Source organism: Microdochium trichocladiopsis (assembly GCF_020744255.1).
Source record: "Microdochium trichocladiopsis strain MPI-CAGE-CH-0230 chromosome Unknown B0I36scaffold_5, whole genome shotgun sequence".
Taxonomy (NCBI): Eukaryota; Fungi; Ascomycota; class Sordariomycetes; order Xylariales; family Microdochiaceae; genus Microdochium; species Microdochium trichocladiopsis.
Window position 1 is genome coordinate 2,123,220 of NW_025763548.1, and position 1,012,479 is coordinate 3,135,698.

Below are 1,012,479 nucleotides of genomic sequence, written 5' to 3' on the forward strand. Positions count from 1 at the left end.
CGTGAATTCCAGGAACATGTCGAAATTCCCTCACATACAATCTGTTGGCTTATCACTGATTATAGAGCTGCTGCTTCGGTGCGGCAAGCCCCAAAGTCTGAAAGCTGTCCCGGCCGAGACAGAGATGGAGCCAAGCTAAATGCTAGCCCGCACTAACTTGGCGCGCATGCAACTAGGCCTCAAAAGGGCTCGGTCCCGGGCTCGGTGTCGCGCACAGACGCTCCATTCACACGTGGTCGATGCCAGGGCACTCGTGCTCGATGTTCTAGCCCATCATCCGTGGATGGCCAGAATGCAGTAGTAGAGTTGGTACTGACGCCTCAGCACGAGAGCAACGGAGACGGCAAAGCGATTACTGGCATTCAAAAGTGGATGGACTTGTTGCTTGCACTCTGCGACAGCGCGATGATCCAGCCATCGTGTCACCACATCTTGAAAGTAGCCGAGAACAATGGGACTCGGCCCTTTTCTTAAGCCTCCGTGGCTGCCGTGGTGGCTGCCGTGGGTGTCTGGAGCGCCAGCTGTCCAGGTCCCAACATCCGTCGAGGGCAGGCCGTTTCGCCAACTCCCAGACCTGTGCTGCCACACGCCCGCGCGTCGACGCCTTTTCACGTCTGTGTGATCCCTTGGTACCGTGGAGGCTGTACCAAGAGTGAGAGCACCAACATGTCTCGGCCAAAGCACAATATGTGTCACACGAGCCATTCCGATCGTGCTCAGAGATTCCCGCACCATCATTCAGGAAGTTGTTTAAACGGCCCCAGTCGTGGCAGCAAAGGGCGGCGGCGTCTGCTGTCTTTGCCAGAATTCAACTTTTATCATGGTCTTGCTTGTCGGCTGCACGAAGCTCGATTAGGGGCATTCATGATTGACTTTGTTTGTGCCTGTAGTGGCCTTTGTTGCTGTAAAGTTCAGCTTCCTCGGCCATGCCCCATGGTTTAGGTTGATCTACGCCACTAGCCGCGTGGGTAGCGAAGCAGCCAAAAGGTTCATCTTCAAAAACTATTGCGCCACTAAGCATTGGAGCAATCACTCCGCGCTGGTGGGGTGCCACTACAACCCCCCGCGAGGGCTCGACAACATGTAGTCATCTCGAGGTTGCGAGTTGCGAGGGCAGGACGGGAGTCAGTGCGCGGCAGCGTGCGATGCATGTACGGCTCGCTGCCTTCTTTTTTCTATTCCGCCTTTTAAGGTTGCCGGTCACGCCAGGCGCTGTGCCCTAATTACTGACCAGGCACACTCGAGTTGTTCCGTGGCTGCTTGCTTTCCCCTCGGGAATCCTCCAATTTTCGCTATCCACTCCAGTGCCTACGTACCTGGCCCAGTCAGGCATTGTGATAATCAACCAGGCACCCTTTATCTTTCGCCGGATCGGGCAGCCGGATCGGATGGCATTTCCTTTCCCCAATCTCGGATCCCCCGGTCCGAGCACACAATCACACACACACACACACAGATGCACACAACATCAGCCTTTGGTGCCTCTTCTTGTCTCAAGCCAGGCTTCGTCCAATCCATCCACGTGTCGCCAGAGTCAGCATTGCCGCTCCGCGCCGCTCCAGATGTCGCCCTCAACCAGTCCTGCCGAGACCCATCAGCTGCTCCGCCCGCGCAACCTCCAGGTCTTGCCACCCACTATCGCATCGCATCGCACCGCATCGCGTCGTTCCACCCTGTCAGCATCACCCCAACAGGGCCGACCCTGGTCCATGTCGAGGCCCGCCGTACGGGGCAAGGTCACCTCAGTGCAGTCACGGGGGGTAGGACACCGATGAAATCAGAAGTGGGCTGGGTCCAGCTGCTCCTCAGGCGGCCTGCCAATCAGTCATGGCTGGCTGAGGGCAGCGTCACCACGGCTGCCATCGAGGCTGAGGGAGCGCTGCGCGCTGCCCGCACACCACCGGCGCGACGACAGACCCCGCCCCGCCCCAAGCCCCCAAGCCCGGCCTAGCCCAGCTCGCCCAGCTCCTCCAAAGCTGGGGTCCTGGTGGGTGGCGCCGTCGTCGTGTGCAGGGCCCAGCCTGCCCAGCTAGCCTGCCGCCGCGCCTAGTTATCGCGGCCTGTGACTGGCGGGACCATGGCGACCGTTGGCTGCCACCCCCATCCCCGGGCTCCAGCACCGCTCCTCGGCTGCCCTGCCTGCTCCAGCGAAGCTCCTCCTGCTCCTCATTACTTACCCTCGCTCGCCCTGCACCTCGCCCGCTCGGCCCTGTTGCTCCCATCTACATCCCATATCTATACCGCACTCACGCCTCACCACCACTGCTCAGCCCGGGGAATCCATAGGCCACGACTACTGCTTGCGCAAGGGCATACAATTGCAGGCTCGAAGCCGTTCGTCTCTTCTCGGATAGTCGCACCACACACACAACAACCACATGCTGTGGGCCGGTTCCTGCGCACGGCCTCGGATCTGCGCTGCAAGCAACTATTGAGCTTCAACGCCTAGCTCCCATCGCAAGCCACTCATATGCCCGCATGAAAGAGACGTAATACCTGCCACCCGCCGCAGTCCATGTCATCTTCTTCAACTTCTCACCGGTCCCCATACCCCGAGCTGATGAGTTCGCAACATAACGCAACAACACATTCCGCCTCCGAATACTTGAGGCCTAGCCTGGAGGTATAGACTTTACTCCCGCTCGTCCCCTCTACGGAGGTTGACGGGCGAGGCCGTCGTCCGCACAGTCATCATGTCATCGCTTTATTCCTCACCACCACGGCTGCATACTGCAGTCGAGGACAAGCCATCGCTGCTGGTGTGCTGGTGGATCACCTTGTTCTGTGCCACCATCATTCTGCTTCGAGTCTCAGGACGCTTTATACGGTCAGAGCGTCTCTTCCGAGAAGACAGAATCGCGGGCTTCGCTGTCATACCACTTCTCATGCGCATGGCATGCGTGCACGTCGTCCTTCTTTGGGGCACAAACAATGCAGACTTCACAGTACCTCTCACCGAGGAGGAACAACGCAGAAAGAGGATCGCCAGCGGTCTTGTCCTTGCAAGTCGCATCTTCTATGCATCAACGTAAGCAAATCCGTTGGATTTGCCGTCTGGGTGAACTGTTTCTTTCTGGATCCTGGCTAACTTCTCATAGCTTATGGATCCTCAAATACGCCATTCTCGAGTTCTTCAATCGTCTTACCAGCACGACCTGGACACACACTCACGAGGTGCTGCTCAGGGTGATTCGGTGCGCTCTCGTGGCCACCTTTGTAGCAGTGTGTATCGCCGACCTCGCGGAATGCCAGCCCTTCCAGAACTACTGGCAGGTCTTACCTGACCCTGGCGGCCAATGCCGCCAGGGTTATGCCCAGCTGCTCACCATGGCAGTCTGCAATATTCTCACCGATCTCTTCCTTGTGTTCTTCCCAGTCTCGATTATCTTGACAAGCCACATGACGGTCAAGAAGAAGGTGCAGCTTGTCATGCTATTTTCGCTCAGCCTTGCCGTTGTTGCGTCCACCTTATACCGTGTGCCCAGCGTCATACAAGCACATGGAAGTCAACAACTGCGCTCTTTACTCGCCTCTGTTGATCTCCTCTTCGCTACAACTGCGGCCAACGCCCTGGTTCTAGGCTCATTCGTTCGAGATCGCGGGGTGAAGAAAATCAAGTTCCGCCATGGCTCAACTGCCGCAGATTCGTTGGATCGCGCCTCGGATCGAAGACCGACCATACATCGACATTGGGGAAGTGATGAGGACCTAGTTAGGGATCTTGGACTTGGCGTCAAGCAAGAATTGCGTGATGACAATCACATCAAGAACGCCAAGTTGGATACTTCACCCCAGCCTTCGCAAAGCTCGGGTAACAACCTGACAGTCGACATGAGCAATTGGCGTTTCCCCCAACGACAGAGGAGCAATGCAGAACGCAGCGATGACTCTCTGCTTTCCCGAGACCCGTCAAAGCTATCTCGAAGCGACTCGTTCGCAAATACACGTCGAGTCTCATTCTTTGACGTCGGAGGCCTACTCGATACCGACTCTCCGGGACCGGACCGTGAGAGTCCTCGCGCCCAAACCGACTCGCTGCCGCACACTGCCCCGCCGCCAAGTCTACCTGCCAGCACGAATGGCTTCAGACGCGGTTCTCAAGCGATCTTGCAGGAGTTGGGCGGTATATTTTCAAACAATAATTCCACACAGACAAAGCCTAAGCCGGCCACCGAACTCCGCCCTGTATCGCAGCAGGCCGAAACGAACGGATTCACCCGTCATCAAAGCTCACCGAGTTCACCGCGTTCAGCGCCCACTCTACTTGATGTGGGTGGTCTGTTGAAGTAGGGCTCACATATTTGAGCTTGGCTGCGGTCTTGGTGCCGAGCGAGAACGAAAAAACCGTTCTATAACGACCTCCACGACTGATTACGACTTCATGACATTTCCTCATACGAACTTCACTCGTTTCACTTGGACAAGGCTAGGCCTCCGGGAATTCCTTTCCCAGGTACGGCCGTTGTACCATCCTTTACGGTTTGCTGCCTGTTGACCAGGCCACCAGCATTCACTTCGCATCATAATCTATCGTGACCACCAACCATAGAACCTCGCGATCTCATCGCATGCAAATCGCAATTGCAATCGCTTGGACATCCACTACGGCTACTACATTGTCACGACTAGCATTTGGTTGCATCAATTCCTACACGGAAACCGTATGCTAAGAAGCGTAGCCTCTCAACCTTTATGAACGACCCTGAGAGTTTACTGGTCACAGCGCATGCTGGCCACGTAGTACCTGTCTTTGCGTTTCAATCATCTCACGTAATCATTCTCACACCAACTGTATTCTGCAATATACCCCATCCCGCGTTGCTTGATATAGCGTTATAAATTCAGAGAATTAATATTCACCTTGGCACCTTCTCGGGCCGCTCATGCTATGTTCCCGACTGGGCAGTGTGACTGGTTTGTAACACAGGCATTGGTGCAGGTTCCCACACCCGCGCCTTGGAGGACTGATTGACCGAACGACTTAAAAGGACTGCTGAACAGACAAGGTCTTAGCCAGGCAGAGCCACTCTGATGTCAAGATGGTTCAGACATGTCCTCGAACTGAATCTACCCAAGCCACGGAGAGCAGTCACGCGGTTCACAGACGCGAGGAGTCCAAAGTGCAACAATGTGGAAGAGGTAGCAGTATAATGACTGTCGAATGATAAAACGCCTTCTCCTGAGCTTAATTTCTTTCCTATGGTATAACATTGGTGCAAACTTGCCTGTAAGGCTGTGTACATTGTCTATTGGGTGGCTTCCTGAAGCGCCTCTCTGAACTTCTCCTGTGATTGTAGCGCTCGCCCACCCTGCTCCTGGCGTGATATTCAACATTGCCGGCGCATAGCTCGGCTTGAAGCTGCCAAGGTCACATCTGGGGTTCGACGAAAGGTGTATATGTCGCGCGCCCCGGACGCAGAAGCTGACGCGGTATGATTTTTTGTCTTTATACACACAACCGGTAACTGGCGTAACGACCGGCCGTCTCACTCTTTCGGATAATCTTGACGACCTGGCCCCTCTTCATCCCGAGGTATTTCGCGACGGGGTCCTTTTGCAGTATCCGGGGCAGTTGTGTCTCCTTGAGGCGGTAGCGCTTGAGGAGGGCGAGCTTCTCCTCCTTGCTGAGAATGACGTGCCGGGGCACGAGCTCGTGGTGGGTGATGTTGATGATGAGGTCCTCCTCGAGGAACCACTCGATCGAGGTCCACTGGCTGAACTTTGCAATCTCCTTCTTGGCCGAGGACGAGACGGCAACGTGGGAGATGAGGATGCCCGTGCGGAAGTTGCCCTCGGCGCAGGCCTTGCCGAACTTGCGCATCTGCTCGGCTCCCAAGCTACTATCGTTGAGGAACTCTACCCAGATGGTGCCGGCTTCGGACTGGGGGTCCGGATTCGAGGGCGTCGCTGGCGGTGTGTACTTCTTGATCATCTCCTCGCTCGGGCGGGCCGAGAACTGCATCTTGTGTCTCCTGCAACACCATACCGCACGGTTCGTATCAGCGGTTTCGGGGAACCAGAGACATGCCCAGGAGCTTTAAAAACTCGGGACCTGGCCTGTGGGGGTCGTCGCCAAATCGGACAGTACTCACATGATGGTGCCGTCAGCATTGAGAAACTCCCTCTTGAACTCGTCCAGTGTGATTTTGACTTCTGATTCGGACAGCTCGTAGCCCTGTTCACCACAACGTTAGGTCCTTTGCGTCAGGATGGATGTGCGAGCGGCAGTCGCAAGTGGCCGCCAGGCTGGGTGTGTCTTGGTTGTGGGGGACGCGGCATACCCTGTCGTTGACCATCTCCTTGACTGTGCGCCATGATCGCCATGTCTTGACGATGACCTTCTCGTTGGCCTGGTGGCTAAGCTCGTCGTCGGCCATGGCGGCAAGTGGGTTTTTGGATTGCTCGGTCTCTCGTTGATTGCTCGGTCGCGGATGAAGCAGTGTTTGGCGTCGCGAAGGGGTGTCGATGGGGAGGAAGAAGACGAGCTGGGCCGTGTCGAGCAGCTGCCGCCTGGTTGGAGTCGAGGTGTGGTTGATGGGTGGACGTGGTGGTGATGGTGATTGATTGGCAGGGCCGGCTGTCGCAAAGAGGTGCAGCCTCGCGAAAAATTCATGGGCCGCCTACTGCGACCAAGGCGCTGCTGGACTGGCTTGCAGGCGCGCTTGCAGCAGCGCAGCAGGAGCTCCACTCCAGACGGACGGGCAGGACAGGACCTTGTACCTAGGCTCGACCTGGCTTATGTAAGAGCACCGGCCATCCATGCAAGGCCGTCCTGGCAGAGGCTGGTGCGGTGGACACACGACCCTGAAAGTTTGAAATTGTCCAGGCAAGTGTGGACAATTTCAAGATCGCCCTGACTGTCTGTCTTGCCAGCTCCGTCCGTGGGGTGCGCTGTGCATGCCAACGTGGTGTTCCGTTCGATGCTCCTTCTTCCTTCAAGGTCCGACCCGCGTGTAGTATCGATGGGCGAGCCATTGGCCCTCAATGTCTCCTGCCCGTGTATCTCGAGCACTTTGCGGGCTCTCCATGTGGCCACCTAAGCTCCCGTCCCGCAGCTGGGACTGAACATGCTCGTCGTGATGGCTCCATGAACACACACAACAACAACAGCACCAACAGCGGCAGCAGCAATGGCAACGGCATGTTGTCCAGGTGTAGGTAACCATAAAGATAGACTTGCCAGCCGTCATCTGGCCAGGTTTCTTCACCAACTGAAAGAGGTGGAACCGCGTGAATGCAATGCTGAAAGACTGCGAGTCCGTGGCTTGTTGGCCGAGTAAGTGTCTGCCCAGCCAAGGCTCGCCGGTTGTCGAGTCTTGATTCAGCCAGTCCAGACCACTGGCCCGTCCCCACACGCACACGGCTCCTTCCCTGTCTGTCCGCCGTGTTCTGGGCGGTGCAGTCCGCTCCATTGTGTGTGTGTGTGTGTGTGTGTGTGTGTGTGTGTGTGTGTGTGTGTGTTCTCTCGTCCAGGGCGGCCCTTTTTTGCCTGACCCCTGCCGCCTCGACCTCACCTGCTCCTCCCGTCCCCTTTCCCTCTCTATACACCTCCAAGATCCCTTCGCCGCCTCGCCTCTGCCCATTGCGCCCGCGTGCCACCATCAGCCATGGCCGAACCCTCCAACGCCCCCGCGCCCGCCGTGGCCGACGCCGAGAAGAAGAAGTTTGAGAAGCCCGAGCGGCCCAACGCCGACCTCTTCAATGAGCAGTTGGCCAAGAAGGAGAAGGAGTACCAGGACGCCTTTGCCCGCTACGTATGTCTGATCATATCCCCTCCCCTTGCGGCAGTTGCGCATGCCATCATTGCCCACAACTGTCCCCCTTTTCTGCTGTTGGGCTGCCGCCGACTGACCTCGTCCCCTCTGCTCTCCCCAGAACGCCGTCAAGGCCAAGGTCGACTCTGCCCTGCCCAACAAGAACAAGGATGTTCAGTCCCCGACGCAGAAGCGCCGTGCTGAGCTCATCGCCAAGGCCAACGAGATCCGCAACAAGCAAGGCGCCGGCAAGTCTGCGCGCAACTCCAAGATGGACCAGATCAAACGTCTCGACGACCAGCTCAAGTCCCGCATTGCCGAGCAGAAGGCGGCCCGCGGCAAGGTTGCCTTCAAGAGCACCGAGGACCTCGACCGCGAGATTGAGCGCCTCGACAAGCAGGTCAACAGCGGCCTCATGAAGCTCGTCGACGAGAAGAAAGCCCTGGCCGAAATCTCCAGCCTCCGCAAGCAGCGCAAGAACTTTGCCGGGTTCGACACCTCGGAGAAGGCCATTGCCGAGCTCAAGGCCAAGATCAAGGAGATCCGTGACAGCATGGACGACTCCGAGGCCCGCGCCCTGAGCGACGAGTACACAAAGATCCAGTCCGAGCTGGACGCCATCAAGGCTGAGCAGGACGAGGTCTTCAAGAACCTCAACTCCCTCCGCGACGAGCGCTCCAAGCTCCAGGCAGAGCAGCAGGAGAAGTTCCAGGCAGTCCGCAAGCTCAAGGACGAGTACTACAGCCAGAAGAAGGCCTTCGCCGAGTACGAGCGCAACGCCCGTGCCGCCATTGCCGAGCGCAGGAAAGCCGAGCGCGAGAAGTACGAGAAGGATAAGAAGAAGGAGCGTGCTCAGAAGTTCCTGGAGGAGGCGTCCGACCTTGCTTACCTCGAGGAGATCCGGAGAGCCAACAGCCTGCTGCACTTCTTTGACCCTTCCTCCGTCTCGACCGAGAAGGCTCCCCTGCTCGCCAACAGCGGCCTTACCGCCGAGGCCTCCCGCAAAGTTGATGACTCTGCCCTCAAGGGCACTCGCCTGGTCAAGAAGGAGGATCGCGAGGACGAATACTTTGCCCCCGTCAAGAAGGGCAAGAAGGGCAAGAAGCCCAACGCCTCGGCCGAGAAGAGCACCTTTAACTGCCCGCCTTCGGTCATTGATGACTGTGCCTTCATGAGCATCGACCCTCCCATGAGCGCCGCCGATGTCCCTGCCGTTGTCGAGAAGGTCAAGGCCAAGCTTGACCACTGGAAGTCTGACCAGCAGGCCCAGACCCAGCGCGTAAGTCCCCTCCCAGCAAAGTTGGCTCACCGAGAGCACACCACTGACCCATCTCCACGACGCAGAACATTGAGAAGGCAAAGAAGGAGCTCGAGAAACTCGAGGCCGAGGAGGCCGCCGCCGAGAGCAACGGCACCAAGACCGACATTGCCGATGACCTCAAGGAGACCTCGCTCGAGGACAAGGAGTAGGACTCCGCAGTCTCGAACAACGGCGTACCTCGGCGCAATTGAGAGAGGTTCATCATCTGCTGAATTCGCCCGACATCAGCAGACGGCACGTTGCAAGGCACATTTATCATATGTGGTAAGCGGCACAAGTCACCAGGGCACCAAGGCGGGTAAAAGAAAATGGGAGAATATAGGGATAAATAAAAGAATAGATGGCCACGCCTTCCATTTTTTGCTTGCGCGTTCTCTTCTACTTTACATCACTCAACTCTCCGTGTTTGCTTCATAGGGTCATTTGGAAAGGCTGCATGGCGGTTTTTATTGAACATGGGTAATATCTTTGAAGGTGTCCTTGATTCAACTCCATCTTTCCTGCCGACCGCGCTGAACCTTAGCTTTATTCAATGTTTCCATATGTAGATTGCGGTTCTTTGTTGTATATGTACAGACCATACCCGACGACATTGCTAGATCTCGCTTTAGATGGTGAGTACCTGATTCTCTTTTGAGATGACCGTGCGCGAACGGCATCACGCTTCGTTGTCCGGACGGGTTGAGACCGGTACGCCCGCTCGCCTTCTTAGTAAGACTCGTTCTCCATTCTCGTGGCACAGCTTTGAGTCAGTGGTCAAAGCCGGCCGAGATGATCTATGGAAGCCGGACGGCTAACTCATCTCCCATTTCAAAAGCTATGCCAAAGGGTCCGCGTGGTAATCGAGCGCTGCGCGATGCTGTCCTGATGGGTGTGTAAATGCGAGCAATATTGATGTATGCGATGAAATTGTATTTGATTCAGTCTGGTCATTAAGTTCGTGATTTCGTGGACGTGTGTGAAGAAGCTCAACGTCATGAGAAAAATTCGAGAGTCGTGTTATGTATGTACAACATCCCAGACGAGCAGTTTCGAGGTCATTAGTTTGTGATGGCAATCTCGACGAGGGAACTCAGTAGTGAGGATGGTAGTAGGCTGCTGGTGGCGGTGGGGGCGCGTGCCTTTCGCCCCTGAAGGCAGTCCGTGCTCGACGGTCTGGAGCAGCCATGTGCGGATGAGCCATCACGGGTCCTGGTGTCAACCTGTCTCGGCCGCGATCCCGCCGGCTGGCTGGGGGGGGAGGAGTTCTTCGTGCGAGCGCACCCGCTTGAGCACGGTCGTAAGGCACCTCAGCAAGGGCTTGCGTTGATCGTCGCTGTGCCTTACGGGAACCGTTGAGTGCACTGAGCGGTGGATCCTTGACGGATGGATCCGAGTCAGGCGGGAGGGACAAGGTGACAAGGCTATAGAAGTACTCGAGCACTTCGGGATATCGTTGCACGCTAGCTCTCCAGTCCTCGTCGATGCCACGCTTGAGAGTTGCCTGTGCACTGGCAATCTCGTTGGGATGCGGAGGTGCACGGTAGTGATAGTAGGCGTGTGAGGTGAGGTTGTCGAGGTGCTCAGCATGCGCTGCTTTCCGGCGTTCGGTCAAGAGCTTGAAATATTCGAGGATATAGTCTTGGGCATGCAGACGGACCCAATTCCTGTTTCTCGAATGTTAGCACAATGACTCCGGCTCTCCGTGTCTGAAGGGCGGGCACTCTGTTAACGCAACCGAGGCATGCTTACCTGACATCGTCATAGACAGACTGCATCATCTTGGTTTCTGCTTGCTCGACGGCCACCTCGAGGCTACGAGCTTCGCAATTGCAGGCCATAGAGGCAGGGGCGTGGCATACGGCACAATCCGGGTCCATCTTGATGATACACTTTCGTGGCTTCAGATCTATTGAACGCATCTTAGTCGAAGTCGCCGAGCTGTGGCAGGAAGGAGAGATTTGGAAAAGCTCGAGACAAGGAGCATGCGAGGATGAGGGCGTGCTTGAGCTGGAGGTGAAGCCTGCGATGACGAGATCTGGGGAAGACCCATCACGGAAGCCGGGGGTGGGAGACGGCAGGGTGTGGAGGAGGTCAAGTAGGGTCTGCCCAGGTGCTTGGGTGGTGCAGGAGGGGATAGTTGGGAACAGACGTACCTTTCTGTCGAGGCAAGCTAGGTGACGATGAGTATGTAGCTGCGAGGGGCCTGGCCTGCAAGAGGTGCGTGCGGCAGAGAGGGTGTGCCTGCTGGCTGCTTGTGAACGTCGACCAAGAGGACCAATGCTACTACTCAAGTTGCCAGGCGGAGGCGCGTCGCGTTGAGCTCAGGGCGCCGAGCTAATCAGGAGTGATCAAGAGGTCGCACTGGAGTAGTCGCCGCGTGGGGGTTGAAGCTGGATGGCACGACACGGAGGCCGAAGAACGAAACGTGAGGGCCTGCGTAGGGCGACGGCCTTCTCAGCAAGGCCTGGCGGGAGAGCGGAAGAAGGGCTCCTCCTCACTGCGGTTGGGACGGACGGACGTGACAGCCGTGGGTAAAGGCTAAGGAGATTGGACAGAGGACAATGCTGGCTGGCAGCAGGAGACGCTCTCGGGGTGCGGGGGCAAGCAAGGTGGGACGCAACGAGGAGAGGGAGGACGAGGGACTAAGGGGTACGGCGGCACGCGGCGTGGCAAGACCAGAGCCCTCGGGTTGAGGCTGCAGCAGCAGCAGAGGAGAGGAGGACGAGGACGGGCAGGCGATGGGGAGGCAGGTGGTGGAGGTCAGGAGCAGTAGCCCGGCCGCGGGCGTCCCAGCGGAGAAGACGGGGTGAGGTGGCCCGGCAGCGGAGACGGCGGTGGCTGCCACACGGCAGGAGCTCCACGGAGGCGGTCGCGCGGCAGGCCGACCGCACCTTCCCTGTTCAGGTCACGTCCAGACTCGAGGAGCCAAGCTAATAATTAGGTGCATAGGCACGGCAGTGCAACCAGCGACAAGGAACGACATCTGATGGACGCTCATCACCAGATGTCTTCTTCTCGTCACGGGCGAGCCACGCCAACATCGTCATGTCTCTCACTGTCACCTGCTATCGCGAAACAATGCCAGATAGCACACCCGCACCCACAGAGACACACAGGGGGCTTGCAGGTCCGTTGCTGACAGTGCCGCCTCCCAGAGCTAGTCGTCCGTGGGCAGGGAGCAGCCAGGCATGAAGCACGTCTGCCCATCGGCGCCCGAAGGCACGCGAGCAGACCAATGCTCGCCGCCCACCTCGACATCCACCACCTCGAAGTCCGCAACACCCGAGTTCAGCACTCCCGCGTCGGTTGTCACCTGTCTCATCGGGCCCCAGGCGGGGGTGGCCACACGACCCGATCTGTCCATGTCGTGGCTCGAATGAGCTGGCACTGCCCAACGCCAGAGCGCCAGCTCCATGCTGCCGCGGCCGGGGGTGCAACGAGCGTGTCGTGTCTGCTTCATGCACTCCAAATCCTGCATCGCAGACTGCCCAGTCCTTGTCGTGACCTGGTCGCACGCAAGTCTAATCTGTCCGAGGTCTGACGCCGCCTTGTCGATTCCTGGTGGCTTGTCGACACTCACCGCCTCCTGCCACCCACCCCCAACGCTGCCTGCCCACTTTCGGACCGAGCTGCAGGAGCCTCCCGACTCTGCGTGCACAAAGATTGTGCCAATTGCATCGGCGAGGGCATCCACAATGCCAATGTAGATGCTTGTGCAACTCCATGTTGACTTGTATTTAGCGCCATGCCATTTGCTATTGTGGCCGTGGATGCTACTTCGTCCCGGACTCCACCTTGGGCATGCCTATCGAAAGCTAGGTAGGTGGTGGGGCCCAGGGTTCATCTTATCGTTTCTTATCTGCCGTGAGAAAGTCTGGGGCTCGGATGTCTTGCTTGGCACGCAGCATGAGAAATCGCCCGACATTCTCGACTACTCCGACAGCATTGGTCTTTGCGCTCAAACGAGCCGACAATGTCTCCGCGATGTGCCCATAGTGCAGCACCCTTTCTGTCCTTTCTTTACCCCTTGCTTTTCCGCCCGCAGACAGCCCGAGCACTTTGTGTGTTCCCCAGGCGAGGCGCCACGTATTCGACCTCGTCATCGACTTTGCCCCTCAACTCGAGCACGGCAACCGAAACTTCGCCCACGAGCGGCACCGTCCCGATATCTCGGCTTAACCCAACGCCTGACGACTACGCAATAACTTCCTTTGCCGACAAAGCTACCATCACGATATACGCCGGTGGAGGTGGCCACGGCTGCATCTCATTCTTGCGAGAAGCTTTCCTTGCCGAGGGTCCGGCGAACGGCGGAGATGGCGGCCATGGCGGCAACGTGTACATCCAGGCTGTCCACACCGAGACATCCTTGAACAGAGCCTCGAAGCGGCGCATCGTTCGCGCTGGGCGTGGCAAGTCAGGCCAGGGCGGTAACCGCGGTGGTGCCAGAGGCGAAGATGTCATCATACAGGTCCCCGTGGGAACAGTGGTCCGCGAGCTTGAGCGGCGCGACCCTGTCGTCGAGGAGGCTGCGCAATATCGTGCCGCACGCGAAAAGGAAAGAGCATACCAGAAGGTGGTTCGCGAAGCTGAAGTTGCGGCTGCGGCTGCTGCGGAGAGCCGAGGTGACGAGACGTACACACTCCACGATCTGCCAGAAGCCCCCGAACACCCAAACCTGCACAAGTTTATGTTGTATCCAGGCATTTCGCATACAGAGCGCCGCGCCTTGAAGCTCCCACGGCTGCCCAGACGGGAGAGGCTCTACGCACAACCGGATCCTCCCATTCACCTCGACCTGTCAACCCCGTCACCAACTCCGATCCTCCTGGCAGCTGGTGGGGTTGGCGGGCTTGGAAATCCACACTTCGTCTCAAAGGATCGCCCGAGACCGCTGTTTGCGACTCGTGGCGAGGCAGCTGTGACCATGAGACTCGAGCTCGAACTGAAGCTGCTGGCTGATGTCGGCTTTGTGGGTCTCCCCAACGCTGGCAAGAGCACACTCCTGCGTGCATTGACGAACAGTCGGGCCCGAGTCGGCAATTGGGCATTCACGACACTTCAGCCAAACATCGGCACCGTGGTGCTGGATAACAATAAGGGCAGGCCCGTCCCAGTACCCAAGCCCAGATCCCCTTCACCTCACACCGTTATCAACGACGCCACCTACGGCTCATTAGTTGTCTCGCAGCCGGAGCAGATTGGCGCCGGCCCAGAGCCAAGAACTCGATTCACAATTGCGGATATTCCCGGCCTTATCGAAGGGGCGCACCTTGACCGTGGACTGGGCATAGCGTTCTTGCGACATGTCGAGCGTGCTGGCGTGCTCGCGTTTGTCATTGATCTGAGCGCTGGTGATGCTGTCAAGGCGCTGAAGGCGCTGTGGCTTGAGGTCGGCTCATATGCCCGAATGCGCAGTGAGGAAGAACTCGAGCGTGAGATGGAGGAACGTATCGACTGGGAGGGCGATGGCTTCAGCAGCAGCCAAGGAAGCAGGGCCCACCACAGCCATGGGGACGGTCGTATGATGGTTGCCGACTTCCCTGAAGCTCCTGAGGCCGAGTCTGGTCTGCATATTGCCATGAAGCCCTGGTATGTAATTGCTACCAAGGGCGACCTCCCAGGCACACAGGAGAACTTTGCACAGCTCAAGGAGTATTTGGCCAAAGTGACCGATGGGCAGGAACCACATCCCAGCGGCGTAGAGGATGCATGGACAGTCGACTGTGCTGCCATTCCGGTCAGTGCTATCCATGGCCACGGTGTAGACCGCATCGTTCATTGGACCGTTGGGCTACTGGACGGTTAAGAGGATGCATGGGCCGTCACTTTGGATAGAGCGATGTATTATGATGTATGTTAGTGTATGGATAAGGGTCTTCAAAGTAGACCTGTGATGGGCACAGAAAGGAGTTCGTTACTGAATAGAAACAAGATGAACATGACAAAAAGAGGAGAGGCTTCATGACAAGCTGACCTGGTCGTTGCGAGCTACACCCGTCCTTCATAGGCATGTTCTATGACAACAGTGACCATGAATCCGATAACAAGGGTTCGCTGCAGGTGGAAGCGTCCTGGACCATCCTCCATGTCTGAAGGCCGTTGCTTCGCTGGGCGGGATGAAATATAATGGCTCATTTATCCTTAGATACAGCCCCAAGATGCGCCACATATTATATCGTTGCCCACGGTGGACCCCCGATTACAACCATGTGGGGTTGGCCTGCAGATGGCGGCGGCAAGGAACGGACAAGCTCTCTGCGCCGCCCGGCAAGTGGGAAAAAAAGTTTCAGTGGCACGCAGCAGCTTTGCGACCACGTTCGACTGCGCAACCACAAAACCCGTCCCGTGGCTGACAGACTCAATTGACATTTCCAATATGGGTCGCGGCAACAAGAAATTCAGAGTACGTTCCCCCTTGACAGGAGGATGCCTGCCAATGGCACAGCAAAACCCACAGGACATTACAGAGCAGGTCGCTAACCTTTGGCTTTCAACGTACAGGGCGGAGGCCGTGGCAGGGGAGGTGGTGGTGGGCGAGGCCGTGGCGGCGGCGGCGGCGGCGGACGAGGTGGCGATCGCGACCGCGACGGCGGCGGCTACCGGTCGCACTCTGAAATCAAGAAGGAGAACGAGAGGCTGGAGCGCTTCTACAACAGCGCGCTGCCGCTCGAGGAGAGCGAGCGGGCCGAGTTCTGGGCGGCGCTGCGGCGCGAGCTGCCCAACTCGTTCCGGTTCTGCGGCTCAAAGGGCCACGCGCTGGCCGTCAAGCGCCTGCTCGAGACGCGCTACATCCCCGAGATTGTCAAGATTGAGCGCTACGACGGCGAGCCCGTCCAGGCGCCCCAGGCCGTGCCCTGGTTTCCCGACCTCCTCGCCTACTCGATGAACACGCCCAAGCACGTCATCCGCAAGTTCCCACCCTTTGCCGCCTTCCAGAAGTTCCTCGTCTCCGAGACCAGCGTCGGCAACATCTCCCGGCAGGAGATTGTCAGCATGATCCCGCCCTTGCTCATGGACCTCAAGCCCGGCATGACCTGCCTCGACCTGTGCGCCGCTCCCGGCAGCAAGGCTGCCCAGCTGCTCGAGATGATCCACGTCGGCGAGGAGACGCGGATGCGCAAGGTCATGGAGTCCTTTGGGGAGGTCAAGCCCGAGGCGACCTCTTCGAGCAACGACGACGTCGACCTGTCGATCGACTCTGGCGACGATGGCCGCGCCACCGGCCTGCTAATTGCCAACGACGCCGACTACAAGCGCAGCCACATGCTGGTGCACCAGCTCAAGCGCCTCTCATCCCCGAACCTGCTCGTCACGAACCACGACGCCACGCTCTACCCGTCCCTGCGGCTCCCGCGCGACCCGGCCCACCCGGAGAAGGGCAACTACCTCAAGTTTGACCGCATCCTCGCCGACGTGCCGTGCTCGGGCGACGGCACGCTGCGCAAGAATGTCGAGCTGTGGCGCAACTGGCAGCCGGGCAGCGCGCTGGGCCTGCACACCACGCAGGTCCGCATCCTCGTGCGCGCCCTGCAGATGCTCAAGCCCGGCGGCCGCGTCGTCTACTCGACGTGCAGCATGAACCCGATCGAGAACGAGGCCGTCGTCGTCTCGGCCATCGAGCGCTGCGGCGGGCCCGCAAAGGTCGAGATTGTCGACTGCAGGGACCGCCTCCCCGCCCTCAAGCGCGTCCCCGGCATGCACCAGTGGAAGATCATGGACAAGTCCGGCCGCGTGTGGAGCAGCTGGGAAGAGGTGCAGCAGTACGCGCTCACCCAGGCCGACGGCGTCATCCCCGGCAAGGTCACCGAGACCATGTTTGCGAGACCCGACTCGAGCGAGTGCTCGAGCCTGCCGCTCGACCGGTGCATGCGTGTCTACGCCCACCAGCAGGACACGGGCGGCTTCTTCATCACCGTGCTCGAGAAGAAGGGCGAGATCAAGGCCAAGCCGGAGGCGCCCCCGCGTGGAGCTCAGACCTCGGCTGCGACCACCACCGCCAACGGGTCGAGCGAGGCCGCCAAGCCAGAGGCGGAGGAGGGCGAGGATGCCCTTGCCGCCGACGAGGCCGAGGCCAAGATGGAAGTTGTCAAGGAGACCGAGGAGCTCAAGGCGGCCGTGGGCGAGCCGACGGACGTCCTTCCCGCGGTCGGCGAGAAGCGCCCACTGGACGAGGAGGAGGACGCGGACCAGGAGCAAGCCCCCGAGGCCAAGAAGCAGAGGACCGTAGAGCCCGAGGACGGCGGCGACGACGTGCCCGAGTCCGGCGCCACCACCACGGCGGTCGACACCCCCAACAACAACAACGGCGGCGACGACGACAACAGCGCGGCCGCCACTCCCGCCGCCGGTGCAACCCCCATCACCAACCCCAACCAGGCGCGCCGACGCGGCGCGGACGGCGCCTACGAGGAGCCCTTCAAGTACCTGCCGCTGGGCCACGAGATCATCAACAACATCGAAGCGTTCTACAAGATCTCGCCGCGGTTCCCGTCGGACCGGTACATGGTGCGCAACGCGACGGGCGAGCCGGCCAAGGCCATCTACTACACGTCGGCGCTGCTGCGGGACATCCTGGTGGAGAACGAAGGGCGCGGGGTCAAGTTTGTGCACGGCGGCGTCAAGATGTTTATGAAGCAGGACGCGCCGTCGGCCGAGGTGTGCCGGTGGCGCATCCAGTCCGAGGGCATGCCCATCATCTCCGGGTACGTCGGGGCCGAGCGGGTGGTGACGCTGACGAGCAAGGAGACGTTCCGGACGCTGCTCAAGGAGATGTTCCCCAAGTTCATCAACGAGGACTGGCGCAAGCTCGGCGAGATTGGCGAGCGCGCAAAGGAGATTGGCATGGGCTGCTGCATCCTCAAGGTCGAGCCCGACGGCAGCGACCCGGATTTCGCCGAGAAGATGGTGCTCCCGCTCTGGAAGAGCTTCCACTCGCTCAACCTCATGCTGCCCAAGGAGGACCGCTCCGCCATGCTCCTCCGCATCTTCAACGACACGAGCCCCGTCATCAACCAGAGCCTGAAGGACTCTGCTGCTTCTGCGGCGGCCAAGAAGGACGGCGCTGCACAGGCACCTGCTGAGGAGGCCGACAGTGGTGCTGCTGCTGCGGCCAAGTAAGAAGGGACCGAGACCAAGGATGAGGCTATGACCGATGCCCTCGAGGAAGACCAGGAGGTCGGCGGTGCGCCAGTGGTTGCAGCTGAGACTGACGGTGCTCAAGCGTAAGGCTAGGACGGCCTCGAAGTGGGAAAGAAACACGACCAATAGATATCACGAAATGTGGTTTTTGGGAGGGTCATTTATCTGGAGTTCAAATGGCATGATTGTATTTCATTCCGTCTGTGCGCTGTGCATCATTGTGAGCAAGTGAGCATGATCAAAGTAGAGTCAAGACATGTCCGCTGCAAGATTTGGCACCAGATCATGACGTCGTGAAGAATGGAGGCAATCATTCATTGATGTACAAGCTTTCCCGTCTCGAAGACATGTTGTCAATGTTTAGCACCCGATCTGATCAAACAAGGTGGATTCTCTCTGCCTTTTTTATGTAAAAACACCCACATCCCAACAAGCAGCACACACAAAGAAATCACATCTTGTAGTCAGCACCAGACTCGTGCTCCATGACCGCAAACGCCGGCCGGGCACTAAACCAGCCGGCCTTCTCAGACCCGACGGCCCGATACGTAAACTCGGCCTCCTCGTCGCCAATCTTGACAGTCTGCCCGCCACCGCCACCGTGGGACCCCCTGCCCGCCGCCGCGGCGTCGGCGAGGAGCTGGACCTGGCAGCACTTTTCGAGGCTGGTGAACCAGAAGACGCAGCTCTCAATGGTGGTGCCGCAGGTCAGCAGGCCGTGGTTGGCGAGGATCGCGGCCTTGCGGGGCCCCAGCGCGGCGGCAATGTTGCGCCCTTCGTCGGCGGCCAGGACGATGCCCCCAAACGAGTCGTAGTGCGCGACGTCGTTGTAGAAGGCGCAGCTGTCCTGCGTGATGATGTCGAGGTTCCGGCCCAGCGTGCTGAAGGCTCGGCCGTAGATGCTGTGCGAGTGGGCGACGCAGTTGATCTCGGGCCGCGCCGTGTGGACGGCCGCGTGGATCATGAAGGCTGTATCAAGATGTGGTAGGTCCTTGGTTAGTAAAAGGGGTGGTCGAGATAGAGTTCTTACTCGAGGTTTCGAAAGTTTCGTGGGTGGGTGCGTTTAGAGTTCTGCAGGCAGGAGAGGGTGTTTGAGTATAAGGTGCTTACCAGCCTGGTTCAAGAACCGCACTGAGCCGCCCTCGACGATGCGTCCGTTGTGGTCGACGCGGATCAGGTCAGACGCTCGCAGGAGCGGCCATGCTACGCCAAAGGGATTCACCCAGAAACTCGACGGGTCGACGGGGTCCTGTTGTTTCCAAAGGTCAGCATTGCTGACTCGAACGACTCTCAACTTAAGACTCGTTGCCCAGTGGCTTCGCAACTGGAGCCTGCGGAAATGCTTTCAGGCAAGACCTTGAAGGCAGAAACGCACCCGAACGGTGATATGTCCCGCAACACTAGACGAACAAACAATCTATCAGTCAGTAAGAGTTCTCTCGCCAGTGAGAGATTCTAGCACACGCAACCTGGACACAGCTACTAGCTCTTGAAAATCCGCCGGCTGGAAGATCGGAAGCTCACCCTTCGTCATATCCCTGCTTGGCAAAGATGCGGAAGGCCAGTGCGAGCCGTGCCTTGAGGTAGTCGCGCTCCTCGTAGGGGTCCTTGAACGTCGGGGGACCACGGGGCGGTGTCTGTATTACATCTCCCAAGTGGGTGAGGAGGGAGGACATCAGTCTCATAAAGTTCTGTTCTAGATGGCTTGCGGGATATGTGAAGTGGTTGCATGTGGAAGTTGCTGACGTACCGAGCCGGAGGAGGCGTCGGCGTCCAAGATGCCCGGCTTGTCTGCGGAGGGGGACATTTTTGGTTGCTTTGCGATTTCGTTGTGCCAAGGCAAAAAGTCTCAGGACTCCTTTCTGGGGGGTTCCGGTCTGATCGCGTCGAGGACTTGGTCAATATGCGCTTCTCAACAGCCCACGAGACCATGAGGCAAAAGCGAGGTTGACCCCTCGCAGAAGCCGCTTCTTTATGTACCCAAGCGGCAGTCTTCTCCGCATCTGCCTCCCAGATGCCCGCCGCTATTTCCTACCGTGAAATTCCCCGCCCGGGAGCGTTCGGTGGCGTCAGCTTGTGCCACTCTGGGGGTCCCAGGCCGGGCATATCTCCAATAAGCCCACAGGACTTATTCTCGTTCCCCCACACCACCAACACGGCACACGGCGAGCTAACGGACCATGCCGAGGTGAGGGGTAAGAATGGAATAAGGTGATCTGGTGCGACACACGCGTGGCCAGGTTCCGCTCAGGCCATCCATCATGTCCTGCTGCGCCTTTGGCTTGACATCGTCTTTGTCGCCTCCCCAATGGTCAGAAAGCGGCTCAGCACTTTTTCTTGTTGTTCCCGCCCACTGGGCTTTTGTGTCGGCTGAAGCTGGCCAAGCTCTTTGTACTGTACGCCTTCCAGCGTTGGGCGACCCCGCAAGACGACCCTTGAGAGGTTCCCCGTCTGGGGAAAAAATGGAGTAACCCTTAGAACTCATGGGTGTCCGCCACCACTTGGAGCGCTTCCATACGCCGCCCCAGGCCTGCTAAAGCAGACCCTGCTCCACGGAGCGGGTCCTTGGGCGCATATCGTCTGCTTCGACATGGCCGTACATTACAACCAGTTGGACTCGCCGGGTGTTAGGTCGAAATGTCCAATCGTAACCTTGCAATTATAATCACTCACACATTCAAAGTCAACACGCCCAAGAGCAGTCACGCACATCAAGAGCAGTCACGCAAATCAAGAGCAGACTTTTCGTTTGATTTTGCGTCTCTATACGTTGTCTAATGAAGGTCCGAGGTTGACGCGTACTGCAAAAACTTCACAGACCCTTACTGGCTTTTCTCGGCCGCCGGTGTTGTTGTACCTCGCGATTGAGACATGCTATACGGCGCCTTGAATCCCATCCATTGTCAGCATACATCATCGAAACATCATCCAGAAAGACAAGATCGTCACTTACAAGTACTTGCTTGGCGTTGCATATTCTCCACGCCAAGTTCCGCACATTCCCGTCCGCAGGAACCACCGCAGGCGCAAAGTCTATGCCAAACATCTGGCGGATGGCGTACACCAGCCGCTTGGCGTACTTGCCATCCCTCGCAACCAAGCTGCCAAACGACTCCTGAGGATCGTTGGGTGCAATGTCTGGGTCTCGGTCCAGGCAATTTTGAACAATAGGCAACAGCGCGGACTCGATCGATTTCTGGAACAGTCCGTCCGAGTGTACCTCGACCTCCTCATCGTAGAACCTCGAGATCTGGATCTCGAATGGCTGTGAGATGGCCATGACGTTGTGGTTGCCGTTGTGGTGGTATCTGAACTCAAATACACCTTGCGTCCACCACAGCTTGTCTCCAGAGAACACTATCTCGCCTTGAATAAGATCGACATCGGCGTGCTCTGATGTCGTGCAGGGTTGTTCCGAGATGAGAATACCGCGGTCGGCCGTGATGGACTCGTATTGATTCGGAGTGGTCGGCACCCAGCGTCCCAATGAGGAAACCTCGCTGACGTCACGCGAGCGGTTGTCGGTAACCATGTACAGTCCGATCCAGTCCTTCTTGCCATGATTCGCGGGAGCCGTCCACTTGACCTTGATGGGGGCCCCGTACTCCAAGATCATGGTGTTCGCCTCGTTCGGGAATCGACCAGAGGTGCCCTCTTTGCCGCTAGCACGCTCATTTAGGGCAGACAGACTAGAGGATTCTCCTTCGACCGTCACAGAGTAGTGCTTGGGGTTGAGTCCGGCGAGATCGGGTGACAGAGTCGTCAGTGTGAGCCGGGCCGGGTAGTTGTTGAAGAGCGCAGTCGTGTCTCTCACAATCGTAGAAACACCAGCCGCAAGCTTCGGCCGCGCGGCATCGAGGAATTCTTCGACGAAATGGGATGTTCCATCCACGACCTTGTTCACGCTCGAGGACCACTCCTTGACATACGGCGGCATTGACTTTTTGAAAAACTTGGTCAGACCAGCTTCCTCTCTCAGCTTGCGACCATAGATCTTCTGCATGTGTGGCTGTTCGACAAACTGCAGAAAGGCCAAAGTAAGGATGTGGCTTGTGAGAGCGAGAAGAAAGATGGAACGACTCCACGTGATAAGCGCAGAACCCCAAAGTCCCGCGGTGCCAATGATGCGCTCGGGGTTGTTGAGAAAGCGGTAGATAGACTGGTAAGTCAGTTTGTTGCCATGGTCGAAGAAGAAATCGCCAAAGAACCAGCCAAACTCTCCAAGCGACTCGTAGATGCTGATGGCAGTCCACATATGCAGTGCTGTCAGCCCGACACCGAGGACATGGCGGAGCAGCGCGAAGCCGTAGTTCCAGTCAGTCGGGACCGAGTACATCTTCCAGCACGCAGTGATAAAGGACGAGTAGCACAAGACTTGCGAGATGTGGTACATGGCCTTCCACTGTCTCCAGCCCTCGAGCGTGCTCTCACCAAACTTGACGAAGTGGCGAGTCCACATCTTGTCGCTAGACTGCCGATGCAGAATGAAGCCGAGTCCAACCGAGTACCATAAACGCCAGAAGAAGGCATGGGCGACGAACAGGAATTGCCAGACGGGGGTCTGAGGAGTCGCAATGACAAGCACTATCTGATAGGCGATGAGCAGGACCGTCGAGTAGTCGGTAGTTCTGAAGAAATCGAAATTCTTGAGGCCCAGCATCTTGTGGATTTGCGAAGGCGGATCGAGTTGCGTGGGAGGAGTGCTGTCCGCCTTGGAGCCATCCGCCAAAGGGAGCTGGCCTTGCGACTGCGATTCCCCACGTTGACGCGGAGCAGGGGGGTTGTAGGTCTTCTCAATATGCGGGTTCTCGACGAGCACGAGGAAGGCGAACTGCGCCGCATGGGCAATGATGGAGATGAAGAGCACCGAGTAACTGGCGGCCATCATGGAAATACCGTAGTACCCTGCGTATCCAATTGAGTACATCGGGTGAGGCGCCATCTCAAAGACGCCGTCGAAAGTCAGCTCCTGGTCGATCAGGTAGAAGAAGTCGCCCCAGTACCACGCGTAGTCCTTGACCACACGGTGGGCGTCAAGCTTGACCCAGAGGTTGAAGGCTACGAGCGAGAAGCCAAGCACCGTCCTGGCGACCGTGATCAGGATATTCTCCGCCGGGGGGACGTGTGCACACGCGATCGCGAACAGACAGTACGAGACGAAATCACACATGAGGATTAAGTCGACAAGTCTGCGGAAGACGAGCCAGGTGTTGTACTCGAGAGGAGCTTTCTCAAACTCATAGTCTTCGGGGATCTTAGCCTCGAGCTCCCGCTTGAGCAGGTCGTACAGCCAAGGCCGCGGGTTCTTGCCGGTGGAAGGGTGCTCAAAGAGCTGCCACTTCTGCGCCCAGGTCACCAGCCTCTTCTCGTTGGACTGCAGGCGCAGGAGGACGCCGATGCCGACATTGTACGCAGCACGCCAGGTCATGAAGATGAGGGCAAAGGCTGGCCTCTTGAGAGCGGACGGTAGCAGGTAGAGGGCGGCAACATGGGCAGCCAGAATGGCAAGCACGACTGCATCCGAGAGGTTCTTTGGCTGCCGAGGGTCCAGCAGCTGCGAGACCATGTCATGGGTAGTGGGCACGGTGAAGACTACAAGACTCGCACAAGCACCGGAAACAGGGAATCAGCATGACGATACATAATGTCGGGTCTCGATCCAGCACGTAGGCACCAAGCTCACTGCCTGCAATCACGAGGGGCTGGCGACTCACCTGTGCCGTCCGGCGTACGCCCAAACGTCTTGTGCGGTCGTTGATCCGGGCCATTGTCGGTGTTGTTGTCCTCTTCAGCCTCGAGACTGGCTGTATGCGAATCGACAACTGGCTGGCCAGGACCTGCAGGGGCTGCGTGTCTCTGCCGCAGCTCGCCTGCAGCGGCGGGAGAGGTGCTCATCTTGAGGGGTCAAGCGTTCCGGGCTCGGGCTGAAGTCGACGTGGCCTGCAGTAACGCGGCTCGGACTTGGCTGCTTCAGGTCCCGGAGGAGTAAGAGAGGGAGGTCTTGAGGTTCCAGTTGCCAGCGAGAAACCAGTAAGGCAGGTTGAAGAATTAGAAAAAAGATGCTCTGAAGCGCGGGTTTGAGAAAAGTCCAGAGAAGGCAGGTGTGCTTCCGCGTGGGTGCGAGGCCCGACAACTGCAGGAGGTGTGCCCCGGCACTTGGGGACAGCTCCCAGTCCCGCGCCGGAGCAGCACTCCAATCGTCGTCGAGGGTTTGCTGGCCGAACCGCTCCGGCGAGCCGGGTCGAGCAAATTGCAAGGCCACAAAGATCCGCCAAAAAGGTCACACGTCACTCGGCTGCTCGCCGGCTCAGGCCGGAGTGCGCACGCCCCCGAGCTTAGAGGCCTAATTACTGGGGGGCTGGAGCCAGCCCTGTAGCGCGGGTCCTCCTGCGCCGTTGTTAGCCTCTTTTTGCCTGCTGGCGGGCACGCGCTTAAGCCGCAACTCAAGCCCACGCACGTCGTTGCGATCCTGTCAATCCGGGGAGCCACGCCGCACTGCCCTTGAGAGCAGTCGATTGCGAGTACGATTCCAGCTGAGAGACTCGATATCGCCCAAGGACATGATGACGTGAGTTTAGGGGAGGGCCAGATCTTGACGCGGTCGGTCTGGAATCCGCAACGTGGGCACTTGCTGGACTTTGTTGGAGACGACTGGGGCAATGGCAGGGTCCGCGGCCACACTTGCTGCACATCGCCCCTCTCCCAAGTGAGGGGCATGCCCCTCCTCCTCCTCGTCCAGAGGGGACCCCCCACTGCGCCCCCATGCCCTGACAGCAACATGGCAACCTTGGAAGATGCAGGTGGGACAGGCACGGAATCCTCTTTCTTACTTACCTAAGTGCCTGGCCAGAGCTGTCCAGCATCGATTGCTCTGCGCTCCCAGTTTTTCGTCTTTTGATCCCCTGAATCGGCTCGTAGCTTTTGTGCCGACTGGTTCGGATCTTGATAAGGCCAGCCGACACTGTCCATATCTGCAACCACTTGATGGCTTGCCTTGCCCCTCCCCAACCTGTCGCGCCGCGGATAGCCCAGCAAGAATTTCGAGGCCGTTCTTCCAGCTTCCCTTCTCTCCGAGCCAATCCGTGGACGATGTCGCATGCAGTCCGACTAAGCCCCATAATTTTTGCAAATTGGCCCTGCCACAGCTGCCAAAGGACATCCATGGATCTCTCTGACATGTGACAGGGTTTCTGTCTCTGTTGCAAAGACCACACATTTCAGCCAGGTTGACGCTTATTCTTACACATTTTCGTGACCAATAGATGCAATAGAACCAGGAAAATTGCATTCACTTCCATCCACGAATTTGCGTTCGTTTCTCTCGTTCCAGGTCCTATCATCTTGACCTGCGCCAAAGAGACCACGCATGAGAGAGTATCACTCTGGCAGCTCATGGGCCAGGTCTCCGTTGCAAAGCGAGGTTGACGCACTTTCTCCTCAGAGCACCCCGCACATGAACCACCTTCCCATACAGATCGGGTTTGATAGCCTTACCATGAGGGTCTGAGCTATTGACAGGTAAAGATGCCAGCCCCGTTCAATCTCTCTAGCTAGACGGCGAGGTAAGGGATCATGAGGAGAACTTCCAGTAGCTGGTTGACACTTTGCTCCCTTGTTAAGCTCGAAAGGGGCGGAAAGTAGTCGGGCGTGTTGCTGCTAAATGGCTAATGGACCCTTGGAAATTCTCCGCGAGTCCCCGGGCTGTACTTCGTGGCCTTTCCATACGTTTCTCCCGCAAGGACCTCGCGGCAGCCATGTATTGGCGAAGAGGTTTAGCCTGAAAGAGTCAATTGAACAGGGGTCTTTAGCTCAGACCCATTGAGGATCAGAGATTGACTTGGCTGGTCTGCGCCGGGCAAGAGACAGCTCGGCGGTAGTTGCTCCCTTCCCTTGCTTTCATAGAGTCGTCTGCAGAGTTATCCGGGGTTCTCTATGCCCAGGTCCTCACATCAAGCCTCAAAGATCTGGCGAAAGAGCACTTTCTCGGTTTTCGCTCGCTTGCAACCCGAGACTGTTTCAGAATGCGAAACGTCTTGAACAGCACCAGGTTCTTCGCCGATTCTGCAGATGGCTGCCGTCCCAACCGCATTTTGCAATAAACCTTGGTTCGGCACAAAGCATATTTGACCCATGCCTTGATGCCGCTATGGCCAAAATCCGTGGCAACGTACTCAGAACTCGAAACATGATGGTTGACTTTCGTGAGCGGCGGCAACTCATCTATCATGCTATCGCGATCATCAGAAACTGAAGATACAGCCGCGTTGCAGCAAATGGCGGCGTTTGCCTTGAGCTGATGCTGGTTCATTGACAACTTATCGGCATCGTGCCATTGACCGACAATTGCATCCGATTCCCGCCTGGGGTTCTCGGGGAGGAAGTTGGTATGGTTCATGTCGTCTGTCACTTCCGCCAGCAATTCCTTCACTGATTCTCTTTCGGGCACCTCTCGTAAGAAGCTATTGTCGTACAGAAGCCAGATAAGATTGGCTGTGGAGGGCAGTGCACTGCCTTCTGAACTTCTCTCACGCCGACTATTTGCTCCATGCGAAGAGATCTTGGATCTCGTCTGCAGGTACAGGGCATCTACTTCGGTGCTCCTGGTCCCGCTGCGAGATGGTTGAAAGTCAATTGAACTCCCAGCCAGATCCAAGATGCTGGTTGTATGTGTGGTGGAAGTCTCCATTGCCGTTGCTGCAGCGGCAAGTTCGTCCATCAGTGTTGGTCGGCCCTGTGACACATCCATGGCGTGCTTCTCCGAGTACAGGGCATCGAGGTACGAGCCAACATCTGACGGAATGTTCGTGTAGGCTGTCTGGTTCGAGCCGATGCTCATAGTGTAAGTGGTTGGCTGAGGAGAGGAGCACTGTCCGGGGGCAGGCGAGGGGAGATTCTCAGAGCGATATGATGATGAAGAGCTACGAGCGCGCTCGTTATCTTCGTGATGGGCGTTCAGGATGTCAGACAGGCTTTCAAGCTCGTCTGTTGCCCGCTTTGGTGCCTGCAAGAGGCTTGTGCCACGCAGCTCGGTTGAGGGGCGGCAGTCGAAGAAGTCGAGCCCGTAATCCCCAGACACTGTGGACGTCGTGGTTGGGATGCTAGGTGACAATCGGTCTACTGCTTCAGGCTGCCGAGATACAGCTGGCTCTTGAGCCGTTGTTGACTGTGCGGGCCGTGGTTGTCGAGGTTCTTGTTCCTGGTCAAAGTGCTTCGTCAAGACAGCGTTGAGATTGCTCCGATGTCTCAGATGAGGGAAGTCTGTGGTGATGGAACCCAGAGTGGATGACAAGAGGTGGTCGGCCTGTGACAGGCCATGGCGAACCATGGGCCTGCCTGAAAATGACCATCTGTGCACCGTCATTCTGTTGATGGGTGTATGTTGAGCTACTTGACTGTGTCGTTGATTGGAAGGGCGTGAAAAGACTGAAGATGAAAGATGTTGTCACCCATAGAACTATTATTTCATGTATCTTGGCCGTGGCGTAGCTGATCTCATGTTTGGAGGGCCGGCCTGGTGTGATTGATGGGCAGGTGTGAGCAGCACGGCAACCAGGGCACGGTGCAGAACACGCGACTGTTGAGCTGGTCGGTTGAGGCGTGACTGAGGACGGGCAGCTGCAGCCTGCAAGAGATGAGTTCGCGGACGGAGGCAGCTACGACTGGTCATGTGCCGTGCCGTGCAAGCAATGACTCTGGCATTCCGTGTCCTCGCTGGCTGACGCATGAACTGCTACCTGAGTCTGCTTGTCTGGCGCTGGCAGCTTCTGTTCCATGCAGGTGCAAGTATTCCCAAGTTCAAGCACTCTCACAGCATCGTGTCTTGTATGCACCCGCCTCTGAAAGTGTCCCAGATATGATGCTGAGGATATCAAGCTCTATATTATCGACGTCGAGGCTGCTGCATCGATGGGTGAACCAGATGACGGGCTGCTCATCCCGCCCAGGGTACCTTTTTGCCATGACAATCACAGAGTGTCGATGAGCCGGCCTGGGAGTTGCAGTCGTGATGGCAGGCCGTGGACTCCCTCGGGCCGAAGCCTGCATCAGTTGACAATCATGAGATGAAGGACGATGCGACCGTGATCGGCCGGCAGCAGCCGAGTAGTGCAGCGGTGTAAATGCATGGCGCCTCCGGGTGTGGGCCGGTGCCTGGATTATGCATCTAAGCATTCAATCAAACCGTCGCTGGTTCCGTCTGTGTGACATCATGGAGTTGTCGCAAAAGGCCCGCAGGCGGCATTCCAAGGCTTTTCTTGCCCGGGCTCCACGACTGACACCTCGAGGCCGGCAGATGGGCGGCAAGCACATGTCAAGAAAAGCCCAGGCGTGGTCGGGGCCAATTGACTTTGCGCTGTTTGACGCGTGCTTTTCCGCCTCCTGACGACGACACTTTGCAAGCCCTGTGGTGAACGCTCACGGATGCCAGACGGCTGTCTGGATCTCATTGAGTCTGCCTGCCTCCCTCAGCCGGGTTCTCAAGCATCGACCAGCTCTACCAAAAGACCCCCACGCCAGAGGATGCGCTTGTGTTGGGCAAGCACACCACCCACGGCCTCTCAACCACCACCGCCACAATGAGCCTCATCCATCGGCTGCAGCTTGGCCGATCCAGAAACGTGTCGGCCGTGGCCTACCAGCCACGGCTCTTCTCCAGGACTCGCCTTGCGCCCATCTCAAGCCGAGTAGCACGACACCACCCACGTACTGTATCAGCGTCTGCTGCGCGGCCCCTTCGCGGCTTCTTCAACTCGGCTGGACGACAGGACACCGACGGCGCAAAGTCTGGTAAAGGCCCCTCCGCTGTTGCGCCCGCCCTCCTTGCTCTGTGCACTTTTCTCATCTATTCGCTCTACCCAGCCGACGAACTCCGCCAGGCCCGGCTGCTCCGCCAAGAACACAAGAAACGGCAGAATCAGCTGCAGAACGAGCAGCAGGAGAACGATCGCGAGGTCAGCGGCGGCAAGGAGCCCGCCTGGTCGTCCTTCACGCGCCGCTTCGAGAGCTTCTCAGATGTCACGGACATCGAGTGGAAGGTCCTCTCCGACCGCATCGTCGACCTGATCCTGCCAGAGTGGTCCAAGAACATCCCCATGCAGATCAGGAAGCTGCAGCGGGAACTCTCCTTGGCACCAGGGTCTCTGGCTGACATCATATGGCACGACGCCCACGACCCCTTTAGCAACCCAGAGATTCGCTATTCCGCCTCTGTGCGAGTATCGGATGAGCTTTGCGACGAGGAGAAGGAGTTTCTGGCTCGTCGGAAGCGGATCGCACGTGCGGCTCTAGCTCGGTACCTGGGCATTGATGAGATTGACATCCACCCGGATGACGTCCCTACGATCGCCATGTGTGGCTCTGGCGGGGGCCTGCGGGCTCTGGTGGCCGGTGCGGGCTCTCTTCTTGCAACGCAGCAGGACGGGTTGTTTGACTGCGTCACCTACACGTCAGGCGTGAGCGGGTCGTGCTGGCTGCAGACGCTGTACAACTCCTCCATTGCCCAGGGCCGCTTCGATCTCCTCCTTAATCATCTCAAAGCACGTCTTGGAGTACACATCGCGTATCCCCCAGTGGCATTCGAGTCCGTTATCACCTCGCCGACAAACCAGCTTCTCCTCTGCAGCCTGGTGGAAAAGCTGAGAGGTGACCAGAATGCCGACTTCGGCCTCGTGGACATATACGGTATCCTATTGGCGGGGAGACTGCTTGTACCCAAAGGCGAGCTAGGAATCAATGCCAAAGATTTCAAATTATCGAATCAACGCGACTACATCAAGTATGGCCAGAACCCCATGCCAATCTACACGGCGGTTCGCCATGAAATACCGAATGTCGGCACAGACGCGCCCGTCTCCGAGGCCGACAAAGAAAAGGCCAAGCAGGAAGCGTGGTTCCAGTGGTTTGAGATGACGCCATACGAGTTCTTCTGCGAGGAGTTCAATGCTGGCATCCCGACCTGGGCCATTGGCAGGCGTTTCGATGGCGGAGAGGACGTACCGTCAGACAGTGGCCTGCATATGCCCGAGGTCAGGGTGCCGTTTTTGATGGGGATTTGGGGAAGTGCCTTCTGCGCGACGTTGAGCCACTACTATCGGGAGGTTCGGCCTCTGGTGAAGAGCCTCACGGGCTTCGGGGCCATTGACGGCATGATCAGCACGCATAGCGAGGACCTCGAAAAGGTCCATCCGTTCGAGCCGGCGACCATCCCCAACTTTGTATACAACATGGACGAGAAGCTCCGGTTCACCACTCCAACGCAGATCCACGAGCAAGAGTACATCCAACTTATGGACGCTGGCATGTCCAACAACTTGCCAATCTATCCTCTTCTCAGACCGGGCCGGGATATCGACATTGTCATCGCCTTCGATGCTTCTGCGGACGTCAAGACCGACAACTGGCTTTCGGTTGCCGATGGTTACGCACGTCAGCGTGGCATAAAGGGGTGGCCAGTCGGCGTAGGGTGGCCTAAAGCCTCGGACTCTCCAAAAGAGGTTGAAGAGCAACTCGAAGCTGCTGAGGCACACTCTGCTGCCGAAGCAGACGCAAAACTGTCCCGTGCCCAAGGCGCCGATCTCGAGGACGACAAGTCGCAGAACACGGTCAATAACCCGACCGCCGAACCATCACCTGAAGCCGAGCAAGCCATCTCCCACCCGGAGGTCTCCGACCTAGGATACTGCACGATCTGGATCGGCGACGTCGAGGAGCGCTCATCTGAGCCCCCGCCGCCTTCCAAGGCTCTCGGTGCATCCTTTGCCAACGACGAAGAAGCATGGCAGACCGTCGTTCACCCCAAATCAGGCCTGGCCGTCGTGTACCTGCCGTTCTTGACGAACCCCAAGGTCGAGGGCGTCAACCCGACCAAGAGCGACTACATGAGCACATGGAACTTTGTATACACGCCCGAGCAGATCGACAAGGTCGTCGCCCTGGCGCAGGCCAACTACGACGAGGGCAAGGAGCAGATCCGGGGCTGCGTGCGCGCCATCTACGAGCGCAAGAAGAAGAACCGCGAGACCCAGGAACATGCTCTCCGCAGGGCCAGAGACCGCAGACTTACGCGCCTCGGTATTGTGGGCAAACTCGGCGAGGGCGATCACTTCAGCTGAAGGTGCAGGTGCAGATGACATGCCCGAAATGTGCGGCCATCATGGATGAGCACAATCGCGGGTCCTACTTCTTGTTCTTCTTCCAAACGCGTGGATTTTGGTGTTTGTGGAACGTATGATGTTTCTTGAGGTGTACATATGTTCGATTCATCTTGGTTTCCCGGTCCAGCGATACCCTGCAAATACGATTAAGTTTAGACCAACAATAACACGAATACATTTTCAGATGAGCCAAAATATAAGCAAGACGCAAGGACACCGTGTTGTCCACTCTGACCCTGAAATATTACACGAGGCTCAGCACGGGGTCCGGCGTGAAGTTGTGCTCGGTAACTGCACAAGTCTTCTCAGCCGCCGCAGTTGCCACTGAGGGTTTGTGAATTTTACGGTCTTTATTCTACAGACTCTGCTATGGTACAACAATATGGTATGTGTGAAGTAGAATGGACTCGTATGGGTATGCGAAGCGCCCCGGCAGCGCATTCACCTACTCCGCCAGTTCAGGTGGTCATCCAATCCCATCATTTGAAAGACGTCGTGTTGTCGCCGCATAGATCGATCGTACATGATGCGCCTCCGACGATCATCGTTTTAAAAGTGCCGCCTCTCCTGGTTCGCAATACCGATGACTGCTACGTGCTTCCTATCTCCTGCTTATGCCGCTCTCATTTTTCTCTATACACTATCTGACTGGCGAGTCCGTCACGCCAGACCAGATGAAACTTTCCGATGGAGTGGAAAATATAGGATACATATGTCGAAGTGAACAAAAATGCAAGGATAATGACCATGTGATAAATGTTATTGAATCGATGCACCCCAATCATGATATTATCTCGCCAATGTCGACATAGGCAGGTTTCCATGGCGCAGCGTCCTCGAGGAAGGTGTCACTGGGCACAGGCACGCGATCGCCGGGGCTGTAGAGATACCACGACTTGAGCGCGTTGATAGAGGCGGCAACCCTGGCGGAGTCGAGGCTCGGGCCGGTGCCCTCGCCAAGCTTATCACGGCCGCTGAAGATGCCGACGACGAAGACGGGTGTTCTGCTCATGCGACCAGTCTCGTTGAGTAGTCTGGCCACGGGTGCCTCAAAGTCCTCGCGTGCGCACAGCCGCGCCAGCTCGCGGGTCGGGAGCTTGAACTCGAAGAGATTGGACAGGTCGAGGCGCCTCGAGAGCACGTGCGCCTTGACAAAGTCGTGCGCGGCATCGCGGCCGTGGTGTAGGTAGATGGCGCCGATGACAGCACGGACCATGTTGGCGTGCGCGTTCTTTGCCGGGTCTTCGACGAGAACATCCTTTGTGTTCTTGGCACTGCTGACCTCGAGCCCTTGGTTCTCCACGGGAGTTTCTGGCTGCTCCTCCGCGACCACCTCGCCGAAAGCGTCATCGTACAGCACTCTGCTGCTCATCCCGCGGCGCCACTTGTACTTTTGGAGCTCCTTTGCCTCGGCGCGGACGTAACCCCACCGGTTCATGACGACCGTGGGCTTCTTGTCGGTGAATTGAAGCAGGCCCGGGTCGACCTCACCGCCGGGAGCATAGGCTTGCTCGACACCCCAGGCCCGGCCGATCTGGTGCAGCGCGGGCACGCCAGCGTAGCCCTTCATGGCGGCGAAGAGGATCGCCATCGGCAGCCGTGGGTAGTGCGCGATGAGCCACTCTGAAGTGTGGTACTGGAGTATCGTCGATCCGAGGAACGCAAGGTTGGCGTTGTTGAACTTGGGGTGGGCATCTGCCGACGGGTCTACGAGGCATCGCGCCAGTGTCTGGAGAGGTACTTTGGAGGAGAGGTAGAGCCGAGCATGCAGGGCGGCGAGCTTAGCTGAGCGCAGCGCTCTGTCGGGATGTGGCGAAGGTAAAGACTGAGGGAGGGCCGCTTCAGGTACGGAAGTGGTGCCTGTACTTTCGATCTGGATGGCCTCTGTGGACTGGCATCGTGCCTGGGCCTGGAGGAAAGTCCGCGAGGTGTGCTGCAAGGCTCTGGCCCTCAGCAGGGCGCACGGGACCGTGCTGGTCCTTATCCTCTTCATGGCGGCTGTTTCTTCGTGCTCGGAATTTGTGTGCAGCCGCAGTCAAGGGCAGACAAAGCTGGCTGCAAATTTATGTCGGCAGGCACGCCCGACAGGTGGCGACACCGGGGAGAGCACCGGTTATGTCGAAGAACTCTGGCTCAGGGCTTTCGTCGTGGGCCGTCGTCGTCGATGTGGCTGCCGTGGGCTGTCGTCGATGCGGCCGTGTTCGCGTGTCGTGCGGCCCAGGAAAAAAGTTCGAGCGGCCGCTGGATGAGCCAGCAATTGGAGGTGCGCAGGCAGGGCTCAGAGGCACTGGAGACTTGCGGAGTGCAAGGGTCATTTCCCTTGGTCTGGCGGCTGCCAGATTTGGCGTGCAACGCTGGCGCCTCACAGCGGGCCACCTGCCTGCCGGCTGCGCTCCAGGGAGCAGCGCGTGGGGCACGGCAGCCGAAGCCAATGGGGCAAGCTTCAATTCGCATCCAGCGACGACATCACTGCTCGGTCTCGCGATAGCTGCAACCACCCCAAGTCAATTGACACAACACCTCAGACCCCACGTCTCTCACAAGCATCGGTCAAAATGGTAAGGCGCCTCCCCAAGACTGTGATATATACTTGAGCCATCGCTAACCAGCTTACAGGGTGGCGGTCCTAGAGTCCCGTAAGTTCCTCGTGAAAGCTCCATCCATCTCCTCTGGCGACGACGACGACAACGACAACGACAACAGAAGACGAAGCGCTCCATCACACCGGCACGCATAATCCTGGCCGAAGACTCCTAGCATCCGCCACGCTACCCCACAAACCTCCAACCACGACTGTTGCTAATGCGATCGTCCTCCGTCTCAGATACCCCAAGCACGTCTGGTCCCCAGCCGGTGGTTGGTACGCGCAGCCCTCGAACTGGAAGGCCAACACTTTCGTCTTCATGGGCGTCATTGCCGGCATCAGCGCCCTCACCTGGAAGTTGTCTGCCGATAACGAGCACAGGCACAAGATGCCCGAGCCAGGCCGGTTCTACCCTAGCCGATAGTACGTGGTTTTCCCCAACTTCCCTCCCGACCCTGGCAGCCAATGCTCCAGCCAGCATTCAGCGATGATAGCCACCAAAATTTATCGTGACGTAGACTAACAGTAGTTGCAGCTGGACCAAGCAAATCAGGGAACACGAGGCCGCTCAGAGAGCCAGCGGCAACGATTCATAGATGGTGGTGGGTGATGGACGTGGACTAAACCAGAGAAACTGTACATATATACCCGCAGTCAGCGAAAGAAAAACAAAATTCTAGATGACCCAAGAAACACCTTACCGGTGCAGTCCAGATGCAGGCAGTGCCTGGTATGGATCACCATTGAGGAATGGCCATTCGTGATTTGATTACATCGTTGTTGAAAGGCCCCGGCCTTCTGAGCACCAGCCTACAATACCAATGAGACAGCCATTCTGGATGAAGCTGCAGATGACAGTGGTGCACAGGTTTTGTTCGGTGGAGCACACTGAATGTATCGATTCTGTTTACGAGCATATATAACAAGTGCTTGATCGATCTATCTTTCCGTACTCCAAGAAGACGTCGCCCCAATCAGTCAAACGCCAGGCTCGCACTTTCTCGAAGGCGTGGAAATGCTCTATCCACAACACGCCGCAATGTCCTCACTACATGTAAATAGACCAAACAACGACCAGACCCCGCCCAAGCAAACTGACTAGCCCTTCTTGAGGCCCAGGAAGTGCCGCTTCTTCTTCTCTTTCTCGAGCTTCTGCGGCTTGTCCACGGAGGACACAGATGCGCTGGGCTGGTGTCCTGCGCCGTTTGGTCGCGAGTTCAGGGTCATGTTGCCCATCTGCTGTGTTGGCGGCTGAGGAGGAGCGACCCCAGCCGGTCTCGTGGGAAGACCTCCGGGCACACCCGGCCGGCCTGGGCCACCTTGTCCGCCTGGTGGCTGCGAGCTCATGGGCGGGGCTGGTCGCTCAAACAGATGAGCTGGTGCTCTTGGAGGAGGTCGCTCAATAGGGAGATCTAGGCGGCGTTTGTCTACGCTCAGATCGCCAAGCTGGCGGACAAAGAGGGCCGGGGTGAGCATATGACTACTGGCCAAGACGACCTCGCGTCCCATACTCGCCCCTACTTCATAACAAGCCCGGGCTTCCGAAAAGGTGGCACCACCAGCCATGAACACAATGATCCTTTGCTTATTGTCCGCAGTACGCCGACCAGCGCCAGCCCAGCTCGGTTTCGCGGCTCGCAGCGATCCTTGCCCTATCAGGGCATCCTCATTCGGGTCGAGAGGTGGCTTGACGTATGGGAAGGTCGTTTGGTCTAACGTGCCCTTGCATAGGTTCAAAAGCATGGTCTTTGTCGCAGGATTGAAGCGAGACAGGTAGCTGTCCTCGTCGACAACTTGCTTGGGTTCGGGTGGAAACAGTGGTGGCAGCTCCCTTTTCGGGTCTTTGAGCCCTCGAGTCGTACGTCCTCCTAGCAACTCCAGATTCGAGATAACCTCGCCATCCGATTGAGGGAGGGCGGCATGAGCGAGAAGCCTCTTGATGTCTTCTGAGATGACGCCGTCGCGGTATAGCAGATACATAATGATAAGACGCAACCGGTCGGGAGGCCTTACTGCTTCATCATCGAGCAACCGAGCGACTTCATCCAGGACGTTCTTGGGTTTCCGACCGTCCTCGTCCGTGCCCGTTGCCATGTTCTGCTCGACTGGCGACATCTCATTAAGCTTGTGATTCTGAAAGATATTCATACTCTCCTGTGCCATGGTAAGATGTAGTGAGTACGTCTCCTTCATCTCTTGGAACTGGGGCAGTCCGGCCATCATGTCCTTGATAGCGTTCAGGCTTGTCGCATTGTTCGAGTCGCGAAAGTGGGGGTTCTGGTCGAGGAACTTCTGAAAGTCACCCATAAGTTTGTCGATCGTGTCTTTCATATGCCTGTGGCGGTTGTCCACCCAAACTTTATCCTTGTCGCTTAGTTCCAGGTCTTTTTCTTCCGCCTCTGGTGTGTTTTCATTGACTGTCATGTGGAAGGTGGTCTTGTCGCCATCCTTTATTGGGAGAAGATCGAATGCCATGGCTTGATAGGTAAATTCGTGGATCAGAGGCGCCATCAGATCCATAGACCGGTCGGTGACAAGCAGGACACCCTGTGGGCGTGAGCTTGGTGGCGGAAAGTCAGGATTCCACTGCGCGTATTCGTCCAGCTCTTCGGAGATGAACCGTGCGAGATGGGAGCAGAGTACGCTCGCCTCGTGAGTGGCGTTTCTGGGCCGATAGTACCGGACCTTGGGATACTCTCCAAGCGATACACATAATCCAGTGATCTACAGGATGTAATGAGCATTTTTCGTTGGGCCCAAGTAGCTTATCAACATACCTTTTGCGCCAAATCGGCCATGTGCTTCCGAATGAGAGCGTTGCAGGCAGGATGGTATAGAATAGGAAAGCTCCATGGGTCTCTGAAAGTAACAAGGTTGGACTCTCGCGGGAAGAAATCGACGGAGAGTGTTTCAAAGCCTGCAATGGCTTGTTTCGCGAATGGTGACGTGTCGATCTTGCGCCTAAGCTGGGGATCGAGGACTGTAGTCCATACGAGAAAGCATCGTCGGTATCTCCGACGATCTATGTCCGCAAGCAGGCAGTCCACGATATGTGATTGTGGCGACAACAGATAGATGGCGTCCATTGTAGGGTTCATCTCCCTCCGCTCTTCGATCTGCTCAATGTCTGTCTGGGAGTTAGCCGCTGTTCGGGCCCTGCGACCCTTGTCCAGTAGATTCCGTACTTGCGATGTTGTGATTCAAGATGTCATCCTCCTTGAGAACATTGTCCACAATGCGCTTGGACGTTTCGTCAAGAACCAGAACCTTCCACTGTATGTGATATGCTAAGGATCAGTCTTCCCTGCTCCATTCTGCGGTACACAACTTCGATCGGAGATACCCACGTCGCCAGATGTAATGCGCTTGATCGTACCGAGGAGCACTGCATGAAGCCGAAAGTGTGTCAGCGTGGTCACTTCAAGAAGCGGGCTCATGTGGGCGGCTTACAGTCGCGTTGCTCCTGGATAATTGAGATCCCCATCCTCGCGGTTTGAGTCGTCTCGCGACTCCAAGCTGCCTATTTCCGGCGCTGGTACAGAATTGCTTGGCCGGCCCGGGTTGCGCTTCTACGCCGATGCTCCTGTCATGTACGTTGCGCAGTCTATAGCTGGCTCAATGCCCCCGTTTGGGCTGCAGTAGACGTTCCTAGGCTAACGAATGTTGGAGCCAGCTTCCGCTGCGGAGGAGCAGTGGATGATGTAGTGGCAGGAGGATCGTGGGGTGTTGGAGCTGACTCCTTGGGAGCGAAGCGCCTTGCTGCGATCGGGAGACGTCGGCGGCCCGCTCTGAGTGGGAGAGAAGAACGCAGGACTAAGCAGGCTGCAGAGAGAAGTGTGGTGGTAAGGTAAAATAAGGTTGCGTCGCAAGCTTGGAATGCTGCCGAGCTTCAAGTTCCAACGGTGGAGTAGGATGGCATTCCCCTATGGCGGGGTTTCGAAACCTGGGCCGGCGTCAATGCACAACAGCTCGTGGTGGATCGCATGACAGTCCCTGTTCCAGAGCCGCCCAACGTGGTGCAACTTCGCTCAGCACCGCCTTTCGACCTTCGTGCTGTTGCCTGAATGGCAGTCATGGGCATTTACTTTGTGGCATTGGCAGGTTGGCGAAGTACACACCAAACATCTTATACTGCAAGCGGTCACTCTTTCATGAGGTGAAGTGGTGACTGTGACACTGTTTGGATGAGCTCAAAGTGCTAGCACAAAGTGACGCGCGCGGAAGCGGTCACTGGTACAGGGTCCCGAAGGTACGTCATGTGATTTCTATGAACACCTCTCAAGGCCTCACAATGGACAGAAGCTTTAGCTCCCCAGATACTTGTCGACTTCTGTGCTGCTGAAGAGCTGCTGTCGCAAGCGGTCGTTTCGTTTCCTGTCCTCGGCCGCTGCCTTGCGGACTTTTCCGGCGTCCAACTTGGACGGCTTCTGTTCCTTCTTGGGAAGATTCTTTGGCACCTTGACGCCGATGCCCAGGGTATCATCCTTGGGCAGAGCTTTGATGGGATACTGCAGGCCCTGCCCTTGCGCGCCGAGTCCCGTCCGGGCATCTGGGTCCCAGCCTTGTGTCTGCAGCACCTGCAAACCCATGCGCGACCGATTCAGGGCAGATGGTGGATGAGAGTGAGTTAGGCACACCTGGTGCGCTATCGATGCTTCATGCCGGCGAGATGCTGACTGGGCATCTTCATTGATCGGCAGGTTGCAGACCTCGCACACCGTCGGCGGTGGTGCTGTAGGCTCTGGACTTTCGTCTGGCGTCTCGCTCTTTGTGGCATGGTTTGGCAGGACTAGGCTGAGGTACATGTCTGCAATCGACCTGGCTGGCTTGGCTGGGACCGCATTCTCTGTGGTAACCAAGGGTCCTGTTGATGCTGGAACGAAGGCGATGTGTTTGCGTTTCAAGCCTGAGCCAAAGGGTCGCTTCTGCTGGAGTGGAACATCGTCCTCCGCTGATTCCTTGTGCTCATGGATATCGTCGGAAGGCATCTTGATGAGGCTTGACCGAGATGAACACGTTCGGTGACTTGTCAGGAGGTCCAGGCACCACCCGCGCCCGCGCTTGGCAGACTTCACTTGTGGTCTGTCATGCACAAAGCCAGCCCAGTCGCCATGAACTCCATCCAAGATCTGTTCACACCTACGGTACCATGGCAGGGGAAAATGGAAAATCTGGTGGTCGTTGCTTCATGAAGCAAGAGTGCCTGCGAACCGCATGCCTGGAGGCCTAGAAAGGGTCGGCCCACCCGCTACCAAGTGGATCCGCATGAGCTTTGTCAGCCCACATGGAGCCTGAAGCTCGTTGACACGCATGCACGATTTCCTGGAAAACTAAGTACCATCTCTCACCTTTCGTCTGCCTGTTATATCCTCTGCAGCTCTTCCGAGCTGGACTCGGGACATGGAGAGACATTAAAAATCCACTCGCTCTTTCTACACGCTCTCTTCTTCCAATAGTCGACAAATCCCCCAAGATGCTTCAGCTCGCTTATGGCATCCTCACGCAGGGCCCTCCAGCATGGGTTCCTGACGCCCTTCGAGACCCATGGCGCAACATGACCGTCATAGCTGTGATGGTTGTCTTGCTACTGCTTAAGCGATACTTCAATGGCTTTCTCAACCCTGCCGAACGCGACATGCATGGCCGTGTGGTTATGATCACAGGCGGCACGTCGGGCATAGGGGCTGCCGTAGCGAAGGACCTCGCCCGACGGGGCGCGCAGCTGGTGCTGCTCACACGACTCCCGCCTTCGAACCCGTTTTTGGCCGACTATATCGGCCAACTCCGCCAAGAGACGAGGAACACGATGATCTACGCCGAGCAGGTCGACCTGACATCCCTCCACAGCATTCGCCAATTCGCGACGAGATGGATCGACAACGCCCCGCCCCGACGCCTTGACATGCTGATCCTCTGTGCCGACACGTTGACACCACCCGGCCAAAAGCGAGTCAAGACGGAGGAGGGCATTGAAGAGACCTGGATGGTCAACTACCTGGCCAACTTCCACCTGCTCGGCATCCTGAGCCCTGCGCTCCGAGCCCAGCCTTTTGACCGCGACGTGCGCGTCATCATCCCGACCTGTTCTTCATACATCGGGGCGCCGCCATTGAGCGAGGAACTTGACAAGAAGAAGTGGAATCCGAGCAAGGCGTACGCGAGGAGCAAGCTGGCCATGCTGGTGTTTGGGCAGGCTTACCAGAAACATCTCGATGCGTACAAGAGACCTGACGGTCTGCCCATGACGTCGCGTGTCATCTTTGTCGACCCTGGCCTATGCCGGACGCCTGGTATGCGGAGATGGCTGTCCAGAGGCTCTATCTGGGGTCTTGTTTGCTACGTGGCGTTCTACGCGGTGCCGTGGTTCTTCCTCAAGAGCGCAGAGATGGGCGCTCAGTCTATCCTCTATGCTGTCCTGGATACAAGTCTGGTGCGGGGTCCTGGAGGTCAGCTCATCAAAGAGTGCCAGATGGTGGATTTCGCGAGGATGGACATCAAGGATGAGGCGATCGCGAAGAAGCTGTGGGAGGCGAGCGACAAGCTGATTGTCCAGACAGAAAAGGAACAGGCTGCTCTGAGAAACCTAGAAAAGAAGGCGGAAGAGGCCAGGGAAAAGGACAAGAAGGACGCCGCCCAGGCCGAAGAGATCGACGAGCTTGTGCAGACAATCAAGAAGGGCAAGGAGGCAGAGAAGAAGTCAACATCGAGGCGGAAGAACAAGAAATAGACCATGGCAGATGGAGCCCCGACATATCAATTGTAATCAATAGGACTGACCTCAGCAACAGACGGCGCAAATTTTACTGCGTGACCATATTCAGACTCGACTACAATTGTCAATGGTAGCTGCATGTCTTGCGAGTCTCCAAAATCAAGATGACGACACGCGCTGTGCCGCCCTTGGAGAAGCTCACAAGAGCTCCCCACAAGCGGGGCTCCGAACCACCCCCGGAAGACGGCGAGCCTCGGATCCAGCCAGTTCTCGAGGTGCTTGCCGCAATCATTCCACGCAGAACTAATACAGTACTTGACAACGAGCCAGCAAGTCAACTCATCACGTCCGTTCGCTCCAACCTAGGCGCAATTCCAATACCACATTGCCAACTCCCCGGACCCCCCGATACACTTCGTGGAGATAAAGCATACACTGGCAGGCTAGCGCGCACGAGTACACCGTTGTCTGTTCTGAACCTACTAGCAGCCAGGCACGTAAGCCTTGTGCAAAGGGCAGCTATATCGGTTCAGTGGTTTCGCCTGTTGTGTGTTTGACCGCCCCATGAAAGAGTCAGATGGCGACATCACGACCGCCACAGCAACAACAAGAAGCACAGCTCCAGCAGCTCCCCCATTCGGCGACCTCGGTACCATTCCCAGGAGCAGCAACAGCGGCAGCAGGTCTACATAGTAACAACATGCGCCTCTCAGTCCCGGGATCGTTACCACCACGGCCTCGCCTGGCTCCGCCACCACAGCCTACGTCCTTCGCAGCAATCCACCACCCTCAAGCACGTGACGTTTCCAGCCTACACCCAGTCTTCTTCACAGAGCGGCTGCAAAGAACGCCATTTCCTCAAGCGCAAAGCGGTGGTAGCGGTGGTGGCAGCGGCAGAGGCGGCGGAGGGTTTCCGGCAAGTCATCACCACAATCCTGTAGCGCACGGGTACATGTACCACGAGACTCGGCGGCGGGCGGAAGGGAGCAGCGTGCCAAGGTTATGAACACTGCGCAGGCTTTCGATATAGGGTAATGGCAAAGAGAGTATATGGCGTTCTGGCTCCGGGCAATTCAACTGTTTGTTTCTTGGCGTGTCCATTGGGTTATCTCTCTCGGTGGTCGTTGCAAGGTCTAAAATGTCTCGTATGCTGGTGTTTCGTTTCATGGAACATGTATTGAACACATGCGCGAGCGAGAATGCGATTTGCATTAGCGTTGTTAGGCACTGTCACATTGAATCGAGCAATTCCTGACTCGCACTTCTTCGGATAGAAGGGAAATAAACGAGGCAAGTGAGAGAATGGGTATAGATGTATATTGGAATCCTTCGAAATGAGATAACAAACGCCTGTGCTAAGGAAAAGACCCCTTCCGAATGTATGCTTATGGGGCAGCGACGTGGCCAAGGCATGTCGGGAGCTTTGTGGTGTGCTTTCAAGAACATCGCCACCAGGAACTCCTAGCAAGTGACCCTAGAAATGAAACCCCGAGTATCGTGAAAGAGCAAATCACACTCTGCGTGATACTTGTACAATAAAACCCCCCCGAAACATTAATCCCCAGTTCCTGTAACTTTTCAACAGCTCACGGTAGAGCCCCTCAGCTAGCAGCGTTCTTGACTGCAATGACAATAGAGACAATGATGAGGATGATGACGAGCGCCAGCAGAGCCATGAGCTTGACGTTCTTCCACCACATCTGGCGCTTGAGCCCCCTGCTACGGACACGAAACTCGCGAGCGCTGCCGCCCAGACGGTCCGTCTTGTCGACGAGGAGATCGATGCGCTCGCCGCGCTCGAGCAGGCCCTCAATGTTGCGCGTCATGATGCCTCGCACGTCGTCCATCTCGCGCTTGACGTTGGAGATGGCATCCTCGCGGCCGCCGCTTGTGGTACCAAAGTCGACCATCAGGCTCTTCAGCTCGCTGTTGAAGGACCCGGCGCCATAGTTAGGCATGTCGCTGAAGTCGGTGGTCTGCGGCGAGAACTCCTCAAAAAAGCGCTTGCGGATCTCGAACAGGAAGCCGAATGGCACGCGACGACCGAGCGCGGAGTCGGCAATCACGAGGAAGGTAAGGCCGCCGGCCGAGGCGTTTGACTGATGGGCCGAGGGGGCCTCGGAGATGTAGTGGATGTGGTGAGAGCCGTGGGTGTACGTCAACTTCTGGGGCGAGTCGTGGGCGATCTTTGGGAGGATGAGCGAGGCCAGGGAGGAGGTCTGGGACGAGGCGGACGTGGTACATTCGGAGAGGATCGTCGAGTTGTGCGCGATGCAGGAGCTGCGAATCAGTTCACGGTCAGCGATTGTCGAGCGGCCGGCCGGTATATCCAGAGAGGGCGGATGATGGCAATGAACCTACTAGAGGAGAGGGGTTTGAGATGAGGATGAGGCAGCCATCTTGCAGTCGTCTCGGTATGGATCGTGATAAACGGTGGCAGGCAAGAGTGCTTTGCACCCGGTAGTACAATGGCGCTCGAATTTGCACTGAACTGATAGGTGCTGGGAAGTGCGATGCAGGCGCAAGGTCGTGATGGCTCTTTGGCTCTGTGTCGATTTGGAGATTGGCGATGGGGAAGCAAGTTTGGCAGGGCAAGTTTGCGACGATGCTGGCTGAAGAACGGGTTCCACCTGGGCTGCTTGCTGGCTGTGCCTGGAGATCTCCACAGCGCTGGGAGCTGGGGGGGCGCGTTCATGATGACGATGGTGCGGACAGCCTGCCTCACTTGCATGCGCTGACCCCGGCCCGGTGGAGCTCTCAGTTCCCCCAAATTCGACGCCATGGGGCGGGACTTTGGTCCGTCTCGATGGTGGCGGGCCTCTGCTATTGGCTGCAGCAGCGTGGTCGCAGAAAAAGTTCAGGGCTCTGCCATCAACTCGTCAACGCCAAAAGAAAGCGTATCCATCACTTTTAGAGATTCCCGATAATCACCAGCCGAATCTTGGTTTGGGCACCACCCCTAAAGCTTGACATACACAACAACCTGCGACACCTCTGCTCAACTCGACCTGCCGGAGCCGACGAGCCCAGGACAAGCACGAGGCCAGCTTGGCGCATGGCCATGGCCGCAGCGTTACCGTAGAGCCTGCCCGCACCGCGCAACTATGCAGTCTTCTCTGTGCAGAGCTGCGTCGCCTTGGCTATACAAGCCAGCCCCAGCATCATGGCGATCTATTTCAACATCGAGGTTCCTCGCCCGGAATGTACCGGCCCCTCATATCTTCCTCTATTTATTCTTGAGGCTGACATTTTACTGATTTTTGCATTAACCCCCCTAGTCCTCTCCGAAGCTTCCTCGTGCCCATAGAGGCCATAATCCCCTTGCAAAGCTACTTGGATCTACTCCGCTGCCAGGGAAGAACCCGAGATTCAAAGCACCGTATGGCGTCAGCAATCAGAGCCCTCTGAGCCCTCCCCGTGACGCCAGTCACACCTACGATGCTTTCAAGAGGCTCGTGCTCACGCGAATCGACCTCGTCTTTGCCAGAGAGGGCTGGGCTCATAACAAGGCTCAGTGGAGGGCTTTCGGCCTGAACACACAGGAAGACTTTGACAAGGAGGCAAAACTGTTCCGCCTCGCGGTGGAAAAAGCTTGTGACCTTGCGACCTCGGAGAAGGCGATTGGGAAGAACAACAACCCCTTATTCTGGTCGCTACGGAAGGGCTTTGTCGACGGCGACGTGTCTGGGCTCACCGGAGAGATACAGTACAGCTTTCAGAACTTCTTGATGCGCACCAGGTTCCCAAAGAACATTGTCGCCACGCAACAGGCCATGGCGGACTTCCGCTTCCCCTACGAATGGTTCCCAGCCACGCGAGCGATGCAGCGGACGATACATCTTCACGTGGGACCGACAAACTCCGGCAAAACGTACAATGCTCTGAAAGCCTTGGAGAATGCCCGGTCAGGGATATACGCAGGACCGCTGCGACTTCTCGCTCACGAGGTGTATTCTCGTTTCATCGCGAAGGGCAAGAGCTGCGCTCTCGTCACGGGCGAGGAACAGCGCATCCCGACAGATTCGGACACGTACTTCCGAAGTTGCACAGTTGAGATGACACCTCTTAACAATCCAGTCGATGTTGCAGTCATCGACGAGATCCAGATGATTGGCGATTCGGAGCGCGGCTGGGCATGGACTCAGGCCGTGCTGGGTGTCCAGGCGCGGGAGGTACATCTGTGTGGAGAAGAGCGCTCGGTCGACTTGATCAAGTCGATATGCGCCACAACAGGTGATAAGCTCGTAATACATCAGTACAAGCGTCTCAGTCCCCTTAAGACGATGGATGAGAGCTTGAGGGGAAACTTCAACAGCCTGGAGAAAGGAGACTGTGTGGTCACTTTCTCGCGGGTGGGCATCCACGCCCTGAAGAAGACTATTGAGCAGAGGACGGGACGAAGGGTCGCCATCGTCTATGGTTCCCTTCCACCCGAGACAAGAGCTCAACAGGCTGCTCTTTTCAATGATCCTAACAACGACTATGATTTCCTGGTCGCTAGCGATGCGATAGGAATGGGACTAAATCTCGAGATCAAACGGGTGATTTTCGAGCAGACACACAAGCGGACTGCTACGACATACCGGCAGATGGAGATCTCAGAGCTCAAACAAATCGGCGGTCGTGCTGGTCGTTTTCGGACAGCTGCTCATGCGATCAAATCAGGTGCCTCCTCATCTGCGAAGGAGGGTGATATCAACGTCACCCCGCCAAAGCAGATAGGACTAGTCACGACTCTCGAGCCTGATGATCTCCCGATTGTACAGAGAGCTTTTTCCCAGGACGCCGAACAGCTGAAGACAGCAGGCATCCAGCCGCCCCCGGCAGTTCTGGAGCGGTTCTCCAGCTATTTCCCACAGAACACCCCGCTTACGTATATCCTTATGCGGCTGAGGGACATTGCCCAAGTTTCTCCTCGTTATCACATCTGCACCACCGGCGAGATGCTCAAAATAGCCAATTTGATCCAGGCGTTTCCTATGCCCATCTACGACAGATGCGTATTTCTCAATGCTCCAGTCTTCTTAAGGGAAGATGACGGAATCAAGATTCTGCAGGCTTATGCCAAGTGCGTCTCAGATATGAGTGGAGGCCATTTGCTGGACATTCCCGAAATTAATCTGGAGCTGCTGGATCAGCCAAAGGACGATGATCCATTCGTCCGTGCCCAACACTTACGCAAACTCGAGACGCTTCACAAGGCCATCACCCTGTACCTATGGCTCAGTTATCGGTACTCTGGAGTGTTCCATAGTCAGCATCTTGCGTTCCACGTCAAGCAGCTTGTTGAGACACAGATTGACGAGCATCTGGCCGAGGTCACCGAGTCGGACAGTGCACGCAAGAAGAGACTCAAGCAGATGCGCCGGATTGCCACGAATGTGCAGCGCAAGAAGCAGAAGCTCTTGGGCGACGACATTCCAGCTGAAGGAGAGCAGCACCACGAGGTTCCAGGGGACTGGAACGAACCCGGTCACGAAGAGCCCCTGTACGAAGATCAACGAGAGCTGGAGAGTGCTTCCTCTGCTAGTGAATCGACGAAGTAACTTCTGCCTCCCGAAGGACATGGACCGATGAATCATAACAATTCACTCGGCTTGCGCGGTCTTAGAACACCACGCGCTGTAGAATTATCTGTACACAATTTTTATGACTGATGTATATACGGCTAGGTAGATGAAATTAGAGCCCAAGACCGGCGCCATTCATTGAGAGGTCATATGGATAAAAGCGCACAATGCATTCGCCATTGTCGGCAGTAGCGATATGAATGCGACTTGCCTCAGCCAGGCTGGACCAGTGACACAATATCACTGGAGGGCGATCGCTCTTGCCTTGCTACGCCATACACTGGTGTAGCCTGGGGCTGCTTGTCAAAGGAAGTAGTGTCGTCGGCATGCGAGACGGGAGCCGGAGGTTAATGCAAACCAGTTTTCCTATATCCCGACATCTACAGATATCTCATCTCCACGCAGCCCTTCTTAACAATCATATTCGCATCGCCGCTGCGGCAGGGCCGCCGTAATCAATAACCCTCAGTATTTTTCGGCTCTCAAGGAAGCGCGACAGCAACGTAGTCGAACTATGGAGCTATACGAGGCCGAGGACAGTCCCACGGCAGACATGCCTCGCCTGCGTCCTTGCAAGTCGTTCCCAATGGACGAGTTCTCGAGCCGTGCCGGTTCTGATATGGAAGCTTTGGTCTGCGGCTCTCGGCATCTCCACTCGGCGAGCTGGATCGGCGGTGATGGGGCTATGAGCAAGCCGTCAACCACATCAGGATTCTCAAACACCGCAAAGACCACAAAGACGGCCTCCCCTACCAGCTCCGTCTCCATCACCCCGTCCTTAAGGAGACTGGCAAGCAATACTAGTGCTCGCCACAGCAGCGCCGGCGCGAGAAGCAGCTTGCTCAATCCTGAACATTCGCCACCTGTCCAGGAGAGAGAACTCATCGTCGACCCTCCTCGCCCAGCGAAGCAGGGCATGGAATGGGTCTGGTATCCGGCAGGATATTGGGCTGAACGCGAGATCATAGCGCAGCCAGCACGAGAACGAGGGACCAGACATCACCGATGGGGCAGGCATAGCAGCGACAAGACATTGCCGACAGACACGCACGATGACGCGCTGAAAACTCTGGCACTGCCTCTTGGAGCCCTTCGCTTGCGAGCTCTGGCGGGATCAAACAACACACTCATGCCGATGCCGAGTCCGTACATGAGTGAAGAAACACATGTCCAGAGCTTGCAGAACTCTGATTCGTCTAATTACACCACTTACAACCGCGACGGAGGACTCACTGGAGGGACTGGTGACAGCTTCCCATCAGACACAAGTTCCCGCTTCCCCTTTCCTCTTGCACCACTGCCAACGCCGCATTCCACGGACGACCAGTCGGAGCCTCTGACAAGCTCAGGAGCATTCCCCATGCCTGTAGTCGAAGAACATGCCTCTGCAGAGGGCCAGTCCACGCGCACGAAGATGGTCGTCTCACCAGACATCGTGGAGTCCCAGCCAACCTCGAACACTACATCGTCGAGCACAGTAAAGAAGCCTTGCTCGCCAGCAGCAGTTGGGAAAGTCAAGAATTCCTTCATAGCCCGCTTGCGCCCCTCAAGAAAGAATTCGGTAAGTTGCTTCTGGCTTGGTGAGATCGTTCCGTTGTTGTTGCTTGGTACAGTGTCGCTGGGACTTGGTGACCTAACAGGCGAGTCAGAGCGCCTCCGGACATTGTAGCGATTCGGCAAAGGACAGCAAGCCAAAGAAGAAATGCAGTCAACACGACCAGTCGTCGTCTCAAACTCCAAGTATAGGATTGGCTCGAATTGCCTCTATACTCCGAAGCGAATGGAAGGTGAACGGCAGGGTTGGATCGTTCAGTCTGAGAGATTTTGGCAAGAGCCCATGGCACCGCAAGACGTCGACTGGATCATCGGCGAGCGCACCTAGCTCAGTCAGAGAGGCTATGCGAGGCATCGTTCCCCTGAGCACTCCTGCTGAAGAGATCGGTCTGTGAATCCCGCTGGGAACTCTGATTCAGTGTTGGTGCTAATCAATCAATTAATATCAGACCGATTTGTGTGGAACTCATCCTATCCAGCTGGTGTAAGTCGACCGCGGGACGTGTGCCTGGTGCCAAACATTCGCCAGTGCCCGTACCTTGATCAACTATTGACATATTTCCATCGTGCGGCAGGAAGCCCAGCGAATTCGTACGCCGCCTCTGAGAGAAGATCCGAGCTAGCTACAGTTACCATTATACTCAGCGCATCACACAGAGCACAATCACTACTGCTGCAGAGAGGCACGTCTGGGGCGCAATTGCAAAAGTGGACAAGATTGACCTAAATGTACCCTAGGAAATGCAAGCCGAGAACGCCAGATCAAGTCAATGCTTCGAATGTTGTCAAACCTCTGCAGATTCGGCCTAATCCATTGTCCTTGTGGAGTTGGGTTTGGGCTGAACTCTTTCCCGTGATGATACAGCGGAATCCAATCTCCGCGGGAGTTTGTGGCGGAGCGTAATCCGGGATGCCATCGATACCAGCCACATCCGGGCCCCATCAGTTGCGATTGGCCGTGCAGGCGTTGGTTACTCCTGCGACTGGATCTTGTGGTCGCCCTTGACAGCCTCAGCATACGTTGGGGGCGCGCTCGCGCCGGCGGCAGGACCAGCAGACGAAGAGCCCGCGCCGTTGTTGCTATTGCTGGTGGCGCCGTAGTTCTGCGGGCGGCCGGCGGATTTGTTCTGGGGTTGGGACTGCGGACCATTTTCGGCAGCAGGACGTTGCTGGGAGCCGGGCTGGTGGCTCACAAAGACGTAGGTGACGCGGCCGGACTCATTGTGCTGAGGCACCTGCTCGTAGTCGTCGTAGGGGTCGGGGAACTTTGCGATGATATACCAGGCGTGGAGGAGGCCGGGCAGCCAACCGAGAGAGGAGAGGAGGATGTTGATGAGAGAGTCGGCGGAGCAGATGCCGCGCTTGATCCAGACTGTTATAAAGACGAGTTTGTTAGTATCGACTGTGCGACGCATGCGCTGATGGGAGCACGAGCGAGGGAGGCGATTGACGAACCGGGCAGCGGGGGAAAGAGGATGGCGAGGAAGCCGAGGAAGATGTCTGCGTTGCACATGGCGGGCGGCTGTTGCTGTTGCCGGTGTTTTGTCGGAAGGAGCACGATGTGGTGACTTGGGGCCTGTTGTCGCTGGTTGCGATGGGTGCTATGTCGTGCGTGATGGTAGTGGCAGCGTGGTATGTGGGAGGGAGGGGATGGTGAGGGAGGAAAAGAGTGACGACAGGGTCATGCGACGGGGCTTTGATTCATCCATGGGGGGGCGCTTCCCCAGGCAGCCAGAAATGGGGCCGGGTCAGATGGCCGTGGCGGCCTGCGTGGCTTAGCGCACTGCATTTCGCCGCCTCGCCAAACCCTTCCTCCAGAGTCCTTGCACCCACCCACCAGATGTGCAGTGGTGCGATGACCAGCGTCTATTGTCCCTTTCGTGATGGCTGTCGAATCGTCATGTTTGCATTTCTCATGGTGCTAAACGCGGCCCCATTGTCCCCAGGTACTGAGACAGGACTAGGTAGGAGTACGTACCCTCGTACCTCACTCGCTACCCCTGGACGTGCAGACAGACCCCTTGACGTCATCCTGCAAGCGGCTCCGGTCGCGGTGATCCAGGGCAGGGGCAGGCCGCTTTGTCCCGCCGGTCCGCTGCCCCTCCATGCGTGGGCAGGACAATTGGCCATCCGGCGCCCATCGATTTGGCATCCATATTTGATTTGACCAACAGCTCGTCTCATTTTTTCCGCGATTTTCAGGGTCCTGTCCACCACAATAGAATAGATCTCACGATTGGGCAGTTGCTTCCTCCACAAGGCCACACCACACACGATCCGGTTTCTCCTGTCGTCCCACCCTGATAACAACGACCACCACCACCACGAAAACAACCGCCTCGTCCACCAAGTACTTAGTCAAGATGGGCTCGCAACAACAGCCCGGCCCGTTGCCGGCCCTGCGCACGCAGCCAAAGGCAATCTTCTTCACCGACTTTGACGGCACCATCACGCTGCAGGACAGCAACGACTTCCTGACGGACAACCTGGGCTTCGGCCGGGAGAAGCGCATCCAGGGCAACAAGGACACGCTCAGCGGCGCGCGCACCTTCCGCGACACCTTCCAGGAGATGATGGACAGCGTCAACCTCCCCTTTGACCAGTGCATCAAGCTCCTCCTCGAGAACGTCCAGCTCGACCCCAAGTTTAAAGAGTTTTACACGTGGTGCCGCGCCAACAACGTCCCCGTCGTCGTGCTCTCGGGCGGCATGCAGCCCGTCATCAAGGCCCTCCTCGCTCACCTCGTCGGCGAGAAGGAGGTGCTCGAGATGCAGATTGTCAGCAACGACGTCCAGCCCAAGGGCGGCAAGGGCATCAATGAGGAGGGTGGCTGGGATATCAAGTACCACGACGACAGGTAGGTTGGAAGAGAAGAAAAAAGACCCCATGGGAAACTTCATACGCGCTGAACCGGCTCCGGCCCGTTGACGCAGAGGAGAAAAAGGGGCGGAACTCCACGCGGGGCAAGTAAGCTAACGGGAAAATGTAGTGTGTTTGGCCACGACAAGTCCCTCGAGATCCGGCCCTATGCGGCCCTCGCGGACAGGCCCATCATGTTCTACGCCGGCGACGGCGTGTCGGACCTCTCCGCGGCCAAGGAGACGGATCTCTTGTTCGCCAAGGCCGGAAGAGGTACAGTTGTCCCCCTTCCCCTCCACCCCCTTTTTTTTCCTTTTCTTTTTCTTCGCAGTCTTTGCTCTTTCCTCTCCTTGGCCTTTCAATGTCTGCAGGAAGTATCTTCCGGCTGCCGTAGCATATTTGTACTAACCGATGGGGATACTTTTGCGCCGGACCGACATAGACCTCGTCGACTACTGCGAAAAGGAAAACGTCCCATTCACCGTGTTCCACGACTTTGGCGACATTCACAAGGTCGTGGCGGAGGTGGTCGATGGCAAGATCTCGGTCCAGGAGGCCGCCAAGGGTCGCAATTGAAAAAGCGATCCCATATCGTTCCAGTTACGAGGCTTGGTCAAACACAGAGGATGTGGTATAGACATGGGTTTTGGAGACTTGGCTGCGGCCAGTCGTGCGTGCTTGGCACCAATGGATAAACTCGGATAACGTAATCCACAAGTGGGTGAATCACACAAGTGGATGAATCAGTTATCGGGTACTCGTACGACAATATATAAGTCAATTCAACCATAACGCCTCAAATCAATTCAAACTATTCGGAATCCTCTTCTTCAGAGGCAGATATAACTTTCTGACACGTACGAGCATTATGCCCGGGCTCGCCGCAGACGCCACATCGTCGCGCGCGCGTTTCGGGCCTCCTCGTACGACCACTCTTCTGACTCGTTTCCGCTATTAACTGCTGCGTCGCATCGATTTGAGCCTTCAAATCCTTTACCTGATCAATCGTGAGGGACCCTCCTTTCTACAGCTGCTTTCTTTTCGTACGACGACGGCGGCTGAGGCGGTCGTTTGCATCTCGAAGTTCAGCGAGCTCTTAGCGCATAAGGTCCTGCTCGTGTACCATCATCATAACTCCTTTTCTCAGCTGCCGTACGCTCTCAACAATGGACGACGGTAAGCTATTCTAGTGTCGTACGATGCGATTTTCAATATACTTCGTCTACGATTCGGTCTTAATTAGGTTGTTCGGCGTCTTTAAAACCCATGGGGGTGGTAGTCCAGCAGAGGAACCTAGCGGTGTCGGCGTATGAAACTTCACATCTAGCTGTAAAATCACATAATTCAGGTCGTACGGTACTAGGCCTGTCGCTCTAAAGCCTGCCTGGATGTTTGATTTAGTCATTGCAGCGTTGTACACCTTATAAAAGGCTGGGAGGAAGTCCTCCTTTGAAACGTGGGTTACGTACGCCCGCATTAGACCTTCGATTTCTTTACCGTACGCCCGTTTCAGAGGTCTAAAGCACCTAACATCGAGAGGCTGGAGCTTATGCGACGAGTGAGCAGGCATACAGAGCGTCACAATGTTCTATTCCTTACAGTAGAGCTCGAAATCGACCGAATAGTAGCTCTCGTAGCCGTCGAGGATAAGGAGGCGGTAGGTACCCTTCGTACGACTCTTCGTATGGAAATCGAAGTGTTTTACCCACTCTAGGCCTCTCTCGTTCGTCGTCCAACCGTTCTCTGAAAGCGCGATTACCTAGTCGGGCGGTAGGGGGCTATTTGCGGTCCAGGAGTCGAGGTGGACCTTCCCGGCGAAGATGATATACGGCGGGATTAAATAGCCGTACGACGCGATACCCTAGATTACTGTAACCCATTCCTGATTCCCTTGTTGTACAGCTCTTGGCTTCCCACGTCGATCGGAGGTTGTAACGACAGTTTCGGCGGAGATTTTACCTATCGCGAAGCCCGTTTCGTCGAAGTTATAGATGTCGTCATCGTGGATCCCGTATTTCGCGATTATGTTTTGTACGAGCTTAAACCACGCGCGATACGCGTCTGGATCTTCGCAGAGGACTCTCTGGTAGTCGATTCTTCGATTAAAACGCGTACGGAGCTCTGGTCGTCGTCGTACGAAGTTTGAGGCCCAGTTCGTTCCGACGCGTGGCGCGTCGCGCACGCGGAGGAGTCGATCCGCCATTTCTCGAACACCACCTAACCGCGGTGGAAACGATCGCGAATCTAGGTCGATTATATATCGTACGATACTGTCCTCTTCGTACGAGGTCAATTTCTGGCAAGGTGGTCGGATATCTTGTTGCGCAGGTCGGCCGTGTTGTCGTCGTTGGAGGGTTGAGAAGGATACATTATAGATCTGTGCAGCCTTTCGTACGCTCAATTCTGGGTTCGATTGAAGCGCATTTAGCGCGAGAACTAAATCGCTTTCATTTGATTGTCGTACTATAATTATCGGTGGAGAAAAGGGGGAAAGAAGACAGCCTGTACGAAAGTGGCGGGGGACTGATTCATCCACTTGTGTGATTCACCCACTTGTGGATTACGTTATATATTTAGAATTTGGGATAAATCATAGAGGATAAACACATGTGAATATGAATAGACATGGTTCGAGTCCTACCACGACTTTCAGCAGAAGTCAACACAAACTATTGCATGGCGAGAGCCGCATATCCTCCTTCGCACAGTTTCCAATTCATTCTCAAAAATCACTCCGTATGCCGCCCATGAGGAGAGCCTCGACGGTGGCGCCCGATTTCAGGGGTTCACTCCCCTGCGGCAGACACAACAACGCATTGGCACCTTTCAAGCTGCCCACCTTTGAACTGCGCTGCCCGCCTGTGCTCGTCGCCCGGATGACTCCGTCTTTGCTCACGGACACGATGGCGCGATGATACTCGACTCTCGACTTGTCCAAGGGGAAGTCGTGCGCAAGGACAACAGGCAGTCTGGTCAGGCCGGCGGGTTCGACACCCGACATCTGCTGCAGCGCGGGCAGGACGAACAGGTGGAACGAGACGATTGCAGATGCAGGGTTTCCGGGGAGCGAGAAGATGACCTTGTCCACGCGGGCTCCCGACTCTGTCTGCTTGACGGGCACCGTGGCAAAAGTCGTCGGCTTGCCAGGCTTCATGGCCACGCGGCCGAAGTGAATCGTCCCGCCGAGGGCGCGCTCGATCGTGGGCTTGAGCAGGTCCAGCTCGCCCATGGAGACGCCGCCCGTGGTGATGACGAGGTCGACGCGGCGCAGCGAGTCGCGCAGCGTCTCCTCGAGCGTCCCCGGCTTGTCACCGGCAATGCCGAGGTCCACGACGGCGTAGCCTGCCTCCTTGGCCGCCGAGATGAGCGTGATGCGGTTGGTGTCGCGGACCTCGCCGTATCGGAGGTCGCCGGGCCGGTCGTGGTCGACAATCTCGTCGCCGGTCGAGAGCACCCCGACCACGGGCTTGCGGTACGTCTTGACCTCGCTCACGCCTACTGCGGCCAGCAGGCCAATCTCGCCGCCCTGCGCGGAGGCCTGCTCGCCTTTGGACAGGATGACCGATTCGGCCTTTATGTCGCTCCCGACTTCTCGGATGTTCTCGCCTTCCTTGACGTTGTCGGCGAGGATCTCGACTTCTTTCTCTTCCTTGCCATCGTCTGTCATGGTCTTGAGTATCGTGTCTTCGACCATGATGACCGATGTGGCGCCGGGCGGAAGTGGCGCACCGGTGGTGATGCGGGCAATCTCTCCTTCGTTGAGCGGCTTGACTTCGCCTGGTGTGGCGTGAGACACCGACACGACGGGGAAGACGCCCTTCATGTTGCCGTCTCTGGGTACGACAACGGCATAGCCGTCAACGATGCTGGCTCGGAACGCAGGGACGTTCTCCCTTGCTGTGACGTCTTGGGCCAATACGTGGCCAGGGAGATTGCTGTCGACCTTCGAGGTGATGATCTCTGGTGCGGGTGTGTTCTCGCTGATTTTGGCAAGCGCATCGGCCACCGGTAGCATGGGGAATGGGGATTCCCGGTTCCTTCTGCTGGGACCTAGACTCGGATCGTTTGAAATCGGATTCGAGCCTGGCTTGGTGTGTCTGACGAGACCGCCATGGCCGTGTCCTCCATGGCCGTGGTTGTGCCCATGACCGTGAGCATGGTGATGGTGGTGAGCATGAGGCTGTGCTGACGATTGCTCAGTAGTTGAGCTCAGTCCGGCATCTGCCTCCAGTTTCTTTACTCCTCCTGCGTGGATCGCACGGGAATTCGCTCCGGCAGCTTGGACGCAGGCATGCGGCAATGTCTTGATGATGGCTTGTAGATTCTCTTTGGCACCTTTGGGCGACCCGGGGAGCGTGACTATAACAGATTGGTGCCGGACACCGGCGACTGGCCTTGACATCATGGCAACTGAGCCTGGTTAGAAATGGCTGGATTCGCTGGACAGGCGGAAACGAACTTACACGGTGTTACGCTCAAGGACGCAGCAAGCATTGCATGGACGAGGCCCGGTGCCTTTCTGTGAAGCAGAGCAGCAACAGCCTAAGACCTGGTCAGCTTGTGTTCGTGACTGGAAATATTCACCCCGTGATTGTCTACAGTCCACGCACACACCTCTGGAGTATTATCAGACACGGCGAACCCCGTCCCACCAGTTGTCAGGATGAGGTTGAACCTGTGAGCGGCAACATCAGCCCACAGCATGAGCTGACGCTGTATCTGCGTCACATTGTCGGCCACAATCTTGGTCTCGACAAGCTCCCACTTTCCGGAACCCTCATCGGCAAGCAATTGGCCCAGGGCCTCTCCCGAAGCATCGGTTGACGGGTCTTTGGCAGCAGTGTCCGAGACGACCAGCAAGGCGACGCGGAGTGGGCTCGACATTGTGCCTGTATTGGTCCGAGATCAGCAACAGAAGTCAGAAAGGGAAGGAGCCGTGGAGGGGCAGTTTCTGGGTCCCGTGAGTTCCGTCAATGCCAAGCAATCCCTTTCGGGCGATCAAGGGGGTCTGTAACTATCAACTTGTTCTATTCGAGCTTGGAGTATTGTGAGAGAGAGTACAGAAGGCGAGCTCGGAGAGCTAGAGAAGCTACCCCACGTCCCCGGCAGGTGCCGGGGGTGCCGAAGCCCCGCCAAAACCCGCTGCAGGCTGCTGATAAGATAAAAGCTTCAGTGGGCGCGCCGAAATCTTTCAGGGATCGCGCATGGACGGAACCATCGCACGCGGCTGTCCCCGCGAAGCTTCTTGCAACGCCCACGCGCTCGCCAGACCACATCAAGCAACATGGTGCGCATCAAGGAGCGGTACCTCCTGGTCAACATTCTCTACCCCACAGAGCTCGGCTCCAAGCGAGGAGTTCCGGACCTGGTCCTGCTCAACTCGCCCACCACCGACCAGCTTACCCCAGGAGCCCTCATTCGTGCTCTCCGCGCAGAGATAGCCATCAACTTTGGCGACTATGGCTCCGGTGCGATTGAGGGAGGCAGTCTTTCGAGTTCGTCATTCCTCATACCCACCCAATTCATGTCAAGAACTAACAGAATTGTCCCGACAGTCAAGTATCTGTCTCCTTCGACGTCGACTTTCATCCTCAAGATCAACCGACCGTACTATCGGCTAGTTTGGACCGCCCTCACTATGATGAATGCGGTGCCCGTGCGTGACGGCAAGCCGTGTGTTTTCCGCGTGACCCATGTCAGCGGTACAATCCGGCGTGCCGAGGAAGAGGCCATCCGCAGGGCTCGGGCGCTATGCATCGCCGTACAGGAAGGACACGATCGCAAACTGCAGGACCCCCTTGGCAACATTTTCGGCCAGGCTGGGCGACCTATGCGCCGTGCCAAGCAGGTTGTGAGCGCCGAAACTTCTGTTTACGACACCAGCGATGTCGACATGGGCGAAGCCAGCGAAGGCTGAACCGCCAGAAGCTCATGGTCTTGCTCTCCGAATAAGTTTGACACCACTGTCACCCACGGGCGGGGGCAAACCGTCATATTCATCGTCGTCCTCGTCCGGGATCAGGTCGGGAGTTGTCGCCCCAGTGCCGGCGTCCGCGTTGCCGGTCTGCTCGTCCCACTCACGCTGTTCGGCGGCGTCGTATGCCTCCTTCGAATCGACCCATCGTTCCTGGATGTCGGCCACCTCCATCATGGATCCTTCGTTGCGCATGGCAATCTGCCAGACAGTGTCGTTCGCACCTTCAGCCCCGCCAAAGATGTAGCCACCAGCTCGATCAATGACGCGAAGGAGATGCATCATGCTCTTCTTGTTCTCCACGGCGAGCACCTCATATCGAACGAGCGAGAAGTTCTCGACGAGGTCCGCTACGGCTTGGTTGAGCTTGGCGAACTTGTCGCTCCGCATTGCTGGCGATTCCTGCTCAAGGTGGTGTGTGAGATACGACAAATCCTGCACCTCGGTATAGAAGTCGAGGTTGAACGGCAAAGGATCGTAGGACGAAATCTTGTCGATCTTGGTGAGAACGTTGATATGCGGAAGGTCCATTTGCAGCATGGCCCGTAAGGTCAGGAGGAGGTTGGAGATGTATAAGGAGGGTTGCGTCAAACAGAAGCTGTCTGACAAATGGACAACGACAAGCTGTAGGAGCCAGGATTGTCAATTTCAAGTGGTAACGCGGGTGACCTAGTTTGGTTTATGGAGTGACACTTACTCTGTATCCGAGTTTCTGAAGCTTGAAGAAGATATTTCGTAACGCACCATGGTGTGTATATAACTCGACCTGACCTGGGCAGTCGAACAAGACGTAGGACTCTCCAAGCTCTTTGAGGCCCTGCTCGAGCCACTCCATGTTTTGCTCCAGCTCTTCAAAGGCATACAAAACGCCGCCGTTTGGTCCAAGCTGGTCTTCGGCCATGATATCCTCGAGAGTGACTAGGTCGCGGATGTCGAGGGCGCAAGGGTAGTTGGTCTTGTCATTGGCGGGATCAAGGTTGACGACAGAACACTCACGACCGATCGCGCCCATGAACTGGTGCACTGTTGAGGGACGAAGAAACGCGGTCAGTCTTTGCACGATGCGTCAAGAGCACATGAACCAGTGCGACGACTCACTTCCATCGCAGTAAGTGCTCTTGCCCGATCCCGGGCTACCTAGTATGAGCTGGGCGAAAGGCATGGCTGGGTCGGATCACCCGGATCTTGAAGTGGAGGGAAAGCTGCGAAGGGGAGGCTTCGAATCCGCCGGAACAAAGAGACTAGCTCGCTGGATTTGCGAAGCTCCAAGACGAAGGTCGGATGCGCTCTTTGGATTATCGCGAGTAGGTTTTCTTGAAGGTTCGATGCTCGTTGACGTTTGTTGCACATGTCGAGCCCTCGCATGCGACTGCGCCGGTGCCCCTCCAAAGAACCCCAGAGCTGCCCCCAAAAAGAGGCGGGCAACAGCGGCAGAACCTCTGGTGTTGCAGGGGTAGCTTGTTTATCGCGGCCTGCTTGTTGACTATCGGTCGGCCTAACGACAAGGCTTCATGCGAAGAAGCAACGCCGACCTGCGAACCATCCCTAGAACTCGAAGGAACAACGACCGTACTTTGGCAACCCACAACCCCTTCCCTCCGACTACTCCAGCCACGACGGTAGTCAGCTTGTAAGATTCAGCCCACGTTCGCCGGCATTCACAATGGCGCCGTGTAAGTCCATCAACCCTCACCCAGGCCCCAGCATTGCCGTTCCCGCGTACTCATTGCCTCGCCTTACTCCAGCTGCTCAGTTTGAGCTCGCGCAGCCTCCAAGCGACGCCGTATCCTCAGTCGCCTTTGCGCCAGGCTCATCATCACGCATCATCGCCTCGTCCTGGGACAAAAATGTCTACCTGTACTCGATCGATGGGGAGCGCTCGGAGGATGGTGTTCAGGGCTCGTTAATACGCACGTTTGAGCACCGCGCGCCCGTCATGGACGTATGCTTTGGTGCCACAGACTCCGAGGCTTTCAGCGCAGGCATGGACTGGCAGGTCAGCAGGATTGACCTGGAGTCGGGCGAGCTCACGAGCCTCAGCAAGCACGCGGCTCCGGTCCGTCAGGTCGTGTATAGTCGCGAGCACTGTACGTATACCCCAGCGAGCGGAATTGGGGGACATCGTGTTGTAGTAGAGGGAGTTAGGCTAACGTAGAGTGCAACAGCACTCCTCATCTCGGCGTCCTGGGACAGCACACTGCACATCCACAAGACTGCCGACCCGTCAAGTACACCTCTGACGATCCACCTGCCCGCAAAACCGCACGCGCTGGCCGCGAGCCCTTCCAAAGTTGTCGTCGCTATGACGGCGCGCTTGGTACACATCTACGACCTTGCCACACTATCTGCCGCTGTAGACACACCAGAGCAGAAGCCACCTTCACCATGGCAAACCCGCGAGTCGTCATTGAAGTTTCTCACGCGCGCCGTGGCTGCGATGCCCTCGGACGCCGGATACGCGACGTCCTCGATCGAGGGCCGTGTCAGTGTCGAGTGGTTCGATGACTCGGCCGAGTCGCAGGCCAGGAAGTATGCGTTCAAGTGCCACCGCCAGACCTCGCCCGAAGGCACAGACGTAGTGTACCCGGTCAACGCGCTCGCTTTCCACCCGACGTTCGGCACTTTTGCTAGTGGTGGCGGCGACACCACGGTCGCGCTGTGGGATGCTGAGGCCAAGCGCCGCATGAAGATCTATCCCAAATTCCCTGAGAGCGTGGCTGCTCTCGCCTTCTCGTCCGACGGACGGTACCTCGCAATTGCCACGTGTCCGGGCTTTGAGACGGGTATGGAGGACTACAGCGGGGAAGGTCGAACGAAGATTCTGGTGCGGGAGCTCAGTGAGACGGAAGCCCGACCGAAGGGTGCGAAATAGACAAAAGTTGAAATACAGGCCTATTCTAACAGCACTACGCATCGCGACAGACTCAAGCGCAAGCTCGACTTGGTCGACAAATCATAGTGGCCTGATGCTACATTCTTGCCCAGTGATCTATGCGACTGACCTGCAAGTGCCATTGTTTCTTTTTTTCACGAGTACCGACTTCCTGCCAAGCTTTTGCATCCGCGTCCGCGTCCGATTGTCAGTGGAGTAGTCCTTTTGCAGAATGTTGGAGGCACTTGACCGCACAATCCCAAAACAGCACGCTTGAAGCATATGCTGATTGTGGCAAGTCAGGTAGTGTACTGTCGCGACAGGCGTGGCACATGAGCCATTGCGCAATGTGTGCTCGACTTTTCTTCAAGCCCTAGCCTGTCGCTGTGCCACCGCTTCATTTTGTGCTGGAGGGGCGACCCGCAACTTACAGCGCGGCGTGCCTGGATCATCTTTAGAAAGTCCTGCCCAGCGGCAACCGTGTCTCCGAGGTCTTTGCACTCGCCTTCTTGGTTCACGTTAGTCGCCGTGTGATCCAGTGAGCCGAGCAACCCGAGCTCGCGGCCGTCTCTGTCGTGTCCCAAGATAGACGACGCATATGAGTCCGAAGTGAAAGGCTCTTCTGATGCGATAGACTCCTCCTCCATCGAGTTTGACTCCATCTCCGCCCTGTCACCTAGTATGGCTGATTCATCATCTTCACATTCATTACTTGACTCCCCGATGCTGGATGGTAGAAACTCTATCTCCATGGTCGACTCGCCATCACTAGCCGATTCTGAACTCGCATCGACTCGCCAGGCACAGATGCCAAATAGTGCTCGGGGAATCCTGGCATGTCCCTTTTCTGGAGGAGTGTGAAGCCGACGAAAGTTTTCGAAGTCCACAGCTCCGTGGAAGGCTGGTGGCGACACATATCTGAAGTCCAGTGGATCCATAACGTCTGAACAAGCTTCTCGGTGTCCGGATCGCGGTACAAAAAGTTCTGGAGCTAGTTCTTTTATTTCGCCGAGAGAGCTTTTCGTCTTAGTGACTCGAGGCAATCGTTGACTGAAGACAGCGCTATCGTCGGCGAAGTCGTGCTGTGTTGGCCAAAAGTCGATCGCTGGGCCTCGTCTTAGTTTCAGCTGATGCTGCGTCAACCGTTGGATCTTGGGTCGAAGCGGTGCTCTCTGTGTCCCGCTCCCAAATTCCTCTGACTGAGCCAGTTCAAGACGTCCGAAAGAGGGTGCTGGTCTCGTACATCGCCTTTTGTGTCGGCCGGTTGTGAAGAAAGTAAAGTCCGGCACTGCTTCAGTTGCTGCAAATCCATCACCCGGTGCCCAGTTTGAACTTTTAGGAACTGATGGTACCAAGTCTCGAAACTTGGCCTGAAACACCTTTTGGGACGAAAGAAACAGCTTGTGACCAAGGCCGGCGGTCTTTATGTTCCCGTTTGTGAAGGAAGCCTGAAGTGAGCTATGTCCAGGCTGTTGGTCTACCGGCGAGCGGCGATCCTCAGAACGGACACTCTGCCTCGCGTCGGCGGTCACCTCAAGAGCTTCGTCCGCGCAATTATCGACTGCCGTATCGCTCAGCGTGTACGATTGCAATTTTGTATTGTCCCTAGAATGAACCGAAGCCTCCTCGACATTGCTCATGTTCGTGACTAGTACAGCACTGAGAGAGTCGATGGTGGTCTGCCGAGTTTCCAGACTAATCATGCCCAAGGCGGTCTATCAGTGTTTGAAGTCGGGACATACACTGTACGCATATGTGGCTTGCACTGCACTTACACGGCGATGAGCTTGTTCGAGGTGGTGTTGTCCGACCCTGAACGTTTTCTCTTTTGCTCGGATTTGGTAGACGACTCGAGCGACTGCGGAACGCGGGTTTCGTGTTGTGCATGTGTCATGGCTTGACTCGGCAGTGTGGCTTTACCATCCGAAGGACTGCGGGCTTGCCGCTGCTGAGCCGTGAGACTGATTTGGGAGACGTTTCGTTCCATATTCATGCCAGCAGATGGTTGCAGGATTGCAGTCATCTTCGACCACGATGCCCAGACTGTATCTGCCAGTCTAATCTGCGCTCATAATCGAGCTTGTGGGCAGCGTCCTGAGCTCATGGGCTGACACGAAGTCGCGAACAGGCGGAGCGCCGAATAGCCCAGAGTCTGGCGACAAGGCTGATGACAGTCAGTCGTTCACGTCCAAATGGCCGTGTACCGAGAGTCCTGGATTGGGAGTTTCTGGCAGGCTTTCCAATTTTAGGCAGGTTGCATCTGGGATGTCCACGAAAATGTCGAATGCCTGGAAGGTGCTAAAGCATCCGTGTTGGGAAGGCGCACGCGGCATCGTGACTCCTTCCTGGTATCCTCAGGCAAACGCGACATGTTTTGGAAATGCATGCCCTTTAGGTGATTTTAATGCACAAACAACCACTACGAATTTGAATCCTTCCAATGCACCTTCCTCTATAACGCGCATCATACGGAGGTGGCAATACAAAGTCTAACTCCAGAGCAGCTCAGGCATAATTGATTTCAACCAGCTTACTTACAGCAGCGCAAAGACTGGCAAGACGTGGCACAAAGACCTTGGCACGACACAAGTACAGCGAAGAGATCTGATTGTGCCCAGGAGACGGCTATAGGAAGATGCAATCATGCTATCTAGACGACGACGAACATGTCCCAGAACGACATTCGTTCTTGGACGAGGCCCAAGTACGCCAGCGGATTAGTCAATCGCTGGAAGACCAAGCACGAAGAAATACAGGAGAAAAGAAACGCTTTGTTCAATGCTGACTAGCACTAGCATGCCGACGCTGCTCAACAAGACCACCGGAAATGCGGGGGATTGCAACGTGAAAATCACTCATTCCGAGGCAGCACGATGCACTTCATTACGAATAGACGGTCTCAATCTGCGGCGCAGAAGTCGCACACTGTCCGGTAGTGATGATGATAGTCGGCAAGGACAATCCCATCGCCACCAACGGACAATATGAGAGAGTGTCGAGCACCAGAGACTTGGGGGGCCCAGGCAGGACCCCTTCAACTGGCAATATTTCATTTTCTTCCTATGCGTATGTATGCAGGACTGGGAGTGCAGACGGTTGCGTCCTAATCTGCATGTCGCTCTTTGGAGGAAGCTCTGGCCTGGACGTCCACATTGGCGAGGAACAAACGCAATCCTGAACCCAGTCGTCTTCTCCAAAAGGTATGCCTTGCAGGAGGTCATGAGAAGTCCTCGAGTGGTGCGCCTGTGAAGCAGTGCAGTTTACAGAGGCGGGTTCTGCCGATCCGGTGCCGTGGAATGCAACGGCCAATATTACAGAACGAACTAGGAGGGGCGTGTGCAGCGTGGACTGCACTTGCAGCCGCAAGTATCACGTAACAATATCCGACGTGGCCTGTACGCCAGGCGGAATACACTTGCATACATGCAGGACCGGTTGGGTTGTAGAATATCCGCCAGGCGAGTCGCCCAGACACAACAAGTGCATGGCGAGGTTGCAAAACGCGAAACGCCGGGCTTTGGTACAGCATGACCTGCACGGCCGGGATTTGACGCAGACGACGACACCACTTGTCATTTGTGGGAAGCATTCCAGAGTGGGTGGCGGTGCTTTGTCTGCCTGTGACCCTCTTTACTCCAAAGTACATAGTACGGAGATCGAACCTCTGACGTTGCATGTTGTGGTAGTAACCAACATGCCCATCCCGTGCTGATCAGAGGCGATAGCAGCAACTTGATGCATACCATGTCGTCATGCCGAATCAAGCCTGGGGCGCACCAAGCCTTCGGGAACAGCCCAGCTGTTGCTCAACTTCGGAATTACTGCCGGAGTGTGGTGATTGTCCGTCCGGATAGCCTTGCCAACTCTGCTGGCAATCATCTCACTACGCCACTCGTCAATTTCGGGACATCGTCGTTGTATGTCCTCCTGTGCAGTCTCTCTTGACATGCCAGATACTCAACTTCTTGACGTTGGAAGCATGGTGGTCCAGCACACCTTGAACGAAAGGGCGCCCATGTTCTTGACACAAGCCGACCAGCTTAGTTCGCACCCTTGACTGCCAGTAAGGACGCTCGGGGCAGGTCGAGGGAACAGGGCCGGGGTGGCGGAAAGGCAAAATGCGCGTGGGTGGCATGGAACAAGGATACACACGGAGAAGCACACCACATTCGGATTTCCTGAAATGCCGGGGTGTTTCTTAGAACCGCTGTGATCGTCCGGCCAAGTTGCTCCATCCGGACTGCCACTCTTGACCAAGAGTCGGCATAAGTCCATTGCTTGATACAGGATGGAATTCCTTGATCGCGAAGGACACTCATGCCCTCATTGTGAAAAGCCAGTTAAGATCAATAAAGCGGCGTGAGGATTGCATAATGAGATTGATCTGACAAATTAAAGTCTTTACGCAAGGCACAGCCATCTGCAGTCAAATTGAAAATACCCGAGACCTGCTCGGCCACGAGCTCGGCACAACTTTAATATGCAGTCGAACTTTCCGCGATGTGGTGAGACGTCTGACAAGGAGGACTGGTGAGAAAAGCAAAGCAAAAACAACACCCCAGTCCCCTGCCTGGTCGCTCCATCCTCCAGGTTCCAGGGCCCGACTCCGCGCGCGTGGCCCTGCTCTCTTCTCTTCTCCCCCACTCACTACACCACAGCAGGACCACGGCCTGGGAGCAGAGCCCGAGACCCGCGCTCGCCGCGTTGGGAACTTCAACGGTGGCCTGGCCTGGACCCATATCGTACGATGGCGGGGGGGAGAGCTTTGGAAGTATTGATCCGATATGTTGAAAACAAATAGGCTCGCGCTCCTCGACGGTGTGGGCACATGCAACCTAGCCAAAAGTTCTTACGGCAGTGGTTTCTCGATGCGACTGTGATGTCATTCATGTTGGCGCTCTCGCTTCAAGTGGTACCGCAGCGGTCTTTGGTGTGTCCTGGGGGACAACACGCCCTTGGGCACCGATTCCAGAGCACGAGCACGATCTGCGTTCCTGATCAACAACCGACTCGGCTGGCGGGCACACCCTTGGACCCTGATTTTGGTTCGCCTCTGACAGGCCGTCAGACTCTGACGGAGCAGTAAAGGCGACCTGATTTAGGCTCACTTCACGACAACACGACTCATGTACGCGCACATCCACAAATCAAATAGCCAGAGGAATATGCGCCAGGTCATGGCCATGGAGGTGCCGGCCAGCACTGATGCCACATGTCTGTTTGTCCATGTACCAGCAGCCCAACATCCCCACCCCGCAACGGTCACGGCGGGAACACCCGTGATGCCGGACTGGCGGCTCGCTCAATGCGCTCGGTGCGAAGTTGGCGCGATCCACCTATCTAAGCAACAACAGGAGACCCCTCGGGCGATTGCTATATCAGCCGAGATTATTACCTCAACCCACCCCCTGTCCAGACCTCCCATGCCAGAGTGAGTGGGCAGGCGAGCTTGTTCCCGAGGGACCGGAAAGGAGGGTTGACTGTTGCTTAGCTGCTGTGGTTGGTGCTCAACCGTGTAGTATTACGGACTACGTGCCAACAGAACTTGCCTCCTCCATCCATTTGTCTATCGGCCAGACCAAACCGGCCAGGGTGGTCAGGGATTGATATCCTCGGGGCGTCCTGGAATGGATGATTCGCTCGGAGACCCACCGCCACCTGACAATAGTCCAGATTCCCAAATTCAGCCGACCCTTTCACCTTTGCAGTCCTGCGTAGAGGTTTCGCCTCTGATGATCAAGTATCCCCGAGGAACAGGTCTATTCGAAACTCGCGGCGTCGAACCTTAAGAGAAGCAAAGGCCATGACACCCCACAGGACACGCATACCCGTGCTGCCGGGACTGTTTCCGAACGTACGGTCCCACACCGGTGGAACGATGGCATACAATGCATATTTCAGCGAGCCCACTTCCCGAATTGAAAGGATCGACGCTGCAAGACGCTCGATACAGTTGCATTATGATGTGTCAGAAACTGCCAGGCGATGGGTGCCGGCCGTCATATTGTGGTAATCCCATTCGATTCGACCGCGGCGACGGACAAATGGATCGGGCGTGGGAAAAGGCACTGCACTGCAGCTCCCCAGTCGTCCGACCCAAACCGTCGTGTCAGCAATCTCGAAAGCAATGGTGGTGGGCGGTGGCCATGCAGCATGTCCGTCACGCTTTGACTCGTTCACACGGTGCATGATTTGCTCTCTCTCTGTGTTTGATCCCCACGATTACCGCCGGTGGGCGGGCATGCGTAACCACGCACCTCCCCTGCTAGCCGGCCCGTTGGGAGAACAGCTGCATGCATGTCGTGACCAGTCGGCTCGAGTTTCCACGGGCGAAATTCCACAACTCGTCCGTCAACCAACATTAGGCCACAGGTTGCAGGCTCGCTGTGTCGCCAAGCTCCGGGTCCATGTTTCTGCAACACTCGTGTAGTCCGTTCCAGGTTGCGTGCGCCATCGCTTGAAGCGACGGCGGAAAGATGGCGCCAGCTTGGTAAGAGATGTTCCACGGTCTGTACCAGGTGTCAAGCCATGCTGGCGCGCGACGGCGATGTGCCTTGACTGTCAATCGGCTGCATTGAGAGCTTCTGACAGGGTCAGCAGGCAAGCCGCGACAGACTTCAAGTCAGGCATCGTCGCAGCGGCGAATCCCTTAGATCATTCGTACCTGACCAAAAGGAAAATTCCGAGCAGCATGCGCACTCCCGCTGTGTCCATGACCATAGCGTGCTGCAACAGACACAGTACCGCCTGCCTCTTCCCGCTCCTCCGTCTTGGCAACGACAGGAATCATCTCTCGAGCCTGCAGTGCAACGTCTAGTCTCGCTTGCCTCCAAAGGAGAAGTCCTAACGACGGGGTCAAGAGACGTCAAAACGTCCAATGAGTGCCGAGCGCGTTGTTGGGTAGGCCGGTGGGCGGGTACTGCGTTGTTGCTGTTAACATTGCGACACGACATGCGCTAACGTCCGCATGAAACCACATTGCAGGCATTAGCGAGGAAAGCCGGCCGGCCGCGTAGCGAGGTTGATGATATTCCCATCGGACGCCTCGACCATGAAAGGGCATAGTTGAGCCCTTTGTTGGCCTCCTAGTGGACTTGCGCGAATTGCCCCTGATATCAGGTCCCGACTCATCAAAACCACCCGAGACCCCGGTCCTTGCACAGGCGCCGCCCCGTCCCGGGCGGCGACGCACCAGCCACCAAGAGACGCTCAGACCACACTTTGTGTGTGCGAAGAGAGCGGCGCCGAGAGGTTGGTGCAGGAAGTGGAAGTGGCAAGACGGAACGGGACAAGGTGAACACTTGACATGACATGTCCATGACCCCGGCCTCCGTTGACGTGTATGGGAGTTCCGCGTTGTCGGGTCGGCATCCTGCAGCGTCGACTGGTCATATTCCAACATGCTACGGTTTTGTGACAGGTGGCCGTCCGTCCGTGAAGCGAGACCATGTCGCGGGTCTCAACGAAGGCCCGGCAGCCGGCATACAGCGAACATACACCATGCTCGACATGACGCAGCACCGGTTGCGTGTTCCGCATGGGCCTTTGTCGTAGAACACCTTGACAGCGAAATGCTGGGCGAACACTCTTTCTCACTGCACCCCCGTTCTCAAAACACTCTGGCTTCCGGATGGAGGCGAAAAACTATGTTTGAGTTTTCACAATCTCTAAGAACCATAGCATCGGGATATTTGGGTCCTCCGTGCGAGGATGAGACACCGGGAAGGTTCCAGCTGCGTGCTGGATCAGGATGTCGCGGAACAAGCCGAAATCTGGACAGTCTTCATGCAGGAATTGAGGACGGAGGCTTGTCGGCGGTGCTTTCATTATGGCCTGATCAGACATCTAAAAGAAGCGTCACTATGTTTCGCCTGATGCATTATGTCAGCCATGAAGCACGGTGGGCTCCCAATAGGCGCACGGGTACCCGTGCGTATAATATTACACGGGTACCCGTGCAGATTCTGCTTACAGCTTAGCGTGTCTTAATTCCCGCCGACATCGCAATCCTGGATCCATATCCGGGGTGCACCCATATCAGCAGAAAAGGTCTGTCTTGACCTTCGCTAGTGACCTCAGGTGCTGTTTGACCTCCGATCACAGTATGTGCGTTGCCTTACACGTATAACGTATTTGACTTAACCTTTAACTATAATACACTCATCATCATCCCGGTGAAGAACTTGCTGCTCCTCACAGTCCTGTGCCGCCCTCCTCCACACATCACCCATACCTCTTCGATTAGCTAGACCGCTTGTCGACTCCTGGGCAACCTGAACATCGATTCGCTCCGTCTCAGACCGATCCCAGTCCAAATATGCCATCATTTCTTCCCTTGTCCAGGCCCGTTCACCCTCTCGCGTTAAGCAACGCCTCGTCATTTGCTTATGGTCTAAGCACCAATCGTACTGCGCTTTACTATACCGTAATGGTAAACCCATTGCCTGCCGGTACATCTGGTTGCTCGCATAGGTACCCGGGAGTAGGGACTTCTTCCAGATCTCTCGCGTAGCGACGTATCTTTGGTAAATCGCTTTTGGGTCACTGTATTTTAAAGGCTGCTCCGGAGCTTGCTGGTGTTCTTCGGCGTACTCTGAGACGGGTTCTTTAGCTCGTCGTAAGGGCTGGTCGTTTTCTGAGAGCCGAGCTTCGATCTCTTCTAAGATCTGTTCCGTAATCCCTTCTTGGGCCGACGAGTTATTAAGAAGTTCGGGAATTGGCGACTCATGTTGAGGTCTGCACGTCGATAATTCAATCGTAGCTTCAGGTATCGACGTGTCGGCCGGCGGCTCTGGTGTTATTCGTAGCTGTTGCGATGCCGCCTCTACTCGAAGTTGTAGCTCTGCGTACTTTAGGGGGCATAATCGAGACGTCCTTGAATGACCTAGACGGTGACATCTAGTACAGGTTAAAGGTCCCTTTCGCTTAGCCGCGACTTCAACAGCTTCAAAGCCGCTAGGCTCCCTTCGGTTACTTGATCGCGGTAAAGAAGTGTTGGTACTAGTCATATCAATACGTTGGCGAGGCTCTTGGAGAAAAGGTTTCGCGCCGCTCCGGATTAGGTGCCAATGCGAATGGAAGTCTCCTAGGCAAAGGGCTTTTCCTTCGGACAACAAAGCCTCAAGTTTGTGAACGCATGGTAGGCCTTGCGACCGAGAGAATATGCCTGTACAGCGTTGTAGCGGACTGCTCGTCTGGAGAAGCTTCCGCTGCTCTTCAACCTTTCGAAGAGCCTCGTGTGATACCCAACCCCGTACTACACCATAAAGTGGACCGGAAAGTTCGATCGGAGACCGAATCTGCTGTTTTGCCTGGTTGGACCTCAGCTCCCCAAGTTGGTTTATTAGCGCATGCTTAATAGCCCTCCAGGCCTCAAACAAATCAAGTGTCGACGTTTTCAGATGACTTTTAAGAAGCGCATGGACACCTTCGACGCGCGAAGTAACAACATTACCGAAATGAGGGTAGCTGTCAACCCAGGCCTTTACAAGCTTTTCCTTATACAGGTCAAGCCATGTCTCTTTAATGTAGGCCACGTCCCGTACATGCGTTGTAATATAGCGTTGTTCAAATGTCGACATACGGATATCGAATATTGCCTCGGTGGGAGAACGAATAATTTGGTGCCAGTGCTGGTAAAAGTCATGCCACTCTTTCAGTCTCGCAGATTTGTCGGCTTCGGAGTCCTGGAGTTGTAGCTGGATAGCGAATGAAGGCTGACAGTATCGAAGGACGGCTTTGTTCGCATGCCAAAGGCATAGCAATGAAGCAGCAGAAGGAAAGCATACTGCGATTGCGTTAATACAAGCAAGACATCGATCGGTAAGAATAACTGAAGGTAGGCGGGATTTGCTAATTTCGTAGAGTGACCGGAGGCGCTCTAGAGCCCAAACGAAATCTTCCTCGCTTTCTCCACTAAGAAATGCGAATGCGATACAGAAGGATCGTTGAGAAGCGTCTACTCCGATTATATCTAGGAGCGGCATTCCGTATTTGTTCGTTTTGTAGGTACAGTCGAGGATTAAAACATCCGGATAAGCTTGAAGATAGCTTAGCGACTCTGGATGGGCGAAAAGCACAGCCTTTACGCGGTTCTCCGAATCAAGTTGTAAACGGCTCCAGAAACCTTCATGGTCAAGCCGGTTAGCTAGGGCATTGATCGTGCTCTGCCCTTCGTACATCTCGCGCCTACTGTCCGCGATTCGGTTGTAGATATCTTGCTGCGTTGCAATCGAACTCGTGTTTTGGTGTATGTACGTTCGAATCTCCTTAGGTGCGACGCCAGCATTTGCGAGGCTAGATAGACGAGTGATCGTTTCCGTATCGAGTGCGCGATGCTTAGGATGGGCGGATGGGTGTAAACTTGGCTCGTGGTTGTGTTGGGCAAACTGCGGGTCGGGTCGGTGTCGTATTGTCCATGTGCCGCTGTCTCGTGACTCTTTTGCTAGTACAGAGAACGGACAGTTGGTACTTCGCGTAGATGTTTTTCGCTGGCGCGGTCTTCCAGAGGCGTAGTCGCGACATGATCGATCACATGCATATACGACTGAGAGCCTGCCTGTCTTTTCCTTTGTTGACCTTTTCGTAACAAAGGCGTAGCCTCTTGTGTACGCCCACTCGTTGATAGCTTTAAATAAGGTATCTCGGGACTCGTAGGTGCCTTCCGGAGGGAGACTGTCATCGGGAAATGAATGGTGGGTACTACTAGTAGCTGCCATCGGGAGACAAATCTGAGGCTAGTAATGGTAATAAAAGAAATACACGAAAGCACCTCAGCGCGCTTTGTAGCGCGTAAAGTATTGTATGCTGACAGCACCTGAGATCACCAGCGAAGGTCAAGACAGACCTTTTCTGCTGATATGGGTGCACCCCGGATATGGATCCAGGATTGCGATGTCGGCGGGAATTAAGACACGCTAAGCTGTAAGCAGAATCTGCACGGGTACCCGTGTAATATTATACGCACGGGTACCCGTGCGCCTATTGGGAGCCAGCACGGTGGGCAGGTCTCGCCAGCCCAGATGCTCGGCCCATCTCGTCGGGAAAAGTGGACCGTAGCAGCGCAGTGATCGGCACACCATCTACGGTTCGACTTGTCAGATACCCTTCTGCGTGCCGTTGTGCCACTTATACTCACGCGTGCTTGACGATTCATGTCAGACTTATGCAGGTGGAACAGAGACTGGTCATCTGCCAAGAGTGCGCGCCTGTGCGTGTGCTACGGCCGTGGCAGCTGCCGGGTTCCGAAGACAATGCTGTGCAACCAGGAAAGGCTTGAATGGGCAGTACCAGCCTTAGTTTCTACAGCGAGATTCAGGTTGCAACGCTTAGTCCATTTCTCCGGCGCTGCTGTCGTGTGTGCTGCATGATGAGCTGAGAAACATGCGGCATGGTCTCATGACGGCGGCACCACTGACAATGCTGTTCAATTTGCGTCCCGGTCTCATGTGCCATGGCTCATACTCTGATACCGACTTTGTGCTGAAAGAAGCAGCTCGTGATTGGTGGATAGGTCCTCGCGTGCACTGAGCGCGGAAGCCATGTACCTGCTTTACATACTGGGTAGATTATCAGGCCGGCAGGCAGGACGACAATATGACGCTGTGGACTTTTGTTCGGAGTGTTCCGATCCAAGTGGTGTGCTGGCGATGGGGATGGAGCCACTCCGCAGGTCAGGGTCCCAGCTATCGCTGTTCGTGGCCCTTGCTTGATGCGGCACAAAAATGACAGGACTTCGATCCCTCGAGGTCCGGGGCAAAAGCCGACCCGATCACACACGATCATAGGTGCGGTTTGATTGAGCAGCGAGGTGCAAGCTGTTTTGAGAAACCAGGTCGACAAGTGGCGTTTAGTTAGTAATTGGTTTGACGATGCGCTGGCTCGACCGTCTCGGCGTCTCCATGCACAGGAATGGTTCAGTCGTGACAACCATTACGGAACCTGGTTTTCCACACGGACAGCGCCATGGCCGGCTTTGGGAGACGGGACTTTGAACATGCCTTTGCCTTGAGAGCGGGTCCTATGTTGTGCGCACCTCCAATGGCGATGGGATGGCTCAGACATGCATAGGCGGCATGTTGCTACCACAATCTTGGGACAGGAGCAATGCTCCAATCGCTGTCAGCCAGGGCAGCGACTGCCGGAGAGGACCCAAACGGCGACACGCGGAGGGTCATTAGGTAGCATTATTGGCTTGCGTGGGCGGAACGTATGGACGTATGGACGCCAACCCTTCTCTCGCAACCTGTCTGACAGAGACAACTCCCACCTTGCGGGTGGGGAAGTTGTACCAGTAGACTGCGTCTTGTTGCCAAGACTCCTCCACGCTCCTGCATCGCCACCAATTATGTCGCACATACCGTAGAGGAGGGTGCTAGCTGTGCGACCATTGTGCATGACTTGTGGTGGTGCATGCTGATGCAGCATGGAAGCATGGCATGTACAAGGGGTGGCGCAACTGTGATTGGGACAGACCTCCGGCTTCTGAGTGTTCTGGAACGAAATGGCATGGGCATGCCACGCGACTCGACTTTGGACGACGATTGGTTTGGCTGGGCTGTCTGGCACAGAAGGGGCTGGTTTGTCGTCCGGCGGTATAACCATCTGCAGATGGAGCTCGTGTGCAGACTTACACCTCTCGAATGCGCCGGGCCAACATGCCATCCAACATCAGTCGGTTGCGAGCCTGCAGCGATTTGTGAAATCCAGATGGACCCAGATGCCTGGAACCAGCAGAACTGACAGGCGGGAAGAGCTTTGACCTCGCCCACATGGTCGGAATGCAGATGCCCAATCGCGACATTCGAAGCAACCTTAAGACAACAGGGGCGCTAAGTGAAGTAAGCCAGTAGGAATGAGCCGATTCTTAGCTTGGAACTTTTGTGCATCTCCTTCCCCCTAAGGCAGAGGCGCACACCACGCCACTGTCTGTGGCTCGATGGGGCTGTTAGCTTGTGGTTCAGGATCCAGATTGCTGGTTGGTTTAGTCTTGTCTCGGTCTCGTTTCCACAGCGCAGCACCTCGGTGGTCGCGGGTCGGCAGGTGAAAAGCTGTCACCTAGAAGCAAACAATATTCTCGCTTGCGCACAGCAGCGTCGCCAGGACCGAGATGGAGATGCCGATTCGTGCCTGAGCAGCCACCACCATCTTGGAAGCCAAGGACAGGAATGTGGAAAGCCAAACCGTACGAGCCCAGCCATGTGGATTGCGCTACGGTTGGTGGATAGATGGGTCGGTCTGCAGGCTGAAGAAGCGGAGAAGGTGTGCACACGCCCAAGCTGTCGGGCCCGAGAAGTTGGGTGCGTCGGTGTTTTCAGACTCGATTCTCCACGCCCCAGCTGGAGCAGTGTACTGTGAGTGACGATATTAGAGACTTGCGCCCTTCAATCTCCTGTCCAAAGTCCATGAGTGTTCGCGTGATTTGAACCACGACGAGCAGGGGAATGGCGGACCCCTTCACGGTCTCACTGGCCATCCACCAGCTCTTGCGGCGGCCATGGCGGTGGATCTTCATGATTTCTACAATTGGGCGACATAATCTGAGCTCCAAGCATGTCCCGGGGGCTTTGGTCCTGCTTTTGACCGGCGACTGGAGTGAGATCCCCTTCCCTCCCGCCCTTGGCGTGATGTAATCCACCGTGGGATGGCCAAAGTGCCGTTCAGCAAATTCCAGAGGGGTCGAGGTCAGACCAGCACTGGGGCGCATACTCCCAGCACCACTTGGATGGAACAGGGCCATTGTGAGGGACCATTGTGCAATGGCCGCTGCCAGGGATGTTGAGTATTATGTGCGTCAGGGCCGAAATGCAGCTGCGAGCCGAGGCGGTGGAAATGGAGCGTGGCCGAATGGAAGCAAGCCTCGTAGCACAGAGACCGAGCGTGCAGGACGTCGACTCCCAAATCCAGCAGTGAGCGGGCCGGGGCATTTGATGGCTCAGGTGCTATGCACTGATTAAGGGCAGCCGCATGCAGCACGAGCGCTGGACCAGCACAACGGTCAGAGTCGCACCGTGGCGCGAGTATCCAACTGGCACCCAGCCAGCCGGCACGTCCTGTGTCGCCCAGAGGCGGACAGCTGTGGAGGTGACATGTGGGCGGGCGATGGTGCTCGTGGCACCCGAATCTCTAGGCGGTTCGTGTGTAGCACTTCGCTCTCCTGCCTGCCTGGACAGCGCCCGGCGGTCGCGCCTTGGATAGACTTCGATGGCTGCCTCGAGGGCTCGATGCAGGCGGAGAAGCAACACGGTGGCGCAGAGAGCTGTGCCGCGGGCCGCTCTGTTGCCATTTTCGGGGCCCAGCTCGCTGACGAGTGGAGCGTGGTCGAGGCGGGCGGGAGCGTGGTCGAGGCGGGCGGGAGCGTGGTTGAGAGACGGGGCCCAGGTGGGTGGAGGCCGGCCAGGGCCCCAGGCGTGCAGCAAGGGTGCGAGGAACGAGAAGAGGGGGGGTGACACCTGCGAGGCCGACCAAGAGGCCTGAAGAAAGCCTGGCGAGTAAGTCGAGTACCGGTACCAAGGGCCGGGGACGAGGGACGATGGGGATGGATGGGACCCAGGGGCCTGGAGATGGCAGGGGGGGGGCGTGTGAGCAGGCGATGGTGGCCTGGTTGTGGAGGAAGATGCAAGCCGCCAGACGCCCCTTCCTCCCACTGCTCCGGCGCCTGCCGGGCGTGCGGTCTCGAGCCACACCCTCCTCACTCTCCACCACGCCTGGCTATCATGACCAATCCGTCTCGAGGTCGCTAAAACCGCCCTGTTCCCGCTCATTGTTGTGCTCAAGGGCTACCCTGGCTGCTCTCCTCCTCTTCTTCCACGGCATACAGTCTGAGAAAACTACACATCTCCACGCCGCAGGACATTCGACGACACCCAGAAGCAAACATCCTGCGCACCAAGCACTGATTGTCCTGTTCTGTGTCCTCCAGCTATGCCCAGCCAAGTGTAGTCGGAGCCAGTCACCCACCCTACAAGGATCACGGGAGAGCGCCTGTCCCGAGCTTCTGGCTATCAAATCGACTCGCAACTGAGCCAGATATACCCGCGGACTTTGGGCCACCCCAGCACCAGCTACTATCGACTATTAGTCAGTATGAGCACGCCAGCGTCAATGTCAGCACCGGCTCAGGGCCGTGACAGGAAAGGACTTGGGAAGTTGTTGAGCAGGGCCAAGACAGTCTTCAAAAGATCCGATGGCTCGAGACGTGCATCAAATGTGTTGGCAACAGACAGCCCTCAACCAACATCAACAACACCGGCGCCGAGGCCAGCACCAGTGCCTGAAAACAGCGAAACAGCCCAGCCGCATCAGTCTTTTGTGGTCCCAGCAACGTAAGTCCCAGGCCGTCCTGCTTCGCCTGCGAGTGCCCACGCAGTCGTTTTGGCAGTACCGTCCTTCTAACATGTAGACTTCAGTGAGGCGGAGCCAACGCAAAGAGCAATACCGGAAGGGGCAACCAGGGTGTCACGAGCACAGATCCAGGACGAAAGAGCACGCAGATTAGGTGCCAGATTCGGCATCGAGTTCGAGCCCCAGGAGTGGGCTAACACTGAAGGAGATGTGCTACGTATCGACAAGGCACCACGCATGCGCATTCATCGCCAGTGCCACAAGTGCCAGTCCGGTTTCGGCTCTGGCAACGAATGCCCAAGCTGCAAGCATATGCGATGCAAACAGTGTATACGCAACCCACCAAAGCGAACAGAGGCGGAGAAGGAGGCCGCCAGGGCCAGAAAGGAAGAGCTGATACGACAGCGCGTGGAGAACGCGCCAATCATTCCCAGCTACGACTATTCACATATCACAGCTGAGATCATCCTCAAAAGACCGAGCCGAGCGACTAGTGGTGATCTGGTATTCAGGCCACCCAGGGTGCGGGTTCGCCGAAATTGCCACGTTTGCAGCACCCTGATCACGTCGGATTCGAAACAGTTGAGAACATGTGATACGTGTGGCCACAAGCGCTGCGACGACTGCCCTCGTCACCCGTACGTCCCAACCCGTTCCCGGGAAAATTGTAAACATGATATTGACAACATCTGCAGAGATGCTCGGAAGAAGTATCCGTATGGGTACCCTCACGACGAGGCTGGCAACAAGTTTGCACCTACTCATCGCTGCCATGAGTGCCACGCCAAATTCCCCAGCGGTACGGAAGATGGAGCGCAATGTGCAAAGTGTGCTCACGCAAAGTGCCCAAGCTGCCCGCGAGTCAAGCCGAGAAAGGTTGATCCTCACCTCAACCCGGAGAAGATGAAGGAGCTGCAAGCCCGCATTGCGGGACTGAGCCTTGATGATTACTGATGCTCCGCTAAATCTCATGGCCTTTCTTCGAGGAGTTCGACCTTATATTTCAACACCCTTTGAACATTTGAGCCTGTTCAGGGTAGACCTTGAACCACATTCCTTTTGTGGACGAATGACCCACTGCCCATTCGAGCGCCATTGACATTTGCATTGTACCGTTGCATAGTTTTTCCCTGGTCTTGTGGCACGAGCTTTCCCCATTCGACATTTTGATACCCAGCATTGAGTCTATGGCACGGTTGAGGTGGCACCATACGGTCGCCTACAGGAATTCCCGGACGGGATCTCTGGCACGCCTAAGATAGTGCAGTCTTCTGGAGCAGCCTTCTGGCGGATGGCGCAGATACAGAGTTTGATAGACTCAAGTGAAGGCAATATTAAAAGTCGTTGGTACAGACGAAGCTTCTGACAGCCGCAGTATACTTTGGTGCTAGTGATTCTACCGTGACGCTAGAGTCATCTGCCGGACATGCTCAGATGTCGAGAAAGTACTTGCAATGACAATCACTATTTATCTGATTTTGGGCCAGCGTAACAAATCACTTCCGCTCGCCACACCATGATTCCAGACAGCAACTCGCGTCGATCCAGGGCCGTCGCACTTTGGCTGTCAAAAACATCGAGCCCGCATCTCCGCAAAGCGCAGAAGAACGTCGTCATTGATCGGACCAGGCAGCCCCAGTACCCCGGGGGTCCGTTGTCTTCGTTTTGTTGTGGACAGAGATGACACGACATATGTGAGGGACAGTGCGGCGCCACAAAGACTGATTTTCCATGTGCTCCCGCTCCAGAACGCCCTGTCGGTCGTCTTCGGGACGCGCGCTGCAGTCGTCATTGTCCATACTCGGCTGATCGCAAGGGGTGTTGCAGGGTCCACCTGCCCCATCTGTATGTGTGGTGTTCTTTTCCCGTCTCTCTCTCCAGCCGTGGCGCCAATACCAGTGTGATTGCTCCCAGGTGTTGGAAACGTCTTCCGTAACGGCTTAGATAGGGACAAGCGCCCGTTCGAGAGAGAGAGACTCTTCCTCTATTTGGCTCAACTACATGATACATACAACATGAACGTACAGAAGCATTCCACAACGAAGGATAAACGGCCGGGTAAACGGTGACGAGAGAAGTCTATCCACCCCAAGGCTGATATCAGATGGCTCCCCATCCTTTTCTCTTTGCCAACTCTTCTAGAACGCGTTTGGGTACATAGCATAAAATGGGTTCTTCGGTTCTGCCGTTTGGGATGGAAAAGCAAAAAAGCACGCCGCTAAGGCGGCGGGAAGGCGTTGCTTGTGGGACGACACCAGTGGAGGCTAGTTTGTGTGGGTTTATCGTCGTCGTCGTCGGGCCCGAGGGGAAGGGGTTTGGGTAAACTCACCACGAGGAGGCAAGGGGGGCGGCATTGGGGCAGCCGTCTGCAACGCCGAGGTCTATTTTCATGAATGCACTCGGATCCCAAGAAGGGGGTGGCGTGTGAAAGATTTCAAAGGTGGTTACAGTTTCTGTGTGATCAGGGGCGTGGGTGTCGATTGCACGCAAGATGATTCTAGTCCACTCCATTATCCTCCAGCATCAGGGACGCCTCGGTCACGGACGCCGGCAGCCGGAGGACGTTCAGTTGCAGGGAGAACCCACTCGCTTGGCATGCCGTAAGACCCTAGCCTTACCACTAGCGCGTGGTGAGCATACGGAGAGGGTGTCTTGATTGGGTCTGGACGGTCGGAGAAGTGAGAAAATGGCAGCAAAAGCGGCTCAGCGCAGTGAGGGCGTCTAAACCTCTTGCCGCTTAGGTCGAGCCTGACAAACCCTTTTGGGCAGGTGGGCTCTTGCAGAAATCGGCTTGGCTTTGCCAACGAGTGCAAGTGGCGGCTTCAACATGTGCCGTCTAGCGCTGTTGTGGTCTATGTACGTAACTAGCCCGCGGGTCTACTGTGTACAGGTGTCTAGCGTGCCCAAGCGTGCTTGTGTGTGTGTAACAACCACGTACTAATCGGGTTGTTAAGGTTCGCAGAGGCGAGGGCGTTTCGGCAACTGGTCTCATTCAGGACTACTTCATGTCCTGGGCTAAAGAGTGCCGTGTGTGCCCGGTCTTCATCAACTGGGCGGCGTCGGGGATTGCTCCGGACCCTGCATGTTCATTCACTGCTTGGATCATCTTACGTCGTCCCTGTTGAGCAGACAGGCATTCGAGTTCCAGCACGGGCCTCGCAAGGGCGGGGAATAAGGTTATCACCGCGTCGGCTGCAACACCGCCAGATCGTGGCATGTCGTAATGCACCCTTGCATAGACTCACTGCGTTACTATGGTACGTTGTGGTCGGGTAGCAATGGCGAGAGCAGGGGGGCACAACTCTAGAAGTGCCAATCGAACAATCGCAAGCCGGAGGAAAGTCCGGCTGCGCTGGGATGCAACCACGTCGTCCCATCAGTAATGCGGCACTAGGTAACGCGAGGGTTTCGGCCTGCGTGGCTGGTGGACTTTTCAGGGACTTCGCTGTCTGGTGACGTATTCACCTCTGAGACTCTGACCGGGACGGGCGTGTCTGCAAAGAAACAGACCGGTGTACCTTGGGAACCCATTGCTAGAATGGCAAGACTAAAGGTTTGACAGGCTGAGCGGCTCGAAACCTTATGACATGCAAACGATATCGGGGGAACCCGCAAGGGCGGACCTGCGTCACTGGTTTCTCTGGCTCAGACGAGTTTACTGAACCGCATGGCCTGGACTGGAATGACACAAGTGCTGACTCGAATGGTTCGACTCAAAGGGGGGGGGGGCTTGTGGACATCTGCTCCTTGCGGACCACATGCCGTTCCGGGCCGCAGTGAAAGGTGTGATGATACGTCAGTAGTTGGAAGAAGCTCTGTCATCACGCCCCTCTGGCGGACGGGACAAGCACGCGCGTGGTGCGGATGCACCCGTGCCGCATGAACCACGGCGCCCGTTACCCACATGCCTGTTTGTGTGTAGTTTGTACGACGTATGGGGAGCTTGGGGCAGCCGGTGAAGAAAGAGCGAGAAGCGGCATCGTCTCTGCGGGAAGTGCGGGTGAGCAGGATTGCGCGGACGCACCAGTCACTGCCCTTCTCGGTTACCTGTGGCCATCACCCTTGCTGTCCCGGGCCCGGCCCCGAGAAGTCTTGGCAACGGAAGAGAGGAGAGATCGCCCGTGGTTTCAAGCCCAAGCGAAGTTTGGCGGGTGCGGAGTACACTGAGAGCAACGACCCTCCGTGCCGGTTGGAAACCACGGCAGGGAGAGGGCCTTGGCAAAACTTTATCGACGCGCGGGCTACCATAGTAACTTGGGACTTTCGGTGCTGAACAGGCTGGTCTTGTAGTAGTTAGAGCAACTTGATGTTCACGAGCATCTGGCCATTCATAAAAGAGAAAACGCGAGACAACCGAGCTCCGGAAATCATCAGTCTTGCCATGGTCGTACTATATGCTCCAGTCGCTGCATGACTGCCAGCAACCGCATTCTCAAAAGCGTAGTTCCAAAGTCGTTAGCTTTCAGTTGTACATTCCAAAGCCTGGACTCGTCCCTGACCCGGCCCAGAAATTGGAACGTTACACAGGAGCCTGTGTCAGGCCAAGCGCACGTATGATCTTATTCCTTGGACTCCCGCCCTGACGTACAGAGCCACATGTGACAATCAAGCCCCGGGGATAGCCGCCAAATGGGAAGGGAAATGAGACACTCTCGGATGGTAACACCGCATGATTGGGATGACAGTGATGGGAAACCACTCCGAGTCCCAGGTCCTCGGGGCTCGAATGTTTCGCTTGTTGGTTGAGATTTTCGATTCGAGGTGCACTCCGAAGCAATTGCTTTTCAAATTGCAATGCAATGCGGCAAAGATTACGAGACATGCGATTGGGTGGGTTGAGAGAGATGGTGACCCAAGACACGGCACACGGAATGCACTAGAGTATGCAAGGGCGGCATGAGTGGGTGGTGGAGGCGGAATACTGTCGATCATAGCACATGGCAAGATGTCAACGCCTTGGCTGACGGCTAATTTCTGCGTTGGCAGGCCATGCCTCGATTTTATCCGGGGACCTGAGGAGTGCAAAGGCTTGATCTAGATTCTCCCATTTTCAGCCGCCTCACCCACGCTCCCTCACCTTTTACAGGTGTGTTCCTCGTCCGGATGAGCGGCACGCCGTCCCGTCCAATGCCATGCTTTCCTCCGAGTCGTGAAGTCGGCTGGCCGTAAATCACAGCCTCGCCGGCTAAGTTGACCAATCACAGGGGCTGTGACCTGTTATGGCAGGTGATGCGATTAGTCGGCCTCTCTTCGCCGTCTTAAGCTTATTCTCGTAGTGCGGTACGGCCAGAGGCAGCCAGGTCCTCTAGCGTGGCTGCAACCGGAATGTAGGCTCGCTGGGCCGTGTGACGGGAGAGTCAGTCAAAGTCTGCTTCACCTTTTACACGAGTTGTGTACCCTTCATGCACACGAGCGAATCGTAGGCCTGAGCACGAAGAGGCTCCTCGGTGTATGTCAAGCTGAACTGCTGACGAACGAGTGTAGTTGGAACTCGCTAGCTCATGAGCCTCTCCTGACTTCACCATTGCTACGGTGTCTTGGCCAAGAAGGAAGTTGGAGTTTCCGACATGCTGGATTCAAGTATCCGTCTGTCACAGACTACTGGTGCGTGATGGAAGATAGTTCTTTCGAAATGGGGCATTATGCGGATGAGGATGGGCAACCATCTGTTCGTAGGCAGCAGGAAGTATGCAGCAAATCCGCCGCCAGAGTGCAACCATTGACAAGCCTCGTGGACACCATGGATCACAGCAAATATTCAAAATGCGCTTACCTCACAATGTTCGAGACCCTCCTTGAAAACATGATGCTATCACCGCTTAACGGCGACGTGTCTAGACTAGACTCCAGCAAGCCCAAGTAACCAGCCATGCCGTGCTGTCAGAGACTGCTTGAAGACATCAGAAGCAAACGTCGTCAGAGGCAACCCTTCCATCGGATCCAGCCCTACCTCCAACTCTAAAAGGATTGTTTTTGCTGTCAAACATCGGGGATCACTTCCGACCGCACTCTTACGCACATCACCAAAAAGTCAGCGGCAACCGAGCGGCATATGCGGCACCACTAGCGGCCCCCGACACCTGCAGGAAGAGCTGAAAGAGGCTTGAGGCAGTTTCAGCTCCTCGCCAAACCCCACGTACTCGCGACAAGGCAGCCAGTCAGGCATGCGCCACCTCCGCATGCCAGGCAGGACGCACGCCTCCTTCCCGTCTGTGCGGGACGAGGCGCGATTGGTTGATATACGAGGGCCCGCGGTCGCATCACGAACTCTGCCTTTGCACGCCAAGCCTTTGACGTGAATCGGCAACGTCAACGTCCGACGGTGACGCGCCGATCTACTGGTTCCCAGCCGCCCTTCGGGTGGGTTAACAGGTGAGAGAAGTTGGCCGCAGGTGCATGTGGTTCATTCCCGACAAACGCGGGGCGCAGCAAGATTCGCGATAGCAGGTCTCCAGGCGGCCGGGCTGATGTCAAGTCACAGTCCTAAGATGTCGGCCAGCCAGTGAGATCACGGGCCAGAAGGCGATTATACCACATTCGGACAACAACAATGTTGGATTGCGAAATGATTACTACAAAGAGACTACACCGTTGTTCTGGAGTATGGCCCGGCTTGGCGATTAGGTGATATCGAGGCACTGCCATTCGCTCGAATGTTATTGCTCCGCAATGGCAATGATTAGGTCATTGCCCCATCAGGCGGCCACAAGTGAGGAGGTGTAAAGATCATTCCAAAGGTACGCTTCAAATTCATTGGCACATTCGGCAGAGCATCACTGATCGCCTTGTCCATCTTTGGGACCGGGGCAACAGATACAATGGCGGGCTCCGCACGGGGCGTGTAAGCAGGGTGGTAGCACTCAGGTGAAAGATAGCATCGCAATACGCAAACCCCCTGACGTCTTTAAACGTGAGTAACGATTCATGGCAAGTATGATTCGCTTTGTCTGTCGTTTGTAGCTCTACATGCTGCAAAAACACTTTGACAAATGGCACAGTGGCACATGATTCCCAGAGACACAGGATGGGAGGTTTCCTGCACGTGGCCCTGGACGCAATCCCCATACGACCATTTCATCTCGTAATTAGACTGGGGGTGCTTGCATTTCTTCCTACGAGAGAACAATGAGCAGATGAATCAGAATTTCCACGTGTCGAGCGTATCTGGCAGACTTTAGTTCGGATTTCAAGCAGAGACCACCCCGAAACGCAGCAGCATTGTCGACAGAAGAGGCTATTGGCAATTCTGCTTTTGCAGGACTGTGAGGGCTAAGGAAACTGCCACGACCGTTTCCAGAAACAGAAACTTTTCATCAACAAAGCTCGAGGTTTTGAGAACAATTGGCACATTGACAAGGTGACCATGGAGTAATATCAAGGTGGGTCCGTAGCGGCAGGGGGCGAGATGCGATTGGCTGTTACACGCTCCAACCCTTTGCTGCAGCCAACTTAGGGGTCTTTCCACTGATGGTCCACTGCAAGCTTGGCCAGCTCCTGCCGCCGCCACGCAATTAAACTCTCCACGTTACGGAGCGGCGGCAACTTCAGGACCACACATCAGCAACTTGCATCAACGAGCCGTGGACCAGCGCTCAGTCGACATCATGGCAGACCGCCCAAAGAGCCTGCCCGCAAGGGCGTACGGGCTGTTCACGCAGGTCGCCTGCAGCCAGACGCACCCGCTCGCAAAGCTCGTCCCCTTTGCGCTCCTGCTCCTCGATGCCGTCTTCTGTGCTGCTATCATCTGGAAGATTCCCTGTAAGTGGCGGATTGTGGCTACTCTCATAGACGGGGATCGAGCTGGGGCTGACTTGTGCGCAGATACCGAGATCGACTGGAAGGCATACATGGAGCAGGTCTCGCAGTTTGTCAATGGCGAGCGCGACTACACTGTCATCAAGGGCGGCACGGGCCCTCTTGTCTATCCTGGATTCCATGTCTACATCTACACAGGATTATACTGGCTCACTGACCAAGGGAGGAATATCCTTCTGGCCCAGCAGCTCTTCGCACTGCTGTACATGGCGACCCTGGCTCTGGTCATGTCGTGCTACTGGAAGGCCAAGGTTCGTCGCAAAGCAGTATCCGTGCTCTGTGTGCAAAGATCGAGTTGAACACTGACACCAGTGGACAGGTCCCACCATATGTCTTCCCTCTGCTGATCTTGTCAAAGCGGCTGCACAGTATCTTCATGCTGCGATGCTTCAACGACTGCTTTGCTGCGTTCTTTCTATGGCTCACAATCTACTTGTTCCAGCGCAAGTGGTGGACGGCTGGCGCCCTAAGCTATTCGCTCGGTCTCGGCGTCAAGATGACCCTCCTATTAGATCTGCCCGCCGTTGGCATCATCCTATTCCTGGCGAAGGGCTTGTCCGGCAGCCTGAAGCTGGCGGCTCTAATGGCTCAGATCCAATACATCATGGCGCAGACATTCTTGCGTAAGAACGCCAAGGGCTACCTCTCGCGGGCTTTTGAGCTTTCCCGGCAGTTTCTCTTCAAGTGGACGGTCAACTGGCGCTTTCTAGGCGAGGAGGTGTTTCTCAGCCGACGCTTTGCATTGACACTTCTAGCTGGACATGTCTCTTTCCTCATCCGGTTCATACTCAACAAGTGGCTCAAGCCTACCGGCAAGCCTGCCTACGCTGTCATCATCCCCCTTCTCCAGTTCAAATCTCCATTCACGGCCCAAGAAGAGTACCAGATAGCATCGCGCCTGACTCCCGCGTACGTGGCTACGACCATTCTCTCTGCCAACCTCATCGGCCTGCTCTTCGCGCGAACCCTGCACTACCAGTTCTATGCGTACATTGCCTGGGCGACGCCATTTCTTTTGTGGCGGGCAGGAGCACATCCAGTCCTGCAGTACGCTCTGTGGGCACTGCAGGAATGGGCCTGGAATGTCTACCCAAGCACGCCGGTAAGCTCTGGGGTAGTGGTCGCAGTACTTGCGACCACCGTGGGACTGGTGTATTTACACAATGAGGTTGCCGAGGCTGCTGTCCAGCCTCCCCAGAGCGTCGGCGTCCCGCCTGCTCAGAGGAAATGAGGTGATCCTCCTGGTCTTCAATCCTCGCTCTCCGAGTCTGACGGAGGCATGCGGCCAACAGTGGACTCCTCGTCGTCCGAGTCCTCAGCATACGCTGTGCTCTTGGCGAACTCCTTGGGCCTAAATTTGCCATCTTAGTCAGCCTCGCAAACTCGGCCCTCCCGGAAAACAGACTGCAACGCAAAGAACGCATACCAGTAGCTCTGCTTGCGCCATTCCTTCTCGTCGCGCACAATGTTGACAATGTCCCCCGTGACCTTGCCCTTGTGCTCCTCCGTCGGGGTGAGATCGACGAGGACGTAGCCGCCGCGCCGGATCCAGATGGTGTTGCGGAAGCGGTCCTGCAGCTGGACAGTCACGGTGCGCTTGTCCGGCAGCACGCAGCTGTACAGGCTATTGCCCTCGGCCTTGAGCACCCTGGCCACGCACTGCTGCGCGGTGAGCTCGTCCGGCGGGGTGGTCGACTCCTCGGCCGCAGCGCGCACGTCTCGCTTGGGTCGGCCCATGGTGCTCCTCTGGTAGTAGGCGAGAATAAAAAATAAAAAATAGTCAAGGGCACCAAGCTGTGCTGTCGTCGTGTTTAACGTGAGAGCAATGGCTGTCCCTGTAGTTAGTTTGAAATCTGCGAAGGTCGAAAAAATGCGGAATGGGCTCTGTACCTTTTTTTGGTGGGGCATGGGATGGGACAGCCGTCCGTTCCACCCAACGCACGCCTTCTTACGGTAAGGTACGCACGGGGAGCTTTGGGTAAGGGAACATTGAGTGACTCTCCACGATGTTCTGAATTCCAGCCAGACAATTCGCCAAAGTTGGCAATGTCTATATTCTGCCGGAGATACGTGTCCTTGTCAAGCCGCAGACGGTGCCCAAAAACTTCACACAGAGTAGTGTGCACTGACGCGCGACTCGTCCATGAACAAATTGCGAAATGGCTGCTGTCACGTCATGACATGCATTTTACAATTAATCCCCTGCGGATTCCCGGTAGGTTTTCTCACAGAAGCCCCAGTCCTTTAGGTGAATATTGCGTTGTGTTTCACTATGCTGGAGTCGCTACTTCGCCCGAGAACTTGTCGACAAGCCCACGCATGGCAAACATGTAACTAGAAGTGGAACAAGGCTCGTGTTAGCAACAAATGACCAACGGCCATCAGGAAGAAAACCTGAAGGCCAAAGGGAAAAGTTCGAAAGGCATATGTGAGAGTAGCACATTCCCCTTCCTCGAAGCATCCAAGAAGCATGATGTCCATGGGCCCGGCCATGTACGAGATAAGCCGCAGAGTAGGTATAGGTGAGAGTAGTTCGCTTGCTTGAGTCCTGAGCACCGTGAGGCACGGTTTACAAATCTTCGTCTCACACCCTCATTGCATTTCATGAAGGACACTCAAAAGGTAGAAGGGGAGATGAGATCGTGTGTAACTCACCTCGTCCTGTAGGATGGGTCATCCTTATATAGGATCGAATCCAGGATGTTCACGCGTCTGTAACCGTCAGCATCACGCTTGTTCCATGTCATCCATCATTTCTTCTACAAGACGTAGATTGAATGCAGGACCGTGCAAGAGGCGGCCTTACGTCGAGTACAGCAGGTTTCGGTCGTCATATTCTCCTGCCGGCTCAGATTGAGGAAAGTATCTATGGTAGCACAGCCTGTGCCCATTGCTGATCTGGTTCCATGGCTGTCGCCATACCGCTAGCTCGTCTGATCGAAGAGGGAGGTTGTTAGCGAGTCCGGTCTTGTGGAGTGGAGTCCGGAAAAGGATGAAAATTCAAGTGTCTGAACGTTACACTCATTATGCGCCCAGAAGCTCGCAGCGTCGAAGATCACGGCCTGGTCTGTACTCGAGTCCACCCCAGCGTTTCCGTGCCACAAGTCTCCATGTATGAGCACCGGGCTGATGTTCGCCTCGAGCGGTCGGAGGAGCCGTGGGACCACCCGGTTGAAAAATAAATCAATGATGATGTCCTGATCCAAGTCCTCAATCTCGCTTGGGCCACCACGGCCGCCACCACCGCCACCGCTAGCCATGTCGTCCTTCTGAAGAGTTATAGCGCCCCACGGACCTCGAGATTCGAGCTCCATGCTCAGCAAATGCCGCGTCGTGCGGGCGAAATATCCCTCCCAGGTGTTCGCCCACCCGTGGTGTATAGGCACATTCCCATGGTATGTCGGCAGATCAAAACCATATTTCTTGTCGGCAGGCGCAGAGATGCGTGTCTGGTTGCCTAAGCTGGCTTTGTGAAACTCTGCCACCGCCTTTGCAAGCCCGTCGATATCTTCCGGCAGCTCGTTCTTCATGGGCCGGAACTCGCAGAGGAGGAAGTGAACGTCCGGAATAGTTGTGTACGAGCCCCATGCGAGCGGCTTGGGCACGAGAAAAGGCTTGAGGTCATGAATCATGCTCATGCTGGTGTGCTCGCTGTGGACCATGTTCCGGCCTAGTTCGCCAGAGGTTGTCTGTACGAGGTTAGTCTTCTTTGTTCATCAAATGGCTGCTGCTGTTTGTCAAGACCCGAGCAGGCCAAAGAGGGTGTCCGGAGCGTCTCGTACCTTGAGAAAGTAGCTCACGTGCGATCCAGACGAAAGTCTGGTGTCTAGCCGTGCTGTGCGCGTCCAAAAGCTGAATCCGTGTGGCTTCAAGGATATTACTTGCACATCGTCGGGAAGTCCTGGTTAAATTGAGAGCATAGTGAGTTACTGAGCTGAGTGAGGCACGGTGCATAGATTTGGGCTCATCCAGGGGTTTCATTATACTTGCAATGACCGCCGGGTCAACGACCTCGATCGCCGCCATTGGAACGTCCGGCCCGACTTGGGTAACCGAATGCCCCTCCACCATGATGGGTATGATGACCGTTTGCCCTCCGCTTGCACTTCTGGCCTACTGAGGAAATCTTGTGATGTAGAAAGGAGGCGGGCCGGTATGTAAAGTCTTCGACGTGTCGTTGTGTAGGTGCAAGATGCTAGCCCGGCCTAAATCTGAGTGGATTTCAGAGGCTCCCCACAACTGCTAAACTTGGCGGCAAAGCGACAGGAATCTGGAACCCGACAACGCTCACTTTATCAACTTGCACTGAAGCGTACACGCTCTAAATCACACAATAGAATACAATAGGCCTCAATTCACAGCATATGAAGTCTTGGAAAACTCGCAATCTCATCATTTAGGTGTAACTTCAGCGTTTGAAGGTATTTGGTCATTTCTACGTCTCCGTGTTCTAGCTCCCCTGGGTTGAAGACTATCCTCCTTCAAGCATCTTTGCACATGCTAGAAGGCACATCTCAGATTCACACGTTGTCCCTTTATGGTCTAAGCAATTGAAAGAGACTTGAGACCCAGGAAGAAGGATTCATATCTAATGCCCTTACGGATGCCAAACCCTCCGGCTTCGCCTTCCTGTCTCTATGGTCTCCCCCAGCTTTGCACATTCCTCCTCTCAATCAGGTCCCACCATCCAGTTATTTGCGAGCAAGGTATAATTGCTGCCCATCCCACCGTGGGCTTTTGGTATTGCTATCGAGTCTTGCTCCCAGGCTTTCTCTTCTAATCCGTCCTCTTCCTGGCGCTAGGCAGGCCGAACCAAGTGACAGCCATCACGGCGAACAGCCCAATGGCAATAGGGTGCAGGACAAAAGTTCCAGCCGCCTGGGCCAACAGACCAGTGGTGAACGGCGCAAAAGCACCTCCAGAAGTGCCGAATGCACTAATGAGCCCAAGGCCGGCAACCTGCTCCTTGCGCGAAAAGTTGCGCGCAAAGACCGCCGCGGCGCAAGGGTACACGGGGCCCAGGAGCAGACCAACGATGGCGAGCGAGACGGACTCGGCAATAATGTTGGGAACAAGCCAAACGAGCAGCTGGAACACGGCGGCGCCACCAATGAGAAGATAGACAAAGAGCTTCTCGCCGATCCTGGCGCCCACGGGGGACAGCACGAAGCGCCCGATCGTGATGCCGGCCCAGAAACCGGACGTGACGTAACCGACGGAGGACGGGTCGCCGTTGCGCGTGGCGATCAGGAACGAAATAACCCAGCCCGAGATGGACACCTCGGCGCCTTGGTACGCAAAGAGGAAGAGGGCGCCGAGCATGGCCACACGAAGGCGGAACGCGCGGAACATGCCTACCAGGACCTCGCGGCCACTGGTCCGCGTGGCAGAAGAGCCGGCGCCCGCCGCCAGCTGTTCAGTGATACCGTTGCTTCCCAGCTGCTCTTGCTCGTAAGCCCAGAACGCCCAGCCGCCAAAAACGCAGTTGAAGACAGTAAATCCCAGCGGAAAGAGATAGTAGCGTCCCCAGGGCATGTTTGTCTGCGTGATGAGTGCGGTGGCAATGAGCGGAGCGGCTGTGCCGCCAACTCCGTAACTACCGTGCATGAGGCCCAGCATGGTCGTGCCGTTGCGCAGATTCGCACAGAAGACGTTGTTCATGGCCAAGGGAACAGCCGCTCCAAAGCTGATGAAGAAGAAGCCCACCACAACGGAGGGAAATGGAGCCATGGAGACAAGCGGGATGAAGCCCATGATGAGCAGCAACTGTGAGAGCATCAGAGCTCGAGCTCTGCCCAGAGTTTGTCGCAAAGTATCAATGAGGGGCGCGGCGACTATGAAACCCAAAGCTGTGCCGACGAAGATGAGCGAGACGACAGCATAGCCGATGTTGTAGTGTCTGCAACAAGATCCGTCAGTCACGAACGTCCGTCCTGCTCAAAGTGTCGCCGATTTCGCCTTGAGCAACTCACGTCTCCATGTAGGGAATCAAGGCTCCCGGCGCCGCGTCCGTGATACCTCCAACAAAATTGATCAAGCAGGCGGTCATGAGCCTATACTTGTTCATTGGCGGGCTTGACAAGCTCGGAAGAATGTCGAACGCATCAGCGGGAGCCGTGGGATTCTGTGGGCTCATTTCGACATCGGGATCAGCAATGCCATCGCTAGTGCCTGGGCGTGAAGATTCTCTGTGTGAACTTGAGCCAGTGACACTCTTCGCCGCACCTTGTGGCTCACGCAGACGAGAGAGCTCTATGCCATTATCGCCGTTGCGGGGAGCAGCTGGGTAAGATCTGGGTACGGCACGTTCTGGGAGAGCTGGCAGCTGCGGCTTTGTGTTGGGCTCGGCCTCAACCTGGACAAGAGAATGCAAGAGCGTGGTGGCCATGGTCACAAGATAAAACCGCTCGTTGTCTGTACTCGATTTCGAGACAAAACCCCAAAGCACCTCGAGAGATGATCTCTTTTCCCGTGCCAGGAAGAGGCGTCTTATAAGTGCACCTTGAAGCTCACGACAGGCAAGATGTCGTCCTAGCGATGGCGAACTGAGATCAGCTCGTAGGTGTCAGATCGGGGCGTTAGAGGGAATGACGACACCGCCAAGGGAGTTGAGATGCACGCCTGGAACGGTCCTGCGAGTGCTCGGCCGCGTCGCAGGGGTGATGTATGCGCGATGGTTTTCTGACAAATCAACGGTGGTTGGTTGTCTAGAAAGAAAGGCCTGAACGCCTCGGAGGGTTTCGTCCGTTGGAAAAATGTGAGTTGGTTGTTCTGTTGTAAGCAAGAGGGGGTTACCTGCACGAAGCCTGATTGGGTAGTTCCGACAGGCGGAGGTGTTAGTCGCGAAAGTCAATTAATTGGGCATAACATGCTCCGTCATGTGTGCGCGACATGAATGGAGAAGCTATTTGTCTGTGCCTGGGCATCCTTTGGGAGACACTGCCTACGCGTAAGTAGCGTACTAAAGGCAACCGTCGTTCATGTGCAAAACCCACCACATAACCATGTCTCGTCGTGCTCGTTGTGGTTTTGAACCGCAAGCAAAGCCGTCGTCACGGCCCACAAACGTCGCCATCGTCACTTGAACATATGAGTTCAACGTTCTAGTTTTCCCCATGGAGAAGTGATAGATTGTCAAAGTGTTTACACATTGGTATCTGTAGATGCTATAATCAAGTCGCAGACTACTTCTTGCTGTTGGCTTTGCGCCTGACGGACTCGACAAGTGAGGCGAGGTCATCGTTCTTCTCCCCGGTCGTCTTCTGCTTCTTCTTTTTCGATGAGCGGTCGTCGTCACGTACGACCTCGGCAGGAGCATCATGCTCGTCGTTCTTGCGCTTCTTCCGTCCCTCTTCCAACAATTGCTTCATGCCAGGAGTGGCCTTGAACTGTGGATGTGAAGGGTCAATGGCAAACTTGTGGTCCCCAAACACTGCGCCGAATCGATCGTCGGCCACATCCATCTTGAAGGCATCCTGCAGGCCGTCCTCGTTGGCTGCAGCCGCAGCAGCCTTCTTGCCCTTCTTGGACTTCTTGCCCTTGAGCTTCTCAGCCCGCGCGATCTCCTTGATGTTGAAGTGATCCAAGCGCTCATCATTGTCATCGCGGTCCTCGGCCATGATCCGTTCAAGCTTCTCGCGTTGGGCAGCATTCTCGGCATCCTGTGCGGCCTTGGCCTCCTTTTTCTTGAGGCGTTCCTCCTTCCTCTGAGATGTTTTCGTGGCTGGCTTTGTGGGCCCATCTGTGGTGAAGAATGGATCGTCAAAGCCAAGATCGTCTTGCGCGGCCTCTTCCTGGTGACCGCCCTCATCACTCTCAGCCTCAGCCTCCCCGCTCCGCTTCTGCACGGCCATTTCCTTCTTGCGGGCTTTTCTCTCCTTCTCCTTCCTCTTGTACTTCTCGATTGTTGTCTCCTCTGCCTCCGGGTCTGTCTTCTTCTTCTTGCTTGGCCCATCATCCATGAGACCTGGTGTGAATGTGATCTCCATGTCTCCGACGGGCGCGGACTTTGAGGACTTGCTGGAAGATTCAGCGCCGAGACCCAGTAGAGCTCGCATGCGCTGCGCTTTCAGCTCTTTTTTCGAGAGGCCAGATTGCCCATCTTCTCCACCCTCTGCATTGTCCAGAGGCTCGATTTCGTCCTCGCTGTCGCTGGCGAGATAAGCCTTCAAGTCGTTCTCTTCCAAGTCGGCTCGGCTACCCGTGAAGGCGCGCTTGATATCCTCCTTGCGCGCAGCTTCCTCTGGGTGCATATCCCACGTCAATTTTACCTTGGAGTGCTGGAGGGCGTCGGTGACGAATTCTGTCGGCCTATAGTCGGAAGGCATCTCCCTGCACTCATCTCGAGGCTCGTCGTCAAAATCGACATCATCTGGGACAAATCGCAGGTCGAGGAAGTTTGACGAAGTCTGGTATTCTGTGCCGTCCGTCGCCTGGTAGATCTTCTCGGCTGTAGCTGGATCGGAGCAGACCATGACCGCATAGTAGTATCGTAGCCTGTCCAGCTGGTATGAGCGAAGCGCATCGCTGTCGAAATCTTGGTCGTCCCCTTCCTCGATGATGTCATTCTTGATTTTCTCGTCTTCGTCCTCGTCGCTGTCGATTTCGGACTCCGATTCAGACTTGTCCTCGTCACTGTCCTGCTTCTTTCTGAAGATCTCCCTTGGGGGTCCCTCCAGCTCCTCTCTTTGCATACGCTCCTTTCCGAACTCGCTGGGGTAGACCGATACCCTCTCGATGCGGCCACCCTTGGGCGCAAAGCTCGAGAACAGGGCCATAAGATCCGATGCCTTGATGTGATCCCAGTCGAGATTGACAATGGCTATCCTCCTCGTCACGTCCCCTGTCTCGACATCTGCTTGAGCATCTCGCAGGCGATTGACGCTGGCTGATGTGTCGACTTCCTCTTCCTCCGCGGCCTCCTCCTCCTCTTCATCCGAGTCAGACTCAGACTCTGATGAGGAGAAACCGCCACCACGAGCTGGATCATAGGACTTGTTGGCCTTCTCTAGCTCGCGCTGCACAACATCGTCCTTTTCGACCTCCTGCTCAGACTCATCATCCTCATCCTCGTCCTTGTATAGTCGCTGTAGAGCCTTCTTCTTGTTGTCCGACTTCAGCTTGCGCCCATACTTGTCGACTTTGGCCGTGACTGTGAAGTCGTCGTCCTTCAGCATGCGCGAGAATCGCTTGTCCACGGTCGTCTTGCTGCGTAGCTTGGAAGGCAGCTTGTACCGAGGGTTGTTCTCAAAACTGGCGAAACGGTCATCCTTGCTGGGTGCCGACGCCTGGACGGCAGGCTTTGATTTGGCTGGCTTTGGCATTGTCGCTTGTAATTTCTGACAGCTTCGCAGACCCGAATCACTTGCGCAAGTGCTTCAACGAGAAGCCCGCGGCTTGCATTGGGAGCGCAAGAACCAGGAGTGGACCTCAGAAACTTTTTGCGGGTCTGACAATTTTCAGCCGGCAGTATTGCGGGCGGTGAAGGTGCCATTGGGTAAAGGGAAGGTGGTGTAAATGCTTAGCTCAGACAAAGCTAAGGTCCAGAAGTGTGTGGGCGGGTTGTCGAGCTGGCCCCACCTCATGGCCTGACTCTAAATCAAGGCAACGCTGATCTCATCGGCACATGCGTCAAGCTACCCCTCGCCCCTCACTCCTCCCCCCCCTTCACAACATGAGAAGCTGAGGCCCCACGCCGCATGCAACATACGTAACGCAAGTGGCTTATGCAGTTCGTGTGCTTCTGGCAGGGTGTGACATTCCTGACTCCTAATGAGCTGTCCTCTGCTGAAATGGCGGAGGGAATTGTGTGGTGTGATATGTTTGTGAAGTGTTGACTTGTCGACATCATCCACTAGCCGGGAGCGCTCAGGGGTTTCCCGCAGTTAGCCCTTGGGGGTCGGCCAGTCTGTTGTGTATGCTTCTGAACATGTGTGTGATGATCAGTAGCTGAGGTGGGCCGAGCTAGGGGCCTTGAAGCAGTTGTGAATCAAGGACAAGGCGTGGTCTACGTGAGGCAGAACATGACGACCTGATAAATAACGAGATATAGCTCGCGGTGCATTGACACGAACTCGAGCGTTCCTTGGTCACACACTGCATATCCAAGGCACATTCAAGATCGCCCCTCAGCATTGCATCTGCGGCTTGCCCTGTCTTTTCTCGTCCCCTCTGCTGGCATATTTAGCTGCAAGATCCCACATACCCAGCTTGGCCAGCATTAGCTTCCAAGAGGAGGCCGCCTGAGAAAAAACAGGGTCCTCAGCTCACTCGTGACTGCACGCTCCATCTTCTTCTTACAGACACACACAGCGTGAAGCTACACGTTCGTGAGAAGCCGAGCTGCACTGATTGTCGATACCACCGCCTGCTCTCAGAATGGACCGCTTCTTCAACAAGGCGAAAGATCGCCTCGAGCAGGGCCTCAAAGAGGTCCAGCAGCATGCCCAGTCTGCCCTCAACCTCGGTGACAAAGAGCACTCCCATACGCACGATGGAGCATGCGACCACCACCATGACAACTACAACTCGAGCAACCGTTTCCAGTCCTTTGCTCCCCAGACCTCTGGCGACGTGAAGTGGTACGTGGATGGTGCCTCGTACTTCTGGGCCGTGTCTATGGCACTTGAAAGTAAGCTATACTATTCAGCAGAACCACACGCGATGGGTTGTCTCCGACTGACACGTTCCTTATCCAGATGCAAAGGAGAGCATCTACATCTTGGATTGGTGGCTGAGCCCGGAGCTCTACTTGCGTCGCCCCCCTGCACACAATGAGCGCTACCGCCTTGACAAGATGCTCCACGCTGCCGCAGAACGCGGTGTAGACGTGCGGATCATCGTGTACAAGGAGGTCGCAGCCGCCCTGACCTGTAAGTTGGGCCCATTCTGGAGCAGAGCGTAAGAGCGAGCTGACACTGGGAATCGTAAAGGTGATTCTGCTGTAAGTAAAGTTTACTTGCGCGTCTAGGCACTTGCGAGGTGTTCACATCTGACCCTGAATCCTTCGGCAGCACACCAAACACGCCCTTGAGGGCCTACACCAGAACATCAAGGTGTTCAGACACCCTGATCACACGCCAAACTCTAAAGAGGTCATCTCTGGCTTCTCGGGTCTGTCTATCAAGACCTACAAGCCTGGTGATCTGGCCAAAGCCTCGACAGGCGCTCTTGCCTCTATCTATGGCCAATTTGGCGACACGGTCTTGTATTGGGCCCACCACGAGAAGCTTTGTGTGGTTGACCGTCGCGTGGCATTCATGGGTGGTCTTGATATGTGTAAGGCGATACATGGTTCAAGATGAAGAAGACTGATGGCTAACGTACCCCTAGGTTTCGGACGATGGGACACGATGTGTATGTAGACCTCGATGAGACCATACGGTGAAGGTCACCCAGAAAACTAACCTTCTGCACGATTAGCGCATCCGATCAGTGATGCCCATCCCGGTAATTTGGACAATATCATCTTCCCAGGGCAGGATTTCAACAACGCTCGTGCATTCGATTTCGAGGGTGTCAACGATTGGAATCACCCTAACAAGCGTATGGCAAAACCTCTACAATCTCAAAAAGCACTTTCTTCTAACCCCAACACAGTTGATCGCTCCAAGAATGGCAGAATGGGCTGGTCTGACATCACCGTCTCCATGGTTGGGCCCATCGTTACCAACCTGCTCGATCACTTTGTCGATCGGTGGTGCGTTCACCTTTGACACATTTCCAAAGCGTACATTCACTGAACCTCTTTCCAGGAACTTCATCCAGGATGAGAAATATTCGAAGAAAGATGCCGGCAAGTACAACAAGCTCAGCATTGAAGGTGGCGCCGTCGTCGAGGAGCATCACATTCCCCGCAACATGCACGAGATGCATGGGCGGTTCCGGAGATTCATGGGTGACGACGACGATGAAGGCGAGCAGGGACGACAGCACGATTCGCAGAGACGAACAGACGAGAGACACGAGAGTGCTGCTATCCAGCTTTGCAGAAGGTCCGTGCCTAATCACTCTATGGGCTCGCAAAGTGTACTAACAAGAGTAAAGCTGCTGTGAATGGTCCGCCGGACATCCTACCGAGCACAGCATTGCAAATGCATATATGGATGCTATCACGAATGCTAAGCATTTTGTCTACATTGAGAACCAGGTGAGACCGCTTATATATCAGCCGCAAAAACGTAATGAGCTAACAACAAGTACAGTTCTTCATCACTGCTACTTCTGACGCTCAGAAGCCAGTGACGAACAAGATCGGCCTTTGCATCGTCAACCGCATTGTCAAGGCCCACGAGGCTGGCGAAGACTTCCGCATTGTCGTAATCATGCCTGCTGTTCCGGCTTTCGCAGGTGACCTCAAGTCCGACGGTGCTCTCGGAACGCGTGCCATTTTGGAGTTCCAGTACCAGAGCATCAGCCGCGGCGGCCACAGCATCATCGAGGTCTTGCAGCAGCGCGGCGTCACAGACTGGCAGCGATACATTGGCTTCTACAACCTGCGGAACTATGACCGCCTCAACACCTCGTCCACGATGCAGCGAGCCGAGGAGCAGAGCGGCGTGTCCTACGACCAGGCTCGCCAAGGCTACGACCAGCAGCACAATGAAGGCCCGCCGCAGCGAACAGAGGCCTACAGCCGCTACCAGTACGCGGCTGCGAAGCAAGAGGATAGCACTTGGGACACCGTCTCCAGCTGCTACATGGAAGGCGGCATGGACATTCGTCAAGTCCCCTGGAATGGAAGCCCCGAAGCCGAGATGGACGCGTTCATCTCCGAGGAGCTGTACATTCACTCGAAGGTGCTTATTGCCGACGACAGACTGGTCATCTGCGGCTCTGCCAACCTTAACGACCGCTCGCAGCTCGGCAACCACGACTCTGAGATTGCCGTCGTCATTGAAGACCCCACTCCCGTTGAGAGCCGAAGTAAGTTGAATCTTGGAACCCTCACTACCAAGCTGGGGCTTGTCTTCCAGCTAGCCCTGAGCTTCCCCCGTGACTTCTTTCTAATGTCCTTCGTAGTGGCCGGACGCCCGTACACAGCCAGCAAGTTCGCCGCCTCGCTCCGCCGTCAGCTCTTCCGGAAGCACCTGGGCCTCGTGCCCGACCAGCGCTGGGACAAGCCAACGGCAGCCTGGACGCCCGTCGACGCCGACCCGCAGGACTACGACTGGGGCTCCAACAGCGACCGGCTGGTCGAGGACCCCCTGGGCCAGGACTTCCTGCGCCTCTGGTCCGACACGGCGCGCACAAACACCGAGGTTTTCAGCAAGGTGTTCCACCCGGTCCCCAACGACGCCGTGCGCAACTGGCAGCAGTACGACGAGTTCTTCAGCCGCCACTTTGTCATCCCCGGCAACGAGTACAAGAACGGCGAGGACAAGGACCCCAACCGCGTGCCGTACGGGCACGTCGTCAAGTCCGAGTTCCCCGGCGGCGTCGGCGAGGTCAAGGACTGGCTGTCGCGGGTGCGCGGGACCTTGATCGACTTCTCGCACGAGTTCCTGGTCGAGCTCGGCGACGACTTGGCCATGGAGGGTTTCGGGTTGAACTTTGCCACCAAGGAAATTTACACTTGAAGCAGTGGGAGGTTCTGTGTGGGGTGCTGGTGTTCCACCGCGTTCTAATGGGTACAGCCATTGTTTAGGCCAGCGGAGAGAGAGTTCTTGTGAGTAGCCTGGACAATGATTAGCGACGCTAGTTTTGGTCTTAATATGCCCTGAGGCAAATGCAATCTATTCTACTCTTCTTGCTCCTGCACAACGATCTGGACTATGTTGACCACTTTTGGTAAAGCGCAACGTTGCGTAAAATATGGATTGACTGGGACGAAGCCGCCGAATCTCGTAGTATGAGCTATTCAAGCAGACCGTTACCTCCAGTACGTGGTCGTGACCAGGTCGGTCAGATCAACGTGGTCCGCGTCTAAGTTTGATCATGGTCATACCGCTCACCACCCCCCTTCCTTTGCCGTAATCCTGCGCATTCTAACCTTCTACGTTCCCAGTCACCATGACGCCCCGGCCTGTGCTGCGGCAAAACCTCCCAGATGTAACTAATGCAAGACTTTTTGTGACTCCTGCTGCTACTGCCCTGCCTTACGGAGATAGTATTCGTGGGGCACCTAGTCCTCGATAATACCTGGTCCGAATGATAGGGGCAAGTTGGCGAAAGGTACTGCGCCGACAACAGTCTCTGACCTGTTCTTTCTCCTTCCAATATAAGGCCGCTTCGCCTCCACTGCAAAAACAGAGCCAGAGTGTGGTTAGTGCTTGCACAGGCAGGGCCGTGGCCGTTTGTGTTTTGATGCTCATAAGGAACTTACTTCGGTTATTCAGATAAGCCTGAACATCGACGACCTCGCCCTTGGAGACAGAGTCCTGCAGGCGGACAGGGTCAATAACCGTCATGAGCCTCTCTGTCTCGTAAAAGCGCCCTCGAATGTCCCGCTCCATCTTCATCACGTTGAGCCCGTTCGGCAACGGCACCCAGTCGTGGCGAACACCGGCGTGAGCGCGTACTCTATCACGGAACGCCTTTTCTCGGACCATGGCCGCCGGTATCTGTGCCGTATACTGCGGCGGCGGTTGGGCTGCAGGAACCTCCTCAAGGCGCAAAATATCACCATAGAAATAGAGCTGCTCAGTTCCGCTGGTGGAGTCCACAAATATAGCTTTTATGGACAGCACGGTAGGCAGTGGTCGAGGTGGTGGTTGCTCTTGAGGCCCGGGACGGATCCGCACTGCCTCGCCAGCGGTCAGCCTTTCGGAGCCGAGGAAGACGCCGCCATAGAATGAACGTGTAGGAGTAGGCTCTGGTACGCCCTGGCGGTTGAAGGTGGAGTACGACTCGTCGATGGCCATGACTGCTAGTTTCGAGGCTTCCATGCCGAGGAGGTCCCTCTTGTTCCGATCGTCCTGGGCAATCTGTCTCTGTTGGGTCTCCCAGTCGATTTGGTTGAATGGCTGGTTAGTGAGATGAACCAGACTGGGACTAACAGCCGGCACACTGAAGGCAAGAAATGGCCTCATTTCGTCTTCAGCCTTTGGCGCAGCTGGGATTTGCAAGGCAGAGTGCGCCAAAGGTTTTACGAGACAGCGTACTGGAAGCGTCGGAGTGGTTTGTAGGATGATTCCGAGGCGCCATGAAGGGCCATTCTTGAACCAGACAACTTCACCATCGCGGAAGAGAACATTCTCAGAGGGCGGCAGGATACGCTGCTGAGGCTGTTGCTGCTGTTGTTGCTGACTCTGCTGCTGCTGCTGCTGCTGCTGTGGCTGCTGGTTCTGTTGTTGCTGCTGCTGCGGCGGTGCTGAGCTCGCCTGGGGAGCAGGTGCTTGGGCTGGCTGCTGAATGATAGGTTGCGCAGAAGTCTGCGGCGTCGTTTGGGGACGAGCAGCGGGCTGCTGAGCTTGAGCTGGGACTGGTCCTCCTGCCGACACTGGCTTGGGGACTTGTGCTGCCGGAGCGGGTTGTGAAATTGTGCTGGGCTGGTTCGGGGCGGTAGACGTTGGTGTTGCCGTTACAGGCACAGCTGGAGCAGGAACAGGCGTGGCAGTATTTGAGCTTGGGGTGGCTGCCTTGGGTGTCGTGGTCTTGCTCGACTTCCTCTTGGGCCCATTTGCTCTGGCGTGCTCTGTGATCGACCTCTTGCAGAGTGTACACTGGCAATCTTTGATGTCTTCGCTGCTGGTCGTGAGCCAGAACAAATGTGGCACGAAGTCCCTTGCTGCTTTGTACGAGTCTCCGCTCGGGTGACCATAGAGATAATAATCCTTTTCTACGAAATTGTTAGCGCTGACGGGACAAATGAACAAAGGGCTCGACATACTACCAGCACGAGCCTCAAAGTAGATCTCGTAGTTGCCGGGGAACTCGACGAAGAAATCGGAACCTTATCGTGTGTAAGCTTCAGCAGTGCATTTGCAGTCAGCATTACGCAAGAGCGACATACCTGCCAGCCTGTCTTCTGGCTTGTACAAAAGATCTCTGAGAGCATTGCCGGCGAGGAACTCCCATCTCTCGTAGGCAGGATCCTCGAGTGGGACGGGAGCTCGGACACCAGTCGCGCTCTTGATGCTGCGCGGCTGGACCTTGCCGTCGCTACGGCTCACCTTCCACTGGTGAGCCTCGCGTTCCCTCATCTTGGCTCTGGTGGCGACAGACCCCAGCACGAGGCCTCCTGCGAGGCAGTGACTTGTCTGTGGGGTGACGGTGGTCAGTCTCGGGAGCGGAGTGAAGTCAGGCGTGCTGATCGTGAGTGCTCTGTCCGCCGCGTCACAACGACAAAGCAGGCCAGAGGGCCTCGGTGGCCTGTGCACTGCGTGGACGGGCAAACGTACCTTTCCAGCTGCAATTATTTCTCTTCAGCTGTGTGCGACGTCAGGATTGGGAATGGCCGTTGGCAACAATCAGCTGTCTCGGGCGTGGCAGTGGCGTCTTGTGTTGTTGGTGGTGGACAAGCTCGCTGGTTGGGAGCACGTTTGCGACCGCCCAACACAGCAGCCAAGGACCTTTTTGGTGATGCTTGGGATATGGTACTGAGATTCCAGAACTACTTGAGACGGCCGCCTTGATAATCGAGTATGCTGCCCGCTACAAGACCAATGCTTTATGCCAGCGCAACTGGCCCAAGATCCACACGTTCCTCCTGAATGCGCTGTTGACAATGGGCAGGAAGTCCTGTTCATCTGATGCACGAGACACGCTCAAACGCGATCTTGGGGCAGCAATGGGGAGAAGGCATTGGCCGTCCGGGTGGGTCCGCCGCCCTTCCTGGTGGGACTGGGCCACTCAGCGGCGAGCTTGGTCATCCAGCCAGCTCATCTCGAATCGAAAAGCGGTGATCCTCGAAAGGTACCATAACCTAAGCAGTCCAGAGCTGTCTGCTGTCTCTGCAGAGACCTAGTGCTTTTCTCGTACTTTTGTCGCCTTGAAAATGTGCATAATGTGACTGGTTCCACCCGCTTGTACTGGCCAGAAAATGTGGCTTGCGCCTCGGTGGGTGGACTGACTTGCTTGTTCCTGCTTGTAAATGGGCCGCCCCCGACCACTCACGGCCCCACTGTCGACCACGGCAAGACCCCTGAGCAGCCAGCCCGCCAAGCACCACTGGCGCAATCGCATCGCTACGTCGGATCCCTGGGGAGCTTCATCATCCTGTCCCGGTTCGTCGTTGTCCATGCCACAACACACGACTGGGCAGCACCCCTCATAGTCACAATGCTGTCTTTCATATTAATACAGAACAGGCAGTAAGTAGGCCCTTCACAGTCCTCCCGCCTAGGCGACTTCTCAAGACCACCCCAAGCCCTCCTCACATGTCCAACCATTCTGACCTCCCCTTTCTCTCTCCCACACAGAGGCAAGACCCGCCTTGCCAAATGGTACGCGCCGTACAGCGACGACGAAAAGATCAAGCTCAAGGGCGAGGTACGTCCCTGAATCCCCGAGCAGTGCTTGCGCCGAGTGAGGAAGCAACGAGTGCCTGCAAGCCGACGCCTACTCGGACCGTCCCGTGCCAAACCAGCTGGCCGGGCCTCTCGCGCATCGGAATCATGCACATCACAGGGAAGCTCTCTCTCTAACATCCTCGCTTTCCGCACTCTTCTCCCAAAAACAGGTCCACCGCCTCGTAGCCCCCCGCGACCAGAAGTACCAGTCCAACTTTGTCGAGTTCCGCAACAACAAGATCGTCTACCGGCGGTACGCGGGCCTCTTCTTCTGCGCCTGCGTCGACACCAACGACAACGAGCTCGCCTTCCTCGAGGCCATCCACTTCTTCGTCGAGGTCCTCGACGCCTTCTTTGGCAACGTCTGCGAGCTCGACCTCGTATTCAACTTCTACAAGGTCTACGCCATTCTCGACGAGGTCTTCCTCGCCGGAGAGATCGAAGAGACGAGTAAGCAGGTGGTGCTTACGCGGCTGGAGCACTTGGACAAATTAGAATAACGCGGGGAACTCGAAATATCGAGCAGACGGAGGCGATGGCGAGATACTCTGCACCCCGAGAAGCACTTCGATCGAAGTACTGTGGGCTTAAAGTAAAACATGAGGCGCGGCGTTCGGCGTTCAGAAAATCACAGCTTTCAACATTCACACTGTCAAACTCACACAACACACTGGCCTTTCCACGCTTGTTGTTATGCTGCTGCCATGTTTCGATCTGCCACATGCTCTGCACCACTCACGGGCATGATACACACCCTCAGGGGCATATCCTTGACACGAGAAGTAACACCAATGGATTGAAACGGTCTGCAACCTTGGAACAAAAGCAGTTGCTGTTTTGTTTTTCTTTTCTTGGCCATGCCATCGGCGACTGGACGGGTGGTTCGCCATAAAGATCCCTAAAGTGCTTTTCGTTCCTGCAAGACCCGCAATCAAGACCATTGGGCGGCGAACGAGGGCACGATATCAAGGAACAGTGCCGAGCGTCAACCAGAGGACGTGTGCGATCATGCTTCGGGCGAGATCTGCCAAGGCCATCTGTCTGGCCGTGCTTACGATGGACAGGAGTCCTGAGGGTCTGGTGCCTTGAGCCGAAGTGCTACTCGTTGCTCGGCGCTCTCCTTCAACAACGCAAGACCAAAAGCTTCCAGGAAGTGGTCTGCCTCTGCTTCGGCAGACTTGATCTCTTCTCGGCGGGAAGCGAGAATGCGATCAATCTTCACCTGCCAGTTTTCCCCCATTCTACAATTCTCCGCAGATTCGCCCCTGTCCGCCACTCGGATTTCATCCTTTGGCAGTACCTCCTGTTGATGGCTATCGTGACTGATGAAGGACTCAAAGCCGCTCCCACTCTCAAATAATGGTCGGCCAGTGAGTTTCTCAATCTTGTCCTTCCAGTTTCGTGGCTGTATGTCGCCTTTCTTTCGTGCAGTGTTGGCCTCAATTTCCGCTGTCCGTGCTAGACTTTCAGACGTTGTTGAGACAACGTCATTATAGCTCAGACGACCAATCTCCTGGCGCTTTGGGTAGAGATCATCATCGGGACTTCTATCGACAGCTCTCTTCCGTGTTTTGGAGTGGAAAGCGTGCTTGACTGTTTCACTCTGGTTCCGAGAAGGTGTCTGAGTTGCCGTTGCACTTTTGATCCCGTTAACCACTTCGGTCTTGCTAAGCTTGTCGTCTTTGTGTGAGGCGGAGGTTTGTGGCGATTCGTGGTCTTGCAATCTACGCGGAGAATTCTTGTGTTCCATGGGCGCTGGAGCACGAGGGACCTTTGCCGTCGTCTCACGTTGCCCTTCTCGTCTTTGTATGGTCAACGATGATGGACTTGTATTTCGCGGGCATAATGTAGCAAAATGCGCGCCGTGTTCACCACATATCTCGCAGCGATAGTCCCGATCTGGAGGGGCGTCGTAGGTTGAATCGAGATTGGTTGGACATAATTGTAGCCAGTGTCCTCGACATGGTCTTCAGTCAGCATTATGCTCGCTTCACAGAAGCCCCAAAAGACCACTCACCGGGACGGCCACAGCGTTTGCAAACGTATCCTTTCGGGGGGCTTCTCGATGGCTTAGATATCCAGCTGCTTCCGATCACCTTCGATGGCTTTGCTGGGCTTTCTGCTATGCACTCTTGTGTATAATTGCTGGGAGTCCTTCTTGACGCCTCTGTGCCATTGTCTCCTGTGATCTCTTTTGAGCCAGAATTCTGGCCGAGGTGGATGGTGGGATTGCTGTCTTTCACTTCATCTTGCTTAGGATTTGCGGAAAGGTGCGAATTACTTAGCCGATTTCGTGAGCCCAGTGGCATTGTATTTGCACCGGTCTTGCGATTACCCAGTGCTGGTTTTGACTGGAGATTTTCAAGTTTGTCCTGATCATGGGCGTCAAGTTCGCAGGCCTCACCCACCCCTGCCAACATCCTCGCCCGGCTTTCGTGCATGTCGGAAGACGAATGGGCCTACAAATGCTTGTAGGTCTTTCTCATAATTCCATTACTTCCGACGTGTTATCGCCACAATTTGTTGTGTGATTCTGGTGGCTCTCAATAGGCATTGGCGGCTCAGACTGCTCACCAAGGGCGAACAAAGCGCACCTGTGCTCGCTTGTGGCCGAGTGGATGAGTTCAATGTTGCGTGTCAACCCCGGCCCGATATGTCAGGCATTCTTCATACCTTTGTAAAGAGTGTTGGTCGTCGGCCGGATCGTGTGAGAGTGTTAGATGCTACGATCAACTCGGCGTGATGATTGCCTCGTTGCTGCCTGGCTGTGTGCGATTTAGGAAAGGGCGCTCTGAATCGCTATTGCCGCTGTGATGCTTTCGTGAAAGGGATCCTTGGGAGGGTGGAGCATGCATGCAGGTAGATTCTGCTCATGCAAAGGCATGCGCAAAAGCCAACGTCCACTGGGGTCGGAGTGGTCAACTCAGTCGTGCGTCAATAGTATACAGGCACCGCGTCGCCTTAGTTGTTTTCGTAGGGGGTGGACGGGAGGGTTTGTCATGGCAAAATGTCTGGGATACTTCCAGCTAAAAACTGCTTGGATGGGTATGAAACCACTTCATCACCCACTAGATGCACCAGAGGTAAATATGGCAGGCGTAATCCTTCATGGATTAAATGGCACTGTTTGTGACCACTCTCCATCCGCGCGATAGCCCTCAGTTATTTGATATTGGTTGTAACACCCTCGGCTAATGCCATACTGCGGAGGAACTGCGACCAATGCCCTGTTGGCGAAAAATGAATAAATGCTTTGATCCAGTAACATTGAAAGTCTGTGGCATGCTAAATTTCACAATCTGAAAATCTACCTCTTCAAGGCAGCAAAGCGCGCTGCCAGATCCTCGAGGTTGGGAAGCCCATCGTCGGGCTTCTTGCTCGCTGGCTTCTTGGCAAGGCCAGCATCTACCATCTTCTTGCTCGGTCTCAGCTCCGTCGAGTTCAGGGTGATTTTAGGCCGTGGATTCTCGGTCGAGGGGCTTGGAGGATTAATGTGCAGGGGACTGTTCTGCCCTATTGATTTTGGTGGTTTCGCGCGACCCAGACTTTCCCGTTCCTGGGCTTCTTTGCTATCAGCGGGTACCGAGGGCTCCAGGATCCTCTCTGCCTGGCCACCGCTTCCCTCATCGTCGTCGTCTTCGCCATCTTCGTACTCGGGTGCCGCTCCCAGCTGCCTGCGTCCCGGGGGCCAGTCCACCCCGTACGCTCTCGCAATCTCCTCCAAGTAACCTTGCACAAGTTCCTCCCTGGGAGGAGTCACACTGAGCTTCTTCACCACCTTCTCTGAAACGCCTCCGTCTTTGTTCTCCATTGCTGAGAGGACAAACTCCTTGCCAAACTTTTCTGCGAGGAGCACCCTGACTGTCTGTAGTTCCTTGATCTCTGTTTTCGGCGCGGCGTAGATGATGCTCTTGACAGCTTCTTCGAGGCCGGGGTCGCAGGTAGGCGCATCCAAGAGTCCTGCCCGCGCGAGCAGAAGCTCGCAATACAACTCGAGGATCTCATGCAGCTCATTCGTGATGTCGGCCCGGATGATGTTCTCGACTCGGATTCTCGCGGAGTCGATCTTGCCGACCTCCAGGAGCTGGGCCATTGCCCTTCTCTGCGTCTTACCCATAGCATCGTCCCTCTGTTGCACCATGCGAAGGCGCGCTATGGTGAGCTTGAGCTGCACCTTGAGCTTTGTCTGCAGGTTCGCGATTAGCGTGAGGACGTGGGCAGCTGGCGGCTTGACTTTGCGCGACGTACGATGATGGTTGCGGAGGGCGGCATGGCGAACAATTGAGTAGAAAGCTGGGCTGTCCTTGCCTCGTTCTTGCTGTGTGCGAACCTCGAGCAGGCAGTGGCTATCGCGTGCCTATTGTGCGGTTGGGAGCGAGGTCAGCAGACGATGGAGCTCCCATGCTGTGCGACGTTGGCGATCTCTGGGCGCGGGGCAGTGTCGTCACCTGTGTGGGGGGCCGGTTCGCATGCAGCGCCGGGGTCCTCAGTGGCTGCTGGCCAATGAGGAGGAGCAGGGGGCACCAAAACGCGCTAGAGCCCTGGATCCACATCGTGGGTTGGGGGAGGTGCTCTCCACAGCGCACTGGAGTAATAATGATCTGTGCTGCCAGTGTTTATGCCTCAAGAACGAGTTTGCCTCGTCTTTGTGCCATCACAATCATGTCGCCGGCAATCGAGCCTGCCTTGCCGAAGCTTACTGATGTCTGTTAGGCGCCAACCTTTGTGGACGAATCTTCCTCTCCAGCCTCCATGACCATTCAGCACACACACACCCCTTGAACCATAACCATTCTTGCAGCTGGACTGCAACGGCAGAGAAGGGCAAAACGAATCTCTGGATCCGATCTGTGGGGCTGCGATCATGTGAGGACGCGCCTCACAACTTCTGCGCTACAGCTCCTATATCATTATATCCAAGGACATCTGTATATCGTCAATTTCTGGTCGACCATATCAAGATGGCCTTTCAACGTCGCCGTCGTAGAGTATGGACGGCGGTTCCACGATGGATGGCCGGCATCAAGGCGAATCTCATGAGGAACAACCTGTGGCAGAGCATACTCAAGAACTCGTTGGCCACCACAATCACCCTCATTATCGGCATCATCCCAGCGATTGTGGCTGTTTATGGCCATCTCACATATCTGGGCGCCATGGTGTCGGTCTTCGCCCCGCCGGGACAGAGGTTTGGACAAATGGCTGAAGCTCTCATACTTGTCCTGGTGGGCGCCATGTCTGGGGTCGCTTGGGGCATGCTGGGCCTCTTCTTGTCGGAACTGGTGCTCGAAAGCAACATATCGGCCGCGTATGGCATACGAGCAGTCTTCTTCGCCCTCGCGGTGCTGGGACACGGGATCCTCCGGGCGTCCACTCCCCGACTTTTCCTGGCCGTCTTCTGGCTGCTACTAATGAGTCTTGTGATTCTTACCAGCAGCTCAATGGGCGTGTCCCTGGCGATCCTGACCGAGCTGGCTTATCCCATCCTCACTGCCACAGCAGTGATTGTCCTGGTCAACATACTTATCTACCCTTCTTTCTCAAATGGTCTTCTAGGGCATTCCACAATCAATATGCTGCACGAGACCCTGAAAAGCTTGGCCGACGCGAACGAGTGGTTTTTTTCGAGTCTCGTTGGCCTAGACAGCAAGGAGAAACAGGTACAGGTTGTCAGCGATCTGCGGACCAGGCTCGCATTATTATCCGAACGCAAGACAAAACTCAAGGCCCAGCTGGCAGCTTCTCAAAAGCAACAAGCTGAGTGTAACTTCGAACTCGCTTACACATTTCTACCGCCAAGGTCACTCAAACCAATCAACGGCGCGCTGATGACGCGCTTTGTCAAAGCCACGATTGCTTTAATCGGCGCGTGTGAAAGCAAGTACTCCATGATTGGAGAGCAGTATATGGAGAATGACGACAGAAGTGATGCGCCATCCGAAGCAATATCTGATGACGACTCCGACTCAGATGCAGACTCGGAGACATCGTCCTCCGATATCGATATCGATAGCGACAGCTCGGATGATGAGAAAAGTGTGAAACAAGGTGTCCGGAAGTCCAAGCATGTTCGGAAAATCGAGTTGGTCAGGCCAGTGCGAGAGGTCGAAGGCGGTGACATCACCCTGCTTGAGCACCTGATATTCCAGGTTCGGGCGCCGATTCTGGCTCTGCAGGCCGAGATGGAACAGGCCGTGCAAGTGGTAACATCAGTGCTGGCTTTCTGCTTTGATGTCTCAACGCTTCCACCAAGTCATGTCAAACCTTATGGGATCATTGCAGCGGAACTCGACGTGCGGACGGAAATATTTGTGCGTGCACTGGCACAATTCGACCAAGAGTCTGCTACAGCACTCAGTCAAGCAGCAACCACGGTGTACAAGAAAGAATACAAGGTCAGTAGTACTGCAACATCTTTTTGCTACCAAGTCAACGGTCATCAGTCCTTGAGAATGTGCGAAAGTTTAATTTCTATTCAATAGGGGGATGTCATGCCGAGAATGGAAACACATCTGGTTTCCTCGCTTCTGATCAATCAGCGGCAAGCCGGTTCTCAGCTGCTCAGTATCTTGCAACACGGCAGAGCCCTAGTTGATGCTAGAACCGCATGCCACAACCGTAGGCGGTTCTACTTACCAAGAATAAGTTGGAGAAAATGGCTACGAACGGGCGGCGAGAGAGATGTGAATGTCCTCCCTGAGAATGCCAGAAAGGAGGCCAGAGCTGGACATGGAGTCCTTGAAGACAGGCGGAATTCCGTCGGTGAAGATGGACACTCGCAATCCAGCAACGAAGACCTCTTGGATTCGCACGAGGACGAAGAGGCATGCAACATACGGCCAGTACCCACAGTCTCGACGGAAGTCGGCACGATTCCCAGGCGCAAAGGGCCACAGAAAGCCGATTCCAGCACCATCCCGTGGCTTCGCGGCATTGCCGCTGATGTCATCGAGTTTATTGCGGATTCCGATTCTTTGTCCTTTGCTCTCAAATTGAGCGTTGCAGCTTTTTCCGTCACTTGGCCGGCTTTCGTGCCGTCATTGAATGCCTGGTACTCATCTGTCCGAGGAAGCTGGGCCACGTTGCAGCTGATTCTGGTCTTCGAGGTTTCGGTAGGCACTTCATTCCAGGGCTTTTTTCTGCGCGCTGTTGGCACTATAGTTGGTTGTACCATTGGCTATCTGGCATACTGCATAGGCGGTGGCAACGAGGTAGTTGCGATTGTCGTGCTCGTCATCGGACTCGTCCCATCGTCGTATGTACAGGTTGCAACGCCGTATGTCAAGACTGGAGTCATCTCCATCACAAGTCTGGCTGTCATTTGCTTATGTGAGTCTAAGCAGCATGCCATTCATGCCGCTTAAGTAAAAGTTACACAGCTGACCGGTTTTGACAGCCATTATCGCCGGAGGCTTTTCAGACCCACCCTGGGAGATATACGTCAAAAGGATGGCATGTTTTCTGGTCGGCGGCACTGCTGCACTGTTCGTGGAGCTCTTTTTATTCCCAGCACGAGCTCGCGATCGTCTAGTGGAGTCTCTTGCGTCCTGCATCCAGCAAATATCGCAGATGGAGAACTCTATCGCCGTGGGAATCGACTCTCCCATTAATATCGACGTGCGAAACCATGCGCATAATACCAATTTCTCCGATGCAAAGGGCAAGGCTGATCAGGCGCTCGCGGCTGCCCGGACGTTTCTGCCGTTCTGTTTGACTGAGCCACGGCTCAAAGGCAGCTTTACGGGACAAACGATCATATATGGCGAGATGATCTATGTTCTGTCGCAGATCATAGACCGCATGGACAATATGCTCTCCCTACGTCAAGCGTTTGGCAGCGGCGTCCTGGAAGAGCTGAACAAAGACGTGGCCTCTTATCGGCGGAATGTGGCCGGGAGCATTAGTATCGCTCTATTCGCTGTACACGAGGCGCTCACCACCAGACTTCCACTTCCGCAATTCCTGCCTTCCAGCAGGAACGCGCAGCTTCGATACATTAGTCGTGTCAGAGAGCTCCTCCTACAGCGTTCTTCCGAAGGCCTGGAGAGCAAGAACCCCACTCGCCGCGGATCTTTGGTAATGCCAACGCAGGCTCTGAAGTCAGCTACCAAGCAGAACTTCATCTCCTGGAACGCTGCATCCGCCGGAATGATGGAAATCATCGAGTATGTGGAAGAACTCATTGATCTGGCAAAGCTGCTCGTGGGGGTCAACGCCTTCCGAAGCGGCATGCTAGAGCGCCCAAACTTTCACGATTACATTGCGAAGGGCGATGCAACAAAGGGCGTCAATATCAGTGGTGTGCCGTCCATGTCGGAGATATCTTTGCGAATGAGCAGGACGCATTCTGGTGGGCTTCACAAACGTCGAAGCTGGGCCAGCAAAGTGCGACCCGAACCAGAATCTCGCGGGAAGACTCGGTCGAGAGGGTTCTCGCTGGGTTCGTACGGTGGACATGGTGCGGCAGATGGGCCATATCCTGACGACGAGGAACTTGACCTGCCGATGAGTCTTCAGAGAGTCAAGACGAAGCGTATGGAAGGACTAGAGCGGCTGAGATCAGCTGGGACGCACGACCCCAAGGGCAAAGGCTTGAGGAGTACCAGAACGTGGGCAGCTTGACCGAAGCTCCAGACTTGTAGAGTCTGTAATCTGTCCAATTCGAGCATCAACATCTTGTCGCTCACCTTTCGCTATTCCAACGGTGAGCTGAACACCGGCATTGAAGCGGCCAACAATCTCACTCGTTGTGTCGTGGACGCCGTCAGTGCGGACAGATAGTCCTGGCGACGATGCTATCATAATTGTCTCGTACTGGGCGAGCTCCACGGCTAGGGCAAAAATATCTTCGCGACGCGTCTGGACCTAGAGAATAGCACACAAGAGCTCATGGTCCTGCGCGATGTCGTCATGTCATCACCATCCCTTACCAACAGTGGTTTCATCAGCAAAACTTAGCGGCATCTTTCAGGATGCCGGCAAGAGAGAGGCTTAGGTGTGTTTCTCCCTCTTTCCTGATGCTTGAACACTCTCACATATTATTGGGAGTAAGTATCACGACCACGATAATGACGGTGGCTACCATCAAGCTTGAACTCCGAAGAGAGCCTCAATCTGCACAACGGGAAGGGATCCGCCCGATTCTCCGTCTTCTCCGGAAACGATTCACGAGTCCACTGTCTTCGTTGCCTCTCAACTATCCTTCCGTCTCACGATCCACAGCTGGAGATGTCTAGGGGACGACCTCTGATGTACGTGGGCCACGGTCAGGCGGTCTTAGGCGCTCGGCCGAGTCACTGCACACAATTGTGAGCTAGTCAAGGACTTTTGACCATCGGCCCGCCTATGTGTGACGTTTTGTTGCTCAACACTGGTGGGAGAATACACGGCCGATCCCGCTCTCCCAAGAGCGGCCCAGACATCTATCCGTGCACCGGAAACCCAGCAACTCAATAGCGCCTCACTCAGCTCAGTAGTACAATACATCCGTTTGAAGCTCGGTGGTGCATCATGTGAGTCGAAACATCATCTATACACCGCAACTTCCAAAAAAAAAAAAAAAAAAGACCCTCCCGACTCCCCCCCACTCAGGCGCCTGGGACGAATATTCAAGCGAGTTCCCCCGGGAGGAGCGCCTCTCCAGCCGCTCTGCACACATATCATGCCCCGTGCTGGGGACGGCGGGGCAAACGGCTTCCCGGAAAGTCGCGGCATCGGGAAAGGTGGAGGCGAGGGCGAGGCGAGCTGTGGGGGAGCCCAAAAGACGCATGACGTCGGGGGAACCGACTCAGGGCCACGATTGACTGCACATTTCAAAAAAGGGTCTCGTATATGTGGCGATGTGATTCGGCGAGCCGGAAATAAAGTACGAAACAGACAAGGATGCAGTTCCTTCAAGCGACAGGCGAAAGTGCCGAGGCTAGATCAAAAGCACGCCCGGCACCCGGGTTAGTGGAATTTTTCTCCCCAAACGTGGTCGCATTCATGCAGGCTTTCGGGGTCCAAGCCAAACCCGGCACTTCGTTGCCTGACGCTCGCTGCCCCGCGGCAGCGCAAAGCTGCCACATACATGTAAACGAGATGGTGAGACAGGGAGGGAGGGAAGGAGGGAGGAGTATCGTACGTGACGTGCAGCAGCTCTCGTAGGCGGCTGAGTCTAAAGGTAACAAACGTATCCAGCCAGCCGGGTCTTGACTGTTTCCACACCCACCACAAACTATCATTCTGCGTGATTGGATTTAGTGCGCAAGCAATACCCGATGTCAGTGCTCCAATGGTAGATCTTTTACCATGTAACGTCCCTCCCCTTTCTCCGCTCAATGCGAACAAGAACTGGCCAAGGGGCGACGAAAAAAAAGACGTCACTCCGAAAGCGGCAGTCAATTATTCTCAGCCGCGACGGATCTGCACAGGGTATCTCGCAAACCGGCCAATGAGCACCCAAGGGCAATTCAATAAGGCAGGAAATAAGGTTTTCGCATATTTGCACCACCACCACCAACAACACAACCGGCAAGGTACAAACAAAAAATTGAATGAGTGATTGGTTCAGCGAAACATTCCGAATGTGCCTCGTTCGGAGAGAGGAAAACGGGGAAAGCCCCCCTGAAGTTGGGTGGGGATGGTGATGCATACATGCCAGTCAGTCAGGCACAAGTCATATTACCATCGGAAATGACCCATTGTCTGCGTTGGCATGGGAAGAACAGGCGGGAACATGCATCTCAGTATTAGGTAGTCCCTGTGGCTTTCTTCGGTGTGTCTTTTTGGGAGGGGGCCATCAGCTGCCGTGACACGAAGCCGAGCGAGCTGCGCGCGGCTAGCAAGGATGCGCACTACACTTCATGATTCAAGAGAGTGGCGCCACCACAATCGGGGACACTATACAAGACTGGTGCAAGTCCCACGTTTCAAGAGTGCGGAATAAGATGGGGTTTTTTTCATGTGGCTGGGGCAGCGCAAGATGTTTCTTTCCCGTGGATATACCGAGGAATGTCGGTGCCTGCCCCCTGAGTTTGAGAAAGTAAGATATTAGAAAAAGGGGGTTGGAGAGATTTAGAGTTCCGAGTATGGCTTTGCCAGTCTCACTAATCTACTGGAGCATTGCTACAGCTCTCCAAGGGCGGTGAACATTTACGAAAATGCAGCTCCAAGGAAGACAACCGCGGATCAGATTCCGCGATGGTGGCCCATCCTCACCTGTCTGTGGCGTCGCCCTGCTGATCGAACGTACGAGTCGTGTCCCACCCTTCGCCACTACCCTCGTACAATACATCTTACAGTGCAGCACGCTCCGCTCCTGCACGAGGGACTCAGACGTAACGACCGGGGTTTTTTTTTTTTTTTTCGTGAGGGGAGGGCTGACGGGTCTGATGAGCTGTTATTGCAGCTCACTGTTGCATGATCATGATCAAGGAGCCCCCTCCCCCCAAGGTGTTGATCAGTGGTCTAATACGTGCTTTGCAAAAAGAAAAATACGCATTGATCGGCAACCACGATATTGTTAATCACACAAGAAATGACTATTCGCTATTTATAAGGGAGACATTACAGGATGATGACAGGAAGCTGTCTTTGCAAGAACTCGGCTACGCAAGTCGACTCTTCCCGTGATGTTCGTGAGATGGGATTGAAGCTCCCAACTCCGCCCCTTCTGCAGACTAAGCAAAACTCCTGAACATGGATGGTCAAACCATATAGAGAGGCACTATGTGCGCTGCCATGTTTTTCGACAGCCCTGGCGCCAGAGATGGGTGTATCGGGGATAAGAAAGTTGCATGCGGCGAGCCAGGGGCAGATGAAGCAGCAGCAGAGTTTCGCGCGAGGGCCAATCCCCTGCGATTCCGCCAAGCCACGAGCAAAGGCCACTCTCATTCCCCATATTGGCTCTACAGTGTTCCCAGCAGCCTGGGAAGGGGAGGTTGGCAGCAGCTCAAAGCCTAGGCCTTGAATAAGGTTTCTCGGACTGGCAAGCTACCTAGCGCTCGCTTTGTCCCTCGGCGCTAGACACGTCCCAAGGGTCAGGTAATGTATGCAAATAGCGGAAGGAGACAAAGCAACCCTTAGTCCGTGGGTGCGGCTCACGATGAGCCTCTCTCTCTCTTGGACCACTCCCTCGCCGAGACCCTGAGCGTCGTGATGCGCGACAACCGTGACATTGGGGAACACTTTTGGAGCTACTACGTTGTAAGGTACCTGACCGCCACGCAGTGCAAGCGATGGCGCCGTGCCACCAACAGGCTAGCAGGTCTCGGTAGTTGTCACCGCGTTTCTTCGCCCATGTGAGAGAGAGAGGGGGGGGTTCGCCAGGACGCGCCTCGACCGTTCGCTACTGCGGCGCTTGCGGCATTGCGGGAGCCAGTCCCGTGGGCGAGAAGCCAGCACCCAAACACGCTCGGGACCGTGAGTAAGTGAGGGCTATTTCGGTGCTGCCATGGGGGTGGTTCGTCTGCGGTCGGGAGCCCAGTCCCGTCCTTGCATATGACGAGCGTCTCGCCCCCTCCCCGCATGGGCTTGTGCCGTATTCTGTTATTGTCTCGCACCTTGTCGCCCGCTAGGGACCGCGTTACGGGCTCCTGCCCCAGTCCCAAACTGGCATCGTGACAATCGGGTGGCGTGACAGCCAATGCACGCTGTCGGTCGAAGTCTATTGTAATCACAATCTCTACTGTGAGTCATGGTCCTGAAGATAGGTAACTAGATTTGTCAGCTCATCACAAAGACTCGCTGCTAGGTCTCCCTGATATCAAGCAACGGCAATGGCTGTGCTGCCCCATCCGGATTGACTCGGTGCAGCTGATTGAGACCATCAGACTCTTGTATCCGACATACTTGGAGAAAGGTTGGAACACGGACGGTCCATCAGCACGGGTTGCAACCACCCTAGTGTCGATCGTAAAACCTTAAACAAGGCAGTCTTCGGAAGGAGCAGGCCCTGCAGCCGTGGGTGCATGAGTGTGAGCGGGACGTGTGTCAAAAAATCTCTCCTCTGGTACTACATGCGTCAACCCCGACCGCTCGGGGAGCGGCAGTTGTCCAAGGACGGTTGGACGGCCGGCTCCGGCCCCGGTCATCCAACCACGGAGCCGCGGAGTTCCATTATGCTTTTGGGGTTGTGGGTGGTTTCATGGGATTGTTCCAGAACCCGGCTGTACCATCGGGAGCCCAGCCGGTTTTTTCACTATCGACTGCGGGCTAGGTCTGTAGATCCACGGGAGTGTCTGGTCGGTCGGGTGTCAAAAAGTTGGAGCAGATACGGTCGACAATCATTGTGGCAGTCGCCTGACGCTATTGATTATATGCAGGGTCGAAAGCCATGGCCAGCTTACCTCGTATAAGTCTGCGGCGATCCCGTTTTCCCGTGCCTGGAAGTCCGTGACAAGGACACACAGCAGTGTTGTAAAGTAGGCACACGCCACAATGGATGACTCTTCCGAGCTCCCGTGGGTGCCCGGCGTGATGACCGTGGACGATGACTCGGGCGGAGATGATTATGATGGTTGTTCAGCCCCCAGGGGGTCCTCCGTCGTCCCGTCGGCCACGGGCCTCGGCCCCGGTCTCGACCCGATGGTGTGCAACCACTAGGCCGGCCCGGCACGGAGCGCGCGCCCCGAAAAGCCCCCCCCTCCCCCGGGCGGCTGGGGGTCCTGCTCTTCTCCAACATCATGTACGTTGAAAGTATCCCTAGTCCCATCTGGACCTCCTGTCAGCCGTGCTTCTTTGCGCAAAGCTGTCGGTACCTAGCGTGCGGCTGTCGGCTCTACCCCCCCTTCCTCCGGTGCGGTGCGACGGACAGAAAGGCAACGACGCGGTTGCACATGTCAGTCAGTAGAGCTAAGGAGACTGCAAGACTGCCACGAAAGCTTGCTCTAATGTCAGGGGCACAGCCGCGGCTCATGGTCGCAGGCTCGTGATGAGCGTCATCAACCGGCAAAACCTTTCTTGTTTTTTTCAGGCACCATGAACTCCAGGAGACACGAGACTCATGCGGTGCTGGTTGTTTTGGAGAGATGTGGCGTGGCACTCGGACCTGATGCCTAGGCGTGCAAGTCCCCGTTGAAGTTTACGGAGCATGCTGGCACTTCTGATATTAAGGCGTGATTCATATTGGGTTTCATTGCAGAGCTATCCGTAAGTCGGGAAATGCTGCAATGATAGCCATGATAACCATTGTTAGATCTGGCAAAGTGGTAAAGCAACAGGTTGAGATTTGAAACCCTAAGCTGCTCAATTCACATGAAGTTGCCCATCTTCACAAAGCCCGCACAATCTTTCCCAATACTTTGATGGACAATTATTGTATGCCCTCATAGGGATGAGACCAAGCCGCCCCAGACATTCCTCGCTTACCTCGTGACACTGCTCAAATTGAAACCTTGTGTCGTCTCGGCAAACCATGTTCAACCTCCTTTTACGAGTCCAGAGCTGGCTGTTTCACTAGAGCTAGCCATCAGCCGTCCCGACAGAACCTTGCTTCGCCAACCAGCTACCTCCAGACAACTTGAGCCTCATCCAACAAATATATCCCCCCCCCCTGCCATGCCAAAAAAGCCACGCCGCACCCAAAGAGGCAATGTCTGGGATTCTCGCCAGTCACGGGCCCCCTCGGCAAATAGCTTGCGCCCAACAACTTCGGACTACCTGACGGTACCGCATGCCGAAAGGACGATCTTGCCCGACCAGGCGCATTGCATGCAGAGCCAGCCATGTGTCCACGGCGGTTGCCGGGGGTGGGAGATGGGCTTCCAGTCAGGTCTGGGGAAAGGGGCGAGGGGTGTTCATGCACCTCGTCGGACGAGATCATCCACAATCAAGGGCTTGAAGGGAAAGGAAGGGACGTGTGATATGCGACCACGTTGAACCAGAGAGGCGGTGTCGCTACACCATGGATGCTCGTGCAGCATTAGGCACTTGCGGCTGTGCGATAATATGTGCAGGTGCAGCACTGGCGGCGACGGGGAAACAGCATCATCATCAGCCTGCCTGCCTGGATCCTGCATTCCCCTGATTGAACGACGGACTACGTGCGAGTCCTGGTTTAATATACCTGTCCCAGAGACGAGATCGCGTCAGGCCGTGATATCAACAGAGCTGCACAATGAAAGCGCTCTGCTCCGCTCGCCCTCTCTTCCAGTCTCGGGGCGTCACGATTGCATTAACTACCTACATTTACCTGTCGTCAGAAGAATGATTCCATAATGTGTAGGCGAGGACAGGATGATGATCGTCAAAGATCGAGGCTATGCTGCCGCGCCAAGCGGCGATCAGTGGGCGTCGTCCAGCTCGGTAATGGGCGTCGTCGGTGGACTCCACTGTGACTATTTTCTTCATTTCTTCATTTCTTCTTCACTTTTGCTGTATGGCTGCCACGTGGGATGGGAGACCAGGACGGGCGGGGTAGCACACCCGCGAGACCTCACACCGACAAGCGAAGTGATCTGCACACTCTGAAAAGAGGAAAAGTCCTTCTGTTCCACTTATTTCCCGCGAGCAGGGGGTGTGCCAGGAGAAGGGGGAAGAAGAAATAGAAAGCATTCTCGGCTGAGCAACACTAGTCGGTGACAAGGACATGGGGATCTGGTATTATTCCCGTGCAATTCTCGGGCCTCTGGGATTGCCGCGTGGGGGGGAATCCTCCATGTTCTGGATGGGCGGAACCACATGGCCAGGCAGGGTTTATTTCACATCAAGCAGATGGAGGGACGATCCCGCATGCCCTTGTCGTGTTCAAGCGTTTGGGTGATACCATCCATGGCAAAGCCTTCCATGGCCTGACAGATGAGCGGTGTGCTGGGCCTGCAAAAGTCCATACCAGGACGATACCGCATTGACCACTGCACTGGTCTGTGTGAGCGTCGCAGCACCTCCCGGCACCCAGTGCAGGACCATCACGACTGTATCATCATCGTCATGAGGAGTGCAGGACATCGGCCGCCCACGAGATGACGATGCCAGGCCCACTGAGCAATCTCGGCCTGTCAGCTGGTGGAGGGGACCCTTGGGAGATCGCGCGCAGGCAGGACCCTCTCGCTAGTTTGCTCGCGACTCGCCAACTAAGCAACGGACAGGCTCAAGCCAGGCCGGATTAGGAGGCTGCAACCACAGGGGTCATTGTGCCATGACTCGTGAGTCCTTCTCCACATGGCGATCTACCTGACTTGAAGCACGGCGCCAACTTGCTGGTGATGATCCTTGGGCCCAGGTCATGGCAGCAGCATCTGACAGCCGAGAACAACTTCTGACGTGCCCATGGTACTTGGGACTTGGCACGCCCTACGGCTCAGTCTCGACAACATCCACAAGCATGGTAGCCATGGCTGTGCGGGATCCACGTTGTCCCTCTTGTAGCTGCGCCGACAAGCGACCAAAGATAAGGATTCGGTGCCGACAGCAAACATTGCCATCCCCAGCCACATCAGTCACGACGCTTCGTGCCGACTTCCAAGGTTCTTGTCCTGGCTCTGGTTTCATCGCATAGTGCTGGATGACCCCGCCCCACCCGTCCTTCTGGATCAGTAGCTATCGTACGAGTTCGGCTGGGACACGTGCAGTCTGGCAGTCGTTGGCACAGTGGGCAATGCCTGGCACAAAATAGACGAATGTGGACTGCGAACCGATGCCCACACCGATCGTGGGGGCCAAACTAAAAATCCTGCCAGACAGTGGTTAACAACAGACTTTAGCTGGCACCTCGGTGGAGAGAACGTGACTGGCTGGCGACTCAACCACACTCCCACCCGCAGTTTGAAACGTGGGCTTGCTGCATGTCAGATTTGGCCCAACTGATAAAGGGGCGCCACACAAACCAACCTCTCGGCGGACTACACCCCGATGAAGGGAGTACAAGCAGGACCCTTGATCGCACCCTTGCCCTTGCCTCTGGCCAGACCTTACTTTTGTGTAACCCTTGGCTTGCGGAGCAGACGGACGAGTTGCACGCGTGGTGACTGGTTTGCAAGGCAGCAGCGGTGAGAGCAGTTGACCAAAGGCGCACTGACGAATACCTTGACGGACCAATGGGTCGATAGCAAGCACGGCGCTATGATATCATTGGAGGGAGCAGGACTGTTGTGAGCCGGCTCTTCGAAATTGAGCACGAAGCCAGCCACTTACATATGGATATGTGGCTGCCGTGTCCATACGACGTGCAGATTACTCTGCTGGTTGGCATCGTCTAGTGTGTTCGGCCGTGGTTGAGCTCTGCCTTGTCTTGTACACGAATGCCTCGGGGCGTGCGTCCTTGCAGTCATTCGAAAACGGAGCTCGCAGGGCAAGCTGACCGTCTCTTTGTGCAGAGCTACGCTGGTCCTCTTGCGTGTGTGGCAAGATGATCGACCGCACTATCATCCTGCGCCATCCCGCCATCCTGGCGCGTTGGGCCGGCTGACAATCTCAGGCGGTCCTTAGATGGGATAGCCACCGCTACGATGCCATGGTGCAGGAAAGGGGGCGCTCCATGGTACCATGCACTCCCTTCCGCTGATGGACAGCCGAGATGTGGCCCGACTCTTGACAGGTGCACCACTGACACGAACAAGGGTGATTGGAGGGCCTCATCACGGATTGGAAGGAAACATGAGATGATGGATGATGTGCGCCGGGGCAGACCAACCAGCAGGTGCTTGGAGCCCGGGTTGGAGCCCGCCAGGAATGTGCCACGCATGCACGTGGAGCGGGGATGAGAGATCGCCATGTGCCCGAGAGGTCACAGTGGGATGCCATCGCAATACCGCGTTCAGAGAGGCTGAAGTGACCTCTGGTCGAGTGAATCAAACAGCTGTGGTGGTGGTCTTGGGTGGTTCTTCGCAACGAAAATGACGGCTCCGAGCTCCGCCCAGGCGTGGCTGAGGAGTTTGAGTGAGACAAAGCTCGTCATGATGGCCACCCCAACCAAGCTGGGCCATGAATCACAGGCTCAGCTCACCGTCCCCATTTTGGCTGCAGCTAAATTAGTCCTTCGATGTTTGGACCAAAGTGGCTGATCACCGTCATTTTGACTCGGGACGTCAGGCTTCTTTCCACGTGGCAGTCTCCACCAGAACTCCATCTAGGGTACGTGCCCCACGGGAGTCGTTGCACAAGTGCAGAGCATGACTGCCGATTCCCATCCTTACCGGTTGGCGAGGTCGGAGTCGGCCAGGCCAATCAAACATGAGAACCAATGTCCGGGTGGCGTGGTGCTGAGTGGCATTCGCTTCCTGGAGGTTTGTACCATGTTGGGCATGCTGATGCTAATGATGGCGCTGATGCAGCAAGCTTCATGACCCACTTTGGCCCAACCCCATTCTTGAACCCTCTCTCGTCGTGATATCTGGCATGGCATTATGATGGTCCGTGGTAGCAAAATCTCTGCCCTTGGGCTGGCCAACAAGGAAGCTGTCCAGGCGGGTCATCTGGATCGCAATCATTGACCCAAGCCGAAGGCCTGATTCTGCAGGCTCGGAACTTCCATTGGCATCCAACCCCGTTCTAGAATGCGTGGTGAGTAATGATCGTACGATGTTGTTCCACAGAGTGGAGTCATGCCTGTTGACTGCTACGGCGGGCGTCGTTTGGGGTGCGTCCGTGTGGCAACTAACAATTTCATGGTCTGACACTGTCCAAGCTCTGGTCAGGCATCGGGGTCCGGCGCTGGCTCGAATTCGGTGCCTTCTGAATATGCTTCTGAGAGGCCATTTGGGAAGCCCTCATTTAGGCTTAAAGAGCACAAGCCTCTAATAACTGGGGGGGGGGGTCGTCATGACCCATCCGACGGGACGGACACTGCGCCGTTCAGCGATAGCGACTTTTAGCATCAAAACTCCACGTGGCTAACGGATGGGCCCTGATACTGTAGCGTGGTGAATGACAAAGTTGATATTTCGGTGGTCCTCGCTTTTCTTATTCTTTGACGCAGAGCCTCCGTATGGTCACTTGATACGAAGCAAATCATCACGGAGCTTGCTCTGAAGGGTATCTCGACGGACTTGAGTCGTCAGCAGCTTCAAATCACCGCCCGGAGACGGCCACGGATTAGTTTGGCGCTTGTAGTAGTGTAGTTCGGCGTGGTCGTTTCCGCTCATTCGAATAGTCCGACACATTTACTGCGCTTGAACCCGTGCATGAGCTGTGAATGTGCATGATAGCCCTTCCGACCTCGCGATATCGATTTCGAATGGTCCAATATGGCCTCACCTTTGGTGCCGAACATCGACTTTGAAGCGTGGTGTTATGCACAGCCTGAGACGCCACATTGTTGCCGATGGAGATTTCAACAGCCTTGCAGCACCCTCCGAAATGGACGCAGCCACGCAAAGCACTGGACGGCCTTGAGACGATGGTCAGAGCACACTAATAATTATTCAGCCGAACATGATACAGTCCTAAAGTTCCTCATGGCCCTCCTGCACTGGGGTACCTGCCCATGCTCTGGGCTTCCAGAAGTTCTAGAAGAACTTAACCGGATCAGATCCCTGCAGATTGGGGAATGCGGCACGGCGGCTAGGCCTCGTTCCTACCGACCATGGATGCCTGTCGAGGCGAAACAGGGCTGCGACCCACGTGGTGTTGCAGGCTTGTCAGTCATCTGGGCTGAGGAGGCCGTGAAGGGCACGCACATCTGTTTCAATGTCGTAAGCAGGCGTATGAGATAGAGGATATGGACAACAACGCATGGCGGTGAAAACGCGAGCGACCGATGCGGCTGGGAGCTTGCCACCGTCATGCTGAGGCTGCGACATTGCCGTACCCGTCGTCTTGTAAACTTGGGCCCGAAGCACAACCTTGTCGATGGGCTGTCCAGCGAGCAAACATCTGCGGAGAAGGGGGTGAAGGTTCTGCGTACGAGAGTACGTCTGGCTCTCTCCTCTCTGGCTAGCAGCCTGTAAGGTGTCCATTGCGCAGCTGAGGTCGCGCAGGCAGTTACAGGAGCCTGGGCAGGTGCAGATGTGCCCAGTGGGTCCACGAATGGTTCGATCAAGGGACAATCACTGCAGACACCCTTGCTTCCTCCCACATTGCTGTGTCCCACCTTTTGCGAAGCCAGCAAGGGCTGTTTCCGCACTACAGAAGTACCTTCAACCCAGGCCTGGCTTGCCAGCATTTGCGGCAGGCGCGACGCAGCAGTACCGGTATGGGCACTGGTGCTCCAGCAGAGAGGATTGCTTCCTGGTCATCATGTTGTCGTCGTCAGGCCCGGCTTCGCCCCTCCATACGTATCTTGCAGCCGGCCCTTTGCACCAAGCGCCTTAGGCCTAAAGCTTGTTGTTATCCCGCAATACACAAAGGACTGACAAATCCGCAGGATATCCCTGTGACGGTAGGTGGCTGCGTGCACTTCACCGTTATTGCACGTGGCATGCCGAAGCCACGTTGCCGGCCGCAAGGTCCGTCTCCTCCACTAGGCCTGCTCTAGGGCGGGGGTCGCTGCTTTTCCGAGACACAACCAACGTGAAATCTGGCTCAACATGTACAACGCATGACACACGATATCAATGTTGTTGAGGCCCGTTGGCCACGCCTGCATCGGTCAACAACCACCGAGCTTACGCGCCTTCGATGAGCGAGAGCCTTCGACCAAGGTTGGCAACTAAAGCAAAGTGCTCTGAGCTTGCGCGGCGCTGCTATAAATATCGGCCGTCAAGCACGAGTATGTTGCGGGTGCAAATATAACCAACCCGTCTGAAACAACTCATCAACAAGCGTCATTATCACGCATGTGGCGTACCATATCATGGCTAAGGCGGGCTTGCATGTCCAACGTTGGTTATTTGGCTGGTCGGCGAGGGACCATCCATTTGGCATACGGAGCACGGCAGCACTCTCCAGAGCCTGGAGTACCGCCCCTCTCATGGAGGGTGCTACTCGAGTGGATCGGCGCGGTTCTTGAACCATGAAGAATATCGCGGTGTTGGTGACGGACGAATATTGTCCGACCACTGCAAAGGCAACACAGACGTCCGACCACCTGGCGACTGGTGAGGACGAAGGCCACGCGCGGACTAGGATTCTGAGCTGTCTCTCATCCAACGTGGTGCGGTGTGGTGCGGCACACGGAGGACCGGTAAGGATACGAGAATGCATGCCCGAGAAGATGCGTGTCACACTTGCCGGGCCAAGTGTGGGAAACGACGAGCAATTCATGCGTGCCTCTCCTCAGCTCCCGGGCGAGTCTGGGCCAGGGGGTCTCCGTTTTGGCGGCTTCACTCCACACATGTCTTTTTGATCGATCCTCGCACTGGGCATCCCCACAGCGGCAGTAGCATACCCAGTCCCCCAGATAGGCCAGGCGCACTTGAAGCTGGCGAACAGGCCAGCAACCAACGCGACAAAGTACAGTCGACGGAGGCGATTGCTCCAAGAGCAGCCTATCCATCACACATAATCACCACCCAGCGAAGGTCAGGACGGGCCGCGATGTGTCCAGGCAGGGCAAATAGTACATCCTCTGTGCCTCACAGGCCGGCCGAGCTGACTGTTGGTCCACGCACCGATCGGAGGACGGGAACTCCGGGCGGACCTCGTGGCGACCCCTGCCATGCCATGCCGTGCCACAAAGTGCCACGCCAGGCCCCAGTCCGGCCGCCCCAGTCATCACAGTCGGAGGGCGGAATTCTGCTGGGCAGTCGCAGGGGTTCAGGGGCAGTCGCAGGTGCTGCATTCCAGCACGACGAGGGCCAAGCGCCAAGTGCTGCAAATCTCTGCCCAGAAGGCAGAGAAGCCACCTTAAAATGTGACAGTGACCGTGGACGGTCGAGTATGGCTCGGGCGGGCTGGGCTGGGCGCTGCTCTCTACTGGCTGCAATCTCTCATAGTTAGCCTCGATTTAGGCCTGCGCTTGCGGGGGGAGGGATTGCCACGAGGCAGCAGAGAGCGAGCCGCCTCGTGGCAGGCCTGCCCCACCCACACCCCCATCCACACCCACAGAGGCACAACACGCACACCACCTGCCTGCACACACACATGGGAAGCCAGAGGCGGGCTCCTGAGGCGGCCAGCAATCGTAAGATCCGGGGGTAATATCAGTGGTGCTATCGGCCCAGGCCCGCAGGCTTGTCTGCACGCACGCTGACGATTCGTCATGCTCGGAGACGTCGCAGACGCGAGCGCAGGCCACAGAGCATTGGGCAGGCTCGAACCACACGTCGATCCCGACAAAGCCGTGCAGTCCAGGACCGGGCAACCTGGCACGGGAGTCACGATGTTTGGCACACCAAATCACCTCGGCCCTGTTGCGAAGAGCATCACCGAGCATGCGTGGTCATCTGGCCGCCGACATGCCGCTGCTCGTGGCGAACAGCTTGTCTTGAGGTGCGTAGTCATCCTGATAGCCCCAGCGGTGCCCAGCCCGGCTGCCGAGTCTCGCTCGTGGTTGTTGGATAAGCCCAAGCCTGTCAGAGACCCAGGCAGGCCTGTCGAGTCCCGCAGCCATCCCAAGACGTTACCTAGGTAGCAACGAGGAGCTCTCACGCATTCCAGGTTGCCACTGCCGGCCAGCAGTTCCAGCGTGCGCGTGCCGGAACCATCGCTCTCGTCTCCTGGACCCAGGCAGAGCCCGTGTGTCGGTCTGGTCAGTGCCTGAGTAATAATCACTTTGGTCCATTGCAGCCCGGCCGCACGCTCGCCCGTGCGCTACCTTGCCTAGCCTAGCACCGGCCAGCGAGCGAGCGACGGTGGGTGGCCCCCCTTTCGCTTAGGAGCGTACTATTATGGCCACTGCGCTGCCTCCGTGCTGGGCCTGTCTCCAGTGTGAGCGACGGCGAGCCGACACCCAGCCATCCTGGCCCGCCAGCCGACTGGGCGAGCGCGTGTGTGGCCAGAAAAAGTCGACGAGGAGGAGGGGTGGGAGGGCGAGGAGCGAACGAGACAGGACCGGACGCAGGGGTGGCCTGCCCACGTTGCGTTCCCCATTCCCGCGCACACGCCCGCCCACCCCTCCCGCCCGGCGCACGAGTCTGCAGAGCAACGCAGCCTGCGCACATGGCATCGACCACGCCGTTGTTTCCAATCTGGATCCATCCGTCCTCTTTTAAAAAGACAGACAGGCCCGGTCCCTACCCTTAGCTACTCCGCCGTCTCCGTCCGCCCTCCTGCCTTGCCCTCCCCTTGCCCACCAGCCAGACCAAGCACCGCCCGCGTTTGCCCTGGAGGAAAAAAAAGCCCGAGGGCCCCAGAGTCGAGAAGTGGATGCTGCGCTGCTCGCGCGCGAGTGCTATTACCGGTGCTGCTGTTGCGGGAACCCGGATCGTCGTGCGAAAAGTGAGGTCAGGACTGCCCGCATTAAAACTACGCTGGCCCGCCACACCCCCTCAGGGTACAACACCCTCTCCCACCCATCCTCGAATGGTCTGGTAGATGGCTGCCGTCTCACAACCACCATCACCACCACCATCTCCTCCTCCTTCCTCACAGGCACCACCGCTTCCTGTCCACCACAACAGCCACAACAACAGCATCGTCGACCCTCTCTGTGACGACAACAACCACGACGGCCACAGCGACAACCAAGACCCTACTACTCAAGTCGACGGCAGCTCCGAGACCCGTTCCCCCTCGCCGTCCTCGCCCGTGCCACAGCCTCGCAGCACATCGCTGCACCACCACCACCACTCTTCTGCCTCGCTCTCCAGCATTCGCCTTGTGCCTGCCCCGACGCAGCGTTCCCACCCTGACGCCGTGCCCACCAAAGGCAAGCCGTCCTCCACCTGGACCAATTCCCGGCGCCCGGCTTCCCAGAAACCCTCAGGCATCCGCGCCATTGCTGCCGCTGCCTTTGACAAGACCATTGCAAACATCTCTGAGCCAGGCCTGGGTAGACGATCGTCTTCAACGACCCTGCGGCGTCTGTCTCTAGTTCCAGAGCCCTCCGTCTCGCCCGCCAGCGAGCAGGACAAGGAGAGAAGCAGGAGCCGGAATTCCACTCGACTGCCAGGTCCCTATCCTCTGAGCAGACGGTCGAGTCTGGTGTCGCCCAAAGACCCCATCTCTACCCCGTATTTAGAGACTGATCCCAGCCGCCCACCTCCGATCATTATCTCGCCCGAAAACAAGATGCATCAAACATCTTCGCGTCTCCTCCGTATGACGGACGATGAGCGTCCGTTCACAAAGGTAATTACAGTTCATGGCGTGACCCAAAGACCTTCTTTCGACTAGGACCACAGTATTGGTGTCGTCGTTGTCCCGGATCCAGAGACTGTGGCTAACTATTTCCACTTCTCTACGTACAGGACTTCAAGGACCTCTACTCTACGCTCATCGTCAGCTTGCTTCCATTGTCCTCCCACAGAGTTCGCCTGACAAGAGTGGAACACACGTTCCTCTCCGAAGATGCCATTAACAACCTCGGCTCACTCAAATTCTCTCAATCAAACCGCATGCCTGATCCCAAAGATCCCTCACGCATCGTCACCACTACGACAACGACAACATTCTCAATGGCCAAGGATATGGCCCGCTCAATATGCCAAAGATTTCTTGACGCCAGGTTCATTGAGTCTGCGGATGGAAAGCTGCAGCAGACGTACACAATGAAGGGATCTGTATGGCAATTAACCTCAAAGGGCGTCGCCGTCCTGGATCGTTTCTGTTCTCGCAACGGTATTCAGCAAAGGCAAATTGGCGACCTGATTGCCACTGGAGTCAGCCAGCTGTGCATACTAGAGAGAGATCCTACTTCTGACAAGTTGGTCATGGACAGAGGCACCATGGAAGTCGTCTTTCGGAGAATGATTGGTGCCAACGGGCTCAATATCAAGTCCAGTACGAGTTCGGCTGATTCGGAATCCCTAAGTGATTACAGGGATGGATTGACTGGGGTCAAGATGGCCAGCGAGCGCAAGATTGCTGGCAAGACCTTCAAGGATACCTTTACGGGCAAGGCGTGCTCGGATTGGCTGATGGACTGCTGCACGACAGTGGACCGCCGGGAGACTCTGGAAATGGCCTCTCTATTTGTGGAGTACGATCTGATGGAGTCGGTGCAGCAGGATAGAGGTTATATGGCCACCTCACCGTCTGGCGCACTGTTCCAGCCCACCAAGAACGCGATCTACCAGATGACAACCAGAGGCCGTGAGGTCATTAATGGATCGGGCGGCCGGGGTCGCACATCGGAGAGCGATGGTATCCCCGCGACAACTACTCGTCCTGGCGTCGCCCGTGATTCCAACACGCAGCGCCTCGACAAAATTCTCAACGACGCTGCTCTTCGTCTGCTTTTCCGCGAGAACCTCCGTGAGACACATTGCGAAGAGAACCTGTCCTTCTACCTCGACGTTGATGAGTTCGTTCGCTCTTGCAAGGCTGCCATCCGTGTCGCTCAGAAGAACCCGAACGCGACTTCAATGGACGGCATCAAGGAGATCATGGCGCAGGCCTACGGCATCTACAATGCCTTCCTGGCTCCCGGCTCGCCATGCGAGCTCAATATTGACCATCAGCTTCGCAATAACCTTGCTACTCGTATGACCAAGGCCGTAGGCCAGGATGTGGCTATGATCGACACACTACATGAGGTTACCGCCTTGTTCGAAGACGCGCAAAACGCCGTCTTCAAGCTCATGGCTAGCGTAAGTTGCACCTCGACGAATTGATTCTTTCTGTTCCCTGCAAGAGATGACTAACACCCTCGCAGGACTCCGTCCCGAAGTTCTTGCGGAACGCTAAGTATGAGAGCACGCTGAAGAACTACGACTTTGACGCTGTCGTCCTCGGCAACGGCCGTGTACCAGAGCGGAGCCAGAGCAGATCGAACCGAAAGTGACCGTCATGTGTACCTGTTGAGTAACAGCATAGCTGCGACCACCAAAGCCCCTCCGCATATGGACATGGCGCTTGTGTATTCAGCACTTCAGATTTGGATTTCCGGCAGAACTCTATGTCCTCCAGCATCGCGTTCGTTGGACTGCTTAGTTGCATTGCGGCATCTTCTTTCCCCACCGCACCATTTTTGTTCAATACTCCGCTTGTCACGACGAACGGTTTTTTATGTATAAAGACGCTTTGCATTGGTCACTGCGGAGTCCCATTCACGGGTGGCTATTTGGGTCCTTGCACTTCCGCGAGGCTCATTTGCTTTTTCAGGGTGACGGCGTTTTAGGATACATCAGCATAGAAGAAGAGACCGAGATGGAGAACCTCCAGCATTCAAAAACATGATACAAAATAATTTCGAATCCCTGCCTTGCCAACGCCTGCATGTCAGCCGCCATGAATAACTGTTCAGCGTGACCACGGGGTACTGCAGACGTGCTGTGAGGAGCATGAATAATGTATATCCACTGGGCCCTGCGCTGCTGTTGCGGATCGCGGGAGTACCCCGATATTGAGTCGGAAGAGACTAGAGAGCTCTAAGCTGGGGCTGCAATTGCTGCTTCCAGCGCAAAGCGACATATTGGAGGACGCACTAGGTAAGACGATGTCGATCTTGCTGGCACTTCGGCTCTGGGGTTGCTTCGTAAGCGAAGTCAGAAGCAGTCGCGGACGAATAGAGTTTGGGAGTTCGCGCGCAAGCAGGCCATATTGTGTCATTTCCATATGATTTTGTGTGCACGAAGAAGGGGATCACCGCCTCGATTCGTGAAGCAGAGAAAGCACAAAAATCCCAGAAACACGAGGTCGATAGGTGGAACATCGGCCGACCCACCTGTTGATGATGTGCCGGCCGTCATGTACTTGCTGTTTCTGGCGGCGTTGTGTCTCGGAAGCTCAGGAGACCACGACGGAAATGGACGACAGCATTCCAGTCGAGCCACGCGCGGGAAAGCCGGCAAGCCGGGCAACGAGCGGCAGCAATGTCTCACAGCAAGGGCCCCGTTGGCGAGTTTGACTTCATCGCTTCCTACTTTGACTAATAAGCAAGAGCACGGCTTTGCGGTTATTGCGCGGGTGATTGGAGACTCGGTGTCTTGGATTATGGTTTTCCCCTGTGTCGGTAGCGTCAACCCTCCAATGATTGACTTTGGTGATAACTTTGTTTCGTTCTTTTAACTTGGAAGCCTCGTGTGCGGAATGGCCGAGAATATTCTTTATAAGATCTGAACCTCCTCCATGGTCGTCGAGTCTGGATATCCTGGTGTTCTTAAGTCCTCTCTCAGCACCTCACATCCTCGTCTCTCGCTTCATCTGCCACAAGTCAATCGCTTCGAGTGAACTGCTTCACGGAGAGATATCAGCTTTTCACCAGATATAACGCTGCCACAACCTTCAGCTCACATTCAACACGAGTATCAAGGCCATCACGAAAATGCAGACCAAGCTTGCTCTTGCTGCCGGCCTTGCGGCCATGGCGACGGGCGTCGCTGCTCAGTCGACGACCACCTCCACCAGCGTGACTGTCACGACAAGCACTTCCGTCACTGACACGACGAGCACTGGGACTGAGCCGACGAGCTCATCGACTGAAACGTCGAGTGACCTGCCCGGCTCTCTCAGCAGCAGCAGCAGCAGCAGCAGCAGCAGCAGCGAGTCGATCAGCGTGACTGTCGACACCAGCACCTCGACCTCTACCACCTTCAACACGACCACCTACCCGCCCACCAGCACGTCTAGCTGGTACTACAACAACACGCTGCCCACCGTCATCACCGACTACATCATCATTGTCTGCCCTTACCCAACCACCATTACTACCAATGGCCAGGAGTACACTGCCACCGAGGCCGGCCAGACCATCACTATTACTAACTGCCCGTGCGAGGCTACTTCGGTCAGTTCACCCCTCCCTCCTCCCCAGGGAATCGTGACACAGAACGAGAAAAATGACCACAAAGGCTAACCAAAACCTAACAGAACATCGTGACCCTGCCCACTCCCATCCCGGACACTAGCAACCCGCCCCCTCCTCCTCCCGCCACGGAGACCTCCCCGGCCATCCAGCCGACGGAGAACCCCGTCAATCCTCCTGTCAACACTCCTGTCAACCCTCCTGTCAACCCTCCTGTCAACCCGCCCGTCAATCCTCCTCCCACTAACACTGGCGGCGGCGGCGGCGGTGCGACCGTCACTGCCGGCGGCTCACCGACTGTCAGCGTGACCACCGTCCCCACCAACTCGATTGTTCCTGGCGCCGCGGCCACTCTTGAGCACGTCAGCTCGCTTGCCATCGCTGTGCTCAGCGGTGTGCTGTTCTTCGTCTTGTAAGGACGGGGAATGGCGAGCAAGCGAGCGAGAGAGAGAGAGAGAGAGAGAGAGAGGGAGGCCTAGGTCATGTCATTCTTGGGACCTGAAGCACAATCTCTTTTTGGCTCTTTCCCACCCTGCGTGACAACGCCCAGCGTCATCCAGGGCGGAGAGGGCAAAGGGACATGTGTGTGTGTGTGCGTATGGCTCGACTAATCCGGGAGGGGGGAGAGTATTGCGGGTTACGATTATTAGACGTGGGACGAAGGTTTTTCTCGTCATCGAAACCTCGTCTGGTATCTGGGATGTACGAGAACGATCTGGCTGGGATCCTAATATGTAATGGAGGCTGTATAGTGTTGTAGTAGAGCTCAAGGAGGTTGTCGAGGATGTTTAGAGATATATAGAACGGAGATACAGAAAAATACAAAAACATAAAACAACAAAGATGTCACTTGCTTCGCATTGCCAAATCCAGCTTCCAGCAGGTGATCCTCATCTGGCTATCTAGTCTCCCCAGTCTACGCCAGGCCGAGGAAATATGCGAGGCCCACGAGCATCACAGACAGAGCTGCTAGCAGAGCAGGGACAGCTGATGGACAAAAGCATGAGGGAGGGTACGAGCACCTGACAGCAGCGAGGTAGCACGTTTGTGTGGCACATGGGTCGTTGTTGGCACATGGCGAAATCCCCCGAGACACGGCAAACTCAGAACAAACGCAACAACTAGAGTTTCCCACACGCTCCCTCTTGCCTGAAACGGCATGGGCACTAGTCAAAAGGTACTGCCCGAACCGGCGACCGCCGAGACGATGGTGTGTCTTCGCGGTGGACACGTCACACTTGCGTGGGGGGTTAACTGCCAGTATGTGCTTGTGCTCGTCTAATATGGCATGTTTACGGGCAACTGGGAGATGGAGCATAGACTCGACCAGAGGTAGAGAGGAGAGGGTGATGAAAGGTTTTACAGCGATGGACACGCAGTGGCTAGTGAGTGGGTTGCTTGGACATGCTTGCTTGTTGAGTGTTTGTGACGAGCATACATGTATGCTGGCAGGACTGAACTACACGGAGCACAAGCAGGCCTGGATGACAGAGACTGTACAGAGGGCATCATGGGTACATCTTCCAGCATCAACATGGGAGACCTCTGTTGTCCTGGTCTTCTGGATCCTGGTTGACAGAACCCAACCTCAGCCATGACGACTTAGCCAGAGCGATGAACCAGAGCTAGAAGACCACGAACAACAGTCCCCCCCTCATGGAAACCTGACATGTTGGTGTACCGCATCCCAAAGTTCCCCACTCGCGGCCGAACCAACCAGATTCCCATCTCACGTTCCGCCGATAGAGGAACAAAGCAAGGCTGGGCACGAGCAGCTCACGTTGACAGGTGTCACGGTACTTCCCGTTCCGGCTCCCCACGGGCAAAGTTAGAAACGCCTCAGCACCCTTCAAGCTCGGCACGTTGTCAGGAAGCTTTAAGTTTTCTCGGGATTTGGTATGCCTTTAGCGATCATCCTGCGAAGCGACCGAATCCCGTATGTGGATTTACCACATGCACATACACATCGCGCCAATCCTGGGAGTCCTTTTTGCTTTGTGTGTTTTGCCATCTCCCTCACGCTGTGTGCGTGTGTGCGAGATTGACAAGCACTCGGGCATTCTCGGACGAGGGGATTGCTGGCATTTGCCGAGACGGACGCATTCGTGATGGGCCGGTAAGTTTCCGCTCCACACTTCATCTCGCCGCGGGAGCTCTCGTGAGTAAGGGAGCCTATATGAATAACGCGAGCTTGAAGATTGGTAGCTTTCCAAGACAACTTGTCTTGTGTCATAACGGTCTCCACCTGTCTTACAGGATATGCAGCATGGAGATACGCCATCATGCACGTAGGAGTCCGTCAAACGTGACTTTTCGTAGCAGTGCGCTGGTATAATATGCTACAGCTCACGGCACTGGCTGAAATAGTGGGTGTTCCTCGCAGCCGGTTCTCTTACGCTATCAACCATTTAGCTGTGATATCTCCATGAAAGCAGGCCTAGCACGAGGCGGCATGACCGCCAAGGACACCGAAACGAAACGGTGAAGAATATGGGTTCCAAAAGGGTAGTACCGTCCAGTCCATTCTTCATTCTTGTCAGCTGTAAATGCAACACTCCCTTGCCTGTGTGCACCACAAGCATCAACGAGACACAGCGCTGCTAGAATACAGCGACTAAGAGGTAGAACTTTACCTATCACAAAGGTCCTCCTTCCCACAATATCTTGACCGGGAAGACCCTTTACCATTCTGCCTACCGACACAAGGCAACCAAAGTCCCCTTTCTTTGGGATCAAACTCTGCTGCCAAGCAGGAACAGCTCTAGTTATAGTGGTCTTGCTGCTGAGGATGTTACAACGAACAGTCGGCAAAGAAGGCACTCCCGTTGCAATTAATGAAGTCTTGCTCTTCTACTATAGATTAACTGCCCTGATATCGACATAGGTTTATTGGGCACTTCCCTGAGCCCGCTCACAGGCGTCCAGGGCACTTCATTCACCTGGTAACTATGGGAAAGATAAGAGATATGTCCAATTTTTCCGCGATCCTGTCTAAGCACATCTTTGTTTGCGATTTAGAAACACCGCTCTTCCGCTGGACGCCTTAAGCCATAAAGACACACAGGCGGAACGGCCACTAGTCATTGTGTCTCGGGCGTTGGTGAATGCAGACATGTAGCCACGCGCGCCCGCCTATTTGTATTTTCACGGTCAGACCTCGATACGCTAAGGTTCTGACCTTGATTCGCTATCGGTCACGGAATAGTCGCTGCTCTATGATGTCTGCAAGACCTGCAGCATAGGAAATTGCATGCAGGAAAACAAATGTGATACAGATATACAGATACATCAAATGGCCGCTTCCAAAAGCGCTCTCCTTCGTTATGGCCCCAGAGCTGCTGGTCCCCGATCATATCGACGCCGGCGCCTGGTCTCGCCTCCAGCCCTTACTGCGCATGTTGCCCTCAATGGCCTTCCACACGTCCTCGACAATCTCGCGGTCTCGCCACCGGCTCGGGTCCGGTCCGGTGGTTGTGCCCTTCCACCTGTCGATGCCGATCGTCATCACCCGGTGACCCCACGACTTGACGTTCTCAGGCGGCTGCTCGCCGCGCCAGCCGAGGTATATGCCCGGGATATGGCGGAACAGCTCCTGCGGGTTGCTCCACTTGTAGCTCTTGAACTGCCAGCTCTGGCCCGTCGTGAAGATGGCAACCACGCGCGTCCAGTACTCGGGCTTGAACTGCTCGGGGCCCTCGACCAGGATGAAGCGCATCGGCCGGTTGGGATCAATGTCCTTCATCAGCCTGTTGATGTGCAGCATACTGGCGCCCGTGTAGCTCGCGGCTTCCGAGTCTGGCGGGATGTACTGTCCACCCTCGAGGAACGACTTGATATTTGACATGCGCAGCAGCGAGGAGGCGGATGGTGAGAGCAAGATGATGGGGTCGGGCCGCTTGGGCTTCGAGTGTGTCGCAAGGGTGGGATTCGAGGAAATGTTTGTGGTGGTTGGTTGCGACGGCTTCTTGGAGACGAGCGGCGCAGCGAGCTTGCGCACGTGGGAGAAGTCCTGTGGAGCGTGAGGTCAGATTTCCGTCACCAATAAATAGTAGGTACGAGCACCCGGTGCCACGACTCACTGTGGGTTTTATGCCCCTGAGAACACTGTTGCGGTCACCGAGCTTGCGCTCGCTGTTGTATATCACTGCCAGCCTCGGATCCAACGTCCCCTTGCCTGACCGCCCTACTGTCGCGCCAATGGCCGGCGCAGCAGCACCCTTGGAAGCAAGCGCCGCAGCGGCCGTCGACGCGGCGCCATCCCTATCTCCCGCTAATGGTTTGATGTACTCGGACTCCTCACTCGCGCCTTCCAGCCATGTGATGAGGTCGAGCCGCTCGACAAAGGCAAACTTGCGGACCTGCCCGCTTGTGAGCTCGTCGTTCAGTTGCGACGCAGACGCATTGTACTCGGGGATGGCGACTTCGCGCTTCAGCCAAGCAAAGTATATACTGCGCAGGTCGACGGGCTGGTCATTGGAGGTGAATCGCGTGGGTGTGTCTATGGGCAGCGATATCCTTGACGGTACTGAAAATGTCAAATGTGTGGCTTGCGCGAGGTTGACCTCGCTGTCGGACGCAGTTGGCACGACAGGGCTTCCTGCCGCGATGGCTTGCCGGAGCAGCAGGAGGGGATCCTGCTCTGTCGGAGCCATGTTCTAGGTGTGGAGGACGGGCGGACACGTCGGGACGCGGTCGAGGGCTTCTGTCGAGCGACGAATGGCTGATGAGATGCTGTCTTTGATAGTTTCTTGGAGCAATTGTGAAGTTTAAACAGTCGCGCCAGCCTTGCGCTTCGAGGCTGGGATTTGGGGGAGCTCCCCTGCATACCCCTGTCATTCGGTTTAGCTGCATGCCACAGCGGAGTATGCACCAAAGAGGGTCAAGGACTTCCTGCCCGGTTGGCACCACGGCCATTGTCCTGGCACTGCATGCAAGTTTCCACTGTTCTGCTTCAGGGAGGATAATAGTACTTCCTTCGTTTATCATATTTCTCTATTTCGCGTGCTTCCTGATTTCAGGTTTCGCGTGCCGTACATGTTTATAAACGCTCTCACATCCTGCCTACCCTCTATTGAGAGTGTTGCCACTTCCCTTGGGATTGTTTTCTACAAATTCGTCCCATTCCCGAGCCTTCATTGTTTCCGCGTCTGCCTTCTCGTAATTATCTTCGTCGGGCTCTGGCTGCATGCCGCTCGCTTCACCGCCACCCTCGATGATGTTGCCCCGCCTCCTCTCCTCGTCAAGATATTCGTCAATGGACATGGTAGGCAGATTATGGCCTGGCCGGAAGACACCTTTTGTCAACTCCTGCCTGTTCGCTGTGAGCGTAAAGGGCCTCAATGGCTTTCCCTCCTTGCTCAACAACGGGCCCTTGGCTCCAGCGTGAATGGGCTGCAGGGGGGTGTCCAATCTCGCAGAAAACATCTCGCTGTCAAATGAAGCCTTGCGTCGCCGCTCGTCATCCTCAATGGTCGAATCCTGCGGCATCAACGGTATCGGCGCCTGCGCGAGCACCTCCATCTCCCGGTTGATGCCCTCAAGTCCCTGGAACGTCTGGTGGATGTTCCAGGCAATATCGGCGAGGTATAGCTCCCGGACTGCCTCCTCGTCGCCGCCCCCGTCGTCCAGATAGCGTGGGTTTCTCCGCATGAACTCGAGCTTCTGCTTCATCTCCTTCTCCGCCTTGAAGTTGGCAATTTTGGCGTTCCTCCTTAGGGCGGGATCGGAGGATGTGATGGTGGAGAAGCTCTCTGGCTCGTCTACATACCGCTCAAAGAGCTTGCGGTCTGATTCCGAGAACAGCGAGTAGCTGTCCATGAGGTGCAAGAACTTGGAGTACGCCTCCTTTGCAACATCGAGTGCGGCTTTGCGCTCGGTAGGCGAGGCCGTGGAGACCTTTTGCAGCAGCTCGGCGATGCGATAGCTCACCAGTAGGTAGGGCAGATCTGATGTGTTGATGTCCTCGAGAGTCTCGTTGGGACTGAAGAGTGAAATGTCGCCGATGATCATGAGGCAGTCCTCATAGAACTTGAGAGCTTGGGAGAGGTCATCCTGGTAGCTGGCCGAGATTGTGTCGTAGCTGTTCTCCAGGCCCGAGCGCTTGGCCTCAGCCGCAGCGAAGACGGATTTCAGGGTCCTGGGCTCTTGCGACATGATGCAGAGCTTGGATGGGGGAGCCGGAGGGTGTGTGTCGCTGGCGGTTGAAGTTGTAATGTCGTGGCGCAAAGCTGGGAAAAGAGATCTTGAGTCAAAAGTCGCCTGCTCGCTCTACAGGATTCCGTCCAGACTTGAAGAGAGCGAGGTTGTGGCAAGAGGCGATTACGTCCTCGGTGGCAGCGTGATTGTCCTTTGTGCTGTTGCATGTGGCACCCTGCAGGTTTCCTTCTCGCCCCAACGAGGGGTGGCGCCTGCAGATGTCATCCAGAGACCCCACACCACACACCAGGCGACTGACTGACTGCACACTCACAGGCTGCCCATCTCGCCCATGCTCCAGGATTCTCTTCTGTGCCACAGTGCCGCACAATCATACTCTTATTTCAGGACCTCTAACAGATGCGATGGCAAACGAAGTACCCTGGACCGAGAATCAAGTCACAGGCCGTGAAGAGTATCAACAATTTCGGCACGGCCTAGGTTGAAGGACCAGCGGGATACTCCCATCTTCAAAGACATCGAGGGTGTACGATATGCTTCTGTATCAAACTTGGTTATAATGGAATATAATGCCTCCGCCGAGCTTATGTGTGAGATCATCAGGAGGCTGAATGTGTCCCGGACAAACAGCCTTGCTCCCTGGCAACCCTCAAAGACCAACAATTACCATGATACCGCAGTCAATCCCAGCCACTCTTGGATATACCTCTGTCACCCCAAGCTGGGAGGGATACTTAGTCAATGAGAAACTCTCTTTCGTGAGCCTCCATCAAAGCTCAAGACCAACCATTGTCCTCCCCGGTCGACGTGAACGTATGTATGTCCGCGTGATTAACCCCGTCCGCGTTTGCTCCTGCCACTCCAGCTGCCAGTCACCTTGAGCACATATCAACCACCTGATCATTCAGAAGAGTTTCGCTCCGATTGAACATTATCCCGGACAATTGATCACGGCACCCATCAAACGGACGGCGTACCATATGTCTTGCGCCGAGCCATACTACTCATCTGCCGGCCCAAGCTTCATTCAACCCACACGCAGACATCATAGCAACCTCGATCTTTGGCCTACGAACTTTTGCAGGACAGTCAGGCTGGCTCCATTCGGCTACCACACGCGAAGAGCCTCCTACCACGAGGACTACGTGTCAAGACCAAACCAACAGGTATTACCATACGCAAACTCAACAACGGAAATAAGCTGGCCTGTGGTTTCTGGAATGTGAGGATTCCTTGAATGCCTTGTGACTTTGGCCAGACTCCTCGCGCAACATGGAGCTATACGAGAAGCAATTTGAAGAGGTCCTGGACGACAGTGACGGTCACGAGCAGGAGGAAAATGCAGACAAACGCGAACAGCTAGTGGGTGAACAGAGGCTCCTCGAGGACACAGCGTTCACACAATGGCTTGAGATCAGGCAAAAGGACGCATTAAGGACGATGAAGTCTACCATCGTTCAGTGTCCTTTGGCTGTTGCGTCGGGGCCCGCCGACGCGAGTCGCATCATCAACAGCCCACGTGAATATCAGCTGGAGCTCTTCGAACAAGCGAAAAGGCAAAATACTATCGTGGTGCTCGACACTGGTACGGCGCCAGTTATGTCCATTCTAACGTGCTCAAAAGCTAACCGACGATCAGGTTCTGGCAAGACCCTTATAGCTGCTCTGCTCCTACGTCACACCATCGACCAGGAATATGAAGATAGAAAACAGGGACATCCGCACAGAATATCTGTGTTCTTGGTAGCTGCCACAACCTATACTGCTCCATTCTCCAAGCTTACATATGTCACAGGTCGACAAAATCGCTTTAGCCAAGCAACAACACCGTGTTCTCAAAGAAAATCTTGACTGCAATATCGCATGCTTCGCCGGTGACAACGACCCAAGAGATCACGATTTCTGGAAACAGCAGCTCGAGAATAACCTGGTCATTGTGTGTGTTGGGGCGGTGCTTCAAAACTGCCTTCACCGCGCGTACATAAGAATGGAGCAGATTAACCTGCTCATCTTTGATGAAGCACATCACGCAAAGCGGGAGCATCCATACGCACGGATCGTCACAGACTTTTTCGTGCCGCTCGCGAATACTGGCCATAGACTCCCGCGCATTTTCGGCATGACTGCATCGCCCGTCGACGCCAAAACAGACTTTGATCAAGCAGCGTCCGACTTGGAAACACTGCTTCATAGCAAAATTGCTACCGTCGGGGACCTATCCGTCTTCCAAAACTCCGTCCACAAAGCAGAAGAACACACGATTGAATACGGAATGTCATGTAATGCGTTCGAGACGGCACTTTCGCAGAGACTGAGGCCACTTCTTGGTAATCTTCCCGCCGTGGCAAAATTATTTGTCAACGCCCAGCTCTGTACCTCGGAGCTCGGACCGTGGTGTGCAGATCACATGTGGCGACTGGCCTTCGATGAAAGAGGAGAAGGCTTGAAAAGGCTACAGATGAAAGTCGAGTACGAGATCCATGACATTGCGGCCAGAGATGATGCCGTGGAGGCGGCGCAAGCAGCACAAGGCTTTGTGGATACGCACAGATTTGTTGACTTGGCCTCATCGCCGCTCCTGGTTTCCAACAAAGTCCATCAAGTCTTCCGCCTGCTGCAAGACGCTTTTCGCCCCAGTTTCGACAAATGCGTAATCTTCGTTGCCAAGCGATATATCGCGGTCCTGTTGGTAGAACTTCTAGAGAGCGAAGCAATGAGGATAACGGGCGTCAGTGCCGCAAAAATGGTAGGTCAAATGTTCAGGTTCGCCATCTGTAAGCGAGTCCTAACCATAAGTTCGCAGATCGGAACTGGCAAAGCCGGCTGGGGAGAACCGACGATGACCATTCGCGAGCAGATTCTAACTGTGCTGAGATTTCTTCGCGGCGATGTCAACGTTCTTGTTGCTACTTCTGTGGCCGAAGAAGGCCTAGACATACCTGACTGTAACATGGTTGTTCGCTTCGATCCATGCAGCACCATGATCCAATATGTCCAGTCACGAGGCCGAGCTCGACAAGCGCAATCCAGGCTTTACCATCTTGTCCAGGCTGGACACCATGGCCACCGTGCACTGCTGTCAGATATTCAGGAGCAAGAAGCCCAGATGCGTAAATTCTGCGCTACGCAGCCCGAGGATCGCAGAGTCGACGCAGTCTGTGTGGACGAGCTTTACCCCAAGCGCGCCGAGGAACGGAGATTTACGATCCCTTCCACTGGCGCAAAATTGACCTATCGAGTCAGCCTCGATATACTTGCTAGCTTTGTGCAATCACTGCCAAGAGGTGAGTCTACAAGAGTGCCCGCCCCTGAGTACACCGTGCGTTCAGCGGCCGGGTCCTTGTTTCTCGCAGAAGTACGGCTGCCCGACGTCGCCCCAATCACATACAAGGTTGGGAAAAGGGAAAGTTCAAAACAACTGGCGAGATGCGCGGCTGCTTTTGAAATGTGCAAAGAGCTCAGGGCTCAGAAGTGCCTAGATGAGTGGTTCCGATCAGTTTTCACCAAGAACCTCCCAGCCATGCGAAACAAGCGTCTGGCTTTGACCTCGACGAAAGTGTCAGAATATGAAATACAGATCAAGCCGAGCATCTGGTCGACGATCGGCTTTCCCGGCGACGAACTTCATGTCACCATAATCACGCTGGCAACGCCATCAGCACTTGGTAGAGCGTCACTCCCCCTAGCTTTCTTGTCTCGATCACCCATGCCGATGATAGGGGATATTCCGCTTTTCTTTGCTAACAAAGGGTCATCTCTTGTTCGATTTGTGCCAATGGAGTCGGCCATGAGAGTCACGAAGGAGCAAGTTGTCACATTCACAAACTTCACCCTACGAATCTTCCGAGATGTGTTCAGCAAGGAATACGCCGCCGAGCCCGGAAGTCTGCCATACTATCTCGCCCCCGTCCAACAAGGCCATTCTCATGACTTTGCCGGGTCGAGAGGCGACATGAGCTCGTTACTTGACTGGGACCAGCTCGATGTCGTTGGTTCGACGGACTACCTCAATACCACAGAGGTGGCTGGCTCAAAACTGAGCAATCGATATGTCATTGATCCACACGATGGCTCTCGCAAGTTCTATACCGTCGAATTCAAGCCCGACCTCAAGCCAGCAGATAACCAGCTTTCAAGCGCACCAAGATCGGCACGTGTGACAAAGGCTACAAAAGCTGCCGCCAATGACATTTGGAACTATAGTGTCAGCTTGTGGTCAAGCTCAAGAAGCAATATACAAAGAAATGAGCATCTTCAAGTGGTCGAGGCTGAGCTTATCACCATCCGTCAGAATCTTCTCGACAGCACGGAACAAGTAGAGCCAAATGGCACATGCTACCTGGTCTTTGAAACACTCAAGATCTCTGCAGTAAGTAGCGACACTCCAAGCAACGGGTACGCATCACTTGTCTAACATCAAACAGCTCAGACCGGATGTTGTGGCAATGGCTTACCTCCTGCCCGCCGTGATCTACCGTCTCGACTCTACGTTGATCGCTTTCGAGGCCTGTGCCAGCACGGGCCTTTCCGCCATTACCCCGTCTCTAGCCCTGACGGCCTTGACCAAGACCAGCGACAACACCGGGGAACACGATCAGGAACAGATTAACTTCCAACCAGGAATGGGCGAAAACTACGAGAGGCTCGAGTTTCTCGGAGACTCCTTCTTGAAGATGAGCACCACGATTGCGCTCTTCGCACATGCCCCACGAGACAGCGAGTTCTTCCAGCATGTGAACCGCATGGTTCTCATCAACAACGGAAATCTGTACCAGCAAGGACTAGAGTTTGGCCTTCCGGAAAAGATCAGGTCGCGAGCGTTCAATCGGAGACTATGGTATCCGGAAGGTCTCGTACTCCTCCACGGCAAGCAAAATGTCAGCAGACTCGGAAGCCGACTGGCCCAGAAGACGCGGCACACGTTGGCGGCCAAGACCATTGCGGATGTCTGCGAAGCTCTCATCGGTGCCGCATACCTGACAGCACAGCAACAGGGCAACATGGACCTCGCAGTATTGGCCGTTACCAAGTTTGTGAAAGACAAGGAGCAGAAGCATACCATGGAGAAATGGGCGGGCTTCTACCCAATGTACAAGGTTCCCGACTGGCAGACTGCGCAGCCTTCTGCAGCTCAACAACGTCTCGCGGAGGCGCTGAAGCAGGAACTAGGCCATGTTTTCAGGAGCCCAGCTCTGGCGCGTTGTGCCTTTACACATCCAAGCTACAGCAATGCGCTGGAAGGCCTGCCCCACTACGAGCAGCTCGAGTTCCTTGGAGACGCGCTCCTGGACATGGTTTGCGTGGACCATCTCTTCCGGCACTATCCTGCGGCTGATCCGCAGTGGCTGACGGAGCACAAGATGGCCATGGTTTCGAACCAGTTCCTGGCCTTTCTCTGCGTGTCGCTGGGCCTGCACCGACACATGCTCTCGATGGACATGAGCTTGGGCAGGGCTATCACGCAGTACGTCGAAGCCGTGGCGCTTGCTCGGGAGGATGCAGAGACCAGAGCCGAGGCGGCCGGGCTCGCGCGGCAGGACTGTGCAAGCGACTTCTGGATGCAGCTTCACAAGCCGCCCAAGGCACTGGGCGACGTCGTCGAGGCGTACCTCGGCGCCATCTTTGTCGACTCGGAGTTCGATTTCAGCAGGGTCCGGGAATTCTTCACGACACACATCCTGCCTTACTTCCTGGACATGCAAATCTACGATGCGTACGCGGGCAAGCAGCCCATCACGCTGATGCTGAACATCCTGCAGGAGCGCTTCCACTGCCAGCAGGCGCGGATCATGAGCCGCACTGTGCCCAAGGCGGATGCGGCCGCCAAGATCATGGAAGATGAGGGCGCCTGTGTCATCATGATCCACGGCGTGATTGTGCAGCATGGCGTGGCTGCGAGCGAGAGATATGCCAAGATCAAGGCGGCCAAGGAGCTCAACAAGGTCATTGAGGACATGGGCGTCGCCGAGTACAGGAAGAAGTACGGCTGTACCTGCAGGCCCGCTGCGTGAGACCTCAGGTCGTAAAATGCATAGGACGCATTGCGAGAGCAGAACATGGCTTGAGATGACGGTAAAGCCGAGGTAGTGGTTATCACTCTGGAGATTCTGGAAGACCAGACTGCAGACGGTGATCGCTCGGGTTCCTGAAAAGCTCGTAATGGTGTGGCCTGATGTACTCCTCCGCGGGATAAACATGGGAACTGTCTTCCTTCTTCGTGACAGGCTGGCGGCCCTGAAGACGAGGGAACTGAGAATGTAAGCCCCCTTGGAACATGCTTTCGGGGGCTTTCCGCCTAACCTTTAGGGTCAGATGTGACGGAGCAATCCGCATCGAAACCGGAAGGAATACGCAAGTACGCAAACACACAAATAAAAGACGAATCTTCCATACCCTGCCAACGTACTATCCTGATCATTTTGCAAGCTGGTAGTGACCAGGGCTCGTAGAACACATAACAGTCGATTTCACTTACATGGGCTGACCCGCAAATACTCGTTGCTCTTGATTGCGTTGTGTGTGTTTCGGACACTTTTAGCTGTCCGAAACCGTAACTCGAGATACCATTCCACACATTGTCTATGGAGAGTCGAAATTGAGTTTAATCAGATCTAGAACGCCTATTTCATCCTTCTGGTTAAGTTTGACTTGCTTTTATGATCTCTCTGAGCTCTTCAATTCGAGTTCATAAGTTAAACTTCCACGTGTGTCCGAACTCTGGACCCCTCCAGCTGGAGCGCCCGGAGCTTCTATCGATAGCTCGCGGGGCATCGGCCGAGCTGTTGCTCCCCTTGTCGGCATACAACACAACGAATGGCCGTTTGACAGACAGCTTGCCTGCTGCCTGTTTGTAGTATTACTCTGAGAATCACAAGACCCTACGCCTTTACTTGAGCAGTCACGAATCTAGCCGTTGCCACATCGAGAATTTCGTAAGTGTTGCCAGCTTGTCCGCAAAAGAACAACCTGAGCAGTTCGGGCAACAACAGGCTGACGAAACGGTCCCCCTCCTGAAAGCTACCTCGGAACGCCTGCGTGCTCTTGTAGTTAGCGTAAGCTTGCAACTCTCACCCACGCGCCACCCGCCGTGCTCTTTTAAAGGGTCCAGCAACTGCACTTAAGCACGGACACACCACACGAGCAACGGAGAGAAGGCCGCCTGGGAGCAGCAGCAGCAGCAGCAAGACAACACCAGCCAGCACCAAACACCAGCGAAAGCAAACCAGCCATGGCAACAAGCGACGCCCCCATCCCGCCTCCCACGAGCGGCGGCGCCGCCGCCGGCGACAGCCAGCAAAAAATAGCCTTCATCCCCCTCGAGGCCAACCCGGAGCTCATGACGTCCCTCCTGCACAAGCTCGGCCTCAGCCCGGCCCTGCAGATCCACGACGTCTACTCCATCACCGAGCCCGAGCTCCTCGCCTTCATCCCCCGCCCGGCCCTGGCCCTGCTCCTCGTCTTCCCCGTCAGCGCGGCCTACACGTCGCACCGCCTCGCCGAGGACGCCGGCGAGGCCGAGTACTCGGCCTCCGGCGACGCCGAGCCCGTCCTGTGGTTCCGCCAGACCATCCGCAACGCGTGCGGCCTCATGGGCCTGCTGCACGCCGTCAGCAACGGCCCGGCCAGGGGCTTCGTGCAGGACGGCACCCCGCTCGCCAGGCTGATTGCCGAGTCGGTGCCTCTCAAGCCCGAGCAGAGGAGCGCCCTGCTGGAGAGGACCCCCGAGCTGGCTTCTGCCCATGCAGAGGCCGCCTCGCAGGGCGCGACTGCGGCTCCCGACGCCCAGGACGATGTCGATCTGCACTACGTCTGCTTTGTCAAGACAGACGACGGCGATGGCAACGGCGGCACGCTTTGGGAGCTTGACGGCGCGCGCAAGGGTCCTATCAAGAGGGGCAAGCTTGGACCCAACGAGGACGTCCTCAGTGATAAGGCACTCTTGTGGGGTCCGCTCAAGTTCCTCGAGAGAGAGGGCGGTGACATGCGCTTCTCGTGTGTGGCGCTCGCAGGCTCGTTGGATTAGGCACGACCAAGTGGGAAGCGTTCAAGTGCAATCAAAGAAGTGCACCATTATGATATCCATGGTCACTTTTCAAAGCATCGGGCTTTACGCTATGCTGCAGACATGTTGCAGAGCATCAATGTAAAGAACTACAAGCATATCAATTTTGATTGTAAAGAGGTTGTGCATCTTAGGTGAGAGGCTTTCTTCGCCTGAGGGCACTAGCCGAACACACGCATCCTGGCGATGCTACCCAGCATTGTACCTATGGCCGGGGCTAAGATGGATGCTCTGATTCACGCTGGTCATCCTTACCAACTGTTCTGTGGCGTAATCTTGCAGCGCGGGCGAGTTGCCAGTGTCCCTAGGCAGCTCTCTGCACGAGCAGGCGACGATGGCGGCGAGAATGGCAAAGACTCGAGACCAGCGTACACTCGAACGTCCTCTTGAGCGCATGTACACGAAAGGCCCAGCTCTTCGGCATGGATCATGCGGATGAAACCCTCGTGCATCACAGGGTCAGATGCATTGGGTCGGCTTCGACAGGTACGGCATGGTGATGCTGACGGACGATAAGGACAAGATGGCACCGGAGTCCAGGAGGCCATATCACCACCTCCAAACAATCTCCGTGTGCCTCCGCTGGGGCTGACGTCTTCGTCGACTTGATCCCTGGGTCCATCCAGGGCATGTTCTTCTACATCCCGTGTAAGTGGATGTTCCTCATAAACCGGCACTGCCGCGGTGATCCCCGGCAGCATAACATCCTGCGCAGCATCGAGGCCCCCAACGTGGTTGTTCTTCCTCTCCTTTTCGCGGTGTTCACGAACTTTCCTTTCATGGCGTTCATGCTTCTTGTGTTCCCGCAGGATAGCCTTTTGGTGGCGGGCAGCTTCTTTCTGCTCTTTGCGTTTCAATTTCTTCTCGAGGCTTTCTTGACTCCTTCTTTGCTCCCGCTCTTTTCTCTCTCGCTTCTCCATTTCCTTGGTTTCCTTCTTTGCCTTTTCGCGTCCGGCATTGATGTGTGCTTGCGTCCTCGCATGCATTTGCTTAAGCTCGGCCTTCTGCCTCTTCTCCCTGTCCCGCTCTGCGGGAGTCTGCTTTCGGCGTGGTTGCTCACTCTCGAGGACATTAAAGTCTGGCTCTGGCTCCGGAAGCAGGACTGTGAGAGTGTCGGCAGGTTCCTCTGCTCCTCCTGGACTTGATGCACTTGTCTCGCCATCGTCGGCATGCCCATGATTGGGATGCAATACGTCGCGAGCAATGCTTATGGCGCGTCGGGCAGTATTCTGGACCACGCTCAGGCGTTTCTCTTCGGGACTCTGGTGATCTTCATTGCGGGCATCAGATTGGCCACGGACATGATCGGTTCCATCAGATTTGGAGCCGTGATGGAGTACATCTTGCGTGAATCTCAGGACGCCCTTGAATGATTTGCGCGTAGGGCTTTGTACCTCTGGCTCTTGGTTGACAGCGGCTTCATGGTCCTACCTGTCGCCAGCTGGGAGAGCAGAGGGTCCGCTCTGGTGTGAAGCGACGGTTTTACTACTCGACGAGTCCGGCTTTGGACACGAAGCAGCCTGGGAGGACTTCTCATCAAGGAGAGAGATTTCGCGAGCAGGATGAGCCGATATCTTGATGGCTGCGCCAGAAAGAGACTTGTCAACTCGCGTATAACAGAGAGTGCCTACACAGCTCGGTCGTGGGGCTAAGTCAACTTACGAACTGCTTTGTCAACATGCGGAGATGAGGTTGGCGAGATCTCTTCCGTTTGGGGCTTCCCGTTGCTCTGCTCGCCAGCAACAGAGGTCGGAAGCGCCTCTTGTACTGGCAGCCAGTGCGGCCCAATCTCGTCGATCTCACCCTCGGGCGGGTCAGGCAGCCACTCGCAATGCTCAGCGGGTTTCTGGTTCTCGAGGCACTCTTGGCCAAGGTCGTCCTCGACGGGTTCGGGGCTGTCAGGACGCCAGTCGCAGCTCTCTGGTGGGGGATGGGGCTGAGCCTTGTCAAGATGGGTTGGCTCGTTGGTGCTCGTCATGACGACTTTAGTCGATGGCGAGTTGTTTATATATTGAGCAGCAGGTCCAGCGGTGACGGCAGGCGTAGTATTGATTAATCGAAATGCCCGGCCAACGAAGCTTACCATGGAGTAGCCTCTAATAATGCAGGTGCTAGATAATGCTGTTGCAACGAAGTGACAAGGATGCACGGATCAATGGATAGGGTAGAGCGATGATGTGGATGATGTGGATGTTGTGTCGCCAGATGTAGAGCTCGTCCCAACATGGTCCCCAGGGTGATGCTGTCTGTTGAGGGAAAGAGCTTGATCATGACTGCCAGTTTCGTGTGTACAAGACTGACAACGCTTGCACCACCCGCGCACCTTCCCTGGCTCTTCATGACATCCTCAGCCTGAGATATTGGTGGCAGCTTGCACGTCCTCCGTGACATCTTCAGCAGGTCACCAGGGTCTGGTACTGACGATGATGCTTGCTATGGTGTGAAGGTAACCGAGTGTGTACCAGTCAATACACGTTCGAGGTGGGTGAAGCACCTCGTTTCATCATGCGAGCTGCAACCGTCCCAGGCCCCATAAGCACGACTTCGGGCCTCACTGAGCCGTGAGCGAGCTGGCTTCATCCCAAGCTCAATTATTTGTGAGCCTTTCCAAGTTGAATCCCCTCCGCTCTTATGGGCGGCCGCGAAGCACGTCCATATCCTACCACCAATTGCATCTCAGCTGCGAGACTGGCGATCAAGACTGTTTGCCAGAGCTATAATGAAGGAAGCGATGTTTCCTCTCGCCGGCTTGGCCCGCCTGATCAGATAGAGAAGTATTTACACGCAGTGATGTCCTGGCCATATTCATTTGTAAACCTGGCTGTGCCCACAAAGAGCTCACACGGCCCCAGCTCAGGCGGCATAGTTTACGCGGCGGATGATCCTTTCAATAAGTAAGGGGCTTTCCCGGTTAACCGCACGTTAATACACTCTTTTATTTATGGAGTCCTGCGCTTGCCGATGGTATCTCAGATCCCGCGAATGCAAGGGTTCGCTGTGTGACGTGCACGGGCAAAGCTCTCAGGCGCAAAAACAGGACACGCCGTGCGGACCAGTTCATCCGTGCAATGCACAAACTCGTCGAGGATCGCCCACAGCACGCAAGCACGCACGAGCTCTCATGCCTCTCGCGCGCGCGCACGACCACCGCTCGAGGCGGGCCGCGATCAGCCACCATCAGATCATCACAATAGCCCCAGCACCCTCACTCGTTCGTCTTGCAGAGGCACTAACCAGGGTTGCAACTCACTAGCTCAGCCACCATGATTGCTAGAATGCGCCAAGCGCCTTCTCGGTAACCCCACGTGTTTGGCCTTGAGCGCATCTGCCGCCACGGTCGCTTCAGTCATTATTACAATGGGTCCCCTCTCACAAGGCTAGTACGGCTCGCATGCATCCGAGAACTGCCAGCGACGAAGGGGGCAAGCTGGAATTCCCCGCAAGTTCCCAGGACTTTTCGATAGTTTGCCCGCCAGCCCCCGTCTGTCTCCCACGGCTCAGTGGTGTATTGTCCGAGCCCCTGGTCCCCGAGAGTCAGTGATCGAGAAGTGGCACCACGTAGCAGACTGGCTTGTGGGCTTCCGAGCGATAATGGATAATTAGCACATGAAATATGGGAGTTTGCGCTGGTGGAGTACGATCCTTTACGGTGCCATCCACTTTCTACAAAGTGTATGCGACAAGCAGTCCCTGTGCCAACCCAAGGCATCAGGCTACGGCATGTATACCTTGGGCCGGGAGCACATGTGGTCTATGAAATATTTAGCCGGAGCAAACGACACGACTCGTCGCTGGACGGAGATCAGGTGACCGGCAAACATTCAAGATCGTGTCAGGTGCCGGCGAAACTTATTGAAACACAGCCTATAGAACGTTAGGCGGGCAGGTATACCTTGACGATAACACGAGATATATGGGTATGATTGCGCGAGAGGACCGGGTGCACCCTTGCAGCGCATCATTCAGGCCAGCCATTATATACTACATACTGCGTGTTGCCCTGCTGTGCCGCTCATGTCGTGACATTGGATCCACACCAGGGATCCAGGTACTGGTGTTATGGGGAGCGCGCCGATAATGTGCCGCAATGCTCGAGGTTGCATTCATGGGATCGGCAAGTTGATGCACGACCGTGCAACTGGTGGAGCATGTCCGGGCACTTCGCCAAAAGAGCTCCAGCAGCCGGACTGAATGTCACCAGGCAGACAATTCACGCGACTCGACGCGATATACAATATGGGCGTATAGGTTCGTTGTCGGCGGGATTGACCCAATGCCGGAGATCCGGCTGCGCAGTGTAGTATACGTCGCTCATCATCTCTCAAGCGACCCCAAGCAGTGAATTAATTAGGGGGAATGCTCATCGGCAACTCTCGCTCCACTGCGGGAGAGGAAGCGGCATGATGCCAAGGACAATACATACATGATGATGATGATGCTGATTATACCGTGCGTTGCAGGTACAGCTATACGCGTGCGGTGGCTGAGAGACTGGTAGAACATCGATCGCACCAGAGCTGGGGGCGTTGTAGATTCCGAGAACGCAGCAAAACCAACGTTGGCAAAAAGTAGCGGCCCTAGTGGTCGCGGCTTGTGGTCATTGCTGGTAGTGCCCGAGCACGATGCGGCACGATTCCTGCAAGTATGGCCCCACGAGCACGGCAGACATGCAGTCACGCTGCGAAGCTCGCAGCAGCTAATTTAGCTGACATGCAATAAGCAAGTGATCAGCTCTGTCCTGAGTATATCTCCGGAGCGTTTGTGAAGGCGGAAATCAAACCTAAAACAAGGCGGGCTGAGCCGTAATTTATGAGAGCCGGCCACGTCAAGCCTGCCTAGATTAGCCAGAGACAGAGCCCAACCCTGGACGCCCGCGCTGGAAGAGGCCCTAGACGATAGCGAAGGTACTGCCAACATTCAATTGCTGGTCGTGAGGTGCATAATGATTAATGTGCCAGGTGTACGAGGACGCCAGCCACAACTGGCGCTGAAACCTTTGGGTCTGGACCGTTTGAGGCTTGCTGCCGCAGAACCGGGTGTGGGGCTGGCTACGATACTAAGGTACCCAACTTAGACAAGACCCGAGCAAGGGTCAGGGACAATTCCGGAAAGTCCATCGATCTGCGATTGGCGATGCTTCTGGATGCGATGTCTTTGCTTCCCACGGCGGGGAATCCATGATTCTGGTGAAGATGGGCGCCGAGGTGCATCTTGCTTTTCCGCGTCTCATGCTTGTTCCTTCTGCTGCGTCGCATAAAGTGCTTTAAGGTAGAGAGTGCATCAAGCCTGCAGGTGCCTTTGCTCCGCAGGGCCGCGCACTGAAAGATTCTCGAATGGGAGGGGGCAGAAATGACAGCCCATGCTATTCTTTTTTTGTCGTCGAGGAGAGTAGTTGCCTGCGCTTGGTCCGCATGCGTGGCGCAATCTGGTTCTGTCATGGCCACGATGTCGGATGCGCCGACATGAGAGTCCCACCTGATATGTACTTAGGTGCGGCTGCTGCTGCTGCTGCCGCGTGTGGCTCCTGCTTGCATACTTGTTGCTTGCTTTCCAGGAGGCAACCAAGAACAGAGCGCTGGACAAGCAGCTTGTGCGACGCCGGGCGAGGTTGGCCGCTTGCATTATTGGTATCGTATTGCTGCCGTGGCACCGGCGGCGGTCCCGACAAGTGGCCGCACGGCAGGCAGCACGACGAGGAGGAACCCAGAGTACGTACCCGTACATACCTTCTTTACGACGAGGCGCGGGGTTGAGGTCCCAGATGGACATGCTGATGAAATCTGATGAAATTGAGGGTGCACTTGGGCCCAGGCATCTGAAGATGGATCTGACGCGGTGAAATGGCAGCAGGACTGCGCTGCATATCATTGTGCCTGCAGGCGAAACAGGCGGGCCCCGCAGCCGATCGCGCAATTAACCACCAGAACCGCCTTAGCAGGCCCGAAGCGGGCATGGCGCCTGGCGCCCCTGGCTTGTCGTCGCGCAGGGGGCTCAGATTAGCATCCCCAGCACGCCTCCCAGAACCTTGGGGTGCGTATCTGTGTTTCGGCTGGTGCAGAAGTCTGGAGGAGAGCTTCGGGCCTGAGGCCGGCCACCAACACACCACCTCAAACTAGTCCGGCTGCTTGCATCGTAGTGGCGCTGGGCCCTGACAAACTGGATCCTGTACTGAGCCGTCTGTTCGTTGCCTCCAACGAGTCGGGCGGCCTTGGCCACGGCGCTGCTCAGGTGGAGGCGCTCGCTCTTCCATGTGGTGCCCACAGCAATGGGCATCCGTCCCAGTCCAGTCCTCTGTCATTCTCCTGCGGCAGGTTCTCTGGGCCTTCTGCCTCCTGCCATCTTCTGCCATCGGCGTGCAACCCGCACCTCTGCAGCTTCTCCCGCGCACATTCTCTTCTTGAGCCCTTCGTGCGAGCAGATCTCGACCTCCAGCAGCAGCAATTCGCCCATCTTGAGCCAGCGAGCGAGCGACTGCTGTCTTGGCGCCTCTCGGTCGCGACAGCTCGACTGGAATGCGGGCATGCGCCTAACAACATCCTGTTCCGTCAGGCCAAGCATTTAATCCTCCGGCCACACGCATCCCCTCGCCCACGTCGCATCACACACGCGTCCTCGCCCCTGTCGTGGTTTCTTGGCCTCTCATCGTCCTCGTCCTTCTAGGATTGTCATTTTGCCCATTCGTCGTCGGCACCTCCTCTTACGGAACTTTTCCCTTCGTCCCTGTCTTTTTCGGGAGTCGGACCCTGGCCCTGTATCTACGCCTGTGGGCACCCGGTCGCTCTTCTGACGACAGCGAGCTTGGGGCACTCCGCACCAAACGACCCCTGCGGCCGCCTTGAAAACAGGACCTGCTCGTGTCACCCTGTTCACAGTGGTGCCCATGCTCGATCCGACAACCCCAGTCTGCCCGCGATATAATAGTTTCCAGTGCCTCCCTCCCCTCTTGTCAGTCAACGGCGGCCGTGGCTCTTGTCGCACCCCGCCGCACGTTCTGGGCCTTGACTTGAGCCCATCTGGCTGTCAACGGCCTCAAACTCCGTACCGTTCTGCTCCCTCATACACCCTACATTACCTGGACGGCATGGCTCAGGGACTTTAACAACCAGACGATCCTCTGTCTGGATGCAAGAACACCGTATACCCTTGTTACATTCAGGCTATACGGTTCGTCGCTTCCTCACCAGACCGAAGAAGCCTGACAATACAATACCTCTTCTCGAGTCGGGGACAGACGCCTGGATACAAACATGGGGTTCCTCAACCATCTGCTGAGACGGCAGCGATCCGTTGCCGAACAGAGTCTCAATGAGGCCTCGTTCCTCAAGGCCCAGTCCTACGAGAGCACTACTGCTTCGAGTCCACCTATTCTTGGTATTTCTTCTAGCCCCCTTCCAGTCTGCACGTCGTCTCGATTGGTCATTGCTAATGTGTTGCAGGAACCTACCCTGTTCCCGGAAATGGATCGAATCCAATTCTTATTGCCGCAAACCAGCAGTCGTTGCAAGTACAGCTCCTCACGGGAGATGTCACGTCGCGCCGCTTGCCACTCTCTCGACTTCGCAGCAGTACTCTGAGCCGCCCTGGCACGGCTGGTTCTGCAACACAATCGGAGACACTTGCCCGTCCGCGTACCAGCTCTGGCCCGAGCCTCGCCGCCAGGCCAGATCTCCAATCTCTTATCCAGGCACAGAGAACCGATGGCCCCCCATACAAATTGTCTGCCAAGGACTCAAGCCTAGACTACCAACTGCCACCACCGAAGCCATGGGTCGACCGTGAGGCTTCAAAGCGCAACAGTCTTGCCGGCCGAACCACGACTATATCGTCTACGAGCTCGATACCGACATCGATAGGCAATCACAGGTCGACGTCATCTATGGGATCCAGGTCGAAGACCCATGTTGATCTTCTTGACGCCACAATCAGACCTCTCGACTTTTACGATCGCGTAGCAGCGACAGGTGCCAAGACCTACGGCGAGGATGTTGCGGATCGCAATTCAATGCTGTCCGTGACATCGCCGCCGCCCACAGCCCCCATTGACCAGCAGGATACACAAGGTCCACGAAAGCGCCTTTCCATGGGCCACAGCCTGCGGACTTCCTCCCTTCGCCCAATTTCACAAGTCGAGGACGAACTGCTCGAGATGACGCATGAGGCTTCCCGTGATGCTGAATTGATCGCAAAAAGGAAGGCAGATAAGGCTGCTCGCCGACAATCAATGCCAGTCCCGCCATCGAAGGAAAGCCCAGCGGAGATCGGCGAGACGTTGAAGACACCAAAAGACGAGCCGGCGGCATTCCCTGTGTCATTGAAGGAAAAAGCGGCCGCCATGGCGAGGAACGAGTTGGCAATAATCAGAGCCACAGCTGCCATGCAAAAGCCTGGCGGTATCATCCTCGGTGGCACTCAAGAAACTTCCTCGACGATCGCCGCTGCCCAACCCGCGACGAGCACCATGGAGCAAAGTCACAGTACCGAAATGATTGCAGCACAATATACATCCCCAGCAAGGACGCGGTCAGAAGCTCCCGTCAGCGCCAGCAGGTCAAATCATGATGTAAAAGGTGTTGGATCTCCTTCAAGGGCAAAGCAGACTGGACCACGCAGGGATAGCAAGCAACCACGATCACGTAATGTGAGCGGCGCATCCCTGACGATGAGCAGTATCAAGCAATTCGACCTCGACAACCCCATTCCGGACAGATCAAGCTCGCTACGCAATTGGTCGATGACGTCCGGTAGCATCACCGCCTACACGCACGACTATGATTCGAATCCGTTCCGCCCACAATCGAGTCACACAACAAAGACCTCGGTGGATCTGACGCCAATCTCACCTGCTTTCAAGATATCAAGCCCGAGCCAGACGTCATTTCATTCTCCCATTTCTCCGTCGTCATTTGATCATTGGCAGCCGAATGCAGAGCCCTCCACAAGACATCACACGCTGAAAAGATCACCACTCGGACCAGACACTAGATCCTCGAAACCTAAGCACGCTCCAGCCCAACCAACAACAGCTACGGAAAGCTTCCATATTGACGATTATGTCTCATCGGATGACTCTTTTGGGTCGCCGAAGAGGAATCGAGGCGATGAGGAAAGGGATCTTCTATTCTCAGACGACTCGTTTGGCCTGACGTTCCAACTTCCGGGCATCAGTTCACCCTTGCGCGAGGAGTTTTCAGAGCCATCACGGTCTATGACTAGCCAGACTCTGTCATTGAGCGCTTTCAATGACTTCTCTGGTTATGGCCCTGCACCTTCTTTTGGCCAGGTCTCATCGGTCGCACCTCGCGGGCACGGGCAATCTGATTCGAGACCTGCCGGAACCCGCGGCAAGCATTACAATTTCTCGATGCCAACATTCCACGATCACGATTGGGCCGAGGGCGAAGACTCTGGTGTAGACGCTGACAGTGAAGACGAATTCAATATGGACATCCCTATGAGGCGTGCCCCACCCCAGCATCAGCACCACCAATACAGCCTGGCCAGACTTCAGCACCAGGGTCATCGTGTCAGGATCGAGGACGACTACGATTATTATAAGTCGGGCACAAGCCGTTCTCGTCATGACAGGCACGCCCAGCCACAGATTCGCGATGGTCAGCGAACTCGTATACGAGACTACTGAACCTGCCTCTGCAGGAACTCTCTACCGATCTTGAAATTCTCCTAACATTTTTATAACTCTTTGGCGTTTCGGAGCCGTCGCCTTTCAGGCGATTTCAGATTTGGGAACTGTGCGGCAATACCCCTTTTGCTATTTTGGTTCATGTTGGCCTCACCCATGAATTCTCATATCTACGCGGGGAAATCCTGCGGCTTTCAGAATAATCTTGCACATTTTCCTTTTGTTCCTCTCTACATAGAAATTCTCCGGTTTCACGCACGCCGACACGTCGTTACGCTCTTCACGATGCTATCGCGGCTACGCGAGATTTTGGCTACTTGTATATATTAGACTAGACGGAAGAGGACGAGGTGTTGGGGCTTCAATATACCAGCCAGCTCAATGGCACTTTTTTTTCTCTCTCTCGTGTCATACCTAGTACCCGATCACTACATGTTGTGGACCAAGTGAATGCATTTAGAAACAAACTAGATCTCGGTGTTGGTGAAAACGACACTCACGTAGACACAGTCAACACATGCATGTTTCTCTTGATGCGCGCTCGGCAGTGCGAGATATACAATGCTGCCCTAATATGTCCCCCGCCATTCAAGCGACGAAAAAAGGCAGCCAACCTCTAAACTTCAAAGGCCAAAAGTTTCCACCCCGGCACGTACAGGCCGTTGCATGCTATGTTGAAAAGAGGGGGAAGTAGAATGATGAGACAGAAAGCATTGGTCTATAGAAAAAAGACGTCATCTGTGTGTGCGTGCGTGTGTGTGGATATGTATGTACAAATGCAGCTGCCAAAACGCTCCAGAGAATTAGAATGCGCCCCCCGCCCCTGGCGACAAAGCAATAAGGACCGAGATATCAAGTTACCTCTTTCGCTGATTTCCGCCTGAACTGCGGAAAGTCTCAATATGCCTGCCTGCCGTGGGCCATGCGAAAAACTCCCTCGCTGCTCCCAAATAAAAATAAAAAAAATGCAAAGGACTCGAGGTGCCTCTCCACCCAAAATGGGTACATCTTATGTCAGCGTCGCCTTCCTCTTTGCTTGCTCCACTCTCTCCTTTAGCGTTTGCCGCCTCGTGTCCTCGAGTTCCTCGCGCAGGTACTCGTTGAACTCGTCCGGGTTGTCGAGGTACAAGTGGTGGCCGGCCCGCGTGACAACGATGACCTTTGCGCCGCCGTTTTCTCGGGCCTTCTCCTCGGGCGTGGCGGTCTGGAGGGCGCGCTCGCGGGCTTCACGGACCTTTACTTCCGCGGCGAGGCCGCCGGCGACGTCCATCCAGTCGTTCTCGCCGTACATGAAGACTATCGGGAACCCGGTCTCCTTGGCGACGGTTGTGGGAGGTGTCTCGTCAGAAGGAGTTGTCGGAATGGGCTGTCGGCCGACGTCTTGGATTCTGTTGATCACCGGTCTGCGTGCATGAGCGCCTGGCGCCAAGAGATAAGGTAGCGCATACTCTCCGCTGCCGGGCTGGCGGAACAGCGAGTATGCGTAGTCGTGCAGGGTCTGTCGCTCTTCCTCTGGCAAGTGGTTGAAGCGTCGCGATGTCCAGCCGGAAACGAAGCGCGGTCCAAGTGGCCCCGTTAGGCGGACAATGCTAAAGGGTGAGACGTTGGCGTCCCAGAGCCAAGTGAGCCACCCTGGATATGGCCGCTTCTTTGGGGTGCTGGCCCCGGAAGAGCCGGGGCTGCTGAGCCGGCTGTTTGCGTTGCCCGTGCTCCGTGTTGTGGCCTCCTGGTCGACTGTGAACTCGTCCTGAAAGGTGGACTCTTGGGGTTCTGGCATGTCCGCGTTTGCGGCATATGGGTCTTCTGGTACTCCCACGGGAGAGGCGAGGATCAGCTTGTTAAGGTGACCAGGATATTTGAGCGCGTACGAGACGGCCAGGTAGCCGCCCATCGAGTGACCGAGTAGGGTGAACTTTTCAATCTTGCGGATCTTGCGCCACTCCTCGAGGGCGTCGACGAACCAGCTCTCGGCCTCGTCGATCTTGCCAGCCGGGTCTTTCGACTTGATATGAAACGTTGGCCGCGTCGAGTTACCCATTCCGAGCATGTCCAGCGCATATAGCTTCCAGCCCTCGTTTCTGGTGATGGGCTCAAAGTTCTTGTAGAAGAAGCCGAGGCCGGCGCCGTAGCCGTGGAGCATAACCAGGGTGTCGTCGACCTCCTCGCCATCGCGCTGTACGGAGAACTCGTTGAGCTCACGGTTCTTGCCCGAGAGCGGCACCATCATGGACCGCCAAGTGCGCGGGCCATAAGGGTCTGTCCGGGCTGAGGACTGGACGGCACCGGGATGGTCGGCAGAGGGCGTTGACTCGAGAGAGCCGATCGCCTCACGGAGGTACGGAATGTGGGCAATGACATTGCGCTCCGCGATTGGGGGGGTGACGCTGTGCCACTGTCGGATTTTGTTAGTACGTGGGAGACTCGGACGTGCCGCCGAGGGCGGCGAAAGCCAGACTCACCCATTGGAAAGCAGCTTCCTTGTAGCCGAGGGGGAAGAAGGCCTTCTTTGTTTGTGGGATGCGGCCAGTGGGCGGCGTGGGCAGGTGTTCTTGGGAGCCCGTAGCACCCTGGGAGTCGTTGGCTGGGGCCATTCTGCGGGGGCGTCGCCTGTAGTAGTAGCCCTGGTTCTGGGGCTGGTCGTGGATCGCAGTGGCCGACGTGGCGTTTGTGCGAACGAAGCTGCGGGTGGTGGTGGTAGTGGTGGTGGCGACGTGGGTGAGGCGACTGCGCGTGCGTGCGATGGCGGGGAGCAAGCGTTGGGGCGTTGGCATTGGCGTGCGGAGGTGGACGAAGCAGGAGGCGAGGGCTTGCTTATAAGCGACCCTCGAGCTGCTTCCTGGCTTCCTGGCTGACTATGGGTGGTCTCGTCGACGCTGGCTACGCGCACACGGAGGAGGGATGGGAGGCAAGGAGGGAAAAGAGAGGATTGGGTGGAGGGACAGCGAGGATGTCGGTTGAGGCCAGCGATGCGGGCTGACGACATGAAGAGGGCCGGCCAGGCACTAACACGGCCACGAGGATGGCCCGCCGCAGGCACACAGAGAGCCTCTGCCTGCTGTCCCGGGCCCGATCCTGCTAACTCCGTGCGCCCGGCGATTGTCATCCCGTGCGCCGGCCTGCGAATGCGACAGGCCATCCTCCCTCCACGGCGACTTTTCCACAGCCGTCATTGGCTGTGCAGCACCCGACTGCCTCCTTCTGACTCGCATTCCTCAACAAGCCATCCGTGCCCGCGAGGGTTGACCCAGACGGTGTCATTCATCTAATTATGGCTGGTGCCTGTTCCTTCCTGTGATCGATCTGGCGGCATCATTGTCCTCGACAGCGGGGGGCGTCTCGTCCTCAGTTCTGGGCTCTGCCCGCGGACAACAAGATAAAACTTTCGCTTGGCGGCCGCATGCCCATCGCGATCAATGCGGGCATTTGCAAAGTCACATGTGCCCTCTCATGAGCCGCACTTGACGGAGCCTAGACCGCCTGGGCCCCTGCCTCTGTGCCTTTTTGGTGCGGTGGGTTTCTGCTTCCACTGCTCTTCCCGTCAGTATTGCCCAGTACACACAATGGTGAGTGTCTCCTGGGACGAAAAATGCACCTGCACAGTGGCAAGAAGCCCATCTTCCGATCTCTATCCAGACTGGATCGTATTGCTTGTTCCGCATCCTCACAGCTGCAGTGTTGACGATCGTACTTCCCGTCTCCCGAGGTCCATGCAGGGGCAGGTGCTGGCGGCAGCCCCACAATATCGCCCGCCCGTCGAATGACGTTGAGTCCATGACTGGTCCACCGCAGCTTCTCCCCCGGACAGGGCGGACTACTCCAGTCCAAGGAATGCCCAACATTCTACTCTATGCCCTCGCTTCCGCCCTAATCTACTCCTGCTCACTTTGTCCTCGAACCACGGTAGCGCATCCCTCCGATCACCCTCGGCTTCGGCCAGCAATCTCTCCCAGACGTCCCGGATGCCCTTGTAGCACCGCCAATCGTGCTCTGCTGACGTGGGCGCTGCTCCCGTCGATTGGGCGGCGTCATCTCTACGACCGGCCTATCCACAACCATCGACCACCTAGGCCAGTGCACAGCGAGCATAATCACTTCGATCATGGCCGACTCCATAGACTCGATCGTCAAGGGCGCGCCGCAAACCGACGTCAAGCCGCCCCCGATGGAGCCCATTGGCGAGACGCAGCCCGGCGACCCTCTCCACCACACACCCAGCTCACCGTCCATGATCTACCTCAACATGCTCATCCTCGAAGCCTCCCTGCGCGCGCAGTTTCTCGAGCTCCGCACGCGGCGGAGAAAACACACCTTTTTCCTTGGCCTTCTCGCCATCTGGAATACCTTCTTTGGCTACTGCCTCTTTTTCGCACCACGAGAGGACGGCAGTGGAATGGGAGGCTCGGTCTACTGGATGGTTGATATGGCAGAGAACGTGTGCTTCATGGCTGGAGTGCTCACCGGCGTGCTCGTCTGGGCCACTGGCATCTGGGATCGAGGTATCCGCTGGCCACGAAGGTGGCTCGGCATCTCGAACCGAGGCCTGCGCGGCTTCAACTGCAAGCTCGTCGTGATCAAGCGCCCGCTCCTTGTTGAGCTCTTCTCCACGATGGCCTTCTTCTTCACATATGGCGCCTTGTCCAGTACGGCTGGGCAGTATCGATACATTGACCCTTCGATCCTGCGCGAGGTGGACCGCGAGCTGAATATCAACCGCCATGAGCACCCTACACTTCCTTACGTCATAATTGGAGATGAGGAGAAAGGTGGCCACGAGGAAGATCTGGCGCCAGGCGGTGACTACGTCAAGCTGTTGCTTTTGGCTAAGCCCTTCTCGCCTAACTTTCGAGAGAATTGGGAGCTCTACCGCACAGAGTATTGGGACAAGGAGAACGAGAGGAGGAATCTCCTTCGAGTAAAACTGGCAGCGCACGACAAGAAGATCATCAAGGAGCGCTACGGCTGGCGGTGGTGGCTGCCTTGGTACAGGAGCGCAGCACGCACACCGCTTGTCCACGAGGACGCTGAGAAATATAACCACGGCCAGCATATACCCCATGCCCACCACCACCGAGCTGCAAGCATCTCGAAAGAAGAGAAGCGAACCCGCAGCGGGAGCATGCGCCGGAATAGCTCATCGGCAGGATCCACGCGGAGTCGAACGCCCACAGCTGAAGTGTCAGAGGATGGTACGACTGTGAGCCGACGGGCTAGTGTCTCGTCAAATGCATCGGACAAGAAGCGCAAGAAGCATCTCTCCTCGGGGTCTCGATCCAAGCGGGAGTCGAGGTCCCTGACACCGGAAATATCGTCTCCACTTGCTCAAGCCAGTAAAACCAGTGACGACGTGGCGTGAGGCATTCCAGGAGCTTAAGATTTTAACAAACAGGCATGCGTGGTTCGAACAGCGATTGGGGGGAGGCAAGATCGAAGAATTCTTGTGATATAGCGAATCCAGCCATAGGAGACAATTTTTGGCTGCCTGTCTGCCTTTTCCGTCGTGTGAATATGATCCAGCAAGTTGCTCTCGTGTGACAGGGTGAAGCTCATGCTGCTGAGCTTGTGTCTGAACCCCTGCCTGTGACATGTTCCCAAATCAGGAGAAACTCCACACAGACGAACCAACCAACAAAGGAGAGGCTCCACTGTGCCAGGCACAACCACCACCTACAGGCTGCAGCTAAGCAGATCCGGCTCCCCCCATCGCTTGACGGGGCCACTGCAAGACAAAGCTTAAGGCAACGACACGGCTCTACCTCTGATGTCTGTGGCAACAAACTCTCCTCCGCAATCTGTGAACAGGCCAGGAAAGCGGCACCAACGACACATAGCTGCCCACCAATTCGCCCCTGCCAAAGGGCTGAAAGACTTACGACCTGTCCACACGTCCTGGAGGTTGCCTCGCCCAGGGTTGAGTCCTGGACACATCCCATAATCTTACTCATCCGTGCACGCGTGTCGATCAGCATCCGTCTGCACTCTACCTCCGGGCGCCTCATTACAAGCATCTCAAATCTGCCCATTACCATCTCACGTACTCGTGACACCCGGCGCAGAGCTAGTCTATCGGTAGCCGGGCAGCCCGGGGCCATCATGGGTCCAGCCGAGACCAGGCGCCCTCTGGCGACTCCAGCGGCACCCTTCTCGTCCAGACCACCCAGTCCACCTGGGATTAACATACCAGCTGTGCCTGTTAACAGAGCGTTGCAGCCCATCACGATAGTCCCCAGCTTCGAAAATGTCGATCCGGCCGCTCTGAGCGCATCAGACCTCCAGATCATCACTCAGAACGGCAAGGAGCAGATCGCGACAGACTCGGCACTTAAGTGGACGTGGCAGAGTCGCCGGCAAGCTCAGCCAGTTCTCGACTTCCTCTACCTTGGCCCATCCAGCGTCGTGAAAGACCGACAGTGGCTCAAGGACAATGGCTTCACTATGTTGCTTGCTGCTCGCACTTCCTGGATGGCCGAGGTGCAGCTGCTGAGTGTCCATCGCGTCGCCGAGGAACTGGGCATCCAGGCTGAGCACGTCGACGTCTCTGACAATCAAGAGCTTATCCGCGCGTTCCCCAGCGTCGTGCGCAAGATCAATGACCATATGCTCCGCATATACAGGGAGCAGGCAGTCTCGAACGACGGCCACGGCCAGCATGAGCAAATGCAGACTACTGGTGGAGAGGACAGCAGCATGGTGATCGACCAGCATAACTTCCAGCGCGGCAAGGTGCTCGTCTTCTGCGAGTCGGGCAATGATCGGTCTGCTGCCGTGGTGGTGGCGTATCTCATGGCCGTGTTTGGACTCGACATTTTCGCGGCCTGTCAATTTGTGCAGTACCGACGCTTCTCCGTCAGCCTCGACGACAACCTCAAGCAGCTTCTTAATACATATCAAGGCATCCTTGAAGCGCAACGTACAGTCAACACGTTCCATATGAACCCCGCCAATGTCTTGGCTGTAAGCAACAGCTTGAACAACGGCAGCAGCAACTTTGCGCATAAGCGAGGAATAGAGGACGCCATGCATGTGGACGGCGAAGACGAAAGTGTCGATGCTTCAGCTACGTACGATGGTATCCTCGATGCTGACAGATATCGAGATCGGCCACATTTTGTGCCTTTCGTCGATCACACAGGCGATGTTTGAAACCGGGAGGGTGATTATAGAGACTTCCAGGAGCATCTTCATCAGATGGAGCTGGTGTTCGGTTTGCACCAGTGGCTTCAGTGCATTGCATTCTTGCGTCTTTCCAGCCGGCGTTGGTGAGGAGGCTTCACATGTTTCTAGCATTGGCTCTCTGTCTCGGGCCTCTCGCATTACATCAGAGTTATAATACAAGCGATCGAGGTAATTGTTTACGTCGATCCAGTCTCATCTTATGTTCATTCCTCAGATATACCCGTGCTTGGACTCATGTTGGTGCTTATGGTCAAAGGCGCCTCACAGCCTTGGGGACTGGTGCGGTGGGCAGGTTTGCGGCTTTGTGGCTGATGACCACACTCGCGTGTGGCTCCTCTCGCGTGGTTGTGGCCATCCGACTATGGACACATGGAATATGCTCAGGCGCAGTTACAAGGCAATGACTTGACAAGCCTTGTCGGCGGGACATCACTCTTGTTCCTTGACCGCCGTACCCGCGGTGGCATTCGCTGGCTGGCTAGTGTGGCAGAAGTGATGCCTGGGGATCACCCTCGGGTGGGCAGAACCAGCCTCCTCTACGTCGCTCGACCCCGCGCTTCATCCCACTTGAAGGAGGGAATTCCACCATTGCAGGTCGGGCAGACGACTTTCGGACAGTCTAGTTTGGTCTCGTTGCTTTCTCGGTGCCGAAACTGTCGTGGCCAGGCCAGGCCAACCTCTCGATATCCCACCTCGTGCTGCCCCTCCTCCTCGACTGCCTGCAGCCAAGCACCACGCAACCACATCTACCAATTTCTTCGTCTCTGTCTTCAATACACCCTCTCTCTCTCCCTCTCGAGCAGTTGCCATTGTTCAACTTGAGATTGCGAAGAGGGGAACATTGCGAACATATACCTCTTTCCCCTTCATTCTTCTGAGACAAGCTACCACGGATAGCGAGGCGTCTCCTCCGCGACCCACCTCACGTACAACTTCACTACACCCTCACCTCGTACAATTGGCCCCTACCGCGCAGCGCGAGAAAGAGTCCTTCAAGGTCTCGTCTATACTCTCCGGGAACATCATCGCTTGGCTAGATGCAAGCTCACGCAAACGGTAAGCATCCCTGCCTCACCTACACAGTTGTCGACCAACGCATCCCGTTGGGGCTGAGTGAGAACTCTGTGTGCCTGGCAAGTCAGAGACAACGCTGACTTCTCTCTCTCAGTCCTGTACCAAACAAAAGCCGGTTCCCCTTTGGCTAGCTCAATCACAAATTTGGACAATTTCGTGCCCTCAAATTTCATACTATCACCGCCAATCTCAACTGATCATTTAAAACACCCAAACCCTTGATCATCTCAAGCAAAAGATATAGCCAGCCAAAAGCCAGCCTCCTATATTTTGAAAGAAATCTTGAACACTCTCAGGCCTTTCGACAACCCAGGCAAGAGCGCATATATAGCCGCAATGCAGGCTCATTGAACCTCCCAACCGAGATCCCAGAACAAACTCGTCCTCTAACATGGTGGACCTTGCCTTCTATTACGAGCTTGAGGCTATGACGGTGCACTCGCCCGAGCCAGACATGGACACCGACACGAGCAGCAACTACGATGAAGACATCTTCGAGCTGTTTCCCACACTCGACACAGACATACGTCCGATGTACAGCAAACCTGCTGTGCCCACTTGCATGGAGCTTGACACTCCCTCGAACACCAACGCTGACACGATCGCACGGCTCAAGATCGACCCTCTCGCATGCGAGACCATCAATGTCTACGAGGAGCCGGACTTTCTCGGTCCTTGGCCAGACACGCCCATTTTCACCCGCGAAGAGCCACAGGCATGCATTCATGGCCTCGCTTATGCACTTCAGGTCAAAACCGCCATTGCTCTATGGTGCCAGCTGCCAAAAGAGGCTCAACACTACCTCGTTAAAGTCGCTACGGACTACCAGCTGCATGAACACAAAGACACAGCTCTCTCTGCAGCAGAAACTCGCAAGGCCGTCTTCTGGAAGGCGATGGACGACCTCGCCCTTGACAGTGACATTGCACAATCACTCGCCACGCGGTACTCGGTCCATCGCCGTAGGGTCTTGGCCTCAGAATCAATCTACATTCCCAACAGAGACGAGTCTACACTCACTGACTCAACTGACAGTTTCCTCGCAAACATTGTTCGCGAGGCACGAGACTATCTCGTAAAAATCGACCGCAGCTTTCTTCTCCCTGTGATCACACAAAGCGCGTACCATATACAGCGCAACCTGCTTGAGACCTCTTACTTTGGGTTCCCCGAGGTCCAGGATAAGTGGCTGCCCAGCGGCGGCTCAAAGGCAGCCAACCAGGCATTCGCTGCTTTTCGTGTCCGGGCTGGTGGCAAGGGCAAGCCCAATGAGAGACTGCTCTTCCGCTACATTGATCTGCCACGTGGATCTTTCATGTATGGGATGACAGGCATCAAGCACTTGGAGGAGGCTGGAAGATATACCTTCATCTACCCGGAAGCTTATACCCGTCTGTTCGAGAAGAAAGACGGGGACGAGATCCTGCTATGCACAGCGGCCTCTTTGACAGCCACCGCAGAGGACACAGAGCCGGTCATCACGTTGACCGAGGAGGAGAAGCACAGCCAAACGGACGCGGTCGTCAACCCATCTGACACCATCACACAGGCATCGACTCTCGTCAACTCGGTTTTCCACAAATCATGGGCCGCAGGTGGCAAAGCACCTGTAGGACCGCAGCGGTACGAGACAAACTCGAGCCTTGAGCAAGTCGGCAAGATTTTTCATGGCTTCCCCGGCTTCATCCAATTCTACTTACCCAAGGGCTTCTACGTTACTGGCCCTTCGGGCCGGAGTGTCACATTCGACAGACCTTTTGGCAAAGCAGCCTCTTCTGACGCAGGTCCTGTCGCACACGGAGCAGGGGGTTGGTACACCATCATCACCCACGGCCTGCAGCGAGGTGCTTTCAACGCCCAGCATCAGCTCGACTTCCGCGAAGACTTCATTCTGAGAATGAAGTTGTCACAGCCGGCTGCCATCTTTCGTGATCTGCAGCTCATGCCACGTGTCACGGAGCCTGGTGTGCATGAGGTCATCGTTGGCGAGGGGCAAGATGTCGACATGAAGTGTGAGAATGGCCGGTACTATATGGCACGAGGCATGGAGCCACCCGCCATCACCGAGACGGCTCTATCCATAGAGATGCATGGAGCCGAGTACGATGTTCCAGCCAAAGCACCGGTCGAGGCTAAGCCCAGCCATCTCACAGAAGACCGTTTCCAGCAAATGGTTCGCGACATCTCGAGTGCGACCATCGAGGCACTCCGCAAGACAGACATGCCCGGCCTTGAGGCAACAGTCATTGAAACTGCTACGGCCACCACTGTCACAAGATCTGGGGCGACAGATGAAGCTCCATCAGACAAGCTGCCAATGGACGCTGCCGGATCCCTGACAAGCAGTCGCGCAAGCACACCAAAATCATCCATCACCAGGACGGTGTTTGTTCGCCAGGATGGCCGTTCCCTCAAACGCAAGATGATCCTCAGCGAGGCGCAGGAGACGCTCGCGCCGTACCGAGAGTGGCTAGTCTCAGAAGACCAGAGAGAGATCAGACAGGAAGAGCTCGACTTTAGGGCTCATCAAGAGCAGCAGCTCGCCATGGAAGAGGCGAGCCGAGCATCGAAGCCCAAACCCAAGCGTACGCAAGCACCGGCCTCCGACGACGAAGAATGGGTCGAGCCGAAGAAGACCGCTGCGGTCCGGCCAAAGAAGAAGGCCAAAGCCAATGCTCCCACCATCAAGAAGGAGAACACCAAGCCTGCCGTGACCCTGGCACAGAAGAAGAAGACAGAGGCTATCGCCCCCATCAACCGGGCCTCAAAGGCTGGCGCACAGCCGCAGAAGTGTAAGAAGTCACGCGCTGCTTGGGGAAATAAGCCGGTGCAGCAACAAAAGAAAGTGGCTGCTCCTCGATCTACACCAGCCGTCGTGAAAATCAAGTCGGAGAACAACCCGCCAAGCCGCAAGCGTCAACTGTCTGTCGACATTGAAGATGAGAAGCGAGACGCGAAACGCAGCAAGAAGCAGGTGCACATCCAGACCCAGAAAAAGCAGGTGCAAGCTCCCGTCAAACTCGAGATGGAGCAGCCCTTGCTGAACCGCAAGCGACAGCGTCCAAACGAAGCCAACGATGATGACGACGACGGCCGTAGCCGCAAGAAGCAGGCGACTCGCAAACCGTCTATTGCGAGTGAAGGCAGCAAGACCTCCTCTCAACAGAACAAAGTCAAGCAAAACAATCAGCGCAAGCAGAGTGGACAAACCTCCCCTAAGCACGTATCGCACAGCGACTCATCGGAAGATGACTACTCCAGCGGCCATGATTCTGATGCAAGTGTTGCCAGTCGTCGTGCGCAGGACGCAACAACTCAAGGCCAGATGCCTGTGGAAAACGTGCCGGGTATTGTGCCTGCCGGCATCGACCCGGTGACCGGCAAGCAGCTGTTCACGATGCACATTCCCTCGGAGGTTGCAGCTGCCATGGCGCGTCTGCCCTCCGGCGCTCGCATCCACGGACTGCCTCCAGCAGTTCTACCACAGACAAATACATCTCCGGCTCAGCATCCCATGCCGTTCATGCCAGCTCTCGCTCCACAGAATCCGACAGCTAGTTTCACGCCTCAGGCCTTGCAGCCTTGGCAGTACAACCTGATGCACACTTTCGTCATGAACAATCTGGCGGCCAGCATGGGCGCAAACCCAGCAATGGCTCAGGGCGTGGCGGCAAGCATCTTCCAGCACGCCGCGCCCCCGGGCTCGCAGTTGCCGACTCCTACAACACCAGCATTCCCTCCTGAGAGTGTGCCGATGCAATCTGGTTCGGACCAGCCTACTGGTCTCCAGACGCCGCCGCAGTCACAGGGATCGCGGGTGCCAGAGTACATCGAGATTATTGATGAACCTGCTTCGGATGACTGAAGAAGAGCGACAGAGATGAAGGGGAACCAGACTGGGTCCTTTGGAAAACCTCGAACAGGTCCTCACCACAACGCAAGGAGAGATTATCTTCAAGGAGAAACAAACTACGTCCCTGGAGAAAACAACGGGGTCGCGAGAAGACGTGCGAGGAATCAACAAGTCACCCGCCACATACACAGGATACCACGACGGCCCATGATGATGAGTTGACCAACGAATGGGGAGTGGTCCAGCAAGAAAGCCACTCAGTCAATGAGGAGATACTCAGCTTTCAACAGAGCCCGCCAGACCAGAGACAAGCTTAGCATTTTGACAACTGCATTGATAGACGGATGAATTAGGCCATGACAGGCCCCCAAGCATAGAAGTGCTTTGAAGAGAATGATCTCGCAGGAGGCTCTACCAGCAACGCTGAGCGCAATTTCGGCCTCCGGGATGAAGGGATAATGCGACCGTCATGAGAACATGAGATGGACGATTTATGATAGAAGAGCACGATTGTATAGACGGATGTAGTATTCAGGTCAGCGGAGACACTAGCCAGCGAGATCTCCCGCTCCTTATCTAGAGCAGGTCCACTCTTCGCGAAGAAAATAGTCAGTAGCCTCATCCAATTTCTAGATTCAACCTTCCGTTCTCCCAGTGATTCCGTCATCGCGCAATGGGCGTCGTGTAAGTCGTTGGTGCAGGGGTCGCCCAGAAAAGTGGGGCTGCCACAGCTTCCCCCACCACACACACGTAAGTGGAACCTGCGGAGAGCCCTCGCTGCAGGCGGCTACGTACGCAGCCCGGGCTGCTGCCAACCACCATCATCACCAACGCTCATCCACAGCCGACGGCCTATTGACTGCGACCTCGACGCACAACGACGCCGACCAAGCCTCCCAGGCAGCACACATTCTTCAGCACCAGTTCCCCCGCAGCTGAACCGATACGATACCCTAAGCCTTTGCACGATTGGGCGATCGCGCCTCGTCGATTAGCTTGCTTTATCAGGCGCAAGCTTGCGTGGCAGGACAAGCTTCCGGCCGACGAAACCGCCGACCGTCTTCTGCGAATTGTCCAATCCGGCACATCACTTGCTTCAAGCCACCCGCCTGACTCAGCACCCAGGCAGAGCTGAATTGCGCAGTGACGGTCGACAACATCCCGCAGTCGCTCGCTCCTTCACGGCAGCAATCGCAGAAAGGGGGGCCCGGCACCAGGCAGCCCTACGTAGAGCGACAACTTTTGCCAATCACATTCCGTACCATAGACGATACACACTCACGCACACTCGACCGCAACCATGGCACCACGCATCGAGCCCTCCGAGATTGAGACGTACTGGAACATCTTCAGCACGCGCACCAATGGCGGGACGCACCTCACGGGCGAGCAGGCCGCGCCCTTGCTCAAGAACAGCGGCCTGCGGGACGACCAGCTCGAGCGCATCTGGGACGTCGCGGACATTGACAATGACGGCAACCTCGACTTTGAGGAGTTTTGCGTGGGGATGCGGATCATTTTCGACATTGTGAATGGGGTGAGTTTCCCGGCCTCTGGCTTTTGGCCTTCGCGGTTGCCCAGCGCTTCTCGGTGATGCGTGTCAGAATACTGACTCGTGAGTTGTTCCTGGATGTGTAGGAGTATGCAGACGTTCCGACGACGTTACCAGATTGGCTCGTGCCCGAGTCCAAGTCGCACCTGGTGCAGGCGAACCGCGCCGTTACGGGCAAGCAGGTGCAATTCGAGAGAGTCGAGGACGATCTCGACGAGCCGGGGCTTAAGGACGGGTTCGACTGGTACATGAAGCCTGCGGACAAGTCCAAGTACGAGTCCATATACCAGGAGAACAGAGACATGCGCGGAGAGGTATCATGTACGTTAGGTCACAGGCGGAACTAGCCGCTACCCGGAGACTTGAGTCTCGTCTGCTAACGACTTTCCACAGTCACCTCACTCCAGGACCTCTACGAATCTCTCGATGTGCCAGACACGGACATCCGATCAGCATGGAACCTCATCAACCCGCAAGCCGCCTCGACGGTCAACAAGGACGCATGCCTAGCATTTCTGCACATCCTCAACAACCGGCACGATGGGTACCGTATCCCACGCACAGTGCCAGCCTCGTTGCGCTCCTCCTTTGAGCGCAACCAGATCGACTACCAGCTGGACAGCGAGCGCAACAAGTCGACCGCGGCCGCGCGGTGGGCCGCCAAGTCTGACGAGTCGACGTCTACGGGGCGCAAGGCCAAGTTTGGCGACCAGTACCTGACGCGCCTGGGCCGGAGCGGGTTCAAGGCGCAAGGCACAGACTTCAGCACGGCCAAGACGGACGACTGGGAAGAGGTCCGGCTGAAGCGCCAGCTGGCCGAGCTCGACGACAAGATGGCCCGGATCGAGGAGCAGGCCAACATCCGCGCGGGGCGAGGCGCCAACGGGTCGCGCGATAGCAAGCCGGCCCTCGTGAAGCGCGAGCTGGAGCAGCTCCTCGACTACAAGCGCAAGGAGGCGCGCGAGCTCGAGGAAGGGTCCGGCAAGGTCAAGGCCGGCGGCGACCTCAAGTCGGTCCGGGAGGACCTGACGACCGTGCAGGAGCAGATTGACGGGCTCGAGGCGCACCTAAGCTCGCGACTCAAGGTCCTTGATCAGCTCCGGCGCGAGATTGAGGATGAGAAGGCGAATCGGTAAGTTTGGTGCACGTCGTGAAGAAGTGGAAAGAGGTCTATTTGGGAGGAGGTTACGGTGCTACCCGGGTTTGTGATTGGGGGGTTCGTACGGAAGGAAAGAGGAAGGGAAGGAAAGTGTATATAATTTCTGTTGTTCTGGTGTTGGCCTAGGCCCCGGTGGTTGTGAATAGAAGAAGCATGGGACAACTCTGTGACGAGAATTTACTTGGGGATGCCGAAACCTCGATTTTTATCTCACTCTTGACCATGATACGGCTGCTCAATTCCAATTCTATAACAGCTAGCGAGCCTAGCACCCACAAGTGCACAAGAAACATTATCACCAGCCAGGAGGCATCAAAGGATTGCAAGAATGGACAAAAAAAAGAGGTTTCTATAAATGCCTACCAAGCAGGGTATCGTAACAACAACTAGAAGAAGTCTAAAAGAAAGTATTATATGCTGATTGCCGCACGTCCATCCACCACCGCCGTAGAGATGGCCTCGTTCTTGGGGGAGACCTCTCTCGATTAGACATTGTAGCTCCCCACGGCGCCCCTGTCTCATTCGCTCGCTGAAAGAAAAAAAAAACCCATTTTCTCATTCCGCAGATGCAGCATGCATCTAAAAGGAGCTGCCGTTGTGGTAGCCGGGCATCTTCTGGATACCAAGCGTCTTGCCCTTCATCTGGTAGACCATGAAGGAGAAGAGCTTGACCACGCCCATGCGGCCGACACCGCGGTTGCGGCCCACGGACGCGGCGGCAACGTCGAACGGCATGAGCGAGATGGCCGCGGGGGTCTTGCCCTTGAGGACGAGGTCGATGTTCTTGGCGAGGCCGGTGGCCTGCAAGTCGCCGTTGACAAAGGTGGCCTTGGGCTTGGCGACGACGTCGCCGGCGGCCCAGACGTCGGCGGCGCCGGTGACGCGGTAGGTCTCGTCGACCTCGACAAACTTCTTGGCGTTGAGCAGCTTGGCGGGGATGTACTCGGAATTAGGCACCACGCCCATGGCGGAGAGGAACAGGTCGGCAGTGAGCTTCTCGCCGTTCTCGAGGGCGATCTCGGTCTTGCCAGAGTCGGCGAGGGTGGTGGTGTTGGCGACGCGGGCGGACGTCTTGATGACCACGCCGAGCTTCTTGAGCTCGTTGGCGGCGCTGGAGGCCACCGAGTCGCCGCCGAAGATCTGGCTGTCGCCGCTCAGCAGGGTGACCTTCTTCTCCTTGCCGTACTCGAAGGCGATCTCGCCGGCCAGCTCGATGCCGGTGGCGCCGGCGCCGGCGACGACAATCTCCTTGGCCTCGGCGATGCGCTCCTGGACGTTCTTGATCGTGGCGGCGAGCTCCTCGTAGGTGCCGTTGGCCTTCCAGGGGACGTTGCTATCGACGTAGCGGCTGCCCGTGGCGAGCACGAGGTGGTCGTACGAGATGGACTGCTCGGCGTCGCCGACCTTGACGGAGACGGTCTTTGCGTCGGTGTCGAGGCCCTCAGCGGAGCCGACGATGAGCTGGAAGGACTCTGCGGGGTACTGCTCGAAGCCCTTTGCGATGGGGACGGCGTACTGCTCCTCCTTGAGCTGACCGGGGATCACGAGGCGGACCGAGGCCATGTTCCAGTAGAAGTGGGAGTTCTGGAGGGTCATTGTTTAGCATTGCGGTCTCTAGACTTGTCTCTGCGGCTTGATTGGCTGTGGTGTTTTCGAGGTGATGGGAGCGTACCTTTGAGACGAGGATGATCTTGAGGTCCTTGACAGTCTTTGCAGTGGTCTTGAGGAGGCTGTGGGCAACGCGGACGCCGACGTAGGCGCCTCCGAGGATGACAATGGTAGGCATTGTGGCGGGTGGTGGTGGTTGTGCCAGTTGTGTGTGTGTGGGTGTGTGTGTGTAAGTCGACTGGTGGTGGTTGGAGCAGAGCCCGAGTTTGTGACCGAGGTTTGATTGTTGGAACTGAGTGTTGTTGTGAGTGATGAGAGCGAGAAGTATCAGAGACACGGCCGAGGAGAAGCAGCAGGGCCGCCTCTTAATATATGGAGGAGATGGTTAGCCTTCGCGGAGAGTTGCGTGTCGTGGTGCACTCTTCGAAAGTGTCCATCATGGACTCATCCAGTGCCCGTGCCGGCGGGCCCCACCGGCATGTCTCGGTCCCGGGCCTGCCCCGAGCCCCACATGCTCCTGCTGCGGGCAGCACCCTTACTGCAACCAGGCAGGCAGGCAGGCAGGCAGGCCGGCACGACCACATGCAGACCCCGGATTCCCTCGATTTCCAAGCCAGCCCAGTCCGGTCTTTGCAGGCTTCCTCCATCTGTTGGCAAATGCAGCCATACCGGCCGGTGCATGCAATCCCACCGGCAATTGATTCATTCCAGCTTCTGGGCACAACCTAAAAGTCGCCGGGGCTCCAGGACCCCTGCTGCAGAGAGATTGGTCAACGGATGACCAACCAGTGGCGCCCAGCAATTTCTAAGCTACCGCGCGGGGATGACATAAGTCAACAACTCAATTCAGCAACGATGCAGGGGGGGGATGCCAGACGGCTCGCTGCAGCCAATCAGCGGCCGCCTTTTGCCCAAGACACCTGCTTGACTACACAGAGGAGACAAAAGGCGCTGCTGGGGAATCAATAGACTGCAAGCAGGAGCGACAACCAGAGAATGCTTAAGGACGGCGCGCCCTACTGTGCGCAGGTATCGTGTACAAGACAGACTGCTGTTCTTCCAAGCGCCATGGTGGGGCAAGAAGGCCGCTTCGCAGACACCCAGTATCACCTCAACCTGCCAGCTGCGCCGCACCAGACCCAATTTCCATACCCCAGTTACGAGGAGCACACTGCCGCGGGGAGATGGGAGAGATCCTCCTCCGCCCTCAATCACATATTCTGGTCCCTGGACGGGCCCCTCGAGACTGCCATCTCCGTACTCTCAATCCAGGATGACGTTGTTCTGAAGGAGCCCATATACGACCAGGAGAGTGGTGAATGGCACCCTATCGCTCAACTTCCTATCAGCGAGCCCAGGCTATCTTCCATCGCTGTGCAGGTGTTTGAGCTCGACGATTGGGAAGAGCAGTGGCTTGGATATCACGCGGAGCACGAGGACCTGCGCTTACCGGTAGCGCATGGTGACGATAACGACGACGACAACGCGCGAGCTGATAGTACGGAGCTGCTCGAGTGTTGTGGGACGGAGATACCCCGAGACAAGAGTGTCACGGTACAGGTGGCGGCCTTGAATGACGGCCCAGACGGTGGTTTTGCCACGATCCGCGACTATGTGACAGTCGTCCACCCATGGCTGATGGGATTGCGGGGAGAGCTCCTTGAAGTACTGGGCTTCATGATCGACAGTGATGAGCCACTTGCGGCGAGCACAGATCTCACCGTCAACTGCACCTCGCCCAAAAGCCTCTCAATCGCGGAAACCAGGGACATCTGGTTTAGGCAGAGCCAGCTGGGCAGAGGCAACAGGCAGCTCCCATGATTCGGATTCTCCGAGAGCTAGCCAATATTGACGCGAGTTGTTCTTGATATGTAGCAAGCGTTATCGCCGAACAGAGGCCCAGGCATGTTTAGCAGAATTGATCACGGGCTCCATTGCTAGGAGTGGAAATGTGTGTGGAATTGGTTGTTTGAGGACTCGTGTATCGAAGAGGTGACACCTGGTCTCGTTCCTGCAGCACCTGCATGCGGCGCGCCTCAAAAGTCTCCGAGGACGGCCCTCCTCCGGGCTCTCCTCTTCCCAGACGGCGGACCATTCTGAATCGGTGCACTTCGAGTCGGGGCTGTCTGCTGCGGGATGTGGCCGTGGCATATCAATTCAATCCTGCCTACCTACCTTGGCGAACCTTGGGAGCGCAGTCGGCGGTCGGCGCTTGCAACGAACCGACACCGTCAACGTCGACGGGCAATTCTGCGGGGCTGTGCCCATTCTCCGGCCGCAGTCCATAATCCGGGCTCGGGCGTACTGCTGGGAACAATCGGGCCCGAACCACGTGCCGGCGCTGCAGTGCTGCCAACCCTAACCTCCCTTGTGCCTGAAGCGCGACACGTGAAAAAGAAAAAGAAGGGGGCCCTTATCAGATGGCTGCCAGGCACAGCACAGCATGCGAGGCTACCTATATAGTGCAGCATCCCAGTCGCACCTTCTGGCGAGGCTGACTCTAGAGCTGAACACAGACTGCCTTCCTCTGTGGCCGATCGACACATTCATGCCATGTCTCACCCAAGACCGTTTTGCCAGGCCCCTGATCATCACCAACAACATCTTCACTCTCGATGGAGCCAGGACACATTCCCGTCGGGCCCCTGGTGGCTAGATGATTCGTTGCGCAAACCAGCAGCCAGACGTGGTGGACAGCGAGGCGGCGACTTCCTGTCGCAAGGCAAAGCGTCTCCTGCAGCTAGAATACAGCTGGCCATCGTTGAAATGTGCCAGGACTGCCAGTGACAAGTAATACAGGGGACTTGACGGTCTTGTTCTTAGCTGCTCCTGGCCCGGGTCAGCAAAGACTCCGAAGGAGACAGCGCGTAGCCCCCTCCTTAGTAAGCCTGGAACCGCCGCCATTCTGGGAGTCCTCCTGACCCTGAGCCTGGACCCAGCCCGGAGCTCCTGCTACAGAGAAGCTCAACATATGACGCCAGTAAGTAGGCCAACCCCGCCATCTGGGCCCCCTTGGTGTGCCACTTAAAATGTCCCAACAACAAATGCAGCACAAGCTAAGCTCTCGCCCAAGTGACGATGCGGGTCTCCCCCACGACTGCGGCTCTCGCGAGCGTCGTCGCTTGGTGGCACAGTCCCCCCGATCACCTGGGCGGCTGCTGTTGCAGTTGCTGCTGCTAATAATAAAGGAATCATGACACCGCCTGCCATGAGACAAGCCGTCGCTTAGTAACATGACATGACACCCAAGCAGACAGAAGCAGGGACGATTGACATATCCCAAGCTCCGGCACGGATCACCAAACCATCAGCCAAGCATGCCCACGACAACGCACAAAGCACATGCTACCGAATTCCCTGCTCTGTGTGCCCTGAGATTACCCCATATCGGGAAGGAAAGGAAACCCCTCTCCACCCATCCATCCGTCCCTGCCTCCTCCCAAGGGGTAGCGGAGTTGGGCCTGACCTCGGTGCATGTGGTCGGTCAGTTCAAGTCACCCACTCGGTGCTAGAGTAGAAAAGACTACGACCTGCCACTTGCCCCCCAGCCTATCCCCTCCCTCCTTGTCTTCTCGCAACAACAACAACAACAACAACAACAACAACAACAACAACAACAACAACATCCTCCCGCCTTTCCCTCCACCGCCACCTTTAGCATCCCATACCCTCCGCCACAATGTCTCTCAGCCCCGAGTTCCAGAAGGCCGTCGTCGACTCCAAGAAGTTGACCTCCAAGCCTGAGAGCTTCGACCTCCTCGAGCTCTACGGTGAGCCTCAAACCCCCCCCCCCCCCAAGCCGTGTCCTTGAACTGGGACGGCGCGCCATGAACAAGACTTGCGTCATGCAGACCTCTCGACTGACACCTTTTCGTCTTTTTCGCCTGCAGCTCTCTACAAGATCGCCAATGGCGAGGACTTCAGCGCCGCTCCCAAGCCCGGCATGTTCGACCTCAAGGTAAGCCAATGAAGCTCTAAGCTCTACAACGAACGACTGTCCCCCGCACTTCAGCGCCGTCTCGCGCGCGCAAGGAACGACACGCACGTCGCCCCCACCTTTGGCCGCGTTGCGAGATGCGCAGGGCAGCACCAGGAGCATGAGCACAGCTCTCTCATAATCACAAAAAAAAGAAGGAAAACGCCTCGTCCGCTAACGCTCATCGTTCCTCGCAATTTAGAACAAGGCCAAGTACTCCGCCTGGGAGAAGAAGGTCCAGAGCGGCATCTCCGCCGAGGATGCGCAGAAGGCGTACGTCGAGAAGGTCGAGGCCCTGAAGGCGTCGTGCGGCTTCGACGCCAGCAAGGAGCCCGAGGCTGTCGGCGCGTAAATGCTGCCCAGCCAGAATGTCTCTCCGTCACCACACAATTGTTACCACTGCGAAACGCGCCTACCACAACAAAGTTCACGCCTCGCTCGAGATCAACGAGTGGAAGACCCGAAGAATACGACGCAGCATTCCCATTGTCCATGTCGACGAGCCTTGGGATGCTGGTCACGTAAATGATACACAGAACATGAATACCCCGAATGCACAATACACTGCTTCATGACCAAACGCTGCGCGTTGCTATGATGTGAGACTCCAACCGCAAGAGTGACCAACAGCCTGCTCTTGTTACGCTCTCGAATCACCGGGGCCTTGTGCGGCTCGGGGTCCCGAGTACGACTTTGATGCCACTCTGTGCGCTTATAGGTTCCCCGAATCTGATCCCTCACCCATGTCATTTAGTCCAAGTAAGCCCTCTCCAGTCGGGCTCGGAATAGCTTGCAGTTGCTACCCACGGGAGTTCGGTTGCGGCGTACCGGCGCAAGGGAAGATTGTACGGTATGCGGAGCCCTACCAGCGTTGCACTGGGGATCTCACCAAGTGCTTCTTCGGAGGGGCTGTCAGCCTTGAATGTTCCCACCATCATGGTCTCGGGTTCTCCGGTCAGCAACTCGGGCCAGACCATGACGCCAATTTCCCACGACGCAATCTTGATGTCTCCAGCTGCATTGGCCGCCTCCCCCCAAGCTTGCTTGGATATGTTTGCCGAAGTGAGAAGCGCCCAGTCCATTGTGTTGCTGTTTTCGTGGTACCTGATATATGTCTTTACATGTGGAGCCGCTCGCTGTCGACCTGCCTCGTGGTGGTTGCCGGGCAAGACTGCAGTATGGTTCTGGTCAGTGAATCGTCCATTGCTTCAGGCGAGTCGTCCACCCAAAAGACTGACCTTGGCCCTTGTCGGCATCGTTGGCCCAGTGGCAGAGCATTGGTCGCATGTACTGCAGCTGTTTGGCCTGCTGGGCAGACTGAATCTTCATGTGGATCGAGCCTCCTGATGCGTACCCGTCGAGCGACCGCCTGATCTCATCAGGCGTCGGGAAGACGATACGGAATGCAGGCTTCTCTGAAGTCTTTGTCGGCGAGGTCAAGGAATGCAGCAGGGTCTTTTGCAGCCACGTATCGCTCGGCCCGAGAGTGGCCACGGATGAGATCTGCACAACGACTTCTGATTTGCGCCCGGCCTGGATGGGAACCGATCTCAACGTCTTCCTCGCTGCCGCCCAGCCCCAGCAGGTCTCCCCATCGTCGGGTTCGATCTCGTGTACTCCCGGCACACTGGCGATGAGCGCTCCGCGGACTGCCGCGAAGTCGTACTTGTTAAGCTCCTCCACAAGCGAGGTACATACACTACGTCTTGAGTTGTAAGCTCTGAGGTAACTGAGCAAATCATGTTTGAACCTCTCGCCACTTCCGACGACGAGGGATGACACGCCGCCCGTTGCCGAGGTCTGTCCTGACGGACGATTGACTAAGGGGAGGAGTGGCGACTGCCAGACTGCGTTCGTCATGTTGGTCCAGTCCTTGGCTATCATGTTTGCGGTGTGAATGATGACCTGGGCTGTGTCGTCGTGCCGAAAGAGTATCATCATCTTGGAATGGTGGGTGCCGAACATTGCTGGCATGTAAGCCGCGTGTAGCTTGACGTTGCCGTAACGTGATGCTTGAGCCTACATAAGGCGAGTTCAGTGTCATCCATGCCTTGAAAAGACGAGTCTTGCGTCACGGATATTGCTTGGTGCCACACGTACCTCCAGCGCGACCCTGTTCGCATCGTCCCGCTTCCAAAAGCCATGGACAACGTGCACCTTGACCAGACCCCGCGTGTCCTCATCGAAATGAGACATGGTAAAGTCGACATCATGGAGATAGTTGAACTGCCAGCACTCCGAGATGAGCGGGTCGCCAAGCAGGTCCGAGAGAGAGATTGTGTCCACGTTCATGTCCGGGCCCAGGTCGCGGATCTTGGTGAGCCGGAACGGCGATTGCAGTACCCGTCGAGCTCGCGTGGCTTCTCCTTCTATCTTTCTAGCTTTTGATGGTGGCGGACTGATTGGACGACGGAGAGATCTGGGCGTTCTACTGTCGCTGTGCAAAGCTGTGGTAGAGACGGCGTCCGCGTCCTCGGGCTCGTCGACGCGCTGCCGCTTGGTGCGGCGTTCTGCTGCCATGCTGGGGGGCTGCAGCGCGGCCGGGGTCTCAATTGTGCAATAGCAGTGACTATGGCATGAATCGAGGTGTGGCCTTGGGGTGATACAAGAACTTCGAGATTGATGCTAATCAGAAGTCAAAGGGCGATCACGGCCAGGGTTGCGGGTGTAGTGTGAGTCTGCGCCATTGCGCTCGTCGCCCTTGCAAGTGAATGGCTTGGCCGACTGGCTGGAGCACGTGAGGTCGGCTTGCCTGGAAAATCGCAGTGAGGGTTCCCAAGGGTTGTCTGAATACGAGCAACACCTTCCGCGGTCACATAGCGAGACGAGCAAGTAGTGGAGGTGCTGCTGCCTGCTCAGCACCAGGCCATCATCGCACCAGCAAGCAGGACTGGCTGGCCTTGTGGGCTGCGTTCACAATGACGAGGTATCCAGCACGCGCGCATTAGAGCAGATGAGTCAAGAACAAGTGTTCCCGTGGGGCACGAATTGCACATGTTGAGGTATCGCAGACCTCTGAAGCTCCATGCCTTGTGAGCATGCCCTCTTTCCATGTGTACAGAGAGCACCGGCATCCACATGCCACAGGGAGGATGTTGAGCAGCGACAGAAACGGCACAACATGGCATATTCCTTGTCACCAGCTTCCGGCATCCGAGATATTGACCAGAGCATGTCATCACCGCAGTGCAGGTGGCTCGTGGACCGTGGTGCACTCAACTTGGGACCATACACAGCACTGGCCGATGCTCGAGCAGATCGCATGAAACTTGGAAATGCCATGGCGATGCCCCCTACACCTGCACCAAGCTTTCTCAATCCCGTGCCTGTAATTGGAGCTCCCAGGAGTGCCATAGATAGAGGCGGGTCAGGGGCAAGCAGCTGGCCCATGTACATGGCCCCCCCAGTGTGGGTGGGCTGGCAGAACATCTGTTAGCTAGGGCTGGGCGGCACAAGACCAGGTACCAGGCATGCCTCGATCGACCTCGCCAAAGTACTTGGCGCGCTTCCCTCCAGCCCTGGAGACGTCGCCTCGCGCTGGGCGATTGGCCTGCTCCAGGCTGGTGGAGCCGGCTGCTGCACGCTTCACACGCAGTGCCAGAAATGCCCCCCCCCCCTAATTGCGACGGCCACACAGGGCGGCGTCTCCAGCTGCATCCTCACAGCCAGCCAGCCAGCCAGCCAAAGATTGCGTGTGCCCACGCCAGCGCCAGGGGTCGCTGATCTTGCTGGCCTTTACCTGTACACCTTGCGCTAAGCAGACTGACTGACTGACTGACCGACCGGTGCTGCAACCTATTACCACTCCCTCCCTCGACGTCAACGGCCTCCTTCTCCGCCTCACTGCCCACCACGCCGGCTGCTAGACAGCGACCTTCCACAAGTGCGACGTCCCTGGTCGGGCTTCCCGCTGAGCCTCATCTTCGAACCCTCGCTCCTGGCTCGCCATCTCCGCCGTTCTCACCAACGACACCACCACCAACACTACGCACGTCTGCCTCACACGCGCGCCGCTCCATCCTTTGGCACCCACGCCACGTCGCCGTTCCTTCGATTGTCCATCGGACCAGACCGCCGCCGGAACCACGTCTGCCTCGATGCATCGCGATTGGTGACACAGCATCTTGACTTCGCCACTGCCCAATATTGTCCCAGGAACCATCACCGCGGAATACCTCGAATCTTGCATCGTCGCACTCAGCCACAGCCACTTCAGCCCGCCCCATGTTATCGAGGACAACATCATAACCTCCGACCTCAAAGGCATCCCGTATCGTAGGGAGACTCTAGAATTCCTCGCCGTTTCCGACAGTATCCGCCTGCCGTGACAATGAGGCTCGCCTCGCTAGCCCTCGTACTGGGGGCCTCCGCCCTCGGAGCTGCGCAGGCCATTGGTGCCGAAAACACCGAGGACCCAGAGCACGAGAACACCTACTTCAACGACCAGAAGGTCCCTCCTCTACTGGAGCTCAACAGCGACAACTACGAGAAGGAGTTTGGCCTTTCCAAGAACCTCGTTGTCAAGTTCTACAGGTATGTGGGCCTTGACGCCTCGCGGCAGAACAGTGGTCCTGTGATACGAAACTCATAGGACCTGTATCTTGAGAAACGCTGGCTGACATCCTTACCCCTCTAGCCCGTGGTGTCCTCACTGCATAGATTTCGCCCCGACATATCAGACACTATACGAGTTCTACTACACACAATCAGTAGAAGACCCCAAGACGGGCAAGACCGTTCCGTTCGAAGAATATTACGACCTGCGCTTCGCCTACTTGAACTGCATCGCTTTTGCTGATACTTGCACCAAGCTCAGCATCAGCACCTACCCGCAGGTTGTTTTCTACACGGATGGAAAGGCCGTGGACGCCATCAAGGGCAACAAGAACATGACACTCGAGTCTGGACTGATTGAGAAGAACATCAAAGATCAGAAGCCGGCCACCCGCCCGACAGAGCTTGAGCTGCCTGAACCCGGAGACTTGGCCTCGCCTGCCCATATCGCCAAGAATGGCAAACCCAAGAAGTCGGGCACCTCCAGCAAGACCACAACAGGTGAAGAGACTGTTGTGTTAGAGAAGGAGGATGTAAAGGAAAAGGAGCCCGCCAAGGCCAAGGAAGCCACCCCGACAAAGCCCAAGGTCGACCCTTGGGCTGCCGCCAATGTCAAGCCCGCGAAGGCCACCTCGACGCCGAACCCTCAAGGCATCTCGGTTTCTCTTACGGCCGAAAGCTTCCAGCAACTCGTGACCATGACTCAGGAGCCTTGGTTCATCAAGTTCTACGCTCCATGGTGCCACCACTGCCAGGCCATGGCCTCTAATTGGCAACAGCTTGCCAAGGAGATGAAGGGTAAGCTCAACATTGGCGAGGTCAACTGCGACGCGGAGTCGAGACTCTGCAAAGACGTCCGCCTTCATGGCTACCCCACCATCCTCTTCTTCCGTGGGGGTGAGCGCGTCGAGTACAATGGGCTCCGTGGACTTGGCGACTTCCTCCAGTATGCCGACAAGGCTCTCGACATCTGCAGCGGCATTCAGGACGTTGACCAAGCGTCGTTCGAGGAGCTCGAGAAGACGGAGGACGTCATTTTTGTCTATTTCTACGATCATGCGACCACCAGCGAGGATTTCCTGGCCCTCGAGAGGCTCCCTCTTAGCCTCATCGGGCATGCCAAGCTTGTCAAGACGCGGGATGTTCATCTGTATGAGCGTTTCAAGATCACGACGTGGCCGAGACTTCTGGTGGCCAGGGAAGGCCGCCCTACCTACTACAACCCTCTGACACCCAACGAGATGCGGAACACCCGGCAGGTCCTGACATGGATGAAATCCGTCTGGCTACCAATCGTGCCTGAACTTACCGCCTCGAATGCTCGTGAGATTATGGACGGCAAGATCGTCGTTCTGGGCATTCTCAACCGCGAGGACGACGAGGCCTTCTTGAGCGCTAAGCGCGAGATGAAGAGCGCCGCCAACGAGTGGATGGACAAGCAAATCCAGCTGTTCCAGATGGAGAGACAGGATCTCCGTGACGCCAAGCAGCTCCGAATCGAGGAGGCTGAAGACCGCAACGATCAGCGCGCTCTGCGCAACGCCAAGAGCATCCGCATCGACATGAACAGGTCAGACCGTAAGGAGGTCGCCTTTGCATGGGTCGACGGTACTTTCTGGCAACGCTGGATCCGCACAACGTACGGCATTGATGCCAAGGACGGCGAGCGCGTTATCATCAACGACGAAGATGTAAGTGGCCAAGAACAATACTGTGTGAGGTGTGCAGCACCGTGACTAATGACTATATCAGAACCGTCGCTACTGGGACCAAACCATCACCGGCAACTACATCATCCCTTCTCGAACTTCTATCCTTGAGACCATCTCAAAGGTCACCGCCTCACCCCCCATGCTCAAGCCCAAGCTCACGATCTCAGCTTTTGAGAAGGTATTTTTCGACATTCGCATGGCTTTCACTGAGCACCCCATCATCTCCTATGGCGGTGTGGTTATTGCTGTGCTGTTTGGCCTGCGATACTTCCGTGGACGTCTGCGGGGTGGCCGTGGCAACTTCCGGATATCGGAGAACCTTCCCGTCAAGGAGATTCGCGAGGGTCTTCTCGGCAACACGGCGAACGGCAAGACGGACTGAACAAGTCCGCCTATTTTGAGAATGTGGACGACAAGAATCAGCATGATAGTACGTGGAACAGGGAGCCTAAATAATAACTTACTACAAAGTGGATATTGATGGAAAAGAAGGATAGAGTGGTGTCTGCAATGGGGAGATGTTCTGCATGCCTATGGCAAAAAGGGCCTAGGTCATGCGCTCGGAGAAGGTTTTCTGTATAAAGGAAAAACATCATCTTTTGTGTTTGCAAGAATTACACATATATTTGACCCTATCTGACTCGTGTATGAGTGATTGGTTAATGTGAGAGGGACTTTCCTTATTCTGAGTGCCGCCTAAAGAACTGGATATGATCGCCTTGCACTGATTCTTCTAACGGAAAGGAACGTCCTTGTTTCTCGCGCTCACTCCCGCCGACAGCGAGGGTGAGTGAGACGTGCTAGACTCGCGGCCCCCTTCTCGCCTATGCGGTGGTGCTGCCGGACATACTTATAGCTTCTGGGCCATCCGGGGCTTGTGGCCCGTCTAGTCTGTTTCGCTCTTGATTTGCTATGCTTTCATAACTCTGCGATCTGATGCGGTCCGAGCATCTTCCGGTCCAGGCTTAGTCCGACTGTCTTCCCTTTTGGGAACGTATACGAGAGCGAAGGGACGAGATGAAGCAAGACGGTGGATGGGCATATTCACGCAGGAGGGACGACAGGTGTGATGGACTGCACGGCTTGAAATGTGGCGTTTGACTCTGGCTCGTTTGCCTCCGGTGGTCTTTTTTTTTTTCTCTTCTTTTTTGCCCCTCGTCTATACACTGCATGTTGAGAGATAGTCTGGGTCACAGGAGGGCTGGGCTGGTGCATATTTCATTGATCTATTGTCTCCTTGAAGATTGCCTTGCCGGGGCACGTGAACTCCTTTGATGGAAAGATATATGCCAAGGGCTACTATCTGTTACACGGAACGCTTGACAAAACGGGGTGCGGGTGCGGCTTCTGGGAGATTAAAAGAAGCCACTGGCCACGTGGTTCGAGCAACAGGGCACACGTGGTCAACGGTTTTTTCTTTTTTGCGAAGTGTGCTCTTCGCCCTTCTCCGAGAGGATAAATGGTCCCGTCTTACGCAAGTCACCCCTCTGCTCGATGACGATCATGACCTTGCGCCCGTGTCGGAAAGGGTTAAGCTCAATTCGATCTCGAAGCGGGCCTGGGGGCCTGACTCGAGATGATCAAGATCTTCTTCCGAGCTGGGACATGGTCCCGTCCGGCGACTTGATACACCTTGGTATCATGTTGCGAACGCTGTTAGAGTACACGTACCTCATGAGTCGGGAGATCGCGCTGTCTTCTTGAGGAGGAACTTGACGGCCTGGTATCGTGCGCGAAACTCCTAAATCTACAGGACCAGCCTCGGCTTTAGAAACAACAACCAAGCAGCGCCGCTTACGCTCGCAACAGTCATCTCGGTGCATATCCTTCCCTTCTGCTGAATAAAGAGGATCTGTTCTGGCTAGGCCCTAGTTCTAGGAGTCCCGGCCAGTCAGACATTTCGGAAGCCGGAGGTAGGTTCTTGAACCGGATGTGATGGGTCCTTTCCATTCCGCTTGCCGTGCCACGCAGAGTCAGGCAAGCGTTATCAATTGATCGGTCTGAGTGGCTGACATATAGGACGTATATAAAGGTTCGATCGCCAACGGGGTTATGGTAGGGCACGCTTGCCACGTGCGTCTCGAAACGGTGGTCTAGTTTGGGGTAAGATTGCGCTTGAGTCCTTCGGGCATGTGGTCCCAGGAGACGCAACACGGGCTAAGTAATCTTTTGTTGGAAAAGACGTACTCGGATAGACTATTCCTGCCGTACTCTTGCAAAGGCGGAGGCGAGATGTCCTGTACCGCGTAGCGAAATATGTATCAGGGCGAGCATTCCTCAGCCTCGAGTCAGGCACGGCCGCCGTAGCCCTGAAGCCATCATGACCTCCACTTGGCGAGGCATTAGAGTTTCTCCCTTGATTCCCTCTATATTGCACTGCTCGACCGGACGAGGCGGTGCAATCTCGACTTCACAGCGGCATGGAACTCTCAGACAGTTGCGGCAGGCTCAGAGGTGGCGAAGCAAGTCTCCCTTCCAGGATTGTTGTAGGCCATGATCTAACTTTGGCGGCCAATCGTGATTGTGGCGATGTTTTGAAGGGACCTGAAGCCAACAGAGTTCACTTTCGATCGCGGAGGCTTGTGTCATCCTGAACACAGCCACGAGCCTTCAGTCCTCAGCCCTATGCCACGCGATGCTGTATTTTCCGACATCTCTCCATCATGTAGGAGCAGCTGAGCTCAGCCATAGTTCAGCTTCTCCGAATTCCGTGCTCATGTTGCGGGAACTGTGAGTACGAAGATTCAAGACCGCCAATGGATGCACAGTTAAGCTTCGGCCAGATGGACAGCGGAGCAAGGTGAGACATGTCAGTGGCGCCAGGTCTACCCACCCACTCACCCATCCTGACAAGGATACCAAGTGCCCTTTTGGTTCATACACTGGAACTTAACTGCGGCTGTTGGCTGGGACGATTGCCTTCCAAGTTAGACCCTTGATGCGGAAGCTACCTGAGCTCTGTGCCCCTCAGCTCTTTGCAGTCACCTCAATGACAGTTGCTACGGATGAGAAGGATGCTGGAGTGGGATTGAGAAGCCGCTCGAAACCCTTTGGCTGTGGCTGGCCTGCTACTTAATGGTTACTCAGTCACAATGCTACAAGCAGGCAAGGCAGAAAGCGTATAGCCGTCCGTTCTACGCTTGTCACCGCGTATCGATTTCCTTGAGTTTCATTCTGTGGTGAGTCCGACGGAGACACAGGTAGGAAGACAGCAGCGTCTACGCGCGAAGGCACTGACTGGGTTGTGAGCAGCTGAGATATGAACTTTGACCCAAGTCTAGAGATCACAGCTGAACCCTTCTTGATGTGGTGGTAGCCGAGACCCATCACAAGAAAGGAAGAAGAAAGCCAAGACACCGCATACGGCACTGCACATGCTAGTTAATGCAAGGCTAAGAGGCTGGAGGGCTGAAATCTCGTGCGAGAGCTGTGATAGGCTGTACGCATCGATGGTCAAGCAAGCGCAGAGGAGGGCGGCGCAAGACCTCGTCGATCAGCCTCCTAGCCAGCTGGACTCGCATCGGAGAAGACCGATAAACGCGTACAATGGGTCAAGCCTGTGAGTTCCTTGTGTTCTTGCTTGTGCATGATGCTGTCTGCGTGCCGACTCGGGGCTGAAAATACGTCAGGGCAGTGCTGCTTGGCTGGAATGTATGGCCGGCCACCCTAGGTTACGGGCCCCTTTCCACATAATGCATGCAGCCCAAGACCTTTCCGTGCTGGGCCCTGACGATCCCAATGATCGCCGCCCGTGTCAGCCACGCTCGAGCATGGCCACGACCGGCATACGAACTTCGAGTCCAGGGATGGGATTCTGCATGCACAATAATATCTTGCGGCTGTTGTGGAGGTCTGACCACGAGCAGAACGGCCGGACATCGCTCCCATGGCGGTGCCGACGATTGCCCCCCAACTTCGGACCTATTCATTTTTTCGCAGTCTGCATGGCAGCCGCGCCACAACCATCTCCACCACGAAGAATGGGGCCCCTGATCGTGGGTGCCTCAGCAGCTGGAACTCCTATTTCTGCTTCTGCTCGGGGGTAGCTGTAGAGTGGCACACGGCCTGTGCGACACTGGGTGGCCGCATTGTGCCTGCTCGTTGACGTGCTCCATGCTGCGGTACACTTCATTGTCCTGTCGGGAAGTCGTCGACACGTGCTGTGCCCAGAGACATGTCTTGATTTTCGTGCAAGTAGTTGCAGGCTAGCCGTGTCGATATTACGCGGGCGTATATGGAATGACGTTCGCACCCCACGTCAAGATCTGCTCAGGCGCACGGTTCCCGTCGCAGCGGAAGATGCGCTGGCCGGGCAGGGAGAGACCTGGGATAGGTTCCTCAGTCTCGTAAGTCTCTGCTAGGCTGGACCCTGACGTTATGTGATGGTGTGATCGGAAGCGCGACGCCAGGAGTGGTGTGGTGTGGTTTGGCTGCAGGAAAGAGACGGGCATGCGAACTCTGTTGCTGCTGTAGCGTGGCGCCTCTTCTGCCGGCAGGTGCATACACTGGGCATCGACGGGCGAAGAGCCGTTGTCACGTGGTGCCTGCCGCGCGACTTGCAGACAGACTTGTGCATTGTGACCCCAAGCCGAGCCAAGGCAGCCCTTTGTCACGAGGTGGTAGGGGCGACTGCACAGTACTATCTATCTATTGCAAATGACCACCGCCGTGGTCCGCCATTGGCACACTTGGCGTCAACGAGCAAACCCCCCAAAGCCACCTGCCTCGGTTTGAGAAGAACTGTCTGGTGGCGGTGAGCCACTGGGCCCGCGCTAGATCTAACCGTTCAAGCAGCCTCACCCGCCGCCCCAAGCCCGCTGCAACACTGACAGGCCGCCGGCCACCGACAGGCATGGAGAGCGAGCGATGCATTTGTGAACTTTCGACAGACCATGTTGGGGTACGCAGTGGAATGGTGACTTGGCACACTTAGGGGCCTTGGTAAGGGGAGGATCATCCACGCCTGTTCTCCCTCGGGGGTGTCGATATGTTGTTCACACCACCACACACAGTGTTCTGCAGCACAGGACATCTAACCGGTCCAGGAATACGAATTCGTCTACCGGGGATGGCAAGGCTCGTTGTGGTCAATCCTCGCACTGCTGCTTACATTTATGCCGCCACGGCCGCATGTTTCAGGAACAGGACGACAACAGGGACGGTGCGGGCGAGCCGTTTCTCGGCGTGCCATCATCCTTAGGCCACCGGCCTGTGAGCAGGCCCGTGCTTGTGGGCGACCTGTGGTGAATACGACCCTGGACTTCCGGGTCCTTGTTCGCCTGGGGATCGGGCGCAGGAGTGGGCAACGGCACGATCCACGGATCTCTCCTCCCTCCTCTCGCGACTCCACATGCTCGGCCCCTGCCAGTACGAACAGGGCTCACCGCTGCAGCAGAACCCGGAGGCCAAGGCCTCAGCACCCACATTGGCCTCGAGGCAGCAAGCTCAAGTCAAGAAATGTGGTTTCGGGCACAGCTCTCTGTGTAGCCAGAGACAGCCAACTGGTGACGGCCCAAACAAACGACCCGATACATGATCGACACGCCTAGCACCATGGCGTGTCGCACAGAACAATGACCACGGACGTTGCAAATATTGAGACCGTTCTTGCGGATGGCACTACTTTGATGAACCGTGGCAGGATGGCACAAGACTAGTGATGGACACACATGAGCTCGCCTGTTTACACTTGTCCGAGGAGCCGGGCATAGACCAGGGTCCAGGCGAACCCATACCATACTGTCTGCAGAGCACACACGATGGGAAGAGATGATGGCCTGACTGTTGGTTATTATGGACTGTCCCACAGGGACATGTCCGCAAATGGCCAGTATCTACACGCTCGCACACGCACCATATGGACAGCATCGCACGTCAGACTGTTGCGTCAGCAGCAACATAGGCTACGGTGCTCCACCCCCAGTGCGCAGGACAACCTAGATGTTTCTACGAGGACGGCCCGTTTGTGGTCGGGTTTAAGGACAGTACGTACTTTGTACAGTCTCCATCAGGGACAGGCCGGCCGGCCCACGTCAGTCAGTCAGTAGGATTTGCCAGGAGGCATCATGGCCACGACCACCCCCCTGCAGCGAGCATAACAAGCGTGGTTGCGTGCGCACCCCCTCCCCACAGGGCCCCACCCACAGCAACCTCGTCTTGCATGGCCCTTCTCTTCAGCCCCAGCAACAGCACAGGCGCGAGCATGGCCTAGCGCCCATCAATCAGACTGCGCAAGTCCTCATGTACCTGGCGAGGCCCTGGCCGATGCTGTTTTGTATATATCCATCCCAGGGAGCCCACCCCAGCGAGTAGAGACGCCTCTTCAACTTCTCTGGCACTCGACGACATCTCCTGGTCACGGCGGGCCATTCAGACGAAACAAGGACATCTCGCGGCAACCAACCCACTGAGCAGAGCACAGGCTTCAGAAGGCTCATCGTAAGCCTTGACAGCAGGGTTCCTGCACCAGGGGCTGCTTGCCACACTCATCAGGGTCAGACCACCCAGTGCCCGTAAATCCTCGCCAAGTTGCTGGATCCCACCCTGAGATCGACCCTCGGCTTGCATCATTCATAAACAAGGCCGCCTCTCTGCTCGTGTGATCTCATCGCACTTTTAGCACAAGAACAACACGAAGCAGCTACCGCCAGCTCAGCCCTCGCCAGGAATCTAGGCGCCCCAAGTTGCTGTCACTTTGAGTCAACACAGTCACCACTGCAAGCTGGGCATAATCAACAGAGCCCTGAGCAAGCAGAACATGAGCAAATGCCCTTTGCTCCTTCAGCACGGTCTCACTAGATTGGCGCCTTAAAATTCACCACTCCATTGCAATTATTGGGCATATCTCACCCTCCTACCCAATCCTCCCCTTTCTTCACTATGGGTCACAACAAGAGCTTCTCCGTCTCCCATGAAGACGACGACTTTGAATTCGACGAGGCCTACTTCAGGACATTTTATAAGCCCTTGTCCAACCTACCGACCCCGCCATTGTCATCCAGGAATTCATCAGCAGGCCCGCCAAGTCCCGTCTTCGCCCACGATGTAGCTCCTGAGGATATCAATGCCGAGTTCATTGGTGAGTGACACCGCACGAGCCTGTCCCAGGACCAAGCTAACCACTGATTTCTCAACAGGCCCTGCAGCTCACTTAGCGCGCATGCTGCCCCCTAGTGCGTCTTTCATTGAGCCTTCCGTGGCGGTCCTGCAAGGCATGCTAGCACGTGCTCGGGTATCCATGGACATCATTGCTCTTGCAGTATGCATTCTTGACTCGCTCAAGTCAAAGTTCTCCCGGCGATGGCGGGTCTCCTTCCCACTGTCTGCGCCCACAAACAAGCGACACACTCTGTCCGGACCCGTCCAGGCCCAGCACATTGACTCTGTTCTCCCAGAGGTTATCGCCCTCGGTGCCCTGATGATCGCTACCAAGTTCGTGGAAGACATGCAGGAGCCCACACGCTACTTTGCGTCCGTCTGGGGTCAGAATCAGTGGACGTGTGAGCAAATCAACTTCACCGAGCGCTGCATCATGGAGAGCTTGGACTACCGCATCATGCCTCTCTGGTCTGAGGACTACATCAAGCAAGCACGGCACGACATTGAGATGGCACGCAGAGAGTTCGTGGACGAGATCTCCATGGCTTCAAAGTCTCGCACCGAGCATAACCAAGGAAGCACCGCACCTGGACGACCCGGCTTGCTTCGAGAGAATAGCATCCGGCACGGGAAGTCGATGAGTGCTGGACATGCAGTCAGCGGAGCGGGCTTCAGCATCACGCCTGCCGAGACACCGAAGCTGGAGTCCCCGAGCACCTTCACAGCAACCGCGGTGCACACACCACACCATGAGATATCCTTGGCTGCGGCATGCAAGGTGGTTCAGTCACCAGGGCATGCTCCAGCTGGCGACTACTTTAGCGCCAGCCTGCCAGACAACGCCTAGGCTCGCATTGGGATCATGAGGTCCGGGGCCTGGCGCTTTGTTTTCAACTGCATTCATAAGCAAGCATCATCATCTTCGCCGTCATCAATCATCATCATTACCACCATCATCTTACTCGCATAACAACTGGGGCATTCATGGAAAGCATTGGAGTTCAGGAGGAAAAGCATTGCGGGGCCTGGAAACTATGCTGGCGTTTCGTTTTCATTTGGTTTGCCATTGGGTCAGGAGTTTTCAATGGTGCTTTGGCGCTCGAGCACAAATTTTGAGTGCCACTCAGCAGAGCTGGAATCCTGGCCATTCAAGAAATTATTGTAATAAGCATCATCTGTAATCATTGCGGCGACAGCAGCATCGTTCTAGGAGCTCGATACCCGAAATCATAATTGACAGACCAACCAATACGAATCCTCATGGTTTCCAGTGGTGTGCAATGTATGCGTGTCGATGCGGCTACCCAAACACGTACATAACCGAGTACGGTAGAGGAGAGTGTGCCCTTGCAGCACGCCGCAATGACTGTTCTCATGCGACTCAATTAATGTCACTCTGACCCCACAACTCAGTCCAGTGGGAGCTAGAGGGGCCTGCGTCATCCCGTTCTAGTGGGCTTTGCCCGCTTTGGCATGTGCACATGCGGGCATGATATGTGGGACAAGATTTTTTTGTTCCAAAAGTTGCGATAAAGCTTCGCGATAACCAGCCAGCTCTTGCTACCCGCATCGGATCATCACAGGGCACGGAATAACCATTCGGCCACCAGTACACAACCTGCAAACAATTAGCGGAGAAGAAGAGCAATTGCGTCGTCAGCCGACCAAACGAAAAAAGACACGATCTTAAAACAGACCAACAGCTCAAGCCATGGCGAAGAAGAGAGCGAGAGAGGCGGACGGCGCGACCGGCCCTTCTGAGAAGATGGCCGTCGATGGTGCCGAGAGCTCTGACGACGAGGTGAGCACAGCACAACCCATTTGCGAGGGCAGATCCGTCACGAACATACAGCCCTTCTTTCAAAGGCTCTATATAGCTAACACACCCCCTCGCGCGCGCCTTCTTCAGGACTTCGACATGGTCAACGTGGAATTCGAGTGGTTCAACTTTGACGCCGACATTGACTTCCACGGCACAAAGGCCCTGCTGCGCCAGCTGCTCGACGTCGACGCCTCGCTGCACGACATCTCTGGCCTCGCGGACCTCATCCTGTCCCAGCCGACAGTGGGGTCGACGGTCAAGGTCGACGGCAAGGAGACGGACCCGTACGCGATGCTCACGGCGCTGAACTTGCGCGAGCACGCGGGCAACAAGGGCAACAAGGCCGTCGTCGAGCTGGTGCGCTACCTCGCCGACAAGGCGGCCTCCTCCTCATCGACAGGGAAGGACAGCAGCAGCAACAACAACAACAACAACAACCTCGCGAGCGTGGTGCCGGAGTTATTACAAGCGCAAACCAGCAACAGCGGCGGCCAGGCGCCGACGGTCGGCCTGATCCTGGCGGAGCGGCTGATCAACATGCCCGCCGAGATCTCGCCACCCATGTACCGGATGGTGATTGACGAGATTGCCGACGCGGTCGAGGACAAGGAGCCTTACGAGTTCACGCACTACCTGGTCCTCTCCAAGACGTACCAGGAGGTCGAGTCCGCGCTGGGCGAGGACATGATCATCGAGGAGGAGGACGACGGGAGGGGGGCAGGTCGGCCACCGCGGGCGGGCGGAGGGGCAAGAAGAGGGGGAGGCAGGATCCGACGGCGGCGGCGGCGGCGGCGGACACGACGTGGTACTTCCACCCAGAGGACGAGGTGCTGCACCGGTACGCGGCCGCGCACGGGAGCTACTCGTTCACCAAGCACGACGAGAGCATCGCCGACAGCAAGCGCGCGTTCCAGGAGATGGGCATCAGGCCGCAGGGCCACATGATTCTGATTGAGGCGGGCAGGTTTGCAGAGGCCGTCAAGGCCATCAGTGATTACCTGGCTCCTCCGTCTTGAAGCTTTGTGGATAAGAGGCAAAACTTGATTCGAGAAAGCAACACTGAAATAGAGTAAAACATGATCAAAGCACATAAGCTGTTGCCGCTTGGTGAAGTGGTGTGCTCCTGGAGTCGATCACGCCTCTGAGCGCAAACCACTGCTTGTGGAAGTCCAGGCCGTCCAATGTGTCTTTTACTGCTTTGTTCTTATTGTTCTTTTTTTTGAGGGCTGTCTGCGACTACTAAGGATCACATGGTTCTGACAGACTTGACTCCACGCAAGGACGCGGGAATTTGCAATGCCTCCGCGCTGGTCCCCTTTATATCAGCCGCAGAGAAACGATAACCCAGTTAAGCATCCCAGAATTGTCTCACGACAACGAAAACCCCCCTTTTCAGTTTAGCCGCCGCATCAGGTAGTCCACCTCGACGACTTTTGTCAACGGGATGACAAAATCCCTGTACATGGACACGACGGCCTCGACATTGATCTTTCCGTTCTCCTCGGCGCTCCCGCTCGCCGCCGAGGGGTCGGTGCCGTACGTCCGGGCCTTGAGCGCCAGGCGGGCGAGGACCTGCTGCTCGACGGCGGCGTTGGTGATGGACTCGCCGATGCCGTCGCGGTCGCCGGCCCGGATGAGCCGCGTGTACAGCTCCGGGTCGCTCTGAAACTTGCTCTCGGCGACAAACTTGCCAAAGTGGATGCGGCGCGAGAGGGCCTGGAGGCAGGCAATGTCGCAGGTGGCGGAGCTGCCGTAGTTCTCCTCGCTCTCGCCGCGGTCCGGGCGGCCAAAGTCCGGGCACACGGCGGGCAGGAATTTCTCGGTGTAGAAGTGCTTGATCTGGTCGTTGACGTTGACGTCGTTGGCGTGCAGGATGCGCGGGTAGTTGAGGGGCTTGAGGATGGGCTGCTGCAGGGCGTCCGGGAAGAAGGGGTACTCGTCGGGGGCCTCGAAGCGGCGGATCAGCGACTGGAGCTTCTCCTGCTCGCGCAGGTACCAGTCCATAAAGGAGAGCTCGCTCGAGTCGACGCCGGCGAGCTTGACGGCGCCGGGCTTGTAGATGGTGGCGTTGAGCGGGAACTGCACGCGCTCGATGAGGTGGAAGGTGATGGTGTCCTCGAGCCGGATAAGCTGGAAGCGGATGTTGGCGAGGTCGAGCGCCTTGGAGGCGTCGCTGAGGTCGATGATGGTGTCCATGGTTTGTGGCGTGAGAGCAACGAGGGGGAGGGGCCGGTGAAGAGGGAGAAGAGGAGTATCGGCGAAGGGGAAGAATTGCAGCCCCGGACTTGTGGTTTAGTCGACAATGTCACTCGTAGCGAACACAGGCATGAGACACGACCTGTATTAGAGCCCTGTGCAGCACCGCCGTGCGTACGTGAGTGAGTGGGTGAGTGAGTAAGGATCTCGCAGTACTATGTCGACGTGGAGGCGGCAGGATCATGCACGGATGACCGTTGACGCGGCCGATGATCGGTGTCAGCTTTGCTCCGTGCCGCCGCAGGGTGTTGCTGGACCCGGCGCCGGAGCTCAGCAGCGTGCGAATGCTGTGGCACGCTGGACCGGCCCGGGACCGATCGTGTATCCTTCGAGTCAGGGCATGGTGGGAGGAGGACCACAGGTACGCAGGTAGGTCAAGGCCACGGCCGGTATGCTGCTGTCGCGGCTGTAAAAGGCCCTAGGCCGGACTGCATCCTGAACGTCGAGGTCCAATGCACCTGGCCGTGTCCAGCTGCCTTTTGGAATACAACTGCGTACATTATGATGAAGCCAGTAGAGTGCCTGGCCGCTGTCGGTCTGGGCCCCCGAGACAATCGGAACAATGCATGGTGCCTGCCTGCCTGCGTGAGCTACCCTGGAGTCGAGAGCCGCCGCCGACACCACCCAAGCCCGCATGACGTCCTCTCCACCACTGCCGCCGCCGCCCGCCAGCCCTGCGAGTCCTGGCAATTCGGAGGCTGGCGGCCACCAAGCGTGGGTCACCCTTGTTTTACCTTGCGGCAGTACTGCCGCCATTAGCTTCTCCAGCACACCACGCCCGCGCACAGCACAAACTACATCCCATCTCCAGCCTCGACATCCTGCTCGCCTTGCAACACCCCAATCAATCGTTCTCTGGAAACATAGCCGTCCTGTGGGTCGCGTGGCTCCCGAGGCTAGCCTTGCCGACCCTCTTCCCGCACAGCTCTCGACAGCTTCGGACAAAGGCGCAGAACGCCGCTCGTCCGTGCTGTCCAGCACCAGTCTGCAGCTCAACAAACACCACATCCTCGCTAGCTGTCGCGCATGGCCGATTCAGACGTGCATCATGCCTTTCATGACGAAGCCCCCATAGGCGAGGACTCGATCCTCTCGGTGAGTGTCCGTCTCGGGCCTCAAATTTCGTCAGACCACTGTACTAATATTGTGCGGCAGACCCGAGGTATCGAGGCCTTCACCCGGAAGGTGACGACGACTGCGAGCCACCTCGTTGGGCCAATCGCCGACCAAGGAGCCACGACCGGCTCCAGCTACCACACTGCCATGGCCGAGGTCCACAAGCAGCTCCGGAGGCCAGGCATCCAGCGCAGCGTCTTCTCCATGGCCAGGACGACACCAACCGACCTCGTACGCTCCAAGTTCTCGACCGCCGAGATCCAGACACGTGCACTGTCGTATCTGTCGGACGACCTGCTGCAGAACATCCCCGAGGACCAAAACTCGTACTCGTTATTCCAGGGCTTTCAGGCCAGCCATCCCGATTTCCATGAGGAGGGGAGGAAACACCGGAGGCGGGTATCGAGGGGCCGCAAGATGATTGACGACCGCCCTCACAGCCCTGGGAGTCCCCCGCAGCACCTGCAGAAGCTCAAGAAGGAGCGGTCGTCGCTGATGCACGAGCTCGAAATGCTGGGCGTCCGCAAGAACATGGCCTCTAGCGAGATTCGCGAGATCGACATCAAGATCGCCAACCTCAGTGGCATGCGGAGGATCATTCTGGAGAGGCTAGCAGGGCTTGAGCAGGAGGAGGCACTCATCGAACACGACAGTAAGTGCAGGATGGAGATGAGTTGCATAGGTACACAGCTGACAACATCATTGCAGTTGCGGACATGGATGGGCGGATAGATGACGCCGAGATACTCGTCCAGGAAGCCGAAGCTATCGCAGCGCAAACACCCACCCGGTCCGACGAGGACGACCTAGTCACTGACCAGGAAGCCGAGGAATTCATGTCGCAGTCTGTGTATGACAAGATCCCATCAGAACAAGGCACGCCTACCAAGACTACCAAGCGAGCCCGCTTACGGACGCGCAAGTCGATGCCCATTCTCCATGAGCACTTTGAGCCCGGCACGATGATTCGCGAAATCAAGGCGCACGTAGACGACGTTACGGCTATGGACTTTGACGTGCCGTTCGGCACCTTGGTTACTTCTGGCATGGATGACACACTCAAGGTCTGGGATCTGAATGCTGGGCTTTGCATTGGCACTCTCGAAGGTCACACTGCCTCTGTCCGCGCGCTCCAGGTCCAGGACAACTTCTTGGCGACGGGAGGCGCCGATGCCACCATTCGTCTCTGGGACTTGAGCAGAGCACACTATGACCCGCAGGGCAATCATTTCGGTGAAGGCGAGGGCGAGGACGAAGGCTTGGCGTTTGTCAATGTAAATGACCTACCAATCGAGCCGCCAGAGGGCAGCATGGCCGACTGCGCCTTGTACTCTCTGAATGGCCATGTCGACGAGATCACGGCACTGCATTTCCGAGGTGACGTTCTTGTCTCGGGTTCTGCTGACAAGACCTTGCGGCACTGGGACCTCGAGAAGGGACGCTGCGTGCAAACACTGGATGTCATGTGGGCAGCTGCACAGGCCTCGGCGACACTCGGCTCAGGCGAGACGACATGGAGGCAGCCCACGCGGCCGGCCTCGCGGTCGGCCGACTTTGTGGGCGCCCTGCAAGTGTTTGAGTCTGCGCTGGCTTGCGGCACGGCTGACGGCATGGTCCGGCTGTGGGATCTGCGGAGTGGCCAGGTTCATCGCAGCCTGGTTGGCCACACCGGCCCGGTGACGTGCCTGCAGTTTGACGATGTGCATCTCGTGACGGGCAGTCTGGATCGCAGCGTGCGGGTGAGTTTTGCCAATCCTTGTGTCTACTACCGGTTTCTCAAGTCCATTTTTGCTGACGATTTGTGTTTCTAGATTTGGGATCTGAGGACCGGCTCCATCTTTGACGCTTTCGCCTACGACAACCCGGTGACGAGCATGATGTTTGACGCACGGCGCATTGTGAGCGCGGCGGGCGAGGACGTTGTCAAGGTGTATGACAAGATGGAATCGCGGCAGTGGGACTGCGGCGCGGGCATCACGCAAGCCGAGGAGAACAGGACGCCAGCCATTGTGGAGCATGTGCGCATCCGGGACGGCTACCTGGTGGAGGGCCGCCGCGATGGCCTCGTTGGTGTCTGGGCTTGCTAGAACAGTGCCTTTGCGGGCTATAGACAAATTAACAAGCGCAGGCTGCCAGCGAAACCTGCTTGCAAGAGAGAGTTTCCAACGAGTTTCGGGCTTGAGACGTGCTAAAGCCGGTATTCCCGCTGGCCAAGACAGGACAGCGCATGTTGGGTACGTTGGGGTTGATAAGTGGGAAATGTGGAACGGCTTGATATGACATTGATATTTGATCCAGTTCGCAGCTCGGCAAGGAACGATGCGGAGAGTGTCAGCACTCTAATCCAGCCAACACCCGGGGCTCTTTGCGTGGCATCCTACCCTTTTCGGTACTTGCCGTCCACCACCACCACAACCACCACCACCACCACCACTAGCCAGGCACTTATGCTCTCGGCCATGCATGTAATCCCGTCGTTGGGTTGCTTTGATTGATGCGTCGGCGATAAGATCGGCGATTGTGGGGTTGTCATTCATTTATTAATGGCAAGCTTTGGACTCCAAAGCCTCTTCGAGAATCCACGGTACACGAGGGCGGCCCGTTATTCGTGCCGATTATGCTCAGGAGCCCCGTTCGTGCGGGGGATGCCTGTCTGCTTAGCGCCTTAACACCGAAACATTTCATGGCGGGAGGAAGCAAGCTTTCGTCACTGCGATCCGTGGTCCGTTTGGTGTGGTTTTCTGGCAATTCTGCTGTAGAGAGAGCATGGCATCACGACGCCATGGATGAAGGCCGTGTCGATTGGAAGCAGCTCAATTTGCCGGCTCTGGGCTGGATTCGGAGCGGCAAAGTGACTAGAAAGGACATGATGAGGGTAGTGTCTTGAGCGGTTGCTTGTTCACTTCCGAGGCTCCATGATATCATAACTGGCAGGTGCTGCGGGTGTTAGTGCGGAGTCGGCTCAACCACCGCCACCACCACCACACTACTACCACCACCAGCGGGAGCCAGCCGCAATGTACTTCAAGCCCGAAGGACCGGTCGGACCAGTTGTTGATATTGATGTCATGGTGAAGCATTGTCTGGCAAGGGGCTCGCTCGATCGATCCTGTGTGACGGTTGACCCAGCGGGTACCTCGTAAGGATATCCCGGAATGGTCCCGTCTTCACCGCAAGCTACGTCGATGGCCCCTAAACTCCGAGTACCTATGATGGAACGGCAACATCCACGGACTTAACTTTGTTTCCCGCCTCGGCAGCTGGCCCCTCCGTCCACGGCGTGCGTACTTGTGAAAGGTCGTTGTGCCTATAAGTACGACGCTGCTCCAGCAGGAGCTAGATTAGTCTGCCACACTGCCCGGCATACTCTTTGCAATTATCCCAAAAGGCTTCTCTAGACTCTGACGAGAAGATTCTCATCCATCGACACATTTCCAACCTTGCAAAGTCCCGTCTCTCTATCCACTAGCAACCATGGCGAAGCAGACCCTCGCAGACATCCTCCCCGCCGCGCCGGAGCCGGTCAGCCCCCTCGCCAACTACCGCATGCTTTCGCCCACCGCCTCGGTCCGCGTGAGCCCGCTGTGCCTCGGGGCTATGAACCTGGGCGACGCCTGGAAGGGGTACATGGGCGAGTGCGACAAGAAGACGGCCTTTGAGCTGCTCGACTACTTTGTGTCCCAGGGCGGCAACTTTATCGACACGGCCAACAACTACCAGGACGAGCAGTCGGAGCAGTGGATCGGCGAGTGGATGGCCGAGCGCGGGAACCGTGACCAGATTGTGCTCGCGACCAAATATACTACGAATTACCGCGCCGGCCGCGGCAGTAAGGAAGTGATCATCAATTACCAGGGCAACGGCAGCAAGAGTCTGCACATGAGCGTTCGGGACAGCTTGAAGAAGCTCAAGACCGATTACATTGATTTGGTACGTTAAAATTGCCCGTTTTGCAGCCGCCTCGCGGTTTGGGGAGTGTCTATCACCCACTAGTCCTCCACCACCGCTCCACGCACACTCAACCACCACAACACAACGCTAACTCGTAGAAAGATCTGGGTTCACTGGTGGGACTTCTCTACAGGCACGGAGGAGCTCATGCAAAGTCTCAATCATTTGGTCGCGTCCGGAAAGGTATTGTACCTGGGGGCCTCGGACACACCTGCTTGGGTGATCAGTAGAGCCAATGAGTACGCTCGACAGCAAGGACTGCGCCCCTTCTCGGTCTTCCAAGGGCGTTATTCAGCTGCGAGTAGAGACCTAGAGCGGGATGTAATCCCAATGTGCCGCGCCGAGGGCATGGGCATCTGCCCCTGGGGCGCGCTGGGTGGCGGCAAGTTCAAGTCCGAGGAGCAGTGGAAGGCGGCGGAAAAGGACGGCGGGCGCGGGGTCCAGGCCTCCGAGGCCGAGAAGAAGGTCAGCAAGGTCCTCGAGGACATTGCCAAGCGCAAGGGCACGCTCATCACCAGCGTCGCCCAGGCGTACGTCATGCACAAGACGCCGTACGTCGTGCCCATCGTGGGCGGGCGCAAAGTGGAGCACCTCAAGGGCAACATTGAGGCGCTCAACCTCACGCTGTCCAGGGAGGAGATTGACGAGATCGAGGCGGCGGTTCCGTTCGATATCGGCTTTCCTGGGTCCATGCTCTGGGCTGGGGGCAAGTTGCCCGAACATATGGGAGAAGTTAGCCTCCTCGCCATGGGTGGTCGTACATTGTACGAGCCGACATATGTGTCAATCCCAGCAGCCAGATCCGCGAGCAAGCAGTAAATACTGTGGCTTGTTGCGGGCATGGGCGGTCAATAAGGTCCAGAGGTCCAGAGGATTCAGGGATTTCAGAGTTGTAACCTCAATATGCATACATTTCTTCAAATTACCTCACAAAACATCATTATATGCATACAAGCACGTGCGAGTTTGTGATTGTTTTGTGTATTTTGTGGCCATGACAATATACTCGATTCCCCTCTTAAGCCGCACGTTAGCAAGCCCAGTTCTTGCCCTGGCCCACCAATGCTCTTCCATTTCACCATCCTCGCGACCAGATATCTATTAGACTGCGTTATGCTCGCCTTGGACAAAGCCTTATCTTGTGAAAATTCGGGTCAATGCGAGCAATGGCGCCACACCTCGTCTGCGTGTGCTTCCGTGCGACGATCTAACGCATCGATCAACGCCCATCCCGCCCTATTAGATTCGAAGCTCATGCTATTTCTTATGTGCGATCATGAAGCGTTTCATTCTAGAAGCGACACTCAATGCCAAACTATGCGCTCACGACAAGATTTTCCTGGCCAGTGAACTCCAAGTCCGGGCTATCTTCAGCTGCCTTAGACTTGTCACTATCACACAATGATGGAGCCAACGACATGCTCCACTTCCTCTCTCTCCCTTCAAGCTTGTTCAGTATGCTTTACAGTGTAGCACCCCTGAGGCTGACATTGAGAAGCCTTTCCAAGTGTACTCCGTCCCCCAAAGAGGTCAAGGCTGGCGGGCAAGCGACGCCTGTTGTGCACAGAGAATACCAATGCCAAGTCCAAAGTGTCTTGTTGGTGGTGTTGCCAGGATGACAGATTGCACTGATTGCTGCAGCAGTTGAGGTCTTGCCTGAGCCGTAACAGCCCGCAATGACAGCGAATCCATTGTCAACGTTTGCAAGACCCTCGATGGCTTGCTTCTGCGATGAGTCCAGAGAGGTGAAGCGTTTTGTGATGTGGTCGGGCAGCTCTCCGTTGATGCATTGTTGTAGCTGAGGGAAGTCATCAAACGTGGCCTTCGCGGACTGGTCGCCAGACTCCAGACCAGGCAGACTGTTGTGGATCGCGAAGGATCCTGCGCTGATGGGAGGCTGCCCAGGAGGGATGGCGCGGGGGTGTTGCAACCAGGCACCGGCTGTGATCTGCTTCACGGGCTTGACGGTGACCTGCTGCGTGACGATGCAAGTGCTCTCAGACTTCGCGAGCTGCTTTTGGATCCAGTCAAGATAGTTCATGCCTGGTTCAGGGACGGCGACGCCCAGCTTGACATCGCGCCGTGGCCGGGCAATGAAACAGATGAAGCGACCATCGATCACGGGGATGGGGCAGTCCATTCGCTCGGCCACGAGCGACAATTCCACCGCTTCGACCTCGGCAGAGTCGGGGTTGACTGGTGATGGCACCGCCGGCTAGGCCAGGCTCATAACCTGTATCCGCCATCTTGTGACTAGTTCCACGGCCGGCCTTGCACAAATCCGCCAGACAGCCAGAAGAATCCGATGTGAGGCGATTCCAGGCATCAAGCTTCATGCGAGAGGACTTCGACACAAAAATCCGAAGATGGAGGTGGCCCTCCGCTTTCCGGGCTCATAACTGTGAGGAAAGCGTGACGCGGCCTCTGGGGCGTTGGAGACTGGCTGGGTACAAGAGAAGTCTGTTGCGTGTCTTGGGTTCAGCCTCGAGAGTTTCCCAAGGTATGATAAGTCATGTGGCTTGTGATTTGCTTCTCGACTTACATGAGCCGTGTATGAGTCAATGCCTTGCCTGGAAATATGCACTGGATGGAGAAGAATTGGAATGGGGTGGATGAATCGCTTGTGTCGAGTGTCGTGGTCTCAGAAAGGCCTAGTGGCAAGTGCTTGGTGAGATCCCACAGGAGCAGCAGAGATGATTGAGGTTGTCCCACTTTGGTGGCCACAGCTGCTAAGAGCCACTTGAAAGTGTTGATTGGCGTAGTGAGTTGGAGAGGGAAAGAGTAAATCAAGAAAGAAACTTCAAGGCTTGAAGCTGAGTGACAGGGGAAGGTGTTTATGACGGTGGTGTTCGAGGTGCGGTGTGGGAGGGAGTGGTGCACTAAGAGATTGAGATGTCCACCCAAAATTTGTAGGGGGAAAACCATGCTTTTATAATGACGAGGAGGGCCTCCTGCTACTCCAGAATGTATGATTCACAATGAACTGGCACAATGGCATCTGCACGCATGCTTCAACCTGCTAGACAATGGACAATCGGCTTGCGGAGCAACGAATCCACGGAACGACTCTGCTCGGAAGCTCGCCTGGCTCTCGGTCGACGGTCTGTCAATGAACCGGCTGCTTCGTTTGTCCGGGAGCGAGCTGTCTTGCAGAGTCTATGACTTAATGTATTGACCCGTCATCATCCGGTTTTGACTCAGACATGGTGAAGTACAGAGCCGTGGTTCATGACGGCGATGCCTAGCCCCGATGTAAAATTGTTCCTTCTGACCATGATTTGATGGTCCAAGCATGGAGTCATTCATTTCAGCTGAGAGTGAATATAGTGATTGTCCACCTTTGGCATGGCTTTAAAATGTCAAACTTGATAACATAATAGTCTGCCGAGGTTGTCCATGCCCTCTTTGACGCCCGTCTTGGGTGATGGTACTATTTACGTCAGCCGACTCTGGACAATACTGCTGCCCAGCCTCGACACTATAAGGACACAATTGAGAGCCTCCGCAGGCGTCCAAGAACACGTTCTGTCGTGTGGACTGCTTTTCTACGGGGGCACATTCCTGGTGTCTATGTGACCTTTTCGCAGCGTTGTCGACCATGCAGCCGCCGAACAATTGTCACGCACCAATCCTTCAAGTGCTCACCCCTAGACAGACTTTATTTCACAAGAGTGGCCTGAGGCACCGACAACCTAGCAACCATTCCAACGTCCGCGCGTCAACTTGTCTTGCGACCTCGACTCGTTCACATCATCACATTCCACAACTTCAACCTCCATACCCGTGACGACAAGCAGCATCTTGGCCACGGTCTCGAGGCCTCATCGTCCTAGCCGACGTTTCACGTCGGCTATCATTAGAGACCAAGGCTCTGTCTGGTCGCCGCAGCCTTGATCTCCAGACCCCCCCCCCCCCCCCCAAGACCCCCGTGACTTTCGAGGTCATTGGTTGGCGCACCGTCGCCGGCACAGCGACAGTGGAACAGAGACGACCCTGGGAGCGTCTTGACCAAGACTGTCTGCGTGTTATTTCACGTTTTCGGAGTGTGCAGCATCTCCACCCTGGTTGACTTTGGCCCTTCAGATTCTGAGCTCGTAAGTCACAATATTCTCACCTTGACCTCACTCTCATTTCACATGGGAGCTTGTTCTGATGGACGTCTTTTTCAGATCAGTGGTCACATCCGCCAGAGCTCATCTTCTCAATTACCCTATACCTATCATCTCCATCTACCTCGTCATCTCCCTCTGCCTTCCCTCCACGACTCTATCACCTCCAACACGTTCAGCACTTGCACTTTTCAATCCACCAAGCCTGGCAAGCTCGCGGTTCTCAGCCTGCCCGCTTCCCTTCACCAACATTCGGCCACGATACTCAGACAAGGTAGTTCGATGCAATGCAGCTCTGCTCCCCCCGTTCCACAGGATCTACTGTCAGACGGCTGGCCAGAGGACAATGTAAGCTAAGTTGAGATGGTCTGAAGATGGCATGACCCACGCTACCCCCAGTCCAGTGAGCCCGCATATTTCTCTCATTATTTGCGGCTTTGACAATGATTCAGGATCTACGTCAATCATCCCATCGAGCATACCTATCGATATCTGAGCGAAGCCCGGCTTGAGCAGGTGAGCATCATTGGCCTGTCATATAGTGCAGCGCAGCCACGCTCATTGCTGACAGCACGCACCTTTAGAGATCGCCCCCCCCCCGCATCCCACGGTGCTGCGTCTCTCCGTTGGGCTCTAAAGTGCCCTGGACTGAATTTCGACCCAGAGTGACTGTGCTCTTTCAATATGATGGCGTTTCATACAGCAACATGAGACAACAGTCACGACCATGGGCCAATGTGGCGGATCAATCATGTAGATGCTCACCTTCCGCTCGGGCCAAGGACATGTCCGATTCCCCTTTTTGCATCTCCTCCATTTCGGTCTAGATCGCAAAATTGTCCTCTGAGACCATCTCTGCTCCTGGGCTACTCGACGGTCGCAGCTGATAAGTCGATCAACCATCATTACCGTCGTCCCGCCTCTCCAGAGATAAACAACAAGCACAAAGATTCCAATGACAAGGCAGATTTCCACTCGTCAGACAGCTGCATTTTTGTCGGCATCTCGGCAGATGATATCTGAGAAGCGCTGGATGGATCTCAGCTCCATTGAGTATCAAGCCCGCTTGTTCTCAGAAACTCCATCATGCCTTCGCATTACATGTCATGGACGAGAAGCAACTCGTCACGCTGGTGATGAGTGCTGACCAGCTACACGACCATTTTGAACAGCATTCTCTGAGTACGACATGCCTGTTCGCCCCAAAAGGTCAAAAATACGTGGTTTCTCGAGCTTCTATCCCTACTCACATCTCAATGACAGGACATCCTGCAACTGCCACTCGACTGGTCACGCGATACAACACTGTCCCAAAGCATTTCCCATGTCCTCTGCGGGACTGTCCATCGCATCGCGCACGGTCGATAAGTTCATTGCTAGCCGCCAGTGCTTCCACCACGGTCAGACGAGCGACACTCACCCCAAGGTGCCGTCGAACCATGGAACCTCTGTTGCAATGACCGCGGAATAGCTGGATATGCCACATGCGTCTGTATGAAGAACCCACCTGCTGCCAACCCAACAGGGCGAAGGTGTATGGCCTTGCACCTTACACCTTACACCCTGAGCAGGACAGCCTTTGGGGCTCCAACTGCCTCATAAGAGACGGGAACAAATGCTTATGTGCCGGGACACAGCTGAAATTATACATGGTTGCATTTCCAGCCACGACCAGCAACTTCGTCCGCCCGTGGTTCCGTGTCCAAGGAGAGGCAGGCTCAATGTTTAGTGCTGATGCCACGAGGCTTGGTTACACCAGTGCTCCCTCGAATTACCTGGAAGCCGGAATGGGTCAAGATGAATTAATGCAAGAGGATACAGTGTGCCTGATGGGCTTGTACGTGGAACGCAATAGAATTAATACTCTTGAGTCAACATTGTGGACTCGAGGTTGGGTTTCTGGTCTCATCTGAATTGAGCTGTTCTCCACAACTCTGCACTAATTTCATGCATCGACACAACTTCCAGGGAAAGTCTGTCAACATGATGATTTCGAGGTGTCTCAAGCTGGCTTTGTGCATGTTTATCAGATCCCAAATTGCAGCCATCGTTGGGCCAGTAGTACCACTAGCAACGGTCCGGCGGCCAATTTTGCGATGTAGACAACCTTGCCAGCTTGAGGTGACCAGTTCCCGGCTCAACCTTCGCCGTTACCTTTTTAGAGCAACTGTGCACCCGGCTTTCCTAACGAAATGTTTCCTTGACGACACTTTGCGGGAGTTGTTGTAACTTAAATCTTGTTTCTGGCTGTGATTTGTGTTTCAAATTGGACAGGCACGGCAGCTACGAGACTGAGTTCCCCATTGCCATCCTCTGTACCCCCTGTTACCCCTGCGTCTCTCCAATGCTCACTGATGAGCTCTTTATGAAGTATGGAAACTGCTAACCTGTCCAGCCCGCCTGGGCAGTTCCCAGTTGGGAACTCGATGTGGGATGTGGGGAGGCTTTCCCCACACCAAAATGGGACAGGCGACGTCACTGATTGGTCTGCCCTATCGGACGTTCAACTGGCGCTGGAGGAGGGGCAGCGTATCTTTAGAACTTCAAAAACTTTGAATAGCGGCGGATGGCCAACTCTTGAACAGCTCTCGTCCCAGTGGCTTACCGAAAGACCCAACTCACGTCGATTTCAACTCAGAAAGCTTCAAGATGCAGCTCAAGGATACTCAGCGTCTCGAGCTGCCAGCCGCGGGGGATTTTCATGTCCACCTCAGGCAGGGTGAAGTGGGTTACCAGACCAGAACAACCATCTCCCCAATCGCTTACACGCTTGGACTGACTGAGGCACGCAACAGGTGATGGAACTGGTCACACCTCACATCCGCAAGGGCGGCGTAGACACTGTGTTCGTCATGGTAAGACCTTCAGAGCACTCACTGTTGACAATCATCTCTTGGAGGATCGCAACTAATGACTCTCGTGTGCCCTGAAGCCTAACCTGCAACCGCCCATCACCACCGTTGCCCAGGCCGTCGAGTACCGGTCCAAGCTGCAGGCTATTGAGCCCAACGTCAACTATCTCATGTCTCTCTACGTAGGTGCCAGAGCCTGAGTTCTAGTCAACCACTACTGATACGGGGGGGGGCAGTTGCATTCTTCCATCACGCCCGAGGTCATCGCCGAGGCTGCCAAGGCCGGCATCGCAGGTGTTAAGCTCTATCCCCAAGGTAGGTCCGGTGATGCTCTCTCATCCTACCGTGAAAAGAGCTAAGCCGCTATCTTGAACTATAGGCGTCACTACGAACAGTGAGAGTGGAGTCGCTGGGGACTTCATTACTGCCTTCAACGAGACGTTTTCTGCGATGCAGGAACACGACATTGTTCTCAACCTGCACGGCGAGGTGCCCGGCGCGCCTCCAAGCAAGGACGTCACCCTCGAGGAGGCTTTCCTCCCCACGTTGAAGAAGCTGCATGAGACGTTCCCCAGGCTCAGAATCGTCCTCGAGCACTGCTCGACGGCTGCTGCCATCTCTGCAGTCAAGTCTTGTGGACCGGAAGTCGCTGGTGAGTTCAATCTTTTGTTTACTCATTGTCTCAACATGTCACCAACTGGATGTCCGGAACATGGGTCTTCAATCCCCCGCGACATTGGAAAGCCTACGCATTCTCTCGAGCAGCTTCGCTTGACGGCGAAGCAAGCTTCCCCACCCACCTGATCAGTGCCGACTAGCTGTCCAGTCGATTATATGCTAACCGGGGAATATCCGTCCCAGGCACCATCACTGCGCACCACCTCTACTTGACCGGCGATATCAGCGAGGTCGACCCTCATGCGTTCTGCAAGCCGATTCCCAAGACTCCTCAGGACCGGGACGCCCTGCTCAAGACTGTCGCCAGCGGTGACCCCAAGTTTTTCTTGTAAGTAGCCAAGGCCTTTTCTTTTCCTTTCCGTCTCGTATCTCCTATTTCCACATCCTATGACTACAAAAGCACAATCTTGCCTCACTACTTGTTTGGAAAAAACAGCCAACTGACAATACCACGCTCGACCAAAACAACAGCGGCAGCGACTCGGCCCCTCACCAACTATCCACCAAGTCCGCCACGCCTCCGCCCGCAGGAGTCTTCACACAGCCCGTGGCAGTCCAGCTCGTCCTGCTGGCTCTCGAAGAGGCCACAGAGAAAGGGATCGTCAGCGAGGCGGACATCACCCAGGACAGGCTAGAGGCGTTCCTGAGCCGGTCGGGCAGGAAGTTCTACAAGCTTCCCGAGCAGTCGCCGGCGGCGGCCGCGGCGGGGAGCAAGATCGTCCTCGAGAGGAAGCAGGGCGAGACGATCCCGCAGAGCATCAAGAGCGCGGACGGCAAGGCCGAGATTGGCATTTCAAAGGCCGGCGCGCAGGTCTTTGCCTTGAGCTGGGTCTGAGGGAGGAGGGGGGTCCGGCGGCGAGGGTTTTGAGGGAGGAGGAGTTTCTGTCCCAATGAGCGGAAGAAGCGAAGGCAGGGGATTTACAATAAAAAGTCCTGTTGGGTTTCTTTTTGGGGGCCTGGTTTTGAGTTGAGCCGCGTGGCACCAACTAGAATTTCTCCTTTGACTCAATGATCCGTATGGACGGAACTTGCAGTCACGGTTTTCAAACCGCAAACATTAAAACCAAAAGCACAACTTGTGTCAGCGTCAGTCACCGTATCTCGGCACAAAACCTCGTGGTGTATTGAAAATAATAATCTTGCCGAAAGAGTGACGTTTGGTTGAATGGAGAAATATCGTCTCGGGCACAAACGCGATCAAGGCGTTGCGACATGCATGCGCAACTGACATCACCAAAATCACGCGCCACAGGACATTTAAAATTCCACTCAATTAATTTTTGTCCCGCAGTCTTGCCGCCTGCCAATGCTCTCACGCACCGGGTGGTGATGAGGGTGATAGCTACTGGACCAATCTGTGCGAGCACGATGACGCTGCGTCAAGAGCTGCGTGTGTGGCATCCCATCCGGAAGCCTTCGGAGCACAGGCCTGATCGGCGCGCCGCTTGTGCGCTAGGTTTCCTCATAAAGGGCCGAGAGAAGCGCCACTCAGGGCATGCAGCTCGGCTTGGCCAACGGCAGCGACCTCGCAGACTCTGTAGGATTACCCCATTATACAATCAACTATTATGGGGGGGCTGACTGCCGGGACTGGGGTTGTGCGCAGATGAATGCGGTTGAGCGCCGGAGTGTCGGGCCGCCTTTGCGAAGGGCACCACGCACACAATTTCGGCGAACCAGGACACGTCTAGGACAACCCTGGCACACCCTTGCACCACGGCCGATGCAACCCCAGACCCCAAGAGCTATGCCTTGCAGTAGCGAGCCGCCAGTGGCCGATGGCGCTCCGTCGTTTGGTGTCGGAAATCGAACAATCGTTGATGCGCATCGCGGTGCACAGATATGCGCAAGGTCACAATGATGACGGCAGCATGCATCGTGCTCGCTTAGAGTCGTTGAGTGAGCCGCATCGACGAAATCCCGGCCACCGTGAGAGCCGAATGAATCGCAAAAGGCTGCGCATTCACAATATCAACCCCCGAGAAAGTTGCGGCGGCGGACCTCGGCCTCCTTGATGATCTCCGCAGCCAGACTGATGCTGGGCGCGAGCACAGACATCCTTTCGATGTCGATGAGGACCTCGTTGATCATCTGATCGATGGCTTCGCGCGAAGGCAGCAGGGTGAGTAGGATACTGCATAAAGATGGTGACATCGTTGCCGCCATCACGAGCAGAGTCTGCGCGACAATGGAGAGAGCTCCCTGCCAGAGGTATGGCATGTGGCCCGCGTGACTAGGAAACTCGTCGTTAGCTCGTTTTCACTTTATCTTCAGTGCCCCTCCAATAAGTAGCTCGGAAACCTACTGCGCGGAAATGTGCTCGAGCTGTCTCACACAGGCTTCGAGGCACTTGTGGCAGTTTTCGCGAACTGCAGGGTCGAGAACGGCATGCTCATTGTCCAGGACGGCGAGGATGTAAGGACGATATATTATGGTCCGGCATGCAAAGAATCGCAATCTGAGCACCGTCTGTGCGGGGTCCGGAAGAGGCGCCCGCGTAAAGGGAAACTGGAGTGCTGCAGGCAGGCTTTCGTACCACTGGGTGAGCTGAAAGTCCAGCTCCCCGACCACGGGCTCTAGGCTCGTCGTTGACGCCAAAGAGTCCTTCGAGTATATCAGCTGGCTGACACGGTTGAGGAGTCTGCGGAGGGCGATCTCGGCTAGAAAGTACCACAGCTCGTCCCGGCCGACGGCCTCGGCCTCGTCACCTTGGAAGCCGCCTGGTAGGCCAACGTTTTCCTCGAACTGGACCACGCCCGTATGCGGCAGGTCCAGCTCGGCGAGCAAGTCGCTCTCGAATAGCAGTGAGTTCCAGTAGATTCTTTCGATGAGCTCCTTCTGGTCCTCAGGCACGCGACCGGGGTTCATCAGAAGAAGCTGGAGCTTGCTGCTTGTCGTGCACAACAGGTTCCATGCCTCCAGAGGTCTCACCAGATAGAACAAGTATGCGGCCGCCAGTAGATGGCATTGTGCTGCAAGAACGGTATTGGCGGTCATCATGCCGGGCAGCAGAGACCAAGCAGCAGTGAAATACTGCAAACCTGGCGGATCCTCCTGTGGTACGACCCTGGAGATGCTGCCCCGCAGGCTTGCCTGGCCCAGGGCGAGGACGAGCAGGACGATGCAGCTCTCTGCTCCTTCTCGGAAACCAGTCGACAAGGCCATACGGTAGTGGCTTCTCCACGTGTACGGGTTGACGCACGCATACCAGATGTTGACGCGCTCAAAGTATGCTTCGATATATGCATTTGTGTTGGAAAGGTCGACGCATGGCGTCTTGGCCAGGTTGTTGAGTGGCTCACGTGCCATTTCGAGCTGCAGCATGATTTGGGGGTCATACGGACGCGCAACCAGATCGCGGATCAGCGGCCACTGCAGCAAGTGCAGGGCGGCGCTGGTGTGGACTTTGGGCATTGTCGAGATGTTTGTACCCGGGACAGTGTTTGCCCAGGTGCCAAAGCCGTTGATGGACATGTTGGAACCAAAGTTGCCCTGGGCACCTGGAATCATGATGTGCTCCCCGCTTAGAGCGGTGCCACTGCTGATGGGAGGCGAGTCCTGCGCAATATGCACCCCACTGCCATGGTTGTTGACCATGGACATCTGGAGCAGACTTTCGATGCGGCTCAGCCTCTCGAGGATGAGCTTGTCGCCTGCATCCAACTTGATTCCCGGCTCGCGATATATGCACTCGGCGCCAAGTTCCATGCACAGCTTGCACTTGGGCTTGGTGCCATCACACCTCGACTTCCGCGACCGGCATACCTCGCAAGCTATTGTTGCACGGCGCCTGGGGTAGTCTATTGTCGCATCCGTGTTCCGCCGCTTGAGGGGATTCGGGGCCTCGTCGCCAGAGGCCTTGTGAGATCCATTGGAGCCAGTTTCCGGATGCGGGTCTAGTTGCTGTGTCATGCCGAGGCCCTTGCTCGAGTTCCCAAGCAGCCCGTCCCTCCCAAAGCTCGTGGTGCGGACTTTGGCAGATGTAGGCGACTTCAGGCTAGACCCGTTGGCGAGCGGGTTGAGCTGCGGAGACTGGGAGTCGACGGAGAAGCTGTCCCTTGTGGGCAAGGGAAAGGCCCGGCCAGAGGTGCTGCCAGTTCCTATAGAGTGCGGTGAGTCGCCGGTCGACGAGGGCGACATCGTGCTGGGCCCAGTTGGGGCCTGAGTTCCCCAGAGTCGATTTGCGGCTGGCCGCGGGCTACTTGCGAAGGACCCAAAACTGACGCCTGCAGCGTGCGGATTTGCTGATTTGTCGCTGACGCTGTTGCTGATGCCCAGCAGGCTCATATGGCCGAACACAGAAAGACGGAAATACAGGACGCTCCACGCTCGAGGCAGCTGAGACACGCTGCGAGGGAAAGGGTTTCGGCAACAAGTGAGAGGAAAAAACCAGAGGCCGCTCGGAGATGAATGAGCTGTTGCAGGGACAGCCGCGGCGACCGGCACGCGATTTTTGACGTAAGTCGAGAACGACGGGAGCTCTGAAGGCTAAAGATTGGGGAAGCGACCCAAGGGGTTTATGATGGTCTCGCCCCGGAGCGAGCAAGCTGGCTCCGGCGCGGTGTCACGCACATGGAAGAACCCGCACCCAGCACTAATACGACTCCCCCCCTCCCCCATCCGTGCAGGTGTGCGGAACGGAACATGCTAGGTAAGCTGCAGCAAGCCCCCTAAAACCGGCGAAACCGCCGCCCCCCCTGATTTAAACCCTTGGCCGGAGAGCGGATGACACGACCAGGACCCCTGGCCGTGGAGATCCCTCGTTGCCGCTGAGATGCGAGAGACGCAGCCAATGGGCAACTGTCCACCGCGTCCAGCACGCTCGGCACCCGACTGGCTGCGAGTTGTCGAGCGTCCAGAGGTGGCTGCCTTTGCCCCGTCGCTCTTCTGCAGAGTGGTGATGCTACTGCTGATGCTTGGGGAGGAGGAAGTGGTGGTGTCGATATTGACCCAAGGCGGAGGTGGCGAGGAGGACGAGGGTACGCGGCAGGACCGTATGGCGCAGAGGGCATCGCATCCCCAACAATCAATATACGCGTCCACTGAGTGCTGTACAATTACAGTGTCGGCGGGGCGATGCCGATGGCAGACATGGATGTCCGAGGATGGCAACCTGGCCGCGAGGGGCATTGAGAGCGGTGCCTTTGATACCCAGAGTTGGTGTTTGGGACCCCACGGGGAGGGCTCCAGGAGGCTCAAGTCTGGTGGTGGCAGCGGTCGCAGGGCCCCGGCTGCTGCAGGTTGACCGGTATGGGCCTTTGCAGGGCCAGAGGGATTACTAAGGAGTGAGGAACTCGACCAGACGCGGGTGCCTTCCAGGTTCTCAGTCGAGCGCCCCCAGGGTCGCCGTTTCCTCTGCAGATCCTCAAGTCAGGTCACGTATCTGTCCCGTCAATTTTGCGGGGTGCTTAGCCGAAGCTCGCTCCAGCCAGCTCGCTCGCTTCCCTCCGCTCCGCTCCCACGCGCCGCCCCCGCCTCGTCCCGCGACAAGACAACGTCCATCAGCACGCAGTGTGTCCTGCCGCCGCCCTCGCCGTGCTGATGCGCATGAGCCGCAGCCCTCAATTTCTCGGTTCCCTTGGTGCCTGCAGCTTCCACCGCCGTTCCCGGTTTCGTCTGCCCGAGAATGCGCCCGAAATGCCACGCTCGACCTGGTATGACGAGGCAGCTGAGTTATATACTACCGAGCGCTGGACGCCACCCGATCTACGCCATCTCTGTTTAGTGTTTAGTCCACCACGGACAATCAACCACCACTTGGCAGCATTCGCCGTCGATCTGGTCACGACAGAGTCGTCTGCTAGGGCCAAGGCTCGCAATAGAGGTGTCAAGACGGCCCATCATATAGGTGTCGGGCAGTCATATGGCCTTCTGTAACCAGGAGCCTCTCCTCCAGAGTCGGCAACCGATCGCGAGCTGTTCCCCGCAGCAGCCCTCTCGATTGAGCAGGTGGCAGGGCTGTCAACTAGGCGGGGCCCCGTGCAAAGACAAGATGCGGAGAAGCTGCGGCGAGGGCACGCTACGGAGTCCAGCCTGTAGCCTCAACCAATGTCAAGCCATATCGTTTGACAATGTATGGAGCCCTTGCTTGTCTTGTGCCACATCCACCGTTGGCAGTCTGCTTTACGCGGCAGAGCTCGCTCGAGGCACATTGGGCTGAGAAGAAGGATCGAATGCGGCATGGACCGAGTCTCCCGCACTTTGTTCAGCTTCTGGGTCGATACTAACAGCTCCACCAACGCTGTGCTATTTTGTTCGTGGAGACAAACTGTCGATGGATTCGACCCCTGCGGTTCCCACTCTGTGGCCCTGGCAGAGGCGTCGCGAACCGGGCTACCCCTGCACTGGCGGATGCAGTTCTGGATTTTCCTCCATACAGCATGTGCGTGAATTGGGCCCGCGCAGAATTCACGTTCCCCAATCCTGGAGATGCAGCACAGGCAAGAGGCACACCTTAAAAGCGAGCTGCCGCAACAAAAACGCATGTGGTCAGTTGCCAGCACGCAACGACGACCTGGTGGCTCTATCGTGCTGGGTGGGTATCTGCACGTGTCGGTGCTGCGCCTGGGTTTTGGTGACCAGTTCCAGTCACTGGATGTCGTCAGCTTCCTTGTGTGCAAGTCCTGATGTGCAGGACCTGGGCAGACTGCACCAGTCATGTTGCTGCTTGGCCCTTACTCATGCCGCCAAACCCACATAGACAAGACGGACCGTGTCCACAGAGCCAAGCATGCAGCCTACACGACATTCGCCGCCGAACATACTATGTAACTGTTTGAGCCAACCGGTCGATGCTTTTTCGCGCCTCAACAGTCGATGTTCCTGAGTGCTTCTGGGCTCGACTTATCAGACTTTCATATTACGACGTCCCCATGATGGCAACTGGTAGTCCACGCCGTCAACAGTTTCTCACGGGAAAGCAATGGAGGTGGACAGGGCAACCGCTGTCCTTGCAAGGTCAAGACCCTGGCTAGGCTAACGAGCGCAGGCATCCCCCGATATTTACTCACAAATATCGTCCCGGGCCCCAGAAGTGTCTAGTCTCCCGCTTTTGGAACCTGGCACACCGTGTCCGTCACTCTCTCGGGCGCCCAGGCCATCTAGAAGTGAAATACGGGACCGCTAGAGTACCAGCCCACATCGAACGCCCTGTTAACCCGAGCCCGCCTAACCCGTCGGGGTTAATTCTGCGAGAACTGCGTGTTGCCACAACTGCCTGTGTGCAGCTACATGCTCTGCTTCATTGAGCAAAAGGCGAAGTGGGAGTTGGTCGTTGGGTGAAATTGATGGGCGTGCTCAAGGCCGGAGGCTTTCTAAAGACGAGTTCGTCCGATCCTGTTCGTGTCTCGCAACGCTCAGCCCACCACGCGGGTTTCCGGGGCACAATTCGGGACCACACATTTAACGCCAAGAACCCTCTGGCGGCACTGCCTCTGTCACGCATTGCGTTAGCGACTCTGCACCGCACAAGTACAGTATCATGATTTGGTTCGGCGCCACCCTTCTCCTATTTCGGGATACACCGCTGCTGCCAATGATGTCCGCTCGCATCCCCGCCCTGTGACAAGGGCAGGCTGTGTTGCGCGACATGTATGCCACTGCATGGGCATTTGCATCTGCACATGAACTTTTTGCTTTGCAAATGCAGCCAATCTCCATTTGCGGAGCCCCAGGCAGAACGCATTCGTCGGCCCAATTTGTCATGCCATGTGCCCCGGGGCGGAGCTCGCTGTCTTTGTTGCTGCGACGACACGGGAACCGATCGGGAAAGACGATGTGCTTTCTTGGCAGTTGCAAGACACCGAGCCACAGATTGTGAGTGCCTCAAGGGTGCAGAATGTTATTTCAAGATCCTTGCTGTGCAGTTTCAGCGAGATGTCGTCCGATCTTAGCATTGTTTTACTGTGACTCCACCAGAGCACCTGTTGCAACCGCCTTGCTTATGTGCCATCGACTATGGCCATCAACACGCACTACGGCCGGCATCGAGCCGTCCGTGCCGGCACCGATTGCATCAACCCCTGGCGGTCAAACATCTTTGACGCGGAAATCTGTGCGCTGATTTGTTCAATACATGACAGTGTCCAGAACATGCGAAGGGGTTGCCCTAACGGGTCTAGGTTCGGCGTGCCGCAGGTGACATTAAAGGGCGCCGCGGACGATGAGGTGACAATGCTTACCGTTCAGCACAACCCAGATGACCTGCGATCGCGTCTTATGGCTGGTCTTTAAGAGAATATCGGTGCTGGATTATTCTGGCTGTGCACAGTTCGCGCGACAAGTATCGCAACAGATGTGTTCCAAACGAGATGCTTCAACTCCTCGCCTGCGCTTCTGATCGATCTGGGTCCAGCCGATCGAGCGCCGGTGCACCACACGGCCATGTGAAGCAACTCTCATGGGCTTCCGTTGGCTCCCGTGAAGGGGAGGATCGACAAGCAGCATTCGATGCCGGCTCTGCCGAGACTAGGGGTGCTCTGGGCACGATTTAGGGCAATAACAATATCCCGAGACATCCATTTCATTACGAGCCGGTGCCAGTGCCAGTGCCAGCTGACCGTGAGGATCTCTACTCACTAGTCAGTTCGGATGGCCTGAAGAAAGCGCAGCCAGACGTGCCACAGATGTTCGGGACTGCGTTCCCGAAAGTCGAGATCTCGTCGAGCCAACGACCAGTGCCACTGTTAGATAACAGGGTCACTTTCAATCGGAATCGGCATTACCTCGATACAACCATGGCAACCCAGTTTCGTGTGGAAGAGTCCTGGTGCATCGATCTAGGTCTCCTCCAGCATTCTGCGCGCTCACCTGACCCTATCACGTTGACTTCTCGTGCCCGCCGCTATAGACTGCCCAGCATGCTCCCTCCTCGAAGAAGGGCCGAACGGGACGTTGGTCTACAATCAGACTTGCAAGACAAACCATCAGGAATGCAAGGTCATTGTGTGGTGCCACCGCCCGCGAGACTGGATTCTCCTTTGGACTCTGGCATCGGTAGACCGGTGCCTTCACCCTCCAGCTGGAGGATGCCGGACCAGATGCAGAGCCTGGTGGCGACATCATGGCAGCCTCGCGAGAATAGGCGGATGTAGCATTGTACGAGTTGGGCAGACTCCACGCAGCACTGATCATGGTCTCGTCCAACAAGGAATGGCTGGTGCGCGAACCTCCGACTTCGCCGGCACTCTTCCGCCAGCTCTTCACGCGCTTCAGCAGTGTATGCCAAGTCGCAGCATAGTTCAGATGGGTAAGCGACTAGGGAGCCATGGTAGCACCTACTAAACATGAGACGATCGAAATCACTCACTCCACAATAGCGATGTGTAATTCGTATCGCATTACTGATAGCCGGGCCCTGGCAGAGCGGGACGAGCCGTTCATGCTAGTCGCCGGCATTTCTGCCTGGCATGGAAGAATGAGGTGAGCCAGAGCAGATCAGCTTAGGGTCATCAAAACAAACTCTTCGAACACGAAAGCGCCAAGGTTTGACCATGCCGCTATGATGGGCCTATTCTCGCTGCCAGTGTTGACATTTGGGCACTAATCCACACACTTACCACAAACAACTGCGCTCGAAACCCACCCACCTTCTCGTTGAATGGCATCGAATTGGCATAGTATTGAGAGCGTATACAATAGAACTTCTCGTAGAAAGCTACGCCGAGCGTGAAGCTGAACTGCGGGTCTGTTCTTGCGCCAGCTGCGTCATGGCAATGAATGATTCCCTGACAGAGCCAGCCAGATTCAAGGTGCGCCGGGCGATATTGGGGGTGCTGATCTGGCTGGCGACAATCAAGCTGCCATGTCTAGCAAGGAATATATTAGCTCATACCGTTTAAGCAGCACCGTACCTGCTTCTCGCCACTGCCAAGCCGCAGTCATAATTCACATAGAGATTGAGAACGGTGAACACGGGCCGAAGGACTTGGACAGCCTGCCGAGCTATTTTCGTCACGCACACGAAGGAGAGCTCCCGAATGATATCATACCATGTTGGTTGGTTGCCGCGCCCTCGGAAACTACCGAACAGCTTTCTTGCTGATGTATTGTTCCTTGCATCAAAGCACGTCTGTGTCTGTAAGTGTGTGCTCCGCCCTGCATGCAATGACATCTCGCTAAAGGGAGGGGGGGACCACGAGAAAAAACGTGGCTGTTCAGCACTACACTTCATCGGGCAACTTTGTTTCCTCGGGACGGGTCAGCAGCCATGAGCTGCAACGGCTTCCCTCGTCGACGGCGAGTCAGAAGTGCTCCGAGCATGCAACCCCCCCCCCCCCCCAGAAGGAGGGTCCCTGAGTTTTCGGCCTTACAAAATTGCGGGCAGTGGGCTGAAGAGAGAAGTCAGGGCATACATTTCTCCAGGAGCTCATTTGGACTCGGGGGACCTGTCGAGGTGCCCCCTTTAAAGAGAGCCACGTCATGGACAAACAGGCATTGAATCTTTGTGATGATGCACTTTGTTGCCATCCGGCCAAGCCGTGGAACTTTTGGCACAAGGAGGCCACCAAAGGAACCACGACCTCCTAACGGTAACGAAGTCGTCGTGGGCCGCAGCTAAGAAATGCAGAATCCAAGGGCTGTGAGTTGCCCAGTTCCTTGCAGGCGCATGACTCCGGCAGCACATCCCTGCGAAGTCAGCTTTTCACGCAGCGGAAGCATCTCCTCCGTCGGCTCTGACACCTGTTCGGCTCCGAGAATACGATGCCGGCGTGTGGGGGGTGATTCCAAGGGCTGCCAGGGCAAGCCAAGCAAGAAAGTAAGCCAGCAAGCGGAAGGAGCATTTCCATGATCGTGCCTTGTACCTGAGCCCAGGCACGACAGGATCCCCCAGAAAAGGGATCACCCCTTACCTCATGCGTGGCCGCTCGGAAGCAGCGTGGCATGCACGACGTCCTGTATGTACCTCGGTATGTATGTAGCGAATAAATACCTAAAACGCGCCTTGCTCAGCTGAACAAGGACTTTTTTTTTTTGGGGGGGGGGCGAGGAGGCGCAATGACATGCTGGGTTCCGCAATCCTCCTCGAGATGGTTTCCGCGAACCACTTCTGAGGCGGCCGTTTAAGTCGCCAATCGCCCGATGCAGTCACATTTCCCTGCTCGCTTATCGTATGTTCATGTCCGGGAAAAAGCAGCAGGGGAAGAAGGGGTGGGAGGAGGGGTCTGGTCTCTTCCAATACCAGTCCCCAAGATCGTGGAGCTCCCCAGTACCCCGAATGCAATTGTGTTGGATATAGGCACGCCTTTGCTGATGAGTGCGGGCGTGAGGAATCCGTCGGCACCCCCCGTCAGGCGGGAAGAGAGCCTCCGTGTTGGACCGGTGCCGTAGGGGACTTGATCTTGCTACGAACACGTACGTCACCGCTACTCTTCTGGTGAGAACCCTGAAATGAGACGATATCGGCATGGCAAGAACGGTGGCCCGCTGTGGGAACGTGGCGAGAAACCCTACGAACTGCAAGCATACATCGCTATGCTAAGAGGAATGGGGGGGGGGGGGGGGTGGGGAAGTTTCGAGAAGATCTTGTGTGCGACCTTTGTAATGTATCGATCTGCCAGGAGGATTAAAAGAAAACTTCAGACGGATGTCATGGCTAGCATATATTGCAAGCAGGGTTATTGAGATCATCTGAACCCGCGATGTAGCAACCCGCCATGTCAAAGGTTTCAGCTTGTGCTTATTTTCTATGCCCTTAATGCAAGCTGCGACTGCAACCGGAAAGGCCGTCAACGACGAACAGAGGGCTTTGCACAACGTTCTGCGGAAATCAAGTCGATCATAGCCAACCGTGCCTTTGAGTTCCATACATCCAACCCTCGAGCTCTACTGAATGCGTAATGTCCTCAGTTCAGCCCATATCACCCAGGGCCATAAGCAAACCCATGTAGCTGCCTGATATTCGGGCCGACCGGTCCTGAGCTGCACAAGGTGGGTAAAGTAGGGCGTGTGTTGTCAAAAGGCTGACAAGCTCTAGCTGAGCCGAGGCATCCAACGTTTCTGGTGGCATTGCCTCCCGGGGAAAGGTGAGGTGGTGTTCATCACAACGGTCTGCGGAAGTGATCACAGCCGTGACGAGATACATGCCAGTGGAGTAATAACAAAGGTAGCATCCATCACTCAAACTGTGCTGCAAAGCGTGTCGTCCGTGGGGTGCGAGCGTGCCAGTTGGCGCATGGGACACGAACGGTCTAATACGAGTGGCTTGCTATTGGAACAGGCCTCCATGGTGGAGGGCCTGGACCGAGACGACCACCCTGGGGAAGATCTCGTCCGATGACCATGGTCGTGTGTGCCAATCTGCCAGTAAGTTGGGGTATTGAAGATGCTCTGTTACGAGTCACGAGGCTACCCCGCAAAACACCAAGGGGCGGACCAGGTGGAGTGTTTCTGTCTGGTTTGGCAACGCCCGGCTCCGGATTTCCCGTGTTGCGCTTTAATTGGAAATTCCTGCGCTTGCACGGTCGATCTTGTGAAAACTATGACGACTGCGGCGAAAGTTTGCAATAACCTAGCTGACCAGGCAATTCCCGGGTGCGGGCTCAAGACAACAGGAATTAAATGGTTGCGAGACTGGTGATTGAGCCGTATATGGCAGTGGGGTTATACAGTTCCGCCGCCTGTTGTGGCTGGCTGTACATAGGCATCTGTCCCGTTTGGAGGCAATCTTGCCATGATCGGGACATGACGAGATACCAAGTCCGAACTGCCGATGTTGTGCCGAAGAGAAATTACTGTAGATGTGTGGATTGGACGACGCTCAGATGTGGCGGGAGGCTCGTGAGCCAATCTTACATCAATATACCTGAATGGTGACTGCCTGACCTCACCGTGATATTTTTAATGCCCGAGAAGTCTGCTGAGCATGACGTTGACCGATGATTGGAATCGACCAATTTCTTGCCCGGGCTGTTGCGGCTCACTTCACTTGTTGTAAGGCAAACGATGACCCCGAGAAGTTCCAGCGCCGGTAATCGAAGACCCGTGCCGTGCAGAGTGCCCTTAGTCGATCTGCTCTCCATGTCTCCGAATTGCCACAAGACTGTCCACCAGATCCAGACAGGGCGAGCTGTCGGCGGTTCTGAAAACCGGATGACGAGGCAATTTTGCCTTCGACATAGATTGTGCTCAGCACGTTGCAGTGCCTTGGTCATCGTCTGGCGTGTCTAATCTCTAGACCACCGAGCCCTCTTCGCTGTCGTCTTCTTCTCCTTCCGAAGATACATCCCGGGCTTCGTCGCCACACACCACAATATACCAATCTATGCACTCCTCAGCCTGAACCTCGTCACGCAGCGAAGTCAGCCATGACCTGGACTCCTTCTCCGCCCTTGTGGATCCTAGTTGGAGGCCTTCTGCCATGAAGGCAGGCAGGGTCAGCTTTTCTGTTGCAGCAGCCAAGCCCGCGCCACCCTTGAGGCGAAGATCTGGACTCACCCATGGCCCTTGTGCTCTGTGCCTCCTCATAACGCTTCATCTCCGCTGGCACAGACACGGAGCGGTCCACTCGGACAGCATAGTCCGCCACGTAAGCCCATGGAGCGGCAAAAGTCTTGAGGTCGCTTGGGTCGTACTCCTCGAGCAAGATGATATCGGGTAGCGGTGGCGACGATCCTGGCGCTAGAGCTGGCGAGATGGTGTCGTCGACCCTCTCCTCGACCCTGTCGCCTTCTTGTTGCAGACTCGCTGGCAGGGTCGCTGCCTCGGCGCTGGCCGTGAGAGGCTGACGATCTGCCTCGGCGGCCAGCGTGTCAGCCTCTCCATGATCTAGACCGGCGGACAATCCCAGCATGTCGTGAAGGCTCTCGACGATCTGGACCTTGCTGCGGGGGGCAATGATCCAATGAAGGGCGGCATCCTCGAGGTCGTTGCGGGCAATGTGCCGCAGGATGCTCATGCGGTGCCAGCGGAAGCCGTGGCACAGATAGGTGGGCATGGTTGCCGTGCCGAACCCCGCGAGGCTGTAACGACACTGAAGAGCGTTGAAAGCTTGGTGATTTGTGGCCCGTGCTACAACTCACAGGGCTGCTAAGGATACCGACCAGGCGATGCCTCCTAGAAGAGGTCGAGAAAGATGGTGTAGATGGCAGGAATGCTGCTTATGCATCATTGCTTGCATCGCATGAGATGGATGACGGCGATAGGCTGCTGGGGCGTCTCGCCGCAGTCAGGCTGGCACTGTTGAAAACCAATCCGAGCTGCCGCATCAGCGCCAAGCTTCAAACACTCCAGCAAGGCGTGTTTTCCTCGCAGTGAAACATGGTCGTTTTAATGATGATTCGACGATGCCTCCCAATGTCGTTGTCGTGAACATCCAAAGATTGTCTCTCAGCTGGTGGTGAAGACGGCACGCAGCCAGCCTTGCCAGAAGCCGTGCCCCACAAAAGCCACCCAAGCCAGGCGGCGCCCCACCGCCAGCGCCGACTGCGAATTTGGTTCGACGTTCAGCCTCGTCGACTGCCCAGCTATGGTCCTGGAGCACAGAAGAGCAGAAGCGCAGTCGCGATAGCCAGAACCCGGGCCACAGATACCGCAGTCGTCCAGCACAATCTTACATACACGCAGAAAGCTTCCAGACGAGTCTGTTCAAAGTTACCGCGACGTGCGTGACGCGGCGTCCAGCACCCGGCAGACACACTTCACGCCACCAAAACCCGGCACGAGACAGACAGGTACGGAACAATGAGACTCACGGTCGAGCTCCTCCAGAACTCGCCGTCGTGGCTCAATGCGCTCAAGGAGCGCGAGCTAGACCTCCGAGGTACGTTGGAAAAGAACAGATGCTACACGCTCCTGATCTAGGATTCCTCCAGAAGTGCAGAGTTGATAGCAAGCCCTCTCCGGTGCCGGCGCCCGAATTTCACAGGACATCGCATTACCACCATTGAAAACTTGGGTGTCGCAGGCGTAAGTCCTTTTCCCCCTCTTTGTCGCGAGAGACGCTTTCTGGAGGCTGAGAATTGACAATGCCACGCGCCACAGCCCCAAGACGCCATAGATTTTGTCGACAATGACATCCAGGTGCTCGGCAACCTCCCACTGTCGCCGCGGATAAAGAGCCTGCTCCTCGCACGGAATCGCGTCACCACTATACAGCCCACGATAGCCAACTCGATCCCGAACCTTACAAACCTCCAGCTCGAGTCAAACAACCTCAGAGAACTGGCAGACCTTGACCCGTTAGGGTCATTGCCATTTCTGACACACCTGGTGTTGAAGGACAACCCGGTGACGAAGAAAGAGGTACGTGGCTGAGCGGAGTCCGCAGTTTCTGTACAAGATATGGCTGGCACAAGATGAATCATGCTGACCATGGCGTCGTTGCGCAGCATTACCGGTACTGGGTCCTCTGGCGGTGTCCCTCTGTGCGATTCCTTGACTACCAGAAGGTCAAGGACGCCGAGCGGCAGCAGGCGCGCGAGCTATTCGGCGAATCGGCAGACACGCCGACCGAGCTCGCTTCCAAGATCATGGGTGTCCGGTCAAAAGCGTTTGACAGCAGTTCCTCTGCCATGGCCAACGGCGGCTCATCTGGGTCGACAACCAGTCTGCCAACCCGCATGTCGCGCATCAAGCTCACCGACAAGGAGAAGAAGAGGCTACAGGATATGATCAAGAACGCCACAAGCCTGGATGAGATCACGAGGCTCGAGACGATGATTAGGGAGGGCAGAATACCCGCCGGCGTGCAGATTGCCGGGGATGAAATGGAGGAGTAGGCATCCGAACTCGGCTCGAGTTGTGGCCGCTCTCTTCAGGATCCATATCAACTGAATGATTTGAGAGTCTTGAGATCTAAAATCGCCATAACAAAGTGGAATGCCATGCTCCATGTCCTGATTGCGTCGGTGACTCGTACCCATGTAACATCAAATTCGTTCAAGTGATGAGCAAACCTGTTTATCCACTGACCGTAATCGGCTTCAACAATTCATGACCATTTCTACGAACAGCCCAGCAGGTTCTCTTACCCAACTTCCCTTCAAACTCGCAGCACAATGCATTCCCGATACGACCACGAAAGCAAAGACTAGCATGTCCAACCTCTCCGCTCAACCACTCATAGACACATCATCATCCCGCCCACGCATCGCCTCACTCCGCAGCTGATCGTCTGGCCCGTCCTGCTCGTCATGGCTTGGCGGCGGCCTCGCACCAGGAACACCTCCTGAGAGCAGCTCCGCGACATTGGGGCCGATATTGCTTGACCTCTTGCCCGCCTTGTGTTTCTTGTGGCTGCTGCCGTTACCGCTAGTTGGCGCCGATGTGGCCTGAGGCTCATCCTCTGCCCCTGCCCCAGATGGGCTGGCCACGGCGCTGGCACTGGCGCTTCCTTCGCCATTCAGCTTGGCCCGTGTGGCAGCAGCCTGGGACTTGATCTGCTTGTACGGGACCGTCTTGGGCACCATGTCTGAGAGGAACTCCAGGTTGTCCTTGTGTGAGACGGCATTGGCTGGTAGGTTCAAGTTAGTGTCGAAATTGCCCCGCGGATTAAAAGAATGCCACGGCGGCCCTTCGCGCTGGGTACTTACCAATGTCCTTGTACTGGATGTTCTTCCGCGGTTTGCGATCCAGCTTGGCCATATTCAGGCCTTCTTCGGCCAGGTATTGTACAAACATCTCCTACAAGTCCAAGATCAGTCGTATACTCTCGTAAACCAGAATGATCCAAATAAGCCCACAATGGGCTCTCAGGATTCGCTCAGCCAGAGAAAGCCGGCTTTAGCTTTGTTGCACGTATTACTTACAGTGGCAAGCGTGATGACGAAAGCGGCATTGTTCGAGCACATGTTGATGTCTTGGTCTTGGGCGATGATCTTCTTCACCCTTGACACTTTTGAAAGGTAGCAATAGGTCAGAATCGTCACTGCCATGGTTGCGTAACTAAACGACCACACTTACAGGGCAATTGTGCTTGGCCGGTGACCTCCTGACGAGGTGGGATAGCGGTAGTGTTGTACGGCATGGTGACACAGTGCTGAGCTTTAAGCTGTGGAACTCGTGAATAAAAAGAGTCGCTTGGTAGTTTACTCTTGTGAGTGATGCTTTGGGCAGTCCTTGTGCGGCAGACGGAGTTGAATCCAGCGAAGTTGGGATCTGCTGATGCCGAGGATGAAAGCCGTGGCGGAGGGGGTATGGCGTGTGTGCGACGAAAGTTGTGATCCCCTTCCGAGGCGCAGGCTGCTAGGACGAACTTTTGAATTCAGGCCAGGGTATCGTGGTGTGATGTGCGAAAGAGTGTCGGGGCCTTGAAGATGTGCTCGCAAAGGACGTCGATGGCTTCAAGGAGGCACTGGGGAGACGCGTGAAACCGTGGCTCACGCGCGGCAGTCCCGTACAGTGGCCTGCATCCACTGTACCGCCTAAAACGGCTGGAGGGTGGCACCCAAAGCAGGGCACATAGCGCCGAAAGCTTGGTGGCACCAGGCGTGCAGGGCTACCTCTCGAGTCGCATTGGATGCCGTCCCTGCTGTGGAGATCTTGGCGAACTGCCTCAGGACCCCGTCGACCAGGATCGTCCTCAATCGGCAGCTCTTCCCCAACCTAATCGTGGATAGAGTGGTTGGTCTTACGTACTTACTTGAAGCTCGATCTTCTGTCACATCTCGAACTGCCTCGACCCTGCGACAATCAGCCCTCGAAAGGCAGCTCCCGCCCACAAGACACGTCTCGGCACGTTGAGCTTCACGGACTTTGGGGGAGATCTATCGTCGCACCCTTTTCGCATCGCACAGGCTCGGGTGTGCCGCCCACCACCGGACATGACGAGGCGATGAATTCGAGAACGAGCTCCTACTCGCCGGCCTCACGACCGCAGCCTTTCCAGCGGCCCTCTGTCAGCTCCCGTCTCTCCTTTGCCGTCTCGACTGCAGAGCGGGGCGAGGGCGCTCCCCTTCCCGAGGAGCAGCGCATCGAGGAGGAGATTGCCGAGATCAAGAGATATGAGGTAAGGATGACTCGTCAGCAGTAGCTAGGACATTATCAAGGCGGCTGGTTGTTGGCGCTCCGGTACCATTCGGACATATTTGAGGTTCTGCGCTGACTTGAAACATCGCCTTGCAGGACTTTACGACAATAGGTGAATAACGTCCCCGAGTAACCCGGCGCACACGATCGCTCTTACTAAGACAACCTCACAGACTGGGTGCAGGATGCCGCGCAGGAACAACAACGTCGCAAGGCGCGGCGACAGAGGCTGGCTGGTCTGGCCTACTCCGGCCAGGTCACTTGGAGGCTGAAGCTATGGGAAGCATATGATGCCGCCCAGGGCTGGGTTGTCGTCACCTTGGTCGGTGCCGCGATCGGCCTTAATGCCGCGATTCTCAGCGTGATCACGGAATGGCTCTCGGACATCAAGACCGGGTACTGCTCGACTGGCTTCTATCTCAACGAGAAGTTCTGCTGCTGGGGAGAAGACAATGGGTGCGACGACTGGAAGCACTGGACAGGTTTCGGGCCGTTCAACTACTTCATCTACATCATTTTCGCGGTATGTGTACTCCTAATGGTTGTCGAAACGACGGCTGATGATCGCCGCTTCCAGACTCTCTTTGCCTTTACGGCCGCTACTCTGGTCAGATCGATAGCACCATATGCTGCCGGCTCTGGAATATCCGAGATCAAATGCATCATTGCTGGATTTGTCATGAAAGGCTTCCTCGGATTCTGGACCCTGCTCATCAAATCAGTCGCGCTGCCGTTGACGATAGCTTCCGGGCTGTCCGTTGGAAAAGAAGGCCCCAGTGTACACTATGCTGTATGTACAGGGCATGTCATTTCACGATTCTTCGAAAAATACCGGAGAAACGCGTCAAAGTCGAGAGAGATCCTCAGCGCAGCAGCAGCAACTGGTGTTGCCGTCGCATTCGGCAGTCCAATTGGAGGTGTGCTCTTCTCCCTTGAGGAGATGTGCAATTACTTTCCACTGAAGACTATGTGGCGCAGCTACTTCTGCGCCCTGGTTGGTACGGCCGTCCTGGCGGCCATGAATCCCTTCCGGACAGGGCAGCTTGTCATGTTCTCGGTCAAGTACGATAGGACATGGCACTTTTTCGAAGTTGTCTTCTACATCGTCATTGGCATCTTTGGCGGACTCTACGGCGCTTTCATGATCAAGTGGAACTTGCGTGTCCAGTCCTTCAGGAAGAAGTACTTGGGACAGTACGCCATCTTGGAAGCTACACTCCTCGCCTTTGGCACAGCCGTCATCTGTTACCACAACGCCTTCTTGCGCATTGATATGACCGAGAGTATGGAGATTTTGTTCTTGGAATGCGAGGGGGCAGAGGACTATCATGGACTTTGCGACGCAAACAAGCGCTGGTGGAATGTCCTGTCTTTGGTCATGGCAACAGTCATCAGGATGTTTCTCGTCATCATATCGTATGGCTGCAAGGTGCCAGCGGGCATTTTCGTGCCTTCTATGGCCATCGGCGCCTCGTTCGGACGAACAGTTGGCATCATTGTGCAAGCCATCTACGACGCCAACCCACAAAGCTCATTCTTTGCCGCCTGTCCACCCGACGGGCCATGCATCACGCCCGGCACCTATGCTTTCCTTGGAGCCGCCGCGGCACTCAGTGGTATCATGCACATCACTATTTCGGTCGTTGTCATCATGTTCGAGCTAACGGGCGCGCTCACGTACATTCTGCCTACCATGATCGTGGTTGGTGTTACAAAGGCTGTCTCTGAGCTGTTCGGCAGAGGCGGCATCGCGGACCGCATGATCTGGTTCAACGGTTTTCCTTTCTTGGACAACAAGGAGGAGCACAATTTTGGTGTGCCAGTCTCGACCGTCATGACCCCTGATCCGGTCGTGATTCCTGTCCATGGCATGTCCTTGCGAGCGCTGGAGGCGCTCTTGCAACGGCCCGAATACCAGGGCTTCCCCATCGTTGAGGACGAGGTCAGACGTGTCCTCGTTGGGTACATTGGACGGACGGAGTTGCGATATGCCATCGACCGTCTGAGACGTGAGCGATCAAACATCATCAGTCCTGACGCGAGATGCTTCTTCACCCCGCCGGCCGTGACGGTGAACATGACCGTCCCGCTCACACCGACAGTGACGGACATGGGCACCTCGGCCGCGACGATCGACCTTGGGCGATACGTCGACGCGACGCCCATTACCGTGCATCCGCGCCTCGCGCTGGAGACGGTGATGGAGGTGTTCCAGAAACTCGGGCCTCGCGTGGTCCTGATTGAGCACCACGGCAAGCTCATGGGTCTTGTCACTGTCAAGGATTGCCTGAAGTACCAGTTCAAGGTGGAAGCTGGCGAGCACCCCAAGGATGGGCACGAAGGGCACGAGCAGGCGTGGCAGCTACTCAATGCTGCTGCGGGGTGGTTCTCGGATAAGATCTCTGGCGCAACAGGCGGGCGGATCCGGCTGAACAGCTCGAGCATCGACGAGTTCACACCAATGAATGGTGGACAGATTCTCGATGGGGATGAGGACGTGGGCGATGACGGGGTTGAACTGGAGAGCCGGCGATGACATGTGAGGCACAGTGTAACAGGCCCGATTCGGATGAGATAGAAGCAAGCTCGAATGTTTCTGGTACTACTGCTAGCTGTCTGAACCCTTGGATGAACTCAGTGCGTAATTGCTCCAACAGACTGGCTGAGAGCATTGATAACCACCTGGAATGCGAGCTTTGGAATGAAAACGATGAAGAGCCCAAGTTTAGCCATCATGACTCGATATCATCTTGTCCTCAGCGGGCAGCCGCTGGCAATCAAGGCGCTATGCCGTGGACCAGGCCCGCCGCCAGCATGACTCCAGGGAGGGTCCGCCGCCTGTGGCCAATGGGTGTAGCGGATCTTGAGTTAGTGCGCTGCTGGGCCTTCTTCCCACCTCGCCACCCAGGGACGCTGACAGCTACTATGGTAGCAGGGCATTTAGCAAGGTCACGATGGCATCAGAGATGTCCGAATCATCGCTGTACGGAGAGGATTGAGATGATTCCCTTCGCGGCCCCAACATCTCTGATGGGGTGATGTCTCGGGCAAGCGTTGGGCGGCAAACCTAAACGTAAAACCCTCGACCCTCCAAGTCCAGAGACGCAGCACATGCAGGAGGGCCGGAAACTCTGGGCTAACGCAGGGACCTGTGCATTGTTCGTCAGCCCCCCATCACAGCAACGAGATCTCCCTGCAGATCCCACCACCACCGCTCCAGACCCTACCGCGCCTGTAGTCTAGAGCTTGGCGCTAAGTCTGTAAGGTTGTTCAACGTTGGGAGGGGCGGAGGCCGACCTGCAACAAACCTGCTCATCGAGCGCGCGGCCCAAGCCTGCCCAGCCTTGCCCAGAAACCCTGTTCACCCACGCTCAGAGAAGTCCTAGGGCGTTGTCACAGGCTGTGTTTCTCTGCACAGCCCGTCTGTCAGCAGCCAGTTCCAGGGCGGCTGGGCCCAGCAGTCTCCCCTCCTCAAGCTAGGCTGTGGTGCTGAAACCCGCACCTGCATCCTTCCACGCAAGCGGCCCGCCCGCCTCCGCCTCGCTCGTCAGCCAGGCCCTGTTTTCTCGCCGCTGGGCAGCCTGTCAGAGCACATTGATGCGTCAGCCTTGTGCTTGTGTCTAAAGAGCATCGGGGCCTCATACGCACACACACACACACGCACACACAATGTCGCCTTCCCCATCCTCCACTTCCTCTTCTGGTCCTGATAAAGCCCTGCCGTCTCCTGCCCCCATGCCGCCAAGAGACCTGGCAGCAGAAGATACACCTAGCACAACAGGTGCCAGCAGCAACCCAGGCGGTCTGCGGCAGCGCCCTGTTACGGCCAAAAACAAGCAGCACGGCGACGTTCGCACCAGCAGCACTCCCAAGTCGTCTTTGCGAGACTCGCAGGATCTAAAGCAGGCAGTCCCGAGCGGTGACACTGGCAGCGGCGAGGCGGCCATGTCGTTCACCAAGCGCAACCAGTGGGTCGTGTTTGCCGTGGCCAGCGGTGCCTGTGCTGCGTTCAATGGCGTGTTTGCCAAGTTGTGAGTTTCTTGTTGAACCCTCCTTCCATTATATTTCAATTCCAGGACCTAGATGAGCATGGTGGGATGCTGCGCTGCCCGATCATGATTGTCGACTTCTATGCACTCCGGCAATGGCCAATCGAGAAAGTCCTTCCCGGCACTGACACTGTGGCTTGATGTAGGACCACCAATGACTTGACAACCACCATTGCCAAGGGTATATCCCGCCTCTTTGGGATGCCCGAGGGCCATGTCTACATAGAGCTCGTCGTGCGCGTGGTAAGTATCATACACTACGGGGGACTACCACAAGGAATCGGCAGTCTTACATAAGCGTCTTACAGATATTCTTCAGTCTGAATCTAGTCTTCAACGGCGTGGTAAGTTCCAGTCCACCCCATTAGATTTGTCCTTGCATTTTTGGCACTGCCTAGATTCTACATTCTCAGATACCCCCCCAGCTAGATACTACACGAGGCACAAAGCTGACTCTCTGTATAGATGTGGACGCTCTTCACCCAGGCTCTAGCCAAGGGAAACTCAACAACGCAAGTCTCCATCATGAATACCTCCACAAACTTCATGATCACAGCGCTCCTGGGCTTCATCATCTTCTCAGAGTCCCTGCCCCCCTTGTGGTGGCTGGGCGCCGCGATGCTCGTGGCTGGCAACGTCATCATCGGGCGCAAGGACTCTTCTGGCAGTGCCGACGAAGCAGAGGAGGTAGATGGCGCTGGAGCCGAAGGAGGAGGCGTGCTTGGTGCTGGTGCTGGTCTTGCTGCTGCCGATGCACTTGGGGAGTATCGCGACGATGACACGGATGTTTACCGCGACGATCTGGAGACCGGGCGGCAGTCGGACGATGTAGACGAGGATGTGGCGCTTATCGGCGATCTTTGACGCTGTATTGCTGATATACATAGACATGATACCCATGGATCCAAGAAGCATGCCAGTCGGTTGCAATATTCACAAAGCAGGCACTTGTCATTGCATGAGGATACTTGAATGAACGAATGGATGGAGGTGTAGTGGGAATTCAGCAATGAAATGTTATTGAATCATTCATCGAGCCACTGTCTAGGCCGTCCGTTGTTCTGGTGGCAGACAACTGATGCTATTTAAAAGGAGATCTCCTGAATGTGAACGCCAATTACGCCTTTTCGTCTCCCTACGCGGAGAGACTCTTTGTATCATTCCCCAAGAACGCCGAATTGTGTTTGGTTATCGAAGTCTTCCAATCTGTGTTGCTCATTTACAACATGAAGCAGCAAATAACAGCTGGTGCTCTGGTAGCACGTGAGCAATTGGTAGCAGTGGCCAGCCACATATACAGTTGCCAGTGGTCTTGGCAGGTTACTGATCGCAATGGTAGGTTGCTCATCGAAAGCGCACCCGACACTAGTGTCCCGTATTTCGCGCTCGCGGATGGTATCGGTTCGTGGGGCACCTTGTCGAGCCCAATCGTGGCATCGCGCCAACACGAACAGCACGTCGGGTCTGCCCGTCGGGCTTGTATTCTGTCTATGCGTTCGCGCCCTGAGGCTTGGCCGTGCAAGACACAATCTTGACCTTGTCCGCCGACACGACCTGGCTGCCGTTCTCCATCTTGAACGTGACGTTCTTGAGCTGGAAGGTCCAGACCTCGTCGCAGAAGCGGTACGTGTCGAGGCTGCCCTTAAAGGTGAGGCGCGAGCGAACCTTCTCCTGCAGGACCTCGGTGATGGCGCGGTCAAAGTTGGCCAGGATCTTCATCGCAAGCTGCGGGTCGATGCGGTTCTCGGTAATCAGGTCATCGAGGGTGTCTGTCAGAGCGGTGCCTACACTATATGAAAGGGAAAAGGGATCGCGCGAGCTGTGGTTAGCCACCTTGTTCCTTTCTGAGTTGTGATTGTGCGCTTTGGGATCACGAGTCTGGAGGGCAGACAGCTGTATGTGTGCGAGTGTAGATGACGACGTGTATTATGGAGGAGTATCTATGTACCTGCTACGACGGTAGAGCTCGTAGAAATTCTGCGCGCCAGTCGCCATCTTGAAGGCTTTTTCTTGTCTTCGATGAGGTGGAAGCTGGGCGTGCGCGGGGCTCGTTGCGTGGTAGGGTGGGCGGGTGGAAAGTGGCGATGATGATTGAGGTTTGGCTGATTATATAGTGCCGATGGAAGGAGCTGGAGATGTGCTGGTTGAGGGATGACTCAGCACGCCCATCGCCGTGGCTGCGAGAGTGGATACCAAGTACTAGCCAGCCAATCAGGCAGCAATTCTCGCCGAGTGGCACCCTTTTAAGTCCAGCCACCAAAGTCACGTTATCTCGCGTCGATAGCACAGGCTGAGTCGCGTCGCGTATGGTGGGTATGAGATCATTGACTTTGCGGCTAGCTCAACTGAATGAGGCTTCGACTTGGTCAATTTGCTTCTTTCACCGGGCGGATGTGAGTGGACGGTGAATGCGGCAACTCTCGAGCCATGGCACGAACCTCGTCTTCAAGGGCTTCCTCTCGTCCAATATCAAATACTGCTTCCACTGCACCGTCGTCACCACCAGAAGCAGATACCCCAAAACCGTCCATAATGGCAGTGGGGTCTACCGTCACCGAGCAGCAGATGCTCACGGAGGAGAAGAAAGCAAAGGCAGAAAACACCCGAGTCGAGGCCAACCGTCTTGCACAAGCCCGAAAGCGCAAGCGGAAGCATAACCTCACACCGCACGAAAAGGCACAAAAGGCCAAAGAGCTCGATGAATTGCTCCGCAAAAGCAAGATCTTTAGTGACATCCTGACCCAAAAGACCAAGGCATTGGGACGTGTCGGCAGGGACTTTGACAACAAGGCTCTTGCAGACGCGGGTCTAGAGTTGAAACAGCAGCCCAAGATCATGAAGAACGGGACCATGCGAGACTACCAGCTTGAAGGGCTTACATGGATGTACGAGATCTGTTTGCAAGGGATGAGCGGAATCCTCGCAGATGAGATGGGCTTAGGTAAGAACTGGGATCAGATCACATAGACTCCTGGGCGGTGCTTAACACATCAATAGGCAAGACAATCCAAGTTATCTCCCTCATTGCGCTACTCCGGGAGCAGGAGCAATATTACGGTCCCCATCTTGTCATTGCCCCGTTGAGCACACTCTCAAATTGGCAAGACGAGTTCCACAAGTGGACCCCAGAGATCCCATTTGTCTTATATCATGGCACCCCCGATGAGCGGCAAGCTCTCTTCAAGAACAAAATCATGCGGAACTATCAAAAGGGACGCCCAAGTGAGAGATTCCCAGTCGTCTGCACAAGTTATGAGATGGTCTTGCGCGACCATGCCAATTTGATGAAAATCGACTGGGCCTTTATAGTTGTGGTGAGTCGACGATTTCCCTTGGAAGTCGGTGGAGCTTGAACACTAATGATTCCGCAGGATGAGGGCCACAGGATGAAGAACGCAGATGCAAAGCTCTTCAGGACGCTCCAGCAGTTCAAATCGGCAACCCGCCTGTTGATCACCGGCACTCCGCTCCAGAACAACCTCAAAGAGCTCTGGTCGCTACTCCACTTCCTCATGCCCGACACTTTCATGGACTGGGAAGCATTCGAGGTGTGGTTCGACTTTAGCGATTTGCAGGATGAACAAGGCACGGAGCAGTTCATCGAGGACAAGGAGAGCCAAGATCTAGTCTCGAAAATCCACAAGGTCTTGCAACCTTTGCTGTTGAGAAGGATAAAAGCCGACGTTGCACACTGGCTCCCGAAGAAGCGGGAGTATGTGCTCTTTGCGCCCATGACGAAGGAGCAGACCGACCTGTACAACGTCATCAACGACAAGAACACGGACACCAGAAGCTATCTAGAGAACAAGGTAGTCGAGCGACTCACAGAGACTGCCAACACGCCGCAAGGGTCACGAAAGTCCAGCCGGCAGTCATCACGAGCGCCCAGTATCGCGGCCAAAGAGAAGGCAGCTTCTACCCCCGAAAATGCCTTCGCGAGGATGATGAGCAAGAGCAGAGGCCCCGTGCCCAAAATCGAGCACGGGAAAATGCCGGCCACGCCGGCCCGAAGCTCGTCAAAGCGCAAAACCTCGCCCGGCAGCGAGGCCTCCGCCCCGAAAAGCACAAAATCGAGCCGGCAGTCTACACCAGCTACCAGCTCACGAGCTCGTGGACGGTCACGCAAGACAAGGGTCTCTTATGCAACGAAGGATGATTCGGACGACGATCAATTGGACGATGACGAATTTGAAGCAAAGCTTGCCAAGCAGTTAGAAGCAAATGATGACGATACTGATTCCATGGACGATAGAGACGATGAGGAGCTGGAGAGAGCGGCAACTCTCGACCTTGCGAGTAAGTCGACGGCAATGATCAGTCGTGATAAGACGCTTTGAACTAACTTTGGGGGGTTCGCAGAACAACAAATCGCAGACAAGAAGCTGGGCAACCCTCTGATGCAGCTGCGTCTCGTGTGCAACAGCCCGCACAACTTCTACAACCCGTGGACATATGACACGACGATCCCCGTGGACGAGAGCATTGTCAACTCGGCCGGCAAGATGCTCCTTCTGGACCGGCTCTTGCCCGAGCTGTTCGCGCGCGGCCACAAGGTCCTGATCTTCTCGCAGTTCAAGACACAGCTCGACATCCTGCACGACTACTGTTCCGAGCTGCGGCGCTGGAACGTGTGCCGCATCGACGGCAGCGTGGCCCAGGACGACCGGCGGCAGCAGATCAAGGACTTCAACGAGGACCCGGAGTTCAAGATATTCCTGCTGTCGACGAGAGCAGGTGGGCAGGGCATCAACCTTGCCAGTGCCGACACGGTCATTTTGTTCGACAGGTAAGCGAATCACCTTCATCATTTTCCTCACCATTTCCCTCCCGCATTCCCACGCCGTGCGGGGTGTCCAGAAAAGAAGTGAGAGAGCGAAAGCTAACTCCTCGTGAAAAATTACTCTCTACGCAGCGACTGGAACCCACAGCAAGACCTACAAGCCCAGGACCGGTGCCACCGCATCGGCCAGACCCGGCCCGTCATCATCTACCGCCTCGCCACAAAGGGCACCGTGGAGGAAGCGCTCCTCCTCAGCGCCGACGCGAAGCGCCGCCTCGAGAAGCTCGTCATCAAGAAGGGCGGCTTCCGTACCATGGGCCAGAAACTCAACGGCAACAACGATGACAATGGCGACGGCGAAGGCGGGCTTGACAAGGAGACGCTGAAGGCGCTGCTGCTGAAGGATGGGGAACTGTACAAGCACTCTGGCGGCGACCGCGTGCTGAGCGACGAGGACATTGAGGTGCTGTGTGACCGGAGCGATGATGCGTACGAGCGCGCGGCCAAGGGCGCGGGCAATGCCGCGGGATTCCAGGTCGTCGAGACTGCGGCGGACGGGATCAAGCAGATGAACGGGGAGTAGATAAAAACGGACAAGTGAAAGCGGGTTCGACCCTGGTCTTCTATAATTTGAAGATCAACACGAGAGCAGACTTTGTCTGGATATCAAGACACCAGCTGGGGAAGCCCACGTCTGGTTATCGACTCAGGGACATCATCAAGTCATGTTTGTAGAGAAAGTTGACGTAGCGAGAGCCCTTTTGCCAGCGTTTTACATTGACTCTTTTGGTTCAAATGCGACATCCTCACGAGCTCTATCTCTATGGAAACAAGTGTAACAAGCGGGTCTCGCAAAATACAACTTTCAGAGAGGGGATATCCCCGGCTGCGGCTGGCTGCACATTCCTCTCCTTCCAAGGCACGCTTGGTTTCGTCTCAGCTCTAGTTCCATGAAATCCGATGCCGCCCTTCATGTCTCCTCTCCACCGTGAAATGCCCCAAAAGCTAGCATCATTTTGGGAAGCTCGCTATTCCTTGTCCCCGACGTAAAACTTGTCCAGTTACCGCCGAGGGAGGACGTATGCTCCATGATGGCAGGCAACTTGGTGGAATGAAGGGATAGCTTCTCGTGTCCAGGTAGCCCGTGGACACGGATATATTGGCCAGCCTATTGAATGTCCAGAAAGGAGCGCGCGCTCCCCATGCATGACATGCTGTTGGACGAATAGTGGCCATTCTTGAGACGAAATTTACAAAGCTGGCCAGCCCATGCGATTGCGGTCAAAACGACGATACTTGTTGGGAAAGGGCCCCTTCGAGCCATGGCAAGCACTGGGAATCCTCTCGTGGTCTTCTTCTCTAGCTGGTGGCGCGTGCTTGAAGGAGCATTGGCGAGTGATTGTAAGGCATTTCAGGCTACGCCATATCAACGTCAAGAATTTGCTACCATCCGTTGACCAAGACGTACACGTCCATTAGCATGCCAGGAGAAGACGCGGACTGTCCTGCGCCGCGGCGTGGCTAGGCCGGGCCGTGCTTGCTTGCCCAATCGCTCTGTGCGACAATATGGAATCGAGTCCTACACGGCCAGAACCTCCTAAAAGGCAACACTGTCGGCACGTTGTCGACCTCGTACACCAATTGGCCGGTACTGGGCGCCCTGGCTTTGGAAAAGGGGCGGTGTCGCGGTCTGCCCGGGTCGGGATTGGATCTCTGCTTATCGAGAGCGTGCCCGGGAGCCCGTCCTTCTTCTGCACGAGGTAGAGCCGGCTCTCGAATGTACGGCCATTCGCCAGCCTCTAGCTCCTAACCCAGCGAAGCGGTTGTCCGTCCGGATATTTGGCGGTGCTGGACCTTCCAAGACGATTCGTGTCAGGCCGGGGCATCCCCACGGAACCGAGCATGCGAGTTCATGACGTCCTCCCTATCCCTCATCCAAAATCATTGGAAGTCCATCTCGTCCTCGCTGTCATCGCCACCGCCGTCCCGGGCCCGCTCCTCCTCCTCCTCGCGGCGGGTCGCCTCGGCACTGGCGCCGAGCTTCCTCACGCCCTCGACCACGCCGCCCACGAATCCGCGGGCCTCGCTGAGCTCCATGGCCCCGACGCCGCGCAGGGGCACCACGCCGTCGCCGGCCTGCAGCTGCGCCGTGGAGCCACGCATCTTGGCGGCGCGGACCTCCTGCAGGTCGCGCAGCAGGGTGCGCACCTCGGCCGCGCTGGGGATGTCGTCGGCCGCGTGGGCTAGCAAGGTCTCGCTGACCTCGAGCCAGTGGTAGGGGAGGTGGCCGTAGGGCGCGTCGGCGGTGCAGGACGGTAGGAACGGGGGTGAGAGGAGCAGGTCGCCGGGCTTGTGGTGGTGGTCGGTAGTAGTGTTGCCGCTCGTGCGGCCGAAGGGCCTTGCGCCTCCGCGGCCGTCGGAGCGCATTGGCGGTGGAGGTGGTGGGGAGAAGGCCGCGGGTTCGATTGTCGTTTCGTAGTTGACAATGTCTTGTAAAGACGCTGGATGTAGCCATGGCGGAGGCACGATGTTGGCTCGGCGCTGCTTCTTGAGAAGAAGGGCGAGCCAGAGAGGTATGTGTGCGCGGTGCGGGGGTCGGAGGGCCGGAGTCTCGCCCTGGAAAGATTGGTCTACGTGTCAGTCATTATGACTTGTGGCGAAATGCAAAGTGTTACCAGGACCTCGGACTGACACTGAGGAGATCTATGGGCTCGAGTCTTTGACGTGGCACCACGGTCACGAGCTCCATCTCGCAGACGAAGGCGACCTCGGCTGGCACGAGGCCTGGCGGCAGTGGCAAGGCCATCGCTTGCTTGCAAAAGATGGCAGATAATACTGTGGCCTGGGAACGTTTTGTTGGCCACGAGGAAGCACCGCGCAACACTCGCGAGCGTGGGAAGAGCACACGAAGCTCTTGTGGCAGGTGCTGTTGAAAAAAGTGCTGGAGTTGGGGACGCGACGTGGGGTAGTTGCTCCAGACGCTTCAAGGGACGCGCGACAAAGCACAGGGCGGCGTGGAGCAGTTGTCCGGGCGGGGCGTACGGCGGACGAAAGCTCCAACTGTTGCAAAACCCAAATGGAGGTGTGAAATTAATAGAATGACGCCGGTCACGATAGTGGATCTGTACCGTTTAGATAGGAATCTACTCGTTTCAAGCATTTGAGGGTTTTGGTGATGCACTTAAGCAGTCCCACCTGCACCTGCACCTGCACCTGCCTGCATAACACAAACAACAACGCGTAAGTACCACACCATTTCTTTTCGGCCACAATTCCTTCAAACCACGTTGCGCGCAGCTGCAATTAGGTGCATTCGACTCAGAATTGAATTCTGAACACAATGATACAAGAATCATCAATTTTGAACGACTTTTGAAGCTATCGCGACCTTGCACATTCCTGTCGCGAACAGCTCATTCCCACCTCACATCCGCCCCACCTGCCTCCCGAGCTCAACTTTTTCCTTTCCAAAATGTTCCGTTCATATCGTACTGATACAACTTGTTTCAAGCAGATCTCGTACGCAGAAGTTGTTTGTTAAACATCCAAGCCTATACCACTCGATTCCGTACAAATCAATTCGATTCGATTTAACATGGCTCGCGCAAAGAAGGCTCCCGTCCCCCCTGCCCGGTCGCCCACGCCTCCAGCTCCTGCCGGCCGAACCAACTCGGTTCGAACCGGTTCGGCTCGTATCGGATCCACTGGCTACTGGTTCACCGGTACCCCGGAGGGCGACCCTTTCAATGCAGATCAGCTCAATTCGATCGGAATCGGATCGTTTACTCTGGGTGGTCAGAAGCTGGATGAAGCCTACAAAACCAATCCGAACATGACCAAAAAGGAATTCGATCAGACTCGAATCGCCTTGGAAAAGATTCTTGCGAGCAACTCCAAGCTTGGAAAGAATCTTTTGGTCCAGAATTCAGTCCTTGCACGTCCCATTCAGCTTGTTCACGGCTTGAACCAGATCGATCCGACTCGATCCAATCAGCTCACTGCCGCTGCAGCATACGTCAGCTGTGCCCCGGAGAATTCTACCATCTGCCGCCAGTGCGCCAGTGCGAGTGCTTCCGGTCCGTTTCGAATGTGCATCAAGGTGGATTCGGACTTCAATGCAGCTTGTTTCAACTGCCAGTACTCTGGTTCTGCCAACCACTGCTCGTTCTGTAAGTAATCAACCTGATTCCATTCGTTCCAGCATCGACCATTTTACTTATATAAATTAGACTCTGGTACCAAGGGTAAAGGCAAGGCAGCGGCAACCGAGTCGGATCCAATCGAATCGATTCTGAACAGCCTTGAAGACTACAAGGCTGGCACTCTCGAGGCTCTGATCAATTCGATTCAGGAGGAATTGGATTCCCGCGCCGACGGTACTCCTGCCGGCAAGAAGCGTAAGCACTAATCCAGCTCGAATCGGCCCGAATCGATTCGATACGACACGTAACGTCTTAGAGCGGGCAATTTCGACAATTCAGCTGGTTTCGACTTGTTTCAAGGCATTTAGCATGGAGTAAAGGGTATATGCATTGATTCCCCGCGGTAATACCCAGGAACGACAGCTTGCGAATGGTTTCAGATCGATTTGATATGATCCAACTCGGTATTATATGATTAGTTATAGATCAATAGCAATATAGTGCGATTTAATTCAAAACAATTCGATTTGATAACGTAATCCACGGGTGAGCGGGTCACACGGGTGAACGGGTCACTTTACTGCAATTTAATTGAGGTTCACTTCCTTCTCCTTTTTCTCCACCTCCAATCATGGGACGACAATCAATTGAAAGTGATTTGGTTCTAGCGTTAAATGCGCTCCAATCCGACCCAAAATTAAGCGTACGAAAGGCTGCGCAGATCTATAATGTATCTCGTACGACACTCCAGCAACGATACCACGGCCGAGCTGCGAAACACGACACCCGACCACCCTGCCAGAAATTAACCTCATACGAAGAGGAGAGTATCGTACGATACGTACTCGACCTAGATTCGCGATCGTTTCCACCGCGATTAGGTGGTGTTCGAGAAATGGCGGATCGACTCCTCCGCGTACGCGACGCGCCACGCGTCGGAACGAACTGGGCCTCGAACTTCGTACGACGACGACCTGAGCTCCGTACGCGTTTTAATCGAAGAATCGATTACCAGAGGGTCCTTTGCGAAGATCCGGACGCGTATCACGCGTGGTTTACGCTCGTACGAAACATAATCGCGAAATACGGGATCCACGATGACGATATCTATAACTTCGACGAAACAGGCTTCGCGATGGGCAAAATCTCCGCCGAAACTGTCGTTACGACCTCCGATCGACGCGGGAGGCCAAGAGCCGTACAACAAGGGAATCAGGAATGGGTTACAGTAATCCAGGGCATCGCGTCGTACGGCTATTCAATCCCGCCATATATCATCTTCGCCGGGAAGGTCCACCTCGACTCCTGGACCGCGAATAGCCCCCTACCGTCCGACTGGGTAATCGCGCTTTCAGAAAACGGTTGGACGACGAACGAGAGAGGCCTAGAATGGGTAAAACACTTCGATTTCCATACAAAGAGTCGTACGAAGGGTACCTACCGCCTCCTCATCCTCGACGGCCACGAGAGCCACCATTCCGTCGATTTCGAGCTCTACTGTAAAGAACAGAATATTGTTACCCTCTGTATGCCTGCTCATTCGTCGCATAAGCTCCAGCCTCTCGATGTTGGGTGTTTTGGACCTCTGAAACGGGCGTACGGTAAAGAAATTGAAGGTCTAATGCGGGCGCACGTAGCCCACGTTTCAAAGGAGGACTTCCTCCCAGCCTTTTATAAGGCGTACGACGCTGCAATGACCAAATCAAACATCCAGGCAGGCTTCAGAGCGACAGGCCTAGTACCGTACGACCCGAATTATGTGATTTCACAGCTAGATGTGAAGTTTCATACGCCGACACCGCCAGGTTCCTCTGCTGGACTACCACCCCCATGGGTTTCAAAGACGCCGAACAACCCAATTGAGACCGAATCGCAGACGAAGTATATTGAAAATCGCATCGTACGACACCAGAATAGCTCACCGTCGTCCATTGTTGAGAGCGTACGGCAGCTAAGAAAAGGAGTCATAATGATGGTACACGAGCAGGACCTTATGCGCCAAGAGCTCGCCGAACTTCGAGATGCAAACGACCGCCTCAGCCGCCGTCGTCGTACGAAAAGAAAGCAGCTACAGAAAGGAGGGTCCCTCACGATTGATCAGGCAAAGGATTTGAAGGCTCAAATCGATGCGACGCAGCAGTTAATAGCGGAAACGAGTCAGAATAGTGGTCGTACGAGGAGGCCCGAAACGCGCGCGCGACGATGTGGCGTCTGCGGCGAGCCCGGTCATAATGCTCGTACGTGTCAGAAAGTTGTATCTGCCTCTGAAGAAGAGGATTCTGAATAGTTTGAATTGATTTAAGGCGTTGTGGTTAAATTGTCTTATATATTGTCGTACGAGTTACTGGAAGGTGACCCGTTCACCCGTGTGACCCGCTTACCCGTGGATTACGTTATGATATGTGGGGCTCGAAAAAGTTAGAAAATTCCCCCCTTAACCCCTAGCTGCGTGATTGATTTTGTCGTACAAGTATTCAACACGTCGTAATCAATCTGTTTCCTATTGAAATGGCTCGTCCTGAGCTACAACTAGAGGGTCAGAAAGACTTTATTATACAGCGCTACCAGTCCGGCGTACCTCTTCCGATAATTCAAGAAGTACTCCAGGCTACATATTCAATCCAGACCTCGGTATTTACACTTCGACGCCGCCTTAAGCAATGGGGAATCCATCCAAAACAGCAGAGAACGATCATAACCGACGCGCTTCGAATAGCTATTGAGAAATACATCTTTACTATTGGTCTTTCCGATGATGAGCTCCTACGTTAACTATAGGCGGATGGCTTTACCGTTATAGCGTACGGTGTAGTCAGAATTAGAAAGGAACTCGATATATATCGCCGCTTTACCCCCGAACAGATCCAAAGAAAGTAGGAACAGCTTCAATCGTTCCTGATATAGGAGCAAACAACGTCAAACTTGGTCCGGCGTATGGGAAGAGAAATGCTTTCAACGCATCTCCGATAGAACCGAATTAACCTTCCTCGCGATACTATCTCCTAGACCATTTCGCAATTCTACCCTGACGAAGTTGAAGGACGACGAAAGCGGCTCCATCGAAGGAGAGGCGGTTGGACAAGCCCTGGATCGAATTATATCTGGTCGATTGATGCTTATCTAAAGCTGCAGCCGTATGGATTTGAGATATATGTAGTAATTGATGCTTATTCTCGCTATATCCCATGGTTCTTCTGCGGAATCTCTGCGACTACGGGCCGGTCTGTTCTGGTCCAATACCTACGGATTATCCAGCAATGGGGCTTTATTCCTCGTCGATTCCGGTCGGATCGTGGCGGAGAAATAACCCTTATTGCTGGTGCTCACTTCCTCCTTTATTAAGCTGTTCAGCCGTACTACAGTCCTCAGATAAGCTAGGTCAATAGTGTCAAGCCCGAATCGAACTCATTCCCTGGATAAACAAACCTTCCACTTACAGCCCAAACAGAAGGGACACCAATTCAGTTCCGACATACCTGGATCTATGGGAAAAGCACGCAAAATGTTAAGATTGAGAGTTGGTGGGGCCGCCTCTGTGAAGGGCGGTCAATCTTCTGGCGGGAGTACTTTGGTTTCCTTGCTGTAGAGGGCCTTTTTGATGCAGAATCACTCGTAGATCGAGTTGCTTTACTCTATATCTACATGCCAATCATCAGGTCCGAGTTTGTTCAGTTTGTACAGACCTGGAATGCTCATCGGATATGAAAACAGCTAACCCGTACCTATGTTATTCCAGGAAGGCCGTGGAGTCTCTTTTTCCATCCGGAACAAACGGGTGCCCAGGACTTTCGGCTGCCACTTTGTGACGACCCGACCAACAGGTCGCAAGATCGGGCCAAGGACAAGGGCAGGTCATGCACGCGGGGCGGACACACCCCTGGTTACGTAAGCATCTCATTATGTCAGCAGGACACAGGATATGTTGGATCACAACATATCCACGCATATCCAGGATATGTTGGATCGCAACATATCCACGCATATCCAAAGGACCACGATGAAGGACAAAGGATATAATGCGAAGGATTCCCTAGATAGACAGTCATTACCTTTGTACTTCAGCGATCAATCTAAGTATCATTCTCACCCTTCACTTGACCTAGTCACTCAATTGATCCGAGTGTGATATCTCGCAAGAGACACGAACGACAACCCCCGAGAACACGACAAGCACGGAGTCAGTATTGCATGAGGTTGCTACCTGCCTTATACAGAACATAAACCCCACAGCGCCGATCAGACGGTTGACCCCGGAGATCGGATCGTGACACACTTGACCTAGATCTCCATCAAAAGCTTTCGATGCTAGCAGATCTGGATGGCTTTGACCCAGACTAGTATCTTCCTAGTACAACAATGGCGGTGTGCTAGGAAGTACTTGGTCGAATTGGCGGGCTTCCAAGCCAGATTCCACTAGAACTAGTGAACCAGCCCTTTATCCGTCAGTATCAGTACCTTTAGGAGGAGCTACAGGTTTGGATTAGAATAAACCGTTCTCCAGCGATTTCTCTCCTCCCCTAGCTAATAGGGAATCTCGACTACTTACAAGACTTAATGTAGCGCTACCATATTAGTCTACAAGATACTTGGATCGATATGGAACAGGCCGGTTTAGACTTGATTAAAGAAGAAGATATTGACTTTGAGAGTGAATAGAAACATCGCTAATTTCCCGACTGATCTGACTTAGAAATAGCCGTTGCGGACCTCTTCCTACCCTTCCCTACGCGGCTACGTAAGGTCAGGGGCGGACCAAGGTGTGCCCACTTCCCTTCAACTTGCTTAGCTTGAGGCTCTATATCCTGAAGGTGTTTGTCTTCCTCTTGTTCTGTGTCATATTTTGGTAGCATTTCGCTACTTTCAAGCTGTTGGCCTTCAGGCCGACTTGATTCCTGCTTGACCTCTACCTTTTCGTCCTCCTCTGCCTTGACTTGGGCTAAGTCCTCGCCTATCCAAGGGACTTTATCAAGTTTCAGAATGTCGTAGTCTGAAAGGGCCGGGAGGTCTGGAGAGAGAGAAGGGGCCGGTTGGACCGGATTAGTATTTAGTTTGGCCTTCTTTGTACTTCGTTGCTTCTTGACTCCTGGCTTCTGGTTCTGTGGTGATGGGATAATAGTTGAGTAGAGGAGATTCAAATAGAATATTGTCACGATCCGATCTCCGGGGTCAACCGTCTGATCGGCGCGGTGGGGTTTATGTTCTGAATAAGGCAGGTAGCAACCTCATGCAATACTGACTCCGTGCTTGTCGTGTCTCGGGGGTTGTCGTTCGTGTCTCTTGCGAGATATCACACTCGGGTTAATTGAGTGACTAGGTCAAGTGAAGGGTGAGAATGATACTTAGATTGATCGCTGAAGTACAAAGGTAACGACTGTTTACGAGGAGATCCTCCTGGTGCTATATATCCTTTGTCCTTCATCGTGGTTCCCTGGATCACCTGGTTTCCGTCGTGATCCTGGATCGTCTTGGATCCTTGGTGATCCCCGGTGATCCTGGATCGTCTTGGATCTGTGGTGATCCCAGCGATCCACTTCCGTCCGGCTGACATAATGGAATGCTTATGTAACCAGGGGTGTGCTGCCCCGCGTGCATGACCTGCCCTTGTCCCTGGCCCGATCTTGCGACCTGTTGGTCGGGTCGTCACAAATATGTCATCTCCCTTCCGGTCTGAGCCTGAATAGTCCCTGATCTGCGCAATAGAGATTGAGGCTGTCTCGTCAAGGCCTAGGTGTACTACTTTCAAGCAGTTTGAGGCTGGTAGTGGAGCGATAAATTTCCACTGCTTCTGCCGAAGGCCTTCGCTAATCTTATGCGTATCGAAGAGGAACTGAATCAGAGCGCTATGGTCCTCCCACTTCTCATTGATAATAAGTCGTTTCGGGCCAGAGATGCGGTGTTGGTGGAGGATTGTATATATCGGGCTGGGTTCGCCGTAAATAACCTCCTCGTAGTACTCTGTAAAGTACAGTTTGATTCCAATCGAGTAGGTTATTTGCGGTTTCTTCTCTTTTGTCTCTGTAATGCTTTGATCCCGATAGCTTTTAGCTAACTTCGATGAGAGCGCGAAGTTACTTAGGGTCGGTTGATGGAGACTGGTACTAGGGGCTGTCAGGCCTGTAGTGGGCTGCATATGAGTTGAATTGGGGCTTTTTGGGACCGTTCCGGACTGGAGAAATACTGAACGAGGCGGTGAGGCTGTCAAATCGATGCATTCCGGTAGAATAGTCGGTAGATTCGGGAGGGGAATATTACAATCAGGGCAGTACCTCCAGGTTGGGTTTACCAGCTTGATTGAGGTATGAGGCCGCCCGGTCTGGGGGCAGAATCGTGCGGTTGCCATTGCTGTAATGTTGAAAACGATTCGAAACGAATTGAAACCATTTGAATTCTGTGCGAATGAATTTATAAATGACCGGTCTTAGCTTGTGCACAAGCGAGCCATTACAAGGGGATATCTTCATAATTGAAAAACGGTGATTTGCGGCTAATCTGGTTTGTTAAAAGGTGTGAGGGGGTGGGCGTAATAGCAAAAAATGGGTTTTGCAACAGTTGGAGCTTTCGTCCGCCGTAGGGGCGGCTCCCGGCTTGGCAGCTCCGGGCCACGGCCTTCAGCCTCGCGCCGACTTGTTTGTTGCTCATACAACGATGTTGCAACTCTGCAGGGACAGTGTCACTCCTTCTTGTCTCTGAGCCGTCGTTGGGCATCTGCGAAGCACAGACCGTTCTTTGTCATGTTGCCAGTCAAAAAGGCACCACCAAAAGCCGTGTGCCGACAAGTGATTCACAGCACACAATACTTGATTTATCGTCACACATTTATCTAGCTGTTGCTGGCCCGTTGAATTATGAGCTCTCTCACCCAGGCGGCAAGGCCTGTCGGCATCGCCACTTCCAAGCAGCGTAATCACCCCTTGAACACGGTCCCATTCCGTGGCAACCCTGCCTCAAGATCATCCGGTACGTCCGACGGCTGGGGAGCATCTTTCGGAGACGACTGAGGGGGCATCTCGGCAGCTGGGCGGCTCATCTCCGCCGGGGCCGGCTTCTTGGGCGCGGTCGGCCTGCTCGGATCGAACCAGAACGAGGGATACCTCCGCTGGATGTTGTTGATGAGCAGCGCAATCGCGAGGACCAGGGTTGACGACAACAGCAGGATTGGCAAAAAGTACCAGCTGAGCTTGTTGGTAGTCCTGTCGAGAATGGGGAGCAGCGCCGTGGCGCCGGCCGGCGGGTGTGTGGTCCGGGTGAGCTGCATGGCAAGGATGGCAAAGGCGGTCGCAAAGGAGGCGGCGACCCACGTGTACTCGGGGTACGCACCGTCCTCGAGCGTCGACGAGCCGTAGAGGATCTTGCTGATGATGACGCCGATCAGGCCGGATACAAAGTGGCCGCCCACCAGTGCAGGGGGCTGTGCAAAGGGAGACTCGATCTTGTCAAAGCACAGCACCACCGATGCTCCCTGTTTGATACATGTCCCGTTAGTGCCGCCATTGTAGCGTGGCTAGTCGGGGTACGGGGGCAAGCAGGCTTACATAGGAGGTGACGAGAGCTGGGGACCCGCGGACGATGAAATACCAGGAGTGACCAAAGACGGCCTGCAGGACGGCGAGAGAGCAGAAGGAGCCGACAAAGGGCCAGACGTAGAGGGCATACGCCGGAGGCGGGCCGAGCGAGTGCATGCCTGCCCATCGTTTCAGCCATGCTGGCACGCCGGCAGAGGTCGTCCGGCTAGGTTTTTCGTCCATTGTCGTCGTCTGTCTAAGGGCGATGCCTGGCGATGAGCCGCTAGCGTAAGACTGACAGTAGTATTTGTTCAAAGCTTGCGAGGATCAAGCCCGGGCTTCAGGAGACCAGTCACGCGTCCCTGGAGAGTACCTGTTGGTGTTCGGGGGAAGAGTCGTCGTGAGAGCCAAGCCAGTGCCGTCTGATCTGAGCAAGGGGCCGCTCTGAGAGCCAGGGGGCCAGAAGAATATATGATCACAGCACAACAAGCCTTGACAAAGCCATCATCGTGTGGAGGATGCGTCAAGACGCGCCCGGGCCGAGGGAAGGGTGCTCAGTCATATGGCCATGAATGACGAGGCGCCTCCACTTGGGTCAACGCGGCAGTTTCTGTTACCTAATGCGGCCTTGCTCCGCGCCTGCCGTCTCCGCGCTTGGAAGCAAATGCCGGAAGGCCCACTCTCCATCCCGGCCCCAACTCTCCGAACCCCCGAGCCCTTGGCCTGCAAGTAAATACTTAGGTAGGTTCAGGTAAAGTCTTCGTTGCGAGTGCTGACAAGCTTAACAAATGTGCGAGTGTGAGGTGGCCGACACGTTGCGAGATTGAATCTTGGAGGGCTGCATGGCTACATGGCCGCGGCTACATGGCAAAACCCTCATGGCGAGGCGGGTCGTTGAACCGCCACAGCCCAGCCGCCTCTGCTGCCCTGCGGACAAAACCAACTTCGTCGCTCGAAATGGGCCGGTTGATCTCGGCGTACCTGACCTCCTCTTCGTGCTTGTTGTGCCCGCCGCTGCTCCTCTTCTTGGGCTTGCCGACGTGCGCGGCTGGGCGGTACTGGTCCATGATGTGGACAAACGTGTCGCGCGACAGCTCCTCGGCCAGGAAGCGCATGATGCGCGCGCCCTCGGCCTGCTTGCCCGGCATGACGAGGTGCCGCACCAGCACGCCGCGCTGGGCAATGCCGTCCCCCGTGAACGCCAGGTCGCCCACCTGCCGGTACATCTCGCGCAGGCTCTCCACCGCCGTCGCCGCGTAGTCGTCGGCCTGGAGCAGGCGCCGGCTGGTGGCCGGGTCCCAGACCTTGAAGTCGGGCAGGTAGATGTCGACGAGCCCGTCCATGAGCGCGAGGCTGGCGGCGCTGTCGTAGGCGGACGTGTTGTAGACAATGGGGATCCGCAGGCCGAGGTCGCGGGCGTGCAGGACGGACAGGGCGACCTGCGGCACGACGTGCTCTGGCGTGACGAGGTTGATGTTGTGCACCTGCCCAACGTCCTGGAGCTGCATGTACCACTGCGCCAGCTGCTCTGGCGTCAGGTCCTGCCCGTTGCGCGTGTGGGCAATGTCGTGGTTCTGGCAGAACTTGCACCGCAGGTTGCACCCGCTGAAGAAGACGGAGCCGCTGCCGTGGTGGCCCTGGATGCATGCCTCTGCAGTATATCGTCAGCGAGACAGAAGCTACGTTGTGTATCCATGCTTCTCCCCCCGTGAAGGGACTCACCCTCGCCAAAGTGCGGCGCAATGACATTGACCTTGACATTCTCCCCAATCAGGCACATGCCCGCCTTCTCGTACCGGTTCACGCCGCACTGCCGAGGGCACAGGTTGCAGTGGCTCAGGTGCGCATACGCCGCCGCCCGCTTCTTCGCCGCATCAACCGACGACAGCTGCTGGTACCGTGGGGTGTATTCGTCGAGCAGGAACGGCGGGGCGAGGTGCAACGACCGTGATGGTGTTGTTGCTGCTACTGCCGCTCCTCCAGACCGCGCGAGCCGCGAAGGCAGTATGCGCAGTCTACTTGCCAGCATCGGGACGTCTGGCCTGCATGTCGCTCGATCATGAACTTTGGATGGTGGTGAATAGCCCAACGGCACTGTGTGAAAGCTGCCACTCCTCAGGGCCGCGCGGGACGTATTAAGGTTCCTGCGATAAGGCAAGTTAATAAGCCACCGTCTGCTTTGGCGGTTGTGGTTGATGCGCGGACTGCTGGCACACTTGCACCCCCACGCACGCCTCCTCCCGGGCTCGTGCGGGGAAGCCGGCCGGCCCTCCCGGCGCGCCTCTGCTGCCGCCCCCGGAGCTGTGCTCCCAGTGCTCCCAGTCACGACGTCACCTCCCCAACTCAAAAGCTTGGTCTTGGCAAAGTTCCCTCAGGAGCGCCTCTTGCTGACTGGCATTATTACACCATACAGCAGAAGACGCTGAGCTCGCTCCTCATTTTTGGAGGAGCCGAGAGGACCGAGTCTACTTCCAGAATCCTCACATATTCACTTGGACACGAGGGCACATCACAATTCCACCATGGCACCTCAAATCCTTTGGATTGGACTGGGCAACATGGGCCGAGTGAGTAGCAATTGACGCCTCCAGTGGACACCAATAAACCTTGGCCATGTCACTAACAAGATGGACACGGCAGGGCATGTCCAAAAACCTCGTGGAGAAGGGCAACCTGGACAAGCCGCTGCTTCTGTACAACCGGACCAAGAAGCGGTCCGACGACCTCGCCGCGTCTCTACCCTCCGGCAAAACCGAAGTAGTCGAGCAGATCGGCCCAGCGGTGCAGAGGGCGGACATCATCTTCACCTGCCTCACCAACGACGCCGCAGTGCAGGCCGTGTACGCCGAGGCTCTCAAGCAGGAGGGCCAGGCCAAGGGCAAGATCTTTGTCGAGTGCTCCACGATTCACCCAGACACAACCGAGGCCGTCGCCAAGGACGTGCAGGCGCAGGGAGCCTCATTCGTCGCAAGCCCCGTCTTCGGCGCTCCCCCGATGGCCGACGCGGGCCAGCTCATCTTTGTCATTGCGGGCGCGGCAAAAGTGCTGAACCAGGTGCGTCCGTACATGAAGGGCGTCATGGGTAAGGCCGAGATCGCGTTCGAGGACGAGCCCTACGGCAAGCCCCTGCAGCTCAAGCTCATTGGCAACACATTCATCGTCAACATGGTCACGGCCCTGGCCGAGGGTCTCACCATGGCGGAGAAGACGGGCGTCGGCGTCGCGCCTCTCAAGCAGTTTGTCGACAACCTGTTTGGCGGTCCTTACAGCGCCTATTCGGAGAGGATGCTGCAGGGCATATACTGGAAGCGCGAGGAGCCACTGTTCGCGGCCACTGGAGCACGCAAGGACGTGCGGCATGCGACAAGCGTGGCAAAGGCTGCCGGGATGGAGCCACGGCTCGCCGCCGTTGCGGATGGTTATCTGAAGGATGTGGAGGATCACCAAGGTGGTGAGAAGGGAGACATTGCGGGCATCTATGGCGCCGCGAGGAAGAGGGCTGGGCTGAAGTTTGAGAACGATGCGTGAGGGAAATGCCCGAGTACTGGGGAGGGCAAACGCAACTGAGAATGCTGGCAGATTGATGACGTGTGTACCTTGGCACGAACTAGTCGAGCATATACAGACGCTCTTGTGAATGTTCTGGGCATGGTTTGATGATGGTGAGTTCGTGTATTTCTTGGCCTGAGCTACTAAGGGACTCGACACTTCCAGGAAGCTACGACGTGTGGGCCCACCCTGGCTGCTGGAGCTGTCGTCCACAAGCAAAATGCGACCAATCAACAGGCATGCTTGGTCACTGCTAGCTGCATCATCGTCCACCACGGACGAACGTCCCTAGCAGTCCAGGACCGTCAAAGACCCAGCGCCAGGCAGCTTCCATCTTCTGCTCTCACTTCGACATCGTCCGCCTCCCAAACGTCCGCGAACCATATATCCCCGGAACGCCGGCTGCTGCCACGACCTACCCGCCAAAACGGATTAGATCTGCGATCCCCTATCTCGAGACGACTCTCCACAGCCAGGCGCATCTCCTGGAACCTGTGCCATCCGTCAATCATGGCGAACGGGTAAGAGCGCGCATCGCACTCCTCGACGACAAAAGGACATGGACTAGCCGAGCCCAGCCGCCTCGACGATCAAACCACTGATATCTTCTTGCGAAATACAGATTCAGCATCTTCATCGGCGCTGCCATCGTGGCAGCCCTGTGCGCCGCCGCGTGGTTCCTCTCTCCCAAAGGCGAAAACCAGACGTACGTTATTACACCACTTCCCATTCCTCGGCATAGCGATTTGCACAGCCCTGGCTTCAGAAAGTCCTGCATTCCGTGCTCTCGATAGATTCCCACGTCGGCATGCCTGCGTCGGCCTACTGTAGCCATTTGTGCCTGCAAGCAAGTGCTCGCGACAAACACAAGCCCAGGCGCTCAATGAATGCCTTCCCTTTTGCAGTCCCTCTGCAGCCTCGACAGCAATTGAGCATGCAATGCCGGGCTGAATGCTGACCAAGTTTATACACCGGATAGGACGTGGCGCTCGTCCCTCATCATCGCCTTCATCAGCTGCTACCTCATGTGGGCCATCACCTTCCTCGCACAGCTCAACCCTCTCATCGTACCGAAACGGAGCGATTTGCGCGCGCAATTTGTGCACGAAGACTAGACCGGACATTGATGAGAAATGGGGGCTCCGTCAGTGAAGAGAAGGCATGAGGCATAGGCAGCAAGAGGTCGAAACCACCCTTACTTCGCGGGCAGGCTCCAAGCGCTCAGGAGCCGACAAATCCGTGCTGAGCTCAGATGATTGTCTAGATGAGGTCGATCATACTGGAGAATTGTGTGAAGAGGTCGGGTTCTGATTTAGTCTTGTACATATGGAAAGGGACGGTCGAGAGAGGGGAGCCTCGAGAACCAAACTAGAAGCGCAGATCCGAGGTTTGTGCTGGCGTGTGAGGCTTTGCAGCAGCAGACACCATCGTTTCCCTTGCGGCCATCGCACTCACCAGCAAAAGACGACGAAGTAGCACCAAGTGTTTTTGGTGACATCTTTAGCAGCATGTATATAATAATCCTCAAGCAATCGCGAAACGAAATCGAGCAGAAACATCACATCCATCCATTTCATCCTGCGGCGTACCAATATGGGATGGCGTTAATTTGTGTGCCCAGCTTTCACATTTGCTACACCATGATTCTACAAGGTTTTCACCCCCTTCACCCAACAGCGAGCCGACCACCCCATTCTCTAAAATGCCCAAACCAGTCGGCGACGGCTCGCCCGTCCATAAGCCCAGCGCCACCACCATTACCTCCGGTCATGCCGCCGATTGGTGCTATCACTCCTGCACCTCCTCCACCGCCACCGCCACCACCTCCAGCAGCTCCGGCGGCGACCATGGCGGCCACGGCATCGACGTGCTCCAGACCCGCGAGGGCCAGGATGCTCCTGCCCACGACCCACCTGGACAGGGCGCCCGCGGCGGCGAGCAGCACGGCGACGCCGTACCCGCAGTCGAGCAGGATCTTGAGGGCCTCGACGTTGTTGGCGACGACGGCCCACCCGAGGCTGCGGGCCGCGGCGGGGACGTCGTAGTCCCAGACGACCATGAGGATGGGGAAGAGCTTTGTGCTCGAGGACACGAGGAGCGCGGTGGAGACCGAGTTTGGGCGCGGGTAGCGCGGGAGCAGGCCGAGGAAGGACAGCGGGGAGAAGCGCGACGAGGTGAGGAAGCGGATGGAGAGGTGGAACGCCAGTGTCGAGAGGGAGCAGAGAATGACTGTTGCCGAGGGAAAGAGACAAGGGTGAATCTTTTGTTAGTATATGTAAATATACACAAACTTCTTTCGAAGTGCGCGGCAACTTTGCTGGGCGACATGGGAGAGTGTGAGACAGAGTAAACTTACGAAAGAACATGTACTGCAGAACAATCGGCTGCTTTGCGAGCTCCGGCGGCTCCAGCATCATCATCCCGCTGCTGCTGCCTCCTCCTGCATTTGCTCCTGCTCCCGGTACTCCGCCTGATCCTCCCCCCGATCCTCCCCCCTCGCCGCCACCTACAAACTGCGTGGTGAGCAACTTCTCGATCCGCGCCCAGGTCAGATAGACATCGAACAGCAGCAGCAGCACGCCCAGGCGGACGATGCTCTTGTCCCAGCGGTCACCCTCGGGCCGCATGAGGGTGTTGTGCAGCAGGTGGCGGTAGACCTGGGGCTTGATGAGGACGAGGTCGATGAAGAGCACCACGTAGTCGTGCTCGACGTACTTGTCGCAGAAGCGGCCGCAGTTCTTGCACACGGTGAGCCGGATGTTGTGGCCCGAGGAGGACGACGAGGCGGCCGACGGGTGCGAGGAGCCCCGGTACGCGGTCCAGAGCGTGCGCACGGGGGTCTGGCATTCTATGCAGATTGGCATGATGTTGTTGTGGTGGTGTCTGGTTCTGGTGTGTGCGGGTGTGTGTCTGTTATATCTGTTGCGCTTGGTGAGGTGTACTTGCTGGGGGTGACGAGAACCTCCGTCCTTCTGGCTTGGAGGCCGTAATCTGTCACGATCGCCTTCAACGCCCAGGATACGGCACAGCCGTGGTCCACCAGTAACGCCGCTGGCTGTATTCGAAAAAGACTCCTGATGAGAAACTGATTGGCGGCATAGAGCGGCAGACAAACGACTGTCTTGGTTGCGTCGCTCCCAGGTGGGCCTCTTGTGCCCACACCAGAGGCTCTACTCTAGCAGAGGCGAGAAAGTGCTCAAGAGTCGTGCCTCTCGAGGTGGTCGTCAAGATTGTCCAGGTAGCTCGGTGTGTCTCCCAAGAACAAAATCGGTATGTGCGGCTCTGCGGACCGCCCCGCGCTTCTGAGGCCGGCTCTCCACGACTCTGCGGTGCTGAGCAGGTCTGAACTCAAGTGATCACAGGTGCATTGCCCCTGCCCGTGGGTTATTTTTCTACTTCGCTACGCGGCCTCGCAGACGAGGCGCGGTGCTGCGTTTTGCAAGGGTCGTGATGTTGTTGTTGCTGCAGTTGGACAACGTTGATGGTTTACTTCTCTACTCCGTGGCCCCCATTCTTATCGACCGGGACGCAGGGGTCAACGCCAACTATAAAACCCGCCCAGCGCCCAGCCTAGCATGGGCCGGGCCCCCCTTGTCCACGTGGAACGAAGCCGCATCATTGGCCCCCACACAAACAAGCTCTCGAGGTCTGGAATAGACGAGTACACAAAAGCAGCTGAAGAACAATCACGTCGTTCCGGCGCCGAGTGCCTAATCTATACAGGATCATCGAGCTAGCCACTGCAGTACACTTGGCATCAGGGTCAAGCGTGTCTCGTTCAGGAATTCTCGCCCGGGGAAGACGTAAAAGCCGGGCAAGCTGGGAGCAGAAAGACAACATGTTATGAGACCACAATTGATAAATGTTCTGCAGGCTTCGCCAATAACGCCAGACTATATGTAGAAACTTTAGTATGCAAGTCCATCCCCTTTGCCTCTATTCCCCGCTCGCTGGCAACCACTCATCCCCTCGTCCGACTTCCCCAAGCCGTGCCTCGAAGCAAAAGTGCATTCAGTCAGCCTTCTTACCCTTCGAGCCACCAGCTGTCCGCCCCCGAACCGATGAGTTGCCGTCCGGGTTGCTGTTCAGTCCAGTTGTGCCATGGAGGCCCTGATCGAGCAAGCCTCGAGACCCAGCACCCCCCGTCCCACCAGACCGGCCGTCGTCACTATTGGTATCCGTCATCTCGATGAGGTCCAAGTCCTCCTGGGTCGTAGGTCGCCGATTGTACGATCCCATGCGCGGCGTCGCTGGCCGTTTCTGCCACGCCCCACGAAGCCATGTCTCGACAGATGCAGCAGCCTGCTCGAGCCCCATCCCGCCTTTTGACAGGCTTGGAGCATCCCGGCCATCTTCCCAGGGGCTCTCTACGATGCCAGTGCCCGACCCAGGCTGGCCAGACTTGGTGAAGCCAAAGTGCGCGCTCTCGGATCCCATGACTGACATGGACGGCAACGAGTCAATGTTGAACCCGGGGAGTCTTTTGTTGACCCAGCTGTTCAGCGAGTCACCTGCTGGTCCGGGGGCGTGCACACTCCTGCTCATTGAGCCCACACCGCCGGGCTTGCGCATCCATGCCGGCACCTTCTCCGTCTCGCCGAGGCTGCTTCCTCGGCCTCGCGTCGATGGGGACGAGCCGAGACTCCCTATCGTGGGTCGTGCTCCCATTGCACTTTGCCGCCTTGATGACGTCTGACTAGGGTTGTCCCCTTGCGTCTCGGACGCATTCGTCAACGCCCGTGACAGTTCTAGAGAGTGCCGAGGGGTCGAGAAAGTCGAGACCGTATTGACACTGCGCTTTCTCCTGGGAGGGAAGTACCCGGTGGCTCTCCTGGGCACCCGCACAATCTCTACAGGCGCCGGTACCGAATCGAGCCTCACCCACCGAACATGCGTCCAGGGGTCTATCGGCTTATCCTGGTCGTTCTGCTGAGCTTGGTCCGTCTCCCTTGCTCGTGAGCTGAAGAAGTCGTCGTGCACCACATCCTGTGCCCTCGGCGAGGTTCCGAGCCGCTCTGTCGGCTGCGGCGTGGCCGCGAGAAGATCGACTTGCTGCGAGTAGTATGAAGGAGCCTCGCAAGGTCGACCTTTCACCTCGCAGGCATCCACGGGAATAAGCAGGTGCTTCCGCACCTGGATGTTGCTCTGCGACCATAAACCATTCGTCTTTCTGAATGCATGCTCCTGGCACCGATAACGCAAGACAATGCCGGCATACGTGTCGGTGGGCTGCACATGGTGTAGATAGACAAGGTGGTCCTCCTCAATAGGTTCTGATACTTGTGTCTGTGGCGTCTCGTCTGAATTCCTCCTCTTGTACTGGCCCAGGACGTCCAGCCCGCCATTGACACCCTCGTGGCTCTGAAGCACGCTGGCCTTCTTGCGCGCCATCAGGCGCTCCTCGCGCTCCCGCAGCGAGCCAGAAGCAATGTCGTCTGGTGTCGGCCGCGCACTCGAGGGCGGCGCAGGCCCCCAGCTTCCCGACATGGCACCACTGACCCCACTCCCCATTCGTCCTATTCCCTTCCATATAGACTTGGACTTTGTCTTGCCGTTGCCGCGACTGCTGGGCCGGGATGGCTCGCTCGTATACCCGGTGTCACCGCCAGCCATCAGGGACGTCGCAAAGTCCTGCACCGAGGCCCAATTGGGGGCCCATGTGCCGTCGAGCAGGCCGCGGGAGAAGCCATTGGAGGGGCTTGCTCTCCCGCTCGAGTTCGTCTTGGAGTTGGCCAGTCGTGAGGCCAGAGGGCTGACTCCTCTGCTGGCTGCAGGGCTCTGCCCCGGGGTGCCCATGGCGGATGCTGATGCCGACCCAGAGGCCAGCAAGCCGCTCTGGCCGCGACGGTTGCGGGGCCTCATGCCGGTGTCACTATCGATGCCGGCGGGCATGAGGCCCGTGGAGGGCATCGGCGCCGGCCGTGAGGGGTCGGCCATGGCAGTTGGAGAGGTCCTCTAGCCAGGATGACAAGCGACAGGAGACCGGAGCGGCAGGAGCTGCTGTCGTTCACCTGGACATGAAAGCGGCGGGCGATAAGGGCGACAGCGTTCGGTAGTCGGTGAGCCCAGGCACCTTTCTGCAGTGGTCGAGTATCGAAGTGGACGGGACCCTCTGAATCGTCGGGCAGAAGCCAGCTCGTGCTTCGGTTCGCGGTGCGAAGGTCTGGGGCGAGGGCGTCATCCAGCTGTTGGCGTGGGTAAGAGGTATCTCAGGAGGGTGGTGGGTGGGCCGATAAGTCGCCAACTGGGAGTCGGTGATTGCTATTCTGCAGCTAGTTGGAGGCGGCTGTCCGCGGGCAGTCGTGTAGTAATGCTGAGGAAATGAATGTTTTGAGGTCGGCCACAAAACCGCAGGGGGAGCTGTCTGAATCTCAAGGCAAGCTCTAGAGGCTGCGGATGATGAGGCCAGGTCTGCGTGGTAGGAGTGGTGGTGCTGTCTTGGTGCAGCGGGCGACTTTGGAGGGTCCTCCTAGCCCGGACGAGCTGCCATGCTCTGGGCGGCCAAACAGGGGTTGCTGGACCTCCCTACAGGAATGCATCCTTGGACTTAGCCAACCGTTACGTCAAGCCCAGCACCCACAATCTTGGGGCCTCACGGACGGCTACGCGGCGCCGCGACGCATTTAACACCCCTGGAGCCAGCTGCTCCGCATGTCTGACACATGCTGCTAGGAGGCGGGGGCAAGCTAGCTCCGCAAGGAGGCTGAGCAGAGAGCCACGATATACCACCACAACTCCGTCAGATAATCCATCATGTTCCGGCATACAAAGTGCTTCTTTACTGATCCTTTGGCGCCAAAGAGCTCAACATGGGCTGCAGAAAGAAGTCTGTGCCGGCCACGATCAAATCGGTACCTGGGTAGGTATGTGCATCCTTTCTACCACTGGTTTATAATACAACGCACAACCCGAGCTAATGGGATCTTTTTATTTTGGTTTGGTTTGGCATGCACTGCCCTCAGTCTCGCTATGCTTCAATTGCAGATAATGAACAAGGTATTTTGATTTGGACTCCCTCAACCTCGACATACTGCACCCATCTGCCGGCTATGTGGAACGGAAAAATTGCACCAGTCTAAACAAACATTGAAAATCTCCGGCTAGGATAAACGCCTTTTGTGTCTTTAAAATGACCAGATACATGGGACCCAGGCAAGGTTCTTGACGTGGCCCAGCACTATCATCGAGAATCCCTGCCTCTTGCCATGCTCTCAACAACTTTGTGTCGACCAAGAGAGATCATTACATGGGTATATCCAAATTTGCTAGATTGATGTCGTTCCCATTGATGCCGAAGAATTGAAACCTGTTTCGAGTATCAGTACTAATCCCGTGCTGCAAGCATCAACTATTTTATACTCACCAATCTTCCACGTTCAGAGTGGAGGGTGCCGGCTGGCCACTCGCAGATCCGGTGCTCCAGCTGTCACTAGGACTCTGTCCGTCCGGATGGAAATCACCACTGCTGTTCTTCCAAGCGCTGGCGCCGTTACCATTCTGTCCATTTCCGTTTTGACCAGATGCCTGCTGCGTGTGGGAGAAGCCACCAAACCCTGGGTGAATCGAGAGGTTAGCTGCGGCCTGTGGTGTGGTCATCGACTTGCTGTGGCCGGCTCCTTGGAACTGTCCGAAGTGGTTCGGCCGTTCTTGTGGCGAAGACATACCAGGCTGTATCGATGGGACAAAGTTGGCATCCATACCGGAAGGTCCTCCTTGTGGCAGGGGAATGTGCGAGCTCTCTGGAAACAGCTGGTCCGGCTGGAAGTTCTCCCAGGTTGACTGCGATAAGTTTGGTGAGTTACGGGTAACCAGGTACAGGTCTGGCGGTGTGGCAGGAACCGAGAACGAAGGATTAAAGGGGGTCGCGGGCCTTGTATGAGGTCGACTGTTTGTGCCTCCCATGAAAGCATCTCCGGGCTTCGTGTGCGGAGATTGCAAAGGTGGTCCCATGTGTTGCGGCTCGCCCCTTGGAGTCTGCGGGCGTGATCTCTCGTACGACTCCTGATGTGTGGGAGTTGTGACACTAAAGTCAATGGCCATCTCGTCATATTTCCGCTTTGCTGCTTCCTGCCGCGTTTGGTGTGTGGCATCCGCTTGCGCAAAGCTCTGTTGATTCCGCTTGTGGTGCTTTCCCGCCGCTTTTTGAAGACGCTCCTCGAGGACCTTGTTTCCAAGGATGGACTCAAACAAGGTGTAGACCATCTTCCCGACCAGCCACACTCGAGATACTTCCCGCAGCGCATCCATGCATATCCGAATTCGTTCTTGCGTGACCTGCTGGATAGACGGAACAGGGGACCGCATCTGATAGACGTGCATGATCAATGCCGAGAACAAGCTGTAAACAATGAATGCTGGGCAGTATCGTAGCTGATCATGGGCACAGAGATGCTCAATCAGAGACGTGACCATTCCCGCAGCCTGGAATGCGATGTTCCGAGAAGGATAGGAAGCCTCATCAAAGCTCCGACTCGAAGAACCTCCACTGCTCGGGGGCATGTGTGCCCTGTGAAGCAGACAGAGTGTGGTGTAATAGTTTGCATGCAGCAAGGCACTCCAGAAATGGTGCCGTGGCATCTCCCAGTAGACGATCTTCGGACAGTTTTGCAGCCAGTCCGCAAGCGCCATGTCGCTATGGGTGAGATCAATAGCGTTCTGTCGCCGTCCTTTGGAAGCCACGGAATACTGCTGCGACAGCACCAAACCCATGATCTCGCAAAGCTTGACGTATTGTAAGAAGAATTGGACGTGGACCGGATCCGGGGCAAAGCCGCTGGCATGATCAGGCTCGTCTTCGATGAAGTCGTCTTCAGTAATCATTTCGACGTCAGAGTCGTCCAAGTTGATGTTGCATGGCCGCCCAAGTGCCACTGCAACCGAACGGTCACGTGTAAACAACGTCCACCACACTCGCTTCCATAGTCGCTTGTCCGCCTTGCTCAGTTGCGAGTTCTCAACACTCCGGTGCATTCCCGAGCCCTGCGCAACGATAGTAGCCACTCTCGTCCAGTAGAAGACGTTCTTTGTCACGTCCTCCGGACCCTCCCAGTACCAGCCCATCAGGAGCACAGATTGCACAATGGTGATACGGTCGTCCTCGTAGCTAGCATCGTACAGCGCTTTTGCCCTCTTGTAGAAGGTAAGAGCTGCGGGCGTGGTCGAACCAGTAGCGTCCATCAACTGAGGGTTTGTGCAGACTCTGGAGCCTGCTAGCAACACAGCTTGCAAGAGCAGCAGTGAGGGGGGGTTTTTGGGATCGCGATATTGTCGCATGAAGCGGCTTTTGTTGATGACGGGTACGATAGGATGGACCCATTTGAAGTATGCATCTATCAGCTCATCACAAAGCGCCCGTGGTGGTAGCAAAAACGCTCCCCGCTGATGCAGGATATCGATCTCGATGTTGTCAAGCTCTGTGAGCCGCGCTCTCGACCCACGGACATTTTCCGGCAATGGATAGTGAACGACGTCGGAAGTGCCCAAACGATCGTTGACCAACAAGGTCATGTTGGAAGATTCGCCCAAGAATGCCACCCGACCAGCCTCGGTGATGGGCGCCCGCGTGAACTTTGGCTTCATAACCAGGTTGACAAAAGTGTCATTGTCGACCTCTTCTTTACGAGCCTGAGCATCTGTCAGGGCTGTGGCAGGTGTGCCTTCTGCCGTGTGATATACAACTGGCCTGGCTTGAAAGGTATTGCTGGACCCGGCAGGTGGCGTTTGTTGGGCTGGCAGCGCTGGCTGTTGTATCTGCTGTGGCGGGAGCGCCTGTGCTTGTGCTTCGTCGGCCACATCTCCGCGTTCACTATTACGCGGTCTTCAGTGATTTCGCTCGGGACATCTGAGGAACAAGAAACCCAAAAGAATTTCATACCTATCGGAGTCCTTCTGTGCATTTGCCTGCGTCTTCTTGCGCTTGGGCTGTGGTATCTTGCATTCAATCTGAAATGCAACACAATTTGTGCATGGCACGCCAAGGCTGGCAGCATCGCAACGAACCTGTCATCATGAAGTAAGTAATTGCTCAGAGAAATAGCGCTTTGGGCATCAGAAAAAAGGAATTGACATCAACTCGGCGCTGATTTCAAGCACGGGAGGCAGGCCCAAGAGATTGAGATGAAGGCTGAGATAAAGGGCGTGCCTTACTTTTCGTGCATGACATGTCTAGCAGCAGTTGTATGTTAGTGAGCGATCCGTAGTGTTTCGACAAATGAGCATGAGTGATTCTCGGGGAAGAAGTGGACACCATGCTGATGCCTCGGCACGATTGTGCTGGTCGCAGCTAGCTGCCCCACGATAAAACACAAGACAAGCACCAGCTGGGCACGGGGGTTTGGCTTATCTAGGACAGCCGGGGATGCGAAGATGACTGTGTGCAGTATACATACCTCGCATGCCCTTGACGCTCGTTGACTTCACCTCGCAGTGTTTGTCAGTATAACTTGCTCGAAGTGCAGGAGACCAGCCAACCTGGAAAGCGGGGGGTTCGCACCGTCGAAAGCTCATGTGGTTTTGCGCCGCAAGGGCAGCTGCCGCTGCCGCATCGCTGGTCATTTGCTGTTGACCATTCCCGCCCGCGGACACACTGCCGTTGCTACCATTGGCGGTACCTCCCGTCGCCATGTTCGCGATGTGGCCGCCATTGCTGGCGCTGGTGGGCGTCGGGCCCTGCGAAGGGGACTTGGAGACCTGCTTCAGTGAAGGGGAGTCGCCTGGACTGGTTTCCATGTCCATGGTCGCGCCAAAGCCTCCGGCGCAATGACGATCGGATGGTTGCTGGTTGCGGGAGAGTCGGGGACAGAGGAGGGCGGCGGCTGGTGCGAATCGGTCGGCCTCGGCGCAAGCAGGACGCGCAGGCTCGGAAAGGCGCACAGCCTGATCGTCAGCGTCGATTTGGCTGCAGCCTTCGGCAGGGACGCTGGCCTTGCGCGTGCAGCAAGTATCGGATTGAAGGTCGGCGTCGTCGTCGTGGAAAGCCGAGAGTGTCGTCGGGAGGAGGCACGGCGCCTTGCAGGCTGGCAGCATGCGAAGGGGGTTGGATGCGGGGGTGTCTTTGACAGTTCTGCGGCAGCGTGCCTGGTGAGCACTGAGGAGCCTGGCGGACGGTTGTCGAGTCACCCCGAGAGGGTCGGCAGTGTGTGGCCAGGGGATTAGCGGTGGTGTTGTGGCCTGAACGCTCTCCGCCTCTGGCAGGGAGCAGCGCTACCGACCAAGGCACGGTACAGTGCCTTGCCCAAGCGTGTACCACCAAAAATTTAGACGAGATGGAACGCGCGGGATACCGTCAAACCCTCGCCGATCTCCACTCCATAGGTGCGCGTACTAGATCACTTGACGATAGTACGGGGTTGAGAACAGAGGCTGGCACGCTTAGTTTTTTCTTCCTATTCCCGTCGCCTCCGGCGTTGTTGTGTCTTTTTTTACTTTCCCTCACTGCAGCCTGTTTGTGCTGCCCGAGTACAGACCCGATGCAGCTCGTTTGGTGGAACGGGCCGGGGGCCACGCCCAGTAGTCTTGTGATTAGTCGTGGTCTTGCCCGTGTCGATCACACGACTGGGGGGATACTCGAGGCCTGCTTGCTGATTGAACGTCAAGCGTGAAGACTAGTAGCTCACATCAACAACTGGAAGCCGGGCTAGATCATGGCAAACACGGCGCTGTGGAAGTGGCTCGCGAAGCACAAGGTTGTAAATTGGCGGCGATGGCGGCCATATTATCCTGGGGCGCAAGCGGGCAGCCAATGCGCCATAGGAGCTCTGGAGGGCAACTGGTCAACTTCCCAAACCTCGTCGTCAGAGTCACTTTTGCGGGGGAAGGATGGGGTGAGCCCTGCAGCCACACTTGCCCAGGACGCAAACCTGGGGAACCCCCATGAAATGGACCGGGTCACTCATGGCTCACGGAGGCTGGAGGCAGGTCGCGGAGCTCGAGGACATGGTTGGCCTCTGCCGCGTGACATCGCCAGGGTGGCGTAGTCCGTCCCCGATGGAGTCGAGCGCGGCACGCAACCTGTTCCAACAACTGGGTCGTGTTGCAAAGGCGTCCCTCACGCTTGATCTTCCGAGGCCTCTTGCAATGTTCGCCCCGTACAAAGCGCCAGGAAGTCGCGTACTCGGCCGGACCAGCGGGAACAGACATCTCTAAAATTGGTCCTTGGGGCATGAAGCAGCTCGTCATGCGGACGTGGGATGCGTGATGGAGGGTATCGGCCGAGCTCGTGTGTGTGTCAGCCCAGCTTGCAAGCTTCGCGAGCATGTGAGAATGGATCTGTGGAGCAGGCGGCCGAACCCGTCAGGCAGTTCGCTTCGCAACCCCTGCGGCGAGAACTGAGGACATGAGCCAAGGAATGTTCGGGACGTTGCGAATGTGTCGGTTCCTCGTGGTGCAAGCCATGCCGCTCATGCAAAGTCGACGCAGCTACTATTGTTGTGCTCCCTCTAGAGAGGAATGTACCGCCAGGGTCTTGAGGGCAATGCAGCCCCTCGATATCGGCAGGCTTTATGGAGCCTTCAACGAATGCACAATGTTCAACTCAAAAGATGATGATATTGATGAACCCAAAAGCGGCCGACTTGTCGAACCATGTGTTTGAGTCCTCACTCTACAAGTGGTCCTGGTATGAGGAAAAGCATGGCAACTCCTCATGGCCACTTTGGCAGAGGAAATGGTTGTCTGTTCTCTGCATGGCATCTGCGCTTCGCCTGCAGCTTACCCAAGCTGAAAACATGCAACACCGAGCTTCAATATCATGGGACTCACATGAACGAGTCTCGGGAACAGGCGGGGATGAGCTTTGTCTCGTGTAAGAGGGCGTGGCCGCCGTCGCAGATGCGGGGCACCCGAGCAGCTTCTCCACAGCTTTCCCAGACTTGAGCTTGGCGAGTTGCCGAGGCACTTCTCCATTAGGAAACGCTGGTTCCCTCCATCGCCAGCGTTGGGCTTAATCTCCATGTTTGGACATCGCTCGCAGCAGCACGACGTGAAAGTTTAACAAAGTGCAATCTGCAGCTGAGTGTGACGTCGGCGCACCCCCATTCAACGCCACAATGCTTCCGCCAGAGCGGGAGAAGCCGGGTGGGTGCAGATCTGACGAGACACACATTCACAACCACTAGGTGCACGCGGTAACCGAGCTCGAAGAGTCTAGGCCGCCACAGGCAGCATGGCAGACTGTGCTGGAAAGTGCAACAAAGACCACGAGTCTAAGGCACATGAGAGAGGACGGTTGACATTATTTGCTAGCGGACGGGCGGGGCCAGTGCGCACATTCCACGACTACATGAATACACATGCGTTAAGGGGAGGTTTGGGCCGGTATCGAGCAAAGATCAGGCAACTCGGCCGAACAGGTGGTGTTGCCCGCCCGGTTGTGCATGCTGGTCTAGCGACTACGGCTAGCAGAAATTAGGCACGGTCAGATATGTTTAGTAAAGGGATTATTCTGGTTGGGAAAGTGCGTACAAGATGTCTATCTCCGCTCGCTGTACACACCAGGGTTGTTTGCTAGTAGAATACTCATCAACAGGATGAGGCGTACGCTGATGTTGAAACGTCGGAGGTTCAAGAATCAGGGAATATTGGTATTGCCTTTCCGAGAGGGCATTCTCTTTTGTTTTGCCTGACGCGCGCCGATTTGAAGGGAACAATTGTTCGGTCTTCGTGTTGCTTCTACGATTGTGGTAAAATCATCTCAGTCACACTTGCGTTCGGTAATAGCCTCTACGAGCATTGGATGATGTTTAACAAGACCAGCCGCTCGTACACAGACTTTCTTGAACTGAAATAATCTGTCCGAATTGCGCGCGATCATGCGATTCTTGGTATCAAAGTTCTGCGCTTACATTGTATTGCTCAACGCCTCAACAGATACAATGCGGTCCCATCCCAACCGATGGGTTGCAAGGCATATGTTCGCAACAAATACTGAGCAACTCCTATCTTGAGGTCTACTCGATCTATGAAACTCCGACGCGAGCTACGCGAACTCGCCAAATTTCCCGTCATCGAAACCCAATTGAGCCGCAGTCTTTTGTTTTGCATCCCTGACACTCTGGGCACTTGGTGGTGGCGGCAATAACCCTCCCGACTTCACGCCAGAGCCTGATGGTGGCGGTGGTAATGAGAACCCAGAAAGACCTAATCCTGGCGACCCTCCTGATGTCGAAGCCTCGGGTTTCTTCCTTGCGAATCTCCCCGGTAAATTCACTGTGATGGTCTCTCCTTCCTTTAGGCTGAGATCGCGCTTCTCTGCACCATCGGCTTTGGACATGCCAGGTTTCTGTGGCGGACCAGTCTCCAGGCCAAGACTCTTGCGTGCTTCTTGCAGCGACACGCTGAAATCGAAAGCCTCTGGTCTTTCCTCGAAGCCGATGCCCAGTGTGGCTTTCCTGCCCGCCTCGTCCTGCACACGGAGGGCAAAGAACCGTGAACTATCCGAGACAGACTCGACAATGGCTTGGGTGGTATAAGGGGCGGCGGCAAACAGCTGGCCCGTCTTGGCGTCCTCGAGGACAATGTCTGTCTTCATCTTCTCTTCCCCGCTGGGCAGAGTGACTGATGTCTCAATAATCCGAAGTCGCGAGGTAAAGATTTGTCGCTGCGGATCAGCTGTCCAGCCCGCGGCAACATGGCCTTTTCCGGGAACGATAGGTGGGATGTTATAGACGTGGACAGAGTTGGCAATGAAAAGCACTCTCTGAATAGCATCGGGGCCGAGTGAGCGGCCGGTGGCCGGGTCTAGAGTGTCCATCTCCAACGGGCGGCGTATGTAAATGGGCGGTCCTGAGGAGGAGAGTGTTCGATGAACACAGTCTGATGTGACAATTAAGTCAAGCCGGGTCTACACTTGAAAACACTCGACTTATAAACTGGTTGCCTAATGAAGCCGTCCACGATGTTTGGAGACGTAGCTTCAACACCAGCCAGGTGGATCTTTCAGGGTCTCGCACTTTGTCACTGGTCTGGCAGTCGGCATACGCATGCCCCCTCAGGGGTAATCCGTCAATCCGTCTGGCTGGTGTGTTAAAGTGGAGCTTCCGGGTAGGCTCAAACCTGCTGCGTGTGGTAGCGGCACGACGTCCAACGACAGCCGCCCCACATCTGCGCAACAGGCCTCAATTTTGCTTGGATCTCGAAGCTTGACCACACATTAGCCCATCCGCGCATCGGCCCAAGAGGAAGCCCGGCACAACGCTCTGTAGTGAGCTTGCTCAGCCAGGATGACGACTCCTGCCGTATCTCCTGGAGCTGCGCTCTTGAGAGCGTCGCGCATGTTCTCGCTCCCCGCCGCGATATCATCACCACCAGGCGACTGGTCAACTGCCACCAAGCATCACTCCGACACCGCCACGAAGCACTTCCCGACGCGCCTCTCTGTTACCACCACGCAAGCATCCCGAGTCAATGGAGACTGGGGTTTCAAGCGGTCGTTTCCCGCAAAGACAACTTCAAAGCAGACGATACCCTTGATCCGGATCAACAAGGTCGATGCGATCGAGGAGGTGACAGATTTCGACTCGGCGTCTGACCACTCTCTGACGCTGCTCAAGTTTCAAGAGATGAACATGGCCATCACAACTCCGCCGGCTAGAAAGTCGGATGTGTATGACAGCTACACCAAGCCGGTTTCGGTGTTCGAGGAGGATAGCGACATTACGGCATTTGAGCCTGGCCAGGAGACAGAGAGCGAGAACAAGCGATGGCGTTTCAATGGGCCATGGCTGGCCGGCATGGCCGACGGCGACTTTGAAAAGTACTTGAATAAGAATGTGCGCAACAGACGCGCCGACTTCCGGGCCTATCTGAAGCAGCACATGGCCAAGGAGCAGACCGCCGAGAAGCGGAGAACTGCTCTCGAGGCCGGCCAGGACGACAAGCAGGTGGCCGAGGTCGCCCCAGAAGCCATCACGGACGAGATCTACACTGAGAACCTTAGGAGACTGCGTGCCGACCGCATCGAGCTGTACAGACTTATCAGCCGGTTCCTTGACCTTGCGCCTGTCTCTATCGAGGCTGAAACTCAGAACATTGGCGCCATGGCGCACAATGTCAGCCGCGAGTTCCGCCAGACTGGGCCTTACAGTGTCCATGGTCCGCCCATCACACACCCATCTGCGGGTCTCTCGTACCTCCGGACTCGCAACTTCCAAGAAAACCACCCGTTATATGGACCTCAGCGCGAGCATGCTCCCGTCAAGAGCAGAGTCCTACACCCACGCCACCCCGCCAGTGGTGTCTTCAACGCTATGATTGGTACTGGCGGTTTTGTTGCCCAGACATCAAGCGGCGACACTGTGACCGGCAACAGGCGCTCAAGTGCAAGAGCTCTTGAGGAGTTTGACCTATCAACAAAGGGCGGAGCGAAGAAGTATTTTGGCATCCGGTCTGCCACTGTCGACTCGAATGGACGCATCAACGTCGCTGTCGATGACAGTTTCCCGCAGACCGTCATGGTGCACCAGGAAACGCTCGGCGAGGCTGAGGTGTGGAAACAGTCATCAAAGGCATCGAACTCGAGCCCGGGTACGCGCGGCTCGGGACGACCTGCAGGAACACCACACCGTGCATTTGCTAGTGGAAAGAGCTACGGCCTCAGCAGCGAACGCAAGCTTTAAAGGGTTCAGCTTGATCGAATGAGACCGTGTAAAACAAAACTTGTCATGTACAATATCATCAGAGGACCGCATGTGTATATATATCTACGGTGTTGTACGGTCCGATCAGAAGCTTCCATGAATCAAATATGGGTAACATCTATTCCCATAAACATTCGTATCCAATTGCGCATTCTCTGTGACTGTGTCGACACTGAACTCCGTCCTGTTGCCACTGCTATTCTCAACGGACCTCAGCCCTTTCACTAATGATTTCTCTCCTGCCCCCGAACAAGTCCAGTCACGGCATGTCATTATCGATAAGAGCGAGGAAAAGAGTCTAGGAGATTGCACGGACCAGCTCGATGTCTGGTCAGACAAGCCAATCAAGATGGACAGCGACTTGACCACGACCCACTTGGCGTCTGCGCACACACGAAATTGTATTTGCTTGAACAATTTCGCTGGGGGATCCTCTTGCACACCTGCAGCCCGTGGTAGCCCAACTCGACGATTTGCTCCAGCAGCCACGACAACGACGACCGCCTCAACCACCGAAGTTTAGGATCCCAGACAACAACCGCCAAAATGGGTAGAGTTCGCACGAAGACCGTCAAGAAGTCCGCCAAGGTCATCATTGAGCGGTACTACCCCAAGCTCACTCTCGACTTCGAGACCAACAAGCGTGTCTGCGATGAGATCGCCATCATCGCCTCCAAGCGCCTCCGCAACAAGGTCAGCACGCCTGCACTGGCCCAGCCACAGCGACGAGAGTCGCTCTTCTTGGCAAATATCCGTGACGTCGAATGCTAACTGCTATTGTTCTTCGCGACACAGATTGCCGGCTACACCACCCACTTGATGAAGCGCATCCAGCGTGGTCCCGTCCGTGGTATCTCCTTCAAGCTCCAGGAGGAGGAGAGAGAGCGCAAGGATCAATACGTCCCCGAGGTCTCTGCTCTCGACTTCACCCAGAACTCTGAGAGCGGTCAGCTCGACATCGACGTCGAGACCAAGGACCTCCTCAAGCACCTTGGCGTATGTCTATCCAATCCCCTCTGGGTGAAATTCATTCATAGACAGTTACTAACATTCAACTCTTCAACAGTTCGACAACGTCCCCGTCAACGTCATCCCCGTTACCCAGGCCCAGACCATTGAGCGCCCCCGCCGCTTCAACGACCGCCCCGCGCGCAACTAGACGAAGCGAAACGAGTAACGAAAGACAAAAAAGGGTGGGTTCGGAATTGGCTGGTTTATTTAAGGGCATCCGGCATTGCATGATGATATCTCTGGGCTTTTACGGCGTCTGAATCGGACGATTGTGAGTGCAACTTTTTTCAAAGGTCTTAGTCACTACCTCGACAAGACAGGCACAGCAGGAAAAGAAAAGAAACATTTCCCCCACCAAGGTGTCCCCGATTCTCTGGCCGCGTGCTTCGAGATGACGGTTGATTGCCAATATTGGTTCTCCCCTCTTGTGCATGGTCGTACCGAACTGTTGTTCGACATACTCACTGTCCTTTGACTACACCATTGATGATACCGGACTTGACTGTTCCTTTACTTGACCGTTAATCTCCCATCATACGAGCTTGCTTGCTGTTTGACTGTCGATCTACGATTTCTGTCGGAAGTCAACGCGAGAGACTTGGTGTGGACCTCACAAACCATCCTGCCAATGTGACCTTGATAGTCAAAGTAGCACCACAAGCCTTTGTTTGTACATTGCCAAAAGTCGCAATTAGGACATTGGTCGAGGTCTGTCAAAGATTTTCTGACTAAATCAAAGTCCCGTTTCTCAAACTAGGCTGCCTTCGGGTCGGTCGCTGATGCCTCTGTGACTTGCGTCCCAGCAGCATCGGTCTGTTCTGCCTTTGCCAGTATGTCTTTCACCTCGGCGGCTTCTTCAGCCGTCACAGGCTCTGGGACAGTCTCGCTCCGTGGGTCAAACTTGGGCTTATAGCCGTCCAGAATCATGTGCGCCTCATCATGACCGGCACCTTCTGCCAACGACGGCTCCTTGGCCTCCATCATGACCCTCTTCTCGCGGATAGTGACCTCGATATCCCGTCTGGCTGCCTTTGCCTCGTCTGTATCACCGCGCTCCAACGCAAGGTCTTGGGCCTGTTTCTTAGCCCTCTGATCCGCATCCAGCTTGACAGCAGCCAGTTCCCGCGCCACCTTGGCGGCTGGATCCTCCGCGGCTTCTCGCTGGGCCTTTTGTTGTGCTGTCTCTTCTTCCTCGAGCAGTTCGATCTGGATCGAAGGGATGCCCGCTCTTTCCCACGCGGCAGACTCATTGAGCTGCACTTTGACGTACATGGCTCTGCGGGCGCACTTTGTGCTGCACCACTTCTCAATCTCAGCCTTGGGCACAATGTTGAAGTCCTTCGTGCCGTATCCGACAATCTTCCAGTCACCAGCCTGTGAGACCTTGGTCTTTGGCTTTGGGCACAGCACATAGCCGCATTTCCCCAAGATGTTGCGCTCCTCGATCAGGTCATCGTAGTCGGTCGGCTGGAACAGCCGGACTTGGCTCGTGAATGTCGACGCGTCGGCCGGGTGTGGATCCGCAGCCGTATGTGGTGGCTGCCCTGGCTGCGAGGTATTCTTGTGGTACAGCGGTAGCTTGGAGAGGTCGATGATCGAGTCGGAGATGATGTCCTCGAGGTCGCGCCGCTGGTGGATCAGGGTTGCGTGGTGAATCGCTATACGACGGGCTTCTTCGGGAGATATGGCTGGCTTGGATGCATCCTGAGACGTAGACGTGCCCGAGGCCTTGACCGGTGCTGCCGTCGAGCCCGGCTTCTTAAGGATGCCCTTGGGCTTGGCTGGTGGTTGTGATGCCATGCTCTTTGCGGGGGGCGTTGGCGGGCGTTGCGCAGGAGGAAACGGCTAGCAAGGGCTTTGTTGTCTGCTCAGGTACGATAAATAGACATGCTGGTGAAATGGTACGCAAAGCTCTGAGCTTTGACGGCCGTTGAGTCACCCGATCCTGGTGGTGCTGGACTTTGTCGGCGGTCCGCTGCCAGCAGTTGGCCCAGCTGTGGAGGGGTGCAAGTTATCAATTATCGATTATCGCAGGGACCTGCTTTACCATAGCTTCGGGAAGCACCATGTGGTCTTTGAAGCCACACCAGCGCCCATGTGCGACGCCACAATCCATGTGGTCACTGCGATACTCTCGGCGACAAAACCGCATCGTCTGACCACGCAATCAAGTTGCAGCCAGGGGCGCTCCCTTTGAAGGCCTTGCGCTGATGACTTCTGTCTTCGGCTGGACTTACTATGGTAGTGTCAGGCAGCGCAGAGCCTAGCCGAGGCGGCGATCCTGGACTTGTATTGGCTGGGGCTTGTGGTGGCGGGCCGGGAAGGGACTTTGTCTCAGACAGCCAAGGGGGCCCGTGCGTCGCTGACGTCGTGCATTGGTCATGGCGGATGAAACGTCTGGAGGAGGCAGCTGCCAGCAGAGTCAAGCACCCTGAAACTGGAGAGAAGAGGCCCCTACCTGTTTGTTAATTAGCCTTCTAAGTTTTGTCGTGAACAGTGACCTCGCGCGCATGGGGAAGCTGCAGAGCGGGCACATGCATGTATCCATTAAGTAGGCCGTCGATTTGCTCGAAACCCGCTCGAGCGTGCCTCTTGCGCACACAACCAGTGTCTGATGCGACTGGACTGCTCCAGGACCAGCCCTGGAGAGCTGGATGGAATTAGTGGGTTCCAGGCAGGGCGGACGGCGGGCACGAGCAACATTGGAAGCCAGCCATTAGCCAGCAGCAGATGCCGTCAGATACCCACCTGCACCACCCAAGGCAGGCAGGCGCACTGAGCAGGCCCGCAGCATAACACCAGCTCTGTGCGGACATCCGCATCCTCATACCCCGGAAGCTCGTCGCGGCGTGCCAACCCCTCACCATTCCGATCCTGCCTGCCTAGCTCGACCATCTCTTGTGACCGCCAGGCAGCATCCAGTCCTCACCTCAGTCTCTTGACCACGCTGCTCACTCCCAATCTCGAGCATCGCCACGCCACGCCCGCCTGGCCCTCCTGCGCTTTGGATTGCTCTCGACCCCGTGGCTTCCCGCAGCTCGAATCCACTCGTCTGGAGCTGCGCGGGAGCTCATCCTCGCCACCGAGCTCTTCATGGCAGCCACTCCTTTCAAGGTCAAGGCTCTCTTCGAGTACGCGTCCACCCATGAAGACGATCTGCCCTTCGCCGTCGGCCAGATCATCACCGTAGTCGAGGTTGAGGACGCCGACTGGTACGTCGGAGAATATGTCGACGACAGTGGCACCAAACATGAAGGCATCTTTCCTCAGAACTTTGTCGAGAAATACGAGCCCGTTGCTCCTCCTCGGCCTACGAGAACTCGCAAGAAGGAGCCCGAAGCCGCCGCCCCAGAGGCTCTCGCATCTCCACCTCTGCCGCCATCCGATGCCCCCGCGCCACCTCTTCCTGCGAACGAGCCGACTGAGGCAAAGGCCGTTCCTGAGCCGGAGCCAGTGCCTTTAGAATCCCGCCCAGTACCGCCTCCGCCGCCTGCTGCGACTGTAGCCGAACCGGAAGAGCCTCGATCACCTCAGGCCAGCAAACCTCCAAGCTTGCCTATCACCGAACCGGATTCGAAAGCACAACAGGCGCCTGAGCCAGAGCCAGAGCTTCCTCCGACTACGAAGCAGCCCAAGCAAACAGCTGCCGTTGATCCCGTCCAACCACCAGCTAAAGCACCTGTTGCGGAACAACGCGCAGTGCCCCCGGTTGCTGCGAAGAGCAATGCCTTCAAGGACCGCATCGCGGCCTTCAACAAACCGGCTGCTGCTCCTGTTGCGCCATTCAAGCCAAGTGGACTAGGTGGCTCTGGCTTCATCAAAAAGCCTTTTGTAGCGCCGCCACCGAGCAGAAATGCCTACATCCCGCCTCCTCAACAAGCACCGGTCTCCAAGATATATCGGCGCGAGGAAGACCCGGAGATCAAAGAGCGCGAGGCAGAGGCGCTGGAAAATGCGGAGAAGGCTGGTTTGGTACCGGGAAGCTCACAGGAGGCAGATGATGAAGATCAACCCAAGCCAATGAGCCTCAAGGAGCGCATGGCCATGCTTCAGAAGCAACAAGCCGAGCAGGCGCAACGTCATGCAGATGCCGTCGCCAAGAAGGCCAAGCCCAAGCGCCCGTCCAAACCGCGGACTGATAGCGATGGCCCTGCGCAAACGCCTCCAGCGGTTGCCGAGGAGGACTCGGCTACGCCGCTGGAGCGAAGAGAGACCAACGACACAACCAGTCGAAAGTCTATCGATTCTACCAGGAGGTCTATCGACGAGTCCCCTCTGGCTCGCCAGCCCCTCCCAAACCGCCGAAAGTCCGTCCGCGGTGTGGAGAACGATGGCAACGAGGCCGACATGTCTGGAGCTGGGGATACAACCGAAGGACAGGAGGATCTTACTGAGCGAGATGACAGCGATGCGGCATCTCAGTCGCTCTCCCGTGTGCCAACAGTACCCGCGCCTCATGGCTCGTCTACGGTCCAAGACAAGCCTGGCCCCGATCTGGCTCGTGGAGAACCTGGAGAAAACCATCAGACTGGACGAGATTCTGTAGAGGAGCATAATGCAGAGGAGGAGGAGGAAGAAGAAGAGGTCGATCCTGAAGTCCGCCGCAAGGAGGAACTCCGTGCTCGAATGGCAAAGATGAGCGGCGGCATGGGAATGGGCATGATGGGCATGCACGGAATGCTGGGCATGGCACCACCACCGGCACCTCCTGCGAAGAAGAAGAAGGCGCCGGCGCCTGTCGAGCGTCGCTCCAGCGAGTATGCGGACGATGCGCCAACCTCGCCTCGTGGCGCGCCACCAGTGCCTACGATGATGGCTCTTCCCGGCATGGGCAAGCCGATCGCGGTGCCGGAGGCCACTGGAGATAGTGAGGACGAGGGAGTGGCGGAGACTACTCCAGTGCCAGCGGCTAGTCCTGAAGCAACAGCTTCCAGAGGTGAGTCGATTCTAGGCATCGTGCGGCATGATCTTGGGCTAAACATCGGCACAGAAGTTACTGGCGAACGTCCTCCTCCACCTCCAGTTCCGACCGGGTGTAAGTACTCATCCATACGTATTGCAAACAACAGTGCTGACTGCCAGATTTAGCGCGGCCGCCACCTCCTCCGGTGCCAATTGGAGTGAAATCACCCAGTGTCGGATCTGAGTCTGACGATGAGCTGTCAGAGAGCCAACAGAAGCCGAGTGTCGAAGATGCTCCCCCCAGCACCAGGGCACCTCCGCCACCAGTCCCGACAGCGGCGCCAGCTCTGCCGGCTTCGCCTCGCGAGGAGGACTTTGCTGGAGATGAGCTATCGCCAACGACACCTTCAGCGCCACCTCACCCAACAAGACGTCACAGCAAGCCACCCCCAGTACCTGGGGCTGCACCGCCCGTGCCTGGTCAGGCGAGGCCGCCGCCTCCCCCTCCCCCGGGACACGCCAGCCGCCTATCGCTCGGAGGCAGCGAAGCTGTCCCTGTTCCGATGCAGCCTGGCCACCTGGATAACGGGGAGGAAGAGGAAGGCACAGCCTATGAGGGTGACTACGACACCGACATTGCTTCGTCTGCGCCTCATAAGGATGCGCTGAAGGCCCACGCCCGTGAGGACAGCTCGGATGGACCTAACGCAGTACAATCACCGCCGTCAGCACCACCACCTATCCCAGGGACAGCTGCGCCTAGGGCTGTACCTCCTCCTGTACCCAGCCAGCCAGCCCCAACTTCGAGGCAATCTGTAGATGTGCCTCGTGCTGCTCCTCCACCACCACCCCCTGGGCGCGGCGCTTCTTATTCGCACACTGACGAAGACTATGACCCTTTCAACTACAACGCGATACAAAAGGTTCAGACTGGATTGTCTCAAACCAGCGTTTCGCCAAGGCTGGAGGGCGTGCCTCTGTTCTCTGAGCCTTCTCCCTTCCATCAGGCACCACCACCTCCTCCACCCACAACGCGGGCTCCGCCTGCAGCTCCGGCTCCTTCCGGGCCGCCACCTGCTCGGGGCTCAGCCCGCCAATCTCTCGATATTCCCAGACAGTCGATGGCCGGCAGAAGATCGGTAGATGTTCCCCGTGCTGCAGCCGAGACCGGATTCTTTGCCAATGACATCGACTTGGCGGAGCACACAAAATGGTGGCTGTCACCCAATGGCATTCCTCCTGTCTTTCAAGGGCGCAAAGATATTCTCGTCGAGACTCACGATTCGACATCCTCCGGGCAAGCTGGCGCTGTCTCGGTCAACAAAGTGGTGAAGGTTCTCTTCCAGGATTACTCGCAGACAATTATAACAGTGGACTTCGACCCGCAGGATACTGCTTCCGGCGAGCTGGATCAGCAACACGAAGCTCCACCGCGGACTCTGAGGCAAGACGAGCTCGAGCGTGCGTACGAGACATATGGCATGCAAATTGCACAGACTGTCAGCGGTAAGAAGGACAGTGTCGTGGGCGACGGCACCCCTCATGGGCTCATTCACGAGCTGCTCAAGGCCCACCCAGAGGCTCTCCACCCTGTCGGAACTCGTGCGTTTGGTGCATTGGTCTACTCCAACATTGGCAATGCGGCGACACAGACAAACGATGAGATCCGCGCTGGCGACATTATTTCCATTCGTAATGCGAGATTCCAAGGCAAGCACGGTCCAATGCATGCGAAGTACTCCATGGAGGTAGGCAAGCCGGATCACGTTGCTGTTGTGGCTGAGTGGGATGGTACGAAGAAAAAAGTCAAGGCGTGGGAGCAGGGCCGTGAGAACAAAAAGCTGAAGCAGGAGAGCTTCCGGCTGGACGACCTCCGCAGTGGAGAGGTCAAGGTCTGGCGGGTAATGCCGCGAAGCTGGGTTGGCTGGGACAACGCGCCGAACTAGGAGTCGCCATTGGCGATGGTGCGCACCTCATTCACCTCTGGTCGGGTCACATACGAGTATATAATGCCTATGCTGGTACGTGTCAGTACGGATGACGACAGCGAGCTTATCGCCTTACCCACATCTTCGACGACGCGATACTCCTAGTGGTGGCCGGCTTTGAAGTCGGTGATTGCGAATCTTGCTCAAGGCTGACCATGGAGTTGAGCTTCGTGGAACAATAATAGCAAGAGCTCCATGCAGCTCTGTGGTTAGACTACAGCTCGAAAATGTACAACTCTTCATTTACAAAGCATGGTTATATACCCATATATATAGCGATGCCTGTCTGTACTAGTGATTTTGACGCAGTTCTAATGGGTGCAGTCATTGTCTGTCCCAGAACACTGCATAGTTGTCTTATGTATGATATTTTAATCTATCGTTCAATCTGGCGATTGCTTTGCATTATAACCTACGAAATGTAACCGAGTATACTTCGTGCAGTTTCCAGGATAAGCTAATTCCCTTGCTGGATTGTTGGTTGTCTTGTCTAACTTTCGAGGAAATTCACTTGTCAATACTTGGTCCATCCACACAACTCATGTTTTGCCTGACGTGAGGAAACCGCAGCGCTTTGCACGGCGACGGGGCTGGACTGCCATGGGCTGCAGTGACGTGATGAAAATACGAAATATCCTGGCCTGCGTGTGCAGCCATTTCCGGGGCTCTGGGGCCGTATGGACGCAAGCGCAGTCACTTGATCATTATCGTGACTTTCCTACTGGCTATTACTACTCGTGGGTTTAGATCACCGCGACGACTTTTCGCTGGGGGAGACCTGCGCAACGCTGATCTCTCCAGAGATCCATGCAAAATGCCGTCCTCAGCGCGCTCTGCATGCAGCATGCATCATGAAACACCAGCGAGCGTGATACGCGTGTGACAATTGCCGATCTCACTGAGCTATAGCTTTGTGGTTGCCGGGACCGCACGCTGTACGCCGGTCTCTGGGAGTGGGTGATCCCGGAGCCCGGGAGCGTGGCCGTCGAGCTGGTTTGTCTGATCTGACCCTGCCGCCGCCCAGGCTGTGCCGAAAGCCCCCTTGGAGAGAAGCTGTGAAATCTGCTCACAAAAGTCACGCAGGCACAGTGGGAACATCGGTCATGGTACGTCAGTTCAGTAAGCCCGGGGAGGGCAAACCCAAGAAGTGTTGCATGAACCGAATCTGGAAGTCCGCTTTCGTGGGGGGACACATCCATGCACAGACATCTGGACGGACGCCTCGCTCGGAAGAGACAAGTGGAAAAGTGAAAGCACGTGTCTGGGAATGAGTGAGCACGAAGCCCTCCTTCTGCCGAGCGCGCAGACATGGCCGTACAGGATTGGGCAGCAGGCAGGCATATGGACGACGAGCCCCCCCTGGTCGTTGTGTTTGTGCTGGCGAATGGCGACGTGCCACACACATTGTGCTGGGGACTCATGGTCTGCATGCCGGCCAGACGGATGCGCAGGAACCAGAGACCGGACTGCGCTGGACACTTGTAGGCCCCATAGTTGGGCATTCTTTCTTCCCCAAGCCCGCTCGCCCCCGCGATGCGCGGTCGTTGTCTGGAGCGGCCATGGGTCGGTTGACTGGTCGGCTCGCCTTGTCCTACTGTAAATGGTTGGGCAGGACTCCTCGCGTGGGGCAGCCTGGGGAGTAAGTCTGGATAGGCTGCCGCTGTGTGAGCGAGTCACTGGACACTGAGCCGTGCTCGGCGCAAGGCGCAGTCATTGCATCGTGGGGCGAGAGATATCGTGAAATGGGTCGGCGTGCTGGGTGGTGAGATTGCAAGTGCAGTCGTCCGTCATTGTTTGCTCGCAGGCATGTCCTGGACGCCGATCATCGACGCCCCCGCTGCCCCGTCCCGTCTGGAGACTGAAGGTACCATTATGTATGTACGGGTTCGGTGCGACGTCGAGAGTGGGTGCAACCTGGGACAGAGGATAGCAACATACAAGCTTCAATGCCTGGTGAATGGCCAGCCAGCGTCCTGTTCTTTCCTCGGCGTCAGTCTGCAAATCTGCAAGAAGGAGTGAACCATGGCGTTGCTTATGGTGGCGTGCCTGCCTGCCCAGCCTACACCCTCCACCGTCCACCACAGATGCAACCTCTACTCGCACAACCTTTACCACCACGATGGTGACAGTGACGCGCAGCAGCCAGCCAGCCACTCAGAGTGTGGGCCACGTCGTCGACCGTGGCCCAGCTCGTGCCGCCTCTAGTGTCGTCACTTGCCCTGGCCTGCTGCCTCGCCTCAGGCTATGCGCTGTCGACATCAGATGCCCAACGGCCCACCCGCTGATCATGTTCACGCCCCAAGCCAAGAGTCAAGAAGACCCTGGCTGCTGGTCCTCCCGCGCTGCTGGTCCTTGTCCGGCTTCCAGATTCGGGCTGGCCCACCAATCTGACCACTTCCCAGGGTCTCGCAGCTTCCACTGCCCACTTACAGTAGACAGTAGACGGCCAGCGAGGTGCTGCTCCTCTCCCTAAACTCCCCGGCCTCGCCCTGGTGAAATCGTCCAACGATCTGCTGCTCCCCTTCTGCAGGTCTTGACTTCTGAAACCAGCGACAGTCCATTGCCATCCGCACTTGCACCAAGCGAGCCTGTGCAGGGCCATCCTGGCCTGGTGGGTTCCTGTCGAACGGCTAAGCATCCGATAAGTCCCTTCGACTAAGTTGCCTTTTAGGCATACATTGGGCTTTCTTTCTGTGCAGGTACTTGTGAGCTGCTACGGTATAGATTATACAGTCTCCTCGTCGGGAATGCTCGTCTGAGGCAGGCTTCTGCTGGACAACAGCCGTCATGTCAATCAGACAAGAGACATCCAGGCCATACCATATCACGACACAGCCGCCAACTCACCACATGGACTCCGAGGGTCCCCTTGCTACAGGTCCCCCAGCAGCAGAATCACATCGTCGCAAGCCTTCAGGAGCTTCCTTTCCACAGCCGCCCTCGTTGCAATTCAGCTCTCTGCCATCGCAGCGCTCCGATTCAGATTCCTCGGGGCTCCAACTCAGCTCTGGTCCGTCGAGTCCGTCACTCGCGCGAGTCCCTCCGCGTCACTCGACTTCCCAGAAAGAAGACCTTTCCCCATCCACATCATTATGTGCACGGTCTTCTGTCGAGACCTACTCATCGTTGGCTTCGGTACAAGATCTCGCGGATTCTGATTCTCAGGACGCGCTTGATTTTGAAGATGTAGACATACCCGAGCTCCCCCCATATCACCACGACATAGAAGAGTTCAATGTTCGCCCTTCGTCGCCAAATGAATTCGCTGCGCTGTTCCCCTCTCTGGACCGGTTCTCGATTCGGCATGACGACTTCACCTCTGATGGCAACATGAACCTCCGCGTTGAGACAAAAATCACAGGCCGTCACAACGAGACAATTCAGCTCTTCCATCTCCGCATGTACGACTTGAACAAGAGAGATTTCTCGCTGCGGCGGTATTGTCGCAGCTCGGGACGTGAAGTATGCAATTCTAAACGGAGATACCTCGACACAACAAACACAAGCCGGCCAACACTACAGCGATCAATGTCCAATGCTTTCTCAAGTCTTGCAGGCCGCCCTAGAGCTAGGCGACAGTCCACAGCCGCTTCCATTCGCTCAACCAAATCAACGAAGAGCCGACCTGGGACTGGCTACTCTACCTCGGGCAGTCTTGGGAGTGGATTTGTTGACGTCTTCGATGAAGATTTGAGTGTGGAGAAAAAGCCAAATGCTCGCATGCAGCCCACAAACACAATCAAGCTCGAATTTTCCAACTACGCCCGCGTCGATCTTGAGCGAGTTGGCTCCCGAACCTCTAGCAAATGGCAATACGAGTGGTGGGGTGTTAAATATGCCTGGAAACGAGTCGTAGACAAGCACACCAACGCTGTATCATTCCATCTGGTTCGAAACGGCAACAAGGCCGCGCCCATTGCACACATAGTTGCAGAGACTCGTGCTCCGAATCAAGTCATGGTGGATGAGTATGCTGGTGGCTGGGTCCCTCCTTGCCACATGTGGATCAGTGACCCAAGCATTGTCGATGCAGCAACTGATGTAGCAGAGTGAGTCCCAATCCACACAATCAGAAGGGTCAATATTGGTGTGCTGACCTTTATAGTGTCATTGTATCGACGGGTCTGCTCGCACTAGTCGATGATTGTATTAGAAATCGCTGGCAGAGCAAGAAGCCTAGTCACTTCGATCTGCCGCACGCTGGCAATACTCGCTCCTTTGTACAAAATCTCTTTAGTCGCCGTCCTTCAGAGACTCCCCCGAGTCCGTTGCGTTTCCAGCGCGCAACTGCGGCGCCGTAAATATTGCACAGCCGCCCCTTATCCGACAGAAGACGCCACAACAAGCGTCGACCCAGCTTTGTGATTTTTGGTATCGATGACTTTTCGTTTTTCCTTTTGCGCACATTGTTGTATTTCTTCAAGTCTCTGTGTGGATCTTTCTCGCTGTTCATTGTTGATCTTAGCCGCCTGTCCCTGCCGCAGTCCTTCATCATAGACCTCTCTAACGTAATCTCGCATGATACGGGATTGGTCCTTTTGGAAGTCAATGTTATGAGCTTGCCACAACTCTACATTTCAGGCCTAGCTCGCTCTTTACGCGGCGTAATTGTATGACATTAGCCCTAACCAATTAGACAAGCATTTTTTTCAATAATAAACTTGCTGTAAGAACTGCGCCGAACATTGCCCAAGATTTTGGCTATTGTGCCTGTTCAATCTGAATCGACAGCCAGGATTCAAAATTAGCTTGTCTCGTACAGGAGGGCAATTTTGCGATTAGAACCATCCTGGCTCAATGCCCAAATATATGAATACACTTGGAAGCACCATAAGGTTCACAATCACCATATAAATCAAGCGCTTAAAGGTAGGCAATGTCACAGGCCACATATTGCCAAGAGCCATGAGCTCTTCCTCGGCCCTCAAAATAGAATGGGCTTGCTAAGTTTTGTGTAACCATGCTTCTAAAGACTACTGATCTACTGTGTCTCTCTTGGCCCAGTCTAATCCCCTCGGGAAGAAGGATAACAAAAGGACAATGAAGAGTATTTTACAATCTCTTCAAAGGAAGGGCGGGGAGGTGTTTGTTCACAGACTGCCATCATTGCGGCGGTGAGATAGCTCACTCGCAACAGCCTAGCTGACGTGCTTGCCGCATTTTGCTTTCTCACTCACAGGTCCTCCTCGTCGTATGTCGCCGTTGAGGTCTTGAACCACACACCAAAGTCTAGCTTCATGAGCAGTCGGTCGATCCCGCCGATGCGCTTTGGTCGGTACTGCGTGTCGTCGTAGATCATCATGCCTTCGTCATTATTGTTGTCGTTATCAACCGCGGAAATACCACCACTACCACTCCCACCACCAGGCTGGCCGTGTGACCTCTCATGAGGGCCATCCAGAGTATCTTTCTCGTTATCATGGCTATCCTCACGGTCGCCCTCCATCTCGGCGAGGAACGACGAGTCCATGCTCAAGCTCCGCAGCGCAGCGATGGCCTCCTGCACGCCAGGCTTTATCTTGCGCTCCACGTCGCGCAGCGAGCTGCGCACGTCGCGCTCCTCGGCGGCGAGGTTGGAGAACGCGTCCACCACGCCCTCGTCCTCTTCGAGGTCCATGGACGCCCAGATGCCGTGGAGGCGGTGGATCAGAGCGACGAGGTGATCCAGGTGAACCAGCAGGTCGTAGAGCGGGGCTGTAAATGACGAGCGGGTGAGCAGGAGTCGTCGTGTCAGCATCTTGAGATACCGCCGGTGAGCGATCGCGAGGGATTGAGGGTCGTGATGTGTTGACTGGGGTGGCGCCACACTCTCTTTGGCTGTACCCGAGGCACTATCCAATGGTGGTGCCAGATCTCGACTCGTCTCTGTCACGTTGGCCGTGGTGCCGAGCGACATCCCGTGCCTACTGCCACGCAGCGTCTGTTGCGAGTCCTCGCCCGCCAGCCATTGGCGGAAGTCTTCCCAGAGACCCTCAACGACTTCGACTTGCAAATAAGCTTCCGTCTCGGCAAGGAAGAAGATGGCAGAGCTGCAGGTCGTCCATGGGCTACGCATAGTCGCGGAACGGGCAGCCCATCGGTTTCGGAGCGTCCTCGTATGAGCGGCGCCGCTCCTTGTGCAGCAGTGAGGCGCTCGAGGGGGTGCTGGATGTTGACGTCGGAGAGAGGTGATCTTCCACAGATCGGTGAGGCGTAGATGTGCTCGCCGCACAGACAGGAGATATGAGTTGATCATTGTATAGACCTGAAGGTCAGATTCGGAAAGAAATAGGTCGAGTGGTTCGGGGATGGCCATGGTGAGCACAGCCGGTACGGAGAAAAGCAGGTTGCTGAATGGCGTCTGCACGAGGGTATCACAAATGTGACTGCCGGCGTCCGAGCTACTCTTCTTCTTCGCAGACGCCTTGGACTTTGACATCGTAAGACGCAGAAGATCCCGGGCGAGCTCCAGGCCCTCGTCCTCTTCGGCGTGCTCTCCTTGCATGTTGCCGACAAAGGCCATTGTCCTGGCAAGCGTGGCGCTCACTTCACCCTCTTTCACAACAACGGTGTTAAGGCCGTCACGTTTCTCGTAGGCCAAGCCATCTGTCCGCTTCCATCTGCTCCGCACCTTCTCATCGGCTTGCTGAGTCAGGGCCATGGCAAACTCGCCGCGGCCGAGCAAAAAGAAGCCGCGGAGTAGATGCAGTAGCTCAAACACTTTCGACATTGGTAATAACTTCTGCAACGTTGTCCTCGACAATGTCATGCGGATTGAGGTCACTGCTCGAGCCAGCGTGACGCTCTTCAGTGGGAAAGACAAGCTAGTGAGCTGCTGGATTTCATGTGAGAGGTTGTCGAAACGCAGACCGCCCCAATCTGAAGCCCTCCTTGAGCGCAGGCGATCGATCGAGGCACCAACAAATAAGACTGATCTTGCCGTCTGCGGCGTGACGAATGCGGGCACCAGAGAGGCGTTGATGCTGTAGCCCTAAGCCGCTACTTGTCAATGCTGACAACCTCAGAGCGGTAGGAAAGGTCGCCCATGTGTGATGCTCTACTCACCTGCTCATCTTCGTCATTCCTGACCACGAAAAAGTCATGCTGCCCAGAAGACGGGACACGCCCGTAGAGAATCCATGCTGAGAGCTGTCGCAGCCACGCTGCTTCCGCAACCTGAACGAGACTCAGAGTAGTCTCCTCGATATCGGGGTATCCCGTCTGCAGCTCAGACCTCAGGTGGTCCAGGAGAGTGGCAGCATGGCACGTCTGCCCATCACGCTCCCGGATCATGAACCCAGTCAACTCCCATAACCACTGGAGCCTCCGTGTCCAACCAACAAACTCGCCGACAATCGCTGTCAGGGGCACAATATTATAGGCACCCACAAGCGCGGGATCCTGCCTGAGGATCTTGTCCTCCACATTGAGGATGTCACGCTGCAGGGCTGCGAGGTGTATGGTGCTGATGCCCGTCGACACGGCGCGACAGACGACCGACTTGTGCGCGGCACTGATCTGCGCGGTGCGACTCGCGAGCCGGTGGTGCAGACTGCTCAGGTGCTCAGCCGTCTGGAGGAGCTGCCGCTCCGGCGGCGTCAGTACGGCGGCGGCGAGGCTGCTGTCATTATCTGGACCGGCCTTGGCCTCAGCGCTGTTGCGGAGCAGGGGCGACTGGTGGCCCGACAGCGCGAGCAGGATTTCGTGGAGCATTTCTTGTGGCCGCAACTGTGTTCACAGTCAGTCTAGAACACGAGCGACACGCCGTCCGGGGCTTGTGAATAGCTCTGTCACAATGACATCTCCCCAATACCCAACATACCCATGCAGGACGGCTGATGGCTTCTTCGACTCAAAGGTGTCTGCTATGTCCTGGAACAGTAGTATGATGGACCCCAGGCACTCGTAGCGACACATGGACGCAGCGTGACAAAGGCGTCCCCAGGGTAGTCGAGATGGCAGATATGGAAGAGCCCCGGCGATCTCAAGCAAGGATACCGAGTTGCCCAACTGGTTGCAGGATGTTAGTCCAAGGGTGTGGGTCGCAGCGGGTTTGATTGTACTCTGATGGCAGGAGTGCGAGAGTCGAGAACATGAAATATGATGGATGTTGTTGGTGGTCCGACACACTCAATTTGTCGCCCGGTAGGGCCCGACTTCTCACTTCTCTCGACCGCGCATTGATCTACATTTGCCTCCTGCTAGTCTACGGTGATGGGACACGCTGGCTGCCACTGCCGCAATCTTGTTATGCGACACAAACGTGTTCCGCATGGGCACGGACGAGCACTCGCGTCTTCACGCGTCACGTGGGGTAGCTGGGCAGTAATTAGTGGTATGTGGGGCGCCCGTTGTAACTAGCGTGGCTCAGGCACTTCAAGAAGTAGGAGACCTTCCAGACTTCATCCTCATCACGGGTGACTGATCCGAAACGGCCGGTTCCGAGACGCTGTTTCTTGGGATCTCGTTCTGTTGCGGCACTTTCAGTGAAATTTCACTTGTCTATCGCTCGACGGACTAAAGCAATCTATATATCGTCACAGTATGTTCCATATCCTCCATACATACACCAACCGGATCCTTCCCGAAAAAGTGGTCAACCTCATCAATACGAGTTCTTCTCTCCGGTCAGGCTGGCCGTCTTGCTGTCTTCAAGCAAAAGCGGTGATTGGCCGCTTGATCCCGCGTTGGAGATTTGCCGAGTGATATCATCGCCAACGACAATCTCACCTCCACCCTTGACCTTCCCGACTACCATGCCCTTGCCCACAGCCTTGATGATCGCTCTTCTCGAGACGCCGGTGACGTCAATATAGACCAGACCGACATTCTTGACGCTGCCTCCGAGATGTTTAGACATTTCGCCGGCCTCGTCGCCCCACCTGTGCGTCACCATTGTCGTGGCATTCGTCGTTGCCGAGGTCATAAGGTTCCGCGCAGCCTGGTCGATGCCATCGGCGACCGTCGAGAATGCCATCATGCTCTTGTTCAGCAGGCTGGGCTTGAACGAGTCGAGTGGTTTGCCATCGGGCCCATACCCGCGGCGGGCATTTGGGTCTTTTCCTTTGCCGCGTCCAGACAGATGGGCGCCCAGATTCTGTGCCACTTTGGTGACCTGTCCCACAGTCTTGGCCGACACGCCAGCAACATCGCCCGAAAACTTGCCTATGCGACGCACTCGTTCATGTGTGGTAGGCTGAAAGGTCATGGCCGTCTCCAATGGCTTCGTGTTTCGAATGAAGGCATCCGAACCAGAGGCCATGGCTGTAGAGGCTATATTCGTGGTCGTCATAATCAGGCGGGAGACTGCCGTGGCCTTAGTGACCAAGGTCGACTTCTTGTACGCAGGGTGGAGTTCTTCTTCAAGTGTCTCCTGCGAGGCTGGCACGATAGCAAGCTTCTTGGCCTCCCCATCTGCCGGCATAGTGATCTCGACCGGTGCTTGAATGTGGCCTGGTCAGCGAGAGGGTCATATCACGCGAGCAAAGAGCTTCATACCTTTGGAGCCGGGCTCGACCTTTGCGTCCAGGATTTCGTAGCCCTCTCCCAGCTCTCCAATGACGCTTCCATCCTCCTCGTCAATGAGCACGATTCTGCCTCCCTGGTGGCTACTCCGGCTGCCCTGGACGTATGCCTCGCCGGGCTCGTACTGGCCGGGGTCGTATGCTGGCAGTTGGTCCTCGTAGGCCATCTTGGACTTGCTGGAGGACGATGTGGAAGGCTGTCCGAAACTGTCCTCGGCCGCCTCCTTTGCCTTTGCGGTCTTTGGCGGTGCGGCTCTCTCTAGGAACGCAGTGCATTGTGCCAGGATGGTTTCAAAGGTATCCACATCCTCTTGGAGGCCCTTGCGACTCCCCACCTGTGGGAACTCGAGCCGCGTGAAGGCACCACTGTCGCGCCCTAGGTCCCATCGCGGAATGAGATAGCTACAGGGGGGCTGGTGATAGATCTGTGTCGTGGCGGGCAGAGGCAGATCGAGCTCCGGAGGCAGGTGCAGGTGCAGGTAGAAGTCCTCCTCGGCGTCCCTCTGGCTGGCATCGAGAGAGGACGGGTCGGCGAAGGGCGAAGAGGTGGGCACCATCAATAGGGACAGCGTCTGAGGGCCTGCTGGCGTGAGAGATTCCTCCTTGCCATAGGCGAGATGATAGGCCGATACGCCGCGAATGGCGTAGAGCAGCTTGGGATCCTGCCCGTTTGCGATGATGCCTTGTCAGTCTCGCTTGCGCGGCAGGCTGCATGGGGTCCCGCGCGTGCGGCTGCGGGCGCTGACTTACATTGTGTCCGGCGGCCATGACTGCTTGGGTATCGGCCTCGTCGTTGTTCTCGCAAGCGGATGGACTATGCCAATGCGGAGGACGATGGAAGATCCTTGATGTCGGGTGGCTAGTAGGGGCCGACTTGCCAAAAGCCCCTCGTTTTGTCGTCTCGACGGGGACAGGTGCTTGGTGTTGGGTGGTGGTGAGGGGTATTGCCTCCGCCACGAACAACTGGGCCTGAGAATGTGTAGTGTGCGCGCAAGGAGGATCGGGATCCTCGGGCAAGGAATCGGTGGTTACGGCGTTTGCGTTTGCAGCAATCAATCCCTGGTGACAATGTTTGTTTTGGGGCCGGCAACTCCTTGAATAGACGTGACGCCCATTGTTCTTGTAAGCGCGCGGGATGGCATTGCAAGCGCTGTGAGAGGCCTCTCGAGCAACGTCACTCGACACCCAGCTCTGATCGCCACCAGGGCTCGGCGCTACCCACCTAGCAAGGCCAACCACAGTCATGCGAGTTGAAATCACCCGGCATAGCCCCTCTGGCTCCAGAAGTGACAGTCACGACGAAACACCCCACGAATATGCCTGGGCAGCAAGTCGTAAGTCTGCGAGCCGACCCGGCCAGGTATACCCGCAAGCAAGCCAACCTTCCCATCCTGTGCCGGTCCTTGAGTATTGGTGCTTCCGGTGTGGCAGGACCTTCGTGTTGGCTCCATACCATGGTTGGTTCAAGGTACCGGTACCCTGTTGGGTCGGGTGGACCATGAGCGCTAGCGGGCAGAGGAGCTGCAACTCTAAATGTTGGCCAAGCCGCTGATTATTGTGACTGTCGGCTGTCTTGCTCGGGCTCTGGCTCTGGTTAGCCGACCAATCGCATCCCCCCGAGGTTTGTTCCGTGTCCTGGTCGAGGCTTGTATGGCAAGCTACAGCGCCAAGTCTTCGTTGATGCCTCGTGCCAGCCCATGTTGAACCAAACGTAGGCATCAACACACACGGGATGCCGTAGTTGTGAAGCTGGCGACACGAAACAGGTGTCCCCCAGCAGGGCGCAGAACATCAGCTGTGGTCCTTGCGAGCATAATCTTGAGAGGTATCGTCCCCCAGTGATGATGTGAGCGATGGCTCTTTTCGGATTGCGGGCGACTAACCACTTGCTGCAGGTCTGGAACAGGCGGCATCAACAACCCCACTGCGGGATATTGAGCTCTGCAAGTGACATGCCTCTCTCTTCATGATGGCTGCGAGCAAGACGCTGCCGAGACATGCTGGGCCGCCATGACTCCCGCGTCCCAATGCTGCCTGCCAGGCATCCTCCCCATCATATTTCTGTCACAAATCGTGAGGCGGCACGGCGCGGAAGCATTGCCGGAAATCACATCATGGGCATTGTTGGTATTGTACCCCAGCGGCAATTCCCCCGCACTTACCACACCGGAAGCTGCGCTTGGGCTGGCCGACTTTTGCCCCGGCGTGCATTCAGTTTCTAACCAGTCTGTCGGCGCGTGGCGTGGAAGATGTGGATGAAAGGGAACTTTCGTTCTGGCTTTTCTTAAGATCAAATGGATTCAGATGGGCTGTTGCGGTAGGTATATACCCTTTAACTACGAAGCGACACCCATGCGACTCGAAATCAGCACATCCTCTCGAATTGGCTGGGCTGGAGTTCATGATGCTAGGGCCGTTCTCCTCCGCAACTCACATGCTGCATCAAGATCTCTGCTGCCTTGATCCACTCCATCACTGGACGACTGCGCTGCCAATGTCCAAATCTGTCTAGACGTGTGCCATGAAAAGTTGATGGGCAACAACGTTTGCACGTCCTTGTTTCCGTAAGGCTGGCTGGTCTTGAAGCGACGGGCTTGGCTGACACAAGGCAAGTAGCGAGACGCAAAAGCATCTTTGCCAACAGAGTACGCCCCGACACTCGAAATGAGTCTGTGAGATCCTGTCATGCACGTCGCTCTTGCCAGATCCGCGCCCCTTGCCAGATGCTGCAAGCCATGTTTGTTGGTTCCTTGGATGACGGACAGGGGCCTTGTGGCAGCCAATGTGGGCAGAGCCAACTAACAGCTCATCGATCGAGGCCAAATCCAGAATGAAATGCATGTTGGGGCGGTGGGCTTCAAGGAGAATAGGGACGATAATGACTGTATCATATAGAAGGTTGTCTTGCGGCACAACCAGAATTGACTCAGCCGGGCGTCTCGTTAGCCATCGGATTGGATACAATTCTACCATAGTACATGTGCAGACGACAACTGTGGATAGCTTAGTGGTGCCGTCGGGTGTCGGCTGTTGTGGATAAGAAAGTGCCTGTAACGTGGCTCTGGAATTTATGAAAGGTCCAGCGGATAGGGAGGGGCTCGGGATACCCGGGGGTCGGTCAGACGTGGTGTGCTCCGTGCTGCTGGGAGCTCACGAGAGAGAGCGCGAGAGACATCATTCCAAACAGCCAGTGTCAATGTGCTTGGGGAGACCCGGCCAGGCGACTGAATGGGGGATCGAATTCCCCGACTTGGATGTGCCGATCTTGTGATGCCTGGCAATCCCAGGACAGGCTAGTGCGACGGCGCCGGACTTTGCTCCGAGGATGCAGACACTAGGATGGAGGGTCGAGAGGGGTGTCTCGAGTCTCCAAGTCTCGTGCTCATGGACCACCACACAAAGTCCTGGGCTCCATCCTTGGGTGGGGACCCAGAACGGAAAACCGCACCAGAGGCAGGCCCTGTTGTCAAGACAAGGGTACACCGACCTGCCGCAGGGTAAGAAAAGACAAGTAGAACGGCCTGGTATTACGGAGGGTTCCGTATGGAGCACAGCTGTCGGGATCGGGCCGGGATGAGAAATCAGTCGATGCGGTGACCAAGGTTTGCAGGGGACCTTTTGGTAAGACGCCTGGGTGCTTGCAGGTTCAGGAGGTGTATCGTTTGCCAACAACAGGCCAAACAAAGGTGCCGTTGGCTGGCGTTTGTGAGCCCACAGTCACACTGGATGACCGCAAATGCGCTGTCAAGGCAGGACTCTTGTCCGGTTGCCTCGCTGTGCGGCATGATCGGCCAGAGGTGGCTGTGATGTCGTGAAACCGAACTTTGTACTGTCCTTCGGGAGCTGCGGTACGCGCGGACCGCCGCCGGAGCACTGGATCATATATTGCACACCTTCAAGTGGTACATCGGCGTGGTTCGCAATGGATTGGCGTGGTTCTGTTACCGGGAATTGTGCTTGGCAGAGAAAAACAGCCTGTTAGAGGTCCTGTTGGAGGTCCCTCAGCACCGGCAATTGCCGCATAACCTGTGCCTTTAGATGAGACCAATTCCTCTCACATGCTGGCGCATCCCTCGAGGTACTCGTTGTGATCTGCCCCAGGGAGGGAGGACGCCCCGGCCGAAGTGTACGCTACACAAAGTCCCGCAGAGTCAAGTTTGGCAGCTGGCTGAATCTTCAGCGATCCCCAGGCGCACTGGTCATGCTCTGGTCGGCAATGGGGAGGGGGTTGGGCTGTTGTGGTGCGCAGCTTGCTAAGTTAGAGTCTGGTACTTGAGTACCTGGGGTCACACCTGGCTGTGGTCTGACTCTTACAAGCCGGACAGCCACGCCCGATCCTTGCTGGACCCGGGCCGAGCTGAGGAACGGCAAGAGTGGGAGTAAGGGTGCCGGCACTGGGCAAGGCAAAGATGTTAATTAGTTACGACTTGCCTCCTGGGGCAATGATATGTTGGTTGGTCCCGTCGGCACGAGCACAGTCCAGCTCCGGTACGGCTGCAGGTCGCGAGGAGGCCTGTCTCGCCTGCCTGGACGAGTCAAAAGGAGGCAATGTTCGTAGACAGGATCAATGGATTGCCTGGTGCTGTCGCCGGCGCTCGTAGCCCTGGGAGAGCGGGTGAGCTGTCGAGGGCCATTCACAGAAGATTCAGGGCCGGGGTCCCCCTCGAGGCTGCTGGGGCAGGTGCCCGGGCCTTGCGCTTACGGTTGAGCACCGGGCCGGGGTGTGTCTCTAGCACGCACTGCATGCATACGCAAGGCAGGAGTTCGAGCCGCTCCCCTCCCGATCCTCGCAAAGCCAAATCGAACCCGCCACGGACTTGCTCCCGTGCCTGCTGGTGCGCGTGTCCATGCCCAGCCGGCGCTTCACAACCATTTCGTCTCGTCGCTGGTCCTTGCGGCTGCGGCCTGGCTCACCTCCATGTGCTGCGGGCCGCTTCCTCCTCGCAAAGTTGTCTTCTCAAACCGCCTGGCACCCCTGCCGCACCTGCCGCCTCTTTCGTTCTACTGCCCCCACCGAAACAGCATCTCCTCCGTCTTTCTCTTCCTCCTCTAAACTGCTTCCAAGTGTAACCTCATATCGTCACTCCAGAATTGGCTCAGCCGATCAGATCCATCCTGCTTGCCACCACGTCAGGCTCGAACCCGTCTCCACTGTGAAACCACTGGTCAGGATTTCCGCGGCAACATCCGCCTTCTCTGTCTCGCTTAGACGATCACTCGTTCGGAATAGCCCATAGCCTGCTTTAAACCTCGACAGCCGCCGGCCCCGTTTCACCACGCTCTTTCGACGCTACCCGCTTCGCTGATTACGTCCGCAATCCGGAGATACTAATCTCCAGGACCAGCTCGCCTTCCTGCTCAGCCCACCACACAAAGCCTGTGATCGCAGGCTCAACCGGCACGATTAGTACCCCAATCCGAATCCAGTCCATCCTTTCGCCTCAGGACGTCACAGACTCCAACGACCGGCCATCCTTGGCCCACTATCAGCTCGCGCAGAAGAGACATCTCGGTGACGGATCAACCCTTTCACATGCACCCCTAATCCCCCCCAGCCCGCCTGTGGCTTACGACAAGCTCCCGATAGGCGTGGCACATTCGCAAGCTTCCAATTACGGGGTGGGAGGCGGGGTGTATGGTCACGATGACCGAAGACCGGTTATCGTCGGTGCGTTCGATGGCAAGAAACCGACCAAGATGCGTCCGCCTATGCGCTCGAGCATAGCGTGCCTCCGATGTCGCAAATCCAAGATCAAGTGCGAGAACAACGGTGGCTCGAGTCCGTGTGATGGCTGCATCAAGACGGGAAAACAATGCATCTTTCAGCCGCCAGAAGGGAATCCTCCACCCCCGAAGCGGAACGAACCACCCGTCGTCGCGAAAACGGACCGTGAAGGAGGCTCTGACCGGAAGCGACTGAAGCGTATCGACGAGATCGCCAAGTCCGACGGCCAGAAAGGCACCACATACGCCGAGGAGGTGCTGTCTGCGCCGTTTCTCACCGAGGATGTGTGGGATCAGGTGCTCGATCTATACAAGCTGCATTTCGCACCAGAGCTGCCTTTCTTGCATTTGCCGACGATGAAGGAGAAGCTCGGTCGTAGATTCAGGTCACCTGGTCCCACCGATGTGTCTCCGGAATTCAACTTGGTACTCCTGGGTGTCCTTGCTTTGACAGCGCGGTTCCATGTAGACTTGGTCAAATACCTGGCACACATTACCAATAATCAGCCGGGAAATGTGCGGTCGCGGCCCATGCAAACACAAGTCGACCCTTCTACCGCCTCCGATTACTACGCCGAGATCCTGAGTATGGCCCTGGGCCCGATTCCCAAGACCGCCTCTGTTGAGCGGGTACAAGCTATGCTCATGCTTGGGCTTTATGAATGGGGACAGACGAGACCAAAACCAGGAGGCCTCGGCGCCTGGATGTCCATAGGTGGTGCCATTAGACTGGCTCAGTTCCTCAAGCTCGGTCTCGTGGATGAACCGACCGAGTCAGCAAACGCTCGTGCCGGCCAAGATCCTTCCCAAGAATCGCACTTGATCCTCGAACGTGAAGTTATGCGGCGCACCATGTTTGGATGTTTTGTGCTAGACCGCATGCTCGCGTGTGGAAAAGGCAGGGTCACCATGATTCAGCGTGAGGATCTCTGCATTCAGCTGCCCTGCTCGGAGGATAAGTTTGACCTTGCGATCGAGGTCAATACGGGGATGCTGCCCTCGCGTGGTTTCGAGCAGGACGAGCGTCGCGAGATCAACGACGACAGCGTGCTGAGCAGATTTATCCGTCTGGTCGACATTTGGGGTGATATCTCTCGGTATAGTTCAGATGGCGGTCGTCTGACGGAGAAGCACCCGCCCTGGGATTCGCGGACAACTTTTTACAAGCTCAACCAGCGGCTTCAGCAATTTGATGCATCTCTCCCCGGAACATTCAAATTCTCGGAATCCAACTACCGGAGACATGAGAACCATCAGGCCTCGAGTGCCTACATTCTTCTCCACGTCTTGCGGTGCATTTCTCTGATCATGTTGCATCGGGAGTACATTCCCTTCGTTCCCATACGATGTAAAGGGCCTGAAGGGCCACGCGACGAGCCGACATTTCCCAGGAAAGAGTATGAGTGGCCACAAGGCTTTTGGAACGAGAGCGCCGAGCACGTGTTCCGAGCCGCGAAGGATATTGTCGAGCTCATCGAGATATGCGAGCGCAAAAATCGCCTCCCCCAATCCACCCTTGTACTCTTTGGCATATGGACCGCCGCCTTCGTTGGGCTTTATGCGCATCATTTTCCTCAGATGGATGAGAAACAGCACATGAGGGGAGAGCAGATTCTGCGAAAGACGGATTCTTCCATCCCGATGGTTTACCAGCATGGACCTACTGCGGTTGCATACAATACCCTTGATAAGATGTCGACATGGCTGAAGATGGCGTCCACGTACGTCTCTATACTGCTCCAGATGGAAAAGTACTTTGTCGACATCAAACAAGAATTCTACAGGCACGAGGAGCAGAATCGGACAGATCTGACCGAGACAGCAAGAATAGCTACCAAGAGGGTGCGCGATGGTGGTTCGGGTGGCGGTCTGGAGGAGTATGAGCTGTTGCGGCCACAGCTCAAAGATTTCGGTGCTCTCAACCCAGCTGACTCTGACAGATCACGGGCAAGTACGACAGACCGCGCCTCGTCGATGGGGGCCGATAGCCAGGGCCCGATTTGCACACCAAAGTCTACCCCGTCCTTCACAGCCATCAACCATACGCATAGCCTTATTCTGCCCAACCCGGCAGAACCTGGGGGCGTGACGAACAGCGCGCCATCTGAGGCCCACCCAGAGGTGTGGAGATATTCGGATGGTTCTCAGGCACGCATATTACAGTCTCCAACGCATGGAGGAGAGATGCCTGGTAGCGGAACAGCAGGCCAGGTCGGACTCCACGTTAATGAGAGCATGTTCGCAGATGCCCTGACAACGGATCAGCTCCATGCGCACGAGAACCAACGCATGCACTGGGATGTCGACGCCTGGCTCTGTGGTGATCTCGGCGACCTACCGGGACATTTTTGGCCGCAGAACACCCCCAAATAAGCCGGACGTTTCGGTCGGGCCGAGATTGACCTATCTCAAGGATACCGTCATTGGGTTTGGGGGACAGCATTTACCAAGGATATCAGACCTTTCTCTCCTATTACAGGAAAGCCGCCTTCTACCAGGAAACGTGGCGCACGAGGAAGCAAGCGACGGCATGCGCGGTTATTGTTCTGGCTGAGTGATCTACTTTCTACATATTTACTTGTCATTTAGAAGGCACACACTTGCAGCGTACACGAAATGCGAAACGCGGATTGAACGACGGTTGAACATGTTCTTAGCCATGGAGAACTACCGCCAGAGGCGACAGGGAGGTCCTTCCCGGTGACTGCCGTGCCGCAGCCCCTGAACGTTGGATTTTCTTTGCCAAGCGCCATTGATTGATAATCTGGTTGGTGCCATGAGGAGCCTTTGAGACAAGCCTCGCGTCGCGATCGGGGCGTTTGCAGATGCCAGACGGTTGGGTGGAGATAGGACGAGCCTTTTGCCAGCCGGAGCAGGTAGCCGTGCAAGATTGTCTTGCTGCGCGATACACATCACAAATGAACGGACATACACATTACATTGCAACCCATTGGAATATCGCGATGCACGGTCGCGGGGGGTCATCGGACTATAGCGGCTGTCTGAACATCCGGCACTGGCAATGAGGTTTCGGGTTCCGGGACCGTGGTTTGAGAGCACGCACCCCTAACCCGTTAAGACGCCGGCCGACGGCGAGGACGAAAAGGGACTGGCAGAAACACCGGGGAGGGAGGGGGGTGTGTCGAGACGGAAAAATCGCCGGACTGCAACGGAGTGGTGCAGTCGAGGGCGTGAGCCGTGGAGAGCGAGCTGCCAAGGTGGAGCAGTAGACCTGGCTAGGCCCGCAGATCCCTGCCCACCCCGGGTTCACTTTCGCTGCGATGTTCATCCACATGCGACGCATGGGAACGTGCGCTGCTCAACGCAGCTCTGTCTCCAGAGGCGCAAAAGTTGGGCCTACCTGTGTGCCGAGGCGGGCTTACCGCATCGGGCGGGAGGACATGGCGACGCAGGCAGGCAGGCAGGCAGGCAGATGGTCTCTCGATCGAGGACGTTGGGTGTGCATGGAGATGGCGGCCGCACACGAAAGGGCGGGCAAAGGGGAGGGACGGGGTGTGGATCGGAGGTAAGTCTGCGATTGCTCTCTCACGCAGCCGCGGTGCACAAAATACTGTGGGACTCGATCGATCGCACACGTGTGTGTTTGCCCCAAGGTATTCTTGACAGTTTCTGAAGACATGGACGGCGCTTGGCAGATTGAGCAATATCTTCAGAGGGAGTTCGAACCGCCCCTTGCTAAGTCAGTCGGCATGGGCGCCAGCGCGACGGCTGATTCCAAAGCCCCAACCAACCAACCCAGCGAGGCTTGAGGCTAGCAAGGCGCGCTTGAAAGTGAGGCAGGGCATGCATGCACTACAAAGCCGGACCGGCGCGTAGGGCAGAGTATAATGCCCCCCGTCCGAGCTAGATGTCAGCCTACTTAAAGTACTTACCTTAAGGTACTCTCTGTTCCTCGAACCCTCGGAGCATATTGGGTACTTCCAAAGGGCAGCGTCGGTACCTCTTGCCACCAACATTGAGCCCCCCTTCACGTAACGTGGCAGATAATTGTCAGGTACGACACCCGATAAATCGTCGTGCTCTCAGTTTTTGCAGCAAGAAAATACATTGACGGACCACAACGACGGTGCGGCTCGGTTATTGCCAGGGGGCACAACTCTCTCTACCTGGGCAGTCATGCATGCATGCGAGCAGGCGGGCACCATGGAAATGTGCAGACCGAACAATATTACGGCACTCGGCACAAGAGAGAAATGCCCTTTTTTTTCCTTGGTCGGCACTGGCCCGTCTATCCCATGCCATGCCATGACTGCTGGTTGTGCTGCAACGCTTTCTGGGTGGGAAACCGCACACACCCCACGTGGTGCTTACTGCGGACGGTAGTTACTTGTACCGAATACCAGTACGTTATCCCGGATGCGCGCGCGCCCCAGTCTGCACTACGACTCCGGGGAGGACGCCAGTCCACTGGTCCGCCTCCCCGCCCCTGGACATTCGGGCCGGCCTGGTCGCTGGGTGCATGCGGGCGCTGTGTGTGTGTGTGCATGGTGCTGACTGACTGGTTGGCGTGGTCCGCACCCCCCTTCATGGCGAGACGGGAGAGCACGAAGGTGTATATGTGGGTGAGTTGTATGTGTACCCGCCGTCTCCGTAAGCGAGGTCATTAGGAATTAACTGAGGATTGATTGCAACACAAAAAGGACATACGCGGCATTAGAGCGCATAGATGAAGGTTCCCCCGAACAAGGACAAACAAAATGACAAGACACTGCTGGGGCAAAGAAAAGTCAAAAAAGGATTAGTTGGTTCCCAAAAACAATGTTTGATAATCAGAATTCCCTTTTCCCTGCTGCTCACGCCCCCAGAACCAGCCTCTTGGAGCTAAAGAGTCGTCGTGAACGGACGACGCAGGCCGCAAGCCAGCCAGCCAGCAAGCCAGGGAATGTCACCCGTCGACCGATCTCGTCCGAAAGTCTCGTGTCCGGACACATCCAGGTTGCTTGCTTACCTGCTTACCTGCCCTGCTTACCCGCCTGCCTGCCTGCGGCGCCCGTGAGACGGAGCGATGAGAAGCGAGCCGCCGTCAGCAAGCACCAAACAGAAGCAGCAGGTGCTGAGTCGGGGTAGTTTGTAAGGGGCAAGTGAGCGCGCAGGAGGAAAAGCGGTTGGTCGAATTTCGATGGCCAAAAGGGGTTGGTGCATCGTACGTTGGGCGCATTCGCAAGGTACCGACGCACGCAGTAGGCCGACCGACTGACCGACCTAATCGTCGAGGGGGGGGGGGTCACACTGGAGCCAATTCTTTTCAAGCTTGGATGACTCTAGAAGATTTGATCCGTCAAGATGCATGCACGGCGTGCAAGGGATGAGGGTGGAATTTCCCTTCACGTGCCCAAGACCCTGGCCTGTCAGCCATTTCTTCGGGACCGGAGGGTTGTAACCACGCAGAGAGACAACACACGCCTTGCTGCGTAAGTACATGGTTGATTCACGGCCGCAGGGCAGTGCGTAAGCAAGCCAACAAAGGAGCAGCATTGCCGGGCCATGGATCGGGCTTTCGATCCGAAACATGAGCAAGTACCTCGTAGGGGACGGGGGCTACGGAAGTCCGTGGGCCGGTCTTTGTGATGAGAAGAGCTGGAGGTAAGGCTCCTGGTGCAGCGCAGCAGCAGCAGCAGCAACAACTTTTGGGCCACTGAGACAAGGCCTGCCCTGCCTGGTGTTGGTCAGCCTGGAAGGAAGCTCGCCTCCGCCTCGCAGCAGCCGGGGGGGTCCCGTTCTTTTCCCTGCTCGGCGTGTCTGAGCCCGGCTAAGACACCAATCAGCGGGCGGCTGTGCGCGGGCGACAACCCGAGGCCCATTGCCGACCAAAAGGACCCCGGCCACCAACAGAAACACGTTTGGGCCGATGTCATGCATGCGGCAAGATCCAGCAGAGACTGCGGCGGCAATTGCTGATTGAGGGCCACCACACACTGAGCGAGGGCTTGGGCAGGGCAGGGCCGGGGCATGGCAGGACAAGGGCAGGGGCATGGGCATGGGCATGGGCAGCCTCGCCCGCCACAGGCGAGCACCCAGCCAGGCAGGCAGTCAGTCCTCAGTGCAAGTGGTTGCCCACAATAATGTTCGGAGTAATACTGTACTGAACAGGTGATGTGTGATGCATGCACGCCCACCTGTGAAGGGCAACTCGACCGCCGGGCCCCGGACCAACAGCAGAAGCCCAACGGCAGTAGCAGCAGCAGCAGTAGCAGCAGTAGCAGCAGTAGCAGCAGTAGCAGCAGTGCCAACAACAGCATTGCATCGCGGGCAGGTGGTGGTGTTGCGCGGCTCGACCGACCACATGCAGCAATTGATTGATTACGCTATGCGTCCTGCACATACCAGCAACTGACTGATTACGCTATCCGTTACGTCCTGCACCTGACTTGTACCTTCCGAGGGCCACGCGGGGGACGGCCACACTCGGCCCAGCGCGGACGGGGCACTCTGGCAAATGCCATGGCCGGGCGGTGCGGGGGAGGCTGCAAATGCCATGGGCATCCCACGACGCAGCATCGTATACGTGTGTAATGGATACACGTTTCTGCTGCCCGTCGCCCCACGCGCCGCTCACGCCTGACATCATTACTCTGGCCGCCCGCGCAGAGTTTGGGGCCCATCTCCAACCACGATGCCGCTGCCTCCGCAACCCCGCTGCGCTTGCAATGTCGACGATACTTGCCATGGACCCAGCCGCCGCCACTGCCGCCCACCAGGCGGGCCCGGCGTCATCAAGTCATCATCATGTCCCTCTGCTGCGTTCTGGACAGCACCGGAACGTGCCTGTGCCTGCCCATCCCACCGGCAGGCAACCCCCGCATCCCACATCGCCTTGCGACTCAGCTCCGCCCTTTGTCCTACATCTTGGTGGTGCCGTTCCTGCATCTCCGGCGTCAATTCTCCATGGCTCCTTCCCCTTAAAGGCCTAGATATCTCGCGTGTTCTGCATCTCTGGCTGCTTCCTACAAGCTCTGCCGCCTTGTGCTCTGTCCGCGTAACCCCGGTTCACTATACACAAGAAGCAATTGCCCTCCCAGATCGTGCCTGTGAATCCCCTTCGATATATCACCCCGGTCGTTGCATATCACACCATAACCTCCACCGGGCATCTCATCGTCCTTGTTGCTGCTGTTCATCCTAGAGAGCAACATGGCAGCAGCCTTTGCTATGCGACCGTCCGAGGGCCCCTTGCCCAATCCGGCAGGCTTGGCCACAAAGACTCCCACCAACAAGTCCGCCATCCCACGCTCCCTCCCGGATGCCATCGACATCATCGACATCCGCTCCGATGCTAGTACCTTCAACCTCAAGCAGGAGATCTTCGAGCTCTTCCGCCCCCAGGAAGGGCCCAGGCAGATGCCGACCCTGCTCCTATATGATGAGAAGGGTTTGCAGCTGTTTGAAAAGGTGCGGTCCATTTTGCCCCAGACAACTGATCATTTGCTCGACACGTATGCTGACACTCACGGCAGATCACTTACCTCGAGGAATACTATTTGACAAACTCGGAGATCCAGTTGCTCCGCCGCAACGCCTCCAACATTGCAAAGTCAATCCCGAATGGCTCCATGTTCATTGAACTCGGCAGCGGGTGAGTCTCGGCTCAATATATGACCTTCGCCCGGGATTGGATCTCAAATTCATTAATACGTCTGGGCAGAAACCTTCGCAAGATCCGCCTGCTCCTACAAGCACTTGACGATGCCGGCAAGGACGTCGACTACTATGCCCTCGACCTGTCTCGGGAGGAGCTCGAACGCACCCTGGCCCAGCTACCGACTTTCAAACATGTCAAGTGCCACGGCTTGCTGGGGACGTATGATGACGGTCGCGAATGGCTGAAGCAGTCTTCGATGGACTCCACGCCGAAATGCATTGCGAGCATGGGGTCCAGTCTTGGTAAATTTGAAGCTGAGCCTGTCAAAAAATGAGTTGGCATGCTGACTCGCAATGACCACAGGCAACTTCTCCCGTGACGGGGCAGCGTCCTTCTTGAGGGACTTTACCGAGATCCTTCGGCCTTCCGATACGTTACTGATAGGCCTGGACTCATGCGCGAACCCGTCCAAAGTTTAGTAGGTTATCAAGATAACCTCCTAGATCCGCTGCTGTGAAGACTTGCTTACGCCTATAGAAGTCACGCTTACAATGGTCAGTAACTCCCGTGACAAGGTCAATGAGGCCTATGCTGAAGTATTGAGACAATACAGACAAGGAAGGCCTAACACACCAGTAAGTTTATCGTCATGATCATCAAGCACGAGCATGGTTTCCCAGCACCAGACATGGCGGTCCTAACCATGGATTTTCTCCAGGTTCGTCCTGAACGGACTTGTGCATGCGAATGAGGTGCTGGGCCAAGAAGCTTTCAACCTGGAGGACTGGAAAGTCATTGGGGAATACATCTATGACATCGAGGGCGGCCGCCATCAAGCCTTCTACAGCCCAGTCCGTGACGTGACGGTGCTGGGTGAGCGCATCCGGGCGGGAGAACGCATCCAGGTGGAGCAGAGCCTCAAATTCTCTACCGAAAACCGCCGACAGCTCCTACAGGACGCCGGGCTGCTCGAGAAAGATCAGTGGATCACAGAAGATGGCGACTACGGTATGTGCAAAATCCAGGTTTATTGATGCTCGGTCAATCCTGCAAAGCTGACACTTGAGCATGGCGCTCTGCACAGGACTCCATCTCTTTGCCAGGGCCAACTCGGCGTTCGACGTCAAACCCGCAAAATATGCTGCCTCTACTGTCCCTACACTCAAGGAGTGGCAAGCTCTCTGGGAGAAGTGGGACACCGTCACTAGAGACATGCTGCCAGATGAGGAGCTTCTAGGACAGCCGATCAAGCTTCGGAATGCCTGCATCTTCTATCTCGGCCACATTCCCACCTTTCTCGACATCCAGCTCACCAAGACTACAAAGACGGCAGCCACTCATCCCAAGTATTTCTCGTCCATCTTCGAGCGTGGCATCGACCCTGATGTAGACAACCCTGAGCATTGCCATGCCCACTCGGAAATTCCAGACGAATGGCCCTGCGTAGAGGACATCCTGGAGTATCAGGGACGTGTCAGGTCTCGGTTGGAAGGTCTATATTCTCGTGGCGCCAACCAAATTCCTCGTGACGTGGCTAGAGCCATCTGGGTTGGCTTCGAACATGAGGTCATGCATCTGGAAACATTGCTATACATGATGCTGCAGAGCGACAAGACGGCGCCACCGACACGTGTGCCGCGTCCAGACTTTGGAGCCCTGGCCGTCGAGGCCAAGGCCGCACGAGTCGAGAACGCCTGGTTCGATATCCCAGCACAAGAGATTGACGTAGGCATGGACGATCCAGAGGATGATCTTGCGACAGACAGGCCGTTTGGCTGGTAGGTTGTCCTAGCACATTCCCCCCTGCGTGTGATCATGCTGACAAGCTGCTACTTTAGGGACAACGAGAAGCCATCTCGGCGGGTTCGAGTGCACAGCTTCCAGGCCCAAGGCCGGGCTATCACCAACGAGGAGGTATGTTCTGCAGTTTTGTGTGTTTGCGTCGCCCAAATTGCGTGGACTCTGACATCGTCTACAGTATGGCCGGTTCATGCTGGAGACGAGCACGACAAAACTCCCAGCATCCTGGGCAACCACCAACAGACTGTCCAATGGCACCACGAATGGCCACTCCAATGGCCACTCCAACGGTCACGTCAACGGTACTAGTGATGAAAACAAGTCCGAGCTGCCGGCATCGTTCCTGGCCAACAAGTCCGTGCGGACGGTCTACGGGCTCGTGCCGCTGAAGGAGGCCCTGGACTGGCCGGTCTTTGCCTCGTACGACGAGCTTGCGGCATGCGCGGTGTGGATGGGGGGCCGAATCCCTACCGCGGAGGAGGCGCAAAGCATCTACGCCTATGTGGACTACCTCAAGCGTGAGCGGGCAGAGAACAAGATTGGCAAGACGCTCCCGGCAGTGAACGCGTGAGTATACTGCTCTGCCACTCTCTGCATGACCTGATGTGGCGTCAAATCCCCCCCAAGAGGCCCCCCGGCTGACATGGCGTATTTCATTCATACCCAGGCATCTCAGCAACAATGGCGTCCAGGAGACCCCGCCGTCAGCGGCATCATCTAATGGCGAGGTAGCCGCCGACAAGTCGTCGTGCTTGTACGCGGACCTCGAAGGTGCCAATGTTGGGTTCCAGCACTGGCACCCGATGCCCGTGACGGGCGAAGGCGACGTCCGCCCAGCTGGGCGTGGCGAGATGGGTGGCGTCTGGGAGTGGACGAGCTCGCCGTTGCGCGAGCACGAGGGATTCGAGCCGATGGCGCTGTATCCGAATTACACTGGTATGGTTTTTCTGGGCACTTTCCCATGCATTCCACCAGAGACAGGATGATTAATCTGTTATCTTTTTTTTTTCGATATAGCCGACTTCTTCGATGAGAAGCACAATATAGTTTTTGGCGGGTCATGGGCGACTCATCCTCGCATTGCGGGGAGAAAGTCCTTGTAAGTCATCATTCATCTCCTCCCTCTTTGTCCATGCACATTGGACATTTGTAGCCAAGACAACATGAACAACAACACCCCTTTCCCCGTCTGTTTCTGAGGGAGCGAAATGAGCAGCCGCTGACCGGTTCACGTTTACCGCAGTGTCAACTGGTACCAGCGCAACTATCCTTACGCGTGGGTCGGTGCAAGACTGGTGCGAGATTTGTAGAAAAGGGGTTGCCGGGGGGAAGGGTAGCCATGAAACTCTTGTCCTACGCCAAGTGCAAATTACACGCCGGATCTCGCTTCTGTTCACGTTGCCATGGGCTTTCCTTTTTGTTGCTGAACCTCACGCGCGCACACACACACACTCATTCTGCGTCAGGCCAATTGGATAACTGGCGGAAACGATATATTGGCCATGTCTGCACGCGCGCTGGGCTTGTTGGCTGTGGATCTTTCATTAAAAGCCATATTTAAATATAAAACACCCTCGTTTGACCACCTTGCTACAGTACGGATGTTGGCCAAGTGCTGTGATTTGGGCCATGTCTTTTCGTGTATGCACATACTCACGCGTTACACGGGATATGCGTAGCTCTTATGAACTTTTGTCCATGGTTGATGACGTTTGATGGTATTTGTGAAAGCTTTTACCCGCGCTGGCTATGCAAAGATCCTTTGGGATCCGTCCGACCCGTCTGCCGCGCTCAGGGGGGAGGGGGGGGTATACTACGCTCCTCCACCGCCTCCTCTAAGGGTCATATGAGCTGAGGACTCTGGAGTGCCTTACTTTTCGTATCCCTCCTCAATTTTGCCGGGTTTCCGTCATCGGCCTGCGGATAGGCAGGCTATGGCCGCATTTTACTAGGCCGCCTACACCCAGAGAACTTGAGACACCTCGGAAGCCTTGAATTAGAATCCTGGTGCGCTTCAAGCACCGACAACCGGTATCATTCCGCGTGGCTTAATCCGCGGCTTTCAAGCCGTCGCAAGCCGCATTCCGTGTAGCCCTAACTTTCTTTTTTGGAATGGGGAGTCGCGGCTCCATCGTCTCCAAGGGTGCGGCTGCTCGTCTACTTTGCCGCGGTGTGGCGTCCCAGCTCTGTCTGCCTCCCCAAAAATGCCACTGTTGCTTTTATGACCGAGGGACTGACTCGCCATTTTCACATCAGGAAGTCGAGAATCTCCTTGCTGACTGCGGAGGGGGCGAGGACGCCGTGATCGGCAAAGAAGGAAGTGATCAATTCGGGCGGCTACATGGTCATTTATCAGACGAAATAACAGAGATCATGTTCCAGGAATATGGATGACGTACTGTGTAGTCTACGGGCTCGGCAGTAGGCTTGGTGTCCTGCTTGGCCCTCTCCTCCGTGTCCTCGTGAGCTTTGCTCGCATGAAAGTCCAGGAGGTTCTGCTCGAAGCCAATGTCGAATTGGTCCAGGGGGAACGTCTTGCCAAACTTGTGCTGCTCGCCCGCGACGAAGAAGTCCTTCTGCGCCGCCTTGGCCAGCAGGGCAATCTGATATGTGCCCAGGCGCGAGATGATGCCGCCGTTGCTGGTGACGGCCTCGGCGCCCACGACGACCATGCTGACCTTGGACATGGCGTAGGCGACCGCCGAGTCTGGTATCGTGGCCACCGGCACGCCCTTTGCGCGCAGCGCGGCCACCACGCGATTCGACTCTGTCGCCTCGGCCTCGTTGATGACGTGGATCACCTTGAATCGCCGCGGGGCGTCGCTGCCGGACTGTTCCGCCGCCCTGCCGAGCAGCGTGCCGACCACTCTGGACCCGCCGTGCGTGAGCACCACCGAGTCGTTTGCGATGAACCGCCGGCCCAGACTGGCAATCTTCTCTCGCGACTCCTTTGCCCTGGACGCAAACAGCCTCCCGTTTCGGAGGAGGTGTTGCCTGACCTCCTCAAAGTTCTCGTGGGGGCTGAGGGGTATGCTGTCGGGGCTCTTTGAGGAGGGGTCCTGCTTGAGGCTCATGACCAGGTACTGCTGGAAGAGGTCCGTGCCGTGGGACAAGGGGATCGGGTTGGCGACGCTGGCGAGCAGCTTTGCAGACTGGGTCTTGACGAGGTCCATAGTCTCGAAGACGGTCGAGCTGCGCGAGTGGCCAAGGGTCTCGATGAGGGCCTCGATGGCCGCAACGGGCATGGTGAGGTCGGGGTCGTCGGCGAGCAGTCGGTGGTAGACCTTGACGATACTGTGTGCGCGAGACATGCATGAGTAGTTGCTACTAAAGCCTGGAGATCTCAGGAATTCCACAGCACTCGAGAGAGAGACTGTCGTGCTTCAGGAATGGCGTCGCGGAGCTGTACTCACTCGAAAGCCTCGTCCGAGTCCGGCTTGGACCTGACGGCAAGGTCCGTTGTCGCCGAGGCGTCGAGGGTGGCGACGGCGGCGGCCATCGTGAAGCTGAGCTGTGCAGACAGACAATACACAAATATGGCTGGGTCTGATGCACAGGTTGGCTATCTCGGAGGGCCAAATGGTCACAAGGTTGTGTTGTGAGGGTGGTGTTTTGGTGCTTGTCGCAAGAGTGACTCAATCAAATGCTGGAGCGTCACCAAAAGTTTTGGCGGGGTTCTCGAATGACCTGACGACGGCGGTGGCCACTCTCGCGGGGTGCCACAGCTTGCAGAGGACTGGGTCTCGGAGAAGTACCTGCACGCCCAGCGAGGTGCTTTCCGAGCGTGCAGCGCACTAAAAGCTACTTGCTGGAGACTTGCTGCACGATATGGGCCAGGCCGCACAGGGGTCTTGCCAGTGTGTTAGCGTCTGCGGGAGGTTCAGAATTCGATATTGGGCTCTCCCCGTCTTACAAACAGATATTGCAGTCACGGGTGAATCTGGTGATCCGACAGACTTTCAGGACGATAACTTCAGCGTTGTAGAGTCTCGGGCAGTTCCTGATGCATCGCCAATAACGCCCCGGCAGTCATAGGAGCAAGTAATGCTCAGAAGAATGGCCAGCACTATCGCCTCCCAGTCCTCGGCGGCTCTCACCTTTGATCTCGTAGCTCGGTGTTCAGTAAGTCTGTGTGTTTCCGGACATACGAGAGAGATGGAGCATAGATCACCTCTCATGAGCATCCACTGACTGCTTCCAGACAACACGGGCACGGGCGTCGAATCTGACCCTTCCTCATGGCCCCGTCCAGCTCCCCATATTCATGCCCGTAGCCACCCAGGCCTCGCTGAAGGGTCTGACACCAGAGCAACTCGAAGAGACGGGCTGCCGGCTATGCCTCAACAACACGTACCACCTCGGCCTCAAGCCCGGCCAGGACGTTCTTGATGCCGTTGGCGGTGCTCACAAGCTGCAAGGATGGAGCCATAACATCCTCACCGACAGCGGAGGGTAGGTCTGGATGTTACTGCACTCAACAACACCATTCCCTCCGACAATTTGGTTCCAATGACTGACACACAAGTACAGCTTCCAAATGGTCTCCCTCCTCGAGCTCGCCAACATCACCGAGGAAGGCGTCCGCTTCCTCTCCCCACACGACAGGAGCCCCATGCTGCTGACGCCCGAGCACTCGATCGACCTGCAGAACAGCATCGGGAGCGACATCATCATGCAGCTCGACGACGTGCTCGTGACCACGTCCCCCGACGCCGTGCGCATGCGCGAGGCCATGCTGCGCAGCGTGCGGTGGCTAGACCGGTGCATCGCGGCGCACAAGAACCCGGGCAGGCAGAACCTCTTCTGCATCATCCAGGGCGGGCTCGACGACGAAATGCGCCGCGAGTGCTGCGCCGCCATGGTCGCGCGCGACACCCCGGGCATCGCAATCGGCGGCCTCAGCGGCGGCGAGGCAAAGTCCGACTTCTGCCGCGTCGTCGCCACGTGCACCGCCATGCTGCCCGAGCTCAAGCCCCGGTACGTCATGGGCATCGGGTACCCGGAGGATCTTGTGGTCAGCGTCGCCCTCGGCGCCGACATGTTCGACTGCGTGTGGCCGACGCGCACGGCGCGGTTCGGCAACGCCATCACCAGGCACGGCGTGCTCAACTTGAAGAACGCCATGTATGCGGATGACTTTGGGCCCATCGAGGATGGGTGTGGATGTATATGCTGCCGCCGCCGGTCAGACACCGCCTCCACTGACCCTTCGATATCAACGCCGACGACCCCATCACCAACAGACGCCACCGGCGGGATCAACGTCACCCGGGCATTTGTGCATCACAACACGGCCAAGGAGACCGCCGCCGCCCATCTGCTCACCATCCACAACGTGTGGCACCAGCTCAATCTTATGCGCGAAGTCCGCGCCGCCATCATCGAGGACAGGTACCCGGCCTATCTTCACCAGTGGTTCTCCGACTACTACGGCAGCAAGGAGAAATATCCAGGCTGGGCGGTAGGTGCGCTGCGTGGCGTTGGCGTAGACTTACTCGAGTCATAGAAGGGGAAAAAATACCTGCAGGCACGTTGTGTGAAACCACGAGCAGCTGTCGTCACGGAGAAAAGCTTGACACACGAAAACATGATGCTCACGCAAAGCCGTAAGCGAGCCAGTCTCTTACCAGGAAGATATTGTACTAGAATAGAGTCATGTCAAATGATGTCACTGCTAAGAGCCATACCGATACAACATGATATTGATGCACAATAGAGGACGCTAAGGTATGTCGAAGAAGAATAAAAGTATGTACATGGGGAATGGAATAGTTGGCCGAAGAGGACGTGTTGTTGGGGGGAAACGCGTAATCGAGGCGGCGGTTGCGCGAACCCAAAGAATTGCAGATCCAAGGAAAGGGGGTATATGTCGATAATGTATGTGGTTGACTTCCTGCCCACAGGGTTGTCCCTTCCAGCTCGTCTTGAGTGGGTAATGTTCTTCATAAAATGTCACTCTTGATGGACTCTTGTAATTTTACCATCCGAACAATGCCAATGAAACTGCGCCGGCACAGAGGACCCAAGACGCGGGTCTGCCGAGAGTGATGGCACCACTGGTTGTCGTGGGCAGAGCCAGCGACTCGGACACGGTAGGGCCGGTTCTCGCAGGTGCTGATGTCTCCAACATGGCTGCGACTGGCTGCTCGTTGACCGGTGCTGATGTAGTATGACCGGCTAATCCCAGGGTCGGGGTGGCAGCGGCAGCCATCACAGAAGGGGCCTCGGAGCCCAAAAAGTCGCCCAGGCTCGAGCAGAATCCAACCAGGTGCGAAGCGGCTAGACATGAGTGTTAGTGGTCATATATCAGAGCATGGCAAGGATTCGTGATGCCACATACCACTGCCGAGAGAACTCTGCCCTGCGCCTGATGCCCAGTTGGCACACTTGTTGGCAAAGTTGTCAAGGTGGCCTGGGATCCAGGTCGTTGTCTGTTTGGTGGAGGAGTAACTGTATACGGTCCCGGGTTAGCGATTGGACATTGGTATACATTGAGCTAGGGTGATTGATGGGACATGAGCTCACCAGTAGCATTCAGCTTGCGACTTTGCCGGCAGGGATCCGAAGCCTGGTGTCTCCTTCATGCACGATGCTCCGATGGCCTGCAGTGACAGACAAGCCGGTGCTACTGAGGCGGTGACGGCAGGTCCGACAGCAGCGATTGTTTCGGGAGCCTTTGACTTGTAGCTATAAGTCTTCGTGCACACCCCAGCCATGTTGCCCTCCGGGCCTCCCGGACCACAGAAGCTTGCCAGTCCGGCCCATTCTGCGATGCTGTTAGCCAAGCAGACCTAAAACACAAGCGCTGTCGGTCTCCTCTGACATCAGACCAGGTTTGACGTACGGTTTATGGCATCCGTGGACTGAGGGGCGAGGCCCTTGATGTAGGATGCACACTGAGCAGCCTTGCCGTCGAACACCTTCGGCCGGTATTTAGTCCCATCACAGCACAAGCACTGTCCAATCTGCTGGGCATCCGCCTTGTCGAAGTTGGGGATGATGTCGGCACAGCCTACAATGGCGTCGTTGACCTCGCCGCAGCTGTCGCCGAGTGTGGCTGGCGATGTTGTCTGGGCCGCCCGGCCGAAGTCAAGGACCTCGGTTGGCACAGGAAGCGGGCTAATTGGGAGGTGGCGAGCATGGTGAAGATGGGCGTGGTGGTGGTGACCAGCGCTGGCGAGCACGTGGCCAGCCAGGACCATCCAACTGCCGATCAAGTAAGCTGGTGCCATTGTTCAAGTCCCGAGCTGCAGCTTTGTTTCTCGAAATAGCTGATTCGTCCCCCGTGATCGCCTGCTCGCGTATTCGTGCCGTTAGGTGGGCTTGATAGGTCGTGGGGTGGCGCAACGGTGAGGCGCTGACAACTGCTTGTCAAGCTTTGAGGAGATGCGACGACACACAGGCAGGCCAACAACAAGATCTGGAATCTATCGAGTGCCACATTGTGACCGGGAACCCACGGGGCTTTTGTTGGGCGCCCGGCTGCGGCCAGCGACTGGATGCCCAGCTTGCAAATTTAAAATGAGGCCTTGTCGCGGAAGCTGTAGGCAGGCCCAGGGAAATTACCAAGGGCCTGGTGATTCGGCGAGCCCACTGGCAGGGCCAGGGGTTGTGTGTCCCATGCCGAGCTTGGATGGCGCCCAGGCGGGTGGGTCGAAAATAGTCACAGGGCTTTTTCGCAAAGTCCGGCCTGGACGCATGGTGCCTGAGTCCGGATCCATGCCGAGCCATGGGGGCTGGTGCTCAATTGAGGATCGTGACGCAGATCTCAGAGCTGGGAGCCCGGTTGGACCGGCCACATCCCCTGCGTGACCAGAGTAGTGAATATTGGATTTCTTAATGCCGGCGGCATCATGTACCCGGGCCGCGGTGTCACAGCTCGGAGCTCCTGAAAACTGCTTGTTCACGAGCTTCGCAGCTCAAATCGTGCTGGGAGTGAAGTGAAAGCCCGGCATTTGGGTCTGGTTGAGCGCTGTTCGCAGAACAACCGGGAATGACTGTTCGGATGCCGTGGATGGCAGGCAGACCCTTGCGTAAGCTTACCTTTGACGGCACCCGTGTGCAGGCTGCCGTTCATCATGTAAGCAAGAGGCGGCTGCCAGTCTGGGGCAGCATGTTTCCTCTTCTTGATGTAGGCGCGTCAGGCGCGGGACGCAAGTCACCAACAGACGCAGGCCGTGTTGGACCTGAGTGGCTCGTTCAGCCCGTCCAGACTCACAGAGGTGGGCTTCCTCGGGAGCTTCATGGAAAGAGACAATCTTGCGCTGCACCTCAAGAACTTAACGCCATGATGACTGCATCACCCAGCCGTGATTGCTTTTAAGGAAGCGACCGGGCGAAACGCATGGTCAGGGGTATCCCGTTGGCGGCATCAGAAAAGATGCTGTCACGAATGCTAGGGGTGAAGGAACATGACACTTCAACTACGAGAGCCTGGCGCGTCTTGCTTGAGAGCCAGCAGCGACGGGATTGTGAACAGTGCCGTGCATGCCAGCGTTCGTTAATTAAGGACACATGATGGCTTCCTGGGGAGACGCAGCGAGCTGCTTCGTCGCAACGCCCGAGTACGTACACTTGTACCGTAGACTGGCGACTGGTTTGCCAGGATACCCCACACTGAGCTGTGATGTGACAAAGATCAGAGCTAGTAACAGCCGGCAGCTTGCGCACCCCGCCTTACTGTTCCACTCCAGAATCGTCACCAGTGCCGTTCTGGCTGTCTTTTCCGTCTTCAAACAACACCTGCTTCACTGTCCTGGTGGTCCTTTCTCTGCCACAAGCAGCCGTCTGTGCACGAGCAACTTTACTTGTGCAGATCGGCGGCTTACTGGGCCTCCCGACAGCCTCGTGGGTTCCTTCGCCTAATCCACGCAGCCGCTATATCTACATCTTGCCCGCAACCTCACCTTCGAGACAGACTCTCTACCAGTCCTAAGCCTCAAATCTTTACCCGCAACTTACTGCCCCAACCCCATAACGACAATCACCGAGACCGATCCCCCACAGTCACTCCCATGCAGATCATTCGAGACCAAGCCTACCCGCGCAATCACGCCATGTCCAATAAACCAGCCACAAAGGCCATGGGCAATCTGACCCTCGCCACGCCTACCACAAACCCTCCGATGGCCACCGGCTCCAAGTCCAAGAAGAAGCCCGTCGCCGACTCGTGGGAGGATGAATCCTCTGACGAGGAGCCCATGTCAGCGTCGGCGCTCCAGTCGCCTGCCATTGTGTCCACGACGTCCGACAAGCAGGGCGTCAGTGCCCCGCCGCCCACTCCAAACTCGCCCGCAAACCCGCCCAACGCTCCATGGCACGGGCAAGCTCCCGGTCTATCCAATATGCTTCATCCTCTCGGTGGCGGGTACGCCGATTCTGCTGCGGCTGCCAGGCGGCCCGAGAAGACCGATGCCGTGGCGAGGCGCATGATCGCCAGTGCTTTGGGTGTCAAGGCTCCCAAGGCCACAGAGGAGCAGAGGGCATACGATCGGGCTGTGCGAGAAGCGGAGAAGAAGAAGAAAGAGGAAGAGCGTGAAGCAGAGCGTAAGCGTGCGGAGGAGACGGCTCGTGCCAAACAGGCAGTCTGGGAAGACTAGACAGCCTTGAGATCGATGGCGCGTCACCCGCCATCTCCTTACTCAAACACCACAAAGCACGACATATAACGCCAAGTACAACGAAACTCACAATCACGACCAAATGATGACAAAAATGTCGTCATATACGACGGCCTTTTCTTTATACATATATCACTTTTCATATGGGATCGCAGGTGTTCAGGGACGCTGCATTTTATGAGAACCAGGGGCATTGAGGATTGTGCTCAAGTTTATTCACACCATACTACCCCCAATCTGTTAACTTTTTATCATTCAATGACTGTCCAAAACTACTGGCTAGCCACTGGATCTAGCCTTTTCCAGGGCCTCGTGATGAGTTGCAAAGTGTAGGCCTGTTGTTGTATGTTAGCCCGAAAGCCTTGCTTGGTATAATGCGAGGTAGTCCTCAACCAGATGCCGCAATCATGAAGCACCCTTCACAGCATCAATATCACTCGCCAGATACGGCAGCCCTTGCCAAGTAAGAACGAGCTCCTCCACATGCTCTCCACCGGCCTCCTCACTGTCCCGATGCTGGACCGCCACACCCATGCCCTCGAGGCCTTCCTCCTCCGAACGGCGGTTCCAGAGCAGCTGCTCGACTCGCCCATCCTTGGAGCACGCTATGTACGCCATTGGCCACCGGCTACGCCCCAGTGCGTCCCTCACGCCCTTCGTAGCGGGTTTCTGGGCAACCAGAACTCCCACGACGCCGCCAGTGCTACTGCTGCTGCCGGTGGTCCGCCAGCCAGGAGGCGCGGCGATGAATGCACCCTCGAGCTCGCGGATGTGTTGGGGGCCGGCTTTTGCGGTATAGGCTTTGCACTGGAGAATGATGCGCAGTGTTGCCGTGTTCCTCTCATCGCGGCTGCTGCTGCTGCTGCTGCTATTCTCCTTGTCCGTCCTCATCCCAGCTGTAGAGGGGCCAAGGGATGGCACCGTCCACGTGCCGAGCAGGTCGATCCCGCCGTCCGACCGGCCGCCTATCCGGCGCAGATCGAAACCTAGGCGGCGCAGCGAGGCGGCGACCATGTACTCGTAGTGTGTCCCCACGTAGGTCGTGGATTTTGGGCTTAGACCTGTGCGGGTCGCGTAGGCGACGTACGATGCCAGGTCGCTATGTGCGGTGGTCGGGGCATTTGTGAAATGAGGTGAAGGTGTGGGTACCTGTGGTGGTGATTGTGTTTCTTGATACAGAGTCTCTTCCGGTGTTCGCGATTTTGTTGATGATACTCGAATAATCAAATTTGGCGAGAAAGATTTCAGTGGATTGAGAGTCGAGGCTGAGGGCCGCTGTGAGAGGGGAAGCCGTTTCGTGAGGCATCGCCAGGTTGCCATTGTTGAAGTGACCTCGGGAGGTTGTGGAGGATGTTCAGTCTCGAGAAATTATTCCTCTCTCCATGACGTGAGGCGTAAGTAGCTGCTCGTCCTTTTAGATGCCGGGATATTTCAAGCTCATGATGCAGAATGTTCAGAGCTGATCCTCCCACCCGCCTGCGACTGGCGGTCGCCAAGTCTGACAAAGTTACAAGACAATGTTCGTTGACAAGGAGATCGTGAGAATGGATGTCATTGCTTGGTGGGGACCCTGCGAGATGGTACGCGACCCCACAGTGCAACCCTGCATTGTGCCTGCGGCGCGCGTCACTGCTTCCAATAATCAACCCACCTGTCTCGCAGGAGCAGCTCCAACTTCGCAAGCTCCAGCTTGTACCTGAAGTCACGAAACTCTCAGCTGCAGTGCGCGCAACCAACCCAAGCTGCACAAGATGGGCGACCGCCTTACACAGCTCCAGGATGCTGTCGACCAGGTATGCCAGTACCTTTCGCCTCGTGACCCCCGCCAGTCATGCTGCCTCGTAGCGAGTACGGCAAGCTAACCAGGGTTTTGTCCGGGCGATGTGCAGTTTGCGACGCAGATGGTTGCTTCGATCCACTACCTGAACCGCCATCACGACCTCGAGCTTTTGGGTCCCAAGGACCAGATCAACCAGGCTACGAAGCAGAACGCAGAGGAGGATCAGAAAGAAAGTCGGTCTGCACCATCGCAGCTTATGGAAGCTACACGCACCCTACCCGCAACTCCCCCCAAGCTGCTCGGCGCAAGGTTTACTGACATATCGTGGAATCGCAGTTGACCCGCACCCCTCCGACAGCTTCAACGCCTCGCAGCTCGAGCTCGCCCGAGATCTCATAACAAAGGAACAGCAGATCGAGTACTTGATCTCGATCTTGCCGGGCTTGCTCAACAGCGAACAGGACCAGGACCGCACGATCAAGGAGCTCGAGGAGGAACTCAAGGTCGCCGAGGCGCAGCGCCAGGATGCCGTGAGGGAGAAGGAGGTCACAATGAAGAAGCTCGACGAGGTGATTCGGAGCATCCGAAGGCCGTGAGGGTCATCTATGACGAGAGTACAAGTATTGCTTTTGCAGCATGGCGTTATGGTGTTTTCTGATATATAGACACGGCCGATGGCCGAGGTTTTGTTCTTGCATCCTCAACCAGTTCAACTACGAAAAGATTGATCAAAGAAGGGTAAACCAAGGTCTTCTACTGTTCTTGATCCCTATCCTCTAGCCTTCTATGCTAAGGGTCCTCGACGGGGCAGTCTATCAAATCTATAGTGCATGCTGGGGACCATTTCATCAACATGATCTACAACCATTTCTTATGCTCCATCACCTGTGCTTAGGAAGATTTGAAGAATTGCGGGTATATCTGCCGCAGCTCTTCGAGGTGCTTGATCTGGAATTGTGATGCCTTCGAGGACGGTTGCGGCAGCCCTTCCTCCACAAGATGGGCCGCAGTCCAGCCGAATGCTTGTGCTCCTACACAGTTGCTGTGTGAATCGTCTGACAAGGGCGTCAGTTAGCACAGAGCTTGCCTCATGATGAATGCACAGCGCAAAACAGGTCGTACGCATGCAGAATACTTACCAACAAAGTAGCAATCTTCGGGTCGCTCGACGCCGGCCTCCTTCATGGCCTTGGTGAACATGTCCCTATGCGGCTTGCAGATGATGGGAAGCTGGGAATAGTCGCAGTAGGTCAGGCCTTCGAACAAGTCGTCAATCTCAAGGAGCTTGACGACCCTCTTGCCGTGGGTCACGTAGGCGTTTGTGAACAGCCAGAGGCGGACCTTGGATGTGTCAATGTCCTCGAGAAGCTTGCGAAGCTGCGGGTTGGGCTTTATAATATCCTCGAGGGGCAGCGCGTCGTCGACCTTGGCGTTGTAATCGAGGGGGTCTATCTGGTGGTGCCGTACCAGGCCCTCAATCGCAAGGCCGTAGTCCCGGTAGTACTCCTGGTGCAGCCGGATGGCCTCCTTCTCGTCTACGCCCAGATACTTTGCGAAGTACTGGTCGATCAGGTCGGCCATGAGATCATGGACCTTGCTACCTGGACATGAGAGGCTCAGCAATGGGGACCGGAGATGCCATATATGCAGAGGCACAATACTCACTTCTGGGATAGAGACAGTTGTCTATATCACTAAACGAGTGCGTTAGTGCATGGGACAGATGGCTGGAATGGTCCAGGAGACTCACAAAAAGAGCACCGGCTTGTGCGACTCTGCCCCGTTCGGGGCTGTAGTTTGTGAGCCCATAATTGATGTTCGAAAAGCGCACTTAGGACCAATGTCTCTGAGAGGTGTTTGCGTAAGCTTACTGCAGACAGCAGACAGCCTTGATGATGTTGCGAGGTTTTGCGACGGGTTGTTGTCTGGCGGTTGAAAAGTGGCAAATCGTAGGTGGGAATAGGGCGCGCCTGAGTCAATGGGGTCGATCAAGTCAATGACAGGTGCAGGTATGTGTGAACGTTGAGCTATTGACTACCAAAACCCCTAACGGCAAATCAAAGTCCAGTCACTCATTTATATAAATCCTCGCGTTACAAACGCTTACGCATGCATCTCTCCCCGAGTACAGCGCCGGAGCATCACCAACTGCGAGATCGCATCTGGCTTCAATGGAGCAGCTTCCTGCTGGCTGCTGGCCGGTTCGAAGTTGAGTCACCGGCCACGCATGCCGAGTAGCAATTACACTGCCACCACTGCACCTCCTCCATCACTGCGCCCCAGCCCTCGCAAGATAGCGCGCGCAAAGACAACGGTTTTTGAAGGTAGAAGGTCGCACGATCTTCATCGAGAATGCATGCTGATGCCTCTCTAGTTCCCGTAAAATACATATGCCACCGACGTGCAAAAATCTTGTCCAGGTCATCGTGAGGGTGGATGTACGCCGGGGCGGGCTGCCTTTGAAAAAAGGAGACCCACAATAGGACCACACAAAAAGTCCAGAGGGCTCCCTCGTGCTGCGACCGGTGTTGAGCGCCATTCCTGTCTCGAACAACACTGTTCTGACAACGAGCGGCCCATCCGCTGTGCACCACCTCCACGACTCCATGGCTCCTCCATGCGCGACCTGCGACCAGACTCATCTTCCTGACTCGTTCTTGTGATTTTCTTGTCACCAAAGAGCAAGGGCTTGAAGACAGACACGGCGCAGTGCAGGTCGCGCTCGTGGATGGCGTTGGCCTTGCCAAACCACTTCTTTACGCGTCCTTACCATGGCGCACGCAGCTGTAGCCTCGGAGCTTCAGACCTTGACGGCACATCAGCCAGAGTCGCTGCTTGCTGCTGCTTCTGCTACTGACGCTGACGCTGACTCTGACATGAAAGTATTTCTCGAGTATCAGAAGCTTGCTCAGTTCCGAGACACTATCCTCGCAGGCAAACACCCTAAGATCAAGCTCCCCGTCTCGACTGCTAAAGCCGTCGCGGCCCCCCAGACGTCCGTGTCAAATCCTCGTGCGCAACCACCGCGACACCCCGCCCAGACCGCAGACAAAACACGTCAAACATCAGGTGCTCGTCGTGCGAGCAAGGCGAAAGCCTCGATCCAAGATGGAGGTTATCCACCCGTCGCTGTAGCTGCAGCTTCGACGATTCCTCCGCCGCTCGCACCGGGCTTCGCCACCACGATCGCAGGAGATGCAAGGCCTGAAATCGATCCAATTTTCCTTGAGAAGTCTGAAGATCTTGTTCGCGCCGAGCTTCGGGTACAGCGACAAAGACTCGAGAAGTCTCTACGAGAGGAGCTGGAACAGCGCAAGGCCTCTGCAAAGGCTGCGGCACAAGAACCTGAGTCGCTTCTCGACTTCAACCTGTCAGATGTGCTGGTAAAGGCCTTGACGCTCGTCCAGGCCACCTCCGCACCTCTTGCGCCTGATGTCGATGTAGCTGGTGATGGTTCCGAGTCGAGTGATTCCTTTGACAACAACACATTCTACTCGAGCCAGCATGATACGCCGGAGCCGCATGAGACTTCGGCGCCTCAAGCTGGCGCAACTGCTGTCCTGGTAGAAGATGTTGCTGAGAGTCTTCTTCAGGACGACCCGTATTCACCCACACAAAACCTTGCGCTGCCATCAGCACCAACGAATGTGCTCAGGACTGCACCTGGTGCCTCGTTAAGTTTTCCACCTGGGCTCGGTACCGTGGTTGCTGCCTCGACAACAGAGAGCCGCAGTTTTCCCTCCTTCCAGAATGGCTACCCCCGTACAAGTGCTCCTGACAGGAATATCACCCACGAGGTACAGTATGTCAGTTCGGGAGGTAGCGGCGCCAATAGTAGGGTCGGCGATTCTGGCAACACCGAGTCGGATCAAGCTGCAGACGTGATACGTCCTCAGGGTGCTCGGCACTACATGTCCAGTGTCGATGCTATGCGACAGCCTTCACCCTTGGTTCGTGCTCATGACTTGTCCCCTTACGCTCCCCAACCTGCTCATGTATCACAACTTACCTTCGGAACGCAATCGTCTATCCTTGACCCCGATCCGCCTGCATTGCAGGGTGCACCTGCATCGGTCGCAGCGCTGAGGCATCATGAGAGTGCTGCCACAAGCCCAGAGAGCTCACCATACGGAGATAGAGGCTCGAAGAGAAAAGAGCGAGCGGAACGTCGCAAGGAAAGGAAAAAGCAGAAGGCTAGAAAGAGGCTAGGCTACGGCTCGCCAGAAGTCAAGCCTGAGCCACGGTCGCCGTCACCAATCTCAGCGCCGACCATGGCTCGGCCTGCAAAGCGGCAACGGTCGGACCGTGGGCAGCAGGACGTTGTCATCATAGAAGCGCCCACGACTGCTCGCCCAGCCTCGCGAGTGTTCTCTGCACAGCAGCTTGCCGAGCCGTTGCATGTTGATAGAGCGGCACCATACGCCTGGGAGCGCCTTGAAGATCCACTAACTCGCTCTGGACGCTCGTCGGCAATCCCTTCTGTTTATCGACCTGAACAACCTCAGCTCTTCGAAAGGCGCTACGACGAGCATGGCCCGCAATATATACGACGCATGTTTACGCCACCAGGGCAGCCATCTCAATACGGTGCTGGCGACGCACGACCCCTGCGATCTGCAACGTACTCGATAGCCCAGCCAGAGTATCGTGAAGTCCCAAGCCATTCACAAGCCGCCCGCGCAAGCGTGCGCCCGTACGCAGATCGAGCTAGATCCAGATCTCCTGTGCTCATAGAACGGCATTCCCCTATGATGGCGCCGCCAGGGCCACCTGCGCCGTCTGCTCGCATTGTTGTGGATCAATATGGGCGCGAGTATTTTGAGCCGCCGCCACGCCCGACCAGTGTGATTCGGCACTCGGCCGTACCCATCGCCAGGCCTAGGGAGCATGAGATCGTGTACGAGCGGGCTCCGGCGAGGGCCATTTCTCGTATCCCCGCAGATGCGACTTTCGAGGAAAACGGCATCATTTACAGGCGAGTTTCGCCTATACATGGCGCAAGACGTGTCGTCACCCAGCCAGAGTATAGCCGGCCGGAACAAGTCAAAAGCTACCGAGATCGGGACTACTCGACGCAACCCGGAGCCATATCCCGAGAGGAGTACGTCGAATACAGAACAGGACCGGAACGACGTGTTCAGCAGGAGGCGTTACCCGGGGAATATCTTGCGAGATCTGTCAGCGTCCGACCACAGGAAGGGTTGTCATATTATGGCAGCTCTAGAGTACAGAGCGTGCGCCCGGAGGCACCGCCGAGACACTACGCCGCCAGCGTGCACCCAGAAGCGCGAAGGGCGGAGCCTGTGCCCATTGCCTACCAGCCGCAGCAGCAGGCATCGATGGTGCAGGAGTACGACCCGCGTTCTGCTGGGCAAGACCTGCCGCCTCCGCCACCGCCGCAGCAGCAATACCCCCCTCGAGCGTACAGCGTGCGTCCTGTTGAGCAATATTTCTTTGAGCGCCAGCCTGTGGGTGAGACGCAGATGGCGTTCAATCAGCGGCCGCAAGCCCGTGCTGCTGCTGGCGAGGTCGTGTATATTGATGACGCTTCGCGGCCTATTTACCGGTCGAGATGATGAGCAGAGCTGGTATCGTCTGGCCAATAGACGGTGGGGTAATAAGGTGAGGCGAGAGCCGTGTATTAGCACTTTGTCGGCATGTTACAGGTTGCCGCATCTCTTTGTTGTGTTCTACTATAGAGTCATTTGTTTAAGCGGGCCTTGCAATTAATGTTGATTTCACAAGCGGCATTGTTCCATCCAAAGTCTGGACGACACGTAGCGGTCCAGAGGATTCTCAGAGTTGACACAATTTGGTCGTGCGTGGTAAGTTCCGTGATACAGTCCGGTGAACGACAAGTGCCATTTCTGTTGCCAGTTAGATCTACCTGCAAGACGGCCATTCAGCTCGGTCACAAAGAAGCACATTGCCACATTGACACTACTGGGACGTCTTGCAAGCATGTTGCTGTACGTTCCCAAAGGTTGCTTGCAAACATTGACGGGCGCACAACCTGGGCACATCAGGTGATCAGACGAGGGTCATCTTGCTTGCGCCGCTTGCGGGGTCCAGGCTGGGGAAGGATGCCGCTCACAGCCTTGGCACACTCCCGGCTGACGTGATACAGGACTGTAGTAAGGGGTGCTCGTGACGAGATGGAGATTGTCAAGGTGTTCTCACACTCTACAGCATGGAGAAGCAACTGGCCAGGCTCGTGAGCACTTGAGGGAGTCGTTGGTGCAGGAAGGTGTTGATGGCGGGGTCTCTTGGATGAGCCTTAAATCTGTGGACGTCCCGAGCTCGGTGGATCAACGATGCCTCTAGTTATATATGTACCTCCACTAAGTACGCACGTAGATAGACTTGGAGTGCAATGGCTCGTTCAATGTTTGGGGTTGAGGCCCTGGCATGTCAGGTTCAAAGTGTTTCCAACATTGCCTGAAGCATGCGAAACCAGCCTCTCGTGCCTTGAGGTCTGGTTTGTGACCCACACAACCTTGGAAGCCTCTAGACCTCTTGACCTCTAGCGGCAGGGCCTCCAGTCAAGTCAATTCGCGAAGCTCTGCCAATGGTTACGTGGAACCTGCATTGCCGGGTCCAAAACTTGTAGCCTGGCCTGGCTGGTCTGGTCCACAGACAGACAGGGAACCGCAATGACTGGGGCGATCTCAGAGACGGATTTGGAGAGGCAGCCGGATGGGCCAATCCAGGTGACTGCCGTACGCCTGACTTTGCAGTCCCTCAAAGGTCCAAGCGGCGGCAAGAAGAGCGGTATCAGTCAAAGATCCCCTTGCAGCACGGCGGCTGGTCGGATGGGCACCTTTTTGAGATGGCATGCACGATCTTGCCCTTTCAACTTGACTGGTCTCAATGCCATGCCATGGCTGCTGGCGTGGAATCAATCAAGACAGCCCTAGCTTCAGTGGGGCTTCTCACAGTAAATGCCTGACTGTGTTGCAGATCGTTTCGGGCAGAGCTGCTCTGCCACACGGTGCTCAGCATGCTGACTTGCTTCCAAGGTTGCCGGGAGGTGGTCATGATCAGCGTCGGGGTCTGCAGGGTCCCGAGACGCCCGAGTCTCGCTGGACGAGAGTTGGCGTTGTGTTTTTGAGCTCTCTTCGAGGACCACGAAGTCTTACCGAACCCCCAGAAGCCTTAGTCTCTGCTGATGGTGATGAAGAGGCAAACACGCCCCCTTGGTGTCAACAGTTGACAGTGCCAGCAGTCGTTGGACCCGACGGCGAGCTGAACCATACGATGGGGCAGGCACCGACAGCGCCAATGGGATGTGTGCGCGGGTAACCTGGAAGCAGTGAGGCGCATGGCACGGGCGGGTACGAAGCACGTGCGAGGCACTGTCACGGCACCTAAAGTAGCCCTGGGAGGGCCACCTGTGTCTCGTTTGTTGGCGAGCGGCACCTGTGCAGCCCTGTGGGAGGGCCGGGCATGGATGGCGCAACTACTGGGCAGACCGCACCTGGCTGCAGCTGGCTCTGCCATCCAGCCAGAGTCAGGTGCCGGGTGCCAGGCACGGTGTCCACAGGTGTGACTGTGGGCTGACGACAGTCGTGCGAGACTGAACTGAGTGCTGCAGATGGACCGTGTCATGGCTTGGTCGAGCCCGGGACAATAGCCGCTTGCCTGCCTCAGTGTCGAAAAAGGAGCTCTGCAAGACGCGGGCGTCGAGTAGACGGTGCTTCTGTCAACCGTTGCTGTTCTCGCACACCGTATGTGTGTCTACAAGGGACGTACTGGGACCTACCTAAGGCAGCTTGCTATTTGGACGTGCGTGTGTGCTGGGCGGTGGTGCATCGGTCGGGCCAGTCAGCGGCTCCCAGAGCACTGCACCACCAACAGCCCTCTCTCTCTCTTCTCCACACCTCTCTCCGTCTGGACCTGGTGATAATCCCTTCTCCCCATCTTGTACCGCGAGCGTCAGAGGAGGAGCACCACCATTTCCACGCGACAACGCCTTCCCTTCTCCCCTCACGACGCCTCCTCTTTCTCTTCGTTAGATACCCCCGAGCTGCTCTTCTTCGTCTCTTCCTTTTTCTTCCTTTTCGATACCCTCGATACCCCCCGATATGCAGAAGCTCGCGAATATGCGTCATTGGCCTGAGCGGATGAGCCCAAACTTTGGGGCCTCCTCCAGGACTCCAAACATGAACATGCCGGCCATAAACCCTCACCAGAAGACCGCCGCTCCGGGGGCCCCCCTCGGCGGGCCATCGCCGGCCGCCGACACGACCATCCACTACGCCTTCAACGTCCCCTTCGCCTCCGACCTTGCCGGCCCCAACACGGAGGAGATCCTCCACGCCACCGGCGACTCGGTCATGAAATGGACCCATCCTGGCGATGCTCCCGACGACGTCGCCGTCTTCGAGCTGCCTGTCCATACCCAGAACCTCAAGACGCTGCAGGACCTCTGTACGACGCTCGCCCACGGCCTCCTCGCCGTCGAGGCCCATGTTGTCACCACAGAACGCGAGGCCGCTGGTGTGCGGAGTCAGGTTGTCACAGTCTGTCTCTCGGGCTCGCCAGAGCTTGTCCACAAGAGCCGCGAGACCATTCTCTCAAGCACCCCATTTGCCCTGGTATGATTCACCGCCTCCCTGCCTGGTCATACAGGCCCCCCTCCCCCTCCCCCTCCGCCTTCAGCAGGGTGCCGCTTCTAACCTAAGCACCCACCTATAGCGTTGTACCACAGTCGATGTTGATTATGGCCTCATCGTTGACGGCAAGGCTGGACCCAGCCTCGTGAAACATGTGACGGACGCTCTCGACACATTCGCGGCGTATTGTGGCGTCGACATCTTCATTCTTGGGCCCAAGCTTACTCCGACGGTCGATGGCCTGAATGGCGATGTCGAGGTCATCCGGGACCAGAGATGGCGAGTCGCCATCTATGGCGACAATGAGTCGACAGATCATGCCAAGACCCAAGTGCTCATCTTCATTGATAAACTCGTGCGTACCAATTTGAGAAGGACATGGGCGTGATACTGTCGTTACTGCTCTTGCTAACATGGGCTCCCACCTAGCTTGGCCGTACTTATGACGTGATGAGGATTGACAGCACTTTGCATCCTATAGTGTGTGGGCGCTCTCGCAAGCATATCAAGGTCATCGAATCTGCCACCAATACCGCTATTTACTTCCCGCCCTTTGCTGCCATGTCTCAGTACTGCCCCCCCGAAGCTCACCGACGACCGCCGGATGAGATCTACATCACCGGAGAGAACCCGCAGGGCATCGAGTTGGCGAAGCGCAAGATCCATGACCTTGTCAACCGCACCAAGCTTTTTATGAAAGACGCCCTGGTTTCTCCTGCCAAGATTGACAGCATCATCCTTGGTCGCATGGACAAGGTCCGCAAGATCATGGACAGCAACGGCACCTACGTCATGTTCCCACCTCTTGCATCACAACGCAACATGATTCGCGTGCAAGGCATTGAGGGCTTGCAGATCGAGAGGACAATGAAGGAGATCATGACTCTGGTACGCCCGCAGTCTTTTGTTGTACCCAAGCGCGTTTGCAAACCGTGGAAAGCTAACAAATGTCTAGGCTGGGCAATTTTATTATGCTTCCTGGTGGTTTCAACCTGGGGGAAATGTCCAACCCCCGACTACTCAGGAAATCCGAACAATGTTTGGTGACATGTGCGCACAGTCTGGTGCAGACATCTCCTTCGACAAGATGACCTTTACCATGACTGGCTCGGACGATTCCGTGCAGCACGCTCTCCACGTGTTGTCGAGCACCAAGTTCGCCAGCAGCCCTTCGCAGCATATCAGGGTCAAGATCGAACTGGCCAACGAGCACAAGGAGTTTGTGTCCGGCAAGAAGAACGGCAAGATTAACAAGATCATGACTCAGAGTATGTAGCCTGGTCCATCTGACTGTCTTGAAACGGCCAAGTGACTAACCTGCCTCACAGGTAATGTTCAGATCATCTTTGACAGCTTCCGCGAGTACAATTTCGACATCGATGTTATTGCGCAGATGTATGGACCGATGAAGCGCGGTCTGGAACTTGTTGAGCAGGAGATGCCGGCATCTATCTCATTCCATGTCCCAGACCAGTATCACAAGCGAATTATCGGTATCGGCGGTCAGCATATTCAACGCATCATGAAGAAGCATTCAGTCTTCGTCAAGTTCTCCAACGCAATGGATCGTGGTAAGTCATTCTGCATCAAACAGATAACGTCGTCTCAGGGCTAACCTGTGCCAAAAGGAGGAATGGGACGCGAGGACGACGATGTCAAGGTCGACAATGTAATCTGCCGTACGCCAGCTCGCAATGCCCAGAATCTTGAGCTTGTGAAATCCGAGATTCTTGACATGGTTGATCGTGCTGTAAGTCATTGATCCTCGAGTCAGTCCCTATCTATTATCTTGCTAACGACGAGAAATTACAGCACTCTGAGTTCACCTCGCAGGTGGTCCAGGTGGACCGTCTGTACCACCGTCAGTTGGTAGCGCGCTTGCCAGAAATTGAAGAGCTCGAGAAGAAATGGAACTGCAAAATTGTCTTCCCGAGCACGGAACAAGCCAGCGACGAGGTCACAATCACCGGTCCCGAGTGGCAAGTACCCTTATGCGCGGATGAGTTTCTCGTGAGTCTTATTCATATTTGTCATGTTTCGATCATATCCGATCTGACCTTTTATCTTAGGGCATGGTTCCCGAGAGGCACGAGTTGGTTTTGACCAGAACGCCTTCCTTGGTCAAGTACGTCGAGTCTGCGGCCTTCGTCAATGGGCTTGTGACGAAACTCAAGACACAACACGAAGTCGCCTTGGAAGTTCACGAGAGCGCCGAGGAGAAGACCAGCGATGGGGGACGTACTGTAACTCTTCTCTGGAAGCTCACCCGGAACAACGCCGGAGGACTTCGCGATGCCATCGAGTTCCTTCTGCAAGAGTTTGCAGCCGCCGGAGTCGAGTGCCAAGTCGTCAAGGGCGAGCTCCCTCGCCCAAAGTCGGATTCCTTCGAGGACACTCTTCAATATTTCAACTCGAAGCTTCTGCAGCATGCGCCAGCTCCTGTCGGTACTGACTCCCCTACGCGCCCAGCCTTCGGGGACGAAGTTGCTCCCCAGCGGCCGGCGACTCTTTTCGAGAAGCTTCGCAAGCCGACGCAACTGCTTTCGTCTCTGGATCGCCGCAAGAACAGTTCGCACTCTGTCAACACTCTTTTCAAGGGATCTAGCAACGTGTCCAAGTCGTCTCTGATATCGATAGAGTCAACTCGAAGCTTCAATGCGGATCGCAACCCATGGAACGATAGTGGAGTCAACCTCCCCGACGAAGACAGCGGCAGTCCTTGGCCGAGCCGCCTGTTCAGCGTTGGCTTTGACAACAAGCTGACAGCCAGCAACATTCCCCATGGCGGTGATGTCACTCCCCGACACAATACCCGTGCCTCTGGCGACAGTGGGCGGCCCTCCACGTCTCACTCGACCAACTCTGGCTTCCCAGGGCCAGTCGGCTCATTCCGATAGACGTGTCTCTCTGGACAAGCTCAAGCGCATCATGACTGCCGGGATGATTCCTTGAAGCAGAAGCTGATCGAGCCCACCATCCTCCGTTCATGCTCTTTTTTGCCTATCTTGCATTCTTTGTTTTTGTCTGTTTTTTTGTTTCATGATTCCCCAAATGGTCTATGGGCCTAACAGCATACGATTGATTTGAGTGCGCACTGCATTATTAGAAACATGGAGAAAACTCCGTTCTACGCATGATACCACAACCGGCGGTTGGCAGACACGGCGATGCCAGCCAAGCGCTCGGAAAGTTCCAGAAGGATACCACGGCAAAAAAAGATACCACGGGAAGCGAGATCAGTTTATCAGCGCTCGAACGAGACACGCGTATCATTTTGCCAATGTTTTGTTGTTGCTCGAATGCGGCGTCGTCTTCGTTCTGTTCCAGAACTGCCCTGCAGCATGATATTTGGCTTTTACGGCTTTCGACATAAGACTCGCTGCACCTTATACGGGCACCTGAGGACTGCGGGCACAAGCAAACATTGTTAGGGAAGCGAAGAAATTGGAACGCGGAAGGGGAGCTGGAGAGAAGCGACGTGGCACGGCCACAAGTATTATTAGGGGAGGGGTTTGTTTACGGGAGGGCTGTACGATATGACATGGAGCCTGTCGGCGAGGAGCTGCAGATACCAAATGATACCCATCTTGCGTCGCCCCCCAGAAGGTTGCATGCGAGCCTGTGTTTGAACGTGATGCTACTCGCCTTCTTCCGTTCCGATCACTTATGTGACCTCGAGCGACGTTGTAGTGGACATGTGCGCATTGCTCCAGTGGAACCTGAAGGACGGCCAGTGTCAGAGATGGAGTTGCCATCCCACGGAGTGGGACTGGGACGAGGGGCCCCTAGCCTACGCTAAGTATATCGACTCCGGAAGCTCCGCCAGGTCCACCCCCGAGCCGTCAAGATGACGATGGCGCTGCCGGAAGCTTGTGTCTGGCTCGGGAAATTATGGCAGCCCACCCCATGTGCCATATATAAAGTATGTATGTGGATGACCTTGGTTGTTGGACTCGAGACTACCTACCTTAGGTCGTAGTCAAGTCGGGAAACGGCGGGGTGCAGGCATCCATGCTGGAGGGAGCCTTGGTTGCGTGCGGTGCCACTGTCGTCGTGTTGGTGTAACACGAGCAGCCAGTGCGGTGTTCCAGGGGCCCTCTGGCCGTCGTTGTGACACGGACCCCGCAACATGCACTGCAAGGCTCTGGGCTACAGGCTGGAAATGGTTGTGTGTGCCAGTTGCTTGGTGCCCAAGCCAAGCCAAGTTGTCAACAGCCTCGCTGCTTCGACCTGACCCCACCTTGACCTTTGCTCGGTGACGACGCAGCTGCAACGGTTGCGGCGTTGAAACGCCTGGCCAGGGACAGCACCTTGGCAACGACACAATGGAGCGCACCCGACCTCAGCCATCTCCAACTTGCCTTCTTGCTAGACGCTCTCTGCAACTCGGCGACCCCTCCAGCCTCTCCTCGAACCTCATCACGCGATCGACAAGGTGGTCTGCGGCAGAAAAGCAGACGAACCACTTAAAAATAATCATCGCTCGTGACACACGGAGCATACATACCACGCACGCCTGGGAAGCTACTGGAGCTTAAGCTCCTCGGTGCCCTTGCTCTTTCAGCAGATCGCCATCAATCTCCCACAACCACCACCGACACAGTCGTCTCTTTTTCTCACTCCAGGTCACATCTTTCCCAGCAGCTCTTGTCATCCTCCACCCCTTCACAGGCAGCCCCGTTATTGGTCACGCCTTGGACGACAACAGCACTGTCATCCAAGCTGGACCCAGTCATTTGCAAGGTCAGCCAGTGTGTCTCGACAGCCAGAGGATAAAGGACCTGCATCTCCACCCGACGTGACCGAGAGCACCAGGACATCTGGCAAAGGTCCAGCGGACCATGTCTTCGCCCCCAGGCCCTGAGGGCAACGAACAGGATCATGCTAGGGATGTGAAGCAAACAGAACCCGCGTCTGCTCTTGATGGAAGTGCCACCCGCTTCGATCCAGTGGGGTACATCCACCACCACGACGAGCAGCCAGCAGCAACCACCACCACTACCACCACCTCCTCCTCTTCTTCTGTCGCAAACACTACCACGTCTGGCGGTACTGCCGAATCTGACACTTCCACGGAGACAAATCGCGACGCCGAGGAGGACGATTCTGCCGCTGCCGACGACGCCGTGGACGACTCTGAAGATCTCGATGAGGAGTCGGCCAACGTCCGGAAGACCTCGAGCTTCTATCGTCGTCGCCAGAGCATGAGTGACACGCGGTTGCAGAAGGTGCTGGGGTTCCCCTTCCGCCCACTCGTCCGGCCCTTGACTGTCTCGGACATTGACAGCTGCGAGGCCCTGGAGAACTCGGCTTTCAGCAAGGAGCATGCTGCCACGAGGGAGAAGGTAAGGTTCTCGTTTTCAATATTTCTACAGGCCCAGGTGGTCATTGCAGGTGTTTCGTAGACGCACATCTCCTGACACCACACAAAAGAAGAAGAAGAAGTGCTAACACTAAAGATAGTTTGAATATCGATTGACAACGTGCCCCGAGCTTTGTATGGGCCTGTTCTGCACAGTGGTACCCAGCATTGCCGCGGAAAATGGCTTTGACATTGAAACTCTCAGGACCGCGAAGCCCGTAGAGACGGGAAGGCCCGACGGCAGCTTGAGCGTGCTCGTGGCACACATCGTCTCGACGAAATGCATCGGAGATCTCGTGACAGACGAGTCCATGGATTATCCCAAAGACTTCCGGACGAATAAGACCGGATCCGGGCCTACCGGCCACCAGCCGCAAGGACACACCGTCGCCCTGCATTCGCTCGCTGTGCATCCTAAGCTACACGGCTGCGGGCTAGGGAAGCTCATTGTCAAAGCGTACCTGCAGCAAATCAAGGGCGCGCTGTTGGCCGATCGTGTCTCGCTGATATGTCAAGACGTACGTTGTTGAAGTTTTGTCGAGTCTTCCCCCAATGTAACGTTCCTTCGTCGGGTACCATGGCTGACCAGGAGACATAGTACTTGGTGAGATATTATGAGAAGCATGGCTTCCAGAACATCGGAAAAAGCCCAACACAGTACGGTGGAGGGGGCTGGTATGATATGGTCAGTAGTAGGCTGGTCCGCTTTCAGTCTGGCATGTCCCGCTAACAACGATGAATTGTAGACCTTTATTTTTGGGAATGGCAAGGGGTTCGGCAATGGTGGCAGTAGATGAGATTCATGTTGTCAGGTACAGCTGGTTCTATCTAACCCTTCATGAGTCCCGTTTGAGAGGCCCATGACGGCGGGAGCACGGAAATCGCCTATTTTTTTTCCGGTCGTGCAGCACTTGAGATGAAGGACCTATCAGCGCGACGAGAGCGCTATGTTTACGCAAAATTAGACATGATGGATGAACGATGTTTTTCACGGAAGGGACACTACTCATAGACTTTGGAATGACTGCGAGCGCCTGAGAAAATAGACTTTTCGAATTTGTGTCGCGGCCGTGCTGTTTCTCATCTGCTTTCGTGGCACATACAGGCTAGCCACGTCCTGAGTAACGAGCTTCTATTCTTCCGTACATTTTGGCAGGCAATGCTTGAAACGCCCGCCCCTGAGGCACTTGCACGAACCTCGTTCTCCTCAGCCATCTGCAAACCATCCTACACGCAATTTTATAGGTGTAGGTCACTTCCTAGTCAGAAGCACCATAGGTAGCCCGGTACTCCTCGAGCCTGACGATATCCGTGTCCGCAATCTTGCCCTTCATCCCCGTGAGGATGTCCTCCAGGTTGACAATGGCCAGGATCGGGATGCCGTACTCCTTCTTGAGCTCGCCGATTGCGCTGCTCTTGCCGTCGGGCAGTGTCTCCTGGCGGTCCACCGCGACCACGATGCCCACGACCTTGCCGCCCGCGCTGGTGATCTTTTCAATGGCCTCGCGCTTGGCCGTGCCGCTCGACACGACGTCGTCAATCACGAGCACCCGCTTGCCCTGCAGTGGGGCGCCGACCATGACGCCGCCCTCGCCGTGGTCCTTGGCCTCCTTGCGGTCGAACGTGTAGCCGACCTCGGCGTACAGCTCCGGGTGCTGCTTGGCCAGGGCGTAGAAGACGGCCGCCGCGAGGGGAATGCCCTTGTACGCCGGGCCGAACAGGACGTCGAACTGGCCGTGGATCTCGGGGGACGAGGTTATCGTGGAGGCAAAGGCGTCGACAAAGGGGACGTGGAGCGCGCCTGTGAAGAAGGAGCCCGCGTTGAAAAAGTACGGCGACTGGCGGCCCGATTTGAGCGTGAAGGAGCCGAAGCGCAGGGCGCCGCCCGACAGGGCCGCTTCCAGGAGCGAAGTCTTGTAGGAGGCGAGGTTGGACATTGCGCCGGGGGTTTTTGCTGTTCTGTTTGTGAGGTGAGGGCTGGCTGTGTGTCGACTGCCAGGGCGGGAGAACGAGTGATCTGTATGATAATGGTGAGAAGTGACCTAGAAAACCAGGAGAAAAGTGAGGGAGCAGAAGACAATATTCCGCAGGCCTCTTCACATGCGACAAGCTCTATCAGTGGGGTCGAGGATAAGTTTGACATGCTAGATTATTAGAGAAAGTATGTACGTCACGGGGTAATACATCTACGACGGCTCTTCAACGACCCAGCTATTCCTTTTCGACTGTTTAAGCAGTAAAACAGATCGTCTCCTAGCTGCTCGGCATGGGCATCTTGGTATTGCAAAGGAAGGGAAAACATCTGGCATACATGGCGGGGCAACTTTTCGATGCTGGGGCCAGGCGCGGCGGAGGGGCGGGTCCCATTGGCTTATCGATAGGCCGTCACTTTTTCTTTGCCTGCCAGTCGCCGCTCTCCAGCGCGCCGATTCGCCAAGATTTCGCACAGAGTGGGGAGCGCCGGTGGGCAATACTGCTCGACCGCCTTTTTTTTTCTGGCTGCCGCTTTGCCTGCCCACCCTTCGCCCGCTGCAAACTTCAAGGGTCTGCCCGAATCGTGACCTGACCTGCCTGTTCGTCTCCTCTCTTGACGTGGACGCTCGAGGTTGTTTTTTGACTTTTGCATCCACCCTCAAACACAATCTCGGGTACTCGAGAGGCTGCAAATAATTACAACAATGGCGACAAAAGCGAAGACGGCGTGGAAGGACATTCCTCCGTAAGTTGTGCGACTTGCGAACTGCTTATGGGCAGATTCCTGCGACTCACAATATGGAAGTCACTGACATTTCTCTTCTTGCGCCTACAGGGTTCCTACCTCGCAGGAGTTCCTCGATATCGTCCTCAGCAGGACGCAGCGTCGTCTCCCGACCCAGATTCGTGCCGGTTTCAAGATCTCCCGTATCCGCGGCTTTTACACTCGCAAGGTCAAATTCACCCAAGAGACCTTCTCGGAAAAGTTTGGCCAGATCCTCGAGAGCTTCCCCCGTCTTCAGGATATCCACCCTTTCCACAAGGACCTCCTCAACACTCTCTACGATGCCGACCACTTCAGGATCGCCCTTGGCCACTTGTCGACAGCCAAGCACCTGATTGAGACCATCTCCCGCGACTATGTCCGCCTGCTCAAGTACGCGCAGAGTCTGTTCCAGTGCAAGCAGCTCAAGCGCGCCGCCCTTGGTCGCATGGCGACCCTCACAAAGCGTCTCAAGGAGCCGCTCGAGTACCTCGACCAGGTCCGCCAGCATTTGGGCCGTCTGCCCTCGATCGACCCCAACACCCGCACGCTCGTCATCTGCGGCTACCCCAACGTCGGCAAGTCGAGCTTCCTGCGCAGCGTCACCCGCGCCGATGTTGATGTCCAGCCTTATGCATTCACCACCAAGAGCTTGTTCGTCGGCCATTTCGACTACAAGTACCTACGCTTCCAGGCGATCGACACCCCTGGTATCCTGGATCACCCCCTTGAGGAGATGAACACGATTGAGATGCAGAGTATCACGGCCATTGCTCACTTGCGGTCCGCGATCCTGTACTTCATGGATCTGTCTGAGCAGTGCGGCTACTCCGTCGCAGCCCAGATTCAGCTCTTCCGCTCAATCAAGCCTCTGTTCCAGAACAAGCTCGTGTTCATTGTGATCAACAAGATTGATATCCTGCGGCCCGAGGAGCTGGACGAGAAGACGAGTCAGGACCTCCAGTCGCTGCTGTCTGGCGGCGACGTCGAGCTGCTTCAGCTCTCTTGCAACACCACCGAGGGTGTGCAGGAGGTCAAGAACGCCGCTTGCGAGCGCCTGCTCGCCGAGCGTGTGGCTCAGAAGCTCAAGGCCGGTACCTCCGGGAGCGGTGCTATCGGTGGCCGCTTGGCGGATGTCATGGCCCGTATCCACGTCGCGCAGCCCATGGGCGGTGCCGGACGCGAGACGTTCATCCCCGAGGGCATCAAAGAGCTCAAGAAGTACGACAAGAACGACCCTGAGCGCCGGAGGCTCGCCCGCGACATCGAGGGCGAGAATGGCGGTGCTGGTGTGTTCAACGTCGACCTCAAGGCCGACTACCTGCTCGAGAACGATGAGTGGAAGTACGACCGGATACCCGAGGTCTTTGACGGCAAGAACGTCTACGACTACGTCGACCCTGATATCGATGCCAAGCTGCAGGCTCTTGAGGAGGAGGAGGAGCGCCTCGAGGCCGAGGGCTTCTACGACTCTGACGAGGAGCTTGACGACGCCGAGGAGGCTGAGATCAAGATGAAGGCCGAGATCATCCGTGAGAAGCAGGCGCTGATCCGGAATGAGGCCAAGATGCGCAAGTCGCTCAAGAACAAGGCCATCATGCCCCGCAAGGCCATCAAGAAGCCGCTTTCAGAGCTCGAGGACGCGCTCGATGTTCTTGGTGTCGATACGCACGACCTGGGCCTGCGTGCTCGCGCCGTGGATGGCTCTACTCGTGGCCGCTCCATGTCCAGGAGCCGCCTGGGTACCGAAGACACCGCCATGATGGACGTCGACATGACGCCCAAGGAGCGCCTGCGGTCCAAGAGCCGGCCGCGGGACCGCAGCGTCATGCCCTCCAACAGGCGCGACGACGGTGTTCAGGACGAGGAGACCAAGGACAAGCTCGACCGCCAGGCCAAGCTCAGCCAGCGGAGAATGAACCGCATGGCCAGGCAAGGAGAGGCCGATCGCCACGTCGGCACCACCATGCCGAAGCACTTGGTAAGCCTCCTCAGCACCGCGTTTTCACTAATTTATGCAACACAAAGACACAGACTAACATGCTTCGTTCACAGTTTGCGGGCAAGAGAACCGTCGGCAAGACGGCGAGACGTTAAGAAACAGCATAATGATATCCTCATGGCAGCGCATCCTCTCGTCTTGTCCCTTCTTTACTTTTCTTTCTCGCTCGTCCTGTTATTGGCGGGCATGATCACGACCACGAGAGAGGGCGTTACCTGGGGGGGGACGAGGTTCCCTCACTCGCTCCTGATGATGTGTTTGTCCTTTGACTACCGGAGTTTCTGGCGTTCGAAAAGAAGACATGATTTTTGGGATTCCTCTTCTTCTTCTTGTGGTGGTTGGGGGAGTGCTTCAGACTAGCTCTAGATGATGGAGAAGACGCAAGGTTCTTTTTTGTCTTTCAAGATGTAGACACATCATCATCGCCATCGTGTTCCAAAATCAAAGCATTCCCTTTTCCCACTCTTCTCTCCGTCGCAGCCCTGTTGAGTCTCTGATTTGTGACTCCCGACCCTCCTTTTTGCCTCGTGAGGTGGCAAATCTGGCCCGGAGTAGGTTTCGTCAGCCATGGAACGATCTCGGCGCAAGCAGCAGCCGGAACAAAATTGTGACTTGTTGGAACCTCCACGGCCTCCTCGACGATCCAATACCGATGAATACATACATATTGACGCATCTAGTCGTGGCCATGAAACACACACACACACACACATTCACACACACACCACATGTAGATTTTTCTTCAAACGTCCTTGCCCCGCTGCGACTTCCTCTTTCCCGTTTTCTTCTTTTCTTTTTTTTCCTGAACGGCAAAATGGACGAGGAGGGCCCGAAAGAAAAGACCATGATCACCCAAGACAAAATCGGAGGGCCGCCAGAGTTGTGTGTAGGCGTGCGTACCGAGCTACCGAGACTGTAACCGAGACTGGATGAGCCGTACGGACGCCCCGATCTCGAGCCCAAAGTAGCCATGGTCACTTTATGTGATAGCATCGAGGTGTCAGGTTGGTTTGTCGTTACTGGTGTGTCGCGACAGCCGGCGGGACAGGACTTATAATGGTCGTCATGGAGATGAAGAGTGATGTTACTAGTTTTTGTTTCTTCTCTTTGAGACGTCGCTTGAGGGAGACATGACATAGAGACGGTCACCACTCGCACAATACAAAAAGAATACTCAGCGCCGCCAAGAGCTAGTAGTTTGACGGAGCATAATGTTGGATATCATTTCATCTAGAACGCTCATATCTAGACTATTTCGTCTTCGTCGTCAACTAAGCACGCTCGAGAATGTTGTCTCATACGTCGTGCCGCAGGGCTTGCTTTTCCCCAAATCCCTTCTCAGGTGTATCGTCATACCTAGACCCATCCCATGGTAAATGTGTGAATATTGGTTTGTTGAAACCGTACGCCATGCTTCCAACCTGTTTCCCATGGCCACATCTTTTTGTAAAAATCCGATGAGGGAACCATATAAAGTATCTATAACCGACAATATTTCGTAAAAACGCCGTTCGCAATGCTAGAAGAAGTTGATTCTCCCGCTAATAAATCCCTGAGATTCGCCTCAACGGAGTTTTATAATTTCATATCAAAAATGTGCAAAAGAGTCGCGAGCTCGCTTAGAAGGTGAGCTGCTTGGGCTGCTCCCAGGTGAACTCCTGGTTAGTACCGAAGTGACCGAACTTGGCAGTCTGGTTGTAGATGGGGCGGGTGAGGTTGAGCTGCTTGGCAATGGGGCCGGGTCTCATGTCGAAGTTCTGGCGGACAATCTCAACAAGCTCCTCGGTAGTCTTGCTGGAAGTGCCGTAGGAGTCGACGTGGACGGAGCAAGGCTCGGCGACACCGATGGCGTAAGAAAGCTGGACAAGGACACGGCGGCAGAGGCCGGCAGCGACCAGGGACTTGGCGACCCAGCGGGCAAGGTAGGCAGCAGAGCGGTCGACCTTGGAGAAGTCCTTGCCGGAGAAGGCACCACCACCGTGGGCACCCCAGCCACCGTAGGTGTCGACAATGATCTTGCGACCAGTGACACCGGCATCACCCTGGGGACCACCGATGATGAAGAGGCCAGAGGGTTGAAGCTGAATAATGCATGTCAGTCTCTGAGCATGTCTCAGGGGGGCTAGAAGAACGACGCCCCAGGAGCGGGGCGGTCAACGCAACTTACGTGGAGAATGACGTGCTCGTCGAGGTACTGCGAAGGGATGACCTTCTCGACGATCTTGGACTTGAGCTCCTTGCGGACGACCTCGGTCGAGACGGACTCGTCGTGCTGGGCAGAGATGACAACAGTGTGGACACGGAGGGGAACAACGGCACCGCCATCGTTCTTGTACTCCATGGTGACCTGAGTCTTGGTGTCGGGGCGCAGCCAGGGGAGGGTGCCGTCACGGCGGGCGTCGGACATGGCCTTGTTGAGCTTGTGGGCGAGAAGGTGAGACAGAGGGTGCAGCTCGGGGGTCTCGTCGGTGGCATAACCGAACATGAGACCCTGGTCACCGGCACCGAGGTTCTCAAGAGCCTCGTCCAGGTGGAGACCCTGAGCGATATCGGGGGACTGCTTCTCAATGGCAACAAGGACGTTGCAGGTGTTGTAGTCGAAGCCCTTGGCGGACGAGTCGTAGCCAATCTCCTTGATGGCGCCACGGATGACCTTCTGGTAGTCGAGGTTGGCCTTGGTGGTGATCTCACCAAAGACCATGATCATACCGGTCTTGGCAGCAGATTCGCAGGCAACCTTGGAGAGGGGGTCCTCGGCCAAGCAGGCGTCCAGGATGGCATCGGAGACCTGGTCGCAAATCTTATCGGGGTGACCCTCACCGACGGACTCGGACTGGAGACGGGGGCACAAGGCGTCAGCGGGTCGGCGTTCAACAGGAGGATATCCGAAAGTGCCAGACATGTGCTGGCCGCGCAGGCAGAACTCACGGTGAAGAGGAAAGCACCCTGGTTGCGGGGCTTGGTGTTGGTGGCAGCGTGGCCGTTGACGCCGTTGGAAGCAGTCATTGTGAATGTGGAAAAGAGGGGGGTATCGGTGAAGAAAGAGAAGAAAACAACAAGGCACGGGTCGTTGGCGACGGGATATACGACGGCGACGACAAAGAACTGTAACCACGAGGGGACAGTCCTGAGATAGTAATAGGGGGGAAAGGCTTCTGGGAGATCGGATGGAGAAGGAGGAGGGTGAGAGCGCGCGAGAGGACGGCGGCCAGAAGATTTCTTTTCAATGGCGTGGACAGGCGGGCCGGGCTGGTTTGCGCCCCTGGGAAGGTCGGCGGAGGGGCAGAAAAGTAGCCGGGCGGGAGCACGCCTTCACCCGGACCAGACTGGACATGGCGGGGGTACCTGCCCCTGGCTGCCATTGTCCGAGGGCCGCAGGTACCCTTGGGGCCGGCGCAGAGGTACCTGATAGCCTCGCCACGCCGGCCTGCCAGCCCAGGTATCTTTCATCTCGATCAGCGCGGTGGGGGTGGTTGGAGGGCTTGGAGTGCCAGCCCGCCCAGGCGCATGGGCAAAAGGCAAGGGGACCGCCGAAGAGAGAGCCCTTTGGAGGGAAGGGGAAGAAAAAAAAAAGAGCCGAAGCCCGCCAGGCAGGTACCTGCCTGAGGCCCACCAATGGGTGCGAGCCGCCCACCACAATGACTCCCCACCGCCTGCGAAGAACCCGCCGCTGATTGCTGGGGATCCACCAAAAAGAGGCAAGCGTCATTTATCAGAGATTGCGCCATTGCGCGCCCGACCGGCTTCTCATCGACATTGGCATCCCGTCCTCCATGTCACGGTCAGACAGCGTTGGCTGTGGTTGCTCTTGGGCCCTCCAACACAAAGTTGCGGACCAGTGTCTGGGGTGTCCCCGAAAGTTCCACACCAGGATTGGGCTATGTCGAGGCCAATTCGTGGCGACTAAAACCCTGCCAGCAGAGTTGCTGGCTGTTGTGATTGATACGACGACAGCAAGGAGAAGGTCAAGTCGGTTCCACCTCCATACACATCCGTATCGACGGCACTTGGCTCGGCAATCAGCAGCTTGTCACTGAGCAGCCCGCCATAGTTGTTCCGCGCAGCAACAGGCTGGCGTGGTTCTGGCGTGGGCAAATCTACCTTACTCAGTAGACTTAAGTTTGAACTTGCCAGGTGGTCTCGTTGACAGCCTTCGAGACTACGCACAGGTTGTCTAAGACAACGACAACCTTTTCATTGGGTCCCTCGCCTTGTAAGAGCGGATGGAGCCGGTGGCCCCTTTGATCAACACGCCAGCCCTTCCACCTCACTTCCAGCGTGTCTTGACAGAGTCTCGCAGTCGCCCTGCCCTGGCCCCGCCACGCCGGCCTCGAGCAGGAGTGACCAAGCTGGGAGAGACATTGTGCTGGCTCTCTGGTGGCTCGGCGTGGAATATACCCAGCCAGGCCCGTCTCCACGAAGACATGCACATGCATGCCAGCTTCTGGCTATGCCGCTCGATAGACCGCCCCATCACGTCGGCCCAATCCCGCAGGCCCCCCAAGCCAATCACTGCTTCCCACAGCGTGCACGGGGTCTACGTCTTGACAAGAGCAAGCATAGCTCGACAGCGGCTCCTGTTTCTAGCGTCTCCCGCTGGATACCAAGGTAGCCTTGTACCACGCTCGCACTCCACGATTCACGTTGCCAGAGGGAGAAGAATACCCTGCCTACCCGCCCAGGCGGGGCAGTCGAGCAGGACCCCTACAGCATCACTGCTCCTTCGGGCCCTTGTGCTCGTTTACAATGGTACCCCGCTCCGGAACGGCGTCGGCATCGTAGAGAACAGTGTCAAGCACGGCTGGTCGAGCAACACTGCTTATAATATAATCGCTGGTCTCACAATCGCCAACACTAGAGAGTCAAGATGTATGGAGAACCCTTCGTACGACGACTCGCCTTGCTCGGGCTGCTCCGATCATCGGCTGGTATGCGACAAGGAGCTGCGAAGGCGGTGAAGAAGTCTCAAGCTGGAACAACTTGGCGTCGTGGTCTGCAAGGTGCTGCTGTACTTTGCCTGTCCGTGCCGAGACGCCAAACTCTCGCCAGAGCAGAGCATATCCCTCCAGCTAACTTGATGGGGCTGTTCGACCTCGCAATCGTGAAATTGATGTTTGTCGACGTTTCGTCCATAAAAATCTGGTACTGTCGCCTTATGTAATAAAGTATGCGGCATGGCTTTCTGCAGGTTGCCCCACATCAAAGAAAATACGTCAGATCGATTTTCGACATGCTGAAGCTATCGGACTGCCCCTCCAATGCAAGAGCGGCTTGCCGAATATCAACCAGCCCGACGCAACCCTCGTCCAAAGTACAGAAGCAGGCCCCCATATCACGATTGTAATACCGGAGCAGTCAACAATAGACGATTCTATTTGAATGAGGTTCTCCTGAGGCTTGGAGACTCAGTCGGCGCGCAAACATTGAATCCACCTCAGCGCTGAGTGCCGAGCCAAAGAGCTGAAGGTGTCTGTCGCTTGAACTGAGACGTAAGATCACGTTTGCGGAGACTTTCGACTGCCCCAGTCACAAATCACCAGTAGAGCTCGGACGATCATCAACATGAGCAAGTTTGGCGTGATGGTGATGGGCCCGGCGGGTGCCGGCAAGGTGAGTTTCCCAGTGTGGAATCGATGGCAGGGAGCCAGACCTCAAACAAGGCCGCGGGCGTGTATGCAAAAGACAAGGCACAGCGCGGACGCAGCAAGCTGACCTCAAGATTGTGCTCCCCAGTCCACCTTCTGCGCGTCTCTCATCACACATCTCAACCTCAACCGCCGGTCATGTTTCTACGTCAACCTCGATCCGGCCGCCGAGACCTTTGAGCACCAACCAGACCTCGACATCAAGGACCTCATCTCGCTCGAGGACGTGATGGAGGAGATGGGCCTGGGCCCGAACGGCGGCCTCATCTACTGCTTCGAGTTCCTGCTGGAGAACCTCGACTTCCTCACCGACTCGCTCGACTCGCTCACCGAGGAGTACCTCATCATCTTCGACATGCCCGGCCAGATCGAGCTGTACACGCACGTGCCCATCCTCCCCGCGCTCGTGCGCTTCCTCACGCGCTCGGGCTCTCTCGACATCCGCCTCTGCGCGGCCTACCTCCTCGAGGCGACCTTTGTCGTGGACCGCGCCAAGTTCTTTGCGGGCACGCTCAGCGCCATGAGCGCCATGATCATGCTCGAGGTCCCGCACATCAACGTCCTCTCCAAGATGGACCTCGTCAAGGACCAGGTCCGCAAGAAGGACCTCAAGCGCTTCCTCACGCCCGACGCGGGCCTGCTGGACGACGACCCGGCCGAGGCCGCGCGGCTCAAGGCCGAAGGGCGCACGCTCGCCCAGGAGGACGCAGACAACCTGGCGGCGGGGTCGTCCGGTCAGGACCCGCTGGACTCGGACGCCGTGATGCGCGGCACGAGCTTCCGCCGGCTCAACCGTGCCGTTGCCGGCCTGATCGAGACCTTCTCCATGGTCAGCTACCTGAAGCTCGATGTGCAGGACGAGGACAGCGTCGGCTCGATCCTGAGCTACATTGACGACTGCATACAGTACCATGAGGCGCAGGAGCCGCGAGAGCTCAAGGACGAGGAGTTTGACGATGATGAAATGGACGGTTAGTCATTGTCGCCGCCGCCGTCGTTGTCGTCGCTGGGGGGGGGGGGGGGGGGCTTGGAATATGGACAGGAACCTGGGAGATTCCCAGACGGGGATTGGGAAAGAGATACAGAGCAACTGGAGGCGCGTGCCGCGCGGTGCTCTGGCTTACCTTGGGAAACGACGAGATAGATTTTGTTTTGCATAGCGTGAGGCGTATACTGGTCCAGTACTTAGCACATTATTCATGACATCTAAATGCCTGTCACGTGGGAATCTACCAAACTGACAAAGTAAGTATGGCAACAAAGAGTCCATTGCGAATGAACGTGGTAGCGGCGACTTGAAACTGATACTACAGAAAACTACGCAAGAAGGTGTATATACTAAAGCCTTGCCGCGTGGCACACAGGTCCAGTCGTCGTGTGCACGCAGCAAGGGTCATGTGGAGATGCAGAAACCTCAGGAGCTCGCCAAATAACAATAATCCAAAGGGGAATCCGTTTTGTGCCTCGTAATCATCCGAGCCCTGCAGAGAAGAAAAACAGAGAGAGAGGGAGAGAAGCTGCGCCAGCAGCAACCCCAACGGCTCGAACGCCCAGAACGCCTGCTTGATTCGTTTTCCTCATAACAGAAGCCCAAAAAAGTTCATACATCATCCAAGAAAGAGAGAGGGGTGAGAAGATAGGTGGCCGACCTGAAACTCTTCTTCTTTTCCAAATCGTGCCCGTGGTGTTCGTGCTGTGTTCCCGAGAATGCACCGTACCAGACGCATTGGAGTGGCGTATCGTCATTCTGCGTCGTCGTGTGCTGTCGAGAAAAAACTGGCTCGCTCCCAGTTTGTCGTGCAGTGGCAGATTTAGCTTTGCTTGTCGCACAACATGTGATCGAGGGGGGCTGCTCCAAGAAAACCAGAGTCGAGCGATTCCAGGCGTCTGCCGCCGCTTCATGCATTGGTTATGGTCGTCTACCGCGAGCTGCCATATCGGTATCCGCTGCCAGCTGACGCCCGGCCGCCAGCGCCAGCGCCGCCAGACCAGCCGGGGACGGTCTGGCCTCGTGTCTGCGCGTCGTACTTCTGATATTCAGACCACCAGATGTCTCTGACGACCGACGCGTAGCCGGCGAGTTTGCTGACTACCACGACAGCGTCGCGGGCTGTGGCTTCGGGCCCGCGCTGCCAGACGGCAGCAACGGCAGCGATGACGAGCGCCCAGCCGAGCATGCGGAAGAAGAGACGCGTGAAGTAGAGCATCGTGCGCTGAATGAAGAGGGCGATCTGGATTGCGGCGACGATGAGAAAGAGGAGCGCGCCGAAGAAGACAAAGTCCGGACTGGAGCTCAGAGTTGCGACCAGTCTGTCGATGATGGGCGTGACGATGGGGGCAAGGGCGGCAACAACGCCGGCCAGAGAGCTACGCGTGAGCTTCAGAAGCTGCTGGTAGATGATCTGTACGGGCGTCTGGTCGGACAAGACATGGTCCTGGAGGAATGAGATTGTGTTTTCGGGGAGGAAGCCTGCCGCCATTGTGAGTTTTTGGTTAACAAGAAGAGCCGGGTAGATGAGCAAGCAGCACGGGGAGGATGGGATGGTGGAGGGGAGAGGACAGTGTTGGATATGATATGCCAGGCACGGGCGCTGCTGTGTGCCATGACGGCCGGTTTTGCAGCGGGCTAGAGGTGTCCGCGTGCCTGATGGTGGTGGTGGAGGTGGTGCGGGTGGCGTGGCGTGGCGTGGCATGTGATATCTGGGTTGGAGACGGCGCAGTTGACGGTCTCGACGCACCTTGTAGGAGGCTCAGCATCCACTGGTTGTCTGAGTGCACGTTGGCCATTGTAAGGTTGAGGGAGCCTGGGTGGCCCGGGAGATGATGGTTGATGGCTATTCGCGGGACGTGGAAGAGCAGTTGTTATGATTATGGGTGGTGGTGGTGTGGTGGTGTTGTTGTTGTTGTCGACGTGGAAGTGGAAGTGGTGCCAGGATGGAGGAGGGTTGGTTCAAGCAGGTAGGAGGGCGATCGGCCGGAAGTGGGCAGGCAGGGCGGGTGCACAAGCTTGGGCGTGCCAAGCTTTGAGTGACGCTGGCTGGCTGGTCTTGCAAGTGCCTGGCAATGGCTGGAGCGGGATGATGCCTTTGCTCGCACGTGCTTTTGGAGTTGGGTAAGGTGTCGTCAAATGATTTGTTTTTTTAATGTTTGGCGTGCATGCGCATGCAGAAGACGGCGGCAGCTTGCAACTCTTGGTACTTGACGAGACGAGCAGATGTCGCCGCACAGGACATTTCAACTTTTGACTGCCACCGCGCAATTTCAGGGTTGTTTTCGTGGTGGACCGCGTCGTTTGGCGTCAAAGTCGCAACACACTCTCTCTTGACCACGACCCCGGTCGGGCATGCCTGCCTCTCTCGCTTCTCTCCCGGGACAGGACAGACAGCAAAGCCTGGTCTGGGCAAGGCTTAAAATTAATCACACTTTTTTTCATGTCTTCTGAACCCGGCGCGTGCAACCTTAACGTGTTCTTCGCCTCCTGGGCGACAAAACGACGATGCTCCATCGTCAAGGCCATAGGCATAGGACACTGCTCGTCTTTGACCCAAATCAATCAAGAAAAGGGGTTCCCCCGGGCTCTCAGAGCTAACGAACACTAGGGCTGTGCATTTTTCTCTCCGCTTCTTCTTCTGCTGCTGGCAGGGGTCCTGTGCAGGGTTTGCCCCACTGGCCTCTCGCTGAGTCTCACGATCCTGTCAAGCGGCGGCCGGAACATGTCCCCTCTGGCCCTGGTTTACCCGCCGCTTATGGCAGCCGGACGGGGTCGCTGGCGGCTCCGGCATGACACCGCTCTTTCGTGCATGAGCCCGTCCTCGCGTCGGGTTCTGCTGCAGACCCGTGGCATCAGCTGGCCTTTGGGCATCATGCTGGCTGCATAATGCCAACGTGTTCTGCATGTCCCCCAGTCTGCCGGTCGAGTTGTTTGGTGCTTGTGCCTTTCAGCAGGCCTCGAGAGTGCAAGATCTGGTGATGTCGCATCGAACAGCAAGCACGGTTTCTCTTCCACGTGCGTCGAAGCGCTCGGACTGCAGCGTATCTCGATCTGGGGCCCTGCGCTCCGATGGCGCGGCCGCCTAGCGCAGTCCATTTCACCAGAGACGCCGAGTTAGAAAACCACATGCTCGAGATAATAATAACCGGTGCAGACGCCCCTTTCCGTCTGGTCCTTGAGACATGCTCGTGAAGCTGACCAGGCGCCACGGTGAGAGCAGGAGCGGCCCTTGTGGCGCGCAGCCTGTGGCTGTGGCGCAAACACGGCTCGCGGCGCGCGGTGGCTCCTGCCCGGCCTCGGGCCACGGAACACGAAAAGTTCGAGTGGCCAGGCCGGGCCGGCCGGTCCTTGCTCCGGCAACCACCAACCTCCAGTCCCCGGCAGACACTCGGCCAGCCGCTCGCTCCCTCCTGCTGACGCGCTCTGCACGCGGTCCAATGACTTAAGCCCACACGGAAGCGCACGCCCTGCCCACACTCGTTTTGTTCCTGACCTAGTCCGACGGCCGACTGTTACACCCCGGCATCACCCGCACGCCAAGCTTGCATGATAGTCGCGCACTGAGTCCCTTCCGCGCTCGGCGGCCACGGAGCCTGCGAGAGGCTGCACGCTCGGCGGCTCGAGGGATTGCAGGTTGGCGGTACGGACAGCACCCATCGATCTTCACCTCTTGGTCATGAGCCTACTCCACGCAGGTCATGGCGGTCCCGGACCGCTCGTTGCCGACCCATGGTCTCATGGCACGGGCATCATGAGGGCTGTCCTCGCCCGCCTCAATTGGACTACCGCCGACCTCGACTTTACTCACGTCGGTTCTCTCATCGCCATCGTGGGCGCAGCTCCGGCCGGTTGGCGCATTCTGCGCAGAGCTTGGCACGAGGTGTACGGCTGGGTACGGCAGTTCTTTCTCGCATCAGTCACGATCCCTGGTGGCGATCCGGTCAACAAGAATCTTGTCAAGTGGCTTGTTGCCAACCGCCCTCGGCAGCATCGCACTTTCACAGGCCGTACAGAGATGGGTCGTGGAGATGTGACCGATCGCGCAGCCGCGCTCAAAAAGACGAGGCGCGCGGTGCAGTATGCGCCACACTGGGACTCGAGGTGGTTCTGGTACGAGGGCAGGCTTTTCGTTGCGACCAGAGACAACTTCAGCAGTTCCGCCATGTCAGACCCTGCCTACGACGGCGTTGGTGGCGAGGAGCTGACGGTCAGCTGTCTCGGGCGGTCGATTGAGCCTGTCCAGAACCTCATCGAGGTCGCGCGCGAGTTTGCGGATCGCCAGACCCAATACTTTGTCATCATCTATGGACGCGACCGGTACGGCATGACCTGGCAGCCCAAGTCGCGCAAACCTATCCGGTTGCTTGACACTGTGCACTTCGACGACCGCCTCAAGAAAGACCTGCTGGACGACATCAGGAAGTACCTAGACCCGCGGACGCAGCGGCGCTACGAGAGCCGAAGCATGCCGTACCGGAGGGGCTACTTGTTCTACGGGCCGCCTGGCACGGGCAAGTCCTCATTGTCCACGGCGTTGGCTGGCGAGTTTGGACTGGACCTATACGAGGTAAAAGTCCCAAGCATAGCATCGGACTCGGACCTTGAACAGATGTTTCACGAGATCCCACCACGGTGCATCGTTCTGCTCGAGGACATTGACGCTGTATGGGTTGACCGTAGCTCCCGTTCAAGATCTCCTGACCGCCGAAGCGAGCATAGTAGTGGTAGTGGGAGCAGGAGCGGCCATCACCGATCCAACTGTACACTATCCGGGTTGTTGAATGTCCTCGACGGTGTTGGATCTCAGGAGGGGCGTATTGTCATCATGACCACCAACAAGCCGGACTCCCTGGACCCGGCCCTGGTCAGGCCAGGTCGTGTCGATATGAAAGTTTTCCTAGGACATATCAGTCCTCAATCGGCAGAACAGATGTTTGTACGCATGTTCTCGCCTGATGAGTTGGTCAACGACGGTCCCGTGGTTGATATGGATCGGATTCGCGAGCTTGCGCAACAGTTTGCCCAGGCAATTCCTGACGACGTCTTTACGCCTTCACAGTTACAGGGCTACTTTCAGCTTCATCTGGACAGTGCTGACGACGCTACAGCTGGCATAGCTTCGTGGGTCGCGAAAGAGACATCACGCCAGGCGGATGGAGGTTTTGAGGTTGTAATAACAGGCTCGGAGCGGGCCATGTAACAACAACAGAAGTTGTATTAAAACAGTCGGTATAGAGATTCAGCACAGCGGTGCCCTTTTCATTACTCGGTCGATTCGTGGCATATCTTCGGGTTTTCAGGAAGTGGCGTTTCGGGACATATAGATTTATTTGGTTCATCTGTATTGAAATGTATATCTAGAGTTTCCAGTAGATGGTCTACTTCGCGAAACATCGTCGCTTCGGCGAGGTAAGCAATACTCTGTCCCATCTTGGACAATGTTAGAAAGTATCAGCTTGCAACAGATGCTCACTGAAGAGCCCGACAGAATGTGAGGTGTAGTGCTTTGGTGCTGACCAAGTTCGCCGGTGCTGGTACGGTGATGTGTGCCAGTAAGCGCTTGGCTTATTATACGAGGTGGAAGTTTTCGGGCAACTGAAAGATCAATTCCCTTTGTCACTTGTGATGGTTTTTGACAGGAGACATGATGAAGTGCCTTCGGGCATCTGGGCAATGACGCTTTTGGGGGGAACCCGGAACTTGACTTTGACTTGAGACTTTCGTTTGGATCCAACGGCGTTTGTCGGGTTTCATTGTTTGGGCCTTCACAGATGTGCAAGAGTGGTTTGCATTTGAGTGCCCTCTCTTTTAGACGAGGGGTTTCCATACTTGCCAAAGACATTTTTTCGTCATGCCTACATCCATAAGTTGCCCCGGCGTGCTGGCATTCATAACCTGCCGGTCGTTTCACCGCAATCCGGGCAAACTGTATGATAACTCGGAGTGGACAGATAGCATTAAGGCATCCGCGGCCGCCGATGGTCTTCAATGGCCTCCCGCGTGGTGATTCGGACTCGCGACTTAGATGAAATAGACCGTGTGTTGGTGGTTCACCGGGAGGCTCGGCCTATTCATTCGGACTGTCTACCGAGTTCATCATCTCGTTCATGATTCTCCCCGCAATGGTCGGTTGTTCCGTATGCTCGGTGGTGGCGGCGCGATTATAGTCTACCCAGTATTCTTGTATTCAAACATTTTCACTTGGCATATGGTTCATCTGAAGTAGCAGACACAATGTGTTTCCTATCAGCAGCTACATAGCTTCCGAGTTACTGTGATGCACACGCTAAGCCTGGCCGCTTCGCTCTCGAGTTTCTCGCGTACGACACTCCGCAACAATGACCGCTGTGCTTGTGCCTGTCGTCACTACCTCTTTTCATGATCCATGCCTGACCTCAAGTCTTGCTTGCCTTACTTCATACACGCCACGGACAAAGGGATGTCAGTCACAAACCACTGGTTTCCACACACACACACACACACACACACACACTGCAACGTCCCACACAGCTGCAAGAGGGTCAACTGACCCAGTACGCCTCGTACTACTAAGCCAAGGAGGAGGAGGAGAACAAGACACAACGACGCCACACCTACGCAAGTGGGGCAGGACGTGACCATACTCGAAGGCTTTTCCCCCACAGAGACATGCATGCAGGAGGATGCATGCATGCAAGGCAAAAATAATCGACGTCCTTTGCCGCTGGTCCCGCACGAAGAGAGAGGAGGGCGAGTGAATCAAGTTAGTTATCTCGAGCGGGTCGCCCACCTTTTCTGCCGAGACCTGGATCGAGCGGAGGGATGGAGACGATGGAGGTGGTGCTGTGTGGTGGAGGCCCATTTAGGTGAGAAAGAGAGAGAGAGACACACACACGCAAGGCGGCATATACGGCTCTTACTGGATCCCGCTCACTTGTTCAGAGCCACAGTTGCGACAGCGGCTACTGCAAGTCCGCCTCGGAGAGAAGGAGGAGGGAGCGGACGCCAGGGCGGACGAACTGCATGGGGCTGAAAAAGCAAGTCGAGAATGGGGCGCCAGTAAGCACAGGCTCCGACTGAGTGGGCTGCTGCTCCGATGTGCTCTCGGATCGTGTAGACCAGGAAAAAGCCTGGATGACGGAATGGGGGTTTTGCGGGAGGATATGCGGAGGTGAGTTTGTGATATCGAGCCGTCTTTTGTCTCATGAGGACCTGGCCCTTCCATTGATTTCTGATATGACCAGATTGTGACTACCGGCTCAGGCTTACAGCGTTACTAGACTGCCTGGCGACTTGCACCGATGATAGCCGCACCGAAACTCGCTTCTTGTGAGCGTTGATGACTGTCCTCCCGGGGCCAGTGCCCTCGTGATGCCAAAAACAGGGCGGTGCCCAGAGGCTCGTGCTTCCCATATGCACGACATCGAGAATCGCCATTGTCGATTGTTCCTGACGCTATTTGGCTCCTCCCTTGCTTTACCGCCTCTCTGGGGAGGGCGGACTTGCAGCGAACCACTTAGCGGCTGGATGCACACGCTTAGACACTTGCAGATGGATCGTTGGGGCGCACGGCGCCTGTGGGACCCTAAGTTTGCATCGTTGTCTTTGAAGTTCTGGAAAACCCCCCAGCCACCTCCATTATGCAAGGCACCACCAAGCTTCTCGCTCTTGGCGCCTCGAGAAAGGGAAGGCCAAAGCGTGATCGCGATTGACTTCACTTCAACGTGGACACCAAGAAGTGAGGGAATTTTTGCAAAAGTCCAACAATCGACTTCGTCAGCCCTCCTCCTGGCATCAACAGTTGTGTGCGCCGGCTCTGTCGGAGGTAGTCATCAACTGTGGGTCGGGATCTTCGGTGATGAGCTTCGAGGCGCCGGCCGGCGGCGCGTAGAGAAGCGCCTTGTGTCTCGTGTGGGCAGCACCCAACGCCGTACAGACTGAGGCGGATGGTTGTGAGGCTCCATGGGGACTCGTGCAAGTTGTCCTTCTCCCATGTTACCAGGCGATGCCAGAACTCCGGTCCCCAGCGCCCATATTGGAATTCCACCACAGGGGCATGCCCTGAAGATCGGGTCGTATGCCCATGTCAGAGCTGTCCCGTAAGGTCGGGACATCCCCCATGACAGCCAGCGCAAGGATGCGGTCCGCGTTGGTCTGTGTGTGCTGCCCGTCGGTCGGAACCCGGCTCGGCAGGCAGCGGGCTCTCGTCTCTTCAGACTCTTCTTTTGGCTGTCCTCCCTTTCATCCTGGGCCAAGGTGGGTGATCAGGGAGCGAGCCCACGGAAGCTCCGTGGTCCAACGGAGCCGTATATCCCTTTGGAGTCTCAATCTGAAGAGCAGGGCGCGTTGGCCGGCCTGGCCGATCTACGTAGTACCACAGACAGCTCAGATGGCACCAAAGCCGATAGCCCATGATGCAGGCCCATTGAGTCCATGGGGCAACAATGCATTGTCGAGCTTGCAGGGTTTGTCCCGAGTGGCCGGTCCCTGCGTGTTAGGCAAGTCAAGGGGACTGTTGTCACCGCTCCTTCTTCCCCAAACATCCCCTCCTGTACCTACAGTAGGAACGGAGTGCCGAGCACGACGACGACGCACGACACGACCCCTGTACCCTGAACGCGCCAGGCTGGCAGGCAGGCAGGCCAGGTCGGTTCGGCGCAGCGCCAAGGGAAACTCCCAAGTCTAGGTCCCCTAGAAAATCCCTCGTGCCGGCTGTCAACGCTCCTACAGGACTGACACGGGCACCTCGCCATACCTCTTTTAGTGCAGCGATGGGCCGCAACGGACGTGCCGTTCGCCAGACTTGGCCTAGACACCTCAATGAACCCGCCTCAACACAGCTTAGTTTCGTCCTCCGGGACTGTCAAGGCTCCAGAAAGATCGACGGCGGCAGCGGACCTGAAGCTAGCAACTCTAGCGGCCTTGCCTTGAAGGGGACAACAGGCTTCACCGCTCGGCTTTCCTCTGGCTCTTTGGTCCTCCTCACAGGTCGCGCAGCAAGCAAAGATTCCCACAGGGGGTTACCCTGGTCCCTGCTAGTAAGATTCTTCAAGGAAACCTGACAAGGGTCCAATAACTAATTGTCGACGATGGAGACTAACGGCAGAGCTAGCTGGCCCGCTAGGTTAGTTAGCCGACCAAGCCAGCCATCCCAGCTACGCTCTCACGACTTAGCGGCGGGTACCAAAAGCTGCACGTCAAGCAGCACAGGGGGGACGAAGGGGCCTCGCTCGCTCGGGCGCTATGCTACTGCGTATCTTTGCGCTCTCTCCATATTCGTGAAGATAGAGAGAGAGAGAGGTTCTCTCTCGACGAGGCCCACTCTCGAACCCACTACCGTTCTCCGCGAACCCTGCCGCCGCTGCCACTGCTGCCAATAACTTGGCCACGGGAGGGGCACTTGAGGTCCGGGATGTATGTACAACACAGGCACGTGCGCTGGCAGACCCTTTTTTTTCTAGTGTGTGGTCCACTTCACTCTTTGAAGTTTGGACAAAAGTCGGGGCGGAAGAAAACGCGGGAAATACCGCGGGCGCGATCGCCCGCCCGGCCAAGTACGGTGTTCCGTAATAGTCTCCAGGCCGCCGAGGAGGCGGCCCTGCGGTGATCCTTGAGGGAGAGGATAGATAGGGGTCTCGTTGCGTTTCCACATGCGCGCGGTTCGCAAGCAGCAGCAGGCAGCCGCCCAGCGTGGAGTGATGGGGAGAGGTGCTTTGTGGGTGCCACAAGAGTCCCCAGCTGGGCGGCGGCTCTCGATGGTACGGGAAGCCAGGAGTACGTAGATTGGTCATGTATGTGTGATCTGTAGCCCGCACTGCTGCTCCGTGAAGGTGTCATGGGGAGCTGGTGTAGAACCAAGCGTGCTTTCCCTGCGTCCGAGTGATCCTCTGCCTCCACAGGCCGGTTCTGCTTGCGGTCTTCCCTGTGCTCATGCAAGAGTCTATGTTTCGGCAGCTCCAGTCTGCCAGACATTTCAGTGGATTCTAGCTAACGTGTGGGGTGCGTCGGGAGATCTAGACGACGCGAGGCTTGTGACTCCTTTGTCTCAGACAATGCGCTGAGTTCGTGCGATGGCAGCGAAGATCCACGAGCGAGTCATACGATGATGTGATCGACTAGTCGCAGTGTATGTGGACAGGCATAAATCACACGCATTCACAAAGGGTGACGGCTGTCCGAGTATGCAAGATATCAGTCTTGAGTAATTGGTAGTATAACCTTGTATTATTCATGGAACTGCTTGGTCAGAAGAAGAAGTCTTGCTGCAAGCCCTTGAGAAAAAGGTGGCCATGGCATTGGCAGATACCATTGCCCATGTAGAAAGTATCGAAAATGAGTCGACAACTGGTGGTGTGGATATCTCAGAAACACATTGATGGGAATAACGCCTTTGGCTCGCTGGCCTCATCTAAAACAAACTCCGCAACACATGGCGGCCCTCCTCAAGACCCCGTGTGTTAGATGACAAACAGATAAACTCCTCTGAGAAATGCTTGCGACAAAATAAATCTCTAAGCGGGCAGGGTGGCCAGCATGCGATAAAAGTGCTCGAAACGAACACCAAATAACGAAGTTCAAGAAACTGAAGGGGGCGCCCAGCATCATCACCGCCATGTGGCGTGGATCTTGTTCCGCCGACTCCTCGTGTTCTTGAGGCCGACATCTCCGGCATTGACAAGCGTCTTCCAGCGCCGACCGAGACTACTCCGGTCCTTGCCAAGACTTCTGGCGCAGTCCTGCCAGTCCGATTTCGATAGCTTGAGCTTCTCGAGGATGAGCTCGACCAGAATACGGTCGTCTTCTAAAGTCCAACTCTCACCATCGGCCTCGACCTCAGCGTCCGCAGACTGTCCCGACACGATGTCGGTAAATCCTTGTAGAGCGTGCAGGTTGTGGAAGTCTGACCGCTCGAGACCGAGGGGTATTATCTCTGGCGCAAGACGAGCGCGCTTCGGAGTAGTGGGTTGAGCGGGACCAGCTTCCTCCTCCTGTTCGGACTCGGACTGTTCCAGCTCGAGCTCGCTGTCCACGTCGTCGCGACCCATGTCGTCATCGAGACCCCGGCGGCGCTTGTTGCGACCGCGAGGCGGCGCGCTGCGTTTTGTAATCTTCTTGCGTGGGGCGGCCTCGTTGTCTGATTTGCGCGCACGGAGTCTGAGCTTCATGGGCGTGGGTTCGGGAAGGGCAGCGTGGGCCAAAGGAGGTGTGGGCATCTGGCTGAACGTGCTGCTTGAAGGACTTGGCGACGGCGCGGTGAGCATCGATTGCAGGGCGCGACACGAGCTGAAGATGTTGCCAAAGGCATTGTGTGATGCGGCGGGAGGGCTGGCTGGGGGTGAGGCGAAGAGCGATGCCTGGAGGCGAGTGACTGGCGCCTGCGACGAGTCGCAGGAGAGGGCCGAGGGCATCAACATGGTTGCGGCTGTAGCTGAAAGATGCTGCGGGAAGTTGCGCTTGCTGGACTGTGGAGGTGTAGCTTGCGTTGACTTGGGCGGCTCGGGCGCAATGTGATGTGCGACCTGTTGCGACTGGAATGCGACAGGCGGGAAATCGCAAGGCGGCGGGCTGGGGACTGTCGCGGACGGTGCGTAGGCTGATACAGAGGATGCGCAGTGGCGACAATGGGCTGTCGGTATCGACGAGACTGCGAAAGAGACTGTCGAGTGCAAGCAGTATGCTTGTTGGTGATTGCGACAAAGAGGTATTGCGCAAAATGTTGGTGTTGGGATGGAGATGGGAAGGAAGTGCGGGCGAGGGGGCAACGGGCAGGCGTGGGTGCGCCTAATATCTGGGAGGGCGGCAGCAGCGCAACAGCGCACCTGGCTGGGGGATGCTGGTGGGCGCTGCGGATCCGTCAGTGGACACTGGAGGGCCCTGGCCGGAAGCAGAGGAAGCCCAGGAGCAAGAGCTGTCAGGACAGCCTGGAGGCGTTCGATGCCAGACGCCCGGGCGTGTGCCGGGCAATGCCTTGCCTGCTGACTCGCAATGCTGGCGGTGAGAGCAGCGAGCATTTGCAGGCGGCGGCAGGCAAGGCTTCCTCAAGGCTACGAGGGACACCCACGGACAGAGGCGTGTGCCCAGCAAGGCGACGGATGGATTCAGTGGGGCCCTCGACAACGAGCGTCCGGGCCCCACCCACACCTGCAACCACTTTGGCTTCCTGTCTTTGCACCCTCTGCATCAGGACACAAGAGTCAACGTCGCAGGCCCGACGCCCTCGTTCGTCTGCCGCACGCCACCAGGGCATGCCATGCGAGGGCGGGTGGCCGCTGCCCGAGTCGACGCAAGTCCATCTCGGTCGGCGAAAGGTGGGTGCAGGTGACGGACGGCACTGACGGACTGCCCATGAGCCACGAAGCCTCCAGACTGCCACTACGCGGCCACTTCACCCTCACCCGGCGTACACGCTACTTACCTAACTCATTCTCAAGCCGCTGCATGCTGTGACATCGTGCACACCATCTCGATGGATGGTGACTAGTGAGCCGCGGCGTTGCCCTTGACTCAATCTCCTTCTAGGCGTGCTTCCTGTTTCCATCGCCGATATTCGACGCACATCCATTGCATCACCACGCAGTCGCTAGACTCTGGCCCGCGCTGGTTCTGTCTGGCTATAAGACGGCATGCTCCGGCAAGCGAAACTCATCGCCGTGTCTGTCCTATCTTGTTTGGAACATTGGACAATCACCACCGTCGATTGCCTTGCAACTGCCCAAGTCTTCTGAGTTTGGCTCCAGTCCGTTGAAATGGCCATCGGGAGCCCTCCACTTACACCGAACCCGCCTCCTTGCGTACCTCTCCCTGCACATCTCCGAGTCCAAAGGTAGCGCCAGATGCAGCCGATAAAGCATGAGCTAGATGTCCTGGCGGTACACTAGAACCGTGACGCCGGTCCATGTCCCAACGTCATCCATCGATCGCATTGCTGGAGAGCAGAGTTGATGCAGGCCGAAGAGACGCAGCGGGAGCTCGCACACACACACACACCATCGAGCACACATCGCGGGACACGCCCACAGATCGGTCGATGCCATCCTGGCGGCACATCAACTCCTGCTGTGACTCCAACGGCATGACCTCATCCCAATATCGATCTCTCACTCGGACAAGCGTGCGCATTGTCAGCAGCATTGGGTTTGACCTTTGGCTGCAGAAAATCTTCCCATCCACCTGGTCCGATCCGCAAGCGTTGGCCTTGTTCCTGGTGGCCATGCCTCCGTCTCCATGCTCTGCACTGGACATGAAACTTGTCTTTCGTCATTACGACCAGGGCCGAGTGGTTACCCAGCAGCAGCCTCCCACACACCAGCTGCCCACTACATCATCGCAATTTAATTCAGCTGCGTGTTCGCAGCTCTTTCGTACCAGTTTCAACTGGCTATTGTACTCCAAGGCTTCCTCCGGCATTGATCAAGGCAGCCAGAGGGGACCAAGGATTGCTAGGTCGACAGACGCACTTGTCTGCAACAACCATGCCAAGTCCATGGCCCAGCCACGACAGCACAAATCTCGCTTGCCTACACGACCTTAATCAGCGAGGCGTGGCTCAGAGACTAGGGACGCACATGATTGTGGCCACGACAAGTCTCCAAATGAAATCGTTCATGCACAAGGCCGTTTCAGAATGGATGAGACTCAGCTCCTCACGAACGAAGTCGGCCATGTGCCTCAGCTAATCCTGCCGAAGAATGCGGGAACATCGTCGTGGGAGGCGGGTTGGGGATGCTCGTCGTCCCTGATCCCACTCAACGCGGTACGCGGTTGTCGCGTCAAAGCTAGACGCGTCAGGCACGCGACAACCCCGCATGCCCCTCAGGCGAATCATGCACTCAGCCGAAGCGGGTCAAATGCACGCGCTTTACCCGCTTTGGAATCGCTCCCGGATGGCGCGCGCGACCAGCCGTTTTGGTGGAGCACGGCGCGCTGTGACGGTGGAGCTTCCTCAGTGCCGCGGTCTGCCAATCACAAACGCTTCTGAGCTCCATCACCGTTCAGAGCTGGTTCTGAGTGGTCGGCTTTTCTCGTTGCCGTGGACAAGTCCACCTTTCTGTGTCGCTGGCTGGACACATGATGGATGAGCGAGCGGATGCGCTCACTCGCCCTTGCCATCGACCCTCACTTGGACAGACCGATAGTGCTCTGAGGTCTGATTGTGCCCACGGATCGAGGGCTGCAGTGGGGTGGTGCAACAGTCCCAAACATGCTGGTTTTGTGGGGATGAGATAATAGTCACCAGATGCGAGCGGTTTGGGCGCCTCCCCAGCGTATTTCACCACACAGCGCACTTACACGACCGTCAGCCCCGGGCAAAGACAACACTCACTCTCTGTGAAGAGGTGATTGCCTCGACCGCAACTCATAATGTGTCTCGTCCGAGCACGGCGAATCGCACCTGGATACCCCCAACATGTTGCACCATGGCGAGTCGTTTCACGTTCTATGTCACCTGTTCATGACTGGCTTGGGTCCCTGTCGCAATGGGTCCCGTCTGTCATGTGTGCTATAAGCCGGTTCGGTATAGGCAGGACGAGAGAGGAGGGACCATCGGCCCCAGACAAGAAAGCGGGAAACGAGACAATGACCCTGCATGTCTGATGTCGCTTCTTCCCCTCCCCCTCCTTCGCCCGTACGTCTCTCCTCTACGGTATCTCTGAGACCCGGTCTCTGCCACTTGGTTCGTCCGCCCATCAGTCTTCTTGTCTCCCTTTGCGCGTTGCTGGCAATGTTGTGCTCTCAAGGTACAAGGGGACGCACACACAATGGCCTATCGAGCATTGGTGACTTACACACAGACAGCCACCCCCGAACCCACGATTGATAGACCAGCTCAGTAAGACCCCTGCTCCGCACCTGACCCAAACGCCGCAATCTCCCCCAAAAGGCCGGCCTGCCTGTCTCCTGGACCCTGTGATCCACACAAGGTAGGCATGGGGATGGGGATGGATGGGTGGGTGCGGCGGGCCAGCGATCACGGGATCGGGTGTGTCCCAAGCTCCTCCGTTCTTTTCCTTTGTCCCTCTGTCCCTCGTCTTTGCTCTCTCTCTCTCTCTCTCTCTCTCTCTCTCTCTCTCTCTCTCTCTCTCTCGGGGCAATGATGTCTGTGTAGTATCAAGGCTAGTTGCTGATCATAAGGCGAGTGGGTACACTAGAGGAGGAAAGGGGTCTGAGCGGGCTCGCGATGGCTTCGGCGCGCAAGTAGCATTCGCTTAGCGTGCCATGTTGACTCGCTGGCGGGAGCAGAGTGAGTTCTTTGGGAAGTGACTGGCTGTCTGGCGACCCGATTCGTGAAAAAGATGTAGGCTGCCGCAAAGAGTCCAAGTTGTCGTTGGCACATGCATGCACGTGCATGACAACCGAACTCCATCCCGGGCTGATCTAAGGCAGTAGAGGCGTTAGGCGCATCTGCAAGACTGACTCGGGAACGACCAAGGCTAGCTCGAGCACAATGTGATTGTTCGCAATGGTGGACAAAGACAGCTCGTTCTTGGTGCACTCCCACGGGAGAACAATGTCTTTAGCAGACTAGTGCCAAATGTTCATTTCATCTTGCACCTCGTTGTTTGTTCTGAACCGTGCTAGGGGATGAGGAGGAGCTGAGAGGGAGATAGAGAGAGAGAGGCCTGGTTGCAACGTGCCAAGATCATCCACCCACTCCCCCCCCCCCCCCCAGCGCAAGCCTGTGTGCTGTGTGCATGACAAGATGCAACATGTCCCGATCCTGTGAGGATATCTCACTTCCTGGACGCATGCTTGCCTCCCAGCAACCCCGGCTGCTGCGGTAGTGGTGGCTGCCTCTGCGGCACGCTTACCAAGCCTTGTATAGACCTAGTTTGGTGTGGATGATACGCACTCCACGACTGCACCAAGCCTTCCTACGTGAGACGGGTGTTGCTGCTGGGATCAATGGGATGCTAGCGTGCCATCCTACTTGGGAAGGAGGGCCGTTACGGCCTGTGTGCGTGGCATGGCACAGGCTGATTGAGGAAGGGATGTCAGCATGCGGCAAGGTTCATGCAAGCAAGCCGCCTTGTCTGTCTTTTGCTGCACGTCATGCCGTGTTCCAAGGCCAATGCAAATGTCCTCTGGGATGGCCGGCTGCCAACTCGGCCGAGCAGAGGCACCTATATCCGTCAAGAGGCTGTTGCTCGTTGTGGAGCTTCCAGGTTGCCAAATGCGCACCTTTGTTGCTTGTTGCTTGCTGCTTGCTGCTCCCCTCTAGTCTAGAATTCCACTTTGTTGGCTTTTTCAACGATTCATGTTTGCGAGCTGTCAATGAGCTTGCGCTTGCCTGTCTCATTCCAAATAGTTGACAAGCACGGATATAAGCAAAAACAAAGCTAAAATCATAGAACATGTAGTGTTGACATATTTCCCAGTGTATCACAACAAGGGCAATGATTTCCTTCTCGTCCGAGCTAGAACAGAGTACGGTCCATAGGCGGACGAAGAATTACTGGCGCGCCAGGCCTAGATACAATATGCTGTCTCTGTAGATCATGTGCCATGCCTTTGCGGTCTGCTTCTTCTCCATCTGTAGGCTACCTATAAACTGGGGAAATGGCAGTGTTGCACAATGTCGTTGCTGCCAATTTTTCCATTCTCTCAATACGTGGGATTATGGGAGAATCAACCTGTCTATGTTGTGAACTTCACAGGGGTTCCAGTCACACAAAGATCACGTCTGTTCTATCAAAGGCCAGGATCTGTCTGACTGTCTCTAGTCTTCTTACTTTGCCACGCACTAACACAGTCTTCTGCCTTGATACTACGTGAAGGACAACCATTGATATCGTTTCATGTTTGTCCCAGAAACACACAGCGCATTCACAAAGTCACCATCCTCACACGTCCCAGCGTTGCCATCAGCAACAACGTTAGTCCGCCACGCAGAGCCACAGCCACTCGGCACATCCCCAGCCACCCTTCTTTCAACATGCCGTTGCCACGGCAATCCTTTATATACCCCGTTGAACCAAGTACTCAGCACCGGCGGGGATAGAGCAGCAGCTCTTGAACCGCCCGGACCAGCTGGCAGATGATTAGATGGTTCAACGGTTTGATCCGCCCTGCAGGTCAAGCTGATATCTCCCTGCCCCAGGCCGAGTGTCTCTTGAGATCTCGCCTCGCGCACAGATACAGCTTGAGGACAACCAATATGAGCCGGCTGTACCTTTTTGCGAGAACAGCCATTGGGGCTTGGAAGAAATACTGTTTCTTTGCTCAGGGACCATGGTTCAATTCGTGTTGCTTGAGGAAGGTTTTCTTTTTGCCTTTTTCTTTTTCCCTGAAGGTTGGTGTTTAGGCGCTCCTGCGGTGAATTCATTTGCCTTTCAGCCCATGCATGTTAGCTTGCCCCTTGGCGACATCTCAAACTTGAACCTGTGGTCGCCATCAAGCACGTCGCCGTCGTCTCAGACAATGAAAACAGTCCCTTATCATTTACACCTCTCGCGATTGTCAACTGCCGGACGGTCGTCGGCAGTGCCTGAGTGCCGCAAATGGCTTTCGGTTTAGTGTCGTTGCCACGGACACAGCCGTACGAACAAAGGCCCTCGCAAGGAGTAGTTGCCTAGCGACAGCCACACTGCGCAACTGACGTCAGAACTCATGCTGCAACTGCATCACGAGGACCACTGCTTGGTGTTTTGTTAGCAATTCCAATGACCTAGGCAGCATGTTCCACCACAACAGCCACCCCACGCCTAGATGCAGCATATAGCGCTCGAAAGCTCTGCAAGATGAAAGCCAGGCACCATTTGCGGCCTCGCGCCGTGGTTCATGGCGTTCCGCGAGGGCATCGAGGCAATATCGTTCTCTGGCACATCGATGAGGAAGGGGGCCACTTATGGCGAGCAGAGCTAGGCATCACGCCGTCACAGCGCAATGGATAAGTATAAACACTGCCGTAATCTTTTGCGCTCACTTGTCACTGCCATAGTTCCTACTTCGTGCACATCTCCAAGATATACTGGACGCGGAGCGAGCAAGCAATTGCTGGGCGGTTCGAGGCGTACCAACACAGTCAACTTGGAGAATAACATCCGCCCTGCCAGTTGGACTCAAAAAAGAAGAGACTATCTAGGCATGGCTGACAGTAGAAGGACGAGAGATGATCACGGCTCTGACAAAGGTCGTGATTATATCGCCTCCTCCACGCAGTCAAGCTTTGCGTCGACGACACTGACCCCCAGGGGAGACAATCAAGGTGTGTACATTAGACGATGCATGAAGATCCTCGTGGCCGTCCTTCGTCATCTCTTGAGACGAGATCACTTGCTTGCACCCGAGCGTGGTGTCTAAGTTTGATACATGCAGTTTGTCGCTGACCAGAACCTCTTACTGACATCTAGACACAACTCGTAGCAGTGCTACCATCCAGAACAACAACGAAGATAACACGGCATCCTTGAGTGATCACCGGCTGCTGCTCTCTAACTCTTCGACGCCAGGTCGGCCAGCGCCACGACCAGATGGTCGAACACCATTACCTACCCGTAGACCAACACGGCCTCTCGGTCGAACGACACCGGCCAGTAGTCGTCTTCGCGCTGCCTCGCCAGCACCACTGGCAACTGCACAGACACCACAACGTCACCCCCAACGGACAGCATTGCCTACCATAAAAACGACTCTGCCGGGCCCATCGTCATCATCACCATCCTCACCATCACAAGCAGAGGCATCAGCACCAGCAGAGCCACCCGCGCCGGCAGCAGCCACAACCCGACGGCCCACCCAGCACTTTGCATACACGAAGATCACAGAGCCCTCCACGACATGCGACAGCTGCCAGCGCACTCTGGCGCAGGTCGTCACCGCCACCCGCCGCGGCGACGGCGCGCACAGCACCCGCACCGCGCGGGTCATGCAGGAGTGCCTGGCGTGCGGCTGGACGACGTGCCGCGCGTGCTTCGACGCCGAGCGGACGGACCGCCGGCATCCGCTGCACCGGGTCTGGCTGGACTGGAAAGCGCCAAAGGGGACTTCGAGCGACGGGAGCAATGCGTCATCTTCGGCCTCCTCCTCGCCCGAGAGTGTGACGATCACAGCTCCGACGGCTACTGCCGAGGCAGAAGCACGGGGCCCTACAGCGGCCGTGGAACCGAGCCACCAACAAGGAAGTCGCGATCCATCCCAGGAGACCGCGAATCCAGCGGCAACTGCTACGACCCCAGGACACGATGCGAGCCTACAGCTGCAGACGTCTGCGGTGCCACCACGTGAGTATCATCCTTTGACTTGCATAGTATTGTGTATAGATGGCAAGATGGGTCACTGACGAGAGAATTGACAGCGCATGTCGCCAGCCTCGAGGTGAACACCGACCGAGTTACACAGGACCGCTTGGCCTCCGGGCAGAATAACCAGGTCCCTTTGCTGAGCACCTCAGACGTGAACGCGCAGGACTCAAGCTCCACGCAGCAAAGAACTGGCAAAAGACCGGCCACGACCAACGTGGAAGCGCCCCGGGTCAACAGATGGATCCCATATGATCCAGCTGAGCACATTGCCAAAAGGAAATCCTCGGGACGGGCCCCTGACTCTCGTCAAAGACCTGGCCAGCCATCTGCTCCCGGTCCTTCGCAGCAGGAACACAGTCTCCAGCAGCAGATCTCCTCGTTGCAGGTCCCGCCACAGCAAGATGGTGATACTGTTGCCAGCGTCCAGCCAGCGCATCAACAGCCGACTCAGCACCACAGGTTCAGGGGACGGCCCGTTCATGCACGCCAACCCAGGCCGCACACATTCACCCGAATCAACCGACCGCCCGACAGCAGACCAGAAAACCCACACGCAGCCTCGGCCGCGGCGTCGTCGAGCAGCGTGTTCAGCGGCCTGGGCGACGAATACACGAATCCATATGACCAGTTCCTGATAGACCTCGCCCGCGACCCCGCGAGTCTCGCTCGACCCAGCTCAGCTCTCCCGCTCGACCCCAGCTGCATGGGTCCCGCCCTGGACGAGGCGCTGCCATATGCGCGAGGCCTCGTTGACGAGCTCGCGGCAAGTCTCGAGGAAGAACCCGTGACTGACGAAGGGAAAGAGCAAGATTTGCGCCGCGCAAAGGAGGCTGTTAGGGCCCTCGATAGCTCATGGCGTATGCATCGGCGACTGGCGGACGAGCGCCGGTATTGCGGCCTACGGCCTGCGCTGGAGTTTTTCGAGGCGGCTTGGCTCCTGCAGAGGTTCAAGGAGGGACCGGTCATCCACTCGCTTTGTGACGTTTGGATTTCGGGTATGAAGAAGGTGTTTCATCAGCATTTCGAGAGCTAAGAATGCCGGCGATGGTTCTTGTGGCAGCCGCACGTTTACTCAGTCCTGGCAGGAGTCTTTGTCTGAGATTTACTGGGTCGGGTGAAGCTGACCTCATTGTCGACATCATGTAGTAATGCTTGGGATTTGGAAGCTATTTGGGCGGGGACGATTATTTGAAATGGCCCACGAGATGTTGGCTCTGCTGCGAATTTCATGGTGGTGAATGTTTAGACGAGTTGCTGTATTAATGGACTTCGAGTTTGTCGTTGCCCGACTCTTGCTGATGCTACGCCCCAACTCTCACTGGGGATCATTGATGTTTGGCCAGACGCATAGGGAAATAAAATTGAGAGCCTGCGCCATTATGTCCTAGTAGAAGCAGCGTATGACACCGAATGGGCTTTCACGAAGTCCACTTACACGATCCCCAGACAAGTTGCCTGGGAACCCTGCCAGTGGTGTTGTTTAGCGTGTGGGGGGGCTGCTATACTTGGCTTAGCACGCCGAGGAGGACGCCCCACAGGACCTGGAACTCAAAGGACTCACAACCTTGGAAGCTTGTGAGGTGTGACGCCCTGCCGAGATCCCGCTACGATCTGGTGGCTGGCGTGCATCTCGCCGCATCCTGTCCTCATGTGTGACTGCCTACCCCTGCCCACGGGCGGCAAGCTGTCCAGGAACGACTCGCGGCTCGCGACAATGGCAGACCTCACAATCCGCAACCTCACCATCACGGAGCTCGAGCTCAAGCTGGTTGAGCGGTTCGACGCCCAGCCCGTCGAGAGCGGCGGCGTGGCAAACATCACCAGCAAGCTTTCCGGGCTCTTCAACTCGACGTCGGCCCCGGTCTCTCGGCCAGCGGTGCCCCAAGGCGAGGGCCGCGACCGCCGCGACGTGTCAATCGTCGTCCCGCGCTTCGAGACCAGGCTGACAGATGTCCGCTCGCCGGACCCGGCCCGCGAGGTCGTCCGCCTGACCTTCGAGCACGAAGAAGGCCAGCGCTACCGGCTCGACATCCCCGGTGCCTCGGCGCGCAGCATCGAGCTCGAGCGCCTGGACGGCGCCCCCAAGGAGTACACGGCCGTCTACGTGCAGAACGGGTGCACGCTGGCCATCTTCAGCTCTGCCAACCTCGCGAGCTGGATGCGGGAGCTCAAGGACGATTTCCCCCTCTCGGCTCTGTCCATCCCTGGCACGCACAACAGCCCGACGTGCCATGTCGCCTTGCCGTCTGTGCGTTGCCAGGCGGCCGGCGTGCGGGAGCAGCTCGACAACGGCGTGCGCTTCTTCGACATCCGCGTCTCCGTAAGCGAGGACCATGACAACCTGTCCCTGGTGCACAGCGCGTTCCCCATCTCCCTGACTGGCACCAAGTACTTTCGGGAGCTGCTGGACGAGGTGTATGCTTTCCTGGATGCGAATCCGTCGGAGACGCTCGTCATGAGTGTGAAGCGTGAAGGCACGGGCAAGGGATCAGACCAGAGGCTATCCAGGATCCTGAAGGACAAATTCTACGAGGGTAACAAAGAGCGATGGTTTACACGTCCGTGGGTGCCCCGGCTCAGAGAAGCCCGTGGCAAGATAGTTCTATTACGCAGGCATGTCCTCGACGACAGTCTGAGAGGGGAGCACGATGGGAAAGGCTGGGGTTTAGACGGCAGCGCCTGGCCAGACAATTGCGAGGACGGGCGGGTTGGCAGTGGTATCGCCCGGGTTCAGGACTTTTATGAAGTTGGAGAGTCGACGAATATTGGCAAAAAGATTGAGCTGGCCCGGAAACACCTGGAGCGAGCAGGCGAGAAGGTCGGCTTCCCCGAGAGGGAGAAGGAGCCGGAGCCGTTCTTCATCAACTTTCTGAGCGCAAGCAACTTCTTCAACGCCAGCTGCTGGCCCGAGAAGGTCGCGGCCAAAGCCAATCCGGCCATCATCGAGTATCTGTGCGTACGTCATGGCGAGGACGGAAAGGGCCCTGACGGCCTGAAGGTAGGCGACGCTGCTACGGGCATCGTGGTCACGGACTGGGTTGGGCAGGACGGTGATTGGGACCTGATTCGGTGTATCGTAGGTTGGAACGCCCGCCTGCAGATGAAAGAATAGCGCGGTTCCAGCTGGAACCCGTCCGGCTAGTTGGGTATTGTCCAGCTCATATGAGTCTGGAAACGCACAAGAGCCTGGAAGACCATGAACAATGCCTGAGGTACTTAAGTAAACAATTGTCATGGAGGCAACCTTGGAAGTGCTGGAGTCCGTTTCGACTTGAGAAAGATGCCCACTGTGCCCACTGTGACTGGCGCACAGCATCCGACTCCTTACGCGACCAATGCCATCCAATGACGGCTCAAAGACGATGGCTCATGGAGTCTGTGAATGCGGGGGTGATGAATCGCTGCCATCGCATCCCGTCAGACAAGGGAGGAGCGACTGGTCCGCGAAAAGTGGATGCTGCACAAATGACGTCACCACACCGCGCGCTCGTCTGACAGTTGGGGGAGGTTTGTCCACATGGGGATAGCTTCAAACCGGGCACCTGCAGCTCTGCCTGCTGCGGCCAATAGACGAGCTTCACTGCCGTGGTCAGGTGTTGTTTCTCTTTGATGCCAAACCTGGTTGCCTGGGACCTGCTCCCTCTGGGGTCGAGCGTCACTGCCAATCCCTCTGCCGTCATCAGCGATCATTTCGTGGCCTGCCTACCTTAAGGTAACTACGCTGACGCTTCTTTACCCTCGCCTGTTCCTTTCTCCCTCCCACCTGCCAATACGACAAGCAATTTCTCTCCAGAGTACATCAAAGACATTCACCACAAAGCAGTCGAGATCCAGAACGTCGTCAAAATGCTGCACAGCTACCACCTCTCCGTCTTCCTCCAGCTCTTGCTGGCCATCTTCGCCTTTGCGGCCCCGGTCGCCGACGAGGTTTCGACCACGGCTGCTGACCCGTGGCAGTACGGCACTGGCGGCGGCATTGTCGGCTTCATCGTTCTGGTCCTCGATATTATTGTCTGGAGTATGTCACCATTCCTCCAGATTTCCCACTGCTCCCCTTCCTGCCGCTCTGTCCGCCATTGCCAGCCATGCTCCCTGTACGTGCAGGCGGAAAACACAACATGCTAACCATCTCTCGAAATTCTGCAGTCGAGGTCCTCAAGTCTAACCGCCCCGTCAGCCACAAGCTCCTCTGGTGTCTCCTCGTCTTCCTCTTCCCCATCGGTGGCATCATCATCTACTGGCTCTTCTCCAACCGCGCCGCCCACAACAGTGGCGGCTACGAGCCTCTATAAAAGCGTGCACACACACTGTGTGCTCGCCCCAGGATTTGCAAGACATTGGAACCTCGTGTGGTGATTCCCGCCACTCAAAGATGCCAGGCATTGTTTGGTCCTACGACATCCTACGTCCAAGTCCGAGTCCTCGGGCTGCTTCATGAAGTATCAATCGTGGCAAGGATTGTAGAGATGGAGTAGGAAGCGCAAGGTTGCGCATGAGTAGCATATTGGTGTTGTATATGTTCTGGGTGTGCATGACTGAATTTCCTTGATGGGAAATTGGTTGAGGAGACGAAGGATCTGTTTCTACGCACAACGACTTGAGCAAAATGATTGACAGCAGCTATCAAATCTTCAATGCGCATTAAATCTACCTGCCGTTTCCATCCTTGTACATGCAGTGCACGTTATGATCAACCACACGTGACATGCCTCAGAGTGGACTGGCTTGTTGAACATCACAAATGACAACAGTCCGCCCGAAGAGAATCGCGACCTATTTAAGCACATTGTACACAACAAGCATGACGTGTAGCCCCACGGAACACACAATTTCCGGGCTATGGTGAACAGTCTGACCGGTCCCCCCCGCTCCGATAATCTGACAACAGGTTCGCACCGACAGCCGCAAAACAGGCTCGAGATTCGAGACACCTTTTGCCGTTTGCGAGCAAACTATCGGCTTCACGAAACGGCACGGGCTCACTAGTGGACACAAGCTTGTAATCAAAATATCTCCGGGCGAGTACACGACCTGCATACATGTCGCGGTTCTCGTTGCGTCTCAATGATATCCAGTATCATCATATACGTGCTATATATTGATCTATATGTCACTGGAGACACGACAGGTAGTTCCTTTAGTCATCTCTGAGATGGTCGCTCTGATATCCGCCCCGTCTCTCATCTCCAGAGCCGGGCTGCAGCTGCGACGGCGTCCGCGAGTGGCCCCGATTCGGCGGGCTCGGGATGATGTCGCCGTCCAGTGTGATCATGCTGCTGTCAAGCTGCCGGTTCTCCTCGTGAGCCAGCAGGCCCACATCCTCGTCGTCCGAGTCGCTGTCGTCCTTGTCCTCCTCCTCGGACGAGGCGGCGGTCTGGTAGCCGCTACCCGAGGTCTTGCCGGTCGCCTCGGCCTGCGCCTCGTTGCGCATCCTCGACAGCTTGATCCAGTTGTAGCATGCGATTGCAAAGATTGTCACGACCAGGCCGCTGATGTTGATGGGCGTGAGCTTGTCGTCGAACACCACTGCGGCAACCAGGATGGTGACGACTTCCTTGAAGATGCCGGCGATAGACAAGGTGACGACACTGCTTCGCTTCAGCAGAGCGAACTCACTGGCCGTCATTAGAAACGCAATCGTGCCAGGGAATAGCAAAATCAATGGTGCCTTGATGGCTCCCCATTCTTGGCTGAGCCCCTGTGCAGCCTCGACGAAAGCGAAGAAGCCCTCGACCGGGAGGGCGATCACGAGTAAAGCCACGAACATGACCGGGGCGAGGAAGAAGATGCTCGAGAATGGATTCGAAGTGGCCGGGTTGCGTAGGAGGAGGATCTGTGTCAGAGCCCAGCGAAATCCGGAGAAAAAGGCCGCCGAGATGATGAGGACGAATCCTGTCAGGTCGAATTGTACTTCGCCAGCGACCATCATTATAACACCGCCAGTCATGGTCGCAATGATAGCCACCAGTTTCCACGTCGGAGATTCGAGCCTGAAAACGAAGGCGAAGATGAGGACAAACGCCAGCGAGGAGGACTTGCACATGGCTAAAGGTGTACTGTTAGTACTTGAATGCCGCCGAACCCAAAACGAAAGAACCCCATACTGAGTACAGCATGCTGGAATCACTTACTGTAAAAGGTCAGGGTGATAAACTTCAGAGACATGTTGCCCAATCCAATGTCCAGCCCAGTTGCTGCACCGCATGGTGCTATCCTCGTCAAGTAGAATGATTTGGTCATTGCCGGCCTATCGGGTTCGGCTTCGTGACGTGACCGGCCTAGGTCCGACTCACGGTGGCCGTTGTTTGGTCGTAGTGAAGGAAAGAAGTATAGGACTATCGCAGCTAGGGAAAATTGCACGAGCATGTGCATAGAAGTCGTAAAGAGCGGGAATGGGAAGTTGAGTCGACTCGAATCGAACATCCACTTGTTGTACTAGAAATGACGATACAGACTTGTCAGTTATGCCGAACCATCGAAATAAAACCGAGTTTGGCGCCAGAACACAGCCGACGGCCAAGGATTGGAGCCAACAACATACCAGAGATATTGACAGAGAGAAAATGTACCAGAGACCAATCAAGACCAGGTTGATGGCGAGCCTCCTTGCAACGTTGAGGTCGGCTAGGTGCTTCTGCTCGTCGGAAAGGTTTTCCCGGGCGACTCTCTGATCAAGTCGCGTGTTGCGCTGCTTCTTCGCCTTCTTCCTCCGTTTGTCTTTTTTCGTGAGCCCGGTCTCTTCGTCATCGTGGAGGTCCTCGTCCGAGAGTGAGCCATCGCTGTCTAGATTCGCCCGGTGATCTTGCCTCGCGAACTCTCCCGAATTGGCTTCTTCTGAAATCTTCGGAGCAGCTTCGCTTGGGCCGCCCATGATGCTACTGCCTCTTGGCCGCGTCGTCCGAGAAGCGATTGGAGGCGCATTGGAAGAACCGGTCAGGGTACTCCGGCGGCGGCGATGCCCGCCAGGCGTGATGGGATCCATCTCTATACTGTCGTCGGGACTGCGGAGGTGAGACGAAGTCGCGTAGGAAGGCGAGGACGAGCGCCCTATGCCGTAACCATTGGTAGCAGGGCGGTCAGCGCGGAAGCTGGTCGAGGCGGCCGAAGGAGAGGACGCGCTGGTGTCGACGAGGCTCGGAGATGTTGGAAGGAGAACGTTGCCGGAAGAATCGACGGCGGTGCGGGAAGGGCGGTTGGAGGGTAGAGCGAGGTGAGCTGACTGCTGTTGTTGCTCGTGGAGGTGGAGCTGGCGCTGAGGGGTAGAAGAAGAGGATGGCGATCTTGAGTTGGTGAGCAAAGACGACATGATCAGGAGTTCAGATCACGGGTGCCCTGTGGTCGACGACGGGTGTCGAGTATTGGCAATCGTGAGTCGGATAGGGCACACACACACGCATGCACATACAGCATGTAGGGGAGACTTGGAGCGGGTGACCTGCTGGCAGCTGGGGCAGCCATGCCCAACGTGGCCTGGTTGGTCCCTGAGCAGCAAGGGATTCTTGTCGCTGAGTGGCAGTGGAGTGGTCCAGCTAGCGGGTCTCTGGCTGGAACAATGCAAGCTGTGCGCCGGCAGGGGGGGACGCCTGGAGCTATCGACGCCTAGCGAGGATGATCTGTGGAGCTCAAATTGTCATGCCGGGGCGAGACTGTACGAGCCTGTTGCTACGATCGGGAGGGCTAGTCTAGAGGTTCTGGAAGGCTGGACCGTACCTCACCCATGACGGTCTCGTGGAATCCCAGAGGGACGGCGCAAGTCTTGCCCTGCTCTCTGGCGCGGCCTTGGAACCCCAGACCCGAGGAATTGCAGGGGCACGCTCAGCTGCGGGACGAAACCTAATCCCTTGATGCTGCGCGCGCCAGGGCCACACGCGACCACATACATCAGTTAGTGTGAGGTGGTGCACGTCAATGCACGGTAATGAGCCAGCGTGAGCCTGGCTCACGGGATGCTGGCTCCCTTTGGGCTTACCGGGTAGCGCTAAAAGAGGCCATCTTAAGTACGCAACTAGCTTGTGCTATCCATTGTGGGAGCTGCAAGGACTGGACTGGTCGTGCCTACTTCTGCACGCTGTCATCACCGCTCTTTCCCTGAATCATGCGTGCTGGACAGTCAGTACACGCGAGTTGACCCAATGCCATCCATCGCCTTCAGACTCTCCCAGCTGTGAGGAGGTGCCGCGCCTTGGTCGTCCGTCGCCAGTCCTTGTGGCAGGCAGCCCAGCGGCGGGACCCGAGACAGGCTTACTGCGTTGTCAAAAGCCAGAGCGACAGGGACATTCCTGGATCACTCGTCGCGGTGTGGCAAGGCAACAACAACCTTGTTTCTTGTGCGTCGAAGCTTGGCAGCAGCTTCTGTCTGGTCCACGCAAACGGCGACCACCTCGCAGCAAGTCATGTGCAGCCCTCGAAAATAACCCCCCCTGTCTTCCCCAGGTCCTGCGTCAACCTACTTGGCACTTGGCGGCGATCACTCTCTCTGCTGGGAGGGCGCCCGCTGCCGTCCAGACAGCCGTTCTGTGCATGCCACCGCACCTCACCGCAAAATCGATCCCTGTTGCAGGGCATCCCGCACGCTGAGCTGACCCACGAGCGCGGGTCCTCGGGCGTCGGATGCGCCGGGCCAGGAATATGGGGCCGCACGCATCCATCGCAGACCCCAATGTCATCACGTGTGCTCACGGCTTCGTCTCCGCACCTCTTTAGCTGCCCAGATTGGCCTCGATGGGCTCCGATCGATCGGCCAGCAAGGCCAACCTCCCAAACACGCACATCACTCTACATCGCCAAGCGGGCATGTCGCAGCCGCCAGGCGAATTGCACCAGTTTGGGAAAAGATGGTTTACTGCCATGAACGGACCAGAAAGTCGCGGTCGATAGGATCTGACAGGTATCACTTTCAAACAAAGCACTCGGCGACATCATGCCATGCACTTGATCAGCCAGAAAGGCCCAATGTCGAGGTCATTGATCATGCTTTCTCAACTGTGAGCCCGCTATCCAGCTGAACAGTTTACTGTACAACTCTTCCTCCATCTAAAACACAAGAAAAGAAGGAAAATCACCCCATGCAGTGGCCTCTCCTGCCTGTCCAGCACAAAAGCCAACCGCTACTCCATACATTGAAAGATGAGTGGGCAAGACCGTCTCAAACAGAAACAGCTTTACCCCTCTGAGGGAGGGAAGAAAAGAAAAAAGCACAGCACGGATCCTTTTCCTCGCGCCGATTTCAGATACTTAGTTACCCACGTTGAAGAAGCCGAAAAAGACCTTGAAGAAGCCAGAGGCAGTGATCTTGGCGACAACGGTCTGGACGATCTTGAGCGGGATGCCGAGAGCGCCAGTGATCATGGTGAGGAAGCCCATGTCGGCAGTGATGTTGCCAACAATGGCATTCAGGTCGAGGTTGCCCGACAGGAAGCCCTGGAGGAGCGCGGTGAACTTGCCAGTGAAGTTGACGTTGCCGAGCAGGCTGCCGATAGCGGAGACGATGGTGCCGCTGGAGAGGTAGCCGGAGATGATGGCGTTGAAGCTGCCCAGGCCGCTCAGGGCACCCGTGATCAGGGAGCCGATGCTGCCGGTGCCGATGAGACCGGTGATCTGGCCGGCAAAGTCAGCGCCGAGGAGGGCCTCGAGAGAAGCACCAAAGTTGGCGCCGGCGCTGAACAGGGCGGTGATCTTGGCCGTAAGCTCGGGGCTGAGGCCGAGGATGTTGCAGACGTGGGCGATGAACTCGCCGTCCTGGAGGATGTCGGTCAGGACAGCGGCAAAGTCACCCTTGGAGTTGAGAAGGGCGTCGAAGCGGGCAATGAAGACCTTGTCGGTGAAGAGAGCCTCGAGCTTGGCCGCGAGCGAGGCGTCGCCGGTCAGGCTGGCAGCCAAGTTCCACACGGCCTGGGACTGGGCGCTGCTGCTCAGGAAGCCGCCGAGGTTGAAGTTGCCACCAGCGAGCGCGCCGGCGACGGCGTTGAAGATGTCCTTGTCGCCCACGATGCCGGACAGGAAGCCGAGGTAGTCGGCGTTGCCGATGAGGTCGACGGCCTGGGCGCTCGCGTGGGTGCTGACGGTGGCGGTGGCGAGCTCGTTGATAAAGGTCTCGTTGGTGAAGAGCGCGCCAGCCTTGTTCAGAAACTGCTGGTCCTTGAGGAGGCCCTTGACCTTGACCGAGGCGTCGCTCTTGGAAATGGTCGCGAGCGTGTTCTGCGCGAGCGAGCCGTCCTGCAGGAGGCGGATGATCTGCGGGGACAGGGCACCGCCGCCCACGATGGTGTTGAGGGCATCCTCGACGGGGCTGTGTGGTAGGAATCGCTGTTAGTCTGGAGTTTGTGGCTTTGGTGATGTAAATGGGGCAGCAAGTTGCTTACTTGGTGGTGGTGGCGGGCTGGCTCTGGACGGGAGCGGCAGGAGTGGTGCTGGTTGAGCCACCAGTAAAGTCTGTCGAGTTTGTCGTTGCCCTGTCAGTCCAAGCTGATTCCGAAACACGAACTTTGCAATATACAGGGCGAGATGATGATGACTTACAGTTGCCGATGCTGTCGAAGAAGCCACGCTCGCGGAGAGCTGCGGAAACGAAAAAACCCAGTATTGTTAGCGTTCTGACCAGTCCTTATTATCTAGGCTTCCCCCTTTTGTGAAGCGTCGTGGCGTTGGGCGTGTTCGCTTTGACTTACCAGCAACGGGGCCGGTCACGGGCATGGCGGAGACGGAAGTGGCGCCGATGACGACGGCGACGGCGACGGAGTACTTCATCTTGCTGGGTTCGTGTTTGGTTGGTTGTTCAAGTGACTTGAAAAGATGCGGATCCTGTCCTTGCGAAAGAGTATGCGAGAGATAGAGAATGCGTCTATGTATATATGTGTATAGATATACACGTTATTCGAGGGAGCGTGAAGAATGAATGTTGGAAAGCACGGGCTGGCCGGCGTTTGAAAGTGGGTTGATGGAAGTGAGTGTGGAAAGGAAGGAAGAGAGGCCGACTGTTGTTGGGATGAGGAGGGAAGAGAGAAAGGAATTGGTGTTTTCCGAGGGTTGACGAGGGAAATATATACTAGTGCCTCTCTCACCATTTCGACACCCTCGAGGGTTGCTTGAAGAGTTGCCATGGCGGAGTAAGGCAAGCACGTCTGCGATCAGACGAGGGACGAGCAGGGGCAGCAGGGGTAGCTCTGTGGACGCTATGGACTCTGTGGATGCTGTGGACTCAGTTCTGGCACTTTGACGTCTAATCTGTCATGACTGTCTGGTCTATAGTGGGAGCAGCGGGTGTAAGTCGTCCCTGCGCTAGTGCCGCGCCTGGCAAATGACGCAGGAAGTGTCACTGTGTCCCGCGGTCTTGGGATGATGGTCCTTGCTTGTCCGAGCCCACGCGCATCGTCCCGCTGTGCAATAGGGCCAACTGGTGAACCGAGAGGCTTCCGCTCGTTCTATTCCAGTTCTGCCATTACGGGACAAGGGGGACAATTGGCCATCTGGGGAGCAGTGTGCACTGTGCCTGCCTTAGATACGTATCTGGTCTTGCCTCAGCTTCGTACCTGCAGAAGTGACAGACATGTTGTTTCTTGCGTTTGCAATATAATGTGGAGCCGTCCTGGCCACAACGACATTGAAGAACTCGAACCCGTGGAGAAGATGAAGGGGGGAAACGGCCATCCGAGGGACTCGGCTACATTGCACGCAAATAACCAGGACAGGGATGTGAGGCGGGAGAGATCGGCCGGCAGGCGTGTTTGACACTTTGACACTTTGACAGGCTCATCTCCCACGGGCTGGCCTTGCATGATGGGAAACATGGGTGGGCCTCCCGCACGTGCTGCCGGCGTTGCGGCGCCCGGCGGTTTCGGGGGGCGGAGGCCCGAGCGGAAGCAACGACCGGACAAGGCAAGGCAAGGCGGGGTGTCCGGGACCCGTGAATTGCTGCCACAAGAAGGGAGCAGAGGCCACGGTCGAGCATTATTATTATTATCATTTCAGATGCAGGCACGTCTCGCAATGGCGGTGCCGTCCTCCCATGCCGCCTCCAAAAGGCCTCACGTCACGTCTGTGCGCACTCGTGCTGTCGCCCAGCCGGCAACGGGATGATGCCCATCGACCAACGTCTGCGCGGCATGGCATCCAGATCTTCCCGCACGCTAGCAAAAAATGCCCCGATGCTGAAGCAGCGTACTGACAGTCCAAAACAAGACAAGACCTGTCTCCGTGGCCAAAGGTCATATATCTGCGACATCTTCTCCTGTGAGTGTGCTGGGGAGGCCTAGGCCGGCTCTTGTTGTTCATCCCTCTCCTCCTTCCGCTTGGTTCTATGTGATATCTGGGCCTCGGACAGGCTCTCGCCAGGATGACGGCTCCACAGTTCCGGATCGTCGCACCTCATCCCAGTGTGATGAAAACTCGAAAAGTCCCAAAGACCGAGTATTCTTGAGCTTGCCTTTGCCCATAGTTCAAGCTGTTCCCAGGGGTCCTCCAGCCGGTGCCTTCTGCGCGACTGCAGGCAGCTCGACGCTTGCACTGCTTTCAGCACGAGCTCTGGCCTCCGTGGGCTTGTCTCCCCACCGCCAGCAACACGTCCGAGCACATCCCCAGGTCATCAGCAACACCCTCATGCCTCTGTACGCCGCCTCGATTAGTCAATTCCTCAATATCAGACCCAGACTTTGGCACCCTCAACTTGTAGTAACTGCTCAGGTACAGGATATACAGCGAAAAGAGAAAAGAGAAGAGAGAGAGAGAGAGAGATCCCACAGTAAGCCCGTAAAAGTCACAAACACAAGGTAATCATCAGCCCTCCATTCATCAGGACGACCCCCATGTTCTTGTTGTAGTCGAGAAAGTAGTACAGTGCCACCACGACGATCGCGACGCACGCCACAATGATGTCGACACACATGAACGCGCAAGGGTGGATGCGCGGGACTGTGCCCGTGAAGTCGAGCAGCGGGATGATCTCCAGGCCGTCAATGGCTATGGCGACGCCCGACTGACGGTAACGGGACCTCAATGTCAGCAGTAGGCCAGTTCTAGGCAGATGATTATGTATTCCGTTGTTGTTGTTGTTGTTGTTGTCCCGGGGGGAGGGAGGGTTGGTAGTCACTTACCAAACCCACGGTCCACCACCACTGCTCTCGCGAGTCACCCCGTTTGCGCTTGGCATTGTTTACGACGGCGATGTTCGCAGCCGCCAGGGCGACACCGCACGCGCGCGACAAGACCAAGATGATTGCTCCTGTTTGTGGGACTCGTGAGCGGTTCTGTCGCGGAGTCTCTGGCCTCGCCCTCTGCGGCTGCGTCTGCGACTGCGACTGCGACTGCATTTCAAAGCGACAACTCGGTGGCGAGTTTTGGGTTGGGCAGTGTTGTGAGCGTTACATAACTTGGAGAGAGCCGTACAGAAGTGTATTTAGAGCAGAGTGATTGGTGTTGTTGTCCGGATGATGGCCAGCATGACACATGTACCAAATCCAGAAGCCAGGAAAACGTGTGAACACGTCAAGGTGCAGAGTCGTGTACCTACATAAGGTACCTTGTGAGAAACGCTTTCTGAGTGCCTGGCAAGGCGCAAGCACACTGCAGTGATGCAGCTACAATCACAGCATTTAATTGGTTCTATATACGATGCACACCTTGTCTGGTTTATCGAAGCTGAGGTCAAGATCCTGGGCTGGGGGGAAGAAGTGTTCGTTTTGGGGGACATCTCCCCGGCTCGGTTCCCAGATGACTGGAAAAGCAGGAGTGGGAGGCCTTGTTGGTTCGTACAAGGGCGCAAACATGTAGCTTTGGTGCGTATGGATTGGCTGAGCTGAAGTTCTCCCGCGCTTTGTTGATGAGCATTAGCGACGCCATTTTCAGTTCGGTAGCTCGTTTCGCGAAACTCTGCAAGAAAGTCCAGTCTTTAAAGTCAATTCTTGACCCCACGGCTACCAGAGAGTGACATGCTACAATGTCGTGGCCGGCAAGCGCCTATGGAGATGAAGAGACTTGGTTCGTACCCTTTAGACTTTTTCTCTCTTTCTTTCTTGGATTTTCAGTCTCAGATTTTTATTTTCTTTATCCAAAACAGATTATGTGCTCATTACGATAACGATATGTTGCTGGACGACAGCCTTCCCCTGGCTGGTTTTTGTTGAATCATGCGCCAAGTCGTCGGATTGTCTCAGACCGCAATTACACACTCCGAGCAGCTTCATCCCGGAGCCCAATACTCGGCCTGCGCACACATGAACGACTGCCGCTGGACTTGATGAAATGATCGCAAGATGTGTATGAAATGGAACGTCCGTGTAAGGTATTCACTCCCCATCAACTATGCTTGAGTTGCAGCTGGACCAAAACGACCTCCTCCCCCTAGCAAATCTACATCCCTTCCTTTTGCCTTGAAGACGAAATGATTTCTTTTCCTTTTCCTTTTTCTGCTTCTGCTAACCAAGGCCAAGATGCAGATCGGGGCGAAGGCCAACCGCTTGTGCCCGCCCACAACTCTTTCAGCGTCGCAGTAACTGATCGAGGAGCCGCCGTCCCGCCAGCCAGGCGCAGATAACATGTGACGACGACGACAACGATGAGACAGCACGCACCCAAAATCTACTCACTATATCACGAATGCGCCCATGAGATGATCACAACAAATACCACGTCCATGCTGGTTTGTCCCTGAAGCCCGGACCCAATCGATCCTCGCAAAAACACCCGACCGGCCTCCCGGAGGTTCATTTCAAACGACATGCCAACACAGAAGGGCTTATCTCCGCCAGCTGTGTGTGTGTTTGTGTGTATGATCCTCATTTCCAGCGAGGCGGGAAATGTCTGGGCAAGGCGAGGTGAGACAGCTGGCTCACCCGTCTCCCACACATACAAAGACACACACACACAAGCACACACACTTACGCGAAATCCCAATCGGTGCAGCCAATCTGACTCAACAGGGCCACCAAGGGAATGGGGGACATTCCCCCGAAGGAGGGACAGAGAGCCCCGACAAATACACACCTCTTCATATGATGAGTGTCTCACCGTGCTGCGGGTGCCGTGCAGTCGTATTTCCTGTTATCAGCCTTGATGAGCCGATTGCATGTGATTTCGGCCTCATTTCCGGGCACGCTGCCATTTTTCAAAGTCGGGCTCACGCCATTGTGCGCCAGTAGCGTGGCCGGCAGTGTTTACCCCCACGAGATCTGTCTCGGCTCATCTTTTGATGAAGAGGTCGACTGGGCAAACTCTAACGAAAGGGCTCTTCCTTCACTTCTGGACTACATCGTCCCCGTCTCTAGCAACTGATAGAAACCAAAAAGTAGCTACTTCCGTGAATTCAAGCCTGGTTTAATAATTAATAATACACCATACTCCACTACTCCATATTACTCCGTGGCATGTCAATCAGCCATCTCTCTATTCTTGCAATCCGGAACTGAAACAAGCCTTACGCGCTCACGACAAGAGCTGCATCTCCTCCTTTCTGTCCTGCGCAAACTCGTCCTTGTAGTGTTCCCACAGTTTCTCCAACTCCTTGACGTACAGCTCGTGTAGCCTGTCAACTTCGGCAGGGTCGATAGTCGTAGACTGTACAACCTTGATAGGCGCACCAACCACGACATTCAGCGGGTGGCGGTATGGCATCATGCCGACGTCGTAATTGAAAATGCCGCGTCCATGCATGAAGGGCAATGTGAACTTCCACACCCTCAAGATGAACATCTGCAGCCTGTGCAGCATGGGGTGCTCGCCCTTCTCGAGCTGATCGTAGAGGCTGTTCTCGCCGAAAGCCAGAACGGGAACCAGGTCGGCGCCCGTCCGTATGGCGATCTTGACAAAGCCCTTGCGCTCCTTCAGAATGAGGCGGAGGTTGCCGGGAACGGCCTCGAGAGACTCTCGCGCGCCGCCGACCACGATTGTCACACCGCGGCTCATGCCCTCGCCGTCCATACCGCCTTTCGTAAGGATATTGACAATAGATTCCCTCGACACAGAGCGCATGCCCATCGCGAGCAAGTAGTCGCGGTAGAACGGGACGCGGAAGTTGGACTCAAGTGTGAGCAAGGTGTTGGTGATGCCGGGGAATTTCTCACTGAAACCCAGGGCGTCTGTCGAGAAAGCAGCCCACGCCCCGTGCGAAATGATGCCATGGGGGTGGTAGCCGAAGATGTACTTGCGAGTAGGAGGAAGATCGTGGGTTTTGTGCAGCCTGGCGGGAAAGTAACCGGCAAAGAGGTGCCAGAGGTAGCTGCGACGGAAACGTTCGCTGCGATATTTCAGCGACCCGTCGGTCGCTGATTTGTCGTTGAGCACATGTAGAAGATACACAAGCAGCAGTGGCCAGACCAGGGGATTAGCACAGCAGGCGCAGAAGAACGATACGGTAATGACAATGCACAAGCTGTGGAGCAGCACGGCCAGAGTCTGTCCTCGGCGCTTGAACGGCACGTTCAATGGCACCCATCTAATACCTCCGTTCTTCTTGGGCTTAGGTGGTTGATGCACCATCTCCGCGCCCATGTCATCTAGTTCCGGATACGAGTCGTCGTCCTCTTCCATCTGGGTGTCTTTTCTGAGTGCAGAAGCGTAGCTGATCTTTGAAGCATTGCTGAGGCTGTTGATATGGTCATTTCTGTCCTTCTCGTCTTCCGATGCGTTTAATGCTGCCTTGTCGTCCTTCTTCTTTGATCCGTTAAGTTGCCCTGGAGCTGGGAATTCTTCATCGTCCAGGTTCAGCTTGCTTGAGGCTGACGACTTTGAATCTCGGACATGAATGAAAGATCCCTCATGGGAGCTGTTGCCTCCTTGCGTGTTGAGGGCGTCGGGTTGACGAGGATCCGAGGAGACAGTTTGGACCTTGACTGAATCATCCTTGACAGACTGCGGAGGGGAAGGCATCATATTTGGAGCAACGGCACCCATCGTGCCGTCGAGACGATATACAGACTGCCCACGCCTTGGAGCCTGCTGCGTTCTTGTCGGTGTTGCTGCGCTCGAATTGCGAGTGGGAATAGGTGAAGTGGGCGGTCTTGAGGTGTAATTACTGTCAGGATCTATGACCTGTATTGCCGACTGGCGTTAGTTGGTGGTATCTTAGCTCGCGAAACTCTGGATTCGCATACCCAAGTACGAGACGAGTCTGTCTTTGGCGACTCTCGAGCGCCACGTCGCCCGTTACTATCAAGTTGTGAGGTGGCAACGCTTGCGGTGAAGTCTGCGGAGCGTGTTGACGAGTGGCTAGACTGGCGGCTGGGAGAAGAAACTGAAGCGGGAAACTGGTCAGAATGCCTGCGCGTATCGGACTGAGAGCTGTTCTTCTGGCCACGGCGGTTGGACGGAAGTTTAGAGCGATGGAGACTCTCTGGTCTGACGATGCGCCGGCCATGGAGATTGGGGAGGTCGGCCATCATGATGGGCAGATGTTACGCCGGAGCGACGCCAGGAAGGACACGCAGGACAACGTCAGAGGGAGGATGGCCGGTGCAGAGTCAAGGAAGACGAGGTTGCCGAGTGCAATATTGCGACAGGAAGGGCAGTTAAAAGGACAACCATGGCCGCCAGGGCCTCATCTCGTCTGTTGTCTTGGGCGTGCAGGAAGGAATGGGACGAGAGGCAGGGCTGAGACACGACATACCGAGATAGAAGTATCGCGGCGGCTTGTTGGGGGTCACGGGAGATGTGGGCTCGGGGGACGCTTCGAGGGCAGGCTTTTCCATGCTCCGCCTGCTGGGCTTCCCTCTGGGTGCGCGTGGTGCGTGGATGCGCGGTGTGCGGCGGCGATGATGACGCTGTTCTGAGCTCGTAGCGCCAGTCCAGAAAGCTTGCAATGGCCAGCCGTCGGGACGGGAGGTAAGTGGGCGCCGGCGCGGGAAGGTGTGGGAGCGGTGCTGTGCAGCCCCTGGCGGTGTCGGGAGTCAGAAACAGGCTTGGCAGGCCACAATCGAGAGAAGAGTTGCAAAAGAAGAAGAATGAGAAGAAGTGGTGTGGATCAAAGAGGCACTGGTGAGCAGACCTCTGCGGCCATCAAAGGGTGCATGAGGCATGTATGAAGCTTCTTCCAACGTGACCGGGAAGAGCTGACGTCGCGAGGCACTTGCAAGGCAGCAGGGATCCTGCCGATCAGGTCCCGCTCCAGAATGTGGTGCTGGCTACAGAACCCCAACCCAACCCAACCCAACCCAACCCAGCCCGACCCAACTCTAACGAGGGCGACAATCCCGTAGTCACACGCTCTGCAGGCGTCGAGGTGTCCGGCGTCATTCTGTAGTCAAACACGCATGCACTCAGCCGCCACAGTTGCTGCCGGATAAGTTTCATCGAGGACACTGCGGTTGCGTGCGAGCCCATGGCCGTGCCAGAGGCCACGGTAACTGCTGGCCAGACTAGGCCGGATCCAAGAGGTCACGATGACGTCGGTCTGCTGCCCCGAAATTGTGGACGCTTGCACGGCTTGCATTAGAGACCCCACACAAACACACGGCATCCCCATGGCTTCAACACTAGACGGTCCGGCGTTTGGCACTCTGATGGAAACTGTCTTCGTAGCCTCACCCAGCCAAGTGTCGCTTGCCCAGCTCGATCTGTAGTCGCTGGGCATGTCGTGTTGATGTCGTCGGAGTCCGTGTCAGGGTCATGACCGGATACTTATCGTGTTTCGTGGAATGAAGCTTAAATGATATTTCAGAAGTATCAGGCCGTGCGCTTGAAAAAAATACCCCGTCTGTAGCAATGAACCCCATAGCGACAACAGAAAAAGCCTCACGGCGTGGTTATCACCGCCTACAGTCCCTCAACCCAAAAGCTTGAGCCCGCCCTTGGTCTTCTGACCGGGCTTCGTTACGCCGCCTCCGTGCGCTCCAAGATGTGCCTCGTACGCTCCATCATTACCTCCACGACCAGCACCACTCCCTCCGCCACCGCCTCCTCCTTGCCGGTGTTTGTTCTTGTTCTTGTTCCACTTTCCTCCGCCGTGCTTGTCCTTGACATTGACCGTTTTAATCTCTGTCGTCGCCTTGCTCACGCGAACAGGATGACTCTGGATATATTTCCCGTTCATCTCCTTAGCCGCCTGGAAGAACTCGTCTGGGTCACTGAATGACACGAATCCGTAACCCTTGGACTTGTTCGTCACCTTGTCTCGAATCACTCGCGCTTTCTGCAAGGACTTCCACCTTGAGAACGCCTTGTGTAGACTCTCGTCGGTTGTCTCTCCGGCAAGGTTACCAACAAAAAGCCGTAGGTGCGTGGGATCCCACTCGAGCAGCGTGTCGTCGGTCCATTTCGTACCGCCACCCGACCGCACCACAGTCTTCTTCTTGTCGGACCCGGTCGCATGAGGATCGGCAGTTGTGGGCTGTACGCCAGGATATGTGGCGCTGGGGTTGGCAGCGCCGCCAGGCCCAGCACGTGCCGGAGCAGGTGCGGTCGATGCCGTCGGGTCGGTGACATAGGCGCTCTGCCACTGCGCAATCTGCGCCGCTAGCTCGGGATCGTTATCATCGGTCCTTACCCCGGGGCCGCCTGCTGCAGTACTGGGGGGCGCAGGAGCCGGAAACGGATTGCGGATCTGTGGTGTGGCCGAGTATGTAGTATTGTCTGCTTGTTGTGCGCCGTAGTAGCTGTGTTGTGCTGCCGGGTACCCTGTAGAAGCAGGGTATTGGTAGCTAGTGGCGCTCATCTGACTTTGCCCTTGGGGCGTATACTGTTGATAGGTCGATCCATAACGACCAGGAGGCGCGCTCGCGTGGCTCGCAGTGCCAGTGTATGAAGGCGGCGCGCTGTAGGGCGAAGCGCTGATGCCTGGGCTTGGGGTGTGGGATGTTGTAGTCGTCGAGAAGGCCGGCTTGAAGCCCGAGACCTTTGACGGCGGAGGACGCGGCGGAAGCGAGCTGGGATTCGCACCTGGAGGCGGCGGATACGACATGATGAACTTGCTGTGCGTCGCGGGTGACTTGGCTTTCTTCTCTCAGCACGTACCTAGTGAGCCCGCTTGCGACAAGGAACGTTCGTGCGCTGAGTGATTCCAGTGGTCCTGACGGCGAGATAAGACGATGATATTGGCGTGAGGGCGAGACTTGCAAAGTTTCACTGGCCAGTACTGAGTCGCTGATCGAGTCGTTGATTGCTGGTTGAAGACCTTGACCATGAGGAGTGTCCAGAGTCGGGGCACACTATTGAAAGCCGGTGGTTCTTGCTGCGTTATCTTATCGCACTCTCGCTGGGCGGCTGGCTCCACGAGGTCGTTGCCCAAGTGCAACCCTGAAGGTGGCCAGCCCCCGCGGGACAATTACATAAGCTGCCTGGCCCGTCGTCTCTGGAAGCGTCCGCACCCTGGGCTCGAGAAGGTTCTTGTTCAAAGATATGCGGATATTCTGATTACGAATGGCACATGTCGGTGCTATTCCTTTAAGACGCCCATGGCGAATCTCTTTCTCATATATCGCAATTACCGAAAGCCTGATTGTTGTTCTTCTTAGGGATGTTCACAATATCCCGAACACTTCAATCGGGCCAAGCCGACTGGATGTATCATGAGGGACAACAACCACACAATCGGGTGTGGCTGTCCGCACAGTACCCAAAAAGTGGTGCCGCCTTACAATCACCGGCTGGGTTGCTGTCGGTCATATAAAACGCCATAGAAGCTGCTTTCGCTCGCCGTCCGCATGTAATTCCGTATGGGTCAGCCTGTTGTGACAATGATTGGCGAGGAATCAGCATACAATCCCATGCACGGGTGGTAGTCTGATATCTTGCTCATAATGTTCGGACCGCAGAGTCCGCTCGCAAAGTATTCGCCATCATTGTTCAAGTAGTCATAAGCAGTGCTCCCAATTTAAGGCTCTTGGTTGCCTGTGTAAGCAGCCGGAAGAGCCTCTATATAATCGGAACCACCATTAATATGGCAACATGCAGGTATTGTTAATCCCTCATGGTGATTTTGTCCAAGTTGTGCTGTACAACGAGTCCGATTGCCGGCCAGGCGATTGCTCGGAGCGCGCGGCCAATACGAACAGGTAAACATGGCGGCTATATCGTGAGGCTGCGTCGCTGTTACCAATTACCGCCCGTGGGGGTCACAGTTCATGACACACGTCCAAGGATAATCTGGTTGTGTGGATCGTCCTTTCTGTATGGCTGAGATGAGCAGTTGTGGGTCAACTCTGCACGGAGTGGTGGTCTCGCAATTATCGGCGACGGAGATGGTGCCATCAACCGGTATCGGTGCAATGCGACCCGTGTTGAACAGGCTATTTTGCCCAGCAGTTGATTCTGGAGACCAACCCATTTCAGCCCCAATCCTGGTGCACTTGCCGAGCCGAGTGGCCGCACATCGAGCCGCTCATGGATCATTAGCGTGCCTGACACCAGACAGCTTGTCGAACCCCGCCTTCGCAGACGGTGTGTTCACAGGCTCGTGCATTGCCATCTCGAATCGGGCCGTGTCTCGAAGACGAGCGTGAGCGGCCGAGCTTCAGGGTCCACCACGGATGCCCATGACGCAGATTCTGGATACCGCCCGTCGCGTTCTTGAAGTACCGCTTGGTCAGCCGAGTGCAGGGATGCCGTTGGGATTACGAAACGCGAGTGATGCACCACCAGCGTGTGGACCTCTGCTAGGGGCTCCTCGCGCCGCTCTTGAGCTGCCTGCTTGTGTCGGCTTAACCATGAGCCATGATCGTGTCAAATATAATGGAACTTTTGACTGCTTGGATTTGCGTGCCACACGGGAATCAGACTATCGTGGTTGAAGTTCGAGCGTTGGCACAGAGAGCTCTGGGTTCTGAATCAGCGTCTTGCTTTGGGGCATAGCATGGGGTCTGGTTGTGGGTATGCATGGTACGGATGAGGTCATTCGCAACAGCCTTCAGGTCGCGGGCGGGATGCTCGGATAACAGCTCAATACACACAAGGAGGCACGAATTGGCCGCCTGTGGATTGATGGTCGAGCCTATATCCTTGAATTGACTGGCTTTGGGAGTGATGGCATCCACGGATTGCCTAGCCGAAGGGGGACGCTGGCCTGCAGTTCCTCTTGTCAGCCTCAAGGGCACAGCTTTGCCGGTTGGAGCTTGCAGCCACCTGAGCCACGCTCGCCAATGAATGGCTGGCTGCTGGGTCGAGCTCAAGGTTTGATGCCTGGGCGGAGCTACAGGCCTCTAGTCCGTCCGGATGCGCCGTTGCTGCAGGCGAGGAGTGGGCGATCGGACACTTGACGATGGCCCAGTCCTGGCGGGCGGGCACACCCCGGCCCAGCCTGAGGCGGATGCTGTGGTTGCCGCTCCAGAAATTTCGGGGAGGGGCGTGGCAGGCGGGTGGGATTGCAAAGGTGACGGAAGGGCCCCATCAGACATACAAATGCGCATCCACGCGCATCCGGCCTTTCGTCCCCCTCGACATCCCAAACTCTCTCATCGCACCCTTCGTCCAGTATTGATTGCTGGATTCGTCGTCGACTGTGTCGCCTCAGCACTCCTCGCACCCTGACTAGACGTCCTGTGCTCGAATCCAAATACACCTGCCCATCATGTCTGGAGCTGTGTAAGTCCCTGCTGCTTCCCCTCCTCCAATACCCCTCAGCCAGCCATCGTCAGCCGTGCTGCCGCTCCCCGCTGTGATCAAGTCGTTCGCCATCACCTCACCCCCACCTGCGGATGCGGCTGCTTGGCGAGCCATTGCAAAAACCGCCCCAGGCTTCTCAAGCAATCCGAGGTCAAAGTCTCACTGAAACGCCTCAATGCACCTCCAGCGCTCGTCTCAAAAACATCACCAATTCCGTTCTCGGAGGAGGTCCAAGGCGAGCACCGAGCTGATCCCCGCGCCCTCCTCCTGCTGCACCTCCTCCCATATAACCGCTTTCGACCAATCCGCCACATAACCCAGTCTTACTTGCTGCGTTTGACCTTGAGAATCATGCTGACTTTCTCCAAAGTTCCGACCTTGGCCTCATCGGCCTGGCCGTCATGTAAGTCATCCCGTCCAAACTCCTCATTCGTTTCTTCCGTGACCATGCCTGTCTCCCCATACTAACGCGCTCACGTCACAGGGGCCAGAACCTGATTCTGAACATGGCTGACAACGGCTTCACCATCACTGCGTACAACCGAACTGTCTCCAAGGTCGACCACTTCCTCGAGAATGAGGCCAAGGGCAAGTCCATTGTGGGCGCTCACGACGACAAGGAGTTTGTTGCCAGCCTCAAGTCTCCTCGCCGTATCATGCTCCTCGTCCAGGCCGGCAAGGCTGTTGATGACTGGATCGAGAGACTTCTTCCTCTCCTTGAGAAGGGCGACATCATCATTGACGGTGGCAACTCTCACTTCCCCGACTCGAACCGCCGCACCCAGTACCTCCAGACCAAGGGCCTCCGCTTCGTCGGCTCTGGTGTCTCTGGTGGCGAGGAGGGTGCTCGCTATGGTCCCTCCATCATGCCCGGTGGTGACGAGTCTGCCTGGCCTCACATCAAGGACATCTTCCAGTCCATCTCGGCCAAGAGCGACAACGAGCCCTGCTGTGAGTGGGTTGGTGACGAAGGTGCTGGCCACTACGTCAAGATGGTGCACAACGGTATCGAGTACGGTGACATGCAGCTCATCTGCGAGGTATGTTCACGCGAGCTTTCCACCATGATCGTGACATGCAAACTAACTCTCAAATCCATTAGGCCTACGATATCATGAAGCGCGGTCTCGGCATGAGCGGCAAGGAGATTGGTGACGTTTTCGCCAAGTGGAACAAGGGTGTCTTGGACTCGTTCCTCATCGAGATTACTCGGGACATCATGTACTTCAACGACGACGACGGAACGCCGCTCGTCGAGAAGATCCTCGACCAGGCTGGTCAGAAGGGCACTGGCAAGTGGACTGCCATCAACGCTCTTGACCTCGGTATGCCCGTTACCCTGATCGCTGAGGCTGTCCTTGCCCGTTGCTTGTCTTCCATCAAGGCCGAGCGTTCCGAGGCTTCCACCAAGCTCGAGTTCGTCAGCCGCGTGACCAAGTTCGAAGGTGACCGCGAGCAGTTCCTCGAGGACCTTGAGCAGGCTCTCTACGCCTCCAAGATCATTTCTTACGCCCAGGGCTTCATGCTGATGCAGGAGGTATGTCCGATCTGTGCACCAAAACTTCGTGACTGGCATTGGGAAAGTGTTCGTGCTGATTACTGACAATATCACCTTGACAGGCTGCTCGCGAGTACAAGTGGAAGCTCAACAAGCCTTCTATTGCCCTCATGTGGAGAGGTGGCTGCATCATCCGCTCTGTCTTCCTCAAGGACATCACCGCGGCCTACCGCAAGAACCCCGATCTCAAGAACCTTCTGTTCGACGACTTCTTCAACAAGGCCATCCACAAGGCTCAGCCAGGCTGGAGAGAGGTCATTGCCAAGACCGCACAGCTTGGCATTCCCACCCCTGCCTTCTCGACCGCTCTGTCGTGGTTCGATGGCTACCGCACCAAGGACCTGCCTGCCAACCTGCTGCAGGCTCAGCGCGACTACTTCGGTGCCCACACTTTCCAGATCAAGCCCGAGTTCGCCAACGACAAGTTCAAGGAGGGCGCGTACACTCACGTCAACTGGACCGGACGTGGTGGTAACGTCTCTGCTTCGACATACCAGGCTTAGATTAATGAATTGTAATGAGGAACATATTGGGCTGGCTCTCATGCGTGCTCGCAGCTCTTTAGCTAGAGATTGAAACAGTCGGCGGCACAACCGAGCCGTGGTTATAGAACGGAAATGAAATGCAAACGCAATTATGATATCCAATCACTGTGTTCTCCGAAGATCAAGAAATAATGCTTGATAAATGGCATCTAAGCTCACTACGCATTGGATGCGGACAGTACTCGTGAGCGTTCGAAAGATCCACTGTTTTCGTCTCAGCGGCTTTGGGAGCGTGGACATGCACTAGACGTCAGTTTCATGGCTGATGACTAAGCACTGCCATGCACACCAGCCACGGACCTGGGTGATGTTTGTGGCGCAGTTTTTGAGGCGACCAAATGTCGTACCTGAGAGCTGAGCTTGACCCGCAACCCGCCTAGCCGAGCCAGAACGCCAGGTCGTGTCGCGAAGTTCGCGACCACTCAGCCTCATCCAAGATTTGGCTTCGTTCAACCCTGCATCCGCGACATCGATGCGCCAAGTCGCATACCACTACGCTACGGCTTTCGCGACTGTCAATCACTGCGATTGATGCATTAGAATCTGTCGATGTTACACGCGCGCCTTCGACCCTGACGCGACACTTCGAATTCCCTTCAAAGATGTCCCAAATGGCCGACCCTAGCTTCGGAGTGCACAGAGACCTGGTACGTCACGGCTCTATCGTCGCTGACCTCGCGGCGCATGATGAATGCAGTACTGATGACACCTAGTTGCCTCACATTCACCTGGTCTCGACCTATCGATATCCCGTTAAGGCGACCATCCAGCCAAATGAAGTCACTTCGCTGTTGATGCAGGCTCCCAAGATCGCACGCGACACGGCGCCGTTCTACTGGACTTATATCGACAAACCTGAGAATGGCTCAATCTTCCTCACATGGCAGCCCCTGCAGCAGATGAATGTTCAACTTGCCAGTGACGGCTATGTCTGGCCGCCGCAGGAGACGTACTATCAGCAGGAAGTGGGCAATGGTGTCGTAAGTGCACTCCCGAAGGGCTCGCCACTCATTGAGCTCGGCGAGGCTTGCATGATTGCACTGATATACTAACTTAGAATCCTAGATCCTGGAGATGTACCTGCAAAAGGCGGGCTTTGCCTATGGAGATCAGTACGCCATGCACTCGCGTCGACGATTCCGCCTAATCCCCCCCAACGTTCCAAACCCGAATGCGCCGCAAGTCGACCCAAGCCTGTGGATTGTCCACTATGGTCCAAACGAGCCCAACGACAGAATCCATGCGAGCCAACTGCCCAGAGATAATCGCACACAACAGATACACGAGACACGCAGCTACCTTTACCGATGCGGGCAGATTCAGCGCAAGGAGTTCATCCTCGGAGACCGCGCCAACTGGCCGCAGATTGGGTGGCCGAGGGAGGCACCGAGACAGCCGGTCTATGCTGGCAACAGAGGGGTACCGCAATCAATGGCTTATCCTAGTCAAGCACCTACGCCTAGCGGGCCGCCCTCAAAACGAGCCAGAACATCCCAAGCCGCACATGCCCAAGGCGCGCCGCCCATGGGCGCTCTATCGCATCAGGATAGTGCCTACGATGATGACGAAGATACGTCTAGAGGCGACATGTTCGACCACCTGACCCCTCGAGAGATCAGCCTGCACAGATATCGTCAAAACCATGAGTGGATGGAGGAAATACTCTCGTCACCCTACAGCCTTGGCCAGATAGGCTTTGCCGATATCGGCCTCGGGCTCAAGGGCGAGTTGTCCGGCCTGACTGAGGGCATTTTTGAATCCCAGGACTACAAGACATTGGTCCAGCCTTCCACGGCTGAAGCCAAAACCCGCCTGGATCCCGAGCAAGCTGCCGAATTCCGCAAGCGCGTCAATGACCGCATTGCGTCTACCAACTCCGAAATTGAGAAGATGAAGGCCGAGCATGCGCGGAAGCTGGCCCGTTTCAAGAACAACTCGATCTTGACGAAGTCAGAGAAAGAGCTCCGCAGCACTACCGACGGCACGAGCAGAGATGGCTTCAATCTTGAGGGGCGGCCTGACGAGCACGGTGAAGTGCCTGGCCGTTGGCAAAACAAAACGACGAAGACAGTCGACGCCATCATCGCCTCGGTCGAATCTCAGCTGGGTCGTCACGCGCAGGCTGTGAATGAGTTGAGGAGAATTCAGGCAGGCGGCTACCAAGAACCTGCACCTGAGCCAGTACCCGAGCCGGAACCAACTCCTGCTGTCCCTGCTGCAGAATCAATGACCGTAGGTGGTGGCACTTCCGGGAGCAACGCAATGTCGCGCCAGGCATCGCAAGCTGGTTCGAATCACAGCGGCATCATGATTGGCGATTCTGACATCGACATGGGCGGAACTGCTGCGGGTCTTCTGGACCAGATGTATACCGGCATGTCCTCTACTTCGACGCCAAACAACTTCCCGACCCCGCAAGCACACTTGTCTGCAGCGCAGTCTAACGCTGCGACACCAGTCAATGTTGCTTCGCCACAAGCCGCGCCTCAGCAAGCCGGCGCGACCGAGGCTGCCGATGTCAAGATGGGTGATTCTGAAGCACCGAAGGGCAACGATGTGACAGCTGGGACCGTCCCCGACCAAGGCTCCGGGTCTGGTGACTGGGTTGTGGTTCCAAAGGATGGGGCGACCCCAGGCAGTAATGGTACAGGTGCCGGCACAGGCAACAATGAGAACAACGCTGGTGACAGTGAGCCGCCCAAGCCGGCAGCGGCCAACCCGGCATTGTCGAGTCAGCAGGCTTCTGCCGTGGGCACGCCAGCTGGCGCATCCACGGGCGACTTTGTTGATTTTGGATCGCTTGGCGACCTCGACACAGCTGGAGATGCACTCGCGGGCTACACGCCTGGGGACATGACAGCCGACCTCGACCTTGGCACGGACATGGACATTTAAGAGCAGGACGTTCAGAGTGCGAAGCGGCTACTAGGATATGGGGACCTTGACTATTTGGTGGAGGCTTGGAAGCTTGTTTTGCAGGAGTGTTTGTGGGGTATATCAGGGCGTTATTTTTGGGGGAGAGGCAGAGGCCGAGCAAAGCAGAGTCAGCTGTACCGATTAGGTGTGGTTGTCGATCCCTTACTAGATTATTCAGATGCGGCGGGAGCAGGACGTGGTGTGAAACCCTTGGCTGTGTCGCAATACAGGCAGCGAATCTTGCTTTCGTGGTGTCTCTTTGTGCATGGTCGTTTGAAAGCGGCGGCTAAAAGTTGCGACACGTGGAAGGCAGGAATGATGTCTTCTGTGGAGGGCCGCCCATGATCAGGGAACCCATGCAAATGACTTGACGATGGAGGTCGGCTGGATAGTCAGATGGTCATGGCAGAAATCTTGACAACTCAGACTTTGTCGTCTGATGTGAAGTTGTGAACCACACCGGCCAAGCTGTGTTTCGATCTTGGAAGACTGCGCCTCTCGTCGTCTAATCTTTGTCTGTCTGCTCATTCTTCTCCCCGACAACCATGACGTTGAGCTCGTGCTGGTGGATGAGCCTTGATGAGACGACGACCAGGGGCCTGCGATGCCAAATGCTCGTGCATTGTGAAGGGGCTGTGACTTGAAACCGCCCCGAGAGGACTTTGAGTTGCAGAAGTGCAAGGCTCCGTGTCTCAGACCCTGGATGGAGAGCCGCAGCAGGGGGGGTTTTGGCCCCAACCCACCCCCGGCCTTCCATGGAATGAAGACCCCTGGCAATGGTTCGGGGGCTGTGGTTGGCTGGCTGGCTTGGGTACGTACCTCATGGTACTCGGCAGGGGGAAAGCGGAGAGCTCAGCGGCTTGGGCGGGGAAGGGGCGATTGACATTGAACCGTTGTGGTGGTGCTGGGTCTGGTGTTCTTGCAAGTGTTCTGCAAGTTGGGATGAGACCTTCCATACTCCATGCGAACAAGTCTGCCAAAACCCTAAGTCCCTTAAGGTATGCAGACAGAACTGTATCGACACTTACATGACTGTGATCTTTGAAGGAGGCACGGGGGATCAACAACAATACTCCCAAGTGAATCCCTCTTACAGTCCAAACTGCCAGCTGCCTTCTTGATATCTCTCCCTGTCCATCTCAAAAGCTGGAGATCACGCTCCTCTGCAGACTTGCAGCCAACACGACGGCCCTGTGTCCTTGGAAGCCTGGTGTCGAAACCCTGCCGGGGTGGTGCCAGCGATAGCTCCGCAGCTATACCACCACGGGCTAGGTCTGCATGGACAACCTCGTCACCCTGGTCCACACCTTATTTCAGCCATCCCGCAGCGGGCGCGCGTCTCCGCTTCAGATGTGCACGGAAGGGACCCTCTTCCGGCAGCGGCCAGGAGGCTCTGCGTCCAAGCCTGGCCCCAGAGCCATGCCGAGTGCCTCTAACCATCCGTCCTTGCCGGGTGGTGCAGGCACTGCTCTGACGATGCCCAGCCCTGCCCGACATGGACAGCGTCGGACGGAGGCCACACAGGGGTTGCGACCCCGTCGTCCGACCTGGGCTGGCGATTCGTTCGATCTCGAGTGCCGTCATGACAGACCCGGGGGTGTCAACCGCAACACTGTACTTGCAGCAGGTGGTCCACCACGGCCAAGCACCCTCGTTTCTGTTTCTCGGCATGGGCCCTGGTGCCTGCCCGGGACCAGCTGCTGTCGACCGCTTCCTCTAATATCTCCTCGTTCGTTTCCTCTCTTTTCGGTTTGTTTTCTCCCCTCCCCTTCCCTTCTCCAGACTACTGACCGCAGTTTCCATCCGTTCTTTGTTCGTTGTTCGGTCTTCTTTTTCTTCCATTCTTTGGTTCGTCTTCGACACTGCCTGCTGGCCAGCAACTTTTGGTACTGTTGATCAGTCAATCTTTATTCCGCTTCTCTTCCTCCGGCTCGACTTTTTTTTGTGTGTCTTTTCACGACTTTTAACGGCCTACTCCACCGAGCTCTGCGAGCCGACAATATCGCCAACAAGCTAGAATTGTAGATACCCCGTCTAACCACGGCCAAGCACGTGCCACATCTCGCTTTCGTCGAGTCACTTTGAACACTCAGCTGCACTCAATCAACAACATCAATCAACCACAATACCAATGAAGGTCTCTCAGTCATCCGTAGTGCTTGCACTACTCGGCACCATGTCCTTGGCAACCGCCGCTCCGGCCCGGCGGGCTCACGCACACTCGGCACGCAAGGCCAGAATGGGGATGGTGAGCCACGAGGTGGCTCGTGCCGAGCAGGCCTTTGGGAAGGGTGCCGAGGAGCTGGTGCCATCTGCTGAGGTCACGCCTGTCGTCACAACCTCTGAGCCGACCCTCACGGAGAAGCCAGACGAGCAGGCCCCCGAGAAGACGGAGAAGCCAGAGAAACCTGAGAAGCCTGAGAAGGGCGAAGCTCCGGAGAAGCCCGAGAAACCTGAGAAGGGTGAGGCGCCAGAGAAGCCCGGAAAGCCAGAAAGGCCTGCCGAGGACGAGCAGCAGCCCACCGAGACAACCACAGAGAAGGCCGAAAAGCCTACAGAGAAGCCCGAGAAGCCCGGCAAACCGGAGGAGGCCACCAAAACTGAGAAGGCTGAGAAGCCTACCGACAAACCTGAGAAGGCTAGCAAATCCGAAGAGGCTACCACGACTGAGAAGGCCGAGAAGCCTACCGCGAAACCTGAGAAGTCCAGCAAATCCGAAGAGACCACCACGACTGAGAAGCCCGAGAAGTCCAGCAAATCCGAAGAGACTACTACGGCTGAGAAGGCCGAGAAGTCTACCGAGAAGCCCGAGGTGACATCAACATCAGATATCATTGTTTCTTCGTCTGCAGAGCTTCCTGTGCACACGCCTCCTGCAGCTCTGCCACCGCTCGTCCTTCCACCACCGCCTCCTGGGTACGCCTTGCCCACTCTCTCGGTCTCTGAACCCGCTAGGCTGCCTATCGAGACTCCTGCGGTTCACACGCCTCCTTCAGTTCTCCCAGGCACGCTTCCTGTACCCCCGGCACACTTGCAGCCGAGCGAATCAGTTTCTCTCTCGGAGTCTGCCTCGGCGTCCGTGTCTCTGTCTGTGGTCTCCGAGAGTTCGGCCACGCTCGCTGTCACGGAGTCCTTGTCGAGCTCTGCCTCTTTCTCCTCTAGTTCCAGCTCTGCCTCGCTCTCTTCTACTTCCAGCTCCGCCTCACTCTCTGTGGGTGCTTCAGCCTCCACTTCTCACCTTGTCTTGACCTCTGTTGCGGAGCCCGCTCGCATGACGGCGTCGGCGTCAGCGTCTATTTCTACGGCCATTGAGCTTTCGTCCACTACAGTAGTGAGTAGTGCCCTGTCAGGAGAAGATTTCTTAAACCCTCTACTAACGCCTGAGCCTTACCAGTTGTCTGCCTCGCATGGAGTCATTGCCCCGCCGCCGGTGTTTCCTACTCTCTCTTACCCTGGAAAGGATCATGGCGCCATGCCTTCCGAGGTTGTCATGCCCCCTCAGGAGTCCATGATCTCGCCTCCAGGAGAGACAATGGTGTCGCCTCCTCAGGAGTCTATGGTTTCGCCTCCGGGAGAGACAATGGTCAGTCCTCCAGGGGAGACGATGGTCAGTCCTCCAGGGGAGACGATGGTCAGTCCTCCAGGGGAGACGATGGTCACCCCTCCGGGAGAGACTATGGTTGCTCCGCCTAGTGAAAGCCTCATCGTTGCGCCTAGCGAGTCCCTGATCGTGCCTCCAGCACAGACTTCTGGCCCATCTCTAAGTAGTAGCTCCAGTGTCTTCGTGCCATTCCCCACGACCTCTGGGCTGTTGACCCTGCCTTCCAATGGAGGTGTCGCATTCCCTACTGCGGTTCCTGCTGTTCTTCCCAGCGGTTCTGGTGGCATCGTACCTCCAGCTGCTGCCAGCTCGCCCATCATCATCATCCCTTCTGCTGGTGCTTCCGCCATCTCGGCGAGCCTCGCCAGCTGCCTTTGCGCAGGTGTTCTAGCATTGTGGTTGCTGTAAGCGCAAGTTGGCTATATGCAGTTGGGGTGCCTCTTTGTACGATCGTATTTTCAGGGAGTCGAGGCCTGCTACCCCCGGTGATTGGGTTGGCGGGATCGTCAAAGTATGATATCTGAAGGTGTCAAAAGGGTTTGGCGGTTTTCAGAGCTCGGTTGGTAGTAACAATAAAGTACTCGTGCCGGGATCTTTATTTTTTCCTCTGCGCGAAATCTCCAGAGTTATGCCCGAAAAGGCTGTTGATATGCCATCGCCCGTGTCTACCTGTCTAGTTTGAGCATTCCCACGTAGTATATTGCAAAGAGCCCAGCAGGAAAGCGTGTAAGATGATTGGCCAGAGGAGGTCCTCGTGCGCGCAAGTACCCACGAGTATCGTCGGGGAATGATTGTAACCGTTGGTACGGATGAGATGATCTGGCGCTTCTGTGAGTGACTGAGAGCACTCATTGACAGGTTGTGCCTCCTAGTAGATAATACATTTCAATTTCTACCGTGGCGATGACTGCATTCCTTAATGGTGGCGCGGCGATGACCAGAGCCCAATGCTGATAAGATAAGGGGTGAACATTTCCCCACGCCTACCTGCTAACTTTAACCTGGATAGCTCCAGCGGGCGATCTCGGCGCCCTTTCACACTGCGCAACCCCATTGAATACGATCCTAGTGTCCGCACTGGCGCAACCTCGACCGGCCCCAAGCTCACACGCCTGATGTGCCTGTCTTGATGAGGAGGTCATGCTCCCTCCTGTCGCGACCATGTCGCCGGCCCCATGACCTGCCCACAGCCCCTCCTGTACGAGCCTGCGCCGCAAGCCACACTTCGCCGCTCCTCCTCCTCGTCCTTCCAGATGCGAATCTCCCCGGGCAGGGCTGCCGGAGACTTGCACCTCGAACCTCCCGACGCTCCCTCACGACGACGCGCATACTAGCGAGCGCTGCTCCGACGGAAGAACCGGCCTCACCTCAGAAACAAGGTGGACAAGCAAGGGGAGACAGGAAGCATGGCGGGAAACATGGCAACCTCTTGACCCTGGCGATAGAATCGTCATGCGACGACACGTGCGTGGCGATTCTCGAGCGGGATGCCATCTCGACGACGGGGGACGCCGGCAGCAGCGGCGGAGCGACACTGCACTTCAACGACAAAGTCACCGCCGACAGCCGCGACTTCAAGGGCGTGTACCCGGACGTTGCGGTGCAGTCGCACGTCGCGAGCATGGCGCCGCTGCTGAAGAGGGCGCTGCGGGCGCTGCCTAGGTGCGGCGAGAGTGGTAGCTCCGTGGGCCGCAGCGACGAGGGCGGGCTGGGGGACAAGACGGTCTGGGTTGACGGGCGGGCGCGGCGGAAGCCCGACTTTGTGAGCGTGACGCGGGGGCCGGGCATGATGTCCAACTTGACCGTGGGGCTCATGACGGCCAAGAGCCTCGCCGTGGCGTGGGATGTCCCGTTGCTGGCGGTCAACCACATGGAGGCCCACGCCCTCACGCCACGGCTGGTGCATGCGCTCGAGAAGAAGAAGCAACAGCAGCAGGGGCAGCAGCAGCGACTCTCGCCCCAAGAACAGACGGCCGTGGCGACGGAGCCAGACTTCCCCTTCATCTCGGTGCTCGTGTCTGGCGGGCACAGCCTGCTCGTGCACTCGCGCGGGCTCAACGACCACGCCATCCTCGCCCAAGCCGACAACATTGCCATCGGCGACTTGCTCGACAAGTGCGCCCGGCTCATCCTGCCAGAGGAATACCTCGCTGCCGCCACGGACGTCATGTACGGCAGGCTGCTCGAGGAGTTTGCCTTCCCCCGTCCTCAACAAGAACAACAACACTCCTCCCTTTCCCCGCCAAAGGAATACGATTACGGCTACACGCCACCACAGACCCGCCCAGACGAGCAGCGCATCTACACCTCCCCGTGCCGCCGGGCCTGGTGGCTGACGCCGCCCATGCACGGCTCCGCCGCCATGCGCTACGACTTCTCCGGGCTCAACGGGCGCGTCAAGACCATTGTCACCGACGAGCACCCGGACCTCGGCCTCGACGAGAGGCGCGAGCTCGCGAGGCACACGATGCGCCTGGCCTTTGAGCACCTGGCCAGCAGGCTCGTCATGGCGCTCAAGCGGATCAGGAAGGATGAGGCGCTCGCCGCCGCGCAGCAGGACGGCGGCCACCACGCCTCGGGCAGCACCACCAGCACCACCAGCATAAACACCGTCGTCCTCTCCGGCGGCGTCGCCTCCAACGCCTACCTGCGCCACATCCTGCGCGCGATCCTCGACGTCCGGGGGTTTCCCCACGTGAAACTCATCTTCCCCCCCGTGGCCCTGTGCACCGACAACGCCGCCATGATCGCCTGGACGGGGATGGAGATGTACACCGCGGGCTGGCGGTCGGCGCTCGACGTCAAGCCCATCAAGAAGTGGCCGCTCGATCCGGCCGGCGCTGGCGGCGGGATCCTCGGCGCGCAAGGGTGGTACCGCGACGACTAGGCTTGTCTGCCCGCTTTCATGGCTCACAAGCGAGACGCCCAAAGATCAGAGGCCCTTAGTACATGTGGTGTGGTGTGGTGTCCGCGAGGCTCACGGGCATAGAAGAAGAAGCAGAAGAAGAAGATCTGGGGCCCCAGTGGTATATCCATCCGACAAACTACTTTTCCTTAGCGGCGGAAGCCCCTTCAGTATAGACACCTTTCCCCTCCTCTTGTACACATGCGTGCGCGTTGGCGAGAGGAAGGGGGGGGGGGGGAGGCGACAACTGGTGGGCTCCGTCCTAACCCTGTACTCTTGCAATCATCATCAATACATGTACGATATCACGAGCTCCGAGTATGCCAGGAGCATCATGTAGGAAAGAATCAGGCATTTTTCATGAGTTACGAAGAACAATAGAATCGGACAGCTTTTGCAATTGGATTACACACACACACACACACACACACACACACGGGGACGACGACGGCTTTCCCTCGCCGTGATGTACATGCCACGTAAAGTAGCCTCGACATGTCAGGGAGGGTTTCGTTGTCGAGATGCATTCCATACATACTGGTTCTGGATCTCTGGACGATAACACATCCGCAGAAGCGACACCGGACCGGCAACTGGGGCACTACATATCACAGGCACTAGAAACGGCCAGTCTCCAGCCACGAACTATCATGCTCATAGTCAGATGCTTAGACACTTCACGCAGCAGAACACTCGCACCCAGTCTTGGAATCGCTTTGTCATGATTCTTGTCTTGCTTTGGTTTTGTGACTGTGACTTCTATATCTCTAGTCCCATGCCCATGCCCGCTGAATCCCAGCTTACTCCAGCGCGCTCGTGACGTTGCTGAACTCGCCCTTCTCCAGCTTCGTCTCCCAGAACATCGGGTTCGTGTCCATGAATCCGTGCTTGGTCCAGCCGGCTTCCTTGACATGGTACAAGTTGACGAAACCACCCGAGTACGCGTCACGGTGGGCGGCAGCCAGGATACTGCGCTTGCCGAGCTCGAGCGCGTCCTCATCGCTCAAGTTGTAGTCATACTCGGCGTCGAGGACACCGTACGCAAAGGTCTGACCGGAGCCAACGCAGAACAGGTTGCCTGCGAGCCGCGTGCCGTCGCTGTCGATGTAGTACAGCGCGGGGCCTTCCTCCTTGGTGACGCCCGCACACATGGTGCCCATGGACAGGCCCATGCCCTTGTACTGATAGACGAGGTTTGCGAGGATCTTGGAGGCCGCGGCGACGCTGATGCGGCGCTTGTGGCGGAGCTCGTGCAACCGGCACTGCATGCCCAGCCAGCCGAGCCAGTACTGGCAATCGGCGGCACCACCAGCCATCGTGCCCAGCATCTTGTCGTTGATCTCGATGACCTTCTTGACCGTCTGCGAGGCGATCCAGTTGCCTGCCGTCGCACGCGAATCCGTCGCTACTATGATGCCACCCTTGAAACGGAAGGCGAGAGTTGTCGTGCCGTGGGCAATCTTGATAGGGCAGTCGGGGTTTGACCGGTCGTCGGTAGCGGCGCGGAGCCAGGCGGAGGGCTGTGTTGGAAAGTTAGCATCGAGGTTCTCAAACAGATTGCATGTCTCTCCAGGTCGTCGTCAGATCAAATCAGCGTCGCCCCCATCCGCACTGGCCACGGTGAAGCAGCAATGCTGGAGGGTCTTCTGGGATTCCAGCACCAAACACCGACAAACGACCTTGGGCCTGGGGGGTGGGCGTGGGGGACAGGTACTGACCTGGGCTACAGGCGGCATGGCGAACTTGAGAGACAAGGCAGGCGCCATGTCATCCTGGACATCATCGAAGCTGTCCTCGTGGTGTGTCTCGCGCTGGAGCGCCGCGGGGCGGCTGTATCGGGTGACGAGGGAGTCCATCGTGGGCGGGGAGGGTCGTTGCTTGCTTGCTGGCCAGCAGCGAAGGTCACGCTCGTTGAAGTGCTCTAACCAGTCTGGCCGACGACTTCAATATGTGCTCACAGGCTATGCTGAGATCTGCGGATGCTGGTTGTCGTGCTGAGCGGGCTGGCGAGGTGTGGTTTGGTTTGGTTGTGGATGTGGATGTGTGTGGTGGTTGTCCCAGGCTGGCGGCGGGATGACGACCTCTAGCCCGCCGTGTGGTTGCTGGTATCTCGCTGCAGCTATTAGCTTGGTGCTGCTGCTGCTGCTGCTGCTGCTGCTGCTGTGGAGCTCAAGGCAGCTGGTCCCACGCGTACTGCGAGGCAACTCATTGAAGCTTGTGGCAGGTGGGGCTCCCAGCTTGAGGTGAAGCTCCTGCCCCAGAGTTCATCGTTGGCCCTCTTCTGCCAGCTGCATCGGTCTGCCAAGCTGGCGCAGCTCAAGCTCGACAAGTGTGCAGCATGGCGAGCCTGATGAACCCAACATGCCCGTCCCCATCCTTCAATAGACGTGCGTGCCTGAATTCCACCATATACTGTATACTGAGGAGGCCGGTTCTCCAATCTGGCTTGAAATTGCTATCTCTCAGTCCATTTCGCTTCATTGTAATTAGCAAGTCAACTCACAGCTGCTCATGGCGTTCAGTGTTCCCAAGGTCTATTATAAAAGCTAAATCAAAAATCGTACTATGGAGTATGGCAAACAAAAAAAGAGATCGAGCTGTATGTATTGTGCACATGTCGGTTTGTCATCTATTTGTCTGCTAAGCTAGTCGCCCACGAGAATCCCTTCTACGCGGCGCCCAGCGCGATGAGGAGATGTCGTTTGTCTTCGAATGCTTAGAACCAAAGGAAAAAGAAATACACTTATCCTGGATGAGGAACTTTAGTAACCGCCACGATAGCCCCCATAGCCACCCTGGGCGTAACCTTGCTGATACCCGGGCTGGTTCCCCATCGGCGCCGCGTTACCAAGCAACCCGGCCTGGCTCTGATCCTGGCCGAAGGGAAGCGACGGGGTCAGGGCCCGGTGATACTGGTCGCCCGGGAGACTCAAGTTGTTGGCCTTTGTGGACGGCTGGTCATAAGCGTTACCCTGGTACGGTGCGGCCATCGGGTCGTAAAGGCCCTTCTTCTCGTCCATAACAGTGCTGGTGACGGCAAATGTGGTCGTCGACTCCTTGCCCGAGCCCATGAGAAGAGCGTTGTTGGCGTCGAGGGGAGTCAGATTCTCGGCCTCGCGCTCCAGCCTCTCCTTCTCTGTGCGGTGGACAACACGGTTAGCAAATGTATCCGAAAATGTGCCTGGTAGGGCTTGGAAAACTTACCCATCTGCTTTCTGCGCTTGCGGTGGGGGTTCTCCTTGCAGCAGATGATGATGGCGTTCCATACGAGCAGTATAGCCAAAACACCAGCAAGAGTCGACTGCATGACAATCAGGACGACACCGACCACAGTCTGTGTCGACTGCGAGATGCCAAACTGGTCGACGAAGACCAGGATGCAGACGACCGAGAGCACGCGCACGACCTGGATGGCAATGTTGATGATGTTGGAGGACTTGCGCTCAAAGGGTCTGTTCCAGAGCAGGACGCCGAGCATGAGAGCTTCCACGATGAGCAGGCCAATGGTCTGCGACATGCCGGAACCGTCCAGAGCGGCCATGACAAGGCCCTTGGACAGCATGTACAGGATGACAGGCACGAAGACCCACCAGTAGCTCTTCTTGTAGGCCTCGTAGAAGAGGCTGTACTTGACCCAGGTGTCCTTGTCCTCGTAGAGGCCCGCCGTGTCGCCCTCGCTCTCCTTGAGCTTCCGGGTAATCCACCAAATCTTGAAGGTGAAGAAGCCCAGAATGCCGGTGAACAGACCGAGCGTGACACCCGCCAGAGTCATGGCTGCCCACGAGTCGCCGTGGGTGAACTGGTACACAGAGTAGAGCACCCAGACGCCGTAGAGCAACATGATGAGCGAGGTGATGGATCGTGCAATCGAGCCCCAGTAGTGCTCACGGAAACCCTTCAGCGACTCGGGGAATTTGCCCCAGATTGACCACGCCTCGAGAACAACCTTGACAAGCAGCATGCTGAAGATGATGACGGCGATGATGATGGCGGTGATCAAGAGTACCGTCATAAAGCTGTTGTACGAAGGCACGGATAGTTGTTTGACGTATGCCTCAATACCAGAGACTGTGGACTCGATTCCTGTCGGCTGAGCCGCCGAGCCGCCATCGCCGTCGAGCGTGCCGTTGACCGACGTCTCGACCTGGCGAGTTGCGAGGGTGAGGAATTCGTGGACGGCCCTCTTGAAGGCGGGCGGCTGAGGTTTCCCAGTGGTGCCGTCGGGGAAGACCAGAGTGGTGTTTTGCAAGAGCTTGAAGCTGTCTCTGGTGAGATTACCCCCGGTCGATCCTCGGAAGTCGTCGATGGCAATCTGCATGCTTGACCACGGGATGATACCCATCGAAAAACCAAAGTTCTTGGTAAAACCACGGTATACTGGAGGGAGATTGACCGAGAGCATGCCATACGAAGCAAACGACTGGAATACGCCCATGACCTCTGAGAAGCCCGGGCTCGTGGTTCCTGTGCCTCCGGCCGCCGACGCACCAACACTGGCGATACCAGCACTGGCGGCCGAAACACCACTGAGCACGAGGGCAGCACCAGCGATGCCTGCAGCCACATACGACACTGAAGGCACGTTCATGGTCTTGCCGTTGGATACTTGAGACTGAACGCAACCGGCCTCGACGCCAGTATCCATGTTCTTGAGCGTGACGGAGGCGAAGGCCGCAATGTCGGGGATCTGGAAGGCGATGGCTGGGATCATAGACGCGGCCTCGGCGGGGAGCTCCTGCGTGCCGCGAGCCGAGAAGTTACCGGCGGGGACCGGGCAGAGCTGCTTGACGAACGTGGCCGGGTCGCAAGGCTCGAAGCTCTGAGTGTAGACCTCCTGGCCGTAAGCCGAGACCTTGAGGGTTGCCGTCACATTCTGGACCTTGTTGCTGCTGCCTGCAAGGTCAAAGGTGACGACTTTGGCGGCCGCATTGTACGAGATGTCGACCTTGTCCACGCTGATATCGGAGGTGGTGTTGCAGTTCTTGAAGCCGCTGGTCGTGAGGATGTCCTCGGCCGCCACTCGTGCAACGAGAACGGCCGACCACAGTGCGGCGCTTCGCAAGTTCCACCTCGCCATTTTTTCAATTGGTTTGCTAGCTGCTGTTTCTGAGGGAAACAAGTCGTGGTTCCACCCCTTTTTAATGGGTATTTTGGCTGGCGAGAGGCAGTTGTGTCGTGTCCCCAAAACTCCTCGTTCGGATTCCCAATGCAGGCTTGGCGAGTTCGTGTATATGGAGAAATCAAACGAAGGTCCCTAGCAGAATGGCAGTCGAGATGTCGTGTCCAAATCTGCTTTCATATGCTGTCAAGATGCCGAATGTGTCTACTACGAGATGTTGAGAAAGTCGTCGGTTCGAAGTTTCGAAGGAAGCGATGGTCGTGAAGGTTTCGAGAGAGAGAAAAAGACGATGTTGTTGAACGTCTGATCAAAGACGGCAGGATCAACCTGGCTGAGAAACGAAGAAACGGAAAGGAAACGACAAGGAGGATTGCCGTGAGGGCGTCGAAAGGCGACGATGCTGGCTGGCAATCACCAGAAAGAAGGTGGGTTGGAGATGACCGAGAAGAAAGGAAGCCGTGAGAGGCAGTCGGGGGGCGTCTACGAGGGAGTGGAGGAGTGCGAGGGCGTTCGGGTTGGGGTGCCGGCGGGATGGCGTTGCCGCCAGCATAAGATGAAACACGTCGTCGGGCGAGGATGACGGGGTTTAGCCCACGATGGTGAGAAGGAGCGGAGAGTGTGTAAGTGGAACAGGACAGACGCCACTTGGAGCGGAAGCGCTGGTTGTTTTTCCTCTGCTTCGCACCCTGGCCGGGACCAGAGAAGAAATGACGACCAAAGAAGCTCTGACCGGTGCAGAGCTGGGCGCAGAGGCCCGCTTGAGGCACGTAGGCATTGGGCATAATTAAGTCGAGCTCGTCGTCGACCGATGCCCCTGGCGGTTGTGGTTGGATGTGCACATCTCGAACACCTGGGCGGGCTGGCTGGGAGGGCCCGCCTCAGACACGCAGCCCTGCCCGGTGCTGGACAGGCTCCACCACTCAAGCTCCTGCCGCGCAGGCCCACTCCGCCTCACGGCCCTAAAGAGTGGGCACCAGGCATTCCAGTCGCGGGCTGGCGTGTCGCCAAACCGACGGCGCCAGGGGGGTCATCGCAGCACTCTCTCCAAACGGTCCGCTCGATTGGCTGGCGGGCCTCGCGACGCCTGCCCCTGGACCCACTCGTCCAAGACCAGGGCCCGGCCCCTTGGCCGCCAGGCGCCCGCGAAACGGCCCTCTGACGCTGGACCTTGTGCTCGGCGCCTCACCAAGCACCACCAGCCAGCCAGCTAGCGACTTCCATGTCGAGGCGGCTACGAGGATACATCCGTCCACCAAGTATTATGCAGAGCAGCTCTCGGGGAAGTGCTTATTTCACAATGGGTGTATCAACAATGACAAGACTCGGCCTCCTGCTTCAACACTTGCTTCTCTTTGTCGCAACTGGAGCTGATCACTTGCAAGGGGAACACAGCAAAGCAAGCAAGCATGCAAGCAAAGCCGCAAGGCTTGCATAAAGTCTGGTGCTCTGTCTGAAACCGCACCCCGCTCCACAGCCTCCAGTCACGGCTTTCGCGTCCTCGTCCATTTGCGTCCTTATCCCATCATCAAATTCGCCCGCTTGATCACCTGCACGCAAGCAACAGCAGTGGACCAGGCCCAAGCCTCGTTCTGCTGCTGCTGGTCGTCGTCGTCGTCGTCGTCGTCGTCGTGTCGTCAGAACCCCCCCAACAAAGATGATCACCACCAGCCCCTACCACGTTCGTAGCTACATCCCGCCGCTTATCCCCCCAGTGTGGGTTATTCCCAGAATTTCCCAAGGGCCGCGCGCTCTCTGAATGCTCCCCCATGCCGAATCTGAGGCTGTGCAGGAGCAGCAGCAGCAGCGTGGAGAAAGTGATGATCTTCAGTCTCATTCATGGCACCACCCCAGCCTGTCTCGACCATTTAACCAGGATTATCAAGGTGATCAAGGCACGCGCACTCTTTATGTGGGTGGGTGATCTCCTCCCTCACCCTGTCGTGTAGGGGGGATACGAAGGGAGGGAGGGAAGGAACGCTTAGACCAAGGCAGGCATCACCAAAACGCTCGCTGCTAATTAACCTTGGACCAGAAGGAATCTCATCCGCCCAGCCATCCCGTCTGTGTTCCTGCAGATGCGGAGCACGCACGTACATAATAGTAGTACATAGTAGTGTAGGTTCAACAAAATGCCAGCACGCACGTGATGTCATGCATGCAGATTTCATCCCATTGTCCAGGGTTCCGTCGTGCTCCAGAAGCAGATCCATCTCGCCTCGTCCTTAAAAAGTCCGCAAGCAGGTCAAACATGAACGATCCCTTCTCCATCCACGGGGAGGATCCAGCGTTCGCCTTGTTCAGCATTCCTACCTCCATACAAGCAGGGCACATAGAGTTTATATGTCAGTCAACACTCATGCCTTATAGTGGGGAGGAGGCGGGCCAAAGCAACCATGCACATCTGCTCTGCCAGCCGTGTATCTACTCGTCAGGTAGTTTGCGAGTAAGGTCAGCGCAGGGAGATGGGGGACGGGATTCCCGGAAATGGGTAGACAAAATCCCAGCGGTAGGCAGCCAACAGGACATGATCCGCGAACTCTCCCAGACTCTTGATGAAAGCGGACCTGGACGGCGATCGCTGCGCGCCTTTAGGCCCGTGAATGTCAGAGCTCCTTTCAACCCCATTCACGGTGGAACTGCGCAGATCCCGCATCCTCACTGATTTGTATGACGCTCCACGAACAGGTCGGCGTAGAAACAAAGAGCATATATTGTGAGTCCGTAAATCATCATTGTTGATGTGCTGGAGAAAAGCCCCCAGTGCAGTCTAAATGCTCCTCATCTGAAGGTCAAAACGTATAGTGTATCTAAAACCATTTCCGTAAATCCTAATCGAACGCTGCGCACCCACAAATTTCAAACCACGACATCCTTCCTTACTGGGGATAGAATTGCATAGGGCCCTGGTGAGGTGACCGGGAGTATGGCGAGGCCGACCCCTGGTGACTGTACTGTGGCACCGACGGGTGCATTGTCTGCACATTCGGATTGGCCATGAGCCCATCGTAGACCAAAGCTTGCCCTGGCGCATTTTGAATGCCCAGCGAATTGGTCTGAAAGTTTGGAAACGCCTCCATATCCGGGTTGGCCATGTTCACAAAGGAGCTTGTACCATCAAAATGCGCGCCATTAGTGACTGCCATTTGGTACGGTGCCTGTGCCTGTGCCATGTCGTGCGGGACCTGGTTCAGCATGAAGCCTGGTTGCTGACCCAATCCAGGATCCGCGTAGTAGGATGAATCCATCGGCTGCGCGTAGGTGGTTGATGGCATCATACCGATGCCGAATTCATGTTGTTGAGCATAAGTGAGATCACCCGGCGTTGTTGCCACGAATTGGCCAGACATGTCATAGCCTCTGGGCTCCTGTTTGACCTGAGGCTGTGCATTGTTCAGAGATCCAAAGTTGACCGGAGGCGGGTCTTGCACAGGGCTGATGAGCGTGTCTGCATCAAGGTCTTTCGCGGCCACCAACTTCAGGACAGGCAGGCTGATGTGCTCCATGTGTTTTGCAAGGTGGACAGTGAGCTTCTTCCATGTTGGAAAAGTCTTGTTGCAGAATCGACATGGCTCCTCCATAGGCTTTACACCGGTCTCGGTGTGGCACTGCTCGACTTTGGACCATGTTGGATCAGAGGCGCCGGCTCGTTTGACGTCTGCCTTGGTCTTGACTTTGGGCTCGGGGAACTTGTGCTCGCGAACAAGATGTTGCAGAAAGTTGTCTCGCCTATAGCAGATGTGGCGGCAATCCTCTACGTCGCACGTCCACCACTCGAGATGGCGATGGCCTTCGTTCTCGTGGCGCACCCAATCCGCCTTGCGCTTGAACAGCTTGGTGTCTCGGCACCGGTCCCAAGTACAGGTGAAAGGTGCAACATCTTCGTGCACATGCTTTGTCCAGTCTGATGGTTTGGTAAACTTCTTGCTGTTGAAACACAACTGACACTCGAACTCTGCAGGCAGAGAGCTTGTCGGTGGCATAGGAATACCGGTCGGAAAATTCTCGCTACTCAGCGCATCGAGAGGGCTGTCTCCATCGGATCGAGGATCAGGCCGTGCTTCTAGGATTTTGGCGGATCCTCCTTGCGCAATGCACATGCGCCCGCTCTGACATTTTCCCGTGCTGATAGTAGCAAGATGTTTGACCTTGAGCTGGCAAAGAGCTTTGTAGCGTATCATCATGGAATGTGCGACACGGTCCACAAGATATCGACTGTTGTCGTTTACCTGCCCGTCTGCGCTGAGCATGGCTGGGTTGAGACGCACAATATGCTGTTTGAACCCTTCCAAGGTGGGAATGATCTCGACCCGGGCGTCAAGTTGGAGCTGCGCGTCATCATCCTCATCCTCATCTGCATCATCTTCATCATCGTCAACTTCAGGCTTTGTACGGCTCTTGGCGAGCTGAGCGACAGGTGGACCGCCCTGCGCCTTGAGTAGGCCGACCAGCGCACTGGGCGCGTCGCCACGACTGTTCGTTGTGAGCTCAGTCTTACTACGCGGTCGGCGCAGAGTGTTTTTGATGGGTGGCACGCCGAGAGCGCTGAAGCCACCGAATGGACTTTTGGGCGAAGACATCGATGCGGCGCTGACAGATCCAGTGCGGGTGTGATGCTGCGAGCCGATAGAAGCTGCTCCAGCCGCCATGCCGAGAATGGCCGTGTCGAGACTGGGCACCGGCTTCCGGTTGAAACCCCAACTCGGCGAGCGACTCGGCGGTGCGAGGCTATCTTTGGACTCGCGGCGTTCTGGTTCGTAGTGCTGTTCTGTCTGGTCAGATGAGGTCTCTGTCGTGGTGGTTGGTCTGCGCTTTCGTTGATTGGTGCTGGACTTCCTGACGAGACTCGGAATTCTGGAAATGAGACTGGGTCGCCGAGCATGGCTGTCCTTGCCACTGATGGAGAGCTTCTTGAGGAAATTACCGCTGACCACGCCTTCCACGTCGATGACGCTTGGAAGACTGCGGCGACGAGTTCCCCAGGTCGCGGCTCTCGACACGATAGAGGCACTGTCAAACTGCTGCTGCTTCTGGAGCCTGATCATAGCTTCCTGTGCTGTCTCTGGAACAGTACGCTCGGTCTGGATCGGCTGCATTCGTAGGCCCGTTTCCCAGGGCATGGTCCCTCTCATGATTTGAATGTCCGTCTCGTTCACAGGACCACGCCCGGCAGCATTATAATACATTTGCCCTTCTATGTGGCGATTGACTGTCTGATCACCCAGGGGAATCTCACGTGGTGAGACGTTGTCGTCGCCGAGCTCCACCTTTTCTGCTGGTTTTTCGACGAAATGAGGGTCGATTGATGCGCTGCGGGATCTCGTGATCCATGCTTGCACACCTTGGTTCTTCTCCTCGACCTCGCGCTTTGCAGCCTGCTGGTTGATGCTTTGGCCCAACTCACCAGTGGCTCTTTGGCCGGGAGCTATGCCTTGTCGGCCGCCGGAAGAAGAAGAAGAGCCGTCACTGCCGTGGGCGTTTCTTGACACCCCAGACAGGCTTGATTCTGCTATGTGGCCGGCAAAGTCGCCGGCAGCACTGCGCGGAGCCCTTACTGTTAATGGACTTCCAAGAACAGCGACGGGAGGTTCGGCATCGTGTGCCCGCCCGGCAGACTCCCACTCCGAGACAGTCACCCGTGGGCTGATCATGGCCAATGAGGCGAAAGCGACGGGATTCTCGTCTCCGGACCAGCCTCCGTCGTTGGTATCTGGAGTAAGTTGTGGTGCCGTCTGGCTCGAGTCGACCGAATGCGCGGCCGACTGTGTAACAGCGTCGCGCCCCAAGATCGGGTTGGCTGTCGTCGAGTGGGATGATTTCGTGTCACCAAACACACCAGAGTTATAGGTAATGGGGGTCTTGTCTGGACTGATGGGATAGAGGGCGGCCTGATCTGGCGTGGCAGAGACGAGATCTGGGAAAGGCACCGTGTCGTCGATACCGTCGAGGTTCAGGAACTCTTCCCCGAGAAACGAAGGCGTGTTGCTAACTCCAGCGTCGGCAAAGCTGGCTCCGAAGAACTGGTCATCCGAGTGCTCGAGCATGAAGTCGCTAGAGGCGGCAATGCTGAGAGACGAGTCGGGCGTGTGAGAGAAAGCATCTGGAGACGTGGCACTGCTGAGTACATGAGCGGAAGAATGCGGCGACAGCAGGTGCGAGTCTGCAGGCGTGATCGGGTGTGCGAGCGTGTGGTGGTGGTTGGCGAGGCTATCGCCAGGCATCTGGGAGTGTGCGGGGCGGGGCTGCTTCCGATCGCCTTGGTCCGGGGAGCCCAGGAAGCCTGTGAATGAGGAAGACATGGCGGTGTGTGTTGGCCGTGGAGGCGGAGCGGTCCTGGAGGGTTAAGTATGAGCCGTCGCGCAGGATGCCTCTGACCGCGCCGCGCCTGGATGCAACAACTCTCAGTTGGATCGCATGGTCTCGTGCGGCTGGCAGTGGAGGGGTGGGGGGGACCAGTGTCCAGCAGCTGATGGTACAACAGCCGGCGCAAGTGATGAGAAAGGTACAGAGGAACGTGCTTTGAGCAGTGGCCTGCGAGATAGTTGCGCACGAGACGTTTCGCGTGATAGCAAGACCCGGGAAGCAAGATGTAAGTAGGACGCAGGAAGCTGCGAGTTACGCGAGTGGGAGAATGGCGTCAAAGGGTGGATGGGGAGTCGAAGTGGGTGGCAGGTGGAGCACGGAGGGCGGGCTGGGCTGAGCTGGAGCAGGCAGGTAGGTGAGGTGTGTGCCGGGGGGATCTGGGACCTGGCCTAACGGAGTCGGTCCAGCAGAGCCTGGCGTGACAGCGTCCCTTGGGGCCGGGCTGGTCACGACGGCGCTTAGAGCTTGACGAGGATGGGGGGCTCAGCCAGCTCGGCCGGCTGTCTGTCTGTCTGTCTGTCTGTCTGTCTGTCTGTCTGTCTGTTGTCGAGAGACAACCCTTGAGGGAGGGATTGGGGTCGCGTGGGAGCTAATTCCTGCGCAAAGGTGGAAATACTCGCTGCGCCGACTTTGCAAGGGCTGGCTAGGGCAGAAATGCCGTCATAGGCCGGGCACTGCTTTCTGCACCAGACTCTGTGCAATGAGGCCGTGCAGGTCGACGCCTGGGGTGGTGGTGTCGTCGGTCCGTATTCAGAGGACTGGACAGGGTTTTGTGGGGTCGGCTCAGCCCGCGCCTGGGAATGGAATAATAACCGGGCCTACCTAAGGTAGGTCTGGCGAGAAGCACGGCAACAGGACCTGGCTGGAGAGACTGCTGCTGTGACCACGGAGATGTTGCGTTGGCACTCGATGATGCGCTGCACAGAGGAGCAATAACTCATTGCGCCTGGCGACAGACTCCTGTGGGAATGAATGGCACTATGGTGCGCGCACCGCCGAGGGTCTGCCTGCCTGCCTGCGGGTCTCGGTCGCACGACGACTCGACCCTGGGCGAGGCTCGAGAAACAACGCCGGGCTTGGGAAGTTGCAGTCTGCCCGCCGCAAGGCGTTTCCAGCCTGCGGGTGGGTCCCCCAAGGCACTCTTGCTCAGCCGCCCCGCCGGCACTCGTCCACCGCCCCGCCGGCACTCGTCCACAGCTGCCCTGCCTCCACTGGCGGAATGCTTCCACTGGGATCCTCATCCATTCATCCCACCTGCCGATCGCTGGGTATGCCTCCCAAGGTTGCGACACCCACGTCATGGAAGCACCCAGCAGGCATACCGGCAGTGTCTGGACATGTCACTCTGGACGAGCCGTCAAGCAGTCGCAGATGTGCTTGGGAAGAGCTCCTTGGGAGGCCTGCGTAATTCTCCTCATACCAATCCGCCTTGTGGCCATCTTGTTCGTGTTTCTCCATCATTGGGTCCTGCATGAGCATCCTTCAACCAGGAGAGAGACCTTGCAACGCTTTCTTCCCTCCCCATGCGGGAAGCAATGCCACCAGGCCAAGCTTTCTTGGTGGCTTCTTGGTGCACGGCAGTGGTTCCGCTGAGCCACGATGCGCAGAGCTTGGACTTCCCGTAGGAGGGTCACCACAAAGGGCACGAACTTCCTCCTCAACCGCACATTTGACATGGCCAATGTCTCTTCGTCGAGACTCTCCACACACTCTCTCAAATGGTGGGACTAAGCACAACTAGGCCAGCCCACTCGTGGGACCTGAATTGTGACAAAGGTTGTTGCGAGCCGAGCAATGCACAGCCAGTCTTGGCTCGGGGATATCCTATTAGTAGTAGATCGTCCTGTTGTTTCAATGGAATACTCTTCTGGCCTTGCCGAACATCAACTTTGTTGCCCTGGTCGTTTGATCCCGCATCTCACCCGGTTAAGGTGCGGCCAGCCAGTGAAGACTTCTAAACTTAGCAGTGAGCGGGTGGGGCCTCCATCCCGGGGCCCCACTTTGGATGGCACTTGGGGCTCAACGTCACTCCACACGATCCCGATCATCGTGGACCACGACTTCATCATTCCCCAGTGTGTGGCGGCCAATTGAACGGTGACATCCTCGGCACGGCAACACTGCTGGTAGTAAACGCCGCATAGAAGCTCAATTCCTAGCCCCAATCTCTCCACTCTTCGGTTTGAGCCAGCAGTCAGACGCAGCGGGATGTTCCAGGTGAGTCTCGATGTTCCATGCCCTGGTCGTGATCCCACAGCCGAGCGACCAGGTGGTTCCTTTGTACGGAAATCAGACTCTACGAAAGCCATTGGGTCGCTCTCTACGTGGTATTGTGCACCAGTTCTGACCCGAGACCTCCCCGCCAGCCCGGCGCTGAGGACCGCTTCCACCTGCGGATGCACCGCGCGCGCTCCGTAGTCCTCACCTCACAAGAGTATGTCAACCCTTTTCCCCTTCGGGCTCTTGTAGAAACGCTGTTTCGAGTCATGGCATTTTCACTCATGCTAATAAAACCCCCGAAAAAACATAGACTCGTCGAGATCCGCGCCGCCCAGCGCACCTTTGAGGGCGCCTACATGCGCACGGCCCTCTCCCTGTTCTCCTTCTCCCTCATCATCCTCAAGATCTTCACGTCCGAGTTCTACGCCATCGGCGCGCTCTTTGCCGTCTACGGCGGCGCCGTGCTCGTCTGCGCCGTGTACCGGCGGTACCAGGGCAACCGGCAGTTCTTCACCGTCACGGGCCATGACGGCGAGGTCGCCAAGCGCTTCCGCACGAGCGGCAACACGGTGCTCATCCTCACCAGCCTCAGCGCCGCGGCGTACGTCACCCTGATCGTGCTGACGTGGCAGCTTTCCACGTGAATAGATGTGGATCTGAACACGGTGGCCGTGACGACCGGGCGTGTGGCCCTGCGTTGTTTTCCTTCTTGTGGTGTGTGGCGTGGCATGGAGAGATAGAAAAGAGGAAGAGGAAAAAGAAAAGCGAACGAGGATATGTTCCAATTTTGATTTCGGAAAGGGGGTTCGGCGTTCAAATTTTAGGAATTTATACGGATCATGCATGGGTTCGGCTTGTATAAGCCTATACGTTGGATTCTCAATCAACCCAGGTATGGTTCATGTTCATGTTCATGCAATCATGCGGATGCCATTGGTGTCCTTGCTTGGCTTATAAAGAGACGCCTTGTCTTTCGTGTATCGGTGTATGGACATCTCTGCGTTGAAAATCCCAATGTCTGATGCCGACTACGCGTGAAAACAATTGCCAATTGTGTTTGGGGCTGCACTGGGCAATAAAAGATGCGTCATCGACAAGGCGAGTGACTCACTACAGTGCATCCTCCATGAGGCCAAAGCGATTTGGAGCTTCACATATATCGTTTTTCGTGCCCTTGTGCTGCTCTATGCTGTGTATCTACTCTCTTGCCGCCGCCCAAAGAAAAATGAGGCCCTCCCGCGAAAATTACAACATATCCACCTCTGAACGATGGCGCTAATGCTCAAGGACTGTTGCCTCCGCCATCATCTGCTGTCGCAAAAATAAATATCCACCAAAAAAGACAGTAACGAAGAAAATGAAAAATTATCCCAATAACTCCATGCATCCTGGGCCTTTGCGAGACGCGGACCAGTCAGCACCACGCCTGCCTGCCGCACCAATCGGCACACCAGCTCGGCTTCTCCTTGCCGAATCAGACTCTCTTGGAACCCTCATAGTAGTGAGCTTCCCCCATAGCGTGGCTCACATGGTGTCCGTGTTCAAGATGCTGCTTCACTACCGCTGGCTGATGGTACGGACTGTTGTTATTGTTGTGGTTGACGAACCATGTCGGACCATACTCTGGTGCCGGCTTGCTGGCGTACGGATATGGCTGTTGCTCCAGCCAGGGGTAGGCCGGGCCGGTCATTCCTTGAGGCCTTGGTGCAGGTCCCATGCCCACTTGCGCGTGATGCGCTTCGACGGGCGATGCCATGGAGCTCGAGACTATGGAAGGAGCGTACATGTCTGGGCCCATGGAAGAGCGACGGTCGAAGGAACCTCGATGCGGGTCATGTCCACCAAGCATGACGTAGTGCGGCGCTGCGCTGTCTTCGCTCTCATATGACATAGTCCGCGCTGGGGAATGTAGTGAGGGGTCCCATTCATCTTCGACCCGGACGCTGCCAGCGCCTGACGTGACGGTTCCCATGGATTGTGGCCATTCGGTTGGGTGATGATGTGTTTGTGGTGAGAAGCCATGGAACCCAGTAAGGCTCGGAGCCTCTTCCGAGCTTGGCTTCCAAGGACCCATCTGGAAGCCTGAGCCGCTCCCATGCTTGGGACTAAGATTTTCTGAGCCTGGCCAGCTACCGTATCCTAGTGGATGTCTCGTCCCGCTCACGTCTTGTGGCCCTGCCAGTGGTGTGTCAGTCCAGTTCACTGATAGTTTCACAGGCCTCGCGCTCGACCGAATGCTTACCTGAGCGATCCGTCAAGATGGCACTTGACTCGTACTGCCCCATTGCTGGTGGTCCCATGTTTGGGCATGAGGCTACTGCGGGTGCGCCAGGGTAGGAGCCATAGCTGACAGGTGCCGGGAGTTCGTGTTTGACCGCTGGTGAGGACGATGTTGACCTGATCCTCGAGGATGCGATGATCCGGTTCTTTGGCTTCGACTGTTGCACACCATTGCTTCCGCAACCTGCCGGGTCTGGCTGTAGGTCAACAGGCTGGAACTCACACTCCCTCTTCAGTTTGATGCAGCTCTCGCATCGACCGTGAGTGCTTTTGCTGTCCACTTTGCAACGGATTTTCCTGCGGCGACAGTGTCCTAATGCAAATGGTCAGCCACTGAATCACATTCGACGTTTGCACCCCGAGAGCCCAGGTGAGGGGAGGCGATTTGAAGCTTACCGCAAGCCACGGATGATCTATGATAGCCAAGTTTGTTGCGAGCTTTGTTGTTCCGGGCAGTGTTGCGTTCCTCGTTGCTGACCTACCACTCAGCGTTAGTGATTCTGACGTGGGCTGAAGGTAACTCGGCCGTTGGCGCAGAGCCGGTGCAGGAGTCCTGCACCCAGCTAGGAGAGAGGCACTCACTGGCAAGGAGGTAGGATTGGTTGAGTAGGCTGTTATAGAGGTCGTGGGTCCTGGCTCTGCGTTCACCATCTGACGAGGTGGTCCAGCTGGATGGGACATCATGATGCCCTTCGACGGTACAAAGGCCCCGAATCCCCTGTCTGCTCCGAAGTTCCCCTTCACAGCTGGCGGCTTCGGAAAGGGGCTTGCGGCGATAGCCATGAGGGGGACTTGATGCACTTGGGCGATCTTGTTCCGCTGAAGCTTGAGACTGTGCTACCCACTCGATTGTGCCAAACGATCGAGTGAAGCGCTCAATGGCTTGTCGACCGGCTTCACGCAGACAAAAGCAGAACGAGTGCTCTCTTGGATTTTGCCAAGACGATGCGGAAAGCCCAGTGGATGCAGCAGGACTCCTTCGAGCGCAGATCGTTTCGCCTCACAGACGTTTGGCTTGGTGTGTCTTGTGTCGGCTTCGATACACAGCGGTTTCCGGTGTTCTCTTGCGAGTAATACCGATCAGTTGGCCTTGGTTCGCTGTCGCCCGACTTGTCCGTATCCCGTCTTCTGTGCAAAATGCTTGCTCTGCATGTGAGCGTCGTTGTTAGGTTTCCTGTGTCGTGATCAAGGATTGGGTCTAGTAAGAAGTGGATGCAGACGTGTCCTGGACCATGCAGAACAAGACAAGAACTAGGGTTTGCTCCAGGGTGTATGTCGCGATATGTCGATAATGACAGGGTCAGGTGAGGGCTGGAAGACATGAAAGCTGGGCAGGTCTCAGTTGGGCATGAAGTGCTTGTATACTTGTACATCTGATGGCTCCATGCACGAGCAGCGAGAGCAGATCACCTAAGTGATGTTCAGTGGCAGCCCACTTCAACATTGACCGGGGAGCAGCGACGTCCGGCACTTGGGTTTGATTGACACGAAGGGACAAGGGGCAAAGTTGACGCCGTGCCGCTGTCCAGTCGATCCTTAGCTCACTGCCCGGCTGGCACGGCGTCCCTTGTCGAAGGCAGGCAGAGCTGCCAGAACTTACCGCGTGTAATCATTTCCCTGTTCAAACTATAAGCCGGTACCCATGCTGACAGACCAGACCCGACCTGGCATGATGTCGTTTCCTTTTCTTTTCTTTTTACTGGACTAAGGAGGACGGTCATCTTGGGCTCAGGTTGGCCTCGTATGGAAAGCTGGGCCGATGACCTCAGCCATAGGCCCGTGGCTGAAGAGGCCCATTTCCAGACCATGGGGTGCTTCTATCGAAAGAGGGCGATGGCAGGCTGGTCCTGGGCGTGGTATGTGCTTCATCAAATGTGAGGTATCGATCCAATACCTGCATAGCTGCATGCAGGTGCATCACCAGCGCCCTCGTGATCCAGCCTGATTCGGCAGTACGAGGCATTGCTGGACCAGGTACGTCTGGTCTGGGCTTGCCTGGTTAGGTATGATCGTGTGTGGGTAGCTCGAGGTGAAGGACACCGACTACCTGACGGGGAAGGGGGACCAGGCGGCCGTGATAGTGTCGAACATGTAATGGAGACGATGGCCAACCCTGGGGCTGCCGCGATAAGAGCGTTGGCCCTGACGCGACAGGAGCTGTGAGACTGAAGCGGGCGAATCGTGAAGCGGGCTAAGGCGGATGGGTCCCGCGAAGCTGGGCGGTGACGACCTGGGACGTGCATGAAGGATTTGCTTTTTGAGAGGTTCCAGGCTGAAAGATCGACGTCTTGGGCATGGACCGTGGGCCACAGCCCGTGATGGGTGCTCGGTGGCAGGCAAGTCAGGTAGGTCGGTCGAGTGGGACATGGCTGCTGGCCGCTGGAACGAGCCAGTCTCGCCAATGTCCCTCGCCACGGCCCTCTGGCCAATCACCACCGACCTCGGCGCGGCCCTTACTCCGGCCCAACAGACAGCCCTCTAAGAGGCGTTCCTGGGCAGGCTGGGGCCCCCCACCAACAGAAACAACATCGACCTCACACGCACACTCAGCAATCCACCACCACGACCATCGTCACCAACGACACTTGCCTCTTGGGCCCGCTAAACATCACTAATCACCGCGCGCCGATGTCCGCGTCGCCGGCACGGCGAGCACCCCGAAGCTGCCAGTCACGTACGTAGCCCCCTAAACAGCAATGACTGCCTCCTGACGCGAGGATCATCGTCTTGTCATCAAGTCGATTTCCAAAGGGGCGCCGTCACTTGTCGTCCTCGTGGCGGCGTGGGTTGCTCGCCCGCCCGGGACCGAAGCATGAGATTGTGCAGGCAGTGGCGAGCAAACGGCCCTAAGGCATGTTTCACTTGCTCTCCCTCTCGACCAACGCGCGACTCCGACATCTACCTCTGTAGACGTGGCAGGTTTCTCATGCGAGGGCAGACGCCCTTGCGGCCGCGGCATTCCAGTTCGTTGAAGGATGCAATCCACGTCTTCCTAAGCCGGAGACAGCTTCAAAACAGTTCGCCTGCTTCGTGACGAAGCAGTACAAGAGCAATCCAGCGCCACTGCTCACATGCAGTCAGCTTGTCCGGAATGTCGGCAGCTCGACTGTCTTGCGTCACCACAGCGTTGTTCTGATCCTCCGAGCAACAAGACAGCGGTCAGAGACATACGCAAACAATTGCTTTGCCTCGAGAATCAGTAGGGGCGCTACGATGCCATTGGCTCTACCACACAGATTGATGACGGTGTCCTAGCATCCCTTACACAAGGACCCCAATTTGGAGACCGGTGACCCCTCAGAAAGTCTCCGAGATGGTCAAACTACAGCGTCTGCTTGAGAACAACCCTTGCCGTCACATTACACTGCCATTAATTTGTGCATTTTTGTTACATGAGCGAAGTTTGGTCATCATGGCCAGTTTCCTGGTCAGACCACCCAAAAGTGCGTACCCCACCGTACCAAATCAGGAGACCTTTTACCAGTCGATGCACCGAGCAGGGACATCTTAACATCTTACCATGCAGGTGGTATAGGGGCCTTGCTGAAAGGGTAGCATACTGCTTCGCGGACCCGGAACAGGCTCCGGAAGGCTCCCCCATAGGTGAAACTTGTGTGAGGCTGATGGGCCAACAAGCATGCCTGGAATGCACGGTCGGCATTGAAGCTACAACCCACGGTAGATGGCATTGTTTGCTCCGCACAACGGCGGCTGGAATTTGGACCTTGTTCGATTCTCAGGATTGCTGAGAAGGCTCGCAGGGTGCAGAAAGCAACAATCACGGAATAGCCAATGTTTCAGCTGAGGACCGCACAAAGCTTGGCTCACGTGATGCCGCCAAGTTCGCCGGACGCGCATGAAAAGCCACGCCACTTATGTGCCAAAGTGTGCGTCTGCAATGACCACTCACGACTGGAATGTTTAAAGAGTGGATCGCTGCAACCTCCAGGCAGACCAGAAGGGTCGGGCCGGACAACCTTTTCTGGGGTCGCAACACAATGCGACCGTGTGGAAGGCCCTGGTGAGGGGGGGGGCGGCTCTTCCACAGTCATTGTTTGGCCAGAAGACACAACCTTCACCCAAGGGCGTGCTCCGTAGTCCTGTTCGGGGTTGTGTTGCGCACTCCCTGGAGCCGGGGCAGCTGGCAACTGACAAGGCCCAAGAAAAAGCCACCCTGAAAATGACGAGTATCACTGGATGTTGTGGGATGTGGGCGACAAGGGCAGGGCATCAGGGACTTATTCCGCACATCCAGTCTCTTCTGGGGCGACCAGCCGTTGTGCACTGTTTCGACATGGGTGCAGGGTCGTCACCATGCAGAAACAAACCTTAAATAGGCGCCCCATTACCACAATCGGCCAACTCGACCCAACCTGGTTGCCCGAGCCGAGCCTGGCCTGCCTGGGTGGCCTCCCTCCACACGTGCGAGCAATGGAGTTTGTGCTGTCCTCTGGCTACCTCACCGCAATGCGAATTCCCATCAGGACGTCATGGTCAAGATTCATGATGCTTTACACGTCCGATCCGAGGCAAAGAGCAAGACTCGACCGTCCATCTTCACACAGGTGCGTGCCCCATGCAAGGAGCAATGTCGTCTATCCAATTTGAGCCTGGTTTCACGGCCCGGCAGCGATCCTGCAGCCCATCAGACACCAACAGCGAGCCAGTCAGCCCACCACCAAGTCGAGAATCTGCAGAAAACAGAGCCAAGATCGACGCAGGGTGTCCTCACCGAGTCATCCGAGCCTTTGGCGTACTTCCGGCACGCCGGTTGTGCCGCTCCCCTGCCTGCCCGGGTCAGCCCCATACTCTGTGAGATCCGGCAGGAGAGCTTCTCCACCCCCCAAAAAGGCCATTCTGCCGCGTCCGCTTATCTCAGGGTGCTCCTCCTTGGTAAACCACGCATTTTGCAAAGTGGCATGACAAAGCTTGGCTTTGGCTGTGCGCACAATGGTTGTTCGGACCAGGCATCTTGTGCGATATAGACTCCCGGAGCGGGTTCCCTGCTTGACAAGTCATTTGTGAACCAGGCAGTTGTTGGGTATTTCTTACCAAAATGAGCTCTATCCACCACATAAGCGATATTTCCTAGATGCCGGAAATTCAGCTCGAATTGGGGGAAGACTAATGCGAACACGACATACGAAGTTCTCCAAATTGTGTGCAAGTTGTCTCCAGCACCGACCATTCAACTTCAGCGTGCGGGACAAGGTTCAGAAATTGTCGACTTCAAGCTCAGCCACATCTACGAGGCGGCCGTATTCGGCCAAGCAGCCAGTAATTTCGTGACGCATGGTCGGCCTGGGCTTGTTCAAACTCGGCTAGATCACCCGCAAGGACGGCTTGTCTTCTGTGGGACACCTGCCGTGCTCAGCCTGTATGGTAGCCCACGTGAATGAACAACTCGGTCCCGACTTGCGGGACGCAAGACGTTGCGGGCGAGTTCGACTGTCCCGGTATCAGCCCTAAGCCAAGGACAAGGTCGTACCTCTTGGACTAACCCAGTCAATGATTGAGATTTTAATATCCCTGGTTCGTTTCGGCATTTCTCGTGGTATGGAAGCGAAGGCTGATGCCAACGAGCCAGATCTGGTCGACTGAGTTGGGAGTTACTTTGCGAGAAACATTTGGCTTAGCCCAGCACTTCCATATCATACTGGACGCGACACACGGACCCCTGGGACACTGTCGCCTTTGCAGCATGAATGCGAGCAAGGGACAAATCCACTAATGCAAGGCGGATAGAGCCGAATCATTCTCGCACACATGATCTGCCCTGGCATCTCAGTCCTCTAGTTTCGCAGAGGATGGGCTTGCGTCCTGTTCCCGGCCATCATGCACCTATGCGGCAATATCACATACACCCTGTGCGTGATCGACTTGGACGAGACCTTCCCGACGGGATGTGGCCAAGCGCCACCCACATGACCAGTTATACTAGGTCGCGTCTGGCTAGTGGCAGGCCCAAGTGCTACGAGTGAAGCCAATCATGTTCTTAACTGGGACGTGCGTGACATTGTTCATCACATACGAATGCCCCGGTGCTGTGCAGTCAGGCCATTAACTCTGTGGCAACAAGCAGCCTAACTTGATTCGGATCAGCTCATGGCACTAAGCGTGAAGCTTGGGACTGCTAATCATGGAGTGCAGCAGATGAGAGGCCAGGGCGCAGAAGACAAATATGGGATAGAGAAGAGCGCGGAGCCGGGCCCTTCCTCCATCATATCTCCACAACATTACCAGGCGGACCAGTCTAGCCGTGGCGAATCGTTTCTACGCGGGAATATAATACTGATCAAGATTGCTCCGGAGTGGCGCTCGGCCCGAGCTATGACACGGCACGTGAGTCGAGGAACAATCCCGACGAGGGTCAAGGCCTGAGCCGCACGACTCGACACGTTCGATCCATGGCGAGTGTCTGGCCCATCTCCATCGGCTTCTACCGTGTTGCGCCAACTCATTTCCAGCAGCCTGGATCGCCCGCCGCCAGTCCCATGTCTGTCGGCTAATTCGCCCAAGAAGGGGAAAAGGGACCCTGACGATCCTGATCTGCCGTGTTTTCTTCATCCCGCCGCTGGCGCCCACGTCGTGGCCACGCTTCACTTATCAAAAGCCGGCCAGGTCCCGACAGGAGATGTACCTTGTCTGGCCGAGGCCCTGTTCATCTGATTAGAGGGCAATGAGCACGGTTCAGGGCAGCATAGGCCCTCCATGGCCCCCTTCCAGTCAGCATCAGCCATCAGGTGAGCGCCGACGATTTGGTGTCACTGCTGCCCGGCAACGCGGACTGGCTTCTGGCACCCAATAGAATGCTCTACCTGCGCTTGCGCCTGGCTGGAAACTTGGCTCAAGGCTTACACACAACACGAGAGTGGCTTTTCCCTGGCGGTTCTTTCCGGTTCCGGACTTCGCACAATGCGTGATTCTTGAGGCAGCCCTGTCCGCCAACAACAAGGAAAAACGAAAAGCACGCCTCTGGAATGGGCGGGACGCAAAAACGAGTAATTTGTTGAAAAAGTGCAAACCGTCCAAACATATTTGCCTCATTTGTTGGTCCCCCCCTCCCCCCTTTCTCTCTCCTGACGCGCGGCGTGTTGTTGTTGGTGCTCGATAAATGACTTCGCCTCCATGGGATGAGATAAGTTTTTCCAGGGCTGCAGACTCGATATACGTCTCATGTCTCAATAGTTGGTTTCCAAAAGCTGTTGATGCGCCTGATGACTGGCCAGATATATGCATGCAGCCATCCATTGACCTCGTGTTGGAAGGACAATCACTCGGACTGCAACTCCATCCTTGCTCGTGGAACCAACACAGCGCCAGGCCCACCCAATTCAGAGTTTAAGTCTTCCGCGCCTAACAGCCCGGGGAACAGGGAGCGAGCCAAGCTAAAGATCTGCCCAATGCCACGGGAGGCACGGGGAAGCGCGGCACGGATTTGGAGCTAGACAGAATGGACTGGCGGTCGATCTAGCGCGCCCGGCACTTGCTCTCGCCCTGGAACAATCCTGCTGGCAGCGGCATCGCTGATGTCCGCCGCAGTGTTTTGGCCCTCACTGACAGGCGAGAGCCCCTATTCTGGCTCGTGGTGTAGTTTCAAGGAGAGCGAACCAGCCGCGCGGTTCCGCTGCGGGACATACATGGTACTGCCCGCCTGGGACACGCGGAGAAGTCTTGAGCTATGGTACACAGATGCAAGCAAGCCTGAGGAGACCAGGGGGGCTGTTGCCACCGTCACACGGGGTTGGCAATGCGGAGAGTGAGACACGTAAACTTTATTTATTTGCTCTCGCGCCTTCAGCTTCAGCCCAAAAAGTCCACCTGGGCTGTGGCAGGGGTGTGGCTCGTGGTTTTGTGTGGTGCGCGCACCCTCCGCGCACCCCCTTCTCGCATTCTCATCTCAAAAAGTCGCTTGCCGATTATGCACTCGGTATGACTGCAGGACGGGACTAGTTCCTTTGACCGTCAGGGACCAAATGGGCGAAAGGTGACATGCCGCCTATCGGACATTTTGGCACACAATGGTCTCACCTGGCGTGTTGCCCCCCGGGGTGGTTGCTTAGTCTCTCTTGTTCTGACTGGTATTTTGCGTGCTGCTGATCACACAGGATACGAGCAACGTGGGAAAAAGAAACAAAAGCCACGCCAAAATCGTCATTCTCAGGAGTCCAGGCCCCCGGAACGTAGTTATGGCGGCATATAAGTCCATAGTGACCCACTGTGTCAGGTTACTCGCAATCGCACGACATTCGATCCCGGCAGCCACTCGAGCTTTTGGTGGTTGTGTGTGCGCGACAGATGATTGTCCATCCCCCCCCTGCTCGGGCGCCCAAAGGAGGATGCAGATCTGGCAAAGACGCCGCACATTACAGGGGGGAGGGCTTCTAGCACGCTCGGCGTTCTAGATAACGCCTGTGCCGCTCAGGTGACTTGTGGTGTTTCCCCTTGTAACGGTGACAGGGTTGACGAATTGATCGAAACTGGCCTTCACTTTCTCTCTCTTCCAGGAGCAGATCCGGCATGAGGCCGACCAGCCTGATGCCACATGGCTCCCTTGCTGCGGACTCTTTGTTCCTCGTCAGAGTTTGGCAAGCCTGAGGCAAATAGAGTTCGTGGTTACCCTAAAGGAGACGGTGGGGAGGACTTCCCCATCACTCCCGCGTTCCCCAGTCGTGCGTGGGCAACAGCGCGGCGTTCCTGGATTGCGACCATTTGTCAGGTGGGACGTACGTACGCCCTACGCGCTCCAGGATTGTGCCGGAATGCACGGCCTCCGCGGTCAATCAATCGATGAGGCGTCCCAGAGCGACGGAATATGGTGCCACTCTCGGTAATCAGCCTCCCTCTGTGGTCGAGGTTATCATGCCATGAACAAAACTTGTCCTTTTGCTTCATGATATTGTGGCATGGATGACGAATTATCTGACGACCACCTGTGCGAGCTTGCGTTCTTTTAGACTATCGAGATTCTAGGAGGCTGGATGGGGCGAGATACAGTGCCAGGCTATTGAAGCTTGTTTTGAATTTCCTGCCTCGTCTGGATGCCGTTTGGCATCGGCAGTAATATGGTATTGTACGTGGGCGGTGCCATGTTTTTTACCCCATTTGTTTGGGGAATCGTGGGATTTGTGGTCTTGACTGGACTCGCGGCTGGCCTTTCGTGATTTTCTACGAATGTGGTCCGGATAAAGGTGATGAGGGCGTCGACGTCAGCTTGAGTCGACATGGCGCCTACGCTTGCCCGCACGACACTGGAGTGGCAGAAGAGAGGTTAGCAAAGCCCAAAATACTGCTGGGAGGGAATACATCATATGACGTAAGTCTTTTGACGGTGCTCTTATCGGAGAATCACGAACGCATCCTTCGACTTCGCCGTCCCTGCCTCGTGCTAGAGACTTACCCAGTAGGCATGTTGTGCAGAACACCTGTGCCTGGACCACCACATATATGACCTGCTTGCACTGCCCGATGAATCATCCAAGGCTCATAACCGAGGACAGAATATATCCCCCCAGGGTTGCAAACGCCTAAGTTGGTCAAAGTTAGCAAAAATATCGCTTTTGGTCGGCTCTTGGGAGGCAGAGCCAAACACTTTCTGGGAAGTTCACCCGGGGGACAACTCACCACCTGACCTGATGTATATACTGGCTTTATTTGCAATTTCCTCGACAGACTTATAAGTCACAAACTGCCCGTTATGATCAATGACGTTGAAAGCCACCGCTGGTCCGTATTTTGCAGGATCCTCGGGCCATGTCTGGTCTCGTCTCGAGTCACTATCAAAGTAGACTCGGCACACCGGCCGGCCATTCGGATGCCGCAGTAGTATCAGCCCGTGACGCAATCGCGTCGCCAGGTACTGGGTATGGTCCGAGATGACTTCCATCGAAGTGAAGAGCCGCATGTGGACGTCGATGGCCTCGCCGAGCGCGAGGATACTGTGGAAAGGGAGCGTGCCATCCTCGAGGCCTTCGTGCAGTCTGTCACTGGGGCCTTCTTGGCCCCTGGAGCGATGAAAGACGTCACCGATCACACCGACGGCCTTGACGGTGCCGCCTCCAAAGTATCTCCTGAGACCGAGGATGTGTCCGGACTGCCGGCGGACGACCAAGGCGCCCAGATCTGGAAAGCCAAATATCTTGTAGAGGGAGAGGCAGGTAAAGTCGGGGGCCGTATCTGGATCTGCAAACACCCGAGACATTGGGAGCGTCATGGCCAACGCCGCCGCGTCCAGGAGGGTGTACGTGTTCTGCAGCTCATCTGTCTGACGCAAGCACCCTGCCCACCGCAGTGGGAGCCGCTTGCCAGTCAGATTTGACTGGCCCGGGTATGCAAATAATCCCAGCGATCGATGATCCTGCCTGTTGACCATGGCAGCCTCTGGATAACTCAGCCAGGCCTCAACATCTGCGTCATTCTCGAAGCAGTGAAACTGGCCATATGCCAACTCACGGACCCCGACGAGGCTGGTATGGGAGTCTCGATGGTACCCATACCAGAATGCGTTCGACCGCGTCTTCTCGCCGAGATCTCGAAAGGCTTCAGCTACAAGCTTGATGCCTGCGGTGGCATTTGCTACGAAGACGAGGTCGAAATGCTCTGGATCAGCACCCAGGAAATTGAGCGTCCTTGCGCGAACATCCTCAATGACATTTCCCGAAAGCTTCGCCGGGGAATTCTCTGAGTGCGGGTTCCCATACAGGTCCGTCAGCATCTTCTGACTGAAACGTTCGATGGCTGACTTTGCATAAATCGTGGTTCCGCTGTGGTCAAGATAAACGCCTGCAGTCATGCACAAGCCAAGGTCAGCTCGAATCACTTAGGCTATAAGGACCCCTCGAAGAGCTATAACTGCCGGAAGCGGCACTGTTGCTTACCATTATTCATATGCGGATATTCAATTGGCCTGAGTCTCTCCACATCATCGTTGTAGGCTTTCGACATCGTAGCCAGTATGGCACTGCCGAGCCGTACCTTTGGAGGGCTTGAGTGACCGCCTTTGTTTTCCACACTGGCCACACAGGAATCATTGACCTAACAGTTGTTGTGATTGGTCAACTGCGAGGACTCGGTCAACTGCTGCTGAATGGTGGCTGTGATATATCAGAAGGAAGATGAGACGGGATCATGGATGAAGAACCTCTCAGCTGAGCACAATGCATTCAGGCAGGGATCGAGGAGTACCTGCACTATAGCATATTAATAATGGCCTGGAGCTGCACGCACTCCCGCGCCGACACGCCCGGCCCGCCTCCCTCGCTTAGTAGTGGGACCTACAGATTGTTCATCGGGGATTGGTCCCTGTCAGCCGGAACTCTCCGCCATAGTGGTTTAAGATGAATACAGAAGTTGGAGATTTGCTGCGGCGTCAGCACTAGAGTATGCCCTGGATCATGATCCCCGAGCTTGTACATACATGGGGCTTGGCACCTTGACATGTTGTCTAGCGGCCCAGCCTCAGTTGCGTATTCCAAATCGCCCGCCTCGGGGTCAGGTCACTTTCAAGACATCGAAAGCATCAGCTCTGAGCTATATCGCGCTTGGCTTGAGTAAACCTGGCAAGTGAGATAGGCTGGGCAAGCCCCGCTGAAAAGCCACAAGGGCAAGGGGCTGGCCTCTGGAGGTGGAGGTGGTCCCAGCCCCAGAAAGTCGAGATTCACACATCTTGACCGGTGCGGCAACATGACTACGTCACAAAAGATCCAAATGGTGTCTGGCCACTCATTTCATCCGGTCAGCCCGAGACCAGGCATTTTACGGTATACCACACTAAATGGGTAAAAATGTTTGGGGCTGAGGACATATCATCCCCCTTCCAGAGCCAAGAGTTGGAGTGTGATCAATGTCTTGGCCCCCAAACCTCCAGAGCTGCTTCCCCACCATGCCGCAGGCGAGAAAGGCTTGTAGCTGTCGGCGATGACGGTCTCGTACTTCCTGCAATACTACGTCGATACGCTGCCGACCAATGACATGTGGTTGTGCTGACACATAAGAGTATTTATTGATTCCCAGCATTGAGGTTGGTTTCCGGGACGGACGGAATACGTCCGCGATGCTGGTGACCCTCGGCATCGCCCAAGAGCTCAAGGCAGGCCTTACAAATACCCCAGTCTTATCCATGGCGGCGGCAACGAGAGCCTTTGCTGTTCCTCGCTTTGACCTCATTGCCGCCCAGAATTGACATCAGCTGCACCTCGCTCGCTAACGCTGGACGGCTTGTAGGTGGTGGAGATGATCGGGGTGGAGGCGTGGCTAAATTTAGTTGCCGCGCGCCGATCCTGCGCCCCCCTCAGGGTCTTTCCTCTTTCGTGGCACACTCCAGCCCAACTCCATAGCACTCCAGAAGGCAAGCGGGGAATTGGCTTTCACAGCCTCACGCGTGGGAAGCCAGGCAAAGGCTTGCTCGTGACCGGATGAGTGCCATCAGCTAAGCTTTCTGGGCTGTGAATGGCGCGACTAGTGGTAGTAGAGAAACGTCCACCGCATCCACGACCTGACTAGAGACGAAAGAGATGCACTTGCGTGAGAGAAGATGTAGACCGCAGTCGACCATCGTGGAATACGGCGCTTCTTGATGTCTCGGAGCCTCCGGGGTCTGTCTGGTCGTCACTCTGAACTCTGCTCCTCCGATCCCAGTCGCTCTCAGCGCGAAGCTATCACAGCCCACACATCTTACCCGGCTGTCACCAAGCGAAGAACTAGTGGGGGCTGGCCTGTTGGGCGTCGAGACAAGCTTTCACAAGGCGGATTCTATCAGCCAGGTCGTTGGACTAGAGCTAGCCGCGGCGCCGAGGCTTTCGATTGTTCACTGCGCCGTCTCCAGCCCAGTGCGCATTGTATGGTGTGGTGTAGTGTGTAGCCTCAATGGTCGGCTCGTCGTGCGGCTATCGGGCCAGCTGTTGTTGGCCGTGCTGAGTACCTAGACTATGAGCAAGGCGGAACGAAAATTAGTGCACATGTAGTGAGTGACCTTGAATGGCGCTTCGCTGGCTCGTGTGATTGACCTTTCTCACCCTCGCCTAATAGAGGCTTGAATTAGTCGAGAATTCACAGTCAACAGAGCTATGACCGGGGAAGGAGAGACGGGTCGCCTCGGACGCAACCTTCCTTTCATTTCGGAACGAAGCGTGGCAGTGCTACACGAGTTGACTAGGAGGCATAAAATTGCAGTCACTTCATGATGATGGTCAGTTCAACTCGTGCACATGTTGAAGTACTTTTCTTTTGTCACATTGTGCCATCGATTTCAAATGCTCAAAATGATTTCATTATGTATAATTAGTATTCCATTATGTTGTGCCCCTTTTATCCTATTTTCATCAAGACCTGGCGCCGTCGTACACCCTGATTACTGACAATTTGTAAATAGGCTGCTCACCAGCCCAGGCGGAGATGCTTGCCATGTGAGCTGGATTGACCCCTTAGATAAAGAGAGTCCAGGCAAGCACGGGGACAACAGCGACAACAGCACCAAGGGTAGCAACGAGGCTGTTTCCAGCAGCGATGGGGACCGTCGTGGGGGGCACAACCGTGGGCAGCGCAGAGCCTGTGGGGTAGACTGTCGTGTTGGGCTGAGACGGGGCGAGGTGGAAGTCGGCGCAGGTGATGCGCGTCTTGTTGGCAAAATGGAAGACGAAGCTACGATTACCGAGGAAGGAGCCACCAACATCCTCAGTGATGGACGAGTACGGGTCAACGTAGCTGGCCGTGAATGGATCCGAGGTAATCTTGCCGAACTTGCCAGACAGGTCACCAGTCTGGCAGAGTGCTGGCGTCGAGGGATCGCAAGGAGGCTCCTCGCCGCGCTTGAAGGGATCGACATGGGCCAGGGTGGCTGTGCAGTTGCCTCCGCTGGGAACGGGCGCGACGTGCAGGTGGTAAACTAGTGTAGGTCAGCGTTTGGTTGCCTGCGAAAACGACAAAACCCCAGGACCAGAGAATTCAAGGCAACGTACTGAACGGACCGCCCTCGGTAGGAAGGTTGGAGAACTGGACATCAAACTGAACGCCCACGCCACCGGGGCCAGCCTTGGCCGAGACGGAGCCTTTGACGTTGCCATTCAGGGAGCCAGCCTTGAAGAAAGGCTGCACAGGTAGAGTGGCGACGTAGTTAACACCTTCGGGGTTGCCACTGACAACGTCGGCGGGGATGTACTCCTGGGCGAAGGCACCGGCGGCGCCGACGAGGGCAAGGGCTGAGATCTGGGAGAAACGCATGTCGATGACGGGCGGTGGTGAGGTGACGATATCGTGGGTTGGTTCTCAGGACAGCAGATGCTGAAAGGGTTGGTGACGTCCGAGGAGCAAGCGAAGGTGATGACTTCTGTGGCCGAGCGGGAAGCTTAACGAGCGGGCAACGAGAAGTGTAGGAGAGAGGATGGAAGTCTATGGCAAACAACGGCAAGAAGAGAGTAGCAATAAGTATCTGGGTCGAGACACCCTGGGACGAAAGCAACGATCTGGAAGGCGCACCCGAGGAGGTTCATTCCCCCAGCTCGGTCCGCCAAGCACAGCGCAGCAGGGCAGGGCAGGACAGGGCAGGGCAGCAACAAGCCTCAGGCATGCATTGCGACAATGGGCAATTCGATTGACTGCCCCGGGGTCGTCTGGGCTGTGCGAAAACACCAACAACGGCAAGGCTAGAGAATGGTGAGGCGCCCAGTCTCTAGCCCGACTCCCCGCGCCAGCGCCGACCAACGACAGCCAGAGGAATGCCTGTTTGTTTCTTCCGCAACGGGGCAAGCCCAAGCCAAGCCACGGCAGCGCATGCCTGCATTCCCTGCACGACACTGACACCACGAGATGAAGGGGACCATCGTCGATGTCTCACAAAGCCGGATATCCTGCAGTCACCCAGAATGCTGCAAGCCAACAAACCCTATCCGGTCGGCGAGGTCCAGCTTTGCGGGTGGTGACGCTTTCATGATCCCTATATCTCCAACAGGCAACCAAACCATACTTGGCGCCTTGACGTAAGCTCTCCAGACCCGCACGGTTGTGCTGGGTGGCCAGGCAAGCTCGGCTCCGCGGTCCCAATCAATCTTCGGGACGCGCTGCTGCGGAAGGCATGGAACGCCAGTCCGTGCCCTCAAAGCGGTGATCACCAGGGATTGCCGCCATCAGCGACGCGCCCATCCCAGCTGGGATGCGGTCAGCCAAGGCTGGGCGTTTCGTTTCATATGACACATGGGTTCCTCCCTCCCAGTAGTCGTTTGCTGCTGAGCACGGAGACAGGGCCGTCGCTCCCACGAGACGAGAATAGCCGGGCACAAAGGAGCACGGAGGCTGCTTCCGGCCCCATCTGGCAGGCCAAGGCCTCGTTGACGTCGTTTGACAGCACCCCGCAGGAGCCAAAAGGGATTGGGCACGATCCTAGCGCTTCCGAACTGTGCCCTCTGTGCTGGTGCTGGCGTGGCTTGGCACCCTGTCCTGCGGATCCCACTCAAACAGGCACGGCTGCGTTACCGACTGCAGAGTCAAGAGGTCCGTGGCGACTCAGGACGAAACGAAACAAAACAAGATGGGGCAGGGGCGGACATGCACCAACCAGATTAGCCACGGTGCGCCACGGCGATCAGTCATGATGTTCACGGCCCCGGGACGCATTGCAGGGATACCTTCTAGTGTCTCTTGTTGGACCAGAGACTTCCACGACCTGACCTCACGGGCAGAAGCAAGCTAAGGTCTGCCCGGCAGGGATGAAAACCAATCAGAGTCTGGTGCCTGGCCACCTGTCTCCTTAGCACCCTGGAGACGGGTTCGAGCGATGCAATATGGCTTGTCCTGCATCGGAACGCGCGGTTTCTTGCTGACTTGGGCTGCAAAGTTGACCCTTCAGCAGCGTGATCGTGCATCACGACCCTCGAGTGGAAATCAATCATGGCTAAGCCATAACCATGCTGAAAAGAGGTCACGAGCATGGGCGTCGTACCAAGGTGTTTGACGGAACAAATGCCCCGACCTGCGAGTCCGACAGACTTTGAGACATTCTAGCATCGGGCTAATTCAAGCTTCTCGTTGAGTTTGCAGTCCGTGAGATTTCTCTCTGAAATCCGGACGGGGCGCACATGCAGGTGGCGCTGTATTTGCTTCGCAGACTCGCCTACCAAAGGAAACCCGAGCAATGCTCCACCAGTCCTTGCTCTTGTCTTGATCATCGCGGAAGACAACCTCGACGACCAGAGCCCACAGCCGAGGCGTTGAACTGCCCACGAGCTGTAATGCTCCATGTCGTCTTTTGTGAACGCGATCTGGGATCCCTCCTCTTCTAAGTGGAGAGCCCACCTCAATCTCCAATGATGATCTAGCCATTGCATCAGCATTGTGTTTCCTAGCACTCGCATTCCATCTGTGTTGTCTTTCATGACTATCTAGTCTCTCGAGCTGCAATCGGACTCTGCTTGCTACAGTCAAGTTGGGTGTAAGTCTTCGTCCCGGCTTTTGTCCAGTCTGTTGCTACTGCCCAGATGGCGTACTGCCCAACTTGGAAGTCCATGGTCCATAGAGCCTTTGTCGCAAACGTCTCTCTGTTGTCCTACTATACCAGATGTGTTTCTCATTGCAACCGCTCTGGAGTTTACATCGCAGCAGTTGTTGCGTGAGCCGAACTGAGTCGCGCGCCGCAATCTCGTTCTCCTAAGACAAGGAGGCGGCACACGCCGAGTTACGCTGGATGCCGTACATGACTTTTTGGAATATGCAAGAGCCCACTCAGCCCGTAGCATCGACCCGGGACGTTTTAGCACACCATTTCACGCAATGCTCCAGACCATTTCTGCGTCAGATATAAATTTTTCAACAGGTCAAACAGTTTGCCTTGCCGCCGCGGGTATCATCCTTTCCCCCTCTTTCTTGATCTCATGAACCCTGCCTCCCTCATGAAGCAGCGAACTCATCCTCCTTGACAATCGTTACTCCATGCTAGCCTCGCAGACTGAGTCTAAAGCAGCTCTCTACTGTCATATTGCATGGCTTGTTCTTGCCGCAATGTATATGGTGGTGTATATATGATGATATGATGGTGTAAATGGAAAATTTGTTCTGGCGGTGTAGCCAGAGTGCGTATGCCAGGGTGGGACATATGTACAAAGAAGTATATAACAAAGGTTGCGATCGGGGGCTGCTCATAGATTAAAGCGCAGCCCCATGCCTCGGGCCAAGCCGCGAGCAGAAAAGCGGATCGTATCTTGCGATGCTGATTCACTTGGCCCTCGTGGCCGGGGGGAATTAGAAGGGGAATATGCCCGATGAGGCTGTCTATGTATTTGAACGACGTCCTTGAGAAGAAAGGGGGGGGGGAGAAAGGGGGGGAGCAAACGTGCCGCCTCCTCGTCCATTTTCTGTTGCGCGTCGGGGCCTCGGAGCCGCTTCTCCCCGCAATCCAAGTTTGGGCTGGACGATGGGGAGGCCAGCACTCTCCCGGGTTTTCTCGTGGTGGCCAGCTTAGAACATCAACAAGCCGACAAACAGCGCCAGCGCGAGGCCGACACCCGAGGCGCCGTCCCGGACAGGCGAGAAGCCGCTCGACGGAGGGGCGTCCGTCGGAGTCGTGGACGGCGAGGTCTGTGAAGAAACGGAGTCGGTGGGCTTGCCGTTGGCATGAGACGTGGTTGACTGCTTGACCGAGGCAGAGCTGCCGGTTGATGTGGCCGCGCTGGAAGAGGTGCTGGTCACGGTCGAGGCAGGAGCCGACGAGGTCTGAGCAGCAGACGAGGTGGAAGAAGTGCTGGTGGACGTGCCTAGAGCGCGGTTATTCGTGTTAGTGCGACGCTTAAATACACAAGAACACAGGCAAATAGCCAGACAATTGGGGAGGCAATCTGCGCAGTGCAAGACCAGCCTGATCTATCTGATGAGGAACATGGTGGACTCACTTGTGGGGGTGGGGGTGGGTGTGAGGGAGGTCGAGGTGGTCGTTTCCTCGGGCTCGTCCGCGGGAAGAGGACGGCCGTTCCAGGCAGCCCCAGTATCGGCATTGCGGTACCAGTTCGTGTGGGCATCACCCAGGCAGTCACCCATGGTCGTGAGCTCGTACTTGTATTTGCGCGCCTGGTCGATCATGAACTGCACCAGGGTCTTGGCAGTCTCCTCATGGATATCATGGGCAAGGGAGATGAATGAGTTGAAGCCTGGGTTGCCAGATGCTAGGGCCCCGACAAAGTTCTGGCGGGCTTTGTTGTAATCGCCTTCCCAATCCTTGGTATCGAGGTTATAGTTGGACTAAGGAAAGTGTCAGCAACTTTGGCACGGGAGTATGGCAGGATTCAATATACGAACCACGTGGTAACCCAGGGCCACGATGTCAGCTTGGCAGCCGCCATTGCAGTGAGTATACGGGGGCCGGAAGTAGGTCGGGAAGACCCCGAGAATATCCGCAATTGCGATCTCGTTGTAGATGATCTCCTCCCTCCTCTGCTGGGTCGAGATAAGGTCGAAATCCGCATGCGTATAACTGTGGCTGCCAATGTGGTGGCCCTCATTGAACATCCTCTTGACAACATCTCTGTACACTTGCTTGTTCGTGATCAGGCCCTCGACATTGTTGGCGTTGAGGAAGAACGTCGCCTTTACATTGTTTTTGGCGAGGAGGTCGAGCACTGCTCCAGTGTAGCCCGCAGGTCCATCGTCAAAGGTCAGGGCGACTTTGCCAGGAATCGTGCAGCTCTGGATATTTGGGCCGTATGGTACACTGCCCAGCTTTGGACGGTTCAGCTTCGACGTGTCCTTGCCTGGCGGCGGCGCCCGTGGACTAATAGACGCATGATCACGGTGTTCGTGGTGGGATCCGTGGGCAGCCACCAGGGGACTGGCAATGAGGATGGCCTCGAGCAGAGTGGTGGGCAACATCTTGACAAGCCGAATGGGCAACACTTCCAGCCCGAGGGAACGTGAAGAACTAGGAAGATGTTCCCGAAAAGGCTTCGCAGCAACGACTTGGGATGCGGAAAATACATAAAGGAAAGGCGCCGCACGGGGGACACCGGATCGGCGTCCCCAAGGGGGGTCCTTCAGCCTCAACTCCTACTTTGGGAATACGGGCATCGTGGGTATTCCCCACGCGGCTAGGGCGTGCTCACGGGTCCAGGGTCATGCAGGACGAAATGAGCTCAGACAGACGAATACCCTGCAGTGGTTTGACATCGTGCTGGGCGACTCCGGCCAAGCGTCGGCGTGCAGGGTGTTCCTGGGCTTGTCAGGAACCGGGGCGGCTTGGCACCAATAAGCATAGCTGCCGATACGGCTCCTGGCACCCGTTTGAGCGAAAACCCATGCCGGAAAATGCAGCAAAACGTGACTGTCAGTGTGATCCGCGCCGGTCTAATCTCCCGCGACCCCCCGGCACTTCGTATAGCCTATGCTCGCCCTATTTCTTTTGCGCTGGTCGCGTCCACGAGATTTTCTTTTTTGTCGCGAATGCAAACAGAGTGGCACCTCTGTCGTCTCAATGGCCGGTCGGGAATACGAACAGCTTTGGTCAAGTCACTGCACGGCGTTGGCGATGGCCATCACTAATGGCAGGCCAGGCCGCGCGGATTTGTCTCTAGGTAAGCCACAACCTGGGGCTACCCAGGCGCTATCAGTCTGGCGCAGCCATCCTTCCAACCGCTGTACAATAGGGTATGTTGGTTCACCAACACGTGGGTCCAATACGGCCTCCGGTCCCGCCACTGGTGTGCGCTGATGACAAGATGGCGTGACGGCGTTCCAAACCCGTGAATCTTTGGTCGTCGCATTGCTCGTGAGCTGGCAGGAAGTTCGCCGACGTCCAGGTTAATGCGCCGTGTTATTCCTGGGGTCTAACGACTAGGCTGCAGCCCAGATCAGTAACTCGGTCATCTTCTCATACCATGCTGAGCAGTCTTGGCGGCCAGCCACATGTTGGTTCTGGGCTGTCCAAGGAAGCCGACAATCAAAGAACCGATTGTGGCCAGAATGATCGTCCAAAGGGGGATTGCGCGAGGGCGACGTTGTGTGCATGTCTTGTTGTTGTGCCACGTAATAGTTGACGCAAGGTGAATCTGGCTGTGCAAAAAGCAACTCGAAAATCCGAATCGTGTCTCGAATGGACGCCACCATGACACGCCGCCGAGAGAGCACCAATTGACCATATCGTTTCCCACCTGCCGGTCTTCGAAATTGCTCAAGATATTAGAACACAGGGGCATAGCCGATAATCGAGCGAGGCTTCAGGTTGGTCGTCATATCCTCGATTGCATACGCGCATTGGTGAAAGCCCACAGCAGTCGTATACACCCAGACCATAGTGATGGGCGGTTCAGGTGTCGGATCTACGCCAGCTTGAGATCCTCCTGGAGCTTCAACACGCGCATCGACTGTATGTGGAGTCTGGCAACCCCACAACAACTATTGGCACCGTTAAGACAGCACCACACTAGAACTAATAGCTTAGAGTAGTGAGCCACAAGTCATGATCCGAAGCGATCGTATCTGGTCACCAATTGCGGTGAAAGTCATCCAGACAGGCAAGAGAAGAGAAAAGTTATATGTCTTCTGAGATTGACGGAAACTTTGGTTGAGGTACCTTAGGAGCTGTTTGGCAATATCCCAGGATGATCACCCTTCATGTAGGAGTTGATGTACGCAAAGCCAAGTGCAGCGAGCTCGACATACACACAGAATCGTGGCTTCACGCCGCCCGGATAAAGTCAGGAAGCCGAAGTCGCTACAGGAGGGAACCTGGCGAAAGAGGCTTGCGCAATTCAGTGTCACGACTTAACTGCGGTCAGGAGGGTGCATTATTATGGAACGGACTCTTCCTACAACTTCGACTCCCACTGCGCCTGTGCGAAAGTCGCTGCTGACTTTGGCTGATCCTGGTGTTCTGCGATTGTTGAATATCTGGGCCACGGACCATGTTCTTTGTTTGATACCAGCTCGCTGGGATTCAACCCCTTGCGGCTCCACGATGACGCCTGTGACTGCGACAGCATTACGGTTGCCAATGGGCCAGTCACAACTCGAATGGCGACAAGATCGCATCTCATACCGAACTGCTGTCATAAACGTAGGCACATGGCTGATTTACATACATGGATGGATGGGCAAGGGTCTGAACCAAACCATCGGTCGCGTTTCTGGTGTCACGTTCGTGGACCACTGCTCCATATTGGTGTCTCGCTTGGCGCAGCATGCCGACGTAACGTGCCACAGCTGCGGTAGCATGTAATCGTCTTCTGCTCGTGAGACGCCAGAGCACGTGCCGATAAGGTTGCAGTTCTGACAGGCGTGGTTTGCGCAACGCACGAAATAGTGGCGATAATCGTGCTGCACACTGCACTTGCACTGCCTCAGCCATGAAAAGTGGGCTGCCTCCAGCATAACCTTGCACAAGACGAGTGTGCCTCGGGTAGTGGTGGCGGCTGCGTACCGCCTGGAGCGCAGCAGCAAGGGTTTTGGGAGGAGCAGACACGTGCAAGTCGGCGGGCGGGCCAGGAGCTGGGCCAGCTGCATGACCCTGAAAGGTGTCAGACCACAGACGTGTGATCTCCAGTCGTTTCGCAGTCGAGGAGCCACCAGTTTGTAGCAGGAGGTTTCAGAACTGGCTCTCGGCCTGACGAGACGTGAACAGGACAGGGCCACGCGCGCCGCAGTACCAACAACGACGAGGACTGCTGAGGTGAATGACGGCCTCATACAAGCGATTGGCAAAGGAGGGGGGAGGGGGCTGGACGCTACCCCGCCCTGATCAAGTTCCTTGCGAAGGAGGCTAGGGAGGTGCTGGTTGCGAACAGGAGAGGGAGTGGCTTGGGGGCGCAGCGACATGAAGCTGAACAACTCTGTTGGCGTGCATGGTGGTGGTGAACAAGTGTTTGCAGAAAGGCGCAGAATGGACGGGCTGATTGGTGGAATTGTGCAGGGCTCTTGGGCTGGGACTACCGCCGACGGGCTGGAGGCGGGGATGATGCCGTCAAGATGCCAACCCATTCAATGATTGATTGAATGATTGAATGATTCGCAGACCACACATCGTTTAGTCCGGGCCCCAGACGTGTCTGTGCTCGAGTTAAGAATTGAGGAAGGGAGGACAAGAAGCCACACAAAGCTTGGTGCACGTGAGGTGAGGCTGGGCGCGGCAGTGGGGACCAAAGTGGTGCGCAGCTGGGAGGGCGGAAGGCGCACAGACCGCAGGAGTTGCGAGGCCGCAGGGGCGGGCGGGGCCGCTGCCGTTTCGGGGCACCGTTTCTCAGGCTACGAGCGGACCATGCACTGCCCGCGGTTGCGCAAGTGGTCTGCAGAGGTCGAGGCTCGCCCGCTGGGGCACGAGCAGACCAGGCCAGGCGATGATGGCATCGCTCCTCCAGGGCACCCCAACCCACACAACCGGCCAGCAACCAACTTGCGTGGATCTGCTGCTCTCGCCAGGCCCTCCTGCAATTAAGGCCCCGAAGGCCGTCTCGTGTCACCTCCTGATTGTGGTTGCATTCCTGGGCACAACTCACCTTCTGTATTATCTCCTGCAGGCCTTCTGGTTGCTCCTCGTCTTGCACGTTCCGTCTTTCCAAGTCTTGAACAGCCCCGGGCCAGCCGCACGCATCCACCACACAACAGCAACCGCCAGGATACCGGCGCTTATTGCGTAACTTCGGGTCCCTCGTCGCCCTCAACAAACGCCTCCTCCCACCAACACCATCGCCGACCACCCTTCCAGCGTTTCGAATCGCAAAACGTCGCAGAATCCCCGTGGCAGCCTACCCCGTCCTGCCGACCACACATTATTCTCACTCGTACCCGGATCGACTTTCCCCAATCTCGGCCACACACCATACCCGATCCTAGTCTCTGGCGCCCACTCGAAGCCCTGGCAGTATCGAGGCCTTCGCCTGCTCCCGACTACACAACCCGCCCTGTTGCTTCGAAGCAGCGCATCATCCTAGCACCCCTCCGGTGGGACAATTGCATCCAAGGCGACCATCCTGTCGACCAGAACGACGCCAGCAGCATACTATCGTCGCACCCACTCAACAATTGAATTCTCGTCTGGTTGACTGTCCCTGATTGTTTCGGGCTTTAAACAATCAGTTATTCTATGCAACGTTAAAGAATTTCGGACGGCATAAAAAATTACAGAGTCGACCAAGTGCGAACCAGACGGCCACTCGAACACCCACTCTACGAACCCAGCGTGCAACATCTGATACGCATTCCGCCTCCGCCAGGCGACGACTTTGTCGTCCGCCTCTGTATAGACGGCCTTCGCAATGGATCCACGAGCGCTCGAAGTTGTCCTCGATGCCGCAAATACGCTGTATGCGAGGGCAAACGAAACCAGTCCGGTACCGGCAACAGAGATGAGCCGGCCAGCTTACTTCAAAGCTATCGGTATCGGTTTGGCCATCGCCTCTGGGTGCTTCATTGGTGTCTCGTTTGTCATGAAGAAGGTTGGTCTGCTCAAGGCGAACGAGAAATACAACGAGGTCGCTGGTGAGGGCTATGGCTACCTTAAGAATTTCCACTGGTGGGCGGGCATGACCCTCATGATCTTTGGCGAGGTCTGCAACTTTGGCGCCATGATTTTCACCGACGCCATCCTCGTCACCGCTCTCGGAGCGCTGTCCGTGGTTATCACCACGATCCTCTCAGCCATCTTTCTGAAGGAACGATTGAGTCTCATTGGCAAGGTTGCATGTTTCTTGTGCATATTGGGAGCCACCATCATTGTCCTCAACTCTCCGGCAGAGTCGGCTGTGGCCAATATCCAGGAAATGCAGAGCTTCGTGATAGCTCCAGCGTTTTTGGCTTATGCCGGCTGCATCATTCTTGGCATCGCCTTCGCAATCTTCTGGTTGGGTCCGCGATACGGAAACAAGAACATGTTTACCTACATCTCAATCTGCAGCTGGGCTGGCGCACTCAGTGTTGTTGCCACTCAGGGCCTTGGCGCTGCTATTGCTGCTCAGGCTGGCGGCACGCCACAGTTCAACCAATGGTTCCTCTACGTTCTTCTCGTCTTCATGATAGGAACACTGCTGGTCGAGATTGTATTTCTGAACGTAAGTCCACTCTAAACCCCCTCGAGACAAAGCAGTCTGCTGACACATTGCGCCGTATATAGAAAGCTCTGAATATCTACAATGCCGCTATGGTAACACCAACCTACTACGTCTACTTTACAAGCACAACCATCATCACCTCGGCAATCCTTTTCAAGGGGTTCAAGGGTACAGCAATGCAAATAGTCACAGTGGTAATGGGCTTCCTCACCATTTCCTCTGGTGTGGTACTGTTGCAGCTGTCCAAGTCTGCCAAGGATGTGCCCGACACGGCGGTCTTTGCTGGTGACCTTGACCAGATTCAGACGATTGCGGAGCAGGAACAACCAGAGACTGAGCCTAAGGCCGATGCCATTCGCGGTGCGGCCGCTATTGTCCGACGCTTCTCAACCACACGCCAGAAGATGGAAGAGGAAGAATTCAGACGGCTTCACGAAGAGAAGCAGATGGAACGCCTCGCCCCTGTCAGCGAAGATGGCCAGCCAGAATTTCACTGGGACGGGTTGCGGCGGCGGCGTACCACCATTGGCAGTCAACACAGTCGGCGAATCGCCACTCCTCGCTCCGTTGAAACTCCTGCGCATCCGCCTCTTGGCAGGACGCACTGGCCGACTGAGGAGGAGCTCGAGGAAGAGCGTGCTCGCCAGATGTCGCCAGCCCTGACGAGCATAGTTGGCACTATACGCAGTCGCGCCCGAAGTGTATTGTTGCCAGGCCATCCCGACTTTAACCACCAGGACGACAACTACCCACCACTACCACCTCTGCCCAATCAGCAGAGTCCTATGCACCCTGTCCAGTTGACAGACATAAGTTACGGTGGAGCCGCCGGTGTGGAGTCGGATGGTGGCCGGCGTATACAATTTGGTGACCCGCATCGCCCGACTACAGGCACCAGTTCCCTAGCACCACCGACACCACCGCCTCATGGGGGCAACTACACGGCCAGGCGGCAGTTCTCGTTCCAGAATGTGTTCCGTCGTCATCAAGCCGATGGCGCGCCCGATCAGCACGAGGAACCAGAAGTACATACGCTGCAGCCTGCGCGCCGGGCACTGCGCTCTCGTGGCTACTCTGATCGACAGATGCCACCGATTAAGGACGCGACTGAGGAAGAAAGACTTGGGCTCGTTAAGGGCGACTCCGCGTCCATGCCAGCACTGCCTCTCTATTCCGATGAGATGGAGCAGGCAGGCTATAGGTATGAGGACAACAAGCAGCCGTACGAAACTCACGGCCGACTGATTACGAGCCCCCCACGGCGACCGAGTGACGAATCAGAGTTGGAGACTATGGACTACGAGGAGAGTCGCAAGAGATGGAGGGAGCGCTCGGAGAGCCGTGGTCCTTCACCAGGAGCCTCGCCTCCACGTGGCGGGCCACCGAAGAGTTCTGGTGCTTCGCGGGGCAATGGCGGATCTTTCATCTGATCTACGCCAAACGGCCCAGATGTGTGGGGGCTTTGGCGAGCTTGGACAAAACTAATTGAACGATGTTATGAGACAAACTGTTGCCATCGAGGCGGGTTCCTTATGGGTGCAACAACGACATCGGTACGGGGATAGAACAAATGGAGGGTCAAGAGAGCGGGAGTGGAAAAAGGCTCGGGTTAATAAGCATTTGACTGTATGCAAGGCGTTCTGGACTCTGCCATGTGGGTTTCGCATTGAAGGCGCCGAGGTGTTTCCTTGCAAACGACCTGGGATCCTGTTGCGACGAGCGAGCCTGCGTTTCGGCCTGGCTTGATTGCAGAATACATGGTAGTAACTTATACATTTGGCAATAGCTTGTAATGAACATTTAGTACAAACTTTGCACACCGTCTCCCCTGCAGCTATCGGTGGATGATGTTGAATGATGTAATCTTGGGCCTGGCCTTTTAGCTCTAAGGTGTCTACAGAGCCGATCACCCATTGACCCGCACTTTCAAAACGTGGAGCAGCCGTCTTGCTGTCCAGCTCCCCTTACACACCGCAGCGTCCAATCATTTAAGCTCCCGTCCAACAAACTACACAACCGCGATTCCCGGGAACTAACCCTTTGAGAACCGCGACGGTGCCTGTCCGAGCCTGAGGTCCCAGCAAGTATGGCAAGGAAGCCAAACCTTCTCCTCTGCTTTGATGCATTCGGCACTTTGTTCCGCCCGAAGTACAGCGTGGCCCACCAGTACGGGGACGTAGCCAGGCAGTGCGGGCTCACCGGGTTCCGCGACGAAGATTTACAGGCCAGCCTGAAGGCCGCCATGAAGGCCGAGTCGAAGCAGAATCCAAACTTTGGCAGGGCGACGGGGCTCGGTGCCACAAAGTGGTGGACAAACGTACGTCATGTGGGCTCGAGATGATTGCACAAAATGCCCTCGTGCCGGTACCTACTTCACTCAGTTTTTCGAGTCCCCAAAGCTCACAGCCGTCGGCAGGTTATCCACAACACGTTCAAGCCGCTCCTCTCTGGCACCTCCGAGACGATCCCGGCAGACCTCGCGCCGAGATTGCTGCACCGCTTTGCCACGGTCGAGGCCTACACGCTGGAGTCGCCGGATCTGGTGTCCCAGCTGCGTTCGCTCAAGACCTCGGAATCCTCGTCCTCGGCTGTATGCGGCAAGGGGCCAGTGTTTGACCGGATCATCATTGGCGTCGTCACGAACTCGGACGATCGCGTGCCGGGGATACTGTCGTCGGCAGGCTTCTCCGTCAGCCCGCTGCGCTTCGGCACGGAGCTCAGCGACCCCGCGGCACTGGCGGCGGTGGGCGATGCGGGCCACGATATCGACTTCCACTGCATGTCATATGATGTCGGTGTCGAGAAGCCCGACCGCGCCATATTTGCGGCGGCAGAGTCAATGCTGAAGCGCGTGCTTGCTGCGCGTGAGGCGATGGGAGGCGATGGTGCGCCTCAACTTCACGAGGGGCCGTGGGAGAAGATCTACGTCGGGGATGAGTATGCGAAGGATGTCGAGGGGTCACTAAATGCAGGCTGGCGCCCGGTCCTGCTGGACCACGAGGGTCCCTCGAGCACGCCTGATGGCCGTCGCATTCTAATGCTTGAGGAGGCTGGCCATGACACCTTTTCTATTGCAAGCTTGTTTGAAAAGGCGCCGGTAATTGGCGTACGCAGCATTCAAGAGCTGGTCAAATGGCTTCGCAACGACGTCTGAATTGATTCTGCCTTCGTCGCGCTGCTACAATACAACGAAGAGTTCTGGCCACAATCTCAACGAGAACTCCGTAGCCAACACGCCCAGAAACCACCAGCGTGTTAACCGGCCGCCCCTTGAGCACCGAGGCACCCACCCGGGCGCGGCACTTCCAGCCTCACAATCGTCTTGATGATCATCATGCCGCCGGCGTCACTCATCGAGCCACCCCAGAGCCCTGTTTGCACACTCAATGATGTCAAGCACGGCATAGGTCTGGATCCCCGCGAAGCTGCTGCCAAGGACTGGGACACTGGGTATCGGACTGCTTGCGGTTGTTCATGGCACGTGGGTGATGTCTCCAGTGCCAACGGCTCAGCAACAAGCCTGCTTCATGGCTATCAAACTCAAATAACCCGCAAGATAGATTTTGGGATCCTTTCATTCACAGTGATATAATCCCATTTGTTTCCGAATGAGTACTCTATGCGGATGCCAGATACCACTGCAGCTGTCAACTCGTCCGGTTTTGCTTCCTCGAGATGTTGAGACAAGTCCCCTGCGACCACCATTATCGATCTACGACTTCTTAGGCATGCTTGAACGTCTTGATGACGTTCCCGGCAGGGTACCATTTTATAAACATCATGAGAGGGGCCAGTCAGTGTATAGGCGAAGACGGGCCGTTGTGCCAGCCCACCACGAGTTCCGCGTTGCCATACTGGTCCGCCATGTCAAAGCAGTCCAGGCCGGCGAGCTGCCACAGTCCGGAGATCTCGAGGTCACGAACCCCAGCCGTGGTTCAATCAGGACAGCACGTTGGCCAGTCCTTAGCATGGCCCTGGTCGATAAGGTTCAGCGGTACTAAACGGGAGGGGGTTGTCTCAGTGCCGAACCGACAGCCGGCAGTGTCGTACATCACTCCATGGCTGAATTTCGGGGAACCGGTGCATGTGCCCTCGCCCCAGGGTTACATGCGTCATCCCCGCCCAGCACGGCAGCCTCGGACCCCCGCACAGGGGAGCGTGGAGAAGTGGAGTTGTCGATGCTTTCCCCAGGATCTGCATGATCGGCCGGGGATTCGGGCAAACTTGGCCAATCAGGGACAAGTCTAGATCTCTTCTGTCCCTGGCAGTTTGCTGAAAGAGAGAATCCAGTCTCTCCTCCAGGCGTATTTCTCCGTATATGTTCTTGCGGAGAACTCGGGGCCTAGCTGTGCCGGCGGTCTTCCGGCGCTCATCAGACTAGTTGAGCCGTAGATGAGCACCACGCTGTTGCTTGCCACGAGAATCTTTGAGGACTTGTTCACAACACCCTCCACCGTCCATATGTACATGTCCGTGGTTGCTGTCATAAGATGGAGTACCCTGGCCCCTTTTTAAGCGTCGATTCACAGCAACCATTGCCTCGGCGCGGTTGCCACTCGAGTAGTGCCTCCAGGTCTTGGGCAAGGAGCGCCCGCACTCTTTACGTATGATGACCAAGCTTTCGTACAAGCTTCTTTCCCAGCGTTGCCTCTAAGGAAAAACAGGAACAAGAAAATTGCAATCTGCCACCAGTTTACCCCACAAACGGCCCGGTTGGGTTTCCAACCTCGTCATCCCGGGCGACTTAGGCAGGATTAGCTCCATAATGACTCCAACTTCTCCACGCCTTCCCCGCGCCACGGGCAACAAGGGCTCGCTGGAAATCGCACAATGATCGGCACTGGACCGGGGAAATCTTGAGTGTTCGGCAGATGCCGTGGGAGACTGACGATCTCCAGGCTGGGATGTTTGTATAAAGGATTGACTCTGGTATGTCGTTGGATCTAGTGTTCTTCATCACGGTTCTGCTCGATCGTCCTGAGCTCACCTCTTGACTTCCTTACCATTTTGCCACAAGCACACAAATGGCTTCTGGAATCATCTTGTTGTTCAGCGCCGCCGTTGCCAGGGCGCAACAGGTCTACATTCCTGGGACATGGCCAGCACTGCCCAGCCAATGTAGCAACTACTCAGAAACACCTTCCGAGCCAACTTACTCCTTCACACCGTTCTCCTACACCCAGACCGAAACAACACGGACTCCCATCAGTGCCACGCCGGGGCCCTCGACGACGTATGCGCCGCCTTACAGCTCCTTGAGCCACCTAGTGCCAAACCTGTCGACCACAACATGGGGCAATTGGGATCCCAATGCTACCGTCACAGCCAGTGACACCCAGGACCCATACGGGCAGGCGGCCTGGACCGCACTCTGGGAGCGCGCAGACATCGCAAACTTTACTTTCCGTGGGCTCTACAGCACCACGGTGGAACCGACCCCTGTGCCCACCAGCGAGCTGATCCTGCCGCCACCAGATTACTTTGGGCCTCAGGATTGCATTAAATTCCCCAAGGGTTTCGAGTTTGGCGTCGCTGGGTCGGCCTCGCAGATCGAGGGTGCAATTGCGGACCAGGGACGAACTCCCACCTTGATGGAGACGTTGGGGACGGTGAACAAGGACTATGTGACCAATGAGAACTACTACCTGTACAAGCAAGACATTGTGCGTATTGCCTCCATGGGAGTCAGGTACTATTCGTTCTCAATCCCCTGGACTCGCATCCTCCCGTTCGTGTTCGAGGGATCGCCCGTCAATCAAGAAGGACTTGATCATTACGACGACCTCATCAACTTTACCATTGAACGCGGCTTGATTCCAGTGGTGACGCTTATTCATTTCGACACACCGTTGCAGTTCTACGGCAATCTCTCGACTACGAGTGACCCGCCGCTTGTCGGCTACGTCAACGGGGCATATCAGAATGAGACGTTCGAAGACGCCTTTGTCAACTATGGCAAGATCGTCATGACACACTTCGCCGACCGCGTGCCCATCTGGTACACCTTCAATGAGCCGCTCCTGTACAGCTACAACGGCAAGAGCATCAACACGGTGATCAAGTCCCATGCGCGGCTGTACCACTTCTACCACGACGAGATCTGCGGGACAGGCCAAGTCGCGCTCAAGTTCAACGACAACTTTGGCGTCCCGCGCGATCCCAAGAACCAGTCCGACATTGACGCGGCGAACCACTTCAACGACTTCCAGCTCGCCACCTTTGGCAACCCCATCTTCCTGGGCAAGGACTACCCGGAGGCCTTCAAGATGACGATCCCGGACTACGTGCCGCTCTCGGCCGACGACCTCGCCTACATCAACGGCACCGCCGACTTCCTCGGGATCGACCCCTACACGGCGACCGTCGTGTCCCCGCCGGACTACGGCATCCCCGCGTGCGCGAGCAACAGCTCGGACCCGTTCTTCCCGTACTGCGTCAACCAGAGCACCCTGACGACGAATGGGTGGAACATTGGCTACCGCTCGCAGAGCTACGTCTACATCACCCCGACGTACCTGCGGACGTACCTCAACTACCTCTGGAACACGTTCCGGAAGCCCGTCGTCATCTCCGAGTTCGGCTTCCCCGTGTTCGCCGAGGCCGAGAAGGCGGAGCTGTCCGACCAGCTGTACGACACGCCGCGGAGCATCTACTACCTGAGCTTCCTGAGCGAGACGCTCAAGGCCATCTGGGAGGACGGCGTCCACGTGCGGGGCATCTACGCGTGGAGCTTTGCGGACAACTGGGAGTTTGGGGACTATGACGCGCATTTCGGGGTCCAGACGGTCAATCGGACGACGCAGGTGCGCAACTATAAGAAGAGCTTCTTTGACCTGGCGGATTTCATGGTGGCGAGGTTGCAGGATTGAGTGGCGTGGGGAGGAGGAGAAGAAAAAAGAAAAAAAAAAAGAAGAAAAAGGAATAGAAAAGAACGATACTCACAAGAGGATGGGAACGAAGCACGCAGATGGGATTTGTAAACATAGTTGACACCTCTCATAGTCCGTGCCCCTGAAGTCCGTTGATCGTGAGTTTCGAGGTTCCACAACCTCAATTCCGTGTATGGACTGCTCCTGTGACAGTCCACCATTTCTAAAGCAACTGAATTGGCATGCCGAAACACTCGTCACTCCTGGCCCCCAAGGTACATACCCACAAGCAAGTCACTCACACGAGCCAAACGAGCTTGCATCCGAACATCGGGGCCTCCCCTTAAAGAAGATAGTTAATTGACTGTGAGGCTTGTGCGCGAGCTGCACTTGTCGAATAACCCATGATCTAATTTTCACCAGGGATGACTCTAGTTGAAAGAGGAAAGAACAATGTCAGCCAGAGGTGCGAGATGGTTATGAGAGTCCAAAGACGAATTGTAACCTACCCTGCCATCCCAGCACCAGAATGTACCGCTATCCTCGACTCCCTTGGCCGCAATGACCTTCATCATGCCAGACACGCTCTCCGCAGGAGTAATCTGTCCCTGGACTTGCCAGCCAAGCTGCACGTTGGCCATATCGCTACGGGCATCTCGCATGTGCTTGAGTCATCTCCTGCCACAAATGCAGTCCGTGGGAAGGAAAAAGGTTGAGTGCACTCACGTCTGCACCTCTCCCGGATGGAGAGCCAGGACTGTTGCCATCTTCTTGCGACGATCCGTGGACCGCGCAAGCTCCGCAGCCATGTGCCGCAGCATCTGGTTCAGGGCGGCTTTGCTGGCGGCGTAGGCGGCGAAGCCGTCCTCATACGAGAGGAAATTCGTGGTCGAGCCCGAGTCGGAAGATATGAAGACGAGCTTTTGCGGTGGAAGCGGCGACAACTCGAGGAGTTTCTGGGCGCAAATTATGGGCCCAATGGTATTGGTGTGCAGATGCTGCGCAAAGGCTGAGAATGATCTGGATAGTGCGACCTCGAGAGTCAGTGTGAGAGAGACGGTGGATTGGAAGTTCTCTGGTGGTTTGAAAGTGTGCAGGCGTTCCCTTCGTTTTTGAGGCGAGCTTACACTTCTGTCGCTCTGTTGGGATACTGCAGAATGCCCGCGTTCAGGACGACGGTACTGATGACCATGCCGTTGTCTAGATGTTGTTGCATCGTGCCAGCGAATGTCTGGAGCGTAGCCAGTTAATAAAACAACGACTTGAATATTTCTCTCTAGTTCTCCTTGAATCGACATGTAATCGTTCTAATACTCCTCGCCACAAGAAGTGTCAGCTCAACGGGGCACTACTTACGCTGAGAGAGTCCTCGTTGGAAACATCACACTCCTCAACGACACATCGCTTCCTGGCGTCCAGCGAGTCCAGAAGCTCGTACAAGCGCGGGGCATTGGACGGATCCTGCACTGCAGCGACTACTCGCACATGCTGCTGCGTCTGATCCTTGTCCTTCTGGCTCGCTGGAGCCTGCGACGGCGTGGGCTGTTGCAGCAGCTTGTTGACGAATTCGAGGCCAATGCCACGTGCACGTGAGGCGCCAACTACTACCCACGTCTCGCCACCGTTCTTGTACAATGTCATTTGAGAGCTGGCTGCTCGTTGGCATCAGTAGTGATCAAGATGGGATTATGCTGCGAAAATGGCTTGAGTTTGTACATCGTCTACTTTGAATCTACTCTGAACTTTGCCCCTCATCTGCCAACCAAAAAGTCAAATACAGCAAGGCCAATCAGAAATGCCAGAGCTGCTGGTGCAGTCTAGAATCCCGCACCTCGCCCTCTTGCCCCTTCTGGGCGCACCATCATCCCTGATTCGTCCCAGTCCTTTTTAGAAGCCCCCGAAACTGGCGACTTGACCGGAGCAGATGGTGAATCCGTCCAGAAGAATGGTATGTCACTTTTGTTGTCGCCATTTCCAGGAAATTGTCGGAGTCTATGCGCCGAAAAGACAAGCTTGTCTCGTAGGCACATGCCGGACACGATGACGCCCAGATGCGAGTGCAGCACGCACAACCTCGAAAAGCCGATACCATAAGATCCGGCTTAAGTACGCGCATTCGTACGTAGCGTATCGAAGCGTATCTTAGTAGTGTCTGGTACACCTGCCCGTTTATCTATGCGTACATTGTACAGTAGTATGTCACCTCGCCCTTCGGAGGAGAGCCGACGGGCCGCATCGTTGCATGGCAACGCACGGGTCACATCGGATGCGGCGCCCTTTTGACTCTGGAGTGTCTTCGGTTGAAGGAGCGGAAGCCCCGAATGCCCTCCCCTTCTCGCACGCTCATTGCCACCTGCCTCTTCTGGCGCGTGCGCCATTTTTTTACAAAGGACGTAGTATGCGGATAATTAAAAAAAAAAAAAAAAAAAAAAACTGCGGGACCCCCTCCCCCTGCTGAGGATCCCTGAGGCACAGGCTCGACAGGAACCAAGCCAAGGCACGGGGAACAGGGACCAGGGACAGACACAAGGCCCCCCAGTTTCAACGAGTGTGTCATCCATGCAACGTGCTGCTCCAGCGTCGTCCGTCTCGGGCACCACGTGCCTTACTGTCCCCTCCTGCTTCGCCCGATGACTACACTATCCGCAGCCAATCATGTTGTTTGTGTTCATATCAAGACTTGCACAGAGTAACGTGAACCCACCGAGTAGCGTCACATACGCAGCCAGGTGCACCTGGCTACCGAGGCACCAGACCTGGCAAAGGCATTCAAGGCCCAGCCGACGGAACCAGCACTGACGATTATTTGCTGCGATATGAGTGACTAGAATCTTTTGTGCACATCCAGGTGCAGCGAGTGTCGGTGATGGAATCTGCAGCCTTTGCTTTCCCTGCCTAATCACAAGGCAACTGACCTGTCATTGAATTCGTCTCGCCATTACGTAGATTGCGCTATGCTTCTGTTATATCCCGAGCGAACATGAAAGGAAATTGAAAAAAGTACATGTAATCCAAAGCAAGCTTCGGGGAAGGTCGGCTCACTGCGCCATAACAAAGGAGTATCTTGGAAGCAAAATTATGCTTTTTTGCGGCCCCCAAACGGGGCCACAGGGTATCAACGCGCAAACTATCCCGCCTGTGGATCATCCTCCTCTAAAAGCTTTGACTGGTTGTTGTGTTTGTTTCGTGATCATGATCCCGTGATGAAATCAGAAGCAGCAAAAAAGGCGGTCGTTACTGGGAGATGCTCGTGTCTCCCGGATCGTCACACAAAACGCAAGCAACTGGACCCCCTCCCCCCCCTTATCCCCTGGGGCTCATATATCGATCCAGTTCTCTTTCCTGTCCTTGCCGGCGGCGCCGCGCTCTTGCACGTCCACGCGGACCTCGGTCTGCTTGGTGATCTTGGGGAGCTTCGACAGCTCGTAGTCCCTGACCGGGTCGACAATGTTGGTCTGGCTCTCGTTGGAGACCTCGGTCTTGACATCGACGCCCGTGCCGCTCCGTAGGTAGCGGTGGCCAGAGCGCGTGTGCGCCGACGAGTTGCCGGGCCGCGAGCTGTGCGAGACGCCTCCCGTGCCTGCCGTCTTGCGGGCGTAGCTGTCGAGCGTGGAGCGGAGGCCAAGCTTGAAGGCGACGGTCCTGATGACGGGCTGGAGCGCGGGGAAGCACGCGCACCACAGGCCAATGTGAGATTCCAGGTCGGTCCACACTCCGATGGTGGCCATCTTGAATGTCCTATAGGTGGTTCAATGAGCCACGGTTAGCCTTCAAACTTCAATGTGCTTCTTGAGGTAGACACTGCCTATCAGCGTTGTGTTTGGGTCCTAGACGTACGAGTCGGTTTTCCAGTCCATGGTCTTGATGTAGTACAGGCGGATGCAGCCAGTGATGACCACGAAGATACCGACGCTGAAGACTGCAATGACCTGGAACATCTTGCGCGACCACAGCATCTTGGTGTAGATGACCCAGATTGGCAGACCCATGAGAATGGCGTCAAAGATGATGCCAAGCACGGCGTGGGCCGTCATCATCTGGTCGAGCTGCACAGGGGTGACACACTGCGCGTCACTCGACATTGGGGGAAGCCAGCCCGCCGACACTGGGCTGCACTGGAACAGACGGAAGAAGAAGCATCCCAAGGTTGTTGCAAGGACCATGCCGATGGTGATCCAGATGAGAATCATGTAAATCTTGTCCTTGTTGAGTCTCGGCAAGAAGGCGAGGATGGCAAGTCGGTCCAAGCCAACACCCCAGAAGTAAAGGAGGTTGAGATTGTTCAGTCCCTGAGATGGGCCGATGTGTTAGTAGCGGACCAGTATTGTCTCTCTGCCAAGACGAGAGAGAGGACCAAGACGAGAGAGGAAGAGAGAGGTTCTTCGCTTACAATGAAGAACTCCATGAGGTCAGGTAATGGAATTAGCTCCATATGCGCGCCGGCGCCATGGTACGACAGGTGGATGTTGAAGGCAGACTGTGTGCAAACAACACACAGCGCAAGCACGGCGAGCAGATCATCCCACCCGGGCGTCTTGGCCATGAAAAACCGAGTGTAGAGGCGCGTAAAGACAAAAAGAGAGCTGAGGATGACCAGGGCGATGTTGAGTCGGGCCTGGTGGCCGCCAGCCCAGTCGTCCGTCTCCCAGAACTGCGTCCCGGGAGGATAGTTGGACACTAGAGGAGGGCCCGGTGGACCAGCCATTGCGACTGCTGTTTGCGTGAGATCGACACAGAGTTGACAGATTCGTGAGCGGAGATCGACACAGAGTTGACAGATTCGTGAGCGGAGATGGTCAAGGCGGCACAGGCTGCCTGCGGAGGATCGGGAATGCTCCTAGCAAGAACAGCCAGGCTCGGTCGCGGAACTGGCGATCACTATTCTGGGGAAGGGCGGGTTGGGTTCGTGTAAAGATATATGCAACACCCTCCTTGCCGGGGATGTTCTGCAGCAGGATCAGTTGCTCTCAACGGCCAAGACCAGCCCTTGCCAGGAACCAGGAACCCAGCACTGCAGCAAGCCTGTCCCGTGGCCTTAAGTTGGCGAGCGTGCCTCCCGGTGGTTTTCGGAAAGCCACCCGTGACAGAGTGCGACGCTGCCCAGCGTCGCAAGGCCTGTCTAAGAGTGCCATGGGAACGACCTTGAACACTTGGCCAGAACAAACCCTAAGTCACACCTCTGGGTGCCATCGGCCATTCAGGGGTTTCATTGCGCCAGACTAGTTGGGGAATTCAGCTAGAACCGCCAACCAGAGCATACCGGACCGGGAAGGCTTGCTCTGAGATCCCGGTCAACACGTTTTCCTCAGACCATGGAACGGTGGCTCTGCTTTATACCATGCCCGACCACCATGTCGGAACTGTATAACCGATCACTGAGGTGCATGAGGCCGTCATTTGAAGTCGTAGCGATGCTAACAGGGCCCATACGAAGTATACTAGTATCACGGTGGAAAGCATCGCCCGCACACCGAAGCAGACGATGCCGTGCGGTCACAGACAGGTACGAGGCAAGGGGGTTTTCCTGGAAACCACGCCAGCTGGGTGGCGGCCAACGGCGTGTCTCGGGGCTTCTTGGACCAAAGCCTTCTTTGGCGGGGTCTGCAGTGTATCCGTCGCTATGACCGCCTCGCATGCCGTGTTGGGTCTTCACATGCCTCGGTTGGTTTCCTTTACAGTAGTGCAACAGGTACCGTATCCTTCAAACAGGGATGAAGGATCCGTCATCAGTATTGCTGTCATGGTCTTCCGGCTGTCCTTGCCCTCACCGGTGGTCTCAGAAGTTGGAGATTTCTAAACCACAGTGCTCACCAGTCCTTTGCATCTGCGAGTATTTATGCTTCTCCGCATACAGCACATTCTTTCGTCCCAAGTGTAGGAGAAACGGTACCCATCGAGAGTCATGCACGGAGTACCTGACGACTATCGAGTCGAGTCCGCTCATACCTGGTCAAGCACGGTCCAAAAGTCTGCACGACATCGGAGAAGACTCAGCGATGAGGAGTCGTCACGACTGCCCATGCAACCTTTCGCACCTGGACATGGGAGGACAGGGACCGGAAGCTGCCCCGAGGCCTTCCCAGCAGAAGCAGGGGCAACCTGATGCTTCCGATAGGAGGCGCAGCGCCACGCATTGCCTTGACTACCACTCCAAAACGCGATTCAGGTATCTTTTCCACCCCGGGCATAGCCTCGACCGAGCAGCCCGCTGCGCCGCTGGGGGACTTACTGGTCCGGCCAGCCGGTAATGGCTTGTGGCGTTGGAACTTTCTCCAGCGCCCCCTCAAGGGGCCCGCTCATTGTCCGCTGTCAACCGTCCTCGCATCTCCACGCAGGAGGGGCGCCGACAAGCTTTCTAGGGTGCCCTCAGCCGCTGCGAAGTGCACATAGTGTGGCTGCATGAAACGTGGGCGTCTGCCACGACAAGTGATCGACCACCAAGGAGAGTTTTGACAGCTGTGCGTCGATCTGGCCAAACCTTGTGTCGATATGCACGTGGCAGAACATCTCGCACTAAACTCAACGTCGAAGCTTTGATCTCCCCGCGTAGCCTCTCTCAACCCTCTGTGTCCATCCAGCCCTTGCCCTTGAGAAAGCCTGGGGCGGCCCCATCTTGTGCCGTACGAGTGCTCCTGCTCATCTGCGGCTTGCATGACCCCGAGCAGGCCGTCCTGCAGCAAACCACAGGGGGCAGGGGTCTGGGCTGACGCTAGGTAGGGAGGAACCGGCGATACTACTGAGCCAATGATGTTGTCAGCCATCGGAGAAGGTGCCGGGGAGCGCCGGGACCCCGGAAAAGAACTCCTTAGCGTTGCTAGACAAAGCTGGTCCACCCACCTGACAAGCAGTGGAGGATGCCCAGCCAGGATCCCGTTGTCCCGCACAAGAGACTTCCCGTTGTGGAACCAGGCCGAGGTGGGAGGTTCTGTTGGACCCTGAGCTACATAGAGAGAGGCAGTACATCCTCGGCCCGAAAAGTTTTAGGCAATCGATCACCCGTCCAGGGCGTTCGCGTTAATGTCCTGACCTTTGAAGGGCCGGACTAGGCAAAAGAAAGCGTGCAATTGTTAGTTTGGGCTGGACCAACACAGCCCATACCTAGGTGGCTTGCGAAGTGCAAGATCCCTACCGCTTAACACGCCACTTCAGCCGCCCGGGTCCGACCATGCAGCACAAGCAGGGGTCGCGGATGCTCCCATGCCATTATTCTCTGCAAAGGACCTTCTTCCCTGATCGTCAGGGACCTTGAAGCAGATACGGGGCATCGCCCGAGCCCTCATCAGTGGATTTTTTGACAACCGGCACAGGCGTGCTTTAGCCGCCTCTGCCGAGTTACTACCTGACGCGGACGACGATACGAGCAAGGCAAGCCTCCCACGAAATTGGGCCTTGCTGATGCCTCGCCTGAACACGAACCCTGGCTCTTCCTCTCAAACCGCGGCACCATGGTCTCGGGATATGGCTTCACTTGGTTAGTGTCAACGGCCGATACAAAATATCGACATCCAACCAGGGCACAACGTGTTGGTCGGAGTACACCCCTGGTGGAGGGTACAGCTTGCGTGGCAGCATGGAGAACAGCGTGGTACGGCCTGCATAGTATCTGTTAATATCCACTGTTATCGATGCAGGTCAGAGATAGGGCAAGACTACGGCGTTCGCCGGCTTGTTCTCGAATATTCCTGCGAGTCCTTGATATCGCATGGCTCGTATGAGGGGCGCATAGTTCCGCCGATAATGTTCTGATAATATTGCGACAGCGCCCGCCACTTCGGGATACTACCGTTGTGGTTCTAGAAATCCTGGGCAGCGACCCGACACCACGGAAAGTGTGGATATTTCGCCTCACAGGCCGAGTGTTCCATCCGCTGCGGATATCTTTTTGTGTGAGCGTCATGACCACCTGACTCAGGCAGCCCCAGTGTCGATGTCGTATGAGCCGATCTCGCGAGACAGCAATCGCCTTGCAACAACGACCAGGAATACTCGTCTCGAACGTGGCTACGTCTACTATTATCGTGCACTGTCCATGTTGCCTCGGGGTGGGCTGGCAGGGATCCGCAGTCGGGACCGGGCTCCGGAGATGTTGCCTTCACGTGCGTGCTCCAGCCGCATGGGCGGAGCAGTACGGCTTACCTGGGCAGAGTCCAGACCGTGGCCGTTGGAGTCGTCTCTGGAAAGTCATGCGGAATTAGGGGTCTGAGATGAGCATTCCAGGGTGAAGCCACGAGCCCCGATCAGTTGGCTCGTTGCCGGGTCGGGCGACATCCGGCCATGCGTGATGGTCCATCACGGCTCCACGAACCGGCTGCTTTCATAAAAGGACTGCAGGCCTCCTTTGGGGAATTCCTGCTCGAGTTCCTGTTCCTACCGCCAGGGATCACCCACCTCTTTACATTCTTTTGGAACATATCCCACGCGGGCTAGCCAGGCAGACTTCGTCATCATGCAGATCCGCAACATCCTCTCCGCTGCTCTCCTGCTCGCCGCCCCGGGAGTCCTCTCGGCGCCGGCCCCTCTTGGTGATGCTCTCGACTCGCGTGCCACGGGTCCGTGCAACTCGCCCCTTGAGCGCAAGGAGTGGTAAGTCAAGCTGCCTCGCAAAGAAACCATATAGTCACGGATGCATGCTGACTCCGTCGCTCCAGGCGTGATTTGACGAAGGCCCAGCGTCTGGCGTACATCAACGCCGTCAAGTGCCTCCAGTCCAAGCCCGCCAAGACTGGCAGCACCTACCCCGGTGCCAAGAGCCGGTACGATGACTTCCAGGCTCTGCACATTGCCATGACTGAGCGCATCCACTTTGTCGTAAGCCGTCTGATGTCCTAGATTGCTGTCGACATGACGAAGCTCACAGGATATCACAGGGACAATTCCTGCCTTACCACAGACAGTTGCTCGCCCTCTACGAGACAGAGCTCCGCAACACCTGCGGCTACAACGGTGCCCAGCCCTACTGGGGTAAGCTTTCCCAGACTTGAAGCACGTTCTTCTTCTTACTATTGTCCTGTTACTGACGATCGTTGCGATAGACTGGACCAAGGACGTCAAGAACTTCACTGCGTCTCCTGTCTTTGACCCCGTCTATGGCTTTGGCGGCAACGGCGAGTGGCTCGAGGACATCACCGGCCTCCCGGTCACTTCTCTTGCCCCAGGCCCCCTGGCCCGTACTGGCGGCGGCTGTGTCACCAACGGCCCCTTTGCCAGCAGACAGATCCCCATGGGACCGGGCAAGAGCACCGACTACACCCCCCACTGCCTTCGCCGTGACTTTGTGCCCACACTCACTGCCAGCAAGCTGAGCACTCCTGAGGTTCAGTACGAGCGCTCTGCCTCTACCTATGCCGAGTACAGCCAGCGGGTTGAGCTCGTCAGCCTCAACCCGGACCTGTCCGGCATGACCACCCACGGCGCCGGCCACTTCGGCGTCGGCGGCATGGTCGGCGAGATGTCCGATATGTATTCCTCGCCAGGAGATCCCCTCTTCTGGCTGCATCATGCCCAACTCGATAACCTCTGGAATACCTGGCAAATGCAGAGTAAGTCTCCTGGATGAAATATCTTGAGTTGTGGCTGGCATAGATGCTAACTACCACCTCCGCAACCAGACTGGCCCGCCCGCAAATCGGACATTGGCGGCCCGGACACCATGTGGGGCGGACCCTTCAACGTTATCAACCCCTACGTCGGCACTATCCCCTACAAGAACATCACCCTCGACTTTGCCCTCGAGTACCCCCTGATGGCCCCCACCGTCAAGATTCGGGACGTCATGGATGTCTCAGCCCCCAACCTTTGCTACAAGTACGCGTAAGGGAGGGCTTAAAGGAGCAGGATGGCTTGGGACAGATGCCAGGTTCGGCGTGATAACAGCAGAAGACAGACTTATAGACATCTTGCAATTAATGGCGAAGAGAAGGTGATGTGCAGGCGTGTGCACTCTGTCGCTGCTAACATTGTGATTGTGTCAGGGGTAACCGTACCGTGAGCTCGGTGGATTCTGTTACTTGATCGTGCTTGTCAATTGTTGGATGCCAAGCCCGACCTTTGTACCACTCCAGACAACAACCCACACTTCCAGAGGTACCAGAAGTAACCCAGCACCTGCTGCTCTCTACAAACCTTTCTCTTCCCGAAGAAAAATCATTCATGTTTCTGCTCCACGGTCTGCAATATCCAGTCGTGCAGCTTCTCGGCAATGGCGTCGCTGTTCATCTCCATAAACTGCATGTGCGAGTTCCCGTGGATCCCAGCCTTTCCGAGCTCCAGAAACTCGATATTCTCCACGCCCGCCTGCTTGAGAAACATGACTGTGCAATGGTCGTACGCCGCGTGGTACGAAGCCTCGCCGGTATCCACCAGAATCGGCACCTTGGCGATGTTGACCAGCTTCTTCGCCGGTTCGGCCTGGATAATACAGTCCACCAGGTCGGCGGACGTGGTCTTGACGACCTGTGTCTCAAGGGGGCTCGTCAGGTTGGTCGGCGCGGGCGAGTAAGTCAGCGGGATGGAAGTCAGCCCCCAAGGCCTGGTGAAGCTGGTCGAGAAGATGACCTCGCGGAACGGCGGGCCCTTGGGCTCGATTTGAATCAGGCCCGCGATTTGGTCGGGTCGGGCATCTGCAAGACCCCAGCCGTAGAGCCCGCCTTGAGAGTGCGTCACAAGCACGATGCGCCGGCCGAGCTTGTCCAGGAGCGCGGTGCCGGCTTCCTTCACCGTGCGCTCTTGCTCTGTGCCGTCGACGATGAATTGCATGTTGCTCTGATAGAAGGCGTCGAAGACGGGATCGCCTTTCTTGCCAGTCTGGTACGCCGAACTTGTCAGACCAGTGCATTTGAAGAGCCAATCATCGCGTGTCGGGGACAAATGAACTTACCCCGGGCCACTGTGTGTGAAGCTTCGCCTGTGGCCATAAAGTGGAATCCCGAACCGCAGTGAAGCGTGATGATATCAATTCGTCAGTCCAAGTTGATTGTGGGAAACCACCAGCCGGGTTCCACGGCGACCGAGCGCGTGTAGGCTCATCGACCAGGTACACTTCATATCCATGATCGAGAAACCAGTCCGCCCAACCACTTCCGCCATCCGGTTTAGTGAGAAAGTTCTGTCGTCGGAACAGTCAGCGCAAACTTCAGCCGTCGAAAGTCATTGTTTCAAGCTCACCGTCCCGGACTGGGCTCCGCCGTGCATAAAAACAATGGGGTGCGGCTGTGAGACCTTGGCGGGAGTCAGATGCTCGACATACATCTGATTCTCGAAAAGATATCCGCCTGCGCCGGAAGGAACATATTGGCCGCCAACGTAGAAATAGTCTCTCGTGTGGAGGACTCCCCTAGCCAAAGCCGCCAAGCTGAAAAAGAACATCAAGGAAAGGTGACAAACCGCCATGACGAGTCCACAAAATGTGATGATGAAGAAAGGCAAAGCGTGGTTGTGTCGCAATCACCTAGGACAATATGAATGAGTGTGGGCTGCTCAGTAAGCTCCGCCTGTCGCGGGACTGACGTGCATCTGGCTATAACGTCCCGCGGGTGCTCATACGCTGGCGCACCCGTCAGCCACGGATCGTCAGTGGTTACCCCACACTGGTACCCCAGCATTCGCCAAGGTTTTCCAGCAATGAAGACGCTTTTCAATGCGTGGGAAGGGCAACGAATTTTAAACTGGGGTGAACCCGTCATTCGTCCTCTGCCAATGCGTTGTGTACCGAGCTTCATCGTGTGTCGCTCTTCCTCGATGACTGTTACCAGGCTTTCGCTCTCCCTCAACCAGGCACGCCATTTGCAACCCGTACTTGCTTTGGCATCCAATGCCGAAGGACTAATTTTGAGTTGCCGGTCTAGCAGATTGACGAGTGCTACGAAGTCGGGTATATTATAAGAGCACCACTCGGGCATCATACCCATCACGTGCCTACGCACAGGTCGCATAAATGTGATAAGATCAGATTTGTGCAGGACTGACAGCATGTCCCACCCCACCCTTCGTGCTGCTCTTTCTAGCAAATTCATCCGTGGGCGCAGACGACTGACACAATAATGCCAAAGGAACATTTCGCGGGAAAAGTGGCACCGTAGAGATGTAGAGGTTCAGAGGTTCAGAGGTTTAGAGGTTTAGAGGGGCAGAGGGGCAGAGGGGCAAAGGCTCAGAGGCTCAGAGGCTCAGGGATGTGGGCTCTTGCCGTTCCCCAGGTCTTATCGTAGAGAGCCTAAAGCTTGAAATGTGGCACGGCCATTGTGGACCCCTATTGTCCATTTTCGGTAATGTGAGATCTGCAGAGCTAGTCCAGCCAGGCGACTCAATTGAACCAATACCGACCGCCGGACAAAACGTGATAGTCATGCAGATCAACAGCCCTCCCACTCAAGACTCTGGCTGCCATGTTGCGTCATTCCTCTACAGAGGCTGGGCTGGTTACACAGCAAGGCCGGCGACCGGGTGGCGGAGTGAGAGATCAGCAAGCTGCCAGCCCTTTTAAAGTGGGAAGTCCGAGGAGCCAATGAGAGCTGATGGCAGCGCTGGCGTATTTCCTATTTGAGCGTGAACATGGCCAAGCCTTCTATCTTTCCTTTTGCGGGCTGTGGCCCTACTCGACCGCCCAGCTTGTCGATCTGCAACGGACATCACAGGGCTTTGCGTAATCGTGGATAGAGGAGAGGCTGTGCGTGCGTCACAACTCGGGACGACTGTAGTTTGTCTGAATATAAGAAGTGCGCTTGGCAGCAGCCATGAACCCTACCGTCGGCTCAAGCATCACAACGTAGACAAACAACACAACATGGCCACACATACCACAACTTCGACTACAACTGACAGAGGGCTGCTGAGCAGCGCTGCCAGCATCGGCTTGCAGCAGATCCAGCAACGTCTGTCACCGCGAGTGCAGGACAAGATGTCAAAGTACATGGGCACCTCTCCACCACCACCGCCGCCAGAGCAGCAGGGCTACCATCCTCAGCAGCCAGGCGGACCTTCGTACAGCAGCCAGCACCATGTACCTCCACCCCCGCAACAGCAATATAACCATCACCATCAAGGACACACTCCGTCACATGGCGCTGCGGCTTCATATTACGGTCACAGCCCCCAGCCACAGCAGTACCAAGCACCACCACCTCAGCAACCCCATCAGCAGCACCCCTCGTCCTCCTCCTCCCAGAACCACCACCATGGCCTCCACAACATCTTCAAGCCCAGCCACAACACGGGCCACGAGGCGGCCTACCAGCATCGCGACTTCGTCTTCGTCAAAGACGGCCTGACATACACCGTCAAGACAACCGACGGCAAGCACACCCTGCTATACATCGACTCGGAAAAGTCGCGGTGGTTCCAGAACAGCCCCAAGAGCATGACCATCTATCGCGGCGGTGGCGGAGGCGATAAGGGGGCCGACAAGATCGGCACGGTAAAGTACCACGACAGCACGTCGCTCAAGGCCGACCTGTCCCTGCACGGCCGGCCGCCGGTCAAGTGGTCGCGCAAGCTCGACTCGGGCACGGGCCTGGGCAAGCTCAAATGGGGCAAGGACCTGGTCGGCGGGCTCACCACCAGCTCGGGCATGGTGCTCAAGCTCGAGGACACGAGCCGGGACCGGACGCTCGCCAAGTTCGCGACCGGCGGCATGGTCGCGCGGCTCGGCCAGCTCGTGGGCGAGGGAGATGGAGGAAGCGGGAACGGGGTGTCGCTGGGATCCGGGGCCAAGAACTATTGGCACACCATGTCGGGCAAGAAGAACGCCGGCCGGATCGTGTTGGTGGCGAAAGAGAGCTTGAGCAGGGAGCAGGTCGAGGAGATTGTGGTCACGGGCATTGTCGAGCACGAGAGGAAGGTCAAGGAGAAGCAGATCTCGTCGGCCGGCGGCGGTGGAGGAGACGCCATAGGAGCCGTTGTCGGCGCCGTAGTCTCTTGAGAGGGCCGCGCCGACTCCCATTCTCTTTTAGTGATGTACGGAAAGAAACGCTTTGTGTGTGTATTTTGGTATCAAACGGCTGCAACTTTATAAAGCGCATCAAATGAACGCCTGGTGCTCGCTTGGTACAAGATATCTGAACGTCAGTGTCGGCAAGTGTAAATGGTAGCAAAGCCATGTGTGTCCACCACTTTGGATGGCTGCCCAGTACATGCCTTGAGACGACTGGCTAGTCGTCCTCCCAGCCTCCAACATCCCCGTCATCATCCAAGTCGACCTCGATCGTGGTGCCCAGTGCCTCCTTGCCCTGCCGAATCATTTCCTGCAGCCGGGCATTGAAATCGTTAATTCGAATGTCCGTCTGTCTCTCCTCCTGCTGCCGCTTCGCCGCGAGCTTACGCGCCTGCTTGTCCAGCCGCGGGCTGTTCTCGCTGACCTCGCTCATGGACTCGCGCTTCTTGGCCCGGCCAGGCGCAGCAGACATGGCCGACAGCGACACCGCGCTGCCTGACCTCCGATGGCCGTGAGACGAGTACGGATTCGGGCTAGGAATCCGGGGAAACTGCGCCTGCTGTGCGGATGCGCGATTCGGCGAAAGCAGCGGCGATTGGCTGCGCACAGGGATCCTGCTCGGCGGCTGGTCCAATACGGGTGATCGTGTTGATGCGAAACTTGCTGTCGACGCCGCTGCGGCACCGCCGCCAAGACTGGCTCTGCTAGACTGTCTTCGCGGGTGCGTTGGGGTCTGTATGCGACTGACTGGCCGGCTGATGCGGCGTCCGCCGATGGACGGGCGGTATGGCGACTGGACGGCAGGTGATGGCTTGGGCTGTGTCGAATGTCTTCTGTTGCTCTCGTCTTCGCTCACCATGACCCAGTTCCTGCGCAGCTCTTCTCCTGGAATCGTGCCGCTGATTTGGCGCCGCTTAGCCGCCGGTCGCGGTGTCGAGTCCGGCGTGTCGGCTCGGTAGAAAGGCTCGTGCATGTAGTTCGTGTCAGGAAAGGCGCCGGGCGTACTTCCCACGCTATATTTCGGCAGCGTCGGGACGTCGTGCTCATTGCACCAGACCTCGCCCTTGGGCGCCGATAACGTTGGTGTTGAAATCTGGAATCCCTGGCCACCACCGGCATGGAAGCCACGGAATGCACCACCCTTACAGAACTCCCAGACCTTGCCAACAACGCCGCCCAGCGCACTAAACGCGAAGCTTCCCCATCCATCTGAGCGCGTCGGAGGCGCTTCTGGCCGGGACTCGGCGGTTGTATACTGCGACAAGGGCGTTGCAAACACGTCATCCTCGTCATCTTCTGCCTCCTCCTGAGATCGCCTTGAGCCTCCGTCTCGCCGGTAGTCCGCATCCGAGTATATGCTGTCGTCCATGGACTGGGAGAGCCTCTTCTCCACTTCGGGTCCCGGTGTCGCAATCTCGCCGGCTAGGGTGTAGCGAGAATTTCCTCTGCTGATCTTTCGTCTCCCTATTTGTACCTGCGAGACAGCTGGAACTGGTCTAGCTCCCGTGTCAATCCCCAAGCCCCAATGACTAGACAGGTCTATGCTCGCATTTGCATTGCGTTTGCGCTTCGGGGTGGGGTTCGCAAAGTACGAGTCGGTGCCGGAGGCGACGGCGCTTTGGTCTTGATATGTCGAGTCGGCCATCGATGGAGATGTCGGCGGTCTGAACATGCCGGGATGTACGCCTGAAGCTGGCGCACGGCCACCGGCTGAGTCCATATAGGTGTTGTGCATCACAGCGTGTCCAGCCAAGGACATGTTTGCGTGCTGGATGCTACAGTGTGGTGACGATAGAGGTCGTCGACTGCAAGTGAACGGGATGCGGTCGTCGAAGCTAATCGCCAAGGCGGTGCGTCCGATGCTACCAGGACGCTCTCGGCTTTAAACTGCCCCGGGCTATACGTTGAAGCCGTACAGACAAGTGAATGTCTATCCGCAACCGCCTACAAAAGAGCGAGCCTGGATCCGAGGGGCAAGGCTTGATGTGTCGTACAACGGTGTCGCTGAGAGGTGAATCGCAGGTGAGGTCGTAATCAGCAGGTCGTAGCGTCCAGATCTGCCGACAGCTGGACGCTGTCGCAGGGTCTTATCACGGTCGGAAGCCGTGAATGGGCTGAGGTGGGGGTGGCCGCAACGGATGCGCGCGTGATGACAATGGCCTTGGAATTAAGGTGTGTATGCGTGCCCGGTGTGTCTCGAAGGTTGCGCACACTACCGGCTGGCGCAGGGTGAGACAAGGTCTCCAAGCTCCAACGGGTGCTGGCGCCGGTTGGTTCGCGGCAGCGGAGTGTCTGCCTGGCGCGGTGCCACCACCAAAGTAAGATGCAAGGTGGAAGTATGTGGGAGCCGATGCTTTGCGCCTTTGTGATAAGGGTCGGGAGGAGGTTGTCGCCTGACAGCCTTGCAGTCCAGAGGTGGCCCTCGAGCTGGTGGTCGTGATAAAGTCGTCGCCGTCAGGGGTTGCGATCAGGAAGAGAGAGATTAGAGAAACCCCCGGCGCAGCGGCCAAGGCAAACAAGGAGATGGCAATTAGTGACGTACTGGCCTAGCCTGATCGTCGTCGTCCCGCCAGGTAGAGTCTCTGCACGACAACATCCAGCATCAAACACACAACACTGGGCGCTGTAGCACCGACGAAAGACGGACTCGGGCACGTCCACACGTCGCTCCAGACATCAAATTTCCCGTGTCCAAAGCTGTTGGTCAGGGTCCAAGGATGCGGTCTTGTGATGGGTTGACCCCGGCTTGTTGCGACACAGTGGATGCTTCACTACCAGGGGCCGGTTGCCTGGTGGCAACAGCAGCGGGCTGCTGTGGGGAAGCACGCACTTCTGCCCACGCGTGCGTGCAGGCCCTGAATCAACAATGAATCATCAAAGTGGGGCACGCCAGCGCATGCTTTCTAGAAGGCGGCCCTTGGGAGATTTGCGTATCATGACGGTAGAGGTGATCTGGTTGTAATTATGCTTTGGTCTTTTTGATTAACACATCTAGCTAGTCATTAATTCGTAAAGCAATGCGGGTCCTTATCCGTGGCGCCTTGTGTCTATCCGCGCCCAGTGCAAACAGTCCTTTACACTTCAACGCGCCCATCTCTCCACGGCTTGCATGTCTGCCAAGCTTCCTTCCATGGCGATACTCTACTTGATGCCCCGTATGGAGGGTCAGCATTCCCGTCGCTCACACTTCTACTGCTCCCGGTTGTAGTACGCCTCCTGCTGTGTCAAGTGAACCTCCTTGACGCCGCCATCAAGGCCGTCCTGGCCTTGAACATGCTTCTTGCCCGCCCAAAAGTCGTCTCTCTCCTTGAGGATCTCCTGCGCCCACTCCCTGGTCTCTGGCAGGGCCATCTTTGTCGCGACGTACGCAAACTCGCCGAGATCGAGGCTCCGGTCCCCGCCCCGCTTCTCGTACTCGACCATCTGGCACAGCAGCTCCATCTTGTCGAGGTCGTGCACAAAGTGGCTGTCGATGGTCTTGGAGTCCTCGTACTCCTGCCAGATGGCGCGGATCTCGGCGCCCGCGAGCCCGCCGTGCAGCTTGCCCAGCAGGCCCGTGCAGATGTAGTCCATCGTCTCGGCCTCGCGGCGGTTCTTCTCGGGCTTCGGGACGCCGTCGACGGGCGTGATGTCGCCGACCAGCGCCTCCGCCATGTCGTGCACGAGGCACATCTTCATGCACTTGTTGAGGTCGAGCTTGGGCGCGAGCGCCGGCGGGCACAGGAACGTCATGAGAGACATGCGATACATGTGGTCGGCAATAGACTCGCCTCTGTGGTTGGTAGTGCTCTAGGTTAGCTGTTTTTTTTTTTTGTCTTTTCTTTTCCGGCCTCTTTGAACTTTCCAACGTCAAATACAAGGAAGGAGGGAGCCATGATTCGCACCTGTCGATACCAAACCGCCGCCAACCCTCACGTTTCGTCGTCTTGAGGCGCTCGAGAATGTGGATGAATGGGAGGGGCGAGGAAGAACCCTGTGCGGGTGCCGCGCCAGGTTCGAGAGCGTCGAGAACCTTCTCGACGGTCCAGTGACCCTCGACCTGAGGCATCGGCACAAGGCCGGGATCTATGTATGTGCACAACAGCACAGGTCAGCGTTGTGTCCCTCGAAAAAATGATCCTTGAAATGGGTGGGGGAATTTCCCAGAAGGCAGGTTGCAACCGCACCTCTTGAGCCGTTCTCTTGCGTCATGACTGCTGAGGAATGGAACGAAACACCGACGAGTCGCGCGAAGATGCAAATGAATAGGCTGCCTCGACCAAGTTTGCGACAAGTCTGAAAGGAGTGGCGGACGTCGCGAGAGCGAGCAGGATATGATGTATGGATGGTGGGGTATGTGTGTTTGCCGCTGTGGATGGAACAGGAACCAAAACAAAAGGCTTGACTAGCTCAATGCGCTAAGATGTGGCTAGTCGCGGCAAGTGACCGCGCGCACCCAAAGTTCCAAAAATATAAAGGCACGTGTAGGATGAAATGCAACTCTGGGCGCCAGTGAGCCAGACCAGCACGGCCATATATACGTCGAGCAGGAAAAGCGACCTCTGCCCATGACTCAAGCCTGATGCCCTCATACAAACACTGCCGATCCAGGTAGGCTGCATTCATGTCCGTGCCCGAGGCGCATGTTCGGTGACGACAACCAAGCACGTGCCTTCAGACTTGGAGGCTCAAACCTCGCGAACGGTCACGTTTGTGCAACGTCCGGAACGGAAGCATTAGAACAAGGCAATCAGGAACAATGTGGTCACCGCGAATACCATACTAATATGATGCAGCTGTCTCGCCCTACCTCATATTGTTACTGGGCGGGCGCCGGGCAGCTGTTTGCAAGGCAATCTGTTACAGCAGTCCCACGCCGGGCTTTCGTTTGGGGCAAGAAAAACAATTTTTGCATGCTGATATGCAGCTGACTACCCTCTTTCGCAATCCTTTACTAGGAAAGCAAAGGGCGGCACGAAAATAACTTGCAAACCCCCAAAGCCGGGACCGGTGCTAGTGTACGGGCAATACCGCCGTGAAGTCGTACACGCGCTAGGAATCCGCTACTTTGGCTCGGAATATCTCAGATACGCTTGGCCAGTATCCCCCGGGATTTTGCCCGCATTCCGAAGGCTCCGGCGCAGGGCCATGGACAGTGCACCACAGCACCGGCGGAGTCAAAAGCCACCGCACCGAGCAAGGGCGATTAGAGTTTGAGGCTTACCATGGGGACGGACCACGGCAAGGTTGTATACACTTCGTCGGCGGGTCACTCCTAGTGCCGTAAAAAAGTGCAACGTTGGGCAGTTATTTTAATGTCAGGGCTGACAGATGCACTTTGCACTTACAAGCCATGGACGACTTTGCAACTGGCTATCTCGACACGCGAGGGAAAGTGGAATCAACCTGACACAGCGGTGTGGACTCCAAGGTTATGTGTTGCTAATTGTGCAATCCCGAGCGTGAAACGGGGTCCAAGTCAGATATCCAGCGCTCCACGTTTTCGGCAAGCGGTGTTCCTGATCCTTTGCGAAGCATTGCCATGCTCGTGTCATCACCGGAAGCCGCCTAGGTCTCGTCCGATCGAGGTGCCCATATGCTTGTCCCTACTGTCTAGTTGTCCAAGCACGCGGTGGCCCCCAATTACTCTAGGTCAAAGAACTTCTTGAGTACACCAGATGCCTCGGCATAATTTTTCTTGAGATCCGCCAGAGCATCCTTGATGCCCTTTAGGCATACCTCCTCATCAGGCTGTGCATTCTCTCCTGTCGCGTCGAGCTTGTTGCCGAAGTTTTGGATTTTCTCACAATCGACCTTGACCTTGCTCAAACCCAGGGTGGCAGAGCTCCCCTTCAGGTAGTGCCCTAGCTCAGACAGCTTTGTGAGGTTCTTCACGCCTCTGACAAGACAGTAATCAATGTTAGTATATCAGACTTCTGGCACGGGGCGTTTCTGCGGTGCAAGCAGCAAGACGGCCAGAAGCGACTCAACGAAAGAGCGCCCCGAGCACCTCGGGGTGCGAGCCTCGGAGCTGTCAAAGGGGCTTGCAGCGCGCAGCTAACCCCGTGCACGAAGGACGTAAAACATACAGGGCGGTATCGAGCTCATCGAGCGTGGTTTCGGCCTGCGACAGGAAGTCGACAACAATGCCCTTGCTGAAGTCGCGCTCCTCTTCGTCGTCGTCCATCTCTAGGATCTGCTCAAACGTGTCCCGGTCGATGACCTCAGACGGCAAGTCGCGAACATCCATGGTTGCTTATGGTCGGAAGGAGGCCGAAAGATGGTTGCCAGGAAGCCTATCGCAGGGTGCCGGGAGAATGCGTGCCTGGGAGTGGCGCGGTCGCAGGTGAGTATGGTGGTGTACTACCCAGAGGTCGTCGTCGCTGGCTGTCGCAGTCGTCGCCGTCGCGAAAATGCGCAGCAGCTCCCAGGGCGGGGTAGGAAGCGGAAGGGGGGTTTATGTGGAAACGAGAGCTGCCTCGGACGCTCAGTGAGGGCTGCAGCAGGTGGGGTGCGACGGTACTTACCGCAGGATCTAGTGATGCACAACGACGTCGTTGCTCGCAGTATCTGACTGGGAGCAAAAGCCAGAAGCCACGGCGAGTTGAGGGAGCAAGGCGGGAGGAAGAGCGGCGTGTACGGGGCTGGAACGCGGAGAGGCTGGGGAGAAAAGCATAAGGTAAAGTATGTGCCCAAGGAGGTTACCCTCGAGGCCTGGGAGAGGAGCTTGAGAGATCGTCGGTTTCTGGCACTGGCCGAGCGCTACGCAGGCCGTTCGAGCTGTCCAAGGTTGCTCGGCTCAGCGCTAGGCAGCGCGAACAAGGACCCTGCAGCAGGTGCCAGAGATACGTGGAGCGGCGGTGGTGGCTGCATTCATGACGCAGCTGCGTCCCAACCCGTCGACCGCAGGCCGCGCCTTCCATGCCGTTCGCCTGGTCCGGCGCGACATACTGGAAGCTCCCATTTGCGGCACGGCGCCATGTGATGGACAGACAGCATTTCAACCTTCTCGCCCACCCATGGATTGCTGGGAGCTGGCGCCCGCGGATTGCTGGAAACTTCGAAGCTGGGATGCACGCCATCAGTCATCCAAACTGCTCCTGAAGTCTGTCTGTCGTCATTTCCAGCCTGACTCGGGCACCTACATACTGGACGGCTTCGGCCCGGGAGCGACCCCTCTGCCCCTGCTGCACGGCGCGGCCTGCGAGCAGTCTCGATCCAGATCTAAGTTATCTGCCGCTTCACACCCCTCTACCCGCACTGCACCGGCTTCTGCCAGGCCTCTGCGACGAAGCCGTCCATCTGCGCCGTGTGTGCAGCACCCGCTGCCACCCAGCCCTTGATGCCGCCCTGCAGGATGACGCTGCGCATCACTTCACCGCCCTGGCTGTCAATGTAGTCCTGGAACCACCCAGCCGCCCGCGTGCCCCGACCGCTGCTCGAGCCTGGTTTGATGGTGCCCGTCAGCAACTACATACTCGGTCTCGTCACAAACCCACGGGAGGGGAACATCATCTCGGACCCCAGGCCCGGGGGTGGGGGATTCTTACCGCAGTACCAAATGACCTGCTTCACACCCGCCGTCTCAAACAGCTTGTACAATGCGGGGATCGTGGGATAGAGCGACTGAGCAGGGAGGTTGATCGATGTCTTGATGGTTCCGCCCTGCAATGCACAACCGCGGCCTGTCCTCAGTAACAGTTACGGCACATAAAACTCGCAACACACAGCTCAGGCACAGATACGTATGGCTGTGCGCAAGACCTACCTCATAATCGTTGCGGCGCAAGTCGACCAAGACGTAGTCCTTGCCTGCGGTCGCAGTCCTAAGAAGCTCTAACATCTCCTCACGTGACACTGCTCCAGGCTCGGTCGTTCTAGGCGCAGGGAAGGCGGCGTGCCAAGGCTTAGTGTCGTTGGAAGCATTGGTCGTCATGGCTATTCGTGGATTTGAATTTGACGGATAGGAAGTGATTTTGTCTGGTGATTGTGAGTTCTGTTGTATTTCACACAAGACGGCCCTCTCCACACGCTCCTGGCCTGAACAACGATGCCAAGAGCGGCGAGGAAGAAAGTTGTCATGCCCCTCCTCTGATTGGTGCATCGAACTTTCGACGACCCAGCAGACCCACAGTGGCCATCTCAAGAAGGGACTTCGAGCAGTTGTTCAGACGGGGCTTTTTTCTGGTCCACCATATAACTGGTAGATCATACACTCGATCGTGTGTTGGTTTCATCACCTCCCGAGTTCGACATACAGCGTGTCTTTGTGGATTCCGAGGAAAGTCAGCGACCACGTCCGACCACGACTTACCACAAAGACCTGCGACATGACTGTTGAGGCCACTTACACGGCGCATGGCCACAAGTGGAACCATGGCAATGACATCGAAAAGCAAGCCGAGGGTGGTGAACTTCGAGCAAGGAATGGCTCTGTCGCCGTCGGTTCCCCCGAGGATGCGTCTCCCCGTGAGGCGTCAGCAGAGGAAACCAAGCAGAACAACGATAAATCCTCCGTCGTGAAAGCTCTCGGCTGGCTGGACAAACTCCTTGCTCTCTGGATCTTCCTCGCCATGGCCATTGGCATCATACTTGGAAACTTCGTGCCTGGAATATCAGAGGCTTTAGCAAAGGGACAATTCGTGGGCGTCTCAGTGCCAATCGGTCAGTCTTCCCCACCCTAGGAACTCATTATGCAATTTGACTCACACATTGCAATGCACACAGCTGTCGGACTGCTCGTCATGATGTATCCCATCTTGTGCAAGGTCCGCTATGAGACACTACCCGAAGTGTTCTCACATCGCGGCATCTGGAAGCAGATTGGGTTCAGTGTTTTCATGAACTGGGTTGTAGCCCCATTCCTGATGGTGCGTGATTACAGGCATCGACCGAGACAAAACACACGCAGTGGCAAGACGCAAAGTGCTGACTTTTTGGGTCATCAACACAGCTCGCCTTGGCCTGGATGTGCCTTCCAGATAAGCCCGAACTACGCGCGGGACTTATCCTTGTTGGTCTTGGTCGCTGTATTGCTATGGTACGGGGTGTCCGCACGAGCAGAGATGCTAATTCGAGGTTTGGTATGCTGGTGCTGACATACAACGTTTTTAGGTACTCATCTGGACCGATCTTGCAGCTGGTGATGGCGAATACTGCGCCATACTAGTCGCTGTCAACTCGATCCTGCAAATGGTCCTCTTCGCCCCATTGGCAGTCTTCTTCATCCGCGTCATCAGCAGGGATTCGGACACAATCGACATCCAATACGACACAGTGGCCACCAGTGTCGCCGTCTTTCTCGGCATCCCGCTCGCCGCCGCAATGATCTCCCGCTTCGCCCTACGCAAGCTGTTCGGCGGCAAGTGGTACGACGGTGTCTTTCTGCGTTTCGTTGCGCCCTGGTCGTTGATCGGCCTGCTATACACAATCCTTGTGCTCTTCGCGTACCAAGGCCGTCAGGTCGTTCACCAGATCGTCTCGGTGTGCCGCGTATCGGTCCCGCTGATCATCTACTTTGTCGTCATCTTCTTCCTGACGCTCTGGATAACATGGCGTCTCGGCTTCAACTACGCGCTCAGCACGACGCAGAGCTTCACTGCTGCGAGCAACAACTTTGAGCTTGCCATTGCAGTTGCAGTGGCCACCTTTGGACCACATAGCGACCAGGCGCTCGCGTCCACGGTCGGGCCTTTGATCGAAGTGCCCATCATGCTGGGGCTTGTGTATGCTGTCAAGTGGATTAGGCGGAGATGGTGGAAGGACTGATGTGTTGGCCCTGCTCATGGCAAATATCCTCGGTGTTGCCTCTGATACAGCGATCGTTAATTGTCGACATGTCGCTCTGATTATAGAACTGTAAATAAGATATTGGTAGCCTCCTGCAAAGACGGCCCCACGCGCTGATTGTAGTTCATCATCTGCCTCAACGCCTGGCTGGTCAAGTTGTCTCCACCATGAGCTGAAACAGTTGGGTGTTTTTGACCTTGCAGTCGCTCGAGTTCGGACATCCCAGCAGTCTTCGGGCGTCGTTGACGTTGCCGTGTCCTTGTAGACTCGCGATCATGTCGGCTGCCTCGTCGCAGGATGTCATTTCGACCATCTGCCGCGATGTTTGCGGTGGAGGCATCGCAGCAGAGTTTGAGTCCGGTTGTGACGCCGAGTCGGGTTGTGACGATGTCGTCGCCATGGTTCTTGTGTCCGTGCGATAGCAGTCAGGCGTGACTTTCCGGTCCGAGCTCCCATTCCTGCATACACAGCCGTCATCACATTCTTCTTCTTCTTCTTCTCCCTCCTCCTCTTCCGCCACTATTCGCATAATTTGATGATGGCCAGACGTCGCCGTCAATAAGCCACGCACGCCGTCCCCCTCTTCCTCTCCTCTGACAGCTTCTCTTCCAGGTAGGTCCAACCTCATCCCCGAGGCAGTCTTCTTCCACTCCTCATCCAGCCAGCCCTCCACCTCCCCCCTCGCCACGCCAAATCTCCTCTCCAGCAAGCCCATCAGCATCTCGTTCTTCCACGCCACGTACCGCGACGCAGCCTGCATCTCGACCGACGCCTGCACCGCCTGCCCCTCGCGCTCCCGCAGCCTGCGCTCTAGGTCCGCGACGTGCTCGCGCCGCCGCGCGCGCGAGCGCTGCTGGTTGAGCCGGGATTGTGCCGGGTCGGCAGGGACGCGGACCTGTGTGTCCCCCCTTCCTCGTTTAGTATGAGTCCTTTCGGGGATATGTGTTTTTTTTTGTGGTGCACGACGCTCGGAAAGAGGAAGAAGGGGGAGGGAGAGGGATGAAGTGATGGAACTGACCTTGCGCGGCATCCTCGTGTCCGCTTCCCACCACCAAACAACGACCAGGCCAGGGTTTCCCAGATTAGATGTATCGGGCGCAATGAGAAAGGGGGACACTTGCTCTCTCAAGCACTCAAAAAAAGAAATGCTATGTTAAAGGATTCTGTTTGCGATTTCGCGTCGCGAAACGCTGGTCCACCCCTCTTCCTTGGCACCTGTGCGTTCAAAGCCTGACAACTACGACGGCGGGCTTTCGTGTGGAGGCGGGTTGAGGGTCGCGAGGATATGGCGGCTTCGTCGGATATAGGTAATTAAGGCGCAGGCTGATTACATGAACGCAAACACTCTCCTTGCGGCTGAAGGACAGCAGCGCGAGGCGGCATCGGCTATGAGCGCGGAGGTGCGCTGCTGTTGTTGCAGTCTCGAGAAGCATATGTCTGAAGAAGGTAAAGTTGGGTGGCGGCGTAGGAGCAATGTCGTCAAACACTCACACACGCCTAGCGTGGGCGCGGTGGTGGAACCTCTTAAAGCCAAGGTGCCTAGCCTTTTTGCAATCACCCCACGAAAGCCTACTTCTACATGCATGCGCTTGCCGCTGAGCAAGCTATAACCACTGAGCGAAAAAAGAAATTTCAGGCCTGTGCTGGAATCAAGAAGGTTATATCTCATTGCAGTGGGGTTTCACAGAGTAATTGCGTCGTGCTTCCATTGGAACTCTAGATAGAATATGCCGTGCCTTTGATTTTGGTGTATTTGCATGCGGGTATCTTTGCCAAACTCCGAGTACATTCTTTGCAGGTCTCTTGAAACATTGTCCCGCCATATTGGGTGTTTCCTTCTCCCATCTAATGGCCCTTTGCCCTGATTCAGTAGTACCCTTGACCTCCGCCTCGCCCACCCATACCACCCCGCGGGCCACCACGAGGACGGTCATGCCGATTCCGCGGGGTCCAGCCAGGATCAAAATCCGGCCGCCCTCCGCGGCCCATACCTCCCCCGTTGAATGCCGAAGGAGGTCCGCCCCGGCCTCGCGGTCCTCTAGGGGCTGCTCTGGGGCCCCGTGGGCGATCTGGTATATCCTCGGGAATCGTCTCTTCCACCTCGACCTCATGTTCTTCCCAATGGTCCTCGGTGAACTGCTTGACGACGTCGCGCTCGCGGTATGCAGCATCAACATCGAAGACGAATCGGGTGGTGCCGTCCCTGGACCGCTTCACCTCTGCGGCGCGGTTGTTGTTATGGTTATTGTTGTTGCTGGCCGTGGAGGCGTCACCGCGCTCGTCCTCCTTTTCCGACCCCGTCGATGGCGATGGAGGGACGCCGGCCTGTGCGCACTCCTCGCACTGGTGTTGGTATCGCGGACTACTCCGTTCTTCGAGCTCCTTGTTCGCCGCGATCTTGATATCGATAAACGCTTCGAGGTCGAACATGAGCCCGACCCGCGTTGCTTTTGGATAGAGTGTGTACAGATCCAGCAAATCCAACAGGCATTCTAGAACCACGCTTCGATCGGTGTGCCACTTGATACTGGGGTCTTTGATGCGGAATTCGTCAATGTGAACGCCCGTCAGCAACGCCGTGAGCTCAACCACGGCCAAAGACATGGAGAATGTGGTGTGCTTGATGGGCACGTGCGTCTTGTACATGTCGAACGACATGGCGTATGCCACCGCGAAGAAGTCCTTAGCGGCCTGCTCGTCGCTGCCCAGGCGATATTTGACCAGCTTGGCAATGATCTTCTGGGGAAATCGGACACGAAAGTCGAAGCGCAGCGCCTCGAGGACTGCTCGTTCTAGATTGAGCATTGCTTTTGATGGGGCGTCAAAAGTCTGCAGATCGGCCCGTTAGTAGCTCGTCAGGTTCAGGCAGCTGGGCTCTCGACTCACCTTGTCGTCTTGTGTGAGCTGATTGTCAGGGTTCTGCAGGTTCCAGCGAGCGCATGCAATATCCCTGGACTTCTTGTGGGTGTCTTCCACTTTGCAAGCCGTGAAGAGGCAAGCCATTGCGACGTCAGTGTTGTTGAGCTCGTAGTTTGGATGCTTCAGCCGTAATTTGTGGTAGAAGGTGCATGCGGCATTGTACGTCTTTGCAGGGCTGGAAGACGGGGTTGACGTCAGTCTCAATCTAGGACAAAGGGGGAGCCAAGAAGCACTTTGAGAGCTCTTACAGCTGGAGCTTCTCTCTGATCGAGTCTATGAGCTGGATACCCTCGAGCCGGAACTTGGCCTCACGAGCTGGATCGGCACCACGTCGGTCGAGCTTCCTGCGTATCCGTTGCTCCAAGAGATATTGGTGGCTGACCTTGAGGCTGCCAGGATTCGGGCCGGACTGGTCGTTTGGCTTCGGCGAGGCGATCGGCGTGGCATCAGGAGCATCTCGCATGGCGACGTCTCCCGAGCTATTCCGGGCAATGTGTTCGGGGGCCATGGTTTGAGCACAAATGTCGGCTATGGAGGTCGGACACTGGTCGTGGCCGGGCGGATCGAGTGACTGGTGTTGACAGTGGTGGTTCCGTGCTGGACTCGGAGCTGGGAGCAGTAGGCAGCTCGATCTTGACGTGCGAGCTAGATCATGACTTCGGAGCCCGTGTGGTGTGTCACCCAACTGGGCTAGCAGGCGCTGTGCTAAATCGACGAGGTCCCCCAGATATGCGACACATGCACGAAATGTTCCGCGCCGACTGCGAAACCGCGATCATGGCGCGCCGCCCACAGAGGGTCTCTGTGGTATCGATAAGCCCGTCCGCGGCGCCCCAGAGGGCCTAGCCCCCCCGGCGCATCTTGCTACGCTAGCAGGCCAAGCCCCGGAACTCAAAAAGCTACTGGCCATAGCAGGTCATAGCGGACCAGTTGAAACAAGCTCTGTTCTTGCATTTTGTGAGCTGATTGATGGGAACAGTAGAAGCCTCGCGAAGTATTCGCGACCCGGACATGCTCCTCATGCCTGGACAATGGACTCGAGATCCTTGGGTCCTCGCCCTGAAGCCTGATGCTGGGAAAAGACACCAGAGCTCTAGAGGGATGCTGAAGCAGTAACCGGAGAGTGTGGGGGGACTGTGCATGGCCCCCAGCGCGCTTGCCCGCCCTAAACAGCCACCCAGACCCAGCAGTGACGTCTGACGCAGGCGCCGTTTCAAGGCGCACCCGTCGCAGGCATTCCCAACGCCAGTCACGAGGGCCAAAGCGCGCCTCAGCACATCCCTCTCCTGCCGATCTTCCACTTCAGGTTCAAGTCGAGCACATGCAACATCCCTCCTTCCCAGCAACAACTCTCCCACCCACATCTCCTATCAAGGACCTTGACCAACCTCACCTTCATTCACCAGCAGCATCAACAACAAACCATTCCTTGCTGGCCAAGAACGTCCCCCATTCACAATGCCTGCCGCCGCGAGGACACGGTTTTGCCTAACGGCGCTGGCCACGGTCGCCATCGTTCCCGCCCTCGCCCGGCCCTCAGTCGTCCAGCCTGCCACCACCCGCACACAACGAAGCAGCGACTCGGCGGCGTGGTCCGCCCGTGATTCAGACGGCGACGATACGCCACTGCCCGTGGTCATCTGGCATGGCCTGGGCGACAACTTTGCCGCCAAAGGGCTGCAGTCCGTCGGCGATCTCATCGAGGACATCAACCCAGGCACCCTCGTCTACTACATCCGCATGGACGAGTCGCCCTCCTCGGACCGCTCTGCCACCTTTTATGGCAACGTCACCGAGCAGATCGCAAAGGTCTGCGACGACCTCGCCTCCCACCCCATTCTCTCGACCGCCCCGGCCATTGATGCCGTCGGCTTCAGCCAGGGCGGCCAGTTCCTGCGCGGCTACGTCGAGCGCTGCAACTTCCCGCCCGTCCGCAGCCTCATCACCTACGGCAGCCAGCACAACGGCATCGTCGACTACCGCGCCTGCACCGCCACCGACTGGCTGTGCCGCGGCGCCATGGCCCTCCTTCACGGCCAGACCTGGTCCGACTGGGTCCAGTCCCGTCTCGTGCCGGCGCAGTACTTCCGCGACCCCGCGGACCTCGACTCGTACCTCGAGCACAGCAACTTCCTCGCGGACATCAACAACGAGCGCCTCCTCAAGAACAAGACGTACGCGCACAACCTCGCCAGGCTCGAGAACTTTGTCATGTACATGTTTGCCCAGGACACCACCGTGATCCCCAAGGAGACGGGCTGGTTCGAAGAGGTCCTGGGCGCCGACGTCGTCCCCCTCCGCTCCCGCGCCATCTACAAGGAGGACTGGATTGGCCTGCGCGCCCTCGACGACAAGGGCGGCCTGCGCTTCCGCAAGACGCCCGGCGACCACATGCAGCTCAGTGACAAGTCTCTGGCCGAGGCGTTTAAGACATTCTTTGGCCCCGAGGGCAAGAAGTTCCCGTCCGAGGAGCAAGCAGAGGTTGGGGAGCTGTGAAAGCATGGGGCCTGTTCCACTTTTCCTTTTGTTCTCTTATCGCTTGTTGAGGGTTCTTCTGCACGAGTCGCGCCCTGGTTCTTTTGGTTTTTTTGTTGCATATTTTTGGCGTTCAATAAGCATGACCTTTTAGGGAGGCAATCTGGGCTTTCCCCTTGTACTTCTGTAGTGAGCTGGAGTGTTGCGAGGATCTCTGCACATAGTGAAGCAACGAACGCCCTTACTGGCATGTAAATCATCCCGACTGAAGCGGACACCTGTCACTGTAACCATGACCATATAACACGCCCGATGTGCTCGCCAGTGCTCCAAAAGAAGACTCAAAATGCTGCTGCTGTATAGTGACACCGACCAATATAGACTATATTTTACGAATGAGCCCTACCAAAACATGCATGCAAGCAAGCCAGGGCGAAGAGCAAACACGCGAACGCCGTCCAACGCCATGAGTTTTATCTCGTTGTGGTCGTCTCTTTGAGATAAAATATGCAATCTTCCCCCATCGGTCTTCCCCAGTCTCCATTTTCCCCCTTACTTCGAAGCTTTCAAAGGTCTCACTTCTCCCTGCCTCTCGTCATTGCTCGAGCGAGACCCCTCAATTTGGTGATGGGCGGTACCGAGTAAAGACTTTTTAGACATCGACGGCCTTCTTGGCCGCCTTCTTCTGCTTCTTGAGCGCGGCCTTGCGCTCGGCAATCTCCTTGTCGAGCTTGTCGTCGCTGGCGGCCTTGCTGTCAGTAGCAGCAGCACCGCTGCCGCCGCTGATCTTGCCCTTGCCCTTGCCCTTGCCGCCAGTCTTGACCTCGGGGAGGAGCTTGCCCTCGACCTCGGACTTTTTCGACTTCTTCGCGGCGGCGGTGGTGGTAGTGGCCGACTGCTCGTCGTCCCCGTCCCCGGAAGCCTTGCGCTTCTTGCCAATGTTGGCCTTTTCACTGCTGCTGCTGCTCTTCCTCTTGCTGTCCTTGTCGGCGGCGGCGGCAGCCTCGAGGGCCTTGGCCTCCTCGGAGCCATCGGCGAGGATGTCCTTGTCGGCGTCGACCCACAGCTCCTCGGTGAGCCAGATGGGCAGGGCCGCGGTGGTCGGGCCCTTGACGTAGAGGCCGCGCACGTTGTTCCACTTGCCCGGGACGAACTTGCTGACCAGAGCGCCCGCGACCGCGTCGACGTTGGCGGCGACCTGCTCGGCCGTGAAGCTGCCCAGGCCCACGCGGACCGCCGTGTTGGTCGTGGGTGAGAGGTTGACCAGAGCGGACGACAGTGCCTTGGAGATCTCGGCCGCGAGCTGCGGGGCTGTGCAGGCGTTGCCCGGGTTCTCGTCCGACTTGGCCTGCTTGGGCGCACGCTTGCCGTTCTCGGACGGCCGGGTCGCGTGAATGGTCACGGGGATCGGGCGCTTCGCGGTCGACTTGTAAAAGGTCTTGCCGAGGGTGGCCGGGAGGCGGTTGATGATGCGCGAGTCGCCGAGGAAGACGTCGTGCTCGGCAAAGAGGGCGCGCTGGGCCTCGAACGTCTTGAACTTGGCCTTGAGCTTGTTGTAGTCGATGACACGGGTGATCTGCTTGCGCAGGTCCGCAGGGAAGGCGTCCGAGGCGACGAGGTTCTTGAAGGCGCGCTGGGGCTCCGCGGTGATGAGGCACACGGCCAGGTTCGGGTCGGTGTTGAGCGAGTGCGGCAGGGCAATCTTGCCGGGCTTGAGAGACCGCGTGTCCGAGATGTGCCGCTTCGTCGTCAGCGTCAGCCAGATGGGCTCCTCGCCAGCGGCGGCCTCGTCGTCGTCGTCAGCAAGCAGGTCCTTCTTGGGGGCGTTTTCAGCAGTCTCCTTGGCAGCCTTCTTCATGTGCGCCAGTAACGCCTTGGACGCCTTGAGGGTCTGTGAGAGAAAATCTCCATGTCAGCAAAACGTGTCTGCAAGGCAAGTGTACAAGACTGGAGGTACATGGGCAGCATTCATGGAGCGACGAACCTGATCGGGGTTGACCTTGGACACGGTCGTGTCTGACCGCAGAGCCATTTCTTTGGAGGGCGCCATGATGACTGGCAGTGTGGTGTCGTGCTGTGGTGTTGGAATTGGCACGGCTGGGGGAAGACTTGAGCTGTTCCTGAGAAGAAGAGGCCCGCGAGGTATCAGGTAGTCGGTCGCGCGCGCAGTCGACTTTTTTTGCCGGCGATTTGCTAGTACACTGGCCCAGCGTTGAATACAGCAGCGCAGCTCGGCCGCCAGGCCCGTGGGGCAGAAATTTTCTAGGGGACCTACTATGGTACAGCCAAAAAGTCGAGCTCCAGACAGCCGATAAGGACGATAAGCCAGTCTAGCAGCACCTCGCGTCCAGCCAATCAGAGCCAACAGCCTGCTAGCAGCTCTTCTCTTTCAGCAAAGTCGAGTTTGGGACCTCGAACAGCTCCCATTCCACTGCATTACGCCCGGTCGTGTCCTGTGCTATGGTCATGACGGCGGCGATGGCTCAAGAACTGGTGGGAAGATGCTGAAAGCTGCTTGTGACGATGTGCATGGAGGTGCGTCAGCCTGGATATATTCACGGAGCAGGGAAAGTCGAAGCTACAACGGCACCAATACTGATGACCACCCTCTTGGGTCGATATACGGAATGGCAGACACCAGCTCTGTCTGCGAGGGCATATTCCTGTGCCTGCCTGCCCGATGCCCGACTTGCGCATGTGTGGCAAGGAGTCGTGCGAGAACCACTGGTCTAACCGACCGTTGCACCCGTCCGTAAGTGCGCAGGGCTTCACAAGGCTGGACCCTGGACCGCCCTGTCCACCACCGACGAATGCCTTCATGCCCGTTGACTCGGCTGACTCGCAGACGCGGCATGCCTGCTTCAAAGTGCAGTCATCACTGCTCCGGACGAGAGCAACGGCACACTAGCACGCCTCCGTCTGCATGGGTCAGCTAGCAGAGGAGGGGGGTTTCTCGCAGTGACCTGGATGGTACTTGTTGTCAATGTCAACTCCTTCCCCGTACCCTTCCCCCACGGGCAACTGTCAAAGGCGAAACACACGGAGGCGGACACATTATCGATCTGCCACCGCTGGATGTGTGGCACGCTTCCCCCCGAGCCAATGATATTCCACTCATCCCGGCGTGGAGATGGCAGACGAGGGCGGCGAGGCAAAATTACAAGCACTAGAGCTCAAAAAGCGACAGGGTGGCGTGGCTGCATGTCTATCCCGCACCTTCTCCTCTCCTGTCGGCATTGTCCCCCGCGGAAGTGGAAACCGGCGATCTGCCAGATCGTCTACAGACCAGGTTGCGAAACTTGCTGAGCTTGCGAGCCCGAGGGGACATCTGGGTCGCCGCTTGAGCGAGGCGTGACGAGGCTAGGGGGCTAGCACTTTATTAGAGTGCAACAAAGCGGCATTGTGGGCATCTCGGAGCTGTCGCTCGCAAACGACTGCCTCAAGCAGGAGGAACGCTTGTCGAAAACAAGTTTACCATTGGCAACCTCGGCGCTTCGCCGTTGCCTCGCCAGGCCGCCCCCCACGATGGGTTGCCGTCAGGCGGGCCAAGCGCTGTGTATCCTTGCAGGATGGACCTTGGATGACCCGCCGCTGCGACATGACCCTGCAACGACGTTTGTCCCGCTCGAAGCCCGCTCGCCAGGGATCTGGTCAAGTGTTTGCTGCACCGGAGTATCCGGTTAGCCGTCATTGCAGCCTGGCAGCTCTGAACGGTGGATGCCTGCGACTTCTATGATTCTGGATGGAGGCTGAGAGAGCGAAAGATGGGCCAAACTTAGTGGGTGTCGGACTACCTCGGCTCTGTGTGCATGCTGTCTATATCCGCACTCTTCTGCTGCATCCGCATGAGCTGCCAGGTTGACTCCCTTGTCACGGTGCTTGTGCTTTGCCATAATCACCCAGCACTCAGCGCACTCATCTGCACCACCACTCATATCAAGGCTGTTCCAGGCAATGGGTTTGTGCTTCCCCGCAGTGGCGACACCCTGGCCTGGCCAGTCTGTTCTGCTTGTCCGGCCTGGCCCCCAAGGCTTGGCTGCTTGTCTGCCACACTTTGTTCCTGTGATCGCCTCCCTTGTCAGGTGACGTGGAACCAAGAACTTTGGGGCTGGGCGAGATGACTGTTGTTCCTCCCCTTCGGCCCTAGCTTGCAGCCCATCATCCTCCATCCTTCACACACCCTGACCAGGGTGGATAATGTGCCGAGCAGTGGATCAGGTGCGCCATCGTGCATCGCTGACTGAGGCCGTCGTGAATTCTCCCCAACTTGCCATCTGTGGATTTGCAAAGCCTGGCCGTGCCCATGCCCGGGATGGCCTCGTGGCTGGCGTATGGTACCTGCTCGGGTGCTGCTTGGTCTGGTATCGCCTTGGATGGCGCTTCAACTAATTATGTGTCCCGGTGTTGACGACATGGAGGTGGACGGCGGTGAGGAGCGGAATCCGAAGCAACGCCACAGGGGCTCAAGCGAGATTCCGAGGTGGTTGTGCATGTTTGGAGTCGACGTGCGCAGGACAAAGTTGACCAGGGCCACGCCATGGATCGGAAAGCCAAGAACCTCTCTTTCCTCCAGTGATTGCTCACATTTCCAATGTGGGTGGTGAGATGGCCGTAGTCGTCACGCCCATTGCGCCGCGTGTCGTCGATATTGATTCATGTAGGATGGAACGGCCTCCAATGGGGGCAGGTGGCTGCGGAGAAGAGCTGCCCGATTCAGCTCCATCTCCCTGCATGCATACGCCCTAGCGTACCTACATACTTGGTTGCTGGGCTGCAGACTATGCTATGCATGCAAGTATATCGTCGCCGTACATTGGCGGCCGCCCAGCACGTGTTGTCGACAGCGGGACTCCAAGACCGGGACGCGCACGATGCATCCGATGTGCGAAGTCACTGCTCCATGGTGCAGTGCCAGCAAGGGGGATCGGGCTTTGCTGAGTGCAGTGATTGGACACCCCCTAATGATCGCGGCTTTTTGAACAGTCCGTCTCCGGCAAGATTCTTCATGAAGCCTGTCGCGACCACCTCCCAGTCCGAGGCTTGAACTGGACAGACCCATCACTAACCGCCCCATGCTTGCCTATAAGGCCTCTCTTATATACCTTTGTGCCCATGTGCGTAGGAATGCCCAGCACTAAATTCCAGCAGAATTCAGGCACACCCGAGCTTGTGACGGAGCATGCATGCCGTGCTTGCAGGGCTGGCGAAGACGGGAGGTTTGACCTCGCGCCATCAGGTCAGCTCGCTCAGGTGGTCCCATGAAGCAGATGTGCCGTCTATTATTGGCATGCATAACATCGAAGATGTAGAACCGGGCAGCAGCATTGGAATGGCCAGACCGCTCGGATGTGTAGAGCAAAATACTTAGGCGCCTTATATCTAGGCCGCGGAATGGCCAGACAATACATGGATGATGAATCTTCTTGAGCGATCGAGTCACGTCGTCTTCCAAGACCAGCAAGACGACGACGTGACTCCAACAGAAGAGAGTCTGGCTTTGCTGCTCCTTGTGCAAACCCAAGCTAGCAACAATGTTGGGCGGACTATCACGTTGCATCCGCCTTCACTGTGGTGTCATCCAGGAGGACCTCAATGGCGGTGGATCCCTGTTTGATCCCGATCCGGCCATCTCCTCGCGGATAGGCACGCATAGCATTTTGTGGTTGGGATAGTGTCGTGTGAAGGCTTTCTGTCCCATGTTGTTCCTCTTGAAATAAGGTTTTGGGCTGAGGTGGGTGCTTGTGCTCGTTTGTCACTCTCCTTCAAGGCTGATTGGCCATACATGAGCCCGACTCGCAGCACGAAAGGGTTGAAAGGAACGTTGTCCCTGGATAATAGACCGTGTGCCGCGCTACAGAGATCGAGCCCCCTACCTGTCGGCTTCATGCCTCTGCTATCGGCGTGGCCATGTTAATGGTTTTTGTCCCAGGCACATTCGATAATACGAGATGCACCAGAACTAGAGCGAATCCAGCAGCCTACACAACCGTTTGCCGCGAGTTGCCAAGTATACCAATGGCCACTGATGGGTTGCACTGTGGTTGCTTGCCGTTCCTGACGGTCATTCAGGGGGTAAATATTGCACTGCCGAGCATCCTGGATTTTGCAATATCGATGATCTTTGAGGGTGACGACGCTAACACAAGGGTCTGTAGGCCACAACCCGGAGAGCGGTGCTCGAAGTCAGAACCACCGAAGATGCGGTATGTTTGTGTGCACATGCTCAGGTCCGGACCTGACAGACCGCCTCAAGGTCCATCTTTTTTAATCATCAAACGTGAAGACGCCGAGGGAAATGCTGTTTGAAGGCTGCGGTCGAATTAGGGAGGGCTCGCCAAGCATCCACATTCTGACCCTGGCCTAGCTCGGGTGCGGTGTACCTTAAGGTATGAGAGGTAGGAAAATCTTATGGACAGGGGAAAAGAGACCCAAATTGTGACGATAGATGTGACGCACAAGAGCGGGCATACGGGCTGGATGTCGCAATACAAGATGCACAGCACTCAGTCAGGCCAACTTGGTGTATCATATTCAAGGCTGCTCACAATGTAGAAGCACGACTTCTGGGCGGGGAAGGCGACTGCCACTTGAAACACACCTCAAAGCTGATACTGCCCACGTTCGGTAGTCCCCTGCAGAATCGAAACCAGAGTGTCGCGCACAGCCACTATCTCAGTCGAATAGAATTGAGCCTTGCGAGCATGTGGCAGAAGGGCAACCGAAGACACCAAAGGTGCCGTAATCATCATCCTACAGCGTACGTAGTAATGTGACGGCTGCTGCTGCTGACTTTCGCCGTCTTGAAACGGGATGCTTGACAAGCCCAACAAAGTGAAATGGCACACCCTTGCATGCGGTCCATTAAAAGACAAGGTACCTCTGTTGGGGCGCGGAATCGGCGCCACAAAGTGTGCAATCCTCCTGAGCATGTTATATTTCGGCGATCGTATTGACATGCTCGTCGGCTGCTGGTGCGCCCACGGCGGGTCTTCATGCAGCGATGCGCACACAAACTTCGCTCCGAGTGCCGTCTGTGTTGCAGGTCAAGTACCGTCGAGGTCGAACAACACGTCATGACGAGGAGAACAAGAACCTGAGTGCAGTGGAATCCTATCAGCTGCAAGCTGGCAGGGACCAGGTGCTTTGCAGTGTGACTGGGAACGTTTCGCACGTTATTATGCTGCAACAACTTCCGGAGCGGGAGTACGGAGCCGGGCATAGTTGTAACGATGTGCGAAGCACTTTGACCATGAATGTGGGCTTAGTCACCACGAGACAGGGCCACTCCTCCGAGGTCGAGGTCAACAGCGGCATCGACGAGGTTTGGTCAAGCCCGAGCCAAGCGATTTAGCCTCAACGGCGCTTCTAAATTTGCCAGGAAGCGAGGACGTGCGCAAAATCGGCTGACGTCAAACGGCTGATACAGTACAGAAAGATGAGCCGACGGTTCGAGGTCACGGCAGAGGACGGGCTTTCTAGCGTGCAGGTCGAAATCAAACCAGCCATGGAGGTACTGCGTCCAAAAAGGAGCTGGGGACGCACGCGCGCCATCTTCCTCAGCCATTGCTGCCAGCCCTGGCTGCCGACGGTGGCTACAGCGGAGCATTCGACCGGCGGCTACTCGGAGCCTGTCAAACATGAGGTGCCCACAGAAGCTGCGAACTGGTGCAGCCGACTATGGCACTAAGCCCCTGAGCAGCTTGACGGCAGAGGGTCTTGGTCGCGGGTTCAGATCTGAGATTGAAGACTGGCTTGAAGTGTTGCGGGTCCCGGGGCGATAGCGCTGCTTTCCACCCCACCAGCAAGATATTGATGGTTCCTGGGTGGCTGATGTGGCGAGTCATTTTGCGCTGTCGGCAAATATCTATCTTGTGCAACTGAAGGTTCGGGATAATACTGGCGTGATGGCCACAGTCGTCTCAATGTCTTGGTTGTCCGAACGGATCGAAAGTCGTGTCGACCAGTTCCTGCATCCTGCCCGGTGCATGGCTGGCGCCTTTCCTGCCTGACAGGATGGCGAGGATAGCAACCTCGCGGTGGCGTTCGGGTTTTGAGGAGCAGGGGTCATGCTGGCCCTTGCAGATGCCCCAGCTCTATCCCGACCCTTGTGGGCCAGGTGACCTGAGGGATACTTGCAATGACTGTCGAGCATGTGCTTTTGCCAACGTAGTATGGTGCCCATGGACATGCGGAGATTCCTGACGGTGGAGAGGGTCCAGCCACACCACTCCCGAGCTTGCAGCCAATGTCCTCCTAGTGCCGCCCCGGGGTCTGCCAGTGAGGGAACAAAGAGGTGCCTGTCTTAAAGAGTTGGGGATCCCCCAGCACGATTACTGTGCTGGACCGCATTCCAGCTGCCAGAGGCCGTAATCCTCTTCTTGCTTACGACCGCACACACCATCTCTGCTTGTTCAAGGTCGTTATGTTTGCTGGGCCTGACTTGAGCTGAGCTCAACAACGCGTGGTCCCTGGGCTGGAAACCTCATTCGTGTTCAGCTTTCTTTCTCCCGGCAAGCTGTGTCTTGTCTGGTGCCTGGAAGCACCATGGAGTCTCTGTAAGTGGGAGTCTGGTCGACGTGACCATCGCGAGCCGTCTTCGTCATGTCGTTGGCTAACCACTGGTGGTTTGCTGCTGCAGTGCAATCACGACGGACTGCATCACACTAGGAAGCGCCGTTGCCAAGGCGACATGGCTGCTCAACGCAGTTGTCAGGGAGGTACGAGAATCGCGCTCGGTGCTCGACAACTTGTCTCGCGAGCTTCACTCTCTCGAGGGTGTGCTGGATCTGCTGCAAGAGGACGCCGAGTCATTCCCACAGGAGCTTGCCGCCGATACGCCCGTGATACTTGAGCGGTGCCAGAGCGTCGTGGATGAACTAGATGCCCATCTGTCCCTGTTGAACCAGCCAGAGCTCTCGAGCCAGGAACGTCGGCGACGGTGGTTCGAGACGGGCAAAGACGAATCTATTGTCCTGCAGAAGAGGATAGCTGCACATCGGGCAGTTCTGGGCCTGGCGATAGACCTGGTGGGAGCGTAGGTCCTTCCCCGTTTGCCCAGCGGGGCTGCTGTGCTTTGCTGCTGCCACTGGAGACAATCTAGCTGACTCCTGACCAACTCCGCTGTGCAGCACCGCCATACGCGAGATCCGCCTCGAGGCTGAGGCCGGTCGGCCTACCACCATCCAGAGGCGTGCTAATGCCGCCGACGCCTTTAGCGACATTGCGCGCATCCTCAACGAAATGGAGGATGTCTACGCCCAGACCAAAGAGCTCGAGACTGACGGCGCCCCTTCTCCTCTCCACCACTACATCATGACCGTCAAGGCTCATGTCGAGGCCGTCCTGAGCAGCGCCGACCTCGCGGAAGCAGACGAAGGCGCGTTTGTTTCGGGTAAGGAGCTCTTTCCGGCATACATAGGAGACGGCCCGGACAGCGCCATCTCGATTAATGAAGAACCTCTTCGCAAGACGCTCCAGGAGGCTCTTGCGAACAAGTCCGCCGACGCAGAAGCTCGCAGCCATTCGGACGATGATCTTGGTCGCCGCAACGGACCCAAGTACGGAACATATCTGGACGTGGACGGCGATGGCGACGATGGCTCTTCAATGATTGAAAGCGTTTCCGTCAACGAAATCATAGAGACAATCACACCTCGTCCACGGGACGACATGGCGGGCTTTATTGAGGCACAGGGCAGCCTCAGTACTCCGTCCAGTAGGCCGCCAACACCACCACCGAAAGATGTGAAGCGTCTCGAAGCAGCGCGGAACAACATGGTGTCTCCATTCCTCGAACTCGACCGGCACCCGGAACCAGTCGTCAGCAACTACGGCGTGTTTACGGAGATCACGTCGAACACCCGCAAGCAGTCGTCCGGTACAGGTGGGAAGCTCGACAGGATTTTTGGCTCCCAGCGACGCAAACCAAAGCTGCGACTCAACCTGATGCCCGGCGATGACTTGCGTTACGTCCCCGGGAGCCAGCTGTCACCAAGGCCTGGCACACAATCAACGCAATCAGGCTCTTCCTCGGAGAACATGTCCGTGGAGTTCCGGCCATCAACGCCTGTTATCAAGGCCAGCCTGGTGCGGCGGTCCAGCAAGCGGCTCTCGGTGTCTCTCAAGAAGCTGCCATTGTGGTCCCCGACTGATCTTGAGGAGACAGCCGAGGGCACTGAATTTGCGACCGTCTTTGGGGTTTCACTGCAGAGGAGCATGGCTGTGGCCAAGGGCACGTCCAAGACACATCACGGGGACAATGGCGGCTCCTCGCGCCGTGACTTCCCGCTCTGCATGCAGAAGAGCTGCTTCTTCATCAAGCAAGAGGGCATAGGGGCTCCAAACCTCTTTGCGGACGCAGGGGATGGCCACCGGGTCCGCCGGCTCAAAGACGCCTTCGCACGGCCACCGACTTATGGTAACGATGTGAACTGGTCGCACTACACGGTCTATGACGCCGCAGATTTGATTCTTTTGTTTCTATCACAGCTTCCCAAGCCTCTCGTGTCAGAATCAATCGCCAAGCGATGGGTTGTACTGGCGAGACAGTCGACCTTGAGTGGTGCTCTCAGCAATCGGTTGGAACAATGCATCGACTTCTGGGAGGAGGCATTGAGCAGTCTGCGCGGACCACATCGAAGCTTGTTCAAGCTGCTGTTGAATTTATGGGCAGACATCGCAGATGCATCGGAGGTTAACGACATGACAGCCGAGCGCCTCGCGGCCGCCGTGATCAAGCCGTTGATGCACATCCACCCAGAAAAGTACGACACCGATTTTATCCTTGCGCTTGCATATCTTATTCGCAAGAGGGGTGAATACATTGAGATCATGAAGTCGGACAAGAAGACTAGCGAGATTGCGAGGATTACACGCATCAGCCGTATCCAAGGCTTTTAAGCCATTTACTCGCGGCTACAGGCTCGTCACTGCGCGACGAGTATCGCTTGTGGACGTCCCTCGTTGCGAGAGGGTCACCCACCCCTTATGTTAATCACCCATGCCGGACGGTTGCCATAACCCAATCTCAACCTCTGAGCTTTCTTATATACTGTGCTCTCTCTTGTGTAGTTGCTGGACAGACGATAAGGGAGAGAGGATAGTCACGCCCTTGCTTCCCCATATCGCACGAACAGGATTGTAATTATTGTGAGGCCACTGGGCTGAGGAACCGGATGGACCAGGAACGCAACGGCCGGAACTCGATTTGGACGAAACCTGCACACACAAAGATACCCATTTTCGTTTCCTGCTTGGAGCACTCTAACGTCTTTTCGCATCACATGTCACGATACTCTACTTTCAATTCAAATTTCCTTTCTCTACTGTGCGAGTTTGCCCGAAACCGATGCTGAATGGCTTTTCCGTGGGGAGATGATTGCACAATGCTGGCCGCTTGGTTGATGTCATGCAGCCAGTCGACATTGCAAATTTTGTACGTCACGACACGTGGGCGGCAAAAGCTGAGCCGGCCACGGGCCGCTATCGAGACATGTGTCTCACGGTTATTTCGACGCGAGACAACTGATCTCGATGCGAGACCTGGAAAGAGTCAGATAACAATCCGCGCATCACCCTTTCCCCCCCTGCCCCGTGCTTGGCATTTTCCACGATTGCAAAGAACAGATGGCGTCAAGGGAACTCGGAACATGAATACAAGGAAGAAAAAAAAAAAGGCGCCCAGCCACAGGGTCACGCGTCGTGTTGAAGGATGACATGACAGGATCGTCGGGCGTGCGGGTGGGCATGGGTGCAGGGGTTCAGGGGTTCCCGGCGCAGAAAAATGGTTTTCTGCAGTAGGAGGAGCGCGTCTGAAGCGGTGGAGCGTCACGTACTTTAAGTGACAACCTCGGAAGCCGTGCTTGGACTGCGGACCAGGCCAGGCCAGTGCATACTTAATAATGATATGCTTGGTTGGATAACTCTGTGGCCATTTCTGCGCGATTGCTTCATACCTGAGTTATACAACGTGCCGGAGGATAGCCCGATTGCTGGCAATCTTCGTGCTTTTGGTCCCGACATATAGTGTGGTACGCATTCATTGATGGAGACTGACGACGAAGCATGGTGATTCCATCTGGTATTTGTGCCGCCTGCACTGTCTGGAAAAGGTCCGGACAGCACCTTGCAGATGGCCCTATACGTGCAGCTCTGGATCCAGAGTTGTGCCACCACGGGGCCCGCCTCTGACTGACCACGTCGCCCATCTGCAGGCATGCAGTCGGTCAGTCAGACCCTCACAAGGACGGCGGAAACACTTGATTTTTCTTGACGCCCATCTGCTTGTGCTTGTGCTCCTGTAGCTCTGGCACCTCGAGGTGCATGTCATTTGTTCTTCCGCCTTCCAACGCCTGTACCCACCCACGGGCAAGCGAGAGAGGTTGGGGAGCGAGTTCGCGTCTGGGCGGTCTCCCAATGCTCGCAGACCGGCGGAGGCGGCGTGCGTTGGTGAGGGGCAGCGCTGGGCGGGCAGCAGTGCGTGCAGCGCATGCCGAATCGGGACGTGCCTGCCCTGCCAGAGAGCCCACTGACGCGCACCCGCGCGCCGCACTGGACCCGACTAAGACGCGGTGCACGCCCACGCCCACCACACGCCAAAACTCCACTTAGACGGCGCAGCGTGTAATGGCCTGGCCTCATACAACCTCGCCCGCCCTCCCTTCCCTTCCACCACCAGTCCTCAGTCCACGCTCCTGGGTTTCTTTTTCCTCTGCTCTTCTGGTCCGACGCAGACTCACTTGCACACCTCTCGAGCAGTCCATGGTAACACGCAAACAACTCTCTCACACAGCCTATATACTCACCCAACCTACCGGTACGCATCGCCCTGGACAATCCTCGCTCTCTGGCCCAGCCCGCGTCAAGAGCCGCCAGCCATGAGCTCGCCCGTTCTCAAAGCCATGGCCGGCCCTGAGGACGCAGACCAAGAGCCAACGCTCCCACCTCTGTCCCTCGCCACTCTGGTCCCTCCTCCCGTGGCCGGAGTCAAGCGGCCAGCGCCATCGCTTCTGCCCGCCTTCGAGCCTCTGTCTTCCTCGCCTGGACTCCCTCGTCCAGCCAAGAGGCATGCCCACGACTCGGCCTTTGGTCGTGGCACCGCTGCCCTCAAGTATCCTACGCCAATTCCGACTTCGAGCACCGGTATTCTCTCGTCCTCGCCCCCACGCGTCCAGCCGTCTTCGCAGGCCCGGCCCGCCCTCTCTCGCACTCTATCTTCGGTTTCGGAACGTGCACCTCTGTGCGCGGTACCTTCGATCGAGCTCAACGAGAACGGCGAGATGCTCCTCATGGGTCGCTCGAGCCATTCCTCTCACTACCAGATCTCGTCTAACAGACTCGTGTCGCGTGTACACGTCAAGGCGCGTTACGTGCCCAGATCCTCCTCACTGGAACCGGGCAAGATAGAGATCATCTGCAATGGCTGGAACGGCGTGAAGCTTCACTGCCAAGGAAGGACTTGGGAGCTCGCCAAGGGCGATACCTTTACATCCGAGACGGAGAATGCCGAGATCATGTTGGACGTCCAGGATTCCCGCGTGCGCCTCCACTGGCCTAAGGTGGACCGCATTGACTCGGCAGCTCACCTTTCAGATTCCTCGTGGGAAGATTCTCCTCAGTCTCGTCCTCGCCATAGGCCAACCGGCTCTGCATCAGATCTGCTCCAGTCCAGCCCGCTGCGAAGACAGACACGGGTGCAATCTCCGGAATCACCAACGCCAGGGGTCAAGTCCTCTCAGAACAGTTTTGGCTCCCTGTTCTCTCCTGCCAGCGGACAAGACGACCAAGTCCAGATCTACGAGGATGCCAGTGCCGATGAGGAGGAGCTGCCTGTTGCGTCGCACGATGTAGATGCATCATTCGCGCATACGGAGATTGGCAACAGCTTCTCTAGCGACCTGAGTGATCCGGAAGAGGCTGATCCTGATGAGGAGAACGATCCCATCGTGCACTCGTTCGGTCCTTTCGGTGCCAATCTCTCGAACCGCCTGGCTGCTTTCGCCACCGACTCTCCCAAGCAGCCGTCGCGTGCTCCATCTGGCAACTCTACGGCGAAACCCTCGGCGGAGCCCGAGGAGCAGCCCATCAACCCCAAGGTCGATGTCGCTGCCGTCACCAACCACGTAGTGAACCAGCTGGCCTACTCACGACTGTCCTCCAACCCGCTGTCCGGAATCCTCAACAACTTGCCCGTGGAGGAGAAGAAGGATCTCAGCAGGCGGGACTTGCGCAGAATCATTGAAACCACCAAGTGCATCGGCATAATTTCACGAACGGGCAAAGATGCGGCGGGCAAAGCCCTCGAAAGCGAGTACTACTATATCCCCGAGCACGACACAGACGATTCTCGCCGACTCGCCGTCACGGACGGCTTGCGGAAGCCGAGTTTGCGTGCCTGCAGAAAACAACACAAGGTAAGCTTGAGCTTGGTTGTCCTGCGGACCACACCGATTCTTTGCGCAATCTTGAGCCTAACAAACGTGATTTAGCAATATTACTGGAAGCGACCAAGAACTCCTTAGACGTGGCAGGTTGGCCAGACGATTTTGGCGCACAAACCACCTTTGCCAGCATTGGCCCCCCGCCCACATCGTCCTCAGATTTTGTCACAATACCCCGTCAGCTTGTGTTTATTGTCCATACTATATCCATGTTGCATGAATTCCTGGGCTGCCCAGTGGTCCAGCTCACCCCGTGCTTTTCGCATAGCTGAAGGAGTTGCATGGGCTTTTTGTTTGGTTTGACGTCGGGTGTCGAATGATTACCCGGCCTGCATTGGAGTTGTCATGGGTTTTGTTTTTGGGCTTGTAGACCACCATCTAGCATGAGGAAGAGGACAGGCGTGATTGTAAGACCGTGGAGAGAAGGGAAGATTAGAAGCAGGAACATCTTCGGTCAGCAATGACGAGATATGGGTGGTCAATTCAAAAAGTCGACGTTACATCTCATGCATCTCTGGATATGCACGACGCGCGTGTAAGTTGTGCAGCACCGCAACTATGGATAAAACAGGCCTTTGGGAGCGCACGGCCACTGGCAGGCTTGCCTGATTCGGCAAGTGGAAGTGGATCAAGATGGAGCTACCCCGCACGCCATCCCTGTCGAACAAGCTCCTCCTCCCTTGGAAACGTAGCAGGCAGCGCTACGCTGGCATTGGCCAACGTGACAAGAACAAAGTGCTAGGGCGACAATTCGTGTTGCTGATGGGATGAGAGGGGGTGGGGGGATTCACAAGCACTATGGCCCGTTCTCCATGTCTGTATGTACACCGGGGGAAGCACAAAGGGCCGTGTGTGTGCCACGGCTGTGGCAGCGCATTTGCGTATGAGCAGCTATTTGGGGGGGGCGGGAATGTGAGGGCGCCATTACGTCATCGCCACCAGCAGTTTGTTCGATGGCTGCCAATACACACATAAGTCCTTTGGGCTGGTATGTGCCGCCGAGCGCATTCCTATGCACACTTACCAAAGGAGCATGCATGGTGCTTTTCAAACCCCAGAAAACTGCCTGGCACGGGCAAGGGAAAAGTTGGCAATTGCTCTCAATTATGACAAGGCGGGTGGTTTCATTCGGCCTGCTTGAGAGGACAGGACTGCTGCCAATTTGACATTGGCATGGCTCCGGCTCTTCACACGAGCTCTTCTGCCTCCCCGTGACGGACGGGTTGGTTGAGTAGGGGGTGCGTGGATATGAGGTACAAAGAACCCCAGAAGTGGCTTTGCTGCACGATTGCGTCGAGTGGTTTGCAAACACGCAGTTTTTTAGACGTCAGAGACTGACCACCAACGTACGTTTTGTCCGGACGCTGGTTGCTACTGAAGTAGATGGGAGGAAGAGGGGGGGGGGCGATCAGCGAATACTATGGTAGCTACACTAAGTACGTACCTTTGGGGTTAGTGTGCTCATGTCCAATTGCAGTGTTGTAATGGCAAGCGGGCGATTTGAAGAGAAGGGTGATGTGATGTTTTGCGGTGGCGACGAGATAAAAAGCGTCTGTATCCTCCACTGATTGCATAGCACTGCATGCCGTGCTGCTATGAGCAGGGAGCGGGACCCTGATCGGCGTGGCGCTCTAGTTCTTTTTCTGTGTGTGCTGGGGACGGCCAGAGCAGGAAAGGGACGGCAGGCAAGGGCGAGTTAGTTGGGGAGAGCTCCTTCCGCCCCCCTTCCTTTGCCATTTGTCGTTGGGTGAGGGGGTCTCCAAATTCTGGATGGTTCTTTTTTTTTTTTTTTAAAAGGGTTTACTTCTCGTCACCCTGGCATCTTTTTTCTCGTTCCTTGCTACTTTTGAAATCAGAAACACGAGCACTCTGACATCATCTTCGGTTGGCGCAACCTCGCTTAAAATATACAACACCACGCGTCACAGAGGACATCTCGAAAGGCTACGTCAGATTCGCGATTATATTACGGGCATCATCAAGCACGAGGTACGTTTGCCGCTGCAATTGAGGGGGACGACACTGCCCAACTTGCACGCTGCAAGACCTGGTCTGTCGTGTTTCCGGTCCCTCCTCCTTCTGTTCAGTTGCTTTCGCAACACGTAAGCACGTTGCCCTTAGAGAGCCCAGCTAATTCCAGAATCCAAGCTGCCAACGTTTCAAAGACGCTGCAACCCATCCAAACACACCCCCACGATCCATTCCACAAACCAGCTGCCAGAACACATACCACCCCAAAGCCAGGAATCCTCTTGAGAAGAAGAGGAAGAAGTCGCAGGAAGAAGAAGAAGAAAGAGAGGAAAGGATAGGAAAAAGAAGAAGAGACAAACAAACACAATGTCGTCTTCCCGCACCCAGCAACCCACGAAGATCGACCTGTCTTCGCCCGACCTGCCCCGGGGCATCTTCCCACCAGCGGCGGGCACCTCATCGTCGTCAGCATCCCATGCAGCGCCCACGTCACCGCAGCTAGAAAAGTCGGCCGCCCGCGCAATGAGCTCGACGGACTCGTGGAAGCCCAGCCTCGGCGGGCGCAAGCAGAGCTACCGCAAGGAGGACTACAAGCACACGCTGCAGATGAGCGGTATGAGCAGCGGTGGTGGTGGTGGGGGTGGTAGCGGTGTCATTAACGGTGGCGGTAGCGCCGGCGGGGATAGGGGTTTTAGTGAGGAGGCGCACTGATTGCAGGGACCGTGGAACTAAAAAGGAAAGCACGGGAGTTTGATGTGAGATGCGGCGATGGATAATCCTGAATTGTCGGAGAGCACTGGTGGTTTTCGAATTTGTCCCGAAGGTGTGTCCTTTTCGTGTACCTCTTAGCAAAGAAGCGAAAAAAGGGAAGGTTCTTCGAGTCGGACCGGAAAGCAACACATTGACCATGAAGAGTCAAAAGTATGTATCGCACCATGGGAAAACAGTAACTTCTCGCTCCTTCACCATGATCCAGTGATGATCAGACGTTGGAGAAAAATGATGAACAATTCTCACGTCGCCTGGTGTTTGTAACCGCGATGCGACAGAGACTGGCACCAGGTTTAAAAAGTCTCGTGATCAACACCGGGACCGGACCTGGGCCACCAGTATAAGCGCGAGAATGACGGGTCAGCCGTCAGAGTTGAATTTTCCTGTATTGTCATGAAGATGCACTTGCTTCGGAGCTGTGGTAATACTGTACAGGAACAGCGATGATGAAGAGGAGTTATGTAGGAGTCGAATGCGCATACTTCACACTCGTCACCGTCCAGATGTAAACTTGATAACAAGAGGAAAAGAGGTACAACGCATAGAAGTCCCATTCATAATAAAATCATTGCGCCAGAGACGACGCTCTTTCCCCCAGCAAACGCCAAGCCGAATGAATGTCACAAAGCCCTCCCACATGCATGTGTCCCGGATAACCATGTCCTTGTCAAAAGTCCGTCCTTTCCATACGCGATCAGAACCGCCCCGACCGCGGATTCGGCCTCGCAAAGTATTCTGCCACCACGCCCGTAGCATACGTAAGGCCCAGAGCAGATGTCCCCGCGAAGAGTACCTTCTTGCCAAACCCCATCTTCTTCCTTGGTGCTGGTGGTGACTGCTTTCCTGCAGCTGTTGATCCGGCCAGGCCGGCACCGCTGGCATCGTCTTGTTCCGCTGTTTCGGCCTCGTCTGCCCTGGGTATATCATAGTTGACGAAGCCAGTTGGGGACGCGAAGGCTGCCGCATTGGGAAGAGCCATTGGCGTGCCCATGAGGTCAATTGGGTTCACGCGCCGCATCGTCGCACGGACCTTGCGAAAAACCAAAACGTCACCATCGCCTGACACTATCTCAAACCCTTCGGCCTGCAGAGGTGCAAAGTAGGGAAAGAATCTGCTCGGGTTCGTGAGGCGGAGCAGAATGTCCGCAGGGGCTGAAGACGACGACTGATCAGGGACGTCGGACGTCGTCTCGGCGATGCTGATGTTCTGCGTACCCGCATCGTAGGCAAGCACCTTGTAGATAGTCGGTTCCACAGGTTTCGGCGCGGCAGAGGTTGTGCCTGGATCAACATAGCCCTGCCCATCAACTTCGGGATCGCGGTGATATGGCTTTCCATCATCGGGAGCTCTGTGAACTGGCGGCTCGGCGACTTGTGCGGGCGCTTGGTCATCTTGGTGCCGCTGTGTGCCATATGTGCGCACAAAAGAAGGCCCCTTAGGCTGATCTCGGCATTCCTCCGCGTACGAAGTCTCCAGTCCTTGTGGCTCAGCCGAGTACGAGTCGAGATCGGCACCTAGCCTAGGCCGTCTTCGCGGCTGCACCTTGTTTGTTCTTCGCGTGCTGCGACGATTCAGTGCAGACTCAAGTCTTGGCTTGCTCGGTGGCATTTCTCGACCTGATGCATAGATCGGCATGGTCGAGGCTGCATTTAACCTTTCGGCAAATGCCCGTTCTTCGGCTTGGGCTGCTGCACTGTCGATTTCTGGGGCCATCGGGGCGGTCCATGACTGCGCAAACTGCTCGGGAAAGTCTCGGACATAGTTTCCGGTCATACTAGACATGTGGTATGGGCTGTTGAAGACATCATCTTCTTGGCTGGTCGAGGTGTGATCGGGAACCCTGGTATCAAGATCAGCGGTGCTGGGTGGCTTACGGTGGAGATGATTAGGATGCTTCACATCCTGCGGGGATACCGCTGACCGTTTGGGGGACTCGGCAGAGACTCCGTGGATGGTGGAGTCAAAAACACATACAGGTTCGGTTTGTCCAACATTGAGATCCCCCATTTTGTGGACAAGATCAATCCCATCCCCGGCTGCTACGACTTGATCCTCTTGCTTCGAGTCGTATTCATCGAGGCAGTCAGCAACGACATCCTTCTCAATGGCTGGCTCGCCCTCGAGGGCCTGGTCGCGGAAAGCCTTGTACTTGTCCAAATCTCCGTATTGCTGGAACGGCTCATCGAGTGAAACAGACATGTCTGGGAAATCATCAAAAACCTTGGGCTGATACTGTGCAAGATCGTCGGCAGGCGGGTCCTCCATGGCTTCAGCTTCTCGTTCAGTTTCCTTGTACATGTAGGGCTGATATTGGTCAAGATCATCATGCTGTGCTGTTTCAGAGCTGTCGACGACGCCCTCGTTGTGTTGGTACGGGCCATAATCTCCGAGATCTTCATAGGCAGGCTGAGTTGGTTCAGCTGACAGCGCCTCATTGTGCAAATATGGCTTGTATCCGTCCAGATCACCGTATGATGGGCTGTCTTTCGACTGGGCCCCTTCGTTATGAAGATATGGCTGGTATTGTCCAAGGTCTTCATAAGCTTGCGTGGTCTTGACTTCCCGACCTTCATCGTGTAGAAACGGCTTGTAGTCACCCAGATCTTCGTAAGCCGGCACCTCCTTTGTTTCTGTGCTCTCATTGCTGAACACTGGCTTGTACTTCTTCAGGTCATCGTAAGGTTGCTGCGATTCTTCGCCGTCATGTATTTCGTCGACGACGGCTTTGTATTTGTCGAGCTCGCCTTCTTGGAGCGGAAAGTCCTCTTCCTCCGCAGAGAGATGATTCAGCGAGTATTCCTCGCTTGCAGATGGTGTGAACGAGTATCTGTTCTCCGTGCTGTCAAACGTGAAGAGTGTGGGCCCAGAATCAGCAAAGTCTGCAGGCTCTGCAGAATCAATGGTCACATTGTTGTACTTGTTCAGTTCTTCTGTTGGAGGTGGTCCGTTCGAATGGTGGGGTTTGGCTTCGTCTGAGGTTGGGAAGAGTGATGGTTCAGTCCCAAAGTTTGTCGCGGCCGAGCTGACGGTTGGCTGGATGGGGGTCTCGAATGTCCCGTAGCTGGACTTTGGGACCCGACGATTGGTGATGGGGTCAATAATGTAGTCCTGCTCGATATTGCTCGGCTCGGTCCTCGTAGTATCGGTATACGTCCGTGTTTGAGCACTGCCGGTAGCCTTGTTTGCCTCTCGCTCAACATTTCGGCGTGATTGCGAGGCCGAGTACTGGTTGCCATGCCACGACTGTGCTGAAGCATATGCTCGACGGGCAGTGGGCTCGTCTTGACTGGCAAAATGCCAGCTCCACCTTGCCTTGTTTGGCCCAAAGCAGCCGTTAATGATTCGCTTAAAAGCCGATCTCGTGTCGAGATGATATCGCGTCTGGTCGAAAGACATATGACGAGCCATCGCATCGGTGTACTTCTGCCTCATGAGCTTCTCCTGGCGACGAAGCTCACGGCGAAGTGCTGGATTGACATGGGCAGTCCATATCCCAAAGCGGAAGCCGCGAGCTTGATGTTGGAGGCGCGCCGCAGCCAAAGGAACAGCTCTGGTGCTGAGCAAAGCATCCTGAGCATTGGGCCGAGGCCGCAAAGAGGACTGGCGGAGGATTGTGCTGCTCAACATGGCTCCGTCGTGGAAGTTGGTGATGAAGCTACTGGAACATGCTAAAATGCGGGGTACAGCACCCTGCGTTATATTGTCAGTGACCGAGGAGGAGGAGGAGGAGGAGTCGCAGTTTAGCTGCAGACACAGCTCATGATGGCATCGAGGAGAGATATGCCGCACGCAGAATTCATCGTGTCCGCAGGAGCACATACAAGAGAGTGGCGAAGCTACCCGAAGTACGCTGACAGCAGGGCGCGTGGGGGCTTTGGAGATGTTGAGGGTGGGCCAGCTGGTTGGACTGAATGTCTTGCCCTGCGTTGGAAAGGTCTCTCACTGAACGGCTACCCAGCTTGAGGATAAGCGGCCTGGGGAACGTGACCAAGAAGCGTATCAAGCAGATGGGAGAGCAGCCAGGACAAATCGACGTGAGCAAGGAGAGAAAGAGTTGGAAGAGCGACGCGATGATTAAGAGGCAAGGGCGAGGCAGGCAGAATAGCCGGGAGGCACTACGAGCTTGGCCTGAGGCACCTAGCTTGGCCCGTTTTGGGGACGGGCGGGCACGAGGCACGCGGCAACACCCACAAATCGACCGAGGAGATCGACGCGGGCCTGGTCGAAGTCAAGTCTAGGTCCGGTCCAGGCTGGCGCTTCGCGTCATCCGATGAGCTTGGAACACTGATGAACTTAGCAGACGCTGGTGAGAGTCAAGCCAGGTCATGATGCGTCGCACCACCCAGTGTCGCCGGTCATTGCAGATGGGGCTGCAAAGCAGAGGCAGCGCATGTCTCCACAATATTCCGCTGTACTTGTCCTCTGGAATACGTCGACAAAAACGATGTCATCTCGAGGCGCTCAGTCCTGGACCGCAGGCTGGGGGAGAGCGCCCGCTGGCCTGTGACTGGCTGCGGGTAGAGGCTGCTCGGGTGTTTGCGGGGTAGCACTTGCAGCCCTGGCGCAGCACAGGCCACTGCGGGGCCGTCTTGGGGCACACCCCGGCCACCTCGGGGTAAGCCCACCGAGAGCCCCCCACATGCATGCGCCTGTCTCCTCTCGGCCAAGAGCATCGTGTCATGGACGTACGAGCTTGTGTCTACATTGGCAGCCAAAGGCAGCATACTATCAGAATGAGCATCGTTTTCGAGCTGCTTCCGTCCAGGACATCCCAAGCTGCGCCTGAGAGTTGTGACTTGCCCTCGTGACCTTGAGCTCGTGGACGTGCCCGTGCCCGTGCCCGTCCCTGTGCCATTCCATCTCCCTTGTTTGCACGTCCCCTGCCTCCAATCGAGGTATCGCCGGCATACATAACCCCCCGAGTGGCCTAGAAGCCTAAAATCCAAAAGTGAAGTCTGGCCGTGCTGTGAAATAGTCGTCCCACCGTATTGTTCGCTGCTCCTGAGCCTCAAGTGCCCACTTGATCCGGACCTCCTCCGCAGCAGATATCGGCGCCATCGTCCCGCACGCCTGCCCGATAAGCTCCAGTCCATTCGACACCAGCTCCTGCCGTGCCAGCGTAGCCTCGGCCTCGGATTCAGCGACATGCCCGCTGATCTCCATGCCGCACGTGAATGCTGGAAAGAAAACCAGCTTGCCGACCTCACGGGCAGTCTCTGGGTCGCTGAATGCTGGAGTCAGCGTCTCGAGAAGCACCTCGTGCGTGGCCCGCCGCAGATCAAGTATCTCCTGCAACAGTTGAGCTGCCGTCGTAGACGTCCAGGGGCTCGTGTAAGCGCCATTGTCAATGAGAAAGTCCTTGGGCTCGTCGACATCCAGCAGTAATGTCCTCGTTGCGTAGAGCAGTACGGCAGAGTGCCACATGACTGCGACATCCAGCCAGATATCCGGTGCTGGCTGCCGTGGCGACGTCGAGGTCGTATCCGGCGAGCCTGTCTGGGAGGTTGACATGGCGTGGTCTTCTCCAGGGCTATTCTGAGCCGAGGACGAGTCCGACGAAGAAGACAGCGTCCTCGGCGGAGTGCTCTCATCTTCAAAGTCGACCGAATCTCCACTTCGCCTCCACCCTTTGAACTTCTTCATTCTCGCCGCCCACTTCGGGATGTTGAACGACCGCACCTTTTCCAACACCATGCGAGTGCCTCCTTGGCGTCTTGACCTCATCGATGGACGACAGACCGTGGTGCGCAGGTAATTGATGAGTATGATGGACTGGAACAGCTCTTCGGGGCAGGGAGCGCTGATCGCCAGGTTCGCCTGAAACATGTTTGGTGCTGCTTCCCAATAGTGCAGGGCCATGGATGCCGCTTCAGACATTTTCGGATGCCTGGTCGATGTCGTCGTTGCCGAAGAAACGTCAATGCTGTTTTGGTCTTGGTTAAACCAGTCCATTGTCTTGGTCTGCGCGGAGCAACCGACTTACACCACGTAGATTACAAGGAGAGGCCTGAAGTAGTGGTTCTCGGCGGCGATCTGCTTGAGACCTCCACGCATTTTGATGATGGTCCGAGCACCCTCGAGGTGTGCCCTCCAGTCGCCGAGAGCAGATTGTTGTATCTGCAAAGAAAATAGGTCACGTGTGAGTTCAAAGGATCCAAAAGCTTGCATTAATCAATGTGGTGCACTCACGGCGCATAACAAGAGGCACAAGACACACATGAGTGTCGAGTCAGTCGTCTGGGTTTCCCGCATGCTGAGCCTTTGATTCACCTCCCGGAGTGCCCTGATGCGGAAGAGGAAGATGTCTTGCTCCCTGCTGCGTGTTATAGCTGACCTCTGTGTCTCGTGTTGGTCGTTGGCCTCATCCTGCATGGCGCGGTGTAAGGTGGCCGCTGTGACTAGCATGTTGATGTAGATGCGAGGTATACTGTCTATGCGAGCCAGATCGACCCGATATGGATTGAAATGTGCCCCGATGGACAAGAGGGTGCTGCTGACCATCTCATTATCTGTGACGCATCGTGTAAGCCTCCTGCAAGCAGGTAGTCATTGCCCGTATTGCCCCAGCAGTCATTTCGAGGTATGAGAAACGATCCCACAAGAAGCCAGGAAAGAGTCACGGGGAAGGTTTTTACAGTAGTGGATGCCATCAAAGATGAGCTGTGCCTCATCATACAAGGGATGAGAGGGTTCTCGCGGAGGATGGAGTTGTCGTGCGTTTGCGGGTACATGAACCGAGCTGAGGTGCCTGTACGAGATGCCTCCCAGGGCGGAGCCATCAGCTCGGGACTTCCCACGACGGTTGACGGGAAGCGTATCTCGCCGCCACGGGCGGGCGCCGCTTGCCTGGTGGCCGTGTCGGGGCAGCGCGCCGTGCCAGCTCCGAGATCCTGGTGAATCCATACCGATGCCTGTCGCTCGGACCGGCCCACCATCTCGGGTTCGTCCCGCCCGCTCAGCAGCTGAACAATCGGCACATTGCGGCGCGCCGGTGCCTGACAGTGCAAGCGGATCAGAGTCCGGGCCCCCAAAACGATGGATGCGGCACTTCAAGGACGGGGCTGTGACCATCTCGAGTCGCGCTTGAACGGGGATTGCATGTCTCTGTGGGAAAGGCGGCCTTGAGGACTGGGAAACATAGTCCTAGCACGCAAGGCACCACTGGGCGACATAATCTGAAAGGGACCCATGGAAGCACAGGCGGGAGACCCTCTGAGCGTGGGCTCCCTGGTGGTGGTGCATCAGCCAGGCCCCGGGAGCCTGGGGGAGGACAGGACGGGCAGTGAGGGTCTCGTCCCCTCTGTAGGCCCGCGTTGCTTGTGGTGCCAAGTAGCCAGGAGCGAGGTGGTAACCCGAAGGCTTTGCTGCGTTTGTAACTGCGACAAGCCCTCCTCATCCGACGATATGTTCCGGCCAAGGCACAGCGGGAGCCTCATATACTTAAAAAGCGATGCGAAGTGTTTTGATGTGGGACGAGGGGAAGATCAGAGCTGAACCAAAGCTGCAGTTCGCACGCAATGCCACCGACGGGATTTGCAGCCTGCATTTCGTGGACAGACGCGCATCCATGCACCTGAGGCAAACAAGACGGACATTTTGTCACGCTGACTTGATCATGGCCATATGCTTGCCATCTTGTGCGTCATGCTGGGTGCGCAAGACCGGAGTTGACGCCCCAGCAAGAAGGCTTCAGGGTGTCCGGGAGAATCACGAACGACTGCAGTTCACGCAAGCAGAGTGCCAACACACGAGCACACGTCCTGAGATCTGGCACAGCCGCCCTCGTCGCACTGCGGATGGCGCGCACTGAAGACACCGATTCGGGTCGTTGCGAATTGTTCGGTCGGCGAAGCCAGGTCTGGAAAGCAGGCGACGGAGTATAATGCGGCGGCATGATATGATACGTGAACATGCACGACGTAGAAGAAACTTCCTTGACTATCGGGGTCTGCTCGGAAACTTACTTGTGCAACAGGACGGAGCAGATCTTGTAGAATGATTTCGTCGCGAAATGGGTCAATTCCCTTAACCGCCTGAAATGACGGGGTTGAAAGTGTGCCGCGAAAGAAAGCACTCGGCAGCCATCTGGCCAAACCTCAAGGCTTGTTGTTGAACAACGGCATGCACCACTGCGATCTAGCCCGCCAGCCATGCACATAACCACCACGAGTCCAATATCGGCAGATTACCAAAAGCCCTGCGATGTCCATAGCGCGTGGCTAGCTCTGCCTGCCCGCCGATGTCATCATGGCTACCGCATATGGTAGATTTGCGAACCATGACGCAAGAGAGTGAGCAGCCCAGGCTGTGGAGCTTGTGAGCTAGTGCTGTTGGCGTCTGAGACATCTGGCCGGCTTGAGACAAGGGCCAGCGAGAGCTCCTGTCAGCAAGGTGGGGTTCCTGGGCTAGAACATGTGCTCGCCGCCTCATGGGAAAACAAGAAAATTTGGCACTGCTGATGCGCGTCGAACGATTGTTGGTCACTGTGGTCCGTTGCGGGCTGCAGGAGAGCAAAAGCCAGAGGCGTCCCTATCTCCATCAAAGGGTCCTTTGGAGCACCTGGGCTGTTTCTTCCTCTTCACATGAGAATGTCATGTGTGTTCGTGTCGCGCCCATGTGATGTGAGGGGCAGCCTGGCAGGGCGTGCTGGCGGGGACGACCCTGGAGCCGCCAGCCCAGCAAAAGCTCGCGTGGTGCCTGCCTGCCTGCCTTGCAAGTGCTCGTGCGATGAATCGGGCATCTATCTATCTGTATGCCACAATGGTCAGCTGCCAGAGACAAAGCAACTCAGTCTTCTGATTGCAGTCTTGATGCGAGCTGGCAGAGCCAGGCCGAGGGCTCATCAGATCTTGGCGCTTCACAAGGTGGCCCGCTGGACCACCCGCGAAGTGGGCTGCGGCGTGTTAGCTCTGCGGGCTGCCAGGGATTGCCGGAGCTCGCAGGAGCTGCCCGTCACCAGCAAGCTCCAGCCACGTCATTGAGTTCGGCACAGAGGCCTCTGTGCCCTGGAGCTCCCTGGAGGAGGCAGCCTGCCTGCCTGCTTGCTCTGCGTGGTCAAGTGTGCGACGCACGCGAGCAGGGCCGCAAGCCACCTGCTCAAGCCGACCGCAACCTGCTCTGCTCCGCCCGTCCCGCACCCCTCCTGCCAGCCCAGACAAAAGCAACCAGTCCACCTCCCATTGCGTCGTTCCCCGTCCGTCTCAGCTCCGTTCACATCTTCTTCGCCAACCCTCCTCACCACTTCGTGTCGAAGACTCTGCCACGGCAAAAACTCCCATCTGCAACATATCCAAGCATCTCTACCTCTCGGTGTCTCCCCAACCCGACCTCACCCGACAAGATTATACGCGACGACAACACCATGGCGCCTCCCCCGTCACCGAATCTGCCTCTGCAGGAGCGCGTCCTCCAGCTCGTCAAGACCCTCCAGTGTATGTCGGCTTGCCCGCCCTTTTGCCTCATCTTGTGCCTCCAGCCTCCAGCTCAAAGCTAACTTGTCGTGCCGCAACAGTTGCCTGGTTCTCAGGGTACGTCTTCTACTTTCCAGCGCAACGTGTGACTTTTTGCGACAATCGAAGACCTGGGCACAAGACGGCCAGTCATGACCGCTTGCGGGGCAGAGCCTCTTCAAGACCAGCTCTGACATGCAATACTGAAGAAGTGGACTAACCTTGTGGATTCCCGTGTAGACATCTTGTGCTGCTGCTCTGCATTGCTCGATACTCGCTTTCGTATATCACCTTCAACTACTACAGCCGCATGGCCCGCTTCTCATACCGCCTGGCCTTCATTTCTGCCGCTCTCACATACGGCATAGTCGTGTACAAGACCTTCCGCGCCCGCCAGAAGGTCGGCGCCAAGTACCCCGGAAGTATCATGGGCTTGGCTTCGGACGAGAATGTCCAGTATCTTGGTATGACTCCCCAGCTTCTGCGCACACGGTGCGACAGCTTGTAGGAAACCGTCAAAGGCAAGGCTGACTTTGAGCGCATAGCCATGGCCCTTGTTTGGCTGTTTACTCCCCAATATCCGCTCGCCATGCTGCCTTACGGCATCTACTCGGTGTTCCACGTTGCGACCTACACACGCGCCAACGTCCTGCCTACGCTCCAGCCCGCTAAGACTCCTGCTGGTGCCAATGGCGCAAAGACGGAGAACGCCGCGGCGAATGTTATTGGCAACTTTGTGAAGACCTACTACGATTCGTCAATGACTATTGTTTCCGGTCTGGAGATCCTGCTCTGGATCCGCCTCCTGCTGGCTGCCATTTTCTTCCAGCGCCGCTCGTGGATTCTGCTCGGCCTCTACACTGCGTTCCTCCGCGCTCGTGTCGCTCAGAGCACGCACACTCAGAACTCGTTCAGCTTGCTCGAGACCCGCGTCGACTCGCTCGCTGCGAACCAGTCAACCCCTCCTGCGGCTCGTCAGGTTTGGGATGGTGTCAAGACCGGAGCCCGCCAGTTCCACGCGGCAACCGATTTGTCCAAGTACGCTGGTGGCGCCGCTGCCGCTCCCCCCAAGAAGACTTCTTGAACAGTCGATCGACAATCACACCTATGACAAGACGTCAATAAGTCGCGACCGGCGACTGTCACGGAGTATATGGTGATACAGCTGCGTGACAAAGTCGGTTGACCAAAAAGTTGAGATGGCTAGACCAGTACACGACGCGGAGAGTCACGAGCTGAGAGTTGAAAGAGGGGAGTGATTATTGGGATGGGTTGAAACAAGTGCTTGGAGCTCTATCATGATCAAATTCAGACTGGGTCTGGAGACGTGGATCGAGTACTGGGGGCGCTTCCACTGGGATGCTTTTCGGGGGTCAATTCCCCCCCGCGTGGATGGGAACGCAGTATGAGGACACACGATAGTTCAGAGAGACGATTCGATTATATCCTATGAAATTCAGCAGTTCATATACTGGTTTGGCCAACCTTGATTTGAATCATCTGCGCGAACGGTCTGTTCATTTTGCTCTTAATTTCAGAGGCCAGTCGCTTGACCAAGGGGCTTTCTAGCTTGAATAAGACCGCGCAGAGTTTTCTGTGAAGCTGACAATAATGGTGATTGGTGATAACTGCACTTAGTCGCTTAAAGGCGTGGTCGCTTCAGCGAATGATAGCTAATGTGTATCGCGGACAGGTAGGCAGGTTAGGCTGGGGTCCGCCCCACGTCCACGGGTGTCATGCTTGATGACGTACCCACGCTCAACGACGCCCTGCTGATCATCTGGAAAGCCAAACTTGCTTGCTCGTCCGTGATATCCACAACGTCCAGCACGCTCCCCTAACTTGCAGGCAGGATGCTTGCGTGCGCACTCGGTTCTACAACATACAGCAAATGCGTTACTTGACACATATCATCGGAGTCCTACCAATTGCAAGCGCCGCCGCTTCCCTTCACCCCCGAGTTCGGCAGTGCTAAGAAGTTCTTTGGTACTGTTGGCTCAGGCAGCCTTAACCGCGCCATGGCGTCTCTACTTCGTCAGATTGTCGCAGGCCCGCGGGCTAGGCATCCAGAAGCTGGACTGGATCTTTGTTATGTTACCGATAACATAATCGCCACGTGAGACTCTTCCTCCATGCCTACTACTCCCGTGCTGCCCTCTGCTTTTGTCATGCTCACGAGGTCATATCACATTACGCAAAGCTGACAACCTCTGTTGAATGACACCAGGTCGGGGCCCTCGCAAACTTACCCCCAGCGCGCCTACCGTAACCCGCTCGACCGGCTCGTCGCCTTTCTCGATTCAAAGCACGGCGAGAACTGGGCGATATGGGAGTTCCGGGGCGAAGGCACCGGCTACCCAGACGAGCTCGTGTACAACCGTATCCGCCACTACCCGTGGCCCGACCACCACCCGCCGCCGTTCCGCCTCGTGCCGCTCATCGTGGCCAGCATGCGCAACTGGCTTCATGGCAACGACCTGCACGACGAGCGGCGGCCCCATGACGACGCGGTCCACAACGGCGACGAGCATAAGCAGGAGCAGGAGAAGAGCCGGCTCGTGGGGCAGGTCATCAACACGCTCAAGAAGAAGCACAGCGACCGCGTCGTCGTCGTGCACTGCAAGGCCGGCAAGGGCCGCAGCGGCACCATGGCGTGCAGCTACCTCATCGCCGAGTGCGGCTGGTCGCCCGAGCAGGCCCTCGCGCGGTTCACGGAGCGCCGCATGAGGCCCAAGTTTGGCGCGGGCGTCAGCATCCCCAGCCAGCTGCGCTGGGTCGGGTACGTCGACCGGTGGTCGCACGCCGGGCAGAAGAAGTACGTCGACCGGGAGCTCGAGATTGTCGAGATCCACGTCTGGGGCCTGAGGAACGGCGTCAAGGTCGCTGTCGAGGGCTTCGTCGAGGACGGGCGCAAGATCAGGCCCTTCCACACTTACAAGAAGAGCGAGCGGCAAATCGTCGAAGGCGACCCGCCTGGCGGAGGCGGCGTCATGGAGATGATGTACGAGTACGCTGGGTACTCGGGCCCGTCCGCTGCCGAGCGTGAGGAAGTGGTTGAAGAGGCCAAGGCCGACAACACGGAACCAGGCGAGACGATAGCACCCAGGGCTGATTCGGGGACACCAACCTCTGGGGTTTCGAAGAAGGGCAGTATCAACAGGAAAACGGCGAAGCTGATCCGTCGCCTCTCGGAGCCTCTGGGCTCCTCGAGTGACAAGGAAGGTGTCAAGCCAGGCGATCAAGCAACCCCGACGACAGGCTCCGCAGACACGCCCTCGACGTCCACACCCGAGATCAGCGCGAGCGACGAGGCCGAGCCGGGCGGGAAGGCAGTCATCTTCAAATCTGACCGCCCCGTGCGTGTCCCAACCAGCGACGTCAACATCACTCTCGAGCGGCGCAGCCGTGCCCCGGCTTCCGTCGGCTTCACGATGGTGACTGCTGTCGCGCACGTGTGGTTCAACGCCTTTTTCGAGGGCAACGGCCCCGAGCAGGAGGGCGTTCCCGACACGGAAGGCGTGTTTGAGATCGAGTGGGACAAGATGGACGGGATCAAGGGCAGCTGGCAGAAAGGTGCGCGGGCGGCGGACAAGATCGCCGTGGTTTGGCGCAGCGTGGTGCCCAAGACAAGCGGCACGGGACCGTCTCTCTCGACTGGCGACGACGACGGATCTGTGGCGGCCGAGACCGCCGGGGAGGTCGTGGTCGAGAACCCAAAGATCGGCGAGCCCGTGCCGCAGATGCAGCCTGCGGACTGGAAGGGCGCCAACGACGAGGACACGAACCAGGAGCGCCAGCTCGGTCTGCGCGTCCAGAGCCCGGACAGCGCCTCAGTCAGCCAGGCCAGCAGCATCAAGGAGTCTGCCATTGGCGAGATGACCCGGGCTCAGGACGATATCGGGGACGACACAAAAGGTGTGAGGAGTGATGTCGCTGACTCTGATGGCGATGATGCCGGTCAGGCGGCGGAGAATGTTACTAGCATGGGTAACACGGAACGGCAGATGACCGATGAGCAAAAGCTCGAGGCATATGCGCAAAAGTTGCCAAGCCCAGACGGCCAGGGGCATGCGTAGAAGTGAGGTTTTGGGTGGAAGCATGTGTAGGTAGGCATCAGTGTTGGTGGAGAGAGGGATCGAAATACCCGACTAAAACAGAGCTTTTATTTTTGTCGCTGAATCCTTGCTCATTCTATGGTGCGGTGTGATTTCTGGCGTAGGAAGTTGTCAATATCTATCTTTGCCACATTAAAAGGTCAATGAGTTCCAACTTTAGCATTGTCGATTTACAGTGTAAGGAATGTGATCCCAGCATCAGTGAGCATGCAGCTCCCTGTAGTGTTACGGCTTGGTGGCGAAGGAGCATCACTTGGCACATCTCCGGTGACCATAAACTTGACTTGATTTCCGCTCCCAATTGCGGGCCCAGGCACTGGAGTACTCAATTACATCGGAACCCTTTACCAACATGGATGATCTCACTGGATCTACAAATTTGCGCCTGATACGTGCGCCTGATGCGTTGCGGCACCCCGTGTAATCAAGTGCTTTGCTGGGCACCGTCTCAATGTGCCTGGCTGAACGTCATGTTGTACTATGCATGACCCCGATCAACGCGCAAGTTTACATGTCGCGATTCAACCATCACCACGCGATTCAAGCTGCTTGCCCTGCTATGTATGCGGCACGCAGGGATGGTGGTGATAGTTTGCACAAAGGGAGAAGGTCCGTTACTTGCGTGCTCTCTGTGGCCAATGGAGACTATGATCAGCATTGTCTCGTTGCATGCTGGCCAAGGCTGCATGGTCATTTCGCCAGATTGGGTGGAGGGGGAACACAGCCATCAACCTGGCCTGTGTGTGTGTGCCTAAGTATGCAACCTGAATGGATCACCCATGCCTTCCGCATATTGTGAGTATCACGTTTCACAGCCAATAATGGCAGCGTGTATTCATTTGGACACTTCCTTCGAAACAAGTCAACGGAGGCTGGCTTATGACGGACACGGTCTGTCTCGTTCCTGTCAGTTGTGGAGTCTTGTCCATCAGTTCCACTTTGGTAGCGGAGAGCGTGTGCTCCAATTGAGCCAAGCTCAGAAGATGGGACGGCGTGTTTCAACTTGACTGGAAACGCTACGCTATCGGAGCAAAGACAATCGCGGCACTGCAAGTAAGCATATTTATTGGCGGAGGCGGGCTCCTCTGTGGCATCGGCAGAGCCTTCCCAAGACTTGTGGTGATCGGCAGTTGTGCCCCCCACCGGTCCTTGTAAAGCGGGCACCCTTGAGAGTACCTGTAGGAGGACCATGCGCTGATAGAAGCCAATCGAGCCTCGCTCCGTGAACGATCTTCAACCTGTACTGCCCTGTCGCGGTGACGTCGCGCCCGCGACCTTCCAGATGGGGCCCTGCAGGCAGGCATCCAGACATGCAGCCGCATCCGCTAGGAGGGCTCCCTTGCCGTGCAGAAGCAAAAGGCATGTGGTGATCGTCAGGGCGAGGAGTGGAGGCCAAGCCCAGCGGCTCATTGTCACAATCTATTTCACTGGAGACAGCGTGCGTAAGCTCGGCGAGGCACGAGTAATGTGATCCACTGCCGAGATGAGCAGATTTGGGTGATCCAATGGGTCGAGGTCGAGGAGTGAACCGTCACGTCTCTGATGTGCGCTCGTGTGTGTGTCCGTTGCCGACCATGTCTTCTCCCCAAAGTGTGCCCTTCCATCCTGGTGGATGCAACACACTGAAACACACAAATCTCAATTTGGATGTTGGGAAAGAGCCGTCCCTCGGCATGGATTAACGCATGAGCATAAGGCTGCAGCTACGCGGCAGCACCACTCCATCGAGCACGACGGACGGACGAGACGGCCCTGAGCCAGCAAGCGGCTATGATGACATTTGACATGCTGGGCACCTGGTGGTGAGCCTCTTGAACCTGGCTCAGCAAAGGAACAGGACCCCTGACGCCACTCCCGCGGCGCTATTTTGGCTGGCCGTTTGGGGGCGGGCGGGCTTATACTCGTCTGCCGGCACCCGCCGATCCTTTAAACACCCCTGCGTCGTCGTGCATCGTAAGGGCTCGCAGCATGCCAAGCGAGGCGGGTGACAGAATAATCCGGACGCTGATAACAGGTCTTTGGTGGTAGAGTGTTCGTTCAGTGTTCTTTTTGTCAACCGCCTGCCAAGCACGTCCGGTGCCATGGACTGTGTAGGGGCCTGGCTGGCCGATCATCCCACGTGTTCTAGGGTAGGAGAGCTTGTCGTTATATGACACGCCGGGGCTTCGTCATGGTCTGCTCCTGCCCGCCTGGGCAATGCCCTGGGTACATCACCGATCACTCGTCATCTGGTGCCTCCAGCCCCATTGTACGGGCAACCAGTGGCACCAGTGAGCAGAAACAAGTGATCTCCAGCTCGCTCCTGCCATCCTCCGAGGCGACTCTTGCCAATCTTGGTTATGAGCAGCATCCGCCTCCCGCCAACGTCTGCCTCATCCAGGCCTCGGTGGCGCCTGCCCCTGTCCTCCGAGCAGATTTTCTATTAAAAGACCGGCGTGCTCTTCCTCGCCTTCACAAGATACTTTCTTATATCTCGCTCTTCATCCCGCTCTCTTTGCATTCACGTTGCTTCCACCTGTACACACCCTCCTTTCTTGGAACGCATACGCGACACTTTTTTCCTGACGCTTCAAGTCTTCCTTTGTTTCTAGCTGCTGCTTGCTTGACAACTTGCACTTTGCCAACTCGCCAGTGTAACTTTTACTTGCTACCACAACAAGCACTTCTTCAATACGCCACGAAACGTCACGACTCAACACGACACCATGGCTCGCTTCTTCGCTCTTCTCATTGCTGCCGCCGGCCTCCTCATACAGAACGGCTCGGCCCTGCCGGCTCCCCTTGTGCCTTACCCGTTGCCAAACGGCACTGTCCCGCACCCTATGCCTACTGCCACTGGCGGCGTGGTGCTTCCCACCGATGGTATTCACTTCCCGGTCATCCCACCGCCTGGTGCCCCCAAAGAGCGGTCTCTGCGAACTCCCAACCTCAACTTCCCAAAGCCGTACTAGGGGGCTCGCGTTGGCAAGGCACGTGGCGTGGGTGGACCCTCGACGTGGATGAGATGGAACCTCACCTAGACTGGAGGGCGAATGGAAACTCATTCTCGAAACCACCTCCAGAACGCTTTTCTGAGCGCATCTCGGCCGCCGGTTGTCGAAGTCTTCGGATGCATAACTTCCCATTCGATCACAACCGCATGAACGAGATTCATGCTCCACTTATCAAATTCATCATCGTTCTCCTCAAGCCAGCTCGTTCGGCTGAGATTTCCGAGAGCAACCTCATTTAGAGTCCTCGAACTGGCGGCGTGCAGCCATTCTTTTCGAAGGCACGGAATTCACTTTTTACACATGATCACCTTGGAAGTTTGGCACTTCATGGTGTTCCCTTTCTCTCATTCTTCGTATCTACTCTTCTGTACCAGTTAACTTTGCGACGCTATGGACAAATATAGACATATCTACCATGATTTCATGCTTGGTCTGAAGAGTGACTGTAGCATTGGGGATGAGTAGGGAGAGTCCTGGACGTATATAAACTCGAGGTCATCAGGTGAAGAATATGCTCCTGGCCGGATCCCCCACGGGGTGATTTTGGGTGACCCCTGCGAAGCTGCCGTTCAAAGATCTTGTACCTTCCTGTCAGGTGGCCACGCGGGCTTATGGCGTGTTCCGGGGTAGGGATAAGGCGTGCCCACGAACTATTGACCAAATCCAGACTTTTTGTGGGGTGTTCACTAAGGAATCTGTCGTGCCAGGCCAGAGACCTGCTGGAAACGCCAGCGTAGAGACTTACAAGAGCAGAACCCAAGAGATCCATCGGAACCGCCACAGCAAACACCGCGATACGCGGCCAGACGTAGCCGGGAGTAATCATATGGCCGATAGCTGCCGTCGAGTTCTTGTGTTCCGGTGTCTCCAACTGCGACGCCTCGTCTGCCACGCGAGCTTAGCCGTGGCGCAGCTTGGCCAACAGCCTCCCCAGCACAGGTGGAGCGCCCCCAGCTTTCCCCCACGACATGACTGCCGGGATTCTTTGGGGCGCCGGATCCACTGACTCGGGTCTGCCCCGTGGCGGGGGCGTGATGAGCGTCTGGTTGGTCGTAGCCTCGGGTGTCGGCCGACACGATGCCGTTGCTCGGGGGAATAGCGCCCAAGTGCTTGCACGATTCCCCCGGCGGCAACTCCGACCGGCGCTGTCAGCGAGTCACGTCTGTAGGAGCCCTAGAGGGTTGGCACGGTTTGGCTATATATTGGGGGGTATCGTGACCCCAGCCCAGGCAGCTCTGCGGCATCTCATGACGCCTACCACAAAAAGCTGCTGATACGACTGTCAAAGCTCGGCTGTGGTCTTGATCCTTGAGACAAGGAACGAAGTACGCGACAGACCATCGACAAGATGGGTGGGTTCAAGGCGATCGAAGACCGACCGACGCCCCAGGAAGTGTACAACTGGAGGCTCTACTCGGAGTGCATGATTATTGCCACAGGGTCACTTTTGTAAGTCGCCATCCTTGTCTTCTGTCTTTTGGGAACTCTCATTAATGGCTACTGAACCAAAGGTTCGGCTATGATTCTGCCTTCATCGGCACAACCATCTCACGGCAGGCCTTCAAGGATGCCTTTGGCATAACGGCCTCCAACGCCAACGATGTCTCCAGCAACATCACATCTGCTTTCCAGGCCGGCGCCATGGTTGGCGCCTTGCTGTGCTTCATCGTGACCGCAAAGGTCGGTCGCAAGTGGGCGCTCCAGGCCAGTGTCGTGATCTTCATTATCGGGGCAGTCCTCATGACGGCAACGTCGGGCAGCCTCTCCATGATCTACGCAGGCCGCGCGCTAACGGGCATCGGCTGTGGTGCCATTACGGCCACTGTGCCCAGCTACATTGCCGAGTTGTCCATCTCGTCGATCCGCGGCATTCTCACAGGTCTCTTCGAAATCACCTACCAGTCTGGGTCCCTGGTCGGCTTCTGGATCAACTACGGCATCTCGCAGCACATTTCGGCCAACAGCTCGGCCAGCTGGCGCATCCCCATGGCGGTACAGCTCATCCCATCGGTCCCCCTCTTTATCGGGGTCTTCTTCCTCCACGAGAGCCCTCTGTGGCTCATGCGCAACGACCGCCGCCAGCAAGCCCACGCCGCCCTCGAGAGCCTGCGCCAGCTACCAGTCGACCACCCGTACGTGCAGGAAGACCTTGCGGCCATCGACAACCGCCTGGCCGCCGAGGCCTCCATCGCGTCGGCCTACGGGCCTCCGACGTCGAACTGGGCGCTGCTCCGCGGCGCGATGGACGAGTTCTCCAAGCCCGGCATGCGCAACCGCGTGGCCCTCGTGTTCTGCGCCTTCACGCTGCAGAACCTGTCGGGCGCCGCGGCCATCAACTACTACTCCCCGACGCTCTTTGGGTCCCTGGGCATCACCGACGTGGCGCTGTACACGGGCATCTACGGCCTCGTCAAGGCCGTCGCGTCCATCATCTACTACATCTTCTTTGTCGACATGCTCGGCCGGCGCAGGCCCACCATTGTCTCGTCCGTCGCGTGCTCCTTATGCCTGTGGTATGTCGGCGCATATGTCAAGATTGGACACCCGGCCGATGTCATCAAGGCCGGCGGGACGCTGGACGCGTCGACCGCGGCGGGCGGAAAGGCTGCTACGGCAATGATTATGATTTACTCGGTCTTGTATGTCTCCCCGTTCCCCCGTTCATCATTCATCTGTTATCTTCGCCCTGGTTCGCAAACGCGGTAGTACACGCTTTCTGTGAACAACAGAGAACCCCCTGAAAGAATCAGATGACTAACACGGAACTATGCAAACAAACAGCTGGTCCTTCGGTCTCAACGGCATCCCCTGGATCGTCTCGGCCGAGATCTTCCCCGGCGCGCTGCGCAACTTCTCGGGCACCTTTGCCGCGTTCACGCAGTGGCTGATCCAGTTCGTCATCACCAAGGCCATGCCCTACATCTTCACCTCGTTCGGGTACGGCACCTGGTTCTTCTTCGCGACCTGGATGCTCGTGGCCAGCGTGTGGAGCTTTTGCTTCCTGCCCGAGACGAAAGGCTTGACGATTGATCAGATGGATGTCATCTTGTGAGTTTTTTTTTGTTTTTTGTTTTTTCGCTGAGAACAATATCCCACGTCAGAGTCAAATCACCTTTCATGCCCCTTTTGGTTTTCTCTCCCCCCTCCCCCCTTTGGACCCAACACCAGATCCACCCGTTCCGGCTGTCTTCTCCTGAGAATTCGCTCCCTCGCTAACCATGACCACCTCTTTACCCTCGTCAGCGGCTACGGCGACTCCACGCAGCACCTCCCAGGCCGCCGGGCCTTCTCCATCCCGCGCACCAAGGTGACGACCCGCTTCACCCAGCAGGCGCGAGACACGGCGGAAGCGACCGCCGCCGCGGAGCAGCGCAAGATTGGTGGTGGTGGTGGTGGTGGTGGTGGTGGCACGGCAACGGCAGGACCACACGACGGGAAGCGAAGCGGCGAGCACGAGCAGGTTGAGCACGTCTGAAAGTGTAATCTCTCTCTGGGAGGGAAGAAAGAAACTTATTTGGGAAGGCGCTCAAGTCCCGGGGGGGGGGGGGGTTTGAGTTGTCAAATCAGGTTCTCGGAGCTTGGAGGTCTTTTTTTCTCCTTCACGGGACTAGACGAATGAATGTTCACTATTCAGGTTGGAGGTTTCTGTCGGCGAAAAAGCAGCACCAGGGTGCACTGCTGTTCTTTCTAGCCTGGCCCGGATTCCTCCTCTTATGCGTACTTGGTGAAATATGAGCTTGCAGTTCAGGGTGCGGTGTTATTGAATTCTTTTTTTTGGGCAGTGCTCGCGATGGATAGGGACTGTGGACATGCTTACTTCCACTCATGCTAGGCGGAACAGTTTCCGAAGATTTCGACGTGGCGATTTCCTCGTAACACAGCCCCGTGTTGCAGTTCTTGTCCACTAAGCTCGATACTAAACCTAAAGGATACCATCAGACCATCGGGCCACTACAACGCTTGCGTACCGTGAGAATTCGCCGCCTCTGATATCGTGCTGACAAACGGAGAACACTTTGACCGCCGAGAGCTGCGAACCAGAGGGTTTGACACGCATGCCGAGGTTGTGGCCGTGCGCAACAAATCAAGACGTCGAGACTTTCACGTGCACACAGGCCGACGAATACTACGGCAGCATGGCCGCCGAGGACTTCGCTTGTCGTCTCTTCTTCGGGTAAGCCTGCACCCGCCAGAGACACGGTTCGTACGAGCAAGCACATTTACGGCTGCTTCGACCTTGGCGCGGAGCGCACTAGCTCGGTGCCTGGTGCAACGTACTAAGTAGGATAGGTACCTAGGTACGTATGGAGTGTCGAGAAGCGCGACGCCACAGTGTTTCAGCGACTGCTTGTCCCAATTCCCTGGACGTACCAGTAATGAGCTTCAAATGGGGTACGCGACAGGTCTCACGAGACGTCGACCGTTTACTGGAAGTTGGACGACGATTCTCGCGATCTCAGTCCTTCCCGAAGCAACCGCGGCCTGGACCTTTCGGCAGCAACGTTTTCACACGATTGATAGGTGCCGCTCAAGTTCCACCATGACTTTGGCGGATCCCCACAACCATTTCGCTGCTGGCTGGAAGGTCATATCGGAAGGTGAAGCCGTGACCTAACGTTGGCTCGAGCGACTTCAGCTCTGCCCTGCAAGGTGACAAGGTCCTGGAGGGGGATGTCAGGATAAGGTTGGGACGGCTGAAGATCCTGCCAATGCCATGCTCGTCTCACTGCCCTCCGCCCGTACTAATCTCCCGACACTCGGTCCTTATGTGGCCCGAGGGACACTGGTTGACCTTTGGTCTTCACAGCAATTATATGCAAATTGCGAACACCGACGTCAAAGTCGACAGCCACGAGGATTTAAAGAGAGTGGTTGCTAACGAGCGATGGCTCCGGCAAATCTGATTTGGAGTGGGCATGGTTCCAGACGAAAAGGGAAAAGGACCTTTGTCGCGCAAGGCGATTGGCTTGTTCCCACAGTGCGGGTTGTAAGGACCCGTCGGGAAATGGCAAGCGTGGCTTCGCCCTGTTTGCAACGTGTTATTTCCGAGGCTGTACAGTGGTGTACATCTGCCGGACTCGTCCAGAGTCCTACGGGGAAGCTGTCAGATTGAGTGGGAAGCCGGGGAACATAATAGTTCCATGGGCCCTGGTCGAGAGGCGCGCCTGTAAGATTGAGAGCTGCCTTAGTCATGGTGCGAGAGCCCACAAGGGGGCATGGGACGGCTGGGCAGGGACTGCAACATTGTCAGGAGTCATGCAGGGCCGGTCAATTGATGTCGGAACATCCGAGCAATGCGGCGGCCAAGAAGGCGATAACGACTTAGCTAAGCGCCAAGGCGGACAGCGAATCGGAGCCGCGCAAGGCCGGCCGGAGACGACGGGCAAGTGGCATGACTAAATGACTGGCAGACTGACTGAATGACTGAGTGTACAGATCGGTAGGACTTTGGCGGAACCGGCCGGCATGGCATGGTACAGCATGGCCACGCAGGCAGGTGCACTGCTGGAGGGTCTGGATGTGCGAATCTCACTCAGCCATGGCCGTGGAATGGAATGGTAGGGCTGAGGCAGCTCTGCCGCCACGCGGTGCCAGCGAAGTACGAACGCAGTACAGTAGTGGTAGCGTGAGCAAGTGAGCGAGTGGTGTGATTGAAGCTCGAGTCGAGAGCTGCTTGCTGGTCTGTGCCGGGATGGCGGCAAAAGACGGAGAGGGGAGCGAGCGAGCGAGATTGGTGCGGTGGGGGCCGTGACTGGGGGATTTCTGCGGGCCAGCGACAGGGTGCGAAATAAATGCAACCCAGCTCGTGAGCTGAGACAGCTTACGGGCGCCGCTGTCATAGGATGGATGTAGTAGGCTTTCTGCGCATCGTAACGTGGACGGCCAGGCGCCCAGACCTTGAGAGCTTGGTTGACGCGGCCAAGGCACGGGCGCCAGGGCCGGCTGGGGCATTAAGCTTTGCAAGGCCGGATCCACGCCCATGCGTTGCTCCTTCCATGCTTGGCCAAGAGAAGGAACCACTGGGCTGGGCGCCTTGCAGGGCTGCTGGTGAAACGGCCGTGCCCTGAAGGGTTGGTTGACTTTAGGCTGGCGGACGGTCCGTCCAGGAACCACCACACTGCGAACAAGTCCATTGTCCACGCCCGCACCCCCCACAGCCGCCTGCCTGAAGTCCCCTCCTCTGCGCCTGCCGGATGGGCGGAGAGTCCTGGCCGACAACCCATGGGCAGGATTCAAAGGCACAGCGCGGGCATGCCCAGGAGGCGTCGAAGTGGGAGGGCGAGGGGCTGTGTGGTGGTGGTGGTGCAGTGTTGTATTGCCTGCCTGCTGGGTGCCTCAATCTGACCACTCGGCCGGGCCAGCTCTCCTGCCTCCTCCACACGACACGACACAACCCTGCCCGCCTGCGCCCACTGTATGCATCCCGCTGCGCCTTCGAGGTTACATGCCCGCTCGCTCCACCACCCGGGCTAGACCACGCCAGGTTACGCCAAGTGACCTAAAGACGCTCTTGGCCCACCCGATCCTGCGACTCTTTCTCCGCTGCCAGGCACTGCCTCTGCGATTCTCAACCCTTCCGAACCTCCACCACCACCACCAACACCACCACCACCAGTCGCCTTCTGCCTGTGTTTCCACTGCGGTCCCCCACGACGACCTCAACGGCCGGCAGAGGTGGACACGGCAGCCAGTGCTTGGTCGCGGACGGATCGCGGTACTGACAACCGCCCAGATCAGCCATCAGCAGAGGACTTCCGGCGCCTTGAACAACGGCAACCAAGTCCATCCGTCGCAAATGGCGCCCCGAGTACGTTGTCCCGCTGACATGGTCGACATTTTGCCCATGGTCAAACCCCTTCTAAAGAGAAGCCGCCAAGCTGACCGTCGTGTTCGATTCACCTCGCCACAGTATGACGAGGCTCCCGAGGCTGTTCCTCACAACTACCCCGAAGTCCACCACCCGCCAAGTGCCCCCGAGACAGTAACATACAGTGAGGCGCCAACATCGCCCGTCGGCTACTTCAAGCCTGAACACGGCACGCTATATTCGGGATATCCCTCAAGCCCGGCGTTCTCTCCAAATGTCGCGCCCTCCTCAACTTTCGGCTACAACCAGGCGTCGACCTACGGCCACAGCACGACACCTCCGCCGGACACCAAGCAGAGACGATACCCTTTCGGCTGCCAGCTGATTGTTTTCGTGCTATCCGTCATCATCGCCATTCTATCAGTCGCGGTGATTGGTCTTGCTGCCGGGACAGGCATTGCCTCAAGCAGGGCCAACCAGGCGGAATCAGCTCTTGCATCTGCCAGCGCCGCTCTGGCTCAGGCAACTGCGCCTCCCGACCCGCTGGACTTCAGCAAGATTGATAAAGGCTGTTCCCTGCACCCGGGGACCGTGACGGGGACTACATATACCTCAACGTGTAAGTTGTGTGTGTGGCGAATCGAGCCAAGATCTCCAGCATGTCTGCTTACATAACCCCCGCAGTTTTTGGCTTGGCCAACTTCAGGATCTCGTGCAACGCCAATGCACCCAATGCACCCCTGATAGGCCTCTTTGTCGGCAACTTTGACGATTGCATTGATGCATGTGCTTCATGGTCTATAACTGTGCCGAAGCTCTCCGGAAATTCAACGTCGAACTCGACGACAGTATGCGCAGGTGTCAGTTTTATTCCATACTGGACAAATCGGACAATTGCTACCAAGGGGACGGCACCAGGGAATTGCTATCTGAAGCCTGGACCGCAGGCTTCGGGTGATCTGGAATCTCCAAACATTGGTGGTCAGGCCGTACATGCTGCCCAGCTCATCCCGAAATGAGGTGCCATCGGGCCATGAGGATGCGCCTCTTCATCCACATTTACATTTGCTCCTACTCAGCAAGATGACGAAAATACCATGACGGAGTTAACAAGGCGTTGGAAGGTTTGGGCATAAAGGGAAAAGTCTGGGTTGCGCCTTCTAGGACACGTACGACCTGGACGTGCTCGTGGGTTCGCTTTCTTTCGGATTGACTGTAACATGGACGAGCAAGCACCGGGGCAGTTTTGTACATTTCAGCGTATACAAGTCTATCGCAGCTTATACATACCTCTTGACTTTGCTGAGCGGTCAAAATCAATGCGAAGAAACGCGCAGTGAGTTCCTGCCTGCGGCTCAGGCTTCATGTCTGCCGTGGATCCTACTGAATTCCACATGCCTTATGAAGCATATATGTCGCGCCGGCACCGGGAGCGTGCTGCCAACGCAAGAGGACGGCATTTCACTCTGATCTGTGTCTAACGACAGCTAACGTCAGCAACGTCCGCATGTATACCTAGGTATGTACAATACAAGGACGCCAGGACTAATGACATCACGAACAACCAGACGACCCAACTTCTAGCTCAACTCGTGGAAGGACGCATATTGACTTCAACTCTACTTTGAGTCCGAGTTTACTTTGAGACCTTTCTCATCATTTGATATGTCCGAGACCGACTAAAATCGGCTGCTAACGACTGACTACACTGAGCCCTCCCCCGACCTGCACGAGACAGAATCATAACGACATCTTATCCGATAGGTCCGCGCCATCATCAACCCCCACTACCTTTGTCCAACGGCCGCACCGCTCAAGCCCTCTTCTCGATATTGATCCAGATATCCTCAAAGTAGCTGACGCCGCCCTTGTATACGTACTTGCCCACCATGCCGTCGTCGGTCTTGGCGGCGCCGGGCGCGACGGAGGGCTTGAAGGTGCGGAAGAACTGGAGGGGCGCCTTGAAGAGCTCCATGTTGGCAATCTCGCGGCCGAGGCAGACGCGCGGGCCGTAGCCAAAGACCATGCTATACTTGTTGAAGAGCTTGGCCTTTTCCGGGTCCTCGAGCCAGCGCTCCGGGCGGAACTCCTCGGCGTCGTCGCCGTAGATGTTCCTGTCCCGGTGCACGAGCCAGGGGTTGCAGGTGAGCTCGCTGCCCTCGGGGACGAACTTGCCAAAGAGCTCGAGGCCGCCCTTGGGCGCGAGGCGCGGGAAGATGTTGGGGGCCGACGGGTTCAGGCGCATCGTCTCCTTGACGCAGGCGACGTAGTAAGGGCACGAGGCGACGACGTCCTCGTACTGCGGCAGCTCGCCGGGGGTCTTTGCGATCTTGCCCTCGGCCGAGGCCGTCGTGATCTCGGCCATCATCTTGTCGTAGACGTCCGGCCGCGACAGCACGTTGCGGATGAGCGCCTGGAAGGCCGTGCCCGTCGTGTCGGCGCCCGCCAGCAGGACCAGCAGGATCTCGGCCTTGATGTACTCGGTGTCGAGGGGCTTGCCGTCCTCGTCGCGCGCGTCGATGAAGGTCTGCAGCAGGTCCACGCGCCCGCCGGCCTTGCCCTCCTCAATGTCCCGGAAGCGCTGCTCGAGCAGCTTGTCGCGGAAGCGCATGAGGGCGCCGATGCCGTTCTGCTGCTCGGGCGTGGCCACGAGGTTCTTCTCCCCAAAGCTCGTGCCCTTGACCCAGTTGGTGAAGGGGTACAGGCGGGCCATGACGCCAAAGGGCACCAGGCCGTCGTGGAAGCCCTGGATCAGCCCGCCCACGTCGCTGCCCTGCTCGATGAAGCCAAACGGCGCGCCAAAGCCAATCTCCGAGATGATGTCGTACGCCATGTACACGGCCCAGGGCGCAAAGTCGAGCTCCCGGCCCGTCTGCGCAAACTGCTCGTCCATCTTGTCCAGCCACCGGTTGATGTTGGCGTCCACGAGCGGCTCCATCTTCTTGATGTTCGAGTAGCTGTAGGGCGCCGCCGCGATCTTGCGGAAGTGCGTGTGCACCTTGTGGTCCTGCATGTTGAACAGCGACTCGGTCTTGCCAAACGAGCCCGTGATGTAGTGCTTGGCCTTGTCCGCGTACCGGCTGTAGATGTCTGGCAGCTTGGTCGCGTCACTGACCAGCAGCATCGTGGGCGTGATGCGGATCACGGGGCCTGGTTTTGGTCACACATGGTGTTAGAATCCATATTATCAAGTGAAAATAAGAAAAGAGTTGGCGGAGAGAGAGGGAGGGAGAGGGGAAACCCATTCTTACCATGTTTCTTGTGCAGAGCCTGTACAGTCTCACACTCGTCCGCCTTGACATTGTGGTATGTCAGCCACAACCTCGTGACACTGCCCCAGAACGGCCCGGGGAACTGCGCCAGAGGGTGGAAGAAGCGGTAGTAGACAATCTGCGAGATGGCCTTGAAGGCGACGTAGGCGAAGCCTAGGCCAAACAGATTGGTGATCGACAAGAGCCCCATGGCTTCGGCTGCTTCCGAGGAATCAAGCAATGCAAGAAGCAAGTTCAAAGGATGATGAAATAACGGCCGTTAGCTCAAGTGGATTGCCGAGACAGCAGCGTATGCCTCGCTTGCTTGTCGCAAAACGCAGTGACAAGGGGCGATCCAGCAATCCCAGTCAAAAGAACCAAAGCAGCACACGGGATCGTGATGTCTTTGATGAGTGAAGGGGACACGCATGTAATACGACACTCTGCAGGAGAAGAAAAGAAAAACCAGAAATCAAGAGACGCAAATTATACAAAGGGCACGGGAGGAGACAACCTTTCTCCAACAAGCACTGCTACCCCACGAGCACTTTACCTCTCTCCAAGACCCCATCTCTGCCCTCCGCCCCCTCACCCATCGTCCCTGGCACACTCCTTCCCACCATCGCCACAGCATGCCACATGGTCCCCATACACACCCGAAAATAGTGGTGATCGTGCTCCGCTCCCCTGGTTCACTGCGTTGCCCCTGCTTGAGATCTGGCACAGATGGCTCGAGTCTGCGCTGGGCGTCGTCAACGTCGCAGAGCGCCTCCCCCCCCCTTGTTTCTTATCTGCCTGCACAGCGTGTGCTATGCGGTTCCTGGTTCCGAAAAAGATTCCAGGATCCCGAAGCAACAAAAGGCCAGGATCAGTGGTCGGGCATGTTTCTGCCGAATGGCGAGGGGGGCCATGAAAAGGACCTTCCTGCAAGGAGACAAAGAGAGCCCCAGAGCATGCGCCTCCACTTTGTAATCAGTAACGAGAGCCAGTGCCAGCTTTTGTAACCCAGAGCTTCAGATTCGTCCATCGGATCTTTTTTCCCTCGTCTGCCCGCCTCCAAAGCTGGAGAGAAAAAAAACGTGCTGTGTGGATAGTGGGTTTCGACAGACGGCCTTGCTGCGGGGGAACACCAGAGGCGATGCAGAAACAGCGTTTTGGCTAGTGCGTCTGCGGAGAACGATACCCTTGCGGTTGCACGACACACACACACAGAGAGAGCACATGATAATGAATGCGTGCTAATCCACTGAGCCCGAAGATTTGGCACCCACGGGCTCGGGATGGCTATCGACATCCTGAGCTATGCAGCCAGTTGCTACCACGTGCTGGTGTTGGCAGGTGCTCGGCAGATCTCGTCGCAGTGCCAGATGCAACAGTTGCAGAGGACGTGGCCTCCTCCAGCATATAATACTCGTTGATTCATCAACATGTCCCTGCTGGCTCCACTTCGAAAACACCCTGCCGAGCCCGGTCTATTCGTCCCGGCTGGGGTTGCTGTTGCACTTGCTTCTCAATGGATTCATGCATGCGAGGCGTGGAACAAGGATGCTGAAGATCGGCCTGGAACCAGGGTCGGGGAACTCATCCCACCCCTTGTACAGTATTTCCCGTGAGGGGCGGGCCTCGGGCAGTACTTGTAGAGATGAAAAGGCCCGGGTAAGTCGTGCCCCGTGCGTCATCGTGTTGGTTTGAGGTGCCTGTCGCGCGAAGAATTCGGCAACTTGTGGAACTCTCAGCTCGTTGATTGCGTGCGCCTTGACCTCGGACCGTTGTTGGTTGTTGGTTGTTGGCTCTTGGCAAGCAGCTAGCTGCCGCGGTTGGCGCGTGGGAAGTCAGCCGCGTGCCGCTTGAGCCTCACGCAAGAAAGGCCCCGGTAGACTGTGGTCAAAGCAAAGATAAAGCAGGGACAAGACCGTGCCCTAACACGCAGGACCACCTGATGGCCCTTGTGGATGCTATGGGACTTGAAGACCATCGAACGACGACGCCAAGGCATGCCATTGTCCCTACCTCGGTACCGTTCTTTGGCATATTACGGCACAGCACAAGCGAGCCTGTCAAGTTCTAAGCGCTGGGCTACACAGGAACACCCACTCACCCGACCACGCCGTGGAACCGTGTTACGCAACAACCAGACAGGCTCGCCAAAGGTCACATTGTGGCGGCATAACGTTCTGACAGGCCCGTCCTTTTCCCCGTTCTGGCCCCTGCCCGGTGGGACTGTTTTTTGTTCTATTGCGGTTAGGACCGTCACGTTCCTGGGCCCCAGCGCAAGGTAGATCCTGGCTCGCTTTTTGCGGCTCCATTCGTCTCGCTTTCACAAGCCTCTGTGCATGGTCTAATTCAAAGCTGTGAGCCGTGACGCGGCCCATCCTCGGGATCTTTTTGCATAGCAGATGTATCCGGATGACGAGGGAGAGGAGCGCGAGCGCTCCTACTGGAAAATGCCGGCACAACGGTTTCTGATTCGATGCTGTGGACATGTAGCGTAGCATTGGATGGTTCATCCCCATCTCTTTGGACCGTCGTTTACTGCTCTCATTCGCTGGCCATTCATGGCCTCGGTCCCAACTATCCAGCGGTATGGGCCTGAAGCTGACGGCGAATTCATTCCTTTTTCTCCCCTGCATGGACAAAACGTGCTCTAGCCGCAGTCGCCGGGGAATGATCAGGCACACGGTGTCGATCTTTATTCTGTGTGGGTAGCGAGTGAGAGAGTGGCTCGGCGGCGATTGCCGAGGACTTTTCCCTCAGTGGGATCGGTTGCGAGCCTTCAAATGCGAGCCATGGTGCCGATGTTGTGCTCTGGGCGTCTAGTGGTCTGGGACGGCTCGCACTTCCGCGCAGCAGGGAGGCCCGTGGACCAGATATAATCCCGAAAAGGGTAAAGGGGCGGCGACCTGCCGAGACAAAACCGTTTCATTGTGTCTTGCACAGCCGCCTGGGCTCTGTCTGGCATGTAGAGTTTTTCAGACACACACATTGTCCTTCTAGAAGGGACAGTCTCACGGAAGAACGGACACACTGTACTGGAAGCAGCAAAGGCAGGTTGTCTGCTTCTTGACTTGCACTGTCACACTTGGTTGCGCTGGGTGGCATTCAAGTCGATAGATGGGCAGCTCATGCCGCTCCGACCTCGTCGCACGTGATTCTGGGCTCTCAAGGCCACTAAAGATGCGTGATGAGGGACTTATTGGAGAAATAACAGGCATTCTGGCCTCCCATACGATGCAGAGATAGGAGTACTGTGGCGGCGGGAGCATGCACCTTCGGTTAGCAAAAAGGAATCGACCCGACAGGAGTGTCACTGCAAAAGCAAAACGTGTTGCTTCACACTTTTGTCCACGACTGACTCGGTGCACAATCACTCTTTCATTGTGCCATTCATTCGAGGCGGCAGTTCCCCACCCTCGCATCCACCAGCTGAAGGCACCCTTGGCTTGTCGCGATGAATAGCGTGCCTTGCGGGTACGCTTCGCCAGCTGAGCCGGCCTGTTGCTTTTTCCTCCGCACCATGGCCGACGGATAATGCCGCTGTGGGGGCGCCGCCGTTGCTTCTGCCTCCCGCGGTGGCTTGCCGGGGCAGGAGGGCACTACGTTGGTGGCGCCCGCGTAAGCTTTCCGTAGTCCCTCTTTGTGGCCCCCAAATAGCCTCCAGTCTAGCAACGGCCTCTAGCAACCATTGAGGCGTCCCTGCGGGTTTGGCCATCGGCCTCGTACTGCGTACTGGACGACCTGAAGGTAATGTGCAGTCTGCTCCACTGCCATCCGGCCTGACAGACCTCCAGTCCCGCCTGGCAAGGATGGACAGAGCGCAAGCGATCCTTTTACGAGAACTGTGGACCCGGTCTCGCATCCCCCCAGATGATCTCCGTGATGAGGACATCTCCCACTGGGTTGAGCACTCCCTGTAAGGAGAAAAAGAGCAATGAATTGCGCCATGTGAATAACACATGGATAGAACAGGCCGTGGGGCGGCGGCGGCGACCGACCGCCGCCTCGCGATTTGCGCAAAACCTGACGACGATCACTTTGCATTTCGGCAGCTCCTCTGACTCGCGCGAGCACGCTATTAGTATTACAGTATCTTTCCAGGGGTGCCTTGTTGTATCCCGCGGGGGTAGAGTTGCCGGTGTGCAGGGCATTGTGTCACCGATGCGGAAGCGGCCTGGCAGATCGCTCTGTGGGGACTTAAGACCTTGCACCCGGACAGTTACCTGGCTTTTCGTTTCGTGGCTGGCTTTGACGCCTGTGTTATTGGACAGGGGCTCGCTTGCTCAACTCACGTGTTGGTTGCTTCTGCGCCGAGAGTGATGTCAAAAACGTGTCAAGCGAGCATACCTAAACGTCGCGCACGTTGGAGCATGGTCTGACTCAAAACAACTGTTGCGCTAGAGAATGATACTGTATCTGGACTGGCTACGGATCTAGCCGCTCGCAATGCAACTGGACATGTTCCTTCTTTTCCTCTAACACTGGCCCTGTGGAGGTGCCGGGTCTCCTCCGCGCCAATGGTCGGCATATGACGAGTCATAACTATTGCCCCCATCTTCCATACTCTTCTTGCTCGGCAAGAAGCGAGGTCTTCGGATACAGACTGTGCCGCACCTCTGCCGGTTCGTTTGACCTCCGCATTGTAAGGGGAGGTGCAGGAATCGGAACCTTCTAGGGCCAGGGGCCAGGGGCTCGCTTTCCCTGCAATAATCCCGCCTGGCAGAAAGATCTTCATCTCCAGAGTCCTCATTCGAAACCCATGCCTCGGCGTGCTTCTGAAGGAGCGCTATGCTTGGCGACAAGACCTTTCGGGTAGGAGGCACTTCTGCTCATTTTCTTCAGATGGAACATTCGCTGCACGCTGCTTCAGCGTCCTGCTCGTGCTGGCAGCAGGGATTCTGCGACTGTACTTCGACATGTTGGCGACGACATAGCCACTGGGCAAGTTTCAGCGCAACGTGCGTGGACATGTGATGCTGGCCTATCTTGTCTGCTTTGTGGGACTGCCTCGCCCCAGACCACGACACCATGCTTTCTGCTGGTGATCTCTGTTGGCTCTGACTGGCCGTCCAACAGGCCATAATTAGATCAAAACGCCGCAGCGTCTTAGCTTCCTGGTCGAAGATCCCAAGTGGCTCTGCTCGAAGCCCTATGCACGCCCCAAGGCAATCCCCTCTCTACCCACCACCTTGCAGCTCAGCACGAGCCAGAAGTGATGGGGATACGGCATCGCAGTGTCGAAGTGTCCCATGCCTCGGCGATCATCGTGTGCAAAGCGTATGGAAGCAGAGAGCGGGCAGTGAGACAAGCACATCTACACTTAAATCAGTGCCCCTTTCCTGAGCTCCAAGACGGACCATGCAGAATCCATACCAGCATAACGGCGCGCATTCCGACTTGCATGACGATTAACCAAAATCATATTCGGGAACTGCATGGAATGTCCCAGACAAGCAATGATGCACTACACTACCGCTGTGATGCTACCACACCACACTAGGTAGCCCTACACACCTACTCAGGGATGCGACGGCGAGTGGTCTGAGGCCAGTCACACTTTCCGTTCTTACACTGTGATCAAAATCTGGAGCTGGGCCCTTTTGAAGTGTCAAAGCGAAGCGGCAAGAGTCCCTCTAGGGTACGCTCACCCCCAGAGGCAAATCAATGGTCACTCCAACCCTGGCAGGCAGCCCGCAAGGATCTATGCTGCGCTTCATCGAGGCTGCGGACAGACCATCACGGATGAACCCATGCAGGGATATTGTCTCCTTCAGGTTCGATTTGGCCCCCTTGGGCATACCTTAACGTGCCTCCGGCACTAGTTCCTGCATTCTGTGGCCCGACTCAGTAATTGGCCGGCTCATAACTCTTTCAACGCCTTTAGGGGTCTACGCAACGGCCGCTATACATAACGGTCCGCTCACCGGACTCTCCTTGGTTTGGTTCCCGCTTGGCCGCCAATCCTTCCTTTTCTCTTTTAGAACAAGCTCCCAGCTTAGAGTTCTGTGTTCCCTTCCATTCGTTGCCGTAGTTTACGCCCACGTCCATCGCACGCCAGGCTCGTTGCAGGCCATCATACACGACAAAGGGTCGACTAGCGAGCGAGCCGAAGCTACAACACCCAGTTCTTCCGGCTGATTTTCCGCTACAAAGTTGTTCTTTGCAGATACCGACAGGGACCATCACAATCGATGAAAGTTTCCGACACCTTGGCCGCGTCTTTGATCCAAGTATCCTCCGTCAACAGGCGCCATGGCCACTGAGTCACAGGGGCCGACCGTGACTGCGGTGGCTATTGCTTTTACCGTCATTACGGTGGTTGCAGTATCGCTCAGAGTCTGGGCTCGCATCTTCCTTGTCAAGTCTTTCGGCACAGACGATGGTGAGTTGCCTTGTCATACGTTCTCCATGGAAGATAGAGAGACTCGGAAACTGACCCGCGTTGTCTTACAACAGCTTTAATCTGCATAGCTGCTGTAAGTTTGCCATCTGCGCCTGCCTTCGCAGAAGTAAAGACAATGACAGAGTACTCATTCACATATCCAATAGACACTGGCGACTGCCTTCACGGTCGTGTCAATTCTTGGTGAGTTACCCATTCTCAAGACCGGTCAGCGTCACAAAACCCAGCACTGACGCCCTTTCCCCCTGATGCAGCGGTTGGCCGTGGCTTGGGCGACCACATTGAGGAGGTCATGGCCCGCGGGACGGCCAACTTTATGGCCTACATGCAACTCGTGTGGCTGTCGTCCATATTCTACAACGCGACTCTCGGCTTCATCAAGATCTCGGTGCTGGCGCTCTACATGCGTCTGGGCGACCGGATGCTGCGCAGGCTGGCCATGATCATGATCGGTGTCATCACTTGCCAGGCGGGCGGCAACGTCTTTGCGTGCATCTTCCAGTGCTCGCCGATAGCTGCTGCCTACGATCTATCGATCCCGGCGGAGAGCAAGCGCTGCATCAACATCAACGCGTTCTACCTGGCCAACGCGGCGGTCAACATCTTTACCGACTTGTTGACGTACACCCTGCCGATCAAGCTCATTATCAACCTGCAGGTCTCGAAGCAGCAGAAGATTGGCTTGTTTGTCATTCTGTGCCTGGGTCTTTTGTAAGTGATGGACAGCCCAGCCCCCTCTACGTGATTCTTGTGTACAGACACCCAACGGGCCCTTGAACAAGCATTGGGAAGCAGGACAAGACAAGCTGACTCCCCTCAACCTCCGCAGCGCCTGCATCTCCTCGATCATCCGAATCACTTTTATCCCGCAGATGCTCGTCAACCCGGACGCGACATGGGTCATCTCGGACGCCATGTACTGGTCGGTGATTGAGATCAACATTGGCATCCTGGCCGCGTCGATCCCGTCGTACAAGACGATTGCGAAGCGCTACGCGCCCAGACTCCTCGGCACGTCCTCGAACGGCGGCTCGCGGTCGCACAAAAAGTCGTCGGGCGGCAGCGGGCTGTACAAGCTGTCCGGCTTCCAGAAGATCAGCAACAACAAGAGCCAGACCCGCAGCGGCGGCGGCGGCACGGCGCGCAACACGCACCACGACTCGACCATCATGGACCTGCGGAACCTGGACACGGACAGTGCCGATGGGCAGCACCGCCGCGAGGGCTCGTCGGGTGGTGGTGGTGTTGATGGTGGTGGTCCGGGCAAGAGGATGAACCCGCACGTCAACACACGCATCGAGCCGACCTCGAAGCTTGATCTGGACAACAGCTCTGAGGAGGCGTTGTTTGCGCCAAAGGGAAAGATCAGTGTCAAGACGCAGATCACCACTCAGTACGAAGGTTGATGTTTGAAGGTTGCAAAGGTCGCAAAAGATCATGAAATTATTGGATGGTGTTGGTTTTCGTTTGGCGGCAAAAGGTTGGAAACTCATGCGTGTTGGTACTTGAAGATTTGTCGATAATCAGGAACGTCCTGGAACGAGATATCCAGCTGGCGACTAAGGTCCAGGACTGGACATGGTTGAGGGAGTATGGTCCGGGCCATCTCTCTCGTTGAGCGCGTATATAATGTTGAGGTGTTACATATCATATGGACAAGCAAGTCAGTCAATACTTGGATTCTCAAGACGATCGTGAACACGGAATTCAGGAGAAGTCCTCGACTTGGTATGCGGGCGTGTCGAACAGTGCTCGAATTGAATTCCATACGGATTCTGACTCTGACCATGACCGATTGTCACGCTCCGTGATTAAAATTTATGTGCAAAGACTTATCTTTACAGAGCCCGAAGCACTGATCACGACGGCCACAACCGCCGTTGACTCCGTAGTACGGGTGCCATATCGGAGGTTTGGATCCGGCTTTTCGTGAAGGAACACCGACTTTCAAGGTGTTATTTGGTCCGGGCGGTTTTCTCGGGATCCGTGGAACCTCAGCATTTATTGCGGGCACAGGATGGTGTTCTAGTATCTCTCACAGGGCAGGGTTAATGATTTGTTAGTACCTTCGGCTCCTTGACCCATCACCCACATATTTGTACACGTGGGAAAACCACCAGACTTGTTCATTTTGGCAATGCCACGGACTCGCAGAGATCAGAGCATTATTAACCACGCCACGACTATTTCCGACAAGGCATGGCGAGGGCCGTCACATCCGCTGTAGCTCCGCCGGAGGTTCATACCTCGCACGTTGGTCAAGTTTTCACTCCACCGAGCTTCGTGAAGGGCAGATCCTCCATCCGCCATACCTGCCAGATCAACAGCCCCCAATTCCACATTCGTCCAGAGCTACGAGCAATCGGCCGTGCAGCGAAGCACTTGGCCGCACTCATTCTCCACCGCTACCACCAAAACCGCACAGGCCGATGGCAGAGAGCGGCCACTGGCCAAACTCGATATCGTCACAACAACGAGTTGGGGATGGATTTGGCAGCAACGACAACAATCTCGGTTCCATGAAGGCAATGCTCTGCATGTTACAGGAGAACACAGCAACAACGAGGCCAGCAGTGATGCAGCGATTAGCAACAATGACAACCCAGCCCCTCGCTCTCTGCCGCCCCCTTAAGCGGCATTACAGTAGCGCACAGATATATCTAAAGAGAAAGAGCGCTAAGGCCGGCGCCTACGTAAACCGCGCGACTGATCAGCTCGGCTACGAGGCGTGGTAGCCGAGCTGCCTGGATAAGGAGTGCAACAAGTGTGCGAGGATCCTGAAGAGCTTTATCCTTAAGTCGTCGTTCTTTCACCTCTTTCTCACATCTGGGATATGAATAGATATTGATCCACGTATTATCAACAGACGGAGTATACGTAGAAGATACACCAGCCTCCTCATTACTACCATGAGAATCCATATAATTATCTCCCTTCCTATAATAAAAATACTACACTATCCTATTGCCGGACTCGCCATACTACCCCGGCCCGAAGCCTTGTATCGAGAAGACCACCTATAGGGCTATTATTGATAAGTCCCTGGTTAAGATTCATGAGTCGGTCCTCGCCTAGGCCAAGGATTCATATCGTTCCGCATAGGCGGCCCGTATAGTAGTAGCGCGAGAGTGTCCGGTATTATTATAGGCCGCCCACCCGACGGGGTTCTAGTCGCCGCCCTCGAGTACCCTATCTCATAGTCTCTTCGTTGACTTTACACTAGGCTTCAAATAACCGCGAATACGAACTTAATACGGACTAGGCTGTTAACGCCTTTACTAAGCGCGTTTATTTCTGTCTCAGATGTGACGTAGCTATAGTAGCGGCGCCTCTAAGCGCCGGGGATTAGCTGGACGCCGATATTAACTTTAAGAGCGGCGGCGCGGCTGTGGGGAAGCCCGTATAGTACCACGTTAAGTCCCGCGGTTTCTACGCGGGAGCGGGTATAGACGGGGCGATCATTATGAAGAGGCCTGACGCGAATAGTATATTCTACAGCGAGAGGAATATTAGACTATAGAAGATCCTTCAAGAGGATGTTATAGCGCACCCGCACGGCACGCTCGCGGAAGATAAGTCACGGATCAAGCCCGAGAGAGTCGCGCCGCTGATGATTGGTGTGAGGGACGCAGACGGGAGAGGAGGGCATAGACAGCAAGGATGGAACATCTGATCACGGCAAACAAGTAGAGCTCCAGGTAACATGTGGACCCGCAGACAAGATTGAGAATTTTCTTTTTCTTATATCAATGGCCTGGCAAGCGGAGTCTGTCCCTCCGATTTTCCGGAGATCAATTCCTCAATGACCCCTCAGCGTTGTTCCTCATACTCTCACGTCTTCGAAAAGCCTTCCAAGGAACTCAGCGACTGCAGATCGATTTCGTCCAACACTCCACGCCATTCGATGATGCTCTTTGAGCCGCCGGTGCGAGCTTGCTTCTCCATTCTCCTCTGCAGTGCCCCCGGGTCGAAGAAAAGCGGCGCATCCGCTTTGCCCATGATTGGGAACTTGTCGGCAGGAAGGCCACGCCACAAGCCATACTTTGCGTGAAGCTTGACAGTCATGCTGAAGCGATGGGCCGGGCGGACAATCAATAGAGGAATGACGAGGTGCTCTGGCACACCTTTGGGCGTGACGGGGTCTTCGTCGACGCACACGAGCAGGGCATTGCGGTGACGGCCTCCACGCCTCGTGGTCACTGACACGGCGCCGGTGGCCACTCTCGACCGCGTCCGGCTTGCCTCGAATCCGGCGGTGGCGATGCCTTCGTGGCCGGCCTGGAAGCTGCCAGTCGTCGTTGTTGAGATCTCGTTTGTAGTGGCAGATCCTTTCCAGACGCCGGGACCCGGAAAGTACTTTTCAATCGAGGCATGTCGGCGCAGACCTTGATCGCCGCTCTCGTCACCAGAATCGTCCGAATCATCATCATCATCATCGTCGTCGTCGTCGTCGTCAGAATCATCGCGCGCATCGTTTGATTTCGCCGTGGGAGCGCCCTCGAGAGCAATGGAGATCTGCATCGTCTGTATCCTGCTGAACCACCTTTCATTTCGTCTCGGGCTGGATATCTGGAACTGGAGTCGGATCAGGTAGGCATGGTCGCCTCTGTAGGTGCCTGCGTAGATTGGTCGAAGACACTCTCCCTGTGCCGTGCCGCTTGCGATGATCTCACGAGGTATAGATTCTTGGGACTTGGTGTTCTTCATGGGAGCTGACAGCTGGCCGTCTGCTTCATCTTCGGTAAGGAGCAACTTGAATCCAAAGTCGAGATCTGCGTCTTCCATGCCATCATCGTCGTCCGCGTCTTTGGGCTCCAGTTTTGGGGAAGCCTGAACATCAGACACCTCCAGCGCGGCGAATTCGACCCCTAGATCCTTTGTTGGCACATGTGTAACCTGCGGTAGGGTCTGCAATGCCGCCATTAGAGCGGTTTGTGTAACTGCACAAAATGGGAAGCACTTTTGGAGAAGATATGAATACTGCCCCCTTAATGCGGAGGCTCTGTAGTAGAATGATTGTGGTGTCCAAAGTCAAGAAACAATTGAGATGGACTGTCACGTAAGAAAAGGCGACCTGGCTGTTGTTTCCCCCGCACAGCAGCAAGCGTTGCATCCATAGCCCGAGCTGAGCTTTGTGGCTGCACTGATCATTGGCTGGGAAACATCGAGGCTGAACAGAACAAGCTATCGCCGACTGCTTACATGGGAGCAGTGAGGATCTGTGCAAATATCAGTGGGTGTCAAGGCCACATATATGTGCCCAGGTGCAGGGATGTCCAGTCCCGGCGCCTAATCCCGCACGATCAGTAGCAAGAGTGAGGCAGAACACATGTGAGTCAAGGCGTGCGGCTGAGTGTTTTGGCAGCGACTGAGCTGCATCCCAGCCCGCAGCTGAGGGAACTCGGAAGCCAATGCGACGTGCCAGGCTGGGATACCAAAGTGAGACACGAGCCTGATAAAAGTGCATCAATTATACAGCGGTCGATGAACTGTCAACGTGTGGTTTTAGCAACATCGCCAGTCCGTCAAAAGCCCCTGGCAACTCAACTTCATTCCGACGTGGCGATATAACGGAAGCAGTAAATTCACTGGCGACATGGCGTCCCCAGGTTACAGAGGGGTGTATACCTCCCTCTACGCTTCACTGAGCCCTCAAGCCATCCAGGATATCGAACAAGTTATCTGGTGTAGGCTGGTGGGTCAGTTTGACGTAGGCCGCAAGATTCTATTAAATGAACTCGACGCCTTTTCCGCCAGCCCCGTGGTCATCATAGAGCACGGAGACCTGGAGATCGAGGCCGGGAGATGGGGAGAAGCTTACCGCGTCCTTGACGCTGGACTGAAGACACTGGAAAAGCTCGAACAACAGTCTGAAACTGCGGCACGTCGACTGATAGCATTAACACGGGCCATGGTCGGGATTCGACATCGTGGCGATGCCGAGTCTGCTATCATAGAGATCGAGAGGACAATGCAATGGCTTGGGGACGTGCCTGTTGCGGCGTATTCCGATATTCAGGTAAGTCAAATCCAACCCTACCTTCGGCCACGACAGTGGCGACTCACAAGACCACCCAGGCCAGCTGTGTTCGCCGATACGTCATCCTTTACCTCTTCGCGAAGCTCAGTGCCAAGTACGAGAACGCAGAAGCCGAGCACATCCCACTGTACAATGCTCAAAATCAAGAGTCCCAACAAAGCACGCCTTGGGCTGGTCTGAGACAGCTTCAACAGTCATTATGCGATCGAGGAATGTTCAACGAGGCCAACGCCTTGTTTCGCCAGACGCTCAACCGCACACCACTTGAAAACCGCGAGATAGTCGTCGAGGAGTTTCTCGCGTCCATTGGAAACATGCCCGCTACGACCCTGAAGAGATACTTCGAAGCAGTCGTACGCCTACAGTGGGCAGGCACTTACTTCCTTCTACAGAAGCGAGACCGCGCGATAGAAGAGATGGAAAAGTCGGCGGCAGCCTTCAATGCCTTTTGCGACCAATTTGAGGTGGCGGACAGAGACGCTGCCCCTCACGTCCATGCCTGGGCGTATGAATTGCTGGCTGCCGTACAGGATCCTACCGAAAGGCTGGACCGCACCGAAGCTCTCGCTGCTGAACTGAAGCGCCTTGGCAGCGGCAAACTTGGCATGTGCCTTTCCGCTGCCGCTGATCTTTCTTGGGCTTTCTATAATTACACCAAGGACAAGGCGTATCGCGAGCGCTTCTTCGCATTCCAGGCCCAGTTGGAAGAGTACGACACAAACGTGTCCGAGGATCTGTGCGACCTCATCTTGCATCGAAACACCCTCATCTCGGCCACAGTTAGCACCATGGTCGACCGACAAAATTCGCTGGAATGGATTGATGGATTTCTCCAAAAGCACGTATACTTTACCGCACCCACAGAGCTGGCCTCACTCTACAGAAACAAAGCCTTGGTACTGCAAACTCTGCGTCGGACGGCCGAAGCCAAGAAAGCCGATGCGGTGGCTGACAGACTCGATTCTCCCGAACATGTCCAGGGAAGAAAATGGATGCACCTCGGTTATCTTGGGACAGCCGATCCGGCCAACACTGGTGCTGATCCTGACAGAGATGACTTCGAGGATGAGGATCTGGAAGGTCCCTTTTTTGCGCCATGGATCAAAACACTGGGGGATCCGAGTAGAACAGCGAAAGTTCTCTGCAGTCTATTGAGAGACTGGCTCCTTGAAGACATCACTAGCCAGAGAATCTCCGAAGAAGAATGGAAAATCATCGCCGGCGAAGCAGAAGTGGACATCCATCAACCGGATGGCGCTACTCATTCATCACCTTCGGCCAGATCCAGCGGCGAGAGTCTGCTTGATCAGCTGTCATCGGTAATCTTTGACACATCTTCACCTCGCCCATTACCTGCTCTTGAGCAAAGGTATGCAAGCCTGTGCAAGTGGCTGGCGAACCCTCCACTTGGTCAACGAAAGAGGCGGCTTCTCGCTCTGATGGAACTGCGCGATGCAAGGCAACAGACCTTCGCAAAAGGGCGGTTATGGGATCAGCAGATCGCCGAATTGACGGAACTTCTCAACCTATGCGAGACTCTCCCGCGACAAATCTCCATCATCTTCCCTCACAGCCGGGGATCTTACCTGGGTGCTCTCGCACTTGCTCAAATGGCGAAGCTTGAAAGTCAACTCGACCTTACTACCGCAGCGAGCTTCGAGGTGGTCTTACGAGAGGCAGAGGCTTCGAGCAGTCGCGCCCTGGACGAGTTCAGGAGGACGAACAACCTGGCACAGATCGCCGTGCAACAGCGCAATGCAGCACGCATCTGTCTCTGGCAGATACTGAAGCTTCACAGGCTTGGGCAAAAATCGGAACTGACAACGGAGTCGAGACAGGATGAAGCCAGCCGCTTAAGTGCAATCAACGAGCTGCGGGAAGTTGGGATGCAGAGGATCGAAGAAGCAAACCACATTTTCACACAGAGCGAGCTGCATGCGTCACGGAGCGATGGTCTCGAGGCGGTCAACAATCGGCACGCTCTGGTCACCTCTAACGCGAGTTTCCAGACCATCCAGGTGGCAATAGCTCTGCTTTTGGCCGAGCCGGGTGGCCCTAGCGAAAGAACCATTACTCAAGTCTGGACCTGGGTGCAGAAGTACAAAGCCCGCTCCCTTGCCCGCACCATTGGTGCACGCGCTTCAGATCCGCCGGGGCTTGTGAGCGAGATCATGGCTTTTCCTGGATCTAAAGCCCTTTATGAAGAGATGGGCCGGCTTCAAAATCAGATCGACATGGCCGAGCAGCATGAAAGATTCGAGCTGCGCCGAAAAATGGAGCATCATCGAGGTCTAATGAAACGAGACCCGCTGCTGCGTCGGGTGATCGATCTTCGTGAAGGCAATCCTTTTGATGGATCTGAGCTTGCGGTGATCAACAAGGAGACGGGTGAAGATGTCGTCTTGGTGGACTGGATGTATCACTACTCAACGTTTGCTGATGCACCCGGCCAGTTTCTGCTGTTCACAGCGAGATGTGGCTCAGCACCGGACATGGAATTCCGAACGACCATGGATGTCTTGAAGACCAAGGCAGAAGACATTGCAGCGTGGGAGAGAACCTTCTTGAACCCGGCGGAATGGAAGGACATCCCCGAGGAGAATCTCGCCAGTCTTAAGGCGCGGATAGACCTGGACCATCTCCTTGGAGAATTGGTTGCGCCACTGGCACAGCGCACACGCCCAAAAGACTTTCTGGTTCTCTGTCCATCAACAGCTCTTCACCGCATACCGATCCATGCACTATCAATCAGAGATAAAGACCCGCGAGAGGCTGACATGGTCGACGAGAAGACTCTCTCGCAACGGAATTCTCTGGTGTACATCCACAGCCACTCGCTGCTGCGATCTTGCTTCGCTGCTACCCAATTTGTGCACCATTTGCCAGTCAATCGGTCGGCACTGAAGCCTCTCTTTGTCTCTGGTATCCCAGTAACGGAGTTGCCAGACGCTGGGAAGCCAGAGTCTGGACGCTTTAGTGCTGGGAGGGGTCGCATTCGAGGGCTGGCAGAACAATTCAAGACGAAGCCAATGATCGACGATGATGGCTCCAAAGAGAGTTTGATGGAATCCATCCCACATTCTCGACTGCTGCATGTCCATACGCACTGTCAGTGGAAATCTTCCGACCCGCTGGACCACCACCTCGAACTCGCCCGCCCGCACGACTTGGTCAAGCCTGGAGAATCGCCAGTGGAACAGCTTGCTGCTCGGGAGGTGCTTGGCATCAGGCTCTCGACTGCCACGCATGTCAACATGATTGCCTGCCAGGGAGGGGTGACCGAGGTGAAGCCTGGAGATGAGGTCATGGGTCTTGTGCCAGCTTTTCTCCATTCCGGCGCGAGCTCTACCGTGTCCACGCTCTGGCGCATCAGTGACGTGCACGGGGCGGAGTTTTCTCGCTCATTCTTCAACTCCTTCATCAAACAGCTCAAAGCCAAGCCCTCCGCTAAGGTAGGTGACGACTCTACGACAGGGACAGCATCGACCTCGTTCGTCAATATGGCCAAGGCTATGCGCCACGCCATACGGGAGCTCGATCCGGACAATCAGCAACCACTTTACAAATGGGCAGGATTTGTTCTGCACGGTTTCTGGGAGTTTCCAGTATCGGATGAGGACAGAGCGTGGATTCAAAAGCTGAAAGCAGTCAAAGAGAGAAGAAACATTTGACGATAGTCAAAGAGTAAATCTCAAGGGCAAGGCGTGGAATACCGGATAACTTACGTGTTTTCTTTTTCTTTCCCTCAATTGTTTACCTGGCAAGAGTGTATGTTTCCCTGTGTATTTCCTGTAGTCTTGTCGATTTCGAGCCGTTTTCGAGCACAGCTGGTGCTTCCAACTTTAAATCCTAACCCATTCTCCGAAACAGCGTCGTCGGAGAATGTGCCCTCTGGCCAGGCACTACTTTGAGCGACTACGACCAGGCCACCATGGATCTCAGTAGCCCTGGACGGCCCATTCTCAGCCTCGTCTACACCGTCGTCGATCGCCTCTGGAGACGGAGACTGCCTCCACAGCTCCAACAGTTCAAGCCGACGAACGTGAGTTTTCGGCAACCACGACATATCCACTCCCCACGGTGTCTTTTTAGAGAACCATATCTTGGACTTACACGTAGTCATCCACAAACAAAAGACCGCCCGACCTCAAAGTGCGCTTCCCCACGACCCCAGAGTGACGATCCGCGAGGCGCCCACAGGCGTTGAGCTCGTCGCGTGCGCCTGCAGCACCAACGGCTGCAAGGAGCAGTACTGCCGTGACTGCGTCCTCGTCCCGCACGGCAGCTGGGCCACTGAAACCAAGTGCGTATCGGCGCACATTTACAATTCCAGAATGTGAAAGAATGTGCCAAGATGGGAGTCTTGGTGCCGAACTCTGAGCTGAAAGCGCGCCGCCAGGATGCCATGCAGGGTCCGATGGTCGGCGGGGCATGTGGCTCCACTCGTCGGAGCGTCTGATCCCCTAAGGACTAGTCTTGCGTGCGAGGCCAGCCCCGTGCGGCGCTTTCCTGGGCATGGAGAAGCGTGACTTGGCTGAATGAAGAATATAGGCCGCCCGGCACTTGGTAGCCAAGGACGGCACATAGTCATGCATGCCACGAGGTCCACGGATGTCCATGTCGTGTGTGCCGCCGACGGAGCCGAGCCGGGGCGGGGCGAGCGTGACTGGTCGGCCAAAGTGTGGAGAGGAAAAAGCGGAGGGCCCGGTGCGGCTGGCCCGACAGAGGAAAGAGCGCCTTGGCGCCTGAGGCCCCAGCGAATCATGGCGGCTCAGTTTCGACATGGCCCCACATTCGCCGGTGGGGACGCCCTTCGACATGTCGTTCCAAGGGCGCACGCTTTCCTGTGCAGGTGTGAGTCGTTGCTGACATGCAGTCTGGCTGGGCGTGGGGTGTGCAGCGGTCTGTCCCCAGCCCGCCCAGGTGACTGACTGCCTCGCGCTCTCAAGAGAGTGGCCCGGCTGCAGCATCGACGTAATCACAGCGTTTTGCCAGACATCTCTTGTCTTTCACGACACCGCTTGCAATCTACGCTCCCCAATGCAATGCGGACAGGTTGTCTTTGTCTTGTGCTGTGCTCTTGCGACACGGGACCCGAACCTGCCAACTCCTCTTTCTAATATCTAAACAAGACGGACACCTGGTCCTGATATGAGGCCGTCGTTTTAGTCTTCCTCTTCCTCTGGACGCTGACCACCGCCTCTTATACTTTGGCCTCGCCCATCACCAGCCCCTGGGCCTGCCTGTCATCTCACTCCGCCCTTCCATCTACAAGACAACGGGGCCGGACACCAATTGTCTTCCGGCACGCCCTTGCCCGACATGACCACCATTGACGAGCTCGACGAGCTCGCCTTTGTCAACTGGGACGCCGCCGCGCCCTCCACCGGCCACGCCCTTCCTCCTGCCTCATCTGCCGGTCTCCATCCTCCTACTGCCGCACACCACACTATGGCCACCATGATGGACGCTTCCGTCGTCGCGGCCGGTGCCCAGGACCCTAACCTCGACCTCGTCTTCAGCAATGTTGATGGCGACGACTTCTCCTTCTGGGCCCTAGAGCACTTTGACGCAACCCAGCTCCCGGGGACAGACCTCAACGACCCTTCATCCGCAGAGCTTGACATGGAGCCCGCCCTGAGCCAAATGTACTGGGTCCTCCCCGATTCCCCCTGTGGCCACTGTGCTGTCGGCAACTACCAGTGCAAGCTCATCAAGGAGGGTAAGTACAAGGGCTACTGCACGAGTTGCGTCGCCCTCCGTTGCGAATGCAGCTTCGGCCCTTCAGTCCACAACCTCGCGGCAGAAGCCGGCGAGACCTTCCCTGCCAACCCCTGGGTGATCATGGGCGATAGGCCCGCGACGTCCATCCTGCTCGAGGACGACCTCCTCAATGTCACACAGCCGGCGCCTGGCCTGGCCGCCGTTCAAGATGAGTCCGTGGAGAAATCACCTCCGCGGCCACAGGACATGCCCAAGATTGGAGCGAGGTTTTCTCGCGAGTCTGTCAAAATCCTCAAGAACTGGGTATCCACGCACAGCCGCCACCCTTACCCAACAGAGGAGGAGAAGGAGACATTGCAGAAGATGACGGGGTTGAACAAGACACAAATCACCAACTGGTTGGCGAATGCTCGAAGGCGTGGCAAGATCCACGTCACCCGCGCCGTATCCCCGCACATTGGCCGAGGCTATGCTCAAGCTGTTGATATCCCTCAGCGCCGCGATTCTGCAGGCCGCATTCAGGACATGAACCCCCTGCAGCGTTGGCAGAACTCGCCGCCAGAGAACGAACCCGCGTCGGTAACGGCTATCGCGCGCGCCGTGTCAGCGTCAGGGTCTCTCTCAGAGCGAGGAGCGTCTGGCTCGGGCCGGACAAGTCCTTGGATCTCCAATTACTCGGACGATGGCTCCAACAGGTCGCTCTGCAATCAGTCCTCCGTGTCCAGTTGGGGAACTTCTCACTCGAGTGGTGGTTCATTTGCTTCTGCGTTTTCGCATAAGTCTCACGGCTCTGGTGGATCTATCCCCTCCTTTGTGAGGTCAAGCCGTGGCCGCAGGCGGCGGAGAAGGGCGCAGCCCAAGGCTGCAGATGAGGGCTTCACTACGCAGGCGATCAAGACTTTCCAATGTACTTTCTGCACAGAGACGTTCCGCACAAAGCACGATTGGCAGCGCCATGAGAAATCCCTTCACCTGTCTCTTGAGCGGTGGGTGTGCTCGCCTGATGGGCCGACCTATCTCAACACGGACACAGGGCTAGTCAGCTGCGTCTTCTGCGGCGAGGCCAACCCAGACGAAGCCCATGTCGACTCACATAACTTCTCGAGCTGCACGGAGCGTACGCAAACTGAGCGTACATTTTACCGGAAGGACCATCTCCGCCAACATCTCAAGTTGGTACACAATGTCAAGTTCCTGGCCTCGCCTATGGAAAAGTGGCGAGTCAGCTCGCCTGAGATTAGGTCGCGGTGCGGTTTCTGCGGGATCGTGCTGGAAAGCTGGTCGGCCCGCACCGACCATTTGGCCGAGCACTTCAAGACTGGTTACACAATGGCCGACTGGAAGGGTGACTGGGGTTTTGACGCCGAGTTCCTGGACCTGGTCGAAAATGCGGTGCCCCCTTGTAAGGACCCAAATCGATCGAGCGCCCTTGAAGAAATTGAAAGCTGACCGCTTTCGACAGATCTCATTGACGAGGAACGGAAATCGCCATTCCCGTTCATGGCGAGCCGGGCTGGCCCTGAGTCACCGAGCAACGCGTATGAGCTGATCAAGACAGAGATGCAATACTGGATGGCCCACTTTGCCGAGGAGCAAGGCAGACCTGCGACTGATGCCGAGAAACGTCAAGAGGCCAGCCGGATCGTCATCGCGGCAGAAGTGGCCGCCAGGTGTCCCATGGACCAGACGGGATCATGGCTTCGTGATCTCATCATGAAATCTGGAGAGACCACGGACAGCCCTGTCTTTCTGCCTGCTCGAACTCAGAATGAAAACAGAATGGCGTCTCTGCGCATCAATGGCAAGGCGGATGTGTTTGATGGTTGTGAGCTGGAAAAGCAACTTCACGATTTCGTCCGTGCACGTATCCTACTGGGGCTTACGGCAATGGACTCTGAACTGCAGGCTGAGGCATGTCGGATCATTGGTAGCATTGAGGAGAAGTCAGGTCACCCATCGGATGACTTTGCCAACTTCTTGATTGGGTTGATCCATTCATCACAAAACTGGCTTTGCGACTTCAGACGACGAGCTCATTTGGCGCGCATCGAGGACCTGGTCGATTGTAACCAGCGATCCAAAGACCCCAGCACGATCGACTCAACAGTCCACAACTACACAAGACTAGATCGTGAGCTTGGAGAATACCTCCAAACCCAACGTGTGATTGGCATCGAGCCAGACAATGCAGATCTGCAGCGGCAGGCTCGCATTATCATCTACGATGTCGACGACGAATGGAACCAGACTGCGGCTGATGACGAATGCTGGCTAGCAGGGTTCCGTCAACGACATCCCCCCAACAGCATGTCCGCAACCGCATCTCCATCGTCAGGCTCACTTGGCAGCCAGGGGACATCAAAGAATTCTACGAATGATACATCTGTAGCCTTCCAGGATATCACTTGTTTGGGACAACCTCCATCTTCTCGTTCGGCGTTGGGCGCGGGACCCTATTTCCTGAACGACGCAAATTGCTATCGCAGGTTGATGCGGGGGCTAAAGCGATTTGTCACAACGACAATGTCGGAAAACAACCCCAATCGGCACACCCCGAGCGACGAAGAACTCCAGCACCAGGCAAGATGGATTGTGTATGACGAGTAAGTATTTACTTGCATTGGTTTGTGCTCCTGGCTTGAGAAAGTGTGCTGACTTGCTTGTGCAGTGACGATCCGTGGAATCAGACCGCGGCAGATAACGTCGAGTGGCTCCAGCGATTCAAGCGCGAGGTTGGCCTCCTGCCAGCAGACTCCGGGCCAGGTCTAACACCAATAACACCAGACTGGACTGTGCCCCGTGGTGGCACAGGCTTTGCTCCTCCGTATATATACCCCAACCCAGCTGCCGTGATTACAGCTGGTCCTGAGACTTCAAATGTGATCATGCGGGAGGAGGCCAAGCGCTTCCCAACAAATGCGGCAACCACCAGCCGCTACATCGAGACCTTCACCCAGCGATATGGTCCACCAGCAAAGATCTTCTGCAGCAGGGAGCTCGAATCTGGCCTTAGCGAGTTTGTCAGGCGTGAAGTCTCGCGCTCCGGCCACATGCCGAGCGATGCAGCATTGCGAAAGCGAGCATGCGACATCATGGGAATGCAAAGGACATCCTGCGACGACCCAGTTCTGCTTGCCAAGTTTAAGGAGACCATGCAGCAGTCTCCCTCCTCGGAAGGATCGGCGGCGGTGGTATCCGCGTTCCCGAAGCCAAGTGATGCTGAAGACATCTTTGACTTTGAGTCTGCTCTAGCACCACCGTTGGTGTCTGTCGGCGGTAACACGAACTTGATGGCTGATTTCACTGTTCCTCCGGCCATGGAGTCGACAATGGACGAATTCGCGTTCACAGAACAAGAGATGACGGATATTCTGGACGAGATCAGCCCGAGTGGCGGCATTATTGCATCGGCCACGGATGGATTTGCCATGCCTCAGCAGCAGCCGCCCAGGAACTTTGTTAGTTCAGCAATGTTTGGACAAGGTGCTGCGGATGGTTCTTTCAACAAACTATTCTAGAAAACTGAAAAGGCATATCGATGTTGTTATTAAGCGATTCACAAGACGGGGGGGCGTAAATCTGATTTACTGGCGTAGCATAACTTGTCTATATTGTCACTCTATCAATTGCATGTATATCTTGCAATATCTACCAATTTCGCTTCCCGTGCAAAGCCCGCCAGAGAAACAGGCCAAGAACCACTCCCATCGCAAGACGTGATATGAGAGCATGATGCTCATCCTTGTTAGACCAACAGGCTCGCTTTTGCTGAGCGTTGCACAGTTTACTTGTGATGTAGAGTCGTGAGTGGTCCCGCATCTATCTTCAACCCCTCATATTATTCTTTAAACACAAGACAAAAAAAAAGGAGAGAAAATGAGGTCGCTGTACGAGTGCACAACTCAGATAGATACTCTGAGAGGGTAGTGGTCGAGTCCGTTGATCAAGCCTGGCGCTGCGGGGGCCCCACAAATCCCTTGTCGGAGCCGGCGTTCCGCTTTCGGGCCAACGCCGCGCAATTACAGGCTCCCCGGTCTCACACACAGCCGGGGCAAGCCGAAGACTAGCGTACGTGTGCGCGTCTTGCGTGATTACCACCACGACTGACGAACCATCCCATCCCACGGTCGGTTGTGTCTGTCGTTTCCGCCATTGGCACCTTCGCTTCAGTGTGGTCTGTAAGCTCATCCACGAGATCGCGTGTCGAGGCGCACATACAGACTTCACACGGGGACAAAAGTGTGTGTTTGAACACACAGGCTGCACATTTCATACCAAGATGGCGCCGCAACGCCACGCCGGCGACGACGATGGAGGTGATGCCGCAGCTACACAGCCCCTCCTGGCCGGTGCGCAAGACACGGCCACAGGATACGAGGGTACTACCACCAACAGCACCGTCACCACCGCCAGCGGCGGCGGTGGTGGGAGCAGCACATTCACTCCTACCCTTGGCGCCCTCGACGCGTTCGCAATCGTCATCAGCATCGTCATCGGCAGCGGCATCTTCACCTCGCCCGGCGCCATTGACACCAACTCGCCCTCGCCCGGCTCCGCGCTGGTGGTCTGGCTCGTCGGCGGCATCCTGGCCTGGACCGGCGCGGCGACCATGGCCGAGCTCGGCACCGCCATCCCCGGCGAGGGCGGGGTCCAGCCGTACCTCCGGTACTGCTTCGGCGACGTCTTTGGCTTCCTGGCGGCGTGGACGTGGATCGTCGCCGTCATGCCGGCCACCCTGGCGATCCTGAGCATCGTCTTCGTCGAGAGCATATACACGGCGCGGGGTGTGACCGACGCCGCGGGCCACTGGACGCACAAGCTGCTGAGCGTCGCGGTCGTGGTGGTTGTCAGCGTGGCCAACTGCATCAGCACCAAGGCGAGCACGCGGCTGAACAAGTTCTTTGTGGGGACCAAGTTTGTGGCCATCGCGGCGGTGGTGCTGGCCGGGCTCGTGGTGGTGATCCTGCAGGTCGCGGGCAAAGGGCCGAGCGGTGATGGCGGCGGCAAAGATGGTGGACGTGACTGGTTCGAGCGGAACTGGTTTGCCACGAGGCCCGTGGTGAACCCGGACGGCAGCGTAAACGACTGGCAGGGTTTGGGGACGTGGGAGATGCTGGGCTTCTACTCGACAGCGCTATATGGCGCGCTTTGGGCGTACTCGGGATGGGACAAGGTGAGCATTTTGCATAGTGCTGAACATATTGTACTGATCAGGCAGAAGACACGGGACAAAGCTGACAGAAAGACTGCACCAGGCTGTCTACATCAGTGCCGAGCTGTCGGCCCCGGCCAAGCAGCTCCCGCTCGCCATCAACACGGCCATCCCGACCATCATTGCGTGCTTCCTTGCCGCCAATGCTGCATACTATGTTCTCCTGCCTTGGAACATCGTGTCTACCACAGACAGCGTAGCGGTGGTGAGTACTTGTCCTCCCTTGTTTCCACACGTTGGGCTATAGTTCAGACAGCATAGCCATCTAACACAAACCTGCAGACTGCCATTACCCGCCTACTTGGCCGCGGCTTCGGCATTGTCGCCGCCGTCGTCATCTGCCTCGTCGTCGCCGGCTCGCTGCTCGGCAACTCGTTTGTCGCGGGCCGCATGGCCGTCGCCGCTGCAAACACCGGCTGGTTCCCCCGCGTCTTCTCCGTCGTCGGACAAGTCGGCGTCCCTCGCAAGGCTGCCGACGACGACTCTTCCTCCCCGTCCTCTGCGGGGACAAAGGACAAGGAGCCTTCGGACGCGCCCATCAACGCCATCATCCTCTCCGCCCTGCTGTCCGCCCTGTACATCGTCCTCGGCAGCTTCCGTGCGCTCGTCACCTTCAACGGCCTCGGCGAGTACACCTTCTTCTTCCTCGCCGTGCTGGGCGCGGTCGTGCTGCGGTGGCGGGAGCCGGCGCTCGAGAGACCGTACAAACCCCTCGTCGTGGTCCCGGGTGTGTTTGTCGTTGTCAGCGGGTTCGTCGTGGTCCGTGGTGCCATCTTTGCACCTGCGCAGGCGGTCGTGCTGGTTGGGCTGTGGGTTGTCGGCTTGGTCTTCTACTGGGTGCGGAGGAGGTGGTTCTCCGCTGTCTGAGTTGCCGGCGCTGAGATCAACGCACGCTCAAATCACGGCAAGGCACACCTCACACATGTGGGCAAACGGACAGCACAGCATGCAATAGCCTGCGCTGCTCCGAAACAAAACAACCAATCCAGATATCAATATACAATTGTCAGCATCACTGCTCGAATCAATCAAACGCAGGTAGCTGTCAGTCTCAACTTGCAACAGGTCCACAGAATGTTAGCATGGTCGGCACTAATATAAAATGTAGTAAGAAGACCACGTCCCCGCCTAAAACGCTTTTCATTGTCTGCATCCTGCCCTGCTTCGCAAAGGCACTGCAGTTCCGTCGAATTTCATCACGAGTCTCCCGATACACCCCCTAACAGCCGCTGATTTTGACAGCTTGCTGCAGACACTTCTTCCCATCGCAGTCGGCATACAACTCTCATAGCCCATACCAATTCTGCCGGTCTGGCGCCTCGTAAGTGTGCTCCGGCATGCTGTAATATGCGTCTGCGAAGAAGCTTTCCTGGGACTCTTCGACCGCTTCCTCGTCATCATCATCATCATCATCCTCAACACCACCCATCTCGTCATCTGCGTCGTCGCCAGAGGCGGTGTGTGTTGCGTCAATGCTGCTCGGACCAGCAGCAGCACTACCACCAGCCCCATCTTGGCCTCGGTCGTGTCGCAGCTTCTGCAGCCACAGCGGCACCGGCCCTCTCCGTCCCGGGACCTCGACGATCTCGTCCGCCGACGCCGGCTGGGGTATCCCAAGCTTCGCCAGATACTGAAAGTGATAGTCGTCTGGCATGACCCAATTCCGCCTGCCCCTGCCGGTCCCATACTCGGGATGAAGCCTCCCAAACGTCCCCGGCTGCTTCCCCGAGGTGAGGTAGAACCCTTCCAGATCCGCGCTGGGCGTGTCCCTGCCTATCAGGCCGATGACTCGCCGGTTCTCGCTGGGCGAGCGGCCGCACTGGATCCCCAAGCTCGTGCAGCGGTCGCACGGCTGCTTCCGGTCGCACAGCAGCGCGGCCCGGTCCGCCGCCGCCAAGGTGCCGATGCGCATCGTCGCCGCCGCGAGCTGCGTCACCGCGGCGTGCCTGCACGCGTCGCAGGGCGTGAAGCCGATGTGGTTCCTGGCCTCGCGGTTTCGCGGCATCACGAAGCCCTGGTACACGCACACCAGGCCGTAGTTGACGCACTGGCGGCACCCGCGGCCGTTGGCCTCGTCCGTCTCGCACGACTTGGCGGACCGCTTGCCCTTGTACCCGGCGATGATCTTGTTCTCGCAGGTCCGGCACTTGGTCTTGCTCGCCGGGGTCGGCGGGCCGGAGGCTGATGGAGTCGCAGTGAGGTCTGGTGCTAGGAGGGTAGTGTGTGTTGACAAGGGGGGACGCAGTGTCGATGGTCTGACTTGCTGATGTGTAGCCCGAGGCTCGTTTTCGTCATCTTCGTCCTCGTCATCAGTCTCGGCCGTTGGCATTGCTGATGCCTGGGGGGCGGAATCCGTGTTCGCTGGCGGCCACGCCACGTAGATGACCAGCTCTGGTGTGTCTCTGGGGCCATCTTGGGTGACTTGCTCGTTATGAGCCTGGCTTGCTCGCCCATCATCTGTCGCCTCAGCGGCGTCTTGGGCCGGGTGTGGTTGTGGCTGTGGCTGTGGCTGTTGCGACGAGGACCCAGCCTGGCCATGACCTGAAGTGTCGTCGTTATCTTCATCGTCACCGCCGCGGCCACGACCATCACCGCCACCTCCACTGCCGCTACCTCCTCCTGGTCCATCATCACCGCCGCCGCCTGGCCCTTGGTCACTTCCCGGCCGCCAGGAGCCCGGCTCGTCTCTGGCGTTGAGATCGATAAGCTCGCGGCCCCAGACACAGTCTCGGCCCTGTTCTCGACACCGACGGCACTTGGCATCGTTCTCGAGCGTGAGGCACAAGTTCCTCCCATCCTTGCGCCGGTGCTCGTCGCCGTAGCCCTCGGCCACATCCTCGACCAGGCATGCCAGGCAGCGCGGGCTGTACCTGGGCATCCCCTTGAGCGTCGTCCTGCCGTCGTGCCTGCTGCTCTGGTTCCCCAAGACACCGCGGGCCGCCAGCTCGTCGTTCAGGATCCCCACGCGGCCTGCCTGCGGAGAGGTATTACGCACCCACGCCGAGCACCGCGATGCCGGATATCCGCCGGCCTGGAAGCACTGGTCGCAGCAGATGATCGGGCCGCCGCCGCCGTTTTGCCCACCACCACCACGGACCATCTCGAAGCCCTGCATGACCGGCACGGCAGAGTTGCGCATGATGATCGTCCTCGGCCCGTCATCCCTCCCGGTCCGACTCAGCTCCCTTCCTCCAACCCCGGCAGTTTCCCCCGCCGCTATCCCGGACGCCGTCCCCGGGCCAGGCCAGGTCACGCTGCCCAGCGACGTCCCGTCCGCGCCCACCGCCGCCGCCGCCCGCCTCGCCGCCGCGGTCGCATACAGCGCCGGCGACCGCGTGCACTGCAGGCCGTACACCGCGCACCGGTCACACGTTCTCCGCAGGTCCAAGCCGGGGCGGCACTCGCGCTTCCACACGACCAGCTGCCACTGCGTGCGCCGGTTCTCGCGGTGCAGGCCGCCGCTGAGCAGATACTCCCACAGCAGGTCCGGGTTGTAGCTGCGCATCTGCGGCAGGAAGAGCGTGTCCTGGGCCGGGATGGGGAAACCCGTGTCCTGCAGCTTGCCGTACGAGACCGAGGTGAAGGGCCGCGCGCCGGTCACCATGTGCGAGCCGCTGGATGTGTTGGCAGGAGTGTTGGCCGCGCCGCACAGCGTCGAGAATGGAGGGGGCTGTGGTGGCTCGTTTGGTGGTTGGAAGGACATTTTTTTGGTTGTTCCCACTCCCTTTTCTTCTTCCCTAGAGACTTTCTTCTTGTTTCTCGGACTGTGTTATTCGTCGTTCGGGCTGTTCTCGAATTGGTTGACTCGTTGTTGTTGTCGTCGCCCTCTCTCTGGTTGTATTGGTCGTTACTCTGGTTACGCGTCTCTGGCTTGCAAGCTTTGTGTGAATGCGTGTCTGTGTCTGCCTATGTGTCGGCGTATGTGTGTGTGTGTGTGTGTGTTCAAGTGTCTGTTTTCCGTCGTGTCGAGCTCTGGGACTTTTGTGGCGACGTTGCTGTTGTCGTAGTTACCGAGTTCAATGAAGTTCGGTGTCATGGCTGATATATGCAGGCGTCACACTTGCCTTCTTGCCCTTCTCGTTTCCCTGCTTCGGGATATCGTTGAAGTCACTTGCGGCTTCCTCTGCGGTGCAGTGTCCTTTGAAAGGCAAGCTTCTCCATGGCGATTCACTGTTCGAATGCAATGGGAATTTCAGAATGTTTTTCTTGACGACATGGGGTAAAGAAACCGAAACGAGCAAGCGTCTAGAAGCCATGGCGGCAGAAGTGTTCAATTTGTGAATCCACAAGTGACAACTCAAGAGGCCAACAAATCGAAAGATACCAAATTTTATTGATTATGGACAGGTACTAGCGTAAGATGGGAATGGAGTTTTCTCCCGCTGAAAATGAAGCTTGGATATGTCGTGCAGTGTTGGTCTTGTCTCATGCCGCAGCGGCGTTAAAACAAGCACTTCGTTTTTTCTTTTATGCTGGATGGATGTAGATGACAGTCCTTTATGGAAAAGAATGGGACAATGAGTTTTAAGCAAAAACCAGCACGTTTGTTAGAATTATCTGCCCTGAATGCCAACCCTGCCACCTACGGCCCTTACAACAATAATTCAAGTGAAATTGATTCAAAGCACCCGCCATAGACCTTACGAGGACAGAGCATGGCATACGGAATATAATTTCAGTGGGGGGGGGGGGGGGGTTAACCATTTCAACGCGCTCAATAGCCTTGCGGGCAGCAAAAGTGAAAAACTGTTGGCGTAGTCTAAACCTCCCTGTCTTGCTGGGCCTGAGCATCGTCCCCATGGCTTTGGTCAACCCAAATTGAGGTTTTCTTAAAAGCACGAACCGAGCACGAAATATGACAAGGGATCTCGAGAAAGTGGCGGAAGTGAATCTTGATATTTCAGATGCCAGCCTCCTCCCTTCCTGCCTTTCAATCCTCATCGACACCGTACTCACGAGGCAAAAAGCGCAAGTACTACCACACAGTACATGAGAAAGTAGCCATACAAAAGACGAAACAAAACTTTTGATCCCAGTCTTTGAACAACCCAAGCACGAGAACAATGGTCAAGTCCACGCAAAGAGGAAGAAGAAAGGCGAATTGTGTTTGTTTGCAAAAAAAAAAAAAAAAAAAAAAAAAAAAAAAAGAAACTTCATTCACCAAGGCGTCGCCAACATCCGGGATGAAGGCTCTGCCGCCCCATTCGGGAACGATTCGCCATGCTTTCAAGCTATATATTGTGCCCGAGAACTCTCTGGTCCGAAAAAGGACACACCCTGTCTCCCCGTGTGTCTGCTTTCGGCTGGCCTGCTTGTGATGACTGGTCGTTGAGAAAGGGCAGTCGCCATGTGGCAAACGCTAGTTAGACCTGTCGAGGATCGCCAATGCCTAGAGCAATGCCGCTACAAATTGTGCCCGGGTGGCACCTCGTTAGGCTGTTGAGCCCACCGCGGCGGTAACCGAATCTACAGCCGGCGTTGAGCGGCGATCGTGCATACAAGGACTCATGGCGCGCGGATGGCAACTGGAGTTTCACCATCATGTACATACCCATAACACACAGATTTAGTCGGTTTTACAGCAGGCACAGTCACGATCTCGGGAATGAAACAAAGCTAGAGAAACAGCCCTAAACGCCTCAACTTTGTATTTGGGAATCTGCGACTCAAGAAAGCCAACCACTGCCTGTCTGCCTGTAGAGAAGGGGGGATCAAGAAGATCTGGATGAGCTCCAAGTATAAACGGGGAGAGAAAGAACCGAAGACAGCAGGCGACATTACATATCGGTGATGGCTCAAACAGGAAACGAAGATGAAGAAAAAGGAAAAAATGAAGGGAGACAAGGCCAGTGTTGGCTGTTCGTGGTCCGGTTCCTGGTATTTTGTATAAGCGCGAGAATCGTGGCAGAGATCGTTTCTGCCAGCATGCGTGTCGACGTCTAGCCGTCGTATGTCGTCAGGACGGTCCATCGTCGCTTTGACAGCGTGTCGTCGAATCTATGCCGCCCATCGTGCAGGGCTCCTCGCTTCTGCGACTTTTCGAAGACCTCCGAGGCTGACGCTGGATACGGAAGTAGAATAAACACGCAGTTTGAACGCCTTCAACTCCCGGTCAACTATGCAGCCGCCCAATGCCATGATGACGTTGTCCCAGTCTCGTGTATCGTGGCATGATGCAGACATTCTTTGCGTGAGCCGAATCGACATGTAGGCGCCCGGTGGTCAAACAATCCGAAAGTCGACAGGCACGATGCGATGAGAGGGCTTATAGGATGACACACTTTGCGCAGCAGCCGGCTTCGGACTCGCCCTCGCTCATCTCCATCTTGCCGGCAGGGCCGCTGGCACCACCACTGCCACTGCCGCCCCCAGAGTAGCCCTGCATTTCGCGGTTGTATCGACGAATCTCTCTGACAATATCGTAGAAAGCCTTGTCGACGTTGATACGCGACTTTGCCGATGTCTCGATGAACTTGCAGCCAAAGTTTCTCGCCAGCGTCTCGCCCTCTGTTCGGGAAGGTGGCAGTCAGTAAACTGCGCAAGCGTCGTCAAGTTGGTATGAGTGCTTACCTTGTCTGGTGACCTCGCGCTCGCCCTCGAGATCACACTTGTTGCCGACGACAACCATGGGGAAGTAGTCCTTGTCCTTGACACGCAGGATCTGCTGCTGGAAGGTCGTGATTTCCTCGAAGCTCTGGCGCGAAGTGATGGAGTACACAAGCAAGAAACCCTCGCCAGTACGCATGTACTGCTCCCTCATGGCCGAGTACTCCTCCTGGCCAGCCGTGTCGAGCACGTCAAGAAGCGCAACCTCATCATCAATGACGCACTGCTTGCGGTATGAGTCTAGTGACATGGTCAGTTATGATCTTTTGAGTCACCAGCTGGCGCATGTCTCAGGCGGATCGGTCTGGGTGTGGTGAGGCGTGGCGCGACCCCCTGCACACATGGCGGCCGTAGCATATGGTTCTGGGCATTTGTATTGAGCCGTACCTTCAATTGTCGGGTCGTACTCGTCGACGAAGTGGCTTTGGATCAGCTGGATGGTCAGGCAAGATTTACCGACACCACCACCACCGACTACAACGAGCTTGTATTCGCGCAGAAACTGGAAAGGAGCACAGGAGAATCAGCTGTCGTGCCCGGAAAGACTGCGCGGCGACTGGCGACTGGCGCTGGCAGGGGCTGGTGCAAGAGCTACCTTTGAGGCCATTGTGAAGGATGGGCGCGATGCTGTCGCGAGCACGGCGTCGTGGAACAGAAGGGTATGGCGTGTGAGGGCGCGCAAACGAAGTCTGGCGACGGCGGCTCCTTGTGACGAGGAGACGGCTCGAGGCGATTCGGGGGCCCGGTGGTCGAGGAATTGGACCGTTCGACGGGAATGGAATCGAGAGCGGCGGGCGAGCTGACTGGTGAAGTGGATGCAGCAGGAGGGTTGGTTGAGTGGCGGATGATGGGACGAGGTGGGAGGAGGAGCAGGATCGAGGAACAGTAAGGGACGGCGGTGGAAATGGGAGATTTGGAGCGGCAGCTGCGAGGACGCTCGGCACCATGCAGGCTCAGGACGACTTGCTGCGTCCGGCGGAGAAGGGAGTGTGTGCAAGTGGCTCACTCCAAGGGGCAAGGGGGGTGGCGGGCGAGCCCAGCCCAGGTGGTGGTGGGTGTGCGCAGAGCAGGCCCGCCCTCATTGGCCAGCGTGGGGGGCCCCGCTTGCTGGGAGAACGGCGCACGGGCGAGCCACGGGTCGAAGCCGTGACAATCCCAACCCCATCCTGTCCTGTGCTCTCCTGTCTAATGTCCGTCTGTCTTCCCCTCTCCTGCTTGCAATAACCGTGGATTGACAGACAGACCGAGTGACTGACAGAATGACAGAGCGACTCCTCTCCCTTGGCCCAACTGAGCCGCGCTGTGGTGTGCTGCCCCCGCCCAATGCGATGTGGCAGCTCGCGGAGCAAAAGGGGCCTAGCCAGGGCTAGACAGCTCCCACTATCGTCAGGGAGGCTCTGCCCTGTAACAATCTTCTCAAACCAAACCATACCTTAGTCGCCGCCCTGGTGTCCCATGTCAACCCTCAAGCTGCTCTGTACTGCTTGTCGCCGTCCCTTTTTGCCTAAGGGTAGCTTGTCGGGAGCCCAGGAGCCCAGGAGGGAACCCCCCTTCCCCCCACGAAGGCCCTGCCGGGCTTGTTGGACGCTCGAGCTGATCGTCTTTCTGTCCGTACCATGGCCAGGCTGGCGCGCAATCGCTTGTGGGGGCTTCATGGAACTATTGGCGTCTTCTGTCCTAGCATCTCGAACTAAGCTTGATGAGCTCCTTGCGCATCCATGTTCCAGAACACCGGGGCAAGGGTTTTGTGGTCTCGAGTCAAGACTCTATGACGACCTCGACGTTGTAATACTCTATTGTACTTTCCTCCTTGGTACGCGCGCGGATACAGCAGAACCCTGCATACGTTCAGAGTGCCAAATGCCATTGGGGGCCGCATGTGGCTGGAAGTTATCATGTAGGGGGCACACCGGGCCACGGAGCAGCCACAAGCAGGCGCTACATTCGGCCCAACACACAATCACGTTGCCCAATGGAAATTGTATACCGGGCGTAACAACGAATGTGCAAAACAGTTTTACCGCCAAAGGTGGTTGAGGCGCGAGCCACTTCCCATGCAGGCGTTAATGAACAGCGCCTCCATAGACTCCGTCTGGAAATACCACGCCGCAGCTGTGAAGCACCCCGCGTGCTTGTGACTCCAGACCCGCGATGTCATCTTGCCACATGGATGCTACCCTCGGCGCCCTCTGCAGAAGACCCAGGCACCCTCTTTCTCCATGCGACCCAGAGCGTCCCTTTCTAGCAGGATGAAGCAGAACCGACGGGGATCGCGGCCGGTGTCTTGGGGGAAAAGCAGACCCCACCTCCCAAACCACGTCCAGGATGCTGCCTGCTAGCAGGGTCACCAGGATCCACACTCGTCAAGCTAAAGCGTGGTCTTGCTGGGGTCGAGCTTGGCCTTTTGGGGAAGGCTTGAAAAGGGGGCTGTCACGAATTGAGAAGTAGGCAGAAGAGGTCTTGATATTCAGCCTGAGCTTGCCGTGACTGCAACTCACCGGCGAGGAGCGTGACGGCCGAGGACCTATTGAGTCCAGCCAACGAGTCCGTCGGGTAGCCCAAGGACGGCAAGGAAGAAATAGGCAGGCCGCTTGATTGGAGACCGGTGAGCTTTCTTGTCCACGAGCGAACCGAGTGGGGAGAGGCGCACGCCCGGTGATAAGGCGCCTGGCTCCAGTCAGCCGTCGACGGACGTTCTGGGCGGGCTTCTTGATGCTTCGTAATCGCTTCTATTGATTCCGGGTGAGCAGGGATGGTGGGGACTAGGTGACGGCGCAATGCAGGCTACGCGTGGTGCCCGCTGCCAGCAACAACAGGAGGCACTTCAATGGGACGACCATGCAAGGAGCCAAGGAGCTGGGCGGAAGCTTTGGGTTGTATTGACCCTCGTGTGGGAAGGCAATCGAACTGGTGGCTGGACCAACCACGCTAGGCTCTATCAACTTGTGACAGCCGTCGGATTGGAGGTGCGAGCACGTGATCCTTGGGTTTGGAGCAAGGACAACCTGGAAGTGCAGTGCCAGGACGGCATGTGCCAGAAGGCGCGGCCACAATCCATCCTCATTCGTCTCTAGCCTCAAAGCACAGTTGCTGATTTAAGAAGCGCGTATCGTGCCTTTGATCTCAATGAACGACCGTGCTACCGACCTGACCCATCCCATCTCTGTCCTCCACTCGGCATCGAGTAGATCTCCGCTATTGCACGTCATCTGCTCAATGTCTCCAAGCCCCATTGTTCTTGCTCGCAGCGCAGCACTCTTGAGGCTCCAGGATACTGGGCTGCTGCGCATCCGATCTATTGCCGTTTATGTGACAGCATCCGCGACATCTGCCATGTGTCTGCTGCATATGCCGGCAACCAGCATGTCATGCCTCTAAAGGAAATCTTCCAGAAACATGGGGGCTGGTGTACGTGTAAGATGTGAGGTGCAACTCAAACGGGAAGCCCCGGGAGACAACGCCCCAGTATCAGAGCTCTGCTCCACTAACGCACTCGCCCTGGGTCAACCCCCTTCCCGGCTATTCCACAACGCTCCTCAAGAGGACTCTAATTACTGCTCGGTCAAGTGCAGTTCTGCTTGATCCTTGGGCTCGTGGCCCGGTAGTAAGGGCTTCGTAGGGTCCTTGCATAGGTCAAAAGTTCGCATGCTCTCCCACGTTCGGCAACCACGGGAATGCTACAACAGCCGTGTCCAATCCGTGACCACCGCCGAAATGAGCATCCACCTCCTCGGTCCAACACCAACAATGAGGGGGGGACAGTCGACGCCTCAAAGCGACCTTGCAATCAACGACTTCGTCACGGAGCACCGATGGACCTGCCGGGAAGACCACAATGGGCATGCTCATTTGGCAGTATGTCGGTCAGGTGCTGAGGACGCACCCTGCCACCCCGGCTCCGGGCGCAAGAGACCCTGCCCTATCAATCTCCCATCCCTGAAGCAGTTGCACCAGAAAGCAAAAGTTGTTGGTGCAGTACCACAACGCCGGGCATGCGCGCCGCCGAGGCCGTTGCCGATCCCGTCCACGGGACAGTCCTACCCCGGCACGAGCGGGCATTTCCATGTTCTGTAGGCCAAGGGCACCAACGAGTTCTGATCGACACTGCAGTCTACGACTGTGTGCGATTACCAGGGGTCGTGGGAGTCCCCTGACCCACGCCTTGCGCTCGTTCCGGCACCACCTGCCTGTGAGGAATGTCTCTGATGAAACGCGCGAGCTCAACAAGGACAGTCTTGAGGCCCGGTCATCAAGTCATGATGCCAATCGCCAATCACGCAAGGGTCAAGGCCCGACCTGGAGCCGATCTCTCGTGAGATACAACCCCTACATCCAGGCGCTCATGTGAGCAGTCACAAAATACCTGCGGGAAGTGTGTGATCCAAAACTCGTACGGCAATCTCACTCAGGTCGAGCGAGGAAGTTCCTCGCTACAGGCAGGATTAAGCGTGGCACGACGGTTCCCGGCCCCCGTAACAACCTCCGGACACGTGGGAGCCGCGTTGTCGTAACACAGGCAGCGCAAACACGAGCACACCCAGGCACGTGCAGTTGCCGCAACGCGTACTGGGGTGGCACGCCGGCGTTCACATGTGTGCAACATACTGCAAGGAGCGTTGGTTCCGAGCGTCGGGCCTGCTACAAGGGAGGTCTCCTGCGCCAACAACGAGCGACACGGAACGCAAACCCGCTCCGAGGCCAAATCTACAGGTTTGATCTGAAGGTTGGACACCTGCGTGGTCGAGCACAGTCGATGAGATGGACTGTCGCAAAATGTCGTCAATCGGCACACACAAAGTTCGCGTCCGAGACGAGAGGCGGTGGGTTACGTCTCAGACGGTTTGATCGGTCTGTCCATATATGCCTGATAGGTCCTTTCAGGACCACATATTGCTGCCATACTGGGTTCACTACACAGGATCACGATGCTTTGTCCAAAGCGGCAGGCTCGTCATCCTCCCCTTCAACCGCAATGCGCTTGCCCTTGACATTTTCAGTGACCTCATCCACGAGAGACTCGAGGTAATTCAAGTCTCTGCCCACCAGGGTGATCGTGTTGTTCTGCGAGCCCCAGCGAGGATAGCTGCCGACCTTGACACCCTTAGGCGCGACCCGGCTGGCTAGGTCTGTTAGGTAGCTTGCGACAGCACTCTCGCCGAGAGGTGTGGAGATGAGAATTCTGTTGATACCCTTGCCTTCAGGATCGACAAGGCGTTCGATGAGGAATGGCTTGAGACCGTCGAGCAGTGCCTCGACTGAATTGTGCAGAAAATGGTCAGCTCAGGTTGGGATTGTTCCAGTGGCCACGTTTTGCCAGGACGGTCACTGATGAGGAGGACTTACACAGCCTGGGTACTCCCGGAAGGATGTGGATGTTTCCATTGACCACCGCCACCGGAACCCAGAGGTTATCAGAGGGGAAGAGAGCCTGGGGGGCCAAATCCAGCGACTCATCGCTAGGGAGCTCGACCATACGCAGCCGTGCTGTCTTTGTGGGCGATTCGACGTCCCAGCTGAAGTTCGGGTCCGTTTTGGAGTGTTTGCTCAGCTTCTTCATGCGTTCATAGGCTTCCTGGTGCAGCTTGAGAGGGAGACCAAAGGCCTTGGCGATAGATTGATAAGTTATATCGTCGTGTCTGTTTGAATTGTGAGTGTGGCTCTTTGCCCGAGACCTTCATCCCACGAATTTGGAGGATGTTCGAACATGTTGGTCAACTTACGTGGGCCCGATACCGCCGCTCGTGACAACAAAGTCGTAGCGCTGGCTCATCCGCTTGACGGCTTCCATGATCTCGTCCTCGTCATCCTCAATGACCTCGACTCTTTTCAGGTTCTAAAGCGAGGAGAGTTCATCAGTCAAAGTTTCAGGGAGTCTCAGGGGTGCAGTGATCTGGATAATACGCACAATCCCCAATGAGAAGCACCACTTCGCCATGTAAGCCGAGTTGGTCTGAATAAATGAATGTCAGAAGCTACATCATTAAAAAGCCGGATCCTGGAACCGTCAACTTGCGAATCGCTTACATCGACTGTCTGAATATTTGTTAGCCTGACCATTGCAATAGGCAAAGACTCTTGGATTGCAGCTTCAAGTATGACATACCTTGCCCCCAAGTACCTCATCGCCAATAATCAGACACGCGGCGGTGGAAATGGTCCGCGCTTGGTTTGCCGCTGCCGTGCTGGCACCGCCAGAGTTGGAGGATGAAGAAGCCATGATTCTCGAGGCCACGCCGCTGATGCTGATGCTGCTGCTGCGGACTCCTCGTGCTGCCGATGCGGCAGAGCTATGGCCGAGGTTCGGAAGTGGGTGCGACAAGTGGCGGGCGAGCTGGGCAAGCCGAGAGATCATGGATATGACTGCTTCGGAATTGCTAGTGAACGTTCTCGAACGCGCAAAGGAAAGCAAAGGAAACGCACGGAGTAGACGGTACGCAACTGCCCAGCCAAGCGTCTGGGAGGTTTGCTGCAAAGGAGGCAACTGGACTGACTGCCGAGTCTGGGCGGAGGGCGGATGATGACGATGAGGACCACACCGGAGGCCGGGGCTGTCCAGCTCGTAGCCGGGGTTAACGTGGGTCCCCTGCCAGCAACGAACCTGAGTACAGAATACTTTGCCGATTGCGCAGCGTTGCGGTCCTGGCAAAGTCTCAGGTACACGTCGGCTGCGGCCCTCTCCCCCACCACCGAGTTCGCCCTCTCCGATCAGCTTGCTAAGCTTGGGCAGGCATGAGCTGATGCCCCTCATCAACAAAACACCAACAATCGCCCTGCCGGACACTGTTTTGCGCAAGACGGCGGTGCCTCACATCTGATAAAGCGCCGAGCCCCCGTAAAGGCAAATCTACAAGAATGGTACATCATCCTGGGGTCCTGTCCGAGCTCTTGCACCCTCCTCGCTCGCTCCGATGCAAGCTGACCTCGAGACAATCTACAAACAAACCACAGAGTTCCGAGGCGAGGCTGTACACCTTCTCGCAAGAGTCGAAAGACCAGCTGCGAAAGTTCCGCCTGACTACATCCCGAGCGAGCGGCCCACAGGCCGTCATCTGTACGTGAGCACACGATACCACACATGCTTTGCCAACCCTTCATCCAATCCACGAAACCATCCGAGCAACAAATAAGATGCCAAACGAAAGAACCGCACACACAGACTTTGGTCGGCACGACACCAGCCAATCGACCGAATATGCTTCTCTGCTTCGCACGGACATCCGCTAACCTGGCATGAGGGCGGTGACGGTTTGGTGGGAGTGGATAGACTTCATCGACAAGAAGACGTTCGAAATCAGGCAAGATGACGACAAGGTTGTCTACAAGAGCCTCGACGAGATCGCCGAAGACCTGCCCGACAACTCGCCGCGGTATATTCTGCTGAGCTACCCCTTGACACTTGTACGTGCTGTCTTTCTACATTTTCTTAAGCGTATATATAAATGGTCTCAGGCGCGCTCCTGTCCAAGGAGCTATTCGCTGCCAAGGTGCATTATCCGCGGAAGAAAAGCTAGGAACCTCCAAGCGGCTTCTTTACCGACCCCATCGTTGCTGTTGATACTGATGAGCTAAATCTCCGTCTCTAGCCTTCCGGTCGTCTATCCGTACCCTACGTCATGCTTTATTACCTCCCCAATACATGCAATGCCGAAGCACGCATGATGTACGCCGGCGCCAAGGAGCTCATGCGTAATACGAGCGAGGTTGGCAAGGTCATTGATATTGACAGCGCAGAGGACCTCGAGGAGATTCCGGCCAAGCTGGGAGCGGACCAGTCGTGAGATATATACTCCAGATGGAGGAAATGAACCCGTGAGTGTGTCATGTATCGAGGATTGACACTGGCCTAGGCGAGAATCGTAGGATTCTGCGATCGCAGGGTGACCTGAGGCAAGCCACGTCGAATAGACTGGCAACACGCCTGGGTAGCTGACGCGCTCCCAGCAACATAACGTGACACGATATAATGAGAGTGTCGTCTCTATAGTCATTATATATATGCCTCTGACTGTCGAAATGCTCAATGGAATGCGTGATGAGGCTCTTTCTGATATACGTAATGATGGTTTTCATTCTTCAGGGAGGACGCGCGAACTGTCCAGACCCATCTGCTCAGCCAGGCCCGTGACGACCTTCTTCAGAGCCTTGCAAGCCGGGCTCTCCGGGTAATGAGAGAAGAAGCTTTCGCCATAGTCACACGCCATGCCGATGCGCGGATCCAGCGGCACTTCACCGAGAAAGGGAATGCCCATCTCCTTGGCCAACGCTGAGCCGCCGCCCGTTGTCGCCTTGAAAATCTGGCTCTCGTGTGTGCAGCTGGGGCACACAAAGCCGCTCATGTTTTCGACCAGGCCGAGCACGCGGATGCCTGCCTTGCGGCAGAAGTCAATCTCCTTGCGTACGTCGAGCAGGCTGACCTCCTGTGGTGTGGTCACCATGACGGCGCCGTCGATGCCGGCCTCCTTGAGAAAGCTGTTGACGGACAGGTGCTCGTCGCTCGTGCCGGGCGGCGTGTCGACGAGCAGGAAGTCCAAGTCACCCCACTCCACATCCTTGAGGAACTGCTTGATGAGCCCGTTCTTCTTGGGCCCGCGCCAGATGACCGCGTCGTCGCGATTCGGCAGCATGAACTGAATGCTCATGACACCGAGGTTGTCGGCGACCCAGACCGGGGACCAGCCCGCGCCCGAGATGTGTATCGTCTCGTCTTCGACGCCCATCATCTTGGGGATTGAAGGACCGCAGATGTCTGTGTCCATGATGCCGACGGTCGACTCGTCGTTGGTGGCAAACGCGTGGGCCAGCAGGGTGGTGAACGTGCTCTTACCGACGCCACCTTTGCCGGAGAGCACGAGGATCTTGTGCTTGACACCCGCTAGGCGCTGGGCGATCAAGGGAACATCCGGATCAGGGCCCTTCGGGGCGGAGGCGCAGATGGCCTGGTTTGGGCAGCCGGCGCATGAGTCGGCCTTGCCGGCATCGTTGGACTCGGGACCTGGGCAGTGTTCTGGTTCGGGGGCGACGAGCTGGGGCTTCGCTTTGAGAGGGTTCGAGAGGACGTCCTGGAAGTTTTCGGGCTCTTCTAGTGAGGGCGCCATGGTGAGATACGGGCCGAGTACGGTTGACGGTCTGGAGTTGGACTTTGTAGCGGTTCGATGATGGCGAAGGAGGGGTTCTGCCCGATTACGGAGCCCGCGGGGCGTGAGAGTGAGCCTTGCACAATGCGTAGTTGTAGGCTGGGGTTGGCGACTTTTCGACAGTCTTTATAGGTGTGCCCGCTGGAGTCTGGGGTGGAAGAGGAAAACGGCTTGTCGGAAGCAGGCCAGATAAATCATCGTCAAGGCCCTTTGCACTTGGGATGCTTAGAAATCTGCCCACAGGCCGAGAGGGCGGCGGTTTCAGTGGGCCCTGCACATGCTGATTTGGCGGACTTGGACGGCGAAGAGCTCCGCTGTCGGAATACATGCACTTGTTTCAGAGCGTATTTTCCGCGGCCTGGGGAGCGTGCGGCGCTACATGTCATCTACTACCTCGAGGTACACTTTGTGTAGGATGATCTTCAGAGGGCGTATTTTATTAATGCGCACAAACGCCTCCTCCATTTGTCGTCGGTTCTTTACCAGCAGGGCATTTGGCAGTGGAGGAGGCTTTCCGGACCTGGGAAGGCCGGGGCCAGACGCGGGTCCCATCCAAATTGTTCTAGCAAGGCACCAGAGGCCGAGGTGCCCGCATCTGCCAGCTTTGAAGCTTTGCCCTGGATTCGCAAGGCCAATGTTGTCAGATGCTGGCGCTGCCGTGGTCTGCTCATGTGAAGCACACGCGTGTTTCTTCTCAACGCCAGCCACAACGTGATGCCTGTGCCATAGGTACTCGCCCGCTGCCCTGTCCTTTGTTTTGTTGTGCATTGTTTTGCCTGGCCAGGAAACCGTGGCTGGCACCAATCAGTGCCCGCGCCCCCCACCAGGGAGGCCGCTGCCAGGGCCATGCATGCCAGATTGACGTCGATCCAAAGGCGGCCGCGGCACTCACTCGCTGCGGCAGACCCTGAACGCCTTGTGGTTTCCGCGACGCGTGACCACGACATGGCGGCTTCACAACTCTGCACAACACGGCTGCGCACAACTTCCCGCAACTATCGAAAGGCGGGTCGGACGACTCTCACACGCATTGCGACGCACCGACAACATTTCAGGAGCAGCTGCTGAATGCCACTTCCTCAACTGGCTGCGACTTCTGCGCTAGCATCGGGCTACGCGCCGTGATATCTTGCTCGACTCCAGCAAGCATCTAGCCCTGACATCATGAGCTCTCCAGGGAAACCAGTGCCCGTCGATGTGCCCACGGCGGCTAGAAGCAATGCCCTGTCGCATAGCGACCACGACTTGCTTCAGTCCCTCGACAAGCTCTCGCTTTCGACATCACCATCGAACCTGTCCGTATCGCCTAGTGCGCCTTCACGCTCGCCTTCAGTAACCAGCCGTCGCCCATCATGGGCTCCTTTGAGCAAGACCACTTCCGCCGCGGGTAGCACAGGCAGCCCGCACTCTCGCTCAGCCACGCCGACTCTGCTCAAGAAGGCTTCCACCACATCTCTCAGATCCGCCAACGGCGCAACCCCTCAGCGTGCTCCGTCCCGCAAATCCAGCGCCACAAACTTGCGCTCGCCAAGTGTCGCCCCCAGGTCGCCACTCAACACACAGGCTCAGCTGGCTGTCGACTATGTACCCAAGCCTGCTGCGACGCCAGCCTCCGTCGCGCGAGATTACTTCAAGAAGGAACTCGAGCTCCTGCATGCCACGCAAAGGCCCCATTCTGCGGAGACCATCGTTGTCATACACGATGCCTGCTACGGCCACCGCTTCTCCCGCCCCAAGGCCAGCAAGGGCCACCTTTTCAGCATTGTAGAAAGGCCAGAGCGGCTGGCCGCCAGCGTCCTTGGCGTGGCCATGGCCTACGTGCGTCTCGGAGATCGACACAGCGATGGCAAATACCCAATCCACCCGGATCTCGACCCAGCGACATTAGACAGTGTTCCTTTTCACATACACAAGACCACTCGCTCCGTGTCTCTGACCGATGCTGTGGTTACCAATGTCCACGGAACGAAATGGATGGAAGAGCTCGACTTTATGTGCGAGACTGCAGACACGAAGCTTGCAGTCACAGGAAATGAGCTCAAGCGACCAGAAATGGATCGGGGCCCGGACGCAGAGCCTCCACAGAAGTTCCATGAGGGCGACCTATATCTCTGTGCGGAGTCGCGAGCTGCTTTTGAGGGTGCTCTCGGGGCTGTTTGTGATGCTGTTGATGCCATCTTCTCTCAATCCGGCCACAAGCGTGCCTTTGTGGCTGTACGCCCGCCTGGCCATCACTGCTCTGCCTCTTACCCATCGGGGTTTTGCTGGGTAAACAACGTGCATGTAGGCATCATGCACGGCATACTCAACCACGGCCTGACACATGCTGCGATCATCGATTTTGACCTGCATCACGGTGACGGCTCACAGGCAATCGCTTGGGAACACAATCAACGTGGCCTTACCAAAAACGCAGCAGCGTGGAAGAAGACGTCTATCGGCTATTTCAGTGTGCATGACATCAACTCGTTCCCCTGCGAATGGGGCGATGAAGAAAAGGTTCGAAATGCGAGCGTCTGCATAGACAACGCCCATGGCCAGAACGTGTGGAACGTCCACCTTCACGAGTGGAAAACCGAGGTCGAGTTTTGGAAACTTTACCAGTCGAGATACTCCATCCTCCTGGAGAAGACTCGCCAGTACTGCAAATCGCAGACGGAGAAGTACCGTGCGATGGGGCAGGAGCCACGGGGTGCGATTTTCTTATCTGCCGGCTTCGACGCAAGCGAGTACGAGACCGATGGCATGCAGCGTCACAAGGTGAATGTGCCAACGGAGTTCTATGCTCGTCTCACTCGAGACGTCGTTAAAATTGCGTCAGAAGAGGGTCTGAGTGTGGACGGCCGAGTAATGAGTGTGCTAGAAGGCGGATATAGCGATCGAGCCCTCTACTCCGGCGTTCTAAGCCATCTCGGAGGTCTTGCAGGTACAGATTCCATCAACCCCAAGGACGAGATCAAGCCAGAACTCAATCAGGAGTTGAGTAGCAGGATTGCGTCCTTGGGTCGGCGTCGGAGTACGATGACGGATGCGGAACTCAATGCTCTCAAGGTACCAGGATTCCCATACGATCCGAACTGGTGGTCCAGAACAGAACTAGACCGCTTCGACACATATGTCTCGCCCCCAGCACAGGAGCCCAAAAAACCGCGCACGACCATTGTGCCGACGTACTTCTCCCCTACCCATGCTTCCACGGCCAGGGAGACAGATCTCGCCAAAACCAAGCGAAGCATGTCCGGAACATCAGGCTTGAGCGGCACGCAGACAATCATGTACCGGGTGCCTACACCACCTCCTCCTGATGTTCCCTGGCCCGCTGCCGTACAGGAGCTGGGCAAGCTCCTTGTGCCCAGTGATCGTCAGACAACCAGTTTCACCTGGGAACAACTAAATGCCGAGACCAAGGCCCGGCGGGCTCGGCAAGCTGCGGCAATCGCGCTCGATGCTGCCAACAAACCGCCACCTCCACCCACGCCATCTCGGGCGTCGACGCGAATGTCTTTGCGTGAGAGACGGCCAGTGAAGGCAGCTGAGCCTCTAGAGGTCGAAGATCTCGGCAGAAACAGAAGGAAGACTGTCGGAGGTGCGACAATATCCTCAAAAGAAAAGGTAGGTGATCTAAACAAGGTTGAGTTGCCGTGGAATCGATAGAAAACTGACTTGTTGCAGACTTCTGGCCGCAATACTCCGACACCTACACAAGGCACACATGCAAGGAATCATAGTCGACGACTTAGTGCTTCGTCGACCATATTGACAGCCACGCACGAATCTTCAGAGCAAGCTCCCAACAACGAAACAACTTCAGCGACGCAAGGGACAGGTGAACCAGCAACAGTGGTGCAAACATCTGTCCCGCCAGCACTGACGGTCAAGAAGACAAGGGCCACGCCGAGGTCGTCCCCAGCTAAACCTCGTGCGCGCAAACCGAAAGACACAAGCGGCGCACCGTCCACAGCCACAAAACCTAAGGCACCCTTACTCATTCGCACCTCTTCAGAATCGTCAAAGACAAAGGTGCCTTCAATTGAGACTCCACCGTTGCCACCTATTCCTGCATCTGAGCGACCTGCGCGGACTCGCGCGTCGCTCGGCAGAGATGAGCTAGACAACATCACGAATGGTATGAAGAGAATCAAGATCAATGTTCTCACAAAAGAAAAGAAAGAAGAGCGAGCTCGAGCCGAGGCCGAAAGGAAGGCAGCACTAGGCCAGCAAGCGATGACGGAATCATTGAGCGCCTCAACTGAACTAGCTGGTTCACATGCAATGGACACTGTGGCAGGCAGTTCCAGCAGCGTTGCTCATGATGAAGCACCTGTGACGCCAGGTTTCGATGTGTCTGCCCATAATACCCTGGGTTCTTCTAACGGCACCCCACAAGCTCCTTTCACAGCACCACCGGCAGTGTCGAGCATCAAGATCGAGGACAACGTTGCGATCCCTCTGGATTACAACGCCAGCCCCACTGTCAAACACGAACTTTCCCCGGAGCCTGAACAGGTCGTACCAGAGTTTCGCCCCAGCTCGCCCTCCACGCCGGCTGCGCAACCGGCAGCCGAGCCCGACCTCTTTGTTCCGTATCAGCCAGAAGGCCCTCCTGGGATGAGCGTGCCGCTCACTGGCCCTGTCAAGATTCTCGAGCCAAACATGGGCACGCCAGCTCACTTCGAGCCCAAGACGTCCGACCGACCCGATCTGGCCTCGCCAAGCCCGGTCAAGTTCTCCAAGCCTGGGAAGCTTGGCGGACACCACTTCACGGCGACTTCAAAGCTCTCGTTTGCGCAGCCCAGGACAGGTGCTCCGCCAGGCACCTCGAACCAGTCTAGCCCAGTTACGGATCCCTCAAAGACGGGGCACTGATCTGGTTCACGGAACAAAAGTCTGAAGCAAGTAATTTCACGCGAAACCCTTTTGTCGTTTTGCCGACAATATATAACGTGCCAAGATCTAGCAAGGAGAAAACAACTGTCTGCACATACCCTGTCCTGAAATCGTTGCTTGTGCACTGATTAGATGGTTTGATACTTGCTGGCGCCTGCTAGTGCTTCTGCGCAACATGATACCCTCAATTACCCTCCCTTCTATCGTGGAGTCGTGGCGTTCTGCTGGAGAGTGCGAGCGAAGTCCTTCCGTCCGAGATGGATTTACAGGAAAAGGTCCCATTTCAGAAAGCAGTCATTCTGAACATGGGTGTTTTAATGCTTTTAACCGGAGGGGCCCATTTTAAGATTTGAGAAGGATTTTGGCAGTCAAGCACGACGTTGTTAATTAAATCTCACAATTTGACTTTCAATCACTGTCGCCCGTCTGCAAAACACTGTCTTGCCAGATTTTGTCTCTAGCCATCATCATTATTTTATGCTACAATGTTACTCTGAGGAACACTGGCAGGATATCAAGATACTCACAGACAAAGTGCTTGCCCCTCTCATAGCCGAGAACGCTCGCCAGCTTTGCCTGGAACCTCATCATCTTCAGGTAGTCAGGCGGCATACTTCTTGAAAGCACTGATCAGACTGCCAGTGCTGGAATCGTGCTTGCCCGCATCTGCACTATCGAGTTCGGACAGAATCTTCTTGGCGAGCACCTTGCCAAGCTCGACACCCCACTGGTCGAACGCGTTGATATCCCAGATGGCAGCCTCTGTGAAGGTGAGGTGCTCGTAGTAGACGATCAAGGCACCGAGCTCGGCAGGGCCAATGGTGCCGCCAACAAGGATACTTGTGGTAGGGCGGTTGCCAAGGAAGACCTTGTGGGGAACCAGCTCCTCGGGTGTACCCTCAGCGCGGACCTGGTCGGCAGTCTTTCCAATCATGAGAGCCTCAGCCTGGGCAAGGTAGTTGGACGCCAGCATCTTCTGGTGCAGGTTGTCGGAGATGGGGTTGTGCGACTTGGCAGCGAGGATGAAGTCAGTGGGGATGAGCTTCGTGCCTTGGTGGACAAGCTGGAAGAAAGAGTGCTGAGCATTGGTGCAGGGCTCGCCGAAGAGGATCGGGCCGGTCGTGTACTTGGCTGGTGAGCCATCCGATGTGATGGTCTTGCCGTTCGACTCCATGGAAAGTTGCTGGAGGTAAGCCGGGAAGCGGTGCAGGTATTGGTCGAAGCTGCGACATATATGTAAGCCAGACATCTCAAAATTAAGCACCAGAAGAGGGAAAGGCGGCTTACGGAGCAACAAGGTGAGTCTGGGCACCAAAGAAGTCGCTGTACCAGACACTGAGGAGACCAGCAAGGACGGGAATGTTGTCCTTGAGAGGAGTCTCACGGAAGTGCTTGTCCATGGCGTGAGCACCGCTCAGGAACTTGTGGAAGTTGTCGAAGCCAATGTAGAGGGCAACACTCAGGCCAATAGCACTCCAGACGGAGTAGCGGCCACCAACCCAGCTCTCAAAGCCGAACATGTTCTTGCTGTCGATACCGAACTTGGTGACCTCGGCCTCGTTGGTGGACAGAGCGACGAAGTGCTTGGCAATCTCGCCCTTGCCGCCAGTCTTCTCCAGGAACCACGTTTTGGCCGTGTTGGCGTTGGTGGTGGTCTCGGCGGTTGTGAAAGTCTTGGAGGCGACAAGGAAGAGGGTGGTCTCGGGGTCCGAGGCCTTGAGAGCCTCGCTGATGTGGGTGCCGTCGATGTTGGAGACGAAGTGCAGAGTCATGTCCTCGGCGCCGTAGTACTTGAGAGCCTCGGTAACCATGACAGGGCCGCTGCAGGAGAGGACATTGTCACAATTAGCGATGGCTCAGTCCACAAAAGGACCCGTTGAGAGGTCTCACTTACAGATCAGAACCACCAATGCCGATGTTGATGATGTTGGTCAGCTTCTTGCCCGTGAAGCCTTTCCACTCGCCAGAGCGGACCTGCTCGGAGAACTCCTTCATGTGGTTGAGGACATCGTTGACGCCGCCCTTGACGTTCATGACGTCCTGGCCGTCAACCTTCATCTCCCAGCCGCCGACGTTGCGGAGGGCGGGGTGGTAGACGGCACGCTGCTCGGTGAAGTTGATCTTCTCGCCATTGAACATGGCATCGCGCTTCTTCTCCAGGCCGGCCTCGGTGGCGAGCTTGACGAGCAGGTCGATGGTCTCCTCGGTGACGAGGTTCTTGCTGAAGTCAAAGAGGACGTCTGTGCCGTTGACGGAGAAGGTCTTGCTGAGCTTGCTGAAGCGGTCCGGGTCGGAAGCAAAGGCCTCCTTGAGGACAAAGGTCTTGCCGGTGCTCCGGTAGTGGTCGTCGAGCGACGCCCAGCTGGGGAGAGAGGTAGCTTGAACCATCTTGGGGGCTGTGGATTGTGTGTTGTGGTGCAAGCCGAGCTGTGGATTGGAGGAAGGGTGTCAGTGGGGGAAGATGGGAGTGGGAAGAAGGAGTAGCAAAAGGCTCAAAGCTTTGGTTGTCTCGACGTGTGTGGTAGGCTACCTAAGAGGAGGACCAGACGGGCTGGGGTGAAACGGCCAGAGGCACAGCTGGGTCGCGACTGCCCGCAATGGGAACGAGCGGCGCCATGCCATGGTGACGATGGTGGGGCACCGTCTTGAGATGCATGGCGACAGCAGCAGCCACCAATGAGTGCCACACCAGACATCCATGGATTGCTGCAGTTCCTCTCCATCTCCTCCACCGGCCGGTGCCCACAAGCTGCAGGTTGCTGACAGACAGACACGAGCTGTGGCCCGCCCCTCTGCCCCGGCGCCCTATGACATCAAATGCGCGCACCATGAGCTTCCATAATATGCTGGCGGGGTAACACGCCAGAGCTCCGATGTATGCATCCCGCCAGAGCTTCCGAGCTGCTTCACCAACAAACAACAAGATACACAAACAACGCAATGGCAGCTCTGAAGCCCTGTGGGACTGGGAACACACCACAGAGTATGAACGCTCGAGGAGCAAGCAGTCTTGGAGACGGTGCTCAAGCTCGACTCAACCCGTGGGGGCTGAGTGAGGGCTGGATTGGCTGCGATTGCGATAGCCGTCCGGATCCCACCACTGATGACGGCAATTTGCCCCGTCCGGCCCTGCCCTGCGCCCGGCACCGGCGGGAGCCAGTGGGTACCTCGCTGGACTGGACTGGACTCGACCTTCCCTGCACGAGCTGGAAAAGAACCGGCGGGGCCAAGCAGCCAATCCGGCCGCGTCCGTCTGCCGCACGTAGTGTAGCGCCAGGACGACTTGCCTACCGCGATGCAACCAGCAGCTGCGCCCAAAACTTTGTCCCCAGCCTCTTCGTGTTTGTCGCAACAGACTGTATTGTGTCTATCTACTGGACCCCTGTTGCTTCCCCTGCATCCATGTAATGCTGCCATTCTTGCGGGCAAGAAATTCACAAACCCAAGCTCGCAAAAAAGCGCGCCTCTTGTCTGCCTTCTCTCCAAGCACAAAGATAACGCCTGCCCAAAACGCCGTATGAAAATGCCACTGTTCTGCTTTCCCTCCATGCGCCGCGACCTGCAACGTTCCAAGGGCAGCCTGGTCTCAAGCATCACCGCACAGAGTGCTCTGTCCCGCCCCGTCGCTGCCGCCGATCACAGTCATTCACCACAAATGCTTAGCGCCGGTCCTGGATGCTGCCGACAAAGGAGGGGTCCTTGACACTGCCGCCAGCGTCTCCGAGACCCGCAATCGGTCGGTTGTAGCTGAATCCTGCAAACTGGTTCTGCATCGTCTGCGAGAGCACCGGGCCTTCTACAAACGAGTCCTGGGGTGCCTCGCCGGTGAAGCCAGGGTCGAAGTTGGCAGTATCAAGCGCATCAATCTTTGCACCACGCGTGTCAGCTCAAGTCTACCTCAAGCAACTTGCATACGAATTCTCAAAAAGTTGGACTTACCACACTGGGCTTGAACGTTGGCTCGTACTTGCGCTGGAGCAGCTTGCGCCAGTCAATGGCGTGGAAGAACGGATGGGCCTTGATCTCGGCGCTGCCATTCGCGCCTAAGCGCTCCTCCGGGTTGCGGTTGAGTAGCTTGGCTAGCAAGTCCTTGGCCGCTGGTGGCACAATGTCGGCGCTGGGGAAGTGGAGAGGCTCCGACAAGATCTTGCGGTACATCTCGTTGGTGTTCTCGTCATAAAACGGAGGTAGTCCAGTCAACATCTCGTACAGGAGGACACCGAGAGTCCACCAATCGACAGTCTTGTTGTATCCCTGGCCCATGAGCAGCTCAGGAGCCAGATACTCGGGGGTGCCACAGAAGGTGTTCGTCCTGTCCTCGTCCTTCATGTCGAGCTTGCAAAGACCAAAATCGCACAGGGCAATGTGGCCCTGATAGTCGAGCAGGATATTCTCTGGCTTGAGATCGCGGTAGATGACGTTGAAGCCGTGCAAGCACTCGAGGGCACAGAGAAGTTCGGCAGTGTAGAATCTGGCCCGGTTGACGTCGAAACGCTGTTCCTTCTGCAAATGGTGGAAGAGCTCGCCACCGTTGACAAATGCTAGGACGAAGTAGAGCTTCTCTGGCGACTGGAAGGTGAACTTGAGCGGTACAATAAAGGGGTTGTTGATCTGAGCAAGAACCGATCTTTCGGCCAATGTGTGCGCCACTTCAGACCGCGAGATAATGTGTGCCTTGCGAATTGTCTTCAAGGCATAGATACGGTTGGTGTCCTTCTTGCGCACCTGCATGACTTTGCCGAAACTGCCCTTGCCAACAACCTTGAGCAGCTCAAAATCCTCAATCTTGAGCTTGCCCGCCCTGTTCTCAACGTAGGCCACGCCGATCTTGAGCTTGCCGGTGCCGTATTGAACATCCAGAATGTCCTGTCCAGAGTGCCCAAGGGTCCGCTCACGGTTGGCAAAGTCGGCAGCCGCCTTCTCCCGGTCCTTCTTGCTGGCCTTGGGATCGTCCACGAAAGTCTGTCTCTCCTCGAAGCGGGGCTGGATCCGCACGGCGCCAATGAAGATGTCCTGGCTTCGTCCCGCACCAGGAGGGGCGTTGGGGTTGCGCATGTAGAGATGAACATTAAGATCTGTGACACGAGAAACATCAAACTTATACTGCGTGTTGTCGCCTGCCCACAACGGGTTCTCTGGCGTGCCGGAGACGGAGTTGACGAAGACCTGGACCTTGTCGAAATCCAGCAGCGCATAGGGGAGGTATTTGCTCGAGATTCGACCGTGGTTTGAAGGAATGCCGGAAAAGCCTCCAGCAGAGGTCTGAGGTCGGGCGGAGCCGTTGGCGAAAGAACCGGCAACCTGACGCGAGGAGGAGCCAGGCCTGACCGAGCCAGCGGCGTTGAGAGCGTTCCCTGTCGACATGGAACCGCCATGTTGCGAGCTGAAGGCATTCCGAGCTGACTCTGGCAAAGAGAACCCCTGACCTTCGTGAAGGGTGACTACGAGGATACCGGGCTTAGGAGGCTTAAGCACCGGCTCCTGCACGAGAGCCTCTGACGCGGCTACAAGCGGTTGAGGTTAGCAAGAAGATTCGAGGGGGCGGAAGCGCAAGCTGGCGCTGGTCGTAACAGCTTACCGATGGCATTGGGGTCACTGGGGTTCGGCGTCGTAGGGGTGGAAACCATCTTCTCGTCCTTGTCGGTAATGGTAGAGGTCGATGGAGTTCTGGAGAAGCCCGGGAGGGCCGCCCCCAGGTGGGTGTCTTTCAATTCTGATTCATGGTGTCAGTGTCATCTCTGATCCAGTCAAGGAGCTGCGATGCGATAAGAGCTGCTTGTTCCGCAATGCAGGTCGAGCAGACCCTTGGAGGCACGCTGACAACGTGGGCACAGAGCGGCAGGCGAGGTATGCAGGAGGTGATGCGCTGGTGAGGAACGTGGTATGGCCAGGAGGAGGCAGCTTACTCTTGGTGAGCTTCCACGACATTTTGGCTGCTGTAGAGTCGTACGAAGCGAGAGGATGAGGATATGGAAGCAGCCGAGAATGAGGTAGAAGGCTTAGGTGGGAAGCGGATTGCGATGATGGTCGTGTCGTGGAGGAACGGTCGGCTTGGAAGGGGGTGGATGTGGGGTCGGGGGTTCGAAGAGGGGGGCCGCCTTGGAAATGACACAGCGTTAATAAGCACTGCTTGCTACCACCATGTCGTAGCTGGACCTGGAACAGGATGGCCCAACACGAGCGAGCGAGTGAGCGTGCCACTGCGCTTAGACAACCTCCGACCCTCCTTGGTACACGGCTGGGCCAATTGCACACCACGGCGGCCGCGAATCTCTCAGCTCGGTAGGCGTGGCAGTGCACAAGACTGGCGTCCGCCTGCGTGGAGACGGCAATTTTCAGGGGCAAAGACGATCATGGCCACACTGCAACATCTCCGTGGCCAGCAGCAGGTCATGGACTATCGACGCGGGCCAAGCCATGTCGGCCAGGGACTGAGGCTGCTCATGATACTGCCTTTTGGACACTTCCATGCAGGACTCCAGGGCCACCATGGAAACCCCATGGCCGCTGCGAAGCTACATGCGAGCAACTTCGGACACTAAATCGCTAACCGCAGGGGCGGCGGGTTCGGGCGGGAGGGGCGAATTGGGAGGGGGGCGAAGGCGTGCCCGTCCGCTCGCGTCCTTTGGGCAAGGATGATCCTTTCTTTGTCTCAATACGTCAATCTTCTAGAAGTCGCTCGCCTGCACCACTTCGTCTCGTCGTGCTTGCAAGGCCTGCAGCCATGCGCAGGTGCTGGCAACTTGTCGAGTGAACCTTCAGCAGGAAGAGGCCCCTATCCACCACGCAAACGCCCGCTCCAGCCGGACAGCTTGTCCACAATGAGCTGGAGTGGATATCCTCGTAGTGGCCCGTCTCAACATCGTGGCCAACTGCCAGGGTCAGGGACTCCTATCGTCGCGGGATGCAACATGGATTATACCCGAGCCTGCGCCACGAGCTGTAATTCAACGGACATTTTGCACGGCATGGGCCATCTGACGGTCCCGGGCCATCGACCACGTCTCGCACTCTCATCGGGAGGCCTTGGCCCCTTTCGTGTCCGTTTCAGGCACCGTTGCTGCAACGCGACAAAGCCGTGCGTGCTCGGCCCTATCCTATTTTCAGTATATCGTGTGATACTATCCCATGCTGTAGTCGCAGTTGGCTCTTCTCGTCCCGTGCACGGTCAAGAGCATATTCCACATACGATAACCATTGCTGCTAACTTGAACAACGTGCATGGACGCTTGGCCCTTTGCTTTCCATGAGTTGGCATGGTCGCGTGCTCTCTGCTGGCCCCCCCTCTCCGAGGTCCATATTGTAACATGGTAGGCTGAGGTTGCTCTGTGTCATTGCCCTGAGGCTATCGGTAGAAACGGTGCGAACGTCGTGGTCACAAATCTAGAACTGAGATGGGGCTCACCACTCATCGCAGGACGCGTGCCTCCACGAGACCACGACTTGCGATTGACGTCTGCATGAATGTCGAAAGATAATGTCCCAGAGGATGGAGATGCCTTTTCGAGGCGCCCGCCACTTACTCAACAAGAGTGCGTCACACATTCATTGCTTCCTACGTACTATCTTCATAGAGGTATGCGCGCAGGAAAATTGATCCGTAGGTGAACGAACTGATAATGATGAGTCTCGCTTGACTCATTAGCTAAAGCTGCAATCAGACAGCCTCGGCAGCCACCTGAGCGGCACGAGAGGAGGAGACGTGACACTCATGGCAAGCGAGAACCTGCAAACGCCTCAGCACTGTGCAAACGGCAGCTGATGAAGGCACCTGTCCGTCGCTCAACAGCGTCAGGCACCGAGGGAACATCAATCCCTTTAGACAAGACAATGGCCGTTGCAAATACCCGAAGACGCGGCCCTCAGTAAAAACATTCTTCCGTGCAACGACATTCAGCCACCTCTAGCTATTCGGTATTTCGCCATAGACAGTCTTGCTTTAGGCCCAAGCTTGAGTTGTGATTCTTCACATCTATCATTCCTCCAATGCTCTTCACGTCCTGAATACTTTAGTACGCGGACAACCCACAGCTTCGCCATCGACTCTGGGGCGTGCTCACACTCCATCACATTGGCCGCCAATCGCATATCTTGTTACTCAGAGATTCGCAGCATACGCGTGCAGGCAGCATCACAAGAGTCTCGGAGTCTATTGCAAGGCAGCGCCAAGGTGACTCTCGCGGTCGACAGAATGACAGGACATCTCAGCATGCCCGCTCACGACAATCTCACGTCGACTTCACACCGCACAAACACAGCGGAGCAAGATCGTAACTCTGCTGCCAGCGACATCTGTGATACAACTGAGCCCGACCACGCCCCCAGCCAGCCGTCTAACCACAAGGATGCAGCCCAGGATGTAGACAGTCACTTTCTTGCTGGGAACAACGCAAATGACGAGGCAACATCTGACGTGGACAAGGACGCCCAGAAGCCCAAGAAGAAAAAGAAGAAGAGCAAGAGCAAGAGCAAGAAGAAGAAGAGAAACCCGGTCACAGGTTTCGAGGGTACGTACCTACGGATGAGCTCGCTGGACAGTGTTTCAAAGTCCTTGGGTGGAGGCAACTGAGCTGACATAGAGGCCAGAATTCTTCGCCGACGCCCCCCTGACTCCAGCTGAAGCTCTCCTTGAGGAGGAGCTGTACTCCAAGTACGTGTACACTCGAAATCGCCCGTGTTTCTTTATCTGATCGAAAAGCTGACAAGATGACAGGGATCGCCTTTTTATCGAGTAAGTGCGACCATAGCAGGACCTTTGACCCAGCCTCTCGTCACTTACTGACATAAATTTCCAACTCTGCACAGCCGCATCGAGGAATGGATCCAGCGCTACCGTGCGCGTCGCAAGATGGATCCAGAACAGACCTTCATGTTCAACAAGTACATGTTCCTGGGCGGCGTCGACAGCGAGCAGCGCCAGTTCACCGGCATCGCAGCGGACATTGATGCCCTGACGCAGCTCGGGGACAAGGACGCGATGCGTGCCGCCACGGCGCGCGACTTTGTCGGCAACGCAGGCTCGCGGTTCTACGAGCCCGGCAGCAAGGACTGGGTCGTAGACTTTGAGGCCATCGTCAAGGGGTTCCTGTAAGTCCATTTGCTGGTTATGAGTGTCGTTCCCTGGCACACATGCGCAAGGCTGTCCCAATCTATAAAGACGTTCTTACTGACAAATAGCGTGACGCGTACAAGCTCGCGCACAATCATAGACTCGTATCTCTATGATGACGTGGCCATCGAGAAGGCTGCGAACTTGGTCAAAAACTTCCTCAACTACGTCCTCACGCACGACGTCGGCCCGGAGTACAACAAGGACATCCTCGCTGCGAGACATATTTGCGACATTGCGCCCTCTGAGCTGCACGCCACGCACCTGCTGTCGAATAGACTGCCCGGGCCTTTCCACCGTGCTTGCGCGTTGGTGTTCTGCGAGAGCGAAAGTGCCAGAGTTGGCGAGGCGGACAACGAGCTCGCGGACCTGCTCGCGCTTGTCGAGACGGCTCTCGCGACGACGCCGGGCTTTGAGGAACTCTCCAAGCTTGCGTCACAGACTACGAGCACGGAGGACCTCGAGGTCAGCGAGGAGATTGAACAGGCCTATGTGATTACCAAAATTCAACGTGCTAAGCGCGAGGACAGAGACGACTTTACCACACGCATGCAAAGCCTCGGCTTTGCCACTACCATCTGCAGCAACGATAACGACAACACCAATATTGACGACGACATCCTTGCAGCCGGGGATCGCGCAAGGGTCGCAAGCCACCCCAGCGATGTTGGCAACGACGACGATGACGACGACGACGACGACGAGCACAGCCCGCTCGACAACCCTCTCCGTGGCGCCGGCCCAATGGGCATGCTCACCCTCCGCCCTACCGTGATCGACAGCGGATACGACAATGTTCCTCGAAGCCGCCACGACAGAGCCATCGGGGCGGTGCAACAACCATCCATCACAACCAGCGCGGGCGAAGGAAGCAGCGACGAAATTCAGGTGCCCCTCGAGGACAACCTCCTCTCGCTCTGCGAGATCGGCATGAAGCTCCAGCTCGTTACCTGCGAGGTCGCCCTTGCTGCGGCGGCACCACCGCCTCCCTTGAGCAACAGCAGCAGCATCCCGCCGCCGTCTCCCCAGGCGCACAGGATGATGATCCGCGTAATCAAGGCCTGCACCGACGTCCGGGTCTCGTTCGACACGTTCCTCCCGCAGATGCTCATGACGCGCTGGAAGGACCCCGTCGAGAATACGCGGCCGGCGCCGTCGGTGCGGGATCCAGACGCCGAGACGGCCGCTGCTGGTGCTGGTGCCGCTGATGATGAAATATGATCAGGGTGGTGGTCAGGGTGGTGGTGGTGGTGGGGATCGGGAGATCTAAAGGTGATGATCCTTGGCCAGGAAAGTTTTGGGTTCAAACTCGCATAGAGTTGGCATTGCAGATCTAAGCATGAGTCTAGCGAAGTCTTTGTCATGGAGTAAATGGCTCGCGAAGGCCGAAGGCCGTGGCACAATTGTGATGCGTGCAGAAAAATAGAGTACGTTGAGGGCTCAGCTTGCAGTTTTGCAGGCGGAACGATCCTGAGAACACATTAACTGGGCTGGTCACGGCATGGGCTCACAACAATACCTACCTAGTCTGCCGGAAAGCTGGAAAGCCGGAAAGCTGCAGCCCTTGAGATGCTTCTCACAATCAACACAATTCGTGGGAAGTGGCAGCGCAGAATTTGGATTGATTTGTGCATCTATCTTTTTTCCGTGCTGTCCCAGCTCGTTTTATTCAGTCTCCGCGTCCTTCTCAAGGACTAGATCCTGCTTGTCGAGCTTTCCTCATACATGCCGCTCCGGCCATGTAGAACAACTCCATCTTCCTCTCTAGTCTGTGGGGTATCGTTGAGATATGCATAAACACTGTTTGGCCCGGCTATTTTCCGCGGCTCGCCAACGCCGCGTTATAATTGGTGACCGTTTGCCTAATGATTCCCCTGGCGCCTTGCCGCAATCCGAATTTTTGTTGAAAAATCCAATGTTGCTCCCATGAGCATTTGTCGTAAGAGTTCGTTTTTGTGTAATACCCGTGTATGAAAAAGCCAGAAAGTTGAATCAGAAAGAGGAGAACGCCGAGGCTACATGCTTGTTGAAAAAGACATTTCTAGTACCACACCGCTTGTGTTGTGTTCAGGGGTGGATTAGTGTGTGTTGAAGTATATGGCAGATTGCCAGCATCTTTGGATGGCTGAAAAACCACTACGCAGTAGCAGCAACAGCTTCATTAGTATCATGAGTACCATTGGACAAGGATCCGTTAATGGTCGCTGTGGAGAGAGTAGGAGTCGGCGGAGCCTCGAGATCTTTGGCAGCCAGGCCATCGAAGAGCTCGAATATGGACGTCTGGTCGTGGAAGTCATTGTTCACTGCAGCACGTTAGTCATATGAATGTTAGACTCCTGAGACGCAAAATGCTTACCAATGTTGACCAGGTACCACTCATTCATGATGTCCTCGATCAGGATGCGGCTTGGGGTGTTGGCATCAAAGCAGTGAGCCCAGTCCATTCCGAGCTGGAAAGCCTCATCCTTCCAGGCAAGGAAGCTGATGCCCTCGACGATGGTCGGTTGCACGATTTCCTTGCCTGGGAAAACGCCCCAGGTCACGGCGTTTGGTCCCTCGGAAGGTGCATTCGTTACGAGACTTCCGTGCTGAGTGACGGCATAGTAAGACATGTCGGGGTTCGACTCAATTCTCTTGACGACATCCGGAAACATGTAGGGCGGCACAAGTAGCTCGAGGTAAGCCTTCTGGTAGACATATCCATTCGAAGGGCCCCATCCATGGACGGGGTGGTTGGAACGGACACCGCCGACGGCTGGCTGGGAGTTGATTGTCAAGAAGCCGCGCTGGTTGAGCTTGATCAAGCTATCCTTGATAGAGTCGGCCTCGCTAGTAAGTGGTGACTCACTCCAAGGGAGGGAGTCAATGTCTTTCTCGAGGTAGCGGACGAACAGCTGGGCGACATCCTTGATGCACTGCGGCTCTCCCCACTTCTTGCGGTTCGACTCGTTTGTGCCCGTCAGACCAATGCCGTACGCGTCCAGCTCGCCGAAAGCAGGCGACCTCGAATCACCCCAGCGGCCGTTGGGGAACTCATCCCAGTCCTGGGTTCTCGAGACATAGGACTTGTTGCGGTTACGCCAGAAGGCGGGCCGCACATCCTCTTCGCGACGGCCGAGACCCAAAGACTGCTTCCAGGGAAGCGCCTTCTTGGTGGGACGGGTGGAGGTGGGCATCCAGTCAAGCTCCTCCAGCACCATGCGTGTGGCCTGGGCAAGGTTCATGGTGTAGAAGTGCAGGTGGTGGATGCCCGCAGCCATGATCTTGCGACACAACTCCGCTACCAGAGTCTTGCCGACCTCACGCACGGCGACATCGTCGTTCTTGACAGGCTCCAGGGCCGCCATCCATTCCTCGGGGATCTTGCAGTTCATGTGCGTGGCACGGCGCAGGAAGCTAGCGTACGTAGCGATTGGCATGATGCCAGGCAGAATGGGCACTGTGATTCCACGCTCCCGCACCTTCTTGACCCAGCGAATGAAGTTGTCGGCATCGTAGAACATCTGCGTGACAATGAAAGTGCCGCCGAGATCGACCTTCTCCTTGAGATGGTCCAGGAGGGACTCCTCATCTTTGTTGTCGTCGCAGCCTTCCGGATATCCAGCTACACCGATGTCGAAATGGTTCCCGTACAGCTTCTTGATGTGGGCAACGAGGTCCTTGGCATACTGGAAGCCATCGTCGGTGGCTGTCCACTTCTCCGTTGCTCTCGGAGGATCGCCGCGGAGAGCCAGAATGTTTGTGCAGCCAGCCTTGTAGGCCTTGGCCAACGCATCGTTGACCTTCGCCTCGCCCATGTCAGTGCACGTCAAGTGCATGCAGGTCTCGAGACCGAAATAGGCCTGAGCCTGGGCGACCATATCGCATGTGAGCTCCGCAATGCGACCTCCAGCACCCCAGGTGACGTCGATAAACTTCGGGCCGAAATCGTACATGCGCTCCATGCGGTCGTAGAGGTTCTGCACACCTTGGGCGGTCTTGGGCGGAAAGTACTCGAAGGAGAAGGAAGGCTGACCGCTCCTCTCGGCATCTGCAACCATATCCCGGATATGCATGGTTACGGTTGTGTATGGATCGAGGTGAAAGAGACTGGGTGGACGAGATAGGAACCGCGAATCGTGATCCGTGCTGTGGACGTGGGCGAGGAAGTTCGACAGTACACTGTCGTCAGAAGAGTGTGAGTGGCGGTGGTCGGCACTGGCAAATGGGACGTTTCCAAGAGGCCAAGGCAGAACATAGCTCCTGGGGACGGAATTTGAAGCTTACCGGAATCCAACAATCTAAACACTCTGGCAGCAAAGCAGAGCGGTATATGGAAAGGGAGGGCCCCCAAAAAAGCCCAAGTATGGCGGAGGATGTCACCCAGCCGTCTGAATACCCGTCAGTGCAAACGCCAGCTCCCCCGACAATGGCAAAGGATACTGTGGAGGAATGAGGTGAGGACAGTAAAGTAGGGAAGCAGAAAGTGGGAGGGGGAAGGAAACGAGGGAAGCCGGCGGGAGAGAAGTGAGGACAACAAAAGACGGCCCTGGCCTAGGGAGAGCAAGAGCGTCGATCGGAAGCAGCCATGTACCGCTGGTGGGAAATTGTGGTAGCGGCGGTACCTGCGAGTCGGCCGGTGACCGGCGCACCGGCGGGCACCCAACGACGATGCGCGAGTAGTGCAGCCAGCGGCGGGCCATGTCTCAATTGGCCCAAGCCAGCCCTCTCACCCAAGACACCCCACGTCCCTCCTTGCTTGGGCGGTCTTTCGCTGGATTTCTACTCCAGCAGCACGTTCCTGTAGACGGCCAGGCTTCCCAGGTGAGCACTCTGGCATCGCACGGGGCCCGGGCCGGGTTCGGCAGGGTGCATGGGATGGACAGCACCCAACAGGCCGCCGTGACGTGTCTCACCTGGCTGGCTGTCTGTGCAGGGCTGCCCACCGCCTTTCAACACTGCATTTGCATCTTGCTCACACGCCAATGCACATCAGAGAGGCCGTCCAATAGCTCTTTGTCTTCTGGAACATGGCTGTCCCGGGCGGCCGTGGCGGTCACTGACACAGGTCCATGCCGTAACTGTCCTGGATTAGCCTTTTGCTAGGCCTGGGCAAATTTTGAGGTGGAGACTGGACGGCCTCTTTTGCCCCTCTGCTGCGGGCGCACCTTAGGCAGGCGGCAGCCTCCGGGCGGCAGAATCTATTGGCCTGCCCCGCAGTCTGCGCCCCGGGTGCCCCTGCAGCAGCACCCACCCTCGCGCCTGCCTGCTCACCGCCTGGCACCCAACCCCGGCCAGGCAGGGATCCCCAACTTTGCTCGCTCTTGACGTGCCAAGAAGGGGGCCGCTGACATAAACAACCTGTGTTGTTTCCATGGCACATTCTCACTCTCTCGCCATGGCATCGAGAGAGTCGCAGTGCTACACTTTGAGCAAAGAGGGTTCGAACGTGGCAAATGCGAATTTGAGTCAGTTGGGCACACCTGCTCTCAACCGGTAGGCTTGTTCGTTTGCAAAGCTTGCTCCCGGCCTCGTCGGCACGTTCACGTGTCTCAGGCTTGTGCAGAAACTGCATGCAAGTGTGGGAATCACTCCAGCACACACTCATAAGATACTCGTGGCCAGTGGCGTCGGCAAAGATGCCAAATGCCAGCAACCATCAGCTATGGACCTCTTCGACACGATTGGGCATTCTCAGATCCGGAGCCCCCCTCAATCTCCTCCAGTAGTTGCTCCGTTCCACAACCTGCCGGTCGAACACAAACCACCACTTCTCAAACACGACCTGCCCGACCTCCCAGGCCATCGGGTCATACACGTCCCCGCCCCAGACACGCAGGCCCTCGCTCGAGTCCTCCATGTCATAGGCCAGCTGTATCACCGCCATGGGGCCCTCGGCCACGGCAGCTGGCTTCATCGAGTCCGGCAGCGCCATGAGGAGTAGCAGCCGGTCCCGCACGCTCGGCCACGGCATCAGGTCCAGGATCGGGTGGTGCGGCACCGTCGCCTGCGACTTTGTAGGCTGCCACGAGAGCGGGAGCATGCTGATTGCCAGCGGCGTCATGGTGCCGTCGGCGAACGACGAGTTGGCATCGATGCGCCACATGCGGTCGCAGCACTGGATCCGCTCCCCAATGCGTGTGCAGGCCCGCAGCAGGATCAGCTCCGTGACCGGGAGCAAGTAGGAGTCTGGGAAGTCTTGTTCAAGTTCCTGGTGTGAAGTATCTGTGCTGCTCGAGCTGGAACCCCAGGATAGACTGCTCGCAAGGTCGCTCTGGTCCGCGAAAGGGCCCAGCTCGGGCAGGCCGATGAAACAATTTGGGTCGGTCAATGCACATGCTGCGAGGGCAGCCTCGTCTTCACTAGACAGCTGGGATGTGTCGAGTGTTGTAAGCGATTCGGGTGTTTCCGAGAGGCTCCCGCCAAGCTGTAGCAGCGTCGGATCCAGCGTAGGCTGCGCATTGCTTATTTGCAAGAAGTCAAGAGGCCAGCCCTTGGACGGTGACGATATGTGTGAGTCAGGTGCAGAGCAGCTTTGTAACGTCTCTTGCGTTGCACCTTCAATGCCGACAGCTGGTGATGCCGCCTCCACTGAGGTATCTTGGGAATTCCTTTGCGCAGGTTGTGTCTCTGGAAGTACCGTGTCGTTACCTGGATGACTTGGGGGGGAACTTTGAATGGGTTCACGCGCAGTCGTGTTTTTAGGCTTTGACTGCCGCTTGCGCTCTCCTGTACGACGCCGTCAGCAGCCATTTTCGCATGCGCACTCTTGGACAACCCACTGTATCGCCTCTGCGCGAGGACATTCAGGACGCGCTTCCGCTCGGCGGCATCGTCGTTGATGTCGGGGACGTCGAGCGGCGTAGGCGGCTTGTGAAGCCTCTGTCTGGTCCTCGCTCTGGTCTGCGATTCTGGCGAAATTGTGGTCCCATGTGCCACGGCCATGACTTTATTATTGTTGGCTGCTGAGCTTTGTGGGACACCGGCTTGCCGTGTGGACATCCTTGTCACTGATGTGCGGAAAGCGGATATCTCGTGGTTGATCTGAGATGCTATGCTGGGTGAGTCAGCAATTGCGATGCAACTTCAGCAGCTGTTCCCTGGTGGGGATGAAACATAACAGCTAAGCATGACGGCCAGTTCCAGAGGACAAGAAAGGCTTCTTAAATCTTCTTGGTTGTCGCTTGAAGAACGAGTACCTTGAGCTGAAATGAGCTCTGGAGGCCATAACGAGTGAGCATAACGCACAAGCATAACGGGCTGAACATCATTTTATGGGACGAAACAGGGTCGAAAAGGTGGGACTCGGTGCGGTCGGTGTCAGCCTTACACCGTCTGGATTTGCTAGATTAGACTGTGAGACCACATCCTTCTGGGATCAGCTGCCACCCTTTAATGGGCGGATTTTGAGTAACGGCACAGTGTCAAGTCTATTACACCAGACATGCGTCGGCGTCCACAGCCGCACTGATTTGAGGGGCCCTGCCGTCGATCACAGATCCTCGTCTCCACATCAATGGTTGATGGGAGTTTACCTATCTCGTGAAGTGCTTTGCTCAGAATGAGATTGAACCTGCATCTCGTGGGAGCATCAATGCTCTCATTTTTGGTGGGTTTCATATAGGAGCAAGGTCTATCGCTCGAGAGAACTGGTATGATGACAGGCGAATGAATATCGCCAGAGATCTGCAGACACATGTGAGATCGTTGTGATTCGACCGCGTAATGGCATGGCAAGCATTATATCCACAACACCTTGTTTCTTAGTCTTGTTCCGACAGCATTCTGAGCTCAAGGTCTTAATCCATTTCTGACTCTCTGGCGTGTGCGTACGAGCCATTCCTTCTAACTTCTGAAAGCGACAAGTCCCATGTCGTTTTCCCTTTCTGCACATTGCGGCCTCGTTTCATAAGGCTGTTTTTTCTCCTTCCCTAACATTTTGCAAAGCACCAATGCGTCCGCCCATCTACTTCGCGACATCATCCTCGTTGGTGATGTCGTGCGCAATGCCCGCCGCCGCACACGCACCCATGTACGTGGCCGTCGGGACGGCCTTCATCATCGTGGCGCAGTCCCCGACCGCCATGACTCCGGGCACGCTGGTCTGGGGGATGGGCATTGCCGGGTCGCCCGTGTCGATCCAGCCGCCAGACGTGAGCTTCAGGCCGAGATCCTTGACAAAGGGACCGTTGAGTTCGGCATTGGGCATGTGTGCCTTTCCGCAAGGAACATGAGACAGTTAGCAACACTTTGGCATCGCAGCGTGCATATATAGAATGGAAAGCAAAGCAGAAAGCCAGATGGTAGCAATAGAAGCACTAGGGGGAGAAGAAGCGACTGACCATGAAACCCTCCTTGTTGACCTTTCCACCCGCGAGCGTGACAAGCAGCCCAGCATCGCCCTCGACATTGGGGTCCTTGTCCACGCGGACAATCTTGTCGTTGATCACGTGGAACCTCGTCGTGTCGCGCAGCTCGGCGCGGAGCTGTTCGCCCACGGCCTCGTCGCCGTTCGTGTACACGTTGACCGTGCTCGCCAGTCTTGCGGCCATCCGGGCAACCCCTGCGCCGTGCGGGCCGGCCAGCATGCCCGTGGCCAGGACCGCGGAGGACGGGTGCCCTCGCTCTTCGAAGCCGTGGCAGAAGAGGCAGTGGTATCTGTTGCCAGTCGTACAGGTTCCAGTCAGTATTCAGCGTTGGTAGGTCGTATACTCTGCTAAGGACGTGCCAAGACCAAGTAGGTGATTTCAAAAAACAAGGGACAGGGAAAGCGAACAGAGGGTGACTTACATGGTCCGCCCCCACAACTTCGTGTACCCGGGAATCTCCTCCTCGGGCATGACGTCCCTAATCCCGCTCGCCACGACGAGACGCCTGCTCTGATACGTCACGCCATTGGCGTCGACGGCTTCGAACCGCATTTTCCCGTGCTGCTGCTGTTGCTCCTCTTCCTGCACGACTCCGCCGCGGCTTCCTGTGCTTGCATCCACTGCCAAGTCCACAGCACCATTTCTACCCTTGGCATCTTCGGCCTCCTCGTCCGCTTCAAGAATCACAGCTGATGGCGCCGGTGCCGATGCCAGCTGCCGCACACTCTGGATCCCGACATCGCGGAACTCCACAGTGTGATACCGCGCGAGGAGATCTGCGCGGGCCTTGGCGCGGAATTCCGCCGGGTCCATGTGGTCCCAGCCGGGCACGTTGTGCATGTGTTTCGTGAGCCTGTTGCGGAAGCCCGCGCCAGAGGGGCTCGTGTGGTCGCTGAAGACGATGGCCGTGTACAGCTGCCGGGCTAGGGCCTGGGCGGTGGACAGACCGCCGGGGCCTGCGCCGAAGATCAGGACATCGGCTTTGATGATCCCGGATGCTGCCGCCGCCGCCGCTGCTGTTGCCATGGCTGCCGCGGTAGTGGGTTGGCGTTGTTTGCTGGTACTGATGGTTGTGGTGATTCGGCCTTTAATTGTATTGTCGGCTGTAACTTTGGAGATGGGACAGAACCGGTCCAGGTATTTCACAGGAATCTCTGGACTAAAATTAGATCGCGTATTCTGATTTGAGCAAGTGAGAGATCTGTTGTCGTAGTGAAGTGCGAGAGTTGACGATATGCTAGCCATGGATACAACCAGAGGCAGCCGCATTGTTATATACTCACCGAAGCCTCGGCCACTTTCCTTGCAAGTCCAAGGCTTCCTATCGGAGCTGTATCCATGATCAGTGCAACAGCTCCAGTTAAAGGCTATCTGCCTCTAAAGTGAGCGCACACGGAGACATCTTCTTATCCATCTCGGTTCTTGAGCTCCTGTATTGCTCGGGTACTAATCCCAATGCATGTATTCAAACAGATGGCAAACATGGAAGGATGCAGAGCCTAGTTCCTTACAACCAGGATAGCTGGTCTCCGTGCGCTATCCACATCAAGACTATTCGCATTAATTGGCTGACATGAACCTGTGGGAAATCTGCTCGGAGACTTTCCGCTGCCATGAAGCCGGAGACTTTCGCTGTGGCTGTTTTAGGCAAGTGACCGAACAAAACTGTGAGCGTTATGAGCCAATCACAGTTACCTATTCTGACGTGTTTCCACAATAGCATTAGCAATGTCTCCGGATCTCATACCCGCATGGTCCTTGCGACCACTTCAATCATATCATACTACACACTCGAACTGAATGGATTTTATGAGTCACAATCGATACATAACCGTCACTTTTATTTTTGGGAGCACATCGCTGACGCCATATCTGGACGTCGAGGAACCTGATTATCAGGGATCATATTGAAAGAGTTTGAAGATCCATTCAATTTCGTTATTCATAAGTCATGATAAATTTGTTGCGGAGCACCGTGCTCCTTGCGAATCAGACGCAACCATATTGACTCTGTAGTCCATCATAGCGCCAAGCCGGAAAGGGCTTGGCGACTGACGCGATCTCTGAGGAGCCGGCTCTGATACAGGTTAATTGCAACGCGAGCAGTACCGTTGAGACGATTCAGATTCTAGTGGCCTCCGCCGCCAGCAGAATGAACGGCATGCTCGTACGCGACGATAGGGGTCGGGTAGTAGAACGCAGCCACGGCAATGGCGACGTAGACAATGACACAAAGGAAGCCCTCGAGGTAGTTGCTCTTCTGGTCGCGGAGAAAGTTGCCGACCGTGATGATAGCCAGAATGAGGAGGATAATGTCAAAGATCTCAAAGTCAAAGTCCATGGGAACGTTCAGGCCCCAGCCAGCGATAACCACAAGTGGGGCATTGAGCATGGCAGTCTGGATCGTCGAGCCGATGCAGTGCGCCAACGCGAAGTTGATCTGATTGTCCCAGGCTTCATCGATGGCAGTGAGATGCTCAGCAGCCTTTTCGACGAGGGGCACAAGGATGAGGCCCATGAAAGGATCTGATACTCCGCCCTGGAGAACGATCGCCGGGATTTCGTGAACAAGAGCGATGGCGATAATCGAGACGAGCGCCACAGATACAGCAAGTGCAAGGATACACTCGGTCAAGGTAAGCTTCTCCTTGGCCAGATCCTTGTGGCCGTCACGATCACGGTTCTCGTCATGCTCAAAGACAGCATCGTAAAGACCGTGGTGAGTTCGCATCTAGTACATCGCATTAATCAATGGATTGAATCAAACTTGATGTACCCAGAGGTACCCAGCTCAGGGGGAAAACAAACCTGGAACCAGACGAAGACAGCATAGGCAATAAGCAGAAGGATAGAGACGACACGTGAGATCTGCGTAGTTTTGGTGGTGATATCTTGGACCGAAATGTCCACAGAGTCGCCACTAGCTGCATTGAGCGACGTGTGGAAGATGGTGGGAATGGCAAGACCCAGACCGCTATAGCACGGGTGTTAGTGCATTTTCATATGGCCGAAGGATTAAGTACGTACGCAATGAGGAGCAAGCCGCTGCCGACCTCGCTGATTGCACCATCAAACGTGGCTTCCTCATGCCGCATACCCGCTGCGAAGAAGCACAAGCCCAGGCACAAGAGCATGGTAGCAAGAATAGAACCAAGGATGGCAGCCTTAATGACATAGTACTGCCCTTCCTTGAGCAGGACTATGAAGAGAACGATTTCGACAATTGAGGCAATTCTGGCAAGGCATTAAAATGTCAGTGGTTCGAAATATGACCCAAGTAGTGCATGTGTGGTACTCAGTCCGACGTACGTTGTCTCGACGAGGACACCAGCCATGTGAGGCATTTTGCGAGCAAGTTCCTGTCCGGCAAAACCGATGAGGTTGGCACATGGAATCATGGCGATGTAAGCCAGGCTGAAAATGAGGACGTGGCTGTCGGGCATGGTGTATTTGACGGCGATAGCGGCAGGGACGAAAGGCCAGAGAATGTTGACTGCTCTGGAGAGGTAGCTTGTCGATTTCCAGACGATCTTGATGAACTTGAACGGGTTGACACCGGTTCGGCCGCTCTCGCCAGCAGGCTTGACCTTGACGGGGCCCTTCTGCTTGCGATGTTGGCGATGGTGCCCGCCGTTGGAGACATCCTGACGCGTGCGGGGCAAAGTCGGGTCTTGAGAGCTGCCTCTGTGCTTCTCACGATCCCTTGCGAGGGGACCGTCGTGGGCGCTTGACCGGGCCATTGTAAGCGTTGCAGCGTGAGGTGGTATGCTGAGGAGGGAGTCAAAGTCTGGCTACAAGGTCCAGAGCAGCTGTCAGTCGTATCTAGACTCCACAACGAGACGAAAGATTGCAAAGTCGTGTTGGCGATGTACGGCTTGGAGGCCCAAAGCAAGCAGTCTGCTGCACGAGAAGGTCAGGAACGGAAGACTACGATGATGGAGATAGGAGGAACGGGAGGTTAATATGCATCGCACATGGCACACAGATGGCATGGGGGTGAGCGGTGCCTGAGGGTGCGACATGGCCCCAGCTGCGACGATTGTCCCTCCCTCCCTTGTCGTCGACGACGCACACGCCGCTCCCCGAGCAGGAATTCCTGCTCAGAGCCCAGCCAGGGGCGGACCACCACGTCAACAGGCCTCCCGCAGCTGGGAAACAAGCACCGACTAGCACGAAATAAGCTTACCTTAAGGTAGGATGGCCTGGGCGGGCCCTGCTTGTGCTGCAAGGGTGCGCGAGCACGGCCCACGCTACGTCACGCTGCAGGGCCCCCGACAGGGCCTGGTTCACGATCCCGCCTCCAATCCGCCCAGCCAGGCCAGCCAGGGCACCAGAGGCCAGCCCAATCTGGGCACTTGGCCTTGGTCAGTGACGTGCCTGAGAGAGTATGCTCATCGGTGTGCCTTGGGATATCTTTCATTCCCCGCTCACTGTGCACACAATGGGACGCGACCCTTGTTGCATCAATTTCGATCCAGGCTGAAACAGGCCCTGCCACGATCATCGGCCCACGGGGAGCCGGATCAGCTCACACCGCGGAATGTGGCTCAACTGGGCTATCTAAGCGTACTGTACAGGCGGGCGGACTTGCCTTGCTGGGCAGGTTCGCCATGCACTGTGCACGGCTCCCATTGTTCGTCATAAGCATTTCTTGGCCAAAAAGCTTCTTTGAATCACTTGGTCTCGGCCAGGGACTTTGTATGTAATTAGCCAGAGACACATTGCAGACTGGACTGTCCGTGCTGCCCAGCCGTTCTTCAGAGCCAAGACTCCTGCAAACCAGCAATCTCAAGCTGTGCGGTACAGACCCTGGAAATGGGTAAACACCAACAATGGTCTCAAACGGATGGCAGCGCCCGAATTATTCAACTCAGTCCCGCAGCTCGCGGCGGAGCTCGAGCCGACCCACGAAGGCATGAGGCATCACTTACATTATTTGATGCTCGGTCACATTTGGGCTGCATGATTTTGTAAGCGAAACGGCATTGGTGCGTACCTGACTACCTAGGTACATACAAGAAATGCTGCGCTGATTGCACTTCAGCGACTGATTTCCGTCGCTCGTCGGCGGAACAAACCATCGCTCTGTCTCGCTATGTCCCGGGCCTTCATTCGGCCTGGACCCTTACCGCATCTCCGAAGTATACCTTTTGAGGATTCTCGCACGTGGCGTTAGACTCTCATACGCCCCCAGTCCAGCCAGCAGATATGTCCCGGCAAAACTTGTCTTGCACTTCGCCTGTAGCACATTCCCGACAAGAAAGTATACGTACAACCCCGAAGCTGTCGTCTGCGCAGGCCTGGAATTTGGACTTCGCATCCAGGAACAGACCAGACTTGCTTATGTAAGTGAGCGAGAGCTGGGGACAACGGCCCCACCGCGGGGCGCAAGCTTTCGCCGATGACATCAAAACTGGTGCCGCCGGACTGACTCAACGCTACCGTCCGCAGAATATTATTGACCTTCTCGGTCCAGCCAAACGCATTTCGGAGATACCTGTTGTCCTCAGGCTCGCCTGCTATATATATCGTGGCTCCTGCCTTCGCTTAGGGCATGTCTAGGCGAACCCAGACCTCTGTACCACCGACAGGCATTTCAACAGCGCTGGTACACTGATTGCGACCCCCCGCAGTCCGCAACTTCCGCCTTTGGGACGAGTGCCAACACGCACTGTCACCCGAGCCAGTCCTGGTCGCGAAGAGCCGGGCCCGGAAAAGTACGACTGGCCGAACATCCGGGCTACAAACACCAAGATGTGGTCTAAGGGGTCGCGTGGAGGGGCAGGCAGGAACGGCCTTGCCAAGCCAGGCGCCGGCGGCTTCGGCGGCTTCGGCGGCTTCGGCGGCTTTTCGACCACGAATGCCAGCAATCTTTCATACCTGTCCGACTTCACCGACTACGCCTCAATATCCGATCCCAATGTCATCATCGCCTTCAAAAACATTCAAAAACGGGACACCGCCACGCGGCAACGTGGCGTGGAGGAGCTACTGTCCTATGCGCAAGCACACCCGCACTCCAAGGACGGTGGTGTCGAGGATGCCGTGCTCGAAGCATGGGCCCAGGTCTACCCCCGCGCCGCAATCGACAATTCAAGGAGGATACGAGAGGTGGCACACAACGTCCAGTTCGAGCTCATGAGCTCCGCGCGCAAGCGGGCCCAGAAGCAGATCCCCCGGGTAGTCGGAACTTGGCTTGCGGGGACATTCGACAAAGACAAGGGAGTCGCACGTGCGGCCTCCGATGGCCTCACCGCAGTGTTCACAAGCGAGGAGAAGATCTTACAGTTCTGGAAGAAATGCCAACCGCAGATTCTCGAGTATGCCACGAGCGCTTTGAGCGAGACGACCGACAGCTTGAGCGATGAGCGAACCACGAGCCCCGACGACGCAGAGACAAAATACCACAGAGTCATATCATATAGTCGCTCCCTCGTACTGGGGCTTCTTGAGCGATTGGATAGCTCGGAGACCGAGGCCTGCGACTCAATGTATCGCGAATTCTTCGAAAACGAGAGTGTTTGGGCCGGCGTGCTCACGAACGACGTTGCCGTACGGCGACAAACATGCCACCTCCTAAGCGTCTGCGTTGAAAACCGGTTCGATCAGATCAAGGCTGATGCTGAGCTGATCAGCAAGTGTTTTATTGCCGAAGGCCTCAAGAGCTCTCAGCTTGGCTCCGCCACCGAATACGTCACTGCCCTGGGCACACTGACCGGGAAGCTGCCGAGTGCCTGGACGACCGACTACAAGAGTAAGAAGTCCGTGGTGTCGCGGCTCAAAAGCTTTCTTGAGAAAGGTTCTCAACAGAGTGGCAGCTCGTTCTGGGCAGCCCTCAGCGGCCTTTTGGCATCGCTACCCGTTGGCGTACTGCCAACGACCATCGAGGGTGTGTCCGGGATCATCCAGGCGCTTCGACAGGGTTTGTCCAGCGAACTTCGTACGAATGCGATTGAGGCGTGGACGTGTTACATGAGTGTAGCCAAGCAATTCTTGAGCATGCTGGACACGGACGAGGCACGCGTTGAGTTCGTGCAGAAGCACATTTTCCCAGTGTTTGAGGCGTATCTCTATCCTAGCCCAGAGCTAGCTGCGTGGGCATCGGCATCTCTGCCGCTGATTCTCATCAAAGCATACACAACAACCACAACCTCATCCTCGAAAGCCCTTCTCGACGCCACGAAACAGGAATGGTCTCGCCTCCAAGAAACCTTCCTTCAACACCTCCGAAGTTCCTCCCCAGAGGCCTCTAAGGACCACAACAGCTCGCAGCAACAGATCGCAGGCGAGGGAGACCGATGGTTTACGCTTGTCGCCAATCTTTTGGTGGCCCACGAAAGAACACAAGGATCTACGCGGCCGATACCTGACCTTGTCAGCGATCTCTCCTTGGACCTGGTACAAGGGTCGCTCAAGGTCCTGCAGACACGGAACTGGAAGACATTCGGAGCTGCTGCAACCTTGAAGTCAGCTTTGAAATCAACCCCGCAGCTCTTTGGAGGATCTTCGCCCACCACAGACGAGATTCTCGACGTGTTGAAGCAGTCAACCACCACCGACGTCGGCGCATTACTGCACACACAATCCGCTCAGTACATGTTGTCCGCCCTGTGTCTCCTTGTTGACGTGAGCACAAGACAGAAGGATTTCAACGACATCTGGACAGCCACAGTTAGCTCGTTATTGGAAGCTGATGACAAAACAGCGGCGATCTCTGGGCTTGTCGAGCTGCTATCCACCAAGAAAGTTGCTCCGTTGGCGCAGTCCATGAGCGATCTACAGGAGTACCTGGTCCGTGAAAGCCTGAAATGCGCGCTTGAAAGAGAAGCCGCGGGTTGGCCGTTGCTGCAAGCTGTCATCGTCAATGGCACCATCAGTGATGCTGCCGCACAGAAGCTCGTGAAGGAGCTCGTCTCTCGCATCGCTAGTGCCTCTGGTTCAGCCAATACCGGGGTTGTGCAAGCACTCAATATCATTGCCACCAAAAACTCGGCGCTCTTATTGCAGGACGAGGAAACCCACATGGCCATGATGACTGCGCTTCTGAGTATTTCTGAGCGTGAAGGCGGCCATGCCGGTGCCTCTGAACTACACGAACGCCTCCAGGGTGGTAAAAGAAGTAATTCTCGAGTCGTCGGACTTGTTCAGAACAACATCAACGATATTGGGCCGGACTCACTCACCATTGCCACTCTGGTACAGCAAGCCCTGCTAGTCCGCGACTCGGCGGACGACATAGAAATCAGCGCTCTCCTTCCTGAGCTCTCGGTGTGGAGACAGGAGTTGTCCATCATTGCGCAGGCAACTCCAGATCTTTCATTGGCTTTGACCAGCAGCCTGGCTGGAGCCTACTTCTTACCGACGCTCGAATTCACGCCTCCTGGAGGCCAAATCCGCCGAGATCAAAATGGTTGCTCGATTCCCGGGCGCATGGCGATGTATATCACCAAGCTCTTCCCGACCTCCCTTGATCTTGAGAAACTCTCTACAGACGTGCAGGCTGATATCCTGATACTTCTCGGGATCACGGCGGAGCTAGCGGCTGACCAAGTTACTATGTCCAGCACGCACTCTGTGTGGGCGTCAACATCCGCTGAGTCAATACAAGAAGAGGTCAACGAAATGGTCTCTTCTGTGCGAAGGACTTTGGCTGCCGTTTCTGAGAAGAGTAACGGGTGGCAGGAGGATTCTGGGTCGATACAAGCGCAAGTGATGTCTCGCCTTGTTAGCAAGCTTATCGAACGCACACACACGCTTGACACATTGGCTCTCTACTCGGCGAAACTGCTCAACGAGATTTTTGCTTTCTTGACTGAAGCACAGGGTGTCCGGAACGACGCAGAACAATGGCTGACGGCTTCCGACCTCTTGAAGGCCTCCCCATCGAGTGCTCTCGGTAGCGCTGCGGTGCTCTCTGGAATGGGTCAGGCTCTCGCTAGTTCGAAGGTCGTCAACACTTTCTGCAACCGTCTCGTTTCAGAGCTTGCTGGTGCCAAAGTTGGTCAAGAGAAAACGATGATCACAATTGTTCTGTTCAACATCTGCGCGGAGGTATACCCGACGGGTGATCTCCCTGTGGCTAATAACAGACTTGTGTTCGCGGTGAGGCAGATCACGACTTGGCTAGAAAATCCAGAAGACCTGGATGTCCAGCTCTCGTCAGAGATATGCTGGAGTTTGCGGCACCTGTTGCCTTGCATCAAGGATGTCTACGGCTCCTATTGGGGAAAGGCCATTGAGTTCTGCTTGGACCTGTGGGCCAAAGATCCCTCACAGCCGCTGAATGGACGCCTCCCTGCCGTTCACGCTTCCTTGCGCCTGATGTCGACACTGGAGACTCTTGACGAGCCAAATGATGATCTGGTTGACGTTCTGGAGACGACCTCGGAGCGCCGTTCCGCCGCGACAGTAGCCCTCCTGCACGCTCCTCGGGACGAACACACACAGCCGTTGGACATTGTTGACGGGATGATCTCTCGTCGTGCGAACAAGATCCCTCTTGCTCACTTGAAGGACATTTCCGATTTTTACAGCCTGCTTGCGAGCGAGTCGCGGACGCTGCAAACGACAGCCTTCTCAATCTTACACCGAGCTTTACCCACTTCGCTCGAGAATCTGGCCGTAGACCTACTCCTAGAAAAGAAAGCAGCACGCCTACCTGATGAGTTGCTTTCTCTCTTGCTGGAGGCACCTACACTCGATGCCTACACAGACGAGATGCTTGCGCGATTCCCCACAAGTATCCGGTCGTACTTGTTGGCATGGCACGTCATCTTCGACATCTTCGAAGCTGTGCCACACAAGATGCGCGAAGACTATGCCGACCATTTAAAGCAGGCCAATTATGTCGGACCCTTGATGGGCTTCACCTTTGATGTCCTTGGGCATTCTGCAGCGCATGCACTGAATCTGGATAAGGCCGGCTTTACTCCGGAGCATATCCGCAGCTATGATGTTCAAGTTGCTGAATCCGAAGACGAGGAGAGGAACATGCAGTGGCTGCTTATCCATCTGTTCTTCTGCACCCTCAAATACCTGCCTGGACTCTTCAAGACGTGGTTCAAGGATTGCAAATCGAAGCAAACCACCATCGCAGTGGAGGCTTGGCTGGTCAAGTACTTCTCGCCTCTGGTTATTGCTGATGCTCTCGACGCTGTTGAGAAATGGGCCGCTGACCAGGAAGCACCGTCTAATGACGAGCACGAGCTGACAGTCAAGGTCAGCCGGACCACCAGGGACCTCTATGTAGGCTACCCGGTTGACGAGGTGGAAGCGTCCATGACCATCCGGCTTCCGAGCAACTTCCCCCTCGACAACGTGACAGCAAGCACGATCCACCGGGCCGCGGCGTCCGAGAGGAAGTGGAACTCTTGGCTGCTGACCACCCAAGGCATCATTGCCTTCTCCAACGGCAGCGTCATCGACGGCATCACCGCGTTCCGGCGCAACATTGTGTCCGCCATGGCCGGGTACACGGAATGTGCCATCTGCTACAGCTTCATCGGCAGCGACCAGGGCGTGCCCGACAGGAAGTGCCGCACGTGCAAGAACCCGTTTCACCGTACCTGCCTGTTCAAGTGGTTTGCCACATCCAATAACAACACGTGCCCGCTGTGCCGGACCGCGTTTGAGAGCATCGACATGGACAGGACTAAGCGTGGTGGCTCTTGGCGGTAGGGTAGTGTTGAGGCCGCGGATTTGATCATGCGATTGGGGGGGGGGGGGGGGCCTATATTGCTTGGGATAAACTTGGGTAGACAAAAGTGGGAGTAGATATTCGCCATAAGCGTAGAAATGGATTTGATGATCGTCCTCTATAGCATCTCGCTTCAATCACGAAGTTTACACTTTTCAAGTCTTCATCAATTGGCGTTGAGCCAGATAAAAAAAAACAGTGAAATTTCTTTACTATGTCTAGGGTATATGGTTTTCGCCGATTCCAATAAACACTTTTCCATGCTCCTCTTCCTCCTCAGGCAAAAAGGGTTTTCTCAGCCGAGCAAGCTCACCATTGGCTCCGGCCAGGAACCCCACAGCAGCGGTCTGTCTCCGAGCCGGGCGCTCACGGGCGCGAGGATCTTGAGCTTCTTGCGCTTCTCGTCGACGTCGGCGACGTACACGAAGCCCATGACGTTGGCGTCGCGGATGGTGTCGGGCGGGTCGTGCACCGACGCGTACATGACGGCGAGGGTGCAGTTCTGCATCATGAGCGAGGGTTCGACGCGCTGCACTGTGTCGTCGCTGGCGGGCGTCATCGTGGTGTGATGATGCTGCTGCCCACCGTTGTCGTTGTCGTCATTCAACGAGCCTGTATTGGTTGATTGGATCGGGTTAGCCTACATTGTACATAAGGGGGAAAATATGTGAACGAGTAATGATGCCCGCGGGTTACTTCGGCGCGCGGTTTTACGGCCGCTGATGCAGGAAATGTTCGTCTTACCTTCATTTATCCGCCACAGCGACAGCGCGGCAAAGTCGACCTGCTGCGTGAACGGGGACAGGGTGTTTCGCGCGTCGCCGAAAAAGTACTCGCGGATGGCGGCCTCGCGGACCTGCTGCATAAACGTGGCGTCCCGCTCGACGACGCCGCCCGACTTGTCGAGCCCGACGACGGTGACCTCCTCGTCCAGCGTCGTCCGGTGGCTGCCGAAGCGCTTCTGCAGGTCGCTCGTCATGCGCTCGGATCCGAGGACGACGATGATGTTGATCGAGAACTCGGCCACGATGTGGGCGAGGGCGTCGTACGCGGAGCCGTCCTTGGCGGCGCCCGGGTTGGCGATGCCGGTCGTGTCGATGAGCATGCCGGCCGCCCGGACCTCGGGGTCCTCGGTGAGCCGGGCGGTCGCGCTCACGGAGAGGCTGCTGCAGACGCGCTTGTACAGCTTGGCGTTGTCCTCGGGGTGCTCGAGGCCATAGTAGTACGAGAGTGGCAGCTTCACGGGGATCGGGCTGGGCCCGCTGGTCGGCGTGGACCCCCACTCGGTGGTGATGTCCATGAGCGTGGCGAAGACGGCGGCGCTGAGAGTTCCGGGCAGCGCGAGCATTCCCTCGCTGGGATCGGTGCTGACCACCAGCGGCTGCCGGTCCATGCGGGTGGCCCAGCCGGTGAGGGTGCGCACCAGGCTCGTCTTGCCGGAATTTGGCGGTCCGACGACGAGAACGCGAGGGCCCATGGCGTCGGTGTTGCCGCGGGCATGGCGAGAGGCGGCGGCGGAGCGGAGGCCCTCGAGCTTAAAGTGCAGGTTGACATGGCTGACGGAGGGCGTCTGGTCGGCGGCGGAGGGCTCTGCGGTGTAGGCGTCGAAGGAGCCCTTGGGGCAGGCGACCTCGAGGGAGCAACCGTGCCAGGTGTTGATCTTTGACTTTGTGGCGGTGAAGGAGTAGGCGTTGCCCGGGGCGAGCTCCGTGCCGTCCTTTTCAGCGGTGCCGGAGACGAGCTTGATGGTGAGCTCTGAGCCGTGGGGGACTTCGAAGCGGTACTCCCAGAAGGGCTGGAGATCTTGGATCTGGCTTGCGCCGGCAGCGGAGGCGGCAGCGGCGGCCTGTGAGGGGGCGTCCTGGGGGATAGAGGTGGTCACGATCAGTCAACTAGAACGGCCCAGCGGTGGCGGGAGTGACGAGCCCGCGATGGGCATGTTGGGCGACTTACCACTGGGGCAATCTGGCCGAGGCCAGGAATGCCGGGGATGGACATGATGGCGGTGTCGCAGGGTGCTCAGCTCATTGCTCCGCCGGTGTGACTGCCGCAGTGAGGCTGGCACGTGCGATTGAGCCGGGAGAGAGGACGTCGTGGTGACGCACAGAGTGAGTGGGTGGTGCAAGCTGTGAGTGATAGTCTGGAGGTGAAGCTCTGTCAAAGCTCCAGGGCCTGCTTGTGTGTGGGGGGAGCATATCCACGGTTTAAAAGCGGACCCCAGCTAGCTCCAGGATTTCAGTACTGGACCACCCACCTGGGCCGCGACAGCGTCCTGCTCGACTCACGATCGAGCCCATGCCTACCTAAGGTACGTAGCAGATGCAAGAATGCTTGATGTTATACAATGAGGTCCAGCGCGAAGCACGGCACGGCCTCGTTCGTCTTAGTCTCGACTCTCAGTGCTGTTGTCCTCGCATGGTCAGGGGTTCGACGACTTCAAACCATCATGCCGCTTGGCCCGCGACCCAGATGCCACATAAGAATGGTTTCTCCTTTGCCATCCGACCTGCAATGCCACCATGATTGAGCTTTCTTGTGTCCAGCAGACCTGAGGCGGCACTCAGCTCGACTCACAATATGGGAGCCGCACCTTCCATCCCCACGGACTCATCCCGCACCGTCCAGGTCATCGGCGCCGGCTTCTCCAGGACCGGCACCGTGTCCATGCAGATGGCCCTCGAGATCCTCCTCAAGGGTCCCGTCCTCCATGGTGGCACGCAGTTCATCACTCGTGAAGATGGTAAGTTTTTCTGCTCCTGGCAGTCCCAACCAGGCTCTTGGTCTCGGTCATTCTTCTCCCCCCCATGTAGTCAGGCTCTTGCTTTCATGAAAGTCCCACGGGGAAAACACATGTTTGTCTCGGATATTGTAAATACTACACGCACCCAATTTTGAAACCCCCAAGCGACATTAACTGACTTGATTGTTCCTTCTGTCCGCCTCGTAAAGCATACTGCAAGACTTGGCTCTCTGCCTACCACGCCGGGGAAGCCTGCGACCAGGACGCGGTCCTAAAGCACGTCCGGAACGGGACCCGCGAGTTCAGTCGGCACGACTGACCTCCCCACCATCGACTACATCCCCGAGCTGCTCGAGCTGTACCCGGACGCCAAGGTCGTCCTCGTCAAGCGCGACCCGGTGTCCTGGTGGCGCAGTGCCGACGAGCTCCGCGGCCAGATCGCCCTCTGGTGGCTCCGGCTCGTCATGTGGCCGGTGCCCGGTTGGCGGTGGCTGCCGTATCTCATGGACGAGTTTGCAGCGGGCATGAATGAGCTCAAGAGGCGGCCGCGGGGAGACGGGACCGGGCTGTTGACGGTGGAGGAGGCTGCGCTGGGGCCGCGTGAGTGGTTTCCCGTCTCTTTCCTCTCGATTCTCCTCCATTTTGCACTGAAGCCCCTTCCCTCTCTCGCCTTTGAATAAGGTTCTACTCTAAAGGCAGACTAGCTGACTTGAAACCCTTCACACAGACGCCCTGGAGAACTACTACCACCGCGTCCGCGCCTCCGTGCCAAAGGACCAGCTCCTCGAGATGGAGCTCGGCGACGGCTGGGAGCCGCTGTGCACATTCCTCGGCGCGCCCGTGCCCAACCAGCCCTTCCCGCGAGCCAATGACGCCGCGGCCTCGGCGGAGACGGCCAAGTCCGTCCTGGCGCTCGTCGCGCAGGTCTGGGTCGGGATACTTGGTGCACTGGGGGGGTTGGTGTATTTAGGGACACGAGTGTGGCATGGGCGGCACTTTTGAAGGAAACATGCCAGGGTTTTGGGGAAGGGTGAGCGTCATTTCCCATCATAACCCCAGCTACTCTAGACATGTTTCTATACAAGCTGCAGTGTAGAATTACGGACATGAAAAACTGAACAACCTCGTTAAGGACGATCTCGAGGCAGAGACAACCATACATACAAATATTGGTGAAAAGGGTAACCAGCAGTCCTCGCTCACCACGGCCCTACGGCTTCTGGAACCGGTCAAAGAACGCCATGATGATGGAGCTCGCGTCAATGTGCGTCGGCCACTGCCCGGCCGCGATCTGCGAAAAGTTGATCTCGGTCGACGCCCAGCAGTGTCCCATGCTGTCGATCTTGTAGTGCTCCATCATCACCACCTGATCGTCACCCCCTGCTCCTCCTCTCCCTCCTCCTCCTCCTCCTCCACCCCCCGACGCACCGCAAGACGACCATCGATGGTGATGCACATCCCCGCCGAACCCATCCTCCACGGTCTCTGCCCCGCAGCCGTTCCGCTCCGCCCAGTCGGCAAGCCAGTCCGTCAGCGGGGGCAACTCGCCTCCCGACCCGGTCCCGCCGGCGTAGGGGACGCTCGTGTCGGCGCCGCCGTGGAAGGAGAGGATCGGGAGCGGGGTGCGTGCTGGTTGACACTGTGCCACTGCCGGCGGCGGAGAAGAAGACGCACCACTACCGGAAGGGAGGTAATAGTACGCGCCCGAGTGGGGAGCGAACGCGGCAAAGTGCGCGGAGAGGCGAGGGGAGCAGGCTAGGATGTTTACGAAGCCGGCGCCGTTGGACATGCTGTATTTATGGGAATTGCACCGAAGAGGAGGGGCAGTGGTTAGTGGCGGGCGTTTGAAAAGGGATTTCGATCTCGTATTTTCTCCGATGATTGGGGAAACAGAAGCAGTAGGGGGGTGTGTGTGTGTGTGTGTGTGTGTGTGTGTGGAGATAGGTTGGTGGAAATGATGTTTTCCACACGGAGGTTGGAGGTTGGAGGGTGTAGAATGTATGGTGGTTGCGATGTGACAATGAGCTAGGCGGTGATACAGCCGTCAACATCAACGTGCAGCTTGCGTGCCTTGAATTTCGCGACTCTAAGTTTGGCAAAGTCTGCCGCCTTTAGAGCCTCTCAAGATGCAGATACTCTGCCTCACGTTGACATAGACACGGAAGTTTCATGGGCAGTCTTTCCGCTGCGGATTCTAGAACTCACCCAGTGGCATAGATCCGGCTGTCGTCGATGCAGTACTCGGCTCGCAGGGTATCGAGTAGGTCTGAGACGAACTGAAGGTCCTCATCGACAGAGACGGCCGAGTAGCTGGCGCCTGCCCATGAGCCCTGTTGGTGATATATCAGAATGTGCTGTAATTGATAATCTCTAGAAGGGGAAAGCAAAAAGATCCCTTGGCTGCTTGACTTACATCGACGCCGTCGGGGTATACCATGATCTTCTGTAATTTCATATTAATTCCGGGTCAGTATGGCAGCCACGACACCCAAAACAAAATAAAAGGGAGCAATACCCCGGCACTGAACCGATCCTCGCTCATCTTGGTATCCAGCTCGAACCACGTCCCGATGCTCTCGGATCCGTGGAACCCCAGCACCACCGGGTACGCGGCATCCTTGTCATAGCTGCCAGGTAGCTGGATCGAGTATTTCCGCTCGCGGCCGCTGCTGGTGAGGCTGTGGAAGTGCGTCAGGCCGTTGAAGTAGTGAGTCTTTCCGCAGCCGGCCGTAGTTCTTTTGACATTGTCTTGGTGGTGATTTCCGGGGGTGATGGTGGTGGTGGAGGGAGTTGTTGTGCCGACGGCCGCGCCAGCCACGATGGTGGGCTGCAGGAGGCTTGCAGCGAGCAGCCAGGATGAAAGTTGGGGGCCAAACATGACGGGCTAGTATGAATACCCAATGATAACGAAAGACGGGCGGAGCAGGACTTCAAGGTCCTCGTGCTGGCAGAGTGTTGCTAGTCTAGGACTCGAAATTATTCTGCGTACACAGCGTGCTTCGTGGATATTCTCTGGCAGAGAAGGAGAGGACGGCCCGCGAGGAGAAACCTGCCTCGCGCATGCCACTTCATTCACTATTCTACGCGCGCCCGGTGGCGATGGGTTGCATTGTGACATAACCCTGCAGTATTCAGAGGTGCTGCTGCAAGGCACTACCGCCAGTGGAAGAAAGGCCTGGGCAGGGGCTTCGGCACAGGGTGATCGCCGAGCAAAGCAAACATGTCCAATCACGACGTGTAAGCGAGCTCGATATTCATGCTCGCCTAGGACTTGTGCAACAACCCCTGTCCAACATCCCACGGTTTGCAGCGACCATGGACGATCTGCAGATACTCAAAAGACGGGAAGCAGTTAAGACGGCCAGCCAGCCATCGATCGGTGGTACCACGCGCCGCTGTCGCATTCGATTCCGATACCGTGGTACAGCACAAGACAAGACACATAGTGTTCGACCCCAATCTCGAATCTGCGCCACATCCGATCTCTAAAATCTGACATGCAGGGCTCGGACTCGGCCCCCCTTTGCTTTGTCGCCGGCGGCAGGGGGTAGTGCTATTGGACACAGTTACGACGTAGCGTGCTATTGTGGGTGCTATTTGAGGTGCCGGCGTCTGTGGTTGACCACTCAGCACGCCAGACGGCCAGCACTCTGGGACCCGTGCGGGCCGCTCGTGGCGTGCTAATGCTCTGACATGAGCCCCGGAGGCCCTCCAGACTTCCGGCGGAGCTAAAGCAGCGCCCGGAGAAACCATCTTGCCCCCTTAAGCCACAGATCTGGTAGTGCTGGGGTGGTATACAGTGGTGACCAGCCAATCTCCCCGGTTTCTGCGAAGCTCATCCCGGTCCAGTGGTTCCACCTGTCATTACCGGGGCAGGTTTGGGGCGCAATAGTAGTTGCTGGGCCCGTCGGCTGCTGGCATGGGTGGGCGACCCGGCCTTGTTGAACATGGCTCATGGAGACAGCCCAGATCGTTCTTTTTATCTGTCGTGCCCGGCATGATCTCCGGCTGCTGGTCGTGATCCGTCCCTGTCGTTCCCTCCCTTCTTCTTTCTTTTCATTTGTCCACCCTGAACTGTGGCCTGGGAACCGGCCGAGTAAACGGCCATCGTTAGAGGCACAGCGACAGGCCACGACTGGCATCGGAACTCGCGGCCATGTCCCAGAGTGAGTACTCCTTCGCTTACTACCTTGGGGCTGGGAAAAGCGGGCTATTAGCCAGGCACTGACACGCCTCTCCTCGCGAAATAGTTCCCGGCTCCCCACCGCCTCAGTATTCTGACAACGGGTCATCGCTGCCCGAGGTCGTGAACCCGGGCCACTACCCGTACGCCGATGCGCCTCAGGTTGTCAACTCGGGACCCCAGCACGCGCCAGAACTACACTACCAGTATGGCGGCCAGTATCAGCAGCCGCAGCAGCAGCAGCCGTACTATGACCAGTCACCCGAGGCTGTCTACAAGGCAGACGAGTACAAGGGCAGTGCGGCAGGTGGCACCGCGGCTCCTTATGAGGTGACTAGCAACGGCACGGCTGCCGGGGCAGGAGCAGGAGCAGGCGGTGCCGGTGCTGACGCATCGGCGAAGGGTGCCCCTTTCTGGCGGAGGAAGCGTGTGATGCTGGCTGCCGCTGGTGTGCTGGTGCTTGTCATTGTCGGTGCCGTTGTTGGCGGCGTCGTGGGAAGTCAGAAGGCAAAGTCGTCCTCTGGATCCACGTCGTCGTCTGCCAATGGCTCTGGCCCGCCGGCTGTCGCAACCCCCTCGGCGCCTTTGCCATCGAGCACCCCAAGCGCTACGGCGGTCTGGACTCCAGCCAGGCGGCCCGGGTCTGCAGCATCGACTAGCAGAGGTATGTCAAAGACTTGGCCTGTGGTAGGAATCTCAGAGTCATCCTAACACGGCTCGCTCTGCAGGCAACGGGGTCTTTACACAGGGCATCCAGCTCTTCTGGCAGAACGAAGGCTCCACGGACATCACTTACAGCGTCTACAACAACGGGGCAGACTACGGCCCGCTGAACAAGCTAGAGCTGTCGCGGCCGCCCAAGAACGTGACCTCGCTGGCGGCGACGTCGTGGTTCGTCGACAACAACAGCACAAAGGACGCCATTGTGCAGCTGTACTACCTGCTCGAGACCGACACCAGCGGCAGGCTCGACATCGCCATGGCCGACCTGGTGTGCACGCACAACCAGACGTGCACGGAAAAGGGCACCACGCTCATCACGGCCAACGCGACGGCCGAGGTCGACACGTTTTCCGACATAACCGCCGTGTGGCGCCGCGACCAGGAGAACTTCAAGTACAACAACCGCGTGTACTACCAGGCCAAGGGCTCGGGCAACATCATCGAGCTCAGCGGCGACTCGGCGACGACGACGGGCTGGGGGGAGAAGGACCTCGGGGTGCAGGCCCAGAACGGCTCCAGCCTGACGTCCGTCTTCGCGCCGGGCTACACCATGGAGCTGTACTACTTTGACGCCACGGGTAGCATGACCGAGCTCATCACCACGGACCACTGGGCGGACCCGGCCGCGATCGACGTCGAACCGCCCGCTGGGGCCCGCGGCGCGGGCGTGCTCGAGGCCTGCTGGGAGCCCTCGACCAACATCTTCCGCATCTACCACGTCACCGACAAGGGCGCCATCATGGAGTACGACAGGGACGGCGTCGGCTCGCAGTGGGAAGGGGGCATGTCCCCCAACGGCCAGACCGTGGACAGCACACTGACCGCATCGTCGTGGGACGCAGAGGTCAGGCTGTTTTATATCCAGCGGGACGAGATGCAGCGGGCCACGCGGGGCAAGACGTCGTGGAAGATTGACTTGCTCAAGGACATTTGATTCTTTGCGTGTTGCCTGGACCCCCCCTACGATGGAGCACTCTTGAGAAAGGCATATACATATGGCTTAAGCTTTAATACGAAGGGGAACTTACTCTGTGTGTGTGAAAGATGAAGAGCTCCAGTTTAATTCACACGGATACTTGTTACTCCAGCCCATTGAGATGACGTTGAGAAAGCCAAAAAAGGGACGACATCGACGGCACACGGGTCTGGTGTAAGTCTCCACATGCGAACAAAGGTTAGTGATCTAAGCACACTGATGCAGAACTATGTCAGCTCCTTTTTGCAATCAGTTTTATGTGTAAAAAACAGCCGGGTTTGATTTGTCGAGACAATGTAACATATCTTTCTCTGGGGCACGTAAGTGGTTCAGGCCAGCACTGGCTCGCCATGTTCACAAGCGTACTGCATGCATTGGCGGGTTAGCTTCCCGAATAACCGTGGAGTACAGGCAGCGGTTTGGTGGGTCTTTTTTCCTGGCAACGCTTTTCGAGCTGGTCCATCGCTTCATCACTAGGGCCTGGCAGCTTGCACTTCACAGCACAACTTGATCGCTGAGCAAAGAAACTAGACAAAGTGGTCTAAAGGGAAGAAAAGAAAGCCGGCGAAAAAAACGTAGAGGGAAGGAAAAGTAGAGAGAGAGAGAGAGAGACAGAGAGAGAGGAAAAGGCTAAAGTCATGGCCTCATCCACATCACCACCACAAGCAGGTATCCCGCCACAACAGCTGTCGCTGCCGCTGCCTGCTTTGACCTCCACGCCCCAGCGCCACCCGGACTGCTGCCTCAGCCTATCTACCACGCTGCTGCACATCATCGTCTCGCAGGTCAGGCAGGCTCTAGTGGCGTCGGCAGACCCGGCAGGGAGCTGTGGCACTACTCCCTCGCCAGATGGAGAGGGGCGGCGGGATCCAGATGATGTCGAGGCGGAAGCAGACGTGGAGCGAGAGGACGTGATTGCATCCATAGGATCTGGGTCCGGACTCCTCGAGGCGTGTCTGCAGCGATACATGGACGACATTGACGACATAGGCGACAGCGGTAGTGGGGACGATCCGGATAGCTGGGAGACCACCATCGTCAACACCGCCAAGAGGACGGCGCGTGGGAAATCGAGAGTAACCGTGCAAGGCGTCGAGGTACACCAGCTTTCCTCCTCTTCCTGGGCCTCTTCTTCTTCTTCTTCTTCACCCAGCCACGGGCGACAACAACACGGCCTGAACCGGTACCTCCCTGAGCAGAGCCGCTCGTACGTGAGGGGAACATGGGAGGTCTGGCTGGGCGTCGTGCTCAGCTCTGACGCTCTGGGTGCCGACGAAAGCCATAGCGGTGGCCGTGGCGATGGTTTCGGAAGCGTCGATGGAGATGGTGATGCCGACGACGACGACGACGACGACGACGACGACGACAACGGGGATGATGGTGTCAACAACGACGCATTGAGTGCGATTCCGCAACGCCGCGTCGTCGTCGTCGCCCTCATGTTTGTATACCCGCGCCTCCCGTCGCTGGTCCAAAAATACGTCGATACCGTTCTATCATCGAGAACTTCGCCGTCGTCGTCGTCGTCGTCGTCGTCGTCGTCGTCGGTCAAAGTCATCATATATCTCGGCCCGCGAGCTGACTGGCAAGACTTCCAGCCTTGCTTTGAGCGCCCGCCAGCAGCCAAGGAGGTCAGTAACAAAACGGTCGAGGTAAAAGTCCTGGAGGGGGAGGAGGCCGGATTGCTAGAGTACGAGATGATGGGCATTGTGTACATCCGGTAAATCAGAAGAAAACAGGGGGGCACACTTGGACAAGGGCAGCAGAGACCGAGGAGACTTGGTGTGCTGCCTCCATACTCTTTCTCGGCTCAACGCAAACAGCCGAGTAAATACTAAACACAACAGACGTGAAACCTTCCCCGAGCACGGTGAGGTCAAGACGTGTGCCGTGCATACAAAGAAAGTCATATCGGGCTCATTCTTGAGCAAAGTATATTCGCGAGTTTTATATCGCGGAGCATACCATTGTGCTTCACACTCTCGAGCAAGAGCCAGCATATCCTGGGGTATCTTTGTCCTGCCATGCGCGCTTATGATATCCAGTCATCTCCAGCATCATAGTCCATGTCGCCCTGATCGCGACCATGGCCCATCCCAAAGTCCCCATCCATTCCGTGGTCGCCGTCGCCATCGTCTTGGATCTCGCCGTCCTCAGAACCACCAGCCTCACTGCCCGCGTCGTCGCCGTCTGTCTTAGCAGCAGATCCCGCTGCTTGTTGCCTGCTAGCCGCCGCCGCAGCGGGCGTGAGGTTCTGACCCCACGCCAGCTCCAATTTCTCGTCTACGCCTGCCAGGGTGTTGTCCGAAGACGCGAGACCCGACATGAATTGCTCGGCCGTCTTGCGGTCCTTGAAGGTGATATGGGTGGCCTCGGGCTCCGCACGGATGCTCTCAAACTCGCCGACGCTCTGTTTGGATCTGTTAGTGTCATGGCAGATTGTAGACGGGTCCGTCAGATTCGAACTTACAAAGAGGTATTGCCGCAAGGATTCATCGTTGCTGGGCAGCGTGAAATCGGCACCAGAGACAATGACGACCTTGGGCCTCAGATCGAGCGAATACTGTGCATACGCCGCGTGCCGGGCCTCGATAGCGCCCGGTCCGCCGCCTCCACGACCGCCGCGCGGAGCGTAACCACCACGCCATGCACCTCGTCCACGGTAACCACCTCTTCCCCTGCCACCGCGACCACTCCAGGGTTGTGAATCTTCCTGGACAGCGTCCGGATCGATGCCCAACAAGTCGGCCTCGGCCTCCAGGGCAGCCAGCTGAGCCCGTAGCGCCTCCGTCTGCGCGCTGGACTTCCGCTCCGAGTGCGCCGACGGCGACGCAGAACGCAGCTTCGCGTCCAGCTCCCTCTTCTCGGCGAGATGTCGTTTCCGGCGGTCCTCGAGATCCTGTCTCTCCTTCTCGAGCTCCTTTCGTCTCTTCATCTTCTCCTCGTGGATTCTTTGTGCCTCTTCCTGCTTCTGGATGAACGCGTCCAAGTCAAAGTCGGCTTCCTCCGAGGCGTTGTTCTCGTCCTTGCCCGAGACAGTATCTGCCTCGTCCTTCTGCCAAAACACCTTGACAAATCTGTTGTCGAAAATAACCTTGGGCGAGCTCCAAGCCGCATTTGCCGCCTCCCAGGTCTCGAAATTGAGAACAGCCAGGCGCCTGTGTTCCTGTATCGTGATTTCCGAGATTGGTCCGAATTGCGAGAAGAAATCACGGACCTGCTCTTCAGAGAGGTTCTCCTTGGGGATGTTCTGCACGACAATCTTGGTTCGTGACCGATCGTGCACTGGACCATTGACGACGGCCACACTCGGCTTCCCTTTCTGTTTCTTAGACTTCTTGGAATCGTGCCCATTCGCTTGTGTTGTCCTGTCGTGTGGTTGTCCGTTCCGGAAGTTCATCCCCTGTGGTCCGAACATGGCCGCCATGGCCATTGCTGGGCTATTTGGGTCATAGTCGAGCGCCGCGTCGCCAGCCGGCGGCGGCGGCGGCATGAAAGACGGTAGAAACACCGACTCGTTCCCATGCTCCCACTTGCACTTGTGGCCTCGGGCACAGAAGCCCTTCTTGTCGTAGTCTCTGCAGCGCTTCTTCTTCTTCCGCGAGGACTTCTGCTGCCCAGGCGTCGCAAACGCCGTGGGGTCTGGTATGGGTATGCCCATTTGCTGCAGCATCTGGATATTCTGAAGGATCATGGCCGGGTCTATGGGAGGGAAAGCCTGAGTGTTTGTGCCGAAGCCGTTGCCGGGGCCGAAGTTCGGCATACTGCCGTAACCAGGCTGGCCATAAAGCCCGTTCGTTTGTCCGGAGCCGCCGTTGCCCAGTGCCCCGTTGTTTTGAAAGTCACTGCCAGTCTTCTGCAGCTTCTGGGCAGGCGCGCCACCACGGCCGGGCGCGTCGTGAAGGATGATGTCGACGTCGTCCTCGTCGCGGTCGCTGACTCTCCGCTTTCTTGAAGCCGTGCTGGACTTTTGTGCTTGGGACACGAATGGCGCCGCCGTAGGCGCAAGTCCAGCGGGAGGCGCTGGCGGCGCGCCGGGGAGGTATGACTTGTAGTTGATGGCCTGAAAGACATCGTTTGTGAACGCGGCCGAGTCGTCGCTGAGGAAGTCGGGGATTTCGGACTCGAAGAGCTTGCGGATGGTAGCCTGGTCGCTGTCGTGGCGCAGGAGGGCAAGGACATAATCGGCAAGGACGTCCGAGTCGGCGTCGGATCTGTGGATCAACAAGCGGGTGTCAGCTAGTCCTTGATTGTTTGGAAAGGAGGGAGACCAGAGCGACTCACGTGTTGGCAAGGCGCTTGACGATCCACGCCTTGAGGTGGCCTTCGTCCTCCTCGGCGAAGAGCATCGTGGCCGCCGGGATACGCGGAAAGGCGCAGCGCAGTTCGCGGAGGCGGGATGACGGAGTAGGAGTGTCGTCCTGACAAGAGATCAGAGTTTTGGCACAGTCACGAGGCTGGCGTGGGTGAGTGTTGGTTGTTTGATGCCAGGCGGCCTTGGATGCTGCTGTTCTTGGGTCGACAAAAATAACTGGAGCCGCCGTTCGGCCCCGGGCTGGCGTTGCGGCGCACGCGCCTGGGCTGGGTTGGCTGCAAGGGTCCACTTACTCGGCTGGCCTGGGGTGGAGCAGCAGCAGTGAGCTCATGTGGGTCCGGCCCTGGCAGACAGACAGGGCAAACGGACATCAACGGACAGTGGGGGGAGGGGCAGCGCCGAGGCAGGAGATGCGTGGCTGCATGTGGTGATCAGGTCCCAGTCAATCATGGATGCCCTGGTCGACCACAAGCTGGATCCGGCTATCAGGGTGCCATTGAGGCCGTCGTGACATTGGAGACGACCGCCCTGACACACACACACGCACGGGTGGCATCGATTGGCCGTCGCCTGTTGCTTGCTGCATGTGCTGTGCCCAGGCGAGCGAGGTCCGCGGGTTCCATCCATCGATAAGCCGCCGCCTGCTTATTCCGCGATCTATATAATATCATCAAGCTGAGCCCGGTCCGGCCACGGCCGCCACGGCCGCTACCGTATAATCCGACTGCGACTCTTGTCTCTCAAGCAAAGCACGAGACATCCTGCACCCAAGATGGCCTTCACCATGCACTCCCACTCCGGGCAGTTCTGCCCGGGCCACGCAAAGGACCAGCTCGAGGAGGTCATCCGGTATGCCATCTCCCGGGGGTACACCACCATGGGCCTGACCGAGCACATGCCCCGGACCGCCCACGCCGACCTCTACCCGGAGGAGCTCGACGACCCGGACGCCTCCCTCGCCGTCCTCTTCCCCCGCCACGCCGCGTACGTCGCCGAGGCCCAGCGCCTGCGCGACAAGTACGCAGACCAGATCCACCTCCTCGTCGGCTTCGAGGGCGAGTGGCTGCGCGACGAGTACGCCGCCCTCGTCCTCGACCTCGCCTCCCACGAGGCCGTCGACTACTTCATCGGCAGCCTCCACCACGTCAACGGCATCCCCATCGACTTTGACAAGGCCTTTTACCAGCGTGCTCTGGAGTCCGTGGTCGTCGAATATACACAGGACCGACAGCAACAGCAACCACCACAAGAACAACCACCCAAACCCACAGAGGAGCAAATGTACGAGCGCTACTACGACGAGCAGCTCGACATGCTCCGCGCCCAGAAGCCCCGCGTCGTGGGCCACTTCGACCTGATCCGGCTCATGAGCTCCCAGCCCGACCGCGAGATGCGCACCAGCGGCTGGGCGGGCGTGTGGCGGCGCATCCTGCGCAACCTCGACTTCGTCGCCAGCTACGGCGGCTGGCTCGAGTGCAACTCGGCCGCCCTCCGCAAGGGGCTCGCCGAGCCGTACCCGGCCCGCGACATTGCCGAGGAGTGGGTCAAGATGGGCGGCCGGTTCACCCTGTCCGACGACAGCCACGGCATCGCCCAGATCGGGACCAACTACGCCCGCACCATTGCGTACCTGGAGAGCCTGGGCGTGAGCAGCGTGTGGACTTTCCAGAGGGTCGGGGTGGCGAGTGGCGGGAAGAAGGCCGAGCTGTTGGATCGTGAGGTCCCGCTGGAGGATGTCAAGAAAGTTGTGAGCACCTGGTCCTGAAAGACGACTATGGCAGGAGAATCCAGGCTCCGTGAGTGGTGATGCAAAGGGGTGAGAGGCGTAGGTGTCGCACGCAGCAAGGCTAGCTCAGTGCCAATCAAGGCGGGTGTGGTAGGACGTGAGGTGAGACGAGAACAAGAATGACCGACGAATATCGTATTGCATATCATGGAACTAGAGGAGACACCGTTCTGAGACGATACCATTCCAGCCACTGGCAAGGATTGCCGTTCCATGGGCCAATGGCGGTGGTGTGACTTGCAACATCAAGACGAATGTCTTCGTGCGTACCAATTTTCAACTACCACCATGTACCTCATAGCCCGATTCATCTGAGCAGCGTGTCTGCGGAACTCTTCAACATTCTCAGATGTAGTATCGTCATAAGTATATTTCTCTGTGTCATTAATAGAGGGATATCATAAGCATCGTAAGCTCTATAAACCCAGCCGTCATCGCTCCAGGTACCACAAATGGTGGCCAGAGCATCCAGAAATTCAAGGTGGATTAAGGAAAAGCCCGTTACAAAGAAAAAGCGGCAACGACGATGTCGCACGGTGTGTCATTTGTTGAAGGGGGGTATCATGTCTGGAAGCCGCCGTCCAGATTAAGTGGTAATTCAAAACGCTTCATCCCCTGCCACCTCCGCTGAGCCACCTCGGAAGCAAACCAAACGCCCAGTGTCGCCATGCGCAGCAGGATGCTCACGGCGCACCGTCTCCTGACTCCACGGTCTCAAGCCAAGACTTGACCGCAAGCCGGAGCACACTTTCTCGCTCCCTTACGCTCCTGTACAACTCAGACGTGTCCTCTGTGTTATGGGCGTCTCGCTCGCGACGGTCTACAATGCTCTGCACCAGGCCGCTGAGCGCCGACAGCACGACCGTCTTGCACTCTGCCCGCGGCACTTCGCTGTAGCCAAGCTGGCTACTGGCATTGTTTTCGTTCTGGTCAAGGACTGATATCTCGCTGTCCCGCCGATCCCGCCTCTTGCTCGCAGAACGCGAGGACGTCGTGGAGCCTTGCTTGCTCGAGTCAAGGCCGTGGGCAATGACCTTTTCCACAGCGTCAATCAGATCTTCGTCCCAGGTAAAGAGCTCCTCCACCTCGAAGTGCTCCTTGATCGGCTTCTCGTATGGGGAGAGCGCAGGTGTCATGACCGACGCAGCCGCAGTAAGGAAGCCAGCACTGCCACTGCCACGGTCCATGATGACCTTGGGCTTCACCAAGCGGCGGAAGCGAATGCGTTTGATTGTGAAGTTTGTGGTGTCGGCCACAAGAGCACTGCTGACGTCAACCCATTGCTCGGCTGGCCACTCGACGGACAGTGTATTTGCATAGATTATAGGCGTCGGCTCGGACCGTAGCGATTCCTTTACTTTTTCGATGAGATCTGCCTGGGGTGGAATGGCCTGGAGCATAAAGTCCGGGTGAAACTCGCGCAGCCACCCAGCACAGTTTTGGGGAACGTCTCCATCAATAGCCACCCTAGAGAAGTGTTCGAAACTATCGAGCCCACTGCCAAGACCTGGGGTAGACAAGTAGCCACTGCTGGACGGCGAGCTGACGGCAGTCTCAAAGGAGGTTAGGTAGTCAGGGAACTGGATGTCGACATCGATGACACCATCATCGTGGTTGATTGAGGTCTTGACTGGAGACTCAAACGCCCCTGATGGATCAGGTATTCTTGGTCTCGGCTCCAGCGGTTCGTTGAATGGCCCAATGTCTGATTTCCGCGGAGAAGTTGGCGTTTGCAGGAGCTCATCATCGGGGATTCTGCTGCTCGTGTGGCGTAGAGGAGCACTAGTGTCGAGGCCCTGCACTTCCTTCACCATCTCGGCAAGTTTGTTCCCTTTGCTGGGGCTTCCGTGGGCAGTTGCCTCCAGAGCCTCTCCTATACTATTGACGTCGAAAGTCTGAGAGGTTGATGCAGTCGAGTCTCGCCGCCGGGTGCTCCATAGCCCACTAATCACACTTCCCCACCGCGAGCTTTGACTTCTTGAGCCATTGCTGCCGTGACTGGCACGGCTGCTGTCACCTCGTGTCAAAGTGCGCTTGAGATCATTGGCGGCAACACTACTGTTGCTCCCGGGCCGCTCGCTATGATGAGATTCGGTTTTCTGTAGCGTGGTGAAATGAGGAACCGCATCCTCTGGCATGACAGTGTTTGTCGTTGCTGCGCTACTCTTCCTGGTGGACTGCTCAGCAGTAATACCAGTGAGCTTACCAGCGCGTATCGATGCGGCATCAGAAGGTCGACGGCCGTGTCGTCCGTCCATGCTCAAGTGAGCAAGCTGTGCCGGTATACCTGTCACCGATCGGTTCGTTGTTTGCGACTGTATGCTGAAGCTCCGATGGTGAGATGCTCCTTTTATGCCGGGCCTCCGGTTGATCTTCCGCCGCAGTGATTCCTCTTTGAGAATTGGGATGATATAAGAAGCGGGAGGGGATTGGCCATAGTTCGCGAAGGACGCAGAAGTACCTGGCCGGTGAGCTCGCACGGTCGGCAGCTGTTGGTTTGCTGGCAGGAAAGCCGACAGGAGAAAAATAAGACGCCGGGCGGCCATCTTGTCGTCAGCCACAATGATGGTCCGAGACGAGAGCGATGTGTCCTCCTCTGTGCGGTTCTTCTGCTGTTGGTAGTGTCGTCGACGATACCAGGCTGGGCCTAGAGCCTGCAGCCAGTCGGTGTGAGTAGCGAGGAAGCCTGTCAACAGTTTGAAGAAAAAGAACCCGTGCTCTTTACCACCGGCCCATTTCGAGACCCATCGAGCCTCATCTCGCCAGGGTCCCCATCGATTCTGGCCCGTGACGACTCTCGTAGCACGCAGTCCGGACACGATGCGAACACGAGCATCGTCAACTTCGACGCCCACGTGGTGATCCTGCATCAAACAGTTTGGCTGCAGCGTGATCAGCTTTGCGTTGGTCTTGGGCGGCTTCATCTGGGACGCGTCTGAGCCTCGCCTGCCCGACAGTGAGCCGCTTCTCGCCAGGTGCGCGGCGGCAATGTTCGGTGGCAGAGGATCGGCGGTTGCAAGATCCGCCTGCTTGAGCATAGGAAACAACGCAGTCGCGACCGTGCTTTGCAAGTGGGTCAACGCTCGCATAATGACATCCCAATGCTGTGTGATGGAGTCCATTCGATCGTCCATCTCGAGGTTGTGAATATAGTCTGTCGACTCATTTCCAGACCCTATGCCAACCATAGTCCATCCAGAACGGCGTGCCGAACCGTAGGATGCCGAGAGTTGCTCGGCGTGGTCGCCGTATGAGCCTGGACCGCGGAAACTTGACCGCGGGGCCGAGTCGCGCATGCTGATCGGGTTGCTGGGTATTTGCAGCACTAGAGCGACTGCGTACATCGGCGTTCTCTTCTGTTTGGGTTGGAGTTTCTTCCTCTTCGCCTTGTTCTCATCCGGTGAATATGGGAAAGGGAATCCTCCCATATCTTCCGAGACACGACCCATCTGACCAGTAGGCGAATCCGCATCATCAAGAGGGAGATTGACCGGGAAGAGGCGCGTGATCAGGATTTTTCTCCGATCACTCACTTTTGCGGAGCCTGAGCCCGGGCTAAACGGTATCTTGGTGTCCGAAGTGAAGCTCTGTGCCAACCTGCTCGACCTCATGCTGGACCGGCCAAGCGATCCTCGCCCGTCGCCAAAGTACGTGCTGGCCACATCGGCTGCACGCTGCTCAGAAGGTACGATATGAACCTTGGTTGAAGTTCCTTTGTAGGACAAAACCTCGCTGTTCGCGAATATGCAGCTTGAGAAGCTGGCCAGCTCCTCACGATATTCGCGAGCTGACCTTTGTGCTGCGGTTTCGACGTAGCTCTGGGATCGAGACTGAATCGAGCCCCGACGATCGAACGCCCCTTGCCGTGGCTGAGGGCTTCCGGGCTGTATGACGAGAGGTCGTGACGACTGCCCCAGGCTGCCTTTGCGTTGTTGTTGCGGCACTGGACCGCGCCTCAAGTCCAGGCTTGGATTTCTGTGAGACGGCGTAGTAACCGGGGCCGCTTGCGACGACCGCTCTGTCGCCTCCGCGTGTTGGCAAGGGTGACTGTCGAAAAGTAATGATGGGTGGACAGAACCGAGGCTATCTTGCATAATAATGACCCTCACGTCCCTGGCATCCAAGTCGAGGTCGCCATCGTAGTCGAAAGCATTCGCGAGTGCGGCCAGAGGAACAGCCGACGCGGACGGGAGAGGAAACAACTGATCTGTTCGGCCGAAGAGAGTTTCCGCCTCTGGAAACAAGAGGCTGCGCGTATGCACGTCTTCCTGGACCGACTCGGGAGAAGGACTCGATGGTGTCTGTCCTGGGGCGCCCTGCATGGAATTTGGAGCTCCTGCTGTTAGATTGAAGAGCTTGCCCAACATTGTGCCGCCTGTCTAAAGTCGCGAGGGGCAGAGATTGGTGCTCCTCGAGACTGTTCGCTCAACGTGTTGTTGGGGTTCAACACGCGCCCACGGGGAGGACTCTAGCGCTAAACGAAGACATCATTGCAAGGCCGGTCCTATGGCATACAGACAGTTGCGGTGGTTGTTGAAGTCGAGAGGCGAAGTCCTCGGAACGCGTCTGGGCGAGGCTCTGTCAGCTGGATGGTGCGGGTGGAAGGGCCGGGTTGCACGGTTCGGAATATGCCGCTGCTGCAGATATCGGGTGCTGTGAGGACGGCCAATATGATCTCAATCGTTGCCGAGTCGCACCAAAAGGCAGCCTGCTAGCCAGATCGGGGATGTCGTCTTATGCTCGTGGAGATGACGTCGGCTGTGCGTCCGCGGACGGGCTCGAAATGTCGTCGAGGGGCAAAAGGCCGTTGTCGGTGTGCCGGGAAAATAATATGGCGACGGATTTGGATATGGCGGCTTTGTGGACGGCTCGATGTCTTGCCAGGTCAAAGTCTCAAGACTGCTCGTGCCGTCTCGTCCCTGATGACGCCCAGGAGCCAAGACATGAGACACGGACAGCGTCGGAGAGGAGAATGGGAAGGCAAGAGACCAGACAAGCAACAGCGGGGGGCCTGTCAAGTGAAGTCAACATCCACGGACAGCCCTGCCTGCCCAGCATCAGTGATGGGCTGGGGGAGGGGGGCAGCCATCGCGCGTGCAAGCCAGTGGTGGCGGCAACGGCAGGCGCGATGAAGCCCACGCGGAGGGGCCGGTGGCCGGCCTAGCCTGGACCCCCTGCTGCGACGGTTGGGAAAAAAGAAAGCTGGGCGAGGCGGGCGGGCGGGTTCCGTTGTCGGGCAGGCCTGGCAGACCAGAACTAGCGGTGAATGGAGGGGCAAAAGGCCGCAGCTGGGGCGCCGCCAGCACAGGGGCTTGTCCTGGAGGGTCCACTGTCACGAGTCACGCATTGACATTTCTCGAGGACACGCTCGCTGCTACATCAGAGCAAAGGCCGTTGTCTTAACGCACTTGCTGGACGTTTGGCAAACCTAAGCGTGCCTCCGGCAGTTGCTTCCTCAAGAGCCAGGCTCTCGACACGCTGAGTAGGTTCCCTGGCGGGCAGCATCAGTGCACACGGACGGATCCTGGCCATGACAAGATTGCGTGCTGACCATCATCGTCTAGGCGTCCAGGGTTCTTACTGATTGCTCGCGTTGACCGGTGCGCCGCCCATGGTCACACTGGTCGGCAGTGGGATCCGACACTGGACCCCCTGATTAGCGGATTCCACAAGGCGGGCTCGGCGATCCACGGCCTAGGCATCGTGACAGGCATCCATTGTGCCTCGAGCTGTTCGACTGGCTCCAGGCCACTGATGCGCGTGCTCGCATGCATGCAGCTGCAGCGTTGTCCATGCACGGTTGACGCGCGCCTTGCTCCAGCATACAAATCACATGATGCGCGACTGCCGTGCCAAGGGGGCGCCGATCATGACATTGTACGCAACATGCGCTCCATCTCGACCTCGAAGGCAGGCAGGCAGGCAGGCAAGCCCCATATGCAATCAGTGGCCCCTTCGCCAGGACCCAGATCTGTTGCCGTCTTTTCCACGAGTTAGCAATTCATTACCTGATGGGTATCCGCCAGTGCCTGCTTGAGCGGCCGTAATGGTCACAAGCCAGCCTTGAGGATCCGCCCAAGAGCCCTTGCCGACATTACTCCCGGCCAATGGCTTACCGACATAACTGATCTGGACCCTGATCTTCACGATAGCGTCGCCAGCAAGAGCTGTGCTCGCACTCTCGAAGCTAGTGCCCTGGCCATTTGGTGTCTAGTAGCGGCGTTACTCATCGCCTACAATAAGTGTTTCAGCGAGAGGCCGCCGCCCAGGCTGCGGAAGACCTCCCTAAGGTTCCGGGCGAGTGAATAGCAACATTGAGTTGGAGCGAGTACGAGCTGACTTCTGCTAGCTCAAGATGCCCATCCTCGAGTGACTGGGTTCTTAATTCGAGCTCGGACTATGCGTAGACCTCGCTGCCCAACTAGGTATCGCCAGTGTACATCGTTTTTTGGCTTTGGATCAATGCAGCCACGGCGTGACAAGTTTGACCGCCCAGGCAAGGTCGAGCTTCTCTCAGCCCAGACAATGCAAAAGGACGAAGGCGACCCCGACACAAGGTTCGTCACAATCAAGATTGCGGGCAGTGCGTCGATGTTTCGGATGCATTAGTTCTGATGCCAGCATGCACGGAGAAGCCAGGCTGATCTCTAGCTGGAGTTTTCATTCGCTCCATTGCAGGAAGGTGCCAAACTTTCTTTTCTGCATTCCATCGCACAAGACATTTCAGACTTATTACCCCGCAAACGCTTGTCGATGCGGTGTCGGCAGTGAGATGAGGTGGCACTATCCGACGCAAACGACCTGACGGGAAGTGCGTGCATTGTCTTGAACCTTGGCATGCTGTGGCTCGACACGCATCGCCAAGAACGCATGCTGACTTTTTTGGGGGGGTTTTTTTTGTTTCTTTGACTTGTGACGATGGTTTAAAATACAACTTTTGACTCTGCATGATGGTATTGGACAACGTTTCACGGCTGTGAGCCCACACAGCCCAGATGTGCTTAGTGAGCTCCTGAATTTTATTTGGTAATTTCCTGCTGAGTCATGCTCTTCATTTCCATAGGGCATGAGTGTGCATACCACATCTTGTTGTATTGGACCTAGTGGACTTCGAGCAGGTCTGCACACGTCATCGTCGCTCATCGCCGCCCTCGCCATGGCATAGCTCTAGTGTGGGATTGTTGCCCAAACCCTGGGAGTAGCGCCAAAGTATTTGCTTCACCACTACCCGCATTCTTCTCAAACACCAAAGTGCAGTGTATCCTACCAGATATTCGACACTGGGCGACAATACAGAAGACCAAGGCCCTTTAATGTGTTCGTATAATTGTCACATCACCGGAGCTTTTGTCGCGGCGGCTCTGCCTGGGACACCGCTAGTATGTTTTGGGACAACCGAAGCGGGATCGATGAGCGCGTCATGCATCGCGGCGGCTCGAGATCGCATGCGCTGCTGCCAATCAAAACAACACATAAGGCCCGATATTCTGTAATGACTGCGAAATGATGATGGCATTCCAGGGTCCAAGAGGGGGCAATACCACCTCAATGCAGCAACCGGGGACTTTTAATAGCAATCTACTGCCATAAAGAGAAATACATTACTCGATATTGAATACGCAACGACCGTCATATAGCATCTCATACGTGGCTGTTATGGAGAAGACGTTGTTAGTACCACTATGTCGTTTGGCTTGCAGAAACCCTCTGGCATCACATAGATATATCGCATTGTCAAGTTCAAGATATAATTCGAGCACACAACGTCTCTTTAGCAGTAATCCGTATCGGCACTTCAGCACCTCGATCTTGAAACAACTTGCCAACCCAATGGATACTATCAGGGTACGAGAGCCACGTCCTTGCTGCAAATGAAGACATTGCTGATACTAAGAAAACAGAACACGTTGGCCGAGAACTTTGGCAGCGCTGGACGTCTGGGAACCCACCAATTCTCCCTCGATGAGGTCCCAGACTTGAGCGGCAAAGTAGCCGTGGTCACTGGCGGCAGCGAAGGCATCGGTTATGGCTGCACGCATACACTTCTCAAGAACAACATTGACAAGCTATACATTTTGTCCCCGGATGCCGGAGTTGTAGACAGCGCCAAGGAGGCTCTTGCAAAAGAGCTCGGCCAAGATGCCGCGAACAAGACTCGCTGGCTGCGATGTGACCTGGCCGACTGGAACCAGGTCAGAAACGTCGCAGAGGAAATCAAGAAGGACACGGACAGGCTCGATATTCTCATCAACAACGCCGCCCGCGGAATCATGACCTACCAGCTCACCGACCTAGGCGTCGATCGGCACATGGCCGTGAACCATATGGGCCATGTTGTGCTTACGTCGTATTTGTTACCGCTGCTCAAGGAGACGGCCGAGAATGGGAACACGGTCCGAATCTCTTGCCAGGGCAGCAACGTCCATCAGTCTCCCGGGAGCGACACAAAATTTGCGAGCCTTGAGGAGCTGAACCGCGATCTCGGCCCCAACACGCTATACGGACGCAGCAAGCTTGCCAACATCCTCTACGCACGATACCTTGCGCGCAAGCTCACCCATGGAGGACACCCCAACATCCTGGCTAACGCGACACATCCAGGTATTGTGAGCACCCACATGAGCAAGGTCGATATCCTTGAGGCGTATCCCCTGGCGGGCTATGGCATGGCTGTCGGCCTTGAACCCTTCAAGAAGAACCAGTTCGAGGGCGCCACACCGACCATGTATGTCACGACTGTGACCAATGAGTCTGGCCAGTACATCTGCCCTCCTGCCATCCCGGAACCGGGGAGTGACATGTCGCGAGACGAGGCGCTGGCAGACCGGCTGATGGAGCTAACGCGGGTGACGATCGTGGAGAAGACGAGAGAGCACGGCAAGCCACTGGAGGACTTTGAGTTGTATTAGACTGTATTGCCATAGTTTTGCCATGAGTCGCTCCATGTATAACAATTACTTAGCCATCGAAATGTAGTGTAGTGGCGGAGGATGACTCCAATTAAATGCTGCCCAGGTGGTCGATGACTTCAATGAGCAGGGGCATGGAATGCGGCTTAAATGGCAGGCGGTGGAACGGAAGCTCCGCATTCTGCCAGGTCCAAGGCGCTCCCCCGGACGCGACTAATGAGCTTCCCGAGGTCTGTCCAGCAGTCTACATCCAAGTTCACAACTCGAAAATACAAGCAGCTGTGGCTCGATTGTCTTGCAGTACGCCTGGGAGATTGTGCTTGTGTCCACCTACATGATGCGCAACGCTCTGAATCTACCAACAGAAATGGGATGAACGGCGCAAGATGTCGCGACACGCCCATCCCAGTGCCTCAATCCCCCGCCGAGCGTCGCAGTGGGCGTCGCATCTACGGCAGACGAGCAGAGGCAGCACCGAACCTCCCGCTCCATTGTTTGAGGGCCCGCGGTCGCCCGACACAGTCTCGAGCCATTCGACGATACGAGAGTCGCAGCATCAGCAACAGCAGGCGCCATGGCGCTTCTCGAACAGGGTCTGCACCGTCACGATCAACGAGTCAATCAACCAGGATGACATCCTGCTCAACCTGGACCATTTTGGCGGTACCGTTAAGCCCGGCATGCTCATGTCCATCACGGCGTGTAAGTCGGACCAGGAGCGGCCCGGGGCCGGCATATTCGGAGCGTCGAGGTCAATCTCGTTCCAGCGGCTGCGCGAAGCCGAGATCAATGCGGCTCGTAACCAGAACCCGGAGGTTGATCCTGACCGCAAATACATATTCGTGGCCAAGGACATGTCGAAGCAGATGAAGGCATCGCAGCCAAGCGTCGAGGTGTACATTGCCAAGCATATCGGCGATGCGTTCAATATGCGGCGGGGCACCCAGGTCGTTCTCGCTCTCGTCGACGAAGATGCACCGGCTGTCGAGGCGTCCCACGTCGAGCTCACATTCAAGGATATGTATCTGTCCCGCGCCGATATGTGGAGACTCGCAGTCAACGACCTCGCCGAGCGGACAGTGTACAAGGGCCAGGTGATATACTTCATGGGAACCATCAAGGCGGTTGTGTCGACGGTCTTTGTCGACGGGCGCAAGGTCCACTCGGCATTCTTTGGCAAAGAAACTCGTCCAGTGTTCCGCAGCGAGTCCGCCCGCTATGTCCTCTTCATCCAGATGGCGCGTGAGATGTGGGACTTTGATGCGGATGGGTCAGGCGAGGTTCTCTTTTACAAGGTCGTCAACGGGTTTCTCCCTGCGCTGTTCAAGAAGTGGGCTATGATGCAGGTCAAGCATCTCGTCAGCATAGTCCTCTTCGCCCGCGTTGAGTACGACGTGGGCATCACGGCCGACCTGGCGAACACGAACATGCACGACTACTACACGGGATTCCAGACAACCGGCAACAAACGGCCCTACAAAGACTTCTATCGCGTCGTAGTCAGTGAGATGTCAAGTGGTGAATGGACAACGATCCTCCGCACGTTGAAGCGCGAACACAACAACTTCCGGCGTGACATTAGCATTCACCACGAGGACATTGCAAACCAGGCCATGGGAATCCCAGAGGATGTCAATGCAAAGGGGAGCGCGTCAAGCAGCAGGGTTCGGGCTGAATCATCCCTTGCGATGCATGGCAACTTCCTCGAAGCCATCAACTTGGCGTCTCTGGTTTACTCGCGAGACCACATCGACCGTGACTTGCTGCGGACGGGCATCTCGGTGGTTGTGATTAGTCCAGGCTCTGGAGTCTTTGAAGTTGAGCACGAGGCGCTTCGCCGGTCGACAGAAGCGTTGATTAGCAACGGCATTGGCATAGATCTCATATGTATCGGCAGTATACCTCTGCACTCTGTGCCTCTGTTCCGTTACCGTAACCCACACTTCAATGTAGGGCAACAGCGGTCAAGAGCCCGATCGCTGCGCAGCAGAGATAGCACGCCCAAACAGCCGACCCCGCTAGTCGGCAGCTACACGACTCTCTCTGGGTCTGTGTCCCCTACAAAAGCTGGAGAAAGCTCTAGCAGGCATGCTCTGGTAGCTGCCAGGCTGAACAATGAAGAATGGGCGTTCGCGATACCCCAATGGCTGCACGTCTCGTATTGGACAGGCAAGACAGAGGGCGCCCTTTCATATCAGGGTATCGCCTTGACCACCACGGGACACGACATTGCAGGCAACGACGAGGAGTTCGCTGTACGATGCAGGCTGTATGATCTCCAGATGCGCAGCGTGCTGGACACCAACGAGATTGAGACGCCGCAGCTGCACACAGACCCGGCTTTTCCGAATATCGCAGGCACGCTGGAAAGGGACAGAGACCGAGATCGCAAGTCGCTTGCCCCTGGAACGGTGGCAGGCAATGGGCACGCGACCACGAAAAACCACGAGACTTTGCTTGAGCACGTATATGGCTTTCATAAATTCAATGCCGAGAGAATGTCCAAGAGTGCGGAAGCTCCACTGTGGAAGAAGCTTCAGCAGTTTGACGAAAGCAGAGCACGACTGCCAGCCTCGCGGGCAACCTCGACAAAGCTCAAGGTGTATGCCGATCTGGAGGAGAGTACGCGGAAGCGGCTGAGCGAGGACGCCGGCTTGTTTGGCACATCTGTAAATGGCCGGAAAACAGACATTCCAACGGTCAACTTGTCCACCAGCGTAGCATCATCCACTACGTCCCGTATGGGATCACTGGAACGATCGACCTCTGAGACGCTATCAATGTTCAAACCCTCGGCACGGAGAGACTCCACAGCAACCATACAGTCGAAACACCTTGCTCCGCGAACTCCAAAGTTCATCAGACAGATCAGTCTTGGTCAGCGTGGCTTTGGCATCGCCGCGCCCAAGGCTGCGATTGCCGAGCTGAAGACCGAGACGGTGATTGCGACGCCGATTACTGATCGGATGATAAGATCGCCCTCCACGACAACGCTAACGTCCATGAAGACTGTCTCGAGAGCACAGTCACCAAAGAGGGTATCAGCTGCACCCGAGCTGACGTACGCCGGTTCCAGCCTAGCAGATCAGCTTGACGACATTGCGCCCAGCACGCCCAGCCGGCCAATTCTGATCAAGAGCTCCGTCTCGGCTATCGACCCTATACGCACCCTCAGAAGTACGGCTGAGCCAGCTCCTGCACGGATCGCGCGGCCGGATGACCGCGATGTCAGGTCTTCGAGCGTTCTACGAGCCGAGGATGACCAGAAGATGGTGTACTCCAAGCTCAGAGCCGGTGGTCTAACAGAGCTGCCTTCGACATTGTCCCCCACGACTGCCCTTGCACCTTGGCTTGTGGTTTTAAATCCCTCGAATCCCGAGGCAAACAAGGTCGACGACTCAGTCCTGTTCAGTCGCTGGCAACACGTCTTCCCACGGCCCAGCGAGATGAGCGTGATGAAGTGGAAGTCTTTGTCGTCGCCCGCCGCAGTGCCATTGACCACGGAGTATTTCCCTGCGAAGGAGCAATTCGATACCGAGTACCAGCGGCAGCCATACACGGTATCGCAGAATCTCGACGACGAATATGGTGATGAAACGAGATCACGTGAGGATCTTCTGAGGGAGCTCATCAATGCTCGTTTCGCGCTCGGTTTCCAGGTCGTTGTTGGTCCCTCCGTGGCCAAAGCCTTTGGACAGAAGACAGTGAAAGCAGCAGATCTCTTGTCGCGCGTGAAACCATTGGACGATGGGACTAGCATCTTCATGAGCATTGGAAACACAATACACCAGCTGTCTTGTGCCAATGGGACCGAGGTCGACGTGAACATCTATACGCGAAAGCCCACGACGTCGACCCAGAGCGGCGACACGTACCGCACGTACAAGCCGGCGATCAGGACACTTTATGATCCTTGCTATGTTGCCACTGAGCGCGACATCTGGGCCACGCAGCCCGATCGCAACTGGAACTTTATTGACTCGTTCTTGGCTGGGCACACGGAAGAGATGACGGACAACCTGCGATTTTGGAGGGCTAGATTTGTCCTGATTCCTGTGAATGGGCACTCTGCGGCGAAGGAGCACAGCGCGGGACACGGAGTCGATGACGAAGAAGAAACCCGCCTCGAAGGCATCAGGAAGCTGTCACAGCTCTGGCTAAAGCATCGCTACTTGCCGCCATCGGAACGGCAGTTCCAGAGTGGTGGAGATCCAAATCCGCTGGATATCGTCTACAACACCGAGGACGCCTCGACCGTGATCGCCGCTGAGCTCGAGTCTTTGCCCCTGGTCGAAGGTGCAGACCAGTCGATGCGCAAACCGCACTTGGTATCGACCAAGGACCGGTTCTCAAAGACGAACTTCAACCTGGCTCAACTGGCGGAGGCCATCCAGCAGCCGGTCGAATCCGGTGGCATTCGCATGCAGACTCGACGCTGGCATCTACAGCGTTATACCAACTGTTTCATCGGCTCGGAAATGACGACATGGCTGCTCACCAACTTTGAAGATTTGGAAAATCGCGAGGAAGCGATCGACTTTGGCAACTCGCTCATGTGTTCTGACGACGACAAGACCAGATCAAAAGACAAGGACAATGCCAAGGACAGCAAGAAAGACCGTGATAGTGGCATCTTTGTCCACGTCGACCGGAGACATAATTTCCGCGATGGTCAATACTTTTACCGCATCGTCGGCGACTACTCTAAACCAAGCGTACCCGGCTGGTTCAACTCGCGGAAGAAGGACCACTCCGTTCCTGCGACCCCGATCGCCGAGAACCTGCCGCAGCCCACGCCACGAATTGGGTTTGCAGACCCATCACGGCCGACGTCTGTTCATGAGACTAACTCTCCGAGATCCGATGCAACAACGCCCACTTTGCAGTCGGTAGGAGGAAGGAGACCCAGAGTCATGCTGAGCAAGATGATCAAGTACGATGTCGATCACCGCAGGCGGTCGTACCGCCCAGAGAGAGTCAACTTGCACTATGATCGTCTTCACAACCCAGACAACTGCTACCACATCCGACTGGACTGGGTGAATGTGACTGCCAAACTCATCGAAGACGCTCTCAAGGGTTGGGCAAGCTTAGCCAGCCAGCATGGACTTCGCCTCGTCGAGGTACCCATCTCAGAAGCTTGCAGGATCTCCGATGTCAATCCGTTCCGACGACCGATTCACGTCAGACTGGCGCTGCCGCCGCCGAGCCAGCGCCCAGTCACTTTCTATTATCCAAACATGACCACTCCTCAGCAGCAGCCCGGCAAGCACTACTACCAGCGAGCACTCCTGCGCAAGTTTGACTACGTGTTAGACTACGAGGCTGCATCCGCCTTCCCGAGTAACGTCAGTGTCTCGTATTCCTGGGGCGCACCCGACTTCAAATACGTTCAGTATATCCATCGCTCCGGGATGTTGCTCGCACAGGTTGGCGACAATGGGGACATCTACATTGCCGCGAACCGCCTGTATAGTAACAGGGCGACCTCGCAACAAACAAGCCAGGTCCGAGTCGGCGCTGATGTACAAGCTCAGCCACCGACCAATGATCGTGTGGCACAGCTTATGCACTCATCCGCGCACACCAACCTGCGCGCAGTCGAAGGCACGCCCATCTCATCACCAATGTTCCGCCCGGTCCTCTTCGCGTCTCCGCACAATCGCGCACAGCAGTATGCAGACATTACTACGACCCTGGGTGGCCCCGCGGCGAGCGCCAATGCAGGTCCGGGCTTTGGGCCAGGAGCTCACCCTGGAGCCAAGCCCCTGCCGACGTCTGGAATATACTCGGATCTGACGGCCGAGGCACGCATCAATGAGCTAGCGCGGTTCTGCGCAGACCCGAAGCTGCTCGAAGCGTTTTACAAGGAGACGCTCGAGCACGGCACCCAAGCCACGCCGGCCAGCGTGCCTGCCACGATCCCTGAGGAGGACGGCGGGGACAACAGCCTCGCGGACATCAACATCCCCGCTCTAGGCCTGCCTCCGGGAGTGCTCGATTATACTGGAGGCGGAGGCTCCGGCAGTGGTCTAGGAGGCGGCGGGAGCAGCACCTTTGGGTCCGCCGGGGGAGGCGGACTATTGGGTGGCGGCGAGTCGCTGCTGACGATGGGCACGGGCTCGAGGTCGGGCACACCAAACTCGACGACTGGTGGCGGTATTGGGCCACCTCCAGAGCCGCGATCGCTATTCCTGAGGAGGGCGAGCGTGCAGCACAATTAGATGTCGTCGGATGTCGCTGGGTCATTGTGTCCATACGCGTGTCTGCATATATATAATATATAGGGTTGGAGAGGTGGAGGCCAGGCAGATCTTGATCGCGATGTGTATATATACTCTGTCACCCTATATGTACTAATACCCGCTGATATTAATCTTTTGTGATGACAGAAATCTGATCATGGTGATTGCGAAGGTCTTGTATAGGATCAATGTGACATTGCAAAGTGCCGCAATTCCTGCCCGTGGTGCGGGTTAGTGACGGTATGCTTCTGGGTGGAATCGGTCCCTCCTACGGGTGATCGATACGGAGAATGCGTTCCATCGGGAAGGATGCGCTTCATCACGTCCTGGCTCCATAGGAGAGGGGGAAAACGCACAATCCCAACCTCTGTGTTGAGTTGGACACTAAAATACTTATCTCCGATACCTAGATCTCTACCGCTGTGGGAAGAAATCGGGCTCGGGATGAGCTCAATACGTGAGGACTGTGGAAAGCAGGTGCGAACGGAGATGGCTTGTTGAGTGAAGGGGGAGTACCATACATAGAGGCATCCAATGTACAGGCGAAAGTCTCTGTTGCCCAAGCTTGAATAGAGGTCACCCATATGCCTGTCTACCAAAACTTAACCAGTCGACCATCACATCTAAACCAAGACGCGGGCTTTACTACTAAGCCGATTGCGCGCGGAATAGCAGGCAAACACAACAACTCCTTACTGATCACCCAGGAAGGCAAAGGCAATCATCCAACCAGCTCTTGACATCAGGACAGCAGCCCAGCTACAAGCTTCGACACAGCATACCAGTCAGCACACCAGTCAGCACGCCGGGCCAATTGCCCACTTGCCGGAGTTGTGGTACCGGAAAAACAAATGAAGAGCAACGAACGGGAAACCCAGGGACAAGAATTATATACTGCCTCATCCCTGAGAACACAATGGGCTTGGTCAAGTTCATCCAGTGCTCAGCACGAGCGGCTTGGCGGGCAGCACAACAGCCCTGGGCTACTCCGGCTGCGGGTCCCATCAACGAACAAGAGCAGCTGGTTCACCGAATCAATTATCCTGAATCACACGACATTGTGGAGGAAGAAACGGAAGATGCAAGCCACGCCAGGGCAAACAACTGTGACGCCGCGGCCAGTGACAAGACCAATAGCAACAAGTTCCAGGGTGGCAGGCACAGTAATGGGCAGGGCAAAGAAGGCTTCTACAGAGTCAGCGGCAGCCACGTTCCCAGAATCAACAACAGCAAAGACTCTGCGACTGGCCGCAGCGGAGGTGATCACAACAGCAGCGAGGCCACAGCACGGCGGTTCTTTGAGTACTACGAGGCCAGCCAGCGAAAGTCGCGGGACACCAACAACACCAACAACGCTAGTAACACGAACAACTCCACAGGCACTTCGACAACACCGCCGCGGACGTCGCGCTTCATCGAGAACTTTGAGTATCTCGAGGCGGTCCCGCTCTTGGACCAGGACAACCATAGCAGCAACGGGCTTGGCTCTGCGGCTGCGTCTGCGGTGACTAGCCGTGAAGACGGACCAGCTACTGCCACCACCATTGCCGTTGGTGCCACCGCAACCGCCAAGAATTACACGATCAAGCAGCGCTTCCGGCGCTGGCTTTACCGCCAGGTGCAGGAGTGCGAGATGCGCGAGCGCGCGCGGCGGAGTCGTCCCCGGTTCGGCGGGAGATATCGGCCCGTGGTGGATATGCACTGCCGGCGGGCGCGGCAGGAACTCTTGGACCAAAGAAGGAAGAAGAGAACGAAGAAGGAGGAGGAGGAGGAAGAGGACGAGGGGGCCAAGAGTGAAGATGGAGAGAAGGAAGGATGCAGCGGCGGGGTTGAAGGGTTTGTGAGGAGGATGGGCGAGGCGATGTATCAGGTCACATATGGCCAGCTGGTGATGCGGAGACGTGCGGCGGGGATGGAGAAGCAGCTTGCAGGGCATGTCGAGTGGGCGAGGGCGCAGTGGACGACGAGGCAGGAGAGGCAGTGACCACAAGCATGTTGACAAATACGTGTGCCTAGTGTACCGGGCTTAGACTGGCAATGCCTGAGCTTGCGGAGGAATGTCATTGCCAAGCCTTGGTTGTGTGGTGCACAGTTGGCCCGGGTGCTGCTCAGCGGTGCTGACAGGCTGGGACGGCCGCTGCTGACGACATTCACTGTGGAAAATGCCAAGGCCAGCAAGAGGTCTGGAGAGGTGCTGTTGGGGATGTCATAGGCGGGGATAATAAGCTTACTTGGGATATGGGATGTTGGTTTGTTAGGTCGACACAATCAATTAAATTGTCAGCACTCGCACAGTTGCGCCAATGGCAAGAACCTTGGCAGTGTTGGTTGGTGGAGATGACGCAAGGGTGCGTGCCTTTGGGTGCATGCATGCCCCTAGAGTCTTGGACGTAGTGCTTGTCGACACTTGGCATGCTTGGCTGGGACGACGAGCGAAGCTTGGGTGCGCTTGGCAGTGGACGCCTCCGACGACATGCCATGGCACTGCATGGCATCACACTACATCGCACTGCTTTGTCCCCTCGGTGGTGCCACGAGGGACGACGACGTCATGCCCTGCCCAGCTGTCGTCTTGTCGCACACACGCGCGTAGAACAATGTGCCCATCTCTCAACCCCCCCCCCCCCCAGGCGGGCGGCCACACATGCCATTGGGCGTCACTAGCACGGCCAGGGGGAAATAAGCTTGCCTTGCTGGAGCAACACACTGCCATGAAACAAGCTTTGGTTGCCCGTCCAAGTGAGCCCGGAGCAGCAGCCCCTGCGCCGCCAGCACAGACAGGGAGGGCTCCAATTTGATCCAGTCCAATCCCCCAAGTGCACGTTGTTTGTCAGATCGCGGTGTGGTGCAACTACTGCTGCTGCTGCCTCCAGAAGAGTCCTGTGCGCGTCTCGCCCTCTCTCATTAGTCTCGTCTTCTGCTCCTGCCTCTCTCTCTGTCGACTCCTTTCCTCCCTCTTGCAGCTTCACCTTTCAACACCAGGCATCAACCCATTGCAGGCCCCGGCGCCACGGTTCGATTACTACTGGGCTGCCAGTCCGCCCTGCCTTCGCCTTTGCCGTCCCTGGGCTTGACCGAGCACGACTCAGCACCACCTGCTGCTGCGCAACCACCCACGGCAACTGCAGACTGAACACCACCTGCTCGCCTGCTGCTGACTCTGTCTTGCCCCTGTCCACGGAGACTTCCAACCAGACTTTGGGCCATTACTAGCACCGGCGACGACTACTCAACCCCCAAGAGGGTGGTCGAAGGAAATGGCGCCGTCAAACTGTACGTCGCACCTCTCTGCCTCTCCCGTCTTCCGCTCCCGCTTCCTGGTTGCCTCCCACGTCAAAAAAACTGCCGGCTAGCGCCTGCTCCGCCTGCTTGCCCACGCACGCACGCACGCATGCATCATCATCATCACCCGCCCTTGGTGCGGTGTTTCCTCTCCCCGCCCCCTTCCCTTCTGTGTGGCCAGCCCAATCTCGACTGCATTGCCGCCCCGGCCTTTTGCCATTCCACCCGTCTCCACTCGCGCCCTGCATCGTCATCCACTGCGCCCCAGTCTGTCCCTGCAGCCACCACCTAGGCTTCGCGTCCTGCTTTCCTGCGTCTCCATTCCTTTCTCATTTCAATCCATGCTTCGCCGTCTGCTGCGGCCGCATCTCGCTTCCACAACAACCCCTTCTCACGACCCAGCAGCCGCCAATGCCCTCCCTCGCAGGCATGCCCACCACCCGCGCCTAGACTGACACGATGAACTTCTCAGTCAACTTTGCAAAGATCAAGCGCCAGGCTCACAGCCTCGGCCGCCACGACTCAACCAACTCGTTCAGGTACAACCCCTTCCGCCATGTCGATTACGGCAATGCCCGCCGCGCAAACACCTTCCACGACGCCGAGACAGGCAGAGGTGGCTTCGCCGGCGACGGCACCGACGGCGGCGCTGTAGTGCACTCCCAGACGGCACCCGCCGACATGTCAAGGTCACCCACCAGCGGCCACAACCCGTTCCTCAACTCAGAGGCCAGCGGCGATGTCCCTGATTCGCAAGCCACCATGACGGACAGCCCCAGCATCGGCGGCGGCCGGGCGAGCGAAAAGGAATTTGAAGACTCGTCGCTCGTGCGGCGCAATGTCAAGGCCAAGCAGAATGGCACCGAGAACGGCAGTGGCAACGCCGAGCGCAATGTCAGTGCGGACGAGCCCGAAAAGCCCAAGAAGAAGCAGCACTCGGGCTTCCTCAAGAAGATCGAGCCCAAGGAACCCTTTACCGTGCGCAATCAACTCCAGCGGACATTCTTCAACTCGTGGATCAATGTCCTCCTCCTTGCGGCGCCGCCTGGAATTGCCATCAGCTACCTCGGGGTGGATGGTCGCATTGTCTTTGCTGTCAACTTCATCGCCATTGTCCCGCTTGCCGCCATGCTCAGTTTCGCCACCGAGGAGATTGCGCTGCGTACCGGCGAGACTGTTGGTGGCTTGATTAATGCCACATTCGGGTTCGTACCTTCTCCACAAATACATATGCGCAATTGAGATATACTAACACCACGTCAGAAACGCCGTTGAGCTGATTGTCGCCATCATTGCGCTGACGCACAATGAGATCCGAGTCGTGCAGACCTCGCTGATCGGCAGTATCCTGTCCAACCTGCTGCTCGTGCTGGGCATGTGCTTCTTGTTTGGCGGCATCAACCGCAGGGAGCAGTTCTTCAACACCACGGTCGCCCAGACCGCGGCCAGTTTACTCGCGCTCGCTGTCGGCAGTCTCATCATCCCCACCATTTTCTCCCTGACCCCAGGCATCCAGGAGCACAGCGCCAGCAGTGTGCCGCCCTTGTCGCATGGAGTCTCCGTCATCCTGCTGATTGTCTACATCTGCTACCTTTTCTTCCAGCTCAAGACGCATAGCAGCGTGTTCAACGAAGAGAGCCAAAAGGTGCCGAGCAAGCCGATCTTCAAGAAGAGAAGCCAGGACCTGTCCGTGGCGTCCGGTGTGGCCAGGGCCGGTGCAGGACAGGCTGGAGTCCGCGAGGAGGACGGCAGTCTCAGCACCATGATGATGAACCCCCACACCCACGAGTCGGAGGACGATGACGAGGAGGAAGAGCCGCAGCTGAGCACCGCCGTCGCCTTTGCCACACTCACCATCAGCACCGTCATCATTGCGTTCTGCGCCGAGGGCATGGTTGGAGGAATCGAGGCCATCACTGCCACCGGTGTTAGCGAGGAGTTTGTCGGTCTTATTCTTATTCCCATCGTCGGAAACGCTTGCGAACACGCCACGGCTGTCACGGTCGCCATCAAGGACAAGATGGACCTTGCGATTGGTGTCGCCATCGGCTCTTCCATGCAGGTTGCGCTCTTCCTGATTCCGCTGCTCGTCATCATCGGCTGGGGTCTCGGCAACCAGGACATGAACCTGTCCTTTGACGAGTTCCAGGTCGCCGTCCTCTTCATCGCCGTGCTGCTTGTCAACTATCTGATTGGCGACGGCAAGAGCCATTGGCTCGAAGGCATGCTTCTGATCTGCTTGTATTTCATCATCGCCGTCTGCTCTTGGTGTAAGTTGCCCAAACATCTCAAGTTCAAGAAGAACGTTCTCGCTAACATTACTCACAGGGTACCCTCCGGACTCGGACCCGTCCACTCCGGGCATCCAGGTCAGTGGATCGGCGAGGTCAGTCATGTACTAATACAAGAGTTGCGGTTACGCATGGGGCCGGAGATGGCCCGGGATGGCTTGCTACTTGTTGTGCAGGCGTGATTATCGATGGCGAACGAGCACACATACATATGAGCAGTTTTCATTCTGCTCCAGCGAGCCGTGAATGAGTTCTGCGACGTCTACCTATTTCTTTGTTTGTACAAAATTTCCTACTCCTGCAAGACCTTAAAAGAAGATTTGTACATATGACCTCTAATTTTCTTCACCATCGTAAATGTTCTTCTTCGCTGCCCCAGTGCACGGCTGCCTTGTATGTTTATGAAGTGAGCAAAGTACATGACATGCCGAGTCGACAGTGACATAGCATCGCCTTGCAGCAAGAAAATTATCAAGTTCTAAGGACAACACCAAGAGAGAGGGGGGGGAGAGAGAGAGAGAGAGAGAGGAGACAGCGGAAGGCGGAAGATTATATGTTCCCCATCTGACCATGCTTGTATTTCCTTATGCGGCCATGCATGGTGATCATCCTATTACCGTCCTGAATTCTTCGATGGATGGGACGCATATTTACTTTGGACCTGCCCCACTTTGTGATATTATCTTGAGCTTAATACTTGACAAGTCATGTCTATGAATTCCGCGAGCATCATGCGATTGTGTCTCTCAGTACCTGCGTTCCGTAACCCAGTTCGAGGCATGCTTTGCGAGACAGAGCACAGTGACGCCGTCACGTTGCGGTCAAATCTCAAAATATGGGGTTCATCTATAGTGCATAATATGGCCATTGACCATGTCATTGTGTTCAAATAAGATCTAGTCTCAACGACACCTTCAAAGTTACTACAAAGAGCGGGCAGCATTTCAGGGGTGTTTGGCGATGGGGACTGAGTCTGTCTCGTGGGACTTTAAGACTGGCCGTTGCCCGGGCGAGAAGGGATGTGAGTGGGAATGCCGATGTTGCTGGGCTTGTTGGTGATCTCCCGAGTACCGTCACTACCAATTTCCTCGGACGCGCCGCTCTGCTCCGATGCGCCAGTGCCAGTCATGGAGATATCGCCCCGACTGTCGTCCTGATCGGCCCCATCGCGGGGAAAGGCCGCCTCGGCCCAGTCGTCGACATTCGAGCCCGGCGCGTCACCAAAGTAGGTGGGCGTGACGCGTACGTCATCGACCATTCAGGCGTGGAGTTCTTCCTCGGACGGCTGCTGGGGCGGGAGGTCCGGAGTGTCCCGGGTCTTCTCGACGAGGTACTCTGCCTTATCGACGAAGCACTGGACGTCCGCGCGGAGTGACCGCTCCTTGGGCGGGCCCGTCTCGCTGTATTGGTCGCGGACTTGGGTGTACAGCTCGAGGGCGTTCCGGGCGTGGTATGCGCTGAACTCGGGCGACTCGGCGAGGATGAGGCGGGCGCCCGCGCGCGCCATTACCGGGGTCTCGGCTTGGTAGAGGAGCCAGTACGCAATGTTGAATGCCTGGTTTATGGGTCGTGAATACGTGAGTGTATGGTGAAAAGCAAGTGAAGAAACTGACCTTGTCCTTGTCACCGGCCTCGAAGGCAAAGAGAGCTTCCCGGTAGAAACGCCGCATGACCATGCGGACCTCTGGTCCTGGTCCGCGTGGATCTTCGCTGATCGTATGGGGAGCGTCACCAGGCGGCATGGTCAAGGCTGGAGGCAGGTCGGGATATTCTGTGGCATGGAAAGTGACCGAGACAGACGCGCAATGAAGGTTTCAAGATGCTGACCGGCTTGAAGTGTGGTGAGAGGAAGGGGAAGGTGCAAAGCCTGCAGGACTTGACAATGGAGGGAATGCCTCTGACGAGAAAAGAATTTGGGTGGTGAAAGGCAGCGACTGGGTGGTGTGAGTTATGATGCGCTGGCTGGACGAATAACCATGGTTCCTCGGGGTGAGGAGCACACAGAAAGCGAGGAAGGCACGGAAGGCTGCGTCAGAGACCACCTGTTCTGTGCCTGGTGCATGTGCACTGCGCCGGAGCCGGACAAGTGATGTCGACGACCAACTTTGCCCTTGTTTGTTCGTAGTAGGCTCATGCAATGGACAATCTTACCATACGTGCCACTTCTGCTACCCGTGGAGAAATGATGCTCCAAGACCAGATGTCGGAAGGTGTCTTACAAGTCGCACAGCCCTACATGGAAACCTTGGGCACAGCATTAATTCTGTCATGTGGAATGTTCAGCAACTATGAGCTCTGGCTCACAGGACATCTCCAATGTAAGAAAAGAACCTAACCCAGCTCAGTCGTGGACTAACTGCTGGCTTTTCGAGACCACAAACCCCATCTCCGGAGTGTCTTTGCGTCATGTACTCGACTCACCTCATTCCACCAGACAATATGTCTGACAACACCTGTATGTATCTGTCGTTGGTCAGGAAAACTGGATTTTAATGGTTCTGCTGACACGCCGCCAATGGTCTTTTTACTTCAGACTGCTGCTCTCCGCCACCATTACGGTGGCATTAAACCCCGGATGGAGGCTTGGATGAGGATATCGCTCTTTATGATTGTCTCGAATACTTACTGTCCGTTGAAGAGATCAATCGCCTTTTTCTAGTATTAGGGAACACTAACCTGGCTTTCTCTTCGTAGTGAGCTCCCGTCAGAAGCTGAGTTCTTGAGAGTCATAGCCTAATGCTGAAGCACGAGAACGATCGTGCCGAGTAGTTCCCTCTACCCCTGGTGCATTTCACCCCTAGAGCTTATCCTAGTACTTTGGGAATATCAATACAGTATTAAGTCCAGAAGGATCGCCGACGTCTGCCATCATGTGCCGTCTCTCGAGCGTTACCTTCAGCGGGCAGGTGCTTTTGGCGGCATTTTCAGGGAGACGAACCGAGTTATGCAACTCGACCCGAACCTCAGCGATTTGTGCGAGCTCAGCTCGGGCAAAGAGTCAAGCGCACCCTTGAATGAGCGATTGTTCTGGGTCACAATGTCGTTTCACCATTTGATTCCCTGTCTCCTACCTTACGATCCAGCACGGGCAACGTCCGCACTTGAGTCATCAAGATTCCTAAGGACTACCTCGACAATGATCTTTCCATTATGCCACACAGCATTAAAACGCGAAAATCTACTTGAGCATGACAAGCCTGCTGCAGCTGCCTAGTCCCCATCCAAGCGTCTGTAGGCGTCCAATTTGAAGAACCATCACATGTGTGCGATCACCCACGGCTGTCCGGGTGTGAGCCTTTTGTTTAAAAGAGAATACCATCATTTCCAAGTTCGGCTCGTGGATGTGTGACTACCTCCGGCGTCTCTTGCTCTGTCGTGCCTGATTCATTGGGCATCATTCCCTGCGCCGGAGCCGGACAAACGATGTCGACACGTATCTCTCTGCCTTTGGTTGTTTCGGAGACGACTATTTGGCTCGTACAAATGATGATCTGCTTCTGCTAGTTTCTTCCATATCTGCCACTGCTGCTACTACCCGTGGAGGAATTATCCTCCGGGATCCGCGCGGAAGTCTGTGTGAGACACGATTCATCACGCCCCAGGTATCTTCGCCCCTGCTGTTTATTTCTTTGATTGTAAATCGTTTGAATGATTCATCCTCCGTTTGTGTTCTTCAGGTTTCGAGGACAAAATGATTCAGCGATGCCAGGCATCCACGCCGAGATGTCAGGATGCTAGCTTCTATAAGAAGAGAGTCTCCTGCCTGCCAGGAGCCAAATGAGCGTCAATGATCATATTGCACCTTTCATCTCTTTCTTCAGGTTATGAGCCTGGTAGTCCCCGTCAAGCCCCCCAAGTCAGCTCAGCCATGGGCTGGTCAGCCACTGGGTGTCTGCGACCTCGAAGCTCGGCCATTCTGTACTTCCTAGTCAATCAACCGGCTTGGTGTCACCACACATCGTGGCAAAGATCGGCGTTTGCCGTGGTGCGTGTTTCTCTGCAATCACAGAATTTGGATCATCTTCCACCATGACACGCTGCTAATGGTGTTGATATTTCAGACTGCTGCTTCCCGCCACCAACAACATGGCATCAAACCCCAGAGTTAGAGAGGCCTGGACGACGCGATCATTCTCTATGATCGTCCCTGGCGCACCTGCTCACTGTCGAGGAGATCAGAAGTCTTCGTCTTGCCCTGGAGAACTTAACTTTGGCACTGTCTTCGCAGTTGGTCACGTCCAGAAGCCAAGTTCTCAAGGGTCGTGGCCTATTGCTGATGCACGACTTTTTCAACCATGGAGCTCCCGTCAATCATGCCGAAGAGTTCCCTCTTCTCCCGGTGCACTTTGCCCTGGAGCTCATCCTGGCACTTCAGGAAATTGCTCTGGGATCGTGGCCAGGAGAACCACCAGAGGCCAGCATAACACGTCGACTCTCAGGCGTCGCCTTTAGCAAGCTGGTTGCTCGTAAACCTGACAACTTCACGCGCCAAGAGGCGCACTACACCTTGCTCCAGAGCCGCATCTTCGCGAACGATGGCCAGTTTGGAATGTCTCTGAGCGTGGTCGATGGCATCTTCAAGGAGATGGACCAAGTCTTTGGCGAAAGAAAACGACTTGACGCAAACCTTGGTGACCTGCGCGAGCTGGGCCCGAGCAAAGGGCTAAGCTCACCTTTGGACGTGAGACCGTGTTTGGGTCGCAACGCTGTCACACCATCTCGAGCTCAGTCTGCTGCTGCACGAGCCCGGCACTGACGACATCCGCGCCAGAGTCATTAAGATCTCTGAGGGCTACCTCGAAGACCATCCTTTCGGTCGCATTGTACTCGATACAGCATATATCACATCAGTTATTCTCGAGCGCGACGAGCGTGTTTCCGTTGGCAAGAGAGCATATGGAAGGCGTGATATATGGGTGGCGAGGACTTTGAAGACATGTTTGGTATAAGCCTGGGAGTCAATGATGCATTGTTGGTCCACATGCTCTTCAGAATGTAGATAGCCGATCCTCCTCTTCACTGTCAGGTGTGGCTCAAAAACCGCAGCTGCTGCTTACGATGATGCTTGCCTGCGCGAACAGAAGTGCTCGCGCAGATAGCGCCGTGCTCAGCACGCTCATTTATATATAGAGAGATATCAGCGATCACCTTTGCGCTTCAGGACTGTGGGATGCACACCGTTCACCTCGCGCGTGTGTACCAATCGGAGGACGGAGATGTTATCAATAGCACGTGGGCTGTCCGTCCCAAGAGCTTCAATCGACTTTCTCCTATTAAATTTGCTTTACCATCAAACGGCAGCGTATGCAGTAAATGCATGAGAAGAACACAGTGAAAACAACCAGTAAATCAATGTTGACAACTCCGATGGACGGGCAAGACGTAGTTAATAGAGCCCCAAGTGACCTTGTGCCAGTATGGAAGTTTGTTGAGATGGGCCTCCAGCCGCACTCGTTAGAAACATCACGACCGACATTATTTGTCTCTTGGTTTCTCTGATGCAATCACACTCTGGCACAACTCCTATCTAGCGCTAACTCGGGGATAGTGGCTCCACAAGACAAGGCATGGGTGCAATCAGCAAAAAGAGTTTCATTATAGCCGATACATGGAGCATGGCGATGACTATATATGTAGGACAGCATATGAATGCTCGAGGTATCATAAAGAAGCAAACACTTCCCATGGCAGCAAATCCCTCACGACGAACAAATCCCGAGATGCCCCATAACCAAGAGAAGAAGGGCGTGCGTGCATTAATCGCTTACGAGGCCCGGGTAACCAGGGGCTGCTGCACGTTGTCCAGGTTTTCTTTTGCAGGAACCATAACCCCCCCTTACGGAAATAGAGAGTCTAGTTGATGGCCTTCTTCTCGTCGGTGTCGACGACGCCGCCGTTGCTCTCGGTGTCCGAGTCGCGCTTCATGTCGGTGAAGTCGGTGTTGAGTACAAACTCCTCGTCGTTGATGTGCTTGAAGGTGAACCAGAAGGCGATGGCCAGGACGAAGCCGATAATCGTGGGCGCGGCAAAGGCCCAGATGAGGTACGGGTCCTGGATGACGTACGAGGTGCCCAGACCGATGGCGGCAGAGACGGCGGTCATGAAGAGGTTGATCGAGGCGACGAGGCCCTTCATGTTCTTGGGCGAGCGCGAGTACGCAATGCCGTACGCCGTCACGTTGACAAAGACCTCGGACATGGCGGTGATGACGATGGGGATGGAGTAGAGCCGGTAGGGCACTGTCGAGAGGGGGTTCTCGCCCTCGGGCAGGATCTCGGCGCAGGTGGTCGCGTTGGTTCCACAGGGGGAAGTCTGGTACACGTAGTATTGAAGGACGGAGAAGGGGATAGAGCCGAAAGTGCCAAGCAGGAAGCCGAAGAACATGCGCGAGATAGGACCCCAGCGGATGCCGCGCTTCCGCAGGAAGGGATAGACCACTTGGTTCATCAGGACAGCCACTGTAACATGAACGTCAGTAAATCTGTCCAAGGATACACTGAGACAGGGGATTATCTGAGTTAGGTTTTACTTACTGAAAACAACAGTGACCGAGTTCAGGTTGTCAAGCAAATCGTTGGGCATGCCATCAGTTTGCATACCGGCACTGAGCGCGTTCGCAGCGGCACCGAGAGCACCATCATTAATGTTCCAGATTGGGAGGAACAAGAAAATACCGCAGGCCTGGAAAGTGCGGCGAACGTCGTTGACGAAATCGTCCTCGTATCCGAAAGTCTTGGTACTTCCGGCCGCGATCAACGCGCTGGGCTTCGCGTGGTCCCAGAAGCCCTTGCGGCCGATCCGCGTCCATCCTCCATTGGCCAAAGCGTCTCCAAGCACCTTGAAGACGTTGCCGAGGTCAGATCCGCCCGGGGGCTGCTTGACCAGGCGAGGGTTGAGGTAGTAGAGCAGAGGGGGCAGCAGAAGGTAGAGGATGGTTGGGATCAAATAGGCAGCCCAGTAGCCTACAAGCTTGGCCAAATAGGTCGTCGCTATACCAGTGCTGTTCCATTTAAACGATTAGACAAAGAATTCCATGCGTTTGTGCGTTGTTGTTGTGGTGGTGGTGGTGGTTTTGGGGGGGGGGGGGGGGGTTGAGTAGAACGGCCAAGACTACAACGTACCAGGCACCAACGTTAATCAGCAGGTAAAACCAGAGCATAACACTGTTGATAGACTCCTCGGGGTCGACAATAACTCGCTCTCCCGTCTTCTCCTCGGTGATAACGTGAGCAACCTTGTGGGGGCTCTGGTCAATGATGGTGGGCGAGATGTTGGGCTTGAACTGAGCAGCACCGATGCTCAGCATGTACAAGGAAAGAGCAAAAGGGCCAATGGCGTTGCCAGACTGCAGGACCGGAGGAATGGACGAGATGATCATAATGATGTGGGCTACACCACAGACGCCAACACCCCAGCAAATCATCTTGAAGCGTCCATACTTGGTATCTGCTAACCAACCAAAGTAGATGGGCAGAGCGTAGGCGAGGAACTTGAATGCTTCTGTCATGGCCGAGGCAGTGACGGAACCCTTGCCCAGGGCGCCGGCGGTGTACGGCGAGCCAGGGGCGGTCGCACCCGTGCCAGGACCATCGAGAGGGAGCGGCGCGCGGATGAAGTTCTTGTAGACCTGGTTGCAGCCATAGTACGAGGCTCTCTCGGCAAACTCGACAGCACACAGGTAGTAGCAGGTCGAAGGCATCTTGCCCGCGATGCGTCGGAGTGTAGACTTCTCCTCCTCGGTGGGCAGCACCAAGCCGTGGTACGTGGCATGGCCATCCTCGGTGGCGTTGGCGACAATCTCAGAGTTGAACTTCTGGTCAAGGGCCTCCTGGTCTACAGATGTCCGCACGGCACCAACCGGTGCCGCCAGCGTGGCGATCTGGGTAGCGTTCTCCGCTGCATAGTTGTATGTATTAGCGTTTCTGCTCGCTCAGTCTAGGTCCGGGCCACTCTTGAGAGACGCCACAAAGGAGGAAGTAGCCACATACCCATGATGAGTGCTGCAGAGGCGAGGTCAGGACTCGTATGCGTACTGAGGTGGTAGCAAACGAAAGTCTGGAGAACTGGCCAGAGGACAAGCTACGAGGGAACGCCGCTGGGGGGATCGCCTCAAATATGAAAATTCCGGACGACACTTGACGAGCTTGTGAGCACCGGCCTGCCAGACTGCAACACCGCCAAGCTCCTCTGGTGGCAACCGAGGGATGGGCTACAACTTTGCACACCCGATCCCACGTCCGTCCCATGCTAGGGGCCAATCACCACCATGTCGTGAGGTTGCGTGCCTATCATGCAAGGGTATCGCTCCGCACCTGTCCGTCCAGACCCATGCAGGGCCGGGGGGTTACTTGCATCGACCACGGAATGGGCAGTTCTTCTTCATCTTCGTCTTCTTCAGCTGGCCGCTGACATGGTCGCGGTGTAAGTGTTCCCTAGGTGTGGCTCGCAAGCCAGAATAAAAGGCTATTCCACCACACACCATCACGAATCAGATGCAAACCTCACCTTGAGTATCGTTCACATATCCGAGAGTCGAACATAGAGACCATCATCACCAGGGTCATGTCTATGACATCTCGTGGCAGAAGGTACAAAGGACTCACAAAGCAGGACCGGGGAGTTTCGCGTGCCGGATCTCTGGACGTCGAAATTGTCAGCGCCACAAGCGCGAGGGCGCTCTATGAGGCAGGTCGTTTACACGGTGGCGCTATTCCTTGCCCGCTGCCAAGGCCGCCCGCCGGCCGTGGATGCCCCAAGGGCGACCGAGGATCGAATTATGCAGAGCCCTCGTGTGTCCCTCTTGGCTCTGTGGAACGGTTCCAGAAATAATCTGGGGCAATCAGCAGGGGTCTGTGCATCTTGAAGCGCGTTTTTATGTACAACCACCACCAGTGTCTCTCTCTCATCGTTGACCGGCCGGCGCTAATCCTAGAAAGGACAGAAAGCCTGAAGTGGTGCGCCTCCAAAGGCCGAGTTGAACCCCCTGTCCGTGAGGGGAGGCTGCTCGAAAAGACCCGACGAGACCCTTTTCCCTTTGTTGACCATCGGACCGTTCCCCGGTATCAGTATCATGCTGACGCCGACACCAAGATGCTTAAAGTTGTGGGCCACTTCGACCCTGGGCCATCTCCGTGCTCTCCTGGTGCTATTAGCAGTGACAAAAAAAAAGTGTGACCCAGATCCAGAGGCGTCACGATGCCGTGGATTAAGAGGCCGGGCAACCTCGAAAAGCCTCCAGGTCGCATCTGACGGATGGCATTTTCTGGGGGCAGCGCTACCTATCCGCTGTGCGCAAAAATTGGCTTCCGCTGCCTAGAAAGCTTGGAGCGCTTGGGTCTTCTCGGCGCTGGGGTTGCCGTCTTGGTGTTCTTGGCTCTGATAGTCGGTGGCGGAAGCCAAGGGGGCCACCTCGCCAAGCATGTTGATACCACCCACCCCTGCGATGTCGCCAGATTGCATGATGGGCAACACCACCCAGTTCGAACCACCAAAACCACCCGCTGGCTCAATTTTCCCCAATCAGGAGAGGCAGGTTGTATCACCGGGGGGTTGTCAGGGGTAGCAGAGGAAGGTGTCTGCGAGAGAGGCGAGACACCTGCTCGACAGGCGTTTGTCACTCGCCACAGGCGGCAGACAAGAGCTCTAATGGGGGACAAGAGGACGGGGGCCTGTTGTTCTGGGAGGTATCGTGAAGAGGTTGGCAGTCTTGCCATAGGGTTGAGAGCAGAGGTTGGAGATAAGCATTGTGGGACCATTTCCAACCACCATGATATGATGGCACCCAGAGCTAGTGCGTGCTAGCCGGGCATGGACGAATTGGGTATGCCGCATCTCTCCTGGATCAATAGGCATCTGGGTTCCCCTTGCTGGTAGGCGCTGGGCCGGGTGCCACAAAACTCCTTAAGGGAAAACTTCCGGGAACAAGATGAACGGCGTGGTAGAATTAAGCCTTGTCCCTGCTGGACAACCTCTCCCTGAGAGGAAGCATACAATTTGACTACGACTGGTGTCTAGACCACGGAGCACAAGCGAGGTTCTCGCCGGACACTTTGGGTCACAGACCAAACATTGTGCGGCGCCGTCTGGGCGCCTGTCACAAGCTTTTCGGGTGTGGCTCTGATAGGCTATTTCTTTGCGGGTGCTTCAACGCCAAGCTCCCAACCCTCGACGTGGAGTGGAAGTCACCAGCAAGCCGCAATGAGTGGCGGACACGAAATCGGAGCCGGCGACCGAGCCTGTCGCGATTCCTTCCATTGCAGCCCAGGATCCACAAGAGATTAGAGCCAGAGACCGGCCAGGGCAGCTCAAGCAAGTACAAACGCCTCTGGCACAGCAGCAGCGACACGAGAAGTATCGCGGGCGAGACCTGGAAGTCCCGGGTCAAAGAGGGCTGGCGGCCAACCCCTGCTGGAAATGAGCTGAGGGAAACAAAGACACGAGATTGGCCACGCCGCTACGTTGCGTCGACGGCGATTGCCAGCATGATCATGAGATGCCACGGGGATGCATCGTGCTGATGCAGTTGCCCGGTTCAGTCAATGGCAAGACTGGTTTTCCGAGAGGCAGGGGTTGCTTATCTTGGCGACATGTCAGCGCGCGCGGGGGTCCAGGCGAGAGGGTCCGGGGCAACAGGCACTAAGCTCCATGGCCTTATCTTGGCGACGACCAAGAAGGGAGGCGACTCGGACGATCCCAGGTTGGGGTTGGGCATGGGGTGCAGCTCTAGGTCTAGGCTGGGTGAGCATCGAAGCGTGGTGGAAGCTTTCCAAGGAACCGGGGCCTGGCCACGGGCTTTGCCTCGAGATAGTTGGCCATGGTCCGAACCAATCCCCTCAACGGAAGGGCCGATAACTCTTGGGCCGCAACTGGCCGTGCCTGGTGGATGTCCTCGGAGCAGCAGGTAAGGAATCACTCTCGTCCGGGCTGGGCCGGGCTCACCGGCACCTGAAACTCTCAAGTCTGTCTCTACCGACAACTCGTCGCCCTGTTTTATTCGCCCGTTCGTACTTTGTCAGGTGTGTTGGATACTACCCGGCCTCACGTCAGCAGATCCGATTGGTGCTGCTCCATGGCAGACTGGGCCTCTCGTGGCAAAGTTGTCGTTGTTATCCAGCGCTTTCCTCAGGAGGTGACAATCTTTGCCAAGGAAGGAGATGGCTTGGCCCAGGAGACACGAGGATCGGGCGGCCGATGGTGATCTTGCCATCATGTCAGCGCCTACGTGAGCAGCCATGTTCGAGAACATTGACCAGAATGGAAAGGGGGGAGCCGGGGGGGGGGGCGGGTGTGCTATTCACCCTTTGGTCCTTGTGCAGCAACGCTTCTGGCCAGGAGCATTGTGTGATATGCTTGCTGTACCGAGCTTCCACGATATCCAACCTATGGCAGAGGCTTGGATGGGGAGGAGCTTCTCCCATCCAGCACATTCCACATCGACCCTTCGTTCTTGTATTTCAGTGGCACTTGCACACAGAAGTCGTCGAAACGACGACAGCTGGTCTCAGATCTCGCTCATTGCATGGCCTGCCACATTTTAAAAAAGCTCAGCAATGCTGAAAGATCGTAATGTTTCTTCGGGAACGGCAAATTCCGGGTTCTCATTGTTCCCACTTGAGATTGGCAAGTACTGTTGGAAATCTTCAGACAACCTTGCATCCTTGACATGACCCGAACACAACTGTAATAGACAATTTGTTTCTTTAAGGGTCTTGCTCAACGTTCTCTACTCAATAACCGAACCATATCATCCCTCAGAAACAGATGTTCGCCGGGAATCCGATCCCACTGGGTCCGTGGTAAAATGTGCTTTCTGAACCATGACCTGCGTAGCCAGCAGATCCAGCGTCCATCAATGGACCATACTTCTTGACCTTTACTATGCCTCGACATGCAAGCCTACCAGAGACAATTGCGTCTGCTCAACGAAAGTGGCTCTGTGCAGCCTCATCATACTCTCCGCCCGCTCACCCTCCGATGCAGCCACCTATGTCGTTACAACACGAGCCTTCGCATATTTCTGGGCGAGTTTCTTAGTAACCATATTTTCGGGTTAAGACCTAAGCATCCCAACCACATTGGTAGGATACATGTTCTCCTCAATGACTGTTGCGATATCGATCAATGGCCGGATCTCGGACACAAGAGCGATGGAAAACATCTGTGAACATGCACGTACTCGGTCTTCATCAAATCGTACCGGCTCAATCACATTCGCAGCCCAGAGCTCCTTTGGAGCGGCGATGGGTGTGATGTGTTATAGGTTGCTGCGTCTGCAATGTCGCTTGATCTCATACAGTGTGATAGAGATTGGGTTTGCTTTCCTACATTGGTCATCCTTACTTGGCGCATGAACAGCAATATTCCGAGGCGGCTGGGGTGCCGAGGCACAGACAGACAGAACCGCTCGCTCACCTCAACCAGCCAGCCAAATCTACACCACGAGCTCAATCCACGAACACCGCAGCGTGTTCACGACCATGTGAAAAAAAAAGAAAGCCTCACACGCGGAATCCATTCCACACAAAGACGGTGTCGGGCCTTGCTATCAAGACATGGTACCAGAGGAGACGAGACGAGCCAAAAAAGAGGTCACGCGAAACCACAACGCCAGAGCTTCTTCGCGCACGTGTAGTTGCCAGACAGCCACGACTGATCTCTTTCTCTCTCTCTCTCTCCTGTTCCGTTCCAAAAACCAACTCCGCCGAACGCCCCTGTCTGGAACTTACCGTGATGTTTCCCATGATATCAAGGAGGGAGAGAGTGGACGAGTCGCAGCTACCCCAGGCACGAAGGGGATATTCAGGACAACTTTGCTGTTACTACACACTTGTGACAAAAAAGCCGAGTACGTGTCCAGGTTGCAGTATCGCTAGGTCGCGGAAAGGGGTTCCAATATGCACCGTGGCAGATTGTGTAAGCAAACCCATAGGGAGCGCGGCATAAAGGTTCGCGTGGTGTTGCATTGTAGACACGAATTGTACCAAGCCTCACTGTATCAGCCAGGCACTTGGAACCACGGCTGGGCCCCGGCTCGTCTTCTTTCGGTAGGTTCAGTGCCTCATTTGTAAATGTTTTTCAACGTCTAACGATGGTATAGGGGGTATCTCGGGCCTCCCGCAAAACATGTTCCAGACACGCTCAAGGACCCTCCATGCTTGTAAAGCAATGACGCCCAGATGCCGCAGATCCGTGATTCCTGATGCAGAAAGCATAAGCCAGATATCTGGCCATGCGTTATCCTCCTCATGACTCTCTAATCACCCGTCTCTGACCAGACCGACAGTTCATTCGGCCAGCTTCTCAAAGATTTTCCTCAGACCCCTTACTCCGAATAGCACATTCTCGTCAGGGCCTTCGCCCGGAATGAACCGAGCATGGGCAAAGTCGATAAGCCGAACCGAGTAGATTCGGGGGAATGTGCTCAGATCTTCATCCTCGTCATCGTCATCGTAATCTTGGTCTGCTGCGGCAGTCTCGTCTTTGTCCATGCTGATGCCACTGTCGATCCTAATATTGGAGCACGCGGCCCGTTCGGATCTCCTTTCCGCCACGGTCCCAGCCTTTGCCTCGGCAATTGCTTCGCGCAGGGCCTGGCCATCACCTTCGAAGACAAACAATAGGCTGGCAGAGTACATGCGCGACTCTTCACGCTCGAGAACCTCCTGGATGCGCCGCAGGTCTTCAGCAAAGAGACCGGCAACAGTCTTTCCGAGGTCCTCGTCGATGCCAGCGTCCTTGTTGAAGATGAAGGACCCAATCTTTTCATGAATGTTGTCGTCGTTGACATCAAGCCGGCCCCAGTCCTTGTCGTAGATGCGATAGTCTGCGCGATCCAGCTCCTTCGGGTCAGATGAGCCCTTCCACGTCCGCATGCCGGCAACGCGGAAACCATGGTGTTTGTGTGTAGTCTCCTGCGCGATCTTGTCGAATCTGTCCTTTTTCGCCTGGGGGGCATCGTCAGCCCACAGGCGCAGGCCTAGCTTGGCGTCCATGATATTGGGATGTTTGTAGCCGAATGATGCATTCTCAAGCACAACCGCGCGATCCGTGTCGATCTTCCGCGTCTTTCCCTCCTTGGGTTTCCATTCCTCATTGTCCTCTGGCGCAGTCTTGGGCGCGTCCTCCGCCTTCGGCGCTGTTTGCGCCGGGAGATCTGTGGGAGGCGGATAGTAAGCTGCCCGGTTGTCGAGGTGCAGATGCGATTGTATCTCGTGCTTGATCGCCTGTGGTATGTCGGCATGCTCGACCAGTTCGGGGATCTGTGCGTGAATATGCGCTTCGCTCGTGTTCTCGTTGAGGATCAGGGTGCCGATATAGAGGGGCATAATCTCGGCAAAGTCTGGATGTTTCGCATGCGCCACCTCGTAGAAGTCGACCTCGGCCTTGGTGCATGGTTTGATAAACAGTTCACCGTCGGCGTCGCACATGGTTCCAGCACTACGTAGGATGACGGCCATGGTTAGCGCAAGATACGAGCCCGGCGGCTTCTAAGAGAGCGGCCCCTTTGGTGCGATGACTCACTGGCCCGCGACGGCAAAGTTGTACTCGACGAGATCATCCTGCTTGGGAAGCTCACGATCCTTTGCCGAAAGCGACCGCCCATTGGCGTCGCGCGTATTGGACATCATGTTGGCGGCTGTGGTTGTTGTGCGATCGAGAAGGAGCGGGAAGAGACCGCTTGGGCGGCTCGGATGTGGTGGAGGGGCTGATGGTGGGCTGAAGTGCCAATACCCGACCCTCGGATTGCGACAACAACGGCCGGGATGAGGGATGAGAAATGAGGGAGCACCGCCTGGCGTCGTTGGAAGGCAGCGATGATGCCCGGGCGATTCAGAGCCACCTGAGAAGCAGAAGTAGCGCAGCGGGCGCGGACCAAGAGGTCAAGAAGGCTGGTTGACGGTGCTTTGACCTTTTTCTTGCGGAGGAGCGAGGACGGCGGCAGCGGCAACGGCAGCGCGGGAGCAGGACGAAGGAGGGGGGCGGGCCCCTGACGCAAGAGGGGAGCGCAGCGCAGCGCAGCAAGGCGGCCGAGCTGGAGGCGGACCCTGGAAGCGCGACGTCAATCGGCAGGGCGGAGCAGGCAGTGGTGTCTGTGCCAGACGGTTGGCGTCAAGGCTTGCGCTGGTTGGCTTCAGGGGTACGTGCTGGAGCCGGGCTGGAATCAAGATCGGGAGCGGCGGCAGCGCTAAGAGGTGCCTGGTGGCGAAAGGCGATGGCAGCACGCAGGCGCAAACCTTGGAAGGGCCCTGGATCCTGGCGGGCGATTGGCCGGCCGGGGGTGGCTGTTCGCTACACGACGCCCACTGCGGACTTGGAAGTAAGCTGATGATGTCGGGAGCGGTGAGCTGGCAGGCAGAGGTCACATGAGGAGACAAACAGCGAGGTGAGTCTCTTTAAGGGCCATGAGCGGTCGAGGAGATGCGTCAGGGGGGAGTTGGATTGACCCAGGGAACGGCCGGTTTATATTAGGGACACTGAGTAAGTGGTGGTGGTGGTTGGGGGTCCCCCCCGAGGCGCAGCTCGTCATCGCCATTATGTCGTTTGTCGTTTGTCGTGGTGGTTGATTGTCAGGCCAGGCTGACCCTCAATAGTGAGGCATAGCATGGCATGCCATGCGCCGCAGTTGGTTGGGCTAGTCCTGCCCGTGGCGCCTGCCGCTGCTGATGCCCATGCGCAGGTGCTCATGCGGCAATACACGACGCTTGCCGCCTGTCAAAATGCCGTGTGCCGCCCATCCCATGCGTGTGCATGATTGAATGGGGGCCTGCAGCTTGCTGCGCCGCCTTCCACGCGCGCCGCCCACCTTAATACCAACCGTGGAAAGTCTTAACAGCCGCAGCTCCGGCCCTATTATTGCTGATTGCATCGACACAGCCTTGGGAGGCATTCTCGCAATCCTCGCAGTCCTGCTCCACTTCTCCCAACGGGCGACCCGGCTGCCTCCCAGATTCCTGGTTCGGCAACAACGGGGTTATCCAAGCGACGAGAGACACAGAACACGTTCACTCCCCGTGGTCCAAAACGAATGACGGCAGTCATCCCAGGGTAGAGTTCGACTCGATCGCTAGGACGGGACTTCAAGAGGGGGATAAAGATTGTCATGGCAGTATGACCTCTAATATGGAGAGAGGGGGGGCTTTTGGAGGGAGGCGCCATGCCGCTCCACAGTAACCTTCCATCATTCCTTCGAGAAACATCGAGACGTCCTCTGTCAATGCCTTGCATCGTGCATCTTTTCCAAGTCACAGCTCCTGCCCTCGCCTTCATCTCGTCTCGTCGCCTTTGTTGTTGTCCCAACCCTCCTCGGTCCTGCTGTCCTCAGACGAAATCGAAACGGACTGGCTCTCCAGATCAACACACTCGCTCATGACGCGGACCTCCTTGCCCACCATGATGGCCATTTCCCCCACATGACCACCCCGGACCTGCCCAACGTAGGGCTCGTCGCCCCCAGGCCTCTCGCCCAAGTCGCTCACCAGTATCCGCTCGTCGCTGGCCCAGGCAGCTGCAGACACGGTCGGCGCTTGTCGCGTGTCATTGCATCCTCTGGCCGGGCCACTGCCACCGCGATGGCTCGCACTGCGTGACGGCAGCGTGGAGAATCTGCCCACGGTCGACACCAGGCCATGATCCTGGATTGGCACATTGTTGTTGCGGATGCTCATCAGATAGCCCCTGCGTGCTGCGGCCCCAGCTCCTCCTCCTCCCACCACCCGGTCGTGGTGAACGGAACGGCCTCCAGAGTGACTGAACAACACACTCATGCCGGCTCTGCTGGCCAGCTTGCGCAGCATGGGCTGGATCACTGGCAGGTTCGAAACCACAATCGACACAAATATCTCCCGGCACCCCCATTGGCTTGCGTAGAGCGATCCCTCGGGCCCTGCCGTCAGGACCAGCACCGCACGCACCGTCGCAGCCGCAATGACGAAGACGGCACCGCCAAACAGAAGCATCAGTGTCAGCTTCCTGCGCAGCGAGATGTTCACATGCCACAAGAGCTGCACAACGTGTCAGCGTATGCACCGCGATGATCTCAAGGACCAGCAAGATGGGGTCACAAGGGCAGCTCACCGGCAAGGGAATCGAGAGCAAGTGCAAGTCTGTCAAGACGTTGAAGATGTAGACCATGAGCACGTTGAGTCTCGAGTTGGTCGGCTGGCAAAGGGGGCCAGGATCAGGCTTGATCTGCCAGTTGTGGCGGAAGGGCTGGCAACCAAGCAAGACGGCCAGGGTGACAACAACGTAGCTCACTCCAATGGCCACATAAGCAATCTTGACCTGCATGCCAAGGTTGCTAAGGCGTGTGCTGTGCGAGATGATCGTCAGTACGCACCAAGGCAAGAAGACACTTTCCGATATGAACTCTCTGGCATTCGCCCTGGTCGGTCGCAAAGACTTACAACAAGCGAGCATAGAAAGCAGTGATGCAAAGCTTGATCAGCCACAGCTCCAAGGCATACACAGACCATCCGACCACCTGGATCTTCGAGCCCATGATGCGAATGAATGCTTCCTCTGAGTTCAGGTCTAGGGTCTCGCGTTGCTCATCTGTCATGAAGCCATTGCTAAGCCCGTGGTACTTTTGGCCTACTGCATAGGCAAAGAAGGTAAGCACAGCGCATAGAACCTGAGACACCCGGACATTAGCTCGTTCCTCTTAGACTGCGAGTGAAGAACGCAAGGAGTGCAGGCGCTGCAAGTAGTTGGACCAGGGTCTCCCCACGGCTCGTACACTTACACCCGATACAGGCATGAGATGGTCATCGAGCTGATAGCCTCGGAAGCCGACTTGATGCCATCGGTATGCTGAACGAACAACGATGATGAAAATGGCAATGCCGAGGAGCACAAAAGACTCGACGCACGACATGGTTCGTCTCTTGGACGGGCGGCAGCGGCTGAATTCGGGCAGTTGTGACCGGTTGTCGGGAGGTTGACGCGGCTTGTTTTGGGACAGTCCACTCGGGGCCTCGCTTGCAAGCTGATCAGGCCGTGTCTCGGGACCGAAGAACGACAATCCTTTTTAAAGGATCCTGTGACGCTCTTGTAGACCGGGGCAATGCAGGAGGAACCGGGCTGTATCCCTTCTGCCAAGGAGCAAACTCATCTTGCGCACGGGCATGATGTCTTGCAGGGTGCGAGCACGATTCCAAGAAGACCAGCACGGTGGTCGCCCTCGTCTGCTCACATCATTCAAGCTGGAAGTACGCCAGAGTTCACTTGCTGGCTAAAGCGTCCTTTTCGTCGCAGCAGGAGCTGAACCATGCGACGGCAGCACGGGTGATGTTGAAGCGTCTGAGACTCCCTTGCTAGACTGATTTGGCAAGCGGAGTTGGAGTTGATGAATATTTGATGGTTGGCTAGAGCCTCCCAATGCCGCTTGCGAAGTTGGTTCCAGAAAGTCATGAGGCCTCGGGCGGAGGAGACGATATATCCCGTTTCGTCCACCCACCGGGCACAGAAAGTGAGCCTCTCACTGAGTGACTGGCCTGTGATTTGAGGTCCCTTGTTGCCCTTTTCAGAGTCCTGCACCGTTCGAGCCTCGCTATTTCCGTCTACTACAGCAACTTCTCGTATATCGCACCCTGGACTTCCATACCACTCCAACAACAATACGCAAAAGATACGTGGCGATCGCGAGTACAAGGCAGTCAGGCTTTGACCAAGGCGCGGTTGTCACGTCTTTATGTCTCACGTCGGACGCTCACGCACACATTGCTTCATCAAGGATTTGTGGTTGAGTTGTTTCGCCATTGTGTAGCATAAACATCACCGGCAGACAAGCAGCATGCGAGGGGCACAGGATGTCATCCAAGTGCCCCGTGCTCAGCATGTCGGCAACCTCGTCCCGCTGACAAAAATTCCAAGAAATGACATGAGCCGGGCTCGCCGGGGGGTATTTGCACAAGCAAGCAAGCAAGCAAGCAAGCAAGAAAGCACGAAAGCAAGCGACCTGAGAAATGCTGAGGATAGGGGAGGAAGCAAACGATTTCGAGCACACCGGACGCCACGCAGCTCTGAAACCGCAAGCAATTCATGTACAATAAGCCACACCAGATCGATCACATCGCCAGCTTTGACCTCTACAAAATATGCCCACAAGAGATCATGCCGTGGATGTAGAGAGACAAGGTTCCCTGCCCATAGCAAAGCTACGTGCAAGAACCCAAATGAGCGTTCATTCTCAAGTGCCAGAACCACCCAGAAACGCAAAGCCGTCGTTACAACTCCTCAAGACGGCAAAGTTTCTGACCACGTGCTCGAGGCAGAAGTGCGGGTCACATGGAGCAGTTACTCCGACCCTCGCCAACCACGCAGCCCTTTGCCCGTGCTCCGTCGTCACTCTCATGCGGGACCGTACTCGGTCCATGCTCTCGATCTCATACTATGGTTGTGGCTGCCACAGACTTGTCAATGACACTGTCGCAAGTAGGCATAAAGCTCTCGACCGGGTCACCTATGTTGTCCCAGTGAGCCTGGGGCACTGTGTCACGTCCGTGATACCACTAGCGATATTATTCCCCTTTGTCCGACGACGGTAGGGCATTGCGAGACGAATCTCACCCAAATAAAGCCGCCGGCACGTGCCTCGAGCATCTTTGTATCAGATGATACTCGCACTGAGTTTGGCCAATGCGGTCCAAGAGTCTGCATTTCTGTCCGACAATAAGGGAAAGCTGTACTTAAGAGGGACACTTTGGGCTGTGACGAACTCCTTTCGCTGTTTGTGCTCAACAGGACTCTGAATGAGTGAAGTAAGTACCTATGTATTGAAAATGTAGAGCTCGCAAAGTCAACCATTCTTGTCGAGGACCAGGCTGGCTGGCTGAACCATGGCTGCCGAAGGTACTGTCGCCCCCCTGAATATCATGCTTGGAATCTGATACATACCGAGGAAAGCCTCGGCATGTTTGCAGCCGAGCATGGGGCCATCCCGTCTCACGTTCGTGGCGGGTGATCGACAGTGTGCGCTATCAGATGTCCTGCTTGCTACTATTCAAGCACTTCGGCAACGATGAAGAACGAGTCACACAGTCAGAGTTCCACAAATCACGACTCAGCTTGTGAGATATGCAATCCTCGCTCGAGATTTTGCGCTTCAAAATGCCCTGAAAAAATAGACGATGCGACATGCAGACCCACGACAAGCCTCCACGACTCCCTGCTCTCCGTGTTTTGTTCTAATCGTCCAGCAATCCAGCAGCCAGCGCCTCGTAGTCCTCCAGGGTATCCGGCTGCTCGGTGACCTCGATGACCTTGGCGCCCTTTTTGCCCTTCTTGCTCGTACTGGACTTGCTGTTCCTGCCGCCGGCATCGGACTCGACGTCGCTGTCGTTCTGGAACCACTTCTTGACCTTCTTCTTCGGCCGCTCGTCCTCCTCGTCCTCCTCACCCCCGCTGTCTCTGCCCTTGCCAGCCGTAGGCAGTGACCGCAGCAGCGCAAGCGGGTCCTCATCCTCAAACTCATCGTCGCTCTGCAACCTGACCACGACATTACCTCCCTTGTCCTTCTTCCCGGCACCAGCGCCCGTCCACTCCACGCCCGCCGCCTCGGCCGCCTCCCTCGCCTTCCGCCGCTCCTTCTTCTCGCGCTTCTTGTCCCGCACAGTCTGCTTGTCGTCCACGTCCGCCTCCTTGACCCTGGCGGCCTCGCCCTCGACGAACCTCTGCCGCTGGGCCTCGGCGTCGCCCTCGGCCGCGAAGTCGGCCTCGTCGCGCAGGCGGTACGGGTGGTGCGCGACCCCGTCGTCGTCGAAGACGACCTTGTCTCCTTTGCCCTTGAAGCGCAGCATCTGCTTCTTGGACTTGAGCAGCTTCTCGCGCCGCTTCGAGTCGATGACGAGCGGCTGGTCGCCGCCGAGGCCCTGGATGATCTTGACGCCCGTGGGGAGCGCGGCCGCGGAAGCTGGTTGTTGTGATATGCCGTTCTGTTCGTCATCACTGTGGCCCTGATCCTGGTCTTCGTCGCCGCTGCTGTCGTGCTTCTTGTTGTTGTTATTTCTGTTGTTGTTGTTGTCGCCAGTGACATCGTCCAGGTCGTCACCACGTAGGACACGCTTGACAGACAGGAAATCCTGATCCGAGTCGTCGTCGCCGCCGTCGCCATCCTTGCCGAGCACCTTGTTGTAGTGGCTCGTGAACACGTCCTGGTTCGTCCGCTCAAACATGCGGTCGTACTTTGTCCGGACCTCAGCCTTCTTCTTCTTGCTCTTCTTGTCCTTCCTGTTGCCGTTCTCGTCAAAGTCCGACTCCGAGTCGCTGGACAGCTGCTGCTGCTGCCGCGACGCGTTCTTGAGCTTCTTGATGTCGTCCTCGGCGCCGGCGGCACCCTTGCGGAACTTGATCTGCGGCGCTCCGGGCAGGCCCAGGCTCGCCGCGTACGCGTCGAGGTCGAGCCTGGACAGGTCGAACACGGACTTGTCCTTCTGCAGGTGGACGGAGCGCGTGTAGCTGATGAAGGCTTTCTGCCCGAGGTACTTGAGGTCCGGGTTCTTGAAGCACATGTCCTGGATGGCGTTGGTGATGGTGACCTTTTTCTTCTCGCGCACGTTGACCCTCTGGATCGGCACTTTACGCTGCTCCAGCCGCTCCAGCATGCCCTTTTCCTCGCTCGGATCCAGGAACAGCACCGCCTTGCCGTCGCGCTCGTACCGCGCCGTGCGGCCCACGCGGTGGATGTACGTGTCCACGTCCTCCGGGCAGTCGACCTGCACGACCCAGTCGACGGCGGGGAAGTCGACGCCGCGCGCGACCACGTCGGTGGCGAACAGGCACGAGTACTTTGCGGCGGCGAAGCGCGAGGTGATTTCCAGCCGGGCGACCTGCTTCTGCCGCCCGTGGAGGTGCAGCAGGGGCACGCCGGGCTGGAGGTGGCGCAGGGACTCGTAGAAGAAGCGGACCTGTTTGCCCGACGAGAGGAAGACAATGATCTTGCTCTTGAGGTTGGCCTTGATGAAGCCAAACAGCGTGTCCATCTTGTCGTGCAGCGGCGTGACGAGGTAGTGCTGCGACAGGGTCGAGGGCGTCGCGGCGGCGGCGGCCTCGTGCACCGAGACGTACTCTGGGTCCTTTAGGCTGAGGCGCGCGAGGTCCGACACCTTCTTGCTCTGCGTCGCGCTGAAGAGCATCGTCTGCCGCGCCTTGGGCAGGTGCTCGACCAGCGCGTCCACGGCGTGCTGAAACCCCATGTCCATGATCCGGTCGGCCTCGTCGAGCACGAGCATCTGCAGGTTGTCCACGTCCATGCCCGCCGTCTGGTCCAGGTGCTGCAGCATCCGGCCCGGCGTGCACACCAGGATGTTCATCCGCCCCAGCCGGTCGGCCTCCTCGCGCAGGTTCTTGCCGCCGATGACCAAGCCCGCCGAGAAGGAGTGGTACCGCCCAATCTTGCGCAGCACCTCAAAGATCTGCACCGCCAGCTCGCGCGTCGGCGCAATCACCAGCGCCCCGAGCCCGTCGAGCTCCGTCCACTGCGCCCGGTACAGCTTCTCCAGCACCGGCACCAGGAACGCGAGCGTCTTGCCCGAGCCCGTCTTGGCTGCCCCCAGGATGTCCTTGCCCTTGAGGCCCAGCGGGATCGCCCGCGCCTGGACGTCGGTGAGCGTCTCAAAGTGCGACGCGGCGAGGCCCTTCGAGGTCGGTATCGACAGCGGGAGGTTGGAGAACTTGGTGTTTTCGGGGTTCTTGGGGTCCTGGAGGGGAAAAAGAGTCTCCTGGTCAGCTACTACTACTAAGTTTGACTTGGTGGGCACACCCATCGTCGCAAGCGGTGACCTGGGAGCTCTTGCTCCTCCTCCAACTTACCAGCTCGTCTACTGATGACTGAAGCTTGGCCAGGTCCTCCTGCTCTCTCTTGCGCTTGAGCGTTTTGGTCTCCTGCGGCTTGGCCTTTGGCTTGCCGCCCTGTTTCCTGGCCCCGGGGGCCTTTCCTGTGGGCGCGGCCATGGCGGGCCAATGGCTGTGTATGTGTGCGTGTCGTCGCTACTGTGCTGGGAGGGACCGTTGACCTTGAGAAACGAGTTGCGAGGGGCGCGACAGTGCACCTCAGCAGGCTGTTGTACAAGAGCTTTCGAGACTGAAGAGATGCGCCTCTCTTGAAGTGTTGACGATAAGGAAACTTGGGAGGAGTTATCGGCGGCGGAGGGTGCAATTTTTTAGTGGAGAACCTTGCATGGGCGCCGGCTTTGCTGGGTGGGGCCAGGTTGGCGCTAGCTGCGTGTAAGGGAAGTGCACGAACTGAGCTGACTACCTGAACATCTTGCATTACAGAGTCACAGCATGAGGTGAAAGAAACCTCTGGGATGGCGTACGAAACAATTTTGACATAGCTTATATGGGTCTTTGGGTCTCTGGCAGATTGGATTCACAGTTGACCTGAACATTGCTAACCATGGAATAAAAAGTATCCATCACCTCTCCGCACGCTGAAACGAACCGGGAACTTTGAATTCAGTTTCGCTGTAGTATTCGATTTTATTTCGACCGTTTAAATAACAAAAAGTGGTCATAACCTCATACACATATCCAAAACAGTTTGGCCCGGACTTCCACTCACAACCTCGCCTTCTCCTTCTCGGCATTGGCCTCCTCGACAATGAACTCTGCGCAACGCTCAGCAACACCCAGCACAGTAAGCATGGGGTTGATGGTGGGTATCGTGGGGAAGATACCGGCGTCGGCGATTCTGAGCCTCTTGACGCCGCGCACCTGCAGCTTCTCGTTGACGACGGCGAGCTCGTCGTTCTCGGTGTCGCCCATGCGGGTGGTGCCGGCCGGGTGGTAGACAGTGTGGGCGGCCTTGCGGGCATACTCGCTGAGCTCCTCGTCGCTCTGGATCTTGGGGCCGGGCGCGATCTCAGACTTGATCCAGTCCTTGAAAGGTGACTGCTCGGCTACCTTGCGGGCGGCCCGCATGCCGTAGACGAGCGTGGCCGCATCGTAGCCCTCCTCGTCGGTGAAGTAGCGGAAGTCGAGCGCCGGCTTGACTGACGGGTCGGCCGAGGTGAGGTACAGCCGGCCGCGGGACCGGGGGCGGGGGATGTTGGGCGTCATGCAGAACGCGTAGCCGTCCCGGATCTCGGGGTACCCGAGACGGGTGGTGTTGAGAGTAAAGGGGATCTGGTAGCAGTGCATCATGACGTCGGCAATGTCGCCGTCGGGGATGCCCTGAGGGTTCTGGTACTTGAGCTTGTGGTTCTTGGCGGCATTCGGGGCCTCGCGGCGCAGGAAGATGCCGGCATCCGAGTCCATGGTCGTCTGGTTGGGCGGGACGGGCTGGTTCAGCTCCCACATGATGATGCTTTCAGGGTGGTCCTGAAGGTTCTCACCAACACCGGGGATGTCCTTGACGACGTTGATGCCGAGCTGGGAGAGCTGCTCCTTGGGGCCGAGACCAGAGAGGAGCAGGAGGCGCGGGGTGTCAACGGCACCGGCGCAGATGATGGTCTCGGTCTTGGGGCGGAGGTCGAGCTTGGAGCCGTCCTGGAGGGTGACACTGACGCCCTCGACGTCGTCGTCCTTGACGTTGACCTTGGATACCCAAGCATTGGTGAGGACCGTCAGGTTGGGCCTCTTCTCGGTGCCACGGAAGATGGGGTGGATGTAGGCAACCGAGGCACTAGACCGTCTGCCGTCGTCGGGGTTGTAGCTGATGGAGAAGAAGCCGACACCCTGCTTGAGGGCACCCTGCTCGGTAATGTGGTGGTTGAAGTCGTGGAGGACGGGGATGTCCAGGGCAGTGCTGCAGGCCTTGACCCAGTCCTTGCAGAGCTTGTTGCGGTGACGGCCGTGGACGGGCTGGACAGTGTTGCGCAGCTTGTCCATGAGGCGCATAAAGGTCTCAAAGTCCCAGCCCTTGGCGCCGAGAGACTGCCAGATCTTGAAGTCGTACTCGAAGGGGCGGAAGGAGATGAGGGTGTTGTGAGAGGAGCAGCCGCCGAGGACCTTTGCGCGGGAGTGGCGGATATACGAGTTGCCCATGGGCTGCTCGGTGGTGCCATAGTCGTAATCGAGCTCGCCGCCAAGCAGGGCGAGCCACTCGCGCAGGTTGAGGACGCGGTCGTCCATGTAGTCGCTGGGGCCGGCCTCGACGAGGAGGATCTTCTTGTGGGGGAGGTACTCGGCCAGGCGGGAGGCGATAACGCAACCAGCGGTGCCGCCGCCGACGACGACATAGTCGTACTGGCCAGCAGCAGACTGGGGGAGCTGGGTCACAGACGCCATTGTGAGGAGTTGATGCCTACACTAAGTTGTAGTGTGTGGTGGAGTGGGAGGTAGACAGCAAGCACGACAAGAGAGAGAGTGAGAGAGAGAGAGAGAGGAGAGAGGTATGGCTCCGATAAGAGCTGTCGTGGTGCGCGGGGGAGGAGGAGGCGTCGTAGTAGTAGTAAGCGGAGAGGGACGCAACAGCTCAGCTGGCTCGCGATGAAGTTTAAAAAGATAAGACGCGGCCGGCAGTGGACAAGGTTGAAGCTGCGCTGCCCATGTGGCAGACGGATCGAGCGAGGGCGCGAGGGCGCTAGGCTGGGAGCGAGGCCCTGCGTGTCGTGTGTGTGTCGCCAACGGTGACCGATCCAGAAGTGTGCATTGCGATCTCCAACCGCACGGCATGGCGAGTCGGCGGGTGCAGCAGGTTCGACGGATCCCTGCAGCGCCAGAGCCTCCACTGCTCCACTGGCAAGGCCACCGCGGTGCCTGCCAGCGGGGCCCGCATCTCCATCTCCAGACCTCTTCACGACACAACCGACCCCCAGCGCCGTGCGGCTGACTCGTGCACCCTCAGCACATCGTGGACCATGACGCCATGGGGTACGTTGCGACGTCGGTCGGCCGATGACCGTACCATCAGAGAGACAACCCAGCAGGGGCAGAATCTGCAGTGTTGGCTGGCTGGCTGGCTCAGTGCCAGGCCGACAAGGACAAGGAGCGAGGCTTCACGAAGGATGGCATCCATCCTCCCCCGCCCGCGCCGCCGATTCGGCCCGGGCGTGGCAGGATCTGTCCAGAGTGCTTCCTCGTCTGCCCCAGATGGGCTGTGCTGTTGGGGCGGTCTGTGTCTGTCCCCAGCTATCCGCCATGCTTGCGTAAAAGATAGCTAAGATATGCGTATGGCTGCAGTAGCTGGCCTCCCCCGCAGGTCAAAGCACCCGATCGAGGGCCGCTGCTGCCGGATAACGGTGCGTCGATGCAGCGGGCAGCCCTGCCACGACCGATAACGCACAAACTCTCGCATGGACTTGTCAAACATGGGCCGCGTGCGTCCGAGGGCTGAGCTGACCAGAGCTGGCTGGCCGCGTGGTGTCCATGGCTCCCATGGCATGGCATGGCAGGCCGGTGTGGAGAGCAAAGCCAAAGATCCACCTGTTCACAAACTTTTTTCTCGTTGGTTGCTCCAAAGTTCTTGCTGCGACTGAGCAGGGGTCCACCTCCCAGGGCCCGCCCACAACGTCATTGGCACAGACAGCAAGGGTCGGCACCATCTGCCGTGGCGGCATCCATCGCAATCTGCTCGGCTCGAGACAAATGCACTCGCTGCACTGCACAACTCTAGATACACTACTCCGTATGTACATACGCTAATGCCTTGTGCTGGTCCACCTGATAGGCTTCCCTCCACCTCCAGGAACAGTCGACCTTGACTCCCACCACCTGCTGCCCACCAGCAACAACAATAACAACAACAGCAAAACACCTCCACGATGGCCATCAGGGAGACTGACCGTCACACCATCTATGCGGGCAAGCCCCAGCCCTCGTCAGATACCTCGGCCGGCCACATCGACTCCCTCGACCCGTCCACCGGCAAGCCCATCTGCAGGGTCTACTCGTCTCCAAAGTCCTCCATCGACGCCGCCATAAAGTCGGCCCAGGCGGCCTTCCCCTCATGGGCCGCCACCCCGCCCATTGAGCGCGCCCGGATCCTCCAGCGCGCCGTCGCCCTCCTGCGCGAGCGCAACGACGACCTCGCCGTCATCGAGACCCTCGACACCGGCAAGCCCTACTCCGAGACCTCGACGGTCGACATCGTCACCGGCGCCGACGTGGTCGAGTACTTTGCCGGGCTCGTCGCCAGCGGCGGGCTCAACGGCGAGTCCTTCCGCCTGCGGCCCACGGCCTCCGTCACCACCTCCAAGGAACCCCTCGGCGTCTGCGCGGGCATCGGCGCGTGGAACTACCCGATCCAGATCGCCCTGTGGAAGTCGGGCCCCTGCCTCGCCGCGGGCAACTGCATGATCTACAAGCCCAGCGAGTACACCCCGCTGCACGCAGAGTACCTCGCCGACATCTACCGGCGCGCAGGCGTGCCCGACGGCGTGTTCAGCGTCGTGTACGGCGCGGGCGAGGTCGGCGGGTATCTCACCTCGCATCCGGCGATCGCCAAGGTCAGCTTCACGGGCCAGGTCAGCACCGGCAAGAAGGTTGCGGGATCGGCGGCAGGCGGCATGAAGTACGTGACGATGGAGCTCGGCGGCAAGAGCCCGCTCGTGGTGCTCCCCGACGCCGAGGTGGACAAGGCCGTGGACGTTGCCATGATGGCCAACTTCTTCAGCACCGGGCAGGTGTGCACCAACGGCACGCGGGTGTTTGTCCCGCGCGCGATGAAGAAGGACTTTGAGCGCGTGCTGCTCGGCAAGATGCAGCACGTCCGCGCGGGGGACCTGTTCGACATGGCGACCAACTTTGGCCCCCTCAGCAGCCAGCCGCACCAGAGAAAAGTCCTCGAGTACATCCGCAAGGGCATCAACGAGGACAAGGCCACGCTGCTCGCGGGCGGCGCGGACGGCGCGCCCGAGGGTGTCCCATCCAAGCTCCGGGGCGGGTACTGGGTCCGGCCGACCGTCTTTACCGACTGCACGGACAGCATGGCGATTGTCAAGGAGGAGATCTTTGGGCCCGTCATGTCGATACTGTTCTACGACAGCGTCGACGAGGCCGTGACCCGCGCCAACGCGACGGAGCTGGGTCTCGCGGCGGGCGTGGTCGGGCGGGACATTGACGCGTGCCACCAGGTGGTGCAGGGGCTCGAGGCGGGCATCACCTGGGTCAACACGTGGGGCGAGTCGCCGGCCGAGATGGCCGTGGGCGGGTGGAAGTCGAGCGGCCTGGGAGTGGAGAACGGGCGTAAAGGCCTGGAGGCGTGGGTGCGGAACAAGAGCACGCTGGTCGAGATGGGCGGCGAGGTTGCGACAGTGTTTGCGAAGCTGTAGCACTTCTTCTTTTTTCGGTTCGAGGAGGATGCATTGCATTCCAGCTGTATGTGTATAAAAGTGCAGAAATGATATCACGAGCGGTCTTTATTGTTGTTTTTGTGGTCCTTTTCACTGGTTCCTTACTTAATCGCCCCCGCGTGGCAGTTGTGATATGCAAGCATACGACAATTCTTGACTTGTCTAGGATGACTAACTATCTTTTTCCATACTACTATTGCGCCAACCTGAGCCCCATGCTTAATCAATGACACGCTGCACTCTGCTGCTCCTCCTCCTCCTGCTCCCCAACATCACTGACATCCCGGCGGCGAGCAGTGGCAGCACCACCAAGGGGAGGCAGATCCGCGGCCCACCTGAGGAACCCGGCCCCGACGCCGGCGCTGCACGCGAGCATGACCTGGACGTTGTACGTCATGAAGAGCAGCATGGCGAGCATGCCGTACAGGTACTGCGCCGCGTAGAGCAGGGCGCGGGTGGGCTTTCTGGCGCGGGCGAAGGATGCCGCCGCGGCTCTCGTCGTCTGTGGTGATGGTGGTGGTGATGACGGAGCAGACGTGGCGTTGGTGGTGACTGTGCGCCGCTGGGTCGGGGCAGAGGAGTAGGAGGTCTTCTTCTTCTTCATCTCCAGCCCAGAAGAAGAGGACGACGATGATGTGGATGGCGTGGCTGTCGTACTTTCCTCCTCATCCTCCTCGGCAGCGAGGATCCGGAGGTACTCGGCTGCGACGCGGCGATCATAGGCCCTAGCCCAGTTCTTGAAGCCTTCGTAACCGGCGCAGAAGAGGAAGACGAAGAGCAGGCCGGCGGCCCAGAGGGCCCAGCTGTCGCCGGGGATGTGGAAGTGGTGGCTGAAGATGCACAGGTCCTTTGTGGAGTAGTTGAGGAGCATGTTCATGCTGCACTGGGGCCCTCCTCCTGCTGCTGCTGCTGCATGGCCGTGATGGTGGTGGTGTTGGTGGTGGTCATGGCCGTGGTGAGCAGCATGACCGGCAGCTGCGTGGTGATGATGGTGGTGGTCGTGGTGGCCGTGGTGGTGTGCCATCATGTCCTGGTGGCTGCCGCCTAGGGGCGGGTGGTGCTGGTAGTGGTCCATCAGGGGAGAATAGAGTGCTCCAAGGGCGCCCCAATTGGAGTCTTCAGCAGCTTATAATACTGGGCCTCGTGCTTCCAGCAACTGAGCTTTTGGAATCTAGAACGTAGAATCAGAGGTGACGAAGCTACGCATCTGACGTGCGATGTCGAGTGCAACCAGGCGGCCACCCTGGCCTGATGGGGTCGAGTCGAGCTCCAAGTCCAAGACTGGTGCAGGCATGGCTGGCCTGGCCAATCACAGCACCGTCGCAAGTTGTGCCCGTGCGACTCCATCTCTACTGAAGGCCGCCATTCAAGGGCCCAGTCTCGTAGGTGCACGAGGGCATGCTGGGGGACCATAGCGGCTCTGTGTGACTCGGCGCGGCCTCGATCAACATGTATCTCTGAACAAAGATCTGGCTTAAGACCTGAGTCTGTATTTGCTTGGCATGGCAGGCGGGAGGGGTTCCAAGGGCTGTCTTGCTTGCAAGTTCCGGTTGCGGAGGTGGAGCCGAGGAATGGCACAATTCACATTGACAGAGAGAGGATTGGCCGCGCGTCGATGGAAATCATGAGCCGCCTAGAGGCGGAGAGTTGACTGTTGCAAGATGCTGCATCTGAGGCGGTCATTGGTACAGTCGGTACCTCACCTGTCGACGTTTCTGTCTGTCTGTCTTGCGCCTGGTGATCGGCAGGTACGTACCGGGACCCTCTTTTGGAGTAAGCATCCGGGGCCTTCCGAGCGTCGCAACTCGACGCAAAACGGCGCCGGGCGAGCGCAGAGCCGGCGCTGGTATTAATACTGCCGATGGCAGCCGACGCGCGGGGACCCTTAATTTGCAGTCATCCATCCATCCATTCAGCCGACCCACGAGACCACATGCTCACGAGACTCGTCCTCAACCACCACAAACCACCCAGCATCTCGACCACGGCCATGATCTAGACATTGACTGTGATCCCCCACGGCCGCGACACCTGCGACACCTGCGACTGCCAAACGCAAACACCACCACCATGATACCCTCCTCGCCCCTGCACGCCGTTTTCCGGCGCCACCTCAACCTCCTGCGCCAGGCCCGCCTGCCAAAGACACCCAACGCACCAAAGCGACCACAGTCAACAAACTCACAACCCCCAAAACACGACACATCATCGTCGTCGTCACCACCGCCGCCGCCAAAGGCCCAAGACCCGATCCCCGTCCCAAACACCGTCCCTCCGCCGCCTACCTTCTGGCAGCGCCTCGGGCCCCTGACCCGCGCCGGCCAGGCCTACGCCCGCACCCAGCGCCGCCATCCCTACCTCACCCAGACTGCCGCGACTCTCGTCATCTACTGCGCGGGCGACGTCGCTGCCCAGTACATTGGCCGCGATGACGCTCCTGTCGCGACCGCATCGTCGTCGTCCTCCTCCACCACTCCCTCGACAACGACAACAACGACGACAAAAACAGCAACATCAATAGCAAACGAGCCGCTGCAACCACAACCGCCCTCCTTCTCCAGCCAATACGACCCCATCCGCACCCTCCGCTCCATGTCGATAGGCGGCCTCGCCGCCATCCCAGGGTGGCACTGGTTCCTCTTCCTCTCGTCAAACTTCAACTTCCCCCAGTCCCGGTTTCTCTCGATCCTCACCAAGGTGGCCATAAACCAGGCCCTCTTCACCCCTCTGTTCAACTCGTACTTCTTCGGCGCCCACTCGCTGCTCTCCGGGTCCACCGCCGAAGAAGCCCTCGAGCGCATCCGCCGTGCCGTCCCCGTCAGCATGGTCAACAGCCTCAAGCTCTGGCCCGCCGTCACCGCGTTCAGCTTCGCCTTCATCCCCATCGAGTTCCGCAGCCTGTTCGCAGGGGGCATCGCCATCGGATGGCAGGCGTACCTGAGCTTTTTGAATAAGGAGGCTGCCGAGGCGGCGCGCAGGGAGACTGCCGCTGCTGGTGCTGCCGCTGCGGTCAAGGCGTGCCAGACAGGAGAAGGAGGGCGAGCTGTCGAGGGCAGCAGTGGCAGCAGCAGCAGAATGGCTCCCGCGCCGGCCGCGTGCTGATCTGATACATTCATGTCGTTCTTTGCACATACTAAACAGTAGTTTCCTTTTCTCGTTTGTCGATTTCGCATATCATGCGAGATATACCCCGATTCCGGCGAAGAGCTCGTCCGGGACGGCAACACTGCCTCTCTTCTTCTCCCGTTTTGTTTCTATTCCCATCGTATCAGGAGTTCAGGATAGAACGGCGCAAGCACGCACGCGCGCAAGCAGTCATATGCGCCGGGGGTGGGATTTGCAGCTTTCGCTTCCGCGTTTTGGGGAGGATGCTACATATGGTGACAATGGCATCGGCAGGCTGCCTTACCTGGCAATGTCCCGACCGGTAGTATTTATTCGTTTCTGGGTCCATAAATGGACCTGCATTGGGCCTCCCACAGCACTGCATCGCACAGACGCATACATCACAGATAGACTGTTAACGCCCATGGCATATAGACAGCCCCTTTGTTCATAGCGGACATAAGACGATGCTCAAAGTACATATACACAGAAAGGAATTTCGTATATGCGCGCGATCCTCAGGATGCCCCGCACAAATGCCCTATGTCCTCTAGAAGCGTCCCTGTCGCTAGCTGTTCAGCATGGTTCAAAGACCCGATACTTCGCAGTCGGAGGCGTTTAAGCCAGGCACTGTGGGAGAAGATAGTGTTAGTGATTACTGCGTTCAAGCCCAGACGAGACTTGCCATGGTTTCTGGCATTGATTGCCCAAACTCACCTGCCAGTAGTAGTCGTTCTGCTTCTTGCAGGTGTATCCAGTCTTGCACTGGAAGCTGCCGCTGTAGTTGAGGCCACCGCACTGGTCGAACTGGTTGCGGGCGGCCGCCGGAGCAAGCGCCAGGATACGCTCGGCAGCGCGCTCAGAGGCAACGACAATGTACGCCGAAGGGTTCGTGGTGACGTGGCCGGGGAAGATGGAGGCGTCGACGACAAAAATGTTGTCGGTACCGTAGACCTGGGCGTTGACATCGACAACCGAGGTGCCCGTGCTGCTGCGGCCATCGTCGACACCGAGCTTGGCGCTGCCGATCCAGTGGTTGGAACCACGGTTGGACGAGACGACGTACTGGGCGACGTAATCCTCGGCGGACTGGCCAGGGGCTGGCGACACGAAGGTCAAGTTGGGCACCTTGTTGAGTGCAGCCTGCATGTTCTTGATGCCCTGAATGACGGCGGCAACATCGCCCTTGTCGGTGAGGTAGGGCAGGGTGGAAACAGTGACACTGAGGGACGGCGTCAAGGTCAGGCGACCCCGGGACTTGGCGCCACGGCCCAAGTACTGGCTGAGGGTCATGGTCTTGCCGTTCTCGGCGCCCAAGCTGCCCTCGACACGAGCAGTCCACTGGAGCTGTCTCTCAACGCCGTCGGGAGTGTTCTTGATCGACTCCCAAGCCATTGGGCCAATATTGGGTGCAGCCTGAGCAAGAATACCAGAGCGCTTGCTGAGGTAGGCAGTCTTGTCAGCTGCAATCGGCTCGTCAAAGGCCTCGTAGAAGTCGTAGAAGACGACGTTGGGGTGCGAGATGACCATGTCAGTATTGGTATGGTCCTCGAGGTTCTTGCCGACGGGAAGCGGGATCCACTGGTCCGTCGAGATCATGGTAGGGCCATCAGTCGAGTTCTTTACGACGCCAAGAACGTCCGAGGGGCCGATGCCGCTGCGGAACAGGATCTTGGACGTTCCAAACGCACCAGCGGACAGGATGACACGTCCAGTGACTGGAGTGAGGTTGATGGTGCCCACGTAGCCTCCGTTGCGGAAGGGCTCAACCTCGAGACCAGTGGCGTGACCACCCGTGCGCACTACGCGCTTCACGGCCGTGTTAAGCCACAAGTCAAAGTTGGAACGCTTGGACGCAGTGTCGAGGTAAGTGGTAAGAGGGCCACCGCGCTGACCGCCACTGAACATGAAGGGCGCGTGTGCAAAGGTACGGTTCTTGGAGCTGGGCGCATTGTTGGCCGTGACCTCAGTCCAGCCGCCAGCCTTGAGGCCAGTCGCAAGGGCATCAAAGCCCTGCTGGAGGTAACGCTTGCCGTCTACGGAAGGTGTGTCGGTGCCTGGGATGCGCGAGAAGACTCTGTTGGTAGCGCCAGTCATGTCGGAAGACTTCCAGCCACTTGGGAAGTTGTAGTCCCAGTCGATCGCATTGGGCTAAGAAGCACTACGTATTAGCAATGGTCTTGTCAATGTCGTGCCCCACGCCTTCCATGCACTTACCTTGAACCATAAACCTGCGTTGACGGCAGTGCCACCGCCAAGAACACAACCAGCCATCCGGTCGACATCAGAGCAGGCAATACCGGCAGAGTCAACCCAGATCTCGTTGCAAAGACCGGGGACATCGAAACGAGTCAGGCCCGTGCCCTCGAGCCACGGAGGAGTGTTCCAGTTTGGCTTGGCGTTGCCAGCCCAGCGACCAAGGGACGCAGGGCCCTTCTCAATGAGCAAGACCTTCTTGCCAGCCTCGCTCAGCTTGTCTGCGATGGGGATACCACCGGCACCGGCCCCGACTACGATGTAGTCGTACTGCTTGTTGGGTACGGGAGTACCAGTTGGGGCAGGGACCGATGTTGAGCTGCTTGTTGGCGTACTACCGCAGTTGCCAGTGACCGTCTTGGTGGCCAAGGCGGCCCACGACGTGTATGACGGGTTGGCAGCATTGCTGTCGAGACCGGCACCCCAGATGCTCTGTCCGTTGTCATGCTGGACGAAGCGAGCGCTGCTGGCACACGAAGCACCTGTCGGGGGCTGGAAGGCGGCGGCCCAGCCGAGGGTCAAGCCACCGTTGGATGTCGACGCACCGCCAGTGGTACCGTCCTGGTTCCATGAAAGACAGTTCTCGCAGCGGTAGATCAGTCTGAAGTGGGTGGCGTTGATAGCCGAGGAAATCTGGGTGAGCTTGGCGTTTCCGGTGTACAGCTCGGGCTCGACGTAACCCGTGGCCCAGCGGAACGAGGTCAGGACGTCGTTGCCAGACGGCCACGCAGTGAGGAGCAGATTGGTAGGCATGCCACCTCCGAGGGAGATACCGCAGTAACCCGTGAGCACAGTGCTGTTCTTGGGGCATTCCTGTGGACGTCTCTGGTTAGATTGAATTGCGCACAAATGGAGTGAGGCCAACGTACCAGGATACCAATGAACTCGTTGGCGTTGACAGTCAGGGCGTTGGCAGGGAGAGCCATACCAATCTTCATACCACCATACGCGCCACCGAAGCCGCCGACATTGCGATCAGGCACGCTCCAGGTGTTGAAGATGATACCGGTGGTAGGATCCTTGTAAGTGGCAGGTGCGGCGCCCTGTGCAGCGGTCTGCTGGACATCTGGGTTGCACAGTTAGAAGTAAGTCAGGCGTATGCTCGTTGACAAGTGCCACTTACTGAGCCCAACTGCCAGCAGCAGCGAGGCGAGGATTCCGAAGCGACCCATGGCTCAACGTGTCAAGGAGGAATCGATGATACGCGGTGAGGGACCAAAGATTGCTGGCGATGAACATGTTTCGTCGTGTTGGGGCTGCTTTATATGATCTCGGGCGACTGACCGTCCGATATTGCTTGTCCCCTAGTCCATCTCGACTAGACGAGCTTGGCGAAACCCCCTCATTGTCGTGATTGGAGGGAATTGTTTTGCGGTATGCTGGGCGGCTCGACGGGAGGGCAAGGCGACGATAGACTGTGGTAAGAAACATCCGGAACCCCTGTCGACGACTCGAAATTCGGTAGCATCCGGCCGGGGGCGAGCAAATTAGCCACAAGGCGAGGGAACGAGGCTCCAGGCTGGCCAAGGCCAGAAGGGTCGCAGCGGCCCTGGGAGTGGCAGGCCGCAGAGTGGCCGTGCATGGCGGAGATAGCTATTGTTGGTAGTGATCCAGGTACAAGGCACGATGCGACGCTGGGCCCTGGCTGCAGCATAATCGAAAAGAGGGCGAGAGTTTGCGGAACGGGGCCGGAGCCGAGCCGGACTGGGAAGCCACAGTTTCCTGTTTGGGCGCGGAGGACGGGATGCGCTCGCCGCGGGCCGTCAACGCGGCAGCCAAGCGGCGACTCGACAGTCCTTGAGCAGCATGGCCTGCATGCCTGGACAGGGGAGCGCGTGGGCGGGCTCCCTCTCTCTGCACGTCAACCCACGGGGTCGCGGTCGAAAGCGGCGTCTTTGCGCGCAGATATATTGCTGCGGCTTGCTAAGCAACATGGACAGAGGGTGGTATGCGTCTGTCCGAAGCGGACGATGAGGAGGGCCCCAGGTCGAGAACATTGATGGTGGTTTTCGTGGCGTGGCGGCAAGCATGATTGTTGTGACAATGGCCAAGGTGGAATGTGGAGTGCGGGGGAGGCGTCGGCAGGGATCTCGAGTCTCGGCTGCAGCCGCTGCTCATTTCGCTTCCGTTGCAGAATAACGAGGCGACTGCCATCGTCGTCAGATGTTGATGAGGCTGGTCTCGAGGCCAAGTGTTCTGAGGCGGCGATGAGGGGAGGGAGCAGACATGAATGCACACCTGAGGCAGCGACCACGGCGTTTGTACCTGTGGCGGTTTATCGTGGCTTGCACCTGCCTCGACTTGTTTTCGAGGCTCAACTCCAGCTCTGCTCTGCTCTGCTCTGGCCCAAGGCCTCGCCCCTGTCGCTGCCTGTCACCACCAGAGCCAGACTCCACAACGGCTGGGCTTGCTCCTACACTGCACTGCTTACCGGGCATTATGCAGCTCCAGGCCTCAGAATCCTCGCCAACCCCGAGTCAGCTATCTGTCAGCCAATCCTCGGAGTGGCGTCGCGCTCTCGTCCGCTCTCGGGAAAGCTACACCGTCTCCTTCGGGACTGCTCCCACCCTTTCGTGAGGAGAACATCGGTGCCACTCGAGTGTCAAGCCCCAGGTCGACTCCATTTGGACATCCCGTGCATCCGGATTCGTGTGGCTCACCAGGAGCACTGTGACCGGTCTTTCCACTGGTGACCGCTCACGTGGCAGGAATGGTGACTTTGCTCATGCTTGTCAGGTGCTGGGATCCTTTCCAGATAGGGAAGCTGATGGCTGGCATTGTGCGCTTTGCTCACAGTGTTTTCAGCCTCTGCGCGAGGCTCAGTGCTTGTATACGACGTTGGCGTATATGATCTGCAGATTTATCCAAAGGATAATTTGCCAATGAGATCCACGGACGGTTTTTGAGGTTACATTACAGATAGGTCATCAAACTCTTCCCGATCATAGGACTTCAGCTAGCACCCCTCCCCGAGAATGCCATGGACAGCTACTTGTGGCTTTACCACGTATGCGTACTCAACATCGCGGGCAGCGAAACGACTGCCACGCTCTTGACTGCGGCCTCGTACTTACTTGCCACGAATCCCGACAAGGGGGCGCCACTACATTATAAGGTCCGCTTAGCTTTCGCCGCGGAAGAGCACGTCACTATCGAGGCCGCCAGCAAACTCAAGTACCTCAATGCCGTCCTGAAGGGAAACACGCCGCGCCTACCCACCCGTGCCGAAACCCTCTTCCTGGGCTGGCGCCATGGCCGAGGGTAGATGGGTGCCTGGTTGTATAAGTTCCCCTCGTCCTCCCCTCTCATGCATACCTGCCCTTCCATCTGATGGTCAACAGACTATGTGATTCGTTGAGCTTTACGTCACAGGACAGAGTGACTTAGAGGCCACTATGCCAGACTTCCTATTCTGAGAAGCTGCGGCTCAGTACTTCCGGTTCGGACGATTCTCCAGCCCCATCCTGATCATGGACGAGGTCTCTATTGACATGTCGGTGCCAAGCCCATCTCGTGGAGGAGGGTTTCACTTTGGTGGTTTCGGCGACTTCGGCAGAAGTTCTGTTCAATGTAAGTTCTCCGAGGCTACTCTTCAGCCACTAAACTCGGAGGTCCCAGCCCTTGATGGCAACACTGTGCCTCCAATCCCTCGCTCCATATCGACAACCAACATATCATTATGGCCTTTTTCAGTATAAGCTCCCATGGCGGCTGCCTCTCTTCCTTAGTCTGCCTGACTATTGAGCAAATCTGAATTAGCCCAGGGCATGAAGGTGGTCTTCGATAGCCTTGCCTTCCACACACCCTCTTGCAAATTGGCTTTGTCTGATCCGCGCGGATCGCCTTGTCTCTTCTAAAGATGAGTCGGCGATCTCCCTACTACCCCGCCGGCAGTCGCATGCGTCGCGTCCATAAGCACAGTCCAGGCCATGCTCCGCCGTATAGCTGGACTACGCTAAGGATACATCGCGGTACTACTTGTCGGGGTACAGTCGGGAGACCACGATGCGTTCGGCTGGTCATGAAGTCCAAGGGGCCCTCATTACTGATGTTCAGGAGGGAGGATTCAATTCCATAGTGATATCTGCTGATAGGGGCATCTGTGAACTTGGGCGAGTGCGTAGTCTGGCGTGATTACTACCCCAGCGAACTGGAACTCTGTCGGCCTCACCGGTTACGCCGCTGGTGAATGGCATTATTATACTCATGGAGTTAAGTAGGCACCTTTTTCTTCTTTTTAACCGGCATTGAAGACAGGGTGAATCCTAAATACGCTGCAGAGCTGGCTGCTAGTGGAAGGAGATCCTGAACATTTTGACGCGGAGGCCATGAGCTAGAATATACTTGGGGAAAGTGCTGTATTTACGATCCTTTTCGTGCAGATGAGAGGAGACTCGGGAGGTATAGCCTTTGAGTTGAAAAGCGAAAGAGAATTGTTGGGCAAGATTGAAAAGTTTGGTTCTGTGCTTTTCGGCACTGTTGCAGGAAGTATATGCTTGAACACCTCTCGTGGACTGAAAGCTACTAAATTATAGCACTCGTTTGGCCAACTGATATGTGCATCAAATTCATGCCCACTGAAGGAACCGATTCGGTCCGCCTTCCGCCCGATCACCGTGTGAAGCTGTACCCCTAAGCTTAACCTCGCCCTCGCAAAAACTCTCTTCCGACATAAGCGTTACTGGTTATTGTCTGACTACCCTGGTGCAGTTGCCTCTGCACATATTTAATTATGTATGCCGAATCGCAAGATGTACCTCATTTTTGAATAAGCGGCGGGCAGCAATATAATAGTAAGCATGAGGAGGAGGGGGTATAGGTATTCGAGATCTCCAAGTAGGCATATTAAACCTGTAGAGAAGTGTATGAGGCAAGACGCGCGCTCGAGAGCATCTTTGTTAACTAGACATCTCATGAGCTGGGCACAGTCAGCAGCTTTAAGGAAATGAGGGTACGAAGCCCCTGATGGCCGCGAAGAAGAAGGTCCAAGGATGAGTGTCTGCTGTTGCCTATCCCCGAATTGTTTGACTGTGATATATGTCCGTCGGCGGTAGACAGAGATGGTATATGGAGATCAATACTGAGAATGCTCCAAAGCCTGTATTGAGAATCACCTTGATTTTCTGGGCTCGCTGTTGAACGCTGGAAGTGGGAGGAAGCTTCAAAATTCTATATTTGCGCATTTATGTCTACCAACTACGACCATGATAGCAAAATCAAAAGAAACACAAATTTGGGACACGCTCAGCCCCAAAACGGAAACATCAACATGGAACCAGTGGCAGTGACAGCCACGCCAATAGCCACAATGCTGGCACTCAGTCGGTTGGCAGCCGAGGGCGAGCCGGGCAAGCTACCCGAGGTTGGCAGGACGCCCGTGGCCGAGCCGCCGAGGTACCAAGAGCCCATGTCCGTGAGCTTGCCGTCGTTGTTGAGGAAGGCGGCGTTGGGGCCGATGTTGCTCACGCCTGAGCGGAAGGCGCCAAACATGGTGTACCGCTCTATGCTGTCCAGCGAGTCCAGGTACGAGATGGTTGAATTGTAGTAAGCCTGGGTTGTGGGCAGGTCCTGCCGCTCCAGGTTGAATTCTGTGATCCAGAACTTTTGCTTGGGAAAGCTACACACACCGCGTATTAGTACTCACCTGCCCTTCTCAAAACAGTGATAACCTGGGAATAAGGTCATGACACTTACGCAGCAGAGTACTCGCCAATATGCGACGCCATGCCCTCAAAGTTGCCATACCAGTGCAGCGGTATAAAGTCGTACGTGCAGTTCTTCGTCTCCCCGCCGCCAGTGCTGCTCGTGAGCACCTGTGAGCAGTTTCCAAGGAACTGTTGCAGCCAGGGAATACCGCCCCGACCGCCCGTGCAGGCCGGCAGGCCAACCTTGATGCCCATGGCCTGCAGCGGCACGATGTTGCGCACCCACGCCTCGGCGGCCTTAGACGGCTGCATGTTGCTGCCGCCGGTGTTGTAGGGCCCATCTGGCTCGTTGAAGGACAACACGTGGCTGATGTTGATGCCGCGCTGCATCAGCGAGTTGACCTGGTTGTAAAAGGCATTATCGCTGATGTACCCCCACAGCATGGGCACAAACTCGAAGCTTGATTGCGGCAACGAGCTGTACTGGGGCGACGGATTTGGCTGGTAGTTGTAATACCAGGTCAGATCCGTCCCCTTGGCCCAGATTTGGTCGTCTTGAGGCGTAGTGACATTGGGCGTGAAAACCAGCCCTCGCTTTGGTGATGACGCCGCTCCCTCAGCGACGGTGGCAATCGCCAACGTGGTGAACCAGGTGAGCTCAGTGACACGCATCTTGACCGCGGCGTATACTCCAGCTCCCCTCCGTTGTTGTTGTTTTTGTTGTTGTTAATGACTTGCTGTGAGCCCTTTGGCGTACTGCCTCGCTATCCAGTCACGACTGCGGTGATCAAGCAAGCGCTACTTGGGGATATCGAACGTGGGAGTTGCGGCACAGATTTACAGGTGGCGTTGATCCGGCAAACGCGGCGACGCTTCGTCCCGTCCGAATCTCAAATAAACGAGTGAATACGAGCAGCTAGCACTTGAACGTTGTACGGGCCGGAAACCGCAGGGGGGCAAAGCACCGGAGCGGTGGAAATGAGCGCCCAGAACCGCCGAGAGTTGTGGAAATACTGCCTAGACGTGCCTGGGCTTTTGGGATGCTGCCACGTCACTTTTTGGTCAGCGAAAAAGAGAGCTCTGGACGCTTAAACAAGCGATTAATGGACATGCATGCCCAGCCTGCACAACCTGATAGTGCTGGGAACGGTGTGGGCGCCAGAGGTCTGGAGCTGGCACCTTTTGTCCACTTTTTTCACGTGGCCGGACTGACAGCTTACGCAGGGCCATCACGCAAACAATGCAGGAGCTGAAGCAGAGTGACAAAAGGAGCAACCTGTTGGCTATCTAACGCAGACATGACACGACGGGGCTAGCTGAAAAGCCACTCCTTTCGCTTACTGCATAGCTCCTTGTCCAGGCCAACCGTAAGCTCCACCTCAGCAGTCTACAGGGACCCCGGCAATTTGCCCCCTGCCCCTGGGCAGCAGACTATTGACTGAGCCCGCAGGCGCCGAGCGCCACGAGCCACTGAGTCAGTGGCGTGCTCAGACAACTGAACCCCCACGCGCAAACACTTCCGACAGATCGGAACCAGGCACCCTGGGAAGCTCGCATCTCGGTTCTAGAGCTTGTGAATCTTCGGTGCACAGACTTTTCTTTTTTCAGCCCGCTTATCTGCAAAACACGTGGGGGGGGGGGCAACAGAGAACACAGTCGGGGCTGGTTCACCGTCAGACATGTCAGTCAGTCACCTAGCAAATAACCGTTGTGGGAAGACTAAGCAGACGGAAGTGATGAATTATTGCACCAAAATTACGATGAGTCTATGAGAACCCTTGTAGTATCGCCACTTCGCCTACACTCGTAACGAAAAAAAGAAAACCCAATAAAACCAGTTAGAGCAGGAAAGCATACAAGGCAAAACGTCTAGCAGAGGTTGTACATCTTGACACTCTTGACCGTCATGCCCCTCTCAGTGGGACCTCCCCATGTAGGCTGCCAGACCCCCTTGGCATTCCAGAACTGCGCCATCGAGTTGTTGGCCTTGTCCGTCCAGGGCTTGCCGCCGCGCCCGTCGGCAAAGTACCCATTGGTAGAGCCGACGCCAACGTTGAGAATCAGGTAGAAGCTCTGGTCAAAGGGCGCGTTGAAGTTCTTGGAGCCGGCCCAGGGGTTGAACGGCGAGCCGCCGCCGCCAATGTTCATCTTGTCAAAGCCGCCGCGCTGGTAGAGCGTTCCGGCCTTCTCGGAGAAGCCGACATACAGCGTCTGGCGCAGCACGTTGTCGACGTACGTGTAGATGTGGGTGTCGGTCCAGACCAGGCCATACAGGTGGAAGTCTTTGCTGTAGTCGGTGTGCCGGATCCAGTGGCTGTCGGTCGTCTTGGCGAACATGTCGAGGTCGGTGTTGGGGCCCCAGTGCAGCGTGCCGCCGACTGTGTTGCGTCCGTCCTTGTAGTAGGCCGGGTTGTTGCCGCGCGACTCCATGATGTCGATCTCGCCCGAGGCCGGCCAGGAGCCGTAGACGTCGTCTTGGGGCATCATCCAGATCGCGGGCCACAGCCAGTCGCCAGCAGGCAGCTTCGCCACGACCTCGACTTTGCCGTACTTCATTGTCCGCTTGCCCTTGGTATCCAGACGCGCAGACCTCACCGGATTGATGATGGCTCCGGTGGTCTTGTTGGACGTCACGGCACAATTGGTGACGTTCCAGTCGGTGCACGTCCCGTCCGCGGTCAAGTTCAGCGAGTACCCATCGATGATCTGGCCTGGCGTGATGCCGAGGTCGTCGACCGTCATCGTGGGCACGATGTGCAGGCCGTCATGGTCCGTGTATGAGTTGCGGCTGTCGTTGGTTGACCAGTCAAAGCTGCCCGTGCCGAAGCCGTCGATACGGACGACATGGTTCCAATCTGCAGGATTGATGCCGTTGGAAAAGTCTTCGTCCCACAGGAGGCAGAACTTCTCGTCGCCCACTGACTTCCATCCGTCGTAGCACAAGTAGGCGCTCACGGCAAGGCCGATGACGAGGAAGCCGTAGAAGAAGATCTTGTCAAACTTCTCTCGAGGGTCGCGCTTGGCGAGCCATGGCTGTTCATACTCGCCCACGAGCCTGCTGCTTTGGAATCGTCTCTTGGGTGGCGCAGGGGTGCCCTTTTCCCACGTCGTTGGTGGGCGAGACAGGCGGCTACCTGCTGCAGATCTGTTTTCTGGGGTGGGCGGTTGCGTAGCAAAGGGGTCTTCCCGTATGCGTGTGCTCAGCATGCTCATCGAATGCCCGGACGGTAACCGGCTGTGCGTGCTTTGTCGTTTCGACGGGGCTCCCATTGTAGAGACTTTTGCGTTGGGTCCAAGTAGCAGTTTGATCCTAGGGCAAGAACACAATCCTTGAGAAGCCTTGATGATTGAAATTATGTTGAAGAAACGGGCAGTTTGTCGCTGTCATCTGGGAAGTTGCTCAGCGGCGGCTGTGGCCAGTGATAGTGCTTCGGCATGGACTTTTACCGCGGACTCGATGACCCAGCACCAAGGCCTAGACCTGCACCCCCCAAAGATGTCAACCGCCGCACGGTGACATATGCCTCAGCTGCGAATGACAACGTGTCGAGCCGCCGCAAAGCTTGGCAAAGATAGCGTCTGCAGCTGAAGGCCCGATCTGGACAGGACCCCCGAGGGCCTGGCTAGCCGAACTCTGTCAGTGCGCGCGGCCGCAAGCTACCCCTGGGACGAGCTGACAGCTCTAGATGTGACAGCTCGTCTGTGCTGCTATCGGTACCCACTCAGGCAAGGCCAGTTCCTGACTAGTCCTTTTCTCGTATTTTTCAGTTTTTTCTCGCTCTGGATCTCTAAACACACCCCCTCCCCACCATGTGGCCCAGAGTGGCCATCTCTGCACCGTTGCGCTCCGCGAAACCTCCGCGCTCTGTGGCGCATTATCTCAGAAACGGGTGGATGCAAGTAATCTCGGTTGTACCTGCGTTGGCGTGGCCAAAAAGAAATTAGATGGCTTGCACCGGTTCTGGCGCGTACTGATTTCAGGAGTAGTATTGCGTAGCCAAAGAACGAAGGCAAACTTTACGATTTTGGTAATGACGACGAACCCAGTCGGGCACCCCTGTAGCAGATCTCTGTCGTGCCAGGAATGTCCGATCAGAATCCCTTGGCTCTTTTGCCACCCCCCAAAGACAGACCTATCGGCCAGGGGTCCCGGCCACCCTGTGATCCTGGCCTGGTTCACGATGCATCAGGTCAGCAGCATGGCGCCATTCGTTCAGGTCTACGGCGTCCAGAACCCAGCTGACATCTTGGCCATTCTGTGTGCTCGCAGACTTTGCCTTATCTTTTCACGCAACAGCCCTGGTTCCAGCCTGCTGCAGCTTCTCAATAGTTTCAGGGACCCCTGGTCTGGCGTTGAAGTGCTGGCCATTTCCAGAGATAGAGATAGAGCTAGCAGACCCATGTCAGACCCGCAAGCGCCGGCGGCCTGGACACGCCTGCTCTTAGCCCAAGTCCCTAAGTACCTCGAAGTTCCTCATGGTCCCACTCTTGAGTGAAGGCAGATGCAGCTAAGCTCAGCTTGTTCATTTCCTCGGCATTGACGGCCTGTGCACTAGATTCTAGGCTCCAGATCCTTGTTCTTTACCCTCACGATGGCCTAGACGCCCAGGGTTTCTCGGCTGCCAGGACCCCTGTTGTGATGGTATCTGTCCGACCTGCAACAAACTAGTTATCGCCGGGCGTGACTGTGGCTGGCTGCGGCGCCGAGTCTGCTGGAGTCTCGAGCTGCAAGAGCGACTATTACACCGGTGGAGGCAGTCGCTTCTTTCGGGCAACACGAAGGCTGTAACAGGCCTCCCTCGGCCAGCCCAGTCTCGCCCAGTCGTCGCCGATCTGTTTCCTCCCTTGTCCTAGTCCAGCCGTCCCCCATCACACTCGTTCCGACGGCTAATACCTCCGTGACTTCCGCTTCTGCCTGTGCCTTGGTCAAATCCGTGCAAGTCAACATTGTCGCTCGACATATCTTGGTAACATACAACGACACTGCCACGGTTGGCAGCAGTCAAGCACCACCCATTTCTTCCTCACTTCACTGGGAACAGAGGAGCAACGAGCTCGAGTGACAACGGGTTCGTCATGGCCGAAACAACCAAAGTCACCATGTTGCCAGCTCCGGCCCCTGTGGTCATCAAAGGCAGTGAGCCACGGAGAAGACTAGGTCCTAGCGATAGCATGACGCAAGTTGTAAGTTCCCCAGGCCCTTCTAGAGGTGAGAGGCAAGAGATACTGATTATGCTTCCTTAGCTGGCTCGCTATCTCCATCGCCGCATCATTGACGCCGGATGGATTCGAAACGACACAGACGCAAAGTCGGGCCCGTCGGTTCCTGGCATGGTCATCAAGAGTGAAGACGGGTCCGAATATGTGACGGAGCCGTCCAACACCTACCCGGAGCTCATGCAGTTTTGCCAACGGCTCAACATCACCGCAGCATTCACGATGAGCTGCGAGCTGACGGACCAAATATGTGACACCATCTCCGCGCACGAGGACGAGATAACACTCCCCAGTGGCATCACGGTCCCCATTGTGCAAAGCCTGAGGCACCTGGCGACCACTGATCGCTCGGTGCGCATGCGCGACTTGTTCTGCTTGGTAAAACAGGAGCGCTGCCTGGTCATCTGGAGTCAGACAGCCGACGGTCTGTTCGAGCACGCGGCCGACGTAGAAGAGGGCTGCATGACAACGGACGTTGCTCCAACTCCTACTCCGGGCGGACACCACGTCATGACGGGCGCAATGCACACCCGCGAGACCTCTGCCGACCTAGAGAAGTGGAAAGCCAACCAAGGCTTCCGCACACCCGAGATCGACGAGATGTCCGAGCTTGACGCCGAGGAGAAGGCCAACTTGGGCCCGAGGAAGCGGCCATTTGTGTTGACACACTCGGTGCTGGCGGGCATCGCCGTGTGCTTGCTCGTCATCACTCAGAGCTTGAATGTGCGCCAGATCATTATCGAGGTCAAGGCTTGTAAGTTTGGTTCTTCTTGCATCCCCTCCCAAGCTTCAACGTGCTAACCACCACAACACTCACAGTGGGCTCCGTGGCATACGACCGCATCGCCATGGCCGCGACCGTGCCCATCTTCGCCTTCTTCAGTATCTTCTTCTTCTCAACGCTCGTGACGGCAGCCTTCCAGCTGATCGGCCCAATGCAAGACATTAAAACAGGCTGCACGCGGTTCTACAGTAGCATCAAGCCTGACCACCGCAAGCATGGCAATATCGTATGGCCCCATATCACTATTCAGATGCCCGTGTACAAGGAAGGACTCAAAGGCGTTATCCAGCCGACCATCAACAGCTTGTTGCCCGCCATCGAGCACTACAACCGCCTCGGCGGCACTGCCAACATCTTCATCTGTGAGGACGGCATGCAGCTCGTGTCGGACAGCGTGCGCGAGATGCGCACGCAATTCTACCGGCAGCATGACATCGGGTGGGTCGCCCGTCCTGGCCACGGCAAAGACGGGTTCGTCCGTGGTGGACGCTTCAAGAAGGCGTCCAACATGAACTACTGCCTCGATTTTAGCTTGCGCGTCGAGGACCGCCTGCTCCAGATGATTGCCGACGAGCGCGAGGCGAGGGGCTTCACCAACCCCGCGCAGCAGCTCGAGATCGAGGAGGAGGAGCAACTTTACGAAGCCGCCTGTCGCGAGGTTATCGAGGGCGACCAGGGCAAGACGATGGCAGAGGGCAACGTCCGCATTGGCGAGATCATCCTGCTCATTGACTCTGATACGCGTGTTGTAAGTCTTCAGAACATCATAAACAATGTGGGATCGCTAATGGCTGACCTAAATTTGCTATAGCCCGTCGACTGTCTCTCGCTGGCTGCCATGGAAATGGAGGAAAGCCCCGAGGTTGCCATCATCCAGCACGCCTCAGGTGTCATGAACGTAACCAACAGTTGGTTCGAGAATGCCATCACCTACTTCACCAATCTCATCTACGCCGCCATTCGCTTCTCCGTTGGTAACGGCGATGTCGCCCCCTTCATCGGTCACAACGCCTTCCTCCGCTGGAAGGCAATCCAGAGCATCAAGTTCACGTCAGAGGACGGTCGCGAGCTCTTCTGGTCCGAGAACCACGTCTCGGAGGATTTCGACGTCGCGTTGCGGCTGCAGGCCAAGGGCTTTGTGTTGCGTCTTGCTACATATGGTAAGTGGCCGCGAATAGTTTTTTCCATCGAATCTCATTAACGGGCTTTTCATCACAGACAAGGGAGAATTCAAGGAAGGTGTCTCGCTCACCGTCATGGACGAGCTGCTGCGTTGGGAGAAGTACTCCTACGGCTGTTCCGAGCTTGTAAGACAACCCCCCAATCCCCCACATTTGCCCTCCCCTCGCTATACCAAACCTGATCTGACCCACCCACTTGCCCCTACAGCTGTTCAACCCTTTCTACCAATGGATCTACAAGGGCCCCTTCGCGTCCATGTTCTACCGCATGATCTTCTCGAACCTCAAGACCACCTCCAAGTTCACCATCATCGGCTACATGGGCACCTATTTCGCCATTGCCTGCTCCCTGCCCTTGTCACTCGCTAATTACTTCATCGTGGGCTGGCTGACGCCCGACCTGGATGCCATCTACACCGACTCGTGGAAGATCATGGTGGGCTGCATCGTCGTCTTCCAGGGCATCTCGCCTGTGTGCTTCGCCATCTATCGCCACAGGGTGGGTGACATGCCGTTCTGGAAGGCACTGTACGAGAACCTCAAGTGGTATTGGTTCTTCAGTAAGTATTCTTCGCTCCAACATTTGCCTTGTATGAATGCATGTGCTGATGCGCGCGCGTCCTAGTCATCTTCTTCTCCGGCATCTCATGGCACTTGTCCTACTCGCTGCTGGCCCATCTGCTTTGCCTGCCCATCGAGTGGTCGTCGACCGTCAAGGAGCTCGAGTCGACGGGCTTCTTCATTGGTCTGGACAACGTCACAAAGTACTACAAGTACTCTACTGCTTTCAGCCTGGCCATTATCGGCGCCATGATCTATCTCAGCCAATTCGCGCCTTCTGACTGGGTGAGTCACTTTGTCGAAGCTTTTGTGCTTACTATGCACCTGTCTCTTGACACAATACTGACAACTCTTGCAGGTCATCAACAGCTGGTTGTGCATCGTGCCTCTGGCCATGCAGGTCGCCGGGCACTTGCTGATGCCCATACTTTCTATCGTCTATTAATCACGGGTTCGAGGGCTGGAGATAAGTAATACCGGTGTGCAGTGGGGTCTTGGCGTATATAGAATAGAATGGCGCATTAGTATATGATTGTTCTGTCCTTAGTAACTATTTCACACAAAGAGTGGAGACCCCACGTTAATAGAAGCTTTTTTGATGTCTCAGCCGTGTTGCTTTTTTCTTTTCCGTGTGTCACTTGGGGGCCAGAAAATCCCGAGCTGATCCTCAGCGCAGATGTGCCGTGCCAGTGCGAAATGCAAGGCACGTGGCGACGTGTCTTGCAGCTGAGCTACTATACTCAAGTGCGGGGGAGCAACAACACGTGATGATGCACACACCCTTTACCGTGAGATGCGAATCAATGTGACACACAATGTATTCTTGATTACCGGTTTGTATATTAAATTGTACCCATATAACGGCAGTGCACGAAATGCCTAGGAATCTATCCGCACGTATTCTTTCCAACCGATTGAGACAGGAGACGTAAAAGAACAAGGAAAACAAAGCCAAAGAAGCCCCCCCCCTCGTGATGATCTAGCAAGTATTCCACATCTTGACAGACTTGACAGTCATGCCGCGGCTGTCGGCGTCGCCCCACGTGGGCTTCCACGCCGAGCTGGCATTCCAGAAGGCGCTGGCCGAGTTGTTCAGCTTGTCAACCCACGGCTTGCCGGCGTAGCCGTCGGGGAAGAAGCCGTTGGTGCCGCCCACGGCGACGTTCAGGATGAGGTAAAATGCCTGGTCGAAGGGGGCATTGGGGTTGGAGCTGGAACTCCAGGGGTTGTTGGGGGCGCCGTAGCCGTTGGGGTTGGCAATCTGGGCGTAGCGGCCGCGGCTGTACATGTCGCCGAGCTTGCTGCCAAAGGGCACGTACAGGGTCTGCTTGAGCACGTTGTCGTAGTAGGTGAAGATGAAGTCCTTGGTCCACTCGAGGCCAAAGGTGTGGTAGTCCTGCGTGAAGTCCTTGCGGCGCATGTACAGGCCGTTGGACGTCTCGACGAAGCGGTCCAGCTCGGCCGTTGGGCCCCAGTGCAGCACGCCCGAGACGGTGTCGCGGCCGCCGTTCCTGAAGACGTACTGGCTGTTGCCGCGCGCCTCCATGATGTCAATCTCCCCCGACGCGGGCCAGTCGCCGTACGCGTTGTCCTGGGGCATCATCCAGATAGCCGGCCACAGCCAGTCGCCAGCGGGCAGCTTGGCGGTCACCTCGACCTTGCCGTACCGCAGCATGTGCTTGCCCTTGGTGTTGAGTCGCGCGGAGCGAATCGGCGGGATCACCGAGTTGAGAGTGTAGTTGGACGCGATGGAACAGGCGGAGTTGCTGGTGCCCGTACACGTGCCGTCGCCGCCACCTGACGTCAAATTCAATGTGTAGCCGTGGATCAGCTGGTTGTTGCTGATGCCAATGTCCTCTGTCGTCAGCGTCGGCACAATGTGCAGGCCATTGGCGTCTGTGTACGCGTTGCGCGGGTCTGTCGTGGTCCAGTCGAAGGAGCCGGTGCCAAATCCATCGATCTGCACCTCGTAGTTCCAGCTGTCCTTGTTGATTCCGCCGCTGAAGTCATCTTCCCACGCCAAGCAGTACTAAGGGCGATCGCGTTAGTCCCAGAAAGCAGAGAATGCTGTGCCATCGAGATGTTGGGCTGCTTACATTTTGATTGCCAACAGAGTTCCACCGGTCCCAGCAGATGTACGCCCCGATGCCCGCTCCAATCAAGGACAAGCCGTAGAAGAAAACCTTGTCGAGCTTCTCACGGGGGTCCTTGTTCTTCAGCCATGGCTTCTCGTAGTCGCCCGTCAGTTTCGAGCTCCTGAACCTCTTTCGAGGCTTCTCGACCGGCTTCTCGCTGACGCCCTTGCGAGCTGCGAAGTCCTTCTCGAAGACTGAACTCGCATATGAGGAAGCGCCGCCGAATGAAGCGGGCCGAGATCCTTGCCAGGATCGGTGCGCCGAAGCGGGATCTCTTGAGAGGAAGGCATGCTTCTTCATTGACTGCATGGCTATGCCATCGGATGCCATGGTGTCCGCTTGGCGAGCCGAGTCTTGACTCGGCAGGGTTGCAGAAGGGGTTGGTTTGGATTTGCAACAAGTGAGTAAGATGGGGATTGTGGGTGTAAGGAGATACAAGTGTGGGCAAATGCGCTCAGAAGCAGTGTGATCTTTTCAGACTGGGGTTGTTCAAGAACAGAGCAGGGTGAAAGTCAAGGTCGGTATTGTGTGTTCTCACCTCGCGCAGGGCGGTCTAAAGACTGGCTTAGGATGCTCACGGCCGCGGGCTGCCCACCGATAACACGGGAAAAGGAGGGACCTTGTATTCTGCACCGCGTGCGATCTAGACTGTGGCCGTTCAGCTCATGGCTTTTCCGCCAGAGCGGCCTGCCCAGAGCCTGGATTGTCTTGAGCACTAACCCAGCGGCAGTGGACCCTCGATCCGACATTGCTCGTCGTCGCCATGCATGTGAAGCTGAATCGCGAGAGCGCCCCCCACTCTGACGCGAACAAAGGCTTGTTGGCGGCATGGACTAGCGGCGTGATAGAGACACGCCCTTTCCAGGCCCCCCTTGCCCCTGCGTCCCTAGCGTCAATCTGCAGATGCGTTGGCGTTGCCGCCAGCCACAACGGAGTGCTCCTAGCGCGCCCGGATCATGAGCTGGGCTCCGGGCCCTTGTCTCGGACCCTGATCTCGGCGACGGCGGAACCAGGGAGCTCTGTGCGTACGGAGGAGCGCTTTGTCGCTGGGAATCGCCAAGGGGCCGGCCTTTCTCAGCTCGAGGACTCGCCCACGTGGGATTTGCAGGGCATGTGCTGATCGCGGTACCCTGTGGTCACCCATCAGATCGACAGCCGTGACCAGGCCTACCCAGTTCTGGACCAGCAATCGTCCGGGTATCAGTGGATGATGTGACATGGCGCCAAACTTCTCACATCCCTGAGCGTGCCCCCATGGCCGCAGCTCAGCTCCTGCGGACGTATCTCCTTGACCCTTGCAACCCGGTGCTTAGCGCCAGCATTCACGATAACGGCAAACGACGCGAATGTTTGCCGCTACCGCTGAAGCTATGACAGCTGGCCGGGCTCGTAGCGTCGAGGCCTGGCGAGTGCGGACTGGCCTCCCGGCTCCGATGCCAGCCCATGTCCAGATTAGCCGAGAACATCTCCACCAGTCTCATTACCACCATCGAGCCACCACCAGCTGAATCCGAGCTAGTCCCTTGTCGTGCATGGCACTGGGTCTTGTACTCAGATGTACCACACCTAGTCGCCGGGACTATTGACGATGAGGCGCTTTTCTTTGGGCTTGACCGTCGACGATGTGTGGCGTCCTCGTCGGGCCCGATCGTATCAGAATTCCATGACTCTTGATCGTGAAAATGGCCCCATCGGAAGACAAGGGCCCAGACACCAGCCGGAGCAGATAGAGAGCAGCTGAACTTTCTAGCTGAGCTAGGATCCGCCGGGATGGCCGCCACACTGCCACAATGGGAATGCAATTGACCGAAAGAAAACTGATAACAGAGCAGTGCGTCTGAACCTTTCCTGTCTAGAACCTGGGCGACTGCCTGGACACACCGGCCTAGACAAGCGTGGCCCTGCAGCTATTGACCCACGACCAAGTGTCGAAGCGAGTCTGGACGGCCATCCCTCCCGGCCCTAGGATCATCTTCTTTTCCATCCGTTCGTTACCTTGCTTCCTCGAACATAGTTAATCTTTAGAGATTCGCTCGTGTCTGGTTGCTCAATCATCCTACACGAGCCTGTCACCACACTCCAGACACACTCCGTCACCACCCTCGGTCACCACCTCGGAACTCATTGTATCCCCTCGTGGTAGTCTTTGAGAGACTCCTTCACCAGCCTGCATAATTTCTCTGCTCGTGGCCGAGCCCCCTCCGCCACGATGGCCGACCACGGTGCTTCCCAGTCACCGGCGCCATCTCGACCAGCCACTGCCCTTGTCCGTGGTGACACAAGGAGTCACAGGATGCAGCAGTCGCAACACTCAAACCCATTCGACGACTCCAAGGCAACAACCGATGAGCGTCTAGGTCTTGTAAGTTGGCGACCCCCTGCCTTTGAACTACATGCGACCATGTCAGTCAGTGGACTAATCCGTTATCCAGGCCGCTCGAAAGTTGCACCAACAGGTGCTCGAGCGACTATGGCTGGACGAAGACTCAAAGACAGGGTCGGGCCCCGGAGTCTGTCTGCGTGATGCGCACGGCACCAGCTCCGCCACGGCCGTATGGCCAGCAAACACATACCCAGAACTTGCTGGAGCATGCGAGAAACTGAAGCTTACCGCGGCTTTCACCATGCGCTGCGAGGTCGCCCAGCATGTCCTTGAGAAGCTCAAGCCGGGCCAGACAGAAATGGCAATGGGTGGCCATGACACCATCCTGCCCGTTGTCGAGTCGCTGCACGAGCTCGCGACGACCGACACGTCAGTGGTAAAACGAGACTATGCCTGCCTCGTGCGCCAGGAAGGCGTGGTCCTGCTCTGGGCCCAGAGCATGGATGGCCTGATGCAGCATGCCAGCCAGATGGAGGACACCCTCATGGGCTCTCTCTGGGGCGTGGCTATGCCGACACGAAGGATGATGCGCGGCATGGACTCCATGTCACCGAGACGCAGCGTGGCGCCTTCGTTGGCACCTTCGGACTATGCGCCCAGCCGGGACTTGAACTCGTTCGCAGTGCCCACCGTCCCGTCGACGTACCACTACACCTCAGATAAGGCCTTCATGGGGACCAACACCCCCCAAGTCGACGTCAAGACGCTGGACACGGATGAGATGTCGGTGCTGGATGCTGAGGACCAGGAGGCCTTGGGGCCCATCAAGCGGCCGTTCATCCTGACGCACAGTCTCATGATTGGTCTGGCGTCGTGTCTGATCATCGCCGCGCAGTCGGTCGAGGTCGGCCAGATCCTCCTCGAGGTCCACGCTCTGGGCCGCGAGGGGCTGAACCGCCTGGCCATGCTGGCCACGGTGCCCATTTTCCTCTTCTTTGGTCTCTTCTTCTTCACCATCCTGGTCGTGTGCGTCTTCCAGCTCGTCGGCCCCATCCAGGACATCAAGACGGGCAAGAGCAAGTTTTACTCGGCCGTCAAGCCCGACCGCAAGAAGCACCCCAACATCGAGTGGCCGCACATCACGATCCAGATGCCCGTCTACAAGGAGGGTCTCAAGGGTGTCATCCAGCCCACGGTCCGCTCACTGCTCCCGGCCATCGCACACTACGAGCAGATGGGCGGCAGCGCCAACATCTTTGTGTGCGAGGACGGCATGCAGGTCGTCTCGCCCGAGATCGCCCAGCTGCGCAAGGACTTTTATGAGGCCAACGGTATTGGCTGGGTTGCCCGCCCGCCGCACAACAAGGACGGCTTTGTGCGAGCCGGTCGCTTCAAGAAGGCCTCCAACATGAACTACGCGCTCGACTTCACTCTCCGCCTCGAAGAGGAGCTGACGGCACGCATCACTGCCCGCCGTCACGAGCTGGGCTGGGCCGACGACGACTTTGAGCACCAGCTGGACCTCGACGAGGAGGACCGGCTGTACGACGACGCCATGGCCAAGATCCTCGCCGACGACCAGGGCAAGACTTGGGCCGAGGGCAACGTGCGCATGGGTGACATTATCCTCATCGTCGACTCGGACACTCAGGTGCCCGTCGACTGCCTGCACCTCGCCGCTCTCGAGATGGAAGAATCCCCCGAGGTGGCCATCATCCAGCACGCTTCGGGCGTCATGCAGGTGACGCACTCTTGGTTCGAGAACGCCATCACCTACTTCACGAACCTGGTGTACAAGGCCATCGCCTTCTCGGTCGGCAACGGCGACATGGCTGCCTTTGTTGGCCACAACGCCTTTCTGCGCTGGAAGGCCCTGCAGTCGATCCGCTTCAAGTCGGACGATGGCACCCGTGACCTGTTCTGGTCCGAGTCGCACGTGTCCGAGGATTTCGACGTCGCGCTGCGCCTGCAGACCAACGGCTTCATTGTGCGCTTGGCCACGTACCACAACGGCGACTTCAAGGAGGGTGTCTCGCTGACCATCTTCGACGAGCTGCTGCGTTGGGAAAAGTACGCCTACGGCTGCTCAGAGTTGCTGTTCAACCCGATCCACAAGTGGATTTACAAGGGCATCTTCACGCCCATGGTGTGGAAGATTCTCACCTCCAACATCAAGACGACGGCCAAGTTCACCATCTTCGGCTACATTGGCACCTACTACGCCATCGCCTCGGCCTTCCCGCTCAGTCTGCTCAACTACTTTGTCATCGGCTGGTATGCCACCGAGGTCGACCAGGTCTACGTCGACAGCTGGCGCCTCTTCCCCGCCCTCGTCGCCATGTTCCAGGTCATCTCGCCCATCTGCTACGCCATCTACCGGCATCGTGTCGGCGATGCCAACTTCTTCCGGGCCTACTGGGAGGGTCTGAAGTGGAATGCTTTCTTCAGTAAGTCTACTCCTCTTCAACTATCTACTTCTTCATTGCCCTGTTCGTTTCTTCCCAGCAGCTGGTTGCTAACGTGATGTGTGTTTCAAACAGTCGTCTTCTTTGGCGGTCTATCCTGGCATCTCAGCTACGCCCTGCTTGCGCATCTCTTCTCGCTGCCAATCGAGTGGGCGTCGACCGCAAAGGAGATCGAGGCTGGCGGCTTCTTCGTCAGCATCGAGAACGTGTGGAAGACCTACAAGTGGGTCATCATGTTCAACGTGCCGCTGTGCGTCGGCATGGTCTATCTCGGCCAGTTCGCTCCGTACGATTGGTAAGTTTGACAACTCTTTTTTGTTTGCTCATCCCTGCGCCCCGTTGATTATACCTTGCTAACAAGCCCGGATTTCCAGGACAATCAACACCTTTGTCGCCATTGTGCCCCTCTCGACACAGCTGGCGGGCCATCTCCTGCTCCCTCTGCTCAGCATCCTATAGACTTTTGATAATTGTTTCACGTTCCTTCCCAGACTGGCGTAGAATGGTGCAAAGACAAATCTGTTTTCGCAGAAAAGACATAGCGCGGGAAATAAGCCGCGCGTTTGATGACATCTCCTAATTACATAATCTTGTCCACACCTAGCTGTAATGTATAGACCTAGGATATATCTAATGGCTCTCGGTGTCAGAGCCCTACCTGCATTTATACCTGTGTTAGATGATAAATCCGAGAACTCGTCGCCAAGAAGCTAAAAAAACGGTTTGCGTGGGTGCAAGATCCTGACCCGTGGTGAGGGCTCACGACTTGACTGTGCTGTTTCGTGTGCTGAGCATCGTATGCGTTTGGTCCATAGGGTGGTGACATGAGGGCAATGATAGTGTTCTGGTTGTGCGAGTAGCGCCCGCGGAACTGCAGACATTGTACGATTTGCCTGTTGACTAGATGTGAAGAGGTGATTGAAGGAGCATACGACCTGAGGGTATAGAACTTTTCAAACCAAGTCGTCCTCCCTAGATGCGTGATCTGCAGAGACAAACCAGATTGGCAAAAGATGCCCAAGCTCATCCCAGGACCCATCACGTGCACATTGAAAGTCCTATACGTATCGGCATTTGCACTCTGCTTTTGGTTTTTTGGGTTTTTATTTTTCTTCAAGTTTGAGTAGGCGAGGAGAATTACTTGTAGTCAAATTGACAGGCGCCTGGTATGATAATTACATATTATGAACACATCAGATCCGTGCCGTTGTTAAGAAGAAGTAGGAGAAATATGTGCTGTCGAAACTCGCTCGCTCGCTCAGACTGAGTTGCTTATTCAAAGCACACCCCACCAGCACCTATCCCAACCCCCCATCATTGATCACAGCCCATATCATTGTGGCGGGCGCTTAGAGGGTGCGCTTAATGGCAGTGTACCAGCCGCTGGCGACGAAGTTGCCATCCTTGGAAGCCTTGAGGTAGCAGTACTTGGCCACGTCGTAGACGACGTCGACGCAGGTGGACTCGCCGGAGCAGAAGGCAATGCAGTCCTCGAGGGTGGCGGCGTAGCGCTTGGGGTTCACGGCAACGTCCCGGCCGTAGTACTGGCCGCGGCAGAAAATGTCGTAGGTGAAGCCGCCGCTGGTGAAGACGGCGCCGTTGGACGAGTTGTCGGCGCAGTTGAGCGGGCGGTTGACGGCGGCGCCCTTGACCACCGAGGTCCAGCCGCCGGCGCCGGTGATGGACATGGTGGTCTTCTGGAAGCAGTAACCGGCCTGCCAGGCGGCGGCTACGCACGTCGCCGAGGCCTCGCACTGCGCGGCGCAGTCCTCGATCGTCGCGGCGGCCTTGTAGCCATTGGCCACGTCTCCGCCGTACACGGTTTTGTCGCCTGGACGATGGTTAGCACAGGGCAGGGGCAGAGCGTGGAAGTTGGTTTGTGTGCATGCTTACACTGGAGCGTGTAGTAGTGGCCGCCGGAGATAAAGCTGGCACCATTGTTGGCCGGGCAGGCCAGGCCGCGAGGGACAAGAGGGGCGGGGACAGGGTTGGCGAAGGCGGCGGCGGCGAGGCCAAGGACGACAGCGGTGATTTGGACCATTGTGGCGGTGTTGAGTTGAAAGAGTGACGAGGGATTAGATTAAGAGTTGCGTGAGTGTCTTGGGAGTGAGGGGACTGAGGAGCGGAAGTGAGAGCAATGCAGAGCAGAAACAAGCGCAGTTATATATTGATGTGACACATGAGACCGTCGGGTATCGTGATCGCGCAGCTGAGGCTGTTTGACGATGCTTGGGCCCTTCATTCCCACCCAGCTAGCCACGAGCAACGCCAGACTCCACATGAGCTGGACGTGGAAATTGCCGGCGCTGCTGTTGCCGCGCTACCCCAAGATCTTCCGTCGGGGCCTGGCCAGTCCCGACTCCAAGGGTTCTTGGGTAGATCTGGATCGATCGTTCGAGATCTGCACGGATCCCCTAGAGTGATCGTCCCAGAGCCGCATTGTGGTGATCGACCAAGCACATGATCTTCACAGCTGTAGTTCTCGGATGGTGTAGACAACCAGCATCTCAATAGTACCAATCACCTACGTACGTCGGAGTGGCATAGCCGAGTGTGATGTCTATGCATCAGTATCATGTGCACAAGAACCGTAGACCCGGGCCACGACTATGGATCTTGAGAGAAGGGGCACCCAACTGACCCGGTTTTGCGGCCAGAGTGCCCCTGAACCGTATTGAAGAGAATGCCATAGTCAGGAACGTGGTTTACTGTGCAAATAGCCGAGGGCCTAGACCGCGCGTATTGGTCCCTGGCATGGGGAGATGAGGTGGCGTCATTAGTCTGCGCCCTGAATTACATCAGCTGCGCTGTCAGAGCCGAGTTGCTTGCATTGCGGGGTACGTCAAACCGGACTAGCAATATCGATAGCTTCACGATGTTAGCGCGAGGAGCGCGAGGTTTGCTTGTCCACGATTGGCCGCTTCCCGAATGTGACATCGGCCGCCTCTTCCCGCTTCTTCACTATGCGCCGTCAGTTCCCCTTAACCCACATAAAAAAGCATCTCATGATCTGATTTGGTCGGCGCCGAAAAGAGACAACGGGTGACCACGTGCGCCCCCAAGCCCGGGGCCAGATTCGCGCCCGCCTCGGAGATGACCGTGTGCAAATCTAGCCCTTCAGCTCGCCTTCAGTTGCCAGCAAGCACTCGGCACCCGAAGGGTCTTATGTCGGGTGCCTGCCGTGGATATGAAAGGACATGTTCCTCCCCGAAGTGTGGGCTCACAAGGACCAGTCGGACTTTTCTTTCCCGAGCCGGGCGACTTCTTCCTTGTACTCGCGATTAAGCTTGACTGTATGCACGATAACCGGTGATAAGCTCCGAGTCCGGTCTTCTCGGCAAACCTGGCATCGCCATTAGCCTGTCTGGATACTCGGCAAGGTGATGCTTTGCCTCGGGCCGAAAACATGGAAACCACTCGGCCATCGCAGATCTATGTCCGATTGATGACAGTGAAACATAGAAACATAAGCTTGTCGGCACCAGTAATGGGTCTCGCTATACTGCTGATCGACTGTCTGTTATAATAACCCTTCTAGTCGAACAGCGTGCTATTATGATCCCGCCTCCAGCTGCGTGGGCCGCTCCGGTGATCTTGTACAGATGCTTAAAGCACGAGAGACTATCCGTCACGATCATGCCAAGCGGCACATATTCTTGTGAATCGATGAGAAGCAGTGCTGCGTTGCCCATGGGGATTCGTCTCGGAGTTTGGGGGCTTGGGGTGATTTGTGGTTTTCCACGAAAGAAAAGGCCGATAATGATGAACGGCAAGAAGAACTCGACTTCGTCTCGTTGATTATGATGGTGACGATGATAGACTGTTTCTCATTGCAGAGGTGTGCGACAGAGCGAGGCATTATCTAAGTCAGAAAGGGTTGCGGTCACGGATGTGCGCTTCTCTGCCGGTTGCCTCTTCGTTCAATGTTCCAAAAACATGCTGTGAACATCGCCTATCAACACAGAGGCACCATAACCGATCAAGCCCCAGGAACAGGAATGAATAGCAACTGAGAGACCATGCCGGGGAATGGAGAAGCCGCAAAGGACAAAGTAGTATCTCTCTGGCAACCTTGACAAAATCACATCATAGACCCTGTTGGGGATGAGGTTATGCGAGATCCGTGCACTGCCACCGAAAAATAATCAAGGCAGTTCGAACAATCATAAGTGAATGATCATGCAACGCCTCTCGACAGAGAGACTGGGAGTGTTCCATGAATGATGTTGGACCTCGCAATATCACCTGAGGGCAACATGCATGGTTATTCATATAACGTTGTATACTTTGAAGACTCAGAACTATATGCCGCCCCCTGTTCTCCTGCCCACTCAAGTTTGTGGACAAGAGGCCGCGACGGAGATATCTGTGCAAGACATGTCGGTCGGAGCAGCCGCCCCAGGCAGGTGTAGGTAGAAGCGGCCATTTCGGCATATGGCGGCGACGAGCGGCTGGCCTCCGTTGACCCCTTCCACAGTGCATTGCAAGTTGTAAGCGGGAGCTGGGCCGAGGGCGCAGTTGACTGGGGATATCTGCTGCCCGGCGTAGCTGTAGCCTTGTTGAACAGACTTGAAGGCGGGCTCGAAATAGGCCGGGTGTGCGGACGAGTAGATGACGACCGGCTGGAAGTCGTTGGCGTAGAAGTTGGTAATCTGGCCACTGGCATCCACGGTGAAGCGGCTACTGCCTTGGAAGGCCATGAGGAAGAGGCCCTCGCCAATGCTATTGACGTAACCCAGGCCATACCGTCCACCCACGGATGGTGTGAAGAGGAGATTGAAGCCGCCGCCGGTGCATTGCGGGGGGGCGATGGCAGTGACGGTCGCGGTCGGGGTCACGACGATTGTCTGTAGCGAGGTGGCCGTGTTGGCAACGGTTGAAAAGGTGTTTGTGACGGTCGCGAGCTGCGTGATGCTGGTGGTGACCGTGATGGTGGTGAAGAAGGTCACTGAGCTGGTCTGCGTCAACACCTGCGTGTTGGTCTGGAAGTCCGGGCTTTGGGTAATGGTCTGCAGGGACGTGACTGTGACGGCCGAGGCCGTCTGGGTGACGGTCGTGGGCCGAACACCGATGCAGCTGCAGGCGCTAACATAAGCGGTATCGTCACAGACGCCATAGGCACTGCCACCGCGCTTGACTGGTGGCTGAGAAGAGTTTGGGGCACCAGGCGTGACGGTTATAGTGACGGTGGAGTCCGCGGTGGCCGTGACAGTTGCGACAACGGTCGAGGTGAGCGCCACGGTCTGGATGTCCGTCACGGTGCTGACAAAGTCGGAGGTAGCCAGCGAGGTGAGCGTTTCCAGATCGGTGTCCGATTGTACCTGGGTGAGCGTAATGTCGGACGTGATAGTACTTCGGGCGGTACTGGTCAAGGCAACAGTCGCGGTGGGCGTTACTGTGACTGTCTCGACAAGCCTGGACGAGCACGAGTCCTTGGCGCCGCGCGCAGCCAGGACAGCCCTGCCGCAGGCATCTCTGCCGCAGCAGGCGGCTGCCAAGACATCACCAAGCAGGCCAATCGCGACGATGGCGACGAGGCCCTGGGTCAAACGCATGTTGTAAACGAGTGTATGGTGGTAGTGCTTAACGAGTGTGGCGGTTTAAATCTGCAACGACTGATTGATGCTTCCACAGTCTTAGGCAAAGGGGCATGGCGCCATAAGAAGCACCTGCACACACATCGTGGAACCTACGGTCACGAATCTCTTGCCCTTTCTTAGCGCTTCAGTAACGGCTCCTGAACGAAAATGTTGCTTTTCCCTCAGCTTGAGATGGGGAGATTGCCTGCCTGGTGAAGACGTGAGCTAGCTGAGCTGACTAGCCGGCGATTGGCCAGCAACGTCAATAGCGGAATTGTGGCTTGGCCGGCGGAAGATGATCGGGTTTGTACCGAAAGCGAGACGCACCGGTTCGACTCGATTGCACGGCGACACCTCCATTGATCATCTCTGCTTCTAAAAGAACTCACTAGCAGCGTTACAGCTGCGGCTCAGATGGATTATAGCCATGTTTGCCGTGAATGTAAGCTGCTGCATAAGGTATAAAAGCCTGTACTGAAATGTATAGACCTGCCTGCCAAATCCCTGCACTACGTGGATTGTACTTGGCTGCAGTGCTGCTTGTGACGGGAGAAGCAAGAGGATTATTCACCGATAGGTTTAGGTGCTTTCCATTTCCCCCTTCTGCCTGACATCGCAAGTCCCCGTGCATCGTCTGTGCGGTCAATCCACTCACGCTCGCGTAGACGGGAAGTACCGCGGCTTTTTCGTTATTCCCGGAGACCTTATGCACTAGACGATCTAGCCGCCGGATCGTACGAGTTACTGAAAATGGCATGAACCCCATCCGAAAATAGCTCATGCACACGCAACCAAGTCGGTATGGGAACTATTGTCGATTATTGTCTCGTACGATATTATGCAGCTGTTTATGCCAGGCCATGCTCGCTTACTCGGTCAAATTGGCGGTTTGATGTCATAATGTTTGTGCAAGACGAGATGGCTCGACTATCTGACGACGCCTGGCGGGAGCGATGAAATTAGTCTACTGCTGTCCTGTTATTTGCGATTCAATGTCTTAGGTCGGTTGATGGTGAGTTTTAGTATTCTCGATATGGCCTTATTCTGGCGCATATGTCACTTGACTTTAACCAGTCGGCCCCGAAAATGCGATCAGCAATACTTGAGCTTTCTGTCGCAGCGGCTCGATTGAAGCTGAACTTTGTTGTCATCGATCCGTCATGTGCAATCTAAAAGTGAAAGGGAATCACAGACACCTCGACACGAGGAATTCGCCGTTTCGACCAAGCCAGAAACCTCAGCATTCATCGTCCAACCATCGACAAAACACCATTCTGGACTCGGTAGTTACCCTCCCACATGTAACGCGATCCTGTGCCACTGTTTCCGCTCTGTCCAGACCACGAACTGGCATACAGTATTAGCATATGAGAGACAAACCACGAAATTGCTTCTCGAACAGAAAACAACTTACTGCCAGACCAGGTATCCAGCCCCATTACTGGAGGCGCCTCCGGGGCCTACGAGGCCTGCAAAATCAGGAGACTGTAGGAGTGGCACTGCCGCCTTCGTGTATGGTCCCTTCACAGATGTGGCTGTGGCATAAGACACATCGTACCATTTTGTCGAGTAACAGTTGGAGCTGAAGAACAAGATGTACAGGCCGCCCTCGTAGACGATCTGAGGTGCTTCGATGAGGGGTCCGTCGTACTGGCTACGATCGAGGATCTGGGTGGGCTGACCAATTTTGGTGAAACCGTCTAGACCAACCTTACAGCCAGTGATTTTCACGTTAGTGGACAGATCTCTTGAGCGTGTTTTGCTGCTACAAGAATGCACAGCGGGCTGAAATTTCGCAGCATAAAACTCACCTGTTGCAGCATGATGGGTGTTGATTGAGGCTGCTGTCCATTGCTTGGCTCATTACCACAAGGGCCACCAGATGGTCCTACAGCGTTGCCGTCGATCTTGTATGTCACCCAGCGTGTGTTTGTCTTTGGGTCGTAAAACCCGGCCGCGTCAATGGAACCGCCTTGGGCCGGCCAGCATCCCAGAGGATCGGGAAGTCCTGTGAACGGGCCGCGCACAGACTTGGCCATGGCTACACCAACACATCGCCTGCCTTGCCCTTCAGGGTGGTCATTCCTGCTTGGAGCACTGTAGTACATGGCCCAGGAGTTGTCACCAATCCTCTGTACATCCGGGGCCCAAATGTTGCCGTTGGCCGCCCAGGCGCCAAGATTCGGAAATGCGTCGATGTCCAAAATGTCCCACTTCAATGTGGCATCGTTTCTTTTGGCCATCTGCACGCTGTATTTGCCGTTTGCGGTTGAGAATGAATAATAGCTGCAGTCGATGGGATCATAGACGAGAGACGGATCGGCAAAATTGTGCTCGAGCACCAACGCAGGTCGCTGTCGGTTCGGTACTGCACATTGTCCGGCCGCAAGCAGGACGTTGTTGGAAGTGTCTAAAATGTGGCATCCGTCCAGTCAGCGATGGCTCCAGCTTCATATTATGAACGATCGAGGAGCAAGCCAAGTGTTGAGCTGCATATTCCGGGCTGAAAAGACAAGTACATACCAGCGCCTCCATTGCTTGTTGGGGATCCGCTGACGCCCATCAATTGAGTCGCCACTGCGACCGCGGAAATTCCAGAACCGAAGAGCTTCATGATTTCGATGTTGGAAAAAGGTCTCAATTGTTGCGCTGAATAAGAACGACGAGTGCTGTGAGCTACCAGCCTCGGGATCTTGGCTTATAACGCGAAACTAGATTGCCAGCCCTGCCATTTGTATAACCATGGGACTCACTGCAGAGCCTACATTCATGAGTACATGAACAGTATGACATGGTTATGGGGAGGATGCGCATGAAATGCTACCAGATTCAGTAAGGTTGCTGACCGTAGGATTGCATCACCTAGGGTGCATGCAACCATGCTACGTTCCATGCAATCCTCCTGCACTAAAAATAAATTTGTGTGCTGCTTATACAATTGACGTCATCCCGGTCGTGATAGCCTCTACGTATCATGCGAGCGTCGCTTATGTTGATGAATGCGGTAAAAGACCACATGTTCCGCCGCGGAAGCCCCTGTATAAATGTGTCCTGCGCTGCGGAGATCTACTTCTGGCACAGTTACTGAATTCAAACCGCTGTGGGAAGCAAATTCCTGCAGGCGGGCATACATTGTGGAAACTCTATCAGGCATACCTCGCGTAATCTAGCACGTGAAAATCGTGTCCTCGCCTCCCCATGGTTCCCTTCCTGGCCAGGCCCAGCTCCGCGTCATCGTGACACTCCGAGATGCTACTCCTCATGGTTGCAGGTGGCGCCGCGAACTACGGTACCAGAATCATGCTTGCACGGATTTCGTTCCGTCCGCTCCTGCGCTCGCCCTTGAGCGGACCAAACACTAGGGCGTTGTCACGAGCGAGGTGCCCATAACAAGGATACCCTCCATCGCGCACGCCCCGCAGGCAATATCGGAGGACCCCTCTTCTTCAAGGCTCTTGAAGAAACAACGTATGATGTAGTCTTCGGGCTTTTCTAACCTTGTATGCACTTTGTAAGAGTTCAGCACCAGGCATTGATCCGCCAGGATTCAATGACAGCACGTTTCTCGCGTGCGACTCGAACATGAAACCTCATTGGTGAAGGCGAGTGTTTCAACGAGGGCGCAGCTGGTGGCCACGTTGTTTTAAACTCTAGCTCATGAACAGCTCTCAGCTCTCCCTCTTATTAGCAGGTGACGCGACCAACAGTCTTATGTCAGCTGTGGCTAATTCATTGCTACAGGAAGGAAATTCTTGCTTGAGCAGCACACTCGTAACCTGTGCTCGCGTGCGGGAGAGCCTGACGCCGGTCACTCAAGCATCGTCCGTGGACTCGCATAACGCGAAGTGTAGAGATTCAGAGGTTCAAAAATTGGAAGGCTACGCCTAGCTAGCTCTAGAGAAGGGCGTGTCATGGACGTAATAAAGTTCACTGGGGCGACTCAGTACCATATATGGCAAAGGTACTGCATCAAGAACATCGTCAAGGGTTGAGTGTGCCTTCAGCCCTCACCTCTACTGTATCATTGCCTAGTACCGCATGGCACGTCACGCGCTGCGCTCTTTGCAGCTACATGTTAGATGCTAATAACACATAAGAGATATTGAAGAGAGAGATCTGGCTTCTCAGTATCTCTTCAGCCTTTGGTCTGAATGTGAGAAATGGCACGGCTGGCTAGTCTAGCTACCAAAGGATAAGTTACAGATAGCAACTTGGTTCCTTACGTAGTAGAGAGTTTCCAAGTATGGGGGTTAGTGGATGCAGTACACAATATAGCTAAACTTTTCACAGTCCTATCTTAATCAGAATAGGTTCACGAGAGGACAAAGACAACGTCAAATATACAAAACACTAGCAGGGACAGGTAGCGTTCTACATCCACTCGGCAGCACCAGATGATGCATAGCATTTGAAGCGCTTACCACGCTCAGCCATTTCAAAGTACCGCCAAGCCCCGCGGGGACAGCATCACCTACGCGATTACAAATCAAGTAGTGTCCAAATAGAGTAGCAGAGATATCTATAGAATTCGCGCGTGTATGTCGGGATATGATAATAGCAAGTCGCCACATCGGGCGTCAGACCATCCCAAAAACGGCCTTGCATGCCGTGAGACTGCCGAGAAAAGACCCTTCGGAATATTGTTGCCCTCGAGTCAAGAGGCAGGGACACCCTGGACGGTGAGAACCTTATATTCTGTGAATATCCGGTCTTGCCGGCGCCGTTGAACTGCTCTGGGGGCACGCGAGTAATGGCCATTGCTTTCGCATAAGATGAGGGTGCTCGAGCCCGGAGATTTCATCACTGGTCGAGTCTGGGGTGTGTTGCCCATCATGGGGAAAGTTTGATTTGAGTCGGCGATCGCACACAATTATTGACCGTCTCCACTGAATAGAGTCTGTACCTGCTTCTTCATGTCTCGCATTTCAAGACACACATGGCGACAGATAGGCACAATGACTAGTGTAGAACTCTCCAGAACAACAGTCAAGACACGAAAGTTCCCGTACCTGCCAAGCCAATCTTCCAGGCACCGGAGCAAGCCCAAGCCCTTGAGGACCTGGCAACATTGAGTTTTCTCGAAACACTGGGCGGCGGCCATGCCGAGAATTCATGGCTTTCGGGCCTTGCATGACATCTCTCGGAACGAGTACAACACGCTATGCTGCGCTTTGATGTGCGTATTGCGGAAGCGATGCAGCTTGGACCACTCTAATCTCGTGCCATGACACTGCTAGAAGGCATTGATGGCGATGTTTGTGCTTCCGAGCCACTACTAGACGAGAATGCTAATCTGGGGTCACCGATGGTCGTATAACCGGGCTCGAGGACTTGTTCCACCATCCCAGCCGTCGCTGACGTCTCAAGTTGTAGCCACTGCCAAGGTCAAAGTGCATGGAGCATCGTGACCATTTCACCAGAGTCCTCCACGGGAAAAAATGATCGATGACGCTCCGTGGAGGGCGAAGTGGAGGTCGAAAAAAACGGAATTACTGACACCAACGCAAGCGAATGCGGTTGCTCCGGGCGCCCGAACCGCTAACGGACTGCCAAGGCCAGCTAACTTGGTGGTTCCAAGGATGTGCAAACTTAAGCGTGTCCAGGTCGAGACTGTCGAGGCCTAACCACCATGTTCGCCTAGAATGACCCATTCGAAGTGTCACAAAGTGGCCGACGAGTCAGGCAGACACCGGAGCAGTAATTAGTCACACAAGCCAAGCAGACAAGCAGGAGAGGCAAGTGTCGGATCGGGTCGCGAGCCTTGCCTTATCGTATAGAGTTTTGGTCTAGCCCCCCAAGGTGGGCAGATCCAGGGGAGGGGTCCCTGCCGCTCAACCCTTCTAGAACTCCACATCATATGCCTGACCCTTTTGCGGTTCTACCATGCCGAGGCCTGCCCAAAGAGGACATCACTAAGCGCCAATATCCACCTTCATCGGGTGACTGACTGAGCCTGCTTTGCGTCATGGGTGCAAAAATGCAGCGCGTGCTCTGCCAAGCTGTACGCAAGGAAGTTCAAATGCCATGTGTTTGGATACTGTTATGAAGCTCGTGACAGTATTGCAGCGCCGCCCAGACCCAGAAGGCCAGTCCGCCAATGTTGGCGCAGCCGGGTACGAGAGCCACACGGAACTCGGCATGAGAGCGCTCGCCGCGCCACCCCCGCTCTCGAGTCTGGACCCCTGGCCGACTCAGCACTTTAATTCTCCAGCGCTCGGGTTGCCCGCGCTCGGGTTGCCCGCGCGCGGGTGGGAGAGTCAGCCAAAAAAGACCGCACGATCGACGTGATCCACCCGGATGTTGGCGGTTGTTGCGTTGTCAATGCGGGCGGCGGCGAGGATGATCCGACGACCGTGATCATCTCGCACAGCTGGCCTGTCGAGATTGCGGTCTGCAAGAAAAAGCACTTGGTATCTTCGCACAATGCTTGGCGGTCTTAGTCCTGAGGAGACCACGCCGACTCTGGCAATGATGAGCAACCAAGCGGGTGCGCGATCGCATCGGATCCGCGATCGAAATGGGACCACCGAGGAACAGCCCGGTGGTTTATGTGCTTTCCTGATGGCGATTGTTCTGCACTACGATGCTACGGACAATGGGTTTGTACGTTGCAGTTCGTGCATCAGCATGCTACCATGTCTCGTTCACTCTGGACAGCTGACAATGCCAATGTTACACATTCAGAGGGGCATGGTGGTGCCTGCCTGCCTGCCGCAGCATGACTTAAGGGGCCTGTACGAGCATGGGGATGGGCGGACCTGGCGCGCGTTGGGGCAGGCAAACTTGACTTTCAACCCCAGCCCGTCCGTACCTTTGTCCGGAGGTTTCCATTAGCTCAGCACGTTGTTCTAACGTCATGGCACGCTCGCTCACCGTGCCGGGACCTCTCCGTACCATCCGTGCCGGCTTGTCGAGCCGCGATGCTGTCGCAAGGAACCCTGTGCAGGCGTTTCAGTGAGGTGCCGGGTTGAAGCTCGACAAGATTGACAAGAAGAAGCGGGACCTTTGCTCGTATGGACATATCCAGAGACAACACGCACAATGGCGTGAGGCGAGGGGGCAGCCGATGGAAAGGGGCAGCAGGGCCGGGACGACACGGGCCGGGGCTTGGGTGGGACCAGCTACTCAGGCATAAGGATGCCCTGGCAGCCCACGGGCCAGTCGTGGTCGTACAAACACGAGCTGGCACGAAAATCGAGGGAATCAACGCTGGCACGGTTCGAGCGTGTTCTGTATGACTGCAAAGCGAGTCACCCGAGCAAGACGGGCAGGACTGCAAGCAAGCACTCGGTGTCTCGCCCACTCATTTCGTGAGATGCGTCATAGGGCTGGCCGATGTCCCGAGATGTGCTGAAATGTAATCCTGGTTCCCGGCTGAGCCGCCAGCTTTGACTACAGACCAGGTATATTGGCACAGCTCTATGCAGCGTCACGTCTGCCGAGCCGACCTGCTGGAGAAGTAGGCTATGGCGAAAAACCAGTGCGCATCTGCAGAGCACACTCCCAAGCGGATGTGAGGGAAATGACGCATGGTGCAGTGTGCAAGGAGCACCGGCACGTTCGGGTATTACTGCACCAGCAATTGCACCGATGCGCTAAGAGAGCACCGCAAGAACAGTTTCAACGCCTGTCCTGGAAGACAAGATCGTGGCAGCCTTGCCCCATCGGCGGAATTGTCTCAACAGCGTCCCACGGGGCCGGAGAACCAAGAGTCCTGATGGTATGGTGCTGGCAGTGAGTGCAGCTTTCGCAACGCTAGGAACAGGCATGTCTCATGACAAGCTCAAGTAAAACAGGCACCAGATGCGTGGTGCCCGTTGGCCAAGGGCCCTGAGCTTCGGCTCCCAAACCCTTCTTGCAGCTTGGAAAGCAAATTAATACGACTCAGGACGTCTTGGCGATGCCGTACGGGCGGACTTTCAGTAACCAAAACGCACTCGCGCTCTGTCCAATAGGCCACCTAAACGATGTGTACGGGGCACAGTTGTATACGGCTCTTGGCGCGTCTGGGGCTTGCGGCTAGGGACCTTTCGGAGCATGGGCAAGGGCTCACCCCTGGGCCTGCGGCCCTTGTCAGTATTGGCATCGTGCCCCGCCTCCCTCTCAGCGCATAAAGACAAGTTGCATTGGTCAAGTTGGGATGGATTTTTGCTGGACTTGAATTGGGGCATCCGTTGTCCTGAGCTTTCCTCAGACGTCAATGAATGGACAGGGCTTCGCACAAAAAACAGCGTGGGTGCTGGATCCACAACCGTGCGCAAGCGTACTCCGGAGCAGACAGCTAGATACCCGCTGGCGAGTCTCGAAGCGACGTATTAACCGGGGCTGGATCAGGCGCTCAGCTGAAGGGGAAAAGAACTGGCACGTCGGCGCCTCATCCGCAGCTGCTTAAGTATGGCGGGTCCCTGACCGCTGGGCCCGGGTCACTTCCGAAGGAACAATAGAGATGGCAATAACTAAACGCCGGACCGGCTGTGGCGCGGCCATGTCGTCTCGTACATGGTCAGGGACCTATCAACAGCTCCTTTCCGCTCCCCCTCTCGTCATAACAACATGGACTGCTGATCCGTGGGCGGGGTGCTCTGAGTCGACCGTAGCTCTTGGCAAGCTCGTCTTGCCAGCTGAATCTGTATGCTCCAGGCAGGCTAGGGCAGTTAGCGTTGTGCCGATGAGGGCAAGGTTCAGTCATTTCCTAGCCTGGTTAGCCACTGCATCGACGGTGCCACTGCGTCCCATTGTTGTTGATAGGCTAGACCAAGATCCCCAGCCGCCTGTGCGTTCAAAAGTGCACGAAAACTGCAGGATGATGCCACACCCCGTCGGCTTCCCACAAAAGCCATGCATGGCTGGGCGAGGCTCCTCTCCGACCACCCACTTCTGGCCGGGGCTCCCAGTACCGGACGCTGCCTGCATGAGGCGACAAGGGTGGTTGGCTTTCGGGTTGGGAGAGTCGGCCGTCGGCTACGGCGGAGATGGGAGGACGAGAAGCAGTGTATATCAACAACGGCCGCCCGCTGCCAGAGGAGCGCCTCTATTGTGCTATTCCACCCAGCCGTGAAGCCTCAACATCAAAGGGAGAGTCAACTCTTGATCTTCACTCCTCGTGGCCAGTATCTACCTACCACAGTCAGTCGTTACACAACAACCAATATTCAAGATGCACTTCAGCACCAGCAACATCCTTTCCAGCCTCCTGCTCGTGAGCAGTGCCGTTGCCACTCCCGTCGCCATCCTCGAGGACCGGGACATTGAGGGCCGCGCAGTCCCCGTCGGCCAGGCCATCTTCAAGTGCACAGTCCCCGGCACCATTGCCCTCACTTTCGACGATGGCCCATACGCCTACACCCAGAAGTGCCTGAACCTTCTCAAGGACGCTGGCATGCGTGCCACCTTCTTCGTCAACGGTCAGAATGTCGTACGTACAACCCAATGGCCAACCAGTCGTGACTGTGGCATCAGTAACTGACCAATATAAACATCACCAGGACACCATCACCAACCGTGCTCCTGCCATCCAGCGCATCATGACCGAGGGCCACCAGCTCGGTTCGCACACGTACGTCCCCACTACTCTGCACGGCAGCATCTGAGCCATGCAAGTTGCTGAAATTGACTTTGCCCCAACAGATGGAGCCACCCCTACCTCACCCAGCTCAACGAGGCCCAGGTCCGCACCCAGATGCTCCAGCTTGAGAACACCCTGCTCCAGATGACTGGCAAGATCCCCACCTACATGCGCCCTCCTTACTTCGACTACAACCAGCAGACGCTCAACATCATGGGCTCTCTCGGCTACAAGGTCATCCACGCCAGCATCGACACCCTCGACTGGCAGTGGCACGAGCCGAACAACTTCCAGCAGGCCGTCGAGAAGTTCCGCACCGAGCTCAACGCCGGCGGCTCCATCTCGCTGACCCACGACATCCACTACGGCACCGTCAACTACATCCTGCCCGAGCTCATCAAGATCGTCAAGAACCGCGGCCTCCGCGCCGTCACGGTCGGCGAGTGCCTCGGCGACCCGGTCGCCAACTGGTACCGCGGCGCCCGCACCAGCACTCCTCCCCCGGCCCAGAACCCGCCTTCCAATGGCGGCGGCAACATCGGCCCCGGCGGTGCCTGCGGTGGCAACAACCGCTACAACTGCGCCTCGGGCCAGTGCTGCAGCCAGTACGGCTACTGCGGAACCACCACCGAGTACTGCGGTGCTGGCTGCCAGCCTCTCTTCGGCCGCTGCAACTAATAAGCATGCTGCACTCGGTCGGAGACGATCCCGTTTTCAAGGAGAATGGACAAAATGCATATAGTCGTGGCTAAAAACATACAACGGAGCATCGCATTGCGTTCAGCATGCCTTGCGTCGGGTTGAGAAGGACTCAGGACATATACCCCCTCTTGGATATACTCGCTAGACTTTCTTATCATCATAATACCATAATGCTAAGTGCACATACAACAACGATGCAGTACCCACGGCTTTTTTCCCCCGTCACGTAATGCACATTTCTCAGGCACGGGCACGTTGCATTGGTTCGTTCGGTCGGTCGGCGCGCACTCCACACCTGGTCTTACCGTGGCGTAGACAACCTCAAAGTCCGTGCATGCAACGCCTCGACGCAAGGGCGGCTCCTTCAGCCCTACGACGGGTCCCACTAAGATCTGAGATCTTGTCAAGTCGGCTGGCGCTCAAGTATGGCGTCAGAACCCCGAGAGTGGATGGCGAGGCAGGGGTGAGACCCCGAGATCTGAGCAAAGTTGCCAGGTATGGCAAGATTGCCTAGATTGATTCGTGAGGTCCCCGAGGCCCGCCTCCTGGATGTGCGGGGCCAGGGATGGACAGCTGTAACCCGACGACATTGTGTCAGTGCGTAAGCGCGATGCTGTGCCATACTGTTCTGTCCTTCAAGATGTTCTTATGCCATTGCAAGAATACTGTGGAAAGGCAAACCGTGATGTTGGCACGGCTTTGTGTATTGCCTGGTTTAGTGTTGTGAATGCTGGTGAACGCTCACTGATTTGTTCCTGGTCGAGAAACACCCGAAACATGGACTTCCTGCACAGCTACGGTCATGTGCTACATTGCGCCATCCTCTGAGCGGCTTTCGTTGTCTGCTCTAGATGCTAGCGCTTTCGGAGCTGATGCATCGAGGTGGCCTGGTGATTTGAGTCGATTTCCATCCTGGCTCGGGGAGCGTGCCGCGTGGTATCGAGCGCGTATTGGCCAAGCGGAAGGCACATGAGACTGGCGCAGAACGCCATGTTCGTTGGACAAACTGGGAAACGGACAAATGTTGACTTCTACCATCATGTCCATCACCTGATGTCCAAAGAAAGCCCATATCATGCAGCAATGACCTGCTCTTGGTTTTGCCCAGCATCGTGTTCCTGCCACCTCGACTTATCACGAGCGAATATAGCCATTTGTGACCTTGCAGCCTCGAGTACGACGGGGATGACTAGGATCAACAGGCACAGAATCAGAGGAAATCGGAGTTGGTGTGTCGCGTTCTGAATAGGTGCGTTGGCGACATAGCTAACCCAGGCCTGCACTCAAATGCAAGATGTTAGTACTGAACACATCCAAACTGTGGGTACAAAGGATTTCAGGCCGCGGACATTGAGCTCGTCATGGCAGAAAATCTTTGCCCGGTCCACAGACAGTCGGTACAGAGCGGATACTCACGGTAGCGCACGAGAGGACAACCTGCAATCCGAACCATTGCACCTCGTTTCCCTTTGGCATTAGCTCAGAGTAAAGTACCCGAAACGAGGAGTTGACAATGGCACCAGAAACGACCAAAATGAGGTTTTGAACGTAGAATTCCCAGCGATGCTTTTCGTGGAGAACCGGAGTTTGCCACGCGGTTAGTCAAATCTTTTTCATAGTCAATTATGGGGAGGGTATTAGAGACCAGACTCACCTTGAAGCCAAATCCTACTGACTCGGAAAGTCCGATGCAGCCCCAGATCGGGATTACGAGCGCCAGGGCATAGCCGACAATCAGCCATGCTTCCAGACGAAGGACCGGCCGCCACGACTGTACGCCGAAAAATAGCCACTGTGCTAGTAGAGACATCAAATTGCCCGCCAACGAGTACATCGAGTATTCCAGCGTATCTGGAAGGATCTCGACAAAGTACAGCTGCGAGGTCACCGACCTAAGGGCAAACGTGGTATCGACGTAGATTGTGTAGGAGAGAAGCAGAATCGCCATGTTCTTGCGGGCGAGCAAGTCCTTCAAGGGCACAACGAGCTCTAGCCATAATGCCTTGCCATGCTTTGGGGGCTTGGCCGCGACTTGTGGCAGCCCTAGGTACAACACGACCGATCCTGCGATGGTGACGAACCCGACGATTGTGGTCACAAGCAGACCGGCAGTCTGAGCAGCCGTAGTCGGCAAAGTCCGTGCGAGAATTATGACAACGACGAGAGAAAGGATGCCGCCGGCTGACACTGCGATATCCCCCATGATGGACATTTTGAAGCCGTGCCACCGTGCTGTTGACAGTGTCTTCCAGGGAGCAGGAGACGGCGCGGATATTGTGGGTTCAGGCAATATCTTGCCAAAACTCTGGTCATTCATCGCCCCCCCATTGCATGTAGTATCCCGATCAACTGGTGCGATTATTCGAGCGTTCTCCTCGGCGGTCCGCATACAGTGCGGTATGAATATGTTGAACCCCACGATTATGGTGTAGCTGAGGACGGCGAAGACGACGTAAAGCGCCAACAAGGCGTCGAAGTCGGAAGCGGTTGAAACCCGCAGCCAGTGGACTGGCGTGCATACTGCTCCGTATAAAATAGCCATGATGGACACCAGCAGGGCCTTATTCTCTGTCACAGCCGCGATAGGAGGCTCCACGTTAGCCAAGGATCTCCGCCGCCTCCTAGACACCGAATTACTTACTCCAGAAGTCGGCATATGCAGTCACAAGAACAGCACATGCGCCTCCAACCGCGAAGCCAATGGCATTCAGGTAGAGGAGGACAGAGTTGAGATCAACCAGTTGGCTGCCCAAAGGCACGAGACAGAAGTCGAGGCATGACCCACCGTTGCCATCGCTGCCAATGGTGAAGCCTGTCACCTGGACCTGATACACCACATATGTGCCAAACACGGCAAACGGGATGCCGACTAGGCCAAGTCCAAACGTATAGGCATAAAGCGCCGTGTTTTCTTCGCGGAAGCGGAATATTCTGAGTGGCATGGCGGATATAGTGAGAACGATGGTTGCCGGTTGATATAGTGAAGCAACCTGCCAGGTTTCAGCCAGCACGCATGGCTTTCTACAACGGCAACATGCTGCTGATTGGCTTCATACATGTATACTCTGATAAAATATTTGCCGTGTGCGTACTTTGAACTAATTTGGCTCCTTCATAGGTATAGACCGGTTTGAGCAGGTTTGAGGGGCTTTTCTGTCCAGGGGTCCGGGTGTTGTGAGAGAGATCCACCATACCATGCCACAGGATTCTGCATCGTGGCAAAGAGGAAAAGCAGTTATTTGCTCTTTATTGCGCAGCCACCTCTGATATTACTCAGCCAACGGGGAAAAAATGACCCTCGGTACTCTGCCCCGAGGTGGCACTACGCCGCCGCCTACATGCGGTGCGTTGCGATATAAAACTAAACACGAATGAGTGCACATGGCGCATGTCGCTGTTGGTATTTCCAAAGGCTTGAGGCTAGTGACTAACACGCTCTAAACACTATACACGAATCTGTCCCATAACTATGGCAGCCACGTAAAATGGGACAAATGCCATAAGAGACCGCTCGTACGTGTTCCGGTCTGCATTGCTCCCAGTCGCAGTCTGCGATGATGATGAGGCTCCTGTTTGAGATGCTGATGATACTTCGGTCTGAGATGAGTCTTCTGTCTCCGATGGTGTTGAGGCTTCTGTCTGCGATGGCGTCGCTGGTTGTGTAGCTCCCTCCGTGTTGGGTGCGGTGGATGACTGTGACGGTTCATGGCTCGTCGAAATTGCTGTTTGTTGCGATGTCATTCTGGATGAGGATGGGGTTGTTGTTTCCGATGTCGGGCCTGTCGTTGAATCGATTGGCGAGAGGGTGTGTTGTGTACTGGAAGATTCTGTCAGCGATTGTGTCTCTAGTGGCGATGCGCTCGACGTTGGTTGTGTAGAAGATGTTGCAGAAGACCCTGTTGATGCCTCTGGAGCTGAGACCGTTGCAGACCTTGATGTTGCCACGACCGTCACCGCTGGCCCTGCTTCTCCGCCGAGTGCCAGACCACGCATATAGTCATAAACGGTGCCATTCGCAGCTGGCACGCCAGCCGAAAGAGAACCAGGCGCCAAGAAATCACTGGTCGCATCATACGCCACTGTTCCGGGACACAGGGGGAAGAACACTGGCCACATGGCCGTGTACCCCAGCACGCTCTGTTGTGATATCCAGTATTCGACGAAAGCGGCGCGACGGGTTGCGTTCCACTCTCGCATGAACACGCACGGCTCTGACGAGAGCCCGTCCTGCGGATTGCAATGTATATGCCCCAGCAGAACCGTGCCCGTCCCTGTATCCGAGATATATGCCTTCGTAGCGCTCAACTTGGCCATGTCGATCCCGTATCCGAAGCCTGTCGAGTCGTCCGGGCCGTCGACGAACGCGACTACGTTGGCTCCAGTCGGCACAATCCAGCTCTCGCCCTCGGCTCCCCCGCCAATGTTACCGCCGACCGTCTGCCCCTTGTTTGCTGCGTATTCATTGATCGCCGCGATCAAGTCTGGTCGCTTCCGATGGGCAGCCGAGTAGTAGTCGAACCACCATCCGTTTGGGTGGAGAATATTGTCGATTTGCGTCATCTGTGCAACCAAGGCGTCCGCGTCAGGGTAGGCCTTTTGGCTCCCACTCTTGCCGGGATTCAGATTCAGCTCGACGTCGAACTTGGCATTAGGCGATTCGGCAAGAACGGCCGCGCGGATCGTGTTGAAGTCGCTAATCTGGAGCCGCGACATAGTCAGGACCGCGCACGACCAGAGCTCTGCGTCTTGCCCTTACGAACCATGTTGTCAGTCAGATCCATACCATACCGCAGCCGCAGAATCGAAGAGACATAGGTTGGCCTCATTCCTGCGATCGCGGCAGCCACTGCACTGATATCCACGCGATTGATGTTGCGCTCGTCGCCGTCCGAGATCGTGCCCTCCGCGTCCGTGCTAGCTGCTGCCAACGTATACTGCTGATACTGCCATACCCGGGTCATGAGCGGTCGCCGAAATATTTCGGTGAGGTCGGCAGTGGCTGTGCCGCTCGCTTTGCCCATGAGACTCAGCAATATTGTCGCAACAACGGTCACTCGCAGTGTCGTAATCATGGCCGGCCACCGAAAGCATAAGACACTGATACTTGAGAAGTGCCCTTTCTACCGGTATAGGGATCTGTGAAGCTCAGTACGCCTAGCAATCGGGAGAGATGTGTAACTCATCATCGTCACGCGGCCACAGCTGCGCAAGGTGAGGCGAGCTGGTAGACCAAACCGAGTCAGAGACAGTAGCAGTGCTGCATACGTCATGGCACGGGATAGTCGCTACCTCAATGCGGCTGCGGCCACAACGGCTCAGGCTTGCACGTCCAAAGTGCCGGATTCGCAACGTGTCTCACTCGAGCCGATAATCAGGCTTTCACTTAGCCGTGTGCGGCCCAATCCCACATATGAGCAGATTAAAGGTCCAAAATCTTGCTTTCGGTTTCATGCTCGGGCTAGGTTCGAGGGCAAGGCATGCCAACGTTCGTGCAGGTCGCGTTGTTTATATCGTTACGGTAGGCTAACACGGGAAGCAATTGTGTTCCTGCTGACGGTCCCTTATTCATGGCAGGCACTGCTGCAGGCTTGGATTTGAAAGTTGCAAAAGTAAGTGCTAGCAGCTGGAAACCACATACTCGGCCAAAGCCCGTCCGGTATAGACATCGCATTTTCGACAGGGCGACCCAGGCAGATGTGTCAGGAGAAGACTTGGCTCCAGACGTTGAACCACAGCACGTCATGTTGCTCTGAACGGGTGATGCACGTGGAGCACGTACCCCATCAGAGTAAAGGACGGCGTAATCAAACCGCATCTGGGCTGTCGAATTTCAGCGCCTGCTCGGAGCAAAACCTGCGGGATTTAGTATTACGCAGGTCCGGAGCTGCGCTCTCGCGTCGGCTGGGACCTGACCTGGCGCCAGGTCAAGATCTGCATCAGCCTCCCTGCCGCGTTTCCTTGTCGAGAATGCCAAGATAGCGGACAGGCCGCTTGATGGTCCAGGTGTCACGCCTCGCTCAAGAGCTAACCCAGTCTGGACAAAAACACGAGGAACTTTGCGGCGATTGCTTTTTATGAATCGCTCTTATCGGCCGCCCAGGCTCCAATGGCGGATCGTCATGCAGCACTGACAGCTTCACGTATCGTGTCGGTGAGTTCCTCCGAAGTTTGATGGTAGTGGCCACGGCTCTCCATGGCTAAGCGATTCGAATCACTGCAACAACACCCCATCTCATTCGATGGGTCCAGTCCCAGCCGAGAAGCAGAAGCCTAGCAAGGACGAACATGGACAGGAGTTGATCACCGCCAGCGCGGGCGCATTTATGGAGTGCCAAGCACTAGATTGGTGAAAGCATTTGCCGCATCCGTTGATGGTGAAAAATGAGGCTCGTGGCTGAATGTTGGCAAGTCGGCATTATCCACAGGGTCGAGCCCAAATATCCCCGCGTGGCGGCGACTCTCGCTTCAGATTTACAGTATGGTGCACACATTCTGCTGATTTGCTAGTCTTCGGAAGCCCGGAACGACCCCACGTACGCTGCGTAATCAGTGAGGAGGTTGCAGATCCGGAGACCAAGTGGAGAGCTTGGGCCTGCAATGCGCGAGTCGTGGACACGGGTTGACGCTTGCTGGCAAGCGATCCTAGCGGAGCCCATACCCAAGGTATGTTCCGGGAAATAGAGTTCAATGGCTTGGCCAGCCCGCAAGTGGTCCCCGATCTTCCACAGCGCTGGGTACTCAATTGTGCGTCCTTCAAGATTTTGAGCATTGTCACATCAGGTGAGGGGGAGAATGGTCGACACGCCCAGATTGCCTGTACTGTGAAACGAGGGAGCGTCCTCCCGCCGCCCTGCATTCCAGGCGCATCGTTGCCGGAAAAAAAAATTGATTGCATGGCGGCTGGCCAGCGCTTTGAGATTAGGTTCACCTTGGTGTAGTCCAGCCCAGCCCCCAAGGCCAGGCTCGCGTGTGCTAGCCAGGATCCCGGACCAGATGATGCGGACATGTGCTTACCTTCGTGGCCCCTACCCCACGTCCGGCGAAATCCGTCCGCTGTTGTGGAAGGTAATATATGGGGAGCACTGCTCGCCAGCCCATACATGCAGCTGCCGTAGCTGGTCCACTCTTGCTGACTTCTGACAGGACCCCGTGAAATGTCACCAGGCGAAACCGCAGTTTTGCGAGGCTCTTCCTCCACGGTGCTCGCTTGTCGAAACCGTGCCGTCGAGGCGTCTCGCTCCAGACAGCCAGGATGGTGTCTCCAGTGGCGGTGATTGTGAGTCTGTCTGCACACCATCCACGGGTAGTATTTGACGCGACTCCCGCTGACTACGCACTTCTCCCCAGGCGGCGGAATGGACCCTGGTCACACTGGCTTACGTCTTTCTTGGCCTGCGGTTGACCGTGAGGATCACACAGCGACAGACAAGCCTCATCTGGTCCGAAGTATGGCTTGTTCTGGGCGCGCTATGGCTGTTGGGACTGGTCATCTGCGACACACTCACGTTTGAGGCCGGCGCGATGTCAGATTTCAACACGGTCACCGTTCACATCCTGCAGGTTCGTCAATTGACTTGTCTCTGGCCAGGATGCATCCAAGCCTCTCTCCATCAAAACTGGGTACTTACGCTGCCTCGCTAGGTCCGGTTCGCGACCAACTACCTCTTTGACGCTGGGCTGTACTTTCCGAAGATGAGCATGCTCACGATCTACTTCCACATCATGCCGCGACATGAGAGGCTACTGCGCTGGGCACTGTACTGTGTGGCTGTCTTCACGGTCAGCTCCTTTGCCGTCACCATCTTCATGGACACGTTCCTGTGCGGGGCGGATCCATCGGTCAACTGGTCAACCGAGCCCGGCGCATGCTCATCATTCTCTTCAGAGCTGTTGTTCCGTCTGAACTGGTCGCTGTGCTTTAGCACAGAGGCAATGCGTGCGTTCCGCCAATCATTCCCCTTGATCACTCACTTGTCACGAAAGCTCGTCTGCTAACACATCATGAACAACAACAGTGTTCCTGCTTCCGATGCCGCTCCTCCGAACCCTTCGCACAGCCAAACGCAAAGAACTCGCAGGCCTCATATTCCTCTTCAGCCTTGGCATAATCACACTCGGCGTCAGCTCCGGCCGGTTCGCGACCATGATCACGCTCGGGAATGACATAAGCCTGTGTACGTCCCAGCCTCCAATCAAGAAGAAAACGCGAAGGACCCCTGCCGACCGCTTGCCATCAAGATGCTCGACAGTCAACCCCCCGCCCCCCTCTCTCCTGATATTGGGCTTCTCATGCTAACGTAATATCCTAACTCGTCCGATACAGACATATGGGCCACTGCCGAATTCTCCATCAGCCAGATCATCGTCTCCTCCATGGCGCTGCGACCACTCATGAAGCGCGTCTGGCGCAGCATGTCGTCGACCATCACCCCCAAGCCGCGCTCGAGGACCAGCGGCGGTCACGTACGGTTCCACAGCCACAGCAACAGCAACCCGAGTCGGGGGCAGCACGACAAGGACAGCCACAATGGTCACGGCAGATCAAGGGGCGGCAGCATCAGCCATGTATTTCGGAAACACGCGGCATCTCAGGCTCAGAGTGGCGGCGGGACGAGCGGAAGTGGTGGGTCGACGAGTGGCCGCGGCGGGAGCACCCTGGATACCTGGCAGCTCACGAACATCAGCGAGGTGGAACTCCAGCGGTACGATCATGTAGGGAGGGAGAATGTCAGTCACACGGCAATGTGCTGGAGCAATGCTGGAGAGGCTGTCGGCGAGCGGCCCTTGGACGATCTCGAGACTGGTGAGGTTGACCCACAAGGCCTTAGGCAACCCGGAGGAGCGGAACATAAGGATACCGGGTCGAGGATACAACAGCGGTCCAGCATCAGTATAGACCTTGTTTAGTATCACGACGGTTAATGTTCCACTGCCGGTCAGTCTGCCATGAGTGGCCGCATCTCGTGGCGTGACGAGTTCTCTGTAATGTTGCCTACGTGGGGCTTTGTGGTGCCATGACGGTAGACCTTCCGTTGTTGATGGAATGAGAGATGAGACAAAAAGGTGAGGAATCTCAACGATGTTGGTGTCAAGAAGACGGTAAAGCTGTCCCCTAGCCTCTGGGTGGCCAGTGACTTTCTAGTCATACCACTGACTGGCCTCATGAGCAACAGCAAACTGTACCAAGCACAGTTTCAAGTGAATCTGTGGATCTCTTTCACATAGCACCAATCGGAACGAGTCGGCTGCATGACACATCCCCTTAAAGCATGTGGCTGCCAGCCACAATCTGAGGTAAGCACCAGTGGAGGATATCGTGGACCACACAATTCCAAAAGTCCCAAGGGCCCTGAAGCCTGTTGATAGCTCAAAGACTGAGATGGCCGGTTCGATTCCAAATCGTAATGCAAAGAGCTGGTGCCAAGGCGTTGGGTGCAACGTCACGGTTGAATTCGCTTACAGGCTATTGGGTTGTTGATAAGGCAACGGAACAGCGTTCTCCCCCTAACAGCTCCTGGGCGACTGTTGAGCACGATATTCGCCGACCACCAAGCCCGCGAATAGTGTACAGATGTGGCTGGCACTGTTCCGTGACGGAGGGTCGAGGTAGACTTGTCAGGTCCCTCGATCACGGTCGAATCGTCAGTGTGTCGATGAAAGAATGCGTAGAATGCCTCCCACGGGTCCACGTGTCGTACTTTCGAGAGAGAGTGCGGGTGCGAGGGCGATCAATTTTGAAACAGGCATCCAGATGCAGTCAGCGTGGCATGGGTCCTTGCCACCAGGATGAATATCAAGTCACGACCCCGATCTGGGCTCAATCAGCGCCCGCCCTTCAGTGGCTCGGTCTGGGTGGAGCCGATGCTCGCGCTCGCAGGCGACGGGGGACTAGTCTAGTACTGCATGCTCACGCCCTAGGGCTGCGCCGTCGTCGGTCAGCGGGACTGTGCCGCTGTCAGCATGGAGAACCGAGTGCGACGCCCCCGCCTCCTGCCCTGTTTGTGGCAGGCTATTGGCCAGATTGTACGCCCGAATGCGAACCACTTCAGAGTCATAGGGCTGGTGGTGTCAAGCCTAGCCTGGTGCGAATGCGACCATTGTCTTGATGAAGGGCTCTGGGAGTGTCTACAAGTGCTGACGGTGCCTTATACGCCATGATGCCTATAACAATGTCATTCTCGTCCGTTGAACAGGGTGCCCAAGTCGTGACTCCATCAGCATACAAACGCCACGCCGGCAACGATAACAAACTGTCACAAATACTAGTCCGCAGCCCAAACATCGTCAGCCACGAACAGAACCAAACGATATAAGCAAGTAAAGGTCTGTTCCCACGCACACTCAAGAACAACAGCTTGAACATCATCAACGTATCGCCCCTCGTCCAAAGCCCCCCAGGTGCCAACTTCCACCACACCACACTACGTCCGCTAAAGCGACCTGACACACGGGAATCCCACACAAACATACCACGACCAGGAGACAACATGGTTTACCCAGTGATTGTTGTTGGCGGCGGCCCCGTTGGCCTCGTCGCCGCCCACGCCCTGTCCCGTGCTGGTGTTGACTTCCTCCTCCTCGAGGGCCGCCCCGATATCGTCTTCCACGCCGGCTCCGACCTTGTCCTTACCAATTCAGGCATGCGGGTCCTCAACCAGCTCGCCCTCCTCGAACCCCTCGACAAAGTGAGCACAGATCTCGACGTGATGCAGCGCGTTGATCACCAGGGCCGCAACATTGGCGATATCGACTTTCTCGCGTACCAGAAAGAATTGTAAGTCACCCAGTATTCTGCTCGTTTCGCCGTGTCCGAGCACGGCCAACTAACCATGAGTTTCTTCCTCCAGCTTCGGCTTGGCTCCCCGCGTCCTCAGCCGCCATGACATAAGCGCGGTCTTCTACGACAGTCTACCTGGATCTATAAAATCCCGCCTCCTACCCAACAAGCGCGTGGCCAGCCTTGCGAGTAACGCCAACGGCGATGGCGTCGTCGTCACCTGCCGGGATGGCAGCGTGTACGAGGCATCCCTCGTCATCGGGGCCGACGGCGCCCACAGCATCGTTCGCCAGCAGATGCGCGAGCTCGCCGTCCAGCACAACGCCACCCTCCCTGCCGACTCCATGCCTGCGCCCGTCAACGACGAGCAGCCCTTTCTGACAACCTTCCGCTGCCTGTGGCTGCGGTTCCCCTCCGTCTCGGCTATTCCAGTCGGCACGACGAGCGAGACCCACGGGCCCATCGCGACAACGCAGCTCTTTGCCGCCGAAGACACCACCGTCTTGGCTCTCTACGAGCGCCTCGACACCCCGACCCGTGACCGCATCCACTACACCCAGGCCGACCAGGACAGCGTGGCCGCCCGCTGGGGCAACCTCCTCGCGGCCAAGGGCAGCGACATGACCATCGCGCAGGCTTGGGCGGCACGCACCGAGAGCGGCCTCGTGAACCTCGAGGAAGGCGTCGTCGAGAACTGGAGCTTCGACGGGCGCGTCGTGCTCACGGGGGACGCTGCGCATAAGTTCACCCCGAGCACAGGGGCCGGGTGCAACAACGGCATCGTCGACATTGTCGCGCTCGTCAACGAGCTGTACCCCATCCTCCCCTCGTCTGCCTCGCCGGACCGCCCCATGCCCGGCAAGCACGAGGTCGCCTCCGCCCTGCAGCGATATCAGAGCAAGCGCCACGGCGCGGTTACCGCTGGGTGTGCCTACTCCGGGCAGGTCACCAAGAGCTCATCCTGGGCTGACTGGCAGAGCTGGCTCGTGGACCGTTACGTCTTACAGTTCAAGTTCGTGCAGCGGAGACTGGCGCTCATGGGCGCCACGAGGGATACTGCCAAGACGCCAGTCTTCAGCTTCATCGAGGGCGTGGACCGCAAGGGTGGCAGCGTCCCATGGATCAAGCAAATGAAGGCCCCGACTGTGGTGAAGGTTTGAACACGGCACATGGGTGCAGTTGGGTTGGCTCGAAACGATATATGGTTTTTAATGGTTTATGCGCTTCCAGCGGGTGTTACATTAGACAGTGTTTTCAATAGCGAGCTTGATCCTTTCCATGTAGACATATTGACACCAACATTACTATCTTTCGTACCATGACTGGTCATAGGGAGTTATTAAGATTGAGCTTCACTAGTCTTCGCAAAAAATTTGAATTATGCCTTTGAATATATCCACAGTCACGATATAGAACGGCGTGTGGCACCATCCAGATGTCCTACGGCCTGGATATGCCTGTTTCTTGCCTCTTCGCAAATTAAGGGCAAGTCATATATTTATTTTGATCATCAATGCGAATCTGTGAAAGGGGTAAACAGCTGGAAGGGGGAACTTCCACCACGAGAGCGAATCAAGACACTGCATCACTGCAGGGTGAATGAAACGGCTTCTTCGTGTGTGTGATTTGGGAGGTCGCGGTCAGACACGAGCGGCACAGAGGTCACAACACGGCTGCATGCTGAACGTGGGTGTGCAGTACCGACACGCAAGCTGAATACGTAACCTACCTATACAACCCCAAATCAACGTAAATCATTTCCAGTCGCAGCCGTCCGTAGCCCGAATTTGTCGCCTGCGGGCAACAGCCAAGCTTTCCCAGCAGGACCAGGATGATTTGTCCCCCTTGCAGGCTGAGACTGACGAGGTATTGGAAACGGATACGGCAATGGAGACAACGCCTGCGCAACGGGCAGTCCCGGCTCGGCAAGCAAGATCTAGAATGCCGCAAAGGGGCCGAAAGATGGCGACGAGCGCTGCTCGTGCTGTCTGTGGGCCGATGGCTTTGGCTACCGGGTCAACGGATGCATGTCGCTCATGGGTTGGTGCTGGTAGGGGTCTGGGTCTGCCCCCAGACCATCGGCGCCCCGCTGGGAGAAAATCAAAAATTGTCAAATTGGTCTTGTACTGACCTTGACAGATGAACGGCGAGACATCTGAGAGCCTTTGTCGAGGACGAGCGTCGAGTCCAGTGGCTTTCACATCGCTGCGAAGAGACATGTGTAGGTCAAACATTTGCCCAGCTCCTTCCACGTGCAGGATCAATCCCAAGCCACGCACTCCTGGTACGACGGACATATCAGGAGGGCATCGGACATCCCAGGACGGCAGCGGACATACCAAGAGGGCAACGGACATACCTGAAGTACATGACTGGAACAGACAAGCATTGAGCCGACCCAGGACCGCCCGAGGTTGGTTGGTCGACCAGGATGATTACGGTCCAACACGGCATTGCTGCCCCGATTACCGGAGCGCTTGCCAAGGCAGGCGTTGCATGCTTTCGAAAGCAGGAGGGAAGTTAGCCTACCACCGCAGGGCTGTGGTACATATGTGACGGACAGATGTAACCCCCACCACTTCTTCCCGATTCCGACGACCAACGGCGAAGCACTCTCGGCTACTTAGTTAGCAAGCGGGTTAAGCACAAGCATTCACTCCAAAGATGCGATTCCGGAACCGGAGCAAAGCTGAGCTGACGACGACAAAAGAGGGAGGGAGGGTCTTGAGCACGGGCTGGGACAGGGGTTCACACCAAGATTCACCGGTGCGTGACCCCACAAGGCCGCCGCGCGATGTGTCAATTGCGCGCAATCTGATCATCTGATAAAAATTTTTATCACAAGCGCCATGCCGGAAAGAGGACCGCCTCGCGGGTGTGGGGTGGGACGGGTGGGACAGCCGCCTTCGTGGACGGGGGGCCCCCTGAGCTTTGCTGGTGGTGACACGGCGGGAAAATGCAGTCGCATAACTGAAGGGGCTTGGATGCAATGTCAGGCATCTATGTAGCAACTTTGTGTCTCCCAGGTGAAGATTGCCCCATATCCAGGCTGGGACTCGGCTGCTGCCATCACTTCATTATGGCGTTCATCAACCCGGAACAGGGAGGGGTCCACGACTTCGCTGGCAAGTGGTCCGCATCGACGCCACAAGTGCTCGATAGCGCCAGCAAGGTGTCACAGCTGCGGCACGGAGCGATCCAGAGCAAGCAGCGATGACGGTTTCTGTGATTCTGGGGATCCTGTGCATGTGCTCCAGCTAGATGACTTCGCTCAGCACACGAAACACCCTGTTGTCCGGCCCGAGGCTCGATCCTGTAGTCCGCTCATGGTGGATTCACCAAGCAGTCGAAGATGGCTCGGCCGACACTCTTGAACAAGATATTGTGGCCGACCTCCATGGGTCCGCTGGGCCTTACGATGGAGCTTGCTCTAATGAGCAGCTGAAGCCACCAAGGGTGCAGATCCATGCAGCGGTGGGCAATAAGCGGGCGGGTGGGACGAGGTCGCCACAGCAAAGTTATCAGATCCGTCGCGATCATGCACGGGCTACCGCACTATGTGTGTGGCACATGCCATAATTAATCCCTCGACCGAGTCAGGCAGAGCGAGCCGATGGGACACGGCTGAATGGAGCGTGGCACACACGTGCGGTGACGGACGCGGCTGGCTGCGTTCCATTCACTCGTCAATGGAGAGGGGCCGCCAGGGGCCAGGGGTTGTCATGGAGCTAGGCCCAGGCTGGCTGGTCGTTCGCCTCCTTTGATCAAATCTTATCAATCTGATCAGCAGCAGCAGGACCGAATCGGCCCTGGTCCGCCGAGGCGCCCGCATAAATACCACCTCGTCCTGCAGACCCTGCCCACTCGTGGCGATCTCCCTTCTCCTCTCCTCTCCAGCCAAGCCTGCCTCTTGCCCGCAGCTGACTTCTCGTCCCCTTCCCGCTGCTCTGAGGTTGTTCCAAGCAGGATCATTCCTGAAGACCAACAACTTCAATCACAATGGCTGTCACCGATGCCACAAGCGACCCGCGCCCGGTCGACCAGGAGAAAGGTCCTCAGGGCGCCAACGAGATTCACACCGATACCCACGCCCACTCCATTTCGGACTCGGACGATGATGCTGGCACTCGCAAGCAGAAGGGTGTCGAGGCTGTCCAGGCCGTCACCCACGTCTGGACACGCAAGATGATGTGGCTGACCTTTGTCCTGTGAGTATTTTTTTGTTCATTTGTTTATCGCAGCGAGATCTGGCGACCGAGCACTGGGATCAGACCTCATGGCAGCACGCTAACTTGGCTATTATCCCCGCCACAGTCTGTGGTTCCTGTGCTTCGCTGCCAACCTCCTGAGCTCCATCGAGGGCGCACTATCTCCCTACATCACCTCGTACTTCGAAGAGCACGGACTTCTCGCTGCCATCAGCGTCACAAGCCGGATCGTCAGTGGTGTTTTCGCCCTGGCCGTCGGCAAATACATCAACCTTCGAGGCCGTATGGAAGGCTTTATCTTCGGCATCAGCCTTATTATTATGGGCATGATTATGAAGGCGGCCTGCCAGAACATCGAGACCTACGGTGCCGCCCAGGTCTTTTATTGGGTCGGCCATGTCAATACTCTGTACATTGTCGACGTCTTCGTTGCTGATATCACCACCCTGCGTAACCGTATGCTCATCTTCTCGCTCAATTCGTTCTCATCGCTCATCACAACCTTTGCTGGCCCGCCGATCGCCAGTGCCTTCTACAATGAGCTCAACTTCCGCTGGGCATTCATCGTTTTCGTCATCGTCCTTGTCGTCTTCGCTCTTCCCGTCATCGCTATCCTATGGTTGAACGAGCGCAAGGCCAAGAAAGCTGGTATCCTGCGCGCGAAATCTGGCCGCACCGTGGCCGAGAGCGCCAAGTACTATGCCATTAAGTTTGACAGTGAGTGGTTCAGTTCTTCACCCTTTTGCATTATTTTTGCTAACGCCAATGGTTTCTTTTCTCACAGTCCCTGGTATGCTGCTTCTTTGCGGTGGCTGGTCCATGATGCTCCTCCCTTTCAGTCTCGTCGACACCATTGCTGCTGGTGACTGGGCCAATTCCACCATTATCGGCCTCATCGTAGGCGGTGCCGCTACCTTGGCCGTATTTGGCGTGTGGGAGAGATTCGCGCCCGTCCAGTTCTTCCCCTTCAAGCTGATGCAGGACCGCACCGTTGTCGGCGCTCTTTGCGTCTACCTCATCATCTTCCTCAGCACTTTGTAAGTCCTCCCGCGAAGAGCACAGCGTTAATCCCCAAAACAGGACACAAGCTGACAGTAGGGTATCGCATAGCATCTGGGACGCATACTACAGCTCGTACCTTCAGGTTGTCCACGGCCTCGACATCATCACGGCCAACTACGTCCTCAACGCCTACTCGCTCACCTCGTACGTCATGAGTCCGCTGATTGCGCTCGTCGTGCGTTACACCGGCGAGGTCAAGTGGACCGGCATGGCTGGCGTCCCCATCTACATCCTCGGCACTGGCCTCCTTGTCTACTTCCGTACTCCAGATTCCTACGTCGGCTACCTCGCCATGTGCCAGATCCTCGTCGGCTTCTCAACCGGCGTCCTGGTGCTCACCTCGCAGCTCGCGCTCATGTACTCGATCAGCCAGGCCGATGTCGCCATCGGTCTTGCGCTGTATTCCTTGTTCGGCTCCATCGGCTCCTCCGCGGGCTTCGCCGTCGCCGGTGGCATGTGGACCAACATCCTCCCGTACAAGATTGCCGAGTTCCTCCCCGAGTCCGCCAAGGACCAGGCCGCAACGATCTATGGCAGCATCGAGGTTCAGCTGTCCGAGCCCATCGGCAGCCCGATTCGCGACGCAGTCATTGCCGCGTACGGCGATGTCATGCACAAGATGGTCATCGCCGGCGTCTGCCTCATTCCCCTACTTGTCGCGGCCGTCATCATCTGGCGCGGCAAGAACGTCAAGGAGGTCCAGGAGAAAGAGAGAGCTCAGCGCGGAAACATCTTTTAAAGGTGCTTCTTCTGATCCCATGACGCTGTCCTTTGGGACAGTGCTTTTGTGAGAAATCCTTGACTTGGGAGGGCGGTCGGGAATGGTCGTGGCATATATGTAGCTCACGATGCCTCCTGCGTCTCCTGGTACTTGAATCCACCCAGGTCAGGGTTGTTGTACGGGCCTGGCCAACGCGCACCCGACAAAGCGCAAACATAAAAAGTAATTAATGAGTCTTCGCGTCTTTGTTGAGGACAAACAATACAATGATACCCTCCTTGATATCGTCGGAGCTGCTGCCCGTTATGTGTGTGCTCTGCTGCTTCACTCAATTAGCGCCCCTCGTATGCGTCCAGGGCAATGTGCCCACTACTCGTTCTCATCAAGCCACGTTCGGCGAGCCGTCAGACTACCTAGACGTGCCCCAGGAGTCCTGTCACAGGTCAGCAGACACAGTCAAGCCGGAAGATTAGGCAGTGGTCTGCCCCTTGGCCGGCAAGCTCTGGGATCGGTGGATGCTAGGTAAATTCAATTGAGTGCTGAGAGGGGTGAGACAGGTGGGAGAGCTCTGTTAGCTCAGCATCACTGTAGCTAAAGCTATTGTGATCTTACTTTGCCTAAGTAATCAGGGCTAAGATAGTCCTGCCAGATAGCTGGCTGCATGCACGGCCACGATTGAGACTCAATTGAAAGTTTGCTCTTCAGCCTTCAAACGAGGCTGTGATGAGTGGACTAGCAATCGCCGCCACCTCCCCGACATACACGCATCAAGGGGAACCAAAGAAAAAAAACAAGAGCTAGCGTCGACCCGAGAAATGTGATCTGCTGACAGCGGCTTTAATGGCAGCTCGGTGCCGAAGGTAATGGCCAGCAGTCTGTGGATCGAGCGGGCAAGCGGATGACGATGATGGTGACGAGGCACAACACTGACTGATGCTCATGGGCGTGCACGGCACTTACCGATGCGCCAAGGAAGCGGCAGTAATTATTTAAGATCCAGTGGCTGTTGCGGGCTTTTCGGGCGTGCATTGCCCCTGTGTGCGTGCGCGCGGCTCCAAGCAGAAGACTACTTCGAATGGTAACGCCAGTCCTCGTCAGTCATCGCTTTCGTGTACATGTACAGCCACAATTGCACGCGCCAAGACAATATGTTCGTGTTGGAAATCGCGCAGCAAATGACCTTCAGCTCCCAGGGACCACCTGACAGGTGGGCTTCGTCCCAGAACATTTGTCTTCGCACACAAGCCCAGCGGACTTCCGTGGCTCAAGGGTCATCACAAGACGGCCAGGCTGCACGCGGGACCTGTCGCCCGGATCCCCAACTATCCGGGCCTCACTACTTGAGATGAAGGGCTTGGCGATTCCCCGCGCTCTGGGGCATTGTGGCTATGCCTGCGCTTAAAACCCCCCGACGATCTGCCAGCACGCGCCAATCGCACCTGCTTGTTGTCTTGATTGGGCGCCTTGGCTTCTCCACATTCCTAGCCGGGCAGCTCTCGAGCCGGCTCGTCGGACTGCTTGGCCCACGGCATCTGCGGTGTCTTGGCCCGCAGCGTCTTGACAGGGCCCGTGGATGAGGAAACAAGATGACAGCCGTTTGGCCTCATTTGGGTCCTGTCGGTCTTGGCTGCGTTGGCTGAGCTCCGATCCAGCTAAGCTCGAGTTGATCGCATCAGCCAAGGGAGACAGCCACGGTTGACCCAGGGTATGCCGGCACATCGCTCGGACTAGTTGGGCACCTTGTCTCACTCACCATCACAAATACACACTCGGCCAAGCTCTTGAAACATGCCCAACGCCGAAGCTAGATATGCGCCATATCGTGAGCCAAGGACTTTTGATATTACAACGCGCTCACGAGGATTCCTTGGCGCGCTGCGGCCACAGTCGGCGACGATGGATACTTTCCGACCTGATGATGGGTATAAGAAGATGCCCTGCACCGCAAACTCTACTACACTCGAAACATCTAGACAGCAGAGAGCTCCATCACTTCTCCAGTAATACTTCTCCCCACTCCACGCCTACCATAACACCTACATAAAACACTCTCACACATCCAAGATGCACATCTCCAGCACCCTCGTCACCGCCCTCCTGGCCATCGGCGCCTCTGCGGCGCCTGCCACGCGCGACCTGGGCATCGACAGCCTGCCCGCAAACTCGCACGAGTCGCGCACGCTGATCAACAAGATCCTCTACAAGAAGACCTGGAGCCCCTTCGACTTCACCTCGACCTCTGAGGTCGTCGCCACGCCCGAGCAGGTCGTCAACACCACCAACTTCTTCACCGGCGGCTTGCCCGGCGCCAAGGGCTACTACAAGTTCGGCCTCAACTCGGACGAGGACATCATCTGCTACAACATCACCCTCGTCGGCTTCCGCGGCGAGTACCAGTCCCCGGCCAGGACGGCGACGCACATCCACCAGAGCCCTCCCGGCCGCAGCGGGCCCCCGCGCATCGCGTTCCCCAACCCGGAGCCCGTGGGCGGCGAGGACAGCAACGTCCGCCGCAGCATCGGCTGCCTGAAGGGCCCCTTTGAGACTGGCGTCATGCCCGATGGCGTGGACACGGGCGCAGGCTTCACCATCAAGATGCTCGAGGACGACCCCAAGGCGTTCAACGCCGATGTGCACTCGTCCGAGGCGGTTCCCGGTGCCGTCCGCGGCCAGTTTGGCGACAAGAAGAAGTGCTGAGTATGAGCACTTCGACGGAGCTTTGTTATAATGGAATTCGTTCAGGGGATCATATCGCTGAGGAGGACAAGATTTCTACTCCTGGCTCCTCTTCCCTGTCAGCAAGATGGGAAGAGAGGTAATTGTAATGACTTAATTCTAGTAACTATTGGATCTCGAGTGCTTTCAAATTCCCCCGCGAACCTTTCAACAGGGCCAATGAGTGACATTTTCCGATGGTATTATGAGACCATTATTTGCGAGAGGTTCGATGTCGTAAGAGGCTCTCCGCCACTGGCGATCGACGTCCTTGGAAACATATATCCATGGCCGGGCAACATTATTATGGTGGATGTAGAACGAGTTGAAGCTCTTCACGCTTTGTTCTTGGAAGCAACAGGTCATGACTCCTTGTCTACCAAACCACATCCGCTTACGTGATCACACGTCCTGAGTGTAGCTGTCTATCGATCTGACGTCTAGTATGTGTATCGGAATTTCCTGTTCTGAATATCGGTCAAGTCTTCCGCATCTGCATCAGAATGCCCAGCTCCGCTCTCGGTTGTGGCTGTCTCTTGCGCACTCGAATCGCGCCTGCGATTCTCTGCGACGCACAACAAGTAGTAGAGGATACCGGCCACCGCCATGAGGGCAAACGCGAATATCATGGCGCCAATACCCAGCTGATAGCGTGGAGCTTGAGTCGACAGAAAGAGTTGGGGGCCGACAATGTTTCCGACAGCTGCGGACCAGGCATGGAAATGTCAGCATGTGCGTGACGGATGTGGTCCTGTGTCCTGGAAAAATAACTTACCGTAGACGATAGCCACCGAGACACCCATGAAGCTCTTCTTCGTGGCACCAGCAGTGTTGGACGACTGCAGGCTCAACATGAAGACCCACGGGACATTGTAGAAGCCCATGATGTACACACCCGCGAGGGACGCGTTCCTGCTCGCCACGGGGTCGAGCGAGTGCACCATGACCGCGCCGGCGAGGCCGACAACAGCCGAAGCGGCCCAGAATATGCATCGGAGGTTGGGGACAAAGTAGGAGATGCCGGTCAGTACCGCGCCGCTCACCATTGCCACGGCAGCCTGGGGAGTTGCCATGAGCGTCGTCTTGGTTGGAGTGAACCCGTAGCCGGAGATGATGAGCGGGTTGAAGTTGGTGATGCCTGCATTGGCAATGGCGTAGCCAAACACGCAGGCCCAGACACAGTAGCACTTTGGATCACGGAAAGCTTCCCAGATCTGCTTGAAATTAAATCTCTGTCCGGCGGCAGGGTCAGTATATTTTCAGGGCTGGACCTGATAAGGGGAATGAGGCGTGGAAAAGCTCGGGTTACGCTTACCTTGCGGACATCTGTACCGGTCTGATTGGAGGCCAGGCGGGCAATGGCCAGCTTTCTCTCCTCCTCGTTGAAGAACCACGCCTGGGACGGAGAATCTGGCAGTGCAACGAACAACACGAAACCAAAAAGCACAGTCACTGCTCCGTAAATCAAAAAGATGTACTGCATGCAATTTTGTCAGTCGCCGCGGTACGCGAGGGGTAGGCCATATGCCTGCAGGCAACTGGCAGACTCACCTTCCAGACGGAGAGGGAACCCTTGATGCCGCCAATGGCGTAAGACAAGATGCCACCAAATACACCAGCAAAGGTATTATACCAGAAGGCGGTGCGCAGCGGCTGCTCCTCGCGGCGGTACCACATGGCGTTGATGACGAGCATGCACGGCAGGAGCGCAGCTTCAAAGACACCCAAGAAGAAGCGGATCGTGGCCAGGCCGGCAAAGTTGTGGCACACGGCCATCAGGCACAACGCCACTCCCCAGAGCACAATGCAGACCCCGATGAACTTGCCAATGGGCACCTTGGTGATCAGCCACACGCTTGGTAGCTCCATTCCAAGGTAGCCGAAATAGAAGACCGAGCCGAGCCAGCTGTAGTCCTGGCCCTGGAGATGGTTGTCTTCCTTGAGGCCGAAGAGGGCGGCGTATCCGAGAGCGTTCTGTTGTAGAGCCGCCATGTCAGTGAAGACTTCACGAGAACTCTAAGGCCTGGGGGGCAGCAGAGAGGTCCGCTGATGAGAGTCTTGACTCACCTTGTCCAAGAAGGCCAGAGTCATGCAGACAATGGCGAGGGGCATGATGACGAGGTCCGTCTTGAGGAGGATGTGGCGGTTCTGGGCAGCGGTGAGCTCCACAGCGTCGTCTGGCGCAGCCATTTGGCTCGACGGTGTCCGCTCAAGGTCGTGCACCTTGGATTTGTCTGACATATTGGGCCTTGTCGCTGTTGTCGTAGTTACTTGAGTTGGGCCCCGAGGTTGACGTAGTGACCAGGCAGCTGGACTCCTGGCTCAGAAGACAATGCAGGCTACCATTTTGTGCGACCGGGGCTCCTTGCAAGTGAGGGCAACGCCTTGTTCTTATCTCTTGGACTCAGAAGAACAGTGGACAGGCTATTTGCCAGCTTCGGAGCCGATCATACCGACCGTATGCGTGTTGGGCGAGCTTATCTCGACGACTGCCACCAAGCGGGAACTCTGGGCCGGGGACAAAGAGTGGATTCGGCAAGGGACCTCGGGCGCCACCGAGCGTGACGTGCTTGCAATGAGTGTGGCGTGCTGGCAGTCCTCGGCACAGTCCATAGACACAATTGATACAGTATTGCCCTCACCATCACGCCCACCTGTGTGTCCCCGTGGTGGCTTCGATCGAGCTATTCTCTTACCCTCGGCACCGTCCGTCCACAAGGCAATTGACCCCCATGGCCACATCGAGCTTTGACAACCTACAGGTCGTGCCCTCGCTCTCGCGGGCGTGCAGCCGTTGCCATGCTCGCAAGGTCAAGGTAAGCGGTCCACCTGCTTTCCATTATGGCCTCGCGTGCAGCAGGCGACAATGCTGATCGTTCCTTGATGGTATCACCCAGTGCGACCTTAGGGTGCCCCGGTGCACGGCCTGCGAGAAACAGAATGACGAGTGCAACATCACCGAGTGCGTCGCCTACTCGCACAGCACAGTACAAACCCTCCTTGACGAGCTGCATCGGCTCCGGGGCCGCCTCGATGTGGCCGAAAGCCGGGGCCCGCGAGAACAATCCATGACCGAGCAGCAGGTTCGCTCAGAGGCAGAGGAGCTGGGTGTGCTTGCTGTCGGTGGCCCCAGGCGTCATGATATGCGTGCCTCTTATGGTAGGTTGTTAGACAGGCATGGGCCAGATAAGTTGAACGACTAACAGGCACTGGTGTAGTTGGAAGTGCAACGGGCACAACGTTTGCTCGCATCTTCTTCAAGCAGCTCGGCCTGTCCCCCTTACCACGCTCGGGTGACTTTGATGCGGCTTTCGAGCACAACGTCACTTGTCAATACGCATCTCTGCCGCCGGAGAAGATCGCCATCCATCTCATGCGCACCTTCATCGCACAAGTCCACACCTTCTGGCCAGTGCTGCAGCTGCCATCGTTAAGAAAAGTGTTCAAGGCTATTTACCATAGTCCCTCTAGATCCAGCACCCGTGACAAGTTCAAGGTCTTCATGGTGATGGCTCTGGCGTCAGCGTTGTGTGCTGACGACAAGGCGTACCAGTCAATGGCCGATCTCAACAGCTCTTCCGCATACTTTCAGACTGCCGTGAGACTGTTCTCAAGTATCGCGGATGGTCCACGCGATCTCGAGACACTGCAATGTCTGCTGCTGATTGGCCTCTGGATGCTTGAAGCCGGCTGGGACACTCATGTCGACGACATTTGGCATCACAGTCGCTACATCATGTCTGTAGCCATCGAGCTTGGCATACATCGCCGAGTTCCCGGATGGGACGTCAGCCAAGACGACTTGGAAACACGCAACCGGGTTTGGTGGTGTACCTATAACCTGGAGCGCTGCGTGGCCGTCATCAATGGCCGGGTGCTCTCAATCCGCGAACATGCCATTGACGCCCCCCAGCCAACTACAGTGGGAGATGACAGGCTAATGCCAGCCGAGGCGCACTTTGCGCCGGCCTATTCCAGAGTCGGATCCGAATTATTTCTCTTGGCCATCCGACTCAGGCGCATCGGTGGGCGCATCCTGGAGTCTGTCTACATTGCCAGGGGACCTGACGGGCGAGCGCCCCTGACGTCGTTCAAGCAAATCTGTGACGAGTTTGACAGCCTACGAAAGAGCCTGGACGGGTGGAAGCAGAGCTTCGACGCACTCGATATCAAGGAAACGCGCGAACACTCAGAGCTCAAGATTGAATATTGCCAGTTGCTGCTGATCATGCATCGGCCGTCGCCCACCTTTATGATCCCCTCTGCCGAGATGATCGGTGTCTGTTCCAAAGCCGTATCCAGTATAGTGCGCCACTGGCGGAAACTTCTATCCCAATATGGGGTTTCGGCAGTGTCCAGATGCTCTCGCCAGCTGCATTCCATGTTGATGGTCGGCCTCGCAGGCCTCTATTGCGACTGGTAAGTCTCAAGCGCGTCGGCCTCCATCATGACGCGTAAGAACGGCAGCGCTAACATCTGGCGTGTATCTTCAAACCTGGTAGGCAGTCGACAAAAGTGCTAAGCGCACGATCAAACTTACTGTATCGCCATGGGACTGATGTGGACATGTGCGTCGACCTCATAGAGCGGAGCCTTGCCCAGCTACGACCATTGGACAAGTCCTTCGTGAGGTGTCGAGATTTGCTGCAAGCGGCGAGATCCAGAGTCTATGGGGCAAACCTCAACACTGTGCTTAACGCGCATCCGGAGCCGCCAGAGCCAGACATGGGCCCAGACACTGGCCTTTCCAACCTCTCTGAGCCGCTTGGTTTCTATGCCGGCGGTCCGGATAGTAGCCTCAACCCTGGCCACGGCATGGAGTCTTATTTCAATCAGATCTCTGGCTATTTCGACAGCACACTCGTAGGGCTCGACGAGAATCTGACGATCTGGCATGACGCGTTCTTAGACGAGATACGAACAAATAGGCTTGCAGGAGACTGAATTCGAAATTCACTGCTTCCGTGCTCTCAGTCGCGGCTGAACAGAGAATGGTCTGATCGATGGCTTTTACTAGTGTTTGCACAGTGGCATGTTGATTCTGATGTTGCATGCTGTCGCATAGCTGCCAGCACATCAGTCATACGATCGAGACAGCACGCGTGCTCGCAGGATACGTGAGATTGTAGAACACGCAATGTAGGGACACGATAGCGTGATGGACAAGCCCCATAAGAACGAGCTACGCGTGGTGGCTTGACTCGCTACGCTCCACTGAGGGCCATTCGTCCCGAAAGTGGGGATATCTCCTTCGTTCGCCTCGGGGCCCCGAAGATAAGCTCGGTAGCGTCCGAGACGTGTGGTGCCAGTCTTCGCCAGCGGCATCAATGGGGTAGGCGGGCCGGCTACAGGCACTTCATACGACATCTGCGGGCTGATACACTCACTCTTTTGAATGTCCTTGATGTCGCCCATTTGCTACATTCTCATTTCATAATATTTATTTCCAGGGAGAACGACGTGCGCCCAGCCAGAAGTATTAGCCGCCATGACAGCACACGATATGTCTGCAAGCAAGAACGGTACGCCGCCTCCGGCGACCAGCCATACAGTCGTGTATAACCAGAAGAACTTGTCCATCCGGGTAAGTCTTGGCCTCATGTTCGACATGAAATGGACAGTCCAAGACTGACATTATTGCAGATTGGCATGCGGGATGGCGTCACGGGTGAATTCAAGCTCGTGCCAAGGGAGCAGGCAGTAGTGTCAGTGTTTGACTCCAATTTCTTGGTGGGCGACGGGATATGGGTAAGTATTCTTCCCGCTGTCATGTCGAGAACAGCTACAACGCAGGGAGAGTGACACATGGTACAACGTCGAAACCTAACGATCACCACCACAGGAGGGCATCCGCGCGGTCCGAGGCCGCGTGCAGTTCGCACGCGATCATATTAACCGCCTCTTCCAGTCGGCTAAGGCCATGTACATGGAGCTCGGCCTGACAAAGGGCCAGCTTCTCGGCCTGATTCACCAGACCCTCGATGCCAACGACATGGCCGACGAGCCGCACGTGCACATCCGGCTGGTGGTGTCCCGGGGCCTGAAGAGCACACCCTACCAGAACCCGCACGTCAACATTGGCCTGCCCCTGATTGTCATCATCCCCGAGATCAAGGCCGTCGACACCGCCGCGAAGGCCCGCGGGCTGAAGCTCGGGACGACCTGGGTGCGCCGCGGGCCGCCGGACGTCAAGGACGAGGCGTGGAACCACATCTCCAAGGCCACGGACGTGCAGGCGTGCATCAGCGCCAACATGATGGGCGTCGACGAGGCGCTGATGCTGGACCTGCGGGGCTTCGTCAAGACGTGCAACTCAGTCAACTTCTTCATCGTCCGCAACGGGTGCGAGGTCTGGGCGCCGACCAAGGACAACCAGATGCAAGGGATCACGCGGCAGAAGACCATTGACGTGTGCCGGGCCGCGGGGCTGACGGTGCGGGAGCTGGACTTTACCTTGACCGAGGTGTACGGCGCTGACGAGGCGTTCTGTACCGGAACGTTTCCCTCGCAGCTGCATGTCACGAATGTGGATGGACGGGTGATTGGCGATGGGAAGAGGGGGAGGGTTACGGAGTTTATCCAAAAGCTATATGCTGAAGAGGTGGAGAGAGATACAGGCAGGACCAGGGACGAGATTATAGCCGAGGTCGAGGCGCCGAGGGACATGAGCCGATTGGAGGCCCTCCTGGCCAAGGCTGGGACCTCGGATGAGACAAACTAGAGGATCATCTACGAAAAAGCGGCTGCTTACAATCGAAACTCCGTCAAAATCTTTCTATTGGAGTCCAAGGTTGGGCAGGGCTGCACACAGCAGGATCTGCATCGTGGAACCTCCTGGTGCTTGCATATTGCTTTCAGTGGAGTGACGTGAGATGCTCGGTTTTGCTTCATTGTGAATGGCCAGCTGTGGCGAGCGCAAAATATGACGTCTGCCGAAAGAGGCAGGAGAACTGGACAAACCTGGAGAGGACGATTGCGACCGAGAAACGGGTCTCTAAACAAGCATTCCAAGCTTTGCCATCCCGGTCGCCAAAATGCAGCTCCTCTCCCAGTGCTACCTGAAGCCTATGTACTATGCCTGGGCTTTTTAGTATAAAACTGTGGCATCTCAACCTATGTGAACCTTGGCTTTGGGGACACAATGGTAGGCAACTGAACGACGCTTTCAAGATGATTCGCGCAATAGTGGGCAGCACACTCGTGTCAATGGCGTTGGGCCAATTCCTCACACCACCGACGACACTGACACAAACCATGGGGGCCGCAGGGATCCCAGTCCGCTACAAGCAAGTACCAGCCGGAATCTGCGAGCTCGACCCTGACGTCAAGAGCTACTCCGGATACAGCGACGTAGGGGAGGATCAGCATATCTTCTGGTGGTTCTTCGAAGCTCGCAATCAGAATCCGAGTGACGCACCTCTCACCGTCTACATCAGTGGCGGGCCTGGGACCACGTCCATGGTTGGCCTGTTTGAAGAGGTCGGGCCGTGCACAATCAATCCCGAGGGCAACGTTGTCAACAATCCGAACTCTTGGTCTAATGCAAGCAACCTGCTCTTCGTCGACCAGCCAAACTTCACCGGCTTCTCCTATGGAACCCCTGTTCCGGCCTACTGGACCCCGACTGGCGACTTCACCATGCTCCCGGGGCCAGTCTGCCCAGACTATGCACCTCCAGGCTCATGCGGCACGTACTCTCTGCCAAACATCACTTCGACTGCCAACTCCACCGAGAACGCCGCTCCAGCATTCTGGAAGACGCTGCAGGGATTCATGGGCGCCTTCCCCCAGTACTCGCAGAACGGGTACCACTTTGCCTCGGAGAGCTACGGAGGCCACTACGGCCCCGTGTTTAACGCCTATATCGAGAAGCAGAACGACCTGGCGGCCCCCGGCACCCTGCACATCGATGTCAAATCCGTGCTCATCGGCAACGGGTGGTACGACCCGGTGATCCACTACCAGGCATACTACAACTTCACCGTGTGGCCGGGGAACACGTACGACTACGCGCCCTTCAACGCCTCGGTAGAGGCGCGGTTCTACAACGCCCTCTACGGCCCGGGCAACTGCCTGGACGGGCTAGCGGAGTGCAAGCGCACGGGGGACGACGCGGTGTGCAAGCATGCGGACGCGTTCTGCTACAACAACGTCGAGCGTATCCTCGGCGACGTCGCGGGGCGGGACGAGTACGACATGCGCGAGCTCGTGCCAGACCCGTTCCCGCACGGATACTGGCAGAGCTACATCAACACGCCCAAGGTGCAGGAGACGCTGGGCGTCTTTGTCAACTCTACCGGCAAGAGCCCCAGGCTCGTCCTCGAGGCGTTCACCAACACCGGAGACGACGGGCGGGACGTCGGCGCCATCGAGGCCCTGCGGTTCCTGGTGGGACGCAACATCACGGTCGCCCTGTACGCCGGCGATGCAGATTACAACTGCAACTGGCTCGGCGGGGAGGTCGTTGCTGACAAGGTGGGCGCGCCGGGGTTTGCGGGCGCGGGCTACGTCGATGTCGTTACCAGTGACGGTGTCATGCACGCGCAGACCAAGCAGGCGGGCAGCTTCAGCTTCACCAGGGTGTTTCTGGCTGGCCATGAGGTGCCTTTCTACCAGCCACTCACGGCGTTCGAAATGTTTGCACGGGTGATTGGCGCGAAGGATGTTGCCACGGGACGGGTGGATGTGGATCCTGCGTATAGAACCATCGGCCCGGCGAAGTCGACGTATCGCGAGGGGAATGCTACTGTGCAGTGGGAGGTCGTGCCGGAGAATGCTACGTATGACGTTGTCACGGGACAGCCGGGACCTGCATGGGGTTCCTTGAAGTTCCACCGAGGACGCAGTGTCTGAGCACGAGGGGTGTATTGCCGTCCATAAGACGATGCCTTTCGTGTGAGATATCTAAGTCTTGTAGCTGCGAAACACAGAATGATCATCATGACTGGTGACAGATTTATAGAAAGAGCCCTGGCCTCGACCTGATGCAACCATTCTGTCGTGGTATCTAGAATGCATGCTTTGTGCTTCCCTGGCAGTACTGTACTGAAAGAAGATGCAGGCAAGGGAAACAAACGAAGGTGATAAAGTAAAGGAAACTTCTGGCAGACAGAATCTTTCCTTCAGATATCATTGGTTATAGGGCCTCCTTTGGAGTGGTCTTCGATATGTATGCGCTTCTCCGTGTCTACTTGCCTCGATGCCAAGCATTCCCGCCATGGGAACATGGTCGGCTGCCCAAATCAGTCCTAGAAGAAAAGGAGATAGGGCTTCTTTGTATGAGCTCCTCGTTTCAGGCAGTCTCCCCAGCACACTTTTGGATATGGCTTCGAATCTGAAGAGCTGCCTCTGCTGGAGACAGTTGCGTGATGTCGAGGGTCAGACTCGAGCAGCCCTCGAAGCGAAATAACTCGTTGTTGGAGAGAATGTCCTTCAAGATAGCCTTGCTGGTCAGCTTGGTTGTTTTGCTCCCCACTCTCTCCGCGCTGGACACTCGCTTAAGGTTTTCGTGTTTGTCGCAGCTCAGGTACACCGGTATAAAGTCTCTGCCAGCGGTCTCTGCAGCAAGCTTATATTCAGTGGCAACTGCTCTGCCCAGATCATTGTCTGATTGACAATCTGTCTCGGCATGATGTTTAGTACTCGGACTCATGATCTGGGATTTCGGGAAATGACAAATGTTGTGTGCAATCACCCGTCGTCGCTAGCCCATACCTGTAAACACAATCGTGTGGTCTTTGGCATCATCCGCTGTGACATGGCGAGCGAATACAGCTTCGCGCTGGGCACGGCGTTCACGCTGGTAGTCGGGGTGGTCTCTGGAGAATTTGGCCTCTACTGGGTCGATCATCTTGTGGTTGTCGATCAGTATGATGTGCTCGTCGATTGCTTGCAGAGCTGTTGCGATCGTCAGCTTGCCCACGCCGGGAAACCCGTTGATCCAAACAAGCGGGGCACCCATCTCGCACGCATCGAGTTGCGAGCGGCTTGTTGTCGAGAGAGATAGCTCAGCGCCGGGAGCGATAGGCGCTGAAGGGCAATGGCATAAGAGCATAGCATTACCATCATCAGGGATGGTCGGGCTGTTGCACATCTGCAGCCGTAAGGAAGCAAGTGAGTGGGGAGGGCCCGAGACCGCATCGCAGCATGACTCAGGAAGCCAGGCAATTGAATCACAGTAGACAGTCAAGGTTTAGCTGGGCCTGGCCGAAGCCTACAACCGGCACCAAGACTGTGCTTCTTAATAGCAATGTGAATCAAACACGTCGCATCTGCTTCACGTGACATGAATGTCAGAGTACGATGTGCATAAAGTAATGAAAGCCATGTCTTTTACAGTTGTCACTGAAAGGCCTGCCGCTTCAGCCTCGCATCCCCGACTTGCATCGCCTCTCCACTCTGTCTCAGGCAACTTTCGCGGGTTGCTTGTGTATCGTGCAGGGTACAATTGCCAGGTTGCCGCACGTGCAGATGCCCAGACTTCAGCCGCACCAAGGCACACCGCAAGGCGTCTGCCGATGGCCATGCAAAACAAAGTACACGAGTGGCCTCCCAAAACGCGAGATCTTCCGAGATTCTTCAGAGCTCGTTATCTGTTCTGTTTATGATGAACATAGACGTGGGTGCAAGCCGTTCTGCGCTTCCAAAACTTGGCAGAGGATAATATCATACATGCTCAAATGCGATGCCCCGTGCGCCATGACCGCGTACCAATATCGCCCCCTCTCTGGTCCTACATCGATCCGCATCATCCTCCTCAAGCCCGCTCTTCTCGACAGCCAGCCGCTTGAGCTTGAGCTCTACGAAGCACCTCTGAGTGGTCCTGGCTCACTCGCGTACGAAGCGCTGTCATACACCTGGGGTGAAAGACATGGCAGCATCCCGATCCGCTGCGGGGGGTTACGCCAGACGATCCTGGTGACGCCCAACTGCGAAGCCGCACTCCGACATCTCCGGTACAAGCTCAGCGTCCGCCAGCTATGGGTCGACGCCATTTGCATAGACCAGACCAGCGTGGCAGAAAAGAATCAGCAGGTCCCCTTGATGGGCAAGATATACAGCCAGGCGACGCGAACGGTCATATGGCTAGGGGTGGGAGGTCCGGGCGACGCTGGCACGTTGTCCCGTGCAAAGACGGTCGCCAACTTTGCGCATTTCCGGACAATGCCGGGGTACTGTGCGCTCAGTGACACCGAGAAAGCCTGGGCGCAGAAGCTGTTGCGTATGTCAATCCCCTCCGCACAGTGGATGATCTCCATCTTGGCAATCCAATTGAGCTGTGACTTTGCTAACGCTTCTTGCGACATGGTGTTTGCTCCCCAGCGGTGAGTGAGATTGAGCGCATCGGACGCATCTGCCAGAGCAACTGGTTTCAGAGGATCTGGACCGTGCAAGAATATCTCCTCGCTGAGCATGCCATATTCATGGTTGGCCGAGCCGAGTGTCCAATCTCGCAGCTGTACACGTACTTCATCATTGGCGAAGCTCTGCAGGATTCCGACTCGCACGAGCGCCGGCTGTTCCGCATGCGCAGCCTCATGATGGAAGAGATGTACGAGGTGAGGGATCACGACGACAACAGCGATGTCGAACCGAGCGCACACGACCACCCGGGTGAGAGTAGACTCATCCGGGAGACCAGAAACCGGGGGAGCAAGGATAAGAAGAAGAAAGAGAGATACGGAAAGCACTGGTTCTCTCACACCATGCGCTTCAACGACATGCCCCCAGGGGGAGGATTGCACAACATGTTGTCTCGCGCGCTGCAGATGGCGTCTATGAGCGATGCCACCGACGCGCGGGACAAGGTGTATGGTATGCTGGCCTTCATCGACATGTTGTGCGATGACATGTACGTCCCGGATGTCGACTACGCCAAGTCTCTCGTCGAGGTCTACGAGGAGTTTGCAGTCTGCATGATCCGCAGCGGCGGCACGTTGTGGCCGTTGGAGCACATTTCTGGTTCTGCCATGTCTCAGGATGCCTGCGCTTGGCCTTCCTGGGTGCCTGATTTGCGCGAAGCTAGGCTGATTGCCAGTCCACGCACATGGTGTAGCGGACTGTCGCGAACACCTGCATTGGATGAGGACGAAAGTTGGGCGCAGGCCCACGAGCAAAATTGCCGAGGGATCCTCAGGGTCAGCGGCCGACGGATGACTAGAGTCTTGGAGACCTTTTGCCGAATGCCAGAAATCCCAATTTCCAAGAGCGGGGATGACGATGTCGAGTACGACAATGCGCGCCTCGAGTGCCTTTCAGAATGGTCAGCGCATGTCTTGAAGCTTGACATTGAGACCCAACGGGACCAATCGGTATACAGAGAACACAGTGAGACTTACTTGGGCGTCTTGGAGCGTTTAACTCCATTCCTGGCCTATCTCAGAGACCGTCACGAACCAGGCAGGAGCACGCCCGACACAAAAGACAGCTCGATAAAGGCACAACAACAGAGACAGCCCAGAGTCCGCGACCTACTACGGAAGATGATGGTTCCCAGTGAAACCGTATACCGTGGAAATCGTGGAAAATTGGATCAGAGGCGATTTGACGACCTGTACGATGGTTCGACCCTGTTTCTGACAGAATGTGGGCTGCTGGGGCTCTGCCGCGGCAATGTCCAAGCTGGAGATGAAATGTTCCAGCTTGCGGGTGGTGCCTACCCGTTCATTCTTCGCAGAGACAAGCGCAGCCGTCCGATGCAGTATCGACTGATAGGGGTTGCTTCAGTCGACCGCGGCGAGCGCGCAAGAAGAGAAGGATTTTGGTACGAGGACATATCAGAGCCGGCACTCGATGCCATCGTATTGGTCTGATTTTATGTCGGGAGGGGATTTGGCCGCACTAGACGCGGCAGTGCAATATGACTCAGTCTTGCTGTTGCGTATGAGTATAACGGTTCGAGATGATGTGAGCATCCAGCCTCTAGCTAGAGCATATACGACGACTTTGAATACGACACGAAGGACGGGTCACGTGCAGAGCACTGCTAGCTTGCGATCTAGTCATAGTATGTCGCGACAAAAATAAATGTTGAGCACAGCATCAAGGCGCTCCGCCACCCGGAAAATACTTGCCTAGCTCCGGCATTGACTTTCGTGCGCCGCCACCACTGTCAGCGGGCCGACTCGAATTGAGTTCAGGGCTGACGGCAATTCGTATTCCTCCGCTTGAACCATCGAACAATGTCCCAGAAAGTCTCGCTAGGCTTTTCATTTACCGGTCGCGGAAGTCTGAGGCAGGCAACACGACATGCAGTCGTGCGAAGTTGAGTTACGTAAAGCAATACACTGCGTGGTCCACCACGCCTCGTGGCTAGATTCACTGCCGATGGCGACGTAGAGGATGCTGGACAAGTAAACAATACCCTTAGTCCTCGAGCTGCAGCCACATATCTATCTGTTTCTGCGCAGATTCGATTTTTTTCGTGGTGGCAAGGGCCGGAGCAAGTCAAGTGAGCTTCTTTGAGCAGCAATTCACTGGGTCTGCTGCGTTGAGGCCTCCAGATTCTGTGGTCTCCATGAGGGGCATGATGAGCCGCCAAGCACCACCTATGTATAGAGCAGCGCGATCTATATAAACAGAGCCCTGTTGACCCAGTGCCTGTAAGCTTGTGACCATGCTCTTTTTCGAGGGTCCTAGGAAGGAATGCCTGGGGCACAGGTCCATCTCATCGTTCTGATTGATGCCTCTGGCCACCGTCTGACATGGCTGGCCAAAGCGTAATTAGATGCCTCGCACCAAAACAACCCCAAAATAACGAGCGACGGGTCTGCTCGTACAGGTGGTGCCTGACGACGAATGAAACGGCAATGCGCCAGAGTACGACCGTGTCTGCACCTCCACCTAATTATGGAGTGACGCGTCAATCAGAATTCGTCATGCAGGACACGCCGAGATACGTAAGCACCAGCAGGGAAATCCGCACAGACGCCTCATCCAATAAGAGATTAGGGGGCAGCCGCCTGCAGTGGTGCCATTGGCCGCGCCCCCGGGCAGGCAAGTCGGCTCGTGCCTTGCAGAAGCACTAATTTGACCTAGTCGCGCGAGCTGGCGCCATCTCCAGAAGCTTGTTAGCTCAGAGCCTGGGGAATGAATAGCGCACAGGCGGGCCAGCCTCCGCTGGCCCATGTGACGGATCATAGATCCCTGCCTAGCTTGAGCCTGAGGCTGTCGCGGTCCAGAACCAAGCCTCAACAACGGCCTCCAGCGGTCTGGCTTGAAAAGGCGCCCTTCCGCCGGTCGCGGGGTGCCCAGGCGATACTGTTTCTCACGAGCACAACAGCATGCACGGCTAATCGAAAGCTCATCGTGGGGCAGAGTCACCCACCAGCATGGCCACGACAACAACCATATCGACGGCTGCGCTGCCGTCCGAGACGCCAACTCAGCTACTGGGCCACGCACTCCCAATGGGCGGGATCAAGATCGTCCACGTCCAGAACCAAGCCATATCGACCTTGCTGCCGTATGGAGCCATCATCTTGGTCTCGATGCTGGCGGGCATCGTGCTCATCGCCATCGCCCTCGAACGCTGGGTGCTCCGCCGCATCTACCCACGCGTCTATGCCGAGCTCGAGCAGGACAAAGGCAAAGACCGCCAGAGAAGGTCCTTCGTATATCACCACATTGCTCTCGCACTCATGATACCGATATTTTTCGTCGGCCTGGAACCTGGAGCAGCTTTCCTGTTTGGAAGCTCTGACCTCTCCGACGTTGCCTTCAACAGCCGCCCCATGCGGCACGGCACCATCGGCGATGTCCTCTTTGTTCTCTTCCACCTGTACTCGGCCTACTTCCTCTTCGAGCTGGCCTTCCGCACCCGCTTCGCCAGCCCCATCAACGTGGCTCATCACCTCGGTCTCCTTCTCATCTCGCAGATCGCCCTCGTCCTCTCCCTCGACCTCAAGCGCCACCCAGAGGCCACGATCGAGTTCTACATGTGTCTGGTCTGGGGGGCTTTCGACATCGTCGCCGAGATCCCCATGCACGTGGTCATGATCATCTGGCGTATATATCGGGACACGAACCCGCGGATGCTCTCATGGCTGGGCTTCGGGCTCGCAGCGTGGGCCGTGGCCATGGCCTGCGCCGAGACGGGCATCACGATATACCTCCTGCAGAAGTCGTGGGACCGCTGGAGCACCGACTGGAGGATCGTCACGCCCATCATCTTTTCGTTGTGGATCTGCGCGCAGCTACACGGGGCGAGGATATTCTTCTCCATGGCGCTTTCCGAGAGGCGCAAGACGAAAGGTCGGGAGTCTTCCCTGGGGTCTTCGTGGCATCAAAGCAGTGCCGTTTGAGACTACACATGGTCCCGGATATAAAAATTAGAAGCGTTGTTTAATAATCAGTAGATATGACTTACGACTTATGACTCACTTTTGGCCCCAATCGTGGTTTCTCGCGATGGTACTTGACACTGATGTAAGAGCGAGATCATGCTTGGGACATATATGGGGCTAAGAGAGGTGGAGACACGGGCTGGCTTTATCTAAAGCAGGATGGACTCACCCAGAAATGGCGCGTCAAATCAAACACACCGCCCGTATCGTTTCCGCTTGTAGCTCAAAACACCCCCCAGTGAGAAGCAAGAAGCTTTTCTCTTGGTCGGCATTCCTCGTGTCCGAGGTGGTATCTTGGCCTTCCTCTTGGAGATGAGCCATGCTCCACTGATAAGCCATCAGGTAGCTGCATGACAGCTTCTTATTGCTCAGGCTGTAAAAGATAACTGGTCCAGAGGTCTAGAAGTACAAAGGCTCAGAAGGGCTGAGGCACATATGGGTGGGGCTGAGGTTCGAATAGGTGTATGGAGCGGAGGTGTGGTGGAACCCGAGTAGGAAGCCCGCAGGCTTCATTGTCCAGGTGCAGAAAGGAACGGACGGAATCACAGCGACAGAGTTGGCAAGAACTAACTTCTTTGATATTCCTTATCTTTACACCCGCTCGGTTGAACTTGTGATCACACCAGTTGTCGGATCACCAAATATATGGAAAGGCTCTCTTCTCAGCTGGTGTCCCAAAGATATTGCCATGTAATCTGTTCGACACATTATCAGGGCATGGTTTGGGCTACCAGTCGTTCTTGTGGGCATGTATCTGGCACCTTAGCGCTCGAGAAGCTCTTCTACGACGAAACTGGGCAGTCTTGGCCAAGAGAGTGCTGGAACTAGCTCCAAGGTCGATACGAGTCTGGCTGCAGAGGATCGCCACCTGTTGGCTAGGTCCGAAGCGATGATACCCCAGATTTCGACGGTTAGCGGGATAGGCTTCAGGCTTTACAGGCGGCAGGCCTGACCAGGGGGTGGATCGAAACTCGTCTAAAGATCCTTTTACTGGCTAGGGCGACTGTGTACTCTACTTCTAGGTTGTGATTTATGCGCAGTCTTCGAAGCCTGTGACGACAGCGCAAAGTCAGGTGGCGTGGCCGCCCTCAGGGGGCAAGGGGCTTGGCCTTGTACATTCATGCTCGATGGTCCGGTCACGAGATGCTCTACAGATGAGGCATTAATGCTCAGCCCGACTGGTAGTTGGTGCTTTTTCGATCCTTTGTACACAGACATGTGTCATCTCACCGCCAGGAAAGCGTGATGCTGATGTTGCTGCTAATGTACAAGCAGCCTGAAAGTTTGTTTGAGACGGCGTCAACGGGAGAGACACATCATGAGGCCATTCTGTATCGCCCATGGAGGGCCTGCCGTTGTTGTGCGAATCCACCTTGCCCAATGACTGAGGCCGGCCTCCACCGAGCGAACGTATGCGACATTCTCTATTCTCTATTCGCGCGCTATGTAGTAGTCACAAGCCTCCAGGAGGATCTTTTGTGGATCACGAGAACATCAAGATAAAACCTCTGCTGTGGCATTGAGCGGTATTGTAGTGATGGAATCCGTGTCGTTCCGCGGCGGGACGGGCTCAACTGCTCCTTGATGTGGCTCCCAGCGTTCTATGCTAGTTCTTCTCGACCTCATGAAGTTGAGAATGCCGAGAAATCCCGCATTAATTGGCCCGTATTTTGCTCGATCTCCAAGCCACGGCTTGCGGTATGGGCATGCCTTCCTCTATCACGGCGAGGGACGAAAGTTGTCAGTACATTGACCAGGGACAAGAGTATGTTCCGAGCTGCTGGTCACCAACCACGATATCGTTGCCAAGAAAGCACCCTAGTAAGTGCAATCATAATGGCGTAAACCTTGGAAATCGAGTTATGCGGGACGATTGCCCAATGACGCCTGGAACGAGGCGGCGATCGCTTTTCGTTGCTTTTCGGACAGGGCTCCATTCCCTAGCTGCAAAGTACGCGATTATGCGCCGGGGCAACCGCCATGGGTTTTAGCTCTTGTCTTATCACCAGGCAGCTGCACTTCACTGCTATGCCTGCAGCGACACGAACACAGACAAGTGCTGCAGATATTGGAAGACGTTGTTGCGAGCCCAACGCCACTGGCTATCGACTCCACCGCTTTGGAGCTAGCAAATGCAACGCATTGCACCACATTGAAAGCGTAGACTACCCCTGTCTGAGGTGGGCTCGTGCATAATTTACCAAGCCATTGGTCCCAAGGCGGCATGAGACGCAGTGACGGTGGCCCGTCGACGATCTGGCTGTCCCCGTGCTCGCTGATGGCGCCACTCCTGATATTAGGGGCTTCGCCGATGATCAGGACATGCTTCTCATACCAAAACTGCCAGATGCCATTAGGAGCTGATGGGCTCGGAACACTCAGCCAGCTGTATTCCACAAGACAAATGATTATGTCCAGAGCACCCAAACCTCATGGCTTCCAATCAGTTTCTGGCCTCTGACGATGCGAAAGTACCCTGGTGCAAGAAAGAAACCGTGGCGTAGTACCCAGTAAGCACCTGCCCAATCACCTTTGTCGAGAATATTGGAGCAACTTTAGCCAACCACCTGAACCACCCACCATCTACTTTGAGCACTACGGCAGGACACGGAATCTAAAATCTGGCATCTCAGCCCCGTTTACTCATGTACGTGCCTGATCTCCGCAAAGAGATGTGACCAGGCTTCGAAGCATTTTAGAGTTGAGGCTATCAGGTTGATCTCCGACAGAAGAATTCGATCCGATCTTCTAGAAGCATGCTCCAACAGGTTTGGGCTCCGATGGCTGCCGTTGCCAGCAGGATCTCTGATCGGACATTCCGAGTTGCATCTCGTGATACTTCTTTGTTCCATGGTTGGGCTGATATTGTTCTCCTGATTTGTATGCAAGACTCAGCGCTACGGGAGCAACGGCACCGACGTTTGAAATCAGTCATCGTGAAGGTGTGGTTGACTGGCAGCGCTCATGGGCATCCCGATATCGAGGAAGCAAGTACACTTTTCCACCCGGCATCTCCCGGATCGTCTCGCTATGTCCCCGATGGAAGCAGGCCAAAGACATTCTTTGCCAAACGCTGATTTGTCTGTGAGGAAGGGAGGACCCCCCCAGTGAGAGGCTGCCAGTCGGGCTGTAGGATTCCTTTCAGTGGGGTCAAACACTGCGGAGTGGTTGGCGCTTGTCCTGGAACTTGCCGTCAGCCTCGACAGAAGCTCGAAAATGGGTTCTCAGCTTGCCCTGCCGAGAAATCTGGTCATGGTACTTGTCCTCCGGTTAGTCAACCAGGCACAACTAAGTTGCAACCATGCAGGGGACAAATTAGCGCCCCCAGCTACGAGTCTTTGTCCCTGGCCCTGGTGCCCTCAACAACCCGCTTTTCCCCGCACCACCAACAGTGCCCGGCCTCCTGGTCTAGACTGCTCTGCAAGTGAGAGGGCGTTTGTGAGGTATTTTGTTCTCCGACCTCCACGCCAATCTCACGGATGGGACTTTGCGGGGTTGTGTGGGGGAGAGAGAGCGGAGGCGGGGAACTGGTCTTGTGATGTTGGACTGGCGCGAGTCACGCCAATGCATGCGGGACTTGGCGCTACGCAACAGTAACGACGCTATTCAAGGGTCCTGTTGTTGAGAGTTCGGCGCTTGATGCCAAAGAGGCATGGCTCCGGTCTTGGGGGCAGTGAGTCCAGCCTGTTTTGCCCTTTCTCCGAGACTAGCCAAGTATCTGCCTAGCTTCTGCCAAGTGTAGCACGACGGCGCCCAGCCCGGACGCCCCAGACATTGTCGTGAGCGTCTTTGGGCGGGAGCGGCTGATTCAGGATCATAAGGAACCGAGTTAATGTATGAGCCAAGGCCTGGGGGGCCAATTAGCTTATGGCTTGGAGATACGGCCAAGCCACGGTGGACCTCCAAGACTCGTGCTGGCGCGAGGCCTAGAAGCCTTGGAAGACTCGGCGGGCGCGTGTCGCGGTGAGCACACCGAGCGCATGTCTTGGCTGGCAACCTTGGGGAGCTTGCTATCGCACTGGCTTCTCGCCTAACGTGAACATACTTCTTCCATGCGTCCAGATGTCTTTGATTCCAAGGCACACGGCAAGTGGTTAGCGGAAGGTACCACCAATCATACCGAGTCACTCTCAGGGTGGCTGGCTTTGCTTGGCATAATGGAAGTGCCCCTAGCGTGCTTCCAGTGTGCAGAGAGACGCCATCGTGGACTCGGATACCAGCTTTTTGTCCGAGGACAGATAGCACGAGCCCACCATCAAGGTTGGCCAAGTCCTTGAACCCGCCTGGTTCTCGCCAAGTGCATGTCATGGGTGTGATCGTCATCATGTAGTAGCCCCTTGGCAAAGACTACTTTTGGGTAGAATGGCCAAGACGCAGACGGTGAGAAACCGGGTGCCCCGCGCTTCCCCACGAGAACAACATGGTCTGTTCCCCGAGTGCTCCAGACTGTCTATTCTTGGCATGGGGAAAGCAGTTCCCCAAGGCTTTTATGGGGAAGGTGATGATCCGGGGCGTGGCGCCGTGACACCTATATATGTCTTGTCCCTCCCGTCACCATGATCAACCCTCTGTTTCAAGCAAGCGCGGCTGTGTCCTTGCTCACCAACAGGCTGTGAATCCTTCGCCATCTCCATTCTTCAACACTTTTCTTGAGCCTGAAACCTCAGTGTCTCTTTCACCGTCGCACTCATCAATATGGCGGCTCAGAACACCCAAGGCGATATCGCCGTTGAGAAGCACCCAAACAGGGGCCCAATGTTTGACGATGATATCTCCTCCGAGAAGGCAGTTCCCCGCGTGGAGCATGTCGATCGATTCGGTGCTCGTAAGTGGCTCATGGGCTGATTGCGGTGATGACTGGATGCTGATACTCCACACCAGACGAGAAGACCGACCCGAAGGAAATCGCCCTTGTCAAGAAGCTCGACCGCTGGATCATGGTACGTCAAAATCTCTACACACTTGGGAAAACAAATCTGACATTGCTCCTCCCCTAGCCCATGCTCTGGTCGATGTACTGGCTCAACTACCTTGATCGAAACGCGATCGCACTCGCCCGTATCAACTCACTCGAGGAAGACCTGAACCTCACGGACACGCAATACCAGACCTGCGTGTCCATCCTCTTCGTCGGGTATGTCGTATAACACACGTGGCTGGCTCGAAGCTCGAAACCGAAGGTTCTGACAATCTCTGCAGTTACATTCTTGGCCAAATCCCCTCCAACATGTTCCTCACCAGAACTCGCCCTTCTCGGTACATGGTAAGCTTGTGTATCCTACCACGAAAGTGACCCATGGCTAACAGTCTGTAGGGAGTTTGCATGGCTCTCTGGGCTGTTGTCAGCGCTCTTACTGCTCTTTCGAAGGACTACGTTGGTCTTTTGCTCACCCGCTTCTTCCTCGGTCTCACTGAGGCGCCTTGTACGTACCCCCATTGCGGGACTCGCCCTTTCCGCGAAGTGGACGACTCTTGGCTGACCTCTCACAAGACTACCCCGGTGCTGTCTACATCCTCTCCATCTTCTACAACCGCAAGGAGGTCGCAACACGCATTGCCATTCTTTACACGGGCAATGTCCTAGCGACTGCTTTCGCTGGTCTCATTGCTGCTGGTGTGTTCCATGGCATGGACGGCAGTCTCGGTACGTCGTGGACCCCCCCCCTCCCCGGCCCCACTTTTCTTGTTTCGTCTTTTTCCTCGAAATGCTGACACCTTGTTTTCAGGTCTTGCTGGCTGGCAGTGGCTCTTCATCCTCCAGGGAGCTGTTACCTTTGTTATTGCCATTGCAGGTAAGTGCTCATTGCCTGTGCTGAGATCGCCCGAAAACGCCCAAAAAACCCCCGCTGACGCTACCTACTACCACAGGATACTTCCTCCTCCCGGATTTTCCACACAACACCAAGTGGCTGACCCAGGAAGAGCGCGACTTAGCTTCCAATCGCATGGAGTTAGACGCCACAGAAAATGCCGGACAGACGTCTGTTATGGAAGGACTGAAGCAGGCGGCCAAGGATCCCGTGGTTTGGCTCTTCTGCCTCATGGCCCACCTGCATCTGGCGGCCAACGGCTTCAAGAACTTCTTCCCCTCTGTTGTCAAGACTCTCGGCATGAATGAGACGATGACGCTGGTCATGACCTGCCCTCCGTACCTCATTGCCGGCGCCGTCACCATTGCGGTGTCCTGGAGCTCGGGCAAGTTCAACGAGCGCACTTGGCACATCACAATCTCCAAGATCATCGCCACGGTTGGCTTCGCTGCCTCGGCGGCAACCCTCAACTTTGCCGGCCGCTATGTCTCCATGGTCATCTTCACCATTGGAACTTACGGCGTCAACTCCCTCATCCTCGGCTGGTGCGGCAGCGTCTGCGGCCAGACCAAGGAGAAGAAGGCAGCCGCCATCAGCATGGTCACGACCATCATGAACATCAGCTTCATCTGGACCCCGTACCTCTGGACCAAGGCCTCCGAGCCGCGCTACGTGCCTGCCATGTCCGCCTCGTGCGCTTTCAGTCTCGGCACCGCTGCCGTGGCCTGGATCGTCAAGGTCATCATGAAGAAGCGCAACGCCAAGCTCCGAGCCAGCGAGGACGAGCAGCTCAACTTCTACGTCTACTAAAGGGCCGGTGATTGGACTACGAAATCCGAAAGGCAATCGACGATGGGAAGGAGATGAGAGACAACTTGAGAGAAGTGGCAAAGAACACAGAACATGTCGCCTAGATTCAGAATGATTTGTCGTACTTGGAATTGTTTTCCTTGTCCCTCTTCGGTTCACTCGCATTCTGTAGCTAGAGGAATAGAGTTCTTCGTCTTGTATACCTCGGGGTTGTCAGCACGTTACTTGCGGGTGAGTGTCATGGAGAGGCACAAGTAATGACTTGATTGTGTGATATTGTACAGAAAGAATTCGAAGGAAGCACTGTGTCGCCGCCAACCACGACCTTGTCTATCTGTACAGGAGGGGCATTATGAACTTGCTGGTCTCGGCTGCTGCGCAATGCAATTCTGCACTCAGTTGTGCTTGTGCACAGCGTGGTGAAGAAGCCCTTCACTCCATTAAGCTATATGGCCCCAGATCTCGAGCTCACGCTTAAGCCCCAGGGCACTTGGGAATGCCAGCCTTGTCAATCGCCCCCTAGCAGTCGCTGCCGTCGGCGCAGCCGCGGTGGCACGCGCGGAAGTCCATGCGCGCATTGTGCTCGCCGTCGCCATCGAGCACCGTGTTGACAGTCTCCCAGTCCTCGCGGCTGATCTCCCTCTCCGTCCCGCTGCAGGTGCCGGAGTTGCCAGAGAACAGCTTCTTGTATGTGACTTCTTTTCCAGTGATCTTGATGCTGCGCACAACGACTTGTAGGCCGCACTTGATGCCACCGGCAGGGCAGTTGGCCGTTGTAGTGATGCCCGTCGCATCGGACTCGGAGAAACTGTGTGGCGAAGCGGTGATGTTAAGTCATTTGGGTTTTCAGGGCCAATATTTGGGAGCAGGAAGTGAGCTTACGAGACGTCCCAGCTCAGGCCGGACACTGCGGACCAGATCTTCTTGAAGTCCATGCTGCCTCCAGAATTGCCCCCTATGGACCACGACATTGTCTTTGTGTCTTGGAGGAACAACCCCATTAGTTTGTGTCCATCAAGTGGTGCAGCCATGTCGCAGAGGACATCAGAAAAAAGTCACAGACTTACGGGTGGCCGAGTTGGCGATCGAGCAGGTGTTGATGTTATCCGAGATGTATCCATGACCAGATACAATCTCGGCCGGCTCGTCATACTCATCGCCGTGGTTGATGTCGACGTACTCCTTCCGAATGCAGCCTTCATCATTCTGAGGCGCGGGAAGCGCAAAACCAGAGGCAGACAGCATAGCCATGGCGGCAAGGAACTGAGTGAACTGCATCTTGATAGATGATGTCGCTTTAACAAGCTTTGTGTGAAGATTGGTTCTGAGTGAAGTAAATTTCAATGGATAAGTATGCAACCTGGTGATTGGGATGGCTTGATAATGATCGAACTGCTCTGGTGATTTCGAAATCACGTTCTTCGATGTTGAACGCCCGCTTCCTTTATACTTTTACGGCGGCTTTGTTAGTCTACTTCTATCAACAGCAGCCCCGGACATCTTTCGATGATACTTCGATGATCTCCACTTACATCGACCTCGGTGGAGACGTTGTTCTATTTCTAGGGCACATGTTGTTCTCCAGGTTTTGAAAAGAAGTTTTCGGTTAAAGATCAGCACGCGTCAGATCCATCCCGGTTGCCCCGGTTTGCCGCCTCACCTCAGCCTCGCTTGTGCGGATCGACGCACTTCATCCCCATCTGCAGCCGCGCATCACTTTTGCGAAAGGGAAGAAAGCTGAATACGGCAGACGCATAGAAATCCTCGGTCTGGTTCGAAAGTTGCAGGTTCGGAACTTCCCCCGGGATACGCGGGTGACGCATTCATGTCTCATACGGAGTTTGGAGCCTCTCATGCTTCCAAGTTGGATGTCCAACGCTTTCCGAGGGGGAAATCTTTTGTGAATCCATGTATTTGTTAGGGATACACTCGAAGCTTCCACTCAGCTCATCCGAATCCACTTGATTGTTGTGCATTGATCGCGTCTGCGGCACGCGCACCTTGTGAATCTCTGTGGGATTTGCCAAGACGACCAGGGCGATGTCGCAAGTCTGACAGAGTACGACCCAGTGGCGTAGCACACAGCACACAGCACCACAGTGCCCCTGACTCTACTACGTCATATGAGCCTTGTCTTTTTGCTCTGCGACAGGAGGCATCTCAAACAATGGACTTCAGTGGCGACGACCCAAGGCAAGCCATACGTCTGCCGAGCTGAGCCCTGCGTAAGGTGCTGGTGTCGTGATCCCGGAGCTGCAGCCAACCATGTCCATATCTTTTCTTAGCCTGCGACTGGAATATCCTTCCAAGACAAGTACCACTTCAGGGATAGGCTGTTTGTCTTGGCCGACAGACATGACTTTCAAGCTCTGCTGACATAACACTCAATCCCATGCCGGACTCCAAAAATAGTCATGAAGTTCGAATTTGATCGGCACTGCGACGTATGCCGAGACAAATTGATAGGTCAACCACGTTTGTGAGATCTCGCAATTGTAGACGCGACATGACTATGATGCTATCCGCGCAACTCATCAGGCCGCTCAAACGGATCTTGACACTCGGGCCCGTGCATGGAGTACCAAGAAGAGCTATCATAAGATTTAGGTTCACTGGTAGTCTTGTTTTGCCCTTCGCGAAGTCGTCAACATCGTGAGGCAATTGCACAAAAGACTGGATGGTTGTGGTGATTAACTTGCGAGGGCTAGGACGACCTATGTGCAACATCTGTGACCATTGAACGCTATTACCCCGTCCAACTTCCAGCTCAAGTGTCAATGCGGAAGCGACGGCATCATTAGAGGGCGTAAGCGGGCACCGCAGGCTCGGTGGTGACACGCTTCGGGTATAGTAGCCAGGAGGCGACTGCGATCGGTCCAATAGCTGTTTTCGCACAAGGAAGATATTAGAACCAGGTTCATCGCGCGAGGTTGGCAAGTGCTGAGAGCAAAATGACAGGCAGGAACCGGCCGACCACGTAGCGGACAGCGCGTCAGGGAGGGAGTTCTTACATGTAGTGCCGACCACGTCGGCCAGGGTCAAACCATCAGCAGCAAGTTTGGAACACTCGCCAGTCCAGTTTGGGATGCGTGAGATGTCGGCAGGTCCGTCATGCGTAAGGGCGTCCTTGATGAGGGCCTGCAGAGCCGCACCCCACAGCGGGCTGACGTGGTCGCTGAGCAGCGAGGCCGGACTGTCCAGTGGGCAGACTTTCTGCAGCTCGACGTTGACGACGCCCGCGGCGGGACGGCTGCTGTCCTGGAGGAGATAACCGGAGGCGCCGGTGCCGTGTTGTGGTTGAACGATCTCGTCGGTAGCCGTGTAGATCGTGGTTGTCGGGACGAAGGCGGCGGCGCTGCGCTGGCGGAAGGACTGGATAAAGTTTGATGTGTACGTCTGCTGAGAGAGCGACGGGGTACAGGAGAGTAGGCCGAGCGACGGGCACATCGCCTCGATGATGGCACTCCCATGATAGTCGGGGGAAACGGCAATGTAGTCGCTAACAAGGGCCCGGGTTGACGGCCAGTAGGTCAGTGCCCACTGGGTGTTGAGGTTGCCTTGGGAGAGGGCAACCACGGACACATTTCGTGAAGTGATACCCGAGATATAATTGATAGCGTAAGCGACGAACTCCTGCAAAGAGTCATTAGTACTCACGACATCCAGTTGAGGTCGCCGAGGATGGTATCGAGCTTCTCATGCGGAAACAACGAGGCAGCCCTGCTGAACAACTTACCGAGTTCCACGGGACCTCTTCCAAGAGCCAACCAGGCACATTCAGCCATACCGGATCCGCATACTCCTGCTGTGGCAGCAGCTTGCCGAGGTTGTTGTAGTAGGTGAAGCCACCCTTGGTGCCGGTCGCTGGGACAAGAATCACCGGAGGCTTCTTGCCGTAGGTAAAGGTCGAAGGGATATATATGGCACCTCGAAGCTTTTCCTCCGTGATCGAGTAGGGTACGTCGCCAGCGGCAGCGGGGTAGACCGGGCTAGCGGGCTCCCGGTTGATGTTGTTTTCGCTGTTGACACCCGCGGAATACTGGTTCATCACGGTGGCAAGGTTGCTCGGGCCAAGTCCGCTAAGAACCAGCTGCACCGTGCTCTCCAGCAGAGTTGCCGGCTTGACACCGCCGATTTTGGTGAGAATTGTAACGACATCTTGAATGGACGAGGGCTTCGAAAGGGGCTGAATGTCTCCCAGCTGGGCGAGCAGCGCGGAGCCGGTGACGCCCACGTCATTGAGCTGCTGCTCTATTTTGCCAATGGTGTTTTTGAGCTGGCCGGTCAGACCGCCGACAAGGCCGCCAGTCACGCCGCCAAGCAGGCCGCCGACGAGACCAGGAGCCGCAGCGGCGGTGCAGCCGAGAATAAGGGCTGGGACAATGGCGATGCGCATCTTTCTTCAAAGGAGTGTACTGCCCAAGGCGGGCTTGAGGTGGTCGAAGACGACTACAGCAAGCTTCTGGGGCTTTTCCAGTCATTTATGCCATGTCTGCTCCGTCCTTCAGCTCCACATTGCACGACTCATACCTCGCAGCCCGCACGGACGGGGACCGGGAGTGAGTTGACGTGCGCCAGAGGGATCGGCATCTCACAAATCCCCCATTCGCCAGGTGGACCTCGATTAATTTGCGCTAGTCTCCTTGATGGACAGGGCAATTTAGCGCTACAGAAAACCCGCGCGATTGTGGATCAAGTGAGCCGGCCATCTGTATCCGCTATCTGGCGGGAATCGCCACAGTTTAAGAGGCTAGGGACACCAAGTCAAATACTGTACAGATCCTTTCCCCACTAACACTGCTCATTCGGTACATTTTGGCTTGATTTGGCCGTGCAATGTCGCTGACGCTACGGATTTCAGTCATGATCATCCTGAAGGGAAGTGGGATTCACGACCGGGAGGGGATCTGTCTGCCATTACGTGCGAAGCATTATGATGGCACTGAAAGAGAAGCAACAGCTCTGACCTGGCTGGGTCATCAAATGATGGCCGATGCAGCTAGGATATCAACTCGATGCGCATTCTCTCTGAATGCCTTGAAATGTTGAACAATTGAGACCGCTCGATCGAGACGTAGACGCCACCATTCATACGTAGGAAGGGGTGGTTATATAGCTTGAGAATGGCATGTAGTAGTTGTTCTCAAGCAGGGGCAAGGCGGGAGAGTTTAGTAATCAGCCGAATAGTTTCCCCGCGGACCAAGCGTACAAAGCCTTTATATGTAGGGGCGACTTGCCGACGGCTCTGGTCTTCGGGGAAGTTGGGTAAAAACTGTCTGGATGAGGGTGGCACCGAGGTCTATACGAGCTTAGGGAATGTGTTTGCGTCCGGTGGACAGGGAGTGTGGCACAATAATTTGCATGGGGTATGCTTTAATATCACTACTGTGAGTCTTCTGAACCAGTATTATGGGTGTTGTGCAGGATGATACTCACACCGTCTTTTGCCGTCAACCGCAACACTAGTCATGGCCATTACGACTCTAAGTTTGGCTGGAACGTCCTCAAGTGAGTCGACGGATGGCTAGTGGTTGTTTGTATGAGATGAGCAATTCTCAGAGCCAGAAAGGTCTAAGCTTGGGTCGTTTCTAAAGGGATACTAGCAAATTAACGTTCATTTCAGCTAAGATTTTGGATTGCTCGTTGGTGTTGAACAGAGCAGAACTTCTCTTCGCTCTCTTCGCAGTTCTGCGGCCTCGAGCTGTCATGAGACTGCAACGTGGCGAGATCATGAGTGAGGCATTTCCGATTCGTGATTTCACGACCTGACCCATTCCATCTCCCACATCATGCTACCTTCCACGGCGCTGCTACCATGACGATTCTCCTATCACTCACCCCATCAACTCCGGGAACCTTGCCAACCACAACAGCCCTGAAATGTGTATACGCCTCATCCCAACTCCCTTCAACCCACATATACTGCTTGTCCACAGGTATCTCCCCTGTCACCGGGTCCCTAAACTCCTCCTCGACATCATGCACCGCCACCGCAGCAAGGTACGTCGCAAGCACATTCCAGTGCGCATCACCCCCGAGCATCCGGCCCCAGATATCCATGGCCCGCGCCCGGAAGCCGCGGTGCCGAGCCTGGTGTGCGATCTGCATCACCGCAGACATCACCCCGTCGTAGGCCACGCCTTGGTCGCGGAGGCTTGTAGCGGCAGCGGTGGCGCTGCTGCTGAGGCGCAATTGCTCGGATACCATGTCGACGACCGCCTCGCACTGGTCGAGCAACTCGCGTGTCGATGACTCATGGTGGTGGTTGTGACTGCTGTCATCGTCGGGGTCCCATGATTTGCCAGTAATGTCGAACGCCGTGCGGAGGGAGTAGCAGGTCGCGTGTATGGCGACGGCAGCCTTGCTGTAGGCGATGTACGCGTTACTGTAGGAAGTGGCAGTGGCGGCGGGACCGGGGGTCTTGCAGGCTGCTAGACGCGCGCGGACAGCGACCTGCCATGAGGCCACGAGGTCGAGTAGTGCGCGCTGTTCGTGACGGTGCGCTACTACAAAGGGGTAGACGTCGAAGGCTGCGTTCCCAGGAGTAGAAATCACGCCGTCTTGTTGTTGTTGTTGCTGCTGGGTGATAAGCATCCGTGCTTGGAGGCGGAAATACCAGACACACACAACAGCGAGGCACCTCTTCCACAGCAGTACAAAGCTCTCTGAGGTCTCTTCGGGACTTGGAGGTGTTGCACTGTTGGGGACAGGAAGGTTGAGCGCAAGAATGACCTCCCTTGCCTTGGGATATAGCGCGGAGCACGCTGCGTTGAGGATAGTCTTGAGAACCAGCTCCGTTCCCGCTTCCCAGACGCCCTCGTCGTCGATTGCGGCTGCTATCAGGGACATGCTGTCAACGTCGTCGTCGCTGGTGGTGGTTGGTGCGGGAACAACAATCCCACGCATGATCCTATTCCCGAGTAGCGATACACTCCGGGCGGCAATCTGGTCTGCTGCGTCGGTGTTGCCCTGGAGCAGCTCGAATTGGCTCAGCAGCACCGTCGCAATCAGAATCGAGCGGGGGGTGTGCTTCTTGTCCTGTGCCTCGGTAAGAAGTCGTCGGAACGCATTGATGGCCTTGGCGTAGTGCACCAGAGCCTGGTAGTAATGATTCAGCACCGTCCTGCCTGTACTCCCCTCTTTCGCGAGTAGGCCGACCTGTGACTTGTATAGCGGGACAGAAATGTTCCACTGCTGCGCCTGGACGCGGCCGAGGGCGCCCAGGGCGAGCATGGCGTTCCGCACGCACTCGTCGCGCAGGCTCTCGCGGAGGACGGTGCGGCACCAGAACTCGCTCTGCTGATAGTGCAGGTGTGGGACGACCAGGTAGCGGAAGCTATCAAAGTACTGCGCCTCCCAGGGCCGGATGGTTGTGCTGGGTGGGTGGGGAGACAGGTGGGAGGGTCGTGCTCTGTGATGGGCATGTGTCAACGCAGCAGGTTGCAGAATACGCGGTTGAGTCGCTTTGTTCGTCACAGGAGACGGCTTGGCGGGCCTCGTGTTGCGGGCTGTTCTCCTTGGCGCTGTCCCCTTGTTGAGGTGCGGTGTCGGTTGGTAATGGCATGTTGTTCCACGTTTCTGGCACCGGGCGCAGGAGGGCTTCTGCTCGTCGCATTTGAGATGTGAGGCCTTGCATCCTCGACAGCCTGTGCGACCAAAGGGCGTCTCTCAGCACCAAATTACGGACTGGGAGGGAGGACCTCGCTGTGGCTCAGTCGAGCACAGCTTGCATAATAGTCACTCACCAGTCTTGACTTTCGGCGTGCTTAGCCGCTTGCCGGCTGCGTGGCTATTGTGGAAGTCCTGCTCTTGCTGATGCTGCAGCCATAACTCAGACACTATCATTGTCGCCATGGGCCGTTGTGCTGTGTCCTTTGCCTGTGAAACCAGATTTCAGGGCGGGCAGAGGATACGCGAGCGCTGAGTCCGGTGATGGGAAAAGTTGAGCGGGGAGACGATCTTGCCATTCGTGCTGATGACTTCCCCTCGGCACCCTGGTCGAATATGCAAGATCGTAACTGATTGCACGAATCAGGGTGCGGATCGGGCGACTGGGGTAGAGGTACTTACTTCAGCCCCGTACATCAACGACGAGGTTTGGCGTAAGCGTTGGCGGTATTAGTCGTTATTGAAGCTGCACACATTTGATGGTGTTCAATGTGATTCGCGATGATGCAGACACGTTGCGCACAACACAGTTGCTCCCTGAATATAGCTATTCCATAAGTCGTCGATTCGTTTCATAGACTACTGCTCAACATGTTACTGGAACTGGCCGGCGACACCGCCATGCGGTCGATCTGTAAAATACCATTGGGTAAGGAGGGCGCCGTATTCGAAAATACTCTTACCTGGACTTGCATCCTTTGAGGCCTTTAAGCTTATGTTCTCACGTCCACACCGGAAAATAATGCTCATGCAAGGCGAGCTCAAATCACAAGTTTAAAGACACATACCCCCCGAATCGGGCCTTGTTTGAGCCAACGTGGATCCACGCACCGAACGAGTCTTCACCAATGTCACCTCACCGTCCCCCACTGGCATAACCACAATCCTCCTTTCAACCCGCCCATCCTCTTCGGCCTCTATCACCGCCTTGGACCTTAGATGCGCCCCCAGCCCATCCCAATGCGAGTGCTCCCTGCTCACACATCGGCTTCACAAGTGCATCGCCCGACGGCGAAGCGCGGGGTTGCGATTCTGCGGCGCGATCTGGCTCACGATTGGCAGGGCGGGCTCGTGCATCACGCTCTGGTCGCAAAGGACGAGCGGGGGCGGCGATACTCGCGACCCGCTAGGTTCTGCTGCCGCCGATGATGATGAAGCCGACGGCGATGCCGAGGAGACCATGCTGGTCGTAAGCCTCTTCCTGCCACTCGCTGCATTCGCGACAATGACCCGCCGAAGGATCCAAGACGGTACAGATCGAGTATTATGCCCCGTGTATCGCGATGGGCGATTCTGCTGTACATTTCGTGCTCTTCCGGGCCGGAGCATGTCCGCTGGCGCGCTTGAATAGTCGTCTGCCATTTCCCTTGGAAGTCTTGGATCTCCGCTGCTTCGCGCTGGTGGCTTGTTTGGAAGCGTGTGGTGTCGAAGTTGACGTGTGAGAGTGGGAGTGGGAGTTTGAGTGGGCGTGGTATTGCTCCTGTGCGCGCAGTATGCGTGTCTGCATGCGGTAGGACCACAGCGCGACGGTCGTCAGGCAGCGCGTCCATTGCGCTGCGAAGATTACTTGACTCGCGGTGATGGACGGGGGTGAAGGGCCGCGGAGCAAGGGGATGTCGAGATCGAGGAGGACTTGGCGAGACTTTGGGGTGTAGGGCGGAGTATGGTCTTCAGGACGAGATCTCACTCGGTCTGGCAGAGACCTTCGCCGTTGATGCTGGCTGCTGCTAGAAAGCGGGGGAATCGGGGATCAGTGTTGTCGTTGGCGCTGCTGGAGGTGCTTGTTGACGGTAGCGGTGATTCTTTTTGCAGCCCAGACCAGACTGCCGCCGAAGATCTCGTCGCACAGAACCGCCAGAAAAGGTGCGCCACTTCTTATATTGTCCTAGCCCAGTCCAGCACTCACGCGTCGTGTCCATCATATCGAGGGACCCCTCTGACAGGCCCAAGAGCTGTACGAGCCACATAGAGAATTTCTCGGATAGCCGCGGCCGTCTTGCTGTTCATGTCACGTCCGCTGTCTGGGATATCTCCTAATTCCCCAACTATACCCCCCAGCCGCGTGCTTACCGCATCCTGCCAGTTCGCGAGAAGGTCCACGAACCCACGGTGCTCCATAATATACCTGGCCCACATACTGCGAACGATAGCCCTCAGCTCTCGCCCCTGTCGGAAAAAGCTTAGCGGACACCGACATGGCGTGTGCCTGTAGCCATAGGCAGGAACCACAGCAGGTGGACAGGGATCCGTAGACACCGCCAGTCAGCTGGCTTGGCCCAGAGTCGTACTCATGCCTAGTTTGATGCAACTTATAATAAGCGACTGCTCGCCTTCGACTCAGCAGTCGAGCCACAGTCGCCTTACGAGGCGGTCCATGAAACAATCGAGCATCGCATATCGCTTGCGAAGATTCCAAGGTGCTTGAGTCACCCTCCTCTGAACGGTGTCAGATACGAAGCGGCACGTGCCTTCATTGAGCGGACCAGGTCGCCCATCCTTGCGTGCCAGATACAGGCACAGACATACTCATATCGTCGGAATGTTGAAGCTATGGTTGAGCACTGCCCAGGGTAACTTTGCCCTATTCCATGCCTTGGAGCCGGATGGTACAGAAAACTGGTATTGAGGAGTTCGCAATGCCAGGCTTCCTGGCATGCCCATCGAGTAGGGCTAGGCAGGGCAGGAGATCATCGAAACCCATACTATATTTGGAAGAGACGCCGGAAGCTCGCTCGACAACATCCGAAGGCAGTGACATACCGAAACGGCAGCTTAGCTTCAATTGGAAGGTGCGGGACGCTCGTAAGTTGTTGTGGGGATTATCTCTTGGCAAGTAAGCAGGTTGGCCGATGCCTGGGTCTACACGCGTATAACCTATCAATCCGGACGCAGGGACCAATCGAGGTGGCCAGGGATCGCGTTTGAGACGACGTTGCCTAAAGCCATTGTCCCTGTTGCCTCCACCGTGAGCATACGTACCTTCTACGCACAAACGTGTATTTATAGAGGAAGGCGGCTTTTCTCAACCCGCCCATCGTGCCTGGATGTCCCAGAATCACACGCGCCTGACTTCTTGTGCATTGCTTCCTGAACGGCCGATACCTCGGATTCAGTGACATCATGGCTTTCGACCCTTTTCGTTCCAAGAACCTAATCTACCGGGCGGTTGAAGACAATCCCGAGGATGAAGCCTTCCTCCACTCAATCCAGCTTGACACAGTGTCCTTGTCAGGCAACACCATCCATCTCTTGGTTCCCCAGGGCAAGGCCCATACCAAAAAGCTCTCGGACATCCTCAGGAACAACGCCTTGATCGCGGTCATGATTTGCCTACCTCCAGCCACTGACAGTGGCAATGAGTCCGGAGCTACGGCCACACCGATTGGAATCATTGCGCTTAGCAAATCGCATCCCAATGGAGTTCAAAGTACGTCTGGTTCGGCTGGATCAACCGATTCTATCGTACTTGCATACTAATGCTGTGAGACCAGACCGCAATGCGGGCATCGCCATTAGCATCTACAAGGATTTCCAGAACAAAGGGTACGGCTCGGAGGCAATCCGCTGGATTCTCGGATACGCATTCGTCATGGCGGGGATGCACAGCGTCAGCATTGAGACAGTCAGTTTCAACGAACGCGCCATCTACCTGTACAAAAAGTTGGGCTTTGTCCCGGAGGGCCGACGCCGACAGCAGGTCTGGTTCCGCGGGGCTTGGCACGACTTTGTGGAGTTGGGGATGCTCGAGAGCGAGTACCGGGAGATGCAGGAGAAGGAAGGCAAGTCGTGGGCGGAGGATACGACTCTATAGAAACTAAATGTTTAAAGTCGCATCAATGCTGGATTAAAGATTTTGTAAACAGGCGTAGATTTGGCTTCTTTTCGTTTGTCCCAAGCAACGCATCGCTACCGGAAACACCAACTCGCCAGGCGCCTTCGTTAGTGCACACGTATCTATAATCGTGTAATGAGAGATCCCTCAACCAATCAAGTAACAGCATCAGTGGTTTAGTGGTAAAATCCATCGTTGCCATCGATGGGCCCCGTGTTCGATTCACGGCTGATGCATTCACTTGGCTGCTCCGACTTGGAGCGGGCCTTTCCTTTTGGAGCTTTTGTTGAATACTGCTCCCTTTTTTTTCGGGTCTAATCTGGGTCCTGCCAAATTGGTGCGGAGTGTTGCGCCGTCAGGGCACCCCTGACCATGAACCCTTGGACATGCCCAGGTGGGCCAATGACTTCTACGGGTGCGGCGCACCGCTGCATGATTCAAGTATCGTTGTGCAGCATAGGTTCTGCCGCAATATGGTTCTCCACCTGGGCGGAGGTGATGGGACCACGAGACTATCCTAAGATCCGGTTCTATCTTTACACTTGAGGAGATGGGAACCAAACCACACTTTGATTGTTGGGGGATTTCGGACTATATCATTTGTTTCATGACTGCTTACTCGATCGCGACCCCTTCATCAACATTGCCAACCATACATATCCCTGTCATGAACAAATGTGCCGCAGAATGCCATGGAGACCTCGAGGGCATTGACACAGGCTAGTTCAACGTCGGGTAGAGCGAAAACCAGTTTACAGTTTCGGCATGGATAACGAGATTCAGAACTTCGATTCATGTATCTGAGGTCATCGACACAGGTATAACCTCCCGGCTTACAGATGATAGTTTCTGCTCAGAATCCAGCCCATCCGGCAACCTGCTGAACCTTGGGAACCATTTAGGTAAGATCGGGGTTTGCCGGAAAGTAGGTGCCTCTAGGGAGGGAGTCAATGGCCTCCCGGTCAATGGCATCGATACTCGCGTATCCGGACACGTTCATCAGGATGTCGAACTCGGCAAGAAGGCTCTTCATGACATGGCGGACGCCTTCCTCTCCAGCTGCGCCGAGTGCCCAGACCCAGAGGCGGCCAACGAAGACAAACTTGGCCCCGAGGGCGAGCGCCTTGAAGATGTCGGCTGCGCCGCGGACTCCCGAGTCGAACATGATGACTGTCTTGTCCCCCACTGCCTTGACTACCTTTTCGAGCGCGTCCAGGCTGCCAATGGCACCGTCCACCTGCCGTCCGGCATGGTTGGACACGATGATGCCGTCGACTCCCATTTCCACGGCCTTTCTCGCGTCGGCGACGTTCTGTATGCCCTTGATACAGAATGGTTTGCCTCCCGAGATGCGCTTCCACTGCTTGATCAGACCCGGGAGTTCGTCCCAGGTGCGGGCGTGGCCGTGCCATATGTTCTCGTCGATCCACTTGGCCCCGACCTCCTTGGGGTTCTTGGCCGGGTCCAGCCCTGCCTCTTTGACCCGCTGGAGGAACGCTGGATCGTTGAGGCCGAGATCGCCAGCCCCGTGTTCGTGGTAAAAGGCGTAGTTACCCATGGCCACATCATCGTGGCGCCAGCCCAGCTGCCATGTGTCTGTCGTCAGTATGCAGGCTGAGTAGCCAGCCTTGTGAGCCCGTTCCAGCATGGACGTGGCGACTTTGTCGTCCGGACTCCAGTACAGCTGGAAGTATCGAGGGCCGTTGCCGTTTGCCTTGGCTGTCTCCTCGATGCTATAGCTCCCAGCAGAGGAGAGACAGTACGGGATGTTGAGCTCGGCAGCCACCTTCGCGGGCGATAGCTCTCCCGTGGGATGGTAGATGCGATTGATGCCGATCGGAGCGAAACCGACAGGTGCTGACATGCGTTGGCCGAAGAGCGTGGTCACCGTGTCCCTGGAGTTGGTGTCCACCAGCGTTCTGGGAATGATCTGGTGGCGATAGAATGCCATCCTGTTCGCGTAGTGCGTCCATGACTGGCCAGCGTTGCAGGACGAGTAGAGCCAGCCGGCCTCGCTGAGCCTCTCCTCGGCAAGCTTCTTGAGCTTGTCAGGACTTGTGTTCAAGGGTGGGTGGCGGCCCTCGTTTGGCGCCCAGAACATCTCCCGTTGCAGCAGACCCCATTGGGGCGTTTCCCGAGCCTTGATGTTTGGATTATGTGCGTCACTCATGATGTGTGTAGTGCAAAAGCTTGGCAAAGGGAAGTTGGAACAGTGGAGTTGCAGGTCTTTGCATGGCATTATATGTGTTACCTCGCTTGTCATGACATCAGCTACTTCCAAAATTTGGAGATGATCCCAACGGGTTACTGATGACATGCCTATGACTGCAATTAGTGGCACCAACGTCATATGATGTGATTGGTCAGCTTATTCCTCCGGGACTGTACAGAAATAGGCTTTGCAGCCTTGGGTCCTGAATCTGTGTCTATTTCACTGCCAGGATCACTTTTAAAACGAAAAGATGCAAGAAAATTGGTTGGCTCAACGTGACTGTGGTTGCCTCGAGATGCAAGGCTGATGCAGGTGTCTCCTAGCAGCCGAGCCTGCCTTTCGGAATGGCCGAGACGGCCCATCATTGGCTCAGGATTTTCCACAGTTCCCATCGCCTAGTAGGGTCGAATCTCGTCTGCAGGTAAGGGTCAGCCGTTTGCCAATTTCTATCTGCCGTTCACAGTACCAACCGAATCGACGTGGAGATGGCATATAGTTTTGGACAAACCAGCAAAGATCGCGACCAATGCGACGAACACGATCCATCTTGGAGGACTTGGCCCTCTCTTTACGGTTCACACAGTAACGTTTTCACTGACGGTATGCGCAGGCAAGCGGACCGATGACTATGCAAGTGTTCAAATTTATGCTATCGTGACGCTACCAAATTCCACCTCCGCGACTGCTTCTCCCTGCATGACGCCTTGTACATAGGCCTCACCTAGGAGCACCCAGTGGTCGTCATGATGCTCTGCGATTTGCTGTAGCCGTTCCTGCACTTCAGCCAGCCTCATGTCCAGCTGTGGCCTGACTGCCCTCCATGTCTGGTAATAGTCGTCGGACGTATCCTCGTGTGATAATCTTTCCTTGATCCTAGCCTCTTCTCTCGCCAGATCATCCCTTTCCCGAGCGAATACGAATGGAACAGTGCTATTGGGCAACAGCAATACACTGTCGCCTTCATCAACCCAGCGTGGTCCCAGCATGATATACCCACGCTTGGTCAGACAGATCCTGCGCCAAGTAAGCATTTCGAAACAAGCTTGTTCAAAGGCATGACATTCGTCTGAGACAACCCGGCGGTATGCTTCCTCAGGGGCCAAGGTGAACAAGTAAGCCACGTCATTCCAACTGTCAAGTAAGTCGTTGGCGCTCATCTTTCCTCGCTCCAGCAAGGTACCAGGAACACTGCTGATTGACTTAATATCAAAAGGCCTCTTCTCCCGAAGTTCCATGAGCCTCTTATTACGGGACTCGCTTCGTTCAGCTCTGGCGCGCTCCACATCCTGTTCTCTGAGCACCAAAACACTTTCTTTCGGCCAGTTGAGGTCTGGAAAGGCGGATTTGAGTGCCTCGAGCTCGGCGGTGATTTCTCTCACTGCGTCCAAGCCTGCATCGATGGCATTGCGCTTTGCTCTCCATTTGTTAGCCATGGTGTTGTCTTCCAGCGTGGTCTGCAGGTAGTCAATATCGTGTCCACGCTTTTTGGCTTCTACTTCCAATCGCTGCTGGGCGTTCTGATCCTCGGCAATCTGGCGCTGCTTGCCGGCAATGACCTTTTGTACCTTGGACGTGATTGATTCGCAAAGCAGCGTTCCGGCTTGCGCCGGCGTTACTTGCTGCCCGGCGATTTGCCCAGCAACCATGGTGCACGCGACAAGTTCCAAGAAGGACAGGGAGGATGCGCTTCCTTCTGGCGAATGATGAGAGTTGTTGTCGTATTTGCCCTGCTCGACGGAGTCGCCGGATCGCCTTTCACTGCCCGAGAAGCGTGGTAGAAACCGCATAAGCTTCCTGAGCTCCGCGTATGCGGGAGGGATGTCTATTTCAAATTCGACCGAGGCGATTTCATCGAAAGTTGCAGCATCAACTTGGAGTATCTTGCAGTTTGCCGAGATCCGGGGGCCGGTAAAAACAGTTCTCAAGTTGGTATGGGATCTCGACATTGAGCTAGACGTGCAAGCTGCGAATGGGCTGTTCACAGTGGACGGGACCAAATCTGCCAACAGAGCAGACTGCAGCTTGTTAGTCAGATCAGCCAAACCGTGTCACTAGAATGCGCCACGAGAACGAGGCAAATAGTGATGAGGTAACAGGCTGTTTAATCTCACGGGGGGTATGCAGGAGATGACTGACCGTCCATGAACCCAGCGCGGGAACCCAGGAAGGTAGGCCAGAAAATGCTTCCGGCTCGTGGGGCTGCGGTTCGAAAGCCGCTCTGAACTGGTGCTTATCGCGAAGGCGCGATGCAACTCTAAGCAGATCTTCCAGAGTAGCATGTGTCAAGATGCAGGCAGCAGCATTGACGAATACCTCCACATCTTGAACCGAATAGTTTGGGACGAGTGCCGGCCAGAGCGCTCGAGTCATGGGGCCTTGGCTATCAAGAGATCCCTGGTGTGATATCTCAATGGGTAGATTGAGCGACGCTGAAGCATCCGTTGTCTCCTCGCCCCTGACAGGGAGGGTTGGTGCGATTTGTAACCGCTGATCAATGGACAAGCAGTCTTCTTGAACCAGAGACAGCCCGGCAAAGACGTAGTCCTTCCCAACGGACGCCAAACGCCCTTTACACGCTTGAAACCACTGAAGGAGAGTCCACTTGTTGCCTCTGGCAAACTCTTCACGGGCCTTAAGCGTTGTTGGAAGAAAACGCATGTGGCTACTAAGGATCCGCTCCAAGGGCTTCTGCCAGTCGGACCAGAGGGCAGCCTCGCCACGACCGCGGCCATCCAGATACCACTCACACGAGAACAATAAGGTCTCAAGGCCAATCTCGTGCTTGCCGTGTAAATACGTGATATTCCTGGCAAGGCAAAGCTCTTGGACGACCCACACGCGCTTCATCCAAGACCTGTTAGCCAGATGGAAGGCCGTTGAGGCAGCGCACAACAGCTTCCAGTCATCGGCTGCGCTTTCCCCGATGCTGACCCTGGACCTGTCCCATGGATACGGTGGCATTGGCTTGTCTGCTCGAGCCATCTCCTGAAGGGCCTTCAGTCCTCTTTCAGCCGCCCAGGAAATGAGCCCCAGCCAGACAACGACAAGTTGGGCAGACTGATAGATGCGACCCATGATTTGGATCTGAGCTGTCAGTTCCGTTAGATCGCTGTACATCTAGTTAACTAGGTCTCCAGGTAATGAAAATATTCGTCAGGGCTCAAAATCAAGCATGCAACCACACCTTTGATTCATACATATAGCATCAATCCAGAGCCACACGCCAGGCATGGTCCTGTGCAGCCGTTTAAGTGCCTCGAACAGGTTTTCAAACACCATCATCCTATGTCCGTTGCAAGTCACCTTGCGTGACGCCACGAGGTCTTCGTCGGGGTCCTTGGCTTCGAGATACAGCGGCTCATCTTTCAGTGTTTGCTTGGAAATTGACGCCAAAATCCTGGTGAAGGCGCCGAGTGTTGACCGCTGTTGACGCCACGTGTACGACAACGCTGTGAATTGTGGGTTGCGGTCCAGCTCTGCTATGTGCATGACGAACTGTACATTGTTGTCGTCATCCTCGTCGTCGTCGTCGTCGTCGTCGTCGTGTGCATCCCCGCTGACCGGCTTCCCCAACCGTGCAGCCTTTTCCATCTTCTTGGAAGGTGCAAGCTTGATGAGGCGGATGCTTGTAGGCGTAGGCAGTGGCTCGTACGGGAAGGGGTCGACAGCCTTCCATTCCTGTCAAGAAGGTGTCAAATGAGCTAGAGCGCACACCAGACAGAACAGATCTTGTTCGGGCTGCCTTGCATGATGTTCCGAGGGAGTGTAGGTTACTCGGTCCCCCGCAGCTGGAATTGACTTGCCTGGATCTCCCTCTCAACGTTTTGCACAATCTTCAACTGCTTGAAAGAGTCCGTTACGGAGTCTGCGGTTTTGAGCAGCGCGCTTCTGGCGCTCCTGAACCGTTCCATGGCTGTTCAAGGCCAAAAAGGTCCGGCTAATGACCAAACGGATCATAGGTTGGTGGTGTTGTCGCAAGGACGATTTCCGGCTTGCCTACCCCGCCCAGCCTGGGAGGTGAGATTGCCAGGCAGACACCTGAACCTAGTACTGGTAGCCAATGAGCGCAACGGCGCGGACTGCGGGGATGGTACAAAATCAGCTCATGTTATGAGTCAGCCAGGTGCTTGTCTAAATGTCTAGGCCGGAATGAAAATGGCTCGTGTGGCAATGCGTAAAAGGTCTTGCCTTGCGGCCTGCCAGATGTGGCCTGGGAGAGGTCGTGAACGCATGGTGTCTTCACGTTACTGCTTTCACTCTATTTTTGCCCAGCTTCTGGCACGTAGGCGCAGGATTGTGTAGTCTTGAAACATGGAAGGCGAGCACATCAACACATAAGCGGGTCCTGTGCCGCTTTCAGCATCCCATTTCCGGAGCAGGATATTTATTCAGAGTATCAAATGCTTAGCTATTCTCAGGAAGGCTCATGACCGGCTTGGCCATCCACACACATAATGCGCACACGCGCGCACACACTTTCTCACACCTCGGCCTCCTCCACGACAGCACCGATCTTCTCGTCCCTGACCACCGCCCTAGCCCCGACAGCGCGGGTGTAGTTGGCATGCGCCTGCTTCGCGAAGACGGAGACGTCCGGGCCAAACAGCAAATCCATGTCCTCGAGCTGGACGCCCTTGGTCTCGGGCACAAACAGCCAGGCAAACACGATGGCGACGACGGTGCACGCGCCAAAGAAGAGGAACGTGCCGTAGCTGATGCCCAGGATCATGTAGGGCAGGGAGTAGACGACCATGAACTGCGTGAGCCACTGGAAGCAGATGGTGACGGTCATGCCGAGCGTGCGGATGCGCGTGGGGAGCACCTCGGAGGTGAAGAGCCAGGGGATCCCGTTCCAGGAGCACCCGTAGAAGAAGGCGTAGATGTAGACCATGGCGACGGCCGTGTTGGCGCCCGCGTCCCGCGGAGGGGTCGACACGAACGAGTTGCTCACTTTGCTGTAGACGCCCAGGTAGAACATGGCCAGGCCCGCGAAGATGCCGCCAAAGATGAGCAGCGGGCGGCGGCCGAAGCGGTCGACCAGGATGGCGGCGTATACGATGGTCGCAAACATCTTGATGATGCCAAAGATTCCCGTGGCGAGCAGGCCTGTGGAAGTGCCCGTGTACCCGATGGATTGAAAGATGGACGGCGAGTAATAGTTGACAGCGTTGATGCCCGTCAGGTTCTGCAGGAGCACCATGGCGAATGCGATGACGAGCCGGTTGCGGATGCCCTTCTGCGTGAGCTCGCGTGCCATTTGCCCGTAGGTGCGCCGCCCGCCGTGGGCTGTGGCCTCGACCTCGTGAGTGATGGCCGTCTCAATGACGGACAGCTCGCGGAGGACATATGGGTGGTCTTCGGGCAGGTGGCGAATCCATGAAAGAGACTTGGCTGCCTCGGCCATGCGGCCCTTTGACGCATACCAGCGAGGGGACTCGGGCATGGGGGCCAGCGAGATGAGGAGGAGGCCCGCGGGCACAAACTGCACGGCAACGGGGATGTGCCATTGCTCGTCCGTGTCGCCTGGGATGTTCTGGTTGACGCCGTAGTTGACCCAGAAGCCAAAGACGAGGGCAACCTGCAACATGATCTCGAAGACGCCGACAAGCCGGCCGCGGATCAGCGCGGGGGAGCACTCGGAGACATAGATGGGAAGGATCATGGCCGAGGCGCCGACGCCCAGACCGGTGAGCGCGCGGCCCGCGTACAGGCAACCAAGATTGCCAGCCAACTGCAGTCCCGCGCCGACCATGAAGACCACAGCCGAGATGAGCATAGAGATCTTGCGGCCCCAGCGCTCGGCGAGAAAGAAACCAATGGCGCAGCCGAAGAAGGCGCCGCCTTGGAAGGTCGAGACACTGGAGAAGATCGACCACGTTAGTGCCCAATTGTGGTCTAAGGTCTTGGTGAAAGGGGAGAGATAGCTCACATATTGGAGGACAATGCCGCTCTGGCCTGCTTGCTGACGTTGGTAAGACCATAGGCGGCCTGGAAGGACGGCAGGCTCATGGTGCCACCAATAAAGGCCGAGTCATAACTGCAGGCAGATAGGTCGTTAGTCTCCAGCTTGTTAAAGGGCCGATACAGGTGAGAAGGGATGTTGGAGGTATACATATACGTACCCGTACATGGCAGATGCCCACGAGGCGGCAAAGGCCAGGAGATATGGTCGATGGCCATAGACCTCCTTAGGGGCCTCTTCGCCCGGGCGCTCCTTGAGCTCGAATGGGTTTCTCATGTCGTGTGCGGGATGGAGAGCAGGCGAGCCAATAGAGATGGGCAAGGAGAGCCAGGAAAAGGACAAGAAGTGCCTAAGTGATGCACCACGAGAAACAGTCGGTCCGGGATGGCCGCGGGAGGGTTTTATGCGGAACGGAGCCAGGGAGGAAGCAAGAGAAGTGGAGTTGCGGCTGCTCCTTCTTTTGATGGTTCCCGGTCGTCGGGTCAAGCTCCCGACAGGGGGGTGTCGTTCCCCATGGGCAAAAGGCGGAGAGAGGGCGGAGAGTGCGTGGAGCCTTCCAGGGACTCAAGTTAACCGCAGTCACACCTCTGCCACAGTAGACCGTCAGACTCGTGTGGCGCTGCCAAACACGGGACACATGAGTCGCTACGGCACCGACGCACGCTTCGGCCGTAGTTCCGACGTCCTATGGCGGCCCCGGATCCACCTCGTCCCCCCGCGTATACCCCGGGACTTTGATTGAGGCACACAGCAAGCGGCACGATGGACTCAAGGGCAAAAGCTGGAGTGCTTTGAAGCAGAGGCGCATAGGCCGGTCGGCTGAAACTTTGAACCCCCTGATCGAACATGGAACTCTTCTCAACCTTCGAAGTCTGCACGAGGTTGAATCCTATCTAGCAGGAGAAAGGATCCTCAGGTGAAGCCAGATGGAGACTTGGACAAAGCGAGAGTAAATGGATGGGGAAATGCGGGGAAGTGTGCTGGCCATCATGACCATGTGGCTTGTCCCGGATAAGCAATCTGCCACGGGGCAACCAAGACAGTACCCCGTCCCGACATGCAAAGCAGGGATGGGCCGAGGGACATTCAAGCTCAACCTGGCAAGCTGGCCAAGCTGGAGCTCAGCTGTTGCTGTTGCGGGGACCACCAGCTGATTCCGTGTCTGCGGCACAGCGGAATTAGCTGGCTTGGCAACCAAGTGTCCAGGGATTTCCTCCAGCTGTGCTCCTGGCGATGACTGGATGCTGCTAAACGTTCTCCCGTGCCGTATGGTAATGAAAGCGTAGATCAAGCTGAGCTCCTCGGTGGATATTGGGGACCATGCCACGGCGATTTGCCCGGTGGACATCAACCCAGGTATATGCATCCAAGTTGTGGCATTCGACTTTCGGCACGCCCAGTGCCGCCACTGTGGGGTCCCCGGTTCCATGCTCCTCATTCTCCGGTTTCGGGAGCCTACGGATCAGTCATGGCTCGCCGACACAAACCGTCACGCAGGACCCTTCTTCCAATCTCCGGCACTTTTTGAGATCTCGTCAGTCTTTCTAGTCACACAAGAAGCAAGACAAGAATCAACAATATGGCGCCGAATCTACCACCCATCCCGTCCTTCGACGACCTTCCCCTCGACAAGTCCGGCCCACCAGGTAATGCGTGGGGCCTCTACGGCCCGGACGACGAGCTCGGCCGGCTGAACCTTCTGACACCGGAGACCACGGCCGCGGCAGCCGCCGAGATCAGGGAGGGCCTGCGCATCCGGCTCGACTGGCCGCTCGACAAGCCCTCGTACCCGACGTTCGAGCGGCGGCGCTTCGAGCACCGCGTGCTGGAACAGGGCCCCCAGGTTATGAACGACGACGTCATCCACATCAACACCCAGAGCAGCACCCAGTGGGATGGCTTCCGGCATTTTGGTGCGTTAGCTGGGCCGTAACAGTGATGGGAGATGATGAGTTTTCTGATAAATCGGCTGCTGATTCTTTTTCTTTCTTTTCGGGGTGCAGCGTTTCAGAAGTCAGGCAAGTTCTTCATGAACCACACGCGGGCCGACTTTGCACAAGGGAGCACAAAGCTGGGCATTGACGGTAAGAAGACGTCAAGTCCCCTGTTTCTTGTTGAAGAAAACTTCGAGACTTTATGCCTCTGCTCCTGCTGACTGGAACCAATGCCATCCATTTCTTAAGCCTGGGCGCAAAAGAAAGGAGGCATAATCGGCCGCGGCGTCCTGATCGACTGGTTCTCCTGGGCCCAGCGCAACGACATCCACCTGGACCCCTTCCAGTCGGGCGCCGTCGAGATGTCCCACATACGCGCCATCATTGCCGAGCAGGACCTCTCCTTCAAGCAGGGCGACATACTCTTCATCCGCGTCGGGTTCACGGCCAAGTACAACTCCCTCACCCCGCAGGAGCAGCAAGGGTTCCCCGACAGGCAGCCCGGCGGCCTGCTGGGGCTCGAGGCGACCATGGACTCGCTGCGATGGGTCTGGGAGTCCGGGTTCGCGGCGGTGGCGTCGGACTCGCCCAGCTTCGAGCGCGGGCCCACCAACGGGCCGTATAATGATCCGGACGTGAGTTTTCATCAGTGGGGGCTTGCCGGGTGGGGACTGCCGTTGGGAGAGATGTTTGATCTGGAGGAGCTGGCCGAGGCGTGTCGCGAGAGGGGCAGATGGACGTTCTTTGTGTGTTCGCTGCCTATGAGGGTAAGTACTCTTTTCTCTTTTTCTTGTTCTCTTGGGCTATATTTCCGTGCCCACAAGTAGCCGTGATCTTGATACGTGATCCAGACCGTACCAAGCAGCTGGCCGTCGTGATTCAATGGCCTGCCAACTTATACGACATACTGATTCTTCATGATGATTTAGATCCCAGAAGGCGTCGCCTCGCCGGGGAACTGCGTGGCAATTCTATAGGGTCCCGATATTTCAAAGCTTGGTCAAGGCCGAAGGTCATTTCTAGCAACGGCATAACTCGATATGGGGCTTGTCATAAGATATTCCACCTGGCATATTTCCAAATCCCATTCATCGCAATCATCTGATCCACGTGCATTAACACACATCCACCACTTAAAGAACTGTCCCGGAAAGACAGGGAAAAGAGCCCAAGAATCTGCTTGAATAGATATCGAAAACATGTGATTTCAAGGCTTCAGTCCAGTCTTGTATTCATGTCATCTAGGGTTCCCTTTCCCCCCCTTTACGCTCTGCCTAACTCCATAAAGCTCTCCATTCGCGTCTCGCCATCCACAAAATTGCTACGGGCGAGGGCTAGTGAGTGGTGCTGGACGGGGAGGGGAGTGGCATGGCTGAAAATGTAAAGGCGCCTAAGCAGAGTAGGTGAACTCGACGCGCACGGGGTTGTGGTCAGACAGCCTGTTGCCGTCGGCCTGGAGGAAGATGTCGCCCTCGTAGTCAAAGGCCGTGGTGTCGAGCTTGACGGTGGTGCCGGAGCGGTACCTGTTGCTCGCGTGACGGACGATGAATCAACCTTCTTGGAGGGGAAGGAGGAGGAGGAGGAGCGGAGCAGTAAAAAGAAACCAAAGACTTACAGGATCTTGTCGACAATCTCGCACGCGTTGTTCGGGGCGGGGACGGGGCAGGGGTTAGCCGCGGCTCCCTCGGTCGGGTACACGCCGCCCTTAATGCGCTCTACCCACGAGTCCTTGAAGCCCGCGTCCCGGAGCTTGGTGATGCTCCGGCCCGAGTTGGTGTACCGGTCGTTTGTGTCTCCGGCGATGATGACGGCCCGGCCGGCCGAGTTGGCGTTGATGTAGACGAGGATCTGGTCGATGCCCGCGGAGCGGGCCGCAAAGTCGCCGCTGTTGCCGCTGTATGAAGGGCGGGGGGAGATGGAGAGTCAACACGCGAGTCTTTTTCTAAACCAAGGAATATGCCTGACGGGAGAGCTCGTGGGTTGCAGAGGAAAAAATAAGAAATGGAAGAGACCAGACGAGAACTCACCCAGCATCCGCGTGCAGATTGTATAAATCGACTTCGACGCCGCTGGCAATCTGCGTGCGCATCATGGTGAAGCCTTTAGGAGTCAGGCAGTCGGCCTCGTTGAGGTCGCACTTGTCCCACTTGACGCGGTTCAAGGTGGTGTAGGGGAAGTTGAGGAGCGAGTTGAGCCCGGAGCCCCAGGGGACGGTGCCCGTGGTCGGCGTGCGGTACGGGTGGTCGTCGGTCGCGTAGATGTAGGCGTGGTACGCAAAGTCCTCCTGCACGTGGATGATGTCGTAGTCGTACTCGGCAAAGAGGCGGCCGATCGAGTTGGCGTTGGTGCCCTTGTCGCCGGGGACGCCGTTGCCGGAGAGGAAGGCCGGAAGGCCGGCGACGTTGTACGTCAAGAAGCTGAACTTGCCAGTCGTCCGGGCCGAGATGGGGACCACCAGGCATGAGAGAAGGGCGAGCAGCTTGGCCGCCGAAGCGGGTGAGGTGGTGAACGAAGGCATCGTGAAGAGTGAATGTGAACACGATGTGGGCAGAAAGCGCTATATGAGAAGCTAGCAAAAGTCTCAGTCCAGGCTGTCGTATTGTCCGTTAGTGATGTCGGTGACCAAGCCAGAACAACACTGCACCAGGAAGGAAGGCGGCTGTCTCGCCATCTTGTAGTCAAGGCCGCCCAGTCTCCGGGCACGTACACTTGCACAGTTAATCATCGACCCGCTGGAAATGCACGTGGAGACGACAATGGTCCCTGGGCATGAAGACTGCTCGATCACCAGGGCAGGACAGATCCGGGGCTGGATCGACAAGTAGCCAGGGGCGGACCAGGGGACTTTGCGGTCCCTTTGCAGGCTAGAGTATAATGAAGCTGGGCATAATCTGCAAGCTGGGGCCGGCTGGTTGTCATCGTGCAGTCAACACGCCAACAAAAGTCCTGTAGAAAGCAGCGATCGGCCCATCCCATTTGGGCAGTCCCCTTGGCAACTTGCATTGACCACGCTTTCACATGAAAGCCCAGTGGGCGCGACCTTCTGGATTGGGGAGCTTGGGGTCGTAGTCGATTCCCTGGAGGAGTCGGCCAAGGAGCTCTGGGGCGCCATTGCCGAGAGCCACGGGCATGCTGAAGCTCCGATGATTGGGGCAGTGTGACCCCTGCTCAGGGCAAGTGGAGGCATCATCATGGGCCTGGGCAGATCATTGCCCTCCACGCTCATAGACTCAAAGGCGCCGTTGTGGGGGAGGGGCTTCACTTGATCTAGTTCAGGGAAACGCCGCTGTGGCCGGCATATACAAGGGCTGTTGGCATGGTCTCAGGCATTAACGCTTGTGGTTGGGGCACAAGTCGTGATGGCTGCAGGGGCGGCTGTCGTTGGACATTTCTTACGCGAGTGTTTGCAATCTGCTATCAGACAACTGGCTGCATCGCGAGCTAGGGGTTTCCCTTGGCACTTCAGGCACGTCCATCGTCGACAGGTAACTCTGGGTGGTACTACTTGTCGCATTGGAATGAAACAGTCTTCATCATTGCTCTGTTAGCCAAGCTTGGTGTCAAGGGTCAGTTCTGCAGGCGCCGCCTCCGCTGTTCCTCGAGCCTCCGCTTGCCCTCGTCGGAAAACTGGTCCACAATATTCCTCCAGTCCCGAGTCACTGCCAGGTCGAGCGCGGTGCGCAGCTTGCTGTCCTCTCGGCGCGGGTCCAGGCCCAGCTCCAGCAGCTTCGCAAAGATGTCTCCAACATCCTGTGACTGCCTGTAGTCCCCATAGTGGTTCTCGCACGGCTCTTGACCCGCGACAGCATGCAGCATCGTCAGTCCCTCATCCGTCACCGCCTCGAGGTCGGCGCTCGCGTGGAGAAAGACAGGCAACGCGTCGCAATGGGAGATGACCTCCGTCTTGGTGTCTCCAGCCTTCCAGGAGGCCGCCAGGAACACAAACAAGGGCGTCTCTCCACGCTTGTTGCGAGCATCGATGGATGCACCGAGAGACAACAGCCTCTCGAACAAAGCTCTCGCCGGCTCGGCTTGCGCCTTGGGTCCTACTAGGGCGCTGGCGAGAACATGCAGAACCCCGTCGCCGTTCCTGTCTGGCGCTAGGCGTGCTGCCCCCTTTTCAATCAGACGCATTGCCGCCCAGGTTTGTCGCGACCTCAGGCAGTGATACAACGGCGTACGGCCATCGTCGTCCTTGTGCTCCAGCGTCGAAACGCCGACTTTCTCAATCAGTCTTTCAAAGATTTCCTTATGCTTGTCTTCAAATGGTCGTGCCATGGTGCACATCCAGTGAAGGGGGGTCCGGCCTCGCTCGTCTGTGGCGCAGACTTGCGCACCGACATCAAGGAGCAGGTTGGCAGCTTCGATGTGGACCGTGATAGGTGGTTCCGTGGCCGCATAGCAAGTATGATGGCGTGGCTTGCGTGGCATACATGCCGACGTCAGCAGCGTGCGGCCCTCAGAGCCTTTGCGCTCAAGATCAAAGCTCGCCAGGACTTTCGAGAATGGCCTCAACAGTCCATCGTCCTCAACTATCCGGTGAAGTACAGTACTTCCGTCTCCATACGTCTTGGTCGCATCGCCTCCATGATCAAGTAAGGCCCCAACGGTGTCCGCCTTGCGCAAATCCCACTCTTCTCGAAGGGTGTATGAGTTCTCGGAGAGGATCTGAATTGCGGCATCATGCATTATGTACCTGGGCTCGTCAGGTCGCGCAACGGCCACATCTTCATCGGGTTCATGGTTCTCGCAGATCCAAGTATCGTTCGCTGCCGTCAAGGTATTTGCGTCAGCGCCGGCACGCAGCAAGGTCTGTACCAGCTCTGTGTCGAGGCTCGCACTCGCTTTGGCCAAAGCTCCAGGTGCCCGGCTCAAGTCCGCGCCATGCTCAAGCAACGCACGCGTGACACCAATGTGATTCGACATCGCGAGCGCGGCTTGACCGCTCCGAGGGTCTGCCGAGTTCACATCGGCGCCGTGCTTCAGTAGAAGGCGGACGGTCTCTTCCCTCCAGAAGCCGCAGGGGTGCTCGCCACTGATGGCAACGAGTAGCGGCGACAGCCCACCGCTGTTTGTCGCGTGGATGTCTGCCCCTCCACGGTCCAATAGATACTCGAGAGCCTCGACCTGCCAGAAATACTGACCACTGGCGAGAATGTGTAACGGCGTTGCTTTCTTGAGTTTGTAAGCAAACCCGCGAACATGGGAGTAGGCGTTCACGTCAAGCCCAACCTCATCAACAAGTATCTTGATGGCGGCCAAATTTGGCTTGGGCCGTTCACATGCCTCGCCCAGCAGGCTCGAAGGACCCCCGGAGTCATGGTCGTCGACATTGTCTGGGGTCTCTTTGGTGCCGTCTGTTGCATCCTCACCAACGCGAGTCGCTCTTGCTTTTTCTTTCTCCTCTTCTCTCATTTTCTGGCGGCGTGCACATGCCTGCTCATCAACGGTTCTCAACTCTTCTCGGAAGTGCTTGAGTAACTGTATCTGACCCTCGGCAATCATGTGGTGGTAGCTGGTGTCATCGCCAAAGCTACTGAGAGCGAGGAGGTCCCCACCGACACGTGCGAACTCCTTAACGACTGCTTGATGTCCTTCTCTTAAGTGCATGCGAACCTTGTGTGGTATCCCGGTGCTGTCGGTGATCTGCTGTAGTACTCGCACCGCGTCTTGGGTCTCCATGTCATCGTGGCGAACGCTACCCGCTTGCAATTGCCTGAGATGGGCCATTGCAGTAATGAAGTTGGCATATCCAGTCTCCCGCGCCACGTCCTCTGCTGTCCGACCAACCGTGCCATTGATATCTTCGCGTGCATCAAGATCGGCCCCAGCCTCAAATAGCGCCGCGATGATCTCAGGCGCCGCGTCATCAGAAGATTGGCAGCGTCCCGGCTGATGCGGCCGAAAGGCTTCGTATTCGTCCCCGCCAGGAAGACTTGCCTTCTCTCCAGCAGTTTTCATGGACACACGAAACTCGGCGCCCCATCGACTCTCTGCGACCACATGCAGCGGGGTTCGGCCCCGATTGTCGCGTGCCGAAGGATCAGCACCATGCCGAAGCAGTAAATAGACGCTATCAGAGCAACCGCTCTGGCACGCCAAGTGTAAAGGTGTCTGTCCACTGTTTGCATCATTGTCGCGAAGGTCGAGGAACTCATGCAGGCTGCCGCGCTCTGCAAGTGCGGCTAGCAACACCGCTATCGAGCCTGGCTGTCGTGTCGTGCAAGCCACATGCAAAGGAGACATACAATTCTTCGTGAGTAGGGTAGGGTCAGCTCCAGCCTTCAAGAGCTTTCCAACATTGTACTCGGAGACGGACGAGGCCAGGTGGAGTGCCGTTCGCCCACCAAGGTCCTGTGTGTTGATGTCGGGGCTGCCAAAAATTGTGTTTCTCAGCACAAGCTCGATCCAGGTATTGCCTCCCTCGTAGACGTGAGGATTGTCTCGGTCTCTCAAAGCAGCGAAGTGCAACGGTGTGCGCCCAGTGGCGGTCGCCTGGTCGGGGGGAAGACCGAGTCCGGCCAAGAGATTGATGATGTCGAAAGTCTGCTGTTGCACACTGCAGTTCTCCAGAACATAGTGGATCAGCGTCAAGCCTTCTCGGGACTTGATTCTAGGATCGACTCCCGCATCGAGTAGTGCACGCACCCATTCGAGTGAAAGTTGACGTTGAATCGCAACGTGGAGCAAGGTCTCGTGGTTGTTGTTGACGACCCTAGGGTCGGCTCCGAGACTCCGCAACACCTCAAAGACCTTGATCCTGTCCTGTGATCCATTAACGAGGTTGAATAGCACAGTCTGGCCATTGGCTCCTCTGGCGTTGAGGTCAAGTCCCTCTTGTATCAGGAACTCGAGAAGTGCTTTCTCGGGTCTCTCCATGTTGAGCACGAAAAGTGGTGTCTGGCCTTTTTTGTTAGCAGCTGCCAAGTCGGCCCCGGCGGAAAGCAACGTTCTGAGCAGCGAGGTGTTTGATTCTTTGAAATTGTCGAAGCATCGGAAGATGTTATGCAATATCGTATTGCCAGCTTCGTCTGCTATGTTTGTATCAGCACCGTGATCGATCAGTTTCTGAACAATGCCAGCGTCAAGGCCGCCCTGTGCTCCTCGGAGGATAAGGCTTAAAAGCGGTGTCCTGCCCTTGTTCGCCCTTGCGTTGACATCGGCACCGTGCTCAACCAAGAGGTCGACAATGGCGGGCCAGCGCGTGTTGACATAGAACAGGGGGGTTTCCCCATCGAGTGTCCTGGAGTTTGGATTTGCTCCCGCACGGAGCAACAGCCCGGCGATTGTGAGCTCCGTGCGGCCTTTGATACTGTAGTCGGACCACATGCCATCATGCCGTCTTTGTACTGCGTAGTGTAGGGCTGTCATGTTCTTTGGTGGATAGGAAAAGCGACCGTCGCCGTCGGTCGTGGCGTTAATGTCCACGCCATGATCCAGCAGCAGCTGGAAGCATTCTTCAGCATTCTCTACGTCACCTTCATCGAAGAGGTGAAGATTCCTGTCGTATCCTGCGAATGCATGCAAGGGAGTTGGTCCTCGAGGATACGCGTCATCCAGGGTGATAGGCCCGCTCTTCGAGTATGACGGCTGTCCGAAGCATCTCTTATTTGGGTCGGCGCCTAGTTTGAGTAGTACTCGCATTCTCTCGCCATCGTGATCGGCTGCAGCATTGAAAAGAAGGGTCGAGCCTTCAAGGAAGCAGTCCACTTGGGCATGCCCTGTTTCAAGGATGGCTTCGAGGCTCTCTACATCGCTGACCCAATGCAAACAAGTATTTGCGTCTATAGGCGAAATCAATGGAAGGAAGAGGCGAACGATTTCAAACTTCCCTCCTTTCATGGCGCACTGTAAAGCGGTCTGTCCCGTGTCATCTTGTTGGAAATGATACATGTTGTAGGGAGTGTACGTGGTCTTCCGTATCATGGGGCTCACGCCGTGGTCGAGCAGCAGCTTGGCCACTCCTGCATGCCCATTGCTAGCTGCGTGATGCAATGGCGATAGGCCGATACCATCAACGACGTAAGGATCAGCGCCCATGCGCAGCAGAGTGGCGGCCACCTCCGAGATCCCTTGCTTCGCCGCCCAGCACAGTGGCGTCAAGCCTGCACCATCGCGAGAGCCGGCCCATGATGGCTGCTTGGCGATGAGATGCAGGGCATATTCTGCCAGGCCTTCCTTGATGGCCAGGTGCAACGTGTTGAACGACCGGTACGTGGGCCCATGCCACCACTGGTTTTTGGAATATCCAAGGATGGCGAAAGCTGGAAGACCAGGTGCGAGCCGCGCGTCGAGAGCATCCAAAACTTCAGCTTCATACGGTCGGCCCTGGTGCAGGTGGTGTTTGAGATTGTCGATGGCATATTTCAACAAAGGGTGTTCGAGCTGCAAGGCTTGATAAGCCTTTGTGCGACGATGGTATCTGGCCTCCCTGTCTTCATAGCGCTCGTAGTCATCGTCGTCGGCATCCTGAAGTGTAGAATCTTCAGCCGCAGCGCCAATCGTGCACCCATGAAGATACTGCAAGGACAGAACCACTAGCATAGAGTGCCCAGTCTTTTCGTCAAGCACAGGGAATGCGCCCGGTGTTTGTTGCCGGTCTTTGTTGCGAAGGAACTCGGTAAATGAATGATGTATGACGCTTACACTTTCGTCTTCCAGGATCTCCAGCAGCCGGCCACAACTTGCACGGATCAGACGCTTGCCTTCCTTCAAATCGTCATCTCCACGCATGCGAGCAATCAGGGCTCCTAGCTCGATCAGCCGCAGAGGTCGCGATGCGTGAATGACACAGCTCAGAATCTTTGCCTGTTGTTCTCTGGCCACGGCACTTCTGCGGGCGTGTTCTGTGAGGAGCTGTTCGTACACCTCAATGAGGCTTCGTGGCGAAGTCTCTAGCCGCTCGGGCAGCTCGTCCTCTGTGATGAGGCCGTCTCGAAGACTCTGTGTGAGGTGTTCGGTCATGAGGCGTGCGTGGAGGAACAAGCCTTTGGCTCGCTCGCAGATGGTATCCCTGACGCGGTCTTCTGTCTCCGGGCTGAGGGACGGCTCGAGAGTGCTCATGCTTACTGTCACGTATCTGGCAACATCCGGATACAGCAGGGAGCTATCGAGCTTGTCGCGCAGGACAAAAGGACTCTTGAGAGCGTCTTCGATCTTTGGAATCGGGCGACTGGTGAGGAGCAGCAGGACCCCGGCTGCATCGCTGCCGACGAGGCTGGTGAGCTGTGCTACAAGGCCAAAATCCTCCTCATCCATCTCGTCCAAGGCATCTACCACGCAGAAGACCCTAGGCAATTGGCCTATGGAACGAGCGACCAGTTGCCAAAGCTCCTCGTGCTCAGTACCAGCGACGCCCCGTGTCGTGCTGAGACTCTCCATGGCATCGACCAGCGCTGGGCTGTAGGGCAACAACTGGGCAGCAAAGTCGCGGATCAGATACCTAGCGCTGTGGTTCTTTTCGACGATCTGGCGGAAGAAGAAGAAGAGGACGGGCGCGGCTGGCTCAGACTGTTGAAGGTGGCGGATGGTGCTGGCGGCAAGAACCGACTTGCCGCTGCCGGCGACACCTTTGAGATGGAGACAGGGGGTGGCGGTTGGCTGAGGCGACGACCACATGCGGAAGTGGTCTGACTGAAGCATCCAGGAGCCCGTGCCTGGCACGTGGGCGTGGAGATGCTTCATGTACTCATTGCCAGGCGAGAGGTAGTCGGTGGGCTGGAGCCATTGCCGGAGCGCCGTGATGCGCTCTGTGTGGGTGCGGCCGGTGCCCGAGGGGGCGGGGACAGCATCGCGCAAGACGATATCGAAGTCGGCAGCTGGCTCGGCGACCTCGCTGGCGCCGAGGTCCAGGAGAGCGTCTTGGTGCATGGTTTTGGACTGGCGTCGGTCGTGTGAGTCGGGCACAGGCCCGATTGCACAGCGTCTTGGGAACGTGGATGACCTCGATGCCGGCGGAGTGGCAATTGATGTGCGACGAGTACGTGCTACGGGCTAGGGCAGCGTCCTCTTCAGTAGGGTTCCCACACATCTATACACCAGTCCGTGCTGAGTGTGTGAGCATCACAGTCGTGGCCCACGGCACTGTTGACGAGCGGCCGTTTGTGATGGCTGCTGTCGCTGAGGGTGACTCATGCCGGTGATGGGCTCTCGTCTCTGTGCCCTGTGGCGTGGTGATGGATAGCGCTGTGCATACAAGGCATTGTAGGGTCCAGGGCCAGCGGGGCGCAGGCTGCCAGATGGGGCAAAGTGCTGCAAAGATGCACTTTCAGAGCCGGTGTCGTCGCCTGCATCGTCTCGTATTCCTTCGGGAGCTGATTTGTGGTAGAGTTGATGGAGATCTGGTTGTAGGCAGAGCAGCTTGGAGTCGAAATCCAAAGTTGGAGGGGAGGGGGTGTTGACAAACACGTGCCAGGCGTGGCAGAGGAACAGCATTTCAAGGAAGGAACAACCCGCACCACGCCAGTGTCCATCTCCAAGCCACGCGGTGCTGGGCTCGTCCACGACATCATCATTATCATCATCAGTGACCTCAGACTGACTTTGCATGAAATCAAGCTACGGGGTATCGACATTCCATCACCTAAGTCCTTTTTTTTTGGACACCGCCCAGAGCCAGCCCTCCTCACCTGTTAAAGGCCGCTGCCACCCTGCTCTGGCCCTGTGCCGTCAGCGCCGCATAGCCCACCGCGCCCACTGCGACCGCCAGCACGCTCGACGACAGCAGCTTCCCCCAAGAGCCTCCACTGCCTGCCCGCTCCTCGTCCTCGAGCGTGGCCCCGCGCTTCCAGCCCTTGCCGCCCTTGGTCGCGATCCAGCTCAGGTACTTGTCGTCGTACGGCGAGTACGTGAACCCCATGAGTCGGTCGATCCAGCTGGGCGGGTGTGCCACGGCGCGGCGGTGCACAAAAGCGTCGACCCCGTGGCGGCCGTGGTACGCGCCCGAGCCAGAGTCGCCGACGCCGCCAAACGGCGCAGACGGCATCCCCGCGTGGAACAGCACGTTGTTGATGGTCACGCCGCCCGACAGCGTCCGGTCCAGCACCGAGTCGATGACCTGCTGGTCCCGCCCAAAGATGTAGAGCGCCAGCGGCTCGGGCAGCCGGTTGATGGCCGCCACAGCCTCGTCGACCGACGCCCGGACCACGGGGCAGATGGGCCCAAAGAGCTCCTCGGACAGCAGGCTGTCGTCCATGGTCACGTTGTCGACAATGGTCGGGTGGAAGAAGAGGCTCTTGGGGTCGCTCACGCCCGTGTACGCCACCTTGCCCGACGTCTTGTCCAGCAGCCCCTGCAGCCGACCGTAGTTGCGGTCGTTGATGACGCGGCACATCATGTTGCTTCCCTTGCTCAGGTACTGCCCGTTCCAGTACTTCATGCGCTCCACCAGCTGGTCTGCAATCTCGGGCTCGGCAAACACGTGGTTGACGCTCACGCAGATCTGCCCGGCATTCTGGAACTTGGCATACGTGATGCGCTTGGCGGCCAGCTCAATGTCGGCGCTCTTGGTCACGATGCCGGGGCCCTGGCCGCCCAGCTCGAGGACCGTCGGCGTCAGGTGCTTGGCGGCGGCGGCGGCCACAAACTTGGCCACCGTGGTCGAGCCGGTGAAGAAGATGTGGTTGAAGCGCTTCTCGAGGATATATGCCGTCTCCTGGGCCCCGCCCGTGACGATGCGGACGGCCTGCGGGTCCATGTACTTGGGAACGAGCTCGGCGAGCAGGTTCTGTGAAGCGGCCGGCAGCTCGGACGGCTTGAGCATGACACAGCAGCCTGTGAAACCCACGAACGTCAGCTCCCAACCAATTTTTACCATCAGGTCCACTCAATCTCCCACGGGTCTTGATATCACGCAAACTCACCTGCCGTGATGGCGGCAATCATGGGCTGCAGCACCAAGGCGAAGGGGAAGTTCCAGGCGCCAATGATGAGCGCCACGCCGAGGGGATCCTTGCGGATCCTGCCTCCGGTAAAGTAGCGGGCGAGGAAGCCGGCGTCGAGAGCCTCGTCGGCGGTCCACTCGTCCATGTGCTGGAGGTGGGAGAGCACGTCGCCCTTGACGACCCCGATGTCGCCGAGCGTGGTCTCGAAGCGGTGGCGGTTGAGGTCCGTCTTCATGGCCTCGACGATGCGCTCCTCGTTGTCGGCAACGAGGAACCACAGCTGCTTGAGCTGCCACCGGCGCCAGGCGAGCGACTTTGTGCGGCCCGTGGCGAAAGTCGCAAAGAGGGTTTTGTGCGACTCGTCGACGGCCTCGCGGGAGGTGTATGCCGATGTCGTTATTGACGACATTGCTGTGGTCCTTGTTGTGTGAATCTATCGTGTCTATGTGAGGGGTTGTTGTTTAAGTGTGACAAAGTTACCGGCGGCAGACTTGGAGCCCGGATGTATTAGTGTCTTGTTCCAAAAGGACTTGCGACCAAAGTTCTTGTGAATCCGGACTTAAAAGATGTGTGCCTCTACAGATATGCAACGACGTTGGAGAATGACAACCAAGAGAGATGGACCCTGAAACGGCGCAGCCCTGATCTTTAAGAACAAAATAATAATAAAACAGCGGACATCAACCCGCCGAGATGGTCCGTCTAGCTCGGCGCCTCTTCTCTCCACCTTTTCGAAGATCAGGATGCACCAGCCAGCCAGCGCCGCCCATCACTTGGCGGCTGTGGGGGATCGGATATGCCGGGCCCCGGGGGTGACGCCAGCCAGTCAATCCACCCTTGCATGCGACACCTACATCCGATTGCGTCTATAGGTGTACGGGTATACGATCTGGGCCGGGACTTGACGTAGGCATGCCGCGACTGCTCCAGTGGGCCGAGCCGGCGCGATCGCTTCTGCTGAGCGGCGCCCCTGGGCACAGAGTCGGATCTTGTAGTCTCGTGAGATTTCACCCCCATGCACACACGACGCCAGCAGTGCCAGATTCTCTCGGTCCTTTTGCCTTTTGAGTCTAGGTGTGGTGCCCGAAAAGTGCACACGCAAAGAGTGCCATGAGGCTTCTCCTCGGTGGGGGACAACGGACAAGCACAACTCAGCAGACAGGGCAGCCCCAAGACAGGAGTCACCCTCTTTGGAAGTGACAGACACGGTCGAGGCATGCACTTGGCTGTCTTGGGAAGTATGTTGCGAGCCCACACCTAGAGACCCAAGAGAGAGACAGGGACCAGACAGCCCGCCCTGCAGTCCTTCTGTACCTTTACCAGTAGGGCGGCGGCGGCAGGTGGATGGATGGATCGCGCTAGTTGGTCGTTCGAAAGAGGTAAGTAGCGTAAGTGTACGTACTTCCAAGGTTGCCATGCATGCACCTCCGCAGAAGCTTCTCTCTCTGCCTTTCAAGCTCCCCCCCCAAAGACCCTGTATGTAGATTGAGTTTCGGGCCACTGTCCCGCCCGGCGAATGACACAAACAGTAGCTAATAGCTGTCGGTTCGTTTCTGCAACAGGTCCGGCGCAGGCCCCCTTTTGCGAAAACGAATGCGAGGGGGAACACGGCTGCACTGCACGGCATAGCGCGGGCACTTGCACCGGGGGGGACACGGCGAACGGCGGACAACTCAAATCGGACCACAGGCCGCAGTTCTTTCTTGCCCTCGTTCCCTTTATCTCTCATCACCGATGGATTTCTCCCTTTTGTTTTTCCTTCTGTCTTCTGGAGATTGACTCCTCGGCGCATCGACCGCCGCCGACTTACCCGCACGCACACATTCTCTGGTCCGGACTTTTGTCTGTCCATGGGTACCTGTTCTCCCTGTGCTTACACATTTCGTTGGAGCCAGGCAATCGGGGGAGGGGGAAGTTGGTATGTTAGAGGGAATCGCGAAGGCCAAGTCATTTCACCGGAATAGCAGACTTGAGATTACGTGTAAGTAAGCAAGTCAAGGCTCCAAGAGTTTCAAAAAGTTATCGCCAGACAGCTTCAGAAAAGCGTCAAAAGAGCAAGGAACAACACGCGCCCAACACAACCCGTCCAAAAGTTACCCGGGGCGAGATAAGAAATCGTCCTGAACCCATGGCGCACGCCCTCTTGCTTATAAGAACATTTAGCTGGACCACGTAGACATGAAAAGAGTCACTGTAACATCCCCATCACCCGCATCCTCCTCCTCTTGTTTCCTTTGTCTTTTCATGGACATCGCCCATTGTCTTCTTTTTTTTCCTCTTTCATGGCCATCGCTTCTCTTTTTCCGCATGCGTGTACTTTGAGTATTTCGGTGTGTGTGTACGTGTACGTGTTCATTTTCCCCTCCGAAAAGCCAGAAACCAAAGGAGAGAAGACACCAATGCCCGGCCAACCACAGAAAACTAAAACCCAAGCGTCTCTCTCCTCTTGCCTCTCTGTCTTTACCTCATCCCCTTCCGCTCTTCCCTCCTGATGTTTGCTGCCGACATGCACATAAATCCGGTATCAAGAGCTACTCTATTCGAAACCCACAGACTGTTTCCACAGTTGTAATCACGACTTTTTCGTTCCCCTGCCCCCTGCCGAACTAATCACAACCACCCCTTTGTGCAACCCCAAGAAACCCCAAGATTACTACCTAAGTAGGTTGAGGCCAAAGTATTTAAATGTATTTTGATTTTCATTAACCAGACACTGTGCCTTCTTCATCTTGGGCTTCCTATTCCTGCTTCTCGCTCGACGCTTTGCGCTTTCCTCTGGAGGGGAAATATAAAAACAAAAAAATGCTGTACAACAATAATTGCAAATAATCTCTATATCTGGCGCCCTTTCTGTGCCTCCAAAGTCCATCTATTTAGCCATGAGGACGGCAGCATTCTTCATTCGTCCCGCGCTTACCACCCATCCTCTGACCTACTGGTGCGGTGGCTGCCGCCGGCCCCCTTCTTGCCACCTCCTTCTCCCTTGAGATCGTCCACAAACCCCACAAACTCGCGGTTGACATCGCACACCCGCGCAAACTCGAGCAGCAGCCGCCAGGTATACAGCACCATGTCCTCCCGCCGCAGCGCCTTGGCGCTCCACTCGGTCCCCTGCTCCGCGAGGAACTGTGCCGCGCTGTCCCCGTTCTCGTCCCGCGTGAAGTAGTCGAGCACCCCGTACAGGTCCTGGAGCGTGTTGTCCAGCGGGACAAAGTGCAGCCACGGCACGAGGCGGTCGTCGTGCCACTCGGCGTACACGGTGGCCTTGAGCGGGAGCGACGTGGACGACACGAGGCCCCGGAACCGCGCCGAGAAGCTGTTGCCGTCGACGTCCGGGATGAACTTGATCTTGTACTGCTCGGCCATCGGGATCGACTTGACCACGCTGTACCAGGGGTCCAGGTACTCGCACTGGTCTTTGGGGAAGCACAGCAGCTCGACGAAGCCCGCGTCCGCAAACTCGGCCAGCCAGCTGCCGACCTCGCCCTCGCGGCGCTTGGGGAAGTCGTACTTCTGCATCGAGGGCATCTCAAACGTCGGGGCCCGGGTCATGGCGGCGCCGCCGCCGCCCCCTGCAGCCATAGCCTCGCCCTCGAGGCCCGACACCGTGGTTCCGTTGAGCATCTGCACGAGCCGGTGGCGCTGGAAGTGCGACCAGTTCTCTGCCTTGTGCCTACCGCCGGATCCGACGCCGCGCCACACGATGCCGTCCTTCTTGTCGGCCCAGGGAGGACCGTGCGCCTTGCCGCCAGAGTAGAATGGGTCGTCGGTGATGTACATGGCCCCGGGGATGATGATCTCGTTGTTATTCGGCAGCTTGGACCCACCGAAGAGGGGTATGAGCTCCTTGCTCGTGGCGATCGACAGCGGCTCGATGAACGTTCCGTGCATTTCCCGCAGGTGCGGCTGTGTGCACACGTCCATGGACGCGGTGAAGTTCTTGATATATCCGAAGTACTGGTACGGCGGCTTGTACTTTTCGGGGAATTTGGGGTAGTCGGTCAGGTTGGCGACCTGGGGCAGCTCGCGCGCGGGCGAGGTCGGGTCGCACGTTGCCCGCGTCATGTCCCAGTACTGGTTGTCGTGCAGCCACTGCGGGTCGTAGGGCTGCAGCTCGACGACCTGGGCGTCGACCTTGAACAGGCCCGTGTACTCGGTCATGACCTGGTCCACTGGCGGCATCGACCGCGTCTCGCCTTCCTTTTTCACAAATCCCGTAATCTCCTCCCAGGGCACGAGCAGCCGCGACTCATCCATCATGTTGATCGGCATGTCCACGTCGGGCAGGTACGGCGCGGCATCGGCGACGAGACCCGTCCACAGCTGCAGCCAGGGGACGAGCCCTTCGGTATTGCCGTGCCCTTCAGCATGGCCGTTGCGCACCTTGATGACGTGGTGCCAGGTGGCGGCGCGCTCGGCAGTGGTCTTTGGGTCGAGCGCCCAGAATGGCCGCAGGTCGGCATAGATGCGGTCGAAGAAGGACTCGACGATGAGGGCGTCGTGCTTTACGGCGTAGTCGTACCAGGCGTTGAAGCCCGGGGGCGGGTGGCGGCCGCGGCGCTCGCGGTACTGTGCGGCAGCGTCGGCGAGGTCCTTGGGCTGGCGGCCCAGGACGGCGGCATGGTGGTTGCGGGCCTCGGTGATGAGGGTCTCGATGGGGTGTGTCGCGTTCTTTGGGGAAAAGTAGTCAAAGTAGTGTGCCTTTGCGGAGCTGAGGAGGCCGGCGGCGGAGTGGGAGAGGGAGAAGAGGTAGAGGAGGACGACGAGGATGGCGGCGATGCCGCCGTAGCGGAGGAGGATGGCCGAGGAGCAGTAGCGGCTGCCGGGGAGGCTGGCGAGGCGGTGCGAGAGCAGCATGGCGTGGTGGTCGTGGTGGTAGCGTCTCGCGGAGCTGCAGGGCAAAAAGGCGAGGTCACCTCGAGGACGCTGTCTTCATGGCGGGTGGCAAGACGCTGGTGGAGGAGTCGCTGGTGTCGTCGTTGGCGTCGTAGACGTCGTCCGTCGTCCGTCGCAAGGATGGATTCGAGGACGTGGCGCAGAGAGCAGGCAATGAGGCCCTAGCAGCAACCAACAGTAGCGGATTGTAATCAGAGAAGCCTCGCCTGTCGCCTGCGGAATTCGGGTCGTGCGTCTCTCGTGTGCCGTGCCCGTGTCTCTTGTCTTCGTGTTGTCGTCGTCGTCGTCGTCGTGGCCGCCGTCTATGGTGTCCAATTCATGTGGGATTGGGGCAGAGAGGAACAAGAGAGCACCATTGTCATCAAATGTCTGGCTGTGGAGGCGTTGCCTTGGCGGGTCACTCCAGGGGTCGCAGCAGGAGGCAGGAGACACAGCGAGAGGCAGGCACCACCAGAACGCCTTGTGGGGCCAGGCCGCCGTCAAACAAACCTGAAGGGCCCACGGCCATGCACCAATGCACCAATGCACCAATGCACCAACCAACCAACCAACCAACCAACCAACCAACCAACCAACCAACACGAGCAAGCTTGCAAGACCGCTGGCCTGAGGCTGCCATTGGCCAGCCCATACGGCCAAAGACATGATGAACCTCCTCGGACCAGCTTCATGCTCGTGTTCACGGGGCCACAAGTACCAGGCAGCATTCCTCGCCCTGTGTCCGACCCGTGCTCGCGCTTCTCTTCACACACATATCACATTCAGAGAGAGAGAACAAGCTGGCCTTGCGCAACAAAGAGAATTATTGGAATTTGGTCATAAGTCATTCACCCATCATTATTCTAGTCCCTCCCTGGGCGCTACACAAAAGCAGCTCGCCCGGCCTCTCCGACTACCTAATGCATCGTGCAGCCCCAGACCTCCTCATCTGGCCATCTGGCTAAGACAACGCAGCTGACACGTGCAAGAGGCGTGTGTCCAACAAATATCAAGAAATTATAAATCAGAGTGGACAGGATCTGACAAGAGCAACACCCGGCGGCGATAGTTGCGGCCGTGTGCTCGAAAAGTTTATACAACGTAGAACCGATGGCGGTTCCGAGTCGAGATGGTCGGCTTCTGCGCCAAAAAGACTCATCAGGGTATCAGTGCTGGGCAACTCATCGGTCTGGTGGCCATCCTCGCCATGGGCTGCCGTCATCGACGTAGTAGCAGCAGCACCATCATGCGACCTTCACGTCTCTGTTCTCAAGACAGCGGCGTCAGCACCAGCACTACCCACTGCGCCGCGCCGCTTCCGTCGTGCAGTGGCGACCAGTGCGTCATGACCCGGTCAAGCTTGGCCGACTTGGCCAGCCGGCGCTCTAGCCGGTCCAGCGCCTCCGTCGTCGCCGCCGCCGCCATCCCCCGGCTGCTCTCCCGGTCCGACGTCACCGGCCGCCCGCCCACCGTGCTCCGCCGCCCGCTCGACACCTTGGGCTTGTCAACCAGGATCTCTGTGCTCGTCGACTTGCCAAACTGGATCCGCTCCCTGATTGTCGCCTTGAACGACTTGGTGATAGACGGCGACCCTGCGTGCTCCGTCAGCACGTCAAAAATGCCGCTCTGGGAGACGTCCGATCGTAGCCCCAGCAGGTCTACCGCCGCCTCCGAATAGAAGATAATGGGCAGCTTGAGGCTCTGCTTCTTCCGCCCGCTGCCGCTCGGCGTCGGCATCCGCGGCACTGCCAGGTTGCTCCGAAGCTGGCCCGCCGTCGCACAGCTTAGCACCATATAGTACGAGTACGCCGTCGGAAAGATGGAGATGCCGCCACTCGACTGGTATCGCGAGCTCGAGAACCGCCCGTTGCGCGGCTGCCGGTGCCCGTGGCTCGGGATGAACTCGTACGGGTCGTGGTTGCTCGTCAGCGGTGTCGACGCGGTGGAGTTCTTGCGGAAGGGCGACATGAACCGGGTCCGCGACTTGCGCTTATCCGCACCGCGGCCACGCAGCATCGACTCGGTCTCACCCTTGCAGCCGCTGCCCTTGTGGTGGCTGTTCTCCACGGCCGTCTGCTGGCTGCCGGGGCTCCCAAACGACACTCCAGAGTCGGCTGATGGGTTCTTGCCCCAGTTGAGCACGCGCAAGACGTCCTTGCGGGAATTGACTGACTCGGAGACGTTGATCTGAGCACCCAGCCAGTACCGTAGCCGACCGAGGTTGTCCCGAAGCGGCATCAGGAATAGAAGGTTCCAAAAGGGCTCGCCATCCTTGCGGTAGTTGAGCAGGAGCTCGACAGTTTCCTCCTCGCCCTCCAGCGCCGCCTGGATCTTTGCGACCACAAGCTGATCCGTCGCGGGGCCCTGGAGAAAGCCACAGCTCTTGGATACCATTTCACTGACGCCGTAGCCAGTCAGCCGTGCAAAGACCTCGGACGCAGCCACAATCGATTTTGTCGGATCTGTCGCATCCACAAGGCAGAAGCTCTCGCCCAGGCCAGGATATTCGAGCTTGACTGACGCGAGAGAGTGGCTGGAAGTGGCAAGGGCGTTGGCCGTACAGTATGCAAACTGCGACTTGACGAAGCCGGGAAAGATGTCCTTGGCGGTGCGCGTCTCGATATAGGTCCTGGCCTCGTGGAAGACGCCCTCCACGCTGGGCAGGACGGAGCGGGCAATCCGCTTGAGGTCGGTGTTGAGTGCGCGGTTGACCAGCGGCGGCAAGTTGATGGGCTTCGCCGCACCCATCGCTGTGAACGACGTCGATATTGCAGTCAGGACCGACGCAACCTCGTCCGTCGTCTGTGTGAAATCCTTGACCTGCAAACCAAAACAAAGAAGAGCCCTTGTCAGTCAGGGCAGATAAAATAACAGAGCCTACGATCGGCACCTACACGCATGAGGAACTCGATGTTCTCTTCGCATCCTTGATCCTCGCAGTAGTTGAGAAAGTGCTGACTCGTGCTCGAGTTCTCTAGCATCATGGAGAATATGTCCTTTGAAAGGATATCCACAAACGGTGGGAAGACATCGTAGGTATGTGTCGTGAATGCCACACTCCGTGGTGAAAGCTCCGGCAGCTCGTCATAGGTGCTTGGGAGTCGTTCGCTCAGAGTCGAGGTGCGCCCCGAGGGGTTGAACGACTTCGGCCTGGAAGACTTGCTCGCGCCGTAATCTACATACTGCTTGAAGGCAGCCTCGTTGGTGTGGTGGGCAAGACCCGAATTGCTCCGCAGACGGAGCGAGAGGCGGTCGACACTCGCTATGGAACCCCTCGTTGAAGGCTGTGGTGACGCGATCCGGGGTGTTGGTGGCAGCGCATTCAATGAGTTGACGTTGGTTGGCATGATGGGGAGATGAAAGCGTCCATCCATTCCACTCAGCGAGGCACAGCGCCCTTGATCCATTGTTGCGTACGATAGTGCCTTCCAAGCGTTTCGGTGTCAGGGGAGCATCTTGCGGGAGCACCAACCCCCAAGTAGAGTCTCAGTTTAGGTCGTCCAGCCACGGACCACGAAGCAAACACAACTTTCAGCGAACAACGAGGAAACAAACAAAGGTCGCCAAGTCGCCCCAGGATGCACCGGGAAAACCCAGCACCCTACTGCAGACGAGGAGCCAAGGGGCCTTTTGTTGTTCTAGCATCCCCGCGGTTGTTCGTGCTCTACAGCCACTGCCAGCAGAACCAGACTAGTGCCGCTAGCTCCTGACTCGTATATTGTCAAAAGCGCACGCCCGTGGACGCCGCCGCGCTACCGATCCAAGGTGCTATGGCCAGTGGATCTGATCTTGCATGCCTATGGAGCAGGCACACTCTGTCTTGCGCCCGATAACCTGGCGTTCTCGAGCGTCATTTCGCCTGTCGTGTTAGCTCGCCTGCCCAGTGGACCCCGGTGGAGGGTGCACTCCCGCGCGCTCAATGAGAAACGAGCTAAAGCACCAAGGGTCGCCCGTGTAAGATCATGATCGTAGAGCTCTGGTGTGGTATCGTATCTTTCAGGTCCGGCCTGGTGACCTGACCCCATTCAAAGGCCCCAGCAGCCAGGCTTGAGCATGACAGAGGGCTGAGGACCAGGGTGCCTGGGGAGGGGGCTCGAACAGGCGCCAATGATTGACGCTCTTGCAGACCATCTCTCGCCGCTCGCCGGACATGCTGCCGTGAGGCTGAGGTTTGCGCATGCAACCAACAAGCTGCAATAATGAAGCTTCTTTGTTGCAATGCCCAAGGTGGGTGGCTAGCTGGCTAGTCGTGCTTGTGGCAAAGCTAACGAAAAGCCGAACGCCTGTTTGGTGCGCATGATGCTAGGCGACAACGCGCGCTGGGAGAGCCAGTATTGCTTTTTTTTTTTAAGTATCTTTGCTAGCAATGTGGACCGCACAAGTGGGAGATCTCACGATGTCTCCCACCTGAGTTGGTAGTCCAAGCACATCCATGGTCGATCAGCGAGTCATCGTGGTCTGGGGAGTGGACCGGAACCCTGACGATCTACAGATCCCCGGGAGGGCGCTAGCGGTTCTGGCATGGCACTAGCGCCACCCAGAAGGCCAACACGTGTGGTAGTGTTGAGCCCCTGAGCATGCTCCGTGCGCGGGCTGGCTGCGGAGGTTGCCCTCAGTCGGGAAGAAGGCTTAAGCGGGCGTTACTCTTGCTGGCTAGCCCCGCCGACGGCGACATCCAGCAGTTCGCATGGAAGGCGCCAAAGCCCGGGCTAAATGATGGCAGTATGACTAGCATGGCGACATCCCGATGACACTCAGGGGTTCGGTAAGTTCAGAGTCGCGTTCTAGAATCCCTTCCGTTGGGCGGCGACTTTCTGCAGCGTGGAAAAAGGAAAACCGTGACGGTGCCAGTTCGATCCTCACAAGACATGCATGTTGGTGCATGCATCGACCATACCGATGCCTGACAGCCTTGTCAGGGCGGACTGACATAAAAATTATTGTTTGCCTGTCCTGTCTGTTGCTTTGGCCCGCTTTCTATCGTAGATCTCCTTCTCCTTATCCATCCGCCACTGGCAGGTCTCGGCGAACTCGCAATAGCCACATTTGTATGTTTCCTCAATGGGCACGCCTTCCGGCTCTCGCCGACCGTGCCACCACTGCATGTTCTTTGCGATGTAATTGTCAAGAGCTCCCGTGTCGGCCATAAAGGTTGTTGACCCAACGACCCGACCATCTTCCCGATGTCTATATTGGACACAGAGAAGGTCTGCAACGTTGCTCGCGCCCTGGGGGAATGTGAGGCTGATCTCTTCGAGCAACAGCGGGACGAGCTGGCTGAGGCAGCGGTACTTGATAAAGTCTGTCGCAATGGACAGGGGTGGTGCGAGAGCAGGGGTTGCATCAAGGCTGGGCCGGGCATCCTGACGATCCTCCGGAGCTTCAGACCCGTCACTATCTGAATCGGCATCGTCGAAGATGTCGTCGTGCAGGCTGCCTATTTGGGCCATGAACGTGTCTGAGAACCTGACCTCGGCCTCCAGGCCATAACGAGCCATGACGGCGGGCAGATCCAGCTTGCCGGCTGCCATCTCACAAAGCATACGGTGGTAGAGAAAGAGCTGTATTTTGGTGGGGCGCAACGCTGCTCCGGTGGGGAGCTTTGTTGACCCACGGGTTTTGGCGTCCAGAAGGTATACCTGCCGGTGATGAGAGCCGAGATATTTGGAGATTGGGGTTTGCTTTTTACCAGATCTGTCCACAGGTGCTGGGGAGCGTGCGTCGCCTGTTAGTGGCTCGACCTCATCCACAGGACAAGCGAAGCTGAGCTCGTCAATGGCACCGTTGACAAGCTGCCCGTCGATGGTGCCCCAGACCTCGAACTCTCTGGTCATGCCAGTGTCCCGGAGGGTGCGTAGCCCTTGAATAACATTCCACATGCGGAGTGCAAAGGCTTCCTCTTTCCGGGCTACTGAGACACGGACGGCCGTATGTACTTGGTCCTCGAGCTTCTGGTGGACAGCGGAGCCGCCGCGCATGGCCGCGGTGCGAGTTTTACGGCCACCTGGAAGCCGCGTGAGTACGTAGGCGTATTGGAGTTCACACCAGGCACCAGAGGAGAGGTCCGTCACCGTCAGAGGCTTTCTGGGGAAGGACCGGAAGCGCTCCAAGGGCGACCTTGCTGCTAATTGCTCTGGGTTTTCCGGTTGGGCATCTACTTCAGCCTGGGTTTGCCTCGAGGTAAACTCGCCGTGCAGGCCGGGTGGTGAGCGGCTCACTAGGCGCTGGAAGTCAGTCAGACACGCCGAGTGGGATCGTGGGTGACACTCCAGGAACGAGATGTATGCAGGGCAGTACTTACGATCCGGGAGCTGGACGAGCTCCGGCGGCGTGCGATGCCATGACCTGGTCGGGTACGGGCCGTGGGCTCTCTTGCGCAGGCTGTAAGAGCTCTTTGCAAGATATGCGTCTGGGAGAGCGGGAGACGGGTCCAGGGCAGCAGGCACAACCTCGAGTACTGGTGCATCGCTTGGGGAGGCGAGCACGGGGGCCGGGCTCTCTGTAGCGGCACGGACAGCGTGGAGGCTCTCGAGGAGGCTGTTGACGATGTCGGCCTCGCCGTCGGAGAAGTCGGACCCGTAGTCACTGTCGTTGCAGTTGGCTGGGACGTTTGAGGAGACCATGGCCGACTTGAGAAGGGAGGGATGTAGGCTCGGGGGCAGAGTGTGCGGATCATGCATTACTCATGATGGCAGAGAGAGGCAAGCTGGCCGTGGAGCGCGATGGGAAGCGGGGAGGTGGTGTGTGGTGGCCGCCAGACAGGCGCGTCGGCACGTGACCGCAGGCAGGCAGGCACTTGACAACAAGCAAAGACGGCATGAGGCAACCATGCACCACCACCTTGAAAGAAACGGGAGAGCAAGGCCTTGGCTGTGTGTTGTCTGCAGTCCGTCATGGATGATCGAGGACTGACCTCAGCTCAGCGATGTGGAGAGCGCTCTAGGGCTGTAACTGCCAGGGTGAGTTGCTGCCTGCAGGAGGAGCAGGCACGCCCCACGGTGGCTCTCTCCCACACTTGGGCGGCGCTTCAAGGTCAGCACGCGGTGTGCCGCTCCTCGTGTCCGGTCGAGTCAGGGGAAACCACACAAGCCTCGCTCGTGCGGCATACGCTCATCCAGTCGAGGGCTCATTCGTTCGTTCAAGGGCAAGGCAAACATGGCGGCTGGCGAACCCTGGGTCTTCAGCTCGTAACTGCTCAGCCTCCACGGCTGGCAGGTGGTGGGACAGAGGGCGCAACGTCTGTGCGAGCACGGCCGCCCTCTCTCTCGCATGCGGACAGCACAGAACAGTACAGATCGCAACTCGCTCATCATCGACAGGCAGCAGACAAAGGCGTCCCTCATATAAGGACAGCCTCTGGACTTGTTTCTTGCCAGCGTCAAGCATTCCAGACACCGGCACGGCACCCCGAATGTCGAGACACAAGACACGCTTCCAACATCCCCCACACGTCGGTGCCACAGCAATCATCTTCACCACACGTCAAAGCAACTTTGAGACGACCTCTTGACATTCTCAGCCATCATGCGAGGCTTCCTGCAAAGCAAAGAGAGGGTTGGACAGACCAGGCCTGTCGTCAGCAAAGCAGCCAGCGCCAGCCACGGCTCCAGACAGTCGGCTGCCAACACCACTGATGGCCACCACCACCAAGCATCATTCCACGACCTGCCGCCCGAGATCCACCTGGCCATCAGCAGGTACCTCATCTACCCGGATGCGCTCTCTCTCAAGCACACGTGCCGGTACCTGTATCTGCTGGTGGACACTGGGGTGCGGCTCAAGATTGACTGGCTGATCGAGCGGCGCAGCCTGCACCTCGAGTGTCCCAACGACCGGCGGTGCGACCTGGGCTCCGACCTCAAGTTCTGCCGGGGCTCGGTGCGCCTGCTGATGCAGCGGCGACGGGAGCACCTCGAGTGCGAGTCGCGGCCGGGGCTCGGCTGCCTGGTGTACGGCACGCCGGCGTGCACACACCGGCGGCGGCTCAGTGAGCGGTGGAAGCAATGGCTGCGGGCGACGCTGACGGTCGAGGTGTGGTGGATTGTGGTCGCCGTGGGCGTTGTGCTGGTGGCGTGGTGTCTGTCGCCCTTGATTCTCGCGACGTAGCGGCAGGCTCTGTACTTGAAGTATATTACCTTGGTACCTACCTAGGTGTCTGGCTGGCATGGAGCTGTGCCCCAGCACCACCTTGTTGATAGTAATGATGATGATACCCATGAGCCGAGTGCTTGTTGCGCCAGGCAGGCGACGCGGGAGAAGTGATGGGCTGGACGAGAGCGAGGGTCCTCCCGGGCGGGCCGGCGCACGGCTGCTGCTGCTGCTGCTGCTGCTGCTGCTGCTCCGGCTGCGGATGTGCTGGCCCGGCACTGCGACGACCCCTCCATTGATGCTGCAGACTGTCCCTGGCCCTGGCAGGCAGGCACGCAGGCACGCCGGCGCTGACGAGACACCTCTTCGACAACACTCGTTCACTTTCCACTCCTGAAGACGACGACGGCCTCCTCCTCGACTCTTGCTCCTCTCCGCCCTCGGCGCATTCCTCTGTCCAGATCCAGCAGCAGCAGCCACCCCTTCCTCCTCCTTCCTCCTTCCTGCCATCGCCTCGCCATGACCTCGCCAGACGACCCGGCCTCGGCCCCCGGCGGCGCCCCGCCCATTCTCAACGGCACAACCTCCTCCTCCTCCTCCTCCGTCGCCGCCGTCCCGCCATCGCACAGCCTCGAGGCCCTCTGCCACGCCCTCCACGCCAGGGTCGAGGCCCTCCTGGGCACACCCACCCAGGACCCCATCCTGCGCGACGTCCAGGCCCAGGTCCGCATCGCCAACGACGTCGTCGACGACGCTCTCCGCCGCTATCAGCCGAACGAGCTCTCCCTCTCCTATAACGGCGGCAAGGACTGCCTCGTCCTGCTCCTCCTCCTCCTCGCCCGCCTGCCCGCGCACTTCTCTTCACCCTCGGCTCCCAGCGCGTTCCCGACATCCCTACAAGCGCTCTACATCCGGCCCCCGCAGCCTTTCCCCGAGGTCGACGCCTTTGTCGCCTCGTCGACAAAAGACTACCACCTCGACCTCGCCACCAGCGACAAGCCCATGAAGCCCGCCCTCGCAGACTACCTCGCCGACAAGCCCAACATCAAGGCCGTCTTCGTCGGCACCCGCCGCACCGACCCCCACGGCGGCAAGCTCACCTTCTTCGACGAGACGGACCGCGACTGGCCGCGCTTCATGCGGATACACCCGGTCATTGACTGGCATTACCGCGAGATCTGGGGCGTAAGTTTCCCGAGCGAGCTCTCCCCCTTGTTCTCCCTTTTCACTTGACCTTCTGCGCGGCGCGGCCATCCTCACACTGCCCACCTCGTTGCAAACACAGAAAGGCGCTCTGCTAACATGTTGCCCAAACGGCGTGTAGTTCATCCGCGCCCTCCAGGTCCCCTACTGCCCACTCTACGACATGGGCTACACCTCGCTCGGCGGCACCGACGACACCCTGCCCAACCCGGCGCTCAAGGCGCACGAGGGCAAGCCCACAAACACCGGGTTCCGGCCGGCATATGAGCTCATGGACGACGATGAGGAGCGTCTGGGTAGGGAATGAGCCGTGATGGGCTTGCCCTGGACAGTGAAGAAGAAGAAGAAGAAGAAGAAGAAGAAGAAGAAGAGGGACGCGAGGAAGACGACGTCAAGAAGCGGGTTACTGGTTTTCAAAGAAGGCTCGGAAAGAGAGAAGGGGGGGAATAGAGGATGAAGCCAGGCGGGGGACGTGGATACGGATCCTTCGCGGGCCGTGCCTTGCATGGGAGTGGGAAGAAAACAGCTTGCGCAAGGTGTAGTTGTCGCCCAGCTGGCAGAAACGTTTCTTGGATGGTTCAAACGCCCGAATACACACAGCCAGGATGCTGCCAGAGGTCATTGCAAAGGCTTCACATGTCCGTCAAGAACGATGGGCCCATCCTGGACGGTGGCGGCGACGGCACGGGCGTCGACAAATATAGCAAGGGTGACTGCCCAACTACACGAGATGGCGCTTCGGACGGCTCGCGTACCTCCCTCCCGTCCCCGGCACCCCGGCGTGGATTACGAGATAGAGGAGGATTCCCACGGCACGATAAAGCGACAATTCAAATTCATGTGGGCTCATTTTGCAAAGGGGGCAGATTTCAGGGGCATCGTGGTGTTGGTCATCATCTTGGATGTATAGACTACATATCCATACATACATACTACACTTAGCAGGCGTACAAGGCGTACAACAATAAGATATTCTTCATCTTCAGTAGCGAAAAAACATTTACAAATGCGGAGGGGAAGGTTTTCTTTGAAAATACTCATCGAAGCTGAAGATGTGTGGGGCCTTCGCAATGAGTGGAGAGAGTGAAGGGATGCCATAGGCGTCCCAGGCTTCATACATATTTTCTTCTCCTTCTCTTTCTCCCCCGCTTCCTTTGGAAGGAGTTGTACGATTATATGGGATTATCCAGCCAATTCGCAAGCCAGATCTTGCATCGTTATTTATCAACCACGGGCGAGGGGGGGGTATTCTTTGCAGTAAACAACAAGGCAAGATGGGGATTTGACCAAAACACAATCTATTTATTTCTATGTTAAAAGGAAAATACAATACGAAAAAGAAAAAAACAGAATAAAGGATCCGGTGATGAGGAATGATGATTGTTTCATGCAGAATGTGCCATTCGTTTGTCTCGGTTTGAAGTTTTACAGGACAAAGAGAAATAAAGTAGAAAAACATTCCAGTCCTCGAAGACGGAGAGCTCGAAACCAGGCACGCTCGTCCACAAGGCGCCGGGCTTGGATCAAACTCACAGCAAATATGCTCGCCATCGCACAGGACTGAGCTCAACTCTACAGTCTCAGTCCAATTTAATGCTCGTGCACACAAGAAGCATGCAGCAAGCAAGCGCGTTGGTCACATCCATTCACGACAGCGGGGGTCCTGACAAGTAATGAAACGAAGACAAACGAAGACAAACGAAGACAAACGAAGAAAAAGGTAGTCATATCTTTTGTTTGGCTCATCTTGAAAGAAATAGTACACAACGCGCGCAGCCTAAAGCTTTGCTTCCACCAACGAACTACCCGCTCGCTCCCCTTGAAGCGGCTCACGAGAACCACCCTTTCTTCTTCTCCTCTGAGCCTCTGGCCTCTTTTCCTGTGTAGGAGTAGTGGGTGCTTTCCCGCATGTCCTCTTCGTGCCAACCCCGCCTGCCCTCCTGCTGTCCAGGTCTCTCGCCGTACAGCTTCAGCCGGTAGAAGCACGTGTGGTCGGCCCCGTAGTTGTCTAGCGCGCGCACGACGACGTGGTTGGTCACGGCGCCCATGCGGCTCAGCTCGTCCGAGATCTTGAACACCTGCACGCCGTGGTCGCTCAGGGCGCCGCCGCTGCCGCCGGCCTGCTGGTACGTGAAGTGCCCGATCTTCTGGAAGCCCTCGTTGAGGACCTTCTCCGCCGGCGTGCTGGGGAACTGGGTCCGCGAGAAAACCTCGACCTCGTGCCGCAGGTTCATCTCCTCGATGTAGGCCCACACCTCAATGGTGCGCGGTGTGGCACCTGGGTTGAGCGTGGCGCCGGGGAGGATGTGCTCTACGACGAGATGCTGGGGCACGATGTCGCGGCTGAGGAGGACGCTGATGGCGTTCTGTGCCGGCTTGCTGGAGTCGGCGCTCGGTTGGTGGTGTCGGCTCTCTGGCAACGGCGCGGCGCAGAAGCACTCGTTTTCGTCGGTCCAAGCCTTCAAGACGGCGCTCGCTGGCTGGGGCTTGTATCCGTCGCGATCCATGTACTTCTTGGACTTGAATGCACTGGACGGAGGCGTCCATGCTTTCGATGTCAGGCCGGGGTCGATGACGGCACCGCTACCTTGGCTGAAGAAGTTGACCTGGTTGTAGAGCTCGGAAGCGGCATGTCCACGGATTTGGCCATTGGCGATCGCATCGAGACCGCCCTGGTTGACCAGGCTCTCAATGGTGGCTGAAATCATGGACTGCACGTCCCACCTCGTCATACCGCCCGGCGGCGTCTGGCTTCCAATCTTGTCCAAGTCCTTCTGCAGTGCGGAGAGACGGCTGTTTACCGCCACAAGCTCGTGCTGGATCTCCTGTTTGTACGCCAACACTTCCTTCTCCAACAGCGTGATGAACTCGTCACGCTGCACTGCGGTGCCCTTGACCGTATCTGCAAGCAGGTCGCGCAAGGCTGCGTCGTTGCGTTCTTGCCAGCTTTCCCAGGACTTCGATAGCCTATTGTCCACCACTTTCTCAAGGTCTTCTGTTGTAACTCCAGAGCCTGCGGGATTCTTGATGGACCCCAACACCTCGTCTGCCTCAAATCGAGACTTGACTGCCCGCCATAAAGTGTCCGAGATCTCTGGCGAGCTTTGCTTGGCATTCTCCAAGGTGACGATAAGATCGTCCGCTTTGATCTTGTCCCTAAGAGCGTGCCAGAAGTCTTGCGTTATCTCCGGCTTGCCGGCCTTGTTGGTGGAAATGTAGATCTTTTCGGGAAGTCTCGACTTCAGACTTTCAACGGTCTTTCTGATGGAGGCATCGTCGCCAACCAGCTGCGCAATCTTCGAGTCATGCTGTCTGAGCCGGCTCCAGATGTGGCCCAAGTCTCCGTCAGAAAGAATCTGCTGCACAGGGGTCGGGAGGACCTCGGCGATGCTATGCTTGAAATTCGTCAATGTGCTCAGCTCGGCGTCCGCTGGGGCGATCGCCGCTTGCAAGAACATCAGAAGCAAAGATGAAGCCAGCCCGACCAAGAGGAACACGCCAAAAACAGACAGCAAGGACCCCAGCCTGCCAGACCATATCGAATATTGGCGGAGTACCCGATCTGAAAAGGTTGGGACGGATGGAGACATTGGAGTGGACCCCCGAGACCGGGGACGCTGCTCCTGTCTACTGGGCACCTCTCCCAAGGACACTGGTGAGCGTGGTATCGTTCCACTGCGTGCTTGGCTTCCCAAAGTGTCCTTTTCGGAGGGTGCCTGAATCGCAGTAGCCCCTTCATTTCGTGTCACATGACGTTCTTCTGATTGGCGGGGTGCAGGAGACTTCGCTGTCGGCCTCGCTATCCGCTCCGCCAACACTGGCAATGTCTTGCAAAGCCGGCGAGCCGCAGCGCGACTTCTTCCTGTTTGCGTGATGTAGGTGACTACCTCTTCCGTTTCTTCACGAGAGAGGTCGTCCAGTGGGTGGTGTATGTCTTCAGCGCGCGGGCTTGACTGGCCCCTGCGCCCCATGACAATCCTCATCACTTCCTTGAGCTCATCATCCGCCAACGCGCTCTCCGACTGCGATGGTTTACTGTCGGCGTTGTTCGTGTTGATCCCGTTCTGCTGTTGCTCGGGCGCTTCAGCAGCCGAGACAGGCCTGGATAGTTGTGGCAGCGGTGCGTTGTGGCGCAAAGATGCTGTGGTCTTTCTCAGGCTTGACCTCACGAAAGGCAGAGTCGAGCGCGAGAAGGCGCTGGGCAGCCAATTTCTAGGTGACAGGCCATTGCTCATCGGCCTATTTTCTGGAACCGAGGGCATCGCCTTCGTTGGCTCCTTGACCGGCGTGTGTAGGGTGGCATCCTCGAAGAGGCCGCTCTCGTGATTGAAGCTTCTTGAAGAGTCCAGGCGAGCGGGCGATTCTGGCGAGATCTGCATCTGACTGGCGGGTACTGGCGGTGGCAGCATCTGGCCCTGCGAAGGGAGAATTCCGTTCTGTGGCGGGCTGGGATTTTGGTCGTCTGGGCTTTCAGGCTCGTCAAGCATCAGAGGGTCACTAAGCTCCTGGCTGTCCTCGGCGGCGTCCGCAGCGTCATTCTGGACAACATCCTCGACAGGCTCGGTCTCACGCGCAGCCTCCTTCCTCGTCTCATCAATGGCGTCGTTCAGGTTCTGTTGCGCAATGTACTTGCCCGGCTTTCCGCGCAACTGCTCCTGGAAGCGCCGGTCTTCTTCGTCCTCGTCATCAAACCCGGCGCGGACGCCTGTCCCTCGTCGTTTGGACGCCGACTCCAGGCCGATGAAGGAGTTGTTGCCGTACGAGTTGTCAAACCTGGACTGCATGTCTGGAGTGTCTGCGCCTTTTGGCTCACGCAGGACGACATGCTGTACTGCATCTGGGGACCTAGCACGGCGTGTGGTGCCCCGTCTTGCCCGCAATGATGCGGACTGTCTTGGGGTGGCCGCAAAGTCATATGGGCTCTCGGGTGAGCCTTGGACTCCATTAGCTGCGGGCGTGGGCAGCCGCGCGCTGGTCGCCCGTGTTGTCCTTCGCGTTGACATTTTATAGTCTGGCAGGGATGCTGGTACAGAGCCCTTGTGAAGCGAGGTTGAAATCAAAAGTAATCAAATCTCTGTCGTCGTCGTGAAGATCATGTGAGGCACAAGTACAACGTCGACGGAGAGAGCTGAGCAAAACCGCGTGTAAAGGGCGATTTGGAGAGGGGCGGCGGCGTGATTTTGCAAGACGCGCTGTATGAAGGCCAACGGGGGCTCCAGCTTGCAGGTTGAAAATGCGATAATCCAATTTCTTTGTTGCTGTGTGTGGTGGCGTGAATGCGACTGAATGGGGCCTTCCAATCTGTCGCAAAGGCTGTGCTTTTCTTTTGTTTGCGCTTGCTGTACTGCTTGATGCGGCTTGCTGTAAAGTGACGGCTACATAGACCACTTTGCACCGCCTTTTGTGAATGGGCGTGCGTATTCGTGACCAAAGGAGAGCAAGCAGCTTCGGCGCGCAAGTGAAGTGAGCTGAGATTGCGCGCGCAAGACCAGGCGATGAGGCAGTGGAGCTCAATGAAATGGCGAGTCGCAAAGCAGCCAGCAACAATCAGACTCCCAAGCACCGGCGCAAGCGGGAAGGCAACAGCGAGACGAACAAAGAGAAAGACAAAAGTCGCGAAAGCAGCCCGGGCTCTGCGACAGGGGCAAGCTGTCGAGATCAAGGCGGCCAGCCGGGAGGGCCGTGGCGGAGAGAGCTCTGCGGATCGTGGGGATGGAGAGACTGCTTGCCTGTGCTGGCGCGCGCTGGCGCCTCGCAAAATGAGGGTCAAAGTTGCGTCGCGGGAGGCAGAGGTCGCGCGCATCACAGTGGGGCGCCAAAGAGTGAGTGCACATTTGATGTGGACCCCGTTGGGCGGATGGTTGGGCGGAAGGCGCGAACGGCTCTCCAGGGCCCACTTTGCGCTGTCCTCATTGAGACAACTCACTCACCAATCTGGCGGTGACAGGCCTTGCACTCCATACCCAGCCTCCTACATAGGCCAAGTACACGCACCTGAAGTACATTAGGTACCACGGTACAGCCCTGGAGACCTTCCCAAGGCCACTTCCCTCAAGGTCGAGGTACCTCTGGGCCATGCATCACATCATGGCCACCAAGCTGCATGTTTCTGGACATTGCTTCTCTCCCAAAAGGCATCATGGACTGCATCTCGAGGACGGCCGCCGGACGTCTGTCTGTGTCCCAAGTCATCATCTTGTTCTGTCGACCCGCTCAAATCGACCTTGAACCCGGACGTGCCTCGTGGAAGCCCTCGAAGCACTCACAGTGGCGCCGGTGACAGCATGCCGCACCGCGTGGCATCTGCGTCAGAGTTGCAGACATGGCCGCAGCGGAACAGTTTGCTCTGGCGGTGAAGAACCATGCCCCCGGTTCCATGCCTGAGATGGATGTGCGTGCTCCTGCAGCCGTGCTCTCCTTTCTCCATGTCGTCCCACAACCAGTGCTGCCGTTCGCAGATGGCGAGCTGCCGCATGGCATTTGAGACACCGCCAGGTGCTCGGCACGGCTGTCTTCTGGAACAATAAAAGCCGTCGACTTCGCTAGCCCGACGAGGCGACGGGCGGGTGGAAAACAAGACCATTCATCTTAGAGTTATGATTACGCCCTGGGTCGACCCACCGTGCCGGGTGGACCCCTTTTCCCTTTTCCCCCTGACCTGACGGCTCACTGCTTGCCTGCTTGCTCCAGAGGGGTAAATACGGCTGTAGGTGGCATGGCGCTCAAGCTGGAGGGGCTCGCGGTGGTGGCCGGTTCAGGGAGGGGCAGCCAGGCGCGCAGCCAACAGGCTCGCATTGTCCTGCACACGTTGCCGCCACGACGTCGCACTCCTCAGAGTCTGCCACTGCTGTGTGCTGCTGCCATGGCGATCACTCAAGGTGGTGCGGCAGGGTGGTGTGCTCCCCCCGTCTGCTAAACCTCCTCGGCGCCGTGTCCGTGTCCACCTCGCAGCCAGCTTCTCGCTTCTTGTTTCCCTCTTCCTCCCAACCTCTACCCCTCAACCTCAGATTTTGCACAAGCCTCACCCATTGCAATCGCCCATCATGCCTGTCGGAACCGTCCTCGTCACTGGGTATGCTTCGCCAGACCCCAGCACCGGCAACAATGCCTTGTTGTCCAGCAAGACCCCTCGCTAACACCCCTGAACCCCCTCCAGTGGCACGGGCTACATCGGCTCCTTCACCTCGCTCGCCCTGCTCGAGAATGGCTACGATGTCGTCATTGTCGATAGTCTCTACAACTCGTCCGAGGTCGCCCTCGACCGCATCGAGCTCCTCTGCGGCCGCCGCCCCAAGTTCCACAAGGCCGACCTGACGGACGAGATGGCTCTCGACAAGGTCTTTGACGAGAACCCGGCGATTGACAGCGTCATCCACTTCGCCGCGCTCAAGGCCGTCGGCGAGTCTGGCCAGATCCCTCTCGACTACTACCGCGTCAACGTCAGCGGCACTGTCAACCTTCTCAACTCGATGAAGAGGCACAACGTCCCCAACATTGTCTTCTCCTCCTCGGCCACCGTCTACGGCGACGCCACGCGCTTCGAGAACATGATCCCCATCCCCGAGCACTGCCCCAAGGGCCCCACCAACACCTACGGCCACACCAAGGCCTTTGTCGAGCAGATCATCGAGGACTTCATCAACTCGGAGCGCCAGAACGCCCAGAAGGCCGAGAAGCCGTACGAGCAGTGGAACGGCGCCAACCTGCGCTACTTCAACCCTTGCGGCGCCCACCCCAGCGGCATCATGGGCGAGGACCCCCAGGGAGTCCCTTACAACCTGCTCCCCCTCCTCGGCCAGGTCGCTACCGGCCAGCGCGAGAAGCTGCTGGTGTTTGGTGACGGTAAGAATCACTACAAGCTCCGAGTGCCTTTGGCGGACACGCGCGCCACTGAGGAATCAAACCCGCTGACTTGGCTTTGTGCGCAGACTACGCCTCCCGCGACGGCACCGCCATCCGTGACTACATCCACGTGCTGGACCTCGCCCGCGGACACTTGGTTGCCCTCAACTACCTGCGCGAGAAGAAGCCCGGCGTCACCGCGTGGAACCTGGGCTCCGGCCGCGGCAGCACCGTCTTTGAGATTGTCAAGGCCTTCAGCAAGGCTGTCGGTCGCGACCTGCCCTACGAGGTTGTGCCCCGGCGACAGGGCGACGTGCTCGACCTGACGGCCAACCCGACACGGGCCAACAACGAGCTCAACTGGAAGACGGAACTGAGCGTGGAGCAGGCCTGCAACGACCTGTGGCGGTGGGTGTCCAACAACCCTCAGGGCTACCGCCAGGAGCCCCCGGCGGAGCTCCTTGCTTCCATCAAGACCCCCTCGTCGTAAAGAAGAGATTTTGAGCTGGAAGCGGATGAGCAGTTGTCGTAGAGAGAGCCCACGTGGTGACCATAGATATGCATACAAAAATCCGAAAGCATAGATCCCCCAAGTATTTGACAAGCATTAGGATCTGGGTGATTGCCTTATCGGTCTCTGAGCAAGGCCTGCCTCAGTCTGCATCGGATATCCCTGCTTGACGTAGCATTGATTGAGAACACAAATGATAGTGTGTGCAGAAGGACTGGGGCCGACTATCGGGTCAACTGTCCTTGCACGCACGACTGAACTGGCAGGCTGGACACGGCATTTTCTGGAAGCCTTTGGGTTCATCCCGAAAGTTGCTGCAGCTCAGTCGTCGTCAGCTTGGTGGGCGGTGCATAAAGTACGTACACACGTACGTGCGTCGACGGCAGTGCCCAGGCACCATCGCACTGGTCGAAGACGGTCCTGCCAGGGGTGGATGGGATGGGATGGGATGGGATGGGATGGGATGGCTCCTTTAGACTCCGCACCCTATTAATTACTGGCCACTGGGATCTCTGGGGAACGGACGGCATGAGCGTTTGAATGTGGAGAGAGTGTGCTCTCAGTGGGGGTTCAGGCACATGAGCGTGATCCCCTGGGTGTGGCATGGGCTGGGCATGGGCATGGTCAGTGTTTATCAACGTTTGCACTTGATAGGAGCTGTTTTTAACTTGTTTCTACCGGTGAAGAAATGACGTGCCGCCGCTGCCGCCCGGGGCATTTTGCGCACGAGCAAGAAACAAAGACGCGGGAGAAAAAGGAAGGTCTTTTGCTTTTGCGGCGCGCCAGCACCCGCCCGCCCGCGCAAGCCACCCCATCGCGCCAACACTACACTACCCGTAGACTGTGTGTGTGTGCCGGACCAGGGGGGGTGTCATCCCGCTGCTGCGCGGAATTGGGCAGTGCAAATTAGCTCCTGTTACGAGCAGGCTTGCGAAGATCACTTGCATCCTGTGACGCCGAATCGGGCGGCTGCGCTGCGCACGCCGCCAGGCTGCCGCGTTCTTCGGCCTGGGGTCAGTTCCTGCCTTTAAAGTTTATGGCATGGCCCGGCGGGTGAGCCGTTGGAATTAATTAGCTAACTGACATGGCCCGACGGGTGGTCCAGGGAGAGCAGAGCAGAGCTAGGAATCCATATCGACTTTGATCTCTTTCGACTTCACATCATTAATCTAGAGAAGAAGAAGGAGCGACATTAAGCGTACGTACCCAGGTCGATCCTGAGATTACGAGACGCGCACCTGCCCCCGGATCCTACCACATCGACACCGTGACTCAGGAAGCCCTCTCTCCCTCTCGACAGACAACCGTTGGAAGCGTGGAAGCTCGCGCGTCGCCCAGACACGGCACGTTGGGATTACCGCAATCTTGTGAGCACAGTCCCCCGCCTCTCGTTTGTCGTATGTTGGTGTTGGTGTTGGCCCCAGGCTAGCTGCAGCATGCCGTCCGTCCATGCCTTTCGCTCTCGCTCTTCGCTGCGTGTCGTCGTCCATATTATCATCATGCCCCAGCCACTGACTGATTCTCTGCTAGCCGCATCTCCTAGCATTCTAATCATCAAGAAGCACCACCTCGCGGTACCCGCCCACCTCGCGACCCGGCTCAGAGTTGCATTCGTTTCAGAAACCCAACCAGCCACGCTGCGACGTCTGTCGGCGCTCAAAAAAATTATCCGCCAGGCGGCAGAGACTCACGTGCCCTTCTGCTTGCACTCGTCGTCGCGTCATTCATCACGGAGTACCCAGACTCCAAACGCCTTGACTGCGCACAGATCGCTGATCTGCAGCCCCGCGACCACCTCACGGAGCCGGCCAGAGTCATGCCGTCTCGCTAAGAGGGCTTCGCCGCCAGAGTCCTGCCTCCCGTGCTGCCATCCGGGCCTCCCCCAGCCGCCCGCCCGCGCCTGTCGCAGCATCCAGCGAAGCGTGCGCAGCGAGCCGGCATCCTGCATTCTGCTGCGCAACACGGCTGCTTAGCATGCAAAGCCTGCCTCGCCTTGGCTCTCTACCGCCGTAGCAGCAGCAGCAATGACGCTGGCCGTGCCCGGTCCGGCGCTCCGCCTGAGCCCCGTTCCGGCCAGCCCGGGCTTCGGCAGCCACAACAACAACAACAACGGCGGCGGCGGCCACAGCGTCGACGACCGCTATCGCCGTCTCCTCCAGCTGTCGCACCAATGGGGCATCGGCTTCACCAAGCCCCCGCCTTCGCCCCTGCCCAGGCCCGAGGGCGTGCCTTCGCACCGCACCCCGCAAGACGACACTTTGGCTGAGGAGCTGCTGAAGCGGCAGCGCATGGTCGAGTCGCATGCCGACCACCAGTCCAGGGGCAGCATCTCGCGCGCCTTCACCACCAAGAAGAAGGGCTGGGAGTACAAGGAGATCTACAATGCCCTCGTCGCCCACGTCGCCGATCGCGGCTCCCCAGGTGTCGCAGAGGCCCTCGTCGCCAAGCTGCAGATGGTCGGCGGCAACCTCAACCTCCAGCAGAACAAGAGCCGGTCCGGCCTGCTTAGCCGGAGGAAGAGCCTGGACTTGGCTGAGCGCAGCCAGATCCTACAGATGGCAGTCAAGAACTGCCAGCTCGAGCTTGTCGAGGTCCTTCTGCCCTACGCCGACACCCTGAGCTTGGACACGTCGCTCCCCATCGCCATACGAGCGCAGCATGAGCCCATCACGGCCTTGCTCGTGCGGTATGGCGCTGGCGCTGCGCAGACGGCCGACGGCCAAGACGCCTTCCGTCAGGCATGCGCCGTGGGTGGACAAGCTGGGATCATCGGGCACATCCTCTCTTCCGATGGCCGACCGCCGGTCTCTTGGGTGTCGCAATGCATGGTGGAAGCTGCCAGGGCTGGCTGTGCCGAGACGGTTGCGCAGCTTAGCCAATCGACAGCAGACGGTAGCCATGATGGCGCTGCGGCGCTAAAGACGGCGGTGGCCATGGGCCGAAGAGACATTGCGCTTGCCATTGCGCTGGGCAATCGGCCACCGATCCAGCCTGGGCTCAATGAAGCTTTCCAGCAGCTATTGGACCATCAGACAATCTCACCCAACGAGAAGATGGCCATGGTCGAGGTTCTCCTCTGCATAGGGGCCAACGGCGATCCCGTGGCATCATATCTGGCTTCGGCCTGTGAGAATGAGCTGTACGAGATGGTCGGTCTTCTGGTCGCTTATGGGGCGTCACTCGACTACGCGGATGCCAAAGCTGCCAAGAGGGCTGTTTCCAAGGGCAATCTGGACTTGCTTCAGGTGATGTTGGGAGGCAGCTCAAGGCTGGAGGCGGCGCAAGCATCAACATGCCTGGAGCTACTGCCAAAGAATGTCGGCCCGGAAGACAGGCTGTCCTTTCTCAAGCTGCTCTTGAAGGAGGGAGCAGTGGGACCACAGCTCGACGAGACCTTGGTGGAATGCGTCGAGGCAGATGATCTTGATTCCGTGCTGCTTCTTGTCGACCCAGACTCCCTCACTCCAGAAGGGATGCCTGCACGTGCTCACGGCATGCCTTCAGCAAACCACAAAGGGGGCTTGGGTTTGCAGATTGCCCTGTCAAAACCCAATGTTGACATCGCCAAGGCCATCTTGGACAACAATGCTCCATCACCTGACGTCCTTGCACACATCTTTCTGACAACACAACAACTTCCGCCGCCGGCACGACACGAGATCACCGAGCTGTTCCTCAAGGCTGGTCTCTCTGGACCTACTGTGCAATCCGCACTGGAGAGCGCGATCATGCAGACTCCACCACATCGCGATGACAAGCTTCTTGGTATCCTGCTCAGAGCCTGCGCAGGAGACGCCGCTGTCAATGATGGACGAGCTATCAATGCTGCAATCGCACAGCAGGACGTGGGCCTCCTTGAAAGCTTGCTGGGCGCAGGACCTCCGCCAGCCGTCATAGCATCTGCAGTCCTCAAGGCTGTGGCCACGGACAAGAGCGAAATACGGTACCAGATGGTAGACCTTCTGCTTCGTGCTGGCGCTGCGCACGGTGGGCCCGCGGTAGCATCGGCGGCGGCGTCCGTCATCCTAAAGCAACCCACCGACAAGGCATTGCTGAAGCTGCTACTACAGAGCGGCATGGACATCAACAACAACGAAGGGAGCGTGGTTCTCCATGCCGTGGAAAACCCAGACTTCGAGGTCTTCAAGATGGTGTTTGACCATACTCAACCTTCCCAGGCGACACTGGAGCATGCCGTGCGGCGGTTTCACAAGGTTCCTGCCTCAAGTCTCAAGAGCGAAAAGCTGGTTATCCTACTTCCACTTGTGCAAAATCGTGAAGTAATTGCGCAGCTGCTGATCAGTGACCTGCGGGCAGTGGTCAACATGCCAGCCAAGGAGAGGAATCTGGCTTCTGTCCAAACACTGTTGGCGAATGGCGCCGATGTCAATTACAAGCATGGCGAGGCCCTTCATGTGGCTGTCGCGGCCAAGAGCGAGCCGCTGTTTGATCTTCTGCTGTCAGTGAAGCCAGACGCGAAATCAATGGCGTTCACGATGCCCGTCGCGCTGCGCATTCGGGAGCCGACGGAACGGCTGGCGTTTGCAAAGAAGATTCTGGACCGGGGCATACCACCAAGCGAAGTCAACCGTGCCTTGGTGTTCGCGGTCAAGACGTATCGCGATGACATCCCCCTCATCGAAGCCATGCTGGCTGTGGCTGACACGCAAGACGGCACAGTCCTTCTCGAGGCCATCAAATCGGAGCAGGGCGATGTAGTGGAGCTGATCCTCGCACAGAAGAAATTCTCCCAGGACATCCTGAACATGGGCTTCTCCCAGGCAGTCACTGGTCGGAACAGGAGAACACGCAGTCTCTCTTGCAACAGTTTGCTGAAAGCCGGTGCTTCAGGGGAAGTCGTCTCCGACGCGTTGCTCGCCGCTGCGTCTGACGGCGACGTCGATCTGGGCACCATCCTGGTCCAGAACGGCGGCAGTGTCGAGCACAGAAATGGCCAGGCCATTATTGCGGCGTGCAAGTCCGGCTCGACTGATGTGCTACAGATGCTGCTAGCTGGCGACCAAGAGGTCCCCCAGGCTATCTTGCAGCAGTGTTTCCAGGCTGCGACGGAGATTGGCGATCTAAAAAAACGCGAGGAAATCTTCCAGGTGCTGTTGGAGCTGGGTGTCACTGGCGAAGTCGTTCACGCACAACTTATCTCCGCTGCGAGATATGGCGAGCTGGGCACCGACCTTCTCGTACTACTGCTCAAATATGGCGCGAGCCCGGACTACAACGATGGTGAGGCTGTCGAGAAGGCTGCCAGGACTGCCTCACTGGCTAATCTCAAGATCCTGTTGGGTCTTGCTGAGAACCCTGCCGTGACGCAGAAGAAGCCATCGTCGCACACGTTGGTGCGCGCTCTGGACGCTAGCTGGGACCTCAACCCAAAGACGAGACTCACGGTAGTGCAGTGGATTTTCGAGGCAGGGAAGCCTGTTCCAAGCGCCGTGCATGCTGCACTGGGCCGCGCTGTTAATGAGGAGGAGCCTGACGCGGACCTCATTCACGTCCTGGTCAACAACCGGGCGTCTCCCGTGGTCAATGATTGCAGGACCCTGATCGATGGAGCCAAGATCCTGCCGGTGCCCGCATTCGCATCTCTCATGGAGGCGAGGGTCTCTCCTGCTGATGCGTCGCTCGCGTTCGGCAGTGTTTTCGGGCCTGACAATGTCGCATCATGGCTGACCGAACGCGGTTATGGAGTTGCCAAACTTCTGCTTGAGCATGGCGCCAAGGGGCCCGAGGTCAATTCTGCTCTTGCTGGCTGTGTTGGCGCTCGGGAAAACGACACGGCAGATCTCGTGCTCAAATTCCTCGAGGTCCTGCTGCATGGTGGTGCGGATGTCAACTACAACGACGGCGAAACCCTCCGGATGGCTGCGCGAGCCGGCGACGCTGGCATACTGCGACGACTCTTGCAGGAGAAGCCAAATTCAGAAACCCTGACCTGGGCGTTCCCCAGCGTTTTCGATGCGGAGGTCAACGAGAATGAGGTGGGCAAGCTCATCACCCTATTTACCGAGTACAGCGATGGCAAGCATCAGCTTGATGTCATGTCGGTGCCGCCAGGATCCCAGCCGGTGCTGTACCGCGCCTTGTCGCAGTTTCCACGGTCAACCAAGATTCTTGGCGCTCTGCTTGACGCTGGTTACTACCACGAACAGATGATCAACTACCAGGTGCTGCCGCAAGTTGATGAGGAGGAGCCGGTGACGCTGCTGATGTGGGCCCTGCTTCAGCCGCAGAAGAAGATCAGCAGTGCAGTGATTCAGCTGCTGATTGAGCGCGGAGGTGAGTTCTTGTGACAAGTGACGAGTAACAAGTGACAAAAGAAGTGGGATGTGGCATTTATGCTTCTTGCTGACCATGAGAAACAGCCAATGTACAATTCGAGACCCGTGTCTCCCACATCACCCCACTGATGATCGCCATCCAAGAACGTCGGCAGGACATTGTCAAGTCACTACTCCTCGCAGGTGCTGAAGTCGACACTGCCGACTTCGTTGGCAATTCGCCTCTTTCCATGGCATCTGCAATCGGCGGGGATTTATCAATACAGATCATGTCGAACCTTTTGGCGGCAGGGGCGTCCAAGAACGACGGCTCGCTGCACAACGCGGCAAGAGACTTGAATCTGCAAGCGATCCAGGTCCTCATGGAGTACGAGCACGACCCGGACTTTCCAAGCCCGATACACGGTGGCAGAAGTGCCCTTGGGGAGCTATGTCGACACGCTGCCGACAACGGCCCCATCGCTGGAGCACGAGAGAAGGCAATGGAGAGGGCAATCGAGTTTCTGCTCAAGAATGATACAGACATCACCCTGCAGATTGAAGGCAAGACTGTGCTTCATCTGGCGCTCGAGTCTGCTGATCCTTTGACCACGACCAAAGTACTATTGCGAGCCGGCATGTGGAAGCATGTCAACAAGCCATTCAACCAGTACTCCGACGGGACCTTCATATACTCGCCGACCATGTACGTCCAGCGCGTCCTCCCGGACTCGGAGTTCAAGGCGCCACTCACCACGCTGCTCCGCAACAACCGCGGCACAGATGTCTACTACGCGGTCCAAGGCCCGCAGCCCGACGACGCTGTCGGCATGCCCACCCATATCCAAGTTGAAGAACAGGAACGTCGCGCTCGCGTGGAGCGCCACCGCAAGGAAGCCGAGGAGCACCTGCTCGCAGTGCAGCGGAGCAAGGAGCTGGCGGCTGTACAACAACAAATCTGGGCAGACCAGGCGGAGCTTGAAGACGCACGCAAGAAGCGCGCCCACCAGAGCGACATGTCTGCCATCATGGAGCGGGCGCGTGTGGAAGAGGACAACTTCAACGCCCTACTCCGGCAGCAGCGGATGAAGCAGAACGTCGAGATGAGCCACCAGCAGGCCCTGACGCGGGCGTCGATCCAGCGCGTCAAGGAGGTCGGCGAAGTCGAGGCGGGTCTCGAGACCAAGAACCAGGCGCGCATGCTCGCGTGGGAGCGCGACATGGGCAACGAGCGCGTGGGCAATGCCAGCCAGCTCAGCAGCATCCGCCTGCGCGAGCGCGAGGAGGTGGAGAAGTTCGACAAGGCCGCCGACAACCGCACCAAGGACCGGCTCAAGGAGCAGAAGAAGCTTGTCGACAGCCAGAACCAGCTCGCCGGCACGCTTGGGAGCAACGGCGTGCATGGCAGGAGGCAGATTGGATACGTCATGGGCGAGCTGGGTCCCGACTGAAAGTCCAGTTTGTGGCTTTGCGTCCCGGCTGCTTTGAGAGGACATGATGGTGTGTGTGTGTGTGTACGACCCATGGGAAAGGAGTTAAAGGATGCTGGATAAACGGCATCAGTGCGATTTTGCGGTATATTCTTTGTACGAAACTGTTGTATTTAAGACTTTGATGTAATTACTTTGACTACAATACCTACTATTGTGCGGCACAAGATCAAATCACAATGGTGCGACTCGGTGATTTGGGGACCGGTTGTTCCATGAAGCGTTCCGCTGAATGAGTGATAATCGAGGCCTTTGATCTTCGACACAAGCATCACAATGTGACATGGCGCAAGGCTTCCTCGGACCGGCACACGGATGCCATGGCGAGGCGGGGGAACGGCCCAATCGCACACCTACCTGCCTGCTCAACGCCGAGCGACGCGTAAAGACCTCGAGAGGCTCCGGAAGATGTAAGGCACACAGAGAAAGAGGGTCGTGTCTATGGCCACCCCTGCTCTGCGCTTCATGTCCAATTGACAGGCTGGCGGCAGCTGCTGAAAGATCAGGAGACGAACAGAGTTCACGGGAGAGGCGCCATTACCTTGCAGCAAGGGACGCCGTGTCCGCATCACCTGCGTATCGACCTCGCCCTTGATGAATTTGGAACATGACTCGAGGCATACTTAAGGCTGCGGAGCGCATTGAGATACGCCTGGCAAGGCTTTCTGATGCATCAGGCAGAGTATCCCACAGACAACAGCGACCAACACGCTCAGCCGCTCGGCCCGGTCTCATGCAGCCGTCATGCAGCCCCAAAGGCGCGCGCGTAGGCTAGCCCTTCGTCTTTGTTGGTTGATGCTTGCTCGAGTAGCAATGCCACAATCGCCGCGCGCCGCCGCTTAGGATCCCTTGATTCCCACCCTCTTTTCTCTCTCTTATTCTGGGGCCGGTGTTGTGCTGATGAATTGCCTCGTGCATACTTGACCAAGGCCTTGTCCAGTTTCTACTTGAATCCTATTTGCAAATCGGCTTTCTCGAAAGGCACCCGACGTCCCTCGCACGACGACTTTCCCGAGCTCCCAGATTCTCGGACGGCACGATGCGTCTCTTAAATGCAGAATCCATGACACTTGAAGAGTTCTTCGATGAACAATTGCCCGAGTATGCGATCCTGTCACATACTTGGGACAAGGGCGAGGTCACCTTTCAGGCCTTCCAACAGAAGGAGGGTCTCAGTAGCCATGCAGGCTATCACAAAATTACGGAGTCATGTCGACTAGCCCAAGCCCGCGGCTATAAGTATGTAAGTGGACGTGTAGGATGCTGTTGTGTTGGTTATTCGCTTACAATGGCATGGGTGCGAGCAGGTGTGGATTGACACATGCTGCATCGACAAGTCCAGCAGCGCGGAGCTCAGCGAGGCAATTAACTCGATGTTCCGATGGTACGAGAATGCGTGCGTCTGCTTTGTGTACCTAGCAGACGTGCCATCGTGGGAGAAGGACAACATCCATGCTGCAAACTCCGCGTTCCGACGGAGCAGGTGGCACTTTCGTGGTTGGACGCTCCAAGAACTACTCGCCCCCAAGATGCATGTCTTCTTTGGCTCAGACTGGGGGATTCTGTTCAACTTCAGTGCATACGGGTGGCGGGACGTTTTCAACTCCTTTACAGAGCATCAACCCCTCCTCAACCTCCACAAACTCCACACACTGATGGGCGAGATCACCGGCATCGACTTTAGCATTCCGTGGCGGAGCGCAAGCGTCGCAAAAAGGCTGAGCTGGGCTTCTTCGCGAACAACTACAAGAAAGGAGGATATTGCTTACTGCCTGCTGGGACTCTTTGACGTTCATCTGCCACTGCTTTACGGCGAAGGGGAAAATGCTTTCAAGCGGCTTCTTGTCAAGATTGTCGAGCAGGACAACGGCCACGACATACTTTCTGCTGGGTATGGAATCGCACTCAGAAATATGCCTCGAAAGGAGTCATTGCGGCATCACCTTCTCCCACAGTCTCCGCTTCTTTACGGAGCTTGTTCGAGTGTCTCAGGAAGATCGAGACCGGGCCAACACCGCACCGCGCATTTTGCCTTCACGAATGCTGGCCTGCTCATCGAATTACCGCTCGTCAAAATACTGGGAACAAACATCGAATTGGCCATCCTTGACTGCACAACGGATGGTGGATCTCGCCTAATCGCCTTGCCGCTGCGCCTGCACAAAATGCCGAACGAATTCGAACTGGTCCCCAGCCTCGGTCCAGTCGACATGCCCACGTGGATCACCGATGCATCCAAAGTGCACAAGATCTACATTCGGACGAGAGAAAAGACTTTCCCACCCCACACATCCAAGCTTTCCCGGACCTGGCTCGATCTTCGCCAGCTCGCAGAGCATGGTTGGACGGTGACTTCTGTTTACCCACCGTGGGAATTCATTCAACAGACGGCGGACGACGTGTTTGATATCAGATCGCGGAAGTCAGACAGCATAATTATACTCTCCGCGGGGACGGCAATGCCCAAGCTCGCACTACTCGTTGGGAAAAGCCTAAGGGGTCATAAGAGAGGCGTACCAGAGAGCTGCATGTTCACGCTCACGCGGTCGTGTAGCGCACTCCAGTTCCTCCTGGATTCCACTTGGAATGAATGTTTACAAGAAAATAAGGCCGAACCCGGTGGTGGACTTCTAGGCTTGCGCTTGACGACGAACTCCGGAGGAGAGGTGCCACATCGCAAGACCATCGTAACCTGGACGAAAGAGATCGAAATAGCGGCACCACAAGCTGCGAGTTCTCAAGGGTCTGTTAATTCCTTGTCAGTGATGTACCTGGGAAGCGCTCGTGACGGGGTTGTTCGAGTGACGCCCTTTGATGAGAATGGCACTCAAGTGTCATTTTGCGAGTTCTCAAAAGCACGAAAACCTGGGACAATAGCAGGTGACGAAGTTCCCCGGCGTTTTGGGAAACAACAGATCAGGGCAGGAAGGAGAGGGATGAAATCGCGGCGGCGGCAGGCCGGTAATTCGAACAGGAACCCGAGCCAAGGCACATCCGAGCCGGACGAGGACTCGAGGCGATTTGTATGCAGTATGGACGATCTTTGTGGATGCGGGAGGACACAAGAGTCGAACGATGAGGCGTTCGCAAATAGCCAGGAGAACCTTCTGATATACCCCGGATGCAGGCTTGCAGGAATCACTACGCAACATCTGTAATATACTGAATTCATGGCGGGACGACTTGCCTTAGTGGGAACGTTCTTCCCTAGGGCATGCCGTCAAACGGAAAAGTGACTTGTTAGTGGAAGTCGTCAGTAAACATCCTATCCGAGAAGCTCAAAACAACATTTTGGGCCAAAAAATGTGCAAAAAGAGCATTGATTATCCAAATAAAACCCAATACAAGCAGACTATGCCCAAGCCAGGACCGAATATTCATTTTCTTTGATCTTACATTCTCCTCATTCTCTAAATCGGCAATCACGCTAGACTTGACGCTGAATTCCAACCAAAAATGACGGCTAATTCGTCCTTGTGCAAAGAGAATGCCACGCACGAAAAAAGCCACATTGGGAGGCTTCTCACGCAATATCAAAACGCAGAACCGGCCTAAATTGCCTTTGGCAAGGAGACCTTGGAGAACGAGAAGCTGAGATCTAGCCAAGAAACACAAGACAGCAGTAAGACATGAGCCACTCAGACTTTATATCCGTAAAAGCTGCAACCAAGGGTGACATTCTCCTGTAAACTAGTCTAATATTAAGAAACGACAGAACATCACTGCGTAATCCCATGCCAGTCATATTGTTTTCTCGTAGTGACCCCTCCACAATTTCCATCACATGAATGTAAGTAGCACAATAAACCCCTTTCTTTTCCAATCAATCAAGGACCGCCATTTGAGAGCCACAGGAACTGCAGGCCTGAGACGTCATGACAATCCATATAGGGCCTTTTGGTGCTCTTGCCCAGTGCTTGAACATTGCTTCCTGCAGTATCATGCAGGTGACAGTGGCCAAACTTCGCATCAAACCACCACTAAGCAATAACTTTTGGATGTCCGTGACAAGAGGACCTCTATCCGCAAACCCCACAGTGATTGATGGTGGTGGTGTTGTTTGACAGATACGAAATCAGAGGCCGGCCGGGGTCTGGCAGAGGACAGCCTGGCCGAGAACGGGGAGGACACAGCAGCGGGCGCGCTGGCCAATCTTGGCGCAAGTCTCGCCAAACTGCTTGGCCGAGGTCAGAGCCTTGGGGGGAGTGTCGCAGTCGAGGTCGGCGACCCCGAGGACGTCGGTGGCGCAGCACTGGGCGGAATCGTAGAGGCCCGAGCACGGGTCGTAGCTGCCGCCGCTGGGCGAGGGAAGAGGAGTGTACTTGGGCGGGCGAGCGTCGGTGGGAGCCGCCAGGACGGAGCTGGCGGCGAGGAGGATGGAGGCGATGGCGAAAGAGGTCTTCATCTTGGAAGTTGATGTTGTGGAGAGCCGTGAAGCAGATTTGGGAGGAGGATGAGTGCTTGGGAAGGCGATGAGCTGTATGTTGCTGTTGTTGGTGATGGAGAGGAAATAAGACATGCAGAGAGGGCGAGGAAAATCGGAACATTTATACTTGAGAGGGCTCTTCTTTCAACGAAGCGGACAATGACGCCCCTTTTCGCAAACATCTGAGCTCGCGAAGAGCCTGAATAGTAATCGGCATGGCCGAGCGGCCCGTCCTCGGCCGCGGGAGATCGCGCCTGTCAATACAAAGGCTCGGCACTAACACAGTGTAGTTCAAGGCGGGCTTGCAGGCACGGCTCGTTGCGTTGCAGAATCCTGCTCTTCTCGTGAGGAGTAGATGCAGCTTCAGGGATTTACGACTTCTTCATCAGGCATCCATGCAGCCGAGCTGAAGAGATGGGGGCGTGCGCCGCAGCTCTTGGAGTACACAGTTAGTATTTTGATCACTTCAGTAGTTGTTCAATGCGACGGACTCTCGTGAGACCAGGATAGACACGCACCTCAGGATGGGAGATCATTGCTCAAAATTCAACGCAAGTCGGATCTGAGAAGTACGTTCCCATTCGCCTTGCGTCCCCCAGCAACGCGCGAGACACCACAGTCAAAGGATGTCGCATTGCGTCGTCGGTGTGTTTTCGCCCTCCTGCTAGACTGATACCGCAAAGCTGTGTCTCCTTGCTCGGCAGCGACTAACGCAGAGGACAGAAAAGGAAACATCCAAGCGGCTCAACCAATAGAGCGCTCCATGGACAATAAGGCGCCAGGGCAAGTCCACTACAGGAGGGCCGTGCATATGACAAACTTTAAAACTTGTTATTCCGCGAGGTCCGTTGAAGGACGTCAGCTTGAGACTTGCCTTTGCTTTTGCAAAACGCCCGGAGCCAGAGGCTTGGGAAGCAAAAGCAAAAAGATCCGGAAAGTCGGCCACCTTATGAGACCCACCACACATTCGCCAGCCACCAACCGCCCCATCCGCCGACCCTTGGTGGCGGCCCTCGTAATGGCAGTTGGCATAAACAGGAGTGGCGCTAGTGCCGTGATTGTACTTGCAGCTGGGCAGCTCCACCCCATTACGGGAGGACATCAAGAGCAAAGAGCAAGTCAGCCACGTCGCTGGACCTGGCACAAACGACATATCTTGCGAGAGTCTTGGCTTGAAAGAACCATTCGTGTAGTCAGCCTCCAGGGCAGTAAAGAAACCAGATTTTGGGCATGATCAGCGCTGCCAAGTGGCCCCAACGAGCCAAACTCCGGCCGTTATGTGACAAGTCAGGGCAAACCAACAAGAAGTTGGCTAGCGTGCCGTGACCCAAGCCACTCCCATTCCCCCCAGTGCCGTTTTTTGTCCGCTTGACTAGCTAGCGAAAGCTCGGATGTCCAGGCTTAATGCACAACCACACTAGTAGACAATAAATGCACAACTTGCAGCCCAATCAGAGGACGATGATCGCTCCAAGGTCTATTCACTTCCAGCTTGCTTATCTAGCTCCTGTCACGAGTGCGCCAGCACGTCGGAAAGAGCTTGCTGGGCGAAGGATTCTCGAACAAGCCAGTCCGCTGGCTCAGCTAAGAGACCAAGAAAGATTGAGTATTTGGGACTTTGGAATCAACCTGTCCACCAGGCAGCCAGCGGCTTGATTCGTCTCATGTCCAATCCAATATTATGCGCTGCCGTTTCTTCAGGCGCTTGTGGGCCTGCGTTGCCACTCGAAAAGCCGGCTTGGCAGCTTTTTCGCCCCAGTCGTCCATGTGGTTTAGTTGGAACGTAGGCGGCAACAGCTGATTCAAGCTCATGTAGGACCTCAGAATTTTGCCAGCACATGGCATACAGTAGGGACCACGCTGCCAATGCTATTGTGACACTGTAGGCAGCTAGCGGGAGGCCCCGCCGCCCTCTGCACGTCAAAACAGCATCATGTTGCAGGTGGCGCAGGGGCCGCTGACCTCTTGTACCACATCACCCCACAGCGGGGAGTTGGTCCGTCGCTCCCTTTGATGCAGGCTGAATGCAAAGAAGGGCCAAGATGCGCCGCTGGGGCACTGTCTCCATTGGGTAGGACTGCATTGTGTGACAGGTCACACCATTGAAAGAGAGGGCTGATGCAGATCTTGCCCCGGAATGACGCCCTGGCAGTCTGCTCCAACCGTCTTTGATCAGCGGCGGCAGGTGGTTCCACGACGTTGAGCTGAAGCCAGCGTGTGGCTGACTGGTGAAGAGACTCAAAAAGACCTGGCAGGTCCACTTGAGATACACCGCTCCAACACGAGTCTCTCTTGACTCCGACACGCTACCCAAGTTGAGATGAATTTTCACGATGCGCTTTTTAAGCCACTGCCCAACCGCCAGGAAAGCAGGCTACTCGTAGACTATTAAGTAATAGCCCCGTTTCAAGGATGTAACACAGTAGTGGAAATCTATAATCAATTCTGAGCAAAGTTTCTTCCGCTCGTTCACCGACCACCGCTGGCCCGAGGTCATGGGGTGGGTGGGGAGTCCAGAAGCTCCAAGCCGTTCGCCGACGTCTTTGGCTGTGACTTCTGGCGGACTGACGGAGGCTGCCTCTGACGTGGAAAGAACTTTGTAGAACCCTTCACCCTTGCCCAGATAGTATCGTACCTGTATATCCATCGTGTATCGTCGTGAATTCTTGGTTGTGGAGAAAGTGGACTTGCTCAGTTTGCGCTCGTGGGCGGCGTTTTCCAGCCAGTAATGACTCGCAGTGACGTAAGACATTCGACTGCATGAAATCCTCCTGCAAAGTGTGCTGTAGTTTTGTACTCATTCGTGGTTGGTCGAATTATCCCTCAGCACATCTTTGTCTCCAACAAGCTGTACCTTGCCCTCGGTGATGAGAAAGTCCCACCCTCAAATCCATGTCTCCACTCTCACCTAGACTTCGTCCCAGAGACTGGCCAGAAGCTTCCTGGTTCTGACCCTCAAAGTGTCAGCTTTACAGTCAAGTATAATACACCCGCTTGCGAGCGAGGATGGCTTTGTTGCTTACCCAGTCCACGGCTCTCTGGCGTGTTGCACGGCGTGGTTCTGCACGAGTAAGAAGCGACTTTTGTCAGTGTTTCCGATATACAAAGGGTCGTGAGGGTTAGGGTTCCGCGGCTGTTTCGTGTAGGCACATACGTCGAGAAGCAATACGTCTCCAGGGCGCCATGTGACGAGCGCCCGAGTTTCGCTAGAATGTTCACGCGGATTAACAAAGTTTGATTCCTGATGGATGTCCAGCCGGGTGTAACAGTACTCACTGGATCACTGCCACGGCATAATCGAGGTATTCGCGCGGGATGAGAGACCCGTCGCCATACTAACCACAAGGAAAAAACACACAATTAGCGCTCGAACACCCTAGATTCCCAACGCCAACAACGGGTTGCTTACAAAAGCGGGGGGCTGGTATTGGCCGTCGTTGTTGATGTGCGGTGGGAGGAGCGAGCCGGCGGAGACGGCATTGAGGAAGCGGGAGACGACGTTGTTGAAGAAAGCCGGGTGCCCGGTCTGCTCGTGCTGGCGTACAGCTGATACGTTTTGTCAGCTATCAAATTGTTCCAGTTCCGTGATTGACAGCTGGACTCTTTCTGGCCGCGAGGATATAGCGTAGCCTCACCAGGTAGAACTTGCCAGACCCGCAGATCGCCTAGCGGGTTCTTGTCCGACTGGTTCTCCCACGTCCAGCTTGCGGTCGGCAGCCTGCGGATCTCACGCTCGATCTTTTTGCGGGCGGTCTCGGTGTCGTCGTCGTCCAGGACTTGGGGGCCATATGCTTGCAAGACGGACGTCCCAGGGGAGTCGGTCTGGTTCCGTGGCGCGTTGGGGTAGAACAGGTGATATTTGACACCCTGTCTCATATCGTAACTCATCAGCAAGGGACGATATTGCATGAATTGGGGCTTCAAACGCATGAACGTATGATATGTCGCTTATTCTCTCTTCTTGCCTCACCTTGCGCTCGATCTCTTCGATAAATTCGGGATACCGCTCCTTCAGCCGGCGGTACAGAATGATGGAGTTGTTGATGGGTGTTTCGCCTCCTGCACTTGGCATAAGCCTGTGACTCACATTGTCGCGCACGGTTGAATGCAGGTGCGCGAGGGAATCTTACATACCGCTCTCAGCAGCCGACACACAATAAAAGAACACATAGGCGGGATAGTGAGGGCTCAGACCGAACTCGTTGTGCGGATAGACAGGTTGAGTATTGGGGCCCTCGTTTGCAGTCGCCACGTTTCTTGCCAACAAGGTACGCCGCACAGGGTTGCCAATGTCCTCATGTGGCAGCCAGCCGAAACTGTGGGCGAAGTCTGAAAAGTCGTCCGGCGACGTAAGCCCAAGGTTGTTGAAGTAAATGGCGCCGTGGGCGTCCAACAACTTCCGGATGGTGCCGTTGGCAGCGAGGCCTCGGATCGTATCAGTCAGCTCGGCAGTGGATGTCCCGTCCTTGGATAGCTCCAGTGCCAGCGGAAAGGACACCTCTGGCTGGTACGGTGCAGACAAGGATCGGGCTGGCTTGTAAGCCACAGGGTTTGCGACGAGCGAAGCCATGTTTCTCGGTACAGGTCACCACAGGAGGAGGTAGTGCTCTGCGATAACACGGACACGAGCTGTGGCACAGAGCGAAGGCGCGAATCTGTACATTTAAGCTAATGGATGTGCTTCCGACGGCCTTGATCGGCATCTCATGCTGCATAATGTCTCGCCCGTCGGAACGAACTGCTCCCAAGGCCGATGCAACCGGACCCACACCACCACATGTCGCCATATGTCGCCATCCAGGGCTCCTAAGACGCGCTGCGATGGTGTGTCAGCCGTTCCCTCGTCTTCGAGCTATACCTGTAGATTGTATCAGGCTCAGGGATAAACGAACTCCCTGAGGCACGTAGAGAAACGTTTTAGTTGGAGATGATTGATGTGGCTCAGGGAACACTCTTTAGGGCCCATGGCTGGGATATGAGTATCAGACGGATATTCCACCAAGATTCATCATGATATCCTCAATGTATTGCACTGCCACCTGCCTATCGTCGCCAGGATATCTGTCCTCATCCAGGCACGATAGGCACGCCAGGACAACTCGGGTGTATTTTGCCCCCATTCGTGCTGGCAGTCTTGTCTCAGCCTGCTCTACAAGATAGTCTTTTAGCTTGAAAGCCAGCAGGTCGAGGAACCCTTGCCGCTCGGTTGATGTGGCCTTACTACCATCCTGACGAGCCGCATTCTTCTGTTCGAGCCACGCATTGAAATGATGGAATGACTTGCCGGCCATTGGGTGCACGCTGCGTCCGCCACTCTCCGGTGACGAGTACTCCACGAACGGCTCCCACAGTCCGACTTCGAGCAGACACACACCCAGGCTGTAGATGTCGTGCTGCATCCTGTACTTTTCAGCGGGGTTGTAGCCCTGACGCAGCGGGTGGCGGTATACGTTGCAGTCCCAGGTTAAGTCGCCATGCATCATTGTAGCCCCGGTAGCTGCACGGAACGCGTCGAAGCCCGCGAGGAAAGCGTGGCTGCTCAGACCACCACTACTACTTGCGCCATCGGGAGGCTCGAAGCATAGAAAGGACTCGGGTCGTATGTTCTTGTGGACAAAGTCAAATGTGTGCACGTAGGCCACCGACTTTGCCATTTCCCGGGCAATGCGCACCTTGCGGCCCAGCGAGATGTTTGCGTCCGAGTTGAGCAGCATCTGCCGCAGTGACTGCAGCACTTCCATGCCCTCTGGAAACCGGAACAACAGGGTGAAGTTGCTGATCTGGCGGTAGTTGCTAGGCGATGGACTGCGGGAAATGCTTCTCGAGGTGTTCAGGGGGGCGAGATGGTTGGCGCCAGCCGGTTGAGGTGGCGAGGAGCTGTCCAGGCTAGGAACACCCTGTTGCTGTGTTTGAGAGGCTGCGATCACGCCCTTGCAGTTGAGGAGCCCGAATGCAACAGGGTCAGCTTGGGAGAGCCTGGCAGCAAGCACGCGAACATCACGAGCCAGAGCCTTGACATCGGGATAAGGGCTGCAGTCGATGCTGTCGACGACATACCACTTCGAGTCCCCGGTCCGGCGCGCAATTTTCAGAGCCGAGTAAGGTATGTCCACTGTCTCCATCGGAAACGACGAGAGAAAACTCGGCGGCTTTGCATCAGATGATAGCGTGGTCCGGAGCCCTGAAGCAAGTGCCAGAGGATTGTTTGCCGCGCTAGGCGCTCCTCCAGGGGCCCGCTCGATCATTCCCGCGCTGGCTCTGGCTCGTCTGAGTTCGTTGTCAATCGTCGGGCTCGCGATGGTCATGATGAGAAACCAGCTTGGGTCGAATCGGGACTGCCACTCTTCCATGTCCGCAATGATACCGTCCAGTGCTTCCTTCTTCCAAACATACGCAGCCTTTTTCGCACGCCCGCCAAACACCAGGAATCCCGGCTTCGCATCCTCTCCCCTTTGAATTACGGAATTGAGCTGCGCGGATGCCTCGCGCAAGCATGTCGCGAGTTGTCTCATAAGGTCCCCGAACAGCCTTCGCAGATCGTCCTCAATGATTGCGGAGACGCGCCTCATGAATTCGACCTGGCTCCTGGAGCGGAACCAGCAGCTCCTGACCTTGAGGAGGCGAGCCTGGACTTCAGACTCGGCATTTTTCCAACAATCGCAGATCTCAATGAGCTTTGCGCCCACTCTTTTGCACTCGTTAGGCCCGTCTTTGGAAGGGGGAGCTTGGGAATGTGTGTGTACTCACTCGTAGCAAGTCTGAACGAGGCCGAATATCGACAACGGGTCCATCGTGAGCAGGTACGCGTGGCATGAGCTGCAAGTGTGGATGGAAGTCATGTACAACAACAGCTGCGGTGTCCAGATCAATTTTCAGGACGTGGAGGCCTACCGCTGAGCATGGGAGCCCTGCTAGCCGACACGGATTGGGGGCGGCAGTGCCTCGACCACAATAGACCCCGAGCAAAGGGTGTGCGGGCTGGGGAGAAGATTGGCTGGCCTGATGCAGCTGAGCCTGCGATGAGATACCTGCCGTCGAGCACAGCCAGTGTAAGTTTGCACGGCCGCCTCTCTGGCATTACGCAAGTGTGTGGACTGGCCAATAAGTCGACTCGGCGCGCTGTGGTGTCGCCATTGCCGCCCTTCCTCGGCCTTGTGATAGCACCACGTCGCTTCAGCGTCCTGCAGGCTAGCATGCAGTCTCACAGTTTAACTGCACACACACTCGCGACAAGGCTAAGTTTATAACACTCGAGGCTTCTACAGCCCGCCGAGGCTTTGCTGATTTTCCCGGTTCTTCAGTCCACCTCCTGGGCATTTCCTTGGGAGGTGATAGTCCAGGCGTCAGACAATCATGCCCGCCGATCATTCACTCGCAAACGTTCTTGAGGCGTGGAAGCTCGAGACCGAGTTTCAGCCCAATGGTGAGCATCACCACAAATCCGACGGGGGCGTAGACTGCTGGCAGCTGGTGAAGCACCTAGGAGGAGGCGCGTTTGGTAGTGTTTACAAACAACGATGTCGATCTGGTGCAGCTGCCAACACCGTCCGTGCTGTCAAGCATGTGTCGAAGCGCCATTCCAAGTTCTCAGAGAGAGAACTCATGGCCCTGATCACCTTTTCTGACATGCGCGTCCCCGAGGTATGGAAAATTGAGACTCCCTCGCAATGAAGACTGCTAGACTTGTCGAAGCCACTAACCAGTGTGACAATAGTACGCAAAACACTTCGTGTCCTGCCTGGGCTGGTTCGAGGATACCGAGCACCTGTACATTGCCATGGAGTTTATGGAACATGGAGACCTTCAACGCTACGTCAACCACACGATTCTCTCCGAACCAGAGGCAGCCCAGATTGTATCCCAGGTAGCAACGGGTTTGCAGTGCATGCATCGAAAAGGCTTTGTTCATAGGGACCTAAAGCCACTTGTACGCTATCAGGCCCGACTGCTTCCTCCAAAACAGCTTTCGCTCACAGGTGTCTTGTAGAACATCCTCGTCTCCCACCCCGGTCCCGTGTGGCATGTCAAGATTGCCGACTTTGGGCTGTCGAAGAATCTGAACGGTACGGCACTTGACACGCACGGAATCGGTACCCACGGCTACGTTGCACCGGAGCAGCTCGATGACGGAGCGGACAGCTACACTCCGGCAGTCGATATCTTCGCACTCGGCTGCGTCGCTTATTGCCTCCGCACAGGCAGGCCTCCATTTCAGTCTCCATGCCCACTCATGGAATATGCCCGAGACCCAAGGTGTTTCCCCATCGAGCCACTGGATGATTCGAGTGCCAAGTGCGCCAGATTCATACAGAGTGCTATGGCCGCGAAACCAGATGACAGGCCGAGTATCGAAATGGTGCTCGGCCACCCGTGGCTTGGAGAGGGTTCATCCAACAATCAGAGGTTATTGTCCCAGTTATAGTCCATTCCACCACAAACTGCTAATTGACCATAGACCATCACTGTCCAGTCCCGAGCCGTCATGGGGGCTGTCAGGGGCTGGTAGCTCAAGTCAGTGGGAGAACACATTCCCTTCCGCTCAAGCGACCGCGGCCATGAACCCCGAGCCCAGTCCTGCTACATCGCCGGCATCATCCGATCCATGGAAAGCTTCATCGTCTTCAACACCTAATCACGAAGCCGAACTTAGATTGGGACCTCAGTATTTCCAGCCGGATTATGCTGCGCCGCCGCTGACGCCTCCGGGCAGCCAACGACCTACCACAGGCTCCTCATACCAGCAGTGGCCTGTGCCGCCTTGGGCAGATAAGAGCAGCATAGTGACACCTGCTGACACACCACCTGACGTGGGGAGTCACCAGCAGCTTGCCAAACCTCCTGTGCCTGGTAAAAAGCTTGAGAGCTTCCCGCCAAAGGGATGCACTGGGTATCAACTACCACTCGAAAACTCAAACTTGCATCGAAACGGATATACGAAGCAACCTGCCCAGGCCGTGGGCGCGGAAAAGCAACAATTGGAGCAGAATCTCCGAAGTGCACCACCAGTCATAAAGGAAGATCATGCTGCTCACATGGCCGCTGTCCTGGACGACTACCAATCAAAGCCCGGTTCGACAGGATCAAGAAGGCAAGCTAAAACAGAGAAAAGCCTGACGGCCCTGGCGGTGCCGCCACCACCTCCTCGCCAGCGCGCTCGTCCGGCTGGAGCACGACCATGCGAGCACTGGGCCCCGCGAAAGTGTCAGAACCTGTCTAAGCAATGCTGCGAGTGCATGGATAGACGCCCAATCACTCCCGACGGGCGATACGCCAAACACGTGGACGGTTTGGGTGACTTTGATAACGGGAAGCGCTGGAATTACTACTGTCCGAACTGTAAGCGATATGGGGACAAACAATGGACAACCCCGAAACTGAACGACGTTGGTGTGCTGGGTCGCATATATAATGCCCTCATGACTAAAAAATCTTGACAGCCCGCGTTGTTTGTTGTAAAGTCTAAGGGCTGTTGTGCTCGATCACCACATTAACTTGTTCCCAGATAACCACAGCAAGATTGGATACGACTTCCTAAGTGCTACGTGATGATTCCCAATTGTCACCAGGAGCCCCTGGGGAGAGAATCAGGAAGGTAACCGCTGCACCACTAAGCAAGAGACCAGGAGGCAGAACCCCACGCTATCCTAGTGCTCATCAAAGCACCTGGGTAATCCTTATTTAAGCTCAAAGTGCAAGTTTCTTGGACGATAACAAGTACCTCGAGAGTGCGACGCTTCTCCGCCACAAGTAAACAACCCTCGAACACAGACGACGATGTTTAACCCCAGGGATTTCTCCACTATTTCGTACCTGGAGCCTAATAGGCTGAGGAGGTAACCCTGTGTAATATGGATAAACGCTTAAGTCCAAAGGCGAGCGGCTCCGGACCCCTTTGGAGCTAATATCGTCATCGGACCCCTGCAGCACGAATTATGCCGTTATCGTCGTCGCCCTCCCCGGGGGCATTTTTAGGGGACTAACTGCCGACCTCGGGCCCACGAGTCGGACTAGGATGGCTGACTTTTCTTCGATCCGCGCGAGGAACTCCACCTGGGGCTGGGCATTTAATCACGACGGTTGCTGCCCCTGCTGGGTGACTAAATTTCTTCCCAACTTCATTACCAACAGTGACCATCTGACTGCATAATCACCCTCTGGTGATCTTTCCAAGCATGGCTCCAACGGTCGAAGTTGCACCCAGCCACGGGCCGGAGGACGGCGGTCAAGTCGCGCCGCCAAAGCCCAGGTCGCGATGGGCACGCGTGTATCGCAGCCCGTTGTTCAATGTTATCGTCGTTGGCCTCATCTCTTTTACCCAGCCGGGCATCTGGAACGCCTTGAATAGTGAGTTGGCATTTGACTTTGCCGCGTCTTTGAGAGGGGACGCTGACAGGTTTTAGACACCGGTGCTGGTGGACAGCAGGAGCCGTACCTCGTGAATGGCGCCAACTCGTTGACGTTTGGGTAAGAATGGAAGAGAGATACTTGGCTGTGGCATCTATGGATCTAGCTGACACGCCGAGTAGCATCATGGCATTTGGGTGCTCTATCTTCTCCGTTGTCGCAAACAAGATTGGTCTGGTGCCGGTCCTCATCATTGGTACCCTGGGATACGCTCCGTAAGCACGAGCTGGGCCCATGCCCACCCTAATTTTGCCCGGCAGATGCTGATTCCTCAAATTCCCTGAACAGATACTCGGCTTCGCTGTACGTCAACAACCGTTACGGGGTGGAGTGGTTCGTGCTCTTTGGTGGTGTGACGTGCGGGATTGCAGCCTCGGCCCTCTGGGCGTCTGAGGGCGCAATTGCGCTTGGGTACGGCGGCATCAAGGATCGGGGCAAGTACACCGGCATCTGGCTGGGACTGCGCGAGCTCGGACAGCTTATCGGATCCTCGATCCAGCTGTCGCTCAACACCACCAACGAGCAGCGCGGCAAAGTCGGCTACGAGACGTACCTGATTCTCATCGCCCTGCAGTGCCTGGGCCTGCCGCTGGCCCTGCTCGTCTCGCCGCCGCACAAGGTCATCCGCTCTGACGGCGTGCCTGTGCCGGACCCCACGAAGAAGAAGGCCATCTTGGGCGAGACCAAGAAAATGTGGAAGCTGCTCTGCTCCAAGCAGTTCTTCCTGCTTATCCCCGTTCTTGTCGGCTTCAACTGGAATGGCACGTACCTCGGCATCTACATGACCAAATACTTCTCAGTACGCGCCAGGACCCTAGGCGCCCTGACCTCTGGCATAGCCGCCACCATCGCCAACATCTTTTGGGGCTGGTTCCTTGACCAGAGGCGCTGGAGCCGGCCCACGCTCGCAAAGGGGACCTGGGCCTTCTTCTCCGTGTTCATGCTGGCCTTGCTGAGTTGGCAAGTCTCCAACGAGAAGCTGTACTCGGAGGCGGTCCCCAAGATCACCATTGACTGGAGCAGTCCCGAGTTCGGGCGGGCCTTTGCCGTCCAGATGCTGCTGCGCTTCATGAACGAGTCGCACTACATGTTCGTCTACTGGCTCGTGGGCGCCTTCTTCGACGACCTCGAGACCCTGACGCTCGCCATCGGCTTGCTGCGCTCCTTTGAGTCGATCGGCTCCTGCGTCTCATTCGGCATCGGCGCGGCCAAAGTGGCGCCCATGGTCAACCTCATCATCGCCTTTGTCACGTTCTCCATCACCATCCCCACCACCACCGCTGCTGTCTTCTTGGTCCCGGAGCATCCCGTCGACGCTACTGCAGTTGCTGCCGAGGCCGCCGCCGTGAACAAGGCTGGAGACGGCGACGTTGAGTCGACCGACGACACGGCTCTTGCTCAGCCGATCCAGCTCGCCAAGACCTTGAGCTTGGCCGACGGTACCAAGCAAGTCTAGCATGGCCGCGCCAGAACTAGTATCACGCGAAGCTTTTAGGGACTAATGAGGACCCACACATCTAGATAGTAATTAGATTAGTCAGTGTGGCCATGGCTTTAAAAGTAGCAGTGGCCATCCCTTTATTTCATGTCGTTATACGATCCCGCTATGAACTGCAAAGCGGCGATTTGTTGCCTTTGCCTTGGTTCTCTTTCCCACTCGCCCTTCCAGCACCCTCGGTAGATTCGTAGCCCTTTGCTTCCCGCGCCGGCTCCTACTCCTCCCGCGCCCGAAATTCTGCAACAGCGACGCGAGGATGCCCGGCGCCGCCTTGGCCTCCTCCTTGTCGATCCGTTGGCCGTCCGCAAGGGTGTACGTGCGAAATGCGTCAAAGTTGTCCCACACCTCGACAGCGCCACCAGTTCTCCGCACATTCAAGAGGTCAATTATGTTGACCAGCGTGGCTTTCAGCGCCCTCTTGCACTCCGGGACAGACTCTCCTCGGGGGATGCGGACCTCATCGCAGAGCAGCTGGTATCCTTCTAGTAGTTGCTGCGGAGTGAGTTCATCATCACCACCCCCTGCCGCTGGCAGCGCCAGGGAGAAGAAGCTGAACTTGAGCTCCTCGCGCATGGCGATCGTGCGCTCCTTTGTGTACTCCTGAGAGCCGGGGACCCATTGCTGCGACGACGCGAGGCGTGCGAACTCGTCGTCGAAGGGCGCGTGGTCGTCAGGGGTGAAGTTGTCGAACTTGGCGAAGTGAGATTGAGATGCTGGTGGTGGTGGTGGTAACTGAGATGACGGCGGCGGGGAGGCCATGGTGACAGTTCGCGCGTTCCAAGTACAGTCTTGAAGAAGGACGCGCTGTGAGTTTGAAGGCAGTCGCGATTTGTCCCCTGCAGTTGGGGCCAGGGGCAAAACCCCCCAAGTATTTGCTTACTTAATCTCCCAGCAGGGTTCGTCCGGGACTTGGTGTCTCTGAATGCGGGCAGTGGAGGGATTGCTTTTTCTGCCTTTTGCGATGGGTCCAGTCTAGGAAACTCTGTTCAACTAAGCAAAAGTGCTTTTCTGTGTAACGCATTGATTGTAGCTCTTTATGTGTTTCAATGGAATCCCATCCCCATTCACTCGGCTATCAAATTCCTCTCTCCGACCTGCTTGGCCGTACTCTCGACTTCCGTGGTTTAGCGTGAACTTGAATACCTCGCTGAGCCAGGAGAAATAAATCCTCGGGCTCTTAGTTGCAGGTATGGATGTTGAAGGAGTCGCACGGCACATTGATGCCCCGTCGCCCAGACTGAGCACCTCGAGCTCGGTCTGTGAACTTGAGACGAGCGCCGATTCCCAGTGCGCAGATTTCTCAGCCCGGGGTGCTGCCTTTACCGGGTGTATTGCAGACCTGGATTGCACGAGCCCAGTCCGTCTTCAGGGCTTGTGATATTGTGATCCGCCGTTTTGCTACAGGATCGAGCATACAGTAGATTATGTTCCGGCAGTCCTGCTGTAAATACTGTTAATACATTGCAAACGAAAAGAAACCACTCGCAAGAAATGGGTGAACTTACTAACTCCAACACCTCTATAGGCGGATATCCTGCTGCCTCCTGGCGGCATTTTATGTACATGGCATAATATTGATCGTCCATCCTGGCAGTTGGCCAGAGCCGCCTTCCCACCCGCATCACCAAGTACGTAACTCCACAAGCCCAGATGTCGGCAGCCGGACCATTAAACTGGTCTTGAACGTGCTGTTCAGGGGCTTTATAATACTCTGAGCCTCTAGCGCCAGATACGAGGCCGTTCCGGCCGGGACCAGCACTGCTCGCGCCACTACTACCTAGTACACTAGGCTGGTCATCTCGCCGACAATGCTGGCTACAGCCAAAATCAGCAATCTTGAGACGTCCATCATACGTAATGAGCAGGTTCTCGGGCTTGATATCACAATGTGCAACCCCAGCAGAGACGTGGAGATATTCGACCCCCAGCATGAGCTGTTTGAACAGGCAATCGGCCTCAGCCATGCACAGCATATCTGGCGCCCTCGACCGCATCAGCTGGTACAGGTCCCCGGCTTCGCAGTACTCCATGACGACGCCGAGATTCCCATCATTTTCATCAGAGTCTGCGCTGTTGATTTCAATGAGTTCCCAGGTGCAGACTATGTTTGGATGCCGTAGCTTTGTTGCCAATTCAAACTCGCGTATAACGTTCTGCCGGTATAACTCCAGAGACTTGCCAGGACGCCGGCGAAACTGCTTGACCGCAACCAGTTCGTGCTTCTCGAGATTGGCGTCCGCGCTGTCTTTCTCTAAGCCTAATCCGCGATCTTCATTCTTCGATGAGTCGAGACTCGGACTTGGTGTGACTTGTGGTAGGGTCTCCGTTGAGAGTAGAGGGGCGTCTTTCGTGTCCCGATCTCGGTGCCACGCAGCTCGTTTGACAACACTGACGGTACCAAAGGCCTCCCGTCCGATTTGACGGCGGGTGGCCCTGTCACATCCCTCGAGCGTGGCGATGCTGCTGGCCTCCACGGAATTGAAGAGGTTCTCTCCCGAGCCGAAGTGGTGATGCTCGGGCTGGAAGCTTCGAAACTTTTGATTGGCCCGGGTCAGCAGGCTTCTGAACTTGTCGAGCCGGTTGTCGACCTGGGCCGGAGATGTGTAGCGGCTCTTCTTGACTCCTAGATCTGTGGTGGCACTATAGCTGTGACGATGGCCGCCTTGTGATGTACTGTCTATCACAAACTGTGGCCCAATTGGTGGCGCTCCTGCGACTGACGTCCTGTGAACTCGAGTCATACGTGCAACAACGCCAAAGCCAGACAAGCAGTGGGGGGCATACTTTCTACTAGCAAGCTTTAGACGGTGTCAGACTTGTTCGTCGCGTTTGAGGGGAGCGTCAGCCGACGATCAAAGAGGATCTCGCTTTCCGCGAGACTCGAAGTCCGAGACAGTCTACCCATAATATCTGCCTGAACATGGCTCACGCACACCGCCTGGCGATGACTCCGGGCGGCAGCTAATGCGGAAAGCCAAGAAATTACCTGCTTCGGTAGTGAGCACATGCACGAGCGGCATAAAACAGCCGTCTTTAGATCAGCTTGGCCGCAAGAACAAGCAGTGAGTTTTCAAGAACCCCCAACCGCTCGGCATGCTCCGGCCTCATTAGCCGGCTTCCTCTGGTCTTATTGGTGGATTTGCTGTTGACGTCTATTCGCCGCGGGACATGGTCCCGGCTCTATAGGATCTGATTGGCTACGTCCGGGAACGAGGGAGCGACCACATCGACGACTTCCATGACTGTCGGCGGGGTGTCAGCACAATAGAGTGACGGGCCGCCCCACTAGTCTGCTTACAAGCGTGATTTCGTGTCCCCGAGGCTCCGTGCTTCAGGGATCGGATAGGTTGCCTCTCCCGGGGAGCTGAACTGCCTGGCCTGAGGAGGGTCAGGTATTGAGGGAGTGGGAATGTTTTGCACGGCTGACGAGCATGCCCTCCATGGGTTACGTCCCAATCGACGCACTACCAAGGCCGGACTTCCGTACTTACGGCAATCAGTCATTCAAGTATGATCGGCACCATTGCTGCTGGTAGCCCAACAGTCGAGCTATCTCCTGCTTCCCCAGGCACGTCAATGTTTGCCAAACAATACATCTCCGCCGATAATTAGCTTGAAGTAAACAATATGAGCTGTAGAGCGACAAAATGCTCATATCCACATTGATGCACCGACTCGCCAGTGGCGTTGCCAGGGAGGATACCTGCCGCTGCCTTGCAGACCTTCATTCCAGCTAGCCCCCGAAGCCCCCCACCCAGCAATTTGCAACTTCCTTTAAAAGCCAGGATCAGGATAGGCCAGGTGATGTCCGATGCGATGAGCTTATTGTTGCACGCGACTGGGCTTAAATATTCAAGAGAGCTGCAGCACTCGCGTCTGTTTTCTTGCCTGATTGTTGCTTGTTCTCCGATGGGGGGAAGGACTGGCCCTCTGCACCCAGCGGCACACTCCTCACGCGTTTCCTCAATCACTGCCATTCCCTCATTCTTTTGGAAGCTCCCCAAGTGTGCCGATATGATGTGGTTAGTTCAAGCAGTACAGAGGCGTGCCAGCTTCATTGTAGTCCACTGTATGCCATCTCTGGTCTCTAGTTCACGCCTGGAGCGTTTGCAGCTTCGCTTTGCCTGAAGAGCTCTAAGCTAACCAGCGTCTCTGCGAAACAGACGCTTGGATCATCGTCTGCAGCCTCATGGGCCTAGTTGTCCTTGCGCCAGAAGGTAACATGGCCGCTGTCGATGCCTACTTCTTTGGCGCAAGTGCCTCAACAGAGTCTGGCTTGAACACGTACGTCCCTCGTCCCCACTTCAGATTTTTCAAACTGTATCATGAATTCGCGCGGACATCATACGAAGATTTGCTGATCCAGCTTGCAAGTGTTGATGTCAAAGAACTGCGCACCTACGAACAGGTCTTCCTCTATGTCGTCCCTACTATCACCAACCTCGGCATCATCAATGTCATGGTTGTTATTGTGAGGATACTGTGGTTTAAGAGAAAGTTCCGCGCAGCTTGTAAGGGGGCACTCCTTTTCCTACACAACATCGTCCGGCCTGAGAATGAGACCATTAGGTCTTGCTCAGCAGCTCGTGTATCCTGATCAGCCCTTACGATGCGCTGACCATTATTACAATACAAGCTCTCACGCTGATCCGGGCCGAACCGAAGGGTGTCGTCTTCGCACTTCGACGCACGGGCGACGGCATTGAGGCCCAAAATCAAGCTGTGCCGGCTTCAGAGGCGCGTAACAACGCAACAGGCGAGATGGATGTGTCGATAATGCGCAGTAATCCGTCGCAGGATCTCACTGTGCAAGTCGAGTCTTTGGAAGTTGATGGGACTGCCAACGGGACAGGCTTTCAAAGACAAGCAGCCACATCGAATGATGCTCATCATGTGCTCTATAACTCGCCTCCTCATGAGCGCGATGATGGTGAGTCATGCCTTTCCCGTTGCCTTTTGGCAAATGACCACCCACCACGCATAAAATCGTCTCCTCAAGAGCAGACTGACGCGCACTCGCTATTTAGGACGATCATTCGTGGAAACAGACTTCCATGGTAACGGTCCTCTGACTGGACGTAAGTTTGATCTCGATATGTTGACCTATCCAGCTGTGCCTTGCCAGCAATGCGGATGCTAGACGACTGACGTCTCAAACTGTGCCTGTAGAGGACCTGGAGAACGAGTATGACAGCGAGGAGATCAAGCAAGTACGACAAATCTACAAAGGGGAACCTTCAGAGCCTACGTACCAATTGAGCAGTCACAGTCGGAATCATCGACTGTCCAAAGAAAAGTCAATCGAGAATGTTGCCGGTTCCATGTTTGTGCAAGGCTCTCGACCCAAGGAGGGCAGGCGATCCGATGCCTCGCAATTCCCAAGACCCAACGATCTGCCGGGGCTATCCAAGCAGGTCACCATTGGGCGCAGCTCCAAATTCTACGACTTGAGTGAAGAGGACGAGGAAAGGCTTGGTGGCATCGAGTATGTCGCACTCAAACTACTGCTGAAGGTTGTTATTGGTAGGTGATTGCCAGTGATGTTTAGGATAAACTAGAGCTCACCCTTCATTACAGGATATTATATTGGTTTGCATCTTATTGGTGTCATAGGTCTGGTGCCGTGGATCCATACCGCGCCGGATCAATACAGGGAGTTCTTGGTCGAATGTGGCCAAGACTGGACTTGGTGGTATGTGAATTCTCCTCGCCTCAATCAGCTCAACACTGCAGAGTCCGCAATTGTGTCTGACTTATCCTTGTAGGGCTATTTATTCAACCCAGACCATGGTCAACAACCTGGGTTTCACCTTGACTCCTGACTCAATGATCTCATTTCGGGATGCTACATGGCCTATGCTCCTCATGACGTTCTTGGCATTCGCTGGCAACACCTTGTACCCCGTGATGCTTCGCTTCTGCATCTGGGTAATGTACAAAACCACTTCATCGAAGTCGCCCACCAAGGCCACGCTCAAGTTCCTCCTTGACCATCCTCGTCGATGTTACACCCTTCTGTTTCCAAGTCGTCCTACATGGATCCTCTTCGGTATCATCGCTGCCCTCAACATTGTCGATGTGATTCTTATCATCGTTCTGGACCTTGACAACCCCACCATCACAGACCTCCCGATGGGCCCCCGGATTCTTGCGGCGCTTTTTCAGGCCGCGTCGTCCCGCCACACGGGCACATCTACCATGAACCTGGCCGAGATAAACCCTGCTGTGCAGTTCAGCCTCGTCGTCATAATGTACATTGCCATCTTGCCCATAGCCATCAGCATCCGTGCGTCGAACACGTACGAGGAACAGTCCCTGGGCATCTACGCCGTTGAGCACCAAGCTCTCGATGAGACCCGCACTTCGAGCTACTTCATGATGCACGTCCGCAACCAGCTCAGCTTCGACCTCTGGTACATCTTTCTCGGTACATTTTGTCTCTGCATCGCTGAGTCTGGGAGGATCGCTGATAATTCAGAACCGGTATGTACCACTCTTCCGCGGATCTCTCTTCTATCTAGACCGCCATCCTCTTCACCGATGCGGCCCTTCGATTGAGATCTAAATGCGGGCATTGATTCCCCCGTTTTCTTCTCTCTCTGTAACCTTCCTCTGTCTTGTCATTCGTAGCATGTTAAAATCCAGTGAAGCTAACAGAGATTCGCCCAATCAGGCTTTCTCCGTCTTCTCCATCTTCTTCGAAGTAGTGTCCGCATAGTAAGCCCATCCCGCCCTGGTCCTGTCCTGAGCGGTCCGGTCATGTCATCTGTTACATTGATTTCATTTACCATCAACTCTTCCCTATGAATAACACATCTGACGCCGCTTTAATCTAGTGGCAACGTCGGGCTCTCCCTCGGCCACCCCAGCGTTTCGACCTCTCTCTGCGGCCTCTTCGGTGTCTTCGGCAAGCTCGTCATCTGCGCAATGATGATTCGCGGAAGGCACCGCTGTCTGCCATATAGCATCGACCGGGCCATCATGCTGCCGGGTGAGGCGCCACTTGTGAACAGAGAGCGGACCGGGGATGGACAGATGTCGGTGCGTCGCTCCTCGCTCGGCTCGTCCAGGATGTCATCACGCAGGGTCCCTGCCGCTGCCGAGGCCTTCGCACACCCGCGTCCGGAAAAGGTTAAGGCGCCGTGAAGGCACATGATGTAATATTGTGATGTCGAGCGTCTGCTTCACACCTAGGGAGGAAAATGACCGGCGTGGAGTGTACGTGAGCATGGAGCTACAAATATTGTGTCATCTCCACTCTACACACCAGCATCTCTCGGTTCGTTGATCCTCTCGGCAGATGTTGAAGATGATGATCAGTTGATTGGCACCTCGGATGGAGGACGCGTTTTCTTTCGCGAGATGCAGCCGGGAGCCTCAATCTTGATCTCCAGCACCACCACGAGCTGACATCCGAGGAATAGCCGTTACTTTGGTCCGCGAGTTTGAGTTTAGAGTCGAACCGTATGCACTGCGTGATCTAGCGGGGAAATTGAGCTGACTCGTGTCGAAGCACCGTTCACCAACTACATGGCAATTGATGTAGAAAGAACTCATTTTGAGAAGCTCAATCAGGAACCATGGGTGTCGGAACAAGCAGAGAGGAATTCATTCTCGCATTTGTCGATAGGACTATGTACAAAGAAGGGGGTGAGAGCGGGCCCCGAACGCGAGCAACACACGATCCATCCTAGTGAAAGGCCCTTGCCAAGATGCAGTGCCGAGTATTGCTGAACGATCTCCTTCAACACTTTCAAAATGGCTTGTACTGCGTGATGACAACATCAAAGGCAGCAGACAACTCGGCGATGAGCGCCTCGCCAATCTCGGCAAAGACGTCTGGCAGCTTGGACACCACGGCGGCGCTGAGGTCGAGGGTCGCCGACTTCTGCGTGAGCAGGCCCAGGTAGATGACGGGGCGGAGGAGTAGCTTGTCGAACTTGGGGCGGAGGGCGGCAAGCTCGTCGAGGACGGGTAGGGTGTTTGAGATGAGGTTGGCGGTGGTCTCGGAGACCTGCAGGGCCTCGTCCTCGGTGAGGTTGGCCGACTTCTTGATCTTGAGCGTGTTGATCTCGAGGGTAATGACGAGCTCGGCCGACCCGGCCACGATGGGCAGCGTGCCGAGTAGGTCGCCCTTCCAGGCGTCGAGCTTGGCCTTGGTCTCGGTCACGCTCTCGGAGACGTCGTTCAGCGCGGCCTGGATCGAAGCCAGGTCGGCGACGACGGTGGAGGCCAGAGCCGCCAATGCGACGAGGGAGAATCTCATGGTGGCAATTTGGGGAATGAGGCCTGAAAACGATGACTACTAGTAGTCGTAATATTGTTGAGAAGGTTCGGCTGGAAAGTTGATGCAGCTGATCTTGTAAAATGCTCTCCGTTCTTGAACAGAGGAAGGGAACCACGTTATATAATAGCGCTGGCGGTGACTGTTATTGCGTGCTGCTGGTCAGGATGTTGCACCACACGGAAGAAACCTAGACGGTGAGGTCTGGCCCTTGCCAACTGCTCTGCCTGTAACCTGTCACCTGCCCTGCAGAGAGGAAATGCACTCGGAAACCCATGATACTTTCGGCCGTGTACCCCGCGTGAGCGTAGCATTTGTGGCGGCGCCGGCCTAGCCGACTGTTACATTAAGCTTGTCGAAGGTGCACAGATGCTGGCGGCAAGGCGGGCGACCCGACTTGCAGCAGCCTGAACAAAAGGACCGAGCCGAAGCTGGAAGGGCTCGAAAGAGCAAGGCAGCATTACATTGCAGGCTGCTGGCGTGATGTGATCAAGCAAAAGATCCGGGGTAGACCCTGGCTTGCGCGGGGGAAGCAGACCGGGGGACTCGAGCACAAGATTTCAACATGTGAAGGAGGATTCCAGTTTCCCTTGTCTTCCGCCCAATGGGAAGCAGTCGCTCCTAAGCTTATTTAGAAGTGCTTCTTCTAAGTCACAGCAGCCCCGCCCTTCTCGTGGGGATAGTCAGGGGTTCCTAAGCACCTGTCCTGTCCTGCTGCTCGACTTGCCGCGGCATGGCTGTAGACGCTGCTCAAAAAGCTTGTCGAATTGCGGGGTAGATCCTTGTCCACGGTTCGTGATGCTTGCAACTGTCAAGGGTCATGTTTATTATCCGCTCGTGCTATCGAGGCCGCTTTTGAGCTGCGGTGAAGCTGGTGTCCGCCTGTACGTAGAGCTCTGGTCTCTTCTGCCCAGCAGCAGGTCCGATGACCTGCATCAATACAACTTTACGTGCGTTGTTCTATGGCAGAATTCGGGCGATTTTTGACGTCAGTGATGTCACACCCAGGCCTCGTTGAAAGCGATCGCGGGCTAGGAATTTATTAATCTCACGGTCGAGCTGTCATTTGTGTATCTACGACAGCTTTTGCTGCTCAATGGCCTCCACATCTCGCCTTGCCTGCTGACGTTTCTCCCACCTGCTGTGCAGCCAGTATCCCGTGGTCAGGAACGCCCAGCACCCAATCACGAAGAAAAAGTTGACGATGTAGCCCTTCTTCCACTGCGGAGCCTCGACCTGCGGGAAGACTAGGAGGGGGTAGAACGAGTTGATCGCGAACCCGAGTGTCTGTGGCAAGAAAGCGTAAGCAAACGAGTCACGAACGCACGCATTGGTCATCACTATTGGGGGTGTGACGAAGCTGTAATACTCACAATCATGCTGCCGTTGAAGAACGCGCGGGCCTCCGCGGAGTCCTTGAGCCAGACATTGACCGTCGGCACCAAGATTGGGGTGACGCACGCCGTTGTGCCAAATAGATAGAAGCACACGAACTTGAGCGCATTCGGGATGAACCAGACCATCATGCAGATATTGGCGAACGCCACGATCGCAATGACGATCTGGAAAATGGCCCAGGTCGGGTAGATCATGCACAGCCCCGTGGCGAGGATCGTTGATACCACCGATACCGCCTGCGCGCCGGTGGGCAGTGTGTTGATTTGCTGCACAGAGTAGGTGCCGTGCTTGGCGGCCTCGTCCTTGAGCCACAGCGCCATCTGGCCGTGCGGGTATGCGCCTGAGAGGAACAGGATGTATGCCATGACGCCGACGTACCAGTGCCAGTGACAAAAGATGCGGCGTAGCAGGGCCTTGCCGATCTTCTTGGGCTCCTCGACGCCAGCTTCCCTCATCCGCAGGCGGCCGAGCTCGAGCTCTTTCTCGGACATCCACCAGATCTTCTTGCTGGACGGCATTCCGGGGAAGATGAAGAACCCCATGATAGAGAGCGGGAGCGAGATGCAGCCGTCGATGATGAAGAGCCAGCGCCAACCTGCCATGCCGTGGACGCCATTCAGGTTGGTGTAAGCGGCTGCCTGTAGGTAGCCTCCAAACATGACGCCGATGTTGTTGGACCTGGGGAGATTTGAGTCAGCACCTGCGCCACGGAGGTGACATGATTGGATCTGGCAATGCCGGAGGCAAAAGAAAAGTAGTCCCTTACACATACCACAAGCCGGCTCGCTTGAAGAGCTCTTCCGGCTTGTACCACGATGCAAGAATGAAAAGGCTACCGGACGCCACAGGTGTTTCGAGGACTCCGAGGAGAAACCTAGTGCCATAGATCTGAGGGGCGCTTTGGAGCTGCGACTGAGCAAACGTCAAGGTACTCCACAGCACCTCACAAGTCGGCAGAAACCATCTCGTATATTTGGGTCTCGAGAGAAAGAGCATGGCTGGTATCTGAGTGATCACGTATCCGATGTTGTAGAACATGGGAAACATGGAATATCTGCCCAAAAGCTGGTCAGCACGACGGTGCCGTCGTAGTGGATGGCCATGGAGGCGATGGTAGAACTAACTCATTGCCATAGAGACTGAGCTCCTCCTTCATACCAGAGACATAGGCCGAGTTCACATTGCTCTGGTCGAGCCACTTGAGGAAGAAGGCGATGCTGGTGAAAGTCAAGAGGTATGCGTCCAGCTTGCGCAGGAATCTGCGTTCGTCGTCGGGGTAGTGCGAAGGATACCAGTCAAAGATGTACATCCAGGCGACCCAGAGCGACCGCTTCGGTGCCTCTTTGAGGTCACGAGCCTGAGGAGTTTCGGCACCCAGGGCATCTGAGGCAGTAGCGACATCGGCGCCCGCAAGACGCTTGGCTGCCGCCTCCTGAGGCTCGCCAGTAGGCCCGGCCGTTATCGTGGTGGTTGTCGCCATGATTGAGATCAGTGCGCAAGGCCTGGCAAAGCGTCCTTGTCATGACTTGAAGCTGGGAACGAGGGGAGCCGGGAAGGACACGGGGTTATAAGCAATTAAAAGTTTGCTAGGGGTGCCTGAAGCAGTAGAATCTGCGCAATGGGCTGCCGATGCAGACCAGGGAGATCTTGCCCAGAACCATTGCCTCTTACCAAAGGCTGTGGAACCTGGGGTCCCGCGAACGACGAAACCTGGGGTAACTCTGGGGCAGCAGCCGGATGGACACTGTAGGCTGGGGGCTGTTGTGGGCGCTGATTGGCTCGCGAGGAGATGTTGGTGCGTCGGGCATCGGGCCAAGTCAACTCCGCACAAAGTGCACAAGGTGGAGGACCGTCATGCCCATCATCAAGGCTGACCCCGGATCAGCAGCGGCCGAGGATGACGCGGGGATGCCCACGGCCCCTGGCTTCTCCTCCAGCATCGGGCCTCGCAGCAATCACGCGGCCGCCACTTGGCCCGATGCCCTCTACACATCCATCCCCATCCCCATCCCAGAAAACGGCAAGGGCTAAGGGTATTATCGGGGCATGGAGCCCGACATGATCGACCACGGCTGTCCGGGCACGCCTCCAGCAGCGACAGACCTGCCGTCCTGCCAAGGCTGCCGGCGGAGGAAATTGCGATGCTCCCGCGAGCAGCCTGTATGCACCCATTGCAGCAGACTCGGTACGTAGGCACCGCACCTCCCTGCTTCTGCACGGAATGGCTTGTGCTCACTCACCTGGTCCTCAGCCGTACAGTGTGTGTACGATACGAAAAAGAACAAGCCCGGCATCAGGCTTGGCGCAGTCGAGAGCCTCAATCGCCGTGTCGGCAAGTGTTGCCCTTGATGTATCAATGCCCTTGATTTTACATGTCGGTCAGACTGACCGTTTCCAGAGGCCCTCGAACATGCCGTCATCCAATTATCCAAGGGTCAGTGCCGCGGCGGGCATGGTGAGCTGGTTGACCACCATGCGATCCAGCGCCGCAACTCCTACACAGCCAATGCGCCCAACTCGCCCGGATCCGATGATGCTGCGTCATGTGTCGTGACTGCCTCTTCCACTTCGGATCCATTGCCGTCAGCGCGTTTAACTCGCCCCAAGCGTCGTTCAATCTCGCACGGAAGCATTCTCGAAGCCAGCCCGGGAGGATCTGCCTGCTCGGAGCAGCCTCGAAAGCGCCAACGACTGGATAACTACGGAACCCTTGACATTGATATTCTTCAGTCTCTAGAAGCGCTCAGAGAGACTGTCCCCGCCCTACCCGCCTCGGAAGTCATGCGAGATGTCGCTACAGCATATTTCAACCTCATCCAGCCATGGATACCTATTTTGCATAAGACTGGATTCTGGAGGCAGCTGCATGACCCAGACAGACAAGCAGCCATGGTCCCCGTTCTGCATGCTATGGTCGTGGCTGCTCTGAGACTGGTCGATAACATTGATCGACGAATCCCAGCGCCTGAAAGAAATGCCATGATTGAAGCCTCCAGAAATGCAGTCATGCTCGAAGCCATGAACAACTTGAGCGTGGAGAACCTCCAGGCCCTGTCTATCATCGCCTTCACTGACGTGAGTGTCTCAATGCGAAGGAGCTCTATCGTCTCGGCTGCATAGAGACAGAGATGTAGACGCTGACGGGCACGCAGATTGGCAATGGGGACACTCACAAGGCATGGTCCGTTGTGGGCTCCCTGACACGAACCGCAGAGTATCTCCAGCTCAGCATCGAGCCGGATCAGCGCGAGCATGAACCGCTTCTTCGCCCATTGTCCCTGCTGGCGCCCTGCCGAAATTGGACAGAGGAAGAGGAAAGACGGCGCGTCTTCTGGACCATCTTTTGCTTGGACAGGTAGGCATTTTCCTTGCGCTGGTTATAACTGATCACAATGCTGACATGAGTATGCCAGATTTTGTTCTGTTTCAACAGGGTACGCATTACATCTCCGTCCATATCGCAGGCTCATCACTGATATACAGTAGATGGAACATCAGCTTGACATCGGCCGATGTGCAGCGAAGGCTACCGGCCGATGGTGGCCTCTGGCACAAAGAGGACGCAGTTGTCACGCCATACTTTGGGATATGGGATCGATCCGCCGCCAAGATCGGCAACTCCATCGCGTTCATGCCGAGCCACTATGCATCGCCAGATCAAACGACTGGAGACAGCGCACATTCCGCGGTTCCTCCCACTGCCAGCACACACGGCGCAATTGACATGTCGACTGTGGGAGCGTTCGCATACCGCGTCGAGGCGACCGAGTCACTAAGTCGGATCACAACTTACTTTCTGCAACAGAAGATCAGTTTCAAGGATCGACAAGAGCTAAGCGACTGGCTTATTCGCTTCAAGGAGCTCGATCTAAGGCTTGTGCAGTAAGTTGCTTCCAACGTTCTTGTGCCGGCTTATTCGCATCAAGCTGACGTTGTCTGGCGAAGCTGGAAAATGTTTCTTCCCCAGAAGTGGAGAGACTCCAACATATCACGACAACCAGCTTTGATCAATATGGACCCAAACCTCACCCTGGCACACATCACGCACAACACCTCGATGATCCTTCTGCACCAAGCTATCGCTTTTCCACACCCCACGTGGGTCAGTCTGGCCCAACTCCCCAGCCTATCTAGCGCAGACACTTGCCAAGAGGCTGCAACCGAGACGTGCACCATCATGGAGAAGTACTTGAGGTATACCCCGAAGAACAGTCTGGCCTCCAGCCAATTCTCCTTCTGCGTTTTCATTAGTGCTCGGGTGCTGTTGGGTAAGTGATGAAGTATTCACTACTGGATCACTTTCATTAGCCGCTGGCTGTAACAGACGCCGGAACTTTATGCTGACTGTTTTATACAACAGTACGCTGGCGGCACTACCAGACCACGCTTGCGCCAGAGTTCTGGAAGCTCCTTGATGGCCTTGATGAGCTCGCACAGCGCTGGGCGGGGGCAAGCGTCACCCACGTGAAGTGCATCTCGGGCACGTATGCGAGGCAGTTGAGACACCTGCATGCCATGTGCCAAGCAGATCCGAACTTCACGATCGACGTCCTCGGCTACACAAATATGCTGCAGCTGCCATCGTCGCAGCCCGGTATTGCAACAGGCAATGGGCTTGCCGGGAACGAAACAGGCCCCAGAGCCCGTGTACGAGCAAGCCCACGCAAGAACAATAGACGACCGAATGAGGACATCGTGGCGCGGGATAAAGGCATGCAGAGAACTCATGGCAACGCATCAACAATAATGACAGAGTCATTGACAACACGGCCGGATGATCAAACTGCAGGCTTGCTGCCGGGAGTACAACTAACACCCACCCAGCATGATGACTTGTCTGCAATCTCCCATATGCTCATGGAAGAGCAGTTCCTCTCCATGGATCGGGTCATTAGCTTCGACGATATGATGTTCACAGCACAAACTGTCGATGAGGCTTTTTTGCCTTGGGCTTCGACAGGTTTGGGTCACAGTTGGCCACAATGATGAGGGTTCCAGCATGGCTCGCAAGGTGCAGCCTCAGCATATATAGAGTTTTTCTTGCCTCATAATTACAACAGCCCCATCTTGAGCAGCCTATTGCCAAATTCAATGAGGTAGTAGTCGCCATACACGAGCCCGTGATCCCAGTATACCTTGTGATCCTTTGAGTTGCGATTCGCCGTGGCGTTCTTGAGGATCGCGTCGAATCGCCGCTCCGCATGCACGTCTTCTGCCGTGACCATGTTCCCACTACCACCACCATTACCAACTACAAGCCTCGCCTTCTCCGGTGCGAGCGACAGATCCAGAGTATCCCGGACGATCGTGATGCTGAGATGGCGAAACCTCGCGCTCTCCTCGACCCGACCCGCTCCAGCGAGCAGCTGAGAGAGCAGCAGCATCCCATTGGCGGCGATGACGCCCGCGGATGAATCGCGCAGCGGACCACGACCCGTGTCTTCCAGCGGCGCGTCAAAGTCCCACAGCGGCACATGGCGCCCGATCGTCTCTCCCGGCCGCCGCGGTTCGGGCAGTTCGACCTCTGCCGGGGACGACTCGAGACGGCGGGCAAAGCACTCGGCGAGCCCGACCGCGGTGTCGAGGAACTCGGGCATCTTGGTCCACTGGTAGGTCTGCGCGTATCCGAGGATCGCCCAGGCCTGGCCCCTGGCCCAGGTCGAGGTCGCGCTGTACCCCTGCCCGGTGCGCTTCTCTTTGATCTCGCCGGTCTTTGGGTCGAAGTTGACGACGTGGATGGTGCTGTACAGCTGCTGCTGCTGCCGCGGTGGCGGCGTCGTTGTGCTGCTCCCAGCGCCGCCGTCCTGGTCCGTCTCGGGACGGAGATGCGTCCTCTGCAGCGTCCGCGCGTGCGCCACCGCGGCATCCCAGAGCTCCCGATCCCCCGTGTGCGCGGACGCGTAGAACAGCAGGTCGAGGTTGCACATGGAGTCGATGATGACGAGGAAGTCGTCGGTCAGCGAGTCGATCAGGACGTTCTGCTGGTGCAGCACGTCCCACGACCGGATCGCCCCGACTGTCTCGTTGTTGCGCGTGAACAGGGCCCTGGCGGCCGTGACGATCGCCTCGAGGGCGCGCGCCTGGCCTACGACCTCCCAGAGCACGCGCATCGACGGCTGGATCATGAAGGACATGTCGTGCGTGTCGGTGCGCTTGGCGGTCTCGTAGAGCGGCTGCGACCACTTGTCCCCGAGGCGCCACAGCTGAGAGAGCAGAGCCTGCTTGGTTTTTGTTGTTGTTCCTGGTAGTGTGTGAGGGAACTTGACGAGGCGCTCTGCGAGGGAGTAGATGGAGCCCGGGAAGAAGCCGCATGTCCAGAAATCGGCCTCGCGGAGGATATATTTGCCGGCGTTTGGGCCGTTTTGTAGGACGTACTCGGGATAGGCAGTCGGAGGATCCTGGATTAATGATGAGATGATGTAGTTGCTTACTAGGGGTCCGATGTAAGATCAATGGATAATGCTCACATTGTTCTTGAGGTCGTTTAGGGCAGTCTTGAGAATTTTGGCGACAATGTTCTCCTCGAACAGCTCATCGAGCGCTATCCCTGACACTTTGGCAGACATTTGGTCTGCTGCAAGCTTGGGCTTATTCTGAGCCGGCATTGTTGTTTCTACCACTGCTGCGGGTGCCATCTTGTCGACAGGCTGCGTGCGGGTCTTCGTGCGTGGTGATCGCGTTCTCGGCGAGAGATGTTATGAGCTGTAGGAGACGGGATTAGAATTGCTTTTGTGGGTTTTCCGCCCACGTCCAGCAGACACACAAGTCTAGACGATCTTTCCTTCTGAAGAAAACATCAAGCTCGTCATGCACTACGTTGCCCGAAGTCACCTGCCACGCGTCGCTCGTGGGCAGGAAACTCACCCGATGCATGCTAGTGGGGTCTGTCTCTTCAGAAGTGACACTGCTGCATGTCGCGACTGCTCCTTTGAGAATGGACATTCGGGGCATCTGGGCACCGAGGCCGATGTCCTCCAATCACAGGGGCTCGGAGGAGGCAATCCCCCGCCGCCCGCTGCCCGCTTGCCGTGATCGGCATGGGGAAGTCGGAAGTCAACGTGCGGGGAATCGATTTCGGAGACTTCTCCACACGGGCTATACTGCCGCCAGATCGTTGCCTCTGAGTCTGCCAGTACCTACCCATAAAGGATTCTTGAGCTCGCTGCGAGAAGATCTTAGTCAAGGCAGACTCATCTTCACTGGCCACAGCGTTGATTCCAACAACAGACCGACCATGCCTCCCCTTCCAGGATTCTCAGACAACCCCCTCCGCACCCGCTCTGACGTGATCCGCGCGACCCTTGCCTTCTTGAAGCCCCTTCTGCCGTACTTCTCCCCAGGCAAGGCCCGGATCCGAATCCCGTCTGCCACGGGAGCGCATTTCGACGACACTGCCGCCCAGCTCGAGGGCTTTGCCCGGCCGCTCTGGGCCGTCGGCGCGCTACTCCTCGGGCTCGAATCCACCACTGCACACAATCCGGCCCTGGCAAGTGAGATAGTGCAAACGATACAGCCATGGATCCTCGGCTTTGTCGCAGGGGCTGATCCCACCACGTACCCGACCGAGTACTGGGGCACCATCGAAGGGATAGACCAGCGGATGGTCGAGGCGGAGATCCTCTCCTTCGCGCTCCTCGCAGCGCCACAACAAATTTACGACCCGCTGTCGGAGAAGCAGAAGGAGAATGTGCGCAACTGGCTGAGGCAGCTGCACGACCAGCCCATGCCGCTCAACAACTGGCGCTGGTTCCGCGTGTTTGCCAACCTCGCCCTATTCAAGGTCTGCGGGGACCCGCTGGAGGGTCCGGTAAAGGAGCACATCGAGGCTGACTTGCAAATCCTTGATGGGTTTTATCGCGAGGACGGGTGGTCTGGCGACGGCCCTTGGTCGACTGCTGCGGAACAAGAGGCGGAGTCGGAGGCGATGAGCGGAGGTCCTGCGACTGACGGCCAGCCATCAGTCAAGAAGAGGAGGGATCTGTTCATGGGTGGGAGGAGGCACGCCGATTACTACTCGGGCAGCTTTGCGATCCAGTTCAGCCAGCTCCTCTTTACGCGCTTCGCCGGAGACGTGTGGCCTGAGCGTGCCGAGATGTATCGCGCGCAGGCGAGAGACTTTGGAAGAGGATTTTGGCGGTATTTTGATGCCGATGGTGAGTCTGATGTTTATTCTCCACTGCGACGGTGCATTTCCCACGCGTCTGCGTAGGTCACACGTGCTGTTCATTCTTGATCGCTACCATATTGTGGGAGGTTTCCAGAGGCTGACGAACGTGTGATCAGGTGCGGCCATCCCATTCGGCAGGTCTCTCACATACCGCTTCGCCTGCGGGGGTTTCTATGCCGCTCTGGCGCTCGCCAAAGTTGCAGATATGCCCGGCTCGGCCATAAGCCCTGGTGAGAGCAAGGGCTTCCTGCTCCGACATCTCCGGTGGTGGGCGCGCAACTCGGAGAATATCTTTCATGTCGACGGCACTTTCAATATTGGGTGGCTATATCCGTAAGTTCTTCACCCCGGATTTTCCACTGACGCCCTGGATGGAAAGCTGACATACATGCGGCCTGGCATGCAGTAACTACTACATGGCGGAGGACTACAACTCCCCGCAGTCTCCATACTGGGCACTCAAGTCGCTCATCGCCATCGGACTCCCTGAAGACGACCCGTTCTGGACCACCGAAGAGCTACCATACCCACAACTCAGCTCACGATGCGCACCTGCACGGCCAGACCCGGGTAACCACAGCAGCGGCGTCAGTGGGATCGCGTATCTCCCGGGCCCGCAGCAGATCCTATGCAACCATCCGTCCTCGAACCATCATTTTATGCTTACCCCGGGCCAGTTCGTCCCGTGGCCAATGAAGGCAACCCAGGCGAAATACTGCAAGTTCGCGTACTCTTCGGCATTCACATTCTCTGTCCCCACAGGCCCGCTTATACAACAGATCGCGCCGGATAACTGTCTCGGGCTGAGCCGCGACTGTGGGGAGAGCTGGGCCGTCAAGTGGAAGTGTGAAGAGGTGTGCGCTTCCACGATACGGCTTCCCACTGAGCCCTTGGGCGCCGGTGGCCCCGACCCAGAGGACGTCCCCATCGCGACGGTAAAGTGGTACCCCTGGCCGGCTGACCGGTGCGTGTCCGTCACCACGACCCTCGTCCCGCCGACGGACCGCTGGCCAGACTGGCATGTACGGGTGCACAGGATCGTCGTGCATGAGGACCTGGAGACACTCCATACCGTCGAGGGCGGGTTCGCGATCAACGACCGCCGCAAGGCTGATGGCCGGCCACTGTCTGCGTTTGAAGGCGATGAGGCCTTGTCAAAAGCGCTTGGACATGATTTGAAGCCCGAGTTTGGCGCCCTGGAGGGTGTATTCACAGACAAAGAGCGAAAATCGGTGTTAGTGGCCTCGTCGGCGGGTATGAGCGGTCTTGTCTCGCATTCGGCAGTCGTCACAAGTGCCGCGTCGTCATTTTCGTCGGCGTTGGCGCAGCTTGATACCGAGGTCTACGCTCTGAAGCCTGATTCCAATACCAACCTCGCCTGCCAGAGGACCTTGATTCCGGCAGTGGACCACAGCGCTGGTGTACGGCTTCCGAAGGGGACGGAGTTGCTGTTCGTACAGTCTTTCTTCGCGGTTTCTGCTGGAGTATACGGCAGAATGGAGAGTGTAGGCGGTGATCAGGGGACACTTGCACCAGATAGAAAAGCAGTTGGGGCCAGGTGGATGGATGCCCCTGACCCGGATGCGATTCTCGGAGCGCTTGCGCGGTCCTAAGAGGCATAGCCTACAAAACGCATGAGTATCGGCTGATTCGCATCAAAACAGATCAATTAGAAAGCGAGCACCTTCAGCTATCAAGATCCAGATGATCAGGATTGAAAATCTTTAAAATTTAGGAAAGTGGCCAACGATAGATGCTATCTAAATCTAGCGAAACCACAACTCCATCATAACTCGTCATATCAAGCAAAGCCCAGGCTCTATTGGCCTGGCCAGACATGATAGATAATGCGATTGCTTCCGAGAATACATTCTTGCATGCCTCCCCCCGCCCCTGGTTCAAAATGCGATTGATTGCTTGCTTGCTTGCTTGCCTTTGCGATGCGGCCCGTTTCCGACGCTTCAGAACTTGATGTCAAAAAAACACTATGTCCTCCCATGATGCAAGTCTACTTGGCGATTTACGCAAGTGGACGCCTCTGATATCGAACCTCTCCGATCCTACGATGCTCGGCGCATGATCAGGCGACACCACACGGGTGACTGATTCACCGCAGTTTGATCATGCGCGTGGCCCGCACGCGCTGGCCCTGGTCGCCCATGTATCGAGGCGTGTACAAACTGTCAAGAAGCAAGTAACACGTCAGCAACAATCTCATGGCCAGGCTAACCCGAACTGGGCAATGCCAAAAATCTAGTGTGCCGTGTCTGTTTGAGGGGTGGCAGTCCGTGGGGCCTTGCGTGGGCGGCATGGCGACGATAGCAGACCCCCACGTGGGACTTGCAAGAACACGGAGGTAGTCGGGGAGTCAGGCGGGATAAAAGGTCGCTCGTGCCCCGTCGCTTAGGGGACCGCCGCTTTTCCCCTCCATTGCCCCCTTTGCTATCGTCGTCCCCAAAAGATTTCCCGCTGTGAAGCGCTGGACAATGAAAGATCACTCAGGGGTAGACGTAGGACCCAGGACCCCCGTGGACGCACAAAGATCACCGATTCGGAAAATTTCTTACCTCCAAGTCAGATTGCCCAATGCCAAGTTCCGGCAACCCTCGATGTACTTGAGCACCTGGCGGTCTATGCTGTCGCCCCAGTACGGCAGAGCCACGAGGTGGGTGTACCAGCGACGGTAGCAGTCGTGCAGCATCTGGCCGACGCGATCGGCAGCCTCCTGGGTGGTCATGCCCTGGTCCTTGAGCAGGAACATGATGTTGGCAGTCTCGCCCGAGTCAATATCCTTCTTGAAGGAGCATATGTCGTTTTGCCTGCAACGGGGTATTCCTGTTAGCCTGGGGAGAATTCTATGGAGCCAGAGAAGGTCGCAGCCAGACAACGTGTGTGATGAATGCACACGCAGGGGTGTGAATCCTTCTCAATGGCACTCTGCAGGGAGCGATGTGACTTACAGCGTGACAAGGTCTACCGTGACCCTGGCAATCCCACTCAACGATGGATGGTCCACAACGTCATGTGGCAGGTCGATGCCCTCTGCTAATCTGGAAGAAAGGAAATGGCAAGGACACGGTCAGCGAAGTGATCGACAGGAGCAAATTTGCATGATCAGGCTTCCTCAGGCACGCCAGCCTTCAAAAGAGGACCTGGCAGCATGGCTACCAGGCTGGCACAGACATCCATCCACGTGGGTCGCGCCCGGCCAGAATTCTCCGTTGTTGTGGGCAGCAGTCGCTCGACTGGGCGATGCCCCCCGGCTGACGGTTCCCTGCCAGCAGCACAGAGAATCGCCGCCGTATGGCTATGCCGTCGGCAAACACAGATCTTCCCCGGGAGTCGAGTTGGACTGTATTCTCGAGACCGGAAACAGCCGACCCGAGAGCCCTGGCCGGCTCGCCCTCACGAACATGGTACGTGCACAAGACGCAGGCCGCACACGCCACCAGCCCAGACCGGATTCCGTCAAGATTGACACGAACAGGCATGCTCCTTTGCAAAAGGATTGCTAGGCTGGTGGGCCCACTTATAGGCCTGGACATCGACCTCTCGAGAATGTGCAAGCAGCGTGTTTCCCCCGTCATTCCACGGGTCGCGACGAAGAGACGGAATCACTTACTCCATGAGGCCCAAGCAGGGATAAGCGCCAACGCATCCTGCGCGGTACTCCATGTACTCCTCGATCGTCGGCGGCTTGGCCGCCTTGCCCTCCCTCTCTCCTGCAGCAGTCCTGGCCTGGACACCGACCTGCTGCAGCACGCCGACGGCATACGCGGTGAGCTGCCTCTTCCACCGGTACTTGAGCTGTGGCGGGGCGAGCTTCGAGAAGCGCTGCCAACATGACTGCAAGGCGTGCCGCACGGGCTGCTGGACGGAGCACACTGGCGGGTGCAGGTCGTCGAGCACGGCGAGCGTCGCGATGACTTCCTCGGCGGCCTTGATGGGGTCTGAGGTGTAGGCTCCTTCGTCGAATGCTGTGAATCAATGCCGCACGGCAGGCGCTGTTAGTCGGAGCTACCTGAAAATTCCTTTGTCGGAGAGGGCAGCACGGGCGCTTCGCCGGCCCTGCTCCATTCACACAATGACGACAGACATGCGCTTTTTTGCATGGCGTTAAAGCAGGAATCGGACCCAGCTTCATGAGTCAAAGACCCAGAGACCCAAAGACCAAGGGGGGAAGCCACTTACGATCGTCAAACGCAAACACCCAACCGTTCCAGTCGTTCATGAGCTTGAGTACCTCCAAGTCCGCCCGCGGCGTGCAGATTGCGCTCATGTACGCGATGTCCAGCTTGGCCCATTTCCGGGCCTGTTTCTCGTCGAGCCCTAATGCCCTGTAGGGGGTGTTTCAAGAACGTGTTAATCCTTGTTTCCCGCCGTCATCTTTCATCAATGCGGAGAGAACCCTGGGCTTGTCTGGTCCCCGAACGACAAAGCCCAACGAACGCAGCAAGCACACTAGCTCGTCCCCTGGGTAAAGCTTACATTGCCTCAAGATGAGACAAAGCCCCCAAGCTAGAATATTCCTGCTCGCCGAGCAGTGCGATATTGCCAGGGATGGATGGATGAAGGAAGGAATCTGGCGCGCTGCGAATTCCGGGGCTGCTCACACGGGTCGGGGAACTCTCCCGGGACTCACCAGTGCAGGCAGGGGGGGACCCTTACAGACTAGTCGCCGCAACTAATGCGGGAGGCCTTGTTACAGCTCACAGACTGTTCTGGGAATGACGATTGGGCTAAGAAGAGTCAAGACTCACCTAGCGACCCAAGGATCCGACATGGCCTTGGACTCGTGGTAGTTGGGGTTGACGACCGGCTCGGCGGACATGATGGAGTAGAACAACGAGTCCGGGATCCGCAGCCATTCGGCGTCTGAAACTGCGTCATCGTCATCGCTGTGGCACCGGCAGTCATTGTTGTTGTCGTCGTCATGACAGCCAGGTTTGCTTTGCAGTCGGCAGCGGTCTCCATCCTCGGACGGCGGTAACGAGGACTCCGGGGTGGGCAGCTCGCCAGGCGGCGTGGTCTTGTGCGCGGGTGTCTTTGGCAGCAGCCCGTCCTGCAGGTGGGATTGCACCGCCACAATGGCTGGGTAGCAGTCCTTTGCCAGGACTGGGGGCTCCTTTACCAAATCCATCCTGCTTGACAGCTTCTGCCGTGCCGTGTCGATGAAACTCGCTGCTTCTATGGCCTGGGCACTTTTCGCCGGATCTGGCCAGTGGTTGCCGGGGGACCGCTTCCGAAGACTTGGCTGGCTGCCTTGCGTGGTATCTGCCTAGGCGATGGAAGGGTACACGGTACTCCCTGGCACACTAAGAACTGATGCTCTGCGGGAGAATAGCAGGTGGGGACGGGCGAGAAAGTAATAGTCAGTGCTGTAGGTCCGGGGAGAGAAGAGAGCGGCACGGATGGTCGTTATAGATGACCGCGGACAGCCCCCGGATCGTCCGACTTTAGTCACAAGCCACGACGACGGCCAACGAGGCCAAGCAACCTGCCGGATTGGCATCTGGAGAAAAAGTGGCAATGGTGGAATCTGCAGTAGTATTCTGTTGGTTGCTAAGCTCCTGGTTGCATGTTGGTGGTGCAGGCCCTGTCCCTGCTAAGCAATCTTCACCCACCTGCATCGCCTGCAACGGCGTCGTGCATGGGAGCTGTGGAGAGAGATATCGAGACTCCATCGACTGACTGACCAACTTTTTGTCAGAGTGCTGCGCAGGGTGGTGCCCCCCCCCCCGGTCCGAGTACGCAGTACGCAATACGCAATCAGGTTGAAACGGTACTAGGTCGACGCCAGAGGAGTCGGTCGAGAGTCTAAGCAACGTAGCGGGCCCGCTTTACGAGGCCAATCTGGAGTCGTTCTGCGGAGCAGCGCCTGGGGTCGGGGCGCGGGAGTTAGCTCGTGATAGTGAGGAAGTCCAGCTCCAAAGCACGCACTTATTCGACTGGGTGAGCGAAATTCGTTGTGCTTTGGGTGGGTTCGCAAGCTCCTCCTTACGTGGACATTTGATATCGTGTCTACGGGGCCGTGGACGGTGGGTGGGCTTTTCATCGGCCCAGTCTTCTCCCGCGATGGGTCCATCTCCGTACGCGAGTGTCAACCTCATTCAAGGCCCCTCTCCAGCGGCCCTGTTGTGGGCCGTGACGCCGAAAGTCAGGCTGTCAAACCAACATGTTGGTCCTTGATGCTTGATACGCTCCATCTTTGTCGTCTTCAAGGAACTTGTAACTGGGGCAAAGAAAGCATGAGAGGGTGGCCTGGCAGATAAAATCTGTCTCCATTGGTGGAAAACACAGCATCGTGAGCCCGCCGCAGCTTGAACAGGAAAATGAGACGAAAGGGCAGGTGTGGCCTTCCCCCGAGGATCTACCTCCACATGGCATCACGACGGCCGAAGATCAGACACGCGGCTTGCCGTCTTGTCGTGCTCGCCGTGGCAGGTTGTCCTGCAAAAGATCGAACCCTCTCGAACCTGAAAGTGCAGGGTAGAAGGCGCGGCTGAATAAGGGGCGTTGGAGGTGATGTTGGCCACGAGAGGCAAGATCCGTCAGCCTGGGCCGCAACCACACCAGGCGGCATGCAGTGAGACGGCAAAGGGTGCCAAGGACCCAAGAACCAGCACGACTGACAGGGGTCTCGAAGGGACCCGTCACACGACCGACCAGGGTCAAGATTGGCCCAAAATACTCGCCCGTCCCGCGCTGGCATGGCACGACACAAGGGTCGATCTTGGCCGAAAGGGGCTGATAACCACAGCTCGGAACGGCGTCAGGACCGGCATGCTACGCCAATCGCGATGGCGACGATGACCGAGTTGCGGTGGTTCCCCTTCGGGAATGCGTGGAGAATACACGAGTCAGGAACTTCCAGATCTCCAGGCTAGAACAGTGGACTGCGCGCCGCTGGCACACACACATACACGCGCACGAGATCGACGGCATTGCAGCCAGAGAAATGGACTGCCATGCTGCAGAATGTCCACGTCGCCCAGGCCACGAAATCACGACTCAGTGGCCAAGAACGGCTGTCTCATGCGCAGAGCTAGCTGGGGTTCTCCCAACGGCATGCTAACTCAGTTCGGCATAACTCGGCGGTGGTGGAGCGTCCCAAAGATTGCTTGCCAACAACCCCTGCACGCGTATGCCAGGGGTTAGAATTGTGCGGGAAGAAAAGGACTCGTCGTACTGATTGACGCTGCACCAGCCCAGCTCCAGCATCAGTCGGCGATGATGCGCTGCGTGAAAAGACACCAAGACTCCTCCCCTGTGTCAGCTCGGGCCTGTGGCTGACACGCCTGTTGCTAATGGCGTGGACTGTCTGCATACATACACATGTTGTCAGCGCGGCACGTGGTAAATGCCCAACACATTGTGCCCAGTACGCGTGGAATCCTGGCCGAAAGGACGGAAATGCCGACTGGATTCGAGCCAATGGCCCGATGCTGGCATCGGTAGGCAAGGCCCGATTCCAGGAGTCGTCTCATGGAAGGAATTCTTCTGAGCCCATTTGATGAGGAAAAGACCAGGATAGGCACCATGCACAGACCAGCAAGCATCAGGGGCTCGACAAGCCTCGCTTGAATAGTCTGCCGCTAGAGATGCTGGCGGCTGCGGAGCTCCAAGGGACGCCCCGGCCATGTCTTGGCTCTGGCTGCGGGACACTCTCCAACGGCGGGACTGGCAGGGGATCCCGGGCCGGATGGGGCATCGGGCTTGGCTGGTGGACTGCATTCGTGCGTGGTGTCTCTGAATTCTTTGGACGGAGTGGTGCTGTGCCTCTCAAGGCGGAGTGTTGAGCAAGCACTCTGACCACCAGCAGCGGTTCGGGACGCCCACGACTGTCCCGTCGTTTGAAAACCGCACGAATATGGAAAGCCCAAACTCTCCTACGAGCCTTAGAGCCCCTCTCTTGCAAGAGCTAAACTTTACTTTTCTGCCCTTTGCCTATTCCGCCCTGGCTTCTTGTACTGACGGGATCTAGCACATGGACGAAAACAGCTGTGCTCCGCAACTTTAACATTTGGATCCGCCCCTGAAAGTCCAGTGTCGTAACAGGTCCACAGCCCCAAGCCTCCTGCCGTAACTATACAACCAACAGCCACCGCAGTCAGCAGGGTCCTTTTCCTGCTACACACTCCTGCTCCCTCTGCTGCACCTTTGCTTCTTCGCACCTTCTGCACTCCTGCGGGCGGGCGGGGTTCCCAGGGCCTCTTGTCCTCAGCTTCCAGACAGACACAACCAACAGTTGTACGTACGCTCGGCACCGCCGTCTCGGCTGATCCGCAACTGGCCACTCCGTCTGCGGACCGTTGTAAGCAGCGCCGGAAAACAGACCCAGCCGGTCGCGCAAAACCCGCGCCGCGCTGACACCTCTCAATTCCACTCTCAACCACATCCAGCCAGACGCCCGCCCGGGCGCAGCACGGCGGCGAGCGTCGATAGGCCGGCCGTTCGTCCGTCCCACAGAGCCCTGGTCCGCGGAGAGGCGAGGCATGGCACAGAGTGTGCCGCCTAGGACCGACCAGCATCGGCTCGTGGAGGACCACCTGAACGGAGGAAAGCCCAACGGCCAAGAAACCAGCACCAGCATGCCGGCGCCCTCAGGCCCGCGGCCACGGCTGCACTACCGCAAGCTCGACTGGAGCAAGGCCGAGATGCGGTTCCTCGAGCTGCGGACGACTCCCCGTGGCTTGATCGAGGACCCCGTTGTGTGCCGGATGGTGCAGATCCCGCTCGACAACGACGTCGACTTCATCGCCATCTCGTCCCTGCTTGGGGACGGCGATGAGACGGAGAAGATCCAGATCAACAGCCAGACGGTGCCCATCCCCGCGCACATTGCGCAGGCCCTGCGGCACACCCGCGCCGTCTTTGCGCCACACACGCAGAGGAGCGGCAGCGCGGGCAGCGGCGGCAGCGGGAGCTCGCGGCCGCGGTGGCTGACGCAGCTGATGCGGCACTTTGGCAGCAAGAGCTCGCCTGGCGACGGCGAGCATGCCGAGCCGATACTGCGGATCTGGATCGACTGCCTCTGCATCAACCCCGAGGACCGGCGGGAGAGGGCACAGCAGCGAAGCATCATGGGCCGCGTGTACTGGAAGGCGCAGACGGTCGTGGGCTGGGTCGGGCTCAAGATCCCCCAGACCGACGCGGGCATTCGGCTCATTCGCGACTTTGACGACGCCATGCCCGCGTCCTTCCACGAGCCCGGCGACCGCGTCCTGCACCCGGAGCACTACTCGCCGCATCACGAATGGGCAAAGGCCGTCATCCACCACTTTGACGCCAGCGCCGTCGGAGCCATTGGCACCGCCGACTTCCTCAACCGCTCCTTCTTCAAGCGCCGCTGGATCATCGAGGAGATGGCCCTCGCTAAAGTGGCCACCTTCCTCATCGGCGACGCCATTGTCTCCTGGAACCAGCTGCTGCGGCTCAACCTCGCTATGGAGGAGTTCAAGGACTACCCATCCAACGTGTGCCCGGCGGAGACACGGCCCATGATCCACAACTTCCCGCTCGAGACGATCCACGCCCTGCTCGACGAGTTTGAGCGCCGCAAGGCCATGGAGAAGCTCGAAGGCCTCAACCGGTCCATGGCGCCCAGTTACGACAGCCGGGACACGGGGTCTACCTAAAAAGGCGGATAGTGGTGGTGGCAGCACGCATGAATAAAAAAAAAGTTTCAGAGCGGGGAGGGGCGTATTTTCTTCCATCATTCATTTTAAAAAAGCGAAACACGTTTTCAGACGTCCGACCGACCAGGTCCATGAGACTCATGCGCACGCAGATCAAAGGTCATGCTTTCCCATTCTCCTTTCTCCCTGTACAAAGATAGCACTCCTGTCCTGGTTCTTTATGGTCTGCACACACCCCCCCTCCTCACACCCCACTCTTTTTGGGGGGGGCTTTGTTCATTGATGACGCATCTGGCTTTATGTTCATTGAGTTTGGATAGACGTTTGGAGTGGCTCAGATACCCGAATAGAGGCCCTTATCGAAATACTTTCCGTCCTATACCTGAATGCGAAGAGTGCTCAACATCTGCTGTGCTGCTCAGTCACTCTACAACACCACGCTGCTCGTATGCTTCTAGACATGCGCCTCGTACCATCAAAACCACGTTTTTTTTGCCGTCCCAGCCGTCCGTGCGGCCGGGAACAGGTGGACCGCTCCACGCATGCAAGCCGCATGCAGCTCTGCCGCAAGGTTGCAGTATTATGCGCTGTCACCTGATCGCGCAGACGCGCGTTGATTTGGGGTTATGCCGGGCCGGCACTTGCCGCCCACACGAGAGAGAGAGAGAGAGACGGACTTAGGATATTGAAAAGTCCCTTATCCCAGAACATGGGGTTCTGTTCTGCAGCGACAAGGGCTGAGGATGCAGGGCGCCCGTCTTGGTGGTGCAGACATACGAGGTGCATGGGATTTCCATGCACCTGCCTGCCTGCACGGTAGCGCGCAAGGAAAGATACGAGCGTGTGCAGTCAACCAGCAGCACCGCCGGACGGGAACGGGGAGCCACACGAATTTCCATTGCGAAGTCGGAGCTGGATTGATCCGCTGGGGGGCGTCTGTGTGGATCGTGCTGCGGAGAACAGAGGGTTTGCTGGAGGACCGGGCAAGCGGCTCGCTTAAGACAACGATAGCTGACCGTTGAATAACTGACCGTTGGACAAGGATTCACGGTTCACGCCCGTCGTCCCAAGTCTGACGTCTGCGGCCTGCCCTCGCGTGTCAGGAGGCCCGGACCGTTCCCTGGTAGCACTGACTCTCCTGAAGCCTACTTTTGTGCCAGGATCGTATCAGCACTGCACCAGGAAAGCTTTTAGACCGAGGCAAGTTGGCTGACAGGCCAGCGCGTAAGGCGAGCAAGATAGCAAGATAGGCAGATCATCGCGCACAGAAATACTTGATAGACCATGCTCACGCCATGCTTAGCGGCCCACCCCGTCCAGGTGCGTTTTTTCTTGGTATCTATTGACTGGGCAGCCTACGATCCGCGCCACTAGACGGCAACATGATGCTCCCTGATTGGTAGTCCATGCCAGAGGAGCCGAACCTCTGCCGTCTCCCAATTGCTGTCTCTTACTTGTTCCGATGAATCTAGAAGCATTCGCGGGCCAAGACACGGGTAAAGTTGGCCCTGGGGAATAGTGAACGCAAAAGTGGCGAGTACCCCTGAAGGCACCCCCTGCACGGCCCTCTGCATGCAGTTAGCTATTCGTCATCTGTATTGTTCCCGTTCTTGCCAAGATCCCCGACACAGGCACGTGGCAACACTTTATTTGCATGCATATTCAGTCCAACATACTCAAGCTTGTCTTACAGACGGTGGCAATGCATGGGTGCATGCATATGTGCGACGCGTTCAACTCGTGCTCACCCCCCCCCCCTCCTTCCCCCACAGTTGGATCCCGCCGAGCATATGAGCCCGAGCTTCCGGGTTCGGCAGGCAATTCGGCCCTCGTGACCATCCCATACATATGAAAGTACAGAACACTGGCGGCCTCATGGAGTCTCAGTCTTGGAAGTGAAGATGGTTGATAATGTCGCTGATCAGGGCACTATATGAATTATTTCTTGGCCTGCAAATATCACTCTCAATACAACCACTCCCTGCGACCACGCACCATCCATATGGCGCGTTCACCGCCCATCTCGCAAAAGGGAAGCAGACGGAGAGTGCCGATCACATGCTGACTTTGACTACTCTTCGACGACGCCATTGGAGCGGACAAAGATCGAGGGTGTGAGGGGCCGGATGAAATAAAGTTCAGGCCCACCGGCGAACAGGGCCTGTCGTTTTCACGGAAACCCCTGGTCAACCAAGGTGAGCAGGATGAGGCCAATTGCCACGGCTCTATCACGGCCAGAAGTTTGGCCGGTACGATGTCCTCCTCCTGGCTGATAGTGCTTTCGTGGCGTTGGAGCATTCCTCGACTAGCCAACCACTGGCTTTGCAGGCGACGGCAAGCCATGCTGACCTGCGTATCTAGAACGAAGGCTGGGCGAATGAGGTGTGGCTGGGCGGGAGATATCAGCGCAATGCAGCAGATTGTGAGCCATAAGCTGCATCGTTGGAGCGGCAAGGCCGATATCGAGACTTGGTAGCCATTGGAGTTCAGGCTAGAATCATGCGCCCGCCTATGATTTTCGAGAAACTTCGCAGCGAAGCACGGACAACCACCATGCTGGGCCTTCTCGCCTCGCGGGCCAAAGCAAGGCTTTGCTTTTTCTCATGCAGACAGATCGACATACTGCTCGAGTCATTGCACCCGAGAAGAATCCGCCGCGGATGCCACCCTTTGGGAGAAGCCCCGATGCAACCCGATCTGTCTCAGCCGCGCGATCTTGCAACCATCCATCAAATGCGGAGACTGGACGGCATTTTCTTTCCCGGGAGGACCTAGCCCGACACGGAAACCTGCTGGTCGTTGCTATCGTCAAGGGGCCCCTTTTCGGCCGTTCCGTGGCTGTGGTGGAGTCCTTCGCGGCCCCAGAGCGCTCCGAATTCGTGCTCAACGATTCCAACTATCCCACCAAACTAGTCCTTCCTAGCTCAATCAAGTGCGTCTTTGCACTAGGTTAGTTCCTCGCGCCCAGGTGCGGGCCGTCCGAGGGCCGTCCCGTGCGCCACGTTAGGGCAAACTAGAGCAGCTGTGCCGTGCAGTGGAGCAGGTCACGGCTCTAGCGAATAATGGGAGATGGCATTTTCGGGTCACTATAACGAGGTTACTTGTGGTACTGAAAGAGCCGCCTTCACTGCGCTGTGCAGATATTCACTGACGTCTACCGCTTGAATTGCCCGGATCATGGATGGGAGAGGAAGATACTTCGAAAATTCAGAAATAAAATTGCCAATGGTTTAACTTGATGACTGAGCTGGAAAGACAGGAAAAACCACGCCCCATCCTTATTGCGTTTCAGGGGAATTTTTTAGCCGTACTCTGCTTGTGGCTTGGCTGAGGATTCTTTTTGAATGCATTTTGAATGTTTTGTGAACGAAAATATGTTAGAAATGACTCGATATGGCTTTCTGTGATTGCAAACAGCTTGAACCATGGAGTGATGCAGTTATTGATCACCCGCCCGCCTCGGAAGAGCTTACGGCTAATTGCACAGATGTGTTGTATGAAGCGCTCCATTGGTTACGCGTACGGACGTCAATGCAAGACGCCGCCACATTAGGCTTTGCGGTGCATTATGTATTATTGTCTTAGCTGCATATGCTCGTATCCGTGATAATATTGCGTCAGCAGGTGAGGCTGCTATGGGGTCAGCTCAGGCTTTCCCGACACAAGACAATTCTGCCTGAATATCCTAGGTGCCCGAAACCTATCTCAAAGTGTATAATGGCGGATGCACGAGCTTGTGGCCGCCTACTGCGGACTAGAGCTTCCCGCTAGAGCTTCCCGCTACCGCTCTCGATCCACGTCAGAGACTATGCAGCCCTCCAAGTAACCAGCCTATCTGGACACGCAGTACTCCGTGATTCTTTCAACAGGCTGAGAGCCGCGTGGATTTCCTGGTTGATGATGACGTTATATACTCGAAAGGTGTTGCGTCGGCTGCACTGATGGTGTTATACGTTCCAGCCGTCTTCACATCGGTCAGTCGTGAAGTCGGTCTCGAGTTTACGTCACAGCTTTGTCGGCCCTGCAAGTCATTCACGATGAACCCACCAAAGCCTCGAAATCCCCGCAAGAGAATATCCAGGCTCGACCGCTGGTGTCGGCATCATGATACGCTGTTCGAGCTCATTGACTGCTGTTACGGTCATGAGCAAGCCTGCTACTTATGCGGTACGCTCTGGGTCGGAGTCTGTTGCGACCTCGCGCATCGATGTCAACATACCGGGTCAAGGAAGAAGAGCGATAGTCAGCCCCATTTACCGGACTCCAATGGCGTTGTGACGATGGCCCATGCTGTGCACGACAAGAACATGAGAGGTATCGTGCTAAGCCTGCGGACAGCCGGCATCGCGAGACGAGAGTTTTTTGGCTTAGAGTTGACTATAGGTCAGTATCACGGCCATTGTAGGCGTGCCAGTTCGCTCCCTCTTGGTGAATTGTCTAAAGAAATAGCGGATCGCAGGGACATTTAATGGCCAACATCATCCGCTCTCCAAAAGCACGTCTTTGCCATAAACATTCTCACATATAAAGAGCTTGATTACGACGTGCGAGACGTCACACGCCTCAAGCAAGCGCGATGACAACGTTTTTACCGAGTATCCCGCGCAACTAATTCTTATCAGCCAATCTGAGGGCACCATTCGAATTGTAGATTCAGCCAGCGTCGCCAGAGATGGTGAGAACACCAGGCACACTAAGTCGGAGGTCCCCGAGATTCGGTTCCTGGCCCTGAGCTACCGGTGGTGGAGATCGCCCTGCCACGCGAGCAGCGACATCAAAATCAATGACCATCCAGCAATGTTGACGACAGCGGCAGAGTAAGCGCTAAGGACTGGACCCCCGATCTCGCATCTTCCAGGCAACCTGCAAGACGCCTGCACTGTCACTATGAGTCTTGGGTTTTTGCCTTTGTGAGTAGACAGACTTTGTACCTTGCAGAATTCTTCGGAGGATTGGAATCGAGAGGCTGGGCGAATGGACTCTGTTCATAAGCAGGCTGCCCTCACGATCTCGGCCAGCTGTGCCGAAGGTGATGATTTGGGATTCTTCCGGACCCGCGCAACTGGAATATACACTCGCAAGCTGACGATGGATATCGATGCTCTGGAAGGCTCTTTCTTCCACAAATCCATGTGGGCTTGGAATGAAGACGTAGCAGCAACGAGAACGCTCAGTTTCTGCATCGAAAGTTCAAGATCAACGTATGGGAACAACTTCCGAGACTTACTCGGTCACCTCAGGGACAGGGCTTGGACATTCCAGGAGTTACAGGGACCTGGGGTGACTTTGTGTCTGTGCAGGGCTTTACGTGACGTCGATTCAAATAACGATATTGAGCACTTGCACAGCTCAGTCCGATGTCACTCATACGGTCGGAAGCGTGTTGCAGGCATAGCGGCCAAGTCCAGCCAATTGATGTTGGAGAGACACGAACGATGGTCCAAGGGCGAGCCTCGGCACAGACCAGTGTCCACCCACGTGTTTGTGCACCGCTCAGCGGACAAATCACGGTCAACGGAGTGCACCGATGACGGCGGCACTTTGCCAGCCCTGGAGGTCTAGGCTGGGTCGCCCCACCCCTGGCTGTGATGAGCCACCTTTTAGCCATGGCGCTTGGAGGTGCCGGCAATGCTTGTTCGTCGGAGATCTGGCGCCTAGGCGGTTGATATGACGCAGAAGGCTATTGCGCCGACGAAGGATCGGAGCTGGAGCGGGCATCCTCCGCAGTGAGATAGGTATTACTTCCACATTCACTCGGTTGTTGTGCCCTAGCCACAGTCTCCACTGGGGAGAGCACTTTCGGGTCTAATATAAGGGTCTGACCTTCCCCTTACGTGTAGTAGTGCAAGGTTCTGTACCCCACTATTCGGACCCTGGATGCACAACCTGCAGTGGAGGAGCGGAAGGATTTGATGGGGATCTTCGTCAAGCGGCTCACTCCAAGGCAATTCTGCGATGGAGAGGGAGCGGCGCTTTTCTACTGCGATCCAATGTTTGTTTGGCGGAGCAGAGTTTCAAGTCTATGCTCTGGCACATGAGGCTTCATATTGCCTGCCGTGATCAGGCAGCGTGTATGGCTTGCCTACCTTGGTATGAAGCCCTCGCCTGATGGGGACACCTTTTCACCAGCTTCGCGGTCGCACTGCTGATGTGGCCAATGCACCTCCACCTTCCCGTCATTCGTGCTTGGCGTCCTGATATTTACAGGACCGGATCTGGTAATCATGTCCATTTGAGTAGATCGGTATTATCCAGCGTAGTACTGGCCGACGAGGGTGGTAAAAAGGATTTCATCCCCTGTCTACATCCACAGGGCTAGACTCTCTGATCCTGCTTCGATCATGCTCCCGGCTTCGGACAGAAATCTATAAAGGCAGACACAAGAACTGATTCCTGGCTGCGTTTCTTGCTGTCTCACTCTCGAGCATTTCATTCGTATAGTAGCGCGCCTTGCTGCCTGCGTCAATCGCCCTCCCCGTCACGATGCGTTCTTCCACAATACTAGCCCTGGCCGGTCTCATCGCCAGCTCCACTGCCATCGACATCCGTTTCTATAATGGAGAAGAGAACCAATACTGCGGAGGCAAGGTATCGGCCGGCTGCACCAACGTGAATCCAAACACGTGCTGCAGCCCCGGCGGCGCGTATGGCTGGACCATGACCTGCAACGCCATACCGACCGCTTGGCACATCGAATGCCGGGCCTACGAGGGCTCGAACTGCTGGGGCCCGCAGAGGAACGAGTACGCTTACGGTTGGACCGACGAGTGCGTCTCGCGGGATTGGAACAGCTTCCGCTCTGGCGGCTGGGGCTTCGTCGCCAAGAAGACGCGTGGCGAGGAGGCCGAGGCCGAGGCGGCCTATAACGCGGCCTATAACAGCACGCAGCAGGGGGAGGGCTGCCGCAAGCCAGACTTCCTCGAGTACACAGACGGGCCTTGATTCGAGCTGGACGGCCTGACTGAAGATCAACACGCTAAAGTGGTATGTCGTGCGAGTGGTGACGGGGTCTTTGACAAGATCGCTCCTCGGCAGCAACAGGATACTGAATTCGTTCATGGCTAATGTGCATTGTGTTCTAGTGAGTCAAGAGTGCAAAGGTTGAAACCCGACGGATGAAAGACAGCGCTCTGTCTGAGTTTCAATCGAAAGTCAACCGCGCCACTTCCTCTATTGACCATCTTCGATCGGGGACGGTGACAGTGGTGCCCCTTTTCAAAAGATTTAGTAGCTGACGCAAGCCTGTATCTCTAGCATGGGACTCTTCGATGCGAATGCCGACTCGACCGAGGTCGAAGAGCTGTTTGCCACTTTCGACCTCTAGGCAAGATTCAGCGGGACGTAGACCACATGGCTCACAGCGCTGACCTCGATTGGGCGCTCCAACTGCGTTGAAGCGTTGGCCGCAGAGAAAGTTGCGGGAGGCGATTCTGCAGACCCAGACGAACTCAGTCGAGGAGCAGGCATTCAGAGGCACGACTAAGGCGATTCAGGCAGATGGCGGATTGGAGCAGGTTCTGGAAAGATAAATATTGGGGAGGTTGTTGCCGCGCCTCCCCTGGCATCGGTATCCTCACTTGGTGTATCTATTCAAAGAACAATGTCCATCGAAGGCGCTTGCATTGACCACCAGCCATGACGCTCTCCTCCTGCCTGGATCGGAACATTGTATCGTGGACCAATAATATGCCCCTGTTCTCGATGTGTTGAGCTTGAAGCAGTGCCTCGCGTGGGGCACCATTGCCCGCGCCACTTCGAATCGCACCTGACGAGGTCCGGGTGGCGATAGGTCTCTCATCAACCAGTCCGCGCTCAGTACCATCTCGTGGCTCGGCTTGCCCCTCACCCCCCTTGATTGCGAGGAGATGAGCTGTGGTGGTTGTTACATGATATAATCTATAAGCAAGGATCACGGTCTCAGATAGGAAGCAGTATTTTATGACTTTAACTTCATCGCGATGTACTCTGTAGATAAACATGGCAACCCGACTATCAGTCGAAAAATCAGGCTACATGATCATTTGCAGAGGCGCTATGTTGGAGGGCTTGAACCATTTTGACTGCGCCTGCGACAACCTATATACCGTGTAGCCATCGTCAACCGCGTACCCTAGCCAAGCACATTGAGGAATCTCTCCTTACGCAGCAGTCAATGCGATGGTACCTTCAGCCAGCCCATCTCCCTTGACCGTGAGCTTGATTTCTCCAGTCTGGCCGGCAAGCGTCCGGACAATGGCCAATGCCTTGCCATTGAACGCCTTGCGCGTGAGCGAGGGAAATACAGTCTGATCGATCGGGCTGCCGTTGTCAGTCGCCACGATCTCGCCCGCGCCCTCGACCGCAAAAGTAAGCGTATTGGACGCCGTCGGCACCACATCGCCGCGCTCGTCCACCACGCTCACAGAGACATACGACAGGTCATAGCCGTCTGCCGCGATGGTGGTCCTGTCAGCCGAGACCTGCAGCGCCGCGGGGGCGCTCGCAGTGCGCACCGTCTCCTCGGCCCAGACGTTGCCGCCCTTGTACGCGACGACTCTGAGCTCGCCCGGCGCGTACGTCACATTGTTCCACCGCAGGCGCCACTCGCTCGCGGGCCGGGTCACGCGGCCGGCCGAGGCGCCGTTGACGAAGAGCTCGGCCTCGTCGGCGCTCGAGAGGACGTGCACGGGGGTCACCTTGCCGACGCGGTCCTCGCCGAAACTCCAGTGCGGCAGGATGTGCGCCGTCTTGACGTCCGGGTTCCAGCGCGCCTGGTACAGCCAGAAGCGGTCCTTCTTGAACCCGGCGAGGTCCACGATGCCAAAGTACGAGCTGCGCGCGAGCGCGTAGTCGTCGTACGGCGTCGGCTCGCCCAGGTAGTCGAACCCGGTCCACACGTACTCGCCCGCGGCGTAGGGCTGGTACCGGTCCTGCACGAAGAAGACCTTGTCCGGGCTCGAGCCCCAGCTGGGGCCGTACAGGCCGTAGTCGGAGACCGTCAGGGCGCTGAAGTTGGCGCCGCGCCCGTTGGCCACGATGGCCGACATGTTGGACACCACGGGGAAGATGTACTCGCCGCGCGTCGAGAGCGCCGACGAGGTCTCGGACGAGTAGATCATCTTGCCCGGGTACAGTGAGTGGAAGGTAGGGTAGGGCGAGGAGAACGAGTCGCCGCGCCCTTCGCCCTGGTAGTTGAGGCCCACGTTGTCGACGACTCCGGGCAGCGCGTCGCTGGGCCCGGCGCTGTTGAAGGCGCAGGTCGCCGGGCGCGTCGGGTCCTCGCTGCGCACAATGTCGACGAGGATCTTGCCAGTCGCCGCCCCGGCCGCTGTGCGCTGCTCGGGGATCTCGTTGCCGATGCTCCACTCGTAGACAGAAGGGTGGTTGCCGTCCCTGCGCAGTAGCGAGCGCAGGTCGGCCTCGTGCCAGTCGTCAAACACCAGGTGGTAGTCGTTGTCGACCTTGGCCTGCCGCCACATGTCGAAGGCCTCGTCCAGGACCAGGAAGCCTAGCTCGTCGGCTAGCTCTAGAAACTCTGGGGCGGGCGGGTTGTGTGTCGTGCGCAGGGCGTTGGAGCCCATCTCTTGCAGAGTCGTGAGGTGGCGGCGGGCGGCAGCTACGTGGAACGCGGCGCCGAGGGCGCCCTGGTCATGATGGTTGCAGGTGCCCTTCAGGTATACGCGGGCCCCGTTCACGAGCAGCCCCTGGTTTGCATCATACACGATGGAGCGGATGCCGAAGCGGGTGGTGTAAGTGTCGAGGACCTGGCCGTCGGAACCCGTGAGAGTGGTGGTGGCTTCATAGAGGTTGGGCGTCTGCTCCGGCGGCGGACCCCAGAGCTGAGGAGTGAGGATAGTCACCGAGGCATTCACAGTCTGCTTCTCGCCGGCTGCGACAGTGTCGGATGTGGATGGGAACGTGGCGACGACGTCCTGGCTGCCCACGGCGCGGACTTCGGTGACGGCGGTGACTTGCTGTTCGTCCTTGCCGGCGTTGACAATATCGATCGCGAGTTCGACAGTGGCGGCCTCGGCTGAGACGGCTGGTGTGCGCACGCGGGAGCCATAGTGGCCCACATGGACAGGGCTGGTCTTGACGAGCCAGACGTTTCGATACAGGCCTGCGCCGGGATACCAGCGCGAAAACTCGACAGGGTTGTCCAGGCGGATGGCGAGAATGTTGTCCTCGCCCACCTTGACGTATGGGGTCAGGTCAAGCCGGAACGAGGTATACCCGTACGGCCAGCCGCCCACCAGGACGCCGTTGAGCCAGACGGCCGAGTACGACATGGCGCCGTCGATGTCGAGATAGATGTTCTTGCCCTCGTCGGCAGCGTCGATGGCGATGGTGCGGCGGTACCACCCAATGCCATCGGAGGGCAGCCTGCCCATTCCTCCGCTGATGCCCGGCGCGCCGAAGGGGCCCTTGATGGCCCAGTCGTGCGGCACATTGACCGTCTCCCAGCTGGCGTCGTCAAAGGAGCCCTGCACATACGGGACGTCGGCCCCGGGCGGTGTGCCCTCGGGTCGCACGTACTTGGGCGCGTCGACCAGCATGTCATTGGCCGACGGCAGGATCCATGGCTTGAGAGTGCCGTTGTAGGACAGGCCGTCTGGGCTGGTGGTGAAGCGCTGGAACTTCCAGCCCGTGTTTATGCTGAGACGTTCGCGTGGCGATGAGTTGTCAGCGTTGGTCGTGGGATAAGCCAGGGTGTTGCCGGTCAGGGTGAGAAGCCCAAGCGCAGCGACCTTCATGAACCGCATGGCAGCCATCTTGTGGAAGACAGTGATCATGGCAGGAGGACCTGGTTGTCAAGACTCCAAAAGGTCTTGAGGAGGGAGGGTAGTGGCACGGGTTCCTGCGCATGAGCGCTGCATGGTGGTTTTGTTTGCGACGGGTCGCTTCCGCGGCCGTGTGCCGGCACCGTACGTCACTACATGTGCAAGCCATTCGTATAAGCGACAATGCGACTTTACCCAGCATTGCGCCGGCCTGCCTCGGTGGGAGCTGTCCCGAATCCTACGTCAGTATCGATCAGCGCTAGGTACAATGCAACGGTACAGCCATACTCCAACGCCTTTGCCTTGTTAGTGCGAGGCACCGTCCACAGGCCCCGGCCATGATCTGCACTGCTCCCCCTCCAATTCCTCAGGGCGGTTAAACACCCCAACTCGGCCTTACGTTAAATAATTGTGCCTGGATGCTTTTGATTCGCAGGGAAAGAAAAGAGCAGGGTGATCAACAGCGACCACGCCATGCCAAGGCCCTCCAGCACTCAACCACAAGGCTTCACAACACGAAGCGACGCATGACACGTGCTTGTCGCCATCCGAGGCTTGTGTTATCTATGTTGAAGACTGTCCAGGCTTGATTGCGCATGTCTTCGGGGCAGGGGCGGGGCAGGACCAGCATGGGTCCGATGCCGGAATCCTTGCCAATGTGGACACTCGTATGGACCAGCCAACCTCTGGCAGACCATCAAGGGTCTCTCACAAGGGTATGACATATACTCTAAGTCACGAGCGCAAAGCACCCGAGGGGGTTTTCCATTCAAGCCATGTTTGACCATCTTGAACGTGCGCCGCTGAATAGACAGGGCTCTCTATCGATTGGAGATGCTTCCTCAGCGACGGGGACTGACTGGCCAAAGCGGAGATCGAGGCACGAGTGGAAGTCGAAGAGCTCGAGTCTACTCGCGCAGCGAACAACCTAGCCGGAGTCAACATCTTTGGTAGGGGCGAGTCGATGGAACGGAGGGGTAGTCCGGACAAGCAAAACCGGCTTATCAAAGGAGGCGTCCTCGTCGAAGAAACTAGCCGCTGTATGCCCTGGTGGCGGAGCATGTGCCACACGGCAAGGAGGAATCATCAAGGGGCAATCTCAATTCGCACCGGCTTCACATTTTCGTTTGTTTCACACAATTACTTCTCTACCGACATTTCAGAGGGTTCCTTTGCCCAGCCAACTTGGCAGGAGGAAATTCCCCTTGGCACAAAAGAGTAGATATAAGGCTTCAGGACCTGACCCACTGCTGGCTCAGCTCGATGGAACAGCGATGCCACAGCCATAACGCCGTGAGTGGGTTGTTTCACGGCACAGACACAAGGTGAGTGACCAAAGGACATGGTTGGTATCCCAAGTTTAATTATCATGCCTATGTACAATTTCATACGCTGCTCACGGCGTCCATACAGCTGAGATTCTGCATTTGGTCAGACTGCTCCTATCGTCTGTATTCAGGGGATCCTGAGCACGACGCTGTCCTGGTCGACGCCGCTGCCCACCTCCGAGATGCCGCCCTGCGCGATGGCAATCTCGAAGCGCTCGTCGTCGGCGGCAAAGTAGACGGCCGTGTTGAATGTCCTGCTGAGACCGCAGCCCCGGAGGTAGATCGCCACGGTGCACCAGCCGCGCTGCTCGTCCAGCGGGTCCTGGTAGCGGTGGTAGTTGCGCAGGGGGATCTTGACGGTCACGCTCTCGCCCTCGCGCGCGCCCACGAAGCTGTACTCGAAGTAGCTGTCCTCGGGGATGGTGTCGCAGGGGCCCGGGAACGCGAGGTCCGAGCCGGGCTGCGTGCGGTCCGGGTTCCAGCGCAGGCCCGTCGCGGTGAGCCAGGCCGCCTCGTCGGCGGGGAAGAAGCTCTCGGAGCCGGCGCCCGAGTCGATCAGGCACTCGGTCATGTTGACGCCCGTGAGCTCGATCGAGTAGTTGTTGGGCAGGGCCACGCCGGGGACGCCGCCGCCGCCGAAGAAGGTCATGTTGGCCGCCGAGGTGTAGTACTGGTCCTGCGAGTACTCGAGGAACGAGCGCTGGATGCGGACGAGCGGTCCGGTGTACTTGGAGGTGTCGATGCCGCCGAGGAGGCCCGTGCCGATCCAGGGCTCGCCCGAGGTGATGTTGTCCGAGGGCGGCTTGTCAAACCACAGGCTCTGCACGGCGGCGGAGATGGCCCCCGAGTCGAGCAGGTTCTGGCGGAACGAAGGGCCTGTTACCGAGTTCTCGACATGCGGCGAGATGCCGAGGATGGACTGCGAGTATGTGGGCACGGGGCTGCAGGTGCCGTTGGCGTCGTAGATGCGCTGCTGCAGGTACTGCACAAGTGCAACCTTCACATTGGGCACTTCGAGCGTGGGCCCGACGGCATTCGAGAAGGTGAAGGTGTCATTGATGGTCTTGTCCGAGGTGTACATCTTGGTGAGGCCGCCGCCGTAGCCGTAGACGCCGTTCCAGGGAGCCTCATCCGTCTTGGTGGTGGAGAGGTCCGGGTTGTAGCTGATGGTGTCGGGCACCGAGGCATTGCATTTTCCCTGGCAGCCCAGGTACTGGCAGCCCCAGTTCATGGTCGAGTTGTCCTCAAACATGATGAAGTCGGGGCTGCCCAGGTCGTAGACGGCCTCGATTGTCGCGTATGGCAAGACAATGTCGGTGGCCACGCGCTTGCCCTGGGCGTACCGCAGCACTAGCGGTATCGCGACAGTGGGCACATCACTGGCGGCCTGGACGGCGGCCACAGCGGCCGCGAGGGCAAAGATGCTTCTGGTAGCCATGGCTGAGATCTGGCGCTGCTCGGGAGTTCGGAGAGGGCGAGAACTGCTGAAGCAAAAGCCAAGATCGTGACTGATGTGGTGCCGTGGCACGTAGAAGATATAGCTAGAAAATCGCCAATTATGCCATGACATACCCCCATGCAAGGTAGTTTGATTATCACTGTCAATGGAGGCCCTGGCTCTTCGTGTTGCCCTGGCCTTCACAACGGCACACGCAGGGCGGGTGGGCATGCCGGCTCGAGCGGGCAAAAAACGCCTGGGTCTAGCGTCCGTGCAGCGCGCGATCCCCCGTCCAAACTGCCTATTCTGGCCCTAGGGCGCATGAATGGGGTTATCCAGGTTGTCAACACGAGGGCCAGGGCGGCATGGGCCCATGGCGGCACAGGGCTTTCTCCAAATTGCGGAGCCGATCGATGCCGCGGGACACGATCGAACTCGAGTACCGAGATTCTTTGCAACATGAGGTTGAGCTAAATCAACCTGATGCCAGAGCCAGGCCAATAGGCGACGCATGTGGCTTGCCGCTATTGCGCAACTGCCGGATCCTTTGTGTGGGCAAGAAGGCATCCGTCCGTGCCTGCATACGGCAAGCCGCTTCCTTGCATCGCTAGAGAGTCATCCCCTGGCCCGTGGCCCCCACCGACAGGGCACCACTGACTTGTCTTGCATCGAGCTTGGAGGCACACTGGGCACGTGGACGCCTATCCACGGCTCGTAAAGCTACCAGGACGCCTAAAGATCAGGCGCTCAAACTCTATGGCGTTATTGATCATGTTTGAACCTCGTGTCCCCTACATCGCTCGGACGCAACGGGAACTTTGTGAGCTGAATTAATTTGTGCATACTGGAACGTTGTTTTTGCATGTCATAATGTTGGGCCGCAGAAGCACGCGAGACACAACGTCAAGAATACTGCCACTTTCGAGTCCCTCCTCCTTGTAGCCTGGTCATAACTATGTTTCGAGGAAGCGTCCAAGATGTTCAGCCACGGAGTCCGCAGAAATTTGTGGCAAAGGCGATACATGACCAAGCACGCACCAGCGACGCCATCCCCTCGAAAGGCATCCAGGGCTCAACCGTGCGCACAGGTCACTGGAAATGGAACCTAGTGCTGGCAGCATACGGCATACTCCGTGTCGTTGGCTCCGTCGCTCACCCGTCGTTGGCTCGTTTTACAGATCTGCCGGATCCGTAGGGTACACCTTGTGAAGAACACGTCAACGCAACCTGAATTCGTTCAGGTGGCTCAGCCAGCACATACGTGCATTTTTGCCGCGTAACACCAGATTACCCCCGTGATAAAAATGCCACTGAATCGTGCATCACGCATCTACCAAGTATTTTGGCCTTTGTGACATGAACTAGCAATGTCACAATTCGGTCGCGCGTAGGAGTAATGGGCTTAGTACTTAGGGCTCCTGCGAGGGAGGATGACGGGGCACCGGAGAGCACCTCTCACTATTTAGGATTGCTTTCCTGATACGTAGGCAACGCTAGTGTAAGTAGCTCGCGGCAACACTCCCTCAAGCGCTTTGCAAGCATTGTTTCCTGTGATTAGTGCCCTAGCTTTCACGTTCAAATCTCGAGCGGGTTAATCGATAGCCTCATCACCGGCCACAATGCGTGCTATATTCATTGCATTTCACGACGGACGCAAGCTCACAGCTGGAGGATTTCGATATCCGGATTTACCATTTACCCGAATTAAGACCAATAGCTACTTTGCTGAGGAGGACGCGACACTTTCCGATGAAAATAAAAAATAAAAATGAAAATAAAAGCGCTAGTAAGATGAAATGTTTGGGGGAACAAAGTCCAAAGGAACCAAATAATTCAACATTCCCATCACTGGAGAAGACCTTTGAGATAAAAAAGAGCTTCTGAGTTCTATGCAATACGTCGAGCGCACGGAGGGTGGTTGTTCAAGCTATCGGTAGTGCATGGTTTGGCTTGAAGGGGGTGCACAGAAAAGAGTGGTCATGGGGTACCTTTTCAAAATTAAATGTTGATGCCAGTCCGAGCTCAGCCACCCACGCGGCTTGAAGTTAGGTTAAAACTGCTCGCTATGTTCATATCGTCCTTCCAGAAGACGAGTCTTGTTTCCAATTCTCGAACGATTTAGTCCCACCCGGGTTCAATGTTGTCAAAAATAGGAAAAGTCCCCATATGCAGCACTGTCATATGCCAATCTCGACGCGTACGCTGATGAAGACGCGTGTGTTAAATTAAACAAGAGGACATTGCGAGGCACTCGATATCGAGGAAACAGTTTCGGACTATGTTAAATTGGAACGCAACAGAAAACATGGTTAAATTTATGTAACGGCGTTGTGACCTTAAAGAAACAATGCGCGCAGTGCAACGAACTGAGAATACAGCGTGCGGGTATGATAACAGGTTACCTCCAATGGGAAGGATGAGAATGATATCCAAGTGTGCTCCCTGGCGCCATATGTATGCCCAGGAACCCCTAATTCTTTGATTAATTGTTCCACTCCCCAAGCACTCCAAACCAGATGTAACCTTCATTGCTGAAAGCGGGCATGGCATCATACGTCAGATCTATTTATCCATTGGGTATGGAGTCAGCTACGCATGGGTGGCAACATGACAGCTCAAAGTCACGGTTCCACTCTGCCTCGGGACAGACTGGCATGTCAAGGGTCCACACTTGAGATATCTCAAGCGGTAAACCACTTCATGAAGCAAGGTCGGGAGCCCCTTTGAGTCGAGCTGGCGGCAGGATTGGGGTTCTCGGGGCTTTATCACCTCGAGGTATTGAACGTCCTGCGAGGGCCCTTGCCCGTGGAATCTCGCTTGGCTTTTGCGCTTCGCGTCTAGGACTTTATGCCTGGGCGGGTATGAGGGGACATCTTTCTCTCTGTTTGGGCAACCAATCTGTAATAGGCTCGTTTTGGCGTGCCTTACTCTACAGGGAACTGCCACGATTGGTCGAGGTTACGACAAGGGGTTGTGTCCCCTAGAGCTTAAAATTGCTGTGCGCAGGGGTGATCGCCAGCCGCACTTCGTCCGTATAAACATTCATCAGAAATGGTCATGAGCAAAAGAGCTTCAACAAGGACAAAAAGACGCGCTGGTAACTTCCTGCTAGTTCCTTTCTCTCAACATCCATCCCCGTGCTTCGCGAGAATGTCATCGCCGGACGACATATGTCCGCGGTCGTTTTGTTATTGGGCACGGGTGGCCAGAATTACGGGTGCCAAACTAGCCAGGCGCCCTAGGCATATCGTGCCATTTAATGTCCACGTTCGACCTGATGTAGGCCGGAATTGGCATCTTGGCATCTTTTAGGATTGAGGCGCGACCGCCCTGCTGCAGGAACGCGGTGGCCGCCGTACCCAGCACCAGGAATGCCCCCAGTCTTGTGGCAGCCCATCAGCAGCATCCCTGCCGGGAACGCAGCGCCGTCCCCTGCATCGACTGCCTGGGGCGCAGCACAGTCAGCATCCTTTTCATCGAAGGGACGGATCTCAAAGAAGCCCAGGGTGTAACCTTGCGGACGATCCATCGGTTTATTACCACGGATCTCCTCTGTCGGAGCCGAACGCGTCGGGGTTTTTCTAGAATTCTTTCTCGACTGTCGATCTGCTCTTTACTCTCTTTCTCGACAAACAACTCTTTCCCGACATGCTCAAGTAGCCAAGCAACCGGCGCCACAGGATCTCTCCAAACCAACTAGCGAGCGACCTCTTCCCGTTCTGCCTCGCCGCTACTCCAATCACGACAGCGTGCGCGACGACAGCAATTCTCGTCGACACGATGGTTTCTCTCAAAGGACTAGCCGGACTATCGGCCGTGTTGGCGTCGGCCGCCGCGCAGGTCGCCGGCTTTGACAACAAGTTTCTCTTTCCGGACTCGATTGGCGAGGTCTATTCCAACGGCTACGTGATGAATGTAAAGTGGCAGTCCAACTACACGAGCCCGACACTCACAATGTGGTGCCGCGCGCCAGGCAGCACTGAAATCCTGAGTACGTGTTCAGCCGGGTCTTCTCCTCGATTTCGAATCGGTGGCTTCCTTTCTGTCGCCAAGGTGGCAAAACACTTGAAAGCTGGCATGTTCTAATTCTTGTGTGTTTTGTGCACCTGCAGTGAAGTACCAGAGCAGCACCAACGTGCCATCCAACAACGGCACCAAGGCTGTTACGATCGACCTCGTCAATATTGACGGCTGCTGGTTCCAACTGAGCACCCAGAAGGAGGCAGGATTCAACAGCAACTCGTGGAAGCTGGCCAACAACGGAGCACCAATCTCGGCGTCGTCCACAGCCAGCACCACTGCACCACCCCCCGAGTCGAGCACGGCGAGCACAAGTAGGTTAAATCCTGTGCAAGCTTGGAATCCACAGTCTGGGAAGACCTGGTGGACGAAATGCAGTACTGAACCCACGCATGACTGACACATCCACAGGCACAACCCCAACTCCGCCACCAGCCGCCGATTCGTCTTCACCTTCAACACCCGGACCCGATGCGGCGGCTGCCAATGCGGATCTCTCCCCGGGTGCAAAAGGTGGTCTCGGCGCCGGTATTGCGATCGCTGCACTCCTTGCCATCGTGGGCGCAGCGCTGTTGGTGCTCGCGCGCCGCAAGATGCAGGCAGCCCAACAGCTCGCCGGGCAGTACCAGGATCACGAAGCATTCCAGCAGCAGCAGCAACAACAACAGCAGACGTACTACCCCCCGCAGGGATCAGCTGACGGGCGGGCGTCAATGTATGTCCAGTCGATTAGCACCCACACCACGGGCCAGGACGGGACTGCCAGCGAGACGAGGATGCTACCTGCGTCCCTGTACGGACACCCGGCGCTGCCGGTGTCGCCGGAGCAGCAGCAGCAGCAGCAGTATGGGTGGCCGGAGATGGCAATGGCGCCCCAACAGCCTCTGGTCGCGGAGCTGTCCCCTGGTCAGCTGTTTGAGATGCCAGGACAAGGCGCCACTGAAATGCCGGTACAAGGCACCAAGGAAACCCAATAGGGATAGACTTGGCGGTTTTCGGCGACTCTTGAGGTTTTTCCCGCTGCTGGCATGTTTTGTCTTGGGAGATAATGTTTTTTTCTTTTTCTTCTGGGGATCTGTTGATGAGTTCTTTTAGTGTTTCCTTGTTTCTGTCTCCTCTTCCAGGCGTGACACGCAATTACTCTTTCCTTGGCTGTGGATGATAAAAGCCGTCCAAACTGTTGCCATCTGCAAACTCGAAAGTTATGCAAGGCATCCATGCGCCCGCCCGTCCGAGGACATCTTCAGTGTCAGCACGGAGGTTCGGGGACTTTAAGCAAATGTAGGCAATGCATGGCTTTGGACGATCGAAGAGGACGCACGGGATGATGATGAATGTAGCTGACCACCACTCCTCACTGTGACGGCGCGATTCCAGATCCGGCAGCCGGGGTCATTGTGATTCGCCGCCATGCAGATCCGACCTGGGGCTCTGCCTCTCAGCCGCAAGACATTCAGTTGCTATAGAATGAGAGGGACCCTGGATGCTGACCTGAGCCGGGCCGAGCATAGTCGGGGCACCCCGCCTCGTTGGGTCCCCCCTAATGCGGAGAACTTGCCAGCCCTGCTGGTGTGAACCCGCCCCTCCTTCGCTCTAGCCAGTCCTGGAGCTAAGCTCCCCTCGCGAGCTTCCGAGTCCACTAAAAAGTCGACTTGCTTGGCGTTCTTTCGAGTCATCCCTCCCAACGTCCACTCTTCTCACCACGCACTGCGTCGAGACATTGGCCGCCATGGACGACTCGGAGCACTCGACACCATACTCGCCCCTCGAGGCACATGCCGCTGAGCTGTACTCGGGTCCCGAGGTGCCCGTGTCCGAGGCCGCAGACCTCGACGCCTGGCTGACAGCCTGGGGCAGGGACTCGGCGCAGGCAACGCCCGATGTCGGGTCTCTAGGTGTTTCGCCGTGGCAGGACAACAACAGCGGCAGCAACAACAACGCCATCAACAACAATGGTGTGCTGACAGCGACGACGACGACGATGACGAGCCTGGAGGCCAGCCCGAGCGGGGACCTGCTGGGTCTCTCGAGCCCCGACGATGGCATGTCTGGCCTGGCTGGCCACCAGTCCCTGACGCCCGCGGCCCGAGTGTCCGCCACAAACACGCCCGAGCCCGAGTCGCGGAGGTCCTCGAGGACCCGCGCAAACTTCAGCCCGGCGGCCATCAAGATCCTCAAGGATTGGTTCGTCGCGCACGAGGCGCACCCCTTTGCCAAGAACGACGATCTCGAGAGGCTCGAGGCTGCCACGGGCCTCAAGAAGAAGCAGATCCTCATGTGGCTCGCCAACACCAGGCGCAGGAACGTGTCGGCCCCGAACTCGGGCATGTCGACTCCCGTCAGCGAGCGAGGCATTGGCGGTCCTCCTCCTCGGGCAAGCATGGATATCCCCGCGCGGCGGCCGACGCCAATCCCTTGGGAGAGCATGCACCCGCTAGAGCGCTGGAAGAACTCACCCCCGGAGCACGAGGCCGCCAACGCCACCGCCATTGCCCAGGCCGTGTCCGCCTCCTCGGACGCATATCTCGGCGGCGACCACGAACTCGACGAGGCAGGGTATATGCGCCTGCGGAGGAGCCGGAGTGGCCGGAGTGGCCGGAGCGGCCGGAGCGGGCGCAAGTCGTCCTCGGTCAGCAGCTTCGAGACGTCCAACTCGAGCCGCGGGTCCTCGAGCTCCGCGCACTCGGGCGACTCACGCGACTCGCTGCGGCTGCGGGAGCGGATGCGCAACCTGGGGTCTAGGCGGCGCCGCATGGCCAACAAGCGGCGGCATGCTGGCGGAGGGGCGACGGCGGCGAGGACGACGACGACACTGGCGGCGCCACAGCACATCTACCAGTGCACGTTCTGCCCAGAGACGTACAAGACAAAGTACGACTGGCAGCGGCACGAGAAGTCGATGCATCTCTCGCTGGATCAGTGGGTGTGCTCACCGCAGGGGCCGACCGCAACGGACGCGGAAGGGCAACTCACGTGTGTATACTGCGGGTTGGCCGGGCCGGACGACCAGCACTTGGCCGGGCACAACCATCTTATGTGCGTGGACAAGGTGGTCCGCGAGCGCACGTTCTACCGGAAAGACCACTTGCATCAGCACCTGCGCCTCGTGCACAAGGCACAGTTCCTCCCCTCCATGGACAGCTGGAAGGCGACGACCGAGAAGCTGCACTCGCGCTGTGGCTTCTGCGACCAGACCTTGGACACGTGGACTGCCCGGCTGAACCACATTGCCGCGCACTTCAAGGCAGGCACCACCATGGCTTCGTGGAAGGGCAACTGGGGCTTCGAGCCAGCCGTGCTTGAGATGCTGGAGAATGCCATGCCGCCGTGTAAGTGGTTGGAAGCTTTCATTCTTCGCGGTCTGCAAGACCAATGTCAGCTAACATGGTGACAGACCTCATCCACTACGAGCGCAACACGCCTTTGCCGCTCAACGTGGCATTGATGGACGTCACAGACCCGGGTGTCGACCTCGCGCCAGCCAATTCGTACGAGCTCATCAAATCCGAGCTGCGACACTACGTCGAGAGCAACGCGCCGCATGAGACGATAGGAATGCGAGGCAAGTACTACTCGGACGATTTCCTCCACTACGAGAGCTGCTGCATCATCTTTGGCTCCGAGGCCAACACTGGTGACGGCAGTGACACCGCCACGCAGCACGGCAAGTCCTGGCTCAAAGACCTCTTGCTGCTCTCTTCCCCAGACATCACCCAGCAGGCCACATTGCAGCCCTTGAACTGGGTGTCCAAGGCACGACTAAGCCACCTCCGCATCCATGGCAAGAAGAGCATCTTCGAGGCTTGCCAGCTCGAAGCACGGCTGCTGCAGTACGTTGCGTCAAAAAGCGCCACAGGGTCTGCACCAACGGACGCCGAGCTACAGCAACAAGCCATTGCCATCGTCGATGCCATCGAGGCGACCTCGCTGAGGCCAGCGGAGCGCTTCGCGGTCTTCATCAAGACCCTCGTGCAGGGATCTGTCGCGTGGCTGGTGCCTTTCCGCGAGCGGTGCCTGCTCAACCCACCGTCTCTCCTTGCCCAGAACGACCAGGACTTGTTTGGTCTGGGTCAGTTTTCAGATAATATGCTCCAGGCGGACGGTATGGATGGTCATGTTGCGCCTGCAGATTCGCAAATCCAGCCCAAGTCTTGCTACCCTTGGACACAGCCCACGTCGTTCTACCCCTGGACGATGCTGGGGGCGAGTGTTGATCCTCTTTCCCGGACTGAATGGACTACCGCCGCTCTTGGGCTCATCAACGCCCCTCCCTTTGAGCCCTTGCCAATCACCCCGGGTACTGCCGATCTTCTAATCCCAGAGCAACTTCGACAAGAACAACCACAACAAACACAAACACAAGAACCGCCGCCATCCCGGTGGCTGCAGCAGCAGCACCAATCCCTCCTTGAAGATCCCCAACAAGCATCCTCGCCAGCGCTTCTGCTCCCAGACACCGGGCTTGGGCCCGGCCCTGGCCCGGTCGCTGGTGGCGCTACCTCCACGTCGGCCGCTGCTGCTGGCGACATGCCCCCCGGTCTCCCATCGGGCTTCCAAGTCCCCATCGGCTGGCAGGAGCTCGGGTTCCGCCACCTGACCAAGGAGCTGTACCGGTTCGTCGCGATGTGCATGTCGCCAAACAACCCGAACCGGCACGTGCCGACCGATGAGGAGCTGCAGTACCAGGCGCGGTGGATTGACTATGATGAGTAAGTCTTGCAAACTCTCTCCTTGCCACTTTTTGTCTGTCCCGCACCTATGTCATGCTTCCCTCTGTCAGGGATCTGGGTACTGGTTGTATACCAAGTATATGAAGCTAACCAGCCCGCCTGTGCGTCTGTCTGGCGAACAGCGACGATCCGTGGAACCAGACGCCCGCCGATAACCCGGAGTGGCTGCTCGAGTTCAAGAAACTCGTCGGAATTCCTTGCGAGGGATGATGGAAAAACACCACAGGTGCTGTGGAATAAAGATTATGAAAACCACGCTACTATGGTCCCCGACGTGACAACTCAATACAAAGGCCGTGCCTGCTCCGGTCAAGATGGGCTGAAGAATCGAGGGGCTGTACAAATCTGGGGCCAGGAGAGTAGTTGTCCATGAATTGGTGAAGCCACTATGCCTGGCGGTATCAGCTGTCCGCGCTTCCACCAGGTTGCAAACGCCAGCTTGACGAAAACCTGACTCATACCGCCGTGTTAGGAAACCTTCCTGCGAATATAATGTGATGTTGTCGATGTCTAGCCAATTCCAGGACTCTGTTCAGAGTCCTCGTCATTCGTGTGACCATGAGCTTCGAAAGTAGCTGCCCCTGTGTCTGTCACTTTTCTTCATCCCCAAAAAGCTCGTCTTCATCCATTCTAGGGCTACGGCAGTCGCCGGATACCCTAGCGCTCCTGGGCCCATGCAGTCGCTGGAGGCATCGCCTGCGCTATCCGCTCCCTCCACGCCTTAGCCGACTCAGGATCCGCCGCCGATGCCTCTTCCATCTCCGACGTGAGCCCCCATAGGGGTTTCCACACCAGAAAATCGTACATGATTGTCCGGCCCTGGTCATTGCCCTGTACCTGCTCCAGCTTCCCAAACCTCTGCTCCACCCAGCTGTCTTCCACGATCCCCTTGAACCAGACATGTGGTCAAAACACCATGGGGTTCATCCCGTAGCCGGGAGGTATGAAACAAGCAAACACGGGTAGAAGCTTCTCCCACCATATCTTGACCATGTTGTCGTCCAAGTTAGGCACCGAGAAGGCGGTCAAGGTCACGCGGGTTTCAACCTCGGTCGCCGCTGACCTGTTGAAATGTTTCAAAACAAGGAAGCGCGAGCACGCTGGCACGGCGGCTGATTGGGGGGGATCGGCCAATACTAGATTCTCTGGTGCGCGTTCGGAGTGTGCCAGGGCTCGCATCGCGTCCTCCTTGGTTTCGGGAAGGTTGGCCAAGAATTCTGCGCATGCTGGTGAGGCTTGGAATGCCGTTAAGGCCTCTACGGCGTCCCATTCTGCGTGATGTCGGGACCAAGGTCAGTTCAGGCTAATTTGGGACCAACTTTGCCCGAGTGCAGACAGCACTCATGGATGACGTAGGCAGCCTGCTCAGGGTTGTCAACCATTCTGCCCAGGTAGTATGGCATGCAACCTCTGACGCCACGCAGTGGGCCTCGATGGACAAAATCGTGGTCTATGGCCCATACTGGGAACTCCTGGTTGAGAGGCAGGTAGAAACGCGTCCAGCTTGTCAACGGGTTCGGATCTGGCTTTTTTGTTTTACGTGTCTTAGCCATATTGCGGGATTATCAAGCTGGGAATTGTATCTTTTGACGTTGAAGTTGAGGTAGAATAAGCAGGGGACGTTTTTGTTGATAGAAGAAGGAGGATGGAACCCGCCGGAGTGCTGCACAATACAAGACGCAATTTGTGCACAGTAACTTGTGAGTCACCGCGCTGACTAACCCAGCGTGATCTTTCACTTCAACTTTAGTATTCTGGCGGCCGGGAAGTCCAGAAACACTCGCTTCTATGCTCGTATGGATTGCTTTGCTCGTATGGGCTGCCAGGATAGAGTGCTGGCCTTAAGTTACCCCGCTCCACAAGGAACACAGCTCGCTTGAGGAGTGCCTACAATGACTTGCCTCAACCGATCTCAGCTGGGGCTAAAGACGGTGACCTTGTCTATAAATAGAAAGTAGACTCTTCAGACATACCGTAATGGACTCCCTGGAGGCGGAAGAACACCATCAAAGGAAGAAAAGAATCAATTCCTCCGTGTCACAGATGGCTACAATTTTTGTTTCCGTTTCTTATGTTTATTTTTCTTGTACCCCGCGATCAAAAAGACGGACGCAAAATCTTGAGCAAGCGGAAAGCTTCTTTTACTTGCAGACTTGTAGTAGTTTTTATGTGTAACCGACCTTGCTCGACGGACGAAGCGTAATGGTGCGCCTGACATCCGGTTATATCGATCACCAAGCTGAAACGGACTTAAGGGACAAGAGTCAAACCAATCAAGTTGTTCAAATGGTGTATTCTAACGCTTCTATTGCTGAACCAGATTCCAAAAACCCACGTCCCACTGCTCAGTCAAACACATCCCGGACAAAACGTTCTGTCTGATGCTTCTCGAACCACTCCAGGCTCTCCTCGAAGGACATTGGCTCCCCGCGCTTCTCGTTCTCGCTCTGCAGGATCCGCACAAAGGCCTGCTTGACCCCCTCCACAATCCGATTGGCGCCGCAGACGTAGATCCGACCCTCGGTGTTCCACAGATCGCCGACCAACGTCCGCTCGTGCCACAGCCGGTCCTGCACGTACCGGCAGCCCTCGGCCTGCTCGGGCGCGCGGCTGTACGCGCGGAACACGGAGACGACGCCAGCCGCCTCCCAGGCGTCGAACTCGTCGCGGTATAGGTCATCGACGGCCGGGTCGCGGCAGCCGTAGAAGAGCGCGGCAGGGGCGAGTTGGGCACCGCTCTCCTTCAGGACCGCGCGCTCCTGCATGAACGCGCGGAAGGGAGCCAGCCCCGTGCCCGCGGCAATGCAGATGATGGGCGTCTTCTGGGGCTCTAGGGGCAGCTGGAAACCCTTGGTCGCGCTGCGGACCGCGACCTGCACCTTGTCGCCCTCCTGTAGAGACGCGAGGTACGACGACGCTACGCCAACGTGCCGGCCCGTACCCGAGGTGGCGGGTCGGTCGATGACGCCGTATGACAGCGAGGCGAGACCGGGCTTGACCAGCGGCGAAGAGGAGATGGAGCTGTTTGTTTGAGTTAGTTCAAGGTCTCAGGCATGCATTGTCCCGGCAGGGCTAACTCACTATTGGCGCACGCGCATGGGCAGCAAGAGCGAGAGAAATACGTGGAAAGGTACCATGAGAGCGGGGAACGCCTCGAGGATGCCGAGGACAGAGAGCTGCTTGCCTCGCACCTCCTCTTCGAAGCCGTCGGCGGCCATGTGTTCCAGCTTGGCCTTCATCTCGGCGTCATCGGCCAGCTTGCTGAGTGTTGCCACGTCCTGGGTGTTCGCGGATTAATAGGGTGTACAGTGCATACGTGAAATGTTTCTAGCTCACCTTTCTCGTGGCCACCTGGCCCAATTCCACATAGGAGCTGAGTAGTTCAGATACCGGCAAGCTCGCGTTGGTCGGCAGCGTTGTTGTGCCGGCCGCCTCGATGGTCACGTGGGCGTCCCAAGCCATATGCAGGCGTCGCATGACGCGTGCCACCGTCGCCTTGGGATTGTGCGGCAGTACAGCCAGATAGTCGCCGGCAGTGTATGTCCAGCCGCTCGGTAGCTGGACTTCGAGGTGGCGCTTCTCCTCGCCGGCGGCGTCCCTCGGAGTCAGGCTCCGGGCGCTGGAAACGAGTGCCTCTTTGACGTCTGGGCGCAGGATCGATGTGCGCGGTGTGGAGAAGAAGACCTTGAGACGGTTGTTGGTCGTGTCGTCCTGGCTCACCTTGATGTTGAGCTTCTTCTGGATAGCGGGCCACAGCGTCTCATCCTGCCACGTCTCAAAGTCGGAAAACATGTCGCGAATCTTTGCATCTGTCTCGCCCATGGGCACAAGTCGTTCGCCTCCGAACTTGCTCAGGCCCTCATCCAGCAGCCGGGGAATGCGTTGGTACGTTTTTGTCCAGTCGCTATGCCCTGTTTTGTTATCAGCCACTTGATCCTCTGCCAAAAGACACACCTCATCCAGACTTACCGCATCCCCATACTGCATAGCTTACACCCTCAAGCTCTTTCGTGTTGCTCAAAGACTCAATCCACTGGACGAAGTGTCCGGCATTGTGGGTAGGCTGGCCCTCGTACGAAGAAGCCACGATGACGACAGGGACCTCCTTGGGGAGCGCTCCCTTGGCCACGTCCAAAGGCTCTATAGAGGCGACGAAGCCCCGGTCTGAGGCGTCTGTCCCCAGCCTCCGCGCCATGAACTCGCAGGTGCCCGAGTTGGACCCGTAGTATATCGCCAGCCTCTGACCGCCCTCCATCTCGCCATTCTCGGAAGCAGCAGCCGGCTTTGGTTGAGCAGATGCAGATTTGGACGGCTTCGCGTCGGCCCCGTTGCCACTGGCGCCAACCAGACGTGCCTCGAGCTGCAGAGGTGTCAGTCCGCCGCGGGCAATGGCTCTGATGTAGAACCCCTTAGGCCTGATGGTGAGCGATGTCTGCGTCTGGAGGGTATACGAAGGATTGTCCATGACGAAGCTGAAGCTCTGCAGCAGCGCCGCGTAGGCCAGCAGCATCTCCTGCCACGCAAAGGCGCGCCCGATGCAGGACCGCATGCCGGTGCCAAAGGGACTCCAGCTGTGCGGGTACTGCTCCTGGATCCGATCAAAGCCTCCGTCCAGCATCCTCTCGGGAACGAACTCGTCGGCATCTGGACCCCAGACTTCGGGATCCCGGTGAGACTTGGCCAGGAGGCACACAATTTGCTGGTCTTTCTTGATGAGATACTTTTCCCCGAGCACCTCGTCCTGCAGAGGCTCTCTTCCGAAGGCCCAGATTGGTGCGCTCAGCCTGAGGGTCTCTCGTATGCACTTGATTGAACTATCAGCATCATAATGCACAAGGAAAACGACGGATCGTGACTTGATCGTGGGAGGACTGTCGCTTACCGCATCCAAATACTTTAGCTTTGTCACATGGGCCAGAGAAATGGGCCCTGTGCCTACCACAGAGTCGATCTCTTCCTGGAGCTTGTGGTACTTGTCGGGGTGCTTCAGCAGGTTGTACATGGTGAATTGAAGCGTCGCGGCAGTGGTCTCATGCCCTGCGACCAGAAAGGTGATGAGATTGTCAATGACGCTCTCCTCCGTCATCTTACGGCCCGTCCTGGGATCGACGCCCTCGGTCATGGCCGTCAGGAGGTCCTTGCGGCCCTTGAATCCGTCCGGGTTCGCCTTGCGCTCTTCGATCACCTCCCGCGCCGTCCGCCGCAGGAGCTGGATGTTCTTGTGGTACTTCTTGCTCTCGGAAGTGTAGAAAACGGAGGGGAGGAAGCGCATGCCCTTTTTGGCGACCTCGTTGAGGACCTCGTACATGGCCGTGATGAATGGGTGCATCTCGGACTGGTAGTACGAGTTGAAGCGGAAGCCCATCGAGGTGAGCGCTACCGTGTCGAGAGTAAGCCTCGTAAAGTCCTCGCCGACGTCGATGCGCGCCGACGGGCCCTGGCGCGCCCACTTGAGCACCAGCTGGCTGACGATCTCGTGCATCTCGTCAAACATGCCGCGGATGGCCAGCGGGCCGAAGGCCGACACTAGGACCCGGTGCGCCACGCCCCAGTTCTCCTCCTCCTCTCCTTTGGACTGTTGCGTCCATGTCAGCCTGCTAAATCCGCGCATTTGAGTCTCTGTGACGTTGGAGTGTATAGACTTACCGTAAAGAGTCCGTCATGTACTGCAGTTCGTAGTTCCTGTGGAATGCTGTCAGCATACATGAGATGAGGCTGACCAAAGCTCCTTTGCTTACCTCGAGGTCGCCCTTGAGCGATTTCTGAAACCTCGAATCGTCGCAGGCTTCGTTGACAAGCTTCCAGTTGGACACGATGATCATGTCGAGTCCCGGAACCGCTAGCTTGTAGATGGGGCCATAGCGGGCGGCCAGCTGCGAGAAGGAGCGCGATGGGTCTTCCAAGTCTATGCTGGTAAGGTTGCCCACGACTGGGGCGGTCGAAGGTTGGGGTATGGGCAGCAGGCCCTGGGCCGACACCGCCGCCGCCGCCGCCTTCTCTTTCTTGCTGTGCTTTTGCTCCGGCTTCATTGTGATGTGCTGTGTGTGTGAGTCTGGCAGGGCCGGGCTCCGATGATGCTTCCTCAGCAGGGCGCGCATTGTGCTTTATCGACGTCGACGACGTCCAAGAGCTGCCGCAACGTCGTCAAGGGGCATCCGCGGATGAGGCTGTCGAGTCTGTCCGGTGTGGCAGTGCTCTCACCACGTTGCGTAATTCAAGGGGTGCCCATGGGGGGTTTGGCTCAGGGGCCCGCGGGTGCCGGTGGCAGGGCTGAGGAGTGGATATCAAGGTTGGCCGGGGGTCGGCCGTCACGGAGCCCGGGATGGCGGTCACGACGGCCAGGGTCCATTCCAACCGGCCGGCACACTTGTGTGATTGATTGCCTATGCCATTGGGTGTCACTACGCATTTCAATTGCCAAGCACCAATAGAGGCCTGCAAACTCTACTGCAGACAGCGGGGTGTATCAGCACTAACAGCTCATTGGCAATCAACGGTATTTCTGACAGCGTGGCCAGTCCCGGTGGGTCCGACCATCAGCATGATCATACGAGAAGAGTAACAACCACAAAGTCAAAAGCCACAAGACAACGGATGCGGTCGTCCCAACCTCTGATGATCTACAGGACACACAGATTGGGACAGCGTAGTGCATTGGGAGGGACGGATTCGGATGTCCCGAGAAAATACAACTCTCTTGAGACAGTGCTGTCTGGAAGTTGGCAGGGCCGACTTCTGTCTTGCCATGGACCTGCACAGCTTCAAAGCCGTGCTGATTCTTGGAGCGCACAGCAATTGGTGGCGGCAGTGTCAACTACGTGAACGCACGCAAAATCGGGACTCAATGAGATCACTTCAACGACGCTCGGAAGTGAACTTGGTACCATCTCCAAGCTTTTTTGTTCTGTCGGTAGGCCAAGAGACAACTGGCACGCCGTATCCTCGACCAGACGCTCTGCGTGCATCATTTGCCCCATGTCAGCGTCCCATCTTTCTCTGCTGACCTATCCCCATCGTGACATGAAAGTTCGATCCCAGTGCATCCCATAATGTCATCTCGGTGGCTACACTTGATCTGACTGCTCTGCGCGCACATTCAGCGCCATAACTTCAGCCCATAGTCTTTTCTCCTTTGCCAACATGTGCTGCACGTAAACTATCGTTGCAAGACACCAAACTCCCGCCCAGATAAATGGCACCATCCACCCACAACCGAATGCCAGGTCAATGTCGTCAAAGTGCCATATCATGAACGAGGTTCCTGCAGAACAACCCAAAGCACCGAGGGTCCAGAACACACTAAGACGTCGCAACATGATCCTAAAGATCGGGCTGGCCTTGTAGCGTCGCTCGAGGGATTCGCGGAATAAAGTCGTTCCGGAGCCGCTGACCGCACAGACGTCCTCTATAATAGGGTAGATTCCCACGGGCACTCGATCACCACGAGGGACTGACGAGATACGCACAAGCGTCCGCACAGAGAAGAGGTGTAGAACATCTGTGACCAGAAGCAGGGCCCCAAACACAGCCAGAACGGACGAGAGCGGCATAGCGAGCAGTCGGCGGTTCGGCTTCGTGAACGCGGTCCCTCTTTGAATGAGATGAGCTACACATGTTTGTGGGAAATGAAAGGCAGAGGGAGTAGACTTACACCACGAGCTCGGCGACAACTATGAGCAAGCACAAGCCAAACCACCAATGGAACCAATCAAAGTACCACCGACTCTTTGCGCCAATGACCTTGAGCATTGTGGAGGCTTAGCGGAGATCGCATTCCGGTGATCGAAACCTGGACATGTTTGTCTGATGACTCACCCGGCAATTGCTTCCCTTTTTCCACAGTTTCCACATCCCAATCGCGAACTCGATGATGCCTGTACCACCTATCGTTGCAGTGACAATGCTGAGAACCAAGTTCGCGCTCAGCGGATCTCTTTCTTCGCTCCCCGGTCCATTGTTGTACCACAGGAAGAGGTAGAGGCCCACGGGCACGAGGGCACAGTCGAAGAAGACGAAACACCAGAACACCGCTATGCGCAGCTTCTTGTCTCGCAGCGTGTAGTTGAGCGATGGAGGTGACAGATCTGGCTCTGGTCGTGCACCAGGGAATAGCTGCTCAGCACAAGCTTGTCCAGGGACTAGTTCCATCGTGAGGAAGCCGTAAGAATTTTCTGCCTTACCGGAGACAGTAATGTTTGGTTGTTCGAAGTTGTTCTTTGATGATTTGGTGTTGTGCTTCTCGTCTCGACTTGAGCTTTGATGCGAGGTTGAAATTTCCTGGAGCCGCTGAAGGCGGTTATCGAGTAACAATGTATGTGGTCGCGGCGACTCCTGTGACCCGGAAGTGCCGTTAGTGGATAGCTTTCACCCGCGCCCGGGCAATATTCTAAACCATATCCCCGTGTCACTTCACGGTAGGTCGTCATCAACAAAGCGCCATATGGGTGGGAGCCTGCTACAGATCTGCGTCCAGGCATTAGGCACCAAGCCAATTGTCTCAGCCCCGACTTACGAGTCATGGACCACGGCAGAGAAGTGCTGTTTAACAGACGCGCGTCGAGTTGAGCCGTGCATTAGCTCTGGCAATCTACCAGGCCATATCGTGGTATATTTTTTTGACAACGGAGACGGTTGAATCGTGGCTTGACTATGCGCTCAAGCGTTGCGCCTGGAGAGGTACTTTAGTCTGCACTAATAAAACCTTATAAGGTGAGCATGAAAGTGGCTGATGAGGTGAAACGTTAGCCCAACCAAACCAGATCGGCACGCTGCCCCACTGACCTGGTCATCTGTCAACGGGGTCGAGCTTCTCAAGTCTAAATAAACTTTGATAACTGACCAGGGTCACGAAGCAACGGCTTCTGCTCAGGCCCGCGGAACCCGCGGCCAGCGATGTGTACGCTGCGCCACCTAGATGATGCTGGCCCCTGTATCGACACTTGCAGGCTGAACTCACTCGGAAAGTAACGTATCAAGACCCCAGAAATGTGGCTGCTGCTAGACTTGCCAGTTCTGGCCCTTTTACGGGGATCCATGTCCTTGATCATGCGGGGCGTATGAGCACCGGCTCCGACACGGCCGCCCGACACGCGCCTCACGGTCTCATGGAGCTAGACCATCACTATGAGGGGGACGTAGTTATATCACGATGCTGCCGCGCCAAAGACGAGCGCATGGCTGGCACAGGAATTGTGAACCTCAAAGCTCCAACAGTCATTTTCCCTCCAATATGACGCCCGATTTGAAAGAGCAGGCTATGCCTGCCACAGCCTCCAGCGATGCGACACAACCGTCTGCCAACCTAGAATCTGAAGTCCGCGACCTGGCGCTGCGAGCGACAGCGACAGCGACTTGTACTTCACCAGAGGGCCAGTGGCACGAAGTCCTCTATCCCAAGGCTGGCAGCTTCCTCGATCCACTCTCGCCTATCTTCGACGGTCGTTTGTGGGTCAAGACATTCTTCGATCTTTACAACTCGAGCCTGCCAACACGGCCACGGAGCCTAGGTGTGGCTTTCCGCGACCTGACTGTGCTTGGCGACACATCAGGTGCCCAGTACCAGGCCAGTGCCGGGAACGTCTTTCTGTCTGCCATTGAGTCCGTCGCGAGAAGACTTGGTGGCGTTCAGCAAAGCAAGAAGATCACCATTCTGCAGGACTTTGAAGGCGTGCTTGATGCCGGCGAGCTCCTGCTCGTTCTTGGCCCGCCAGGCTCGGGCTGTTCGACCCTGCTCAAGACAATTGCTGGTGAGACGGCAGGATTGAGGGTGAGCCCTGAGACAAAGTGGAATTACCGAGGTAGGCGGTTCAACCTTGAAAGACGCTCAGCTGCCAGCCTACTGACTAAAAATGGCGTGCGAAAGGCATCGATGCCACCCGCATCCAGACTCGTTTTCGAGGCGACGTCCTCTACAATGGCGAGACGGACATCCACCTCCCGCATCTCACCGTCGGGGAGACACTCCGCTTTGCAGCATCGTCACGGCCAGTGCGGAACTTGCCCGAGGGGTACTCATCCAACCACGTCGCCAACATGCTCTGCGACGTCGTCATGTCCGTCTTCGGCATCTCACATACGGTCAACACGAGAGTCGGCGACGACTTTGTGCGCGGCGTCAGCGGCGGCGAGAGGAAGCGCGTCAGCATCGCCGAGTCGGCCCTGACAGGGGCACTGCTGCAGTGCTGGGACAACTCGACGCGCGGGCTGGACAGTGCCAACGCTGTCCGGTTCTGCCAGAGCCTGCGCGACCAGGCGGATATCTTGAGCATCTCGGGCGCAGTGGCCATTTACCAAGCCCCGCAGAGTGCCTACGAGGTTGGTATCCTCCAATGGTGATACTAGACATGCAACTAATATTCGATCCGGCAGTTATTTGACCGCGTCACTCTGTTATACAAGGGGAGGCAGATCTTCTTCGGAAAGGTTTCAGAGGCATCAAGCTATTTCGAGAACCTGGGGTTTGAACGTATAGTGTTTCCCAACCCCTTGAAGCCGTTAGGAAGCAAGCGAGCTGACATGACCGGTAGGCCCTGAAAGACAGACTACGCCAGACTTCCTCACATCCATGACCAGCCCGAGCGAGCGCGTCGTGCGGCCAGGATTTGAGGACAAGGTCCCCAAAACGCCCGATGAGTTCGCCAGCCGGTGGCTAAACAGCAAGGAGCGGCAAAGGCTGCTTGAAGAAATAGAGGAGTACCAAGAGAAGCATCCACGCGACCAAAGAATCCGCGAGTACAAAGAGTCACGCCGTGCCGATCAGCAGAAGCACGCGCGGTCGGGGTCGACTTACCTCATCTCCTTCGCCACGCAGGTGAAGCTGAACCTCTGGCGTGCTTACCGGCGGCTTGTGGCTGACCCGTTCTTCACTATTGCTTCCTTGGTGTACAACCTGGTCATGGCGCTCATGTTGGGGAGCATGTTTTTCAACATGAAGGCTGACTCGTCGACCTTCTACTATCGCGGCGGCATCATCTTCTTTTCCCTCCTCTTCAATGCATTTGCCAGCCAGTTGGAGGTGAGCGGGATTGCCGGCTTTCTCCAGGATATTGCTTAAGAGAATACTAACACAGAGTATCCACAGGTCCTCACGGTGTACGCAGAGCGGCCAATCATTGAGAAGCACAACAGATATGCCCTGTATCGGCAGTCGACGCAAGCTGTCGCGAGCTATTTGATCGATCTGCCCTACAAGACGGCCAACATGTTCATCTTCAATCTCACAGTCTACTTCATGACTGGCCTCCGGCGCGACGCCGGCAGCTTCTTCTTCTTCTGCCTGACGACATACCTCACAACCCTCGTCATGTCAAGCCTCTTTCGAACGCTGGCATACCTGACACGCACGCCTGCCCAGGCCATGGTGCCAAGTTCCCTATTGAGTCTCGGGCTTATGATCTACACGGGCTTCTGTATCCCCCCTTCCTACGTGCCGGACTGGTCGCACTGGATGATGTACATCAACCCGCTGTCTTACGCCTTTGAGGCGCTCATGGCCAACGAGTTCCACGACCGCGACTTTTCCTGCTCCAATATGGTGCCCCGAGGTCCTTCATATGAGGGATTGTCTCCCGAGTCGCAGATATGCTCGTCAGTTGGTGCCGAAGCCGGCCTCTCCACCGTCAATGGCGACCGCTACATTGCCGAGTCCTTTGGCTATCTTAACGAGAACAAGTGGAGGTGAGTTTGCAATCGAAATCTGCTGAAACGGATTCGAAAATACTTACACGGAACAGAAATATTGGCATCATGTGCGCCTTTCTTTGCGGCCTTTTCCTTGCCTATGTCGTTGCTGCTGAGACTGCTCGGCCGCCCCGTAGCAAGGGAGAAGTGCTGGTCTTCCGGCGCGGCAAGCACCCTTCAAAGCTGATGAGCCTGGCAAACGACGACGAGGAATCGCAGCACGAACTGACCCGAGTGGGAAAAGGTGCCAAGGCTTCTCTCCAGGAATCTTCAATTGAGTCAGGAGAGCCCCCCGTATTCCATTGGAACGATGTTTGCTACGATGTGGACATTAAGGGGGAAACACGCCGCATTCTGTCTCAAGTCGACGGCTGGGTCCAGCCTAGCAAGTCGACCGCACTCATGGTACGTCTGTTGTTGATGACGATCATGCCTATCGAGACGACGAAGAGGGACTAATGCGCACAACAGGGTTTCTCCGGGGCCGGCAAAACGACGTTACTGGACGTTCTCGCTGGCCGCGTGACTACGGGTGTCCTCCAGGGCGAGACCCTCATCAACGGCCGGCCCACGGACGCCTCTTTCCAGCACCGTGTCGGCTACGTGAAGCAGCAGGATGTGCACCTCGAGACCATGACGGTGCGCGAGGCTCTCGAGTTCAGCGCCCTGCTCCGTCAGCCTGGCAGTGTCTCGCGGGCCGACAAGCTTGCGCAAGTCGACCGCATCGTGGCGATGCTGGAAATGGAGAGCTTTGTCGACGCCATCATCGGCGAGCCGGGACAGGGCCTTAACATCGAGCAGCGCAAGCGGCTCACCATTGGCGTCGAGCTGGCGGCCCGGCCGGAGCTGCTCGTCTTCCTCGACGAGCCCACGTCCGGCCTCGACTCCCAGACCTCGTGGGCCATCTGCGACCTCATCGAGCGCCTCACCAGTAGCGGCCAGGCTGTGCTGTGCACGATACACCAGCCCTCGGCCATGCTGTTCCAGCGGTTCGATCGCTTGCTCCTATTGGCTCCAGGTGGCAAGACCGTGTACTTTGGAGGTAAGTCATGTTTTCTAGAGCCTTTGTCGTTCGCAGCGCATGAAGTCTGGATCCTCTTTCATGCTTGTCGGATAGCTAATCCTCGCGACACAGACCTGGGCGAGAACTGCCTCACACTAATTCGCTATCTTGAGCGCAATGGCGCCCCGCCGTGTCCTCCTGAGGCCAACCCGGCTGAATGGATGCTTGATGTCATCAAGCCCCCATTGGACGGTTCCGAGGGGGCCGACTGGCACCAGGTTTGGCGAGAATCTCCCGAGTACGAACTGGTCAAGACTGAGATGGCCCGCCTCCACAGCCTGTCCAGCCACAACCTTCCTGACACAGCTGCCTCTTCCGATGACCACGAGTTTGCAGCCTCCTTCGGCACGCAGTTCATGCAGGTGCTCAACCGCACGTTCAAGCACTTCTGGCGCTCGCCAACCTACATCTGGTCCAAACTTAGCCTCGTCGGCTTGTCGTGCCTGTATCTCGGCTTCAGCTTCAGCGCACGCCTGACTCTGCAGGGAATGCAGAACCAGCTCTATGCCATCTACCTCTTCTTCATCCTCTTCAGCTCTCTCAACGAGCAGATCATGCCCATGTTCGTCCCGCAACGCGCGCTATACGAGGTTCGCGAGCGGCCGTCCAAGATGTACCGGTGGACAACACTCTTGCTCTCCAACATATTTGTCGAGATGGTCTGGAGCGTAGGTGCCGCCGCCGTTGCCTTCTTTTGCTGGTATTACCCCGTCGGGTTCGCGGGCCTGGTTGGCTACACGGGAGACGACGACCTTTCCCTGCGCGGCTTCCTCGTCTTCCTCTTCATCGCAATGTTCCTCCTCTTCACCTGCACCTTCTCGCACATGGCCATCGCGTGGATCGAGAGCGCCGAGACGGCAGCCGTGCTCACCAGCCTGCTGTACATCTTCTGCCTGTCCTTCGCCGGCGTCGGTGTCGTCCCGGCGGACCTGCCGGACTTCTGGTTCTTCATGTACCGCGTGTCCCCCGTGACGTACATGATCAGCGGGGCCATGTCGTCCGCCATGGCCGGGTACGAGGTGTCCTGCTCGCCCAGCGAGATCCTGCACATGGCGGCGCCCGCCAACGCGACGTGCGGCGAGTTCCTGGCCGCGTTCCAGGCCACGGACGGCGGGACGGTGCTGGACCCGTTGGCCACTGGGGGGTAGACACTTGTGCGTTCTGTCCGCTGGCCACGACGAATGACTTTCTGGCGCGGTTCGGCATCTACTATGAGGACCGGTGGAGGAACTTCGGCTTGCTCTGGGTGTACATCCTGGCTAATATCGGCTTGGCGTTGGGACTGTACTGGTTGTTCCGCGTTCCCAAGGGGAAGGGTATGAAGCGTTCGGCATAATTGGGTGGCCGGCAAGTACAACTAGCGCGATCAGATGGCATTCCTATTCGCACCCAAGGCCTTTTGAAACCTTTCCATTTATTCTTATGTCCAATGCTAGCAACTTAATGTTGAAGTTACTTTAGTCGTCAGCAAATTCACACCAAAGGATAGACGGTGCTGATGCAGTCCCAGAGTTACCGCCACTATGTAAGGTCGAGGCGTGAACACGCGCCTACAAAGCGACTGAGCATTTGGGCACCTCCAGCCTGAGAGGACATTTCCCAGGACAGATTTCGGGCGCTCGGAAACGACTTCCGCTTCGGTATATGGCAGACAAGACTGGCGTTATGCCTCTTTGGCCCTGCTTGGCGACCGCGGCTGATCTGCCGGCATGCGTCCTTCCCCACGGGGAAATCACCCGCTTAGATTGTGCCTGCGTCGACTTCGCTCAGCCTATTCACGCCAAGGATTTACCCGCCTCGTGGCTTTTCTGCCGGCACTGCTACCTACAGCCGGGATTGGCCCGGGGGAAAGGGATGTGACCTTGGTCTTAATTCCGGGTATGACAAGCTAGTGATGGGGTGGTCATGAATATCGCATAGGTACAGCTGTCATAACGTACGTCATCTATTCTAGGACGCGAGGACGTCCCACCTAATGCTACCGCGGAGGCAAGGTCCCCTTTGGGGATGGTAAAACATGGCGAGTGCCACTCAAACCCCAGCCCGAATCGGGCCACGGGATGTCGTTTCAGCCAATCGCGGATGGGCAGTGGAGGGCCGGCTATCGGCTGTTGGAAATTTACCCGCTTTGTTTGTGAGGTGACCGCTGCTGCAGGGTTGTTTCCAATTTATGGCAATACCGGGGCAATTCGAAAAGGAAAGCTGCTGGTCAATCGGCTCTGTGGTGATGTATATATAGTCCAAAATGATCCTCCCAAGACATTCGTTCACAAGTGGTGCCAAGACAGCTCTCTCAATCACCAGCGATCGCATCCTTTCAAATCGCCTTGCCCAACCTCCATCCCCGTCCAAACTACCAATTCGCACAAGCACAACAATGAAGTCCGCCACAGCGCTCCTCGTCGCGGCCGCCGCAGCGTCCTCGGCGAATGCCTCGCCGCTCGAGGCGCGCCAGAGCTGTCCGGGCGTGCACGTCTTTGGCGCACGCGAAACCACCGCGCCGCCGGGCTACGGCACCTCCCAGAACCTGGTCAACATGGTGCTGCAGTCGTACCCGGGCGCTACCTCGACGGCCATCTCGTATCCTGCCTGCGGAGGACAGTCGTCGTGCGGAGGCGTCAGCTATGACAACTCTGTAAGTTCTACCTGGTCTTTGTGCTTCCTGTCTACCTGCCCTTCTCCTGGAATAATGCTGACATGGTATTGCGTGGAAAAAACCAGGCCAACCAGGGCACCGCAGCCGTGGTCCAGGCCGTGACCAACTTCAACCGGCAGTGCCCGAACACAAAGATTGTCCTGATCGGCTACTCGCAGGGTGGGCAGATCATGGACAACGCCTTCTGCGGTGGGTCCAGCGGAGGCACACTCTCCGGTTCTGCCCTGGCTGCCGTCAAGGCGGCCATCTTCCTCGGAGATCCACACAACAGGAATGGTCTCCCCTACAACGTCGGCACGTGCCGGGCGCAAGGCGTAAGTTTCATCTCACTCGCTCTTCCCAAATTATTCTTTCTTGCCTCTCCTCCTCCCCCGCCACGCAGGGTCTCTATTCTGCACACTCGCACATCTTCGACATTTTTCCAGCCCTTGGCGTGCATTCCCGGCCTCATTACAGTTCTCTCCATGATGCGTCCATGTTGAGCCCATGTGAACCCTTGATCTGGTGGTTGCTGACACTGTGTGTTTCACCAATAGTTCGCCGCTCGCCCGGCCGGCTTCCAGTGCAGCCCTGGCAACCCGTCGCTCATCCAATCATACTGCGATTCGACAGACCCCTATTGCTGCAATGGCAACGATGCGAACTCGCATCAGCAGTACGTGAACAAGTACGGAAGCCAGGCGTTGAACTTCATCAAGAGCAAGCTTGGTTGAGTTGCCACGGGCCAAGTGGGCGGCTAGAGTTCCGAGGCGGGGCCGGAACTCGCAAGGTGGGGCCGGGCGTTGCAAAGGTGGAGCCGAACAAGAATAACGCGTGTACGGGTGAGGAAGGAGGCCTTTGTAAATATCTTGGGGCAGTTTGACCTTCATTTCCAATGTGAATATTTCATGAGTATGGATCGTGTACTTCGACTCTCGGACTGTACATGAGAAACTCGCAGCCTCGAGTTGGCCCTCTGCGAACACGGCAGTAGGATGAGCGCCGACACGAAGTTTGACCACATATGCCCCGTCATATAAACGCTGGAAGCAGGCACATAGAAGGTCATTTGTAGTCTTTTGCTGCTCGCGTTCCTGTCAGCCTTGCGACGAAAGGTCTGCTGACCAAGTCAGAAAGCAGACCGCTCTTGTTCTTCATATAGCAATGTCACCGCCAGTTCTCACATCTCGTGGCATCTCTATATGAGACTCAAGTGTTTAGAAGCACTTCATTGGCGCAACGATGTCTCATACCACACTATTTCTTCCAACCCTATCAAACCGTTAAGCATGGCCAAGCTCTACCCAACCATCCTCCATTTTCTCTCAGCCCGACACACCTTTATAGCACCAGCCCGAGACTTGCGCCTACACTCTACCGCGAATGGCCCATTGATAAGTCGAACGATGTTGTGCTCTACAAGAAGCATGTTGCAGATACAGCCCGCCTCAACGTGCAGTGGCTCCCCACGCTCGCCTTGATAGATGAGTGCTGTATTCCGTAGCGGCGTACTTAGGGGAAGTCGTTGCGAACCGCCACGATGGTGTTGACCATAAGCTGGCTAGATGTGACCACTGTTCGAATTCGTACGAATACGGCGGCATGTCAGTTGCTGGGAGAACAAGGCACAGTGATCCCGATGGGGAGAACTGCCACAGAGTGATAGAAGAGCAAAGGAACATGTGGGCTTGGAAGGACGATAGGATCACAGTACAACGTACCTGACTGAGTGGCCGCGGTACCGGTGAGGACGCCCTGGACATAGCGGCCGCCAGTGCCGGGGTACTCCCTGTTACAGATTCTATGGTTAGCATGACTGTTTCTGAAGAGAAGGGTAAGGTTGATTATGTTGAAGGGAGGATAGATCAAGGCGAAGGAGTAAAAAAAGAAAACGAGGGAGCAAGGCCTACCAGACAGGGCCACCAGACTGGCCCGGCTGCGCATCAATGTTGCTCCACCACGGACCCTCACTACTGCAGGACTCCTGTGAATTAATACGGCCACCTCCAGAGCGGACGGGCCGCTCGCCGTTGTTACGATCTCCAGGATAGCCGACTTGTTGCCCAGCGGGTTAGTGATCCCACCCCAGCGTAATAGATGCGCTTAAGCTGCGGGAAAGATGCTTACACTGTTGCGTGGTGAGGGTCAGCGCAGTCTTCTTGAAGGGCGCGACACGGATCGGAGGAAAGAAAACATAATAGCTTACGTTATAGTAGATGTCTCGGTTCAGCATGTCGGAAGTCATGGGTCGTGCGCCAAAGTAACCGCGCTGGTCGCCAAGGCGGTCTTGGAGAATGTGGATGGCCCAGTCGGAGCCTGCCGTAATACACACACACACACAGCATCAGCAAGCCTGCGCTTTTGTTCTGCTCGAGCGAGAACTACTGGAACTCACCAAATTCGCAGGTGTTCGCGTTGCCTCCAGGGTAGTAGATGTATGTAGTCACCTGTGAGCCCGGGAAACGCGTCTCACCATTGTAGTAGAACGGCGCGAAGCGGACGCTCACGGCTTCCCCTTCCTTGGGCGTGCAGTGCCGGGCGGTAAGAACGTGGCGAGGACCTGCGTTCCAAGGTCAGTACTGTCCTGTCATGTACGCAAACGTCGAGACGCTACTGCAAGGTCTTGGCTCACCAATAAGAGTGCCCGAGCACCTGCAACCAAAGTATCAGTGGAAGATCTTAAGTGTCCGGCGTTGACATCCGATGTACTTACCGACCACCGTTGGACAAGAGTACCTTGCCGATGGCAGAGTAGGGGTAGTCCGAGTTGGTCCAGTCCTGGCGATCATCGACGCCGTAGATGGTGCGCTCGGCAAGCTCCACGTCGGTGTGGTTGCTCGCCTCGGCTGTCAAGGAGCCCATGGCGAGCATGGCAGCGGCATCGTAGTGCACCGTCTCGGCCTGCACATCACTCTCGGTAAAAGAGGAAGCCGCATCAGGGTCGAAGTACATGAGGTTGTGCACTTCAGTCTCGTGGGCATCACGAATGACGAGCCCCGAGACTGCTGTCGCAGTGGCGCCGAGGCCAGTTGCAACGGAGGAGAATCTGACCATCTTGTTGACTGCTGAGACCGTGTAAATTTGTGCCTGGGAGAAGAAAATGGATTGGTTCTAAGGCTGTGATCGAGCACACAGAGCAGACTTTCAGGCGGATATTGGGCAGTTGAACCATAAGGTCTTTATAGTTGGCAAAACCGACGATATTGACTAGGCTCTTTTCACCAGAAAAAGACGGAGCATCTTCCCAAGGTCCGGCCAGCGAAGGATCGCATACCGTCTTACACGCATGGCTGTCGGCATGGATTGTTTAGCATGGCTGGAGCGCATTGGGTACAACTACTCCTCTCTGTCTCCTCCACATTAATCCTTCGCCCCCAAACACACACGCTTGCAAACTCGAACCAATGAGGATGCTGATTTCATCTGGAGCCGCTCGCCATACGCTGTATTCATGCCAACTCCTGCCTGGCAGGCACTCCTGGCCTAGAACCAGCTCATTGACAGGGAAGGCTAGCCACATCAAGCAATAAAGCCAGAAAAGGCAGGTCGCAGCCATGCACGTGTGCTCGTTAAGCCTGGTGTTGCCTGGCGGTGGAGCTGGCCTGAACATTGTTTAAATGTCCCTGTTGTCTGGTTAGGGGCGCCAGATCGCGCGGTAGATGAACAGCGTGCTGCGAGACGCCAGGCAAACACGGATCTGCCCGCAAGTCTCCGGAGGCTTGGCGGTCAGCAGACTTTTGGGGTCCATCAGCAACAGTTTTACCATGCCAAACCCACTGCAGTCTGCCACACCTTTCTGCGTAGCTTTTCCAGCCCGGTTGCAAGGCAGCAGAATGATCGTGGCCAAAGTCGCGAGATTGCCCATCAAGGATGGTATGCGCACGCACGTCGAAAGCACGTTGTTGCTCACGCGAATGTCGCCCCGGACCATACCAGGGCGGGAAAGTTTGCCATATACACCCGGCTTAAGCTGATATGCTGCAAGTTCCATGCGGGTTTCACCGGAGTCAATATGTAAGATGGAGGATTGTCTGCCGTTGCTGCAACTGTCAGCTTGGCGCGGTGTTCAAAGCCTGGGATAGGCGGCCCTACCTGCCTGACTGAGATGTGCCGGGGCCTGCGGGTAATTATTGAACCCTGCATGCCAAGCCGGCATCCTTCTGGTAGTCGGGACTTCTCGTCCGTAGGCGATCGGTCGACCTGCTTCAAGTGGCAGTCTTGCTTCTTTCAGACCCATAAGCTTTGCGGATACGACGCAGGAACAGCACTACAGCCTATTGCCTCTTTTCCCCGTTGCCGTAGGGCTGACGGGCACCGCTGGAATGGCAGCTCTGCTCGGTCCCTGCGTTCGTGCGATGGGACCTTTGACGTTAAATTTAGATCGTGGGCTTGTAGGCGCTAAAACTCCTACCGGGCGTCTTCCACTGGCCGAAGCAGGGAAACAAAGGCCCAAACATCTGTGGCAGTCGCGCCTGGCCATGGCTGAGGGAAGCCCTGCACACAGGTCCCTGTCGTTCTCAAGTGCCTATGAGTGCGCCAGCATCTTACAGCTGACACGGAAAACAATCCTGTTCTGTTGTGAACAAGTTATACTACAGACTCACAAGTCTATTAAACCTGATCGGCGCCTAAGCACAGCCTTCTACAACTCAGAAGAGAATGGCGTTGTCGCTGCGAAGAGTCTCAGCGCAGCTGGTTTCACATTTCAATATCCTCTGATCTAGTCTGCACCATCCGATGAAGTTGCTGTGGCTGTGATTGCAGCCGATCGGTCGCCAACCTGCTTTGGGTGCGGGGTTGGCGAGGTAGCGCCTTCCTCCAGAAACTTTGGTAGCTGTCTACTTGTTTGCACAGTCTTCTCCCATCCACTCGTCACCCGCACAAGAAGACCTTCTTGGCATTCCGAAGCCATGGCACACATTCCGAAAGGACGGAGACTGTGCTTGGAAGACGAAAGCGGGAGATGTGCCATCGGGTAGCCTGCAAGGGTGTCAGGATAGGTGTGAGGGCTGTCTCAAGCGTAAATGAGGCACTCGGAGTCTGAGGCGACGACAGAACCAACATACCTGCAACACAATAGTAGTCGTCAAGCTCGCTGTCCGCTGGTCCAAGAATGACATCTACGTTGTGCTTTTGCAAGCATTCGTCAATGGCCTCTCACCCAAATTGGTTGATCTCGGCAATGGCATTCCGGCGGTCTTCGGCAGAGATGACAAATTTCGCCGCTCCCTCGGGACGCGCCATGTTTGGCGACTCTGCGAAAGTGTCAAAGCTCAATTCGGACCATGTGTCTCACCGGTCGGTCGAAAGTCGACTTACCAGGTGGAAACTCTTGGTCCGCATGGTCGGTCATGAACTGCATCAAGTCGTCAAGCGTCCTCACTGTGGAGCTTTGTGGACCCGCAAGGTAGCCTTCGACGTCAGTCTTGAACCCGGAATCTGCGAGACGGAGTGTTAACGCATTGCCCCGCAACTTTGCCATTTTCGGGTGTGACAAAGAAAACGCACTCATGACTCGAGCAATGTGGCTCATGCCGTCAACTTCCAAGCCATCCAAAGACGGAAGTTGAACTCTGCGGACCTCAGCAACGGCTATGGTCAATTTGCCATATGCTTCAAGGATGTCAGATTCCTAGAATGGAGTCAGCACACAGACGTGAACTTTTCGCGGTATCTGGCGGCCCAAGACCGAACCTGCTATTTGTCGAACTCGTCACTGGGCTTGGCCACCACGGTTGGTAAATGCCATTCTCTCGGGTCAAGGACACCAATCCGGAGTCCCTCGAGGGAGCCAGTGAGCTGGCTCTGGTATCCACCTGGAGGCACATGCGCAGATAGCTCGGGATTTACTAGGATGTCCATGAGGTAAGCGATGTCTGTGGCGCAATGAGCAATCGGGCCAGCAGAGTCGAATTCGCGACAGATGGGCACGATTCCGCTGGCGTCAATGAGTCCAAGGGTTGGCTTGATTGTATAGACGTCGTTGCGAGTGGCTGGCATCAGTAACGAGCCGTTGGTCTCGGTGCCGATGGAGAGGGGGGCTAGGCCAGCTGCAACTGCAACACATGACCCTGAAGATGAGCCGCCACAGCTCTGAAAGGCGTTGGTGAGTGATTGTATCCACAGGTTCGACTCGCGAGGCAGTATCCCAAGCACTTACACTGTGTCCACCAAATCCATCGTCCCACTGCTTGCCGCCAACGACGTACGGCGACTGAGTCAAGCCACCTACAGCCGACCACCCACATGGCATCCAAAAGCCACTGACGTGAGTGAGCAGTGAGTTGGATATGTGGATAGGGTCCGGGCTAGGGAGGAGGGTTAGTTATGCTGACCGGTAATTGCTGAGTTCTTGTGGAGTGAGGGAGTGGTGTCAGTACAGTCACAAGTCTCTGCTCGCAGCACTAGACTCACACTGAGGTTGGCTTTGCCAAGTATGATGAGGCCAGCTTCCTCGAGCTAGAAAAATGTGCGCAATGGGCGCCTTTCGTCAGCAGCCATTAGGACATGCTGCGGATTGTCGGAAAGCCCCTACTTGAGTAACGAGCGGGGCATTCTGCTTAACCACTGACCCGACAAGCGCAAATGTGCCAGCAGTGGTTTCCATTCCCAACGCATGACGCGTGGCGATGTTGTCCTGTTTGAATCATGCTCAGTGACCATACACGTCAGGTGACACCACTGGGATGAGATGGGTCGGTCACCTTGAGAAGGATCGGAATCCCGTGAAGCGGGCCTCGAACATGCCCATCTGCTCTCTCCTGGTCAAGATGGCGAGCGATGGACAATAGCGAGCTCGTGGGAGCAGTGGAGATGATTGCATTTAGGAATGGATTGTACTTGGCGATGCGTCCGAGGTACGCCGTGACTAGCTGCGTGCTTGACGCTTTGCCCTCGGCTAGAGCACGCTCAAGCTGATGCGCTGTGGCAGTAAGCAGGTCCGGTGGCGCCATGACGAGGAGGTTAGCGATGCTGTTGGAGTGAGAGGTCGTCGGTCAGCATGGGTGGGCGTGGGCATTGTCTCCCTTGGACGAATTCGATTGGTGAGGCCTGTTGAGGCAAAGGGTACTGTAGCCGTGCGCAAGGCACACATGTGCTCTATCGACGTGTCGCTACCCCAGGGGAATGGAAGGGGGGCCTCCAATGGCTTGCGGCTGAGTTTTGTCGAAACTGCAACTGGGCAGGCACAGCAGTGTCCTTGACCTCTCGTCCTCATTTTTGACTTTGAGCAAACCACAACGTCCAATGCACTGCTGATAACGAATTATCGCCATCTCGCACGCTCATCAGTTGCGCTTTGGAAGCGCCGTGCCATCCCCACCCATTTCCGTCTCTTACCTGTTCCAAATGTCCGCGTGCGCCACAAGGCTTACCAAACGCTAGCACGACGTTTTGTTTGCTTGAGCCCGGATCGACGACAACGCTAGCACCAGGCCAGAGATAGCCCGGACCTCAGCCCAATTACGACTCTTCTACGCGCCTTGAAACAATTCCTTCGCAACCCGTCGTCGTATCCAATGCCGTCGAGGGCCCAGCAGATTAGGCATTCGCGCTACAACCTTCGACGTGAACGACAACGAGCACCAATCAAGGACCATCCTGCTGTTCATAATGGCGCAGCTCAGGATTTGGCCTCCACCAATAATAAGCCCAGGCAAGCCCTGGAGACCTCTTGCTCCTCTGGTGGCAACGTGGTGCCCACAATCGAATACGCCGTGCACAATCTTGTCAACTTCGGAAGCGGCACAGAACTCTGGACCAATGCTGGATCGTTCCTTCCGAATCCGCTGATGTTCACAGCAGATTCGGTGAGCAGCATGTCGAAGCAGAGCGATTCCGCGTTGACATATTCTTCAGGTGGAAGTTCGGATCAGAGCGAGACAATGAATGAAAATGTGGATACATGTTCACTCCACGAACACCACGGATTCATCGAGCCATGGCTTGGTCTTGATCACTTCCAGGAATTGGGATTTGAGCCAATAAATTCATGGGGCGACCCGTTTACATTACCGTGGCCGCTGCCTGATACGACAAAAGCCACAGCCAAAGAAAATCAGGAGCTCTTGGGAGACGAGGACGTGCAGCAAGCCACCCCGGAACCTGCGTCGCCTCCTTGCGAATTGACGGTTTGCCCATTGTTCGTTCATTCAGGCCGGAGCAAGCCACAAACCGGAACGCCCAGCTGCGGCGGTCACGAGACTGGTGTCAGTATTCGAGCTGAGCCTCGACGGGCGTTGATAGGACCGATACAAGAGGATTGGGATCCGCCACAATCATGGGAGATTGCGTGCAGCCTTGATGGCGATGGCCGCACCTCCCCGGAACAAAGCACGAAAAGTTCGGTGGTCAGACATTCGCCCTCGGCCGCCCCTTCGCCATATCCAAAAACCCTGTCCATCGACTCTGAGGCCACGCGAACAACTTCAGACCACGACTGGTCGACCAGCGCCGAGGACAGTGCCGAAGAGGAGTTCTGGGCCATATATGACCCGGGGTGTCTGCAAGACTTCCCCGAGTATCCGCGACAAGCCGCAGCGATACTGCGGAGTGCACTCCATCGCTTTGCGCCATGGAGCTGCCAGAGCCATCAGAAAGAGCCAAGCAACAGCGAGACTGCAAATGGCTCACAGGCGGGATCCTCGAACAGTGTGCAGAACTCCGACGCCCCAAAGAGTCGCGGCTCCCAAAAAGGTGTACGCAGAAAGAGGTCCGCTGGCGAAAGCAGAGATTCCGGAGACGAAGACGACCACAACGAGGATAGAGGTTCGAAACGTGCCAAAGGAGAAAACCCTGGTGACGAGGGCCCTTGCTTCGCGTGCCCGTTCTACAAGTTCGACTTCGCCGCGCATCACAAATGCCTCAATCTCACCCTGCGCCGCGTCCGCGATGTCAAGCAGCACCTTGTGCGCCGCCACCAGCAGCCCCTGTTCTGCATCACCTGTGGCCAGACCTTCGAGACACAGCACCAGCAAGAGTCGCACCTCTTGCAACGTTCATGCACGAGGCCGGACACCTTCGTCCGCCCCCCTGGCATAACCAGAGACCATCGGGAAAAGTTTGCGTCGAGGGTCAGCAAGATGCTTTCTGGCACCGAACAGTGGTTCTCGGTCTGGGACATCATCTTCCCTGGAGCCTCGCGCCCACAGTCGCCATATGTCAGCGCCGCAGTGGAGGAAGTGGTAGACATGGTTCGGCGATTCTGGGAGGAGAACGGGCGCAGCATCATTGCGGACCAGCTCGCCACGGCAGACATGCCGTACAACTTTCCCGCCGAAGAACGGCTCCTGTCCACACTGTTTGTGGACTGCGGGAGAAGAGCAATGCACATGTTTACCAACCGACTTGCCACAAGGGCCCAAGTGCTGACAGGAAATGTCACCGACAGTGCGAGCCACGACCAGGCGTCAACAACGGGTGCAATCCGCTCACAGACATCATTGCCCGATTTGACCTCAGAACGGGGTTCCAACACCGTCGACCAGATCGAAGAGCCCCCAGAGCAGATATTCGGCTTTGACCAGCATCTGTCTCTACTGCAACACAACGAAGAGGCCGCACGCGATTGCGGTCTCTGGAGCGCCGAGGCGAGCAACTCGCTACCTGGTGCCGGATCTCAGTCGGACACTCTCTCGGCGTCAGTATTAGCCCCGGCATCGCACATGCCGTTTCCGTCCACGACCCGAGCCGCCGCCGCAAGGGCCGAGCCGGACTTTATCGATGTGGCCAGCCACGAGGACGCCCTACAACTCAACATTGCCGCTCTCGAGAGCAGCGCTGAATACGATATGGCCATGTCCGCGTTTGACACCCTGTTTGACGATACCGTGGAGCGGCAAAGCTCATACGGCAAGAATACTACCAGCCAGACAGCCCATGGTGCAGTCAATTTTTGAATAAAATTGGAGTGTGCAGGCTTCTTTACCGCTCAACAAAAGTACTTTGAATTATTCTTCAATATTGCACCCCTGGTGTCCACGAACTCACCTGGGAAGTTTTTCGCTCGAGAATCGAGCTCCTGGTGCGTGCAATCGTGTGCAATCAGTCCGAATGTTTAGCAGGGGGCCCTCCACAAGCTCCATGGCGATTGGGATAAAGTGGCCCACCACAACAAGGCAGGGATGTAAGGCGATGCGGTCGATGAGCATTTTTGTATTCCACAGTGCCTTATCTATTATCGATCCGCCATCATAGTATTACCTCTACCCCATTGTTTACAACCCAATAAACCGTGGCCTGACAACATCCCATGGGCGTCGTTCTCTCCACGCTGGCCGGCGCCGCCTCGGCCCTGCGCATGCTCCTCGAGCCCGTGCTCAGCTTTTCCAAAGCTCTCGAGCGCGCGGGGATATCGCCAGGCCTGCCGGTGCTCAAGCCCACGACGCCATACTGGACCAGAGACCCGCCGCATCCCGAGCTGGTGAAGCAGCAGTCCTCAAGCCTGCCGACCAACGTCGACGTCGCCATCATCGGGTCCGGCATCAGCGGCGCCGCGGTGGCACACTCGCTCCTCCTGCTGCCACACTCCGGCAGCGAGTCGGCTGCTGGACCCAGTATCGCCGTGCTCGAGGCCCGGGACATCTGCAGCGGCGCAACGGCCCGGAACGGGGGCCACATCAAGACGGCCCCCTGGGCAGCCTACACGCGCCTGGCCAAGCACGTCGGCAAAGAGCGCGCCGCGGTCCTGACGCGCTTCCAGCGCCGGCACCTCGATGTCCTGCTCGCGCTGTGTAGGGACACCGAGATCGGCGACGCGGCGGAAGCGCGAGAGGTCGAGACCGTGGACCTGTTCCTCGACGCGGAGTCGTTTGCGGCCGCGGCCAAGGATGTGGCGGAGACGGCGGCGGCACTGCCCGAGGAGAAGATGACGGTGTGGGAGCGAGAGGAGGCCCAGAAGGTGAGATCCCCTCGATGGCAAAAACTGTGCACCAATGTACCCCGTGCGGTATACAGACAAAGCACTGCACAAGGAGAATACTGATTACTGTGGCTATCCCAAAGAAATTCGGCACGGGCCCGAGCATCTACGGGGCCATCTCCTACCGGGCCGGCGCCCTCTGGCCATACCGCATGGTCACCTCCATCTGGCAGCGTCTGCTCGCCGCGCACCCGGACAGACTCTCGATCGAGACGCACACGCCCGTGGAGAGCATCTCCGTGAACGACGGCGTGGGCGGCGGACCTGCTCCCGAGACGCACCCTTATGCCCTGCACACCCCTCGCGGCACGGTCTACGCGCGCAACGTGGTCCACGCCACCAACGGCCACGCCTCGCACCTCGTGCCGGGCCTGCGCCGCAAGATCACGCCCGTCCGGGCACACATGTCTGCGCAGAAGCCCGGGCTTGCGTTTCCCGCGGACCACGGCGCGCACCGCTCGTGGAGCGTCGTGTATGGCGAAAACTTTGACTACGTCACGCAGAGACCGCCAGATGTCAGGGGCGGCGACGGCGGCGGCGACAACGACAGGGAAGAGGCAGGAGGAGGAGGCGGAGGAGGAGGAGTCCAGCAGGACCATCAGGGAGACTTGATGATTGGCGGCGGGTTCGACCGCTCGCTCAAGAAGGGCATCGACATGGTGGCCGTGGCGGACGACGGGGCGCCCCTGGACGCGGTCACGCTGGCACACATCGCGGGCGTCTTCCCCGCCGTGTTCTCGCCCAACTGGGGTATTGGCAGCGGGCTCAGACAGGCGTGGTCCGGGATCCTGGGCTTCACGGGAGACCTGCTGCCACTCGTCGGGAAGCTGGACACGGCAGTCACGGGCAGGACACCGGCAGGCGGGGTCGGGGATCCTTCCGGGCAGGGCGAGATGCTGTCACGTCAGGAGTGGATCGTGGCGGGTTGCGCCGGCGAAGGCATGGTGTGGTGCTGGCTCGCTGGCGTCGCACTGGGCATCATGATGAGCGGCCGTGAAGGGGAAGAACTTGCTGCCGCACCGGGACGGCCTGCTGGTCGTGTCTTGGATTGGTTGCCGCGTGAGCTGCACGTGTCCAAGGAGAGGCTGAAGAGTGCTGATTTGAGCAATTTGCCAGCACACATCTGAGGGCAGAACGGCAGTGGACATATTACTCTAGGCATTCGCGACTTGAAACCAGCATGCAGGATCGTCGTTTGAGTACTCTATAAGCCCTCCCATACTGTCACCCGCGTGGATTTGTTTCTCCCAGACAATTTTCTCTAATCGTACTTCCAAGCCTGTATGTGACATTGTTCTTCCGTGGGTACGAAATTGTTTGTGGCATAGTTGTCTTTCCAACCGTGCGGGCCATCCCTTGCTTCTTATGGCGATCAACTTTTACCTCGCTACTCAAAAGCCATTATCGTCCATCATCGCCATCATTTGTTGATTCCCATTGAACCAATCCGCCAGGTAGGCCGCTTGCTGTGCAAGACCTTCACCACCAACGCTCATGGTGTAGTAATCATCCGATTCCGCCATGGCATCGAGATCGAACATCATGCCCTCAGCAAAGGGGACATAGCTACCACTAAAGCCGGCACCTTCATGTTTATTCTCGTTGCTTGCCGTGGTGCCGTTACCAGGTGTCTGGTACGGCGACATCGTGGAATCAGGAATCTGGTTCCAGTTCTGTGGCGGCAGCATGCCCATCTGGCGTAGATATGAGTCCATCTGCACACTATCATCACCGCTATACGTGGTCTCGTGATTGATGGACGATGTCTTTACTGCTGAATCTAGATTCTGGCTGGTCCCAGCCATCCGATTCTGGCCAGTCTCGGTAGAGGGACAAGAGCGCTCACCCCGAGACTCGACATAGACCTTGGCTACGTGGAACAAGGACTGGAAGAGTTGGCGGAGATTCTTACAAGAGTCTGCCTTGAGTTCGTAGGGCTCGACCGATTCGTTAAACAGCCGAAGGCGCTCCAAGTCCGAAGTGTCCAATGTCTCGATGACGTGACAAAAGAGCACAATGTAGGGTGTGAAAGGCATGTACAAAAGGATGCTGTACCAAACTTTAGCCAGTGGGGCGCACGAGATGCCTCATGAGAGAGCCAGGTATCCAAGGACTCACGCTTTGAAGTACAAGTCTGCCGAGAAGAACCTGGACATCGTCGGCATGTACTCCATGTGCTTCTCAAAAGTCGCACGAGCGGCTGCCAGGCATTCTGGGGACAGACTTGTGGCAGATCCTGGAGCGACCGGGATGGCACGGAGGATCAGCGTCAGAAGAATGTAGTAAGTGAGCTCACTCGAGAACGCTTCAATCTGAATTTGCAAGCCATGAGCGTGACCCCACTTCTCCTTTACCACCATCTGGTCGCGCTTCACTTGCATATGAACAGCTTTGAGGTCATCTGCAAGCATGGCCGCTCGCTGCGCCCTGACATGCGCAGGCTGGCTTAGGGCAGTGTAGCTGTACAACGCCTCATATACCTTTCCCTGGACTCGAGAGAAGCGCATGCATCGAATGATGGCATTGCTGAAGCGGTTGAAGGTGTCCTCGTCAGGCTTGGGGATGGGAACGCTGATGTCGTAGTCGGGCATGACAGAAGAGCGCCCAAGCCGCAGTGACACGGCTTGCGTCATCATGAACATGGTCCAGAACATCCATGTCTTTTGCAGGCGGATTAGTGGTGTGTCGAGTTTGAGTGTTTGGTTCTTGTGGTAGCCTAACGTTTGGCACATGTTGAGGGCCTGCGATGCGAAAGTCCACAGGATGGCTGGCCGTGCCGTAAATAGAGCGCGCATGGCCTGGGGTGGCATTGATGGTCAATGCGATTTCGTTTTGGTGATCCATAGTTAACAGGGCTTACTTACACCAAAGGTGAGCGCCTTGATGTTTTCAAAGCTAGCTGGCATCTGCACCTTCAAATTCGAGAGCGCCCTCTCCATATTCCGGTCACAGACGTGCCGGTACTCGCGGAGTGTTTCACGTGTCTCAGGGTCATCCTCGCACATTAGCCGTTCGTTGTATACACTTCCGAGAGCCCCATTCGCGATGATGTAGTCGGCCTCTGAATATGGGCCCGGAAAGTAGACTCGGACGAGATGCTCCATGAATTGGTCGAAGGTGAGCACGTTGAAGCCAATGAACCACACCTGGTGCAATCGTGGATCTTCTAGACCTACTAGTCAGCATGGATGACCATGGCGAGACAGAATTTCACAAGGGGAAGATCCGTGAAGCGTACCTCGAGCCCGGCGCACGGACGTCATGGCGACATCAACTGGAATCAGATCGGCCGGGTCGTAGGTCCCTGCCGGCACATCTGCAATTGTGGGCTCAGTCGATGACCACGAGGAGTCGTGCACGGCGTTGTACTCCTTTTGCGCTCTCATGATGTCGCGCAAAGCCTTGAGGGCGCTGTCGAGGTCGGAGCCGCCTCGTTGGTCGTCTCGAGGCGTAGAGTTTCCAAAGGATGTCTCGATCATGCTACTAGCGGATGCCGTCTGTGCCACGAAGGAACTGTCGCCCTCCACTGGTGGTTGGTATGGAACACGGTTCGGAAGACCAGGCTCATTACTCTTGGAGCAACCGAGGCTGGCAACTATTGCGGGGGTACCATGATTGGTCGACACAGCCGATGAGCTTGAAGTTTGGCAATCTGGCGATGGCTGTTGCTGATAGACACGGTTGTGCTTGGGAGAGGTGGTAGTAAGCTGTCGAAGCAGGCCAATGGCCTCGTCGACCTTGTCCTCGATGTTGGTGATTTTCTGGTCGCTGTAACGGCTCTATTCAGCACTCACGAGCGCCAAAAAAAAAAAAAAAAAAAAAAAAACACGCAACGCAAAAGGAGAGGTCTGGCGTACTAGCCTGTAGAAACACGGACTCTCTGACGAGGAACAGAAGTGCGAGGCTTGAGAGTGGTCATGCACTCGGCGCCGGCTCGCTTGCAATTGCTGCAGGGCTTCTTGCGGTCGCAGCCAACCTTGCGGTTCCGGCACAAGTCACACTGCCGAAGGGCAACAAGGGTTTAGTTAGTTCAGCTCTGACTTCAAGGCAGTTGACGCCTGAAGAATCATGTAAGCCAGCAGGGAGAGCGGGATGGCGGGCAGACGGGACGTACCGCGAGGCGGGTGCCACCTGCTGGAGGATGGCCGGACGCCCGCGGGCTACTGGCATCCGAGTTGTCCGTATCCATGCCGTGTAGCCTTGAGGGAGCCTCTATGAGCTGGCTGCCTCGCCGTGCCTGTTGTTGTTGGTCGTGGACCCCCTGTCACTACTAGCTGGAGCGTTGGTGAAGGTGGAGAAGAGAGGGTGTGCCCCAAGGAAGAGTATCGGGTAGTGCTAGAGCCGACTCGACTGGCCAACACTGCAGGATCACGGGATGTCTCTGAGCAGGCTAATATGGAGCTGGATGAGGGCTGCGGAATGTCGAGACGGCAGGATCGAGACGTCACGACTACCAGCTCTGCCAGCATCGCGCGTCCGCGGGCGGCTTCCATCTCGGGCACCGCTGGGCCACTCGGGGCCGAGCTGAACTGAGCCACGCCTTCCTTGGCCGTGTGGAAGGGTACGTACCTCTCAGCCACGGCAAGCCACTCCAGCCACTGCACGCCACTACCGCCAGCCCAAGGAGACGGACCCGGCACACGCATTTCCAGGCTTGCTCTCTGTTCGCTTCTCACAAACTTGGACTGGCCTGGCCTGATGTTGTTCCTGCCTGTTACTTTTGGCTGTGCCTGGAGCTTGGGAACTCTAAAACGACGACATCCCCATCCACGGACCCCAACCACGTGCGACGACACTCGAATACTACGTCGAGCTGGGATGCACGAGCCAGTGTGCTGCCCCGTGAGCCTGCCCTGTGAGGCTGCAGGGAACAGCCGGAGCAATCTGGGCAGCCCTCAAGGGTTGTGCCAGGGATCATCCAGTCTGACAGCCAGATCCACCTCCAAGAGCCCTGCGATTCTGTCTGGAGATCCTAGCCCATGCAGCCTCGACCTCTGCCCTCGTAGATGCCATTCTGGAAGGATGGGTGGGGGGACAACAGGCCACGCTATCCTTCAATCAACCGCCTTTCGAAATGGAGACCGTCTCTAGCAGACACGCCAGGCCCGCCTCTCACGCTGCTTTTTTCGACGCCAGTCTCGCCAGTCTCGCCAGTGCCGAGGTCTCTCACGTGTGCTAGCCCTCGGCATCGCTCGATTTCGCACGGACGCGGTGACGCTCAGCGCAGTGACTAGTCGGCGCCCCCCCACACAAAAGCCAGGTGCCGCGTGCTATGCTGTCCCCATTCATTCCGCTAGTCGGCGGCGAAGTCCGGAGCATTGGATCCCTTTTAGTAACCTGAGATAAAGACCCTGTACGCCATAATAGCGATCGGCAGGCGGGTCTCCAGCTGTCACGGCCCACGGGGTAAATTGTTGGCTGACGGGCTGACGACTCAGTGCCGTGCCGCTGGGGTGGCCTGCTCGCCATCGGCGAAAAAACGCTCGGACACCACGCCATGGCCGAAAACCCAGACAAGATCGGCGTGTCACTAATCGCGACCAATCTCGATCAGGCATACGAATCGCCGCTAGAATGCGATGTCTGCCGTGTGCGGCGCTCCCTGTGGCCCAAGCGCGGCTCGCCTTCCGCCTCGGCACCTCCCATACATATATATCAACCAGCCTTTCGCGATGCCGCTGGTGCCAGCTGCGCTTTTGTGAGAGTTTGGCCAACGATTTCTGTCCTGTACTTCTTGGAAATCCATCGTCTACCATGAGGGTTATCATCGTGGCTCTCGCCAGTCTGGCCCTCTGGGTCAGCTCGACAACCGCTGCCGACACCATGACCCGTGTCTGCAACAACTGTACCAATGAGTCGACCGAGCCTTTCGTCGAGGCCCCTCCGCCATGGAACCTCGAGGCCGAGGTCGCCTATGTCATCCCCATGCTCGGCCTCTCCAACGACTTGCCCGTCAAGGCCTACTCGCCACTGGAACGCAACTCGACCTATGCCACCAGCGGCTCCTGCCTGGCCGGAATCGGTCTCATGATGATTATCCGGTACAAGGACAGCCCAGTCGGCCCCTACGACGAGTTCATCATCATCCCCGGCCTCTACTCGAACCCGGGCGACACCGGGCTCCGCAAGTTCCGCATCAGCAGAATCTACGTCTCGCACAAGTACACGACCTGGAACGGCCGCAGGAGTAAGTTGCCACTCGTCCTCGCAAGTATGTCTCTGGGGTTCATGCTGACACCGTGTCTCCAGACTGGAACATCCCCAAACACATTGCGCGCTTTGACTGGAGCTCGCATGCAGATGGCACTGAGTCGGTCAAGATCTACCCGCACGACACGACCTCGCTGCTCAACGAGGAGGCGGGCCCTTCGGAACTTCCGTTCTTCCAGGGCACATTCACGCTCCCGCCCATCGTCGGCCTCGTCAGGGTTCCCTTGAGTACCGCCATCACCACCTACCTCGATGGAATTGGCCTGGACGTGCTGAAGCTCTCGTCGCCTCCCCTGCCGCAGGGAAATGGCAAGTACGGCGAGCTGGTGGGAACTAGCCGCAACGCCAACACGCAGTTTGGAGTCTCGGGCGCGTGGGCGTCGGTGGGTTCCCTGGACGTGTACCAGGGCCCCCAGGGAGACCAGATTGGGAGCACCGGAAAGAATGCCGTGGGCGACGAGTATTACCCCAACTTCTGGCCCAACATGCCTAGGCACAACCTGGCGCTCCGGCTGCACGGCTCTACCGTCAGCTTTGGTGCGCCCGACGTGTACTAAGAATGGTGGCGCCGTGCTGCGAGTCGTCAGGTCTGGGCAAGGTAGCCACCAGGCCATACCGAAACAGCAGAAAGATAATAGTTTGCGACATTGATGAATGACTCGCGTAATTAATAATAATTGGAGACGGCTCGCACGTGGCGAATGCCAATAGTTGAGACTGTGCCAGTCAGCAACCTGCAGCAAGGGTCCACCGTACGCTAGCCATGTGAGACCCTGACTGTGGCGCACTGTGCTGACATAATCCAAGCCTTCTCTGGGGCCCGTTGCCCACCGCTTCCGCGCTACCAAGTAAACAACAACAGTGACGCTATCCTTGCCTTTAAGGTAGTTGCAGTGACACTTGACGATTTTCTTGTCCAACAAGCAGCGTTCCTGCTGCCACCCAACGCCTAAACCCAATTCAAAGATGTCGTCATGTCCCTTTTCGCTGCCAGCTCCAATCCCTCGCTCTCCCGCACGCGCTCGCTGCGCCTCCAAGGCAAACACCCTTTGACCGCTCCATTGAGCCAGCAGCAACCACCACCGCCAAGTCCTCTCAACAGTCATGCTCCAGCAGCCGGAACCGCTGGTACAGGCCAATCGGGCGGCCAGAGCAATGCCGCCGCGATCCCAAGCTCTACGTCGAACCTCGCCCTTTTCCTGACGAATCTGCGCCTACTCGACCTCGACCTCGAAGCGGACTGGCCAGACATCACGGCTGCAACCTTCTCCACGCGCGATGCCGCCGGAGGTCAGAAGAAACGCATCCAGGCCGTCGAGTGGACTCTGTACCAGCTCTTCGTGCTCTGGGACCCCAGCGAGACACACAATGTGCGTACACCGCTCATCCTCTCCGTTCAGGCCCTCCAACTAACTTTGTGTTCTTGTCAACTAGAAACTCCGCCCTTTCTTCCCGCCGCTCGACCAAGTCCAGTCTGTCAACCTCCGCGCCGCCCTGACCCGATCCCTCGAGCAGCTCAAGCGCAATGGCTCCCTCGGCCGCGACGCCATCATCCGCAAGACAATGCTCGACGAGTGCAAAGGGGAGCGGCTCGAAGAAGTACTCGCGGCATTCTCCTCGGCCGTGCTCAAGAAGCTCGTCGCCGAGCGCGGCCTCAACAGCGGGCCCGAGTACCACGCGCCGGTCGCCGAGAAGCTCGCGGTCGAGAACAGGGGGTACGCGGGCGAGCGGACGGAACTCAACGGTCTGCTCCTAGCACACAAGGCGGTGCTGGCCGGCGCGCTGGCACGCAAGAACGAGATGCGCGAGCGGTATCGCGACTTTGAGGAGCTGCTGGAGCTGAAGCAGCGCGGGCTCGTGCGGAGGCGCGAGCAGGTCAAGGTCTCGGCATTCAAGGACGACACTGTGCAGCTCGACGACGAGACTCGAGAACAGGCGCGGGACATTCTCAGGGCGAACTGGACTGGCAACGAGTCGTGGGTGGACGCCTTACTCTATGGCGGTGCTGATGTGCGCCCGAGTACTCTGCTCGATGCGCCCTTTGACCAAGTCTGGACAGGCGTGCAGGAAGGACGCTTGTCCGACCTTGAGGAGCAAGGCAGCGATCTGCTGGGGAACCTCGACTCGAGAGTGCACCTGCACAGAAGCAGGCTGGAGAAATGGGAGACATTCCACCACAAAATGTTCGGCGCACAAAAGGCGGCCCCTGTCACACCAAAGCGGAGGGATGACCGTCCTCGACGTATCATCGAGTTCCGCTCCCACAAGCACGTGCAACTCAACGGGGCCAAGCATAAACTTCGCGAGGCAGGCAACGAGATGCCTGCTGAGTACGAGCAAATCATGCTGGACATGGATCATGAGCTGGGCAATGTTGGGCAAGCAAAGATTCCGAACTTTGCAAAGATGTTTGGTTCCACAGCTGCCCGGCTGGGCGCCACTGCTCTAGCCCCAGAGCCAGTTGTGCCTGAGCAAGTTTCGGATCTTAGTGAGTGGGAAGACGAGCCTGAGAGGCCGGCTCCCAAACACAACGTGGCGAGCGAGCAGCACATGACACAACAGCCTACGCAAACAGATAAGCGAGAAATCTCGCCGCAACGGAGGCTGTCGGTCAGGTCCATTCCTGCTCGGCAAAACAGTTACCGACTTGGGAGGCCCAGGAAAGCGAGTGTACAGGAATATGAAGCTGAATTTTCCCCTCCCGAGCCAGAGGCGTTTGACGTCATTCATCAGGAAACGGACTTCGCTCAGGAGACGCCGACACCGCTTCAGCGGTATGCCCACCCTGATTCCTACGACCAAGTTCACAGTCCTGTGCGCGGAGATCTATATCGCCCTGAGCCCGAGCTTCCCGTGCCTCCTTCGCCCCCTCCTCCGGCCTCGCCTACTCAGGCAGCGGCCGACGAGATCCTTGCGTACATGTCCAACGCATCTCCCTCCCCGCTGAAGAAGTCTCGACATACACTGTCCCTCGCCGAGCGCACGCGCCTGTCTATGACCCGCACACAGCCCTTCGAAGCAGACAAGGTCGACAGCAGCCGTCTGTCGCCCACGAAAGCAGACTACCCCACGATCGTTGAAGAGTCCGCCGACCCCGTAGAAGATGATGTTGGGGCATACCAGAGCAACCCGCACGAGGATCTGATCGCGCGTACCCGGCGATCCATGGCAGGTTTCGAGGCCGCGCGGCAGAAGGCGCAGCTCGAGCGGAGGCGCTCGCAGCGCAGGAGCAAAGTGGCGCCACGCAGGGACGGCAGCTACTTCCCGCGCCTGGACGAAGAGGAAAACAACGGTGTGGGAGACACCTCGGTCGTGGACGAGCTCCTGCTGCAGGTGGACAGCGGTGCTCCGGATTACGAGGCCGTGTTTAGGAGCAGGCCCAAGATCAAGACGAGTCCTGCGGCAAGCCCGATGAGGCTGTGGGCTGAAGAGGAGTAATTTACACAGAGAAAGGTTCTGATAGATTGAGCGAACTATAATAATTTGGTCCTGGGTAGCGGGGCTCTCGATATTTCAAAATCCATAGAACGGCGGCTTCATCCATTTATGGAACCACGACCACACATGAACCATGCCATCCTCTCCGGGGCGTGACTTGTACTCGACGAGCAAGAAGCATGTGCTGACTGCTCTACGCTAGCGAGCCTGGGAATTTGTCCCGCTCGCCTGCCTGGCCCATGATAATGCGAGGCATGTATGGTTGAGTTGATACCCACTAGTGTTTCCCCCTCCAGAAGCTTGTGCCAATGCTGTGCCTTGTATGGTCGGCTTTTTTACGCTATCCCGACTTTGTGAGAAACTTTGCGAGATCCTCTGCCAGCAATTTGTGTACACGGCTCGTGCTATGGATCCAGATCTTATCAGCATGAGCATGTCAAGATGTCAAGAATAATAAACCAAACATCGTTGTCTCGTCCTTACCCGCAACGATGCTTTGGATGGTGGCGGGGAACAGACGCGCATTAGGAGGAGGAGGAGGAGTAAGAGGAGGAGGGACCTACATGTGCCCGGCGTCGAACCAGAAGTACCGCTCCACGGGCAGGCAGCCAAACTTCCACGGGTGGGCCACGACTTCCGGGTTCTTGGCGTCCGGGCAGGTCGTCAGGGTGTTCCAGAACCCGTGCTTGAGCGGGTTGTCCAGGATCGCGTTGAGCAGGGTATTTGCGTCGTACAGCAGCGTCGACACTGCGCGTCGGCTGCGTGTTGCCGGTCCTGGTGGCGGGCTGCTGCTGCTGCTGCTGCTGCTGCTGCTTCTGCTGGGTATGTTTGTATCGCCGTGCTGTGGGCCGTTGATGCGCTGCTGGAATGCAGTCATGTGCTTTTCCAGGCTCCGATTCCACAAGTCGACCATTGCCTTACTCGGATACGGATTCAAGGCTAGCACATTCCCCGGCGTCCGGTCGTACGGCGGTAGATTGATGAACAGGAAGTTGGTGAACCCGGCCTCCTTGTACAGTGGGGTGATACTCTGCTCGAACAACGCGGCGTTGATGGCATCGTATTTCTCAGCGAGATATGCGAGGTCCCCGCCCCTACTGAGCGTGGTGCTACCAGCAGCAGCAGTGGGAGTGGGAGTGGTATCCGCGGTTGGCAGCTTGATGTCGTTGATGTCGTTGATCCCGATCCACACTGCGACTAGAACATCTTTTTTGTCCTTGCGGAACCGCGGGCTCAGGACGGGGTGCGCGTACGACAGATATTGCCGCGTCTGGTTCACCATGGGCACCGTGTAGTCGTGATGCAAGGGGAGGAACTCCTCCGCATAGTTTGCCCCGGCAAAGGCAAAGTCCCACAGCTCCCGCGGCTGTCTGCCATTCTGGTTCGAGGAACGGTGGCCAGGGATCCTGCTGGTGCTGGTGCTGGCGCGGCATGAGGAAGGGGTGTATGTGCCCGGCTCGACGCCGCCGTTGGTCAGGAACTCGATCCAGTTGGGTCCGCCGGCTGATGTGCCCGAGTAGTTGGCGACAATCTTGTCATTTAGGAGCTTCTCGGGGTTAAAGGTGAAGTTTCCGGGCAGATAGTCGCCTATGAAGCTATAGTTTTGCCGGCCGGCAGTGCCTTGGATGTATGTGTACGAGTCGCCAAAGGCGATTCTGGGTCAAGAGGCTTGATTTTCAGCTGGTTGTTTTCATATTGTACTGTCTGGGCGGCTTACACGTGCTCTATCTCGTCCCAGCTGAATCTTGATGTCCCATCTGGAGGCAACTGTGCTGGTGCAGCGATGGCACAACTCACCTGCACGACAAGGACAAGCAAATATTTCGAGGACAACATCCCGATCAGTTGATTCTACGCGGCCGAGCTGCAAGAAGTGCAAAAGTGCAGGACAGCACAACATGCCGATTTGGCTAAATAAGCTTAACCCGAACCCTGAACGTGATTGGCCTCGGCTGACCTGAGTGCGCTGACCCTCGGCTTGCAGAAGTACTCCTGCTCTTTCTAAGCAATGGTTGGTGGAATGGTCAGTTATGATTGCGGGAATGTGGGCGAGGGTGGGTTAACGATCGGCAGTGGAACCCTCGGGATAAAGACGCAGCGAGAACCAGGCGTTTTTCTTCCCCGCACGATGGACTCTGGGGGTTACACTGGAGTCGCTTAGGGCCATCCCGATCAGTCGTGGCATTCGGTGGGGAAGCCAGGGATGTCGGTGCGGTGCCGCTTTGTGCTTTGCAGTGGCAATTACGTAGCAATGAGTTCACTAAGCATGTAGTGCCCGGAGTCCATAGGTCTGCCGCGAAGGGGAACATACTGCACAAGCTAGGATACATGTGTAGCATATAGAGGGATCCATCTTCCTTTGTCAGCCACATCAACGACCCCGGCCCGGACACTGGGAGTTTTGGTGGAAGTTGTCAAATAGGCACAATTCTGATCTCGTACCCTGACTCGACTCGATGGCCCGAGCCTTTTCTGGCGCGGACTTGTTGCTCTGGAACCAAGTGGCCACGCTGGCCCCGGCCTCGGCAAGACTGTGAGCAACAGCGTAACCGATGTCAGCTGCACAGGCCGAAATGATGGCATCCCTAGCCTTCAACGAGAAACGGTCGGACACCCTTTTTACTGGGACAAGGGTGCTTACGGACATGATTACAGAGATGCGGCGTCATGCTTGGATCGTTGTGCACACGAACGAGTTTGCTGCTACATACTGGTTTGGAAAGAGAATGGCTACGCGTGTTTTGCAAGTCGATCTGACAGGTTGTGTGATGGGCAGAAGAAGCAACACCTCCTCTACCTGCCTACAACGGCTTTTGAGGGGGACCAAGTCGTCGATTTCCTCGAGAAGGAGGGACCCTGCGCAGGCGGCCAAGGTTTGGCGACTTTGTGCCTGGGACTGGGCCATATCTCTTCTTGTGCGGCGGCTGCGGGGCGGCAAGGAACTGGTCGGGCAGGCCGAGGGGCGTTCTGCGCAGCCTGGAGACGGTGCCGGCAGAGGACGAGCACCCCATGGTGTTGACGCACTGGAACAGAGGAGAAGAGAAGAGGACTCGGGGTTAGTGCTGGTGGTTGCAGGATGGGGTAGAGAAGAATAGCGGGACAAGCAAAGACTTACGGCGCGGCCTCCGCAGCTAGTGAAGGGGTAGTTGTTGTTGGTGCAGGCCCAGCCGACGGGGCAATCGGCATTTGTGCTGCAGGAAGGGCCGCAACCATCGCTGTCACAGACATTTGTTCCACTGGTGGTGGTCGAGTCGCAATAGCAGTTGGCGGAGCAGCCTCCTTCACCTGCTATATTCGTGTCGGGGGTGGTGCATGTGGGATACCGATAAGGGGACGAGACGGTGGTGGTCGAAACGAGCGTGGTGGTGCTCGGCTCGGTGCTGGTCGTCTGGTCGATGGTGGTGACGGTCGTCTCGACCGTGGTAAGGACGGTCGAGACAACCGTCGACGTGGCCGTGGGCGTCGTGGTCCTGCCCGCGTGGGTTAGTGGTGCGTGAGCAGCCAGCAGTCTTGATACTCTACTCTGGTACTCACACGCTCGTTGTGACGGTCCTGAGAGCCGTCGCCGTTGCCCTCGCCGTCGCCACCGCCCTCGGCGTCGTGGAAACAACAACCGTCTTGGGCGTCTCAATGCAGGTGCAGACCCGCGCCACAACGGTGCTGGCATACGACAGGAGATCTTTGAGCACCCCTTTGTTCACCCCTTTGTTCACCCTCTGTTCCGCCGCGGCCGTGCGCCGGGCCAGTTTTCCCGTCAGCACGGTCGCCGTCTTGGTCAACTCCACTGTCGTGCCGATCGTCGTCGTCGTCACCGTCGTCGACGTGGTCGTGACGGTGCTTGTCGTCGGGACAGTGGTAGACTGCGTGGTGAGCACCGTGGCAGTGGCCGCGGTGGCGCTAAAATATCCTCATGCCGCATTGTCAGCATGCTACCCCGTCGTCAAGATCAAAAGGGGCCACCTTACGTCAAGGTTTGGGTGGCGACGGTCGCAGCAACGGTCTGTGTCACCGTCACCACCGAGGTCCACGTAGGCGCCGTTGAGCTGCTGGTCACGCCGGCACTGGGTGCTTCGAGGAGCAGTAGGCAAGCACTTCAGGAGAGTCGCAAAAGATGCCGGCAATGATGGCCTCGATGCCCTTGCATTGTGTGCTTGGGCATGATCTCGTGGCCGCCATGGCGCCGGAAACGAGGCAACAAGCAAAGAGGACGCGAGCTATGGTCTTCTTGTTCGTCTGGCGTGCCATTGCCTAGGGTGAAGCCGCACCTTGTTCTCGTCTTCAAAGCAGACCAGGCAATGAATGCAATGCCAAACACCAGCTCGGATGGGTATTGTCGATGCGACCTTTTTATCTTCGCTCCCCACGCCAACTCAACACACGCAGGCTTCGCCCAACTCGGCATCCTGCCATCCTCCATCTCCAGCCCTCTTCTCACTAACGAGGCTGACGAAATCAGGTTAGTCTCAGTAAGATTCAATAGACAGGGAATTAGCATATGTAACCTGGATTTGTGGCTGGCTGGACATCTCCTTAGCCTGCAGATCTCGCGAGGTGTGCCATGCAGACACTCAGGAGCGCCTCCCCGCGTGGCCACTGGTGCAACCCGTGGATCTTGGGTCCTTGAAGACTGTTGGTCTGGACCGTATACTACCAGTCGTCAACGAGGCGGTCTTGGAGTCCAGCTGACGGCTACAAAAGTTCTTGCGCCACAGATTCGCGAGCTCAGCTGCTAGCTTACAATATATACATATACACAACGCCCGTCACAGAAAATGGTGACACTATGATTGCGTGAGAGACATGTTTCTATGAACCAGGCAGTCAGCATTTCGGGAAAGGCAATGGCCAAGACGCCAGAGCTTCAACTGGGTCTGCTCGTGCCAGGCATGGGACGCGACAGAAGACGTCGCCCTGGCACCTCGACAGCAAGAGGATTGGAATGCACTACGGACGGGGCGGTCATCAGACTTACAAACAAAAGGTGGTGGCGGCTACGCTTTTCCCGACAACGACCGGACCTCGTGCGACGACACTCGCGAAATCCCGCTCGGAAACTAGGAAACCCCGCACGCGACTCCAGCAATATATGCATGCGGGCGGGCATTTGACCCCTGGTCCAAAGGCTTTGGTATCCTGTGGCTGAGGATTCGCGCAGAGGCCGAGGCCAGAACGGGCAGTTGGACACTTCCCAGGAACAAGGTTCAGCCCGGGTCCGATAAGGTTTTAAGATTTTCCGGTGCACCATAACAAGCAATTCAAGCTGTATACATAGTAGGCCTGCTCGTATGCAGTTTCTATTGGCTGCGTTGGGTGCCCTCCCTCGCTAGGCACGGTATAGACAAAGAGCAGTTGATACTCGCGCTTGCGAAGGTCACAGGGATGGTGGCTGATGGGTAGCCCTCAGGTATCAACCCTCGACCTACTCACGGGTAAATCTTGATTAGTTTTGCGTTGATCAGATACTTCTCCTGCGAGAAACAAGCAGTAATGCAGAATTGGTCTTTCTCTAGGCATCAAACATCAATCTCGTCCAACTTCCTCTGCCAGTATTCCACTTGTCCCAACTGCCCGTAGACCGATTCTTCATCACTCTCCTCGCCTGGTGGCGGATCACACCACATCACGCCAATTTCCTCTGCAGCAGCTCGAGGGTGCAGCTCCAAGTCCTCCTGGGCGAGCTTTTCCAGCTCATCGTTAAGCCGTTGAACCCAGACATCGAGCATTTCTCTCCAGCCAAAACTCACTTCTCGGCTGAGGTCGATCCAATCGCGCCGCCAATCGTAATCTTTGAGAAAAGTTTTGTTTGCATATTCATCGCGCACTTTAATGATACCAAGGTCTTCCTCATCGTCCGGGATGTTGAAGCTCTTGACCACGTCTTGGAAATGAGTGATGATGTTTTCGAATACAGCCAGAATCTTCGTTGGCTGGGATGGTACAAAATTTGAGTCGCCGTTTCTTCCATCGTCTTCCGTGTCATCTTCATGTCCACCGAAGCCACAAGTGTGACTGATTGGCAAAGCCTCCAGTGTAATGAGTCGTAGTGCTGTAATAAACTCCTCGAAGTGGAGGCGACGAGCAGTGGCGGTAAGCACTCTCTCAAGACGTCTTGCTATCCGTTTAGGAGACGAGCCCTTCGGAAGCAGGTCAAAGCTCCCAAGCAGGAGGTAAGAGAACGGGCTACGGCCCGCTGGTGCACACAGGCATACTGCATCATCGCGTATGGCTGAGGTTAGTAATGTTGTCGTTAATATCACTGCGTAAGGATGCTCGTAACAGCCATGGTCCTCGCCGAGCTGGTGCCCCATGACTTCGCAAGATGCATGCGCTATAGTCGTGCTGTTGGTTATGTGCAGATGACTCGGGATCAAAAACCTGCGAGGGGCATTGCACTTTAAAGACGTTGTGCGAGTCATGTCAACTCCTTTCAGCAAAAGCCATTGGATCATGCGCCATTTCGGATAGTCTCGGCCAGCGAGCACTTTCTCGATAGGCTGTAATCCATCGCCATCGATAGCGCGGATATCCTGGAAACCGACAGACCAGAACGCTTCTGCCAACATCGGGAAGAGTTCAGTGTTGTGGTAAAGTGTCTGCAAGTTATCGCTCGCGCGTAACAGCCTTGGTCGCTCCAGCGCCGGAACGTTGGCCTGTGTCGAATTACCATTACTTGACGTTGTACCCTCGCGGAACTGAAGATTCCGCTTTGAAGCACTGTTGCCGAGCTGCGTGAGTGGAAGGCGATCATTTGCTAGCCAGCCGGAGTCCTGACAGTGAAGCCTGACCTCTTGGGCATAGAGGCTGCAACACTGGCTGCAGGGGATTCTGAACGATGCTGAGGTCAAGTGAGGACGCAGAGGACAACCTGCTCTGAACAAGACAGATAGCGTGGCGGCCCACGGACAAGCTGCATTTGACTGACAATCCCAAGGCAACGATATTTCGTCGCTATCCCTACAGCTTTTACAATTACTGAGAGTGAACTCGGCAAGCGACTCAACAGATAGAAGGTTTCGCAGCACAAGACCGCTGTGCTGAGCGCTCCACTGTGGCGCGGACTCGATTGCCAGCACAAGAGCCTCGGCGCAGCGGCCCATGTCTGCGGCAAGATAAAAGAGGTTCGGATACCCGAACGGCGCCAGCTGTGTGACCGATTCGGGATCCTGGTGGATCAGACGGAGAATGGAATCTGGCTGATTCCGTATAATGGCCTCACTCAACGGATCGAGATCAAATACTGTCAGTCCATGCACCAGCCGCCTGTGTATCAAATGTGTAATGAAGGAGGATTCTCTTGTAGAACTCACTTCTGGATGCTGTCGGGTCTCCCCCGAGTGCAGTATACAGGCTCCAAGCACCAGTAAGTCTACTTGGACCTTCGACACTCCCTTCGAGCTCGCTGGGCATCAGGCGACGGATCTGGCACAGCGCTCGATCCGGGTCGCCAGCACCAAAAGCGTAGTCCGAAGGCGGGCTGCATTTTCCGTTAACCATGTCGCCATCCTTCTGCTTGTCATATTGGGGTAATTAGGCTATCTCACCTTCCTCTGTCGTTCAGTTGATTCAAGAGGGTGCCATGTTGACCGACCAGTTCTTCGCCCATTTCAACAAGGGTCGTGCTAATATCGGCAGTCTGGTGAGCCCAGTATGGACCACTGAGAGAGAGCTGTGGCCCAGTCAACGAAGTCGTTCTGCAGGGTACGTCTGGTTCTGACTTACCAAGTTTACATATCTATGCACCAAGCTATCTCCATGCTCGTTTATATCGTTTGGACTTCCCTTCTTGGAATGGAACGTCTTTCGCAGCTTCCATAGTGCTTGGTCAATAATGTGAGAGATTTGCTGTTGATAGAGAGCCGGAGATGAGGCATGGTCGGACAAGACAGTTCGGTGGAAAAGCAGTGTTTGCAGAAACTGCATAACCTGGAATGACGGTGCTATTCGGCTGTCGACGCGAGTGTTATAAGATAGGGAGGGGCTGATGCACATCCAAGCGGTACCATTGCGCCATTCTGACGAGACGTTCAGAGCAATGTCCACTACGGCCTTGAAGCCTTCCAATCGCGCAGACAGAACGCGACTCCTACTATTGGTTTGTGTCGCCGAGTTCTTCGAGTATTTGCACCAAGGGTGATGTTTACTTGTACTGATGGTCTTCGACGAGACAGTTGCCATTGCAAAACGAGAAGACCACATCTGAGTGTTTCTGTAGGATCGGCAGTTGCAACGATACAGGAACGATTGCGGTGTCAAGGGCATATTGCTGACTTCCGGGCCGGCTTGCGCGGCAAGCTTCTTCTTGAGATCGCCAATGTCGACCACGAATTCGTTGAGCTCGCTTGGTCCCGACAGCAGGCGAGCGAGCGCCAGGGTATTCGCTGGACTGGTATTGATATCGTCCAGAAATGCGGTCCGTCTCTCCAACCTCTGCATCAGATCTATCATTGCGGGTGGTACCGAGCAGTCCTCTGCAACGGTTTCCCGAAGGCTTTGGGTTCCGATCGTAAAGGACTCCCTTACTTCCGTGATTGTGCTTGTTGAGTGGAGGTGTGGCATTTGGACAAAATTGCTCTCCTTCTGCCGGAAGGATACCGTCGTCTCGTCGAAGCTTTCTGTCCTTTGAAATGAGGAGATGCCATGGACCCCGAGCTCTGTGGTCGCGACACCCTGGCTCCTGCCATACAGATGTGGTGCCAACTGTACAGACTGATTGAAAGCTACCGCACTAATGTTTGGGTCAGTGAATGGGCACACTCGAAAGCATGCAGAGGCTCAACCAAAGAAAAGATGAGGAAACTCACAGGCCTAGTCCTTGCATGCTGACAAGCAGTATAGTGTTTACGTGAGCCAGACGCTGTTCCATCTCTTGTCGCTTCGAAGCACGAAAGCCATATTTCAGGCTCCTGTATCCATCTCTGCACTTGTCGCGAAAGCCCGCGCTTTCAACTGCACAGCCGCGAGCGTGCTCAGTGACAAAGCCGAGAACAGCCCTCAAGTCGCCCTCACAAAGCAAGATGCTCTCTTGGACGGCCCGGCAGGCGGCGGTACGCGTATTCGCCGTCGTATTCTTCTCCGTCGAGTCGTCGAATTGATTCAAGATCTGGCTGATGATGTCGAGACTGTTTTTCAAGGTTCTCGCTTGGCGCTCGAGCGCCCCCAGGTCGTCTGACTGGCTTCGAATTGCATCTGCGTACGTGATGATGCCCTTGCAGACCTCGAGGCCAAGCGAGATGGCTCCGAGAGCTAATCCTGCCGCCTCGGCCATAACGGCTTGGTAGGCTCCGTGGGCGTCTGAAACTGATTGTGTATTGGAGTTTGTGACGGGATTCTGTAGATAACCGCTGGTGGGAAGGGGAGGAGCAATGATAGGAACCAACAAAGAGGGGCAGTCTGCCTGACCAGTTGGGTACGCTTTATGTAGTCTCACTGCCAACCAACTGCAGATCTTGGGCATCGTCCTGCACTGCGCCGCCCGCAGCAACACAGCCACATGAAGTGGTGGCATGTACTACCTGTCAACTGCTTGACACCGGCACTCATCACACTAGACACGGGATTACCCGCTTTTCACAGGGGTTCTGAGCACAAGCTTCGTTTCGTCGCTAATCAGTGTATACACAATCATCAAGATGCATCGCTTGCCGTCTACATGCAATGCACTGGCTAGAAGTACAAAATCGCTATGCCTGTGTCGAAAACAAAATCCCCTACTCGAGCCTCTTCACAGACCAGAGATCCTCCGCATTACCCCTGAAAACCCTCTCGACGAGCTCTTGATCCGCGCCGCACAAGTCCACGACACTCTGCATCCACGGCCGAATGTCCAGCCCGTCATACCTTGTGTGCGGCCAGTCAGTCGCGAACACGACCCTGCTCATCCCCGCAACCCGCAGCAGCTCGCTCGCAATAGGCCAGACGTCCCTCGATGCCGTGTCCGCATCGCGAGGGGAAGTGGCGGCATCTTCCATCTCCGCGCTGAACCGGTACGCCGCTGACATCTTGACATAGACGATGCCGGTCTCCAGGAGGCGCACGAGCGCATCGAACCCGGGTATCGTGTACGGATCCCGCGTGGCCTGGTACTCTGCCAGCTGGGACAAGTGCGGGTGGCCCATGTGGTCGATGCACAGCTTCACGCCTTGGTTGTCTTTGCCGTTTTTATACTCGGCCACTAGCGGCTCGAGGATGTGCACCATGTCTATCGCGACATAGACCTGCACAACCCATCCGAATGGCTTGACAATCTCAATGTACCGCCGTAGTAGCGAGCGGAAGTCGTCAGCCGAGACGTCCTTTTGCCCGTGGGACTGGAGGTTGATGCGCACGCCGCGCACGCCGAGTTCATGCCATTCTTTCAGCAACTCGCTGCTCATCTGGCCGGTCGACGTGGATGACAGCGAGGACGACGAGGAACATGCCGAGAGACCTTCCCTCGCGGCCCACAGAGCAGGGTCCTCGAACGCCACGACGCCTCTGGCCCTGTCCGGACCGAGACTCTGCAGTGCGTCGAGCAGGCAGCTGTTGTCGTAGCCGTAGATGGACGGCTGCACGAGGACAATGTTGTCCAGGCCAACGTCCGCCTCAAACGCGTTCGCGTGCTGCAGCCTGGTCGGTGCCGTCGGGGACGGCGTGTATACTGCCTGCGGAGATAATGGGAACCGTGGATCGAGGACATGCATGTGCGAGTCCCACGATCCGGGCGGGATCCTGGACCTGAAGTCCAAATTTCTGCGTTGCGTTGCAGAGGGAACGTGCTCCGCTATTGACGCATCACCAGTGCCTGCATAGTCTGAGATTTTCGTGGGGTCCTCGATGGTAGCGGTGGCTAGCCATGAGGAGGACCGGAGATGCCTGAATTTGGATGAATAGCGACCAAAGATTTGGTCGAGGGCGGCTCTGGTGTGGCTCAGGGATGAGTCGAGCATGTTGGCGCGTAGTGTGTGACAGGCTTTTGTGGATTGACAACGGGACCTGGAGGTGACAGTGGTGCTTGTCTCATAACTCGCCAAGTCTGTGTAACTCAAAGCTGCTGGTGATACTGGAGGTGGTGGGAGCACTGCTGCCTTTGTCTTTTCTGGTATGAGTGGATTGGGTACCCTTGAGTCTGGACGACTGGGAGGAAGGGAACTAGTTGAAGAAGTGGACAGTGAGTGTAATCGGAGAGCATTGCAACGCAGTTCCTGCATGTCTGGTCTCGGGCGGAGCATTATCAGAGGAGTGACCGGGCTTAGGCCGGTCTGCGGTAGTGGTCCCAGGCGGAAGAAAGCCGAGCGTGGGGGCACGGCGAGGGCGCCGGGACAATGCATGCTTGGCTTTTTCTCGCTTCCTGTCACTGGGCTCTTGCTGTTCGAGGAGGTTTGGAGGGGCCTATTGCCGGTATGGACCTGCCGAAGCTCGATGTTCGGCTGCGATGGCCGAGGAGACCGAGGAGCTCTCACGCGGAAGTTGGCCGGGCCACTTACTTCTCGGACCACCTGGCGCCGAAACCGGTGCTTTTGCTACCAAGAAATGCCTTTGTTTGGCAAAAGAGAAATGCCCAGAAAAGAAGAGGCACAGCGCTGAAGAAAATGTGACCTTGTGCGGAAGTTGACCGATGTAGAGCCCGATGGATGACGATGTGGATGGAGGGCGGACGACGGCCGCATGCGCTGGTAGGTCAATTGAGAGGTGGACGGAATCAGACAACTCCAAGCATGCCTCGGTCAAGTTCCGTGTGGTTGTCTTTGCTTTTCTGGTCCGTGTGTGGTTCTCCCTTCCCGACAGGGAACACTCCACAGACCGCACTGGCCCATTAAGCTTCGCTTGGCCTAGTGTCGAGTTTTTCGTGGCTGCAGGTGGAGAGCGACGGATCCCCTTTTCGCCTCTTTCGCGACTTTGCTCCCGCCCTCACATCGTGGGGAATCACAGCGCTCACTCGCCATTAGGTACCTCAGTCGACACAGCAAAGGCCCGGGGACTCTCTGGCCACGACTGCGGCACGTCGCACACATCCCCGACGACACCCACGACCCCCACAATCCCCAGACTGCATCGGGCGGGCGTTGCTCCCCCTGCCGGCCGACGACTGGCAACTGCTTCCGGACTTCACCCCCTTTGCGCCATTCCCCCAGGATCAGGCACGGCTTCCCCACACTCGTTCCTCCGCATCTTTGTCCTAGGCCGTTTCTATATCAGACGCGGCATCCCCGGCCGAGGGCAGGCGAGCTACAGTTGCTCTGCTAGGACAGACATCGCATTTGCACGCGGCTCCCCTCCAACGGCACCATGGCAGGCATCAACTGGTATTACTACTTCACCATCATCGTCATTGCTTGCGGGTCTATCCCAAAGGGTAAGCTCTCCTCCCTCACTAACAGCCAGAAGGCAATTGCATACCTCCCTACCCCCCTCCCTTTGAGATTCATCACCACCCATCACTTTTCAGCCTTCCTCTCTACTGTTCGTTCCCGGTCAATTCTATCTGACAACCCACCTTCCAGGCTACGATGAGGGTGGCTTCTCCTCCTCCACGGGCTTGTCCTCCTTCAAGCAGGACTTTGGCCTCCTGCCCGCGCTGTGGGCAAACGACCCCAGCGGCCTGGCCGACCGCAAAGCCAACATCTCGTCCTTTGGCGTGCTGGGGGCCGCCATCGGGGCCCTCATGATCCTCGCCGTGTGCGACAGGCTCGGCCGCCTGCGCTGCTGGCAGCTGTCGATGCTGGTGTGGATGACGGGCAATCTGATGCAGACCTTCTCGTCGGGCATCCTGGGCCTGATGCTCTTTGCCCGGATCTGGGGCGGCCTCGGCGCGGGGGCCCTGACGGTCGTCGGGCCGCTGTACCTGTCCGAGATTGCGCCGGCAAAGAGCCGCGGCATGGTCGTCAGCATATACATGGTCGTGCTGCTGTCGGTCCTGACGCTGGGCTTCTTCATCTCGTACGGCGCCGAGCGGGGCCTGCCCTCGTCCAGGATGCAGTACCGCCTCGTCATCGCCATCTCGCTCGTCCCCACGGGCCTCGCGCTGCTCGCGTCCTTCTTCATCGCCGACACCCCCCGCTGGCTGGCCTCCCGGGGCCGCTCGGACGAGGCCGTCGCCGTGCTGGCCAAGCTCCGGCACGGCAGCGCAGCGGGCAAGCACCGCGAGGAGATCGAGGCCGCTGTCACCGCTGAGCTTGAGGACCTGCAGCGCCAGATCGACGACAAGGCAAAGGCCCTCGAGGGCACCACCACGTGGATCATCATCAAGGAGATTGCCACCCTGCGGACATACCGGACGCGGTTCCTGTTGGGCTGTAAGTTACATTGACCCCCCCCCCCCCCCCCCTTCCTGCTGCCCTTAACCAGCAACCTGTCTACTACTACACACATATGTGCTCTTCATCGAAACTGGGGGCCCGATCACTAACAAATGGGGTTCAAACCAACAGTCATCATGCAACTAATCGCCCAGTGGACCGGCGGCAACGGAATCACCTACTACGTCCCGGACATCTTCACCCTGGCCGGCGTCACGGGCAACAACACGTCCCTCATCACCAGCGGCGCCTACGGCATCGTCAAGCTCGTCTTCACCATGGCTTTTACCTGGGGCCTGGTCGACGTCTTTGGCCGCCGCGTCTGCTTCACCGCCGGCCTGGCGTTGCAGTGCGTCACCCACATCTACATGGCCGTGTACATGGCCGTGTGGCGCGACGTGCAGAACAAGGCAGCCAGCGACGCGGCGATTGCTAGCGTGTTTGTCTACGCGGTGGGCTGGTCGATTGGGTTGTGGTGAGTAGTCCCTTTCTTTTCTTTTTCTTCTTCGTTTTTTTCTTTGTTTCACTGAGGCCTCTCTGGTAACGGCATCACCATCCTCATCATCATTCACTTGAATTCCTTTACTCACCCCACGCCCCCCGTGTGCGTTGCAAATCCGTCAAAATCTAACATGATATATGTAATCCCAGCACCGTCCAGTACCTCTACTCGACAGAGATCTACCCCACCCGCATCCGCAACGTCTGCTACGCCTTCAACATGGCCTGCCACTGGTTCTTCCAGTTCGCCGTCGTCCGCGTCACGCCAAACATGTTTGCCAGCCTCGACGTCTGGGGCGCCTACGTCTTCTGGGCGCTCGTGTGCGCAATCGGCCTGGTCGTCCTGTGGCTGTGGGCCCCCGAGACTAAGGGCGTGCCCATGGAGAGGATGGAGGAGCTCTTCGACTGCAAGTGGTACATGGGCTGGAAGGCAAAGGTCGATCTGTCGTCGTCGTCACCGTCGTCGTCGGGCGCTGATGGGCACCGCTCTGCGTCATTGTCTTCGTCTGGTGGCTCAAAGCCTGTCATGCACAACAACATCACGAGGGACTGCAGTGAGAAGGCGGGCGTGGTCCAGTCAAGTGTCTAGAAAGTAATTAGTCTCTGTATCATAATTACACTTGGATCCTCGCAGCCCTTTTCTATCCCAGCGTCTGCCCCGTGGAAACGCTATGGTACGCCCTTCTCGTTTTGATTCAAGATCCAAGCCGTTCCAGTGACGAACGTCCGGAACTATCAATACACATGGGCGTGAACGACCCTTATTCAAAGATCTGCTATGCCGGTTAATCGTGCTGCAAGCTTTATGGATATACGACAGGCCAGGGTTAAAAACTCGTGCTGCTCGTCGCTGCAAATCCGGTGATCAAGAGACGTGGAGAGCGAGTCCTGTTCGACCTCATCTATTCCCGCCTGCCACTTCGAGCTACTCCCGCCTCGCACACGTGGCTCGAAGAGCGAGGCTGGCCACAGCCATAACAGAAGACCTGGCCACAATTGCACCTGGAACAACTTTGTTAGTCCTTCCCGAAAGTCCGGAACGACGAAACATAAAGGCGTAGAAATCAGCTCGTCGCAGCCACCGTTCTTCTGAACGAGGTTGTTGCAGTTCGGGCACCGCTTCCAGCCTTTAGCTTCCGCCAATCGCATGATCGTATCGCTTGCTTCGCTGAGTTCTGCGAGCCGCCCAGAATCGCACTTGCCGAAATGAGACTTGTGCAAGCATGTCTTGCAGGTTTTGAGGCTGCACTTGGGGCATGTGCCGACCCGCGGCCCGCGGTTCTGCGGTGGTATGTATGCCGCGCATGCAGAGTTGTGGCAGTACAGCTTGGTTTGTGGATTCGTCATCTCCTCCAGCTTCTCGCGATACTGGATGAGCTCTTCGGGGGGAACGACCTTCAAGTCGTAAAATTTGTCAATGGAGATGACGAAGCAGCATCTGGCGGGCGTAAAGGGTAGACTTCGGGTCGCCGCCAAGACATTCTCCCTGATACAGCTGAAGCATTGAGAATGATAACAGGCCAACGGAAGCGTTTTGTCTCTGGGCACACGTTCCTCACAGACAATACAGACAACCTCATCTTTTCGTAGCTCTCGCGGGACTCCCTAAGTCCTGTCAAGGCCGGATAGAGGAGGAGCTGGTCTTGCTGGGGCCGCGGCAGGCCCAGAATTAACTCGGGCCGGGAGAGAAGTGTGAAAGGTGGCGGGACCTGGAAATCCAGGTGAAACTGGAGCTGGTTGGTGATATAGTCAGTGTCAAGCGGCATAGTCTATGCACGACGCAGCTTGGAAGTGCCTACCAGTGTTTCTCGCTGGCGCAACACTTGGCGGTTGTAGTGCTGTTGTAGCCAAGGTGCCCAGGCGACTGAGCTCAGTAGCTTCGAAGGGATGCCTGATGGTCCCGGGATGTGTGACGCTGCCAGGGACGACTTGGGAAGAGGGCCCGGATAGCAAGCCACGTGTAAGCTCCGAGACACGCGTGGTGTAGTCCGATGCCAGAGTCCTTGCTGGTCCGATCGGTGTTCGGAGGGCGCTGATCTCAACAGGCCATCCCTGATAGTCGGCTTCGAGTGCATTTTGTCTCCGCGGGTCGGTTCCCGTCAGTCGAGAAGGGGGTTGATTGTGAGGCTGGTCGGCCATCTCGAGGTTGTGTAGCACCGATTGTTTGCGGTATGGCTGGATGATTCAAGACTGATGATGCAGTTTGCGGCGGGCCCGTGATGGCAGTGGAAGGCAGAAATGACAAGGAGGCCGAAGCTGGAAGGACGGTGTGAGACAGATCAAGCAGAGGAAGGGCGATGCTGATGAAGGCAGTTGGTGGATGTGGTGTTGAGGAGGCAGAGTACCATCTTCTCCTTGATAGCATGTGTATCTGTTTGCCGGTGACTGGGGAAGGTGGAATGTTGATGCCTCGTTGAACTTGTCAAAGGGTGTTTGTGGACGCCACGCAGACACTTGGCAATGTGGGATCAGAGCATGGATGTTGTGAGGTTGCGGTAGGCCGGTGGAGGAAGAGAGCAGGCAGAACAATCGATTTCGCAGGCTGGGGGGGGGGGGGGGTGCTGAGGCAGGAGCGAAGATGAGGCAGTCAGTACATTGTCCTTTGTGAGCGTGCGTGGCTGCCACCAACTCTCGACACACAATGAGCGCAATCCATGGATGGAGAGCACCGACACTACACGCATCAAATCGTGCCAGCGCACTCTCTTCAGTTCCACCTCACATCCACTCCACGCCTCGTCCACGTCGGATTATCCCTAGACTGTACCCGTCCATTCAGTATCGGAACAACGATTCATTGCAACAAGGAGCCATCACGTGGGCTGGCCACATCACAGCTCGGGACGACAAATGTCACAAGCCGCTCATGCGTGAGCTACCGCGGTTTTCGCTGAGCACAGCAAGCTCCAAAGATCTGACTAGGAACCTCACGCCTTCTTCTAGGCACGCCACACCACGACAAGCCGGGGACGATGCAGCATCCACCATCCAAAAGATCCCGACAATCGATACCGTGCGCAGTTCATTTGTCACGATGCACAAACGCGAAGCATGGGGAACCCTGCCAGTCACAATAACGTCCGGAGTACCGCTCTTTCGCGCGATCGGCTCGGTAGTCCGAGGCAACGAACGGATCAATCAAGAGCGCCCAACACATGATCCGTCCACATGTGAACATGTGCAAACGGGGAGAACCGCGAGCTAGGAGCGCTAGGGCCTGCACCCCGAGGTCCCTGAACAACCCGAGACTGTACCGGACCAAGGGCACGTTGCGCGCCAGTCTGTCGTTGGCGGCGCTAGTCGCTGCCCTGACCCCACAAGGACACATTCCCATCGGCAACCAGCATGGGTCTTCTCATGCCGGTGTTGCGGTTACTGTCACCGCTTGTTTGCCGAGTTTGGCAGCGAGGGCGGGGAAATTGCGCTCTGCCTCAAGATCTGTCACGATTGGCGCGCGGCAGATGTTGGTTGTGGCATGCCCCAGAGTTGTGAGTGAGTTGGGGTGGCGGGCGGGAGCTCCGCGACGTGAGGGACAAACCTGACAGCAAAGTCCTCCTGTGCGCATCATGACGACAGGCCTAGCCTCGATCAACCTGCCGCAAGACATGCTGACATCCACGATTGGCTTGGTGCGGCTGCGTGTCATCCAGCCGCAGCGGACAAGGCCGGGTGACAGACTACTGCGTACGTAGGCGCCAGGGTAGCATGCAACCCACGCCGCCCGGATCTCCGTCGGAAGGCAGCTCTCATCTCAGTGTGGCATTCACCGCCTGGGAGAGCAGGATGTTGAGTCCCGAGCGGTTGGGACGCACGGCACTGAGGGGATGAGCTGATGGACGGTTGCATGGACTGATGGCTGTCTGGAATGGGGATCGGCACCAGAACTCTGCGTGGTGGGCCATTACGAGGGAGGGCGTGGTGCCCTGCAACATGAGGGACGGCATTGCAATGTGAACGTCTGGCAAAAATACCTGGTCCGGTCGTCGCCTGAGGGCCCCGTCACCAGGGCGGATTAGGCGCTGGAGCCGTGCAGGGCTGGCCTGACAGGTCCCAGGTGTGCCCCAGCAGGCGCCTGGGCATGGGGGTTTTTGTGACGTGGGACCACTCATCTCGTGGCTGCCAGTCGTGTGTCACTTTTCCGTCGAGGTTGCTGTGACCTGTCAGGGCTGCTCGAGTGCTTTTCCGGATGGCGGTGGACGAGGGTTGCAGTCCAACAGGATCTGACGGGCGGTGCTAAACGTCTGAATTGGCCAGCACACCGCCAGAGGATGAGGACTGGAGCATCACCAGTCGCCCGCCGCAGCACTGCCCCCGCGGCTCCTCTCATTTATTGGGCGTCGTCCGCGGCAGGGCGTCGCTCGCCATCCAGTCGCGCATCGCGGGTTGGGGGATGCCCATCGCTGATCGGGCCCTCCGCCGGCCCGCAAGCCCACGCTGCACCCACTCACGCACGCTGCTCACGCGCCCCGCCTAGCTGCTGCCAGCACAGCACACTGTACAGCACCCGACTGCACTTTTGTCACGCTTCGCCGCGATTTGCGATGGGGCCCAGCTGGGAAGCCACCAATCCACTGGAATATGCCGCAGCCAGCTCTCTCTCTCTTTCTCGACCGCCACTCTCACTCTCCAACCCGTCAAAACCAGGAACCGCGCCTCGTCTCCCTCGCTTGCCCTTGCGGCCCATTGTCCCGATTGTTCTCCCATTGTCCCGCCCGCCCGTGATCAGCTGGTCTTACATGCCATCCTGGGGACAATATTGCCTTATTGCTCTCCACCACCACCCCGGCAGGTCCACGCCCGTCCCTCTCGTCAGGATTGCCTGCTTTGGGCCTCCTCCGCCTCCGGACCTGATTCCGATGCCCACACAACACAACTTTGTTTTTTCTCCCGCCGCCTCTAATTAACCCGCACCCGCTCCCGCACCACCTGCGCTGTCCGTCATCCTCGAGCGTCCACGTCACGTCCCTCGGGTCCTCCCGTTTTTTTGTTGTAGTTGTTGTTGTCAGCACTCGCTCTTCCTCTTCTTTCCTTCCTCTGCACTGCGGTACAGCCAGGAAGGCACGACTTGGCCCAGCACTACACACAACTGCTTGCCTCTGCATTCTTGATCCTCGCCGCCTCCACCATCGGGCACCGGGGTCAGTTTCTGCCGGCCTGCAGCTCACGGCAAACAACGGCGTTCACCACAGCAGCCTCGCAGTCAGCATGCGGCCACTCTCGCACTGGCGAGACCATACTTGGAGGACGCGGTAACCACGACAGGTTGTTCTGTAAGGGAACACCTCAAACGACAGCAACCAACGACAACAACAAGCATAGCTACAGCTACGCAAAACACCTTTAGATCCTGCTGGGCGCTTGCTCGCCAGCGGCCTGGCTTTTCACATGGCTCCAGCCCAGAGCCCCAACCCGGGCTTCACCCTGGTCCATCATGTCCTGCAGCGGGCAGATGCAATCCTCGGCCAGGACCATAGCCTCGGCGACACCCTTCCGTACCACAGGCGCCAGAAGATCCTCATGACCATCTCCATCTCACTCGCCTCGGTCAGCGTCCTCGCCGCCTTTTCGGCCTTTTACTGGTTTGTGCGGATGCGGCGAAGCTTCCGTCAGGAGTGAGTACATGCTGACGCCACAACCCCGGCTGCCTCTGCGGCCTCGGTCTCTCATATGACACACACTAACAACACCCCCAGCCTCATCATGCTTTTGATCCAGAGCGACATGATGAAGGCCATGTGGCTGGTTCTGTGCCCTCTCGTCTACTTCAGCACAAGCTCTCTCGACAACGAGTATTACTTCTGCCAGGTCTCGGGTTTCCTGCTGACGGCGGCCATTGAAGCTTCGGACATCGCCGTCCTCATGATTGCCGTGCACCAGGCACTGTACGTCCTCAACTCGCACGAAGGCGGCCTCTATCCATATCGCAAGATCGCCTACATCATCTGGGCCGTCCTACCCATCGTCATTGCCGCCATCGTCCCAATCTCCGGCGGCCAGTTCACCGCTAACGGCCCCAACTGTTACTTGCCGGTGCATCCCGAGTGGTACCGCCAGGCCTTGAGCTGGGGCCCTCGCTACTTCATCTTCGGGCTCATCTCCGTCATCTACGCCTCTGTCTACCTATATGTCGGTCTCCGATTCCGTCGCTTCGGCAAGGTGCAGCGCAGCACAAGCACCATGAGCCCAATGTTTGTCGCGCAGCCTGCCAATTTGGCCCTACAAGTCCCGCCAACACCATCCATCATGGATCATGGTCTGCTAGACTCCGCACGGGACAGCTTGTCCAAGAGCATAGGAAAGATCATAGACGAGCGCCAGGACTCTGTCGTCTCCACGGCGAGCACGAAATACATGAGCGAACGACAGAATCCGGGACGGCGGCCTACACAACCTGGGCTAGATGCGATTGCCTGGAATCTGCACAGTTTCAAGCAGCACCATGACGACTCAAGCGAGGGAGGTCAGGCGCGCACCCAACCTGTTTCTCGCCATGGGCCTGAGGAGATCGAACCAGCAGCTCTGCCGACCCGGCCGGCGCGCACAGCACAGAGAAGCGCGACACAATCCCAGGCCGTTGCTCAGCACCGCGAGGCCGCCTTGGTAGCACTGACCCGATCGGTATCGGCCCCAGTAGACACCACCACGACACCGTCGTCTTTTCCCTGGCACAAGACGCCCACAGGCACAACACCGCTCGATGGCGGGGTGATTCACCTGTCTGCAGACGCGACGGATGAGGTGATGCGCCGGTCCCGAGAACGAACCCACCGCCAGCTGCGCCTGCTGGTCGTGTACCCGATCATCTACGTCATCAGTTGGATCGCCCCGTTCGTGTCGCACGTGGTTGGCTATGACGACTATGCCAGCGCGACAAGGAGCGGTCCTTTGGAGCTCCAGATTGCCAGCATCGCGAGTTTCTGCATCGGCGCCGCAGTGGACTGCTGCTTCTTCATGGGATGGGAGAAGCCGTGGCGGGAGTTGCAGGGTGGGTTCTGGGAAGGCCTGGCGTCGCGGCTTGGTTCGGCAGGTCGCTTTTTCGCACCGTCGGAGCGCTTCCAGCCTCACGTGCAGCGGGATGCCCGCATGGCACACTTCAGACGGGCACAGGAAAACATTGATCGGGGCTTACTGGCGGCAGCCATGTCCAAAGCGCCACCACGACGGCCACGAGAGTGGTGGGATGACGTGGATATGGACATCGACGGCGTCTCTAGAGGAGATGGGAGGCGGCCCGTGTCGTACCACCTTGGCGGGTCAGAGTCCCGGAGGGACCTACAACAATAACGAAGGCTTTGGCATAGAGCCGGCAGCACGTCGTCCTTTTTCTTTTTGTTATGGTTTATGGCATGGCATGGCATGGCATTTTGAGCGATTGCATGGGAGGCAGGGACTGCTGCATCATTTGGACACTCGGGGCGGCCTTTTTTGTGATGCATTGCTGTGGCGCGGCACACACATGATATTGTCAGAGCATTAGCGCGGCGTTTATGGCATGGTAGTCAATGGCGACTACATATAGCATGGTGGGTGGATAGGTATTTTTGCTCTTGACAGTTATCCAAAACTCAGATTTATGGGTGTATCTTGCTCGCAATGTGCGCAAAGCGTGGGCTCCCGTCCTCCTAGGGACCCAGCATCAGAGTGTACGCGCTTCGGGTGAACCAAGCCAAAGTCAAGCAGACGATATCTATGTTCTACTGCAGCGCAGGTCAACAACAACAACACTTTCGCTCATGCATGAACGCTCCAAACCCTCTATCCGTCGTCGTGCAGCCCAGGCATCGTGGCGGTGTGATAAGCAGTGCTCTTTCTCTCTCTCTCCTTGTCCTTCTCTCTCTTCACCAAGCTACTACGCCTCCACCTTCTCCTCGCCAGCCCCGATGAACCTCAGAAACGTCCTGGCAATCTCGACGCCATCGTGGTGGTCCCCGACCCTGCGCATCCCGTCGGCAAAGATGTCGTCGCCCAGGATGCCGCCGTACTTTCTCAGCTCGAGGATCTCGCGGACCATGTCGGCCGTGAACTCTGGGTGGCCCTGGACGGAAATCATCCGGTCGGGGATGTACATTGCCTGGATGGCGCATACGTCGGTGCTGGCCAAGGGTGTGCACCCGGGGGGGAGGGTGAGGACTGCGTCGCGGTGCATTTGGTGTATGCTCTGCCGGTTTTGAAGCATATGGTTAGCGACGTTTTCTTTTGGGCGATGTGCGGGGTGTCAATGCAAGGAAGAAGACCAATCGAAGAAGCTCACCAGTGTACTCCTGCCAAACACCTTCTTCCCTTCGTCGTTGAGCTCGAGCGGGACGACGCTCAGCTCCCAGCCGCGCGTGTTCCTGCCGACCTCTGCGCCCAGGGCGCGCGCGACAATCTGGTGCCCGAAGCACACGCCGACGACGCGGACGCGCCCTCCCTCGAGGACGCGCCGGGTGTACTGGACGAGGTGCTCGATCCAGGGGTCCGCGTCGAACGAGTTGTGCTTGGATCCCGTGATCAACACGGCGTCGATGTCCTCGGGGTCCGGGTAGGCCGAGGCGAAGTCGCCGTTGACGACGTCGTGGTGGGTGATGGCGAGCGGGGAGTCGGGGCTGTCGAGCGAGTCGAGGGAGAGGGCGCGGGAGAAGAGGTGCCGGAAGACGCCGCCGTAGGTCTTGTATTTTGCCTGGATGCCCGGGACGGGGGTGTCGGCTTCGAGGATGGCGAGGCGGACCTTGTGCGGGGCTGGGGGTGCTGAGCCCATCTTGTGTGTGTGTGTGTGTGTCTGTCTGTGATCTGGGACGTGGGATGCGAGGTTGTTGTTGGGCGTGTCACGGTGAAGTCGAGGAACTTGGGGAAAGGAGGGAAAACGAGGGACGAGTGACGTCGGAGGCCGGGACGTTATCAGGAGCAATCGAGCGAATGAGTGCCGACCGGAGACGGAGAGAGCGATACCGGCGAGGGGCAGCGCCGCGCTGGCTGCGGGGCGCCAGCAGTTTATCTCTGCCGATCCGGTCGCGTGGGAAATGTCAGGGTCCACGCCAGGCATACCTAGGTAGGTGGACACGGGCAGGTAGCGACTACCTACCTCAAGGTACGTGCACAAGAGCACTGGTGCGTCCCCCTCCCCTGTGGGATGTTTTGCATTAGTGTTTTGCATTAGCAGCACACAGCAGCGCAATAAGCCAAGTACAGTACGTACGCCATCACACCAACGACGCAAATCTGATGGCCATGGAACCAAGGCTAGCAGTGGTGCTCAGGGGCCCGCATCCCATCTCGTCACTCCCTCCACCCACTGGCGTTATCTAGTGCCATCCTGTGATTGGCCATGCCAGTTAGAGGCGGTGGTGATGATTCAGGGCCGCCGCCATGACTTTCTATTCCGCTCCTATTCCCATGGGGGCCCAAGTATCATCGCTTGCCCTACGCCATCTCACCATCCGCGGCTCTCACTACTGCTGACGCAACGAGGCACAACACAACGCTCTGGGCTTGACTCTGGTCACCTGCGCAACTCAGCTTCCCCTTACCAAAGCAATCACGGTCCCCTTCGCCATTGGCAGCCATCTCACCCACTGGAGCCACACGACAAGCGTCTTCCCCCTATCGTCTGCGTTCCGTCAGCCCTAAACACGCGTCCACCCAGGCTGGACCCAGCCGCCTGGTCAGCATTGCCAGATCTGGGTCTGACGCTGCGTCTGGCCCCCAGCCCGTCTGACATATCGGCCTGATTCCGCTATATCATCCCGCGAGGCCCCCCCTGTGCCAAGCAATCCGTCCTGCCGTCCGTCTATATCACGCCCACACGGGGGCAGGCAAGTCGACAAAATGCAGCGCCTTGACGCATCATCTATTGGCCAGCTCCCCACCGAGGTATGCCATGTCGCCCGGCCTATGGCATAGGCCATGTATTTCTTGACATGCACACACTTCTGACACGCCCGCAAAGATCCTCATCCACATCCTCGCCCACTTCCCCACGCGGCAGCTCCTGAGCCTGGCGACACTCAGCCGCCGCTTCTATGACCTGGTAGGGCGACTACACTACTCACGCCTCCTCGAAGCTTCCCGGCTCGACGACCACGTCATGGTGCTGGAGTGCTACCACCCGAGCGTCAAGATCTCCACCCCCACCCTGTACTGCGAGTATCTCGGCACCGATGGTATCCAAGAGGCCGGCAAGGGCGTCCATCTTGCCAGCCTGCACAGTTTGTACTCACGTTTTAGACCCAGCGGCTCCGCGGACACGGGCAGGGGGCCGCCCCCCATCGCCGGCAGGAACATCTACGGCGGCCCTTCAGACAGCACCGGCCTGGCCCACGACCTCTTTCTCGACTCTGGCGAGCTCTTCTCCCAGCTGTGCACCCAGGCCAGCATCATCAAGGTCGATCCCAGCCGGGGCCTGTTCCTCAGCATCTCGAGCATCACTGAGGGCGTCATCCGCGTGTGGCGGAAGTGGTTGCAGATCCAGTCGCGAGTATCAGACCTGGCGGCGTCGTCTCCGACACGGCAGGGTCTCGAGAAGGGGGGGTCCAAACCGTCACCCGTGGGGGAAAGCCCCGCCGGTAGCACAGGCCACTCCGTCATCTTGTGGACCGACGTCCTCACCGAGAATGTCGGCCTCAAGTTCCGCGTCGTCGAGAAGACGATCGAAAACCCGCCGTTGCTCGTCGGGCCCAACGACGAGCCGCCCGTCGCTTACACGTTACAATATGAAGGCAAGTCGGTGTGCCTTTTTCAATGTAGATCTGGCAAGTCGCTAACCCGTGTCTCTCTCTCTTTCTCTCCCACAGAGCTTCTGGTCAGGACCAATGCTTTGCTGCTGAGCCTGGAGAGATCTCTGGCCCAGCAGGTCACACACGCAGGTAAAGCCGTAGTCATCGCCTCCATGTGAGGGGTTTTGCTTTGCTTTTTCTTTTTGCAATTCCATGTCTGCACTGCCACCCACTTCTGCCATCTGCGCGAAAGCAATACTCCAACGAGTAATGTAGCTCCAGGACGGGCGGTGTTGTATCTATCTATGTTTATTCTCTTACGTGTTTCTGCGCACTTCTCCAGGTTGGACTAATTCGTTTCCTGTTTCTTTGTCATTTTCTGTTCGCGCAGTCAAGGCGGAGGATTTCCTGAAATGCAGTCGACAGAGGCAGCAGTTCCTTCTCAACACCTATCTCAACCCCAACACCACCACCACCGACATTGACGACACAACATCAAACCCGGGCTCGGAGACGGGCTTTGCGGATTCCGTATGGCACGCTTGCGACCAGGTCGTGGAGCGCATCGAGGGAGGGATGCTGCGGGGTGTCGTTGCGCTTGGCGCGGCGATCGACTCGTTGCTCTTGGGGGTGAAACGGTGATGAACAGGCGAGGGAGGTAAAAAAGTCCCTCGTGTCAATATGGGGATGGGGCGGTTGTATGAAAAAGAAGAGATCAGACATAATGCATACGTACATATATACATATATACAGGCAGAGGATCACGCTTTTCAAAAGCGTCAGCAGATGCACCATGGCATCGCACTCCAGACCGATTGACGGCTTGCATCGTCTAGACACTCACACCAATAAGAACCGGGGTCGTCTTGATGGATATTTAACACGTACGGATACGGCCCCATGAAAACACTATACTAGAGTGAAGCAACAAGATCAAGACACAGGTCACGTGTGTGCATGACTATCAAAACATCAGACATACCACACACACTTTGCCGGCTCTCCAATCACAAGCGCTTGCGCGCGCGCGTGCGGTGACTCGGCCGGGCGGGAAGATCGGTCCCCGATCTGGGCCTAGTCTTAGCCAGCGGGGAAGGGAGCTGAACACACACACACACACATACACACACACTCTGCGACGGGTGGTGACTCGACTTGTCTCACAAAAGCGACACCGAACACGAGAGGGCTGACGCGCGTACGTGCCTTTTCGCCACTGGCTCTCTGTGGGTTGTGTGAGCCGCCTGAGATGGCCTCTCCGTCGACAAGGGCGCACTGCGCAGGTATACTCTTTCTAGGATACTCACACTTTGCCTGCTCAACCTCTGTATCTCGAGGGGCCACTCGGCTTGCGAAGGGCAACTCCCTGCATACTCTCGTACGACCTTCCAAACTCTGCATACGCACTTGTAACGTCCACACAACGCGCAAGGCAGTCACCCCCCCCCCCCCCTTTGCAGCTCTGGTGCACCACAGAGTTGCACTTTCTGTGCATCCAAGTTTGTTCTTGTGGCTAGCTAGTCAGAACATGACGGCGGCGGCAGTAGCACCGTCGCCATCGCCGGAGTATACCGGCAGCGCCGCCACCGGCCCCATGAGGGGATCACGTATGACGCTCGACGACGACCACGACAACGATATCGAAGATGCGGGAGGGACGAGACCAGTGGTTCCGGTGCCGGCGCCGGTGCCAGCGACGGCAACTACGACTGGGCCTGCGGTCCCAACGGCCGCGCTGCCGAGTGTATATCCCGGTGTGAAACCAGCAACGACAACGGTACAGGAGAGGGTAATCGAGCTGCGCGATGCCGTGAAGGGGAGACTCGAGGCGATGGCGGGGAACGGCGCCGCCGAGGGAGGTGTTCTGGGTGGTGACAGGCGTGGTTACGTGAGAATGAGGATGGAGATCGCCGACGAAGAGACCGGGCTGTTGTCGCTCGGACGCTCACCTGCACTCAGCACCGAGGCTTGTGATCAAGACAGTGTTGGTGGTGGAGGAGGAGCTGGAGGGAGGCTGTCTCGGGACTCCGGTCGTGATCTGGAAGGAGAAGGAGACAGTGGCGTCGGTGGCGGCCATGTCCACGGCCACGACGATGCACCAGCGGCCGAGCGCAAGATCCTCGCCAGGGACCTTGCCGTCTTGCGCGAGCACCTGGAAGCGTGCCGCGTTGCTAGCGAACGGGCCGGGCCTACGGTCCGGCGGCGGTGTCTGATCTTGTAAGTAAGCGCTCCGTTCCCCTCCGTCCACTTCCCCAGCCTTCTGAGCTGTCATCGTGTGTACCTGTGTTATGCGGGGAAAGGAAGCATATGCACATGTTCCCCCGCCCGACACACGCGGGGCCGGATGTTCCCCAATCAAGCTGCGGAGTGCTTCAAATCTGGCGCAAGCCAGACTTGGCTCGCGCATTGCATAGCTCACTCTAAATCATACCCATCAGCGAGCATCAGCTGACATCTGATCCTTTTCCTTTTTGACTCGACCTCAGCGGACTCATAGGCTTCCTCGGCATGGTCGTCTTTACTTCGCCGACAGGAGGGCTCGGATGGTTGTTCATCCCGTACGCACTATCGCTCATGGTCGCCATGGGATCCTGCGACTTCTATCTCAAGACCAAGGCGCGTGCGTGGGGCATTCGGCGGGACATTGAGATTGTGGAGGACGCGCTGGGCAAAGTTGCACATGGGACGGTCGGTCAGATCGATGCGAGACACTTTGGTGGTGCTGGGGAGGGTGTTTGGGCGGAGAGTAGTACCCGGGCGGCCTTGTTCGATGCGTGCGTATGCTGCCGGAGGGGGTGGTGGAGGCGGGTGAGGCTGCGCTGGACGGATGTGGTCGGGCGCTGGGATGAAGCGCGGCGGTATCGCGCTTGGTTTGGGTGTCGTTGAAGCCTAGACTCGGGGCAATTCCGGGGCATCTGTCAAGGTAGACAGACTATGCAGGTGAAGTTTAAAGCTTGAGGAGCATCACTAGCAGGTGATGGACAGGGCCAATGTGTCTTGGTGTCCGGGCCATGTGGGAACTGTACGCAAGGGTCATGATAACTTTATTTCGACGGTGGAGTTGGAATGGTGGAATAACATAACTAAGCTTATATACTATTTGTTTTGGTTCGCAGTCTATAGAAGTCTATATGTTTGACACATGCCTTGTGGCTGCTTTGGATTGATCAGCGTCTCGCTGCTATCTTTTTTCGTCCTTAGGTTCCACGTAGGTAGCAGCGCAAACTGTAGTCGACTGTGAATGCCCACTTGTGCTTATCTGTGCGAACTCGTGGACGCACCAGGGCTCTTTCCAACCTCTTGACCCACCACTTCACCACGAGATTCTGAAAGACTTGCCTCATCAAGAGTGAAGACACTCACAACCATTACAGAAGCCGTATTCCGTGGCATCAAGGACCCGTTCACGAGGATTCGCACTCACAAGTTAAGGTTGAGCAGTACATATCGTAAACACTTTGATAATGGCTTCCAGAGGCGAGAGGGGTCTAGACGCCAACACTGGGCTATAGCTCATCTTCCCTTGGAGTTGACCGTGTTGGAGATGTCCGGCATCAGTTGAGCAATGGTGTGGTTTCCGCCTTAGAGTATTCGTCTCATACACGGTCCACAACCATAAATAGTTGTTCGAATCCTGTCAGTATCGCCAGTAGAAGATCATCACCACTGCAAGAATCTGTTCCACAACACCACCCGCACGAACAAAATGAAGTTCACACTCCTCCCTGCTGCCCTCCTCGCCGTGGCCACCGCCATGCCAGCACCCGAGGGACTGGCGGAGCGCGGTGACTGCGGCAAGCTGCCCACTGGCACCGGCCCGATTCCCACACCCGACACTCCCTCGGCCTTCCTCGCGCTGTCGAACTTCTCTACCATCGCCAGGGGAGCCGGCACACCCCCGGGCTTCAAGCAGACCTACCTCGACCTCCGCGCCACGACCGAGACCAGCGGCTACCTCGGTTACACAGACCTAACGACTTATAATGCGACCACCTGCGCCACCAAGTGCAAGGGCATCAAGAGCTGTGTGGGCTTCAACATCTACTTTGAGCGCGACCCGACTCAGGTCAGTGGAAGAGTTGTTCCCTTGAACCCAGTCCCTAAACAACAAAACACATGAAAGAGGAATCTGGCGACATTAGTTCTCGCCGCGGCAATTACTACACGGGCATGAAGAATTGCTACCCGGGCATGACTCTTACACGGGCATGACCTTTTGCAGCCTCTGATTGGTCCATCCCTTTTTGTTAGTCAATCTAGATTCTGCCAACGCTTCCCTTGTACCTCGGGATTAGCTCTCCACCACGACGATCGACGAGACATATGGAAGCTATTCACTAGCTAGCTACTACACCAATTACCTCTTGTCGCATGTCAAGCCTACTGATAATGATTGTTCGTGAAAGATACCATATTTGTCAAGGTCACAGGGCTCCAGGCGTGGTGTGTTAGGCCCCCTGCTGAGACCAACACTCATACACACGCTGTATCAGGAATATCCAATAGCCTCATCTTCCAAGGCATCTGCATCACAAAGCAGGTCATTCCTTTGTGCTGAAATTGGTCCCCTCTTTCCTTCTTTCATAGTCAAATCAACTGCCCCTTTAACCATGTTCTCATCCGTGCGTGCGACACTCTTCCTGTCGCGATCAAGGCCGTCATTATGTCCCAGCCCGACTCTCGATCTAGCTCAGCAAGCAACCAACGACTACGAAGCTATCAATTACGTCCCCGACAACGACAGCGGCAGAACCAATCTGAGAGTTCAAGACCACCTTCGTCTAATAGCACAGGGACGAGCATTGGCCCACACTATGGCGTGGGAGACGACGAGGCACTCTATAATGCTTTCGCCTCGTACCCAGAGACCTTCACGACCGCTCCACGCCCCCATGGATCGCGTGGGCTGAACGAGCCACCATGGGAGCTGCGATTCGATCATGAGATTCACCTATCGAATGATTTCCCAACCCGAGGAAGACGGTCGCAACGAGTAAGAATGCCTATACCAGGCCCGGAAATCGACCAGCCACCTGCCTGCTCTCCACAACAATCAGCACAAGAACAATTCTCTCCAACAAGACCCCAGTTTCAGTCCGCCCTTAGGCTAGTGCGCGAGGTGATTGGGACAGATCGAAGACTTACCATCGAGCTCGTCCGGTCATACGAACGAGTCCGCCAATGGCGCGAGATATGGGGCTACTCGCCGCTCAGTTCAACTGCATTCGAATCATCTCCGCCATACTCGCCTCCCCGAGAAAGGCACTCTCCGCCTATCGCCTCGCCGCCCTCGCCCGACCACCCCTTGTCGCCTGTCCCTGACCCGATCCCGAACCCACCTATCCCAGGCGACCCAGCGCCCTCAGCCGAAGTCTTGTTCGAGTGGGTGAATACTTTCGCGAAGGCTAATGGCTTCGGTATTGTTCGACGAAATGCCTACTCATATAAGGGTCGGAAGATCCGGTACTCTTTCCAATGCGATCGATTCGGAGAACCACGCCCCTCAGAGAGTACCGGTATTCGGCAACGGAAGTCTCGAAAGTGTGGTTGTAAATGGATGGTCATTGCCGAAGCACTGGAGGAGGGTAGATGGCTTCTACGACACCACGATAATTCCGAGCATAGCCAGCATAACCACGGGGCCAGTATCAAACCATCCGCCCATCCCTCCCACAGACGACTCACTACACCTATCAGGGCAACAGCCGAATCGACAAGCCGTCGGATCGGAATTCGGGCCCGTGACGTACGCGCGATCGTCCTGGAGCAGAATCCCGAGTCATCCTTTACACGAAAGGATATCTATAACGCCAGGTCTCGTATCAGCCGAGACAAGTTGAGCGGCCACACTCCTACTGCAGCACTGATCAAGCTGTTCGACGAGATGGAGATTCCCTATCTTGTTAAGTGGGCGGATGATGAGCCAAACCGCCTCGTCGGTCTTGTCTGGACCTTTCCGTACTGCCTCCAGATGTGGAAGCGGTTTCCTAAGGTCATCAGCTTCGACAACACATACAACACCAACCGCTTCAAGCTTCCATTATTCCAAGCAACAGGACAGACCTGCCTTGGTTCTGTCTACAATGCGGCGTTCGGTCTGATCGACAACGAGAGACGGGAGGGGTTCCAGTTCCTCTCTGAGAGCATTCGACAGATCTCAGAGCAGCACTCTATTCGCCAACCAGACGTTATCATTACTGACTTCGACGGTCAGATGAAGGCCGCCCTGAATGATCAGTTCCCTGATGCACAGCAGCAGCTGTGCATCCACCATATCAATTCTAACGTCTTGCTCAAGTCAAAGCAGAAGTGGGTCAAGGGCCAATGTAGCAGTAGTAGTCCCGACAGCAGCAACGGGGAGGACTACGCTCCACAGGCACAGGCTGAGCTCGGCCCGAAAGACGGACAGTTGGTTAACGCGCAGACAGCTGAAGTCGTCCCTCATAGCCATCGAGGGGTCCTCATGATGTGGAAGGTCGTCTTGTTTGCGGAGACAGAGGAGGCTCACGAGAAGGCGTGGGGAAGCCTCTGTAGGGAATTTGACGATCAGCGGGCCATCCTGCGGTATCTCCATGGAACCTACATGCCTGTCAGGGCGCAGTGGGCATGATGTTTCATTCGCAACTATCGCAACTTCGGCATCCGCGTCACATCTGGGACAGAAGCAAGCAACAACAACATTAAGAGCTATCTCCTGAATGGTATGAGCAATCTCTATCGGCTTATCGAGGCTATGCAGGACATGATGAAGGACCAGGAGCGAGATTTCAACGACGCCTGCGCAGCGGACGAGGTACTTACCGCGCGAGAGTACATAGGGTCCAGCTCGGAGTATCTAGGCGAACCCCGGACAGCACTCTCTTCGAAGGGTCTCGGGCTTATCAACAAACAATATCGGCTAGCAAGGAAAGCAATGCCGACGGGGAAGAATCCGTTCCCTGACCCCATTGGCGATTGCAGTGAGGACTGCTCGGTTTCGACCGAGCTTGGAATCCCCTGCTGCCACACAATCTACTCAAAGCTGGTGAGTGGCACGCCTCTCACCAAATGGGAGGTCCATCCTCGGTGGCGCCTACGAGAGCCATCCTCTCGAGATCCATACCGACGAATCCTCGACCCTAAGATCGCCACTGCTCTCCGTGGCAGACCTAAGAACACCACACAGGCTGTTCCAGCGCGGCTAGCCATTGAGGCAAGCAGCCAGCCGAGTGGCCAACGAGCCAGCAATCCAGCAAGCCAAGCGACAGGGCGCAGACGAGGTCGACCACCAGGAAGTCACAACAAGTCCACGCTAGCTAGGCTTGCTCTGGAAGCGAGCCAACAGGCCAGCAGCCAGGCTAGTAGCCAGGCCAGTGCCTCATCCCAGCGCCAGACGCGCAGCCGGTCAGCTGTTCTTGGAGCTGGAAGAACTACAGGAGTACGTGCCAACGGACGGAAGACGCAATCTAGCATTCGCAGGCGAAGGAGTCAGTGGGAGCTGCTTTACAGCGACGAGGAGGTTCTTCCATCTATAGTAGTTAGAGGATAGAGATATAGATAGCTGCCCTCTAGGGCGTGCTGGAATTGGCCGTGTTCTGTATTGAAAACCAGACCTTGTTTTGATATACGCCTAAGACCTGTTCTAGAGGCCTGGTTGACCTGGTTGGTTCTAACTATACCGAAAGCACGGCCTTGTTAAGAGAGCTTGCTTCACCGCCTTTGCACTGATGTACCTGTGGGTCGAAGGAAAAAAATGAGCGAATCAGAGGCGATAGAAGTCATGCCCGTGTAAGAGTCATGCCCGGGTAGCAATTCTTCATGCCCGTGTAGTAATTGCCCTCGCCGCCTGCTGACAGTCGTCCCTCGACTTCCACAGTCCCCCGGTACTGGTTGCCGCAACCCCAAGTCCACCACGTTTATTCGCTGCGCCTGGTGGGCCAGCCCCGTCACCAACACGACTGCCATCAACTACGGCTCGTACGAGGAGGACTTCCAAATCGTCATTGCCGGCTCCAACGGCTACACAGCCGCTTGAAACCCCGAGCGAGCCCGGGCCGCCGAGACGATTCGACCAGGCAAGCGGCTGAGGAGAAGTTGTTGGGGGAAAGGAAGGCACGGGACTGGAATGGGGAAACGTTTGGAGCAGTGTGTGTGGCATGGATGCACGCCGACATTTTCGGAAGCAGGAAATAGTGACAAGCACGCCCTGAGTCTTCGGGGGAGGGGGAAAAAAGAATGAGAGGGAATAATTGGTAATTTGGGTACAATGGCAATTTACGCAGAGGAATAAAATAGCCCCGGATTACATATGTGGTCCGGTTGTTTGGCAGCTCTATCGATGCAATGACGTCAGTGAATGCGGTTTGCGTGTCTGGGGAGAGTGGCTGCAAATACTTTGCTGGATGTCGCGCGATTCAGGGTCCTCCGGCGTGTTGCGTGCGTCGCTGTGCAAGCCGGCCCGGACACTTGTCCGCCAGACCCCCCTGGCCGGGCCATGCTGACAGCATCGGCCATGTCATATCGGCGTTACAGTTGTGGCAGGCTGGGGCCCAGCAAGATCGGACTTAAAAAGCTCCTCAGCCCCTGGGAGTGGCTCGCTTGCTCAAAATGCTGCAACATCATGCGTGGGCTTTTTAGTCAGCACTCGAGTGCCGCACACCTTCCCTATTTTCCGGAGTTACGGGAGGCTTGAAGGTAATGGTGTGTGTGCTTGACAAAGTGTTGCTTGTGGCTTGGCCACACGGGGCCCTTGCCGAAGCCAGAACAGAGCCTCCAAGGTGCTTATCAAGCTAGTCCCGCACTGCCGAGAAGCCCCTCGGAAAAAATAACCTCCAGCATATCCCTGGGGCGCATACATCTCGAGACAAAAGTGTAATGTGTTGCGTGATTGGTGCAGCAAAGTCCGATGGCCCCTGCAGCGGTGATTGGCCTCGGCCGCTGTGCTACACTTCAGCCTTTGGAGATTGCATCCCAGCTCTTTCAATCAGCGCCCGGCCTGCCCTGCTGGCGTCGTACTTGGCGTTATGATTCGGCAGGACGCTGCGGCCTGCGGGGTAGCATTAGATTGGGTCGCTAACATTCCGAGTGCCTCCCAGGCACGGCTTCCACGATGTGTAACTTTTTTCTCGCCCGGGTGACTGGTCGTACAGCCCATCCATCAGCGGGACACCTGGCTTATGCAACCCGCTGATAAGGGAATGTAGCATGATACTGCATCGAGGATTGAGTTCCTGGTGGCGTGCGGCTGCGCCTAACGCCGACCATGGATGGATGGCATGGGGTGACCAGAGACAATCGATCAAGTTCTACGGCATCGACCAACGTCACAACAATATGTCAGCCTGCACACGCCACGTGCAATAGCGTTGCCCCTCCAGCCTCACTCTGGCCTGTGGCTATATATACCTCGGGTCTCTCGCTCGCTGGTTGTTGTCGACCTCACACTCAGCATTCGCACGACACAACCAACCACCAATCCTCTGTGAATACCATCAATCGACACAAACACACCGACCGCCCCAACAACAACGACCCAAACCGCAATACCAATGGCACCCACCGTTCTAGTCACCGGCGCTTCAGGCTTTGTTGCCGGCCACGTCCTCGACAAGTTCCTCGCCAAGGGCTACAATGTCCGCGGAACGGTCCGCTCCGAGAAGACCGCTGCAAACGTTCGCAAAATGTTCCCCGAGTACCCAGAGCAGCTGAGTTTCGCCATCGTGCCGGACATGGCTGCGCCGGGAGCTTTTGACGAGGCTGTCAAGGGTGTAGATGGAGTAAGTGGCTTCGCGCAAACAAAGGCACTGTTCAGCTTGCTAACTTTTGCGGCACAGATCATCCACACCGCTTCGCCATTCATTCTCGACGCCAAGGACGTCCAAAAGGACCTGTACGATCCGGCAGTTCAAGGGACAACCTCTATCCTGGAAGCAGCGCAGAAGCATGCCCCCACCGTGAGCCGCGTGGTCGTCACCTCATCCTTCGCCTCTGTTCTGGACCCGAACCAGGGCACGCGCCCTGGTTACACATACACCGAGGCAGACTGGAACCCCGTCATCGGTGATGCTGCAGCCAAGGATCCCGTGCTGGCTTACCTCGCCTCCAAGGCCATGGCTGAGAAGGCCGCTTTTGATTATGTGGAGAAGAACAAGGTACGGCACCATCGTGTGCAAAGCCTGATGATGAAAAGAACACAACTTTGTGAGAAAAGGTAGACTGACAAGCTGCCACACAATTACAGCCGACGTTCACGGTTACCACGCTACTGCCACCCATGGTATATGGTCCCGTCCGACACCACGTCGATAGCGTCAAGTCTCTCAACACCTCCTCCACCGACATCCTTCGCCTTTTCAATGGTTCCGAGACGACAGTCCCCACGACCTCATTCTGGGGTTTTGTCGATGTGCGAGATCGTGAGTGCTATCCCCCGCAGCCGATATCACGTGGTAGCACGACCCTTCGAGGGCTTTTCTTTTTTTTTTATCGGTGACTAACCACAACGATTTTGCACGAAACAGTTGCCGACGCCCATGTTCTGGCCTTTGAAACCCCCGAGGCCGCGGGCCAACGATACCTGACCACGACTGGCAACTACTCATACCAGCAGGTCGTCGACATCATCCGCCGCGAGTTCCCCGAGCTGCAGGCCACCACACCCGAGGGCGAGGCTGGCGCGCCGCTCCCGCCCGTGTACCGCATCGATAACAGCAAGGCAAAGAAGGAGCTTGGCATCAAGTTCACGCCACTCGAGAAGACCATCGTGGACACTGTCAAGAGCCTGAGGGCCTTGAAGGAGTAAACGGGGGAGCAATGGTGGGTTGTCACACAAAAGGTCATGACGTTTTGAGTTGGCAATGAGTTGTGTATTTGATTTCCGAGCTTCATTCCTCTGCAAGTCCCTCAAGATCACGATTTATAGAAAGGTGAAATTTGACCTCGACAAGAAAAAGAAAACGTTCATTTCTTCTCTATTTAACTGCTGCAGCGGCTGCGCCGGAGAACTTCACCGCCGTGGTGCCGCTCTTAGCTTTGGGGAGATTCTCAGCGACTTGGGCGGCCGTGTCAAGGATCGAGCCGAGCAGGTCCTCGTCGAACTGTAGCACATTCCTTGATTTGAAACCCTCCGGGTCGTAGATGGCGTCGATGAACGCCACCCAGGCCACGGAGGCCAGTGGGCCGACCACTGGGATCAGGCTGAGGCCCGTGGCGCCAATCGTGCTCGCCAGGTTGCCGATAAGCGATCTCGCCTCTTCTTGATATTCATACGGCTTCCACACCACGTCGATCCCAAAGTTGTCCTTGATGACGTCCAGGTACTCTACCTTGGACCCCCAGGACTGTGTGTCGGTGATCCAGTCCTTCTCCATCACGCGATGTGTGTCTATGTGGTCAAAGACTATCAGCGAGTCACACTTCTTCTCCGGCCGGAACAGAGCTTTCGTGGCACTGCGCATCTGGCGCGGGAGCACCAAGTAGTTGAATATGCCCCTCAGGTCGAGACGGATGGTCTCACGACTGCGCAGTCCGAGACCGTCCTTGTTGTTGAAGTCGTGCCAGTGGAAGTCTCCCGTCTTATTGACATACCCCTGGTCAATCATCATTCCACCCATGCTAGCTTCCTCTGGAGACGTCATAGCGGCGTCAAGCCCATTACTGAGCCGCCAGGGCCTGATGGGATTGTTGTCACGGGGGCCGCAAGGGGGAGCTCCTCTGCCACAGAGCCGGCCATGGTCGACTCGGAAGCCACTTCTTCTACTCCAGGGAGCGGGACTGGGGCGACCGATTGCTCCACCGTCGTAGAGCCGGAAGAAGTGTCTGCCAGTTTCCCTACCGTGTACATCCCACACCTGTCCCTGAGTATGTGCGCGCCCTTGCGGAACCGAAAGGTGACCATAAGGTACGTGCGCAGGTCCGGGTACCTGGAGTCGACGCGCGGCGCCAGGGGAAGGTACACGGCGCGCAGAGGCACCTCCAGGTCCATAAACATGTACCCGTCACGTGGGGTGACGGAGATGGGCCGGATGAGGACTCTGTCCACACCACCTCTGCCCTGCTCGTATGCCTCGCCGTCCGGACACGGGTCGACCCTCAGGATCCTGCGGGGTTTCTCGTCGTCCGCGTTCTCTTTGAACATAAGTATGATTTTATTGGGGTGGCCGTGTTGTGTGGTCTTGTAGTCCGCGTAAATGGTGCGGGCGCGCGGACCGCCGGTGCCCTCATGGGGGCGATTGTAAATGTACTCGACGAGGACGTGGGATGCGATTTCAATCATGTTCTCCGGATTGGAGTCGGTGCACTTGAGTGTGGAACGCTGAAAGTAGACCTCGCCTTCTGGGTAGGGCATCGCCATTTTGGCGGGCGGCAGGGAAGGGCAATTTGCGAAAACTACGGGTAAAAGGGAGAGATTTTTCAAAGGTGAGGCATCACATTGGCCGTGGCTTGTTCTTTAGAGGTCCTGGAAAAGTCTAGCACAGTCCTGTTGGTTCTTTCATATACACGTCGCTTCAGAGCTATAACGATGAGGTGAAGAGATATATGTCATCCAAACTTTCTGTCCCAGCAAATCAGCATTCACAAGCAGTCTAGGCTACTGCACGGGATGCCTCTCATATCGAGTGGGCAGCACCGCTCAAGTAAGCGTCGTATTCCATTCTCACGAGTGCTACTCGAAAACTCTTCTGGCGATCACTTTACGAATAGCAGCAGCACCTCGCCGTCCGATTTGACCCTCGACAGGATTGAGGTCGTATACGTTTATGTTTTCTCTTTAGAAATTGTCTCTGAGCCAGCCTCTGGCTCGGGATAGTGCAACGTGCTCGCAGCCGTACCGTCCTTGATAGGAGGTTGGACGCAATCCCCAGGGGAGCTTGACTGCGCCAGGCAAGTTCCTCGGGGAATGATGGTCAGCTATTTCCCGCGCCGCGGTATTATACAAATAAAGCGAGCTACCTCGCTATTCTCCAAAAGCTTATATGTTGCTGCCTGGCGTAAGGGAATCTAGGTGGATTGGAAGGGGCGGGGTGCGCATCATAGAGGGTCTAGTGCATCGGCACGGACCGATTCTCTCAGGTCTACCGTGCGCGTGCAGCTCGTTTACTATACGAACCTCGTACAGCTCGCGATATACTCATGGGGCCTGCCTGGGGTCCATGCCGGCAACCTACTATTACTGGGGACACAGAGGTAAATTGTAACAATGGCGTGGAAGAGTCCACAGTGAGGCATTAGAGGACATGATCTCTGGCTCGATATAATAGTCTATTTCCCCAATGGACGAAGAAACGAGACCTGTAGATAACGACTTCCAGCATCACATCGGGTTATACATACAACATAAGCAGCGATTCGGCACGTTCTCGTCACAACGGCCAGGACACAACAACATGGGAGGTTCCGACGACGAGCACCAACATCACCGCGGCAAGCCTATTCAGACTTGGTATTTCGCGAAACCAGTACGCCCCTGCTCTAGCAAGCGGTGGCTTACCCAACCTTCGCTCGTGCTGCAGATGCAGCGCTTCGACGATGAGCGACACCTGGCTGAGACAATCGATATGGCGTCCGTGGGTTATCTTGCCTCGATCCTCCATGGACGGCAATCACGTCAGACCTGCGCACATGCCTCGCATCACGGCAGCCAGAAGCCGCTTTTCGTGTGGACAAGAGATGTCTACCGCAACGACTCTGGCTTGGACAGCGAAGAGGATTCTTTTTCCTGGGATATCGATGGTGCTGCCGCCAGTAGTAGTCCCATCGCGTCCCCGATGCTTCCAGCCATGCCTGGCGCTCCCGCGCCGTCAGCCACTCCGTCCTCGCGGGTTGTGACTGTCGCGATCAAGACAGGAGCTAGGACGGCCAGGAACTCGCCCGAGTGGAGGTTCTGTGCAGCTAGAACGTGTATTACCACCGCGGCGACTGCAACCGCGGACTACGAGATATACGAGAACTCAATATTAATTGCGACATGGAAAGCCAGACGGCGGAACCAGGTACGGTGGAAGAACCCCGTTCGCAAGTGATCTCCCGGCCCTCTTCGGTGTTGGCTAATATGTAACTGTGGATGTGTGGTCCTCCAGGTAATTGAGCGATTCGATTTGTTGAGGGCCAAGGACAATGTGGCAGTTGCGGGTGTTAGCAGAAAAGACTTGTCCATTTACTCCAGCCTCGTCCCGATGCGGCCAAAGCGCTCTCAAGTGGACATATCAGAACCCCCCGACATGGTTGTTATTAGCACAGCCGCGTGGCTGGTCGAGAGGCACCTGAACGTGTAGCGGGAGATGGCTGGCGGTGATTTATTGTTGTTGCATTCCCACCTGATAGCGCTCTGAGTCTAGTATTACATTCGTCAATATTATCATCCCTTTATCCTGTGCGAAATACAAGTTAGCTTCTGCAAGCGATGCAGATTCAAAATGTCTTGGGAGATTCAATCCACAACGTTCCCCATAGTTTCCCGATTTATGCTACGTAGTCGAGAACGTCCTGTTGTCCCCACAGGGTTTGGCGGCAATCTAAAAGGGCTTAGCGTAGTTGCCGCTTTGCTACTATACCCAATCTGGCTCAGCTGCAGGGACACGCTGCGTTCTACACATCTGCTTGCCCAGTGTGGCTGGGAGCACGGCACGGTGCCTTGTGGAGTACATGTGCATGGGCTGCCCCGATGCTGCCTGCCGTCGCGGCGGGCTCCGCATACACCCCAGATCTATGGATAGTTGTTGTGCAATGCCAACGCCACGGTGCGCTGCACCAGTCCACGAGGACTGTCGAACTACGCCAGGTGACGAGACAGCATTGAATTTCCCAACAAAGGACCAGCAATCTGTAGAAACCAACCTCTGCAGCTAATATGGAGGGCGGAATGCGTAGTCGCATCCAGCGACCGGTCTTCTCTTGGCACGTGATAAAGGCCATGTAGGCCAACTTGGCGATGTCACGAGTACATGTGGCAAGCAAATATAACTTGCGTTAAAGAGACGGTGTGCCACCCTAGAGGTCCCATTGTCCAACAGTCCTGTGGCTCCGTGGCTCGTACCGCCTCTGCGCGACATCCGAAAAGTTGAGTCTTTGTCGTGCGTGTACATTCTAGCGCTGTTGGCTCACTCTTTGTGATTACAAACGATCAAATCACGTTGGGAGCAACCCTGCCACGTCCGACGTGCATGCGTGAAATTGGGGTTGGCGCCAACAAGATCAGCGTCTGGCCGCCGTCTCAAAGGCGACCAGTACCGCTCACGGCTGCTTTGCGCCTTTGGTAACAGCACTGACCCGCTCACGCAGATGTTGCTTCGGGCCCGGCACATCATTCTTTGTCCCGGGACCCGTGAGAGCCCTTGCAGCCTCCGTGTTTCTTGGGAGCGATGGCATGTGAAAAAGACGTGTTGAACTTTCATGTGGGCCCGACTTGCAGGCACGCGAGCAAAGAATTTAGTTGGCCTCCAACTTCACGGATCCATGTCCCTTTTTATCACTTTCTGGTAACTTACTAAATTTAGAAGTCGAGAGCAGGCTTATGCAATGCGTAGGCGGTGTACCAACAAGCATGCAGGCCATGACGCATGCGCTACGGCCCCTACCGACGCGACGGCAGCAGGACTGTGTGGGCGTGGCTTTTGAGGCATGTTCCGTCTTTCCCGTCCGCTGATGTCCTAAGGGCTCCGAGCCAATCGCTACACCCATGGATGATTTAGTGGTGCCGGTTTGGGGCCTGCAAATTCTATGCAATCCAATTATAAGAACTCGTCTCCCACGCGCTCATTCTGAAGAGAAGGAGCATAGCAGCATCCGAGCATACAACAATCAGCAGCAGCTTTCGCGCCTTCACCAAACATGCAGACTTTCTCTGATATCCCAAGATACTACACGTGCGCAATTCCATCATGTACCCAACCCGCCATTCGCTGTCGCAGATGTGCTGTCTGTAAGAAGCACCGTTGTGCGCGACATGAAGCTCGCCGGTACCACTACTGCCCGTCTGACGGGGAGGTAATGATGCCACCAGAATTCCAGTTGACATCTTCCATCAAACCGAATCACTGACTTGATCTCGCCTTCAGATTAGTGACGAAGACTGGAACAAGCGCATTGCTGATGAGGTTGCGGACATCCTCGCCAAGCTGAACATACCAGCTTTGCTTGACCTCGCTCAAAGCTTGAATGACAACAAGCTATGTGTGTTTGAACCTGGTCAGTACTCACCGCCGTCGGCTTCGATCATGGGTGGGACCAACTATCATGCATGGCTCATCTTCGAGGATGGAGAGCGATGGCTTCTTCGGACCCCACGGGTTGGCCTCGACCTCGTGCCACCGGATGTGTTTGAGTACATTGTCACTAGCGAATACGCCACGCTCAAGTTCCTCGAGACGACTTCAATCCCAGCACCCCGCGCATTCAGCTTCGGTCTTTCTTCAGATCCGGCCAACAAACTTGGCATCGACTACCTGCTCATTCAGGCTCTCCCCGGTCGCCCGTATAAGCGCGGAGATGCAACGCTGGGGCAAAGCAATCACGTGCTGGAACAGATTGCCGATATGATGATTAAGCTAAGCCAACTGCCCTTTTCTGCCGCAGGCTCTCTCATTACGTCGTCCGAAGGCAACACCAAGATTGGTCCCGTCTCAAGCAATCGCTTCATACACCTGTACCCCTCTGGACCACATAACAGTCCCACTGACTACTTCGCTGACACGGCACGACAATATCTCGATCTCATTGCTGATGGACAGCTGCACGAGCGCTGTCCGGTGGAGGCATATCTATTCTACTCCCTCCTGCTGTCTCGCAGCGAAGAACTGTCACCCAAGGCCGGCGCCGCCACTGATATGGATGCGTTGCACTCAAGATTCTTCCTCAAGCACGTTGACGACAAGGATGACCACCTCCTGGTCGATGATGACCACAACATCACGGGCATCATAGACTGGCAGTCTGCTCGCATTGTCCCTGCTATCGAGGCCTTTGGACCGTCCATCCTCACGTCGGACTTGGACCGCTTGGTCTCCGGGAAAGGCGGTTTGACGCAGGACGACCGCAAGCTTGCAGATGCGTTGCGGTCTCGGGGACACGAGGGTCTGGCCCAGTGTGTGGAAGTGGGCGATCTGGTCCGAACCTTCATGTTTGGGCCTGATGCCGACTCGTCACCGGCTCAGGCTCGTGCGTTTCTAGGGAATATGCTTCCTCGTCTTGGTATACACGCCAAAGTGGACCAATGGATTCAAGAACAGCAAGAACTGTTCAAAAAGACAGAGAAGGGTCGCAAAGTACTGTCAAAGATCCAGGAGTTGCTTGATCTGCAAAAAGAATAGGCCTGTTTGTGAATTCAATCCTCATTCTTGACCATTGAAGCTTAGTGTTTTCCCAATGATCTCCCGCCTGCACCTCATTGCGTTGGTTTTATCTCCCACACTTGGCTCGGACCTGCTCCAGAGTCCTCTTCTGCACCCCGTCCTCGCCAAAGTTGTCGTCCCGCAACCACTCCTCAAACCCAGCCCTCAGTCCTCCCCTCCCCCTACCCTCACCGTCCCCAACCCTTCCAAACCACTCATCATCCACGACCGAGTACCACCTGGTATCCCGGTTCCTCCCCCTCACGATGCGGTGCTTCCTAAACACCCCTTCGAAGCTCATCCCCAGCCTCTCGGCGGCGCGCCGGCTCGGCGCGTTGAGCACGTCGCACTTCCACTCGACCCGGCGGTTCCCCAGGGCCTCGAACGCGTGCCGGATGACTAGGTACAGCGCCTCGGTCGACGCCACGGTGCGCTGCAGGACTGGGGAGAAGGCCACGTGTCCGACCTCGAGGCTCTGGTGGGCCGTCTCGACGTTGAGCAGGGACAGCCAGCCCACCGGCGAGCCTGCGGGCGTTTTTATTGCGGTTGTCGGTGTGGCGCTGCCGTTGTCTTGGGTGACGATGTCCCGCCTCGTGACCACAGCGTAGAAGAAGGGGTCTCTGCTCGGGCTGTACGCCTGCATCTGCCTCGTGAACTCTTCCCTGCTGGCAAACGGCCCGACGGGTAGGTACGCTCATCCGGCCCACGCGCTGCTGGGCCCCTCACTGCCAGCACCATTGCCAGCGCTGGACGCGATGCGGGCCGGGTACTCGCACAGGGCCGCGTACAGCCCCGCGGCGTGCTTGTCCGCGTCGAGGGGCTCGAGCGCGACGTACTTGCCCTCCAGAACCGTCCCGCGGTCTGGGCTGCGCGCCGGGGACGGGTCGGCTACGGGCGGGCCGAGGGGTGTGGTTGGGAAGAGGGTCGTCATCTTTTTGTGGTTTGCTTGGGCCAGGCTGTGTCTCGGGATTGCTGAGGTGCAGGAGTGTGTGTGATCAGGGCGGGATCACTGGTTCAGATTGTCTTTTCACGAGAGCTCTGACGGGGTAACTGAGGAGTTCTTATCTGATGAGGGTGAGTCACGGGGAGCGAGACGGCTGATAGATTCGAAAAAGAACAAAAGACCTGGACGATGCGTGGAGTGCTCTGGGCAGGCTGGCTGGCCGCGCGCACAGGGTGAGTCAAGATTTCAAGAGCCGCTGTGCAACCCAAGGGGTTTGGCTATTTTCGTTGCTCTCGTTGAGTTGGACCAAGACCTGTTGTGTCTTCCCAGGGAGTCAGCTCCGAACTCGGCTGGTGGAGATCAGGGACCATTCATTGTTTGGTTTGCGGGGGAGGAGGAGGGGGGGGGGTGAGAACTGGACCCTCCATAAGCCTAAGTTCTAACAGACACGGTACCTCGTATATTCCAAAGAGACTATACTCCCGGAAGGAGCGCAAAACGGAAGCTTGCGGGAATTTTTCATACATGGAAATAGTGTGCTGTTATTCTCCAGACCCTGTGCACGTGTCCTCCACGCGCCTCCAAATGGCGACGACGTAATCGTGACAATTCTCACGACAGTCCCCTTCAACATGGAGAAGTCAGGGGATTGCTACCACATAAACAGCAACATGCCCATATCAGGCACGAGCCAATTTCCTTCGTATAGTCCAACCGCAGGCGAGCAGAGAGAGGGTGGCAGTCCATCATGGTGACGCGCATTAGTCATTGGCCATAGAGATGCGGGGTAGACCCCAATGTGACGACCCAAGCCAACAGGTCGATTGCTTGTGACAGCAGGCAAGGTCGCAGGATCGGGCCAGGTACAAGGGCAGATCATGCGGATGGCGGGACACCAGGACTATGTAAGGACCTGGTCAGCAGGACAAGGAGCGGTGCCAAGACATGATGAGCGGCACCGCACCAGGAACAGACATGCGATGAAGGGCAAAGGATATAAACAGGAGGATTTCCCATAGCTCAGACAGACACTCCTTTGCACTTCAGCGATCAATCTAAGTATCATTCTCTACCCATCACTTGACCTAGTCACTCAATTGATTGAGAGTGGTATCTCTTCCAAGAGACACGACACACCCCAAGAGAGAACGACAGCGTTGCGAGTCAGTATTGCGAAGGCTTTACCTACCTTATTCGAACATACACCCACAACCCTCCTGCATGCGGTTGACCCTGTCTGCAGGATCGTGACACCAGGGTCCTACGGGGGTCCCTAAGTACCTAGTACTTAGAGGAGGAACAGCCCGCTCTGTTTACGCCGCGGAAAGTGGCGGTATATACTAACCGAATTTAGCGTTACCAACAGCAATTTCTCTCGTTTTTCTGTAGTTCTTTGAGAAATGGACTATAGTTGGCAGTTTGGCGTGTTCTATGTCTCATAGAGGTCAGCTCAAGAACGATTGGATCGCCGTTCCATGAGTCGAGGCCGGTCTACTGTCGTCGGAAAGCGGGCATGCTCTTGGCGACGTCCTCCGATATAATGTGGCCCTCCTGGCCCATGATTTACCATAGCCACCGTGATTATGAATATAACGAACAATGACGAAGTCCAGGGCGCCGAGGTCGCAGAGCTATATATAGTACCCTGCCCTCGTCTGCCCCGGCAACCCCGTGCGTCAACTTCCGGCAAGCTACCACTAGCTCAGGGCCAGTCCGGCACTGCAACCTTTACGCTAACGCCAGCAAGGAGTGGGCCATGCGCATGGGAACTTGGGTGCAAGAAGCAATGACATGCCTGATTTGATCAGTTCCATCGCGTTATCGAATGAGTGAGCCATGGCAGCTATGAAAGCAGAAACGTATTGCCCAGGGAGCAGCCCGGGTTATGGGATTCCGCGGCGCTCCAAGCATACTTGCTCAAACGTGCAGGTAGCGACTAGTTTTCCAGTGCGGCGATGGCTATGCGTGGTTATGTCATGCATTAAGCTGCTGCCTCTGAGCATGGTGAAACCGTAGACTAGAGTGGTTCTGCGGCATTGATAACTGCCGCAAAGGCACAAAGCAAGGGACGAACGCACTGATATACGAGCCGATACGGTCGATATACGAGGCATGCGGGTGGGGCGTGGGAGATTACCCTCACCCACAGCCACATCTAGGGGCATACCAGACCCCTGGCATCGTCCCATCGCGTCTGGCCTCAGGCGGCTGGCTAGGGCTTCTCGCATTTTCGCTCCTTCGTTAGTTCAGCAAAGGCTGCTGCCTGCGCTGTCCCGGCGAGACTGGGTCATCGCTTCGATGCCGAAGATCTCGTAATGGGTACGGAGCCTGCCTCTGTTGAGCCTTGAATTTTCAGTGACCAGCCGAGCGATACCTGGATGGGCCCAACGTCATATAAAAGGAATTGCCTGGCCTGACAGATGGATGCATGGAGCTGTCTCGGTATATCCGCAGCCGTCGTTTGCTACACTTTTCCCAATTACTCTCAAAGTCACCCCTTCTCTCGTTATATATCTTCAACCACGACACTTGCCCTTGCCGTCTGTCTTATCGTCTATCTTGTGGCCTTTTTCCTCATACTCCACTTCTCCATACCAAACCACAGCTGGACCAATATGGGGCTTACATGGCGCAATGCGACGGCCGAGGCAGCTGCTACAGATAGTAACGCATTCGCTCTTTACCACTACCACCCAACAATTGCAGGAGCAGTCATTATAGCCATTGCTTTCATCGCCACGACGGCCTTCCACTTCTTGCAGCTGTCCCGCAAGCGATGCTGGTTCATGATACCCCTCGCGCTGGGCGGTATTTGTGAGTCTATCCTCCCTTCTCTGCTGATGTGCCAAGGACTTTCCGTATTATGTTGCCGAGCGTGAAAAATATGCAATCATCCGTTTCCCATTGTGTGCGCTTGTGCTAACAATGGGGATCTGAAGTGGAGGTCGTTGGCTACGGTTCCCGCGCCAAGTCAGGCACAGAGAGCCCGGATTGGACTCTTGGGCCATACATCATTCAGGCCATCCTGCTCCTTGTGGCCCCTGCCCTATATGCGGCCACAATATATATGGAGATTGGGCGCATCGTCTCAATTATTGACGGAGAGTCGCGGCTTATGATGCGGAAAGAATGGATGACCAAGATCTTCGTCACAGGAGACGTCCTCTCGTTCATCCTACAGGCTGGCGGTAAGTAGTATGAGATGCGGCAGCCCAAACGCCAAGTTCCCTGTCCCAACAAAATCGAACAAGATATGAACAACGAATCAAACCATGCCGTGGCTGACTTGAAGGAAAACAGGCGGTGGCTATCAGGCATCCGGCACAGCTGAGGCCTTGGATCTGGGCTCCAAGATCATCATTGTAGGCCTCTTCGTACAGCTGTTTTTTTTCGGCGCCTTCATTGTTATCTCCGTGTCGTTCCACCTCAAAATCAACCGGGAGCCTACGGCACGCTCCGGCCAAAACGGACCCGACTGCGTAGCCTGGCGCAAGCACGTCTGGGTACTATACGTAGCCAGCTTTCTCATCATGGTGCGATCCTTGTTCCGCGCCATCGAATATCTCCAAGGGAATGGAGGCTCCCTGCTCCGCCACGAAGAATACCTGTACATTTTCGACGCAGTGCTCATGCTGATCGTCATGGCCATCTTTAATGTGTTCCATCCAGCTGAGCTCCTTGGCGCCGGGGCGATGCGCATCCCGGCATATGGCGGTTCCTGGAAGATGGGACGCATTTGAAAGTAAGAGGGCGTCCTGCGGGGTGTGCGTTCGTCTCATTTGTTTGTATCTTAGCCTTTGCTGGGATTAGTAGAGGGGAGCGCCTCAGGGGGGCAGGTGCCCGCGCATAGGAAGGGCAAGGAGTCTCAATTGAGGGCTCATGAACAGCGTTTAAAGAACAATGCCTTGTCAACCGCCGGCCGGAATCAAAAGTCTACTAACGACCATATATATAGAGCTATGCAACCAACCAGTTTGGCTGGTCCCACGCCTTCCCTGTTGTTGTACTAGAGCACAAGAGTAGATGTTGTTTCTCTGATTCAATCCGCCGTGGGGAGAGATTATCGCGTTTGCGCCAATGGGGACAGGCGTCTCGTGTGATGGTTTCTGGTATATCCCGCAGCCTACCGGAACGCCCCCGGGACAAGAAAACCCAGACACCTGCTACGTGCACCTTTCCTCTGAAGGCCGGACTGTGAGGCAATTGAATTGTCTGATTGGGGCGACTATGAAATGATAGGCTTGATATCGAGTACCCGTGAGACTGGCCAGGATTGAGCCGAGGATTGAGCCGAGGATTGAGCCGGCCGAGGCAAAGAGCCTTATCTTGGATTCCGAGTACTGAGGCTGAATGTAACACCCGAAGCTACTGATGGACCTCACAGCTTTCGTTCTGATTGCAAAGCTACTTGAAGTCCAGTTTTCAGACAGTTGATAGAGCAATAGAACCGAGACACTTCACGGTCCCATCATGCGCCTAAACACACATTCAATACCACTAGATCAGATTTAGATCCAACCCCCAGCAACCAGGGCTTACAAAACTAGAGGCGCGACATGTGAGCCTGCTGCTCCGGTCTGTCCGGCTCAGCCGTGGAGCACGTTTGGCTGAATTCGAGTGTATTTTTCTTCAAAGGCTATGCTAACAAAACGTGGATCTCATGTTGCACGTAAACTATCGTCCAGCAAAGCGCGAAAGGGCCATCGCGAGAAAACCACCAAGGTCAAGCAGAACTATGATCGACCCGAAACTCAATGCACGACGAGGGTCCAACTCCAGCAGTGAGTCGTGAGGCGAGGAGTCTATGGGGGCATGGTCAAGGATTGCCAGAGATGCAAACACAATCCAGGAAATCTCGCACATGTGAGAACTCCCTGCCCTCGCCCTTCAGCCAGGAACAGGGTCATGCGGTATGTCGAGGCTCTGTATGTTCACTTTCAGCACGTCAAGCGTTGACGCCGCATCGAAGATCTTGTCCGGGAACTGGTCCACAACTCCATCCTTCAATTGATGGTCCGGCAAGACAGATGCGTACCGCTGCTGTCCCTGCGGTTGCAGTCGGTTGGCAAGCTGTCCTGTCGTGTTCATGGGTGGCAGCGGGAGCTGTTCGGCACTCAGCAGAGGCGGACCGCCGGTTGGCGGCGCTTGTTGGATTTGTGATGCTGCGTTATGTATGAACGCTGCAGATGCCGACGAGCCCCCAGGATCGGCCGTGTGAGTGATGTGTGCCGGGATCTTGTCGTTCAGTCCTATCGATGCCAGACCCAGTGCGGCCTGCGCCGTGCTGATGCCTGCCTTTTCGAGGATCTCGTGGATTGGCTTGAGGGCGCTGACAATGACTAGAGAACGATCAGAAACTGTCGCAAAAGGGGACGCATTCTTGGGCAAGTGTGAGGTGGAGACTTACCCGGATTGACGTCCTTGACCTGCTCCAGGCAGTCTACGCAAAACAGCAAACGATGGAGGGCCTCGTTCCCGCCCTCGTGTGCCTGCACTTGCAGCAGAAATATAGACACGGCTATGTAGACCGAGTACGATAATGATAGAATACAATGCCCGTAGCCAAACGACCGGACAAAGAGGTCAAATACAGCTGATATAGCGACAGCCGAGGTGACACATTGCTCCAGGTACCCCTGAAACCGATTCGGTTCTGTCCTGGTGGCGTCACTTGACCGACGAGTCAACATGGGCCGGTAGAGCAGTATCCGGAACGTGTGGTAGAGACAGCTGTACGCGCAGAAGTTAGCAAGGGGTCACTGGAACTGGTCGGGTATTCTTACTTCATGACCACGATATGGGATGGCGGTGCGACTGGTGGCAGGTTCGTGGGCTCGAGCTTCAAGAACGGAGGCAGATCGCGCCACCAAATGTCCAGAGCGACGCTTTGACTGGTCACACATGCTTCGATCTCGGACTGCGTATTCTGTCCCAAAGGATCGTAGATGTGGCTGAGGATTTCGTTGAAGATGACTGATAGCTCACACATGCGTATGAAGCACGATGTGGAGTGTGCCGGTGTCGGTGGATACTCGAAACCAGATGGAAATGTGACTCCGTGAGGAACCCACAGCTCGGTCTCGGTCGAGTCGTCGACTAGCCTCATGTTAGAGAATGACTTGGAGGGAGAGATATGGGCGACTGGCAAAAGAACTCACACATGGATGGGGGTGGCGAGACGTCAGAGTACTTGAAGGTTGGCCGCCTGCCAAGATAGAGACTGATGATCTTATCCCAGAAGTAACAGCTCCAAAATAGTCGGTGACGAATCTCCATGTCCTCATCCGAAAGCTGGACATCGCTCGTGAACCTCTGTCCGTCGATACAGATGCCCAAGTGGTCGACGAGCCGGAAGGCTATTCCGCTATATACCCATGCCTGCACCGTGTTTCCTGCGCCGCATTCTTGGGCACTCAGGAGCAGCAGTGTCTGCACTGTCGGGACGGTTCCGACACCATTTTCGAGATCCTCGAATATGAGGGACCTCACTTGGCGACTGAAGAGGCGTCCGCCATCGAACTCGTCAAGCTTGACCCTGATGGCAGGGTCTCTCCGGCCCCATCGTGCAGAATGCGCCATGACGGCACTCATCAGTGAATGAGAGTAGTAAGGTCCCATAGTCTGCATGTCGCCTAGGACTATATCTCAGTATCGAGGAGAAATTGTATAAGAAGAGGATTCAAGTGTGCTCACGAGTGAATGCCGGCCGATATATGAAGTTGAAGAGTGGCTGGATCCAGCACCAGTGCAGATCCAGGAGATATTGGAAGGGCTCCTATGACAGGTGCGGCCATGTCAGTCTGATGAGCATCGGGACAGCCTGCGGCCACAACATAATAAGGTGTCTTGGTGATGATACATACTGGGATACCAGAGTACGATTCCATGACACGTTGCTGCCACGCATTGTTGACAAGTCTTTCGCGTCGCTCGATGTCTCGCGAGGCCTGTGTTTCATCACCAGCCGCATCCTGCTCCTGCTGGCGTGTCTCGGCTTTGGCATGGCTGGAGACTGCCTGGAAGAAGCTGGTCGACCCGTGGTAGGTGATCATGCCCTTGTCGTCGACCTTGAGGCCCTCGATGCGGACCGCGTGACCGCCGCTTGCAGCAGTGCCTGGCGAGAGGCCGCTCGACGACGCGCTCGGCGAGGCCGCGGGCTGCTCATGGCCGCCGCTGGTCGAGGGGCCTTGCTGACTAGCCAGTTGAGCTTCGAGCTGCTGAACTCGACGCTCCAGGCGCTCGGTGTATGATAACGTCGGGGCTCTGTGGATTGTGGTCAGTGGACGTGACGGGGGAGGTGGAGAGACTGAAGGGGAACGCGGCACTGTACAGCTTGTAAACACATTCCTCTCCTCGCTTCACGCAGCGCCGGCAGGCAGGCTGCTCAGCGCCGCACTTGACCTGCGGATGAATATGTCTAGAGTCAGCGTTGCTTCACCTCGCGGGATCGGCCCGGCTCTGCCGGAGGACGGGAGCAAGGGGGCCCGGCATCGAGGGGGAAAAGTTGGCACAGAATGGACGGACCTTGCGGGTGCGGCATCCGTGGCATGAGAAGGCGCTCTTTTTGTCATTCTTCCTCTCCGGCATTCTTGGTGGCGAAGAGTGCTGGGCGCGGGCGGATGTGACGCTGTCGTCGTTGCGCACGCGTCTTGGTCGTCGTCGTCGTCGCAGAACGGGGGGGTGGTTGTGGAGAAGTCGGCGGAAGAAAATTGGCCGGAAGGTCGCGAGCCAAGCAGGCCGTGTGCCGCGCACACCGCACACCTCAAACTCTACACACCTAGCATTCCATGATGCAGCCTATCACACCTTGGGGGGCTAGAGAGGGTGCCCCTCAGTGGTTGTCTGGGGATGCCCGCCTCCGCCCCCGCCGCAGGGCCCTCCGGGAAAAATAGGGGCGTCGAGCGAGTCATTGCGGGTGCCTCTGCATGGCCCACGGCCACTGCTCGGCCGAGCCACCTATGGGACGCAGGCTACGTGTATTTGGTCAAGCCTGATCGGGCATTAGCGCGGCCGAGGGGCTCATCAACCATCTGGTTATACTCGTCATCAAGGCCAAGGCAGCATGTGGGCCTGGCTTCGGCCGTTGTGACAGTGCGTCTACTCATGCACGGAACCGACCCTGATGTGGCTTGCACCATCACCCTCTTACAGTCAATCCTCACCTAGCCCTTCGTACACGGGGTCGCAAGGTTCAACAGGCAACCGGCATTTATCCAGGGGCGCCTGATGTCCAGCAGGCACGCTCCAGCTGCCAGCAGACCCCTGGAGCCTATCACTACTCGAGACGGGCAGGAATCTGTGAATTCGACAAGATCCAAGCTGCATAGATATGATGGTTGATCGGGGACTGCCCATGGTCCGTTGTGCGAATATATACCGTTTACTGCCATTGTGGTTCAAGACCAGGATGATTCGACCGATGGGATGGTGCTCGTGTGTACCAGGATCTGCTTTGGCCTATCATATGCTAATTGGGGGCCCGAATCTAATGCTGCGAACTCGGTTGCAGACAAATAGAAGAGGCACGTTTGTCGGGTCCTAGTCAAAACGTGCATCTTGCTGCTGCCATGTTCTTGGCCACAACATATCTTCTTGTGTTTGAGTTGACTCCAATACTTTCAAGACCGACGATATCCTTGAAGTTCTAGGGTGTGCGGCGCTACTACGTACCGCGGGGATCTCGGAGCAACTTAAGAGCTCAGCTGCAACCGATCGATCCGTACCTACTATAGCCTAGGGCACATATTATCGGGCATAAATTTGGCGCAGAACCAAGTAGATTCGCACACTACTATTCGACTGGCTTAAAACCTTGCAAAATCCCCAGTATTCATGTCCCGGACTCAACTCACCGCCAATCAGATATTGCATCTGGACTGCTCTTCGCAGCGCAACCCCGCCTATGAGCCATTCGAATCGGCATTCTCCGCAAGATTATGGACAGGCCATGCTCCGTCGTCCTTGCGTTTAAGCTCGGTCACGCATGGTCTCAGCGCAACTCAGCATGCGGTCTTATCCGAGAAAGCCGAGACATGGTGTGCCTCCTGTGTGTATATAAGACACCCTCTACGTTGTTTGCTTCTCAGACAGTCCCTCACGAGGGATGCCTGGTTCAAGTAAAGATGGACTGTGACGGACCAACCAGACAGCCATGCCAAGGCTATTGCCCAAAGGTTTAAAAATGCATGCCTTTGCCAAGCGCAACTGATACATCACGGGGACAAAGATCATCGCAAAGCTGTTATTCATGTAGAACGATGCACGAGACAGATTATCTTTCTCCACGCAACCATGTGTATATTCTCGAGTATAAAGTCAGATCACCATGCCCAGCAGGAAATTAGTTTTGGCAGCAGCACAGGAGCCTTCATCCCTTACAACATCATACTCCCCTCAAAGCACACCTGTTCCCCTCACACCCACTCCACCAGCCTGACTTCTAAGAATTTGCAAACATGCACGTGAATCTTCCGTTTACTTACACATTGCTGGTCGCCAGCACCCACGCTTCTCCGACTTCACTTCAGGCACGCCAGTTTGACCCTGCCGAGTTCATCAGCGATGTGGGTGACCTGGCTTCCGTGATCACCGGTGTGACCGATGGTATCACAAGCCTCGCCCAGGACCAGCTCACCATCATCACTGCCCTTCCAGTAAGTTGCTTCGACATCCCTACAACACTGCATGCTCTTTATGACTTGCGAACGATGCTTACAGATAGTCTGTCACAGTCTATCCTTGGTGGGATCAGCACCATCTCGGGCCTTCTGGACACCATCGTCCTGGAGGTGCCCCAACTCAGCACCGCGCTCCCGCCTGATGTGCAGGAACAGATATGCGTCAATGTGCAGCCGGTATGCAGCCCTCACCTGAGTTCAAGCTTTCTTCGATTCAGTAGCCTGGCCTGGCTTCCCCGAGATCCATCGCTAACCTGACCTGACCTCGCAGGCCATCGAAGCTGAAACTGCCCTGGTCAACGCCCTCAATACAATCACCGCCATCGCCCCTTCCGTCACCGGCCCCGTTGAAGACGCCATGTCCAGTGCACAGGCTGTCTTTGTCGCCATCGTCAGCGGTGTCGTCCAGCAGCTGCCTACTTGCAGCTATCTCATTGACGGAGGCGAGACGATTACGCGGGCCTGATGGGGTGATGCGACACCATGAACGCTGAAAACCCCGTCTGAAAAGCACAGAGTCTAACACTGGCCCTCTCTGGGGTTTGTGTATCTAATTGCTGTGGTAGACGAATCACAGTCTTGGGGGCAAGACATAAGCGTCGCCCGTTGCATCAAGACGGCTTGGTCTACATTACCACGACGAACATGGGTTTTGAATATTCCTGCTGGTTTCGTTTTCGTTGGATCTTCATTTCACATTTACGCCCACCTATAGTCTACAATAGGCATTAAAAGATTGTTACTACCCAGAGTGTCTCCTGGTTGATTATCCAGTCGGCAAGCGACGACACAACCCTGGGAATTGTAGAGGGCGCTTTTCAGCATAACCTACCCATGCCATCCATGCTCCAGTGCATAGCTGCGAGCTGGCCCAGTTTGTGCTGCACAATCAGCACAAGCGTGCTCGCTGGCGGCATCCCCGCTGGCTTGGCGCCCTTTAGCAAGTGAATAGCACGAGCTGCGGTCTCATACTGGCTGCCATTGCCTGTGTTAATCGGCACGTGCGCTTCAACGTGCTCGAATCCTAAATGGCCTTGATCCGGATGTTCCGACCGGAGGCGATGTGCTGGGGCAGTAGAGCTCCTCCTGTAGGCTATATAAAGTCCTCTCTTCTAGGTTGCCCCTCTTCTCCTACCTCTAAATTCACCCCGTCTAGTGTGATACATGCCTCTCTAAGCCGAGTAGTCTCGGCATATCTGTCGAGGAGATACTAGTGCCTATGCAGGTCACCTATAAGCCTCTCTAAATGGACACTGTCAAGGCGGGGCTGTTCCGCGGCGAGAAAGCTCCTTTCAAAGCAAACAGGCCTGTCCCAGCCCAAGTACTATTTAATACTATATCGGCACACAGATACGCATCTCGAGCCTGCCTTGCGGACGCAACTGCAAGCTCAGAACGCGCGAGCATCTACTCTCTTCATGGCAGCACCTTACCAGAGGCCGCAGACCACCTGGAAGCTCACATTGCGTGACCCCTCTGCGCGTTCAGCCACAGCTGAAACCGTCTGGACATTGTACGCGGGATTCATGCGTGAACAGCCCTCGCTCTGACAGGCGCTCCTAGCATCAAGATCACCATTCGCGGGAAGACGGGAGTGTCACGTATTTGCGACTCCCAGCATCAGCAGGCGCGCAGGGTGCGAATCCGGCGGCGGGCATCGATCAAGCCCCTTGTTATCCCGGGGGTTTCGGGTCAGCACTGCGGTTCTTCGAGGATGGAGTCGACCTGTCTGCTGTTGGGTATTCCTGTGCATCGGTGCTGGACATCCAGACTCCGCTACCTGATTGCGCGAAGCACCCTGGCTGCTTGCCCAGGATACAACCTTGCCCTCGTTGAGATGGCAATCAACATGGACAAGGAGGGATATATATCAATACAAGCGGTATACGCATGTGGCATATTGAGTACACCGCATCTTCACAATAGAGAGTTATCACAAGCAGAAATACAGCTACAGCAAGCCGATGAATAGTCCGCATCCTGTCCAACGCCCACCGAGCCACAAAGCCGATGTGATCGCCTATCCCATATTGTCCCGGCTCCAGCAGCATCATGCCCGGGGTCCCATGATTGACCTCCGCGCATGAATGGCCCGCCGTACAACGAAGAGCATTCCTATCGAGCCGAACGCTGCATCACTAGCAAATATACAGTAAGTGTCGGGTCATCGTCACGTCTGACAGATGTTTCGCCATATTTGTAATTAGGGTGAAATACACTTGCTACAGTTTCGGGCCTTGCCTGAAAAGAAATAAACTTATGCGGGCGGTGGCCCGGGGATCGCAATAGCCCCAATCTGAGCAAGCATGCCAAAGATATCCGGAAGACCGCGCTCCTCGACAATCTTGCCACTGGCAAACCTGTAGATGTTGAAGGCCTGCGAGCTAATCTGCTTGCCCGTCGCTGGGGTGCCGAGGAAGTTGCCCAGGTGCGTGCCCGAGATGGCGAACCGCGCGACGACCTTATCGCCCTCGACAATGGCCTCCTGCAGGGACCACTGGATGTCCGGGTAGGCGCCGCGCATCTTGCCGAGGATCTGCATATAGCCGCCGAGGCCCTTGAGCGGGGCCCCGCCAAAGGGGACGTGGAACTCGGCCGACTCGGAGACGACCTCCCTGCCGATGGTCTCGTCGCCCGAGTTGATGAACTCGAGGAACCGGTCCATGCGAGCGCACAAGTGCTGAGACGTAGTCAGATTGTAGATTCCAGACTTCGGGCCGTGGAGAGGGAGAACGAACCTCGCGGCTGCTGGCGGCGAAATCGGAGCTAGTACAGTGTTAGCAAGCGAGGCTGTAGTGGATTTGACGTCTGGCTGTGGTAGGGAACTCACTTGGACATGGTTGTGGCGGGCAGTGGAAGAATAGGTATCAAGATGGGTGGTTTATTCGGTGGCTTTCGACAGGCTGGGAAGACGAGGAAATTTAGAGATGCAGGCAGGAGAGGTGAGAGGAATCTTTCTAGTTCAGGTGGTCACAACTCGATCGCTCCAGCCCTCAAGTGTCTGCCAAAGTTTAAGCCCGAGTCGCAGCGCAGACGCGGTTGTTTCCTCGTTTTACACCCGGCCCATCCCACATCCCGCCGCCAGGTGGGATGATGCCTCGCCAAGCACGGACGCAGACGTGCATGAGCCCCAGTCACGACCCATGTGAAATCCCACCCTGCTCCGAAGGGTGGGCTGGTGGGATCGTGTCGGCTGCGCGGCTGTGGTCAACGGCCGCCTGTCACGAGTCATGTCATCCCACTCTCCTCCGAGTTGTGGGACGAAGGGTGGCTATATCTGGGCTAGATTTCTGCAATGTCACCGTGGAACCTGCAAAGTGTGGAGCACTAACGTAAGGGGCAGCACAACTGCCGGCCGCTCTTCGGCAACGTCCAGCACGACTGTCACGTAAAGCACATAAATCGAATCTTTGAACAAATGGGCAACGGCACGCAAGCACTCTGGAACATATCACAGCCAACTTAGCCGCAGTAGACGTGTTCTTCAAACACATACTAGATTCGTAGTTTCTGGGAATACTTTGCACTGCGTGCTCGTCCTGGGGCTCCTTACCTTAAGGTAGTCGCGTTTACATCAGGGGGCGACATGCTGCCAGAGGGCTACAACTGTAAGATTATCTCATTTTTCGAAGCAGCAGTCGTAGAATCACGCCTCCTAAGAATGGAGGGAACCCTGTCAGAGAGAAATCGCAAAAGCCACTTTAGGTAACAATCCTATATCCTATTATACTCCCGGCGCTGCCCCTTTATGGCTAAATACAGGTACCCTACTATATTATAGTTAGGTCCTGACCTTATACTAGCGTAAGGTAGACCTAGGACGGATTAGTATAGGGGTAGGTAGCCTGTAAGTATTAGGAGATCAGGGCAGATTGACGTCCTGCTCTACATTTAGGTAAGCTATAAAGGGATGGGGCAGTGGAGAGTTCGCGCTCTTTTACGCTTTGAAATGGGTACTCCACCCACCCCCGCCCCCTGCGTTCCAACCGTCATTCGCACACTTGCCCGGGATACAGTTGTCTCAGCCGCACTACCTGCGCTACGACAGAGCATCACTCCAATGTCGCACAGGGATTCCGAGGGCCCGTGGTGTCTGGTGTGTATTTGTCCAAGTCCGTCGACTATGGCGACTCTCGTGACGACATGGATGGCGACAACAGTGATAGCGAGGAAGATGACGAAGCTGAGCCGCCTTTACCCAGGCCCAGACCTAGGCGGAGGAGGAGTGTAATTGAATACGGGGAACATCATTCCCTCAAGGCCTCCGAGATCAACCTCAAGGATAGCGACGAAGCTGTGCAACAATCCGACGGCCAGGACAGCCGTCGTCTGCGCCGCAATAGGGAGGACGAGGATGCCTACCATCCTTCTTCGGCTAGCGAAAGTGGTCTGGACGAGGAAGACGGCGATATTCGCCCGCCGCAACGCAAGCGCCTTAAGATAAGTACTCCTACCAAGCCAACCTTTAGGACGTCCAACGGACGGTGGACTCGTTTGAATGGCACCTCCGGATCGCAACAGGTCCAAACATCGGCTTCCGGTCGGATGCGCTCTGGCCGGCGCAGCATACCTAGCCCGCCCTCGTCTCAAGGTTCCGGCAATGAAGATGTGAGCGCCCAGGTCCCTACGGCAAAGTTCGAGGAGTATGCGCTTGGGGACGTGGTTCGCAAGCGTGTAACGACGTACGGCCTGGCGACTTTCCAGTTACAGGTTGTCTGGGACTCCTGCGTCAACCACAGACGCAAAAACCCTACGACTGAACGCCTCCAGTACCAGTCACCGGTCAAGAAGCGCCCTACTACGAAGCGAGGCGTGTCAACAAGAGCTCGCTTTACGCCTGAAGAAGACGATCTTCCAGTCAAGCTTAAGAACCAAGGGCTTGCCGTGGCAGGATATTCACGACTGTTCACAGGTGCCTTCCCACAGCGAGAGCGGTGTGTAGGCTCTCTCCAGGGGCGATATTGTACGAAGCTGAAGAGAAGCGATTGAGCGACGGAGGCAGCCGTCTGTATGAACAGACTGAGCGTGCTTGACGTTGACATAACGAGCGGATGTCCATCCATATACGGCAGCCGAGTGACCGTCCTTTTCGCACCCTTTCTAAATTACCAAGGCTAGCTGAGTTGTCTCAGTCTGCACAACAGTCCTCGCCTCGTCCCTGCTATGCTTGTTCCAGGCAATGGGAATGCCGTATGAATATATGTTGACGTCCACCCGGCCGTATGCCTCCCGTCACCTCGACGGATAACCTACCAGTGCTTCTCGCCGATAGAGACCGTGTTCACATCCACATCATCCTTGAACCAGCGCGCCTCATTGTCGATTTGCACATCGTTGCCGCTCATCTGCCTCTTCCTCATCAATCCGTTCTCGGCGAAGGTCCAGTCTTCGAGGCCATATGTGCGCCACCATTGGCCAGACTCGTCGTGCCATTCGTACCAGAACTGCACCGCAATCTGTTGCTGTTATTAGGTCGCAGGTTACGCAGTGCTCGAGCTTGACTCTACTGACCTTGTTGTCGGTGAAAGCGAACAGCTCCTTCCTCAGACGATAGCCGTCCTCCTTGGACCACTTGTCGGTTAGGAACTTGACGATTTCGTCGCGGCCCTGGAGGAATGTGCCACGGTTGCGCCAAATGGAGTCGGGCGTGTAGGCCATCTTGACCTTCTCTGGGTCTCTGTCAGACTCGTCAGTATCGCTGTTTCCATCAGTATTTGTGTCTGGCTGTCAAGCTCTTACCTGGTGTTCCAAGAATCTTGAGCAGCCTTGACCTTCTTCTGCGCCGTCTCCAGAGTGAATGGTGGAAAAGGTGGTCTCGACTCGGTGGCCATTGCGGGTAACTATGCTGGCAATTCCTGGGTGGTTGAGAGATGGAGATACTGAACGGGTTTTGTAGACACAATGAGCATGTCACATCTTTAAATAAAAAATGTGTTGCCTCTCGACGGAGCCGGGATCGGAACTGGCTCGGGTTCAGTCCCCGCGACTCCCTGCACGTTGCTTACTAACCACTCCGGATCCCGCATCGCTCGTTCCCTCGAGTTATACTTGAAGGACAAGGCGACTAGATGTTTGGATGTTACATCTGCTCGTCTATCGGTATTGCCTACTGTACGTGTCAAGTTTCCGAAGCACAAGACGAGACCACGCTGTCGCGAAGAGTCAGAGAGCGACGACATGCGCCCTGTGCCACCGGGCGAAGGACATCACCACAACTCTTGCTGCGACTGTAAGATGTGACGGCAAACGGTGCATATGCGTTCTGAAGGGTTAAATCTCGAATCCCGCGGAGACATCAAACTCTGTCTGGCTGACGAAATGCGGCGTGCGTTCTGAAGGGTTAAATCTCGTATCCCGCGGAGATATCAAACTCTGTCTGGCTGACGAAGTGCGGGGTGCCAGGCAGAGGCGGTTAACCTCCACCCGACACGCCTCTCTTATTCACCGTTGGGTGGAAACGTGCCGAGTTTTCTCCGCTGCTTTCCAAAAGTCACTGCGCTGTACTTTCCTCTTTCTGGACGCGGGTGGACAGCCATCAGTTCTGCGGTCGAATCTCACCCTGCGCGCCCCTTTGCGCGTTCAGCCACAGCTGAAATCGTCTGGAGATTGTACGCAGCATTCACGTATGACCAGCCGTCGCTATGACAGGCGCTCCTAGCATCAAGATCACCGCTCGCGGGGAGACGGGGAGTGTCACGCATCTGCAACTCCAAGCATCAGCAGGCGCGCAGGGTGCGTTGTCGGATCCGGCGGTAGTCGTCGATTAAGGCTCTTGTGATACGAGTGTTCCGGGGCAACGCTGCGGTTCCTCGAAGATGTTGTGTGGATCTGGAAATTCCTGTTCATAGTTGCTGAGAATTGAGGCAAGTATTCCGTAAATGCCATTATAAAGTCCACAGTTTAAAGCAGAAGAGGACTGGAGGCTCATTCAAATAGTGAATTGCAGCGTGGAACTTGCTGTGAAGGCGATTGAGCAGATCCTGGCTACCGAGATCTAGAGCGCCGTGCTCAGGGGCGGATATATTAGACGCTATTTGAATAGTCCATGCCTCTGTAATTCTGATTGCATGGCTACCCCTATTCCATTCGTTCACCTTTCACGCCTACGCGGAAGCCGAGCGAGCACGTGTGATGATGCGTTCGGCTAATAGTGTTGTGCTGAGCCCTAGATGCAACTCCGGAGTTCAGGAGGCAGCGGAGTGGCAATGAGGAGCCGCGCCATGGTTACTGCACGACTTCGTTGTGTACCTACCTAACTGGCAGTCTGCAAGCGAGTATCTCATTCTTAAAAGCAATGGTCGCAGAGTTCTATCCTCCAAAGAAAGAGGGGAAAGTATCGAAGGGAAATCGCAACAGCCACTTTGGGTGACAATGCCGTGTTGCACTCGCCAGTGGTGCCCTCTACGCTAAATACGGGCACACCCCACTGTATCATGGTTAGGTTTTGACCTCCTACTGGTACAAGGCAGACCAGGGACGGATGGGTACAGGGCTGGGTGGCCTTGGAATTCAGGGGCAGATTGACGGGCCTGCTCCACGATTGGGCAAGCCGCGAAGGGATGGGGGGAAAGTTGGGGCGCTTTTACGCTGTGAAATGGGTACTATCATTCGCCCACTTGCTCGGGATACAGTTGTCTCAGCCACACTACCCGCGCGACGACAGAGCACCGCCCCAACGTCGCATAGGTATTTCGAGGGCCCATCTTCAGAAACGCGCACAGGTGCATGCCTTTTCGGGCAGGGCATCATCGTCTCACCACAAAGTCTGCGTCATATCGCCCTGGTCAGGCACGAGTTGGAATTGGCGTAATGCAAGGACTCGCGTGGCTGCCACGGGCGTCGCATGCCACTACCCATGCTGGACTTCATTGTCTCACCTCCACTCACAGGTATTGTACCCCGCGAGTACCAGCACCGGCCGGAAGGCCGGTTCCGACGCCTACCGATCACGCCGGCTCCGCGGATGACCGAAGCGCGACCCACGCAAAGCCGGCCACTAACGGCGCGGGGCGCATTACAGAGGGCTGAAGTGGAGTGATGATTGTACGAGGTTCGCCAGCAAGCAAGCAGTAAATGCGGGTATCTGCAACGGCCCTCGCGCTGCGGCAATGTGGACTGTTTGAGTCCCGGGCGGCCTAAAAGAGGGTTCCCGTAGGGACTGCTATGTTAATGTGAATGCCTCTGCTAGGATTGTTACACTGCGTGTAGAGGCCCAGGGCTGCCATATGTCTGGCTGCATCAACCCACGCGCAGCGCTGCCAGGCGCTCCTGCATTCGACCGTGCGCCAGGCGACCACCCAAGCTGCATGCTTAGCCCGTGGCATCGTGCGCCACGGAGCAATTGCCACCAAACAGCGCTAAAGGAAAGTGCCAGCTAGTCTTGGGGACCATGTCCTGGCAGCAAGATCTCGCGGCAAAAACGAACTCATGCATCCGGGTCCATATCAGAGCGAGAGGATTGAAAGACTCTTCGTTCCTGCTCTAACTGAGTCTAATATCATATGGATTGCTTGGGGACCCTAGGGTCCTCAAGCATAAGAAAGAAATGGGGACTTGCCCAAGCATGCTCTGCGCCACCAGATCATACAAGGTCCATCAGAGTAACTTCCCCCCATTCACCTGTCTATGGGGCAACACGGCCGGTTTTTGTTTTAATGCTAATGTCCCGAAGTCCTGATGCTCACAGCTGAATGTCCCGTATAGATAACCCGTCACAGCATTGTACATTTGCGCTGTCGTATCTCGCCTTGTAGTTTCGTTCTCAGACCTTTAGTCACAAAAGTGGTACGTGGTATCCGTCGTGCAATCGATCTTGTTGGTCCGGTAAAGTCTCTCTTGTGGACGTCGAGTACGGGTCGCCATGAGCATTCGCTGCAGTCTGCAAGATAATCAGTATGGCTTGACCCAGCTGCCAGTCAAAAGCAAACAACAGGGATGGAAATGCCAATTACCTCCAGTTCCGCAATTGGTGTTGTGATCTGTTCTGCCAGGGGCAATTCAGTTTTCTCAGGCGGCGATCTCAGTTGTGACGGGATGTCATGCCAGATAGGACAGGGCCGTGTCCCAAAGGCTGAGAACTGAGGCATGAGCGACCCCGAGCAGTTGATTGAAACGGCTCGTACGAGACTGCTCAGGTTGGGCCGAAGCGACATCAGCAAGTTCAATGTTCTCAGATCGCTGCGTCTCAGCACGAGCGTGCCTCGCCCACCGCACGATGCGTTGTTTGCCCCAGGACAGTACACGCAGCAAAGCGTAAAAGCCCCAAAAGCAAACAAAGATAGCAAAATAAATGCCCGGCCTGGCGAAAGGGAGGCTGAGGTGCTCATCGCTGTCCTCTGAGATACCGTCGGTTAGGTCTGTTCGTGGAGCATGCAAGATGAAGATCATCGCCACTGTGTCTGGCTACACGGCGGGCCCGGTGTGCTGTTTCTTGCGAGAGGGATCGAAAGTAGAGCAACGTGGTATGAAGGACGGCTGGGTCGGGATGCTCGCGTGAGTAGGTGTGAAAAATAGACTACCCAAGAGCGAGGGCGTACGGGCCAGGCTTTTGTACCCAGAAGGCTTTTGCTCGCAGGCTCGATGACCGTAGCGTAGCTCCGGCTACTATTGAGATGTCAGGGGTCATCTGGCAGAACAATTTCGAAGAAATTCCAAAGATTGGAAGCTCCGAGGTGGTCGGTGCATAGTCCTGCTTCAACTACTGACTTTGCAGAGGCTGTTACCGTGCCCGATCCAGGGATAATCATTCCTCTGAACAGCACAGCAGTGCCTTCACCCTACTGCATCGAATGAGGTTAGGTCGAGATTCGGGCCTGCAGGGATCACGAGCCGTCGACGAATAGGCTTGCGGTGGATGACCTTGCGCAGACCAGTCGGAAAACCTCATGCCGAGGCATTCCTCTGCAGTACGCCTACTCTCCCTTGCAGCTGTCATTTGCTCTCCCGCAAAGCCGTCGTTCGGAGTCGGGTTGTGGGCATTGCAAGTCAAATCAAGCCTTAACGGGGCGAAGATCCGGTATCCTTGCACCGGGAGGCTACCCGGCTTGGAGGACTCGGAAAGAAGATGACGAAAGCCCAAGTCAGAGTCGTAGCCCAGCACAGCAATGACCTGACGAAGGGGAAGTACCCTCGTAACGCCGTCAATGGGCTGAAGCGCGGCCCCGAGCCAGAGATTCGTCCAGGGAAATGGGGGTGTCGCAACAACGCGAGATCCCAGCCATACGTAGTGGAGAAAATGCTTGGCTCTGTGCATGCGAGCAGCATACGCAGCCCAGGCTTTGCAAGTGGTGCACTTGCCGGGGCGGAGGCTGTGCCGGCGATGACGAGGCATGGCGACGGCACGGCAAGACGTTCTGCATATTGCGGTGTGGCGGAACACCCGCGGCGGCGGCCAGGGTGGCAGGTGCTATGCCATCACCTTAGGGACAAATGTTCCTGGATCTGCAAAGACGACCGTGATCCTGGCGAGAAATGTGCACTTGTCATGGGCGGCCCCTTTGCCGCCATGCCGCTGGCAAGGCGACCAGAGCGCCTCGTTGCCCGTAAACCCTGATTGTGGCCTGCGTCCCTGTCAACGGAACGCGGAAGCGGATAGAGCCGTCGCAACAAGATGACTAACCACGCAGCCTCGTTGGTAGCAGGCAACCACGGGCGCCGCCCGAGGGTTGTGGTGCCACAGGGGGTTGGCTTGCTGAGAGTGAGCTGTGACGGCCTCACAATCGTTTGGATCGTTGTGGTAAAGTGGACCCCTTGCGGAAGTTTGCTTCTACAAACAAGCTGCAGTGCCAGGAAATTGGGCATCCGGATTCGCGCCTGTGCTGCATTGCGGAAATTGGTGAGTGAGCTGGCTGCCCCGTACGTCAGGCCGCATATGCTGTGACATGCCCATGCTACGGTACGCATGATTTCGGTCAGAGCTGGTCCGTACTGGAAGAAAAAGAAAAGAAAGTTCTAATCCGGTACCTTGCAAGTCCTAGATGGCTTTGCAGTTCGGCGAGGCCGCGATCGATCGGGACAATGGCGCGATAGCTGTAAACGTCGGCCTCTGGAGCAGATAAAGTAATTGGTCGTCGATCGTTCGTGTGAAACTGGTGGCTGCTTACAACCCTGCAATGATCCCTGCCGTGAGGCCGGAGCCCGAACGCGTCCACGTTGAGCGTACTGAGCGTGCAAGCAGAAGTCGAAAAACACCCCTGGTCTGAATCCCTGGACTGTCCCCTGAAGCAGCGTTTTGTTGAGGCGAGACCTCCGCACCACCAGATATGTCCATGCCTTTCGAAACGGTTGAGATCCAGCGTCATGCGGCATTGTCGTCTGCCAGAGATTATCGCGTGCTTCCGCGGTGCGTCTCGATGTGCCTTAGGTCCTTGATGGATGCTGCTGCGTGTTTGCGGACGAGGGCAGCTTTCCCAACGTTCTAATTGTCATTTGGAGGGATCCCTGTTGTTGGCACGTTGGGAGAGTGCTTGGCGATTCAACAATTGGTGTCCCCCCCTTGGTCCTGGGCGTCGGTAGCTGGAGCTCCAAGTCGCAAAATGCCGCCGGGTCTGGCTGCCGATTCAGGATTGTCTAAATGACAGTAAGTCGGTCTCGTCTCAGCGTCTCAGCGTCTCAGCGTCGCAGAACGGCGTTCGTCTTTGGTTGGTGACGGTGTCAAGGTGGCTGGTATTGCAGAGCACAGTCCTCTTGGTCGTTCGTTTCGCGGTTTTCCGTTAGATCCCACATTCCCGAAGATCTCGATGGGACCGTTGCAAGGACCACTCCGAGTGTCCAGATCCAGACATCCGCACCAAAGACGCACAAAGGACTGCCGTGGATGTGTTCCTCGACTGCCTGGCCAAACGAGTCCGTCCATGGTGTTCAAAACTTGTGAGGCGGGCATGCACCTATCATGGTGTCGATCTTGCTGCAGGTAAAACAAGTCAGCCGTGATCCAGAGAGTTGTAGACACCAGAATGTCCTCTTTCACAACCCAACAGATGCTGCCAGATCATGATCCGCACGCAAGACCTTGCGAACTCCGGATGCTGGAAAACGAGCTCAACAATGCTGTCAACGATAGTAGAAAGCGTTCCAGAATGTCGGCACCGTACTCGCTGACTACTTACATGGCCGTATTCAATATTTTCCGAATCGAACTTTGCTGCGGTACTGCGTCGTGCTGGATGCTTTTGGCCGCAATGCAGTCTCCTGGCTCGCTGCCATGTGACAGCAGGCGGTAAAGACACAACGACCGTATGGATTTGATAGCCACACAGAGCTTGTGTGCAATTCTGATGGCGGTATCTCTTTTTCCACCTGCTTGCTACCTCTGCTGCAGTGTAAACGTGACCGGAGGAGTCGCTGTAAGACAGCTGAAGCGCACTTCTTTCCGTGGAATCGTCTCTGAACCATCATCTCCAACCTGATCGTCTCGTACATTCAGAAACATCTTTCAAGCCATGCCTCGGGATATTCCTTTCCAAGCTCTGTGGCCGAACCAGACTGGTTCGAAAACTCGGCAATCCCAAGAGAGGACTCCAGTTTTCGTCCGAGTCAAGCGTGGAAGTCGCAGCCCATGCACCCATTCGGCCACAAAGTATTGGCATGATGCCTAGCCCCTGGGACCATAATTGTAGCCTAAGACTGAGGCCCATATTCGCCTTATATGCGGACATCCTCAATCTCTGCTGGAGCGCCGGACGAGTCGTGCGATAGACCTTGCTTTTGGCAATGCTCTTAGTGCCGCAGAATATCGAGAGCAGCGAACATGGAGCGTATCGTGGTTGAAAAGCCCCCCCCCCTCCCAGAGCCAGACGCCGTCGCGTGTCTACCTGGAGCGGTGCTGCAGGAGTCCAGTCAAGTCATACCAAACATGAAGACGAAGAGCGCTGGCATTTTGAGTCGAGTGATGTTAGATCCGCTTGGCTGGAACATCCTCGGTCAAACTTGCCCCCTTTTGTGAGCAAGGTTTGCAGACGAAAATCCGACGAGTATGCGAACAGCCGATCTCTGCAAGAAGCTCTTCCAAGACGATTCCATCGATGAACAGCTGGCATCGCCAGGCAAGAGATATTGCAAGTCTGTTACGGACATCGTCTTTGTATGTCTTGACGGCTTGGTCGACTGTATAGTCAAAAATGGCGACATCGATACGAAGGGGCGCGAACCACCCAAAGTTCAAATGTCGTCACATAGCAATCATGATCATATTTGCTATGTTCAAGCGCGAACGGATCCGCCGCCGAAGCGTGTCTCAACAGGATCATCAAGGCGCTATAGCGAGAGACCTTGCTGAGCTCGACATACTTCATAGCTAACAGAGATGAGTGTGTTAGCGAAGATCTTGATCGACTCGGCAAAGGATGGGCCCCATACTTCACGATATGCCCGGTATCTTTCTCCGTCCCTATAGGTGTTCTTCTGAGACCCAAGACCGTGCATAGATGCCTCCATGTTCCATGCTGATGTTGCAGCTCGCTCTCTGGCACACACTGCAATGGATCGACACCCAAACTCTAAACCATCCATTGCGCCTGGATTCATGGCTCAAAAGCCCTGAAGTCATGCCATTGAGACAAGATCTCTGGTTGATCAAGCGGTGGGGAAGGACGCCTTCGTGGACATGCCAGACCTAGGCGATGACAGGTGCTGAGCTGGATCGGATCATGATGGTACCACAACAGAGGTATGTGGTTGTCTTTCTCGGGGTCATCAAGAAATATGTGTTGTCAGGTGGCGACGACTTCTCTGGTGATTCAGAGTTGCGGCCAACATGGTGTGTGGCCCTGAGAAACGTGTAGTGGTGGGAAGCAGAATTCAATTCGGGTGCCCAACGACTCTATGTAATGCTCGGACAATCTCACAGGGGCACAGACGGGCAGGGGTGGGGGGAAAACCTTAGTCCTTCTTGACTTGGGCTGTGCTTATGGCGCTGGCTTGTCGAGCCGACACCCAATTCTCTCGTTGGCGGAGCGGAGCTGGATCAGCTTGGGTGACTACGTGTGATTGTATGTAAGACAGAAGTCCAATGCCAACCTTGCGTCGTGGGGAGGAGAGAGCCGAGGCAGCCTGAATGCAGACCCGGTCCACACCCTGCAGATTGTTAATGACCAGGGCGGCCACTGGCAGGGCGCGCCAGATGATTGGTCATACGGACACATTATGCAAGGTGAAAAAAAACCCGCATGGGATAACACTCAGCATGACGGACCAGACACGGTCTCCGGACAACGCCGGACTCCTGAGCTCAACAGAATGCGCCTTGCCGGCCCTCAGTGCCGCCGTTGTGAAAGGCCATGCGAAGCTGCAGCCCGGGGTTGGCAACAGACCTGGAGCACAGCAAACGTCTTCGACTCCGAGCCAGCCGAATACTTATCGTAGATGACGCTGTCAGATCGCTTTCGATCATACTAGTCGTGTGGTGCCGACCACTCACAATGCTTCTCGGCTCTGTATTCCCAGATTCTTTCTTCATGTGACGCAAACATCGAGCAGCCCTCCGATGCTACGACAGCGGCAGTCGTTCGCACCAATACGCTGTGATGTTCAGCCCTGTGCTGCCTGCCCGGATGTCAATGTCACAGCCCGCCGGGGTTTGAATCCCTCTTGTTTGCTTCTTCATGGGTGCTGCTCCTTGCATCCATGAAGCTTGCGCATGAACTCATCCATGTCCCAGGCGTGAATGGCAGACACCGACAGCAGCAGCATAGATATGGCTACACTGGCACGGCAGGAGTAGTTGAGCGATCGGCGCGTTTCCGGGAACAATTATCCCAATTCCCGTCCCTCAAGGTGGCGAAGGAACTGATGTGATCTCGCCTCTCATGAAACCGGTCTTGATGATTCTATTGATGTCGAGAATATATGAACAATGGCGGCACAGCCACAGAATGTCTCATGCATTGAAATCAGACATTGTGAAAAGCGGCAGCACCCCAGACACCTCACAGCTGGCCCGTGGATGCCGAAAGTAGTGCCGATTTTCAGCCCTGATCGAGTGTGGTAATGGGCTCACAGCGGCCTGGCTCAGAACCACAAAATACTATGTAAATCGCGCAACCCTATTCTCATAGAACGCATGCTTGATTGATATTATCATTTCCCATTTTGGGTTTGGTAAGCCATAAAGCGTTCTTTAGAACCGGGAACATCGTCGTCACAGATGCTCGATGTCTTTGATCGACCACCAAAGCCCGGATTGTATGGCAATTTCCTCACACCTTGCGCACAGCCCATAACTTGGTCTAAGCTTTACGCGCACCTTACAAGGTTTCTCGGGGAAACCAGGGTGATCATGGCTGCTAGGACCGTCACAGATTGGACTGACCAGTCGGCTTGTAGTGCGCTCGCTGTACAGCAGAATTCCAATCAATGCTGCAGAGCTCGCCCGAGCTACCTATCGTTACTCTTCTTAGTCTTCCGTCTTCCGTTGCTTTTTCTTATCAGTGGTCTTGGCACTATGGGGAGGGATCACACTGATCATCTTGCCGCTTTCCTGCCGGAACACGGACGTCCGGCAGCGGGGCTGGTCAAGGGTGTCCCCCTGAAAAGTTTACGGTTATATTGCGCAGAGGCCGCTCCTGTCTGAATAGCCGGTGAGAAGCACTCAGGGGAGGGGGATCTCTTCACGACTTCGTCAGGACCGTGCAAAAGGTGGGCGAGGCTCTTTCGGTGACAATATCTGCATAGCACACGTTCGATGTTCCTTGTGCCGTGGCGCATGTGCCGTGGTCGCAGATGCAGATGATAGGCTAGAAGCAGACAGCATGCAGACTAACGGATATGACCTGTCAACATGCGGACATTCATGCTTTTTGTACAAGCGCGCTCACTTCCATTGTCTCCATCGCCATGGATTCCAGCTCTTCCGGGCAATTCGAGATTCAGCGACTCGAGCTATCTGGGCGGTGTAGCAGTGGCACAATATCGGCAGGAGCCTGCGACACAAAGGCAAAACTCGTTCCTTGCCCACTTTGCCCTCTGACGACAGCACAATGAGCAAGCCCAATGCTTTGCGGCACAACTCTTCAAGCTCCTGTCGGCGGAAATGCGGGGGCGTCTGACGATCGTGGGAGAAGAGTTGGGATACTTGCGAGAGACACGATGTCACGTTACCTGGTGGAAACACTGGTGAGGAATTATTGATACCCGATGGTGTTGCTTGGCAGATAGAGATCCAGATTTCTCAAAGTACAAGCTCGGCCGTCCTTGGCAGCGCCCTTGAAGGTGAATCTGCAGACCAGCGCCAATCTGCAGCCAAGAGAGCGAAGCCCACATGACCGTTCGCCCCCTTGGTCCCATCAATGAACCTTCATATACTCCTACTCGGATGCAAGACGTAGGACAATCTCCACGATCTTCCTGTTTGGCCCCCGCCAGTTTCTCCTCCCCCACACAACCCACGCGCCAACGACTCCCGACATGACCGCCGCGAACACCGGGCCGCAATAGTTCATAGTCTCCGGGGTCACAGGCAGCGTGGTGGGGAAGGGCAGCCAGATCATCGTGTACAGCGTGTACACCAGCGCGAACACGTTCAGGGGCAGGCCCCAGCGGCCGAGATTCCACTCGCCCACGCGCAGGCCGGTGGTGGTGGCGAGGCGCGCGTGCAGCACGAGGCTGAGGATGATGACGTAGCTGAGGTACAGCGCCAGGGAGGACAGGGAGCTGACGGCGTTGAGCGCGACGTACGCGCCCGTGCCGAGGTTGAGCAGGCTGAGGACGGCCACGATGCTGCAGGTCAGCAGGACGGCTCTGACAGGCACGCGGTTCTTGCTGTCGACATGGCCGAAGTATGTGGGGACTGGCATGAGTGTCAAAGGTCAGTATCAGGGTGTTCCCGGGGCTGCTGGGCCAGTCGATAGCGGTGAAGCACCACCAGGGGGAAATACTCACGTCCACCGTCGCGAGCCCACGCCCAAGTCAGCCGACTTGTCGAGGAGCACATGCCGAGTGTCGCACTGAAGAGAATAAAGACGATGCCAGTCCCGATGACGGTGGCGATCGTGTCGGACCCCGTTCCGCGCACGAGCAGATATATCAGTGGACTGGGAGAAGCGAGCATATCCTCCAGGGGAGGCATGCAGACCTGTAAGGCTCGCATGAGTTTCGTCGTTTCCAAGCGACGTCAAAGTCAGTAGGTGCTTGGTGACTCACAATGAAAGTTACAATCATCACCACGCCCATGACGCCGTTCGCGGCAATGGCGCCCACCATGGCCTTTGGCACGGAGCGACGCGCGTCTTGGGCTTCCTCGCCCATGTGGATGACCCCTTCGAAGCCTGCACACACTGGAGTGAGAACCTGCGCGACACGGTCAATGCCGATAGGGGGACGGACGTACCGATGAAGCACCATATCTGCGACAGCATGGCCAGGTTCCAGCTAATGAATTCATTGTCCCACCCAGAAAAGCTGCTCGTCGTGAGGAAGAACTCTGGCCCGTTCCGCGGCGAGAGCGCCCATAGCGACGCCATCGTCACGACGAAGAAGCAGACATTCAGAACTCCCGAGATCATCTCGAACCACGGGACGGTCCAGAAGAACCACACGTTGATGATCGTGAATAGCACCAGCGTGACTATCACGAACAACGTCGTGCGCCACCCGGTGGTTTCGTAGTCAGGGTGGGTGATTGAGATGACTGCCTGCACGACGATGACGTTGGCATTGAGCGCTGAGGCGAACAGCACGACGTAGCCTAGCCATGTTGTCCAGCCCTGTATCCAGGTCATGAAGAGCCGGTACTTTGCAGGTGCGTAGTGGTATGTCCAATAGTACTGCGCGCCTGCGATCGGAACGATGGACGCCAGTTCTGCGAGGCAGGCAGCCTGGGCGAGGACGCCGATGATGACGACGATGAAGTTGAAGAGGTACGCTGCTGGGCCGCCGTTGATGAGAGTGAAATACATCCCACTGAGACGTGAAGGGGTATTAGTCGAAATTCGCGGATGGGGTTACGTAGGGGGAATGCTAGCGATACTCACGTTCCCACTCCTAGCCAGGTGATGAAGTACATGAACGAGAAGGCTAATAGCTGTGGAAATGAGAACAGCTTGCGAGTCCGTGTTTGGCTCTCGGTGAATGCATCGTAATCATCAGGGCCACTTGCCGGCGTGGACATGCCATCCTGTTCGGTTATATGCACGCCGCCGGCCTGGAACTTTTCGCTAGCCATGATGCTGGATGTCAGGCTGCCTAGAAGACGGCGATATCACCGGACAAAGTCCAGGAGTGCTAGGCGAAGGGCTGCTGGATGACTTGGACGACCTGTGTATTTGTGTCTGGCTTGAGAGGCTGTGTGTAATGGAGTCAATTGGAGCCGAAGAAATCGTCAAAGATGAATAGAATTCTAGTCATAATAAACGAAGGGGATTGAGTGGTATCACATGCGCTCCTTATCAAGACTCGATCATGTCCCCTGCACCACTCGCATCGCTAAGGAATTTTGATTTGCCTGGCAAAAGACAGACAAGGACCTCGAGGTTCTGCCAGCAGCATACAAAGTAACCCCATACTCTGCGCCAAGGCATGGCACGGCCCGCTTGAATGTGACTGTTGGTTGCAGAGCAGGGGATCATGCATAACAAAATCTTCCCATCCCGAGAGCTGTGTGACAAAAGTGGTAGCTGCAGCATACGAACCAAGGGTCTCATGAGCCCTCAAGCGCTCGGGGAACACAATCCGTGTGGGGGTGTTCAACCGTGATCCTGGCTTGCTGGCGGCGCCATAACTGGATGCAAAACCACTCAACCAATCAATGCACTGCAGCGTACATATGCAATGGCAGGCCACAGAACCAACAAAATGGACGGCCATGCAGGCTTGCCAATCAAAAGGACGGACTCTGGGTTGAATGAGGATAGGGGCGAAGTGGGCAAATGTTTGTCAGTGGCCGCGAAGATTGCTCATTGCTCGTAGTTGGGAATGCTTGCGAAGATTGGAACACATCAGATATCACTGTCTGAGAAACAAAGTGAAGGAAGGAAGCATATTCTTTTCTCTATATTCTATAGATCTGGGAGACTGAAGCGAGTGAGGTAAATGGCATATCGGTAGAGGGAAAGGAGAACTGTGCGAGAGTGAACAGGCCATTTCGTTTGTATATGCAGAAATGTGCTCGAAGGGAAGCTGGAAAGAGACAGAAGGGCTGAAGCCCGAACTTTGTCGTGTTGTGTCTCAGCACGCCGCCGTCTTCCATGGACAGGACGGGGTGTGCAAGAAGAGAAGGATGGTGACGGAAACGAAGAAGTCGAGGAAGAAGAAGAAGAGGCATATCATGCTCAAGGTTTGACGTTTGTGGGCGAGATTGGATCGTGGAGTCGTGACCGGCCAGGAGTGCTGTAATCGCTTAAGCAAGCGACTCCTTGCCCGTGCCGTAGTCAATGTTGTAAACGCCCTTGCCTGTAAAGGCGACGGGAACACCAAGCTGGTGCGGGCAGCTAGGCTGGTTGCTGACCGAGGGCGGAGGCAGGGTGCACTGCTCGTCGTATCCCCACTTGCAGACGGGGTCGAGGATGTTGAACAGGGCGTAGTTCTTGCCGGCCCAGGTGTTGCTGCCGCAGCTGGAGACGTAGTTCATGGAGTTGGCTGCGGTCAGGGGAAGCTTGCCGCCCGCGCCGCTGAGCAGGCTGGAGCACTCGGACATGGGGACGTCCTCATAGGTAGCGCTGATGCCGCCACCGTAGACGGGGTTCTCCTTGGCGCCCCTGCCCGTGACGAGGTAGTTCCAAGCATCGTAGGAAATGTCGTAGGCGCCGCCAGACTGGTCGACCTTGAGAAGGGTGACGGAGCGGCCGTTGGCAGTGACCCTGACGCAAAGCTTGTCGCAGGAGACGGAAGAGGGCCAGTAGGCAACACGGTTGGTGTTGATCTTGCAACCAAGGACACCGACCGAGGAGGAGTAACGGTCATGCGGGGTGACCGAGATGGCAGTGGCACGGCGAGCGTGCTCGGGGATGGTGCTGGCCGAGACGGCAGAGGCCGCAGCAAGGATGGACACAAGGCTGAGCTGCATCTTGACTGATGTGAGAAAGATGATAGAAAGGGGGTATCTTGGAATGGAGCTCTGTGTAGTGAGAAGACAAATGTTGTCGTCGAGACAAATTGATGTTGGCCAAGGAGCGTGTTGCGGGATGTCGGTTGCAGTGTCTAGCACTGATGTCCAAGGAGTGACTGAGAGCTGAGGAGAAGGAAGAAGCCTTTGCTGTGTTGATGAGAATCTTCAAGCACAGAACACTCGGCAGACAGCTCGTCCTTTATACGCAAAACGCAGGTTCAGATTTGGCATCTTGGAGAGGGATGCGATGAGCAATGTTTGTCCCGCAAACATCTGAACATGCAGCTGCGAGCGCAGTAGCGTCTGTTGTCTCCGTCATGAAAGGCCCGGCTGGACCAGCGTAATGAGACTGCTTGGAGTTTGCCTCTCGGTAAGGTCGAGTCAGTAGCGGAGCACACAGCGGGGCTTTGCGCCGGGCTATAATGATACATTGGTGTGGGCAACGAGCTTCATGCAGAGAGTACTCCGATGGTTGTTCTCAGGAACCCTGATACTGCCGAACTCGATCACAGAGGTCCACATTCGCCGACAAGCGAACAAGGACTCGTCTGGGCCGTCATGGACGCTACCGCTTAGGCTGTTGAGATTGGAATCATGAAAAAGTGCGCAACACCGCAAAGTAGTCTCAATCAAGTGAAGCGACGAATCGCCGCGTGGTTATTTGTTTGCAAGGACCTGAGCTTTGATCCTTGCATCCCCTACTTTCGGTGATGCAGTGGGATACCAAACAACGAAAGTCCCTTGCTTGAATTGTTTGGAGTTTGAGAGATCGCGTGGGGGCCACTATGAAAGCCTACTGTAGTAGCAGAATGCTGGCGTTAGTCGCCGGCCTGGTCTCTCACACGGCACTTCTTGCTCAAGCCCGAGGCTGGACGTGGGGCCGACGTCATTATCCCTTCGCGCGTAAGGGTTGCGGTTCATGTAACAAGCCAACAACCGACCAGATAACCATAGTTGATGAAGCATCCCTGAGATTGGGGATCCAATCAGCTTACGGCGTCACGACAAGGGGTACACCGGTACCTTGCATAAAGCAGGGCACAGCTGCAGGGTTCATGCGGACCGGTATCCTGACGAGTGAGCATTGTCTGCAGGTACGTCTTGGAGTTGGATATCAATATTCGGCGGTGTCCGAGCAGTCGCATCCATCGCGCTTCAGGCCCCTCCTCTCTCCACTAGTTTTTGGGTCGGTGCCGTCGGTCGCCACGGGCAGATATGGTTCAACAACGACATCGTGGATGGAGTAGGTGACCAGCCAAGGGGTGGAGGTTGCATACCATTTTCCCGGTCCAATTTTCGGCTGCGGTTGCAGGGCCCGTCTCCGACAGTCGTCGTGCCATTGTCTTCAGGTTCCCGGCCACTCATCCAGCAAGCCATCGACGAGCTTGCTGATGGCGTCGTCGTCTTTTGGTAGGTCGGCAACGATGCAGTCAAACCATCGCTCCGCACACCCTTCAAGAAACCAATAAGACCGCGCAGCATGTTTGATGAGCACCGCTCCAAAAGCCAGAGCAACCAGAACCGGTGCCTCTTTGCGCTCGACCAGACTCCGAAATTGTTCTGGCAGCTTGTCCAGCCAGCCGACGAGAGCAGTCCATGCGACGGTTGGGCCACGTGATAGGTGGCATAGCGCCAGCCGCTCTGAAAGTGAGTTTAGAACCGTGAGCACAGAGATAACGCCACCGGGGTCCTTCGGTCGTCCAAAGGCCGTTGTCATTTGATATGGCAACTTGTGTACCCGCAAAATGGCAGGCGGTGGTGATGGAACCCTGCGCTCGGCGGCATGGGGAATCTCATCTTGCCCAGCAGCTTCTTCGCGATGCTGGGACGGAGTGAAACTGAATGCACATCGCTGTATGAGGTGGTGGAATGACTGGAATGCATCCAGCACTTGGCCCTCGGGCCCACTGTGCTGTTGCGATGCGGCATGACCCCAACGCATGAGTCCAAGGATACCAGAGACTTGACTGTGTAAACTGGTGACCGCGTCCGCAGGCGGGGGAGTATTGGCGTCATGATGAAACACTTCAGTTCCGGCGAGGAACTGCCTTTCAAAGGCGTAGGCGCTCTCAACGTGGGGTTTCTTGATCTCTTCATGGCTGGTTGACAAAGCTAGATGGGTTGCGGCCAGAGCTAAAAGGCCGGCCATAAGGGGCTGGTGCTGTAGGGCGACCTGGACAGCATGTGTCTGCCAGTATGATCGGGAGACTTCCTCAGTGAGGGGTAGAGTCTGGCTTGTACACGAGGTGTAGTGGTGGAAGTACTGCAGCACATTGATGTCCACGGCTAGAGGTGTGGCCGTGGTGGATGCAGGCCGGGCGGCTGCGGAAAGCGGAAGGACAGGATCCCGGAGATGTGGAGGGCCCGACGAGAGGGCATCCCCCGAGTCTCCCATCGCGGCGTTGACTTCAAAGTACCGGTTCTTGGTGCCGCGGAAGAACGTCTGCATCTGGACATCAGTCGCGAACGGGGTCGGGTAGTTGGTGGTATTGTGCACTTCTGCCCAGTGACGCTTCATCCGCTTCGCGCTGACGCAGAGCATGGCGCAGCCCGGCATCACACACTTGAGTCCCGGCAGGAGTGGGAGTCCGAATACGGGCGATGACGTCGGAGGAGGCAGCTGCACATGCTCCGGGTCGAGGATCTCGAGCTGGGCAACGGCCGCCATGGCCTGGCGGCGCTCGCTGCGGTAGATCTTGTGCCGCAGCAGGTGGCTCTCGATGGCCGTCTTCTGGATCGCGTACTGGCATTGCCGGCAGATTAGCACACTGTGGCGCTCATCGTAGCGCAACAGCTTGTGGATGATTTCGGCTTCATCATCGTCGCCTGCCATTGTCGATGTGCTTGACGGACGTACAGTGCAGGATTCTGGGCGGAACACCCGCCATGGTCGAATTGGGCAGTGGACAGTAAGCATTGTGTACAGTGTATGTCCCATAAGCACGGTACACTGACACTGTCGTCGCTGACACAGCACAAGGCAGTCCGAGTGCTCCACTGTGGAGCTCGGAACCACACATGCCGTTCTGCACTTACACGGATTACATTCTGCTGGATGTGGAGGGAGTACCATGTACACAGGAATCAACCATTGTGATTTGAGAGCATTTGATAAGCCCTCGGCGATTTTCGCAATGTGAGCCCTGAGAAAAGTCTCCGTGAGGGCCAGCTCCGCCGACCTACAGGCTGGAGCTTGTGCTCGAGCATCCAGAGCTGACGACAGAGGGACGATCGAAAGTGTATATATGGAAGATCTGTCCGGCATGTCGAGGAAGAACTTCTTGGACCTTCACCAGATCAAGCTACTCAAACATCGCAACAGCAGACAAACCAACCTGACCGACTCGTCATACGCGGTCTCTCCAGTATCACCTCCCTCCACCAACGACCAACCTCAACATCAGCCACAATGGCAACGAACCAGGCAGCTTGGCTCCGTGAAGCCGGTAAGCCCCTCGAGGTTTCTGAAGCCCACATGCCCACCGCCGGCCCAGACGAAATCGTCATCGAGAACGCCGCCATCGCCATCAATCCCCTCGACAATCATATGCAGGACATCGGTGTCTTCGTCTCGGAATTCCCTGCCATCATCGGGTGTGACGTCGCCGGTATTGTTCACGAGGTGGGCGCAAAGGCTGGCGATCGCTTCAAGAAGGGAGACCGGGTTATCGGGTACGTCTTCAGCATCGGTCTCGAAGATCAATGGGATGTTCATGCTGACAATTGATACTCAACCAGCCACACCATCAACCTGATCACTAGCAAGTCTCGCGATGGCGCGTATGCACGCTACACCGTTGTCAAGGCCAACAAGGCTGCCATTCTTCCGGACAAGATTCCTTTCAAAGACGGTGTGGTAGTCCCCTTCGCTCTTGAAGCGGCTGTCTGCTCTCTGTCCGTCAAGGAGCCTGGCACTGCCCTGCCCAACGTCCCCACCCCGGCTCTTGGTCTGCCATACCCCGTCCTCGGCACCGCCACCAAATCTGCTGCCACGTCAAACAAGACGCTCGTCGTATACGGCGGTTCGTCTTCTGTTGGAAGCATGGTCACCCAGCTGGCTACCGCAGCAGGGATCCGCGTCATCGCCATCGCCAGCGCCAAGAACTCGGCCCTGTGCGAGACCGCCGGGGCCGAGGCCGTGATCGACTACCACAACCACCCGGACGACGTCGATGCCTTTGTCGACGAGGTCGCCGCAGCCGTTAACGCCAAGCCGGGACAGGAGCTCGTCGGCATCTTCGACGCCATCTCCATCCCCGAGACATTTGCCCGCGACCTGGCGATCCTGGCGAAGCTGGGTGGCCAGGGCCACCTCGCGTGCTCTCACCCGCCTCCCGCCGAGGGTGTGCCGGAGGGCGTGCACGCGGGCATGATCTTTGGGGTGAACGATGTGGCCACCCCCGTTTGGCGCGACTATGTGACTCCTGCGCTGGAGGCGGGCGAATTGAAATGTCTGCCCCCGCCGACTGTCGTGGGAAAGGGTTTGGAGTATCTCCAAAAGGCGTTGGAGATGTGCAAGGCTGGTGTTAGTGCGACCAAGATTGTCGTGGAGCTCTAGGGGACCCTGGGTAGTGTGAGGACCGGTCGTGATGGAAAGTTTTGTGCAGAGCCTCGTTTTAGACGAAGCAACATGAGCAGCTGGGCTGGTTTCCTTTTCCACGCCTCGCTGCAATGGCTTGTCTACATCATCAATCTGGCTGGTGGCAGTTCGGGCCGCCCCTCGTGATGATGTATTCCTGGCAAGAAGAGCAGATACTGCGCAGTAAGCCCTATGGCTGAAATATGCAAAATCCCGTACGGACGAGATGCACCTGCACGCTGTTGTACTGGTCCAGATCTACTACCAAGTTCCTTGCTGTGAGATCACTGTCTGACTCGCTGGCGACTGGCCCTAAGGTGATATCTGCGTTTCAACGCTGATGGTTGGCACGTGGCGCACACAGCTGGCTCTTTGCTATTTCTATGTCCATGTGCTTCTTCTTCTTCTCTGCCTTGGCTCCTGATGGTTCAGAGCTGGAAATAACTTTTCTTCGTATTTGTATGGAATAATGCAGCGAAAATTGACGCTTTTTCTCTTTTTTCTTTTTTGACACTTTTATTCTAGTTTTAACGATTTGTTGAGGTCAACGTTTTGCGCTCAGCCACAGGCTTCAACTCTGAAGACTCTTGAGATTCTCGAATGTCCCTCGTGACCATGGTTATGTGCTTGAAGATGGAGTCTACTACGACGCCGGGAATGCATTCTACGTTCCGTTGGAAGAGCTGCTATTGACACCTGGGCAGTCAGCGGGGGCAGCTGGGTCTGAAACGAGAGAAGAGTGACCAGGAACGGGCATGATTGCAAATATAGGCCGAAACGAAGGTGAATGAGAAGTAAAAGAATGCACAATGGATTAGCCACGCACTCCTCGTTGATTGCTGCCACCAGCCACGAAGTGCCCACCCTGCCATCGAAACCAGACATCAAGGGAGTGATGTGTGGAGTGGGCCCTGGAGTGATGGGCCCTGGGTGGGGACGATGCCCTCTTGGTGGGGCTCTCTCTGGGTGGTGCTCAAAGTAAACAAGACGCGCCGCAGCAGCCAATGGCGTGCGCGCAACCCCTGCTGCATGCTTTTGGGTGCAGTCCAACAAACAACAGTGTCAAGCTTCAATCCAGCTGCTCCCCTCCAAGCCATATCGCCAGGCCATTCTCTAAACATTGCTTTCAATTAAAGCAGACCTTAGCAGCACCTTGGCCTTCCGGCGCGACCAGACCACACTACCCTTCGCTCCAACAGCATCCTCGATAGCGGCATTGTTCCCTCCGCAAACGCGACCACATTCGCGGGCGCCGCGTTGCCGCACGCAGCGACACCTACGCTACTCTCGCCTTTGCTTCAACCAGCACTATTCGCCATGGAGTCAGACGAGTCTTCCGCCCAGTTCTTCGCCGTCGACACGCGGTTAGAGTCCTTCCAAGTCGCAAAGTCTGCGGCCAAGAGGAAGTCGACAGCAAAGGGCAAGGCAGCGAAGCCATTGACCTGGCCACACAGGTCGATAGACCCCATAGACGTGAGTGGACACCAAGCCACCGCGGAACCGCCAACCAGTACCACAAGAACTAACGCTGCCGTGCCCCCATAGCTCGCCCGCGCCGGTTTCTACTTCGATCCGACCCCAGAACTGCCCGATAATGTTGTGTGCTTCCTGTGCGAGAGGAGGTTAGGCGGATGGGAGGACGGTGACAACCCTTTCGAGGAGCACTTGCGCCTGTCCCCGAACTGCGGCTGGGCCATTGTCTCGGCGATCGAGGTCGGCTTGGGAGACTACTGCGAAGATGACCCTGCGAACCCACAGATGGTCGAGGCGCGCAAGGCCACTTTCGCGGACCAGTGGCCGCACGAGGGAAAGAAGGGGTGGAAGTGCAAGACCAAGCAGGTACGAGCGCACCGCAAAGCTCACCGGGCAATATCGTGTCTTCCTTCCCCCGAGCAGTGCATGCTGACACGGTCGAGAACAGCTCGTCGAGGCAGGATGGAAGTACACGCCCGCGCCTGGCTATGAGGACATGGCGACGTGCACGTACTGCTCACTTGCTCTGGATGGCTGGGAGCCCAAGGACAACCCGATGTGAGTTTCGGCCCCGAGCACACGCCTGGCAGCTTCTGGGCCTACTGACACGGCGACCACGCAGGAACGAGCACTACAAGCGATCCCCGGACTGCAAGTTCTTTACGCTCACCAACCAATATCAGCAGGCAGCCGCTGCTGCACCAAAGAAAGCCGCTCGTGGCAAAGGCGCCGCCCGAGCATCAAAAGCGTCGCGGTTATCAACACAATCTGTCGGCACGGTGGCCACCGACGTCACCGCATCGATCATTGAGGCACCCGCCGAGTACGAAGATAGTGTCATGACGACCGCGTCGGTTGCCACGCAAGGTGGTACCAAGAAGCCTCGGGCAAAGAAGGCCACCACGGCCAAGGGCAAGAAGACAAAAGCGAAGAAGGAAGAGCCTGTCGAGGTTCTTGAGGATCCAGTTGAGGAGCCCGTGGAAGACCACATTGAGGAACCATCCCCGCCACCAGCTAAGCCGGCTCGAGGCAAGAAGAGGACTAGTGATCAGGTAGACGAGTCGACGATGATCAGCGCGGAGGCACCAGCACCTAAGAAGCGGGCGGCGCGTGGGAAGGCCAGCAAGGCAGCAGACGAGTCGACGATTGTGCCGGAGCAGGACACAGTCATGGACGATGAGGAGCCGGTCGGCCCGGTGCAAAAGAAGAAGCCGAGGGCGTCCAAGGCCAAGGCGCCACGGAAAGTGTCGACAGCGTCAACAGCATCAGATGTGTCGGCTTTGCCAGAGCAAAGAGAGTCAGATCACATGATGGACGATGCAGAGATTGAGCGACAACTGCAAGCCGAGCTTGATCGTCCTCTCACGGACGACGAGGATCTTGACGCAGACTCGGACTCTGAGCGGCGCAAGGTGTCGAACCCTCAGCCAAAGGCCAAGAAGACATCTACCAAGAAGAGCAGCCTCGCCAGTCGGCAGGGTTCTGCTGGTCATCACGCCATGTTTGACCCTTCACCCGTGGACATTGACGAGGACGATATCGAACAAGAATACCGCACAATGCAGCAGAGTGTACAGCCAACGGACGAGGAGACGCAAGAACCGGAACAAGAGCCGGAGCCGGAGCTGGAGCCCATGCCTGCACCCGTCAAGGTCCGCAAGGCGGGCGCGAGGAAGGTGTCGAAGCAGACGAAGAAGGCCCCGACACCGCCTCCAGTTGTGGATGACCGTTATGACGACGACATTGACGAGCTTGCCGAAGGCCACGAGGACAGCATTCTCAGCAATGCCACCGCGGCCAGCAAACAAGCAGCCACCGTGGCATCTGTGGCGGCTCCAGCACAGAAGAAGCGGGCACCGGCTGCCAAGAAGTCTACCACGACAACTAAGGCTGCCGCTGTAGCCGAAGCCTCTGTACGGATGTCCTCTCAGCAGCGGTCGGATAGCCCCGACATGGACGACTTCCCTGAGCCGCCGAAGCCCAAGAAGGCAACCGCGGCGGCAAAGAAGGCCGCGCCTGTCGCGAAGGAGAAGTCTCTGCCGCCCCCGCCTGCCGAGGAGGAGCCCAGCAACAACCCACCAGCTACGCCACGGAGCAAGATGCCAGCCACGGCCCGGGCCAAGCAAGCGACCATCTCGCCCTCTCAATCACCACAATCTTCGGACGCTGAGAACCAGCCGCCGTCGTCCAAGCCATCCGGGACGGCGGAGAGCAAGCGGTTCGCGCTGGGTCCCGTGGCTGCCACGCCGAACCGCATGTCTCCGTCGAAGATGTCCCCATCAAAACGCCACCTCATGTCTGGTCTGCAGAGCGAGAAGCCGTGGGCTGCAGTGGACGTGGAGGCCATCTTTGAGGATCTTGACCAGGAGAATGCCAACAACACGTCGAACCTGCTCAAGGGGGGACCTGAGCTGACGACCCCGGAGAAGCTGATGACGGTGGAGGAGTGGATCTACTTTAATGCACAGCAGGCGGAGCAGAAGCTCAAGTATGAGTGCGAGTCTGTGGTGAGCGCGTTTGAGCGGGAGGGGCAACGCGCGATGCAGACCTTGGAGGGCCTGGTGGTAGAGTAGTCGGTGCTAGCGACCTTGACGATGCCATGATGCTTGATCTGGATGGGCGTCTGGTGGTTTTGGTATTTTGGAGGGTGGCGTTTCGGATTAGAAGGCGTGCAATTGGGATTGGAGTTTGGTCTGATGCTTATTGGGCACATGGAGAAACGAGAACCTTGTCCTGTGCACACAGCGGCTTCAGAAGTGACATTGTTGAGTGCTTGGTGTCGATCATGGGTGACATGCCCCGACATGGAGTCCATAAATAGAAGGGGCCCACAGCGGGCGGATCCAATTAACGCTGCTTTACGTCAGCAGGACAACCACAACACCCCATGGCTGCTCGGTGAATCAGACTTACTACGACCGTCGACGTCGCAAAATGCCGGACCGGCTGCAGTGCGAAGCATACAGCACCCAATACCTTCCAGCTCAGCTAAACTACGCGTACCGAGCGGCTGAAGAGCCTGTGTGGATCATGTGGGTGGCAGCGCCCAGGTCAGAAACTGCGTGCGCTGAGGCGTTCTTGCAGCCGTCTGTCCTCGCTCAGCGGGTGAAGTGTGCTGCCAGAGGGGACCTGCCCCAACGAACTCCATGAACGCTCATGCCTCGCTGTCAAGGGAACAACAGCCGGGTGGATGAGTCGAATCTATCTCGTCGGTTTGTGAGGCTTGAGAATGGACAATTGCGTGTGCGGTGCGCTCTTTGTCCAGGCAGTGCACTCTCAGCAGCTACACAGAGGCCCTGGCCAGGGAACGTGAAGGTCAAGAATGCAGTGGCATGCGACGAAACGACGTCCCCAGCGAATCACAGGTCCTCTTGTGGTCAAACTTGACTGGCCGAGCCTGTTTGTATGCAGGTACGGCCCCACGAGCGAGGGACGGGACAGGACGAGGGAAGCACAGTGGGGGGCCCGGAGTTTTACAGCGGTCTCCGTCCCTGCAACGCCGGCTCCGGGCTCAGCACACGACAGACACACAGTAAACGCGGGCAGACGGGCAGATCCACTGGCCACTACGCAAGCATGGCCAGCACATCTCAGCCGTGTTCTTTTGGTCTCTGTGTGTCTAATGGCCTGTGTGGATTCCACTCGTGTGGCATACACAGAGCCAGTCGAGGCTCTACTTAAGCACTTGGGCGGCCATGCATTGACAACAGACCTGGAACAAAACAGCCACAGCTCGTCCATACTTCATCATCAAAGAGGCAGAAACCGACCATTGGCAACTTGTCTCGTCAAGCGTTGATAGATTTCCGCTTTTAATCCACCAGTCGTCTCTGCTCCCTCTTCCCCCTTCGCCCACAACTCACACATTATCATCATCATCATCATCCACACCCGCAACCATGACCTCGACAAAAGCCAAGGCCGAAATCCTCTCCATCAAGGACGAGATCCGCCCTCCCCCAGAGACCATTGTCGACTCGCTCGCCTCGGGCGGTGGCATCCTGTGCGCGGGCCTTCCCCGGACGGGCACCTTCTCGCTGGCCGTGGCCCTCGACAAGCTGGGCTACAAGCACGTGCACCACATCATCCGCTACTCGAAGCTGCCCGACCAGTGGTACAAGCTCGAGGACTGCTCGAAGCGGCACTACCCGTACCTCAACCGGGGCGCCGGCCAGTCCGTCAAGCCCTACACCCGGGCCGAGTGGGACGCCTGGATCGGCCAGTTCCAGGCGACCACGGACCTGACGCCCTTTTTCTGCAAGGAGCTCATCCAGACGTACCCGAACGCCAAAGTCATCCTCGTCACCCGCGACTTTGACAAGTGGGTGCACTCGCTCGAGACGACCCTCTTCTACTTTGTCTTTGGCTGGGTCTACATCCTCGACGCCATCGCCGACGGCCTCTCGGGCCACCACTCGACCATCGGCCTCAAGGCCATGATGCGCGGCTTCTTCCAGGCCGACAACGCCCTCCAGGCCCGGCGCAACGCCCGCAAAGTGTACGACGAGCACCACGCCATGGTCCGCGCCATGGTCCCTCCCGAGAACCTGCTCGAGTACAACTACGCCGACGGCTGGGAGCCCCTGTGCAAGTTCCTGGGCAAGCCCGTACCCGCTGGTGGGGAGAAGTTTCCCCGGGCGAATGAGAGCGATTGGTTGCTCAGCGCGCGGTTCGAGACGCGCATCCTCAAGAGCATCCTGGGCGTGGCCAAGGCGCTCAAGGTCGGCGCGCCGTTCATCTTTGCGGCCGTCGGGTGGAAGCTCAGCACGAGGTACGCCGCTGGTGGTGCTGGCGCTGGCGTCGAGGTTGGCACCGCGCTGAGCGCAGGTGTGAGCACGGTCTGGCAGAACGTCACCACTGCTCTGGGGTTCTAAAATTTTGGAATGAGATGGGGGGACAAAGAAGAGTGTCGTGATGAGAAAGGTTTTCTTTTGGAGGACGGAGGTTTTGTCTTTCGGAGTCGTTTCAGATCAGGCGTCAGTGCACTTATTGGATGGAGTGGCGACGACTGCTGGAGTTCTTGACACTTCTGGATTTTCTGCCTGCTTTCCTTTGTTGCGCATAAGGCAGGAGTTCTTGGTCGCTTGGCCTGAGGTTTTGTCTTTGATACGGAGTTTGGATTCACCGGGACGGTGGGGAATTATGCATAAATCCACGAATACACCAAGTTGAACCATCAGTTTTGGATATTCTCTTCCTGTGACCGTCCTCGCCATCCATCATTACATTATTGTATTGGGCACCCATACTACTTCCAATGTATCATCTGCGCCCCTATGCATGCTCCCAAGACGACTGCAGCCCTCCTATACCGTCAACCTTGGCAGCAGCAGGCCTGGACTACCGCGGTTACAGATCAGCCATCTCACCTCACCGCGCGAGCACCAGCCCGTCTCCAGAGCCGAGCTCAACAAACAGATACCCGTCACCCTTATCACCGTGCCCTCCTTCCCCCATCTCTTCCTTCTCTGCACCCTTACTCTCACCCTTTCCCTTCCCACCACGCCCAACAGCCGCCGCCACCGCGTCCCCCACCGTCCACTGCACCCTCCTCAGCAGCGGCGCGATGAACCCACCCCCAGTTTTCACCTCGTCGTGCGTGGCGACCCAGTACCTGGCCCCCGAGGAGCGGACCGCGCCGAGCCCGTTGTGCGCGCCCAGGTTGAGCTGCTTGGTCATCCAGATGCGGACGTCGTGCAGGCCGTGCAGCAGGGCCAGGGTGCTGATCTGACGAGAGTTCCTGGCGGCCCCCAGGCCGGCGAGGTCGGAGGGGCTGATGCCGTGCGGGGAGTAGATGACTGCTTCTGCTGGGTGGTTTTGGTGTTGCTGTTGGTGTTGCTCTGCTGTCGTCGTCGTCGGCGTCGGGTGGTCAAACACGACGACGACGGCCGAGTGGTAGTAGAGCGAGTTGCCCGGGGTCACGACCCTGCCGATGCCGAGCCACGGCGGCAGCGGGGCCACGCTGAGGACCTGGTGCCAGTCCTCTTTTGCGGAGGAGTTGTCATCGCCATCATCAGAGGACGATGCAAAGGAATAGCCTGGCGTGGTGACGACGGTGTCAAAGTGCTTCCAAGAGCGGATGAGGTCTGCGGCCTTATCTGTCGCGAAGACGGGGGTGGCTGGGGGCAGCTCGCGCAGGGTGGCCTCGTGGCAGTGGTCTGTAAACTCGTGCGAGATGGCGACGGCGTCAATGTATGACGACGAGTTGTTGTCACTGGTGTCGTCGTCCCCCCTCGTCTCGAGCTGGCCCAGGATGGCCTGGAGCTCAGCTATGGTCTGGACCGAAGGGGCGACGACGTGCCACTGGGTCGAGAACCAGCTGGCGACGTCGGACTGGGGGCCCTGCAACCACGGGTCGAGCAGGATGTTGAAGTGTGACCTGCCATGGGAAGGAGATGACAGTTGTTGCTGTTGTTGTTGTTGTTGTTGCTGTGTGGGCACGGGCACCTGGAGCAGCCACGTCGTGTCGCCGTTGAGGTGGACGAGCAGTGGCTGGTGGTGGCCGCTGTCGTCAGCGTGCTTGTTGTAGGCGGCCCGCCACGAGTCTAGCTCCTGCGCCTTGAAAGTCTGCGCTGCCGACGATGCATTCATGGCTGCAGAGGCGTGATGTGATGGTGACGAAGCTGGTGGAATGAAAGAACCACCTAAATACAACTGGATGAAGGAAGCAATACTCAGATGTTAGAGTGCACGCAAAAGGACCGCCTGGGACTCGATGATGATGGCATCCATGACTGCTGGACTGGACTGGGGTCCTTCCCCCTCCAGCACTGCCCACTGCCCACCCCCGGATTTCGCCCCTGACGTGGGCGCCGGGCCGTCCCCTCCGGCCAATTTCTGCCGCTCCCACAACACCCACAGCACAGCACTCACGGCATAGCAACAACAACCACTACAAACGACTCATATCTGTAAATCCACGCCCATAAAATCTCACCAGCACAGCCCACCGACAACACGTCACGAAGACTGCTCACCACCTCCCCTTCCTTCCCCCATCTTGCCATCCCGCCCTTGACCACCTCGCTCTCAAACTCGAGCCCGTTCTCCTCCCGAACCGCCCCAAACAGACTACTCGAGTCCAACCTCCTGCTCTGTCCCTGCTCTTGCCCTTGCTGCCCTTGCTGATGTTCCGCCCACCGCGCCGCCATCCGCAAGCTCTCCAGCGTCGCCTCCCCAGCACGCAGCCGCATCCCCCTCCTCCGCGCCGTGTCCACCCCGTGCCCGACGTCCTTGAGCGCCAGCGACAGGTCCGACCACGGGGCCTCGCCGGCGGGGGGGCAGTACACCCCGCTCGTCATGCGCCGGGACGTCAGGTGCGCGTAAGGACCCAGGTTCAGCTCGAGCAGGCGCTCCAGGGTCGATGCGGGGAGGCCCGTCTTGGCCGCGAAGACGTGGGCCTCGGCGATGGCCTGGGTCATTGTTGCGGTCAGGAGGTTGCTGTTTTGCCAGCCCGCGCGCGTATTTGTTTCGTCAGTCTGTGTGTGTCCCAATGCTTCTTTGTTGCGGAGAAGTGATAATCTCGTGCAATCCAGTGCGGGCATGGTGTAGGAACTGTCTATGCCCTCGGGGGACTACTTGCTCCCAGCTTGCCCCCCTCACTTACCTCGTAGTCTTCAACAACACGGCCTTCTCCGGCTCCTCCCCGACATACATGACCTCGCGGGCAATCACGCCCCCGAGGAACGGCGATATGACATCCAGCACGTGTCTCGGTCCCGCAAACGCGGCGATGAGCTGCCCCGCCGCGGCCACGGGCGCCGGGCCGAACACGGGCATCGCGGCGAACTGCGCGCCGCCTTGCCCGGCCAGCGTCTGCTGGACGGCGACCGTGGTGTCCGGGTGGACCGTCGTGGTGTCGATGATGATTTTGCCGTGGAGCGGAGGAGGTGCGTTGTTGTGCTGTGGCCGTGACTGTGATTGTGATTGTGAGTGTGGCGGCTCGGGCTGTGAAGAGCTCGGGGGAGTGTTGACGAGCTGGTCCACCATTTCGAGGACCGCGGCGTCGTCGCTGAGCTGTGATATGGATGATAATAGGCGACATGTGTCAGCGTCATGTGTTCCTGATGGCCAGAAGCTATCCAGCCCTTTTCTGTTTGATGGGTTTCAACCGGTACCTGAGAAGGGCAACAGTGAGGCGAGGTGCTCTGCGATACAAATGGGAGAGACTCCAAAATCCCGTCGAATCCAGAGCAATGCTGAGTCTGAAAAGAAATGCAAGCGTAAAGCTCGTGGACCAGTACCACACTAGGTACTCAAAATTTACACAGTGATGAACGGAGATCACACGAGGACGTCAAAGGAAACTCACAGATAAGAACACGACGTCGCTCCCCTGCACGACCTGCGCAACACTCTCACACCTGACGCCTCCGAGCTCCTCGACCCCGGCACACCGCGAGGCGGTGCGGTTGTACACCTTGAGCGGCGGGTACATTTCCGCCGTGGTGACGGTGGCGGTGCTGGTGGTGGTGGCGGTCGCTGACATGGCGGCAATGTGTTTCTGGATGTTCCGCGCCATACCGATTCCCATGTTCCCCAGGCCGATCCAGCCAAGCCGGACGGGCAAGTCCGGCGGCGGCGCCGTGGTGGTGGTGGTGGTGGTGGACATGATGGGCGGTGGTGCCGTGTCGTTGTTCTTTCGCTCCAGCGGCTGTATTCTGTGGCGGGATGTCTTTATCCTGCTCAGTGACTCGGGAGCAGCGATGGCGAGATTCTCATTCGATTTCAAGAAAGATAGACGATCCCGTCACGGTGGCTGAATACTTCGTCGTGCCAGCAGGAGGTAATGGCCCAGTGATGTGCTGTCCGCCTCTTGTGGTAGAACCAGGGTAAGTCTTCCGGCGCACCAAGCGATGCGCGTAACAGGCCGATACTAGCTCATCAGATCTTAAAAGAAAGAAGAAGCCCCCGTGAAGAGACAGAGAGAGGGAGGGAGGTTCTCTTTACAACAAGATGCCCGTCCACAAGAAGGTCGAGCTTCCTCCCTCTTCGAAATCGGAGGGATAGGGTGGTGCTTCGGCGTCCGTCCATCAAGAGGTCCCACATCGGTCACATCGGCCGGCGGGGGGGGCTTTGACAAGCTTGACCCGTCCGCTGCGCCCTTCGAAAAGAGTCACACCCGCTCCGCCGGCACATCCCTTTGACACGGAGGACGACCGCCAAGCATGCAACATAGATCCATCTTTCCTCTTCATCCCATTACTCCGCAAGATAGTGGAACTGGACTGGTGCCCGTCAGGTGGCCTCCTCCATGTCTGGAGTCCTCACCCAAAACAGCGCATGCAGGGCTCATCAGGCAGCTTGTAGTATGTTGTAGGGTGAGAAAACAACGCAAGTCAACGGTCAAACGGATGAAGCGGCGATAAGCAACGAATCGCGTGTCTGGCTTGGTCACGCTGCTAACCAGAACAGCCAACGGCCATGGCAAAAACCGAACATCGCATTTCTCTTTGTCAAAGCAAACAATATGAACGCCTGCATCTCCTGTACCCATGCTATGTCCCGGGAATTCCTGTTGTCCATAAAACCATTATACATCATTGCTTGCGTTCCAGAAAGCGTGGTGGCGTCCACCACAGCTTGCGAGATTCGACTTCTAGTTGGCGAGGATAGTCCGGACAAGATCTGCAGGGGTTTTGTCAGCATGAGTTCACTGATTGAAGCAAAAGTCCCGGCGTGCGCGTCGTACCAGTGTAGTTGACCTGTCCTGAGCTGGTGTCGACGGCCTTGAGCAGCTCGTCCACCTCGTCGTCGGTCATCTTCTCGCCGAGGTTCGTCAGGATGTACTTGAGCTGGCCGACGCCGATGAAGCCCGTCATGTCCTTGTCAAAGACCTGGAAGCCGCGGCAGTACTCCTCGGGCTCGCCCGGGTCGCGGAAGCCGCCAGGGCGGTTCAGGATGCGCTGGAACGTCTCGAAATCGACTGGGTGGGAGCGAAGCAATGCATCAGCAGGTGTTCGACAGAACGGACAATGTGCGCGGGCTCATCGCATCACTGGTTGCATCAGAGATCTACTCACAGTCGCCACCGACGCTCTTCTCGAGGTCCTGGATCTCGGACAGGGTAGGGTTCTGACCGCAGGCGCGGAGGAGGTCGCCGAGGCTGTCGAGGGAGACACGGCCGTTGCCGCGCTTGTCGAACAACGAGAAAGCCTCCTTGTAGTTGGTAGAAGCCTGAGACTCCATTGTCAGTGGTCTGGGATCGTGCTGGTGCTAAGTGTACGTGTGTGCGAGCTGCTCGCGAGATCGGGGCGGGAAGAAGCCGTCGTGGGTGCTGCTGCTGCTGTTGGCGATGCGAATGAGGGGGGCCAGTAGGCGCTGATGCGTGATGAAGATTTAGGTGGCGCTTGCCGGTGGTTCGTGGTGCGGATCGCGGGTGTTGAAAGACGTCAAGAAGCTGTGCGGGGAGAGGCGTGGCTTGCGTGCAGTCGGCAGGTGATTGAAGAGCCCATCGCAGCAGTCGAAGTGAGGCCGGGGCGGTGGTGGCCTGGCCGACGCAAAGCTTGCTGCCGTGCTCACTGACTGGCCGAAGCAGTGTTTACGTGGCGGGTGGCAGGTGCGGGCAGCGGCTGGCGGGTTGAAAGGGGCAAAGGAGGTACATGTCTCAGCGGTGTGTACTCACCATTGTGAAGGTAGCGTTGGGGGACTGGTAGTCGGCTGGAAGTCTCTGGACTGTCGACGACGATGACGACGACTAGGAAAACTGGCGATGGAGTTTGCTTGGAGTTCTGGGAAGGTGGAGGATGGCACAAAGAGGTCTTGCGGTCAGGAAGAAAGCAGCCATCGCTGCTGCAGGGGCACAATATTAATGAAAAGGGTCCGGGCGGCGGTTGCATGCATGCAGGAAACAACAATGCGCTGGCGGCCCCCTGCCTAGCGGCTGTTTCTGCCGCTCCTCGGTGGGCGTGGTGGGGCGCCTGCCCATTGACACGGCAACCACGCCGCCTCATGCACAAATGCTGCACTAGACCTGGAAGTCTGCATGTAAACACGCTTACATAACTGTGGCTCTTCTAACCCCACGACAACCAGAACTGCACCACCGCACAACAAACACATCGAGAGTGCACAGATGCGACTGGACCACAGCACCAAACAAAGACTCGGCAATGACCAAGGATCCAAGTGACGATTTGCAGAACCATTCCCAGATTCCCAGATGACAACATCTTTCAGCTCGTACACAGTCACCTCCTCCGCGCCATGATGATATACGTGCCCCAATCACTCTCCACCTCGGCCTCCCTCCACCGGTCGCCCATGGCCTTCCACTCGGGCACCGAAGCCACCATCTCGTCCCACATGACGTCGATGATGTCTCCCTCCCCGCCGTCCTTGCGCGCCTTGCGGTCCGCGTACGCCTCCGCCCAGCCCGTGAAGCAGCTGAATGTCCTCGTGTAGCCCTCGACCTCGCCCAGCTTCATCGTCTTCCTCTGCCACGCCGCCTCGTCCGGGTCCCCTTCTGCGCCGGGCTCGTGCTCCAGCCTCGTCACCGCCTCCCAGTCCTCCGGCGGCGGCTTGACGCTGCGCAGCAGGTCCCGCAGGATGTTGCGCCCGGGCTGCTCCCAGAACCGGCCCATCCCCTCGACGCTCCAGCCGCCCTGGACGTTGGCGACCTCGCCAAAGTCGTAAATGTACCGCTCCATGATCCGGGTCGCCTGCTCCTTGCCCACCAGGACGTTGTCCTTGTAACCCCACAGCGCGACGGTGCCTCCCCTGCCGACCACGCGGGCCAGGTTGGGCCACACGCGGGCATAGTCGAACCAGTGTGCCGCCTGGCCGGCAACGGCCATGTCGACGCTGCCGTCCTCGCCGACGAGGCTGAGGTCCTCTGCCGACCCCTGGGCGAAGGTGATGTTGCTGTTCTCTTGCGCGGTCGTGCTCTGCGCCTGCTTGACCATGCCGGCGGACGGGTCGGTGGCGAGGACGGCGGCAAAGTGCGCGCTCATGGCGCGCGAGATGAGGCCGTGCCCGCAGCCGAGGTCGAGCATCTTGTTCCAGCGCGGCGCAGGGCCGGCCTTGTGGTAGCCGAGGACCGTGTTGTACAGGGAGGCCGGGTAGCTGGGCCGGAAGGCGGCATAGTTCTTGGCCGAGAAGGCCGTCTTGCTGCGGATGCGTGTTAGTGACGCTGGCTTGGTGGGTAGCGAAGCCCTGGGGCTGCCGAGGGAATTGCAGAGTACTCACGCAAAAGTCGTCATCTTGTGCCGTGTTGCTGCTGTTTGCTGCTCTGCTGGATTGCGGGCCCCAGCTGCAGCTCTACGCCGCCTTGGACGATGATGCCAAGAGGGCGTCTCGGGTCGATATAAGTAGCTCCTGGCCGGCAATGTCACGGGCACGTGTGGACACTCGGTATAGATGGCCGATGGCGGGTGAGGATGCCGTGCGACACGGAGACCGAGGAGGCAGGTCGGCGGTATCGGTGGGGAACGCCCGCCTGTCCGGCTGTGCGAGTGGTGGAACCGGGCCGGGCGGCTGCTCCGTGATTGGCGGACCCCGCACTGCGACAGGGCTCTTTAGGCCATCTGGGCGGCCCCCAAGTGGGCTGCGACTCGCCCGCTCCAACAAACCCTCGCTCACAGTTCATCATTACCAAGCATTCAAGTCGACGCAAGCCCGTGGCACAGGAACAAGACCCGACACAAAGACAGACATACAGACAAACAAACAAGCAGGCAAAGCAGTCAAATCGAACAAGGCCATCTTCTAGCCCAGATGCTCAGAATGACGACCGAGGCCACCGTCCGCAGTTTCTTCTCGTCCCCGCAGTTCGCCGTGGTCGGCGCCAGCTCCAACCCCGCCAAGTTTGGGCACAAGGGTGAGTCGTGTGTCCCTTTTTTTCAATCAAGCTTAGTTGGAGTCAAGTCGGTGCTCCTGCCCACGGCTGGTTGGCGGTTCGCACTAGCGTCCCTTGATATCCTGGTGAGCTGAACACGGCTTGCCTCGTTCTGGGTTTCCCTTGTCGAGCGTCTGCCGTCAGCCAACATGAACTGATCTCGTTCATGTCGCGGTCACGGCCGCTATCTACCGACAGCACCACCTATCTTTTCTCTATGTAGCTTCAAATCGCCCACGTAGAACTGGACTCCCGAAGCTGACACAGAAACCCTTTGCCTCTCCACTTCAAACACACAGTTCTCGCATGGTACACATACCACGACCTCCCCGTCACCCCCGTCAACCCGTCGACCCCCACAATCTCCGCGGCCGGGACCACCCACACCACCGTCCCGTCCCTCTCGGCGCTCAAGGATCCCAAATCCACCTCCGTGTCCATCATCACCCCGCCGCCAGTGACCCTCGAGGTCCTCAAGGAGGCGCAGAAGCTGGGCGTCCCGGCCGTCTGGCTGCAGCCGGGGACGTGGGATGACGCCGTGCTGGCGTTTGCCCGTGGGAAAGAGGGCGCGGGCGGTGGCGGAGAAGAGGGAGTGAGATATCAGGGCCAGGTTGTTGCTGGTGACGATGCTGGTAGTAGGGGACATGGGGGCTGGTGCGTGCTTGTTGATGGCGAGGCTGGGCTCAAGGCTGTGGGGAAGCTGTGAGCCCGGGTTGAGAGGGCTATGAGGAGCGAGTTGGCCACGGTCATGTGAGATGGTGGATCGTCTGAAGGTAGCTGTTTTCTGTGAAGGTCTAGACTCAATCGCTTCTGATAAGTTCCGTTGCCAGTATAGTAGTGACAACTTTGGGTATGCACGAGAGTTCCTGTAGTCCTTCTGGGACAGGCAAACTCCTCTACCGGGGGAAGTCTGTACACCGTATTTTTGTTTCATATGCCGTGATATATGAAGGAACCAGCTCACTTGAACCACACAACCCATTGCTCTGAGAAGTCAAGCGCGACACGTAAAATCCATGACCGCTGTTCAAGTCTTCCCTATGTACAATTCGCTAAATGATGCGGTGTCTACTAATATACAACAAGCCCAAGATGTAACCCAACGGATGTATCATACAGTTCCCTTCTTGCCAAAGTAGTTCATCAGCGTATTCGACTGCTTTGCAATCACTTTCCCACCCGCTTTCTTCGTCGGTGACCCGGCGTCAGCCGCCGCCGCCGCCGTGGACTTCTTACCAACCTCCATGATCGCCATGAGCTCTTCGAACTCCTCCTTCGGCACAATCCCGCCGCTCGCCTCCTTGTGGCCCCTCGCAAACGACTCCCCCAGCCGCTCCCGCAGCGTCGGGTCCGGACTCTGCTCGACGATCCCGCGCAGCGTGTCGATGATGTTGACTGGCGGTCCGCTCCGGGCCCTCGCGCTCCGCGGGATCCGGCACGAGAAGTTGACCATCCCCGGGAGATACCCTTCGTTGGCCACGAGGACGACCTCGAGCTTGTTACTCTGCAGGTGGCCCGCCCACCGCGTCGCGATCACCGGGTGCACCTGCGCGGCCGAGCTGATCCGGAACACGGCGATCTTGGCGTCGGCCGAGAACTGGGGCGCCGTGTGCGTGCACCGCTCGACCTCGGCGTTGACCTCGGCGCGGGCGGCCAGCAGGTCGCGGTTCTGGAGGATCTCGGAAGGGGTGGCGGCGCTCGTCAGCGCGGCCCACGCGCGGCCCACGCTAAAGGACGCGGTCCGCCGGGGAGCATTGATTAGCGAGACGACGTCGTTGAGCGCCTTTTTCGTGTACGTCTTGAACGTGAGCTTCATGTCCGGGAAGGGGGGCTCCCATTTCAGCGTGTTGCCCAGGTCTCCGTGCGTGCCCACCACGCACAGCCAGCTGCAGCGCTCGCCCACGGCCGGGTGAAGGGGCAGGCAGATGAGGTAGGTGAGCAGCGAGCTGGTCGCGACGGGGGGCGAGTGGCATGCCGTGACGTGCTCGGACCCGGCGGGGAAGTCGGCCTCGTCGTCGCCCGCCCAGTGGTGGTCGATGATGAGGGCCGTCCTGTGCGGCGTGTCGACCACGGGAGGAGCCCGGCGGGAGCCCTGGTCGAGCACGAAGATGTACTGCGGCTCGTGCTTGGCCATGGCTTCCCGCTCGGCCTGGTCGTGGATGCTGCCACCCTTTTGCAGCAGGTGTGCGCTGATGAGCTCCGGGGCGAGGCCCAGCAGGATCAGCGTCCTTTGCAGGATCGCGCCCGAGCTGAGCCCGTCGGCGTCCTTGTCTGGGACAATCAGGGTCTTTTTGCCGGCAGCGGCACTGCGAATGGGTCAGTTCGTATACTTACGTACGTTATGTAGATCCGCTCTGCTGGGGTCCGAAGGTGGTGCTTGGTTGGACTTACCATTCTCTGATAATCTCCCGGGCTCGATCAATCTGGGCTTGCGGCGCGGGCCAGATGTCGTTGCCCGCGGCATCCTTGATCGACGGCGTCAGGTGGTACTCGGGCACCTCCGGTCTTGGCTTCTTGGCCTTCTTCGAGCCCACAGGACCAGAAGTCGCGGCTCGCTTCATCTTGGCGGCATAAGAGGAAGCAGCCGAGGTCGATAGCAGCCTTTGTGGTGGTGGGTGGTTGGCCTTTGAAAACCCCGTGGCGATAGGACGACTGTGGGATCGTAATGGTAAGCGAGATTCCACGCACAGACTGGCCAGCCGGAGTCTCATTCGGGTCCAAGTTTCGGCATTGGTGAGCCAACACCTACCTGGTCTGGCTCTCACATGGGTTTGCGTGCAGGGTGGTCCTCCAACTGTTTGCTGAGATCGTCCTCAGACATTGGCATGATGCTTGCACGAGCGCGGGCGCTAAGGCAACGTGCACATGATGACGTCAGCAACTTAGCACCGTACAATGACCCAATCGTCACCCGAGCTGCAAGTCAACATCTCAAGGAGGCTCAGGCCTTGACGAGAATGCTTCAGCCATGATCAACAGCAACTGCCAGCTGCTCAAAAAATTAAACGGAGCCGAGAGATAGACCTCTTCTGCCACAGTGATCATGAGGAAACGGCCGTGATGGCTACTAGTCCTCCTCTGCCTTGAATACATGATCGCGCCACTCGCCTGTCAGAGCTAGGGCGTAGACCAAGGACGGCCATACAAGAGATACATGGGCGGGGAAAATTCATTAATATCCCTAACCCATTGAAAACGACCTCAAGAGACACCTGTGACACCGTTTGCAAAGGTTCCTTGTGGCTGCCTTCCACCAACGATAATTTCCCAAGCCTCTCTATGTGGCGCATCCTACACTTTCGCATTCTCTTCTCCGTAGGTCCCATGTTTATGTAATCTGTCGGGCTGTCCTACACCGATCCAGCACGGTGGCTCTTCCCTATCAGAAACACTGAAGAGGACACCAGAAGCTTCTCCGCATCTATTCAAGCATCCCATCGCGCCTCCACCTGAGTTTCCTCCTGGGATTGTTAGGAGGCTGATCACAGACACTGGCCGCCAGTCCCGAGATAAAACTGCCGCCGCAAACATTGCAGCCTAACAAAACGTCGGCAAAGCACGTCCTATCAACGACGTTGATGTTTTGGCAATTTGCATCTGTCTGGCACGGGTTGTTTCTATTGCAGCCGGCTGAAGTATAGTAGCAGTAGAGCTTGCCGTCTGCGCCGTCTTGGGCACGGCGCGCACAAACGCCGACTTGGTTGTCGTCGTTTATGTAGCAGAACTGGCCTGGCCGTGTACAGAGGCAGTTGCTGTTTCGCGCCAAATCTCACGTGCGTCAGCCTCACTGGGACATCTAGGGAGTGGATTTGGAGACTTACGGTGGCCGCTCTGCGTTTGTCGACGTGGCCGTCGCGGTCGCAGTCACCGTCCCTCCGTCTTGTGTGACAGTTGTTGTGACAGTAGCAGTGGTACCTGGCGCGGTGGATGTTGTGGTGACCTGGCATCAAGTCCGTCAGCTGCATAGATCGCCAGGACGGTGGTGCACGGCGAAAAGTCCACTTTGCTCAGTGGCTAAGACAAAGACTCACAACGAAAGTAGCAGGGCCCCCATAGAGGCAGGAGCATACTGTCGTGACAAAACTGGCCGCAGCCGCCGACAGAGTAGAGAGTAGCCTGGCTGAAGCATAAGTAACTGTGCATCACCACAAGGAAGTGGCTGGAAGGGCACGCACGCGTCTCTTCCTCGTGGCAGTAATGTGGCCTCGGGTTTCGGGTTCACCGGTGTAGTTGTGGCTTCACGCTTGTCTTTGATAGCATATGGATTGATGGAGGAGTAGGTAGTTGTCGTTATCGTCACGGTGGATGTCACGGTGCTGGTGGACAACGCAGTAGCTGTCACCGTGCCCGTGGAGGTCGGACCAGTCCTAGAAGCTGTCGCAGTGATGGTCTTGGTGCCAGGTTTGTACTTGGCATTGCAAAAAGCCTTGACCTGGGGGTCCGGTTTCAGGGGCATGAACAAGGCATACAACCCGCCGGAGCAGGCATTGTTCGTGGTGGCGGCTGAAGATGTTTGGGTGAGAAGACCCACCAGAAGGCTGAAATATGCCGGATGCATATTGACGTGTTTGCTGGGCAGAGCTATGATCTAGGCCCGTGGGTAAAGTAGAGTATGCCTTGTTCCGATTGAGACCACACACCCTGGCGATTTGTCTGCTTATATAGCCTGACCAGACTCTCTCCACTCAAATGTGATACCACGACATGCTGAGTGCTTTTTCCGTGCCGGGCGGCCTCTGCGAGCGAGAAGTGCTGTGGATGGTCAAGAGCTGAATTGCATCCACCAGCAAGCTGAAGGCGCTTGCAGCACAAGATCATGGTCCAGGCCCTCTCACAGATGCATGGCGCAGTACTAGATGTGTCCATAGCCGTCTCGAAGCATCTTCTCAGTCCACCATGGGGCTCGGGCTCTCAGCTGGCCTATGCATCTCAAGTCGCTCCCACCCGAGCACAGGTTCGCCGCGAGCAAGCACGCGGGTTCTGTCCGAAGCGCATCTTCGGTTGCATAAGCGCTGGAGCCATTTCTCTGGGCGCAGTCCAGAGTAGTGGCTCGTGCTCGAGGCTGCCTGGAGAGTCTGGCGAACGGGTGTCCCAGTGCCGCTGGGGATAGACCTGGGCTGCCCATAGCCAATGCTGGCTCGAAGTATATCTGTGAGCTAACGTAGTTCTAGTGGGAATCTGGCCTTCTCTTTCACAAATCTCGAGCGCTGGCTAGGCTAGATATAGTAGCCACCCACGGTTACAGATGAGGAGAATAAGTCTAAAGTTTAAATATTTCACCGAAGACCCTACCCACAAATCGGTTTGGAGAATGTTCTCCAAGCCGAGGCTCCTTCGGGTTGATTAGGATAAACTATATTTCCGAAGCGCTACTCGTTAGCATGCGAACTGCAGGGAGGGAGGCGCGCAGCCACAGTAAACGAGTGTCGCTGCGTTGGCCGTTTGCCCAATACCTTCGCAAGGCTGTATTAAAAGAAAAAGTCATGTTTTCTTTGGAAGAGATTACGCGCACGTTCAAAGTTTGCTATTCTGGGTACGGTGCTCATTGGCACGGGCTCGGCAACGGTGACAAAGTGCTCAGCCTTGAGTTCGGTCGTTCAGCACTTGCCTTCATTCTAGTCTTGGGCCTTGTCCTCAGTCAAGCATTCCTTGAATACAAGATTTGGTCTGCCTTTGTTCTGAGAGTGTGATCGCCGTTTCGAGGGCATTCCGGATCCGTTGTTGGGCGTTCAAGGTCGCCATCTACGCGGCGCCATCTGCAGACAGAGCGCGACAAGCACATTGCGCTGGTCCTCCCACCTCAGGAGTTTGTTGCGATCGGACATCAGAGGGAATCCCGGTCGTTTTGTCCATGCTTAGTTGTTCAGAGTACTTTCCAAGTTCGTGGAGTGCCATCATAACGAACTGACGCACAAAGAATAGTCGGGAATGCCTCGGTAAGCGCATCAGGGACTGGGACCAGATAATTTGTACTTTGAGACGCCGAGACGTCTTTTGCGCCGAAGTAGGCGGCAGGGCTTCGGCAAAGAAGGGGACGATCAACGCGGTAAAGCAGCGACAACCTCTGTACCAGTGTACACTTTTCTGGCAAGCACTACAATACAGCAGAACTGTATCGGAACCCTTTAGGACATGAGCATAGCATTAACACTCTAGCCTATCGACCAATGTGGCTTCCATTATCTTGATTACGTAGGAAGCGTTTCACAGACTTCATCTCCTGGATGCTTGCTTTAAGATGAGCGACCTCTGTGTCAGTTCGTGCAAGGTCCTTCGTAAGATACCTGAGAGCTTGATGATCTTCGCCAATCAAGACGGGATGCACTTCTTCAATCCTTAGAGAATACCTGTGAGGTAGGTATCAATCAGGTCACCGCGTACCCCTGCCAGGCCGGACCCGGAAGCGCCAAGGCTGGATCCAGGCGAAGTAGCGAGCTAGGTGTGCTTATGCGTATTGCGAACAAAGGGTCACATTGATGGAATGCTCCGATGAGAGATATTGCGTGATCCTAAGGGGGCGGGGGCGCGATGGCAGCTTCCTGTTTGTGTGAAGAAACTAATATAATGAAACGTAGCGCCTTCACAGAAAAACAGGAGGATGTGCTAACGGCGTCGCAAAGTTCGGTAAGTACACGGCATTGTTTTCCGCGGCTTCAATAAAGTGGGTCAATGTACAGTGTAGTCATGATTAACCTTGCTCTACTCTGCTTATTAGGAGGCAATTCGGCAGGTGTGTCGGTTTGTGAGGCTGGCGAAGGTTCTCATTTGCCATTCGGCAGTTGGACCCCGGATACGCCGGCGCGTGGATATGCTTAATATGGCTTAGTCAAACCTAGTGCCGTGGCATTACCAAGGGCGAAGACACTTTCCGGGGCATATCCCTGTCTTTACGCGAACGTTAAGCTACAGACACGCCAACCACCAACACTCAATTATTCATCGAGTTGTAGTCATCTCCTCTCCTGCCCTTACGGGTGAACCCGACAAGCAGACAGAATTGGGTTCATGCAGAGTGTCTTCCCCCAGGCTTACTGATCCCAGAGCGGACGTCATCCCATTCAATGTCCAAGTTGAGTAAATGAGAACCCCATCTCCACTGTGGCTCATTGATCTTCCAACACATCCCATTCGGTACATGATTCCTATTGGGTAGGGACCCACCGAAGAAAATCGTAAAGTTCCATGCATCTGTGCACTCTCCCACCGAAAGAACCTCCGACTTGTCATGAAGGATTGAAGGAATCGCTAGGTAGGCTATTCCAATCAGGTGGTGCGGTCCTTGACATGGGAGGAAACTTGCATCGCAGAGTCCTCGTTACTCTCCACTCGGCCAACACCGGCTAGCTTGGCAGAGCCATCTCGTCAGCCGCTTGAGGAGGATGTTGGAGACGGCCCGTGCGGCGGGGATCTACTACGTGCTTATCACTCCTAATTATATGTCATCGTTCATAGGGCTAGTCTGTACGTCTGCAGGCCAAGCTGTGTGCATACGCGTAAGCGCCCGTGATGAAAACAGACGTCCTCGCTGAGGCACATGTTTTCCAATGTGATGGAGCCAGGGCCCTTGCATCTGTGCTTAAGATTATCAGTCGATCTTTTCTTGGACCGGAATGTGCCGCTTGTTATGGATCCAAAATTAACCTTGGCAAGCTCGGCCAGAGGCGCCCCTGCATATGTCTTCCGAGAAACTGACCTATCATAGTTGTTGCCACAATAGGACAATGACTACCACGGCAGAATCCTGCAAGAATGGGCCCATCTAGCCTTCACCTTGTTCGCCCGATGGCAGTATATGAGGAACCAGTTCCACTCCTCACAATGGCTCTGGTTGTCCCGTCCCGTCCTCTTCAGCTGCAGGTCTTACCAGATCACCACGTGGCCCTCTGTCTCTGTCTCTTCTCCCTATTCCATCTCCACAATGCGCTTCACAGATCCGGGCATCAGCCATGTGCTGGCAGTGGCGGCAGTGTCTGCCCTGCTCCCAGCGACGATCTCTGCGCAAGGCTGCCCTTACGCCAACAAACAGCGGGCGAACGTCGCCGACCTGCCGTCAATCAAGCGGGCCGATGCGTCTTCCGACACCGCCTTTGGTCGCTGCCCTATTGTCAGCAATGAGGCTGGGGGTGGCACGCGCAGTAAAGATTGGTGGCCCTGCCAGCTGAAGCTCGACGTTCTCCGACAATTCCAGCCGTCTGTCAATCCTTATGGTGGCGACTTCGACTACCTCAAGGCTTTCCAGTCCCTGGACTACGCAGCACTCAAGAAGGACCTCGAGGAGCTCATGACGGAGTCGCAAGACTGGTGGCCCGCAGACTTTGGCCACTACGGCGGACTTTTCATCCGTATGGCCTGGCACAGCGCTGGCACGTACCGGTCCAGAGACGGCCGAGGTGGTGCCTCAATGGGCCAGCAGCGCTTCGCCCCTCTGAACAGCTGGCCCGACAATGGCAATCTGGACAAGGCACGGCGTCTGCTTTGGCCGATCAAGCAGAAGTATGGGTCCAAGATCTCCTGGGCGGACTTGATAATCATGACGGGCAACGTGGCACTTGAGACAATGGACTTCAAGACGCTGGGCTTCGCAGCCGGTCGCATCGATACTTGGCAGTCTGACGAAGCCATCTACTGGGGTGCGGAGACGACATTCGTTCCCGAGGGCAACGACAAGCGCTACAACGGCAGCACGGACATCTATGAGCGCGCAGACAAGCTGGAGAAGCCGTTGGCAGCAACCCACATGGGTCTCATCTACGTCAATCCAGAGGGCCCCGACGGCAGTTCGGACCCCAAGGCCTCGGCACTGGATATCCGCGAAACGTTTGGCAACATGGGAATGAATGACAGCGAGACAGTAGCCCTCATTGCGGGTGGCCACGCTTTCGGCAAGACCCACGGCGCTGTCGCGTCCAGCAACATCGGCCCTGCCCCTGAGGGCGCCTCTCTCGGAGAAATGGGCCTGGGCTGGCACAACAGTGTCGGCAGTGGCAACGCTGACCTGGCCACGACCAGTGGGCTCGAGGTCATTTGGACAAAGACGCCCACCAAGTGGAGTAACGACTTCCTGACTTCGCTGTTCAAGAACAACTGGACGCTGGTGACTAGCCCGGCCGGCGCCAAGCAATGGGAGGCGGTCAATGGCACCCTCGACTACCCGGATCCCTTTGACAAGACCAAGTTCCGTCACGCCACTATGCTGACGTCAGATCTGGCGCTGCTCCACGATGACATTTACCGACCCATTGCCCAGAACTTCCAAGAGAATCCAGAGCAGCTCGCCGAGGCCTTCCGCCAGGCCTGGTTCAAGCTGACCCACCGCGACTTGGGTAACAACATGAACTACCTGGGTCCTGATGCTCCAACTGAGACCTTCATCTGGCAAGACCCTCTCCCCGCGGCGCCCAAGGACACCATCAGCGAGGCCGATGTGGCCAAGCTCAAGGCCGCTATTCTTGGGGCACCCGATCTGGATGTTTCTAAGCTCGTCGCTACCGCCTGGGGCTCTGCATCCACCTACCGCCACTCTGACCGCCGTGGTGGTGCCAACGGCGCTCGCATCGCCCTCGAACCTCAGGTCAACTGGGCCTCCAACAACCCCAAGCAGCTCGCCCAGGTGCTCTCCTCCCTCAAGAAGATCCAGGCCGACTGTGGTGTCAACGTCTCGCTGGCTGACCTGATCGTGCTGGGAGGCGCCGCGGCCATCGAAAAGTCTATCACGGATGCCGACCTTGGCTTCGCCATCTCGGTCCCATTCCACCCGGGTCGTGTCGATGCCTCGCAGGACTCGACCGACGTTTCCACGTTTGCCTTCCTAGAACCGCAAGTTGACGGCTTCCGCAACTACGGCCACGGCACTGCTCGCGCGCGCACGGAAGAGTTCTTGGTCGACATGGCCAACCAACTGACGCTCACCCCGCCAGAGCTCACCGTCCTCGTGGGAGGTATGCGCGCTCTGGGCGCCACTTTTGACGGCTCCACGACAGGCGTGCTCACCGCCACACCAGGCAAGCTGACCAACGACTATTTTGTCAACATCTTGGACATGTCCACGGCCTGGCAGAGCGAGGGTGGCGACAGTGCGCAAGAGAAGTGGATCGGCGTGGACCGCAAGAGCAACGCCACCAAGTGGACCGCCACCCGCTCCGATCTTGTCTTTGGGTCTCACGCCGAGTTGCGGGCCATCTGCGAGGTGTACGCTTCGAGCGATGCCAAGGAGAAGTTCGCGCGGGACTTTGTGGCTGCTTGGGCCAAGGTCATGGATCTGGACAGGGCGGACCTGCGCAAGGCCGCTGCTAGCAAGAAATAAATGGCCAGGACTGGAGGAGCGGGAGACGCGAGAAGTCAAGATTTCCAATATGTAGCTTTGCCCACGCTCGTACATATGTCCCGTAACATAATTTTAGAATGACCACCATGTTGTGGAGATCCTCCCACCGGGTTTGTGACACTTGTCAGTACGTGCATGTTTCTGATTTGGCGTCCCTGAGGAGTATGCCTGGCTTATAATTAGGGTTTGCGCACTCGATTGTACAAGGTTAGAGGCAAATAGTCGCAGGCCGGTAAAGGACATCCAATAGAGAGGGTCGACTCTTGCTGTTGATACGACTGTAGTAGCGAGTGAACTGCTCTATCTAGTATGTATAGACCTTCGTCAATCCCGACCGCGGTCACGATCACTGAAGGCGCAAGACGGAATACGCCAAGCTCAGGGTTGTTCAGGTACGCTTGATCACGGAGTGGGTACAGCTTGAACAAATGCTGACGCGATTGGCTGCGGATGATATTTAGTTCGGTTGGGACTAGCCATCCATTATGTAGGCAGTCCCATAATCCCGCGAATACTTGACATCTCTAGGCACACTCTGACACGGCTCGGAAACAGAGCTTCCACAAGAAGATCAGACGATCAGAATTCTTTGATATTGTTCCTCCTGTGAGCATTCGGCTGGCCGCAGAGTGGCTGATCCACGAGTCACGTCCCTGCAAAAGTATATGAGCCTGGGTGAGTGGGTCATGCATGGATTGGAGCTCCTCAAAGCCAGGACCATGATTAACCATTGTCCAGAGTCACATTCGGGTCCCTGTTAACCCCTTTACCCTCGGGCTGGTCCACTCGAGATGTTGCTCAGAGTCACCCGCCCGTCGATCCCCCGGAGTAATGGACTCGGCTAAAGACCAAGACTACGGGGAATCCCTGTCCGCACATCATCTATATCCGCCCAATGTTACTGACGGCAGCCCACGACGACGGGCCGCGATTGGAGCGCTTCGGCTGTGGCCTCCGGCCTCCACCTTCCGCAGACCGCATGCTGCCAAGCTTGCGAAGCGGCACAGGCTCACACGCAGATCCTGCCGCCCTTTGGGGAAAGTTGAAAATTGCGACCTTGGGCATCCGCCTCCATACGCCGGCAGTTCAGTCTCGTGTTGCTTGCATACAGAACGTGCTCGTCAATGCCGGATGCAACGCTACATTGCTCGAAGCCTAGACAGTGAACCTTCTATATTCGTCCAAGGCATACCCCTCCGCAAGTAAGTCCACGAATCGTTTCCTCGTGGTTTCGGGTATAAAAGACTTGCCTGCGGCGGCACAAGTTCGTGCGATGTCGACAACGCATCGGACAAGACCACCATATTCTTTCGCATCCTCAGAATGGCGGGACTAACAAAGTTGCTCGGTCTAGCCCTGATGGCTGCCTCAGGGCTCGTCATGCCTCTGGCAGACGCTCAGGCTGTTCCGCCCGTCCGCTCCGAGATTGGTGTGACTGCCTATCTCTTTGACCTCAGCCAGGTTACTCTGACCGACAGCAGTCGTTGGCTCGGCAACCAGGGCCGCACCCTCTCCTACCTCAAGAACGTCGATGTGGAGCGCCTCCTCTACAACTTCCGTGCCAACCACAAGCTCAGCACCAACAGCGCAGCTACCAACGGCGGCTGGGATGCCCCAAATTTCCCGTTCCGCTCGCACATGCAGGGGCACTTCCTGACGGCATGGGCTCAGTGCTGGGCCACGCTTCAGGACACGACCTGCCGTGATCGTGCGAACTACTTCGTGGCAGAGCTCGCCAAGTGTCAAGGCAACAATGCCGCCGCGGGGTTTTCTGCAGGCTACCTGTCTGGATTTCCTGAATCTGAGATCACCGCCGTCGAGGATCGGACCCTGACCAGTGGCAACGTCCCTTACTATGCCCTCCACAAAACCCTGGCAGGACTCTTGGATGTGTGGCGGCACACAGGAGATGCGAAGTCCAAGACTGTGTTGCTCAACATGGCGAACTGGGTGGATGTCCGCACAAGCAAGCTGTCGTACGCAAAGATGCAGGGTCAGTCCTTCAAGTCCTCACTCAGGCCCTTGGCTCCTGCACGTCATACTGACCCGCCGCACAGCAATGATGGGCACCGAATTCGGAGGGATGAACGATGTCCTCGCTGAGATCTACTACTGGACTGGTGATTCCCGCTACCTGGCAGCCGCCCAGCGCTTCGACCACGCTGCTGTATTTGACCCGTTGGCCCTGAAGCAGGACAAACTCAACGGCCTGCACGCCAACACCCAGGTGCCAAAATGGATTGGTGCGGCCCGCGAGTATAAGCAGACCGGCAACACGAAGTATCTCGACATTGCGCGCAATGCGTGGAACTTCACCGTCGGCGCCCACACGTACGCTATTGGAGGCAACAGCCAGGCCGAGCACTTCCGCCCCCCGAATGCCATCGCGGGGTACCTGAACCAAGACACGTGCGAGGCGTGCAACTCGTACAACATGCTCAAGCTCACACGGGAGCTGTGGACCATTGATCCTGCCGCGTCCTACTTCGACTACCATGAGCGTGCTGCGCTTAACCACCTGCTCGGCCAGCAGGATCCGTCCTCGGCGCATGGCCATGTCACGTACTTTACGCCCTTGAACCCTGGTGGCCGTCGTGGTGTTGGCCCCGCCTGGGGAGGCGGCACCTGGTCTACTGACTGTGAGTTGATGTATTCTGGTATGCGACCAACGTCTTGACGAGCCCCGTACTGAGATCTGTGTTTTTCTAGACAATTCTTTCTGGTGCTGCCAAGGCACTGGCATCGAGGTTAGTAACCCAGTCCCAGTTCAAGAAGGTGTTCCTCAAGTAGCTAACATGCGTTCACCTAGACAAACACAAAGTACATGGACTCGATCTATGGCTACGATGCCTCGTCCCTCTACGTCAACCTCTTCATCCCCTCGAAGCTGAACTGGAAGCAACGCAACGTGATGGTCTCTCAAACCACTACTTATCCTCAAAGCGGTGCGTGACTTCCCTTGTCTTGTTGTTGGCGACCCCGACACACATATGGTGTCTGTTCTCATAGACGAGGAAAAGCCTCAAAGCCATCATCGTATGCCTCAGCGCTGACATTTCGTTTTCCGCCCTTAGACACCACTACCCTCACAATCACCGGCTCGGCCCAGTTCCAGCTCAAAGTCCGCATCCCGGGCTGGACCAAGAGCCCCAAAATCGCCATCAATGGCCAGGCCGTTTCCGTCTCGCTCACCCCAGGCACGTACGCCACCATCCCCAGCCGTGCCTGGAAGACCGGCGACACGGTGACCATCACCCTGCCCATGAAGCTGCGCCTCATCCCGGCCAACGACAACCCGTCCCTCGCTGCGGTGGCGTACGGGCCCGTCGTGCTGTCCGGCAACTACGGCAACACCGCGCTGTCGGCGGCCCCGACGCTCCCGCTGGGCAGCGTGGCTCCCAAGAGTGGTGCGGGGGCTCTGGCGTTCACTGGCACCACGTCGGATGGGAAGAAGGTGGACCTTGGACCGTTCTTTGATGCGCAGGGGTTCAATTATGTCGTGTATTGGAATGTCCAGGGGACGCTGCCGGCGTGAAATTGGTTGAGGATGGCATGGAGATGTGCGCAATGACAGCCACATGTACAGGTATCTTCAATTATATTCTCGACGTGCCGAGCTACTAGCAACAGTAAACATGGTCTTTCATCCCCCAAATCAATCAGGTAGTCCCACCAAATTCTCATGAAACTGTCTGCGACCACGTGCTCAAACACTTCATAACAGTGATATCAAGATGGCAAAACCCGTCACCGCGAGCATTCCTGCCACGTCTCGGCCAGTTCGCGTGCTCCCAGACGGTTCGGCCGGTATAGAAGGCAGTGACTTGCCCGGGGCCGCAGTATCGGCCTTTACACACCCGATCGTGACATGGTCATCGTTCAGCCTTTGCCCCACATACTCCGTGGAGTTGCTGTAACCCCAAATAACGATATAGGGGACCGTCTTTGTGCCGATGTAGTCATACGGCGTTAGCTCCGTCCTGGAACTACTCGGACCACTGGAAGGGGTGCCACCACCGTTGCCACTGGAAGAACCGGTTGAGCTATTAGGATAGAAGTGGTTGTGAACGAAAATGGTTGACTTGTTGAAGTCGTTGTTCATGGCGACGCCTGGTTCAGAGAGAAAGGCGCAGAATAAAAGAAGTTAGCAAAAGAAAGACATCCCGAAAAAGTAATCAGAGCTACCAAACAACTGTCGATTTGGCTTGCGCGACGAAGAAAATGTCTAGCCTTACTTTGGTCCTCATAAGCTCCATGCGTGACATGCATCTGCGTCCTGCAAATGTGACAGCAGCTGCCACTCGTCGGCATGATGTCATCCACCAGGGCGTTCCCTGCCAGCACCTGTGGGTTCGAGAGGATGTTCTCGCGCAGCTCCGAGACGCACTGCTCGCTCATCACGCTTAGGGGGCAGGACCCTTTCCAGTCGTCATTGGCGTTAGGCACGACCACGCGGAAGGCCGGGGGGAAAGTGATGACCGTCACCTGCCACGTGTCCGCGATGTCGTCGGGGACGGTCCAGTTCCCGGTCTCCAGGTCCATGACGGATCCGGGCTGGTTTGGAGGTGGTGGGCGGATCTGTGCGGAAATCTGTGTGTACGAGACTGGTGTGTCGTCGTTGGGCATGTACTCCTTCACGCGCGTCTCGAGCTCCCATAATGTCGTGCGCGGGCCGCCGTCCGCGAGCCCCGGGTATGGCGTGGAGAGGCGAAATCCTGGTATGGTAACAATGCCGTACGCATCAGGGTTGGCGTTGAAGTCGGTATAGTTGTAGGTGCTGCTGACGTTCTGCCATTCCGGCTCCTGTGCCCGTAGACCTGGTGTTAGCGCTGCCACGGTAAGGAGAATGTGCTGCGCTACACTCCGATGCATTATGATGCTACGTTTTCGATAGGCAGAATGCGAACTTGCGCAAGGTAAGTGTGCCTGTAGAACTGGCGGCTCTAGAAATCTCTAGGAATGGGGAGAAATGAGCACAAAAGCCTACTTGCCTGGTAGACGTGTAGTTTCAATACAACTACAACCTGGTCGCTGCATATAAATGGAAAAGTCTCCTATTCGTGCCCAACGCTGTCAACATCTGATTATAATGTGATTCACAAGGTGATGAACCTCCAAATTCGCTTGCCTTCAATGCTACGTGTAGTCGGCTGGAAGGTTGCATCCACACAAACTAGTGTACCTTGTCACGGCCCGAATGACGTTCAGCGGTCCCCCACGGCCCGTGATTGGCTTGGCCCAGCAACATCCCGTGCTCTTTGTAGCCAAGCCAACCGTATGATGTCAGTAAACGAGCAATGCGACAACACGAGTTGCTTGGCATATCAATACTTCCCGTTCTCTTTCTCTGTGTGGTGGAATCGGCTCCACTCCAGGGCAAATCAGAAGAGGCTGTAGCACGCTGACGTCAATCGCTTCGGACCATATCACTGAATAATACTCAATCACGCTCGGCGCATCTCGGCAACATCTATGGCACAGTCGCGGGCGGAACGGAGCCCTGAGTCTGACGTTGTCCACGAATGAAACGAAGAAGGACGAAGGCTTGTCCTGTTCCTGTGGCTTCATGATGATAGCCCGAAGTTGATACCATGTATGCCGAATTCGAAGCCACCTCGGGTCAGCTAGGCCAGCTCGATTGGCCCCGGCCCAGGAAGGCCATGCCGAGCCGTAGTATTCCTTGCCAATGTTTGACGGTCCAATTAGACTTCAGGACGGGGACGGAGCAGGATCACCTTCGTTCCACAGAGACAAAGTCACGTTGCTCGTTTATGCAGTAATTCGTAACTCCCGTATTGCAAAGGTTTGAAGGAAAAGAAATGCTCGCAGAGCTCTGACTTGAGGATATAGCGAGCTACTTATACAGTAGCTACTGATATAGTTGCGTGCGTACAAAAGAAGAATAATGAATGGTGTAAGATGCGCTCCGGAGGCGCCTTTTATGTGCTCTCAGGAAGCACCAATTGTTTGGCCAGATACTTCAATATGTGCCCTCATATGGTCCATTTGCGGCTCCACGGCGCACATATCCAGTGGACAGCGACAGGATGCCATATCATGGTCGTTGTGCGTCAACTCTGACAATCGGCACATCACTGCTCGGCCTGGCTGGCTGAGCCCGCCCTTGCCGCCGCCGCCGCCTCGGCCTGAAGCTGCCGACCAGCCTTCATGATGGCCCACATCTCATCCTCCTCGGTGCCTTGCATTCCTTGCTGTCCGTGAAGGATATGTAGTGTCTGTCGCGTGTGATCCGTAAAGCTCTGCTCCATTTCCAAGTACTTCCCGCGACGGGAGTACAAAACGTGGCCGTGCTTTGTGTCATCTGCCATGAGCAGTAACGCAGACTGGGCCACGACGTCCGGGCTCTGATACGGAACTCCAGCCTTTTCAAGCAGGAAGCTCGGCACCACGCCGGTCGCTGTCCAGGACGGCGCGATGCAGTTGATGCGCAGAGGCACGAGCTGACCGTCCGGTCCTGCGTCGTTCGCGAGGTGCGTGAGGAGCGACCTCATGATACCCAGGACACCGTGTTTCGCGACCGTGTAGTCACCCGCGGAGAAGGTCTGAAAGGAGGATGCCGATGCTGTAAGCACGATACTGCCAGGACCTGGGCGGCCGCTGTTGGCCACGGATTTGCGGCTCATATAGTACAGGGCCAGCTTGACAGTGTACACGACCCCAACGAGGTTGACCTGAAGACAGCTCAGATCTGGCTCAGCGAGAAGGCCGTTTGCATCCAAAACGTGTTCCAGGGCAGTCGCTCTACCTTGTATGCCTTTTTATGGTGGGGCAGTCAGTGGGATGTTCGTTGAAAACAAACACGACACCAGGGCTCGTCCATGATGGGACATACCAGCATTGGCAAAGACGTGGTCGACGACTCCGAAGGTGTTGATGGTGTGTTCAAAGGCTCCCCGCAGCTCCACCCACGAGGTCACGTCTGCCCTGACGAACTGGTAGAGAGTGGCATCTCTGCCCTTGGTGTCGCGTTCCTCGTTCTGGTCGACATTGACCACCTTTGCCCCGACGGAAAGGAGCAGCTGGACTGTGGCAAGGCCAATGCCAGAAGAGCCCCCCGTCACCAGGACAACCTTGTCTCTCAGAGAGTGGAATTGGGTCGGTGTGATAGTGACGACGCTCATTGCAGCTGTGGCCTTCGCATGGGCCTGCGGGTGGGATGCTGCTTTATGAGTGGGAGCGGCAGGTCGTGTCAAGGACCGTTTCTCGAGCGGCAGACGACGAGGATCGAATGCAGGGTATCAAGTGTACCAGTGGCGAGCAGCACTCGGAGGGCAGGATGTGCATGATTTGGCAATCCTATCTTGGAGGACTGCGCAGCCATGGACAAGAAGCCGACGAGCACGCAGTTCTCATGGAACCCTGGGAGGTGCCCAGGTGCCTGAGTCTGCCCGAGCCGAGGTGGCTGCTTTATGGGAAGCCCCGCCTGGTTGGAGACGGCCCCACTTCCCCACAGATGCCAGGGTGGCTGGTGATGCCTGGATTGGATGCCTGGTTCATGCCAGAATCAAGAGTAGGCCGACCCGCGTCGATCATCACCACCACCACCACTTCGCTGTCCGTGCCCGTACGCCGATGCCGCCGACACGGCATTCTCAATGTCCCGCTCCAGCCTGCCCTGCGTGTCGGCGGCCTGCGCCTCGCCCGCCATGCGCAGGTCCGACTGTGGCCGCTGCAGGATCAGCTCAATCGACGAGTCCTCGTCCTCGGGCCGTCGCGACTGCACCGTGAACTCGGACTTGACCCGGATCCGGCTCGACTGCACATTCGACTGCGCGTTCGACCGCATGCCGCTCGTGTACTCGCTCGTCTTGCCAGACTTGTGCGTCGTGCCAAACGACTTGGGCATCGCCAGGGCAAGCAGTGACCGCAGCGCCGGCAGGCAGGCGCAGATGATGCTCACAGACACCTCGACCACACTCCAGATGCCGACGGGTACAAAGTCCTCTGTTTCCATCTCAAGGCCCCGGTCAGAAAAGAATCCAAATCGATTACGCGCGCATGCATCGTCACAAAAGTTTGGGGGCTTGGGGAGCAGACGTACGAGTAGGGTTGCGCGTCGTGGCAAAGGCAACAATGTACTGCAGCCGGACCGCAGAGACAATGGTGACACTAGGAGGCGCGCATGTCTCGTCAGCAAAAAAGGAAAATAAAGCAGGGTTCGGATCAGGCACTGCCCGCTGCTTCCGGGAGCACTCACAAGATACCCAGGCTGAACATGAACATGACCTGCAGCTTCTTGCGGATCGACATCTTGAGCTTCCAGAGCGCCGGCATGGGCAGGACCAGCATCGCCACATCCAGGATGATTCCCGTCAACGCCGCCGCCCAGACCTGCTTGTTGAGGCTGCGGCATTCAGCGTGATACGTCCCGTCCCAGGTCAGCCACGCGCCCTGCACGCCAAGTCAGTCATTGTCTTTTCAAAACATGGCAAAAATCCAGCTGGATCATCCTACCTCGACTGGAGTGCACTGGAGCACCGTCGTCAGGAGAAAGGCGACGAGGTAGCAGGCGTTGAGGACAATCAGGGTCATGGTCGCCCGCCTGTAGAACCGCTCTGGGAAGATCTGGAGGTAGAAGATGAGGACCGAGATCTTGGTGACGGGGATGATGAAGACGTAGAGGACCTCGCCCCAGAAGAAAGTGCGAAGCAGGTAGGTGATCCGGTCGGGGTCGAGGTACCACATGTCGATGCCGAGTCCGTCGTTGGCGAGAAATCCGCAGAGCACCACGAGGGCGATCATGGCCACCACCGCCGGCACAATGGCCCAGTCGTCAGCGCCCCAGCTTCGCTTGCCCGAAGTGAAGCGTGCCACAATGCGAATAACAAAGAGAAGGACGGCGAGGGCGCCAAAGATTGGAGGGACGATACGCGCGGGGCCCGACTTGTCGACCATGACCTTGCCGCAGGTTTCGTCTGAAAACTTTTGCATGGCTACCATCCGCGAACGGCCAGGTTAGCTTTGTGGGAAACGAGCCCAGCGCACGACGATGAACCTTGGGTCTCATCAGGTTGCAGCAGACGTACACAGAGCGTCGCGGACGGAGCACTTTTCAAGGACACAAGCGCCGAGCTCGGCAATGACCTGCTGGTTGGTGCACAGACATGTGGTGTTGGCGAAGGAGTGACACTCGGACTTGGTGATGGTGTCGCCGAACAAGCAAGTGATCTGTGGGTTGTGGCAAAGGTTAGCTTTTCTGCACGTCCGTCTGTCTGTAGCCGACCGGCAGCCGGGACGAAACCAGACAAACTCACACCACATGTAGGGATGTTGATGGCAGCCAGAGCAGGCGTGGCGAGGCCGACGAGGGCCAGCGCCAGGGCCGAGACGAGGCGCATCGTGAAGTCTTGGTGCGAAGCCGCCCAACTTCGCAGAGGCTGGACGATGAGGCGATTGGAGATGGCAAGAGTCAAGAAGGGAAAGACATGGGCTTGGCGTCTTTTTGACGGAAACTCGGCCGGCAGGCACAAGACGCAGGAGGATCGGCCAGGGACGCTCGAGCTGGCGGCGGATCAGAGGTAGGACTAGGACCACTCAGTCAACAAGCACGAGAGGGCCGGGCCTGAGCCCCCCAATATACAAGGGTGGGTGGGTGATCGTCCGACTAGGGGCATGACGAACTGCGCAGGCCTGCCGCCCACGTGTGCGGAGCCGGGGCGGCCCATCCAGCAGCAACCATCGACGACTACGACGGACGGAGTATTACCCATCCGCCTCACATTGCACTAAACACATCGACGTATTCCGCATCCTCTTACCTCATCTTGCACCCCCCACCTCGCCTCGGCTGGACTGCCCTGCTGCTACTGCTGCCGCCGCTGCTACTGTCACTTCGGACGGCCCTAACACCGCGCTACCGGCAGAGTTGGGCCCGCTGGCGTGGTCCCGAGTCAGGTCCTGGCCTCGAAACAAAGTCTGACCCTCCCGCCCACAGAGAGCAACAAGCTCACCGCACGGACAGGACCGAGCGTCACAGGTCACACACCCTGCCAAGAGCCAGGCCATGGGGGTAAGACCATTTCTGACCCTGCGGCCCTGGTCCAGCATGCACCATCCCTGGGCCTCAAGCCCCGCCAAGGGTTCATCACAGGCCAGCCCTCCCAGTCCTCAGACATGCAAGACACTCTTTTGCCTTTTCTTGACGCTCGTCTCATCCCAGTCTCTCACAGTCTGGACTGCAAGCTGCGGGGCCATGCTCCCTACAAGCACGCGGATCCTGTCCCCTCCCCCATGCTCATCTCCTGCGCCGCCCAAAACAATGCTCATACTGGTGGCGGTCCAGATGTGTGCTCTGCGTCTCAAAGTCGCATTCCCAGTGGGGACTTGGGTCATGCCTGGCCCGCCGCTCTACCAGCTGGCTACTGTGGCTATTGCGAACGCGGCTCACCTCTGCCGACGACGGCAAATTTGGTCTGTCTGCCCTAGCCTGGACCCATTCCGATCCGAGGCCCCGGAAATTTCTGGGGGCCCAGCGGAACGGACGAAAACGCTTGGTTTGGGCTGGCGCCAGAACATCAGATCGTCTGGTGTCGGGCGCTAGCGCAATAGTTGCAGTAGTGCTGTCGCTAGATGCTTCCTCCTGCATCGGCCCCGCCCTCCTCGTGGTCGTGTCCGCCCAAGCGCAGGTCAAAGCCCGCCCGCCTTGCACACGTCAGACTTTAATTCATCATGCAGGTAATCAATCAAAATAGCTCCGAGGCTCGAGCCTCAAAAGCCACCCCGTCTCAATGTGTCCTAGCCATTCTGGTCGTTGACGAAATCCCCGGCTGGGCGCGTCGTCGTGTTCACGTCATACTTGAGGTTTTGCGACCAGACGCGGCCCGGCTTATCTATCCCATGTGACGGATCGTCATCTCTCAGCTGGGAGCAGGTCCTCGTGGTCAGTAAGATCGTGGCATGTCAATGCTGCCAGCTAGTGCGGGCTGCGATGTACAGCCTCTTTTCCACGTATACATCGTTCGTCACGACCCAAATAGAGTTATCGGCACCGCGCAACAGGAGCCTATTCGCCTTTCGGGACGTGAAGCTCTCTGTGCCGATGGTCACCGCGTCAACCCTCCTGCACACACTTACAACCTGTAAGTGCCAAGCTTCCGGCTCAACCTTGAAGCTGCCTGGCATTCTAGGCCCGAGATGGCGGCAAGGCATACAACGATGTCTCAGATCAACCTTTACCTAGCTGGCTCGAGTCAACGACTCTTCTGTCATAGCCAGATTGTCAGCTCCCAATCTAGCTTTTAATCCGTTCAGAGTCAAAACCTGATGAGGACAACTCTCCTTTACGCCCCGGTGCGATAAACGTCCTCGGACCGCTCTCCCTGCTCCCCGTTGCGATGGTATTGCGATAGCATCGATCAAAGGATTTAGCCGGGAACCGGCTACCCGGTTTTCAAACACTAGGTGGTCGATGACCTTGATTCTCGATATCTGATTATCATTGCCCAGAACACGACTCAGATCTGGTATCGTCTCGCGATGGACCTGAACACATCCCGGTTCAGATGCAGGACGCACATAAAGGTGGGGGGTACAACAAATTTACCACTAAGAGGTCCGCAAGAAGGGGAAGCAATGCACGACAAAACAAAACAAAACCCAAAAAATTCCGCGATCCCCACCGTCAATGGTATGCTAGTTCCCCCCGGGGCGCCGTCGAAGAAACCATCAACATTTTAGCCCTTGTAGATAATCCCAAAGCAGGCCATCTCATCGCGCGAGCGAGCGAGGCTCAGCGTGGTGGGTGGGTACGTTTCGCTCCCCCACGGTTCCGTGGGGAGAGAGGAGCAGCCTGGTCTACCGTTCATCCTCCACACACGACCGGGGTTTCAGGCTGGCTGCAACCTCACAATCACTTAACGCTCAGGGTCCTTTTCTATAATACAGCATGAGCACGCCACCTGCTGAGGGGTCTGTTTTGCAGCACTTTTCGGCTGCCCGCATTTACACAGTTCAGCGCCGATAGAGCGGGGGTGCAACACAACTCGCTTTCCATCCCATCAACCATAGGGCCGTAGGGCTGCACGTTGGAGAAAACAGAAAAAGCAAACATATTGCATATTCGGCCGAGTCGTCGAACGGCGCCCCTTGACCCCCGTCCCCCCTCACCGTCGTCCAGGGGGGCCAACCACAAGCATTCGCTGCAGAAGCACGAGGGAGAGAGGGCGATCATTGCCGAACAACCCGCGCCCCATGCAAGCCCACCTAATTTCGGGTGCATCCGAGCTAACCCCATGTCCGCCGGGGGTTTGCCAAAAGCTGACTTCAGGGACCACCTCAGCCGTACTGGAAAACGTTTTGTTGCATCTGCCAAACATGGTTTATCCGGCGTCGTGGGTAGCTTTTCACATGCTACCCTCTGACCCAAATAGGCGCTGACCTCGCGCGCTGGTGATTGTGTGGCGCTGATTAGCATGCTGAAAAGGGAAAGAGTCTACCAAATAAGCTTGTGGCGGATAACATCATCCCGACAAACTCGCCAAGCAAATAAAGCCCCCTCCGTCCCCTTTTGCAGCGCTGTGGTCATAATAATGCCCGACATGACGAGAACGTCTCGACTGCCCGTAATCGACACTGTTGACTTTCAGCAACGGTGCGCTGAAGCTAATATTTCTTGCTGAGTTATCCGTTCTCCCATCACAGTTTGTCTAACCATGTCGGCTGAATTCTGCATACTTGTGGTGTCACACAAGGTGCCACAGAGACCAGCGCGGAAGCTCTTCGAATAGCGATGCGTCTCAACGCTCCATTGGAGTTCCACGCGCAATGAATGCAAAGAAATTTGCTCGGCTTTGGAACGAAAACTTGACCTGCGACCTTCTTCCTCCTCCACTGACGTTTGCGATCACGAACATGCACTGACCATTTCACGTAAGCGCACTCTGTGTGAAGGAAAAGCATTTGCAACAGAAAGCAAGCTGCCGACCATGACTGCATGAATTGCCTCGAAGTTGAACACTTACGAATCGGTACTGTACACTGTACGAGATGTCGAGTCTCCCCCATTTCATAAAACGAAGCAGCTGTCCTTAGTCTCGTCGATAGAAAGCACCGACACGCCTGCCGCCATGCCTAGCTTTACCACAACCCGTCGATAGGGACATCATACTGTACTCCGCGCAGGCTGGACATGGGTAGGCTTCCAAAGGGAAAGTCTCTCTTCTTGGGCTTATCGCATTTGAGGCCGATGAGGTCCTCAATCTCCTCCACCTTCCCGCCGGGCTTGGCCCCGAGCGCCTTGACCTCGTCGGCAGACATGGCCCTGCGGGCCCGGGCAGCCTTGGACAGCTTTGCGAGGTCCATAAGCGCGAGCGGCTCGAGGATGATGCCAAAGATGACCAGCGGCGCGTTCTCGGGGTTGTCCACGGCATCATAAATCCCCAGCGCGACGTTTCCCACCGTGCCTGCAATGATGGCGATGCGTGCGACGTTGGCCAGTGTCCCGATGGCGCCGGCAACCTGCCCGACGACGGGGACCAGGAAGAAGACGGCCGAGAGGAACGCGAGGATGATGTTCTTGCGCTTCTCGGCGTCCCACTTGTCGACAATGTCGTCGATCTGCTGCATGTTGTCGACGGCGTCCTCGACCATGGTGACGGGCAGCGTCAGGGCGTCGACGAGGTCCCGCGTGTCGCCCGTGTACGTCTTGTTCTTGATCATGTCGATGACCGTGTCCATGCTGGGCGCGAGGCCCTCGAGGTCCTTGCGCGCGTCCTGGACCACGTCCTTGGGGTTCAGCACGTCGTCCTTGTCGTACCCGTCCGCGACCGGGAAGTTGTAGTCCCGATCGTGGCTCCCGCACTGGTCGGCTGTCTCGGCGGGGACGCACTCCTTATGCGCCACAATCTGCCACTTGATGTTCTCCTTGGCGATGCCCGTGTCGGTGTAGAGGTCTGCGTAGAACTGGTCGCTTTTGTCGTCCTTGAGCTTCCAGTGCACGGTGGCCGACGCGTAGTGGCCGGCGTCGTAGTCGGGTGCGTCCTCGGTGCGGTCGGAGAAGTCGGGCGGGCAGTGGCCTGGGACCTCGACGTAGCGGGTCTCGACGTCGCACATGTTGCCGAGCTCCGGGTTGATGCAGTCGCTGTCCCAGTCGCAGTCGCTGTAGGCGTGCTTGCATATGCGCTCCATGTCGTCGAGGTCGGCGTACTGTACTCGCAGAACGGGCGGCACATGGACTCCTCGACGATAACGCAGCTGAAGTAGTCGTCGCCTTTGGTGTACATGAAGTTCTCAATGACCTTGTTGCCGCTCTTGGCCACCGCGTCCGAGTACGTGTTGAACTTTTTGTCGTAGCCGTCGGCCATGAGCGTGTCGTACTGCTTAATGGACGCCTTCAGGGCGTCGCGGAGGATCTGCACAATATAAAAGTCATTGCAGTAGTTGTCAGTGTCGCGAGGAATGTCCTCGAGCTTCGTATATGATGACGTGCAGTCTGGGAAGTTGGCGTCCGGGACCTCCTCCCAGCCCGGATCGTTGAAACCGGTCGCGTCAGCATCAGTATATGCTTGCAGGTCGACCGCCCAGTCAATGGTCCCGGCAAAGTTGTACCCCTTCCACTCCCCTCGCCGCCGTTCTTTCGTGATCTCAGTCATGAATGCGACCCAATCGGTGCCTGGTGCGGCTGTGTTAGTCCATGTCGAACGATCGTTGCCCGCAGGATGGACAGGGCGACTCACCACCGTAAGTGACAATGTACGAGTCCGAGTCCTTGTCATACCAGGACTCGACATCACTGCCACCGTCTTGAATGATGTTGTGCAATTCTGCGTTGGAAATGTAGCCGCCCGTACCGGTGCACTCCCCCTTGATGGCCGGGGAATCGTTCTTGGAGCCGAGGAACTTGCACGTAGGGCCTGTGCAAGAGGGATCAGCCATCTTGAATGAGCGGCCGTAGCTAGACTCTCCCACATAGATCTTGCTACTCGGTACACCTGCTTTGGTGACTGCAGGTGATGATTCGTTAGCATCCTTGAGTCGTGTTTGCATCTCGCGGAGGAGGACCTGGTTGGCAGAACGGTGGGACTTACTCATTGACAACGAGTTCTTGACCTCGGTTATGTTGACTACAATTGAAGGAATGTCTTTTTAGCAACCGTCATCTATCGTCGTTTTGTGAATGAAGCAGCACTTTCATACCATGGCTTCGCAGGCAATTACCAGTGTCACATCCTTGCGATGCCCACTCGTTTCCTGTATCCCATTGTCCTATTTCATTCCTGATGGCGTGAGCAGTTGGATATGTGACCAGCAACGGGCGAAGTGTGCATACCGTGAAGATCATACGTCGCCAGCGGGGACACCTGCGCGGCCCTGACGAGCAAGTACGGGATCAGCACGGCCCAGTTCCTCGCCTGGAACAAGGGTGCGGGTTCATCCTGCAACATCTGGCTCGGCTACTACGTCTGCGTGAAGGCCATTGGCGTCACGCCGTCCCCGACGACGACTACGAGCAAAATGACAACGACTACCAAGGGCAACGGGGTGACCACCCCTACCCCGGTGCAGGCGGGGATGGTGGGCACCTGCAAGACGTTCCACTGGGTCGTCAACGGGGACACGTGCGCCTCGATTGCAAAGGCCGCCAACATATCTGTCGCCAACTTTGTCAAGTGGAACCCGGCCGTGGGATCGGACTGCAAGACCTTGTGGCTGGAGACGTGGGCTTGTATTGCTCTGATCTAGGGTGATGCTCTCTCTGCTGTTAGGAATCTGGACGACCCGGCGTAGAAAGAAAGTGCAGTAGATTATTGTGAGAGCTGGGTGCTCAGTCATCTTGTTACATAACAGGCTTGTATCACATAGCGATGCCCAAGATTACATCTAGACTAGCGAAAGCGATACCTGGCGGGGTGTTTGCTAACTGCCGGGAAAAGCGCTAGTACCACTACCATCCTCGCTTCACAAGGCATGCAGCTTTGAGTCCTTTGTCCAGCGGCGGAATTGCTTCCCAAAAGGAATGAACACGGCGAGCCCGAGGACCGAGAACCCCACCGTGAGCGCCATGAGCAGGAGGACTGGGGCAATGTAGCCGCTGCGCGCAGCCCAGTCGTTATAGAAGAAGATCATGCCGAACTGAAGAATCACAATTTCACACATGTCAGCAGATTCACTCTCGCAAACACACAAAGAATGTATGCACCATGGGACAAACACAGAGAAAAGAAAACAAGTGAAAAAAAAGAAATCCTAAGAAAAAGAGGGACAAACTTACCCCGAAAGTGTTCTTGACCACCGTCGCAGCAATCATGACCTCGCCCGGCAGCGCCTTGTAGCAATCCACCGCGTACGCAATCGCAATCGTGGGGATGCCCACGACCTGCACGCCCACCAGGCCGTACCCGACCACCACGATCGCCGGCCACGGCCAGCTGCGCTGGTAGCCCACCGCGGTGATGACCATGCCGACCAGGTTAACCACCACGTAAGGGATCAGCGCGGGCAGGCGCATCTCGGCCTCGAGGACGCCGCCGTTGCTCCGCGCCGAGCGCAGCGCGATATAGTCCGACAGCGGGCCCGCGGTGACGAGCGCGATGGCGGCGCCCACCACGAACGAGAAGTTGACGAAGCCGATCTGGTCGGGCGTGAAGCCGTACGGGTGTGGGGCGCCAAAGACCTGCGCCTGGGTGAGGTTGAGTGCGAGGAGCGAGTTTGCGGCGAAGCCCATGGCCAGTGACGCCCAGGTCACGATTGGATAGAGGAAGAGGATACGCAAGGGCGAGAGGATGTCCCGCCAGATGAGGCTCGCGCGGGAAGGCGAGCCGGGCGGGAGGGGAAAGTGTGAAGGGCTGGGGCTGAGGGTGAATTGGTTGAGCGAGGGCGTGCCGGTGGTTATGTGTGTGTGGGCGAAGTTGGCAGTATTGCTTGTCTTTTCACTGTTGTTGTCACTGTTGTTGTTGAAGCTGTTGGACGACGAGGGTACTCTCTCGCCGGACTCGTGGGCCTTGGCGCTGATAGAGCCCGGGAGTGTTGCGCCAGCCGTAGCAGTCGCTGAGTGAGTGTAGCGCTGGTACTTCGTCTCCGGATGGGCGACAACGATGAAGATAAGGCTGACCTGGATGGGTGTGTGCGTGTCAGGATTGGGACCTTTGGGAAGAAATGGCAGAAGCGAGGACTTACAGCTTGAAGAATTGTGCAGATCCAGAACTAGATCATCGTGTCAGCCTTTCGAGGTGGGAGCGGGATAGCAATTTGAGCGGGCGAAAGGACTCACAAACCATCGCCACGAGATCTGCGATGCAACGGCGCCAGAAATGATGGGTCCGATGAAGAGTCCCATAAAGTAAGCCCAGCTGCCAGTACATGTCAGCATAATTCGCCGGGGCTAGAAGAAGGTTTACACCAAGCACTCACAAGTACAACGCCGTACTGCGGCCTCGCTGATGCACAAACAGCATATCCGCCACAACCATGGGCATGATGCTCTCATTCGCGGCTGCACCAACTCCCGATATCACGCGAGCCCCAATGAGACTGGGATAGCTCGTGGCGCAGGCTTGCCAAACATTGGCAAGGACGCAGATGAGGCCGCATATCGCGATGACGGGTCTGCGACCGACGACATTGGCGCACGGCACAATGATGAAGTTTGCGTAGCCAAGGGTAATGGCAGCGGCGCCAAAGAGCATGTTGACCTCGGGGAGGGTCTTATGGAACTCGGCCTCGAGTATGAGGGTCATGGGCGCTATGCAGAGCGGCGTCATGATGCTGACGAAGACGAAGACGAACTGGTTGACGATGACGATGATTTTCCATGTTGGAGACCAATTCTATTGATGGATCGTGTTGGTGCAAGTTCGAAACACCAAGTGCATCAGAGAAGGACAGAGACATACGAGAGGGTCATTGAGATTTTCGCTGGGCTGTGGGATCAGGACGAGGTCGCCAATACGGCTGTCGGTAGAAAGATTGCCATCTCTGAAGATGACCTCGGTGCCGGGGATGAGTTCCTTGTCATTTGGTGCCATGTCGAGCAGCGGGCCGGTGATTCGTGTCTGTGCTGTCGTGGTCTAGTGGTCGAGTGAAGACAGGACGATGTTGAACCGAGGCCCATGGACGGACTGCTTCATATACTTTGTCATGTCAAGAAGTCGTCGTCGTTCATGAAGCTGAGTGTCCTGCGCTAATGTTTGTGTGCGCTCAAACTTCGGGCCGGCCAGCAAACCATCAGATGGACTAGGGCTGACTGCACTGCGTCGCACATGCCGAAGCAATCTCCGGGGGCCAAGCGATCATCCCATGTTGGCCGTGCAGCAGCATTGGCAACAATGGGACGAGCACCGATTCCCACGATGCAGGCAGGTTACCTATCTATGGTACGTAGGTTTCCGTGATCGGCATGCACAACGGCACCGGCCGAGCCAATGACGTGCCCGGCCCGGCGCCACAGGAACCGGCCGCCGCCCCGCCCATGCCCGCTTCGGACGTCCGGTCGAGTGGAGGGGCGAGAGGTGGTGGTTCTACCTAGGTATGAGATCTGCACAAAGGGATCTTCCAGAATGCGACAGTCTGGAAAAAGGCAAACGGGTTGTCTTGGCTTCTCGGCCGATGCTACTCACCCACGGACCGCGTTTGTGCTGGAGTGCCGTTCCACACGTTTCTGTGTCAGATGCAAAACAAGCGTCCGAGCGTATGAGATGACAGGCAGACCGGCCAAGTCGCCACTGAAAGCCACACCATTTCACAAAAATGTTAAGTGATCTTAAGGCGGAAGTCGCAGACGAGGACCGAGAATTACAGGACAGTTACATGAACAGCTGACATCGACTTGGTTGGTGGGAACAGGCCTTTCAGCTGCCCTGCATGTTGTAAGCCTGCTGCTCAGCCTGAAACTCAATTGCTTGCCGCTTCATGGCCCTGCAGTATATGTGGAGTACTGCAGCGAGATAGGTCATGTGGCGTATGCAACCTGTGCCTCGGTGCAGTCCATTGCGGTCGAAGCCAAGAGTCACTGATGGGACCACCTCGTATGTCGGGTCGTCGCAGCAGACTGCATGCGTCACGGCACCTGGCTGGAAGACACCAGCGCCGGGGTCAGCCATTCATCGTTCTTGCCGTTCGTGCTGCTGCTGGATGGCATGAAGCTGGTTTCGTCGGTCGTGAAGCCCATGCCCGGATGTGCAGCGCCGTGGCCGGTACGGGTGGCCGTGACTGCAGCACTTGTGGGTTCCTGCTTTTGATGGGGGCTTGCAATTGGTAAGGGCGATGCTACTATTTTGTCATGATGAGTTGGCATGAAATTGAAACCACCTTCATGCGGTCGACGATCAGACGGTGGGGGTTGTCGCCGGGACTGCTGAGGATTTCGCCCACGCCATAGCGGCAACCACAAGCTGCGTCGCCATCATCAGCACTATTGCATATCATGCGGAGACTAAAGATGTACTCCGACGAGGCGCATTGCCGGTGATTGAAATTCGAGAAACTTGGTAGGATGGTGAGCGATCCTAGCGGTGCTTTATAACCTCCCAGCCTTCTAATCTCTTCCACAAAGTCCCATAGTGGTGAGGAATGTGAGGGATCATCAGTGCAATCAAACCGACACTGCCAGGTCCTTGGGTGCCTTCTGGATTCGCGGTGGATGGTCCAGGCATGTGTCTTGCAGAGCCGAGAAGGATCCGGTACGTATACTGTGGAGAATTTTTAGGGTGTTACAACAGTGATGTTGATTTCCCAACGAGGACCACTTCGCTGGGGTGCAGTCTCAGCGTCAGGGCTGGGGACGCTACTCTTGTCGTGCCGAGCATGAATGCAAGCAAGAATACGGCAAGCGAGGTGCTAGCAGTTCGCTGGCCAAACAATATTGCCGGAATCTTTATACATCCCAAGCACTCGACAGCAACACCCGACACGTCTTGGGCTTGACAAAGAGCTCTTCGTCCAGCACCCAGTCCTCGAGCTCTGGCGGCAGTCTGTGGAAGTCAAAGTTCCAGACCAGCAGCGTCACGACCAGCTTCAGCTCCAGATATGCCAGCCTCTTGCCCCAGCACGCCCGCGGGCCCGCACTGAACGACATCATCGGGCCAGCCTTCTGATTGAACGAAACCTTGCCTTTCCCTCCACCAGCAGCAGCAGCACCACCACCACCACCACCCTCCTCCTCGTCTTCCACGCGTAGCCAGCGCTCAGGATGAAACTCGTCCGCCGCGAAATCACTATCGGCCCAGTCCGCGACTCCATCGCCGGGCGCCAAATGCGAAGAGGAGGAGGCCAGCTGCTCACGCCTCTCCTTGTCCAGGTACCCCTTTGCGTTATACGTCGCCCCCGTAAATGCGGTGAACACCATGTGCCCCTTTGGAACCTTGTGTCCCAGGATCTCCATGTCCCGCTTGGCCAGCCTCGACGTACCAAATGCCGGCGGGTGCACTCTGAGCACCTCCTCGATAAACGCATCCAGGTAGGGTATCTGCTTGGCCAGCACGTCCCTCAGCGCCGGCTGCTCGCCGCGCCGGGCGTACGCCTCGGGATACGCCTCGCGCAGCGCCGCGCGGAGCTTCCTCTGCGCCTCCTGCTCCGAGCCCAGCCGCTTGACCGTGTATGCCAGGGTCGTGTTGGTAGACTCCTGCCCGCCGAGGAGATACCCAAATATGATCTGGATGACCGTGTCCGAGGTGTACTCGGGCTCGCGTCCTTCCTTGGCCGCGGCGGTGGCCTCGCGCTTGACGATGAAGTCGACTGCGGAGCCGGGCTTGAACGCCTCCGTGCCGCCGCCGCTGCCCGCCGCCGCCGCAGCCTCGAGCCGGCGCACGGAGTCGTGGATGTACCGCTTGATGATGGTGTCGCGGTCGTGGTAGGCCTTGCGCATGTGCGGCTTGCGGTTGTTGAAGAAGTGGTACATCTGCGGGAACGGCGTGGACAGGGAGGCGCCGGCTGCGAGGGCGATGCTGTTGAGCGAGTGCAGCATGTCGGGCAGCTCGACTGGAGGGAACACGGCGAGTCCCTGGCTGCTGCTGCCTGGATTGTTGGGTAGTTTGATGGAAGGCTCGCGGTCGAGATACGCTGTGTATCTCGCAATCTGCGTGTCGCTGTAGTCGATGTTGAGCGCGGCAGCCATGATGATATCGTAGGTCAGCATGCCGAGGTCGTCGTAGGCATCAAAGGCGTGGCCCTCGGCCAGGCGGGCCTTGCGCTGCCACAGCTCGATGTGGTGGAGGACTTTGGTGTATGAGGCCGGGGCATTGACCTGTGATTCTCGTCAGTAAGGTTTGTATGATACTGCGCTCACTCGTAACGACAAAGAAGAGACTGCCCACCTCGTACAGGGCCGTCGGCGTCATCAGATCTCTTCCCAGCGCCATGACCCTCTTGAGCCGCGGGTCGTCGTCCTCCATGCCGATGAAATGTGCCGGCATTGTGTTCGACCACATGGTGCGCATCATGTGCCCGCGCCCAAAGTCCTTGCCGTGCTTCACGAACAGCTCTTGCACGGTGCGGTAGTCGCCCACCGCGACGGAGGCCTTGTTCCACGGGCCCATGAAGTACTGCACCACCGGCGCGGATGCCCCCGCGAAGAGCTCGGGGAAGAAGGTCCGGGCCGCCTCGCCCCGTTTGCGCTTGGCGACGAGGTTTGGGATGGAGCCCATGATGCGGCCTGCTGCTTCCTTGTCGTAGGGGATCCCCGGCAGTGGCTTGGGCAAGAGCTGGTTGTAGAGGATGTAGAGGGCCACGAGAGCGCCTCCAGAGGCGAGCCATGGCCTGGATGGCAGAGTGTCGAGGGCGGCCGACAGGGCCGATGAAGAGTCAAGGTCGCCTCCCATCGCTGATGTACTACCTGCAACCCTGGAGATGATCACGACAATGTGTTGGCGTTCTTCCGTGGTTCCGTAGAGTGCGAACAAAAGGAATGTATGGCTGAATCCCGATCGTGCGGGGGGAGCCAGTCTATTGTTGTTGGATCCGTCAGCGCCCAGCCACGCTACCGCGCCAGATCCCGAAAAGGAAAAACACTCCCAAGCCTTAGCGTGTTGGGGAAACTTCAGGCAACCTTGGCCGGCCCAGGGTCAGGGATCGTATAATAGACCAAATAGGGTCCGACAATTCTTTGACTTGTGCATGGCCCATGCAGTGGGGTGAGAATCTTCCCAATGTGGAAGGTAGTCCATCTAGGGTACAATCTGACGCAGGTTCGTCATCCATCCGATCCCTGCCACGCAATGGGAGCTCACTTGCAGCCAATGCGCACCTGAACGACGGACGCGTATACTCATTACCGTGCAGTGTTTTCGACGCAGCATTTTCGTGAGCATAGAAGGGCACGGCAAGGTTTTTCAGGCATTCGATAGCGGCTGCAGACCAGATTCCACAAGGCAGCCCACGCCTCGTAGTAAACGGAGTATTATGATTGGTCGATATACCTAAAGGCCGCTGCAGATATGAATGCTCATCTACACTTTCAGGATCGTGTAGCACGACGTACCAAAATCATGGAATAACGGCGGCCAAGGCAGACACGTGAGCCCAGTTGGCCAAGACAACCCCCCACAACTTCACCATTATCAACACACGTGTCGGTAATTATGTAGTGATACACCAGTTTGGACATAAAAGTACGAGGTCAGGGAACGAAACACACACGCCGTTCTTTCGCCGCATCAAGTTTAGCTCCCTATCAAAGGCGAGAAGTGCCTACAAGTTCATCATGATCGCGGCGCCACCAAACAGAGCGGCCGCAACGACAACACCAGTCTTGATGGGGTTAGCAGGGGCCATTGGGATCGTGGTGGCAACAGGGGAGCCGGTGTTGGTGGGCACAATGGAACCCGGCACCGCCACGCCGCTGGTGAACGGGATGCCTGCCGTCCCGGAGCTAGCGCTGGTCCAGGCCATGGTTGTGGTGGAGGCGTTGATTTGCGGGTTGCTGCCTGTCTGGCCGGGGTTCAGAACCCTATAGAGTCCACCTTAGCAACCGTTTTTCTAGTGTCTTTAACCCCCTTCCTGGTGGTAGGTCGGAAAGGTCGCATCTGCAGATAGGGGACTTACTGATCAATGACGTGAATGACGCCATTTCTCACAAGAATGTCAGGGATGATGACCTTGGCATCATTGACAAAGACGGTGCTGCCGATGACGGTGATGTTGACGCTCCCTCCAGCCACTGTCGTGAGGGTGCCGTTGGTGAACGTGCTG

At 56.6% G+C, this 1,012,479-nt stretch overlaps 346 protein-coding genes and 1 non-coding gene across 347 annotated transcripts in view; 172 read left to right on the top strand and 175 right to left on the bottom strand.

Annotated features, from left to right (window-relative positions):
• Positions 1-2,693: 2,693 nt before the first annotated feature.
• B0I36DRAFT_374213 (uncharacterized protein) lies at positions 2,694-4,290 on the top strand (the record flags this gene model as incomplete). Its single annotated transcript, XM_046160255.1, has 2 exons — positions 2,694-3,028; positions 3,099-4,290. 2 exons carry the CDS (start codon positions 2,694-2,696, stop codon positions 4,288-4,290), a joined length of 1,527 nt encoding a protein of 508 aa, XP_046012899.1.
• Positions 4,291-5,344: 1,054 nt separating this feature from the next.
• On the bottom strand, positions 5,345-6,494 carry B0I36DRAFT_120117 (RNA polymerase Rpb5, C-terminal domain-containing protein). The gene is made up of 3 exons (XM_046148021.1): positions 6,282-6,494; positions 6,093-6,175; positions 5,345-5,972 (listed from the first exon to the last, which is right to left on the bottom strand). Exons 1-3 carry the CDS (start codon positions 6,375-6,377, stop codon positions 5,447-5,449), a joined length of 705 nt encoding a protein of 234 aa, XP_046012900.1. The 5' UTR covers positions 6,378-6,494; the 3' UTR covers positions 5,345-5,446.
• Positions 6,495-6,774: 280 nt separating this feature from the next.
• B0I36DRAFT_120121 (uncharacterized protein) lies at positions 6,775-7,446 on the bottom strand. The gene has a single exon (XM_046148022.1). The coding sequence runs from the start codon at positions 7,410-7,412 to the stop codon at positions 6,936-6,938; it is 477 nt and encodes a 158-aa protein (XP_046012901.1). The 5' UTR covers positions 7,413-7,446; the 3' UTR covers positions 6,775-6,935.
• Positions 7,447-7,529: 83 nt separating this feature from the next.
• On the top strand, positions 7,530-9,392 carry B0I36DRAFT_120156 (uncharacterized protein). The gene is made up of 3 exons (XM_046148023.1): positions 7,530-7,754; positions 7,876-9,033; positions 9,099-9,392. Exons 1-3 carry the CDS (start codon positions 7,608-7,610, stop codon positions 9,222-9,224), a joined length of 1,431 nt encoding a protein of 476 aa, XP_046012902.1. The 5' UTR covers positions 7,530-7,607; the 3' UTR covers positions 9,225-9,392.
• A 755-nt stretch (positions 9,393-10,147) lies between these two features.
• Positions 10,148-10,934, bottom strand: B0I36DRAFT_362944 (uncharacterized protein; the record flags this gene model as incomplete). The annotated part of the gene is made up of 2 exons (XM_046158732.1): positions 10,148-10,721; positions 10,807-10,934. 2 exons carry the CDS (start codon positions 10,932-10,934, stop codon positions 10,148-10,150), a joined length of 702 nt encoding a protein of 233 aa, XP_046012903.1.
• A 1,762-nt stretch (positions 10,935-12,696) lies between these two features.
• Positions 12,697-15,049, top strand: B0I36DRAFT_323448 (uncharacterized protein). The gene has a single exon (XM_046153979.1). The coding sequence runs from the start codon at positions 13,031-13,033 to the stop codon at positions 14,864-14,866; it is 1,836 nt and encodes a 611-aa protein (XP_046012904.1). The 5' UTR covers positions 12,697-13,030; the 3' UTR covers positions 14,867-15,049.
• A 387-nt stretch (positions 15,050-15,436) lies between these two features.
• On the top strand, positions 15,437-18,177 carry B0I36DRAFT_362946 (S-adenosyl-L-methionine-dependent methyltransferase; the record flags this gene model as incomplete). The annotated part of the gene is made up of 2 exons (XM_046158733.1): positions 15,437-15,463; positions 15,562-18,177. The coding sequence occupies 2 exons, from the start codon at positions 15,437-15,439 to the stop codon at positions 18,175-18,177; spliced, it is 2,643 nt and encodes an 880-aa protein (XP_046012905.1).
• Positions 18,178-18,476: 299 nt separating this feature from the next.
• On the bottom strand, positions 18,477-20,047 carry B0I36DRAFT_120184 (class II aldolase and Adducin domain-containing protein). The gene is made up of 4 exons (XM_046148024.1): positions 19,723-20,047; positions 19,574-19,598; positions 19,309-19,447; positions 18,477-19,167 (listed from the first exon to the last, which is right to left on the bottom strand). Exons 1-4 carry the CDS (start codon positions 19,881-19,883, stop codon positions 18,650-18,652), a joined length of 843 nt encoding a protein of 280 aa, XP_046012906.1. The 5' UTR covers positions 19,884-20,047; the 3' UTR covers positions 18,477-18,649.
• An 881-nt stretch (positions 20,048-20,928) lies between these two features.
• On the bottom strand, positions 20,929-24,456 carry B0I36DRAFT_323454 (phosphatidylethanolamine N-methyltransferase). Its single transcript, XM_046153980.1, has 3 exons — positions 23,913-24,456; positions 21,152-23,790; positions 20,929-21,083 (listed from the first exon to the last, which is right to left on the bottom strand). Exons 1-3 carry the CDS (start codon positions 24,091-24,093, stop codon positions 21,021-21,023), a joined length of 2,883 nt encoding a protein of 960 aa, XP_046012907.1. The 5' UTR covers positions 24,094-24,456; the 3' UTR covers positions 20,929-21,020.
• Positions 24,457-25,807: 1,351 nt separating this feature from the next.
• On the bottom strand, positions 25,808-27,694 carry B0I36DRAFT_120223 (uncharacterized protein). Its single transcript, XM_046148025.1, has one exon. It carries the CDS (start codon positions 27,557-27,559, stop codon positions 26,129-26,131), a length of 1,431 nt encoding a protein of 476 aa, XP_046012908.1. The 5' UTR covers positions 27,560-27,694; the 3' UTR covers positions 25,808-26,128.
• Positions 27,695-28,432: 738 nt separating this feature from the next.
• Positions 28,433-31,544, top strand: B0I36DRAFT_323457 (cytosolic phospholipase A2 zeta). The gene is made up of 2 exons (XM_046153981.1): positions 28,433-28,983; positions 29,056-31,544. The coding sequence occupies exons 1-2, from the start codon at positions 28,773-28,775 to the stop codon at positions 31,305-31,307; spliced, it is 2,463 nt and encodes an 820-aa protein (XP_046012909.1). The 5' UTR covers positions 28,433-28,772; the 3' UTR covers positions 31,308-31,544.
• Positions 31,545-32,130: 586 nt separating this feature from the next.
• Positions 32,131-34,272, bottom strand: B0I36DRAFT_242757 (ribonuclease III domain-containing protein; the record flags this gene model as incomplete). Its single annotated transcript, XM_046149932.1, has 2 exons — positions 32,131-33,252; positions 34,144-34,272. The coding sequence occupies 2 exons, from the start codon at positions 34,270-34,272 to the stop codon at positions 32,131-32,133; spliced, it is 1,251 nt and encodes a 416-aa protein (XP_046012910.1).
• A 759-nt stretch (positions 34,273-35,031) lies between these two features.
• B0I36DRAFT_242905 (Sec1 family superfamily protein) lies at positions 35,032-37,417 on the bottom strand (the record flags this gene model as incomplete). Its single annotated transcript, XM_046149945.1, has 5 exons — positions 35,032-36,657; positions 36,711-37,060; positions 37,119-37,206; positions 37,281-37,318; positions 37,384-37,417. The coding sequence occupies 5 exons, from the start codon at positions 37,415-37,417 to the stop codon at positions 35,032-35,034; spliced, it is 2,136 nt and encodes a 711-aa protein (XP_046012911.1).
• Positions 37,418-38,088: 671 nt separating this feature from the next.
• B0I36DRAFT_323463 (uncharacterized protein) lies at positions 38,089-39,202 on the bottom strand. Its single transcript, XM_046153982.1, has one exon. The coding sequence runs from the start codon at positions 38,919-38,921 to the stop codon at positions 38,238-38,240; it is 684 nt and encodes a 227-aa protein (XP_046012912.1). The 5' UTR covers positions 38,922-39,202; the 3' UTR covers positions 38,089-38,237.
• A 204-nt stretch (positions 39,203-39,406) lies between these two features.
• On the top strand, positions 39,407-40,660 carry B0I36DRAFT_243151 (retinol dehydrogenase; the record flags this gene model as incomplete). Its single annotated transcript, XM_046149966.1, has 1 exon — positions 39,407-40,660. The coding sequence occupies one exon, from the start codon at positions 39,407-39,409 to the stop codon at positions 40,658-40,660; it is 1,254 nt and encodes a 417-aa protein (XP_046012913.1).
• A 340-nt stretch (positions 40,661-41,000) lies between these two features.
• On the top strand, positions 41,001-41,761 carry B0I36DRAFT_120276 (uncharacterized protein). The gene has a single exon (XM_046148026.1). The coding sequence runs from the start codon at positions 41,223-41,225 to the stop codon at positions 41,649-41,651; it is 429 nt and encodes a 142-aa protein (XP_046012914.1). The 5' UTR covers positions 41,001-41,222; the 3' UTR covers positions 41,652-41,761.
• Positions 41,762-41,802: 41 nt separating this feature from the next.
• Positions 41,803-43,294, bottom strand: B0I36DRAFT_289186 (vesicle-associated membrane protein). The gene is made up of 2 exons (XM_046151669.1): positions 43,007-43,294; positions 41,803-42,925 (listed from the first exon to the last, which is right to left on the bottom strand). The coding sequence occupies exons 1-2, from the start codon at positions 43,042-43,044 to the stop codon at positions 42,247-42,249; spliced, it is 717 nt and encodes a 238-aa protein (XP_046012915.1). The 5' UTR covers positions 43,045-43,294; the 3' UTR covers positions 41,803-42,246.
• A 245-nt stretch (positions 43,295-43,539) lies between these two features.
• Positions 43,540-46,467, top strand: B0I36DRAFT_384058 (P-loop containing nucleoside triphosphate hydrolase protein). Its single transcript, XM_046160982.1, has 2 exons — positions 43,540-43,848; positions 43,924-46,467. The coding sequence occupies exons 1-2, from the start codon at positions 43,750-43,752 to the stop codon at positions 46,189-46,191; spliced, it is 2,367 nt and encodes a 788-aa protein (XP_046012916.1). The 5' UTR covers positions 43,540-43,749; the 3' UTR covers positions 46,192-46,467.
• A 262-nt stretch (positions 46,468-46,729) lies between these two features.
• On the top strand, positions 46,730-48,164 carry B0I36DRAFT_349340 (uncharacterized protein; the record flags this gene model as incomplete). Its single annotated transcript, XM_046156783.1, has 2 exons — positions 46,730-47,776; positions 47,856-48,164. 2 exons carry the CDS (start codon positions 46,730-46,732, stop codon positions 48,162-48,164), a joined length of 1,356 nt encoding a protein of 451 aa, XP_046012917.1.
• A 576-nt stretch (positions 48,165-48,740) lies between these two features.
• Positions 48,741-49,282, bottom strand: B0I36DRAFT_349341 (uncharacterized protein; the record flags this gene model as incomplete). The annotated part of the gene is made up of 2 exons (XM_046156784.1): positions 48,741-49,141; positions 49,225-49,282. 2 exons carry the CDS (start codon positions 49,280-49,282, stop codon positions 48,741-48,743), a joined length of 459 nt encoding a protein of 152 aa, XP_046012918.1.
• Positions 49,283-49,909: 627 nt separating this feature from the next.
• B0I36DRAFT_323472 (HAD-like domain-containing protein) lies at positions 49,910-51,376 on the top strand. The gene is made up of 3 exons (XM_046153983.1): positions 49,910-50,626; positions 50,759-50,901; positions 51,071-51,376. Exons 1-3 carry the CDS (start codon positions 50,133-50,135, stop codon positions 51,202-51,204), a joined length of 771 nt encoding a protein of 256 aa, XP_046012919.1. The 5' UTR covers positions 49,910-50,132; the 3' UTR covers positions 51,205-51,376.
• A 1,742-nt stretch (positions 51,377-53,118) lies between these two features.
• Positions 53,119-55,636, bottom strand: B0I36DRAFT_323489 (molybdenum cofactor synthesis domain-containing protein). Its single transcript, XM_046153984.1, has 3 exons — positions 55,243-55,636; positions 55,092-55,170; positions 53,119-55,038 (listed from the first exon to the last, which is right to left on the bottom strand). Exons 1-3 carry the CDS (start codon positions 55,510-55,512, stop codon positions 53,351-53,353), a joined length of 2,037 nt encoding a protein of 678 aa, XP_046012920.1. The 5' UTR covers positions 55,513-55,636; the 3' UTR covers positions 53,119-53,350.
• Positions 55,637-55,912: 276 nt separating this feature from the next.
• On the top strand, positions 55,913-56,545 carry B0I36DRAFT_242634 (Rpp14 family protein; the record flags this gene model as incomplete). Its single annotated transcript, XM_046149923.1, has 2 exons — positions 55,913-56,123; positions 56,184-56,545. 2 exons carry the CDS (start codon positions 55,913-55,915, stop codon positions 56,543-56,545), a joined length of 573 nt encoding a protein of 190 aa, XP_046012921.1.
• A 12-nt stretch (positions 56,546-56,557) lies between these two features.
• Positions 56,558-57,764, bottom strand: B0I36DRAFT_374231 (uncharacterized protein; the record flags this gene model as incomplete). The annotated part of the gene is made up of 3 exons (XM_046160256.1): positions 56,558-57,226; positions 57,300-57,625; positions 57,701-57,764. The coding sequence occupies 3 exons, from the start codon at positions 57,762-57,764 to the stop codon at positions 56,558-56,560; spliced, it is 1,059 nt and encodes a 352-aa protein (XP_046012922.1).
• A 320-nt stretch (positions 57,765-58,084) lies between these two features.
• On the top strand, positions 58,085-59,541 carry B0I36DRAFT_268101 (mitotic checkpoint protein BUB3). Its single transcript, XM_046151241.1, has 3 exons — positions 58,085-58,275; positions 58,348-58,689; positions 58,768-59,541. The coding sequence occupies exons 1-3, from the start codon at positions 58,266-58,268 to the stop codon at positions 59,472-59,474; spliced, it is 1,059 nt and encodes a 352-aa protein (XP_046012923.1). The 5' UTR covers positions 58,085-58,265; the 3' UTR covers positions 59,475-59,541.
• On the bottom strand, positions 59,542-61,814 carry B0I36DRAFT_323495 (uncharacterized protein). The gene is made up of 2 exons (XM_046153985.1): positions 61,250-61,814; positions 59,542-61,169 (listed from the first exon to the last, which is right to left on the bottom strand). Exons 1-2 carry the CDS (start codon positions 61,495-61,497, stop codon positions 59,774-59,776), a joined length of 1,644 nt encoding a protein of 547 aa, XP_046012924.1. The 5' UTR covers positions 61,498-61,814; the 3' UTR covers positions 59,542-59,773.
• A 10,600-nt stretch (positions 61,815-72,414) lies between these two features.
• Positions 72,415-74,236, bottom strand: B0I36DRAFT_431388 (uncharacterized protein; the record flags this gene model as incomplete). The annotated part of the gene is made up of 2 exons (XM_046162580.1): positions 72,415-72,992; positions 73,483-74,236. 2 exons carry the CDS (start codon positions 74,234-74,236, stop codon positions 72,787-72,789), a joined length of 960 nt encoding a protein of 319 aa, XP_046012925.1. The 3' UTR covers positions 72,415-72,786.
• A 340-nt stretch (positions 74,237-74,576) lies between these two features.
• On the top strand, positions 74,577-75,770 carry B0I36DRAFT_243009 (uncharacterized protein; the record flags this gene model as incomplete). The annotated part of the gene is made up of 3 exons (XM_046149954.1): positions 74,577-74,741; positions 74,886-75,454; positions 75,512-75,770. The coding sequence occupies 3 exons, from the start codon at positions 74,577-74,579 to the stop codon at positions 75,768-75,770; spliced, it is 993 nt and encodes a 330-aa protein (XP_046012926.1).
• A 6,650-nt stretch (positions 75,771-82,420) lies between these two features.
• B0I36DRAFT_241965 (glycosyltransferase) lies at positions 82,421-83,862 on the top strand (the record flags this gene model as incomplete). Its single annotated transcript, XM_046149872.1, has 3 exons — positions 82,421-82,574; positions 82,638-82,882; positions 82,951-83,862. The coding sequence occupies 3 exons, from the start codon at positions 82,421-82,423 to the stop codon at positions 83,860-83,862; spliced, it is 1,311 nt and encodes a 436-aa protein (XP_046012927.1).
• Positions 83,863-83,870: 8 nt separating this feature from the next.
• On the bottom strand, positions 83,871-84,665 carry B0I36DRAFT_120611 (uncharacterized protein). The gene is made up of 3 exons (XM_046148029.1): positions 84,522-84,665; positions 84,058-84,460; positions 83,871-83,982 (listed from the first exon to the last, which is right to left on the bottom strand). The coding sequence occupies exons 2-3, from the start codon at positions 84,366-84,368 to the stop codon at positions 83,880-83,882; spliced, it is 414 nt and encodes a 137-aa protein (XP_046012928.1). The 5' UTR covers positions 84,369-84,460; positions 84,522-84,665; the 3' UTR covers positions 83,871-83,879.
• Positions 84,666-86,807, bottom strand: B0I36DRAFT_120610 (Fructosamine kinase-domain-containing protein). Its single transcript, XM_046148028.1, has 6 exons — positions 86,618-86,807; positions 86,414-86,532; positions 85,651-86,320; positions 85,438-85,564; positions 85,287-85,343; positions 84,666-84,965 (listed from the first exon to the last, which is right to left on the bottom strand). Exons 1-6 carry the CDS (start codon positions 86,700-86,702, stop codon positions 84,902-84,904), a joined length of 1,122 nt encoding a protein of 373 aa, XP_046012929.1. The 5' UTR covers positions 86,703-86,807; the 3' UTR covers positions 84,666-84,901.
• Positions 86,808-87,028: 221 nt separating this feature from the next.
• B0I36DRAFT_323515 (major facilitator superfamily domain-containing protein) lies at positions 87,029-89,396 on the bottom strand. Its single transcript, XM_046153986.1, has 2 exons — positions 88,604-89,396; positions 87,029-88,530 (listed from the first exon to the last, which is right to left on the bottom strand). The coding sequence occupies exons 1-2, from the start codon at positions 89,017-89,019 to the stop codon at positions 87,408-87,410; spliced, it is 1,539 nt and encodes a 512-aa protein (XP_046012930.1). The 5' UTR covers positions 89,020-89,396; the 3' UTR covers positions 87,029-87,407.
• Positions 89,397-89,738: 342 nt separating this feature from the next.
• Positions 89,739-92,020, bottom strand: B0I36DRAFT_323516 (uncharacterized protein). Its single transcript, XM_046153987.1, has one exon. The coding sequence runs from the start codon at positions 91,952-91,954 to the stop codon at positions 89,816-89,818; it is 2,139 nt and encodes a 712-aa protein (XP_046012931.1). The 5' UTR covers positions 91,955-92,020; the 3' UTR covers positions 89,739-89,815.
• A 988-nt stretch (positions 92,021-93,008) lies between these two features.
• B0I36DRAFT_243395 (uncharacterized protein) lies at positions 93,009-96,208 on the top strand (the record flags this gene model as incomplete). The annotated part of the gene is made up of 11 exons (XM_046149981.1): positions 93,009-93,261; positions 93,329-93,502; positions 93,563-93,573; positions 93,644-93,908; positions 93,963-93,986; positions 94,053-94,175; positions 94,230-94,329; positions 94,385-94,624; positions 94,677-94,779; positions 94,835-95,555; positions 95,652-96,208. 11 exons carry the CDS (start codon positions 93,009-93,011, stop codon positions 96,206-96,208), a joined length of 2,571 nt encoding a protein of 856 aa, XP_046012932.1.
• Positions 96,209-96,753: 545 nt separating this feature from the next.
• On the bottom strand, positions 96,754-98,773 carry B0I36DRAFT_362971 (uncharacterized protein; the record flags this gene model as incomplete). Its single annotated transcript, XM_046158734.1, has 4 exons — positions 96,754-96,869; positions 96,955-98,409; positions 98,461-98,523; positions 98,584-98,773. The coding sequence occupies 4 exons, from the start codon at positions 98,771-98,773 to the stop codon at positions 96,754-96,756; spliced, it is 1,824 nt and encodes a 607-aa protein (XP_046012933.1).
• A 1,078-nt stretch (positions 98,774-99,851) lies between these two features.
• B0I36DRAFT_362972 (adaptor protein complex AP-2 small subunit) lies at positions 99,852-100,581 on the top strand (the record flags this gene model as incomplete). The annotated part of the gene is made up of 3 exons (XM_046158735.1): positions 99,852-99,883; positions 99,992-100,061; positions 100,252-100,581. The coding sequence occupies 3 exons, from the start codon at positions 99,852-99,854 to the stop codon at positions 100,579-100,581; spliced, it is 432 nt and encodes a 143-aa protein (XP_046012934.1).
• Positions 100,582-100,857: 276 nt separating this feature from the next.
• On the bottom strand, positions 100,858-101,946 carry B0I36DRAFT_120670 (uncharacterized protein). Its single transcript, XM_046148030.1, has one exon. The coding sequence runs from the start codon at positions 101,829-101,831 to the stop codon at positions 101,133-101,135; it is 699 nt and encodes a 232-aa protein (XP_046012935.1). The 5' UTR covers positions 101,832-101,946; the 3' UTR covers positions 100,858-101,132.
• A 1,128-nt stretch (positions 101,947-103,074) lies between these two features.
• Positions 103,075-104,481, bottom strand: B0I36DRAFT_323527 (regulator of Vps4 activity in the MVB pathway-domain-containing protein). The gene is made up of 2 exons (XM_046153988.1): positions 104,330-104,481; positions 103,075-104,267 (listed from the first exon to the last, which is right to left on the bottom strand). The coding sequence occupies exons 1-2, from the start codon at positions 104,351-104,353 to the stop codon at positions 103,389-103,391; spliced, it is 903 nt and encodes a 300-aa protein (XP_046012936.1). The 5' UTR covers positions 104,354-104,481; the 3' UTR covers positions 103,075-103,388.
• A 612-nt stretch (positions 104,482-105,093) lies between these two features.
• On the top strand, positions 105,094-108,703 carry B0I36DRAFT_242604 (uncharacterized protein; the record flags this gene model as incomplete). The annotated part of the gene is made up of 3 exons (XM_046149920.1): positions 105,094-106,476; positions 106,564-107,410; positions 107,478-108,703. The coding sequence occupies 3 exons, from the start codon at positions 105,094-105,096 to the stop codon at positions 108,701-108,703; spliced, it is 3,456 nt and encodes a 1,151-aa protein (XP_046012937.1).
• Positions 108,704-118,574: 9,871 nt separating this feature from the next.
• Positions 118,575-118,803, top strand: B0I36DRAFT_323539 (uncharacterized protein). Its single transcript, XM_046153989.1, has one exon. It carries the CDS (start codon positions 118,580-118,582, stop codon positions 118,796-118,798), a length of 219 nt encoding a protein of 72 aa, XP_046012938.1. The 5' UTR covers positions 118,575-118,579; the 3' UTR covers positions 118,799-118,803.
• Positions 118,804-119,460: 657 nt separating this feature from the next.
• Positions 119,461-122,312, bottom strand: B0I36DRAFT_431396 (uncharacterized protein; the record flags this gene model as incomplete). The annotated part of the gene is made up of 6 exons (XM_046162581.1): positions 119,461-119,940; positions 119,985-120,226; positions 120,608-120,647; positions 121,326-121,425; positions 121,517-121,712; positions 122,021-122,312. The coding sequence occupies 6 exons, from the start codon at positions 122,310-122,312 to the stop codon at positions 119,638-119,640; spliced, it is 1,173 nt and encodes a 390-aa protein (XP_046012939.1). The 3' UTR covers positions 119,461-119,637.
• Positions 122,313-123,137: 825 nt separating this feature from the next.
• B0I36DRAFT_323544 (regulator of G protein signaling domain-containing protein) lies at positions 123,138-126,234 on the top strand. Its single transcript, XM_046153990.1, has 3 exons — positions 123,138-124,168; positions 124,288-125,628; positions 125,694-126,234. Exons 1-3 carry the CDS (start codon positions 123,413-123,415, stop codon positions 125,820-125,822), a joined length of 2,226 nt encoding a protein of 741 aa, XP_046012940.1. The 5' UTR covers positions 123,138-123,412; the 3' UTR covers positions 125,823-126,234.
• Positions 126,235-127,006: 772 nt separating this feature from the next.
• On the top strand, positions 127,007-128,253 carry B0I36DRAFT_323547 (uncharacterized protein). The gene is given in 3 exon segments (XM_046153991.1): positions 127,007-127,766; positions 127,850-127,958; positions 127,971-128,253. The coding sequence occupies 3 exon segments, from the start codon at positions 127,305-127,307 to the stop codon at positions 128,198-128,200; spliced, it is 801 nt and encodes a 266-aa protein (XP_046012941.1). The 5' UTR covers positions 127,007-127,304; the 3' UTR covers positions 128,201-128,253.
• A 2,880-nt stretch (positions 128,254-131,133) lies between these two features.
• On the bottom strand, positions 131,134-132,436 carry B0I36DRAFT_242981 (Cdc73 family RNA pol II accessory factor; the record flags this gene model as incomplete). Its single annotated transcript, XM_046149951.1, has 2 exons — positions 131,134-131,793; positions 131,864-132,436. The coding sequence occupies 2 exons, from the start codon at positions 132,434-132,436 to the stop codon at positions 131,134-131,136; spliced, it is 1,233 nt and encodes a 410-aa protein (XP_046012942.1).
• Positions 132,437-132,587: 151 nt separating this feature from the next.
• B0I36DRAFT_323550 (TAP42-like protein) lies at positions 132,588-134,149 on the bottom strand. Its single transcript, XM_046153993.1, has one exon. It carries the CDS (start codon positions 133,935-133,937, stop codon positions 132,846-132,848), a length of 1,092 nt encoding a protein of 363 aa, XP_046012943.1. The 5' UTR covers positions 133,938-134,149; the 3' UTR covers positions 132,588-132,845.
• A 1,231-nt stretch (positions 134,150-135,380) lies between these two features.
• B0I36DRAFT_289245 (uncharacterized protein) lies at positions 135,381-139,951 on the top strand (the record flags this gene model as incomplete). Its single annotated transcript, XM_046151670.1, has 5 exons — positions 135,381-135,525; positions 135,580-135,683; positions 135,736-136,686; positions 136,744-138,309; positions 138,365-139,951. 5 exons carry the CDS (start codon positions 135,381-135,383, stop codon positions 139,949-139,951), a joined length of 4,353 nt encoding a protein of 1,450 aa, XP_046012944.1.
• Positions 139,952-140,809: 858 nt separating this feature from the next.
• B0I36DRAFT_120788 (uncharacterized protein) lies at positions 140,810-142,108 on the top strand. Its single transcript, XM_046148031.1, has one exon. The coding sequence runs from the start codon at positions 141,169-141,171 to the stop codon at positions 141,961-141,963; it is 795 nt and encodes a 264-aa protein (XP_046012945.1). The 5' UTR covers positions 140,810-141,168; the 3' UTR covers positions 141,964-142,108.
• A 145-nt stretch (positions 142,109-142,253) lies between these two features.
• Positions 142,254-143,980, bottom strand: B0I36DRAFT_362980 (uncharacterized protein; the record flags this gene model as incomplete). The annotated part of the gene is made up of 3 exons (XM_046158736.1): positions 142,254-142,445; positions 142,533-143,104; positions 143,665-143,980. The coding sequence occupies 3 exons, from the start codon at positions 143,978-143,980 to the stop codon at positions 142,254-142,256; spliced, it is 1,080 nt and encodes a 359-aa protein (XP_046012946.1).
• Positions 143,981-149,249: 5,269 nt separating this feature from the next.
• Positions 149,250-151,642, top strand: B0I36DRAFT_362981 (uncharacterized protein; the record flags this gene model as incomplete). Its single annotated transcript, XM_046158737.1, has 2 exons — positions 149,250-149,373; positions 149,439-151,642. The coding sequence occupies 2 exons, from the start codon at positions 149,250-149,252 to the stop codon at positions 151,640-151,642; spliced, it is 2,328 nt and encodes a 775-aa protein (XP_046012947.1).
• Positions 151,643-152,651: 1,009 nt separating this feature from the next.
• Positions 152,652-154,233, bottom strand: B0I36DRAFT_374253 (putative alpha/beta hydrolase; the record flags this gene model as incomplete). The annotated part of the gene is made up of 2 exons (XM_046160257.1): positions 152,652-154,034; positions 154,102-154,233. The coding sequence occupies 2 exons, from the start codon at positions 154,231-154,233 to the stop codon at positions 152,652-152,654; spliced, it is 1,515 nt and encodes a 504-aa protein (XP_046012948.1).
• A 1,213-nt stretch (positions 154,234-155,446) lies between these two features.
• On the top strand, positions 155,447-157,146 carry B0I36DRAFT_323559 (Spo7-like protein-domain-containing protein). The gene has a single exon (XM_046153994.1). It carries the CDS (start codon positions 155,742-155,744, stop codon positions 156,993-156,995), a length of 1,254 nt encoding a protein of 417 aa, XP_046012949.1. The 5' UTR covers positions 155,447-155,741; the 3' UTR covers positions 156,996-157,146.
• A 233-nt stretch (positions 157,147-157,379) lies between these two features.
• B0I36DRAFT_323560 (protein-tyrosine phosphatase-like protein) lies at positions 157,380-159,015 on the top strand. Its single transcript, XM_046153995.1, has one exon. It carries the CDS (start codon positions 157,733-157,735, stop codon positions 158,780-158,782), a length of 1,050 nt encoding a protein of 349 aa, XP_046012950.1. The 5' UTR covers positions 157,380-157,732; the 3' UTR covers positions 158,783-159,015.
• A 1,265-nt stretch (positions 159,016-160,280) lies between these two features.
• Positions 160,281-163,754, top strand: B0I36DRAFT_362985 (uncharacterized protein; the record flags this gene model as incomplete). Its single annotated transcript, XM_046158738.1, has 1 exon — positions 160,281-163,754. The coding sequence occupies one exon, from the start codon at positions 160,281-160,283 to the stop codon at positions 163,752-163,754; it is 3,474 nt and encodes a 1,157-aa protein (XP_046012951.1).
• Positions 163,755-165,042: 1,288 nt separating this feature from the next.
• B0I36DRAFT_242682 (actin cytoskeleton-regulatory complex protein END3) lies at positions 165,043-166,430 on the top strand (the record flags this gene model as incomplete). Its single annotated transcript, XM_046149926.1, has 3 exons — positions 165,043-165,279; positions 165,381-165,615; positions 165,688-166,430. The coding sequence occupies 3 exons, from the start codon at positions 165,043-165,045 to the stop codon at positions 166,428-166,430; spliced, it is 1,215 nt and encodes a 404-aa protein (XP_046012952.1).
• A 345-nt stretch (positions 166,431-166,775) lies between these two features.
• B0I36DRAFT_431408 (uncharacterized protein) lies at positions 166,776-168,452 on the bottom strand. The gene is made up of 2 exons (XM_046162582.1): positions 168,126-168,452; positions 166,776-168,037 (listed from the first exon to the last, which is right to left on the bottom strand). Exons 1-2 carry the CDS (start codon positions 168,237-168,239, stop codon positions 167,033-167,035), a joined length of 1,119 nt encoding a protein of 372 aa, XP_046012953.1. The 5' UTR covers positions 168,240-168,452; the 3' UTR covers positions 166,776-167,032.
• Positions 168,453-169,207: 755 nt separating this feature from the next.
• Positions 169,208-169,726, top strand: B0I36DRAFT_229503 (uncharacterized protein; the record flags this gene model as incomplete). Its single annotated transcript, XM_046149122.1, has 1 exon — positions 169,208-169,726. A coding segment is annotated over one exon (519 nt), but the record flags the coding sequence as incomplete, so codon positions are not given.
• Positions 169,727-170,808: 1,082 nt separating this feature from the next.
• Positions 170,809-171,440, bottom strand: B0I36DRAFT_120884 (uncharacterized protein). The gene has a single exon (XM_046148033.1). The coding sequence runs from the start codon at positions 171,294-171,296 to the stop codon at positions 170,901-170,903; it is 396 nt and encodes a 131-aa protein (XP_046012955.1). The 5' UTR covers positions 171,297-171,440; the 3' UTR covers positions 170,809-170,900.
• Positions 171,441-171,659: 219 nt separating this feature from the next.
• Positions 171,660-172,807, top strand: B0I36DRAFT_120851 (acyl-CoA-binding protein). The gene is made up of 3 exons (XM_046148032.1): positions 171,660-171,831; positions 171,952-172,019; positions 172,240-172,807. The coding sequence occupies exons 1-3, from the start codon at positions 171,741-171,743 to the stop codon at positions 172,387-172,389; spliced, it is 309 nt and encodes a 102-aa protein (XP_046012956.1). The 5' UTR covers positions 171,660-171,740; the 3' UTR covers positions 172,390-172,807.
• Positions 172,619-175,211, bottom strand: B0I36DRAFT_422463 (tyrosyl-DNA phosphodiesterase I; the record flags this gene model as incomplete). Its single annotated transcript, XM_046162206.1, has 4 exons — positions 172,619-173,208; positions 173,276-174,056; positions 174,138-174,465; positions 175,051-175,211. 4 exons carry the CDS (start codon positions 175,209-175,211, stop codon positions 172,784-172,786), a joined length of 1,695 nt encoding a protein of 564 aa, XP_046012957.1. The 3' UTR covers positions 172,619-172,783.
• An 876-nt stretch (positions 175,212-176,087) lies between these two features.
• B0I36DRAFT_120940 (thioredoxin) lies at positions 176,088-178,704 on the top strand. Its single transcript, XM_046148034.1, has 3 exons — positions 176,088-176,570; positions 176,674-178,282; positions 178,344-178,704. The coding sequence occupies exons 1-3, from the start codon at positions 176,368-176,370 to the stop codon at positions 178,683-178,685; spliced, it is 2,154 nt and encodes a 717-aa protein (XP_046012958.1). The 5' UTR covers positions 176,088-176,367; the 3' UTR covers positions 178,686-178,704.
• Positions 178,705-181,793: 3,089 nt separating this feature from the next.
• Positions 181,794-182,436, top strand: B0I36DRAFT_120965 (uncharacterized protein). Its single transcript, XM_046148035.1, has one exon. It carries the CDS (start codon positions 181,957-181,959, stop codon positions 182,347-182,349), a length of 393 nt encoding a protein of 130 aa, XP_046012959.1. The 5' UTR covers positions 181,794-181,956; the 3' UTR covers positions 182,350-182,436.
• Positions 182,437-185,182: 2,746 nt separating this feature from the next.
• On the top strand, positions 185,183-186,248 carry B0I36DRAFT_349373 (uncharacterized protein; the record flags this gene model as incomplete). The annotated part of the gene is made up of 2 exons (XM_046156785.1): positions 185,183-185,381; positions 185,440-186,248. The coding sequence occupies 2 exons, from the start codon at positions 185,183-185,185 to the stop codon at positions 186,246-186,248; spliced, it is 1,008 nt and encodes a 335-aa protein (XP_046012960.1).
• A 648-nt stretch (positions 186,249-186,896) lies between these two features.
• B0I36DRAFT_323578 (p21-C-terminal region-binding protein-domain-containing protein) lies at positions 186,897-188,319 on the top strand. The gene is made up of 3 exons (XM_046153996.1): positions 186,897-187,202; positions 187,311-187,888; positions 187,969-188,319. Exons 1-3 carry the CDS (start codon positions 187,113-187,115, stop codon positions 188,237-188,239), a joined length of 939 nt encoding a protein of 312 aa, XP_046012961.1. The 5' UTR covers positions 186,897-187,112; the 3' UTR covers positions 188,240-188,319.
• A 296-nt stretch (positions 188,320-188,615) lies between these two features.
• Positions 188,616-189,419, bottom strand: B0I36DRAFT_242675 (chorismate mutase; the record flags this gene model as incomplete). The annotated part of the gene is made up of 1 exon (XM_046149925.1): positions 188,616-189,419. One exon carries the CDS (start codon positions 189,417-189,419, stop codon positions 188,616-188,618), a length of 804 nt encoding a protein of 267 aa, XP_046012962.1.
• Positions 189,420-190,156: 737 nt separating this feature from the next.
• Positions 190,157-193,079, top strand: B0I36DRAFT_268178 (putative mitochondrial fission protein). The gene is made up of 4 exons (XM_046151242.1): positions 190,157-190,574; positions 190,635-191,247; positions 191,304-192,334; positions 192,407-193,079. Exons 1-4 carry the CDS (start codon positions 190,506-190,508, stop codon positions 192,680-192,682), a joined length of 1,989 nt encoding a protein of 662 aa, XP_046012963.1. The 5' UTR covers positions 190,157-190,505; the 3' UTR covers positions 192,683-193,079.
• A 990-nt stretch (positions 193,080-194,069) lies between these two features.
• On the top strand, positions 194,070-195,365 carry B0I36DRAFT_374265 (norsolorinic acid reductase; the record flags this gene model as incomplete). The annotated part of the gene is made up of 2 exons (XM_046160258.1): positions 194,070-194,525; positions 194,649-195,365. 2 exons carry the CDS (start codon positions 194,070-194,072, stop codon positions 195,363-195,365), a joined length of 1,173 nt encoding a protein of 390 aa, XP_046012964.1.
• Positions 195,366-196,008: 643 nt separating this feature from the next.
• B0I36DRAFT_349378 (uncharacterized protein) lies at positions 196,009-196,686 on the bottom strand (the record flags this gene model as incomplete). The annotated part of the gene is made up of 1 exon (XM_046156786.1): positions 196,009-196,686. The coding sequence occupies one exon, from the start codon at positions 196,684-196,686 to the stop codon at positions 196,009-196,011; it is 678 nt and encodes a 225-aa protein (XP_046012965.1).
• A 4,502-nt stretch (positions 196,687-201,188) lies between these two features.
• On the top strand, positions 201,189-203,209 carry B0I36DRAFT_121016 (uncharacterized protein). The gene is made up of 7 exons (XM_046148036.1): positions 201,189-201,379; positions 201,451-201,510; positions 201,588-201,689; positions 201,744-201,822; positions 201,887-202,159; positions 202,369-202,513; positions 202,657-203,209. Exons 1-7 carry the CDS (start codon positions 201,305-201,307, stop codon positions 203,018-203,020), a joined length of 1,098 nt encoding a protein of 365 aa, XP_046012966.1. The 5' UTR covers positions 201,189-201,304; the 3' UTR covers positions 203,021-203,209.
• A 947-nt stretch (positions 203,210-204,156) lies between these two features.
• On the bottom strand, positions 204,157-206,325 carry B0I36DRAFT_242868 (uncharacterized protein; the record flags this gene model as incomplete). The annotated part of the gene is made up of 2 exons (XM_046149944.1): positions 204,157-204,418; positions 204,491-206,325. The coding sequence occupies 2 exons, from the start codon at positions 206,323-206,325 to the stop codon at positions 204,157-204,159; spliced, it is 2,097 nt and encodes a 698-aa protein (XP_046012967.1).
• A 4,429-nt stretch (positions 206,326-210,754) lies between these two features.
• On the bottom strand, positions 210,755-212,067 carry B0I36DRAFT_349381 (uncharacterized protein; the record flags this gene model as incomplete). Its single annotated transcript, XM_046156787.1, has 5 exons — positions 210,755-210,866; positions 210,909-211,027; positions 211,198-211,440; positions 211,743-211,885; positions 212,037-212,067. 5 exons carry the CDS (start codon positions 212,065-212,067, stop codon positions 210,755-210,757), a joined length of 648 nt encoding a protein of 215 aa, XP_046012968.1.
• Positions 212,068-215,355: 3,288 nt separating this feature from the next.
• Positions 215,356-216,118, bottom strand: B0I36DRAFT_243941 (uncharacterized protein; the record flags this gene model as incomplete). The annotated part of the gene is made up of 2 exons (XM_046150018.1): positions 215,356-215,537; positions 215,620-216,118. 2 exons carry the CDS (start codon positions 216,116-216,118, stop codon positions 215,356-215,358), a joined length of 681 nt encoding a protein of 226 aa, XP_046012969.1.
• A 444-nt stretch (positions 216,119-216,562) lies between these two features.
• B0I36DRAFT_323599 (leucine-rich repeat-domain-containing protein) lies at positions 216,563-218,014 on the top strand. The gene is made up of 4 exons (XM_046153997.1): positions 216,563-216,943; positions 217,049-217,089; positions 217,165-217,425; positions 217,512-218,014. Exons 1-4 carry the CDS (start codon positions 216,865-216,867, stop codon positions 217,899-217,901), a joined length of 771 nt encoding a protein of 256 aa, XP_046012970.1. The 5' UTR covers positions 216,563-216,864; the 3' UTR covers positions 217,902-218,014.
• Positions 218,015-219,520, bottom strand: B0I36DRAFT_323602 (histone-fold-containing protein). The gene is made up of 4 exons (XM_046153998.1): positions 219,085-219,520; positions 218,931-219,016; positions 218,715-218,805; positions 218,015-218,635 (listed from the first exon to the last, which is right to left on the bottom strand). The coding sequence occupies exons 1-4, from the start codon at positions 219,146-219,148 to the stop codon at positions 218,235-218,237; spliced, it is 642 nt and encodes a 213-aa protein (XP_046012971.1). The 5' UTR covers positions 219,149-219,520; the 3' UTR covers positions 218,015-218,234.
• A 194-nt stretch (positions 219,521-219,714) lies between these two features.
• On the top strand, positions 219,715-222,966 carry B0I36DRAFT_289299 (chloride channel). Its single transcript, XM_046151671.1, has 4 exons — positions 219,715-220,129; positions 220,246-220,261; positions 220,323-220,672; positions 220,727-222,966. Exons 1-4 carry the CDS (start codon positions 219,956-219,958, stop codon positions 222,683-222,685), a joined length of 2,499 nt encoding a protein of 832 aa, XP_046012972.1. The 5' UTR covers positions 219,715-219,955; the 3' UTR covers positions 222,686-222,966.
• Positions 222,967-223,115: 149 nt separating this feature from the next.
• Positions 223,116-225,062, top strand: B0I36DRAFT_374271 (uncharacterized protein; the record flags this gene model as incomplete). The annotated part of the gene is made up of 5 exons (XM_046160259.1): positions 223,116-223,132; positions 224,013-224,180; positions 224,345-224,441; positions 224,507-224,542; positions 224,664-225,062. 5 exons carry the CDS (start codon positions 223,116-223,118, stop codon positions 225,060-225,062), a joined length of 717 nt encoding a protein of 238 aa, XP_046012973.1.
• Positions 225,063-225,686: 624 nt separating this feature from the next.
• Positions 225,687-226,193, bottom strand: B0I36DRAFT_349387 (transcription initiation factor TFIIA, small subunit; the record flags this gene model as incomplete). The annotated part of the gene is made up of 2 exons (XM_046156788.1): positions 225,687-225,987; positions 226,147-226,193. 2 exons carry the CDS (start codon positions 226,191-226,193, stop codon positions 225,687-225,689), a joined length of 348 nt encoding a protein of 115 aa, XP_046012974.1.
• Positions 226,194-226,730: 537 nt separating this feature from the next.
• Positions 226,731-229,561, top strand: B0I36DRAFT_349388 (SNF2 family DNA-dependent ATPase; the record flags this gene model as incomplete). The annotated part of the gene is made up of 5 exons (XM_046156789.1): positions 226,731-227,139; positions 227,196-227,512; positions 227,570-228,494; positions 228,558-228,984; positions 229,111-229,561. The coding sequence occupies 5 exons, from the start codon at positions 226,731-226,733 to the stop codon at positions 229,559-229,561; spliced, it is 2,529 nt and encodes an 842-aa protein (XP_046012975.1).
• Positions 229,562-230,919: 1,358 nt separating this feature from the next.
• B0I36DRAFT_242379 (DNA replication complex GINS protein PSF2) lies at positions 230,920-231,784 on the bottom strand (the record flags this gene model as incomplete). Its single annotated transcript, XM_046149905.1, has 2 exons — positions 230,920-231,594; positions 231,671-231,784. The coding sequence occupies 2 exons, from the start codon at positions 231,782-231,784 to the stop codon at positions 230,920-230,922; spliced, it is 789 nt and encodes a 262-aa protein (XP_046012976.1).
• Positions 231,785-232,500: 716 nt separating this feature from the next.
• B0I36DRAFT_323615 (uncharacterized protein) lies at positions 232,501-233,638 on the top strand. Its single transcript, XM_046153999.1, has 3 exons — positions 232,501-232,601; positions 232,629-233,147; positions 233,208-233,638. The coding sequence occupies exons 1-3, from the start codon at positions 232,574-232,576 to the stop codon at positions 233,384-233,386; spliced, it is 726 nt and encodes a 241-aa protein (XP_046012977.1). The 5' UTR covers positions 232,501-232,573; the 3' UTR covers positions 233,387-233,638.
• A 1,945-nt stretch (positions 233,639-235,583) lies between these two features.
• Positions 235,584-236,099, top strand: B0I36DRAFT_121179 (uncharacterized protein). The gene has a single exon (XM_046148037.1). It carries the CDS (start codon positions 235,629-235,631, stop codon positions 235,890-235,892), a length of 264 nt encoding a protein of 87 aa, XP_046012978.1. The 5' UTR covers positions 235,584-235,628; the 3' UTR covers positions 235,893-236,099.
• A 1,973-nt stretch (positions 236,100-238,072) lies between these two features.
• Positions 238,073-239,417, bottom strand: B0I36DRAFT_121204 (uncharacterized protein). Its single transcript, XM_046148038.1, has 2 exons — positions 238,358-239,417; positions 238,073-238,125 (listed from the first exon to the last, which is right to left on the bottom strand). The coding sequence occupies exon 1, from the start codon at positions 239,248-239,250 to the stop codon at positions 238,408-238,410; it is 843 nt and encodes a 280-aa protein (XP_046012979.1). The 5' UTR covers positions 239,251-239,417; the 3' UTR covers positions 238,073-238,125; positions 238,358-238,407.
• Positions 239,418-240,024: 607 nt separating this feature from the next.
• B0I36DRAFT_363009 (HPP family-domain-containing protein) lies at positions 240,025-240,865 on the bottom strand (the record flags this gene model as incomplete). Its single annotated transcript, XM_046158739.1, has 2 exons — positions 240,025-240,579; positions 240,653-240,865. The coding sequence occupies 2 exons, from the start codon at positions 240,863-240,865 to the stop codon at positions 240,025-240,027; spliced, it is 768 nt and encodes a 255-aa protein (XP_046012980.1).
• A 617-nt stretch (positions 240,866-241,482) lies between these two features.
• B0I36DRAFT_242355 (radical SAM superfamily protein) lies at positions 241,483-242,651 on the bottom strand (the record flags this gene model as incomplete). The annotated part of the gene is made up of 2 exons (XM_046149900.1): positions 241,483-242,273; positions 242,345-242,651. 2 exons carry the CDS (start codon positions 242,649-242,651, stop codon positions 241,483-241,485), a joined length of 1,098 nt encoding a protein of 365 aa, XP_046012981.1.
• A 321-nt stretch (positions 242,652-242,972) lies between these two features.
• B0I36DRAFT_323646 (NAD binding domain of 6-phosphogluconate dehydrogenase-domain-containing protein) lies at positions 242,973-244,260 on the top strand. Its single transcript, XM_046154000.1, has 2 exons — positions 242,973-243,189; positions 243,263-244,260. Exons 1-2 carry the CDS (start codon positions 243,145-243,147, stop codon positions 244,148-244,150), a joined length of 933 nt encoding a protein of 310 aa, XP_046012982.1. The 5' UTR covers positions 242,973-243,144; the 3' UTR covers positions 244,151-244,260.
• Positions 244,261-244,446: 186 nt separating this feature from the next.
• On the top strand, positions 244,447-245,762 carry B0I36DRAFT_323648 (ATPase, V0 complex, subunit E1/e2). The gene is made up of 3 exons (XM_046154001.1): positions 244,447-244,692; positions 244,794-244,877; positions 245,151-245,762. Exons 1-3 carry the CDS (start codon positions 244,682-244,684, stop codon positions 245,284-245,286), a joined length of 231 nt encoding a protein of 76 aa, XP_046012983.1. The 5' UTR covers positions 244,447-244,681; the 3' UTR covers positions 245,287-245,762.
• A 75-nt stretch (positions 245,763-245,837) lies between these two features.
• On the bottom strand, positions 245,838-250,081 carry B0I36DRAFT_242406 (uncharacterized protein; the record flags this gene model as incomplete). Its single annotated transcript, XM_046149910.1, has 6 exons — positions 245,838-246,400; positions 246,528-246,540; positions 246,763-247,054; positions 247,839-247,846; positions 248,231-249,665; positions 249,708-250,081. The coding sequence occupies 6 exons, from the start codon at positions 250,079-250,081 to the stop codon at positions 245,838-245,840; spliced, it is 2,685 nt and encodes an 894-aa protein (XP_046012984.1).
• A 1,332-nt stretch (positions 250,082-251,413) lies between these two features.
• B0I36DRAFT_374278 (cutinase transcription factor 1 alpha) lies at positions 251,414-254,725 on the bottom strand (the record flags this gene model as incomplete). The annotated part of the gene is given in 7 exon segments (XM_046160260.1): positions 251,414-251,477; positions 251,535-253,744; positions 253,754-253,976; positions 254,046-254,170; positions 254,318-254,335; positions 254,560-254,584; positions 254,664-254,725. Coding segments are annotated over 7 exon segments (2,727 nt in total).
• Positions 254,726-257,903: 3,178 nt separating this feature from the next.
• B0I36DRAFT_323659 (uncharacterized protein) lies at positions 257,904-259,127 on the bottom strand. The gene has a single exon (XM_046154002.1). It carries the CDS (start codon positions 258,918-258,920, stop codon positions 258,147-258,149), a length of 774 nt encoding a protein of 257 aa, XP_046012986.1. The 5' UTR covers positions 258,921-259,127; the 3' UTR covers positions 257,904-258,146.
• A 198-nt stretch (positions 259,128-259,325) lies between these two features.
• B0I36DRAFT_323660 (mitochondrial ribosomal protein MRP51) lies at positions 259,326-261,035 on the top strand. Its single transcript, XM_046154003.1, has one exon. The coding sequence runs from the start codon at positions 259,390-259,392 to the stop codon at positions 260,782-260,784; it is 1,395 nt and encodes a 464-aa protein (XP_046012987.1). The 5' UTR covers positions 259,326-259,389; the 3' UTR covers positions 260,785-261,035.
• A 316-nt stretch (positions 261,036-261,351) lies between these two features.
• Positions 261,352-261,964, top strand: B0I36DRAFT_242865 (40S ribosomal protein S17; the record flags this gene model as incomplete). The annotated part of the gene is made up of 3 exons (XM_046149943.1): positions 261,352-261,498; positions 261,601-261,801; positions 261,872-261,964. 3 exons carry the CDS (start codon positions 261,352-261,354, stop codon positions 261,962-261,964), a joined length of 441 nt encoding a protein of 146 aa, XP_046012988.1.
• A 343-nt stretch (positions 261,965-262,307) lies between these two features.
• On the bottom strand, positions 262,308-263,776 carry B0I36DRAFT_121325 (Rtr1/RPAP2 family-domain-containing protein). The gene has a single exon (XM_046148039.1). It carries the CDS (start codon positions 263,614-263,616, stop codon positions 262,570-262,572), a length of 1,047 nt encoding a protein of 348 aa, XP_046012989.1. The 5' UTR covers positions 263,617-263,776; the 3' UTR covers positions 262,308-262,569.
• A 1,133-nt stretch (positions 263,777-264,909) lies between these two features.
• On the top strand, positions 264,910-268,664 carry B0I36DRAFT_363020 (uncharacterized protein; the record flags this gene model as incomplete). Its single annotated transcript, XM_046158740.1, has 3 exons — positions 264,910-266,752; positions 266,807-266,851; positions 266,905-268,664. The coding sequence occupies 3 exons, from the start codon at positions 264,910-264,912 to the stop codon at positions 268,662-268,664; spliced, it is 3,648 nt and encodes a 1,215-aa protein (XP_046012990.1).
• Positions 268,665-271,556: 2,892 nt separating this feature from the next.
• On the top strand, positions 271,557-273,007 carry B0I36DRAFT_243826 (uncharacterized protein; the record flags this gene model as incomplete). Its single annotated transcript, XM_046150010.1, has 2 exons — positions 271,557-272,755; positions 272,812-273,007. The coding sequence occupies 2 exons, from the start codon at positions 271,557-271,559 to the stop codon at positions 273,005-273,007; spliced, it is 1,395 nt and encodes a 464-aa protein (XP_046012991.1).
• A 616-nt stretch (positions 273,008-273,623) lies between these two features.
• Positions 273,624-276,178, bottom strand: B0I36DRAFT_323667 (Spc98 family-domain-containing protein). The gene is made up of 2 exons (XM_046154004.1): positions 275,751-276,178; positions 273,624-275,676 (listed from the first exon to the last, which is right to left on the bottom strand). The coding sequence occupies exons 1-2, from the start codon at positions 275,976-275,978 to the stop codon at positions 273,880-273,882; spliced, it is 2,025 nt and encodes a 674-aa protein (XP_046012992.1). The 5' UTR covers positions 275,979-276,178; the 3' UTR covers positions 273,624-273,879.
• A 981-nt stretch (positions 276,179-277,159) lies between these two features.
• Positions 277,160-279,411, bottom strand: B0I36DRAFT_289343 (senescence-associated protein-domain-containing protein). The gene is made up of 3 exons (XM_046151672.1): positions 278,960-279,411; positions 278,184-278,871; positions 277,160-278,126 (listed from the first exon to the last, which is right to left on the bottom strand). Exons 1-3 carry the CDS (start codon positions 278,975-278,977, stop codon positions 277,291-277,293), a joined length of 1,542 nt encoding a protein of 513 aa, XP_046012993.1. The 5' UTR covers positions 278,978-279,411; the 3' UTR covers positions 277,160-277,290.
• A 4,495-nt stretch (positions 279,412-283,906) lies between these two features.
• On the top strand, positions 283,907-286,306 carry B0I36DRAFT_374284 (uncharacterized protein; the record flags this gene model as incomplete). Its single annotated transcript, XM_046160261.1, is given in 3 exon segments — positions 283,907-285,884; positions 285,894-285,945; positions 285,985-286,306. Coding segments are annotated over 3 exon segments (2,352 nt in total).
• Positions 286,307-287,765: 1,459 nt separating this feature from the next.
• Positions 287,766-288,765, top strand: B0I36DRAFT_121396 (uncharacterized protein). The gene is made up of 2 exons (XM_046148040.1): positions 287,766-288,516; positions 288,595-288,765. The coding sequence occupies exons 1-2, from the start codon at positions 288,079-288,081 to the stop codon at positions 288,622-288,624; spliced, it is 468 nt and encodes a 155-aa protein (XP_046012995.1). The 5' UTR covers positions 287,766-288,078; the 3' UTR covers positions 288,625-288,765.
• A 1,935-nt stretch (positions 288,766-290,700) lies between these two features.
• B0I36DRAFT_323675 (C-type lectin protein) lies at positions 290,701-294,858 on the top strand. Its single transcript, XM_046154005.1, has 13 exons — positions 290,701-291,343; positions 291,409-291,527; positions 291,597-291,835; positions 291,897-292,011; positions 292,074-292,087; positions 292,147-292,168; positions 292,252-292,541; positions 292,618-293,311; positions 293,372-293,447; positions 293,512-293,900; positions 294,001-294,269; positions 294,351-294,432; positions 294,577-294,858. The coding sequence occupies exons 1-13, from the start codon at positions 291,086-291,088 to the stop codon at positions 294,641-294,643; spliced, it is 2,634 nt and encodes an 877-aa protein (XP_046012996.1). The 5' UTR covers positions 290,701-291,085; the 3' UTR covers positions 294,644-294,858.
• Positions 294,859-295,580: 722 nt separating this feature from the next.
• B0I36DRAFT_349406 (translation initiation factor-like protein eif-2b subunit alpha) lies at positions 295,581-296,832 on the bottom strand (the record flags this gene model as incomplete). The annotated part of the gene is made up of 3 exons (XM_046156790.1): positions 295,581-295,670; positions 295,733-296,627; positions 296,747-296,832. 3 exons carry the CDS (start codon positions 296,830-296,832, stop codon positions 295,581-295,583), a joined length of 1,071 nt encoding a protein of 356 aa, XP_046012997.1.
• A 557-nt stretch (positions 296,833-297,389) lies between these two features.
• Positions 297,390-298,839, top strand: B0I36DRAFT_243953 (queuine tRNA-ribosyltransferase; the record flags this gene model as incomplete). The annotated part of the gene is made up of 3 exons (XM_046150022.1): positions 297,390-297,455; positions 297,535-297,785; positions 297,864-298,839. 3 exons carry the CDS (start codon positions 297,390-297,392, stop codon positions 298,837-298,839), a joined length of 1,293 nt encoding a protein of 430 aa, XP_046012998.1.
• Positions 298,840-299,310: 471 nt separating this feature from the next.
• On the bottom strand, positions 299,311-300,565 carry B0I36DRAFT_349408 (uncharacterized protein; the record flags this gene model as incomplete). The annotated part of the gene is made up of 4 exons (XM_046156791.1): positions 299,311-299,612; positions 299,674-299,783; positions 299,859-300,099; positions 300,178-300,565. The coding sequence occupies 4 exons, from the start codon at positions 300,563-300,565 to the stop codon at positions 299,311-299,313; spliced, it is 1,041 nt and encodes a 346-aa protein (XP_046012999.1).
• A 1,824-nt stretch (positions 300,566-302,389) lies between these two features.
• Positions 302,390-302,932, top strand: B0I36DRAFT_363028 (uncharacterized protein; the record flags this gene model as incomplete). The annotated part of the gene is made up of 1 exon (XM_046158741.1): positions 302,390-302,932. The coding sequence occupies one exon, from the start codon at positions 302,390-302,392 to the stop codon at positions 302,930-302,932; it is 543 nt and encodes a 180-aa protein (XP_046013000.1).
• A 314-nt stretch (positions 302,933-303,246) lies between these two features.
• On the bottom strand, positions 303,247-304,501 carry B0I36DRAFT_323685 (uncharacterized protein). The gene has a single exon (XM_046154006.1). It carries the CDS (start codon positions 304,271-304,273, stop codon positions 303,359-303,361), a length of 915 nt encoding a protein of 304 aa, XP_046013001.1. The 5' UTR covers positions 304,274-304,501; the 3' UTR covers positions 303,247-303,358.
• Positions 304,502-304,612: 111 nt separating this feature from the next.
• Positions 304,613-305,424, top strand: B0I36DRAFT_121515 (mediator complex, subunit Med21). Its single transcript, XM_046148042.1, has 3 exons — positions 304,613-304,746; positions 304,843-304,966; positions 305,070-305,424. Exons 1-3 carry the CDS (start codon positions 304,705-304,707, stop codon positions 305,327-305,329), a joined length of 426 nt encoding a protein of 141 aa, XP_046013002.1. The 5' UTR covers positions 304,613-304,704; the 3' UTR covers positions 305,330-305,424.
• Positions 305,425-305,624: 200 nt separating this feature from the next.
• Positions 305,625-306,542, bottom strand: B0I36DRAFT_242842 (Haloacid dehalogenase-like hydrolase-domain-containing protein; the record flags this gene model as incomplete). The annotated part of the gene is made up of 4 exons (XM_046149941.1): positions 305,625-305,788; positions 305,873-306,334; positions 306,399-306,427; positions 306,484-306,542. 4 exons carry the CDS (start codon positions 306,540-306,542, stop codon positions 305,625-305,627), a joined length of 714 nt encoding a protein of 237 aa, XP_046013003.1.
• A 962-nt stretch (positions 306,543-307,504) lies between these two features.
• On the top strand, positions 307,505-310,309 carry B0I36DRAFT_349413 (uncharacterized protein; the record flags this gene model as incomplete). Its single annotated transcript, XM_046156792.1, has 1 exon — positions 307,505-310,309. The coding sequence occupies one exon, from the start codon at positions 307,505-307,507 to the stop codon at positions 310,307-310,309; it is 2,805 nt and encodes a 934-aa protein (XP_046013004.1).
• A 2,418-nt stretch (positions 310,310-312,727) lies between these two features.
• On the top strand, positions 312,728-316,363 carry B0I36DRAFT_121598 (KH domain-containing protein). Its single transcript, XM_046148043.1, has 8 exons — positions 312,728-313,330; positions 313,431-313,703; positions 313,778-314,236; positions 314,304-314,616; positions 314,677-314,919; positions 314,980-315,098; positions 315,161-315,358; positions 315,418-316,363. Exons 1-8 carry the CDS (start codon positions 312,818-312,820, stop codon positions 316,243-316,245), a joined length of 2,946 nt encoding a protein of 981 aa, XP_046013005.1. The 5' UTR covers positions 312,728-312,817; the 3' UTR covers positions 316,246-316,363.
• Positions 316,364-318,189: 1,826 nt separating this feature from the next.
• B0I36DRAFT_363034 (uncharacterized protein) lies at positions 318,190-319,507 on the top strand (the record flags this gene model as incomplete). Its single annotated transcript, XM_046158742.1, has 4 exons — positions 318,190-318,693; positions 318,812-319,228; positions 319,309-319,395; positions 319,457-319,507. 4 exons carry the CDS (start codon positions 318,190-318,192, stop codon positions 319,505-319,507), a joined length of 1,059 nt encoding a protein of 352 aa, XP_046013006.1.
• A 253-nt stretch (positions 319,508-319,760) lies between these two features.
• On the bottom strand, positions 319,761-320,985 carry B0I36DRAFT_431453 (phosphoribosyltransferase-like protein). Its single transcript, XM_046162583.1, has 2 exons — positions 320,880-320,985; positions 319,761-320,727 (listed from the first exon to the last, which is right to left on the bottom strand). Exon 2 carries the CDS (start codon positions 320,645-320,647, stop codon positions 319,970-319,972), a length of 678 nt encoding a protein of 225 aa, XP_046013007.1. The 5' UTR covers positions 320,648-320,727; positions 320,880-320,985; the 3' UTR covers positions 319,761-319,969.
• A 403-nt stretch (positions 320,986-321,388) lies between these two features.
• Positions 321,389-323,544, top strand: B0I36DRAFT_242933 (P-loop containing nucleoside triphosphate hydrolase protein; the record flags this gene model as incomplete). Its single annotated transcript, XM_046149948.1, has 3 exons — positions 321,389-321,429; positions 321,520-323,428; positions 323,503-323,544. 3 exons carry the CDS (start codon positions 321,389-321,391, stop codon positions 323,542-323,544), a joined length of 1,992 nt encoding a protein of 663 aa, XP_046013008.1.
• Positions 323,545-323,915: 371 nt separating this feature from the next.
• Positions 323,916-325,064, bottom strand: B0I36DRAFT_121632 (uncharacterized protein). The gene has a single exon (XM_046148044.1). It carries the CDS (start codon positions 324,584-324,586, stop codon positions 324,011-324,013), a length of 576 nt encoding a protein of 191 aa, XP_046013009.1. The 5' UTR covers positions 324,587-325,064; the 3' UTR covers positions 323,916-324,010.
• B0I36DRAFT_121636 (methionine adenosyltransferase) lies at positions 324,828-326,563 on the bottom strand. The gene is made up of 3 exons (XM_046148045.1): positions 326,378-326,563; positions 325,617-326,282; positions 324,828-325,530 (listed from the first exon to the last, which is right to left on the bottom strand). Exons 1-3 carry the CDS (start codon positions 326,453-326,455, stop codon positions 325,069-325,071), a joined length of 1,206 nt encoding a protein of 401 aa, XP_046013010.1. The 5' UTR covers positions 326,456-326,563; the 3' UTR covers positions 324,828-325,068.
• A 1,312-nt stretch (positions 326,564-327,875) lies between these two features.
• B0I36DRAFT_323701 (uncharacterized protein) lies at positions 327,876-328,602 on the top strand. The gene has a single exon (XM_046154007.1). It carries the CDS (start codon positions 327,880-327,882, stop codon positions 328,405-328,407), a length of 528 nt encoding a protein of 175 aa, XP_046013011.1. The 5' UTR covers positions 327,876-327,879; the 3' UTR covers positions 328,408-328,602.
• Positions 328,603-328,696: 94 nt separating this feature from the next.
• B0I36DRAFT_431456 (GPN-loop GTPase) lies at positions 328,697-330,105 on the top strand. The gene is made up of 2 exons (XM_046162584.1): positions 328,697-329,059; positions 329,183-330,105. Exons 1-2 carry the CDS (start codon positions 329,012-329,014, stop codon positions 330,068-330,070), a joined length of 936 nt encoding a protein of 311 aa, XP_046013012.1. The 5' UTR covers positions 328,697-329,011; the 3' UTR covers positions 330,071-330,105.
• A 908-nt stretch (positions 330,106-331,013) lies between these two features.
• On the bottom strand, positions 331,014-331,574 carry B0I36DRAFT_363039 (uncharacterized protein; the record flags this gene model as incomplete). Its single annotated transcript, XM_046158743.1, has 1 exon — positions 331,014-331,574. The coding sequence occupies one exon, from the start codon at positions 331,572-331,574 to the stop codon at positions 331,014-331,016; it is 561 nt and encodes a 186-aa protein (XP_046013013.1).
• A 2,187-nt stretch (positions 331,575-333,761) lies between these two features.
• Positions 333,762-335,285, top strand: B0I36DRAFT_242727 (putative mitochondrial chaperone bcs1; the record flags this gene model as incomplete). Its single annotated transcript, XM_046149930.1, has 1 exon — positions 333,762-335,285. One exon carries the CDS (start codon positions 333,762-333,764, stop codon positions 335,283-335,285), a length of 1,524 nt encoding a protein of 507 aa, XP_046013014.1.
• A 68-nt stretch (positions 335,286-335,353) lies between these two features.
• B0I36DRAFT_121678 (uncharacterized protein) lies at positions 335,354-336,277 on the bottom strand. Its single transcript, XM_046148046.1, has one exon. It carries the CDS (start codon positions 335,925-335,927, stop codon positions 335,421-335,423), a length of 507 nt encoding a protein of 168 aa, XP_046013015.1. The 5' UTR covers positions 335,928-336,277; the 3' UTR covers positions 335,354-335,420.
• A 904-nt stretch (positions 336,278-337,181) lies between these two features.
• On the top strand, positions 337,182-338,141 carry B0I36DRAFT_121681 (uncharacterized protein). Its single transcript, XM_046148047.1, has one exon. It carries the CDS (start codon positions 337,436-337,438, stop codon positions 338,003-338,005), a length of 570 nt encoding a protein of 189 aa, XP_046013016.1. The 5' UTR covers positions 337,182-337,435; the 3' UTR covers positions 338,006-338,141.
• Positions 338,142-340,244: 2,103 nt separating this feature from the next.
• Positions 340,245-341,797, bottom strand: B0I36DRAFT_323711 (uncharacterized protein). The gene has a single exon (XM_046154008.1). The coding sequence runs from the start codon at positions 341,476-341,478 to the stop codon at positions 340,669-340,671; it is 810 nt and encodes a 269-aa protein (XP_046013017.1). The 5' UTR covers positions 341,479-341,797; the 3' UTR covers positions 340,245-340,668.
• Positions 341,798-347,293: 5,496 nt separating this feature from the next.
• On the top strand, positions 347,294-350,338 carry B0I36DRAFT_409697 (uncharacterized protein; the record flags this gene model as incomplete). The annotated part of the gene is made up of 5 exons (XM_046161896.1): positions 347,294-347,354; positions 348,003-348,269; positions 348,415-348,513; positions 348,645-349,284; positions 349,324-350,338. 5 exons carry the CDS (start codon positions 347,294-347,296, stop codon positions 350,336-350,338), a joined length of 2,082 nt encoding a protein of 693 aa, XP_046013018.1.
• A 536-nt stretch (positions 350,339-350,874) lies between these two features.
• Positions 350,875-352,651, top strand: B0I36DRAFT_323717 (phosphatidylinositol-specific phospholipase C). Its single transcript, XM_046154009.1, has one exon. It carries the CDS (start codon positions 350,954-350,956, stop codon positions 352,415-352,417), a length of 1,464 nt encoding a protein of 487 aa, XP_046013019.1. The 5' UTR covers positions 350,875-350,953; the 3' UTR covers positions 352,418-352,651.
• Positions 352,652-352,929: 278 nt separating this feature from the next.
• B0I36DRAFT_323718 (uncharacterized protein) lies at positions 352,930-354,069 on the top strand. Its single transcript, XM_046154010.1, has 2 exons — positions 352,930-353,323; positions 353,452-354,069. The coding sequence occupies exons 1-2, from the start codon at positions 353,152-353,154 to the stop codon at positions 353,595-353,597; spliced, it is 318 nt and encodes a 105-aa protein (XP_046013020.1). The 5' UTR covers positions 352,930-353,151; the 3' UTR covers positions 353,598-354,069.
• Positions 354,070-354,317: 248 nt separating this feature from the next.
• On the bottom strand, positions 354,318-356,778 carry B0I36DRAFT_289377 (triose-phosphate transporter family-domain-containing protein). Its single transcript, XM_046151673.1, has 3 exons — positions 355,847-356,778; positions 355,437-355,740; positions 354,318-355,350 (listed from the first exon to the last, which is right to left on the bottom strand). The coding sequence occupies exons 1-3, from the start codon at positions 356,609-356,611 to the stop codon at positions 354,443-354,445; spliced, it is 1,977 nt and encodes a 658-aa protein (XP_046013021.1). The 5' UTR covers positions 356,612-356,778; the 3' UTR covers positions 354,318-354,442.
• A 1,761-nt stretch (positions 356,779-358,539) lies between these two features.
• On the bottom strand, positions 358,540-360,051 carry B0I36DRAFT_349429 (uncharacterized protein; the record flags this gene model as incomplete). Its single annotated transcript, XM_046156793.1, has 4 exons — positions 358,540-359,593; positions 359,667-359,736; positions 359,824-359,862; positions 359,973-360,051. 4 exons carry the CDS (start codon positions 360,049-360,051, stop codon positions 358,540-358,542), a joined length of 1,242 nt encoding a protein of 413 aa, XP_046013022.1.
• Positions 360,052-364,508: 4,457 nt separating this feature from the next.
• Positions 364,509-367,315, bottom strand: B0I36DRAFT_323725 (diacylglycerol acyltransferase-domain-containing protein). Its single transcript, XM_046154011.1, has 3 exons — positions 366,899-367,315; positions 366,387-366,526; positions 364,509-366,324 (listed from the first exon to the last, which is right to left on the bottom strand). Exons 1-3 carry the CDS (start codon positions 366,978-366,980, stop codon positions 364,720-364,722), a joined length of 1,827 nt encoding a protein of 608 aa, XP_046013023.1. The 5' UTR covers positions 366,981-367,315; the 3' UTR covers positions 364,509-364,719.
• A 598-nt stretch (positions 367,316-367,913) lies between these two features.
• B0I36DRAFT_323728 (uncharacterized protein) lies at positions 367,914-369,448 on the bottom strand. The gene has a single exon (XM_046154012.1). The coding sequence runs from the start codon at positions 369,185-369,187 to the stop codon at positions 368,054-368,056; it is 1,134 nt and encodes a 377-aa protein (XP_046013024.1). The 5' UTR covers positions 369,188-369,448; the 3' UTR covers positions 367,914-368,053.
• Positions 369,449-371,609: 2,161 nt separating this feature from the next.
• On the top strand, positions 371,610-374,031 carry B0I36DRAFT_323734 (6-phosphogluconate dehydrogenase). The gene is made up of 5 exons (XM_046154013.1): positions 371,610-371,805; positions 372,197-372,229; positions 372,311-372,866; positions 372,929-373,363; positions 373,447-374,031. The coding sequence occupies exons 1-5, from the start codon at positions 371,792-371,794 to the stop codon at positions 373,885-373,887; spliced, it is 1,479 nt and encodes a 492-aa protein (XP_046013025.1). The 5' UTR covers positions 371,610-371,791; the 3' UTR covers positions 373,888-374,031.
• A 500-nt stretch (positions 374,032-374,531) lies between these two features.
• B0I36DRAFT_363051 (uncharacterized protein) lies at positions 374,532-376,824 on the top strand (the record flags this gene model as incomplete). Its single annotated transcript, XM_046158744.1, has 3 exons — positions 374,532-374,576; positions 374,643-374,909; positions 374,995-376,824. 3 exons carry the CDS (start codon positions 374,532-374,534, stop codon positions 376,822-376,824), a joined length of 2,142 nt encoding a protein of 713 aa, XP_046013026.1.
• A 1,378-nt stretch (positions 376,825-378,202) lies between these two features.
• B0I36DRAFT_121851 (uncharacterized protein) lies at positions 378,203-378,859 on the top strand. The gene has a single exon (XM_046148049.1). The coding sequence runs from the start codon at positions 378,265-378,267 to the stop codon at positions 378,739-378,741; it is 477 nt and encodes a 158-aa protein (XP_046013027.1). The 5' UTR covers positions 378,203-378,264; the 3' UTR covers positions 378,742-378,859.
• Positions 378,860-379,898: 1,039 nt separating this feature from the next.
• Positions 379,899-380,925, top strand: B0I36DRAFT_121861 (uncharacterized protein). Its single transcript, XM_046148050.1, has one exon. It carries the CDS (start codon positions 380,117-380,119, stop codon positions 380,852-380,854), a length of 738 nt encoding a protein of 245 aa, XP_046013028.1. The 5' UTR covers positions 379,899-380,116; the 3' UTR covers positions 380,855-380,925.
• A 569-nt stretch (positions 380,926-381,494) lies between these two features.
• B0I36DRAFT_323738 (glycoprotease family-domain-containing protein) lies at positions 381,495-383,592 on the top strand. Its single transcript, XM_046154014.1, has one exon. The coding sequence runs from the start codon at positions 381,576-381,578 to the stop codon at positions 383,331-383,333; it is 1,758 nt and encodes a 585-aa protein (XP_046013029.1). The 5' UTR covers positions 381,495-381,575; the 3' UTR covers positions 383,334-383,592.
• Positions 383,593-384,151: 559 nt separating this feature from the next.
• On the bottom strand, positions 384,152-385,207 carry B0I36DRAFT_243090 (proteasome component PRE2; the record flags this gene model as incomplete). The annotated part of the gene is made up of 2 exons (XM_046149961.1): positions 384,152-384,871; positions 385,070-385,207. The coding sequence occupies 2 exons, from the start codon at positions 385,205-385,207 to the stop codon at positions 384,152-384,154; spliced, it is 858 nt and encodes a 285-aa protein (XP_046013030.1).
• Positions 385,208-386,113: 906 nt separating this feature from the next.
• B0I36DRAFT_243557 (uncharacterized protein) lies at positions 386,114-388,428 on the bottom strand (the record flags this gene model as incomplete). Its single annotated transcript, XM_046149992.1, has 2 exons — positions 386,114-386,487; positions 386,556-388,428. The coding sequence occupies 2 exons, from the start codon at positions 388,426-388,428 to the stop codon at positions 386,114-386,116; spliced, it is 2,247 nt and encodes a 748-aa protein (XP_046013031.1).
• Positions 388,429-390,460: 2,032 nt separating this feature from the next.
• On the top strand, positions 390,461-391,239 carry B0I36DRAFT_121889 (uncharacterized protein). The gene has a single exon (XM_046148051.1). The coding sequence runs from the start codon at positions 390,617-390,619 to the stop codon at positions 391,130-391,132; it is 516 nt and encodes a 171-aa protein (XP_046013032.1). The 5' UTR covers positions 390,461-390,616; the 3' UTR covers positions 391,133-391,239.
• Positions 391,041-394,438, bottom strand: B0I36DRAFT_323742 (uncharacterized protein). The gene has a single exon (XM_046154015.1). It carries the CDS (start codon positions 394,116-394,118, stop codon positions 391,347-391,349), a length of 2,772 nt encoding a protein of 923 aa, XP_046013033.1. The 5' UTR covers positions 394,119-394,438; the 3' UTR covers positions 391,041-391,346.
• A 1,639-nt stretch (positions 394,439-396,077) lies between these two features.
• B0I36DRAFT_323744 (uncharacterized protein) lies at positions 396,078-396,711 on the top strand. The gene has a single exon (XM_046154016.1). The coding sequence runs from the start codon at positions 396,130-396,132 to the stop codon at positions 396,421-396,423; it is 294 nt and encodes a 97-aa protein (XP_046013034.1). The 5' UTR covers positions 396,078-396,129; the 3' UTR covers positions 396,424-396,711.
• A 4-nt stretch (positions 396,712-396,715) lies between these two features.
• Positions 396,716-398,124, top strand: B0I36DRAFT_384151 (uncharacterized protein). The gene is made up of 3 exons (XM_046160984.1): positions 396,716-397,047; positions 397,197-397,264; positions 397,361-398,124. The coding sequence occupies exons 1-3, from the start codon at positions 397,039-397,041 to the stop codon at positions 397,692-397,694; spliced, it is 411 nt and encodes a 136-aa protein (XP_046013035.1). The 5' UTR covers positions 396,716-397,038; the 3' UTR covers positions 397,695-398,124.
• Positions 398,125-398,169: 45 nt separating this feature from the next.
• B0I36DRAFT_121915 (uncharacterized protein) lies at positions 398,170-400,492 on the bottom strand. The gene is made up of 4 exons (XM_046148052.1): positions 399,913-400,492; positions 399,727-399,808; positions 399,293-399,643; positions 398,170-399,225 (listed from the first exon to the last, which is right to left on the bottom strand). Exons 1-4 carry the CDS (start codon positions 400,111-400,113, stop codon positions 398,525-398,527), a joined length of 1,335 nt encoding a protein of 444 aa, XP_046013036.1. The 5' UTR covers positions 400,114-400,492; the 3' UTR covers positions 398,170-398,524.
• Positions 400,493-403,758: 3,266 nt separating this feature from the next.
• On the top strand, positions 403,759-404,478 carry B0I36DRAFT_323754 (uncharacterized protein). The gene has a single exon (XM_046154017.1). The coding sequence runs from the start codon at positions 403,821-403,823 to the stop codon at positions 404,313-404,315; it is 495 nt and encodes a 164-aa protein (XP_046013037.1). The 5' UTR covers positions 403,759-403,820; the 3' UTR covers positions 404,316-404,478.
• A 3,751-nt stretch (positions 404,479-408,229) lies between these two features.
• B0I36DRAFT_121954 (pyridoxal phosphate-dependent transferase) lies at positions 408,230-410,486 on the bottom strand. The gene is made up of 4 exons (XM_046148053.1): positions 410,208-410,486; positions 408,955-410,112; positions 408,731-408,857; positions 408,230-408,581 (listed from the first exon to the last, which is right to left on the bottom strand). Exons 1-4 carry the CDS (start codon positions 410,272-410,274, stop codon positions 408,335-408,337), a joined length of 1,599 nt encoding a protein of 532 aa, XP_046013038.1. The 5' UTR covers positions 410,275-410,486; the 3' UTR covers positions 408,230-408,334.
• A 2,265-nt stretch (positions 410,487-412,751) lies between these two features.
• Positions 412,752-413,547, bottom strand: B0I36DRAFT_363058 (superoxide dismutase; the record flags this gene model as incomplete). Its single annotated transcript, XM_046158745.1, has 2 exons — positions 412,752-413,212; positions 413,286-413,547. The coding sequence occupies 2 exons, from the start codon at positions 413,545-413,547 to the stop codon at positions 412,752-412,754; spliced, it is 723 nt and encodes a 240-aa protein (XP_046013039.1).
• A 3,225-nt stretch (positions 413,548-416,772) lies between these two features.
• On the bottom strand, positions 416,773-418,176 carry B0I36DRAFT_349444 (uncharacterized protein; the record flags this gene model as incomplete). Its single annotated transcript, XM_046156794.1, has 3 exons — positions 416,773-417,068; positions 417,204-417,549; positions 417,607-418,176. 3 exons carry the CDS (start codon positions 418,174-418,176, stop codon positions 416,773-416,775), a joined length of 1,212 nt encoding a protein of 403 aa, XP_046013040.1.
• Positions 418,177-422,639: 4,463 nt separating this feature from the next.
• B0I36DRAFT_243255 (magnesium transporter NIPA-domain-containing protein) lies at positions 422,640-424,771 on the top strand (the record flags this gene model as incomplete). The annotated part of the gene is made up of 2 exons (XM_046149973.1): positions 422,640-423,341; positions 423,404-424,771. 2 exons carry the CDS (start codon positions 422,640-422,642, stop codon positions 424,769-424,771), a joined length of 2,070 nt encoding a protein of 689 aa, XP_046013041.1.
• A 656-nt stretch (positions 424,772-425,427) lies between these two features.
• Positions 425,428-426,495, top strand: B0I36DRAFT_349447 (uncharacterized protein; the record flags this gene model as incomplete). Its single annotated transcript, XM_046156795.1, has 2 exons — positions 425,428-425,658; positions 425,758-426,495. The coding sequence occupies 2 exons, from the start codon at positions 425,428-425,430 to the stop codon at positions 426,493-426,495; spliced, it is 969 nt and encodes a 322-aa protein (XP_046013042.1).
• Positions 426,496-426,983: 488 nt separating this feature from the next.
• On the top strand, positions 426,984-427,696 carry B0I36DRAFT_323770 (uncharacterized protein). The gene has a single exon (XM_046154018.1). It carries the CDS (start codon positions 427,086-427,088, stop codon positions 427,587-427,589), a length of 504 nt encoding a protein of 167 aa, XP_046013043.1. The 5' UTR covers positions 426,984-427,085; the 3' UTR covers positions 427,590-427,696.
• Positions 427,697-428,344: 648 nt separating this feature from the next.
• B0I36DRAFT_409721 (beta-glucosidase A) lies at positions 428,345-430,600 on the top strand. Its single transcript, XM_046161897.1, has one exon. It carries the CDS (start codon positions 428,366-428,368, stop codon positions 430,208-430,210), a length of 1,845 nt encoding a protein of 614 aa, XP_046013044.1. The 5' UTR covers positions 428,345-428,365; the 3' UTR covers positions 430,211-430,600.
• Positions 430,230-431,890, bottom strand: B0I36DRAFT_323774 (uncharacterized protein). The gene is made up of 5 exons (XM_046154019.1): positions 431,567-431,890; positions 431,338-431,441; positions 430,937-431,230; positions 430,720-430,855; positions 430,230-430,641 (listed from the first exon to the last, which is right to left on the bottom strand). The coding sequence occupies exons 1-5, from the start codon at positions 431,849-431,851 to the stop codon at positions 430,627-430,629; spliced, it is 834 nt and encodes a 277-aa protein (XP_046013045.1). The 5' UTR covers positions 431,852-431,890; the 3' UTR covers positions 430,230-430,626.
• Positions 431,891-433,527: 1,637 nt separating this feature from the next.
• B0I36DRAFT_349450 (uncharacterized protein) lies at positions 433,528-434,915 on the bottom strand (the record flags this gene model as incomplete). Its single annotated transcript, XM_046156796.1, has 3 exons — positions 433,528-433,948; positions 434,048-434,499; positions 434,601-434,915. 3 exons carry the CDS (start codon positions 434,913-434,915, stop codon positions 433,528-433,530), a joined length of 1,188 nt encoding a protein of 395 aa, XP_046013046.1.
• A 3,620-nt stretch (positions 434,916-438,535) lies between these two features.
• B0I36DRAFT_122126 (uncharacterized protein) lies at positions 438,536-440,192 on the top strand. Its single transcript, XM_046148054.1, has 5 exons — positions 438,536-438,793; positions 438,859-439,018; positions 439,078-439,171; positions 439,243-439,749; positions 439,819-440,192. The coding sequence occupies exons 1-5, from the start codon at positions 438,657-438,659 to the stop codon at positions 440,022-440,024; spliced, it is 1,104 nt and encodes a 367-aa protein (XP_046013047.1). The 5' UTR covers positions 438,536-438,656; the 3' UTR covers positions 440,025-440,192.
• A 161-nt stretch (positions 440,193-440,353) lies between these two features.
• On the bottom strand, positions 440,354-441,574 carry B0I36DRAFT_242289 (Alpha/Beta hydrolase protein; the record flags this gene model as incomplete). Its single annotated transcript, XM_046149895.1, has 3 exons — positions 440,354-441,013; positions 441,087-441,314; positions 441,374-441,574. The coding sequence occupies 3 exons, from the start codon at positions 441,572-441,574 to the stop codon at positions 440,354-440,356; spliced, it is 1,089 nt and encodes a 362-aa protein (XP_046013048.1).
• Positions 441,575-441,803: 229 nt separating this feature from the next.
• Positions 441,804-442,549, top strand: B0I36DRAFT_323785 (uncharacterized protein). The gene is made up of 3 exons (XM_046154020.1): positions 441,804-441,982; positions 442,057-442,175; positions 442,258-442,549. The coding sequence occupies exons 1-2, from the start codon at positions 441,830-441,832 to the stop codon at positions 442,171-442,173; spliced, it is 270 nt and encodes an 89-aa protein (XP_046013049.1). The 5' UTR covers positions 441,804-441,829; the 3' UTR covers positions 442,174-442,175; positions 442,258-442,549.
• A 439-nt stretch (positions 442,550-442,988) lies between these two features.
• B0I36DRAFT_363067 (uncharacterized protein) lies at positions 442,989-444,122 on the top strand (the record flags this gene model as incomplete). Its single annotated transcript, XM_046158746.1, has 1 exon — positions 442,989-444,122. One exon carries the CDS (start codon positions 442,989-442,991, stop codon positions 444,120-444,122), a length of 1,134 nt encoding a protein of 377 aa, XP_046013050.1.
• A 229-nt stretch (positions 444,123-444,351) lies between these two features.
• B0I36DRAFT_363068 (uncharacterized protein) lies at positions 444,352-445,893 on the bottom strand (the record flags this gene model as incomplete). The annotated part of the gene is made up of 1 exon (XM_046158747.1): positions 444,352-445,893. One exon carries the CDS (start codon positions 445,891-445,893, stop codon positions 444,352-444,354), a length of 1,542 nt encoding a protein of 513 aa, XP_046013051.1.
• Positions 445,894-447,024: 1,131 nt separating this feature from the next.
• On the bottom strand, positions 447,025-448,681 carry B0I36DRAFT_323792 (HD domain-containing protein). Its single transcript, XM_046154021.1, has 3 exons — positions 448,301-448,681; positions 448,019-448,199; positions 447,025-447,906 (listed from the first exon to the last, which is right to left on the bottom strand). The coding sequence occupies exons 1-3, from the start codon at positions 448,323-448,325 to the stop codon at positions 447,324-447,326; spliced, it is 789 nt and encodes a 262-aa protein (XP_046013052.1). The 5' UTR covers positions 448,326-448,681; the 3' UTR covers positions 447,025-447,323.
• Positions 448,682-449,756: 1,075 nt separating this feature from the next.
• Positions 449,757-450,363, bottom strand: B0I36DRAFT_349456 (signal transduction histidine kinase; the record flags this gene model as incomplete). The annotated part of the gene is made up of 2 exons (XM_046156797.1): positions 449,757-450,012; positions 450,203-450,363. 2 exons carry the CDS (start codon positions 450,361-450,363, stop codon positions 449,757-449,759), a joined length of 417 nt encoding a protein of 138 aa, XP_046013053.1.
• A 1,001-nt stretch (positions 450,364-451,364) lies between these two features.
• B0I36DRAFT_374314 (Rhodanese-like domain-containing protein) lies at positions 451,365-452,049 on the bottom strand (the record flags this gene model as incomplete). Its single annotated transcript, XM_046160262.1, has 3 exons — positions 451,365-451,558; positions 451,664-451,778; positions 451,882-452,049. 3 exons carry the CDS (start codon positions 452,047-452,049, stop codon positions 451,365-451,367), a joined length of 477 nt encoding a protein of 158 aa, XP_046013054.1.
• Positions 452,050-452,330: 281 nt separating this feature from the next.
• On the top strand, positions 452,331-453,967 carry B0I36DRAFT_122249 (sodium bile acid symporter family-domain-containing protein). Its single transcript, XM_046148056.1, has 4 exons — positions 452,331-452,777; positions 452,841-452,983; positions 453,067-453,153; positions 453,228-453,967. The coding sequence occupies exons 1-4, from the start codon at positions 452,444-452,446 to the stop codon at positions 453,879-453,881; spliced, it is 1,218 nt and encodes a 405-aa protein (XP_046013055.1). The 5' UTR covers positions 452,331-452,443; the 3' UTR covers positions 453,882-453,967.
• B0I36DRAFT_122193 (uncharacterized protein) lies at positions 453,738-455,029 on the bottom strand. Its single transcript, XM_046148055.1, has one exon. The coding sequence runs from the start codon at positions 454,930-454,932 to the stop codon at positions 454,054-454,056; it is 879 nt and encodes a 292-aa protein (XP_046013056.1). The 5' UTR covers positions 454,933-455,029; the 3' UTR covers positions 453,738-454,053.
• A 516-nt stretch (positions 455,030-455,545) lies between these two features.
• On the bottom strand, positions 455,546-457,544 carry B0I36DRAFT_323807 (uncharacterized protein). Its single transcript, XM_046154022.1, has 3 exons — positions 457,070-457,544; positions 456,789-456,996; positions 455,546-456,731 (listed from the first exon to the last, which is right to left on the bottom strand). Exons 1-3 carry the CDS (start codon positions 457,327-457,329, stop codon positions 455,769-455,771), a joined length of 1,431 nt encoding a protein of 476 aa, XP_046013057.1. The 5' UTR covers positions 457,330-457,544; the 3' UTR covers positions 455,546-455,768.
• Positions 457,545-457,961: 417 nt separating this feature from the next.
• Positions 457,962-459,317, top strand: B0I36DRAFT_374316 (palmitoyl-protein thioesterase 1; the record flags this gene model as incomplete). The annotated part of the gene is made up of 2 exons (XM_046160263.1): positions 457,962-458,010; positions 458,431-459,317. The coding sequence occupies 2 exons, from the start codon at positions 457,962-457,964 to the stop codon at positions 459,315-459,317; spliced, it is 936 nt and encodes a 311-aa protein (XP_046013058.1).
• Positions 459,318-459,948: 631 nt separating this feature from the next.
• Positions 459,949-461,346, bottom strand: B0I36DRAFT_363075 (ribosomal protein L1p/L10e family-domain-containing protein; the record flags this gene model as incomplete). Its single annotated transcript, XM_046158748.1, has 2 exons — positions 459,949-461,187; positions 461,281-461,346. The coding sequence occupies 2 exons, from the start codon at positions 461,344-461,346 to the stop codon at positions 459,949-459,951; spliced, it is 1,305 nt and encodes a 434-aa protein (XP_046013059.1).
• A 402-nt stretch (positions 461,347-461,748) lies between these two features.
• Positions 461,749-462,270, top strand: B0I36DRAFT_323809 (uncharacterized protein). The gene is made up of 2 exons (XM_046154023.1): positions 461,749-462,048; positions 462,169-462,270. The coding sequence occupies exons 1-2, from the start codon at positions 461,798-461,800 to the stop codon at positions 462,230-462,232; spliced, it is 315 nt and encodes a 104-aa protein (XP_046013060.1). The 5' UTR covers positions 461,749-461,797; the 3' UTR covers positions 462,233-462,270.
• A 485-nt stretch (positions 462,271-462,755) lies between these two features.
• Positions 462,756-463,920, bottom strand: B0I36DRAFT_323810 (uncharacterized protein). Its single transcript, XM_046154024.1, has one exon. It carries the CDS (start codon positions 463,463-463,465, stop codon positions 462,977-462,979), a length of 489 nt encoding a protein of 162 aa, XP_046013061.1. The 5' UTR covers positions 463,466-463,920; the 3' UTR covers positions 462,756-462,976.
• A 2,376-nt stretch (positions 463,921-466,296) lies between these two features.
• On the top strand, positions 466,297-466,983 carry B0I36DRAFT_349462 (uncharacterized protein; the record flags this gene model as incomplete). The annotated part of the gene is made up of 2 exons (XM_046156798.1): positions 466,297-466,617; positions 466,723-466,983. The coding sequence occupies 2 exons, from the start codon at positions 466,297-466,299 to the stop codon at positions 466,981-466,983; spliced, it is 582 nt and encodes a 193-aa protein (XP_046013062.1).
• Positions 466,984-467,840: 857 nt separating this feature from the next.
• B0I36DRAFT_349463 (uncharacterized protein) lies at positions 467,841-470,195 on the top strand (the record flags this gene model as incomplete). The annotated part of the gene is made up of 3 exons (XM_046156799.1): positions 467,841-467,851; positions 467,935-468,330; positions 468,425-470,195. The coding sequence occupies 3 exons, from the start codon at positions 467,841-467,843 to the stop codon at positions 470,193-470,195; spliced, it is 2,178 nt and encodes a 725-aa protein (XP_046013063.1).
• A 2,000-nt stretch (positions 470,196-472,195) lies between these two features.
• Positions 472,196-473,815, top strand: B0I36DRAFT_374318 (transcription factor Tos4; the record flags this gene model as incomplete). The annotated part of the gene is made up of 2 exons (XM_046160264.1): positions 472,196-473,707; positions 473,783-473,815. 2 exons carry the CDS (start codon positions 472,196-472,198, stop codon positions 473,813-473,815), a joined length of 1,545 nt encoding a protein of 514 aa, XP_046013064.1.
• A 2,256-nt stretch (positions 473,816-476,071) lies between these two features.
• On the top strand, positions 476,072-476,416 carry B0I36DRAFT_363078 (uncharacterized protein; the record flags this gene model as incomplete). Its single annotated transcript, XM_046158749.1, has 1 exon — positions 476,072-476,416. One exon carries the CDS (start codon positions 476,072-476,074, stop codon positions 476,414-476,416), a length of 345 nt encoding a protein of 114 aa, XP_046013065.1.
• A 384-nt stretch (positions 476,417-476,800) lies between these two features.
• B0I36DRAFT_323820 (uncharacterized protein) lies at positions 476,801-480,552 on the bottom strand. The gene is made up of 3 exons (XM_046154025.1): positions 480,299-480,552; positions 478,399-480,167; positions 476,801-478,317 (listed from the first exon to the last, which is right to left on the bottom strand). Exons 2-3 carry the CDS (start codon positions 480,102-480,104, stop codon positions 477,171-477,173), a joined length of 2,853 nt encoding a protein of 950 aa, XP_046013066.1. The 5' UTR covers positions 480,105-480,167; positions 480,299-480,552; the 3' UTR covers positions 476,801-477,170.
• Positions 480,553-481,122: 570 nt separating this feature from the next.
• Positions 481,123-483,936, bottom strand: B0I36DRAFT_323822 (fungal-specific transcription factor domain-containing protein). Its single transcript, XM_046154026.1, has 4 exons — positions 483,113-483,936; positions 482,667-482,986; positions 482,461-482,594; positions 481,123-482,400 (listed from the first exon to the last, which is right to left on the bottom strand). The coding sequence occupies exons 1-4, from the start codon at positions 483,546-483,548 to the stop codon at positions 481,413-481,415; spliced, it is 1,878 nt and encodes a 625-aa protein (XP_046013067.1). The 5' UTR covers positions 483,549-483,936; the 3' UTR covers positions 481,123-481,412.
• Positions 483,937-485,838: 1,902 nt separating this feature from the next.
• On the top strand, positions 485,839-487,010 carry B0I36DRAFT_363081 (uncharacterized protein; the record flags this gene model as incomplete). Its single annotated transcript, XM_046158750.1, has 4 exons — positions 485,839-485,908; positions 485,989-486,004; positions 486,167-486,390; positions 486,472-487,010. 4 exons carry the CDS (start codon positions 485,839-485,841, stop codon positions 487,008-487,010), a joined length of 849 nt encoding a protein of 282 aa, XP_046013068.1.
• A 678-nt stretch (positions 487,011-487,688) lies between these two features.
• On the top strand, positions 487,689-490,202 carry B0I36DRAFT_268328 (uncharacterized protein). The gene is made up of 2 exons (XM_046151244.1): positions 487,689-488,042; positions 488,154-490,202. The coding sequence occupies exons 1-2, from the start codon at positions 487,945-487,947 to the stop codon at positions 490,000-490,002; spliced, it is 1,947 nt and encodes a 648-aa protein (XP_046013069.1). The 5' UTR covers positions 487,689-487,944; the 3' UTR covers positions 490,003-490,202.
• Positions 490,203-490,290: 88 nt separating this feature from the next.
• Positions 490,291-491,451, bottom strand: B0I36DRAFT_349469 (uncharacterized protein; the record flags this gene model as incomplete). The annotated part of the gene is made up of 3 exons (XM_046156800.1): positions 490,291-490,502; positions 490,848-491,154; positions 491,317-491,451. 3 exons carry the CDS (start codon positions 491,449-491,451, stop codon positions 490,291-490,293), a joined length of 654 nt encoding a protein of 217 aa, XP_046013070.1.
• Positions 491,452-492,533: 1,082 nt separating this feature from the next.
• Positions 492,534-493,273, top strand: B0I36DRAFT_384177 (uncharacterized protein; the record flags this gene model as incomplete). Its single annotated transcript, XM_046160986.1, has 2 exons — positions 492,534-492,985; positions 493,069-493,273. Coding segments are annotated over 2 exons (500 nt in total), but the record flags the coding sequence as incomplete, so codon positions are not given.
• A 1,109-nt stretch (positions 493,274-494,382) lies between these two features.
• Positions 494,383-496,086, top strand: B0I36DRAFT_243495 (general substrate transporter; the record flags this gene model as incomplete). Its single annotated transcript, XM_046149990.1, has 3 exons — positions 494,383-494,483; positions 494,546-495,673; positions 495,816-496,086. The coding sequence occupies 3 exons, from the start codon at positions 494,383-494,385 to the stop codon at positions 496,084-496,086; spliced, it is 1,500 nt and encodes a 499-aa protein (XP_046013072.1).
• A 3,558-nt stretch (positions 496,087-499,644) lies between these two features.
• Positions 499,645-501,199, top strand: B0I36DRAFT_323834 (uncharacterized protein). Its single transcript, XM_046154027.1, has 3 exons — positions 499,645-499,842; positions 499,945-500,461; positions 500,527-501,199. Exons 1-3 carry the CDS (start codon positions 499,831-499,833, stop codon positions 500,859-500,861), a joined length of 864 nt encoding a protein of 287 aa, XP_046013073.1. The 5' UTR covers positions 499,645-499,830; the 3' UTR covers positions 500,862-501,199.
• A 456-nt stretch (positions 501,200-501,655) lies between these two features.
• On the bottom strand, positions 501,656-503,304 carry B0I36DRAFT_349472 (flavonoid 3',5'-hydroxylase; the record flags this gene model as incomplete). The annotated part of the gene is made up of 2 exons (XM_046156801.1): positions 501,656-502,992; positions 503,094-503,304. The coding sequence occupies 2 exons, from the start codon at positions 503,302-503,304 to the stop codon at positions 501,656-501,658; spliced, it is 1,548 nt and encodes a 515-aa protein (XP_046013074.1).
• A 94-nt stretch (positions 503,305-503,398) lies between these two features.
• B0I36DRAFT_122435 (uncharacterized protein) lies at positions 503,399-504,056 on the top strand. The gene has a single exon (XM_046148057.1). The coding sequence runs from the start codon at positions 503,494-503,496 to the stop codon at positions 504,004-504,006; it is 513 nt and encodes a 170-aa protein (XP_046013075.1). The 5' UTR covers positions 503,399-503,493; the 3' UTR covers positions 504,007-504,056.
• A 4,843-nt stretch (positions 504,057-508,899) lies between these two features.
• Positions 508,900-511,275, top strand: B0I36DRAFT_323839 (uncharacterized protein). The gene is made up of 5 exons (XM_046154028.1): positions 508,900-509,469; positions 509,544-509,563; positions 509,637-509,673; positions 509,745-510,201; positions 510,320-511,275. The coding sequence occupies exons 1-5, from the start codon at positions 509,340-509,342 to the stop codon at positions 510,894-510,896; spliced, it is 1,221 nt and encodes a 406-aa protein (XP_046013076.1). The 5' UTR covers positions 508,900-509,339; the 3' UTR covers positions 510,897-511,275.
• A 1,924-nt stretch (positions 511,276-513,199) lies between these two features.
• On the bottom strand, positions 513,200-514,676 carry B0I36DRAFT_323841 (uncharacterized protein). Its single transcript, XM_046154029.1, has one exon. It carries the CDS (start codon positions 514,411-514,413, stop codon positions 513,322-513,324), a length of 1,092 nt encoding a protein of 363 aa, XP_046013077.1. The 5' UTR covers positions 514,414-514,676; the 3' UTR covers positions 513,200-513,321.
• Positions 514,677-515,086: 410 nt separating this feature from the next.
• B0I36DRAFT_409747 (CHAT domain-containing protein) lies at positions 515,087-519,238 on the top strand (the record flags this gene model as incomplete). Its single annotated transcript, XM_046161898.1, has 3 exons — positions 515,087-515,509; positions 515,569-516,762; positions 516,841-519,238. 3 exons carry the CDS (start codon positions 515,087-515,089, stop codon positions 519,199-519,201), a joined length of 3,978 nt encoding a protein of 1,325 aa, XP_046013078.1. The 3' UTR covers positions 519,202-519,238.
• Positions 519,239-520,852: 1,614 nt separating this feature from the next.
• On the top strand, positions 520,853-524,772 carry B0I36DRAFT_363090 (uncharacterized protein; the record flags this gene model as incomplete). Its single annotated transcript, XM_046158751.1, has 3 exons — positions 520,853-522,656; positions 522,717-523,857; positions 523,923-524,772. 3 exons carry the CDS (start codon positions 520,853-520,855, stop codon positions 524,770-524,772), a joined length of 3,795 nt encoding a protein of 1,264 aa, XP_046013079.1.
• Positions 524,773-525,533: 761 nt separating this feature from the next.
• On the top strand, positions 525,534-527,333 carry B0I36DRAFT_242370 (amino acid/polyamine transporter I; the record flags this gene model as incomplete). The annotated part of the gene is made up of 3 exons (XM_046149902.1): positions 525,534-526,427; positions 526,510-526,671; positions 526,749-527,333. The coding sequence occupies 3 exons, from the start codon at positions 525,534-525,536 to the stop codon at positions 527,331-527,333; spliced, it is 1,641 nt and encodes a 546-aa protein (XP_046013080.1).
• Positions 527,334-527,751: 418 nt separating this feature from the next.
• B0I36DRAFT_363092 (uncharacterized protein) lies at positions 527,752-530,169 on the bottom strand (the record flags this gene model as incomplete). Its single annotated transcript, XM_046158752.1, has 1 exon — positions 527,752-530,169. The coding sequence occupies one exon, from the start codon at positions 530,167-530,169 to the stop codon at positions 527,752-527,754; it is 2,418 nt and encodes an 805-aa protein (XP_046013081.1).
• A 2,562-nt stretch (positions 530,170-532,731) lies between these two features.
• Positions 532,732-533,679, bottom strand: B0I36DRAFT_349480 (ras family protein; the record flags this gene model as incomplete). The annotated part of the gene is made up of 4 exons (XM_046156802.1): positions 532,732-532,973; positions 533,037-533,312; positions 533,460-533,574; positions 533,668-533,679. The coding sequence occupies 4 exons, from the start codon at positions 533,677-533,679 to the stop codon at positions 532,732-532,734; spliced, it is 645 nt and encodes a 214-aa protein (XP_046013082.1).
• Positions 533,680-537,992: 4,313 nt separating this feature from the next.
• On the bottom strand, positions 537,993-539,289 carry B0I36DRAFT_243231 (MoaB/Mog domain-containing protein; the record flags this gene model as incomplete). The annotated part of the gene is made up of 6 exons (XM_046149971.1): positions 537,993-538,327; positions 538,416-538,708; positions 538,793-538,905; positions 538,978-539,022; positions 539,097-539,105; positions 539,176-539,289. 6 exons carry the CDS (start codon positions 539,287-539,289, stop codon positions 537,993-537,995), a joined length of 909 nt encoding a protein of 302 aa, XP_046013083.1.
• A 532-nt stretch (positions 539,290-539,821) lies between these two features.
• On the top strand, positions 539,822-541,305 carry B0I36DRAFT_323859 (uncharacterized protein). Its single transcript, XM_046154030.1, has 4 exons — positions 539,822-539,927; positions 540,021-540,123; positions 540,337-540,470; positions 540,656-541,305. Exons 1-4 carry the CDS (start codon positions 539,925-539,927, stop codon positions 540,848-540,850), a joined length of 435 nt encoding a protein of 144 aa, XP_046013084.1. The 5' UTR covers positions 539,822-539,924; the 3' UTR covers positions 540,851-541,305.
• B0I36DRAFT_422529 (nucleotide-binding protein) lies at positions 541,139-542,413 on the bottom strand (the record flags this gene model as incomplete). The annotated part of the gene is made up of 1 exon (XM_046162207.1): positions 541,139-542,413. Exon 1 carries the CDS (start codon positions 542,165-542,167, stop codon positions 541,139-541,141), a length of 1,029 nt encoding a protein of 342 aa, XP_046013085.1. The 5' UTR covers positions 542,168-542,413.
• Positions 542,414-543,370: 957 nt separating this feature from the next.
• On the top strand, positions 543,371-547,072 carry B0I36DRAFT_243454 (histone deacetylase domain-containing protein; the record flags this gene model as incomplete). The annotated part of the gene is made up of 3 exons (XM_046149985.1): positions 543,371-545,818; positions 545,879-546,125; positions 546,210-547,072. 3 exons carry the CDS (start codon positions 543,371-543,373, stop codon positions 547,070-547,072), a joined length of 3,558 nt encoding a protein of 1,185 aa, XP_046013086.1.
• Positions 547,073-547,694: 622 nt separating this feature from the next.
• Positions 547,695-549,481, bottom strand: B0I36DRAFT_242324 (glucose-6-phosphate isomerase; the record flags this gene model as incomplete). Its single annotated transcript, XM_046149896.1, has 3 exons — positions 547,695-548,316; positions 548,381-548,914; positions 548,988-549,481. 3 exons carry the CDS (start codon positions 549,479-549,481, stop codon positions 547,695-547,697), a joined length of 1,650 nt encoding a protein of 549 aa, XP_046013087.1.
• A 943-nt stretch (positions 549,482-550,424) lies between these two features.
• Positions 550,425-553,165, bottom strand: B0I36DRAFT_122620 (kinase-like domain-containing protein). The gene is made up of 3 exons (XM_046148059.1): positions 552,672-553,165; positions 551,033-552,597; positions 550,425-550,959 (listed from the first exon to the last, which is right to left on the bottom strand). Exons 1-3 carry the CDS (start codon positions 552,718-552,720, stop codon positions 550,753-550,755), a joined length of 1,821 nt encoding a protein of 606 aa, XP_046013088.1. The 5' UTR covers positions 552,721-553,165; the 3' UTR covers positions 550,425-550,752.
• A 5,173-nt stretch (positions 553,166-558,338) lies between these two features.
• B0I36DRAFT_349487 (methylenetetrahydrofolate reductase 1) lies at positions 558,339-560,257 on the bottom strand (the record flags this gene model as incomplete). Its single annotated transcript, XM_046156803.1, has 2 exons — positions 558,339-558,505; positions 558,559-560,257. The coding sequence occupies 2 exons, from the start codon at positions 560,255-560,257 to the stop codon at positions 558,339-558,341; spliced, it is 1,866 nt and encodes a 621-aa protein (XP_046013089.1).
• A 1,293-nt stretch (positions 560,258-561,550) lies between these two features.
• Positions 561,551-563,641, bottom strand: B0I36DRAFT_122643 (uncharacterized protein). Its single transcript, XM_046148060.1, has 2 exons — positions 562,964-563,641; positions 561,551-562,910 (listed from the first exon to the last, which is right to left on the bottom strand). Exons 1-2 carry the CDS (start codon positions 563,181-563,183, stop codon positions 561,841-561,843), a joined length of 1,290 nt encoding a protein of 429 aa, XP_046013090.1. The 5' UTR covers positions 563,184-563,641; the 3' UTR covers positions 561,551-561,840.
• Positions 563,642-563,970: 329 nt separating this feature from the next.
• Positions 563,971-565,576, bottom strand: B0I36DRAFT_384196 (uncharacterized protein; the record flags this gene model as incomplete). Its single annotated transcript, XM_046160987.1, has 3 exons — positions 563,971-564,396; positions 564,524-564,839; positions 564,972-565,576. 3 exons carry the CDS (start codon positions 565,574-565,576, stop codon positions 564,148-564,150), a joined length of 1,170 nt encoding a protein of 389 aa, XP_046013091.1. The 3' UTR covers positions 563,971-564,147.
• An 869-nt stretch (positions 565,577-566,445) lies between these two features.
• On the bottom strand, positions 566,446-568,638 carry B0I36DRAFT_323876 (uncharacterized protein). The gene is made up of 4 exons (XM_046154031.1): positions 567,860-568,638; positions 567,578-567,784; positions 567,359-567,524; positions 566,446-567,281 (listed from the first exon to the last, which is right to left on the bottom strand). Exons 1-4 carry the CDS (start codon positions 568,288-568,290, stop codon positions 566,679-566,681), a joined length of 1,407 nt encoding a protein of 468 aa, XP_046013092.1. The 5' UTR covers positions 568,291-568,638; the 3' UTR covers positions 566,446-566,678.
• A 4,182-nt stretch (positions 568,639-572,820) lies between these two features.
• B0I36DRAFT_323878 (uncharacterized protein) lies at positions 572,821-575,267 on the top strand. The gene has a single exon (XM_046154032.1). The coding sequence runs from the start codon at positions 572,981-572,983 to the stop codon at positions 575,225-575,227; it is 2,247 nt and encodes a 748-aa protein (XP_046013093.1). The 5' UTR covers positions 572,821-572,980; the 3' UTR covers positions 575,228-575,267.
• A 165-nt stretch (positions 575,268-575,432) lies between these two features.
• B0I36DRAFT_323880 (Pre-mRNA cleavage complex II protein Clp1-domain-containing protein) lies at positions 575,433-577,477 on the bottom strand. Its single transcript, XM_046154033.1, has 3 exons — positions 577,200-577,477; positions 575,991-577,107; positions 575,433-575,858 (listed from the first exon to the last, which is right to left on the bottom strand). The coding sequence occupies exons 1-3, from the start codon at positions 577,242-577,244 to the stop codon at positions 575,542-575,544; spliced, it is 1,479 nt and encodes a 492-aa protein (XP_046013094.1). The 5' UTR covers positions 577,245-577,477; the 3' UTR covers positions 575,433-575,541.
• Positions 577,478-577,498: 21 nt separating this feature from the next.
• Positions 577,499-578,988, top strand: B0I36DRAFT_422536 (uncharacterized protein; the record flags this gene model as incomplete). Its single annotated transcript, XM_046162208.1, has 4 exons — positions 577,499-577,986; positions 578,196-578,266; positions 578,334-578,586; positions 578,714-578,988. The coding sequence occupies exons 1-4, from the start codon at positions 577,824-577,826 to the stop codon at positions 578,986-578,988; spliced, it is 762 nt and encodes a 253-aa protein (XP_046013095.1). The 5' UTR covers positions 577,499-577,823.
• Positions 578,989-579,076: 88 nt separating this feature from the next.
• On the bottom strand, positions 579,077-581,079 carry B0I36DRAFT_122673 (Alpha/Beta hydrolase protein). Its single transcript, XM_046148061.1, has 4 exons — positions 580,502-581,079; positions 580,400-580,429; positions 580,192-580,316; positions 579,077-579,776 (listed from the first exon to the last, which is right to left on the bottom strand). Exons 1-4 carry the CDS (start codon positions 580,862-580,864, stop codon positions 579,197-579,199), a joined length of 1,098 nt encoding a protein of 365 aa, XP_046013096.1. The 5' UTR covers positions 580,865-581,079; the 3' UTR covers positions 579,077-579,196.
• Positions 581,080-581,837: 758 nt separating this feature from the next.
• Positions 581,838-584,164, top strand: B0I36DRAFT_323888 (uncharacterized protein). The gene is made up of 3 exons (XM_046154034.1): positions 581,838-582,152; positions 582,237-582,833; positions 582,898-584,164. Exons 1-3 carry the CDS (start codon positions 582,143-582,145, stop codon positions 583,824-583,826), a joined length of 1,536 nt encoding a protein of 511 aa, XP_046013097.1. The 5' UTR covers positions 581,838-582,142; the 3' UTR covers positions 583,827-584,164.
• A 342-nt stretch (positions 584,165-584,506) lies between these two features.
• Positions 584,507-585,592, top strand: B0I36DRAFT_431528 (uncharacterized protein; the record flags this gene model as incomplete). The annotated part of the gene is made up of 1 exon (XM_046162585.1): positions 584,507-585,592. The coding sequence occupies one exon, from the start codon at positions 584,507-584,509 to the stop codon at positions 585,590-585,592; it is 1,086 nt and encodes a 361-aa protein (XP_046013098.1).
• Positions 585,593-585,742: 150 nt separating this feature from the next.
• Positions 585,743-588,371, bottom strand: B0I36DRAFT_122718 (uncharacterized protein). Its single transcript, XM_046148062.1, has 3 exons — positions 588,153-588,371; positions 586,339-588,082; positions 585,743-586,278 (listed from the first exon to the last, which is right to left on the bottom strand). Exons 1-3 carry the CDS (start codon positions 588,215-588,217, stop codon positions 585,901-585,903), a joined length of 2,187 nt encoding a protein of 728 aa, XP_046013099.1. The 5' UTR covers positions 588,218-588,371; the 3' UTR covers positions 585,743-585,900.
• Positions 588,372-588,640: 269 nt separating this feature from the next.
• B0I36DRAFT_323891 (Polymerase/histidinol phosphatase-like protein) lies at positions 588,641-590,346 on the top strand. The gene has a single exon (XM_046154035.1). It carries the CDS (start codon positions 588,956-588,958, stop codon positions 589,946-589,948), a length of 993 nt encoding a protein of 330 aa, XP_046013100.1. The 5' UTR covers positions 588,641-588,955; the 3' UTR covers positions 589,949-590,346.
• Positions 590,347-590,652: 306 nt separating this feature from the next.
• B0I36DRAFT_242816 (folliculin-interacting protein N-terminus-domain-containing protein) lies at positions 590,653-594,336 on the bottom strand (the record flags this gene model as incomplete). Its single annotated transcript, XM_046149939.1, has 1 exon — positions 590,653-594,336. The coding sequence occupies one exon, from the start codon at positions 594,334-594,336 to the stop codon at positions 590,653-590,655; it is 3,684 nt and encodes a 1,227-aa protein (XP_046013101.1).
• A 3,463-nt stretch (positions 594,337-597,799) lies between these two features.
• B0I36DRAFT_374339 (retinol dehydrogenase 12) lies at positions 597,800-598,878 on the top strand (the record flags this gene model as incomplete). Its single annotated transcript, XM_046160265.1, has 2 exons — positions 597,800-597,814; positions 597,871-598,878. The coding sequence occupies 2 exons, from the start codon at positions 597,800-597,802 to the stop codon at positions 598,876-598,878; spliced, it is 1,023 nt and encodes a 340-aa protein (XP_046013102.1).
• Positions 598,879-599,129: 251 nt separating this feature from the next.
• B0I36DRAFT_323898 (uncharacterized protein) lies at positions 599,130-605,284 on the top strand. The gene has a single exon (XM_046154036.1). It carries the CDS (start codon positions 599,265-599,267, stop codon positions 605,100-605,102), a length of 5,838 nt encoding a protein of 1,945 aa, XP_046013103.1. The 5' UTR covers positions 599,130-599,264; the 3' UTR covers positions 605,103-605,284.
• A 755-nt stretch (positions 605,285-606,039) lies between these two features.
• On the top strand, positions 606,040-607,146 carry B0I36DRAFT_384209 (uncharacterized protein; the record flags this gene model as incomplete). The annotated part of the gene is made up of 1 exon (XM_046160988.1): positions 606,040-607,146. One exon carries the CDS (start codon positions 606,040-606,042, stop codon positions 607,105-607,107), a length of 1,068 nt encoding a protein of 355 aa, XP_046013104.1. The 3' UTR covers positions 607,108-607,146.
• Positions 607,147-608,864: 1,718 nt separating this feature from the next.
• Positions 608,865-610,878, top strand: B0I36DRAFT_242021 (Sodium/calcium exchanger protein-domain-containing protein; the record flags this gene model as incomplete). The annotated part of the gene is made up of 2 exons (XM_046149875.1): positions 608,865-609,610; positions 609,669-610,878. 2 exons carry the CDS (start codon positions 608,865-608,867, stop codon positions 610,876-610,878), a joined length of 1,956 nt encoding a protein of 651 aa, XP_046013105.1.
• A 1,076-nt stretch (positions 610,879-611,954) lies between these two features.
• B0I36DRAFT_349504 (uncharacterized protein) lies at positions 611,955-613,426 on the bottom strand (the record flags this gene model as incomplete). Its single annotated transcript, XM_046156804.1, has 7 exons — positions 611,955-612,251; positions 612,310-612,467; positions 612,672-612,738; positions 612,848-612,928; positions 613,118-613,139; positions 613,323-613,351; positions 613,373-613,426. The coding sequence occupies 7 exons, from the start codon at positions 613,424-613,426 to the stop codon at positions 611,955-611,957; spliced, it is 708 nt and encodes a 235-aa protein (XP_046013106.1).
• Positions 613,427-614,782: 1,356 nt separating this feature from the next.
• Positions 614,783-615,452, top strand: B0I36DRAFT_349505 (uncharacterized protein; the record flags this gene model as incomplete). The annotated part of the gene is made up of 2 exons (XM_046156805.1): positions 614,783-614,800; positions 614,868-615,452. 2 exons carry the CDS (start codon positions 614,783-614,785, stop codon positions 615,450-615,452), a joined length of 603 nt encoding a protein of 200 aa, XP_046013107.1.
• Positions 615,453-616,372: 920 nt separating this feature from the next.
• Positions 616,373-618,886, bottom strand: B0I36DRAFT_122796 (uncharacterized protein). The gene is made up of 4 exons (XM_046148063.1): positions 618,685-618,886; positions 617,818-618,592; positions 617,230-617,696; positions 616,373-617,154 (listed from the first exon to the last, which is right to left on the bottom strand). The coding sequence occupies exons 1-4, from the start codon at positions 618,686-618,688 to the stop codon at positions 616,550-616,552; spliced, it is 1,851 nt and encodes a 616-aa protein (XP_046013108.1). The 5' UTR covers positions 618,689-618,886; the 3' UTR covers positions 616,373-616,549.
• A 4,985-nt stretch (positions 618,887-623,871) lies between these two features.
• Positions 623,872-625,653, bottom strand: B0I36DRAFT_122820 (uncharacterized protein). Its single transcript, XM_046148064.1, has 2 exons — positions 625,217-625,653; positions 623,872-625,132 (listed from the first exon to the last, which is right to left on the bottom strand). Exons 1-2 carry the CDS (start codon positions 625,321-625,323, stop codon positions 623,980-623,982), a joined length of 1,260 nt encoding a protein of 419 aa, XP_046013109.1. The 5' UTR covers positions 625,324-625,653; the 3' UTR covers positions 623,872-623,979.
• Positions 625,654-626,566: 913 nt separating this feature from the next.
• Positions 626,567-628,568, bottom strand: B0I36DRAFT_409779 (uncharacterized protein; the record flags this gene model as incomplete). The annotated part of the gene is made up of 5 exons (XM_046161899.1): positions 626,567-627,327; positions 627,409-627,696; positions 627,770-628,004; positions 628,099-628,325; positions 628,437-628,568. The coding sequence occupies 5 exons, from the start codon at positions 628,566-628,568 to the stop codon at positions 626,959-626,961; spliced, it is 1,251 nt and encodes a 416-aa protein (XP_046013110.1). The 3' UTR covers positions 626,567-626,958.
• Positions 628,569-629,222: 654 nt separating this feature from the next.
• Positions 629,223-630,151, top strand: B0I36DRAFT_122844 (uncharacterized protein). The gene has a single exon (XM_046148065.1). The coding sequence runs from the start codon at positions 629,487-629,489 to the stop codon at positions 630,114-630,116; it is 630 nt and encodes a 209-aa protein (XP_046013111.1). The 5' UTR covers positions 629,223-629,486; the 3' UTR covers positions 630,117-630,151.
• Positions 630,152-630,879: 728 nt separating this feature from the next.
• B0I36DRAFT_363122 (P-loop containing nucleoside triphosphate hydrolase protein) lies at positions 630,880-633,643 on the bottom strand (the record flags this gene model as incomplete). Its single annotated transcript, XM_046158753.1, has 2 exons — positions 630,880-633,390; positions 633,503-633,643. The coding sequence occupies 2 exons, from the start codon at positions 633,641-633,643 to the stop codon at positions 630,880-630,882; spliced, it is 2,652 nt and encodes an 883-aa protein (XP_046013112.1).
• Positions 633,644-634,020: 377 nt separating this feature from the next.
• On the bottom strand, positions 634,021-636,255 carry B0I36DRAFT_323916 (GMC oxidoreductase). Its single transcript, XM_046154037.1, has one exon. The coding sequence runs from the start codon at positions 635,918-635,920 to the stop codon at positions 634,250-634,252; it is 1,671 nt and encodes a 556-aa protein (XP_046013113.1). The 5' UTR covers positions 635,921-636,255; the 3' UTR covers positions 634,021-634,249.
• A 1,140-nt stretch (positions 636,256-637,395) lies between these two features.
• On the top strand, positions 637,396-638,904 carry B0I36DRAFT_374347 (aldehyde dehydrogenase; the record flags this gene model as incomplete). Its single annotated transcript, XM_046160266.1, has 1 exon — positions 637,396-638,904. One exon carries the CDS (start codon positions 637,396-637,398, stop codon positions 638,902-638,904), a length of 1,509 nt encoding a protein of 502 aa, XP_046013114.1.
• A 244-nt stretch (positions 638,905-639,148) lies between these two features.
• B0I36DRAFT_363125 (Ctr copper transporter) lies at positions 639,149-639,802 on the bottom strand (the record flags this gene model as incomplete). Its single annotated transcript, XM_046158754.1, has 1 exon — positions 639,149-639,802. The coding sequence occupies one exon, from the start codon at positions 639,800-639,802 to the stop codon at positions 639,149-639,151; it is 654 nt and encodes a 217-aa protein (XP_046013115.1).
• Positions 639,803-640,995: 1,193 nt separating this feature from the next.
• B0I36DRAFT_363126 (uncharacterized protein) lies at positions 640,996-642,027 on the top strand (the record flags this gene model as incomplete). The annotated part of the gene is made up of 1 exon (XM_046158755.1): positions 640,996-642,027. One exon carries the CDS (start codon positions 640,996-640,998, stop codon positions 642,025-642,027), a length of 1,032 nt encoding a protein of 343 aa, XP_046013116.1.
• A 621-nt stretch (positions 642,028-642,648) lies between these two features.
• B0I36DRAFT_349515 (cellobiose dehydrogenase) lies at positions 642,649-645,458 on the bottom strand (the record flags this gene model as incomplete). The annotated part of the gene is made up of 5 exons (XM_046156806.1): positions 642,649-642,660; positions 642,748-644,181; positions 644,248-645,099; positions 645,156-645,352; positions 645,410-645,458. The coding sequence occupies 5 exons, from the start codon at positions 645,456-645,458 to the stop codon at positions 642,649-642,651; spliced, it is 2,544 nt and encodes an 847-aa protein (XP_046013117.1).
• Positions 645,459-649,435: 3,977 nt separating this feature from the next.
• On the bottom strand, positions 649,436-650,326 carry B0I36DRAFT_323922 (glycosyl hydrolase catalytic core-domain-containing protein). The gene is made up of 2 exons (XM_046154038.1): positions 649,981-650,326; positions 649,436-649,903 (listed from the first exon to the last, which is right to left on the bottom strand). The coding sequence occupies exons 1-2, from the start codon at positions 650,319-650,321 to the stop codon at positions 649,531-649,533; spliced, it is 714 nt and encodes a 237-aa protein (XP_046013118.1). The 5' UTR covers positions 650,322-650,326; the 3' UTR covers positions 649,436-649,530.
• Positions 650,327-651,800: 1,474 nt separating this feature from the next.
• Positions 651,801-654,458, bottom strand: B0I36DRAFT_374350 (putative gram-negative bacteria binding protein; the record flags this gene model as incomplete). Its single annotated transcript, XM_046160267.1, has 3 exons — positions 651,801-653,027; positions 653,888-653,892; positions 654,395-654,458. 3 exons carry the CDS (start codon positions 654,456-654,458, stop codon positions 651,801-651,803), a joined length of 1,296 nt encoding a protein of 431 aa, XP_046013119.1.
• Positions 654,459-655,007: 549 nt separating this feature from the next.
• Positions 655,008-658,164, top strand: B0I36DRAFT_431547 (glycosyl transferase family group 2-domain-containing protein; the record flags this gene model as incomplete). Its single annotated transcript, XM_046162586.1, has 8 exons — positions 655,008-655,115; positions 655,176-655,902; positions 655,968-656,680; positions 656,744-657,092; positions 657,151-657,239; positions 657,322-657,673; positions 657,739-657,959; positions 658,033-658,164. 8 exons carry the CDS (start codon positions 655,008-655,010, stop codon positions 658,117-658,119), a joined length of 2,646 nt encoding a protein of 881 aa, XP_046013120.1. The 3' UTR covers positions 658,120-658,164.
• A 390-nt stretch (positions 658,165-658,554) lies between these two features.
• Positions 658,555-660,109, bottom strand: B0I36DRAFT_289515 (putative gram-negative bacteria binding protein; the record flags this gene model as incomplete). Its single annotated transcript, XM_046151674.1, has 2 exons — positions 658,555-659,703; positions 659,771-660,109. 2 exons carry the CDS (start codon positions 660,107-660,109, stop codon positions 658,654-658,656), a joined length of 1,389 nt encoding a protein of 462 aa, XP_046013121.1. The 3' UTR covers positions 658,555-658,653.
• Positions 660,110-662,018: 1,909 nt separating this feature from the next.
• Positions 662,019-665,056, top strand: B0I36DRAFT_409797 (glycosyl transferase family group 2-domain-containing protein; the record flags this gene model as incomplete). The annotated part of the gene is made up of 4 exons (XM_046161900.1): positions 662,019-662,212; positions 662,349-664,579; positions 664,673-664,892; positions 664,972-665,056. 4 exons carry the CDS (start codon positions 662,019-662,021, stop codon positions 665,054-665,056), a joined length of 2,730 nt encoding a protein of 909 aa, XP_046013122.1.
• A 672-nt stretch (positions 665,057-665,728) lies between these two features.
• On the bottom strand, positions 665,729-666,638 carry B0I36DRAFT_384221 (uncharacterized protein; the record flags this gene model as incomplete). Its single annotated transcript, XM_046160989.1, has 2 exons — positions 665,729-666,428; positions 666,491-666,638. The coding sequence occupies 2 exons, from the start codon at positions 666,636-666,638 to the stop codon at positions 665,947-665,949; spliced, it is 630 nt and encodes a 209-aa protein (XP_046013123.1). The 3' UTR covers positions 665,729-665,946.
• A 2,290-nt stretch (positions 666,639-668,928) lies between these two features.
• On the bottom strand, positions 668,929-670,152 carry B0I36DRAFT_431550 (uncharacterized protein; the record flags this gene model as incomplete). Its single annotated transcript, XM_046162587.1, has 1 exon — positions 668,929-670,152. One exon carries the CDS (start codon positions 670,150-670,152, stop codon positions 668,929-668,931), a length of 1,224 nt encoding a protein of 407 aa, XP_046013124.1.
• A 1,095-nt stretch (positions 670,153-671,247) lies between these two features.
• B0I36DRAFT_122919 (glycosyl hydrolase) lies at positions 671,248-672,936 on the bottom strand. The gene is made up of 4 exons (XM_046148066.1): positions 672,700-672,936; positions 671,988-672,586; positions 671,591-671,886; positions 671,248-671,523 (listed from the first exon to the last, which is right to left on the bottom strand). The coding sequence occupies exons 1-4, from the start codon at positions 672,788-672,790 to the stop codon at positions 671,421-671,423; spliced, it is 1,089 nt and encodes a 362-aa protein (XP_046013125.1). The 5' UTR covers positions 672,791-672,936; the 3' UTR covers positions 671,248-671,420.
• Positions 672,937-679,333: 6,397 nt separating this feature from the next.
• B0I36DRAFT_349526 (uncharacterized protein) lies at positions 679,334-680,419 on the top strand (the record flags this gene model as incomplete). Its single annotated transcript, XM_046156807.1, has 3 exons — positions 679,334-679,591; positions 679,662-679,732; positions 679,804-680,419. The coding sequence occupies 3 exons, from the start codon at positions 679,334-679,336 to the stop codon at positions 680,417-680,419; spliced, it is 945 nt and encodes a 314-aa protein (XP_046013126.1).
• Positions 680,420-681,516: 1,097 nt separating this feature from the next.
• On the bottom strand, positions 681,517-683,385 carry B0I36DRAFT_363137 (autophagy-related protein 22-like protein; the record flags this gene model as incomplete). Its single annotated transcript, XM_046158756.1, has 4 exons — positions 681,517-681,720; positions 681,860-682,009; positions 682,098-683,011; positions 683,085-683,385. The coding sequence occupies 4 exons, from the start codon at positions 683,383-683,385 to the stop codon at positions 681,517-681,519; spliced, it is 1,569 nt and encodes a 522-aa protein (XP_046013127.1).
• Positions 683,386-683,819: 434 nt separating this feature from the next.
• On the bottom strand, positions 683,820-685,172 carry B0I36DRAFT_323930 (uncharacterized protein). Its single transcript, XM_046154040.1, has one exon. It carries the CDS (start codon positions 685,154-685,156, stop codon positions 683,888-683,890), a length of 1,269 nt encoding a protein of 422 aa, XP_046013128.1. The 5' UTR covers positions 685,157-685,172; the 3' UTR covers positions 683,820-683,887.
• A 2,321-nt stretch (positions 685,173-687,493) lies between these two features.
• On the top strand, positions 687,494-688,627 carry B0I36DRAFT_122959 (uncharacterized protein). The gene is made up of 3 exons (XM_046148067.1): positions 687,494-687,719; positions 687,791-688,003; positions 688,085-688,627. The coding sequence occupies exons 1-3, from the start codon at positions 687,696-687,698 to the stop codon at positions 688,436-688,438; spliced, it is 591 nt and encodes a 196-aa protein (XP_046013129.1). The 5' UTR covers positions 687,494-687,695; the 3' UTR covers positions 688,439-688,627.
• Positions 688,628-689,365, top strand: B0I36DRAFT_122960 (uncharacterized protein). Its single transcript, XM_046148068.1, has one exon. It carries the CDS (start codon positions 688,817-688,819, stop codon positions 689,348-689,350), a length of 534 nt encoding a protein of 177 aa, XP_046013130.1. The 5' UTR covers positions 688,628-688,816; the 3' UTR covers positions 689,351-689,365.
• A 1,565-nt stretch (positions 689,366-690,930) lies between these two features.
• B0I36DRAFT_242279 (uncharacterized protein) lies at positions 690,931-692,380 on the top strand (the record flags this gene model as incomplete). The annotated part of the gene is made up of 2 exons (XM_046149894.1): positions 690,931-691,217; positions 691,291-692,380. 2 exons carry the CDS (start codon positions 690,931-690,933, stop codon positions 692,378-692,380), a joined length of 1,377 nt encoding a protein of 458 aa, XP_046013131.1.
• A 2,742-nt stretch (positions 692,381-695,122) lies between these two features.
• B0I36DRAFT_289527 (major facilitator superfamily transporter) lies at positions 695,123-697,490 on the top strand. Its single transcript, XM_046151675.1, has 4 exons — positions 695,123-695,428; positions 695,535-696,145; positions 696,213-696,465; positions 696,539-697,490. Exons 1-4 carry the CDS (start codon positions 695,220-695,222, stop codon positions 697,227-697,229), a joined length of 1,764 nt encoding a protein of 587 aa, XP_046013132.1. The 5' UTR covers positions 695,123-695,219; the 3' UTR covers positions 697,230-697,490.
• Positions 697,491-699,194: 1,704 nt separating this feature from the next.
• Positions 699,195-700,063, top strand: B0I36DRAFT_431557 (uncharacterized protein). Its single transcript, XM_046162588.1, has one exon. It carries the CDS (start codon positions 699,276-699,278, stop codon positions 699,906-699,908), a length of 633 nt encoding a protein of 210 aa, XP_046013133.1. The 5' UTR covers positions 699,195-699,275; the 3' UTR covers positions 699,909-700,063.
• Positions 700,064-700,108: 45 nt separating this feature from the next.
• On the bottom strand, positions 700,109-702,422 carry B0I36DRAFT_384230 (major facilitator superfamily domain-containing protein). Its single transcript, XM_046160990.1, has 5 exons — positions 701,994-702,422; positions 701,478-701,900; positions 701,242-701,403; positions 700,702-701,158; positions 700,109-700,629 (listed from the first exon to the last, which is right to left on the bottom strand). Exons 1-5 carry the CDS (start codon positions 702,165-702,167, stop codon positions 700,367-700,369), a joined length of 1,479 nt encoding a protein of 492 aa, XP_046013134.1. The 5' UTR covers positions 702,168-702,422; the 3' UTR covers positions 700,109-700,366.
• A 236-nt stretch (positions 702,423-702,658) lies between these two features.
• On the top strand, positions 702,659-704,870 carry B0I36DRAFT_363144 (fungal-specific transcription factor domain-containing protein; the record flags this gene model as incomplete). Its single annotated transcript, XM_046158757.1, has 4 exons — positions 702,659-702,742; positions 702,824-703,085; positions 703,145-704,345; positions 704,429-704,870. The coding sequence occupies 4 exons, from the start codon at positions 702,659-702,661 to the stop codon at positions 704,868-704,870; spliced, it is 1,989 nt and encodes a 662-aa protein (XP_046013135.1).
• A 559-nt stretch (positions 704,871-705,429) lies between these two features.
• On the top strand, positions 705,430-706,647 carry B0I36DRAFT_374364 (aminotransferase class IV; the record flags this gene model as incomplete). The annotated part of the gene is made up of 3 exons (XM_046160268.1): positions 705,430-705,510; positions 705,570-705,674; positions 705,769-706,647. 3 exons carry the CDS (start codon positions 705,430-705,432, stop codon positions 706,645-706,647), a joined length of 1,065 nt encoding a protein of 354 aa, XP_046013136.1.
• A 449-nt stretch (positions 706,648-707,096) lies between these two features.
• B0I36DRAFT_431560 (carboxypeptidase S1) lies at positions 707,097-708,779 on the top strand (the record flags this gene model as incomplete). The annotated part of the gene is made up of 1 exon (XM_046162589.1): positions 707,097-708,779. The coding sequence occupies one exon, from the start codon at positions 707,097-707,099 to the stop codon at positions 708,777-708,779; it is 1,683 nt and encodes a 560-aa protein (XP_046013137.1).
• Positions 708,780-709,043: 264 nt separating this feature from the next.
• On the bottom strand, positions 709,044-709,953 carry B0I36DRAFT_123022 (uncharacterized protein). Its single transcript, XM_046148069.1, has 2 exons — positions 709,641-709,953; positions 709,044-709,544 (listed from the first exon to the last, which is right to left on the bottom strand). Exons 1-2 carry the CDS (start codon positions 709,885-709,887, stop codon positions 709,219-709,221), a joined length of 573 nt encoding a protein of 190 aa, XP_046013138.1. The 5' UTR covers positions 709,888-709,953; the 3' UTR covers positions 709,044-709,218.
• Positions 709,954-710,624: 671 nt separating this feature from the next.
• B0I36DRAFT_384234 (heterokaryon incompatibility protein-domain-containing protein) lies at positions 710,625-712,939 on the top strand (the record flags this gene model as incomplete). Its single annotated transcript, XM_046160991.1, has 2 exons — positions 710,625-711,147; positions 711,249-712,939. The coding sequence occupies 2 exons, from the start codon at positions 710,625-710,627 to the stop codon at positions 712,736-712,738; spliced, it is 2,013 nt and encodes a 670-aa protein (XP_046013139.1). The 3' UTR covers positions 712,739-712,939.
• Positions 712,940-714,094: 1,155 nt separating this feature from the next.
• B0I36DRAFT_323950 (uncharacterized protein) lies at positions 714,095-715,307 on the top strand. The gene has a single exon (XM_046154041.1). It carries the CDS (start codon positions 714,257-714,259, stop codon positions 715,226-715,228), a length of 972 nt encoding a protein of 323 aa, XP_046013140.1. The 5' UTR covers positions 714,095-714,256; the 3' UTR covers positions 715,229-715,307.
• Positions 715,308-720,022: 4,715 nt separating this feature from the next.
• On the top strand, positions 720,023-722,083 carry B0I36DRAFT_268436 (major facilitator superfamily transporter; the record flags this gene model as incomplete). The annotated part of the gene is made up of 8 exons (XM_046151245.1): positions 720,023-720,095; positions 720,152-720,210; positions 720,268-720,404; positions 720,470-720,533; positions 720,585-720,693; positions 720,762-720,914; positions 720,997-721,062; positions 721,139-722,083. 8 exons carry the CDS (start codon positions 720,026-720,028, stop codon positions 721,888-721,890), a joined length of 1,410 nt encoding a protein of 469 aa, XP_046013141.1. The 3' UTR covers positions 721,891-722,083.
• Positions 722,084-722,392: 309 nt separating this feature from the next.
• Positions 722,393-723,353, bottom strand: B0I36DRAFT_384237 (uncharacterized protein). Its single transcript, XM_046160992.1, has 3 exons — positions 722,958-723,353; positions 722,773-722,872; positions 722,393-722,698 (listed from the first exon to the last, which is right to left on the bottom strand). The coding sequence occupies exons 1-3, from the start codon at positions 723,166-723,168 to the stop codon at positions 722,410-722,412; spliced, it is 600 nt and encodes a 199-aa protein (XP_046013142.1). The 5' UTR covers positions 723,169-723,353; the 3' UTR covers positions 722,393-722,409.
• Positions 723,354-724,687: 1,334 nt separating this feature from the next.
• On the bottom strand, positions 724,688-726,286 carry B0I36DRAFT_363152 (uncharacterized protein; the record flags this gene model as incomplete). The annotated part of the gene is made up of 3 exons (XM_046158758.1): positions 724,688-724,773; positions 724,902-725,523; positions 725,627-726,286. 3 exons carry the CDS (start codon positions 726,284-726,286, stop codon positions 724,688-724,690), a joined length of 1,368 nt encoding a protein of 455 aa, XP_046013143.1.
• Positions 726,287-727,425: 1,139 nt separating this feature from the next.
• B0I36DRAFT_123062 (uncharacterized protein) lies at positions 727,426-729,803 on the bottom strand. The gene is made up of 2 exons (XM_046148070.1): positions 729,636-729,803; positions 727,426-729,536 (listed from the first exon to the last, which is right to left on the bottom strand). The coding sequence occupies exons 1-2, from the start codon at positions 729,742-729,744 to the stop codon at positions 727,678-727,680; spliced, it is 1,968 nt and encodes a 655-aa protein (XP_046013144.1). The 5' UTR covers positions 729,745-729,803; the 3' UTR covers positions 727,426-727,677.
• A 2,875-nt stretch (positions 729,804-732,678) lies between these two features.
• Positions 732,679-733,369, top strand: B0I36DRAFT_363154 (acyl-CoA N-acyltransferase; the record flags this gene model as incomplete). The annotated part of the gene is made up of 2 exons (XM_046158759.1): positions 732,679-732,985; positions 733,050-733,369. The coding sequence occupies 2 exons, from the start codon at positions 732,679-732,681 to the stop codon at positions 733,367-733,369; spliced, it is 627 nt and encodes a 208-aa protein (XP_046013145.1).
• A 186-nt stretch (positions 733,370-733,555) lies between these two features.
• B0I36DRAFT_t84 lies at positions 733,556-733,626 on the top strand. Its single transcript has one exon. It is a non-coding gene; the product is annotated as a tRNA-Gly (tRNA).
• Positions 733,627-734,095: 469 nt separating this feature from the next.
• Positions 734,096-735,571, bottom strand: B0I36DRAFT_323958 (FMN-dependent dehydrogenase). The gene has a single exon (XM_046154042.1). It carries the CDS (start codon positions 735,558-735,560, stop codon positions 734,289-734,291), a length of 1,272 nt encoding a protein of 423 aa, XP_046013146.1. The 5' UTR covers positions 735,561-735,571; the 3' UTR covers positions 734,096-734,288.
• A 655-nt stretch (positions 735,572-736,226) lies between these two features.
• B0I36DRAFT_384242 (heterokaryon incompatibility protein-domain-containing protein) lies at positions 736,227-739,589 on the bottom strand. Its single transcript, XM_046160993.1, has 4 exons — positions 739,406-739,589; positions 738,787-739,280; positions 737,739-738,711; positions 736,227-737,617 (listed from the first exon to the last, which is right to left on the bottom strand). Exons 1-4 carry the CDS (start codon positions 739,511-739,513, stop codon positions 736,247-736,249), a joined length of 2,946 nt encoding a protein of 981 aa, XP_046013147.1. The 5' UTR covers positions 739,514-739,589; the 3' UTR covers positions 736,227-736,246.
• A 187-nt stretch (positions 739,590-739,776) lies between these two features.
• B0I36DRAFT_289546 (general substrate transporter) lies at positions 739,777-741,956 on the bottom strand. The gene is made up of 3 exons (XM_046151676.1): positions 741,725-741,956; positions 741,532-741,639; positions 739,777-741,460 (listed from the first exon to the last, which is right to left on the bottom strand). The coding sequence occupies exons 1-3, from the start codon at positions 741,838-741,840 to the stop codon at positions 740,083-740,085; spliced, it is 1,602 nt and encodes a 533-aa protein (XP_046013148.1). The 5' UTR covers positions 741,841-741,956; the 3' UTR covers positions 739,777-740,082.
• Positions 741,957-742,937: 981 nt separating this feature from the next.
• On the top strand, positions 742,938-744,450 carry B0I36DRAFT_289551 (uncharacterized protein). The gene is made up of 3 exons (XM_046151677.1): positions 742,938-743,477; positions 743,568-743,648; positions 743,748-744,450. Exons 1-3 carry the CDS (start codon positions 743,144-743,146, stop codon positions 744,323-744,325), a joined length of 993 nt encoding a protein of 330 aa, XP_046013149.1. The 5' UTR covers positions 742,938-743,143; the 3' UTR covers positions 744,326-744,450.
• Positions 744,451-744,793: 343 nt separating this feature from the next.
• B0I36DRAFT_123111 (Endonuclease/exonuclease/phosphatase) lies at positions 744,794-746,149 on the bottom strand. The gene is made up of 3 exons (XM_046148071.1): positions 745,526-746,149; positions 745,114-745,392; positions 744,794-745,021 (listed from the first exon to the last, which is right to left on the bottom strand). The coding sequence occupies exons 1-3, from the start codon at positions 746,014-746,016 to the stop codon at positions 744,889-744,891; spliced, it is 903 nt and encodes a 300-aa protein (XP_046013150.1). The 5' UTR covers positions 746,017-746,149; the 3' UTR covers positions 744,794-744,888.
• Positions 746,150-746,862: 713 nt separating this feature from the next.
• B0I36DRAFT_323971 (ankyrin repeat-containing domain protein) lies at positions 746,863-751,504 on the bottom strand. The gene has a single exon (XM_046154043.1). It carries the CDS (start codon positions 751,422-751,424, stop codon positions 747,066-747,068), a length of 4,359 nt encoding a protein of 1,452 aa, XP_046013151.1. The 5' UTR covers positions 751,425-751,504; the 3' UTR covers positions 746,863-747,065.
• Positions 751,505-754,122: 2,618 nt separating this feature from the next.
• Positions 754,123-755,789, bottom strand: B0I36DRAFT_363160 (aldehyde dehydrogenase 3H1; the record flags this gene model as incomplete). Its single annotated transcript, XM_046158760.1, has 2 exons — positions 754,123-755,270; positions 755,360-755,789. 2 exons carry the CDS (start codon positions 755,787-755,789, stop codon positions 754,123-754,125), a joined length of 1,578 nt encoding a protein of 525 aa, XP_046013152.1.
• A 2,504-nt stretch (positions 755,790-758,293) lies between these two features.
• B0I36DRAFT_374373 (glycosyltransferase family 90 protein) lies at positions 758,294-760,921 on the bottom strand (the record flags this gene model as incomplete). The annotated part of the gene is made up of 2 exons (XM_046160269.1): positions 758,294-760,051; positions 760,766-760,921. The coding sequence occupies 2 exons, from the start codon at positions 760,919-760,921 to the stop codon at positions 758,294-758,296; spliced, it is 1,914 nt and encodes a 637-aa protein (XP_046013153.1).
• A 142-nt stretch (positions 760,922-761,063) lies between these two features.
• On the bottom strand, positions 761,064-763,824 carry B0I36DRAFT_323976 (uncharacterized protein). The gene is made up of 2 exons (XM_046154044.1): positions 763,150-763,824; positions 761,064-763,075 (listed from the first exon to the last, which is right to left on the bottom strand). The coding sequence occupies exons 1-2, from the start codon at positions 763,660-763,662 to the stop codon at positions 761,525-761,527; spliced, it is 2,064 nt and encodes a 687-aa protein (XP_046013154.1). The 5' UTR covers positions 763,663-763,824; the 3' UTR covers positions 761,064-761,524.
• Positions 763,825-765,192: 1,368 nt separating this feature from the next.
• Positions 765,193-766,878, bottom strand: B0I36DRAFT_363163 (exonuclease V a 5' deoxyribonuclease-domain-containing protein; the record flags this gene model as incomplete). The annotated part of the gene is made up of 2 exons (XM_046158761.1): positions 765,193-766,472; positions 766,557-766,878. 2 exons carry the CDS (start codon positions 766,876-766,878, stop codon positions 765,193-765,195), a joined length of 1,602 nt encoding a protein of 533 aa, XP_046013155.1.
• A 901-nt stretch (positions 766,879-767,779) lies between these two features.
• B0I36DRAFT_363164 (uncharacterized protein) lies at positions 767,780-768,361 on the top strand (the record flags this gene model as incomplete). Its single annotated transcript, XM_046158762.1, has 1 exon — positions 767,780-768,361. The coding sequence occupies one exon, from the start codon at positions 767,780-767,782 to the stop codon at positions 768,359-768,361; it is 582 nt and encodes a 193-aa protein (XP_046013156.1).
• A 336-nt stretch (positions 768,362-768,697) lies between these two features.
• B0I36DRAFT_289566 (uncharacterized protein) lies at positions 768,698-769,853 on the top strand (the record flags this gene model as incomplete). Its single annotated transcript, XM_046151678.1, has 2 exons — positions 768,698-769,528; positions 769,668-769,853. Exons 1-2 carry the CDS (start codon positions 768,863-768,865, stop codon positions 769,851-769,853), a joined length of 852 nt encoding a protein of 283 aa, XP_046013157.1. The 5' UTR covers positions 768,698-768,862.
• A 138-nt stretch (positions 769,854-769,991) lies between these two features.
• On the top strand, positions 769,992-770,558 carry B0I36DRAFT_323982 (uncharacterized protein). Its single transcript, XM_046154045.1, has one exon. The coding sequence runs from the start codon at positions 770,000-770,002 to the stop codon at positions 770,486-770,488; it is 489 nt and encodes a 162-aa protein (XP_046013158.1). The 5' UTR covers positions 769,992-769,999; the 3' UTR covers positions 770,489-770,558.
• A 707-nt stretch (positions 770,559-771,265) lies between these two features.
• B0I36DRAFT_323984 (uncharacterized protein) lies at positions 771,266-773,119 on the bottom strand. Its single transcript, XM_046154046.1, has one exon. The coding sequence runs from the start codon at positions 773,002-773,004 to the stop codon at positions 771,376-771,378; it is 1,629 nt and encodes a 542-aa protein (XP_046013159.1). The 5' UTR covers positions 773,005-773,119; the 3' UTR covers positions 771,266-771,375.
• Positions 773,120-776,116: 2,997 nt separating this feature from the next.
• B0I36DRAFT_323988 (uncharacterized protein) lies at positions 776,117-778,366 on the top strand. Its single transcript, XM_046154047.1, has 3 exons — positions 776,117-776,618; positions 776,703-777,388; positions 777,475-778,366. The coding sequence occupies exons 1-3, from the start codon at positions 776,590-776,592 to the stop codon at positions 777,876-777,878; spliced, it is 1,119 nt and encodes a 372-aa protein (XP_046013160.1). The 5' UTR covers positions 776,117-776,589; the 3' UTR covers positions 777,879-778,366.
• An 886-nt stretch (positions 778,367-779,252) lies between these two features.
• Positions 779,253-779,929, top strand: B0I36DRAFT_323990 (uncharacterized protein). The gene has a single exon (XM_046154048.1). It carries the CDS (start codon positions 779,336-779,338, stop codon positions 779,870-779,872), a length of 537 nt encoding a protein of 178 aa, XP_046013161.1. The 5' UTR covers positions 779,253-779,335; the 3' UTR covers positions 779,873-779,929.
• A 77-nt stretch (positions 779,930-780,006) lies between these two features.
• B0I36DRAFT_268468 (uncharacterized protein) lies at positions 780,007-785,830 on the top strand. The gene is made up of 2 exons (XM_046151247.1): positions 780,007-784,193; positions 784,280-785,830. The coding sequence occupies exons 1-2, from the start codon at positions 780,188-780,190 to the stop codon at positions 785,623-785,625; spliced, it is 5,352 nt and encodes a 1,783-aa protein (XP_046013162.1). The 5' UTR covers positions 780,007-780,187; the 3' UTR covers positions 785,626-785,830.
• A 736-nt stretch (positions 785,831-786,566) lies between these two features.
• Positions 786,567-789,006, top strand: B0I36DRAFT_289573 (heterokaryon incompatibility protein-domain-containing protein). Its single transcript, XM_046151679.1, has 3 exons — positions 786,567-786,907; positions 786,972-787,239; positions 787,279-789,006. Exons 1-3 carry the CDS (start codon positions 786,704-786,706, stop codon positions 788,820-788,822), a joined length of 2,016 nt encoding a protein of 671 aa, XP_046013163.1. The 5' UTR covers positions 786,567-786,703; the 3' UTR covers positions 788,823-789,006.
• Positions 789,007-789,324: 318 nt separating this feature from the next.
• B0I36DRAFT_323993 (Cerato-ulmin hydrophobin family) lies at positions 789,325-790,154 on the bottom strand. Its single transcript, XM_046154049.1, has one exon. It carries the CDS (start codon positions 790,067-790,069, stop codon positions 789,740-789,742), a length of 330 nt encoding a protein of 109 aa, XP_046013164.1. The 5' UTR covers positions 790,070-790,154; the 3' UTR covers positions 789,325-789,739.
• Positions 790,155-793,109: 2,955 nt separating this feature from the next.
• B0I36DRAFT_243103 (uncharacterized protein) lies at positions 793,110-794,660 on the bottom strand (the record flags this gene model as incomplete). Its single annotated transcript, XM_046149962.1, has 6 exons — positions 793,110-793,151; positions 793,245-793,296; positions 793,367-793,425; positions 793,500-793,636; positions 793,726-793,973; positions 794,242-794,660. The coding sequence occupies 6 exons, from the start codon at positions 794,658-794,660 to the stop codon at positions 793,110-793,112; spliced, it is 957 nt and encodes a 318-aa protein (XP_046013165.1).
• A 412-nt stretch (positions 794,661-795,072) lies between these two features.
• On the bottom strand, positions 795,073-796,881 carry B0I36DRAFT_363172 (uncharacterized protein; the record flags this gene model as incomplete). Its single annotated transcript, XM_046158763.1, has 2 exons — positions 795,073-796,777; positions 796,838-796,881. 2 exons carry the CDS (start codon positions 796,879-796,881, stop codon positions 795,073-795,075), a joined length of 1,749 nt encoding a protein of 582 aa, XP_046013166.1.
• A 467-nt stretch (positions 796,882-797,348) lies between these two features.
• Positions 797,349-799,974, top strand: B0I36DRAFT_123223 (kinase-like domain-containing protein). The gene is made up of 4 exons (XM_046148072.1): positions 797,349-797,731; positions 797,805-798,017; positions 798,078-798,493; positions 798,546-799,974. The coding sequence occupies exons 1-4, from the start codon at positions 797,444-797,446 to the stop codon at positions 799,522-799,524; spliced, it is 1,896 nt and encodes a 631-aa protein (XP_046013167.1). The 5' UTR covers positions 797,349-797,443; the 3' UTR covers positions 799,525-799,974.
• A 3-nt stretch (positions 799,975-799,977) lies between these two features.
• Positions 799,978-802,019, top strand: B0I36DRAFT_324003 (major facilitator superfamily domain-containing protein). Its single transcript, XM_046154050.1, has 4 exons — positions 799,978-800,434; positions 800,491-800,554; positions 800,617-800,709; positions 800,783-802,019. Exons 1-4 carry the CDS (start codon positions 800,263-800,265, stop codon positions 801,948-801,950), a joined length of 1,497 nt encoding a protein of 498 aa, XP_046013168.1. The 5' UTR covers positions 799,978-800,262; the 3' UTR covers positions 801,951-802,019.
• On the bottom strand, positions 801,986-802,751 carry B0I36DRAFT_363175 (uncharacterized protein; the record flags this gene model as incomplete). The annotated part of the gene is made up of 2 exons (XM_046158764.1): positions 801,986-802,011; positions 802,211-802,751. The coding sequence occupies 2 exons, from the start codon at positions 802,749-802,751 to the stop codon at positions 801,986-801,988; spliced, it is 567 nt and encodes a 188-aa protein (XP_046013169.1).
• A 270-nt stretch (positions 802,752-803,021) lies between these two features.
• B0I36DRAFT_123231 (kinase-like domain-containing protein) lies at positions 803,022-804,979 on the bottom strand. Its single transcript, XM_046148073.1, has 2 exons — positions 803,498-804,979; positions 803,022-803,433 (listed from the first exon to the last, which is right to left on the bottom strand). The coding sequence occupies exons 1-2, from the start codon at positions 804,731-804,733 to the stop codon at positions 803,293-803,295; spliced, it is 1,377 nt and encodes a 458-aa protein (XP_046013170.1). The 5' UTR covers positions 804,734-804,979; the 3' UTR covers positions 803,022-803,292.
• A 713-nt stretch (positions 804,980-805,692) lies between these two features.
• Positions 805,693-809,258, top strand: B0I36DRAFT_123291 (cation transport protein-domain-containing protein). Its single transcript, XM_046148074.1, has 10 exons — positions 805,693-806,061; positions 806,156-806,276; positions 806,367-806,503; positions 806,629-806,922; positions 807,020-807,070; positions 807,162-807,515; positions 807,570-807,684; positions 807,758-808,475; positions 808,666-808,709; positions 808,829-809,258. The coding sequence occupies exons 1-10, from the start codon at positions 805,797-805,799 to the stop codon at positions 809,136-809,138; spliced, it is 2,409 nt and encodes an 802-aa protein (XP_046013171.1). The 5' UTR covers positions 805,693-805,796; the 3' UTR covers positions 809,139-809,258.
• Positions 809,259-809,745: 487 nt separating this feature from the next.
• Positions 809,746-810,258, bottom strand: B0I36DRAFT_349564 (hydrophobic surface binding protein A-domain-containing protein; the record flags this gene model as incomplete). The annotated part of the gene is made up of 1 exon (XM_046156808.1): positions 809,746-810,258. One exon carries the CDS (start codon positions 810,256-810,258, stop codon positions 809,746-809,748), a length of 513 nt encoding a protein of 170 aa, XP_046013172.1.
• Positions 810,259-811,286: 1,028 nt separating this feature from the next.
• Positions 811,287-813,336, bottom strand: B0I36DRAFT_324018 (vitamin H transporter). Its single transcript, XM_046154051.1, has 4 exons — positions 812,799-813,336; positions 812,441-812,728; positions 811,650-812,352; positions 811,287-811,563 (listed from the first exon to the last, which is right to left on the bottom strand). The coding sequence occupies exons 1-4, from the start codon at positions 813,152-813,154 to the stop codon at positions 811,351-811,353; spliced, it is 1,560 nt and encodes a 519-aa protein (XP_046013173.1). The 5' UTR covers positions 813,155-813,336; the 3' UTR covers positions 811,287-811,350.
• Positions 813,337-813,643: 307 nt separating this feature from the next.
• On the top strand, positions 813,644-816,660 carry B0I36DRAFT_409924 (fungal-specific transcription factor domain-containing protein; the record flags this gene model as incomplete). The annotated part of the gene is made up of 7 exons (XM_046161901.1): positions 813,644-813,859; positions 813,926-814,002; positions 814,135-814,749; positions 814,827-815,029; positions 815,158-815,556; positions 815,620-815,942; positions 816,035-816,660. Exons 1-7 carry the CDS (start codon positions 813,721-813,723, stop codon positions 816,658-816,660), a joined length of 2,382 nt encoding a protein of 793 aa, XP_046013174.1. The 5' UTR covers positions 813,644-813,720.
• A 65-nt stretch (positions 816,661-816,725) lies between these two features.
• B0I36DRAFT_289593 (Six-hairpin glycosidase-like protein) lies at positions 816,726-818,240 on the bottom strand (the record flags this gene model as incomplete). Its single annotated transcript, XM_046151680.1, has 2 exons — positions 816,726-818,072; positions 818,142-818,240. The coding sequence occupies 2 exons, from the start codon at positions 818,238-818,240 to the stop codon at positions 816,726-816,728; spliced, it is 1,446 nt and encodes a 481-aa protein (XP_046013175.1).
• Positions 818,241-818,908: 668 nt separating this feature from the next.
• B0I36DRAFT_384265 (uncharacterized protein) lies at positions 818,909-821,596 on the top strand (the record flags this gene model as incomplete). Its single annotated transcript, XM_046160994.1, has 3 exons — positions 818,909-819,827; positions 819,958-820,174; positions 820,248-821,596. 3 exons carry the CDS (start codon positions 818,909-818,911, stop codon positions 821,452-821,454), a joined length of 2,343 nt encoding a protein of 780 aa, XP_046013176.1. The 3' UTR covers positions 821,455-821,596.
• B0I36DRAFT_422579 (isoprenoid synthase domain-containing protein) lies at positions 821,550-825,493 on the bottom strand (the record flags this gene model as incomplete). Its single annotated transcript, XM_046162209.1, has 7 exons — positions 821,550-822,021; positions 822,409-822,660; positions 822,802-822,891; positions 823,464-823,818; positions 824,033-824,178; positions 824,602-824,722; positions 825,466-825,493. The coding sequence occupies 7 exons, from the start codon at positions 825,491-825,493 to the stop codon at positions 821,949-821,951; spliced, it is 1,065 nt and encodes a 354-aa protein (XP_046013177.1). The 3' UTR covers positions 821,550-821,948.
• Positions 825,490-826,068, bottom strand: B0I36DRAFT_123421 (uncharacterized protein). The gene has a single exon (XM_046148075.1). It carries the CDS (start codon positions 825,924-825,926, stop codon positions 825,627-825,629), a length of 300 nt encoding a protein of 99 aa, XP_046013178.1. The 5' UTR covers positions 825,927-826,068; the 3' UTR covers positions 825,490-825,626.
• A 1,963-nt stretch (positions 826,069-828,031) lies between these two features.
• B0I36DRAFT_324028 (uncharacterized protein) lies at positions 828,032-829,884 on the top strand. Its single transcript, XM_046154052.1, has one exon. It carries the CDS (start codon positions 828,337-828,339, stop codon positions 829,477-829,479), a length of 1,143 nt encoding a protein of 380 aa, XP_046013179.1. The 5' UTR covers positions 828,032-828,336; the 3' UTR covers positions 829,480-829,884.
• Positions 829,561-830,221, top strand: B0I36DRAFT_123520 (uncharacterized protein). The gene has a single exon (XM_046148076.1). The coding sequence runs from the start codon at positions 829,642-829,644 to the stop codon at positions 830,158-830,160; it is 519 nt and encodes a 172-aa protein (XP_046013180.1). The 5' UTR covers positions 829,561-829,641; the 3' UTR covers positions 830,161-830,221.
• A 5,661-nt stretch (positions 830,222-835,882) lies between these two features.
• On the top strand, positions 835,883-836,894 carry B0I36DRAFT_123536 (uncharacterized protein). The gene is made up of 2 exons (XM_046148077.1): positions 835,883-836,463; positions 836,734-836,894. The coding sequence occupies exon 1, from the start codon at positions 835,963-835,965 to the stop codon at positions 836,419-836,421; it is 459 nt and encodes a 152-aa protein (XP_046013181.1). The 5' UTR covers positions 835,883-835,962; the 3' UTR covers positions 836,422-836,463; positions 836,734-836,894.
• Positions 836,895-837,617: 723 nt separating this feature from the next.
• B0I36DRAFT_242633 (beta-galactosidase) lies at positions 837,618-840,212 on the bottom strand (the record flags this gene model as incomplete). Its single annotated transcript, XM_046149922.1, has 1 exon — positions 837,618-840,212. One exon carries the CDS (start codon positions 840,210-840,212, stop codon positions 837,618-837,620), a length of 2,595 nt encoding a protein of 864 aa, XP_046013182.1.
• A 1,482-nt stretch (positions 840,213-841,694) lies between these two features.
• Positions 841,695-843,005, bottom strand: B0I36DRAFT_349574 (aspartic peptidase domain-containing protein; the record flags this gene model as incomplete). The annotated part of the gene is made up of 1 exon (XM_046156809.1): positions 841,695-843,005. One exon carries the CDS (start codon positions 843,003-843,005, stop codon positions 841,695-841,697), a length of 1,311 nt encoding a protein of 436 aa, XP_046013183.1.
• A 3,636-nt stretch (positions 843,006-846,641) lies between these two features.
• On the top strand, positions 846,642-848,256 carry B0I36DRAFT_384271 (uncharacterized protein). Its single transcript, XM_046160995.1, has 3 exons — positions 846,642-846,996; positions 847,118-847,339; positions 847,437-848,256. The coding sequence occupies exons 1-3, from the start codon at positions 846,786-846,788 to the stop codon at positions 848,000-848,002; spliced, it is 999 nt and encodes a 332-aa protein (XP_046013184.1). The 5' UTR covers positions 846,642-846,785; the 3' UTR covers positions 848,003-848,256.
• A 242-nt stretch (positions 848,257-848,498) lies between these two features.
• Positions 848,499-849,063, bottom strand: B0I36DRAFT_324039 (uncharacterized protein). Its single transcript, XM_046154053.1, has one exon. It carries the CDS (start codon positions 848,967-848,969, stop codon positions 848,619-848,621), a length of 351 nt encoding a protein of 116 aa, XP_046013185.1. The 5' UTR covers positions 848,970-849,063; the 3' UTR covers positions 848,499-848,618.
• On the top strand, positions 848,959-852,271 carry B0I36DRAFT_324040 (uncharacterized protein). The gene is made up of 3 exons (XM_046154054.1): positions 848,959-850,354; positions 850,420-851,734; positions 851,878-852,271. The coding sequence occupies exons 1-3, from the start codon at positions 849,007-849,009 to the stop codon at positions 851,963-851,965; spliced, it is 2,751 nt and encodes a 916-aa protein (XP_046013186.1). The 5' UTR covers positions 848,959-849,006; the 3' UTR covers positions 851,966-852,271.
• A 1,829-nt stretch (positions 852,272-854,100) lies between these two features.
• Positions 854,101-857,784, bottom strand: B0I36DRAFT_242217 (bifunctional P-450:NADPH-P450 reductase; the record flags this gene model as incomplete). Its single annotated transcript, XM_046149887.1, has 7 exons — positions 854,101-854,776; positions 854,837-855,033; positions 855,092-855,666; positions 855,725-856,559; positions 856,638-857,330; positions 857,402-857,437; positions 857,494-857,784. The coding sequence occupies 7 exons, from the start codon at positions 857,782-857,784 to the stop codon at positions 854,101-854,103; spliced, it is 3,303 nt and encodes a 1,100-aa protein (XP_046013187.1).
• Positions 857,785-858,645: 861 nt separating this feature from the next.
• Positions 858,646-860,500, bottom strand: B0I36DRAFT_431601 (uncharacterized protein). Its single transcript, XM_046162590.1, has 4 exons — positions 860,268-860,500; positions 859,571-860,003; positions 859,407-859,495; positions 858,646-859,345 (listed from the first exon to the last, which is right to left on the bottom strand). Exons 1-4 carry the CDS (start codon positions 860,327-860,329, stop codon positions 858,820-858,822), a joined length of 1,110 nt encoding a protein of 369 aa, XP_046013188.1. The 5' UTR covers positions 860,330-860,500; the 3' UTR covers positions 858,646-858,819.
• Positions 860,501-861,011: 511 nt separating this feature from the next.
• On the top strand, positions 861,012-866,071 carry B0I36DRAFT_422584 (multidrug resistance protein CDR1; the record flags this gene model as incomplete). The annotated part of the gene is made up of 9 exons (XM_046162210.1): positions 861,012-861,552; positions 861,618-862,069; positions 862,124-862,220; positions 862,282-862,769; positions 862,836-863,431; positions 863,488-863,839; positions 863,906-864,476; positions 864,570-865,641; positions 865,725-866,071. The coding sequence occupies 9 exons, from the start codon at positions 861,012-861,014 to the stop codon at positions 865,831-865,833; spliced, it is 4,278 nt and encodes a 1,425-aa protein (XP_046013189.1). The 3' UTR covers positions 865,834-866,071.
• Positions 866,072-866,874: 803 nt separating this feature from the next.
• Positions 866,875-867,866, top strand: B0I36DRAFT_243040 (carbohydrate esterase family 5 protein; the record flags this gene model as incomplete). The annotated part of the gene is made up of 3 exons (XM_046149958.1): positions 866,875-867,132; positions 867,219-867,467; positions 867,690-867,866. The coding sequence occupies 3 exons, from the start codon at positions 866,875-866,877 to the stop codon at positions 867,864-867,866; spliced, it is 684 nt and encodes a 227-aa protein (XP_046013190.1).
• Positions 867,867-868,644: 778 nt separating this feature from the next.
• On the bottom strand, positions 868,645-870,186 carry B0I36DRAFT_349580 (trypsin-like cysteine/serine peptidase domain-containing protein; the record flags this gene model as incomplete). The annotated part of the gene is made up of 7 exons (XM_046156810.1): positions 868,645-868,706; positions 868,854-868,921; positions 869,043-869,187; positions 869,260-869,448; positions 869,528-869,692; positions 869,765-869,784; positions 869,846-870,186. The coding sequence occupies 7 exons, from the start codon at positions 870,184-870,186 to the stop codon at positions 868,645-868,647; spliced, it is 990 nt and encodes a 329-aa protein (XP_046013191.1).
• Positions 870,187-870,581: 395 nt separating this feature from the next.
• On the bottom strand, positions 870,582-874,085 carry B0I36DRAFT_374393 (putative glutamyl-tRNA amidotransferase subunit A; the record flags this gene model as incomplete). Its single annotated transcript, XM_046160270.1, has 10 exons — positions 870,582-870,615; positions 871,959-872,112; positions 872,199-872,288; positions 872,452-872,571; positions 872,641-872,764; positions 872,863-873,225; positions 873,293-873,440; positions 873,519-873,591; positions 873,640-873,769; positions 873,837-874,085. 10 exons carry the CDS (start codon positions 874,083-874,085, stop codon positions 870,582-870,584), a joined length of 1,485 nt encoding a protein of 494 aa, XP_046013192.1.
• Positions 874,086-874,949: 864 nt separating this feature from the next.
• B0I36DRAFT_363195 (uncharacterized protein) lies at positions 874,950-877,028 on the top strand (the record flags this gene model as incomplete). The annotated part of the gene is made up of 2 exons (XM_046158765.1): positions 874,950-876,430; positions 876,521-877,028. 2 exons carry the CDS (start codon positions 874,950-874,952, stop codon positions 877,026-877,028), a joined length of 1,989 nt encoding a protein of 662 aa, XP_046013193.1.
• A 353-nt stretch (positions 877,029-877,381) lies between these two features.
• Positions 877,382-879,177, top strand: B0I36DRAFT_363196 (FAD dependent oxidoreductase-domain-containing protein; the record flags this gene model as incomplete). The annotated part of the gene is made up of 2 exons (XM_046158766.1): positions 877,382-878,029; positions 878,134-879,177. The coding sequence occupies 2 exons, from the start codon at positions 877,382-877,384 to the stop codon at positions 879,175-879,177; spliced, it is 1,692 nt and encodes a 563-aa protein (XP_046013194.1).
• Positions 879,178-879,441: 264 nt separating this feature from the next.
• B0I36DRAFT_363197 (uncharacterized protein) lies at positions 879,442-882,239 on the bottom strand (the record flags this gene model as incomplete). The annotated part of the gene is made up of 6 exons (XM_046158767.1): positions 879,442-880,099; positions 880,169-880,848; positions 880,915-881,216; positions 881,289-881,818; positions 881,908-882,050; positions 882,165-882,239. The coding sequence occupies 6 exons, from the start codon at positions 882,237-882,239 to the stop codon at positions 879,442-879,444; spliced, it is 2,388 nt and encodes a 795-aa protein (XP_046013195.1).
• Positions 882,240-883,804: 1,565 nt separating this feature from the next.
• B0I36DRAFT_363198 (uncharacterized protein) lies at positions 883,805-884,817 on the top strand (the record flags this gene model as incomplete). Its single annotated transcript, XM_046158768.1, has 2 exons — positions 883,805-884,237; positions 884,300-884,817. 2 exons carry the CDS (start codon positions 883,805-883,807, stop codon positions 884,815-884,817), a joined length of 951 nt encoding a protein of 316 aa, XP_046013196.1.
• Positions 884,818-885,126: 309 nt separating this feature from the next.
• Positions 885,127-887,842, top strand: B0I36DRAFT_289615 (HAUS augmin-like complex subunit 6 N-terminus-domain-containing protein). The gene is made up of 2 exons (XM_046151681.1): positions 885,127-885,630; positions 885,695-887,842. Exons 1-2 carry the CDS (start codon positions 885,235-885,237, stop codon positions 887,696-887,698), a joined length of 2,400 nt encoding a protein of 799 aa, XP_046013197.1. The 5' UTR covers positions 885,127-885,234; the 3' UTR covers positions 887,699-887,842.
• Positions 887,843-888,257: 415 nt separating this feature from the next.
• B0I36DRAFT_409993 (uncharacterized protein) lies at positions 888,258-889,698 on the bottom strand (the record flags this gene model as incomplete). Its single annotated transcript, XM_046161902.1, has 2 exons — positions 889,416-889,698; positions 888,258-889,353 (listed from the first exon to the last, which is right to left on the bottom strand). Exons 1-2 carry the CDS (start codon positions 889,532-889,534, stop codon positions 888,258-888,260), a joined length of 1,215 nt encoding a protein of 404 aa, XP_046013198.1. The 5' UTR covers positions 889,535-889,698.
• Positions 889,699-893,026: 3,328 nt separating this feature from the next.
• Positions 893,027-895,176, bottom strand: B0I36DRAFT_123741 (uncharacterized protein). Its single transcript, XM_046148078.1, has one exon. The coding sequence runs from the start codon at positions 894,793-894,795 to the stop codon at positions 893,212-893,214; it is 1,584 nt and encodes a 527-aa protein (XP_046013199.1). The 5' UTR covers positions 894,796-895,176; the 3' UTR covers positions 893,027-893,211.
• A 2,229-nt stretch (positions 895,177-897,405) lies between these two features.
• Positions 897,406-898,623, bottom strand: B0I36DRAFT_363201 (uncharacterized protein; the record flags this gene model as incomplete). Its single annotated transcript, XM_046158769.1, has 1 exon — positions 897,406-898,623. The coding sequence occupies one exon, from the start codon at positions 898,621-898,623 to the stop codon at positions 897,406-897,408; it is 1,218 nt and encodes a 405-aa protein (XP_046013200.1).
• An 856-nt stretch (positions 898,624-899,479) lies between these two features.
• Positions 899,480-902,150, top strand: B0I36DRAFT_123749 (general substrate transporter). Its single transcript, XM_046148079.1, has 4 exons — positions 899,480-900,029; positions 900,178-900,969; positions 901,105-901,447; positions 901,624-902,150. The coding sequence occupies exons 1-4, from the start codon at positions 899,963-899,965 to the stop codon at positions 902,060-902,062; spliced, it is 1,641 nt and encodes a 546-aa protein (XP_046013201.1). The 5' UTR covers positions 899,480-899,962; the 3' UTR covers positions 902,063-902,150.
• B0I36DRAFT_123763 (uncharacterized protein) lies at positions 902,127-903,200 on the bottom strand. The gene has a single exon (XM_046148080.1). The coding sequence runs from the start codon at positions 902,818-902,820 to the stop codon at positions 902,239-902,241; it is 582 nt and encodes a 193-aa protein (XP_046013202.1). The 5' UTR covers positions 902,821-903,200; the 3' UTR covers positions 902,127-902,238.
• A 3,658-nt stretch (positions 903,201-906,858) lies between these two features.
• On the top strand, positions 906,859-908,757 carry B0I36DRAFT_363203 (G protein-coupled glucose receptor regulating Gpa2-domain-containing protein; the record flags this gene model as incomplete). The annotated part of the gene is made up of 2 exons (XM_046158770.1): positions 906,859-907,085; positions 907,167-908,757. 2 exons carry the CDS (start codon positions 906,859-906,861, stop codon positions 908,755-908,757), a joined length of 1,818 nt encoding a protein of 605 aa, XP_046013203.1.
• A 565-nt stretch (positions 908,758-909,322) lies between these two features.
• On the bottom strand, positions 909,323-910,210 carry B0I36DRAFT_242505 (class I glutamine amidotransferase-like protein; the record flags this gene model as incomplete). Its single annotated transcript, XM_046149914.1, has 2 exons — positions 909,323-909,631; positions 909,725-910,210. The coding sequence occupies 2 exons, from the start codon at positions 910,208-910,210 to the stop codon at positions 909,323-909,325; spliced, it is 795 nt and encodes a 264-aa protein (XP_046013204.1).
• Positions 910,211-910,810: 600 nt separating this feature from the next.
• Positions 910,811-912,501, top strand: B0I36DRAFT_123792 (uncharacterized protein). Its single transcript, XM_046148081.1, has 3 exons — positions 910,811-911,322; positions 911,399-912,167; positions 912,243-912,501. Exons 1-3 carry the CDS (start codon positions 911,278-911,280, stop codon positions 912,341-912,343), a joined length of 915 nt encoding a protein of 304 aa, XP_046013205.1. The 5' UTR covers positions 910,811-911,277; the 3' UTR covers positions 912,344-912,501.
• A 1,103-nt stretch (positions 912,502-913,604) lies between these two features.
• Positions 913,605-915,384, top strand: B0I36DRAFT_324083 (uncharacterized protein). Its single transcript, XM_046154055.1, has 2 exons — positions 913,605-914,382; positions 914,652-915,384. The coding sequence occupies exons 1-2, from the start codon at positions 913,694-913,696 to the stop codon at positions 915,049-915,051; spliced, it is 1,089 nt and encodes a 362-aa protein (XP_046013206.1). The 5' UTR covers positions 913,605-913,693; the 3' UTR covers positions 915,052-915,384.
• Positions 915,385-915,871: 487 nt separating this feature from the next.
• B0I36DRAFT_349595 (uncharacterized protein) lies at positions 915,872-916,285 on the top strand (the record flags this gene model as incomplete). Its single annotated transcript, XM_046156811.1, has 1 exon — positions 915,872-916,285. One exon carries the CDS (start codon positions 915,872-915,874, stop codon positions 916,283-916,285), a length of 414 nt encoding a protein of 137 aa, XP_046013207.1.
• Positions 916,286-921,692: 5,407 nt separating this feature from the next.
• Positions 921,693-922,945, top strand: B0I36DRAFT_363207 (uncharacterized protein; the record flags this gene model as incomplete). The annotated part of the gene is made up of 4 exons (XM_046158771.1): positions 921,693-921,920; positions 921,978-922,295; positions 922,385-922,559; positions 922,665-922,945. 4 exons carry the CDS (start codon positions 921,693-921,695, stop codon positions 922,943-922,945), a joined length of 1,002 nt encoding a protein of 333 aa, XP_046013208.1.
• Positions 922,946-923,114: 169 nt separating this feature from the next.
• B0I36DRAFT_363208 (uncharacterized protein) lies at positions 923,115-924,496 on the bottom strand (the record flags this gene model as incomplete). Its single annotated transcript, XM_046158772.1, has 2 exons — positions 923,115-923,732; positions 923,801-924,496. The coding sequence occupies 2 exons, from the start codon at positions 924,494-924,496 to the stop codon at positions 923,115-923,117; spliced, it is 1,314 nt and encodes a 437-aa protein (XP_046013209.1).
• A 3,319-nt stretch (positions 924,497-927,815) lies between these two features.
• On the top strand, positions 927,816-929,509 carry B0I36DRAFT_324091 (uncharacterized protein). The gene is made up of 2 exons (XM_046154056.1): positions 927,816-928,128; positions 928,200-929,509. The coding sequence occupies exons 1-2, from the start codon at positions 927,973-927,975 to the stop codon at positions 929,448-929,450; spliced, it is 1,407 nt and encodes a 468-aa protein (XP_046013210.1). The 5' UTR covers positions 927,816-927,972; the 3' UTR covers positions 929,451-929,509.
• Positions 929,510-929,556: 47 nt separating this feature from the next.
• B0I36DRAFT_211152 (N-acetyltransferase GCN5) lies at positions 929,557-930,378 on the bottom strand (the record flags this gene model as incomplete). Its single annotated transcript, XM_046148912.1, has 2 exons — positions 929,557-930,164; positions 930,207-930,378. Coding segments are annotated over 2 exons (780 nt in total), but the record flags the coding sequence as incomplete, so codon positions are not given.
• Positions 930,379-933,056: 2,678 nt separating this feature from the next.
• B0I36DRAFT_223028 (RTA1 protein) lies at positions 933,057-934,091 on the top strand (the record flags this gene model as incomplete). The annotated part of the gene is made up of 3 exons (XM_046149039.1): positions 933,057-933,228; positions 933,354-933,602; positions 933,715-934,091. Coding segments are annotated over 3 exons (798 nt in total), but the record flags the coding sequence as incomplete, so codon positions are not given.
• A 925-nt stretch (positions 934,092-935,016) lies between these two features.
• B0I36DRAFT_324097 (fungal-specific transcription factor domain-containing protein) lies at positions 935,017-938,270 on the bottom strand. The gene is made up of 8 exons (XM_046154057.1): positions 937,939-938,270; positions 937,745-937,815; positions 937,278-937,677; positions 937,108-937,189; positions 936,573-937,046; positions 936,198-936,510; positions 935,822-936,144; positions 935,017-935,753 (listed from the first exon to the last, which is right to left on the bottom strand). The coding sequence occupies exons 1-8, from the start codon at positions 937,999-938,001 to the stop codon at positions 935,302-935,304; spliced, it is 2,178 nt and encodes a 725-aa protein (XP_046013213.1). The 5' UTR covers positions 938,002-938,270; the 3' UTR covers positions 935,017-935,301.
• A 1,599-nt stretch (positions 938,271-939,869) lies between these two features.
• B0I36DRAFT_363213 (uncharacterized protein) lies at positions 939,870-940,557 on the top strand (the record flags this gene model as incomplete). The annotated part of the gene is made up of 3 exons (XM_046158773.1): positions 939,870-940,067; positions 940,146-940,268; positions 940,363-940,557. The coding sequence occupies 3 exons, from the start codon at positions 939,870-939,872 to the stop codon at positions 940,555-940,557; spliced, it is 516 nt and encodes a 171-aa protein (XP_046013214.1).
• Positions 940,558-942,213: 1,656 nt separating this feature from the next.
• B0I36DRAFT_289637 (uncharacterized protein) lies at positions 942,214-943,082 on the bottom strand. Its single transcript, XM_046151682.1, has 3 exons — positions 942,922-943,082; positions 942,830-942,857; positions 942,214-942,771 (listed from the first exon to the last, which is right to left on the bottom strand). The coding sequence occupies exons 1-3, from the start codon at positions 942,927-942,929 to the stop codon at positions 942,349-942,351; spliced, it is 459 nt and encodes a 152-aa protein (XP_046013215.1). The 5' UTR covers positions 942,930-943,082; the 3' UTR covers positions 942,214-942,348.
• Positions 943,083-944,234: 1,152 nt separating this feature from the next.
• B0I36DRAFT_363215 (uncharacterized protein) lies at positions 944,235-945,080 on the top strand (the record flags this gene model as incomplete). The annotated part of the gene is made up of 1 exon (XM_046158774.1): positions 944,235-945,080. The coding sequence occupies one exon, from the start codon at positions 944,235-944,237 to the stop codon at positions 945,078-945,080; it is 846 nt and encodes a 281-aa protein (XP_046013216.1).
• A 167-nt stretch (positions 945,081-945,247) lies between these two features.
• On the bottom strand, positions 945,248-946,044 carry B0I36DRAFT_123892 (uncharacterized protein). Its single transcript, XM_046148082.1, has 3 exons — positions 945,831-946,044; positions 945,603-945,768; positions 945,248-945,547 (listed from the first exon to the last, which is right to left on the bottom strand). Exons 1-3 carry the CDS (start codon positions 945,920-945,922, stop codon positions 945,341-945,343), a joined length of 465 nt encoding a protein of 154 aa, XP_046013217.1. The 5' UTR covers positions 945,923-946,044; the 3' UTR covers positions 945,248-945,340.
• A 3,083-nt stretch (positions 946,045-949,127) lies between these two features.
• On the bottom strand, positions 949,128-950,421 carry B0I36DRAFT_349604 (uncharacterized protein; the record flags this gene model as incomplete). Its single annotated transcript, XM_046156812.1, has 2 exons — positions 949,128-949,447; positions 949,872-950,421. 2 exons carry the CDS (start codon positions 950,419-950,421, stop codon positions 949,128-949,130), a joined length of 870 nt encoding a protein of 289 aa, XP_046013218.1.
• Positions 950,422-956,392: 5,971 nt separating this feature from the next.
• Positions 956,393-958,194, bottom strand: B0I36DRAFT_374404 (amino acid/polyamine transporter I; the record flags this gene model as incomplete). Its single annotated transcript, XM_046160271.1, has 5 exons — positions 956,393-956,874; positions 956,967-957,159; positions 957,228-957,352; positions 957,415-957,986; positions 958,058-958,194. The coding sequence occupies 5 exons, from the start codon at positions 958,192-958,194 to the stop codon at positions 956,393-956,395; spliced, it is 1,509 nt and encodes a 502-aa protein (XP_046013219.1).
• An 877-nt stretch (positions 958,195-959,071) lies between these two features.
• Positions 959,072-959,549, bottom strand: B0I36DRAFT_324107 (uncharacterized protein; the record flags this gene model as incomplete). Its single annotated transcript, XM_046154058.1, has 1 exon — positions 959,072-959,549. The coding sequence occupies exon 1, from the start codon at positions 959,344-959,346 to the stop codon at positions 959,074-959,076; it is 273 nt and encodes a 90-aa protein (XP_046013221.1). The 5' UTR covers positions 959,347-959,549.
• On the bottom strand, positions 959,072-960,130 carry B0I36DRAFT_384294 (uncharacterized protein). The gene has a single exon (XM_046160996.1). It carries the CDS (start codon positions 960,085-960,087, stop codon positions 959,422-959,424), a length of 666 nt encoding a protein of 221 aa, XP_046013220.1. The 5' UTR covers positions 960,088-960,130; the 3' UTR covers positions 959,072-959,421.
• A 742-nt stretch (positions 960,131-960,872) lies between these two features.
• On the top strand, positions 960,873-961,668 carry B0I36DRAFT_324108 (uncharacterized protein). Its single transcript, XM_046154059.1, has one exon. The coding sequence runs from the start codon at positions 960,915-960,917 to the stop codon at positions 961,374-961,376; it is 462 nt and encodes a 153-aa protein (XP_046013222.1). The 5' UTR covers positions 960,873-960,914; the 3' UTR covers positions 961,377-961,668.
• B0I36DRAFT_208297 (uncharacterized protein) lies at positions 961,532-962,923 on the bottom strand (the record flags this gene model as incomplete). Its single annotated transcript, XM_046148868.1, has 1 exon — positions 961,532-962,923. A coding segment is annotated over one exon (1,392 nt), but the record flags the coding sequence as incomplete, so codon positions are not given.
• Positions 962,924-963,538: 615 nt separating this feature from the next.
• B0I36DRAFT_349608 (putative quinone oxidoreductase) lies at positions 963,539-964,687 on the top strand (the record flags this gene model as incomplete). The annotated part of the gene is made up of 2 exons (XM_046156813.1): positions 963,539-963,801; positions 963,868-964,687. 2 exons carry the CDS (start codon positions 963,539-963,541, stop codon positions 964,685-964,687), a joined length of 1,083 nt encoding a protein of 360 aa, XP_046013224.1.
• Positions 964,688-965,927: 1,240 nt separating this feature from the next.
• Positions 965,928-969,044, top strand: B0I36DRAFT_124002 (uncharacterized protein). The gene is made up of 4 exons (XM_046148083.1): positions 965,928-966,181; positions 966,254-966,547; positions 966,630-966,739; positions 966,804-969,044. Exons 1-4 carry the CDS (start codon positions 966,026-966,028, stop codon positions 968,752-968,754), a joined length of 2,511 nt encoding a protein of 836 aa, XP_046013225.1. The 5' UTR covers positions 965,928-966,025; the 3' UTR covers positions 968,755-969,044.
• A 1,135-nt stretch (positions 969,045-970,179) lies between these two features.
• On the top strand, positions 970,180-970,830 carry B0I36DRAFT_211119 (P-loop containing nucleoside triphosphate hydrolase protein; the record flags this gene model as incomplete). Its single annotated transcript, XM_046148911.1, has 1 exon — positions 970,180-970,830. A coding segment is annotated over one exon (651 nt), but the record flags the coding sequence as incomplete, so codon positions are not given.
• Positions 970,831-971,560: 730 nt separating this feature from the next.
• Positions 971,561-972,676, bottom strand: B0I36DRAFT_223330 (uncharacterized protein; the record flags this gene model as incomplete). The annotated part of the gene is made up of 3 exons (XM_046149041.1): positions 971,561-971,625; positions 971,683-972,007; positions 972,059-972,676. Coding segments are annotated over 3 exons (1,008 nt in total), but the record flags the coding sequence as incomplete, so codon positions are not given.
• Positions 972,677-972,869: 193 nt separating this feature from the next.
• On the bottom strand, positions 972,870-975,195 carry B0I36DRAFT_324118 (uncharacterized protein). Its single transcript, XM_046154060.1, has 3 exons — positions 974,493-975,195; positions 973,788-974,197; positions 972,870-973,621 (listed from the first exon to the last, which is right to left on the bottom strand). Exons 1-3 carry the CDS (start codon positions 974,790-974,792, stop codon positions 973,051-973,053), a joined length of 1,281 nt encoding a protein of 426 aa, XP_046013228.1. The 5' UTR covers positions 974,793-975,195; the 3' UTR covers positions 972,870-973,050.
• Positions 975,196-975,368: 173 nt separating this feature from the next.
• B0I36DRAFT_324122 (uncharacterized protein) lies at positions 975,369-977,011 on the bottom strand. The gene is made up of 4 exons (XM_046154061.1): positions 976,806-977,011; positions 976,204-976,357; positions 975,873-976,106; positions 975,369-975,808 (listed from the first exon to the last, which is right to left on the bottom strand). Exons 1-4 carry the CDS (start codon positions 976,806-976,808, stop codon positions 975,780-975,782), a joined length of 420 nt encoding a protein of 139 aa, XP_046013229.1. The 5' UTR covers positions 976,809-977,011; the 3' UTR covers positions 975,369-975,779.
• Positions 977,012-977,091: 80 nt separating this feature from the next.
• B0I36DRAFT_324125 (methyltransferase-like protein) lies at positions 977,092-978,741 on the bottom strand. Its single transcript, XM_046154062.1, has 2 exons — positions 978,368-978,741; positions 977,092-978,289 (listed from the first exon to the last, which is right to left on the bottom strand). Exons 1-2 carry the CDS (start codon positions 978,379-978,381, stop codon positions 977,371-977,373), a joined length of 933 nt encoding a protein of 310 aa, XP_046013230.1. The 5' UTR covers positions 978,382-978,741; the 3' UTR covers positions 977,092-977,370.
• A 163-nt stretch (positions 978,742-978,904) lies between these two features.
• On the top strand, positions 978,905-979,722 carry B0I36DRAFT_243167 (CoA binding domain-containing protein; the record flags this gene model as incomplete). Its single annotated transcript, XM_046149967.1, has 2 exons — positions 978,905-978,998; positions 979,316-979,722. 2 exons carry the CDS (start codon positions 978,905-978,907, stop codon positions 979,720-979,722), a joined length of 501 nt encoding a protein of 166 aa, XP_046013231.1.
• A 405-nt stretch (positions 979,723-980,127) lies between these two features.
• Positions 980,128-981,577, bottom strand: B0I36DRAFT_242449 (DHH family protein; the record flags this gene model as incomplete). Its single annotated transcript, XM_046149912.1, has 2 exons — positions 980,128-981,322; positions 981,408-981,577. 2 exons carry the CDS (start codon positions 981,575-981,577, stop codon positions 980,128-980,130), a joined length of 1,365 nt encoding a protein of 454 aa, XP_046013232.1.
• Positions 981,578-982,582: 1,005 nt separating this feature from the next.
• Positions 982,583-983,574, bottom strand: B0I36DRAFT_349613 (uncharacterized protein; the record flags this gene model as incomplete). The annotated part of the gene is made up of 3 exons (XM_046156814.1): positions 982,583-982,633; positions 982,838-982,895; positions 983,048-983,574. The coding sequence occupies 3 exons, from the start codon at positions 983,572-983,574 to the stop codon at positions 982,583-982,585; spliced, it is 636 nt and encodes a 211-aa protein (XP_046013233.1).
• A 3,258-nt stretch (positions 983,575-986,832) lies between these two features.
• On the top strand, positions 986,833-989,446 carry B0I36DRAFT_324131 (fungal Magkatg2). The gene has a single exon (XM_046154063.1). The coding sequence runs from the start codon at positions 986,935-986,937 to the stop codon at positions 989,317-989,319; it is 2,385 nt and encodes a 794-aa protein (XP_046013234.1). The 5' UTR covers positions 986,833-986,934; the 3' UTR covers positions 989,320-989,446.
• Positions 989,447-990,720: 1,274 nt separating this feature from the next.
• Positions 990,721-992,875, top strand: B0I36DRAFT_374416 (uncharacterized protein; the record flags this gene model as incomplete). The annotated part of the gene is made up of 5 exons (XM_046160272.1): positions 990,721-991,333; positions 991,398-991,979; positions 992,050-992,087; positions 992,150-992,285; positions 992,415-992,875. The coding sequence occupies 5 exons, from the start codon at positions 990,721-990,723 to the stop codon at positions 992,873-992,875; spliced, it is 1,830 nt and encodes a 609-aa protein (XP_046013235.1).
• A 180-nt stretch (positions 992,876-993,055) lies between these two features.
• Positions 993,056-994,212, bottom strand: B0I36DRAFT_349616 (uncharacterized protein; the record flags this gene model as incomplete). The annotated part of the gene is made up of 2 exons (XM_046156815.1): positions 993,056-993,450; positions 993,576-994,212. 2 exons carry the CDS (start codon positions 994,210-994,212, stop codon positions 993,056-993,058), a joined length of 1,032 nt encoding a protein of 343 aa, XP_046013236.1.
• Positions 994,213-995,432: 1,220 nt separating this feature from the next.
• B0I36DRAFT_363232 (uncharacterized protein) lies at positions 995,433-996,482 on the bottom strand (the record flags this gene model as incomplete). The annotated part of the gene is made up of 2 exons (XM_046158775.1): positions 995,433-996,115; positions 996,194-996,482. The coding sequence occupies 2 exons, from the start codon at positions 996,480-996,482 to the stop codon at positions 995,433-995,435; spliced, it is 972 nt and encodes a 323-aa protein (XP_046013237.1).
• A 578-nt stretch (positions 996,483-997,060) lies between these two features.
• Positions 997,061-998,475, bottom strand: B0I36DRAFT_227669 (uncharacterized protein; the record flags this gene model as incomplete). Its single annotated transcript, XM_046149100.1, has 5 exons — positions 997,061-997,305; positions 997,403-997,470; positions 997,559-997,752; positions 997,816-998,294; positions 998,388-998,475. Coding segments are annotated over 5 exons (1,074 nt in total), but the record flags the coding sequence as incomplete, so codon positions are not given.
• Positions 998,476-999,124: 649 nt separating this feature from the next.
• B0I36DRAFT_124169 (uncharacterized protein) lies at positions 999,125-1,000,055 on the top strand. Its single transcript, XM_046148085.1, has one exon. The coding sequence runs from the start codon at positions 999,365-999,367 to the stop codon at positions 999,899-999,901; it is 537 nt and encodes a 178-aa protein (XP_046013239.1). The 5' UTR covers positions 999,125-999,364; the 3' UTR covers positions 999,902-1,000,055.
• A 2,148-nt stretch (positions 1,000,056-1,002,203) lies between these two features.
• On the bottom strand, positions 1,002,204-1,004,343 carry B0I36DRAFT_289684 (uncharacterized protein; the record flags this gene model as incomplete). Its single annotated transcript, XM_046151683.1, has 3 exons — positions 1,002,204-1,003,150; positions 1,003,519-1,003,969; positions 1,004,034-1,004,343. The coding sequence occupies 3 exons, from the start codon at positions 1,004,341-1,004,343 to the stop codon at positions 1,002,436-1,002,438; spliced, it is 1,476 nt and encodes a 491-aa protein (XP_046013240.1). The 3' UTR covers positions 1,002,204-1,002,435.
• A 233-nt stretch (positions 1,004,344-1,004,576) lies between these two features.
• B0I36DRAFT_363235 (uncharacterized protein) lies at positions 1,004,577-1,005,039 on the top strand (the record flags this gene model as incomplete). Its single annotated transcript, XM_046158776.1, has 2 exons — positions 1,004,577-1,004,581; positions 1,004,649-1,005,039. 2 exons carry the CDS (start codon positions 1,004,577-1,004,579, stop codon positions 1,005,037-1,005,039), a joined length of 396 nt encoding a protein of 131 aa, XP_046013241.1.
• Positions 1,005,040-1,005,255: 216 nt separating this feature from the next.
• On the bottom strand, positions 1,005,256-1,007,321 carry B0I36DRAFT_242278 (major facilitator superfamily domain-containing protein; the record flags this gene model as incomplete). The annotated part of the gene is made up of 7 exons (XM_046149893.1): positions 1,005,256-1,005,429; positions 1,005,569-1,006,097; positions 1,006,266-1,006,408; positions 1,006,474-1,006,500; positions 1,006,568-1,006,646; positions 1,006,708-1,007,123; positions 1,007,190-1,007,321. 7 exons carry the CDS (start codon positions 1,007,319-1,007,321, stop codon positions 1,005,256-1,005,258), a joined length of 1,500 nt encoding a protein of 499 aa, XP_046013242.1.
• A 1,416-nt stretch (positions 1,007,322-1,008,737) lies between these two features.
• On the bottom strand, positions 1,008,738-1,011,179 carry B0I36DRAFT_324161 (cytochrome P450). The gene is made up of 2 exons (XM_046154064.1): positions 1,010,607-1,011,179; positions 1,008,738-1,010,536 (listed from the first exon to the last, which is right to left on the bottom strand). Exons 1-2 carry the CDS (start codon positions 1,011,108-1,011,110, stop codon positions 1,009,169-1,009,171), a joined length of 1,872 nt encoding a protein of 623 aa, XP_046013243.1. The 5' UTR covers positions 1,011,111-1,011,179; the 3' UTR covers positions 1,008,738-1,009,168.
• Positions 1,011,180-1,011,715: 536 nt separating this feature from the next.
• The window catches only part of B0I36DRAFT_289696 (FAS1 domain-containing protein), a gene marked incomplete at its 5' end in the record, with an annotated part of 1,666 nt that continues 902 nt past the window's right edge, over positions 1,011,716-1,012,479 (bottom strand). The window contains 2 exons of the mRNA XM_046151684.1: positions 1,011,716-1,012,237; positions 1,012,333-1,012,479. The exon at positions 1,012,333-1,012,479 is cut by the window's right edge and continues 281 nt beyond it. Coding sequence (XP_046013244.1) covers positions 1,011,979-1,012,237; positions 1,012,333-1,012,479 — 406 coding nt within the window. The 3' untranslated portion in view covers positions 1,011,716-1,011,978. The remainder of the gene's footprint in view (positions 1,012,238-1,012,332) is intronic.

Bases quoted from the DNA above. Each gene is read 5' to 3' on its own strand.
- B0I36DRAFT_120117 (XM_046148021.1), bottom strand. From the start codon at position 6,377: ATGGCCGACGACGAGCTTAGCCACCAGGCCAACGAGAAGGTCATCGTC. The intron at 6,176-6,281 runs GTATGCCGCGTC...TGTGGTGAACAG, and splicing joins AGGAGATGGTCAACGACAGG to GGCTACGAGCTGTCCGAATC. The intron at 5,973-6,092 runs GTGAGTACTGTC...ATGGTGTTGCAG, and splicing joins AATGCTGACGGCACCATCAT to GAGACACAAGATGCAGTTCT.
- B0I36DRAFT_120121 (XM_046148022.1), bottom strand. From the start codon at position 7,412: ATGGAGCGGACTGCACCGCCCAGAACACGGCGGACAGACAGGGAAGGA.
- B0I36DRAFT_120156 (XM_046148023.1), top strand. From the start codon at position 7,608: ATGGCCGAACCCTCCAACGCCCCCGCGCCCGCCGTGGCCGACGCCGAG. The intron at 7,755-7,875 runs GTATGTCTGATC...TGCTCTCCCCAG, and splicing joins AGGACGCCTTTGCCCGCTAC to AACGCCGTCAAGGCCAAGGT. The intron at 9,034-9,098 runs GTAAGTCCCCTC...TCCACGACGCAG, and splicing joins AGCAGGCCCAGACCCAGCGC to AACATTGAGAAGGCAAAGAA.
- B0I36DRAFT_323448 (XM_046153979.1), top strand. From the start codon at position 13,031: ATGTCTCCGCGATGTGCCCATAGTGCAGCACCCTTTCTGTCCTTTCTT.
- B0I36DRAFT_120184 (XM_046148024.1), bottom strand. From the start codon at position 19,883: ATGAGACTGATGTCCTCCCTCCTCACCCACTTGGGAGATGTAATACAG. The intron at 19,448-19,573 runs GTGCGTTTCTGC...TGGAAACAACAG, and splicing joins CGGGACATATCACCGTTCGG to GACCCCGTCGACCCGTCGAG. The intron at 19,168-19,308 runs GTAAGCACCTTA...ATCTTGATACAG, and splicing joins GCGGTTCTTGAACCAGGCTG to CCTTCATGATCCACGCGGCC.
- B0I36DRAFT_323454 (XM_046153980.1), bottom strand. From the start codon at position 24,093: ATGAGCACCTCTCCCGCCGCTGCAGGCGAGCTGCGGCAGAGACACGCA. The intron at 23,791-23,912 runs GTGAGTCGCCAG...CGAGTCTTGTAG, and splicing joins GCGTACGCCGGACGGCACAG to TCTTCACCGTGCCCACTACC. The intron at 21,084-21,151 runs GTAAGTGACGAT...ATGGGATTCAAG, and splicing joins GCAACGCCAAGCAAGTACTT to GCGCCGTATAGCATGTCTCA.
- B0I36DRAFT_120223 (XM_046148025.1), bottom strand. From the start codon at position 27,559: ATGACGGTGCACAGATGGTCATTTTCAGGCAGGCCCATGGTTCGCCAT.
- B0I36DRAFT_323457 (XM_046153981.1), top strand. From the start codon at position 28,773: ATGAGCCTCATCCATCGGCTGCAGCTTGGCCGATCCAGAAACGTGTCG. The intron at 28,984-29,055 runs GTAAAGGCCCCT...CGCTCTACCCAG, and splicing joins CACCGACGGCGCAAAGTCTG to CCGACGAACTCCGCCAGGCC.
- B0I36DRAFT_323463 (XM_046153982.1), bottom strand. From the start codon at position 38,921: ATGCCTTCCGACGATATCCATGAGCACAAGGAATCAGCGGAGGACGAT.
- B0I36DRAFT_120276 (XM_046148026.1), top strand. From the start codon at position 41,223: ATGGCGACATCACGACCGCCACAGCAACAACAAGAAGCACAGCTCCAG.
- B0I36DRAFT_289186 (XM_046151669.1), bottom strand. From the start codon at position 43,044: ATGGCTGCCTCATCCTCATCTCAAACCCCTCTCCTCTA. The intron at 42,926-43,006 runs GTAGGTTCATTG...ACTGATTCGCAG, and splicing joins TCTCAAACCCCTCTCCTCTA to CTCCTGCATCGCGCACAACT.
- B0I36DRAFT_384058 (XM_046160982.1), top strand. From the start codon at position 43,750: ATGCAGTCTTCTCTGTGCAGAGCTGCGTCGCCTTGGCTATACAAGCCA. The intron at 43,849-43,923 runs GTACCGGCCCCT...TAACCCCCCTAG, and splicing joins CGAGGTTCCTCGCCCGGAAT to TCCTCTCCGAAGCTTCCTCG.
- B0I36DRAFT_323472 (XM_046153983.1), top strand. From the start codon at position 50,133: ATGGGCTCGCAACAACAGCCCGGCCCGTTGCCGGCCCTGCGCACGCAG. The intron at 50,627-50,758 runs GTAGGTTGGAAG...GGGAAAATGTAG, and splicing joins ATCAAGTACCACGACGACAG to TGTGTTTGGCCACGACAAGT. The intron at 50,902-51,070 runs GTACAGTTGTCC...GGACCGACATAG, and splicing joins GTTCGCCAAGGCCGGAAGAG to ACCTCGTCGACTACTGCGAA.
- B0I36DRAFT_323489 (XM_046153984.1), bottom strand. From the start codon at position 55,512: ATGTCGAGCCCACTCCGCGTCGCCTTGCTGGTCGTCTCGGACACTGCT. The intron at 55,171-55,242 runs GTGTGTGCGTGG...ACCAGGTCTTAG, and splicing joins TGTCTGATAATACTCCAGAG to GCTGTTGCTGCTCTGCTTCA. The intron at 55,039-55,091 runs GTAAGTTCGTTT...AACCAGGCTCAG, and splicing joins GTCCTTGAGCGTAACACCGT to TTGCCATGATGTCAAGGCCA.
- B0I36DRAFT_268101 (XM_046151241.1), top strand. The intron at 58,690-58,767 runs GTACGTATACCC...AGAGTGCAACAG, and splicing joins CGTGTATAGTCGCGAGCACT to CACTCCTCATCTCGGCGTCC.
- B0I36DRAFT_323495 (XM_046153985.1), bottom strand. From the start codon at position 61,497: ATGACTGCAATCCTGCAACCATCTGCTGGCATGAATATGGAACGAAAC. The intron at 61,170-61,249 runs GTAAGTGCAGTG...GGGCATGATTAG, and splicing joins TCGAACAAGCTCATCGCCGT to TCTGGAAACTCGGCAGACCA.
- B0I36DRAFT_120611 (XM_046148029.1), bottom strand. From the start codon at position 84,368: ATGGGCCGACCCAAGCGAGACGTGCGCGCTGCGGCCGAGGAGTCGACC. The intron at 83,983-84,057 runs GTATGCGTTCTT...TGGCAAATTTAG, and splicing joins TGGCGCAAGCAGAGCTACTG to GCCCAAGGAGTTCGCCAAGA.
- B0I36DRAFT_120610 (XM_046148028.1), bottom strand. From the start codon at position 86,702: ATGGTGGAGGGGCATTCGGTTACCCAAGTCGGGCCGGACGTTCCAATG. The intron at 85,565-85,650 runs GTAACGTTCAGA...CTCTTCGATCAG, and splicing joins CTTCTGGGCGCATAATGAGT to ACGAGCTAGCGGTATGGCGA. The intron at 85,344-85,437 runs GTAAGGCCGCCT...TGACGGTTACAG, and splicing joins CGAAACCTGCTGTACTCGAC to ACGCGTGAACATCCTGGATT.
- B0I36DRAFT_323515 (XM_046153986.1), bottom strand. From the start codon at position 89,019: ATGGCCACCACGCTCTTGCATTCTCTTGTCCAGGTTGAGGCCGAGCCC. The intron at 88,531-88,603 runs GTGAGTTGCTCA...ATCTTGTTGCAG, and splicing joins TTGATTCCCTACATGGAGAC to ACACTACAACATCGGCTATG.
- B0I36DRAFT_323516 (XM_046153987.1), bottom strand. From the start codon at position 91,954: ATGCCAAAGCCAGCCAAATCAAAGCCTGCCGTCCAGGCGTCGGCACCC.
- B0I36DRAFT_120670 (XM_046148030.1), bottom strand. From the start codon at position 101,831: ATGGAACACAAGAATTCTCCGCGTAGATTGCAAGACCACGAATCGCCA.
- B0I36DRAFT_323527 (XM_046153988.1), bottom strand. From the start codon at position 104,353: ATGCCGCCCTCCGCAACCATCATC. The intron at 104,268-104,329 runs GTACGTCGCGCA...GCGAACCTGCAG, and splicing joins CGCCCTCCGCAACCATCATC to ACAAAGCTCAAGGTGCAGCT.
- B0I36DRAFT_323539 (XM_046153989.1), top strand. From the start codon at position 118,580: ATGTTGTTCCACAGAGTGGAGTCATGCCTGTTGACTGCTACGGCGGGC.
- B0I36DRAFT_323544 (XM_046153990.1), top strand. From the start codon at position 123,413: ATGGCTGCCGTCTCACAACCACCATCACCACCACCATCTCCTCCTCCT. The intron at 124,169-124,287 runs GTAATTACAGTT...CTCTACGTACAG, and splicing joins ATGAGCGTCCGTTCACAAAG to GACTTCAAGGACCTCTACTC. The intron at 125,629-125,693 runs GTAAGTTGCACC...ACACCCTCGCAG, and splicing joins TCTTCAAGCTCATGGCTAGC to GACTCCGTCCCGAAGTTCTT.
- B0I36DRAFT_323547 (XM_046153991.1), top strand. From the start codon at position 127,305: ATGCAGACCAAGCTTGCTCTTGCTGCCGGCCTTGCGGCCATGGCGACG. The intron at 127,767-127,849 runs GTCAGTTCACCC...AAAACCTAACAG, and splicing joins GCCCGTGCGAGGCTACTTCG to AACATCGTGACCCTGCCCAC.
- B0I36DRAFT_323550 (XM_046153993.1), bottom strand. From the start codon at position 133,937: ATGTCGCAAGAGCCCAGGACCCTGAAATCCGTCTTCGCTGCGGCTGAG.
- B0I36DRAFT_120788 (XM_046148031.1), top strand. From the start codon at position 141,169: ATGGCAACAAGCGACGCCCCCATCCCGCCTCCCACGAGCGGCGGCGCC.
- B0I36DRAFT_323559 (XM_046153994.1), top strand. From the start codon at position 155,742: ATGGCCGACTCCATAGACTCGATCGTCAAGGGCGCGCCGCAAACCGAC.
- B0I36DRAFT_323560 (XM_046153995.1), top strand. From the start codon at position 157,733: ATGGGTCCAGCCGAGACCAGGCGCCCTCTGGCGACTCCAGCGGCACCC.
- B0I36DRAFT_431408 (XM_046162582.1), bottom strand. From the start codon at position 168,239: ATGCCTACCATTGTCATCCTCGGAGGCGCCTACGTCGGCGTCCGCGTT. The intron at 168,038-168,125 runs GTACGCTCCCAT...ATGACCCTCCAG, and splicing joins AGATCATCCTCGTCTCAAAG to AACTCCCACTTCTACTGGAA.
- B0I36DRAFT_120884 (XM_046148033.1), bottom strand. From the start codon at position 171,296: ATGTTACTAAGCGACGGCTTGTCTCATGGCAGGCGGTGTCATGATTCC.
- B0I36DRAFT_120851 (XM_046148032.1), top strand. From the start codon at position 171,741: ATGTCTCTCAGCCCCGAGTTCCAGAAGGCCGTCGTCGACTCCAAGAAG. The intron at 171,832-171,951 runs GTGAGCCTCAAA...TTTCGCCTGCAG, and splicing joins CGACCTCCTCGAGCTCTACG to CTCTCTACAAGATCGCCAAT. The intron at 172,020-172,239 runs GTAAGCCAATGA...CTCGCAATTTAG, and splicing joins CCGGCATGTTCGACCTCAAG to AACAAGGCCAAGTACTCCGC.
- B0I36DRAFT_120940 (XM_046148034.1), top strand. From the start codon at position 176,368: ATGAGGCTCGCCTCGCTAGCCCTCGTACTGGGGGCCTCCGCCCTCGGA. The intron at 176,571-176,673 runs GTATGTGGGCCT...TTACCCCTCTAG, and splicing joins CTCGTTGTCAAGTTCTACAG to CCCGTGGTGTCCTCACTGCA. The intron at 178,283-178,343 runs GTAAGTGGCCAA...TGACTATATCAG, and splicing joins TTATCATCAACGACGAAGAT to AACCGTCGCTACTGGGACCA.
- B0I36DRAFT_120965 (XM_046148035.1), top strand. From the start codon at position 181,957: ATGGCCGGCCACCCTAGGTTACGGGCCCCTTTCCACATAATGCATGCA.
- B0I36DRAFT_323578 (XM_046153996.1), top strand. From the start codon at position 187,113: ATGGCGAAGAAGAGAGCGAGAGAGGCGGACGGCGCGACCGGCCCTTCT. The intron at 187,203-187,310 runs GTGAGCACAGCA...CGCCTTCTTCAG, and splicing joins CCGAGAGCTCTGACGACGAG to GACTTCGACATGGTCAACGT. The intron at 187,889-187,968 runs GTCCGCGCTGGG...GGGCGGGCGGAG, and splicing joins AAGACGTACCAGGAGGTCGA to GGGCAAGAAGAGGGGGAGGC.
- B0I36DRAFT_268178 (XM_046151242.1), top strand. From the start codon at position 190,506: ATGGCCGATTCAGACGTGCATCATGCCTTTCATGACGAAGCCCCCATA. The intron at 190,575-190,634 runs GTGAGTGTCCGT...ATTGTGCGGCAG, and splicing joins GCGAGGACTCGATCCTCTCG to ACCCGAGGTATCGAGGCCTT. The intron at 191,248-191,303 runs GTAAGTGCAGGA...ACATCATTGCAG, and splicing joins GGCACTCATCGAACACGACA to TTGCGGACATGGATGGGCGG.
- B0I36DRAFT_121016 (XM_046148036.1), top strand. From the start codon at position 201,305: ATGCAGCTCAAGGATACTCAGCGTCTCGAGCTGCCAGCCGCGGGGGAT. The intron at 201,823-201,886 runs GTAGGTCCGGTG...CTTGAACTATAG, and splicing joins TGTTAAGCTCTATCCCCAAG to GCGTCACTACGAACAGTGAG. The intron at 202,514-202,656 runs GTAAGTAGCCAA...CCAAAACAACAG, and splicing joins GGTGACCCCAAGTTTTTCTT to CGGCAGCGACTCGGCCCCTC.
- B0I36DRAFT_323599 (XM_046153997.1), top strand. From the start codon at position 216,865: ATGAGACTCACGGTCGAGCTCCTCCAGAACTCGCCGTCGTGGCTCAAT. The intron at 216,944-217,048 runs GTACGTTGGAAA...CGAATTTCACAG, and splicing joins GCGCGAGCTAGACCTCCGAG to GACATCGCATTACCACCATT. The intron at 217,090-217,164 runs GTAAGTCCTTTT...CACGCGCCACAG, and splicing joins AAAACTTGGGTGTCGCAGGC to CCCCAAGACGCCATAGATTT.
- B0I36DRAFT_323602 (XM_046153998.1), bottom strand. From the start codon at position 219,148: ATGCCGTACAACACTACCGCTATCCCACCTCGTCAGGAGGTCACCGGC. The intron at 219,017-219,084 runs GTAAGTGTGGTC...ACCTTTCAAAAG, and splicing joins CGGCCAAGCACAATTGCCCT to TGTCAAGGGTGAAGAAGATC. The intron at 218,806-218,930 runs GTAAGTAATACG...TTGGACTTGTAG, and splicing joins TCGTCATCACGCTTGCCACT to GAGATGTTTGTACAATACCT.
- B0I36DRAFT_289299 (XM_046151671.1), top strand. From the start codon at position 219,956: ATGAATTCGAGAACGAGCTCCTACTCGCCGGCCTCACGACCGCAGCCT. The intron at 220,673-220,726 runs GTATGTGTACTC...CGCCGCTTCCAG, and splicing joins TCATCTACATCATTTTCGCG to ACTCTCTTTGCCTTTACGGC.
- B0I36DRAFT_323615 (XM_046153999.1), top strand. From the start codon at position 232,574: ATGGCTCGCGCAAAGAAGGCTCCCGTCC. The intron at 232,602-232,628 runs CCCCTGCCCGGT...CCACGCCTCCAG, and splicing joins CGCAAAGAAGGCTCCCGTCC to CTCCTGCCGGCCGAACCAAC. The intron at 233,148-233,207 runs GTAAGTAATCAA...TATATAAATTAG, and splicing joins TGCCAACCACTGCTCGTTCT to ACTCTGGTACCAAGGGTAAA.
- B0I36DRAFT_121179 (XM_046148037.1), top strand. From the start codon at position 235,629: ATGGCTCGTCCTGAGCTACAACTAGAGGGTCAGAAAGACTTTATTATA.
- B0I36DRAFT_121204 (XM_046148038.1), bottom strand. From the start codon at position 239,250: ATGCAGCCCACTACAGGCCTGACAGCCCCTAGTACCAGTCTCCATCAA.
- B0I36DRAFT_323646 (XM_046154000.1), top strand. From the start codon at position 243,145: ATGGCACCTCAAATCCTTTGGATTGGACTGGGCAACATGGGCCGA. The intron at 243,190-243,262 runs GTGAGTAGCAAT...TGGACACGGCAG, and splicing joins GACTGGGCAACATGGGCCGA to GGCATGTCCAAAAACCTCGT.
- B0I36DRAFT_323648 (XM_046154001.1), top strand. The intron at 244,878-245,150 runs GTACGTTATTAC...TACACCGGATAG, and splicing joins CCCAAAGGCGAAAACCAGAC to GACGTGGCGCTCGTCCCTCA.
- B0I36DRAFT_323659 (XM_046154002.1), bottom strand. From the start codon at position 258,920: ATGGACACTCTAGACCCGGCCACCGGCCGCTCACTCGGCCCCGATGCT.
- B0I36DRAFT_323660 (XM_046154003.1), top strand. From the start codon at position 259,390: ATGACGACTCCTGCCGTATCTCCTGGAGCTGCGCTCTTGAGAGCGTCG.
- B0I36DRAFT_121325 (XM_046148039.1), bottom strand. From the start codon at position 263,616: ATGGCATCACAACCACCAGCCAAGCCCAAGGGCATCCTTAAGAAGCCG.
- B0I36DRAFT_323667 (XM_046154004.1), bottom strand. From the start codon at position 275,978: ATGATCCGGGAGCGTGATGGGCAGACGTGCCATGCTGCCACTCTCCTG. The intron at 275,677-275,750 runs GTGAGTAGAGCA...GTAGCGGCTTAG, and splicing joins GGAATGACGAAGATGAGCAG to GGCTACAGCATCAACGCCTC.
- B0I36DRAFT_289343 (XM_046151672.1), bottom strand. The intron at 278,127-278,183 runs GTATGAAGCTCT...GCCACATTCAAG, and splicing joins GGTCGAGCCCGGCTCCAAAG to CACCGGTCGAGATCACTATG.
- B0I36DRAFT_121396 (XM_046148040.1), top strand. From the start codon at position 288,079: ATGCGAGCAGGCGGGCACCATGGAAATGTGCAGACCGAACAATATTAC. The intron at 288,517-288,594 runs GTGAGTTGTATG...CAACACAAAAAG, and splicing joins GCACGAAGGTGTATATGTGG to GACATACGCGGCATTAGAGC.
- B0I36DRAFT_323675 (XM_046154005.1), top strand. From the start codon at position 291,086: ATGGCAGCAGCCTTTGCTATGCGACCGTCCGAGGGCCCCTTGCCCAAT. The intron at 291,344-291,408 runs GTGCGGTCCATT...CACTCACGGCAG, and splicing joins GTTTGCAGCTGTTTGAAAAG to ATCACTTACCTCGAGGAATA. The intron at 292,542-292,617 runs GTATGTGCAAAA...CGCTCTGCACAG, and splicing joins CACAGAAGATGGCGACTACG to GACTCCATCTCTTTGCCAGG.
- B0I36DRAFT_323685 (XM_046154006.1), bottom strand. From the start codon at position 304,273: ATGGCAACCTGGCGATGCCTCACGAAACGGCTTCCCCTCTCACAGCGG.
- B0I36DRAFT_121515 (XM_046148042.1), top strand. From the start codon at position 304,705: ATGGGCGACCGCCTTACACAGCTCCAGGATGCTGTCGACCAG. The intron at 304,747-304,842 runs GTATGCCAGTAC...GGCGATGTGCAG, and splicing joins TCCAGGATGCTGTCGACCAG to TTTGCGACGCAGATGGTTGC. The intron at 304,967-305,069 runs GTCGGTCTGCAC...GTGGAATCGCAG, and splicing joins AGAGGAGGATCAGAAAGAAA to TTGACCCGCACCCCTCCGAC.
- B0I36DRAFT_121598 (XM_046148043.1), top strand. From the start codon at position 312,818: ATGCAGAAGCTCGCGAATATGCGTCATTGGCCTGAGCGGATGAGCCCA. The intron at 314,617-314,676 runs GTATGTAGCCTG...CCTGCCTCACAG, and splicing joins TAACAAGATCATGACTCAGA to GTAATGTTCAGATCATCTTT. The intron at 315,099-315,160 runs GTAAGTCATTGA...GAGAAATTACAG, and splicing joins TTGACATGGTTGATCGTGCT to CACTCTGAGTTCACCTCGCA.
- B0I36DRAFT_431453 (XM_046162583.1), bottom strand. From the start codon at position 320,647: ATGTCCAACCTCGCCTCCTACAAGACTTCGCTCCTGGAAGCGGCCCTG.
- B0I36DRAFT_121632 (XM_046148044.1), bottom strand. From the start codon at position 324,586: ATGTCATGTCTCCCTCAAGCGACGTCTCAAAGAGAAGAAACAAAAACT.
- B0I36DRAFT_121636 (XM_046148045.1), bottom strand. From the start codon at position 326,455: ATGACTGCTTCCAACGGCGTCAACGGCCACGCTGCCACCAACACCAAG. The intron at 326,283-326,377 runs GTGAGTTCTGCC...CCCCGTCTCCAG, and splicing joins AGGGTGCTTTCCTCTTCACC to TCCGAGTCCGTCGGTGAGGG. The intron at 325,531-325,616 runs GTAAGTTGCGTT...TGCATTATTCAG, and splicing joins ACGAGCACGTCATTCTCCAC to CTTCAACCCTCTGGCCTCTT.
- B0I36DRAFT_323701 (XM_046154007.1), top strand. From the start codon at position 327,880: ATGCATGCCAGCTTCTGGCTATGCCGCTCGATAGACCGCCCCATCACG.
- B0I36DRAFT_431456 (XM_046162584.1), top strand. From the start codon at position 329,012: ATGAGCAAGTTTGGCGTGATGGTGATGGGCCCGGCGGGTGCCGGCAAG. The intron at 329,060-329,182 runs GTGAGTTTCCCA...TGTGCTCCCCAG, and splicing joins GCCCGGCGGGTGCCGGCAAG to TCCACCTTCTGCGCGTCTCT.
- B0I36DRAFT_121678 (XM_046148046.1), bottom strand. From the start codon at position 335,927: ATGTCTTTGGCAAGTATGGAAACCCCTCGTCTAAAAGAGAGGGCACTC.
- B0I36DRAFT_121681 (XM_046148047.1), top strand. From the start codon at position 337,436: ATGCCAAAAACAGGGCGGTGCCCAGAGGCTCGTGCTTCCCATATGCAC.
- B0I36DRAFT_323711 (XM_046154008.1), bottom strand. From the start codon at position 341,478: ATGTTGATGCCCTCGGCCCTCTCCTGCGACTCGTCGCAGGCGCCAGTC.
- B0I36DRAFT_323717 (XM_046154009.1), top strand. From the start codon at position 350,954: ATGTGTGACTGCCTACCCCTGCCCACGGGCGGCAAGCTGTCCAGGAAC.
- B0I36DRAFT_323718 (XM_046154010.1), top strand. From the start codon at position 353,152: ATGCTGCACAGCTACCACCTCTCCGTCTTCCTCCAGCTCTTGCTGGCC. The intron at 353,324-353,451 runs GTATGTCACCAT...GAAATTCTGCAG, and splicing joins CCTCGATATTATTGTCTGGA to TCGAGGTCCTCAAGTCTAAC.
- B0I36DRAFT_289377 (XM_046151673.1), bottom strand. From the start codon at position 356,611: ATGTCGTCTTTGCTCACCAACTCAAGATCGCCATCCTCTTCTTCTACC. The intron at 355,741-355,846 runs GTATGTTGTTGG...CGTCATTTCTAG, and splicing joins TCTCTCTGTCAATATCTCTG to TACAACAAGTGGATGTTCGA. The intron at 355,351-355,436 runs GTAAGTGATTCC...GTACACCTTTAG, and splicing joins TATCACCCTGACCTTTTACA to CCATGTGCAAGTCCTCCTCG.
- B0I36DRAFT_323725 (XM_046154011.1), bottom strand. From the start codon at position 366,980: ATGGAAAAGCCTGCCCTCGAAGCGTCCCCCGAGCCCACATCTCCCGTG. The intron at 366,527-366,898 runs GTATGTCGTGTC...TTCCCGCTTCAG, and splicing joins GCCGCGATACTTCTATCTCG to TTTCTTCTCCCAGCCGCCAG. The intron at 366,325-366,386 runs GTATGCGAATCC...TCGGCAATACAG, and splicing joins CAGACTCGTCTCGTACTTGG to GTCATAGATCCTGACAGTAA.
- B0I36DRAFT_323728 (XM_046154012.1), bottom strand. From the start codon at position 369,187: ATGTCGTATCCGCCGCCTCCAGGTGCGAATCCCAGCTCGCTTCCGCCG.
- B0I36DRAFT_323734 (XM_046154013.1), top strand. The intron at 372,230-372,310 runs GTAAGTCATCCC...CTCACGTCACAG, and splicing joins CTCATCGGCCTGGCCGTCAT to GGGCCAGAACCTGATTCTGA. The intron at 372,867-372,928 runs GTATGTTCACGC...CAAATCCATTAG, and splicing joins ACATGCAGCTCATCTGCGAG to GCCTACGATATCATGAAGCG.
- B0I36DRAFT_121851 (XM_046148049.1), top strand. From the start codon at position 378,265: ATGCCGAGTGCCTCTAACCATCCGTCCTTGCCGGGTGGTGCAGGCACT.
- B0I36DRAFT_121861 (XM_046148050.1), top strand. From the start codon at position 380,117: ATGACGGCGTCGGCGTCAGCGTCTATTTCTACGGCCATTGAGCTTTCG.
- B0I36DRAFT_323738 (XM_046154014.1), top strand. From the start codon at position 381,576: ATGAGGAGGTCATGCTCCCTCCTGTCGCGACCATGTCGCCGGCCCCAT.
- B0I36DRAFT_121889 (XM_046148051.1), top strand. From the start codon at position 390,617: ATGTCATGCATGCAGATTTCATCCCATTGTCCAGGGTTCCGTCGTGCT.
- B0I36DRAFT_323742 (XM_046154015.1), bottom strand. From the start codon at position 394,118: ATGATCAGCCCACGGGTGACTGTCTCGGAGTGGGAGTCTGCCGGGCGG.
- B0I36DRAFT_323744 (XM_046154016.1), top strand. From the start codon at position 396,130: ATGGAAGCACCCAGCAGGCATACCGGCAGTGTCTGGACATGTCACTCT.
- B0I36DRAFT_384151 (XM_046160984.1), top strand. The intron at 397,265-397,360 runs GTATGTCAACCC...GAAAAAACATAG, and splicing joins GTAGTCCTCACCTCACAAGA to ACTCGTCGAGATCCGCGCCG.
- B0I36DRAFT_121915 (XM_046148052.1), bottom strand. From the start codon at position 400,113: ATGGCTATCGCCGCAAGCCCCTTTCCGAAGCCGCCAGCTGTGAAGGGG. The intron at 399,809-399,912 runs GTGAGTGCCTCT...GCTGAGTGGTAG, and splicing joins CCAATCCTACCTCCTTGCCA to GTCAGCAACGAGGAACGCAA. The intron at 399,644-399,726 runs GTAAGCTTCAAA...CATTTGCATTAG, and splicing joins TAGATCATCCGTGGCTTGCG to GACACTGTCGCCGCAGGAAA.
- B0I36DRAFT_323754 (XM_046154017.1), top strand. From the start codon at position 403,821: ATGGTCAAGATTCATGATGCTTTACACGTCCGATCCGAGGCAAAGAGC.
- B0I36DRAFT_121954 (XM_046148053.1), bottom strand. From the start codon at position 410,274: ATGTCGAAAGCCTACAACGATGATGTGGAGAGACTCAGGCCAATTGAA. The intron at 410,113-410,207 runs GTAAGCAACAGT...GCATGACTGCAG, and splicing joins ATATCCGCATATGAATAATG to GCGTTTATCTTGACCACAGC. The intron at 408,858-408,954 runs GTGAGTTGTCCC...TGACCAACTTAG, and splicing joins TATATACATCAGGTCAGGTG to GCGTTTGCAACCCTGGGGGG.
- B0I36DRAFT_323770 (XM_046154018.1), top strand. From the start codon at position 427,086: ATGACGTTCCCGGCAGGGTACCATTTTATAAACATCATGAGAGGGGCC.
- B0I36DRAFT_409721 (XM_046161897.1), top strand. From the start codon at position 428,366: ATGGCTTCTGGAATCATCTTGTTGTTCAGCGCCGCCGTTGCCAGGGCG.
- B0I36DRAFT_323774 (XM_046154019.1), bottom strand. From the start codon at position 431,851: ATGACATTGTACAAGAACGGTGGCGAGACGTGGGTAGTAGTTGGCGCC. The intron at 431,442-431,566 runs GTAAGTAGTGCC...GCTACGCTCCAG, and splicing joins CCAACGAGGACTCTCTCAGC to ACATTCGCTGGCACGATGCA. The intron at 430,856-430,936 runs GTGAGTGCACTC...AGATGCCCGTAG, and splicing joins CATCCGGGAGAGGTGCAGAC to CGATATGGCCAACGTGCAGC.
- B0I36DRAFT_122126 (XM_046148054.1), top strand. From the start codon at position 438,657: ATGCAGATCCGCAACATCCTCTCCGCTGCTCTCCTGCTCGCCGCCCCG. The intron at 438,794-438,858 runs GTAAGTCAAGCT...CCGTCGCTCCAG, and splicing joins CCCCTTGAGCGCAAGGAGTG to GCGTGATTTGACGAAGGCCC. The intron at 439,172-439,242 runs GTAAGCTTTCCC...TCGTTGCGATAG, and splicing joins CGGTGCCCAGCCCTACTGGG to ACTGGACCAAGGACGTCAAG.
- B0I36DRAFT_323785 (XM_046154020.1), top strand. From the start codon at position 441,830: ATGAAGACGCTTTTCAATGCGTGGGAAGGGCAACGAATTTTAAACTGG. The intron at 441,983-442,056 runs GCACGCCATTTG...CCGGTCTAGCAG, and splicing joins TTTCGCTCTCCCTCAACCAG to ATTGACGAGTGCTACGAAGT.
- B0I36DRAFT_323792 (XM_046154021.1), bottom strand. From the start codon at position 448,325: ATGACGCAAGAGAACGGCTCAAGAG. The intron at 448,200-448,300 runs GTGCGGTTGCAA...GCACATACATAG, and splicing joins GCAAGAGAACGGCTCAAGAG to ATCCCGGCCTTGTGCCGATG. The intron at 447,907-448,018 runs GTGCGAATCATG...TACCAACCACAG, and splicing joins CGGCGGTTTGGTATCGACAG to AGGCGAGTCTATTGCCGACC.
- B0I36DRAFT_122249 (XM_046148056.1), top strand. From the start codon at position 452,444: ATGACTGTTGAGGCCACTTACACGGCGCATGGCCACAAGTGGAACCAT. The intron at 452,778-452,840 runs GTCAGTCTTCCC...CAATGCACACAG, and splicing joins GGGCGTCTCAGTGCCAATCG to CTGTCGGACTGCTCGTCATG. The intron at 452,984-453,066 runs GTGCGTGATTAC...TCATCAACACAG, and splicing joins TTGTAGCCCCATTCCTGATG to CTCGCCTTGGCCTGGATGTG.
- B0I36DRAFT_122193 (XM_046148055.1), bottom strand. From the start codon at position 454,932: ATGCCGCGCAAGGTCAGTTCCATCACTTCATCCCTCTCCCTCCCCCTT.
- B0I36DRAFT_323807 (XM_046154022.1), bottom strand. From the start codon at position 457,329: ATGGCCCCCGAACACATTGCCCGGAATAGCTCGGGAGACGTCGCCATG. The intron at 456,997-457,069 runs GTAAGAGCTCTC...CCCGTCTTCCAG, and splicing joins ATCAGAGAGAAGCTCCAGCT to CCCTGCAAAGACGTACAATG. The intron at 456,732-456,788 runs GTGAGTCGAGAG...GCCGATCTGCAG, and splicing joins AGCTCACACAAGACGACAAG to ACTTTTGACGCCCCATCAAA.
- B0I36DRAFT_323809 (XM_046154023.1), top strand. From the start codon at position 461,798: ATGCTGAAAGCTGCTTGTGACGATGTGCATGGAGGTGCGTCAGCCTGG. The intron at 462,049-462,168 runs GTAAGTGCGCAG...TTCAAAGTGCAG, and splicing joins ACCGACCGTTGCACCCGTCC to TCATCACTGCTCCGGACGAG.
- B0I36DRAFT_323810 (XM_046154024.1), bottom strand. From the start codon at position 463,465: ATGGAGGATGATGGGCTGCAAGCTAGGGCCGAAGGGGAGGAACAACAG.
- B0I36DRAFT_323820 (XM_046154025.1), bottom strand. From the start codon at position 480,104: ATGTTGAGCAGCACAATCCTCCGCCAGTCCTCTTTGCGGCCTCGGCCC. The intron at 478,318-478,398 runs GTCAGCGGTATC...TCTTGATACCAG, and splicing joins TCTGCCGAGTCCCCCAAACG to GGTTCCCGATCACACCTCGA.
- B0I36DRAFT_323822 (XM_046154026.1), bottom strand. From the start codon at position 483,548: ATGGTCACAGCCCCGTCCTTGAAGTGCCGCATCCATCGTTTTGGGGGC. The intron at 482,987-483,112 runs GTAAAAACCTTC...GATGCGTCACAG, and splicing joins CTTTGATGGCATCCACTACT to ATAATGAGATGGTCAGCAGC. The intron at 482,595-482,666 runs GTGAGTGCACCA...TTTTCTTTGCAG, and splicing joins TGTGCCTCTTGTTATGCGCC to ATACAACAATCTGCTCTCGG.
- B0I36DRAFT_268328 (XM_046151244.1), top strand. From the start codon at position 487,945: ATGGCGTCTCTACTTCGTCAGATTGTCGCAGGCCCGCGGGCTAGGCAT. The intron at 488,043-488,153 runs GTGAGACTCTTC...GAATGACACCAG, and splicing joins ACCGATAACATAATCGCCAC to GTCGGGGCCCTCGCAAACTT.
- B0I36DRAFT_323834 (XM_046154027.1), top strand. The intron at 500,462-500,526 runs GTAAGTTGTGTG...TAACCCCCGCAG, and splicing joins GACTACATATACCTCAACGT to TTTTTGGCTTGGCCAACTTC.
- B0I36DRAFT_122435 (XM_046148057.1), top strand. From the start codon at position 503,494: ATGTCTTTGATGAGTGAAGGGGACACGCATGTAATACGACACTCTGCA.
- B0I36DRAFT_323839 (XM_046154028.1), top strand. From the start codon at position 509,340: ATGGCCACTGAGTCACAGGGGCCGACCGTGACTGCGGTGGCTATTGCT. The intron at 509,470-509,543 runs GTGAGTTGCCTT...GTCTTACAACAG, and splicing joins GTCTTTCGGCACAGACGATG to CTTTAATCTGCATAGCTGCT. The intron at 510,202-510,319 runs GTAAGTGATGGA...CAACCTCCGCAG, and splicing joins ATTCTGTGCCTGGGTCTTTT to CGCCTGCATCTCCTCGATCA.
- B0I36DRAFT_323841 (XM_046154029.1), bottom strand. From the start codon at position 514,413: ATGGCGGCATTGCAGACCCTACCGCAGGTTACACATGTGCCAACAAAG.
- B0I36DRAFT_323859 (XM_046154030.1), top strand. The intron at 540,124-540,336 runs GTACGTGAGCAC...GGGAGTGGATAG, and splicing joins CGGCCCACAGGCCGTCATCT to ACTTCATCGACAAGAAGACG. The intron at 540,471-540,655 runs GTACGTGCTGTC...CTCCGTCTCTAG, and splicing joins TGAGCTACCCCTTGACACTT to CCTTCCGGTCGTCTATCCGT.
- B0I36DRAFT_122620 (XM_046148059.1), bottom strand. From the start codon at position 552,720: ATGGTTTCCACCCCTACGACGCCGAACCCCAGTGACCCCAATGCCATC. The intron at 552,598-552,671 runs GTAAGCTGTTAC...AACCGCTTGTAG, and splicing joins CAGTGACCCCAATGCCATCG to CCGCGTCAGAGGCTCTCGTG. The intron at 550,960-551,032 runs GTAAGTCCAACT...CGTGGTGCAAAG, and splicing joins CAACGTTCAAGCCCAGTGTG to ATTGATGCGCTTGATACTGC.
- B0I36DRAFT_122643 (XM_046148060.1), bottom strand. From the start codon at position 563,183: ATGTCCACACGGCAAGCCGGTGTCCCACAAAGCTCAGCAGCCAACAAT. The intron at 562,911-562,963 runs GTGGGTTGTCCA...GGCGTCGTACAG, and splicing joins CCTCGCGCAGAGGCGATACA to GAGAGCGCAAGCGGCAGTCA.
- B0I36DRAFT_323876 (XM_046154031.1), bottom strand. From the start codon at position 568,290: ATGGCCCGGTCAAGCGCCCACGACGGTCCCCTCGCAAGGGATCGTGAG. The intron at 567,785-567,859 runs GTACGTCGGACT...ATGCCTTGCCAG, and splicing joins GGTGTCCTCGTCGAGACAAC to AATTGCCTCAATTGTCGAAA. The intron at 567,525-567,577 runs GTACGTACTTAA...CCCGTGCTATAG, and splicing joins AGCGGCTTGCTCCTCATTGC to CGGTCTGGGTCTTGCCATTC.
- B0I36DRAFT_323878 (XM_046154032.1), top strand. From the start codon at position 572,981: ATGGCGATGTATATCACCAAGCTCTTCCCGACCTCCCTTGATCTTGAG.
- B0I36DRAFT_323880 (XM_046154033.1), bottom strand. From the start codon at position 577,244: ATGTCCATCCCCGGCATTCCTGGCCTCGGCCAGATTGCCCCAGTG. The intron at 577,108-577,199 runs GTAAGTCGCCCA...TCTATCCCCCAG, and splicing joins TCGGCCAGATTGCCCCAGTG to GACGCCCCCTCACAGGCCGC. The intron at 575,859-575,990 runs GTAAGACGAACA...CAACCAATACAG, and splicing joins GCTGTGGCGGATAAATGAAG to GCTCGTTGAATGACGACAAC.
- B0I36DRAFT_122673 (XM_046148061.1), bottom strand. From the start codon at position 580,864: ATGTTTGGCCCCCAACTTTCATCCTGGCTGCTCGCTGCAAGCCTCCTG. The intron at 580,430-580,501 runs GTATTGCTCCCT...ATGAAATTACAG, and splicing joins AGGATCGGTTCAGTGCCGGG to AAGATCATGGTATACCCCGA. The intron at 580,317-580,399 runs GTAAGTCAAGCA...TATCACCAACAG, and splicing joins TATACCCCGACGGCGTCGAT to GGCTCATGGGCAGGCGCCAG.
- B0I36DRAFT_323888 (XM_046154034.1), top strand. The intron at 582,834-582,897 runs GTATGTCAAAGA...CTCGCTCTGCAG, and splicing joins TGCAGCATCGACTAGCAGAG to GCAACGGGGTCTTTACACAG.
- B0I36DRAFT_122718 (XM_046148062.1), bottom strand. From the start codon at position 588,217: ATGCTCTTCGCCGAGGAGGACGAAGGCCACCTCAAGGCGTGGATCGTC. The intron at 588,083-588,152 runs GTGAGTCGCTCT...GTTGATCCACAG, and splicing joins GTCAAGCGCCTTGCCAACAC to ATCCGACGCCGACTCGGACG. The intron at 586,279-586,338 runs GTAAGTTCGAAT...AGATCCAAACAG, and splicing joins CCTTGCGGCAATACCTCTTT to AGCGTCGGCGAGTTTGAGAG.
- B0I36DRAFT_323891 (XM_046154035.1), top strand. From the start codon at position 588,956: ATGGCCTTCACCATGCACTCCCACTCCGGGCAGTTCTGCCCGGGCCAC.
- B0I36DRAFT_323898 (XM_046154036.1), top strand. From the start codon at position 599,265: ATGTCGCGACACGCCCATCCCAGTGCCTCAATCCCCCGCCGAGCGTCG.
- B0I36DRAFT_122796 (XM_046148063.1), bottom strand. The intron at 617,697-617,817 runs GTACGTTGTAGT...TAAATGGAACAG, and splicing joins CTGATTAACGTTGGTGCCTG to CACTGGTATAGCGACGACCT. The intron at 617,155-617,229 runs GTAAGTAAAACC...TTCATGTTACAG, and splicing joins CTCGGTCACTGTTGTTTTCA to TGGCTGTCCTGATGAACCAA.
- B0I36DRAFT_122820 (XM_046148064.1), bottom strand. From the start codon at position 625,323: ATGATGTCCAATACGCGCGACGCCAATGGGCGGTCGCTTTCGGCAAAG. The intron at 625,133-625,216 runs GTGAGTCATCGC...CATCCTACGTAG, and splicing joins AACTTTGCCGTCGCGGGCCA to TGCTGGAACCATGTGCGACG.
- B0I36DRAFT_122844 (XM_046148065.1), top strand. From the start codon at position 629,487: ATGCGAGGGGCACAGGATGTCATCCAAGTGCCCCGTGCTCAGCATGTC.
- B0I36DRAFT_323916 (XM_046154037.1), bottom strand. From the start codon at position 635,920: ATGGCGTCTGTGACCCAGCTCCCCCAGTCTGCTGCTGGCCAGTACGAC.
- B0I36DRAFT_323922 (XM_046154038.1), bottom strand. From the start codon at position 650,321: ATGCAGCGCGGCATCAACATCAGCCACGTGTTGTCCTTCAACGAGCCA. The intron at 649,904-649,980 runs GTAAGTGTCATG...CGGTGTGTGTAG, and splicing joins ATTGGCGAGTACTCTGCTGC to CTTTCCCAAGCAAAAGTTCT.
- B0I36DRAFT_122919 (XM_046148066.1), bottom strand. From the start codon at position 672,790: ATGAAGCTCTTCGGTTCTGGAATTTCCGCGGTCGCAGTGGCGACTCAA. The intron at 671,887-671,987 runs GTGAGTTTTATG...ACTGGCTGTAAG, and splicing joins CACCCATCATGCTGCAACAG to GTTGGTCTAGACGGTTTCAC. The intron at 671,524-671,590 runs GTAAGTTGTTTT...ACTGTATGCCAG, and splicing joins GCTGGATACCTGGTCTGGCA to TTCGTGGTCTGGACAGAGCG.
- B0I36DRAFT_323930 (XM_046154040.1), bottom strand. From the start codon at position 685,156: ATGTCGCGGCTCCAGATTAGCGACTTCAACACGATCCGCGCGGCCGTT.
- B0I36DRAFT_122959 (XM_046148067.1), top strand. From the start codon at position 687,696: ATGGTGTCTCCAGTGGCGGTGATT. The intron at 687,720-687,790 runs GTGAGTCTGTCT...ACTTCTCCCCAG, and splicing joins TGTCTCCAGTGGCGGTGATT to GCGGCGGAATGGACCCTGGT. The intron at 688,004-688,084 runs GTTCGTCAATTG...CTGCCTCGCTAG, and splicing joins TCACCGTTCACATCCTGCAG to GTCCGGTTCGCGACCAACTA.
- B0I36DRAFT_122960 (XM_046148068.1), top strand. From the start codon at position 688,817: ATGGCGCTGCGACCACTCATGAAGCGCGTCTGGCGCAGCATGTCGTCG.
- B0I36DRAFT_289527 (XM_046151675.1), top strand. From the start codon at position 695,220: ATGGCTGTCACCGATGCCACAAGCGACCCGCGCCCGGTCGACCAGGAG. The intron at 696,146-696,212 runs GTGAGTGGTTCA...CTTTTCTCACAG, and splicing joins CTATGCCATTAAGTTTGACA to TCCCTGGTATGCTGCTTCTT. The intron at 696,466-696,538 runs GTAAGTCCTCCC...GGTATCGCATAG, and splicing joins ATCATCTTCCTCAGCACTTT to CATCTGGGACGCATACTACA.
- B0I36DRAFT_431557 (XM_046162588.1), top strand. From the start codon at position 699,276: ATGCACATCTCCAGCACCCTCGTCACCGCCCTCCTGGCCATCGGCGCC.
- B0I36DRAFT_384230 (XM_046160990.1), bottom strand. From the start codon at position 702,167: ATGTCAGACAAATCCAAGGTGCACGACCTTGAGCGGACACCGTCGAGC. The intron at 701,159-701,241 runs GTAAGCGTAACC...GCCGCCGGACAG, and splicing joins CCGGTACAGATGTCCGCAAG to AGATTTAATTTCAAGCAGAT. The intron at 700,630-700,701 runs GTAAGTTATTTT...CCTGGTCCGCAG, and splicing joins CTCGGTGGCTATCGTCTACG to CTGTCGGAAACATTGTCGGC.
- B0I36DRAFT_123022 (XM_046148069.1), bottom strand. From the start codon at position 709,887: ATGGGTGCCCCGCTTGTTTGGATCAACGGGTTTCCCGGCGTGGGCAAG. The intron at 709,545-709,640 runs GTATGGGCTAGC...ATGCCGAGACAG, and splicing joins CCACACGATTGTGTTTACAG to ATTGTCAATCAGACAATGAT.
- B0I36DRAFT_323950 (XM_046154041.1), top strand. From the start codon at position 714,257: ATGGCCACGACAACAACCATATCGACGGCTGCGCTGCCGTCCGAGACG.
- B0I36DRAFT_384237 (XM_046160992.1), bottom strand. From the start codon at position 723,168: ATGCAGTTCACTCAGTTCCTTGCCGCCATGGCTATGCTGTCTGCCTCT. The intron at 722,873-722,957 runs GTAAGTCTGTGA...TGTTCCTCCAAG, and splicing joins GATCGCCAACTCGGCCACCC to ACACAAAGACAATGTCGTGG. The intron at 722,699-722,772 runs GTAAGCTCACTT...TTCGCCACACAG, and splicing joins GGCCTGAGCTGGGACGTCTC to TTTCTCCGAGTCCGATGCGA.
- B0I36DRAFT_123062 (XM_046148070.1), bottom strand. From the start codon at position 729,744: ATGGCGACAATGATAGTGTCTGAGTTATGGCTGCAGCATCAGCAAGAG. The intron at 729,537-729,635 runs GTGAGTGACTAT...TTGGTCGCACAG, and splicing joins CACGCCGAAAGTCAAGACTG to GCTGTCGAGGATGCAAGGCC.
- B0I36DRAFT_323958 (XM_046154042.1), bottom strand. From the start codon at position 735,560: ATGAGTGACGCACATAATCCAAACATCAAGGCTCGGGAAACGCCCCAA.
- B0I36DRAFT_384242 (XM_046160993.1), bottom strand. From the start codon at position 739,513: ATGGAACGGTTCAGGAGCGCCAGAAGCGCGCTGCTCAAAACCGCAGAC. The intron at 738,712-738,786 runs GTGTGGTTGCAT...CTAGATGTACAG, and splicing joins GCTATATGTATGAATCAAAG to CGATCTAACGGAACTGACAG. The intron at 737,618-737,738 runs GTCAGTCATCTC...AACAAGCTGCAG, and splicing joins CCGCGCTGGGTTCATGGACG to TCTGCTCTGTTGGCAGATTT.
- B0I36DRAFT_289546 (XM_046151676.1), bottom strand. From the start codon at position 741,840: ATGAGAAACCCATTCGAGCTCAAGGAGCGCCCGGGCGAAGAGGCCCCT. The intron at 741,640-741,724 runs GTACGTATATGT...ATCTGCCTGCAG, and splicing joins TGGGCATCTGCCATGTACGG to TTATGACTCGGCCTTTATTG. The intron at 741,461-741,531 runs GTGAGCTATCTC...GATCTTCTCCAG, and splicing joins GCGGCATTGTCCTCCAATAT to TGTCTCGACCTTCCAAGGCG.
- B0I36DRAFT_289551 (XM_046151677.1), top strand. From the start codon at position 743,144: ATGGCGCCGAATCTACCACCCATCCCGTCCTTCGACGACCTTCCCCTC. The intron at 743,478-743,567 runs GTGCGTTAGCTG...TTCGGGGTGCAG, and splicing joins GGATGGCTTCCGGCATTTTG to CGTTTCAGAAGTCAGGCAAG. The intron at 743,649-743,747 runs GTAAGAAGACGT...CCATTTCTTAAG, and splicing joins CACAAAGCTGGGCATTGACG to CCTGGGCGCAAAAGAAAGGA.
- B0I36DRAFT_123111 (XM_046148071.1), bottom strand. From the start codon at position 746,016: ATGCCTTCGTTCACCACCTCACCCGCTTCGGCGGCCAAGCTGCTCGCC. The intron at 745,393-745,525 runs GTGAGTTCTCGT...CCCTTCATACAG, and splicing joins AATCTGCACGCGGATGCTGG to CGGCAACAGCGGCGACTTTG. The intron at 745,022-745,113 runs GTAAGTCTTTGG...CGCGAGCAACAG, and splicing joins GAGATTGTCGACAAGATCCT to GTACCGCTCCGGCACCACCG.
- B0I36DRAFT_323971 (XM_046154043.1), bottom strand. From the start codon at position 751,424: ATGATACGGAAGACCACGTACACTCCCTACAACATGTATCATTTCCAA.
- B0I36DRAFT_323976 (XM_046154044.1), bottom strand. From the start codon at position 763,662: ATGGATCAAGGGCGCTGTGCCTCGCTGAGTGGAATGGATGGACGCTTT. The intron at 763,076-763,149 runs GTAGGTGCCGAT...TTTGGTTTGCAG, and splicing joins ACATCGAGTTCCTCATGCGT to GTCAAGGATTTCACACAGAC.
- B0I36DRAFT_323982 (XM_046154045.1), top strand. From the start codon at position 770,000: ATGAAGCCAGGCGGGGGACGTGGATACGGATCCTTCGCGGGCCGTGCC.
- B0I36DRAFT_323984 (XM_046154046.1), bottom strand. From the start codon at position 773,004: ATGTTCTTGCAAGCGGCGATCGCCCCAGCGGACGCCGAGCTGAGCACA.
- B0I36DRAFT_323988 (XM_046154047.1), top strand. From the start codon at position 776,590: ATGCCTGTCGGAACCGTCCTCGTCACTGG. The intron at 776,619-776,702 runs GTATGCTTCGCC...AACCCCCTCCAG, and splicing joins GGAACCGTCCTCGTCACTGG to TGGCACGGGCTACATCGGCT. The intron at 777,389-777,474 runs GTAAGAATCACT...CTTTGTGCGCAG, and splicing joins GCTGCTGGTGTTTGGTGACG to ACTACGCCTCCCGCGACGGC.
- B0I36DRAFT_323990 (XM_046154048.1), top strand. From the start codon at position 779,336: ATGCCGTCCGTCCATGCCTTTCGCTCTCGCTCTTCGCTGCGTGTCGTC.
- B0I36DRAFT_268468 (XM_046151247.1), top strand. From the start codon at position 780,188: ATGGTCGAGTCGCATGCCGACCACCAGTCCAGGGGCAGCATCTCGCGC. The intron at 784,194-784,279 runs GTGAGTTCTTGT...CATGAGAAACAG, and splicing joins GCTGCTGATTGAGCGCGGAG to CCAATGTACAATTCGAGACC.
- B0I36DRAFT_289573 (XM_046151679.1), top strand. From the start codon at position 786,704: ATGCGTCTCTTAAATGCAGAATCCATGACACTTGAAGAGTTCTTCGAT. The intron at 786,908-786,971 runs GTAAGTGGACGT...GGGTGCGAGCAG, and splicing joins AAGCCCGCGGCTATAAGTAT to GTGTGGATTGACACATGCTG. The intron at 787,240-787,278 runs GTGCATACGGGT...ACTCCTTTACAG, and splicing joins GGGGATTCTGTTCAACTTCA to AGCATCAACCCCTCCTCAAC.
- B0I36DRAFT_323993 (XM_046154049.1), bottom strand. From the start codon at position 790,069: ATGAAGACCTCTTTCGCCATCGCCTCCATCCTCCTCGCCGCCAGCTCC.
- B0I36DRAFT_123223 (XM_046148072.1), top strand. From the start codon at position 797,444: ATGCCCGCCGATCATTCACTCGCAAACGTTCTTGAGGCGTGGAAGCTC. The intron at 797,732-797,804 runs GTATGGAAAATT...GTGTGACAATAG, and splicing joins CTGACATGCGCGTCCCCGAG to TACGCAAAACACTTCGTGTC. The intron at 798,018-798,077 runs GTACGCTATCAG...GGTGTCTTGTAG, and splicing joins ATAGGGACCTAAAGCCACTT to AACATCCTCGTCTCCCACCC.
- B0I36DRAFT_324003 (XM_046154050.1), top strand. From the start codon at position 800,263: ATGGCTCCAACGGTCGAAGTTGCACCCAGCCACGGGCCGGAGGACGGC. The intron at 800,435-800,490 runs GTGAGTTGGCAT...GACAGGTTTTAG, and splicing joins CATCTGGAACGCCTTGAATA to ACACCGGTGCTGGTGGACAG. The intron at 800,710-800,782 runs GTAAGCACGAGC...TTCCCTGAACAG, and splicing joins GGTACCCTGGGATACGCTCC to ATACTCGGCTTCGCTGTACG.
- B0I36DRAFT_123231 (XM_046148073.1), bottom strand. From the start codon at position 804,733: ATGACTCGAGTTCACAGGACGTCAGTCGCAGGAGCGCCACCAATTGGG. The intron at 803,434-803,497 runs GTAAGTTCACCC...CAGTATTTACAG, and splicing joins CTATAGAGGTGTTGGAGTTA to CAGGACTGCCGGAACATAAT.
- B0I36DRAFT_123291 (XM_046148074.1), top strand. From the start codon at position 805,797: ATGTCCGATGCGATGAGCTTATTGTTGCACGCGACTGGGCTTAAATAT. The intron at 807,685-807,757 runs GTATGTGAATTC...TTATCCTTGTAG, and splicing joins GGCCAAGACTGGACTTGGTG to GGCTATTTATTCAACCCAGA. The intron at 808,476-808,665 runs GTATGTACCACT...TCGCCCAATCAG, and splicing joins TCGCTGATAATTCAGAACCG to GCTTTCTCCGTCTTCTCCAT.
- B0I36DRAFT_324018 (XM_046154051.1), bottom strand. From the start codon at position 813,154: ATGGCGACAACCACCACGATAACGGCCGGGCCTACTGGCGAGCCTCAG. The intron at 812,729-812,798 runs GTTAGTTCTACC...GCTTTTGGGCAG, and splicing joins CTCAGTCTCTATGGCAATGA to ATATTCCATGTTTCCCATGT. The intron at 812,353-812,440 runs GTAAGGGACTAC...AAATCTCCCCAG, and splicing joins CGAGCCGGCTTGTGGTATGT to GTCCAACAACATCGGCGTCA.
- B0I36DRAFT_123421 (XM_046148075.1), bottom strand. From the start codon at position 825,926: ATGGACCCATCGCGGGAGAAGACTGGGCCGATGAAAAGCCCACCCACC.
- B0I36DRAFT_324028 (XM_046154052.1), top strand. From the start codon at position 828,337: ATGGCACAGAGTGTGCCGCCTAGGACCGACCAGCATCGGCTCGTGGAG.
- B0I36DRAFT_123520 (XM_046148076.1), top strand. From the start codon at position 829,642: ATGCTTTCCCATTCTCCTTTCTCCCTGTACAAAGATAGCACTCCTGTC.
- B0I36DRAFT_123536 (XM_046148077.1), top strand. From the start codon at position 835,963: ATGCGTTCTTCCACAATACTAGCCCTGGCCGGTCTCATCGCCAGCTCC.
- B0I36DRAFT_384271 (XM_046160995.1), top strand. From the start codon at position 846,786: ATGGTTTCTCTCAAAGGACTAGCCGGACTATCGGCCGTGTTGGCGTCG. The intron at 846,997-847,117 runs GTACGTGTTCAG...GTGCACCTGCAG, and splicing joins AGGCAGCACTGAAATCCTGA to TGAAGTACCAGAGCAGCACC. The intron at 847,340-847,436 runs GTAGGTTAAATC...ACACATCCACAG, and splicing joins GTCGAGCACGGCGAGCACAA to GCACAACCCCAACTCCGCCA.
- B0I36DRAFT_324039 (XM_046154053.1), bottom strand. From the start codon at position 848,969: ATGGCGTTGTTGTTGCTGCCGCTGTTGTTGTCCTGCCACGGCGAAACA.
- B0I36DRAFT_324040 (XM_046154054.1), top strand. From the start codon at position 849,007: ATGACGAGCCTGGAGGCCAGCCCGAGCGGGGACCTGCTGGGTCTCTCG. The intron at 850,355-850,419 runs GTAAGTGGTTGG...ACATGGTGACAG, and splicing joins GGAGAATGCCATGCCGCCGT to ACCTCATCCACTACGAGCGC. The intron at 851,735-851,877 runs GTAAGTCTTGCA...TCTGGCGAACAG, and splicing joins CGGTGGATTGACTATGATGA to CGACGATCCGTGGAACCAGA.
- B0I36DRAFT_431601 (XM_046162590.1), bottom strand. From the start codon at position 860,329: ATGCACGGCTCAACTCGACGCGCGTCTGTTAAACAGCACTTCTCTGCC. The intron at 859,496-859,570 runs GTGAGTCATCAG...ACAATGCTCAAG, and splicing joins AAAAGGGAAGCAATTGCCGG to GTCATTGGCGCAAAGAGTCG. The intron at 859,346-859,406 runs GTAAGTCTACTC...TCTCATTCAAAG, and splicing joins GTTGTCGCCGAGCTCGTGGT to AGGGACCGCGTTCACGAAGC.
- B0I36DRAFT_289615 (XM_046151681.1), top strand. From the start codon at position 885,235: ATGTCCCTTTTCGCTGCCAGCTCCAATCCCTCGCTCTCCCGCACGCGC. The intron at 885,631-885,694 runs GTGCGTACACCG...CTTGTCAACTAG, and splicing joins ACCCCAGCGAGACACACAAT to AAACTCCGCCCTTTCTTCCC.
- B0I36DRAFT_123741 (XM_046148078.1), bottom strand. From the start codon at position 894,795: ATGGGCCGCTGCGCCGAGGCTCTTGTGCTGGCAATCGAGTCCGCGCCA.
- B0I36DRAFT_123749 (XM_046148079.1), top strand. From the start codon at position 899,963: ATGGCAGGCATCAACTGGTATTACTACTTCACCATCATCGTCATTGCT. The intron at 900,030-900,177 runs GTAAGCTCTCCT...CCCACCTTCCAG, and splicing joins TTGCGGGTCTATCCCAAAGG to GCTACGATGAGGGTGGCTTC. The intron at 901,448-901,623 runs GTGAGTAGTCCC...ATGTAATCCCAG, and splicing joins GGCTGGTCGATTGGGTTGTG to CACCGTCCAGTACCTCTACT.
- B0I36DRAFT_123763 (XM_046148080.1), bottom strand. From the start codon at position 902,820: ATGACGAATCCACAAACCAAGCTGTACTGCCACAACTCTGCATGCGCG.
- B0I36DRAFT_123792 (XM_046148081.1), top strand. From the start codon at position 911,278: ATGCAGCGCCTTGACGCATCATCTATTGGCCAGCTCCCCACCGAG. The intron at 911,323-911,398 runs GTATGCCATGTC...ACGCCCGCAAAG, and splicing joins TTGGCCAGCTCCCCACCGAG to ATCCTCATCCACATCCTCGC. The intron at 912,168-912,242 runs GCAAGTCGGTGT...TCTCTCCCACAG, and splicing joins TTACACGTTACAATATGAAG to AGCTTCTGGTCAGGACCAAT.
- B0I36DRAFT_324083 (XM_046154055.1), top strand. From the start codon at position 913,694: ATGACGGCGGCGGCAGTAGCACCGTCGCCATCGCCGGAGTATACCGGC. The intron at 914,383-914,651 runs GTAAGTAAGCGC...ACTCGACCTCAG, and splicing joins CGGCGGCGGTGTCTGATCTT to CGGACTCATAGGCTTCCTCG.
- B0I36DRAFT_324091 (XM_046154056.1), top strand. From the start codon at position 927,973: ATGCAGACTTTCTCTGATATCCCAAGATACTACACGTGCGCAATTCCA. The intron at 928,129-928,199 runs GTAATGATGCCA...TCTCGCCTTCAG, and splicing joins ACTGCCCGTCTGACGGGGAG to ATTAGTGACGAAGACTGGAA.
- B0I36DRAFT_324097 (XM_046154057.1), bottom strand. From the start codon at position 938,001: ATGCCGGAGAGGAAGAATGACAAAAAGAGCGCCTTCTCATGCCACGGA. The intron at 937,816-937,938 runs GTCCGTCCATTC...ATTCATCCGCAG, and splicing joins ACGGATGCCGCACCCGCAAG to GTCAAGTGCGGCGCTGAGCA. The intron at 937,047-937,107 runs GTGAGCACACTT...ATATAGTCCTAG, and splicing joins ATATCGGCCGGCATTCACTC to GCGACATGCAGACTATGGGA.
- B0I36DRAFT_289637 (XM_046151682.1), bottom strand. The intron at 942,772-942,829 runs GTTCGTTCTCCC...ACTACGTCTCAG, and splicing joins TCGCCGCCAGCAGCCGCGAG to CACTTGTGCGCTCGCATGGA.
- B0I36DRAFT_123892 (XM_046148082.1), bottom strand. From the start codon at position 945,922: ATGGCCACCGAGTCGAGACCACCTTTTCCACCATTCACTCTGGAGACG. The intron at 945,769-945,830 runs GTAAGAGCTTGA...CGAGTCTGACAG, and splicing joins CAAGATTCTTGGAACACCAG to AGACCCAGAGAAGGTCAAGA. The intron at 945,548-945,602 runs GTCAGTAGAGTC...TAACAGCAACAG, and splicing joins TCGCTTTCACCGACAACAAG to ATTGCGGTGCAGTTCTGGTA.
- B0I36DRAFT_384294 (XM_046160996.1), bottom strand. From the start codon at position 960,087: ATGCAGCTCAGCCTTGTGTCCATCCTTGCTGCGGCCTCTGCCGTCTCG.
- B0I36DRAFT_324108 (XM_046154059.1), top strand. From the start codon at position 960,915: ATGAAAGCCTACTGTAGTAGCAGAATGCTGGCGTTAGTCGCCGGCCTG.
- B0I36DRAFT_124002 (XM_046148083.1), top strand. From the start codon at position 966,026: ATGGAGTCAGACGAGTCTTCCGCCCAGTTCTTCGCCGTCGACACGCGG. The intron at 966,548-966,629 runs GTACGAGCGCAC...GGTCGAGAACAG, and splicing joins GGAAGTGCAAGACCAAGCAG to CTCGTCGAGGCAGGATGGAA. The intron at 966,740-966,803 runs GTGAGTTTCGGC...GCGACCACGCAG, and splicing joins GAGCCCAAGGACAACCCGAT to GAACGAGCACTACAAGCGAT.
- B0I36DRAFT_324118 (XM_046154060.1), bottom strand. From the start codon at position 974,792: ATGTCCACCACCACCACCACCACCACGGCGCCGCCGCCGGACTTGCCC. The intron at 974,198-974,492 runs GTGAGTTTCCTT...TCCATATCACAG, and splicing joins GCGACGTCGTGTTCTTATCT to CTCAGCGACGACGCCGCGGT. The intron at 973,622-973,787 runs GTAAGTGAGGGG...CTGGCAAAACAG, and splicing joins GTGTTGTTGAAGACTACGAG to CAACCTCCTGACCGCAACAA.
- B0I36DRAFT_324122 (XM_046154061.1), bottom strand. The intron at 976,107-976,203 runs GTGAGTAGATCT...GCTCCCACCCAG, and splicing joins GAAGAGCGTCGGTGGCGACT to TCGATTTCGAGACGTTCCAG. The intron at 975,809-975,872 runs GTACGACGCGCA...AAACCCCTGCAG, and splicing joins AGGACAGGTCAACTACACTG to ATCTTGTCCGGACTATCCTC.
- B0I36DRAFT_324131 (XM_046154063.1), top strand. From the start codon at position 986,935: ATGCGCTTCACAGATCCGGGCATCAGCCATGTGCTGGCAGTGGCGGCA.
- B0I36DRAFT_124169 (XM_046148085.1), top strand. From the start codon at position 999,365: ATGGGGGTAAGACCATTTCTGACCCTGCGGCCCTGGTCCAGCATGCAC.
- B0I36DRAFT_324161 (XM_046154064.1), bottom strand. From the start codon at position 1,011,110: ATGGGAGGCGACCTTGACTCTTCATCGGCCCTGTCGGCCGCCCTCGAC. The intron at 1,010,537-1,010,606 runs GTGGGCAGTCTC...CGAGAATCACAG, and splicing joins CGCCGACGGCCCTGTACGAG to GTCAATGCCCCGGCCTCATA.